Raw genomic sequence first — 904,327 nt, 5'->3', positions numbered from 1 at the left:
TGGAGAAGCATCAGGGAGATAGGGTGGTGACGGTAAAAGAAGCCATTTGCCCCTGTGGAAACAACAATAGCCTTGTGAGCCCCTGTGGAAACAACAATAGCCTTGTGATTCAAAGGACTCACGCTGGCTGCATGGCCTTGGGCAATTTATTTCTCCAAGCACCAGCTTCCTCTAGCATAAAGTAGGGAGAATGATACCACCCATCTCACAGCACACGTTGTGAAGAATGATGGGAATAACCTAAGTTATGTATGCTTAGTACCATGCCCAGCACTGAGCAAGCACTTATTAACAATATACGTTAGATGACATATACGATTGTCACAGTTACTGGCCGTTTTCACTCCCGCCTCTTTTGAGCTTCATTCCTGGTATAAAGTTTTCTTTTGTGTCTCTTATTGTGTGTTCTTTCTAAAGTAGACTCTAGCCTTATGAAAAGAACACATGACAAGAGCTGGCCTAAGCCAACTGGCACAAAAGACAGTAAATACAAGTGGTGTAGCCCACTGCCAACCCAGAGGGGTAGAAGCCTACTTAAGCCAATTATGCAAAGTCAGCTTACCTGGTTTTTTTTCCCCATTGGCGAGTCATTAAAATCCTGACTCAGAAAGTCTGGAATGATCCTTGTGTCTAAGTAACTACGTATTCGAGAATACAAAGAAGTGCTCCTTAATCGCAAAATCGGAGAGGCTTCATATTTATAAGGAAGTCTAGATTCTAGAAAGTTGATGGTAAAAGACAGTATCTGGCCACTCCTCACTAAGGAACTGGCGATAATCTTTTTTTTTTTTTTTAATGTTTATTTGTTTTTGAGAGAAAGAGAGAGAGAAAGACATAGCATGAGCAGGGGAGGGGCAGAGAGCTAGCGAGAGACACAGAATCAGAAGCAGGCTCCAGACTCCAAGCTGTCAGCACAGAGCCTGATGTGGGGCTTGAACCTATGAATTGTGAGATCATGACCTGAGCCAAAGTTGGACACCCAAGTGACTGAGCCACCCAGGCGCCCCAGGAACTGGTGATAATCTTTAAAAATGAAATTGAGCAAACAATTCTCATTATCTGTCTGACAACAGAGAAACTTTTTACTTTCTGTATAGGTATTTGCTAGAAGTATAGTACTACAGTTAAAAGGGCAGACTTGGGGGCGCCTGGGTGGCGCAGTCGGTTAAGCGTCCGACTTCAGCCAGGTCACGATCTCGCGGTCCGTGAGTTCGAGCCCCGCATCGGGCTCTGGGCCGATGGCTCGGAGCCTGGAGCCTGTTTCCGATTCTGTGTCTCCCTCTCTCTCTGCCCCTCCCCCGTTCATGCTCTGTCTCTCTCTGTCCCAAAAATAAATAAAAAAACGTTGAAAAAAAAAAAAAAATTAAAAAAAAAAAATAAAAAAAAAAAGGGCAGACTTGGAACATCATGCCGTGTGGGATCCCAAACCCAGTGACAGTATTTGTTAGATGTGTGGCTTGGGTATGTTATTAACATCTTTGTGCCTCAGTTTTGTTAACGGTAAGTGAAATTAATAATAGTACCTGTCTCAGAAGATGAATAAAAGCATTAAACAAACTTATTTCAGAAAAGGTAAAGTGATTAGTGCCTGGCACACAGGAGGTAAATCTTTAGCTATTTTTATTCATTAAATTGTTAATTTTTTTATTAATTTGTTATAACCCATTAAAAATGAATGGATTTCTCTTATTACTTTTTTATTTATATTCAGTTTAGAAGTTTCAGAAAATAAATTAAAAGGGAAAAAAAATCGTCTGCTATTCAGCCTCTCCGAAATAACCACTGTTAACATTTTGAAAAAGTTTTCTTCCAATTGGCTTTTTAAACAATTTCAGAACTGAGGCCAAAGTGTACATGCTATTTTGTAACCTGATTTGTTTCCACTTAACTGCCAATTATTGGGGGAAAGTGTCATATTTTTCACTTAACCATACTTCACAGAAACATTTCTTCTCATTAAATATTCTTCTACAACATTATTGTGCCTAATGCAAGATATTACATTGCCTCAGAGTATTTAGTTAACCATTTTGCTATTACTGGGTATTTAGAAGGTTTCTAAATCTTTACTATTTTTTTTAAAATGGTCAAACACCCTTAGAGATAAATGATTGTGTCGGTCCATGAACTTGTCCTAAAGGTAAATACTAGGAATGGAATTTCCAATATCCAAGAGGAATAAACGTTATTAAAGCTTTTGCTATATTCAATAGCTCTCTATCGTAATGCATTATTTCTTCCAAAGTGCTCTTTAAAATTCCTGGCTAGAAATATGTGCTGCTATAGTTCTTTGTCTCTCTAAGCAACAGGATCTTTTTTCAGTTCCATTGTAAGATCCACATTCTCTTCTGTGGGGCAATAAAAGGGCTCTTTTTTGAAGGCCATCTTGGTTTACGTTTTTAACAGGAAGGGGTTTTTAAAACTCTAATAAAAAAGAATCCTTTCCTGTTGCCTTTAAGCCGGAATTAAATTATGCAAAAATACCATAGCCACGATATTTATTGTGCAACCTCTGGCAAGCACAACCCTAGATGTTCTCTCTGCCACGTGAAGCTCAGGATTGTGTACTGTTCCCTGTTTACCGGGTCAATGCTTGGCTAGTCAGCTCCTCTTGACTATCTTTCCACCTTCCTTTTTCACTTTCTGAGCTAGGATGTTCCTATTTTGGAGGCCAAAAAGAAAAACCACTTTTAACGTGAAATGCCCACATGTCAACACATTTACAAACCTGTGCACATGCCCGTTTTCCTCTAGTGGTTTCTCTTTGGAATTGGAGTCAATCTCAACCCCTTCCACTGACGTGCACACTCCGCAGAAGATCTAGCCTGTGGCTCTTCCTCCAAAGGCCCTGCTGCTTCCTCTCCCTCATCTGCCAAACTCAAGTCACACCAAACCTTCTTCCGGTCCTTTAATACTCCAAATGCCATCTGACCCTAGAGCTGTGCATGAGCTGTCCCCTCTGCCTCAAATACTTTTTCTTTGCTCCTTCCGGTCATTCAGATCAGAGCTCAAATGACATCTCCCCACAGACCTTCTCTGGCCATTCAACCTCAAGATGCCTCTCACTCACTCTTTCTCACATCTCCTAACTTAAACTTCTGCAGCACGCTTGTCATTTTCTGATCTTAACTGATATCAAGGACTTTAACTGTTTTGATTCCTGCTCCATCCCTTGGAAGTAGTGCCTGGCATGTAGTAGCTACTCAACAAATATTTACTGGGAAGTTATGCTGAATGGATTATAAAACAATTTGCTTGTTACAGCCTTTTTGACACTTCCACAGAAGCTGAGTTCTGGAAGGAGGGAAACGTTGTAATGAGAGTAAGGTGAACCTCTGTAAGAGGAACATCTCCATTATACAAGTAGCCTTGGGAAACCAACTGCAGGCAGATCTGAAGACACTAGATCTACTATGTACAGACAGTAGACACTACTTTAGCAGCTTTAGAGGGCAAAGAAATTTCCTTCTTTTTTTAAAGGTTTTTAAAAATTTATTTATGATTTATTTTGAGAGAAAGAGAGAGAGAGAGCACACAGGGGAAGGGCGGAGAGAGAGGGAAATAGAGAATCCCCAGCAGGCTCTGCATTGTCAGTGTGGAGCCCAATGTGGGTCTTGATCCCATGAACCTCTGAGATCACAACATGAGCTGAAATCAAGAGTCAGACGCTTAACCGACTAAGTCACCCAGGTGCCCGAAATTTCTTTCTGATTGTCAAAAAGGAATGGAAGAAGAGAGCAAAAGGAGTTGGAGAAGAAGAAAGGAAGGAAAGGAAAAGGAGAGAAGGGAGAAGAGAAAGGGGAAGAGAAGGAAAGAAAGAGTGAATTCAAAGTGGATCTTTGAAATAAACATAGGGGTACATATATCTTTTTGAATTAATGTTTTTGTATTCTTTGGGTAAATACCCAGGAGTGGAATTAACTGGATCATATGGTAATACTATTTTTAATTTTTTGAGGAACCTCCATACTGTTTTCCACAGTGGTTGCACCAATTTGCATTCTCATGGGGTTCTTTTTTCTTCATACCCTTGCAACACTTAATGTTTTTTGTTGTTGCTGATTTAGCCATTCTGATAGGTGTAAGGTGATATATCATGGTGGTTTTGATTTGCATTTCCCTGACAATGACTGACGTTGCACATCTTTCCGTGTATCTGTTGGCCATTGGTAGGTCTTCTTTAGAAAACATCTATGGAATATTACTCACCCACAAAAAAGAATGCAATCTTGCCATTTGTGAAACATGGATGGACCCACAGGGTATAAGGCTAAGTGAAATTCATCAGTCAGATAAAGACAAATGCCATACGATTTCACTTATATGTGGAATTTAACAAACAAAACAAAGGGAAAAAATGAGACCCCCCCCAAAAAAAAACCACAACAACAGCAACAAAAAACCAGACTCTTAAATACAGAGAACAAACTGGTGGTTGCCAGAGGGGAGGTGGTAGGACGATGAGTTAAACAAAGAGGGTTAAGAGTACACTTATCATGATGAGCACTGAGTAACGTATGGAATTGTTGAGTCACTATACTGTGCACCTGAAACCAATATAACACTGTATGTTAATTATACTTAAAATAAAAAAAAAAGAAAAACATCAAAAACGAAGCAGTTCTTTGAAATGCGTGGTTGAGTTCTTAGAGACACGCAGGCCACATGTAATAGGCCCAGAGAAAACAGGAATGATGTACTAAAGGGCCAGGCAACCAAGAAGAGTTTCAAGGAGGAATCGGAAATGAGCTTGTAGAATTACTAATTTTTTTTCTTTTTTTTTTCTTTTTTCTTTTTTAATTTTTTTTTTTAACGTTTTATTTATTTTTGAGACAGGCAGAGACAGAGCATGAACAGGGGAGGGTCAGAGAGAGGGAGACACAGAATCTGAAACAGGCTCCAGGCTCTGAGCTGTAAGCACAGAGCCCGATGCGGGGCTCGAACCCACAGACCGTGAGATCATGACCTGAGCCGAAGTCGGATGCTTAACCGACTGAGCCACCCAGGCACCCCAGTAATTTTTTTTTCTAATAGAAAAAGAAGGCAAAGAAAATCATAGCAGACTGAGCAAAGGCAAGTAAAAATAAAAGTGCACGACTGGTTCTGAGAAATGGAGGTCATTTTGTGGAGCTGGTATGTGAGGTACAGAGAACAATTTGAGGGAACCCTGATTGCTAGTGTGTATGTATTAGACACTTTCATTCCCCAGGAGCACTTGCAAGGCCTGTCCAATTGTGACACATTAGCAAGAAGAGACACCGGTTATGTATTACTGGTTCTTACTGGTCGCCTCTCTCATTTTTCTTTTTCTTGACATCTTTACTGAGATAAAATGTACATACCATCCAATTTACCCTTTTAAGGGTACAAGTCGCTGAGTATATTCACTGAGTTCTGCAATCATCACCACTGTCTAATTCCAAAACATGTTCATCACCCCAGAAATAAACCCCAGAGTCATCAGAAGCCAATCCTCACCCCCATCCTCTACCTCTGGACACACATGAATCCCCTTCCGTCTCTATGGATTTGCCTATGCTGAGCATGTCATATAAAAGGAATCCTATGATATGCAGTCTTTTCTGACTGGCTTGGTTTACTTAGCATAATGTTTTCAAGGTTTATCCTCATTGTATCATACTTTATTCTTTTTTGTGGCTGAATAATATTACATTGTGTGGATATAATACATTTTCTATATTCATTCATCAGTTGATGGTCATCTGGATTATTTCTACTTTTTTTGGCTATTACAAGTAATGCTGTTATTAACATTTATATACAAGTATTTCTGTGAACACATATTTTCATTTGTCCTGGGCCCAGACCTAGAGCAGAATTGTTGGGTCTCATGGTTAACTCTATATTTCACATTTTGAAGAACTGCCTAACCATTTTCCAAAGTGGCCTCACTACTTTACATTCTCACAAGCAATACATGAAGTACCTACCAATTCCTCTACCTCTCTGCCAATATTTATCGCATCTTTCATTTTGATTTCAGTCTTCCTAGGGAACGTGAAGTGCTATCTCACTGTGGTGAGTATCTCATTATGCTTTTGACTTGCATTTCCCTAATGACTAATGATGTTGAATACCTTTTATTGTGCTTATTGGCTATTCTATTATGCCTAATGTATCCTCCACACAGGATCAAAATGATAATCTTTTATCTATACTACGTCTTAATATTCCTTTGCCTAAAACTCTACAAAGCTACCCCATTACCCTCTAACTAAAATTCAAGTACCCCCCACAATACACTTGGCCCTGCATTATGTTACCCCTTGCAATTGTTTTATGAATCTGCATGTTTCCTTTTGGGGAATGTGTCAGTCTTCCCCATTCAGAAGGGAAGAAATAATCTCTGCCTGTCCTCCATGAATCCCCTTGCCTAGAACAATGGCTAGCATATGGTATGACAAATGCTCACCAAATGCATTAGTAATTAGGAAATTTAAAAAAAAAATGACTCCCACAAAATATAGCTAGAAAATTCACAGTACTATGTGAATGAAAAGTGACACAAATGTGTGTCCTTCATTTACTTAGATGGAATAATAATGGTACGTTAACTTCTATCATAAAAAACTATGCACTAGCCCATCTAGAAGTAGAGAATGTAATAAAAGTAGGCATGCTTTTTGTAGTTAATCCAATTCAATCAGTCTTTAAACAGTGTCGTCTGCTGTTGTGATATTTTCAAACAGCATAACTCATATCCACGTGCTATCCATTTGTCACTCAGCAATATTAAAAAAAGAGTAAGTTAGTCAGGCAACAGGCCCGTTACCATTACGCAGATTTATAATGCAGGCTTTACTACACAGATTGGTACTTATATTTATTCTGATTCTGTTAACAGTGAATGTGTAACAGCCAAATGAAAGTGTCGGCAGCTCCATTGTGAGTCTGTGTCTTAACACTTTCCATGGGTATTGCGATTCTCCCAAAAGTCAGCCTTTGTTCAATAAGACATAAAAGTCATTTTGAACCATGCTACAAGGTTCAAATTTCTTTGGGAGTTTGCTATTGCCACACCCCGGGAAATTAGTTTAAGGTCATTGGAAGTTAATAGAGAGAGAAATTACTCATGCCATATGTTACATAAAATGAAAAGCCATCAGTTTGATGACTTGTGGTCTTTTATGTAGAAAGCAACTTTTTTCCTTAGCCTTTCTAAACATACGATTTTGAGGATTAAAAAGGAAACAAAAAAGTAGTTCCCAAGCCTCACCAACCTATTCCTTCTCAGAGCACACCTTTCTACCATTTGTCCTCAAGAACTCATCCTGTTCTTTACTTTTATCTCCCCCTCGAAAGATTCTGACCAGACCACTGCATCTCATCTTGAATCGTCCACTTCTTGCTACCTTCTCATCACCACAGGGGTCCAGGCCACTCTCACTTCTTTTCTGGCCTCCTCTGCCTCCTCCACTGGTGACTCCTCCAGTCAACCTCTCCCTACCAAGTCAGGCCATGCCACTCCCCAGCATCACTGAATGAATGTACTGACGAATGATCATCCCATAGGGGGAAAAGCAGCAATTCTGTAATAATCTTCTCACGTGCAGAAAGCATTTCTCCGTATCTTCAAATCAGCACACTGATGAGGATGGGTGGGAATTATGATCCTTATTTCCATTTCACAGATGAAGAAACAGAGACCCCATCTTTTGCACAAACTCAAGTTCCTGGATAGTAGAGACTTGATATTTTAATGTTCACCATAGCAGAATGTGCTCAGGATTATACAGCTAGACTGGAGGCAGACAGAGCCAAGACTCTAACTTGGAATCCCTGTTCTATGTTCTTTCCATGGCCCTGTGTTTGCTGTGCCTTCCTTGACCCAAACACACACACACACACACACACACACACACACACACACACATATCAACTCAAGTGAAATCTAGGGTGCCTAATGTGTTTCAAAACAAATCTAAAAGCTATTTATGTTTTTCTGTCTTCAGACCGAGAAAAGCTATTGCTGGAACATCTTTGATAGCAGAAATATACAAGTGGGAGATTATTTCATTTTCCAGATAGAACCAATCATGCTGTCCCCAGAACTGCCCATTAAGAAACTCCCAATGTCTGAACATGCATATGACTGAAATTATCAGGAAAGCCACTGAGATACGAAAGCCATGATCTCCTTTCTAAAGAGGTGCCTCAAATTAATGTTCAGCTGAGTGTATCTAGAAAATGGGAAAGATTAAAATGCTCCTTGACACATTTCTTCCTTTCAAGCCGGTTATTAAATGAGACAGAGCTCTTTACGGGGCCTATTTTTCCTGTAGTTCACAAAAGGAACTGACAACATGAGGAAAGGATTCTGATTATGCAGGGCAAAGGACACCAAAGCTGAGAAGAGAGGATAGGGAAATTTTAATAAAAAATAAGAGGAAGAGAACCACAGGGTATCTCCTACCAAAATACATGTCAGAAAAGAAGGCAGGCAGGGTGCACAGAGCCACAAAGACTATGTCACTGTGGCATCTTATTTTTTACGAATCATCTTCACCTCCTTTCTCATCCAGGGCAAGAATGATGCCCCTGTCTTCTGAGGAAGGTGGTGAGGTAAGTACACGGGAGAAAACATGTCCATGGTGGGGAGGAAGGGGGTGCTTAAGGAAGCTGTTCACCTGCCATATCATACATCTTCTATAACCCTGGTCCAAAAGTAACCTCAAGAACTAATGGTAACTAAAGGGACATCAAATAAAATTATCCCAGAGGCCCCTGGGTGGTTCAGTCTGTTGAGTGACCGACTCTAGGTTTCAGCTCAGGTCATGATCTCACAGTTCGTGAATTTGAGCCCCGCACTGGGCTCTGTGCTGACAGTGCAGAGCCTGCTTGGGATTCTCTCTCTCTCCCTCTCTCTCTGTTCCTCCCTCTCTCTCTCAAAATAAATAAAAACAAAATGACAAAAAATAAAATAATCCCAGACCAAGGATGCCAGGGCAAAACACAAAAGGGATGAATCAGAGCTTGAGTCAGAAGTACAGATGAAGTTCAAAACTCTTCCTCTAGACCACCCTCCTTGCTTTCCACTAGTGTGTAGTTACAATTTCTGCCTTGTTAGCACCACACCCCATCCATTCAGTTCCTCTTTTTTTCTTTTGGGTTCTAAGAATGGGAAGGTGTAAAAAGCAACTTTCAGTTGCCTACATAAATGACAGCAGTGAAGCCCTAACTGCCAGGACTGTGTCTCCACCCCATTTCTATCAGACATCACTGTCACACCATGCCCCTGTTTTCACCAGGTGGAAGGACATCGCTGTCTCGGTTTTTTATTTTTATTTTTTGTTATTTTTTTAACATTTACTTATTTTTGAGAGAGAGATAGAGACAGAACGTGAGAGGGGGAGGACAGAGAGAGAGGGAGACACAGAATGGTAAGGAGGCTTCAGGCTCCAAGCTGTAGGCACAGAGCCCGATGCAGAGCTCAAACTCACGAGCTGCGAGCGAGATCATGACCTGAACCAAAGACTGAGCTCAACTGATGCTCAACCAGGTGCCCCTTGGTTTTTTAGATATTCCATGCATTTTATTCCTTGGGACCTCCAAAAAATGTTTATTTCCTTCTCCTGGAATATTTTATTATTCTTATTCTCCCTCTTTGGGTACCTGCCTTGACCATGCTCCCTCCCCCACTCCCAACCAGACCTGATTAGTTCACTTTGTCTTACCCTTATGGTACTTATCACAGAAAAAAAAAATAATTAATGAAGTAACTCTAATTATTTATTGCTTGTCTCCCCTATTAGACAAGGCATTCCAAAAGAGCAGGAACAGGATCTAACTTTCCCTACTACTAAAACCCCACTGTTTTACTCATTGCTTGGCACATCGTAAGTGCTCAGTAAAAAATGTGTTGTTTTGGTGTCTGGGTGATTCAGTTGGTTAAGCATCTGGCTCTTGATTTCGGCTTAGGTGATGATCTCACAGTTCATGAGATCAAATCCAGCATTGGGCTCCGCGCTGACAGTGCAGAGCCTGCTTGGGATTCTCTCTCTCCCTCTTTCTCTGCTCTCCCCAACCACCATGTTCATGAGTGCGCGCTCTCTCTCTCAAAATAAATAAACATTTTTTCAAATGTGTTCTTTCTTTTGCTACCTGTCACCTTTCAAAATCCCCCCACGGCACTATCTTTCTCAAGTTGTAGCTGGAGTATACTGACTTGGAGATGAAACACAGGTGACCAGAGAGAGGCTGTAAGACACTAATGACCAAGAAGCAGTAGGATTACTTCTTCCAAAGTAATCTATTTTGCTGATATCTACCACCATCCCTCTTGTTGCATAGCCAAAAATCTAGGAATCACTCTTGATACCTGTCTCTTCCTCACCCTCACATCTAACCCATCACCTGGGACCTGTCATTTTTATCTCCTATCTATTGCTCTGCCAAACACTCTCCAAGTCCCCTGTAGCACACAAGTCCAACCCACCATTCTCTCCCAGCAACAGCTTTCTCCTGGCTGGTCTCACTGCTTCCCTGCTGCTCCTCTGCCTTCACTTAGCAGCCAAGGTGTCTCTTGTGAAATATCTACCAGGCTACAGCCCTGTCTTCAGTGACATTCATTGTTCTTAGGATAAAAAACAAATACCTTGATATGCCCTTGTAGAGATGGCCACTGTGCACCTGACCCTTTCAACTGAAGCCAGTTCCCCATGTGTTCAGCCAGCTCAAGATCACCTCACTGTGCTGTGGTCACACCAAGCCCATGGTGTCACATGACCTTGCACAAATGCTTCCTTAGGCCACAGTGCTCTCTCACCCCCTTTTTCTCCATTAATCCCTGCTCACTCTTCAGATTCCATCTCAACTGGTCTGCTGGGGACAGCATTCTCTGACCATATCCCCTTCTTGCATCTAGAGGCAGTGTCTTTCCTTTACATTGTTTAGGTATGTTTCTAATGATGCACTCATTCAGTAGGGCTGCTTGAATAGTGCCTGTCTTTTGTATAGACTCAAGTTCCTGGATAGCAGAGACTTGATATTTTAATGTTACCATTACATCCTCAACATATAACACAGTGCCTAGTAAATAGAAAGGACTAAGTAAACTTTTGTGGATGGATGGATGGATGGATAAATGAATAAACGGTGTGAGGTGCCATTTGTCTATTGTCTAAAGCCAAGCATTAGAAAATCCCCACAGAGGCCAAGCAAGTAGCATAAATGTGTGAATTAAGCTGGAGGTTAGTAAAAAGGAGTGGTAGAGAGTACATTGAAATCTAACATTTTCTTGAAACCCTACATTGGCAAAATAAAACATTTTTACACTTTTTGGCAGCTTTTAATGTAGGCCTTTTAGGAGACTGTCCAGGAAACTCCTCCCTCAAGTCCCATCTAATTAGCCCTCAAAGAGGAAAGAGGGCTTTGTTACTGACAGGTCATGACCACAGTCTCTCCACGCAAGACCTCTGCTTTCTATTTACAGGGAGCAAAGGGTATCCACACAAATTCAACTCGAGGGAAGAAGGCTATCCCACACCCTAGAAACCAGGGACTGGGGCGCCCACATCCACTTTTCCTGATTCATTTCATGAGTTTAAAAGACTAAAAGAGGTTTAAAACTTAAACATGTGGTATAACCCCAACAATTCATTTTAAAAAGAAAAAAGTTAAACTTTGTAACAATAGTATGAACACAAAAATATTTCCTAGGAGCAAAAGAATTGTGGCCTTGAAATTCTGCCTTTTATCTTCATGGGAAAAGCAAGTGCTTACAAACTGGAAAAAGCTAAATTTCCTTTTGGTGAATTCACAAGACCTTGGCTCTTGCTTTCTCACAACCTCAACTGTTGTACCAATCTATGCCTTGATCATGTGGAAATGTTCAACTGAAAAATCAAGGTCATTTCAACTTACCTTTCTTATTCTTTTCTGTGAAGAAGACCCAATATATTCCAGGTTTACATATGATTTTGCAAAATGTTTGCCATCACAAGCCTGTTTTCCTTTAACTGCAAACCACCTGATTCTGATTTTCTCTTGCCATAAATCTAAATTTTACTACATTTTATCTGAGATTCACAACATATGGGCTATGAACCAAGAAAAATACAATGGGAGGAAAGAAAAGATAAACTTTTGGGGCAAAAGACGCACGGAGGATGGAACAACTGTCAGATATGAGAAAATGGGGATGGAAGAGGTAGTTCCAACAAAACAAAAAAAAAAATGATCTCACAAGTAACCCTACACGATGAAAAACATTTTTCTTAATAAAGCTATAGAAACAGCTGCATTACCTTTAGTGTTGTCGCAACCCAGAAAGAAAGAAGAGAAAGAGGTATCTCGGCATTATTTCATATTTTATGTCCCGCCATCAAGGTTTTCTGTTCTCTGTATACTTTTTGGTCATAAAACAAAGGAACTATTTTCAGTGATCTTAAATCCTTCAACTCCTATAGTTTTGACTCAACACTGCATTTCCCTGAAATGAAACTCACTAGACAGTTTTTAACCAGTCTTGCAAAAAAATGTTAATGAAACCAGTGTCTACTCAAACTCAAGTGTAGCCCATCCAAGCATTCTAGAACAGGTGAGGACAGAGTGAATTGACTGAAGAAATACCTACAATTTTAAAGTTATGCTAAAATTCATGATTAAATGAAGAAGAGCAATTTATACTCTGATACAAAATATTTAAATAGGAAAAGTTCAACTCATTGTATACACACTATGCTTGCAGGATGCCAAAAATTTTGCTTGAAAGTCAGATCTTAGAACAGCTGTCTTCACATTAGCAACTTGCAATCTAATTTCTGTAGGGTCCTCATCCTATGAAACTTCTCTGATGTATATTATTACCTTATTTTTTTAAACCCCTGAATAGAATTTAAGGACTGCTTCTATCTGATGAAAGTATCCCATCTTTCGTGAGAAAAGTCACTGATAAAACTTGACTTTCATTCAAATCCAAGACTGCATTTCCAAAAATCTCTAGAACATGGCTTTAAGCAAACTTAGCAACACTTTCATTCAGATTAAAGCTTTTGTTGTTGTTGATGCTGTTGTCCTTGATTTTTATAAGGATTCATCCCTTTTGTGTTAAAAGCTCATTTTGGTCAGAAGTAACAGTAATTCTCTGAATATTGCTGTGGGATAGGAGAACAAAATATATTGTGAAACTCAAGGGCAGGAAATAGTTAAGGGAGGATGGGACCCAAGAACTAGATAGCCATTTGTTGGATCTCTTTACCTCTCTGCATGATGCTCTGTATTTCTGAACAGTCCACTTGGTCTGTCTCTGTAAAACAGCTTTCTCTGCCACTCTAGACATGGTGACAGAAACTGGCCATTTCCAAAACTTGGAAGACTTCAGGTCCCCAATTCAAGTGATTAGACTACCTTTCCAGGGTCAATTTTCTAACAGAATCCAACTACCAATCAGCTTTCAGCAGAGGGGCAATTTTTTATTGTAGAGCCACCTGGAAATACTCAGATAAATTATATATATGCATTGCCTGTGACCTGGAAATTCTACTCCAAGGGAAACTTCCCCCAGGTTCAAAATGGGACATGAATAACTGTGTTCTTTTACACTGTGTATGGTGGCTAGGCATTGGGTGTCCACTACGGGGACAGCAGACTAGGTAAAATTCAATGGATGCACATCACAGAGTACTGTGCAGCAGTTACAAAGGACTGCAAACAGGTGCATGCAGATCTTTGTTGAGTGCAGGCTTTGTCACACACCCGGTAAACCTCATATGGACACAGCAGAAGTCCCCAAGGGAAGGACTGCAGCAGGATGTTGGACATGCAGCTTCCCTTCATGACAGCATCTCGTGCAGAAATGTTCGTGGGCCAGAGTGCAGCCAGATGTATCATGGGCTATGCCCCAGGAGGGAGATCTCCTCCCACCTGTATCGGGCTTTGAGAGCTGCCTTGTGTGTAGGCAAAAGAAGGCCCAAACAGGCCGTGCACAGGTGTTGGCTTTTCAGGGAAGTTGCATGCCCATGCTGATAGCACCGGGAGAACTTTTGGGGAAAATGAGGGTGGCTGCAGCCCATCCCACTAGAACTAGGGACAAACAGAACAGAAGAGAATCTCTCATAGAACAATGATGATAATGTGTCAGCAACCGCTGAGTACAATTAACTGAAGCCTTCTACCGGAGGTCCAAAACCAACAGTAGAACTTTTTAAAGTAAGTAAGAAAGTAAGTAAGTAAATAGATAGATAGACAAATAATAAATAAATAAATAAATAAATAAATGAATGAATGAATGAATGAATAAAGATGTATACAGAGGCAGTTTTAGAAGGGTTGGATGGGGGTCTCGGGCTAAGAAGAAAGCCTTGAAGCTGTATATGAAGACCTGTCACTAATCATTTGTACAGACATTAAACACTGATTCTGAACCAGGAATGAAGGCTGTTCTACAGTGGAGCTGGAATGACCTTTCCGTAACAACCTGTCTTTGCCACTAGGATATTTTTCACTTACCAGTAGGCTGCTAGGAAATAAGATTAACTCTCCTTTTCTTTGAAGGTGGTAGTGATGGTGAGATCAAATATCCTCGTGACCTCAAAAATCACATAAATAACCACTCAGCAACATAATGCTTCATTGTTGTCAAGGAAAATCTTGTCCATGAGCAGTTAAGCATTTGTAGAAAACGAGGAACAAGAAAATATCTGGCAAATGTTTTTAATAAATCACTACAGCTTAGAAATGTGTCTGAAGGCACATGGCATGGATTGATTTTTAGATTTCTGATCTTAAACTCTTGAGCATGCTCAATAGCCGCAAGAACATACCTTTTTCAGTGTTCATCATTTTTTCAAATCAACTTGAAATGAGTCAAAGGTAGACTAATATCAAAGAGCATCTTTGATTAATGTGGGACAAGGCAAATTTCCCACATCAGAGGACAATTACACACTGGACTTTTAAGTATGAATTTTCAATTAAGTTTGTATTTCCAACTTTTGCCTTATAGCAACAGACCAGGGTTGCTATAGAGAAGGTTTTGGGGTAGGAGGAAATGCTGGCAGAGCCAGGCTGGGATTGGAGGAGCACTTGAAAACAGGACTGCTCTTTTCCCTGGAACTTTTTAGGCTCATAAAAAACACAGATGATTGGATCTGCAGGAGAGAGGGCCATGGCCACCAACAGGCAAACAGAAGGTCACTAGTTTAAAGATGTACACAATTTACGGTGACCCCTTGCTTGTGTCTCAGGCTTTACAATTTATAGTTTGGTTGTTATGTGACCCTCAGGAGTTTATTGAGAACCATTAATTCTCATTAAAAGACCTTTTTTGTTTTTTTTAGCTCCAAGTTTGTTACGGTTCATCTCTAGAATTCTTATAAAGGGCACTATGTTTATGAAACTTCCCAATACCCAAGAACTTGGCTGAACCAACGCAGCCCTAGGAAGCAGGTAACACCTGTTATTCTATCCCAAATCAGTCCAGTGCTGCTCTATTATTAAACCTTTCCCACCCCAACTAGACAGCCAGTCCCACACCCTGCATCTGTGGTCCCTGAATACTCTTAACTCTCCCTTCCCTCCCCTGACTTAGGTTTTTGCTAGGAGACTGCTGCTAATAGGATGAATTCGGTGTGAAAGAGTCAGTAGGTACTGGTTTCCTGATACCCTGATTCTCAAAGTTAGGGGTATGTGAAACAGTGGACACCATATGAAGCAGCATCTGCTCTGAGAGCTCAGGGCAGCGCCCCCTGCTGTGGAGGAGCTTGTCCACCCTACATGAGCCTTTCCTTCGTTTCTCTCCAATTTCTCGGTTCCCTTTACCCCAACCCAAGATTTTATCTCATGAGTCAATGCCAAGGTGAGTAACTGTGATCGATAAACTGTGTGGTAATCAGCAGACGTTTTGGTTCAGAAAAAAAATATCCAAGGACCTGAGCTTAAATTGCTATTGCAATTGTTCTCAAGCCTTGTTGCAGATCAGAAAATTGTGTGAAAGACGTTTTTGTTTGTGTTTTTTTTTTAACAGATACTGATGCCTAGTTCTACCCTACGGCAATTAAATTATATTTCCTTATAGATATTGAATGGCATAAATATTTTTTAAAGACTCTCCAGGTGATTCTAATATGCAGTCAAAGTTGATAGCCACTGGGTTGCTGTTTCCACATAAAATACCATATCTGTGCTCTAGGGCTTACAATGCTCTAACTCAAAGGAAAATTTACAGAGGAATTTCAGGTACTCCAGCTGAGTAGAAGAAATATTTTGGGTAAGTGTGGATATCACATTATATAATCACTCTCTTTTTCTGTCTAGGCCTATCTTAAATTCTCATCATATTTAACCAACAGGGAAATCAGACTGGCTGAAGACTCTGATGAGAAGTACTCTAGTACCTGCTGGCATGTATCTTATGAAAGTCTTCTCCAGTTATGTTCATGCATGGAGAAGCAAACTCTATGGTACTCTGCTGTTGAGCATTGAAATTAGAGGGGAAAAAAAAAAAAAAAGCAAAACCAGTACCCTTAATACACTCTACTTCCTCATGCTTGATTTAGTCTACTTAAGTTTAGTCCATGCTGGTATTTCTATATTAAATTGTTTTTCCTGCTGTCTTATATTTTAAAACCCTTTGAAAAGTCTGACATTAAATTGGCCACACAATGGTAAAATTGGGAAAAGCAGACTCCCTCCCACCCTCTTTTGTTAGCCTGATTGTTTTTGATTAAGTCAACTCCAAAATGAAAACCACAGGGGCCTTCTATCACAGACATCTATCATAAGCCATATTGAAGGCATTCTCAGAATCCTATTAGAAGCCCTACTCGTGTGGATACAGAGAAACCTGCTTGGAAATTCTGGTACCTCAGAAAAATTTCTAGGGAGTCAGGTTGTGGATACAGGTATAGGCCAGGATCATTAAGCGATATGGTTCAAGATAAAAGAACGTCTCCTGAAAAATAGCAATTTTTTCAGTTAGAGTATTTCCAAAATATCACCACAGAATCCAAGTGATTATTTAATTTTTTATGGGTTCACTCTTTCCTCAGTTGCTTTTGTTTATAATGGTATTTCTATCTTGATTTCAACGCCTCCATTCTAAAGATCATACGCCACACATAAAGCAAAGTTTTTCCCCAGAGGGGAGAGTGGTCAGGGGATCTTTATTTGACACAGAAACTGCCATATATTTTCATAATCACTGACAATAAAAATAATAAATGCAGCAATCACTCGTTCTGCTTAGCACAGATGCTTATCGGCAGTGCCTTGTTCAAAGATTCGGCTTATGAAGTCTAGCTCAATATTCTTTATAAAACAACCACTTATCAAGTCTCACTAAGGGCAAGACATGGTTCTCCGTTTTCTGTATTCTTGTCTAATCCTCACCACAGATATTATATCCTTCATTTTACAAATGAAGGAACTGAGTTTCCAGGGGTTAACTTGCTCAAGGCCACACAGATAGTATCCAGCAAACCCAGAGAGGGGAACCCCGTTTGCCCCATTCCAAAGCCTATTTGCTCTCAAGAACAACTCAGTATTCCCTGTGGGACAGAGATTACTAAACGGAATCTTAAAGCAAAACGAAATGCATGCATATCTTCTTTCCAGAATCCATCTTGGAAGACACTGGGGCAGAGGAGGCTGGGATGGGCAAGGATTAGATCATTCACGTCAGGCAGGGTTTCTCCACCTCTTACTATAGACATCTGGGGCCGGATAATTCTTTGTTGTTGGGAGCTGTCCTGTGCATTGTAGGGTGTCCAGCATCCCTGTCCTGTACACACTAGACACCAGGAGCACTCCCCTCCCAGTTGTGACAATCTACAATGACTCCACACATAGAAAATGTCTTCTGGAGCAAGGTCATCCATGGCTGAGAAGCAGTGACACAGACTAAATTGACAATGGGTGGGACGGAGCGGAGGGGAGGCTTTGGAATTGCAGCAGGACAGCAGCCCTGCTCCATCCCATCCATTAAAAAGAGTCTCCAAATGAGAAGTGGGATCCGAATAGATGGAACCAAATCAAAGGTGAGTGGATGCTACCTGGGAACAGAGGAAGAGACTCCTCTGAAGCATTTCTGTGGCCAGCAGATTGACCGGACTGGAGTCTGCACGGCTCCCCACGTCAGTGAATCATCGCTTTACAGACAGCCGCTGTTCACATTCTTCTAGGAGCTGTCCAGTCGATGTCCCCTTGCTATGTCTGGTTTATGTTGCACCCTGATAGATCAATGATCTGCTCTGTGCTGTGGTCTACATTCCTCAACTCTCAAAAGGAGAACAGAAAATAGAGACACTAATAGACTAAGCAGAGGGGAAGGCTTGAGGTCAATATATAAAATCTTGCTACTAGCCTGGTGTGCTTCACAGCACGGATTATTCCTGTTCTACAAAATATCCTTGAATCATATATTCCTAGGTCGTTTAACCCAGCATTATGCAAATCGCTGAGCCCCCCACCCAAGGAAACTAGGCAAAATAAGCCACAAAAGGCAGTTCTTTAAGTCTTGGGATATTACGACTTAAGTTAAAATTAAGACCCGGAGAAGCTCCGTGCAATAAATTTTAACCTGAGCACCAGGCCGTGTCAGCAAAACAGAGTAACCATGACGCGGATTTAATTTATTTGTTGGTCTTGGCATCCTGACCGTCTTTATCTCCCCAAGCATTGGGCCTGTTGGAACTGCAGACACTCTTCAACTCCAGTTCAACGTGATACCCAGGATGAATGCAAACCATTGCATTAACGGCTGATAACAAGTAAAGGAGGGGGGAGAGGAAGGCCCTAAGATTCCAAAGGCATTTTCTGTAGAGCTACTCTCTCACAAATCTGTCTATAATTCATTTTCTGTTTCAAAGAGGCTCAAGACATCAGGCTCTGCAGTATTACACACGACACCAGAAAGCTTTCCAGCTTGGTCTTTTCAGAGTCCTTCTGCCTCCTGCCATCTCTGGATGTCACAGGAGATGCGGTCGCTTCAATGTCATGCAACGGGAGCCTACCAGGCTGGCTACCAGCCACCGGAGCCTGGTAATGATATTCACACCACACAGACACTTCTCCCTTGGCACTCTGAGGTCCCAAACTGAATGAGCTGCCTCAAAAATTCTTCCTGTGTTGAACAGAGCCGAAAGAATGAGTTATGTCAAGCAGAAGAGCCTCCTTTGAGCTCAGGACCTCTCTGCCCTTGCCAGATGCCTCAAAGGATGAATCTGATTTTTCCTCCTTTCTGCTAATCTTCCTTCTGGTGTTCAGGCCATGTGCGTGTCTCACAAACATTTTTACAAGTAGGGAAGCAGGTAAAGAAACAAAGCAGCTCATTCTCCCACCCCACCCCTTGAAACACCTTCTGTGAAATAAGCCTCAGGGAACTAAGAAATCACTAGCTGAAACAGCTACATCTGAAGACTTGGGACTTTTCCCCATTCAGGATCATGCCATCTTTCAGTTATATCAATAACTGTGGGTTGGCAAGTTCTTACCCTTGTGCTTGGCACCGAGGCTGGTACGTTGGGAGTGTCTGAGGCACATATGAACCAGCTAAATCAAAGTTTGCTATGGGCAGAGTTTAGAGAATGGCAGTCAATGAAATACAGTCCAGAAACCAAAAGGGAATTCAAGTACATGAATCCTTTACCCAGTCACCCACAGAAATGCCAAAGAAGAGCCCCCTAACTGGTCTCCCTGCTTCCTCCCTTACTCTCCTGAAGTCTAATTTCCATAAAACAACCAGAATCATCAAATGAAAATTAGGCCCTGTTACCCTTCAGCTTAGAACCAAAGTTTTATCATGGTCTCTGTGATCTGACCCATGAACAGTCACCTCACACTTCTCATCTCTTCCCTTCACCCTCTCAGTGACTCCAGTCCAAACCTCTGGCTTTCTTTCTTTTCTCTAAATGCACAGAGCAAGGTCCTGCCCTTACCTGGTACAAATATCCACTGATCAGGGAAGTCTTTGCTCAATGGCCAATAAGGTCGTCATCTAGCCTCTCATCCAGATGTCTATCTGTCTCCCTTATCCTTACTTTGTGTCTTGTCACATTAAACATTAAATGTTCATCAGTTTGTTTGTCGTCTTCCCTGAAAGGTCGGCTCTATGAAAACAGAGACTTTGTCAGTTGGGTGGTCAAGGAAGGCTTCTCTGAAGAGGTGACATTTGACCCGAGATCTCAGTGACCCCCAAATGACAGAAGAGATCGAGCTGGCTGAAGAGAGTTCCTGTCAGGACATAAACAAAAGAATCTGAGATAAGACTGGGTGTGGCAATTCTGAGAAACAACAGGGGAAAAATCAATAACTTTATAATAACTTCTTAATGTTGTCCTCTTCTTTTTCTGGACACAAACACACCACTCTAATGATGTTCATTATATTTGATAAAATTAGATGAAGGTTTTGTGTCCGTAAACATTCACAAATTCTCTCTTAAGAGCACAAACATTCTCTACAGTAAGAAACGTGGGGCCAAAAGGTATTTTTTGAAAGACGTCGTGTCTGAGGAAAAGAAAGTCTCAACTGCTTAATCCATCCTTCTTCTAGCCCCCAAGGAAGATTTTTATCTGAACCTTTTAAATGCTTTCTCCTAGTCAAAGTCCGTCTCCTTTTAGAAAACAGGGATTAAGCACATGAAGTGAAGTGTCATCTTGACCAATACCAAAAAGCCTGCTTTACACAGCAAAGAGGCAAAGGTCTAATTTTAATCCTCTAGAAGAATCAAAAAGTCAGTCCAGGGGCCTTCCCTCAGAGAGGCTAAATGCTAATTCATGGTTACTCCAAGTCTCAGCGTTACTGGTTGTATTTACTTTCATTAGGGAGAGATAGGATTAAGGGTGTCAGGAATCCTTAAAAAGCATATGAGATACACATACCAAAGTTTGGTTTAGAGCAAGGAATTACCTGCCAGGTAATACCTTTGGGATAGATGGGAGAATTTAGACCATGTATTTGTAATTCAGTTATGCCAAAAGATGTGGGCTGGTCATGTTTTTAAGGCATTTTGTTTTTTTTTTTTTAATTTTTTTTTTCAACGTTTTTTTATTTATTTTTGGGACAGAGAGAGACAGAGCATGAACGGGGAAGGGGCAGAGAGAGAGGGAGACACACAGAATTGGAAACAGGCTCCAGGCTCCGAGCCATCAGCCCAGAGCCTGACGCGGGGCTCGAACTCACAGACCGCGAGATCGTGACCTGGCTGAAGTCGGACGCTTAACCGACTGCGCCACCCAGGCGCCCCGTTTTTAAGGCATTTTGACCTCTTGATGTGCCCCTGAATAAGGAACCAGAGGGGATACCAGTTCCGTCTGTCACCTAGCATCCAGGAAAGGATCTTATAAACTATTTCACACCAAGGTGATGGCAACTATCTGCTACTTCTCTCACACATGTTTACATTACAATTTCATTTTGCTAGAAAACTTACTAAGCATCTGCTATGAACCAGGCTTACTATTCACTGATTAAACTTGATTTATTTCAGTGATTCTTAATAGGATGAGGCTATTAGAATTAGGTTGGATGGGGTGGAGAGGGCATAAGTAGTCGGAAAAAGAATATGGGTAGTAACTATTATTTTCATGGTATAAACTGAGATTAAAGCTCAACCTACATCTTCTTACTTAGTGGCCTTGTGCCAGTTGACTGTAGACCCTGAGGTTCAGTAATTCTACCTCCCCTCTTTGTCCCTCATCCCTAGAGGTGCTCCAAGCTTCCTCCGGCTGCTGTCTGCCAACTCCTATGGTTTTCTTAGCCTCTCTTCCATCACCCATATAACTAATTCTCTGCCTTATAGTCCCTGAATTTTAAGTACATAAAGTTGTTGTTTTTTTTTTTTTCTGGTTGGTTCCTAATTGATTAGAAACCATATATGACATGCCCAAAGTCAAAGTTAAAAGAGGCAAGGCTGGGAATAAAACTCAAGTCTGTGCACCTCCAACAGCCACACTCTTTCCACTATTTCTTGCTATTTGGATAAACTCATTCCTTCATTGAATATTTATTGAACTCTCATGGTCTGCTGGGCACTATACTAGGAAGTAGATAAATAAGATTCTGAAAGCAAAGGCTTATGGTTGACAAAGACTCCAGAGGTGACCCTAGTTTGGACCCCGTGTTTACAGATGAAAGGCATTAAGAGGACTCCCTTTCCAAGGGCCAGCCTGGTTCATTGTTCTCCCTGTGTTTACGGCCACACACTCCAGAGGGAAACTCCAGTACTGAGGGGATGATTCACAGACTTCAATGTCTAAGAACAAATCACAAGAATGTCCTAACTTTAAATAATGGCAATGTTTGTTTACTGAAACATCAGGAGAGGCACTTGTGCTCCAAGACAGAGAGTGTCTGAACCCAACTCCCACCACCACAATTCACAGATATATCCTGCTCAAGCTCAGTAGTATGTTCTGGTGTTTGCTTGAGTCCCTACCCCAGCTCTCCCATGGAGACATACTGGCAGGAGTCTAGCCTCAGCACTGCAAGGTTGCCATAGTATTCATATTTCAACCACTCCCAGAGAAGGTAAGCCCCAAATGATATCATGAAATCCAGCCTGCGTTTCTTCCTCTTACTATATCCTACCAACAGAGGAATGGGGTGATCATAAAATCCATCTTGCATGCCCCATCTCTTCCAGTATCTTATCAGCACAAGACTGAAAGCATACGGTAGTGACCCAGAGGCAGTGGGGGAATTGCTGAGAAGCCAAGCATGCCCATTTCAATGTTCACGGGGTTTAGGCACATCTAGAAGGAATTTGGTAAGATACATACATTGGAGGGCTTTTGTGAAGCTGAGTGCCTCAGGCTTTGAGGTTTATGGGTGTTGGACATGAGCTCCTGAATAAACTCCATGCCCAATGCGGCCCAACAAAGAAGCTGAGGCAAAGAAAGATGACATAACTTGTCCAAAGTCACAATCCAAACTGTTACAAACAGAGTTGATTAAGACCAACCATTAATGTTTTCCATAGATAGAAAAGGATAGCTGCTTCATTTGGTTTTGCTAATAAAACATTTTAAGCCATTTCTTTACACACACACACACACAAATTTAGAAATCCTGGAGAAATATACTACAAATAATGGCATAAAAGAAGATTAGGTAAACCTGGAGAGCAAAAAGCAATTCTACAATTCAGAATATCTTTCTTCAAGAAAAATGGCAATTTCCACAAGAAAACAAGGCTGTAAATGTATCTAGGAGCCTCTGTATGTACAGGAACTACAATGGTCTATCACTGACCAAATACACTACCCTCCCTTCAGTGTGAGGATTGCTGAAGTCAATAAATATAGCAACAAACACAGACCCGTGTGTGTATAAATTTTCAGTATTAAATCGTATGCTTCTTTGGGATTTGCAGTACTGATTAAGAAAATAAATTAAAAACATTTTTCTACTCTAGAAATAAAAAACCTCTTTGGATTTAGTGACTTTACCACCTTCCTCTGTCAAACACACTTAGGTCTCAGCCAACTCTTGATCTCATCTGGAAATAATTCACAATAAGTTCTGGCTCAAACAAAAATGATGTTTTAAAATTTACATGTGATGATGTAAAAATGTGTCCACAAATTCTTTGATGCTCCTCTCTTCAAGAGTGGAATCTCATTCCACTCCCTTTAAACATGGTTCCCTTCTAAGGACGAGAAGGCAGTGGACCTGTGTGTGACTTCTGGAGCTTGATCCCTAAAATGCACCTGGCTCTCTCTCCTTTCAGAGAGGCATAGACTCCTGTCTCTTCTCCTTTTGGACACAGACCTCTAGCCACCATGCAAGAAATCTGGCTATCTTATAACTACCATACTGAAGACACCACAGAGAGGGAGAGAGAAGCAAGAAATGCCAGCTGTTTGAGTCTTTCCAGGCCAGGCACCAAATATATGCGTTGGGGCGCCTGGGTGGCGCAGTCGGTTAAGCGTCCGACTTCAGCCAGGTCACGATCTCGCGGTCCGTGAGTTCGAGCCCCGCGTCAGGCTCTGGGCTGATGGCTCGGAGCCTGGAGCCTGTTTCCGATTCTGTGTCTCCCTCTCTCTCTGCCCCTCCCCCGTTCATGCTCTGTCTCTCTCTGTCCCAAAAATAAATAAAAAACGTTGGAAAAAGATTAAAAAAAAAAAAAAAAAAAAAAAAAAAAAAATATATGAGTGATTATGTATTTAAGATGACCCCAGGTTAGCCACCATCTGATTATACCTGCTTGAATGACCCCAAGTGGGAAACATCTAGTTCAGCCCTATCAGCCCACAGTACTCTGAGAAATATAATATAAATGATTATTATTGCTCTAGGCTATCAAGTTGGGATGATTTGTTATACAGCAACAAATAACCATATATCCTAAAAAATAAATTGTTACCTTTGCCCTGAGTGGATATGTGGTACTTTATAGCTGCCTGGTATTTTTTTCCCTTTTAGGAACTCTTACCCTCCCCAATTCCATCTGATTTTTCTGGGGTTGTCTACCAGGTAACTAAGAGTTCTCTGCCTCAGGGACAGATATGTAGCTGGACCTGGCCAATCAGAGTAGCCCATCCTACAGATAGTAATTGGTCTGAGCCAGGGATTGTGTCACCCTTCAGAGCCAATCAGAAACCCTTGGGGGAATCACTGCATAATCTACAAAAAAGGGATGTTGCCCTTTTCTCTGGATTCCCTAACCGTGGGGTAACATTTTTGCAGACAGGAAGAAGAGAGTTGGCCTGGAAATAATGACAGGACAAGAGAACCAAGAGTGCAGAGACAGAAATGTGGAAAGCAGAGAGTTTGAGGAAATGAACAGAGAGAGCAACTGGGTCACGATGCCTGAAACTCTTGCATCTAGTCATAGTTAAGCCAAGATCCACCTCCTTGGACTTTTCACACACATGAATTAAAAAGCCTAATTGAGGGACAGGAGGGAAGATGGCGGCGTAGGAGGACGCTGGGCTCACCGCGCGTCCTGCCGATCACTTAGATTCCACCTACACCTGCCTAAAGAACCCAGAAAACCGCCAGAGGATTAGCAGAACGGAGTCTCCGGAGCCAAGCGTAGACGAGAGGCCCACGGAAGAGGGTAGGAAGGGCGGGGAGGCGGTGCGCGCTCCACGGACTGGCGGGAGGGAGCCGGGGCGGAGGGGCGGCTCGCCGGCCAAGCGGAGCCCCCGAGTCTGGCTGGCAAAAGCGGAGGGGCCAGACGGACTGTGTTCCGACAGCAAGCGCGACTTAGCGTCTGGGAGGTCATAAGTTAACAGCTCTGCTCAGAAAGCGGGAAGGCTGGAGGACAAAGGGAGGGAGAGCTGCTGAGCCCCCGGACGGCAGAGCTCACTTGGCGGGGAACAAAGGCACTCGCCAGCGCCATCTCCCCCGCCCATCCCCCAGCCAAAATCCCAAAGAGAACCAGTTCCTGCCAGGGAACTTGCTAGCTCCGCGCAAACACCCAACGCTGTGCTTCCGTGGAGCCAAACCTCCGGCAGCGGATCTGACTCCCTCCCGCTGCCACAGGGCCCCTCCTGAAGTGGATCACCTAAGGAGAAGCGAGCTAAGCCTGCCCCTCCTGACCCCGTGCATCTTGCCTACCCACCCCAGCTAATACGCCAGATCCCCAGCACCACAAGCCTGGCAGTGTGCAAGTAGCCCAGACGGGCCACGCCACCCCACAGTGAATCCCGCCCCTAGGAGAGGGGAAGAGAAGGCACACACCAGTCTGACTGTGGCCCCAGCGGTGGGCTGGGGGCAGACATCAGGTCGGACTGCGGCCCTGCCCACCAACTCCAGTTATACACCACAGCACGGGGGAAGTGCCCTGCGGGTCCTCACCACTCCAGGGACTATCCAAAATGACCAAACAGAAGAATTCCCCTCAGAAGAATCTCCAGGAAATAACAACAGCTAATGAACTGATCAAAAAGGGTTTAAATAATATAACAGAAAGTGAATTTAGAATAATAGTCATAAAATTAATCGCTGGGCTTGAAAACAGTATAAAGGACAGCAGAGAATCTCTCGCTACAGAGATCAAGGGACTAAGGAACAGTCACGAGGAGCTGAAAAGCTCTTTAAACGAAATGCAAAACAAAATGGAAACCACGACGGCTCGGATTGAAGACGCAGAGGAGAGAATAGGTGAACTAGAAGATAAAGTTATGGAAAAAGAGGAAGCTGAGAGAAAGAGAGATTAAAAAAATCCAGGAGTATGAGGGGAAAATTAGAGAACTAAGTGATTCACTAAAAAGAAATAATATACGCATAATTGGTATCCCAGAGGAGGAAGAGAGAGGGAAAGGTACTGAAGGGGTACTTGAAGAAATAATAGCTGAGAACTTCCCTGAACTGGGGAAGGAAAAAGGCATTGAAATCCAAGAGGCACAGAGAACTCCCTTCAGACGTAACTTGAATCGATCTTCTGCACAACATATCATAGTGAAACTGGCAAAATACAAGGATAAAGAGAAAATTCTGAAAGCAGCAAGGGATAAACGTGCCCTCACATATAAAGGGAGACCTATAAGACTCGTGACTGATCTCTCTTTTGAAACTTGGCAGGCCAGAAAGGATTGGCACGATATCTTCAGTGTGCTAAACAGAAAAAATATGCAGCCGAGAATCCTTTATCCAGCAAGTCTGTCATTTAGAATAGAAGGAGAGATAAAGGTCTTCCCAAACAAACAAAAACTGAAGGAATTTGTCACCACTGAACCAGCCCTACAAGAGATCCTAAGGGGGATCCTGTGAGACAAAGTACCAGAGACATCACTACAAGCATAAAATATACAGACATCACAATGACTCTAAACCCGCATCTTTCTATAATAACACTGAATGTAAATGGATTAAATGCGCCAACCAAAAGACATAGGGTATTAGAATGGATAAAAAAACAAGACCCATCTATTTGCTGTCTACAAGAGACTCATCTTAGATCTGAGGACACCTTTAGATTGAGAGTGAGGGGATGGAGAACTATTTATCATGCTACTGGAAGCCAAAAGAAAGCTGGAGTAGCCATACTTATATCAGACAAACTAGACTTTAAATTAAAGGCTCTAACAAGAGATGAAGAAGGGCATTATATAATAATTACAGGGTCTATCCATCAGGAAGAGCTAACAATTATAAATGTCTATGCGCCGAATACCGGAGCCCCCAAATATATAAAACAATTACTCATAAACATAAGCAACCTTATTGATAAGAATGTGGTCATTGCAGGGGACTTTAACACCCCACTTACAGAAATGGATAGATCATCTAGACACACAGTCAATAAAGAAACAAGGGCCCTGAATGATACATTGGATCAGATGGACTTGACAGATATATTTAGAACTCTGCATCCCAAAGCAACAGAATATACTTCCTTCTCGAGTGCACATGGAACGTTCTCCAAGATAGATCATATACTGGGTCACAAAACAGCCCTTCATAAGTTTACAAGAATTGAAATTATACCATGCATACTTTCAGACCACAATGCTATGAAGCTTGAAATCAACCACAGGAAAAAGTCTGGAAAACCTCCAAAAGCATGGAGGTTAAAGAACAACCTACTAATGAATGAGTGGGTCAACCAGGCAATTAGAGAAGAAATTAAAAAATATATGGAAACAAACGAAAATGAAAATACAACAATCCAAACGCTTTGGGACGCAGCGAAGGCAGTCCTGAGAGGAAAATACATTGCAATCCAGGCCTATCTCAAGAAACAAGAAAAATCCCAAATACAAAATCTAACAGCACACCTAAAAGAAATAGAAGCAGAACAGCAAAGGCAGCCTAAACCCAGCAGAAGAAGAGAAATAATAAAGATCAGAGCAGAAATAAACAATATAGAATCTAAAAAAACTGTAGAGCAGATCAACGAAACCAAGAGTTGGTTTTTTGAAAAAATAAACAAAATTGACAAACCTCTAGCCAGGCTTCTCAAAAAGAAAAGGGAGATGACCCACATAGATAAAATCATGAATGAAAATGGGATTATTACAACCAATCCCTCAGAGATACAAACAATTATCAGGGAATACTATGAAAAATTATATGCCAACAAATTGGACAACCTGGAAGAAATGGACAAATTCCTAAACACCCACACTCTTCCAAAACTCAATCAGGAGGAAATAGAAAGCTTGAACAGACCCATAACCAGCGAAGAAATTGAATCGGTTATCAAAAATCTCCCAACAAATAGGAGTCCAGGACCAGATGGCTTCCCAGGGGAGTTCTACCAGATGTTTAAAGCAGAGATAATACCTATCCTTCTCAAGCTATTCCAAGAAATAGAAAGGGAAGGAAAACTTCCAGACTCATTCTATGAAGCCAGTATTACTTTGATTCCTAAACCAGACAGAGGCCCAGTAAAAAAAGAGAACTACAGGCCAATATCCCTGATGAATATGGATGCAAAAATTCTCAATAAGATACTAGCAAATCGAATTCAACGGCATATAAAAAGAATTATTCACCATGATCAAGTGGGATTCATTCCTGGGATGCAGGGCTGGTTCAACATTCGCAAATCAATCAACGTGATACATCACATTAACAACAAAAAAAGAGAAGAACCATATGATCCTGTCAATCGATGCAGAAAAGGCCTTTGACAAAATCCAGCACCCTTTCTTAATAAAAACCCTTGAGAAAGTCGGGATAGAAGGAACATACTTAAAGATCATAAAAGTCATTTATGAAAAGCCCACAGCTAACATCATCCTCAATGGGGAAAAACTGAGAGCTTTTTCCCTGAGATCAGGAACACGACAGGGATGCCCACTCTCACCGCTGTTGTTTAACATAGTGCTGGAAGTTCTAGCATCAGCAATCAGACAACAAAAGGAAATCAAAGGCATCAAAATTGGCAAAGATGAAGTCAAGCTTTCGCTTTTTGCAGATGACATGATATTATACATGGAAAATCCGATAGACTCCACCAAAAGTCTGCTAGAACTGATACATGAATTCAGCAAAGTTGCAGGATACAAAATCAATGTACAGAAATCAGTTGCATTCTTATACACTAACAATGAAGCAACAGAAAGACAAATAAAGAAACTGATCCCATTCACAACTGCACCAAGAAGCATAAAATACCTAGGAATAAATCTAACCAAAGATGTAAAAGATCTGTATGCTGAAAACTACAGAAAGCTTATGAAGGTAATTGAAGAAGATTTAAAGAAATGGAAAGACATTCCCTGCTCATGGATTGGAAGAATAAATATTGTCAAAATGTCAATACTACCCAAAGCTATCTACACATTCAATGCAATCCCAATCAAAATTGCACCAGCATTCTTCTCGAAACTAGAACAAGCAATCCTAAAATTCATATGGAACCACAAAAGGCCCCGAATAGCCAAAGTAATTTTGAAAAAGAAGACCAAAGCAGGAGGCATCACAATCCCAGACTTTAGCCTCTACTACAAAGCTGTCATCATCAAGACAGCATGGTATTGGCACAAAAACAGACACATAGACCAATGGAATAGAATAGAAACCCCAGAACTAGACCCACAAATGTATGGCCAACTCATCTTTGACAAAGCAGGAAAGAACATCCAATGGAAAAAAGACAGTCTCTTTAACAAATGGTGCTGGGAGAACTGGACAGCAACATGCAGAAGGTTGAAACTAGACCACTTTCTCACACCATTCACAAAAATAAACTCAAAATGGATAAAGGACCTGAATGTGAGACAGGAAACCATCAAAACCTTAGAGGAGAAAGCAGGAAAAGACCTCTCTGACCTCAGCCGTAGCAATCTCTTACTCGACACATCCCCAAAGGCAAGGGAATTAAAAGCAAAAGTGAATTACTGGGACCTTATGAAGATAAAAAGCTTCTGCACAGCAAAGGAAACCACCAGCAAAACTAAAAGGCAACCAACGGAATGGGAAAGGATATTTGCAAATGACATATCGGACAAAGGGCTAGTATCCAAAATCTATAAAGAGCTCACCAAGCTCCACACCCGAAAAACAAATAACCCACTGAAGAAATGGGCAGAAAACATGAATAGACACTTCTCTAAAGAAGACATCCGGATGGTAACAGGCACATGAAAAGATGTTCAACGTCGCTCCTTATCAGGGAAATACAAATCAAAACCACACTCAGATATCACCTCACGCCAGTCAGAGTGGCCAAAATGAACAAATCAGGAGACGATAGATGCTGGAGAGGATGTGGAGAAACGGGAACCCTCTTGCACTGTTGGTGGGAATGCAAATTGGTGCAGCCGCTGTGGAAAGCAGTGTGGAGGTTCCTCAGAAAATTAAAAATAGACCTACCCTATGACCCAGCAATAGCACTGCTAGGAATTTATCCAAGGGATACAGGAGTACTGATGCACAGGGGCACTTGTACCCCAATGTTTATAGCAGCACTCTCAACAAGAGCCAAATTATGGAAAGAGCCTAAATGTCCATCCACTGATGAATGGATAAAGAAATTGTGGTTTATATACACAATGGAGTACTACGTGGCAATGAGAAAAAATGAAATATGGCCCTTTGTAGCAACGTGGATGGAACTGGAGAGTGTGATGCTAAGTGAAATAAGCCATACAGAGAAAGACAGATACCATATGGTTTCACTCTTATGTGGATCCTGAGAAACTTAACAGAAACCCATGGGGGAGGGGAAGAAAAAAAAAAAAAAAGAGAGGTTAGAGTGGGAGAGAGCCAAAGCATAAGAGACTGTTAAAAACTGAGAACAAACTGAGGGTTGATGGGGGGTGGGAGGGAGGGGAGGGTGGGTGATGGGTATTGAGGAGGGCACCTTTTGGGATGAGCACTGGGTGTTGTATGGAAACCAATTTGACAATAAATTTCATATAAAAAAAAAAGCCTAATTTATCCTTAAGCTAGCTTGAATTTGGTTTCTGACACTTGCAAAAAGAGTTCTGTTTAATTAAGTATGCTTTTAGAAAGAAGGGGTCAGGAAAGAGCTAAAGAGACAGATACAATTTTAGCAGAAACAAATTACAATCATAATTATTCATACAAATGCTACATGCTAATGTTGAAAAACAAAATACGCAATTCATTTTAATACACATTAACATATTTAATCCAACTGAAAACAAAGGAATAAAAGTACAAAACTGAGGAGTTAAGATACAGATTGGAACTTGACTTAATAATTATTCTACTTTAGGATGCAAATGTTACTTTAAGACCCCAAAATTAGTGGGTTAAAACATTTATTATCTCAGTTTCTATGAGCCAAGTACACAGGAGCAGCTCAGCTGGGTCTTCTGTCAGGATCTCTTAGGCTACAATCAAAGCATCAGTACTGAGGTCTCATTTGAAGGTTCAACTGGGGAAGGATCCACTTACAAATTCACCTATATAATTACTAGCGGGATTTATATTCTCATGACCTGTGGGCTGAGAGTCTCAGCTCCTCACTGGATATTGCCAAGAAGACACCCTCATTTCTTTGCCACATGAATTTTTCTCAGGGGCAACTCACAACATGGCAGCTGGCTACCATTAGGAGAAGCAAATGAGAAACACAGAGAGTAAGAGCAAGACAGAAATTAGTCTTTTAAAATCTAATCCCAGAAGTGACACCCCATCACTCTGCCCTATTCTACTCTAAAAAGCATGTCAGTAGGTTCAGCACAGTCTTGCACAAGGGCATGAATACCAGGAGGCAGGGAACATTGAGAGCCATTTTAGGAGCTGTCGAAGTATCCCTGCAGGGGTATTCTCACTTCATCTTCATAAGCCAAACGTAAAGCCACAAGTGTCTTAGGATAGAGTTCTTGGTACAGAAATCAATGGTGGCAGAGAAATCCTTTTAGGGAATTGAAGGGAGGGGTTTTCCCAAACCTAGACTGCTCGAGAATTTCTATATATTACAGGATTGTAGTCAACAGTAGTGTTAGAAAATGAAAACTAGATTTACCTCATTTACTTTTAACTTGTTGTTAAATGGTTGAAGAGTGGGAATGGTGGATGGTCCTTATGATGATACTAGACCTTCTCCAAGCTTACATATGCCAGAATCAAAATTTTCTTGGTCTAAAGGAAGACTGGCTTTGGATCAAGTCCTTCCGATCCAAGCCACAGAAGTCACTCTCACTGGCCCCACTGCTTGGGAACAAAGGTGCACTTTGGGTCTGTAGGAATGGTAGCTAGAGTTCAGAGTAGATGAATCTGATGGAATTGGAAGAACATCACAAGCTATCTGCTTATCAAAGGCACTTGAGATGCCCTTATTTCAAGAAAATGTTTGTTCCTCTTTCTTTCTAGCCACTAATTACTCCATAAATGAATCTGTAAAACCAAATTGACACCATTAGAACAGCTCTTTGTTAAGCTTTTTAAAAGGACTATCATGGGCGCCTGGGTGGCTCAGTCGGTTGAGGTCCGACTTCGGCTCAGGTCACGATCTTGCGGTCCGTGAGTTCGAGCCCCGCGTCGGGCTCTGGGCTGATGGCTCAGAGCCCGGAGCCTGCTTCCAATTCTGTGTCTCCCTCTCTCTCTGACCCTCCCCCGTTCATGCTCTGTCTCTCTCTGTCTCAAAAATGAATAAACTTAAAAAAAAAAATTAAAAAAAAAAAAGGACTATCATTACTTGTATTTGGCACAAGAAAAACAATGAAATAATTTGCATAAAAATCATTGAATGTAGAGGCTTAAAAGATTTTAGACTCCAGAGTGCTTTATTTTGGAAATAGTTGCGCTTTTTTTATTTTTTTAAGGTATATTTTTGAGAGAGACAGAGACAGAGCACAAGCAGGGAAGGGGCAGAGAGAGAGGGGGACACAGAAACTGAAGCAGGCTCCACATTCCAGCTGTCAGCACAGAGCCTGATGCGGGGCTCGAACCCATGAACAGCGAGATCATGACCTGAGTCAAAGTCTGATGCTTAACTGACTGAGCCACCCAGACGCCCCAATTGCACTTTTTTTAAAAAAGAATTACTATTTTTGTAATTTGTATTATGTATATTTGTATTATATTTGTATTATGTAAAAGGAATTATTATTCATTATTTAGTAACTTTCCCCTACATAGAGGGGTACATTCTAGATTTTGTACGCTTGCTACTTATTCTTGAATAAGTGTCTCCATTTTCCCACCTATGTAAAGGCAACGTTAGACTGCCCTTGAAGAACAACAGCATTAGCAGAGAGCCTGAAGATCGCTCTTGTGAGCATGTTTCCTGTGTGGGAAGGCCAAAGTTGAGGTAAAAGAGTAAAGCAGCAACAGGGAATTTTCTCAGCTTGATTCAAGTTGTGTACATGTCAAATTCATTCAAGAACACACAAAATCACCTGCCATCTACTTATTAAACCAAGATAAGTGATCTACAGAGAAACAGTGCAAGTCAGCAGAAAGCTTAACTACAAAAGTGCTGCCCACCACCAAAATACCAATATAATAACTGATACTGTATAGTTGGTTCTGACCTTTTAAACCCTAGTGATGTCCCTTCCCAAGCTGATAATGAACAATCTGAGCACAAAGACTAGGACATGAGTTTTCGGTGAGAAGTAGCCTGGATGTTCCTTTCTCCACCTACGACCTTTGACCCAAAGAATAGAAGCAAGGTCAGAAAGGACAACTGTCTCCACTCTGTAGTTTCACCCAGTGTTGTCCACAAAAGGCACCTCACATGGGTGGGAGGCTACACTGGTTAGAACAGTTCTTTGGTCTTATGGCTAGATGACTGATGCCATAGGCGTACATCTCCATGAATGCCAAGGTAGAAGCCATTTTGAAGTGGTCTGCTTGAGTCTATAATTCCATTAGATGCAATTGTGACAGGGGAAATGATACCCAAACACTTGGTTTATTGGTCTTTATTCTTGTATCATCCAACTTGAATGGAAGGGTCCTGTCCTTTCCATCTACCCAGGGTAACACCATACTTGCCTTTCTTTCTTCTAGCTCCCTACCTTGATAGGTGGTTCTTAGTTATGAACTACTGAGAACTTCCTATCTGGTCTTAAATTATTTTTAGCAATTTTATCTAAAGCCCAAGATTACACATTCTGGTTATCTCCAAATATTCATTCCATTCCTCTCCCGCTGGGAAGCAGACATACAGTTTAAAAAGATGTACCACATGCCCAGAATCCCCTTTCAGGTTAATTGTACTGAGATCTTTCACTTCCCACAGGACACAGGCTGGTAGTGAAAATACGGGTTCTGGTATCAGAGAGCCTGAGTTCTAAACCTAGTTCTGCTTGTTACTCTCTCTCTGGTCTTCATTTTCTTCATCTTAACACATTGGGGATAATCATGAATCCACTTTACTGACAGGTTGCGATTGTTAGATGAGATAATCTATGGAAAGTGCTTTTAACAGTTCCTATAGTAGGTGTTCAAAACATAGCATAACACTGGAATATAGTAGGGCTCAATACAAGGCAACAAGTACCATCATTATACTGGTGGTACTGAGATTGTGGGAAGTGAGTCTGCATTCAGAAACCAGAAAATCTCAGAAGGTAACAAGGCATGAGATTTCAAATGGAACTGTACAGGTTGGGTGGGAAAGAGCTTGGATGAGCCAACAGCTGGGCAATTGCCTTGTGTGCCCTGCAGCTAGAATGATGGAGGGACAAGGAAAACACCAGCTCTTAGGCCTTCGGAGTTATTTTTCTCCTAACCTCTGATGGGAGCCATAGCTAATGGTCTAATGAGGCCATAGCAAAGTCCTAGTCCTAAATTCAAAGAAACTTAAGAGTATCAGACACAACCCCTTAGTTTAACAGAATTAAAGTCCAGCAAGACAAAATAACTTGCCTACAGTCAGTTAACTGGCTTATGGTAGACAGAGTGATGCAATATGATGGCATAACAGCCAGGCCAGTATTTTTTACCCACCAGCCAGCAATCTAATCAGCTTTGATTACAATAATCTCATGAGAATGTTCAAGGTGTCACAACCTGCAAGTCAACTTGACATATCAACAAACCCCAGTCTAACTTTTTACTATTTAGAAGGCAAATGTGCACCACAAATTTATTCCTATCAGTAAGAAGGACAGAAAAAAATATATACTACAATTTCCAAATGATTGAACCATCAAATAGAATGTATACTTAGTTAGGATATCAGTCTACACATAAAACAGAGCAAACAACGGACCATAAACTGGGTACAGGCAGAATGGGGAAGGGTGGGATGTTAACAAAAATGATCCAAGCTAAAGCAGAAGAACTAAAAAGTCCTCTCAACACCTCAAATTTACCATTTTGACCCTCAAAACTGCCATAAGACTTGGGACACAAAGACCTGAATTTCAACTCTCTTCCACTCACTAGATGTGTTACTTAAACTCTCAGAGCTCCAGATTCTGCTTCTATAGACAGGAGATAATAGCATCTGACTCACAGGGTTGTTTTCATGAAGCATTAGAGAGAAACTGCTGATGATGTCAAGCATGGTACCTAGCCCATGGTGTTTGGCACTGCTTCTCCCAATCCAGGTATATCCAAAGATACTCATTTTTTGAAAAAAAAAAAAAAAAAAAAAAAAAAAAAACAGTAATTATCTATTATGTAGTATGTCTTTCCTAATTGGGATCTTGTTTCGTTTTAATGATTTTTCCAAATTGAATAGAGAAGAAGGAGCTGGTTTAGATTCCAGGGTCACCACAAAATAGCTAAGACTGTAGATATGACCCATTTTCAAGCTGCCACAGCATAATTGAGAATATTTTCTTCGTCTTAGAAAGAAGCCAAAGCTAGAAGCCTCCTATCCTCTGTTTTGTGAATCATACCAACCAAGGCAGCCACTTTTGACCACTACAAAGCCCTAGCCCATGCCTGGGAGCTTGCCCTTCTTTGACCTTCCTGGGATCCCTCCCCAGAAGGCTTGCTTAGCACACTGGCCAGCGTTACTGAAGGGCCTCTACTTAAACTTAAAGCTCCAACCAATATGATCATAAGAGCATTTGTGATTCTACTGATGCAAACTCTAATGCCATCTGTTGGCGATAGGTACAGCTGATATGCTTCTGGTCCAGCACATGGCTTTGCTGAATTCTATAATAATTTGAGATAGATTGTCAACAAAAATTGTCATTAATCACCTTATCAGAAAACTAAAGGAAGTTCATTAGCCTGAAAGAAAATATTCCCAGATGGTAACTGAAATCCATACACACACACACACACACACACGCACACACACACAAAATATGTACCAGCAAAGGTATGTGTAGTCATAAAAGACAGTATAAAGGATTATTTCATTTACTTTCTTCTGTTAACTAATTTAATAAGCAGCTGTATAAAAAAAAGGTGCATATACTTGTATAGTTAGGCCTATAACACATAGAAGTATAGAATATTTGACAATAACATCACAAAGGTGGTGGGTCAGAGCAAAGCTATACTGGAGTAAAGAAATCACACCAGATGGTAACTTGAATTCACAGAAATGAAAAGAACTGCAAAATGTAAATAGGAAGGTTAATATAACAAACTCTATAAATATATACTTGTCTCCTTTTTCCTCTCAAGTTTGCTTATAGATTTAAAATTATATAAAGCAATAATTATGACAATGTATTATTGAGTCTATAACATGTATAGATGTTATATATGTAACAATAATAACATAAACAGGGGAAAATGGAATAGAGCTACATAGGAATAATGTCCGTATCATATCAGAATTACATTTGTAACAAATCTAAAGTTGATTCTTATAAATTCGTATGTATTTGGTCAGCCCTAAAGCAATCACCAAGAAAATAACCCAAAAATATATAGTGAAAAGATCATTAAAGGAATTTACATGTTTCATTAGAAAATACTCACTTAAGGGTGTCTGGGTGGCTTGGTCGGTTGGGCGTCTGACTTCAGCTCAGGTCATGATCTCACAGTCCGTGAGTTCGAGCCCCGCGTCGGGCTCTGTGCTGACAGCTCAGAGCCTGGAGCCTGTTTCGGATTCTGTGTCTCCCTCTCTCTCTGCCCCTCCCCTGTTCATGCTCTGTCTCTCTCTGTCTCAAAAATAAATAAATGTTAAAAAAAAAAAAAGAAAAGAAAATACTCACTTAATGCATAAGGAAGAAACAAAGGAAGGATAGGGGAGCACATTAGACATGTATTATGTAGAAAACAGAAAATAAAATGGCACACATAAATCCCATTATATAGTAATAACATCAAATGTTATGGATTAAGTAATCCAATTAAAAGGTAGAGATCCAACTATAGTATACACACTTTAAATCCAAAGACACAACTATACAGAAAGTAAAAGGATGGGGAAAATATATGCCATGTAAATAGCAATAACAAAAAAGCTGAAGTAGTTACACTAATATTAGACAAAATATATTTTAAAACAAAAAAAAATGTTGCTAGAGATAAATATGGACACTTCATAGTGGTAAAGAGTCAGTCAGTCAGGAAGATACAACAGTTATAAACATCTATGCACCTAACAACAGAGCTCCAAAATACAGGAAGCAAAACTGACAGAATTGCAGAAGAAATAAACAATTTGACATTAACAGCTGGGACTGCAATACTTTACCTTCAATAATACATATAACTATGATATCAATAAGTTAAGAGAAGACTTGAACAAGGTAAACCAGGTAGACCTAAAAGACATATGTAAAATGCTCCAACAAACAACAGAGAAGACACATTATTCATAAGGAACTCACTTGAAAGAACAGACCATATGCTAGGCCACAAAACAACCCTCAATATATTCAAAATAACTGAAATAATACATAGTATGTTGTTTGACCACAACAGAATAAATTATAAATCAGTCAATAAAAGAAATTGTGGAAAGACAAAAGTATCACAAATTAAACAACCCACTCCTAAATAACTAATGGATCAAAGAAGAAATCACAAATGAAAGAAAACACTTTGTGTTGAGTGAAAATAAGACATGATACCAAAACTCATGGTATGCAGCTAAAGAGTGTTTAAAGAGAAATTTATAGCTATAAATGACTATATTTAAAAATAAGAAAGATCTGGGGTGCCTGGATGATTCAGTTGGTTGGCATCCAACTCTTGATTTCAACTCAGGTCATGATCCCAGGGTTGAGGGATCAAGCCCTGCATTGTGCTCTGTGCTGAGCATGACCACAGAGCCCACCTAGGATTCGCTTTCGCACTCTCTCTCTCTCTGCCCCTCTCTCCTGCTCGTGTGTGTGCACTCTCTCTCAGAAAGAAAGAAAGAAAGAAAGAAAGAAAGAAAGAAAGAAAGAGAAAAAGAAAAAGAAATTGATAACATAACCTTCTACCTTAAGACGTAAGACACTGAGAGAAGAAATAAAAGAGTAAACTAACACAAAGCAAGTAGACGTTAGGAAATAATAAAGATCAGAGCAGAAATTAATGAAATAAAGAATAGAAAACCAGTAAAGAAAATCAATGAAACCAAAAACAAGCCAATAATTTCTCCTTCCTGTATGTACACATAGCTCCTACTATCAGAGGTGGAAATCTATTTCTCTTCCCTTTATTTTTTTAAAAATTTTTAATGTTTATTTATTTTTGAGACAGACAGAGAGAGACAGAGCCTGAGCAGGGTGGGGAGCAGAGAGAGAGGGAGACACAGAATCTGAAACAGGCTCCAGGCTCTGAGCTGTCAGCACAGAGCCCAACGTGGGGCTCGAACTCACAAACCATGAGATCATGACTTGAGTGGAAGCCGGACGTTCAACCACCTGAGCCACCCAGGTGCCCCTATTTCTCTTCCCTTTAAACCTGGACTGTCATTGCAACATGCACTGACCAATCAAATATAGCATAAATGACAAGTAAAAGAAGCCACCATGCTACCTCAGTCCAGGCTAGCCTGTGTTGGGAGACGCCTCACGTAGAGGCCATGGAGTATGAAAAGACACGAGGTAAAGAATCAAGGCTTCCTAACTATCTGCCAGTGCTGAGACCTCAGACATGTGAAACGGGACTTCTGGAGCCTTACAGCCCAGTCATTAGTTGAATGAAACTTCATGAGCTATCCAAGCCAATACCATGTGGAGTGAAAGAACCACTTGTCCAACTAAGAAAAATCGTAACAAATAACACATGGATGTATTAATCCACTAAACAATACATAACTGAAAACAAGTTTTAGGTTTAAAGCTCATAAGTAGAAGAACTTCTGGTATAGTAAATGTTGGCTGAATCTCAATATCACGCTGCTATAGTATTGAAGACAGAAGATATCTGATCTTCGGTTCCAGTGATCTTCAGTCTCCTACAGATGAAACTGTTGAAAGTTAAGATTCTCTGGCTAAAGAAAAGATGGCAGTGAGGAGCTACGCAGAAGCCACGCATTTGCCCTCTCACTGCTAGAACCTTGGAACAACCAAACATTATGAACATCATTTGAAGACTCACGATTTGGGTTAATACGATCATTTTACAAATTATGCACAGAAGGATAAAGGGAGCTACTCAAGTCATATAAAAAGTTACTAGCTAACTTGTAATCAAAGTTAGTTCTTGTGAGTTTAATTAGGTACTTCATCCTAAACCCCAGGGTATTTCTGAAAACTATTTTACTTTGTGCTCACGTTGGGGCCATTTCTCATTGCCACAAGCCAGATAGAGTACACCAGTTAAGACACAGACTTTGGAGTTGCATTTCCTTATTGGCTATGTGACCTTAACCTCTCCTAACCTCTCTCAGCAGCAGAGACCAGAACTGAGTTCCTGATTAGCAGCATTCTCCAGGTGATCAGCAGTTACCTGGTGGCAGGCTGATTACACTGGACTGCTTCCATCAGGAAAGAGGCAGCATTTTGTTTTTACTGGAATAGACACTTAAACTGGATATAGATTTGCCTTCCTTGCACTCAATGCTTCTGCCAAAACTACCATCTGCGGACTTACAGAATACCTTAACCACATTCATGTTATTCCACACAAAAGTGCTTCTGATCAAGGAACTCACTTCATAGAAAATGAAGTGCAGCAATGGGCCTATGATTATGGAATTTACTGGTTTTAGCATGTTACCCAGTATTCTGGAGTGGCAAGCTTGTCAGACTGGTGGAATGATCTTTCAAAGACTCAATTATAATGCTAGCTAGGGAGCAAAGCCTTGCAGAGCTGAGACGAGGTTCTCTAGGAGGCTATATATGCTCTGAATTAGCATCTAATATATGGTGCTCTTTCTTCCATAGCCAAGATTGATGATTCCAGGAATCAAGGGATGATCTACTAGCAAATATCCTTAGTGATCCCTACAAAATTTGGGGCTTCCTAACCCTGAAACCTTATCCTCTGTGGAGCTAGAGGTCCTAGTTCCAGCGGGGAGGAATGCTTTCACCAGAAAACAAAACAATAATTCCATTAATTGGAAGTTAAGACTGCCACCCTACCACTTTGGGTTCCTCATGCCTCCAAATTAACAAGGAAAGAAGGGAGTTAGTATGGTGGCTGGGGCGACTGATCCTAATCACCAAGGGAAAACCAGACCACACTCCACATGGAGGTTAGGAAGAGTGTGTATGGAATATAGGAGATCCTTTAGGGTGTCCCATAGTACTCTCTTGCTTTGGGATTAAAGTCAATGGAAAACTATAACAAATAAAATTAGGCAGGACTACTAAAGCGCCGTCTCTTCAAGAACGAATGGTTGGGTCACCACACAATGTAAAGAACCACAACCAGCTCAAGGGCACCTGGGTGGCTCAGCTGAGTATCACACTCTTGATTTTGGCTCAAGTCATGATCCCAGGGTCATGGGATGGAGCCCCGCATTGGGCTCTGCACTGAGTATGGAGCCTGCTTAAGACTCTCTCTCTCTTTCTCCCTCTTCCCTTGTCCCCTTCTCTCTCTTTCAGAAATTAAAAAAGAAAAACAAGAACCACAAACAGCTGAGATGCCTGATGGGAACAAAATGAATACAAAATGGGTAGTGGTAGATGATAGTCATAAATATCAGTTATGACTATAAGACTAGTTAAATAAACAGAAACCATAATTGTCATTAGTACTTAATCATTTTGTAACGATTGTATGTGTATATATCAAACAAGTATCTTTTTCTTCCTTCTCTTATTCCCATATCATATACCCTAAGATGGTTTAACTTTACATCATAGTACTTAAGTATTATTAACTTTACATCATAATATTTAAGTTACATATCAAGGAGAAGAGTAAACATTACCCAAGGATTGGTGCTTTTTAAGATATAAGAAGGATATATGTATGTTAGATATGAGTATGTCTTTGTTATTGTCTTTATTTGGAAATTAACTATGGGTTAAGGAAATGTGTATAGGTACAAATTAACAAGGGATAGATTGTGATGGTTAATTTTATATGTCAACTTGGGTCAAATGCTAGCCCATATGTTGTTGTGAAGGTATTTTTTTTACATGTGATTATCATTTAAATCAGTAGACCGAGTAAAGCAGACTACTGTCCATTATGTGGGTAAGTCTCATCCAATCATTTGAAGGCTTTAAGAAAACAAGATTGGAGTTCTCAGAGGAACAAGAAATTCTGCCATCAGATTGCCTTCGGACTTGAACTTTCCCTGAGTCTCTAGCCTGTCAGCCTGCCCTGCAGATTTTGAACTTTCCAGCCTCCAAAATCTTGGAAGCCATTTCCTTAAAATAAATCCATCCATCTCTCTCTCTCCCTGACTCTTTCTCTCTCCCCCCTAACAGAAGATAACAGATAGATGGAAGATAGATATTCTTCTATTAGTTCTGTTTCTCTGAAGAAACCTGACTGAAAGAAATATTACATAAGCTATTATATTATATATTATATTATTTTTAGGTATCTTTCTAAGTCATCTCAAATTTCCTTTATACCATAATATTACTTCTTGTCCACGTAACTCTTTAAATCACATTATAGGTATCAATTTCTCTTTACTAAAATGTAAGACTTTGAGGACAAAAACTGGGGTATTCATCTTTATATTCCCATAGCAAACCTTAGATGATCAATAAATATTTTTGAATGAATAAATGAAAGAATAGAGGGGAAAATTCTGCCCTATAATAGATACAGAAGTCCACTTACTCTTAGCCATATCACATAGGTTCGATCAATTCTGTCAATGTAACTGATGCTTACATGTTGGTTATGCTAAAGGAAAAAAAGATTGAAAGCAGCTATTTCAGTGATGAATCACTTACCATAGGATCCATAACTGCCTTGACATTCTTTAGCTAACATCTATTAGCTAAAATTTCCCAAAAGATCTTAATCACAACACAAAAGAAATCTGTTCAGGTTTCCAAAGTCGGATACTACAGTATAAGCTGTCTTCCGGCTGAGGGTACTTAGGAACTATGAGGGCATGCTTTGAAGAACTGTGAGCAGCTCTCAAGACTTCATGACTTCTCAAAACCAAAGAGCCAGAGCCCGATAATCCTCAGTCCATCATCGCTCTTTAACGATGCCGTGGAATCAATACGGTGAGCATTTCACTTACCATAATGGGACTCCCTTTCTCAGTAGCTTACTGTCTTCCAATTTTATTTAGCATTTGCTAAATTGGTGAAAACCAGAAGACAACTATATCCAGAACAATGAGCATATACTTCCATGGGCTAATGAGAGTCATTTGCTAGAATTTCAATAGAGACAATCTTGTAATTACCGTTATAAAAATTCGTAATAATAATGATAAGTAATTTGCTAACCAGCAAGGGTGAAATCACTCAACACTCAAACTTGACACATATTCTCAGCCAGGATTATAGGCTCAACTTTTCAGCTGTTTGGGATTCCAAAACTTCTCGTGCCACTTTGAAGAAATTAGCTTGAGGATTGGGGAAATTTGATTCAAAATGAGTCACAAAATCCCAGACTCTCAGAAAGTCAGAGCTAAGAAAATGATCTACATTCAATCTCGATAGAAGAGGTTAATATGCAGAGACATAAAAATATGTTCAAGATAAACTGTCAAATTGAAAACAATAAGTTGCAGGACAATACATAAGTATCGATTTTTCATAAGCAACCGCCAAAAATGAAACGAAATATGTTTTCTGGAAAATATGTATTCTCCAAAATAAAAAGAAATAGAAGATACATATTCTGAGTATAAATCTAGAGGAAAGTACTTTACAATATTAACGGTGATTATTTCACTGCATTTATGTAGTGATTATAAAAACAGGACCTAGGGGCGCCTGGGTGGCGCAGTCGGTTAAGCGTCCGACTTCAGCCAGGTCACGATCTCGCGGTCCGTGAGTTCGAGCCCCGCGTCAGGCTCTGGGCCGATGGCTCGGAGCCTGGAGCCTGTTTCCGATTCTGTGTCTCCCTCTCTCTCTGCCCCTCCCCCGTTCATGCTCTGTCTCTCTCTGTCCCAAAAATAAATTAAAAATGTTGAAAAAAAAAAAATTAAAAAAAAAAAAAAACTTTAAAAAATAAAAATAAAAATAAAAATAAAAACAGGACCTATTATTCCCCCTTCCTGTGGGTATGCCGCCTGCAATGTGATTTTGCAACTCCTCCAACCAAAATGTGGATCAGTTTCTCCTTCCCCTGAATCTTGGCTGGCATTGTGACTTGCTCTGGCCAACAGAAGCAGCAGGAGGAAAGTTCTGACAGTGAAAAACCTAGGCCTCAGAAGGCTCCCACTTGCTCTTTTAGGCCCTGCTCAGCCACTACGAGAATAAGCCCCAGACCAGCCCGCTGTGTGATAAGAGAAACAGCCCAAACACACCACTGCCCTGCCTGACAGCCAGCCTCACCAGATTTACAGATGAGGCTATGTGAGTACACCAGCTGACCTTAGACACGTAAGCAACCTCCAGAGGGATCCCCTAAGTTCGGGTCACGTCGGCAGAACAAACTCAACATTTGAGTCATGACTAATAACAAACGCTATTTCAAGCCACTGGATTTGAATACAATTGGTTATACAGCAACACTTAATGGATAAACGTGGACACGACCTAATAAACCTCTCCTATATCATAAGAACTTTACAATGAGCATATACTGCTTTTTTTTCCACACATTCTTTTTTTAATCAAATGGCAAAATAAAGTTTTTGTTTTCTTTTAAGGAGCTGGCCCTTTAAAGAAAAGAAAGTTGAGGCCCTGAAGGAGAAACGCCCACCCAGTAAGTTAGGAACTCTGGCTGCAAATGACAGAAACCTAATTCAGAGCTTAAGCAAATCAGCCAACATCCTGATGCCCAGGCCCCTGAGGTCCTGAGTGGGGTACTTCTGGATTCAGGAATGTATGAGTCTAGGTGATCACACCCTATTTATCTGGGATATGTTTTTCTCTTCTTGCACATCTCTTCTCTTCTGGTTTGGCTTCATTCTCAGGCAGGTGATCCACAGAGTGAGAAGGCAGCCATCTGTAAGTTTAGTAGCCTCCCATGGAAAAGAGAATTCTTCTTCCTTAAAACTTATAGCAGGGTCTCAGGACTCACTCTGATTAGCCCAGTTTGGGTCACAGGACCATCTCTCATTCAAACACCGTTGTTCTTAATGGTCAGGTCTATTCATATTCCATCCCTCAGTTAGGGATGTGCATTAAATGGAGAAGGGTCAGTTACTCATGATAAATGGGTTTCTGCTACCCTCAGGGGAAAGTGGGAGGCACCTGTGTGGCTCAGTCGTTAAGCATCTGATGTCAGCTCAGGTCATGATCTCACAGCTCATGAGTTTGAGCCCCAAATCAGGTTGAGTTTGAGCTCCACTTTGGGTGAGCTCAAGCCCCAAACTTTGAGTAAGCCCTGCTTCTCTCTCTCTCCCTCTCGCCCACTCTCCCCTTATTCAATAGCACTCTCGCTCTCAAAAAAAAAAAAAAAGGAGAAAGTGGGAGTTTGGCAGAGAGAAAAAAAAAACAGACACAACACTCAGAGGCATACAGCTACTAAGTAGCCAAGTTGGCACTAATCTCCAAGTCTTTGGACTCCTAGCACAGCACTGGAAAATGCCATTCCTTATCCTGCCGTTATATGGTATAAGCATCTCTGCCCTCACACGCTTCCTCAAGCTGGCAAGCAGTCTAAAAAGACTACGAAATGTTCTGCTGCTGTGAAACAGCATGACAAAATTCGTGTTTTTACAAATTAAAGTGAAGTAACCACCTTGTCACCACCACTATCTGCCTATATACCTCTTATCAAGCATAGGCGTGAAAGCAACACAGACACCCTAAAGAGGGGTTAAATTCAATTACCATCTCACAACCTGTTTGGCAAAGCTTCCCAAGTAGAGTGGAAAAGATGCCTTATCACAGCAGACACAAGGGGAGGCCATGATTTGAACTGTGGGATAAACTGAGTTCCTGAAAATAAAAGCTCTGGAGGGGTTTTACGATGGTAACTGTCATGCCCTTCTCCTACGGTTTCAAAATATTTACGTATTGTCACATTTGCCACAACCTCTCACAGCAGAGCCCCCTGACTCACTTTAAAGTAAAAGAAAATTAAGACCCAGAGAGAGAAACCAACACGTTCAGGGTCACTGTTTAATTAGGTGTGTGTCAGCCGTGACCATCCAGGAGTGGAAAAGAATCTGACCTGCAAAGTGGGAGGTGGAGACATTTTTCTTCCACATTTTGACATCACATAGACAGTGTTGGTACATACTGGAAAATATTTGTTCTCACCATCCCCAAATAAAATGCCCTCCTCCTATGATACACTTGGCAATTAATCACGGACTGCCTTCTGGCATTTCTTCTTTGGTTATTTTGGACTAGGAATTAATCTTTATACTTTGCTTTATCTCCTGTTTGCCATGTCTCCCAATTAGATACAGTGCCTTAGGGGCAAGGACTCTCTATTAAGCCAGCAAAGATGAGTAGATGGCTCCCTGTGTGCATCTCCAATCAATTGCTGGTAACTAGTGGGGTGTTGGGATGTTTGATGCCAGGACTCTGTGGGAAAGAGGGCTGAGGTTGTTGGTAATGTTTCATATGGTGGGAGGGGGCGGGTGACTCCAAATCGACCAGACACTTGCTACCTTTGCAACCCCAGGGCCCAGCTTCCCTCTCATTTGACCCCAAAGCTGCATGTCTTTCACAAAACATTGATCTGTATTCTTTATGTAACATTCAAACCTTTGTACAGGAGTGGATACATGAATGTTAGGCAAGTACCCAAGGTAGAGACGGACAGTCTTTAAAAAATCTGCTTTCTGATCCGAAAGTTATGCGCTTTGTGTAGTGAGTTTGGAAAACAAAGGGGAAATTACAATAAATTTAATAAGATAAACAAAAATGACCATCATTATTTATTTTTCAATTTGGATTCCTCCCCATGATATTGCGATTTATAAGAAACACAGGAGCCCCCCTGACACGCAAGGACTACATTGTGAGACTCCCAGGGGATGCCTGAAACTGTAGATAGTACCAAACCCCATATATAATATGTTTTTTTCCTATACACACATACCTATGATAAAGTTTAACTTATAAATGAGGCACAGCAAGAGATTAACAATACGAACTAAAAATGGAACAATTATAACAATACACCGTAATAAAAAATGATGCGGTCCTTCTCAAAATATCTTATTGTACTGTACTCACCCTTCTTGCGACCACAGGAGAAGGTAAAATGCCCACACGACGAGACGGAGCGAAGTGAAATGACAGACGCAACGGGACGTATGTAAGTAACATTAGTTTCTGTTGACCTGCTGACGATTCGTCAGAAGGACGATCACGCTAGGCTTCTATTCACCTTCCGACGATTCGTCACAAAGAGTATGGTCTGCTTCCAAACCCTCTGTCGACCACAGGTAACTAAAACTATGGAAAGGGAAACCTCGGATAAGGGGGGCACTGCTTGGATATATTTGGTCCCTGTCCTATTTCTGGCACCTCTCCTAAAATCCTTGAAATCTCCTATGATAAGAGCCACGGAAGTGTCTTTTGTTATGTTAATGAGGTGACTTTTGCAAAGACCCTAGGTAACTCAAGGACCTGGGCTGGTTGCCCTGGGGAATCAACCCTGTGATCAGAGGGTTGGAACTTTCAGTCTCACCCCGTGATCTTCGTGATCTTCGGGAAGGAGAGAGGGTCTGGAGATTTGATCAATAACCAATGACCAATGAATGATTCAATTAATCATGCCCAAGTAATGAAACCTGCATGAAAAAAAAAAAAAAAAAAAGAATGAGGTTCAGAGAACTTCCAGGTTGGTAAACACTTGGAGGTAAGGGAGAGTGCTGTGCCTGGAAAGGGCGTGTAAGCTCCCGTTCTTTCCCCGTGCCTTGCCCTATGCATCTCTTCCATCTAGCTGTTCCGGAGTCACATCTTTGTATAAGAAACTGGTGATCTAGTAAATAACATGTTTCTTTGAGTTCTGTGAGCTGTTCTAGAGGATTAATCAAACCTGAGGAGGTCACGGGAACTTCCAATCTGCAGCAGCTCTGTCAGCAGCACAGGTGACAACCTAGGCTTGTGATTGGCATCTGAAGGGAGCAGGGAGGTCCTGAAGGACTTCAACTGTGGAATCTGATGCTCTCTCCAGGTAGACAGTATCAGAATTGAATTGAATTGAATTGTAGGATACCCAGCTGATGTCTATAGCATTGCTTGTTGTTGGTTTGAGAAAGCTCCCCACCTACCCCCACCACACACACACACACACACACACACACACACACACACAGACTGGAATTGGATTTAGGAACACAAAAGACTCCCAAATTTGGTTCGGGCTAGTTATATTTTGGGGTTGATTTCATCACTTAGCATTGAATCTTGAAATTTTTTTTCTTAAATGTTTATTATTTTTTAATTTTTTTAACGTTTTTATTTATTTTTGAGACAAAGAGAGACAGAGCATGAACAGGGGAGGGGCAGAGAGAGAGGGAGACACAGAATCTGAAACAGGCTCCAGGCTCTGAGCTGTCAGCACAGAGCCCGACACGGGGCTCGAACTCCCAGACCGTGAGATCATGACCTGAGCCAAAGTCGGATGCTTAACCGACTGAGCCACCCAGGTGCCCCCAAATGTTACTTTTTGAGAGAGAGCGTGAGTAGGTGAGGGGCAGTGAGAGGGGGCAGAGGATCTGAACAGGCTCTGTGCTGACAGCAGCTAGCCTGATGCGAGGTTCTCAAGAACGCTGAGATCATGACCTGGGCTAAAGCTGGATACTCTACTGACTGAGCCACCCAGGTGCCCCAAATCTTAAATATTTTAAATGTAATCATTCTAACAGAAAATTTCATTTACTACAAATATTCCTTCATGTCAATTTCCACATGTTGATCTCCAATTTATGTGAGGCTCTATTTATATTAAAGTATGTTGGTTTTGATTATTTACATAACTATTTATAACTTTCTTCAGAGCAGTGGGACATCTCCCTGCATTGTTACAATTAAATGAAACGTTTTTAGGGGGTCAGCTTCCAAATCGGAAAACATCCTGAATTCAAACCCAGCAAAGATAAGAGTCGGGCTTTCCTATAATGTTGGAAAAACACATGATCTTATAAGAAGAGGAGAATAATAATTAGGCTAATGTTTATCTATTCAAAGATAGTCTGGAAGCAAATTATACCTTTTTTAAACAGAATTATGAATGTGCACTAAAGCCATCTCTCTTTTTTCCCCCTTGTCTCTCAAGTCTTCATATCCTTTTTTAAAAAAATTTTAAGTGAATTATAGTTGACATATAATATTATGTTAGTTTCAGGTGAATGGCATACTGATTCAACATTTATATACACTATGAAATGCCCACAAGGATGAATTGTACTTACCATTTCTCACCATACAGTTATTGCAATATTATTGATTATATGCCCTGTGCTGTATTTTTCATCCCCACTGTCTTTGATATTTCACTTAGCATAATGCCCTTTAGTTTCATCCATGTTGTCAGGAATGGCAAGATTTCATTATTTTTATGGCTGAGTATATATATACATATATATACATATATATATATATGTATATATATTCCATTGTATATATATATATATATATATATATATATATATATACCACATCTTCTTTTTCCGTTCACCTATCGATAGGCACATAAGTGGTTTCCATAGCTTGGCTATTAGAAATAATATTGCAATAAATATAGGAGTGCATATAGCTTCTTAATGTTGTCCTTTTTTTTCCCCAGGTAAACACCCAGAAGTGGAATTACTGGATCCTCTGGTATTTCTATTTTTAGTTTTTTTTAGAAACTTCATACTGTTTTCCAGAGTGGCTACACCCATTCACACTCCCACTGACAGTGCACAGTGTTCCCTTTTTTCCACATCTTCTCTAACCCTTGTTGTTTCTTGTCATTTTGATATTAGCCATTCTTTAGAGTCTCCACATCCTTGAAGCCAGGGGGAAAAGAGTCATACTATCAGCAGAGAATTTCATTAATCTCATGGCAGGTAACACAGTCTTCACGTTTCATTTAGGGAATGTTACCCAGAAGCTGTCTCTGGGGATAAGATTAGGGAGAAAGAAGAGATGGCAAGAGCTGGAACATTCTAGCAATTATCCTAGGTATGTCACTTGCAGGCTTCTTTACTTTTTCTAGACTTAAAAATAAATTTTAAACCTAACTACTCTTTTTTAAGTTACTTAATTTCAATGTTTATTTATTTTTGAGACAGAGACAGACAGAGCATGAACAGGGGAGGGGCAGAGAGAGAGGGAGACACAGAATCCGAAGCAGGCTCCAGGCTCTGAGTGGTCAGCACAGAGCCGGACGCGGGGCTCAAACTCACGAACCGTGAGATCATGACCTGAGCCGAAGCCAGATGCTCAACCGACTGAGCCACCCAGGCGCCCCATAAGTTACTTAATTTTGATCTACAGTAGAAATTCCTGTATTTAAGTGTGCATAATAATTATCTGGGGGCTTGTTAAAAATTCATGTTCCCAGGCCTTACCCCAGACCTACTAAATCAGAATCTTGGGGTAGAGAAGAGGAAAACTGAAGAATCTGTAATATAAAAGTTCCCCTAGGTGATTCTAATGCAACTTACGGGAAACTACTGTCTCAAAACAAACCAGTGGAATTGAAAATCTCAGTCAATAACTTGCTATTCAGTTGACTCGATTTGATGTCATGCAGAGTGAATAACTTATCTTGATGAAATAGGCTTCCCCAACCCCAAGCCAAATAATATATAACATTAACATTGTGTTCATGTATGTCCTTGGCCAACAGTTTGCAATTCTTTCACTATCATACTATAGGGCTCTGATCATTGGTCCTCCGCACACATCCCAGAAATTTTTATAATGTCCTTAGCAGCCAATTGGCACATCTAGAAAACAAGAAATAACTAAGATTACCATTCTGTACATATAGCTCCAGCGAGGGCAAAGAAAATGGTCATTTTAGTTGCCCTAACTGGTTCTAAGGTGGGAAAATATACCATGTCTGGTTGACATTTTGAGATATTAAAAACAGGTCAAGGTCAAGGATCCTCATCTACTACTCTCTACTCAGAATCCCTAGCTGTTTTTGTTTTGTTTTTTGCTAGGGAAGAAACATATAAGGCATATCCTTACTTAAGAAAATTACCATGTGATGCAGAGAAACAAATTGATTCCAAATAATGAGTAGGGAAGAATATAAGATATCACATAATCAAGGGCTAGAACTTCAGCACCAGAAGAATTTGGTGAAGAGAAAAACTATGTGAGATTGGGTCTATATAATTACATTAGCCTTGCAGATGGCACCTTGCCTGCAATTGTGGTTTCCTATGATCTCTATTCTAAATGTCTCATTATAATACTATCTCTGGAGTGTGGATGTGTTTACCATTTTGGTCTGTGGATATATTTGGGGAATTTTTTGAAAGCCTGATTTCAACTATAAATCAATCAGTTAGAACTCTCAACATAAAATCCATTTAAAGAAGCAATTATAATTCACCCTCTCCTTCTGGCTATACTAAGATAATTTTTCACCCCAGAAATCCAATTCTGAAGTGTCCAAAAGACGTCATATTCAGAAGAGTTTGTCACAAATAATAGAAAGGAGACTTTGATCAGTTACAGCCATTTCACTATCATTCCGGAAGAAAATTTTTATTTTAATGTAATGGAAGTGTGAGCATTTAGGAAACAAACCCTACAAATAGTGCCATAGATACAAATACGTTTTAATAGTAAATATAACTTCAGAATATCTTTATTACACAAAAGGGGTTTTATGCCTATAATTCCACCCACCAGAGAAAAACATTGCCAACACCTTGGTGCATAATTTTGCAAATCTTGGGGGCCCTGGGTGGCTCAGTCGGTTGAGCGTCCGACTTCAGCTCAGGTCATGATCTCGCATTTGGTAAATTTAAGCCCCACGTCGTGCTCTGTGCTGATAGCTCAGAGCCTGGAGCCTGCTTCAGATCCTGTGTCTCCCTCTCTCTCTGCCCCTCCACCATTCAGGTTCTCTCTCTCTCTCTCTCTCTCTCTCTCTCTCTCTCTCTCTCTCTCTCTCCCTCAAACATTAAAAGAAAAAAAGGAAATATTTTCACCAGTACTGATTACAGTCTCAGGATACATTTCTTGTGTGGAATTTGGAGGCAATTGTGTGCTTGGGATACATACAATGGCAAGTGTTCCCTAACCCCAGACCAGACCAGACCCATTTGCCTAAATTTTGTGCATAAAAAGGGAGTAACTATAACACTAACCAATCTTCTCTAAATAATACAGATCGCCTGTCCTAACATACCTTACAGTGTTAACACATTACTCAGCTGAAAGAACTCTTTCCTATCACAAGTGAGGTCGGGAAGGTCAGTGAGGCATAAAGGGGGTGGGGGAATCCGCACGAGACACATTCCATTCATTCATTCCATAAGCATGTATTAATCATCTACTTTGTGCCAGGCACTGTGTATGGTACTGGGAATTCAAAGTTTACTGACCAATGTTTTGAACAGAGATAATCACAGATTCTCAGAGATAATCCTGGAACAAAGTGATATGTGCTATATATGAGAGTCATACGCAGGGTGCCCAGAAAACACAAAAGACAAGGTGACTGGCTCTACCTGAGAGATCAGAGTCACAGGTTATAGAAAAGTTCACTTGTTTTGATCCTAAGGGAATAAGAAGAGTTTTGAAGGGGAAGAACATTACAGTCAGAGGGAACAGATACACAAAGGCTCAGAGGCCTGTGTGAGAATGGCATTCTGGGAAATGGCAAAAAAATTATGGCTCTAGTAAAGGAACACGGATCTCAGCTATAGGATATGAGGATGGGAATGTGGCCTGGGCCAGAATTTAAAATTTCCTAAATGTTGTATTAGGGACACAGGGCCTCAAAAGACTTTGGAGAAATCTTTTTTTTTTTTTTTTCTGAGAAAAAAAGACTTGGAGAAAGAGAATTTTTATCTTTTTTTCAAATTTTTTAAGGTTTATTTATTTATGAAAGACAGAGTGCTAGTGGGGGAGGGGCAGAGAGATCAAGCGAGACACAGAATCTGAAGCGGGCTCCAGGCTCTGAGCTGTCAGCACAGAGCCAGATGTGACCTGAGCCAAAGTCGGATGCTGAACCCACTGAGCTACCCAGGTACCTGGAGAATTTTTATCTCTAAAGACATGATCTCCTTTAACCAAGCAACGAGTGGTTAAACATAAGGCTTTAGAGTCACGTTAAGCTGGAGATAGTATCTATTTCACGGGATTATTGAGATGACTAAATACGCTGACATTTGTTAAAAACCTCAGCACAATGCCTGAGCTATACCTTGCACTCAATAGATAGTAGATACTGTAATGATAAGCATGACACATTGTTATTAATCCTCCCGGCAACCATTTGAAGGATGCATGAGGGAAAAAGAAAGTTCAAAAGGACTAAGTGACTTGCCTAAATTCCAACAGGTAGTTAGTGGAGAAGCTTGAGCCCCCCATCAAATTTTGTGGCTGTAAATCCAGTGCTCCCTTTTTTTAACAGCACAGTGAATAGCCTCCCCAATGTCTGAACTGACCAGTACATTTCTCCCTGACATTTTGGTCCAGATGGAAGAAAAAACAAATCTCTCTCTCTCCAACCTCTCCGGGAAAGCCAAGTTCTAACCATTAGCCTGGTTTAAAGTAACATCAATAATAAGATGAACCCCAGCAGTAATAAAGCAGTGTTAACAATCACTACCTTTTATTGAGTGTTGACTAGGTTCCAGGTCCCATATTTTACACACATTATACCACGTAACAACCCCCCAAATTAAGTACTATTCTACAGAAGAACAAACTGTGGATCAGAGAGGTGAACTGACTTGCCCAAAGCTACAGAAACAGTAAGCGATACAGTCAAACATGAGCCCCACCATTCCTGAGTCAGTATTTTTATCCTCTGGCAATATTTTGTTCAAACAAGGCAGATGGTCCACCTCTTCAACAGAAAAGAAAATTCTACATGGTAACAGGAACTGCCAGCCAGCTTTGAAACAGGCTTTTTCCAGAGCTGATGCTTATGTATTGGTCTCAGGAATCAGTTCTTAGGCCACAGAGTGACCCTGGCATGCTAAAGAGCCATCTCCCTTTAGAAAAGCCACTGTGGGCAAAGGCTCTTCACTACTGTAACGGGCTGATAGCAACATCTGCAATGGAGTTTCACCGCCTGGCAGTGTGTCTGAGGCTGGTGATGAATGGAAGGCAAGAGTGACATTTACTAAATCAGGCTGTATGCTCCACGCAGAGGAGCGAAGAACTCCAGTAAGCAGGAGTGATTCACTGAACCTGCTTTGGCAATCTGTGAAGACTTTATTCCAGACTCACAGCAGGGAAAAACATACTTAAATCTTGCCCACAGAGCTCTCCCAGAATGAAATCTATCATATCACCGTAGGGGGAGAGAGAGAAATCCGCTCTGCAATTGTGTGCCGTATCCAGCGGCCGGTCACTGCTGTTGGTATTCAAAGTGCCCCTGCATGTGTGATGAGATGTTACCAACAATGCCTGTGTATGCAACACAGAACCGGCTACTGGGCGGGAAGGCTCCGCTGGGCAGTGAGCAACGTGGATGTAGTAGGAAACAGTCTCAGTGCCCAGAGGAGGAGAGAAGGGCTTGGTTTAGAGGCTCTCAACTGTAAGGACAAATAAAAGCAGGATTCTCACCACATCCTCCCCTGTGGTCTGCCGTTGTCTCCCTAAGCTGAGTGTGGGCTTGCTGTGAGTTCCAGGCTCCTATGCTGTGGAAGCAGGTCCACTTAACGCATAGTGGTACTTGTGGGTAGGGGGAGGCAGGAAAGCTTTAACAATCCCTTATCACCCCATCCCCTTCTTTGATCTTATTCCTACGTGATAATATGAGTTCTAGTCTCTGCTGAGCCCTCACGATGTACAGGTGCAGTCTAAGTTAAGTCTATTAACTAAATTTGTAAAACAACCCTATAAAGCGGGACTAATGTCATCTCTGTCCTACAGATGAGGTTTTTAGTGACTCACCTGGTGTCACCCAAGTCATAAGTGCCTTTGCCGGGGCTTATATAGAGCCTTGTAACCTAACCACTAGGCTTTATCACTCCAAGTGCCGACCATTGGTTCTGCTTTCAAAGGTCATTTCCAAATTACTGTTTGTCCAGAAGGAGTGATTCTGAACTGAAGCACTGAAATCAGTGCTTACTGATTTCCCAGTCCATTCCCTTTATAATATTTATCATGTTGTCAACATATCCTATTTCCTCTTTGTATACTTATTTTTTGAAGTTTATCTATTTTTGAGAGAGAGAGACAACACCAGCAGGAGAGAGGCAGAGAGAAAGGGAGAGAGAGAATCCCAAGAAGGCTCCTTGCTGTCAGCACAGAGCCCAAAGTGAGGTTCATTCTCACGAACTATGAGATCAAGACCTGAGCCGAAATCAAGAGTCAGATGCTCAAGTGACTAAGCCACCCAGGTGTCCTTTTGTGTACTTATTATCCTGTTTTCTCCAACCAGCTGTAAGCCCCAAGAAAGAAGGGGTCTTACGTGTCACATTTGTCAACCACTCACTCACCAGCCCTTAAAACCCTGCCTAACAGATGTGGGGATTTCACTGCCTATTTGTTGAGGGAATGGTGTACCATTAATACTGTTGATTTAGGTAGGTATGTATGTCACGAGCTTCTCAGAGGCAGGGTCTTGAGATCTCATTCATCTTTGTGCTTTATGGTCTATTTTAGGGCCTAGCCCGTAGTGAGCATACAATTAATGCTTGCTGCCATGTGGTATAGTTTTAAGGGCAGGCATTTGATTTTTCGAGCAGATAGACCCGAGAGCAATTACTTCCTAATTGTGTGACTTTGACAAAGTTACCTAAACCGTCTTCCACCACCATTGCAACATCTATAAAACGACAGGATTAGGGAGAGGGTTCAGTGATTAAAATACTGGCACCTAGCCACATCTGAACATTAGTTGTTGAGTTCTTTATCTTCTGTGTCCAGCGTAATGTCAGGCATCTAGCAGAGACTCAAAAATGGAGAATGAGGGGCGCCTGGGTGGCTCAGTCGGTTGGGCGTCCGACTTCGGCTCAGGTCATGATCTCGCAGTCCGTGAGTTCGAGCCCCGCGTCGGGCTCCGTGCTGACAGCTCAGAGCCTGGAGCGTGTTTCAGATTCTGTGTCTCCCTCTCTCTATGACCCTCCCCTGCTCATGCTCTGTCTCTCTCTGTCTCAAAAATAAATAAATGTTAAAAAAAAAATGGAGAATGACAGGAGGGAAAAATCAGTATTTCAGGAGATGGGGTTCTTGGGAGTTCCCAGTTCCTGTAGCCAAGAACACCCAATGCAGTGCTATGGTCAGCTTAGCCCACTGTAGTTGGCTGAATGGTGGTCTCTTCTCTCCCAAATTCACGTCCACCCAAATGTCCAGAATATGACCTATCTGGAAATAGGATCTTGGCAAATGTAATTAGTTAAAGTGTTCAATATAAAAACCTGGATTTAGCGTGGCCCTTCTTCCTTTTAAGAAGAGGCAAAAGGGGCACCTGGGTGGTGTAGCAGGTTAAGCATCCGACTTTGGCTCAGGTCATGATCTTACAGGTTCCGAGTCTGAGCTCCGCACCAGACCCTATGCTGACAGCGCAGAGCCTGGCGCCTCTTTCAGATTCTGTGTCTCCCTCTCTCTCTGTCCCTCCCCCACTCATCCTCTCCACACCACCCCCCCACCTCTCAAAAATAAATAAACTTAACAAAAAAAAAAAAAGGAGGAAAGAACTCAGAGCCACACAGAGAACTGAACGTTAGGGGAAGAAGAGGCAGAGACTGGACTTTTGCTGTCACAAGCTATGAAATACCAGGAGCCACCAGAAACTGGAAAAGACAAAGATTCCCCTTTAGAGGCTTCACAGGGAGTTTAACCACCTTGATTCCAGACTTCTGTCCCCCCAGAACCATGATAGAGTACATTTCTGTTGTTTGAACCTATCCAGTTTGTAGTGATTTGTTATGGCCGCCCCAGGAAATGAGTACAGTGGTGAATGTAGGTGCTATTTGAGGATATAGATTAACTTTAAATAATGGGTAAATAGAGAAATAAATAAGAACAAAGCAACAGCCAATGACCCATATTTGAAGCCATCTGGGTCCTCTTCTCCGGGAGCAAGCTTAATGACTGGAAGTCTTAGTTCATAGACAAGATGAATTAGAGAGCAAGGACCTTGTCAAATGGATTCATCGCAGGGTCTCCTTAAAGAACAAGATTCAATTTAGCAAAATGTGTTTCCCCACAAATTTTCATCTTACATTTAGTGAGGAAAATAAGATATAATTATAAAAAACCATTATCCTTGAATCAATCATAGCCCTTTTCTTCACCTGGTAAAATGAGATGGCCTGTTGATGTATCAGGCATCTCTCATGGCAACCTGTTTTTTTTTTTTTTAGGTAAGTAAATTATTTCAGTGAAGTATAACATACATGCACAAAAATGCCCCACATATATAAGTGTATGGCTTAATGAATTTTTGCAAGTTGTTCATGTTCATGTAATCAGGCAAGAAATAGAATGTAACCAGCATTCTAGAAGCTTCTGTCCTGCTCTCTCCCAGTCACTCCCCCTCCCCCATGAGAGGTAGCCACTATCTTGACCTCTGACACCTTAATCAGTCTGGGTAGCGTTTTGACTACATATAATAGAATCACGCAGTATTTACTCTATGGTTTTTGGATTTCTGTATAACTGTAATGCACTTTTTAAACCCATTTTATTGTTGATCAGATTGGGTTGATTCTAATTTTGTGGCTATTAAAAATAGCACTTCTATGAACATTCTTCTATCTGCCTTTCAGTGTACGTGTGAACACATTCTTTTGGGATATTTAACACATTTAGTGTAAAATTACTGAGTCATGAGACATACATACATGTTTTCAGCTTTCTGATGTGCAGTCACTTTCAGCCATTTTGGTGGATTTGTATCGCTTCTTGGCCTTTTGGCTAAGATCGAGTTCATTTTGGTGGATTTGTAGTGGTATTTCATTGTGGTTTTAATTTGCATTTCTATGGTCGTGAATGATGTTGGGCACCTTTCAAATACTTTCAAATACTGATTGTCCACTTGGCCATCCTCTTGTGAAGTGCCTTACATATCTGCCCATCTAACAAAAAAATTAGTTTGCCATCTCTAACACATTTGTAGGTTCAGGTTTTCCACGTAAGTATTTTATAAAGATCACACAATTAAAACATCTCAGCTGGCCAAATACTATAAACAAGAGGCTGACAACAGGAATCCCATTTTGCTGTGTGGTTAGACGACCTCTCTTCGTTGCTGGACACTTGAGAGCCTTGCAAAAACACAAGTCAGCTGAATGTTGAGGCTAGAGGTCCATTTGGGGCCACAAAACTGGAGACACTGCTACAAACATGTTATAGAATTCCCCCCAAGAACCACTGGAGAATATTTTAAATCCTTAATTTCCAAGTCAGCAGCTACATCTCTCTCCTTATAGGTAATCTGAAGGCAGCACAAATAATCTGAGGTCCTTAACACCAAGTTGATTAGGACCTCCAAGATGCTCGTCTTTTCCTCAGCTTGTGGGGAACTCATCCATCACTGATCATGTTATCTTGGTAGACAGAGGTGAGTTTTTCCCAATGGTAAGCCCCACAATGTTCGTCTATGTCCTTTCTTTTCCGAGTGAAAAGAATTGATTTTCTTTCTAATTTTCACTTTGCTTTTAGAGAAAATACTTTGAGTGTGATTGGTTGGCTCAGGTCTGGCATCTGTCCGTGCTGATGCTCTATTAATCACTGGGATGACCAATGTGAGCGCCTTTGTCTTTGTTGATGGTAAAATGATACAATTTTCCACAATTCAAGCTGTGCAAAAGTGCCTAAAATAGTAGTTTGAGTTCTCTTGAAGAAGGAAGAAACTTTTGTACTCAATAGAGAGATCACGGTTCCTATTGGCATTTCAGACTTGGAGCCCAAAGGCAGCTATGCAGGAAACCCTGGGGGAAAATCTGAAGAATTGAAAATGCAGTCCTTGGGCATTTTTCTTAGGTGCGTTTCCCAAATACCATTTTGAAATGTTACCTCTGAGACACCCCAGAGCAGACTCAGTCTCAGGAAAAAGTAGGTATAAATCAGAAAGGGCACATTCTCACCACTTCTCAAGTCATTTCCCCCAATGACAGAGATAAGTTTCTACCTGGGGTTTCTCCCCCAAATCTAGTGCTACAGGTCACAACCAAAACCGGTGACCATTGGCTTTGATGGTTCCGCTGGCAGAATATATCCTAGTGAAATAATAAAGGATATACACAAAATTTGCAGAGGGGAATGGTCATGTCAGCACTATTTAAAGTAGTAACATTGTCCATTACCTAAATACTAAACAGCAAAAGATTGGAGTTAGATTTTTTTCCTTAGCTTTGCTTATACGTGTTTCTCTTATTCCACAAAAATATGTGTTTCTTGTTTAATGAAGATGTATGTTTAAAACTCAGTGACAGTAAAAATTACATTAGATAAAGAAAAGAATTGCAGGAGAGCAATTGCACAGAGGTATTTCATAACCTTTGAAATAAAGTTAGGATCGGGCTGGGTGGGGCTGAGCTTCTAGTTTGAAGTGACTTTCTTTCGGAAAAAGAGAAGATGGCTGGTTTCTACAGAGGCTCTTGTTTGAGAGACAACAGTAACAATGGATCTGTCCTTGGGTCTAGTGATGGTTACCATTTAAGCGCTATTAGATGCCAGGCCATGTGCCAGACATGACAGTTACACGTATCACTCAATTTAGGCAAAGATGTAAAGCAGGCACATTCTGTGGTCAATGCTTCCATCTCTCCTACAACTCCATCCTTCCTATCTACATTATTTTCCCTACTCCGAGCCTTCTAAGTTGGGGGACTGGGGGGAGGTTGAATGCTGTGCTCCTGTCCATAAGAATTATTACTTGATCTCTGCTAGTCCACTGGAGCATTATGGGTCTTCTCTCCTGCCTCACAGTCATGTTATATGCAGCAAAGTCATTCTGACTTCCTTCCATCCTTCCTTCCCTCCTCTTCTATGTTTCTTTAAATGTATTTTTCATTTTTTTTTTAAATTTTTTGAGAGAGAGCACACATGCACACACGTGTGGGAGGGGCAAAGGGAGACGGAAGGAGAGAATCCCAAGCAGGCTCCACGCTCAGCACTGAGCCGGACACAGGGCTCGACCCCAGGGCTCGACCCCAAGGCTCGATCCCACGACTGTGAGATCATGAGCTGAGCCAAAATCAAGAGTCTGACGCTTCACTGACTGAGCCACCCAGGAACCCCAGGAACTGGAATCCTTATTATATTGTGGGCCAGCTCCAGAATCATACTCTTCACTTATCTCTTTATGATTAGCCTTGGCACACACAGAAGCTTTGATCTACACACACATGGATTCAAATCCCTGTGCTGCCAATTTCCAGCCGGATGGGACCTTGGGCAAGTCACTGAGTTCCCTATATCACGCTGCCCTTATTTACAAAAATGAGTTTCCTGATGGTAACTGTTTCGTAGGCTTATATGGGGGTTAAATGAGACAGTATAGTAAAAGTTCTTGCACAAAGCCTAGCACACAGACAATTTAGTTTGATTGGTTACAATCGAACTAAAATATTGGCCCATGAAATCAGGTTTCTGAAAGGAAAATTTATTAACTGTTAATTGCAGCATTTGGAAAGTGTCTGAAAATGAACCTCATAAATGAAGCCATTTGGTAAGTATATAAATACAGAGTTTCTGTTGAGGTCAATTCGTCCCCAGTCATCCCAGATTATCATTTTCTAAAGGCCTAATTGAGTGCCTTCTGTTCTGGGAAGTAAGCAATGCCTCTAGCAAATTTTTCACTGAACTTCCTCTCTCTCTGAGGTGTAATCTTCTGGTCCCCTTGATTCCTCCCAATAAGATTTAAAACAGGATATTATCACACCATACTAAAAAATTTGGCACAGTGTTTGACAGAAAGACCCCGTAGGATCATCCCTCCTATTGCTTCTCAATCTTTCACGTACACACAAATCACCTGGGGTTCTTGTTAAAAATGAAGCTTTTCATTCAGCAGATCTGGCTTGGGCCTGAGATGCCGCGTTTCTAAGAAACTGCCACATGTTATGCGGCTGGTCTAAGGATGAGACCTTGAGGAGCACAGAGATGGAGTTCTCTCATGTCCCTGTACAGCTGAGTCACCTTGGAGCTTTCAAAACACTGATACCTGGTTCTCACGCCCGGAGATTCTGTTTGCCCTAACATAGCATGCAGCCTGGGCAGTGGGTGCTTTTATTGTTAGTATCTATACATACAAGATTCTTAGGTGGAAGGCAGTACATTTATAATGAAGTATTCGCAGAAATGCACGGAATGTGCTATGATCTCCAGAAACCAGAGAGTAGATGTTTACGCGTATGACCCACATTGCTTTCTGCTAGGTACAATCCCCACTCCAGGGTGGGGATAATACCCCATCCTGGGTATTCAGTACGTACTGAGTACTTTGCTAGAAGGCACATATATTTCACTTGATTGTATGACAGCCTTCTGGGGTAGGTAGTATATCCGTTTCACATCTGACGCTCAAAAAATGAAGCAATTTCCCCACGCTGACGTTAATAGTGAGAGGCAAAGCTGACATTAAAAACCAAGCCTGCCTGGTGGCAAGTTTTGGGACACTGTGGTTTGTTGTTTTTTTTTTTAACACCTTTATTGAACTATAATTGACATATGATAAATATGAGTACTTAAAGGGTATGAGGTGGTGAGTTGTGAATTGTCTACATCTGTGAAATCATGGCCGCAATCAAGAAAAGATTTGATCCTTCTCCCCGACTTTACCATGCTTTTTGTCATCCCTCTCTCCCTGAGCCCACCCCACCCCCAGGCAACCACTGATCTTTCTGTCCCTACATACACCCTGATTCGCATTTTCTAGAGTTTTATATAAATGCAACCATAAACTGTGTGCCTTTTTTGGCTGTTTTCTTTTACTCAGCACATTGATGTTGAGATACATCCATGCTGTAGGGTATATCAATGGTTCATGCCTTTCTACTGCTGAATAATAACCCACTGTACAGCTATCCCACCATTTGTTAATCGGCTGACCTGTTGATGAACATATAGGTTATTTCTAGTTTGAGACGATTACAAATAACACGGCTATGAGCACTCAGATAGTATCTTTGTGTGAATATATGCTTTCAGTTCTCTGGCATAAATACCTGGGAGTGGAATGGCTGGGTCATACATTCATTGTCTTTAACTCTTTGAGAAACTACCAGATTGGTTTCCAGAGTGACTACACCATTTTTCACTCTTCCCGGCACCGCACGAGAGTTCTACTGGCTCCATATTCTCACCAACACTTGGTATGGGTTAGTCTTTTTCATTGTAACAACTCTGATGGACATGTGGTAATACTGTGCTGTGGTTTCAATTTGCATGCCTCCAGTAACCAATAATATTAAGCATTTTTTCATGTGCTTATTTCAAGCACAAGCTTTTACATTCAACAATACCGTTTCTCAAACAAATACCATAAGTGTCATTTTTAATGAAAAAATAAAGTCATGCCAATCCCCAAACTTTGCTTAAATAACTTTTAAAGTGATAATTATTGGGGCGCCTGGGTGGCTCAGTCGGTTGAGCATCCGACTTCGGCTCAGGTCACGATCTCGCCGTCCGTGAGTTCGAGCCCCGCATCGGGCTCTGGGCTGATGGCTCAGAGCCTGAAGCCTGCTTCCGATTCTGTGTCTCCCTCTCTCTCTGCCCCTCCCCCATTCATGCTCTGTCTCTCTCTGTCTCAAAAATAAATAAACGTTAAAAAAAAAATTTTAAGTGATAATTATTGTTATTACAATATTAACACGATACCAATAAAAAACCAGGCAAGCCTTTCTTTTACTGATAAATTTCATGACTATAAACAAGTAAATCCAAACAAAACTAAAAATTCATACTAATGCAAATCGTAATATGAGAGAGGCTTTTGCTGACCCTAAATCACCACTTGCAAATTTCCTCGCGTTGCTCCTACAGTACCCCATGATATTACGTAGCCTTTTCTTGGCAGGAATTTATAATCTGTGTGTAAAGTCTGCCTTCACTCTTTAGCCTGGGACAATCAAAGTAGTTCTTCTTGACTCCAACACAGTTATAAACACCAGTGCAAATGTGGGCACTGGCCCTGCATGGCAATACTTGTTTATAAGGGGAACCAGATGATGTAGAACATGCTTACGTTGTTTTGTTAGATTTTCAACGAAATGAAAAACACAATATCGAAATGCCCTCATGGCAAAGAAGTCATCCCGAAAGACGGGACTATGAATTCCAGGCTTTGGTACACACCCCAGGTAGAAAAGCCCCACACTGTGATATGGGGTCCTGGTGCCATCTTGACTTCACCACACTCCTTTGTACCCTGTGCCTAATAGTCCTTGCACTGTCCCATAGTGCTAACGACTCCTCCAACAACGTATATTTCATTAAGTCACTTGATTCCCCCGTGTGCCCGCTGAAACCCTGCGAGGAAGGCAGAGCATCACCCTGAATTGCCGGTGGGGAAAATGAAGCTGACCACCCTAGGTGAGTTTTCCCGCATTCACAAAGCAGAACCTGGTCAGGTCAAGGCTAAAGCCCGTTCTTCCAAATCCAAATTACATCTTTTTTCCTGTGTCACATGACTTCGCAGGCTTTATTACTAGGAAGAAACATTCTGGAGAACACACGAACCTGGGACTTTTTAAATAGCTCTTCTTATGCTCAAACAACCAAATGTTTTCCACCCATTTCCTCTCCACTAATCCAAAACAGACCCAGTGCCCTTTTCCCTATGATTCACATCTATTTTTCTTTAGATGTCTCTTTGTCCTCTTCAGTAGGAAACGCACAGTCTCAGGCACACAACTGGGTATGACACAATCCAGCTGCCACCCACCATGCGGCTACTGTCCATCATGAAAAACAGGGATGCTGTCCTCCCTCATTCCTACAAACAAGACACGGGTGTTTTCGTGATCGTGCCAGCTTTCAGTACCCTCAGGACATTCACAAATGTCATTAAGGATGCCACATTTCTTTTCCAGGTGCAACTTTTCAAATAAAGCTCTCAAAACCACTGCAACAAAACCGTGACATCTGCCGTTCGTCGAACTTTTGTTTCACGCCAGGCGTGATGCTAAAAGCTCACACGTGCCTCATCTCCACACCATGTCCCTGTGAGGCAGATCCTATCTTACTCCCCTTTTGGAGACAGTGAAGCGAATCTAAAGATTGCCAATGTTACACAGCTAATAACTAGCGGAGCCACGGATCAAACCCCAGTTTTTAAGTGCCAGTAACACATGCACTACATCACTAGGCCATCTCTGAGAAGTCATTTCCAATTTCCCCTCGCTATAGGGAATAGTTCCTTCAGCTGAATGTTCGTAGGCTTTCCACCGTCTCCCTTACCCCACTTACCCCTTCTGACCTTGTGCCGTCTTGATTTGTGAGTTGTGTCTCACTGTCCTTAGGAATCTCAGACATGGCTTAGCATACTGCGATGGCTACAATACACTGTCAGTGAATGGCTGCCCACTTGTCTGGGTAGCTGGCTGCATGGGTACGCGGGTGGATGGAGAGGATCCCATTGCTTTCATCTAACTAGCACCCTTATTTCTGGAAGTGACACCCGCCACCATCACCACCTATTTCACGTGTGGCCAATCATGTTGTCCCTGCTCACGAGAACAAAATTATTCCAGGATTCCTCTGCAATGGCAATGGACAGAGAAAGGGCAAGTGATCTGAGCACGTGCCTTCCCTGAAGTCATATATGGACACAGGTGGAGAGAAGTACCTCTTCCTTCTGGGACAGTTTAACTGGGTCAGTGTGATTCTGCGATGGCTAGAGCTCATTTTTTCCCTACCTTGAGGGGAGAGCCCACATGCAGGATGAGGGAAACATCATTTGAACCCCCGGATTCCGCCAGTCATGCCTGAAGCATGAATCACCACCAGGCTTACCCATTACATGAGCCACGTTTGGCTTGTACTGGCCACTTGCAATTTCAAATATCCTGAAAAATATAAGAAATCAAAAGCCTAGATAAGGACAGTTTTATTTATACAAATGGTAGCTCTGTATTATCATGAAATTGGTGAGGGTAGATGAGAAAGGCAGATGTGCTAGATGAGTTTTATGTAGTCCGTCATCATTCACAAGCCACGTATCACATAACACAACTTAGGTGCCATGGTGTTCACAGGGGTCTTCTCCTCCAGTCTCTTACTTACATTCATAGACATTAAAAAAGCTATTTATTTTCTCACCCATATGAAAAGCCCAGAAGTAAACCTGATTTCAGAGTAGACTCAAACATCACCATCAAGGACCTATTCCTTCCTCTAGCTTTAGTCTGATTCCTCCCTTGTTGGCTTTCCCCTCAGGCTTCCCGTGCTGAGCCCTTAGTGGTTCCTAGCTCTCTCTTCATGGACACAAACTGGCCACAGCAGTTTGAACACCACCTCCTCATAACGCACGAGCCAGACAAGGAAGAAGAGTCTCTTCTTGCAGCAACTACAAGGGAGCTTGGGAGAAGTCAAGTTGTCAGTGTCCTACAATTACATGATTAAAAAGGAGAAGTCTAGGAGTGCCTGTGTGGTTCACTCAGTTAAACATCTGACTTCGGCCCAGGTCATGATCTCATGGCTTGTGAGTTCAAGCCCTGCATCAGGCTCTGTGCTGACAGCTCAGAGCCTGCAGCCTGCTTTAGATTCTGTGGCTCCTTCACTCTCTACCTCTCCCCTGGTCACAGACTCACTCTCTCTCTCTCTCTCTCAAAAATAAAAACATTTTTAAAAATTTATAAAAAAAAAAAAAAAAAGATGGGAAATCTGTTTTCTCAAAGCAAAACTCATGTATTTTACCATTATGAGAGGGCCGGACACACACACACAAAGTGGAAAGAGCCAGGCCAACAGATAGACAAAGACAAAAAGAGAAGAGCCCAAGTATGCCCATACTGAACCATCGTTGAGTCTAGGAGTAGAAGGTATATGGATGTTTACTCCAAGATATAACTTTTCAATATTGCTATGGGTCTGTAATTTCCATGATAAAAAGCTGATGGGAAAAAAGAAGGTATGGAGGCCATTAGTGCTGTTCACCAAGTATTTTTAGCTTTCTGCCTTCAAGGCACATGATAAGTTTATACTTCCCAGTTTCTTTGAATTTAGATGTGGACAAGTGACTTGCTTTGGCCTACAAAATATGAGCTAGTGTCACTACTGGAAGAAGCTTTGTAGGCCTATATCTGATTCTCCATATTTTATTCCCACGGCTGCAGTGACCGAGGAAGCATGCATTTAGATAAAACCTCCCCAACCCGGGTCTCGGAGAGAATGTCTAAGAATAACCCCCAGACAAACCACCATAGACATGCATCTAAGAAAGAAATAAACCTTTCTTGTTAGGCATTATTAAGATACTGGGTTGTTTGCTATAGCGTCAATACCTAGATCATCCTGAGGGATATAAAACAGATGCTGTGCAAGAAAAAAAACTCCATCCTCTAAATAGCGGGGAGCTTTAACTATAAAGTTTTAACTCCTAGACCATTCTTAAATAGGAGCTGTCAAGCATACAGTCAGAGCAGACTAAAAATATTGATTTTGTTGTTGTTTACAATGATCAATTAAACACACCAAACACAATGTGCTCGCTCTTTTAAGGTATCTGGGCTATGAAATAATATTGGGAAAACAATTCCAATTGCCCGTATCTCCTTCTTTCCTACCCACCAACAACATGTCCTGGAATGGTGTCAAGACAGCAGGCAAGCATCCTTGCAAAAGGCTAGAATCTGTCCTATTAGCGGATTGTTTCTGACTCCGCAGGAGGGATGCAAGGAGCCAGCACATTGTAAGGCAGATCACTGCCCATTAATCTAACTGTGAAACAAAGGAAGGGGCAAATGTACCTGGCTCTCAGGAAGTGCCCAAGGAGAAGCTGTAATAGGCAAGTAGAATGAGAATGAATTCACCAGCAAATACCAACCAGAGAAGTAAATGACTTCTCTTCTCTACTTAGAGGAAATCTTTCTTAACTACTCAAAACCCTCTGCACCAACTCCACAAGCATTACCAGTTGTGCCAAGTTGCACTTGCTAAGTCAGTATTGGATTTTTTTTTTTTTTAAGGAACTCAAGTAACCTCTCCAGAGAGAAATCATTTAAAAGTGGAGAAGTCACCAGAGTCCAAACTATGTGGAAAAAAAGATTCTCAGAGAACAGAGAAAGAACAGGTAAATGTCTTGATGGATAGGTCTACGTTTTTTAGAAGGAAATTGATCATAGAATTTTGGGTTAATGATGGTTTCATGTTAGCTTTAGTATGGAAGTGCCACTCACCCACCTTGGAGAGCCCCTGCCTTGTTTTACCCCCCAGAAACTCCTTTGGCAGCTCTGTCTGAAGCCTTCACATTTGTCTAAATTGACTTAGCAGCCATATGATTTGGGGCAAGCTGTCAAAATCTCTGCGCCTCAGTTTCCCCCTCTATAATACGGAAATAAGACTATTGTAAAGATGCAATGAAATCACAAGGTAAAGTGCTTAGCAAGCCCTGGCACATAGTAAGAGCACAATAAATGGTTAGTTGCTATAATTATAATTTTTATGTCTTCCTTGGAAGGATCTTGTGTGTCCTTTCTGGGTGTTGGCAGCTTTTCCTTCCAACTCTTCAGGGGCTTACATCATTATTTTCTTTCCTCCTTAATTCAAGGAGATTGAACTATGTGCCAGGCACTGTCCTCATAGGTTGGTGACAATGATGAATGAGACAGATTTTCTTGTCCTCAATAGACAATACACAGAATGTAATGTGATCAGAATCTAATGTAATCAGAATCTAATGGCACCATGGAGGTGGGGCACTGAGTTGGCCTGAGTTCCCACAGTCCTACCCTGAGTAGGTGATATTTCAATGGTATCCTATCCCTAGGCCTACCTAGCTCCATACCCAACAGGACCTGCAAACTCTCCAGGTGCTAGGAAATAATCAAAACTCCCCACCCAGCTTTCAGGGCTGTGAAAACTGGCCTGAAAAAAAAAAAAGAGAGAGAGAGAGAAAGGTTCAGGAGAAACAGACCCTAGATTCTAAGAAGCATTGGGCTGGAGGCTTGACATAGGCATGGTTTTCTTGTTTGTATTGGAGATTTTCATACTAAAAACCATAAGGATAGAGCTTCTATTCCAATGACATTGGGAAAAGGATTCCAACGGCTATGTTTCCTTCTCTCTGCGATTCCTGCAATGGACATTTCTCATTGCATGCTTGGATCATAAAGCTTCATTTGACAGGCTTCCTGCATTTCGAATCTGAATTTATTGCTTCAGCAAAACCTGTATAATACCATGACCATTCATCGTGATTTGGCTAAGATAGTCCAGCTTTATGCCTGTTATTCTAGCATAATTATTAATAACATTACCTTTCACTTTCAAAGGTGTCCCAGCTTGAATGATAAGTTAGCAATTACAGAATCAACCTAATTTTAGTAAATCTCTCTAAAAAAATTTTTTTAGGGGTGTCTGGGTGGCTCAGTCAGTTAAGCGTCCCACTTCAGCTTGTCATGATCTCACAGTTCGTGGGTTCAAGCCCCGCATCTGGCTCTGTGCTGATAGCTTGGAGCCTGGAGGCTGCTTCAGATTCTGTGTCTCCTTCTCTCTCTGCCCCTCCCCTCCTTGTGCTTTCTCTCTCTCACTCTCATACTCTCAAAAAAAAAAATTAAACATTAAAAAAAAATAAGGATATTTTGATGCTGAAAATACCTTAAAATTATGAGAGAAGTGATATCATTCATATCACAGACTGAAAGAAACAGAGTAATAATACAAGTATTTACCATTTATTAAATAACAAATGTGCCAGTCATTATGCTAAAGACTCACCTCATTTTATTTCATGTGTAAACTTTATAGTTTCACTCTGACCAATTTCTATAGGTGTAGAAATGAAGCACAAGATGATGAAGAGACTTTCTGAGGAATCATCAAGGAGTAGATGGAAGTATCCTGTGGAGGGAAAACAAAATCATGATAACCAGAGGGAAGGAGGAAGTTACCAGAAGAATATGAGGCATGCAATTAGGGACAAAGCCCACACAATGAAGACCACTTGGTTCAAGGCCAATCATACCTCTTGGCTAGCACCTTGTAGAACCTGAAACACTAATGCATCTTGGGAGCTTGAATCACATTCAGCTGCCCAGATGCTTAAGGGAAGACCTGAAGTCCACTGACCCTGGAACACTGAGATACAAAACCTTTGCAATAATGAGGTTTTTTTCTCAACTATCTCCCCCCCCGCCCCGCCCACCCCCTACCTTTTCTTTGGCCTAGCACCATCTCTCTAGAGCTCTCTAGAACAATACCAAATTATAAATATTGTCATGACTTTTAAAATCCGAAGGCCATTAAGAATGGATTCAAGAGTGTCATGGCCTGCAAAGTCCCTGATAAGGCTCAGTCGCTGAAGATTAATCTCTCACCTCTTCTCAGATCTGTCTATTGGCTAACATGAAGCATGGTCCATGGATCTGAGCACTGGAAGATGGGTTTTGAACTTTCCTCTTGCATTATTCACATTCTTTCGGCCACTAGCAAGGGATTCTCATTTCCAACATCATGATTAATCTAATCCCTCCAAGTTTCCACAAGGAATCACATCTTCGTGAAGTTTAATTTAATGTAATTTGACGTAACACTGCCCCCTTGTGCCTCACTACATGAGGGGCCTTTTCGGGGAAAGGTTTATTTTTAATTAAAAATAAAATTTATTATTTCGGCACCTTATTGAACATTATGCTGGGGAGGGGAAGATGCATTTCTTGTTTATATCCCTTCATCATTTATCTCAGGCCTTTGTTACATTGGTTTCCATCATTGCTAACTGCTGGCCAAGGAAATCAGTTCTAAGGGGCAGACTTCAACATAAATCCACATGTGATTATTTTAAAGTAGCATATGGACGGAAATAGCAAACAATAATCCAGGCTGCCCAGGAATGAGGAGTTCAGGAGAAACTGAGTAAGAAATCAGGAAATGAAAAGAAAGTTATTAAATAGACTTGCCACAGCTGGCCTAGTGATTTCAATAGACTTGGTTAATGGGAAAAACAATCATAGAGAGCTCTTTAATTGCTTTTCTGCTGAGTTCCTTTCCACATCTCCATGTTTGCAGAGATTAATTAGGAGTTCCAATCACAACCTAAAACTAAACTCAATGAGACAGATCAGAGAATTAAAAAAAAAAAAATGGTGCCATGCTCTGGAGACTTCTGAGCAGTGTATCTCATAAAATTGATGGTCAGTGCTTCTGGTTTGCAAAAGATTACTTGCAAAGAATAAGTAAATGTAAGGGCAGAACGCTAATATCAAATAACGCACAAATCCTTACTCCTAGCTCAAAAATTGGGCCTGGGCATTTTTCTCTTGATTAGCCACTACTCAGCTCTCTGGGCGAGATATTGGTAGGAAAATGATCCAGAAAACTTTGGATGTTCTATAAATCACTGAAGCAAAGAGGATGCAGCCAAGCTGACCTCTGAGATAAGGTGACACACAAAGAGACCGCATAAACTAGCCTCTGGAAGTGTACTCGTCACCCTTCCGGGGACAGTTCTGAGAATTGTTCCATTTCCATTGGGTTTGTAAACTCCAGCATCACCTCCGTGATCATCTCAAGATAGACACATTGGCCTATGATAGATGTCTGGGGATTGAGTACATAGTAGGGGTGCGTAAAAAACCAGTCCATGTGCTTTTCTTCTCCACCCTTGACTTATCCCCTCCTAGGCCAGACTTTGCTTTCTGACGAGCTCTTTTTAACCCAGTCCAGGAGTTTCAGCTTTGCCTAAGGCTGTGGACATTCCCCATGTCTTGAACAACCAGAAGCCCCCTTTCCATTTATCTTTTATTCCTGGTTTTCGTTTTTTTTGTTTGCAGTATTTGTTTTTGTTTTAAGTGTGCCCCCTGCTGGTCTATTGTTTCACACAGAACCCCATCAGGGTTCCATGACAGACCAGCAAAAGTGCTCTAAGAGGTTGTGATTGTGATAGGTCTGTCTTGCCTAGTTAAGCAGGAGGGACAGGTTTCCCTGAAGAACTTTCACTCTCCATGAAGAAGGGGACCCTGATAGCAGTAGGCTAGGAGACTAGGGGGGAAGCAGAGGAGAATCATTTCCAATGGGAGACACGGGAAAGGTGAAAATCAATAAAGACATAAACACAGAGTTAAAATCAAATAAGCAGGAAGGAGACCATCACAAGATGAGACTGGGAAGGTCCATTTTGTGACATTTTTCAGGAGAGACTAAGAACTTTTCTCACCTCTCTACTATGAGGCTCCCCTTTCTTGATGCTTGGCATCCCCCTTCCCAAGCACACCAATTCTGGACCCAGCAATTCCCTCCACCCATCAAAACTAAATCTCAGCCGTGCAGCTGATCAAACGTGGTCACGCAGAGAAGTGACTGCAAAAGCTTGATGAATCACAGTAGTTCCTAAAATCTTGGTAGACTGCAGAGCCCATAAACCCCAAGATGGTCTGAGTTCAAATCCAACACTTCACTCTGTCAGTCTCCTCATCTGTAAAGCCTTTCTTCCCAGGCTTCTGGGAGAATTTAACAAGACAGTAGAAGTGCTCAGGGCAGCAAAGCAGGACATTCTTAGCTAGGATTTGCATTTCGATCATGGCACCAAGCTTTCAGCCAGAGGAATAAATCCTGGTGGCATTTTAGATAAGAGTGAGCTGGAAAGGCGTTTGTGCATTTTGTTCATCTTGGAGTCGTGTGCAGATCTCCAGCTGGGCCCAGCTGAAAGGCCAGGTTGACTATCTCATGAAGTAAACTGGAACATACTTCATACATCAAGTAGCCTGCCCTGGATAGAAATGACAGGATTTCTCTTGGAAGGGACACCGAATCTATGGGGCTTTTTGTCTTTTCTGAGTGGCCTATATTTACTGATCTGTTGTTAAAGAACATGAAAGGTTTCTGCAATTTCAAAAAGCATTTATTTTTTACTTAAAATTTCATCGAAGTCTTCTTCAATGAACTTTTTAGGGCTTGGATGTTTGCAACTTTTTCCTTAATTAAAAATTTGGGATGTTAAGATTATTTTACTTCCTTTATCAGATACCGTGCACGTTTTTCTCTGGCTGCAGTATTTATTACTGTTAAACGTAGGATAATAATCACATTTGTCAACACAATCATTACCTATTTTTTTTTCATTACCTATTTTGTATACGTCACCAATAGAGACTGTGTACATGTGTTGGGGTGGAGGAACTATTAGGAAAGGGGCCACAGACTGATAAGATCCCGAGTTTTAAATCCAGAAGGAGAGAAGAGTGACATCCACAGAAAACGGCTTCATAAGGAGGGGAAGAATAAGTAGCCCCCAAGAGACAGGGACCAGTGGCACTTAGCTATCAATGTGCATCAGCATCACTTGGAGAGTTTTTTAAAAATATGCAGATACCTCTGTTCCACCTCTCGAGATGCCGATTCCATGTACTGGGGGTAAATTCCTGCCTGTTTGTGATTGGTTTAAACAACGCACAGGTGATTCTGATGCGTAGCCAAGGTTGAGAACAGCTACTATGGGTCGACAGGAAGGGAGATTCAGAAGAGCACGAGTCCCTTTGCGCTTGGAGAGAACGAGAGAGTGGATTCATGGAAGAGATGACATTTTACACATATATGTGGTTGTAAGATGAATGCAGGCATAACGTATGTGATGTCATCCATAGAGCTGGCTCCAGATAAGCATGCATGTATTGGTCATCCTTAACTCAAGAACCAGAGAGACAAGGTAACCACCCGGTAGAAGATATGAGAGATACTCAAAGATAATACCAAACTCAAATGTGCAAGGAGGCCCTGGATATTCCACCAAGCAAGAGTAAAGCGCTGCCTGATGGAAAACAGAAAGGCTGAAAACTGCTGCAAGTTTAGAATTCCTACAATCCTGTCGTTCTAGAACTACAAAATGATAAAGGGGGGGGGGAGCACATCCAACATTATTGGAAATGTTACTTACAGCTGAGAAAAGAGGGCAGATGGATGATGGGAACGTGGCAGCACCAATGACTACAGCATGCATTGTCTTGAGTCTTCCCACGTCAAAGAGGGAGAGAGCTCCGATGGCTTCTTGAAGGTTTCTGCTTTACTGAGAAGGTGAGGCAACAGTCTAAACTCTGCCATTGAGCACCCTGTGTTTCTGTCTCGTTCCATGTGGCTTCCTTCACACTTCTGCTTTTATTGGAAGTACTGGAATGGCCATGAGCACCTCTGGAATTGTGTTCAAGTTGGAGACAGATTTAATTTGGGTTTATGTGGCTCATAGTCATTGCCATGTAGTGATGTGCAGGTCCTGAGCTGGAGGCCATATCTCAGCATGAATGTGCCCTGTAGTAACTGACACCACAAACATGTTAAAAAGAAAAAAAAAAAAAAACATTGAAACATATAGAGCCAGAGGCTCATATGCAAAACACTCTGTCTATTTGTATAGCTTACAATATGGAAGAAATAGAGGTTTTCCCAAATTTGACAACAATTTTTAAAACAATTTTTTCAATGTATGATCTTGCTATGTGTGAAGGTGAAAATAACCGTTATAAGCCACAAATAGTAAAAATCAAATTTTGATCAAATATGCTAGAGAAGAGATTGAATCTCTAATATCTTTCTATTCTCTCCTTAAAAACAATATGAGGGGTGCCTGAGTGGCTCAGTCAGGTATACGTCTGTCTCTTGATCTTGGCTGAAGTCATGACCTCACGGTTCATGAGGTCGAGCCCCACGTCAGGCTCTGCACTGACAGCGTGGAGCCTACTCGGTATTCTCTCTCTCCCCCCCGCCTCTCTCTGTCCCTCCCCTGTTTGCATGCTCTCTCCCTCTTTCTCCCTCTCTCTCAAAATAAATAAATAAATAAACTATGAAAAAAATATGATAAAATATCATATGAAAAGTTCTTCAACTATGGAGATATGTCAGGCAGTTAACTAATAAAAGTATAATGCTCTTTTTCTGGATTTTGTGTGATGTCTGTGGTATCTATCAGCTTTTTGAAATGTGTTACTTGTTGTGATTTTTTTTTTCATTCTAAGAAAAAAACCCCACTGTGTTCACATCACTATAATTTTTTGCCTCTCCTGAAATTCACAACAAAAGAAGCATTATGGGGAACATTCTAAATGTCGCATCTCATCTCTAATCTCAAGACGACAAGAAATTATATGTTTTTTATTCATTTAAATCAAATCGTCTAACTCCCAGGGCTTAGCTTTTCAAGAATTCAGGAAATTCTCAGTCATCATTGGTGTTTCTGCCCTCCCAGAAACACCTGGTTCCCAAGGTCTTACCCAACCCCAAGCAAGAGGGTGACGTGTCTATTTATCTGCTAGGGCGTCTATGGCACACTGCTCCAAGGAGACTCTATGGCTGCCCTGCTTTGCTGGGGACATAGCCATCTTGGACTAGTTTTAGACCCCTTCAGCTTATGGTCCTTTTCTGGGTTTGCTGTGTACACATCACTCTTCCCCAACCCAGGAATGGGGCATTGGATGGATCTGCCCCATCCCAGTCCCCAGTGAGCTTCACCACATTTAGGTACGTCCAAATTCCTAGGAATACTCCCTTATTCTCTATCCTTGACCTCAAACACTCTCCCTCGGCTCTACAAGCTAGGACCCTTAGTCCCATATCTTTTACAAGCTTAGGCTTTCAAAAAGGCAGGAAAAGCATTGTCTTCAGGCAACACTGGTTCTCAATCATGGAGGTAAAAACCTAGGCTGAAGGAAAAGTCAAAGGCCTGGCTACTTTCGGGAACAGAGAGAAAGGGAAAATATAGGGAGAATGTTGAGCAAAACAGAAATACTCGATTAGTATCTCCAATTGAAAGAACAAATCTGACCACACCACTCCCTAAACCGCACCTTTTCAGTGGCTTGCGATCACTTAGTAGATACAGCAACTAACCAGTAACGACAAGACCACTTACTTGTAGCACCTGCCCCCCCAATTCCACAGAGGTGCATTAATAATTGCAATGTTCATCAGACTGCTTAAGGGTCTTGTTAAAATGTGTGTTCTGATTCAGAAGGTCTAAAGTGAGGTCTGGGATTCTGCATTTCTAACAAGCTCCAGGTGACACTCCAGGACTTCAAGGACCACATTTTGAGTAGCAACAGACCACGGCTTTTTTTTTCCCGAGCGTCCAGCACATCACACAACACCCTTGTTTCATAGTGGATTGTAGAATGACCTGTCCTTAGAGTTACCTGGGGACTTTTCTTTAAAATGCTGGTTTCCTGGATCTCACCCCAGATTCACTCGTTAGAATCTCTGTGATGGGTTCCATTAAGTGCATTTTAACAAGCCCCTTGTTAGGCTTCATAGCATTTAGCAGCCATTGTTCTGACTTTGCCCATGATTAACTACTCAAAGTATTCCTAAGGTACCTTTCACTTTCCTGACCCCAGGACTCTGCATAAACTGGAGCCTCCAGGGTCCTTATCCAGTATCATTCTTCACCTGCAGTCTATCCCTTCTACGTGCATTATTCCTACTAAGCCTTCAGAAACCTTCTGGGTCGTCTGTCAATCTGGACTCAGTACACTTCTGTGCTGCTTTCAAGCATCCTGTGAATACTTGGATCCCAATATTATGACTAGTTGCATGTCTCCCTCACAGTCTGTGAGCTGCTTGAGGGCAGGGAGTTAACATTTATATACCATGGACATGAACCAGTACCAGGGATGGATAAACAAATGAATGGATAAGATGAAGAGAGAGAGAAAAACAGAGAATGAATTAAAGGCAGATCAGTCTTCACCAAGGTTTATGAGGCCTTCCCAATTGTTTCTGCCATTTCTCATTTCTCCTCGATCACCAGCTTCCACTTCCATAGTCTCTTTCGCTGTTTGTCAACTCAGATGAAAAAATTCAGCCCTTTTCCTGTTTCTACAAAAGTATCCTGAGGGCAAGGAAGAATTTGCTAGAAGACAAGGGATGAAGAGAGCAACCAGATCAGAACTCTTGTCAGATCACCAGTCCACCTCCTTAGTGCCCTCTACACTCATTGCCCAGAGAAACCAACTTAGTTCCTTCCAAGTTTGCAGAATACACCACACTGATGCGTGGATAATTGACATTTCCCTCTATTGCATCCTAACAGAACCCTGAGATTTTTAGGGATTCACCAATCCAAGCAACCACGTGCTTCAGAGGACCTCCCCTATCCCCAACTCTGAGGACAGGCTTGGCTTATCAAAGAAGTGATTGACAAACATAGGTAGGGGCAGGTGACCCAATCCAGGCCAAGAGACAAGTGAGAGAAGGTTTCCTGAGGGGCTCATAAGAAAAGTGTCCTCATTCATAGGAGATAGCCCAAAAAAGAGATTGTCTCTTTTCTTCCCTCAGCCATGATGGTTTGATATGACACCTAAAACTGTTACAGGCATCTTGCCACCAGAAGGAGGAGGAAAGTGACTTTGAGAATGGCCGCAGACAAATGGAAAGAACCAATGAGATAGAAATAACATAGTAAGTTCACCAAACCCATTTCCTTTTCCTCCCGATCATATAGCAAATCACACTGAATAGCCTCCCGCGAAGTTAGACAGTGCCAAAAGAATTGAGTCCTGATCCATAGACTATGATAGCTGTAGCTTCTAGACCTGGACTCTAAAATGTCCTGCTTGTTCCTCCATATTCCTTCTCTTTCTCCATCTGCAGGTTGGGTCATGCTAGGGTGCTTCTGAAGCCTTCAAGATGGTAGAGCTAGAGCATAGATGAAGCCAAGGTCCTTGGATGTGATAAAAGTATCTATTTTCATCGAGTACTTACACAAATGAGTAGTAGTATTGTACTGTGTTAAGCCATGGAGATCTCGGGACTAGTTTGTTAAAGCATGTTGTAGACTGACTGTATCGTTCCCCAATTCATGTGTTGAAATCGAATACACAAACTTATGGTATTTGATGGTGGGGCCTTGGTGAGGTGACTAGGTCATGAGGGTAGAGCCCTCATGAATGGGATTGGTGCCTTATAAGGACTAGAGAGCTAGCCCTCTCTCTTTCCACCACGTGAGAATCCAAGGAGTTCAGTAGTGTGTAACCCAGAAGAAGGTCCTCAACCGAACCTGACCATGTTGGCACCCTGATCTTGAATCTCCAGAATTGTAAATAAATGTCTGCGGTTTTCAAACCACCCGGTCCATGGTATTTTCTTACAACAGCGCACGTAGACTAATACATAGCGTGTGGCATTACTTACACTGATTAACAAAACTAAATTCCTTGAGTGCTGAATCAATTAACCCTGCAGTCCATCTACCTCTAGACTTTGTTTCCTGAGCAAACTTTTTAAAATCTTTAAGTCCATTTGGGGAAGGATCTTGTGTTACTTTCAGCCCAAGACATTGTAACAGAGAAATTCACATCTCTACAGCTCCTGCTTTTATATTTGTATAAACAAACCCATCCAGATGGTCACGGAACAAAGACCAGAACCTAATCTGTTAAAAATGTGTAGAAATATATAAGGATTTTTTTTTTTTAACCCCCCAGGGATGGTCTGCTTTTTAATCCTCACTTGTGATTTTCTGCCCCCTATTGTCCATCCCTACTTCTGTGCTTATTTTTTGCTTGATGAGTTCAGGGGATTCTTCTTCTAACCAGCATCCTCCTCCAGACAGCCAAGGACCTAAAGCAATGTGGAATTTAACACTAGGCATTCTGGAATACCTCTCCAGATAAATCTACTGATCAGAACTCCTTGAGCAGTCTCCCCAGACCTAACAAAAAACTAGATTTTTCTCCAGAGTCTTGTCTTGTGTGCTCTTGATTCAGGGGCCTCCCTTAGGAGGAAAGCCTTTGTGACATTACCCCCCATTCCTTTGTGACACACTTTCATCCGCCCCTAGACAAAGGGCCACAAGCGTGGCCTTTCTCCCACTGCGGGTGCCCCATCCTTCTCAACCTGATGGATCCAGTGTCCCAGGGATTGATGCATCAGTGGATTCACCCACAATCCAAGACCGACAAGACTACTTCAATTAGTCTTTCTATAGATACAGCAGATGTAGAGAGGAAATAAAATGTTCTAAAGTTATTTATTTATTTATTTATTTATTTATTTATTTATTTATTTATTATTTGTGGGGAGTGGGCAGAGAGAAAGGAAGAGAGGATCCCAAGCAGGGTCTGCACTGCCGGTGTGGAGCCTGATACAGAGCTCGAACTCGCAAACTGCGAGATCATGACCTGGGCCGAAATCATGAGTTAGATGTTTAACCGACTGAGCCACCCAGGTACCCCAGAAATAAAATATTCTCAACAAACAGGATTTACAACATTAGGGATACGGAGAGCACACGTCTACCTATTCTCCCTTCTCATGGTATTTTCCTTTAGAAACTGAAATAGTTTGGGGCGCCTGGGTGGCGCAGTCGGTTAAGCGTCCGACTTCAGCCAGGTCACCATCTCGCGGTCTGTGAGTTCGAGCCCCGCGTCAGGCTCTGGGCCGATGGCTCGGAGCCTGGAGCCTGTTTCCGATTCTGTGTCTCCCTCTCTCTCTGCCCCTCCCCTGTTCATGCTCTGTCTCTCTCTGTCCCAAAAATAAATAGAAAACGTTGAAAAAAAAAAAAATTAAAAAAAAAAAAGAAACTGAAATAGTTTTTCTGAGCTCCAAAGCATTTCCTGAAATGTTTCCTCCTTATTTCCTTCCCACATTAAAGCTCACCACTTCCTCTTTTATGAATCCTGTTATGGTATCTACTGTCCTTTGACATGTTTATCAATGCAGCAGCATACAGGGGTTACAAGCTTGGACCCTGGAGCCAAACTGCCTCAGCTTGATTTCCTGGTTCTGTCCCTCACTGGCTTTTTAACCTTGAACAACGTAAGCTCTCGGGGCCTCAGTCTCCTCCCCTGCAGAAGGGGATTATAAAAGTGACTTCATCAGGTGGTGTTGAAGATTAACTGAGGAAATTCACTTAAAAGAGCACCCCGAACAGTATAAGGGCTCAGTAAACATCGGTGTAGCTATTTGGATATCTCTTTCCGCCCTTTTATGATAATAAGCCCCTTGAGGTAAAGAACAAAATGTTACCCATCTTGTATTCCCAGTGTGGGCAGGGGGCCCGATGTAATGCCCTGTTTGTGTTGATCGAATGAATGGGAAATAAGTAACTGAATGCGTTTCTGGATATGTCTAGGGCTAATAAGCAATTATTCAGAGATTTCCCCACCGAAAATCATAGCTCTATAGCCAAGGAATTCCAGTCTTTGTGTCATCCATCATAACCCAAGATGAGCTTGCATTCGTTTTCTCTGCACCAGTGACTGAGCTTTCCAAAGCCTCCTCTGCTTCCATTTCCACCCTCAACTCCTGCACTCTGCATCCTTGCAAAGGGGTGAAAACATCCCACCTATCCAACCACAAGGAAACAGTTAAGGAAGTCAAACCATACTACGAGGCCATGAAAAAGACGGGTTAGATATCTTATCCTTCTATTGCAAGACATTAGTAATTAACTATTAAATGATAAAATCAAGTTATAAAACTGTATTACAGAGTGCCCGTTTTGGTAAAATATACATTTGATATACTACATGTCCAGACATGTGGTTTTCACCTGCACATCAGACCTTAAAAAATGATCCCTGCCCAAGCCCACTCCAGACCACTTGAATCAGAAACTCCAGGGGTGACGTACAACCATTGGTATGCGTTAAAAGCTCCCCAAGCGATTCTAATGATATAAATTGATATGTTATCAGTGGCTGTCTCTGCCTGGTTGGGATTGCTGGTGTTTTTATTTTCTTCCCTTTGCTTATCTTTTTTTCCCCTCCTATAAATGTGTATTGCTTCTGTGATAAGGGGGGAAAAACATACACAATCAAAGTGAAGTAGGGAGAAAGGTAGAGCAGAGGCGATTTTTAATATAGGCTAGGCCCTTACTGGAAGGGAGGGGGCTCTAACACTTGGCACGCTGTGCTGTTTAAATTGCGATTCCACAGGAACTCATACGAGGGGCCGGGGGTAAAAACACACCATTGTACTGCAGTTCAACACCAACCAGCAGAGAGATAATTAAATGATAAGCTAGCAGCTCTAAAACACTGGACTCATTTTTGAAGTTTATTAACCTTCTTGTTGGGTAAAGCTCAGCTTTAACTGTCAACTACCATCAAGACCTTGACCAAAAGAAAGAACGGAATGCACCGGAGTCCCCCGACAGTTCACAAGATTGTCTGACAAGGGAGTCGATGCCAAAGGCTACCATACGACAGGCAAATCCAATCCTTTCTGATGCCCAGAATTTGAAATTAATCTCTCAGTTTCTCTAGGTAATCGTAAATTCCAGTAGTTGCATAAGTAGTGGGATTGGCAGGGAGATCTGAGAAACATTTGCAGGGAGAGGCACCTGGGTGGCTCAGTCAGTTAAATGTCCAACTTCAGCTCAGGTCATGATCTTGTGGTCCATGAGTTCAAGCTCTGCGTGGGGCTCTGTGGCGACAGCTAGGAGCCTGGAGCCTGCTTCGATTCTCTCCCTCTCTCTCTGCCCCTCGCCCACTTGCTCTCTCTCTCTCTCTCTCTCAAAAATAAATAAACATTTTAAAATGTTTTTAAATATATGATAAAAAAATAAGTCGCCCCTCACCTTAAAATTCCACTATTATTGACAAGACCAGTTCATTCCAGTAGAAGAAAGCATTATCTTCTCTTGTCTTCTCTTCTTAAGCTTCGAACATTCCTGAAGGGGATTAACATTCTATTATCTATGATTCATTCATTTATTCAACAAAATTTTACCCATCTATTCAATAAATATTTTTAGCACCTATCATGTATCAGGGACAGTGTTCAGCAGTAGGGATAAGTTGGTGAGCAAAATCTGTCTTGCCCTTTTGGCTCGTGACCTAGTAAAAAAGACACAAGTTAATCCAAAAGTCACACAACTGGGGCGCCTGGGTGGCTCAGTCGGTTAAGCATCCAACTTCAGCTCAGGTCACGATCTCACGGTCCGTGAGTTCGAGCCCCGCATCAGGCTCTGGGCTGATGGCTTGGAACCTGGACCCTGCTTCCGATTCTGTGTCTCCCTCTCTCTCTGCCCCTCCCCCGTTCATGCTCTGTCTCTCTCTGTCCCAAAAATAAATAAACGTTAAAAAAAAAATTAAAAAAAAAAAAAGTCACACAACTATAAAATTCCAATCGTAATAAATATTGCAAAAAACATTTGATGTCACAACAGAATACAAGAGAGGAACTGAGCTTGTTTGGGGGCAGAGAAGATTGAAGTGTGAACAGAATATACATTTACAGTGTAAGAAAGGAAAGAGCACATACAAAATGTCTTAATTATGACGTGGTAAGTCTAATAAGAGTAATGTGAAAAAATACACAGGGAGCTCAAAGGAGGGTTTGCTCTTAGTATAAAGATCAGGTTACAGAAGAAGGACCACCTGATCCCAATTTTGAAAAATAACTAGGCAAGGAAGTGTGTCCATATTCCAGAGATTGATACAAGCAGAAAGTGGCAGTATTAGGGTTAGGGGAGGGCAAAGTCTTGTTAGGAAAGAGGTAACTGTCACCATGTGTCTACTCTCTGAGCAAAGATGACTGCATCTTTGGTTTCAGGGGCACATGATGACTAGATTGTGAAGGGCCAAAAATGCAGCCTTTTTTCCAAGCGATGTGGAACCATGAAAAGCCTGTAAACAGTAGAGCTCAATAGCTACTTCTTTGTCTGAAAGGTAACTGCCGTCCTCCATAGAACTGAGCTTCCAAAACGTTGAATGTATAAATGAATAAATAATCTAGTCCTACACCTAGAAGGGTGACTGCTGAAGACTTCTGAGAAAAGTACAAGACATAATCTAACGTTTATTGCTAATGTGGTCACCGCAGTTTTAAACGACACAACCTGGGGGCACCTGGGTGGCTCAGTCAGTTAAGCCTCCAACTTCAGCTCAGGTCACGATCTCACGGTCCGTGAGTTCGAGCCCCACGTCGGGCTCTGGGCTGACGGCTCGGAGCCTGGAGTCTGTTTCCGATTCTGTGTCTCCCTCTCTCTCTGCCCCTCCCCCGTTCATGTTCTGTCTCTCTCTGTCTCAAAAATAAATAAATGTTAAAAAAAAATTTTTTTTAATAAAATAAAATAAACGACACAACCTGGTTTACCCACTACCTTAAAGGGATGAATTGTCCAGACTGCCACGCGTGAGGAGCTCTGATGTAGGCCTGAAGTGAGGCGCTCAGAATCCCTCCCCCAAAGCCTTTACCAATGAAATGTGGACTTCTGTGAGAAGATGCTACCATCACTATGATCGTTTTTATACAGAGAGATGGTTTCCATCTATAAATATAGGAAGAGGCACATCAAAATAGGTTAATTCACATGACTATGAGTCAGAACTCTATATTGCAAATGACAGAAATCCAACCAGAACAAGCCTAAGCAAAAGGGAATTTATAGGACCATAAAACTGAGGAGGTTTTAACCAAAGGTTGAAACCAAAGGTCTTAACCAAAGGTTAAGAGCCTCGGGCACAGGTTTGATCCAGAGGTTCAAGCAACATCAAAAAAATCTGTATCGCCCTCCATTTCTTAGATCTTCCTGAATCTGCTTAGTTTCATTTTCAGATACGCCCTCTCTTTATGAGAAATCATCCATCACCAGTGGCCTTCACATTCACATCCTCTATGTTCAGAATTATCAGTAGTAGAAACAAGCCTTTTTCGTGGCTTTAGCAGAGGAGCCTTGAAGAAGAGTCTTGCAGAACTCTAGAGAGACAGGTTCATCTAACTGGCAGATGTGAGTCAGTGTCTATGACTGAGTAAATTGTTCCCTCATAGAAAAATAAAAAAATAAAAAAGTTCTGTTTCTAGAGGAACCAGGATGATGTGGTACCGAGCAAACAAAAACAACAAATGTGATAGATTTTGCAACGGGCTCACATTTTTCTGCTCCGACCCCCTTGTAGCATGCCCTATTGGATGCCAGAGGCTGGAAAGCTAAAAAAAAACCACCCATCCCAGACTCCCTTATAGCTCAGATGTGCACAGGGCAGCTTCTGCCAGCAGACATACTCATGCAAAATTTAGCAGCTTATGTTGTTTATTCTGGCAAGTGCATTCGTGGAGGCATTTTGGCGAGATAATTATAGATGGTCCCAGGCTTCACAGGTAGCAGGAAAAAGGGTTCCGGGCAAATAATTTGCTGGTACGGGTCACACCAAGGCAACTCGGTCTTGGAATCAACATCTGTGGTGTGGCTCTAATCATTGCAGAGGGTGTCGCTCCCTTGGTAAACCTCTTGTGCACTGTATGTTTGGAAATCTTCCATGAAAGCCCAGCCCACAGCCTGTCCCTTCAGTCCTTCCAAGGGTTTTGTAAGTCCTTACATCTCTGTATATTTAATCCCTTTCTATTTAAGTCGAGTGGGTTATCTTCTGTTATCTGCAGCTGGCCCCTGACCAATAAATACAGCAATCCACTATAATTTCTGAACAGTGTTCTACAAAAACTTTCTTCTGAATTCTTCACATAAAGGGTGGAATCATGGAATCTAGCTCAGTATAGTTATTCTAGACCTCTCACGAGCTCATTCCATTACTGATGGGCCCTGGCAGTTTGAGATATACATTTTTATTCTGACATCTTACAGCTCACTAATGCTCTCTTCGTCCATACCTAATTTGTTACTAAACTCATCTCTTTAGATGTGAATTTTAATTACTGCAGTTTTCAATTCCCATGTTTGTATGTGGTTCTTTTTAAAATCCGTGGAGTCATTTTCCCAGTTTCCTGACATGACTTTTCATTTTTCAGCATAGCTATTTTAAAATGTGTTTGATCTTTGCAACATCTGGGTAGGGCCTATCTCTACTGTCTGTTGTTCTGTCTGTAATTAGTCATGTGTAGTCTCCTTGTCTGCGTGATTCCCTGTGGATATAAATGTAATGGCCTATACGTTAAAATGGTGTCCACAGAAATAATTTGAGAACTCGAATCATGTTACCTTCTCCCAAAAAGAATCATTCATTTACTTTTGTCACAACCGGAAGCAGGAGGAATCTAGAACCAGCTCTATGTAACTTCAGGAACCACCCAGATAAGGCAAAGATGAACTGCAGACTCTAAGAAGCCAGGTTTACTCCCAGTTTACCTGGTCTAATTGAGGAGGGGCTCTTTATGTGCCCAGCCCAGTCCATAGTGTTTTAACGACTTCTCTGCTCTTGGAAGGTCCTGAACTCCAACTTTTGTCTTCCAGGCCCCACGAGGCTGTCAGTGTGCAAACATCCAGGTACTCCTTTCAGAACCAATGAGGGGAACCAGAATTAAAGCAGCCAAAAATACTGGTTTCACCTCTCTCGAGGGCTTCTATCTCCTCCATCTTGTCCCCCAAATTTTTCATAACCTTTTTAGCGCTCTTAAGCCTTAAAATAAATAAATAAATAAATATATATTTATATATATAATAAATTTATATATTATATATATTTATATATGTATATAAATTTACATATATATATACAAATTACATATTTATATATATACATATATATGTATGTATATATGTATATGTGTACATATATATACAAATATGCATACAATATATATGTATATGTATATATATACAAAAATTTGTATATATATACAAATTATATATATGTATATAAATTTATATATGTATATAAATTTATATATAAACGTATATAAATATATATATAAATTTATATATAAACGTATATATAAATATATATATATAAATTTATATATAAATAAATAAATATATATTTATTTATATATATTTATAATATATATATATAATTATATATATTTATATATTTATAAATATATATTATTTATAAATAAATAAATATATATTTATATATAAATATGTATAAATATATATATTTATGTAAATATAAATATATATTTATATATAAATATACATATTTATATATACATAAATATATATATTTTATATATAATAAATTTATATTATATATATATATTTATATATATAAATACATACATTTATATATATAAATATATATATTATATTTATATATATAATTATATTTTTATATATATATAATATTTATATATATTATGTTTATATATATAAACATGTATATAAATAAATAAATATATATATTTATATATATTTTATATATATATAAAATTTTGTCCAGGTTTCTGGCTGTCATCAGCAGATGGGTTGGTCCAAACTACAAAATCTGCCATAATCCAGGGGCATATTACTTTTCTGGCGTCTAGAGACAGCTTTTCAAACGCAATCGTACTCAGATTATACAGAGACTCAAAAGAAAATGAGAAACTCGTATAAAAGGTTCCAACTCTTCTACCCTAAAGTAGAAAATCAGCGCAAGTGCATTTAAGGAATAAACCAACCATTTTGAGGAAGTTAATGGCTAAGAACTTCTGTCTTTCCTCAGACAAACTCTCCTGTCAAGGAGCATTCTTTTTATGGTAAGACAGGCAGGTCTCACACATAAGGCAGCTGCTAGAAATGACTTCATTACGACAACTGCTCTGCTTTCTCCTCACTCCTAACAAGCTGAGAAGTTCTGGAATGGTTCTCCCAGGAAGCCTGGTGCGTTTTTTTTCCCTCCTGTCATATTTCATTTTTAGTCAGCAGGGCAGAAAATGCGTGTTTGGGGTGAAAACAATTTTCTCTCAATGAATAAAAAAAACAGTAAGGAGGGGGCTCGACTCAGACATGTTTTGCAAAGAAATTACATTTTAAAGACCTAAGAGATTTGATCATCTTTCATATTGCAAATGAATAAATATACCTATAAATAACAAACAAAAAACACTCCTCCAGAATATTTATGCTTACCCTTTTAATACTTACCCAAAATCTGATCTGGTCTCACATGGGTCTCCTCACATTCACGTTATTTGCTTTTGTCACAACACTGAGGGGGCAATAATCCAATCACAGAGCTTAAAGCCATTTGAGCAGTGAAAAATCATGAAATACCACCAAGAGAAGTCCCAGATTTTTCTGGTTTGGCGTTATGGGGGCGGGGGATGGGGGAGGGACATTTCATTCCATTCTACAAGAAATAGAGTCCCTTCAGGCTGTTCCTCTGGCAGACACATTCATCACTGCTGAGAAGTCAGACAGGGGCTCCCACGAAATACTAAGGGCTGTGGTGTTGATTGTATTTATTAAACAGCCAAGAATAAAATATTGGTTGCAATGTATGAGAAATCACACAAAATGATCTGTAGAAGGCAGTCACTTTGAACAGGTTAGGGGGGAAGGTGAGAGAGACTGGTCATCAGAGTTGCCAAGAAAAAAGGCAGTTATTATTTGTTGTTAATGAGAGACCTTGTGAATTGTTGACATGAAAGTAACATACAGAGCAATGGAACAGTCCAAGGATTAAGAAATCAAAAGCCACGTAAAGCCAAAGTTAGAGAACATAAATATCTAGGCCTTTGAAAGTCGTTTTTTCCATATGGGTGCATATAATAAAAAAAGATTTTTTTCCCCACAAAAGTGGAGTAAACGTGAGCTCAGTGCCCAGCTTTGTCACTAACTAGTTTGATGAGTTGGGACACATTTAAGTCTTTCTACACCTGAGTTTGCTCATGTCTAAAATGGGTTTGGGACGCTGGGGTGGCTCAGCTGGTTGAGCATCTGAATCTTGCTTTCAGCTCAGGTCATGATCCCAGGGTTGTGGAATTGAGCCCCACATTGGGCTCCACACTGGACGTGCAGCCTGCTTGAGAGTCCGTCTGTCTGTCTCTCTCCCGCTCCCCTTCACTTGATCTCTCTCTCTCTCTCTCTCTCTAAAATTTAAAGAAAAGACAAAACTGAAATTGCATATATAAGATAAAATGGGTTAATGATGGTTGCCATCCTCACAGGCCAGTTGCATATGAAAAGCTTTGAATAGTCTTTGGCATGGAGTAAGCGACCAATATTGTTATTGTTGACACGACCCCGTTATTATTCAGTTAGCTTGCCATGAAATCCAAAGGACAAATGACAAAATGAAGTGTTCCCCATCAAACTGATATCAGCCAAGGAGGAAGAAAGTACAGTGTTTTAAGGCTTTACAGCGAAACATTTTTAAGTCAAAACCCACGACTTCAGACCCAATAGTATTAAGGAAAATGCCTCACTAACATTTCCTTTTGAACTGCTGATTTCACAGAAGTGTTTTTAATCAAATGAAATGGTGGAAAGCAGACTACATAGACTGAATATGACTAACTTCGAGCAAAACAGAAGTCTGTGTGCCTGGTCACTTATGCAAAGGTGACTCTGCTCTCAGACTTTATTAAGAGAATAAACAACACGTTGCCTTGGCAGAGAGCTCTTTGCGCAAGCAACTGTGTATGTTCTCCATCCATTTCTCTGACATTTCCATCTTCATATTCTTGGCAAAGTCAACACCCACCTGCCTATTAATCTGTATTGTTCCCAAGAATCCTGGTGGCTTACTCTGCCAGATAAGATGTAATATTTGGGTCTGTTCACATGCACGTGGCATGATCTCTCCTTGGTTTGAGAAAAACTGGAAGGGTCATTATTACCTGTGTAACTAACAAAGCCAAGAGGTCTATGGGCACACAGTGGAATTCAGATGCTCAGATGACATCCATTAGGAATCAGTTTTTGTCATGTTCGAACTCTGCTTTCCAAGATAGTGGCTGGCTCTACTCACATTAGCAAGGTGACCACCAGATGCTGATCTACTTAGCAAGAGCAGCAGAAAGAGAGAAAGCTCCTTTTCCTAATATGTCCATCATATATCTTGGGGCTAACTCTTAATGGACTGACTTGGGTCAGTCCCAAGCCCATGACTGAATCAATCACTGAGCCAAGAGGGAAAAAAATATCTATCTATCTATATATATCTATCTATCTATAGATATAGATAGATAGATAGATATTTTATATATATTTATATTTATATTTTTATATATTTATATATAATATATAAATATATTTATATAATATATTTATAATATATATTAATATATATTATTAATTATATTAATATATATTAATATATTATATATTATATATAAAATAATTAATATATTAATATAAATGTATTAATATATATATTATTATTATGTCCATCATATATGTGCATCATATATCTTGGGGCTAACTCTTAATGGATTGACTTGGGTCCCAAGCCCATGACTGAATCAATCACTGAGCCAAGAGGGCTCTATCTATCTAGATAGATAGATAGATAGATATTTTATATATATTTATATTTATATTTTTATATATTTATATATAATATATAAATATATTTATATAATATATTTATAATATATATTAATATATATTATAATTATATTAATGATATATTAATATTAATATATTAATATATTATTATATATAATATAATATAATATATAATAATTAATATATTAATATAAATATATTAATATATTGTTATATAATATATAATATATATAATAATTAATATATTAATATAAATATATTAATATATATAATATATATATTATATATATATTTTATAGATAGATAGATAGATAGATAGATATTTAGCCAGACTTCATTCAGACTACCAATCTGACTGTGGGACAGCAACGCAAAAGAAAGAGATCTGTCCTGTTAGCAGGAGGAATGCTGTGCCTATAGAATAACAATCATTGCATGCAAGCACCAGGTTTGGACCCACTCTCTTCTCCCACTCCTCTGAACGCTCCCTGCCAGGGAAGCCTAGTGGATACCCTTTCTCATCTCCATCCTTCATAAAGGTAATCCTCACTCATCCTACAGGACTCTGCTCAATTATCATTTCCACTAAGAAGTCTTCCCTGACTATTCACTTCACCGTAACTCCAGGCTGGATTAGGCACCCCAGTGATCATATAATTCGCTTTGCTTCTATCACGATACATATATACATATGTGCCAGTCTCCACCCATTGACTTCTTGAACACAGAGACTATCTAACTCACGCTCATATCCCCTGAATTTAGCACAGTATCCCACATGTAGTGGGCTATGTTGAGTGAATAAATCAATGAAAGAAATTTCAACATAACATCAGATGCCAAATAATTATATACACACATACATGAACACAAAACACACAGATGGTTTTTCAAAATAACTAACAACCTATAAATTCACAAACCAATCAGAAAGGATGCTGGCAGTGGGGCTGGGGAAGTGTACTGGATGCACCCTCCAAGAGCCAGGTATTAGCACTTCAGCTACTGGATCATGGGGAGACTACGAGTCCCAGAGGGTGGCAAGAGGGGCCCTCGAGGGCATCAGCTATTTACCAAGTGCGATGGAAATATTTCAATATTACATCAGCTGATATGGTGGTGCATATTCGGTAATTACAAACTGTATATGTATTTATGTGTATCTATATGTACAACTCATATGCATGTGTTTGTATGAAATAAAAGATCTCCCTCAGTTTGTGTTTTATACTTTCTCATATCCTAAAACTTCCGGGGTATTAAAGCAGGTATCTGGATTTCTGAGAAATATACCTTCACCTGGAAAAACACTATAACTCTCTCTCCCATTATACTTTCCATCAAAGAAGCATCTGCTCTGATTTCAGCTCCCAAAGCAGCAGGCCCCAAAAGATCCCTCGGAGATGGCTCAGATATGATCCCAGTCTCATTGGCACCTGCTCTTCTCATAAGCAACCTAGTCATACTCATAGCCTTCCCTCCCAAACTCGCATTCATTTCCCAAGAGAGCTTAAAACTCTCCTCTGAAAAGATGGAGCAAACATTAGGAGTCTTAAGCGATCCAGAGGTGACCAGGTCTGGGAAAACCTTCAGGAAAGCTCATTTCGCATTCACAAAGGAGGCAGCAGTGGTCAGGTTCTGCCTGTGGGTGAATTTACAACATATAATTCTTTCAGAATGAGATATGCAAATTAAATCAATTAAATCCTGGCTGTGCTTGGCCATTCTAATGCGCACACTCATCGCCACATTAATTGAAACAGCGCTGAAGGAGGGAGTCTTAAATTCAGGGTAATAAGTTGTGTCTGAGATAATCAACAGGCACTGCATTCATATTAGGGCTGAGTAGGAAGAGCCGATTCTAAATCATTCAAGAATTCCACACTGCATGTGAGAGAGGCTAGTCACATGGTGCTGATAACCAAAAAGGAGCTCCATTTTCAATTCTATTGGCAAAAGCCACAACTTGCTCAGGTGAGGCGTTATTCTTCCCCCCTCTGGACACTGAGCAGTCATGAGGTGAAGAAGAGCAGTGACTGAGACCGTGGGTAAGCAAGAACTCAAGGTAATGAAATTTCAGAATGAAACCAGACCCGTAGCTAGAAGTGAAGGCAGAAAATGACTCTATACATGCACACTCCTCACGGCTCAAGACAGAAACCTGGGTGTTATTCTGGACTTCTCCCAATTTAACTATCCCTTTCCACGAGCCAACCCATCACTGGATTCTCTTGTTCCTGTCTTCTAATTATACCCTTAAACCATCAGCCTCTCTGGACCTCTGCTGTCACCACCACCCTAGAACAAGCCATGACCATTCCTCTCCTAGACTTTTTGTTTGTTCGTTTGTTTGTTTTGCCTCTCCTAGACTTTTGTAATTGCCCTCTCACTGGTTTGGCTGACTCCAATATCTTCTTGTAGAGGCCATAGAGACTTGTATAAATAGGAATCTGATTCCTTTACTCCTTTCTTTAAAACCATTCAATGACTTCCTGTTGTATTTTGAGTAAAATCCAAATTTTGCATCATGGTCCAGATGGCGAAGCATAACAGGCCCCTTCCTGCAACGCTCTAACTGTGTCTGGATGGCCAATCTCCCCGCTGCCCCTCCACAATCCTCCCCCACTCACTCATTATAGCCATGCTGGCCACCTTTCAGTTGCTCAGTTTGCCTGGAACACTGTTTCCTACTCCCCCAGTCTCATCCGCAACCTCTTTGTAGGGCTGGCTCCTTCTGGTCTTACTGGTCTCACCCTAAATATGACATCCTCCATGAGCTCTTCTCTGACCACCTTACCCAAAGAGCATTGTTGTCCCACTCCAAGCCCATTGCCATGCAATACCACCTCCCCCAAAAGAAAGTTTGACACCCTCTTCAAGGTTATCCACATTATCTCCTTTACCTTGTTTCAGGAAACTGGGAAAACAAAAACCCCAATTTTTACCCTGACTGTCTCAAGGCTGTAGATGCTGCTTCAGAGGCAGTGAGAGATTAAATACATGGAGATCTGCTCCTGCTGGGATCCATTTCCTCTATCAACAGGCACACTCCAAAAGGAATAGCATTTGGATGGCGGGGGACCCACTTGAGCTGATTTGCCTTCAATCCAGTCAACAAGGCAAGGCAATTTAGTCTCACATTTAGTACCACTTGCTTTGCTAAGTACATTCTAACAGTTTTAATGACCTAACCCAGGGAGCACTCTATCTACATATAAGTTGATTGGTTGAGAACTTTGATTTCCCCACTGGAGATTTCACTGTTAATTCATGATTTATTAAGCCATTAGTCAAAGATTTCAACACCCCAAACATGCTGTCACTAATACTTAAGCTACCCTCCTGTGTTTCACCCTTGCGTTCCACATCTTGGAATGGCTTCTGGGAGTTGCTGCCCCCAGATATCTGCCCCAAGGACCACCGGTATCCCCATCTCACCTCATGTTTGGGACACACTCGCCAGCTTTGAACTGTGAATTTTTCCCCCAGAGTCCTTGACATAATCGGCACTATAGCCTTAACCAACTTCTAGGCTTTATCTGATGTTACCCATCTTGGTCCAGTCAGAGCTTTTAATGTGCCCTGTGGCAGCTTCCCATTTTTCTCAACTAATTAGGAGACTTGATCAGACTCCTCCCCTGCAAACTCATTCATTTTTGCAAATACGCTTGAGGATGCAAAAGAGGTGTATGTATAATGGATGCCACCTCTCTGCCAAACATGATCCATCAAATTGTTCATTTCTATAGTTGCTTTTAAACATTTTAAAATTATTTTGAGAGAGAGAGAGAGCATGAGCAGGGGAGAGGAGCAGAGGGAGAGAGAGAGAGAATCCTAAGTAGGCTTCATGCTCAGAGCAGAGCCTGATATAGAGCTCGATCCCATGACCCTGGAGATCATGACCTGAGCTGAAATCAAGAGTCGGACATTCAATTGACAGGTGCCCTATAGTTTCTTTTAAGTGTGTGTGTGTGTGTGTGTGTGTGTGTGTGTGTGTTTAAATAGTTTTACATTTTTGATATTTGGGGTTAAAACAGTGAAGTCTAGGGGAAAAATTAAAATCGACTCATTATTACTACTGCCATATCCTATTAAAAAGGTATCTCTTCATACTAATACTAGTATAGGTAATAAGCATTATTCTAGAATTCAGCTTTCCTTCTTTCCTCTTTCTCTTTTGTCACTTACTCTCTGTAACAATCAGAATTCATAGTTCCAAGAAGCCAAAACCAACTCTCAGTGTCTAGAGGTAGAATGGAATTTCTTGGACAGAAATTGGAAACTCACAGAAATAACCAGAGATCCAAAGGACAAGGATTAGAAAATGTTAAGGAGCCATGAGACACTGGGAAGCTGGGTTTGGGAAGTGTTTTGGGCAGTTACTACTGCCACAAACCTCAAAAGATAGCCATGCTTACTGCTGCTGCTGCCACCTATGAATGCTAATGGAACCTTCTTGGCATCTTCTCTCAAGATTTAAAGTCCTTGGCGACAGAATATGATGGGCTGAGCTAGCTCATGTGCACAGGCAACATGGAACCAGGTAACATGAGACAGGAAAACTAGCCCCAGGAACGAATGTTATGGTACAGTGCAAGCTCCTCCCTTCAGGACCCAGGCCCTTATCCCCAAGCTTCTGGGGTTGTTGCCTGAAGATGCCCCACAGAAGAATCCCTCTTAAGTAATCATCTCCCACTGGGAGGAGCTACCTCACCCACGGCACATCCTCTACAGGGAGCATCCTCTATTCAATGCCTGGTGGATACAGGAACACAAAGGCCAGGCCCCTGTGCCTCATTTTGGGACATTCCTGAAGGGCCATCCCAGACCCAGAGCTCTGCATGGCGTTGGCTGACATTTGGTGTAAACTTATATCAGAGTTCAAGTTCATCGTCTCCTGGTCCTGTTTTCCTCACTCCCTTACAGGTGTTGTTCCCAAGAGTGCTCCTACAGACAAATGTCTGTCTCAGGGGTCTGTCTTCAACCTATGTTGAAGTTTTCCTCTCCTTAACAGGGGAGTCTGTCATAAATAAGACAGGGCTTGGATACTCGGTCACCAAAGCAAATGACATACGTTCACTAATCGTCCAAGTACTTTTCCCCATTAGATCAGATACTGCCATTAGCAAATAGTTTACAATCTATAGTTCTATTTTTTAAATGCCAGAGAATGCCTGTGAAGTCAGGTGAGTTTCCTTACCCTCACTCAGCCCTTCACTTGCCCTTTCTCCCTTGTACATCACACTCCTTCCTGTATCTATAGGTATATATTTCTGTATCTCTCTCTGTGTATATATCTCTAGAAATGCTAGAGATGGAGATACATAAAGAAGGATACAGGGAGGAAGGGACATGGAGAAGGAGGGAGGGAAGCAGGGAGGGAGGGAGAGATAGAAGAAGTGATCTTCTCTGTGTCCTCATGCTCTTCTCCCTCCCTGGAATTCCTTTCTGTCTCTACCAGCATCACTTCTACAAATTCTTATTTATAAAACCCGTCCCTCACATTTACAGGCACTTGTGTAGTTCAAAGTGCCTTGACTGATTGGATCTCACAAAATCACCACAAAGAGGGGCGCCTGGGTGGCTCACTCAGTCCATGAGGCATCTGACTCTTGATTTCAGCCCAGGTCATGATCTCACGGTTGTGATGTTGAGCCCCAACTCAGGCTCTAGGCTGAGCAGAGACCAGCTTGGGATTCTCTCCCTCCCTCTGTCTCTGCCCTTGCCCCTCTTGTGCCTGCATGTGCTCTCACTCTCAGTCTCCCTCTCAAAAAATAAAAAATCAATAAATAACATTTTTTAACTACCATAAAGAAAGCAGAACAGATACTGTTACTCCCACTTTACCAAAGGGGAGACTGTCTTAGAGATGAGAGATAACTCTTCCAGATTCATCCCTCCATCATGTCCTTTGAGAATCTTCCAACCCCCGTTGACCCTTCTCTGAGCTACTCAAGATTACAGTTTGCCCACCAAACATGATTCACAGCGTCAGGTATCCATCTCCTGGAATTCCTTGCATGGATGTGTTTTGTTCCTGGCATTTCCATTCTCCAACCCACCCTACCTTGCCCCAGGCTACAGATACGCTTCCAGAGGGTCAGGGCTCCATCTGGATTTCTACCAGCACCCAGGAAGTTAAAAGGCTAGACACATAGGGCTCAGTCCTTGTTTTGTCACTTCCTTGCTGGCTGACCTTGGACAAGTTGTCTAACTCTTATGAGCCCTAGATTCCCCATCTATAAAAGGACAAGTGCCTGCCTTATAAAATTACTGTGAGATTAAATGAAGCATTTGAAATAACTTCTATCATTAGTCACACAGTGGCCATTTAGTAAGGGATCATTTGTCCTTCATTTTCATGTGCACAGTGCTAGGCACACTAGTATCACTAGGCTCATTTTTTTAAGTTTATCTATTTTGAGAGAGAGAGAGAGAGAGAGAACACAAACTGGGGAGGGGCAGAGAGAGAGAGAGAGAGACTTCCACGCAGGCACCACACTGTCAATGCAGAGCCCGACATGAAGCTTGATCTCACAAACTGTGAGATCATGACCGGAGCCCAAATCAAGAGTCAGGCACTTAACCGAATGAGCCACCGAGGCACCACATACTTGGGACATTTTTGTGAATATTTATTAACATACTATTAACATAAATTAAGGACATAATCATAATAGGAAGACAAGGTATGTAAGGCAATGGCAATGGTCTTGAACAGAGTGAAAGATGTGTATAGTATTTACTGCATGCAAGCCTAAATATAGATTTCAGTCTGGTCATCTTTCATGAAGCACCAGTGAATCCCTGTGCCTTCTCACCAACCATGCGTCCGAAAAATGGCACGTTTGCATGTCTTTATTGTGCAGATTATCGCACCCCATTAACATATACTGCAGTGTGCATACTACCAAAACATAGTATTTTATAAACCAGAAGCGGGGAGCCCGGGTGGCTCAGCCGGTTGAGCATCCAACTTCAGCTCAGGTCATGATCTCAAGAGTACATGAGTTCGAGCCCACGTTGGGCTCTGGGCTGACGGCTCAGAGCCTGGACCCTGCTTTGGATTCTGTGTCTCCCTCTCTCTCTGCTCCTCCCCCACTCACGCTCTGTCTCTCTCTCTCTCAAAAATAAACAAACATTTAAAAAAATTAAAATAAAATAAAATAAAATAAAATAAAATAAAATAAAATAAAATAAATATAAACCAGGAGCAAGTCTCATCGTGAGGATGTGTTAACTTCAGCCCCAAGAAAAAGAGATTGTCCAAAGTCACACAGACAAAAAGTAGCCGACGACGAACTAAAATTCAGATTTTGTGAGTCCAGAACCAGTATCTTTTCCTCTACTCCACAAATGAATGGTGGCATTTCATAACCAGCTCACCTTTCTCTCAGATACATGGTGAAAGCTCTGTGCTGTGAACCAAAAAATATATACAATTAATGTTAATTTTATCTTAGCCAACATTCAAAGTCATTTGGTTGCCAGACATGGAAACCTATTCAGACTCCCTTGAATAAAAGGAGTTGGGGTTTTGGAGGTTTCATTGGTTGGTTGGTTTAAGAATCAAGAGTATCTTATGGAATTTCAAGGCTGCTGAGAAACGGAGAACTAGAAAAGCTAGCTCAAACCGAGGAAGCCATGTTCTCTGTTTGCTCTTCTCCAGTCTTTACCACCACATCGCCTCCTGGTCTCTCACTTCTGATTCTCTCCCTATGTCTGCACATTCTTCTCAAAGTCTGCTTTCTCCGCTTCTTCAAAACTGAAGACTGAAACATAACTACCTGAACTCCTTTATTGCCTCCCACTTCCGGTGCCACTAACTAGCTCACTATCATCCTTGTCCCAGTTCCAAACTCCCAAATCATCCTTGTCCCAATCCCAAATTCCCTTGTCCCAATTCCAATTCCAAAATATGTGATTGGCTGAGCCCAACCAATGGAAGGACTCACTTCACTCAGATGGATATCCTCATCCAATCTCCTCATGAAGGAGCATAATTATGTAACACAATCATGAATTGTAAGGTGTCATATTCTTTGTATGTAGAGAGGGACAATTTCCAAGAGAAGGAACAGCCCAAAAGTAGCTATGAGAAAACCCTTAGATATTAAAATGATAGCCTTATATTAATCATCTGGCTTTTCCCAAACATTTCAATCATGGGCATCTCCGTTTATGCATTATGACCATCACCCAAAGAGAGATGTGAACTCAAATAGTGTTGCACTCATGGGGCTGTACCACTCAAATCTCCTTTCAAGAGAAACACTGGCATCTCAAAGACATTTGCACACCTGTGTTCATCACAACATTATTCACAATAGCCAAGAGGTGGAATCTACCTAAATATCCATCAACAGATTAGGGTGCCTGGGGGGCTCTGTCAATTAAACATCCAACTTTGGCTCAGGTCATGATCTCACAGTTCATGGGTTCAAGCCCCGCATAGGGCTCTGTGCTGACAGCTTGGAGTCAGGAGCCTGCTTTGGATTCTATGTCCCCTTCTCCCTCTGCCCCTCCCCTGCTCATGAACGTGCTCTCTCTCTCTCTCTCTCAAAAATAAATAAACATTAAAATTTTTAAAAAATCTATCAACAGATGAATTAAAATTGTGGTATATATAGGGGCACCTGGGTGTCTCAGTTGGTTGAGCGACCAACTTCGGCTCGGGTCATGATCTCACGGTTTGTGAGTTTGAGCCCCGCATCGGGTTCTGTGCTGCCAGCTCAGAGCCTGGAGCCTGCTTCAGATTCTGTGTCTCCCCCTCTCTCTGCCCCTTCCTTGCTCATGCTCTGTCTCTGTCTCTCTCTCTCAATAATAAATAAACGTTAAAAAATATTTAATGTGGTATATATATATGTATGTATATATATATACATACATATATATATACATACATGAGTGGAATGATGCAATATTTTTCTTTTTATGACAGACTTGTTTTACATAGTGTATTGTCCTCAAGGTTCATCCATGTTGTAGCCTGTGTCAGAATTTCATAATTTTTCAGGCTGAATGATATTTCATTTTATGTATATATGTATGTATAGCCTGAAAAATTATGAAATTCTGACACAGGCTACAACATGGATGAACCTTGAGGACAATACACTATGTAAAACAAGTCTGTCATAAAAAGAAAAATATTGCATCATTCCACTCATATGACAATAGTCAAACACTTAGAAACAAAAAATGGAACGAATGGTGGTTGCCATGGGCTATGAGGAAGGGGGAAAAGGGAGTTGTTCGACGGATATTGAGTTTCTATTTCGCAAGATAAAACAGTTCTAGAGATCCACTGTGTAACGATGCACACAGAGTTAACATGACTGTGAACTTCAAAATGGTGAAGATAGTAAGGTCATGTTATGTGTTTTTGATCGCAATAGAGAGAACAGGGCACAGGGAGGGCAGCTAACTGTAAGTCTCCACCTGGGGGGGGGTGTCTTCAGACTCTGCTTCAGTTTTCAGCTGAGGCCACCCACTTCTCAGATACACCCCAGTCAACGACAGAGCATAGCAATAGCACAGGGCTCACCAACATTGGATGCCTCTATAGGTAATCCCGGTATTAAGCGCTCCCTTTTGGTTGGCCAGGACTCCTGTCCTACATTCTCACGCTCCTTCTCTTTCCTTCCTCCTCACCTTACATAGATGTCAGCCCTACTTCATGGTCTGAAGGCTTTCCCTGACTACTCTTCCCTCCTTTCTCTTATCTTTCATTGGTATTATATCCAATAAATCTCTTACGTGCCTACCTCTCCCTTACCATCTGCTTCCCAAGGAAGCTGCCTGTCACAGATGACTAACGAGACCCCCCGGCCAGCTCTTGTCCGTTTCCATGGCATCTTTCATGCCTCCATTACGCACTTAGCACACTGTCACGGTCGTTCACAAGTCCAGGATCCCACTATGAATATGCTCCTTGAAGGTTACAGGCATATGCTGAGTTATTTCAGTGTCCACAGCACCTATCAGGGTGCCTGGCACATAGGACATGCTCGGGAAATGCTTGAGGAAGCAAAGAAGAGGCATGAGGGGACAGTCCTGGAAGAAGGGGTAAAGGACAGGAACCTTTCCTGGGGTATCTCAGCACACGGCTGATGTTCAAGAACGCTCATGCACAGGCTGTATGTATACAGTAGTCTGCCCCTTTCCGTCATCCGCCCGGCAGTTAACAAATATATAGAGTGCCTACTGTGTGCTAGATAGAGAAGGTCTCCACATGACTTAGGCACGTGGTCTCTGTGCTGAGCATTGAAACACAGGGCCATGTGATTCTCCTGTTGTCACTTGGTATCCATGTTTTCCCCAGCTCTGCTTTGGTCAACCAAACATCTTGTGCACCCTGGATTCTGACAGATGTGAGGAAGGGCGGGGTCACCACTCAGGAAAATGGACACGGAGGTCACCGACCGTTCTCCCAGGTGATAACGGGAAACATTCTACTTAATGACCCATCAGCTATTTTCAGGTATAGCCTAAGCTCTCTCGTTGCCAATTATGCGGACCTTTCTGGAAACAAAGGTTTACCCTATGAATATATTACCTGTTTCAAAAATCATCTGTGTATAAATGAAACAGTGCGTTGGCGTGTGGGGAGGTTGGCAGGCGTGGCGACATGAGCCGTCCTTCTGTTTGAAGATTTTACTACTACATCTAAGTCATTTAAGGCTTTTAAAACAATCACCCCAACCATTCCAAAATCTTGGGACTTTCTTCAAGAACAAATAATACCAAACATAGCCCGATTTTAGCTCAATCTTTCAAATTTGTTTTGCTGACTCATCCTGGCTCCGGGTGAATTTCTGAGCTCCACAGTGGAGTGACCAGTAAGTGAAGGAGATTGCTTCAGTTCAGTGTCCCTTAGCAACCATCATTTCACTTGCCTGTTGCCATAACAACTATAGCATGAACATCAAGGTCATCAAGCCCACTGAGCCTCTCTCAGGAGGCTGCCTCTCTCACTCTCTCCAGGCTTGTCTTCTCTGCTTGTTCTCACAAGAGATGTTTTCTGGAAACTGGCATTTATTTGTCCCTTCCTCCCCTCCACAGTACTTTAGACAGCAATCTATGTAAATAAACAAGATACTTCATAATAAAGGAGATGTAAAGACCTTACCTCCTAGATTGATAGAGTCACTGTGATTTGGTATGTAAACGGTGCTGTATCTTCAAATGGTTCTTTGTTTGTTTGTTTGTCTGTTCTGTAACGGAGAGACAATATACCAGAGGGGGGAGAATTTTGAAATTCTCAGTCTTCATTTCCAGCGTAACATTTGTCATGATCTCTGTACTCATTTAGGTCCCCTCGCTTTGTAGTTCTAGGAAAAAAAAGTGGAGTGGGGGGCAGGGGGAGAAGACAGGAGAGGCTGAATTTGATGATTTCCAAGGTCCCGGTTGGTTCTCAGATTTGTGAGCTCACACGTCTGTGCATCACATTTTCCAGAAGCTTGCTTTCAAGTGGTAAACTGAAGCTAGTGGAGCAGAGGAAGGCTCATCCACCTCTCATAAAACAATCAGCTTTGCGGAGCAGAGGCACAAGGCCCCTCTCGCTATTAGCCTTGTGTTCATCCCTATGTGTGTGGGCTAGAGCGGACACTCCAGAAATGTTGAATCACCATGAATAATTATGCAGCAAGGAAACTTTCCCCTTTTTTGTGTTCTCTTAAGAATTATAAATAGTTGGGGCGCCTGGGTGGCTCAGTCGGTTGGGTGTCCGACTTCAGCTCAGGTCATGATCTTGCAGTTTGTGAGTTCAAGCCCCGTGTGGGGCTCTGTGTTGACACCTCGGAGCCTGGAGCCTGCTTCAGATTCTGTGTTTCTCTCTCTCTGCCCCTCCCCTGCTCGTTCTCTCTCTCTCTCTCTCTCTCTCTCTCAAAAATAAATAAACATTAAGAATTATAAATAGTTGACATTAAAAATGGCTCTTCGCCCTCAGTTCTCACCCCCAATTCAGAGGAATTAGCTGGGTATTAGCCCTGGGAGATAGTGTAATTTCATAGCTCTGTTAAGGCAGGCAAATAAATATCCTGGCAAAACTGATTTTACTTTCGGGGAAAGAAAGGTCTACTCAGGCTCCTACCAGAATCAGGGATCCTTGGCACATTCCAGATAAACCCCACTTGCCAAGCTTTCCAAGTCATTATTGTTAATTGCAGCCATTGTCTGAAATTATGCACTGCTCATCATGCGATGTTTCAATGCACATCACATAAATTTGATTTTAGTCCATAGGCATTGTGTTCACTTACTAAACTGAAGACCTCACCTTTTCTCCTTACTTGTTGTTGATGGTCGGAAGGAGTATTTCATTAGGTGAGGTTAGTTCCTACTGTACTGTGCCTTTTTCTATCTGCCGAAGTGTTCACGGTGTTGTGATTTGGTTTTTCTTTCCCTTTTTCCCAAAAAGGAGGATCAGCAGGGGCTGATGTTTGAAATGCTCATCTGCCCCTTCGCTGGTTCTGCCAACTCTTACCGACGTCAAGGTCTTACTGCTTGCTAATCACAGCCTCCCCCGCTACCGGCATGGACACCTTGAAAAGATGCCGGGGATAGTATGGCACCACGAAAGCCACTTACATAGTTGAAATTTTGTCTTTGGGGAAAAGGAAGGGCATTGCAAGAAAGAAAGGCTGCTTCCTTTTTGCCCTTGTTTTCATCAATTCTTTCTCTCAAGAGGAGGGAAAAAAATGACTCTTGGCACAGAAGGCAAGACACCTGGAAACTAGTCAATGGTTTCCCCCTGGAGGCATAGAGATCTGAGTAGCGTGTTCAGTAGAATTGGAAGAAGATGACAGACGCACCACAAATGATAAATTCCTTATAAAAATGCTAATTAGAAACCGGTGCCAGGCACATAGTGGGCACTTAATAAATATCTCCAGAATGAATACATGAATCCCACTGTCAGTAATGAGCATGTGCTGAGTGGAGGGAGAATAAAGTGGCAACACTGAAGGATTAAATCAACGTCTTCTACTCAGGGATGATCCACATAATTATATCGCACATTTATCATTTATGTGGCAGAACATCTCGGTGTTCTGCCACATACTCTCACCCTGAGCAGAAAACGTTCCTATCCCCATTTTATGGGCAAAGAAACTGAGATGGATATTAAACAACTTGGCGGAAATCATAGAGCTAAATGGTTGCAGAAGTGGGGAGTAAATTTAGTTCCCCCAACTCCAGGCCCCAAGGCTTCACCCGAGGCTGGAAGCTTTTCGACAAAGTGGATGAATTTGGAACTGGAACTCCCCACCTATAAAATACAGTTAAAGCCACAAAGAAAACTGTTTTTAAACGAAGGCATCAGTTAGGATTCTTACCTTGAGGCAACATACACCAACCGTGACTACCTTCAGCGAGAAGGGTTCATTGCAAAGATGTAAATGGCCCAGGATCAAGGGGTGGCTGGAAAGTGAGGTTTGGGAATGGCAAGGATTCTGAGAGCTAATGTGCTAGAAGCAGGAAGCACAGCAGCCCTCTTCAGAAATAGTCTGATGATGATCTCACGGTTCAGGGGTTCGAGCCCCGCGTCGGGCTCTGCGCTGACCGTGCAGAACCTGCTTGGGATTCTCTCTGTCTCCCTCTCTCTCAAAATAAATAAATAAACTTTAAAAAATTAAATAAAAAATATAATTAAAAAAAAAAAAAAAGAAATAGTCTGGTCAGAACACTGCAGGTCACACAACTCTTAATGCTGCCCCTGAGACCAACGGCCATGAAAATCCCTTCAAAAATGTTCTTTATGCTTATATCAGTACTTCAAGAATAAAGTCCCAGGAGGAGTGTCTGATTAGCTGAGCTCAAGATACACGTCCAACTCCCGGCTCTTGGAGAGAGCAGGTAGAGGAAGAATATTCTTTCCTTCCCCAAGCCCCCTCCCCAGTTTCTATAGCAGGACATTGGGGCATAGAAGCCCACAACCAACAGAGGAAGGATAATTCTCCAGAAGAAAAAAAAAAAAGCCAACGGTATTAGGAAGAGGAATAAATACTGCATCAAAATGGAAGTCAAGAAGTCAAGTGCTTATGATTCCAGGTTATGGATATTATCCGAGAGAATTTTACCAGGAAGTTAAATCCTGAACGTAGAAAGCTGGGCCACCTCCCATCATTAAGATAACATAGCAAAATCACAGCTAGCAACACACAGAGAATCCTGCCGTGTGAGACGTGCGGGCATCACGGAAGGAGCCAAATTAAGTCCTGCTTAACAAAGCAAGCTGCTACGATGTCTGGCGTTGGTGAAGCCCTGCTCTACGCTGTACTATCTTTCCTAAAGTCCTCCCAGTGAAGAACGCTCTCCTTCACCAATACAAATCACAGTTCATAACTATCTGACTTAGAGGTATGTTGACACCGTAGTGAAAAAATGTTACTTCTGCCTGTCCAGCACGCTTTCATCTTTTTTCCAGAGCAGCACCTGGGTTCCGGCAGGGGGCGCAACACCTCCTCCACTCTCAGGCCACAGGGTGCTAGTGAGGCTGCCCACACTCTCCCCTGACCCTGGGATGGGCATGACCAAAGCCCGAACCACTCAAACACTCCTCCCTCCTGGCAGCAGTGACTGGTTCAGGACACTGGCATGTTAACCAAGTTGGCCCCATAACATTCAAGTCTGGGACTTCTGATGGAAGAATCCAGAAAAAGTCACTTTTCTTCACGGAGATGACTCAGCTGTGAGGGTACCATCCACAGCTCGTGGCAGTGTGCTCCCCATAAGGTAAAAGATGGCCTATACAAGAAGAAAACAGAAGCAGAGCTGAGAGACGGAGAAAAACAGATCTTGATTCACACTGTTTGAGATCTGGACACAGTCAGTCCTGCATCCATTTCAGAAGCTACACCTGGGTTTTCAATTTTGTGAGTCACTAATTCCCTCTTGGTGCCTGAGTCCTTTGGAGTTGTATTTCCCTCCATGCTTGTCCTCCACAAATGCAAGAACAATAAGTCCATCCCTTCCTTCAGCAAACATTGTTTGAGTGCTGGGCGCTCTGAGCGACACATTGGTCAAGTAAACGCACAGATAAACATGCTTTGGAAAACTGATGAGTGCTAAGAAGGAAAATACAGAGTGCTTTGAGACTGTTAAGGCGGCTGATCTGCCTGCTTCCTGGACACCACGGGGATCAGAAATGTCAACAGGTGAAAGAGGATGCTGATGTCAGAGAGCTAAAGAGGGTCTCTTCAGGAAAGGCCAAGGGAAGTGAGAGGAAGATGAAGTGAGTAAGGGAAAGGAGTTTCTAACCAATTGTATGTGAGCATCCCTTTTTTTTTTTTTTATATTGTGGTAAGAACACTTAACGTGAGAGCTCTCAAAATGTTTTAAAGTTGATTTATTTTGAGAGAAAGTGCAAGTTGGGGAGGGGCAGAGAGTGAAGGAGGGAGAGAGAATCCCAAGCGGGCTCTGCACTTTCAATCGCTAAGCGGGACTCAAACCCGTGAACTGTGAGATCATGATCTAAGAAGCTGAAAGCAAGAGTTGGACCCTTTACCAACTGAGTCACCCAGGCACCCCCGTCCAGGATATCTTATTTCACCAGCTTTGGGCTACACCCTGAGGGAGGCCAAAGGAGAACCATAAGACACCCTCGTCCTTAAAATGCCCACACAATGTTTGTACAGAAGAAAGGATAAGAGTACCTCACTTTTCCCCAGGGCTTGGTTGTAGGCGCATGTTCAAGGACAGTGATTCTTAGCAGGGAGGAAGGAGATGTTGGATAGATGAAAAAGCATTCAACACCCCACAAACATAAGGCTTGTTCAAAAGTTTTTGGCTGGTACAGATACACAGAAGATGGTGAAAGTACTAAGGGAACATGTCATTTTAAAAGTTCTAGAAATTTGGGGCGCCTGGGTGGCTCAGTCCATTAAGCATCTGACTTCAGCTCAGGTCATGATCTCATGGTTCATGATTTCGAGCCTCGCATCGGGCTGCCTGCTGTCAGCACAGAGCCCTCTTCAGATCCTCTGTTCCCCCTGCCCCTCTCCCACATGAGCGCTCTCTCTCTCTCTCTCTCTCTCTCTCTCAAAAATGAATAGGGGCGCCTGGGTGGCGCCGTCGGTTAAGCGTCCGACTTCAGCCAGGTCACGATCTCGCGGTCCGTGAGTTCGAGCCCCGCGTCAGGCTCTGGGCTGATGGCTCGGAGCCTGGAGCCTGTTTCCGATTCTGTGTCTCCCTCTCTCTCTGCCCCTCCCCCGTTCATGCTCTGTCTCTCTCTGTCCCAAAAAAAAATTAAAAAAAAAAAAATGAATAAATATTTACAAAAATTAAAAGTTCTAGAAATTCTTCTTCTAAAGGAGAGTCTCAGGGCAGCTACAGGAGAGATGGAAGGCGGCAGTTGTTAGGTATGAGAGCTTGCAGGTTAGATGATCCAGTGTTCCAATCCCAGCACTGCCGTTCCCTAGCTGTAAGAAATGGGACACCGGCCATAGGACTCCACTTTTCTGTGTATCAGACACCTCCTTTAAACAAAAGAGATAATAGTACTACCTACTTCAGGGAATAGTTCTAATAACAAGATGGGACAATTACCAGAAAGAACTTGGTGGGAAATACTCAATAATTCTTAACTATGATCAGTACTATCATCGTTCTGGGCTTCAATGGATGGGGAAGGTGCGGAAAGACTTGACTCTTAAAGACTAACATTGTTCCAACAGCTAATAATAATAGTTAACGTATGTAGAGTATTGACTGCATGCCAGACATGATGCTGAGCTCTTCCCACATTAACACTCATTCACAGCAGAGTGGGGAAGGTACTACCGGGACCACTCTCTAACAGACAACAGCACTGCAGTAGAGACAAGTTAAGTTACAGGTCTAGGCTCAAACGGCTGAGAAGTCGCCAAGCAGTGTTTAACCCTCTACACGCGGACCTAAAGTCCCCACCTGTTACCACTACGTCATGGGGCTCAATGTGGGTTCTTGAGCCTATCCAATCCTCACAACCTCCTGCGGGGATTTTTCTCAAAGCCTTTATGTCAGAGCCCTCGCCCAAGTCTCCCATGCAGCGACCTGTAGGGGGCCTGGGAGCCAGTATCCTTAAAGCTCTCTGGGAGGGTTCTGAAGATCAAAGGAATCTAGAAACCATAGCTTTAGAGGACCATGACCCCCATGACCCTACCCTGGCAGAGGGAGCTGTGCCCCCTCCCCCACCAGGGTCTTCAGAATAGACCAAATGGTGCCTCGTCTTCACTGATTTCCGAGAATTGTTTTCCTGCAGTAATAACTCATTTGGGACCAGGTATAACTCAGCAACGGGGACTATTCCAGGTGCCAGTTCCCCGCATCAAAGCCAAGACCTTACTTTGCCCAGACTTAAGGGCGGCTCAAATATTAATTTCTGTTCCATTATAAATCACAGGTTGTAGTTCATGCCCACAGTCCTTTAAAATATTTTGAGCTTCCTAGACTGAACTCGGCGACCCAGCTCTCCCTCAATTTACCCCACTCCCTCCTAAAATGTTATGCTATCCCTGAATGACCATCCCTTCTCTTCTCCCCCACATCATGGTTGGGCACCAGCCTCCTAATCACTGCCAAGGAGATAGTGAACATTCCCCATGTGGTTCAGAGCCAAAATTTCCCACCGTGACTGTCTGTGCAGGCTCGGAGCAGAGGAATTAACTGCTTAAGTGGTCTTGTTATGTGCTCGGCACAGACTCACTCCAACACGTAAAAGCTCTATTTGATTTTCTGGGAACACTGAGAGTGAACTTTCCTCCCAGTGGGCCATCTAACCAAGACGGGAAGTTGTTCCCTATATCCTGTGAAAAACACCAGAGCTGGGGGCTGTATACATGTGGTTGTCAGCTCAGTCCAAACAAAGCTATCATTTCCACTGCGTGACCTCAGCAAGTCATGAAAGACGTGTGGTGCCCATACCCACAGATGAATAACTCAGGCAACTATACTCAACAGCGCCCACTGTCAATGCCAGCCCAGTAAATGTTTAATCCAGGCCAGGCATTTATATGCAGTGGAACCATTCATCTGCTTAACTCTTTTCCCCATGCTGGTATGATATCCCGGCAGTCATTGGTGCCACCTGCAGCAGCAATAAACCTTGTTTAGACAAGTGTTTGAAGCACATTGTTCACACAACAATGGAAAGAGAGACACTGAGCAAAAGCTCCAAGCTTTGACTGATGCGTGATACAGCCTAAAGTGACATATTATAAGATATTTAGTTGAAACAATGCACATAGCTGGAGCTCTTATGTAAATATAAATACGGCCCCTTCATAGCAATTTCCTCCTTCTCCACTGGTGGTTTTTCTGCAATATTGCTTTTACTCTGTCCTTCGTGGTAGCGTACTTTGGGGGACTTCTCCACTGCCGTTCATGTCTTTTCAGTACGGATTTTTTAACTCTATTAAAGACAGATTCCAAACTCTAAATCTAGAAGCACTGGCCTTTGAAATACAAGAACACCTTATTTTTTGCCCAGGTGAAGGCATGAGGGTAAGCAGGGCTATTTGGTGGCAGTTGACTTCATCTTTTCCAGGATACATACGGACAAGCGGAAAAGTGAGCTGCCTTCCAGCCCACCACACTCGCACCCCTTGCCCTAGAATAAATATTTAAAACAAATTCTCAGCATATTAAGTACGCCATCCCTGAATGAACAGGCAAATCATGTAAGTAAATGGAAAAGGGTGACTTTGGGGGAATGTCTAAGATTTTTCTATCCTGATTTCTGATTTCTCCCCATAAATGTGTTAAATATAACCGTGTGCTCTTATTCACATGTCCTGAAACTTAACACTTTTGGGCCACTGAGGAAATGTATTCTCTTTTAGTACGAGTTACTTCCAGATTTTTATAGTCTTTTCCTTGCTCCTATTTTTTGTTTGTTTGTTTATTTTTTGGGTTTGTTTTGTTGTTGTTGTTGTTGTTGTTGTTGTTGTTAATTGTATATTCAGGCAGGATTCACCGTGCAGAGTCTAATTCTCAGTACTGCGGCAGTGAAACACATTCCCTGACAAACGTGTTGAGCTTACCATTGTGAGAAAGATAAATCTAAAATTTCTTCATATAAATCTAAAATTAACAAAAAGCATTGCAACTCCACCCGCCCTCATCCTTCCAAAGGAGCAGCAAACCCTTCACAACAGTCACCAAAGCATCATTGGGGGACCATCATTTTCTAAGATGTGTGGCAACCTCCTCGTTTCTGATGTTTATCGGTTTGAGCTACCTAAAGCCAACAACAGCCCCTGTCTGGGAAGCAAGGTCGGCCATGGGATCTAAAAGCAGAAGAATAAGAGAGAAAGGAAAAGAAAGCTTAACGAACGTTTAGTTGAAACCTGCCCTACTTCCTTCCTCTTCTTTTCTCAACAGCCTTCCACTTGCCTTTGGAGACCCACGTGGCTCTGGGAAACTGAGTGCACCCCCTATCTAGCGGGGTTGCTTGTGACCTCGGCTGAGCCCCTCCACACATCCTCCTCGTCTATGATTGGTTCAGGAGTAAGTCGGTGTTTACAAAAGGATGACTATGAATGGGACAGAGACCCAAAATTAACAGTGACCTCGCTAAGATCCAAGTTTATTTCTCTACCACATAAAATTCAGACCGGTGTACTGAATCTGCTCTATGCAGGCATCAGGGGGGCCTGAGTTCCTCCCGTCTGGTTGCTCTTCCGTTTCTAGAGTTCTGCTCTTGTCTGCATGTTCCCAAGACTGTTTACAATGGGAGCACCCATGTTTCCTCCTCTTTACTTTAGACAAAATGCCAGACTCGCACACAGGGCTTTCACTTACGTTTCGTTGGCCACAACTCCGTCACAGGGCCACACTAGCAGCAACAGGAGGTGGAAAATACAGTGCTTTTCCAGGTATTTACGTGACGGGCTAAAATTCTATTACCAGGAAAGAACGGGAGGATGGATATTAGAGGTCAACCAGTAGCCTCTTCCTGGCATGTGACTAAACTATTCCAGACCCTCAGGTTTTGGGTTGGAACCCAGGAAAACCAGTATGTATACTCCCTCTGGATGCACGAATGACAGCAAATTTTGCAACTGTAAGGAAACTGATATTAGGACAAAGCTGACACACAGAAGAGACAAGGATCAAACAAATGCCAGAGAAGAGCATTCAGGTATCTAGTCACATCAGAAAATGCTGGATCAAACCATGTCTGAAGCTGTGTCTCCAGATTTTCACTTACGTAGCCAATAAATTCCCCACATTTTCTGAAAAACCTTGAATCGAGACGTTGTTATTTGCCATCAAAACACCCTAAAGTACAGAGTGAGAAGGGGACACAGAAAGAGAGGGGATAAAGACTGTAAGGTAAATAGTGGGAGATGCCAGATGGCCACGAACAAAACATCTGGACAGAAGTCACTTTCAAAGACATGATGAGCGAAACTTTTCAAACAGAGGCACTGAATATTTGCAAAAGCAGGTAATGACCCAAATGTTAGGAAAACTCGTCAGAACGAAGAACTGGGGACAGACAACAGAATAGCTAGTACTGAGAAGCCAAGAAGTACGTTTTGAATCATTCTCTTCCAAACTGCTCACGTGGATAGAACCCGACCTTTCTACCACACTCGACTCCCCTCCCTTGCAAGGAAAAGACTGTTGGGTGAGATCATGCCTTGAATATAAAAACCTTACTAGCTTCGTAGCTATTATAGGTCAAAGCCTTGGGTAGATGTCCCTGGCCTTGATTCTTCCATAAATTCTACCGTGGTGGTCAATGTGAGACCTCAAAAACTAACGGTAAACTTCCAAGGACCTACTTTCAGGCTCCTTTAACTTTCGGCCCTGCTGACAAGACCAAGCAATTATGACTTTTTGGCCTCTGTTTTCCCCTCAGGTCATCATCAACAAGTTATTAAGCAAAACTAAATGATGTAAATGAAAATGAAATAGGCTGTTGGTTAAGTGTCTGACTCTTGATTTCAGCTCAGGTCATGATTTCACGGTTCATGGATTGAGCCTCACGTCAGGCTCCGTGCTGACAGTGTGGAGCCTGCTTGGGATTCTCTCTCTCCCTCTCTCTGCCCCTCCCCTGCTCATTCTTTCTTTCTCTCTCCCTCTGTCTCTCTCAAAAATAAATAAATAAACGTAAAAAATAGGTATAGTTTTTAGAAAACTAAGTAAGGAGTTTGTTTTTCTAGAAGATAACTCCAGAAAACTAAGTAAGGAGTTTGTCTTTCTAGAAGATAACTCCAGAAAACTAAATAAGGAGTTTGTCTTTCTAGAAGATAACTCCATGTCGTGTAATAAGACGACATGTTTGAATAAAAAGGAAATGTAAGTGTTGCGAAAAAATAAACATGGAAGAGATTGTGTTCTTCACAGTCACAAGTAAATTGGAGGCAGAGTTGGCATTAGAATTCAGATCTACTTGCTGGAATAGACATTCCACCCCAGATTCCTTCCATTTTATTGATTTCCAGACTGAGAAGACATATATGCCAGGGGTAAGCCCTGACAGAAATATGCCTTACAATTAGTATTCCCCTCCCGCAAAAGGTCATTCAGATTCAAAAACAAAAGCTAGACATTCCAGTAAATATTTTCACAAATTATTTTGCATATGAGACACGTAAGGGATGAAGCAAGGCTATTGCGAGTAGAGATTGAGGAGCAGGACGCTCATTCATTCATTCCACCACAATGATGTCTCCTACTACGTGCCCTGAGCCGCTCTGGCTGCCGAGGGTATGGCATTAAATAAAACAGAGAAGAAACCCCTGTCCTCAAAGCCCTTAGGTGGGGCTTAGGGCTAAGAAGAAAACCACCACGGAAGGGGACCGGGGAGTTCTGTGATAGCAGAGGAAGAGAGTCAGGGAAAGACTCTCTGAGAAGGTGACTGTGTTGGTGGTCTATAGATCCACAGAAAATTGCCCCCAAACTTCGCACCTTAAAGCAACAAAGTTAGTTTCGGCGGCTCAGGCATTCGAGAGCAGCTTACTTTGGTGGTTCCGACTCAGGGTCTGTCAAGAGGCCGCAGTCAGTCTGTTGACTGGGGCTGCACGTCTCTGAGCCTCACCGGCACTGAGGGGCCTGCCTCCTCCCTTGTTCGCTGGGCTCGGCTCCTTGCTACACGGGATCCTCGACGTGCTTCTGAGAGCTTCTGCCAACACATCCACAGTTCAGGAAGGGAGAAGGGGGTTCCAGAAGCTCCGCTCCCCAAGATGCCTCGGCCGACTTGCATGCCACTCTCATGCCTCACGACATTGCCACTTGGCTTCCCCCAGAGCAAGGTCAGGAAGAGAGCGAGAACCCAGAATGAAAGCCAGGGCTCATACGTGAAGACTAACATAACACAAGTAAATTTCTTTAGCTCAGGGCCTGGCACGCCACAAATGGGCAATACATGTTAGCTGTTATTACCCTCATCATTATTATTAATGTGATTATCATTATCGTCCTCATTCTAGAGATAAAGAAACTGTCTGAGGCTTTAAGATTTAAATACCCACTGATGCTCATGCCCCTGAAACAGATGAGAATCGCATTTAAGCTTTCCAAATCCAGGAGTCTCTTTTCTTCACTGAGAGGCCTCATCGATACCCCGGAAGGGAGAACAAGAGTTTTGAAGATTAATCGGAAGCAGGAATGAGAAAATTAGAATTATGTGAGGAAAGAAAGGCAAAAAAAAAAAAAAAAAAAAAAAAAAAGACTCAAAACCTACCCCCCTGGCAATAACCAAATGGCACCATCAGGAGTGTTTTTAGCTGAAATAGAAAACCCAGTCCTCTGTGGCTTAAACAAGAAGGATGAAGGTAGATACTTGTTAGCTTTGATTAGGACAGTTACCTTTAGGTTTTTTTGTCTTTGTACTTGTTGCCTCATAGTTACAAGGTGACTGCTGTAGCTTCTGCCATCACATCCACAGTTCAGGAAGGGAGAAGGGGGTTCCACAAGCTCTGCTTCCCAAGATGCCTCGGCCGACTTTCATTTACACCTAATTGTCTAGAACTCTGTCAACAGCTACGTGATACAAGGGCGGGTGGTAAAGGCGTGGTGTAAACGAATCATGATTCACTCCCAGACATAGACACATTACTTCCCGCCCAGATAGAATGTGGGTGCCGTTTGTAGAAAGAACAAATGTCTTTGTCTTGCTTAGGTTCTGCCCAGCGGATTCCCCCACAGAGAAGTGCCCGTAAGGCACGCTCATTTGTTTCACACTTACCAGGTTAAATCCATCCCAAGTAAAACACTTCCAGGATAACTGAGAAGAGTTACCAGAGTTCGCCTGCAACTATGTCGGAGATATGGATAATGCAGACATATGCCTGGGCAAATGCCCACCTGAACATGGGACGCACTTAACCTTGTTTGTGTGGTCTCTCAGAGACAGAGGAGAGAAATCTGGCTTCATCTTGATAAAAGCTCTTAAGGGTACCAAGCAATAAAACCACCTCCCACACAACCAGAATATACTCTGCCCCACATACTTCAGACCTAACTTGCCTTCCTGCATGACCTCACTGCCACTCTTTCCTTCCCTGCTAATTCAGGATCACCGCTTACCACCCTCAGTAGGTGGCAACAAATGTTCTCACAATTCCCAACCACAGATACCACACGCATCAACATCGAGCGTAGAATGAATCACTTTTTTGATGACTTTATGAGTCTGACGTTTTTTGTAACTAAGTTCCATATTTTGTGGGGCCCCAGAGACCCTAGATGCATTCTGGGGGGGGGGGGGAATTCTCAAAAGCTAATGAAAGTGCAGACTTGACAAGAAGAGCCTTCTCAGGTGGTGAAATAAAAGCACAGTGCAGAAGACTTTTTAAATTAGTTCAGAGAAAGCAGATGATCTTTCAAAAAAAAAAAAAAATCTCCTTACGGTTGAAGTCATGAAGTGATGTGGCACGTTGGAAAGAACAGAGAGAATCAGAATTCCTGACTTCTAAGCCACGTTTGCCTAGCTATAAACCCTGAGGCTTGAAACAATGTATCTATGCTAAAGCTGAGATATTTTCTGCCAACAGGGTTCGTCTGGGTAGTGGACGCGTGTGGAGGGAGGTGTTTTCTAAGTAGCTACATTGTATCACGTGACAAGTTTGCAAAGATGCTACAATGTACACTTGACTCTCATGTCATTTGAGCCCAATCTACATAGCAAATACTGATACCACTATTTTACAGCTGGAGAATTTGGGGATTAGAAAAACTACAGGGACTTAGTGTTGATTATGTAGACAGAAAAGCATTCCGATTTGGGTCTGTATGGCTCTTTCCACCATGGGATTATTGTTTTCAGTTCAGAATCACACACACACACACACACACACGTGCAATTGCAGTGCCTTTATTTATATTCTCTAGCTTTCCACCTTTCAAAATATCTCACTGTCCTCCAGATCTGCCCAATGTAACTTTTTTACTTTTATTTTTTTAAGATTTTATTTTTTTAAGTAACCTCTACACCCAATGTGGGGCTCAAACTCACAATCCCGAGATCAAGAGTCGTATCCTCTCGTGGTGCCTGGGTGGCTCAGTTGGCTAAGCATTGGACTCTTCATTTTGGCTCAGGTCATGATCTTTATGATTCGTGGGATCAGTCCCTGCATCAGGCTCCATGCTAATAGCAAGAAGCCTGCTTGGGATTCTCTCTCTCCTTTCTCTCTGCCCCTGGCCCCACTCATACTCTCTCTCTCTCAAACATAAATAAACAGCAAAAGAAGAGTCACACGCCCTACTGACTGAGCCAGTCAGTATTTTAGAATATTGGGTAGTCTCAGTATTTTAGAACTTTTAAACGAAACTGAACAACTTACTCCAGTATCTCTGTCTCCCCCCACCCCACCCCCCAAATTCCTTATTTTAGAAACACACATGCTTACATGCACACATACAGACACAAATGCAGGCCATTTTGGATCTAATTGTTTGGGGCGATCTATCAGAAGATGAACGAACTAACTAAAAGAGAATACATTGGAAAAATGCTGAAGCTTACAAAACTTTTAGAAGCCAATAATCTTGGGACAGAGAAGTTTACTGATGTTTTGGATAGATGTGGAAAATCAAAGAAGTGGGAAATTTGATGAGAAAATGATTCTGCCTTTTAAAAGGGAGACGAAGGAGGGAAAAGAGCATCAGCTACGGAAGTAATTATACTAGGACACATTGAGTTCCAGGAAAAGTTCTTTGATAACCAGAAAACACCACTATAAAGTGAGAGATTTAATACTTCTAAGTCCATTTCAGATAGAATCTTTCCCATGCTGGAAATAATTGAAAAACAGAGTCATGCAATTGACCACTTTATGGCTTCTTTGATTTCTCCAGGCTGTTTGAAGAGCTGAATTCTGGAAAGGATTTGAAAACTGTGCATACCAACCCCGACCAGCTAATTGCCAATGAAGAAGAATGAATGACTCTGCAATTATATTAAAGGTGAAAGAGGTCCCAGGGAACAATTCAAACCAAAAAAATGGACTGACATAGGATAAAAGCTTGATCAGTGACAGCCATGACTATTAAGATGTTGAGCCTGAGTTCAAAGGGAGGACAAGAGAAACTTTATGTTTGACAATCTTTAGACAAGGTCATCACCCTCTACCAAGGGCATACCAACTTATTCAGACATGATATTCCATCTCATAGATCCTTTCTTCAACCACAAAAGTTTTGCAAATGTTACCAGATTTCTTGACCACAACACACACCTAGATTTGTCCTTAAGGTTTTGCATCCAAGTTATTAGTTTAGCCGTGGTTAAGTTACAGACACATTTATGACGAAGCAGCACAGATAAACTTAGTCTTCTGCAGTTGTAGGTGGTTAGTCACCTTATGGAACTCATTAATCCCCAAAGTTTATAGAGCTCGAAAATAGAGATAGATTGCAAGCAGGTTTTGATAATTCTTGGATGACAGATCATAATGGGTTATTAAAAAAAAAAAAAGAGGTCTAACAATTATCTACCGAACCTCTGTTAGGGTTCCCACATAAAACACAGAACATCCAATTGAATTTGAATTTTGGATAAAGAACGAACAATATTTTAATGTAAGAATGTCCCAGGCAGTATTTGAGACATAGAGTAAAAAAAAACAAAAAACAAAAACAGTGTTCACCTGAAATTTAAATGTAACTGGTTATCCTCATGCGTTTGGTTTTTGCTTATTTGCTTGTTTGTTGTTGCCAAATCTGGTAACCTTACTCTCCGCTGGTGTAGAGGCTCATCTCAAGTGGGGTTAGTTTCTTAATTGTTAAGTGCAAGGAAAAACAAGTCTACCCTAAATACTATTATGCAACATCTATTAAGTCACCCAAAGTCAGAAATACTGGATCTCATATCATGGCACCATCTCTCATTGATTCGAAAACACACCGTTTTCCCTCCGTGTTGAAAAGTTCTCTGAGTACAAGTCGTTAATGTTTCCCAAATGCTTCAACATCTCTTCCACATTCTGACGAATACTATTTTCCATGTACTCAAAGGCATCAGTTCCATTTTCTTTCTTCCTCAAACACCTCTCTCCCAGAGCTTACGCTCTGGGCCCCATTCGGGACCTCCCGCCATTCAGCTGACGTTCTTGGTCTCTTCTTTTCCAATTCTCCTATTCTGCTGTGCCTGCTTCTGAATTCCACGTTTGTTTTTGTTGTTGTTCTCTCAGTTGTTTACAAGAGCATGCCCTCCAGAATCTTCCTGGGGAAGGCTGCCCTAAACGTAAATACAGTAAAACCTTGGTTTGCGAGCATAATTTGTTCTGGAAACATGCTCGTAATCCAAAGCGCTTGTATATACCCAAGTGAATTTCCAGAACCATTGGCTCAGCTGTGATCATGTGACCTTCGGCATCACGTACTGCTCGTATTGCAAGACACTGCTCGTCTACCAAGTTAAAAATTACGGGAAACGTTTGTTCGTCTTGCAGAATGCGCACAGAGCAAGTTACTCGCAATCCAAGGTTTTACTGTATTTTGAGTCCTTGAACGTATGATAGTGTCGTCTGTCTCTTCTTTGAGGGAGTGAATAGAACTTTAGCTCAAAAATCATTTTCATGCAGAATTTTGTTATTCCATTGCTTCTAGTTTCCAGTGTTGCTAATGATGAGAAATCTGATGTCATCCTCACTCCTGTTGCCCTACACGGGACTTATTTTTTCCTCTTGAAGCTTTCCGCACTCACTCTTCAATCTTTGGGTTCTGAAACATGGCGATCATGTGCTTTTATATGGCTCGGATCTCATCCACCAGGCTGGGGACTTGCATTGGCTCCCCAGGGCTGCCATAATCAAATACTGCACGGTGGGTGGCTCAAAGCAACAGAAGTTGCCCCTCTTCCAGTTCCAGAGGTTAGAAGTTTGAAATTAAAGTGTCAACAAGCGTGGTTCTTTCTGGAGATTCTGAGGGAGAATCTGTTCCATGCCTCTCTGCTAGCTGCCAGTGACTTCTGTAAATCTTTGCTATTCCTTGGCTTATAACTGGATGGCTCCAATTTATGTCTCTGTGGCCACATGGTCTCCGTCTCGGTGTCTCTTCATGATCTTCTTGCAAAGAACACCAGTCATTGGATTTAGGACCCACTTTAAACCAGTATGACTACGTTTTAGCTGAACTACTTCCATCTTTAATGACTTTATTTCCAAGGAAGGTCACATCCTAGGGTTCCAGGTGAACATAAACTTGGAGGGTGTGCTAGTCAACGCAAACAGTGGTTCAGGGGTCCCTTTTACTCTGGAGCTCACCCCTCCTTCACTTGGAGATATTTTTCTTAATTAATGCCTTCCTTCCCTCTCTTTTCTCTAGTTTTGCTCTCTGAAATTTTTGTTATTTGTACCCTAGGCATCTTGCAATTATCCTCTAATTTCTCATCTTTTCTCCGCTGGCAATCTTCTCTTTTGTTACGCCCGCCTGTGAAATTTTAATTCCAGCTCTTGTTTCCATTTCATTTCAGCAGTGAATTTCCAAACATCCCTTCTCTTCCTGAGATGTTTCCCTTGTTTGATGGCCTCTTGTTCTCAGGCCATGGACGCAATATCTTCTAAAGTCTCTGAGGACACTAACTACTGGCTGTTGTCGCTGCTGCTACTGCTAAGGTTTTTAAACGTTCCTTGGTTGCTGCTTTGTCTCTTTTTCTTCCACGAAGATGAAAACGTCCCTTGGGCAAGTTGAAGGCTTCCTGCAAATGTTAGCGACCTTCTGCTGTCTTTACTTAAAAAAAAAAGCGAGATACTATGAAAGCAAACTGGAGTCATTGCTTGTATGGAGGGGGTTGGTGATGGGGGAGCTGCCCTACAGGGTGATGACCAACAAGCCACTTCTCACATCCAACCTCTGCACAAAATAAATGCCCAGGCTCTTGTCGGGGTGGGTAGCCAGGAGCACAGGGTGGAATAGGGAATCTGGCCCCTCGTAGCACCAGAGAATTTTTTTCAACCAATCTCTCCTTTTATTCACCTCCATTCCTCACCCCTGAACTTGGAAACAGTTTGTCGAATGAACACAAAGTAAAAAAAAACCCACAAAAACCAAAAACCAGCAGCTATTGTTTTTTAGGGTTCAGGGTGGATCCGGCACGTTAGCCAACCTAGCTTCTATTTCTACCATCTGAGGCGGCCACCGAGCAAATGTTACCCTCAACTACCGCTTTGGATTAATGATAAGAATGCCTCAAAACGTCCTACCTTACATGACGTGAAAAGGAAAAGACAGCATTTGCGTCTGTCAAAGCTGTGCCGGAGAACTCTAGAACAGGTAGGGGGAGAAGACGCGGTAATAATTGGAGTTGAGGAACCCCTACGTGGCCGGGGGTGGAATGCTGGTTGGGAAAAAATGCTGCCGCTAGAGCACAGATGAGCTCAGGGCAATGGAGACGGCCTGTGGGAAGGACCAAGGCAGCCGCGCTCAGGACTCCAGCGGTTAACGACACAGATCTGTGTTTGAGTCCCAGCTTCTATGTCTTCCCGCCAATTCTGACTCCATTGCTATCTCACATGGTTGCTCGGAATTTCTCCCTTGCTCGCGATTTCCTGGAGAATGTGCGGTCACATTAGATACAACCCCAGTGCCGCCACATCACAAAGCACCTTGGAAAGAAGATAATACATGAGCTCCGCTGTAGACGGTTTAGAAAAGAGTGACCAGGCAGCGGTGGGGAAGTGGTCCTCATGGCACTTTCAGAGAGTAACTAGATTGGACTTGGGCCACAGCTTTGGAGGGTTTCTTCACTGCTTGTTTTAAACCCTCTCTCAGGGCACCTCAGTGGCTAAGTTGTGCGTCTGACTTCGGCTCAGGTCATGATCTCATGGTTCATGACTTTGAGCCCTGCATCAGGCTCTCTGCTGTCAGCGTAGAGCCTGCTTCAGATCCCCTCTCTCCCTCTCTCTCTGCTCCTCCCCAACTGGTGTTCTCTCTCCCTCTCTCTCAAAAGTAAACATCTTGAAAAAAATAAAATAAACCCTCTCTCACAGCCACTGGCCTAGCTCTCTCTAGCTAGTTCTCTCTCCCCTCTTTCCATGGTGACTCCTGACAGCTCTCAGATTCATACTGTATCATGAGCAGAAGTTACTTCTCTTTGTTTCAATTTCCTACCTTAAAAACCTGTACAGGGACCACCATTTTATCGATAAATGGCCTATTCCCGTGTTTTGCTAAGCAAAAGGTTAACTGATCTACAAATGAATGTTACCACCCCTTAAAGAGAAAGATACTACTGCACATATTTGATTAGGAAAAAAATTGTATTTTTCTCCTATCTTTATATAGTTGTATAGCGTGGTTTGCGGATATATATGTGTGTGTGCACATACACATACTTCATATGTATATGCGTGTGTATAAGTATGTATATTACACACACAAACTTGCATGCACGCGCCTATAAAGAGAGTGAAAAATTTGGAATGACATTTACCAAAACTCTTAATGAAGGGTAATAGAAGTCATCTCTGAAAGGTGACATTACAAAGGGCTTTGTTTTTCCACATTTTTACAGAGATGTATTCCTCAAATGAGAAAATAAAAGCAAAAATATCTCCATTTAGAAAAAAAAGTAAATTGACCATGTGTCAGATGAGTAATAAACATAAAAAGTCTAAGTGGGATTACAGAGAATGTTTTTAAAAGAACAAAAAGACATTTGTAACAGAGAGGAAGTCGTAGTCCTAAAAAACTTATTAGACAGAGGAGAACGCATCTTCTGTAACATTCCGATAATAACAAAACAGAGTTCCTAAGTGCATTTCATGAACCATGGAAAAAGACAGCTAAAGGTTAATGAAAAGCCAAGGTGAAGAAAGTTCATTGGGAGACCTGCAAAATCCACGTGATCTAGAAGTGCATTCATACTAAGGAAGTGGGCGGCTCATACTTCCCTTCTTCATCTACTTCTCTGTGATCTCTCTGTTTTCTCTACAGGATTGATCCAGCTCAGATCACTGTCTTTATGGAAGCGTGTTATATAAGTTAAGTCGATTAGCCAATGTGGTCGATTTTATAGAGAAGCAATAATTCTGTATACAATCCCACCTCGGGTATAGACAAGAGTAAAAGTTCAAGTGTCACTGTCGGGCTGCCATATGCTCTCCTCATTTCCCCTTAGCACTCTCAAGTTGATGATACCATTAGGAGAAAAAAAATGAATCCCAAGAAGTTAGACGTAATCTCAACATTTTTAAAAAGAAAGAAAAAGAAGAGGGCCTAAGTCAAATAAAGGAGAGAAAAATTCCCGAATTTGTTAGGGTTTTTTTTTTCCTGATTATAAAAGGAAAAAGTAATTAAAGATGATTCTTTAAAAGGGTGATGAGGTGGGGTGCCTGGGTGGCTTACTCAGTTAAGCATCCGACTTTGACTCAGGTCATGATCTCCTAGTATGTGAGTTCAAGCCCCAGGTAGGGCTCTGTACTGACAGCTCAGAGTCTGGAGCCTGCTTCAGATTCTGTGTCTCCCTCTCTCTCTGCCCCTCCCCCGTTCATGCTCTGTCTCTCTCTGTCTCAAAAATAAATAAACGTTAAAAAAAATTTAAAAAAAAAAGATAAATTTGAAAATAAATGAAGGGTACAGGAAATTATTAAGTGTTATAGCAGATTGGAAAAAGAAACAAACTGAACTTGCGTAAGTGAGAATTGCTATAACAATTTGACACCTAATGTGTACAGAGGGCAGCGGATCACATAGAAAGAGAACGTGGACGGGAAGAGAGGGCAGAAGACACTCATCCTGAATGCAGCACACAGAACACACAATGTGAAAGAAAGAGAGGCTTAGGAAAGGCCTCATTCAGAATAGGTGTCCACAAACATTTGTTGGAAATCGTTAAAAGTGAAGACACTCTAGGAGCGCCTGGGTGGCTCAGTTGGTTGAACATCCTACTTTGGCTCAGGTCCCGATCTCATGGTTTGTGGGTTTGAGTCCCACGTCAGGCTCTGTGCTGACAGCTCAGAGCCTGGAGCCTGCTTCAGATTCTGTGTCTCCTTCACTCTCTGCCCCCGCCTCACTTGCTCTGTCTCTCTCTTTCTCAAAAATAAACATTAAAAAAAAAAAAACAAAAACTGAAGACACTCTCATTTTACTGGTCAGATTATTTTCTGGCTTTGAATGTGAGCTGGCTCTTCTAGCCTGAGACTGAAGAGGGTCCTGTAAAAGGAGTATCAATTTCAATGGCGGCAAGCGGAAAATTTGATCTGCTCAACAGACACTGACTGAGAACTAACTAATTGCAAAACACTGTTAAGCATCAATCTACAAATACATACGTCATCACAAAAAGGCTGCATATTTTTTCTTGTAAGAATACAGTGTTCTAAGGGTTTTGCCAGGCCAAGATGGACCTGAGTTGTAATCTGATTCTTCTACGGCTTGCTGGGCGATTTTGGACAACTTATGCACAGTCTCTCTGAGGCTCATTTTCTCTATTTGCAAAATGGAGACAACACGGTCAAAAAAGACAAGGTGCAGAAAGCAGGGTGCTCAGTAAATGTAACTCTGCTTTGCCCCGTTAGGTGAAATCCTTTTTGATGCACTGGTGTTGGAGAAACTTATACATAATATTTCATCTCAAGTTCATTGTGAACCCACCTAATCTCCAAAGCCAATGAAGTACTCACATCTACCTTTGGTCTTGACATGGTTGCCTGGCAGTTTGGAGACAATATAGCCAGTGTCCTGCCCAATAGCCATCCCTTCTTCTTCGTCACAGAGCTCAAACTGTATGTGTGGCAACAATAGGCTGAGCGAATGCTTCATCTCTCAGAATCTTGGAAGCCAGAGGTGTGCACGTGGCAGAAATCTGGCCAGTGAGGTATTAGCTGTGTTGCCACATGAAGGTCCTCACAGTCCCCTTGAACTTTTGCCCCTGTATCTCCTTCATTTCTGGAATGCAGATACCACGCCCGGATGTGCAACAGCCTCCCGGCGAGCATGGAAACAAAGCCACACAAAAAGGCAAAAAAGGAGCAAAGAGGGAGCCTGTGTCTTTGGTACTGGGCTGCCATGTTAACTTAGTACTCCCTATACCCAGACCACTTCTACCGTGAGACAAATACACCTGTCACTAATTTAAGCGTTAAAGATTTTTTCCTCACAAGCTGTATTAGTCAGGATTCTCCAGAGAAAAAGAACCAACACACAGGGAGAGAGAAAAAGAGAGGGATTTGTTATAATGAATTGCCTTGCGTGATTACAGAGGCTGAGAAGGTACAAGATCAGCAGGCAGTCAACTGGAAACTGAGAGGGCAAGCCCAATCCAACTCCAAATGCCCAAGAACCAGCAGAGTCAGTGGTGTAAACCTAAGTCCAAAATCTGGCAGTCTTACTCTGGAAAACAGGGTAGGGGATCCTCATAAAGTTAAAAAGAGAACTACCCTGTGATCCAGCAATTGCACTACTAGGTATTTACCCAATGGATACAAAAATACTGATTCGAAGGGACACGTGTGCCCTGATGTTTATAGCAGCATTATCAGCAATAGCCAAAATATGGAGACAGCCCAAATGTTCATTGATTGATGGACGGTTAAGAAGATGTGGTATACACACACGATGGAATAAATACTATTTAGTCATCAAAAAGAATGAAATCTTGCCATTTGCAACGACACGGATTAAGCCAGAGTGTATTCTACTAAGCGAAATAAGTCAAAGAAAGACAAATACCGTATGATTTCACTCATATGTGGAATTTCAGAAACAAAACAGATGAACGTATGGGGTGGGGAGAGAAGAAAACAAACCGTAAGAGCCTCTTAAAGACAGAGAACAAACTGAGGGTTGATGGAGGGAGGTGGGTAGAGGGTGGGCTAGAGGGTGATGGGTATTAAGGAGGATAGTTTTGCGATGCGCACTAGGTGTTACACATAAGTGACGAATCACTGAATTCTACTTCTGAAATTAATATTGCACTGTACGTTACCTAACTAGAATTTAAATAAAATTTTGAAAAGAAAAAAAAAAGCTGGCAGTCTTGAGACCCAAGATGAGCCAGTATTTCACATCAAGTCTGCAGCAGGAAAAGACCTGTCCCAGCTCAACCAGTCAGGTAGGAGGTCTTCCCCTTAATCACGGGAAGGTCAACCTTTTGTTCTATTCAGGTCTTCAATTGATTGGATGAGGATCACCCACATCAGGGAGAGCAATCTGCTTTGTTTAGTTCACTGATTCAAATAATCATCTTACGCCAAACACACTTAAAGACATACCCAGAATAATGTTTGACCAAATATCTGGGCACCCTATGGCCCAGTCCAGTTGAAACATAAAATTAACCATCACACAAGCAGTCAGAGACAATCCTCATACACTGTCTGGCCCACCTCACAGGCACCTATAAATAAAATTCAAGCCTTCAATTAAGATTAAGCTCTTTTGTGAGGTGTTCCTACATTTTATAATTTACATTTAGAATAGTGAAGAGGGGTGCCTGGGTGGCTCGGTCAGTTAAGCGTCTGACTCTTTGATTTCGGCTCAAGTCATGATCTCACAGTCGTGGGATCAACTCCCATGTCAGACTCCTAATTGAGCATGGAGCCTGCTTGGGATTCTCTCTCCCTCTCCATCTGCCCCTCCCCACTCATGCATCCTCTTTCTGTCTCAAAATAAATAAGTAAACTTTAGAAGAATTTTTTTAATGTTTATTTATTTTTGATAGAGAGAGAATGCGAGTAGGGAGGGGCAGAGAGAGAGGGAGGCCCAGAATCCGAAGTGGGTTCTAGGCTCTGAGCTGTCAGCACAGAGCCCGACGCGGGGCTTGAACCCATGAACTGTGAGACCATGACCTGAGCCGAAGTCAGACACCAAACCGACTGAACTACCCAGGCACCCCCAAAATAAACATTTTTTTTTTAAAAAAGAAGAAGAATGGTGAAGAAAATTGGCTCCTGTGCCTTGAAATGTTAACTAACTCTCAAAGGATAGCTATAGCAAGATTCTTGGAGTAAGTAAACACCGCAAGTCCCTTCCAAAGGAATCCTCCATAATTGCTCCCAAAAGAACTTTGAAATCTCCAGTGCTTAACCTGGAAAATGAGCCATGAGCCACGGATTCCAGCACTGGCCTCAAGAGAGAGAGCAGAGCTGTGTGCTTCATCGGCACTACAAAAGCTTTTATGATGTGAAATTACATTCTTTTTGATCATTTTCGCTGATAACTTTTGATTTTGTGTGTAATGAGCATGTAAAGCACAAACTTATTTGTATATTAGAAATGGTTTCACGTGCCCAAATGAAAGGTCCCAATTTACATCTGACACTTGCTCACTCGTTTATTTACTTGTTGGGTATATTTATTGTGCATTCTAAGTGTTAAGCTTTGGGGACGCACAGCAGGGCCTTTGGAAAGACATTTAAAGAGCCAGCTTGGTCTTCTAAGAGTTAGTAGTCCCATACTAACACTGATAAACATGTAAATAGTTCATGGCACAGGATAAAAGAATTAATCCGGGATACTCTTGGACAGGGAAGTATTTATGTCACAGACAAATAAGCTTAGCATTGAAGTTAACGTTTGCAAATAAGAGTAATTGGAAATGTAATGAAATGAGTTTCTTCTGCATAAACTACCAGTCCCAGTATAGCAAAGCGACCATAGGCAAGTTGCAGAGCCTCTGTGAGCCTTTCTCCTAGAGAAAAACAAAGATAATATCTAACAATGCAGATTCTTCAATGAATAAATAACAGCTTTTAAAACATATAACGCAGTGCCCAGCACGGAGTAAGTGGAAAATGCTGTTCACGGCTGCTTCCACAATTATGACAATTGCCTGAACAAGGTTAATCTCAAAAGAAAAATAAAGGGTCTGCATACAGCATGTATATTTGAATTTCACAGATATATCTTTCTCCTAACAGAGTCAGGGTCCCTAAATTGTCCCTAATGACTCACTTCTCACCAAGGCAAAATGTTGTATTTAAGCAAATAGTATGGTATAGGAAAAAAATTAAGCATTTCAATTGTTTTCCCAATCATTAAATTGGTTATATCTGTTTTGTGTTATCAACTGCTAGTCTGAAAGCCTGTCTTCACTTCACCTTCCCTTTTAAGATAAGCCACTCTAAATAAAATGTTACTAAGAAAATCATAAGGAAGAGAAAATACATTTACAGTATTTATCCCCAAAAAATCCTATAAGTGAACTTACAATTCATATCCTTGTTCAAGGGTCAGCTGTACTTGCATAGAATTCTTCAAATACAATTACATGCAACATCCCACTCCCTAATCTTTTCTGCACCAAAAGCTAATAGTGATCTGAAATGTGACTGTCACTCCCCTATTTAAAATTCTTCGAAAAAATAAAATTCTTCAGCATGACCAAAATGCCCTTACGATAAAGTTGTAATGCTCTAGAATAGAATAGAAGAAAATAAACAATCCTGGTCAATATAGTTGATGGTATTGTAATAGCCTTGTATGGTGACCGATGGTAGCCACACTTGTGGGAAGCATAGAAAAACATATAGACTTGTCCGGGCACTACATGACATTGTAGGTCAATTATACTTCAATTAAAAAAAAAATTAAAAATTCTGTATTGCTACCCATTATTTTCTAGGTCTTTCTTTTAATGGATTCATATTTCAGTTTAACATCTCGTTGCTTTCATTCATTTGTCCACCCCTTCAAAAATATGTGGTTTGAGCACCCACTAAGAGCCAAGCAGTAGTCTGAATTAAGCCTGTTTAGTAATATCACCAAGATACACATGGTTCCTAATCCCAGGTGCCTTGGTCAAGGCATCCTTCCGCCCATGGTCCGCAACGTCTTCTAGACCCCCTCATGTCGTGCACTTTCCTAGCCAATGTTAAAGTCTCATCCATAGCGTGAGTATCCACTAAACTCCCATCTTTATTTACAGATTACAGTTCCTCAAGATTTTTTTGATTTCCACTTCCATTCTCTAATCCACAGTCTTTCAAGTTAGTGAGTCCCAGGATGGACAGAAGGACGGATGCTTAATTTTGGTGGCTGGAAAACTGTTCGTTTCAAAGTTTCATTGAACGATAAGTCATTCCTCTGACACAAATGAGGTCCTAATGCAATGGGTTGATGACACATGAAAAGGAGGCTTTCCGGTAAATTCTTTAGGATTTTCATCAACTCAGCAGGTAGGAGAGCTTGAATATCTGCTCAAAGCATATGTTTATCAGGGACATATGCGCTAAGATGTGAGCTATCATTTTTCCAAGCAAGATTTTAAACTCCGAGTACTTTCATGTTACAGGACATTAAAGGCTCTGAACATTCACTGCATGAATTACAGCCGTTCGCTGCGTGGGGAACCAGTGGGTAAGTAATTCTCTGTACATCAAAGATGTTGCCACCAAGTTTTCCATCTCTCTCTCTCGACGTTAATGCCGGCCTTCACTGATCCCCCATGAAAGACTAGTCTAATGTCTTTTTAAATGACCTTTTGTGCCTTATGGAACATTCACAGACCAGGTATTCAGAAAAAAAAAAAAAAAAAAACCTTAGCAAATTTCTGGGAAGAGTTGAAAGCATGTTTTGTTTTAGACGTTCATCCTCTCGTTCACGGAGAGAGGAGACAAACACATTTGCAAAAGCTCAGCAAAACTTTTTCAGAAGTTGCACAGAACTCTTGGAAAGCTGAGAAGTATTGATTCCTTCCAGGCCAGCAGCAGCGTCCCAGACAACTGTTTAACAAATAGTGGCACAAGTCCTATATTGATGTCCTTTCTGAATCGTCTAATTTATACCCAGGAAGTAACTCACCCGGCGGGGACTTGCCTCTTTGTTTAATCATCCACCAGCCCCTTCACAGCCCAGTCGTGATGATGGAGCACAATGCTGGTGCCCCGGTGCGGGCCAACAGGTAGGGGGGGCCCCTGGGTGCTTGCGGGCTTGGGAATCGTCTGCCTCTCACTCTGCCTGTCTCATGCTCATCTGTCCGTGTCTGCAACAATCTGCCTGATCGACTCTGTCTCTGTGTCTCTCTATCGCTCACTCTTCCTTCCTCTTAATTTCTTTACCACTATCTGTGTCTCTGTCTCTGCCTCTTCCTGTTCACGTCTCTTGCTGTCTTTCTGTCGCTCTCTACGTGTATCTGTCTCTCTCTCTCTCTCTCTCTCTCCCTCTGTCTCTTTCTCTCTCATGCACGTGCATGCATACACAAACAGCCAGTGGCATTATTGTCTTCTCTTTATTATTGACCCCAATAGAGTACTATGTGTCTCCCAGACTATTACAATGAAAAACAAGCTTCTATGCAGAGAAATGTCATACGTTAGAAAACAAAATTCCAACACAAGCAACAGGCGGCTCCTCCTTATCCTCTGCATCCAGGGTTTGATTAATGAAGCCTCCTTCTTGTCACTTAATAATCCAAACTGTCCCTAGAGAACCCTTCAAATCCATCGGTGCATCTATCACTAGGTATAAACTGAACAAGTTGTATACTTCATGTTTGAATTTACTATTTGTTTCAAAAACACATAATTCAAACATATTTAATTAATGAACCTCCTGAAACTGTAGGTAGTTTTCTGCTGCTAAGCATTTTTCAGGAGAAAAGCCCTTTGCTTTCCCCAAGATTTCCACAGGAGTCTTCCTCATAGAAAGAAGGAAAAAAATTAATCATCCAAGTGGTTGTTCATCATTTTCAAAAAAAAAATTATACATTTTTTGTAAAGATTTTACTTTTGGGGAACTTTTTCATTTGGTACTGCTGTTATTTTTCAATCTTTTCTATAATACTTGAGAACTATTTATGACAGTCCAAATGAGCTTCATCTCCACAAATTTTTACCTTCCTGAATATTTCCAGAAGACTCTTTTCTTTTCTACCACAGCTCCTTAAACAGACACTCACAGGCGAGGTTAAAGACACGATGCATTTAGCAAGTAGTACATTCTATTCTCTACAATTAGTCCCACAGAGGAGTTGTATTGGAGAAAACGTTCAAAAGGTTATCTATTGTCTTGCTTCTCAATGCAGGATGAGTTTGTGTGTTTGGCTTCAACTCCCCAAACAATGAAAGTACAGAAAATGGTCAAGGTTAATTCAATGTAGATGCTTCCACTTTAAATGCAATTGTCATTTCATTTCTAAAACACTTCTAAGAAGAAACGACTGCTTGGGAAATGAGTGTCTGAGCAGAGAACTGAAGCCACACATGGGGTTCTTAGCAAGGATGCTGGCTCCAGGAAGCAATGGGAGGTTATAGAAGGAAACGTCCTTTAGTACGTTTTGCAATGCCAAAAGGGCAAATCTCTCACGCTGGCCTTCAAGGCCCCCTACAATGTGGCACAAACTTCAGACCCATCCTTACCTCCAAAATTCGTCAACAGCCAGTTTATCTCTCTCTTTCTCTCTTTAACCTATTATTTTAATAACAGTCCCTGTCTTTGCCACTGTGACAAAGAGACTACAAGGTGGCCATGATGATCCCAAGGTGCCTGGTGTTCACATCTTTGTATCATTCTCGCCCTTCGAGTGTGTGCTCCCAACCAAGAGAATATGGCAAAGAGATGAGATGTTACTCCCATGATTTGTTAAGTTATATAAGACTCCATATTGCTGGCAGATTCGTTCTGGAATACTTCTTTCTCTGTCTCTCTGTCTCTCTGTCTCTCTGTCTCTCTCTCTCTCTCTGGTGCTGTCTCCATTGTTGACTTAAAAGAAGCAAGCTACCATGAACCCTCGAGCCCCAATTCTGCCAACAACTTCATAAAAGTTGGAAGTGCGCTGTTCCCCAGTTGAGCCTCTGATGGGAACCCAACTCTGTTCAAACCTTGACTGCAGTCTTATGAGATCCTGAGCAGAGAACCCAGACAAGCTACGCCCAGATTCCTGACCGACAGAAACTATGAGACAATAAATGTGTGTTGTTGGAAGCTTCTAAGTTTGTTACACAGCAGAGAAAACTAGTGCAGGTAGTACTGTGCGCTCTCTCTGGAATGTTCTTTCCCATTCTTTAAGCCTTGTCCCTTTGTCAAGAATCAGATCCAAAATGGGGCACCTGGCCGGCTCAGTCGGTAGAGCGTGTGACACTCCATCTTGGGATTGTGAGTTCAAGCCCCACACTGGGCATGGAGCGCGGAGCCTACTTAAAAAAAAAAAAAAAAAAAAAAAAGAATCAGATCCAAAGCATCTTCTTCATCCCTTCCTTACCTAAAAGCTGACAATTTCTCCCAGGCCTGCTCAGCAGTTTGATTTTCAGTCTCTTCCTAGGGCCCCCTTCCCAGGTGGATGACTGGTCTCGTCTTGCACGGATTTCTCTGTATGTCTCCATGTAGATCGCCATGACTTCACACGAGCATCTACTGAACCTCCTCCCTCTGCCTCATAAATTCTTCATGGCTTTTGTGGTCTGGCTTCCTTGGTGCCTTCCACCACCACCACCAAATTCTCTTCCTCTTTCCCCAAGAAAGGTAATCTGTAGCATCTCTCTGAACTTCGGTGACACCCCAGTGTCAGATTTGTGGCTTGGTTTCTTCTCCGCTCTGAACCCAAGCTGATAGCCCCAGCTCACCAAACACTCTCTCACAAGCTTGGAAGAAAGCGTGCACGCTTGGTTATAGATTCTCCCTTCAGCAGGCACAGCTCGGTAATCAACTCAACAAGGCCCTCCCCTCTGGTACACTGAGCAAACAGCTCTCAGACCAGCCACTCATCAGGGACCTGGCCACCTTTTTAAACACTCGGTACTCAAATGCAGGGAAAGATGGGCCCACATTTGAGTCCACATCTGGGTCACAGATCTACTTCACTTTATTCCACCTGTACCCACAAAACATCAGGTGGGTATACAGTTGTCCTCCTGTGCCCACACAATATTATCCAGTACACATAAGGATGGATAGGAGTATAAACTGGAGAGCCTTTTTTCAGGGAAATTTGGGGAGTCCATCAAAATATAAGAGTTTATACCCTTTGACCAAGCATTTCCACTCTAATTAATGCCATAGAAAAATATCCTTGCAGATGCAAAAATATACATACAAGGCCATTCAATAGAGCATGGTGTTTAGAGCAAAAATTTGGAAAAATGATAAAGATGGACAAAATACTTTATGATTTTTCCATACATTCACACTATAGGGTTAAAAGGAGTGCTGGACATTATATATAAAACAAACATAAGGAGGGGCACGTGGGTGGCTCAGTCGGTTGAGCATCAACTTCAGCTCAGGTCATGATCTCGCAGTTCATGGGTTCAAGCCCCGCATCGGGCTCTGTGCTGTCAGCTCAGAGCCTGGAGCCTGCTTCGGATTCTGTGTCTCCCTCTCTCTCTGCCCTTCCCCTGCTCGCACTCTGTCTCTCTTGCTCTCTCTCAAAAATAAATTTACAAAAACATTAAAAAATTTTTTAAACAAACATAAGGAAATACTCATGGGAATGAAGAGGGCAGACCAGCCAGAAATCTACAAAGGAATGGCATGGTGGTAAATGTCCTGGGTTTACCTTTTACCTTATATATCCACAAACTGGAGCTGAAGAAGTCAACACCCAACTTATACATGAATGTTTATACCATTTCTGGTGGCCCCAGACTGGAAACAACCAAGATGTCCTTCAACGGGTAAAAAAGTTAAACTATGGTATATCCGCACGGAAGAATACTACTCAGCAATGAAAAGGAACTGTTCCTGCACACAGCTGAATGAATATCCAGAGACACCTGCCAAGTGAAATGAGCCATTCCAGAAAGGTTACATACTGCAATATCCCATTTATATAACACTCTTAAGGCCATAAAATTATAGAAATAGAGAGCAGATAAGTAGTTGCAGGCTTTAAGGAGGAGCATGGGGCGGGAGGGAAGTAGGTACGGCCATAAAAGGGCAACATGAGCGGTCCGTGTGGCAGTGGAAGCGTCTGTAGCTTGACTGCATCCATGTCAACGTTTTGACTTTTGTTACACTTCTGTGTTATAAGCTGTTACCATAGGATGACACTGGTGAAGGGCACCCAAGATCTCTGCATGTGAATTATGTTGCGTGTGAATCTGTAATATCTTGAAATGAAAAGTTTCTTTTTGTAAAAGAGAGAATACTGTCTCTAAGATCTCCAATATGTACGGTTCAAAAATATAAGATGGGAAACATCACCTGCGATATGACCCCATTCCTATCAACAACACGAGTTAACCTTTACAGAGATGCACTGGGCAGCAGGCACTGTTCCAAGCCCGTCACTGACATTTACTCACTCAATCCTCACTCTAAGTTTATGAGGTAGGCACTATTATTATCGGCATTCTGCAAAGAAGGAAGCTGAGCCTCAGAGAAGTTAGATAGTCCACCCAAGGTCATTTATCATAGAATAAAATCAAGATTGGACCCTAAGCCACCTGACTCCAGGGTTCATGCTTCTATACCACTTTTTAATTTTTTTTTATTAATTTTATTTATTTTTGAGACAGAGAGAGACTGAGCATGTCTGGGGGGGGGGTGCAGAGAGAGAGAGAGAGAGAGAGAGAGAGGGAGACACAGAATCCGAAGCAGGCTCCAGGCTCTGAGCTGTCAGCACAGAGCCCAATGCGGGGCTCAAAGCCACAAACCGCGAGATCATGACCTAAGCCGAAGTCGGATGCTCAACCGACTGAGCCTCCCAGGCGCCCCGATGCTTCTATACCACTTACTGCATGTTTCTAGCTATTGACCTGAAATGGATTTCTATATGTAAATAAACACGAAAGGATCTTAATAGATACACATGACCTGCGGTGACCTTGTAAGCAAGCTTTATGGGACAGGCTTGGGGGAGGGGGGCAGTGGTACTGGCTCTGATTTGTAGCCCTTGCCAATTTCCGTGGCACAAATATGCCCAATTGAAAGCTACTAATGTGATGTTCCTAAAGATAAGGTTTGTTAGGATCCAGCTTGAGCACATCACCATCACGCCCCTGTGTGTGATACAGCAAATCAAAACTGTGATGCCCTTGGGAAGGGGGAAATGAGGGTTAAAAAAAAACAAAACAGAGTGATTTTTACTTTGTATTAATTGTTGACATTGAGACTGTACACAGCGCTCGTGCATTTTAAGAATACAAAATAAAAACAATTGAAGGCCATATCCTGTTGCCTTAGAATTTAAAATCTTTTATGGCCAAAGCCCCTTCCAATAGATTCCGGTGCTCAGAGTACGTCAGGATGCCTTTACCCCCAGGAAACTCTGCCAGTCCCTTTTCAGGACAGAAAGTCCTGTCAGGAGTTTGGTTCTGGTCTGGTCCCAGCTCCAATGCCAGTCTCTCATCCCACCAACTCCTCTGCCTCGGACTGCTTGCCGTGAACGGTCACGCCACTGCCCCTTTGTCTACGCTGTTTTCTACTCTGAGAGTGCCTTTTGCATGTCATTTCCATACTGACGCTCCACAGTGGACATAAAACCTCCTACTAGACTGTAATCTCCTTGATGGGGAGGGTCGTTTCTTAGTCATCTTTTTCTTAGTGCTCAGAGTTCCACTACGTGAGAGTTTCACTTATCATCTACATTTTCCAGGTAAGGAAACCCGGGTTTAGAACTCATTGGAGATGTATAAGTTACCTATTGCCCCATTAAAAAAAAAAAAAAAAAACTACCTCAAAAGTTAGCAGCTTAAAACAATAATAGTTACTGTTCACAATGTCTATGGGTCAGAAATCTGGGCACCACTGGATCTCCGGCTCACTTCTTTCAAGGCTATAAAAAAGGACCACCAGGGCTGCAGTCTCATCTTAAGGCTTGACTGGGGAAGGGTCCACTTCCAAGCTCATACGTGTTGTTGGCAGAACAAGGTTCCTGCAGGCTGTGGAACAGAGGGCCTCCATTCTTCACTGACTGTTTCATCTATTACTTGCCACGTGTCACTCTCCATAGGGCAGTTCACAACATGGCAGCTTGCTGCCTCAGAGGGAGGAAGTAAGAATAGTCAGGGGGATAAAGCACAAGCAAGAGAGGAAGCTAATCTTTCAAAATCTAATGTTGGAAGTGCTATGCTATCACCTTTACCACATTTTATTCATTAAAGCGAGTTGCTAGGTCCAACCCTCTCTCAAGGGAGAGAACTGAAGGGCATTAACACAACACCATCATTGCCTTTGGTGGGGGGGGGGGGGAGGTATCCCATCCCTTCCCTTCTAGAAACTGCCTATACACAAGAGTACATAGCTGACAAGGCGCAGAACACAAATATGCATAACATTTCCAGTATTTCTACACTGATATATATATATATATATATATATATCAGTGTAGAAATATATATATATATATTTATATATATATATATATCATACTTTATCACTGATATATATATATATATCAGTGATATATATATACACACACACACACATATATATATATAGCATACTTTATCACTGATATATATATATCACTGATATATATACATATCACTGATATGTGAGATATATATATATATATATATATATATATATATATATATATATATAGCATACTTTATCGCCTATGTACATGGCTGGTATTCTCTGTCTTGCCTTATGCATCCTTTTAATAAATATGTATTAGAAGCCTATGATATGCCAGACATTGTCCTGGGTGGCTGAGGAACAGCAGAAAACACAAAACTGAAAAGCATAAATTATATTGGATGACAAGGTATGAGAATAAAGAGAGATGTCGAGGGAGGGAATGGTCAAAGGAGACCTGAGTACAGACATGAGGAAGTGAGGGAGTAATCCATGTGGGGATAGAGGGGAAGAGAGTTCCAAGCAGAGAGAACAGCAAGTGCAAAGGCCCTGAGGTGGGACTCTGCCTGGCATGCTCAAGGAACGGAAGGGAGGCCAGGTTGTTGTCATGGAAGTGAAGAAAAGGGAGAGAGGGTCAGAGAGGTTGACAAAGCCTTGCAGACCATGGTAAGAACTTTGGTGTGTCAGAAAGCCATCAGAGCATTAAAAGACTTCTTTTTAAGATCCAGTCATGTAGTAGGAGACCAAAGTACTTTTGAGCCACTTTCTGACCCTCACCACTGTCCTAACTTCGACAGATTTTATTTTCACCTGTCTCAAAGGAAGGATTTCTAAATCACCAGCACATGACACACTCACACGGCAGGGTTCACCATCGTGAACCTAGTCTCTTTGCATTGAAGCCTCTGCCCACTTTCTCTTCTTGGCTTCACTTGGGAGGTCAACAGAAGTTGCCGACAGAACAGAAAAGGGATATTTTTTCCCTCAATCTTTTCCTAAGCAAACGTCCTGATTTTTCTGTGAACCAACACCCCCAAGTTTGACTAAGAACACACAAACACTGGCCAAAATGAAGTCCAAAGCTCAGTCAAGATGAAAACAACGCCATCTGGGCACCTGTGTAAGCAAACGCTCCCACCCCAGGGAGTCCTTAGAGTTTAAGGAGGTTTTGTGTCACACGCGTCTTGCTAAAGCTGTGCTCTGGCTTTATCCTCTCCTTCAGATCTGAAGTGAGTAGTACATCCACAGCTCTGTTGCTCCGCACTGTAAGTATAAAGATGGGTTTCTCAGCTGCGGCACTGGCAACATTTTGGCCTCTACAATTCTTTGGGGCGGAGGTGAGCTGACCCGTGCCTGGATGTTTAATAGCATCCTGGTCCCTACTCATTGGCTGCCAGTAGCACCTTCCCAGTGTGACAGCCAAAAGTGTCTCCAGACATTGCCAAATGTCCCCGGGAGGGCAAAACTGCCTTGGTTGTGAACATTTTCCACAAACGCTCGGGTATGTGTCCTTGGGGAAGCTACTAACACTCTTTGGCCCTCAGTTGTTTATGTAGACAGTGGGAATGGTATCCTACACGCCTTAGGAGAGGAAGTCAGACAATAGGATTCCCTGCGCTATCTGCCCAAGGTCCATGCTTACGTGAATCTATGATGCTTAATGTAACCATTGCATTAGATTGAGAGCATCTCTATGGAACTCTGAGCTACTCGGGGGCCAGATGGCTCTTACACAACTCTTTGTACCTATTATGTCTAGCCCAGTGTATGACACGGAGTAGGTTCTCAATAAATATTGGCTTAACGATGATTACGTATTACCCAATTTGTTCTTCTCGCGTCTGACACAACTAGACCACTTGTACGCAGCACACGTTAAGTACTCCGTCAATGCTTAATGGTGTTATGTCATGAAGTGAGGTCACTTTAAAATTAGGTCCTTTGTGACTATATAGGAACTAACTCATTTCTCAGTTAGAACCCTTCGTGAGATGGATCATATATTTCCCCACCTTCCTAACCGAATCATACGAGTAATTGAACCCAGTGATGCTTTTATATTGAGTGCCAAGATGCTGAGTGTCAACACGTATGGTGGCTTCCAGGAGAGCTATGCTAAGAATGATTCTGAGGCCACATTCAAGCCCATGCTCAGCGTGTTCCATGGACCAAGCCTAAAGAAATGGTGTCTGACCACGTCGATTCAAACTCTTCTCGTAAGTCAAAATTACATTGTAAATATGACCCACGATCTCAGTAAACGATACTCCATCATTTCATTTGCTTGAGACAAATCCTTGGAATCATCCTGGACTCCTCATTTGTGTTCACAGGCCGCATCCAAATTGTCAGCAAATACAAATGACTCTACCAGCAACATACATCCACCTTCATGGCTTTCTCCTAGGGTGAGTCATCAGCACCTGTTTCCAATCTCTTGAAAGGATACTTACCCAACTGCTGTTCTGTGAATCTTCCAGAAACCCTCCCAACTCAGGACCTTTGAGTTTCTAGTTTCCCGAAGCTGGCATGGTCTTTTACCAGGTAACCTTGACTTTACTCCTCACCTTCTTCACCTTCTCAATGAGGCCTTTCTTTGTCTTCCCGTTTATAATTGCAACTCTCACATCTTCTTCTTCTCCTGATCCCTTTTCCCTGACTTGTACATATCACTCATCATCAATTGACTACATATATACAGTCAATTAACTATACATATACACATGTATTACAATTGACTATATATACATGTGTGTGTGTGTGTGTGTGTGTGTGTGTGTGTGTATACAAGAGAGAGTGTACAGGTAGAGGAGAGGGGCAGAGGCTTAAGCAGGTTCCACACTCGGCATGGAGCCCAGTGTGGGGCTCAGTCCCATGACCCTGGAATCATGAGCCAAAATCAAGAGTCAAGAGTTGGACACTCAACCGACTGAGACACCCAGGCATCCCACATCCTATATATTTTGCTATCTCCTCTCCAGAGGACAAACAGATCTGTCACGGCTGAGGGAAGTCTGCACTCCAACACTCGTAATGTCACCTTCAGGAACAACCTCAGTCTCTCTCCCACTTCTTGCTCAATTACAAACTGCTTTCAGATCCCTCTAAGGAACTGAACCTATCCCAGATTGACAATGAGCCTTGAGATCCCTCAAGGCTAAGATCAGAGGTTGAGTTTGAATGAACTACCAGTGCAACCTGACCTAATTTTAACCTTGCTAAAAAACTGTAGGGAAGAACTTAAGCAAACTTCTAAAAAAAGTACTCAGGATGTCTTTTAATTTACAATTAAAAGTTACGTATTTTGAAAACACGCCATGTTTATACGTCTTCTTTTTCTAGTCTGAAGAATAGCTTGGATATTTCACAGCCAAAATATTCCTATTGCTTTCTGAAGGCCAAATGTTTAACACGGTGACTTTTCGCTATTTAATGGTTGTTTCATGAACAATACAACTGTGTCCTAATCTCATTCATGATTAACTGGTTCTTCCCTTATCTATGCCTCAGTTCCATATCTTAGGAAGCTGGCCAGTGTATCTTTGAGGATTCTGAATAAGTCTTGCACACCTTTTGTGTTTGCCTCATAGAGAATCTGATTGTGAATTAGTGTGCAACTCTTGAATGAACGTATGAGTGAAGGAATGACCGCAGAGTAACTAGGTGAAGAGTGATCATAAGGGCCTGTTGAATGGCGGTCTTGACCTCTGTGTCTTCACTTCAAGGATGCGCTCAGATCTGGCAGCTGGAAACACAGTTCCCAATGGGACTTGCTAAGTGTGTAGGAGAACCTGGCTTGCCCCAGCTCAAGGATAATCGGGAGCAGGTAAAGGACGGATACTATGAGAACACTGGGCTGCAACACAGCTTTCAAACAACAGTAAGGACCCAGACAGATGCCATGTCCCTGAATGGACAAAAAAGAATACTAACATTAGAAAGTGTGGACTTTTGGACCTCACCCACTTCTTTCAGGCGAAAAGGATTTGCAATTAGTCCAATGTATCAGGCAACAAAGACAACCTGGGAATATTCTCTTTGAAGACACGTATTAGCACCCAGGTAACGTTGACTGAAATGGCTTTCAGTCACTCCTCTTGCGGTTTCTAGGTAGCGCAGTAGAAATGCAGTCTGAAATGCACTCTACGTCAGCAAGCCACCAGGCAAACGCAAACACCAAAGTGGCTAAGTATTGGAGACTCTGCAAAGGTCGAGTAGCAGCGGGGGAACCAGTAGGGTTTCTGAAGCCAGACTTCTTGTTCTGCCACTGCCTGGGGCAGACACGGCTGTGCACCCAGCCAAGGCCCTCAACATGTTCTGTGCCTCCATTTTCCCATAGACAAATGGGGATAAGAATAGCACCTATCCCATGGGGGGTTGCTGTCAGCACTGAACGAGCTGACCAACGTAAAGCGCTGGGAATAGTGCCAGGCGAGTTGCAGGCCATCAGAAGGTGATTGACGGTGTGATGCCAATGACAACTAAGGTGATGTGGGGGACAGGGTGCTCTTGTTATAGATTCTTACTGTAGGACACAGCTGGTCCTACGGATGGAGCGGGTTGTGTGCATACGTCCTATCACATACTACAGATCAGGGGGTTCCACTGTACTTCCACTCGGGCATCCACGTGGGAAATGATTCTATAGCACAGATGTTCTGGGCCATCACCATGAAAGTGGGAGGCAGCAGAATATAGTGCTTATGAGTCAGATTGGCATGAGCTCAAATCCCAGCTATATCCGTTATTACCCATGCGGTGTGGACAAATTAGTCAACTTCACACTGTTTCCTCTCCTACAAAACAGAAATAAAAGCAGTACCGTGGGGCAGTGAAATAAAATGCCCCGTGTCAGCATTTTAGTCTTTGGTGCAGAAAAAGTGTTCAGTAGAAGGTAGCCATCGTCGTGCGTCCTTCTGGCTAAGGCACTGACGGAAACATCAACCTGCTTCTGTGACTCTATCGTAGGACTTTGATTCAGAGAGTCGTCAACTTTTCTGAGCTGGAAGAGGCCTCCAGAATCATTTACCCACGCTCCTTTTCCTACAGATGAGAAAATCCGAGGCGGAGGGAGAGCAAGTCCCTTCCCAAGCTTACTTATCTGGGAGAGGCAGAACTGGGGCTAGAAAGTAGTTCTCCGTATTTCCTGGTCGAGGGCTCTACTGGCAACACCCGAACTGATCCCCCGCGTGAACACAGCCCTCCTCATCCTCAGACACTGTTTTCCTCACTGCATCTCACTGTAGCAGATGCTCTCATTGTCCCCACTCTCCACCACCATTTATTGCTTAGAGACGGCTTCATTTCTGATGGGACATCTGTTGAGGTATCTCATAAACTGTGCCGCAGGGATTCCCCAAGGACGGAGCCCCAACAGCCCCTACAGGTATTCTACTCACCAATGTACCTCATATCAACTTTCTTCTTTGCCCTGTCTCACTTCCCATCACCTTCCCAGTGTTTCCTGGGGTTACTTTGCCAATAAACTACTTGCACCCCATGGCTCCCCTGATGGTTGGCTTCTGGGGGAGCACAATCTAGAACACTCACAAATAGGATGACTGTTCTAAGAGGGGGAAAACGGAGAAATGAAATGATAGGGAAAAGGTAAAAAAAAAAAAAAAAACGCTTGGAGAGTATACGAACACAATCCAAGGATCACAAAGACTAGAATCAGACAGGGCAAACTGGCCACTGGGAGCTACACAGACTAGAGAACCTCAAGTTCAAGTGTGCCGGCATGTCTCTGGGTCAGCGCATCAGTCAATGTCAAAGCACCGTGCCCCTCACATGGACAGTCCCGCAGCACCTCAAAGCACCTCTCTCCATCAGCAAGTGCCTCCACATCTGGCAACTCAAAATATCCTGTCTGTTTTCCTTCTCTAAAGACTTCCCCTCCTCCCTCCGTGTATTCTTCAAATAGAAATCCCTAATCTCAGGAAACTCAATCCCCTACTTATCTTCTCAACACACGAGTGGTGAGGGTTTTTCAGACCGTTTCTTTTTTTTTGGTAATCTCTATAACCAACGTGGGGTTCAAACTTACAACCCAAGGGTCAAGAGTCAAATGAATGTTCTACCAACTGAGCCACCCAGGGGCCCCTAGACTGTTTCTTATTGGAAGTTTTAGGGCCAGGCGAGCTGGTTCAGCTCCAGGCTTCAGTGCCACTATAAAACAAGATAAGCTATTTCACCACTATGAACTTAGGTTTTCTCACCTGTGAAATGGGGTGTTGACATTTGCCTCAAAAAAAAAAGACAATGTCCATAAAACACGTTCTAGCATACAGATAATCCTCAACAAGCAGCAGCAATAACAAAGCTATCTCTGTGCTGTTGCTGTCGTTGCTACTGTGGTGATTATCGATGGTGGAGGGCGGTGGTGTTCTTGGTGCTGGTGGGAGTGATGTTTGTGTTGCTGCTGTTGTTGCTATGTAATGACTTCACTCATCCTCAAGTCATGCCCTCTCAAGACTCTTACCTGAGTAGTTGACAGAAACAAGACTTCCTCCCCTTTCATCATGAAAGACTCATTTAGGGTCTTGTGGTTTGTTTTTGTTTTTTGTGGGTTTTTTTTGAGCTACTGAGGGAGGAGGGAAATAGAGCCCTCTAAAAATAGAAACAGCATGCTAACAAACCTGCATGGAAGAATCCTTGGAAACAGAACCAAGAGCCATGGAAGACCCAAGAAAAAAGCTATCGCGACAAAGTTTAAAGCTTCCTGCAAAAATGCTGCATGGTCCTCTGCTTCTAAATTAAGTTTCGATGTAGCTTACTGAAGATCTTGAAGAAATGATGTCATTTCTCCTTAGTTGTCTTTGTAGTCAGGACAAGTCAAACTCACACAGGAAATTCAACAGGGAGACGAACAGCATGATACCTGTTTCAAAATATAACGACCATGGAGTTGGAATTCCTCTATTGTGCGATGAGAGAAGGAAGCATTATTTGTAACCCTACAAAAGCCTGTCTAATAGAATGAGCATGTAATAGCAAAACAAACTAACAAACAAATAACTTCTTTCTGGGAGTAGGCTAATGCTGTAACTAACAGACCTAAAACGTATAGTAGCACAATACGACAGAGGTTTAATTCTTGCTGGTTTAACAATTCTGGGTAGGTAAACGGAGTCACAGGAGGTCCTTCCCATTCAGTCATTTGGGGATCCAGGCTTGTAGAGGCTCTAACTTCAGTACACGTTTTCCAAGGATGCCTGGGAGTTGTCTCCAGTTGATCCAGCTGGCAGGGAGAAGAGTCCCAAAGGATGTGTGCCTCCCGAGGGAGGCTTATGGGCCAGTGCTGGAGTGATGGCATGGCTTCTACCTACAAGCCCATTGACTAGAACTTGATTTCATGGTCTTACAGACCTTGAAAAGAAGAAGAAGAAGATATGGACATAGGTGCCTAGTCAACAGTTTTTTTCTATAGAATTCCAGATTTTGATTCAAGAGCTGTGACTTTAATACCTAGCAAGTAGCTGTGAAAAAGTAACTCAACGCCTCTGAGTCAAAATGAGACACTTGAACTGTTTTTACAACACGGATGGAGAGTCCATGAAAGTGTCCTGAATGCATTTTTCAAACCACATGGTGAGATTTCACCATGGCTTCTCGGCCCTCCCCACCAAGTAAGATTTCAACATGGCTGCACAGGAGTGTGTCCTGGGTTGAGAATCACTGGATTTGGGCTCCCGGCACCGATGGCAGTGTGTGGCATCTTAGGCTGTGGAGGCGAAAATAATCTGGCAATAGCTGGTCCCTAAGGTTGCTTTCAGCTCGTCCGGCAATTAATACGCATGCAAACAAAAACAACGTGGCAGTTAATTTCTCCAAGACATCGGTTGCTGTAGAGGAGAGCAGAGGCTATAGTTTGTGCTTGTCCAGCTCCTTCTGTCTTCTGGTCATGGAACAGACCAGAATCTCTGGTCTGAAACCCACACTGAATACAAAGAGAACCGAGGTAGGGAGAGACATAGTTGAAATCCTGGATTCAAATGTTACCAAAGGCAGCAAATATCCAGATTACCCAGTATCGTGAGCTACTAAGTTTGTTTTTTGGGTTAACTCGTACTATCTTGAATTGGATTTCTGCATCAGCAACCAAGAATACCAATGAACACAAGTCCTTCGATTCTAAATAAACTAGGGCTTACAAAAGCATAGCTTGAACATAAAATAAATTTACTGGAAGTATCTTGGAGTAAAACACGGAAGCAAAGGAAGAACAAAACACCTGGAGAAGCTTAAAGACAGCATCACCAGGTGCTCATTCCCCTTCTTTCTGGGATCCCGTCAGAATGCTCGGGTCCAGCTGCCTTCCATCTGTAAGTACCATTATTTGAGTCTTCAAATGCCTGCAGAAAAATCTTCCGGGCCCTATTTGGGGAAGAAATCACCCCTGAACAAGCATTTCTCAACCTTGGCATTGTTGATATTCGGTATCGCTACTTCTTTGCTACAGGGGCCGGTCCTGTGAGTGGCAGCGTATTTAGGAGCATCCCAGACTCCACGCACTAAATGCCAGTAGCTCCTGCTCCAGACATAGCCCAACATCCCCTGTAGAGCAAAATCTCTCTGCCTGAGAATTACTGCCTTACAGTGACAAGCTAGGACCAGGAGCAGGTAACGAACGTGCCCTGGGAAATTCGGGGAGACCTGGGCAGCCATCCTAGTTTGTGTCTAAAAAGATTTCTCCCTTGAACTTCCAATTCTTACCCTCAGAGGCATCTGGCTGGCTCAGCGGGTAGAGCACGTAACTCTTGATCTCGGGTTTGTGACTTCAAGCCCCACGGTGGGCGCAGAGCTCACTTAAAAAACAACTTTCGAGTCTGCTTTTTCTCTTGATGAAGACTAAAACCATCTAACCATTCTCCCCAAGCCAGAGCGTAAGTCTCACCTCAGCCTCTTCCTCTCGCCTACCTGACTTCCATAATCCACAAACTCTACCCAGTGTCTCTCAAAATTCTCTTCTGCTTGCATGCTAATTTACACAGTCTTACATCTAGCCCACATCATTTCTGGACTTTGATAACCACCTGCTCGCTGGGCTCTCTGCCATTGCTCCCCTTTGCTGTCTTCCAGTCAACAGAATGATCTCCCAAAATTGGCCCTTGTCCTGACACTTCCGTACTCAAGACGCCGTGTGCTTCTGTGTCTTGAATTGGTCGGTCCAGCTTTCTAGATTGGTATATCATCTGCCATCCCTCACATTCTTTTCCTCCATTTTATTTCCCTTCCTCTCGTTTCCTTATCCCTTGCGTTTCAGACACCCCCAAAGAATTGATATTTAAAAAGATGTGCTACACTTTTGCCGTGCCTTTATAACTACTATTGTTCTTCCTGGGGACATACTTCACTTCTCCTCCAAATAAACTTCTCTTCCTCTAATGTCTCTGGGACGCTGTCCCTGATACTCTGGGAAATTACTGGTTCCCTTATCTGCATTCTCGTAATGCGTTGTGATCCTTCTACTTTAATACCTCCTCTGCAGAGTTGGACTGAACCTGCTTATCCTTTTATTTTCCCCACAAATTCATAGCTTCTCCAAGCGGTGGTGGCATCCGCTCAACACATAATGGAGTAGCACGTAGCACATGCACAGAAAAGTTTTGCTGAATGGATTTGCCCACTGAAAGTTGAGGCTGTCATTGAAAGGGCAGCATAAAACTGGCAACCATACAGCCTCCGGAATCAAAAGAGCCAGGTTCCAATATGGCCGTTCCACATGCCTGCTGTGTGATACCGGACAAGTCCCCCTGCCTGTCTCCGTCACTTTCCTCATTTTTGTACATGGGGACAGGCACACCAAGTTCTGCACAGGATTGTTATAAAGCCCATTAAATGAGAGTTTCAATCAGGTTACCTCTGTTAAGCGCTTACCCCGGTGACTTTGCAAGCCCTGGATAAATATTAGCTGCTAGGATTGTCACCATTGTCACCGTTATTATCCATTCATACTCTGCCATTCATTCATTCGGGCCCTCTGTTGAAAAGCCATTACTAACTGTAAGTTGGAAGAGAGCCAGAGAAAGCGACACAGATCTGAAGGGATGTGGCCTGGTGACACCACCCAATATAAGCCACGCGGGCAGTGCATTAATGAAGCTGAAAGTGAGCAGAATGTCAAACCATTCTGAGGGCACCCCTCTTACCGTGGTGGGGCAGGCCACGGAGATGGGAAATCTGGCTTTAATCCTTTACCCAGCCAACCTTGGGCAAACTGCTTCTAGGCCTCAGCGTCCTCACATATAAGCTCAAAATGATCGCACACACCTCTCAAGGCTATGGGGAAGTATAAATGAGACCTTTTATTGTCCTATTACTTTGAGTTTTAAAGCTCCACCCAAAGGTGGGAACCAGTGTTTTCTCAAAGTTGGTTGTAACTGCTCTTCATTGGGTTTCCAGCAGAACTGGCTGGGCTGAGGCAACTCAACCACACGCAGGAGCAGACGACTCAAAGAGTCAGGCTAGAAACTTGGTCTACCACTCAAAGGCCTTAGCACACACAAGGTCACAGGCTGATGGGATCCATGTGAGTGCACACACTGAAAAGGCACCTGAGATTCCTTAAAGAGTGATATTTCAGAGCTCAGGGAGGGGACACTTAGGACTGATGGTCACAAGGTAGGTATTAGAAGAAACCCAATAGAACCCCATCATGAACCGTCTCTATATGGAAACACAGGTACTGAGGTTTTCACAGAAAACAAATATTCCGTAGTTAAGATTTTAAGTAAAGGGGCGCCTGGGTGGCTCAGTCAGTTGAGTGTCCGACTTCAGCTCAGGTCATGATCGCACAGCTTGTGAATTCAAGCCCCGCATCTGGCTCTGTGCTGACAGCTCAGAGCCTGGAGCCCGCTTCGGATTCTGTGCCTCCCTCTCTCTCTCTGCCCCTCCCCCGCTCATGCTCTGTCTCTCTCTCTCTCTCTCAAAAATAAACATTAGAAAAAAAGGATTTTATGTAAAAATACAAATAGCCCCTACTCGGTGTCAGTCACTTCATTAGGCATTCTACATACTTTATTCTTAATGCTTCCCCAAACTCGAAAGTGGTAGGTGTTATAAATGCCATTCTGTGGGTGAAATCGAAGCCCAGAGAGGTTCAGTGATTTAGCCTGAGTCACATAGCTCGTACACTAAGTAGAATAAAATTTAACCCAAGGTCTTCCTCTGAAGCTTGAACACCTTCCACTCTATGACATCCTCCCTCGTGTTCAATATATACTACCTCCTTGAAACATTAATTGCCTTAGTCGCTTTCTCCTGGGCTTGGCTAATTTAAATTTTGCAGCCAATACAACAGCTGCTTGAATGTGATTCAAAGAGCTTCAGGCCTTCTCTCAAGTTGAAGACCTCACAGGGATTATGGAGGAGGAACAAATGAAGCCTGTCTCCTAAGAAAGAGGTAATTCAGACTAAGCGAGGCTAGAATCAGGCTAGTCTGCAGGCTACTTACCCAGCCAGAGCCATGGGAGGTCAAGGTTGACAGGAAATCCCCAAAGAGAGGCCGAAGTGCTCAGCTGCACACAAAGAGGGTTGCCAAGAAATTAATTCATTAAGGAATAGGCTTCAGGGCCACGAAAAGCACACAGCATTTGATAAGGGCAGAAAGGCAAGCCCACGGCCAAAAGCCTGGGATCCTCCTTGCAAAAAGGAAGTGGCATCCATGTCACTACCCCTGGTAGTGTCCAGCTGGGGGCTCGCTTTCACAAACAGCTGTCTCTGGTCGAGATCCGTTCCATGGTAACAACGGCTATTCACTCAGCATCACAAATGAGTAGACAGTGTGTGTGCCTCTGGGTGGGTGTGTGCGTACGTGCGCGTGTGCATGGACAGAGGGGTACAGGTGGAATCAAGGAAAACCCAGAGAAATGGGCAAAGGCCAAAGTGAAAATGTCCAGTGTTAAAATACAGAAATGCCAAGACTTTGAAAAATAAAATTTCAAGGGATTACAAGGTCCCGAAAAGTCCAGAAGGGAAAATAAATGACTTTTTTTTTTTTTAAGCTCATTGCTTTTGCAGAAACAAAGGACACCATTTCATGTTCATAAAAAAGAGCCAGGAATTCATGCTGTCTTTAAATTAGGATAATCATTTCAAGTCTTCCTCTGCTTTTACCAATTTGGTGCCTAAGGAGACTGGTAATTTTGTCTGGGAGGGAAATGCTGCAGGGAACTGGAGGTTAAGCAAACAATTAATCCAATATTGACAATGGGGTTTGCTGTCAGACTGACAGGTCGTGTGTAATCTAGATTCCGACTGCCTAGCATTTCCACCTAACTTGGGTCAGCCATTTTCACACTAGGAGGAGAAGTCAGAAAGGTACAAGCAACAAGCATTTGTCAAGGGGTCAGAGGACCTGGGTTTTTAACTCACTTAGAATTCCTACATATGGGGGGATTACAACAGGGCTTGGGAAGAGTATGGAAATTGGAAGGGGAAAGCTGAGAAAATTGTCTTAGAGCTCTGCATAAAAAGCACAAAGCTGTCCTTGGACGGTATGCATGTGTGCAGTGACTTAAAGGGACTGATGGACACATGGGCGCCTTTGCTCCTCACCAGCCACCCGTGACAGTGGACAGGTTGGCTAACTTCTCCAAACCTTGGAAATCTATCCACATTTATTGAAGAACTACTATGTGCCAGGCATTGTCCTAGACACTGAAGACCCAGTGGCGAAACAGACAATGCTTACATTCAAGTTGGGATGAGACACACGCACACACACACACACACACACACACACACACAAAACAACAGGTAGTGTTCAGCTAGATAAAGAGTGATGGGGGAAGGAGAAGGAAAACACCGTTTTGGAAGGAGTGCATCCAAAAAGTTTTCTTCGAGGAGGAAACAATTGAGTATTGAATAGGACAGGGTTTCTCTTCCTCGGCACCACTGACATTGGGGGTCAGGTAACCTCACGTCATGGGGCTGTCCTGTGCATGCAGGGTGTTTAGCAACGTCCATGACTTCTACCCGCTGGGTGCCAGTAGCCACCTCCTCCGCTGTGACAACCAAATATGTCTCTGGACATTTGCTAAATGTCATCTGTGGGGCAAAATTGCCCCCAGGTGAGAATACCAGAGCAGAGTAAGGAGAGAGCAATGAGGTTGTTCACGGGCAGAGTGTCTTCCAGGCCAAAGGAAAAGCAAGCTCAAAGGCACCAAAGATGTGGGCTGAGCCAGTGGTGTGGAAAGTAGAAAGTCCAGAGGGCTAGATGGCTGAAGGTTGAAGGTGAAGTGAGAGAAATGGTGAGGGGCTGCATCATGCAGGGTCTTAGAGATGGTGTTAATGGTTTGGAATGGGAGTAGCAAGAGAGACCATTGAAAGGATCTGCCTTGATTTAAATCTTGGAAAGATCACTCTGGCTTCTGTGGGGAGGACTGATCCTAGAGGGTAGAATGGAAGCAATGGAACCACACAGAGATGCTCAGGCAACAAGGAGTGATGCTGATGCTGGAGACCAGGATGATGGCAATAGGGATAGGAAGAAGTTGTCAGATATGGGTTATATTTCAATTGAAGAGCTCCAGAATTTGATGTGTTGGATGGGAGACATAAGGGGAACAGAAACCAAAGAAGTGCTTAGTTTGGGGTGTAAACACCCGAGTGTGGCTACTGCCATTATACTGGGCTGGGGAGGACTGGGCAGAACAGGTTCGGGGGAAGGAATCAATAGGGCCAACTTCGACATGTTGACTTTGACATGCTTCTCCAGCATTCAGGTTGGGGGGTTGCACAATCCTTGGCATATGGCAAGAGTTCGATCCATGGGGCAAAAAGAAGAGGGGAAAAGAAGATGCACTTGGGCAATCACAGCATAGAATTATTTACAAAGGCGTAGGAACCGCTCCTTTAGATAATGTATTTCCCTCACACATCTCCATTAGGACAAGTTGGGGAAGAAAATTTTATCCGTGTCATCTACCCACACCTTTTTGTTCCCGACATTTTCCTCCTAAAATGGGAGAGTTAAGAGGAGAGATTACTGGAGTATCTGGGATCCATCACTTGTGAGAAGCTGGGCAGATCTTCATAGCTCTCCCCGTATTTATTTATTAGACAGTAAATCAATGGCAGGGTTCACTGGAATCAATCTCTTGACAATATTTTTCTCTATCATTTCTTATACTCAAAATAAAAAAAAAATCTGCACTCCAGAGAGAAGGATCACAGATTCTGAGATGTTGACTACAGAGAAAAGTGGTTTTCAAGGAGTGTAAGGAAGACGCTTATGTTTAGAACAAGCTGGGCTCCCTGTTGTTGAGAAGAGAGCTTGCTCTTGGTCATTAATTAAATAACCCCCTGCTGTTTCCCTCCGTGAAGCATGTGTCCCCCTGCAAAGCACCTCCACCCAAGTGGGTGGCTGCTCTTTGGAGCATATACCGCTGCACCTTCAGGGTTTTGCCTCTTATTTGAAATTTTGTTCCCTGCCTTTGCAGTCTTAGTGCATACGGCCCAGTTCTTCCAGTTATGAGCACATGGAACCTTAGTATTAGATTCTCTGGAGCAGGGGCTGGCAAACTTTTTCCTTAAAGGGACTCATGGTATATATTTTGGACTTCGCGGGCCGTACAGTCTCTGTTGAAATTATACAACCCCACCACCGTGGAACAAAAGCAACCCCGGATAACATGTAAACAAATGAGTATGACTGCGTCTCCCGCCCCCCTCAAATTTTATTGACAGAGACTGGCCATGCGCGGGATTTGGCCTCATAGGCTTCAGTCTGTCAAGCTCTGCTCTGCAGAATTCATCTTTCTCAGATGCCACCAAGTCGTCTGCAGAGTGACATTTATGTATAGACTATAGCCCATATTAAGGCAATCGTTTAGAAGAGAGCCTCCAAATCTGTTGAAAATTTATAGTAACACATAGACAGAACTGTAATATCTTTTCATTTCAAGTTTTAGATCAGAGGCTTAAGCATTTGTAATTCCAAACAAGAAACATTTAGGAGCATATCTGCCGTATCTATTACTACGGTGAGACTGTAGAACAAATCTCCCCAAAACTTTGGTGGCATAGGGGCACCTGGAGGGCTCAGTCGGTTAAGTCTGACTCTTGGTTTCAGCTCAGGGCATGATCTCACGGTTCGTGGATTCGATACCTGCTTGGGATTGTCTCTTTCCCCTCTCTCCCTCTCTCTCTGTCTATCCCTCTCCTACTCACATGCTCTCTCTCTCTCAAAATAAATCAATAAGCTTGAAAAAAAACTTTACTAGCTTAAAATAACAACCATGCATCATTTCTCCAAAGGCTATGGATCACCTGGATGGTGCTGCTCATTGGGCCTGGTTTGCTGATCTAGCCGGGGCTACTTAGGTGTCTGCGGTCAGCTGGTAGATTGGCTGGGGCTGGCTGGTCTCCCATAGTCTTGATGAGGACGACATGGTTCTGCTCCATGCGGTGTCTCATCCTTCAGAACACCAGCCAGGGCGGGTTCTCTTGGCATGGCTGGCGTCCAAAAGTCAGAAAGACCAATTATGCAAGAAAACAAGCAATGCATGCAAAGCCTCTTGAACCTGAGGCTCTTAACTGTTGTGCCATCATGTCCACTGCATTCTTTTGGCTGAGGCAAGCTGCTGAGCTGGCCCAGAATCATACTGAAATGGAACTATAAGCTTTCAGACCAAAAGGGATGAATAGATGAATACAGTGAGCCTGTCTGCCACTGTGGCCACTCCAATACCGTGTTATTGCTGGCCCACTTTCTCAGGACTGGAACACCTCATGGTGTGAGGTAGGGGAAGAGTAGGAGAAACCTGTTGATTGATTCTGATTCTTTGAAAACCTGTGTTCCAGTATATCAGCTTTTCATTTTTTGTTTTTGCCTAAAGATATTTTTTTCCATTTTTTTTTAAGTTATCTGTAAACCCAACTGGGGACTCGAACTCACCACCCTGAGATCAAGACTCACATGCTCCACTGGCTGAACTGGCCAGGCCTCCCCGATATATCAAATTTTTGGAAGAGCCAAAGGATGGCATTGCTTCTTTCCTCTATTCAACCATGCTTATGAGAAGTAATTTCTAATTTCAAGGGTGATCGCCATAGGATACACTTTTTTCCCAAAGTTAAGATTTAACCAGAGACAAGAAGTCTTAAGAAATAAAATGGCATCAGGGCCCCTGGGTGGCTCAGTCGGTTCAGCGGCCAACTTCACCTCAGGTCATGATCTCGCGGCTCGTGAGTTCGAGCCCCGCGTCGGGCTCTGTGCTGACAGCTCGGAGCCTGGAGCCTGTTTCGGATTCTGTGTCTCACTCTGTGTCTGCCCCTAACCCACTCGCATTCTGTCTCTGTCTCTCTCAAAAGTAAATAAACACTAAAAAAGAAATTAAGAAAAGAAAGAAAATGGCATCAAAATACACCATTTGGAGAGCCAAATAAAAGAGGAAAAGAAATAAAAAAAACAAAAAAGCTGTCAGGAAACAGAAACACAAAGCATCGTATTCCTCATGGTCATCCAGACAGTCCCTCTATGGATATAGGATGACTTTTACTTGGCCACCTGAGCGATCTAGACAAGAATCTTCCACCTAGGAAGTACATCAAAGGTGTTTCACATTTGTTAGCAAGCTCCATGGAAACTGTTTTCATTCTAACTCCTTGGTTGCAAGTAACGGAAACCAACTTGGGCTAAGGCAATGCAAACAGCAGCCCAGCATCACAGGGTTGCAGGGCGTCTCTTAGAACCCAGGGACAGCTGAGCTTCAGAAGGGGACTAGAAAACAGCCAGGAACCAAGAGAGTTTTCTCTCTCTTTCATCTCTGCCTACTTTGTTACTCTCTTTCCCCAGACTAGCATTTTCTGTTACTTAGCTCTCGTGGTAGGAAATATGGAGTGGAAAATGGCTGTCCCATTATTGCTGTGTTTGTTATCTTAATTCAGACTGAACTAGAATGTGCAAGTCCTAAGCCCACATTCCTAAGAGAGTGGATTTTGTTGGTACAACATGAGTCAGAGGGTCACTGTGGTCCAGTCATCTGTGACCGGGGTTAGAGACTATATGGATCTCAGAGGCCTTAATTTGGTGGGTAAAGGGGGCACTTAAGAGGTTGCAGGGAGTTGCACAGGTGCACCCCAAAATACTAATGATGGAAATTCTTTCCAGGGGCACTTGGCTGACTCAGTCAGTAGAGCATCCAACTCTTGGTATCAGGGTCATGAGTTTGAGCCCCACGTTGGGCATAGAGATTGCTTAACAACAACCACAAAAAATTTTCCCAGCTTTCAATGAGTTTTTTTGTTATCTCTGAGACAGAGGACACAAATGAGCAAGGGGCAAAGAGAGAGAGGGAGGGAGGGAGGAAAGGAAGGAGAGAGAGAGGGCAAGAGAGAGAGACAGAAAGAGAGAAGCGGGACTCACCTCATATAGGGCTCAAGCTCGCCTGGTGAGGGATTCGAACTCAGGAACTGTGAGATCATGCCCTGAGCTGAAGTTAGAAGCTTAACTGACATGAGCCACCGAAGTGCCCTCAATGAGTTTCAGTATGAAAGAGAAAACAGGTTCATCTTGTGATATCTTAAAAAGGCATTCATGCAAACTCTCTTGATTCTGTGCAGTCCTTCAATTTTTATGTTCTCTTACTCATCAGGCACTAATGGCTGTTAGCGATCTAACACACGGAGGAAAGATTATACTAAGAGTTCCCTACCGTCTTAGTTGGGCAATCCCCAGCAGCAGACCCTGAGTCAAGGATTCCAAGACAAATAGCTTATTTGGGAGGTGATCTCAGGAAAAGCCAATACAGGAGTGAGAAGACGAAATGGAGACAGGAAAGAACCAGTGAATAGTGACTTAACGAGCAAATTACCACGATAAGCCATTGACGCTTAATCCTACTGGGAACTCAAGAAACAGCGTAGGTCATTCGCCAAAGCTTGTGAAGCATTGGTGGAAGGTCCTCAGGGCTGGGAACCTTTAACTTCCTGGCATTGCCACTCTGTTGCTCATAGTCAGAACTGGCTCCACGGGCCAAAGAAAATCACAGGCACCAAAGGTCAGGCTCTGGTCATTGGCAGTCCAGTGGCCATGCCCTGAAGCAGGTGCCTGCCATAACCAGCAAGGGAAGTGGGTGCGAGAAAGTCTTTGGCAATGAGTAGCCCCCGGATGCTTTCACAGCGAAGAGTGACATGAGCAGATCTGTGTTTTATAAGGTCATTTTGGAAATCACAGAAATGAGATGATCGAAGAAAGAGTATAGAGGTAAAGGGGTCAGGTTACAAAGTGAACACAATCCCGAAGGCAGAGGAGGATGAGGGCAGACCTAAGTCAGAAGCATCAGTATAGAAGAGAGAAAGAAAGGTCCGAGAAGCATTTCAGGATGGCAAAGCAGAGTCCAAAAAGCCGTGACCGGATGGGCGGCTGAATGAGAAAGAACCGGTCAAAGAAGGTTCTGGGGATGCAGCCAGAGAGGCAATTCAAAGAGAGATCACTTTCTCTTCCATACAACTGCCAGAAAGAATGCAAGAGCCCTGATTATGTTTGAATTTCAGATAAACAACGAATCATCTGGGGGATAAGTATGTCCCGTGTAATACTTGGAACCTGTTCCTACTAACACATTATTCATCGTTTATCTGAAATACACACGTAACAGAGCCTTCTGTATTTCTACTTGCTAAATTTGATGACCCTGCTCTTTGCACCTGCCTCGTTGAAGGTGTCCACGGGACAGAGGGTGCAGGTGGAGACATACATCTCATCTTGAGGGAAGACATGGCAGTAGAAGTGGACGCCTGAGAATCACCTAGAGAGGATGATTCACATCTCTACTTCTCACACTTGGCTGCATTTTGAAATCACCCAGAGGGCTTTAAAAAAAATTAAACAACCACTGATGATCAGAGATTCTGATCTAATTAGTCTATGGTGCAATCTGGGCTCTGGGATGTTTTAAAGCTCCCCAGGTGATTCCGATATGCAGCAAAGTTGAGGAACCACTGATCTAAGCCATGGAAATAGATGAAATCACCTCAGTAGAAAAGAATGTGGAAGATGGTGCCCTGGGGAGCCTTCAGTGTCTAACAGTTACACAGGGACAAGGAGACAACAAAGGGGGGTTGGAGAGCACAGTGGGGAGGGAAGAAGGAAACACCACCCAAGGCAAAGGTAGATAACAAAGGAGAGAGTGGTCAGCTGTGTTCAGGGCCCCAGAAAGGGCAGAGCTGAAAAGCAGGATAGGGACGCTAGACTTGTCTATTAGGACAGATGGCCTTTGTGGGCTCAGGGTCAATGTCAAAGCCAAATCGCAGAGGCTAACGAGTGTGTGAGAGGTCACCAAGGTGAATTCACCTAAAGACTTGGTATTTGTAGGCAAACCGTTATCTCTTGTCTCTTTAAAAAAATTTTTTTTAGAGAAAATATGTGAGAGTGGAGAGGAGGAGCAGAGGGACAGAGAGAGAATCTTTTTTTTTTTTAAGTTTTAATTATTTTGAGAGAGAGAGAGAGAGAGAGAGAGAGAGAGAGAATATGCAGGAAAGGGGCAGAAAGAGAGGGAGAGAAAGAAACCCAACCAGTCTCTGCTCTGTCAGCACAGATCCTGATGTGGAGCTTGAACTCATGAACTGTGAGATCGTGACCTGAGCTGAAATCAAGAGTCAGATGGTTAACCGACTGAGCCACCCAGGTGCTCTGAGAGAGAAAGAGAGAGAGAGAGAGAGAGAGAGACAGAGAGAGAGGGAATGAGAATCTTAAGCCGATCCCACTCTCAGCATGGGGCCTGATGCAGGGCTCGGTCCCATGACCCTGGGATCATGACATGAGTGAAAACCAAGAGTCCAACGCTCAACCGACTGAACCACCCACGCATCCCTCTTTTCTGTTTATCCAGAGAACAGAGACGATGCTGCCTTTCCTTCTAGTCTCCCAGGAGGACAAAAGCTGATGGAAAAAAAAAATGCAGGGAAATTTCTTTCAACTTGAGGTTCTAGAAAGAATACAATATTGACTTTGAAACAATTGGTCCTAGCATCATTGTTTCCCAGCTCTGTGTCCACAGTAGAGAGACCAGCCTCTGTGAGCCTCAGTTACGGTATCTGTAAATTGGGAATAATCACACCTGTATCTCAATAGGTGTTGTGACCATTAGCTGGGGAATGAAGGCTCCAGGAGAGTTCCTGACCCATTTTGGCTTCGGTATTTTTCCACACTACAAAGGTCATGCAAATACAAAATGAAGGTGACAAGGACAGTTGTTACAAGGGGAAAAGGAAGCCAACTCCGAAGGGGTTAAAAGACAGAGTCTACACAGAACAAGCAGATTACCTAACATAGGTTGTGGTTTACCTGGGTGATGTTTAGTAGCGTCTGGTAAGCACACTCTCCTCCTGGCCCAGGGCGGGGGCTGGTGTAGGGAGGAGACGGGAACACACAGAATGGATGACTATGAATGAGGAAACAAACCATCTCTAATTTACTTATTGGTGTTTCAGAGTAATACCTCCAAGGCTTCCATCACTACTTAGGAATTTTAATTTCCCTTGGGGATGTTTCTCTCCTCCTCTTAACCACGAAAAGAGAATCTGAAAATAGCCATCACAAATGAGCTTTGCCTCCTCCCACTGTGGACCACCACCGCTTGTTCCAACATTCTTCCTCCTAGTGCACTAACCGCCGGGGCGAGTGAGAAGGCAGGCAGGATCAAAGCCACCAGTAATGGCTAAAAAGTGCCTAATTTGCCTACTTGTAAAAGTTAGAACTCAAAGCAGTTTTTTTTTTTAAGGTCTAAAGCACCTTACGGAAGTTAACTAATTAGTTCTCATCATGCCTTTCGAAGCATGTATTATTATTTAACTCAAGGTGAAGCTTCGGTGGGGGGCTGAAATTTAAATCAGGGCCACTTGATAATGAGAAGTAATCCAACTGAATCTGCAACGAACCTCAGGTTGGCTGTCGATGTCCTAAACCATCCTCCAAGAATCCTGAGTGTTACACATAAGGAATTTAACAGTCTGCTTCAATAGTCATCTGCAAACAATCAAAGGAAATTGTTTACCAATATAGCCACCATTTCAAAGAAACACTCAAATCAGCAATTTTGGAGGAGTGTAGGCTTACCTAAGAATTATATCTTCTGCAAAACAAAGATGTCAATCCTCTGAAATTATTTCCCCAGCTGCAAGACCCCAGAGAATTTTACCATTTGGCTTACAGCAGCTTTTCCCAAGCTTGGCGCTATTGATGCTTTGGGCTAGATATTTTTTCAATGTGTTTTTTTTTTTTAAATGAATGAAATTTTCAAAAAAATGTTTATTTATTTTTGAGAGAGAGAGAGAGAGAGAGAGAGAGAGAGAGAGAGAGAGAGAGAGACATAGCGTGAACGGGGTAGGGATAGAGAGAGAGGGAGATACAGAATCGAAAGCAGGCTCCAGGCTCTGAGCTGTCAGCACAGAGCCCCCACACGGGGCTTGAACTCCCGAACTGCGAGATCATGACCTGAGCTGAGGTCGGCCGCCCAACCAAACGAGCCACCCAGGCGCCCCTAAATTAATTAACTTTTTAAAAGTAAACTCTACACCCAACATGGGGCTTGAATGCCCAACCCCAAGATCAAGAGTTAATTGCTCTACTGACTGAGCCAGCCAGGAAACCCTGGGGTAGGTGCTTCTTTGCTGTGGGCTCTGTCTTGTGCATTGTAGAATGTTCAGCAGCATCCCTGGCCTCCACCCACTAGATGCCAGCAGTACCCCACCCCTCCCCCTCCTCCAGTTGTGACAATCAAAATGTCTCCAGACATTGGTAAATGTGCCCTGGGGTGCGGGGGGTTCAGAATCGCCCCTGGGTGAGAACCAGTGGCTTAGAAAAGAGGTCAAAGTATTTCCATCCAGTGTGGCACACAACCAGAAGGCATTTGTAGGTTCACCCGGAAAAATAATTTGATCTAAATGGACAAAGAACTCCAGATTTTCCCCCAGTGTAAGGGGACTTGGGTGTACATGTGCACAGAGGGTTCCTACATGATGCACAAAATGGTTGTGTTTTGGTAACTGGATGCAAAGCCCCCTGGAGAACTCTGGGGGGTGACTGCAAACTGAGTTGGGGGTGTCTACCTGAGCCTGGAGCATTTTTGGTTCCCCAGGTTTCTCGCTGGCAAAGTCAAGTTTCAGGGAAGTCTTGCCGCCCACACAGGACATTTCTGGCCTTGCCTGCCTCCTCCAACTTTGCACCCTCAAATGCCAGATTCTCCCACTTTCTTAGCGGAGAAAGAAGAAGCTGAAAACTCTGTGGGTGAGTGAGAATGAGTAATTGGATATCAGCCGTGTAGAAACCAATCTCTCACTTCCCTACCCTTCCCCATCTCCATGCCCTCTCTCCTGCCTTCCCACACACCCCAGAGGCGAAGGAAATCTTGGTCTCTTTTAGACCAAGGGGACAAAATCATGCTGTAGTTATACGTAAAATATAAAGGAATTTATCCTATGGCAGGTAAAGAGATTAAATAAAGTGTAGTACATCCACATTAGACGTTATGGAATGAATTGTGTGCTCCACAGTTCATATGTTGAAGCCCTAACCCCATGGGACTGTTTTCGGAGTTAGGGCCATTAGGGAGGTAAGGTTGAGTGAGGTCATAAAAATGGAACTCTCGACCAGTAGGGCCGCTGTCCTCATAAGAAGAGGAAGAGACACCATGAGGACGCACATGCCAGGGGAAGACCACGTGAGGACACCGTGAGAAGGCAGTTGTCTGCAAGTCAGGAAGAGAGCTCTCCCCGGATGCCTATCCTGACACCTGGATCCTGGTCTTCCAGCCTCCACAACAATGGGAAAATAAATTGCTGGGGTTTAGGCCCAAGGTCTGTGGTATGCCTGTTATGGCGACCTGCGCAAACTAAGATACAATAGAATACTTTTCAGTAGTTAAAAAAAAGTCACAAGAATTCTCACTAATCTGGCGATAAGATCTATAAGATGTATTATGTATTAAGTGAGACAAAACAACGGTGTCAAACGATATGTACATTATCAGGCACTTGTGATTCTAGAACCCCACAGACAAAACCAATTTATATACATGTGCTTTCGGGCATTTGCACACATACGGTGATGCGTCAGGAAGAAGAAGCCCGTGACAGTGGCTAGCTCTGAGAGAAGACTAGGACTGGGGAGGGGTGTGGTCAGCAGGGACTTGCATCTTATACTGTTTGGATCTTTTAAACAAAACTAATGTAGTATGTATTACTTGTATCATGAAACAAATTAAAAACTTAAGAGCTTTTGTCTCATCTGCTTTTCTAGTCTTTTCAAAGTCTGAGTCATATTCTCAGTGATGCCCAGTTCCAGGCCCTTCTGAAAGGAGCATAAAATGGTACAGAGTATGGAATTCTTCCTGGATTACCTTCTATAAATGTCCCAGACCATTTCCGAACATCTGAATGAATATAACCTTCCATGATGTCATGGGGGAGGGGCACCAAGGAACACCATCTTCCTCAAAATCCAAATTAAAGTTCACTCACAGGAAGGACAACAAAGACATTTTCATTCCCGAGGTATGCACCTTTGGGATTTCTCATTCAATTCATTTCGATGGAATGCACAAAGAGAGAGGAAACAAATGCTTAATAAAAATGAAGACTGAAACAGAAACAATCCAGACAAAATACACCAAAGAAATAAAAATAAACCCCCATGAAAGAGATTGCTAAAATAAAACTGAAATTGGTTGAGGGGAAAAGACAGTAGAAGCCAGACTGGTGATTTCACAGGGTTCATGACACTGCTCAATAATTTTGTCCATCTATCTACAGGAAATGTGTCCCTGTGTTACAAGTTTCCAATAACACCTGCCCATTAACGGAAAGTGACTGACAGCAGAAGTATTCCCAGCCTAAGTATGCTTTCTAAAACCCAAATGCTGGCTCTTGAAGGAAGAATAAATAGAGTATCTGCTCCTTTGTGAAAATGAGACCAATATGCAATCTCTCCCTTTTTGTATCTGTGGTTATTCTAGTGGGTTTAAGGACTGTAGAAATGTGGAATGTGGGCCATTTTCACTGCTTTTTATTGCGGGGAATAATTTAGCAATGGGGGAGATGTCCCTTGGTCCCCTGTAAATTGTGCCTTTGGTCTCCCTTTTCTCTCTCCTTGGGAATAGGCAGGGGTCTTGGTCTCTAAGGCTCACAGACACCATCCAGGTCTTGCTTCTAGCTCTTCCCCCCTTGCTTTCCTAGATCGTTAGTCCAGTTGGGTCTCAGTCCTGCTTCTGGAATAAGCTACCGTCCCTTCACCAAGAGGCCTTTGCCCAGTCTGGGAGAGCCTTTCACTCCCTGGCCTCCTGTGCACCATTCAGACCAGTCCTCTTCTTTACACACACTCATGGGCACCACCTCCACCTCCACAGCTTTTACGACAATTTAACGTAATTATTTGACGTCTCTCCTGCGACGTCTAAACTTCAGGAAGTTAGGGGCTTTGTTACACTTGCTTGACGCTGTGTGCCCAGCACCTTGCCTGGAAAACAGTCCTCGGTACACATGTGTTAACAGACTGCTTTGAACTAAATTACATTTTCAGGAGATAATGGAAGGAGTCCATCAAGTCAACTGAGTTATAACCTCCAAGCATAAGGTGAGAATCTGCCTCATAACATTCCTTCTAGAAGAAGTGGTTAAAGGGAGGACTGTTTAATTGATGGGTTGGAGAGACAGATGACATTTTTACTGGCCTTGACACATTCCACAGCCAATGACAGAAGGATATTACCTAGTTCTAGATTTCAAGACTGTTTCAAATGTGTCGTTGAGTGTCCCTCTGGTTCCAAGTGAGGGCTAGTCATATCGATGGTGGGACCTGTACCACTGGCCTGGGTCACTGTTAGAGTCTCTTATGTTAATACCAGAGCTTCAAGGTAAGTTGCAATAATTCCTAATAGTATTTTCCCAAGAATGCTGTTCCCCTTAAATTTTAAGGTATGTATATTGTTTGGGTCATAGAAATGTCAGATTTCACTTATTTGGTAATGCCCCAATTACTTTTCAGTCCCAAAGTACTTGTGTGTGTGTGTGTGTGTGTGTGTGTGTGTGTGTGTGTGTGTTGTGTATTGGTGGGGGGGGCAGTGCATCATAAATACTTGGGAAGAATTTGTTAGAAAGCAATCGTTTATCCTCCTGAGGGCTGATCACTAGTTATCCAGTATTCTCTCTCTTTCTTGTTAGATTTTCACGTATCACATGTCCCATTTAATAAGAGCATGAAACTCATTCTGAGATGAATTTCAGTGAAAGGACCCTGCCTATATCTTAGTTTGCAGGATGATGCTCTGATCTCATTGAGAATGTAGAAGTATCTCAATTATCTTTATTAATGGACATGTTTAATGGTGATAGTAATATTAAATAGAATTCACAGTCAATACACATATGTCCATTGTCTAGATGTCTGGCTCATAACTGCCTGAAATTTGAAAAGCTTCTTAGTTTCCTTTGGGAAAATATTCTCTAGCCATCCTTCCTTCCAGCTGCTGTTATAAAAGGCAATTAAAAAAAAGGCAACCAGTGGACATTACGAAGAAGACAGAAGCAAAGCAGACCCATTCAATCCCACACAGTCTGTGGGTCAAAGCAGATAAGGAATGTAATGGGTGACTGTTGGGAACACCTGAGAACTTCAAATAGCCAGGCCATACCTCAGACTGGGGGTGGGCCCAGGCATCAGCAGGTTTAAAGCTCCCCGATGACTTCTCTGCGCAGTCAAGGCTGTCCAAGCTGGCTTGGTGGCTACACTGTGCGGGGTGACTCTCATCTGGTGAGACGGAGGTCTGCAGCCTGCAAGCATTTTGCAAAAGCAGCTGTTCCCAATGAAAGCATGTGGAGTCTCGATAATACGATAATACGAGCGTCACCGGAAATAAAAAAGAACTAGGAGTCACAATGTATTCCTTCAAAAGCATTTAAACGGAACCACTCAAGGGTACCAAGTTTTTCATATAAGGTTGTTCACTGTGGCCAATTTTTTTTTGTAATCCATAGAGACTAGGTAAACAGATGGCAGTCAACTTCAGAGCATGAAACTACCAAGGGAAAGCAGAATACTTCTATTTTCTGAGCACCTACTATGTGCACCTACTATAAATAGGGTCCTGTTCCAGGAAGTTGGAATTCATCAGAGTTCAGAACATATACCCTTGTCCTCATGAAGCTTACATTCAAGACAAGTCCAGCTATGTACCTTTGTGAGACCCGGTCAAACTGAAGATGTGGCTCTCCTTGTTCAAAAATTACTACAAATTTAAGATGGGGACAACGGAGCATTAAGCCAAACACGGAGTCTTCCTAAGTGCAGGGCCCTATAGGTGCCGTGATCACCCGTGATCACAAAGCCAGCCCAGACGCCAGAGGCAGGAAACGGGTGATAAACCAAAGAGACAGTAAGTAAGTACATAAATGATACAGGGTGTCAGAAGCGGAAGTGCTGTGGAGGAGAAAAGGGTAGAAGAGAAATTCAGTTGCCATTTTCAACAGGTGGTCAGCCATGAATATTTGGGGAAAGAGCTTTCCAGGCAGAGGCTTGTGAACCAGTTAGAGCAAAGGCCCTAAGAAGCTTGGGAGGTGCGCCTGGAGCATGGCTGGAAGGGAACTGGTGAGGAAGGGTCAGAGAGAAAGAAGCTGGAGCTCAGAGGCCTAATAGCCTGTTGTTAGGACTTTGACCTTTTACTTGACGTTTTCGAAGAATCACTCTGGCTGCTGTGTGGAAAAGAGGCTGCAGGTTGGCAAGGGTAAAGGGAGGGGGGAAAGTCAGAAGTCTATCGGAATAATCCAGGAGGAAAGGGAAAGAGGATGGATAGAGAAATAGAATAAATGAGGTATTTGAGATGTTGTATGTAAATATATATGTCTATACATATTCTACACGTTTAGACACACACATATAACATGGAGAACTGTCTACAATATAAAAGATAAAGGTACAGTGCCTAAAATTGTGTGTACCTTTTTTTTTTTGGCATGGTCCATTTTTGATAAAAATTTTTTATAAAAATAAAACCCCAAACGGCATATACCTACATACATTTATATATGAATAGAAAAAGATCATAAATGTCATGAAACAAGCTGTTAGTAACGGTTTCTTCTCTGAACTGGGATTGACAGATGGTAAGGAATGACGTCGTCTTTTATTTTATAGTCTCCTGACATGCTTGAATATTTAATAAAGTGTGAATTCATTTTGTAAATTAAAAAAGAAAACTACCGCTTTTCAAAGTAGGCTATTATAGGAATGGTTCCGTTTTCCACACACAAACACAGGGAATGTCTGACAAAGACTGGGTAATACTTGGTGGACTCCATAGCTTGAGAAAAATGTGGCTAATCTCAAAAAAAAAAGAAAAAAAGAAAGAAAGAAGGAAGGAAGGAAGGAAGGAAGGAAGGAAGGAAGGAAGGACAAAAGGAAAGAAGGAAGGAAGGAAGAAGGAAGGAAGGAAGGAAGGAAGGAAGGAAGGAAGGAAGGAAGGAAGGAAGGAAAAGAAAAAAATGAAAATAAGATTACAAGGTTTGAAACCAGGGTCCGAAGAAAAAAAAAATGGTGGTGAGGTGGGAATTTGTAAATTCAGAACACCGGGTAGAATAGTAATGATTGGCTTTGACAGGAGAAATCAGGTACAGGGTGTTCTGCAGGTATTTACAAAGGTATAGACGAGAGGAGGTAGAAGGATTTAGGCTGGAAAGAAAATGTATTCTTGTAATAGGATGATAAACATGGGCTTGGGGACTTTTCAGTTCTGAGAAATCCTGCTTTATCTAGAATGGTTTTTCAGGCTCGGAGTTCCTTCCTGGACTGTGCTAGAGCTTCCACCCTCCTCAGACCACTGTCCCTACTGCTCAAGGTCATCGTCCTGCAGCTCAAACCTGAGCTGGGTCACTCGCCTCCACCCTGCACACCCCCACCCCACCCCCAACAGTACACACAGCTCCCCACGGGCTCCGTTACTCTTCAACAGACCCTTGTTTCTCTTAAGTCTAAAATTCAGAACAAGGCCGCCTGGCCTTCATGGTGCAGCTCCTTCCATCTGGGACCACACTCCCTCCCTTGCCTCAGGCTGCCCTTCTCTCCTTCTTTCCCCAGTTACCTCCTTCTCTTCCTTCTGGAATTCTAGGCTTTCTCAATTTGTCTACATCCCCTATTAATGACTCTCATGTATCCTGGGCTTCTGCTTGATGTGTGGTTCATTTGGATGTGTTTGTTTGCTTTTCCTACCCGGCTATGAATTCCTGGGACCAGGAAGGAGGGATTTCCAGCCCTGCCATGCAATGGCACAGAGTTAACTCTTATTATGTGTTCCAAGAATGAAAAGAGTAATAAGCCTTGCCTATTACACAGGTAAGAATTAACAACCTTTCTGAGCTATTTTCTCTTCAAGGCTATGATCCATTGAGATCAGACTTTATTCCCTGAGATATAAATATACTTAAAAGGACAGTGCTTGTAGGTGTATAGAGTTCCAGGCTGTGCAGATCAAGTCCCTCAAGAGATGTGACAATGGAGACTTTCCAGTTAGGTAGAACAGTGATAGAGTAGACGGCAGCTGTCACATGTGACACTTGAGTATTTACTGTTCATAACACCTTGCTTCAATGTATGTGCTTTCAAAAGGATCTTGTGTTTTGGACCCAGCATTCCTCTAACACTCAGGCTAGAGAAGAAAAACCACCCTACTCCAGCTCCTAATGAAGAACACCACGCATCAATATATTGTTGAGTTGTACTCGTCAAAAAAATGTTCACAAAAGCCCTGTTCCTGAGAAAACACCCCAAATAATTGCATTGGAAAGGCCTGAGTTTTGTCACTTCCTTTCTTAGGAGCTTGTAATGATGCAGATTTCAAAAGCAGGAGAATCTTACCGTGCCGAACACCCACAATGCTGATGATGTTGCCTGATTATAAGACAAATCACCTTGAGGAACTTCCTTTAACGATTAATGCAGACCATAAAAGGTGGTCTTGGATTGGCCATCAGCAGGAAAAGTCCAGCTGTATTATCCAGCTCTAATTGAGTCCCAGCACATTCTTTTTAGTGTGACTATTTATGGCAGGCAAGGAACTTGTGGGATGTAAGGGCTTTACAAATAGCTTCAATGATCAGGTAAGCCAGGGCCCATTTATAGGTGCCATCTTTAACAAAAGAGATACGAGGGAAGTGAACAGTGTCCATAATTACCATGCTGGTGACAAAATAAAGCAAAATACAGCAAAAGAGATGGACTGTAGGAAGGCCTATTATTAAACACAATACCTTTCTGAATGCCCAGGAACCTAGGTTCTATACGAAAGCCCTAACTTCTAAGGCATACCAAAGGAACAATGTGTATGTGTGAAGGAAATTGGAAGGTCATTAGAAATGACACGATCAGTGAGGACACACGTCAAAGTTTTTCATCTGATAGGACTAGTTAGGCTCACGTCTAACTCCACTTTATATCTCTAGCTCTAAAAGGTATGCTTTGAGATTATTTTCATCTTAATCTTCATAGCACAGCGTTTCGGTTTTAGAATTTAGAACACTGGGAAGTGCAGTTATGCTTGTGAAGTAGCATGGGCCACACTCCTCGTCACCTTTGGAATTAAAACAGAAGGACTTCTTCCTCATTTTAATAAAGTGAGAATAGATTTCTTCATTGGAAAATAAACCAGGACAATGGAAAGAGAACAGCCACTACCAGGCCGAAATCCTCCTCCTCCAAAAAAGAAAAAAAAAAGTTTTTAAAAATGTTTGCTTTTGAAAGAGAAAGACAGAGTAAGAGTGTGAGCAGGGAAGGGGCAGAGAGAAACAGAGAGACAGAGAGACAGAGAGACAGAGAGACGGAGAGAGAATCCGAAGCAGGCTCCAAACTCTGAGCTGTCAGCACAGAGCCGGACATGGGGCTCAAATCCACGAGCAGTGAGATCATGACCTGAGCCGAAGTCAGACCCTTAACTGTCTGAGTCACCCAGTGGCTCCCCCGCAAAGTTTTTTTAGGATCATCTACTGAAGATCGTTCTGATTGCCAGAGGTGTGCTAAACACTTTGCATTTCATTCTTACCAACTCTGAGATATGCCTGTTTGAAGAGGAAAGTGAGGCTTAAGAAGGGGTTAAGGAACTTGTTCAAGATCACTGTTAGGAAGTGAGAAGCACATGGCTTGGCAGGTCTTGCCTTTTACCGGGGTTTCGAGATATACTGTGCTGTTCAAGCTTCAGGTGCATTCGAATTAGCTGGGGGTTTTGTTAAAGGCACAGCCCGACTCAGGAGGTCTAGGGTGGGCCTGAGATTCTGCATTTTTAATACACAGTCCAGTGATGATGAGGCAGGTGGTCCACGGACCACACTTTGAGTAGCAAGGCACTGGACTACTGCTGCAAAGGCATAATTCCTTCCCTTTCAAAAGAACGACATGCATTGGATCATTGCACTGAGTTGGAGCCAGACACCCTCATTTGATTACTTGACCGTGATACACTTGAGACAACGCAGAGACAAGAAATATTTCAATCCAGAAGCAATAGTGGTTATGGAATGCATACATTTCCATGTATTTTTACAGTAAAAATGCATTAAAAAATCTTTCACAAAAGAAACTTAAAAAATACAAGTAGGGTGTTGAGTTCTCCCCCACCCCCCCAACCAACATTCTTTCAGGCATCAACTGTGTAACGGGTGGGTGGGGGATTCTTCAATGGTTTGATTTAATCATACAAAATACTCATCCATCATCTCTCATCAAGACATTTACATGAAGTGGGGGATTAGGGAAAGTAGGCTCACAAGAATCCGTCTCCAATCTAAGGTTACAGTAGTTCAGAGAAAACTAGATCTTTCTGCTTAATGCATAGTCCCTGTACAGTACAGTATTCCCAAAGCAAATCTGATGTGTGGCAGTCAGAGGAAACTGTCACATCAAGTCTTCACGGACTGGTGAAGACTAAGCCCAGGTGGGTAGCACACAGATTTTAAAATGTCAAATATCACCTCTGACGACAAGAAAGACATTAAGTTGTTAATTTCACGACGTACTCCCCCAAATCCACTTTGATTTCATTTATTTAAAACTCTGGACCACAAGCGAGAGCATCGATCATTTAACATCACAGATTTTGCTAGAAACAGCGAGAAAATTCCTGGCAGTGGAGCCTTAGGAATAAAATCCCCATGTGGGCTCCTAGGAACCTGGTGAAAAAGAATGCCATTATTCAGTCGTGTTCTCCCTCGGCCTCCCTACCACAGCTCAATGCTTGCTTCGCGTGGAAAACTGATAATAAAGATTGCGGTCACAGACCCTTTTCCTCCTTTGCAGCTACAGAATGTACACGGTCTCTGTTCCAGGAAAGGAACTAGTTTTGTACATGTCCACACAGCTATAGGGACTCATTCTATGTTATGTATAAACCCATAAGTCAAATAAAGCTATGAACAATGTGATATTTATATATGCATAGTGTTTTATAAAAAGATTGGCCCACATACTGCTTTTCATCAATACAGAAAGAGCATTAAGTCCATAGCACACGGCAAGAAATGAGTGAAGAACAGAACAGAGAATGCATACAGAGCTTAATAATTCACAAGCAGGCTCCCCATGGAGGAAATGATGGTATCCAAACCGACTAAAGCTTTAGAGAATTACTTATATTGTCTCCCATTTTAAAACAGCTTTACATACCTGATTTAGATTACATTAAAATATATCCCAATGAATCAATTTGTTCCATATTCAGAAATATAAACACGTATCACATTCCTCACAGCTAAATTTTTTGTCATAAATTCTCTTTTATACAAGAAAAAAAGGCAACAGTTGTTTTTTTTTTTTTTTAAACAGGCTCTATTAATTACAATTTTTAACTCTGTACACACAAGGACTGACTGGTTTTCTCCATTTTTTTTTTTCCTTTTTCATTGTTTCCTTAAACAGTACCATGAGAACAACAGTGATTGACTTGCAAAGTTGTGTGTCTGTATGGGAAATGCGAAACAGTACTACAGAAATACACAATGCATCCTAAGCAGCGGTTTGCTGTAGTGGTCCAACAGGTACAAGCAAACGTTTTGGCTCAGCTAGGCAGTAATCCATTTCAACCACATCCTGGGGCTATGAGCCGACCCAACCGCACCTCCTGCGGGATTGCAAAAGAATGGGTCATTCTAAAAAGAAAAAATTGTTATGCTTTGTTCTGCTGTCCAAAGACTCAAAGGACAGGGTCATGAGGGCAGAGGTTTGCCAACTCGATCTAGAGCCACTGGGACTGTGTCTTGCTTTCCCTTTCAGTCATCCTGGAGACTTTCATTATGGTTTCAAAGGGAAATGGGCATTTCTAAGAAGAAGCACCCCGAACCCTCACTTCTTTAAATAACAACAGAGAGGTAACTTCCACCAGCGCTCATTCCCTTGCCCCCAGTTGGGCTTACGCTACACAAGGGGGGAACACACTTTCTGTATGGAGGATTCTCATGGTTCCCTCCCACTGGGCACATGGCTCCCCATTCGATCCACTATTTGGCCTCAAATCAGACAAGACAACACAGGTGTTCACTGTCGGTTCCTTCCGGTAGTTGAGCAAAGCTGTGGTGGTGCTGCCTTAATGAGATCTTATCGGATATTGGTGATACTAATGAACCTGATCATCTATCCGTGCTTGGGCTATGTCTGGGCAATGGCGGCCAACCTTCTCCTCTCTGTGCCTTTCTATGGCCAGGGAGAGTACAAACTGTTTTCTGAACCAACTATGACTCGAGAAGGCAACATTTCTTTGTGCTGTGTAGTTTAGCTATAAATATCCTTCATTTGCAGTAGTAGTCTCTTCATACAGTTTAATTTTAGGATCATTGACAATCCTAATCTGTCCCAAAGAGTCCTCAGCTTCTACAAATATAACTTTTGCCTTTTTGCTCTTTTTTTCAAGAAAAACTCCTAAACTACAGGATAGCACTACATCACTACCTAACAATCTACATCAAATTAATTAAACTTAATCAATTATTTCCCTTAGAGAAAATGATCAACAGTCCTATTTAACCAGGAGAGAAAAAGACTGCCCCCCATAAGGGAACGATTCTTGACAATTCTACAGGTCACGTAGAAACAAAATTTATATCCCTTCGGGGCAGCATTTGGCAAATAATTTCCAAAAAAAGTATGCATTTAAAAATACTTTCTTTAATATTATACATCAGGCACAACACTTTTCATATATATATATATATTTTTTTTTTTTTCTTTTTTCTTATAAGATTTCAAATGCATAAAATGTTTGTTGCTATTATAGGATCATCGGGGGTCGGACGCTTCCTCAAGGTAAGAAACTAAATTATTTCACGTTTGTGACCTTCCTCTTAGAACCTTTGACACGGTAAAGGTTGGAATGTGCCTCGGAGTCTCAGATACTGAGGTCGGTGCTACATTCTTTGTAAGGTCGCCTTCTCTGCTCGGGGGCGTGTCTGGAGCTTCTGCCCGCGTCCTGTTTCAGACTGGGCTCTTCCCTCTCTCGGTGGCCGACCCTGTCCTCCCTGCCCCTCTTCTCCAGGGAGCGCTCGCGCCTGCGCTCGGTGGACTTGGCCCTGCGCTCCGGCGAGCTCCCTCTCCTCCGCTCCGGGGACCGCGTGTGATCCAAGAGTCTTTCGAGGGAGCGCCTCCGACGGCTGGGCGAGCCGTCCCTCCTGCGGGTGGGCGAGCGCTCGCGCCTCCGCTCCGGAGACACGTCTCGTCTCTTCTCGTGCTTCTCCCTCCTCTCCAGAGTGGTGTCCGCGCTGCGGGTGCCTTCTCTGCGCTTCTCCGGGGACCTCCTCTTGGGGCCATTGGGCACCGGCCGCTCCGGGGGTGCCTCTCTGCGTCCCTCCGCTGCCCGGTCCTTGGGTCGGCAAGCCCCGCTGTCGGGTTTTCTAGAAGTTCCGTTCCATGTGTGATGCTCAGTGGGGTGTCTGATATACTCTCTGCTGCCTTTTGGGTCTCTCACGTGTGCCCGCTTTTCCCCATGCGGTGATGATTTGTGAAGATCGGGTGGGTAACTGGACTCCAATGACGGATGCGGTCGGCGGTCGGGGGGCGCGGCCCTCACTTCCGGAACACCTTGTGCCCCGGCGGCGGCGGGGCCGAGGCGGTCGCTGCTGGGGTCTGCCGGGAAAATACAGGACAGCCACAGTTTGGTACGGCAGGGCCTTCAGCCCCTGTCCCCACTCCCACGCCTGAGCTCTCATTAGTCACAACAAACAAATAGCTAGCTGTTAAAGCAGGCAGAGCCAAAGCCAACTGACTCTCGGTGAAGAATGACTGCAACCACGAGGGTTACGCACTTAGTTCTTGTGGCTTTCGGCCTCTGGCTACTGTTGGCTGTGCTCAGGGCAGAGATCGTTAAGGAGCTCACAGCCGTCAGTGGGGACTACAGTCTTGCAAGGCACAACCCAAAACAGGGTAATCCAAAAGTACCAGAACATCCCACCCTAACTATCTCTTGCTCTGCCTTCCCCACCCACTAACCCTTGCCCCCTGCCCACCCTTCTTGCCCCCCTCCCAGCCCCCACAATAGAAAACATTCTTTTCTATAAAGAATACTTATTTTATCTTGCTTAAAGATACTCTAGGTTATTGACCTGGAAGGGCATGAGGGAATTTTGGGGAGTCTATATTTTGATCAGGGTCATTAAATGGGTGTATAGAGAGGTTAAAAAAAAAAAAAAAAGCCTGTGCGGTACGCTCAAGCTCTATGCGTTGTACTGCATGCAAAGTATACTATTTTAAAACACTTCTCTTAAAAAAGAAAAAATCCAGGGTGTCGGGCAAAGGGGATTATAGAGGCAACGCAGCCGGATGTTGATGACTGGGACAGGTGATGGGTAATGTGAGGGTCCATTAAACATTCTACCTTTGTGAACTGTATTCAATACTTTTCTCTAATTTGGGGTTATGTTTAAGAAATTATTTTTAAAATGTGGGGTTTCCTGACAAATGAAAGGGAGTGGAATAGAGGTTGACATTAGAGGGGGTGCAGATGAAATCTTTTAGAGGTACTTTCCTTAGTATTAGACTACACAAGGCAGCCATAATTGCATCCGGGGGGCTGTGGAGTCACTGGACTGCTCCTTACAACATCAAGGCATCTATAGTTTAAAGCAGAACAGCCCATGGGGGCTCCTATTTATTATTAAACAATCTGAAATGACACAGCAGATGTTTTAGGTTGCATCCGGAAATTATGAAAGCTCTTTTCAAAGCAGGGATGCTCTGTTGCAACTAACACGGTAACACACATCGTAGGATTCCAGGCAAGACCCTGGCAACACCGGAAACAACGTGCTGCCGTGTGGAGGGCAAGCCAGGGTGATGCAGGAATTGCGGGGCCTCTTTTTAAGGATTTCGTGAGGCAACAAGGTCGACACGAAACAGTCTGTTTCATGAAAGATGTCCCAAAACCTACGGTGGGTTTTGGTAGTAACAGGAATATAGCCTACAGCAGGGTTTGTAAATTTTCTGTAAAGGCTTTGCTGGCTGCATAGTTTGCCGTAACTACTTAAGTGCAACTCCGGTGTAAAAGCAGCGGTAGCCAACACATAAAAGAAATGGGCGTGGCTAGGAGCCCATAAAACTTTACTTAGAAAAACAGGCTCTGGACAGGATTTGGACTCTGGGCCGTAGTTTCCCAGGAGCTAACTGAGTGAGTAGAAAATGTCATCCCTCTGTCTAACAAAGCCTTGCTGACCTAGGGGAGGGCCCTGTGATACGAGGCTTGTTCTTTCTGTTAGAATTAACACAAACAGGAGCTTATGGAAACATTTTAAGATTTGGGTATGGGTAGGTGCTCTATGCTCACTCTCATAAATCTAACCTTGGGCTTTCTTACACCTACTTTTAAGGTAAGGGAGAGCAAGACTTCAATAGGGGTCAGCGGTGTACTTACAATTCAAAGAACGCAGGGTGCTCAGAATGAATTGCCAAACATATCAAAATAGAGCTAAGCAGAAGCAATGAGGAAATTAGGCCACAGCACAGAAACACCTAGTATTGATTGAGCTACAAACCGTAGTTTGATTATGGCCCATAAGGTAGAAGCAAGCCTCCCCGAGCTTTTCATTTCTCATACATGCAGCGATATTAGGAGGTATCATCGCTGTAGAAGGGAGGGCCCAGCACCAAGAACAGTCAGACAGAAAGAGAAAGAGAGAAAGAGAAAAAGTTGAACATTTAGATTCCCTATAACACAGAGGAAAGAAAAAAAATCTGCATTTGTTAACATGGGGCAAAGAGAGTTTATTTGTCCAGTCAGACAGTCTAAGGCAACACTCAAATAAGGCTGCAGAGACCGCAATCGAACAGTGACATTTTTCAGACAGCCATATAAGGTGACTCAAGAACCCAGACAATGGATGCATCCTTTTTTCTTTTTTTTTCAAACAACTGGAACAATGACAAGCTGGCATAGAGGAGTGCATTAACAATAAACAACAGAAGACCAGAGGTCCCTCCCTCCCCCCACCCGAAGACCGCGGCAGTTAAATTAAGTACAAAAAACTCATTACAAAAATAGCCTCACAGAGAAGCAGGTTCCAATCAAGTCAGAAAAATATTGGAACTTAACATATTATAACCCATTTGTGACTCTAATCAATAGAATTAGAGAGATTTAGTCCAAATGACGCAGGAGACATTACAGCAGCACAACTCTGGCATGTTCAACCCTTCTTGGAAAAATGAGTATTTAAAGGATCTTTATTTTTAGCCCAAAGAACATTTGTTAGTGTTGGATTTTCATCCTCAGTGCAACAGACATAGGTTTTGAGAAGGTACACAGGTTATTGACGATGATTCTCAAATGAAATATCACATCCAACAGAAGCATAGGGAAGACAGAAAGGGAGACAATGTTACACAGTTTCAGTGGCATCGATACACCTATGGTCAGAGGTTTAGCACAGTGCACAGCTGTGACGTCTTCATGTTGTCAAAATACCTCCCCTGTGGTTGGCCTTGTCTAAAGGGGCCTCATCGGATTTCCTCCCTCCTCCCACCTTGGGCCCCTTGTAGTCTACACCTGTATGAGTGTCCAACACCTGGGAAGACTGTCCTTCAAAGGAGTTCTCCTTTTCTTTGAGCTGCCTCTGAATTAAGGATCTGATCAAGTCCAAAATGCAACTGGGAATTGTGCAGAATGACTTTCAGAAAACAGGGTGATAACAGATCAATCCCTAATAAAGGGGACCAACGTATATGGGGACCATTCAATCACAGTTTCTATAGAAACTTTTGTAGACCTTTGGTTGGGAAGAGAAGCCCTACATCTAGGGCATAGATTTTTTTTTTTTTTTATTTTAAACAAGACTCTCAAATAAATAGGACATAATTATTATAAAATACAGCATTTTGCCATCAGAACACTAAGCTAGGTAAAGATCATTGCTGTTTACTCAAATCATGTCTACACATATGACAAAGGAACTCTATGTATAACCTGGCTTTCCCCATAGGAAAGGTATAGTAACATGTTTCCCTCATGATGAGCACTGGGAATCTATTTCATCCTTTTTCATCTAAAAACATATGGCTAATATATCAACAGTTTCGTTTGTTTTAGAGTAGTGGGCTCAGGTGGTCTGATTGGGGGTAGGGACCAGCAAGGGGGGGGGGGATGCGGAAGTGTCGTATACAGAGCATAAAGGAGGTGAGCAAGGCCCCCAAATCATCTCAAAATTTCACACCTCTTCAGTAAAAACATCAAGAAACCAAAAAAGAAAACAAACAAAAAAAAAGAGAGAGACAGAGAGAGAGAGAATTGTGCCTCAACATATCACTCAGGAAACCTGCTTTCCTGCTTCTGAAAAGGAGTATAGTCATTTTTGTGCTAACAATTGGATCTGAGAAACAGTTTGGCACAGTTCAAACAAACATTCCTTCACTCTTGGTGGGACTAGACAGAATGTTCTCTCTGATTATCAGAAAGGGGCTATAAAGATCTTGTCTTGGGCCACGTCCCAGTCCACGTAAGCAAGCAAGAGGATGAAATGTGTAGAGATTTCAGAACAAGCGAGGCAAAAAATCACATGGTGCGAAAGGCTGGTAAGACACTGGTGAACAGGGGGAAACAAAAAGACTTTCCTGCTGTAGTTCTGGAGACAAATTCATGGAGTCATGCCAGGGAAGGAAGGGATGTTTTCATAGTTTGACCCACCATATTCTGGTACGGAGCCGTCTCCCCGCTTCAGAAACAGACGCACCCTGCGGCCACCATTCTTAATCAGTTCTATAGCCCGAGAATGCTTCATGTTTTTGGTGGTCTCGCCATTGATCTCTAAGATTTCGTCACCAATCTGCCAAAGAGAGGACAAAATGAGAAGATCGCAAAGGGCTTCACCGGCTGCTGAGGTGCTCTAGGATGTAAAGTTCTTCCATTTACTGATTTACTAAGTATTTATGGAGTCTAGTCCAGAAAATCTTCTGTTGCATAGTCCAGCAGTGAAAGAAACAAAAGCCTTTGCCCTCATGGAGATGAAATTCTAATGGGAGAAAGACAATTAACAAGAAAATTAGAGAAAAATGTGTAGGTTAGAAAGTGCAAGTGTTAAGAGAAAAAAATAAAACAGTATGGAAAATGTTAATTAACAATTTTTTTTAACTTTTATTTTTGAGAGAGAGAGAGAGAGAGAGAGAGAGCGAGCAAGGGAGGGAGGGCAGAGAGAGAGAGGGAGACACAGAATCTGAAGCAGGCTCCAGGCTCCGAGCTGTCAGCACAGAGCCCGACGCGGGGCTCGAACTCACAGTCTGTGAGATCATGACCTGAGCCGAAGTCAGACGCCCAACCAAGTGAGCCACACAGGCGCCCCTCCTTCCCTTTGAATGTGGGCTGGAATTAGTCACTTGCTCCTAACAAAAAGAATATGGCAAATGTGATGTGATATCAGTTCAAAGATAAGGTTACAAAATACTTTTGGCTTCTGCCTTATGTGCCCCCCTTTTTTTTGTCCTTTCACTTGTTCACTCTGACGCATGTGCTGAGCTACCCTACAGAGTCTGTGATAAGGACATGAAGGAGAGGTAGGGCCAACAGCCCAAGGGACACTGAATCCTGCCAGCTGAGCTGTGAGTGAGCTTAGAAGTAACTGCTGCCCGCGGAGAACTTTCTGATGAGAACACAACCATGCCTATACAATGATGCTGCATTTACGATGTGTCAGCTACTATTCTAGGCACCGGAGATAAAGGAGAGAACAAGACAGGCAAGATCCCTGCTCTCAAGGAGCTTATCTTCCAGAAGGCAGAAGAGGAAAAGCACTGGCTTTGGAGATTAAGGTCTTGAATTTGAGTCCTATCACTTGTTAGCTACCAGATCTTGTTCAAATCCTTTAACTTCCTGGAACTCAATTTCTTATCTGTAGAAGGGGATGTTAACAACACATTCCTACCAAGCTGTGAGGACGAAGCTGGCCACTACTGTAAATGTGTCTTGAGAACTATACAGCATTACACAAAATACCATGGTAAGATTTCACTCCATCAGAAACTTTTTTGACGTAGGCTAAGACATGGAAAAGCATAACCCATGTGTGTGAAACTTAAAAGGAAAATAGAGTTTATATATTTCTTTGTATATGTACAAATTGTACATGTATATGCATTAAAAAACAATACACAAGAAACTGGTAATATAGTCTGACTTTGGAAACTGTATTTTTACTATGCACTATTTTTCACTAATTTTTTAGACCCATATGCACGGTCTACTTTCTCAATTAAAAAAAAAAAAACCGCTCGGGGCGCCTGGGTGGCTCAGTCGGTTAAGCGTCCGACTTTGGCTCAGGTCATGATCTCGCAGTCTGTGGGTTCAAGCCCCGCGTCGGGCTCTGTGCTGACAGCTTGGAGCCTGGAGCCTGTTTCAGATGCTGTGTCTCCCTCTTTCTCTGACCCTCCACTGTTCATGCTCTCTCTCTCTCTCTGTCTCAAAAATAAATAAACACTAAAAAAAATTAAAAAAAAAAAACCGCTCAAAGGGGCACCTCAGTGGCTCAGTCGGTTAAGCGTCTGATTCTTGATTTCAGCTCAGGTCATGATATCACAGTTGGGGGGTTTGAGCCCCGTGTTGGGCTCCACGATGACAGAGCAGAGCCTGCTTGAGATTCTCATTCTGTCTCTCTCTCAAGAATAAATAAATATTAAAAAAATGTTCATTAAAATTCAATCTGTAGAAATTTAACAAGCAAGAGACTATGCCTCATATACAAATATCAAGTTCCCTACCTTTGGTCACTTTTTTCCCTCTTTCTGCTCTGGACCAGCTTCGTGCACTTTTTTCCTTTCCTGACCTGACCGTCTTGATTCCTCTTCATTCGTAGCAAACTGCTCCCTATGCATACGCTTCAATCTACGTGACCTATCCATTTTTTTTTAAGCCATCTAATCCCCCCCAGAAAAGTGACACATGCATACACAGTAACAGATACCAGATTCCTAAAAAGAAGAGAGTGATCTTTCGGCATGTGTAGATTTAAAATTTGCAACTCTGACTACTGCAGAGAGACTGTGAATGTTCCCGCTTGGAGATGTGGGGCCTTTCCTGAGGCAGAGTCGACCTGCTCCTGAGGCTAAAGTAAGACCCGGTGACTAGCAGGACACTGAATGGAGCTCACCACCCAGAACCTGCAAGACTAGAGGGACTTCCTGCTCTCTAAGCATCCTGGTAAATCCTAGGATTTGCTGTGAAATGACGCGCTTACCATATGAGATTAAGTAGAAGAATACGGACACAGGACTGATTTTTACTTCAGTAAGTTTGCATGTAATTCCAATTCTTCATTCATCCCTGAACAATCAGAAGGGCTCACCTAACTTTAGCAGTTACCATCAACTATGCTTTAGGGAGAAATACACCCTAGGCAGGAGTCATGCATTTTAGAGTGTTCTGAAAGCAGTATGAAACGTAGTTCTCAGGAACAAGAAGGTTCTAGCCACATCATGTCAAAAAGCCACTGGAGAGGACTTATTTTTCCAGACTCTTCCTACTTACCCTCATCTTTCCACACCTTTCTGCTGGACCATCCTCTGCTAAGCGCAGAACATAGAGGTCCATGTTATATTCTCGGCCCCCTCGAAGACTAAAGCCAAATCCCTTGGCTCCTCTCTCTAGTTCCACAGTGTAAAAATCTTGCTCCTATTTAAAAAATGAAATGCAGTCATTCAGAGGAGAACGCATACCCACACATATTTCTTCTTCACATCGCTTCCCAAATATGCTCCGAAATGGTGATCTGACACAAAGGCACCGTCTCTATCCCTCTTTTGGTGATTCTCAGCTGTTTATTAACATTCATTCATCTGACATATTCGCAGATGCAGAATCTGAAGACATTTCATGAGTGTGCCTGCCGACCGCACACCAACAGACGTGTGTTAAAATTTAATCAGTGAGGCCACACATCGTTATTTGTGGCGGGAAAACTCATTACGTGGTGCCATTCTGCACAGGCCTCCCTGCCACGTGCCTGGAAAACAGCAGCAGTGTCTATGACCAGGATGCCAAGAGCGACCGCCTCCCATCTGAGGAGTGGTTCCCACCCAGGATGAGGAGGAGCTCGAGTGGGTTAGTGAATCCATGAACGGATTACTCCCAAGTTTCCTTCACCTGCATATTAGTGCATTCTCTCCTACCACCCTGCCAGACAGGTAGCTAGCTCTCCGGGTCTCACCTGAAATTCCCACATCTGGGAAACACCTTAACAAAAAAAGACATCTCTTGGCATAAATACAGGCATGAATACCCCGAGTAGCGATTAGCACTTTTGCTCTTTCTCTGATGGCCAGTCCTTGAGATAAGTGCGGTTCTTTCTTTCTTTCTTTCTTTCTTTCTTTATTTTTCCCACCTAGAAGAGGATATCTAGGAATATTTTGCAAAGGTAGTAACAGAAAATGTCATTTCCTAGCCAGCTAAATGTGAGCTCATATTTGGTACATCCTCTCACAAAAGGTTATTTATTTTAATTGGGGGTACCTTATAAAAGATAGCTCGTAAAAAATAGCTTCAGAAAGTTGGAAGGAAATGTACTAAGCAAACAGAAAAAAAGAAGAATGGCCCTCACCTGTGTTGCCTGGGGTGCTTTGAACTCAAACTGAGATTCCGGCTTTGGTTTGGTGGTATTCCTGCCAAAGCGAGAGAGAGAAGCGTAAAAGCAAAGCAAACCATGAAATTGAAGGGAAGAAAACAAAGTCAAGCATGAGTATCATGAGACCAGGAGTTAGTTGTTTCCCCTTAAAACTAACAAAAGCAACCAAAGTTATGTCTGACCTGGTCTCCTGGGCCCCTTGCTGAGAAGGGGCGTGTGTGGTGGTGATGGTGGCAATCTTCTCTGCGTTGGTCAACAAAGTGGCATTTGAGGACTCTGCAGGGAGAGGGAGAGAGAGCGCAGCAGAATGAGGACCCCAGAGGAGAGATCATCAAAGCAGGAGGTATGCAGAAGTCCCACATCTGAGTGACACGCCTGGTTTCCCTATCACTGTTTGAAACCGTCCTGACTGGAATTTCTAAGCAAGAGTTCACAGAACCATTCTAAGATATTCTACGATGTGAGAGCCACGTACGCCCCCATTACCCTCCTCCCAACCGACATCCCCGCAAATGAACGGAGAAGTTTGCCCCTGAAAATGCTTCCCTAAAATTGTAACTGAGGGAAGTGTCTCTCCCTCCCTGACACTTAAAAATGGCAGCCCCTTCAAAACACGGCACCACACTGGCATTACTGCCCCAGGATTGGACGGACTAATAACAAATGTCTCTATTACTGTTTCCTGCAATTTATCAGCAATATTGAGCAGAGTCCGCTTGATTTCCTCATGTGAATATTACAATCAGAAGTGTGCTAACATCTTGATAACTACATACACACACACACATCTACCTTCCTCCCCAGTGCTTTTAATGAAGCACAACTGAAAATGTAGACTTGTACACAGATCTCGTCTAGAATCACTGATGAAAAATTAATTTTAAAACCTGCATTACTTAGAGGCAGAGTTTGTAAATAGAAGTTGTATAAATCATGAAGCCACCCTAATGGAATGAATATAATTATATTCTTAGGTAAATTGACTTTCTTCTCCGCTAACCACATTCATAAGCAACTTCATTAATCTCTAGAAGTCTGGAGATCCAGAATTTGAAAACACTCAAGAGCATGCCCTACAGACTGCACACCAACATGCATGTATTAAAATTTAATCCCTTATATAGTAATGGTTATATATATATTTTTTTACTAATTATTTCTCCATTACGATCAAAGCAGATAGCAAGCAGTTATGAGCAAGCTGCACTTTAGTACTTAATTTTAGGTTGACTATTTGGAACTTGGCATCAATCTTCTCATCAAGAAAATACTACATGTGGTGGTTAGGTTCTAAGATTAGGCTATGAATGCCTATTTAATTCATAGTGGGCAATATAGCCTACAAGTTTCTAGGAGTCCTACAGCTCCTAGTAGGCATCTTAATGCTTTCAGAATACATATACCTGCCCATAATGTGTAACAAAGTTTCTATGGGAAAATGTGTTAAGTATTCCCACCTGGGACACCTGGACGGTATCTCTCCACTGCAGTCCACTGCAGTGACAATACCTCCCAGAAATCCCAATGACGTGTGGTCTGTCCTCCATTTTAATTTCCTAAGGATATTACGCAGCTTGGGTCTGGCTTCCTATTATTTTATTTCATTGCACACAGTTGTTAAAGTCACGGGCTTGAGATCCAGTCCCCCTTTCCCCACTCATTAGCCATATGTCTTATTTTACTCCTCTGAAAGAAGGGGATGATGACATAATTCCCTTCCCTTTGATAAAAATATTTGAAAAGCTTAGTATAGTACCTGACATATAGTAAGCACTCAATACATTAACTGGACTTATGGCCCTAGCTACCACTCCTAGTTTTTATTTTATGACCGTGGGAACTTAAGTTAAACTCTAAAACGAGGAAGTTGAATTATGATTTTAAGTTTGTATTTCAGCCACAGAGCCTGTGGTTCTCACAGTTGAGGCACAAGATTACTAAGAAAATATAACAGATCAAGTAAATTGTAATGTAATCCAATTCATGTTTTAGGCCAAGTTTCCCATAGTCTGTTTTCACCACTGTTTCTACAGATTCTGAGGGGAAGGAACCTGGGGTCAATTAAGGGTCAGAAATAGTGGCTGAAACAGAGGGAAAAAGTTTTGTGTGTCTGTGCTTTGATTTTCCTCTGAGCAGCCTCAGGTTCTTTACTATGCCAATACGCCTGGCAACCCTGAGCTGGGGAGGTGGTGTTTCTCAGGCTTAATGGGAGGCAGCTTAGCAGAATGGTTAGGAGGTCAGATTCCAGACTCTGACTATCTGGCCGTGTGTACCCCCAGCTCGGCAATTTACTGGCTGGTACTCACGCCAAGTCACTTCAACTTCCTTTGCCTCAGTTTTCTCTTCTGTACACGCATTATATCAGAAATATCTCAGAAAATCCGTGCAAAGATTAAGGAGAAGACAGTGTTTGGGATAGGGCCTGGCACATGAAAACCATACAAAAGATGATCACCAGATTTTTTTATCGGGAACATGGATTTCTGGGATCGCAATATTAAAAGCATATTATTGGTACATTTTTATGACTGCAGTTAACGAGCACAACCAAGGTGATTAATCTATGTGATATGCCATCAAGTACACGCACCGTCAGAACAATGGACTAAGAGACTGCACTGCCTGTCAATACGATTCCCCAGAAGTTTCATCAACCCATGTATTGGTCCTTTAAAAAAATTCATATTGCTCACTGTAATTAATTTTATGGAGACTCTCTGGGAAATCACAAGATTGTTCGGGCCATGGGGAAATCATAATCAGGATACCAAAAAGAACGTTTCGTTGTAATTAAAGTGATTATAATTACTGAATTGTGCAGGAGTTTCCCTTTTGAGTCCTTGTGTGTTTGTGGTACCCAGGGTTTTTCTAGGCAGGTGGGATCCCATTCTGAAACAGTGTTCTCTCTCTCTCTTTTTTTCCTGCTGCCTTCATGATTTGGATTGAAGATTAACTTTAAGCATTAAAAAAATTAACACTTATATGCAAATGCTTTTTTGAGCTAGCTGAATTTCCTCCAACTGCTGTCTTTCTTAAATCTATGAACCGCCACCATTTCTTCATCATTTATGATGCGCCAAAGACTGTGCTAAGTCCATTTCCACTTGTACTACCCCATTTAATTCTTACAACTCAATGAAATAGGTTCAGTTATTACCCCACTTTACAGATGGAGACACTGAGGCTTAGGCAAGGTAGGTAACACGTCCAAAGTCCTCTGGAGAGTCTCACTTTCACGTGTAACAGAATTATGTGTTGGTGTCAGGGAAATCATATTTAATTGGCAAGTGCCTTCATTTTATTGCATAAGCACCACCAACTGTCACAAAACTATACAAAATACAAAATACCCTGCTTTGATTCTACATTTTATGAGCCATCTTCTGAGCACTAAAATAATTTTTAACATGCTCTGGATTTACAGGATGCATTTTGAGTATCAAGAGTTATACTCGGGGGACGTCTGGGTGGCTCAGTCGGTCAAGCGTCCGTCTTCAGCCCAGGTCATGACCTCACTGTTTGTGAGTTCAAACCCCACATCGGGTCCTCTTCTGTCAGCAAAGAGCTCACTTTGGATCCTCTTATCTCCCTCTTTCTCTGCCCCTTCGCCGTTCACATTCTGTCCCTCTCTCAAAAATAATAAACTAAAAAAAATAGTTATACTCGTTTTATTAAACTTTTAACTCTTCACCTAGAATTAAACCAAGACTTTGCGTTGAAGTTCTCTCTAGCTTTTTAAATTACAGAGTTGAGGCCCGTTATCCCAAATCTATAGTTCCATCCCAAAGCAATACGTGCGCCATATAATGAGGGCCTGATAAAAGAGCATATGCCAGCACAGTATTATGAAGGGATGTCAATGTATTTGACTTCTAAAACTCAAAGACAGATGGACAGATTGGCTATTTTTATGACAAATTCCGGCAAGTATCCTACATCCTTTATCAAGCAGTGTCTCCACCTACTTCAGCTCTCCCGGAGGAATGAAAATGGGTATTACTACACTTTCCATAGCAATCATGTCTCAAGCAAAGCATATCCTAGCTCTCAAGGCACTGTCACGGTGTTGTGCTCAATCAGGGCACTAACTTCTGACAGGATCTTCTATCTTGGGTTTCAGTATATCTCTATGACGAGTGATTACAATTCCAGCCTAGTCCCCATGTTAATACCTTTAGCCTCCGTTACAGAATCCACATTACAAAGTCAAACAGATCAACAAAGGATAGAATCGTTCCCTTAAAATATTTCATAAATATTTTAATGCACAAAAACAGATGTAATAAATACCGAAAGGAAGGATTCGAAAATTTGAATCCCGTAAATATTTGAAGTTCGGGGAGACCTAAAAAATGTGTATGGTCGAAACCTGTTCCTTTTGCCCTATTGTCTTGCTAGCTATCATATCCACAGAGCCCTCTATTAAGATATTTATACTATTCTATGCCTTTGCCAAGGAAATAGAAATGTCTGGGCTGCCACACTTTACCTCCAATATCAACAAACACTTTGAATCAGAGGGATCTGAAGTACAAACCTAAGTAAGACCTTAATATAAGTAATATATTTTTAAGCTTCTAAATATTCATTACCTTGAACTTGATTCAAACTGATGGCTCTGCGTTAGTCTGACTCAGCCAGGGTCTGCCCCGATTAACGTCTCATTCCCCCCAGATTTCACAGAGTATTTCTATAGAAGGCAAGTGGTAGGAAGCATGTGTGGTTTGACTTGTCAAATTTAAGTTCAGATTCAGTATGTTCAGCTATTCTCTGGGCCTTTCTGCGCTGTCCTTACATATTTACTATCGTTTCCCGTATTTCATAGGAGAAGAAATTCTGCCCCCACCGCACCTCCCACGCTGGTCCCAAAGATAGTAAAAGCAGAGATGGTGAGGACCCCCCAATCTAGGCCTGTCCAAGATCTGTGAAGGCAGGCCTTCTAGGAACATGATAAACTAAATAAAGGAGAGTCATGTTTCTGAGCTTTTGTTGAAGGGAGCCGGTGGGGGAAGGGAGAGGACAGAGAAACATGAGAAGCAGAGCGACGGAAAGTACAGACTGACATAAGTGAGTTGGAGAAAGTACTAGGTGAACGATGACAAGAGAAAACAATCAGGCAGCAGGAGGGAGGGAGAGAAGTGGATTCTGAGTGGGTTCCAAGCACTGTCTAAAAGATATCTTCCCATCTTCTTAAAGTGCCTCCTAGGGTTTCTGACAATAGCACTCTGGAGAAGACGGGTTTCTAAGAACTTCAGTCTCCTCCTGAGGACCACAGCACAAACTGTCTTTGGGCTATTTGATGAATTAAGCATTAGTGTGAAAGGTGTGAAGGAGAAGAGGTCCCTAACACACCAATCCCTTTCACCCTACAGTCTAGCACATCCAACACACCTTCCCAGACAGGAAGTGGATCTGCCATGTGTTTCTTTCCCATTATCAAGCCACAAAGGTCACTGTGTCTTCCGGGTGTTGGCAAACTTCTCCTGGATTTGCATCTCCTGGATGTTGGATTGCTCTGACATCTCTCCAGAAACCCAACTCCCCTGCTGCAATTTTAATTTGTAAGATGGCCATTTTTGGCTCCATTAAAAAGATGAACATCACAAATCTATCCTCTGTTAGACCTGATTTCCTTTACCTGGTCTCTGAAATTTACAAAGTAATGGACGAAGGGTTTTATTATCATGGCACTGAATTCCTGCAACATTTTGGGATGAAATCACACCCTGGGCAGCACAAATCAGTCCTCAAGTACACTGTATGAGTTTTAATATTTACTTTCTTCCTACCAAGAGAGTGTGGGATGTGTCTCTCTGAATTTTGTATTAAGTACTGAAGTTTAAAAAATGTCTTTTTATTGGCAATTGCTACTGGATAATTCATCTTGAACTATATTTTTTTGTGTTCAAGTTTTCCGAAACTATTCTCCACTGCATTAAGTCAACACCTAGTATGTGCACAGTAGGATAAAGTGCTTCTGCATATTTATATCTTTCCTGACTTCAAACTCTTTTTCTAGGCCCTTCCTTCAAGGAGTACTTTCCTTCCTTCCTTCCTTCCTTTTTTGGACATTATCATTCCCACACTAAGACCGACCAGTATAGACATAGCAAGTCAAGGCCTGTGTCCTGTTTTTTTAAATTAGTTTTCTGAAATCTCTGTAGGGCATGTACATCAATATATCTAAATTTATATACTACATTTGGCTCTCTCACTAAATTTTTCTGGCTTCCTTCATTCTTTCCATTAGAAACCTATGCTCTATCAACTTGTGATCACATTCCTAAACTGTAATTGCCTTCCAGAGTGGTGAACTGGCAGAATGGACTCCTGACCACACGGTAAATTACTAACCATGCATCTGAGGCCGGGTAAAGGAGATAAGCAATCAAGAAGCTATTTTTTCCTCCACATTTGAGTTGGGTATTTTTGGTTCAGAGGAAATTCTCTGCTCTTAGAACCAACAATTTTCAAATATTTATTGTTTGGTTTGGGATTTATTTTTTTCTCAAAGGCACAATTTACACCACTTGAATTTTAAACTAAAAAGGATCACCTTCTAACAATTACAAAATACTCCTTTGGGGGGCACGTGGCTGGCTCAGTTGGCAGAGCATGCAACTCTGAGTCCCACACTGGGTGCAGAGATTACTTAAAAATAAAATCTTAAAAAAGATTCATTTGGTGAATTACTTCCAATAAAATCTCTGATTTTCTTATTTTACAGATCAGTGACAGGGATTTTTATCACTCTATCTCCATAAACCACATTCTCCTCTTGAGAAACACTGACTTTAGAATATAGATTTTATTTTATAACACATGTATAGTAACAACACCACCACCACCAAAAGACATTGAAACACCGGAGACAAGTATCACTCTCCTCCCAAAAGCAAAGTCTGCTGAGAATGAAGTCAATATTCAGGACTAAATTCCCTGAAGAATCTATACATAGTGACATCAGTGTATCAACTTCATTTTTATTAAGAATAATGAATATTGATATTTCCTGCTATACAGCTTTATTTTGTAGGGGGCTGTCCTATATACTGTAGGATGTTTAGAAGCATTCCTGGTCTTTCCCCACTAAATGACCTTAGCACCCACTCCAGACAGTGTGCCCAATGTCCCCTGGGGGGCAGAATCACCAGTGGTGTAAAATAAACCAGATTTGAATTAATAACCAAACAAACTAACAAATAAGAACAGGCCTACTTTAATGCAGATATAACCTATCAAAAATAGAGGTTTTATTCCTTTTTCATCCACATGTAAAAATTAGAGACAAATCAAGTAGGCACAAACCCTAAGAATCTTTCACTTAGGAAAACACTTCTGGGACACCTGGATGGCTTAGTCGGTTAAGGGTCCAACTCTTGATTTTGGCTCAGATTATGATCTCACAGCCATGGGATCAACCCCTGTGTTGGGCTTGGTGCTGAGTGTGGATCGTGCTTGGGATTCTCTCCCTCCCTCTCTCTCTGCCCCTCCTCCCTTGAGCACTCGCATGCACATGCTTTCTCTCTCAAAATAAAATAAACATTAAAAAATATTAAAAAAAACCTTTTATATGTTCACTTATCCTGAGAGAAAAGAATAGTATTGGCTCTGAAGTGTCATTATGTAGGTTTTATGTCACTGTATCATAGTTAAATTTACATTTTTAAAAATTGTATTCACTTGTTAATTTAATTTTACATAGGCTTCATACCCAACGTGGGGCTTGAACTCACCACCCTGAGATCAAGAGTCACATGCTCTACCAACTGAGCCAGCCAGGCACCCCTCACACAGTTACATTTTAGTGATTTTTTAAAACTCTTTATTCATTTCCAGATAGAACATCAGGGGATCTTTACCACTGTATTCAAACTACTCTATCATTTTAAGGACAAGGGTACCAAAACCAAAATAAAATGGGGAAAGTTGAGATTTTCTGCAATGTTTATACTTGTAGCAAGGCAGGGCCCCAGCAAAAGAGGATTAAGTAAAGGGAGTGGGGGGGGGCGGGTAAGGTTTAGTAACAATGGCTCATGATGGGTATGTTCAGTTAGGGATGGATAAGGCTGCTTCGAAATCGACACTATTCAATTACGTGAATACTAAGGAGAGAAAGAAAGAGACAGAGAGAAAAGAAGAGGTACAGAAAGAACTAGAGAGAGAAAGAGAGACACAATAGGTATACTTTACCATCCCCGGGAATGATGCGGAGGGTAACTGTGTTTCCTGCTTCCTTGATTAGGTTGACAATGTCTGAATGGGACTTGTTGGTGATGGAACATCCATTCACTGCCAGGATCCGGTCTCCCACTTTCAGCTTGCCACATCGGTCAGCGGGACTCCCCTCAATAATCCGACCTATTTTGTGAGGCATAGCCACACATGCATTGCCTGCTTTGATATCGAGTTTTTATTTTTTTTTTAAGTTACGTGGGAATATAGTGAAGGGAGGAGAAAAAGGGTTGAAAAGGGAAAGAGAAGGTTAAGTGTTAATTAATTAAAGCATTAAGCAAATGTTATTAAAGGAGAGCTCTGTGCCGATGGTCAAAACATTGGCAGTACTCAGTGCATCTGTGGAAGGAGCTGCCGCCCCGGAGTGATGGCTCCTAGCTCCTTGCCCCATTCCAAATGAGGGGGAACCCCCAGCTTCCCTCCTCCTTCAATCGGTTACAAAATTTGTGATAGTTAGCAACTTCAAAGACTCTCAAGCGCCCCAAAATAACTCGCCATTGGCTTATTTTGGGTCTGCAAATGTGAGACCCAGAGCTGGGATGGATGCTTTACACACTGTGTGTTCGTGTCACTTCACTTTTGCCAGCTGTTAAGCTTCTGCCAATGTTTCGTTCTTTCTCCATTTAGAAAAACGAATCCCTAGGTGTCTGGGGAGGCCTAAGAGTCAGCTACCACCAGAAATTCCATCTGAAAACACCTAATGGACAAACACTTAGTCCTTCTGCCTTCTATCCGGAATGATGAAAGCTTTAGAAAAAAGGCATAATGACAAGAGATGAGCCAACAAAAACACCCAACCTTTTATGACCTTTGCTCAATCAGCCTGTCGCGTGCGCTTTCAGGGGAAGGGCCCGAAAGGCTCATTAGCGCTGAAATCCTCCACCTTCCTCACAAAAATCCCCTCAAAGGACAGTGAAAACCTGGTACCTGCTCAGGCTAAGGACAGTGATCCGAAGCTGGATTCAGATCCTTCCTCAACCCTTTCCTTTGCTCATTTCCTTTCTCATTATTACTTATTGCACATCTACAACATGAAAACCAGGAAAAGTGCATTTGAAGAGGAAGGTTTCTAGTGCACTGTGAGGCACCCCAGGTCATAACCACGTGCACTGCTAACTTCTAGCGAGGGGTGGGAAACTGACTTTGAGGCCTGGCACAGGGTCTCCAGCTAAATGCATAGTTCCCTATTTCGAGAATTCGTCTTTCTGAGGACTGTGAAGCAAGCTACACAGCTGCGTCACCTTTCGGAAAGGATAAAACGGGCACGGAAGACACTGAAATGGGCTAGGCTCTTCTGTCATAATTTGGACCTTGGGGATACCATGTGGGGGGAAATGCATCCCAATTTCTTTGAATTTCAGCATATCTGCCCGCGTCTGTATCACGGCACGTAAGGTCAAGGCCACAGAGCTTTTAATAGGGAAGCAAATGGTTTTTTGGAATCCAACAGGCAGGTATGGAGAACCTCCGTACTCAAATTCAAGGTCCTCATTGAGTTTAGTGCATCTCCACAAACAACTCACAGGAGAAAGGTATCAAACAACAGGTAGGAGGACAGCTCTGTAGTGTGGGAAACAGGAGTCTCATGCAAGGTATTAGGGAAAGTTGGACTTGTTTATTGTCAGAGCCAGAGGGAAACAATCAAAGACCAAATTGTGAGAAGACATTCAATATTCATAAAATAACACATAACCTCCCACCTGACACATCTATTTCAATGGAGAAAAGTGAAACCAAGAATTCTAAAATCCTGAGAAGATCAAGGGGTGCATGGGGAGGATCAAACAATGGGATTTCTTACCCCTCTCTGCCTTGTTTGAGTATTTTTAAATTACACAGAAAAGCCCCCCAGATTAATTTACAAACAAAGCCCCCAAAAACCTTGCCTTGGTGTCCGGTCATCCCTTCGTGACATGCTGCGATAACTTTATTAATGTAGCTCACAGAAGCACTGTTAGTAACGGGCGTTTGTTACTGCAGCCACACATGCATAGACCTGACTGACTCACGGACTCCTAATGAACAGACTTTAGGGAAATGGCTTTTGCAGGAAGCAACGTACAAAGGCTAAATGAAGATAAAGCGAGTGCTACTGGATCCGAAAGCTGAAGGGACAGAGCACCTGGCCTGATCTCGGCCAGCAGTGACCGGGGTCACTGGTCATCGGACTCTTGGGGACAATTCCTTTGCAGATAGAGCAGAGTCCATTTCAAAGCCCACACAGCCCTGCCCCATCTCTCATCCTATTCCTTATTAATGAACAAATGTGCCTGGGAGATAAACACATGACTCTTTATCTAATGAAGATGATGGATCATTTCTGGAGTACATTTTTATCATCCATTCTAATAGGAAATAGTTTCATAGGTTACTAGGTTCCTGGACTTATGTGGGTCCTGTCTTTGCTAGTACACCCATCAGTTAACCTTCTCAGAGGGTGACAAGTGCATTTCTCCATACTCTGCTGAAACCCCCAATATCCGGATGAGACAGGTAAATCGGCCCTGCTAGAATTCAAGGGCAGTGAAGACAAACGGCTCTGAACTCAGATCTTAACCAGATCCTTAACCAGACAGGTTAAAAAATATTTAACATTTAAAAATTTCAGATGGGGAAAGAGTAGAGAAAGGACACAGGTAAGGTGGAACGGGCACTGCGTGTAATTATGTTTACTCCTTACACCTGTATTGCTCCCTAGGCATTTCTGTACAACCATAAGCTTAGGCTAAAAACCCTTACGCCTGCTGAGGCTTCTGCTGTTAATGATCTCCTACTCAGGACCTCACAAAAGGCTTTCTTTGACAAAGACTGCCCACTCTACACTGTCGAGGTAGTTCTCCAAGTTTCAGGCAAATATCATCTATGCTTCAAGTTGTTTGTGCGCATGTGGACACGCATTCTGCATGCCGCTGAAAGGTTAAAAAACAAAACAAAACAAAAAAACCCCAAAAGTCCCACCTTCAGGAGGGGAAAAGCTACGAAACACTCTCCACCCCCAATTAAGACTTCAATTACCTGAAGCGAAAAGCATGAAGGCGCTTCTGTTAATGATACTTTGGCCATCTTTCACTTGCAACGCAACGCACTCGCCAGCATCCCGGGAAGGTCCGGGGGGGGGGGGGGGGGGCAGACGGGGACACTCACCGAAAGTCGTGCCGGCCTCGGGCCTGCTCACCGAGGACACGATGACGAAGCCGAAGCCCTCGTTCTCGCCGCGCCGGATCTCCACGTCGTAGGGCTGCACGGCCGCGCTCACCACGCCGCTGCCGCCGCCGCCGCCGCTGCCGATGCCGCTGGTGCTGCCGCTGCCTGAGCTCACCGTGTTCAGGGAGTTCTGGCTGCCCTGCGGGGTGCGCTTCTCCTCCGTCAGGGACGCCGGCTGGTTGCTGCTGTGGTGGGAGGAGGCCGGCGAGGGCACCTCGTTCTCGGCTTTGGGGGCTGCGCGACAGAGAGGCCCGGCTCAGCCTCGGGCTACTGCGCCCGCCCGCCGGCCTGCACGGCAGCACCGCGGCCCGGAAGGAGGCCGCGGCCCGGCAGGCTCCAGACGCCGGGCTGCTGCAGCGGTGTACACGGCTCTTGCACGGTATCCACCGCCACGTGAAAACACCCCAGGGGACGCCAGCTCGTGTCACTGACAGCACCTTGCCTATCAGTACCCACTCTCAGGCTCAACTTGGTTGCAAGAGGGGCCCACTCGGAGCTACTGCCGGGGGCACCAATCACAGGAACACGAACACCGGTGCAGGGGTGGCCTGTATCAGGGACGACCGCCACCTTCGCTTCGGAGACCTTGGTGCACGTTCACCTTGTCACTGCCCTCAAAAGTCACATTTCTGCTCCGCCTTCCAAGCAGCTTTGCTTTTTATTTTTCCATCAGGCAGGACCCTGTACCTTGGCCTTGCCATTAAGGTTGCCATATTGTGGGATTCTTGACAACACCTGTCAGAGGTATACTTAGTCTCTCTCCCTGGTTTCCAACTGTCATTGTCTACTCTGATCACACTCCTGGGTACATTAGCCTCCGTTAGGATTCCAGTTTTACTGCTTTATCGGGTGACAGGGTAAAGCACACCTAAATAAGTCACAGTAATAGGTAGGAGCCACTTAGGTTTGATGCTCCCAACAAAATGTGTGTTCGAGTTTTGGGTAAGGCATTTATTTTCGAAGCTTCTCCCTTCATAGATTTCTTTTTATTGTGGGAAAATATCCGTAACATAAAATTTATCATCTTAACCAGTTTTAAGTATAAAGCTCAGGGGCACGAAGCATTAAGTACAGTCACAATGTTGTGCAACCGTCACCACTATCCGGCTACAGAAACTTTTCATTTGCCACAATTAAAACTCTGTACCCATTAAACGCTAATTAGCCATTTTTCCCTCCACCAACCCCTGGCAATGACCATGCGACTTTCTGTCTCTATGAATTTGACTACCCTGTGAATTTGAATATAAGTGAATTCATACGATGTTTGTGACTGGCTTATTGTACTTAGTCTCATGTCTCTTAAGAGATTTAACATGGCTTTGACCCAAAGCTAAAAAGCCCAAATATTTAATATTTAAAAACAAATCTGAAACAAACAAAAATCACATTGCTTCTATTACTTTTATTTGGGTCAGTGAAGTCAGAAAGTTTTCATCACCATCTCCAAAGCCATTTTTAACTGACAGCCTCTGGCTGCATGGAATACCATTTTAAGAAATTCTCCGAGGCCGCAGATGAGCTCTTGGAGCATAATCCATGACTGATTAACACTGTTTTCCCTGGTTTCACTAAGGTAGGACTCTCACACTGGAATCTGATATCTTAATTCTATAATTAATGACATGCCATTTAAATGAGCTATACAAAAAATTTTTAACAAGGTGCCAGTTAATTTTATTTGGCAAGTATTTGTTTCATTCATATTAAAGCTATGAAGAAATGATAGGATTTCATGTCCTACTTCTTCAGGAATTCAAGTGATAGAAGGCCTAATCTGCTTTTTTCTGCATTCCGTCTTCACTATTTCAAGGGGGGGGCTGTAGACACAGCCAGGGGAACTACCACCAAGTGTGCTGTCAAGAGGCTGGTGAGTGAATGGAAGGAGACAGACCATGAACTGTCTCAAAATGGCAGATTCTGATACAGAGGTAAACCATGATTCACAAGAATGGTAAGGAAGGAATGCCAAAATCGGAAGGCAGTTGGAAGAAGGAGGGAATTACTGAGGGTTTCACAGAGAAGGTTTTATTTGAGCTGGGCCAGAAAGGGTTTGTATGTTTGGAGAACTCACATACAGTACCTGAAAGCCTGCAGGCAGGAGGAAGGGGTCAAAGATGGCCTAGCACTGGCCACCTCTACACCTTTCTGATGGAGAAAACAGATCTTGCCTGATTACATATGCAGGCAATAACAGAGTAAAGGATCATTCACTTTTTATGAGCTTATCTGGCAGCACAGAACTAATTTTTGTTCTTTTAATTTGAGGCTACAACTCTCCTGACTTTTAGAATGACCTCTTTTGTTGAGAATTAACATTAAATGAAGAAGGTGACTAACTTCTGGTCGGCAAGGGGGATGAGCAGAGGTAGTGTATATCTGACTAGTCTTCTTCTAGAAGCTTTTGCTGAACATGCACGAATGGCACATTAAAGTACTTTTGAGTGACAGAAGTTCTGCTGGGTTTGAGAGAAGCAGACCATCTGGAAATTCTGAGCTTAATCACATTTGCAAAGATTTGCTAAAATAGATGCTCGAGGAGGCAGACACAGGAAGGAAGCCTTTTCTGTGCATCAAGTGACAATGCGCTGTCTAAAGGGATGAATGAAAAACATACCTGTAAACACCACTTTGCGCCGCACAGTGAGATTGACGTGGCCTTGCTTGGCAGCTTGTTGCATAAGCTGGACCACAAGCTGGTGTGATTTTCCAATGACCGGTGTCCCATCCACACAGATTAATTCATCCCCAGACCTCAGGCGGCCGTCTGTATCAGCAGCACCCAGTGGTACGATGTGACCAATATAAATCTGTTGAATAAGTGGATGACGGGTGAAACCTTAACCTTTTGATTTACTATTATACTGATGGCCTTCACATTGTTGAGAACAATTCAATGTGTTCATTCATGGCTGCATCCTTGCCATAACCATTTATTGAGCACCCAGTGGGTACCAGGCCATTGTGAAGGTACTATAACAATTCTTAAACGGTGGAAAAGTAACTTACTTCCTTTTTTTAAAGTTTATTTATATACTTATTTTCAATAATCTCCATACCCAACATGGGGCTCCAACTCACAAGAGTCAAGAGTCGCATGCTCTTCTGACTCAGCCATCCAGGTGTCCCAAGAGTAACTATTTCTTGTTTGGTTCCTTCCATTTACCTGTGGTCTGGTGATGACTCACTCTTTGTCCTCTTTGCAGAAATAAATCACTTTACCCTGTCATTTGCAAAATCTTTTCTCCTTTTCTGTTTACCTAAGAACCCTCCTTCTAGAAACTCTGGAAATTATAATAGTAATACTACTTTTCTTTAAAGGTCCAGCACTATGCCTAGCAATAGGGAATGCTCAGTAAATACTGTTCAATGAAGAAATGAATCCAGCAAAGCCTGGTTTGATGTCCCATCGCTGTACTTTTTTAGCACCCACATGCAGAGAAGCCTTTATATTTGGGGTCTGGTTGTATTTACCATTCATTAAACCTTAGCTAAAATATTTGTGTTTCCTTGCCTTCTGTAGACAATAATGCTTGTGACTACCTTTACCTAGTACTTAAAGTTTACAAAGAATTTTGACAAAAGACTGATTAAGAATATGGACCCTGAAGTCAGACCCATTCCAGTCCCTCCACTTACTAATGCTATGATCTTGGGCAACTGAATTAACCCTTCTTTGTCTTTATTTGATAATTTGAAAAATGGGGATAAATTCATGAGTTTGATGGAGAAATGAGAGAATGTATATTAAAAGCCATTAGCACAGGCCCTGGCACATAGTAAGTGCTCAATAAGTGACAGCTATTATTATTATTATTAATTATTATCATGAAGAAGTTAACAATATTTATCTTTAGTTCTCTTTTCTCCTTTCAAAATAGTCCTGTGATAGGATACTAAATTTATTTTAAAGACGAGGGACCTGAGGATCAAGAAGGTTAAATGTCTCCTGACCTTTGTTCAGGGTTATTTTTATTAGTTTTTATTAGTTGATGCCTATTATTTTGCTTTTTGTTTTCACTTTCCTTCATGGGGAGCTCCAGATGCTGCTGCTGCCACTTGTTATCATCACAAATACAAACTTTTAAGTAGGGAACTAGTCTCTTTGAATCCAGTGGATGAGCCATACTGTCAGAGATAAGGCAGATCTGTGCTGCACGCAGCTGGGCTCAAATCTTGGTGAGCTGCCACAGCTGCCGGTTGGCTCTGGTATCTTAGAAGACAGCACTGGGGGGAAGAGGTAGACAAGAGACTCACAGGTTCTCCTGGTTCATTTCCACCCAGAATCCTAAATCCAAATCCAGTCTCTTTTCTCCAGAGAAAGATGTCCTGTTCCTGGTAATCTGGAACTGCAGAGAAGAAAGAAAGAAGAGGGAGGTTATTTCTATGATAAAAGGAATCCTGCTCTAAAGGTGAACATAGAGGACCAATCCTAATGGTGCTTGAGCAGATGACAGCTTTCCGACACAAGAGTAGGAAGCAAAATAATCCGGATGGATGAAATAATGGAGGACACTGGGCAGAAATCAGTAGGGGGACAGGTCACTGGGCCCTCCCTACGTTTTTTCAAAGGACTAATCACTGTTTGATAATTCCTAATCAAGCCCAAGCCATTATCCTGGACTAAGCCAGAAGTCAGTGTTGACCACTGCCCTTGGTATTGTTGTCAGAAAAATTAAGTAAATTAAAATCAGTATGTGTGGGACCACAAAGTGGGTGCCCGTGTCTGAGACGAGAGCTCATGCCAAGTCAGTGACCATTGAAACCGAAGCTCGCTCTGAGAATTTAGAAGTCCTAGTAAGTCATCTGATGTCATATCAAGTAGAGGATGAAAGAAAGCAGCTTGAGTCAAAGAGTTTTCACTTAAAAAAAAAATCACTTCTTTCTCCCTTTATCAAGATCTGCAATCCAATCATCTGATTTGTTAGGTCATTTTCGCCAAAAGTTACTCTTGAACGTCCTAATATGTCCAGTTTTGCAAAGTTTGCTATGATTTCAGTAGTACTACCCAAAAGTAGCTGGCCTTTGATATTCTCAACATGAATGATGACTACAAAAGTGTTCCGTATCAATTTTCATGTTTTCTCCACTAGAATGACTGCTTTACTCCAGAATTTGCCTATAATATTTTAAAATTATAAGTATTAACTTATTATCCAATAACTTGATATTTTACTCTTAAAACTCATTAATGGTCCAAGCTTTAAAATAAAAAATCTCATTTATTAAAAGAAAAATAACTTCTGTAAGACAATACCCACTGCATGTGAAAGTGTTCTATACACCACTGTGTTACTTAACGAACGTAATAAAAAATTATTTCTATTTAATTCTTTGTTAGTATTTTAATGTATACAAGTGTATTTTGTGATCTTTAAATGACATATCTTTTATTTAAAGAAAAAAAAATGGTTTGGTGGCAGTGAATCCTAAAGGAAACTTTCAAATACTGTTCTACATACTTTCTGGCTTGTTTAAGAAGTAGGGTTTTGGGTTGAAGGAGTGCATAGGCCTGAGGGTTTAATTCTCATCTTCAGTTTTGTACAGTGGGGAAGGGAGAATTCAAGTTGGCAAGAGATGTCCCTTTTTAGTGACTCACCCAATCGCTTCGAACGTACAGTCAATGAATACGCCGAGAGAGAAGAAACTAAATGGACAGGTAAGTACCAGTCAGAGAAGTTTGAATCCAATATTTTTGCCTGAGCTATCTTAATACGATGGGCTTTCGTTGGTGCTTTATGCCCAATGCTTTTTTATTGTAATTGTGGAGGCTAAGCTACAAGCCTCCATGGAATATGCAGTTAAGCTACATCATAGGACTCCCATAAACACAATTTGAGAATGATATTTTCTTGAGCACGCTAAGGTAACAGTATTTTCTTTCTGTTCGAGTAGCTGCCGAAAGGGTATTTGTTCTAATAGCCTCATTGAAACAACAAATTAAATCAGGTTGGGTCTCCGTCTTGGGTTCACTCAAGCAGGAGGATTATTTCCAAAATAGACCATGGGTGCTTTGCAGCCAGCACACGGTTGCTGGCAGAGTCTGCCTTAAGTCTGCTGAGCCCTTTGTCAACAAGGGAAGGATCTCTGCAGAGACTTCAGCCTACGCCCATTTTTCTCAGCATCACTGAACACAAGAACACTTGCCCCTCCTCCACTAGCACCAAATGTAGCAAGTTTCTGCCTTCATTGACTCATTTAGGTTTGTTACTATGGTATGGGTGGTTGTGGCCAAAAGACTTAGGCTTATCATACAGTTTAGTCCATAGGAAAAAAAGCATTTGTGTCTCTCTGAGAATCAGTGGTAAAATGGCAAATTTGTTGCAAGAGCTTCCTGTTGAAAAGGAAGATGCCCAAAGACACCAAAGACATTGAAGATGCCAGTGATGAGCTAGGAAAACACAGACACCAACACGATACATCAACACAGACATGTTACAGAGAAAGTCTTTTGGCACTTTGACTTTGGCATTTTGACCATTACACTCTCCATCAACCACACTCCACGTACCCAAATAGCTGACTTTGGTGATAAATCAGTCATGAACTGTGTTACAGAATTACAGAATTTCTCTTTTGTGTTCTTGCCTGCCACTTCTGCCCAGGGGCATTGAGGTTTCTAATCCCTGCCCCAAAATGGTTTGCTCTCCTCTTTATTTCAGGCAGATTTTAGAAGAATTAAGTTTTTAGGAGGCAGCAGGGAGGAATTATCTTTCTGATATTGATATCACCCCTCTCTCTCTCTCTCTTTTTTTTTTTTTTTTTTTTTTTGAGTAAGGCTGAATCAAAAAAGAACTAAGAAAACTTTGTCCGGTTTTTCTCCTTTTTAAGCCCTTGCACGGGGGACAATGTCAGCAGTTACCTCCTTTGGTGATGCCAGCGACAACTCAATAAAGCAGTCAAAAGACTTCCTTTGATAATTACAAAGAATGGAGTCACTAGGTTTGCAGAGAAACCTCCTGGTGTCTCCATTACTACAGACACACATTTCCAGACTTGGATAAAATGTGCCCATCACTTTTTATTTCATCTTGTCTTTGGTCTGTGCTTGGTCAACAAGAGTGCCATAACACTTCTATTCATGGCAGTTCTCTTTCTTCCCTCCCTTCTCTGAGTTTTCCCCCAGCCCCCGAGACCAATGGCAACATCAAACAGTATGAATAATAATGGAGAAATAAAAGTTTTCAGTGGATCCTTACTCTGACATTCTCCAAAACTCGTGGAACTGATTTCTCTTTCTCTTTCACCCTTGCTCAATCCCGATGCAGGCGAAGGTGACATAGCTGGAATATTAATTTCACAATTTTGCAAAGCTTAATGTATGTGCTTTCTCTTAGTTCATTTTAATTTAGTTGTGATTGATAAGGAACGTGCAGTTAAGCTTTCACAGTAAAGGTCATGGCTGCTATGGATTTTAAAAGACTAGAATTTGATTCTGTGGGTTTTTTCTTCTTTTTTTTCATGGTGCTTTTCTTGTCAAAAGCTGGTATTTACAGTCGTTCCATGGAGAATTTCACAGAAATAGCATTACCATCCCCGACTGTTCACATTTAATTATACCTTAAAGTACACATTCTCGTATGACTTTGTTTTAATCGTGTCATGAACTTCAGGTTTGTCTAAACCCTGATTTCCTTTTGAAAAAAAAAATTAATTTACTTTTGTTACTGCCACGCCACAGCATTTATTTTGAAAAGTATCAGATTCCCAATGGAATTCATTCTTGTAGTAATACCTGTTCAGATGAATTCTAGGCAGTTCAACCAGAGTAGCCTTTTATTTACAGTCAAAAATCATCAGATCTGGCCAAGATCGGAACAAAACACAAATAAGAGCTGTCATAACAGCTCTTAAAATCTGGAAGTACAACCAAGCTCCTTAAACTCACTACAGTAAAGGATCCCTGTGACCAATTCCAACCTGCGAGCATGTTTCTCCTGAATAGGACAGGTTTACAACATTGGTACAACAGCTCTGACTTTTTTCTTTCCAAACTATTTTATGAACAGAGACTTGCAAGCTTTAGACTTCCTTTCCTACACACGAGATACTAGCTTGTCTTCCTGAACATTCGCTAGTAACACTGTATCAGTATCATTTTTTAAAGCCATGTGAGCAATTGACATGTTACTAGAGAAAATACAAAGCAGGCCACGTGGCTTTTAAAGGACTTCCATTACTTGACTTTGTTTTTAATTAAACATTTAAGCCCTTCAAAGGGATTTATTAACACATCCGCAACTCAGATTGATTCTTTTTGACACTGGTGTTTTGACAGATGGCCCTATCAGGAATACACTACTTTGTACAGCATTTAGACCACGTGAAGGAATCTGATCAGAGACTGTAAATCTTCACCCTGTCCTTCAGAATAAAATGAAACAGAAGAAAAATTTATCTTCCAAATAAAAAGGATAACATGGGTCCAATGAAAGTGCTATTCCTGACTTCAAGTTCCCCGTTTTTCTTGGAGAATTTTGTTCATTTTAATATGTTTTGGGGGGAGGGGCAGGGAATCACATCTAACAAGGCTACATGCTGTATTTTTTTTTTTTTTCCCCTCTGAGAGACAAGATAAAAAACAATCTACGGTAATGGGAGAAATGGATCTGGGATAAAGCAAAACACTGATTAAAAGACAAGATTGATGTAGGTTCATTTGCAGGTACTGTGAAAAGAAGAAAATCTGTGACAGACACTGAATAATTACCATGGGGGGTGGGGAGTCTCATCATTACTCTCATTGAGAGGTGAGGAAGAAATCCATGTGAATCTTAACATCAATTAAGTTGTTACGATCACTCAATTATGGAGCCTCCAATCACCCAAAAAGAAATTGATTCTCATTTATACTGCTAGATCCTAGTCCTTAGATGTTATAGAAAGCAGAGACAAAACTGGCACCATTCCAAATATTTCGGTCTGACAGCCGCCTGAATAATTTCGATGCTTAAGTAAGCTAGCTGGCTGTGTGGTAAGAGTACATATTTTACTTTTTTTTTTTTTTCCTGGTAAAAACTTTCTGGGAAATTTGATGAGACACTAAATTCTTAAGAAATGTTGCTTCCCCCAAGGTGAACACGGAATTTGAGCTGGTGTCTCCTATTAAATGGGTACATTAGTCGTCTGTCAATCTGCCATGCCCCAGCAGCACTGCAGAACACGACTTCTTTCATCACCAAAAGATTCGTCCGTGAGAAATTCAGTCATAAATGTGTACTGTATGGAGAAAAGCAGGTGCGTGGTCAATAAAGCAATATCTCAACATCAGCCGAAGGTGGGCCATTGATTGGAGGAGCCACATGGTTAGAGGGAAGTGTGAAGAGAATGTGAAAGTATTCCTCTTTGGAAAACATTTGTTCGATGAAATCACTACAACGAGTGAGAAGACAGAGCGAGGACAGACCCCGGGTTCATACGTACCAACTAATGGTTACAAGGGATGTTCCAAATGGAACTTCATTTCCTCTGGCCTGGCCTCAGGGATACTCTAGGGGGTCTTTCTAGACCAGGGACTAAATAAATTCCTTCTCAGATTATCTGGCTTTTGTCAGCATGCGGAACCCTTGGCCAAAGCGGCTTATTTCGTATCCCACACTATTGTAGTAAGAACACAATGCTATTTCTCCCTTGACGAAGGAAAGACTAGAGTGACCCTGAAGGACTTCCAAAATTTGGTAATCGTCAAGACTCCAGACTTGCCTTGTGTCCCCTAACTGCTGAATTTCACCCAGGAGTGTGGCCAACTATCCTTCTCAGATGGGGATGCTGGCCTCCCCCGCCCTGTTTTGTTTGGGTCACAGAGGAATCACTCCAGCCAGCAGAGGAAAGGCTTCAGAGCCAAGTCTGAGTGGGTGGGCAAGAGGCTGGAGCCTTGGGGGCTTTGCCCGATAAGGAACCACAGCTGTGGCTATCAACAAAACTTGTCTGGGGCTGGAGGGGGTGGGGGGGGTGTCAGTCACAAAGAGGATGGACAGAATGAGTCTCTCCTCCCCTCCAATTTTAATCAGACCCTTCCCCAGACTACGCCTCCTCTCTCATTAAACATTCGCGCCCACCCCACAGCCCGATGGGAAAACGCTCCTGCTGACTCCTTCCGGGCTGCTGCATCCTGACCAGTCGTCCTCACGAGAAAATGTCACTAAGAGCAACTTCCAAAACAGGGGGTCAGTCTGTATCCTCTAAGATTAGGGCGCCTTAGGGGCTTTCACTGATAATGGCAGGATCAATGATTATTATGTTTCGTGAACAGTGTTTGGAATCATTTCATAATGAAAAGAAATAAAACACAAAGGCACTATTAAGGGCATTAAGAGCCAAAAAGTGACGATGGATGCCGTCACCAGTTCACATTTATCGAAAAGGTGAAGCCAAAGGAACACGCTTGACCACAGTATAAATAATTAAAGCACAAACCACTCACTGTGGGTTTTTTTTTCCCTTCCTTTTTTTAAGGGGAATGTTTAAAAAGGCTGGTAATGGTAAAAAAAAAAAAAAAATTACCAGTATTCTTAAAAAGTAGGAGACCGCTAAGAGAGCATTTAATTTCTTCTCATTACTCCTGCAATCCAAACCAATCGTATTTACGTTCTATGGTACATCAGAGCTGTTTCTTTTTTTTTTTTTTTTTTTTTAATTTTTTTTTCAACGTTTTTTATTTATTTTTGGGACAGAGAGAGACAAAGCATGAACGGGGGAGGGGCAGAGAGAGAGGGAGACACAGAATCGGAAACAGGCTCCAGGCTCCGAGCCATCAGCCCAGAGCCTGACGCGGGGCTCGAACTCACGGACCACGAGATCGTGACCTGGCTGAAGCCGGACGCTTAACCGACTGTGCCACCCAGGCGCCCCTCAGAGCTGTTTCTTAAGAGCAAGGCCACGGTCTCTACACGGGCAAGAGTTAAGGAGACAGCAGCTCTCACCTGCCACTTCTTCTAAGTGAAGTGAAAAATAAATCCATTTTTACCCAAGCCCTTTATTTGACCACCATCCATATCAAGCCCTCCCCAAACTGCACACATAATGGATCCTCCATGAACACCCAGCAGATTCTATCACTACTCCGAGAAGCTTTCGCCTCTCACCTTGATTTACCTCTACTCTGTGTACACACTGAAAATCTATTTTCAAGAAGCCTCAGGAGACGGTTGAAGCCTTGGGGAGGGGGCTCGGGAAGACAGGGGCCAGGGTGCTACTCACGTCGGTTTTCATACATGCTCCTGGACTGGGCCCAGATTTTAAAAGGATCTGGTTTTTTCTGCCCAGAGCTGTCGGTTTGATCTGGAGTTGGGGCCTCTGCAGGTGGGTACTCGGGGAGCACCTGTGTGCTGTGGCTTGGGGAGGCCGTGTGCAGGCTCCGGTGGCTGGAAACACTGTGCTGAGAACTATTCTGGCTGTCTTTTCTTTCCAGTGGTTGCTGAAAGCAAGCGAGTGAGAGAAGCAAGAAGAGAATTGTTATTGGCTCTCTGAGTGGGTGTTTCCATCAGCTTGTTTTTGTTCAGCACGTCTGCGCACACATATGTAAATACGTCAACAACATTTGGGTTTCCATCTTTCTCCAGCTAGTGCTGCATGCAGATAAATCCCCAGATGATTGGCAGACAGAGAGAGGGGCGGGCCAGATGGGAAGACATAATCACAAACCATATTGCTCTCTGGGCTGGAGCAGAAAACAAATCCAATTTCCATCATAGGTTCTCAGCTAAGACCCTGGGTGCATGTTTTACAAGATGTATCAGTTTAGCGTCCTCATTTTTGTGGCTGCTGTTTTAGAAGGTCCCAGGGCAAGCCGTGAAGTGGGGAGACCTCAGGATATTGTGGTAACTATCTAGGTGAGGGAGGATGATGGCTTGGACCAGGGTAATGTGGCAGAGATGGGGACGAGTAGGTTGTATGCAAGGTGTGAGAGAAGGGAATCAAGGACGGCTTCCGAGTTCAGAGTCTGATCCAACTGCAAGACTCAAGTAGCCTCTTAATGATATGGCGGCGATAAGGGGGAAGATTATTTGGGTCTGTGCAGTTAGAAGTAAGAGTTCGGTTCTGGGCTTGTAAATTTGAGCTATGAGACGTCCATCTGGACGTGTCCTATAAGCAACTGGATCCATGACTCTGAAATTCAGGGGAGAGATACGAGATGTATCACTTCAACATCAGCAATTTTTGGACAAAACCTGTGACACAAAATACCATGAGGGACTTAAATGTAAGGCTATAACAGCCAGAGTAAATACAATCAGGGCTAAAAATGTTCCTGGGGACTTCCCATTTTGCATCTTTCAATAATAAAATGCCCCACTTTTACCTTTTGCCATTAGTTCTTCAACACTGTAAGGGAGAGATCAGACCTTTTAAAAAATCATGCCTAGCATTATATGTGCACTGGTACTTATAAGCATATAAGTAGTTATCATATGAAGAGCTTCCATAATTCTTAGCTACTCAATTTTGTAGGAGTCACCTTTCACCTCTTCACCTCCTGACACTGCTGTTGCTTAAAAAACCAAGATCAGACTTTCTACATGGGTTGACCTCAGGAGGTCAGCCTTGTTACATCTGCAGCCTGTCCAAAGTCCAAGCAGCATTCAAAAGGAAAGAGTTTCATTAAATTTCAATAGAATAAGCAGGTTTCTGTGCTTTAAAACCTGCTCAGCAAAAGACCCTTCCCATTTTATGAAATGCTCTTTGTTTGGATGGTGATTGAATAGAGAGCAAAACCTAGTGGGAAGAAAAATACCTGGCAGGAAATGAAATCACTTCAGTTCTTATTTCCTTGAATAAAAGATGGTGGTAAGCCCCGGTGTTCAGTTTCCCCCATTCAAAATACAAATTCTGGAATCCTGCCTCTCACTTAATAGGTGCTATGTCCCTATACTTATCTGCTTAAAAGCACCGTAAAGGGGCAGAGGACAGGAAGGGGTATCTCTGTCCTCTCTTATGGGACCTGTATAGCTTGTGCTAGTTAATTGGTTTCCTAAGATCTTTTGACCCAGAGCATTTCAGTTCCCTAAAGTTCCATGTAGCATCACAATCTTCCCCTTGGTCTTACAATCAACCCTATCAAAACCTTCCTCCCTCTCTCCCCAGGTATCTGTCACCTTTCATTCCCCATCTTCATGGAAATGTTCAAGTTCCCTTTCATCTCAGTCTCAGGTCCCTTTACGCCCTCCCCTTTGAGTCTTCGCTTCGATATCGGTATCTGAAGGAAGTCCCAGAAAGGCAGAAACTTCGTCTACCCTTGACTATTACAGATTACAGGTCTCAATATGGATTTTGGCAAGGATTCAAAGGTGAGGAGATGGGCATGTATTTGATGAAGGCAAGACAGAGCACTTAAAATTATATCTGGTGTGCCTGCGGGAGAAATTTGAGGCTCACATTCTACACTATCAAAGAGGTCTTGGTAAATAAAACCCTGAGAGGCTCAGTTCACTCAGACTCCGGGGGACAACGTACATACTCTGGTGAAGGCAACAGGAAAGCACATTGAGATCTGGGCAGGGACAACTACCGCCGTCCCCCCATATCGACACCATTCCCTTGTGAGGATGAAGTGTTCAGCTCAGACCTACATGGATCCGCATTCCAGAGATGTGGAATAAAACCTGTTTTTCTGGCTTCTAACAGTCCTTCCCGACAGCACCTCCGGCTCCTGGGGCCAGCTATCTGATTTCTGCCCTCCAAGAACCTCAGTGGCTGCCTTCTTGCCTCCCTGGGGAGATGTGCTTGAAGACTTCAAGTCAGAAAATGTTAACGGCCAACACACCCTTTCACGTTTATTTATTTTTGAGAGAGACAGAGCCAGAGCGCAAGCGGGGGAGGGGCAGAGGGAGAAGGAGACAAGAATCAGGCAGGCTCCAGGCTCTGAGCTGTCAGCACAGAGCCTGATGCGGGACTTGAACCCGCAGACCACAAGATTGTGACCCGAGCCGAAGTTGGATGCTTAACCGACTGAGCCACCCAGATGCCCCATCTGCTTTTTATAAGGTATAGATAATGCTTGTTATAATCAAGACAAAATTTAAAGCTATTTTCATCTTGAAGTAAACCTTGGTAAGGAGAATTAATGCAGCTGTGACTTTTTATATTTTGGTAGTGTTTTATTTTTGTTCTCAGGAAAGGAGGAAAAGAGTATTTTAAATATAAAAGGAAGTAATTCCACAGATTAAGGACCTCTGGAGTTCACCCTAAGAACCGCATCCCCTCGTTCAAATGCCCACTGTCTCTGGGTTCCTCAAATAGTAGCAAATGCCAGAATGTGGGACTGGTCTATTGACACTAAATTCATTTCACAGTTAACGTCAGTCTCTGATCCCCGAATCTTCAGGATCCTTTGGGTCAAGACGACGCTTCACAAAGCCTCACTGGGACCTAAAGTGAGCTGCCCTGCAGGGTTACCTGAGGGAAAGGTCACAGTCTTCTTTCCCAGGGTTACTTTGTAGTCCCTGGAACCCCAATGTAACCTCTGCCACTCACCCCCTCCTTCTGAACTGGAGAAAAATTTCTGGCAACCTTGCCCCACTGACAGAATCTGCTAACGGGCTGGCCTTTTCTCCGGCAGAGAACGCACATGTGTTTTTACACACATGCCCACAAGTGCATGTGCACAGGTTGTGTCTGCCGTCTTGTGGCTTCCTGAGACCCTCAGATGGATGTAACAAATCTCTGACACGGAGGACCTGGAAATCTCAGGTTTGACTGAAGAACGGCTTTGCCATTACCACGGTGTGCAAACAAAGTCTACCAGAAATGGCTTGGGCCATTTTTCAAATTTTAACACCCTTTCTCACCTCCCAACAAATGTCTGACTCTGGTCCAATTTAATACAAAATAACAGAATGTGGAATGAGTTTGTAAAACTGTCTCTGGGGGCGCCTGGGTGGCTCAGTCGGTTGGGCATCCTACTTCGGCTCAGGTCATGATCTCGCGGTCCATGGGTTCGAGCCCCGCGTCGGGCTCTGTGCTGACAGCTCAGAGCCTGGAGTCTGTTTCGGATTCTGTGTCTCCCTCTCTCTCTGACCCTCCCCCGTTCATGCTCTGTCTCTCTCCGTCTCAAAAATAAATAAACGTTAAAAAAAATTTTTTTAATAATAAAATTATCTCTGAAACTGCATCTCTGCATCCCTTTTAAATGCCACCTAAACCCTGTCCCTAAATTTGGCAAACAAAAGTAAATAAAGCATCATCCTGAGAACACGCTCAAAAAAAACTATGTCACCACTTAAAGCTATCACTAGATGACATATTCTAACCCACACTAATGGGCTAATGCACAACATTCTGGAAGCTGTTTAGATTTTCCTCTGATAAGATTTAACCTCGCCTTATGTTTCTTTTCAAGTTCAATTATGCAAACCACTTGATTTGAAGATATATTCTGTATTCAATATCTTGGTAGTCTAAGTTTTTTGAAGCTATATGCTCTGGGTGTATGTGCTAGAGTTCAAAATATGCCTTCTTCCCTTCTGTGGGCATGCTAATTAGCTTTCGTGTTGCTTTTTATCTGATCAGAGCCCAGAACCGTCCAGGAGAAAAGTCATGTTTATGTATCTCTCAAATTAAAGTCAACTTGTACCTCTACAGCCACCTGGAATTACCTCTCAGCAAAGACCTGGGGCATGAGAACAAATTCACTTCTGAACTAGCTATAGCACAGGATCAGATTTGCATCTGGTGGGACTGTCTTTCTCCTCATTTTTCTAGGTGAGAAACTGGCCCCAAGAGATCTATCTGTAGCTCAAGAGACATTTCAAGTCTGTTCTTCAATGCATACCAGCACCACGTGACGACCTAGCACACAAATGCCAGAACGTCCAGACCAAGCCCTTGTACGTAGCTGCCCACAATGCATATTGACATGCATTACAGTTCACTCATCCAATAAGTACACACAGGACACTTGCTGTGAGCCAGATTCTCAGGCATAAATGTGTAAAGGGAGATAGTACCTAAACTCTTAGAATTGATGCTCGTATCTAGGGGTGTGTGTGTGTGTGTGTGTGTGTGTGTGTGTGTGTGTGTTGATGGACATTAATCACGTAAACCTAACAGTTTGATACCAACATACTGCAATGTCCTGTGGGTAGGTGGTAGGGAGAGACTTCTGGAAAAACAGCCCATTAATGGGAACAGTATGTGCTAAGTCTTCAAAGCAAAAACGAGCTTGGGCTGTCTGAAGAAGAGAGAGAACGTAGTGGGATACAGCAAGGGAGTGGGATGGCCTCAGATATGCTTGGAGACCAGATACTGCAAGGACTCTGAGGGGTGGTTTAAAGAGTTTGGGTTTCATTCTTAGTTCAGAGGAGAAGAAATCTAATCAGGAATTTAAAGCAGGGATGTGCCAGGACCCAAATGACTTATAGAGAGTTTGGTCTGGCTACTGAGGGGGTGACTAGGTTGGTGTGGACAGGAGTAAAAGCAGAGAGGAGAGGCTATCGTGTATTCTATGTGAGAGATCCAAGGTGGTTTACACCACAGAATAGCAGTAATGAAGGGGAGGGGGAAAAAGTGAAGTCAAAGACATTTTGGTGCCAGATTCAATAGGCGTTGCTGAATGGAGGGCAGGGAAGAGGAAAAGGAGGGGAGGACATCTTGGAACCACGGATATTCACCTCCCAGGTCTCCAGCTTGAGCAACTAGTTGGAAAGATGTACCACATACTGGGATGGGTATTTCCAAAGCCAGCTCTTGTCACTGCTCTGATTATTTGGGAAGGAAGATTTTTATCTTTAAATCTCCTATCAGTTGACTAGGAAGAAAGAAATGGGCTCAATTTTCAAAGCTCCACAAAAGTCCTTGGCCACACCCTACCCACACACACTTGTGTCATAAGGCCTTTTAAAATAAAATTGTACCAACCTCCCTAGAACAAATAATTTCCTAACTATTGACAGGCCAGGGCAATCGGGAAGATGCAATGGTTTTTATAAATGGAAATAGGAAAAAAAAATCAACTCATCAGTATTTCACAAAATGATTTCAAAACGAAGGTGCTTATAAAGTGAGCTGAAAATATTTGCTCAGAAGAGTAAATGAATACAGACAGCACTTAGGAGCTTAAATGATGAAAAGAATTCATGTGGCTTAAAGATGACAAATCGATCCATTTTAAAGCAAAATTATTTACAGTTCACTTATCTGCCAAGACTGAAGGCCACTGCAGTGATTTACATGGACAACAGGAAAAACTCCAAGTGCTGATGAGATATTAGGCCAATGTCGTTAAAGGTTGTGCAAAAATCAGAGACTCAAATACAAGCCAAAGCAGAGAGAGGATGGTCTTTCTCTTTGTCTCTTTCTTTTATCGTTTACGAGTCTAAGTCAAATAATCTCTTCCAAGAAGGCAGATGAGAGGAGTTAATGGAGAAGAAAAGGAAAGTATCGATCGGATATGAAAATGAATTTTGGTTCACACGGAATGTTTGAAAGATACAAAAGCAAAGTCTATCTTCTAGGCTCCGAGGGGTCGAGGGAGTGCGTCGCTGAGAGAAGGTGAGGGACAAGGAGACTTACATGAGCAACCCTAATCCTTCTTCCTTCTACTTCTCACTGCTTTGTGGCTCTGGGGAGTTAAGACAACCAGGAGAGTTTGAAAACCAGGCAGGATACATAAAACTGGGTGATTCTGGCTGGGGTCACTCACTGGGTATATTACCTGAGAGATCTCTCTCTCTCTCTCACATCTCTTAACAACTGGTCATCAGCAGTATCCCTAGGGTCTCTTCCAAGGGAAAGGAGCCGAGGACAATGGACCAGAAACCTGTCACTACTGCTTCCTTTCAGCTTGCTGCCTTTGCTGCAGTTTGTTGAACAGACTTCCTTGGTCTCTCTGACATTTTGTGTTCCCTGTATGGAAACTTGATGAGAAGTTTTTTAGTAACTAGGGAAGTTTTGTCTTCTTTATGAATATGGTATGCTTTCTTTGATCTGACAATAACAGCTACGTAAATAAGGCTTCCCGTATTGCTCAGGCTGCTGGGGAACTCAGAAAAATTCCACAGCTCAATCACAGCATCTCAGCCCTGGGTCCTTGCTGGGGCTTTGTAAGGACTATTTAACTTAGGAGGTTGCAATTAAGAGCTGATTTTCATTATGTGTGTACTTGGTTCTAGATTATCTTTCTGCCTTTTTTTTTAATTCTTTTTTTTAACATTTATTTATTTTTGAGACAGAGAGAGACAGAGCATGAACAGGGGAGGGTCAGAGAGAGGGAGACACAGAATCTGAAACAGGCTCCAGGCTCTGAGCTGTCAGCACAGAGCCCGACACGGGGCTCGAACTCACAGCCCTCACGGACCGCGAGATCATGACCTGAGTTGAAGTCGGCCGCTTAACCGACTGAGCCACCCAGGCGCCCCTCTTTCTGTTTTTTTTTTTTAACTTAGGAAGGTTTCTGCCTTTATGCCCCATGAGGAGGATTCATGCAGATCTGCCTGTTTATGTGACTATTGTTTCTCTCTCCCTAGTTGCCTGAGGGCAGGAGTGTTTTCTGGTTTAGATCCTGTTGTATGCTGGCACTGGGTCTGGCATACAGAAGAACCTCAATAAACACAGGCTGAGGTAACAAATGCATACAATTTTTGGTGATTTGTGACAATGAATCTTTGATACTAATTGCTAAATAAATGGATAGATGGACGGATAGTTGGGGGATGAGCGCATAACAGATAAACGCATGGACAGATGCATGGATGGGTTACACGGACAGATGGACAGATGAAGGAAGGGAGAAAGGGAAGTCACAGCTGGGAAACGAACTAGTGAGAAAACAAAAGTGAATACTGACTTAAAATTCAGGGATTGATGTGGTATTTAGAGTTTTAAATTAATTTTTTTAAGTTTACCTATTTATTTTTTTAGTAATCTGTACACCCAATGTGGGGCTCGAACTCACGATGCCGAGATCAAGAGTCATGAGCTCTACGTACCGACTGAGCCAGCGAGGCACCTCTAGAGTTTTAAATTCTTACAAAATCCTTGAGCATGATTCAGAACAAGAGTCTCAGTTAAGTAGGTTTCCAGTCAGGATGATTAAATTGGGTCTCAGAATCAGTTCTCCCGTGAGGTCTAAAACCTGACAGCAAATATGTCTTATTTTTTTCTCTGCCATGTGGCAAAAAAATTCCTGATGTTATGGTATTAACATCCAGGTATTAAATGAATAACAATTTATTAAGGCACTGCCATTGTTCCCAGTGTACAGAACCCATAAGCTTAACATTTAAACTAAATCTAGTAGGTGAAACTGCTTATTAAGAGTAAGCTAGAGACACTGCCCAGGAGGGAAAACAAGATCAAAAAGTCCTTTTGTTCTAATAAAAACCCAACTAATTAATTATTGAAAACATTAAAAAAAAAAAAAGGTATGAGGGCAAAAGGAAGCTGTCAGTCACATGAGCGAGCCAACAATGTCAGAAGACTCTAGAACAGAGAAAAAACATGGTCCCGGGTTAAGACCGTATATTCACAGAGCTACAGCATGTTATAACCTGGCACAATCCGCGTGCATTCATTACTTATCTTGCACAACTGACCCTGTCTGCTATTATGTGCCTGGCTTTCTGGAACCATGACATCCAGCTTCCCCATGGACTCCCTTCGACCCCACCAGAAAAATCCCATCATCATCTGTCTCTCTGGCAGGACATCATCAAAATTCTAACTGGGGAAGGGAAACAGCTCTCAACCCACCTGTACAGAGCTCCCACGGATCACAGATGTTAGCAATGCTCTACTGGCAATGGCAGACCTTGGCTGATTGTTCCCAAATTTTGTACAGCAGCTGCCAGAGTGTGCCAGCAATGCTGTGAAAACCATCATCCCTGTCCTGGCACAGAAATCAGGTAAGGACAAGCCCCAGGCCGGGGGCTTGTTCTTTTCTAACCCGGCAACACACCAGGCTCTTAGCTTGTGGTAATTAAGAGCCAGCAGACTGTGGGCAAAGCAGTTAAGAACGCTTTTTTTCCTAGGAATGCAGCCGGAGTAATTGGCTTGCTGCTTGCTAATGACACGGCTTCTACAAAAATAAACTGTCATAGGGAATTCTCTTAACTGACTTGGTGAAAACAGGCTCAATACCTGTTTGATATCCTTTGAGTTTGGCAGTGAATTCCAAAACACTTTGGGGAAGAAACGATGCAAATGAAATCCACAACATCCTTTTGCAAAGTAAGTTTAAATGGGATGCAAAACCAAAAAGAACACCTTACTCCTTGATGTCATGCTCCCTGGGCAGACCTGCTATATCTCCCCCCAGTATGCTCCTCGTGAAGACTCCATTCCATGTGGGGGGTGCAAATTAATTCCGTGCATCATGGAAAACGCTTGCGGGTGGGGGAGAAAAAAGGATGGCTAACTCAAGCTCATGAGACACATCTTTCGGATTTACTTCTATTTTTCTGAAGGCTGAATAGGTTTCTGACTATGACCTGGGGATCAGGACACACATGTGCCATGTGCATGCACGTGCACACACACACACATGCGCACGCGCGCTCCTGAGCATTGGCATCTCTGTGGTTCCGATGTGCACACCTACCAGCGCTTTTCAGCTTCAACATTAACACAGACTGACAAGGGAGGCAGCCCGAAGTCACATGTTGTAGACACCACAGCACCGTGCCACTGGAAGCACATCAATTATTGCAGGCTTTTCTCTTCGGACAACTTAGGAGTGGAGCTTAAGAATGCAAGAAGCTTCTTTGCTCATCTCCTTAATAAACTTCTGCCTCTCGCTGCCAGGCTTGGAGACAGGTGGAAAGAATTCCACTGCAGCCCCGTACGCTGCAAAGTTTTAAAGGCTCTCCTTTCCCGGATGGCAGAAAGCCGTAAATCTTCCCTCCCCCGAATACTCTAAGCCACATGGAAGTACCCCTCTTTACCCAAATGTTAATGAATCGGGAAGCTTCCTTCTCCTGGATCAATTTCATAGGCATCCTAGGTCCAGATTTTGAGTTTTTAAGTAGCATTTTAATTTGTTGTCAGTGCCCTGGGAACAGAAGCTGACACCACCAAGCACAACACCATAGCCTCTGAGCTATTAGCTAACATGTCAACTAGGTAATGCATCTTCAGGGAAACCAGATTAGAAAGGACAGCAAAACATTGATTTTTTTTTTTTTTTAAAGAATCCTATACCTGCAGCATAATGCTGCTAAAGCTAGCAAAACAACAAAGGACATTTCGACAGCAAGGAAATGTCTTATTCTCAATGCTGGGGCAGCGAACAGGGTTGCATGTGAGCGTGGATATATATATACAGGGCAAAGCAATTCTTCAAACCTGCAGGCTTTTTAATTTTGTAAATAATTCATCAGCCAATGCATAAGAAAGCTCAAGGAGAGAATCTGCCCATGTGAACGGATGGAAACACCAGTTAAGAGCAACCTTACCCAGAAAGCAGGTGGAGCTCTCCCCCACCCCCCTCCCAAAGGAAACAATAGCATTTGTATCAAGTGAAAACACCTACGAAAGTCATCCATTTGAATGCGAGTAGTGATGCATTTATAGAGAAGATTCCAAACATGCATTCTTTAACCTGGCTCCTGCAGCCTGCCCACAAATCACTAGACAGTTAAAGACAAACCCAAACACCTTCTATACCAAACAGACCCTCAGAACTTAATCAAATGAGCCGGAGCTACCGTCTCCCCCATCTACTCTAAAACACATTACGTGAAGTCAAACCAGACGGCGTCCCTTCCCACCACCAGCCCCCACCCCCCGGCAAACAAGAATCAAGTAACTGACAAGTCCTTACCGACTTTGGGCTCTTCTTGGGAACTGGCAACCCTGGAAAAAATGCAACAAGGAGGGAAGAGGGGAAAAAATCATTAGCATATAAATGTTACCTTTTCCTTAAAGAACAATCCCCAGGTGTTTCATGGCAACCTAGCCATCTGCAGAGTTATGTCAGATTTCTCCCCAGCATCGGAGTTACCAGGCTGTTCATATCGAATCAAAGCAGAGGGAGGAGGAGAGCGAGAGGCAGGAGATCTATCTGCATTAGCTATGCTGGCTTGTACTGCAGCAGCCTGGAGGCTGGGAAAAGAAATTCACAGACCTCAGCGGCCTGGGAAATTGAACACTTGGACAGAATCTCAAATGCTCTTCTGGATTAAGAGAGACTTAACTTACAATTAAGTCCAGGATATTTCCTTTCCCCACCATCCACTTGTCAATTGAAGCGGACCAATCAGGACAGAGGAAGGGGTATATATTTAGTTGCAGAGGAGTACATGGTTAAAATTAAATTTTTCTTTCTTTCTTTCTTTTTTTTTTGGGTCGTTTCTTTCCTTTTCTCCCTCCCTCCCCCGTCCCCCACCGCCTTTCAGGAGAGGAAATGCCTTCTTTATTTGGATGAGCTGAACACCAAAACAAAGAGGGATGTTCTTTTGCCAGCAGAGAACACAAATTTAACTTGCTGTAGGACCCCCTCCAGACCATGGGCACACCTCTCCATGCATGTCAGTCAACCAAGCACACCCCTATTTAGCTTGTTGGAAAGGACACTAGCTGGGGCCAGACCCTCAAGAGGAAAGCAGATTGTTGGGGGAGTGAATGAGAAAATTTCATGGAGCTGAGAGAAGATGATAATGGATAAAGAAAAAAGGCAGAAGAGAAAAAGGTATTCACTGATCCTAGCTGGCTCTTCCAGAACCCCGTCTTTCACGGAAGGGTGAGAGCTGGAAGAGGCTGGTGATTGCTGCACACTTCTAGAAAAGTCAGCAGCGATTAGGGGCAGACATATGGGAAACCTGCCAACAGGAGAGTGAAGCAAAGGAGGGCTAGAATGAAAAATAAAAGCATAGAACGGTGTTTCAAAGGTAATCATTTCTGCAAGCTGTCCTCTCATTTTTTATCTATTTTTTATTTTTGGTTTGAGCAAGGGTTAGAATGCAAAATGCAGACAGATTCCATCTGTACTGGGCACAAAAGATAAGACTTCTGATCTGATGATTTTGCACTGGAAACTTCAACCTTTTTTAGAAAATGATCCCCGTGTAGTGTGATGATTTCAATGCTTTGGGAAGTGACTTGTCAAACCATGAGCTGTGCTAAGTTCAGCACAAGTAACACGAGGCAACAGAAGTGGATGAGTAGGAGGAAGCCAGCAGAGGAGCACTGCTCATGTGCCCACTGCAAGTGAGGCATGGCTTCTCATGGATTACTTGTCCCCAAAGGCATTGGGGACACTTCTGGCAAGGCTCATCACGTCATCACCAAAACGAGGTCATCACGGCCCGGCCGAGTGGCTCTCAGACTTCCAAGTATATAAGGAGAACGTACAGACTTTTACAAATGCAGAACCCTGGGCCCCACCCCCAAGGGCCGGGGAATCTGCAGTGTAAACAAATCTTCCAGGAGATTCCGATGCAGGCGGTCTGAGGACCACATTTAAGGAGACTGGGAGATGGTGGAAAGAGGAGGACTCCTTCAGGTCCAGCGAGATCGCACAGGCAGACCTTCGTGAAGTTGGCTTTAGAGCTGTCCATGCTTCAGCGTCTCAGTTTACGAAATGGAGATAGTAAGGTTCACTTCACAGGATGATGATACTTAAATAGACAAAACATTTTAAAGCCTCACACCTGGCGTAGAGGAGGCCTCTCAAATGTCAACCCCTTCACCGGCCTTTGAGAATTTACACTGTTCAGGAAGGACGTGCTTATGGTTATCTTCCTCCCCCTAGGAAAGGTCATCTGCCTAACCTGTTAAAGTCTAAAAAATATTGCAGGGGAACTAATTTACCTGTGGATGAGAATAACTGTGCTGGGCAATCTGGTTGGGTCACTATTCTTTAAAAAATTACGAAGTTCTTTTATTTGTTCATTAATGTGATTCCCTTAAGGAATTTTATTCAGTTATATTAGTGTTGGTCATTGCACACACTTCAAAAGTATATAATATTGCATCTTTGCACTCAGATTTTTTTCCCTAATTCCGACTGACCTTCTTCGTTAACTGCAAGATGCAACATTTCACTGTAGTTAGCTTTCACCAGACTTGTCTTCACACAAGATCCCGGTGACTCTCTATAAAAATGTGTCAAGAATCTCCAACGAGGTAGGGGGAGTCAGGGAAAGTGGCTTTGATCCGTACTCTGCTAATTATTTATAAAACCGACCATCTTAAATTCCTGGTCTCTGAAGAGTTCGTGTATAAAATAAAGGGTACTTTTCCTTCCCTATCATACAGAAACACACGCTCAAAGTGCAGGTGTATACAAGGATGCTCACTGCAGCAGGGGTGGCATAAAAGAAACCTGGAAAGGACCGGAGGTTCTAAAGAAACTGTGGAACAGCGCACCTATAAGGCAGTCTGCAGAGGTTAAAAGCAGTGAGCTTTTTCTCTGAGTAGCATGGATGGGCTCCAAAACACGATGCTGAATGCAAGCAGCATGCTGCAGAACGGCGGGTACAGGAGGAGGCCGGTGTCAAATATACCCAAACAAAGGCACGGTGTCCGCATTCCACAACTGTCCACACAAGACTCATCACTGGGGTATTTCTGGCGGGCAAGGAGGGGCTGGGATCGGAGGGGCTAGGCGAGGCCAACCTAGCCTTCATCTAGAATTCTTCATCAAGAACCTTCATCAAGATTACCATATTCATAATTTTGCCGAGGCAATAAAATATTTCTTTAAACATGAACATTAATTAATTAATGGCCCTTCCATTAAGTGGACAAAACCAACCAGTCTGAAGCAAACTGGGGTAATAGTTATAGTCCTGTTTCCTCTGAGGAAGCCCTCCGTGCAACATCCCAAAATATCCCAGCTCAACTGACCCTACAAGTTGTATTTTACAACAAAGAAGAAAAACTATTAATTTAGAGAGGAATTTGTTCCTCTTTGCTACCTTGTTTTTCAAAAGCTACACCTTTTACAGGAGCCAAAGTTGGCCTTAAATTAGTATTCAGAAAGTCAAAAATCGAGAGACTCACTTGAGTGCTTTTTAAAAAAGAAACCATGGATTTGCTTTAAGTCCACATAGTCATTAAATCTTAAAATCTAATGAATATGAATGCGGGAACAAAGCTCCTGATTACAATTTATAATATATTTTAGCCAAAACTACTCAGATGGTTTGAAAACAGCTGGGAGACCTCATCAGAAAATACTCAAAAAAGGTCACCCTTTGGCAGAATTTTCCAAGACCTAGAAAGCACACGATGTGGTTCTTATCAAGTGAGAGCTGAGTGCAGGCCATCCCACACTGGATGGGCGACAGAAAGCAGCATGATCCCACGCTTCACAGCCCAACGGTGGTTTTCCCAGGACAAATCGCACTTTGTGTTCCCAGGGGCAATCGTGTCACCTACTACATGTGAGGAATGGGAAGAAACAGCACCTGTCTTAATGGGCTCACTTGCTCCCTTCAGGGAAGGGAAGGGAGATTTTGAGAAGAGGCAGAAGGAAGAGTCTACCAATGGCACCCTCTGCTCTTAGAGCCAGGAAGGTGGCAAATGCTATTTCAAAGGGGTCCCAGAAAACTTTTACAGGGAAGCGTACATTCAAAGTGTGAGTCTAAGTGTGATTTATACAAGTGAGAAAAGTGGGACCTGAATTTCCAAAGTTCCCTATGAAAAAGGAAATGTCCTTTTGGAGAAACCAAATGGCAAATCCTCTGTTAGTGACTGGAATCTGACCAAATAACATGAAGAGAACGCTTTCCTTTTAAATACCAAGACCATAAAGCCACGCTACTGAACACGTTCGCATACAACTAAATGGCAAATGTTATTCTTGGTGAAATTTTATAATGGTTGTATGCAAAAATTGATAGCAAAAAGTGAAAACATAACAGAATACATATGCATTTGGAAACAAAGACTAGAAGGTTACATGCCAAAACTGTGTGTTCTTTGGCTCACGGTTTTATTACCTATTTTAGGATCTTCTACAAGCAAAGCTTTACTTATTTATGAACACACACGTACACGCAGATGAATACCACAATAAACAAAAGCCTATACTGCCTTTTTAAGTAAGATGAATATACCAAATTTCAGAACATTTTACTGCACTCTTCAATCTCAAGAGCCATCATTCACCTCTAGAGCCTTCAAGAACTGCTTACTTTCCCCCAAATTAATATATACGTACACAGTTTCTTTAGGCACCCTGTTGAGATTAAGACTTGTGTTTATCCTGTGGACTAAATGGACATAGGGAAGATGTCGATAGCTCAGCTACTCTTCCACGGGAAGCCAAACATTAGTCATTCACTGCCCTTTCGGCACCGAGATGATCAAGCCTGAATTGTGGCAAAGAAATCAGACTTTCTTGGACCTAACTTCCTCCAGGCTAAAGGAAGTGACAATGTCAACCAACCTCACCGACTGAAAGAACAAAGAAAAAATCATGCAAAAGGCTTTGAAAGTGTGAATTGGAAAGTCACTGTCATAAGCAAAGGGGATCTACAAGTGATAAAAATGTACTATGCCATTAATTTACATTGTTTTTATTGTGATAGTCAATCCAGTGTGTACTTGGTCTCTAGATGTGAGCATTTTAATGGAAACATTTTGGTTTCCTCCTTTGCATTCTAGCACATACTAATGTGCTAGAACATGTCCTAGAACACAGGGGACTCTTTAAAGTTTTGCATCGCAAAATGGGTGACTGAAAACAGCACTGGTGTTGAATCAGGTAACGAATGCAATGTTCAAGGAGCAGGGGGACTGTTACATAAAGTGAAAAAGAGAGAGAGAAAGAGAGCGGGAGAGAGACTGATTGATTGATTGAGGCAATCAGGTGGTTAGTTCATGGAGACCACTGAAAGCCACGGAAAAGATGACTGTGAGAATTTGGTCTGGGTTACTCTTATATTCCAAAAACAGAATAGACTACTCCTGAGCACATTTTCATCTCAGACCCCACTATCTTTTTTATTCTAAAACACATCAATTGGGGTACCTGGGTGGCTTAGTTGGTTAAGCATCCAACTTCAGGTTACGGTCTCACAGTTTGTGAGTTTGAGCCCCGCGTTGGGCTTTGTGCTGACAACTCAGAACCTGGAGCCTGCTTCGGATTTTTAGTCTCCCTCTCTCTCTGCCCGTCACCTGCTTACTCTCTCTCTCTCTCTCTCTCTCAAAAATAAAGAAAACATTAAAAAAAATTAAAAGACATCAACATGTATTCCTAAATGCCAAACTTGAAAATTATAGCGGACTTTACCCCCAATAAACTCATCATTAAGAGTGTGCATTAAGGAAATAATCAGAGAGGCTCACAAAGATTTACATGTATCTAAAAGGATGTTCAACACAGTATTATTTAAAGAAGATAAAAATTGGAAATGACTCCTAAGAACAGGGGACTGAGCAAACACATTGTTTTATCAACAAGATTATGAATCCATTAAAAATGGGTCCAGTGAAGAACATTTAGTGATGTGGAAAAGTAGTAATGATACAAGATGTTAAAAGCAGGATAAAACTGTACACAGAATATAAACTCATTGTAAAAATAGGTATATGCACGTATCACACACACATCACACATCCAAAGACTACAAGAACATGTATTAAAATACTCTTTCTGAATTCTAGAATTAGTAAGTTATTCATATTGCTTTGAGTCTTTCCCAAGTTTTCCAGATTTTACACACAACGACAAGTATAAACAGAGAAGCGTTTTTCAGTGAGTTTGGACAATGATATGTGTTTATTCACTTTAGTGCACCGCTAGGTTAAAAATTACCTGGAGTTTCTTCTAGCTCTCTATTGGCTCAAGGACTACCATTTCTACTCAAGTGGCTGTGTTACAAATTACTGGGCCATGGCCTTGACTGAAAATAGGATAAAAAAGCTGTTAGAGCCTCTCTGAAGCAAAGCTGCATAGAAGCAAATAATTTTGCTTATCATTTCCAGTAGTCTCTGAAATCTTGACCTTGATAAGCCTATCTATTGGCTTGATAAGCCAATTCTACTGTAACCTTGATAACCTTGATAAGCCAATTCTACTGGGTTCTTTGAACCCCAGGTTAAGTCACCTTGTCCAAGCACATGTCTATGGTGTTAGATGCAACTCCTGGAGTGAGGATGACTTCTGCTAAGTTTGTGCCTCTAATAAGGACAGTGTATATAAAATACTTTATCTGCAAATAGAAAGGATAATGAGAAGAAAGGATCAAGCAGAAAGAGAAAAGTTTCAGTGCATGTTTCTTCTTCTTTCTCGGGAAGAGCTAAAGGGCACATGGAAAAATTTTTTCAGGAGAGAAACTGCATTAAAGGACTTTGCAGAGCACTAATATTTATCAGCAAAATTGCTGCTACATGAAAGAACAAAGAACCTGGTAGGGTAATGCTTTTACTGGGGGGGAAGGCAGTATGAGGACGGATCAAAACACTCAGAGTTGCATGAAGTACCAAGATGGAGGCGTGCAGGAAGGAAAGAGTGAGAAAATCTGTGATTTCCTCAGCGAGGCAGAATTGATCATTACTTCGCAGCAAATCGCAGACTTTAAATAACTAACGTTAATGGCTAGTAACCCATGTTTAGGGAGCCATCTGCAACATCTCGACCAACTAGTTTTTTTGTTTGGTTGGTTTGCTTAATACAAAACACATAAACCAGGGGCACCTGGGTGGCTCAGTCAGTTAAGCATCTGACTCTTGATTTCGGCTCAGGTCACGATCTCATGGTTTGTGATATCAAGCCACACTGGGCTCTGCGCTGACAGCGTGGAGCCTGCTTGGGATTCTCTCTCTCTCCTTCTCTCCTTCTGCCACCCACCCCCCTGCTTATGCTCTCTCTCAAAACAAATAGACATTAAAAAAAAAAAAGGTATAAACCAGGATTACATTTAAACTGCACTCACCCTACTGATAAAATGCTGAGGGAAGAAAACTGCAAAAGGTAGGTACACTCAGCTTAACTTTTTCCACTGGAGGCAGGAAAGAAATTCACTCCCTCATGTAACCAAACTGTGCTAAGGGCCTGCTTTGGCCAAGAGCTGGCATGAATTAAAGCAACGAATAAGATCTTTTACAAGGTCCTGTTTTCATAGGGCTCACATTACATGGGGGAAGGGAGGATATACATAACCTAGCAAATAATTTCAGAGGGATAGTTTTGGTGATGAAAAAGAAGCAGGATGATGGAAGAGGCTGTGTCTGGGATGCAAAGCCAGTTTATCCCAGGTGGTCGAGCACGCCTTTCCTGTAGAGCCAATACCTGAGCTTGGAAGGAACCGTCCATGTGACTGTTCACCCATGCAAGATTTACTGAGCTATGCCATATGCCTACCGAAGCATTACGGGAGAGACAGAGGTAAATCAGACATGGCTCTGACCTGGACGAGTTCATAGTCTGTCTTAAAAAAAAAAAAAAAAAAGACACATACACACACACACACACACACACACGCATAACAGACAAAATTGAGTGTGGTCAGTGCTAAGGGCCATGATGGAAAGAAGCACTATTGCTCTTGGGAGTACGAGAGAAGAAAGCTAATCTGATATGAAGAAGAAGGCAGAGGGGAGGAGCCGAACACTGAAGGAGGCTCGTATTTAATTGTGGGGTCAGGAGTTTGGAAGCAACATGCAATGACTGATGCCTGACTGAAAAATAACAAGCTTTTTAAAGGTTTGTGATTTTTAGTTTATTATTATTAGTTCTTAATGTTTATTTATTTTTGAGAGAGAGAGACAGAGCATGAGTGGCGAAGGGGCAGAGAGAGAGGGAGACAGAGAATCCAAGGGAGGCTCCAGGCTCTGAGCTCTCAGCACAGAGCCCAACGTGGGGCTTGAACTCACAAACCACGAGATCATGACCTTAGCTGAAGTCGGACGCTTAACCGACAGCCACTCAGGCGCCCCTAAAAGGTTTTTTTTGTTGGTTTGTTTAAAGCAAAATCAGCGTGCCAATATAAACTCAAGGCCGAGTTTGAACTAGAGTACATTTTCACTGAAGGACCTTACAAGTGCTATGTATCTCAAAATTGAATCCATAAAACAAAATTAAAAAAGGGTTGCAGTTTAGACACGTTTGCTTTTTCTCCCCCTTCCTCCAATCAAATCCTATGACCAACCCTGCGGTGTAATGTTTCAATGCAAATATGATACTGGCTGCCAAGAACGAGAGCGTCAGCCCCAGTGTCTCCAAAAAGAGGAAGACATTCTTTCCTTTGGGGACCTAATAATGGTCATTACAAAATATTACGGACATCGTAATTTAAAGAGATGACTGGGTCTCAGAGCTCTGGAATAAGGAGCTCCCAATGCGTGTCAGTTGGCATTTGGTAAGAAGAACATGGTTGCCCGGCTTTATAGTGACAGAGAAGTCGGCTTCAATTACACAGTACATACAGCCTAATAAATATGTCCCACAGAGAAATAAATGGCTTGCAAGTCTGGTGGCTGCTAATAGTTTACAGAGCCTTTCACCTCAAAGTCATAAGCCTTGAACTGGCGCAGGTGAGGAGAGGCCCAAAGTCATTAATACTTGGAGCCGCTCAAAAGGACTCTCACCATGCAATTCCTGAGAGATGAATGGTCCCTTCAGAATGGTCAATGGACTAACTAGTGCTACTGTGGTTGACCCCCCAAAACACGTGGAATACACCATAAAGGGTCAACAACTTGGCCTCTCGTTTGTCCATTTTTGTAAAAAAAGAAGTCTTCTAACTTCAGAGCTGAGAGTGAAATTAACTGAAAGAGCTGAGAGCTTGCCTTTTGACATACACTTATTCTTCTCAACTGCTGAGTTCAGTACTAACATCATCCCTATTTTACAGATGAGAAAACTGGGACATTGATGATTAAGTAACACGGCCATGGTCACACACTCAGGTGAGCAGCTGAAGGCAGACTTGGTCTAATGCCAAGACTGCTTTTGAACACTGAACTATACGGTCTCATTCGAAGGTGCTTAATCCATTCTGGATCACAGCTCACAACGAAGGGGTGTTTACCCATAAAAAAATGCATTCATAAAAATTTTTGCCTACAGCTTCATGGACATCATCCTGTTGGTCAACAGGTCAAGGTATCTTGAACCCATAATCATGATGTGGATTGAGGAAGAGTTCCCTTTGTAGAGATAGGATGGGAGTCTAGGCATAGCCAATCAGGTTCTCTGATATTTTACCCCAAGTCACAGTACCTAAATCATGGTACTAAAAATATACTAAAAATCACATACTAAAAATATAACAAGACTGGTCTCTGAGTTGCGGGCAATGAAGCAACTCCTTAGAGCTAACAGCTTGGCTGACACCCAAGTCCTATAAAGTACAGTTTCCAAAGTGGTTAGGAGCTCTTCCTAGCTTGCAAATGTATCCTGACACCACCTAATAACGTAATTTAAAAAAAAAAATAGGTGCAGGAAAAGGAGTGAGTTATGGCATATTCTTTCCAGAAGGGGAAAGAAAAACAACTGTCAACTGAAAAAGACCACTAATTGGTCATGATGTACCATGAGGCCCATCTTTCTTCTCCAGAGAATATTTCAATCAAGATCTACTCTTTAAGGGTGGAATTACACCACTTCCTCAAATGATTCCAAGAGAGCTCTCTAACTCTATGTTGGTTAGAAACATTTGTAATTCAGGTATTTAGGCATAGGGTCTTGTCTTAGTCTATAAATGCTTCTAACTCTGAGGAAGACTCCCTACCTGTCATGCTGAGAACTTGGCTTTCCTAACACCTGTTATTTCTTTGATATTTTTTTAAACTTTATTTTTTTGAGAGACAGTGTGTGAATGGGGAAGGGAAAGAGAGAGAGGGAGACCCAGAATCTGAAGCAGGCTCCAGGCTCTGAGTGGTGAGCACACAGCTCGAACTCACGAACCATGAGATCATGACCTGAGCCAAAATCAGACGCTTAACCGACTGAGCCACCCAGGTGCCCCCCGCTAACATCTGTATTTCAAGTGTGAACGGGCTTTTGTGGAAATTCTTAAGGGTTGGCCCTGTCCCCCAACCTCTTATTCCCCATGCTTGTCGAGGTCTCCCTGCAAGAGGAGACCCCTACTTGTAGCCTGGACGCTCCAAAGCAGTTCCCCTAACACTGAAAGTTTGACTTTTAGCTGCTTATAATGTGTAAGGGGGGGATGAAAGAAAGAATAGTTCAAAATAGCTCATTGAAAGAAAAAACCAATAAGGATTCCTTTTCTGGGTTGGAAAAACAGGATACTGTGTGGGCCCTTATTTTAAGGCCACTGGCCCTGAAAGGAAACCTATCACTGTAATTGGTGCTGAGAAGCTTCTGGGTTAAAAAAATACATGCCAGGATCCTTTTCTTCAGGGTTACTGACTTTTAGGGTGACTTCTATCCTGGTTGCTTTATTTTTAGCAATGTAAAGTTAGGCACAGGACCAAGAAAGAGATCCAGGAGAGCATCCTGCATTGTTTTAACCTTACAGGACACTAAACCCCTGAAATTTAAGGCCCTTTTTGAGGTTCTTTGTCTTTCCTACAACACAGGTCTCCAAAATATATCCTGAACCCATCCGTCAGTCCATCTCCACAACCACCAGCTTTTCTAGTCTAGATGACTGTAAGAACCTAAGAATCAGTCTCTGCTTTATTCTTCATTCCTTTTAATCCATTATCCACACAGAGGCCAGAAACATCTTTCTACAGCATAAATCAGATTATATGGTCTGCAGACTACATGTTTCTATGGCTTCCCAACACAGTTTCAACGAGGTACAAGCTCTTTTCCGTGTCCCACAAAGCCTTCTTTCGTCTGACCCTGCCTGCCTCGGCGATTTCATCTCCTACTATCCTTACTCCTACCCATGCTCCAGCCAGAATGGCACTCTCCACTTCCAGACTAATCCTTTTACTCTGCTGGGCCTTTGCACTGGCCGTTCCCTCCACCTGGAACATTATGCCCGTAGATCTACATGTGTGGCTTCTCATCACTTGGGGCTCTCCTCAAATGTTGCCACTTCTGAGAAGCCACCCAGGGATCCTGGCCATCAGCAGATCCGAAGGTGACCCTTCTTAGGACACTTTCTTCACGCAGTCCTGTTTCTTTTGTTTCCAGAGACCCTGTGATTCTCTAAGCTCATACTATTTGTTTACCTGTTTATTGTTTCCATTGTTGATTGTTATCATTTACTGGCTTATTCTCTCCCTTTCAGGGACCTGGTCTCTCTGATCCTAGGGCTAGTCTCCAGCCCTAAAGCAGTATCTGGCCCCCAGTTCAGCAACTGCCTTTTGAATGCATGTGTGAATGTGTAGCGCTTATGAAATGCATTTGTATCTTGAGGGCTGCAGGAAGGGCCAGGGAGACAGAGGGGAGGGGCAGCGTGGTCTTTTGATCATCATCATCGCTGCTGTGACTGCTTAACAGCTCTTGATCCTTGGGCTGTTTCTTGATTTATTCGTGCGCTGCCGACTCAGCTCAGCTCAGCTCCAGGCTGCCTCCCTCCGCGCGGAGAGCAAGGTTCTGTCTGCTGTGCCACCTTGTGTTCTAAATTCCCATCACAACGGATGGCTCGGGTCTCAGATTTAACGAATACTCACAAAGAAACCCCAAACCCCGCAGCTCTCGACTCCAGCAAATGGATGTGTTCTCAGGGACTCTTCCAGAGTCGAAGTAATTCTTAAGTGAAGGATACCCTTCACACCTTTCCTTAGAAAAGCAACTTTTATGCCGACACTGAGTTCAAAGATTCCCAATGACTTAGCCTTCGTCACAAAAGGCAAACAAACGCTGATGAAAAAGAATATTTCAGGTCTTTTCCAGCTTAAATGTATGAATCTCTTGAGCGGTTTTAACAGCCTTACTGGTGTGACAATCGCTTTTCAGTCACAAGGTACTGTTGCAAAATTGGAGGCAAATTTTCCCATTTGCTCTGTAAGGGTGTCTTTTCATTTGGTCATTTCAATTAACTTTATCATCGAGCTGCTTAATTGTGACTGAAGCCACCCGGCACCGTATCAAACTTTATTTCAATCTCTTAAATTTAGGAAACCATATTAGCTTTAGAAAACACAGGTCCTAGTTAACAACGGCAAGGTGATCCGACTTGGGAGTCCTACAGCACTACATTATTCAAAGCGTCTGGAAGTCAGACCTAAAGAGCCATTTACTGAAGGGTCAGGTTCTTCCAAAGAGCAGAGGACATGTGAGGAGCAGCCCCATTCAACTCCCATGGAGATATTAGATGTCTTTAAAATCCTCTTGCTGAAACAATATCTGAATTGGACTCCGTGATTATGTGAACTACGAAGAAGAAAAGCTGTTTGCTTGACTTTGTCATTTTCTAAGGACTTGCTGCCCCATATAGCTAGTGGATGCGGCGGAAACCGAGGCGTTCTTCAACTCTTAGATTTCAGTGAGTCAAAAGTCATTTCGCCAACTGCATTGGCTTCAAGACAGAAGCATACCCCACACACCCCCACCGCCCAACACACACACGGTCCCACTCAGGAGGAATCTCAGTTAGAAATAATTTTTATAGGTCAAGTACATTTAAGATGCAGGGAAAATTCAAGAATTGCAAGGCTATTTAATGAAATATTTTATCTGGGAACGAGATGTATCCCAGGGCACTTCCTTGAAGGAGTACTTTGCATTTATGGCAGGGAAGGGTAAGAGAAATTCATACTGGAAATGAAACACATGCTCACCCAGCAAGTATTTTCAGAGAGGAAGACGCTTAACAGATTTCTCACTGTGGAGGATCAAATACCAGGATTCTTTGCTTCCTCTCCTGTCTGATTTTGGCTGGTTCCTGCTGCTTTTTTCTCGGTAAACGAGGTTCTAATCAGGCTTAGAGTCAAGTCAGATGAACAACTTAATGCAAGCAAACACAATGGAAATGGAATTTTTAAAGCGGTCCTGGAGCTTCTGAGAGTGCTTTCTACATACAAGAAACCAGCCATGGATATCGTGGGGTGCCGTGTGCACAGCTCACCCAAGTTTTCTCTTGCTGTTGGAGTTAACATTCTCAGGACAAAAGAATTCATTAAAGAGTCTGACTGATAAAGGTCGTTTTGTGATAGGTAACCTATAGGAGAGTGGTGAACCTATCACTGGCCTTGAACCCAAAGTTAGCCTTTCCCTAAAGTAAGAGGCTGCAAAAGTCATGGTCAGAGAAGGGGAACGTTCCCACTGCCTTTACTCTGGTTTGGATTCTGGAACCACCCCCCCGCCCCCCGCCCCTGCACACACATTACTTCAGAGCCTCCTCCCTCCTTTCCTGTCTTCCCAAACTTCTGAAGGCCTCCTTCTCTGCATCAGTGATGCCTAGATTTGAGATTTCACGAACCACCGAATTTTCATAAAGCAGATTTGAGCAAATGACCACAATGTGCCCATTCCTCATTTTGCAAACTAAGATCGTTAACAAGGGGGACAAGGAACGATAAACTACCATTTAGCAGGTAGTTTCAGCAGGTAGTTTAGCAAGTGTATTTCAGCAGGAAGAAACCCAGGAAGGATATGATCTCTAAAGGGGAGATCTTGGAAAAACTTCGTTGACTATTACTGTTCTGTCCTGATTCCACTGTTTCTGTCTCGTCTCACCGTTTACTGAGAACCATGTCATCACAGATCGGAAGGAACATAGCCCCGGCTACTTTTTCCTTTGAGGCTCCTCTGTTTTGCCTTCCTTTACCTTTTCTCAGTCCCAGAAAATTAGGCCACAAATGCTGAGAAGCAGGACCACCTGAGCATATCTCCTCTCCCTCCTTTCTCCTAGGTCCTGTCTAATGTGAAGGACAAGCAAACCCTCCATCAGGACAGGGCCACACTGCAAATACCAGAAGCCCTCCTCTTCTTCCATCCTCACTACAGTACTGAGGAGGGTTCAGCTGCACCCATATTTTGGATGACAATGCAGAGGCCCAGGGACAGTGCCCATGGCCGGCCTGGGGTACACTGCTAGCTGGTGGCAGGGAGGAGGACAGAAGGCCACTGTGACAACTGGCCAAGCTGCTACTTCCTTTGCTGAGTAGAAGCAATGATGGAGAGGAAATGGGGAATTCTTGTGTTGAAATTCTTTCCATCTAAGTTCAACCACAAGTAATCCATAAACTGATTTCACCTGCACTTGGAAAAAAAAAAAAAATAGAGCAGAGCATTTCCAATAGCAAAAGCAAGATGGGTGCCCAAAACAGTACTTTCCCCCCAAAAAGTTGACGCTGCTCCTCAAGGGACACGGACCAATTCTGAAGACACTGTTGGAAGTTACCATGGGGGAGGAGGAAAAGGTGCTTCCGGCATCCGAGTGGGTACAGACTCAGGATGCTGCCAAGATGCCTATGATGTACAGGAAAGAATGATCCACTCCATGATGTCAACAGTGCACAGCTGGAGAAATTCTGTGATTGTAAAACTATTTCTTCCTTCTTCAACAGCCAAGTCTAAGTGGAAGTTGCTCAGCAGGGGGGAAACCTACAAAGAATCCCATTAATCAATGGGCAGTTCTGTGATTTTTTAATGCAATCATTCCCCACTTGGGTACATGGTGTCTATAGCAAAAGTAATCACAGAGAACATTTTTAAAATTAGAAACAACATTCATATCTATCTAAGGGAGCACTGACCTAATTCCAATTATCTCCAAATGATTAAAAAAAAAACCTGATTAGTGTTTATGCAATGATGCAAAAGCTTTTTAAAACATAGCTTTTTAGAGGAAGGCGGCATGCCAGAGCCCTTGAACATAACCAACTGCCAAAAAAAAAAAACCAAAAAAAAACCCACCTCCGGTTGCCGAATGAGGTGAGGTGGTAGCCGACACAAGGGACAGAGACGGATTCCCTCGATGAGGCAGTCTTACAACTGGTGGGTGATGGGGCTATTGTAACTGCTACTCTACGGCACAGTGCCAAAGGATCTTTCGAATACCGGTGCCTCAAGTGTTAAAATCGTAAAGACGGTATTTTAGAATTCTTCATGGCAAAGGTAATATAAGAAATGAGATTTGCAGAAAAAGAATTAACCGTGAGAAAATGGGGAGGTTGTGATGAACCACTTTTATTTTAAATGTGCACTTGCACGTCATTAATCTGTAATGAGACATTAGCACACTGCTGAAGTCCCCTGGACGAGCGAGAATGAGGAGCATGTACTGCATATGGCGAGAAACAAAAAACGTTGAGAACATTAGAGACACAATAAGAACAGGAGTATACGGGGCGCCTGGGTGGCTCAGTCGGCTAAGCGTCCGACTTCAGTCAGGTCATGATCTCCCAGTTCATGGGTTCAAGCCCCGCACTGGGTTCTGTGCTCAGAGCCCGGAGCCTGCTTCGGATTCTGGGTCTCCCTCTCTCTCTCTGCACCCGCCCCCCCAACCTTGCTCATGCTCTTTCTCAAAAATAAAAATTAAAAAAAAAAAAAAAAAGAACAGAAGTATGAAATAAACCCAGGTAACACCTTGGCACGAACAAAGGCATGTTCCAAGTTGCCAGTGGAAACACAATATTCCTAAGGACCCAATGCTACTTTCAAAGACATTACATTAAGATTCTACTGAGATGTCTGAACCAAACAGGATTATGTTCACAAACAGGGGACGTGATTAATATCGGAGCAGGAATACAAACGGGGGAAATACCAGGCAAAGGATATGTTGGGGTATGTTTTCAAAACTGCAGGTGGCAATGCAAAGACAGATTCAATAAAAACCATGTCAACTACTTAACTCCAGATGGTGGTAAAGAATGTGTGATTTAATTTGAGGGAAATGAAGGAAGGTGAAGAAAATATTACACAGAGTAAACTCTCTGCCTCAGATAACAGTTTTGGAAATGTTCAGAACTGAAAAATGCTTAGCGCAGAGGCTAGGAAGACAACTCTTGCAATAAAGAGAAACTCGATGCAGTAAGGTCGCAAAGCTATTATCAGAGAAGGGAGAAGCTATAATAACATCTCTCACAGCTGAGACTTTTCATATAGGAGAGACCGTCCCAAGGAGATGGTAACTCATAAGTTAATTTTCACATGGAACCAAAGTAAGATAGTAGGAGAATTAACGCCAAAGGTAAAAATGTCTGAAGATACCTTATTTCTTTTGTTGGAACAAAAAGTATAAATAAAAAGGAAAGAAAGGTAACCCGTTCCTAGAATTTCGAAATGGTGATGAAAAAGGAAATTCCTAGGAAATTTCCTAGGAAATGTGTCCACAGCAAGTCTGTGCGCCTCCAAGCGTGCCCTTCCACACGTTGTGTTTGGGTCTCAAACTCGGCTGCCTGTGGGGCAACGGGCAGGCTCGGGCAAGAGTGTGCCAGGCCAGATGGAAGGCGAGGGGAAACTGGGAGGACTCTGGCAAGCTGGAATTGGTGGTACCAACTAAATGCATTCAGAGTTTTAAAAATTTTAAGAGACTACTGAAAAATACATGAGTGGGTCAGGCTGAATACTGCCCGTGGACTCCCAGTCTGCAACTCCAAACGCTTTTCATACCTCCAAGCTCTAGTCTGATAGTTCTCATACAGAGCAAATTTGCCCCCAAGGGGTCATTTGTCAACATCTAGAGACATATGGTGTTGTCACAATTCGGGGGTGGGGTGGGGTGTGGAGGCAGGTATGTGATTGGCACCTTACTGGGTGGAGACCAGAGATGTCACACATCCTGCAAGGCCCAGGATGGACCCTGGCAACGAACAATTATCTGGCCCAAAATGTTAAAAATGCTGAGGTAGAGACAGTGCTCTAGACTCAGGTCATGCAAAAAGGCTCTGTTGTCACCCTTCCTCCTGCCTGGGTCACCTGTTACCCACATCTGTGACAGATTCAGACTACATATCACTGCTGGTAAAATTCAAGCGTGAGTCTTGTCTCCGTACTTATGTTGCGAGGTCCCTGTGTTCTCTCTCCTTATCTTAGAGCTGTACACAAAGGATGTGCTCAATTCTTGCTTAAGAGCAGGAATGATTCAGCTCGGAAGCAGCTTGTCACAATACGATTAGAACTATGAAATTCCATAGAAAAGAAAAGCAGCCGCACACAGCTCACACTCTGTGGCACACTCATGGATATGACAAATGGCTCATAAACGGATCTCTTCTGCCCTGACTCTGCCCCTACTGAACCGCAGATCCCAGAAAACTGCCTATGCTTCTGCTCACTTGGATGTCACATGGGTACTTCACGCTTAATATGACTGAGAAGGAGCCCTGGATTCCAGAGTTCAAGGCCTACCCACTCTTACTTCAGAAGCCAAATCCTAGCAAATGGCCCCTCCATCTATCCAAGTACCCAGGCCAAAACGCAGGGGACATTTTTTGGCTCCTCCCCTTTCCCCGCCTTCTTCAGGAGAGGTCGGGAGATGATAGCCTAGTGGACCAAATACTGTTTTCTTGGAACACACACAATCCATTTGCTTACATGTCATCTGCTACAAAAGGACAGAATAGAGTGGCAGGACCGTATGGGCCATGAAGCTACAATATTTACCATATGGCCCTTTACAGAAGAAGTCTGCGGAACTCTATGCCGCGGCTCCCCATCAAGTCCTGTTGGTGCTCCTGAATCCTCCTAAATCCTCTGCTCCCTCTGTCACCACTGGTGTCACACTCTGGTCCAAGCTGCCAATACCCTTATCAAACCAGTGCACTGGCCCTGAGAGGTCTCCCTCTCCCCACCCGTGCTTCTAGAATACTTGCTTTACACGTATGCAAAGGGACTGTCAAAAACCTTCTGTGAGATCTCGTCCCTTCCCTGCTTCATTGACACTGGTCCTCACACTGAAAATGAAATTTGAACTCCTCGTCCCGGTCTGCAGTCCAAAGGCCATCCCCATGCCCCTTGTTCACCTTCCATCAGCCACCCTGGCCTCCGTTCTACTTTTTTTAAAAATTTTTTTAACATTTATTCATTTTTGAGAGACAGAGACAAAGCACGAGCAGGGGAGAGGCAGAGACAGAGAGGGAGACACAGAATCCGAAGCAGGCTCCAGGCTCTGAGCTATCAGCACAGAGCCCAACATGGGGCTTGAACTCACGAACTGTGAGATCACGACCCAAGCCAAAGTCGGATGCCTAACCAACTGAGCCACCCAGGCACCCTGGCCTCCGTTCTACTTTTATATTTTTCTCATCTCTTGCTATGTCACCTCGAATATGAATGTGACCTAATGTTCTATAAAGAAGTCTCAACTAAAATCCTTGATAACTTTAAACCATGGCAATAAACCAAAATAGCAACTTAAAACTGCTTTAGTAATAAAGACCAGAAGGCTCCTTGCTAGCAAATGCGAATGTCCTCCTGTTTTGCACTGTGGAAGCGCTAGGAAGTTTGCTAATTTTAACATGAACAACGTTTAACAGCTAGGAAGATATGAGGCAGCATGCTGGATCTGACAAGAGGACTCGGCTTCCAAAACTATGAGAAAAAACTAAGCAAGTTAGGTAAGGGGGGACCATCAATTACTTTGAGTTACCGAATCAACTACGCAAAGGAGATGTCAACGCCCTCCCTTTTATTTATTTGTTTATAGATATTTTTAAGTTTACTTATTTATTTTGAGAGAGACAGAGACAGCTCAAGTGGGGAAGCGGCAGAGAGAGAGGGAAAGGGAGAACCCCAGCAGGCTCTGAACTATCAACGCTGAGGGGCTCCAACCCATGAACCCTGAGATCATGACCTGAGCCAAAACCAAGAGTTGGACACTTAGCTGACTGAGCCACCCAGGTGCCCCAACATCTTCCCTTTTTAAACAGTTCTGCAAACTCTTAAGTTGCTGATAGCTATGTGGCAGGTTATATATTTTTTTTAACATAGAGTAAGAGTGTCAGGTGAATTTTCCTGTGTTTTACAGTTTCTTCCCCTTTTTGGATTAAGGATACTTTGCATAATAAAATAATTTAAATTAAACTCCTTCGACAATGTCAGGCCAGTATTCAAAGAGGAGACACTTGTTGGCTAGGTGGAGGCTCTGTAATTCCTATTAAATCTTGATGAGGCTGTCTCATTGGGACAGAGCAGACAGCCCCAGGTGCTAATACTTGTTCTCTGAATCCCAATTCCTGATGATTCCTTAACATCCAGCTAACACATGCAAAGAGCTTAGACAGGTACCTACCCATGGGAAGGATTTAATAAATACGACCTGTTATTATCGGTACAAAAGATATCCATCCCCCATGAAGTTTCCTTCAATTCCATAGTTTTTCCTTCCATTCACAGGGTAACAATAAGACAAGGGGTAAAATAAAGCCTATCGAACATCCCCTTTGGAGGGCAAAATAATCAAAGCCTCTAGAGTGGCACCATTACACATTTTGTGAGGATAAAAATGGGAAGATAAAAATGTTCGGTAACTACACATGTGGCTGAGCTCTTGAAATGTGGCCACCTGGACTGAAGAACTGAATGTGACACTGTATTTACTTTTAATTAAACAGCCACATGTGGCTAGTAACTACAGAACTGGATGCTGAAGAATACGCCTAACTGGACCCCTATGATTCAGTGACATGGTTTTCCAGTATCTTGGCCTAGGGACATGCCCATCAATGCATTTCCTTGTGATCTAGAGCAACCTGTGACAGAGAGCTTTGTAGGCAAACAGACCTGGGTTGGGCCTCAGGCCCGGTCACCTTTTTGCTGTGTGGTTTTGAGCTGGTCAATTTCCCACTGCCTGTCGTCTTACCTGTAATAATACAGTGTTCAAGGCAACAAAAAGAAATAAAAGGCATCCAAATCAGTAATGAAGTAAAACTTTCACTATTTGCTGATAACATTATGCTATCTATACAAAATCCAAAAGACTCCATGTAAAAACAGCTAGAACTGACAAATGAATTCAGTAAAGTTACAGGATACAAAACCAATCAACAAAAATCTGTTGCATTTCTTTTTTTAAAAAATTTTTTTTTCCCAACGTTTTTAAATTTATTTTTGGGACAGAGAGAGACAGAGCATGAACGGGGGAGGGGCAGAGAGAGAGGGAGACACAGAATCGGAAACAGGCTCCAGGCTCCGAGCTGTGAGCACAGAGCCCGACGCGGGGCTCGAACTCACGGACCGCGAGATCGTGACCCGGCTGAAGTCGGCCGCTTAACCGACTGCGCCACCCAGGCGCCCCAAAAATCTGTTGCATTTCTATGCACTAATAATGAGGCGGCAGAAAGAGAAATTAATAATGTCATTTACAATAGCACCAAAAATAGTAAGATTCCCAGGAATAAACCTAACAAAGAGGCGAAAGACTCGAACTCTGAAAACTTATAAAACAATGACGAAAGAAATCAAAGATGACACAAAGACATGGAAAGATATTCCATGTTCATGGATTAGGAGAACAAATGGTGTGAAAATATCTATACTATCCAGAGCAATTTACACGTTTATTGTAATCCCTATCAAAATACCAACAGCATTTTTCACAAAACTAGAGCAATTCTAAAACTTGTATGGAACCACAGAAGACCCCAAATAGTCAAAGCAATACTGAAGAAGGTAAGTAAGGCTGGAGGCATCACAATTCTGGAATTCAAGCCAAACTGCAAAGTTACAGTGATTAAGACAGTATGGCACTGGCACAAAAACAGACATATAAATCAAAGGAACAGAATAGAAAACCTAGAAATGAACCTACCACCATGTGGTCAAGTAATCTTTGACAAAGCAGGAAGGAATATCCAGTGGGGAAAGGACAGTCTCTTCAACAAATTGTGTTGGGAAGACTGGACAGCATCATGCAAAAGAATGAAACTAGACCACTTTCTCACACCATACACAAAAATAAATTGAAAGTAGATGAAAGACCTAAGTGTGAGACCTGCAACCATAAAAAAATCCTATAAAAGAGCATAGGCAGTAACTTCTTTGACATCAGCCATAGCAAGTTTTTTTCTAGACATGTCTCCTGAGGCAACAGAATCAAAAACAAAAACTACTGGGACTACATCAAAATAAAAAGCTTCTGTACAGCAAAGGAAATAATCAAAAAAACTAAAAGGCAAGCTAGAGAATGGAAAAGATATCTGCAAATGACATATGTGATAAAGGGTTAGTATCCAAAATCCATAAAGAACTTATAAACTCGACACTCAAGAAACAAATAATCAAATTAAAAATGGGCAGAAGACATGAACAGGCATTTCACCAAAGAAGACGTACAGATGGCTAACATACACGTGAAAAGATCTTTACCATCATTCATCATCAAGGAAATGCAAATTAAAACTACAAAGAGATATCATCTCACACCTGTCAGAATGGCTAAAATCAACAACACAAAAAAAACCAACAAGTGTTGACAAAGATGTGGAAAAAAAGGAACCCTCTTACACCATTGGTAGGAAAGCAAACTGGCGCAGCCACCATCAAACACAGTATGGAGGTTCCTCAAAAAGGTAAAAATTGATCTACCTTTTAATACAACAATCACACTACTGAGTATTTACCCAAAGAATATAAAAACACTAATTCAAAGAAATATAGAGACCCATATGTTTATAGCAACACTATTTACAATAGGCAAGATATGGAAGTACCCAAGGGTCCACTGATTGATGAATGGATAAAGAAGTGATACAAACACACACACACACGCACACACACGAATATTATTCAGTCACAAAAAGAAATGAAATCTTGCCATTTGCAATGATGTGGATGGAACTAAAGAGTATAATGCTAAGTGAGACAATAGAGTCAGAGAAAGACAAATACCATATGATTTCACTCACAGGTATAATTTAAGATGAACAAAGGGAAAAAGAAAGAAAAGAAAGACAAATTAAGAGACAAACACTTAATTAGAGAGAACAAACTGATGTTTGATGGGGGCACAGGTGAAATGGGTGATGGGAATTATTATACATCTAAAACTAATATAACACTATATATTAACTGGAATTAAAATAAAAAACTTTAAAGATTCTTATAAAATTACGCGGTGCCTGTGTGGCTTAGTCATTAAGTGTCTGACCTCAGCTCAGGTCATGATCTTGTGGTTTGTGAGTTCGAGCCTCCCATCGGGATCTGTGCTGACAGCTTAGAGCCTGGAGCCTGCTTCGGATTCTGTGTCTCCTTTTCTCTCTGCCCCTCCCCTGCTTGTACTCTGTCTCTCTCTCTCTCTCAAAAATAAATAAACATTAAAAGTTTTTTTTAAAAAATTCTTATAAAATTAAAAAAATACAGTGCTCACCTCAGAGAGTTCTCTTGAGGATTAGTGTTTACAAAACCAAAGGGCCTGATGTTAATTCACACTTTTCACTTAACGTATATCACTTTCTGAACACCCACAATGTGCCAAGCATGATCTCAGCTGGCAGGGACGAAGTAGTGACCAAGTCCAAGTCCCTGCTCTCATGGAGGTCATAAGTAAGTGTGAGTTCCGTGAGGGAGAAGCACCGAGCACAAAAGTGGTGCTGGGGGTGTGCTGTAATTTTCCATGGGGAGGTCAGAGCAGGCTTCTTGGAGGAAAGAACCTCAGAGCAGAAGCCTGAAGGACGTGAGGGAGAGAGCCCTGTGGCTCCCTTGGAGAAGAAACAGTCAGACAGAGGGATGGGTAGGGGCTACAGCTTTGGCACAGGACCTTGGAGCTGAACCTGGATGATGAGAAGTCATTCGGACAAGAGGAGTGACGTGATTCAGTTGACTTTTACATTTCTCTAGTAGGAGCATAGGCCGTAGGAAGCCCTGGGATGGGCTGCAAGGCCACTGCAAGGCCAGGTGCCGTATGATGGATGGCAGAGGCCAGGGAAGAAGCAGGAGGTAGATGGAGCTGGGCATCCTGGGAGGGATGAGAATGACCGAATTTGCTGATGTGAACACACAGAACTCCAGCACTATTAGGATATCACTCTGCAACCAACCCAAATTCCTCTTTTGGAGGTCCTGCAGCTCAATGTGAGAGATTCTGGCAGTCAAACACTGAAGCGGTGCCATTTGCAATTCATACTCAGGCCCAGGACCAGAGGGCAAAGAGAAGAGAGACACCTGATCACCCGGGTTTAACTCTGGTGCACAGCTCACTGCGGTTCTAATTACGATGGTTGTGCATCGCTTCAGAAGGAAAAAAGAAACACACACACAATGTTGATGATGTGCTTAGATGATGAAATTAGATAATGCTTTTCCTATATGGATCAATGATTTAATGAACTAAATATCATCTGTAAATTTTGATGAAAATTAAGTGGCATCAATTTGCCCATGGACTTCAGACCTTACTCATTACTTTATACATAAGAGATTCCCCTCAATACTTATGGTATTGAAGTTACGCATCTATAAGCCAAGATGCTGCTTAGCCTAGTGGTTAAGAGCCCAGTCTTTAGGACCAAAACTTCCAGGTTTAAATCCTGGCTTTGCCATTAACCAGCTGTGTGATTCTTGGTAAATCCCTGTCCTGAGCCTCAGCATCTTCTCTTAAATGGAGCCAAGATTTTACTTAACTCATGGAGCTCTTTTAAATTATGCTATATAAAATGTTTAGAGCCAACTATGCCTGGCACACGTTGGAAGTATTTACTGTTTTATTACAAGTCATTTAAGCAAGGAGGAGTCTTATACATACTTTTCCAACCAAACCAGAAATTTCCCCTTTGCTTTACAGGAAGCAAATTTAGCTGTGGAGTTTCAACACCGAAAACAAAAGCAATTTTTTCATTTTTTTTCCTAGTGTAGGCGCTAACAATCTCTGCCTTCATTTCCCAGAGAACCCTAACTCAGAATCACAATGCAAAGTGATGGCAGTTCCAGGATAATCACAGCAATGGGGTGCACGAGGTTTTATTCACGGGTGTATCTATGAACTGCCTGTACCATGGTAACAGGTCGGGTACACGTAAGTGCTCAATCACTGAGAGCAGGAACATGATCAGTACCATAACCACCACCATTTCCATAGTCAATTTCTGGCTGTTAAGGTCTCTTTATCATGCTTCTAAAGGTATGAGGTGTGATTATGAGGCTGTAGGAGACGGACCTTCGGGAAGACCAAACAATCTGTTGCTTATAGACTTTAGAAGAAGAATATTATTCAGAAATGAAAGTATCTGTGGGGCACCTGGGTGGCTCAGTCGGTGAAGTGTCTGATTCTTGGTTTCGGCTCAGGTCATGATCTCAGGGTTTGTGAGTTCAGCCCCATGTCGGGCTCCATGCTAACAGTATGGAGCCTGCTTGGGATATTCTCTTTCTCTCTGTCTGACCCTCTCCTGCTCATGATCTCTCTCTCTCAAAATAAATAAACTTTATTAAAACAACAACAAAAAAAGAAATGAAAGTAACTGTTTAGTGTTATAACCCGATTTTCCTCCAAGTTAAATGTCAGAGAATTAAAACTGGGTCCAGGGGGCACCTGGGTGGCTCAGTCGGTTGAGCATCTGACTTCACCTCAGGTCTTGATATCATAGTTTCTGAGTTCAAGCCCCGCATCAAGCTCACTGCTTTCGGAACAGAGCTTCTGCTTCAGATCCTCTGTCCCATTCTCTCTGCCCCTCCCCCAAATAAATAAATATTAAAAAAAAAAAACAAACCTGGAAAGGTCCATGGTTGCAGTTCTGGTTGTACATGAGAATTGCCTGTGGAACTTCTACAAAAATACAAGATGCCTAGAGGTCATGCACTGTGATTAATATACTGTATGTCTGGGTAGGGCCTTTTTTTTTTTTTTTTTTTTTTTTAGTGTTTGTTTGCTTATTTATTTACGAGAGAGAGAGAGAGAGAGAGAGAGAGAGCGAGCAGGTGAGGGGCAGAGGGAGAGGAGGACAGAGGATCCAAAGTGAGTTCTGCGTGGACAACAGACAACCCGATGTGGGGCTCGAACTCATGAACCATGAGATCAGGACCTGAGCCAAAGTCAGATGCTTAAACCACTCAGCCACCCAGGTGCCCCCACACCCTGTTTTAAAAAAAAAAACAACAAAAAAACAGCACTACCCAGTTGCTTCTGATACTAGGTAATATCAGTAAAACACCACTGATTTACTGTGATTACTTGTGTGCCAGCAAGCAATGAGCACACATGGTATCTTATTTTATCTTTATCAAGCACATACACATGCAAAATAAGTCTCATTATTCCCATTTTCTCAGGTGATTTGTGTAAGGTCACAAAGCATATAGAGGTGGGAGCTAGGCTTTAAACCTGTATCATCTGGCTGTAGAATCTTGGGATCTTTCCTCTATGTATGTAACAAACAGCTTGTGAAAAGCAAGAATATAGGAATTACCAGTTAGGCATTCATGATTCAAAATCAGCCTCCTTTGGAAGACCAGCCTCCCCCAGGTAGAAGTAAATGCCCTGAGGCTATGAGCAGGAACCTCTCCGTAACTCTTGAAGATAATTTCAGAACCTGCTGCTAAAGCAACAACTGCCTAGCAAAAATTCCCAGACTCTGGCCAAAGCTGTTCTTGGTAAGAGAACAGCCTCTGATTAGCTTTTAGCTGAGCAAGGAGGTGTCTGTGCTGTGGCCGACATCCCTTTCTGTGACTGGAGGAACACTTCTGGGTTAGCTGAAATTCAGCTATGGAAGATCACCGAACCAGCCAGTTGGCCTAAAAAAGGTGACTCCCTCACAATGGGGTCTTTCCTTGACTTACTTGATTCTGACTGCTATGGGTCTTGGGGAACTTGATTGTGAAATACATTCCAGACGTTGCTAATTATACTGTCTATAATAATCATAATGGTTTCCCTGGTGAATTATATTCTCTCAAAAGCTTTAAATGCACGTTTGCAGCTGCTCACCAGCAAGCCCATGATCCCCCAAGAACAGAAAGCCAGAAGACAAACAAAGAGAATGACCAACTTAAAAAATGTGAACCTGGGGGCACCGGGTGGCTCAGTTGGTTAAGCGTCCAACTCTTGATTTTGGCTAAGGTCATGATCTCACACTTCTGGAGATGGATCCCCGTGTTAAGCTCTGCAGGGATAGTGTGGAGCCTGGTTGGGATTCTCTCCCTCCCTCTCGCTGCCCCTTCCCTGCACCCACCTCTCAAAAAAAATAAACAAACATTTTTTTTAAGTTGTGAATCTGGAGTTGTGAGCTGTGAATACCACACAGAGATTTAGCAAAAAGATGTCATGACCTGCGAGTACCATCACAGAAGATTAACAAAATCTGAGAACTCTAGAGCAGCAGCTAGGAGTGGTGGTAATTCCTTAAAACTTTAGTCGCGTCTCTCAGGCTGAGAGTCTGATCAAAAGTGGGGAATTGTTAAAAAATGACACAATAGGTCCCAAATTGAGTCACTTATGCTGAGCCCTGGATCACCAAACTGAGACTTAATATTTACTTACAGTTTCAGCCTCTCCCAGGAATAAAATCTTACACCATACCATTTGGAATCACCTGGTTAGCATTGGTGAGGTCACCGGCCTGGTAGAGGCTGGTCTTCCCCTAAGGGAAGGTGATCCTACCACAACCGATCTGCTTTGTGCTAGTTTAACACCGCATCCTACTCTTCTCTGCATGTAAAAGCCTTCTATCCTGTAGAGCTTCCCAGAGCTCCTTTCTTTTGCTCGATGGGGTGCTCTCAGGAATCACTGAGAAAAGCCAGTTACAATCTTTAAAATTTACGCAGCTGAATTTTGGCTTTTAACACATCAAGGACCTCATTTTGTGCATTAAGGTAGTAGGCCAAAAAGGGTCACTCGGAAGAGGACTGGTTCAAAACATCCATTTTGTTGAACTGAGCGCTGAGTCTCAGGGCAGGAGTGGTAACGTGGTCAGAGGTGTAGAGAAGTAAGAGGGCAGGTGGAGGCAGAGAGGGGCTCCTGACGCCCAGGTCAGCTGTCCTTTCGATACACACTTTCTCTCAAAAGCAAGACACACATTCTCCACTTTCATAAAGTATTGCCAAATTTCGTGAAACAGAGTATTCCGACTCAACCCAATATTACATCTTAAAGAATGTCCCACTTGCTAACCGGTGTGAATTAGCCAAATGTACAAAATACACAAAGGTGCACAGGTAGCCATGTTATATACAATACCCTTTTTTTAAAAAAGCAAAAAAAAAAAAAAATAATAAAATAAAATAAAGAAAAGAAACCAAAAACCAACTTTTACAAGACAAATGATCTCTTGTAAATTAAAAAACCCACTAAGGGCACCTAGGTGGCTCAGATGGTTAAGCCTCCAACTCTTGGTTTCAGTTCAGGTCATGATTTCATGGTTCATGAGTTCGAGCCCCACCGGTGAGCTCTGTGCTGACAGCATGGAGCCTGCTTGGGATTCTCTCTCTCTCTCCCCTTCTCTCCCATCCCCTGTGCACATGCACACACACACACACTCTCTCTCTCTCTAAATAAATAAATAAATAAACTTAAAAAAAAAAAAACAAAAACCCAGTACTTTTTTTCAAAGTAGGCTCCACTCCCAACATGGGGCTGGAACTCAGGACCCTGAGATCGAGTCAGATCCTCTACCAACTGAGCCAACCAGGTGCCCCAAAACCCACGATATTCTTAAAAAAAAAAAAAAAACAGCAATCTCCTTCTAGCATAAATTTTCCACACACCTAAAAAAAGTCTCTAGATTCACACTGGTGTCAGGCAACAGGCTATCTGAATGCAAATACTACATAAAGGTAAGGTAAGTAAAGAGCATTCTCCTGACTGCACAGCAGAGGGCAAAGGAGGAAGGTAAGTGCCTTAGGAAGATGGGGAGCCAGGCCTAGGAAGAAGGCTGTGCCCATGAAGAGTGTGACTGATGGACCAGGAGACAAGGACCTATTTACAGAGAAGATACTTGTAAACAAATCGGTAAGGGTCCCAGCTGCCAGGGGATGTGGATGAACACCCCCAGCAATTCCACGCCAGATCCAGGAAACTGTCCAGTCCCAGAAATTCACAAATGATATTCCAACCTCTGCTTGATTTCCAGCTTAGGGTGGAGGAGGGAAGACAAAAAAATACCAAAATCAAAAGGTACCCGATCTTGACAAGAAGAGACCTCAAAAATGAGCTCAGGAGATTAAGAATGAAAACAAATACAAATGTAGCTACTTCTGTCCCAAAGTAGAAAAGGCCAGTTGTTTAAAGCACAGAAAGCCTCATCCTCAAGATTTCAATTCCTAAGACTCACAAGAATCATGAGTTTATCAATCGGCTTTACCAGGAGTTTGGCAGAAATGAGACTCATTAGAAAGAATCCGTGAAGTGGCCATTAACTTTCTCATTTAACCTAGAAGCTGCCTTTGTGGCTTCACCAAACCTTCTCGTTGACACCCTCACCATACAGGAGTGATGACTAAAATGTTGGCCCCTGTTCAAATAACTAACGTATGGCAGAAACAAATATATTTATATGCTTTCTAGAAAGATTAATAGTAGCTAGTGCTAGCCTGCCAAATGCAGATGTACAAACTTTCTATCCAAAACATAAATCAAACACAAGGCATATGGTGTATTTTAAAGACTGCTGATGTGAGACTGATTTTAAATTACTCAGATTCCGGAATAAACTATGGAGATGTTCACTAATGTGGCAATATATTCTGGATCTTTCCACATTAATTTAAGTTTATATGATGTAATGGCATTAACAAAAAGAAGGTCTTAGAAATGAGGAAGAGAAAATGCAAGCATATGTGAAATCCAGGGGTAGGTTTCTATCATCAGTTGTTTGCTAGTTTGGGCATATTCATTACAGTATGGTTCCGGTGAATGTAGTTAAGTTAGAGGGTGTAATGAGGCACTATTTTTTGGTTTCCTTCAAGTGAATCTAATAAAAAAGAAAAACTGAACACACTGAAAAATGACATGAAGGAGCAAATAAATTAGGCAGCAGAGCAGGGTGGTTTGTGGCCATCAAATGAGCAGTGGCTAAGTCAAAAATGGCCCAGATGGACCAAGAACTATTTAAGTTTTCAAGCTGCTGGCCACAAAAATCAGCAATTATGGAAAAACCCATGTTATTCGGAGTTAAGCAGGGCAGAGTGTTGAAATGGAAACCCCAGATTTGAGGTGAACCCCTCAGTCATAGGAGAGCATGGCACCTGCCTACCTTTCAGGGACATGGTACAAGTGAGATGAGAGGCAGGGGCCAATATTAAAAGTGCTTTGTAAATTGTCAGCTTATCCACAAGTGGCAGGTATCATCATCAACACCATCACCACCACCACCAACAACAACCATCAACCATCACCACCATCACCACCAATATCAACACCACCACCATCATGATCATTCTTAATCTCAAGTCTTTCTCCTACATCTCGGTCACTGTTGAAAAAACTGATCTGTGCAGTCAAGTGATCAAGGTACAAGAAGAGACTTCAAAAGGATGTTGCTGAAGATAACTGGTTAAAAGTTCAATCTGCACAATGGCTATTGTAGCTGTTTAAGACGTGTTAGCTGAGCATTTCAGTTCACACAGACAATTGCTCTGAATTTTGGATTTCTTTCCAGTGACCCCAGTCATTCTGACCACAGAACGTACAACGTCATGAGATGAGAACACAGTCGCCGTGACACAAAGGAGTTCCTCTGCTTCAATGGAACCAAAAGGAAATAAATGTCTAGCTCTTGATCTCTTTTCAGACAATCAAAATATGCTGTACATGAAACAGATCATGTTGGCAAAGACTGAAGGAACAACCATTCTCAGGCCCACTGTGTGAAGTGATCAATCAACACTAGTCACATACGCATACCCAGGGACAATACATTTCATCCATGTAAAAAATACTTCTCAGTGCGAGTTCCTGAGAGTTCTGGTGGGGCAGGATTAAGGGGTGCAGGCAGGGGAGAGGAAATCTAGGTCTCAAGATTTAGAGTACCCCACTTCTCTGAGATCCTACCACTTCATGAAGATGTGGGTATGTTGAGGTATGTTTTTCATTATGATCCTGGAGCTATTGTTCCTGTCAAGTGTAAGTAATCACATACCCATTCACTCATTCAATATTTTTTTTCATTTATGAAAGCATACAACTGTCAACATGCAGACATGGGCCCTGCTTTATGGGTCTTATATTCTAGTGAAAAAGAGAGCAACAAAGAAAAATTAAATACATACACAAAACAATGACTTGTGTCATAATAATAATGATGTAATAAAGGCTAGGAAGAAATGGGATGCTGCAGTGAAGATTACAAGGAACTGAGAAGCTACTTTAAAAAAGTAACCTGAGAAACATTCGTCTAGGAGGAGACTTGAGTGAGACTGAGCTAGCCAAGTGAATAGCTGGGGCAAGAGCTTTCCAAGCAGTGGGAACAGGAAGTGCAAAGGCCCTGAGACAGCAAAGGCTTGTAGTACTAGAGCCTCTTCTGAAAAGAAGCCAGGTGGCTAGACTATAGTGACAAGGGGAGAGGAGTGTGAAATGAGGTTGGAACAGTGAGCGAGAGCCACGTTTTGCATGCAGGCTGTGCAGGCCAGGTTCAGGACACTTGAAGGATAGAGATTCTAAAATATTAATGTTTTTTTAAAAGCACAATGCAAGTTACATTTCAAAGTATCATTTTGGCTACACAGGTATAACATAATATATAAACACAACCTTTATTCTATAGAGGCTACCATTTGGAAAAAACAGAAGGCAATTTGAATACGCTTCCAAACGGGTAAATAAAAATGATCTTAAAGACTAGACATTTAAAAAGCCCCCAAAGCCACCTGGAGACTAGTAAGTGAAACAATGGATTCTGGGTTAAGAGAAAAAAAAAATCATAGAACAAAAGAAACCTACATACCTCCTCGTTGCACCAACAGTGTGACTTCACTTCCCTTTGGACATTCAATCAGCATATCCACAACTTGATTATGGGTCAGAGCCTGCACGTTCTTCTTATTAACTTCCACTATAAGATCCCCTTCTTTCAGGCCGCGGCACCTTGGACTGTCCACGATCTGTTTCACTCTTTGGCCACCGCCACCAGGACTGTCCGCAATAGTAAAACCAAAGCCCATTGGGCCTTTGACTATATGAACAGTTATGAGCTCTGGCTGAGTGGCTATGGAGGAAGCCAAAGAGACAGTGTCATTGGGGTAACCATGGGAACCGTTTGAAGCCACATCAGCAGGGCTGCTTGGCCTGGCATCCTTCATGCCATTGACTTTGCCTGTTTTACTGCTGTGACTAGCCGGTGAATCATAGGTCTCTTGCCCATTCACAATAATTGGTTCTTTATCCAAAATGGCTACCGAAGTCACTAAACTTGTATTGGGGTCATCTGGGTCAAAAGGCAACGGGTAACCTCGGCAGAGTTCAAGGTCCACGCTGGCACCAATGGGAATGGACTGGAAGATTTTCACAACTTGCGCATGTGTGTGTCCCAAAACACAGGTGTCATTCACGCTGACAATGACATCTCCTGCAAAAGGTAAGAGTTTGGGGGTTAAAAAGAAAGTAGCCAAAACAAGTTTTATCAACATTATACTATGAAATTCTACCAAAAAGGAAGCTGAACGGAAACTGGATTTGGGGGTGGTATCATAGGGCACAAAGGGAAATGCTTCTATTACTTATTGTAACTGCTAACAAGGCATTCTTTCAGCATCTCCTGTCTGCCCTGCTAATGAGAATATAATGATCATTGAAAGAACAGTGGGATTTCTTCTAAAAAAAATTCTCATTGCAGAAATCCGAGTTTAGACTTCTTCTATTCATACAGATCTAAATTTTTAGTAAATTACCACCTTACTGTATTTAACAGCACCCTAACAGTACCCCAAAGTTAAAATGGCTTCAAAGGTTTGCATCTATACCGGGGAATGCATTTATGTAGTGAGGAATCTTGCTTACTTACAGTGTTTTAAAAAAAACATTTACTGGGGCCACTTGGGTGGCTCAGTCAGTTAAGCATCTCTTGGTTTCAGTTCAGGTCATGATCTCATGGTCCATGGCATCAAGCCCCGTATCAGGCTCTGTGCTCACAGTGCCAGAGCTTGCTTGGGATTTCCTCTCCCTCTCTATGGCCCTCCCCAGCTCATGGGCTCTCTCTCTCTCTCTCTCTCTCTTTCTCTCAAAATAAACAAACAAACTTAAAAAAATACAAAAATAAAAAACATTTATAAAGTCACGAAATCATGATGTCGTTGGCCCCGGTTCAGGTGCCGGGTGGCAGTCACACCACACAGGGAATGCTAGGGCCCTGTGGTGCCTCTACCTGTTTCCATCTTGCCATCCAATGCTGCAGGACCATCCAGGACCAAGCTCTTGATCTGCAGAAACTCGTCAGGTTCATCACCTCCAACAACTGTGAAGCCAAAGCCACGACTGCTTTTCCGCAGCTTCGTGTGAATAAACTTGCCTTTCAACTCAGAAGGGTTTCGTGTAAAAAAGGGTTTGCCTGGATGAAAATAAGAAAAGTATAAGGAACGTCACTATGCATGAAAAGGTGAATTAAATAAGAAACGACACAACTTATGGATGGCTCTCCAAGCTCCTGTGCCTGAGGGGTCTTAGGAAATTCCTCTCTTGACTGCAGTAATAAGGTGGTGTTCCCAGGCCCCTCTGTTTAAGAAGGGGGATATGGTACCTACAGTATGTCAGCATGAAGTTCTCAAAGAAAATACAAGAGAAAAATGAGCATCATCTGAAACACTTCTTGGTTTCAGTTCATGTAGTTTCACAGCAATTGAGCTGCCATGAGGTCCTTCACAGAAGATAAAATGGGTCTGTGTTTTGTGTTCTCTGTGTTGTTACGGTTTCTAATTTGCAATACAACTTCCAACGTGTTGCCTCAGGCTTGGCTTCTACTTGTGAAACCAATTCAGCGAAAACTTTAGTTTCTAATCAAACAGAAAACACATTCTGAAAATATGTAGAGGATGCCAGGAAACATACGGTCCCAAAGAATAATGATAAAAATGTAATTTGCTACTTTCAAAATTAGAAGAGTCATAACTTCACCTTGAATTGAGTTTCAAATGTGTCATTTTTCCTGTATGTTTTTGTCTTTTAACAATTTGTAAAATAGCCTGGACATGCCCCCTAATAAAATTTATTGTTTAAAAAAGTTTAGGACGTGTGGCTTAGAAGATTTTCTTAAAATACAAAACATCTAAACGAAATGGTTACTAACAAAAGCCAAACTGCTCCAAATTCAGTTGTCCTGTTTAAAATCAATTAATAGGGGCACTTAGTTCAGCTCAGGTCACAGTCTCACATTTAGCGGGATCAAGCCCCATGCTGGGCTCTGCACTGACAGTGTGGAGCCTGCTTGGGATTCTCTCTCTCCCTCTCTCTCTGCCTCTCCCCCATGACCTCTCTCAAAATAAATACATAAATTTAAAAAAAACTGAAATAAAATAAATTAACAGCTATATAGCTAAAGAACTACCAAACATGCTCCCTATGGTTTTCTTGTTTTCTTGATAATATTCACAATAACAGTTTGTACACAAACCAAAAATTTTAAAGTCAGTATTGTTAGGAATTTCTCCACAATTGAGAAACTTCCCAGAATTTCTCTAGTTATCCCAAACAGTGGACAGCATTTCAGGTTTAGACTTTTTAAACTCTCCTGATTAGGGGCTCCTAATAGAGCTCAGTAGAGCGTGCGACTCTTGATGTCGGGGTTGTAAGTTCGTGCCCCACGTTAGGTGTAGAGATTACTTAAAAACAAAATCTTACAAACAAAAAAAACCCTCTCCTAATTATAATTCATATCCCCTTCTCTCCTGCTTGCCACAGCTTCCTCATCTTCTATCCACAGTGTTATCAAAACAAAAACAAAACACCCAGGAGAAGTCTCCATAGACCCCTACACCCAAGTGTGGCACCCAGAAAGGAAGTTATTTCTGGTTAGCTATAGCTAAAAGGCCTTTTTCAAAAAGTCTCTGGGCACACATACAATTTTTAATTGCATATTTCAAAAGTTCCCGGCTCTTAAAAAGGACTCTTTGAAATTACTAGAGTCATCGTCCTGCTCATGAAGCTCCCCCTTTGCAAGGCTGGTTGGAAGCTTCATCAACTACAGACTCGTCACGGCAGCTAACGAAAGGCAAGGCTGACGCATTCGCCATGCACAGTCGTCCGCCACGGCATCAGAAAGGTGGTTTCAAGTGCACTCGGGCTTGTGGGGAGACAGCTGCCACGGCAATTATCAGATGGAAAACCGAGGCCAGGGGTGTGTGCGAATAGCCTACATCCTTAAGGCAGAGGTAGCTAGGGAGTTGGGATGGCGTGAAGGGAAACACATTTCGGTTATGCAGAGACAGCAGTGGCCGTCACCACCTCAGTGAGGCTCTGTCTGGTCATCTTCTTAAAAACTGTAACACCTCCTCCACCATCGCCAATCCCCCTTTCCTGCTTGTTTTCTGTCCCTAGTATTTATCACCATCCAACAAAGTATGCGTCTTAGATATGTATAGGTTTGGTGATTTGTCTGATTCTCGCCCACCCCTTCACTTCATGTGCTCCAAAAGTTTGTGCTGAATAAACGAATCACTGAACAACAGCACAAAGAAATGAGATTCAACGTGTCTTTGAGAAGGTGGGAAGACGTGGTTGGGTGTTTAAGCTTCTCACCCTCATTATAGGCAAAGTTAGAAAATGTGAAAATGTGCCTGGCAATTTAACTGAATGAATTTTTTAAAAAGCCATTAGCATATTTTGAACTTGGAATGTTTTCAACTTAATGGAGACAGGAACAGAGCTTTGAAATTACACCGATGACTTCCTTTTTTTAGCGCTTAACTAGGGAAGATCACAGGGCTTCACATTCATGGACATTTGATTATGTTTTATGAATGGTTGGGTCATGAGCTAACGTAGCTTTGGAAAAGAAGCACTTTCTACCCACAAGCAGTGGGACTGGAGCTCTCTGCTGCAGCCCTGTGGTAAATGTAATTTTCCAAGAGATCCTAGTCTGCTGACTATACAGCTGCACGATCTTGTTATGTATGAGAATCACCTGGGTAGCTCTTTTTTTTAAAAGGTACTCATTTTAGAGTTGCCTGAGTGGCTCAGTTGGTTAAGCTCCCAACTCTTGATCTTGGCTCAGGTCGTGACCTCACAGTTATTGAGTTCAAGCCCCATGTTGGGCTTTTCTGCGCTGACAGCACGGAGCCTGCTTGGGATGCTGTCTCTCCCTCTCTCTGTCCTTTCCCTGCTTATGTTCTCTCTCTCTCTCTCTCTCTCTCAGAATAAATACATAAATTAAAAATAAATAAATAAATTAAAAATAAATAAATAAATAAAGGTACTCCTGTCTAGGGCTTATGCTAGACCTATTTAATCAGGATCTTTGGAGTCTTGTCCCCAAATTCTGCTCTTCAATAGCCCTAAGGAGTTTGCTTTTCTGACAGGTTGGCACAATTTTTTAGCATGTGTTTGAACACCCTAGGCCAGTGATGTCCAATAGCAATTTCTATGACAAGACAATGCTTTATATCTGCACTGTCCAATATGGCAGTCACTAATCACACATAGCTCTTGAGCCCTTGATATGCAGCTAGGGGAACTGAGGGACTAAATTTTTATTTTATTTACTTAAAAAAATTTTTTTAACGTTTATTCACTTCTGAGAGACAGAGAGAGACAGAGCATTAGCGGGGGACGGTCAGAGAGAAAGGGAGACACAGAATGTGAAGCAGGCTAAAGGCTCTGAGCTGTCAGCACAGAGCCTGACACGGGGCTCAAACCCACGAATCATGAGTTCATCACCTGAGCCGAAGTCATGCACCCAAATGACTGAGCCACCCAGCACCTCTTTATTGTTTTTTAATTGTAATCAATTTAAATGTCAACACGTAGCCATTGGCATCTGTATTGGTTGGCCACATTTAGACTACACAGTGGTGTCCCCGCACATACAAGACAAGAAACAAATGAACAAAAAAGGTTTTAGCCAGAAATTTATCTGTTCCTAATGACACTTAGGATTCAAATCGAGTGCTCTAGTACTTACTGGCTGTGTGGCGTGGGCCAAGTCACCAATGCTCTCTCTGCCTAAGTGTTACAGGTGCAAATGGAGGTAATGACAGTACCAACCTCCTTATTCATGATACTCATAAGGAAAAACCATAGCAGACAGAAGATATGTAGGGAGGTACCCGGTAAATAAAAACAGCCCACTAAAGGTGAGTTGTAATTTTGAAAGCGGTGGTGGTGGGGTGGGTACAGTGGAGGGATGGCTGCAGAAATCTCTCTCGAAGCCTCAACTGGAATTGGAGAATTTTCCTAAGAGCAACTCTCTTCACCGTTATCATCTGCTGGAATTAGAAGTGTACCCTTGATCAGAGGAAAGTTTCGTTGGGCAGTGAACTTAGCAAAGCAACACCAATACCAGTCTAACCAAGGTAGCTACACATTCTTCCTGAGAGTCCTAGCAGGATGCTAGAACAGGACACTTAACCAGCAGGCAGGGAAATAAGGCCACATGAGGTTGCAGAAGGAATTTTCTATTTAAAAAATACAGAGGAAGCCACAATCGCATTGATATTAATGTTATTATCTGCTATGTTCTATCTTTATTAAAACCATTAGGACCATAAAAATGTACACCCACGCCAGGAGAAATTATTTTACATAAACTGGTATTATTACAAATCTCATGATGCTATCAGCTTTCCAGGGAAGCAACTTCTTTCTCATGAAAATTATAATGGAGGAACGAAAATCAGAGAAAAGAGTTTTTCTACTTGTCTTTTTAAATCTAACGCAACGATACCTCTTTAAAAATGTACAGAGAACGAAGACAAACCTTAGTCTTTTTAATGGGTCTGTACCACAAACATTCCCCAACTCTATCAAATATAGTGCCTGTTCTATTTTTCTTATTTAAAGAAATTTAAAAAACAAAAACAAACAAAAAACCCAATTCTTCTCTATCATTTAAGAGCAATCAGGCCTGAAAGGAGTAAGATTCTGGAGATACCAATTTTTAAAAATGAACGTCTCTAGGGGCTCCTACTATCTGTGAGCATAAATAAGTGAGACCCAACGAAACATTGTAAAATATGTGTAAATGCCAAACTACAGCAAGAATAGGAGATTCACATTTAGTATATAATAATATCAAATGGTTTCACATTTACAAGAAAATCTTAGTCAAAAGCAAATATGTTGACAAGGATCTTGGAATATCCTCAAGCTGACTCTTCAAGTTATCTTACTAAATACCAATAATAAATTTCTGTAGTCTCGAAATCAGTGATTTACAACCCTGGGATTTCTCCCCAGGGGCATCTGGCAACGACTGGGGCATTTTTAGTTGTCACAAGAGGGTAGAGACCATGGACGCCCCTAAACTTGGTCCAATGCACAGGACAGGCCCCACGCACAACAAAGAATTATTTGGCCCTAAGCATCAAAGGTGCTGAGGCTGAGAAACCCTAATGGCAAGTGGTCATTATTTTCAGAGCACTGCAATTAGCTGAGCAAATTTACACACACACAAAGTTCTAGTTTTCTTGGCAAGTTTGATTAACAGTGTGTTTAGAATTTCTAACATCACCGTTTTCACCATCAAAGGAATGAATTGGCAATTGTGAGATTCTACTTTTTAAACTTCCTTTAAAAAATTAAGTTTTTGATCTCAATGCTTCATCATCATAAAGACGCTTTACCCTGAAGTGGAGCTTCTCTGGCTGGCTCCGGATTGCTCGGGGGGTGGTTTGGAGTAACAGGAGGCACAAGACATGGGTGATGTTCCGTCCATTCTGTGAGGAAAAGAAAGAGTACATTGTGTTTCCTTCAAATGGGAGTCACATTAACATTCTCTTAAAAGAAGATTCACCTTTTTAAGCATCCAACTATCCAAACTAATGAAACTAGACACAGAGAGCTTAGATGGAAAACAAACTGGTATTGGACCCCACTCTTTGTTAAGGATAAGATTCTCTCTCTGTGTGTGTGTGTGTGTGTGTGTGTGTGTCTGTGTGTGTCCCTCTCCCATCAGAGTTTTGAGGAAAGCTCATATCATATTGTGATATGAACAATAAAAACTTCAGTTCTCTGTGACCGGAGGGTCCAAAGTGAGACCAAGTAAAAAAAATATCAGGAAAGATATACAACTGACGCCACCAGCCCGATGAGGGAAAACCGTCTCTAACACACTTGAGACATGAGCTGAGCTGCTGAGGTCTGGTCGTCTTGGATGACAATAAAGGTGATTTCAGCAGTTTGCTGAAGTGCTATCCCCTCCCATCTCCCAAACCCGAACGGGACTCATCACCAACATGCCTGCGTCCTGACTGTAGTCCTCCTCACCTTGGAGGCCCAGAAACAATGCGCTGTGAGTGACCCTTGAGATTTACATAGTCACCTTCCAGCTAATATATTCAACCGTATACCCCAGCCTTCAAACAGCACTTTCTTGCACTACAAAGTTTCACCAGTTGAGAAAAATATTTAAAAACATTTTTTTTTAACTAGAAAAGAGATGAAGGTAGAAAGGAGAACTTTTTGATAGGTGCATACACACGAACACACAGACACACACACACACACACACACACACACACACACACACACACACTCTATCTAAAATACAGTGTAGTGGGGCCTCGATGGCTAGCTTGTAGAGCATGAGACTCTTGATCTCAGAATCACAAGTTCTAGGCCCATGTTGGATGTAGAGCTTACTTAAAAAAACAAAAACAGAAACAAAAGACAGTAAAATACAATCTATGGCAGTGTTTGGCCACCTGTGGCTTATAAGCCAAAGGGACCCTACTGTCCATTTTGATACAACTTTCAAGCCAAGGATGGTTTTTCCATCTTTACATGGTTGAAAAAATTAAAATGAGAAATACTTTGTAACACATGAAAATTACATCAAGTTCAAATATCCATCTTCATACATGACGTTTTATTGGAACTCAGTCACATCTATTCATTTACACATTGTGTACGGGTCTTTTCATACTTCAAGGGCTGAGATGAACAGTTGTGATAGAGACCGGATGAATGGCAAAGGCTAAAATGTCCTCTAGCTGGCCATTCACAGAAAAAGTCTGCCAACTTTCCCCCTATGGCCTATATTTACTATGTTCAATATTATAATAAAAGTGTCATATTTGATCTTCATATATTTGATATTTGCATATTACATTGAGAGGGTATTGAGCAGTCATTTCATTTTATTTTTTTAAGTTTATTTATTGCAAGAGAGCCAGAGAGGGCACAAGTGGGGGAGAAGCAGAGAGAAAGGGAGAATCCCAAGCATACTCCTCACTGCCAGCACAGAGCCCAACGTGGGGCTCAAACTCTCAAAAGTGTGAGGTCATGACCTGAGATGAAACCAAGAGTTGAACACTTAACCAACTGAGCCACCCAGGTGCCCTTGAGTATATCATTTTAAAAGGGTGCAATGAAAAACTAAAAAACCCTACTAATAACTAGATGGCTATTAATGAACAGATGTTATTAATAAAAAGTTGAATGAAGTAAATTCATAAAATTGAAAATTTTGCAGCCCTTAAAAATTACAGGGCAAATCTTTATTAACCAGCTTTGAAATATGTGCAAGAAATACATTTAAATGAGATCATCAGGTCCCAAAACTAATACATATACATATATATAACTTATATATATATATACATATAAGTTATACACACACACACACACACACACACACACACACACACCTATAAGTTACAATCCGATTTTTATTAAAATATGCATCTATGTACAGGGGCACCTGGGTGGCTCAGTCAGTTAAGCATCTGACTCTTGGTTTCAGCTCAGGTCATGATCTCATGGCTTCGTGGGTACAAGCCCTACATTGGGCTCTGTGCTGGCATCACAGAGCCTGCTTGGGATCTCTCTCTCTCTCTCTCTCTCTCTCTCTCTCTCTCCTCTCTAGCTGTCGTTCCCCGACTCGTGCTGTCTCAGGCTCTCTCAAAACAAATAAACTTAAAATTTCAGCACAGTGTCTATCATTGAGAATGAGATAGGAGCAAGCAGGGGAGAATTTAATATTCTCCATTCTTGAACTGTCCATATTTTTATAAAGATCATGAATTAACTTATAGTTTTGGAAAAGCATTAAAAATTACCAGCTTTTTCTGATTCTTACATGTCATGTTCCTAAAATTAGAAGGTAGCTTCATATAGAGTAACTCCTCCTAAGGGCTCAAAGCAGTATGAATTTAGACACCAGCTGGTATGTAAACATGCTGGGGCAACAGCAAGTTCTCCAGTATGATGACAGCTTCTTTCTAAATTAAAGTGGAGATCGGGGGGCCATGGGCTAGGGCCCCCACTCGAGCTGTCTGGGTTCCGGGTGGAAGAGAAGCACTGTCATCTCCCCCCCGCCCCCGCAGGACACCAAGTCCACAGAAGGACAGGAACATCAAGGCCAGTTCTGACCACACGGGGGTGTCAGCGCCCAGGCTTTGCCCCAAGCTCCTCTGCCCAACACATCAAGGGAAAGCCAACCTTCTGGCTGTGGCTGTGGCTGCGGCTGCGGCTGCGGCTGCTCCAGCTGCTTCTTCCGTTTGGCTTCTAGAACCGGGTTCTCATATTGTGTCTTCCTGTTGATGTGGCTGGAGCAGGAGGCAGACAATATTTGGTTAGAAAACAGTTCATCCCACAAGCAAAATGCCAGTCTGCCAAGTCCCTTGCTTAGCACTGAGCAAAGCAGGTGGTCTCAGATGCTGCCCAGCACATGTCAAAACGGGCAATGAGGAAGAGGAAAAAGAAACGAATGCTTTCCATATAGCGACTGCCTATAGAGGCTACCAGCTTTTCCCGCATTTTATTTTAAAATCTTCAATAAATGATAAGAGGCAGATCCTACTGATATTCACATTGAATGGAGAGGGAAAGTAAATTTCTGAGCACTTACTAACTCACCTAACAGAACGTGGCTAGTAAACAGTAAAGAGGCAAGGAAGCTCAGGTCTGTCTGCTTTCAAATCGCAGGATTTTAACCACTGACTCTTCCAAATGTCCAAGGAAGCACCTGACTCAGGAAGGTGCTTCAATTCAAGGAAAAGTGGATTGTGGAATTATTAAAAATGAGATTAAAGTACAGACAGGACGCAGTCTATATCATGCAATGCCAGAACTGCTTGTGGCTTCCTATGACAGTTCAGAGAAGCCTCAGCACTCAAAGTTAAAAGAAGGGCTCTCCCCAACATCTGCCAACTATTTTCATCAGTGGACACGGAGTCAGGATTAAAAGTATGAGCCTCAGGCAAAAAAACTCCAAATGCAGCTAACCTAAGCAAATGTGATGCGTTCAAAGTGACAAAGACCTAGATACGCCAGACGGTTCCAAAACTAATAAGGCCATGGAACAAAAATACATACATACATGTACATGCATGGGTTTTTTTTTGCCATGGCCTTAGTGTATATACACATATTTTACACAAACATACATACACACAAGCATACATACACTTAGTGTTTTGTTTTTGTTTTGTTTTGTTTTATCGAAAATCATACTTGATTAGAAGTTTGGGAATGGACCTATTATGTAATTACAGTATTCAGAACTCAAAATATTTCTTAAAGGCAGGCTGGTCAAACAGGGTGGATAGACTAACCACCTTTAGATGATCCGCAGGGCACACAAAGGAGCTTTATTTTGTGAGGGTCAGAGAAACAACAATGCCCTTCTAATGGCCCAAATCACCAAATCCTTTGTTACATAGAGTTGGCCATGTGAGGACTGGCCAATGACACTTGCTATATTGAACTCATACTTTTTTATGATAAGATGCGGAGCATTTTACAGTCTGACAATTTGTATCATATACTCTTATCACCAGGCCATTATACAGATGAATTTTCATTGCCAGGAGCATGAGAGACAGAAAGCTTGCCAGCTGTCTTTAGGGCACCAGGCGGGATTACGACGATGGAATATTTCTATGTCATTTGTTTCTCTCGAAGCCTCTTTTATCAGTGATTTCTCCACTTTCTCAGGAAATGATACATAGCACATGTGCTATAATGTTTCATCTCTTGGGTTTCTTTTCTTTCAGGATTATCCTAACAAGACGGAGTATGTGCCCAATGCCAGAACAAGATATATACCACACAGGACATGAGGAGGGTTTGAGAGTCTTAAAGATGGAAAATAGGAGCTATGTCTATGGTCCTCAGGCAGAGGAGAGGCAAAGAAGCATACAAGGTCTTACAGCTTGGGCCAGTTCTCAATTATCTTCTCAATTCTGGTGACATTTCATACATTACTAAGACATGTCTAACCCTTCTGGAAAGTCTGCATGAATAAATAAGTAATTACTGAAAAGTTCAGGCCTTAGCAGGGCAAAAAGTAGGCAAACATATTCTCCTCCAGAAGATAACCCCTACTCACCTGCTCCAGTGAGTCTTAGCTTTTCTCATTCATTCATTCATTCATTCACTCAACTAATACTTATCAAGAAGGGGGCATATGCCAGGCCTGTGTTGGGTCCCGGTAAAATACTGGTAAACAAAAGGAATTGATCCTGTCCTTTTAGCATTTACTGTCTTCAGATTCACTGAATATTTTCTCATTCATTAAAATATGCATACATATTTTCATTACAAATTATGTTGTTGTTGCTAACAGTTTGTACCTTATAATGATGGCCAACTCTGTTCAGCATAAACGTAATTATTATAGAGGAGTACAAACCAAAATATGGGTTAACAGCCACTTACTCTACATAGTAGATACCATAGACAGGGTCTTCAATCTTTTCCCAACCAGCAGGTAGTTCTGAAAAATAAAAGAAGATTTAGAGCAAGAAGACCATATTCTTGAAGAACCCAAGGATTCTTAACAACTAAGTGAGGGGGAAAAGAGAGAGACTCTTAAAAGTGCCTTAAATCCAGTTAAAACTGTGCATTCTAACAACAACAAAAAGCGAGCATTATATGTACTTATCAGTGTATTTTTCTACATGAGGAACAATTCTTTACTGATATTTTGCACAAGCTACTACAAGTTAATAAAATGTAGTCCCAGATGCTTTTGTTCTAAATCAACTATTAAATTAGATTTTAATGGAGATATGGTTAAAATTTGCCTTGAATGCCTAGTTTGTATCTTAAATATTTATAATTTTCCCATTTTATTTCCAGACTACCTTACCACACAAACAAAAATGGATGAAAATTAACGTTTCTTTTCATTTTCAAATTTTTTTTTTTTCAACGTTTTTTATTTATTTTTGGGACAGAGAGAGACAGAGCATGAACGGGGGAGGGGCAGAGAGAGAGGGAGACACAGAATCGGAAACAGGCTCCAGGCTCCGAGCCATCAGCCCAGAGCCTGACGCGGGGCTCGAACTCACAGACCGCGAGATCGTGACCTGGCTGAAGTCGGACGCTTAACCGACTGCGCCACCCAGGCGCCCCTCATTTTCAATATAATAGAGCTGCTTTTGCTCTCCCTGGAATAAAATAAAATTTGCATCTTATTTCCTCCTTGTTCCTAATTAAAATGCTACTGAGTAAGTAAAAATGCCCACGTGGAGTTGGGCTTTCTAATTGCCTGCATCCATCATTCAACTGCTGCGTTCAGACAGGCCTACCTTTCGCCTACGAAAGCAGAAACACAGGTCCTGCCCTCTGAGAACACACTACTTGAGGGAGAAGATTTTATTCCTTTATTGTGGTGCTGTAAAATGGCCCTGGCAGATTTACGTGCCTTTCCGAAAACTCAACTGTGCTCTACTGGACTTCTCTCCATAAGGTTTCATATCAAAAGCTGGAACTTTATTAGCTTCCTAGTAGTGAGTTCTGCCACAACAAGAATCTACTGTGAAAAAGCCCCATTGCACCAGATAATTAGACTTGGTGAAAGAAGTAACCAGGTTGTGTTTTGTGTCATTAAACAATTCTTTCAAGCAGAGCAGCAATTACTCAACTTCATTTCAAAGCCACTCTCACACACACACACAGTTAAGGCAAGCTTGGGTAACACCACGCTCCAACGTGAATCATTATTCCTGGAAGTCAGCTATGAAGACCAACTTGAATGGAATATTACAAATGCTTGGAACGTCACCTATTTGGAAACACTAAATTCTTTTTCTTTTTTTAATTCGAGGAATCACGTGGTCACCACTCTTCTCAAAGAAGGATTCTTTCATCCAGGCATAGGGCTGACATGTGCCATCAACAGTCCTGCACTGAAACAGAGTCACGCGCGTGCACCCGAACACACATGCTAATTACTCAAAGTTTATGTTTTGCTAAGATCTGGCTGCATATCAAGAGACATTAATTTCATGGGTTTTGCTCCACATGTTATCTATTTGCAAACAAAGAGACAGGTTTTCCCCCTTTTTCTTCTCAAAAAATTTTTTTAAACGCTTAGCAGGTTTTGAAGAAGTCGTTGAATTCCAGGAGACACAAGCTACTAAAATGCAAGACAGGTCCAATTTGCAGATGTTGATGCAACTTGGCATTTTTATACGCCCAGTCTTACGAACTGATGCAAATCAAATGCCTGGGAAATGGTTTCCCCTTACAAAGCTGGAAATTACCATTTAAATGAAAATGAACCAGGAAAATCTTTCCAAGGAGTTGAGAAATCGAAGATTAAAAAAAAATGCAGATTGGGGCACAGCCTCATGTTTGCTCTGGAATGGGGGCAGAGGAGGGGGTAAGTGTGAAATTTGATGTTTCACTGAACCAAATCCTTTTCGGAATTTGCACCCTTGAATATTCGGCCTGATTATCTTCAGATAAAATGGGAAATACTAAGAATTTAACTCGTTGGTACACTTATCAGGATGAGCACTGCGTAATGTATAGAATTACTGAATCACTATAATGTACATTGGAACTAATAGTATGCTGTATGTTAACTCATTCAGTTATTAATTTGTCAAACATGTGGAGAGTGTCCATTTCTGCTCGAGGGTGTGGTAGGCACCAGGGACACATATGTAATTATAAGTGCACAATTATGCAGATAATTCAAACACCATACTGTTCGTGCTCTGATAGAGGTCTAAAGAGGGTACAAAAAAAAAGCCACCTCTGACCTTTGTCCTGTTGTCTAGTCAACAACTTATACTCTAGAGGTGAGAAATGTGGCAGATCAAGTGATATTCCTGGACATTTGTAAATTTAAACACATCTCCTGGAACAGATTAGCAAATTCCAGAAACTTTCTAGTTTTCTAAGCTAAAAGCTCATTTTCAGTTGAAAAGATAGATTTCTCACTTCCAATGTGGTAATTAACTTAATAATAGGAATTAGTTTCCTAATGCTTAAAATAGAAATGGGTCATCGATTTAAAAAAGGAAGATGTTTGTCCTCAAATTTGTCTTTTGGTTCTAAAAAACTAAGAATGGCAGAAAATGCCAAAGCCCCCAAAATAATGACATTCCTTTTTTTTTTTTTACTAAACACTCTGATGTTGCCCGAAGAGTCAGCCCCTATGTCTCAAAACTGTTGAACATCAAACCAGAATATACAACCTGTCACAGGTACTTTAAGCAGCTAAGACCCTTTGGGCTTGCCCAGGTGGGGGGCTGAACCTTATCTCTACCCCTTCATAGATCTGGCACTGGGCTACTTACTTAATGTCTTAGAACCACATCTTTCACTGGGATTTACTTCAAGGTCAACTACAGATTAAACAAGGATGCCTAAAACACATTTCACACAGCACCTGGCATGTAGGCTCAACAAATGGCAATGTTCTAGGAAAGCAGAAAAGGAACAGAACAGATTTATACAGCCTGCTTGTTTCCTAGCCCTGCCTTGAAAAATCTCATACGGTATTAATTGTCACCACAGAAGCAAATAGGAAGCAGCCAAACATTCTAAGTTCTTTTCAAGAGATTCGTCAACACACAGATTGAAAAGTCGTGCTCAGAGTCACAGACAGATTTCAAAACTGTGACCTAGCCTGGGTGGGGAAGGAACCTCATTTCCTTGTCTCTACCTCTCCTAGTTGGTTTCAGCACATAAATACCCTAAAATTCCAAAAGGAGGTTCTGCAAGTACGTTTCTTTTTTTTTTTTTTTTTTTAATGTTTTTTTTTTTTTTTTTTTTTATTTTTGGGACAGAGAGAGACAGAGCATGAACGGGGGAGGGGCAGAGAGAGAGGGAGACACAGAATCGGAAACAGGCTCCAGGCTCCGAGCCATCAGCCCAGAGCCCGACGCGGGGCTCGAACCCACGGACCGCGAGATCGTGACCTGGCTGAAGTCGGACGCTTAACCGACTGCGCCACCCAGGCGCCCCTCTGCAAGTACGTTTCAATTCTGGGAAGTTGTCTGCAGAGGCTGTGATAAATTCTGCAGACCAGAAGTGCATAATGTAGCTACTGACCCAGCTCACCCAACAGAGATCAGAAATGACAAGTCTATAATCACATGATCTGTGTTCCACACCCAAGCCAACCGTCCCCTACCTCTCAGAGGCAGATCACAGAGAGGGTTTCCTTGCCTTGAACATGTGGAATCCCAATGTTCACTGAAAACCTGATAGATGCTACTATTTGAAATTAGGACTCTCTTGTTAAGAAAATGGGCAGTGAGCTTGTCAACAGAATATGGAATGAATGCAAGAGAAAAGTGTGTGTGTGTGTGTGTGTGTGTGTGTACGTACACCCACTAACACTACTCTTCACACAGTGGATATGTGCAGGCAAAAATCCAGAGTCCTATCTCCACCTAGAAAGACATATTTGGGTCATTTCTACAGTATATACATTCCTCCCCTGACCCGTACTAAAGGTAAAAAAAAAATGCCATAGGAGGATTAAAAAGTCCAACAGGTGAGAATTAGTTAATAAATAATGACACTAGTAAACCTAACAATATGTGCTGATCACAGAGACAGATATTAATACTTTATCATTAGGTTTCCTACAAACACCATGGGAGCTCCTCCTTCAGCCTCTCTTTACAGAAAAGGAAAGCAAAGCTAAGAGAAGGTGAGTAGAGTAGCTTGCCCAAGGCCACACAGCCAGTAAACAGGGGAGCTTGGATAAGAAGCCAGGCAGTCTGATCTGCCCCCACAGACCGTCCCACCATGTTACCAAACCATCTCCCCAAATAATGCCTATGACCATGAGAGATGATACTATGCAGGCATTAACACTTATGTTTTCAATCTTCAACAGCATAGGCAAGTTCCCACAATATTATAGTTACAAGGGAAAAAGTATAGAAACTTCTTTCCTAAAAGTGTCAATACTCGAACTTCCATGGAAGCAGAAAAGATCGTGCCCCCGTGCGCAATTCTGTTATCTCCACCTGGCACCCATGAACAGCAGGGGTCACTCACACATATCAATCACCAGCAAGAGTGATTTAAAGTGGCTCAGCAAATGATTAAGGCACTCATTCTGTGTCTCCCAAAACCTAGTTCGGTCTTCTTCAATTACTTTCATATTACCGATCAATTTTTTCTGATAAAGTAAGTTTTAAATTGTTCTATCACACAGGATGAGCCTCCAGCCCTTCCTACCACAGTCACAACAAGGACAACTTATTAAACGTCTTGAAAGATAAGTTCCATTCAGTAGTTATCGACCAATGCTGGCATGTCCATCAGTTACAACAGCAACGTTCCAAACAGGAAGAAAAACAGAGCTAAATTCCATTGGATTACAACTCCAGTCAACCACAATTGATTATTATATAACAAACACAAACAAAATCAAATGAAAACAATAATCTGCTGTTATTAAGTATTTACATTTTCAGTTCCAAAGGCAATCTCAAAAATCTCAGGCTGATGCAACAATCTAAGGAGAGTTCTGTTCATACTGATGTTAATCATCTATTTAAAAAATACACGATGGCCAATGTTCAATAAACCAAGGCTTTTATGTGCACTTTAGCTGAAACGTGTGCTTTCCACCCTATCCTTCAGTAGATGCATCAGACAGAAGGCAAACTAACTTTAATATCGTTCAAAGCTGAACATAAAACAGCATGGGATATAATTCAACATATTCCAACAGCAAAGATAAAAAAGTTTGGCATTATCTGCTAATGTAAATTATTTCTAGACTGCAAGAGCTAGACAAGTCAAGACTTGGTTTATACACTGATACACACACTCTAAGCTTATATGTCACATATAAGCTCAGCATCTGGTTTTCCAGCCATTCACTCCAGTAACAAAGCCAACAAGTGGCTGGTGACTTACTAACACAAGACTAAGACTATTATTAACTATTTGGTTAATGATGAGAATTACTGTATTGCTATTACTCCTACAAAGTCCCTTCATTAGTTGGTGGGTTTTTATTTTTGTTTTGCTTTGCTTTTTTTGCGTGACCCCTGTAGATAACCGCCCACAGCAAACAATGAAGGAAACGAGGCTGGTGCAGGGTTATAGGAGAGTTCAAGGGACACGGCAAGCATCTATCCCTTAGTCTTTTCCTAATCCTCAAGTTGCAAGACTTCCTAGGACCAATGTGCTGACTCTCGTTCCGGTCTCAATTCACTCAGACTTTCTCTTTGTAGACACAACTTATTACAACTCTGCGTGATGCCTGCGAGTCAGACTCGAGGGTTGTCAGATTGACCTTTCACGGGCAAGCTGGAATGAAAATCATAATTGAAGAAGGGCAGACTAAGGAAACGGAAGGATTAAGCAATTCACTGGAGACAAAACCATGCAGGGTAGGTCATGCAGCTGGGAGGGTTTACCTAGTTCACTGTCCAGCTCCTCGGTGTGGACCCCTTCTTCTCCAAAGGAGTAACAGGAATGAGACAGAAAAGAGAGAAAGAAAAATTCAGACACCAACACCAAGAAAGAAAACTTCCCTCCGAAAAACAGCAGCAAACATGTCACTTGGTTTTGTCCTTACCTGCATCGTGGCCTATTTCACTGGCTCAGCTAGTAAACCGGAGACTTCAGTGTAAATCACAAAATGGTAAGAGCTGATATTGGTAACATAATTATATGGCTCATTTCCTTGCATGTCGAAACAGGGTTTGATTGGTTGTAAAAGATGACAAATACCTTTGCGGTTTCAATGTTCTTAAGTGGGAAGTCACTTATTACACACCTCATTTCGGGCAAACAAAGCTGTTACCCCTTCCAATATTAGTCCTTCTAATCCTGCAGTAATGCTCTCATCACTGAGGCAATTATATTCACAGTTAAAGCACTACTGAGCTTAGAGGTAATAATGCTGCCTGAAAAGTGGAAGGTGGGGTCAATTTGAGAATGCAGGGAGTTAGAGATGAATTATGTCAGGATGCTGCACGTGACGAAAGCGGGCTTGAAGGCCGCCCTGAAACGAGGATGGGAAAGCACTGTTTACTTGGTATGAGATTGCGAAGTCAAACAGCCCAGAAATATTGCAGTGACAATGGTCACAGTAAGTCAGGAAGCAAAACCGGTCAGGATCTTCTCCATTCTTGACCCCCTCCTGCTATGAGTAAAACACTGCACTGTAACCAAGAAGAGAGCAGGGGACAGCACACAACAAACCATTTTACACAGAAAGTGTCTCCAGCTACAGAACAGGTGGCTGTCCCCTCCACTGTATGCTCCACCAACACAGGGAGGAAGACTTATTTTCACCACTGTGAAATGCTCAGTGCCCAGTACAGTGTTTTGGTACATGGTAGGTACTAAATACTTCTAAATGGATGGACGGATGGACGGACGGATGGATGCATGGGTGACTCAATTGCTGACTTTAGTTCCCAACATGGTACTATATACCTTGTGAACTCTTGATTTAAAAGTGATTCCGCTGTCAACAGTAAGTTTTGATGCTAGCATCCAATTCATTTCTCCAGTGAGTATTTACTGAGAGACCTACCATGGGCCAGTCATTGGGCAAAGTGACAAATCATACATTCTTTTGGAGGAGGAGACAAATCCCAACCTTCCATAAATAAAACTTCCATATCTAAAACCTGTGATAATGTGTCTAAAGTACCACACATCACAGAATGACCCAATCATATCTGGGGGCAAGGTCACAGACAGAGTCCCTGACCTGTAACCTGAAGGATATGCCCAATGGAACAAAAAGACTTAAAGTGAAGAATGACTGAAATTTAAGCTCTATGACAGCAGGGCATTTTGATGGTTGTGTCCATTGATACATCTGAAGTTCCTAGGACACAATGGACATATAGGAAGCATTCAGTATCTCTCTGTAAAATGTAAGAGTATTCTAAGAAAGTGCTAGTGGGCATGAAGGGCAGAGTGGACAGGAGCAAGGGGGAGAAAAGCCAGAGGCCAAAGCACTTAGAACTTAGAAACCAGCTGTGGGGAGGGCTGAATATTGCGCAGACAGAGAGCCACTGAACTGGGCTCGAGAGGGTGGTCACGGATAACACAATCACACTGACGTTTTAAAAGAGTGCTCTGGGTCTAGTGTAAGGAGAGTAGGCAAGAGTGTGGGTGACAGAGGCATGTGACCTGGACTAGGATGCCACAGGCAACAAAGAAAATCGTGCATGGATTCCAGAGATACCTGAGAGGCAAAGTAAATTCAGAGGGTAGATGGGTTGAAATCAAGGTCAAGTAGTAGGTCAAGTGGGACTCACAGGTATACATGAATTTTACCCTCAACCGAGATAGGGAACACTTACAGAGGACCAGATTTTGGGGGGCAGAGATCCTTAGTTGGGTTTTATTCAGACTGCATTTGAAATCTCTTTCAGACAAAAAGCATTATCAACCAAGCATTTTTAAATATTGGCCTGGAGCTCAAAGGCAAGGTAGAAGGCTTCTAATTGAACTAGATATACAGAAACAACAAATGGAGTTATATACTAAAGATCAAAGTCCCAAGCCAGTTTCTTACTTTTTTGGAGTCAGAAAACAGAGTATATGAAAAATTTTACAATAACTATGAAGCGATATTGTTATAGACCATGTGCATATGGCCTCCAGAGAACAGAAATTGAATACAGGAACAATACTGTGAGCAAAAACACTATTCTTCTTGGTGTCACGACATAAACAACAACACAAGGCAGATTTGTGTTAAGTGGCAACAGCAAATGAAGGTGTGGGGACTGATAAATGTCAGAGTGGTAACATCTGGTTATATATTCACACTGTATATACAGACATACATATAATTTCTACTGGAAAAAGCATATATGAATCCTAAGTTGAAAGGATAAATGGATAACCTAATGGTATTTGGTATGAATACATACTTGTTCCAAAGGTAATAACATTAACACCAATGACAAGAATTCTAAGAATTAAAAATAACAGTTGACCATTCAATAGCACAGGGGTTGCAGGTACTGACTCTCCACAGTGAAAAAGTCTGTATATAACTTGTGAATTCCCCAAAACTTAACTACAAATAGTCTACTGTTGACTGAAAACCTTACCAATAATATAGTCGATAAGCACTTATTTTGTATAAGTATTTTATACTGTATTCTTACAATAGTACTTAATCTTTTCTTAACGTTTTTGGTATTTCAAGGCTATACATCATCTGCAAGGTGTTCAAATTGTCCGAGATCTCTAAAAATTTTTCTAGTATATTGAAAAAATCTGCATAAAAGTGGACCACTGCAGTTCAATCCTGTGTTGTTCAAGGCTGAACTGCAATAGATTCGGTAACAAAATCATTCAGTAATTCTACTCAACAGTTTTACTCCATTAAGTTTCTCCTGGTAAAAGCTATTGGAGTCTTCTATCATCTATAAAATTATAATAACAGGCATTTTTATATGTTCCCAGTATAATTATAATGGAGACCGCACTGAAGAGCCTATGGTAAAAGAAGTCCAAAATGCCTTCAAAATCATCCAGCATCAAATAAAGATTAAATTTTGTTCTCCGAAATTTTATGGTTGAATGTATTTTATGTTCTGATGTTTGAATATTGGTCACTTTCGTATTACACATTAAACATAATACTTGGATAATCAGGACAGTCCGTTATCCCTTAAGCATGTAAAATAATGAGGCTGACTACACGTGTTCCATTCCTCCTTCAGCCACCAAAATCAGGGAAGCATCTCACTCAGGTCTCCTTAGTCAGAAGGATTTGGATTTCCACTTGGAGTCACTCCCATAAATATGAACACACAATTTTATGCTCATTTCATGGTATCTGCAATCCATGTAGAACAGAAAGATCTAGAAGTACAAGGTTTTTGGCAGTATTACAGTTCACTGGCTTACATTTGCAGGCAAACCTCAAGTTTATATAATTCTGCCCCATAGGACAAATTAATAAAGTTTCACTATCTTTTAGGAAAATATGTATTCCATAATTATACTACTAATTCAAATGCCAGAAATGAATAATGAGCAGCTAAACAAACCATTTCCCTTTTAATTCGTCCATGTCAAAAAGTAATTTTGGTACAACTTGGGACAGACTTCAGAGTACTGAAAAGGAAACATTTGTTCTAATTTTTTTCATTTTGGAAAAATAATTAGAAATCCCAAAGCCGTGAAATAAACGTTTTAAAATAGTAACTCTCTTAGCCAATTGATTCTTTTTCAAGATTAACAGGCAGAGTAGAGCTAAGGGTGACACCTCGGGCTCTTTCTTGGAAGAATCTACTTTTTAGATAATCAGGATATATTCTAAGTTACACAGAGATTCCCAAGAAGTCACGATCCGCTTTTCCTATGCCAAGTTATGCAATATGTAGAATTCAAGAAAATTTCTTGATTTTTTTTTCCTCTAAGACTTTCCTAATATAGGATTAGGACCCCATAGATGAGTAACCAGAGCACCTTTGGTTTCTATATTCCTAGAGATTTTCTAGAGTTTTCTCCAAGGTCCTGAAGCCAGAGGTTATATTTTCATTGAAATAGTTTGTGTTAAAGTTCTGTTTAAAATGGAGATACTAGTATACATCTGCCTTCATGTGTAAACAAACTGTTCTTTTAAAACAATTCTGATTGCCCTACAGTTTATTTACTAGAAATGAGATGACTTGTTAAAAACTCATTTGTTAAATCCTGGTTGACCTTGCTGTAACTCCTTAAAATTTGCACATGTGAACAGCCTCAAGCACACGTGAACCAAGACCTTGCTAGCCCCTTACCATCATCTTCACACTCTTCCAGAGGCTTCTGCTGCTTGTTCAGGCACCGAGGGTCTAACCAAGATGTTGTTTTCGTGTTATGGCTGAAATCCAGAAACAAAAACAAGAAATGCATTTGAAAAGAGAGAGAGAGAAAAAGCAAAAAGCTCAATGACAACAGAATTACATGTTCTTGAACGTTTTCCGACAACCAGAGCAAAGCTACTTCCCAACAACAAACTCATCCCAGAAGACAGCCTGAGTTTGGAATTACAAAAAGCTTGGGAAATGTCCATCGATGGCTGAATGGGTAAAGAAGATGTGGTATATACATACAATGCAGTATTACTCGGCAATCAAAAAGAATGAAATCTTGCCATTCACAACTGCCTGGATGGAATTAGAGGGTATTATGCTAAGCGAAATTACTCAGTGAGAGAAAGACAAATATCATAGGACTTCACTCGTATGAGGACTTTAAGATACCAAACAGATGAACATAGGAGACGAGAAGCAAAAATAATATAGAAACAGGGAGGGGGACAAAACATAAGAGGCTCTTAAATACAGAGAACAAACTGAGGGTTGCTGGAGGGACTCCGGGTGGGAGCGGGGATGGGCTAAATGGGTCAGGGGCATTAAGGAATCTACTCCTGAAATCATTGTTGCGCTATATGCTAACTAAAATGGATGTAAATTTAAAAAAAGAAAAGAAAAGGCTTGGGAAGAGCCTTCAGTAGGCTTTTTACTTATTTAAGGTATAATCATTCTGTTATGGAAAGCTTAAAATGTGATGTCAGTTTTATTTTTGAAAAATGGGTTCCAAATGATACCCCTTGTCTATGCTGTCTCCCCTTATCTAGACTGATTTTAGTCTTCACCTTTACAGAAGAGCAAACTCCAATTTGCTTTCAATTTGTCTGTGACTTAAACCTTGGATGCTGGAATTCACAAAGAAGGCTGCTATTTCACTCATTACATTACATAAGAACTCCCCCTGACAGCACGAAACTACCTCAATTCACACAATTGGCTCAAAGCTGCTAATACCTATCATTAATCGCAGCATCCTGAATTATGCTGCACACAATAGTGAAGACAACCCAAAATTGCCTATCATAAACAAAATCTGGGCCAAAAAACCCCCCACAAAAGCTTGGAGAAGCTAAATGTGTCTGCCTCCCGGAGGGCATCGTCTGACTCCAGGGGAAGTGTTTCAAGAGACACTGAGTGAGGCCTTGAACGTCTGAAGGTGTGCGGGACCAGTGCAAGAGATAGATATTGGCCTTCAACCACGTTAAAAGTGGCACGAGAATGTCTGGAGGAAGTGCCCTGAAGCAGCTCAAGACCCTGGGATGAGGTTCTGCGTGAGCTCCCAGGCCAGTCTATGCAAGCTAAATGGGAGAGGCAAAGAACTACAAGGCCGGTAGTTCAAACTGCAAATCAGAAATGAAAAAAAAGAAATTTTTTTTTTAAAATTTAGGTAGTAACCTAAATTGTTTTTGGAAGTCTGAAGTTTGGGTTGTAAATGCTGAAAAACACTGCCATAGGCATTTTAAATGATTCAAATCTTATTAACTGCTGCAAAAACTTAAGGCTTAAGTGAAAAACAGAATGCGCAAATGTATATACAAATCATCTCAACTGTATTATAAAGGAAAAAAAAAGAAAGTTAATATAATATAGTAACAACTACTGCCACTAATATGATTGATCTGCTTACAATGACCAGAATCTATTCTTTTTACCTATTTGTTACAATTTATTTCATCGTTATGATAACCTCATGAGGGAAGTATTGATGCATTTTACAGATGAGAAAACTGAGGACAGAAAAATGAGGACATTTGTTCAAAGATACTCTGTGGGTACCGAGAAACACTGGCAATCAAACCCAGGGAGTCCAACACTACAACTCATGGTCTGTACTGTTCCTAAACCAGTAATATAGAGATAATGGTCACTGCGGCGATGGAAGATTATGTATGATTTTTTAAAAGCAATTCTGTATTATGAGATAATTATAGATTAACCTGTAGTTATAAGAAAGAACAAAGAGGGATCCTGCATGCCCTTTACCCAGATTCCCCCAGTGGTAACATCTTATAAAACTATAGTACAAGGTCACTATGGAATACCGACTGATATCCACAAGTCAAGACACAAAACAATTCCAACATCACAAGGATCTCTCATGTTACTCTTTTCTTTTAAAAATGTTTATTTACTTATTTTGAGAGAGAGAGAGACAGAGAGAGAAAGAGACAGAGCATGAGCCGGGGAGGGGCAGAGAGAGAGGGAGACAGAGAATCCCAAGCAGGCTCTGAGCTGCCAGTGCTGAGCCCGACGTGAGGCTCAATCCCATGAACTGAACCATGAGATCATGACCTGAACTGAAATCACGAGTCAGATGCTTAATGGACTGAGCCACCCAGGCACCCCTCTCATGTTACTCTTTTATAGCCATATCTGGTTCCCTTCTAATCTCTGCCCCTAAAACCCTTTTTAAGTCCTTGGCAACTGCTAATCTCATGTTGTCATTGCAAAAATGCTCTAAAAATGGAATCAGACAGTATGTAATCTTTGAGGATTGCTATTTTTCATTCATTCTCATCAAGGTTGTTGTATATATCAATAATAACTTATTTTTAATGCTGAGTAGTATTCCATGCCATGAATGTACCGGAGTTTAATCACTGAAGGACATCTAGGTTATTTCCAGTTGTTGGTTATTTAGGAGAAATCTACTATAAACATACATGTCCAGGTTTTTCTGTAAATATAAGTGTTCACTTCTTTGGTCAAATGTGCAATTGCTGGGTCATATGGTAGTTGCATGTTTAGTTTTATAAGAAACTGCAGCCACTGTGGAAATCAGTGTGGAGGTTCCTCAGAAAGTTAAACAGCACCACTAAGCAACTGCACTACTAGATGCTGAGCCAAAGAATACAAAAATACTCATTCAAAGGAGCACATGTACCTCGATATTTATAGCAGCATTATCAAAAACAGCCATAGTATGGAAAGAGCCCAAAAGCCCATCGAATGATGAATGGATAAAGAAGTGGTGTGTGTGTGTGTGTGTGTGTGCATGGATATATATATGTATGTGTCTGTCTGTATATATATATATATATATATATATATATATATATATATATATATATAAAAAATGGAATATTACTCAGCCATCAAAGGGAATGAAATCTTGCCATATGCAACGCTGTGGATGGAACTAGAGGGTATTATGCTAAGCGAAATAAATCAGTTAGAGAAAGTCAAATACCATATGATTTCACTTCTATGTGGAATTTAAGAAACAAAACAGATAAGGGAAGGGGGGAACAAAAAGAGAGGGCGGCCATAAATGACTTCTAACTATAGAGAACAAACTGAGGGTTGCTGGAGGGGAGGTCGGCAGGTCATGTGCTAAATGGGTGATGAGCATTAAGGAGGGCACTTGTTGTGATGAGTACCAGGTGTTATACTAAGTGATGAATCATTAATTCTACTCCTAAAACCAGTATTACACTACGTGGGAACTAACTAGAATTTAAATACTTATAAAAATAAAATAAAAACTTATTGACGATTTTAAAAAAAGAAACCACCCAATGGCTTTCTAGAACACCATACAATTTTACATGGCCACCAGCAATGATCTAGTTTCTCTGCATCTGTGCCATCATTTACCGTTCTTACTATTTTTTATTTTAGCCATCCTAACAGGTATGTAATGATATCTTTCTGCGTTTAATTTGCATCTCCCTCATGGCTAATGATGGTGAACATTTTTTCACGTGCTTCTTTGCCATCTGTATACCCTTTCAGTGAAACGTCTGCAGCTCCTTTTCTCACTGATCTTTTTTTTTTTAATGTTACTATTGAGTTTGGAGAGATCTTTATATACTCTAGATAACAGTCCATTTTCAGATATGGGGTTTGCAAACGTTTTCTCCCACTCTGTAGTTTGCTTTTTTTTTTTTTTTTATTTTTTTTTTATTTTTTTTTATTTTTCCAACGTTTTTTATTTATTTCTGGGACAGAGAGAGACAGAGCATGAACAGGGGAGGGGCAGAGAGAGAGGGAGACACAGAGTCGGAAACAGGCTCCAGGCTCCGAGCCATCAGCCCAGAGCCTGACGCGGGGCTCGAACTCACGGACCGCGAGATCGTGACCTGGCTGAAGTCGGACGCTTAACCGACTGCGCCACCCAGGCGCCCCTGTAGTTTGCTTTTTAAAACATCCTCTTATTCGGGTCTTTTGTGAAGCAAATGTTTTTTTTTTTATTTTGATGATGCTGTATTTATCAGTAATTCCTTTTAGGGTTCAATGTTTTTGATGTCAAGTCTTAAAAACTCCTTGTCTGGACGTAGAGCTCAAAAAAATTTTTTTTTCCTGAAAACTTTTATTGCCTTGTGTTTTACACTTAAGTCTGTGATGAGCTACTGTGAATTAATTTCTTTGTATAAATTATGAGGCTGAGGTTGAGCCTAATTTATTTACCTCTGGCTAAACATTCGCTCCAATAGCACTTCTTTGAAAAGGCTATCTTCTTCCCTGCAGTGAATGGCTTTGGCATCTTTGTTGAAAATCACTTAGACATACTTGTGGGTCTGTTTCTGGGTTTCATTGATCCACGTGCCCATTTCGTCGCCAACACCACACAGCCTCCGTTACTGCGGCTATGTATTATGTCTTGATAATTGACAAACTGATTAAGTTTATTCTTCTCTTTTAAAACTATTCCAGCTATTTTGGCTCCTTTGCCTTTCTATATAAACTTTGTTTATTCATGTCTAGTGTTGTATTTTTATTTTTGAGAGGGGGGCAGGTGCAGAGAGAAAGGGGGACACAGAGGATCAGAAGGAGGCTCTGTGCTGACAGCAGAGAGCCCGATGTTGGGCTCCAACTCAGAACCGCGAGATCATGACCTGGGCCAAAGTCGGACACTTGTCCAACTGAGCCACCCAGGTGCCCCCCTATATAAATTTTAAAATAAACTTGTCTATACTAACAAAAGCCTTCAATGAGATTTTGACAGAATTTTTGCTAAACGTGCATATCCATTTTGGGAAAGCGGACATCTTTACTATATAATTGAGTGTTCCAATCTATGGAAGACATCTCTCCATTTAGACTTTCTTTGATTTCTTTCAACAACATTTTGTAGTCTGCAGTATATAACATCCTAGACATATCTTGTTAGATTTATGCTTAAGTGGAGTTTTTTGGGAAGACAATGTGAATTATATTTTTTCTTGAATTTTGATGTCCATGTGGTCATAAATACAATGATATTTGTATGCTTATCTTTTATCTTGTGATCTTGCTGAACTTACTGATTCTAGAACATTTTTTTACATTTCTTGTGATTTTGTACTTTCTTATACATTTCTTGGGTATGGTCATGTGATCTGCATAGAGGGACAGTTTTCTTCCTTCTTTTTCAAACTATAGGCCTTTTATTTCCTTTTCCTGACTTACTCTCCTGGCTAGAACTTACAAAACCAGGTTGATTAAGAGTGGTGAGACCTGGGGCGCCTGGGTGGCTCAGTCGGTTGAGCATTCGACTTCGGCTCAGGTCGTGATCTCACGGTTTGTGGGTTCGAGCCCCGTGTCAGGCTCTGCGCTGACAGCTCAGAGCCTGGAGCCTGCTTCAGATTGTGTGTCTCCCTCTCTCTCTGCCCCTGCCCCCCCCCCCCCACTCACACTCTGTCTCTCTCTCCTTCAAAAATAAGTAAACATTAAAAAAAAAAAAAAAAAAAAGAGTGGTGAGAGCTAATATCCTTGCTTGTTCCCAATCATGCAGGGGAAGTATTTTTTTTGTCTTTTACCACTAAGTGTCATGTTAGCTGTAGGTTTTCTGTAGATATTCTTTATCAAGCCAAGAAAATTCCCCTTGTTCTTGTTTTTCTGAGAACTTTTATCATGAATGAGTGCTGAATTTTGTCAAAGACTTTGCATTGATAAGTATGATGTCGGGTTTTTTCTTTAGTATCTTAATATGGTAGATTGTATTTATGAATTTTCCAAATATTGAACCAGTCTTATATCCTTGGGATAATTCCCACTTGATCATGGTATAAAATTCTTTCTCTGTTATGGAGTATTATTTGCTGATATTTTGGTACAGATTTTTATGTCTATAATCATGAGCTCTTGCTCTGTAGTTTTTTTTCTTAGACTCTCCTTGTTTGTTTTTGGTAACAACGTAACAATAGTCTCATAAACATAATTGGTAAGTGTTCCTCTACTTCTGTTTTCAGGAAGAGACTGTATAGAAATTTAATTCTTGGAGCGGTTCTCCAGTGAAACCATCTGGGCCTGGAGATTTCTTTTTCATGAGTTTTTAAATGACAAATTCATTTTCCTTAGTCATTATGGAGCTATTTAAATTATCTATTTCATACAGACGAGTTGTGGTAGTTCGTGCTTCTCATGAAATTGGTCCATTTTATCTAAGTTGTCAACTTTAGTGTGTAGGTTTGTTGGCAACATTCTCTGATTACCTTTTAATGTCTTCAGGGTCTGCGGTGATTCCCTGTTTGATTCCTAATGCTGGTAATTTGTGTCTTCTCTAATCTTTTTCTTTGTCACTTTCACTTGGCTATTGTTCACTGAACAGCAGACCTTCAACTTCAATTTGAATATAACAGATTTACTTATATTTTTATTTATTTTATAGCTTAATTGGCCACTTTGTGGTTGTTTTTTTTTTTTTGTCTTAGGTTGTTTTTTTTTTTTTAAGTGGGATATAAACCATGGTAAATCTTAACAGAGAATCTTAATAATAGAGCCAAAGTGTAGCATTTTAAAAACTGACTATTATTGTGGCACACAGATGGCTCATTTGGTTAAGTGTCTCACTCTTCATTTCGACTCAGGTCATGATCTCATGATTCATGACATCAAGCTCCGTGTCAGGCTCTGTGCTGATCACGTTAAATAAACATTAAAAAACAAATTTAGTGGGGCACCTGAGCAGCTCAGTTAGTTAAGCGTCTGATTTTGGCTCAGGTCAGGACCTCACGGTTTGTGAGTTCGAGACCCACGTCAGACTCTGTGCTGACAGCTCAGAGCCTGGAGACTACTTTGTATTCCGTGTCTCACTCTTTCTTTGCCCTTCCTCCATTCACAGTCTGTCTCTCTCTCTCTCAAAACTAAAAACACATTAAAAATTTTAAAACAAATTTTAAAAGGTTGACCATTATTGGAGAAAAAATGCTATTACCTGAGATTCTTAGAATAATTTCAATTGTTTGTATATTTTTCCATTTTTAGTAAACCACTTATTAAATGCTTAATTTTAAAAACATTTTTTTAAAAGTTGATTTATTATTGAGAGACAAAGAGAGACAGAGTATGAGCAGGGGAGGAGCAGAGAGAGTAGGAGACACAGAATCCAAGCAGGCTCCAGGCTCTGAGCTGTTAGCACAGAGCCCAACACGGGGCTTGAACCCACAAAGTGCAAGATCATGACCTGAGCCAAAGTTGGACGCTTAACTGACTGAGCCACCCAGGCTCCCCTTAAATGTTTAACTTTTAGTAATATCTTATATATACATATACATATATATATGTATATATATATGTATATGCATATGTATACACACATAGATATATGTAAGTTTTATAATTTTGAAAGATTTTTCACATCTGTATAGTGTAATCCACCCTTTATTCACAGAAGCTAAGCTGTAAGCTCTCCAGCGGATGACTGAAACTGTAGATTTATAGTACCAAATCCTAAATATACTATGTCTTCTCCTATACATACATACCTATGATGAGGTTTAATTTATTAAATTAGGCACAGTAAGAAATTAACAATAGCTAATAAAAAAAGAACAATTATAACAATATCTTATAAGAAAATTTACGTGAATGTGGCCTCTCTCTCTCAAAGTGCATTATTGTACTGTACTCACCCTTCTTCTTGTGGTGACGTGAGATGATAAAATGCCTATGTGATGAGATGAAATGAGGAGAGTGACATAAGCACTGTGACGTAGCATGAGGCCACTAGTGACCTTCTGACAATGTGTCAGGAGGATCATCTGTTTCCAGAACACAGTTGACCATGAGTGACTAAAACTGTGCCACGTGAGACTGCAGGGTAGGGACTGGGGGAGGGAGACTACCATATTCTCAAATTTCAATCCATGTAATTGCACCGTGTAAAAAAAAAAAAAAAATCAACTTAGAATGGATCATACACATAAATGGAAAATGTAAGCAATAAAACTTCTAAAACAAAGATGGCAGACAAGGACAGCTTTATAACTTTGATTTAGGCAAAAACTTCTCAGCCAGCACACTAAAAGCACAGCCCAGGAAAGAAAAACATTGATAAATCAGACTTCCTCAAAATTAAGAACTTGGGGCTCTTCAAAAGACACAGTCAAGACAATGAAAAGTCAGACTTGGAAAAAATGTTCACAAACCACAAAGATGTTAAAGGAATTGTATTCAGAATGTATGAAGAACTCTTAAAACGCAACTGAAAAAAAAAACCAAAACAACAACAAAAAACCCTAAAGCCCTTGAAACCCAACTAAAAAAAAGTAACCAAAGAATTTACTGAATGGCTCCATATGTTCTTTATATATTACGCCCTAATTTATATATACACCAGAATATGGTTGTTTCACTCTTGAGGGAAATTATTAACTTAAGCTTCTTCAAGATCCTCAGACTCAATGATTGGAAGGCTGTGCTGATTGCTTTTTGGCACAAAGCCTGTGAAACTATATGAAAAAATACCATCAGCGCAAAATCAGTCCTTTCAGATGTTAATTTACAACCGTAGCCACTAGGGGGCAAGAAGGAAGAGTGACGACATAAAGGGACAGCTTCAGAGAGGACGAAGGGTATACTTTACTCTATAAAATAGACTTCTCCATTTTCGGTGTACGCCATCTCCCAGTTCTCGGGTAGAGGACCTAAATTATCCTCTGCACAAAGAGGTAGGTATTGAGGGAACTTCTGAGAAGCGTCCGTGATGGGAGCAGCGACGATGCTACTATTCACAGGCGGTAACGCTGTTTCTTGGAGAGTGTGCTCTTCCTGGGCACCAGAATCGGCTGTCAAATTGCAGAGAGAGGAGGAGAGAGAGACAGAGAGAGAAAAATTCATCAATCATACCTCAAAGCAAGGTGTTCACTACTGTCTGCATCTATATTCTTAAAAGGCCTCGCTCTTTCCCAACTGCTGGCCATCAACTCTATTGTTTTATTTAGACGGAAGTTCTCTTAATAGAAAACATCAAAATGACAGACCACATTTATCGCACTTAAAAAGAAAGAAGAGAAAGACAGGCTCAAATAACACTGCTCAAAACCTTGGAAATGCCAAAGAAGAAACAAATTCAGAACTAAAACCCTAACGTCTCTTATACCAATAGGGGCATCAAAACACAGACTGAGCCACACTCTCACTCCTAGGTGTCATTTGGTTTCATGACTCAGAGGGCCTTGGACAGCAAGAAGAAAACACAGATAGGGTGGCATCATTCTCCATTTTTGTAACAATTATTTAGAACATTTTTGGTAGACAGTGGCAAAGATCAAAAACCGGCACATCAAGCTGGCAAGTATATAAAACTTTAGAGCATAGACACAGCTATCCCAGTGAGTCAGATTCTAGCTTCTTTTGGAAAAGTAAGTGAATGTTCTTGCAAAAAACAAGACAGTTACCCCCAGAACAGTATCATGTGGGTGGACTAATTTGACTTGGGTTTTAAAAGAAGACTCGAAGTACATGAATCTCCTTGCGTTCTTATTAACTGGAAACATCAAGAGATGATGTCATCAACGTATCTACAAATGGCGCTGCTGACATTCTGGCTGAATTTTTATGAGGATGTTAAACGTCAGTCTCCACAGGGCTTTAAAACATAAGAATCAGGAGTTGTGGTTATTTTCCACCTCCCACAGTAATTCTCCTGCAGACACTTAGGATTTCTGAAAGCAGACTGAGGAATAATGAAAGGCCGTTTTCCAATCTTTCTCTCATGACTCGCTCCCAATGATGCACAAGAGAATGAAGCTAATTCAGAAGTTGGATGGAGGGCACATGGAGCCTATTAAACAACCACTTCCACCAAAAATCTGCCACCACTGAGGAGGACGCCTGTGGTCTTTCCCTGCAATTCATCTCTACCCTCTTTCTCTAGAACCAGCTCTCAGACTTCCCTTTGGAAATCCAACCCATCAAAGTTCTTGTGGTCTAGGTGGGGACTGACTTAAACCCACACCTAGCTCATGTGGTATGCCCAAGTCACAGGGCTATCACTCTTGCCTTTCTTATTGGGTCAGGTGCCTGATCCAAAGCAAATGAATGTCAGGCATACAAGCATTTGCTGGAATTATCTTCTTGATGCTGAAATTTATTAAGCTGACAGATTCTCATGCTGTAGGTGCTCGTGGCCATCTTGACACAGGTTGGCAAGACCTGACTTAGAATTAAGTCTACAAAGCGGACAGCAGAAATGAAAGAGAAAGCTGCCTAATGTTTCTGCCTGAGCCACTGATTCCATGTACTCCTGGCCTCTTCAGTTGCTTGATCCTCTAAATTCTTGCTTAAGCCAATTTGAGTTGGTTTCACAATTTGTATCCATGAGTGCAGGTTAATAAAAGAACTAGCATTTTTAAGGAGAAAAAAGGAAATGAAGCCAACAGGGAAGAAACAATTTGAAATTACAAACTGACAGAAAATAAATTTGAAACTTGGCAAGATTTAAAAGAGTCGCCCTTAAGTCTCTAGGAGCCAACGTATATTCATTTTTGGTATTTTATGTTTTTATTTTCGAGAGAGAGAGAGAGACAGAATGCGAGCAGGGGAGGAGTAGAGAGAGAGGGAGACGGAATCCGAAGCAACTCCAGGCTCCGAGCTGTCAGCACAGAGCCCAAGGCGGGGCTCGAACTCACGGACCGCAAGATCATGACCTGAGCCGAAGTCGGACTCCCAACCGACTGAGCCACCCAGGCGCCCCTTTTCTGGTATTTTTAGAATGTGCACTTCCTCCATGGACGTGTACATAGCAATCACCCGGAAAGATGGTGAAAATGCAGATTCTGACTCCCTACTATAGAGAATCGACTTGGGGGATCGTTCCAAAACGTGCATTTTTAAACCACCCAGGGATGGAGATTCAGGTACAAGAATCATACTTGGAGGACAGAGATAAAGAGCTCTCAAAAGCCTCACTAGAAATTTCACCTTCTGGGAGGGGTTCTGTCTTGCTGCCGATGGGCCAGAGTCCAAACTCCTATGTCTGCAGTGCCAGCCGAGGCTGCAGCCTCTCTGATGGGGGAAAGGAATTCTGCGTGCCATGCCAGCGTCCTGAGGAAGAGTGGACTCAGTATTTCCAGATTTTTTTTTTAATGTTTATTTATTTTTGAGAGAGAGACAGGGACAGAGACAGAGCATGAGTGGTGGAGAGGCAGAGAGAGAGAGGGAGACATAGAATCTGAAGCAAGCTCCAGGCTCTGAGCTGTCAGCCCAGAGCCCGACGCGGGGCTCGAACTCAGGAGATCATGACCAGAGCAGAAGTCAGATGAGCTACCCAGGTGGCCCCTCCAGATCTGTTTTTTAAAGAGAAGGTGGGAATCTGTATTTTTATGCAAAACGTTCCCAATACTTCAATCACAATTCCTTTAAAAAAACATAGTGAAGCAATAAGGCACAAGCAAAGAAAAAAACAAAAAACAAACAAACAAACAAAAAACAACAAAACAAAACAAAAACAGAAAGAGAAGAGAACAAGTACTGATTACAAGCACTGACTTAGAAGCCAGACTGCCTAACTTTGAATCCTGGCCTCACCTTTTGCTAATTTGGGCAACACACTTAACCTCTGAAAGCCCTGGTTTCCTCATCTATAAAATGGGGATAATGGTACCAACCTCACTGGGTTGTGGGGAGGAATGCATGAATTTAGTAAAGCAGCCGGTGCAGTGTGTAGGATACAGCTAACAGTATTTGTTAGCTGCTATCATCCTCAGTTTCTTCATCAAAGTTATTATGATTAACCTTTGTCTTCAGGTCAGCTTGGGCCCTCAGGATGGATGTGACATCAGACCACAGTCCAGATCACAGAGTTTGCCCGTTTCTAGCTGTGTGACTTCAGAACAGACGGACTGCCTTTCTGAGCAACTGATTCCTCAACTGTAAGGTGAAAACAAAATGCACATGCCAGAAGAACTGAAGGACTGAGGACACGTAAAATGCCTGCCAAAGGGCCTGGCACTCAGCGTGGGCCTGACGGGTCCTCAGGGACTGGGACCAGCTACTAGAAACGCAAATGTCCAAAGTCAGTGATCATCTTTTAACATGGTATTTAAGGGCTAGAGAAGTCCTAGGACAATGGATGACATTCAATAATTTTATGTAAGAATTTTAATCAACCCATTTTAATAGAAGCTGGATGTAACAAAAAAAAGGGGGCAGTGGCAACAGGCTGGACATAAACATTAAAGGATTCGGTTAAACTCTCAATGTAATTTATGTAAAAAGCAAAGTCCTGCCAGCGTTCCAAAACCTTGACTATGGGAAGGGAATGTTAGCTCACTGGCAAAATATCTAAGCAACTATAATCTCCTAAAGAAAAATTAAAATTCCTATAGCAACTAGACCTTATTGTAAAGTATCCAAATATTTTTCATTTTGTATATTGTACACGTCTTCTTTAAACACATGCTTGATTGAGGTATGACTGACATACAAAAAGCCATCGGTATTTTTTATTAAAAATATTTCAGCTTCACCGAGGTACAGTGACAAAATTGTAAGATATTTAAAGTGCACATGATGATGACTTCATACTGTCAAAGGATTCCTCCCATCTAACTGATGAACAAAAACAAAGCTACAGATGTTTAATGTGAGCAACCTGACGTGTTTGGCTTTCTGTGTCTTCTTTCCAGTTCAACAGAACCTCAAACAATCTCATTCTTTCAAAGAAAATGCAAAGTCCAAAAATGAGAGGCTGGAAAAAAGTACAGACTTAAAAATTAATAGTCCTAATCATGGCTTTGACCTTGACATGTGCTCTGATTTCAGAACATCTTTCAATGGATTCACTGAACATTTAGGAGCATTGCTGTCACTCTCTTATGAAAGGTTGCCAATGGATCCCAACGGGATAGGTAGAAGGGACTGTTGGAACACAGACCGGATGGGCAACGAGGAAGCCCGGTTTTCCCACTGTCTAGAGTGAGGGAACATGCACTTTTCCTTGGTGATCTCATCTGCAAAATGGGGGAGGTAATACCTATGTTGCTTATCTCTAAAGATTTCCAGGTGGTTCATAGGATACATGTGAAAAGGACTTGTAAACCATAAATAACATCGATAACTTTTTCATTCGTAGTAAATAGGAAGCTTCCAAGCATTTAACATACAAATACACATACTTGGGGGCTTTCGAGGGTAACTTTGAGAATATAAACTCATGTCAAAAATACACTTCCAGAGCCTATATTGCATTGTGTACTTTGAGATTATGTGCATCCTTGACTGGGCACATAACTAATAAACCTGATTGAAAACACAAATAGCACACTGGATGAGCATGTAGGCTCTGGAGTCAGCTTGAAATGACAGCTCTGACACTCACTGGTTTTGTGAACTTGGACAAGCTATTAGACCTCTCTAGCATATGGGTAAAGAGCTTAGCAAAATGCCTGCCACATAGCAATGGAGAAACATTAGCTCTTAGAGTAATATTATCTCTTGACAGTCCAAAGCAATGCTTTATCATTGCCTACTAATGGAAAAGAAGCATCAGCAACCTCATGTTCAATAACAGGGGGGCTGTTGGGAGAAAAAAAAGGCTTCAAAACACAATTAAATATCTTGATGTCTCTTAGAGGAGGTTAATGGATAAACTAGCTACTTTTTAGTTGTGGTGGCTTGTTACATATTTTCCAAGCTGTACGAAACAAAGTAGTTATACAAATGTGCTTTTTAAAATTTTGTATTTGTATAAATGTGTGTGCTTGGCTCATAACTCTACCTTCACGAAGCACACATAGCATTCATTTTCAAGGGCTCCTTCAGGTCCATAGTTTGGGCACAGTTTGTAGAAGAACGCTTTGTGTTCAACAGTCAGTACTGTGGGGAGTATCTGGGGTGACTGTTCACTGCTCAGCTCCTGCCTCAGTCACAGATGGTGGCAGGGATTGTGGCCACCTCCCCAGGATGCTTCTGACCATGTATTTCCTGCCTTTGCCTGCAGACATTCCCAATATCACTTAGGCATGCTATTTAGATATCTTGTGCCTCTTTCCAAAGCCACAGAGCAGAAATCTGCTAAGATAATAACAACAGCATGCGAATTAAAAATATCCTGGTCAATATTTTTAATAGCTCCATAGTGTTTCCGTATTTGGATATGACACTCATTCCTTTATCACAACTCTCGCAACCCAGAGCCAAGACCTCATTATGTTACTGTCACTCTGTGCTCCAAGTGGCTGGTGGATTGCTACTTAAAGTGGTTCAGAGAGCAAAATGCTTTGACATAGCTAGTTTGATACACATATCACAGACACAGAGATACACACAGTGTCAATTATTTGAAAGAATTTATATGAGTTAGGGTATGACAGGCTGTCAGCTGTCATAGTTACAGCTCGGTAAGTGAGGAGGCATTTACTCAACACACTGAGGATACCCATCACATGTACATCTGAACATCACTTCTCTATGCATCCTACCAGCTTTCTGGGGGTTAGGACAGGAAGCTGCAGAAGACGTTCAAGTATCACTTGGCTTTTGTGCGTGTGCGCGCACGGAATGAATGATCAGACTGAATAGAGCAATGATGACCTGGGCCCAAAAGTTTATCTTTGATGCCAGGATTTCAAGCGAAGATTGAATGGAGTCAGAATTTCTGAGGCACGTTTTCTAAGAGACAAAGGTTCCTAGTAGTTAGACATAGGAAGTGCATTAAAACCAACTGTCAACAATTCCTACTTTGTTCTTGCTTTATACCAAGAAATTACTTAATAAATAGAGGAGAGACAAGGACACTCATGTCTCCTGGGGACCGTCTTCCACCTGGCAGGAGTGTTTCACTGCATATCACTCCCCAGGTCTTCTTTCTGTGCCTGGAAATATGTTTTGGGTTACGTCATGATGTGCTATCCTTATTTGTTGAAAGATCAAGACATTATAATGTTAGCTACTTTTAAAAAGAAATATTTTAACTTTTTTTCAAAACTGGCTTTCATATCAGCAAGGACTACTAAATATGAAACAGGTATTTCTACGTGAACGAAATGAACTGATTTAAATAAATGCTTATGTAATAAAAGATGGCAAATTTCTCCTAGCTGGAACAATAGTAGGTCAGCCCCTGGCCTAATCCATTCTAATTGGAAAATGAAAATTTTTGTGGACTCAAAATCTTAGAGCTAGGAGGGGGAACTTAGATATGATTTAACCTTAACCATTTTACAGATGAGGAAAGTTAGAAATTACGTTCATAGTAAGACAACTACTGAGAACCAAGAAACCAGGAAAACAAATTAGGTCTCTTCTTTATCTAATGCTTCTTGCAGAAGGATTGGGTTACTGGTGTGACAATAAAGCCATCAAAAATTGTTTTAATTGTCATCTTGAAGAATTTCAGGCTTCTGAGCTTAATGAGAAAACGTCATGGGAATGCAAGCAGGTGCAGCCACTCTAGTAGTATGGAGGTTCCTCAAAAAACTAAAAATAGAACTACCCTATGACCCAGCAATGGCACTACTAGGTATGTATCCAAGGGATACAGGTGTGCTGTTTCAAAGGGACACACGCACCCCCATGTTTACAGCAGCACTATCAACAATAGCCAAAGTATGGAAAGAGCCCAAATGTCCATCGATGGGTGAATGGATAAAGAAGATGTATGTATGTATGTGTGTATATATATATATATATATATATATATATATATATGTATATATATATATAATGGAGTATTACTCGGCAATCAAAAAGAATGAAATCTTGCCATTTGCACCTACATGGATGGAACTGGAGGGTACTACGCTAAGTGAAATTAGTCGGAGAAAGACAAAATTCATATGACTTCACTCATATGAGGACTTTAAAAGACAAGACAGATGAACATAAAGGAAGGGAAACAAAAATAATATAAAAACAGGGAGGGGGACAAAGCAGAAGAGACTCGCAAATATGGAGAACAAACAGAGGGTTACTGGAGGGGTTGTGGGAGGGGGATGGGCTAAATGGGTAAGGGGCACTGAGGAATCTATTCCTGGGAAATCATTGTTGCACTATATGCTAACTAATTTGGATATAAATTAAAAAAAATAAAAAATAAAACAAATTAATAAAAAAAAAAGAAAACGTCAAAGAGGCCTATATAGGCTGTAGAAAGCATTGAACAAACACATTTTCTTAAATATTCTATTAGATTTGCCAACACGAGAAGGAAAATAGGAAGCTTAACTAATATCCCCATTATTGGGAAGGAGTCTACTCAAGTAAGGACTGTAGTGTGATGATGTCAAGAAAGGTCACCAAGAGAGAGAAACACCTCATATGCTGCAGATAGATAACTGCTCCACAGCTATACTCTAAAATATCGAAGAAATTACTTTTTAAGTACAGAAAGAACAGAAGAAACAAGGTGTTCTTCAAAGTCACAATATTATAAACGGGAGAGACTCACGTCTTGTGCAGGTGCTCCATCCTGAGTTACTGTATAAAGTCAAACCTCCATAAAGTGAAAAACATTTGTGATCCATTCTTGGTCACTACACTAACACGAGAAATAAACACCATAGCCTCTGTGAATGGTGCCCCCAGGAAGTGGGTGCTACCCAACCAGTCTAGTCTTACCTAGAGGCCTTGTCCTTGAAGATCCCCTCATAAAATACAACCTATCTAAGCTTGGGGGTACGTAGCCTTGAATGTACATATAAATGTACAACGCAATGAGTAATATATGTTATATAATATAGAATGCATATGCAAGACAGAAATGAGTATTTATTATCTTTCCATGTTTCTCCATTTGGGGGCGGACAGAAAAATTGGCATAAGCTAACTGAATACATTATAGAGTTCCACTGGAATCTGTACTTGCAAAGTATGAGAGAAAAGGTTGCTATTAGCCTTCTATCAGCATCAATGAATATTAAACCGGTAAACAAATTATCTCATTTGTCTTTATAAGCAATCAGTCGTAATTATGGAATAGTGTCACGGCCAAGAAATAAATGAACAAAATACAAATATTCTTAAGACCTATCGTTTTGAAGAGAAGGAAATAATGCTGAATATTCTAGATTCCCTTCTACAGACATTTCATTCTAGCCCCTTTAAGATATTTGGGTGATGTTAACATGGTCTTGCAAAGAAGCATGAAAAACAGACCAAGGAAAAGTCACCTCTTCTCCACACCTTGCATGACCAGAGACAGAATTTTGTCAGCCCTTCTGAATTCTTCCTGAGAACAGACACCTTCTCATCACTGTCTACAAACGCCTCCCACCGCCTCTTCCCCCGAGTCCATCGAGGGGGAAGGTCATCTGGTCTTTACCTGTAAAGCTACTGTTCATTTCAGGAACGTCATCCTCCTCCTCATTCTCCGTGTGGACTATGCCAGCATTTTGCATATCATTGTAGGACTTGGTTCGCTTTGGGGTCGACTGCTTGGAGCCAGACTGAAGGCTTTGCAAGGCATCCGTCGTGATCACTTTCCCACTGACTGGCTGGCTAGGAGGTTTGGGTGTCCCATAATAGTTTCCTAGGTGATGGAGAGACACATTTGCATGTTTTAGAAAGAATACTTTGTTTTTTTCAAGACTTCACATCCAAATCTCTCAGCACATTAAAAAAAACATTTTTTTTTTTTTTAAATAGAAAGCCAGAACAAACTGTATTTCATTTCTGGAATAGGTTACGAAAGAAGTCGTTCCTCCCCAGCTAGACATGGTTGGTGATTTCAGAAGCCAGGAGGAAAGCTGCATTGTTTAGTTGCAAAGTAGCTACTACTAGGGCTAAAAACAAAGGTGGCTGTAGTGAATAGCAGAACTTCATCCTCAGTGCATTTGAAATTCAGTTGGTCACCTTTTTACATACATGCACCACCAGCATTATGCTGAATCCAATTTAGACCTAGCCTCACAGAAAATAAAAAATTCATTATTGCCAGCACCCTTACAGGCCTACAAAGTCAAGGTCACTTTCCCTTAATAAGGAGACTCCTTAAGAGGGAACCAGGGCATTATTTAAAAAGGAGGACAGTGAATACCACGTGGCACCTCTTTAACTGAATGGCAGACGTGACTCTCAGGGTCATGTGGGGTGGGAGTGAACCCTTGCCAAGTTCTAAGAGAAAACTGTGTCAATGAAGGCACGATGGCCACTCTTAGTAACTGTCCATTTCGTGTTTAGCCACTTTTCCCCAATGTTTGGCTCAGTGATTTTGAGCAGTTATCTGGATGGATTTTTACATTTTTTAATTTTAATACGTGTGTATATTTTTAAAGTGGACTAAAAAAAAAGTCTAGCTCCTAAGTTATAGTAGTAATATAAAGGTGACTTTTAAAATTAAGCGAAAAAGCAATACTTTTTAAAACTGACTTTAGGGGCGCCTGGGTGGCTCAGTCGGTTAAGCGGCCGACTTCAGCTCAGGTCATGATCTCTCGGTCTGTGAGTTCGAGCCCCGCGTCTGGCTCTGTGCTGACAGCTCAGAGCCTGGAGCCTGTTTCAGATTCTGTGTCTCCCTCTCTCTCTGACCCTCCACCGTTCATGCTCTGTCTCTCTCTGTCTCAAAAATAAATAAATGTTTAAAAAATAAATAAATAAATAAAACTGACTTTAATTTTAAAAAGGCAGCTAGCTATAGGGGTGCCTGGGTGGCTCAGCTGGTTAAGCATCTCACACTTAGTTTCAGCTCAGGTCATGATTTCACGGTTTGTGGGTTCAAGCCCCACATCAGGCTCTGCACTAACAATGTGGAGCCTGCTTTGGATTCTTTCTCTCTCCCTCTCTCAAAATACATAAACTCAAAAAAAAAAAAAAAAAAGATAGCTATATCTAATAAAAATTAATTAACCGAATAAATAATAGTAGTGGCAATGATTCCTTTTGAAAACTTAAATTAAAAATAAGTTATTTTAAAGAATATTTCAAACAAGTAATAGATATTATGTTCAGATGTAGACAAAATCACAAAGGTGATTCACGAACAGCCGAAGTTTGAAAGATGCAGCTTCTAATCAATAATACGCAGTGACTACATGATAAAAAAAAAAAAAAAAGGTTAGCATTAGAATGCCACTAATCCATTCACCGTCTCACGTCTTTTACAGGAAGGCCAGGAAGATAAATTATACTGAATCTTTCAATAAATCCTAGGCAATGTTTGTAATTCCATGCTTCATAAAGTAGAATTTATAAATAATAACAAACCCTGTATACACTGTTTCTTCCCAAGGACTCAGCCCACTGCCTAACTTCCATACATAATTACATAAAATACACATTTTACTACAAACGCACAAAAGCAAAAGGAGACAGTAACATGCTCTTCTGCACGAGACACACAGATGGTCAAGAAGTGGCTTCCATTGAGCCTTATTTTATAATTAAAATTCCTTGTTTATTAATATTATTTCTTTAAAATCCTTTTTGAACCACGACACTTACGAATGTACACACCCACTTTCTTTGACAGTGGTGTAAGACTGGGTGTCAGCGGGGAATTCTCAACACACAAGTTAAAAGGTGCAGGAGACTAGTGGGCATCTCTCTGGTATCCTTCCAGAGAGAAACCTAAAAAGCACATTCTGGAGGCTTGTACTCAACTGAATCATTATAGTTCTTTCACAGAAGATGATAGTATCAATTTCTTCAAAAAAACTTGTCAGGTGTCCAAGTTAAAGGTACAGAAACTGAATATAACCGCTAACACGTGGGCAAGGGTGAAGCACACGTATGAACCAAGGCCTCTTCTGCATTTCTACAGAGGTTACATCTAAGGACCTCCCACCCTTTTGCTGGAGTTGAAAGGAGACCACAGTGCTGACTTTTTCACAATCTGAAGACTATTAATGAGGCAGGTAAGTAAAACAGCTCACGATTTAAAAGATTATCTTCACAGGGAACAAAAAATAGAGACAAAGGTCTGCTGAATTTAACTCTAATTCCTTCTGATTACTATTACACTAAGCATCGTGTTCATGTTTGAGTTAGAAGTTAAAGACCAAAGTCTATATAAGACTCTTCCACTCAAAGATGTGACTAAGGGATGGGTCCCTTTATTCATAATTTTATAATTATAATTTTACAAACATGATCATTCATTTCCAGTGTCATGAAACCAAATCAACATTCAGGAAGCTGTTGTCATTAAAAAAAAAAAATCAATGAAGACTTAGACATCTTCAATTAATGACAAAAATAAATGTTGGGACAAGAAAAGTTCTACCTAAATTTGACAAATAGGTGTGGATTTTCCCAAGTTTTCAAGTGCAGAGTCTTTCTTAAATTAAGTGAATAGCAGATTTCAAAGCAACGATAAACTCCCCAAATAATCCATTTATTCACAGTTGTTTCCTGTTTCTGAAAATTAATACTGGACACAAAAAAAGTACCTATTATTATGCTGAACCACATGCAGTTACCGTCATAGAAGACAAAGTGTCTCGGGTCAGTCATCTCATTCAGGTTAATCTGAGGTATAGGCGTGAAAAGTATGCGGCCCACCAAAGTGGTAAAGAGACAGTTTTGCCTTCAAATCCTTGCTTCACCACTGACTCTGTGATCCTAGGCGTTTAGCCATTAAAAAACAAAAACAAAAACAAAAACAAAAAACCCTCATCGTCCCCTTCTGTAAAATTAGGGCTCTAAAAATACCTCGTTTGTATCTAGAGTATCTGAGTTGAGGATAAAATAAGATGGTCCATTAAAAGTCTTTAACCCACATGAAAGTCTGCTACTACACTGACACTCAATAAACACTACTTAAGTGTTGATAGTTTGTTTCTAATCATTAAAATGAGCTCATTCCTGGGGCGCCTGGGTGGCTCAGTTGGTTGGGCATCCGACTTTGGCTCAGGTCATGATCTCATGGTTTGTGGGTTTGAACCCCGTGTCGGGCTCTGTGCTGACAGTTCGGAGCCTGGAGCCTGCTTTGGATTCTGTCTCCTTCTCTCTCTGCCCACAACCCCCCCCCCCCCCCCCCCGCCGTGTGCTCTGTTTCTCTGTCTCTCAAAAATAAATAAATGTAAAAACAAAATTTTTTGTTAAAAAATGAGCTCATTCCACCATGTTGGAAGGGTTAATGAGACAGTGTATCTGGAGTGCTTGGGACATAACTGGGCACTATTCCTTTACTCAGGCAAAATGTGCCAGAGACCAAACAGCCTTGGCAAGTTTTTTACACTCAGTTTAATACTTCCTCTCTAAGACATAAATGACAGCTCCAGGCCTAGCGACCTCACAGGATGATCGTGAAGGTCAAATTATTTAACTTGCTGGAAGGTACCCTATAAACTATAAGGGGTCATAAATGGGAGATGGTGTAATTAGTCAGACCTCTCCAGCATTTATTTTCCTTGTTGACTACGAACTTTAGAAAAAAGCTTGTATTTAGTGGTTTTCTAATTACATAAGGTTCAACTTTCCTTCACAGATATGTTTTTTCCCATAGATTAAAAAAATAATTTGAATCAGTCACTAACATAAAAATGGAATCTTTCTTTTTCTTTTTTAAAGATTTTGTCATTTTTAAGAAATTCCTACACCAAATGTGGGGCTTGAATTTACAACCCTGAGATTAAGAGTCACACGCTTGACTGACTGAGCCAGCCAGGTGCTGCAAAAAATGGAATGTTTCTGATTCAAATCTGGATATACTGAGAAGTGCTGCTTGGCAAATATAAACTCTGGTTCCTTGGATTCCGTCTCTTCCAGGTAATGTCGATGACAAGTACATGACCAAAGCCAAGTCACCTGGAGTACACTTGTTGCATTAAGGATTTTTGGAGAGAAGTTGTTCTACCCTTGTGTGTCCCTGCTCTTGCTGGACAAATATCTTGGCCCCAGTCGAGGCTGATGCCATGCGAAGGTATAGTCGCACAAAGTAGCCTGGACTCAGGAGGGAAGGAAGAAAACCTAAAACTTCCAAACAGCCTTGGGGCACTTGGGTGGCTCAGTCGGTTAAGCATCTGACTCTGGGGTTTGCGATCTCACAGTTCATGGGTTCAAGGCCTGCATCAGGCTCTGCTGTGAAGCCTGCTTGGGATTCTCTCCCTCTCTCCCTCTCAAAAGAAATAAATAGAAATTAAAAAAAAACAAAAACAGCCTCAATAACTCAGATGGGTGTTAGTGATCCCTGGATGAATGTGGTTTCAGTCCCTGGACTTCTGGTGGGTGGGGTTATGCCGTAATCCACGTGCCTTTACCACAGAAGGACAGGCAAGGCAGGTGGGGCACTTGCCACTGGCTAGTCACCACCGGCTCCACTGCCTCCACCCACCCTCTTCATTCTCCAAATCTAGCTGCCTAGTCCCTGGGCACTTCCCCTACAACTCTCCCCTTCTGGCAAACTCCCTGCCTTATCAAGTTGCCATGCCGGTCATCGTCAGGCCCAACCTAGCCATGTTAGAAGCACCAACTTACAGAGAGTATGCACAAGAGACTCGCTGTGAGGGATACATGGATCACTTTAACGGTATTAAATAAAAATCATCTCAAGAATTATAAATGATTAAAAAATTAATTTGGGTTATTACTTGGCAGACTTCACAGTTTCCAGGAGACAGGAGCCTGACTCTCCTGCAGTCTCCACGTTAGCCAACACCAACATGTGCTTCCTGAGGTGGCCAGGCTCCCTCCCGAGTGGGAACGCATGTGTCTCCGCTGCTATTTTCGGAACTGGCTTTACAATAAACTTAACAGAGACGGTGACTGGGGAGGGAGGAGAGGGCAAGGGAAGACAGGAGAGGAAGCCACTGCTAGCCTTAATTAACAGACACACTCTTTGGCCATGACCACGTCAAAGAAAAATATTTTCTGACATGCATTTAAAAATTCATGGGAACTGCAAATCAATTTTTAGAGCTGGATAAAATATTTAAAGAGGACCGTAACCCTGAGTTTTAAGCCAGAATGAATCAAGTCTATACAGCCTCTCGCTTTGTACGAATTTAGTATTCATTCATTCATTTCCTGACTGGGAACCTGTTGCTTTGTTTGTTTGTTTTTGGCCAGGCACTGTGGTAGACACTAGAAATAAGATGTAAAAACGGAACCAAAACATGATCTTCACAAATGTTCTGTATGGTATACATCAGTTTCCTTAAACACCGTGCAAACAACAAAACTCTATTGCGTGGAGATTCTTTCTGATTGAATGGATCAGGGTGGGGCCCGAGATTCTAAATTTCTAACAAGTACTCAGGGGACACCGAACCTCCCTTTGCATAGAGAGCAGAGGTAACCAGATCAGAGAATAGCATTCCTCTTCAGTAGATGAGGAATGCAGAGGCCAAGAGTAGCAGAAATGCTTGCCTTAGAGTCACTGGCTGGTCCAGGGTAAATAGCATTTAAGTTCTTCGTCCCCCAGTTTAAAATTCCATATGGGGGTGGGGTGGGGGCAGGAAGACACTTGTTCGTCCTCTTCCTACAGGACACGCTTTTGAACATAAGCAGAACGGGATAGTAGTGACTACCAATGGCTGGGAATCTATAGTACACATTTTCACGGAGCAATATCACACCCATGGGGACAAAACGGGCTTAATTCTTTGGGGTACAGTGGGGTAAAAAGCCTTACTCTTTTATGTATAAAGCAGAGATGTACAAATAGCACATAAGGCCATAGACATTCAGTGTATCTGTTTTTGTCTGGCCTCAAGGTCATGCCATTACCACCCACTTGTCCTCAGAGACTGTATCTCTGACCCCACCAACTAGGTCAAAGCTACCCTTAAGTGTCCTCAGGGAACCATGTACCTGTCCTTCCCAATCGCCTTGGTTGTAATTATCAGATGTTTTAATTAATCAATACCTGTTTTTTTTTTTTTAATTTGTATTTATTTATGAGAGACAAAGAGTGAGCAAGGGAGGTGAAGAGAGAGAGGGGGACAGAGGATCTGAAGCAGGCTCTGCACTGTCAGCATGGAGCCCAATGCAGGGCTCGAACTCACGAACCCTGAGATCATGATCTGAGCAGAAATCAAGAGTTGGACGCCTAAGTGACTGTGGCACCATGGTGTCCCCGCTATAATCTTTTTTTATTATTATTTAAAACTATTTTTAACGTTTATTTGTTTTTGAGAGTGAGAGAGACAGAGCGTGAGTGGGACAGGAGGAATGAGAGAGAGGGAGACAGAGAATCGGAAGCAGGCTCCGGGCTCCGAGCTCCGAGCTGTCAGCACAGAGCCCGACGCGGGGCTCGAACCGATGAGCAGCGAGATCATGACCTGAGCTGAAGTCGGATGCCCCACTGACTGAGCCCCCCACCCCGGGTGCCCCTCACTCTGTGTCCTTACCTCTACACCACAAGTGCCACGAGACAGGTACCACATCTATTTTCATGCACCAACGCATCGCCAGGCCGAATGCAGTACCAGGCACATACGGTCATCAGGAATTCTTTGAGAATGAGTAAATCAACAAGTAAAGACAGCACACTCGAATTCCAGCCCGGGACGGGCCTCCATCCCTCTGTGGTGGATCTGGTTTTTAATAGCATGACTCACGGCAGTCTCTTCCTGGCCCATCAGATACACCTCAGTGACCTCAGATCCCCACCGCTGCACCTTCTACTTGCTTGCTCAGCACGGGATGGTATCATTCATAAAACGCCCATCACTTTCTTTTTACTCTTCCCTTTCCTACCCGCTCCACCCTACAAAACTAGGATTTGCACGCACTGAACGATAAGCCAATGTCTTATAATTAGATGTTTGTTCTTGCCACTGTCATTTGGCTTTGACTGTAAGACCAGAGAGGGCAATCTAATAGCTTTGTGACCCTGAGCAACGTAAGGGACCTCTCTCTTTCCAGCCTCAGTTCTCATGGTAGAAAGATAACAACAGTTCTAACAGGTTTTTTTGTGAAGATCAAATTAGGTAACGTGTACCAAGTACTCACCATTGTGCCTGGAACAATGTTAGCATGTAATGAACCCTAGCTGTCTTAAATTGCACCCAGTGTTGTGAGCTGATAGAAGCCCTAAAGTGTAGAAGAGGGTAGACTGTTACCAAAACGTATATTTAAAGAACACTAACCAAAATTTACCTTTATTGTGCACCTATCTTGTCACCACCCATACATTTACTTACTCTCATCTTTATTAATAATCCTATGGGAAAAAAAAATGCCATCAATATTCCCATTTTCAGTTGAAGATGAGATTCACACAGTGTGTAACTGATGAGTGGCATTTACACACGCATTTGTCTGTCCCCAGCGTCTATGCTCCCAACTCCGGGAATCTCTGGGGATCTCTAAGCAGGGAATTCAGCAAAACCACCCTGGCACGAGCCTCTTCATCTCCACATGCAGAGGAGCAGCCAATTGCAGCACAGATTCCCTTTGGTTACTTTCATTATCAACAGAGAACATTCCACGCTGGAGTCTGCCAACAGAGCTTATCCTAACAGACGGCTTCCAAGGCCTGCCAAAGAACAGGACTCCAGACGGTCTCGTTCTCCTCAATGACAAACAAGAACTCTCTTCACCCCTGCTTTATCTCTGTGTCCCCAAAAAGTAAACCCTTGGCAGCTGCTTTTTTGTAGACCTTCTAGGAAGCAAAACAATCACATGACTGAATGCTGACATCCCTCTTCCTAATTAACATGCAGAAATATGCAACCCACAACTCCAATTTGAAATGTCACTCTGGCACTGCACCTCCATGCTGAGGGAGAACCTTTGCAAGGCTCAAAGTGTATAATCAGCCTCTTCTACCCAGAGGCATTTGTAAAACAGGCATGTTTGGAACCACCCCACTGAATAGTTCATCCCTTGTAAACTCTCTCCTAGAGAAGTCCCAAGGCTCGCCGAGGCAGCAACCTGTCTTGCTGAGTGAAAATGTCAACAAGAAAAAATAACAAGCAAGAAAAGCCAGGCAAAGGGAGATGGTGCAGCTGATTTATTTCCAGCACCATGTCACATACATTATTACTTCGGTGCTACAATTAGGAAGATGAGCCAGAGAGGAGAGACACATTTATTCCTGTGTTCTTTGTCTTGATGTCGCATCTATCTCATGACAGAATAAGGAGTTGGCTCAAATTGCAAAGCAGAGATCAATTCATGAGCTCCACTAAGAACTTCTGTGCTTTGTGAGGGACAATGGTTAGGTTCCTTATAGAGGCAGGAGAGGCCTCCACTCTGTTGGTGTAAACGCTATCTCAGCATCAGAGCTGGTGGGACATGGAAAGTTTCATCATGCGGCCCCTAGCCCCATCACCAAACCTGGCCTTTTCCAAAGTTTCTTATCTCGGCAGACGTACCAGCATCTATCCAGTCATACAAGGCAGCAACCAGGGGTCATGCCAGGAGGACTATTGTCACCTGCACCTTCTGCCTCCTTCTTATGATAACTGATGCACTACCAAGGCCAGCTTTTTAATCACATAAAACTCAAGATTCAGTCAACTCATCATTACCACCACTACTGACACCAACATAGTCCAAACCTAACTCCAACTAGGGTTGCCAGATGAAATGCAAGACTGGATGTTCTATATTTTCATTGGTTAAGTCTAGCAACCTAACTCCAGCTCAACCCTTAGAACTTACTTCAATTATTACTTCTACGGGCGCAACTTTTCCCAACTCCATAGAGATCAAATCTCCCCAACCTATAGCCTTCTTTATTGACCCTAGAACACTCACAACCGTAGATTTCTTCCCTTGATTATATAAATAATGTGCCTTGTGCACTCTGAGACCTATGAGGACAATGATCATATCTGGTTTTGTTCAGCATTTTATTTTTAACGAGTAAACAACTGAATAAACAAGCAGTACAGTCTACAAAAGAGGGATCTATTTCCAGGGAGCAGACATAGGAAATACTGGCATCCCAGTCCTGCCTGTGACATGACTTGGGGGATAGGCTTTGTCCAGGCTTTGTCCCAATGCCCTGTAGTGTCTTAGACCGGTCTCTCTCTAGATCTCAGTTCTATCTTCTGAAGAAATGACTCTACTGCATTTCCAGCTTTAAAATCCTACAACCCTGCAACTCCAAGTCCCAAAGAAATACTGGACATCAAGGACTGTGCTGACAGTTACCAGGCCCTGAGGTCTTAGTGCTTCACTCTACTTGTCTGCCATTTCACACGTCACTGAATATATCCACAAAAGAAGATCACCACTGCTCTGTAGTAACATCCTCTTTGGGAGGATTCAAAATTATCCTTTTTTAAAGGGAGCTTAACTTTGAAACACGTGCTTAGCTCTCTGAAGTCAGCTGAATGAGGGGCGCCTGGGTGGCTCAGTAGGTGAGCATCTGACTTGGGCTCAAGTCATGATCTCACAGTTTGTGAATTCAAGCCCCACGTCGAGCTCTGGGCTGAGAGGTCAGAACCTGGAGCCTGCTTCGGATTCTGTATCTCCCTCTCTCTCTGCCCCTCCCCTGCTCAATCTTGGTCTCTCAAAAGTGAATAAATGTTAAAAGACAGATATAACAACAACAAAAAATAAATAAAATGAAATCAGCTGAATGAGAAGGGCAGGGTCTTCTGGAATAGGTCCTCGTCCTTTCCTGAAGAAGCTTTCGTTCTAGAGCTGTGCTACACAGCATGGCAGACACCAGATACACGTGACCACTTACTTGAAACTAAACTCAATTTAAAATTCAGTTTTTCAGTCACAATAACCACATGCAGTTAGTGGCGGCCATGTTGGACAGCTGAGAATACTGAACATTTCCATCACTGAAGGAATATTTGTTGGATTGCATTGGTTCTAAAGGAAGCAGGAGATGGTTCCTTGCCCCTCCTTCTCCAGGACCAACTTTCTGACATTCTCTCGGATCGTCCTACTTGCTCTCTCTGGATTCAGGCCTTGAAGCAGGGGCTAATTCCCAAACTGAAACAACGTCCCCGAGTCTCTCACTTGAACCCATGAGGTCCCCTGGCCAACTGCCACTTCCTCAAGGGGGTCTACTCTGATATGAAATTAGATGCAGTGCCCCTGCTGTATGTTTCTGGAGAAGCCTAGAGTTCCCTTCTCAGAACATGCACCACTTCTCTCGAAATTGTTTAATTTGCCTCTTAAGACTAAGGGGCAGAGTATGGACCCTGGAGCCAGGCCGCCTGGGTTTGGATCCCAGCTCTATTCCTGGCTGACCATGTGAACTTAGAAAAGATAACTGGCCTCTCTGGGTCTCATACTCCTCTTCTGGAAAATGGGTAATCGATGGTACCTGCCTCTTATGATTGGTGGGTAATGAAGTGAGTTGGTGCATATAACCCACTTACGAGTACTCAGCACACAGTACCTGCTGGACAAGTACTGGCAAAAATAAATCACTAAAAAGCATAAGCATCTTCAAAGGCACAAGTGCTGTGGTCTTCCATCCTGCATATCACACCTGATGCCATGGAACAACATCTGATGCAAAGCAAATGCTCAATAAATACTTGGTGAAGTGCACTGTGCATGCCTAGAAGGACTTGCTTCAAAATTGCGTGGCCAGAAACTTACTGTAGAGTTACGCTCAGAACAGTGTATTGAGATACTTATTCAGCAGAGCTCATGGCAACCATGCTTCCAAACCATAATGGGGAGTGGGGGTAACATCCTAAATGTCCACCTGCAGGGGACTGGTCAGCATACACTGGGATACTATGTAGCATTTTAAAAGAAGGAGGCAGAAGTCTATCCGGCAATGTAGAAAGATTCCCAAGAACTGTGGACGGGGAAGGGCAAGAAGAGAGAAATAAACAAGGGTACTACCTACAAGCTTTTTGTGTCTACCTTTTCTAAATCTCTACACTAAATTCTTTAACAGTGGATCTCCATGGGGAGGAAGAGAAGCAACTTGGACTGGAGTATGTTTATGTTCTTCACTATATGAAGTATTCCATCATGTACATGTATTACTTTTACTTAAAATGATCAAAGTGTGTTGCCCTGAAGAGTGTTTTATGGGGGCACCTGGCTGGGTCAGTTGTAGGAGCATGCAACTCTTTGTCTCAGGGTCCTGAGTCTGAGCCCCATGTTGGGTGTAGAGATCACTTAAAAAAACAAATAAGCTTTCTTTAAAAAGGAGTATTTTGTGTTGTTATACTAGACTTTTCTCTCTGGAACCAGGACACGCCAAGAGGAAAACAATCTGAGAAGACAAAAAGACGGTGAATACCTGGGAAGTAAATAAAGATGTTTTACTGGCAAATGCGCTGGTTTACTGACTAGCAGAAGGGGGAGGGAATCCACCAGGGTGGCAATTTCAGACCAGTCGTGTGTGTAAATATAAGAGCTAACGCTGATTGAGAGCTTACATGTGTCAGACACTGTGCTCAGCCCTTTCCAATTATTGTCTCATTTAATCCTACCTATGAGGAAGCACTATTATTATCCTCATTTTACCGAAGGGAAAATGGAGACACGGAGCATTAAGCAACTTGCCGGAGGGCACACAGCTCCACAGCAGAGGGGCTGAGATTCAATCTCAGGCGGGGCTGCAGCCCAGCCGGAGCGCTAGTTAGCGACCAACAGACAGCTGCCATCGGGCTGGTCCAAGGGAGGTAAAGACAGAGGAAGTTCTCCAAAGATCCGGCCAGCTCTATGCCTTTGACAGTATTTGGCATTTAATAAAAATTCCACTTTGCTTCTAGCTTATAAGAGTCAACATAATACACTTCAGTTGGTTCCAAAAAAGTATGAGCTGTCTCATATGGTAGGAAAATTATACAGCTAAAAGGTCAAAGGCGGACACACACCGAACAGTCAAAAGGCTGAAAAATGGAATGGATTAATGCTGGGCATAAGAAATTTCAACTCCAAAACAACAGAGCAACCGACACTCACAGAAAGATGGTTTTATATGAGATGATCAGACGCTCTCTGAAAAATGCTTCCCTATTGCTACCCAGCATGAAGTTAGGTTAAGGTATGGATGAGTTATTTCTACGATTTTTTAGTTATAGCCAGGCTATTCTTTTCTTAGGGTTTTCAGGAAAGAGAGTGTGAGATCTGAAAGTCAAACTGAGCTGGGTTTGGTTCCGGGCTCCAGTATTCTAACATCAGCTCTGAACCTTGAAAATGTTCCTAACTGCTACTTGGTCTTAGCATTCCCATCTAAATATTCGGTGATAACAGCTGCTCTGTCAAAGTGATAAAAATGAAATGAGAAAACCAACGGACTCCACCTGTATATCACCTGTAATATAAACAACTCAATAAAAAGAGGTTAGCTTCCTTGTTTCCCAGACAGGTGGTTGTCTATGCCACATGCTTTTCTTTTTCAACCCAACACATACTCTTTGGGATTGCATGATTCCCACCCTTAACCTTTCCAAAAATGCAAATGGGTATTTTCTAGATGAGGGGATTCAAGCTCCCCAGACGGGCATAATAACCGATTTCAAATAAGGACAATTCACTTTCTGCTAATGAAAGGGGATTCACACTTGTTCTGGTCTGGGCCACTGGAATTTTCAACTACATTCACATTTGCAAGACAACCTTGAAGAGGCTCCTGGTACATCCACTTAGTACCGCCCCCCTCTTCCCTCACCTCACTCCTAGGCCTTAGTGAATCACCCTTTCTCAGATTCCCTTCCAGTCTCCTAACCACCAATCATATCCCAACACTTCCAGGAAACTAAGACAATTGATAATTACCAATACTCAAGGGAAATATTTCTGAATTCACAATCAGGAATTGATTAACATCTAAACACAGCCTAATGTATATTCACAATTTGGAAATGGGCAGTAGGTACAGAGATAATGCTCTGCCCTTCCCCCCTCCAAAGAATATCAAACCATAATCAGCATATATAAGATCCGTGACCCGTACTTAATTGTTACCCACTGACTGGAACAGGGGTTATTATTACATCAAAGCTACAATATCCCTAATAAAATAACAGTCTTTGCACCCTTTGTTTTTAAGTCTACTCTTGAAAATGCCCCTGTGATCACCTAACAAATCCAAATTTTAAAATGACTAAGACCTACCATAATAATTTGACCAAGTTAATATAATCTGACCTAGTTAATAGTATCATATTATGCTCTTCAGTCTCAAATAGTTACACTCAAAAGAACAATCAAGCTACAATAATGTTTCCAGAAAACATACATTGAATTTTTTCCCCACATTTGGCTTTGACCTTGCTACGCCATTTGTGGGATCTCATCCTATAGACATATTTGCACTTGTGTGAAATGATTTATATCCATGTTATTTAATGCAGGTAGTGTTTTGAAACATTAAAAGTATTTATCCATAGGGAACTAGTTAAATAAATCTCATGGCCATGCTGATACAATGAGATTATACAGCCATTTAAAATATATAATGAATGTTGGGGCGCCTGGGTGGCTCAGTCAGTTAAGCCGCCGACTTCGGCTCAGGTCATGATCTCGCGGTCCGTGAGTTCGAGCCCCGCGTCGGGCTCTGTGCTGACAGCTCAGAGCCTGGAGCCTGTTTCAGATTCTGTGTCTCCCTCTCTCTGACCCTCCCCCATTCATGCTCTGTCTCTCTCTGTCTCAAAAATAAATAAACGTTAAAATTTTAAAAAAAAAAATTAAAAAAAAAAAAAATATATATATATATAATGAATGCTTTCTTACTGCATTGCAAAAACTGATCAGACATCCTATTAAATAAAAGACCAAGGTACCAAACAGCATGTATTGCACACTACCTTTTGTGTAAAATAGGGGAGACATAAAAACACATGCACAAAACACATTTGTTTATATACACACATGCACATGTATCCTTGTATTTACATAAAGAAGTTTCAGAAGGGTGATCAAAAACTAATGGCATTGCATGTAATATTGAGAAAGAAGAATGTAAAATTAGGCAAATAAAGATAGGTTTAGGAGAGAGATTACTTATTTAATACTTTTTGAAATATTTTGTTTCATGAACCATATACATGTATTATCTATTCAAAAAATGCATTAAAAATCAATTAGCGGTAAAACATGACATTCCATTTTCAAGTTTAAAACAGTACCTATAAGGTCACATTTTGTGACTGACCATGACTCTTTGCCCTCTTCTTTTTTAAAAAAAATGTTTTTAAAATATTTTTACTTATTTTTGAGAGACAGAGCGTGAGCAGGGGAGGGGCAGAGAGTGAGACACGGAATCCGAAGCAGGCTCCAGGCTCTGAGCTGTCAGCACAGAGCATGAAATGGGGCTTGAACCCACAAACTGTGAGATCACGACCTGAGCCAAAGTCAGATGCTTAACCGCCTGAGCCACCCAGGCGTCCTTCTAATACCATGCATACTCATACTGAAAAACAAGGCGTGTGCGTGCACGCACACAGATACACACATTTAAATTAATAAATTAATAAAGGAGAAAACTCTTGGAGAAGAAAAGTCCCCAAAACTATTTTTGAAGAGCTCCACAAAGCCTTATTCCATACACCTTATTTCATCAATCACATTAAGGTGAGCTGCAATCTCCTGTAGCTGATGAGACTCTTCTATTCACAAAACACTTATGCCTGAATGGCCCCGATCCTCCAAAGCGCCCAGGACAGAGGCATCCTCACCACTGTTGCGTAGACATGCTCACCTTCATAGGTGCCGACTTCCAGAAGGGTCCCGCTCTGCTCGAGGTCCAAGAACTCCTTCACAGTCAGAAAGTTATAGTCCACGCCAGGCACTTCTCCTTCTCTGGGAGACCGCGTTGTGCCTGCATAAATGCAAGGGACACCATCAGTCAACGCAAACAGGAAGCTCCCCATTTAGGTGTAATTAACATAACCTGTTCCGTAGGCTGGAGGACCCGCGAGGGTCCACCTATCTGCCCGGACCGGACCGGGACCTGGTCAAGGCACCTTCGTTCTAACAGCACAGCATCCCCACTTCCACCCTCTAGTGCTGGCGACCTTCAGGCGGGAGAAAGAGCAAACCAAGCACAGCTGGGTAGCCTGGGGTGAGTTTTATCATTTCTTAAAATGCACTGAATGAAAAAGGCAGACTGGATTTTACACGGACAATATTCACAACCAGCAGCTTTTAGGACTCCAGTAAATACTAAAAAGTTATCCACCTTAAGCTCAGAGCCTAAGGGGTTTATGTGTTTACCACAGGCCTCACAATTCTTGTGTTCCGAGGTACATCCAGCAAGTTCCAATGTAATAAGCCGTTTGAAGAAAATGACACCCACTGCATCAACATATCACTAGAGAAACGCAATTACCCAAGATCGGTGGATGGAGATCTCCCAGGGTTTAAAATGCTGCTGCTCTCTGTGTAATTAATATGTTTGACGAAAAGAGGCCACCCCTAAGTTCTGACTGGAAAGAAGGGACACTGAATTTACTAGGAAATCCTCCTCTTGAATTAATATGGTCATTCGCTCAGTGACTAATGAACATAACAATTCTTCTAATGAGTCATACGGAGCCTCTGGAGTATTTAAGTCACCCAGCTCAGGTGCTAGGCTCCAGACCTATCATTTTAGCCTAATCTCAACAAAAAGTATGGAAGGAATGAGGAAGGAATGTGGTTTACATACAAACCAAAGAAGAAAACCAACCAAGAAGCCATTACATAGTGTGTACTAGGAACTAATGTTAAATATTAGGAATGACCAAAAGAGAGCCAAACACATGATTTCTGCTCTTACATTCAAGTTAGGTGAAGCATCTACATAACTTATTTTGCAAGGCACCATTAGCTGTGATGCTTTAAGGTCAATGTTTCCTACATAATGAGCAGGGATTCTTCTTGATTCCTAGAAACTTAGTACGCAAGGATTTCCCCTAATCCTGGAAACTTTAAAACAATTAAATAACCAACTGTTTGTACCTTGTGGCTCTAATGTTCTATGATCACTTGCCTAGGTGAATGATCATGTCCATACACCTACGGTGGCTATCCAGAATCCTTTCAAGTCAAAAACGAAACAAAAAACAAAACAAAAAAACCCCCACACACCTCAACACTTGCTGCATATTTAACTCGGGGTAAGTACATTTTAAATGAGCCTGATTTTTCCAATATCTGAAATCTGAATGTTTTAAAGAGTTGCACAGTGTCCACCGTATGGTTGTATTGCACACGTTTGCTTATCAGGTCCCACATACTAAAGCTTTCTGGGAAAGAAGCCTTCTTGTGTCCAGAAGTCTACTCTTGATTTTTTTTTTTAATGTTTACTTATTTTTTGAAGGAGAGACACAGAGTGTGAGGGGGGGGGGGGCGGGCGGCAGAGAGAGAGGGAGATACAGAATATGAAGCAGACTCCAGGCTCTGATCTGTCAGCACACAGCCCGACGTGGGACTCGAACTGTAGACTTTGCGATCGTGACCTGAGCCAAAGTTGGACGCTTAACTGACTGAGCCATCCAGGTGCCCCCAGAAGTCTACTCTTGTACCATCTCCTAACTTCCCATTTCTGGCTCACCTGGCAAATGATACAAGTCCCTTTAGGTAGACTACAAGCTTTAAACTGCAATCTCCAATATCAGGCACAGAGCAGGTACTCCAGAACCATAAAGAATACCATATACTGTTGATGAGTAGGTGTCTGTGGTGGGAATGATAAGTTCAAGGCTTGCCACTCCTCCCAACAACCTGTGGTCCTGGGAATGTTCCTTAGCTTCTGTTATTACTTAGTTTCCTCATCTGTGAACTAGGGATAACAGTGGTACCTACGCTATAGGTTTGTTGTGTGCACTGAATGAAGTAAACCTTTCAGAAGGCTTAGCTCAATAATTGTCAGCACATATTATAGTTTATAGCATTGTCAGAATGAAATGAGTTGACAGAATGCTATAGTTCAAATATTTACAGAGGTCCCAATTAAAGCAAGCACCAGTTCAGGCACTGAGGAAACACTGGTGAATAAGACAAAGCCCCTGACCTAATGGAATTTACATTTTACTATGAAAGAAGAAAAAAATGCATATGTGAATATAGCATATCATTACAGGTGGAAACAATTCGTCCATAGGAAACATAGATGAACGTGTCTCAGAGCAATGTAAGGTAAAGGATTTTTTTTTTTTTTTTTTTTTTTTTTTTGATAAAGGATTTACAAGTATCTTGGAAGAGGAGTGCCTGGGTGGTTCAGATGGTTAAGCGGCTGACTTCGGCTCAGGTCATGATCTTGCGGTTCATGAGTTCAGGCCCGGCCTCAGGGCTCTGTGCTGACAGCTCAGAGCCTGGAGCCTGCTTCAGATTCTGTGTCTCCCTCTCTCTCTCCCCATCCCTCGCTCATGCTGTCTCTCTCTTTCTCTCTCTCTCCCCAAAAAGAGTAAACATTAAGAAAAAAATTTTTTAAAGTATCTTGGAAGAAGGAAGCAGGGTAGGGGGCGGGGAAGTTATTTTAGCTGGGGATTAGGAAAAAGCAGGCTAAGGAGCGGCCACCTAAAATGAGAGCCATGACAAAGTGATGGGAAAGTAGGGGAGTGGTGGGGAGGCCAAGAACTTTGATGCAGGAATAGGCTCCGTGTGTTGGGGGAAGGGCAGAGTAATTGTGACAGAATAATGGAAAGGAGGTTAGAAATAAAAGCAAGGGGACACCTTAGGGAAGCCACAGCAGACACTTCATATTTTATCCTAAGGAAGATGGGAAGCCACTGGAAGGTTTTCAGCAGGGTGGTGCTATGATTCATTTTAAGAAGATCATGAAGCTTGACTGAGAACAGGCTTTGGGCAGAGGAGTAGGAGGAGGTGGGCAAGAACAGAAGCAATGAAACCAGTGAGGGGGCTATTACAGGGTCCATGTGAGAGAAAATCAGGGCATGGACAAGAATCGCAGGGTGGGGAGTAGTGCAAAGCAATCAGATTTCTATCATCCGTGGTGAATATTACAAATAGCTGTGATACAGTCCACAGGATAGACAGATTAAACTCACCAAGCCACACTAGGTCTGTATTTCGAAGACAGAACTTGTTGATGGAGTGGAGGGAGTGTGTAAGAAAAAGAGAAGGATAAAGACTGACATCCCAATCTTTGACCTGGGCAAAATAGGCAAATGGCCTGGTGCCCTTTACAGAGATTAAGAAGACAGGGGAGGCAGTGGTTCCTAGGGGAAAAAAACATTAAGAGTTCACTCGTGGGCAGGTCAAGTTTGATATGCTGATTACACACGTAGATGCGGAGGGCTATGGACAGCTGACCAGGTAAGTCTGGAGATCAGAGTGGAGACAGGGACACAAAATCGGGAGTGATCAGCAAACCACTGGCATTTGAAGGTAAGAGACAGAGATCATCCAGGGAGAGTGTGTGGTGTGTGTAGAAAAAGAAGGCAAGAGGTTTGGGTTGAACACTAAAACCTTGTAATTTTTAGGAACTGAGAAAGACCCTCAAAGAAAACTAAGACGTAGCAGTCAGCAAGGCAGGAAGAAGCAAATGTTGTCTTGGAGCCAGGTGACAAAAGCTGTTTATCCGGCTGCTCAGAAGACACAGTCTCCACCATATTGGGAAACCCCAGTGTGGGGCAAGAACAGAAACTCTCTGAAACTTGCCATGAAGGGGTCTGTCCTAAATGTGTTCTGTATGGCAACTTTCTACTCAGGCACCGTACCATAAATCCATTAACCTAATCTATCCCCCAACCCCACCCCCACCCCCAAAAAAAGATGAGGATAAATAAAACCAAATGAAAGATCTGTTGGGTTTTTGCGGTCTTCCAAAACCAGACAACGATGGGTTTTCCCCTCTCCTTCAGTAGCCGCCTTCTCTTTGCCATTGACCAGTTTGCCAGATTTCATTTCAAAGCAACAGTCACCCCTGGGTCTTAATTTCCTGAAAGGATTCAAAATTACAGAAGAACTTCAAAAATGCTACATTTTAGAGGAATAATGAAACCAGTAGATACTCTTCTCCCGTGTAAATAAATATGTTTGGTGGCCTTTGAGCTGCAGGGGAAGGAGGTGGGGGGCGGGTTAGTCTCCACCCACGGAACCTTCAGGGTTTATTACCCAGACAAAACCTTTCTACTCGGCAGGCTAGCAGGAGGTTTACTCCCAGTTATCCTCCGAGTAACCCGCCCTGGGTCTGGGCCAACATGACCAGGCTCCATTCAGTGACGCTAGGGAGAAAAGGGCAGGGGAGGGGACCCCGCCTCCTCTTTTCTTCTAGCAGAATGACAGGCTGCCGGCTGGACACACGCCTGGCAGATGGCATTTCAAAGGGTTTTCAGGAGCCATCTGGGGTGGGTACAATTATTACAAACCACACTTCTAACAAAGCCAGAAGGGTTACTTCCTGGCAGATGAGAAGTAAAACAAATTCTATCATGTTCCTCAGGGACAGCGTATTAAAAAAAAATAATAATCACCAGGCTGACAAAGTGGGGTTTTCCACATCCTACAACACTGCCTTCTGCTTGTCTAGCCAGAAATCGGGCCAGTGTCTTACAGTTATTAGATTTAAGCAAATAAGCACAGTGTTCACCTCCTTGCCTGCAAAAAAACAAACAAACAGAAAACAGGAGTGAGAGAGAAGATCAAACCGTAGAGTAGGAAAGGATAGCATCCATTAACTGGATGCTTACTTAAGGTCACAGGCAATGTTAAGCACTCCGTCAATACTCCTGGATTTGTTACAAGAAAGGTAAAAGGAAAGACTGTTATTACACTCATTTTATTGATGAGGAAGCTGAGAGAGAAAGGAAAGTTAACTGCCCAAGGTCATGTAACAAGGAAGCCAGGAAGAGGTATGGTCTCTTAGGAAAACAAATCTCTTTAGATATTTGTGGCAGCAGGGTTTGTAGCAAAAACAAAACAAAAAGACCGAAGCAAAAGCAGTCCTCCAAAATGAAAACCCGAGTGCCCATAAATATGGGAATGATTGCATGGAATACGGTAGATTCACCCTCAGGAAAATGTTTTCACTATGTAAACAACAGTGAGATCTACGCACAGTCACCAGAAGGAAGGAATGTCTATGATGTTCAGCTGAGTGACACAAACAAGTTACAGAATACTATGTAAACTATCACTGCCTTTTAGTGAAGCCCTATGGATGCTGCATGTTTTTTGAGTTAAGAAATCATTAAGTGGGCAGAATAATCCTAAATCCTTAGCAGAGGTAACCTCAGGAATGTGGGTTCAGAAACGAACAGAGACAACATGATTATTCCTTTAAATACCTCTCATACTCTGAATTGTACGAATGGGTATGTAGCTGTTCCGGCGTTTCATAAATTGAATGATTATTTCAGGAATCTTGAACAACTTGATTCTTGGGTACCCTACTCAACTATCTCCCATAGTCACTTAGTCCTTGCAAAACTGTGCAACAGAATACAGGCTCCAAGTGAATCAAACAAACAGTTATGTTCCAAGGTTTCCCGTGGCACAGAAAGCCGGCATCCATGTCAACAACACTTACCTTTAGTTAATGAATAAAAATATACTACATATAAAGTTGAGAAGATGGTGCTGTTCATTTTCTGCCTAATTTTATTTTATTTTTTATTTAAAAAATTTTTAATTAAAAAAAATTTTTTTTTTCTCTTAAGGTTTATTTATTTTTGAGACAGAGAGAGACAGAGCATGAACTGGGGGGGGGGGGGGGGTCAGAGAGAGAGGGAAACACAGAATCTGAAACAGGCTCCAGGCTCTGAGCTGTCAGCACAGAGCCCGGCGCGGGGCTCGAACTCACGGACCGCGAGATCGTGACCTGAGCCGAAGTTGGACGCTCAACCGACCGAGCCACCCAGGTGCCCCTGCCTGATTTTATTTTTTAAACCTCAATCCATTAGTCACTTAAAGAGAGCCTTTTTTAAGTGTTAAAATGCTTACAAAATTTCACTGGGTAGTCAATGCCATCAAACTTTCCCACCACCTGATCATAACTGAACAACTGAATTTGAGCTACGCCCTGCTGAATGTCTCAGTATGAATTAGCAATGCCCCCAAAAGTCCACCTTTTAAAGCCTGAGTGGCTGCTTGCTTCTTACGCACATTTTATGGTTCATAAACTTTTGGTATACTTGGCTTGAGTGATCCTTCCTGAGGAAATCACAAAGTGACCTTCCTTATCAAACTCCACAAACCGTGGCTATAGAAAGGAAGATGGATCCAGCGCTCATTAGATCTCTCCTTTGAATCTGAACATTCTCGTGCAACATCCAATCGAGGAAGCAAACGAAATCTTAGGGATGGCACGCACCATGCTGTTTCCTCCTGCCTCATATTCCCAGCATCATCAGGGTTTCAGGCGAGCTGTCACTCAGTACCTGTCCAAAAGGTCTCAAGGCCAGAATGCTAATAGAAGAATCATTACCCTACTAAGACTAAATTGTTAGTAGTCAGTGATTTCACCTGCTGTTAAATTAATCTGGGTCCTGCTTCTCAAAATCCAACAATGAGACTTCAAAAAATTATAGTCCCTTCAACTACCTTCGATGTTAAGGCAAGATCATTTCGTACAATAAAGCAATTACTCGCATTGCTTGAAATTCGTTGGCTATCTAGGACAGGCTCATGCTGTTCATTTCTTTTCACTAATGGAGATGAAGCACAGTTGAATGTACTGTTCCTCCAAATTCATTCAGTCACCTACCACTCACACAATTTTTGCCATATTACAGGACAGGCAGTAAGATTTACTCAATATTTGCCCTTCAAATCAAACTACTTTTTGAAAAATGGAACTATACTCATGTAAAAAAGAAATGCTTAACTGTTACATACCTATTAGGGTTTTCTTTTTTTTAAGTTTATTTATTTATCTTTGAGAGAGAAAGAGCAGGGGAGGGGCAGAGAGAAAGGGAGAGGGAGGATCCCAAGAGAGCTCCATGCTGTCAGGCCAGAGCCCAACAGAGGGCTTGATCTCTCTCACAAGCTGTGAGATCATGACCCCAGCTGAAATCACGAGTCAGATGATAACCGACAGAGCCACCCAGGCGCCCCCTAAAATAGTTTTAAAAACCTTACAATACCAAAAGCTGGCAAAAGTATGAAGCAACTGAAACTCTCATACATCGTTGGGAAGGCTGCAAAATGGCACAACCAGTGGGAAAAGAGTTTTGTCATTTTGATAGGACACTAAACATAAATTCACCATGTGACCCAACAGTCACACTCCTAGGGATTTATCCTAGAGAAATGAAAACTTCTGTCCACACAAAAACTGATACGCAAAGGTTTACAGCGGCCTTATGCGGAATCACTCCAAACTAAATGAAAACAAACTTAATGCTCTTCAACTGGTGAAAGGACAGACTGTATTCAGTCCCTGCAGACTGTAGACAGGCAAAGCATGGATGAACCTCAAATACATTGTGCCAAGTGAAAGAAAAGCCAGACTCAAAAGGCTGCCTCCTGTGTGCTCCCATTTATTTGATTCTCTCTAAAAGGCAAGGCTGCAGGATGGATAAGGAGTCATCAGTGGCTGGCAAATGTGCAGATAGAGTTGACCACAAAGCAAGAGCACAGGGGGCGGGGGAGAGAACTGTTCTGTACCCCGACTGTACTTCCTCCGTGTTTCTCAGCACCTACAGAACTATATGTACATATATGTATACATATATATACCACGAAGGGTGATTTGACTACTTATAATTTATTTTATAAAAAGAACACATTTAGCATTACCTCAAGTGAAGAATGGGTTTCATTCTGCCATAAACAATAAGCGACTAAAAATAAATATAGCAAAAACAAAATAAAGCCATTCCATTTTACTAGAGCCTAATGCTCTGAGCCTGAGGTCTGCGTCCTCTTATTACAAGGGGGAGATTGACAAACATCAGAAAGCTGTTAGAGACCCATTTAGCACCAATTTGAGACTTTCTACTTCACAGAACTATGACGATTGTTCAAAAATTACAAAGAAAAGCGGCTGCTCAATGTTCGAGCAGCAGCAAGAAGCAGAGAACAAGTTTTAGGCACCAAATAGATGCCTAACTCATCTCCCATCATCTTACAATCATTGAGAACCACTGTAACCAGGCCTCCAACCCCTGAGGAAACACTGGGAGAGGTTAGAGGCTTGAGGGCCCAAGTCTGTGTCCACCACCTTACCCTCTAAAGAATTTAGATTGCTGAACTTTGCCGGCCTTCCTTTCCTCACATATAGGTAAGGATGGGAATGATAGAAATAAATAAAAAATGTAAATAATAAAAATTTTTACATGGAAGTAAAACAAATGGCTGTACTCAGGGCTCTGGGTGACCCTCGGATGACACAATGCCTGTGTGGACCTATCTCATCACAGCGTCTAGCTGCAGGAAGCATCCGAAACAAACCAAGGAGTTGATTTCCGCAGATGTTGATTTCCGTCCCAGGATGTGAATTTCAACAACAGGCTTGCAGATCTCATGGAGAAAAATCTCTGTGCTTATGATTTAGATACAATAAAATCATTTTGTGTCAATGCAAAATATCTTCAAATTCAAACCCACATCATTCTTTGGATGCCGACCCTCCGTTAATGCAGCCTGCTTTACTGCGTGTAGGAGCTTGTAGGCCTATTAGCTATTTCAGTCCTTGGTTTCAAATTAAAAATGGAGTGAACACAGGTTCTACAAACTAAGCAGTCTTTATGGTTTCACCCTGTACAGAAAGTTCCTGCCTCCCTGGCTCTGATTTATAAATGACCTTCTTCCTTTTCTCACCAGCCCAGAAATACAAATCTCATTGCATTTGCCATTGCAAACATTCTTCTATGAGGAGACGCCTTTTTCTTAGGGAGACAGGCCAATCACAAGAAGAATGTAATTTTTTTTTTTTTTGCTTTTTAAAAAATATTTATTTTTGAGAGAGGGACAGACAGACAGACAGACAGAATCTGAAGCAAGCTCCAGGCTGTGAGCTGTTGGCATGAGCCTGAAGCAGAGCTCAAACTCACGAACCGCAAGATCATGACCCGAGCCACAGTTGGACACTCAACCGACAGAGTCACCCAGGTGCCCCGCAAGAAGTATGTAAATCTCTTCATGCTCCAAACAGATTTAGAAACGACATAGCCACAAATGCAGACCAGAGCCATAAAGATTTGAAACACAAACAATTTTTCTCTGGTGCCTTAAAGGTGGCAACAGGCACCCAACTGTGGAGCCATCAGAATGTGTACTGTATGTTATCTTCCTGGATTTTTAAATAAAACCACTCTCTTTTACCAAAGCTTTTGTATCGCCAACACTGCTACTTAACATGAAGTATCCAACAGAAGTCCAACAGATCTTTTCTCATAAGAGAACATACATATGTTTAAAAGAAGTCCACCTGGTCTCATCCTTGCATCCTTCCAAATCTCTATCCTTTGGGAAAGGGGTAGAGGGAGCATGAAGCTAGGCCACATAGATACGACCACTGAAAGTCAAGAGAGACTCTTGATTAGGGAATAAAAAATAAAAACATTAACAGTTACTATTTATTGAGCACTTACTATGTGCCAGGGAATTGCTAGGTATGTGCTCCACAGATGCCAGAACCCGGATGCTCGTCAGGGAGCAGAGGGTGTTAGAACGGCCCCTCCAGCCAACACATGATGGCATCTCTATCATTCTCCTTACAACCATATCTAAAGTGTTGTGCGCTCTGTCAGGTGATGGGAGTAAGCAAGACCCCGAGAAAGCTTAAAGCCTGTGAGGAAAGAATAATAGGCGAGAGGACGGAGAAACCAGAGAAGGCTCCGGGTTCTCTGATCACAGGGACCTCACAGAAAAACCAGAGGTGAGAGAAAAGCGTGCTAAAGAGGAAGAAAACGTTGCAGTGTGACAAGAGGGGAGAGATGTACAAGGTAGTCATGGAGCCTTGGCAAGGGCTGCAAGTATTCTGTGGCTCTTATTTGGTGTGTGAGCGTGTGTGTGTATTGGATGGAGGGAGAGATGGGAAAACGTACAGGGAAGGAGGGGGTAAAGACTCAAGATACTGGTGGTCTCAGACGTGAGAGCTCAGTGGACTCGGAATGGTCATAGGAATGAATGGGTCTCAAACTGCCATTTAGTGTCAGTGAGCAACACCACACACACACACACACACACACACACACACACACACACACACTGTGCTATGTTTTCAGCGGAATTAAGTTGTTTTCAGAGAGCCTAGAATCTGATTGGGCCTGGGTCCAATCCAAATAGATGCCTCCTTATAAAAAACTAAAAGGGACTTGACTGATATCGTCCCTAGAGAACACCACAAAATGAGAACCAAAGAAGGGCAACCTACTCCTAGGAGGACAGGGATCAAAGTTTTTAAGCTGTTGACCTGTTATTTAATGTTCTACAAATCTCCACTCCCTCCTTCATTTCAAAGGAAGCCTTATTGAGGAAGGAAGGTCTCACGTGGTATGATGGTTGTTTCTCTGTGTCAACCTGACTAGGTTAGAAAATGCCTGGTTACTTCGTAAAACGTCATTTCTGGCTGTGTTTGTGGGAGTTATCTCCTGAAGAGCTTTGCAGGAAGACGACTACCCTGGCCAAGTGTAGGTGGGTATCAGCCAATCTACTGGGAGTCTGAATAGAACAAGAAGGCAGATGAAGGGCAAATTCACTCTCTGCTTGTGCCGAGACATCCTTCTTCTCCTGCCCTCAGACTATGCGGCAGTGGAGGTTCTCATTTTGGGGCCTTCAGAGTCAGACAAGGACTTATACTTTTGGCTACTCTGGTTCTCAGAACTTGGGACTCGGGCTCAATCACACCACAGATTTTCCTGGTTCTCAATATGCAAAGACCAGAGTGTAGGATTTTTTAAGTGTCTACAACTGCCTGCATGAGCCAATTTGTACCGTAAAGATCATTCTGCCCCTCCCACTCTCTCTCTACACATACTGTCTTCCTCCCCCCACCCCCTAACCCATTCTCCTTCTCTGGAGAACCTTACTACACGGGTCACCACAAATGGATCCTGTGGGAAGCACCACTTTAATTAGACATTCCCTCCGTCTAAACCTTCCAACCATCTTAACAAAGGTCACAAGTAACACCCTCATCTTTCAAATCCTGACCATGACAAAGAATACTCAGTAATCATGTCTCGAATGGAATACTGCCAAGCTGCTCAACAGCAAGTTTATCAAGACAAATGTTGTCAAGCCATCAACAACTCACATGATGGTTACCACAAGATCTTTTCGAGTTCCGTCTTGCATAGAGGAACAACACGTGATAGAGGCACAGGAATCTCATTAAAGAATCACACCTAAGACACTGGGAATAAATAAACGCTTGGCATTTGTCCCGCTGTGCTGATGATTTTAAAAGTGGCCTAGATACCAGAGATGGGGAGCATCTGATCTGGTTTTTGTGATCTTACTTCTAGCTCGACTCTCTACAACTGTGACTGGGGCTGAAGAGAAACAGGTTTTCAGTACCTCATCCGAGGGAGCCACCAAGAGGAAGACAGTTCAACAGGAACTGTTCCAATTGTCCATACATCCTTTTCCTGAAGGCCAGGTGTCCTTTGTTATTAGAAGTTTGAACATGTTCCCTTTCTTTTTTTTTTAAAATTTTTTTTTCAACGTTTTTTTATTTATTTTTGGGACAGAGAGAGACAGAGCATGAACGGGGGAGGGGCAGAGAGAGAGGGAGACACAGAATCGGAAACAGGCTCCAGGCTCCGAGCCATCAGCCCAGAGCCTGACGCGGGGCTCGAACTCACGGACTGCGAGATCGTGACCTGGCTGAAGTCGGACGCTTAACCGACTGTGCCACCCAGGCGCCCCGAACATGTTCCCTTTCAAGGAGATGCACACAATTCCAAGGAGGAATGTGGACCTTGCAGACTGCTGAGGGCATCCATCACATTATGAATCAGAGGGAGGATATATATATATTTGCCTACGGAAGCCTTTGGCAAGCGACTAGCTCCTGACAATGAATAAAGGCAGCGATTTTTTCAAAAGGAAGGAACTCGTATAAGAAGAATCAGGTTCTAGTTCCAGCTTGGGCACTAAAATTAATTATGTCACTGACCTTAGAAAATCCCTTTTTATGCAGTCAATGTCCTTACCTGTAAAACAGGAAGGGTAACCATTGCCAGACTATATATCACAGAATCCTTGTAACAAATCAATTCCTATGCAAGGATACAAAATCCTTAGCAAATTTAAGGCATGCTATGCTTTAGCAAATTATGCTCAGGGAGGGGTGCCTGGGTGGCTCACTCAGTTAAGTGTTTAAGCGTCTGACTTTGGCTCAGGTCATGATTTCACGGTTCATGTGTTCAAGCCCTGCGTCAGGCTCTCTGCCATCAGGGCAGAACCTGCTTTGGGTCCTCTGTCTCCCTCTCTGCCCTTCCCCCATCACATACGCACACACACTCTCTCTCTCTCAAAAATAAATAAACATTAGAAAAAAATTATGTTCAGGGCACCTGGGTGATTCAGTCAGTTAAACGTCCAACTCTTGATTTCGGCTCAGGTTCACGAATTCAGCATTCATGGGATCAAGCCCCGCCTTGGGCTTTATACTGACAGCACAGAGCCTATGTGGGATTCTCTCTCTCTCTCCCCTTCTCTCTGCCCTTGCCCCAGTTGTGCATGTACATGTCCTCCCTCTCTCAAAAATCACACAGCTGGCAGTGCTGCGGCAGAGGCAAGATTTGAACGCAGGACCTCACAGCCACATAACAGCAACAGCTCCTGGATGTAAAGAAACACTGGGGTGGAGGAACGGACTGGTGGGGAGGGAGCAGGTGACCCTCCACAGCTCTCTGCCTGAGGGTGAATAAATCATCACCTGTCCTCAATCTAGAAAGGTCAGGGGGCTGATGAAGTGGAGCAGCAGGGGAGAATGCTTCCCCCTCACGACTTTTTTGATCCCACACTCAAGCTCTTAAGAACTATGTCTTACTACTCTTAGCCAGATTAATGAGGTAAATTGGGCCGGAGGTGGGGCCCTTGGGCGGCTGAGTCGGTTAAACTTCTGCCTTCAGCTCAGGTCAGGATCCCATGGCCAGTGAGTTCGAGCCCCCGAGTCAGGCTCTGTGCTGACAGCTTAGAGCCTGGAGCCTGCTTCACATTCTGTGTCCTCCCCCTCTCTCTCTGCCCCTCCCCTGCTCACGCGCTGTCTCGTTCTGTCTCTCAAAAATAAATAAATGTGAAAAAAAATTGAAAAAAAAATTAGGCCACAAGCCAGTGAACAGGAAGGTCAGGTAGTAACTTGAAACTAAATATTAACCACTCTTCTTCTTTTACGTGAGGAAGGGAACGCTGGCACTCGAACCTCATGGAAACCCTGCATTCATTAAAAACAGTAAAGTGAGGGGCATCTGGGTGGCTCAGTTAAGTGCCTGACTTCGGCTCAGGTCACAATCTGGAGGTTCACGAGTGCAATCCCCGCGTCAGGCTCTGTGCTGGCAGCTCAGAGCCTGGAGCCTGCTTCAGATTCTGTGTCTCCCTCCCTCTCTCTGCCCCTCCCCCACTTGTCTTCTGTCTCTCTCAAAAGTAATAAACATAAAAAAAAAAAGCAAAGTGAAAATTCTCAAGCTCTCATTGATTCATTTCAAACATTCAGCAATCGGGAAATAAAGGGTAAGAATCTCTACCCTAGATGCACGCTTATCAAAAATCAACTTTTGAGGGGCGCCTGGGTGGCTCAGTCGGTTAAGCGTCCGACTCAGGCTCAGGTCATGATCTCGCGGTCTGTGGGTTCGAGCCCCGCATCGGGCTCTGTGCTGACAGCTCAGAGCCTGGAGCCTGTGTCAGATTCTGTGTCTCCGTCTTTCTCTGACCCTCCCCTGTTCATGCTCTCTGTCTCAAAAAAATAAATGTTAAAAAAAAAAAATCAACTTTTGAGGATTAACCTGAGGCATTTTTGTTCAAAATGGAATTCCAGAAGTCACTAAACCCATATCCTAGCACTAAAGGCTGTTTATGATAAAAGGGGACGATGTCAGATAGACCTTCTCCATTATGACAGGCAATACTTTTTACGTTCTCTGAATTAATGACAGCAATTGTCTGAGTAAGAAGAAATGAATGAATTCTAATGATCTCCACCAGATAATTTCAAAAGGAAATCTGAAAATGATTATTTTGGTGAAAAGCTACAATGAATTAAGACTATCAAGTTTCCAGAAATTAGGTGACTTTGTAAGTCTGATGCTGAATGTTTCGAATATGTGGAAGTTTCCTTTCTTTAGCTTAAAAAAGAAAAAAATCAAGAGTGACTGCTAATGGGCAGTGGTTTCTTTTGGAGGTAATGACAATATTCTAAAATCAGACAGTGACAATGGTTGCAGTTTTAGGAATACGATAAAAACGCTGAATTGTGCATTTTAAAGGGGTAGATTTTATGGAAACTGCACTGTGTATCAATAAAGCTGCTAATATTACCCGAAAGAGATGCAGAGATAAATAAAAAGTAGTCTCTGTCTTCAAGGATATTACAATTTAGTACAGGAGTTGTTATTTTTCCAGGAACAAGATGTGCAAGGTATAATTCATTCTGTAACAATGTAACAGCTGCTTCCATGAGGCCTCCCAATATATGAACAAAGAGAAGGATGAGATCAGAAAATTACCTTATATCACTTTCCTAAAAAACTGTGGGCCTCTAGACTCCCTGAATGACAAGAGAAAAACATTGTTATAAAATCTGAAATCAGACTCGGAGAGTTCTAATTCCAGCTCTAATATTTACAAACTGTGCAACTATAGCCAAGTTAAATGTTTTAGGCCTTGTTTTCCTCATCTCTAGAATGGGAGTAATAACAACACCTGCCCCATAAGGTTGTGCAAGAATTGTATAAGATGACACACATAGAATGCTTAGCCTGGTCATAATAGGAATTCAACAAACAATGGCCATCACGAGAGAAGCATCGCTACCGTCGATGCCATAACACACTCTAATTTTATTTTATTTTTAAAAAATTTTTTTTAACCTGGGGCGCCTGGGTGGCGCAGTCGGTTAAACGTCCGGCTTCAGCCAGGTCACGATCTCGCGGTCCGTGAGTTCGAGCCCCGCGTCAGGCTCTGGGCTGATGGCTCGGAGCCTGGAGCCTGTTTCCGATTCTGTGTCTCCCTCTCTCTCTGCCCCTCCCCCGTTCATGCTCTGTCTCTCTCTGTCCCAAAAATAAATAAAAAACGTTGAAAAAAAAAAAATTTAAAAAAAAAAAAAATTTTTTTAACCTTTATTGATTTTTAAGACAGAGAGAGAGAGCATGAACGGGGGAGGTTCAGAGAGAGATGGAGACACAGAATCCGAAACAGGCTCCAGGCTCTGAGCTGTCAGCACAGAGCCCGACGTGGGGCTCGAACTCACGGACTGTGAGATCATGACCTGAGCCGAAGTCGGACGCCCAACCGACTGAGCCACCCAGGCGCCCCAACACACTCTAATTTTAAAGGGAAACAGCTGTGAAAGAAAGAAAAGAAACTAGCTATTGATCATTTATGACACTGCTAACATGGAACTTACGTTTTCTGTACCTATGAGTAATGCCTAATTCAGTTCCCCCCAGACAGGCATTTACCCCCCTATCTTCACAAAACTTGCTGTCCTTAATCATCATCTTTCAAATCCTCTCCCATGAATGTACATAATACCTTCCAAACACAACTCACTGGATTATCTTGTGGTAAGAAATCACAAAATCAACACATTTGTAAATACCATCATGTAAGTTAATATTTGTCATTAAGTATCCACATCTATCTATAAGAAAATGCCTGTTTACTGGAAGACGATGAAATTGGAGGACCTCAAGCTCCCTAATTCCATGTTATCATGCTATTCTTTCTATGATTAACTCCTTCTAAAATTTTTTTTTTCAACGTTTATTTTATTTTTTGGGACAGAGAGAGACAGAGCATGAACGGGGGAGGGGCAGAGAGAGAGGGAGACACAGAATCGGAAGCAGGCTCCAGGCTCCGAGCCATCAGCCCAGAGCCTGACGCAGAGCCTGATGCAGGGCTTGAACTCACAAACTGTGAGACCATCATGACCTGAGCCGAAATCCACAGATGGATGCTTAACTGACGCTTAACTGACCAAGCAACCCAGGCGCCACATTTTTTTTCAGTTTAAAAAAAGAAAAATTTTTTTGAACATTTATTTATTATTGAGAGACAGAGAGAGACAGAGTATGGGCAGGGGAGGAGCTGAGAGACAGGGAGACACAGATTGTGAAGCAGGCTCCAGGCTCGGAGCTGTCAGCACAGAGCCTGACGCAGGGCTCGAACACACAAACTGTGAGATCATGACCTGAGCCGAAGTCAGACGCTCAACCGACTGAGCCACCTAGGTGCCCCTCTTTCTTGTTTTTAACATGTGCTCCCCCCACCCCCGGCCCTTTGTTTAATACAAACATTACCTTGTAAAGGCTTTATTGGCCTCCCCGCCCCACACCAGCTTGGGACCATCCATTACTTTATCTAACGCTTGCCAATTATCTCCATAAATATAAGTCACAGTCCAAAAAAATATGGATGATCTCAGACCCAGCTGATTAACTGTTATTGCCCTCATTTCAATTAGTTCACTTCTCAATGAGCAATTATATTCTCACATCATGGTGCACCTCTCTCACCACAAACCTGGCTCATTTTACATTACAGACTACACCTTCTAGAGAGGTGAGTCATATAAATTATTCTTCACTCTCTTAAACCAAATTTGGTAGCTTTTAGAGGTGAAATTAAAGACAATTATTAATACTTCTAAACATTGTTTGGAAAATGCAGACAGTGATGAATAGATGTCTGTGCTGATGTGATCTACTGAAAATCTTGTCCTTTAGCCATACTGACCTTTAAGACAATTATTTCATTAGAATACTTTGTGGTGTATCAGTGGTATCATTAGAAAATTAGTGGTCAGTTTTTAAAAAGTAAAATCAAATAGAAATCTTCGTTACTATAAGTTACTTGGAGTAATTATCACATAAAGCAATAAATTGTTCTATGCTTTCTAATAGAAATTGGCTCTTTTCAAACATCCTTACTTCAGAGATGTCCAGTGCCTGAGTGGGCTGCCTTCTGAGATGGCTGTAGCATTTGAAGCCTACAGGACTCTCCTTAACCCAGAATGCAAATCATGCCCTTGTCAGCTATACAACAGAACCCACTGTGAATCGATAAAATCAAATCAAGGATCAAATCAGTGACTTGAGAGACCAAAATTTTTAAACCAATTCGTTAAAAGTTAGTAACATCTTGGCTGTGACACAGGAAAGATGTCTTCTTAGAAAAACAAAACATGAAATTGTTTTACTCTTTGTGTTTTATTTTACACATATTAATTAACTGTCATATCACACAATGCTTACTGGTCCTCACCCTTGGGTTTCATCTAATTCGTCATCCCTGTCAACAGCGCCTGCTGATCAAGGGCAAAGAGAGGGTAGAGGCAATCTTTATTTCCTTGATCTGGCAGCAGGGTATGACTGCCATTAGCTTCCTGTCAGCAGGGGAGACCTGGTGATGTGATGGATGATCCCGGAGATCTTACAAGGAGTTTTCAGCAGACGCCTGCCTTTTACCCTATTTACCCAGAAGTTACTTTCTCATCTTGCGGGAGACTCACGTTTTTGCCCAGAGGGAACAACAAGTCTTTAATAAATCCAGAAGCTACCGCCACGGCCTTGGTTTCCCAAAACAAAACCAAAAAAATTTTTTAAAATGGTATTAATTGAGCCAGCTGGGAAATACAGAAAGCTGCTTCCACCCTCAACGTGTAATCCATGTTACATCTGAAAAGAGTAATGAAAAGATTAAAGCTGTTCATTTCAAAAGAGACTTGACAGAATTTTGGACAAGAAAAGTTTTGTTTTCTGTAGGTAAAACAGGAAATGACACCCTTCAGAGGAATGGGTACTGTTCTAAACCTTGCAGTGAATACCAACTAAGGGCCATTGATGGTGTTTACACCAAAATAAATGGAAATGGAAGACAGAAGATTCAAGAAAATAGGGCCTGATCAAATTCTGAGAAGTGGCTAACTTCAAAATGAACAACCGTCAAGGCCTTATTTCTCTCTTCAGATATAATTGAGTACCTGCTATAAAAACTTTAGAACCCAGAAAAGAGCACAAAGAAGACAAATATCCCCACCATCCAGATAGGAACACTATCAACAGTGAAGGACCCCAAGTCCCCAGTCACCACACCAGACCCAGGGATGCAGTCCTGGAATCTCGAGGGAAATTCATAGCCGTCACAGCTGTCCTTCACCACTTACAGGCTCCATTACAATCTCCACTCAACAGCCATGGGCCGGGACTTTACCAGGAAAAGGCACTGCTATTTTTCCACAACCATATTTGCGGACCTGACACTCACATGCTTCAGGTCATGCAAATCCTGAAAACAAGAGTGATGATACATCCCAAAGCTTATTGAAGAGAGTAGTACTGATGGATGCAAAATTCAAACATCTTTACACAGAGTCAAGGTATTGAAACTATAAAAATTCTAAAATTTATCAAAAGAGAAGGAAAAGAAGGAGAAGCAGCAGAACCAGTAATAGTATGTGTATTAATAATACAGGCCTAGGGGCACCCGGGTGGCTCAGTCAGTTGAGCATCCGACTTCAGCCAAGGTTATGATCTCGCGCTTCGTGAGTTCAAGCCCCACGTCAAGCTCTGCACTGACAGCTCAGAGCCTGCTTCAAATTCTGTGTCTCCCTCTCTCTCTGCTCCTCTCCCACTCACACTCTCTGTCTCAAAAATAAACACTAATAATAATGATAATAACAACAACAATAATAATACAGATCTACAACTATCACTACCACAACCAAATATTTATTCAGCACTTAATTATGTCAGGCACTGCCCAAATACTTTACATTCCTTGGCCCCTCAAATCTCATCATAATCATGAGCATAGTATTAATATTCCCAGTTCTCAAAAGAAGAAACAGGGTTGAAAAGGACATATTACTTGCCTAAGAGCATCACACAGTTAAAAATTGGGCGTTAACTCTCTTAATTCTAGGCTTAAACCCTAGGATTTCCTGACTCTGGAGCCTAATCTCTAAAGTTTGATGTCTTCACGTCTCACCACGCATCTCCTTGTTCTTAGAAAACTCCAGGCAAGATCCTGCCTCTGGGCCTTTGCATTTGTTACACATAACTCATCTCTAGGCGTACCACACTTTTGCCCTAGGTGGCCACTCTTTCACTCTTTCATGGCTGCTCCCAAACCTCCTTCAAGCATTTGCTCAAATGACACTGCTCTAAAGAGGCATCTGGGTGGCTCAGTTGGTTAAGTGCCCGGCTTCGGCTCAGGTCATGATCTCGGGGTACGTGGGTTCGAGCCGTGCGTCGGGCTCTGTGCTGACAGCTCCGAGCCTGGAGCCTGCTTCAGATTCTGTGACTCCTTCTCTCTCTGACCCTCCCCAACTCGCACTCTGTGTGTGTGTGTGTGTGTGTGTGTGTGTGCGCGCCTCTCTCTCAAAATAGTAAACATTTAAGAAATTTTTAAAAATGACACTGCCTTGAACTATATATCACCCCCAAATCCATATGGTGAAACCCTAATCCCCACTGATGGTATTTTCAGGTGGGAACTCTAGGAAGTAATAAGGTTTAATGACTGTGGAGCCTTCATGATATTACTGCCTTTATAAGACACCAGCAAGAACGCTCACACAGCCCCCTCTCAAATTCTCCCTCCCACCCTCTCTCCCTTAGGTTTTCCCTGTCTCTCACATCCCCCTGCCCCAAATTTCAACCCAAAGCTCACTCTGTGACCAAAGCCTTCCCTGGCTCTAAAGGAGATTCTCTCTTGGGGTGCCTGGGTGGCTCAGTCAGTTGAGCGTTTGACTTTGGCTTGGGTCATGATCTCATAGTTCAGGACTTCGAGTCCCCCATCAGGTTCTGTGCTGTCAGCATACAGACTGCTTCAGATCCTCTGACCCACCCCCCTCTCTGCCCCTCCCCAGCTTATGTGTGGGCTCTCTCTCAGGAACAAATAAACATTAAAAAAAATAAGGTAGATTCTAATTCTCCTTCATAGACCACTGCCTGTTTCCTTCATGGCACTTTCCACCATCTGCAATGACTTATATTATCTGTACACTGATTTGTTGTCTTTCTCTTTGACCACAGCATTAACGCCCTAAGGACTAGGGTTACATCTGTGCCACTATATCCTCAGTGCCTAGCACAGACTGGACATACAGTAGCAGTTATTTGTTGAAAGAAAGGTACAGTGGGGCTCAGGTAACACCACATGACAGGAAGTCCTTTGAATGTCTCTGAAAAAGGAAAGGGAGAGGAGCTGGGCATCAGTGATCGCAGTGAAATCCTGTACCCTGGAGCTCCTCAATGTGACTTGGGAGTCCCCAACAGTTGTCTGTTAAACCAGATTTAATCTCATAGCATTATGAAGTATTAAGTTATATTTATAAATTAAAATACTTCGTAAGCATGGATACAAAACTCATGAAAACTTAAACCTGGGTTGAAATCAGGTTCCTCTGTGTATTCAACAGATACTTACTAGACACCTACTAAGTGCCGAGTGGTGTTCAAGGTACTGGGATATGGCCAAAACACAAACCAGTCTCTGTCCCCTTGGAGTTTATACTCCAATGGGTGGAGATACACAATACATAAGCTGATAAATACGAAGTATGTCACTCAGTGTAAGGGCGAAAAAGTAAGAATGGCAGGAGATCCCGGCTGGTGGAGGTAAAGTCGGCATTTTTTATGATCAGGGAATATCTCGCTGAGAAGGGAAAATATGTGCAGAGGTCTAAAGGAAGGGAGGGCAGGGGCGATACAGAAAACCTGGAAGAGTATTCTAGACACCCAGCACAGAACACTAAATGCAAACGCCCTGAGGCAGGAATCCACTAGGTTCCTGAATTACAGTATGGAGCAGAGAGAGTCAAACATGAGATCGGAGACATGATGAAGACGTGGTAACACAGGCAGATGTAGGTCACCCTCAGGACTTCAGCTCTTACTCCGAATAAGACGGGATACCATGGGAGGGTTTTCACCAGAGGAGTGCCATGAGATTTTGCAGACTATGATTCTTTAAAAAATGTGTATTTATCTGAGACAGAGGGAGAGTGTGCATGCATGAGCGGGGACAGGGGCAGAGAGAGGGGGAGACAGAGAATCTCCAGCAGGTTCTGTGATATCAGCGCAGAGCCCGAGGTGAGGTGGGGCTTGATTCCACCTCATGAGATGATGACCTGAACTGATATCAAGGGTCGGATGCTTATCTGACAGCCACCCTGGGTGCCCCTTACAGACTTTGATTTTAAAGAGATCACTCTGTCTACTGAGTGAAGAATAAACTCCATGATGCACTGGAAGAGAAAGAGGAACAATGGTTAAGAGGCTATTATAGTAACTGAGGTAATAGATCGTCATGGGGTGAAAAAGCCACTAATCCCTCCCATTCAAACATGAAATCCAATTCTCCCCTTGAATGTGAATCTGCTTAGCCACTTGCTTGGCCAAGAGAATACAAAGGAAGTAATGCTGTACTTTGCCCAAGGCTACTCAGAAGAATTCTTGCAGGTTCTGATTTGGTTTCTTAGAATATAGGGTCTTAGAATACTACAGCCATGCTAGCAGAAAGCTGCAGAGTCCCATGTGAAGAGGGACTGGAGTCCCCAGCCAAAATCCCAGCTGTTCAACATCACATTCTAGCATTCCAAGACTCTGACTACCCCTGAGAACAGTAACAAGGAGGATTCTACCAAGTCTCTGTGACCAGACCAAACATTCCCACAGGAGGCAATTCCTGACAGGCAACTGTGCTTGAATACAGACTTAACCACATGGTTACAATGGTTTCTTGGTCTACTCTAAAGTGGAACAGACACAGGCCACCCCACTGAAGCCGAGCCTAGCTGCCGATTCATGAACAAAATACATGCCTTTTTTGTTTTTAAGTCACTATGTTTTGGAGTGGTCTGTGACATAGCACATCGATACCCAAAACAGAATCCATGGGGGCTTGGGCCAGCCATAATGGAATAGGTAAGTTCCTAAGCATTTATTTGGGAGACATTATAATAATATGGTTAAGAACCTGAGCTTGGGAATCAGAAAGACTTGTATTTGAACTCAGCTATGCCACTTGCCAGGGGCCCCTGGGCAAATCACTTGATTTTTTCTGAACCTCAATCCTCTAATCTATAAATGAGATTAATAACAGGGTCTAATTCCTTGAAATATTGTTAGGTTACACTGAGATAATATATGTAAAATAACTGGCTAGTACTTGCCACATAACAAGAACTCTTTAAAAAGAAAAAAGTAAGCTAGCAAAAGGATTGATTTTGTCACCTTTTTAAAAATGGCAGTATACCAGTGAACATTCTGAAAATGGAAACTTCTGTGGCATGACTCCCTGATTTCCATTATATTACGAGCACAGATGCAAAGAGAATTAGTCCCAGGAGAATAAACAACAACAGTTGAACACCCATCTTCTAAGAATGAACAGTGTTTATGAAGACGTCATAGGATTATCTGCCAAGTTGCCTTTCAGGGGCCCCTCGTGCCTGGTGAAGCATGGCAGTAACAGAAGGACCTTACTAAATAGGATAGGCTTTCGGCATAAGACCTTTCCCAAATTTTAAGACCATCACATCTCTTTGGGCAAAAATTTCAGCCAACTCAATGTATAACAAACCATTATGACGCCAATTTATGAGAATCTGTAAATTCGTTAAAGAAAGAGTATGATTTTAACATTCCATCAAAATCTTGCTGCTGATAATTAGTGCAAACTCTGGGATAAAACCTTAGACAGGATGTGTAAGGTCTACCACAGAGTGGAAGAGACTTTAAACATAGGGATCACTTTACCACTTTATTAATCTGGGCTTGATAACAGATCGCTATGTGAGATACTCACATCCCATTTCCATTTTATTATAGAGATTACACTGAATGGAGAGCTGATTTTAACGGTAAAAGTCTTTCTGTGGCATTGAGCCAGAAACAATAAAATTCTGACCTAACAACTATAGCACAACAGAGAAACCTACTGCCATATATCTCTATATTAAATAAGCAGCCTGCAAGATACATCACTGGATGGACACTGGAAAGGAATGTTGCTTAAAAAGTATCAATAGCCCACGCTTTAGGAGTAAGTACAACAGATGTTTAGAATTAGTTTAATAAATATTTAAATATGTATGCCGACATGCCATCAGTTTGTGAAATATAGGCTTCAGAAAATATTGACTTGAGGCCTGTATTACTTACTGAGTAAATACAAAGTACAATGAATATTCATGAACTCTGAAAATTCACTGTTTTAATGTAAATATGCATACCTGAGTCCCTGAGTGATTAGCTTCCTATTTGGTGGTTGCTGAATTATGATAAATGTTATACCCCTTACCATATGTTAATGAGTAATTTAAGGCACAAGAGCTTTTATGAAGAGTCAAGTTCTCATTTCAAACTGCAAAATGTGGAAATGCATTAGAAAGTCATTACAGCCAAACAGTCATAAACATCATTTTTATCAAGCAGCCACCATTTATCTGCAGAAGCATAAACCAAAGGGTTTTTTTTTCTTTAAATGGTAATGGCTATTAAGATTATATTGCTTATTTCAATCAGATTGAATGTCTCTGGGATGTGTTACTCTATCATTTCCATTGCTCTTTTTTTATAGCGACATAAACTTATGGCAACAATGGGTACAGACAGGTAGCAATAAAGAGGCATTCTATCACAAAGGAAGAGAAGGTCCAGAGCTTGATGCCCCTTTCACTGTCAAATGGTCTTTATCAAGAACAATGCCTTCTCCCCCAGCATGGTCTCCAAATGCTAATACAACAGCAAAAAAGAAATCTAAGCCAAATAAGCTTGGAAGTCACTAGGTTTAACCCAATTGAAAACAGTTCTTTACCGCAAGACTCCTTTAAAGTCTTCAATATGCTCATATTCATTGTGAGTTCCCCAAAAATGATAAACTATGCTGTGTTTACCAAACTCTTTCCTCATTGGGCATTTCACAGGACTAGTGTTCCTCGATGAACCATTTGAAAAACACTAACACAGACTGGTGAAGTTTGAGTACCACTTTCCTTAAGCCCACAGGCAGCTTACTCATGGTTTTAGGGGAACTCAGTATCAAGAAAAGATCCCTGTTCTTTTTTCCTCCTCCACATAAAACCAAGTTTAGGATGAAATCTCCAAGTGACTTATGAGATAGGGTACAGCTTCTGGACCCCGGAAACAAGAACAGCATCTAGTTACATCAATCACCTGTTTGAAGTCCTCCAGTGGCTTCCCAAAGTCTACAAGACAATATCCAATTTGTATAGAGCTCTTGGTGGTTTTTCCATGATCTACTCCTGCTTTTCTCCCTGGTCTTATCTGTCACCAATCAGGATCTCAGTTTTGGTATTCCTAGTTCCCCGAAACCTCCTCCCAATAAATGCTCTGAAGGCAGGGACCTCTTGGCTAATATAGAGGAATGTGGCACCTACCATGACTGTCTATACTTGGAGACCTTACACCTGTTATTCCTCTACCAGAAAACACACATGCCACCAATTCCTGCTAGACTCCCATATGTTCTCTTGGCTGTAGGCTCAGCTGAGACATCACTTCTGGGAAACCTTGCCTGATACACAGAGGCTGGGCTGGGTATCATTATTATGGGTTCTCAGAGCATCCACTCCTTCCCCGCAACACAGGACTTAGCAGTCTCCTGTGAAATGTCCTGTCGACTTACTTCCTCAACCAGCACATTTGTTCCCTGAGGACTAACTACAGGGTCTGGGCACACTTATCATGTCTAGTAAAGAATCTTTTATACCACAATCAGTCAATAAAGTATATGGAGTCACTGAGAATGTATGACAGTCCACAACTGTTACAAACAAATTGCTGATCAACAAATACACGTGCAACACTCTATTTCAAGAGTGAAAAGTTGTACTCCAGACGCTAGGGATGTTTAACGAGACAATGCTTTGGTTTACACCACTGTGGACAACCAAGAGAGTTTAAGGATAATCATGATAAACACCACTGAACAAGGGCAATTGTGGAGGGAAAAGAAAAGAACACAGGAAGACAAAGAGTGCTGCTGTTTCTCCATTTAGATGAACTTGGGGTCTGAGTGAGGAGTTGAGGAGCTGCTCTCCCACTGGCCTTTGCTCCACGTGTATCACAAAGTGAGCATCTTACCCCATGGAGTGTTAAGACACTGCACACATTTAAGAGGATTTCATGGGAAACCTTGATCTTAAGCAACTGTGTTTTGCTTTATGTGCTTGAAAATGGATACGTGTGAAACTTAGGACTCAAGCGCATGAGGATGCTAAGAAAGAATTCTCTCAGAGCTGGCAAGACCTGGAAATAGTGGCTAACGCTAAAATGCAAACACAAATGAGCCACAGGGGCTAAAATATTCCTTCCGTAATCATATGTCATTCATGATAACAAGCCTAAGTATTTCCAGGGTGAATGTCTAAGGAGACCCCACCACCGAAGAACTGATGATATATATTCTCTTACTTCCAATACCAACAGAAGTTCGAACTTAAAGATCCTGTAAAAAACAGCCCTCAAGTTACTACAGTGGCTGTTAAAAAGCAAATACTCGGGACATCAAGGTGGCTCAGTCAGTTTAGCATCCGACTTGATTTTGGCTCAGGTCATGATCTCATGGTTCGTGGGATTGAGCCCTGTCAATCCTGCCTGTCAATTGAGCCCTGTCAGGCTCTGCACTGGCAGGGTGGGGCCTGCTTGGGATTCTCTCTCTCCCCCCCCCCTCCACCCCACCCCTTCTCAGCTTACACACACTCTTGCTCTTCCTCTCTCACAAAATAAATAAATAAAATTTTTAAAAAGCAAATACTCAGTGGAACCCTGAGAAAGGAAGGAAACGAGAAAGGAAAGAAGGGAGAAGAAAGGAAAAAGGGAAGGGGGGAAAAAAAAGAAAAGGAAAAGAGACAGATTGAGAGAGAAAGAAGAAAGGAAAGTTGATTTCGGCCTTTGGGATAGTTCTGTTATTCCAGAGCAACCTGTGCAACTAAAATTGTAACCTATACTCTCGAATCGTAAAACTTGATATACAAATGGAAACCAATAACACTGGTGGATAGAAAATATCTGACAGATTCTATGTGGAAACACTGGAGTCTCTTACAGATTCCCTAAGAAGAAAACCAAGGTGCCATAGGTAAGGCAGATGGGCTCATTTTCTAATCGGCACTTCATAAAATTGTTCGGCAAATTCTAAGAGATGACAAACAGCAAGCTTCTTGGGCAAAGGGTGTGGCATTTCACAGGACTTAACGAACATTATCCTCTGGCTCCGTTATTTTGTTTCTGCTTATAGAAAAGTGATAGGCATGTAGCTGTATTTTGTCAAGTTTCCAGAGTAAAGGTGCTTCAGAGCATCGTTCATTCCACAGCTGGCCTGGCTAGAATGGAATGCTGTCAGGTCAAACAGGGTCATAGGAAAAGTGAGCAAATGCTGGGCGCTCCACAAATCCTGCTCTTCCGGCCTGGAGTCCCAGGAGGGTGAGAGCTAGAGAACAAAGTCAAAGTGGACAAGCCTTACTGTAGAACCTGGGTGAGCCCAACAGCAGCTCATGGGAAGTGGATGTTTGGGAAGTCAGGCCATGCAGAATTCCTTGCGGCCACCGTCATCCGAACCCTTGCAGCAACATGGGGCTCTCTCTGGAGGTCGGAGCTCATCCACAAGCTTTTGGCTGTGGTCTAGAAAAATGTAATAGGAAAAGTGGCAAAGCTCCCAGCCCAGCCCATCAATAATCTACAAACTGTGCCCTTCAGATCAAGCACTCAAGACCACAGGTCAGGGAGGTACAGCCTCACATATGTCTTCCAGAAACAATTACTTTAAAAAAGAGGCTCATTTGTGCCATTTGCGAGAAACGGTTCTCCTCTCCCCCCGGCCTCACGTCTCTCAGCCGTAATTTTAAACACCTACTTGGAGCTGTATCTCTAGAATCAAATTTAAACATTCCCAGCTCCCTACAAGGAATCCATGGTCCCTTTCCAGCTCATGACCGCCAATCAGCACGTTCCCCCGATGCGGCCATCCCTCTGCCCTGACGTCAAAGCTGCCTCATTTGTGAACACCTTCCCGGGAAAATTCCAACATGTGCAGAATGGAACATCTTCCTCAAATCGGCAGCTCCAATCACTGTCCTCACAAACTCTATCTACTCAGTAGGGCTTTCCCCTACTGTTTCCTTAGAGTATTTAGGACCAACAATAGTCCCTGCCGTACTAAAGTAATCTGCAGAGAAACAACGGGCTATGTTGTAAAAATTTGTAGAACCAAGCGAAATTTATGAGACTCAAAGATTTCATTTCTACTAAAGGATCAGCAGTAATCTGATAAACATAAAAATACTAAGTTTAGAATACTGAGTCTTTGAGTCCATTAAAATAGCTAGTAAGGAGATGAATAAAACATCTTAACTTGCAACTTTCGTGACTGTTTAAAATAAGCCTATGTATGGGATGCCTGAGTGGCTCAGCCTTAGGTTAAATGCATGACTCTCAGGTCATGATCTCGTGGCTTCATGAGTCTGAGCCCCACGTCCACCTCGGCACAATGACTGCGCAGATAATGCTTAGGATTCTCCCTCTCTCTCTGCCCCTCCCCGACTTGAACTCTCTCTCTAAAAGTAAAGAAATAAACTTAAAAAAAAACAAAATAAGCCTATGTGTTCCACTGTATTACCTTTTGAGATTAGCATCATGGAGGATTCCAATCACAGGTACAAAGAACCTCTGATGTATAAAAAATGTATGCAACAGCTAAAGGAGATCAAAACAATCACCTTGTCACTAAAAGGGCAGAATGTGCCTACTTCTTCACACCCTCAGGTTCAATGCTCAGAATCCAGTTCCTCATTATACAAATATTCCCTGGGCACCTACTATGTTCAAACACCACGCCCAGGGTAAAGGATGAAAACATAGTCCTATCCTCTGCATGCTCACTCCCCTGGGCACCTAGGAGGGGGGCGGGGGGGGGGCAGGAGAGGCCCATTTTTAAAAAACCTGTGTAGAATAAAGGCTTCCTAATCTTGGCAAAAACAACAAAGACTCTTTTATTGCACACAGTTTTCCAAAAAACTAAACTTCCCTTCTCTATTTTCTTCATAATTTATATTATCCTAATTAATTACACCTTCAAGTTAGTAATATCTACTGTGCTTTTCCACTCCAGTGACCGAATGGGAGATGTGACTGCTTCTTTTCTTTTTTTTTTTTTTCCCTTGCCCTTCCTGATGTTCAGTTCCCTGTGAAGGTGTTGTTGACATCATTGCCGTATTTTGCCAAAATAGCTGCTCAAATTAAAGGAACTTGGGAAGTTATTGCCTGTAAAACAAATGGGGCATCACTGAAATGGCTACTACTTGCTTATATATCATCTGAAACTCAACAAAGCCAGGGAGATGGGTCCCAGGAGAACACCCCGAGCAAAAGCTCCAGGTCTTCCTGGCAACGTACGTCATGCAGTAATTATGCTACCAAGCTGTCCAGAATTCTTTATCTGCATGCAAATGAGTTCGTCTGTGGTACAGCTGCTATGATGAGAGTAATAAAACAAGAATCTGATAATGGAACTATCCTCTTCATGGAAATGCAGTTCAATTACTCTAATAACACACTTCGTGTACCTGCAATCGCTCACCACCCGAAGAGCCTAATTGAGACCTAATCTGGGACCCTGCACCAACCCACCTCCACAGTGCTTTAAATAAATACGAGAGGAGCCGTGAGGGGACTACCTTGTATGGACCCAACACTTTCAGGGCTGAGAGAGGACCGCTCACTCAACTGACAATATGGGTAATTGGGTGATTAAATCTTCCCACAATGCTCTAAAGGTTAAAAAATTAAACGGCCATCAAAGCCACAGCTCTTGGCTCCTAGCTTTGCCATCGATCATGAACAGTAAGTCCTGGGACTTTCAAAGGCTACCAGCGGGCAGCAGTGCAAAAGGAAAAAAGAGTATGAAGCCCTTGATTCCAGGCCTAAAACACATGCCAGAAAGCCAAGAACGTACGCTTGAAACCATTTAGGATGGTCATTATATTTCAGGAAGACTAGTATTCGTGCACGTTCTCTTCTTCCTCTGGTGATTTTCTAGATTTCACAAAGAGCCATCCAAAATCACTGCTCTGACGCTGAAGCCACAGAGGAAAAGGAACCACTCCTTGGTCCCGCCATTAGCAACCTTTCAGGGAAGGCTAGTCCCGGCCAGCGGTCCCTCCCTGGCTTGCTGAGCTTGGGTTGTTGCCATAGAGACACTGAGCAGTGTAATGCAATGCGAGGTGTTTGCAATGTTGTTTTCAAAGTTAATTGTATTTCAAATCGATTCTAAGTATAAACGAAAATTTTATCAAAACTGGGGACGAGTGATCTTCACATAAGACAATTTTCGTAGGCTGCCTTCTTTGGTTGATGGAAAGGGTGCATGGACTTTAGGGGGACCAGAAGTTACTTCAAGATTGCTCGTTACCGCCTCCTTGCTCCGCTTCTACCATTTACAACAAGGAAAAACCAAAACACCTTAAGAACGTGCGTTTTTCAAAACGCAGACGCCTAATGTCACCTCACTTTTACTCCGTGTCAGTGGACACAGATTCATCTAGCTGCACAAAATTCATTCAACTCTTCAAAATGCTTAATTCAAAGCGGTGCAATTGGCATCGCACCCTGGGTGGCTTTTCCGTAGCTGAAGCCCTGCCTCGACCAGACGCAGGACAAACACTGTGGTGGGGCAAGGGCCTGGGGGTCCACACGAGTGGACAAGGAGAATGGGTACCTGTCCCCATGGAGAGGAAAATGCAAGGAACCTAGCTCTCAGAGACAGTGCACTTCTCTGAGGCACTGGATGGGTCACACAACCAATTTCTGAATCTGCAACATGGAGAAAACGCCCCTCATGACAAAGGGCTGTTGCCATTACTGAAATCTGGTAATGAGTTCAGCACTTCACCCAGGGTCTAGAAGACAGCAAATGCTCAGGAAATGTCAACTCACGGCTCCTTTCCCACTTTCCAAGGTATAAATGTACCACTGTGCCAATACGTTACTCTGAGCTACTCAAAACATTGTCATTCCTTAATGTCTAATTAGAATGCATCGTTTTCTTTTAAAAAATCCTGGAATTTCTGCTCCCGTTTTACTACTCTGTTTTTAAATGTTTATTTTTGAGAGGGAGAGTGAGCAGGGGAGGGGCAGAGAGAGAGGTTGAGAGAGAGAGGAAGACAGAGGATACGAAATACGAAACAGGCTCCGTGCTGAGAGCAGAGGGCCCAATGCAGGGCTTGAACTCACGAACCATAAGATCATGACCGAAGTTGGACTCTTAACAGACAGAGTCACCCAGGCGCCCCTGCTCCCATTTTAAAAGTAAAAGTTTTTAAATACGTGTATGTGTGTGTGCACATATTTCATAGAGCCATATTTTATAGTGGCAAAATAGAGATAACATAGAATTTTATAGAGCCATATTTTATAGTGGCAAAATAGAGATAACATAGAATTGACCATTTGAACCATTTTAAACTGTGCAATTCAGGGGTGTTTAGTATATTCACAATGTTACAACCATCACCCCCACCTAGTTTCAAAACATTTCCATCACCCTAAACAAACCCCGTATCCATTAAGCATTCGCTCCCTTTCCCCCTATCCCCCTAGCTATTGGCAACTGATGGGTCTGCCTTTTCTGGATATTTCATATAAAAAGAACCATACAAAATGCAGCCCTTCGTGTCTGGCTTCTTTCACTTAGCAGGGTGTTTTTAAGGTTCATTCATGTAGGTATCAGTACTTCATTCTTTCTCATATCAAACAATATTCCAATTATGAGGGTATACCATTTTGTCTATCCATTTGTCAGTTGATGGACACCTGGGCTGTTTCCACCTTGAGGCGGTTGTTAGTAGTATGCTGCCATAACATTCACGTACTAATTTTTTTGAGCATTGTTTTCAATTATTTTGAGTATATATCTATATCTATATCTATATCTATAGATATATATATACACACATATCTCTGAGAGTGGAACGGATTTTGAGTATTTGAACACAGGTACACATGTATACATTATAGATACATAAAACACATATACACATATAATATACATGTAATACACAGATATGTTCCATAGATAGCTACACTAAAGACACACAGCAGCTAATTTCTGTAGAAAGCCATTAGTATACCTGTTTGGTTGAGATCTTTCCTGTTCCTTTCTCCATCATTAGCCTATCTTAACCCCTCCTACCTTCACATTTGTAGTCTCTTAAACGACTTTACGTCCTCTCCATACCCCACCCACTTATTATTACCCATATATCCATGAGAGTGCCTAGCTCCTATTAGGTGTTGGTTAAGTGTTTGCTGAATAAATGAGTGAATGAAGCCATACCTTGCATGTAGCGAAGATACAGTGAGTACCTGAGGAAACGTCTGTTCCACAATCCTATCCAAGGTTAAAACAAAGAAGGGCATACTTCGCGCTCAGAGTGAACCTTAAATGTTCAGGGTGCTACCTATTCAGAGTGAATATATGCCACCAGTGTCGTTCACGGTGTTGAATTAGGCAAGAGGTAGGAATGAACATGATTTTTTGTTCTTCATCTCTTCGTCACTAAACTCTTCCACAATGATATAGTATAGTAGTTAAAAATCTAAGTGTGGAGGGGCGCCTCGGTGGCTCAGTCGGCTCAGCTTCCAACTCTTGATTTTGGCTTAAGTCATGATCTCACGGCTTGTGAAACTGAGCCCCACGTTGGGCTCTGGGCTGACAGCGGGAAGCTTGCTTGGGATTCTCTCTCTCTCTGCCCTTCCCCTGCTCACACTCACTCTCTCTCAAAATAAATAAACATTAAAAAAGTTTTTAAAAATGTACAGGTTTGGAGACAGACAGCCCAGTGTAGGAATCTCTGCCAGTGATGTCTCTATGAGCAGTTCTCACATGCTTCTATGTGTCTCTCTAAAAAACAAGGACAATAATCCCTATGGCTTCAAGTTGCTAAGAGAACTGGATGACATAATCCTTGTACAGTACTTATGGTGCCTGGCACTTTAAAGGAATTGTCATTTAAGACAGTGCAATCAAGGGTCTCTCTTACCATTAATTAAGTGGGTTCCAAATAGGAACGAAATATCTCTTCTTACACTAAACTCTCTGAGCATACCCAAGTTTCTGGGAAAACCAACCCCACGTGCTCCAATCCAGACCCACGGCTTTACATGTACATACTGATGAACCTCAAATTTATAGTTAGAATTGCAGTCTGAGCGACACACATGCCTACTGTCCAACTGCCTACGTGAAACCTCCAGTTAGATCTCTCAGAGACAGCTTGGAATTAATATTGCACCTGCTTAAGATATTATCAGTGGGAGAAGGGGATACAGGAGCTCTGTCTACGATGTTGGCAACTTTAGGTGAGCCTTAAACTATTTCGTAATTTGAAGTGACCAGTCATAGCTCTAAAGTCAACACGGCTCAAAATGAACTGCAGATTCACACTCCAGCCCTAATTCACGTAACCATCTGTGCCAATGAACCGCAACGTACCCAGACGCTCAGGTGCAGGTGAAGCACTCTTGCATCCCCCTCCAGGGGTAGAGAGCAGCACCAGGAGCATATGCCCTTGGGCCAGAGTGCCAACTTTAGATCATGGCTCCTCCAGTTTCCACTCTGCTGACCTTGGGCAAGTCACTTGACCTTCCCATATTTCAGCTTCCTTAACTGGCATAGGATTACGGTGAGGGTCAAACGGGTCAGTCAAGGCACTGTGCATCAAGCGGTGCACTGAACATTACAAGCCTCCAGTAAATCATGAGCTGTCATTATTTTCCCTTTGCCTTACACCCACACCTGACATGTATCCTAAACCTGACCTCCTCTTGCTCCCTCCACTGCCAACAACTCTAATATAACTCGCCACCATCAATTCCCATAAATCTGCACATCTTCCTATAACTTGTCTGTTCACACTCTTGCCTTTGACAGTTCATTTTCCATCGTAGTCGGAGTGAATTCTCTAAAACCTAAATCAAGTAATTTTCTCTTCTCCTCCAATGGTTTCCATTCAGAGCTGCAATGGTTTCTCATTGAGAGCAAAGTTTAAAAGACAAAATCCTCACAATGACCTAAAATGTCCTATATGATCTCATTCCTGCTTTCTTCTCTGACCTCATCTGACTCTAATCTCTCTCTATTAGCTGCCAGCCACAGTGGCTTTGAACATGTCAGAGCTTTTGCACTTGCTGTTTGTGGCAGGGACTGCTCTTGACCCCTAATATCAATTCTTCTTTAGTGATAGAACTCCCAATTTCCCAAGACTATGTGATGTCCTAACACAGAGACCACATTTCCAGCCCGCCTTGGGAGGGAGATGTAGCTAGGGGACTATGTTCTAGCTAACAGAATCTAAGCCGAAATATCACAGGCAAAATTCAGGAAAAGACCTGAAAATGAGAAAGCCTATCTCTCTTAAGCGGTTCCTTGGTCAGACTGGCAAAGCAAATATGGCGGCTCAGGCTTAGAGAGCCATTTTGAAGCACGAGGTTGGAAAAGCAACAAGAAAGAAGGAGCCAAAAGCTGTGGAGGGCAAAGCAAAAACACAGAAGCAATCTGGGTCCAGGTTGATCATCAAGCTGCATTATCAGCTCTAGGTTACTAATTTCTATATGGCTAATGTGAGAGGAAAACAGATAATACACTCCTACCTTGTTTAAGCTACTTTAATGAATTCTCTTCCCATTTTTGGCAGACTGATTTTCCCCACAGATGACACGACTGTCTCTTTCTCATCAGTCCAGTGCCCCCTCAAATGGCACCAGCCTAGGAAGTCTTCCCTCACCACCCTGATTCAACAGGACCCTTCTCTCTCTCCCAGTGCCTTCCACCACACTGTTCTTTGCTTTCTTTGTAGCGCCTGATAGCACAAGGATTTGTTTACTTCCTTAATGTCCATCTCCTTCCACCAATGGTAAGTTTTTGGCGGGGGAGGGGGGGTTCCCTCTTTACACCCCAGCATTTAGAAGAGCTCCTGGCCCCAAAAGGAATGAAGTATCTTTTCAATGACTGACTTATGAGTGTGTGAATGACTTGGTTTTGCATTTCTTCCAAATACTGTGATTTTCTTTCTCATCTCAAATTAGCTAATTCAGTTGCACATTTATCAAGCACCTACTGGCTGGAGACACTATGGGAGACATTGGAGAAACGAAAACGGGGGCGCCTGGGTGGCCCAGTCGGTTGAGCGTCCGACTTCAGCTCAGGTCATGATCTCACGGTCCATAGGTTCGAGCCCCACGTCAGGCTCTGTGCTGACAGCTCAGAAGCCTGGAGCCTGCTTCGGGTTCTGTGTCTCCCTCTCTCTCTGCCCCTCCCCCACTCATGTTCTATCTCTGTCTCTCAAAAATGAATAAGCATTAAAAAAAAAAAAATTTTAAATAAAAAAAAAAAAAAAAAAAAAAAGAAACGAAAACGAACGAGGCACTGTCACTGCCCCCAGGGGCTTCACATTGTGACAATAATTCCTTAGCATACCATTAAATATTCAAGAAATAAATAGGAAGTTGAGGGCAACTTCTGCTCTGTGTATATTTAGAAGCTTAGATTTTATCCATTATTTTCATTTTTTGGATACAGTTTTCAAACACACTGCAGTCATTACTTTAGTGTTTCGGCTGTCACAAAATATGCACATCTTGCAAAAGGGCTTCAAAACGTCACTAATAAACACCCGGTTATTGACAGTTCTGTCAATTGTACCATCCTCCCTTCAAAACCACTTTCTAGCATTCAGATACTTTGACGGAAGTCTGAAAACAGTAACAGGTAGGATTCTACCAAGTTCTCGTAGCAAGACCAAATATTCCCAGAGGAGGCCACTCCTGACAGATCTCTTCCATCAAAACATTTTCTGTGCCCTTGAATACGACTTTCCCACGTGGTTAAGACGGTTTCTGGGTCTAATTCTATTTAAGGTGGAAGCCTTGAAGATTAAAACTGCAAAGTGCTGTGAGTCCACCCCAAATATTACATTTATCCAATCCAAAACTCTGCACTGCTATCCAAGATCTCATGCAAAAGCGTGTTGCCATTTGTGGGAATTCCAGACTCGGAATGTTTTATAAAAAGCATGGTCACAAATAGGCCTGTTTGTCGATTATTATGTGGAATATAGTTTAAAAGCGCAATTTACTATCAGGTGACATTTTAGAGTTCACAGGCACTACTGTTAAGAGCATGGGATTTGGAAAGAGAAAAGTCCAGAGTACGAGACTGGCCCAGGCCACGTGACCTGGGCAGGTAAGCGACCATTCCGAGCCTAAGTTCCCTGAGAGCTGATGTGACATGTAAATGACATCAGGAAGGAGATCACGATGCCGGGCATAAATGCCAGTGAAAACAAGGACAATGATGGCAAGACTGAGCCGGGATTTGAACACACACCTTGGCTACCTCCCAAACACAATCTCATTTCACGATTTCTTGCTCAGTTTTCTCATTCTTGGTCACCAACTTGAGCATCTACGGGACGCTTCAGCTGTGATTTTTAAGGCATACAAGCTGCAGAGTCTCTGGGGGGTGAGCTTGTTCAACCCCATCACCCTGGCAGGTAATTGGTGCAGCAGAAAGAACAGAGACTGAATGGAGGGGAAGTGCCAACTCCCTATGTGGGGGACAAGGCACCATATGGCCCTGCAATTAGGGAGGAAGAAGACTGCCAAGGGCAAAAATAACCCTGGCAAAATCCAACGTGGCTGGTAGGAGATGTCAGCCCAGGTCAGTTCCTTCTCGGTGTTATTCTTGTTCCCCAAGAGGTTTTACTGTCATTCCTTACCAGGAATTTGAAAAGGATTTCAAAGATGAAAAGGAAGTCTGATGATCGTGGATATTTCTAAGGCCAGGTCATTAAAACAATTTTGCCCTTTCCTAAAAGCCTGATGCATGAACAACTGTTCAAAAGGAAGACCTGATTCCAGAGAAGATCATTGTTCACTTTGAGGAAGCTTAACAACTCCCTCTCCTCGCCTGTGAAGGAAGGCAGGTGAACTAGATGAGATGCAGTGTCTCTTGTGGCTCTGAAATAAGCTTCTGAGTGCAGTCTGTGTGCTGTAGGCAGCAACAGGGAGAGCAGGAAGGAAGCTATACGGAGTCATGCTACCACTACCTATCCTGAAGCTGATATCCAAAGGAAAAAGGCAGACAACACTGCAACACCAGAAGGATGTACTAACACCTCAACTGTATTTCTATCATACGCAGGTATGCTTCACACCAGGAAAACAATGAACATGGTAATCTCTTCAATCCAGAAGGCAAGCCAAATGTTGGGTTTCTTTCTCTTTCAATGGAGTGAAACAATCAATGACGTTCCAATACCATCATTCATTCAGCCGAATGCGATTTCATACACTTGCCTGCAAGGGATGATTCAAAGAAAAACGGCTGAGGCCTGTATTTGGCAAAGTGCAAATTAATATTTCTTAAAATAGAGATCAGTTAGGTAATCTCTATCTTCATTATGACACCTCGGTATTTTTTTCTTGACAGCTTGTAGTCAAAATCGCCCTTGATTGCTGCTTTTCTGGTTAAACAGCAGCTGAGGAAGCTGGCTTGGATTCAAGGACCATGTTGAATTTTTAAAAAATACATAAGGAGCACTGGAATCACACCCACGTGGTGAGATGCTCACACCAAGAGGGGCACGTGGAAACTGGAAACAAATGAAGACAGCCGATTCAGGCCCCAGCTCCTCCTAAGTCCAAGATCTCACACAACTGTGATGGATGAACGGACTGTATTCTTTCCAAGTTTTTCCATATATATTGTTGATCTGGTGGTGATACATCCTCCTTTCTTTGTTAGATATCATTATTTTTGTTCTCCTCTTATCTCCCCTACCAAGTTCGAAGTCCCGTGAAGCCAGGATTCATCTTTGTATAGTAACTGTGGGCACACTGTAGGTTTTTAGTTTCTAGTGCTTTCTCCATAAGATGTTCTCAGGAACCTTGTATACTACAGAAGTGGGAAAGAGTCTTATGCTATTAAAATATTTTTAAAGGGGCGCCTGGGTGGTGCAATCGTTAAGCATCTGACCCTTGATTTTGGTTCAGATCATGATCTCACAGGTCATGAGATCGAGCACCATGTTGGGATTCTCTCTTCCCTCTCTCTCTGCCCCTCCCCCATACTCGCTCTCTCTCAAAATAAATAAACTTAAAACAAACAAACTAACAAACAAATAAAAGCCCTGAAAATACTACTACAACTTATCCTTCCTAGGAGTATTTACAAAACTGCTGATGAGCCTACTGGCCAGCCCCCTTAACCACAGTTATGAATGTAAAATGAAAGTGTTACTCCTTTTAATAGCGTAGGGTGGAATTTTTTTTTTTTTTAATTTTTTTTTAACGTTTATTTATTTTTGAGACAGAGAGAGACAGAGCATGAACAGGGGAGGGGCAGAGAGAGAGGGAGACACAGAATCGGAAACAGGCTCCAGGCTCTGAGCCATCAGCCCAGAGCCTGACGCGGGGCTCGAACTCATGGACCGTGAGGTCGTGACCTGAGCTGAAGTCGGACGCTTAACCGACTGAGCCACCAAGGCGCCCCCGGGTGGAATTTATACTGGAAATATGCTGTTTTGGTTGGTCTAGTCTCCATTCCTCATTTTGTGGCAACATGTGTCAGCCTGTGACCCTGACCTAGCTCATTAGCATGGTCTGGTCACTCTCTAGCCAAAGTGTTCCGGGATGGTCATATGCCCTAGGTTCATCCAAACTGGACTCCATCTCAGGACTGTGGTTATTACCATTAAGGAAAAAAAAGACCAGGAGCGCCTGGGTGGCTCGGTTGGTTAAGCGTCTGACCTTGGCTCAGGTCACGATCTCACGGTTCATGAGTCTGGGACCCACATCAGGCTCTGTGCTGACAGCTCAGAGCCTGGAGCCTGCTTCAGACTCTCTGTCTCCTTCTCTCTCTGTGCCCCTCCCCCCCACTTGTACTCTGTCTCTCAAAAATAAACAAACATTAAAAAAATTTTTTTAAGAAAAGGAAGGAAAAAAAGATCACTTTTCATGGAGGTTGCTGACCTGCAATGATGGGGGTCTACAGCTGCTAGGAAGAATCCCATGCCCACCAGAGTTGAGCGAGCGGATAAAACCAACAGTGTAGAGGGCAGAGAAGAGATGCAGGGACAGATTCACAACAACCTTTGGGTACCTGGATCCAGCCATGCCGGGTGATCTTTGGACTTCTTCATGTGATAAACCAGTAAATTCTCTTTTCTGTTGGAGGCAGTTTCGAGTTCAGACTCTGACTATGGTAATGGAAAGAGCTCTAAGTCAAACACGGTGTTACTGCAAATCAGCACAAGTTTGCCACACTCAGACCCTTCACAGTATATGCCAACCTTTCTCTAACCTCATCTGCCATCATCTCCTATTCGTTCCATGATATCCGAGATGCACTCCACTATATACTGTCTACGAATAGACCATGTGCATTTATGTCACCGTGCCTTTGCTCATATTATGTGTGCCTAGGAGATCCTGCCTCCTTTCTCTGCCTGGCAAACTCCTATCGATACTGCAAGGCCCATTTCCTTGCAGTAGCCATTCCAAACACTCACAGGCAGAAACAACCTCACCCTTCACAGTGTTCCCCCTGCACTTCCCCCATGATTTACGGTATTTCATGGCACTTGCCACATTAGATTACTATTATTAGTTCATTTCTTTCCCCCTTGCTCCAAAGTCCTTACTCAAGAACTGTAACTTATCTGCCTTTCTAACTTTATCTGCCTCCTCCTCATAGCTTAACATTCAATTATGGGAAAGAGAAAGGAATAAAAGAGGTATAGAGAAGAGAGATGTTTTCTGAATCAAAGTTTCCAGGACCTGAATGTACCTTGTTAATAAAAGCAAAAATCAAGAGGACACTATCGGATTTAAGTATTTCCAAAATAACCTTCCAACATTTCACCTTGCATCGGAGCATCACTCTATTATTAAGTGAATGCAAAAGAAACAATCCCTGTTAAACTAACACTCAAATTAGGATTCCACGTGCTCCCCAAAACTCTTGAAAAGTAAACATTTCAAGAAAGAATGAAGTTACTTCTCTTTCAAATGCGATCACAACTCTTCTCTCCCTCTGCCATCTTCCCTTAACCTACAGGTTGGAACTATATATAGTTCCAAGGATGAAATCAGAAGTCAGAATTATGGAAATCAAAAAAGCGACAGCCTCAAGACCTCCACATTCTCAGTATAGCCAACAGACTGCCTCAGCTAAGAATACTGCTTTAACTAGGACAGACTCAATGTGAAATTCCTTGGCCAGACTCAAAGTACCCGCCACACTTTCAGTGTAGCGGTAAAACACCCCTATCTTTTTGTCTCTCTCCACTAAAAATATTTGTCTAGTGTGTTATGTTTTCTGAAAGAAACACACACATCCAGCAATCCTCTGAAGGCATACTCAGTACACACAAGTTAGGCTGGGTTTAACTGTGATACCACCATAGCTCTTAGAAATCCGGAAAATAAAGTATTAGAGCTATCAAAAGAAGCACGTAATTGAGCTGAAAAATTAACAACAGCCTCCTGGTAATTCCTTTCAATTGGTAAGATCCGCTAGATGCTGCATGATCATCTAAGGCCCGTAAAGCAAGATTCATGGCGGAACCAGATGGATGTGAAGGGCAGTAGTCAGACCCAGAGCAGCCACTTTCTCTCCATTTGCTCCTCGATATTTTTCTTTTACGAAACAAGACACACATACTAACTACCGTCAGGCAGAAAACTTTCTTCCCACAATATTGCCGGGGGGGCAGCTGAAATGGATACCCCCATTCTCTAGGGAACAAGAACACCACCAACAAAAAGACGCCTGTGTCCTTTTAACCTGTATCCACATTTGTGATCCTGGGCCAAAGCATATGTGCTCAATAGCGGGGATGTCAGGAAACATATGTTAAATAACTCACTACAGCACCACTCAGATCAAAAGCAGAGCAAACCTTTCCATGCTATTCCTAGACACAAAGGGAGCTGGCTTCCTTTGCACTTTGGCGACTGTGTGCAACTAGTTAGCATGTGAAGAGAGCACCCCCTCCCCACCCCATGCCTGCACCCACTTTCTGGAAACAAAAGCAGTCTGTCATCAATATAAATAGTTGACATACCAATGGTTTCTAATTAACCTTTCACCAGTAGTTTTGATCACAAGTGCCTTCACCTTCTTAACCTAAGGAACCTAAGGAAGGCCTAACTCTAGACTTCTTAGTCTTGGCCAGTGATGGGTGCCGAGGGGCTTTAGACAAAGTCTGGAGTTGGGGATCAGCTCTGCTACTGAGGATCTCTGTGAACTTAGTCCAGTAACTTAACCTCTCTCACCTCCCATACGCTTACTTCCACAGCAAAGGCGTAACAGCTCTCTCGCAGGAGCGGTGGGAATATTAGGGTAAGTAACACATGGAAAATGCCTGTCACCAAGACAGGCTCAAAGGAAGCATCTCAAACCACACATAGTGACAACAGGTAGTTAGATGTTCAGGAACATCGACGCTATGATGAATGTACTGGATCAACAATCACAACCAATAAACAGGAGAGAGACTTCTCCCTAATGTTATTTGCCTCCCTGAACCATTCTATCCAAAATAACCACAAACCCCTTTACTCTCTGTCTCCTCACCCTGCTTTAGCATTTCCCATCAAAGCAGGTATCATTCTCTGGCATCTTACTTATTTTTCCTCATACCCACAATCCATAACGTAAGGCTGGTACAGGTCACTGCTACATGCCCAGTGCCCATAAGAGTCCCTGGCAAAAGGGAGGCCCTCGAGAACTATTTGCAGGATGACAGGATGAAAATAAGTAAAAACAAAAACAAAAACAAAAACTAATGAGGGTTGTACACTTTTTATATTTGTTTTGGGGAGAGAGCTGTATTTGATTTAAAGCAGGTTTTAAACGGGCAAGTTGCTTTAAGTCTGAAACAGGATTATCATCTACTTAGGCAATGCATATTTACAGGACGGCACATTTTACAAATCTGCCTGTTAGGGGCTGAGGAAAAGGTCAAGACTCTGCCCATGCTGAGGAAGAGGCTTTAGAAGAATGGGGGGCATCAATGCACGGTAATTGCTGCTTCACTGGGGACTTCCCCTCTCCCTTCTCCCACATGGGGACAGCAAATGTGGCCACGCTGGTGAAATGTAACCAGCAGGCCACCATGAAAGGGAAGGAGGAAAGATGTGCAGGGCAAAGCAGCGTGGGGTGGACATCAGGGCTCCCTACAGGGCGGCATGCCCTGGTGCCCAACTGTTACCAAATCTCCGCATTAGTACCAACAGTGTTTTGGAGAAATAATTAGGCCAAACATATAAAGAACTTTTTTAAAGTATGTACTCTTCTAGGGAAAACTAAAGAAATAAGCAGAAGTCTGAACACACATTAAAACATGAATGAAGATGTTTATCAAAGCTCCCTAAAAAAGGAAAAACTGATCCTTTTACACAGGATGATTCACAAGCAACTTTCTACTCTCATATAACAAGGTATTATGTAACAGTAAAAATATGTATTTGCGGAAAATCAGATTTATATATCGACATGTTCATGATGATATGGTAAATGAAAAAAGCAGGATACAAAACTAGCTAAACAAAATGGCCCCAATTATCTTTTTTTTTTTTTTAATTTTTTTTTTTTCCAACGTTTTTTATTTATTTTTGGGACAGAGAGAGACAGAGCATGAACGGGGGAGGGGCAGAGAGAGAGGGAGACACAGAATCGGAAACAGGCTCCAGGCTCTGAGCCATCAGCCCAGAGCCCGACGCGGGGCTCGAACTCACGAACCGCGAGATCGTGACCTGGCTGAAGTCGGACGCTTAACCGACTGCGCCACCCAGGCGCCCCGGCCCCAATTATCTTTGACGTGGGTGTGTCTGTATAAGAGAGAGAATGTATGTAGGCACACGGAAAGAAGGCTACAGAAGTGGATGTACATATAGATATATAAAGAAAATATAGAATGCTCACAGTGACGATTTCTGGACTACTGAATTAATAACAGCATCCAGTCCAGAAGGAAGCCCCGCTTTCTTGAACCCTCCCTCAAATCACCTGAGGTCACCTGACATGTGGCCAACTCCTGTAACAGCTCCTTGCAATACCCTCTTACTGAGCCACTCCAGAGTTCCCCATGGCATACCTTCTCCCGTTTTATTCTTTTATTCTTCATACCTTTTTGTACTTTTCAGATTCTCTATAATGAGTAATATCTATTTAGAAATTTTTGTAATGTTTATTTATTTTGAGAGACAGAGAGAGAGAGAGAGAAGGAGTGATAGGGTATCAGCAGGGAAGGGACAGAGAGAGAGGGAGACACAGAATCCGAAGTAGGCTCCAGGCTCTGAGCACAGAGCCCAATGCGAGACTCAAACCCATGAACTGTGAGATAATGACCTGAGCAGAAGTCAGACACGTAACCAACTGAGCCACCCAGGCACCCCAAGTAATGTTTTTTTTTAAAGACAAAATGCTGCATATGCTTTAAAATATTACTCAAAGACTGCTGAAACATTCTTCTGTTTGTAAGCAACTAAATATAAAATGCTTCAGAAACCACCAGGAACATACTTGTAATTGAACGAGCTGGTGTATTAATCATCACAACGGGAGAAGGTACGCCATGGGGAACTCTGGAGTGGCTCAGTAAGAGGGTATTGCAAAGAGCTGTTACAGGAGTTGGGCATCTGTCAGGTGACTTAGGGTGATTTAAGGGAGGGTTCAAGACAGCAGGGCTTCCTTCTGGACTGGATGCTCTTAGGAAGTGGTTGTAGTTCTATGCTTGCATATCTTAATAATTTTTTTTAAAGATTTTTTTTAACACATTATTTTTGAGAGAGAGAGGGAGGCAGAGTGTGAGCAGGAGAGGGGCAGAGAGAGACACACACAGAGACAGAACCTGAACCAGGTTCCAGGCTCTGCGCTGTCAGCACAGAGCACAGCGCAAGGCTTGAACCCACAAACTGTGAGATCATGACCTAAGCCGAAGTCGGACGCTTAACCCACTGAGCCATCCAGGCATCCCTGCAGATCCTAATAATTCTTAATTCGAACGCAGGAGGTACAAGGCAATGCTACAACTATAATGGAAGGAATAAAGCGACACCAGTCAGTCATGTAAGGAGGGGAGGGTACTGGGTCATTTCTGTGGTCTGGACAATGTTCATGCTTTTGTCTGCACTGAGACATGATTACAAGTGGTCTTGTCCTGATCCATCACCAAGGCCAAACTGATAGCAGCAGGCAGGCTCCAGAATGTCAAGCAATATATATGGTGTCAGAAATACCAAGGAAAAAAAAGTGTGATTAGTGTTATCTCTGATAACAATCATAATGCAAACCTGATGAGGTTATTTTGGGAGTTATGTAGCACATGTAAGTGTGACTTCAAAGTTACAAACTGCCACACACATGTGAACATGTGGTGAACGTCTTCACTAGCTCTGTCTTCTATATCAATCTCTTCCAGGACCTAAGAGTTGGTGTGTCCTTTTGGAGGGCTGCAGCAGGAACTCGTGCATTAATTTCAATTCCCAAAGATGGTCAAGAATGATGGAAAATGAGACCCAGATCTTAGAAATGGACACACACTAAAAATTCTAGACACAAGTTTTAAATCCATAGTTCTTACAAACTCTATCACTCTTTAAAAATCCACTAAAAAAAAAAAAAAAGTGTAACACCTACCCCCAGAATATAGTTAACTTGCAAGAAACTTACAACTTAAAGGAAAACGTGGGCAAAGTTAAAGTGGCATAAAGTGGTTAACTAACTTTCAGCGGTTCAGCCAAAATAAACAAACACAAACAAACAAAAGACAAAGCAAATACCATGTACTATTAACATTTGGGGTATATATGATATTAAAAAGGTAACATGTTCAAAATGAAGCAACAGAGAATTCCTGGCAGCTTCTTCCTGTATTCTCATATACCGTCTTGCACTTTGGAGACCACCTCCCTAATGGACCTACCTACACAGGAGGTCAGAATTCTGGAAGGGCAGGTAAAGTGCTTCTCAGAGATTAGGAAGTACGCATCTCAAAGCAAAAACTGCTTACTTTGAGATATGCCCTTATTGCTACAAAGTTATACATTCTTGGATGACTCATACTCTAGCCATCCATTCATTTCAAAATACCTATGGAGTTCCTGAAAGGGACCATACTCTGTAGGAGGCGTGGGAGGTCCATGAAGCCTGCTCCAATGGACAAGAATAGGGTCTTCCTAAAGAGCAATCTCACAGGCAGGTCCATGCGCCACTTATCACCCACCAATTCCACCTCTTGACATCTCCTCCCCTCTGAAACAAATCTATGCTCATCACCCTACCAAAGCATTGCAGGCATTTTAATTTAACACGACAAATTCAACAGCCTGTAATAAAGGGTGATGGGGAGGCTAAATATCATAAAAATCCAATCCAATTTCAGGGGAATCAGGTTTTCTAAAACTTTTTGCTTTTATTTTATTTTATTATTTTTTTTTAATGTTTATTTATGTTTGAGACAGAGAGAGACAGAGCATGAACGGGGGAGGGTCAGAGAAAGAAGGAGACACAGAATCTGAAGCAGGCCCCAGGCTCTGAGCTGTCAGCACAGAGCCCGACGCGGGGCTCGAACTCACGGACCGTGAGATCATGACCTGAGCCGAAGTCGGACACTTAACTGACTGAGCCACCCAGGCGCCCCTAAACCTTTTTGCTTTTAATTAGTATATGCACATAATGGGTTATGGTACAAAAAAAAAATCAACCAACCAACCAACCAACCGCAAACCCCCTCCTACCCCCCACGCTACAATTCCTCTCCAAGATAGCTGCTGTCTTCTACACACATGCACATACACATACTCATTTAAAAACATGCATGGCAATGAATTATAGATACTGTTCAATACATTTGTCTTACTAAACAATATTCACTCGTTCGTGCAATTATTTGAGCAACTAATATGTAGCAAGGACTGTTCTAGGAAGTGCTAAAGAGATGATTAAAACAAAGCTCTGGGGCACCAGAGTGGCTAAGTTAAAGGTCCCACTCTTGATTCTGGCTTAGAGATCATGATCTCAGGGTTCGTGGGTTCGAGTCCCACGGTGGACTCTGCACTGAGATCACAGACCCTGCATGGAATTCTCTCTCCCTCTCTCTTTGCCCCTCCCTGGCTTGCGTTTTCTCTCTCTAAATAAATAAATAAATTTTTAAAAAGTTCTTGCCTTCTTGGAGTTGATATCTCCATGCATATCAGCATATAAACACCCTCTTATTATTTCAGGAACCGTACTTCCACCCTATTGTAAATATATGCTACAATTTCTTTAACTGGCCATTTAGGTAGTTTTCCAGTTAACACATTCTTTTTTTTACAAACATTGGTCTTACAGAATCCTTTTCATTTGTAAACCAGTATTTTGGCCCAACTCTAAACAGCTGTTTGAAACATGTTAATTCCACGTCAACACTGTATTTTGAAAAATGTTTCATCCGATGATTTCTTTCCACTTACCAACATCTATAAAACCACACTGGAGAAGATATTCATTTTGTACTTGTTTAACTAAGTTAAGACTCCAGCCGATTGTTCATAACAGTTTAGCAAAATATGCTACAGCTCTCGAGAGCCTATGAAGAAAGTAAATGTCACAGTCAATTCATTTTATTCCTGTTGCAACTGTTAGGGGTAGTGCTAATTCTTCCAGCTGGTTTTCAGACAGCTTTAAAATTAAATTTGAAGTTTCCCTAGCCCTTCAAAGTCAGAGTGATTGCTCTGCCAAGAGAAACAGAAATCTTACTGAACAAACAAGAATCCACTGAATTCTTATTTCAAATGTAGATGGTATGTGCTGTGTGTGTGTGTGTGTGTGTGTGTGTGCGCGTGCGCGCGTGGGGGGGAGTCACATAAGCACCCACATACACACATGAACATGACTGCAGGTGTATAAGCAAATTCTTGAAGCTAATATTCGTCGACCTATGATGCACTGCAGCCCAAGGAATTATGCTGAACCATACTAATACAGATAATACAAAATAAAAAGGACCTAATACAGGAGCCTATATCGAATTACAAAGAACTAACCTCCAGAGCAACACTTGGTGAACACTAATGTGTGCCAGACTGTGTGCTATTTTAAGTACATCTTCTCATTTGTTTGCAGAACCCAATTAACAGATGTGAAAACTGAGGCTTGTAGAGGTTCAAGTATTTTGTCAACTTCATGCAACCCCGCAGGGCTAAAGTTGAACAAGAATGCAGGCAGCCTCCGTTTTAACATCTGTGACTGGCTGTGACACTGTGCTCTCACAACTCCAAAATACATCTACTAAGAGCTGTTTACAAATTATGCACTAGGCATTTTATCTTCATTACTATGCAACATACCATATAGGATTTATACAGGCTAACTCACAGCTGTACATGCTGGATCCAAGATTCGACCTAAATCTGACTCCACAGTTAGTGGTGTTTTGTTTTGTTTTGTTTGTTTTAATCTACCGCATGGTGCTCCAGAATGATGTCATGGAGAAGTTTTACTGCCCACCTTCTGCCAAGAGGTGGTGTTAAGAGCGGCTCTAGAGGGAGACTGCTGAGAATCACACCCCAGCATAGCGTCGGGGTTGCTGTGGACACTGGACAAGTTCGTCTCCCCATGCTTCAGTTTATTTGTTAAATGGGGACTCTTGGTGGCTGTACCTACTGAAGAACACACTCTATGGGAGCCGCGAATAGGCAATCTGGTCATGCTTAGGCACCCTTACAGCTCACTGCTATCCTCATTCTATAATAGGGCTGTCTTCACCTAACATTCTATTCCTTTGACAAGTCCAACTCAGGGCAGAGCCTCAGGTTGAAACACACCACAAAGTGTAGAAAAAGCCAACTGTGGAGCTTCATTATCAGGAAAAAATTAAGGACAACGCTCAACGGAGGAGTAAGTGCAGTAACCGAGGAATTTCCAAACTCTTATTCAAGAGCTTCTCAGGCAAAGTCTCAAACAACCCCCCAACCCAGACTGCAACCCGCAGGGCCCAGTGATGTAGGTCCGCTGGGGCCTGTCGTAAGACACTGCTCATGGCAGAAAGGCATGACTGCCAAGAGTTGCATTTCCTGTGAGCGGGCAGGGAAGCCATGAAAACTAGAGCACCGGGTATTTGGGGGGCATCCCAGGTGAAATGGAGCCTTCCTGGCCTCCAAGCAACCTTTTGCTCAGAGATGAGGAACCCCAGTAGGGGAGGGGCGGCGAGGGCTGACAGACTGCGAGCCCAGGAGATGTGGGGTGCCCTACCATCCTGTTCTCTGGGTTGGGGACCTCCACAGGCCGGAGGGTGGTGGGAGAAAGACGGCTCTCCAATGGGCCTCTACACAAAAGGGCCTCCTCCTTTTCCGTCCTTCTCCACGTTCTCCAGCTGAGCCCAGTTTTACGCAAACAACACTGTTCAAGCAGCTCAAAGCCCAGGCTACGGCAGGGCTGGGGGTGGCGGGGGGGAGCCAACAGTTCATTAAGTGGCAGCAGGCCAGTGGAGTGGGGACGGCGGGAATGGAGGCAGCGAGGGGGAAGGGACCCTGGCTCCGAAGCCCCTGGAGGCTAAGCGCGGCATCCTCCCGCGGACCCCCGCCCTCCAGCGGCGCGAGCCAGGTGGAGCCCGGCCGCCGGGTCGGCCGCCACCTGCCCCCGCGCGCCGGCCGACACGGTCCCCGCGCGCCGGCCTCGCAGCCCAGCCGTGCGGGCCGAGATGCTGGCCCGGAAAACATGGCTGGCTGGAGCATCCGCGGGCGCGCGGCGCGGGAGCCCTTCCGGGGGGCCGCGGCCGGCGCCCGCAGGGAGAGGTCGGAGGTGGGGAACTTGAACGCTAGGGCCGGCGGCAAGTGCAGCGCGTTCCAGCCGCTCCCCGGCGCGGCTCCTCCCTCCCTCCCCTTCCCTCTCCTCCTTTTTCTCCGTCGTCCCCGCTTCCCCCTTCCCCACCGCCGCCCTGCCTCCTTCCTTCCTCCCTGACCCCCGCCCCTCCCCTGCTGCCGCTGTCACTTCCAAGCCCAAGGACGAAACCCGCCCGCCGGCCGGCCGGCGCGCGGTTACCTGCGGGCCCCGAGCGGCCCCGAGGTCCGCCTCGGTCACTGGCGGCGCCCAGGCGCGCGCTCGGCCGCCGCCCGCCTCATCCCCGCGCGCGTCTGAGCCGCCCGGCGGCAGCTGCTCCTTTTATGGGGCCGGCAGCGGAGGCGCTGCTCAGCGTCCCCAGCCCGCTCCCTGGGGCGGCGGCGGCGTCAGCGCGCGCTATTCACTCTCGGGGGCCGCGGCTGGGTCCGCCGGGGCTTAGGCGGGGTGGGGGGGTGGAGTGATAAACGCGGCTTTCAGGGCACCCAGCGGGGGGGGATGTGGGGGGGAGGGGTCACGTGGTCCAGGCCCAGGGTAGCCAGGGCAATAGGGACCCACCAGGAGTTGCTGCAACCTTGGCAAAGGATGGGGGGGACGCAGGTCCGACAGGGGCGTCGGATTTACATTAAAATCTATAGCAGGAGTAAAGCGGCACCTTCCATCATCATGCCCATCACCATCAGAATTCTATTACTCACCGTAAGTTATTAAATAGCGCCTGCCACTCTACTAAGTGATTATTAGGCGCCAAAATATGCTCTACAGGTGTACATCCTTTCAAAAGCGCTGTGCCGGTATTCAGTCCACCATCTCCACTTGCATTAATACAAATCCAATCACATCCGCACTCCTCTGGAAACCTATGTGGGCGCCAATCCATGGAATAAAAGCTAACCACCTTAGCTTAGCCTTCAAGGCGTCTTCAAAAATCTATCCTGACCCACCCTCCAGCCCCAAAGCCGATGCATGGCACCCTCACGCAACCCTAGAATGGGGTAACTCTGTGTCTTCCCTTTGAAAGATAAGAAAGACCCAGCTCAGACACGTTAAGCAACAGCGACAATCACTCAGCTAAGAAGTGCCTGGGGCAATGTCCCAAGTCAGTCCAAGGTCAAAGTCCTAGATCTTGGTCTCCCCATACTGCCTTTTGTAAACTTTTAAAGCCAAGAGGGCACGCTTTTTGAATTTTAGAAGTTATTTCACCTTTTATCTGGCAAGGATGAAACCTAAAAAAAATTGGGACTCCCTTGTCCAAAAAGAAAAAAAAAAAAATCCTGTAGCGCCTCCTTTGAACCTGTCACCTCAGGCCAGCACTTGCTTTTAGTTCATATAGAATTTTATTTCTAATTTCAGGTGGATCATGGCAATAATGAGTGAGTGGGGCATTCATGAAAAGTAATCAATTGTACTACATTGGGATTGGCCCCCAGCAGGCTCACATCACTGCCTGGGACAGCAAATCATCCTCCAGAGAAGAAGCCAAAAAGCAATTATATGATACACTTTACATAATATCAAAAGGATTTTTCTATATGAATCATAGAAGCAGGGGACAATAAAATCCACAACGTAGGTCTGAAGCAGACCTCAAGGGTGTGGAAATGCATTAACCAAATGAGCAAGTAACATCACATTTACATGAGTGTCTTTTTCCCCCCTCTTTTCAAAGCAGCCACGGGGCGGGGTGGGGAGTATTTGACATGAGGGCTTCCCCAAAGCTAAACTGGTACAATTTCCTTATGCGGAGCTCATCTGAGGACTAGATAAGCCTGATTCTGATAAGATGCTGAAAAGGAATGTCTAAATTAGTAACTCCAAAAAGGTGGGAGTGGCGGGGGTGGCTGAAATACTCCTGTTGAAGTGAAAGTGATTTTCAATTCTGAATAATTATATTAGGTCATTCAGTGTGTGGAATGGAATGTCTGTAGTACACAGTGTTCCTGCTGAGAGAGTTCTCAAAGGCTGAGTGTTAGAAGGCAGAAAGTCTGTCACGAAGAGCCATGAAGCACCCAGCTCTCCATGAAGAAGGCTGGAGTAGTGCTTGCACAGGTAATAGGGCTTGGAGTGTGTGTGTGTGTGTGTGTGTGTGTGTGTGTGTCCCTTTCCCAACATTACCATTTAACTATGCCAAGTTTTATAAGCTTCAAAGGGGATGGGAAAAGAAGAATTAAAAGCAAAGGGAAACAAACAAAAAAAAACCCCCACTTCATAGGACTCTAAAAAATGTGATTTACAGAAAGAAATATTTGAACCCACATCCAAAAGAAGCTTGCCTCTAACATGGGGGTGGAAAAGTGGCTTATCCTTTGAAGCAGCCAGCAAAATTCCTAACCATGCTCCGATTCTGAGCTACATACACAACTTCTCATTTCCTGTGCACCCGTGGTGGATTTTCTTAGAAGCCCTCTCAATGCTGCCAGTAAATGCCACTGGGAACAAGAAAATGAGGACATGGTTGGTGATGTCACCATTCTTTTGTCTATCTCCACTCGTATATATGAAAATGGGCTTCTTTCGGGCCAATCTAGCCTTTCTTGGGCCCTGATCCTCTGAATTGCTTACTTTGGGAAGGTCCTGTGAAAACCAAAGTTTGCATTTGCCTGTAGAGGTAGTTTGGCAAATCTTAACTAATTCTGTAGCCACTCTTAAACTTTCAACATATCTCAACCAGATGTACCTGTTAGGGATTGGTAAGGATTAGGAGATGAATTAAGAGATTTTGTGTAATATGCTGACCAATTCCTGTTCACACATGGCAAATGTGAAATTTCTTAGGGACAGGAAACCACATCTTTGTACAACTTGGGGTTTTTGCTTATCCACACGGTACAGTAATACATCTCAGGTAGGTTTAGCCCCCACCTCAGACATAAAACAGCAGTTCTTGTTCCTCTATTGGAAAAGAAAAGAAAAAAGAGGCACCTACATTATCTTTCACTCAATTGCATTATCACCATTACATCTCAAACAATAATACTAGCTGTTTTTTTTCCCATGCCCCTCAAAATGCATGGAAAAAATAAGGCTGATTTAATCTATCAGCTATGCCTCCTATAACAATATTAAGTCATACGTTTGGGGTTTGAGTTGCTAGAGGCTATTTCTACATCAAACTCAACTGGCCACCCAGAACTCATTTTCTCTGTGGTAGGTATGAGCCTTGTCCTACGTTGTATGTGGTCGGTGTTTTTTTTTTTTTTTTTTTTTAAGTGCAAACATCATGGCTCTAACATCAAACAGAATTAATTCATTTGGGCTTTGAAATCTTTTTCTTAAAATATAACATCCTTTTCTCTTTTATTCATTCAACACATACTTTTAGAGTGCTCCCTATGTGTTGTGTTCAGTATTCTGGGCCCTGGAGATGCAAAGGTAAACAGACAAAAGGCCCTGTGTTCATGTGATTATATACCCATACCTGACTAGGATCCTAACGTTCAGTATTACAAATGTGTTCAGAGCTGGTCCACAATTATTAACCCTAATAATGGGATACCAAATCAAGACATTCCAATGAATGAATAAGCCTAGAAAAGTTCTCCTTGGTTTTAGGATAGGCTATGTATTTTTTTCTATTGACTTTCTAATTGGTTTTTAATATAAGGCTACACAGTGACAGGGATGTTCACTGGATCTGGGACTTTGGAATTTACCCATCTTTGGTGCATATCCCTAGTCCTCGCTGTGACTTTGGGCAAGTTACTCAATCCCACTAATTTCGTGGTTAACTCATTTGTATTCTTTAATGGGGACAATAAGATAGGGGAAATAAATTAAATGAGATAATATAGGAAAATCATTTGGCCTAGATCAGTGTTTCTCAACTTTTTTTCATTGTTACTCCCACCAATGAGCTTTTTTTTTTTTTTTTAGATTTTTTTCTCCCTCAATCAACTCCCTCTTCCATTAAAATTTAAATACCACTGGTATGCTGTATGTCTGTTTATGTATAAAGTAGGGGTATCCCTGCAATACCTATAAAAAGTTAAGATCCACCCTCCACCAAGAAGCACTGTTTGCCCCTTTGGGATGATATCCCTTCCCATTGAACAAGCATGGTCTAGAGTCTGACATGTAGTTCTGGTTAAATATTAGCAAATAGAAAAGCTGAAGTAAGCAAATTAAAATAAATATAAGACCCTATGTCTCCAAACTAGAGAAGGACGTATAGTCCAGTAAAAGGACGCCATGGGGCACATCAAGTCTGATACCCAGGAAGCTGAAGACCAAGCATATGGAGGCTGGGGTTGGACCCAAAACAAGAAGACCATCTTGCTAATGGGAAAAAGGCAAGACCCAAAGCAGCAGGGCAGCTGACAAGGAATGATGACAACTCTTAGCAGTCAGCTATGGCTATTCATCACTTGCACATGCAAAGAACCAGGACCACACCCCAGTGCTTCAGGACTGACGTGTTTGCACACAGGTCTCCTTGCGTGAAAACTCTTCACTTCTGTTCCTCCAGGGGTCACCACTCCACCAAGCCCACCAAAAGTTGCTTTTCTTTCACGACGTCTTTAGGAGCCGTCAGTCATCAGACAAACCTAAAGTGAAGGACCTTCTACAAAAAACTGACCACAGTTCTTCAAAAGTGTCAAGTTCATAAAAGATAGGGAAACTTAGGAACCATCCCAAACTGGAGATGACATGACATGACATGGCAACTGAGTACAACATGGGATCCTACATTGGATCCTGCAACACAGAAAGGCATCAGTGGGGAAAAGGTGGTGAAATCCAAATAGCCCTGAGTTTACTTAGTAGTGTGCCAGTGTTCATATCTTGGTTGGATCATTGTACCATGGTTACATAAGATGGTATATCATTAGTGGAAACTGGATGGGCGATGTATGGAAACATTCCCCATCCTATTTTTTGCAACTCTTCTCCAAGTCTAAATTATTTCCAAACAAAAAGTTAAAAAAAATAAATAAGTGGTGATGTGCTCATTTATTTTTGCAACAAGTGTGTCCTGAGGGCCTGCCCCCTGGTTGGCTCTTCCAATGGCTTGGTTATTAGCAATGAACTAAACAAGATAAAAGCCCCCAGCATCACAGATAACATTATGCTCTAGGTATTTCTATCCTCCTCAGAATACCTATGGGCCTTATCTTGTCTACTATTGACGTGGCATTCATGTCTCCATGGTGGGAGTGCAAACTGTTCAGGGGCAGGGTATAGCTCCTATCCTTTGCCTTTCACCCAAGGGACTAGATACGGAATGAGAGGTCTTACGTCTTTGCCTGGCTTATAAACCATGCCTACAGGGCTGGCTACGCAGTAGATCTTTGACAGGTGAGAGTAGGTGCCATTTTAAAAAATATGGCAGCCCTCGCACAGAGCCTAGAACAAAGGAGGTGTTCAGTTAACATATTTATTGTCTGGAATACAAGAGTGATCAGCTGTTGGTCCCCTTAGACTCTCAACTGCTTTATGACATGTAGTGCTTAATTCTTTGACAAGTAAGAGTATATGTGTGTTTGTATGTGTGTTAAAGAGATTGTGTGGGAGTCTGTTAATGAATTAGTTTCTGAGGTAGTGGGAAGGAGGAATAGAGATCTGAACCAATACATCCTCACGCTTCAAAAACTAATTAAGCTGGGATTTAAAAGATTTCAACAACTTGCTCTAGAAGACAAGAATGATAATCAAAAGAGAAACCCCAAGAATTTCCTGTCATGTTTTGCCAGACTTTAGCTATTCACACGTAAATTAAAACAAAAAACAAACCCTGTCGTATGGTTCTAAAAATGCAGCATGCTTTTGGGAGTCTGAGTGGAAATGTATTTTTCTTGGCAAAGACCTCCCTGCTCGTCTCGGTACCTGAACCACCTGACACACTTCCTGACTACATGCAATGATATCTCTAAGTTCAAGGTCATTTCTGTCATGCATTCTATACACCTGGTCCTCTTCCAGGGATCACTCTATTAGTGAATGTCACCTCCTCCATCCCATTCTAGAAGCCAGAACCTCAGCAATCATCTTGAATAGCTCCTTCAATACATCTCTAAATTCTGACAAATCTCCCTCCTAAATATATTTCATGTCCATCCACTATGAACTATACTGCCAATGTTCTCATTCACCACGATCTTTAGCCTGGACAACTATAATAGCTTCTGAACTGGCTTCCCTACCTATAATCCATTCTGCTCACAGCAGGCGGAGAGATCTTCAAAGGAGGAAAAAAAAAAAAAAAGGAAATCTGATTATGTCTTTCACCAGCTTACGTCTCCAAAGAACAAAATCCTTACTTTGACCTAAAAGGACATGTACGATCTGGTCCCTGCCAACCTCTTCAGCACCATCTCTTAGCAAATGATTCCCAGCTCTTTCTACTCTATCCAAGCTGGCCATCATTCACGGTTTCAAAACATATCATGCTCTGATTACCCAGGAAAGGCTCACTACCAGATCACCTGCACTCCACCTACTTATTCATCCTGTATTTCAGCTTGAGCAGCACCTTCTCAGAAAAGCGTGCCAACAATTCCCAGACTCCGCAACCTGGGTAACCTCCGAGAGAACGCTTAATATCTATTTTCTGGTTTTGAGACTCTTAAGTATTTACCCGCAGTACACCCACACACTCTGTGTGCGGCCACCAGAATGTAGGAGACGTGATGGAATGTGTCACTTTCAAGGTTTGGTTATAAGACACTATCACTCCATCTTGGCTGTGTATATACTGTCTTCCTTTTCTACTCTTAGCTCTGGGGGAAGTCAGCTCTTATGTCGCAAACAGCCCAGAACTGAAGCCTCCTGCCCAGAGCCATGTAAGTGATCTTCAAAGAACATCCTTCAGCCCCAGTCTAGTTTTCAGATGACTGCAGCCCCACCCCATAGCTTGGCTGCATCCTCATGAGAATTCCTGAGCCACGACCACCCAGTCGTACCATTCCTGGCTTCCTGACCCTCTGAAAATATGTGAGATTACACAGCTTTGTTGTTTTAAATTGCTAAGTTTTGGGGGTGATTTTGAGGGTAATTTCTTACACAGTAGGTAATGAGACACTTGGCTAGATGCTGCTGTCATACCCTCTTACAGAGCCTTATTCCTCCCCTTCCTTGTGCATATTCCATTTGGTAATGATATATTTACTGAAGTAAATCGATTAATATCGGTCTTTTTCAGTATCGTCTCTCCATCTCACTACAGCATTTCTAGAACTTTACACCAGGCAAAAGCGGGCCATCAAAACATGAGGTAATTTTCTTGTCATCGTCCGACGTCTAGAAGGCTTTCCTTCAATAACATAATCGCCTTGCTAAGTTACCTTTTGGTAGGGAGTCACCACACACAATGTGAGCCCTAAAATTAGCCAGTAACTAATGTGAGCTCTCCATGTAGACAAGTCCCCCAGCCACAACCTCATCCACCATTAATGTCACTCTACAGCATACCTTCAATGGGGCACACCTGGTGCCAAACTGCTGTTCACCCAAGAGACTATTAGTAACAATAAAACAGCATCTGATCCAGATCTGGCCAGACCGCAGTGTCTCTTCTGTCACTGTCTTGCGGATCCATGGAAGTCCAGGGCACTAAAAGGCTTTCTCACCCTTGAAGGATAACTATCACCGTTCCCCATGTTGGGTACAATGTCTTCCTAAACACTAGACGTAGATGCTATCAAAGCCCCACCGGGGGACTAAGGGCCCCTGTGCCTAAAAGTTTTTATTTTTATTTGGTTGATTTTCATTCCACACAGATGACAACCATTTTGCTGGCCTCTCCTCTTTAACATTCAGACTACTGGTCACAAGTGGAATCATTCGGTAAGTAAAATACAGCCAGTCATAACGCAAAGATACAAGACAGACCGAATTAACACACACTGTTCACCCAAAGCTGGTGATAGATTGTATTTTCTCCTTCCACCATTCCCTCTCAGCCAGTTCCCCAAATTCAGGTCTTGTGGTTAGAGAAAGCCCACATTTCACTTCAAGAAACACAAAGGTTTAGCCAGTGCTTCCACAGGGTTGACCGCAAAGGCAACGGTTGTTCGGTCTTGCTTCAATATACATTTTCAACGGGGGTGCTTGCTTTAGACAAAATCAAATTTAGCATCCCATCCTGCTAATATTCAGATAGGCTTTCCAGTGGAGGAGCCTAGGAATATGCATTTTAACCAGTAATTCCTGAAGAGGACTGTGTTACCGGGTTTGCATGTGACCTAAAATCCCTTCCACTGTAATGAGCTACGATCTCCCAAATGCACACATTTGCTCTAATACAAGGGACAGAAAACTGACAACAGTGAAATTGTGGAAGCAAAGAACAGTGGGAACTTCAGTCCCAAGTCCTACTTACGCTCCTCAAAGAACTGAAAGGAACAGACGATACACATACCACACACCAGATAGCTCAAATGCTTTTCATAATAGATGAGGGTTAAAAGAAAATTCATATAACAATAAAAATAACAGTACTCTTTTTGGAATTTACTTTCCTTAGTGAACTCACAAATAAGGAACCAACTTTAATATCTCCTTGAGAATATCTCCTTCAGAAGGTGAGCATTTGAGGCAATTACCAGGAAGGGTTTTTTTTTTTTTAATGTTTATTTATTTTTGAAAGAGAGAGAGCATGAGTCGGGGAGGTGCAGAGAGAGAGACGGACAGAGGATCCAAAGTGGGCTCCACACCAACAGCAGAGAGCCCAATATGGGGCTCAAACTCACAGACCACGAGATCATGACCTGAGCTGAAGTGGGACATTTAACCAACTGAGCCACCCAGGAGCCCCTCCAGGATTATTTTTTACGCCACTTATCATTATAAAAAATTGTATTCCTTGGGGCGTCTGGATGGCTCAGTCAGTTGAGCGCCAAACTTTGGCTCAAGTCATGATCCGGCAGTCTGTGAGTTCAAGCCCCACCTCAGGCTCTGTGCTGACAGTTCAGAGACTGGAGCCTGCTTCGGATTCTGTGTCTCCCTCTCTCTCCACCCCTCCCCTGCTTGTGCTCTGTCTCTGTCTCTCTCAAAATAATAAATAAACATTTTTTTAAAAACCCTCTACTATTCCAAAGCAGAGGATTGCATATTCTTTTTTTCAAATGTTTATTTATTTTGGGAGAGAAGGGGAGAGAAGGGGAGGCGGAGCAGAGCAGAGAGGGAGGGAGACAGAGAGAATCCTAAGCAGGCTCTGCCCTGTCAGCTCTGAGCCCCACACGGGGCTCAATCTCAGGGACAGTAAGATCATGACCTGAGCCAAAATAGTGGGGACACATAACCAACTGAGCCCCCCAGGCGCCCCAGGAGTACATATTCTTTACACATTTCTTTGCCACTATTTCTTGTATCATCAAGGGTCATGATGAAGAAGTGTTTTTGATGCCAACTTCCAGCCTACTTTAAACAAACCTACCTGAAAATTCGAGGGACATTTCTATGTGACTGTCTGATTCTCTAGTACATTCACTTTTCAAAATACCAATTATCTACAGGAAAATATTCACCTACATGTCACTTCAATTTACTTTTAATTTTTTTCCCTTTTGTCTCTGTTGGAATATATTTATCTCTAATATTCCTAGGGTTCTTGCTTAGTATATGTCTGGTGCTGTGATTTAACTCAATATTTCTTTTAACCTGCCCCAAAACCCCACGAAAGAGAGATCTTGCTTTTCCCTTTTTATAGATCAGAAAATGGAGGCTCAGAGAGTTTACGACTCTTGTCTAAGTTCACAGGGCTCATGGGTGATGAACCAAGATTTAAATCAAATCTGAATGTTCCAGCAATCCAATTCCTGGGTATATACCCAAAGGAAATGAAATCATTATCTCAAAAAGATATCTGCACTCCTATGTTCCCTGCAGTTTTATTCACAATAGCCAGGATATGGAAACAACTCAAGTGCCCAAGATAGATGAGTTGACAAAGAAAATGTGGCACGTGTGTATACAGTTATATAGCAGGATTTCCTTCTTTTTATGGCTGAATAATATTCCCTAATAGGATCCTCCACTTTCCATATGTGACAACACAGATGACCCTGGAGAACATGATGCTACATGAAATAAGCCAGATACAGAAAGACAAATGTTGTGTGATCTCCTCCATATGACAGAATCTAAAAGAGTCACCCACATAGAACCAGAGAGCAGGACAGGGCTGAGTGATGGGAGATGTTGATCAAAGGGTACAAACTTCCGTAATAAAATGAATAAGTTCTGGGGAATCTAATGTACAGCATGGCAACTATAATTAACAATACTGTATTGTATACTTGAAATTTGCTTAAAGAGCAGCTGTTTTAGAATATTCTCCCCACACAACAAAAGTCACTGTGTGAGGTCATGAATGTATTAATTAAATTGATTGGGGCAGTCATTTCTCAATGTATATTCAAGCGTCACCTTGTATACCTTAAATCTATACGATTTTTATTTGTCAGTTACACCTCAGCGAAGCTGAAGAAAAAAGAAGACAAATATGACTTCAAAGCCCATTTTTCTTGGACAAAATACACATACATATATAACATTAAAAATAGGGCTTTGCGATGAAAACATAAAGAATTCCCTGTAACACATAACAATATTGATGGTTTTTGAAAGAGAGCATGTGTGCATATGGATGCAAGCATGGGAGGGGCAGAGGGAGAGACAGAGGGAGAGAATCGTAAGCAGGCTCCACGTCCAATGTGGACCCCGACATGGGGCTCGATCCAGCGGCTCTGAGATCATGACCTAAGCCAAAATCAAGAGTTGGACGCTTAACTGACTGAGCCACCCAGGCGCCCCTCGAGGTTGATTTTCAGTTATTTAAAAACGGTTGTTTATTTTTGAGATGGGGGAGGGGAGAGAGGGAGGGAGGGAGGGATTCCCACCACGTGCACAAGTGGGTGAGGGGCAGAAGGAGAGGGAGGGAAAGAATATCAAGTAGGCTCCAGGCTGTCATCAGCTCAGAGCCCAATGTGGGGCTTGATCCCATGACCCTGGGATCATGACGTGAGCCAAAATCAAGAGTTGGACACTCAAGTGACTGAGCCACCTAAGGTGATTTTCTATTACTTCAGAGAGAGTGACACATCACTGCCACTAAATCAGTCTCTCTTTAATTACAAGTTCGTTCACAAGGATGGTGCAATAAAAAATATACTCCTATCACTTATTCCATCCTTTAATAAGGAGAGACTACAACTGCTAGACCAAGTTCTAAAGACCATTTTGGATTCTAAAGGAGCCAGCAACCTGCAATTAATTTAATGGGATTAAAGGAAATGTGAACTGTGTCCTACGCCTACGTTGCCAGACCCAGAAAGACGGACCCCTGTAACAAACACTACCACGAAGATAAAGTCAAAGCCACCAAATGAAACCTATCTCGTACAAAGCCACATGATGAGGGACAGTTTCCTATTATGGTGCCCCCTAAAGACCTGGAGAGGCATGTAGCAAATCTCCAAGTGCTTGGGAAGTCTGGGATGAAGACCGCTTTGGTGATTAATCCAGATAGAAACTGTTTAAGTCACTGATTTAAATGTCAAAGTGTGTGAGGTGACCCAGTGAGAGAAATTTTTTCCATCAGGACAAATGAAGCCCACGCTTTGGTAATGCTCAAGTCAGTACATCCTTCCTGTAGTAATTCTTACTGACACAGCACATCACGGACGGCAGATACGTAGAGAAAAGATAAAAACAAGCTGTTGAGGGCACTTCAGTGTTAGACCTGTGCTTTCCCTATTTCTCTAATGGACTCTGGTATCTGAGGGTTTTATCAAGACTTTATACCTCCAGGTAGAAAAAGCTTTTATAAATCTTCAAATGCTATTAAGAAAACTTAGAAAGTATAACAATGATTTTTTTTTTTCTATCAACAACTCACCCCTATTTGGCAGAGCTTTGAGTTACAGAGATCATTTCATTAAAGTATTTTGAGAGCTTTCTTCCCCACCTCTGTATCTGTATTCAACTCTCTTATCTTCAACACCAGGGTACTCAGATTAGCTATGGCTGGGGCAAATGAAAAGGGACCCCAGCCAGGCCAAAGTGGAGGACACTAGCAAAGGTTTGAGACTTAAGGGAGAATCTATAAACTCAAAAATTTTAAAAGTTCGACTTTACATGTTTTTACAAAGAAAAAAAAAAAAAAACACCATGCAGAAAAATCCAGACTCAAAAAGCAACATTCAAGGGTGTGCTTAGCTTAGCTTGAGGCCAAAGGAATGTCGAGTGTTTAGGACCTGGTTCTGAAGGATTCATTAACTGCATAAAATCAGAGGCAAACTGTGGGAATATTCCCTCCTGGGCACTGTTGGTTGGAGAGGGTTGATGGATTTCATCCTACTAGAAAAGACATCTGACATTCCCCAACGAAATAAGAATGAAGTTCTGGTTTCCTCTAGAAAAGACTCAGAACCTTAGGATGTTCAAGCTGACAGGGCCTTTATATGTAATTTATGTCAAGAGTCTCATTTTATACATGAGGAAACTGAGACACACAGATGTGATGTTTACTACCTTCATTTAAAGAAGCTAACCTGAGGGGCACCTGGGTGGCTCAGTGGGTTGAGCATCCAACTCTTAATTTTGTCTCAGGTCATGATCTCATTGATCGTGAGATCGAGTCCCCTGTCAGGCTCTGTGCTGAGAGCACGGAACCTGCTTGGGATTCTCTCCGTCCCTCTCCCTCTGCCCCTCACCCACTCATGCACGCACATGCTGGCTCTCTCTCTCTCCTTCTTAATCTCTCTCTAAATAAACTTCAAACAAAAAGAAGCTAACATGAGTTTTTCACTTTCTAAATCAAGCCACTGCTTTATGAAATTTTATTAATACATTTAGACAGATTCCCTTGGCCAAACCACAGCTGAACAGACATATCCACCTCAGCTCTAACAAGCAATCACATGCACTTAACGTATTTCTGTTATTCAACATTATTAACATTCAATTTTTTTGCATTTATGTTATTAACATATTTCTTAGAAAATCAAATCGTAAAACATACCATGTTAATAAAATGTGGAAAACTGAGCACTTTAGAATGATAAAAAAATGATACTGCCAAAAAGTAAGGCCTTGATTTATATAGCTCTTGAAAGAACAGAAATCAGTGAACTTCCTTTTGTAATAGTTACTAGGTAACAAAGAGCCTGTGGAACATCTCATACATTAAAAAACCCTCTTTCCAACGCATCTGAAACCAGCATATGATGAGTTAATCAAGAGTTGCCCAAAAGAAGAAATCATGCAAAATTATTCATACATCCTTGAAATATCTTAACACACACAGTGTTCATTTTTTCATCTATCTTTTAAAGTTGATTGAGAAGCTTTTTTTAAAACCTATGTTTCCGGTTTAGGATCCTATAGGATCCTTCTTGCTATAAACTATACTTATAATTTAGAATCCATGATTTTCAATTCAGGTTCATTTGAAATGGAGTGATAATGTAAAGATACTTGCAAGGCAATTTGAATGCTTGAGATTTTTTTATGACTTCTCTTTAAATTTTATGGTCCTTACCTACACCTAATTTCACAGCACTTTTTAAGCAGCCAAACTTGATCAAGTCTTTCTAAAGGATTCAGGTAAGTTCTCAAGGTAATAGCAACGCTCTTTTTCCACACTTACATTTCATTGGGTTAAGTAATGTTTAATTAAATTATACTGTCATAGTGATAACAGAATAGGCAGAAGCAGGTTTGGAAACAAACAACAGACTGTTGGAACGTATGCGTCTCATAGTGGTAAGTGAAACAAGCAAATACACAGCAGGTTTCAAGGCGGCACCCACTGATTCTTGCCTCCAGGTAAGCTCCTGGGTAGTTCCCTCCCACATGGAAGAGAGCTGACGTGACAGCACAGCAATGATTTCTGAGGTTAGGTGAAAAAAGACACTCCAGCTTCCAACTTGTTCTCTCCTTGGTTTCTTAGTCATGGGAGGCCAGTGCCATGTCATGAGTTCACTCAAGCAACCCTATGGAAGGGTCCACGTGGCCTCGTGCCAACAACCAGCATGAGCGACCAACCAGGCATATGAGCGAGCCACCTGGGAAGTGGCTCGTCCAGCCCCAGGCAAGCCTTTAGAAGCCTATAGAAGCCTACAGCAACCTAGGCTGACAACTCTCCTGCAATCTCAAGAGAAACCCTGGCCCAGAACCACCTAACTAAGGCCACTCCCAGATTCCTGATCTGCAGAAACTGTATGAGGTAACACATGCTTATGAGTTTGGGAGAGGTTGTCCCACATTCAAATACAGCAGCCTACTAGCCAATGTGGGCAGTCAGCAGGCCGAGGGTACCCCTCAGAATGAACAAGTTGGTTAAGTGGAGGTTCCTTCATAGAGGTTATCTGGATTTCTGCACTACTGGAGGCTCCAAATATCCCTTTATATGTGAGGCTCCTGTCTCCATGCCTAATTCCCCAGTTAGGTACTAAACCAAAGACGAGTAACAAATTGAGAATGAGTTCATGGCACCGGCAAGCAACAGGGTTGGGTTGAAGATGAATAAGCTCCATATACAAATGGAAAGTGGGAAGAAAAAAGGACATGGGAAAAACCAAACATACGCTTGTACATGCGGCTTTCGTGAGGGCAAACCAGTGCCTAGAGCCAGACATCACACCTCAACCCCTGCTGTGGATTCCAGCCAAGAACCTCAGTCCCGGGGCGCCTGGGTGGCTCAGGTGGCTGGGCAGCCGATTTTTTATTTCAACTCAGGTCATGATTTCCTGGTTCACGAGACTGAGCCCCATGTCAGGCTCTGTGCTGACGGCATGCGTGGGTGCACACGTGTGCTCTCTCTCTCTCTCTCTCTCTCTCTCTCTCAAAATAAATGAATAAACTTAAAAAAAAAAAAAGAACCCCAGTTCCATCTGCTTTCCTGTTTTCTTGTACTGTATCCCACCTTCAAAGATCTACATCAAGGAGTGATCAGGCTTAGGAATTGTCAGGCTCAAAACAGTGGGTCTCAGAAGCCCACATCAAATCTGTTTCAGAACCGAACAAAACTGGGGGCAGAAGAGACATGGAAAAAATGATCCAGAAAGTACCTACCTTGCAAAATACTCAATCCAGTCCACCTTCAAATGTTAAAAAAAAAAATCAATTAGCAGAAACCAGTGACATTCTATTTAAATCCCATGGTCAAGACTTAGCTAAATAAATCCATTTTGTGAAATATAACAAGTAGGCTAATGTATTTTGTGAGCATGTTATTAAGGTGAAGCAGGCTTTTAAGACCTCAAAATTCATACAAGGGCAAGGCTGAGTTCTGTCTGGCAATAACAAAAACATAAGCCATGGTTCTTATGTGTCCTGAACATACTTGATTTCTTACCTAAATAAGCAATTTCTTACCATATACAGGCAATATCCTCCTATGTAAAATATCTTATTTTACAAATAAGTAAACAGGTCACAAAGATTACACAAAATCGCATAGCCAGTCTGCCTTGGGGGCATCCTTTTTTTCCTACTATACACTAAGAAGGGGCAGCTGATGCATGGATGCTTCTCTCTGCCTTTTTTCTCTTTGGCACTGGTCAAAGCAGGGGGTTTCAAGCTGTTCATTCTATGGGATGGTTAGGTTCCCTCAATCTGTCCACCAACTTCACTGGTTATGGGGAGGGTAGAGAGGCTGCAGGGAGAACGGAAGAGGAAAATCAGAGCTAACCTCCAGCTCTAAAGTAGGAGCTGGATTTTGGTAAAAACACAGATTATATACCCTTCAGTCCCTCACCCTCCAAGACCGAGATCACTAGGACAACAAAGAAGGTAATATCAGGAATGCAAAACTCAAACCCACCTCCTACAAGCTGTGTGATCTTGGGTAAGTCAAATAAGACCAACATCACCAGACTGTCACAAATATTAAGTGAGAAGGTCTAGAAGGTAGTTGCAAACAACAAGCACCCATTACCCAAAAGGTACTGATCACTAATACTTGGTGCTTACGTGCCTAAGTTTACAATCATTCCAACTTGGGTTTGAACACAGCCTCAGCCACTTACTAGCTGGGTGAAATCTTGGGTGTGCCACACTTTCCTAAGACTCAATGGTGCCAACTCACTGAGCTGTCACGAGGAGCTGTTATGGATTCAATGCAAATATTGCTAACTAAAGGTTGCTGAATGCTTACTTGTATCAGACCACTATGCCGAGCTTTGATATTCATATTATCATGGTGATAAGCCTTCCTAGTCCTTACCTTCTCACCTACTAAGGTAGGTACTAGTGCATGGCACTCGAGAAGTACTTAAATGCAGCTTCCAGGAACAGTACATATAAGCAAGCAGTCCTGCAAGCAGAGGCAGGGCTCCTGGGGAACAAGACCCTGGCCCCAATGGCCAAGTGGACGACCCAACCTCCTGCATTTACCCTCTGCCATTCCTTCCCTCCTATCAAAGCTACCCTCCTGACTAGGCTATTGAAAACCAACTGAAATGGAACTCAGGGCTGGCAAGTGACCTCGTGAAGCCTGGGCCAGCTTCCTTGCCTGTAGACAAGACTACAAAAATAGATAACAAATCTTTTCAGGGGACAAAAAAAAAAAAAAAGGCAGAACAAATCTATTTTAAAGACTCTTTCCTTCCTCTTACAATCACAATGTGCTTTATAAGTGCCCTGATTTTGGTATTTCCACCGCCATCGTCTGCCCCTGCATCTGGCTGCCTTCCATATCTAATTCTGATTTTTCTTATTCGCTGAATAGATCTAGCCAAGGCGAAGAGACAATTAGATGGCATAAGAATGAAATGAGACTTTTAAAAAAAGATTCCTTATGAATAACTCCCTGCAAAAATCTTGAAATAACTGTGGACGAGAAGTGTCATCCTATTTACAAAACTAACAACGTGAAGACTGCCCCCAACTCAAAAAAAAAAAGAGACAAATTGTGGGTCATGTAATGGCTATCCTGGAATCCCCTGGGAAATTCAAAAATAGGCACAGTCTCAGTCTCATGTTCAATAACAACCTAAAGATTTATCTATTTAGCATTTGGATGACTTAACAGTATTCTAACCTGAAGCCGGGGTCTTGCCAAAAATGTTCTTACATCACATCGCTAATGTTTTCTGGGCATTCAATGCCTATGAAAGTAAGTTTGCCGATCCCTCACTGCCACCCCCCTCATCCATGGCAGAAGCACATGTGTCTCCAAAGGTTCCAGACCATGTGGGACAACAACTTAAAGACAGAGATGAGCCAGCAGGCTACATATGCAGAATACTGGTTCCCCAGAAAACATAAAAACAACGGAGTCATGGCCAGCTCAACTGCCAAGATACTATGGAGACTGTATTCTTCCCAAACCTGGATGTTTATCCACAGGCACCCACAACAACCCACATGCACACGTACACATATGCATGTACATACACACACTTGTGTGCACAAGTAATTCAGTAAAGACTTAAGCACAGCTCCAGTAACAAACGAGTAAGAAATAAATGTGCATAATTTAAGATACTTTTTCCCTTTCTTCTCATTAACACATGCTGTGGCCTATAACAGATGCACGTTAACTCTAACAGAAAATAAATATTTTTATCAAAAGCCTATCATATTCTTTGCTGTTAATCCATAATATGCGGCCAAATCTAGCATGCAGTGTCAATTAGAAACTATTTCACAAAGCGTTAGGAATAGCTTAAAAAAGAAAATCATGTAGTGGCCATTTGCACTGATGGTTGTTAGGTCAAAGTGTCTAGGTTGATTTAACATCTCAGATCTTCACCTTGTTCAGCTTGACAACGTGGTTCAGTTTGGACACCACCATTCTCATTAAGAAACATTTATGGAACAGACTATATGCCCGTAAGTGGGGCATACAGAAGTTAAGTGAAAACCTATCACACAACAGATTCAGAGGGAGCCCTTAGCAATTATGTGGCTATTACAGTAACTGGGAGAGAGAAATGTCACGACATTTTAAGTACAATAAAAGGATAAAACGCAATTTTGGTGAATATAGGTATGCAAGTTACATATCTACAGATATCATCCATATACTCACAGAAAAAAAGACAGAAAGGACATCAACATCAGATCATTAACAGAGACTGAGTGGGGGGTCTCAAGGTGATTTCCGCTCCTCCCCATGTAGCATATCTGTATTTTTCCCCACAATTAACACAAATGATCTCTGGGGTAGTTACATTAACTGCAAATGGGAGCAAAGGCAAAAAGTACACACTTCATATCCTGAGAAACTGGGGAAAACGGTTTCCAAAGTTACTTAAGGCTTTAGCTAATTTGGCATGTTAACTTGGAGGTCAGTTTTCCCAAGTCAATCACTGGGTAGATCTTTGCTTGCGGAGCATATGCTTGTGCTCAAGAGTTTAGGCATTTGGCAAAAAGTAACCCAGGGTACGATACAGACAGTTCTCATTAGCAGCGCTTCGCCAAAAGCATGTGAAATGGACAGGGTTTCTGCGATGTCAAAAGAAGTCCCGGATGCTACAATTTTTGAGGCATCTAGGTATAAAACGTCCAGGAATAGTTACAAAAATCATGGTTTATCTTCAGATATATTCATTAAAACCTTGTAAAGATACCTATGTGGTTCTATGTCACCCTTCATTTGTAGATAATACCAAAGGTCTAAATTTAAGGCCATTTATTTTGCCCCACAACCACCCCAATGCTGTGGAAATGTGTCACAGATTGACCTGCCCCTCTCAACAAGAAAATCCCTCTACAGGACAGCTACTAAAATTTTTAAAAATTTTAAAAACTTTTAAAATGTCCTACTCCTAAAAGCATTAGGTGGAAAGCCCTGTAACTGTCCTGTACCATTTCCACAAATCTAACTGACTAATTAAAGAAGAAAAGAAGGACGAGAAGGAGGCAAGAAGTAAGCACTCTTCATACACTGCTGTAATATATCCCACTGGCATGGTATATTTACATTTAATTTAGAACAGGACTCTAGCAAATCTCTTTAGCAACTGAATGTTTCCTTCAAAGGCACGCCAGCCAGGATATAAATCCAGGTATCAACAGCCACGTCAACACCAACAGAGAGACGTTTAAAAGCGCCATCCTAAGGGAACCTATTTATCTGGGAAAGGGGACACTGGAGGGGCAATTAATGTGAAAGACTGTTGAAGGGTCACACATCCACCGGAAGGCTGACTGCAGAAATTCTTTACACACCGGAGACAAGAACAGACAGTGTATCTGTGGCTAGTGAAGCAGGAACTGTTCCCCCATCTGTAGCCCATCCCTTCCCTGATTTACATCCCAAGCTCTGTCGCAATAAAAATAATATAATTTTTGACTGGGAAAACATACATTTCCCCCCCTTTTTTTCCCCCTTTTTGGTTGTTCACAGGAGCTGAGGGAGGCCTTGTTACAGTCATTCAAGCAATCCATGTGATGCCCTGTTATGGTGTGCCAGGTAAACACTTTACTGTAATCAAATCAGGGCACAGAATGGAGCCTTCTTTGTGAACCACAGAGTCAGGGAGCCACTGCAGAGGAGCAGAGAGCTCTGACTTGATTACACCCGCGCTCCACTCAGGTTGGTTGGCTGGCCATTAGATTTCATTTCTACAGCAGCGTACTGGGTAAAAAGGAACGCACAACTCGGGTCTGAAACGTGTTCTTACATCCTACACCTGTTTGGTTCCCTCTCTGGACAAAGCTCTGTGCTATACGTTGGATCTCCGGAGAGGAGGATCGCTGCCAAGTTGGCTTTAAGAATTGAACCATAGGGGCGCCTGGGTGGCGCAGTCGGTTAAGCGTCCGACTTCAGCCAGGTCACGATCTCGCCGTCCGTGAGTTCGAGCCCCGCGTCAGGCTCTGGGCTGATGGCTCGGAGCCTGGAGCCTGTTTCCGATTCTGTGTCTCCCTCTCTCTCTCTGCCCCTCCCCCGTTCATGCTCTGTCTCTCTCTGTCCCAAAAATAAATAAAAAAATGTTGAAAAAAAAAAAAAAAATTAAAAAAAAAAAAAAAAAGAATTGAACCACATTAGTATGAAATACAAATGCAAGGTGTCTTGAGAAGTTTCTGATAATGCTCCGTAGATTTCACTCATGTGAAATGACAGAATTAGCCAAGCCTTTAAGTAGAAAGAGGCCTGGCCCATTAGTGTGATTTCCAGGGTTACTTCATCCTCTGCACTTGAAGGTTTCTATGACCTAGAGCAACGAATCAATAATAATGTCGGTGTGTAATTTTATTATCCAGATAGTGGATAATCCATATATTATCCATATAGTCCACTGACACAAAATGGCAGCCCGTGTGCTAAATCCAGCCAGCGGAGAAATTTTTTGTCCAGCTCACACACTGTTTTCAGTTCTTTTTAAAAAAATTAGTGGCCAAGCAACCCAAGTATCCATCAATGGATGAATGGATAAACAAAATGTTGAATATACATACAACGGAACATCACTTAGCCTTAAAAAGGAGGCAGATTGTGACACGTGCTATATGTTTGAACCCTGACAACATTACAAAAAGATGAATATTGCATGATTCTATGTACCTGAGGCACTTAAAGTACTCCAAGTCATAGGGATACAAAGGAGAATTAGTGGTTGCCGGTGGCTGGGGCGGCAACGGGGGAATGGGAAGAGAGGTGATTGTTTAATGGGGTGGAGAGCTTTGGTTTTGCAAGGTGAAAAGAGTTCTGGAGATTGGCTGTACAACCAGGTGGATGTACTTCACAATACTGTACAATTAGTGCCAACGTGATGTGATCCAACTGTACACTTAAAAATGACTGAGATGGTGGGGGGCAGCACCTGGGAGGCTTAGCCGGTTAAGTGCCTGACTCTTGATATATCGGCTCAGATTATGATCTCACAGTTCGTGAGTTTGAGCCCCACAGAGGGCTCTTGGCTCAAGACACAGAGCCTGCTTGGGATTCTGTCTCTCCTTCCTTCTCTCAGCCCTTCACCTGCTTGCATGAACTTACTTACTCTCTCTCTCTCTCTCTCTCTCTCTCTTTCTCTCTGTCCCTCTCAATCAATCAATCAATCAATCAATAAATGGCTTTAAGGGGCGCCTGGGTGGCGCAGTCGGTTAAGCGTCCGACTTCAGCCAGGTCACGATCTCGCGGTCCGTGAGTTCGAGCCCCGCGTCAGGCTCTGGGCCGATGGCTCGGAGCCTGGAGCCTGTTTCCGATTCTGTGTCTCCCTCTCTCTCTGCCCCTCCCCCGTTCATGCTCTGTCTCTCTCTGTCCCAAAAATAAATAAAAAACGTTGAAAAAAAAAATTAAAAAAATAAAAAATAAAAAAATAAATGGCTTTAAAAAATGATTAAGATGGCAAATTCTGTGTTCCATGGGTTTTAGGACAATTGAAAATAAGTAACTACCATGATGGAAAAATTGGGATAATTCACAAAAAACCAATCCAGAATTCCAGCTTATCATAAAAAATGGAGAAGAGCTGGTAACACGTGGCCTGCCCTGCTGCCTAGAGCATGGACGGCTAGAACAGAGCAGTGATAGTCCCGTTCTGGGCTCCAGCTCTCCCAAGGCTCTGCCATCCCTGTCGTCAATCTGGAAAGAACGTTTCGTTTATTTATGTCCTAAGTTCCCAATGGGGGTGGGTAGAGTATTCATGGTATGAATTATGACTTTTAGTCCCAGTCCTAGCCAGAGCACCTTATCAACAGCCAGGAGGGCTGGGTGTGCCCAGAGAAGGACACTGCGTCTTATCACAACCAGTATATTAGGGTTGCCTGATTTTTGAATACGCGAAGCCTAAAACTAGATGGATGGAAGTAAAGACAGCCACAATGTGCAATAGCTAAGCCCAGTATATTGGGACTCACTAGCGATGAAAAACCATCAGCTGTCACAGCTCAAAGACATTCGATCTCACTGCAGGGGTGAATGCAACCCTACACTCTCCCAACACTGGAACGGCCAATCTCTGAATAGACGTCCCGGACCTAGGGCTGTCCAGAGCCCTTATATCAGAGTGAACTCACAGAGAAGGCCTTGGTAGCCACAGGCAACATGAAGATACTTCTCCTTTTCCGTGGTGACTAATGGGCCATTGCAGACACGCACCTAGAGATAATGTCCCCGAGTCTGCTATCCAACGCCCCCCCCAACATGATGCTTTAGTTTAGGTAGATTCATTTTACGTTGTAGCAACTTTTATTGTGCTGAATAATTCTATAATAGTTGAGGTCACAAGAAAAGATGACTTCTGGGCAGTTTCCATATTATTTAAAGTCTAATCGTGGAGACTGAAGGTAAGGTGTCTTAGACGCTTTACATTTGACACAAGGGTGATGCCTAACTTCCACTCCAGCCAGGAAGCCTGTAGAAAATGTGTGGATATGATTTTCAATGTCACATAGTGAGGGCTGGATGCTACCAGAATTTAATGTGCAAAGGCAGAGATGTTAAATGATCTCTGATACTTGAGATGATGTCCCACAATGGACCCATCTGACTCAAATGGCCAATAAGGTCCTCAATTTAAAGAAAAAACACACTGACTTATGTGAGCTACCTGGCACCTGCAGGCCACTCAGCATGTGACCCAGGATACTGAACTTGTGCACTGATGTCCCGATACCAGAGCTGGAGCCCCAAGGCCTGGCTGCAAAGATTACCACCTTGTATTCACGTGCAAGCCACTTTTCTGAATCTCCGTTTCCACATCTGTAAAATGAGGCCAGTAACCCCTGCCCACTTTTAAAATTTCTGGAGATTCATATAAAACATGGATACCAATGAGTTTTGTTTTTTTTTTTTTAGCTATGAAGCAAAGGACACATTTAAAGCGTTACTTAAAAAAAACTGTGAAAATAACGCAAGTGAGATTTTGTATATGATGAGAATATTATTCAGCCTTTAAAAGTTAGGAAATGCTGACATATGCTGCAAAAAAAATGAAACTTGAAAGCATCTTGCTAAGGGAAATAAGCCAAATTCAAGGGACAAATATAGAATTCCCCTTACGTGAGGTACCTTGCATAGTCAAAATCACAGAGACAGAAAGAAAATATGTGGTTACCTGCACCCAAAGCGAAGGAAACAGGGAATTGCCATCTACTAAATGTAACAGTACCCGTTTGGGAAGATGAGAAGGTTATGGCAATAGTGGTTGCACAACAGTGTGAGTGCACTTCATGCAACTAAATTGTACACTTAAAAATGGCGAAAAAGATAAATTTTGTTACGTACATTTTACCAACATAAAAAACAACCTTCCTCCCTTATAAAAATGAATATGTGACTGTGGAAATCAGAAAACACAGATAAGCAGGGTCGCCTGGGTGGTTCAGTCAGCTTATAAAAATGAATATGTGACTGTGGAAATCAGAAAACACAGATAAGCAGGGTCGCCTGGGTGGTTCAGTCAGCTAAGCGTCCAACTTTCAGCTCAGGTCACGATCTCGTAGTTCACAAGTTCGAGCCCCGCGTCGGGCTCTGTGCTGACCGCTCAGAGCCTGGAGCCTGTTTCAGATTCTGTGTCTCCCTCTCTCTTTGGCCCTCCCCCACTCATGCTCTGTCACTCTCTCTCTCAAAAATAAATAAGCATTTTAAAAAATGTGAAAAAACACAAAATACAGATAAGTAAAAGAAAACATAAACCCTTCCATAATACAGAAATAACCGCACTCATTGTTGGTTTATATCTTCCCAGGATATTTTCTTTTAAGATTAAAAATGTTCAAGGAAACATTATCTGGCGAATGTTGACTCACGCTATTTTTAGAAAACACTCAGATGGGATAAGGCAAGGAAGAACTGGCAGCAGCAGAAGGAAGGTGAAAAGTAGTAATCGGTTTTAGTCTCCCTCAACACCTAGGGGAGCACTTTTCATTTCTGTAATTCTTAAGGAATACAAGTTTTAGCAGATCAGATTAAAAATATAATGATGAAAGAAAAAATACAAACTGGTTAGAAATTTTAAATTGCATTAAAAAGTAAAGAATACCAAACATCAAAAAAATATACTTTATCTGTAAGACCCATAAACGGATCAAACACCATAGAATGGTTACAAATAACATTATGTGAAGTCCGAGATGTACTTCAAAATAATCCCGTGGCAGGGGGTCGACTGGAATGGATGTACGGACGAGACATGATGGGCCAAGTGTTGATAGTGTTCAAACTGGCTGATGGAAGGGGCGCCTGGGTGGCTCAGTCGGTTAAGCGTCCGACTTCGGCTCAGGTCATGATCTCGAGGTTTGCGGGTTCGAGGCTCGCATCGGGCTCTGTGCTGACAGCTCGGAGCCTGGAGCCTGCTTCGGATTCTGTGTCTCCCTCTCTCTCTGCCCCTCCCCCACTTGTGCTCTGTTTCTCTCTATCAAACATAAATAACCGTAAAAATAAAAAAAAACTCAGCTGTTGGGTATATCAAAATTTATTACATCATTCTTTCTACTTCTGTAGGGGGAACAAACAGATCAACTTAAAAACAGAAAACAGCGGGGTGCCTGGCTGGCTCAGTCAGAAAACCATGCAACTCTTGATCTCAGGGTTGTGAGTCTGAGCCCCACGTTGGGTGTAGAGTTTACTTAAAAATAAAATCTTTGGGGAGAAAGTAAAAAACACTATAAGCAAAGAAAAGAGACTAAACACCTATTTTTCCCATTACCCAACTCCATTTCTAGCTGTCTAGTTGTTCTGGGTTTCTTTTAAGCTCTATGGTTCAAAAGAACTACTTAAAAAAGCAAGCAAACCCAACTGTCAACTACTGAATAACAAGTTCAATTTTGCCAATGATGTCTGTAGAAAAGTGGATTTAAGTGTCCTTAAAACACAGATGCATTTATTAATTTTGTTACCTCAAAGAGAACAGACAGAAAGGTCATCTCTTTTTCCAGAGAACTATAAACCAGTTTGCTTTTTATTGTTTTGCATTAAAATTTTAAACACGAAATAAGTTCTGACAAATGAAAAACCCAAATGCACCTGCCCACATCAGGGATTAATTGCTTGGAAAATTCCATTTTAAAAATCACCATGGTTGTAACTAAGGAGCATTTCTTCCCCTTTATTCAACTATATGCAAATTATTTAATATAATTTTCTACTAAGGCAATGTAAGTATACAATAGGAACTTTCCCTCAAATTTGTATTTTGGAAAATGTAGGAGAAAATAAGAGTTCTTTAAATGGTTTTGAATATCATGAGTGAATATAATAAAGACCTATCATTCCAAGAAAAGTATATAGTGCTACTTATAAAAGCATCCAGATGATCTTCACTTGAATCTCTAGCTAAAATTTCAAAAGACACAGGGCGCCAGGCTGGCTCAGTAGGTGGAACAAGTAGGTGACTCTTGATCTTGGGGTTGTAAGTTCAAGCCCCATGTCGGGTATAGAGATTACTTAAAAATAAAATCTTCAGGAGCACCTGAGTGGTTCAGTCGGTGAAGCATCTGACTTTAGCTCAGGTCATGATCTTATGGTTTGTGAGTTCAAGCCCTGCATTGGGCTCTGCACTGACAGCATGGAGCCTGCTTCGGATTCTGTCTCCCTCCTTCTCTGCCCCTTCCATTTTTCACAAGACTTCATTAAACAGACTTTCTACTTAATACGCTCATTAGATGTTAAACTACCTACTGGTTACTAGGATATACCATGGATTTGTCAAGAAAAAACCAAAACCAACCAAGTTCTTTACGTTATTCTTAGGGCTTTTTATTACAGATCATAGGTCAAAAAATATAGTAGGGGACCCTGGGTGGTTCAGTCAGTTAAGCGTCTGACGTTGACTCAGGTCATGATCTCACAGTTCCTGAGTTCGAGCCCCACATCAGGCTCTCTGCTGTCAAAAATAAATAAAAGTTAAAAAAAATTTTTTTTAAATAGCAAATGGCACCTGGATTTCAAAAAGTATTTAGTAGGATTTTCCCAAGATACCCTTGAAAAAAGAGGGCCCGTGGGTGACTGAACAATGATACCCAAAGGGTAATAACTGATGAATCGACTGTAAGAAATGTCATGTATCTCCATATTTGGCTCTGTTCCATTCAGGGATGTTTGTATTGCTTAAATGAAAACACAAATGGCGTGCTGATCAAAAACAGCTCTAAGACAGTGCTGATAATTTGATGCATAAAATGAAGATTTAGAATCATTTTGTTATTTGGACAGTTATGCCCAACCTCACAAGAAAAGATTAAAAAAATAAAAGACCTATTCTTTGGGTAGGTAAGAAGAAAAACACAAAAACAGCACATATGCACAAATGGGGGTAAAACATTTCAAAGAAAGAGACAGGAAGGAATGATCCTTTAACAGAGAATTAATGTGAAAAACATGGAACAAATTAATCTTATTTAGTTTTCATTACCAATAATGAGGCAGATCCAACTGGTTTATAACACCGAGCATTTATTAGATGCCAGGCACCATTCTCAACATTTTACAAGTAATAACTTGTCAGTGCAGTTCTACAAAGAGGGCACCATTATTATCTCATTTTGGTGGATACGAAACTTAAGGCTCAAAGTGGTTCAAGGATGGTCCACGTGACACTTTAAGTGAGCACAGCGAGATTTGCATCCCAGGTTAAGAGAACAGGTAATACTGTGCTCGCTTTGGCAGCACATATACTAAGAGAACAGGTAATACAAACATAACTCACGTGTTAGAGGGACCAAAAGAGAGCCAGTGTAGCTAGTGTGTTGGATGGCACAAAACAAAGAGTAGCTAGACAACCAGCTGGGGGTTTTTGCTGACCACTCTGGAGGAAGAATGGAACACTACGAGGACTTGAACACCCATCCTTCAAAGTGCCTAAGCAGAGTCAAGAGATCACCTGCCAAAGATCAAGACAAGACTTAGGCATTGAGTGTCAAGTAAATCAGACACTTCAAGTTTCTTTGGTCCTAGAAATAGTATCAGTAGAAGGAGTGGTAGCAGATTACCATTTATTGAAAATGTTCTATATGCTAGTTTCCGTATGTTATCCTTTATCCTTATAACAATATGTCCAGTAGGTCTAATCATGTCCATTTTAAACACAGACAAGTTAAAAGCCCATAGTAAGTCAGTAACAGGACCAAGATTCAAAGTCAGATTTGTCTAATAACAAAAACCTATACCCACTCCACTACTTTCCTTCCCAGTGGGGCAACCAGACCATAGGAACATTTGATTGGTTCAATAGGTTTTAGGAAGTCTCAAACTCTGGCCAAAAAAACAGATTGTTGATTGTTTCATTCCAACTTACACAGTTCCTAGAGGTATAGCCTACCCAAGAATTTCAGTGTAGGCTTACACATTTTTTACACAGTTAAAAAAAAAAAAAAAGCAAACATGTTGTACATATATGAAGGCAAAGTTAACTATTCTATTGCTATTTTCCAAGCCATGCCTAAAATAACCAATGTAAAGACTCCAGTGTTTATGTTCAATCATTTCATACAAAACTAGATAAATGTATGATATGCACATATATAAAGGGTGTATTTATTTTAATCAAAATACAATCATACTGTACCTATTATAGAATATCTCATATGAACATTGATATGAAAATCCTAAATAAAATGTTAATAAATCAAATCAAACAACAAAAAGTATAATAAATCATGACTAAGTGGGGTTTATCCTTACAATTCAAGATTTGTCTAACATCAGAAAATAAAAATAACTTGTCATAGTTAATAAGCTTAAAATCTATGCAATCAGCTCAACAGACACGGAGAAAGCATTTGAGAACCTCCAACATCGATTCCTTGGCTAACTGTGAATAAGAAGGAACTTCTTCAACCTGATAAAGGGAATCTCTGAGAAATCTACAACTAACATCATACTTAATGGTGAAGGAACATTCAAGACAAGAAAAGGTGCCCTCCTCATGTCCACTCAACATTTTAACTAGACACGCTGGCCACGCTGGTCACGGAGCCTGCTTGGATACACTCTCTCTCTCTTTCCCTCTGCCCCTCTACCCCACTTGTGCTCTCTGTCTAAAAATACAATAAAATAAAAATGACAATGATTATTTTAAAGAGATAAAAGATAATTGAGAATTTTGTTAGAGAACTGGGAAGTGTAACAATTCAAATAAAAGCTCTACAAAGTTTTCATATGTGATTTTAATAGCATATCATATTTTAGTTATACAGTGGGTAAGACACAGCTGAAAAAGGATATAGGATCATGATGCAAATTCAATAAGCCTTATAAACTCCATGCAGAATAACCAAGAAGAAAATCACCCTAAGAAAACTCACACCTTAGCCAGAGGAGGGGAACAAGAAACATTGCATTTAAAGGAATAACTCTTCAACTGGCAACTGAGTTCTCAATAGGAAAATAAATTGGAAGATAATAGAATAACATATTTAAAATGCAGAAAAATATCTGGCAACCCAAACATCTATACTCAGTGAAAATATCCTTCAAGAATAAAATGTATTCTCAGACAAAAACAGACATAATTCATCATCAGTAGAACAGCAGTATGGATATACTAAGGATTATTCTCCAAGTAGATGGAAAATTATTCTAGGTACACAGGTATACAGGTATTCTAGGTGTTCTAAAAGGTATACAGACTGGAAAAGAATAATGTAAAACTAGTTTCTTTCTCAGATGGCATGATTATTTATATCAGGAAATGACTGCAACAGTTTTTGTCAATTAGGCTTTACTGGAACAGTTACACCCGTTCACTTATGTGTTGCCTACGGCTGTTTTTCCCTACCATAGGGAAAAGTTGAGAAGTTGCCTAAGAACGATATGACTCAGAAGCCTAAAATATGTATTATCTGGCATTTTAAGAAATATCTTGTTGACTCCTGATCTATGTAGAAAGTCTAATAAACTCTACAATAAAACTATGAGAACTAACAGGCAAGTTTAGAGACATTGCAGAGTACAAGAATATGCAAAATCAACTATATTTCTATATACTGGCAATTTTTTTTTTTATTTTTTTTATTTTTTTAAATTTTTTTTTCAACGTTTTTTTATTTATTTTTGGGACAGAGAGAGACAGAGCATGAACGGGGGAGGGGCAGAGAGAGAGGGACACACAGAATCGGAAACAGGCTCCAGGCTCCGAGCCATCAGCCCAGAGCCTGACGCGGGGCTCGAACTCACAGACCGCGAGATCGTGACCTGGCTGAAGTCGGACGCTTAACCGACTGCGCCACCCAGGCGCCCCTATACTGGCAATTTATAACCAAAGTTAAATTTTACAATACTATTTAAAAAAATTTTTTTTAATGTTCATTGTTGAGAGAAAGAGAGCAAGGGAGAGGCAGACAGAGAAGGAGAAAGAGAATCCCAAGCAGGCCCTGCACTGTCAGCACAGAGCCCAACATGGGGCTCAAACCCATGAAGTATGAAATCATGACCTGAGCCAAAACCAAAAGTCGGACACTCAAAGGACTGAGCCACCAGGTGCCCCTAAAATACCATTTAATAGCACCAAAAAATAGGAAATACTCAGGGATGCATCTAACTAGAAGATGTGAATGACCTGTATAAAAACTATAAACATTTGCTGTGAGGAATTTAGAAAGATTCGTGGTCAATACTTGTTCACAGTCAATACTTTATGGATATCAATTGTTTCCAAATAATCTATATCTATGTATTCAATGCAGTCACACTTGCGATCTCACCAGACTTTTTTGTGGAAATGGACTAAGTCTCTCACCAAAAAAGCAACAATTACTAATGACCTATTAAACAATACTTTTTACGTATCCTAACACTCGTATCTGGAGATTGAACTCAGGGCACTAGGATAATCAACACGGCAACACCAAGATCATGATCTATCGAAATTCCATGTAGACATTACTAATCCATCGCTGTATTCTTCCTCTCTGAGTGTGGATAAAGGCATCCCAGTTCTAGCAGCCTGGCTAGTAGGAAAAGTCAACACTCTTCGCCATTTTGGAAGTCTACTGGATGCTGCTGATTGAGGCAGGTAGATACTTTTCTATCTTCCTCTTTTTGCCTGGCTTGCTCTGTGCCATTTTACTGCTTTGCCAAAATCATGGAAAATGTGTTTTGTCTTGTTGCCCACCCTCAGTCTTGCCCTTAAATATGCCCTGGGATGTAAGCTCTGCACATACTGGGATGTCGTCTCATCTGTGCGTCGCTGTAACCCTGCACCTAGAAATCTGCCAAGCACACAGTAAGTGTTCAATAAACAGCTATTAAATGAAAATGTAAACAGCCTTTCACAGAACATGGAGCACAAAAAGGAGTTCAATTCATGCACATAGTTAATATAAGAACTGAGCTTCTTTTTTTTACTTTAATGTTTATTTTTGAGAGAGACAGAGACAGAATGCGAGTGGGTTGGGGCAGAGAGACAGGGAGGCACAGAATCTGAAGCAGGCTCCAGGCTCCGAGTGGTCAGCGTGGAGCCTGACGCGGGGCTCGAACTCACAAGCTGTGAGATCCTGACCTGAGCCGAAGTCGGATGTTCAACGGACTGAGCCGCCCAGGTGCCCCAAGAACTTAGCTTCTCAAAGGCAGTCACCCTGAGTGCTCTTTGGTCTCCTGGAATCATATTTCACTTAGGGTTTCCAGAGTTAGAAATTAAAGGAAATATCAAAACCAGAGCCTAATTATGCATGAAGCAAATAAGGCACAATCCTGGGGTGCCAATTTTAAGGAAGTGCCAAAAAACCTCAGTAATCAAGAGAAATAGTATTTTCACATCATATTTTTATAAGTCAAAATTAATGCCCCCCCCAAAAAAAAATCCATGAAGAATAAAACACCAGTTTTAAATAAAAACAAGATCAGTTAATGGTGCCGTACTAAGCCATATTAAAGCTTGAGGCAAAAAATAAAAAAAAAAAAATAGTAACACCAATCCTATCTTTATTTAAAATAATTTTGATTTTTGGGGTGCCTGGGAGGTGTAGTTAGTTAAGCACCTGACTCTTGATTTCGCCTCAGGTCATGATCTCAAAGTTCCTGAGATCAAGCCCCATGCTGGGTTCTGCACTGACAGGGCAGAGCCTGCTTGGGATTCTCTCTCTCTCCCCCCGCCACCTTCTTTCTGCCCCTTCCTTCTCTCCCTCCGTCCCTCCCTCTCTCCCTCTCAAAATGAATTAAAAAAAATTTTTTTTTAAGTCTTCAGTGGGGCACCTGGGTGGCTCAGTCAGTAAAGCATCCAACTTCAGCTCAGGTCATGATCTCACGGTTTGCGGGTTCGAGCCCCACGTCGGGCTCTGCGCTGACGGCTCAGAGCCTGGAGCCTGCTTCGGATTCTGTGTCTCCCTCTCTCTCTGCCCCTTTCCCACTCATGCTCTGTCTCTCTCTCAAAAATAAAAATAAAAAACATTAAAAAAGTGGAAAAAAAAGTTCTTCAAAAACTAAATAAATCTTTAAAAAATAAATAAAATAATTTGGTATTTAGAAGATAGAATATTATTTCTCTTGATTACTGAATTTTTTAGCATCTCCTTAAAATCTGTGCCCCAAGTGGGTACCTCACTTGCTTCACCTAATCCCAGCCCTGCATGACACTTAAACCTGCCCTTGAACAATCTCGTGGACTGTCTACAAAATATAACATTGTCCCCTCAATAACTTTAACTCCGTCTGTTTGTCGGAACAGCTCCCTGTTTCTCCAGGTGAACCATGGATGAAGAAGTCATGGGAGCCACACGGCATAATGAGTCTTCAAGCAGCCGTCACTCAGCTCAGGGAGGTGCTGAGGCTGTGGGAGGGCTCCCGGGAACTGAGAAGGGTGCAACTACATGTCCCATGTCACCCTGACTTCAGGCACAGCCTCCAAGTACAATGGACCTAACTGCATCTCAGCTAACCTTAGCTCTCGTTCGTGTTCTTCTCTCCCTCTCCCTGGCTCTCTCTCTTACACACACATCTGACTGGTGCAATTTGAACGCATAAATGTGACTCTTACGGAAACACCTGCCCCATGGCTGTCCCCAGCATGCCTGCCTATTGCCTAACGGACTCTCCTCAGAAGCCTCTGCTCCCACAGATCAGTAGCAATTTCCTCTAGCCGCCAAGACAAAGGCGACTCTGGCAGCCAGGCTATGTATTCCTTTTGCTTTCCCTAAGTACCCATACCATGTTGCTTTCCACAAATTCACAGTTTTATCCTGAGATGAAATCGCACTGTTTCTGCCAGGAATCGCACGCAGAAACATGCTTCTGTTTTGTTTCTGGACATACTGTATTTGATAAAATTAGAAGGAAGTCACCATATCAACATTTTCACACAAGAAGAAAGGAGGGAAAAAAAAAAAAAAGAGGAAAGTAAAATTCAACCAGCTATGAGATCCAGTACAGATAAGAGACAAAAAGAAGTTTCTGGCAGGGTCCGAATCTTGAGGTGCAAAATACCCTCTCCTATTCTTCTTTGTTCCCACTTGTGGCGTCTAGCCAGTCACCAACTAATAGGAGAGCTGGATGCCAATTCCATTAAACACATTTAAGCCTAAAAGGAGAAAAAGTCATGGGGGGAAATGAAATCTCCCTGGGCCAACTCTCTCAGTGAGAACAGATATTCCCTGCAAGCTCTCTGAAATCAGCTCTATTTTTTGGGTCACCGATACGAAATAAGGATTTGGCACCTGGCCTCTCATGGCAGAAGGGAGGATGGGTAATTATGTGCAGGAAAATATCCATGAGGTGAAGGTACGTGAAATTAAAATCAGGCAGCATTTAACCCCACCGAAGTCTGCGTCAATTCTGGAGTCAGAGGGTTTTACGTTCTACCAGTACATCCCAGGTACTTTCCAGATGAGGTAAAAGAGGCCTGGCAAAACCAGGTGACTTGTCGTAGGTCATAGTGACAGCAGGTGTGACCCTTCACCAAAGCTTCTGCCAAGGAACCATGATGTTTTCTGCTGCCCTCTGCTAGGACAATTTAAGCCCAAGGCTGGCACATGTTTGGGCCTTATGCGATCCCTCCCCACGGTAGGATATACTACAAGAAATGGCACATTACACAAATGACTTCCGAAATACAGCAAGGAATCCACGGTCACAGGGGCCCACTCCTCGGAGCCTGTAACAGGGAGAAATGGGGATGGAGAGGGATTCATGAAAACCTCACTCAGGACTAGGGCCGAAAAGAGCCAATGAAACGAGACAAGTTCACTTGCATTCTTTCTTCATTAATTAACGTATCCTTTTTTCTAATTATAACTCGATAATGATCTCACAAGGCTATTAGCTCCTTGAAGCTGTAAAGCCTTTTTCTGTCTTGTTCACTAGTCTATTCCCAGTTCAGGTCCAAACCTAACACTAACACTGAATAAACGTTTCCCGAATAAATGAAACAAACAAACAAACAAAAAAAAAAAACAAAGAAGAAAAATATATTTGTTCATTTAGGAAATTCCCAAAACACGGTAAAATGATTTCAATGAAGCAGAACTCTCCCATCACTTCACAATACACAGATAGTGGCTGTTACATTTTGGGATATTCCGTTCAGAATATATTCCATACGTATACATACAAGTTTTCAATCTAATTTGAGATTTGGACTATATATGGAATTCCGTATCCTAGTTTTTTGCCAACTAACATCATATCTTGTTAATTTTAGCCTTCTTCCCTTCCGTTCTCTCTTCTCCAACTCAAGTGCATTGGCAGCTAAAGACAGCAGAAGTGAGTAAAATAATACACAGTGACCCAAGTCAAACACCAAAAGTGCTTCCTGGAATTTAACAATTTTGGTGGAATAAAAAGAGTCCTTCTAAACCAGTTCATTCTTACTCTTAATATAGGTCATTTGTTTAAATTAACAAATGAAGCAAACAGCAGCGCCATTATAGGAATAATGAACTTTGTGGTATTCTCTGCACAGAGAGGCTATTTATCCTTCTACTAAAGAATGCATAAAGAAATGAACTGAACAACAATAAGAAAGATGCGGCAGACAACAATCTTGGGTATCAGATTACTCAAGTACCTCTGAATCCTAAAGGCTGACAAGAGGTTCCTGAAAGAATCATAGATTTGTTTCCAACTGCTTTCAAGATGTGCACGCTGGTTTCTAAACATTCACCCTCCCCCATCGGTATCTCTGCTTGGATAGCTAGTAATCAGTGAGCCCCAGAATGTCCAAATTTGAACTGTAATCCCTTTGAAACTTGGAACCTGCCTCATCTTGGTAAATGAGGACTCCAGCTTTCCTTGTGGCTCAGAGCAAAATTCATGATGTCATCCTTTTCTCTTCTCTTTCTCTCATGCCTCCTATGAAACCTCAGCCTTCAGAAGAGACCCAGAATCTGACCATTTCCTGCATACCCTGGGCAAGCTTCCGTCACTGCTCACCTTGATAGCTGCATGAGTCTTCCTGCCAACTAGCCTTCTGCATCCAAGCTTACCTCCCTGTAGTCTAACATCCACAAAGCATCCAGAATTGTCCTTTGAAATGTTAAGTCAACAAAGGGGCAGTATGAGGGTGCTTGTGGGAATGACTGACTCTGTATCTTGACTGTGATCATGGTTAGGAGACTGTGTGCCTTTGTTAAAGCTCAGAGAACTGTCTGCCAATAAGGGAGGTTTTTAAGGGAGATTGTTACTATGTGTTTAAAAAGTTCAACGAAAAATACAAGTCAGACCACAGAAGTTCTCTGCCCTAAACACTGTATTATAAAACCCTGTATTATAAATCTGATTCCCTAATACCTCTTTGACTTAATCTTCTGATATCAGTGTTTCTTCCTCTTTATACACTTTAGTCCAGCCACACGGCCACCCCTCGCTGCTGCTGAAACAAGTTAGACATGCTCCGGCTTTTGTGACTTTGCACTGGCTGGTCCCTTAACCTGGAACGTATTCCCCTCAATCATCTCACCCCACATATTTGCAATATTTCTGGTATCTCTTACCTGGCTTTACTTGTCCTTCTCCTTTCTTAGTGCTTATCAATTTCAGACATACCGTATCACCAACTTGTATTTCACAGCCATTGTCTAACTCACCAAGGCCACCCCCAGATGGAATCTAAGCTCCCTGAGAACAGCAATCTTTCCTCTGTTCACCAATATATCCCCAACACTTAGAAAAAGGGCCTAGAACACAGAAGGTATTTAAAAAATATCTCTTGAGTGAATGACACACAATCGATGCCTACCATGTGTGAGGCTTTGCACTAGCCTCTAGGTAACAGGACCATGTAACGGGACAGTTACTCTGTTAAATAAATAGATTGGGCTACAAAATCCCAAGTTTCCCTGTGGCTCGCAAATTCCTTCCAGATCAATGTTTTAAACTACATCATACAGGTTCTAAGAGGATGTAAACACCCCAAAGGCAGGGATTTTAGACTGTTTTCTTGCTTGTATCCTTGGCCATGGAACGGTGCGTGGCTCATAATAAGCACTCAATATCTGGGGAATGAAGAAGCTGTCTGTGGACAAGAAATGCAGGTTTTGTTTATTCTGAGTTTCTGATTGCACCCAGCACATAGAAGGAACACGAGGCACAGTGTTCAGCCTGCTCTCCTAATGGTCGGGTCAAAAAGAAAAAAATCATAGTTGACAGCATTACACATAGGCCCCCCCTCAATATTCTTGGGAAGATTAGCAAAATGGGTGATTTTAAACATACCACAGAAGCACACAAGTCCAGGTGGCAGGCTTTTAGAATTCCTATTAGGTGCATCGCATCAGAGAGAGACTCACCAATGTTGACATACATGAGGGTTCTGGGCATGAAAATGAGGTCAAATAGGACTCCTGTGGAAAGCAAGCTTCTCCAGAAAAATTGCTGGGCTTTGCCTTGCTTTGTGACCTTGTTCCCCCATTTCTCCATCGTGAACTTCCCACCAAGGCCACCGCGATCCCAATTATCCAGGGGAGACACTTTAGCCATCACTTATCCCAGGCCCTTCTGATCTTCCCCCAACTCTCCCAGGCTTTGTTGCAGGAATGAGAATTTTCCAAACACGGATACACCCCTTTAGCAAGTGACCCCTGCCGTGAGATAAGACTTTAGCTTCTACAACCTTTGGCAGCACCAATAAAGACATAATGTGAACCACATATGTAATTTTAAATCACGTAGGTTGACGCTGGAAAAAGCAAACAGAAATGAGAAATTAATTTTGTAAGGTATTGACTCTAACTGAACGTATCAGATTACTGTAATTTCAACATGCAATCAATAAAGTTATTTAATAAGATACCTTACCTTCTTTTTTTGATACTAAGCCTTCAAAATATGGTGTCTATTTACATCAACAGCATATCTTCATTCAGACTGGCCACATTAGACATGCTCTCTAGTAGCCACTGGTGGCTGTAGCTACCATATACGGGACAGGGAAAATCTCAAACTTAAGCCCCGTTTCTTTCAGGATGCTATCACTGCTCTCAGACCAATACCACTTAAATATCTTGTAACTGATTTTAAAAGGCCTTCTAATCTATCATGGCATCACTTTCATTATTCTCAGTTTCCAAACATGATTCTTGCAAGGCAGTTCAATGAGGCAATGCCATAGTGCGAATGGGCTGTGAAGTATGATAGAGCTAGCCTGCCTCTGTTATATGGAAATAACACATGCATGACCTCTCACAAGAGCCCATTTTTGTTGAATTCTACTGACTTCCTTAAGTGTTACAGCACTGTTCCTTATTGATGATAGGGCAAGCGTGTGTGCTGACTGCAATGTTTTTTTGAAACAGCTATGCCGACAACAACTACAAAAAAATTACAAACTGAACAGAAACAGAAAGGAGGCTGGAACCAGGAGAAAGTTGAAGTGCATTTACCTTCTCATTATAAGTGCACCCCATAGACCAGCTCTTAGTGCTCTAATAGGTACAACCAAGATGATGCTTAAGAACAGGACTCTGTAAGGACTCAAAGGAATGTTCTAACGGAGTTTTTAATGAAGAGGAACTAAAAACACATTCAGGTGAGGTGGTAATTCACCAGGCGAGAGAGTTGCTTTGAAAATCCGTACCAAGAAGAACTTTGTCATTTTCTCCTTGAAGGTGAAATTATTGCTTCTACTAGCCTCTCCAAGGTGAAATGGATTATCACAATATGAAAGGTGGTTCACTGTGGAGAACTTTCCATAGCGACAGTGGTGCAAAGTTCGTAGCTAGATGGAACATGAAATAATTAACACATCACAGAGCAGCTAGACTCTGACATCCTGAACACCTATTTCCATTTCTCCTGGCCTCAAAAAGCTACTTTTGCAAAAGAAAGCAAACTGGTTTCAAGTTAACTTTCTCCCTTTCCGTGGAAAGTTGGTTTTAAGTATTGCTCAGCCTACAGAAAGAGAGGTTCTGACCCAGTTCTAACGGCTGACTCAGCAGAGACCAGCTATTATGGTTTGGAAGAGTGGTTTCAGGAAACCATACCTGAAATTGATGAGGTTCTGAAAGCACCCTGCCGAAGTCAGCGATTTCTTCAAATTGGGGTCAGGCCATAGGAACCCAAAGGCTCCATCTCTAGGCCCTCTTTCTTGCAGAAGGGAAGACCAGCCTGTAACATATCCACTATCCTAAAAACAGCCAAGAAATAATTGGCAGCAACCTCCAGAAGAATGGAGTTTGTTTGGCAGAGCTGGGAAGCCAATGATTTACTTTGCAATTACTAGCAGATATCACACTCGAGTGGAAGAGAAACCTAAAAATGAATCATGATTCACAGCCCTTTTGGCCTTTGAAAAAGAACACAGAAAGGCAGAAAGAAGAAGCCAAGCACACGGCATCCCAAATCCTTCTGCCCTCAGGGCTCCCTAAACATAAATTTGAAGTGTGTAGATAAAAAGGTATCAATAACTATGGCACGAAAATAAATGGAAAATATAACTAAGGTACAGCTCAACAAATACTCCTAGATTCAGGGCAGTGCATCACAAACTGTATCTGCAATATTCTTGGCAGGTCAACCATAAACAGCACGCATGCTTTCTTTCATGCATTTATTCATGCAACCAGTTCATTCAAGCCTTTCATGCACTGGATACGATGCTAGACACTCATGCTAAAATGGTAAATTAATGCGAGAAGGACATGCCTACATAAATTCACCTGAGTCAGTAGTGCTGACAATATTTGCAATAAGAGTGATCATTTAGTGAATGCCTACTATGTATTGGGTTCTATGCAAGGCACTCATTTTTCCGAGCAACCATCAACAATTAGGTGTTAAGACCATGTTACAGACGACGTTAAGCCAGTCTTAAGAGGTCAAATGACTTGCCAAGATCGTCCAGTCAGTCAATGACAAGAGCCAAGATGTCCCAGCCATAAGCTAGATGTTTAAAATAAGATGTTTATAAATAATGTTTGAAAATATCATCTTGGGATATTTTTTTAAAATCAGGCAATCCAATGGTGAGCACCAACGAGTGACAGTTTGTACATTTCATTAAGATTTGTGATTAACAAAGAAAATCTCCTGTTTGAAAAACAGAGGGAGGACAGTTCACCAAAGACCACCTACAGATGACAAAATAGCACACGAAAAAGTGTTCAACATTTTAATCATTTGGAAAATAAACTAAAATCACATGAAATATTACTGCACTATTAGAAAGTCTAGAGTCTAAAAAATTCTTTTTTACTTTGACAATACCAAATACCAGTGAAAATGCGGAGCGGCTGTAACTCTTACGCAATGTCAAGGGAGGACACAAAATGGTACAGCTTTTGGGAAAGAGTTTGATAGTTTCTTATAAAGTTAAACACAGTCTTCACATAACCCAGAGATCTCCCCTCTCAGGTATTTACTCAAGCAAAATGGAAATCTGTGTTTACCCAAAACCTCTCCAGTACATATCTAATTCTTTCCCTGGAGCTCTCTAAGCCTATTGTCTTCCTTTCCTTAGAAGCTGCTTTAGTAACTTTATTCATAATCCCCCCAAATTGGAAACAATTCAACTGCCCTACAACTAATGACTGAGTAAATATACTGTGGTACATTCATACCATGGAATACTATGCAGCAATACAAAGGAACAAACTAATGATACAAGCAACGACCTAGGTGAATCTGAAATCCATTTCATTTAGTGAAAGAAGCTAAATCCAAAGGATTCATACTGCATGATTCCATTTAGACGACATTTGGAAAAAAGTCAGAATTATTAGGAAGAGAAAAGAGATGTGATTGCCTGAGGGTTTTGAAAGGGGCTGAAAACAAAGTGGCTATAGGAAAGAATTTGGCAGCGGGGACAGAACCAGGCTCGAACAAAGTGGTGGGTTACATGATTGTATGTATTTGTTAAAATTCAGAGGGATGTATAGCAAAAAGGGTGAATTTTATGGTAAGTTCAAAATGTGAATAATATTCACCTCAAAAAAGTTGTGATTCTAACACGTGAAATGAAATACCTCTCACAGATACATTAAAATACTTAGAATTCATCTAGATTAAAGCCATCTCAATCTACAAGAAGTTTTCTTAATGACAACATGTGGGAACATACATATTTTCAAACTGGCAAGTAACAGACTTTTTTTTTTTTTTTTTTTTAACACCTTCTCTCGGGTTGGCAAGCAGAACATTTCACTCCAACACCTTCAGTCTGCATGCTGGAAAATGGTGCAGGGAAGCTACTGGGAGGGACGATACAGGTTTCTCCTCAGCCTGTAATAAGTCACAAAGTCCACTGTAGCTAATGTGTGTCTTTACAGAGGACAAACTTTCGAGAAGCTGTAATTTTCCAAAGGCTTGCTGGTTTCCCATTAAGGAAGACATACCGTAAGAATAACCTGGTCAATTGCCCTGGGTGTTTCCATCCTAATCTACTGCTGGGTAAGTGCTTTACTCTCAAAAAATCATGGTTGTAAGTCCTCAGACATCCTTTGTCATTCCTCAAGAAGATATCCTGGAGCCCCAAACCTCGTTGTACCTTGCTGCTTTTTTACTGTCAATGGAATGTTCATCAGGCTCTGATTTCACTTCTTTGCGTGCCATGTATAACACAAAGTAACCAAACAGAAGCACTCGATGGGTGAGCAATTTTACCAAGCGTCTAGCAAGCCAGAGAGAAGCTCACCTTGGCGGTGTAAGTCTGGATCCCAATTCTCCCGCACACAGTTGGTTTTACTCCTGGGGCTCATTCTCTTGTTTGCCTTAATGCTCCTTTTGTGAACAGCCCCCAGACTCTTCCTCATCTGCCTACCAAAGACTTGCTAAAAACCCCTATTACAAGCAATTCAAAGCATGAAATGAAAATTGATGCTTTCAACTCCTGTAACTATGAAAATGGAGAGCTGCCAAAGACTCTGTGTTCCTTCATTTTCCCTGTCAGTTTTCACGAATACAGATAGCAGTTATGAGAAAAAGAATGTGGACCGTGGCGAAGCATTCCTCCCTAAATCTGACCCCATTAAGGCAGAGCTTTTGCAGTAAAGGACAACTCTGGTAAGGTTACATTAATGATGAAAAGAAAAAAAACTTCAGAACCGAGGCTCAAAGTGAAGATGACAAGCAGCTCCCTGCATTTAAAAGTGCATTAGGATCAGGGGCGCCTGGGTGGCTCAGTCGGTTGAGCGTCCGACTTCAGCTCAGGTCATGGTCTCACCATTGGTGAGTTCGAGCCCCATGTCAGGCTCGGTGCTGACCACCTGGCACCTGCTTGGGATTCTGTGTCTCCATCTCACTCTGCCCCTCCCCCTGCCCTCTTTCAAAAATGAAGGTCTGTTAAAAAAATTTTTTTTAAGTGCACTAGAACAATGAATTACTATGCGCTTGAATGGGAATCACACCACATTTTTCAACCAGGACAACACAGATGAAAGCCTCTCCACTCTACTGGTGAGACGGGCAGTTCAAGTTCTATCTCCGTGCAGTTTAGACATCTGTAAAATAAGAGAATTGAGCAGGACTAAAATCCTAGAGTTGTCCTGCAATAGTATGCACCACTAATACAGTACTTTCTAATAAATGCACCACTTTCTAATGCAGGAATTTGAAAGGCACAGAGGGCAGCTCCTTGTCTGTCTCGCTCTATCAAAATGTAAGTTCCATGAGGGCCATCACTAGTACCTAACAGAGCGCCTGGCATATACAACGTGCTCAGTAAATGTCTGGGGAGTGATGGAGTGAATGACATTAGAGGCAGGATGAGTTTGCTTTGCTCTATCATGTGACTATCAGGTTCTGTAGCTAAGAAAACAGTATTTATACACCCAATTTGTGATTTCACTGTGGACTCGGCAGGCACACGAAAACGGCTGAGACACTGGACTTATCTGTGAACTTACGTTCTACATAAAGAAATAAATGTTGGGGCGCCTGGGTGGTTCAGTCGGTGGAGTGTCTGACTCTTGGTTTCAGCTCAGGCCACGATGTCACAGTTCGTGAGGGGGCACCCTGCTTGAGGCTCCATGCTGACAGTGTGGAGCCTACTTGGGAGTCTCTCTCTATCTCTCTCTCTCTCTCTCTCTCTCTCTCTCTCTCCCCCCCCCCCTCCGTCTCCCTGCCCCTCCCCTGCTTGGTCTTACTCTCTCAATGTAAATAAATAAACTAAAAAAAAAAAAGTTTAAAAAAATGTTTTTAAAACACAAATGTTTACTTGAGCAAAGAACCATGTGTGTAGTGAAGAGTTTCCACAGACACTATACAAGGAAGGGTTCAGAGCAGGGATAGGTCACGGTGCCCAGCTTGCAGTCTGCAGGGAGCGTTTCTTTGAAGTACGTGCACATGAAGCCAAACCTAGACTGGTCCAGAAAGATTAAAAATAGCAGAGATGGGCACCCATTTCCGGAACAGGATAGTAGATGGGGCAGAGGGTCAGGGGCTTCCGGGCTTGTACGGACTAACAAAGATAACTATGAAAACAGGTCCAAACTTGCCGCGTTGAACACACATTCAAGCCGCTCCAGGCTCATTTATCCTGCACTGTCCCGGATGTCTTCACTGACACGTCCCTTATGACCTTCCAGTCTACCCGGTCACTCTTCGTAGGACCCCACACGCCACCGTGGACTCCAGCCTCTCCTTCCCATCTCTTGTTCCATCACTCATGAAGTAATCTGTCCTGAATACCCCTTGTGGTCCCTCCCGTCCTCCTTTGCCTTAACTTAGTCTTTTCCTTTCACCATAGCTTCCCTCTTGGCCCCTCTGCATTAATTTCAACCCCGAAATCAAGGGTTAACAAACTTCTTCGGTAAAGGGACAGACAGTAAATAGTTTAGGCTTTGGAAGCCATACAGTCTCCGTCTCAGCTACCCAACACTGCCATTGTTGCAGAAAAGCAGCTGTGATCAATACGTAAACAAATGAGTGTGCTGCAATAACACTTTTTTAACAAAAACAGCCAGAGTGGCCTGGGGACCAGAGTGTAATGACCGCTGCCTTAGATTGCTACCTGAGTGCTTTTCAAAAAATACAAAATGTTATTATCCTGCCTAAACTCTTCCAAAACCCAGTGCCCTCAAGACAAGGTCCAGGCCACGTGGCAGGACAGGCAGGGGCCTCTGTGTCTCTCCCCCTCGCTGTCCCTTACAACTCTTCCCTGACCTAAATTCTAGACAAAGTCAGGCCCGTGTCTCTGTTCCCCACGCTTTATGTATTTTTTTAGTCCACGAGACATTGGGCTGTCACTGGCCATCTGTGTTTCCCATTGCTACCAACTACAATGGACCCTCTGTGAGAGTAGAGGCTGTGTTGTGCATCCCCTGGACCTAGCAAAGCATGATATAGAGTATATAGCTGGCCCATAGCAACTATTTGATTATTAGTAAAAAAGAGAAAAGAAATTCCAATTCGGTGCTCATCTTTGTATAACTTTAAAGAAACTGGAATCCACTCCTCTAAGTACCTCGGTTATGCCAATGATTTTAATGCAACACCTGCTATTAAAAGGTGTCCAAATGTCAGAAGGAATTGTTCTTTCTCAGGATGATATAATTCAAAATTTCCCCTTTTAAAGGAGATGTACTTTAAAAGTGCTACTTAGCTGTCTCCCCATTAGTCTTTAATCAGCTGCGTGAACAATGCCAATATGTTATATCCTCCTGCAGAGAGCTACGTCCTCAAGCAATTAGTCTGTCTTACCAAATATGACCTGCATCACCACTGTAGCCACAATGGCCAAAACTTCACACAACAGACAAAATTCCTTATGTCTTCCAGAAGGTGGACATACTTCCAGAGGACATACGAGCTTCAAGTGAAGGTAGGAAAAGTCTATCATCTATCCAAGTGGAAAAACTTTCAAAGACTATTTTCGGTTTTTGCAAGGATGAAAGGAAGGAGATACTCTTGTACACGTAGATGGGAATGTAAATTATGCGATTTTTTTCAGTAGGGTAATGCAAAGTATTTTTGAATCCTAAAATGCACATGCTTTTAAAACTCAGTGATGTCACCTTCAGAAGTTTAACTCATGGAAAGATTCACAACTGGACACCCAGTTGTGCAAAAGAATGACCCAATTCATGCTACAGCCACGTTCTCTGTGAACTTCACAATCTATGCCCACTGCCCTCCTGACAGCCCATTTCCGTGTCTGAGAGACAACTCCGACCAAATCAAGAATGAAACTCCAGATCTTAAACCATAGGAGGTCACAGCCCCAGCTTCCCTCGTCCAGCAAAAGGCAGCTCCGTCCTTCCACTTGTTCAGGTTTTAAAAAACCTTGGGAGTCATTCTCAACTCCTTTGTTTCTCACATCCCTCATCGAATCCATCAGGCAATTCTGCTGGGTAAACTTTCACAATATAACCAAGCACACCTGGTCCAGCCACCATCAATTTGCACCAAGATTTCTAATACCAGCCCCATAAACTGTGCTCTCTGCGTCTACCCCTCCATTTGTCCTTAACGCATTACCTAAAGTGAGACTTTTCAAATGTTGAGGCATGGTATCATCCCAATCAAAGCCCTGCAAAGACTCCCGTTTCGCTATGAATAAAATGGCTAAAATGGTCTAAAATGTTTGCTGCGATCTGTCTGCACCCCTTTAGGTTCTTACACTCTCCCTTACTCTCTTCCAGAGTTCTAGCCGTTGCTCTCTAGATTTCAGCCACTCTGGCATCCGTGCTATTCCCCAGACCAACCAGGTACCACTCCACTTCTGCCACAGGGCCTTTGCAAAGGTCCTTTGTAATAACGCCATTGGGTAATTGTGCTTTACTCAGATACGCACTCATTCAAGTTTCTGCTTAAATGCTACTTTCGCAGGGAGAGCTACTCAGATAAACCCATTTAACATTGCAACATACCCCCTATCTCCCCAGTCTTGACTGCATTTCTCTGCTTGGCTCCCCTCCACACTGTCCACCATCTTCTAATATACAAAATAATATGATTATTTAGTATACCTACCATTTACGGTCTCCCTGACTAGAACATAAACCCCATGAGGGATCTTTACCTGTTCGGGTCAATACTACCCCAAGCACCTGGAACAGTTCCTAGCATATAAAGTTTGCTAAATAAATATTTGCTCAATGAATAAATAGGTCCTGGGGTTTTGTGAGAACAAAACGAGCAAGCCTTAGCAAACAGCCACCTAATCAATAGGTTCTAGTTCTTATCACAAAAAAATGAAGTAGGTTTACACATACTGATGTGGAAAACTGCCAACTGTCTTATAGGCAAGAACTAAGCTGGACTACTTACTATATAAAGACAGCCGGACTGTGTGCGTGTATATATTAACGTAGAAAGGTGTGGAGGAAACCAAATCAAATCTATACAGAATACTTCCAAGGGGCTGAGGGGTGAGCAAGGGCTGGTGTGTAAACCTCCACTGTATCATCTGTGCAGGACTTTTATACAAGCCATCAAGCAAACTTCAATTTTGCCCACCACAGTAATTTTTATGAACAAATATCTCGCGGATGATAGGTTTCATTTAAAATTTTTTAAAGACTATTTATTTATCTTGAGAGAGAGCACGAGAAGGGGAGGGGCAGAGAGAGGAAGAGAGAGGGAGAATCCCAAGCAGGCTGCGCACTCTCAGCACAGAGTCCAACACAGGCCTCGATCTCAGAATCCGCGAGTTCGTGACCTGAGCCGAAATCGAGAGTTGGGCGCTTCACCGACTGAGCCACCCGGGCGCCCCTGAAAGGTTTCATTTTAACTCATCATTTCAACCTGATTCCTTAATTGCTGATCTTACTAGGACTCAATTAGCGTGGATGTGAATAGAATCTCCATGGAGGGTAAGGTGTGTTTGCACTGTTCGCTGAGTAGCCCTAATGCACAAAAAGTTCCTGGCACATAGTAGGCACTCAAAATATTTAAGCTACACTAACTGGATGTCACCTCCAGGTAAAAATATAAGTAGTGAATCAGATGGGTCAAAAAGCTACAAAAAGAAATAGCAAAGGCCTCCATAAATAGGAGTACTAAAGCTTTATTAAAAGGAGTACAACATTTTAGACGTGTTTACTTCCATTTAGGTCTCTACCTACAATCATTATGTATTTCTAAAGCAGCTCTCTTTGGCACTGCTCCACAATTAATTAGAAAATTATGGCACTTACTGTCTTATAGGCAAGTTGTTTCATATAACTGCTGTCAAATTTGTAGATTCCCACTGATCTAATCTTCATCGCAGCAAAAAATACATACCCAGCGCAACACTTCAGACCCACGACCCTCTGGAGGGGGAAAGGTAGTGGAGAGAGGAGATTCTTTAATCAGGAGAACGGCGTCAACTTTTAAGATCAATTAAACTGCGAGTAAAAATCTAAATGCTTGTTTATGTCCCTTAGAACTACAGGATACACTATCTGGTTTCTGAAAAGGAATATGGGTTACTAAATACAAGGGAAAACTGTGTTCCTTCTTCTCATTTTTAAAGTAATTTTCCAGGGAGTCGTACTTGCTCTATTTTGATAATGGCCACTTCACTGTAGTGAAATAGCTCGATTTTTTTTTTAAGAGTGATGGTCAAAGTTTATGAGGCATCCATGCATTTAAGTATGTACTGAACACATATTCTGTGCTAATAAGCACTGTCCTTGGAACCAGGATACAAAAAGAGAAACAGCAAAAACCCTCACAAACAAAAGAATGAAGCTTCACGACAAGCAGTTAAACGTGCTATGCTTTTTCGGCTGCCCTTTCAGGTCAGATAACCTCAAATGTCAAAACTTTAAAAATCTTTTCATCTAAGAATGTTTAGCCCAGTGATTCATTTTCAAGCCCAAGACCCCCGCTTTGCTCTAATGCTTAAGATCCTCTCAAACATCTTAGCAAAAGTTAGGTAATATTTTCCCCAATTCTGCTTCTTCACTTGCGTCCAACAACCTATTGAAACTTAAAGTGATAGAAAACTCATTGGAAGAAGGAATAAAAATCAGCAAAGACAGTTCAAGGACGGTATCAGGAGAAAACAAAACACAAAGGTATCTGGATAGCATTCAATCATCAACTCAGTAGACTCAGGGGAGTGAATGGATTCAGGGCCATTGTTTTGTTGTTGTTGTTGCTGTTTGTTTTGCTTTTTAAGTGAGATCTATGCCCAAAGTGAGATCAAGAGTCCAGGCTCCACAGACTGAACCAGCCAGGAGCCCCAGTTTTTGGTGCCACTGTCACCAACAGGGAAGTGTATATCAAATAGATTTACCAATGCAAAATGGCACATCACTGGATTCAAAGGCACCATTTGGACATAATTTTCCTGGCCGTGGGCATCCTATATTAATCATGGAGATGTGCCAGAGGCCAACAATGGCAGACACTTGTCAACAGCTGGTAAGCAAGGGAAAGCCAGCAAGATCTTTGTACTTACTGTCTGTAACACTTTAAAAGCCTAAAAGTCATCCAGAGCAGGCCTGCTCACAGACACGACCATCAGCAGAGTTACTGGATTAATGGTTGGCATTGCTGCCTTTTCTTCCCACTAGATTTCTCAAAATTGCTATGACAGTTTTTCTGGTGCCAGAGGGTGTCAGTATGACTGCAAGGGATGTGCTTACATTCAAATATTTGGGGTCTGATTATCAACATAAGACATCTAAAAAAAAAGAAAAGAAAAAACAAACATGCTCGGAAAATGGTGCTTACCAAACTCTCTGGATTATACCTGAGACTACAGTGGCAAAGAAAAAAAAATTTGGAGAGGGGAGCCTGGCTGGCTCGGTCGTAGGGTGTGTGACTCTTTGATCTTGGGGTGCTGAGTTCAAGCCCCATGTAGGTGGAGAGATTACTTAAAATTAAAAAATATATATATATATATATATTTGTACTGTTTTGAAGTTGGGGGGAGTCTTTTGATTTAGCTTTTACTAATACCATCATTTCTGTTTTTATTTTTAACTCTACAAATCTTTTTCCCTTTAGTTATAGGTATCTCCCACATCCTTTGTCCTACAGCAACTTTAATGAGTCAACATTAGCAAAACACATAAGTCTATTTATTTATTGGGATCATGAAATAAGCAATCTCAGTTGGCATCACACCGTCTGCTTTATCTGCACGGAGTTGGGTCAAACAGAAATTCTAATGCAAGTATCAATTAATGGCTATGGTTGGCTCCTTTGTGAATACGGAGATCTCATTCTCTCCTCTTTTTCCTCTCCTCTACCCACATCCATATGCCAAGAGTAAGTAGAAAACAGAGAAGAGAGAAGGAGTGTCTCATCAGAAGCCTCTAGTAGATGTGTCTTAATAATATCAGCTATAGTCATTGGTTTCACAGTGCCTTTAGCGCATGGGTATAGTTTCTGCTCTTACACGTAAGAACGTCAAAGACCTACAGCCGTCTCAAAACAGTCCTGGGTATCAGAAAAAATACAATGGTTCAAAGAGGTTCTGTCTGTTAACGACACTGTTGCCTGCAAGTTTTTTGAGAACCTACGTTAGACGGGTTGGTAGCTCCCACAGACACACCATGGACCACATCACATATTGCCTCTTCTGGCCAGTTAACTTAAGAGGCAGTGAGGCTCTGGTCTCCCCTGGGGCAGGTCCTATAATAAACACAACTGCCCATGCTTTTGCTCATCAAGGACCGGCAGGTAAGCCTCAAGTCTAAACGTAATAATAGACCCATCCGAGAGCCATAATTAAGTGGCAAGAACAACAGATGGATCCCACATCTATTTATTATAAGCACAGCAAAATCCAAACACCAAAATTGGAACATTTTTTTCAAATGCTGCCACAGAAGTACAAATTGAAATATGCAGCCTTAAAAAGAAACTACATAGGAATGCAAATGAGTAACCTTCAGTATTTAACTAGGTGGGGTGGGGTAGGGTGGGTGTTGGGGATTAGAGAGGGGTGTCCTCAGCAGGAATCCTTTCTTCCTGGCCCAGCCCCTTTTCCTAAAACCAAAAGAGGAAAGGCTCGGGGAGTCAAGAGCCAAGTCAGTCGGCTTCTGTTTGCTCAGTTGAGAAATGGAAGAATCAAGTCCCTGTTGATGCCATTAATCTGCTAAAGCTTTCAACGGCACTAAAATTCATTGGCAAGTGATGAGCAGCGTCTTGTTGACGAGATACAGTGCAAGTTAAATCACAAAAGAACCTAAGAGCATATCCAATCAATACTTGAGGGCTTCCAAAGTTACCATAAAACACCAATTTCAGAAGGAAATAGCCTTACAGATGACAAAAGACAAGCTCTTCTCAGCTAAGAAATGCATTTATTTCCCCAGAACCAGGAAGACAGTATGTTATTCTGTGGGTTACCAAGCACATATACATGGGTTTAGGTACACTGTATACAAACACACACTTCAATACTTGTAATACAAAGAAGTCATAATGACCTCATGCAAAAGCTTCCAGTTTTATCTGAGCCCCCAATGAACATGTCTGAACCTTTTGAAAGCACTGATTACTTGTTCAAGAGAAGTAGTAAAGCCAACAGAAAACAACAAAACCCAGCAAGGGTTATAGTAGTCTCCTGAATGATTCTCAACGGACAGAGCCCTGAGCGGGGTAAACTCCAGGAAAGAGAAAGGGGCACTACATACCTAAACCTCATAAATATGCTGCAAATACCCTGGGATAATTTGGCTTAGGCACAGGTCCACTCCCTTTGTGTGTGAGACAAAGTCTATGTGCCAACACCATGGACACACAGCTGCCCTGCATCCAGAAACCCAGGTCAGTCAGATTCAGGACTTGAGAAGGGAGGGACAGGCTTCCTGCCCCTTTAAAAATCCCCAGCCTTCCTGGCTTGGCCCATTCACTGACAAGAACCAGAGAGTGAGACTAGCCTTTCCGCTCCCAAGCACTCAGCACGCCTGACTCTAGATTCCGCCTTCTATTTTCTGGATGCCCACACACATGCATATCTTACCTAGATAAGACAGTGCTCTGATACACACATGTTAATTTCCAGGAAGCAAACTTAAAAAGCCTTCTGCAGGTACATTCTTTCTTTTAAAAATGGGGGAAAGGGGAGGGGGAGAATCGCAGCTCTTTCCTTCTTTATTTTCCCCGTGAGCTTGCCAAACCCTCCAAAGTGCAAAGGCATGTGCCCACCGCGCTGGGGAGAAGCAGCTCGCTGTCTCCCCCCGCCTTCCTCCGCCAGGGCGCCGGAACAATGCAGCAACATACATTTACCAACACCTGCTGGAGCCTATTAATATGCACGGGGACGTATTGATTTTTCCCCCTCCCTTCCCCTGCCCTGCACACTGAGCAGGCTTTCATCTCCTCCTTTACCATCCATCAGGAACTCATTTCGCCAGTCCCCTCCCCCCTCTCTCCCCCAGTCCCCATTCAGCCGAGCCCCTCGCTCCAAAAGCCCAGGCTGACGAGCACACTTTGGAATGCACTTCATTAAAATTTAGCTGCCCGATTCCAACCTGCAATGCGGAGGAGGCAATACAAAGCGCGCGCCACACTTCCTCCAGCATCCCCTTCAAAAGCCCCATTGTTCGCCAGGCATCTGCTCCAGAGCCCGGCCTCTCCCTACCCACTGACCCCTGATTTTTTTTTTTTTTTTTCTCTCCCCTCCTCCTCCCACCCTGCCCGGCCAAACGGGCCTGCCCGGTGAATTAAAACGCCGCCGCAGCCATCTGGCCCTCCCAAGCTGGCCGGGTTTCTCCCCGCCCCTCCTCCCTGGTCCACACACCACACACGGCATCTTCACCTCCATGGATGTTCCCACAACCCAAGCGCAAACCTCGGGCGGCGGGGCGCCTCTGCCGCCGCCTGCCTGTCCCCAGGCTTCCTTCAGCAGCCGGGCGTTCGAATCCAGCGGTGGGCAGAGGGCGGCGGGGGGCGGCGAGGGGGCAATCATGGACCACTTGTACTTGCCTGCAAACCCCCAGCCCAATCGCCAAGATTAATCCTTCCCTTTGTGAGCCAGAAAGAGGCTCCCGCCACGCTGGTCCTCGGCTCTGCAGCGGCTGGAAAGAGAGGCGGGGGTGGGGGGTGTGTGGGATCCAAACCCCTTCCTAGGCGAGCTGGGGGCGCCTCGGCCACCTGACCACAGAGCGATTTTGCGAGGGAAGAAGGAGCTGGCGGCAGGAGCAGCTGACGGTGCGAGCAGAGACGATGCCCAAGCTTGCGCCTTTTATATTACTGGCGACATTTCTAACACATGACAACAATTTCCATCTGTATTTAAGCCGGGAGTGTGAAAAAAGAGCATTACATCACAGAGCCCTGGTTCCTAGAGGCTGCCGGATAACTAGGCCAGGAGGATTAGGGCCGCACCTGCGGAGCGGGCGGGAGCAGAGGCGGGCACTGCCTGTCCTACCGGGCACGTCAGGTCCCCACAGCCCGCGAGGTCCTGGGGGGAGCCCCCGGCCAAGGAAAGGCGGGAAATAGGGCTGATCTGCGCGCGAGTAGCAGGAGGCTTCGTGGATGGGTGGGTGAAGGTGGGGCGGGGGAAGGTGGTGACTCTCTTGGTTAGGGCGGCAACCCTGCCTTCCCAGGAGCAAAGGGCAGAAGACTTCCATGTGCCTTCTGCGAGGAGGCGGACCCGTTTCTGCCCTTCTGCCTCCTCCCTAAGGGTGGAGGAGATTTCAAAGACAATAATTCTCATGTTTAAAATCATCCTTTTCCTTGGAAGGACAGGCTGAGAATATTAACTTGAAGAATCCACTTTCAAGAACAGACGCTTCAAGAATTAAGGGTAGAGTCTGGTACCCAATCAAGCTATTTCCTTGCGGCTCATCTCTGTGTCATTCAAACGCACTCTTCAAAGGACTCTGTAAGAGCCCCAAGGCATTATCTCAGCTGTTTCTGATAAACGCATCCCTCCTCCCTGCTCTCCCAACCTCCTTAGTGAGAAAACTTTTGAGAGACCTTTGGCTTTGGAGAGGTAAACTCTATTCTGGAACGGTCAGTTCTTGGCAACTGCTGAACCCACTCCTTGTCCTAAGGATTTCTGCGCACGGACTGTCGAAGGAATGAGTGGGACCACTGCCTGCCTTTCCCTAACCAACGTGTTACAGAATCCCATGTTACCATCCTCTAAGAATTCATTATTGCTATTTGGGCAGCAGGAGACAGAGGGGCTGCAGCATGCACGGAGGTGAAGAATGACAAGAAAACAGGAAAAGGGAGTTGGAGGAAGGAAGCAAGGGTCATTTCTCTTCCTGAGCAGGTATGGAGAAGGGTCATGCGGAACTTAGCTTGCAAATGGGCGGAGGACCAAATTTCAGGGGACGGCAAGGCAGTCTTAAGGAAAGAGGAGGAAACATGATAAAGCAGCAAAGTCATTCAAATAACAAGGCAAAATGGATCTTTCCCTCAAATCCTTATCAGCCAGATTTCACAGCAGATGAGAAAACAAAATTTGTTCCTTCACAAACACGACTCTGTCAACAGTCATTGTGTGCAAGGATGTCTGACTGTTCCTTGAACAATCCCGGCCGTAGAAGGACAGGATTTCCAGTGTTCCTTGTCCTTCTGGTCACTCACGATGGTCCAAAGACTCAACTGTGAAGTCAGACTCACGGAGTTTGAACACTATCTTCCCACTTCTCTCGTGTGTGACTATGGGTAAGTTACTTGTCGAGTCTGTGCCGGATTCTCCATGTGTAAAAAGACGGAACGAAACGACCTACTTGTTGTGAGGTTAATACACACCAAGTGCCCAGCACAGTTCACCATACATAAAAGGTGCCCACTAAAAGTCACCTATTACTACTACCGTTGTTATTATACTTGGTCTCCGTGTGAAGTGTCTCCATGAAATGAAAGCCCCCATCCTCTACTTCAGGGAGGACCTGCAAAATGGAACAGCACCCAGGGCTTTAATAAGCAGAATGCAGATTCAAGTACCCGGACATCACTTGACCGGGCAGGAAGGTGACTGAGATGCCTCGGAAGAAAAACGGATTTGTTGGCCTCATTCTTGTTTCACATCTACTTTTATGAAGGTAAAAAGGCCTGGAGAGCTAGCTGTGAAATATTAACTTACGTTTTTTGTTTGAGAGAAACAATAAACTTTAGAGAATAGTTTCTTTACCAACCATGAACATAACACATGTGAACATTCCATCATTTCCCCTCTCAGTCATCATCCAAAAAGAACAGGGGAAAAGAAAAGCAGATCCTACAGAAAACTTTCAAAAGCCTGTAGCCACAACCTAACGTGAAAGATGGAATTTGTATTTTATTAGTTTTCCACAGGAAAATGATTTTACAGCACAAATTAAACCACTCTTTTACAAGGAAGCTGCACCCAGACTGCACCAAAGGGAACAGAAATACAAAAGGCATTCTCTTTATGAAAGAAAGAACTTTTATTCAATAAGTATTCAAGGATGTAGCTTTCCAATCTTCAATAGGGGGAGAAAAATAGCCCTCATTTGGTTTGGAAATATCCCTTACAATAACAAATAATTTTCAATCAGAGCTCCAAAGAGCAGGTTTCTCTATGTATAAATGAGGTAAAAGAAGATTCCATGAAAATCTACTTGGTTTTTTTTTTTTTTTTATCTGACTACACACTTGATCTAAAAAAACGGAAGCCCTCTGAGCTTGTGTGGTCTCTAGCATAAGCCAGGAGAGATGTTTAACTGCATTTCTTCTGAATTCTCTTTTGTCACACACACAAAAATGAAAACCGGTAGTTCCTGGCTAGCCTTCCGTCATGGGTGCCTGACTTCTCAACTTTCAGGGCAAGCTACTCACAGTGTCTGGAGGGCAGTTTCGAGTGGCAGTGAGGTACAGACACTTCTTTACTAGCACTTTTTAACAAGCAACTGTGAGAAAAGGGCCAAGAATTCCCTTCGCTGAACAAATGATTAGGAATCAGATCAATCAGTCATGAAAATGTGACCATTGAGGAGGCCGTGGAAGGTAGTGGTTAGGAGAATGGGATCTGGGGCCAGACTAGCAGGGTTCAAACCCCACCTCTGGCTTTCTGGTGATGGGAGTCATTGGGTAATGGATTCTCCTTTGCATTACCTCCACTTTCTCACTGTAAAATGGGAATAGAGAGTTCCTGCCTTAGGGGATTGTGATGAAGGCTATGTGAATACATAGGAGGCAAGGCACAGAGGAAAGTGCTCAGTAAGTGCTGGATGTTGCTGTCACATCAACTACTTCTAACACTTAGGTGTGGATTTGCTCGAAAAGCCTGCTCTGCCTGTATCTTTGCACAAATATCTATTGAGCACATTCCAAGTATAGAGCACTGTTGGATGTAATAAAGAGGCATAACAATACATCTACAGGGTTGGAAAAGAAAGGATTTTATAGTTACTTTTTAATAGAAATGTCCTTTGGATAAAATTATATTGAACGGGCATAATAGGCCACACTCATCGAGTAAAATGCAATAAAAATTGGAAATTAACAGGAAAAAGAATGCAAAAATTAGCAATAATAATAATAAAATAAAAACCTGTGGGATGTATCCAAATTCCTACACAGAAGAAAATTACAGCCTTCGATACATTTATCAGGGAATAAGAGAGACAGAAAATAAGTGAATTATGCTTTCTACTCATGGAGCTGGAGGAAAAGAAATGAAGTAAGATCAAACCAAAAAAAAAAAAAAAAAAAAGGAAGAAAATTCAACAAACAGTGCTGGGACAATTATCCACATAAAAAACAAATTAGGTTGGACACCTATGTGATACCATGCACAAAAATTAACTCCAAATCAATCACAGACCAAAACTTAACATCTAAAACCATGACATTCTTCGAAGAAAACACAGAAGTGACCGTGGGCTACACAGTAACATGAAAGCACAAGCAACAGAAGAACAGATAAATATAAAGAGAAACCCTACAACTCACAATTAAAAACACAAATAACCTGATTAAAAATGGGCAAAAGATTTGAACAGACATGTCTCCAAAGACAGGTGGACAATAAGCATTTGAGAAGAACTATACCACCATTACTCATTCATGAGATCCCAATCGAAACCAAAAAAACATAAATATTCACTAGGACAGCTATCGTTAAAAAGCCAAGTATTGGTGTGGACTCAGAGATTCTACTGCTAGGTCCACAGCCAAGAGAACTGAAAAGATACGTCTGCATAAAACCTTGTATGTGGATATGCCCTCAGGCACTATTCATAATAGGCAAAAGGTAGAAACAACCCAAATGTCCATCAACTAACAAATGAACCAACAAATGCGGTGTAGTCACACAATGGAATACTATTTGGCAATAAAAAGGAAGGAAGCATTGATAGCTCCTACAATATAAACGTACCTTGAAAGCATGATGCTAAGTTAAAGAAGCCAGACACAAAATGCTACATACTGCAGTATTCTACTGACGTGAAATGACCAGGACGGGCAAATTTATAGACAGAAAGTAAACTACTGGCTGCCTAGAGCTATGGGAGTTGATGCAAAATGAGGCATGACTCTTCAAAAGCACAGAATTTTTTTTTGGAGTGAGGATGACATTCTAAAATTAGGTTGTGGACGGGGCGCCTGGGTGGCTTGGTCGGTTAAGTGTCCGACTTTGGCTCAGGTCATGATCTCATGGTCCGTGAGTTCGAGCCCCACGTCGGGCTCTGTGCTGACAGCTCGGAGCCTGGAGCCTGTTTCAGATTCTGTGTCTCCCTCTCTCTGACCCTCCCCCGTTCATGCTCTGTCTCTCTCTGTCTCAAAAATAAATAAACGTTAAAAAAACATTTTTTTTTAAATAATAAATAAAATAAAATTAAGTTGTGGTGACAGTGGTACAACCTTGTGAATATACTAAAAAACTGTGAACTGTTAAAAATGGGGTAATAGCATGTGAATTATATTTCCATAAAGTTGTTTTAAAAATGTAGAAGGAGGGAATAATGAAATTAAGGTAGAAATATAGATAGGTACCTGTAGGCAATAAAAAAAAAATCAAGAGAAAAGACTCCTTCAATGTAAGGACTAATAAAATTGAAAAGCCTTCGGCAAATAGGACCAGGTGGAGGAGAAATCACAGATAATCAACTTTAGAACAAAAAAATGAGGCATTACAAATATACAAGAGAATTATTTTCATGCATAAGAGAATAGCATGTACAGCTTTATACCAGTTGATTTAAAAATCTAGAAAGACTGGATCATTTTCTAGGGTCATAAATTAATGAAACGACCTGAAGAAGTAGTACAAATCCTGAAGAGAGCAATGATTATAACTAAAATGAATTGAAGTTAAAGGATCATCTCCTCCCTCCGTTTCCAAGTTCCTATAAAGAACAAAAAACATGTCCCAGGCCGGGATATTTTATGGACAGATTTTACTAAGTCTTCAAGAAGAGTATGGCACCCTCTATGTTATTAATCTAAACATATATTCTCCCTCTACTACATATTATCGATTTTCTATGGGCTCATACCTATTTATGAAGGAGTAGAAAAAGATCTCAGAGGAATATTTTTAAATGATGCTCTATGGTTACCTTCTTCCCTAGAAGAAGAGCATGAGGGTGGGATGGTCGAAGAGGACACTGAAATTCATTGTGATGCTTTTATTTTAAGAAAGGATTTATATGTGGGAATGCAAGCTGGTGCAGCCACTCTGGAAAACAGTATGGAGGTTGCTCAAAAAACTAAAAATAGAACTACCCTATGACCCAGCAATTGCACTACTAGGCATTTATCCACGGGACACAGGTGTGCTGTTTCGAGGGGACACATGCACCCCCATGTTTACTGCAGCACTGTCAACAATAGCCAAAGTATGGAAAGAGCCCAAATGGCCATCGATGGATGAATGGATAAAGAAGATGTGGTATACATATACAATGGAGTATTACTCGGCAATCAAAAAGAACGAAATCTTGCCATTTGCAACTACGTGGATGGAACTGGAGGGTATTATGCTAAGTGAAATTAGTCAGTCAGAGAAAGACAAAAATCGTATGACTTCACTCATATGAGGACTTTATGAGACAAAACAGATGAACATAAAGAAAGGGAAACAAAAATAATATAAAAGCAGGGAGGGGGGCAAAGCAGAAGAGACTCATAAATATGGAGAACAAACTGAGGGTTACTGGCAGGGTAGTGGGAGGGGGATGGGCTAAATGGGTAAGGGGCACTAAGGAATCTCCTCCTGAAATCACTGCTTCACTATCTGCTAACTAATTTGGATATAAATTTTAAAAAATAAAAAATAAAATTAAAAAAAAAAAGGATTTATATGTACTGCTTACCTTAAGAAAAACATTAATTTGACAGTTACCTGGAATGAAAAACATTGGGCTATGCACTGGAGACTTGTATTACGTTTTCTGTCTGGTTCACTGAAGCATGGAGGGTGGGTAAGGGGGAGACAGCACTACCAGCTCACAGCAGCTTATTCTAAGTCGTAGGCTAAACCCTTACGGAGCTCTAGTCTCCTGAATGCTGGACGTGCAAGCCTAAATGCAAAGTTAAAGCAGAAGTAACAAATAGAAATAGCTTTGTAGAAGCCTTACAATAGCAAAACTTCTTAGTTCTAAGATATTATTAATTATAAGGTATGTCTTTGAATTAACAGCTTTTCTAGAAAAAAGAAAACGACCATGTTAAATACGTGCATCTATGTTCAACAACATCCAAATGCAGGTAAATATTTAGATTCGTATTTGTACCTAAGGATCAAGAAATAAAGGTATTGTATGACCAAGGGAGACGGTGACAAAAATGAAAAACACTCTTGGGGCGCCTGGGTGGCTCAGTCGGTTAAGTGTCCAACTTCAGCTCGGGTCATGATCTTGCTGTCTGTGAGGTTGAGCCCCGAATAGGGGTCTGTGCTGACCATGCAGAGCCTGCTTGGGATTCTCCCTTCTCCCTCTGCCCCTCTCCTGTTCATGTACTCTCTCTCTCAAAATAAATAAACATTTAAAAAAAATCCAAAAAAAAAACCAGGGGCGCCTGGGTGGCTCAGTTGGTTAATAAGCATCAGACTTCAGCTCAGGTCATGATCTTGCAGTTCATTGGTCTGAGACCCGTGTCGGGACTGTGCTGACAGTTCAGAGCCTGGAGCCTGCTTCCGATTCTGTGTCTCCCTCCCTCTCTGCTTCTCCCATCTCTCAAAAATGAATAAATGTTTAAAAAAAAAAATGAAAACCACTCTTCAAATGATAATATTTTAAGGTGCATTGTTTAGACCCTGCAGCAATGTTCTCCCTGAAGAATGATGTTTAGTAACACTGATGCTAGTTTATAAAGATTATTTAAGAAATAAAAAATATATTTTGATTATTAAAGAAAATATTTTTGGTTAGGAAGGAAAACAAAAGTGCCTCAATATATCTGATGCTTTTTAAATTAACCAAGGGGCCTGAATATAAGATCAACACGTAACAGAAGAGTGAAATTGAAGTTCCTACTGTTGATTTTTTTCGCACCTTATGGAATATGATGACTTTGATGTGTCAAAGACAAATGGTAAATGACTTCTCTTTGTGTATGTGAATACCCATAGATAGGTATTTTCCTCATAATAACCTGTGACTTCCACCATGAAAACAAAAACAAAAAACCAAGAAACCAACCAGCCCGCGATGCTATTTTCCAGCTGGATTTTAATTTGAATTGCCATGACAATATGAGGAAGTCTCCCCTTTATGAAGAAACAACTCCACTCGCAGTTTTCTAGCTTTTGTAATCAGCTGGGGAGCCAAAAAGCAAATGGGGAATAAACAGAATTCTTCTGAGCATAAAATTTCAACAAGAAATGGAAATAGAGCACATATGGAACATTCTTACAGGGTCACTATGCTAGCATTACTTCTCTTCAAGGTGTGAAAGACCGACCATCTTCTTGGAGTGTACCCAAATGAGCTTTTTAACAGGTTTTCCAGGAAAATGAAAAAAAGAAGAAAAAAGGCAAGCTTCCACCAGTTAAGCCTGAAAATGGCTCATGCAATGCAAATACTCAATCTGAGATGGCTAATGAGAGAAGAATGGTCTGCAATGGTGCCATCAGAGATGAAAGTTCCAGGAACTTCAAACTTTTATTGCACAAGAGATGGCGTCAAAGTGGACTCTTCAAATTTGTATGACTCGATCTCTCTACAAATGACCTGTTTTACAAGACCACATCCCTCTCTTTAAAGCCGTGCAACCTACATTGACCCTACGGTATTATCTTTTTGTCTTTGACTTTCACTGGCTTGAGGACACAAATTAGGACTCCCAACAGGATATTTACCGTGTGTGTGTTAGAACCCTTCACTCCACTCATAGATACCAGCAAAATAAGCTGCCAAGTAAATCTGTCACGACGAATAAATAAAAGGAGGCATGAAATACAGATTGGATCCTTGCCAGGGAATGTGATGTGAAAGGCAATGGTGCTTCTTGGGGGCCACGTACTACCATAAGGAGTGCTTCTCTTCTTGCAGGTGTATAAAGACTCGGTGATGGATAGCCCCAAAACTGGCAATAAAAAAAACAACAACAAAAAAACCTTGCATACCGACTCTACCTTTTCTAGGGTGCCTGTCCCATCTTCAGAGCATGCTGAAGGGCTTTCAGCAGATCACAGTTCATGAGGAGGGAAGCCCAAAGAAGTCTACACTTACCAGTTGAATGTGCCCATCAGCGTGCCTGATGTTTGTAAATTACAAACTGTCCAACACAGCCTGGATGGTGGGTTATCCAGCAGACATACCCGAACTGTAATTGCTCTAATAAATACCAAGCATTTTGGTGGCAGAATTGCAGAGACCAAACTGCAACAAAGTCCATTTTTACCCACAACACAGCGATAAGCTTTAGCAAGTCCTACGGCCTGGCAGGGTGGTTACACCGAACAGAACCCTTTCTCCTCCTCTGCATCAGGCTATTCTGCTCACTACATAGCTGTCAAGGAAAGAGACACAGAGTGTGCATCTCTACTTATCAGACACACAGATGAGCACCTACTATGTGTGGGGCCTCCCTTGGCATTGCTTGTGTATTACGTCACGTACTCTCACCACGGTTCCATGGGGATGGTATCACTATTCCGATTTTATAAATCAAGAAACCCCAGGGAAGTGACTTATCCGAGATCATAAAGCCACAGAATGCAAGGGGTAGGAGTCAAGCCCTGTTCCGCCCATACTCCAAGCCTGTGTTTATATGACGGCCAAAACACTGTGCCTCTCAGTGCCCTGAAAGCTGAAGAAGGCTGCTTCTCCCAACAGTTCCCTTGAAACACAGGTTCTGGACAGTGCCATTATAGGTGCTTAGGGAAAGTTTTAGTAACTGCCTATGCTGCTGTGATTTATTCTCCATTCCAATTTCCGTGTATTTCAGAGATCTATCCAATCACGGTAATGTAACATGGCTTGGGATGTCCAGCTCATCCTCAACATTCAGGAATCTAGTGTCCAAGTGGACATTCTACCCGGGCTCTCCCAGAGCAGAGGATTCGTCGCCCCTCTCCGATTTCCCCCTTCCTACTACGGGTCACTCTACTCCCTGAAACTGCTCCTGCCTCTGTCCCTGAAGCAAGGTTGTCACTGGGGCTGGCGACGTGTCTCTGAACAGAAATGGTATATTTAGTGTCCTCGTCAGCACTGCCATCTGCCAACACTAGCACTACGACCACGATGCATTCCAGCATCCTCCATAGGTGAAGTGCTTACACAAGACCAAGACTGTGTTAGGCTTCACGACAACCTTTCAAGGGAGGTTCGAGATCTCTACTTTGCGAATGAGGAAAACAAGTCTCTGAGACGCTAAAGAACAAAAGAGGAAGAAGAAAGAAAACACATGTTCCCCACTGCCATGCAGGGCGGGTAGATTTCTTTCATTGGGTCCTATCTCTACACCGTATCTTATTCTCTCCTTGTCAGAAACTCCCTTCTGGTTCTCATTGGTCCTAGATGCAAAGACAAACTTCTTACGAGAAGAGGTATGACCTCTAGTGTTCCTCTGTAAGAGATCAGTCACTTTGGCCTGTTGTGTGTTATGCACAAGGCCACTGTCTTTCCTTTTGTACTACAAGTATAAAAAAGAGAGGAGGACAAAGGGAAAGAGAAGGAAGAAAAAATATTATATTATACCTTAGTAGGCTCTTCATGTGATAATGAGAACTGATCCCCAAACACACACACCCAGTTCGGATATTAGTCACTCATGCCTTCTTTATGCTTGGAAACATGCTTAGTGATTAACACACTCTTGCTCTTGTCATGCTCAGCACAACCTATAAAGCAGGCATTACTGGTTCCATCCTATACATGAAGCTCAGAAAGGTTAGGCGACCTGTGCAAGCACAGCTAATAAGCAGCAGAGTCAGAATTTAAAACCCAGCTCTTTCTACAAAGCAGCAAGAAAGAGACAAACAACCCAATTAAAAAGAAAAATGGGGAAAGACTTGAGTAGGAACTTCATAAAAGAGGATATCCAAACAGGCAACAAGCATTTGAAAAGGTGCTCAATAGCATTTTCTATCAAGAAAATGCAAATCAGAATCAGGAGATACTGATGCACAGCCACCACGATGACGAAACATCGGGGAGACTAACATTAGCAAACGTTGGCTTGGCGAGGACGAGGAACAATTGGAACTCTCGCACATGTGGTATGCAAACTGATACAAACACTTTGGAAACTATTTGGCAATATCTGTCTCAGCTCAACGTATGCCTCCAACTGCATCCAGCAATCCTACACCTAGGTGGGAACTGAGTACATATGTCCACTTGTATAAGAATGTTCCCAGCAGCAGCTGAAAACTGGAGACAATTCAAAACAGCAGAAGAATGGATACACAGATCACAGAACATTCCCACAATGCAAAGCTACAGAGCAATAAAAATAAATTAATTAATTAATTAATTAAAAAATGCTGCAACATGCAGACAATATGGATGAATTACGGAAGTAATGTTAGCAAAAAGAGTAAGAACGAAAGAATACATAGTGTATGATTCCATTGACATGATATTTAAAAACAGGTGAAATGAATCTAGGGCAATCAGTCAGAATCACAGTCACCTCTGGGAGGAAGGACAAGTATTCAACGGGAGCCCTCAGGAAGCAGCCTGGTAGGATGGTCAGTGTGCTCTATATATATTGTTTGGGGTAACAATTAATTGGATGCATGTATGTGTGTACATGTGCGTGCACATGTGTATTTCTGTAAATAAACATCAAGCCACGCACTTAAGGTTTATATAACATTATATGTATTTTATACCTTGTGTAAAAGTTTTTTTAATGTTTATTTTTGAGAGAGACAGAGCACGAGTGGGGGAGGGGCACAGAGAGGGAGGCACGGAATCTGAGGCAGGCTCTAGGCTCCCAGCTGTCAGCACAGAGACCCATGTAGGGCTTCAACCATGGACTGCAAGATCATCACCTGAGCCGAAGTGGGATGCTTAACCAAGAGCCATACAGGCGCCCCCCCCCCTTATTTTTAAATTTTTTTATAGAGAAGGTCTCTGTTAGAACCCAAATATGCCTGCCTCCAGTAACAGTCAAAACTGTGATGCTATGATACTGGGGTCTGGAAAGAGAGGAGGAAATGGATCTGTTTGTGGAGGAAGGAAAGAAAAGAGAGAAGGGAGGGCAATGGTTTTCACCTACTCAATGTTCCTTAAAGACGCCATATTTTTTAGTTGTATCTAACAGTTTGTTTCTCAATTTGTAAATGATCCACATTCACAGTGACCTTGGAAGGTAGGAAATCCCTCCACAGGGCTTCGAACTGCAGTGGGTTTCCATGGGGGTGCCTAAATCTGCCACGATGAAGGAGGCTCACTACCTATCCACAGGTGGCCCATGGGGGACTAGACTGGGCAGCTAACATGAAATTCAATTGAACCTACATTAGCCACAAACTTCTATCCACTGGGAGGAAAACATGTAGATTCCCAGAATCAGCTATATTCACCCAGGCAAACACCATAATGTAGGCTGAATTTCACTCCACCTGGTCGTTTTAGGTGATGTCTCATTTTTAGGTCATGTTATACATTTAAAGAATATTGTACCTAAAACTCAGACAATTTTTCTTCAAAATTCCACTGACGACAAAAATGTGGTTTGTTTTTTTTCCCAAATCACTAGTTAAGTGAAGTTGAGACTGTGAAAAACCATTTAGAGATGAAAACAAGAAATGTGCGTCCCTCAACACAATCGATGGTGCAAATTAAGAAGACAGAAATTGTAACTACAAACAATCCTGTAAGAACTATTTGCAAAGATCTTGTGAGATGGGAAATGAGAAAAATGTCAACTTCGTTTAAGTATAACAACTACACAATTTCTAGCATAACCAAATTTTATCTCACTATTCTTTTTCCTTTAATTTTTTTTAAATGTTTATTTATTTTAAAGAGAGAGACAGAGCACGAGCAGGGGAGGGACAGACAGAGAGGGAGACACACAATCCCAATCAGGCTCCAGGCTCTGAGCTGTCAGCACAGAGCCCGATGCGGGACTTGAACCCACGAACCACGAGATCATGACCCGAGCCGAAGCGGGACACTTAACCCACTGAGCCACCCAGGCACCACTTATCTCAGTTTTCAAAGCAAAACACTTAAGACAACAGCATGGCTCCACTTCTAGGAGACAGCTCATGAGAGTAGAGAAGACTCAAATAGAAATATAGCAACCTCAGAAGAAATGGTCCAAAGAATAACCAGTTTTCCTTAAAATGACTGAAGTAGAGGAGAAATACGAGAAAGCCGTGCCCTGATAAAACTGGGGTCCCAGTAGGAACTTAGATAGTCCTTGAATAACTGTCATGTACTCTGCTTAGATTTCTTCTATTAACAAGCAATGGAAGCTGTATCTGAAATAGCCAAGCCTTCATCCAAAGGAGTTATCCCACAGCATTTCATACCTGTTGAACTTGCCAAGGAAATGAAGAGGCCAAATCCTCTGACCTAAGTCTCCACAAAGGGCCTCAAATCTAGACTTTTGTTCTCTTCAAATAAAGTTATATCTGTGGTCATAAAGCTATACTAAAAAGGATAAGAGATATTTAGACTTGGGATCTATTATCAAATTATACTGCCTTTAGTGTAACTCGAGTTAATGTTTTATACATCTTGCAATTTCATACATCTTGAATAGTACAATTATACCACATACCTATGTGTATATTGAAAAGCATTAATTAAATGCACATATTAAAGCCATGTCCTGGGGTGCCTGGGTGGCTCAGCTGGTTAAGCATCCAACTTCAGTTCATGTCGTGATCTCACAGTTAGTGAGTTTGAGCATCAACTGTGAGATCTGGTCTGTGTTCATGGGGTTCTTAGCGGTAGGCAGCACCCTGATTTCATGGTTTCATGATTTCACTGGCTGAGTACTAGGTACTCAGCTACAGCTAGACCTAAAGCCTGAAAGGTAGATCAAATTTGCCTTTCATCTGGGAGGTGCATGTCTCAGCTGCAATGACAGCTCAGAATCTAGAGTCTGCTTTGGATTCTGTGTCTCCCTCTCTCTGCCCCTCCCCTGCTTGTGCTTTCTCGCTCTCTCTCTCCTCTCTCTCTCCCCCTCTCTCTCAAAAATAAGTATTTTTTAAAAGCCATGTCCTAACTCTTAAAAAAAAAATGATTTATTTATTTTTGAGAGAGGGAAAGCACGGGTGGAGGAGGCAGAGAGGAGAGAGAGAGAGAATCCAAAGCAGACTCTGCACTGTCAGAGCAGAGCCCAAAGTGGGCCTTGAACCCACCAACCACAAGAACATGACCTGAGTCAAAGTCAGATGCTCAACTGATGAGACACCCTGACGACCTGCTACATCCTAACTTTTGCTGCAGGACTGGTTTTTGTGGCTGTTGTTATCGTTGTTTTTAAATATTTTAGGAGACTCAAAAATAGAAGTCGTCTCTAAATCCTTAAGAGGCCCTAAGGAGCAAGTAATGTCCACAAGACCACATTATTTGGGGACTACGCCTGGGACATTAGAAAGGTCAATGTGTCCAGTACGTCTCTAATAAACCGATTCCTTTTTAAATGAGGAGTAAATCCAGTGGATGTTAAGTAGAGTCACTTGCCCACAGTCACATGGGTGGATGTTTCCCAAATGTCCCCGGGAAAGAAGATGCTCTGCTTTTTCTTCTGCCTCTTCTTTGGGAATTGTTTCACTTTCTCGTCACACTGATTCATTGGTCTCAAGACTGCACTTGCGTCCATCCTTGTAAGTCCTATCATTCTGAGCTTACCCTATCGAGAAATTTACCTTAGGTGGGGCACCTGGGTGGCTCAGTCCATACAGCACGCAACTCTTGATCTTGGGGTTGCGAGTTTGAGCCCCATGTTAGGCATAGAGATTACTTACAAATAAAACCTTAAATAAACAAGCGAGCAAACAATTAAATACGTAAAGTAGCCCGCGGGTATTATCCAAACTGGACTAAGGTACCACTTCGCCCTATCTGGCAAGCATGGCTGAGACATGCACCTCCCAGATGAAAGGCAAATTTGATCTACCTTTCAGGCTTTAGGTCTAGCTGTACTCCTAGTACTCAGCCAGTGAAATCATGAAACCATGAAATCAGGGTGCTGCCTACCGCTAAGAACCCCATGAACACAGACCAGAAACTGAACAGTGACCCCCTAGAGTTGCATACACCATGGCGCTTTGATGGGATCTAGAACTAGGAAGTAATAATCCTGCAAGGAATAACAGGGAAAGGAATGTGTTTACTCTGGATTCTTTCTCCTCCTTTTTAAAAAATGTTCTGTAGACCTATAAATAATAGGCAATATGAGCCACTGGTTAGGAGTGAAACTTCTGGAAAAACACAGACAGCTCTACCGCTTATTAGTTGTGACACCTGAGCACGTTATTTAATTTTGAGGAAAGAATAACACCTAGCACAAGGCAAGTACTCAATACGTATTCATAATACAAATTTTATTATGCTTTTATACTGATCTAGAATCCCATCAGCAGATACTTAGAATCCAATGAAAATAATTTTCCTAGCTAGTTTTCTAAATATATTCAGTATGTGTATATATACGTGTGCATCTACATGTACACACACATAGTCTGAGCAAAGAAAGCGTAGTGGTTACTAGTGGGAGCTCTAGTATCCATTTGGATAGCCTGGGTTCCAGTCTCTTCACAAATGGAAGGCAAGACACTTAACCTTACTAAGCCTCAGCTTTCTCATCTATACACGAGAATAATAGTAATACTTCCTTCCTAGGATTTCCACATGGATTAAATGAGGAACTATAATAAAAGCAAGTAGCATATACTTGGTATTTCACAAGAGTTAGATTTTTCTTTTTTTAAATTTTTTTTTTTTTAACGTTTATTTATTTTTGAGACAGAGAGAGACAGAGCATGAACAGGGGAGGAGCAGAGAGAGAGGGAGACACAGAATCGGAAGCAGGCTCCAGGCTCTGGGCCATCAGCCCAGAGCCCGACGCGGGGCTCGAACTCACGGACCGTGAGATCGTGACCTGAGCTGAAGTCGGACACTCAACCGACTGAGCCACCCAGGCGCCCCATAGATTTTTCTTTTAATATATGCACAATGTCTTCCAGGTTAGTCTCTCTACACTCTAATACACAAGATCTAACAATGTACTAACAAAATCTCAACTCTAGGGTAAAAATACTGACATTTATAAGGGGGAAAACCCAAACACATTAACACTCACATATAATAATCAGTACCCTTTTCCCAAAACTATATTGGTCACTTTTTTACTGTTGTTGTTGTTGTTGTTGTTGTTGTTGTTGTTGTTGTTGTTTTGGCATGGGTATAATAAAATACTTTATTTAGAAATTATCTCAAATGTAAAGAAAGTTGCAAGAGTGGTACAAACAACACTGTATACGCTTTATGAAGACTCAAGTATTATGAATATTTTAACCTACTGGCCTGTCATCTGTTCTTTATTTCCCCCTCTCCCCACACATAGTATATTTTTAACCATTTTCAATGTTTTGTAGCCATTCAAGATCAAGGGGCATTTGCCACGGCCTTTTACCCCTAAACACACCATAGTGTACTGCCTAAAAATAGGAATGTGTAAATGATTAATTTTAAACCAAGAGGAGAATATGTCATCGAGCAGGTAATAAGTCTAGTTCATTCATACTGTGGTTGAAATAATGTAAGTGACATTTCCTTGCTTAAGTTTAAGGTCATTGGGGTGCCTGGGTGGCTCCGTCAGTTAAGCATCCGACTTTTGATTTCGGCTCAGGTCATGATCTCAGGGCTCGTGGGATCGAGCCCTACGGCCGGGCTCTTCACTGACAGCCCAGAGCCTGCTTGGGATTCTCTATCTCTCTCAGTGCTCCTCCCCCACTTGTCCACCAACACCCCCCAAAACAAATAAATGAAAACATTTAATTTAAAAAAGTAAGTTTAAGGTCATTATCTGAGGTAGCTCATTTCATATGAACTTTAGGTAAGCCCATCAGAGCATCACCAGTTAAGTATCCTTACTTAGACCTTGGCATAAATGCACATAATCCATTACAGAAGCAAGAAAATATATTTGTAGATAGTTTTAGGGAACACATTTGATACAAGGAGGTTTCTTTAAAAATATGTTGTACTTCATTCTCTTGACTCAGGATTCTTGGGAAGCCAAAATTTGATAAAAACCTTCCCTTAAAATAATAGATGGTAAAGATAATGTGAAAACCTCCCTGTCCCTACATAAATTGCCGTGGAAATTGCTTTATAATTGCAACACATCTTGATGAAGAATCTCAGCCAGAATTATAAAGCAATTAAATAAATTAACATGTCTGCCAAATGGATATATGTTAGTATCTGACACCCAGCCAAGGACTAATCCATATGGTATTAAGAGAAGACTCATTTTCAAATTCAGTAGGTTAATTTAAAGCATGGCCTTCGAGGTGATGCGCCCAAAGAAATAAACCAAGAGCTTGGACTCTTGGGAGCAAAGGATTCTGGGTTCCATCATTATTAAATAGTGCATAACACACCTGAGTCACTTAGCTAAGTTCTCCCCCTCTCAAGTGCCATACTCATAATACAGAGATGATAATACCATACTTCTAAGGGCTTGCAAAGGGTTAAAAGAGACAACACTTGTAAATCATTGAGCACAGTGCCTGGTACATAAAGTAAGCCCTTGATTAATGATGGAGGTTATTATGAAGCAATGAGGCTGATCTAACATGTTTTGATAAGAAGATTATCAATTATATCAACTCTAATTAAACTTAAATCTAAACTCCTATGACTTTCCTTTTTTTAACACCCCTGAGCACCTCACAATAAAGAACACAAGCCAAACCATGTTTATATGAGGCTATTAACAGACACTTATAAATCAAGTCCGGCGTGAGGAGCTTTTAAGTTTGTAGTTTTTCTTTCCTTTTTTCCTCCAAAATGACTCCATCCATTCAGCAAATATACAATGGCAATTAGGGTTAACAACATCTAATAAGAAATACAAAGAACAAGCACACTGGGGAATTAGCTGATGCTGGGAATATACAGAGAATGTGCTGTTTCAAGCACGCCTATTATTGGTTAAACCATCCAATTATTAATCTTCACTATGTTTTTGCCTAGCATCCAGTGCTGGGTTGTTTCTCGACAAATGTTAGAAAAGCTTTTTTCTTTTTTATAGATTTTATTTTTAAGTTACCTCTACACCCACCGTGGGTCCCGAACCTAGAACCCCCCTGGATCAAGAGTTGCCTGCTCTCCCAACTGAGCCAGCCAGGTGCACCTGGAAAATCATTTTTTAAAACCTACCTTGTCCCCCTTCTAGGGGGATCACATAAATTATCAAACTCATTTAAAAAGATAATCATAAAAATAAGGCTCAGAGCCTGAGGGGAACCTGCAAAGAGACAAGGGAGAATACTGGACTGGACAAGTCATGTTAGAAATGAGAAGGAGAGGGGTATGGAAGAAAGAAGACTGTCTGAAGTAGGGGACCTCTGGAAGACCCATGAAGTGCCATACTCACCAAGCACTGGGTACTTAGGTACTTCTCATAAACATCAGGAAAGGTAGTGAGAAAATGGCACTCCAGAAAGCCTGGGTAACCTGGCCAGGTGAACGCAAGGAAGTCCCAGAGTCTGCCAAGGTCTCCGGTGCTCCAGAGCCCCACACACCTGAACGTGAAGGCCCCGAGAAGAGCGGCTATCCGATGCACCCATGTCCTTCTCATGAACCCCCTGATGGGGTAACTCTCTTCTCCCGTGGCAAGAAGGGATGGCCACACGAGTGGCTTCAGGGCTCCTGGAGGGGCACTCCAGAAAGAAGCAATGGGGTTGGGTTTTGCATGGTCACAAACATGCCGTATGGTATGCTCATGGCATTGATCAGGCGGGTGTGATCAGAGGAACGGAGAACCTCCCCACTTCCGTCACACACCTTCCACACCCCACCAGACCTTTGTGTCTATGAACATTTATTTATAGTTATCCGAGCCCAGACTCTAACTTCGAATTCCATCTAAACAAAAGTATTTTTTTCCGAATCCTGTTATTTTTTTAATTTGGCACAGTATTCCTTGCCTAGACTACAGCACTACTTTGTGAAACACAAATCCTATCTCAGCTGGCACTTGGTGGAACAGGGAACTGTATATGAGACGTGATACAGCAAGCAGAGGGGAAAATTCCCTTGATGCAATCTTGTGTTTAAGGTGTTTTCTGCGCATAAAACAGTGTGTTAAGCACTATAAAAAGTACAAAAACATATCAAAAGCAGAAGAATGCATCCCTACCCATGAATCTGCTTTGCTGCCAGACATCCCATCATATAACCTATTTCGAGCAGCACCACATTTATTTATTTATTTTTTTAAGTAGGCTTTACGCCCAGCATGGAGCCCTATGCAGGGCTCGAACTCACAAGCGTGATCAAGAGCTGAGCTGAGATCAAGACTCAGATGCTTAACTGACTAAGCCACCTAGGTACCCCTCTAGGAACACCACATTAAAGTCACCTGTTTAAGGATACATACTGTGGAGAATGGAGAACCGTAAGGCACAATATAAACCATTCACTTCTTCCTTCTAATTCTTGGCTTCTTTGAGGACAACCCAATAGTTAATCAATGTAGAACAAATAAGGTTGGTTTTTTTTAAGTTTTATTAAACGCAGTTGATTTTTTTTTTTGAAAGAGAGAGAGAGAAAGCATGAGCAGCGGAAGGCAGAGAGAGACTCTTAAGCAGGCTCCATGCCCAATGTGGGGCCCGACGTGGGGTTCCATCTCACCACCGTGAGTTCTTGACCTGAGCAGAAATCAAGAGTCAGATGCTCAACCGACTGAGCCACTCAGGAGCCCCAGTTTTTTAAAGTAAGCTCTATACCCAACGTGGGGCTTAAACGCATGACCCTGAGACCAAGAGTCATACACTTCACCAACTGAGCCAGCCAGGAGTCCTGAATAAATGAGTTTTGATGAAGAAGGAAGGAAAGGTCAGGTGTAGGCAGTGAGGGGGTGGTCCTTGAGTAGGGGAAGTCCCCAGACTGCAGACCAGCTGGGGACACATGGGAAAATATAGTACCAATGGGTAAACAGCAAGGGGAGGGAATAAGTGGAAAACTTCTGGAGAAGATGTGAGGGCAGACACTAGTCTTACTACAGGCAACAAATCTTTGCAAATGAATAGAAAAGAGGGAGGCCTTATCAGATCCATAACATTCTGTGTGTCCTCAGTGAGGCCAGGGTGAGAGACCACACACACCCAAGCATCTTGGCAGGGAACCTTGCACACAGCAGGAATCCACAAACTGGAGCGCTTCTGTGAGCGACACTAGCCCCTTTTCTGCAAGAGGCCAGGCTCCGTAAAGGCTGCAACAATCTTTTTCCATTTGAGACGGCACTTACTTTGGTTACAGGAGAAGGGCAATAACCACAGTGAGAAAGTTTCCAGGGACTCTTATCGGATCAGTCCTGGGGATGCTTCCAGAACTGTCTGGCTCATGAATTATGACTTGAAGCATTCCACTTGTATCAAACACAACCTGAAAACAGAGGTGAACAGTCCAAGAGAGAAGCCATTGTCCAACACCCAGATCTCTGTCCTTGCCCCTTCCTGATAAATTGGTCTAGTTTGTGTCATCAGCGTAAAGCACAGAATGGGCTGAGTCCAGGCAAGCAGTACTGGAGATGGCCGTGTTTAAGAGAAACTCAGAGGTTCAAACAATACCAAAGGTGATTTGCGTCCATGATGTCACAGCCCAATTCGAGGTAACAACGACACCGTCTGTTAGCAGATGCTAAGGGGCCTATTTGAATACGGCACCTCTGCAAAGAAAAACCAGGGCCGCCTATGTTTATCACGTGAAAGTTAAAGTGTCTTGTAGATCAAGCACTTTTAATCCCTTTGTAAACCCCTTTAAGTCACTGATCAATGCCTCTTACAGCAGATACAATGGTTTCAGTATCAGTGAGAGCTTGGATCAACAAAGTGTTGAGGTACAGAACAAAACGGACTTATCCTTTCCTCTTTGAGATGACCTTTGCTTGAAAAGAAAGATGAGTTCTTCAGCGTGGAGCTCAGAAAAGGGAGACAGAACGGGAGAGGTGGTGTTCAGCATTCCAGAGAACCCATCCGACTGGGTGAGTTGTATCTCGTTTTGACAGCAGTGGTATAGTAACTGACAAGCACTGTCAGGTAACACATTTATCTGCACAGGAAAGGCGGCCATTCCAAAGCACAAATCTCAGATGTTGTCACATCAGCGAGGACCAGAAGCCATAATGCAGAAGGCTATCGATGCAGGAGGCACACTGTTATCTAGACTGTAATTAGGGGGAGCAGAGGATGGGCACTCCAGTTCCAGGCACACAAGGGCCCTGACTTTTTCCTCTGGGTCTGGATAACTGGCCGAGTAATCATCGGAGTCCTTACCAGCCATCTAGGGGCTCCAGCCTCTGAGCTGCCTCTTACCTTCTGAAAGTGTGATGGCAAAGCTTTTCCGCTGTGTCTCCAAAACGTCTAGCAACCGAGACAAAAAAATAAGACGCGAGAAACAAAAAGCAAGTTCATCCATTTCTTCGTTGGTTCGTTCACTCAACAAATATCCATTCTCTGGTCCAGGCACTGAGTTAGGTGTGGGCTGGTCGCTGAGGAAGACACAGTCCCTGACTTCCGAACAGTCAGATTCTCATAGGACAGACAGACACTCAGCGGGCAATGCACGCAGGCACGGGAGCTGGAAGGGGCTGGGGGGGTGGGGGGGTGGTCAGAGAGGGTAGCTCTGGCAGCAGGGAAGAGGGCAAAAGGCCCAAACTGTGGAGGTCTTTGTGGCATGTAGGTTAAAGTTTAAAAGAAGATGGTGTGCTGGTCAGATGGAAAGGTACGGAAAGAGGAAAAAAGAGTAGGCACCCAGTTACAGGAAGGCAGCAGTTGTACCCGGGGAATGGATGAAGTCTGTATGACTGGGAGGGGGGACTGAGCACGTGAGAGAATTTGAAGGGCAGGGGACAAGAGTATCATTCAGGTGGTTCTAAGGAATGGAGAAGTAAGCAACCCAGATGATGTTTATAGGGATTTCAAATTCATTTCAAGGTGGTTTTTCACAGGTATACTAAAGAAGAGATTCAATGAAAAAGAAGATAGACCGAGGTATCCCAAGAGAATCGCGTAATGATTTCTTAGAAGCTGAATCACCATTAAAGAATTATTAAAATTCTATCGCACATATCAGCGAGTTACTTGAAAATCAGAGATAAGATACTTATTTTTAAGGTACTGTGCCTTGCATAGCTCCTACTCCCATAAGACCCCATGATTTTAAACAGCTAAATCTATAAAATTCAGCAATGAGGGGCACCTCGGTGGCTCAGTCTGTTGAGTGTTCCAACTCTAGCTCAGGTCAAGATCTTCCGCGGTTTTTGAGTTCGAGCCCTGCATCGGCCTTTCTGTCAGCACAGGGCCCACCTACTATCCTCTGTCCCCCTTGCTCTGTGCCCCTCCCCCACTCATGCTCTCCCTCTCAAAAATGAATACACATTTAAATAAAATAGGGCTACCTGGATGGCTCAGTCACTTAGGCATCTGACTCTTGGTTTCAGCTCAGGTCATGAGTTCAAGCCTCGCGTTGGGGTCTCTGCTGTAAGCACAGGGCCTGCTTCAGATCCTCTGTCCCTCTCTCTCTCGGCCTCTCCCTTATGCTGGCTCTCTCCCTCTCTCTCTTAAAAAATAAACATTAAAACAACTAATACAAAAATAAAATAAATAAGTAAAACAATAAAGTTCAGCAATGAGAAGCTTCCTCTCTGCTTCTTTCACTCTCCATGGTCCCTGTTATACTGCCTTAATCACACTTCTTTTTTTTTTTTTTTTTTTTTTTTTAACGTTTTATTTATTTTTGAGACAGGGAGAGACAGAGCATGAACAGGGGAGGGTCAGAGAGAGGGAGACACAGAATCCGAAACAGGCTCCGGGCTCTGAGCGGTCAGCACAGAGCCCGACGCGGGGCTCGAACTCACAGACCGCGAGATCGTGACCTGAGCCGAAGTTGGCCGCTTAACCGACTGAGCCACCCAGGCGCCCCGCCTTAATCACACTTCTATTAATGATGCCGGGCACAGAAATTAGACTGCTTTAACTCTGACTATGCTACCTGTGACCCGTGTGACCCTAAACAAGCTATTAACTTCTCTGAGCCTCTGTTTCCTCTAAAGGACCCATCTCTTAGGGACACCGGGGGCATTACCAAATGCTTGAACAATTGAATTTAGGCAGTGCTTGAAGGAAGTATTTCTCTTTCCATTTTACTAAAGAGTCAATGAGATGCAGAGAGGTTACATGACTTACACCAGGCCACACAGCTATACAAAAGCCCTCAGACTTCACACCAGGGCTTCTGACTCACTCTGTAATCTAGTCCTCTTTGCTGACATAATTCTGGTTGTTGTGAAGGTTTTTTGGTGGCAATTGTCAATGGTAAACATAATTAGACTTCAACTCGGATGACTTTTTTCATACTGTGGAAGTAATCAAAGTTTTTGAATAAAGACAAAATAAGAGGGGAGTGGAGTAAAATAAGGACTGTGGCAAAAAAAAATAGCATTGGAGGAACACTTGAAATGAGTGGACTGTATGGTGCGTGAATTATACCTCAATAAAGCTGTTAAAAATAAGAAACACTAAAACAGCACGGGATGGGGGCGCCTGGGTGGCTCAATCGGTTAAGCGGCCGACTTCGGCTCAGGTCATGATCTCACGGTCCGTGAGTTCGAGCCCCGCGTCGGGCTCTGTGCTGACTGCTCAGAGCCTGGAGCCTGTTTCGGATTCTGTGTCTCCCTCTCTCTCTGACCCTCCCCTGTTCATGCTCTGTCTCTCTCTGTCTCAAAAATAAATAAACGTTTAAAAAAAAAAAAAACAGCACGGGATGAGCAATGAGTTATGTGGCATTTAGAAGTGGTACGATTTTGAGGAAGTTATACTGGTTGCTCTGTTTCCTTACCTGTAAAATAGGGATGCTATTACCTGCACTGTCTTTGCCAAGGAATTAGGAGAAAATGGAATCTTAAGTGGTAAAACCCATCGTGGTGACATGATGACACTAAAAAGAACCTGAGAATGAAGGGGCTTTATTTATTGATTTCTAGTGACACGTGGACCTCCTAACGTGTGTAAGACGAGACGTCTACCCCAACTCACAAGCACCTGTTCATGAGGTCATCACTTCTCAAAATGGTGAAGTCACTAAAATAGCAGCAGCAGGAAGTTCTGGAAAATGCAGATTACGAGAGCTTGTCTCCTCATGGGACAGTTACAACATCATCAGGAGGTTGTGATCTCCAAAGGAAGGGCTTCCTACTCCGTTGGCACAACAGGTTTGGTAGAGAGTTCTGCTTTACCAGTCACATGGGGCAAGGAATCAAAATAAACAAAAATGTGGCTTGAGTTCTCCAAGCCTGTAACCGAATCCCTGGTGACCTGTGGTCTACTCATGTTCAAAGGTACACATGCTGTGCCAGACTCAGAAACAGACCTCTTCTGAACTTCCTTCCCATTTTATGAAGGAAATGTAAAATGAAACGCTATTTGTTTTCTCTTTCAGGAGAAAGACCATTTCTTCCTTCCCAGTTCCCGATTTGTGGGTTTCATAGAAATGAAACATTAGTACCAAGGGCTTTATGCGAGCAAAGACAAAACAGGATTTTTCACTGTTTTTAAAAGGCTAAGGTCATTTTTGCCCCAATTTCTATGTAGTGGTGAGCTTAAAATCAAGCCATTTAGCTCACAGTCAGGTCCTATAAATCAGGGGAAAAAATAAATGGGAAAGCAAGCCAAAACGTAACCATAGTAACACCACAGATGCGTCAAGAAATGGTGTGTTCATTTGCTTCATTCCCCATTTCTTAAATTGGAATCTAAGTAAGGGAAAAATTACACAGAGAACAATCATGATTCTGCAATTACTGAATTCTGCAAAACGGCATTCAACCTGCTGTCCTAGAATTTCAGAGGCAGCTATGACACAGCTACAGAAATAGCCCCGGGTGGGGAGAGTCGAAAAGACTCCAATTGGACACTTAGCAGTGACTTGATCTCTCCACGCCTCTGTTTCCTCATCTGTAAACTGAGAATTAAAAATCCCAACCTCCAGGGGCCCCTGGGTGGGTCAGTTGGTTAAGCACCAGACTTCGGCTCAGGTCATGATCTCGCGGTCCGTGAGTTTGAGCCCCGCGTCGGGCTCTGTGCTGACAGCTCGGGACCTGGAGCCTGCTTCAGATTCTGTGTCTCCCTCTCTCTGCCTCCCTCTCCCGCTCATGCTCTGTCTCTCTCTCAAAAATAAATAAACATTACAAAATTAAAAAAAAAAAATCCCAACCTCCAAGAGTTATTTGAGGGTTAATACTAGTTACCATATCAAAGTCAGGACTTTGGACTGGTGGACTCAAGAGACCAGAAGTTCTGATCACCTTTAGCCTTGTTTGTTTTTAATTTTTTTAATGTTTATTTATTTTTGAGAGAGAGACAGAGACAGAGATAGAGAGAGACAGAGTATGAGGAGGCAAGGGGCAGAGAGAGAGGGGAGACTCAGAATCTGCAGCAGACTCCAGGCTCTGAGCTGTGAGCACAAAGCCAGACGCGGGGCTTGAACTCACGAACCATGAGACCATGACCTGAACCAAAGTCGGGCACTCAACCAATGGAGCCACCCAGGTCCCCCCGACCCCTGCCTTTAGCCTTGTTTTTATTGGCTTACCTTAGTGCCTTGGTTTCTTGAGCCATAAAACAATTTATGATCCCTTTATAACCCATACAATTAACATTAGAAATTATTATTAATCCAAGTGTAAAAAATTGCTGGTAGGATACAAGATTATAGCATTCCATTCCAATGCTGAAAGACTAAAAGAACAGAGGCCCAGATACTCACATTAACACATTATCACAACAGTTTCTCTGACAAGGCAACTCTGCTACTCAGCAGAAAGAGACAACCTTGGGGCACTGACCCAAGTTCCTTGCACTCAACCTCTTTTCCCTGTGGAGCCTTGGTTTTATTAATAAGTAAAATGAGGAGCAGGGAGGGCTGTTCTAGAACCTGATCTTTAAAGGTCCCAGTGTAGACTTATAACCTATGTCCCTGCGGGTCTATGGTGCCTCACATTAGTTCTGTTTACCATTTTGCAGTGGTATCGGGAAACATTAGCACTCTAGCACGACTTGCAAACTGCTATTTTTTTTTTCTTAAAGAAAACCATTATAGCAAACAAATCACAGCAGTAAGCTGGGTACCCTCAATTTCAAATTATTCCTCATTTTTTTGCTGGTTAAAACATAATATTTCCTTTCTATTTTTTAGTGTTTATTTATTTTAGAGACAGAGAGACAGAGCACAAGCGGGGAAGGGACAGAGAGAACCGGAGACAGAAACTGAAGCAGGCTCCAGGCTCTGAGCTGCCAGCACAGAGCCTGACATGGGGCTCGAACTCACAAACCATGAGATCATGATCTGAGCCAAAGTTGGACGCTCAACTGACTGAGCCGCCTAAGTGCCCCTAAAAAATGGTATTTAAAAAAAAAAAAAAAAAAATTTCAAGCTTTGAAGGACTTGGCAATAACAGAAGGGAAAAACTCCAAGTACTAAAGCCAAAATCATTCTTTCTTCTCAATTTTAAATAAAATCATGCAATTCTAAGTGTCCCCAGGATTGCCACCTCATGATTAGCTATATAGGAATGCAGGTGGGTAGTGCACGGTAATACTTCACTACAACTCAGGTGCCCAAGCATCTGCCCCATGGACTGACTTCCTCCCTCCCTCTCTCCTTCTTCTCCTGCCTTTTCTTCCTTCCTTCCCTCAAAACAAAACCTCGCTTTCATAGTCCCTATGCTCTCTGTCTTGCTTTCTCAGATTTGGTCTAATCTAATGGGTTGGGGGGACTGGAGTTTTTAATTGGTGGAAGCCATTCCTTCAAATGCAATTATGCGTGAAATTGAGATCAATGAATCTGGTCATGTTGGGGAAGCAGAGAGAGGCATTCTCTCTGCTGAGGGGCCACGAGGGCTCCCTGATCTCCACAGAGATCAATCTGAAGGCCTCTGGCCTGGTCCACCACAGTAATAACAATGATGATTAGCATTCATGGAGGCTTACGCCATGCCAGGACTTTGCAAAACCCTTCATCCCAGGTACTCCTCATTACAGTCTTATGGAATTCGTATGACTCAGATGTCGTTTCCACTGATGTGAAAACAGGCCCCTACAAAGGATAACTAATTTACTTGACATATAAGCAAGAAAGCGGGAGGGCAAGAACCTGAAGGCCGAGGAATTCACCTTGTGCTGTGCTGTATGTCGCAGGGTCACTTAGGATGCCCTGGACTCAGGGAGTCACTAAGTGAGCAAGCCGCCCAGTGTTCCAGAACCAACTGGTGAACTCTTCTGTCTCCACTAGCTTTCCACACACACATACACCCAGCAGTCAGATGCCCCAAAAGGGCTACTTACAAGGCACAGCATGGCGGTAAAGGTTATCCCTTATGGTCTGCTGGAGCTCATGATCAGGAGAGCCTTTCTGGAAGCGCTGATTGAGAAAATGTCGCAGGTCCTTGTTCAGTTTTCCTCCTGTGAGAAATATATAAAATAGACAAAACACATCAACCATGGGGCTTCCCAGAGATGAAGCAGGTTGACAGCTGGGTGCAGAAATGCCACCGGAAGCCATTCTACCCAGCCACTCTCGGTCATTAGGAGGACCTACTTCAGGATTCCCTCTGCAGGAGAAAAGCAAGCAAGGATGTAATAAACATAAAACAGCATTGAAAGAGCATTAATTTGGGGGGATCATTTCACATAATACTAGAAGGCTCAAATAACAAAGAATTTAAACTAGGCTATTACATTTAAAATATGTGCCAGAGACCCTTGAAGACACTATTAAAGAGACGGCAAATGGCTGAGAACTTAAAGAGAACAATGGAGCAACAGCTGACAAATTATACAATGTTCTTTGACCACGGCTCCAACCGGTAGAAATTGACCCTATGAATATACTTGCAAAAGTCTGCACCATCTCCTGTATTGCTTATTGCAGTATTTTTATAATAGCAAAAAAAATGAAAATAAAAGCAGAAGATCTGAAAAAAACCACCAGGGATCAACTAAGTAAAGCATAGTTGATTCATATGGTAACTACTCCAAGAAAGTTATATCTGCTTAGTGTTAGCGTCAAAGGAAAATATGTGGAGTGGTGCATACTGTCTGACCCCTTTTGTGTAAAAAGGAACAAAGAAAAGGAGGCACTCTATATTGATGTGAGCCATCATCACAAAGTTTTTAACAACAGTTTCCTTCAGGTAGAAGGACATGAGCTTGGGAAGTAAGGGAGAAGATGTCTTCATTGTATAGACAGATATACAGATGTCACTCGTTAGTCTATAGACAGAGATACACAGACCTTATTATCCTGCATTGTTTGTACAAACACTAGACACAGAGTGCTTTTTCACTATTGTTGTGTAAGCAATAGCTACGTGAGTGAGCCTGTGTATTTCTTTGTAATTCTTTACATTAACAAAATAAAACAATAGCTAAATTACGGCTATAAAAATATGTCATAGAAACAAAAAAGGTAACCAAATGTTCTTTTTAAATTATAGGCACAAATTATACTCTACAGGACCAACAGAAGGCTTGTAGATCAAGTTAGCTAATATTTATGCTTAATGGAGAAAGACTGGTTCAGTGACAGCTAAAAATAACCAGGCTAAAATCGTCTTTCCATTTTTAGACAAGATAAAAATTAGGTAAGAACATTTCCAGCCTTAGAGAAACAAAATAGCAATGCAGTATCTATGTGAACTACAAAATTCATGTCTTCAGATGGTGACATCTGAAGAATCAAAATGTGTATCATGAGGATGACATAGATAGTTAAGATGATGTTATGTCCTACCTAGACAGGAAACGACTGATCTTTATTTTAGTATCATGGTCAACAGATTCCTTATTACAGATGATTGTTTTATAGACTGACAAAACCTAATTTGAACTATTTTATTTGAGATGTATTATACCTAAGGTTTCAAGTGGCCAAAATCAAAATAGATATATTCGAGTCAATCCTGGGTCATTTAATAAATATTCAATAACTCATCAAATACTTGCTGAATAAAAATGACACACATCCACCTATCCACTCCCCATCCCGCCCCCCCAAAATGGTCATAAGGTTTGAACAATTTACAGAGGAATATATATGACTAGCCATCTAACCACATGAAAAGATATTTAATATCATTATCAGAAAAAGGCAAATCAAAACCACAGTGAAATTCCACTACATACCTACGAGAATGGGAAATTTTATTTTTTTAATTTTTTAATTTTTTTTAATGTTTACTTTTGAGACAGACAGACAGAGATAGAGTAGGAGCAGGGGGGGCGCAGAGACAGAGGGAGACACAATATCTGAAGCAGCCTCCAGAATCTGAGCTGTCAGCACAGAGCCTGACATGGGGCTCGAACCAAGGAACCATGACCTGAGCCAAAGTCAGGTCTCAAGTGACTAAGCTACCCAGGCGCCCATAGAATGGCAAAAATTTAAAAGTCAGTATCAAGTGTTAGCAAGACTGGAGAACAAGAGGAACTTGTGGGCACTGTCGGTGGGCACAGAAAATGGTTCATTCTCTTGGGAAAAGAATCTTATAAAGCTAAACCTTCACTAACCGAGCGACCCAGCACTTTCACTCGCATTTATGCAAGAGAAATGAAAACAAGCACACTCCCCCACACATACGACTTCCGGATAAATCTCCACAACAACTTTCATCACTATGTAATAGTCCAAAACTGGAAACAACCAAAATATCCATCAACAGGGGAAAGGATAAGCAAGCTGCCCTCTATTCAAATAGGGTGCTACACAACAGTTAACGGGAAGAGACCACTAACACGTAGAGTACCATTCACACACCGAAAACACATAATGCTGAGCAAAGGCAGCTAGACACAAAAGGCAATATTGTATACGATTCCACTTACATATAAAGTCTTAGAATAATCTAAACTTTAGTGACAAAAAGCAGTTGAGTGGTTACCTGGGGCTGAGGGTAGGCAGAGGCTGACTGCAAAGGGGGACAAGGGAGTAAGATCTATGGAGTGTCCCAATGTCAGTTTCTTGGTTTTGCAATTATACTATACTTATGTAACCAGTTCTCCCTGGGGAGAACCTGGATGCAGGGTACAGGGGATCTCTGTAGTACTGTTTACAATTTCCTGAGAGTCTAGAATGACATTAAGACAAAAAGATTTTTAAAAATTTTTTTAAGTTTATTCATTTATTTTGAGAGATAGAGAGTGCGTGAGTTGGGGAGGGAAGACAGAGAGGGAGAGAGAATCCCAAGAAGCCTCAGCACTGTCAGCACAGAACCCAACATGGGGCTCGAACTCACAAACCATGAGATCATGACCTGAGCACAAATCAGGAGTCGGACACTTAACCGACAGAGCCACCCAGGTGCCCCAAGATGAAAAGTTTTTGAAGGGGGGAGCACAAGGAAGTGTTTGAAGTAGATGCCAGTACAGAAAATCTTGATCGTGGCAGTGCTAATATGGGTTTATATATTTATCGAAACTTATGGAACAGTGTGTGTGTGTGTGTGTGTGTATGCTGGATACAATTTATAGTATGTATGTGACACTATTACGAAATTGATTTCAAAAGTTTAAAAAATAAACATGATTACCCAATGACTATGTGATAGGCTATTCTAAATGCTTAATTCTCAATTTCACAGCAGAGAGATGAAGTGAAAGGAAAACACATTAAATCTTGATAGTTAAGACAGAAAGGCTTGGGTTTAAATCCCGGCTCCACTGTTTACTAGCTGGTGAACCCAAGCACACTGTTTCACCTCTGAACTTTATCTGTGAAACAGAGCTCTGATAAAACAGAAGCCCTGTCATGAAATTGGTATAAGGATTAAATGAGATGCCAACACTGCTTGGCAAAGAGAAGGTGCCATGATAATGTAGAGTGGACAATCACGGAGGCAAGGGAGGGGGAAGAGCTGAGACCTGTTCAAAGATGGGCTGTAACTCTTTTTCAAAATGCCCATAAGCATAAAGCCCATTCCATTACCTAGAAATAGCTAAGAACAAAATTCAGGCACAGGGAAATTCAGACTAAAGGATATTTCTAGAGTTTCTGGAAGGGAATAAAACTCTACTGGTGCTAAAATTGTCCGGCCATATGTAAATGGGTTAGTATTTAGTGCATACTTAATACATTGTTGGCACTGTGCTGGAGTTTAAATGAAACCAACTGGTAAATCACTGATATTTAGGAGTCACATCGGCCAACTCTATCTCTAGGTAGAAGGTAGTCTGGAGGATACCAATGTTTACCAGCCAAATCTGCGTTAAGAGTTTATATTTTATATTTATATTCTCCATAGGAGACCACAGTTGCAGGCGGTAGAAAGACACTGAGCCATGAGTAGAAAAGATATTATGGGATCCAAGTTACTGCTTGAGTCAAAAGCAAAGTCCTAAAGAAGATTCGGGATACAGTATCTGATTCTCCTATACAGAACCCAGGTACACACACCTTATGGATCATATGCAGGTTACCTATCAAGATAAAACATGGGCTTATAGATGGGAAGGCATTCATTCTTAAGCCACAGACACTCTTGGTCTACACTTGAGATTTACATTAAAACTAGCCAAGCTAGCTAAAGTTTGCGATCATCGAACTAAAACTCCGCTTTACTGCAGATGTGCAAAAGGGCAGGGTTAACTATGCTGCCGGTTAACATTTACTCTGTGTTCCGTGACATTTGTAAGCGAAAAGCCTCAACCTTCCCATTATATTAAGAATACTGTACTTTTTGGCATCTAATCTCAAATTAATTGCCAATTATTCAGGGGATATGTCTATAAATCTTCTCCTAATTGTCAAGGCAGTGAGCCAATGAAATAATAAATTGCTAGAGAGAGAGAGACAGAGAGAGTCAGAGCATCTTCACTTTCTTTGAAATTCAAGATTTGTTTTGCAAGTGGAAAAGAGAACAGAGGTCAGAAATACAGGCAACTTTTTCCAAGAAAAGGATTCAGAGCTGATTTTAAGACAACTGTATAATTTCAGTGACAAAAATGAAGCTTACTCTCTGTCCTGTATTTGCCATTACTTTACATTTCATATCAATGTATCTGAAATTGTGTATCTTTTAAATTTAAAACAATGTATCTCTGCTTTTTTTAAATTCACACTGGTTTAGAGAAATTTAACCATGTCAATTCATGTAACTTTTGCTAATTACTTTAAATGTTGTGTAATATTCCATTTAAAAAATATATAATGTATTTGTCCTTCATAAAAAATTAGGCTATTTCCAATGTTGTTGCCAATGCAACAATGCAATAATAAATGTCACTGTAATATTTTTCTTTTCAAATATGTGTATGTGCAGGAAAAAACAGTATATACAGGGTTCAGTACTATCAATAGTTCCAGGCATCACTAGGTGTCTTGGAACATCTCCCCCACAGATAAGGGGGTGACTACATTTCTGGTGACTTGTACATTCTATCATATATACATATATGTAGTGATATATATAAATTATATACATATATATGACACATACAATATATACATATATGTGTGTGTATATGTATATGATAGAATATATATCTCATATATATATATTTTGTCTTTTATGCTTCCTCTTCGGTAACTTGCCTGTTCATATTCCTTGTGCATTTTCCTAATAGGCTGTCTTGTTATTTTTGATAAGATGTTCTTTATATACTCTGCATATGATTCCTTTATCAGTTACTTAAGTCACAAATTTTGCTTGTTACTATTTAAAGATGAAATGATTCCTTAACATCATTGTGTAGTTCCTCCAAACTTTTCCTCTACATGCTACACAGTTTTCTGCCATCTCAACTAGAAGCATCATTTTCAAAGTGATGGATTATGAGGGGACTCTGCTTGGTCTGAACTCTATCTCCTAAAGTATAGATCCTAAGGGAGAACACTAGTCAATAGAAATAATCTTGACGGCCCAGAAACTAGGTTTCCAGAGATATTACTTTTGAGTCTTCTCGATTCATCCATTTCTAACCAAGGAGACAAAACATAACTCTCTCTGTGTCGTATAAGCTCCAGAACATAGAAGGTCAAAGAATAGTGTTTCCTTACAACTAGAATTTAGACTTTAATATATTTCAAATTTTCAATGCTAAGGAAAACGTGCATAAGGATACTAAACTAATCATACTTCCAAGTGATTTACCATTAGCACACAATTTCTTCACGGAATGATTGTAGTTGTAGGAAAGATGTATTTATTAAGGCAACACAAATGGTTTGGAGTGCAGGGAGCTATTACAGCAAAAAAAAGTCTGTGTCAGTTCAGCAGTTTACATTTGTAAAAGATAGGTTTTTTTTTTTAAGTGCAAAATTATAAATCGAAATACAAATTAGCTAGTTTTATCGTCGCTAAAACTTACAACCTGAAATACAATTAGTGAGTTCTGTCTTTAAAAGATTTTGCCATTTGTTTCTTTCTAACACATTTTTCCTGACATTTTTCTGACTGTAAAAGTCCCAAAAATAGTGGGGAGTTAGGATTTACTACTAATTGGATGGACCGACTGAACGGATGGCTGCACAACAGTGTGAAGGTACTCAACGCCACTGAACTGTACCCTTAAAATACTTAACATGATCTTCTGTGATACATATTTTACCACAATAAAAAGGTAACCTATATGAATTCCAAGATTTGAAAAATACACAAAAGTACAACAATGAAGGTTAAAGATCAACTGTAACCTCATGTGAATCACCATTAACGTGTTGGTACTGAATGCCCCGTGTACGCCTACCTACGCATACAGACAGATACCCTTACTGTACCCTCACACACATGGGGGATTCATTCACTCATTCAACCAGATATTTATTAAGTCCCGACAGCCAGGCAATCGGTGGGCCCTGGGGACACATCACGACAACACAGAACTCCCGAACAGGAACTAACACACAAGTTTTAGCAAACATGAACCGGGCTGGCCTCTGAGCAGAGGTCATTGTTAAGATGAGAAAGCAAATGAGACAAGAACCAAGTTAACTCTGCCAAGTGTGGGGAAAACAGCATTCTAGACAGAGAATGCCGCATGTGCAAATGAACGGAAATAGAAAGGAGGCTGGCGTGTTAGAGAAAAAGCGTGGAGCTCGGACAGGGGCAGCACACGCAGAGGTGGAACAGAGAAGCTGGGGCGGATCATGCTGTGCCTTGCAGGCCAAGATAAGGAGTTTGCATTTTATTCTGAGCTCCATAGGAATGCAGTGAAGGGAGGGCAGTCAGGGACATAAGGAAGGCCTTGTCTCCATGTTGAGATTCCTCTCGCAGCTGTGCAGTGGGTCAAGAGTAGAGGGAGGTGGGGGCGCCTGGGTGGCTCAGTCGGTTGAGCGCCCGACTTCGGCTCAGGTCATGATCTCATGGTTCATGAGTTCGAGCCCAGCGTTGGGCTCTGTGCAGACAGCTCAGAGCCCGGAGCCTGCTTCAGATTCTGTGTCTCCCTCTCTCTCTGCCCCTCCCCTGCTCATGCTCTCTCTCTGTCTCAAAAATAAATAAAACATTAAAAAAAATTTTTTTTTAAAAGAGTAGAGGGAGGTGACAGCGTGCAGCCAGTGTGGCTGAGCACACAAGACCGGAAGTGGCCTGGAATAAGGAAACGGATGAAAAGAAGAAGGGCAGGAGCGCAGAGAGAAGATGTAACTTAAAGCTAGAAGCAACAGGGTGTGCCCGCGTGATGGAGGAAGATGCCAAATGCAAGACAGGAGTCAAAAGTGATTCCCACGTCTGGGCTTAAGTGCTGATGCCCACAGGGGAGGAGAACACAGGAGTTCCATTAGATACCTATTAAATAGGGGATAGGGAGGATCACGCCCGGCATGAGGATTTACATCCACATGGTCTAACAAATAATTCATACGCATTTCCAATACTCTAGCAGTGCTCGAAAATTTAGTTTTAATAGCACATATATGTCATGTCTCATTCCATCACAACCTATTTAACTATTACCCATCAGTAAGCATATGAATGAGTTCTACTGTGATTATCCTCCTCGGATAAAACCTATCTGTATTTCTTTTTTTTTTTTTTTTTAGTTTATTTGTTTATTCTGAGAGAGAGAAATAGAGAGAAAAAGAAAGAGCAAGAAGAGGAGGGGCAGAGAGTGGGGTAGAGAGAATCCCAGGCAGGCTCCATGCTGTGAGTGCAGAGCCCCACTAGGAGCTTGATCCCATGAACCATGAAATCATGACCTGAGCCAACATCAAGAGTTGGATGCTTAAGTGACTGAGCCACACAGGCGCCTCAAACCTAACTGTATTTCTGATTATCTTCTCACAATCCTTGGAGTGGAAATAGTGGGACAAAAAGCATAAAATGATCCAAATTCTCTCCCAAAAGACTGTATCAGCTTCCCTTTATTCACCTTGATTCTAAATGCCTCCAAAGTAGCTATGTGGATGCATCATCATATTATCAGTTTCATGTTATCAGACATTTAGATGTCTTTCCTCTGAAAAAAATGATCCAGGTCATAGGGGTACCTGGATGGCTCAGTGGGTTAAGCCTCTAATTCTTGGTTTCAGCTCAGGTCATGATCTCATGGTTTTGGGGGTTCGAGCCCTGTGCGAGGCTCTGTGCTGACATCACGGAGCCTGCTTGGGATTCTTTCTTTTTCTCTCTCTCTCTGTCTTTCTCTCTCTATCTGCCCCTCCCCCACTCATGCTGTGACTCTCTCAACATAAACAAAAAATTATTTTTAAATGATCATAAACAATGTTGCAATGAAAACTCGAGTATGTATGTTTGCTAAAATCCTCTAGAAGTGGAATTACTAGAACAATGAGCACAATCGTTAAAGATTCTTCATACATACTGACAAACTGCTTTCCAGAAAGGTTTCCACTCAACTCTAGAAGAAGTACAATATCACTAATCTAATTACAGTGCCAAAATGAGGATTGTTTTTCCCTTTTTAAGTACGCTTTTTTTTTTTTTTTAAAGTAATCTCTATGCCCTCCATTGGGCTGGAACTCACGACCCTGAGATCAAGAGCTGTATGCCCGGCCCGGCATCCCTAAGTACGCGTTTTTAAAAGTTTTCCATCAATAATTCAAACAGATGCCAACACTATATTATACAAGCAACGCGGACGGTTAAAATACGTTTCTCTTCAATTTGAGAAACTGTTGGTTGCAACGAGAAAATTTTTGTGGAGAATGGCCTGTGGTGAAATAATGGATGAATTCCATTATCATATGTATTTAAGTAAAATGAAGAAACAAACAAAACCCTTTACTTTTAAACACACAGAGATTGAGAACACTCAGTATGCCAGTTCTGACAGATTTGCTTCCAAGCCTGCCTCCCCCAGATGGCATGTACACATTGACCAGCATTGGTCACAATCAGGGGTCAGCAAAATTTTTCTACAGAGTGCCAAGGGTCAGGCAGTACACATTCTCCGCCTTTGGGAGCCCATCCGGACCCCATCCAACTACTAAAGTTTGCCTTTATAGTACAAAAGCAGCCACAGATTATATGTAACCAAGGTTTTTTTTCCCAATAAAACTTTATTTACAAAAAAGGGCAGCAGATTTAGTCCGCTGACCAGAGCCTGCTAAGTTGTCACTGTAGATGCTGGCTCCAAATCTCCAGGTGAGCAATTCTCCTTTGAGCGTTCTTAGGGTACAGGGTATTCAGCGTCTCCAAGGCTAGTCTTAGCAGCATTACCCAGAAACCTGCTGAGTTGCAAATTACCAGGCGTCACCCAAAACTTACTGAATTAGAAACTCTGCCGGTCCAGTTCAGCAGTCTATGTTTTAACAGACTGTCCAGGTGGTTCTAAGACACGCTGATATTTGTGACCAATGATCACTATGCCAAAGCAAAGTCCTCCTAACAAAATGTGGGGAGCTAGGCTCAGAAAACAAACCCATTTCCTTATCTGTCACCAATGGTCCCCATCTCTCTGCACACCTCAAGAGGTGCCAGTCCTCCTGGGCTAATAATAACACCTTATAATAACAAGCACAGTGCAAATGACACCAGGCAGGTGGGGCATCATCAGACATGCAGAGATTGAATCCATTCCCCTGGTGGCACAAAGACAGTTGTTCTTTCAGTCATGTTTCTGTAGAACTTAAAAAAAAAAAAGTGGGGTGCCTGGGTGGCTCAGTCGGTTGGGCGACCAACTTCGGCTCAGGTCATGATCTCGCGGTCCGTGAGTTCGAGCCCCGCATCGGGCTCTGTGCTGACAGCTCAGAGCCTGGAGCCTGTTTCAGATTGTGTGTCTCCCTCTCTCTCTGACCTTCCCCCATTCATGCTCTGTCTCTCTCTGTCTCTAAAATGAATAAACGTTAAAAAAAAATTAAAAAAAAAAAAAGAAAAGAGAAAAAGAGACTGCAGGAAAGATTTATGTCTGCTGATGAAGCTCTAGAAACTACTATTTACATGTAACTCCCCACATGGACGAGCACAAAACATTTTGCTAGCACTTCAGGACATCCACATTATTATTATTTCCTGCCTGTCTCCTCTCTTCTTTTTCTCCTGGTGAATCTTTTCATACCAAATTTCATCCCACAGCGAGAAGAAACCTGAGTTAAGCATGGAAAGAAAGGCACGGTTTAAATTCCATCATCTCTATTTTTCCATTATTCCCAGCCTTTTGTGCTTCTTGTATTTATTTCAGTTGAACTGGTATAGTCAAATAACATCTGTTCAGAAAAAAAAAAAAATGAAAGATTTACAAAAGGGAAAGGCAAAAGACAATGTTGCTCTGTAGGCAAAGTAACCTATGTGATGTGAGTTTATGACCGGCAATAATCAACAACATGGCTGAAGTCAGAGGTCTCTACACTCAGGTCCTTGAGTGCAATCTGTAGACATGTGTGTGCCCTTCAAGAAGACACTAAATTCTTAAGAAGACACTGCACTGGGATCTAACGGAGCTCTGCTCGGTGACCTGCTGGACTGGAGTGATGCCAGTGAGCATTTACTGAGCACTTTTAACAGGCAGGCACAGTGCTGAGTCCTAACTTTGCAATCCTCACCTCACATCAGTGAGGTTGGTTCTATTTCCAGTCCCATTTTACAGAACAAAAAAACTGAGGTTAACGGGCTGCCCCATCACCCAGGTAATTAGGCAAAAAGGAAATATATGTAAATCTAGACAGATGAAATCAGAATGCAAGATGTTAACAGCTGATCAGTTAGAGTCAATCATGGCATATACCACGCTGTGGATTCAATATGTTCTGCGGTTTATGGGTTTGATATTTTCCAAAACAAGAAAGAGTAAAAGAAAAGAATGGTTTTTCTGAAGCAGTTACATTCACCATGCCACTAGAAAACATTTTATGTGAATCTCAACATAAAAACTGAAGACTGACTTCCCTCTAAACAGTCATAGTACAGTTGCCCCAATACCCTCTCGATGTTCAACACAGTCTACAAGAAAGTGACATGTCAACAGCGATGACTTCCAAAGAACATTCAGCCAAGGAGCCCAAGGGAAGTTCCTTCCCACGAACCAGCACCTGTCCCCTTGGCTTTCAGGACAGTGTTGATAAGGAAGGTATTTTAAATGCTTCTATGCAAATGCAAACGGAGATCCCATAGGCATCTCACAGTCCAGAACTTCCATAGTAATTAACACAGCTGTTCTCCGACCCCTGCGAGCCTTACCCCAGTTCAGTTTCAGCCAGGAATGGATAAAATGGGTCACAAACTATATTCTAATATAGTCTGGTATCATTCACACAGTAGGTTGGTGCCAGAGATCCAGGGGCTCTGACCTATATAGTGAGAAATCTCACTATACAGGGTTACAATTGAACATGCCACACCAGCTTCTGCTGGATCATAGAACAGAGGCCACGAGCAACATGCCATCATTTCATGGGCCTGAAAAAGCTGAGACCCTTGCCCACAAGCAAAGCATCTCCGTGAGTATTCTTTGCACAGTACCTCTCTTTAAAAGATTTTTCAAAGCTGGGGACCAAAGACAGAATCACAAGTATATGGTCCAAGCAGGTGAGAATGGAAAAGAAAACATCTCAGGTACCAGGAGGATTCTAGAGTAGATGTAGGCAAAATTTATCTGTAAGGTCCCATAGTACATACTTTATCCTTTACAGGATGAAAGGCCTAGGCTCCAACCACTCTGCTTTTTTTTTTTTTTTTTAAAGAAGAAAACCAACACTAGACAATAGGTAAATGAGTGCATAGCTGTGTTCTAAATAAAAACTTCATTACAAAAACAAGCAGCAGGCTAGATTGGGCCCATAAGCTGGAGCTGGCCACTCCCTGTTGTAGAGGGTTACGTCTCTCTCAGAAAACGTTTATGTTACACTTTCTGAAAACTGCCAGAGGTGTGGGGGTTCATGCATCGGGATGTGTGCAAGTAGCACCTGGTGTGTAAACCATTCCCTTAGAAAAGGAGTAGGAAGGTGAGGTGTGGGTCCACACTGATGGGCTTTGACAACAATATTCAACAGGTGAAAAATATCCATTCCCACATCCTCTATAAAGTAGAAAAATTTTACGTATTTAAAGACCTGGATAGCTTTCAGAGAAATTTATCAAATGACTCCTGAAATAAACTGTTAGTGGCATCAATCTCCAGTTTACACAAATATACAGAATAGAAAAATGCATACGTCATAAACACAGATTTCCCTTTGATGATTACAAATTTTGTGCTTTATCATAAATTACTTTTCTGAACATTATCTCATTCAGTCCTTGTAAAACCCAGTGAGAAAGGTGGTATCATTCCCACTTTAAACCACATGAAGAAAGACTCTCGGTGCAGGATTAGAACCACATGTTCTGGTTCCAAAGTCTTGGCTTTCCTGTCTCCACCGTTGGACTTCGAACAAGGTGTTCATCCACACCTAAAGAGTGAAACTTAGAACTACGGACTGACATTCTTCAAAACTGTCAAGCTCATGGAAAAACAAGGGAAGATTAAGAACCTGATACAGATTAGAGGAGTCTAAGACGTGGCAACTAAATGCAACGTATCCTGCATGGATTTAGGGACATGAAGGATGCTAGTGGGGGAAAAAAACCCTAGTGAAATCTGAGTTAAGACTGGGGTTAGTTAAGAGGGCCTCCTGGGTGGGACAGTCGGTTAAGCATCCAACTCGTGATCTCACCTCAGATCACGATCTCACAGTTTGTGAGTTCGAGCCCCGCACTAGGCTTTGCGCTCAAGGCACAGAGCCTGCTTGGGATTCTGTCTCTCCTTCTCTCTGCCTCTCCTCCATTTGTGCATGCTCTCTCTCTCTCCTCAAATAAACAAACTTAAAAAAAATGTTTTTTAAAAGACTGGAGTTAATAGTAATGTACTATCTTAACTTATTTTTGACAAATGAACAACCATTATACAAGATGTTAGTATTAGGGGAAATTCCATGAGATTCGGGAACTTCTGTACTGTCTGCACATTTTGCATCTAAAATATTTCAAAATAGAATTCATTTGTTAAAAATGGATACAGTGTACCTATTATGTGCATGTGGCTGTGTGCAGGGCTCTTGGCCATTTTATATGTTGCAAATCCACCAAGGTAAGAATTCTTACAGAGATTTCCCTCTCTGGGTTAACCACAGCTCCCACTTCCAGAATGTGGTATGTAGTGTAGCTGTTAAAAAAATATTTGGGGGCACCTGGGTGGCTCAGTCGGTTAACTGTCCAACTCTTGGTTTTGGCTCAGGCCATGATCTCAGTTATATGAGTTCGAGCCCTGTGTCAGGCTCTGTGCTGGCAGCACGGCCCCTGCTTGAGATTCTCTGTCTCCCTCTCTCTGCCTCTCTCCCACTCATGCTGTCTCTGTCTTCCTCAGGATAAAGAGATAAACTTTACAAAATTTATTTTAATATTAGAATTGAGTTCTAGTTCATGGGCTGGTCATCAGACATTTTCAGTCTCCATAATTCCATAAACGATTATCACTTTCACACTTGACTATTTTCATTCCATCTCACTGTAGTCTTTAGGCTGTTATTGAAAAGTGATTATAAATAATGGGGCTATAAAAAGCCATTCAATAATTAGGACACTAACTGGCCACATGCCCACCTCAACAATGGAAGGTGATTTATGTTAGGCAACCCCATCACATCTGCCAGCCTCTGACGGGGCTCTCGAGTTGCACATTAAAACTGCTCTGAACAGCCATTTTTTCTTGATTAGGAAAGAGACCAATAAGCCAGTTTTAGAGCTTTTTCAATTTTATTTGCAAGGAAAGAAAAACAATAAACCATTTTTTGCCTTGCTATTTCACATAACCGGAGAATAGGGGGGGAAAGCACAGGACATAAACTAGATCAGGTCCAAGTCTTGGCCACTGTCATAGAATGGGAAAGACCTAAATGAAATCTAAAGACAAAAGACCTAACCAACCACACCTCATCCACTCAACGCCTAAGACTTCAATATAGCACACAAGCTTAAAACTATTTAATATTCATCAAATGGTTCTCAACAGGACTACCACTGGCATCTTGGGCAAGACAATGTGTTGGTGATGGTATATACCTCCCCGGACATCAGCCTCCCTGTTCTCGGCAGCTCCCAGATGACCACCTGAAGGTCTCCCCAGTCACTGAACCACCAGGGTAGGACAGTCCTACCACAGGGAGATAGCTAAATGAGTATCGGTCAGGGAAAAGTTGTTGCTTAACTGATGAATCTTTTTTCACTGAGATCCAAGAGCATATTAGAAAAGAATATTGCAAAAGCGCCCCTGGTGGGGAGGGTTCCAAACTGCTAAGATTCTAAGCTCTACATGCACAGGCTTACAGGAACTTCCATGTCTTCTAGAATAGGGCTGCTGATCGAGAGGCGGCAGAGCTCAGTTCTGAAATCAAACGTTGGAGCTAATCATCACGCGGGGTCTGCAGAGGTCTTCTCTGACAAACGTCTCAGTAGGGGGTCCTCCATCAATGTCTCTCCCATTGCTTTATTGGGTCCATAGGCATTATCATTCTTTGAAATGATTTTTTTTTCCTTTTTCTTTCTTAGCTGTCGCCTCCCTCAGCATGAGTCTCCTATGAGAGCTGAGCCCGTCTCAGCGTAGAGTAGGGGCTGTGATACAACTAGCACCTTTGGGGACGCAGTGATGAACTCAATTATGAGACGAGGGGTCACCCAGGGGCTCAGCTGGTTAAGCATGTGACTCTTGATTTCGGCTCAGGTTGTGACCTCACAGCTCATGGGGCTGAACCCCGCGTCAGGCTCCATGGTGACAGTGCGGGGTCCACCCAGAATTCTCTTTCCCTCTCTCCCTGCCCCTCCCCTGCTCGCATGCTCACTCTCTCTCTCTCAAAAATAAATATGCATTAAAAACAGATGAAGGATAACATGAATGAAAATAACGTAAGCAGTAGCTAAACCAGAAGCAGGCAGGCAGATGCTGCTGCCATCCTGACTTTGCCGTTAGTGACCTCTTCGTTCTTGGGCAAATCCCTTAATCATCCAGGGTCTCAGTTTCCTCATCAAGAAAGTGGGGATGATGACAGTACCTACCCAAACAGGGCTGTCATGAGGAACACACAAGTAGATGCAACATAATGCTCAGTAAACGTTAGCCACCCTCTCCCTCAGCATCTGACTCGAAGGAAATGTATTTCCAAAACACCTTGCATGGAATTGTGTTTGTTCTCGAGGAGAGCAATTTTTTTTAGGATTCATAATTACGACTACATGCATACAACAAACAAGTGAAACAAGCCAGCCTTCCCATATTTGCTAGACTGCAAACTAATTAAAACCTGTGTGTTATCCCCAGATTGCCTGCACGCTCCCACTTCTGTACAGATCACACTGTATGGCCAGAGGTGTGTGGGGAAAGAGCGAGGAATTCGAGGTTGGTTTGAATGGCAGCCGTGCACAGTACCAGACGTCAGGGAATCCAGTGTTCATTTTTTTTTTTTTTTGCCATTTATTTATACGCTTTTCACCTATACAGCAGCACACTGTTTATTCATTACTTTAAGGTGGATTACTGTGATAACTAACGATGTTAATCATCATGTCAGATGTTAATGGCACATCTATTCATTTGTGAAGTTTCTGTTCAACTTGTTTGCCAATTTTTTTTTTAACTAGGTTTGTCTTCTTGACATTGACTTGTAAGACTTCTTGATACATCCTGGATACCAGTCTTTTGTCATGAAAACATGTTGCGAATATCTTCTCCTGGTCTGTGACATATCCATTCACTTTCTTGATGACGTCTTTTAATGAATGGAAGTTTTGATTGTTGATGGAGTCTAATATATCAATTTTTCTGCAGTTTCTCCTCTGTGTTATTCATTTGTTACAGATGAGTCAGAAAACTGCACAACGAAGTAGAAGAACCCTGGGCAAGGGTCAGGAGACCTGGATTTGAGACCTAAACCTGTGTGCTATTTGTGTTTGGCAAAGTCATTTGTGAGAGTTAATTTTACCTGTCAACTGGGTCTCGGGGTGCCCAAGTATTTGATCAAATAGTATTCTGCATGTTTCTGTGCAAACGCTTTTGGATGAGATTAACATTTAAATTGATACAGTGGATAAAGCAGACTGCTCTCCCCTGTGTGGGTGGCCCTCACCTAATCAGTAGAAGGCCTGAATAAAACAAAAAGGCTGATCCTTCCATAAGCAAATGGGAATTTCTCCTGCCTGAGCCTAGGAGGTAGAACATCAGCTCTTTCTTGCTTTGGACTCTAATGGAAACACTGACTTTTCCCGGGTCTGAAGCTGTCTAGCCTCTGGACTAGAGCCAAACACCATCAGCTCCCTTGGTTGTCAGTCCTTCAGACTGTGACTAGAACTGTACCATCAGCCCTCCTGGGTCTCTAGCTTGCCAACGGCAGGCCTTGGAACTTGCCAGCCACCATAACTGCATAAGCCGATTTCCTAGAATAAATTAATCCCTCTTTACACGCACACATACACACACCCTGTTGGCTCTGTTTCTCTGATGGACCCTGATTATACACCATCTACTTCTTCTAGCTCCAAAAGGGCACATAGCATTCTGACAGATGCTTTGTGACTGTTGCTAAAGTCTCTAACCAATTGCCCTAGTTCACATATCCATAAATGCAGAGGCTGGATTCCCCAAAACCAAAGATCTCTCCCATTCTAAAAATCTGATACTTATCTTAGCCTCACCTTCCTAATCAGGCAACATCTTCTCCCTTGGGGGTCTTCCTCCAAAATTGATTTGGCTGAGCCTCCCAGAAACAGGGACCTAACACCCTCCTGGCTAATCAAGTCAGCAGTAATTCTCACAGGCCCCTGCGACATACAAACCTATCCTGGCTTCTTTGTCTCCCATGTGTGGACGCACGGCTACGAGAGTTGAAACAGTTCAAAGGTGACTGCACAATAGGGGTTTTCGCAGCTGACTTCTATCAGTGTCACAGAGATGCTCACGCCACTTCTAAAATAAACATTTTAAAAACTCTAACAGAGATGCCAAATGTGCCAATAAACCCAATTACTGACTGCCACGACCAGGCAAGCCAATTCTTGAGCTCCACAGCAACCAAAACACGGCAGAGGATGTAACATTTGTTCGAGGAACAAAGTGAAACCTATCAAACACCTCGGGCTTTGGGAACCTGTGACACCCTCTTTTTCATGGCTTGATTTCAGACCAGTCCGTAGGAAAGGGAAATTTAGAAATTAAAGTGACTTTAGTTTTGCAATGCCTTTTAGAAAACTAACCTACACCCTAGAGAGATGCCAAGCCAAAACTGAGAATTCCTGCCTTTTAATGACCCTATATTAAAATGAGGTAATGGTGACCAGGCAGCTACAGGGAGAGCCTGAAGGAATTCAGTTCACTGGGCTTCCCTCACAAGGCTTTAACAGCAAAAACGAACAGCTGTGCTCTCCTTGGGTCACTGAATGTTCTTTAATATCAAGCAACCAGCCAGAATTCAGGATTACTCAGAATTTAAGTGGTAACTGGACATTTCCTCAAAAGGAAGGGCCTGAACCTTGGTGAATGTCAGAATCATCTGAAGGCACATCTAAAATCATCCTGGGGCCTCGGCCCGCACATCAGACGAGTTAAATAAGCGTCTATGGGAAGGGCTAGGCATTGCTGTTTGTTTTTTGTCTCCCTTAGTGATCCCAATGTGTAGCCAGGGTGCTAACCTAACCCACTTCTCTGATCCTGAATTCTCAGTGGACTCACTAATTGCAGAACATCTCTAGGCATCACCTTGTGTTTATAGAGCATCCTAGAGGATCTCCTAAGATGAAGTGCCTTGAGCTTCAAAGTAGAAATAGAAGACTGTGAACCAGCAGCAGGGTGGGATGGGCGGGAGGGAAGAACATCAAGGCGGAAAGGAGGTTAAAAAAAAAAAGCCCTAACACCCTCTTAAAGTCACAGCCCTGGGAATTTAAATTGGGTTTCTGCCTGCTCTGACTGGGCAAGCAAACTCAAATTAGCTGGGTAGAAGATTCATCTCAAAGGATCAGGGGACTCTGGGCGACCTGTACTTTGATGTCTCTCTCACTGCAGCTCAGCACATTTCTTGCTTTCACACCAATTCTTGAGAGAAGTCCTAAGTGACTTATGTTTAGTCTGAAGGACATACATCAAATAGAAATGGTGGGCTAGGGGCTAGAGGCATGAAGGTTTCCGCCTGGCTGTAAGGGAGGACAAAGAACAAGGTGAGAAAGGGCGGAGTCACAGCACAAATGCAGGGCTTTCCCACACAGAAATAAAAACACTGATGTTTTCACAGTGCCACAGGCTGACTCCTGAGGTGGAATAGAGCGCCACATTTAGAAAGAGCAATTGAAGATGAAAGAACAAACAGAAGGCTCCCCCAAATTAAACACGACGCGAATGTGACTGTTGTGAATCGAGTAATTCTGTTGATGGCTTCCACACTGACACTGAACCATGTGCTTGTTCCCTTAAAAGCTTCCTTCAAGCGCCAGCACCAAGGGTTGCTTTCAGCCACTCCCACATCCTGATCAAGGTCTTCCGTGCTCCCAGGAACAATTTGATTTCATTTAACAAGGTATTATTCCGCCACTGGTCAAAGATATAGGAGGTACTACGATCATGCCTTCTCTCCAAAAGACTCCTAGGGAATAAGTGAAAAAGCTTCAGAAATGTTCCACCACCAAACTAAAAATATTTAAGGTGGCAGAAAACCTTGCCTTCATTCAGATACCAGAATATTCCATAAAGTGTTTCTATAGAGGCTTAACTGAACATCTACCCCATCCATCCACCACCTTGACATGTAGGTTTTATTTATAAATACTGAAATCACACTGTTATCTTAAAAGTTCCAGCAAAATCAAATTACGAAAGTAAAGCAGTTACACTTTCCTTCCTTTTTCTTGGTAAAAGACGACTAGCTTAACATGTGCTTTTCTCCCCATAATTAGAAAGATTCTGGAAAGAGAAGAATGTAGTCAAACAGGCTTGAGCAAAAAGTGGCTTAAAAAGAAGTCATATATAAGAAGTCAATAATGAATAAAAGCTCCATTGCTCATTTGATAGGTATTACCTGCCTGGAAATTAAAACCCACTTTGTGCTATCTCTAGAGAAGACCTTCTGTTCCAAAATGAGGGTCTAATGTTTGAATTGTGCAAGCCAAATCAGCTTGAAAAAACAGAAGGCACAGCTAAGCTTTAGCAGAACAATCCCTGAGATAATATGCCAAGGAATACGTTTGACAAAACAGAAGCAGAAAAATATTTTCAAAATCCGTTCTTGGCTTAAATATAGCACTTGGCACCTCAAGCAAACACAGAGAACAACTGATTTGGTGGTGCCATGTGACATTCTGAACTACAGCAAGCCAGATGGTAGGGCAGGTTATTCATTTCTCAGCTCCTTACCCTCTTTGCCCATCCATTAGTTACTTCACAGTTCGGGGTCCCCTGGAAGGGCTGGAAAGAAAGGAACTGGGTAAAGGCATATAACCAGTTTTCTTAGTAATTACTCTCTCCTTTAAAACCATCCTGATGGCAAACATCTTATGCCAACTCAACAGCTCTCATTATTAAATGTTCTGGATCACAGAGCTAAGTTGGTGTCTCACCTGTTGTCTATAAAAAGTAAAGGGGTAACACTTTTTCTTCTGGAAAGTTGGGGCAGATGTATGTTTCCCTATTCCTCCCACTAAGTACAACAACAGACTTTGGATGTCATCTATTAAAAAAAAAAAAAAAAAGAAGAAGAAGAAGAAGTCTCTGAAATGTAAACACAGGAAGGCAGACCAGCTAGGAACCTCAGGACAGACCTCAGCAAGGTCATGAGTTCCATGGGTTTTCTTTATGCCTCACATATCCCAGGATCGTAGCTGAAGAAGCCAACAACCAGTAAGTGATAATAGGTACAAACAGAAAAAGTCTTGAAGAACCAGGAAAGAGGTAGACTAGCAAGACAGAAAACTTTTAGACAATAACTGCCAAACCCCAGCCAAACACAAAAGGAAAACAAAACAATGGAAAACAAAACAAAACAAAACAAAAAAAAACATGGTCTCACTAACACCCAGTCCAGAAATGACCAAGTTGAAAGCCTAGATGTCTACCTTCTCTAGTCTACAGTGGTATACCCCAATCTTCCCTCCCTATGTCAGGATGATACCAGATAACAATGAGTAGGGAAATGAATTTTCAATCCCACGGGGCTACAATAAACCCTTTCTCCTTCCTACTACTTCCCTCCTACATGTGTGGGGAGCCTATGGGAAGCCACAACTCCTGTCCCACACAGCAGGAATAAAAAGCCACTCCCCAAATGTCAATGGAAGAAGAGTGAAGACCCTCGACTTCTCCATAGCACTGGCAGTCACAAGGTGTCACCCCTACTTCCTCTGCCAAAGCAGTGTCAAACCAAACTATGTGAAAGCTAAAGTTTAAATACAATTCTGATTCTGATAACAAAATATCCCAAATGTCCAGATTTTAGCTGAAAATCACTCATCATGATGAGAACCCAAAAAAATCTCAGTAAGAATGAAAAAGATAATAAATAGACACCAGCACTGAGATGAAAGAGATTTCAGAATTATCTGACAAAGATTTAAAGGCACTCATTATCAAAATCATTCAAAAAGCAATCATAAACATACTTGAGACAAATGAAAAACCATAAAGTCTCAACAAAACAATAAAAGATATAAAGGTAGAACAACTAAAAATTTTAGAGGTATAAATTACCATCAATGAATAGGATCATGAAGAGTGGACAGAGGAAAGAATCAATCAACTTGAAGGTAAAACATTAAAAATTATGCAACCTGAGGAAGAGAGAAAATGACTAGAAAAAGAGAAACAGGGCCTTGGGGACTTGTGAGACTCGAACAAGAAATATAACATGTGTGTCACTGGAGTCCTAAAGGAAAGGAGAAAGAGGGCAGGGATAAAAACTTAAGAAATAATGAATGAAAACCTCCCCACCATAACAAAGCATAGATTCAAGAAGGTAAGCGAACCTAACACAGAATAAAGTCTGAAAAATCCACTCCAAAACACATCATTCATAATGAAATTTCTGAAAACTAAAAGAAAAGCAAAATATTAAAAAGAAGTTAATGAAATAACACTTTACCTACAGGATTAAAATAATTAGAACGATGTGGGTTTTTCATCAGAAACTATGGAGACCAGAAAGAGGTACAACATTTTTCAAGGGGTGAGGAAAAAAATAACTCAGAATTCTGTATCAGGTAAAATATGCTTCAGAAATGAAGTAGAGGAGCACCCGAGTGGCTCAGTCAGTTACGTGTCCAACTTTTGATTTCAGTTCATGTCATGATCTTACAGTTCGTGAGACTGAGCCCTGTGTTGAGCTGTGCATTGAAAGTGGAGAGCCTGTTTGGGATTCTCTCCCTCTCTCTCTGCACCACCCTCACTCACAAGTACGTGCATGCTCTCTAAATAAACAAACAAACAAACAAAGAACAAACTTTAAGAAAAAAAGAAACAAAGTAGATATCAAGACATTCTCAGATAGAGGAAAAGACTCACCCTAAAAAGATAGCTATAGAAGTTTCTAAACAGAAAAAAAGTTATAAATGGAGAAATTTTAGAATAAGAGTAAAGGAGAAAAGACAATGGAAAGTGCAAAACTATAGATAAATAAAACATTTTCCTAGTCCCCTCAAATTTTCTAACAAAATATATAACACTGATGTTGGTCTGAGTGTACACGGAGGAAACATTTAAGACAACAATATTTAAAAGAATGTAAACAGAGGTAAAGTGTCAACAATTCACTCACTTGAATGATAAAATGACAAGAACAGTGGACTGTGATGAGTTATTTTATATTTACTTATATATAATATAAAATAACCTAGTTAAAGGGGTCATACATACATACATATATATAAAGCAACCAAAGCCTATAAAAAGAGATACACTCAAAAACATTAGAGATAAACTATAATAAAATGCTAACAAATGTTCAAATGACTCTCAGGAAGGCAAGGAAAAGAAAACAAGTAAGAAACAGACCAAACAAAATTGTTTAAAGTCAGACTTAAGCTCTAAAATGTTAGCAATTATATTAAATGTAAATGGTCCACATACATCAATTAAAAGACAGAGATTAGCAGAGTAGATTAACAAACATAACCTGCCTTTTTCTGTCCATAAGGAACTCACTCCAAATATAGTAGTATAGGCATGTAAAAAGGATGTTAATGGATGGAAAAAAAGGGGTTTCATGCAAACATTAATCAAAAGAAAGCAGGGATGATATATTAATATCAGATAAAGTAGAATTCAGAGCAAAGTGAGTTAACACAGAGAGAAACATGTTGTGATAAAAGGGTCAAAACACCAAACAATCCTAAATGTATACGTACTAAACAAAAGTTGTAGGATACATAAAGCAAAAGTTGATAAAACAAGGGGCACCCGGGTGGCTTAGTCAATTAAGCATCTTGATTTCGGCTCAGGTCATGATCTCACACTTTGTGAGTTCGAGCCCCGCATCAGGCTCTGTGCTGACAGTACAAAGCCTGCTTGGGATTCTCTGTCTCCCTGTCTCTCCTTCCTCTCTCTCCCTCTCTCTCTCAAAATAAATAAAGAAACTTTTGAAAAAAATTGATAGAACCAAAAGGACAAAGAACCAAAGCACAATTATAGTCAGAGACTTCAACATTTCTCTCTCAACAATTGATAGAATTAGACAGCAAAATGCGGAAAAATGTACCTTCAGAAATGTCCACAGAACATATAACATGATAGGCCATACTGTGGATGATAAAACAGACATCAACGCATAAAAAAAATTTTTTTTTAATATTTATTATTTATTTTGAGAGACAGGGTGTGAGTAGAGGAGGGCGCAGAGAGAGAAGGAGACACAGAATCCAAAGCAGTCTCATTTTAAATAACTGAAATCATACAGAGTGTATTCTCTAACCACAATGGAATCAAACTTGAAATCAATAAAAGAAAGATTGAGGAAAATCTCTAAACACTGGAAACTACTAACACATTTCTTAACAAAAAACAAATAACCCACCCATGGGTCAAAGAGAATATCTCAAGGGAAATAAAATACATTAAACAATATAAATAAAAATCCAATATATCAAAATTTGTGGGACACAGCTAAAGCAGTGCTGAAATGAAAATTCATAGCATGAAAGGATTATATTAGAAAAAAGCTTCAAATCAAAATCTGTTATTACCTCAAGAATCTACAAAAAGAAAAGCAAAAATAAGTCCAAGAGAAGGAAAAGATAAAGAACAGAAATCAATGAAATTAAAAACAGAAAAAAAAAAAAACCAATGAAATAAAAAGGCACTTCTTTGAAAAGATCAAGCAACCGGCACATCTCTAGCAAGATTCATCCCCACTACATACAAAAAATGGCACAAACTGCCAGTAATAAGAAATAAACAGAGGATACTTTTAATGACCTTTCATACATCTAGAGGATACGAGAATATTATGAACAACTTTACAGAAGTATAAATGGCAACTTAGATTACATGGACAAATATCTTGAAAAACGAAAACTACCACAATTCACCCAATATGAAATACATAATTTGGATAATCCTAGAACCATTAAGGAAATTGAATTTTCAAATTAAAAACCCCCAATGGAAATCTCCTAGCCCACATTATTCTGCTGGAGAATCCTATCAAATGTTCAAAGAATTAATATAAATTCTACAGTCTGTTCCAGAAAATAGAAAAGAAACATTTCCTAATTTATTTTATGAAGCTAGTATTATCCTGGTACAAAAACACAACAAAGGCAATGTACTGACAAAGAAAGACCAATGTCTCTCATGAACAAAACAAAATACTGGTTCAGAGGGTCTCATTTGAAGAGCACCCAAAGCAGCTCAATCCCACTCTGGAGGTAAGGCTACTTGGGTAGCCAGGATAGTCAGTCTCCCTTTATGACCAAATCTATGGGTCCTCACTTGCTCTAGGACACAGATCTGGAAGTGAGTGCCCAGTGTCCAAGTGAGTACTCAGGGCCCTGGTTGTCATGGTGATTAGATGTGTTGCCTGGACTCTGCAGCCTATATACTTACTTGCACATTAAGCCTATTTTTTTAGCCACAAAGAATAAGCAATCCCAGATGATGAAATCAATTGACTGCTCATCAGTAATTCAACTTTTTTTAAAAATATAATTTATTGTCAAATTGGCTATCATAGTGTACAATGTACTCTTGGTTTTGGGGGTAGATTCCTGTGATTCATCGCTTACATACAACACCCAGTGCTCATCCCAACAAGTGCCCTCTTCAATGCCCATCACCCATTTCCCCCTCTACCCCACACCCCATCAACTCTGTTTGTTCTCTGTATTTAAGAGTGTCTTATGGTTTGCCTCCCTTCCTCTCAATTTGTATCTGGGTTTTTTTCCCCTTCCTTTCCTCCATGGTCTTCTACTAAGTTTCTCAAGTTCCACATATGGGTGAAAACATATGATATCTGTCTTTCTCTGACTTGCATAATACCCTCCAGTTCCATCTACATTGCTGCAAATGGCAGGATTTCATTCTTTCTCATTGCCAAGTAGTATTCCATTGTATCTATAAACCACATCTTCTTTTATCCATTCATCAGTTGATGGACATTTAGGCTCTTTCCATAATTTGGCTATTGTTGAAAAAGCTGCTATAAACATTGGGGTACATGTGTCCCTATAAATCAGCACTCCTGTATTCCTTGGGTAAATTCCTAGCAGTGCTATTGCTGGGTCATAGGGTAGATTTATTTTTAATTTTTTGAGGAACCTCCACACTGTTTTCCAGAGCGGCTGCACCAGTTTGCATTCCCACCAACAGTGCAAGAAGGTCCCTGTTTCTCCACATCCTCGCCAGCATCTGTCGTTTCCTGAGTTGTTAATTTTAGCCACTCTGACCAGTGTGAGGTGGTATCTCAGTGTGATTTTGATTTGTATTTCCCTGATGAGGAGTGATGTTGAGCATCGTCTCATGTGTCTGTTGGCCACCTGGATGTCTTCTTTGGAAAACTATCTATTCATGTCTTCTTCCCATTTCTTCACTGGATTATTTGTTTTTTGGGTGTTGAGTTTGGAGTGATTCAACTTTTAAATTATTTGCTTCTTTTTCTCTCTGTAGGCAGACATCCCAGGCATGCCACCCTTGTAAATGGCACCAAGAAAACACTACCAGATTTTCAAGAATCCAAGAGACAATCTTTTTCACATATGTGAAAGCAACAAAATGATTCACTCAATCCCCAAGTTAATTTTTCAGAAGATTTGTACTAAAAGCCAATGCCCACCCCCCCCCCAAAACGATGGCATTTTAGATGTGTTTCCAGTTTATCTTTAGAGAATTTATTACTCCAGTTCGAACGTGTTCTGGGAATATTTATATATAAACATCTAAAAACCCATCTTCTTTAACTACTACAGCAGTAGTGAGGGAAAACAAACACTTTAATTAAAGAGATAATGCTAAGTTGGCTGAACAATATCTAATTCCAAACTTCAACAATTATTTATATACATGCCATCCAAAGTGAAAACTAAGTGAGTCTTATTGGTTCAATATTAGTCAACTCATGCTATGAAGTCATCATAGAAATATTCTAAACTTCTAATTATCAAAGGCTAGATAAATATTTAAACTCTTCTGAGAAAAACTGTTACCTCTAAATATGAGTCACTTGCCACTATTTAAAGATTTCAAAAAGAAAGTGGGATCCATGGTCATTCAAAGGGAGTACTACAGGAGAGAGGTAATACCATAACACTGGGAAAAAGTAAAATTTTACTTTAATTCAGGGCTCTCAACCTTACTTAATCAAGATTGACGTATGGAGCCAGATACCTTATCTGTTGGGGGGAGGGGGCTTTGCTGTGCACTGTAGGTTGTTTAGCTGAATCCCTAATCTCTATCCACTAGAAGCCAGATGTCAATACTCCTTTCATATGAGTTGTGAAAACTAAAAACATCTCCAGACATTGTCACCCATCATCTGGGGAATAAAGTGTCCTCAGCTGAGAAACCCTTTGGCTTTAACTTAACCAATCAGGAGCCGAGTTGAGTCCTGACAGTGGCTGAACTCTCCTTTCGGCTCTGTGGCTTACCAGCCCAAGACAATGACTGTCACCATTCTGCTCCTTGTGACTCCATTTTAGGAATCATCGCCGCATTAGTATATTCCAAACAAGGCCATGCATGAAGAGCCCTCAGCTTTAGAGGGAGTGAAATAATAGTGGCAACTGGTCACTAGCGTTTTAGAGACTGAAGGCATAACTGTGAAGCCTGAAGCCAATGACCAGAATTACCAGGAAGCAGAACTAAGCATAACTATGCCCACAAATGAGGCAAGCAGACTGTAGCCTGGGCCTGAGTTACCATAAAAAATATGAGCCCCTATTGATCTAAATTGCTGGAGTTGAGGAAATGGGTGTACAATTCTACCGGGGGAGCTAACTGATCCAGGAAACATCCAAAAGTCGCCAGGGTTTTCAATGTACCTCCGTGGGGGTCAACAACCCTAGATGTCATTATTTTATTTTATTCATTTCTTTTCCCAATGGAAATCTGCATTAAAGTCACAAGTTGGAGACGAACACAGAGCACCTTCTTGTACCTCAAAGTCATCTTTGACCCTCTCCGTCTTCCACACTCCCCCCCCCCCCCGCCATCACACCAATCAATTCCACCTCCTGCATGTGTCTCTGAAACAGGCCTGCTTTTCCCCACCACACCTCTCCTTGCTGGACTATTGCAAAAGCCTTCTAGCCAGCCACCTAGCTTCTAGTTTGGCCTCTTCCATGGGACATGAAGCAATCATTCAAAACCACAAGTCTAATTGCCCTTCTCTAGCTTGTATTCCTTCATAGGTTTCCTAATGTGTTCAAATGAAATCCAAACACTTTCAAGTCTCAGTGTTATCTGGACCATGATCTAACATTAGGTGAGGGAAAAGGGAGGGACGCATAAAAAGACGTCGTGTGCAATGGAAACATACCTGATACAGGATTTAGTACTAAAACAGTTTAAGGGGCCCAAACCATTGATACTCCAAATTGTATCTAAAAATCCCTCTAAACGGCCAGGACTTTGCAAGTCCAAAGGTCAAGTATCAACCTCTCTAGTTTCTCTTTGAATTTCTATGTGCCTTTCCACTCTTTCAAACAGTGAGAGGGAGCTAGGCCAAGGCTAGTTTAAATCTGGCAGGAGTAGGGGTGCCTGGGTGGCTCAATTTGTTAAGCTTCCAACTTGGGCTCAGGTCACGATCTCATGGCTCCTCAGTTCTGACAGTTCAGAGCCTGGAGCTTGCTTCAGATTCTGTGTCTCCCTTTCTTTCTGCCCTCCCCTACTCATGCTCTCTCAAAACTAAATAAACATTAAAAAGAATTTTAAAAATAGAAAATAAAAATTAAATTTGGCAGGAGTAGAGACTGGGGAAGTTACTTTATTTACAGCGTGACTCCAGTATGTAAAACATAACTCCAGCTAGGTTCAAAATATACATACACATATGCATTATATTTCCATGGGGGTGGCAGGGGTGGGGAGGGGTTGCTACCCATAATTATAGGCAAGGCAGATGAACTAGAAAGAAATACAGCCACATGTTAACAGGAATATGTCTGCATGGCGAGATTAGAAATGATTACTTTGGTTCTCAATACTTTCCTGTGGTTTCTGCTACCAATAATGGAAGAAGAAAGATAAATAAAAACTCTAAAAAGGTACTTCCTTAAAAAATTATATATATCTCTCCCTAGATATAGAACAGATGGCAAAGGTAGTATTAAATTGTTTTAGAATGGAAAGATTTATTTATCACTTGCCCTTATTCCTCTAAAGCTACAGATCTTTGTGCACAGATAACGGAGCACAGAATAGAAACTGTTGTCATTTGGTCCTTTCACAAGTTATCGCCCCAAAACAATCATCTCTAAGGTTTGTAACACAAAACTGAGGGCACAGAAATTTCCAGTAAAATCCCTAAATGGTTGCAGTAGAATGTTAGCATATGTAGTAAAGGCATAGAGAGCTCTGTTGAGTGTTGACCCATCTTGAATGTAAACAAAGGGAAAAGAACAATTCTGAAGCATGGCCAGCATATAATATTCAGTGAAAAGATTTCCCTGCCACTTTCAAATCAAAGGTGCCATGAATATTAAAAGCTTCAAATTCACAGCTTCATTCAACACACGCTATTGAATTCATTTTGGTGTACTAGTAAAACATGAGTCGTGACTATTTCATGCACTGAAGAATGTCTTTTTCATTACAGGCACGGTGGGATACCAAATTGTCAAATTTCATCTACTCTTACCTCTACTTACCCAAAAGCCACAGTACGAATCTTGGTCAGGGCATGAGATAAACATCTATGTGGGGAACGTGGACCACTCTGTCTCCTGCCTTTTGCATTTCTATTCCCAAATTGCTGAGCGTTGGACCTCAAGTATAAGGATAAAAGCTACACTGACTTCAATGCACGGTAAAAGCAAGTCCAGATGCAGTCATCACAGTGGCCTTTGTAAGCACCCCCCCATTACCCACAATGCATTTCCACCAGTGTGAAGGTAAATTGGTGGGGGGGAGGGGGCAGGCAGTCTCAGTCAATGCCCTGGCACTCTAGCAGGGTGACTGGGAGGAGAGAGGGGAAGACAGTATCTCACCACCTGCAGTCCCAGACAGCACCAGAAGACACTTCACTGAGAACCCAGAAAGGCTTAAAAAACACAAAAACCAACGCACTGGTTAAAAGGACACAAAATCTACATTCAGCCACGTGAAGTGTGATACAGATTATTCCATACACTATCAACTGTGACTTCTCAAACAGAACCGGGTCAAATCCAGAAAAACAGGTAAGGAAACAGAGCTTTTCTGTTCCTCCTTCCACTGAGGGCACAATGGAATTCACACACATTTATTAATTCAAAGAGTTTTTCCACTTTGCTCACTCGGACATGTGGAGGAGAAGTCTGACTTGTCGTCATCCATCACACGATGACCATAATGTATTATGGGACTGTGCTAAGCGTTGGCACACATTATTTACTTCAATCCTCACCACTCCTTGAAACGAGAACTATCATTATCTCTGGCCTAGCAATGAGAAAACAATGCAAGACAAGTTGAAAAATTTGTCCGAGTTCACACAGCTTAGTGGGAGGCAGATATGGGACTGGAACACAGGCAGCTGAATTCCAGGGTCTGGCTCTTCGGCATTCTCTGAGAAAAGCCCTCTCATTTAACGGAGAAATAATCTTCCTACTTTGTATTTTTGTTTTTGATTTTGTTTCTGAGTTTCTTCTCAAAGCTTGGTTCTACCTTGAGTTCAACCCAGAACGCTCTTGTGTCAAAGACATGAAAGCTGTCTAGGCCTAACGGTGTGGGTCTCCTCTCAAACCATTCCAGATTGTTCTATACATTACGTTGTGCTCACCACAGTAAGTGTAGTCCCTTGTTTTCTTTCCAGATTTCAGTTCTGTAATAAAAACACAATCCTCTCATGTCATCAAGAACGCATCAGGGAAAGAGAAATGAAGTTTCAGGAGCACTAAATTAAAAAAAAAAAAGTCAATATCAGCAAGGAAACTCCAGGCCATACATTGACAACATTTCTTAATCAAAAATTAGGAAACTGCATCCATCTCAAAGCCCACTGGCCTTGATGCATTTATGGTCCTTTACACCTGCATGTGATACTGAAAGGACAAGGGTCTGTCCTGTCTGTGTCTTCCAATTGGCCTCCCAGAGGCTTCATATGGGAATTTAGGTGAAATCCTGGTGTCAGTATGAAAAGTGTATCTCAGATCCAACGGAGTCAATTCTATATGCCAAGCCATCATTACATACAGAACAACACACATCTTTTCAGCATGCAGCTAAAATAGAGATTTTCCAGAGAAACCAAAGTTCAGCCAGGCTGTTGAACAGGGTAGATTTCACTGCACTGTTATTCCCCAATTGCTAGGGATTCCACTTAGTGTTCCCTTTAACAAAGTTGTTGATTTGGGGAATAAATGCAACTCACCCTTTACATAATTAGTTGCATGCAGCTTTCCACATTGCCGGCTGTGGATACACACAACTGAGGGCATTTTCCCTCACTGTTCTTAATCCGAAGGCATCGTTTCTACGTGTTCTCTCTGGGAGGCAGTATCCACACAGGCTCTAGCGTGTGAATCCAGCTGCATACTTACGGTACACCTTGGCCAAGATACTTAGCCTGTCTCTGCCTTGGTTTCCTTCTCTTAAAATTGGTGATACCAACAGTATTTATCTCCTAGGGATGCTGTGGGGTTTGAAGGCAGGGATGCTTATCAAGTTTGTAGCTCAATACTCAGCCGGTATTCCATAAATACAACCTATTGGTATCATTATCCTTGGCTCCACGGTCATCATACTTCTTATTGTGCCTCGTGTTTGGTACTTCCAGACGCATACTGTGTCTGGAGTAGTAAACATAATACATATTCTTTCACTTATTCCCATCTTCTGTTAGATAGTCCCTCTTCATTTTCTCCCCCTGGAAGAAGAAGTTGGTACTAGAAGGTTCCAGTGTCTTTTGACCTTTGGTGGTGACCTTAACTCTATTAGCCTCTTTTAGATTTCATAACATTTTATATGCATAAGATTTGAGACTGGAAATTGCTTAAAAGATGTACATTGTTCTGTATTTGATGATGGTTTGGCCTCAGGCTGAATTTTTAAAAGATTTTTACCTGCTCTCTCCTCTAATACCGCCTATATGCACCAAGATTCCACGTTGCTAGAAACCAAATCAAAGCCCTAAATAAATGAATTCTGTGGGGGCAACTCTTCTCAAATATTAATGTGCCTCTCAGTCGCCTAAGGATTGGGTGAAAATGCTGATTCTAGTTCCCTAAGACTGGCTAAAATTCTGCATTTCTAACAAGCTCCCAAGTGATGCCAATGGTAGTGGTCCATGGACTACACTTTAAGTAGAAACGTTACAGGACACAAGTCCTCTAACAGTGTCTCTCTCTGTTCTTTAAAAATCCAACTTGGATTTATTTTTAATCAGCTCACAAGCTACTTTGTGCCTGCCTACTTCAGAGGAAAAGTTTCTGTCCAAAGCCAAAACCAAATAAAATACCTACAAAGCATAAAAATGTGCTGGGTCTGAATCTGAGGGTTTTCTTGCCCCGTGCTTTGATAGAACTCCATCAGGATGAAGATAAAATAAATACTAGGAATCAACCAGAACTTACGATCACACCTTCTTTAAGGATTAATGATAGCTGCTCCCTTTCTATGTGTTTCATGCCAGCCTTTTGTATTCACCTAATCCCAATAACCACAGGTAGGTCCTATTTTTATCCCTATTTTGTGGAACAGAAAAAGGAGGCTCAGCCAGATTCAATAACTTGCCCAACGTTACCCAGATAAGAATTACAGAGTCCGCCGGACTCCCAAGGCCATGCTTATGACCACAATGCTATGATGTACAATTAATTATCCCAGAGCCTTCCATTCAGCTTCTGGAGAAAAATGGCACCGAACCACTCCCTGTGTCATAGAGACGCCAGCCCCAAGTTCCACATTCCTCATCCCCAAACCTACAAATGAGTAGATGGTGAAGGAAGCCGGTTCCCAGAGTCTGGCTGCTCTCTCTCCGCATGCGGGATGCCGCCTGAGGTGAAAAGCCTGCCACAACAGTACTGAAAAGACACAAATTATAAGCTGGCCACGCAGAAATCGCTCAGCTCTCCAACGTAACTGGTACTTACAAAATGATTCCTCTATGCCATGTTGTGGGGTAAACACACGGATGACAAGGCATAGTTTCAACCTCCAAGGGGAATCAGTATTTTTGGTGACGTAAGACGTCATTGATTTTATTCATTCATTCCACAAATAGTCACTAAGTGACCGCCCCATGATACCCACTCTGTAGAATACTAATGCCATGAAGGGGAAGATGTGGGATAAGGGCTTTGCTCACTCCGAGTTCACAGTCAAGCAGTGGGAACAGACATTAAATGTACAATTATACAAATATTCAAAACTGTGATGGGTATAACACAAGTCAAGTACAAGATACTTGGGGAGACTTGGCTTAGTCTAGGTGCACAGGAGAGTCCCTAGAAAACTTAGACAAGGTTAGGATAAATACTCAAACACCCATATTTACTAACCTTTTGGGGAGGGGTTGGCTATACAAAGTGACTGTCCCCTGACAGTTCGGATCTCAACACATTCACTGGGAACAAAGACCATTATTGTCTTTTGGAAAAGTTTCTAGATCTCATTAGGGGAAAATGGGCCAGATTTCTACTCTTATCCTATGACTACTTCAAGTCATGCTTAAACTCACAGAAAGCTGGAGTGTCAGAAAGTTTTCTGACATCTGTCTTCTAATGATCCTTTTCACTTTCAGATTAAACAAATTTTGCTATAATGAAACAAGATGAACAGGGAACATCATCTCCGTGGGAGGCCACAATGTCTCGTCTTCCATAATAAGCTATTACCACACGGTGGAATCATCCATACGATGCCAAAGGACCAATTATTACTAGAATTTAATTCTGGGAATAAGATTGGGAGGGAGAAAAGCACCAAGTTCAAACAAAAATACACTCATCAAACTGGCACCTCGTAGGCACTTCAAACAGAACACTAAACTACACCCCAGGATTCCAGCATGAATACTCATTTTCTGAAGTAAATTAGGCACCCTTCAGGACACAGAATCATCTTTCCTGACAGTATTTTAGAGCTCTAGAAAGTAAAAAAAAAACAAAAACCAAAAAACAAAAAACAAATTGAAAAGCCCAAATGCATGCCCTCATGCACATTTGCTCACAGGATGGTTTGCAACCAGATTGATTGTGGGTATATATCTCCCCCCAGGGGGTAAATCCCGCCTTCCCCAACCCCAGTCTGGAATCTAGAATGAGTGGGAAAGCAAAGCAAATGTCAAACAACACCTCCATTATCATATGTAAATTACAGAATAAGTGATTTCCTGTCAACGAAATGAATTCTGTATGTTGTTGTAAAAGTGGCATCTTATTAAACACACAAGTCATTTTCATTTTCAAGCAAGGACAAATTCCATGGAAAACAGCCATTTAAAATGACATCATGGTTTTTTTCCAGGAAAAAGCTTGAAAATCAACGTCCTAAAGTATGTGGCACAACACAAACCACAACAAGACATCAAAAACCAATAGGCCCTGTTCCGTGAGGTTTACAACTGGGCCCAGGACAAGGCATTTGAGGTGAAGGGCACCTGGGCTGAAGGGCTCAGTCGGATGGGCGTCTGACTCTTGGTTTCAGCTCAGGTCATGATCTTGCAGATTCGTGAGTTCGAGCCCCGCAACAGGTCTGTGCAGGCAGTGCAGAGCCTGCTTGGGATTCTCTCTCCCTTGCTCTCTGCCCCTCCCCCACTTGCGGTGTCTCTGTCTCTCTCAAAATAAATAAACCTTAACAAAATCTTTTTCAAAAAAAAAAAAAAACCAGAAGGCATTTGAGTTGGAATCCCTCCCCTGCTCGCTCTCATCTGGGAGATTTTAGGCAAGCTGATTCTCATCCGTGGGCCTCAGTTTCCTCATCTGAAAATGGGGAATCACAGGTTCACTGTGACACGAAGTGTATGAAGTTTATAGGCTGGCACTTGGCACCAGTAATTGTTAACCTGTTATCACTATTCCAACAATCATCTTGGTATTTCTTTATCGCTGTCACCAAGAAAGCAGGCCGCTGACAAGCTGAAAAAACAGAAACCACCAAGAACTCTACAATCAAAGTCAGGATACAATCTCAATCAGAACAAACCAAAAGGTGAATTAAATGAGAGAGAGAGAAAAAAAAAAAATCAATCCACTCCCTCTCTACCAATCCATGAAGAAGCCAAATTGTATACATCTGACATGAAAATGGGCAGCCCGGCCTGGTTTTGCATGAAAAAGTATTCATCTAAATTAAGGATCAACAAACACTTTCTGTAAAAGGCCGGACTGTAATTATTTCAGGCTTTGCAGACCATACGGACTCTGTAGCAACTACTCAATTCAGGGGTTCAGCATGAAAGCAGTCACGGGCAATGTGAAGATGAACAGGCGTGGATGTATTCCAGTAAAACTTTACTTAAACAGGTAGTGTACCAATTCCTGATCTAAGCAGGAGTTTGAGAAGTCAGTATGGTAAGTTGTTTTTTTTTTTTTTTTAAGTAAACTCCATGCCCAACGTGAGGCTCAAACTCACAACCCCAAAATCAAGAGTCACATGCTCTACCAACTGAGCCAGCCAGGCGCCCCGATGGTAGGTATGTTTTATTTGCTGTTTTTTCCTAGCAGTTGCTTCTGTCCACTTCCTGAAATTCCCTGTCAGCTGAGGGCAGAGGATGTACAGCAGAGCAGTGACGTGGGGTGCAGGGCAGAGTTCCTGAAGAACCTGTTCCAAGGGGCACCTACCTGTGCCAAGCACGTATCTAAGATGTTGTGTTTCTTTAAAAAAGAACCAAAGGGGACAGAATGAGATGGAGACAGAGGTACGAATATGAATTTAAGTTAGCACCACGTCAACATCTGTGAAATCCAGAAGTGAGAGTCTTAGCACCCGTTATCTGTGCTTCTCAAAATACTGGACGTGAAGGACGAGGGTCTTCAATTTCCACAGTGCTACACACGGACACTTTCATAGAGACAACAGAAAGACCGCAGCATCGGGCATTTGCTACCAAAATGTCTCAACTCTTACTCCCACTTTCTCTACTGGCCTCCTTCCAGACTCCTAACAGTTTGGAGACTGGCACCAGTCCTTAGACCCTACTTTGAACACTGTGTGTATGATTTTCTGGCAATTTCTTTCTCCTATGTCTGAAATATAGCAAAACCGAAATTTTTGAAACACAATCAGAAGGGAAGAGATAAAGACGAAGTCTGAAGATGTTGAGAACACGAAGCCCATGTGCTGACATGCCAAGCAAAAGGCTGGACACGTGTGGAGATTCTTTCGCTCAGGTCCACTCTACTGTGGGCCGAGCAGGTAGCCATTCCTCTGCCAGGGCTCAGGTGAATAAGCCAGGGTGCTGGTCCTTAGGGAGCTTTCAGTTCAGTGCAGGGTTTTTCACTCTGGCACGGCTGCCATTTTGATCTGGACAGTTCTTTGTCACAGGCGGTCGTCCTGTTCTATGCTGGGTAGTACATTCAGCAGCATTCCTGGCTTCTGTCCACTTGACCCAAGAGCCTCCCCAGTTGTGCAAACCAAAACAGCCCTCCTGACATTGCCAGATGCCCCTTGAGGAGCAAAATCCCTTCCACTGTGAACCACTGGCCCAAAGTGATGCATGAGAATTACAGTGAACAAGAACTATAATATGCCAAGGGCTGCAGAAAGGGCTTTACACCAAAAGTGTTAAACCCTCATAGAAAAATAATGTCCCTGACAAAACATAAATTCCAACTAAGTGATACTGATGATTGATAGGAAAATGGTAAACCGCAATCATCCTTCTCCATGACATTGCAACGGTTCCCATCAGAACTGTCCCATCAGAACTGACCAAATCGTGTCCTATGGGATGTCAGTTCACAATAGCTCTGCCAAGGAATTATTACATTTTGCAAGGCATGGAAGAGAAAAGAGAGATCCAGAAAAATTAAGCCATTTGGATAAAGTAGCCCTAGTAGACACTTGTCCTCAGGATCCATGTCTCCAAGCCTCATATCATTACCACTACCAAGAACATAAAAGGTAACATTTACTGAGTACAGAAATTATTATTCTAAGATGGTTATGTCATTTAACGCCTATTACAATCCTATGAGGTAATACCTAATATTGCCACATTTTACAGATACAAAAAATTGAGACAAAGAGATAGTAAATAACTTGTCCAAGGTCATGCTATTCTTAACGGGAAGAGGGATTTCAATTTGACCACACCACAGTGGTTCCCCAATCTAGTTTTCACATGTGAAAATACAGCCGATCCCAATTATTCATGGAGTAAGCATCTGTGAACTCACCCCCCCCAAAATGTACTCGTAACCCCCAAATCAACACTGGTCACACTTCTGCTGTCATTTGCAGACATGCATAGATTGATGAGATATTGTGGGCACCCAACATGCATGTTACCAACTGGGATCAAATACGGTGATATCAGCTCTGCTCTTGCTTCACTCTCGAGGTATATAGGCAATGTCCTTTTCACGATCTATTTAATGACATGTTTTCACATTTTTATGTTTGGGGGTGATTTTTCTATTTTATTTTTTTAAATTTATTTGATTTAGAGAAAGAGAGAGCACACACAAGCAAGGGAGGGGGCAGAGAGAGAGACAGAGAGAGACAGAGAGAGAGGGAGACAGAGAATCTTAAGCAGGCTCCAAGCTCAGTGCAGAGCCCAACACGGGGCTTGACCCCACAACCCGGGCATCCTGACCTGACCCAAAATCAAGAGTCTGACACTCAACTGACTGAGTTACTCAGGCGCCCCAAGTGATGTCTCTATTTTAAACGGCTATCAAGTGCTAACGTGTTATCATTCTTCAGTGCAAGAAGGCTGTGTTTCAGGGTGCCTGGGTGGCTCAGTCAACTGACGGTCCACCTCTTGATCCAGCTCAGGTCATGATCTCAGGAAATGTGGGATCAAACCCCGTATCAGGTTCGGGCAGAGCCTGCTTGGGATTCTCTCTGCTTCTTCCCCCACTTGTGCACTCAATCTCTCTCTCTCTCTCTCTCAAATAAATAAAACAAATAACAAAAAAAAAAAAGGAAGAAAGAAAGAAAAAGGAAGGAAGGAAGGAAGGAAGGAAGGAAGGAAGGAAGGAAGGAAGGAAGGAAGGAAGGAAGAAAAAGAAGGTTGTGTTTCCCTTTCACAGAAAACACATGAAAGAGAAGCTTCATTCAGGCATGCTATTGGCTGGGCATCTGGGTGGCTCAGTCAATTGAGTGACCAACTCATGATTTTGGTTCAGATCATGATCTCACAGTTCGTGAGGCTGAGCCCTTCATCAGGCCTGGTGTTGACTATATAGAGCCTGTGTGGGATTCTCTCTCCTTTCTCTCTGCCTCTTTCCCTGCTCTCTCTCTCAAAAATAACTAACTAAACATTTAAACAAAAATGTAAAAAAAAAAAAAAAAGTGCTATTGGCCAACACATCCATGTAAATAAACCAACAGGAAGGTACATCCAGAAACAGGAAAGGGAAATTCATCCAGCTGTACATGTGGCCATTCCATAAAGTGCTAAAAGTCACACCTCAAATTTGATTGGTATGGCATGGAGAGGGGCCCACGGTCACACAGGGCACAATTGATTTGGCTTATATTTTTGCTTACAGACAACAATTTTCCTAAGCCACTAGGAAGAAAATTTCTCAAGCACCTTTCATATGGTGATTCAAAAAGTAACCTCAGGGGCGCAGGGGTGGCTCAATCGGTTAAGCGTCCAGCTCTTGATCTCAGCTCAGGTCTTGATCTCAGGGTGGTGAGTTCAAGCCCCCATTGGGCTCCACTCTGGGCATAGAGCCTACTTAAAAAAAAAAAAAAAAAAAAAAAGTAACCTTACCAAATCCTAGCCAGAAGTCTACCTGCTGAGGCACAAGCCATTCTATACTAACTATAGTGACAGTGACTCGTGTGGTCAATACAGAGCAGAAGTTTGTCACCGACACTCTGTCACTGTCGGCCAATTTTAATTTCCCACCTCCTTAAAACTTGCCATCAGTGTATGTGTGTTAACCACAGACTACTCCATCAGTAACCGGAGCGATGTTTTAACATTAAGTAACTGGAACAATTTTTAGCATTGAAAGATAATCAGAGAGATTCACATGACTACGAATGGTGAGTTGGAAATGGACTCTCTTAAGAGAACACCTGACTCCAGCTTGGATCTTAGGGTCATCCCCAAATGTCCAACAATGTGTATCTCCAACAGAGAAGTCCCCAGGGGCTGCTCTGCTGAATACGAGTCACATAAAATGCTTAAAAAAAAAGATTTCTATGGCAGGTGAGTCTGGATAATGCTGGATAAAGCCCTGTAGACACTCAATCACCTAGTACTGTAATAAAAGCTCTGAGAAGCCCTGAAGGGAAGAAAGGAATGAAACACGTCTAAAATACATTTCAGGGAAAGTTCCCTGACTGAGTTGGCGGTGGGTTTCTTTCAAACACCTCTAAGTGCCGGGGAACAACGTTAAGAAATGGTGTTTGAATATCGTGAGGGCAGAGGCCACAGAGAAAGATATAACCATTCACCACTAATGGCCCCTTCAGTGCGCTGACGGATCCTCTGGTTTCTTCAGTGTGAGGGTGCTTCACCGACCAATCACCACACAGCTCTGGCTCCCTCAGAAATTCCAGAACTGCACCTTGTGCTGCATGTCTATAATGAAGGGCCACCACTAGGAGGAGATGTGCTCTGGCTTCACCAAGTGTTTGTGCCTGACAGTATCCATCCCCAACTGGACAAGAGCTTTTGACAAACACCTACGGTGATCCCTCGGAGAGAGACACGCATGAGAAAAGAATGTTCTCACACAATAAAAAATAGTTGTGTCCTGTTTGCTCACAGTGAATGAAATGGCTTCCTCCTCCCTGCTAGAAGAAGGGAGCAGGGGCGCCTGAACAGCTTCGTCGGTTAAGCGTCCGACTTCGGCTCAGGTCATGATCTCACGGATCGTGGGTTCGAGCCCCATGTCGAGCTCTGTGCTGACCGCTCAGAGCCTGGAGCCTGCTTCGGATTCTGTGTCTCCGTCTCTCTCTGCCCCTCCCCCACTTGCACTCTGTCTGTCTCTCAAAAATGAATAAATGTCAAAAAAAATATTTAAAGAAGAATGGGGAGAAAAGTCTTCAAATTGTGACATTCTCCTTTTCAAAAGGCCTTTATCTCAATTATTTGATGATATTGGCGGGGGGGGGGTGCCTCCAGGAAGAAGGGAGCACGGGGCTAGGCTTTGAGTGCCAATTCAAAAGTGGACAAGTGAGACCGGGGTACATGTGTATATATGATGGGTGGGCTAAAAGGAGGTGCAGGCCTTGATGGAGTTTGAACAGAATGAACAAACGCAAGACGGACAAGAGTGTGATCCATCAGAATTCCATGGTGGCTGATTCCTTTGAGAAAAGCAGCCAGAAGATAAAACTCAATTATACTTTCTGAGGCCAACGGAAACATTCTCGAGTGAGGAATGTGACATGTGCTTGGTGCCTGCTGGGGAAGGAAGGGCTGCGTGTGTGGGAGAAAAGAGAGAGCCAGGTGGAAGGAGAGTCTTTTCAGATCTAAGTTCGGACTCTTGTGGAAAATTTACATTGATGACAGCGGTTTTTAAAGTTTTCTTTAATTATTTGGAGGGAGAGGGAGAGAGAGAGAGAGAGAGAGAGATGCACGCACACGATGGGCAGAGACACGGGGTGGACAGAAGATCCGAAGTGGGCTCTGTGCTAACAGCAGAGACCCCAATGTGGGGCTTGGACTCACAAGGTGCAAAATCGTGACCCGAGCCGAAGTTGGACGCTCAACCCACTGGAGCCACCAGGCGCCCCAATAACAGAGCGTTTAAGCCAATAATAGTATAATGTTTAAGTGCAGAACGTGAACTCTGAACCCAGGGTGCCTGGATCCCCATTGCAATTCTGCCATTCACTCAGCTGTGTGACCTGGGGCTCGTTGCTTAAATCCTCTGTGCCTCAGTTTACACGTGTGCAAAATGGGGATGTCAGTAGTACCTCTACGTCAAAAAGGCTGACATGAAGTTTAAATGAGCACTTAAAGCACTCATTACATCACCTGGCACACCAAGTGCTATGAAACAGCTGTGTGCCAGAGCTGGCTCCTAATGGCTCCTGAGAGCCGAATCCTTCCCAATTCCATAGTCATTGCTATCTGCCAATGCTCACCAAAGCCTGAGTCAGTTGTTAAATGTTTACCAACGTGCGCGCGTGCACACACACACACACACACACACATATAGGTATATACATGTGCATACATGGGCACACATACAAACAAATGTGTTTGTCATCATTATTATCATTACTACGACTTCTTAAAATGTGATTCAAGCAGAGACTGAATCTTTTAAGTCAACTCTACGCCCAACGTGGGGCTCAAACTCACAACTCCGAGATCAAGAGCTGCCTGCCCGCCTAACTGAGCCAGCGGGGCTCTGCAAAAGAGACTGAATCTTTTGAATTCCCAGCTTTGAAACAGATTATGCAAAAATTTTGAGGTTGCTCCAAATTGTAACCAACAGCAAATGTTCAGGGAGACACAGCGACAACGGGCCACAGATGCCATCATCAGGGGCTATGGAAAAAGCATAGCAAAGGGCTTTGCCCCCTCAGGGATGTACAACCTGGCTAGGATTTTTTGCAACAATGTTAGCAGACGTAAGCCTCAAACTCACTCCCTCTCGCCTGCCCCATTACCCCTTTTTCACCTCCCACAGGATTAAAGGAAGAGCAAGCAGGAGTCTGCCGCCAAGCAGCTGGCGAGCCCTGCTTTCCTTGGAATCCGCGTCAACACCACCGGAGCTTGTCTGATTTTACACCCCGCCCCCAGGAGTCTCCATCATCTCCAAAGCTCATGAGGACAAATACAGCCACTGCCCTGGAACTGTGACACTCCTCATCTCTCTTACTGGATACATACAAAAAACCCCAGCCTTACCCACATTTGCATTTTTCAATTTAATAAAAATCAACAAGCCCCGAGAACGTGTCCAAGTGCTTTTTGTAACTTTCGACCTTTGGAAGCTATTCATCCACTGTCTTTAGCCATGCCTTCTGAGGTGTAAAAGTCATCAACTGTAATGAGAATTAATTGTAACACCTGCTGTTTACTGAAAATTGACCATCGGCCATGCATTCTTCTAAGTACTTTCCGTTACGCCTCACAACCCTGTGACCTATCCTGTTGACATCCCCATTTTCCAGATGAGAAGACTGAGCTTTGAGAGGTTATGCAACTTGCCTAAGTCAGAGAGCTGGGGAGAACTAAAAATTGATCTGGAGTTGGAGAGATTCCAGAGCTGTAAATCCGCTGCTTCTCCCGCTGTTGGCTGGGTAAATCCTTGCTATGGAATGCTGTGCATTACAGATGTTGACCGGCATCTCTGGTCTCTACCGACTAGATATCAGGAGCAATTCCCATTTGTAACAATTAAACGTCTTCAGCAGGAAGCAAACTCAGTCCGAACAAAATCAACTGTGACAGAGAGCCACTTCTGTAAAAATTAAGAGAAACAGAGCCCAGGAATTCCTAAATCTGGCTACATATGGGAAATGCCTAGGGGGATACATTTAAAAATGACATTAAAAATGCAGATGCCAGGCCCTACCACTGATTCAGGAAATCACAATTTTGAGGGCCCAGCAGGATAGTCAGGAAAAACTATTAGGAGAGACATCTGACATTAATGAGTCACATCATCTTGGGAAGTTACCTGCCTGTTCTGTGCTTCAAATCCCGTATCTATAAATTGAATGCATAAACCTAGACTGAAGTTAAGACCTTTCCACAGCTAACAACCCGTTCTGTGAAAACACCTGATACCCTTTGCTTTGCTCCTTGAGAAGTTTCCACCACTCCACAGTGTACACAGTGGGTCAAATCCCTAAAAGGAAAAGCGTATACAACTCTAATCTTTATATAACTATGAGACAATCTGGCCAAGAACCGTTTCTTGGGACAGAAATACAATCTCTTCATTGGAGACACAAAACCAGTGCAGAATCATTGCTAGAAAAAGGCTGAGGGAGTAAAAATGTAATCCAAAATTTGAAATGCATCTCCCCATTATGCAACATGTTTGCTGCATCCATGAGGGAAAAAAAAACAAACGAAAAAAACAACCAAACCAGGATCACCACAATGTGTATTCCCTAGAAATCTGACTTGAAGTGACATTAAAATGTGGTTACGCTTTTAGATTCATGAACTGTGCTCATGTTATTTATGTAATGAAATGCAAAAGAGGGGTACCTGGCTGGCTCAGTCAGGAGAGCATGCAACTCTTGATCTTGGGGTCATGAGTTTGAGCCCCATGTTGGGTATAGAGATTACTTAAATAAAAATAAAACTTAAAAAGAAAAGAAAATGCAAAAGAAAAGAGTGGGAATTATTTACACCCTAGATGTGCAGACTTAAGTCTGAAAATCTAAGATCCTGCTCCCAATTGGACAAAATTCATTCCATGACAAGTAAGTACTCCGCATCTTTGCAATACCTATATATGCTAGTGTTAAGCCCAAAATGAGAAAATTGCTGATGGCCCAAACCAGTAGCTTAAAAGAAGACATTTTCCTTTCCTTCTACCAATTTGTGAATAATCTGCAGGTTACGTCAGTTCGGGTCACTTCTATTTTATATGCCTGTTTGTAAAAATGAAATGAAAATGGTTACATTTGAAAGTGTCTGGAGTTGTTAAAGCAAAAATGAGAATAGCTCTTCAAGAAGGAAAGAAGGGAAAAAAATCCCTGCAAGAATGAAGAGAAAGGTATTGGAGAGGGTAGAAAGGAAGGGGGAAACTTCCTGGATTAGAAGACCATGATATAGCCTTCTGCCCAGAAATTGCACGTTATCAATTAAGACACGATCAGATAAAGCTAAATCAATTTACTAGAAACTGATCATATGTGTACTACTAGTACATTCTATCAAGGGCAGGGCTACTCAGTATTAAAGTGTTAAATTATTCCAACTTTCTGGGTGAGTGTAGAATTATAGAAGAAGGGAATCTGTTGATCTTAAGTGAGATGCCACTAGGCCATGATCAAGAATGAAAAATTCCTTTCTTCTATCCCAGCTTCTCATGTGGTATGTTAGATATGTTCTGAGAAGGGGAGTGTTCCCAGGGCACCTGCCTGGCTCAGTTGATTAAGTGGCTGACTTTTGCTCAGATCATGATCTTGAGCTGCGCGAGTTCAAGCCCTGTGTTGGGCTCTGTGCTGACAGCTCAGAGCCCGGAGCTTGCTTTGGATTCTGTGTTTCCCTCTCTCTCTCTCTGTCTCTCCCCCGCTCACACTCTCTGTGTCTCTCTCTTTCAAAAATAAATAAACATCAAAAAAAAAAAAAAAAAAAAAAAGAATACTCGTTCCCAAGTCCAACAGGACATCACCTAAATGACTTCTACCGCCATCTGTCGGTGATAGGCGGGATTGCACTTTTACTCAGGCTTGTAGGCTGCTTAGTTCACATTGGCTCAAAGTCCCTTATTTCAAGTTGCACACGTTGCAGAGCATCTTTATACTATCCTGAATGGTGTACTACAGAAATTCTTAAATATTTCTACTAATATTTTTACCCCTTATGTGAGCAATGAATTAATTCCCTGAAATGATCTGGAGGTAAAGCCTAAAAAATCATTGCCTCAAATTTCCTGATGTCTCATATTTTATCTTGAAATTTCATATGAGTTTTGTGCCATACACTGGAATAATCCATGTCTGTTTCTATGTGAAGATATTTAAGAATATTTACAGTTCGAGTGGCTAGGTTTGACCACCAAATATTGAGGTTAAATTGACGACTCATTAGGGGGTTACCATATGTATTAGCCTCTGGTTTCAGGTAATCCTGGATACTTAAAACCTCTGGAAATACTCTTGCCCCAGTTTGAGAAGAGTAAGCATGAACTCCACCCCTGCTCTGTCACAGTCTGCTGTGCGCCTACAGTGAGGCTCGTGTTCCTTATGTGTAATGGAAGGACCGTGGACAGGATCCCTCTAAGGATACTTCCAGCTCTTGTACCCTCTGCAACAATGGCCATCAGACGTGCAGACACAAGGTTTACTTCTCTCTCTTTACTAGTGAGTCCTAGGTGCACACTGTTATAAAATGAGCGGCAGAAAAATGTAATAATTCTATTCTTTTATAGAATATAAAATTATTAAATACTGTAAATATGAATTCCCTATTTCATATACATTCCCAAAAGCTTTTATATTCAAGTTGGCAAAATAACCCCCCCCCATTCTTCTCATTAGCAAAATGGAAAAAAACCTTACACGTGGGGTCACCTCATATTTAAGCACACACTGTAACTCAGTAAGGATAGACTTAGAGCTCAAGGGTGGGGACGAAGTTGACGCTGACGACTCAAGCAATGACCACGGTAAAGAGGCCTCAAAGAAAGAGTGTGTGTGTGTGTGTGTGTGTGTGTGCACAAATATATATAAATAAAAGATGTTAAGTAGCTCAGATTTCCACACTTGGTGACCCGTGAATTTTTCAGACTCTGACAACCCCAACAAGATAATGTACCAGCACAGAGAAGACAATCACAGCTTGATTGGCACGAGGGCTTCAGTTAAGATTCTTGCAAACGCTGAAGGATGCAAGTCTTCAAATGTATTTTCTTTTTTTTTTAATAATTTTTTAAGTTTATTTATTTATTATTGGGAGAGAGAGAGAGAGAGAGCATAATCTGGGGAGAGTCAGAGAGCGAGAGCGAGAGCAAGATACAGAATCCGAAGCAGGATCCAGGCTCCAAGCTGTCAGCGCGGAGCCTGATACGGGGCTCAAACCCACCAACCTTGAGGTCATGACCAGAGCCGAAGTCAGAGGCTTAACCGACTGAGCCACCCAGGCACCCCCAGCTTCCCCAGTTTCTATAGCAGCTATTTCCAGACAAGCTTCAACACAGCCTTTCCTCTAGAGTTAACACACACACACACACACACACACACTCACACACAATTCCAGTGTGCATTTCACTTGTTCAGTACTCCTCCCCTCCCACTCCAGCCCTGTTCCAGGAGTTCTCCAGTTTGAAGGCTGCCCACCACACACCTTGCTGTATAATTCAGAATCTGGTACACTTCCCAGTCAGATCAGTAGTCTAAATTTGTACCGCAGCAAAAGCTTCAAGCGATTAATCAGTTGCAAATCAAATATTAAAAATGAGGATTAATCTCATCACTGCAGCCTGACAGATGCATTTAGTGTTAATAAATAAATTTCAAACTTCCTGCAGACCCTGTAAAATGCATTCCCAATTTGCTTTTTGCTCCTGGTTCCTAATAAGGAGGAGGAGGAGAGCTCGATTGATATTCTAAGGCTGCACTACCCAAGTATTCAAGCTGCAGGCTCTGCTGTAACTTATAAAAGAATCAAAATTAGAGGGAGTGAAACATTCTGACCCGATGCTCTCTGATCTCTCTAACGAATCTTCAACCACACCGTCAGCTTCAATCACATCGTGTGGGCACTGAGATTCATGAGGCCAAATAAAAATAAAATTACGATATTCAGGGACATGTGCGATGGAAGGGTAAATGAAACATGCCATATGTTTGGAGTTTGTGGTATAATTTAAAACAGCAACACATGGGCCTTAAAACCGGAACCCCCGTGGCCTCCAAACTTCAAGGATAATGGAAGATGCTTGGTTAGAATAAATCAATTCAGAAAACTGCCGTCATCGGTTTCAAAGTAACTTCTGCCAAAGCATGAATGGCAGTTTAAAAACAGGGGCCAGAAAGATACTACTTGAAAGTTTATTAATAGCACATTATAGCACACATATTAGTTACATACTGTATGTCTGAACCTAATAATAGGATATTGTACATCAATTATACTTCAATGTTTAAAAGTTACAAATAACGGAATACATAAAAATATTCAGAGATACACTCAAGTGAATGAACACACATAAAATTGCAGCACAGTGAATTCAATGCTATATTACAAACAAAACAAACGAAAATCAAGCCCATCACGGATCAAGTAATACTTGGGGCGCCTGGGTGGCTCAGTCGGTTAAGTGGCCGACTTCGGCTCAGGTCACGATCTCGTGGTCCGTGAGTTCGAGCCCCACGTCGTGCTCTGTGCTGATGGCTCAGAGCCTGGAGCCTGCTTCTGTTTCCGTGTCTCCCTCTCGCTGCCCCTCCCCCATTCGCGCTCTGTCTCTCTCTGCCTTTCAAAAATGAATAAATGTTAAAAAAAAATAAAAAAAAAAAGTAGTACTTATTCCAAAAAGTGAAGAAAAGTGCACTAAAAAGATCCACCGAGGTCTGAAAAACACACACTCCTGACACACTTTCAGTACATCACGAGGACATTTATGGCATTATATTTAATACTGAATTTTGGAAACAACACCAATATACATCTACATGAGAGCAGTTACAAAACGAGGACATATCTAAACAGTGAAATTCTATAGGACTGTTAGAAAAAACGACACTTGGGGCACCTGGGTGGCTCAGTCAGTTAAGCATCCAACTTCGGCTCAGCTCACGATGTCACAGGCTGTGAGTTGGAACCCCACATCAGGCTCTGTGCTGACAGCTCAGAGCCTGGAGCCTGCTTCAGATTCTGTGTCTCCCTCTCTCTGACCCTCCCTGCTCGTGCTCTCTCTCAAAAATAAAAAAAAATAAAAAAACATTAAAAAAAATTTTTTTAAAGAAAAAACAAGACTTACACACTCACAATAATGAGAAGAAAATGGACCCTAAAGGACAGGATGGAAACTAGAGTCACATTTTTATAAAATCCATGACATGTACATGTATATGTGTCTATATTTAAAGTAAGAAGCATGAAAAGACATACAATGAACAATTACTAGTTGCTAGCTCTGGGAAAGAAAGTGAGGCAAAGGCTTCCTCTTTTTACTCTATAAATTTCTGAAATACCAGATATTTTTAATGAATGTATTTCTTTTATAATTAAATATAAATGTGGAGAATAAGGGAAAAAAACCTTGAATTAAAAACAGAATGAGAACCAGCCCATAGAGGTCACCTCAGGAAGGTTAAATCCACCAATTCCATCAAAAACCATGCTTTTTTTTTTTTTAAGTTTATTTACCTAGACAGAGAGAGAGAGAGAGAGAGAAAGTGCGTGTGTGTGCACACCTAAGTACAAAAGGGGAGGGGCAGAGAGAGAGGGAGAGAGAATCGCAAGGAGGCTCTATGTTGTTAGAGCAGAGCCCAACTCAGGTCATGATCTCACGAACTGTGAAATCAAGTTCTTAACGGACGGAGCCACCCAGGTGCCCTAATGCTCCTTTCCATGAAGGCTTTGGGGAACAAAATGGCAGAGTTCCTGGATAATCCAGTCCATTGCAATACAACTTCATCAGTGAACATGCCTTTCTTCTACTCCCTTCTCCTCATTGTCAGCTCAGGGCTCAATCCTTCTCTACTTTCCTCAGGAGCGATAGAAAACAGATGGTCACATCATCCTTTGAATTTGTCAATGAACCACACAAAACAGCATTTTTCTGGAGGGACGATATTGTGTTTGACAATACAAAACGACATATCCCAGTCTGCTCTTCACATGCAAACTTACCAGACTTCATTACTAATGAGCTATTCAAAGGGGTTCTACCAGATGTACTTAATTTAATAAAAACAAGTATTAGTTCAGTGTCTCCCATGCACTTGGTATTTTATTATGAGCTGTGGAGGGCCCCTTAGAAATATAAAATTTCATGGAGGGGAGGGAGAATATGGTAACAAGGAGATAAACATTTCAGGGTACTTCAAAAGAAACTAGAGAAGTGCACTCACTTACTATTATTATTATTATTTATTATTGAACCATGAACAAGATCTTTAGAGCTGAGACTTAGATAAACAAGGTGAGGAGAGAGAAACTTCATGACTTTTAAAAAAATTAACTATTTTGTTTTGCCTTCATTTTTAAAACTATTTTGATATTTCCTATCAGCCAACAAGGTGCAAGGAGCTTTGGAAAGGAGAGCCCGGAAGGTGGGGCCAGGGCAAACAGCAAGGCGGACATAGGAAGACTAAGAAGAAGCTTCTAGAGTCACTGAGGCATCTTGTGGGGATAGCTGGGTTGGGGCAGTGGTCCAGAGGTATCAAGGAAGACCCGGTATGATGACAGACTAGCAAGTTTTGGGCCTCAACAACAAAAGGGGATGTTTCCGCAATGGGCAAGAACAGGGAAGGAAAATGTTAGATTGGAGAAGGATGCTTAAGGTCATGAAGAAAAAACCATGTCAGGACACGGTCACAGGAAGGCAGCTTAAAAAGTCAAACTTGGGGGTGCCTGGCTGGCTCTGAGCCAGTAGAGCATGTGACTCTCGACCTTGGAGTCACGAGTTCAAGCCCCATGTTAGGCGTAGAGCTTACTTGAAAAAAAAAACAAACAACAGTCAAATGGGAACCAGATTTATCACTGAGGAGAGGGTATCACCATTTTGTGTTGTCCCTTCCCTTCCTACACCTCACGGCTTTCTGCAGTTAGTGTCAAAGCGTGGGGACCACCTCTCCACTTCCTCTTCCTCTTTCAGATCTCCTATGCTTTGTACCCACATCAAAAGGTACAACCCTTCAAATGCCAAGTGACCCAACTCTGCCTAATCCAAATCTGCAAAGGCATGAACCAAATAAAACATGAGGGAACAAGTCATATTAGGACAAAAAGTCAATACTCTATTATGCGTTTCACTCCTATTAAGAAACCTTAGCTACTCACACAGTATTTTAAGTACCCACTTTGTGGACCAAGAAATTAAATCACACTCTTCCTTGGTAACAAAATAAAAGTGAGTGCTACAAGAGATTAGGTAATATAATGGGATTAAGGAAAACATACAGAAGTCCTTCGGTCCTAAGTAGAGAGAACAGATAATCGACACATCCTCGTGTCCACTCTATAAGGACTCTGGGAAGCCCAGTCACATCTGGTTCTGCTGTCGCTCACCCAGGTCTTGCCTTGCTAATGGAGGATGCTTAGTACCATCTTGCTTTTTCCTTCTTTTGCTCATCAGTGCTGTTTTGTTTGCCAGATTTTCATTGTGGTACCAGTGAACTAGAAGACTATCAACTGGGGTAATATCTCTTTTCTACCCTGAAAGTCAACAGGCTTCTGAAAATCCACACTTATTCTGTGATTTCTGAGAATCGCTTCACCTTGTCTTTTACTTCTAAGATAGTAACTTTCGATCCTCACTGAGAGCCAAATGAATAATTAAGAGCCATCCAATCTCCCAATGGGAATGATGGCCTATTTGGTGATAGAACTCTTTTTTATCGCCACGTTTCACTTGCTCAGGTTTTCCTCCTTGATCACGTTGTTTAATTTCTCATCAGCTAAGCCTATCTGTGGACGGAAAAAGAGATTTTTCCCTACAGTGTGGCATTTCTACAGTGAAGGTTTTCCATTTACCTGCCAACATCCTTTAGCTCAAAAACATGAATATGGTAGACTCAGATGTCTCAAATATTCTGCATTTGCCTTGTGCAGTTTGACACATATGAGCCAGGTCTTGAAATCTAACGTGTGGCGGAGACTTCATCTGAGGACCATCCCTGTACAGGCATCCATGGGGGTAAGAACTGCAGATGATGTCTCCCTGGAGATAAATCTTTGATAAATCTTACAGTTTCCTTAGGAGCATTCCACAGCCTAACAAAAGGCTGCCCTGGACCAATTTTTTAAAACTCATCAAAAAGAAGAGAGAAAAAATCAAAAGCATAGGACCAGAGGGAGCTTCCTTCAGATGGCTCTGCATGGTACCTACGTGTACAGGTGACTCACGGCCCACAGCTGGGTCATGTCTCTATTTCTGGCCAGTAGTTCTCAAACCCCATTGACTACTCACAAGGGTGGGAAGAATGTCACAGTAAACTTGGTCATCAAGTGCTGAGGTTTGCAAATTCTTTTCAATTTTTCCTATAAAGTAGAATGAATTGGGGGCATTTTTATTAAAAAGGTATGCTCAGCTCTGCATTTTGAGAGGTCTTCTTAAGTGAGAAATGCGTGACTTTATAACTAAATTGTCCAATGTTCCAGAGTCCTTAGTTATGCTGGAATCCATAGTAACAAACACTTCCTAATGAAAATTTTAATTCATTTTCATTCAATTTGATTTTCTTCTAAAATGAAATTTTTTGAGATACACAAATTGCTGGTGTCATTACTTACGTGCTTAAAAAGTACTATTAAAATTTTAACCCACCTTCCCTGTACCTTCCAGAAAGAAGAGTACTGTAATGGTTGGACAGGGTGAACAGCATGTGGTCTCCAACCCAGGTGGTGTTTCATTCTCCTTGTCTGAGTCCATGGGGCTGTGGAATCTTTCCTATCTCCCTAGTTGCCACAAGGTTCTTGGGCAATAGCAGCTTTAAGGCTGTTATAGGACAAGGGCAGGCACAGACGACTGAGATATTCTGGCCTTCTTTCTTCTCCTGATAAAGTGGGATGAAAGGCCGACAAAGTCTACTTCCCATCCTGATCTGAAAGCTTTTTCCCCTCTAAATATGGGTAAGAGAGGTGGAACGGAATCCTACAGAAAAAGGTCTTACATCTTAACTTTTTTCTTTGTATGCTTTCTATTCCCTCATGAAATGAGGTAGAATAGTTCTGCAAGTATCTCTCCTAGATTCCCATGTCCTACCCCAAAATCCCCTTGGTGACACAGACCAGTGGACAGCAGCCCCGAGTAGCACTCCCTCAACCATTAACGCAAAGCCTTGTGCTGTCACTCTTTCCTTCTTTTGGATGGTCTCTGAGTGTGCTGAGACTACAGTTGCCATATAATTTAGCATCCAAATACGTAAACTCTTAAGGGTCCAAGAGGGTATTTTAATAATTTTACTGAGACAACCAAGGATATATACTAGAACTGTCCCAGGCAAACCAGGAAATTATGGTATGAGTTTTCTCATAATAGGAAGACTGGATATTCAAGTTTGAACTTTGGGAAGGATAATGGATTAGTTTTGGCCCACATTGGTTTTTTAAGCAATTGTGGCTCGCCCAAAGGGCTCAAGAAAGGTGTTCTCCATACGTGTGTAGGTCCAGATGTGCTTAATCAAAATCTGTAGTGCAGCTTGGGGACAAAGCATCTCTGTTCCTGTACTTTGATTCATCATTCTGCCTAAGTGTCTCAGGAACTTCGAGAACAGAATTTAGGTACTCCTTAGCTAAAACAACATGAGAGGCACTTAAAAGCACCCATTCCATTATTTATGATACTGAAAATAATTCTAAATCACTGTCTCTGAATTTATTCCTTCTCTGTTGCAAAAGCTTTGGGCATACTTAAGCCCACAATCTAGAAACATCTGTCCCAAACAAGCTATTCCCTCAGAGGCCCCGAAAAGTAACAAAGGACCTATATGACTCTGAAAAATAAAAACATTGTTTTATCCTGCCATTATTCCTGAATGTGAGTTACAGAGTTTTCACCGTACATGAACAACCCAAACATTTTTAAGAAAAAGACTCTTCATATGTTTATATACCCAACTGCAACAGACATTACAGTTTATACTATCATTCTGCTGTCACATTGTTTGGAAACATTTTCCAAAGAAGCTAACTCCAAAAAACTTTCTGTTTAAACAAACACTGGCAGACCCTGTGCACTTATATTAATGCTCAAGTTCACTGAGATTCCAACGTAAAGCATCTTGCTCTTGAACTGAACACTGGTAGATGGCCACTGAGTAATTCCTATCCTTTCTCCCCATTCACAATCCAATAGATAAACCTGAACAAACAGAAAAGAATTTAAAAATTAGATACCCATGTGAGTACATGACATAAAAGCAGAACATATCCGTGGCAAGATTAAGTCTGGCAGGTTTAGGTGGGCATAAATACAATCATTCATATCCACAATTTTAATTTTTAGGGAACTGAGAGGGAATAAAAAAAGAAATATCAAATCCCTTGGGCAAGGGAAAATGTTTCCTCAGTAAATGTTAAAAAGAAAATCAGAGGCCCCATTAAAATGGCGTCACCTAGGCTGAGTCCACACATCGGGGCTTGATGCTTAATCTAATTGCACTCTCAACCTCCCCTCAGAATGTAGTCTCAACAGTTCAGTCAGCAATTTTCAGATCAGCACCGATGAATCTGCCCCATGGGCCCTCTCCATCCCCCAAGGAAGATGAACTCATCTATACGATAAGGCCTCCTGCTCCTTCCCCTAAGGGAAAGCCACCTTGCCTGGACCAATCGTTTTCTTTTGCTAATAACTCTCTTGCCCCACCCTCTTTCCTATAAAAATCTTCCACTTTGTACAACTACTCAGAGCTCTCCCTTACTTGCTAGCTGGGATGTTGCCCAATTCATGAATCATTCAACAAAGCCAATCAGATCTTCAAATTTACTCAAATTGTGTTTTTTAAGAGTAAAACCGGGGGCGCCTGGGTGGTTCAGTGGGTTAGGCATCAGACTCCGGTGCAGGTTATGATCTCACGGTTCGTGGGTTCGAGCCCTGTGTCAGGCTCTGGATTGACAGCTGGGAGCCTGGAGCCTGCTTCAGATTTTGTATCTCCCTCTCTCTCCAGCCCTCCCCTGCTCACATGCGCTCTCTCTCTCTCTCTCTCTCTCTCTCTCTGTGTCAAAAAATAAACATTAAAAAATATTTTTTAAGAGTAAAACAAAGTATTTTCAGGGGGAACACTTGGAAAATGAGTCCAGGATTGAAAATGAATATCAGGGACAGCCATGCAAAACTAGAAAAGACCCAACCACAGCAAGCAGTCTGGCCCTAGACTGGCAAAAACACCGCGGACAAAGAAGAATAAAATGGGAGGGATTACTCTACCCAGTATTAAGGTTTACTACATAGTTACAATAATCAAGACAGAGGGACAGACACATAAATCAATGGGACAAAATATAGAAGGCAGAAACAGACCTCACGAATATGCCTGATTTTTGACAAAGGTGCAAAAAGTACTCCATGCAGGAAGGACAGTCTTTTCGTCAAATGGTGCTAGAACAAGTGGACATTCATAGGCAAAAAAAACCAAACCAAAACAAAACAAAACAAGAATATCGACCTAAACATCATACCTCTTACAAACATCTATCCGCAACAGATCATGAACTTAAACATAAAATGTAAAACTATAAAACTTTTGGGGGGAACAAAGAAACAGGAAAAATCTTTAGGATCTAGGGCTAGCGGATCAGCGTCACCATGTCTGACACCCAAGGCATGAATACACAGAAGGAAAGCTTGATTATCTGAACCTTATCCAAAAAATTTCTACTCCATGAAAGCGCATGTAGAGAAAATGTCAAAGACAAGCTACAGACTGGAAGCACATAGTTGCAAATCACATTATGTGACCCAGGACTACTACCTAGAACATAAGAACTCTTGAACCTCAAGATGACAAAAAATCCAATTAGGAAATGGGTAGACACCTGACTAGCGAGGATGTGCAGACAGCAAGCACATGAAAAGAAGCTCGACATTATTATTATGTAGGCACGTATTATTTTGTATCAACATTCTTGCATTCAGAACAAGCAAATTTAAACTACAGTGAGATCACTTCACACCTATCAGAACAGATAAAATGAAAATAGTGACAACACCATATGCTGGTGAGGATGTGATAAAACTGGATTACACTCACACATTTCTGGTGAGAATGTAAAATGGTACAGTCACTCTAAAAAACAGTTTGTCAATTTCTTATGAAACTAAACATTTGACCAGCAATTACACTTGTGTAAATTGATCCCAGGGAAAAAAAAAGGGGGGGGGGGAATTTTTACTCACAAAAGGGAAAAAAAAAAACCCAAAACACCCAAAACCTGTTCCGGAATGTTCACAGCAGCTTTTTTTTTTTTTTTTAAGTTTGTTTATTTATTTATTTTAAGAGAGGAGGGGAAGGGGCAGACAGAGAGGGAGACAGAGAATCCCAAGCAGGCTCTGTTTTATCAGAATGGAGACTGACACAGGGCTCAGACCCATGAACCATGAGATCATGACCTGAGCCAAAGCCAAGAGCCAGAAGTTCAAACCACTGAGCCACCCAGGCGCCCCAACAGCAGCTTTATCTGTAATAGCCAAAAACTGAATTCAGCCAAGATGCCCTTCAACCGGTGAGTGGTTAAGCAAACTGGGGTGCGCATGTGTGTGATGACATCCACTACTCAGCAATGACAAAGGGGCACCCCAATGATACTGTCGACAACGTGGATAAATCTCCAGAGTCAATCCCAACAGGTGCACATGTATTATTACCCCATCAACATAACTTTCTGAAATGACAAAACTTTAGAAGTTGAGAACAGACTGCCAGGGAGGCAGGAAGGAGGTGAGTGTGGCCGTAAAAGGGCAGCCACAGTGATACTTTGTGATGTGAAACTGCTCAGTACCTGTACCGCGGAGGCAGACACGCAAACTTACGGAGGTGACGAAACTGCACAGAACAAATGCATACACCCACACAAACGAGTACCAGTAAAAGTGGAGTTGTCTGAATGAGACTGGTAAACAGCATCAAGGTCAACATCCTGGGTGCAATACTATATGATAGTTTTGCAAAATGTTACCAAGGGAGGAAACTAGGAAAAGTGTAGAAAAGATCTTGCTGTACTGTTTTGTGAAACCGAGTGTGAATATACATTAACTAGAAATTTTCTATTAATAAAAAATATGTGCTTTTTTATTAAAAAAAATAAACTGATGCTTAATGAAGCATCATTAAGATGTATATACTTTATAATAGTAAGTGAAAACACTACCACAAAGCTAGAGGAACTATTCTGGTTTTGTTAAAAATTTAAACATGAGCTTATTTCTACACTAAAAAAAAAGTTTAGAAGGAAATACTTGTTGGGGCATCTGGGTGGCTCAATCAGTTGAGGGTTGGACGCTTGATTTCGGCTCAGGTCATGATCTCACGGTCATGAGATTGAGACCTGCATCAGGCTCGGCACAGAGCCTGCTTGGGATTTCTCTCTCTCTCTCTCTCTCTCTCTCTCTCTCTCTCTCTCTTCCCCTTTCCTGCTTGTATTCTCTCTCTCTCTCTCTCTCTCTCTCTCTCTCTCTCAAAATAAATAGATGAACTTAAAAAAAAAAAAAAAGGAAAGAAATACTTGTTAGTGGCTGTCATTTCCAAGTGTTGGTTTTATGCATCCTGTTGTGCACTTTTTTTTTTTTTTTTTTCAACGTTTTTTATTTATTTTTGGGACAGAGAGAGACAGAGCATGAACGGGGGAGGGGCAGAGAGAGAGGGAGACACAGAATCGGAAACAGGCTCCAGGCTCCGGGCCATCAGCCCAGAGCCTGACGCGGGGCTCGAACTCACGGACCGCGAGATCGTGACCTGGCTGAAGTCGGACGCTTAACCGACTGCGCCACCCAGGCGCCCCTGTTGTGCACTTTTTAATTTTTTCTCAAAATTTTAATGTATTTTCCAAACAGTATATAACAAACATAGTTTTTATGCTCCAGTAGTATTAAAAAATACTTGATGTTCAACGGGGGGAAAAAAATCATCCAGATCATGTATATTTCTTACCAAGCACAATATCAGAAGAACACAGCTTCTCTGAGGGTTAAAATATTTTCCGTTAAGCTATTTTAGGTGGTAATGTTGAATTTAGAAATGGTAATCCCTTGAAACGGAAATACGTCCTGTGATACAATTAATGAAACACATTGTACATATTCGTATTTTCACTCAGCTAATCCCATCTTTTCTGTTTTAGAAATAAGACTTTCAGTAGAACTCTAAGATGTGACTGCAGACCGATTATGGAGTCCTGAATAACAGTGCCCGTACGCCTGGGTGGCTCAGTCGGTTAAGCATCTGACTGTTGGTTTCGGCTCAGATCATGATCTCACCGGTTGGGTTCGTGAGCCTGAGCTCTGTATCCGGCTCTGTGCTGTGACTGCAGATTGGGATTCTTTCTGCCCTGCCCGCCCCCCCCCCCCGCCCCCCCTTTCCCCGCATGTTCTCTCTGTCTCAAAATAAATAAACTTTAAATCACATTCTCTAAAAGAGATAAATAAAAATAACAGCTCTCAACTTTCTGTTGTCAGGAGAATGCCAACTGGCTGACACTGGAAATCCAGGACCACTGGGGGAGGTAACGACAGCTGGTAAAACAATTCAGCCTGTGGTTATAGCGTTAAAAAGAAACAAGGGACCCAGCGGAGTGTCGTGTGCAAAGCCTCGCGTCAGCCATCCAAGACTTCATACCCAACCTATCCACAGTTTCAACCTCTCCCAGGAATGTGGCCTTGAATTAGTCAACCTGGACTTACCTAGCCAGCACAGTGAGGTAATCCTTGATAGGACCCCATCTTTCCCCCAGAGGTAGGTTACCTAAGCCTGAAACAATCCACTCTTTGCTAATAAACTTTTTCCACCCCTTCTCTGCCTTTAAAAACCTTCCCTTTCCTGGGACTCGTGGGAGCTCCTTTCTATGGTACATGGGATGCTGCCTGATTCATGAATCACAGAATAAAGCCAACTTGATCTTTAAATTTATTCAGTTGGATTTTTGTGGGTTTTTTTTAACACTAGGAAGTTAGACTCATGTATTTTTTCCCCCCAAAATTATCTCCATTTGCTTCAGATTCTTCCCAGGCCTGCATTTAACACCCTCTCGCAACACAGTGCAAAACAAATCTGTCAGCTGCAAATATGGCCATAGCAACTTTTTCCCCAATTACTAGGGCAACAAAGTGAACAGCAGAGAAAACACCTCCAAAAAGACTGTACCGCAATGCTGTCATGTGCTGTGCGATCACTGAGACTCTCTTATTTCCTTCGAGCACTGGCTTGTGGGACAGCTTGCCTAAATAAACCACGGACGGGCCGTATCACACCTACGAACCTCCCCGTGACCTACTCCCATGGGTTGGTCTCAGGTTCAGAAGTTTCCAACAGATGATACCTCCTCCTGTGGGGCACCCTGGATATCTGTGGCGGTGTTTTCTGAACACAGAGAGAGTGGAAGCTACCACAGCAACTGAAAGGCAAAACTAGGGTTTGGTGGGCAGGGTGTCTCCAAGCTTTGTGTTACGGCAAACTGCCCCAGCAGTTGGCAAGTGGATTGCCAAGAATCCAAGCCTCGAACCTTGCTTCAGTTCGCATAAATGCAAAGCATGCTTTCTTGTGACGCGTTTATAGTTTTAACACACGCTGCACACAAAATTGCGCAGAATGAAGAGAAATTGCTGCTTTGTTTTGTTGGGAACTTTACTAAGGACTGTTTGCCATTTCAGGAAACAGCATCACCAACAGCGATGATGCTTCCCGTTTTCAACAGCCCCTTCAATGCATCGGTAGCAGTGGGTTTTATGGCAGAAGCCCTCAGGGGGATTCTGAGTGGAAGGGCAAGCAGCTGCTATTTCGGTAGGTCCACTAGAGCCTTGCGATTCAAAGTGCGGTCTGAGACCAGTGGTCCTGGCCTCACGTGGGCGTTGGCTAGAAATGCAGAATCTCAGGTCTCTGACCAGAGCTGCTGGATCAGAATCTGCATTTTAACAAGACTCATAAGAGAAGCACTGTTCTCGTGACCTTGAGCCAAAGCACATATTTCAATAAGCCTCATTTGCTATACATGCTTTCCTTTGATTTTTATTTTCTATAGTTAGGTCACTATAGGATTTAAAGAATTGGCTATATTCAAGGATGTATTATCCATTTAACTTCATTTTAAGATAACAAAGGGAACACTAAAAATATTTATTGTAAAACAGGGAGTCACTGAGTTGAGAAGTATTGAGGAAGAGATCAGTTACACACTGCCAGCTGTTTGTAGTCGGGTTTTTCTACATTAACCCTAACCCTAGAAAAATAGTTGAAATGCAGCTCACTACAAAAGAAACCAATGTGAATTTTCCTCGACTGATTTGTGTGCCCCCAACTGTCCTTGTTGAGGCCATGTGATATCATGTCACTAAAATGTAGCATCGAGTGCAATCTGCCACTCACAAATGTAAACATTTGGAAACACATAATGGCTCTGAGACTCAGACACCAGTGTCTTTAAGGGAAACACCTACTCTATAAACTCTTCCCTGGAACAGTCTTATCACGTGAAAAAGGAGTCCACACCTCGGGCTCTCAGAGGAAAATATGTCTACAGGATACTGTCCAAGGGACCTGGGTTCCACGTTCCCAACTGCCCAACTGTCTCACCAGCAACTCCAATGAACATTTTATTTTCAATTCACACTAAGTTATCTTCTCCTAAACCGAATTTTCCCTTTTGCTCTGTTACCTCGGGGAATGACCACTTGTTTACTCCATCAGCACCTAGTTACGTAACGAACTGAATCAGCTGCAGCTTCACTAACTAGAAGCTCAATTAACTGAAATCGTTTTCATTCTACTTACAGGAAAAGAGGTTTTCACAAGCCACCAAGCTAAAGGCAGGCAAACGGGATACCCATTATTTTTACATGCCGGGCATACATTTCTGCTTCTTGGAGTCACAGCACTTCCGTTTTCTCCTGCGGATGCATACCACCTTCTCTGGCTCAGTTCGTGTGGTTTCCATTGAGTTGACCCTAACTCTTGGCATAGGAAAAGCACACTGTCTAGCTTTGCCTACCACAGGACTAAGAGGGGGTGGGATGAAGGGAGTCATAGGATTCAAGCCAAAGAGATTTAAATGTGGAACTTTGGTGGAAGAATGGCAAAGACCAGTTCAATTTCCACTGCTCATGCCGACCAGACCTACTGGAGTCCATATGCTCACGCAGGGAAAGATCTTCCTTGAAAATCAAATGACTGGGGAGGAAAGAGAATCCAGCTGACAAGAGTGGGGCTGAATCCTGATGACACGTTCTTAGTAAATCCGTCTCCAGACACTTTCACACTCTTTTTTGCCAAAGGCCGTTGGTTTTCTGACATTTGCAACATAAAATGCAGATGTTTTGTTTTCTTTTAATTGCTGAGTTTAAACAGATAGACAGACAGACTTCCAGCCAGATCTATAAAACTCTAATCACTATAATGGTCTATGTTAAAAACGGATCTTTGTAAGGACTGTAAAATCCCAAGATCTAATACTGTGATCTTCTGTATGGTAAGAGATGAAATTCTGAGAACCATACCCCCTTACCAAACCAGCAACATGTGTTAACTAACTTTAGACTGTCTGGAGAGACCACTCTCAGAGAGTATTTCTCAAGCCAGAGAGTATTTCTCAAGGTAGGGTCCCCTCCCTATTAAAAAAAAAACAAAAACAAAAAACAAAACACTCAAGGCAACCTAGTTATACCCATCTCTACAACATCCCTCACGACCTTTCCGAACAGAATAAAATTCAGTTTGCAGCTAATTACTCCAGAGTCGAAATTTAAATCTTCCGCACTTGTGATTGAATCACATGACTGTAACGCTTCTTGAGCTGAATCCAGTAGCCAGATATAGGCGGAGAAAAAAATTTTTTTAATGTGAGCTGGCATTCCTAGATTAGATACACCAACTGAGAAGCAGCAAACAACAGAGCTCAAAGGGTAAGCTCAGTGTCAGCAGGTTCGATACGATTGCATGGTTTTTAAATGTTTCAACAGTCAACAAAGCATGATAGCATTCATTATACTTATATGCATATTAATTCATTTAATAGATATTTATTGATGGCCTACCCTGAGCTACATGCTATGTGAGGTGATGGGGACAGAGTGGTGAGCAAAATCGGACTCACCCTTTCTCTCAGGTCCCTGGCTGAATTGTGCCCCCCACCCCTACCCCTGCAAATTCCTATGTTGGAGTCCTAAACCCCAGTATGTCAGAATGTGACTGTATTTGGAGATAGGGTCTTTAAAGAAGTAATTAAATTAAAATGGGGTCATAATACTGAGCTCTATTCCAATATGCCTGGTATCCTTGTAAGAAGAGAAAATTAGAACACAGACATTCACAGAGACAAGACCATATGGAGACAGAGACAGAAGACAGCCAGGAATGAAGCCTCAGAAGGAACCAACCCTGCTCATACCTTGATCTTGGACTTCTAGCCTCCAGAATTGTATAAGAAGATAAATTTCTGTTGGTTAAGCCACCTCATCTGTGATACTTTGTTAGGACAGCCCTAACAAACTAATACATTTAGAAAGTTTAAACTCTATTTGAAGATCCAGACCTTGATCAACTAACTATACAAATAAACCCAGACCTGTAGCTCTGACTTGGTGCAGTGTGACCTAACAAAAGGGGCTATAACGGAGGAGAGTGACCTGGTAGAGAAGACCTAAAAGGTCTTCCTTCCCTGGGAAAGTGACACCTGAACTGAGATGGGAAGGAGAGGAGTTCACCAAGCGAGAAGGGATGGGACATACATTTTAGGCAGAAGAACTGCCTAAGAACAGGATGTGCAAAGGCCCTGTGGAGAATATGGGGGACCAAAGGGACCAGTGTGTCTGGGGAGCAGAAATCAAGGAGGTGCAGGAGACATGTGGCTGACAGACAGTAAGAGGCCAAGTTACACTGTTCAAGATAAGGAAGGAGTTATTATTACAATCATATTCCAAGGCTCTGAGATCTGGATGGAAAAAATTACATTCTGATTTTCACTAACCTTTAATGAAAACTCAACATTTCCATCTATCATGAATCTTAGCAACAAATCTTGACAGTATTATAGCAGTACCTGCAACTTTCTTACCAATAGAAATTAGAAGTATTTTCCTATCATGTTGGGGTTTTTGCAGACACCTTGAAATTTATCTATGTTCATTATTGCTTTGAAATCATAAAGTTATAATGCCTTCTTAATGCATTTAAAGAAATTCATATATCACTTCTATGATCCATGTAGCACATACATTAAAAACATTTTGCTAACTGTATTTAAACAAGTGTTTTCTTTGTTGTGTTACTTTATGCAGTTAAAAATAGTATTCTGAGAAGGTTTTACCAGACTGTCAGAAAAGGTCCAGGCACAAAAGTTTAGGATCTCTTAAGATGCCTGGTATGTTTGTTTGTTTGTTTGTTTGTTTGTTTTAAAGTTTATTTAGTTTGAGAGAGAGAAACAGAAAGTGTGTGCACACCCACACACAAGTGGGGAGGGGCAGAAAGAGTGGGAGAGAGAGAATCCCAAGCAGCCTCTACATTGTCAGCATGGAGCCCAATGCAGGGCTCAATCCCACAAACTGTGAGATCATGACCTGAGCCAAAATCAGGAATCCAACACTCAACTGAATGAGCCACCCAGGTATCCCAATCCAGTTTTGTTTTCATTTGAAGAAGAATTACTAGCATGTCATTTGGGTAAGTTTTTAATGCCTCTAAGCCTTGGTTCTCTCATCACTGAAATGAGGATTGATGATATTCTCTATCCGATATAGGGGATCAAATGAGTTAACACGCACAAAATGCTTAGAATGGTGCTGGGACTTAGTCACACTTAATAAATGGTAGATACCATTTTATTACTGATGAGAATGCATTGTGGTGTTTTAAGCAGAGGAGCAACATGGTGGTCAAGTTTATACTGTAAAGATCATTCTGGCTCTAAAACAGAGAATGTCTGCAAGGGGTCAGAGTGGTGACCAAAAGAGGGGACTGCCATGGCAGTGCCACATATGAGGAATATTTCCTAATCTAATGTGAAACTTTTTAGTAGAGGAAACCACATTTTAAATCAGATCCTAAGTAGAAGCTAGGTAAACCGGATAGAAGCAGAGCCACTCTGAATGAAGCGAGGTGTAGAGGCCCCAAGTACCAGCAGCTCAGCGTTTCTCTTTCCCCTCTGGTCCATTTGGACACACTTACAAGAAACTCCTGCATCTACGGAGACCCTAATTTGAAAACTGTTCAGTTATCTTCTCATAGGACAATTCAGTGATTCTGTGCTGCCCAAACCATTAAATAACACCAGGTTCTTACACACTGTAGGATCATGCATTTCTCAGTTTGCTTGCATGTTAAGTTTCAGTGCATGTATTCTAAAGTCTGTGTTCGGTGCTCTGTGCATGCCAACCACTGTTCTAGGCACCAGGAACACGGCTGCACTTACAGCATTAAGTGAAAAGTTGAGGGTATGGACAGGAGACAGAAAATAAACAACATAAAATAATAGAAATGTACTTAGAGATGATCATGATATAGATGATTAATATCTATTCAGTGATGATCATGATATAGATTAACATCTATATGGCCAGAACCTTGTAACTGATGACAAGCATATCTCACATCTTGGCATCACGGCCTAAGGTTGAGAACATTCTTTTTGGTTGTTGTTGTTAACATTTATTCATTTTTGAGAGTGAGAGAGACAGAGCATGAGCAGGCAAGGGGCAGAGAGAGAGGGAGACACAGAATCCAAAGCAGGCTCCAGGCTCTGAGCTGTCAGCACAGGGCCCGACATGGGGCTTGAACTCACGAACCACGAGATCATGACCTGAGCTGAAGTCGGACGCCCAACCGACTGAGCCATCCAGGCGCCCCAGGTTGATAACATTCTAAACCAGCTCCCGGAGTTTCTTGCACCTAAAGATCTTCATTTTTATCATAACCTTCACTGCTTTTTATTTCATCCAAGTACATCGCTATTTGCCTATCCCATCTTTATTTTCAATGCCCTCTGTCAGTAGGCATGCCTGTTGTCTCTATTTTCTCTCTTCTCCTAATGTTTTTTTGTGTGCTTGTTATTCTTTGAATAACATTCCCCTTGCTCTTCAACTTCCTAATGAAGCAACCAGCTCAGGACTTCTGGTTAAGGAGTCATGGCAAATAGCTCCATCTTCAATCCAGCTGTTTGGAAAAGCATCAGATGGGTCAGCATCCTCATATCCTGATCCCTGACCTATAGGATGAAATTTTTATTTAAATACTAGGTACAAGGGGATCAAGTAAAAAAGACAGTAAGCTCTACAAAGGTAAAGGCTGTATCTGCTTTGTTCACCATTTGGAGCCCAGACTTCAAACGGGCATTTGGTTAAAGGGAGAGAGGGAAGGAAGGTGGGAAGGAGGGAGAGATAAAGGGTGCTTGGATAGGTGGACAGATTAAGGGAAATTGGGTAGATGGAAAGAAGGATGGGTAGAGTGATAGACGATGGATGCAAGGAAAGGAAAGGAAAGGAAAGGAAAGGAAAGGAAAGGAAAGGAAAGGAAAGAGGGAAGAAGGAAGGAAGGAAAGGTTGATAGATGGGTGGTTAGATGGACTGGTGGGACAGATGGAAGTATGGAAAGAATGGAGACTGGGGTGAGGGGAGGAACACTATGAAGAAAACTAGATACTGAGGGAAAAGTAGAACACACAGAAAATGAAGTATATTATTTGAGAGAAAACAATAAAAGTCTACGGTGGTCTTGACTTCATCAACATAGTTTATATAATCCACATAACCTTATGAGATGAGTATCATCATCATGTTCATTATGGAGATAATAGGGGCTGAGACTCTAAAACGTTGAGACTTGCCTAAGATCAGGCAAGCTTTAAACACAGAGCTGAGATACAGACCTTTGACCACTGGGTTCCAAGGCACCTGGAACATGAGTAACAGCATACAAAAATTGGCCGTGTTTTCAAGAAAGCCAAGTAACATTCTGAAGACAAAGAAAATTCGAAGAAGGGTGGGGGGATGCCCATAATCATAATTTCTGAATGATTTACTGAGTTATTTGAAATGCTGACTCCCCTACCATCAAAGGGGAATCAACGTGAGTCCTTCTGGAGAGCCCAAAGAAGACGTAATCCAAAAAGACCAACCGATATCATGCTTTGACAGGATGTCCATACTCTAAGCATTTAGAGGAGGGGAAAATGGGTTAAACGTTTGACAGAATTTTTTTATCAGTAGAAAAACAATAGAGACATAAATTCATCCCGTGAAATGGAGCCAGATAACAAAGCAAACAGAAAACAAGAGGCATTAAGAATCTGATCTCCTACACTCTGAAAGATATTCAAACTATGTTTTTATTTATTTTTTAATTAAACAGTAGCAGCCGCAGTCATTTCCTTGATATAAACACTTCAAGTGTGTCCAGCACTGCCCTAAGTGGCATGTTCTTGAGCAGGCCACCTTTCCATGTCATGGTTTCTCAACAGGCAGGAAAAGAGGAAAGCAGTATCTACCTCACCAGCTATCCTGAGAATTAACTGAAAGGATGTGCAGCCAGCGCTTCAGAAAATGCCTGGCAGGTAGTAAGTGCCTCAAGTGTGAACTGTTCTCATCACCACTACCCTGGCTTCATCCTCCAAGCAAAAGATCGGTTCGATCAACTCCACTTTACAGACACGTAAGCCAAAGCTCGCTGAGCCATCCTCAGGGATTGCAGAGCGAAAAGGACTCACTGTCAAGTCCCTTGGTCAACACAGATGCTGACAACATTGACAGGTGCCTCTGGCTGAGCCTTCTATTCTTGCCCACCCACACTGGGAAACTCTGCCATTGCAAACACAGCCGCCCAGACTTGTCACCCTAACTCCAGCTCTTGCGACTACCCTCAGCTGCACAAGTCCCCTCTAATGGGCAATAAAAGAAATGGAGGCAAAGGCAGAGATCTATTATTTACAACCAAAGACTTCCATGACAAAATACTGCAATTACTACTCACCACTGTGGCCGGATGGCTCTCTCAAACAGATAAAATAATTGTTTTCCTTTATGTTTTATTTTTCCTACTGAGCGATTTTTTTTCTTTGGGTGTATTTTAGCAACTACCGTATCAGGGTTCCAAATGAGAAATTTCTCTTGTATGTAACTTTGCCTGCTCTCAAAGAGTAAGTTAGATGGGCATTTATTACAAAACTTATTCAGTAAGTTAGATGGGCATTACAAAAACAAATAATTTTGGAGGGAAGGAGGAAAGTTCCCAAACTAATAAGGTTATTAACATATAAAATGCCATGTGAAATCCATTCTCATGTATTCCTCTAGGTAATCCCCTTCAACAAAGGTAACTGGTGAAATGAAAAGGGATGGATAGGCAATAGTTGGCTTAGACAAAGGAAGACAAGGTAGAGTGAGTGCAGGAGAAGAGAAGTATTTAGGATGGGAGAGTGTTAAGAGAAAGCCCAGAACGAATTCTGGCATCACGCCCATCAAGCAATGCAGAGACTTGCCAACCTTGTCACAGGGAGAGCACTGCAGAGCTCACAGTTTACACGGGCTGCAAAGACACAGGTGACAAGACAGGAAATGTGTCCTCAACACACTCCCTGCAGTCCGTCTTCCCACAGAGACCCTGTACCTGCTGTTCCTCTGCTTGGAATGCTCTGCCCCTGTTAGTGAGAAGGCCAACCCCTCATTTTTCAGGTCTCAATCACATCATTTTTCTTCACAGTCCATATGATCCGAAACTATCAAGTTCACTTACTTGTGGACCTTTTACTCTTTGCCTCACACTGCACAATGTATACTGCGGATGAGTGAATGAATCGGGAGCAAATGCCCAGACCTCTTACAAGGACAGATAAGACACTGGAAGCCAGATGACATATGAACTGTTGGGATGGACAGAAAGAGATTGCATTTCATGTACAGCATCCAAGAGCTCAGTTCTGGCTGCACGCTATGTTGGGAAGTCATCCCAGTCAATATTCAGACCACTGGGAAAGGGCTCTGCAATCGATTTGTGATGTCTGCCACGAGTGTGGCAACAGATAGATATGCGTGTTTTACTCACCCTTGACTCATCGTCTATTACCTAGGATGCTTTCACTGTTTCCACTCTATTCAGACAGCCAGAACGTTTCTATTTCTAAAGGCAAGCCGAGTCCCATCACTGTACTTCTCAAAACCCTATAGTGACACCCCTTCTCACTCAGAATAAAATGGCCTTTCATCATCCACCTCCTCTTTTACCGAATGGGTTCCAACTGCGCTGGTCTCCTTGCTGTTCGTCAAATACAGCAAGGACTCTCCAGCCTCCCTGGGATGGAAGTATTTTCCTCCAACAGAAGTACCCCCCTCATCCTCCAATATCCTTGTGCACAGATCCCTTACTTCCTGCAGGTTCAACTTTCACTTTATCCAGCCTTGCTCCCTTGCTCACCCTATGTAAAATAGCCCTCCCTATCACTGTCTGTAATTTCTTCCAACTTTATTCTTCTTAATAACATTTTTTTAATGTTTATTTATTTAAAGAGAAAACATGAGCAGTGTAGGGGCAGAGAGAGAATCTCAAGCAAGCTCCACACTGTCAGCGCAGGGATGGACTCAGGGCTTGATCTCCTAAAGCATGAGATCATGACTTGAGCTGAAATCAAGAGTCAGACACTTAACTGACTGAGCCACCCAGGTGCCCCTTCATAACATTTTCTACTTGTCATGTACAATGGGCCCTTGAACACCATGAGAATTAGAAGCACTGACCTACCTATGCAGTCAAAAATCCATGTATTAACCTGGACTCCCCCAAAACTTTACTAACTGCCTACTGTTGACCAGGAGCCTTACCAATAACACAGTCGATTAACACATATATGGAGTATGTAGTATATATTGTATTCTTACCATAAAGCAAGCTAGAGAAAAGAAAATGTTATTAAAGATTCATAAGGAAGAGAAAATACATTCACAATACTGTACTATACTTAGTGAAAAATATCCAGGTATAAGTGGACCCACGCAGCTCAAACATGTGTTGTTCGAGGACCAGCTTTATTTATTTATTGTCCATTCCCTCCCTCCACGCCTTACCATGTCCCATCTTATACCTAAACCCTGTCAAGGAACATGGATATCTTGTCCCCTCAAGGTCCTTCTAGCTGAGCTAAGAATCAAATTGACATGAGACAGATTAAAAGGAGAAAATCAGATTTAACAGCGTACCTAGGAGAATCCGCACAGACACGGAAGTTCTAAAAACAGTAAAGCAAAATGAGTTATACATGTCATTCTGAACTAAGGACAGGGGTGCTGGGGTCTGGAACTTCAAAGGGAATGAATGCAATTTACAGACGAAAACGGGTAAACGCTTCATAAACACGTGTCGATTGGGCCATTCAGAAACGGGACAAAGGAAGGACTTTGATTAATCAGGCCTTGCTAGGTTCCTCCCTGTCCCCCATACCTAGTTTATATCATAATATCATTATCTACGATGATAGGTCTTTTCCTGAAGCAGGTTCTCTATCCAAAATGTTTTTCGGTATTTGATGGAGGAAGTAAAAAGATTTTCCTGGATCTGCTGGGCTAAGGACTTTTTAGCTCAAAATCATCTTCAGGCTAAAGTAGTCCATCTTGGGGTGGCCTGTTTTGGGTCCCTACAATCCCATAAGGGAAGGAATTTCATCCTTTGTATTTATGGAGCATCCGCTTAGAGCAATGCTCACTATGTAAGGAGTTTCCAATAAAGAAAGTGTTGAATGAATGACTCAATGAATTTCCAGGAGTAATTTAAATGAGGCTTATTTTCATCTCCAGAAAAACTTAACCACCCATTAAAACATGTCTATATGTGACTCCTATCCCGCTACCCTCCTGCCAGGTAACATAAACCCAATTCCCCAATTTGAAACAACTGTGGTAAAAAGCCAATTAGAAATACACAACTGAATTCTCAGCAAAAAAGCAATATATCTCACCATGAAACACACGTAATAAAGAAACAAGACAGAAGAAAAGCTTTCCTGCATAGCCCTTCATAAATTTTCCCTAAAGCAGTGGTTCTCATAGTGAAGTCCACGGACTCAGCATCAAAACCCCAAAGGCACTTGCTGGAAATGCAAATCCTTGGGCCCTACTCTAGAACCTCCCCAATCAAAAACTTTGAAGGTGGGGACCCACACATCTGTGCTTTTATGAGCCCTCCAAAGGACTGATGTTCATTTGATTTTGAGAACTACTCTCCTGAATGAAGACATGCAGTTTTATTTTTTCATTATTTTAAGTTTATTTATTTATTTTGAGAGAGAGACAGAGAGACAGAGAGAGAGAGAATATCCCAAGCAGGCTTCATGCTGGCAACGCTAAGCCCAATGCAGGGCTCGATCTCATCAACTGTCAGATCATGACCTGAGCCAATACCAAGAGTCGGATGCTCAACCAACTGAACCACCCAGGCTCCCTGAAGACATACAATTTTAGAAAATTATTTTGACCAGGCACAATTTTACTCTTTTGGCTTAGAAATGAAAAACACAGTTCTTTGTGGTTAGTGAGAAAGCCCTTAAATAATAAACAGCAAATCTTACCCTATCATCGTAATAAATTGTCATTTTGGCTAGCAGTGGTACACTAATGAATCTAACATTTTAAATGTATTTTTTTTTAAATCAAGCTTTGTATTTCAGGGCTATGCTGGACTACTTACAAATAAAACTGAACAACCACATCTAATTTCATCCTAATGTAATTGTTTCAGGAACATTTCTGATAATCAGCAGGAATCCGCAAATTAAAAAATGACAGTAAAATGTCCTCGAAGAAAGCCTCAAAGGACAGAAAATGTGAATGCATAATAGCTCTGCATCCAGAAATTTCACAAAATGTCTTTACCTGAAGCTGTTTCTTTAATTGCTTCTAATGAAGTCAATGCATGTGTTAATTAACTATTAAGTGCAAACGTGAGAACTTTTAAGATGCATCACAGCTCTTCAGAGCCACCACAGCGCTCAATCATTCCCCAAGTCTAGAGAAGACAGAGGGCTGGGGTCCCCAAATCACTAAGGCAACAAACAGCTCCTTCTTAATGCACCCAGGCACTCATTACCCAGTTTTGGAGACAAAAACTATGTTCACAATACTCCATCTCTAGGATGGTTGATATAAACAAGGTAGCAATATTAATTGCTAGTCTTGGGCTAAGTGTTACAGACACATTGTTTTAGGCTCACCAAAAGCCCTAGGAAGTTTACATCCATCCCTAGTTACAAGAAACTGAGGTCCCGACACACAAAGTAACTTACCTAAAATTGGTAAGAATCTTACAGTTGGTAAGAATAAAGCCTGAACTGAATCCACGTAGCTCTCAAATGCAAGACTTAGTTTTTTTTCCCTATCGCACACATAAGGCTCCCTTGAGCCTCTAAGACCTCAAATAAAGGCACTTTTACTATAAGACTGGGAAAGATATGCCTAGGAAGGGCTTGAACACAAACTTCCTTTACCAAGAAATGGTCTCTGGTGGACCCAGATTTTTCCCGTTTTCCTTCACCGATGTTCTGAATCACAGCTGTAACTTTCTAACAAAAATATCTATGAATCACAGACAGTCCCTATGAGCAAAAGAATTCCAAAAGCGGGGGGGGGGGGGGGGGGATATTCAGAAATGCCTGCACTGGTAGCCATGATAAAATTTTAATTTGAATATTTTCTAAGACCAGATTTCAGCTTATCAAGCACTATGCAAATCATATGCAGAGTCCCCACATTGCCTGCATATGTTCCCAAGGCCTGTCATTTTTCTCCCCCTCTCCCTGGGATGTGGCCCTTGGGAAATCCAAGTAGAAACAACGGAGCTGTGATTGCCCTCTTGGCTCAGTGCTGTGGATGGAACATTTACTGTAGTGGGGATGACACATTTGAAGGAAGTTTCTGGTCAGTATTCGGTACATATGTTCAACAAGCGAGCCCCCTGGTCTCTTACGATGGCAGCATTAAATCCGGACATCAAGAAGAATTTGTATACAAATATTTTTTAAGTGTCAGTTTAAAAGCCTTCAGCCCAGTTCAAGGCAGACCCTTGCCACCTTGCTTCTTTGAAAACACACGCACACACACACACACACACACACACACACACACAAACAAGACAAACCCCCTCTTGGATGCACTCATTAGACCAGAAAGGGACTTCACAGTTGAACTCAGCGCCTTTTAAATGAGGACTATAATGGAATCCAAGGAAAGCGTAATGCCACTGTACTGTCTGGGTCATTGCTGTAATTTGTCACAGAGCAATTTGCACCCCTACCCAGGAGACATCTCACCCATGATACTCCTCATACTTCTTAGAATTACCAAGGCCTCTCCTCGTATCCTGTAATTGGGGTTGGTCCTCCAACATCTATCCCTTTTGCATTCTTCCAGATTTAGCTTCAAAGTCGCCTCCTCGGAGAAGCCTTCCCTAGCTAAAGATCACCCAATTATTTGCTTGCAGAGTACTTCAACCATGTATCATTATTTTATTTATCTTCTCTATCCATCTCTTCCAGAATCTCAACTCCTTAAAAGCAGGGACCTTGTCTGTGACGTCACTGAGGATATCTCTGAAGCCTTGGTCTTTAATGCATGCACACCAAATCAATGAATAAATAAGGACCTCTGTTTTTCTATTTCCATTCCTAAAAGCTTGGGCTCCACATATGGTGGAGAAACTTTCTTCCTTAGAGCCCTGAACTGCAGGGCTTGGCCATTTTTGACAATGATGGAAGGCATATGCCTTCCTAAAATACTTCCAGGCAGAATCTGGAGCAGAGACCCTGGGAGGAGAGCCCTAGGAGAGGCAACCTACCCTCCAAGTTCAGGAGCTCCACACCACTCTTGCCAGCCTGCCTCATCCAAGCCTCAGGACAGGATGTGCTTCTCCCTACAGTTTGGGGCAGAGGGAGGCTAGTGTTCAATCTTTGCTGCGGTACATGCTCTATGACTAAGAAACCAGAAAATGAGCAAATCTGACAGCTGCACCAGTGGTAAGTGAGCTTAATTCGAGCAAGACCAGGAGGGCATTCACTGAACCCAGGAGTGGGTATAAGTGAGGACCCATGACTGGTAAGTCGATTATCCAAATGCCAACAAGACTGCCCTGGACAACATTTCTCACTCATTAGAATAAAGACCCAATAAAAACTTGTCTAAGAAAATTTAAATACACTCCAGATGCCCTTTCTTATTTCATTAGATGCAATGCCCTTAGGCGATTCTATCCAAACCCAAGGCTTCAATTAATATCTCCATATTGATGAGTTTTCCAGGCTGGACTTCTTTCCTGGGCTCCCTTCCACCATACAGCCAAATGCCCCTTGAACACTGCTACTTGGATATCTTGCAGGCCTCTCAAACTCAAAACGAGCAAAACTTGCCCAAGGTCATACTGATAGAAAGTGACAAGTTGATTTCAGGTTTCGACGACACCAAAGAATATACACAGTCTTTCTCTCTCAGTGACGGGGATGCCTGTAGGAGGGTGGAAGGGAGGGTGTGACTATACTCATTCGCTTGGGTAAATGGACCTCAGGAAAATGAGTTCTAGAGCAGACATGGTAGTCAAGACTGTCAATAAAATGCTACCCAACCTCCCATTGACCTGGGAGTTATTAATTCACTGTTAGCTGGGAACTTCTTATAGCTGGGGACTTCTTAGACAATGAGAAGCTTAAAGGTGTTTCAGAATATTCAATTAACTAGAATTCAGTGATATTTGGGGGAAGGTGGTACATTTTGAACAGCCCTCTATTACTCGCTTTGCTTTGTAAGAGTCTCCATTGATGAAGGATCACAGAAGGTGAGGAGGGGTAGAAGGAGGAAGGGGGTCACCAATCCACTGCTTTCTTCGAATCATCCTCATGGGCAAATACCACTTCTCAAGCAACACTGCACAAGTGCTGCTGGCTGTGGGTTCTGCCTCATTTCCTTTATGTTCTAGTTCACTAACACAAATAGGCTTAGTTAGCCCCAACCCTAAAAAGAGCTCTGTTGTCCTTAGGAGACACAGTTTGCTTGCAAGCTTTAACTTTTTCCCATTTCTTAATTACAGTTGTTAGCAAACAAGTGCCAGCCCCGGGTGTCAACTCAGCCCCCCTTAGCCAGGGACGTCCATCCATCACTCTCAGTGGGAGGCTCCAACCAGACGGACCGTCCTAGACTACCTCATTTCCACACGCTTCCTCAGGATGTTTTGGACCTCACCACTTGTCAAGTTTCTCCTGCCCTTGATCTTCTCTGGTTCTAATTATCTTTGTCCAGATAGATTACTTTGAATTGGATATTTTTTCCTTATTGAACTTGGCACCAAGAATGTGCACATTTGACAAAAGAGTCAATGGGGTTTATGTGGTTTTTCAATTTAGGAATGCCATTATAGGTCATTTTCTTGTTTTCAGCAGTCATTTTAATCCGTTCTTGGAAATTCCTGTGCATTGCAATGCATTACTATGTAGAGGTCCATTTTTTTAATGTTTATTTATTTTTGAGAGAGAGAGACAGAGCATGAGTGGAGGAGGGGCAGAGAGAGAGAGGGAAACACAGAATCCGAAGCAGGCTCCAGACTCTGAGCTGTCAGCACAGAGCCCGACACGGGGCTTAAACCCACGAACCGTGAGATCACGTCCTGATGCTTAACCAACTGAGCTACCCAGGTGCCCCTGTTAAGGTCCATTTTTTAATGGTGCAAGTGGCATGAGTGTTAACACTTTGTAGAAATGAGGCAATATGATGAGCTAAGTATTTCTCCTTCATGTGAGTCGTGCACTAGATCCCATGTCATTCCCCTTCTCCACACGCGCAACGTGGGCTCTCTCTCCTATTTACCTGCCTTTCCCAATCCTCCCTCTTTTCCTTCTAGACTCAAAACATGGCCTTCTAATGCTGCACAAACTCTGTAGTGGCTTTCCCAAGTCCCCAGTCAATTAAAAATGGCTCTGTCTGGCTGAACTTTTGGAGACCTTTGCTGAGGTTAAGGATCAGTCACAATCTATCTCCTATTACTTGCACACAAATACTGGGTAGGACACTGGTGCAGAGAATTTCAGGGGATTTTATAAAAACTCTCATTCTGATGGTGTTAAGTCAAGCTACGTCCTTATCAAGGCCTATATGCAGTAACAGAAGATGGTTTCTAGGCTTACATTAGGATAAGCCATTATTTTAAGTAATTTGGTTGGGTTTTGTTTTGTTTTGTTTTGTTTTGTTTTGTTTTTACAGTCTGTTAACTGAACTTTTTTTTTTCCCCCTGTGAAGTTTCACATGGTGGCCAGCATTCGGTGGCATGCCAAGGCCAGCTAGGAGGTGCCTCTGGAATTTATCCACATTCTAACTGAAGAGAGAGGGGTCTTGGTAAACTCCTAAAAGGAGCAATGCTAATGACACCTAATCCCTTAAAGAGCAATTATGTGGATACGCGGAATCGGACTAAAATGATGAACTTCATGTTATGTGATTTTTAGCTCAGTTTAAAAAAAAAAAAACACAACTGTACAATGTACAAAGTCAGTCCAAACAAGGTCTGGTGATGACGCTTCTTCATTCACGTGGGGATCAGCATAGGCCTGTCACAATCTTCACAGAACCTTCAACTCATGGCTTTGAATAATGCTCCCAAACTAAATCATAATAGATCTGAAGCATCCTCACACTCCCTGGGTGATTACATCTTTTTTAAACAAAAGAATGACATTTAAAATGTTTATTTATTTACTTACTTACTTATCTATCTATCTATCTATCTATCTATCTATCTATCTATTTAGAGCATGCAAGACCAGTAGAGAGAGACTGGGAGAATCTCAAGCGGGCTCTATGCAGAATCCTGGGATCCTGCGACCCTGGGATCATGACCTGAGCCACCCAGATGCCCCTAGATGATTAAATCTTAACTCGTCCCATTCTAAATATCACTTGGATGTGGAAAGCGGATTTCAAAATCAAATGACTGCCAAGCTTTGAGCTCACTAATGTAGAATGAACCTTCAGTTTCTTGTTCAGACAGGGCTAACATACAGATTTGGGACGATGTGTCCTCTCAATACAAGATGTAATGGGAAGTTAGCACTGATGTTCTTACTGATGAACAAAGGAAAATTCTTTTGGTGGAGAAATTATTTCCTTATTGCAGTGTATTTCTATGGATGAACTGTTGTTTTAGCATAAAACCTTATCCTGAATCCTTGAGTTCACAAATTCTTCTCTAAAAATACAAAATCCTGGGTACCTGGGTGGCTTAGTCAGTTGAGCATCCAACTCCTGATTTTGGCTCAGGTCATGATCTCACGGTTCTGGGTTTGAGCCCCACATTGGGCTCCACGCTGATAGTGAGGGCCTGCTTGTGATTGTCTCTCTCTCTCTCTCTCTCTCTCTCTCTCTCTCTCTCTCTTTCTGAATCTTCCCTACTCACACGCACACACACACTCTCTCTGCCTCCTTCCCTCTCAAAATCAATAAACATTTTAAAAAGAAAGAAAAAAAACACACACAAAATAAAAATACAAATTCTAAATGTGTTTGTAACAACATACCTTTCAGTATTTTCTATTTAATCATTAAAGAAGTCCGAAGTAAGTTCTCCAATCAATTTTTTTCCAATAGCTATACTGAAAATATGAGCACTTTTGCTACGTTCTGTGGAGCAAACCATTAGTAGATGGTACACAGGCAAGCTTGCATTCCACCTTGCTTTGCAGATAGGATTTAAAACAATATAACAATATAATCTTTATCAAATTGATGGCTCTGTCTGAAAGAACCAAAATTCATGTTATTGTTTTTAATGCTATGAAACAGCCAGCCATGGCACCTGTTGACACGAATGAGCAAAATACGAGCAGCGTTTTTTAAAACTTCACCGGACTATATAGCAACGATTCCAGACGGAACAAGGAGCCAGAGCAAAGCCTCTGTCGTCCATGTGATTATCCAGGCTCCATTCACTGATTAAAAACTTGGGTACTGAGTACCTCCTAGGTGCCATGCCTAGTGCTACAAATGGAGAAACTGTCAAGTATGAGACAAGGTCCCCTTTGCCATGAGCTGGGAAAGAGACATTCCAGTAGCATCTGCCAATGGAAGCTCGGGGTTTTAGGAAGAAACCTGGTATAGCCTTGCATGGAGTGAAAGATGAGGAGGATCCCGGCAGGGGAGGAGAAGGGAGAGATTCTGGAAGGGAGAAATGGAAAGGCGAAGATCCCAAGACAAAGTAGGTCAGACAGCACCATTGCCTTTCTGTTGATTACAGTATAACGGCTGAGTGGGTGGAGAGTGGCATTGGATGGAAATGAAAAAGCAGGAAGGGGCCAAGTATCATGGGGATAGCGACCAGGACAATGAGTTTCTGCATTTTCTTTTCATTTAAAAAGGAAGACACTGAAGGCTCTCATCCAGGATGCTCCATTTGCTCTAAATCCAATCCTATAACTCCTTCTTCATGAGGCATAAACAAAAAATTTCCATACCAAAACCACCTGTGGATTTCATCCATCATTTCAAGTGAACCACTGTCTCAGCATGGCAGCAGGCTAAACTAAAGACTTGGCAAAGGATTTGAGAGGGTGACAGCTCATTGATCAAACATGAAATGTGTTTGCTGTAGTTTCTATAGATGGTGTAGGGATGTCTATCCCCAAAGTATGACCAAACCTGAGACATAGGAAACTTTTCTTCACTGCTGACTGGCAAGGCTCCTAAGGCATAACTTTCAAACTGAACCTTCCATTTCACACTTCCAAACTAAATATTTCATTACTCGTATGCTTCGGGGTTGATGCTGTGCCACAGGGAAGCACTCTGTAAATAATCAAAATATGCAATCGAGATGGCAAAGGCATCCCTGGAGAACAGAGACTTATTAAAGCCACAAAGATAAAAGATATTTCACTAGCCATCGATTTCAGATTTCCCTCTCAACTTTCCTTCTCAGTAAAGTATCTAAAGCTACATCAGTAGCTGAACTAGAGATCAAGTCAATAAAATATTGACAATTAGAAGGCCTGTAAAAACCCAAAGTGTGGCCATGCCAATCCAACCTGAGGCTTGGGACTGTGTGAAAAATACATAGAAACCAACAGGTACAAAGATTTAAGCATCATTTCACAAAGCATCAATAGACACATATAAACAACTATTTCATCATCAAAGAGTATGGAACTAGACATGTTTTACATATGGCCTATTTACCAAAATGTCAACCCTATAAACGTAATCCACTTTCTATACATTGGAAAATAGTCTTTAGAACCAGTCTGGCAAAACCAATATTGCTCCCATGACTAAACTTTCTCCAACCTGAGGTTCAAGATTGTTCTAACCATCGACAGACGAGACCCATCCTGGCTTTACTTCCCTTAAAAAAAAAAATCAATCCCATGTAAATATGGAAATTAAAAACAAAACAGATGAAGATAGTGAGAGTCAGAAGAGGAGGGTCACACCTGGCCACTTGCAGGTCAAAGTGAGGAATCTGGGCAGAGCCCTACCATTCCTGTGGAAAGAGATAATGTGTTCAGGGGAATAGCCATGAATGCTCACTGACAGAGGAAAGAATCCTCTCAGACATGGAGTGAAAGGAAACTGGCTAAGAAATGCCAGTTTCTCATTAATCCAGAAAGACTTTATCTTCTTAAAAATAAATTTGTATAAAAGTATTCAATCAATTATTTCCTCTCATTAGGACTTAAGTAAACAGTGAGGATGGCAAGAGCGTTATTGGTAGAGTGGAGAAAAGGGGGGAAAAAAAGAAGGAAGATAAACTGAAAGAAGAGGAAGGGAGGGAAAAAGAGGAGAAGGATGGGAGTAGGGAAGAAGGAAGAGAAAAAACAAGAGAAAAGAGAGAAAGAGAAGAGAAAACAAAGAAGAGAAAAGCCATTCCTTCTGGCAGCTTCCAAAGAGACCCTGCCATTCATCTCAATTAACCTTCTGGTATTTTCTCTTCTTCCCCACCAAACGCCAAAAGTATCTGAAGAATATGAGGGGTAAGGAAGGAGGCTAGTAAATCCCGCACAACAGGGGATAATGATTTCGAACCTGCTCACCCTGTCAAAGCTCCACAAGATCTGTGGCCTTAGAGAGGAAAATCTTTACTTTCATCAGAGTTAACAAATTGTTTTAATTTAACTAGACCCCAGCAGATGAAAGACAGATGCACACACCTCAGCTTTGGCACAGAAATTAAGTTTAAAACCAGTCTTTTAAATAAAGATGAATATATATATATATATATATACACACACACACACACACACACGCACATATATTATACATAAAACATCTCTGTCCTTCTTGTGTGAAAGAAATGTGTTCTGCATTCACATCACTATCTCTCAGTTTTTTCCAAGTATGAAAAGCGATGAGAGAAAGAATATGCAGCCTGACACATTTCTTAAACCAATCTCTGAGGCAGAGGCAGTTAGTGACATGCCAAAAATGAAAACCTTCTATCTCTTTGTTTCCAGTCCAGTGCTTAGCACACTGGATTAGAGTCCTCACAAGTTTTAAGAAAACCCATCCTTGAAGCTATGTCTTTTGCCAAGTCTCTGTCTTTAAAAGGGAGTGGATTCATCCACCTCTATTCCTACTTCTGAGGGTTCTTTCCATCTTGAAGAGCTCCTGAAAAAAAACAGACTGGAGGACAAAATATTTAACCCTATTTTAGAAACGCCACGGATGAGTTTTGGGAAAATGAAGATACAGAATTACCAAGGAAAAACCGCACTCTCACCACACTTCTTTGCCAATATCAGCTGTTAGCAAGACCGGATGCATAGAATACCTTCCTTTCGGTAACCTGATGCCCAACTTGCCACTTCAATCAGGATGTAAGAGCGGTGCTCATTTTAGGTGTTGCATGCAACAGGTTAAGAATTCACCAGATGGTTTTTGACAAGCAATATGAAAAGAATATGAATAGCTTTACTTACAGCATTAGCTTCCCTATGAATTGAAACACTAATTGTAACTGGTATAAATCAAGACACGCTTGATACACTCTTCTCTAGAAGCTATGAGGAATAACTGTGTCCCAAACCAGTGACCTCATGATCAAAGCTATTCCAAAACGCCTGCTTGATGAGAAAATAGTAAACTGTTCCACAGAAAAGCCTAGGTGTTGCCTTTTGCAAGTTCTCCTTTGCAAATCACGATGTCATTAAAGGAAGTATGGTAACGGGTCATTCCCCAAGCCTTCCTAAGCCCTGGTTTTAGAATACTACAGGCAGGAGACATGGAAGGCATAACTGAAAAGATAAGGGCTTAAAGCAGGTAAGTATAGAAGATCCTTTACTTTGAGCATCATTTCCCCCTTACATTACCGAAGCACCTGGTAGTTTCCCAACCGTCTGAACACTACTGCCCTCTTCTGAAGCCCCCTCACCCTATGAGGCAGACAGTGCAGATAGATACAATGGCTCTCGTTTCACGTAAGAAGCATCCGGTTTTTAGAGAACCTAGCTTACCCAAGGTCACATAGTGAATCAAGTATAGAAGCAAAACTCGAACCAATGTCTTCTAATTTCCAATCATGCAGTTCTTTCAACCACACACTTCCTGACTAATGGCTCCATCATGATTATGTTCTTCCTGGATGTCCACAGACACAGACCTTCCTGGAGCCCTATCTCCCCACCATCTCTCTAATTGTTGATTATTCTCTTTGCTCACTCTCCTTACTCTACCCCCTATACATGGTGTGATGGTTAGTTTTATGCATCAACTTGACAGATGCTCAGATAGCTGGGAAAACATTATTTCTGGGTGTGTCAACAAGGGTGTTTCCACAAAAAAAATTAGTATTTAATTCAGCAGACTGAGTAAAAGAAGATGTGCCCTCACCAATGTGAGTTGGCATCATCTAGTCTGTTGAGGCCCTAAATGGAAGAAAAAAGGCAGAGGAAGGACAAATTCCTTTTCTCTCTTCCAAAACTGGGATGTCCATCTTCTCTTGTGTTCAGGCCTCCTCTACACTCCTGGTTCTTGAGCCTTAGGAGTCCAGGACTTACACCTATGAGTCCCCTATTCTGAGCCCTCTGGACTCGAACTGCATTATACCACCAGCTTCCAGGCTTTCCAACTTGCAGAAAACAGATCACGGGAGTTCTCAGCTTTCATAGCCACGTGAGACAATTCCTGTAACAAATGTCCATTTTCATGACCTCCATGCAGATGACGTTCAAATGAATGACTCCAACCTATATCCCGAACTCCAGCACCACATCCATTCAATGAATATTCACCAAATGCCAACTACGTTCTTGCCACAGTATTAGGTTTAGGGATGATACTAGAAATCAGAGAAGACGAGAACCTGCCCTCATGGAACTTGCAGTCATGCAGGGGAGAAACCATTACTATAAGTTCTGTCAGGTCATACTCACGGGACAGAACAGATTCTCTATGAGTGTGTGGCCAGGATCAATCTAATCATGCCTTCCAGAGGAAATGAGGCGAGAAGCTAAGCTTCTGTGAATTTACTTTACTTTGAAGGTTTGACTTTGAGACCATGTAAACATTTTATTTAAACGTAAAACAAAATTGAATTAAAAGGCAACCCCTAAAACTAGAGACTATCCCAAGTAAATTAAAACTTGGTAACGAGTTTATATCTATAGCAAGATTATTTCTACAGACAAAAAGATCACGTTAAATATTCCTATCCTTCGTATGAGCTTGTGTTCCTCCAAAATTTTTATGTTGAAGTCCTAACCCCCAGAACCTCAGAATGTGACTGTATTGGGAGAAAGGACCTTTGAAGAGGTAACTAAGGTAAGGGCACCTGGGTGGCTCATTTGGTTAAGCATCCGAATCTTGATTTTGGCTCAGGTCATTATCTCACAGTGGATAACTGTGGATTCTCTCTCTGTGTCCCCTCTCAAAAATAAATAAGGGGCACCTGGGGAGCTCAGTCAGTTAAGCATCTGACTTCGGCTCAAGTCATGACCTCACAGTTCATGGATTCAAGCCCCACGTCAGGCTCTGTGCTGACAGCTTGGAGACTGGCACCTGCTTCAGATTCTGTGTCTCCCTCTCTCTCTGTCCCTCCCCTGCTCATGCTCTGTCTCTCTCTCAAAAATAAATAAACATTTAAAAAAATTTTAATAAAATAATGATGATAACACATTTTTTTTTAAAAAAGGAAGTAACTAAAGTAAAATGGGATCGTATGGGTGGCCCATAATCCAACATGACCTATGTCCTTATAAAAAGAAAGGATTAGGATACAGAAATGTATGCACAGAGAACAGCCCAGGTGAGGACACGGTGACAAAGCAGTCATCTACAAGCCAAGGAGAGGTCTCAAAAGAAACCAAATCTGCCAATACCTTGATCTTGGGATGACTAGCCTCCAAAACTGTGAGAAAATAAATCTGTGTTGGTTAAGCCACCCAGTCTGTTGTATTTTGTTATGGCAGCCAGAGCAAACTAACACAATCCCCATATTTAGACTCTCAGATCATGTCTCCCTCATGGCCCTTGTCATACTGCATTTTACATTTAACACTGTGATTGTAGACTGAAATCTACCGCCTGGGCCATAAGCTCCCTGAGGACAGAAAGAGGGGAGAACTGGCAGTTGTGGTGGTTTGAAATCACAACCTAAAAATTCAACTGCACTCCTTCCTCTGAAAGGTAGGGTCCAAGTCCCCTCCCCTTTAGTATGGGCTTTTGGACAACACGACCACCAGAATACAGCAGAAGCTATGCTGTGCAGGTGTTCAGGTTGAGAGCTTAAGAGACTCCTGGTTCCTGTTTCCTGGATACCCATTCTTGGACCCTAGACACCACGCTATGAGGAAACCAGGCCACGTGAAGAGGCATGAGCATGTGTTCTTTTTTTTTTTTTTTTTTTTTTTTTTTTTTTTTTTTAAATTTTTTTTTCAACGTTTTTTATTTATTTTTGGGACAGAGAGAGACATAGCATGAACAGGGGAGGGGCAGAGAGAGAGGGAGACACAGAATCGGAAACAGGCTCCAGGCTCTGAGCCATCAGCCCAGAGCCCGACGCGGGGCTCGAACCCACGGACCGCGAGATCGTGACCTGGCTGAAGTCGGACGCTTAACCGACTGCGCCACCCAGGCGCCCCGAGGCATGAGCATGTGTTCTGACTGACAGTCCCAGCTGAGGGTCCAGCTCACTACCAGCATCGAGAGCCAGCCCTGTGAGTTAGGGATCCAGCAGGACAGATTCAGTGACAGCTACGATCGGAACTGCAACGACATGAGAGGCCACTAGCCTGAGGAGACCCTGAATAGGATAATAATAAAATTATCATTTTAAAACACGAAATTTTGGGATGGCTTGTTATGTGGCCATAGATAACGCGAACATCACTCTACAGATATGTGCCCAATGAAATTCTTTCTGGGATATTTCCAAAATGCTGTCCAGAGTGCTTTAGGATGTCTCTGGGACCCTTTGCAGGTAAGCATCATTCTACCTATATTCTCGTACTGGTAAACTTTCCACCTAAACCTGCATTCAGCCAAATCAGAGGCAAATAACCCTACTGACTCTTGACCCCTAATCTGGGCAGATTGCTCAAAAATGCAAGAATGACAGAAGCTTCACAGACAAAAACAGCTGGTCAGGACCCATTCCTTCTGCTCATGAGCAAGTTTCTGTCCACTGTCACTGGCTACAGACCCTATTGTATGTGGTCACAAGGATTTGGATAATGTTGTGATGCAACATCACCCTGTCTTCTGCTTCCTCTCCCTGTCACCTCAACCCTATCAAAGATGCAACCATCACCATGGAAACCAGCCTGGGAAGAAATTCCAACATTCGTGGTCAAACTCTCTGTATATGTTGTCACCCACGGGGAGCTCTGGAGGGAGAGGCTTGTATTTAAGTAAGCATGTTTATTTCTGATTCTGAGAGACACCCATTGCTTTCTCCCATTGTTCTCTCCCTATTGGGCTGCAAGAAGAAAGAAAGAAAGAAAGAAAGAAAGAAAGAAAGAAAGAAAGAAAGAGAGAGAGAGAGAGAGAGAGAGAGAGAGAGAGAGAGAGAGAGAGAGGGAGGGAGGGAGGGAGGGAGGAAGGAAGGAAAGAAAGAAAGAAAGAAAGAAAGAAAGAAAGAAAGAAAGAAAGAAAGAAAGAAAGAAAGAAAGAAAGAAAGAAAATTAAGTTTTCATTTCTAACTGACTTCCAAAATAATACTGAGGACCTACCTTGTGGGAACTACTGAAACAAGCCAGAGAGAATCCTAAGTCCCAAGGATTTTTGAGCATTGGGCCAATTCCACCACTGATGAAGAAGAATGGTAACTAATCATAGTTAAATACAAGGCTTCGGAGCCATACAGACCTGGCTTCAAGCCCTGATCCCATACTCAGCAGCTGAGCAACTCCATTCACTCATTTATATATTCACTCAACAAATATTTTGTGTACCAATTTGGTCATGGATCCTTTGCTAAATACTGAGAAACCTTTAAGGGCAACACACACAGACCCAGCATATTTACCTCATGCCTACCATATACCACTAGGCACTAATCTAGCTGCTGGGAAAACAGAGGTGAACCCAATCAAGTCCTTGCCTTTAAGGAGCTTTCATTCTAGTGGCGGAGATAGAGAGAAAAAAAAATGTAATAGAATGACATATTGCTTTAAGAGCCAGGATAGAGACACATAGGAGTTAAAACAGAAAAAAAAGTCTCAATAAAAGAGAGAGAGAGAGAGAGAGAGAGAGAGAGAGAGAGAGAGAGAGAGAGAGGCAAACCAAGAAGCAGACTCTTAATAATAGGGAACTGATGGTTACCAGAGGGGAGGCGGGTGGGGTGATGGGTTAAATAGGTGATTGTGATTAAGGGATGCACTTGTTGTGATGAGCACCATGTGATGTATGGAAGTGTTAAAACACTATACTGTACACCTGAAACTAATATTACGCTGTATGTTAACCAACTGGAATTTAAATAAAAACTTTTTTAAGAAGAGCAAGAAAAAAAAAAAATAGAGTCTTACTTTAGGGTAGTGGTCCGAGCAAGCAATGTTGTTTAAATTCTTTAAGTCTTAGGTTCCCTATCTGCAAACAGGTGTATTACCACACTGGCTATTTGCCAGTTCACCCATGTAAAGCATGGGTATCATGCTTGGCACGCACGGATGTTCAGTGGCTGGCAGCTAGCGTTATTATTAATATCGTTTATGAAAGTATACTGGGTGATTCTTGGGAGTCGCAATCCACCATGGGCCCTGAGCCCTGCTTGTCCCTATAAAGAATGCTAAGCCCTGACTGCTCTTTCCCCCAAACATCACTCGGGGTGGTGTCTGGAGTAAGCAATCTTGAGGGACAAGATTATGTCTGCCTCCAGGGCAAAGAGAAGGTTTGCCATAAAACAGATGGATTTCCCAAGCTCACAGTTCCCTGACTTCGATGGAAACCCCATATACAAAGTATCCATGTAGCCCCCTTGAAACTGACCCATTGGGATTTGGGGGGCTTAGAGAACTGACACAAACATAATGCTTATGCTGTTTGCTGTGCTGTGAGTGATAAAGTCCTTTATCCCCCACCCAAGAGTCACAAGGTTTTTGCCAGCATGCACAAAATGGTAATAAGCAAACGTCTTAGCTTGTAAGAAGGGTAATATCCCAAATCCTGACAGTATCCCTCAAGAATCACCAGTGACCTTTAACTTAGTTTAATATTCATAAGTCAATTCTTCAGTCACTTAATCCTTGACATTAGTTTCTGTCAAGGACAGTTCTTAGGTACCATCGTTAAACACACACACATACACAACACACAACACAACACAACACCGATCTAAACCATCCCAAGTTCCTGTATACCACTACCAATGAGCCTGGCAGTTTCTTGTGTTCCTCATCACTGGAGAACTGTTATAGGTATTTGTTCTCCCAGAAAGTCAGCAAGAGTTGGGGCAACAAACAAAGCTTTAGAATCAGCACACGGGATGGTGACAAAATGGAAGATGAAAAATAGAAACAGAGAAAGAGCCAAACAATTATAAAAGCAAAGAAGGCGGGCAATTTGCAAGTATTGCATACTCTACAGATACGTTCTCAAAATGTAGACCTATAGGAAGAAAAATGATCTCCTGTAAGTCTTAATCAGCAACGCTGTGCAAAACGGCATTTTGTCAAGGGCTTATCACTTTTATCAGATGGTAAAAATCGTGTATAACAATCTTCTGTATCCCAAGAAAAAGTAAAAAATGCATAGGTAGCAGTTAAAATTTCTGCAGGGTCATAAAGGTTTTCTTGATCCCCTTATAGCATTTTCTTCCTTCTCTCCAGGCCAAATTTTTTGAGAGCCAAGATAAGTTGAATTTGTTAAGTCTTGTTATATATGGCAAAAGCTCAGGATTTGAAATGCATTTTTAATTAAGCACACTGCTGGGGGTTTGGAAATTCCAACTGAACCAGCATTTGTCTATTTCCTATTAACTGCAAAAAAGCAACATGGCCTTCCTTCCTCATTACCGCTTACTCCTAGGAGTCACGTGCACATTCCAGGGAATGAAACAGCAGGTACAAAGACAGGCATACACATACAAACCACAGTTTAAGGCACACATCTTGTTTGTTTAAAGCGAGAAATCACTTGGGGAAAGGAGGCAGATTTATCACTTTACCCAGGCACTAGCCATGCTGTGGAATTATTTCACGTCAAAGATAATTGCATCAATGAAATATTTATGTGCGCTCGTTATAGGAAAACACACTGTTTTGTAACCAAGATATTACGCTGCTTAAGTAAAAAAGCTGGAAGAGTTTAGGCTGGAGAATTCATTGTGGTCTGGATTTCTCCATTTAGTAATCTAAAACCAGGACTGTTCCCATATCAGCCGAGATGTCCTTCAGGGAGCCAGAGGTGCCGGAAGCGGTTTGTTAGGATGTTCACAAGTTCTGGGTTACAAGTTAAAGGTATGTGAGACTCAGGTCTCTCTCTTCTCTAAGGCCTTTGAAAACAGAACACAATGAAAAATGGAGTCCAAGAGAGAATTTTCTAAACGAAACCACTCAAGGCTCCTCTGGGTTGTTTGGAATTAAAAGCATCCCCTGGTCCTCATCTTTGGGGCTGATATCAGACACCAATTTCCCAGGAGTGACGCACTACATCAGGGGCAGGACCAGCCTGCCAACATGGCAAAGTCTCTTAGGACACAGAAGCCATCACAGGCACCACCAGATCTGCTACGGGCCAGTGGATTGTAATCCCAAAGAGATTTGTGTAATCTCCCATTTAGAAAATCCGCAGACTCCAGAATACACACGGCTAAGAACATAATATATTGTATCTATAGAAACTGCTCTGAGAGGGGAAATAAAAAATAACACATTGTTCGCTGCCTAGGATTGATTTATCAGTCACTTACCTAGATGTGCAATGCACGCACACACACACACACACACACACACACACACACACACAAGGGAAGGGAGAGCACAGCAATTAGGCCAACACAGACAGACTATCTCATTTCACAGAGTGGTAGGAACAGTAGGGAGCTGCAATGGCTTCCTTGCTACCTGACTCCCAAATCCCCAGCTCTTTAAAGTCACTTAATTGCTTATCTTTGCAGGAAATGTTTACTTGTCTTCTGCACTCTCTTTCCCAGAGCCCTGCTTAACAATTCATGTGGTAGAGTTTCTAGTAACTCTTCTTCATGGGACCCAAGACAAACGCAAAGGATAAACCCGCATGCAGTGAGTCCACACGGATGGCCCGCCGTGTATCGGGCTTTGTGTTAAGGGATAGGAGTTTAAAGAAAAACATGATTCTATTAACCACAGCATGATTCAGAAAGAGGTTGTGGCATACTGGATCTCAAACATTTTACTCACAATTCTTGGTTGCAATAACTGAAAGTCAAGTCACACTAGTTCAAACAAAACAGAAATTGATCAGCACATGAGGCAGGGAGACTAACGGTCCCCCCAAAGATGTCCGTGTCCTACTCTCCAAACTTGTGAATATGTCACCTCAGATGGCAAAAGGGACTTTACAGATGTGGTTAAGTGAAGGAACTTGAGATGGAGAGGCTATTCTGGATTATCTTGAAGGGCCAATCAAATCCTGTGATTTTTTTTTTTTTTTTGAGTATACACCGATACTCCAAGCACACACAATATTATATTCGTTTCAGGTATACAACAGTGATTGAACTTCTCTGTATGCTATGCTGTGCTCAATACAAGCGTAGCTATCATCTATCACGATACAACACTATTACGGTATCACTGACCATATTTCCTATGCTGTGCTCTTTATTCTGATGACTTATTCATTCCCTAAATTGAAGCCTGTATTTCCCTCTCCCCTTTACCCATGTTGTCCATCCCCACACTTCCCTCCCCTCTGGCAACCCACTTTGTGCTCTGTAATTAAATATCTGATTCTTTTTAAGTTCTTTTCTTCTCGCTCTTTTTTTTTTTAATTTTAATTTTTACTATTTTTTAAATGTTTATTTTTGAGAAACAGAGAAAATGCACATGCACAGGAGAGGGACAGAGGGGGGACAGAGGATCCGAGGCTCAAGTGACTGAGCCACCAACGCGCCCCCCCTTTTAAAAAATTTTTTAAATGTTTATTAATTTTGAGAGACAGAAGGCAAGCACGTGCACAAGTGGGGTAGGGGTAGAGAGTGAGGGAGACAGAGAGTCTCAAGGAGGCTCCATGCTGTCATCACAGAGCCCAATGTGGGGCTCAGTCTCATCAACTGTGAGATCAGGACCTGAGTGGTAATCAAGAGTTGGAGGCTTAGCCAAGTGAGCCACCAAGGCACCCCGCCCCTACAGATCTCATTCTGCTGTTTGTTTATTCATTTGTTGTTTTTTTTTAAGATTCCACATTCAAGAAATCATATGGTATTTGTCAGTCTAATTTCACTTAGCCTTATACCCTCTAAGCCCACTCATGTTGTCACAAATGGCAAAATCGTGTTCTTTTTATGGCTAAGTCACATACCATTACGCACACACACACATTCCCTACATCTTCTTTATCCATTCATCTATTGATGGACACTTGGGTTCCTTCCATATCTTGGCGACTGTAAATCATGTTGCAGTTATATGTATATACCTTTTTGAACTAATGTTCTCATTTTCTTTGGGTAAATACCCTGCAGTGGAATTACTGGGTCATGTGGTATTACTATCTTTAATTTTTTTTTTTTTTTTTTTTTTTTTTTGGGACAGAGAGAGACAGAGCATGAACGGGGGAGGGGCAGAGAGAGAGGGAGACACAGAATCTGAAACAGGCTCCAGGCTCTGAGCTGTCAGCCCAGAGCCTGACGCGGGGCTCGAACTCACGGACCGCGAGATTGTGACCTGGCTGAAGTCGGACGCTTAACCGACTGCGCCACCCAGGCGCCCCGACTATCTTTAATTTTTTAAGAAACTTTCACACTGTTTCCACAGTGGCTGCACCAATTTACCTTCCCACCAACAGTGCTCAAGGGTTCCTTTTTCTCCAAAACTTGTTATTTCTTGTCTTTTTTTATTTTAACTATTCTGAGAGGTGTGAGGTGGTATCTCATTGAGGTTTTGATTTATATTTCCCTGATGATTAGTGAGGCTGAGCATTTTTTTCATGTGTCTCTGCGCTATGTGTATGTCTTCTTTGAGAAAATGTCTATTTGGATGCTCTGCCCTTTTTTAAATCAAATTGTTTGGTTTGGGGGATGTTGAACTATATAAGTTAAAATATTTTGGATATTAACTCCTTAGTGGATGTATCATTTGCAAATATCTTCTCCCATTCAGTAGGTTGCCTTTTTGTCTTCTTGATGGTTTCCTTTCCTGTGCAAAAGTTTTTTTTTTTTTTTTTATGTAGTCCAATAGTTTAATTCTGCTTTTATTTCCCTTGACCTAGGAGACATAACTAGAAAAATGTTTCTACAACTAATGTCAGAGAAATTATAGCCTATGTTCTCTTCTAGGCTTTTTATGGTTTCGAAGTTTCATTTCAGCCCTTAATCCATTTTGAATTTATTTTTATGTATGGTGTTGAAAAGTGGTCCACTTTCATTCTTTTACTTGTAGTTGTCCAGGTTTCCCAACACCAGTTGTTAAAGACATAATCTTTACCCCATTGCATTTTTTGCCTCCTTTGTCGTAGATTGATCAGCCAAAGAAGCAGGGATTTATTTCTGGGCTCTCTATTCTGTTCCATTCATCTATGTGTCTATTTTTGTGTCAATACCGTACTGTTTTTATTATTATAGTTCTGTAGTATACCTTGAAGTCTAGAATTGTGGCACCTCTAGCTTTGTTCTTTTTCAAGATAGCCTTGGCTCTGTAGGGTCTTTTGTGGTTCCATACAAATTTTAGAACTGCAAAAATGCTGTTGGTATATTGATAGGGGTTGTACTGAATCTTAAGATTGCTTTGGGTACTATGGACATTTTAACCATGTTAATTCTCCCAATCCATGAGCATGCAGTATCTTTCCATTTGTTTGTGGCATCTTCAACTTCTTTCATCAATGTTTTATAGTTTTCAGAGTACATGTCTTTCACTTCCTTAATTAAGTTTATTCCCAGGTATTTTATTCTTTTTGGTGCAGTTGTAAGTGGGTGTTGTTTTCTTAATTTTTCCATCTGTTGATTCATTATTAGTATAAAAATGCTATCAATTTCTGAGTATTTATTTTGTATCCTGCAACTTTACTGAATTCATTTATTATTTCTAATGGTTGTATGATGGAGTCTTCCTGATTTTCTATGTCATCTGCAAATAGCGACAGTTTAATTTCTACCTTACCAATATGGATGTCTCTTACTTCCTTTTCTTGTCTGATTACTCTGGCTACGAATTCCAGTACTACGTTGAATAAAAGTTGGAGCATGGACATCCTCATCTTGTTTGTGATCTTGAGGGAAAGCTCTCAATTCTTCACCACTGAGGCTGAGGTTAGGCTGGCACTTTTTCACATCAAAGGGAAGATGCCTTTAGTAGGTGGAGGCATGTTCCCTCTAAACCTACTTTGTTGAGAGTTCTTCTCATGAATCACGTTGAATTTTGCCAAATGCTTGTTCTGCACCTATTGAGATAATCATATGAATTTTATCCTTCATTTTATTGACGTGATGCATCACAGTGATTGATTGGCAACCACTGAACCATCCTTGCATCTGGGGAATAAATCCCACTTGACCATGGTGAATGGTCCTTTTGATGTACTGTTGCTTGAGGTACTCACATGAATCCTTAAAAAAGGAAATCTTTTCCTTTCATGAAGATATGACAACAGAAGCAGAGTCATACGGATAGCAGCGGAAAAAAACCAATAGAGCACAAATAAATAAAAAGTCAAAGAGCTGACTTCAGATCCAGTGAGACCTAGTTGCTAACCACTAGTTCTCAGCTGGAAAAAGTGTTTTCCCTCAGAGGACATTGGTAATGCCTGGAAACCTGTCTGGTTATCCCAACTGGGGGGATGGGGATGTGCATCCACTAAGTAGGGGCTGCTAAACATTGTACGACACATAAGATAGTCCCCTACAACAAAGAATTATTCAGCCTAGGGGTGCCTAGGTGGCTTATTCGATGAAGCAGCCGACTCTTGATTTCAGCTCAGGTCATTATCTCATGGTTCATGAGTTTGAGCCCCGCTTACAGTGCAGAGCCTGCTTCACATCTTCTAGCTCCTTCTCTCTGCCCCTCCTCCACTCATGCTCGTTCTATCAAAAAAAATTTTTTTTAATTTTTAAAAAATTAGTGTTCAGCCCAAAATGTTAATAGTGCTCTGACCTGAACACCTTTTTTCTTTATATCTTGGCTTGGCTTGGCTTGATTCTCAGGTAAGATTTCCCCACATAGTGGCAACACGGCTACAACAGCTTGAAGCCTACAACTTTCAACCTCAGAAATCCCTTAATTAAGAACGGCCCAGCTAGGGTCACTCCCTGATTCCTATACTAATTAGAGAATTACCAGCAGCCTGTGGCTGGATCCATAAGCAAGTTTCCTAATATGATGAAAAAAGGATTGTTTTGTGAGAAGCTGATGCAATTCTTTTCACTATACATGTTTTCAGAGCCCACCTTTAATCGGTCATATCAACAGGCAGAAAGACGAAAAGAAAAATGACCTCAGTGCTCCAATCCAAGCCCTGAAACACTGAGTCTTTGCTTTATCTTTTCAAATCTACTTCCCCTAACACCCTTTCTCTGCAAAGCAGAGGCGGTTCACTTTAGTTAAGCACTAGTAATGTGCCGTGCCTTCAAATTTCTTCACATTTTCAAAACTGTGATATAAACAAAGTGGCCTATGATCAAGGATGATGTAAGTTTCTAAGCACATACTGAAGTTGAATTACTACAGGCTTCACATACGAACATGATGGATGATTCTAAGAATTAAAATAACACTAAGAAGGACAACATAAAAAATGAGATGAATAAAATCCTCTTTTTTTCAGATCAATCTCCCAGAACCCATATATTTGTCATGTTTGTGTTCAAGTTTCCCAAGTCAGGTATTACCAGGCATCGTTTACAGATCTGCACTCTTCTTAAAAAGTGGGACACAGTATTTTTCCTTCCTTTGTTTGTTTCTCCTCCTTTCCTTCTTTCTTCTAAAAACCAGTGAGAGATAGTGTAATTCCTTCTCCTTGCCCTTTCTCTGCTCTTCACCCCACCTTACACACTGCCGTTCAGAATATCCACCAAGTAGCACAAGACCCTACAAAGGAAAGGCCATGGAGCATATGCACTAAATTGCTAGATACTAAAAATGATTTTTCAAAAATCATTTGAAAAATAACTTTTAAACCAGAATATTATACATTCATAAGAAAAACACCAGAAGACACACATAAATACAAAGAAATCCAAATAAAGATAATCAGTAAAAACAAAGATTGTGTTTATATGTTAAACATAGAAGTATATACATTAAATAGATTAGTTCTGTGCATCCATACATGTATGCATAAACATATATAAAATATATTCAATACATACATATACATATATATGGACTAATTCTATTTTCATAAAACAGATGATACACTACACATTTCATGAACACATTGAATTTTTTAAAGTTTATTTATTTTGAGAGACAGAGAGAGAGAGAGAGGGAGGAAGGGAGGGAGAGAGAGAGAGAGGGAGAATCCCAAGCTCAGTGCAGAGCCCGAAACAGGGCTCAAACTCACAAACCACAAGATCATGACCTGAACTGAAATCAAGAGCCTGGACACTTAACCAACTGAGCTACCCACATGTCCCACACATTAAATATTTTTAATAAACAATAGAATATTATGTGCTGTTTGTAACTTGCTTCTCACAACTTACACTATACATCATGAACACTGTTCTGCACCTATTAATATTCTTCTGTGACATCACTGTTAGTATACAATATTTTATTAAAGATGCACCATAACCTACCTACTCAATCCCTTATTCTTAAATATTTAGGTTTTTGCTAATTTCATAACTGCAGTATCAAATATTATTTTTTTATTTTTTTAAGCTTTTATTTTTAAGCAACCTCTTTACCCAGTGTGGGGCTTGAACTCAAGACCCTGAGATTAAAAATCTCATGTTCCACAGACTGAGCCAGCAAGGGGCCCCTATAGTGTCAAATTTTAAAATGCTACTATTCAGATGGACAAAACTAAATGACAGCTTCCTAACTTTCTATCGTTTACTTAGCCTACCTTAAGAGTTCTCCTCCCCACCTGTGGCTGAGTAGTATTAATGTGCTGGTAACAGTATTGCAATTTTTTCAATCTAAATATAGTATTTGGAGAGGGCATCTGGGTGGCTCAGTTAACCGTCTGTCTCTTGATTTCGGCTCAGGTCAATCTCATGGTTCCTGAGATGGAGCCCTGTGTCGGGATCCACGCTGATAGCATGGAGCCTGCTCGGGATTCTCTCTCCCGCGCTCTGTGCCCCTCCCCTGCTTGCACGTACATGTGCACTCCCTCTCAAAATAAATAAACATGGGAAATTTATTTCCTTTAATGTTTATTTATTTTTGAAAGAGGGGCAAAGCATGAGCAGGGGAGGGGCAGAGAGAGAGGGAGACACAGAATCCGAAGCAGGCTCCAGGCTCTGTCTGAGCTGTCAGCACAGAGCCCGACGTGGGGCTCGAACCCACAAAGTGTGAGATCATGACCTGAGCTGAAGTCCGAGGCTTAACCGACTGAGCCCCCCAGGCACCCCGGGAAAAACAACGTTTTTTAATAAATAAATGTAGTCCTTGGGTAAAGCCAGCAGAAAGTGAACTCCATGAAGGCAGGGATTTTCGTCCGTTTTACTTAGTGCTGTATCCCCAGGATGTAGAGAAGTACCTGGAACATGTAAGTGCCCAATCAATACGTCTTCGATGAAGGAATCCATCTCCCTCAAGAGGATGTAAGCTCCGCCCCTCCCTTTTCCTCCCATCCCTGCTACTCCCCGAGATGACAGACAGATGTGCGGGAGGCTTACGCCACCATGTGGCCCTGGGGAGTGAGGTCCTGCCCAGGTCACAGGCCCCTTGCTGCAAAGTACCCTATCCACCAGGTTACTCAGCGTTCCAGGGGCCCTGGACACTGACGCCGGCCCTGGGTGACTGTGCTCTGCTCTCTAGGCTCAGACTGAGCTCTGCATCCCCTCTTCTCAAGTCCTTCCTGCCTGAACTCTTTCAAATCCTGACGTACAATCTGGGCCTCGGTCCTATCCTCCAACCAACCCCTCTCTTGGCCTATTTGGCCCGAAGCTCCCTGGATGTACCTCACGCGACGGCACCCCCAAAGCATGTTGGCTGGTTCTCTCCTCATGACCTTATTCATCCTCCCCAGGAACACGTCACAGCTTCTCTTTCACACTTCTACGTGAGTAGGAGCCCAGGAAGCTCAGAATTGATAAAATCTCTGGGCCCTTCTCTCTGCCTGAGCCCAGAGTAGTGCTTTTCTTATTATGACACTGCCAACCTGCCTTGCAAGGGGCAGCCCTTTATTGCAGCCTTGCCAGGGCTCCTTGGATTGTGGCGCAAAAAAACCCTGCTGCTTTGAGCTAAGATGGCCACCAGCACCCGAAATACACAAGCATTGGAATCCCGACTCGGAGAAAGGATAACACACAAAGACACAATGACCGCCCTCCCCCCATCTTCCTTCTTCTTTCCCACACTCCACTAGGCCTGAAGGGCTGGGCTCATCTCCCTCCACCTCCTCTGTGGCAGGGATTGACCTTCCCGATAATTTATCATCCAAACCAGAATGCATGTGAGAGTGAATCATTAGGCCAGGACAATAGACACAGACTCGACATGTCCCAGGCAAGCTGATAAGTGTGGTCACCCTAGTTACATTAAACCCAACACTCAAGCCCAACGGACCTAGTTCTTGATATGCTAATGGAGGCTTAAGGGATTTAGAAAATCTTATTTGGTAGACAAAAAGTTGAACACTGATTTTTTTTCCTGCCTTCCTGCTTCAAGAATCCTAATCTTCCGAGGCAAAGGGTTGCCCCTGGGTGACGACGGGAAAGGTGGACACAGAGGCACAAATATAAAAGAGAAAAGCATATTAATGAACCCAAAATGATTCACCGTCTTATTTATGCTCTTCTAAACAATGTAGCAAGGAACATCCATGGACACTCGCTCAGTGAATGCCTTAAGTTTTTTGGGTTGTTTTTTGTTGTTGCATTTAAAGGAAGTGGGCTTACAAAAGACTTGAAAATTACTCAAGAGGCTTGAGGTAAAATGAAGCCCATCCTGGAAGAACCCTAAGCAACTTGTAATTTCCTACTGGCCACAGGGTTTCTCAAATCTGGGCTTTTGCTCATGCTGTTTTCTTTTTCCTCAAATGTCCTCCTATCAACTCAGTCAGCCTTTAAAGCTCTTGCCTTCCCCTGTGAAGCCTTTGTTGATGGCCCTCCCCTGGGCACTCTCAGTCAGGTGCTCCCTCCATAGGACTCTCCCGTGTGAATGCATAACGCAAGTCCTTTCCACGGATTGAGAACTAAGTCAACCAGTGTGTGCAATGATCTTGAGAAGTTAAGTAGAGTACCCAGTTTTGCAGATTGTGAAATTGAATTTAGTCAGCTGTGGCACATGTATTCTAACCCCAGTGTACTCATTGGTGTCCACCCTACCTGGTCTTTTCTGTTGTCCTCGTCTGTTTGTTATTTTTAAGGGTTAAATGACCTATTGAATATGACGGCTCTTGCAAACAATTGTGGAGCTGGATGAACTCAACAAACTACTTTGGACCCATCTTCCTTCTGCCTGGCTGCTGAACTCTTTGATAATAAAGACTAGATTTTATCTAAATTGCAAAAGGTTAGCATGACATGAAAAGTCTCAAGAAATTCTCACTAAATGTTGGCAGAAGTTTCACATGAGCAAACACATCAGCCCTCCATATGGTCACATTTCTGGAAAGGAACAGGAACATCACCACGTGAGTTTCCAAGCCACTTCTGTTTCTGGATTTGGATACCGGTTGTGGGGTGGAGGGAGGGGGTGGGTTGACACGTGAATGGTATCCTTGACTTTATAGAGGTAGGAAGCAGGTATCCGCTGTCTTAAAGGAAGCTTGTAAAGGAGAGTTGGAAACCCAAAGATCGCTAAGCAGCCATAATGATAGAACATCCCTGATGACACGATGTTGTCTGGAATGTGGTCACTGGCCAGAAGACAACGTGAGGTTGGACCAAGGGAGAAACCACTTAAGAGTCTACACTCATGACCACTCCTCAGCAAAACCCAGATGAACTGAGAGGAGGGACAATTCAGGACACAGTCTGGTTAGTAGTGAACTGCCTCGCAGCACCACAGATACAACAAAAAGTGAAACTGTGTGGGCGTGGGTGGGTATGTGTGAGAAAAGAAGCTACATCACCAAAAGCTTTGATACTGGACCTCTCGCGCACAATGGCCAGCATCTGATGCGCCCCCACCCCAAGGTGACTTCAAAAGAAAGCTCAGAATATCCAGAGGGCAGAAACAACAGGGGCCATATGCTGGCACATCCGGCCGTCCTCAAAGTTCCAGGACCCCTTTACACTCTTCAAAATTAATCTCCCAAGCCATTTTCTCTGCTCACAGTGTTTGTCATGAAGGGGATGGGATTCTGCAAGTGCTACATTTGTAACGTACCTGTAACTTCAGTCATCAGAGGTAATAAATCCTGGGATCTGTATCTCTTCAACACACAGCCACTCTTTAAGCTGTGCTTTCTCATTAATGTTGGGGAGCTACCAGTAACAACAGAATGACAAAATTAGTAATTCTGACATGTGAAATGCACATCATAATCACAGTTTTGGTGAAGAACTTACACTAACGTGAGAGTAATGAAATCTTAATCACAGAGGAGGGCCTCATTAGAGCCTCGTCGATTTCCTCTTCATTGTGAGGCACCGTGAATTTCAGCGAACTTTGTGTGGAAAATTAGCATGTTTTCAGATTAGAAAATGTGAGAATTTGCTAGATGTATCTGTGAACATATACACTGTAAAAACCCCATCGTTTGCAGGCACACCATCATTTCAAACACAGCACTTTGATACTCCAAGTGAAGCAATGACAATTAAGAAGCCCGCACGGACAGGTTTGATTAGCCTGAATGCTGTGTATCTTTGAAAAGACAATATGTGTATGAGAGCTTTCTTCCGCCCCAATCAGGCTTTATAAAAGCACATGTGTTTGTACATAAACTCGCACTGTCCTGTCAAAACTGTGATGTAGTGGAGGACAGGGAGGCTGAGAGAAGTGGTTACCATGGCAACAAAAGATCGCCACCCCACTGGAGACGTCTGAGTGATTCCATCTCCTCTCAGGTTCTTGCCAGAATGACTTGCTCAAGTTACCCATCAGCCATCCAGAGCAGAGTCCTTCAGGCACAGGATTCCAGTTGTTCTGAATCATCCGAAGATGGCCATAACTGCCAAGTCTTTGTGTAACAGCTTTTGCTACATACCTGGCTCAGAAGATCAGTCAGGATGGTCCACTAGAATGTAAGCTACCAGAGAAGAGGGGCTTTTTCCCTGTTTTGTTCTTTGCCGAATCTCTATTATCTAGGATAATGCCTGGCACACACTGGATGCTCAATAAACATCTGTTAAATAAGTGAATGGTTGCTATAAAACACATAGTACTTATGAAACACAGCTCAAATCTCCATACTTTATTTTTTTTAAGGACTCACTTTATTTTATTTTACTTAATTTATTTTTTGAGGTAAGCTCTATGCCCAGTGTGGGGCTTGAACTCAAGACCTCAAGACCAACAATCACATGCTCTACCCACTAAGCCAGCCAGGTGCCCCTCCATACTTTGAGGTCACGATGCTGAGGACCTGTGTCAGAAAAACTCAACACCTTCAATCTGCTTTGAGTAACTCCAAATAAGATCCCTATGCAACGGAGTTTGATTCTTTACCCCTTCTGGTTATCATTAGGTCATTCAACTGAGTCCGGACAGTGCAATGGTTAAGAGGGTGGACTCTGAAAACAAATGCCTGGGTTTGCATCCTGACTCGACCACGGCGTGAATTTAAAGGAACCACTTAACCTCTGTGTGCTCCCGTGTCGCCATCTGAAAAGTTGAGTAAAAGCACCCACCTCAAACATTAGCTGCTGTAATTGAGGGCATCCTATAGATAAAAGGGTGAACAGAACCAAGTTCTTATTACTGCACCGCCCACATGACATTATGTATCTTGTTACACGTCCAAGTTTTCCCAACAGAAAAGCTGGTATACGTCTTCCTACAGTTAGGAAGTGGATTCAGAAACCCTACCAAGTCTTTGCGGCTCACACCATAATAAATAGACTTACACTTTCATCAGCTTTTCGGAAACTAAGGCTGGAAAGCAACCACGCGGCTAGATTTTGATCCTCTCTGGCACACCCCAGAGAAGAAGAAACACGAAAGACTTCAGCGAGACCAACCTACAGGGGCTTAAAGCCAGGAATTCGTGAATCTCCTCTTTCATGCTCTGCCCAGATCCCAGAATGAGGAGCAGCATGCTCCATTCCAGCCAACTGAAAAAATGGAAGCAGTACAGCCTCAGCCAATGATCACAGACAAAAAGATCTGGAAGTGTGGGTCCCAAGGCTCTCCAAGCTGGATGCTCTGATGTTAGAAAAGTCTGTGCCCCACGGGGGGGAAAAAAACAAAAAAACAAAAAACCCTCAACCTTTCAGAAAACTTGACTCCAGGTAATTTACTTAGCAATAAAAATAAAGGAAAGAAAAGGAAAAGAGAAACTATGATTCAAAGGGTTAATAGTCTCATTGCTTTTCAAATGCTTTCTGAAGCCATTTTAGCAGGGGAAAAGTGATTTACAGGAACAAATTCTTGGCAAAGAAAGTATAGTAGAGGAACATAAAGTTATGCAAAAACTTGTTGAGATTAAATGAATTACTGCTGCATATGAATCAGTCTCTTTTAAAGAAGCTACACAGTGTAACACAGAGGCTCGTGGCTGATTAGATTTGCACTTCCATCATATTTAAACTGTGCCACCTGGAGAATAAAATAATTCAATGCTTTTTATATAAAACACCCTGGCTTAATATTTCACAATGAGAAACCTTGCTTTTGAACTAAATTACACCAAAATGGGAGTCTAGGAGCATAGAAGAGTGAGTGTCTGCGGTGCTTAACCACTCAATCTGGAAAAAACGCTGAGTCTCTGACACTGGTTAACTGTTGCAATGTAAATCTTCCTATAGTTGGGAAGTGGATTAAGAAACTCTACCCATCTTCGATTTCATACCACAAAGCAGGCAGATACTGCCATGTTTTCTTGCCAGAGCACCAAGTTTCTGCCACATTCAAAAAGCCCAGAAATCTCTGAATAATCTCTTTTCTGTTCTCAGATGCTATCTTGAAAATAGAGAGAAGTCTTCTATATACAATGATCTGAAAGGACGCCATAATTCTCTACACCCTCATCCATAAATGGGCCATAAAGCACAGCTTCTCAACCAGGGTTCCTAGCTAGACTGATGCCCTTGGCTCTCAGGGCCTTGGCAACTGTTACCCAGGACGGTCTCACCCTATGGACATCCTGCGAGGGCTCTAAATTCCCTCCAAAGGACCATGCAAATATCAGCAGGGTCTGCTTCGGTCATGACTTGGAAGAGGTGGGAGACACGTGGAGAGGACAGAGCTCTACACAGTGTTAAGAGGAGTTGGTAAGAAAGCACAACACATGGGGGCGGAGGACAGTGTGTGGCCTGTAAGTATAGTCAATAACAAGAGAAATAAGAGATTTCTCCACAGAAGAACCTTAAAAATGATTTCATATGCTAGTGGAATATGACAATGCTATATTTCAACTTATTTGATAGCACACTCATTTTAATGGAGTTTCATCAGGATTGAGAATGTGCACAACAGGGGCACCTGGGTGGCTCAGTCGGTTAAGCATCTGACTTTGGCTCAGGTCATGATCTCACAGTTCATGGAATCGGGCCCCACGTCAGGCTGTGTGCTGACAGTTCAGACCCTGGATCCGGCTTCTAATTCTATGCCTCCCTCTCTCACTGCCCCTCCCTCATTGCACTCTGTCTGCCTATCGCTCTCTCTCTCTCTCAAAAATAAATAAATATTTTTTAATAAAAAAAAAATAGGTGCTTCAGGATAAAAAGGACTGAATGTCATCTAGGAAAAGAGAATAATAATATATTTGGATGACCTAAATTAATTCTGTCATTTGTCCTTTTTTTAAAAAATTTAAAAAAAAAATTTTTTAGCTGACTGAGCCACCCACGTGCCCCTGAACTTTTTTATTTAAAAAGAAAGAGTGCACGCAAGTGGGGGCAAGGGGCAGAGGGAGGGAGAAAGGGGGAGGAGGGGAAAGAGAGAGAGAGAGAGAGAAAGAGAGAGAGAGAGAACAAACCCCAAGCAGGCTCCACACTCTGTTGTACTCAGCACAGAGTGCAATGCAGGGCTGGATCCCACACCCATGAGATCACAAACTGAGCCAAAACCAAGAGTCAGACACTCAACCAACTGAGCTACCCAGGCGTCCCCTACCATTTGACTTCTAAAATTTTCCAGCTGTATTTCTACACTGTTTGTGTATTGCCTTTTGTTTCATTTTATTCAAGGAGTATTTATGGGTGCCTACCACGTGCTCCAGGCTCTGAGGAATCTAGTTCCCCTCATAGAGACAGACAAGACAGATGAACAAGGGAGACAACATCAAACTTCCATCTTCTTAAAGGGAGACAGATAAAAGCAATATCGATAGAAAAAATAAATTCAGAAATGAAATTCTGTTACGTTGTTACGTGTAGTATGTCAACCTGGGTAATGTGACAGAGAAAGAATGGGCATAGCTACTCTCAGGAGGTGTCAAAGGAGCCGAGTCAGGGACAATGAGAAGAAGTCCGCCAAGCAAAGACCTGGGAAAAGAGATTTCCGTAGCAGGCAAATGGCAGGTGCAGATGCTTCGAGACAGCGCTGAGTTGGGGTGGGGCGGGGGGGGGGGGGCATGCACACGACAAAGAACAACAGCAGCTACGGTGCCATTTGAGGGGGAAACGGTGGAGAGAGAGGAGTCTGCAGACCCAGGAGGGAACAGATCCTGGGGACCACTGAGCCCCTGGTAAGGAATACAGGTGTTCGTCCAAAGGAAGCTACTAGGCAGCTTTTAGCAGGAAAATGCCATGGCGTGGTTTCTGCTGTTAAAAAGGGGTGCTGCTGGGTGGACAACATTGAAGACTAAAGAAAAGACCAAAGAGATGGAGTGGAGTAACTCACACCGAAACTTGGTAGTTACCTCCTCAAACCTCAGGGCCCAAAATTCGAAATGCTGAAGGAATGAGTCAAACCTGACCTGACGTTCACCCAGCGAAGCAAGGAACAGATGTTCTGTTGCACAGATACATGCTTACCTTTCAAACAGAACCCTCCAAGGAATTACAGTCATCCCAAAGAACTGATGCAAAGAAAAAACTCATTTGCTTCAATATTATTTTGTTGAAGGAACCACTATTCTGAATGACCTTCTTTGGATCTCACTCACAGAGGAGCTATCGCTAACCCTGCTCTATTTAAACACAGCAACAGGACAGCAAGGCCCAAATTCCTTGAGCAAACCTGTGTTCGCCCTCCCTGGAATTCGTCTCTGAGGCTTCCATCACCAGCGAAAGGGAACTCTACCTCCTGACCTTTTCGACTGCTCTGGGAATCCAGCCATAACCACACCGTCTCCTGGGAGAATCTCGGAAGCGGCAGACGGGACTAGATTTTAAAACGAGCAGTTAGCAACAAAAGACAGCAACACTAAAATCACCATGTAATGCAATCCTGCGAGCTGTGATCTCCGGTTATACAGTAGTACAGTATGACTTAATTAAATAAGAAATGCTGGATTATTTTCTTTCTGTTGCCAAACACGTTGAGGCCTTGTGTTCAATTAAAAATTAAAACTTGGCCACATATACCAAGAGTCTAATTACATTTCTCAACATCTGTCTTTCATTCAAGGCCAAAAGGCAATAATATTTACAGAAGAGCAGAGTGAGACAAAATACACTGCTGCCTTTTCAACTGGATGAATTGATGAACATCTCCATTACATCATTAGCCTTTTACGTGGTATATCAGCTAGGAATGCTTTTGGATGCAAGTAAGAGAATCCTGGAGTAACCGTGGTTTAATTACTGGTTTATTTTGCTCAAAGAAGTCTGGAGGGAGGTGGTCCCTGGGGCTCATACAGCCATTCGACAATGCTGTCAAAGACACAGCTCTCCCATTCTCAGCTCCACCATTCTCAACAGGTTTTCAAAACTGTCACCCCACTGGCCGCAGCAACTTCTTACTCAACACGTCTCCAGAGGCAAGGGAAACCATAGCAAAAATGAACAACTGGGACCTCATCAAAATGAAAAGCTTCTGCACAGCAAAAGAAACAATCAGCAAAACTAAAAGGCAACCGATGGAATGGGAGAAAATATTTGCAACTGACATGTCAGATAAAGGGTTAGTATGCAAAATCTATAAAGAACTTATCAAACTCAACACCCAAATAACAAATCATCCAGTGAAGAAATGGGCAAAAACATGAACAGACACTTTTCCAAAGAAGACATCCAGATGGCCAACTGACACATGAAAAGATGCTTCACATCACTCACCATCAGGGAAATACAAATCAAAACCACAATGAGGTACCACCTCACATCTGTCAGAATGGCTAACATTAACATCTCAGGCAACAATAGATGTTGGCGAGGATGCAGAGAAAGAGGACAGACCTCTTTTGCACTGCTGGTGGGAATGCAAACTGGGGTAGCCACTCTGGAAAACAGTATGGAGGTTCCTCAAAACATTAAAAATAGAACTACCCTATGACCCAGCAATTGCACTACTAGGTATTTATCCATGGGATACAGGTGTGCTGTTTCGAAGGGGCACATGCATGCCGATGTTTATAGCAGCACCATAAACAATAGCCAAAGTATGGAAAGAGCCTAAATGTCCATTGATGGATGAATGGATAAAGAACATGTGGTATATACATACAATGGAGTATTACTCGGCGATCAAAAAGAATGAAACCTTGCCATTTGCAACCACGTGGATAGAACTAGAGGGTATTACACTAAGCGAAATTAGTCAGTCAGAAAAAGACACGTATCATATGACTTCACTCATATGAGAAATTTAAGATACAAAGCAGATGAACATAAGGGAAGGGAAGCAAAAATAATATAAAGACGGGGAGGGGGAAAAATGTAAGAGACTCTTAAACATGGAGAACAAAGAGGATTACTAGAGGGCTTGTAGGAGGGGCGATGAGCTAAATGGGTAACAGGCATTAAGGAATCTGCTCCTGAAATCACTGTTGCACTACATGCTAACTAACTTGAGTGTAAATTAAAAAAATAAAATTAAAATTAAAAAAAAAAAACTATCACCCCATTGTTATAAGATGCCTGCTGTATTTCCAGGCAACAAAAGCAGGAAGCAAGGAGACACAAAAGGATTTACCTTCATGGGTGTCCTGTCATTTTTATTCAGAAAGGGAATCTCTCCCACTTTCAATAATGCTTCATTGGCTGGAGTTGGATTACATGCACAACTCTAGACTCTAGAGTTGGATTACATGCACAACTCTAGACTGCTGAAGCAGAAAGGGCTGATGGGACCGGCTGAGACCAAGCACGATTCATAAAGCATGACTCTGGACAGGTCTGCTTTGCCCAAGGTCAAGTAACTGTATGGAGTAAATGCAAAATCAGGGTTCTGTTCATAAGAACAAGGGAAAACAGCTACTGGAAGGCAAGGATAGTTGCGTATCACACCAATGTTTTGCGGAATAGAAGTATCTATGAATAAACAAGCAAAGAAAAAGAAAAGTAATAGCATATCTTCTGTTTCCTCTAAAGTCTGAATATTGTGGGAAGCTGAAGTGTTGTCAGAGCTATAGGAAAGAGTGGTGATTATCTAACTATCCTCCTTGGATTGCTTGGTATTTTTTTTTTTTAGTTTATTTATAATTTTGAAAGAGAGACAAGAGAGAAGGAATCCCAAGCAGGCTCCACGCTGCCAGTGCAGAGTCCAATGCCAGGCTTGATCTCATAAACCATGAGATCATGACCTGAGCTGAAATCAGGAGTCAGCCGCCCGATCGACTGAGCCCCCCAGGTGCCCCTGGTCTTTGTTTCTTTTTTCAACGTTTTTTTTTTAATTTATTTTTGGGACAGAGAGAGACAGAGCATGAACGGGGGAGGGGCAGAGAGAGAGGGAGACACAGAATCGGAAACAGGCTCCAGGCTCCGAGCCATCAGCCCAGAGCCTGTCGCGGGGCTCGAACTCACGGACCGCGAGATAGTGACCTGGCTGAAGTCGGACGCTTAACCGACTGCGCCACCCAGGCGCCCCCCCTGGTCTTTGTTTCTAACAAGAAAGGTGGTCATCTCCATATCAAGCTTTACCATATCCACCAAAAGGAAGCAGGATAAATTAAGTCACCTCTGGAAATATTTTACAGCTCCAAAATTCAGGGATTAGATAACTCAAAAAGTAACCAGAGTGAAACAGGGTATTTCATCCAGTTTCCCTGGAAGGTGATTTACATGTTCATTTTAAATGTATAACACATACCCCAATGATATAATGAGTGGTATATAAAGAAAAGGTAAAACTTACAAATATTCTCAGGAAAGAAACTTGTCCTCAGAGTGTCACTTCTTCAAAGAAAATAGGAGGATATCTGTTTGCCGAGTCAGACACACATACAAGTGATTTCCATGTTATAGCTAAAAACACCATCACAGAGCCAACCTTAACATTTGGCTGCAGTCTAGCATATATTTCTTTATATAGCAGCATATAAAGAAATTTACATTATCACACATAAATTAGCAATTTTTAGTGCTTTAAATAGTAAATGGAACTTTGTAAAGCTTAGCCAATAAGCAAACTGTGCATATTTATACCCAGGAACCAAGGACTGACACTAAGATGAACGCTAAATGTTGACAATGGCAAAATTATTACGTAAGGTGTAATCTCCACTCTTGCTAAGTGTACAAACACATTGCAGAATGAGTGTCTGGATTTTAGAAAGTGCCACATGTAATATCGTCGGCAGGGATTATTTGGGTTTCCAATATAATATTAAGATGATAATAACATGTCACAATTCAACAATTCTATTGCAAGTCTTGTGAAAAATCTTTCCCCCTTAAATTACATGGCTTCCTGGCAGGAAATAACCATGCAAATCAATTAAACAAATCAGTTCTCAGCCAAAAGAAGAGGTCCCAAAGCTATGAGAAACAACAGAATCTAGAGAGGAGAAGCCCCTTCCTCTCTTTTCAGGATTTCTATGTTAGGATTACAGACCCGTGGGTTTGGTAGCCAACAAAACATACATGCAAGCCCTATCTGGCTACTATGCTTTAAAAGACACAAAAATTGCAAATACTTTGTACACACACACTTTTTACTTGATGGATTCCTACGGGGACTAATAAACAATGCTCAGCTGAGAATACAACTTTCATCTCTAAAGAACTCCCTATACTCAAAGGATATGCCATGAGAGAAATCAGGGAGAAGAAAAGGTTAAAAATTTTTTCCAAACCAGTATCCCTGTCCCAGACACTTAACATCAAGCTTCTCTCTATTGCCCTCTAAAGGATCTCAATATTAACAGCAGGAAAAGAAAAATTCCGGCTACTAAACTTCCATATCATCGCACACTTCCTCACTTATTTCTGATGACTTAGATAACAAGGATATGAAATTGATTTAAAATGAAAATTTTCAGGGCACCTGGGTGGTTCATATGGCTAAGCCTCCAACTCTTGATTTCGGCTCTGGTCATGATCCCAGGGTGGTGGGATGGGCTGCACCAAGAGGGCCCCACCCCCTCCACACTCAGCAAGGAGCCAACTTAAGATTCTCTCTTTCTCCCTCTTCCCCTTTCCCCTGCTCATGCACCCTCTTTCTCTAAAAAATTAAAAAAATAGTAATAAAATAAAATAAGGATTTCTGGCATGGAACATTCAGAACTCTTTAAACACTTAGGTTTCGGGTTGCCTGGGTGGCTCAGCCGGTTGAGCGTCTGACTTCGGCTCAGGTCATGATCTCGTGGCTCGTGAGTTCGAGCCCCACATCGGGTTCTGTGCTGACAGCTCAGAGCCTGGAGTCTGCTTTGGATTCTGTGTCCCTCTCTCACTGTGCCCCTCCCTCACTCATGCTCTGTCTCTCTCTCTCAAGAATAAATAAAACATTTTTTTAAAAATGAAAAAAAAAAGACTTAGGTTTCTACATGGCCTTTCCTATTGTCAGGAAACCATGCAAAAATCTTGCCACAAACTACACATCGCAATTAAGCATACTTAACCCATTACCTATCCCCCCAGCTCTGGTCTACTTTCTAGAGTTTATATGTCCATTGACTGAAGGTGTTAAAAGATATGCTCTCTAAAAAGTGTCTTCAAGTTTAAAAAAAAAACACGACAACTCAATGATTTTCAAATTCACTGATTAGAAACTCAAATGAGAAGAAACAAGGTAGGTATAAAGCTTTAGTGGAGTGTGGCAAACTGGAGATCTCACGCCCATTAAAGGAGTGAGGATCTACTAAGTTCTTGGTGATTATATAGGACCAAGGTTGCAAACAAAATTAAATGATTTCTTTTTAAAAAAGGAAAAGCCCTAAAATAATTTTATGTAAAATCTCCCTATTTCAGATGTTTAAGTTACTTCAAAACACTTTACTGGGAAAAGGCAATCACGACAATAGATTTGGATTTAACCCAACACAGCAGACATCTCTGCTATGAGATCATCCGTCAATGGCAACTGCAAACCAAGGGTGGGGGAAAAAACAGAGAAGGAAAATTCATCCATCTCTCCTACAATGAGATTCATCCTATCAAAAAACCATCTGGTTAATAGGGACAGATGCAGCAGATGTGGTAATTTGAAGTCTGCTTAGATCTTTAGCCAGTCCCTTCCTTGGTTGTTTCATCTTAATTTTGAAACAAAGTGGCTTTATATGGCATATTAAAGTATAAACAAATCACTCCAAAAGTCTGGGCCATTTCTTCCCCTGCTGGCTCAGTCCGAACACTCAGGAGACCATCAGACGGACACTCCCAAGGAGGAAATGGAGACAATGCAACAGCCTTCACGATTGCAGGAAACCATGTCGCTACTGCTGTTACGCATCCTCTCCCAGGAAAGAGCCACACAGGTCTAGTTAAACACAGAAGTTCCAGCCTTAATTTCTAATGCTACTTTTCCCCATCGTGGGTCTAACTTAAATTCTTTAACATCTCTTCCTATTGGCATCATGGCCTTTCTTCCTTATATCCATTTACCTTTTTCAAAAATAAGAACATGTTCTCAGTCCATTTTCTTCATAGCTGACAGACCAAAGGATGTAGAATAGATTCAGTAAATGAGGATGAGCTGGCAAGACGCCAACTCGTTTTCATTCGTAGGTTAAATACATTGTCTTATCTATATAACCTTTGCTATCATTAGTCAAATCTCTATTTCAGCAGCATTAAAAACTCCTTAGTGACTATTCCCAACTCAAATATATGACCTTTGGAAATTCTTGAAGGAAGCAAAGTTCCTAAGATTTAATAAAGGGACCCAATCCCTTTGAATATCTTTATGCATTTATTAGAGACTCCCAGGGGCTAAACTGAGTATCATATCTGGATTTACAGCTCTGGAAAAGAGAGAGACCGAGAGAGCAAGAGAGTGATAGAGAACAAATCCTGAAATCATCCTACTTATTGTTGCAATTCACATGAGAGATCATCTCTATGTATCAAAGAATGTAAGTGCCTGTGCATATAATTTACTTGAAAATCTGCCCAAATCTTTATTGATTATTTAATAATAAATTATTCTGGAAGGAGAAAGAAAGTTAAATTTAAAGACCCATGGATGTCATTTAACCTCCAAAGATTTCCTCAGATCCCTCTGGCATTGTGTTATATTCCTACCATTTAATATTTTTCCCCTGAAAATGAATGAATGACAGCCATGCAGACTGCTGTGTTTAAAATTTTCTATTGATTGCTGTCTGCAAGTGTTCTAATAATAGCCAAACAGAAGGAGAATTTATGTATTGTTTTGGTCCCTTGTTTTAAAAGTGGATAAAACCCATTAAAGAAATTTTTTTTAAGGACAGGAGGTCCATAGGAAATATAAATATTGGAAGTGGTGCCTAAGGTTATGTAAGACCATGGGAAGCAGCACAAAGGCCCAGAAGAAGTACAAGGTCAGTGGGGTTCCATGAACTTGCTATAATGTGTGCACATTATGAATGAGAGTCATCAGTAATGTTGCCAAAAGGTCAAGGGCAATCTGAAGACTCAAATGATGTTCAGACAGCACACAATGTGGTTTCCACAGCTCTTGTTAAGGATCATTCCAACCCAGGGAAACGCCCTGGGCTGGTATAAAAACACAACCCCTAAGCCCCAGAGGAGCAAATCAATGGTGATTATTATCAACAGCCTCCTAACCCACCCACCCCCGCAAAAAGCAACAGGTGATGACCACAGAAGCTCCACAATTAAAGATCTTGCTAATTCTCACTTCAACAAAAGAAACTAGACATTTTAACACAAATAGTTCCACAATGATAATTGCCAACATCCATTCAATGTTTAGAATGTGTGAGGCATTGTGTCAAGCACTTTACAGGGATGATGCCCTCAGGATGTCTTTGCGGAGGCTGCTGCTCTTAACCCCATAGTCAGATTTCACAAAGCCCATAGACATAAGATGGACCAAGCAAGGTCAAACCACCGTGAATACCCCAGCTACAAGCAAACCCCACCTTTTTACCTCCAACGTCATTACTCTTACCTAAGATTCTCCATCAATTAAAACTCCGAGATAATGAATTCTCAAGAATCACACGGACATATTTTAAAGTGAATTCAGAGAGGAAACAATTGGTCATCCACCCTTCATTGTCTGTTACTATCTTTCGACTCTCCTATGGTTTTACACGGGTCTTACCACAAGAGGACTTCATTTCTATCCTTCAATCTCAAACTCTTAAGAAAAAAATCCCGGAAACGGCAGTAGCCTCATCTATCTGGGATTTGCTGGGTGATTTTTAACCCAAAGAGCTCCAGGTGACAAGAACAGAGGTCCAATTTAATAGAATACTGTCAATTTCAAAGACAACTTGACTCGCCACACAGTATAAACACCTGTGTTCCCACTTCACCAGAACTGATTGTTAAATACTCTTTACTTCAGGTCTTTTAAAATGGATGGATGGATGGATGGATGGATGGATGGATGGATGGATGGACGGACGGACAGACAGATCATCCCAATATTAATCATAAAAGCAACTTCTTCAGGTAAAGGACAAGTGAGTCCTTGGAACTATTTCATTTAGTCACCAAACATGACTTGAATTATATTGCAGCAACATGCTAGCCACTGGGGAGCCAACAGGCTATAGGCCAAGTGTATAACACTGCTTTGACTGCATTAATTGCCCCAGTAGAGGTAAGCAGAGTGTTGTGGGAGCAGAGCCAGGGGGAGCTACAGCCCCGTCCTAAAGACACCAGAGGACACCTTCTTTCATAGGTGGCCAACGTCTACAGAGCCAGGTAAGTCACATCAAGGAACTGTGAGACTTAATGCCCGGGCTAAGGGCTTCAGCCACTCCTCACTCACAACCAACTTCAGCTACATGCTGCCAGCCCTTCCAACACTTCCGAAAGGCAGGAAGGGAAGATCCTAGATGAGAAGGTAGCTGGAGTCACATCACAAAGGCTCAGATAAGTCATAAAAATTAGAACCAATGAGAGGTTTCAAACAAGGAAGTGAGGTCATCAGATTCCACTGCATCAATATCACTCTAGCTCCCTTGGCAAAGAGGTTAAAAGAGGGTGAAGGTAGAAATCTGAACTGTCACTTAACCAGTAACTGAAAAAACATACCTCCACACATGTACCCTTAGCCCATGAAACCAGCCTCACTGGGCCTCCTGAATTTAGATTCTGCATTCCCTCACAATTTTCTAACTTAAAAAGAAAAACTCGATGTAAGCAATAATGTCTTCAAAAGCTCTCCAGTTTTCTTTCTTCTTTGTGCCAGCGTACAATAACCTTCTCACTATAATACTCAAGTGTTCGAATCAAACATTTACCCTGGAACTAGCACTCACCCTATCGACATCCTCCAGAAGACGTGAAATGGTTTTGTGTGTTCATTTATCCAAAACCTGATAGGAGTTTACACTCCGCACACACAAGGATTCCCACCAGCAAATGCACACAACCACACACACACACACACACAACACCAGCAACCCAGATTCCTATTTCTGCCAGGAAGCAACATGGATCAGATTCCAGGAAGGGTGCCTCTTAGGCTTTTATGACGACGGACTGATAATGACTCTAATGACTGATAATGACACTAATAATATTTTCTGAGTGCCAGACATTGTGCAAAGTATATTAGATGCATTATCCTAATACTCACTTTGGTCCTTGCACGAATCCTAGCAAAGTAAGTACGATTACGATCCCCATTGTACAGGTACAGAGAGCGGTGCTTGGAGGGGTTAATGTGCTTGCCAAAGGTCACACACCCAGTAAATTAAAATGCTGAGATACGAACCTGGAGAGACGGACTCCAACCCCTGTCTTTCTAAACACCACACCCACTGCATCAAGTGCAAGAACAACAAAGGCTGTCCTTCAAAGGTGTCTCTCATTATGTATCACTAACAAAACAGTAACAACAGCAGGCGTTACTTATGGAGCACTTAGGATCCATCAGTTATCACACCAAATATTTTACATCATCACAAGTAATTTTAAGAGAGTATTCTCAGAACCCCTGTGCCCATGTTTCAAGACAATGCATTTTTTCCCTGTTACAAAAATCCAATACACTCCAGAATATGCTTCTCAGTCAATAAATCTTTTTTTTTCTCCTATACAGCAAGTAGGGGCTTTGGAACCTGTCCCATCAAGGTGTGGTTTACAGCTGCACTAGAATTTGTCAAGCCAATATTGGCAAGTTCTATGATCTCTGAGCCTCTCTGTCGTCATCCATGAAATACAGATTCCCAGAACTCTTCAGAAGATTGTGTAAGATGCTGTGTGTGAGTGAATGTGTGCGTGCATTGCCCAGGACCTGGCCTTACAGGTCCACAACAGCTAACCATTATCTTATTCAAGACAAGCCTACAACCAAACTGTACCAGGTGTTCTCACCCTTTTAGTGAATCCATTCTGTACAAAATGTCCTAAGACCCATCACCTGATGTCCTATGGATTCTGCTGAGCTGATAAACTTATCTGTCTCCGCATCTACCAAAACCTATAGCATTTGCCCTCCAATGAAAATACAGAAAACAGGCTTGAGTAGCTGCTGTTAATTGGTGAAACCTGCTGATTGACAATATGTCTGGAAGATGTTTGCAAATACACTGTGAAACATCTGCCCACATAAGAGACTCAAAATAGATAGGAAAATTAGCTTTTACAGAAAGGGGGTAGGGGCTCCTGGATGGCTCAGTCAGTTGGGCGGCCAACTTCAGCTCAGGTCATGATCTCAAGGCTTGTGAGTTCAAGCCCCACATTGGGCTCCGTGCGGACAGCTCAGAGCCTGGAGCCTGCTTGGGATCTTGTGTCTCCCTCTCTCTCTGCCCTTCCCCTGCCCATGCTCTGTTTCTTTCTGTCTCTCAAAAGTGAATAAACGTTAAAGAAAGGGGGTAAATGGGAGGTATGATAAAAGAGGCCCTATTTTATCCATCACTGAAAAAAAAAATCTATATCCTTTCTTTTTTTTTTTTTTAATTTTTTTTTTTTTTCAACATTTTAAATTTTATTTTTGGGACAGAGAGAGACAGAGCATGAACGGGGGAGGGGCAGAGAGAGAGGGAGACACAGAATCGGAAACAGGCTCCAGGCTCCGAGCCATCAGGCCAGAGCCTGACGCGGGGCTCGAACTCACGGACCGCGAGATCGTGACCTGGCTGAAGTCGGACGCTTAACCGACTGCGCCACCCAGGCGCCCCAAAAATCTATATCCTTTCTATATACAAAGGTTATCTGTACATATTCTTGGCTGCTCCATATATACAGGCATACAAGCATGATTTACACCATCCCATTACTAAGGCTCCAATTTTCTTCAGATCATGTGTTAAAACAAAAAAAATATGTCTTTGTTCCTGTGGTGAAAATATTCATATCCTAGCACAAAGTTCTATCTTTGCAAAATCCATTCATTTACTCAACTGCAAATCAAATTTCTACTATGTGCATGGTATACAAGGAGGAGCCTGTCCAGAAGAATTCCTAGAGTTTGTCCATCCAGGTCTTCATTTTCTATCAACCCCCTTCTAAGTCAAGCAAGAAAAATGTTTCTGAAGCAGTCCTAGTCTCTGCCAGTATTCATAAAGTCTAAAAAACATTTCCACTAGTCTCATTTGTTACAATAAGGTTTTCTGAATCTAGGATGCATTTAGTATATGTACATTTTTTTATGTTTTGTTCTCAAATCTTGAGTAGGATACATTTTAATATAAGAAAAGAAAGCCTGGGAGAATTAAATTCACACATAAGAAAGATACATATTCACCAAGACACCATTATTGTGAGTGGTTTTTGTCCTACTACTTCTTAAAAAATAAGACCTTACGTTCCTTCATTAGAATTCTGTTAAGGGGATGCACTTGGGTTTGGTTGATTTTTTTTCTTTACCAACTCTTTCAAATTGTTCATTATCCAGTTGATCCTTGAACAACACAGGTTCGAACTGAGCAGGTCCACTTATACACAAATTTTTTTCTAGAGTATAATACTAGACATGTATTTCTCTTTCTTAGGATCTTCTAATAACATTTTCTTTTCTCTAACTTACTTTAAGAATATAGTATATAATACACGTAACATACAAAAAAGTGTTAATCAACCATTTATGCTATCTGTAACCTTTATGTTATCTGGTCAACAGCAGTAGGTAAGTTCGGGGGAATCAGAAGTTAGACTCAGATTTTTGACTGGAGGTGGAGGGGAGGGTCTGACCTCTAGTACACACATTGTGCAAGGGTCAACTGGATTGCAAATCAGTTTTTTTTTTTTTAATTTTTTTTTTTTCAACGTTTTTTTTTTTATTTATTTTTGGGACAGAGAGACACAGAGCATGAACGGGGGAGGGGCAGAGAGAGAGGGAGACACAGAATCGGAAACAGGCTCCAGGCTCCGAGCCATCAGCCCAGAGCCCGACGCGGGGCTCGAACTCACGGACCGCGAGATCGTGACCTGGCTGAAGTCGGACGCTTAACCGACTGCGCCACCCAGGCGCCCCTGCAAATCAGTTTTTAGGAGAGGTCAAAAACATCTTGAGAATCCAGTGACACAGAGATGACCGAAGACGGACTAAGAAAAGGCTTAATGGTATTTCGTGCATGGCCGGGTTACATTCGGATTGTTTTCAGGAATCAAAACTGAATGCGCTATATCAGAGAATGTTGGGACTCAAGGAATGGTATGGAACCACAGATCATAAAGCCCAGTGTTTCCCAAAACACACCTTCCAGAACTACCTTGCGCAGGTCAGGTGATATGATTCCATTGCCCAAGCCCCATGACTGGCTTCCCCTCCCCCAGAGGGCCCAGAAGAGTGACTGGTACATAGTGGGTGCTCAACAACTACCTGCTGCATGAATGAGATGGAGAGGTCAGTGTAGACAGGAGCAGGCTGAGAAAGATCATGACCATGAAGGTTCTTGGTCTTTAATGAATGTACCTGATTAGAAAGCAATCTTAATGTAGCTGATGGTACTGATGCAAAGGTTCCAATGGTATGGGAAAAGAACGTAAGAAAGAAGGTTGATTAAAAACTCTAAGACACAGGGGCACCTGGGTGGCTCACTTGGTTAAGCATCCGACTCCTGATTTCGGCTCAGGTCATGATCTCACAGTTTGTGGGTTCAAGCTCCACACTGGGCTCTGCGCTGGCAGTGCAGAGCCTGCTTGGGATCCCCTCTCTCCCTCTCTCTCTGCCCCTCCCCTGTTCTTGCGTGTGTTCTCCCTCTCAAAAGTCAACTTTAAAAAAATTTTTAAAGAACTGTAAGATGTAGAATTTATTATACTGTATCATCTTAACTTCATAATCAGAAATACTATCAAGAACTATGCTAAAACATTTTTTTTTAAGTAAGGGAAATGTGCCCACATGTTAAGGGTGAAATCTCCAGGGGTGCCCAGCTGGCTTAGTTGGAAGAGCATGGGGTTCTTAACCTCGTGAGTTTGAGCACCATGCTGGATGTAGAGATTATTAAGAAAGAAAGAAAGAAAGAAAGAAAGAAAGAAAGAAAGAAAGAAAGAAAGAAAGAAAGAAAGAAAGAAAGAAAGAAAGAAAGAAAGAAAAATTTAGAAAACAAAATGAAATCTCTGAAGAGTAGGATTATGGCTGATTTCTATATTTTTTTAATTGTGGAGATATGTGTATATATATAGATACACACACACATATATACACATACATACATACATACACCATTTTAGACATGTTTATGTGTGTAATTGGGAGGTACTTAAGTTGTACAACCATCATCAATACCTATTTCCAAAACTCTTTCAATTACATCTCAAACTGAGCGGGGGAGGGGGGACTTTATCATCACGTCAAACAGAGATTCTGTAATTATTCAGCAAGAGTTCCACATTCACTCCCTCCTCCAAACCCTGGTGACCTCTACACTACCTCCTGCATCTATAAATGTGTACGTTTTAGAGATTTCATATAAACGGAATGTCATATTGGTCCCTTTGTATCTGGCTTATTTCAAATAGCATCATATTTTCAAGGTTCATTAACAACTGATTTTTAAAATATATTTCTGTATATCTGCTTTTTTTTACAGTGGAAATGTTCTATATAGGAAATCAGTAGCAGTTTTAAATAACGAGAGAGGGGTGCATTTGTTGGCTCAGTCGGTTAAGCATCCAGCTCTTGATTTCAGCTCAGGTCATGAGCTCAAGGGTCATGAGATTGAGCCCACTTGGGAATATCTCTATCTCTCTCTCTCTCTCTCTCTCTCTCTCTCAACCCCCTCCCGTACTTGCTTGCACGCTTGTTCTCTCTCTCAAAATAAATTTTTAAAAAACTTAAAAAAATAAAAATAAGTCGATAATGAAGGAGATAAACTGAAGCAGTCCCACTTGGGAAGGCTTCCCGTTTCTAACAGGGTCGACAAAGGTGCAGAGGGCAGAAGGTACACGGCGCAGTCTTCACAGGGACGGTGCTAATGATCGCCGGTCAGTAAGTCTGACTGCCCCCGTGCAATCGGCCTAACGGAGAATACGTATAAAACCCAGAGTATCTTGCACAAGATACTCTTGGCACGAGATACATCTTACCACAAGATCCGCTCCACTGACAAAGGCACAGAGCATATTACTTACAATTGAAGCCCTAATACTGCAGGCAAGCATATTTTGCGTGATTTGTCAGGTTACAAATGAACACAAGAAGACAGCATCTGTCAAGTTCCTTAGGAAACCAGGCAGAACCAAATGTAATTCCTTACCTGAAAAACATAAACATGTAACACATATTAAAATTCAACTGGCATAATTTTATATCTTTCTTAGTACTTTAAGCCACATGTTTAATCAATTATTCATTCTTCTCATGGCAGACTGACAACAGCAAGTGGATAGTGAATTCTTGATTCAATGCACATTTTTTCCCTGATTCAAGGCTGTTTTGATGTAAACATTCCCATCGCAGACGTATTTTTGGTATTGCTCTGAATGCAAATATATGAAATCGCCGTATCAAACGTAACCCAGAGTTGACAGCGATTATCAGCAGCGCAATTAGGCATTTCCAGGACACAATGATCACATCGTCGAATGGACCCTCAACTCCCACTTGCAACCCCATCCAGCCCCCGCATCCGTGTATTTGTTAGCTGAATATGCATCCATTCAGTCAGCACAACATCTACTGAACGCAAACTATGTCTGTTTGATGGGACACATAGAAAAGCGCGATTCCGGGCATCAAAACCCGTACAGCCTGCTGTAGAAATAAACTACGTCCAAGGCTCTTCTCTCCTTACTAGTCAATTCCTGGAAAATAATTCCATCAGTTGCTACCTCTGCTTAGTCAATCGTTGATTCAGGAAGTGTGTTCAGAACACTTGTGCAAGAATATGCGATACAACAGAGAACAGACCCCACTCCCACCCTCCGGGAGGGTGAAAGAATGAGCAGGTGTTGGAAATGTTGCCTACGTATATGGAAATGATTTTCAAAGTGTGGCCAGGGAACTCCCCTGAGGTTCCTGAGCCCCATTCAGAGAATCCACAGGCTCAAACCGTTTCCCAAAAACACCAGAGCCTACGTGCCTTTCCATCTGCATTTTCTTCCCAGTGTACAGGGGTATTTTCCAGAGACTATGTGACCAGTGGCACCACAACAGACCGAGGGCAGAAACAATTATGAAACTCCAGCTGTCGACGAGACGGGCAAAAATGTGAAGGAATGCCATTGGTAGAAAAATTTCTCAGTTTTAATTTCTAGAAAGGTTAATATCCGAGAAACAAAAGCCCTTCTGTGTCCTCAAATCTAAGTGTCATGGAGTAAACTTAGAACTTTAAATAATACGTTGATGGTAGTTTATCAGTTGTACCTACTAACACAAGATCGCTGTGGGAGGAGGGGAAGCCTGTGTGCTCTCTGTGCATTTTTCCTCTAAACTTAAAAACTTCTCTAAAAACTAAAGTGCACTAGAAAAAGTATTAAAAAAAAAAAAAAGAGGCCTGGGGTCAAAAAGGTTGAGAACTACTGACTTAGAGAAAAGCATAACAGAAGCTAGTGAGGGAGGTGGGCAGAGAAACCGGTGAACACAGTGCAGGTAAGCAAGGTGAGACAGGTGACGGTAACTGAACAAAGGTGGAGCTCTAAAGAAACCTGTCACCAAGATAAGGCTCGCAGCATTGCTGCCAGAAGCAGAACTCTCTTCTCTCCTATAATGACAGCCAGAGGGACACAGAAGCCATAAAAGTCTCAGAGACGAGCAAGCTACAACTAAGGACTGCATGCACCTTAGCAGCCGAATTTAGACATGAAGGGCTTTTCAGGTTTGCTCTCAACAAGATGAAGATTTTGCTGTGGTTCTCACATATACCAGGTAACTAGAAGTTACCTCGAAAAAGTGTCCTCGAAGAATCACTGAGAGGAGTGGCACTGAGTCAGTCCACGTCCACTAAAGCCACTTTCTCCTGCGGCAAAGGAAGGGAACTACAGTTACGGGTGCAGAGACATTTGATTCTCAAGTTCAAGTCTTCTGGAGATGATTAATGAAAGGGTATGAGCCTTTGGAACTTCTGGTTCTCTTCTGGGTTAAGGTTTGTTCGTTTCTTTTTTAAGTTAGTTAGTTTGTTTATTGAGAGAGAGAAAGAGAGAGAGAGAGAGAGAGAGAGAGAGAGAGAGAGAGAGAGAGAGAGAAAGCGAGCAGGCCAGGGAGGGTCAGAGAGAGGGAGAGAGAGAAGATCCCAAGCAGGCTTCACACTGTCAGCGAGGAGGTGGCTCAAAACCACAAACTGCAAGATCATGACCTGAGCTGAAATCAAGTCAGAGGCTTAACCGATGGAGCCACCCAGGTGCCCCTAGGTTAAGGCTTTTAAAAACTAAGCAGTAACTGCCACCGAGTGCAGGATGCAAGGGAAATGCAATTATGTATCATTTCAGACACAGGATGATACTTATTTATAGCTGCTGCTTCCTACTGGTTCACAGCACAGGCGGAGCTAGGTTCAGCGGTCCATTTATTCTTACAGTTGATATTTTATTAAACAGCTCCTGCATCCCAGACCTGACATCAAGGGCTTGGCGATCAAGTGGGAGGAACCAATGCAAAAAAAGGCCACAATAATAGAGTTTTATATATGTTATGAGAGAGATGAAGAAGGACATGAGGAAAACGTCTTTGGCAGGGGGGGTGGGGGGGTGGGGGAGGATGTTGTCAAAACTGAGGCCTGGCTGACAAATATTGTTTGGGCAAATTAGGATTAGAGGACAGAATGCACAACATTGTAGAGACGGGGGACCACAGGTGCCAAAGAGCAGAAGAAACACAGGAACCCAAAGCAGCCCTGGGAAGGGGACGAAACCGGAGGCAGGAGAGTGGTCAGGAGTGACGATGGCAGTCCAGACAGCATCCCCGACCAGGCCAGCAGCAGAGTGAGAGGAGACAGGTTCACAGATACTTTGGAACTGCACCTTTGGGGCTCTGGGGATAAGTGGATACATGGAATGGAAGAGAAGAACTCAGCATGAACAACCCGTGTTGCGCGTGGAAGAACTGAAGGGCTTCTAAGACCTCGTCACCTAAGAGGGGAAAGTGCTCAGTGCAGCCAGCAAACCCTCGTGGTGGTGATTAAATAAAAGAGCATTCCGTGCCTGTAAGTGTCTGATAAATACAACTCATGATAGCTGAACTTGATTCTGTTCTACCTAAAACATGACCAAAATCAGCTGTCTAACTGTGCTGTCGGCCAATCACCTATTACGTGAGTGAGGGTGACAGGAACCAGGAAGAGCTATTTACTGAACCAAACGCTGGCCCAAGGAGAGGCCTGAAGTTCTTTTCCGCCATCTTTGATTTTGAAATACAAGTTTTGCTTACACAAAACTTTGTCCTCAGGCAAAGTTCAGGTGATACAGACAGAGCATACTCTTTCTATCTGGTCCATAACCTTGGGGCAGGGAGAGCTTTTAAAGTCAAGGCAGTGATGCAGTGGGAGACGGGGTGAGGGAGACTGTAGCAAAAAATGAGGAAAATCCAGCCTCCTGGAGGCCAAGGCTCCAGTAGGGCAGGAAGAATAAGAAGGGGTCCAGTGGTTGCTGACAGAGTGGGACATATGACACAGATTCCAATCATAAGTCTGAAGCTTGTAGACAAACACCAAATGATGAGGCAAGCTGCAAAATGATGACTCAGGACAGGAAATCAACATCCTGTAATTCTGCAATGCCAGTGGAGGCAGGAACAGAAATCTGAAGAACCTACAAAGAGTTCAGAAGGGAGGTACACATGTAACAAAGAGGCTGGGAAAACAGGCTTTACTTTTCTTTCTTTTTTTGTGTGATGTAGATTTTACTTTTAAGTAATCTCTAAAGCCAGCCTGGTTGGGCTCAAACTCACAACCTCAAGATCAAGAGTTGCATGCTCCACCAGCCCGGCACCCTGGAAAATAGGCTTTTCAAAAAATGGATTTGTGGCTACTGAGGTGAGAAAGAGATCTTTACTATTGCTTCTCAGGTAGAGATGCATCTATCTCCCTCCCGCACAAAATCAGACATTAACAATCAATTGACAATCAATCGGGCGTCTGGGTGGCTCAGGCGGTTAAGTGTCTGACTTCGGCCCAGGTCACGATCTCATGGTTCATGAGTTGGAGCCCCGTGTCTTGCTCTGTGCTGACAGCTCAGAGCCTGGAGCCTGCTTTGGATTCTGTGTCTCCTCTCTATCTCTGTCCCTCCTCTCCTCATGCCATGTCTCTCTGCCTCTCAAAAATAATTAAACATTAAAAAAAATTAAAAATCAATTAACAAACTAGATGAATGACACAATGAGTCAGAGAGTTTATAAAAGACCTCACAGCATGGGTCCTCTAAATTGTGATTTATTTAACAATTGCTGGTTTATACACATCCTAGAAACCTGTGCGACGCAGTCAGTGACTTTCAGAATCCGAATTAGTTCAAAATTTGCTATGCAGGTCAGAATTTCTCCAAATATGGTCAGTGGACAACCTCTGACTCTCTCACTTGAGGTGTTTGTGAGAAGTGCAAATATTAAGGCCCAAATTCAGATCCAGCCCATTAGAATCTTTGGGTCACAGGAATGTGGATTTTTCACAAGCCTCCCCAAGGTATTTTACATATAACGAAATTTTTAAGCCAAGGAGAGGGGTGCAGGGAAGCAAGGAGACCTAGAAAGAAGGACTCTTACACACTCAACTCTTCTCAGTCAATACGAGAAGTAAAATGCAGGACAACTTGGAATTTTTGTAAGCTACAGAGCACTGAAATGAGTTTCCAAGGATCCTATAAAAATCTCTGAAACCTCCCTTACATAAGATGCAGTGGGCTTGTTATTTAATCTCCACGAGCCTCAGTTTCTGCATTCTTAAAACAGGCACAGAGAAAGTGCCTCAAGAGTATAAGGTTTAATTATTTTATTACAACAGCCGATTCCAATGGTGTAAAATAGTCCTGCATTCACAAGAGGGGAAGCGCATCCATTACCTTTCTGCCCTTAATTTTGCCCAAACTGGCTCAGAGACTGGAGTCAAAGCCAGGATCCCTCCAGTGGCGGCACCACAAGAGGAAACAAACTGTCCTGCCCCCTGCTGGGCAATGACTATTCACACAGGGAGACCAGAGAGGTTTGTAGCATCAGGGCGGGCTGGAGCATGTGCACTGTGTGGCAGGGTCAGGCTCCAAAGAGCAAACATTGTCTCTCTTTGTCTAGTTTGCTATCTCTTTTCAATCTAAGATTATGATGTCGCACTGACCTCCAGAGAAAAGGGCAGTGTTCTGCACAGCTCTGATAAGCTCCCTCCCAAAAACTCATTCTAGAGCCTAGCAGTGCTTCTCACAAAGACAAGTCCATGATCGTGTCATTGAATAGTGGCCGTATGGAAGAGACATAGATGACAGTTTCCAAATGTCACTGAAGATGGTCTTCGCAAGTATCACCGAGTCAAATGTGGACGGTGTGTGTGCGAGGAAGTGTGCGTGAATTTATATGTGCAGGCGCATATCAGTTTCCTCCCAAACTGAAATACACTCAAATTCTGTTAAGCTCAGGCAACCCTTTTATAGTTTACAAGAAGACATATAATACTTAGACTCAAAAGACTCGATCACTTACCAGTTTTTTTTTTAATTTCCTTCTTCAGTCTTTGACAAATACTTTACAAATTCTTTTATACAATAATTTTTTTAAATGATTTATCTTTAAAGACACTTAAAGGTAATTTTTTTAAGTTTATTTTCAGAGAGAGCACATGCAAGTCGGGGGAGGGACAGAGAGGAGAGAGAGCATTCCAAGCAGGCTCCATGCGGCCAACACAGAACCCCACGTGGAGCTCGATCCCAAGAATCACGAGATCACAACCCTAGCTGAAAGCCAGTCGGACACTTAACCGACTGAGCCACCCAGGCACCCCAAAGATAATCTTTAAGACCTGGATTCAAAACTCAGGTTTTGCCATTTACTTTCATAAGTTGTTAGGCAAGTGGCTTAGCCTCTTCAATTAAATTTTCTCCTCTAAGATGGAAGCTGCCTACTTAGGTTTCTTGTGAAGAATAAATGAAATAATGTAGAGAAAAATGCTTTACAAATGGCAATCACATAAATATAACTTGAAGTCAAACTTAATCAAATAATCAATCCAAAACAGTTGCTCTCCACAAAATGTTAGAAATGATCTTGCAAGTTACAAATACAACGCTAGAGGAAGATTCTTAAGCACAGAGAAGCACACTCCTGTAGGGATGATATCCCGCAGGCATCGATTTTGGGTTGGGAACAAGGCCTGGATGTATTCCTGTGTGTTGACAAAGCCGCTCTCCTTCAGCCAACTTCAGGTAGGCTCCTTGAGCCCACTTTTGGACTAGGCCTCCATCTTGGGTCCTGTCTTATCTTTGGTGGGTCTAGCGCCCTTTTGGCAAAGAATTCCTAACTCATCCCACCACCCTTGATATCTGATCACCTTGACCTGCCTTCAACCAGAATCCTATTAAGTTGGTTCAGCAAGAATCCCCCTACGCTTGATGTTCCCTATTAGTAATTTTCCATCCACTGACCCTGCTCACTCTGCTCATTGGCTATCTAAATCTCCACTTGCCCTTCCCATATTAGAGATGAGCCCCACTGGAATAAACTCTTATTCCAATACTCCTGAATAAAGTCTTCCTCAAGCTTTTAACAAGTATCAGCATATTTTTTGTTTCTTTAACAGTGTATAAAAAGGGAAATAAGGAGAGAAAGCATCAGCTTATGCCACAGGGCAGTGATAAGACGCAAGAACAGCAGGAAAAGCCACTATATCTTGAACAGAAGTGAGTGCCCAACACCTACAGGGGAGCATCTTCAAGCACGCGCGCACACACACACACACACACGCACACACACCACTCACTCAGTGGAGTCATGAGGTCTAAAGTGTCCACGCTCATTGGCCAAGATACACCGCCGTCATCAGCCAGGGGAGAAACCAAGGGAAAACACTAACATGAAGCATTCTTACGGGATTATGTCACTAAGTCCTCATCTAAGAACTCGGTGTTATGTTAAACAAGGAAGCCAGAGGTAGCTGTAAAGCCTTAACCTAGGTAAGCTACCTAAAACCTATGTCTGGGGGCGCCTGGGTGGCTCAGTTGGTTAAGCGTCTGACTTCAGCTCAGGTCATGATCTCACAGTCTGTGGGTTCGAGCCCCGTGCCGGGCTCTGTGCTGGCAGCTCAGAGCCTGGATCCTGCTTCGGATTCTGTGTCTCCCTCTCTCTCTGCCTCTCCCCTGCTCATGCTCTGTCTCTCTCTGTCTCAAAAATAAATAAAAGCATTTTTAAAAATTTTTTTAAATAAATAAATAAAACCTATGTCTGCAATGCCTCAAAGTTCAGAAATTGAAACTAAAGGACAACTGACCACAAAGACCACACCAGCCTTTCCTAAGTAAGACAAGTGCTTACGTTACAGCCAATCGAACAATTTCCTTGTCTTCCTCCTGCTGCTTGTTTATAAAAGTCTCTCCATAACTCCTGTTGGTAGAGTGCTCCTAAGCACTTCCAGATTGGCTATGCCCGAATCAAACTGACTTTTGCTCAGATAAACTCTTAAAATTTTTAACATTTGGTCCAATTTATCTTCTAACAGAGGTATCATCATTATCCCCCTTTTATTTGTGAAATAATTAATAATTAGGAAAGTAATTTGTACCAAGTTCTAGAGTTCGAAAGTTGGCAGAGCCTGGAATTGAACCCAGGCAGGTTGATTTCCAAGCCCATTCTTGTCAGTACTACACAAAAATGACCTCCTGGGAGTAATATCCAGGAGAAAGGGAGAAAAGGAAATCTGCAATTCCAGGAAAAGCAGGGGGGCCCAGCACCAGAGAACGACCCCAGCTCAACAGAAAGAGTATGAGAACTGACCACATGAATGCAGGCAATGTTTTAAAAATATTCTCATGTTTTTATTTGTGTGTGTGTGTGTGTGTGTGTGTGTGTGTGTGTGTGAGAGAGAGAGAGAGAGAGAGAGAGAGAGAGAAAGAGAGAGAGAGAGAGAGAGCGAGCAGGGGAGAGGCAGAGAGACAGGGAGACACAGAATCTAAAGCAGGTTCCAGACTCTGAGCCATGAGTACAGGGCTTGAAGCAGGGCTCAAACTCACAGACTGTGAGATCACGACCTGAGCCAAAGTCGGCCGCTTAACCAACGGAGCCACCCAGGTGCCCAGCGTCAATTTTTGAATAGACACTGAATGTCTAATAGAATGAATTAGTTTGCACTTCACCTTAGTTATAATCACAAATCCTTCTCATTGTTCTTTGAATATTTTCCCAGAAGAATCTTTTTCTCCTCCCCACCCCACTGACTGTTCAGTCTATCACGTAATGTCTACTGCTATAATAAGAGCAACTTTTTACCAATTATTCTAAGGCCTCAAAGCAAAATTCACATTTCCAACATATCACTGAGAGACAGACTCCTGATCACCGCCACAAAGCCTAAGCCAAGCAAATATGCCAGGATCTAATGTAAAAACAATGACACATGAAAAATTAATTCTTATCCCCATTCAAGTGACGGTTGCAGGAGGGGAAAAAAATAAAGAGCTAATTAGCGACCAAATGAAAAAAATTAAGTATTTGAAACATCTCTCAAAGACTTATTAATATTCAGGGTAGACAAAAACATATTCACCCCATTTTATGTTCACTCACTAGTTCTCGTCCTCAGGGTTTTACCCTCATCATCATTTTTCAAGAGAAAGTTATTTCACAGGCTCCCAAAGCAAGCACTTTGTTAGCTGTACTTCATGATGTACTTGTTGATAATGTTGAGTCTACCTTTCTATCAGGGCCATTGTGAAAGGCAGTGCGTTAAGGAAAACAGTTTTGTGTAAACCAGTTTCTCCCCCTCAAAGGCAGCGTTGATTCCAGGCAGGTGAAAAATCCAAAGTGTTGAAGAAGCCCCACTGGGCTTCAAATTCTTTTTTCTCAGTATTTGAAACCAAATTTGCCTAGTTACAGATAAACACCTGGCAAATTACAAGTCAACCAATTTGGATGGTATCTTGGAAGCTCAACCTGACTGCTGTTTTGCATGCTTAGAAGAGAGTACTTTCCATGTAAAGAGAGGGGGGAAAGAGACCGCTTCAACACCTATCACGCCCCCCAAGACACAATGCATTCACGTTATCTCAATTTTTTCACCCACTTCCCCTCCCCTCACCCCACACCGGCCAACCACCAATTTGTACTCTGCTTGTAGGAGTTCGGCGTTTGTGAGATTCCACAGAGAAGTATGATCATTTCTGTCTTTCTCTGTCTGACGTATTTCACATAGCATAATGCCCTCAAACTCCACCCATGCTGTCACAGATGGCAGGATTTCCTTGTTTTTATGGCTGAATAGTATTTCAGGGTATATACACACCACATTTTGTTACCCATTCATCATAAGTGTCCATGAACACTTAGGTTGCCTCCATGTCTTGGCTTTGGAAATAATGATGCAATGAACATGGGGGTGCAGATATCTTTTTGAGACAGTGGTTTCTTTCTCTCTGGATAAATACCGAGAAGTGAGATTGGTGGATAATACAGTAGTTTTTAGTTGGTGTGTGTGTGTGTGTGTGTGTGTGTGTGTGTGTGTGTTTAAAGAATCCCCACACTATTTTCCACAGTGGCTTCACCAATCTACACATTAACTCAACGAATGTTATAACAATTCACCCAAGGAGGTCATTATCCCATTTCCACAATTAAAGACAAAAAGCTTTGAAAAGTAATTTGGCTGGGTTCACGGTCATTTCTGCCCAGGTCCAGCCCCATTCTTTTCCCTGTATCTGTGATCTCTGATACTGGCCTATTTGCACAAGCATGTGGCAGTTTATTCTAAATAAAAATCACCATTTTGTGTAGTCATAGAGACAGAGAAAGAGTATGGGTGGTATGAGAATGAATTCCTTCCAGATAGTCTGTGCTGGGATCCAGCACGAGGTGGTAGGTATTTACATACAGGCATATAAAATGAATGTCTTCTAAGAAAATGTAAACGAGGCCAAAGGATACAAGTATATATATTTATGGCCTACAGGAATGTTAATGTAATGCTTTACTATTTTCTCATGTGAATAATGAAATTAACTTCCCACAATCAAGTAACTCTAAAAAAAATTAAGGCAACAGCTATTCTGTATAGTTACCATAATTATTAAAATAAAATCTCATTAATCTTCTGCCAACTTATTGCAGATAGCACGAATTCAAGAAAACTGTTACCCCAGAGGCAACTTCATGCATTATTATGCTATTATACAAGTAATGAATAATCTGAACCTGGATAATTCAAAATCTGTCATTTGTGATCTCTTAATTTTTTTTTAATTTTAGAGAGCAAGTGCAGAAATGGGGAAGAAAGGCAGAGGGGGAGAGAGGAAATCCCAAGCAGGCTCCACATTCAGCACAGACACCAATGCAGAGCTCAATCCCATGACCCTGAGATCATGACCTGAGCCGAAATCAAGAGTCGGACGCTCACTGGACTGAGCACCTTGATCTCTTACATTTTAAATTCGTATAGTGTTAACCCTATCACTTTTCCACTTGTGAATAAGCTCTCCCCTTAAATCTTTAAAATACTTTCAACTTTCACAATAAAAGATGCCTAAGATATTCTAAATCTGGGAACATCTACACAATATTCATGCGGGGAAAACATGAACATGGGAGGGGGAGGTGGGGCTCAAGGACTTCTTCCTCTGTCTGTTCCAGCTGAGTTTCCTCTCCACCCCCACTTGCTGAAAAGGAAAATGACAATCTGTAGTTTTCCACTGTCGGATCCTGGAGGGAAAACAGTTAGAATGGAGGCTGCATTCCACTGGGGGAACATGACCCGTTGGGAAGAAATCACACACAGGTTTGTGCAGCACAGCTTAGGAACTGAAAGCAAGGTACGTGATGGTGTGAATGACAGCAAAGTCCTCAAGTGTTGAGGAGTAGGTAGAAGCCAGAAAGTTCAGTAAGAGCATCATGGAGGTAGCAATTTTGGATTACCAGTAATATCTCATAAAAACATAAGTAGAGGTCAAAATTCCTGCTATGGGGGACTCCTAGCTGGCTCAGGAGATAGGGCATACAGCTCTTGATCTCAGGGTTGTAGGTCTGAGCCCCATGTTGGGTGTAGAGATTCCTTAAAAATAAAACCTTTAGGGGCGCCTGGGTGGCTCAGTCGGTTAAGCGGCTGACTTCGGCTCAGGTCATGATCTCACGGTCAGTGAGTTCAAGCCCCGAGTCGGGCTCTGTGCTGACAGCTCAGAGCCTGGAGCCTGTTTCAGGTTCTGTGTCTCCCTCTCTCTGACCCTCCCCCGTTCATACTCTGTCTCTCTCTGTCTCAAAAATAAATAAACGTTAAAAAAAAAAAATTTTTTTTAAAAAAAAAAATAAAATCTTTAAGGGGCACCTGGCTTGCTCGGTTGGTTGAGTGTCCTTCTCTTGGTTTTGGTTCAGGTCAATGATCATACGGTTGGTGAGTTCGAGCCCAGCATCGGGCTCTGCATGGACAGTGTGAAGGCTGCTTGGGATTCTCTCTCTCTCCCTCTCTCTCTGCCCCTCCCCTGCTCATTCTCCGTCTCTCTTTCATATTCTCAAAATTAAATGAAGAAACAATAAACAAACAAATAAATAAATAAAAGCTTTAAAAAACACAACACTTGTTGGGACTATGCTTCTTTAAATACAATACTACCAGAGGACTGGACAGCAGGAGCATGGCCTTATGAACATTTCATGTCTGTCCCAGCCTCCGGCACCTGCTGTCAAGCCTTTCATAAATATCTGTATTGATCTTGAGATATGTCCTTTGCCCACTGTACATACTCTGAGGTGAATTATGGTGGCATAGTCTCTCTCTGTAAACTACACTTATGAAAAATTATGGTCATATTCCCAAATGACACAGTCTGAGGTCACTGGGAGATATTCTCGTCTTCACGACAGAGTACTCAGAGAACAGAGGTATAATGAAAGCTATGCAGAGTCTCCATTCTCGTCCTCACTAAAAATAATGTACACAAACACACCATCATACAAATAGGATACATAACTCTACTACCAACCCTTGATGAAAAACAGAATTTCTTTTATCATAAGGAACTTACATCTGAATCTGTACACAGAAGGCCAAATTTAAAGGCATTTCAGTTCAGGGACCTCCGTGTGGCTCAGTTGGTTGAGTGTCTGACTCCTGATTTCGGCTCAGGTCATGATCTCATGGTTGGGAAATGGAGCCCTGCCTTGGGCTCCATGCTATTAGCACAGAACCTGCTTGGGATTCTCTCTCTCTCTCCCTCTCTGCCCCCCCCCCCCACTCGTGCTCATGGGCGCTCTCTCTCTCTCAAAAGAAAATTTAAAAGATATACTTCAGACTCTCATAATGTATCATAGCTTTGATACACCTCGTTGAATGCAAAGTTTTATATAATCATTTAAAACCCCTTTTCAAATTATGTAGATTTCCACGTATTTTTTAACAGTAACTTGGAGAAAAAACGTATTTGATGATCTATGTCTCTTTTAATCTCCACCGAATCTGGGCTCACAACAAGCACTTAAATCAGAACCATTCTGAAGGACCAAAGCTGGGGGTGAGGGAAAGAGGAGATTAAAGAAAAGAGATTTTATGAAACATAAAAAGAGAGAGAGAGAGAGAGACTCCACTCTGGCTATATAATCATTGGAATTTTTTTAATGTAGTGTAAATTAAATTTCTATAAATAGAACCATACCCTCCTAGTGACTTAAACCATCTTATCATTATGCAGGGACAACTAACTACTTCCGTATTTGGTTTCTCTGCCACCCGATCCATAAAAAGGAACTCTAGAATGAATTATTTCCGAAATCATTGAGTAGGGGCGGGGGGAATACTCATTTCTACTTCCTCTGGTTTAGAAACTATGATTTTCATCTTTGAAACAGAAAGCAAAACCCACTTGAATTTTAACTAAATGAATCACCTAATTTCTTTTGAAAAACAGCGGTAGACATTATGTTCCAGGGAGATACTTCAGAGCATTTCTTCTCTTGCCAGAAACTCTCAGGAGAAGCTGGCCTGAGAGGCCTGTTTCGCGATGTCTCGGCACCTTACAAACCCAGAGCTGGGAGGCACCTAAAATCCTAGAGCCTGATCAAGTGGGTTCTGACCAAAAGAAAGGGACACTTAATGACCTTAAGAGTATATTACGCTCTAGGAGATCAATCTCCCCATTCTGGGTGAGTCTCTTACAAAGAGCTAGAAAGGACCACCAGAATGGAAGCTGAACCACTCACATTTCTTGTTAAGAAAACAATGTGGAGCACGAAGGGGAGGGAACAGAAAAAGACTTACAAAGTTCAGAGAAGGGGGAGAAAGAAAGCGTTTTTATCCTTTCCAGAGATGCTTCCTGCTATTGGTTTTCTTCAAAACTTTCCAACTAGGAGACAGCCAGTCCGTCATACTTTCACTTTTTTTCTGACCATGTAAAGCTCATTCCCAAGAAAGGCACTCTTGAAATGGCTACACACACACACACACACACACACACACACACACACACCCCTTCTGTCTACAGTGAGCCAGATTTTGCAAACTGCCCACATGGGCCCATGATCACATTTTATCCACCCTGCAGTCTATTTATTTTTAAATGAATTAGTCGCTAACATATAATCCCAGAACAATGCTTCTCAACTGGTTGGTATGGCTCCCCAGGGGACATTTGGCCATGCCTGGAGACATTTTTTGCTGTCACAACTTGGGGGATGCTGCTGGCATCTAATGGGTAGTGGCCAAGGATATTGCTAAACATCCTACAATGCACGAACCTACTGTGACAAGAAGTCCCTGACCTAAAATGTCCACAGTGTCAAGGCTGAGAAACTCTCTACTGGAGAAATCAATGACCGCATTTGTGATGCCTTAACGCGCTGAGAGCCACGTTTCTCAAAAGGGTATACTTTCTGAATCAAAATTCATCAATGACTCTAACATACCCCAACAAGAAGTCTGAAAAAGTAGGCAAAGTTTTACTTATTTCCCGCATTTAAAGACTAAAACACTCAGTGAACACATATGCATGTGAATGTTAGCAGCATTCACATTTTAAATCTAACATGCACAAGTTTCCTTACACATTCCCCCGTCCCTTACCCACAGAAATGTTAGCATAGCCCCACAAAGGAGAAGTGCTGTGCCCACTGTGAAGAAAAGGAAACTGAGCATGATGGAAGCGAAGACATTAATTTGTCTGGATTTTTCCAGGGCACATGCATGAGAGCAGAGTTCAATCGCATCTGTGACCGTGGCATTTTTTCTCCTACTACAATGATACCTCCTTCCAGGATAGTTGTGTAAATATGGAACTGAGCTGCTAAGTTGGTAACCATCCTTGTCAATGCCAAACATTCACAGATGTTACTTAACCAGTTTCCTTACCTAAAAACTGGGGATATGTTGTGAGGAATAAATGAGATAAGGCTCCTTAGGTCCACACTTAGCACCAAAGGAGCCCCCAGGAACAAGCAGGTGCTGTGGGTGTTCTTGTTAGTGAAACCCCAGGCCAGTGTGTATAATTACAGTGAGATGATATTTGCACAGGCAACCAAAACGTTGGGAGAGGACAGCGAACACAAGAAATATTTATTACAAAACGCTATCCAAGCAAGCAGGGGAATGCAAGGAGGGGAAACACACTGCTTTCAAGTTACAGTGGGCACAAGGTCAAACAAAAGTCTTTGGCATTCATCGGTATCTCCTTTTCTGCCTTTAAAGACACAAAGTCATGGGGCAAAGTTATGGCTAATGTATGTGTGCAGATCTCTGTTCTAGTACAATTGAGTTCAAAACTCCTCATTTAAAGGGAAAGTAAGTAGGTGACAGAGGCTCAAAATGGAGCTCGTTTTTGTGAGTGATGTGGCACTGAAATCAAAACTCAGGTCCCAGGGGCACCTGAGCACCTGGGTGGCTCAGTTGGTTGAGCATCTGACTTTGGCTCAGGTCATGATCTCACAGTTCGTGAGTGTGATCCCCACATCAGGCTCAATGCTTTCAATGCAGAGCCCTCTTTGGATCCTCTGTCCCCCTTTCTCTCCGGTTCTCTCCCGCTCACTCTCTCTCTCAAAAATAAAACATTAAAAAAATAAAAAATAGGGGCGCCTGGGTGGCGCAGTCGGTTAAGCGTCCGACTTCAGCCAGGTCACGATATCACGGTCTGTGAGTTCGAGCCCCGCGTCAGGCTCTGGGCTGATGGCTCAGAGCCTGGAGCCTGTTTCCGATTCTGTGTCTCCCTCTCTCTCTGTCCCTCCCCCGTTCATGCTCTGTCTCTCTCTGTCCCAAAAAATAAAATAAACGTTGAAAAAAAAATTTAAAAAAAAAAAAATAAAATAAAAATAAAAAAAATAAAAAATAAAAAATAATACAATAAAAAAGGTCCTAGAAACAGACAGCATGGATTCAAATCTTGCCTCTTCCAATGAGTAGCTCTGGCCAGGAGAACATTACTTAACATTGCTAACCTTCCACGTCCTTGGCAAAACTGAAGATCACAAGAGTACTTCCCTTCATAGAACTGTTTTGGAATTCAAGTGATATAATGCATGTCAAACTCTTAACAGAGGATCCAGCATACTACACATGTAGGATAAATGTTAATCAGCACGGTTATTGTTCCTGTTGTTATCAGTATCGGCAGCAGCATCCCTGATGCCCAGCTCTACACCTCGCTCACAGAAGTCTCACAATAAACGTCTGATTAATAACTGCTAACATTTAATAACTGTTTACTCTTTGCCAGACAATGTTCTATCAGGTAGTTACTATTATCATCCGCTTTAAAGAAGGAAAAAATTGGGACACCAGAGAGGTTAAGAAACTTGCCCAAGGTCACACAGCTAGCAAGGAACAGAGCTGCGATCTGAGCCCAGAAAGTGAGCCTCAGAGCTTACATCCTCAGCTACCAAACAAAACGAGTTTCTAATAGTGGAAGAGTAAAAGCAAGTGAGGTTGAGAGATTGCTTGTAATCAGGGATCCCAGGTGCTGAAAGAGACAGATATTTAAGAACGAAAGGGCAGAGTGTTTCCATAAAACGTGTGCGACTCGAAACCTTCAACTCATATGGATTCTCACTGGGCAAGTCCAAATTCCAGAGGAAAAAGATGCTATGTTTGGGGAGGGGAGACAGCTTTCAGACATCATAACTTCACAGCCATACAATTTCACCAACTGATCACAAACTAAATTCGGAGAAATAATTATCTGATGCAAAACCTTAACAGGAGACTCCTAGACAGCTAGAGGAGGCAAATGGAGTCACATTAAGAACAATGTCAGACATTTTTACAAAGAATAAATCGCATTTGCAATAGACCCAGGAGTCATCTTGTCATGAGGACTCTACAGAAGTACAGCAAAATATCCAATCCCAACCTTGTTAAGCCATTTCCTAGAGTGATTACATGAGGTTTCATTTCTAGCCACTCAAAACGCTTTTATGTTGGTCTCTTTTCTAGTGGCAAAGGCAGAGAGGTTAAGAGGAGAGAAGCCATTTTGTTTTAAACAAGCCACAGAGCGAATACACAAGGCCACAAAAGAAGTCTTTCTTCTCTCAGCCAGCCTGCTCCTCATTAAGCAGGCAAGAACGAGCCCGGAATGCACAATTTCGTGGTAATCACGGAAAACAGATGCCCACGATGGCTGCAGGTAAAACTGATTGTTTTCGCCTCTCAGAACCACTTGGTGGGAATGTGATCTGTCTCAACTCAACTTGTTCCTCCAAGGGCTGCTGGTCCTCCAAGGGTTTGTGAAAAGAAGTCCGGGGTGGGGGAACTGTACTACAAGAAACAAAAAATGGTCGTGATGTGATAAAGAGCTGCATTTTCCATCTTGTTTCTAAAGGGGTCTAGACAGACACAAAATGAAGGCTGTTTAACCCTTCAGGGTCCACACCAAAATGGAGCAGACTGGGATACGAGTCCAGGAGGTTTCGGGAGGTCACCAGGGCAGCGGTGGGAAACGTCCCCGTTTTCTTTACATAAACTGTCCTTTATCCACTGCTCCTAACACCCCAGAATGTTTGCACGTCAACAGGTAAAAACCACTTCAACTACCCAGGTCCTTTCAGGCAGGCAGTCCGTGAACAATCACAGTTCCCCTCTATCCCTCTCCAACAAGACCCACGACTGCGTCCTGAGAGGGGTTGTCCACTGGCAGCTCCCTGACCTTCTATTTCTCTCTTCTCCAAATCAGAAATGCTGTACAGGGGGTGCAGACCTCTGAAGAAGGAAAAGAGACACATACAGCAGAGCTGACTCGGGGGCACCTAGTCTTTCCCCCAAAACTAGCCCCTCTTAGGAATCTCATCACGGCACAGGAGATGGAAGAGAGCAAGGTACAGAGAGAGGGAGGAGGAAAAAAACACAGGAAGCAAAAATGCACAGCTCTCAGAAGGACGCCATTATTTTACTTTGCAATAGTCCTAAGAAAAGGGTGAATCACTCGTTGCACCTTTATTCCATCAGTGGAGACCATGAGCAGGGCTCTGGGGAAGCAAGGATGTTATCCGTCACTCTTGCCTCAATTTAGAAAAAGAAATACAGCAGCATTCTCTGTAGGGTATTAATGTATGTATCACTCTACCATCTCCAAAATGTGGTCTAAATGGAGGCATAAATGTACATACAAAGAGATTCACTGCAGCACAATTTGGAAGGGAAAAATGGGAACACCATCGATCTCCCAAAGTAGGCGTGGTGCAATAAATGATGCAAGAGCCACACAATGGAATATATGCAGTCATTAGGAAGGAAAATGCGGAGCTAAGTGAGGTGACAGTGACAGTATCTGTACAGTGCTCACTACCCATCAGGCACTTGTTATATATTATTAGCTCATTTGATCCTCACAAACTCAGAAAACTGCGGGGGCAGAGAAACAAAGTTACCTGCCCAAACACAGAGCGACTAAGTGCAAAAGCTGGCTGGGAGTCCCATCCAGGCCTGTCTGGCTTCCAGTCCATGCTCCTAAGCATTAGTCTATATTAATGGTAACAAAACAGCACAGTCTCCAGTGTTAAGGTTAAGGTTAAGCCCCTGACTTCGGCTCAGGTCACGATCTCACGGTTTGTGAGTTCAAGCCCCCCTGTCGGCTCACTGCTGTCAGCACAGAGCCTGCTTCAGACCATCTCCCTCCCTCTCTTTGCCCTCCCCCACTCATGCTCCTTCTCTTTCTCAAAAATAGTAAACAGACATTTAAAAACCAATCGAATAAAATAAAATACATATTTTTTAAGGAAAAAAAAACCCTCCTGGTTATTAACAGTGGTTATAGTTGGGTACTGAGATCTTTCTCTTCCTTTTTATAATGAACATGAACTAGCAGAATTTCCAGTTCCCGCCCCTTAAAAAGGATGTAGATGTCACAGTAGTACTGAATTTTCAAAAGATTCTCAGGTAAACATTTAATGCAAGTCAGTATGACATTCCTTATTATTATGATTCATTCTCCTTCTGCTCCTCCCCATCTCCCCTGCTCCCTCCCTCACTCATCACAAAGGAAAGGAAAATTTGAATGTCTAAGCTTTGACATTACAATGGTTGCTGATGTTCTATTTTACTACATTTGCTGTTTCCAAAACAACAAACCTCTTAAAAGAAGAAGGGAAATGTCAGTTTTACTTAATGTGGTTTTTCACCTTTTATTCTAAATCAAAATTCAATTTGCCCTAAAGTTTTGAAGAAAGCCTGACAACTGAGGTGTTTTGGAAAGATCACCTAACTCGAGGAAAAATTCATCAAAGCCCATCATTTTGCAGACAGCAGACATCTACCATAAATCAGCTTCCTTTAAGGAAAGAAGGAAGGAAGGAAGGAAGGAAGGAAGGGAGGGAGGGAGGGAGGGAGGGAGGGAGGGAGGGAGGGAGGAAGGAAGGAAGGAAGGAAGGAAGGAAGGAAGGAAGGAAGGAAGGAAGAAAGAAAGAAAGAAAGAAAGAAAGAAAGAAAGAAAGAAAGAAAGAAAGAAAGAAAGAAATGCATCCTCTTTAGGATATGGTAAGAAAAATGTGTCATTTAACATGACTTTTGAAAGGACTTTTGGAAACTAATTTGTTTCTGGTATAAGCATACGTGTGCACACACAGATTCAGTATATGCCTAGGCCTGCTGATTTCTTCCTGACAGTTAAAAACAGCACCTCTTGCTTTGTCCATTTTCACATCTTTTTTTTTTTTTTTAATTTTTTTTTCAACGTTTTTTATTTATTTTTGAGACAGAGAGAGACAGAGCATGAACGGGGGAGGGGCAGAGAGAGAGGGAGACACAGAATCGGAAACAGGCTCCAGGCTCCGAGCCATCAGCCCAGAGCCTGACACGGGGCTCGAACTCACGGACCGCGAGATCGTGACCTGGCTGAAGTCGGACGCTTAACCGACTGCGCCACCCAGGTGCCCCGATTTTCACATCTTTTTTATGTGGCTCACAAAGTGACACAGCAACTGACTCTGTACCATTTCCTTAGAGTTTCACCACGGAGCCAAGAATATACAGAGAAATGAACACTTATTTTTCAAAGGCATTATAGGGACTAAATTAAGTCAACCAAACAGTGGGGATGGTTTTCATAAAAGGGTTACGACCCTAAGCACGAAATGCCCACGTTCCATCATAGCGGTCAACAGACAGCCCTCAACTTGGTGTCCTTAGTCCTACATATTTAGCAACTAACAAGAGAATTATCTCTGTTACCTTCAAAAAGTATTATATATGAGATCAACACCAGTAGAGTGAATATCTTTGGCAAATACAACGGATCCCATTTATAGTTCTGGTGTTAGAGAATGGACTGATACCAAGGGGAAACGCTACCCAACCGGTAACAGGAATGCATATTAGGGGGCTTGATTTTTTTTGACACAGTGCTAGTATCTCAACAATTGCTGCTGGTGGTAAAAGTATAAATCTAAAATATCTGAGTACTCATTAAGCACGAGTCTCATTAATGCTTTTAACAAACTTAGAGACTGTGTATTACTAACTCTATTTTATATAACAAGGAAAATATTGAGGTCACTTAGGTAATCTACCCGAAGTTGGAAGAGTCAGAATTCAAGGCCAAGGCAGCCTAACATCAAGTCCATCAGGTTATTGTCCCTTTCCTCCATCTTGGAGTTGCCTTGAAAAGCTGTCTGGAAAAGTTTTGAGGTGGTCTTTAGAAATACTCAACTGGAGGCTGGAGAGCCTTGTGAAGAGAATCTAATTACTACCTGGGGAATGCCAGTGATTCGTTCCCTGTGAAATCAATTCATGTTTTCCATCTGCAAGTCAATGGATAATCTTCTACATGGGTGGACTTATTCAGATTTTCTGTCCCTCTCAATCTCGTTTCTAAGCAAAGCAATGATTCTTCTTATACAACATTCACGTTTCTGCAGAACGTGCCTAAATGGTTAGTATGTACATGACCCGGGTCATATAACCAAAATATGTGTGGCCCTTAAGTAAACAGTTTAATGTGACCATCTCAACCCTCAGTCCCATCTGTGGCTTTATTCTTGCTACTTATTAAGTTGAGATGAATAGGGAGGGCTGAACTATGCCTAACATTTTCCTGCTTGTTTAATTAACAGCTATGGATATTTGCATTTGCCCTCCTAACATATTTAGTACTAATTAAACCTCACAGATTTAGCACAGCTTTTTCTACAAGGCAGAGCACAAGTTAACAAATTAATCTTCGGAAAACTTCCTTCGGGTAATAGGGGGGTACCTGCTCCAACGCATAAGCAGAGACTTGAATAAGCTTTGGTTGCATTCAACGTAGTAGATTATCTACAAGAAGGGAAGAGGAGTCCTCTCTGCTGGGCAATAGCTGAAATATATCCAACCCACCACAATCCATCTTGGGTGCCCCATGTTAAGAAGCACACAAACTGAATTGTGTCCAGAGGAGATGTGGATGAAAGAGATTTGAAATCATGTTGAAAGGGAGTCTATGATTGCCTCAAGCAGCACACACACACACACACACACACACGCTAAAACAATATTCCTTAAATTAGCTCAAAATATGAGTTTTTAAAAATTTTTTTAATGTTCACTTATTTTTGACAGAGAGAGAGAGAGAGAGAGAGAGAGAGAGAGAGAGAGAGACAGTGTGAGCAGGGAAGGGGCAAAGAGAGAGGGAGACACAGAATCTGAAGTAGGCTCCAGGCTCTCAGAGCTGTCAGACAGAGCCTGCTGCGGGGCCTGAACTCTTGAACCACAAGATCATGAGCTGAGCCAAAGTCAGATGCTTAGCCGACTGAAACACCCGGGTGCCCCTAACTCAAAATATGAGTTTAAAGTGATACACCAAAAGGAAAAGACATGGCAGGAGTAGGTCTTAAGAGTCAAATAGTTGGAACTGATATGTTACAAGTATTTTCCTCTTTGAGTTAAAAAAAATATTCACATTCTAATGAATATGTTTAGGGAACAGGTGCTAATGTTTTTTTACGTGGCCTAGACAGCTATGATCTAATCCCAGTTACACCAAGGTTGGCAACTACCCATCACCAGCCAGACCTTCGTGATAGAAGAAAAGAACATACTAGAGATCTCTCGGTAAAATGGAAAATATGGGGAATGTGGCCTGCTGATGTAAAAGAATCCATCACAGCCACTATACTGATGGAGAGACAGAAAGCACACCAGCCTGAGGGAAAAGATGCCTAGGTTCTAGTCCTAACCCAGTTAGGAACAGACCACCAACTTGGGTAAGTCATATCTTCCTCTTTGAGTTTTGGTCCTCTCTCTTCTCATCCATGACTGTTTGCCCTAGATTATCTAGCAAGGTGGGCAGAATCATGGTATGCAAATTCAAACATTTTTTTACAATGCCTGGGTGGTTCCGTGGGTTAAGCATCTGACTCTTGGTTTCGACTCGGGTCATGATCTCACAGTTGGTAAGACTGAGCCCTGAGTCAGGCTCCACGTTGACAGTTGACAGGGCCTGCTTGGGATTCTCTCCTCTCCTCTCTCTCTGCCCCTCGACCACATGGGTCCACACATGCTTTATCTCTCCCTCTCAAAATAAATAAATAAACTTAAAATTTTAAACACAAATATTTTGTTTAGCTAGCATGAACACCAGATCCCCACAGCTGCAACCCCTCCATTGTATCAAATAATCACCTATTCACACACTTAACATTCCTGCCTGACCCTCGTGTGATCCCAAAGTTGTAGAATATTTCTTCTAGATCCAAAAATAATCATGCTTTCTCTGAGTCACCTACCATTTTGGGTTTTTTTTAATACTTTTCTCAAACCACTTTCAAAACTCTCATTATCCTGACCTGGAGAATATTTTTATAGCATTACAAAGCCATCCACTTCCTCCAAGGAGGAGGACACCCCTAAATGAAACTTTGACGACAGATTTAGGCAATTGTCCTCTTCCCGCTGGAAACCCTTTAAACAAACTGCAGAAAAAAATTACTCAAGGACACCGGTTCCACGGTACCACACTCAAGAACTGGTTAAACAAAGGTCACTTAACTCAATAATCAAGTTTTCCAATCTTTTTTTTTCTTTAATAAAGCATACACACACACACACACACACACACACACACACACACAGCTATTGAAAAAAACTACTGAAATCAAACAGCATAAAGTTAGAATACTTTCGGAAAAACTAATCACTCCTGCAGGGCTCACATAATAAAGCCAGCTGTGGGGTAGAATGACTTTACTCATATCTATTCACTAAATGACAAAGATGAAATGCAGCAAAGGAGGCCCATTTTTTCCAGTTTAAGGTAGAGCACACAGGAGTGTGGGTTTGAACCTTCCTAGAGTTTAATTTTTAACATCTCTGCTTTAGATAACTCTACAGTGGCATTACTTGAAAGAAATCATTATCTTTTGGAAAACGTGAGAAACATGTTTTAAAAAGATAAAAATTGTACCATACAGAGAATAATACTGTCCCCTTTCAACTTTGGGGACAAGGCGAATTTTCCATCACCATCTTACTGTAGCCTATTGGGAGTACGAAAAGGAAGATCTATCCAAATTCAGTGCTAAGAACTCCTTGAAACTTAAAACTAGCACACAACCTCTTGGTGACTTAAATCGATACATTTCAAGGTTTAGAGCCAACAACTCCTTAACAAGAAGCAGTGCCTTGAAAATAAATTTGCAAATCATGAACTCAAAATTGGCTTTATCGGTTAAGAAGAGAAATAGGAAAAACACTCTTTAAAAGTTGTCAATCTGGGTCACCTAGCTGGCTGAGCAGGTAAAACATGTGACCCTTGATCTGCTTGTGATTTCGAGCCCCACAGTGGGTGTAGGGTTTCCTTTAAAATAACAGCTTTTTAGAGGTGCCTGGGTGGCTCGGTCATCTGACTTCGGCTCAGGTCATGATCTTGCCACACCCAAGTTCAAGCCCCGCACTGGGCTCTGTGCTGACAGGTCAGAGCCTGGAGCCTGCTTTGGATTCTGTGTCTCCCTCTCTCTCTGCCCCTCCCCTATTCACACTTTCTCTCTCAAAAACAAATAAACGTTTAAATAAATAAATAAAATCTTTATTTAAAAAAAAAAAAAGTTGTCAATCTCTTTTTCTGATGACAAAAGGTCAAATGAGTACTTACGTGTACCTAATCCTAAATATGTGTGTATATAGATGACTTTGTTTTCTTGCAGTCTGCTTACAAAAATGGGCTCACAAAAAAATTAAAAAAAAAAAAAAAAAAGAAAAAAACAGGTCACAATCTCGCGGTCCGTGAGTTCGAGCCCCGCGTCAGGCTCTGGGCTGATGGCTCGGAGCCTGGAGCCTGTTTCCGATTCTGTGTCTCCCTCTCTCTCTGCCCCTCCCCCGTTCATGCTCTGTCTCTCTCTGTCCCAAAAATAAATAAAAAACGTTGAAAAAAAAAATGAAAAAAAAAAAAAAAAAAAAAAACCAAAAATGGGCTCACGCTGGAGATGTCCTTGATCTTGCTGCTGAAAGTGCATCAGCATCACTGGGAGTTTATTAAAAATACACAATCTCGGGGCGCCTGGGTGGCTCAGTTGGTTAGGTATCTGACTTTCGCTCAGGTCATGATCTCACAGTTCAGGAGTTCAAGCCCCATGTCGGGCTCTGTGTTGACAGTTCAGAGCCTGGAGCCTGCTTCAGATTCTGTGTCTCTCTCTCTCTCTGATCCTCCCCCGCTCGCTCATTCATTCATTCATTAATTCATTCTCTCTCTCAAAAAGAAATAAACATTAAAAACTTAAAAAATATATATACAATCTCAGCCACCACCAACCCCTCCCCCCCCGCCCCCCCCTCCCAAACCCTAGAGGAACAAGCAGCATTTTAAAAAGGACATTGTGAGAGGATTTATATGCAATTGAAAGACAAAGAAGCCCTATGCTATAAAATGGTTACACTATTCTCTATTCTTCTTTGATCAGAAGATACAGATCCAGAAGCTGGTAACTCACATCTCTGGACACACAAAAAAAAACAAAAAAAACAAAAAAACAAAAAAACAAAAAAACAAAAAAACCCACCACCTAAGTGCCTGGTTTTAAGTGTAGTTAAAGTTGGGGTACCTGGCTGGCACAGTCGGTTAAGCCTCAGCTCAGGTCATGATCTCATGGTTTTGTGAGTTCAAGCCCCACATCAGGCTCTACACTGACAGCATGGAACCTGCTTGGGGTTCTCTTGGGGCTCTCCCTCTCCTCCTCTCTCCCTGCTCCTCCCCCGTTCGTGATCTCTCAGTCTCTCTCAAAATAAATAAACTTCAAAAAATAAATAAAAATAAATGTGTCAAGTTTCTGTATAGCATTGTCTTAAAAAATAGCACGCTACGCTTTTTTCGGAGTATAGCCACAGATGACAACCTGTCTTGTTTCTCTCTAAATTGTGGTGAGAACAAAAGCACAGTTAAAAACTGAGTGCCATGGGGAGCCTGGGTGGCGCAGTCGGTTAAGCGTCCGACTTCAGCCAGGTCACGATCTCGCGGTCCGTGAGTTCGAGCCCCGCGTCAGGCTCTGGGCTGACGGCTCAGAGCCTGGAGCCTGTTTCCGATTCTGTGTCTCCCTCTCTCTCTGCCCCTCCCCCGTTCATGCTCTGTCTCTCTCTGTCCCAAAAATAAATAAAAAACGTTGAAAAAAAACTGAGTGCCAAACCACGGTAAGCACTTACTCCATTTCATCATCCATCTCATTTAACCTTGGTGCGATAAATTCCATATCCCTGTTTGACCTGTGAGCAAACAGAAGCAGAGGGAGGTGAAAAGCCCCCTTCCAGAAGAGTAAGGGATGCTGAGGAAAAGCCTTGCATGTTGCATTCCTTGTCCAAGAAAGCAGCCCGAACATCTCCAATGAGATGGCCTCTTCCCGTCACAAACTCTAATGAAAGTCACTGTATCCAACAGGGACCTTGGGCGAAGATGTTCACGTCCAAAATTTGCCCTCACAGTCTCAATGTGCAGATTTATGCACCACCTAGGAGACTGCTACCTTGGGCCCTTGACACTATTTGTAGCTTTTGTGTATCCTATTATTGAGGATGCAGGAAGGTGGATGGAAGCCAAAGAAACTGCATCACTGGGCAAACTGCTCCCTCTCCTTTCCATGGGTTTGTTCTAACGTCCTGCCTGCAGAAACACAAGCCCGCGGACAAGACCTCGGAAGCCAGTCAACTCTTCCGGGGGTACCATACCCACTGCCAGTTCTCAAGAAGAGTACCTCCAAGAAATGAGAATCAGTTTCCCAATCCTTATATGGAATGTGCTCAAACACCGGCAGAGCAGGTAAAATGCTAACATGCATCTCTGTCCTTTCCATCACCATGGGACACCACTCGGTAAACTGAATCTCCCATCCATCTGGCCAGGTACAAAAAAGAAACCGCTGAGAGAGAGCCTCCTGGTCAGCCCTTGCTCTGATCATGTCCAGTAGCCCTGGACAGGTCAGCCCACGTGCCTCAGTTCACTCAGGTAAGAGATACAGACTCCTCAACTGCTTGTCAAAGTGCAATACACTTCTCGCGGAGGGTTCGGGAAAGGGGTATGAGAGAGGCTTGTAATAGGTAACGGGCATCAGAAGAACATCGCTGGTTTGTACAGAGGTTTGTTTTCATTTTTTAATGAACTGTTCACTTCTTAAGAAAGTTAATTTAAAGGCTATTTTTAAGGAGTGCCGGGGCGGCTCAGTCGGTTAAGCATCCGACTTCGGCGCATGACCTCACCATTCCTGAGTTCAAGCTCCTCGCTGGGCTCTGTGCTGACAGCTCGGAGCCTGGAGCCTGCTTCGGATTCTGAGTCTCCCTCTCTCTCTGCACCTCGCCCGCTCGCACCCTGTCTCTCACTCTCTCTCTCAAAAATAAATATTAAAAAAAATTTTTTTAATGACTATTATTAACCACATATCAGTTCACGATAGGTGAATATGGGAAAAGAAATGCTAAAGGTGCTTTTCAAACTTTTCAGGTGGCAGAGCCCATAGAGATGACCATGTATTCAAAGAACAGGAAGAAATATTGAGAAATTCTATTGCATCATAAACACAAGGAAAATTTTATTTAGTGTACTATTTAGTGTAACATCACAACGATCAGATTCCATATCTGCAATTAGAAAAAAAACTGGGTATCAAAAGAAGACAGAACCAGCCTTCTTCAAATGTGTTAATAATGTTTGCAATGAGCTTATAACGTTTCATTTGCTGCTAACATTCAAGAGGAAGTAAGTGAGAGTAAACCCCAAAATATGAAGGCACTTTGATAAAAGGGAAAGCTGAACGGATCAAATTTTTATTCAGTAAGACCGTCACTATTTTACTCTACTTCAGCCTAAGTCACGGGTCTCCAGGGCTGCTGGGGGCATGCAAGAGAACCAGGAACCAGATGGCATCTGAAATCCATTTTATGATTCCGTATCAAATAAGATCTTAATTTACGGTTGTGAACATTTTAAAAGAATCGAACTCACTAGGCCTGACTCCTTCCCTGCAGGGGTCAATTTCTTTCCTCATCAAAATAGGTTTTATGATTCTATCCTCGAAGGTCTACCCATTCGCATTGACAGACTGTGGGGAAAGCTCATTCCCTCTTAGTTTCTTCCGCCCAGACTCCACGGGACTCTGGTAGGGCTGTCCATCTCGGGATGTTGCTATTGCTGCCACGGAACTGAACACGGGACCCAGGGTGACTAGTCGACCGCAATCTGAGCATGACACCTAACTAAGCCAACTGAGGTCTACTCAGTAAGAGAGAAAGGTGCTGGCAGGGAGGGATACCTCCTTCCTTGTGATCATCAGGTGTGAGAATGAAGTAAGCCAGGAGCTGTCACAGGAGAACACGTTCCTGGGGTAGAAACAAACACACAAGCACACAGAAGCAGAGAAAAGAACCCTGAGGAGTCCTGAACCACACCTCACAAACAAGGCAGCTGGCAAACCTCAGAGTAACTAGGGGTGGCATTTGGAAATCAGTCTGTTTGGGACAAGACAGGTTTTCTAGGGCCTGATTTTACGACCCACTTCCTGTTTAATGGACAGGATGGTGAGGATTCCCTGCCTTCAAATATAACCGAAAGGATGTACAGAAAGCAGTAAACAACATGAGAATTTAGGAAGAAGAAGGTGGGACGGTGGGAAGTACAAGATGATGAGGCCTGCAGAACTGGGTTAAGATCCAAAGTGCCTCATACCAGCCACTGCCTCCTAACTTTAAAAAAAAAAAAATGGTATTGGATCCTTTAGGACCTCTTATGTTAAAAGGGCGAAGTCTACCTGCCTGGCAGGGCGGTTGTAAGAAATAAATGAAATCATATGTATAAAGTGTTCAGAAAAGCATCTGGCACAGAGTAGTTCCCCATAAATGTTAGCTATTATTACTTTACCCCCGTAAAATGTAAAGTTAAGGGAAAAATATGAACTCCCAAGCTCTCACCGACCCTGAATCACTGTGACCAAGGAACAATATATTAAAACAATAACCAAAACCTCCAAAAGATTAATCACCTCAAGGGGTGGAGGGAGGAACACTGGCAGATAAACTCAGAATATCCTGGCACCAGGTTCAGCAACATCATTCTGATTGTGTAAAGTCAACCACTGGCTTGGAAAGTTCCACGAGCTACGGTGCTGGTACAAAATCCTTGGAATTCTAACTTACAAACACCTTTGAATTGGCTCTATGATCTAGAGGTTCACTGCTTTGTGAAGACTATGGTGAATTCAGAAGGAAAATATAACCATATTCTAATTTGCCATACTCAGGTCTCAGATTGCCTTCACGAGGCTGCTTGTGCCTTAATTACACTTAAGCCATTAGTTTTAACGACAGTTTTATAATTAAATACAAAGATTAGGATTTTTATATTCCTTTCAATAGGAATTACTTGTGGTTGCTGAACAAGTTATAAATTAGAATAGTTTCTTCCAAAGAACAGAGAGGAGGAAGAATTCACAAGAAGAGAGAAAATTCCAAAGGATAAATAGCTTCTATGCAGAAATTACACACTACAGAATCCGATAATGTACCCAGCCCAATAACTAAGTGGCAAATGGACGTTTGTGTTCACAGCCTCAGATTCTCTAGCTAATACACAAAAGTAAAAAATCTGTATATAATAACATTTTTTTCTAATGTTAGGTGAAACTTTTCATTGTTACGAGTTTCTATTTACAACACAGAATTCCAGCCTAACTAAAATTCTGGTTTTGAAAAAACAGGAGTTCTGAACAGGGTGAAATGGTGGTAATCATCTTTGACATTGCTTTCAAAGGCACAGAACTTATTTATCTCAGTATCAATGTTGCATGTATTACCACCCTATCACTTTTTTCACCCATGAATTTATTGAGAACGTGTTTACAATGAGCCCAGTTTTTGTCCCTCAATGCTTCTGGGATAACTGGTTTCTGAAGTGTGAATCTGTCCTACATTTAAAATTTTCACGGGGCAGAGTTCCTTCTTATCTGGAATACCCAGGTTTTTTTTTTTTTTTTTTAATGTTTATTTATTTATTTATTTTAACGTTTATTTATTTTTGAGACAGAGAGAGACAGAGCATGAACAGGGGAGGGTCACAGAGAGACGGAGACACAGAATCTGAAACAGGCTCCGGGCTCTGAGCTGTCAGCCCAGAGCCCGACACGGGGCTCGAACTCACGGCCCGCGAGATCATGACCTGAGCCGAAGTCGGACGCTCAACCGACTGAGCCACCCAGGCGCCCCTGGAATACCCAGGTTTTGATGGAACATGATTCCTAACTGGCACTCACCTAACTTCCTCACAACCCTCCTGGCACATGTTCCTACAGACTCAGAGTCCAATGAGCTGTTCTTCAGACTCTATGGATGTACACCCATTCCTTACCTCGACATGCCATCCTCAAACACTACATGAAACAGCACGTGCAAGGTATCTTCCTCCTTCGGTCATGAACAGCTACACGGAACATAAGCAACACCGGGGATGTTATGTAAGAGACGGTCAAGAAATTCAACCCAAGGGCCAACTGGGTCCCAACAAGGGTCCCAATACATGCCACTCAATGTGGGCAGCAGGGAGCCAATACCGAGAAGTCAGTCTTTGGAACCAGATAGACCAGGGTTTGATTTCCGTCTGTGACACTGATTCGCTACATGAAACAATTACTTAGCCTTTCCAAGCTTCTGTTTCCCCATCGATAAAGTTCAGATAATAATATCACCAATATCACAAGATAGTGGTAAAAACATAATGAAACAGTTCTATGAAGTTAAGAGCGCCTAGCATATAGTAAGAGCCAACTAGTAGCTATAATGTTATTACCATTACCATTCTTACTATCATCCAAAAGAGCCACATTAATATAACACATAGATTTATTCACCTTAAATGCATTTTTTTTCCATTTTCTGAAATCCTGTGATATAATGAAATTTCTCCTTGTCCCCCCCACCCATCCTACAAAAATACTGCTGTCCACTTTGGTGAACAGTGATGAACATTACCATAGATAACTTCTTATTTAAAAAAAAGAAAAAGAAAAAAACACTGTAAGCAAATGGCTACACACGGAAAACATCCACAAGAATCTACACTAGAGTTTTAACTGTGGTTATAAGGAGTGGTGAGACTATGGATCTTTTAACAGCATGTTCTAATTGTTGTTTAGTGAACGTATGTTACCTCGGAAAAAAAGAAATTAAACAAACTTTGTTGCCGGAAAAGAAAACCTAAATCACCAATTTACAGCGTGTCCAAAATCCAGGGTTACACGAATGCTTTTTGGCTTGCTCACCCTTACAACCAACCACATTTTGCAATTTTTACCAGTTCCTTGAAATACAAGCACTCAGTGGCCTGTCTTCTCCACAGGTGGTACAGAAAGAACCAAAGAAATCAATACAGCATTCCTTACTATCTGCTGCAGGAAACTCTACTGGCAGTAGACAGCTGAGGTTTTCACGGCTTCTGAATGTTTGACCTTCCATTAATTAAATCCTACTCTCGATTTTTTTTTTTAAAGCCACACAAACATCAATGTCAACAAAAGTGATAAAGCAGAAAAAGGGAAGATGTATTTCCAAACTTTTTTTTCAAGGTCCCTGAGTCCCAGAAAACACAATTTTTAAAAAGGTAATACTTAGGGGCACCTGGGTGGCTCACGTGGTTAAGTGTCCGACTTTGGCTCAGGTCATGATCTCACGGTTCATGGGTTCGAGCCCCGCATCGAGCTCTGCGCTGACAGTTCAGAGCCTGGAGCCTGCTTGGGATTCTGTGTCTCCCTCTCTCTCTGACCCTCGCCCACTCACACCCTGTCTCTCTCTCTCAAAAATAAACACTTAAAAAAAGTTTTTTTTAATTGTAATACTATTTAAACACACACACATACAAGATCTCTTTGTCAAACCTACTAAATTATAAACCGGACGTCAGTTTTGTAAAGACTTAACTTTAAATTATAATAGAACACATCTGGGGTGATTTTTGACTCTCCACAAATATTTGGTTTTGTTGGCAGCTGCAGGCAATCTCTGGGCAGACACACCACTGTAATAATTAATGCCAGCTTGCAAGCATCATAATGAAAAAAAATTTTCATGACAGCAACAACAACAACAAAAATAACTACCCCTCCCCCAAAATGTAACCAGGGATTTAATGTAAAACATGAATCCACCGGGCCTTCGCCTAGACCAGCTGAACGACATGTGTGTGATTCATGAACAAAGAATCATTCAAACTCCTCCTTTAGACCTCTTCTGCGTTTCAGCTACTTTTATGCCCATTAGGGGCTGTTTCATTCATACCCTGCTTATATCCATGCCTACCAGTGCTCCTGACTTCCACCACTGGTTCTAACGAGACCTTTACCTTCTCCTAGCTTTTAATTTCCCGAAGGTGCCCAAAGGACATACTGAGCCTAGCATAGTGCCTGGAACACAGCAGATGTTCAGCAAAAGGCTACGTCTGGGTAGACAGGGTGGATGGCAATGAGTGTGAATGGAGCCAGAGCACAGAAGCGAAAAAGCAAATGTCAGAAACTAAGACTTCTCAGATGCTAAAATTACTTCATTTATAACAGCAAATATTCTCCTTTTTTTCCTTTTTTTTTCCCCAGCGTCACTGAGATACAATTGACACCCAGCACTGTGTAAGATTGAGGTTTATCATGTAACGGTCTGCCTTACATAGATCAGAAAACGATGGCTGCAATAGGCTTAGTTAGCACCCATCATCTCATATACACACAACCAAGAGAAAAAGAAAAAAACTTCTTTTCCTTGTGATGATAACTCTCAGGATTTACTCTCTTAACTTTCATATACATGCTACATCAATGTTAACTACAGTCATCATGTAGTACGTTCCATCCCTAGTAGTTTGTATGCTGTGACCACCATCATCAACCCCCTTCCCTCCACCCACCAACTCTGGTAACCACAAATCTGATCTCTTTTTCTACAAGTGGCTTTTCTTTTTTTTTAAGATTACATATATAAGTAAGATCATTTAGTATTTCTCTTTTCTGACTTATTTCACTTAGCATAATATACTCTCGGTCCATCCATGTTGTTGCAAATGGCAAGAATGCTTTCTTTTTAAGAGCTGAGTAATATTCAGCCTGTGTGTGTGTGTGTGTGTGTGTGTGTGTGTGTATCACATCTTTATCCATTCATTCATTGATGGACACTTGAGTTGTTTCCATTATTATAAACAATGCTGCCATGAACACGGGGTTGCAGATACATTTTCGAGTTAGTATTTTCATTTCCTTTGACTATACTCCCAGAATATACTAGATCATATGGTAGTTGTATTTTCAAGTTTCTGAGGATCTCTATATTATTTTAGAAGCTAGCAAACAGATAGCTCTATAACCTTAGGAAAATTCCTTCCCCTCGACGGTTCATTTCCTCATCTGTAAATTGCAGAAAGTTATAGCACGTGCCTTAGGGCAGGGGGTGTCCTGAGGGTTAAATTGTTACTGCTTGTATTTAGCAGAGTAAATGAAACAGAATAAACGCTACAAGTCAAAGTAAGAGAGTAAGTAAAAGCAAATAAGCATTATTACTATTTTATTAAAACAAAGGGATCGCACTTAACAAATACCAAGTGTACTTAAAAATATGTTAGTCTTGGGGAGCCTGGGTGGCTGAGTCGGTTAAGCATCCGACTTCGGCTCAGGTCATGATCTCATGGTTTGTGAGTTTGAGCCTGCGTTGGGCTCTGTGCTGAGAGCTCAGGGCCTGGAGCCTGCTTCAGATTCTGTGTCTCCCCTCCTCTCTGCCCTTCCCTTGCTCATGCTCTCTCTGTCTCTCAAAAATAAATAAACATTTAAAAAAATTTTTAAAATACATGTTAGTCTTGGGGTGCCTGAGTGGCTCAGTCAGTTAAGCGTCCAACTCTTAATTTCAGCTCAGGTCATGATCTCCCAGTTTGTGGGTTTGAGCCCCGCATCAGGCTCTGTGCTGACAGCTCAGAGCCTGGAGACTGCTTCAGATTCTGTGTCTCCCTCTCTCTCTCTGCCCCTCTTCCACTCACGATCTCTCTCTCTCTCTCTCTCTCTCTCAAAAATGAAAACTTTTTAAAAAAGAAAAATTAATTTAAGAAGAAAAGCTTTTGAAAAGTGTGAAAGGGAATAAAAGAAAGGCAACATTTGTTGAATATTCAGTATATTTCGCACCTCATTTAGAGCCCTTTACATATACATTCTAATTTTGGCCCCACTATATACCAAGGTTAATACCGTCACTTTACCTGCACAGGTGAGGAAACACAGCAGTTAAACTCCCTGCCGAAACCACACAAGTTACAGAGCCAGAATTCAAACCCTCATCTGCCAGACCTTGTGCTTATCTCTCTAAACTGTGCTGAACAGATAAAGAGAAAAACGAATAAAGCCAGTCAAAATTTATCTTAATTTTAGCAATTTTTATTTTTTTAATTAAAAAAAAACGTTTTATTTTATTTTATTGAGAGAAAGAGAGAGACAGACAGAACATGAGCAAGGCAGGGGCAGAGAGGGAGACACAGAATCCGAAGCAGGCTCCAGGCTCTGAGCTGTCAGCACAGAGCCCGACGCAGGGCTCAAAATCATGAACTGTGAGATAATGACCTGAGCTGAAGTCGGACACCCGACCAACTGAGCCACCCAGGCGCCCCCCATTTTTAGCAATGTTTAAAAAGACAACTCTCAGCTCAGCTCAGGCAGCTTTAAGAAAAGTCCCCCCAAGATTCCAGTATATCCAAAAGGTTCTCTGTTGGTGGTATTTATGCCCCTAGGGAATAGCATCAACGTCCAGAGACATCAATGGTTGTCACAACTAGGGAGCTGCTACTGTGTCTAAGGGTAGAGGCCAGGGATGCAGTTAAATATCCTACAAAGCCAAGAAGACCCCTCCACAAAAACAGATTAGCCAGTCCAAAACATCTAAAGTGCCAAGGTTTAAAAAATAAAACAAAAAAAAAAAACCCTGTATTTACCCATGAAATGAAAATCTTCCCAAGTTTCCTTGGGAACTTTACTGTACTCAGTCACATCCTAGAATTCCACAGGAATAACCACTTAGCGTGCTCATTTTTTCTCCACTGTGACATGTATGCCTCCATGTGCCTCACTGCCTCTATGACCCCTCCATCACAGCCTGGCCTTAGCCAATACCCATGTCAGTGGCCCTCTTCTCCATGGAGGTGTGAACACATGGACCGATGCCAGTTTCCAGCTGACAAAGAAGCTCCCCTCAGCTTCTGGAAGGGGTCGGCCCAAGGTAAGTAGGGTCCAGACGGGGCTCTTGGAGATGTCATACAGCATCACCACACTCAACATCTTCCCTGATATAACTAACACATCTTCAACCCAGCAATGTGCTCTCTTTTGCCTGTGTTTTCTGACACAAGGAACGAGGAAACCATTTAAAATTAAACTCTGGAAAGGTGAAGCTGACTGTGCTTTCTAAGAACAGGGACTGGACAGTCACTTGATATGTTTATCCCCTAATATGATACCCTCTGCCCCTTCTCAAAAGTATTCAACTTAAATGTATGTATCTACTTGGATGAATGGTTCTCCTATGGGAAGTGAAGCCTTTTCTTAAAGTCCTAGTGTAGCAAATTTTACTCCCACCATGGAGGAAAAGGTCCTGATTCCTTAAGATCTCCAAAAAAGAGCTATCTCCTTTTGAAATGACAAGTATGTTGTTAAGCCAAGGCAGTAGCAACTGTAACCTTTTTCTTACTAGCTAGATCTGTTACTGATTACCTGTGAAGGAGTCTTGGACTGTCAAGCAAATGACAGCAGTTAAGGAGAGAAAAAAAATGACAAGGGTGACACATTTCACAAATCTGAAAAGGGGGAGATGCTGTTTGAGACCAAGCTGCCATCATAATGTGTCAGGAGAAGAGGGAGAAGGAAAGACAGGCGGTTTGCTCAATGATATCATCACCAAATATGCAAAAGCAGGAGGGCAATAATATTTCCCCTCCAAACATAATGATGTATCTATTTTAAATCAATACTTATATCAGGGGTGTCTGTGTGGCTCAGTCAGTTAAGCATCCAACTCTTGATTTCAGCTTAGGTCATGATCTCACAGTTTGTGAGTTTGAGCCCCGTGTCAGGTTCTGTGCACTGAGAGTGTGGACCCTGCTTGGCATTCTTTCTCTCCCTGTCTCTGCCCTTCCCCTGCTTGTGCTCTCAAAAACAAATGAATAAAACTTTTAAAAAAATAAATAAATCTGTACTTAAGTCTCAAATTACAAACTTGACCTAAAGACTTGCAAAAGTGAAGATTTAAAGTAAACATCCCATAACCACAATACTAAGGAGATTGAAAGGGTGAACAACCAGATCTGAACCTACCGAAGAGTCTTGGAGGGCTAATTTGTGCATTTATTCACGGAAACTTTTAATACTCATACTCAAGAGGACACATGGTCAGAAATTGTTAACAGCTGAATTACAGTTTCCTCTTTGAGGGAAGAATCCGGTTTTTGTGTTTTCTTTTTAAGATTCTAACATTTAAAGTAGGTTGTTAAGTTGATCAATTGGATGAATAAACCTACTGCATATTTTAAGAACATGTGTGGGTTTATTTGTAAGAACCTTAAAAAAATTCAGGAAGGATGGAAACCAAACTATTAACGGGGGTTCACAGAAGGGGGCTGATGAGAGAGGAAAAGAATCTAGCCCACCTGGGGCAGAAGGAGGACTTAGCACTCACTGCTTGTACTTTTTAAAAGCTGTGACCATGGATAATTTGTAGTTTTCTTAGTATTTTTCAGTTTTTAGGTTTCAGTGCTTCCATATTTTATTGTCTTAAAGTTTAGAAGGAAAGGGGTACCTGGGCGGGGGGACTCAGTTGGTTAAGCATCTGACTCTTGATTTCGGCTGGGGTGCCAGGCACTGGGATAAGGACTTCATTTAATCATCTGGGCATTTAAGGGTTTCATGTTCCCGACTGCCTTATCTACCCTGATCAGGGAATAGACTAGTGTGTGGGTTGTTTTTTTTTAACTGAATAGTTTGTTTCACAGAAGTAAGTTCATTAAGAGAATTATTATAGGGGCGCCTGGGTGGCGCAGTCGGTTAAGCGTCCGACATCAGCCAGGTCACGATCTCGCGGTCCGTGAGTTCGAGCCCCGCGTCAGGCTCTGGGCTGATGGCTCGGAGCCTGGAGCCTGTTTCCGATTCTGTGTCTCCCTCTCTCTGCACCTCCCCTGTTCATGCTCTGTCTCTCTCTGTCCCAAAAATAAATAAAAAACGTTGAAAAAAAAAATTTAAAAAAGAGAATTATTATATAAATTATATAGCAATGGCAGCTTTTCAAAGACCAAGGATATAATGAAACTGACTTGACATTAAACTTGTATTATAGATAATGCAGTTGCATCTCATGACTGAGAGGCTGTTACAGAATCCTAACAGCTCTGGGGGGCCAATGTTGGCAATATTCGTAATGAGATCAACTAAAACCAAAGGGACTTGCTAATGCCGCTAACTCAATTCTGATTAATCCCTTTCACCCTGCCCCTCTCTCCAAGGCTACAAAAACACAGTTTAGCTGGCTCTCCTAAAGACACAGGGTCAGGGGGAGGCGAACCATCTGGCTGAAGAGCCCCCTCAATGCAAACATAAGACTGTTCTGTAAAAAGCGACACATGCAAAAAAAGCATTCTCCTAGGCAGACTGGTAGGTTTCACTGTCCCAGAGAGTTTGGGATGGGATGTAGCTCTCATCAGGTCATCACATGTTCCAAGTCTAGAACCCACGGCTATCCAAGGGAGATACCCTACAGTCATAGTCGGCAGAAATTCTACTTAGGAAATATAGTAGGCAAAACAATGGCCCTGAAAGATGTCTACATCCTAGTCCCCAGAACTCTATGAAAACGTTACATGGCAAGGGAGAATGAAGGTTGCTAATTACAGACACATTAAAATAGTGAGGTTGGGGCACCTGGGTGGCTCAGTCGGTTGAGCTTCCGACTTCAGCTCAGGTCATGATCTCACAGTCTGTGAGTTCAAGCCCCACGTCAGGCTCTGTGCTGACAGCTCAGAGCCTGGAGCCTGCTTCAAATTCTGTGTCTCCCTCACTCTCTGCCCCTCCCCTGCTCATGCTCTGTCTCTCTCTGTCTCAAAAATAAATAAAAACATTAAAAAAAAATTTTTTAAATAATGAAGTTATCCTGAGCTATCCATGTGGGCCAAATCTATACCACAAGGGACCTTAAAACTTCAAGAGGGATGGGGCGCCTGGGTGGCGCAGTCGGTTAAGCGTCCGACTTCAGCCAGGTCATGATCTCGCGGTCTGTGAGTTCGAGCCCCGCGTCAGGCTCTGGGCTGATGGCTCGGAGCCTGGAGCCTGTTTCCGATTCTGTGTCTCCCTCTCTCTCTGCCCCTCCCCCGTTCATGCTCTGTCTCTCTCTGTCCCAAAAATAAATAAAAAAACGTTGGAAAAAAAAAATTTTATTAAAAAAACTTCAAGAGGGAAACACACAAGAAGAAGCAGAGGGAGGTGTGACTATGGAAGAAAGGCACACAAAGATGCAGGGCCGCTGGTTCTAAAGATAGACGGAAGGAGCCTCTAGAAGCTGGAAGCATCAAGGAAGCGAGTTTTCCTACAAAGCCTCCAGAAAAGAACACAGCACAGCCAACAACTTGATGTTAGTCCAGTGAGATCCAGCAGACTTCTAACCCACAGAAGTGTAATAAACAAGAAATTTGTATGTGTTAAGACAGTTCATGGGAATTTTCTACAGCAGTTAAAAAGAAGACGGATCCAGGGAGGAACTACTGAGTATTTTGTAAACCTCTTGGAACAAGGAAGAATAGAAACTAATTAAAAAATAATTATATGGACTTTTTTAAATCACTACTTAGATGAAAGGTTCATTTTCACTGATACATGACAGGTAAACTGGACTACATCAAAATTTAAGACTTTTGTGCTATACAGGATACTATAAAGAAAATGAAAAGACAAACCACAGAAAGGGGGAGATATTTGCAAATCATGTATCTGATGAGGATCTATTAATTGGAATACATACTGAAAAAAAACAAAAACCTCTTACAGTTCAACAATAGAAAGTCCGCCCAATTAAAATCAGGTGAAGAATTTTAATAGGTATTTCTTCAGCATCCAACTCTTGATTTCAGCTCAGGTCCTGACCTCATGGTTTGTGGGATGGAACACTGCGTCAAGGTCTGCACGAAGGACACGGAGCCTGCTTTGGATTGCTCCCTCTCCCTCGCTCTCTCTCGTGCTTGTGCATATATGCGCACGCGCACGCACACACACACACACACTCTCTCTCTCTCTCTCTCTCTCTCTCTCTCTCTCTCTCCCTCTCTCACAATAAATAAATAAACTTTTAAAAATTAAAAAAACAAAGATATTTCTTCAAAGAAGATAGACAAGAGGTCAATAAGCACATAAGAAGATGTTCAACATCATTACCCTTTAGGGAAATGTGAATCAAAACCACCTCACACCCACTAGAATAGCTTAAATAAAATAGCACAATAACACATTTGGGTAGGGATGTGGAGAAATGGGAACCTTCATGAAAAATTGTCTGACAATGCTTCAAAAAGCTAATCAAAAAATTACCATAACATTGCCAAAAATTACCAAAAACTACCAGCAATTCCACTCCTAAATATTTACACAAGGGAAATAAAAACATGTGCAAACAGAAAGTTATACACAAATGTTCATAGCAGCCTTATTCCTAACAGTGAGAAAGTATTAATAACTCAAACGTCCATCAACAGATGAATGGATAAATAAAATGTAGCATATCCATTCAATGGGACATTATTTAGAAATGGAGAGAGGGGCGCCTGGGTGGCTTGGTCGGTTAAGCGTTCGACTTCGGCGCAGGTCATGATCTCACGGCTTGTGAGTTCGAGCCCCATGTTGGGCTCTGTGCTGACAGCTCAGAGCCTGGAGCATCTTCAGATTCTGTGTTTCTCTCTGTGTCTCTCTGCCCCTCCCCTACTGACACTCTGTCTCTCAAAAATAAATAAACATTAAAAAAAAATTTTTTTTTAATTACCAGCTTCACTTAAGAATGTCTTTAGGGGTGCCTGGGTGGCGCAGTCGGTTAAGCGTCCGACTTCAGCCAGGTCACGATCTCGCGGTCCGTGAGTTCGAGCCCCGCGTCGGGCTCTGGGCTGATGGCTCGGAGCCTGGAGCCTGTTTCCGATTCTGTGTCTCCCTCTCTCTCTGCCCCTCCCCTGTTCATGCTCTGTTTCTCTCTCTGTCCCAAAAATAAATAAAAAACGTTGAAAAAAAATTTAAAAAAAAGAAATGGAGAGAAATGAAGTATGGATAATGTTAAAAACATGATGAACCTGAAATCAAGAAAAGTGACAGTAGCCAGTCACAAAAGACCCCATGTTTTAAGATTCCATTTATACGAAATGTCCCAAATAGGCAAATTGTTACAGACAGAAGGTAGATGAGTGGTTTCCTAGGACGTGGGGTCACAGGGAAGGAGGGAGCAGGGAATGACTACTGTTGAGTATAGATACCTTTTGGAAGGGACAGAAAGTTTCTAAAATTAAACCGTGGTTCACGGATTGTACAACACTGTGAATCTATCAAAAACAGTGTATTCTACATGGTACATGGAGGAATGGTATGGCATTTAACTGTATTTCCATAAAGCTGCTTCAAATGTGATTGAACTTTTACATTCCAGATGTATTCATGGATGAGTACACAGTTTTTATATAAGGCAGCATATAGTGGAGAAATAATTGTGAAACAACCATGGTTAACCGCAAGAGGGCGCCATGTTCATAGCAACAGAATCAGAAGACTATTATCTGGGTAGTATTTCATCAGTCTGATTTCATGCCTCTCTTTTTCTGGGGAAGGGGGCGGGGTGTTAGGTTTTGTCTACTACATTTAAGCCAACAATGTGACCAAAATTGATGACAGGTTGCGAAAATCATGACAAACACGGATAAAAAGTAAATGTTTACCCTTCAGTAATAGAGGAGCCGTGGATGACACTGCATTGCACTCACCCTTTCCCTTCTTGTCACACAATGGATTCTACACAGTTATTTATTTAGCATAAAATTCATCTAGATAAGAGAAATCATTACAAGAAACAAAACGTGTTATAAATACTTAGTCTCTAGTTCTTTGCTCTCCAGGTCCAGCCCCTGGAACACAGCCTAGTATAAATGGCACTCAATAAATATTTATTAAATGAATCAGAACATGAAAAAAATGAGTGAAATCCACATTCCTTAAATTTCAGGGAAAAAATGTTTATCTAGTCTGCTTTGGAAACAGGATCAAAATATTTCCCCTGATCCATACCACAAATGAATAAAACATTACAGTCATGTCACTGAATAAATATCTCCCCAACAAGTTCATAGAGACATTCTGTGGTGTTAAGTATCATTCCTTTGGCCAAGCGATCCTTTAATACTGATGGACACACCCCTCTCAATGCATTATCTTTGGTCTTCCTATTTAAAGATCTTCAATCAAGGCACCTCTGAATAAACCACAGGCACAGAACATTTCATTAGAAGAAACCACATTCCTCTCCAACCAGGTCACATGTCAACTGATCTGACATCGGAATAGTGTCTGTAACTGTAATAACACTAGCTGTATTTCCTCCCCAGAAGCCACATCCACTTGCAAACATTCTATTGCACTCTTAGTCACAAGAAGAATTATGCATCATTTGTAGACAGATTTTGCATTTGGGATTAAGAAATGAGTCAAGGATGAGCCACTGCACACACGGGCCATAATCATCTTTAAGGCACCTTGAGCTGATCAGGCACCGGAGCATTTTCATAGCAACACACTCTACAAGAAACCAGATCACCAAGTGATACGCTCAACTTGAAAAGTCCTCCTCTGCCATTTTTTTAGCGAACAGCCTACTGTCAAAACAAAGATGTTATGCTTAGCCAGTTCTAGGCGGCCCAGAAACTTTAAATAGAATGCCAAAACACGCTGTACTTGAGCGACAAGGGAACTAACTCTCACACATCATTCATTTATATACCTAAAAAGTATTCCACGTAACTAACTAGGGACTGTATTAGGTGCATGGAGATACGACAGCAAACAGGGCACATTCCCTGCCTTCCAGGAGCTCGCGTCCTGGTAGACCAGATGGACAGATTCAAATGGGCACCAGCAATAAAGATTGTCAGAATTAAGTACATGGTGCTATGAGAACACAGAGGCTGAACGCCTAATTTAACCTTGGGTGGTAAGCAGTAGCTATAAATGGATATGATAATATAGCTGCAACTTATGAGTAGGAGCTAGCCAACGAAGTAGGTGAAAAACAGTACCCTAGGCAGAAGGAAATGCCTGTGCCAAAAGTCTGGAAGAAGGAGAGCTGAGCAAGTTGAAGTAATCAGAGAGTTCACTATGGCTGAAACACAGTATGGCACAGAGACTGACAGGAGTTAAGGAGGTATAAGGGCAGGCCAATCATGAAAAATGTTCATTTAGGCTAACTCGTTAGCAAACCATCCCTGCAATGGCCTGCAAGTCTGGAAGCTGCTTCTTTCCTCCCCGCTACACCTTCTAGACTCTCTGAAACTTCCTAGAGGTCAAACCAGAAACCGTAAAAAGTAATTAACACACATCATCACTCAACTGTGCCTAAGTAAGTTCAAGGAAACGAATGGGAGACATTCTCCAGAAGTTCATATGAACAGGACTCACAACTCACATGTATGGTAAAAGCACATCGAAGTTTTACAAAGAGTTTTCAGAGGCTAGGTGTTTGCACCCCAATCTTAAACAATATTATAAACAAATAACATTACTGAGGTTTAAAAAGAAGAATGGACTAGCCAGGGCTATGAACTCCGTAACAAGCCTTGGACTCCAACCCTGGACTCTCTTATTGGTTGTTTATTTGCTACGGGAACAGCTCCTTCTCCCTGGAAACAAACTGCCAGAATGTACATAAGTTATGACCGCTCTTCCCTATGCATCCCAGATGATTCATTTCTAAGCTATTTTAGGGAGTTGCTACCTGAATTCACTCCTTGTAGGCCCTATGGCCAGCTACATGCAGAGGACTATGGGCCACTAAGACAGAGTTCCAAGTCTGGCTTGCATTCAAGACCCTCTGTTGTAATGAAATCAATTCTACAGGAGCTTTTGCTAAATGAGTTCTACTTTGCATTTTTCTTCGTATTGCTCCTCTCACCAAACTGAAGCATCTCCGAAAGTAAATCAATATTTAGAGAAATGGGGCATCCTCCAAGGGAAATAACATTAGTCTCAGATGTCTTCTACAATGATGGGGGGGGCGGTGCTCAGTGAGAGTAAAAGGAACATTTTTAAAGGTTATTTTATTCCCCAAGAACAAAACTGACCAAAAATTTAAAAAAATTAACACAATAAAACAAGGACCAAATCACTTTCTGTCGGTGGGCAAGGAAGAAAAGCAGAATGGCGGGCGGGCCAGGGAAGCTGTGCCAGTCCCATGGCATAATCTTCCCTCTGCCGCATTCTGGAAGGATGCTTCATCCTCCTCAATCCTGAGCTCCTGCAGACTAACCAAAGCCCTGGGAAGTCAGACTGCAGTCAAGCAAGTGGCACCAGATGCTACAAATACCCTCCTATAATCCATAGTCACAAGTCATAGGACGTTTTACTTATGAGCTGAAAGACCTCTCAGTTCCACAAAATACTCAATATTTAATCCTTCAACCGGTCCTGACAGGCTGAATTAAGTGATTCCCGCTTTACCTCTGAGACATTTGAAAATCGGCAAAGACAGGTTGACTTTTTAAAATCAACTAGCCAGGGAGCACCTGAATGGCTCAGTCGGTTAAGGGTCTGACTTCAGCTCAGGTCACGTTCTCACAGTTCATGGGTTCAAGCCCCACGTCAGGCTCTGGGCTGACAGCTCAAAGCCTGGAGCCTGCTTCGGATTCTGAGTGTCCTTCTCTCTTGGCCCCTCGCCAGCTTGCCCTCTACCTGTCTCTCTCTCTCTCTCTCTCAAAAATAAATAAGCAAAAAAAAACATTTTTTAAATAAAATCAACTAGCCAGTCTGAAGAAAATTCAGATATCAAACCCAAGTCTCTGAGTCCTACCTTATGGAGTCACTTCTGTCATTGTTCATAGCAGGTACCTCCACACTTCAATCTCTCAGGCCACTATAGAAAACCCATTTCATATAAGATTCCAGAAAGTACCTTCTGGGCCCATTAAACATTAAATGATTAAATAGAAATACCTCAGGAGGTTGGTTTTGCCAAGGTTCTACTCTCTCAGGGTCCCACTACTGTATAGATCCAAAATTGGTGAGGACTCAGTAAGACTTATGAAGTACTTTCCAAAGGGGGGTGAAAAAAAATCCCAAATCTTGCTTTGAAAAAGTCCTTGAATAATATACAGCCTCAATAATGTTATCAAATTTTCCTGTCTTTATTCTGTTTTCCACAAAAAGGCAGCATCTCGCACACAAAGGAAAATCTTTTTTTATATATATATTTATTTTTGAGACAGGGAGAGACAGAGCATGAACGGGGGAGGGTCAGAGAGAGAGGGAGACACAGAATCTGAAACAGGCTCCAGGCTCTGAGCTGTCAGCACACAGCCCGACGCGGGGCTCGAACTCACGGACCACGAGATCATGACCTGAGCTGAAGTCGGACGCTTAACCGACTGAGCCACCCAGGCGCCCCCAAAGGAAAATCTTTAAGTCCTCAAGATGATGTTCTTTCCCAGACCACACTGAGCAAGAAACATTATTATTATAAGCATAATCATACGCAGTCATTATTAATAAAATAAACATACTGCATACCTTTCATTTCAGAACTTGTAGCATCAAGATAAACAACAAGATTACTCTTTTTAAAAAGCAAATAAGTATTTAGGAAGCAAACTAGTTCTAACTTTCCTAAGAGCCAAAGCAAATTTATACTTACCCCAATGTCACCAAACACTTTTTTTAAACGTTTTATTTGTTTTGAGAGAGAGAGAGAGAGAGAGAGAGAGAGAGAGAGAGAGCACAAGTGAGGGAGCAGCAGAGAGAATGGGGGACAGAGGATCTGAAGCAAGCTCTGCACTGAAGCAGTGAGCCTGATGGGGGACTTGAACTCACAAACTGTGAGATCATGACCCGAGCAGAAGTCAGCTGCTCACCCAACTGAGCTACCCAGGTGCCCCTACAAACCCAACACTTAGAAATCAAGACCCCAAGGCACCTTGGGTGGCTCAGTTGGTTAAGCATCTGACTCTCGATTTTGGCTCAGATAATGATCTCACGGTCATGCGATCAAACTCTCCATTAGGCTCCACATTGAGTATGCAGCCTACTTGGGATTCTCTCTCGCTCCCTTTTTCTCTCTCTGCCCCAATCCCCCCCCCCCCACCACCACCAAAATAAATCTTCAGGACTTAAAAATCAAGATGCCTTATCATGATGAGCACTGAATAATGTACAGAATTGTTGAATCACTATACTGTACAACTGAAGCTAATAGGACTGTGTATGTTAATAGGACACTGCATGTTATAATGCAATTAAATTAAAAACTTAAAAAAAAATAAAAATCGAGATGCAATATTCAAAAATAAGAACAACTACAAGGCTACTAGACCACAATAAGGAAAAAGAAAAACAGAACAGGTCTTGTTTGACCTTTTGATCTTATTGCCTTCTTAATTACAACAGTTCAAATAACTGGGGAGGAATCAAGGACAAGGACAAGGAAGCCGATTGAGGCCTCCTTGCAAAATATTTGCCCAGCACTGCTCTTCCTAAATCACTCTTTTATTAACCCAGGCTCAGAAAGTTTCTAATCCAACCCCTTTGAAGTCTAATAATGGTCCTTCTTTTGACTAAAAGCCAAAATGGGTAGCCATTCTAATGGTTAAGCATAGGAACATCAGACAAAACCATAGCCTATTTTTCCCAGAACACACAGAGTTGGATCCCGGTAGACTCATCTTATTAAATGGACTGCAGGATAAAAAATGTTGAGCCTAAGCTAATACAGGAGGAAAATGGTAGCCTGGACTGAAAGAATCAAGATACTTCAACCTAAAAACCTCGGCCTCCTTGGGGAACACTGAAGAGTCTTTCAATTGTATGGTGGTTAAGAGGTGTAGGAAAACAACGTTCGAATCCACATGCTAACATACAATCCTCTTGCAAAGGCATGCCTCAAGTGTTGGCCATTCATTCCTCTACTGTCAACTTCTCCTCACACCAAGCCCCTGAAGACTGACCCCGTCTCCATGTGAGAAACACAGGCTCTCCCCGACCAAAGCTGAATGACCTAAGCTGGACCCTCAGATGCTCCCCCACTATTAACAATTGAGACACAAATTCTAGGTATTTGGTTATGGCCCTGCTGCTGAAATGTCCCATAAAGCCAGCCTGCAATGGCCACTCTTCCATGTATGTCATAATAGAGAAGGCTGGTTTGCAAGAGTTAGAAAAATAAAGTAGATGCAAAAAGAAAACCCTGGCTATGCCTCATCAGTTTGATTATTCATTATACACAGAAGCTGAAGTGATTATTTGCTGGTAATTTTTGAACTTCAGGGGAAAAAAATGTAAACCCTCCGTCTCTGACATACACACCAAGCCTAATTAGTGCAGACAATACAAGCCATTACCCAGCTTCAATGGCCTCTCAAGTTTTCAAAAGAGTGGAAATAGATAAAGACTGTAGCACAGACGACACTAAGAAAAAATCCCCCAGAAAAGCCTTAACGGGGACGAGGTGCCTTGAGAGAATCTAGGATTAACAGCATTATTCTAGAAAAGCTTTTTAATTACTCTGATATATGCCTGGCAATTGCTGCTTCTGATTCAACAGATTTAAAATAAAGACAAAGAAAACAGAACCCCAGTTTCGGTAAATATTAATATTTTCACTGATATTTTTAACATTTTAAACAGTGAAACATCTGGTTTCACATTTTAACCAAAAGAGAGACAGGGAAAAATAACAAGTGTCTCCTGGAACTTATTCAGTATGTTGGGAAATTGTGCAGCGCATCCTTGGATGGGAAGAACCCATAATAGTTTGTGGACACTATACGTACCTCCTCAGCTACAGCTCTCGAAAGGGATAAAACATGACTGAATTTGGGAAACCCATCTTCAATTCCTTGCCTCATAAACAGGGCCACGGAAGCTTTGAACAATGACCTCTCCTGCCCTTCTACCTCACAGGAAACATAAGTCATGAGAACCCACAGGGCCCACATCATTCTGAAACATACATCAAAGATGCTACTCTGAAGTTCCGAAGAAAGACTTCAGCGATAGGACTCCTATCAAGATGGGCGTATAGCCCTGCAGTTCTTGTCTCTCTATCAAGGCTTCAGGAGAATGCCTCGGGTTTCTATAAACTCTACAGATAGATGCTGATTGCACTCAAAATGAATATTCCCAGGATCTAACCTCATTGCGAACTGAGGTTTCCTTTAATTAAAACAATTTCCAATAATGCTAGAGCCACATTAAAAGGGCGGTTCATAAGTCAGTGGACTATAGTTTTCAATGGATATTAACACCCATACTTACATTTGGTTTAAAAGTATATTCTTTTGGCCAGTGTTTCAAGAATCTTTGAAAATGCAATAGCGTATTACACATTTTCCCCCAGGTTAAGAATAGTATCCAATGCTTTACGTTTAAACGTTCTTCACTTGAAAAGCTGTCTGGTAGTTAAAAAAAAAAAGTAACCATATTATCTGGACACACAATTAACATACTGTTCAAAGATAATTTTATAATCACCTTTCCCAATTTTTTGACATTCTGAACAAAGATTCGTGATTGTTAATTCCAGGTCTAACCCTTACTTAACTGAGTGATCTTAGATGTGTTACTTGATCTTTCAATGCTTCCGTTTCCTCATCTGTAAATAGAGATGCTAATAATATCTGTCCCAAATAGGGTTGTAGGGAAAAACAGATGACTTCATACATGTAGAGCATGGAGAATCATGCCCAGCACACTGTAAGCCCTTAGTAAGTGCCAATCACCATCATCCCTTTTTTCATCATTCATTTTCACTCTTCACATTGAAAGGTACCGTAGCGGTTCAGTGTCAGAGTAGGTCAAAATTGGGGGGTAAAGTGTTATGTGTCAAATGTAATCAACCCTTCACTACCACTCTTTTATTAAAAACTGAAGAGCATTCTTTGGTAATTTTGTATTTCTTATCCCTAGAAGGAGATAGAGGGAAATCTTACAAAAGACCGTACCTGGGTGTCAACGAGTCCAAATCAAACTTATCACAGTCTTCTCCTTATCATTCAGCGGGCAGAATGATACGATTCAATGAGACAAACCAGAACAGTCTCAAAACATGTAAAATGCATCCAGTGTGATAGGTACTCCCATAATGGGAAGTGTTTTTTAATTACAGAGAAAAAAGGCCATACAGGAAACCGGGAAAATTATCATCACTGGGAAGGAGCAATAATAAAAACCTTAAAATAAAAAAATAGTAAAAGGGCTCCTGGGTGGCCCTGTCAGTTAAATATCCGATTCTGGGATTTCAGCTCAGGTCATGATCTCAGAGTTCATGGGTTCAAGCTCTGCATCAGACTCTACACTGGTAAGCATGAACCCTGCTTGGGACATTCTCTCGCTCTCACTCTCGCTCTCGCTCTCGCACTCGCACTCACTCTCTGCTCTCTCCCCCTATTTGTGCTATCTCCCTCCCTCCCTCTCCCTTCCCCCCCAAAAGTAAATAAAGATTAATAAATAAATAAACACAATTTTTTAAAAAAATAAAAATATATCCACTTCTATGGTTTCCAAGTATTTGATGTTCTTAGATTCTACCAGGAACTCCTTGGCATTTTATTCTTGTATTTACTCCCTTTGTGTTAGAACAGATCTATTTGTTACAAAGTTCTTTGTCTTTTCCAGGATGCAAGAGGGTTGGATAAATTAGGCAATCCCAGGCACATTTCTCTAGAAGTTCTTACTTAGTTCTTCTCATTAGTTACCCTACGTTTATTTACAAACTGCCAAGTAACACTGGTTTATACTTTAGATGTTTATGAAAATGAGAGATAAAGAACAACTCTGAGGAAAATCTCTTCTAGGCTGACACTATGGGTCTGGAGTTTCCAGTAGAATATTCTGTTTTGAAATGGCAACAAACAACCACAGAAAGTCAAGGGTAATTTTTGATTTCAAAAACAGTGGCATTTAGAATCCAGTTATACAAAACACTGATGCAGTCAAAGGCAATGGCTGGAATATTTCCAGGTCTAGTAAGTGGACATTCAAAGGACTGGTTAAAAACACGAACAACAAATATCTCAAGCTTTAAACTGATAAAAGTGGCTAGGTCTTGAGATCAGATACAAAGTCATAACGTTCTAGAACAATGCCAGGATGGGGCACCTGGTGACTCAGTCCATTAAGGTCCAACTCGTGATTTCGGCTCAGGTCATGATCTCACGTTTATTGAAATCAAGCCCCACATCAGTCTCTATGCTGACAACACAGAGGCAGCTTGGGATTCTCTCTCTCTCTGTCTCTCTGTCTCAAAAGTAAATAAATAAATTTAAAAAAAAAAAAGAAAAGAAAAATGCCAGCATGCTTAAATCTTAGAATCCATCAAGATGACTACCAAATTTGGGGGAAACAATCTTTTCACTTAGATCACTGAGGTGATGTAGTATCTTAGGCAAACTTGGCTGGAGAAAGCTTCACATTATCAAAGTCTGAGGAAGATCTCTACACATCTGGGCATCCGTCTTCCTAGTAGCCCACCTCACTTTCAAACAACTCTCCCACTCACCACTCATCCTTGCTTCAGTCTAATGACTCCCAACTTTTCCAAATACACATATAGGTTGTAATTTATTTTTTTAACCATTTATTTATTTTTGAAAGACAGAGCGTGAGCATGGAAGGGTCAGGGAGGGAGGGAGACAAAGAATCCCAAGCAGGTTCCAGGCTCTGAGCTGTCAACACAGAGCCCAATGTGGGGCTCAAACTCACGAACCATGAGATCATGACGTGAGCCTAAGTCAGATGCTTAACCAACTGAGCCTCCCAGGCACCCCATACACAGATAAGTTTCAAAGTGTACTGGAACCTAATATGATAGTTGTTATATTAAAAAAAAATAAGAAAGGAAATACATACAAACCAAAACTGTCAAGAAATTCACTAAAAGAGTTCCTATTTTATTAACTCCCAAAGCATCTCTTCTCCTTCTCTCTCTTCCTCCCTCTCACAGGAGGTCTGAACAAAATGGTTACTCATGATATGGAATTTCTAAATACTGTTTGGTTGATGGAGGGAGGAGAGAGAAGGAGATGGAGGCAATTTTTCCTTTGTCTTTGGGGCTTTAACTTTTGACCTTATGAATGCATTCATGAATTACTCATATAACTAAAAATAATGGCAAAAGAGTGAAGCATGTGTGTAAGAGATGTCTAGAAAAATCTAAAAGTGTGTTGCAATTACTTCAAGACCCCCTAAGAATACAAGGTACTACCCAACCCCACACTGCACACTGGGATGAGGAACCAGTGGCTCTATCCAACTGTTGAGAACAATGAGAATTAATAAAATGATGTCAAAGCGCAGGCAAAGACCATCTTTCTCTCGTCCATCCCTATAACCTCCATCAGGCACACAATACCTGGCTTTTAACCAACACTCAAATGAGTAATTTTTCAAAGGCTGACTGAAAGGCCATTTTTTCTTCTGTGGTGACTCCAACACGGTCTCCAAGACTCCTTTTAAAAGGATCACCGTGGGCGCGCGCGCGCGCGTGTGTGTGTGTGTGTGTGTGTGTGTGTGTGTGTGTTTCACTGACCTCTAACTTACCCATAGTGAAGAACACAAACTTCAACTCTACACCAGGATGTTGTCTGCTGATGGTACACCCATGTAACCATCAGGCAGATGAAGGTAGAGACGTTTCCAGTACCCCAAAAGACTCCTTCGCTGGGGCTTCCTTTTACCCTTTCAACAACATCTTCACCTAGTTTTGGTTTTGTTTCTTTGTTTTTCTACCATGTGCAAAATGAAAGAGATTCTGAGTAAGACACTGGCAAGGAAGCTTATACTGTTTAATTGCAGAAACCAAAAATCTTTAATAAAGAGATATAGACTAAAAATAGTACCAAGAACCTAGCACTATTCTATAAGGAGATGAAAATTTAACACTGGGCTAAAATTACGCAGGTGACATTTATTGTAAAGGGTATTGTAGATATGAAAATGTATTACATTTTCTAAATGAAATTTTCTCAATGAAATTACAGTTTCTAAATGAAATATCTTTATTCTCAATAGTCACTGTTTAAATAATTATTATTTACATGTTTACTTACTACAAATAAAAGATTCACTCAAGAAATAGTCACATGTGACACACTGTGCCCCTCACAAGTCTCATAACTGTTCCCTGTGAGAAACTTTGTTCCATCCATAATTTGAGAATGTCAGGAGGCAACATAATTTGTTAAAAAAATTTTATAAAGGACAAAATGCCTCAGACCATCTCTTACACAGGAAAAGTGAGAGCTTCCAAAAAAACTTTTTTTAACTAAGCCCCACAGAGGCTACTTACACCTTAAAGGTAGTAATAATGATAAATTAACAAGAATCTAGCACAAACTATTTGGGGCATCTCTAAAATCCACTCTGTATCTCTCCCTGTGACAAGTCCAAGAACCGTCACGTCCCATTCATAACAGTCAAGAACTTTGAAAAAAAACATTTGTCTTATCAATGTAGAAGCCCAGAGAAGTATCACACCATTAGCTTCTCAACACAGCCTGGCACGGACTCTGCCCGGCACAGCACACAAGTTAGAAAATCAGAAAGTTCCAAAGAATCCATCATTTTGCACAACAGAGAATTTTTCAGATGGCTTAGTAAAAGGGACACATTAATGCCAGAACATCAAAACCGAGGAAAGATTTCCAGAAGACATCAGTGACTGGTGTGGACAATTTATTTCTATCAGGGTTTCTCAACCTTGACACCATTAATACTTGGAACCAGCTACCTCTTTGTTTGGGAGTGGCTGCCCCGAGCATTGCAGGATATGGAATGGCATCCCTGATCTCTGCCCACGACATGCCAGTACCATGCCCCCTATGCAGTCACAACCAAAGGAATAACTAACTCCAGATGTTGCCAAAGCCTCTTGGGAGGTAAAATAACCTCTGGGTGAGAACCACTGATTTATAACAAGGACACCCAAGAGAAGCGCCTCGGTTAACCATCCGACTTTTGTTCCCAGCTCAGGTCATGATCTCACCATTCATGAGTTAGAGGTCTGCATTGGGCTCTGCACTGATAGTGCGGAGCTTGCTTGGAGTTCTCTCTCCCTCTCTTTCTGCCCCTATACCACTCGCGTGCTCTCTCAAAATAAATAAACTTTAAAAGAAATGACACTGATGACGACGATGATGATGATAGTGGTGGTGGTAATAATGACAGCAATAATAATAATAATAATAATAATAATAATAAGACAAAACAACCTCCACCTAGTCAGCATTCTACATCACCTGTTGCACTGAGAACTTTATATATGTTTCATCCTATAAAGCAACCGAGAGATAAGTACCATATAATTTTCCACAATTAACAGAAAACAACAGAAATGAGGTTCAGAAAAGTAAACTGTCCTCTTAAAGGTCACACAGTTAGGAAGAGGATGAACCAAGGACTAACGAAGCCTAACTTTTAAATTTATAATTTTATTGGGGCGCCCGGGTGGCTCAGTGGGTTAAGCGTCCGACTTCAGCTCAGGTCATGATCTCACGGTCCGTGAGTTCGAGCCCCGCGTCGGGGTCTGTGCTGAGGCTCAGAGCCTGAGCTCAGAGCCTGGAGCCTGCTTCAGATTCTGTGTCTCCCTCTCTCTCTGACCCTCCCCCGTTCATGCTCTGTCTCAAAAATAAATAAACATTAAAAAAATTTAAATTTATAATTTTATCACTAGCATACTCTCTATTGCCAGCTCAATGAGAGTGCTCTTTGAACAAAGCACCAGGTTACTCCCAACAGGTAAATATGGAACATGGTACCCAAAGGATCTAACAGACCATATCTAGTGTCAGGGCAAGCAGGCCAGCAATGGACAGGGAACTCTCAGGTGACTTCTTTTAAAAACATATCCATCACCTATGAGCTCAACATTCCTCGGAGCAACCTTTCAAGACAGGTATCAATATTCCCATGCTACAGGTAAGAAAACTGAGTAGCAAGAGATTGAGTAAATTATCCCAACTCACCTAGCTGGCTTCCCGGATGGAGCGAAGATTTAAAATAAGATCGGTCTCACAGCTGAACCTCAAGGGCTTGGAACGCAGTGATTTTATGCGTTGAGCAACAATAATAAAGAACGAACATGCCAACACACTATTAGCAGTAACTGACAAGGGGGAAAAGTCTCTTGGGTCCCATTGCATAGGGAGGCTTTCATAAGACCAACTGAACCCTAGCCTCAGGCTCCAATCGCCTCACAGGCTGGGAACTCTTCCGGTTTTCTGTCACTCTGGACCTACCTAGAGGATCTTGGCTCTTGGCTTTTTAGATCACATTTTAAGTAGATCCAGATTTTTTTCTTTCTTTTTTTTTCTTTTTTTTCTTTTTTTTTTTTTTTTTTTTTTTGGTTAAGTGAATTCTCCCTTCACAAAAATATTAAGTTCACAGCTGAAGCTCAGCTGGGAATGTGAGGTATACGAACAACGTGTCTCATGGAAAATCCAAAGGGGAAAGGAAAGAAACAAAAGGAGATTTATGGTGGGAAAATGAGAGCAATACCCAGAGTGGGAATAATCTTAAAGTACAGATATTTAATCTGAGAGAAATATTTGGATACTGGGAATTCCAAAGGAGAACTGAGCCCATGATTATGGTCTAGAAGGACCCATGGGCTATTATTAGGAAGTGCATTTACATTGAAATACAATGCTACATACACACATACGCACACCAGAGCGGTGTAAAAATACTATTTGTGGTCTTCCAAAGCACTCTCATCACAGACAGCAATGATCGGCTCTAATAGCTGGGATAATTGACCACGCTGGGACCCTGAGCTTGTTTCCGGACACTTCAGCAGCTCCAATGCGGAAGATAAATTTAAATTTAAGGCCATTAGGACACAGTAACAAGTGTCATGGTTTCCAAGGGGAGGTTAAGTAAGTAGGTGAGAGAATTTTGTACAAACGTTTACCAGGATCACAGAAATACAGTTGTCCAACGGCATACATTTTGTGTTCCCTTGCAATATGAAAATAATAGAGCTCATGCCACTGAGACAACTGAGGGCAATAAAGGCGGCAGAGAGAAACATCGGTGGACATTGAGGAGACATCACTAAACTAAAGAACGATTTAAGCCCAGGGGTCTTTCAGGAACACTGTGCGCTGGGCTGTTCACCTTGGTTCTACCCAGTCCCATTGCCCTGCAGAAACCCTGAAAGAGTTCCCAATCCAGAAGCCCTTTTACTTACGATGGAAAATCCAACTCAAGCTAAGGAGGGGACACTCTCCTTTTCTTACCTAGTCGTACACCCAAGCCCTGGGGCCTGGAAGCCAAATAGGCCAGAAGAGGTGAAGAGGGGGCACCTGGGTGGCTCAGTCAGGTAAGCATCCGACTTTGGCTCGGGTCATGATCTCATGGCTCGTGAGTTCAAGCCCCACATCAGGCTCCACGCTGTCGGCACGAAGCCCACTTCAGATCCTCTGTCTCCCTCTCTCCGCCCCTCCCCCGCTCTCACGAGCATGCGCTCACACCCGCTCTATCAAAACGAAACATTTTAAAAAATTATATAAAAAAAATAAAACAATAGAAAAGGAGGAGAGGATTGGTTGCCCCGAGGAAAAATGGTACCCAGTGACCACAGAAATGGAGAACGGACGTGACGCAGGCAAGAACAGATACACCATGCATTCAGGTCGGTCTTGTCCATGTTTAACGGTGAACACCGCCCAGCTCCTCCTTCTTCCGTCGGGCTTCACAACCCACCCAGGGTCCTTTCTTCTGTACAGCCCTACTGCACACCCACTTTTTGAAGTTCCCCTGCAGCCAACACACATCCCTCTCTATTTTCTCCTTTTCCTTCATTTCAGGATCTCCTCTTTTCCAAAGCATCTCATGATCTCATCCAGGGCTGAAACATGAGCCAGGATACAAATTCATTCATCAAAAGGTGCTACCAGCATTATCCTTGCCAGTGATGTCACATGTTAGGTACAATCATTATAACCTGAAGGCATGCGTGCCGCTAGTAAAGCTTCAGACTTTGTGGCACTTTGGGGGAGACCAAGAGGACCTTTCCTCCTCACGCCTTGAAATCGTCCTAGGGAGAGACAGAATGCCTCTGAGGACTCCCTCTTCTATCTAATCTCTAGCCCATACACCTAAAAGGCCAATTGGTGTGCCAGTGACGCCTCTGCTTGGAAAAGTAATACTTCCAAAAGGTTATTTCAAGACAGACTGTTAAATGAAACATGAGTAAGTCCATTAGAGTGTTCATTAGGAACACAAGTCAGAAACTGCTCCAGACAAGAAACTAGCAACGACAACAACAAATGGAAAATGAACTCCAACTCGGCTCCCCAGAGAGAATCGAATGAAGTGACGGGTATTTTCCTTCTCTAATTTCCGAGGACCCAGCAAAGGTTGCATCTCTGTCAGTGATATTAAAGAGCTGGTCTTGGGGGAAGACGAAGGCAGCCCTGTGCTGGAGTTCTGGCATTCCTCCATCAGCCAAAGAGGGGACACCCCAATCTCCACATACGGAAAGGAGTAGATCTCTCCACTTCGACAAACTACAGGCGATACAAGTTCAAACCCTGCTACTCTGCTACTTACACGACACGTAAACATACACCCACAAGTTCAATAACATACAAATATGTGTTTGGTCAAACTGCAGAAGAACTCACAAAGAAAGCTGCCACTGCAAAGGTATATTGGCCTTCTGAGTAATTTCACTAAACATTTGTTCACGTTATTTGCTTATGGCATACGGATTTACTTTTTTTTTTTTTAATGTTTATTTATTTTTGAGACAGAGTGAGACAGAGCATGAACAGGGGAGGGGCAGAGAGAGAGGGAGACACAGAATCGGAAGCAGGCTCCAGGCTCTGAGCCATCAGCCCAGAGCCCGACGCGGGGCTCGAACTCACGGACTGCAAGATCGTGACCTGAGCTGAAGTCGGACACTTAACTGACTGAGCCACCCAGGTGCCCCCATACGGATTTACTTTTAATGTTTGCCATGACATGTGTCTTCCAGTTTCAGTGGTATCCCCTGTGCAGTGACTTCCTCAACCCGCACCTCTAAATGTGGTGACCAGACACCCCATGTGCCCAGATGCTTTAGATGAAAACCTCTGGAATCCAGAATTGCCGCTGACACACCTCAGCCAAACTGGGATGGTCAGAAATTTCCCCTGTGTGGCTTCCTCCCTCCAGAAAAATACAGATGCTGCCTCTGCTGTGACCCCACAGACCCCTGGACCTCTCATTCCCAGATGCATCCGCTTGTTGCCACAACTGTTTTATATTCCAAAATAGAGTATTGATGCACTCGGGAAAAAATAAAAATTCACCATCTACAGGGCCGTCATGACACAGCCTCACTTGCACCACAATCTGCCTCGCTCATCGTAACCCGGCAACGCGACACTGCCTTCCCCTCTACCTGGAAAGGTCTTTACCCGGTTCTTGCCATTCTTCTCGTCTCAGCTTCAAGGGTTACCTTGTCAGAGAAGATTTTTTTCATGGCCTGGAAAGAGAGCTATGGAAAATAGCCCTATTCCCTCCAAAGTTCCAATGACTGTCAACTCCAACAACCCATTTATGTCCTTTGTGGCACCTATATGCTTTTTAATCGTGTCTGCTTTGTTATCTGTGTACGAATTTGGTCTCTCACTCTTCTTCCATGAAACTGTATGTTTCAGGATGGAACCAGGCAATACCCTCATCACCTTGCAAATACCTGGCAGAGAGTAAGCAATTGTTTGGGTAATTAATCTACTGGGGTTTGTTTTCCTTTTTGGTTTTTTAGTTAATTTATTTATTTTGAGAGAGAGACAGCATGCATGCGTGCACAGGAAAGGAGCAGAGAGGGAGGGAGAGAGAGAGAGAGAAGGAGGGTGGGAGAGAGAGAGAGAGAGAGAGAGAGAGAGAGAGAGAGAGAGAGAGAATCCAAAGCAGGTTCCACTCTATCAGTGCAGAGCCCAACAAAGGGCTCGATCCCATGCACCATGAGATCATGACCTGAGCTGACATCAGCAGTCAGACTCTCAACCGAGCCACCCAGATGCCCCTAATCTATTGATTTTAAACAAAAGACTGATGAATAATTTAATGAAGAGCTACATATAGTCTCAGTCAGCTGTAGCTGTCATAACAAAATACCATAGACTGGGTGACTTAATCAACAGGAATTTCTCAGGGTTCTAAAGGTTGGGAAGTTCAAAATCAAGGTATCAACTAATTCATTTCCTAGTGAGAGCTCTCTTTCTAGCTTTCAGATGGCCATCTTTTCACTGGGTCCTTACATGATAAAGAGAGACAGAAAGCTTTGGTCTCTCTTTCTCTTCTTATGAACACACTAATCCCACTAAAGGGACTCCATACTCATGATCTCATCTAAACCAAATTACATCCCAAAGGCCCCACCTCCAAATACCATCACATCAGGGATTAGGGCTCCAACACATGAATTAGGAGGGGGCAGAAACACGCAGTCCATAACACATACAGACAAAGGAAAGAAAGCTTTTCTTCTCAATGGAGAACTGATTTTTAGCTACTGGAAACTAACTGTAGAAAATATGTATGCATATGGGAAGGCAAAACACTACCACACATTTTTTCATTACTTATCTCCATGTAATTTCACAAAATAATCATAACTCATAATATTTGTTGAGCATTTATTGTTATGGGAACATTTTTCTTGGTCTTATTCAGCCGCTACTGACATGACCAAATGATTAAATCTACATTTGCTAACATTTTCTGGTTAGAGTCTAGGAGATTAATGTCTAAATCCTCGGTTGCTTTTTTCTTATTACATGGGACATCTTTTGGATTGTCTGCCAAGCCCAGAAGCCAACCCTCTTCTTGGGAAGCTTCCTGCCAGATCTCCATGGGGGAGCCCTAGGCAGCCATGATTAGGCTGGGAGTCTAAGCTCCACTCATTGGCCAAGAGCAGTCATGTGACCCAAGCTTGGCAAAGCAGAATGTCTTTCCAGGGAATGTGGAATTGTGACTGAGAGTCAGCTAGCCAGTCTCCGTGGGTGGCTGTACAAGGAGCAAGGGGTTATTCATGTTTTCTTCCATGAAAGAAAGCTGCTCTGCAAAGAAAGAGAATGCTGCAAAAACAAGAAAGCAGAAACACGAGGGAAAAATAAAGTGCTGATAGCTTTCCAGGTCCATTCCCAAGTACCAGCTCATTCTGGAGCCTGAGAGCAAGAGATCCCTGTATCCTCAAGACTCCCTCTTTTTCTTCTTCTGCTTCAGTCAGCTTCACTGCTAGCTAGTTCATATATTGTCAAATAATGTTTTAATTTCCTGAGAACATCAAAGTCTTTTGTGTACTTACATACACACGTGTGTGTGCAGGCACATACTCAGCTATAAAGACCAAACTATTTCTCCCACAGAAACTCTGGGAGAGGGGAGGTCATCTCATGATCTCTGAATTAATCCAGCCTGAAACTGATCTGTGTATCTCTATGACTCAAAGCCAAGCTATCTCAAGAGCTTTCAGGAAACATATTTTTCTAGACAAATGATAATTTTTTTTAAGCGGAGGGGAAAATAATAATGTGCCCCAAGCTGGTCATTCTTATCGCATTTCTGACTCAACATAAGTGCAATGAAAAAGTTGGCACAAAGTGGGTGTTCCGGAAATGATCACTGCTGCTAAGTTGCTATTCATATCACCTGCTCCTAACCCAGTAGTCTCAGTGGGGCTGGCAAGGTGGGGGCACACAGTGCTGTGACTCTAAAAACACCTTCTCTGAGCAAAGATTGATTAAAACTACAGGATAACTGTACGAATTGGCAAAGAAACTCGGCACTCTGTGTTCCAAAGGAATTCTAGATGACATAAAATTAATGAATAAAATGACTGGCTAAAAAATGAACAAATCAGGAGACTATAGATGCTGGAGAGGATGTGGAGAAACGGGAACCCTCTTGCACTGTTGGTGGGAATGCAAATTGGTGCAGCCGCTCTGGAAAACAGTGTGGAGGTTCCTCAGAAAATTAAAAATAGACCTACCCTATGACCCAGCAATAGCACTGCTAGGAATTTACCCAAGGGATACAGGAGTACTGATGCATAGGGGCACTTGTACCCCAATGTTTATAGCAGCACTCTCAACAATAGCCAAATTATGGAAAGAGCTTCAATGTCCATCAACTGATGAATGGATAAAGAAATTGTGGTTTATATACACAATGGAGTACTACGTGGCAATGAGAAAGAATGAACTATGGCCTTTTGTAGCAACGTGGATGGAACTGGAGAGTGTGATGCTAAGTGAAATAAGCCATACAGAGAAAGACAGATACCATATGGTTTCACTCTTATGTGGATCTTGAGAAACGTAACAGAAACCCATGGGGGAGGGGAAGGAAAAAAAAAAAAAAAAGAGGTTAGAGTGGGAGAGAGCCAAAGCATAAGAGACTCTTAAAAACTGAGAACAAACTGAGAGGGTTGATGGGGGGTGGGAGGGAGGGCAGGGTGGGTGATGGGTATTGAGGAGGGCACCTTTTGGGATGAGCACTGGGTGTTGTATGGAAACCAATTTGACAATAAATTTCATATATTAAAAAAAAAATGACTGGCTAATACTGATTTACATTTCTTAAAAGAAAACTATGTAAATTCATACCTATTACAGAGAAGCAATACAAAAAATACATAGTCACATTGGCATTCGAAACAATGAAAGCATCTTCACTCTTTGGCAAAAATCCAGAAGGAGCAAGACGTCAGCACGTCATTTGTGCACGTGTCGGGATCACTTTCCAAGCTGCCTCCTCTGTATCTTACTAAGTCTCACACCCCCATTCCTTCCAGCTCCTTCATGGCTCTAGCATGGGCTGGGTGGAAACTTCTAACAGCTGATGGTCCTTTTATTGGTCACTAGCCACCTGCTCCAAGAAATCTTAGAGCAAAGCATGACTATCCTCAAACAAAAGCAGAAGGAAGGCAATGTGGGGGAACAAAGGGAAACAGTAAAGTGGTAAGATTGTGCGATCACCTTCACTAACAATCAAACAAACCAAACGGTAACAATGAGATCCTATTTGAGGTCTATCGGGTGGGCAGTTATTCAGGAAAAATAAATACTACATAGTGATGGTAGAGATGTAGAAAAAGAACCAACCCATACTTAACTGGTAAGAGGGTACCTTGTTCCAGCCATTCTGGAGGGAGTCTTGGCAATTCTTTCACATACACATCGTCTCTGACCCAGCAAACCCACTACTAGAATTTACCCTACAGAAAAAATCAGGAAGATGCAGAGTGCATAGGGCACACAGGTGTTCGGAACAATGAAGACCAAAAACTGGTCTTACAATAGAGAAAAAAATGTCATCAATCCAAAGGTCCCATGCTAGTGGAGTGGTTCCCTGAAATTCAGCACATATATTTAAGTCCAGGGTTCTTCAAACTTCATTCTGAAAAGCTACAGGAGTGGCCAACATGTCTAAAGTTCCCCTGCAGAAGTAACCAGGGAATTTCAGTGGGTGGGTTTCTTCCCAGTTCATCCCAAACATTACCTGCATTACTATCCTCCTAAAACTATGTGTCATAAAATGATTCTACTGCTTAAGAAATTAAAAAAAAAATGGTTGGATAATAAGGACTATTATGCAACTGTTATAAATCAGGTTATATAAAAAGAGATACAAACTAAAAAGGATAATTAGCTCCCAAGTATCTAGTACGTTCCAGTGAAGGTTGGGTCTTTAATACCCACTAATTAAAGGCACAGATTGTCCTGCCATACACCAGGGCTCTCGTCCCTAACAAATTCTTAATAACGGTGTAACCTTTTAATTACATCTGCATGAGGCAGTAATGATAAAATCTCATTCTTCAGATGGTGATGAAATTTAACGGAGGATGCATGCAAAAGTGTTTTGCCTCCTTGTCCAGTACACAATACTCCATAATGGAAGCCCTTTTGATATACATCTGCCTAAGCCGAGAAGTTCACATTCAGCCAGTATTTGATACTTCTCATTCACGCAGTACTTGAAACCATCATCACAACAAACCTCCTAGAAGGCACCCATAAGACCAAGTCTTTTAGATGATCAAAAATTACTGCTCTCACGCAAAGGACTCCAGTCTTTGAAAGGTACACCTTTGAAATGTACATTTTTGTGGGTTGTTTTGTTTTTGGGTTTTTTTTGTTGCTTTTTTTTTGTTTTTTTGTTTTTGGCAGCTGAGGAAGTAAGTACTTCATTTCTTAAGCAACTGCGAAACCTTGCAAACAACCCCAACAGGACACTCACCTCTCCCACAACCACACGGCTACTCAGAGAACACTCAGAGCATCACAGAGTGTTACCAAAAGCTTTTATAGAGAAGGGGATGGCTGTCGTGTTTTTATGTCTTTGAGAAATGGTGCTAATTCCGATCTCATTTCTGCAGTGATTTGATTTGATCATTTTAAAACACAGACATAAAATGGCTCATTTATATAACCAGTTGCTAAGAGCCTTGGCATTTTAATAGGTGGCTTATGAAAACATACCTTTCGAAAGAAAATACTAGTGTCTACAGAGAGGAAAAGGATGGATGAGGCTCATAAAGTTTAACTGCATTTTAGTTTTGATTTGGGAAAACTGCAAGATCATCCACTTGGGAAACTCAACCTATAGATCCACTGACATACTGCGAAGTCCTACCAAATACAGTCCCCAGCCACCTGCTGCCGGGAGAGCCCATCGTCTCAAGGGTTCCAGGAGCCAGTCAGCAAACAGCAAACTTGGTATCTGCCCCTCACTCACAACCTCCCCTTCCAGTCTCCCGGTGGTCTCCGTGACTCAAGGAACTGGACGGAGTCTCCCTCCTCAAAGTCTGATAAGACTGGGCTCGGTGGTCTCAGAATGAGGTGGTCTGGACACCATGGCTAACCACTGGCTGCTGATTGCTCTAAAAAAGGGAGTTACCACCAGCTCTGTCCTTTTCTCAAGACACAACACCTGCTAAACCACTCAAATTCAATCCTGCTTAAGCCATTTGTGTGTATTTCCCCAAATTTTGCCAAAAAATGATATGCTTTTTTAAAAGCCTCATATTATTTGTGTTTTGCATATCAGATGTTGACATACTTTATATCAGAATTTAATTTAATTTAAGAAATGCTTTGCCGTAAATTATAATTAGCTAACTGCACGTGTGAATGCCTCCATGGTTTGAAATGATTTATTAAGTTCTGAATGGCACATGCAAAAAGGAAACATCATCTGTGGTTCCACATTTACCTTTTCTTTAATGTTTATTTTTGAGAGAGAGAGAGACAGAGCACAAGCAAGGGAGGAGCAGAGAGAGAGGAAGACACAGAATCCGAAGCATGTTCCAGGCTCCAAACTGTCAGCACAGGACCCGACGCGGGGCTCCAATTCATGAACTGTGATCACGACCTGAGCCAAAGTCGGACACCTAACCAGCTGAGCCACCCAGGCACCCCTACATTTACCTTTCCCATGCCATAGTAGTAAAGCCCGGGCATAGTACCAATCAAAAAGAAAACAAAAGCTTTGTCGGCGAAATTAACTGTCTGCAGATACAAAGCAAAACACTTACTGATAGACTTCTCACTAACCCAATACTATATTTGAACTTCTCCTACTTTCCAAAATGAAGCCAGGTTAACAACTGAGTAGCTAATAGAAAAGAGAGAGAACAAGTGATCAACGACACTGAAAATGTGTCATATGTGCTCAGTTGTGAGGACACAACTCTTCTGGACCATTCCTATTCTACTCTGGATGATCTAAGTAACAACTATTGCTCTGGCCTTAGTAAATACCATTTTTATGACAGTAATGAAAAGGAACAGTCTGCCCGTGTTTTTAAGCTAATGACATAGCAAATGTAATAGGACAAGACACAATGGTCTAATAAAAAAGAAAAGCAAATCCTGAAAGAAATTTGGACTATGATAATGGCCTCAAATAATCATTTTCAATGCAACACACCATGTTATCTCCTAATTGTTCCTTTCTAGTTATATAGTAAAAGCCAAAAGATGTAACACATTAACTGCAAAGAATAACTAAGTGAAATTAGGAGACTCCGTCTGTCTCTCTCTCTCTTTTCTTTTTTAAATAGAATTTAAAAGACTTACAGTCTTTTATTTTTTTTAACACAAGATTCTATATTATTCAAACACTGCCTTCGTCTTGAAAATGTTGGTTAATTAATCCTCCATGGGTTATCTTACACTTTTTTCTATGAAAGCACTCACTGCGCCTTTTTAAAATTTTTTTAATGTTTGTTTATTTTTGAGAGAGGGAGAGACAGAGTATGGGGAAGGGGCAGAGAGACAAGAAGGAGACACAGAATCCGAAGCAGGCTCCAGACTCTGAGCTGTCAGCACAGAGCCCAACACAGGGCTCCAACTCACGAACTGTGAGATCGAGACCTGAGCCAAAGTCAGATACTTAACCGGCTAAGTCACCCAGGCACCCCTCATTGCACTATTCTGCATTTAGTTTGTACATCTATCTCCATGCTTTTGTTTTTTTAATGTTTATTTACTTTTTAGAGAGCGAAGAGGGGAGGAGCAGAGAGACAGGGGAACAGAGGATCCAAAGCAGGCTCTGTGCTGACAGCAGGCAACCCAATATGGGGCTCCAACCTGGGAACAGCGAAATCATGACCCCAGCGAGCTGAAGTCGGATGCTTAACCTACTGAGCCACCCAGGCGCCCCTATCTCCACATTTCATTCAACAAGTATTGACTGAGATTCTATTGCTGGGCACCATACCAGACAGCGGAGATCTGACAACAAACATGGTTAAGTTTAGTGGTCTGATGGAACAATATACAGACTCAGAGCTGAAAAAGTGCCGGTAAGTTCTATAAAGGGTAGTCAGTACAGGGTGCTGTCAGAACATAGAGAAGGAGGATCCAGTCCAGATGTGGGAATGAGGGAAGGCTTTCCAGAAGATAGGACTCAAAGAGTGAATCCGTGTTGGCCAACAGAAGCAGCAGCAAAGGAGGGGTAAGGAAAGTTAAGTGCATTGTTGCTCCAAGAAATGACATGTGCAACAGCTCAGTGGTAGGCAGAGCACTGCATGAAGGAGAAGCCCATCTTTAGTAAACTCACAGGGAAGGGAACGCGTTCAAGATGAGGTCAGAGAATGAGCTGGAGGTAACCACCGAAGGGCTTGGTACCTCTTGTTAAGCAGTTTCAACTTTGATCCTGACAGCATTGCAGACCCAGGTCTCACTGTTATAGAACAAGTGTTCTGGCAGCTGTGAAGAGAGGAGATTGGAGTTTGAAGGAAGCCCCTAGCAGATGGCTTCCCAGAATGCGGTGTAGGGACTCAATGTAAGATCAATAACGCTGACTCAACTTAATTCACACTGAAAAACATGCCCACAGCTGTTGAGATTTCTCCGCATCTTCTTGCTGTTTACAGCCAATCTGTGATCACTTCCTGTCCCAGTTACATCAGTGGTGTTACCCTCCACGTCGAGGAGCCCATGTATGGAAGGAAAGTAATGGGATACAGATCTCTTCTGTTTAAGTGAAGGAGAGTAACTTGCACTCTAATTTAGAAACACCTTCATCAGGGAGCCTTACCCTTTGGGGGTCAAGAGTCTGTACAGTCATGACTCCCTCAAATCACAGAATCTTGAATGTAACTTCTGAAGCTCACTCACAGGCCCCCAAATACCTCTAGATCAGACGGACTCCTTGGGTTCCAAGAAACAGGAAATCTAAGTCACACGAACTCAAGTTGCCCACCCTCCAGGACTCTATTATCTTACAGACCTAACATGCTTAACATGTTACCGAATAACGGTACAGCTTGAATCAAGAGGTACGGTCTGAATCATTAAGACCGTCTCTCTTTCATCTCTGCGAGCTTCATTCTTAGGATCCATGCGATAGTAACATGAGCAGCCAACAGCTATAGGCCAACGACACGGCCAGTTCAAGGGTGAAGGAAAGGCGATGGTATTTTTTCCTACTGCACCAACACTTACAGTATTAGCTCTAATGATTTCTGAGTAGATCACATGCCCATCTTTGAATCAACCGCCATAGCCAAGGAGACGTGATTCTCTTTTTGGTCAATCTTATGCCACATGCCTACTCCAGGAACTGGGGGTCAAAGTGGCAGAGGAAAGGGTGGTGGTGGGGCGGCTGTGATAGTGGTGTTGACTCGAAGAAAATCTAAAAGGTTTCTGCTGAAAGATAGGGAAGTAGGTGCTGGTTACAAACTCTTGATCTACTGAATTTAAGTAGACTAATCTTTTGCATTAGAATCAAAGAATCACTGTATTTCAGAACTCAAGCAAACAAACACAGTGATCTAAACCAATAATTCTCAACGTGTGGACGCGGAGCCCTGGGGGATCCTGAGACCTTCTCTGGATGTGCCAGAACTGGGTCATTCTCCTGCACTGTTCAGGTACTGAGGGTCCCTGTACTTTAGCGACAGTGTAGATGTTTACATGACTGGTGCCCTGCCCAAGGCTGTGAGCTCCACGCAGGCAACACCCACACTGGTACCACTCCCCACAGTAAGCCCCACATCTGGCATACTTCCTGGAAGTCAACAAGTGTTTCTTGAATGAGAAACTGAATAAATAACAACACAACTAGAACACCTGAATACTTTCTTGGATCTTTACCCACAAATGCTCTTTCTTATCGAGAGAACCACTAAAAAAATTCTCAATCGCACATTCTCAGCGAAGATGTTATATAGTAAGAGGCGTGATTCTTATCCACATGGAGCACAAACAGATATTATAACAATGAATAAAAATTATTCACAACCTACAGTAAATGCCAAACCAAAACAAGCAACATAACCACACTACAATCTGTCATGATTTACTTGGGAAAAGGCTTTCTCAGGGCCCCTGTGAGTTAACATATTCAGATTGGGGCACAGTTTAAAACAAATACCCAAGAACCATCAGAGGACAAAGTTAGATGCTACATAACAGTGAGGAAACTCAGCCCCTATTAAGGCATGTTGCAAGGGGAAAATGGCTTATGTAAACTAATAAACGCTGAGAAAATATTCTTTTGCAGAATTACTTTTTTGTATTTAAAAGCAACCGTCTCCACCTGACCAAATCACAATCTTCATTCACGTAAAGAAGAAAGACACCAACTGTCCATAGGCGCCTACCAACTGAACAGAAATACAGAAAGCAGAGGAACATGTAAAACTATAAATTGACACCACAAGAATGGGATCAGCGAATCCACACTGGGAAACCATAGAACAATTCAGGTTTTTTTCAAAAATAAATTGCAGAGGGACACCTGGGTGGCTCAGTCGGTTGAGCGTCCGACTTCGGCTCAGGTCATGATCTCACAGTTAGTGGGTTCGAGCCCTGCATCAGGCTCTGTGCTGACTGCTTGCTCAGAGCCTGGAGTCTGCTTCAGATTCTGTGTCTCCTCTCTCTGCTCCTCCCCCGCTCACGCTTTGTCTCACTCTGTTTCTCAAAAATAAATAACTGTAAAAAAAATTTTTTTTAATAAAAACAAAATAAATAAATTGCAGAGAGGGGCTCCTGGGTGGCTCAGTCAGTTAAGCATCCGACTTCGGCTCAGGTCATGATCTCACAATTCACAGGTATGAGCCCCGTGTGGGGCTCTGTGCTGACAGCTCAGAGCCCGGAGCCTGCTTTGGATTCCGTGTCTCCCCCTTTCTCTGTTCTTCCCCCGCTCGCACTCTCTCTCTCTCTGTCCCTCAAAAATAAATAAATGTTAAAAAAATGTCCTGCAACAAAAATAAATACATGAATTAATTAATTGCAGAGAGAGACAGAGAGATAAAGAGCATGGGAGAAGAAACAGTGGGGGGATGGGTAGGGAGTGAAGCTAGAGAAGAAACTTAACAGATAAAAAGAAATATACCAGATGGGACATCTGGCTGGCTCAGTTGGTAGAATAAGGGACTCTTGATCTTGGCATCATGAGTTCAAGCCCCATTTTGGGCATGGAGACTATTTAAAGCAAAAATGAATCAACCACTCAAAATATCTCAATACATGAACCTTAATTTGATCCTTATTCAAAGAGAAAAAACTATTTTATGGCATTTGATCATTAGTAACGTGAACACTGAGTGGATATTTGATGACTAAGGTGTTAGAATTAATTGTTTTAACTTAAAATTTTCAAATGACTTTTTTTAAAAAATGTTTATTTTTGACAGAGAGAGAGACAGGGCATGAGCAGGGGAGGGGAAGAGAGAAAAGGAGACACAGAATCGGAAGCAGGCTCCAGGCTCTGAGCTGTCAGCACAGAGCCCGACACGGGGCTCAAACTCACGGACCGCAAGATCATGACCTGAGCCAAAGTTGGACGCTCAACCGACTGAGCCACCCAGGCACCCCTAAATGACTTTTTAAAAATCCCTCTCACAGCACATACTGAAATACATGCGAAGTGATACAACATCTATGAACTGCTTCAAAATAAAATAGGAAGGAGGAAAGGACCGAGGGTGGATGGCGGCACGCTGGGGTGCCTTCTATCATGCTGTCTGCTCCTTCTGTATTCTATCTCATTCTCTGGAGACAAGAGGGAAAACAGATTTCACAAAAGCAAGGGGCTTCGCCACCTTGTCTCCTATGCCCAGTCCCTGGCGCAGTTGCTGAAAAACAAGCAGCTCAATCAGTAAAGGAAAAGTGCATTGGAGAAGGAAAAAAATAAGAAGGGCTCCATAAATATTTGTTGAAGGAAGGAGAGGACATTCCCACTAGTCCACACTGTCCATTTAGTTCCTATTTCTCATTTCACAAGCCCAAAGGTAGTGGCCGCATGTGGAGTGCCATCTAAAGCTAACTAGAACCTTCCTCCTTCCCCAGGCTGCTTCTGCAGACACACACATCACATACGTGGCTGTGGTCAGCAGTGGCTTCTAATTCTCCTCCTCACTGTCACTACTGTTACACGTCGAGGTGACATCTCCTGCAGGACTGACAGCTCAGTATGCACATAAGTGCCATTTTTATGGGAATGCAGTGAAAGTGATGGGGGAGAGAAAAAAAAAAAAAAAACCTTACCCAAAGTAACCTATTTATTTTTAAAACAGCGAATACTTACTGAGCCTGTACTATGTGCCAGAACTGATCTAAGTACTGAGAGCTTCACACACTCACATTTTTTTTTAACGTTTATTTATTTTTGAGAGAAAGAGCATCCGAGTGGGGAAGATGCAGAGGATCCGAAGTGGGCTCTGTGCTGACAGCAGAGGGCCCAACGTGGGGCTCGAACTCACGAGCCGCGAGATCATGACCTGAGCCGAAGTCAGACACTTAACTGACAGAGCCCCCAGGCGCCCCCTGCACTGATATTTTTAAGAACGGACACATGCCTAGCACTCCCCTTCTCCAATTGCACCACATGAGAGAGACAGCGGGGCATAGTGAGCTCTAGAAGTTAAGAAACCGGGTGTGAATCCTGGGGTTTTACCGCTTACCAGATAGTGGGATATTTCAACTCTCTTCACCTCAGTGCCATCACAGATAAACTGGAGAACACTGAAAAACCTACTTCCCAGAGTTGCTGTCAGAATCAAACAAAGTGCTTACCACAATGCCCAGGAAAAAACCGTCATTCAAATTACTAATTATGGCACCAATGTTTTTCTCTAGGAAAATTATAAGTTCTAATTTGTTTTAATTGAAAGAGGATTAGAGGATATTTGGGTCACCGGGTCACGATGTCTACCCACTACCCTTGCAAATGTAGAAGCTGACGTAATTTGGGGAATATACCTGTCCTGCCTTTCCCAAGTCCTTGTGGGATCTTGGAGGAGACAAGTAACTACCTACCAGAGCTGCAGATGTGCAAACAGTGGTACTTGTTTGCCCATCACATCTGGAAACCTTTCCAACTCCTTGGTGGCCAAGAACTCTTGACAAGTTCCAAAGCAGTCTGGCTTATCTGTGCCCCTGCTGCACAAGGGAAATGAGTCCCGCTGGCTGGATGGAAGAAAACAAGGGGCCCCGCAGGTCTAGAGACCCTAGGTAAGTTCTCGAACTTCACACCGTTAAAAAAACATACGACGGGTGATGGAGACCTTAAGAAAGCTGCACGTAAAAGCCAAATGGGTTGCTGAAAGGGTTTTGCGTAAGGCTCATCATCTCCAAAAATAAATCAGTCCTTTGCTCTGAGCTGACCCATCCTCTTTCCACCATTAATGGATTCGTGAACAAAGAAACGGACACAGGACACAAGAGCGCTCCATTTCCTCCTGAAAGTGGCCACCTAAATACCTTTCACATCTAATGCAGCATTTAGGGCTTGCGTTGTTATTCAGGAAGGCAGTAATGCTAGAAGCCATGGTTTTTCTCTTGCCTATCAATAATTTAAACTCTTAGTAAGTTATGGGCAAGATCTGCTTGCTGAAAACTGCCATGTTTCTCTCCTTCTAGATATCTTTTGCTCCTAGACACCAACAAATCTGTGGGAATATTCACAAATATTTTAGGCTTAAATGGATACTAAGTATTTACAGATGCCCCGAGCGAGCAGCAAGATCGGCACTCCCTGTGCCCAAGCCACCACACATACACACACAAACAGCCGAAGACAAAGAGGAGACCGTACTGTCTTCAAAAAGCACTAAGATGCATGAACCACTTTTAAAGAGCATACTGGTTTAAGATCTTTTTTCTTTTTTAAAACAGTTTGGCAGTTTCTTTTTTTTTTAATTTTTTTTAATGTTTTTATTTATTTTTGAGACGGAGCATGAGCAGGGGAGGAGCAGAGAGAGGGGGAGACACAGAATCTGAAGTGCTCCAGTCTCTGAGCTGTCAGCACAGAGCCCGACACGGGGCTTGAACCCACGGAGTGTGAGATCATGACCTGAGCTGAAGTTGGACGCTCAACCGACTGAGCCACCCAGGTGCCCCTGGTTTAAGATCTTTTAAAAGATAATCTTTGAAATCTCTAAGCCTAAGGTTAGCTTTGGGAAAACTAAGAGAAGCAATGAATAGAAAAGAGCTTACAGCTTGTCAATTAAACATTTTGGCCAATGGCATGTTCTTTTTTTTTTTCTTTAAAGTTTTCTTAACATTTATTTATTTTTTAAGAGACTGAGAGACACAGAGCATGAGCAGGGGATGGGGCAGAGAGAGACACAGAATCTGAAGCAGGCTCCAGGCTCCGAGCTGTCAGCACAGAGCCCAACGCGGGGCTCGAACCCACGAACCGTGAGATCATGACTTGAACTGAAGTGGGACAACTGAGCCACCGGGGCGTCCCAGCACGTACGTTCTTTTTTTTTTTTTTTTTTTTTTTAATTTTTTTTTTTCAACGTTTTTTATTTATTTTTGGGACAGAGAGAGACAGAGCATGAACGGGGAGGGGCAAAGAGAGAGCGAGGCACAGAATCGGAAACAGGCTCCAGGCTCCGAGCCATCAGCCCAGAGCCTGACGCGGGGCTCGAACTCACGGACTGCGAGATCGTGACCTGGCTGAAGTCGGACGCTTAACCGACTACGCCACCCAGGCGCCCCCGTACGTTCTTTTTTTATCCCCAAACTAAGGGAGGCTCTTACCATGTTTAGAATCTGTTTAGCATTTAAATAAACAACAAAAAAGGTAGCTTTAAAGTCAATTGTTCAAAACTTTAACCTTAGCAGAGAAGGGCTAGAGCTGGCTAGTAGTGGCTCACAAGGGCATCTCTTCCCAAATCCTTGCTCAGTGACCTCAGTTTGGTAGCTGGGGTTCGCCATGGTGGGTATAATGACACCACAGGAATCAGGAAGCGCTACAAATCTGGCTATTTTTTCCCCAGAGTCAGCTGTTAAAATGACACTTATCAGCACACTGCTGAAGCTAAATGTCCATCCAAAAGGGAATGGTTAAATGAATTACTGCACAATTGTACGATGGCCGTCCTAAACACCGTGGAAGGTACAGAACTATATGGTTATTAAAGAGGAAGGATTTCCACGGTACCTTAAGTTAAAACTGTATACAATTTAAATGCTATGTACATATATACAAACACATGTATTTTTATATGTATCATGCCACTTCCAAAAGATATAGATATAGATATATATATATATATATATATATATATATATATATTAACATTTACACACACACGTAAAGGAAAAATTCTGGAAATACATACATCAAACATTATCAGTGGATGGTAAGATTGTGAGTAAGTTCTAGCTTCTTAATCTCACTTTTCTGAATTTTCCAACATTTTTAGAATAAACAACTATGATTTCATAATGGACAGAGGATCGCAATAAAACTTAAAAAGAAATTAATAAAAAGAAATAATATTATATACTAATGTAAGCATATGCATTTCAAAGCTAGCATTATGAGCTACTTTAAAGTGACAAGGATTAGGGTAAGAAGTAAAATGGAGTATTATTTTTAACACAGACTGCAATGAATTAGATACTACAGTTCTGTGTAAATTCTCAGAAGTTGTTTTGCCTAAATGAGCCTTGGTCTGCTTCTGGGCTAATTAAGTATAGCCATCCATCCAGTTTGATAAAACTTTGAAAAATAAATTAATATATAATTGAGAAGACTGTATTTCTTAGTGACCTTTCAGATCATGACACACACTGGTATGCATCACTCAACACTTGGTACATTTTGTGCCTAATGCAGAAGACCAGATCAACCTGACATTTAATCGCATGGATTTTTTTTTTTTTAATTCTCTAATTATACTAAGGGCATTGTATTGAGACATCAACACTTTTGCCATGAGGAAGCTCTAACAATGTCACATCCTCCACAATTCGTGTGCAGTAGGTTTTGAAGATAGAACACGGGACCAACTTCCCATTTCAAATTGTGAGGTCTTTCCCCATGCCTTTCCAACATGTTGTCAACAATAACATCAGTGAGAGCAACAACAAAGTCTTTAAAAGGGAGTAAGAGGAAATGAATCCATTGTATCAGCACTGCCCTAGGCAACATTCTTTAATTTCTCTGTACATTACCTGACTTGCTCTAATGTTACATGAATCTGTGCCACCACTCTGCGCCTTACATCATAACAAGGCTTCTCTTCCTTCTCAAGGAGATTCGCCATCTCCCGTGGGGGTTCCCCTGCACTATTCTTGGGGACTACCTGATTAAAAGGCTTTAAAAGAAGGTTTTGCTTAATCAAGTTCTTCAGATTTGCCTTGTTTTTCAGGACTATGATAGTTCTGAAGAGTACAGGACAGGTATTTTGTAAAAAGACCCTCACTTTAGGTTTGTCTGATGTTTTTCTCATGATTTTATTAAGATTTTTACTAAGTTTTTCAAAATACCGAAGGGTGAGACGCCCTTCTGATCACATCATATTAGGAGTATGTGATGTCAACTTAATACTGGTGATGGTGACCTTGAATCAGTTAGTTAAGGTCATATATGCCAGAGTTATCCACTATGAAGTTGCTGTTTTCCATTCCCCATCTTTGGAAGGGAGTCACCAACTCCACGTTGTTCTTCAGAGGAAGCAAATTAAGCTCCCCCTTGCAAACGTGAAAGTATCAATATATAGTATTTGGAATTCAGGAAGAAGATTGGACTCTTCTTCCCCATTTTCTTATCTATTCCATCATTTATTATTATCACTGTGAACTCACAGATACTCATTGTCTTCTGTGAGCCTTAATCCAAAACTATTACTTATTTGGTTGCTATTTCTATTTTCAGTCTACACTGAAATATGGCAAATTAAGATTTAGGATTTTCTCAGGCATTCAAAGTGCAACGGGGCGCCTGGGTGGCTCAGGCGGTTGGGCGTCCGACTTTAGCTCAGGTCATGATCTCACAATCCGTGAGTTCGAGCCCCACGTCGGGCTCTGTGCTGACAGCTCAGAGCCTGGAGCCTGCTTCTGATTCTGTGTCTCCCTCTCTCTCTGCTCCTCCCCTGCTCATGCTCTCTCTCTGTCTCAAAAATAGATAAAAACATTTAAAAAGGGGGGGGGGGGATGTGCCAGCCACTATGTTAAATTGAAATAGTTCATTTATGTTAAATTTATATTTGCCCAGCTTCGATGGTTGCCCCATGGCTGTGGGACTCTAAAATTTGCTATCCAGATGTATGCATTTCCAGGGTCACCACACTGCATAGCCCTAGGGGCTGGTAATCACAAAACAGTATTTTTGAAAAACGAAGGATTTCTTTCATCCAGTCCCAAGAAACCTGGTGCTGATTATAAACCTCACTATTCACCACTAACTATGGGGTAGCTCTTGTTTTTTTTACCGTTCCTGTATTCCATTCCTCTCCCTGATACAAGGGCAAGACAGCAGTATTCATGACCAAGAGCCTAAGAGATTTATTGGTTAGTGCTGGGTGCTTAGGTGGCTCAGATAGTTGAGCAACGGACTTTAGCTCAGGTCATGATCTCAGGGTTCATGGGTTCAAGCTCCCCATTAGTTCACTGCTGTCAGGGCAGAGTCAACTATGGATCCTCTGTCCTCCTCTCTCTGCCCCTTCTCCAATTGTGTGCACATCTACACGTGTGCTCTCTCTCAAAATACGTAAACATTAGAAAGCTGGTGCTAAATTGGGAGATAAGACAGAAAGTGGGGAAGACAATGGAAGAAGACAACCACTTCCATTTACTGATCACTTGACCACATGTCAGGCACAGTGCAAAGCATATTCATTTCTTAAGTCTCTCAAAGATCCAAAGTCCCTCTAGGAGACAGTATTAGCCATGGCGCTTACTCAACAAAATGAGATAATGCGCAAGTCACACATAGCTAGTCTAGCTAGCTACAGACTCAAATCACCCTGTTCCAAAGCCCTTTCTCTTATGCACGAGACTCTTCGGCTTCCAAGCAGCTCCAGATCTCAACCTTAAAATGCCTTTGACCTAGGATGGCTGAGTCCAGAGGGTTCCACACAGGCTTGTCAGTTGCAGCTTCACCTTCAAGCCCTATTCCTGGGCACTCCCCGTGCCACATGCTACATATCTAATTCCCAAGCTATGTGCTCTTGGCATGCAGGAGGTTATGTAAGATTGCTGACATAATTCTTAAAGGGAGGGTAAGTTTTCTGCTGTCTCATTTCAGTACCCAGAAGTACAGTTATATGCTTACACTGATGCCAATGTATAAGTTATTTTATCACCAAATCCTTCTGATTGCCTGCAGTACCATTAAAAAAAGAGAGTCGCGGGGCGCCTGGGTGGCTCAGTCGGTTAAGCGTCCGACTTCAGCTCAGGTCACGATCTCACACTCCGTGAGTTCGAGCCCCGTGTCGGGCTCTGGGCAGATGGCTCAGAGCCTGGAGCCTGTGTTTCCCTCTCTCTCTGCCCCTCCCCCATTCATGCTCTGTCTCTCTCTGTCTCAAAAATAAATAAACGTTAAAAAAAAAAAAAAAAGAGTCGCATACAAAAATAAACAGCATCTCTTCATCTACCATGACAATGGTGATCCAAAAAATGCCCTGAGCATTTCCTTCCAGATAAACCAATAACACCACCCACTTATACAAAATGCACATTCAACTGGAGTTGGCTTCGTAATATGTCAATTTACATAGCTTCATTGTGCAGTGACAAGAGCCCATCTGCTTTCTTGGCGCCAAAGAAGAGATGGGTTGCAAGTCAGCGTTAGGGAGACCCGAGCCTGTAAGGTTTCTATGTGCACGTTAATCTGGCAAGTTCTTCACCACCCCTACCTTTCACTGTTAACTCAGGACATTTTAACAGATTTCTTCAACAGAAATCTGTTTATTCATCAAGTTCCGTCACAAACGGGGGGAACAGCAAGCAACCAGCATCACCGTCTAACTCTGGAGCCCAACCTCCGCAAGAACGGAAAGACCCATCTCACAACAGAATTTTTCACCATTAAATCTTAACAGAAACGCTTCTCTGCAGCTCAGCCCAGCTTACGCATTGTAGTTGTTCTTTGGGATAGTACACTCTCAAATCCTTGGCTAAATCTCTTTACATGGCTCTCCTTGAAAGAGTAAGTATAAAATGGGGTCCTAGAAGAAACAAGGTAAGTACCACCTATGTGGCTGTCTGGTTAATGATTAATGCTGGGCTCTCCAAACTCCAAGCGCAGGAATCAGCATATTAACGTGATTTTCAACTTTAAAATCAAACAGTGGATGGGCACCTGGGTGGCTCAGTCAGTTAAGCCTCCCACTTCCACTCAGGTCATGATCTCACAGTTTGTGAGTTCAAGCCCCACGTCAGGCTCTGTGCTGACAGCTCAGAGCCTGAAGTCTGCTTCGGATTCTGTGTCTCCCTCTCTCTCTGCTCCTGCCCTGCTCATGCTCTGTCTCTCTCGGTCTCAAAAATAAATAAAACATCAAAAAAATTTTAAATAAAATAAACATTAAAAATTTTTTTAACTAAAGAAACAAACAAACAAACAAAGATGGAAAATGATGGCCACTAGCTAAGGAATGTGTGGCTTCTACAAGCTGAGAACAGCTCTCAGTTGACAGCCAGTGAGGAAAAGGGTATCCCACTGTTAGAATCACAACAAACTGAATTTTGCCAGCAACCCAAATGAGCAAGGAAACAGATCTTCCCCTTGAGGTTCCAGAAAGGAACAAAGCCCTGCCAGTGCCTTGATTTTCACCCCATAAGACCTGTGCCAGACTTGTGACCTTCATAAACAAAATACATTTGTGTTGTTTTAATGCATTTTTTTAATGTTTATTTATTTTTGAGACAGAGAGAGACAGAGCATGAGCAGGGGAGGAGCAGAGAGAGGGGGAGACACAGAATCTGAAGTGCTCCAGGCTCTGAGCTGTCAGCACAGAGCCCGACACGGGGCTCAAACTCACGGACCGTGAGATCATGACCTGAGCCGAAGTCGAACGCTTAACCGACTGAGCCACCCAGGCGCCCACATTTGTGTTGTTTTAAGACACTAAGTTTGTGATAATTTGTTATGGCAGCAAGGAAAACTACTATTTAGGCTCAGGCAAAATGCACCCCATTTCTGAACGTCTTCTTAGGCTCTCAGTCTTTAAAATCAAAAGGAACCAGTTACACAGTATATATTGTTTACAAATGTTGTTGCAGGACCACATTTGCAAAACCGAAGACAGCTGGTGTATTGGGCAAAGTCTCCAAGACATTATTACCAAAGGTATTAAATCATTCCAGTCTATTCTAAAAGGCAAAGATAATTAATTTTGATCGGTGATTCCCAGTTTTTTTCAAGTATAAGGAGCTTTTAAAATGGCAAAAAAAAAAAAAAAAATTACAATGACCCCTACATGAACACTTGTGCTTTCAGTAAGTGTGGAATGATAAAATATATAATCCCCAAATCTACTCTAGATTCACCAATGCTTGTAAATGAATTGGCATCTTATTAATCACAAAAGCATCTACATACAGGTGAAAACCTGTATTCCAGACAAAAATGAGACAATTATATATGCAAATAAAGCCTGATACATATATGGATTCAAACATCCTTCTGGATCCTGATCACCAGCACTGGCCAAACCCATAATGTGAAAACCAGTGTCATAATATGGAAACCGTTAAGGTCTTGGCACATACCAGGTCAGAGAGTACTTCTGTTTGGGACATCAGTTTTTCTACGTTCTATCTTAAGGATGAGTGTGAACATATTTTTAATATCTTAAAGATTTTTAATCCTCCTAATATTTTAGGGATTTTTTTAATAACCACAGTCCACCAAAGGTTACTTATGTACTGCTAAAACCACACTTAGAAAAAATATTGTAAAAGAATGACTATCAAAAAAAGAGGTGCTTCCCCAAAAGAACCCAGGGTAGCTACAGTTACCATGGGTTTTTTTTTCTTTTTTAAAAATTTTTTATTACATTTCTTTATTTTTTGAGAGGCAGAGAAAGACAGAGCGCGAGTGGGGGAAGTGCAGAGAGAGTGGGAGACACAGAATCCCAAGTAGGCTCTAGGCTTTCACTCTGAGTTTTTAGCACAGATCCCGATGCGGGGCTCAAACTCATGAACCGTGAGATCATGACCTGAGCCGAAGTCGGACACTCAACTGACTGAGCCACCCAGGCGCCCCTACCATGGTTTAGATTATCACCAACCCATGATATGTCAACCATGAGTTCCGTGGAAGTTTACAAGGAAAATACAAAATAAGTTTTAAAAAATAAACGAATTCGGGGCACCTGCATGGCTCAGTTGGTTAAGTGTCCAACTCTTGATTTCAACTCTGGGCATGATCTCATGGTTCATGGGATCAAGCCCCATGTGGGGCACCATGCTGACAGCACAGAGTGTACTTGGGATTCTCTCTCCCCCTCTCTCTCTGCCCCTCCACCGCTCATGCTCACTCACTCTCTCTCTCAAAATAAATGAATCAACATTTTAAAAAAATAGTAAGTAAATGCATTGAATAATTCTTCTACCTGTTAAACCATGGAAAACCAATACTTAGACAATATGCTGCCCATCACATTTTCTCTCAGTAGATGTGACTTCCCCCAGACTCCCAGACTAGGCTGTATATCAGACTCCTTACCAGTTCAGGCTCCTGAAAGCACTGACAAATGATTCAAGGATGACCTACACTGGCAATCAATTTCCAATATGGTTTACGGTTAACAGTATTACACTATGCAACCCATTGAAAATAATCATATGCCCATGTGACTAAACACTGGAACACTTACCAAAAGCTTATCGAGGTTGCAATAATCTTACTTCAATATTAGGGGTAAGTAAAATAAAGACATGACAATATCTCCATCGTTTATCATGAATCCTACTTGTTGACATCTGATGATGACAAACAAAAGGCTTATATGATTAAACTGAAGCAAATAAGCATGTAAAACTGGAAAGAGGGGTGTCATTTGATGGTTTTAGAAAGGTTATGCAGTATCTTTATTTTTTTTTTTTTAATTTTTTTTTTCAACTTTTTTTTTATTTATTTATTTTTGGGACAGAGAGACAGAGCATGAACGGGGGAGGGGCAGAGAGAGAGAGAGAGACACAGAATCGGAAACAGGCTCCAGGCTCCGAGCCATCAGCCCAGAGCCTGACGCGGGGCTCGAACTCACGGACCGCGAGATCGTGACCTGGCTGAAGTCGGACGCTTAACCGACTGCGCCACCCAGGCGCCCCTGCAGTATCTTTAAAAACTAAACACTAGCCTGGCATTTAGACTTAGCCAGTAATCAGCTATGTGCCTTTAGGTAAGTAACTGGACCACTGCAAGCTGAAGTGATTCCCCCACTCATTTGTGAAATGAAGGCACTGGTCTGCATTTAACTCTACAAATTCTAAATTCATAAATGCTGTGTGGACTAACATCGTCCCTAACCATGACCTTTGGTTCCTTACTCGTAACACTGAGCTAGAAGTCAACCCACTGCTTTGAACCAGGCTCCTGATTTAATGAACAACCTCAAGTGTGGTCCCCAGCAACCCTCAGCTTTTCTTTTCCTGACAGCTTCCTATTCTAAATTTGAGGAAAAATAAAATCACTTGGGGAGAGATTTCTACATAATGCAAGTAGCATTACTGTTTACAAAAACTAAAATAGGCACAAACTAAAACTCAAAACTAGTGAGTTGATTTCCTTTAGAGCTTTATAGTGTGTGGAGGAAAGAAATATCAAGATAAAGCATCTCATTGTAACCAAGTACACTGTTGAACTTGACATTCTTCTTCCAAAGTACACAAAATAGAACACTTAATCCATGAAATAGATTTGAAGAATGGCTTCTGACCTTTGACAGTTGGCATGGAACCACAATAAAGAATGCCAAGTTTCTGAACAGAAAAAAAAAAGCAAAGAACTAAATGACTCCTGGTCTTCAGACCCAGGCAGGAAAGCCAAAACAAAACAAAACAAAACATAATTCCACAACGATTTTTGGCAAGCGAGAATTTGAAAAGCACCTACTGGCGAAAACCTACTCACATGAATGGGAGTATCAGAAAATATGCCACACTGAAGTATAAAGAAAGAGAGAGAGAGAGAGAGAGAGAGAGAGAGAGAGAGAGAGAGAGAGAGAAGAAAGAAAGAAAGAAAGAAAGAAAGAAAGAAAGAAAGAAAGAAAGAAAGAAAGAAAGAAAGAAAGAAAGAAAGAAAGAAAAGAAAGAGAGAAAGAAAGAAAGAGGGAAGGAGGGAGAGAGGGACGAAGGAAGGAAGGAAGGAAGGAAGGAAGGAAGGAAGGAAGGAAGGAAGGAAGGAAGGAACGCAGGAAGGAAGGAAGGAAGGAAGGAAGGAAGGAAGGAAGGAAGGAAGGAAGGAAGGTATTCAAAGTCTTGACTGCTGATATGAAATTGAAAAAGGTAAATTTGAAACTTGCCCCCACATATGTGAGACACAAGGTTACAGTGACTAGAAACAGCCAGAATTCTAATGTGGGTATTTTATCCACTCCTAAACTTACTGCATGGTGAGTAATAATTGTGGAGGCCTCGCTTTTAATATGGTGTCAATACTCCCTTGTGAGACTTCATTCTGTCATTTATCAATAGGTCTTTAACCTTTGGCTGTCATCACTCCCAAGGGCCTTTTGGTCTCTGATGTTCCCAACCATCCTTCTTTGCGAGAGCACCTCTTTCTTGTCTGTCCAGACAAGATGCCAGAATTGATGTCTCCCAAGCCAGCGCCTGCCAAAGCAGCTGATTCGATAGCATCCTTGTGCCTTATAATTTGGTTAAGTCCCTTAAAAATTAGGCCAGTGTGGGGCACCTGGGGCTCAGTCAGTTAAACGTCTGACTCTTGATTTTGGCTCAGGTCATGATCTCATGGTTCCAGAGTTCGAGCCCCATGTCGGGCACTGTGCTGATGGTGCAGAGGCCACTTGGGATCCTTTGTCCCCACCCGCCCACCCCACCCCCGCCCCTTCTACGCTGTCTCTCAAAAATAAATTAATTACAATTTAAAAATAAATAAAAATAAAAATTAGGCCAAGGGAGGAGCTCAGAAAGAATCTTCAAAACAATAGTGAAAGACTTTCAGTGTGCTGTTAGCACATACAATAAAACTAGACACACTGAAAGTTAAGACTCATGAACTGGGAAATCACCAAAATAAAAAGCTTACAGGTGATTCTTCATAACTGAACTGCTGGCAACTCTCTGAGTGGTGTTCCACGCTCAACACCTTTGCAGGTACCCTCTGCCAGATTCCTCCGCTGTTATCAGGTGAAGAGCCGCCCATTCTTCGTGACTCCCGGGTGATGCTCCTTTCTCTCTGCCACAAAAGCACCCAGCCCACAACTTTTGTTCCAGCAATTATTATGTGTTTTGTAGTTGTCCCTTTTTCCGGCCATCTCTCTCAGAAGACCTGCTCATTTCTCTACCTCCTGAGTCTCATCCCACCCCAGGTGCACAACAGATGCTTACTATTCACTTCCGTGACTATCACTATCAATCAAGCAAGGCATCTGCCTTACATGTAGCCATCAGGGTCTGTCTATCCACTTTGGTGAAAATGGCACCCCACTATGGACACTGTTGAGTATGTAAGTCTGATTCTTTCTATGCCCTGTGGAGGAGGCTTAAACCCTCCTCACTGCTTTTACCCAGTATATGACTGAGTCAAGGAAACAGCTTACATATGCATTATTATCGCTGTTAATGTTAAAATCCTCTCAACAATGCTACAGCAGTGTCATTATCATGTCCATTCTTATGGAGGAGGTAATTAGGGCCTGGGTGGGTCTAATTAGGGCCCTGGGTGGGTTGGGGTTCTAACATCTCCCAACAAGAAAATCAGCACCAGAGCAAGGACTGGATCCCAGGTCTACCCAACTGCCAACACTCCTGCTTTCCGACCTGTCCAAGTTACCCAAGTGTATGCACATCTCCAACGGAAAACAGAAAGACCAAACAATTTGAGGAAGGCTGTTCACCTAATGCGCCCATGTATGTTCAAACGTCTACTTAAGAGCACAGCCACTACTGGTGACCATTTACCTGTTTGCAAGGTTTCCTAGGCTATATAAAGAATATTCATTCTTGAATTCTGGACTTAAGTGTGATTTTTTTACTTCATTAGCTCAATGATCTTTAGGGACCTACAAGCCTTTCTCCACAGCTTAAGTCGGGTATCTGAAAGGCCCTGAGCACATCCAACCTATTTCAATCCAAGCTCCCACAAGCGCTCCCCCACTTGAGTGAACAAATACATGAAACCAAAGGTTAGCTAAACAGAGAAAGGCTAGTTCTCTCTGTGTCACTGCCATGCAAGAAAGAGCCTGTTTACTAACTTGCACAAGCTCCCTGGTGGCTGTGTGCAGCAATGAGAATATCCTTGTATAACTAGTACATGTGGCTAATTAGGTGACATGACAAATTCTTTTTATTATTATTATTTAATTATTTGGGGGGTTTGGGGAAGAGAGAGAGAGAGAGGAAAGGGGGGGGAGGGGGAGGGGGAGCCGGAGGCGGAGGATCCTAAGCAGCTTCTGTGCTATTAGCACAGAGGCCAACACGGGGCTCTATCCCACCAACCATGAGATCAAGACCTTAGTCAAAATCAAGAGCCGGACACTTAAGCAACTGAGCCACCCAGGCTCCCCTCCCCAAAACAAATTCTTAGTTAGCACCTAATATCCTAAGGGTTGGGGGTACCATGGTGAACTCAATATATATCATTCCTGCTTTCCTGGAACTAATATTCTTGTGTGTAACACTGACTGATGATTCAACAAACAAAAGCAACTTTAGATAGTAAGTGCTTAGAAGAGAATAATCGTGTGAAGACAGGAAGATGGAAACAAAAGGGGACTATGTGGAGGTTACTTTAGATAGGTAATTACAGAAGTTGTTGCGATGCTGTTGAATTTAGAGGTCAGAAGGAATAAACCAGGAAAAAATCTGATGGAAGACCATTTGAGACAGGAACCACAAATAGTCTGAATGGACTTAATACATTTAAGCAACAATCTAGGAAGACCAAGCGAATGGAGTAATCTTTCTCTTAACGACCTCTGTTTTGATTCCACCGTGGCTGAAGAACACACTCTGTATGAATCAAATCTTTCAATTCAGTGAGGCTTGTTTTATGGGTCAGGATATGGGCATCTGTGGTATATGATCTATGGGCACTTGAAAAGAAGGGGCATTCTACTTTTGTTGGGTAGAATATTCTATAAATGTCAACTAGATCATGATGGTTGATGGTCTTGCTGAATTCTTTCCTATCTTTGCTGCTCTGCTCTCTAGTTGTTCTCTCACCTGTTGACACAGGGGTGTTGAACTTCAACTTCAGGTCTGTCTATTCCTCCTATCCTCACTACCAGTTTGTTCCATACAGTATGCAGCTCTGCTGTGTGGTTCATAGACATCTAGAACTGTCGATTTGGTGGAATGACCCTTTCATCATTATAAAATGTGTCACACACACACACACACACACACACACACACACACACACACACACACCAGTTATTTATTTGTTCTTAAGTCTACTGGATCAGATATTAATATAGCCACTTTTGCTTTCTTTTGGTTAATCTTTCCATGATATACCTTGGTCCACCCTTTCACATTGAACCTGCCTACAACATGTGATTTAAAGTGAGTTTCTTGAAGGCAGCAAATAGTTGGGTCACGTTTTCAGTCCACTATGCCAGACTTTAAACTGGTGAACTTAGACCGTCGGCATTTAATGAAATTATTGATATGTTACCGTTCAAGTCTAGCATTTTATTTTTGTGTCTTCTGTTTGTTCTATTTCCTACTCTACCTTTTCTTTTTCTTGTCTTCCTGTGGTTTACTTGAACACTATTTAAAAATTCCATTTTAATTTGTCTCTATTACTTTGGGGTATATGTCTTTGGTACATTTATTTTATTTTTTTCCAGGGACTCATGTGCTAAATACTATATAAAGACATCAAGGAAACAAGAGGCTACAGTTGTATCATAAAAATATTTAAAATTTCATTGGTTCTGATGTGTCTGGCAGGAAAAGAAAACAGTGTCAGAAGGGACTCTGAATAGCAATGACAAATGTACCGGCAAGTTATCATTACATCAAGCAACTGGAGAAAAGACTCACTTTCAGCCCAAAGTCAATGCATTATCTAATTCCATGAATCTGCACTTCCTGAATTTCTGATTCTTACCACTTTAACAAAAAGAACTCATAAGGATGATAAAGGCCATTCATGGTAAGCCAGTATTTGAAAATAGATGACTGTGTATAAGAAATCAGTAACTCTGTCTGGTGTATTTACTGTCACTACCAAACAATATTTGCGTTAATATTACATTTTTTGTAGTGAAATCTAAGAAACCTGAACTATTTAAATGTAAATAAGAACGTTCTTATTTTACACTACGTATTTATAGGCCATAATCTGGCAGATTTAATGACTTTTAATTTTAGCACCCACTGCACCATATATAGACTCTCCTGCCCTATGCTTGAAATCAGAATGCAGCCCTTCTATTCAACCACACTGTTTCTCCATTACAGATGACATGAGGCTTCTTGTTTTCCTGCTCTTATTAGAAGACTGGATTTTCATCTAGATGAGAGTACAACTGAAGGCCACGTCACTGCAAACAATCTGGGTGCTGCCCGGACAATCTGAGGACCCAGTATCAGAACACTCTAATTTGCTAGCTTTTTCCATGTTACCCACATTCCCTCAGACACATATGGCTGTGGTTTACTAGCTCAACATTGCCTTAAGCAAGTGGCACCAACCAGAAAAAAGGTGAGCCATACCTGGTCCCAAGTAAGAGGCAAAAGGCACCATATATGACATCACAAAGTCAAGGAACGACAATCTCTTCATTGGATATTCTGAAAACTCTGCTCCATTAATAAATGAGAGATTAAATCAGGGCAGTAAACAGCTCCATCCACTGATAAACTGAATGGTAACCAAGTCATCTAATTCTATAGGCACAGGGTAATAATGTTCCTGTAGATTTTCTAGTTTCGTAAAAGATCTCTTAAACGCAGAGGTTGACGACCACTGGCTTAGCGTCAGGGATAGAAGAAAAGGACAAAGATAAGGAAGTTCAAGTTGAAGATGGAATCAGGCAGGTTTCCTTGTGAAGCACTAAGATATTTTAGGTCCACGTTGGTAAGTGGGATACGAGAGCCAACTCCGGCTAGAAATAATCCCAGGCAAAAGGTAGTTTCCAAGGCAGATGTGTGCCTCCCTAGCCCGGCCGCCTCCATCCTGAGCCCTGTCTGTAGTCTCTGCAGCAGCTGGCTGAACAGCCCCTCGGGTCAACACCAGCTGTAGCTACCATGCGTGCTAAGGGAAGATAGGGCACAATAATGAAACAGAAAGGGAGGTAAAATACAACAACCTCCCAGAGGTAGGACAGGGCTCCTGGATGTCTCCCAGCCACATTCTCCAATGCCCGCACACCTGCAAAGTCAGACCACCATTGTATCTATCTCTCCAGCTCACCGCAAGAGAATACCACAACTAGGGTATGCCTCCGTCCTTTGCTTATATAAAATATGCAGCCGCGGCAACCAGCTGTTCATCCAGGCTCCAGCCAAGCTCCTGCTGCTTGGTAACAGTGAGCATTTTACCTCTGATATAAAAACCACACAGGGATGTAAAGCACAAAGGAACTCTGATTTGTCGTTTTCTTTCCCTTATGCCATACCTTCTTGTTCTTTAGATTCACAGGAATGGTTTTTGTCAACATTCTCCTCTTTGTTGATCTTCTATGCTTACCTATTATGTCCAGGCTGACAGTATAATCTGTTTCTGTAAAAAAAAAAAAAAAACAACACCCCCCCCCCCAAATCTCACGCTTTCTTAGGGTTTCCCAAACTCAGACCACTGACCTTTCCGGGCTGGATAATTCTTTATTGTGGTGGCTGTGTTGTGCACTATAGTATGTTTAGCCTCTGTGGTATTCCCCTCCACTACCGTCAGTTGTAGCGATCAAAATACAGACTTTGTAAGTTTCTCCAGACTTTACAAAATACACGCTCCCCCCAAATGGGGGGCGGGGGTAGGGGAAGTGGTTCACATTTGGGGAGCAAATGGCCCATATTACAACTGGCCTGAAATGAGCCAACTCAAAGCGCCTGAGGGACATAAGAGGTTCATCTCAAAAACAGGCTCATTATCAAGTTTGAGAATATAGACACACAAAAAAGCCAGTCCCAGTAATGAAATATTTCAATAGCTAAACAGTGTGAGCATTTTTATCATTCCACCTTTCCATTTCCTGTTCCAAACCTCCCCCCATAGTAGGGTTTCACCTCAATCAAATTTTTATTACCATTTCTCTAACATCAAAACAGATGTCACAGCACTGAGTTACAGAGCTATTTTCTTTAGAGCAGGAAGCAGTTGATTTCTCCCTCCTGGGTGTCTTAAGAGATAGCAAATAAACAATACCACCTTTTTGTAACACCACAGTTTATACTCCAGTAAGGGAGGAAATATAAAAGGTTATTTAACCAAATAAACAAATTCACACCTGTTCTCTCTCTCTCTCTCTCTCTCTCTCTCTCTCTCTGTTTCTCTAGAATTTTATGAAGGTGTAGTTTTAACATAATATTGTTTCCTGCTGAAAGAAATATTTGAACTACAGAAAACTGCCTCTCTCTAATTCCTTCCCTCCTTCCTTTCTTCTAGCGAGCGTGAGAGCCCACAGGGATCCGGGAGGCAAAATCATGGTGACCGACTGTTCCTGATTTACTTTCTTATGTGCCTAACTCTTCTCTGCTTACTCTTCTATTATGAAATATATTCACAGTGAGAGGTGCCAGCTTTTTTGTGAAGCTGTCCTGTCTCCTCACCATAAGTGAAAATCGAAACAGGTCTTCTCTATCAAGAAAACCCTATCCACCCCTCTTTACACTTCTGTGGTAAGTAGCCTTACCCTCTAGTGATGGCCCTCAGTGATCATCACCTCCTCCTGGGGCTCCTGTCCTTGAATAATCCTCTCCCTAGGAATGTGGGACAAATGTAGTAAGTCATTTCTAACTAAAAGAAATGGGAAGAAGTGACATTATTTCCAAGATCAGGTTATAAAATGACTATGTCTTCTGTCATAGGTTCTCTCTCTCACCTTCTCCACAATCTTTTGCTCAGGGAGAAGCGAGGTGCCATATTGTGCAGCCACTGTGCAGAAAGGTCTCTGTGGTGAGGGACCAAGGCTTGCCAACCATGAGAGGGATCTTGGAAGAGGACCACCCCCCCATCCCAGTCAAGCCTCAGATGACACTGCTGCCCCAGCTGACACTCTGACTACAACCTCATCAGAAAACTTGAGCCCAAGTTCCCAAAGTAAGCCATGCTCAGACTACTGACCCAGAGGAATGGAAATACGAAATGTTTACTGCTGTAAGCTGAAAAAGTTAGGGATAATTTGTTACACAGCAGTAGATAGCTAATATACCTTCCTAGCTGGAGACATCTATAGCCATGATAAGAGTTAGTAAATGGTCATTTAACTAACTCATGTCCAAAGAGCCTCTGATTCCAGAGGACCTCTCTACTCCAGCTCCCCTCATTAGGCTCCTGGTGAGAGGAAATAAGTCATCACCATGACTTCAGCTGTGTGGAAAGTTTTTTCATGTTGAAGCAACCAAACTGCAGCGGAAGTAAGAGACAGTGAAGTTTGGATTTGGGGTCAGTTTTCAACAGTCATCTCAGAAAAGCTCTGATAAAAGAGATTTTCAGGGTAAAAAATGTTTGGGGAACACAAGCTATACCCTTTTCTTGGAGAACCCTAAGGTTTCTTAGCCTACTAAAAGCTCTGAGAAATCCGACAACAAAACTCTGCATAAAATCAATTTCTTATGAAGATCCTACTGAAGTAACATTCTGAATGGCATTCTTTGTAGGACAGGGGTCCAGAGAGCAGTTCTCAAAGTGTAGCTTGAAAAGGAAGTGAAAATCCAAGTGACACCAGTCTTGGGTCTTATTTTATAGTGTATTTCCCAATGCAAAACAGATCTTATTCTAAAAGCATGAAAATGAGGGGCACCTGGGTGGCTCAGTTGGTTGAGCTTCAGACTCTTGATTTCAGCTCAGCTCATGATGTCATGGTTCCGTGAGATCAAGCCCTGCCTCAGGCTTGGGGCCCTCTCTCTCCCTGTCTCTCTCTCTCTGTACCTACCCCACTGGTGCACACATTCACACTCACTCTCTCTCTCAAAATAACTAAATAAACTTAAAAAAAAATAAAATAAAAGCACAAAAATCAAATTTCTAATAAAGTGATACTGATAATCATTTACCAGTCTTCCTCTAAAGGACAGGCCAGGGCACCAAGAGCCCATGACCATTTCAGATTTAAAGGTTAGGGAGACCTCAGCATTCTCTATGCGGTCATGTATAAATCTGCTCAACCTCTTTTTTTTTTTCTTCCTGCCAAGCAGAACTGGGGAGAATATACAGTGTAGTATTCAAGATGATGAGTCCCAGAGTAACTCTGAACTTGATTTTCGGTTCATTACTTACAACACATGTCAATTAACCTTGCTAAGTTTCAGCATCTTTATCTGTAACACAGGGCTAAAAATACCTAGCTCATTGGATGACAGGAGAGAATTTAGGTTTAGTTTTGGCACAATTTCTGGCACAGAGTAGGCACTCAATAAATGCCACCTACTGCTACTGTGATCATCGTGCAATCCATCAGATCTTAAAATAACCACGGTGAGCTTCTAACAGACTGCCAACACCTCAACACGTTTCAACCACATCAGTCGAAACTGCACAGATTTCACGGCCTTGTTATGCCTTTGCGCTGCCAGGCTAAAGAACCGTCCACTCTCAAGGGACGGCTCTTAGCTCTTCACCCACACCTGTTCCAACCACATCTGTCTCAACCGTCTCGGGTTCCAAACTGCAGATGGTGTCATCACCACCACCTCAATTTCAGAAGTGTCGCCATCTCTTGCCAAAGGTAAGCGCTGCTGTTTTGTTTCCAATACGATTCAAGACGCCCCTCAAGATTCTACCACTGGCCCAATCAATGGTTTAAGAGACACATTAACCTGCAAAACCCATCAGCTCCTTGGGTCCTTACCTAGTCCAAAGATGAAAAGTAGGGGCTCCTGGGTGGCTCCGTCGGTTAAACATCCGACTTCAGCTCAGGTCACGATCTCGCGGTCCGTGAGTTTGAGCCCTGCGTCGGGCTCTGGGCTGATGGCTCAGAGCCTGGAGCCTGCTTCCGATTCTGTGTCTCCCTCTCTCTCTGCCCCTCCCCCATTCATGCTCTGTCTCTCTCTGTCTCAAAAATAAATAAAACGTTAAAAAAAAATTAAAAAAAAAAAAAAAGATGAAAAGTAGACAGACAGCCAGGCTCATAAAAAGGCTTCAATCTTCTTTTCATAAAATTTGGGAAGGAGAGCTACAGGCCCGTAGTAACACGGCCACATGCAGCACTTTGATATGGTCGGTTCAGAACCCAAAGGAACTGACTTGGTGCCCGGGCAGGGACACAGAGCAAGGGACTGGGTGACCAGGCAGCCACAAATGCAGCATCCGCCAGCCCAATCCTAACTCGCACAGAAGACAGCGGTTATGCAAAAGTGCTAATTTTTCAAGATGCTCCCTAGAATCTCTAAAGTTGACTACAGACTGCTTGAAAACTAGTGTCATTCCAGGATACAAGCCCTGATGTCATGTAGTCTCACGGGAATAATAGCTGAAAAGGGAAATGTCACCCCAGACTCTCTCTTACCTTGCAACTCCAGAGCAACGTTGAGGCACGGGATGCACCTGGGCCTTTGAGTGACCTTAACAAGGTGCTTAACCTCTCCAGGCAACATTTCCTCGTTTGCAAAATGGGATGTGGTCTGGATCTTCTAGGTTGTTAAGAGTTAAATGATGCTTTGCCCATTTAAGGGCACAGCAGGGCAGTGAACCTGCGGTGGGTCCTTCAGCTCCCTCGGAGGCCTTCTGTTAATCCTAAGCAGCAAGTGGGGGTGCCCGGGTGGCTCAGTTAAGCGTCTGACTTCGGCTCAGATCATGATCTCACAGTTCGAGTGGGTTCGAGTCCCACATTGGGCTCTGTGCTGACAGCTCAGGGCCTGGACCCTGCTTTGGATTCTGTGACTCCCTCTCTCTCTACTCCTCCCCCGCTCATGCTCTGTCTCTCTCTCTCTCTCTCTCTCTCTCTCTCTCAAAAATAAATAAATACGAAAAAAAATGTTTTTTAAATAATAAAGAAAAAAATCCTAAGCAGCAACTGGCTCATGGTCACCAGTGGACACTCATGGACACTCATGGTCACCAGTGTGTTTTGAGCATTTAGTCTGTAAGAAATGTGTTGCGTGTTTCTAGCCTCAAAACAACACCAACGTGGGTTCTGTTATTATCCCCACGACAGATGGGATAACTGTAGGCCTGAGAGACTAAGCAAGACAGCCAGGAAATGCTGGTGCTGGGATTCAAATCCAGGCCGTCTGACGGCGGGGCCTCAGGCTCTAGCCATTATACCACACTGCCTCCCTGAGGAAGCATTTAATACATATTTGTGAAAGGATGGATGGGTTGACAAACACAATTATTTGCCTTTTCCACCCTCTGGGACTTTTTTTTTCCTTCCGAATCAAAAGGAAAAACACTGATGTGTTTTCCCCGCAGATTCCAAGAGTGGCATCTTGCTAAAAAAGCAAGCTCATGCGTTTATACTGATTTTAAGACAATTATTTCCTGAACCACATTTTTGCTACCCTGAGGGTAGGTACTTACACACTTCCACATAATGACATCACCGTGCAAGGAGCAACAGCTCTTCGCTACAGGCACTTTTTTTCTTTGTAAATACAAAAATCCGATAGGCCGAAAACGTGTAGCCTGACAAATCACAAATCACAGTCTTCTACATGAGGATTTGAAGCTCAAGAATTTCAATGTACTTAATAACATTAAATCTGAGGCAGATGGCTGAATGCCTTAGGAAATCCCAAACTGTTAGGGGTATCCGGATGGAAATTCCGTAGCTGGGTTTGTATTGCTTTTCTCTAGATCAGAAAATGGCTGGCACCACCTGGTGGTTCTTTTTTCCTCATAACTCCCCATGAACCATAAAACTAAGATCTGGATGATATTCTTACTGTCCAAGCCATCCACGTACGAAAGCAGACCATCCTGGGGCACCTGGGTGGCTCAGTCAGATAAGGGTTCAGCTTCAGCGCAGGTCATGATCTCACAGTTTTCTGAGTTCAAGCCCCACAGCCTGCTTCTTCGGATTCTGTGTGTATGTGTGTGTCTCTCTCTGATCCTCCCCTGTTTGTGCTCTTTCTCTCTCAAAAATAAATAAATAAACATTTTTTTTTAAAGCAAACAAGCTTTAATTTATATCTTATTCATATAATTCTCATTAAATGCTGAACAAATTTAGTTTTTCTCCATATGGAGATATTCTCATCTCTAGAGCTTTCTCTTAAATATAGAACTTATAACAAAACATATGAGTTCCAAATCCCCAAGACTCACTCCCAGCCCACATGAGCACCCCTGACCTTACACAGCATAGGGAACTACCCATACCATTCACTCATTCGTGTGTAATTGTTAATAAGCTAATTGTGCCTTTGATGACGTAACTCCAATACATCCTGGGCTCTTCACCATTTTACAGGTGAGGACACTGAGGCTCAGACTAAATTAGGAACTTGTCCCAGAGCTAGCAAGTAACAGAGGTGAGATTTCTTTTCTTTTCTTTTCTTTTCTTTTCTTTCTTTCTTTTTTTAATTTTTGAGAGAGCGCAGGTCGGGGAGAGGCAGAGACAGAGAGGGACAGAGGATCTGAAACGGGTTCTGTGCTGACAGCAGCGAGCCCGATGAGGGGCTCAAACTCTGCTCTGGAATCGAACCATGAGATCGTTGGACACTCAACTGACTGAGCCACCCAGGCACCCCAGAGGTGGGATTTCGTGTAAAATACAGTTTTACCTGTTCTCATAGTCCTCACTGCTCTGCTCTCATTTGTTTTGTCGTGACAAGATGATGCTGATTAGTCCTAACATATCTGCATGAAAATGGAAAAGTTCCACTTTGAAACCTTATTAACTAATGGCAGTTATGCTGAAACTTCCTGTTGCTGGAAATCGAAGTCAAGAGGCAGTTGTACTAGACACAGAACAAAAGCTCAAACAATTGCTAATTCGTTTCAAAGTTCAGTTGACCTTGGGTAGCTCTGAAACACTAAACTCCTTTTTCCAAAAGAAACTTTTACAGAGATAACCAGAGGCTAAGAACTACCCCAAAGATGGGAAGGGCATTTGTCAAACTTAAAGCCAGGATCAAGAAGAAACAAGTCAGAAGAAAGCCACTTGTCCAACCTTGTGTCTCTAGGCTCCCAGAAGCATGTATCATGATGGTGCAAACAACAATCCTGAATGAAATTTCAGGTAGAGAAAATCAAATGGGAACCATTTGGGAGAGTTAAAAAGGTGAGCAAAATGAAGCCAAGTGACCTGGAATATTCCATGCCCCAGGTTGGCTCCGGAAAATTTTAATAAGATGCCCGGAATGGTATCCTGTGGACTGGGAATCCACACCAATGCTGAAGTACATTCACTCCTAGCCCCACGGACTCAGCTCTTGATTATTCAACACCGACAAACGGTTGACAATCTTTAATTAGAATGAATTCAAAGTAACTTGAGGCACAGTTTGGACACAGAACCTCACTGGATTTTGGGTAGACTTACCCAACTTATATTGCATCCACTTTGCTTCGTGTGTATGTGTTTTCCTTCTAGAGGGAGAGTTTTCATTGAGGGGAAGAAAATAACCTTATAATTCATTAAGAGATGAAAACCTGTAGTGAGGAGAGAAGGAGCAGTGTAGTGAGCAACACTGTGAGCTTAGTAGTTAAAAGCCTGGACGCTCGACACAGGTCGTCCTGAGTCTGAGCCCAGCCACCTGCAGGGGGAACGCTCCTGGTCAAGGTACTTAAACTCTCTGAGCTTCTCACACTTCTCTTCAAATGTAACAGACTTCCTGCTTTGGTAGCCCTCAGAGCGAGCACTTCACCAAATATTTCTAGCCCTCTGTAACCGGGAACATGGGAAAGTCACACCTCTCCCGGCCTCTTCCTTCTGGAATGGATGGGAGCATACGATTAGCTCTGGCCCATGAGCTGTGCGAGACGTGAGGTGTATCATGCCCAGTCCAAACACTTTACTACAGGACCAAGACCATCGAGAACCTTCTTGTCCCTTTTGGACAGCAACCAGTGATGCTGGGAGTGTGGCCTCTTTGCGGATCTGAATGACTGTGATGGGCAGGCCACTTCCCCACACACTGATGCATTTGAGGCGCAAGAATCCTGAGCCAAAAACAAACCTCTTTTCTTTTTTAACAATACTGGTATTTGGGAATTGATTATGTCTCTTACTTCAGACAATAAGGACTAACTGGCTACTTCATAAACAGGTTGCAAGAAGTAAATGAAATACTGCTGTTAAGATGCCCTAAGTATAGGGCACCTGCATGGCTCAGTTAAGCCTCTGACTGTGGCTCAGGTCATGATTTCATGAGTTTGAGCCCCACATCAGGCTCTGTGCTGTCAGCACAGAGCCCGCGTCAAAAATCCTCTGTCTACCTCTCTCTCTGTCCCTCCCCTGTTCTCTCTCACTCTCTCTCAAAAATAAACATTAAAAAAAAAAAAAGATGCCCCTAAGTATTCAGTGAATGATTTTTTTTGAAACAAGAAACAAGCATTTCTCCCAGACAGGTACAAAATGATGAAATGGTACTCCAGGGTACTCTGGAGATAGATTATTTTCTTCACATCTAATAAGGAAGGAACTTAACTGAACTAAAATATAAATCAATAAAAAATCTTTTCCTTTCTTCCTAGCTTCCACTGAAGATTTGAGGTTGGTGCTTAGGAACCTCAAGAAATTCAACGCCAAAGAAACCAGCTCTCCCTTTCCAGATTCAGCTTCACACTAGAAAATTTCTCTGCAATGCAGATACATAGGTTACTTTATAGTAAGGTACAAAGCGTGAATATAAAGCAATTTATCAATTATGCACTACTATGGTTCAGAGTCACATAGTTTTCTTTTACATAACTGATACCAGAAATGAAATAAAATATCACCAGCCAAATCCATTTCGATACCCTGTTTCTTTATAAAAAATAATGCTAATTTAAAGAGAACTACTTGGAGGGCGTCTGTGTGGCTCAGTCGGTTAAGCGTCCAACTTCAGCTCAGGTCATGCTCTCATGATTTGTGGATTCAAGCCCCGAGTCAGGCTCTGTGCGGACAGCTCAGAGCCTGGAGCCTGCTTCTGATTCTGTGTCTCCCTCTCTCTCTGCCCCTCCCCCGCTCACACTCTGTCTCTCTCCCTCTCTCTCTAAAATAAACATTAAAAAAATTTTTTAAGAGAACTACTCAGGAAATGTTCTAAGAATTGAACCAGTGTGTTTGTGTTGTGGTCTACATTTTGGTAAATTCCCAGTATATAATATAGGATGACTAACCAGTCCCATCTTGCCTGACATTTTCCCAGTTTTAGCACCTAAAGTCCTGCACACCCAGGAAAGCACTCAGTCCCAGGTCACCTAGGGCAGTCTAAGACTGCCGTAGTTCTAAGAATGCTCCATAGCCCCAGGAGCACTCTCGATCCAGGACAAACCAGGGTGGTTGGTCACCCTACTGCAAAGACATCCTTCAAGTGTCAAATAAGCAAGACACCTCTTCCTGGAGTGTTAAAATACGGGTAGGGACTTTACATCATCGAAAAGAGTCTGATATTAAAACAAAGATAGGTAATACAGTACTATATAAACTGTGGATGAACATTCAGGAAAATATTCAAGCAATTCAAGTATTGTTGAGCTTTTTGTTCTCCTTTTACAGAAGTACACAGGTGCAAAGGATTGATAAGCAAGTGGGGAAGAAAAGCCACTGACCTAAAAACACCTAGGGGGCAAAGTTCACTTCCCACTCTACCCCCCCCTAAATTGCTACAAGCTTAGACTAGTCATTGAACTCCTCTGGGCCTCACTCACATTTTCTTTATTTTATAACAGTCCCTACCAGGGGCACCTGCGTGGCTCGGTCGGTTAAGCTTGTGACTCTTGGTTTCAGCTCAGGTCATAATCTCACGGTTTTGTGAGTTCAAGCCCCACACTGGGCTCTGCCCTGGCAGCACAGAGCCTGCTTGGGATTCTCTCTGTCTTTCTCTCTCTGCCTCTCCCCCACTAATCCTGTCTCTGTCTCTTTCAAAATAAATACATAAACAAAAAAAAATTTTTTTTTAATTTTAAACACTCCCCACTAAAAGGCAGGGACTTTGCTTTGTTCACTACCATGCACACTGTACCCAGAACCACGCCTGGCACAGAGACATGCTCACTCCACACTGTTTTACTAAAGGAATAAATCTCTAAGCATGTGATCACCAGAGAAACTGTCAAAGATCACACAAGTGAAAGTGTTGGCAAATTAATAAGGGCAAAGCTCTTTTTAAAATATTTTATTTTTTTTTAACGTTTATTTATTTTTGAGACAGAGAGAGACAGAGCATGAACGGGGGAGGGGCAGAGAGAGAGGGAGACAAAATCGGAAGCAGGCTCCAGGCTCTGAGCCATCAGCCCAGAGCCCGACGCAGGGCTCGAACTCACGGACCGCGAGATCGTGACCTGAGCTGAAGTCGGACGCTTAACCGACTGAGCCACCCAGGCGCCCCTAAAATATTTTTTTAAGATTTTAGTTTCAAGTGATCTCTACACCCAACATGGGGACAGAAATCACAGCCCCGAGATCAAGAGTAGCACCCCCCATTGTCGAGCCAGCCAGCCACCCCTACAAAGCTCTTCATGCTTTATTTTCTCCCATTCAGTGAGTTATGAATACTATGCTATTGCCTTATTTGGATTTTGATGGGTAGTGATGATGGGTGTACACTTGTAAACTTAAATTGGGGAAAATCTTTTAGGCTGAATTTTAAAAATCAGTGTGTATGTGTATGTTTGGACATACATACACACATGGTCATGTATGAGTGGGAATATGTTCTAAAAGATATTACGTGGACAGAAATCAAATATTTGTACTTACTAATGCGAAACAAAGTTCAATCAAAAAAGTGTGAATAGGGGCGCCTGGGTGGCTCAGTCGGTTAAGCGTCCGACTTCAGCTCACGTCACGATCTCACAGTCCGTGAGTTCGAGCCCCGCGTTGAGCTCTGACGGCTCAGAGCCTGGAGCCTGCTTCCGATTCTGTGTCTCCCTCTCTCTCTGCCCCTCCCCCACTCATGCTCTGTCTCTCTCCGTCTCAAAAATAAATAAACGTTAAAAAAAAAAGCTTGAAAATATGAGCATCATGAAGGGAAAAGACTGTACAGTTTTGATGTACAAGAGGAGCAGGGGAAGAGAGTGAGAGGAAGGTGGAAGAAAGTCAAAAGCTGAGATTGTACGAGGAAGGTCTTGAAGCGGGGATAATAAAGCACACACTGGGCTGGGGTGGGGGTCAACAGCAGTTGGGCTCAAGACGAACCGGCCATTCTTCCACCTGGCGGCGCTATGACTGTTCTAAACGCCAAGTGTTCCTGAATGAACACGACCCGTATCTGCCTCCTTTGAGCCTTACCCGAAGGAAGAAATCCTGGCCAAGCTTATTCTGGTGGCTTCCGCAAGATGATAAAGCATCTAGTAATGGGAACAGCATGCTGTCTAAGAGGAGCTCCCTGCCATGGCCAGCAGCAAATTTGCACCTACCCAGAAAGGGAAGAGGACAATAGCAAAGAAACCCATTTTACTTTTTACCTCTGCCTCAACTTTGCGTTTAGGATGATGGATCAAAAGGTAAAATTATCAGGGCACCTGGGTGGCTCAGTCGATTAGGCGTCTAACTTCAGCTCCAGTCACCATCTCATGATTTGTGAGTTTGAGGCCCATGTCGGACTCTGTGCTGACTGCTCAGAGCCTGGAGCCTGCTTCTGATTCTGTGTCACCCTCTCTCTCTGCCCCTCCCCCGCTCATGCTCTGTCTCTGTCTCTCTCAAAAATAAACATTAAAAAAAAATCAAGGGGCGCCTGGGTGGCTCAGTCGGTTAAGCGTCCGACTTCAGCCCAGGTCACGATCTCATGGTCCATGAGTTCGAGCCCCGCGTAGGGCTCTGGGCTGATGGCTCAGAGCCTGGAGCCTGCTTCCGATTCTGTGTCTCCCTCTCTCTCTGACCCTCCCCCGTTCATGCTCTGTCTCTGTCTCAAAAAGTAAAATAAATGTTAAAAAAAATTTTTTTTTTAAAAAAATCAAAATGTACGGGGTGCCTGGGTGACTCAGTCGGTTGAGCATCCGACTTCAGCTCAGGTCATGATCTCACCGTCTGTGAGTTCAAGCCCCACATCGGGCTCTGTGCTGACAGCTCAGAGCCTGGAGCCTGCTTCCGATTCTGTGTCTCCCTCTCTCTCTGCCCCTCCCCTGCTCATGCTCTGTCTCTCTCTGTCTCAAAAATAAATAAAAACATTAAAAATAATTTTTTAATTAAAAATGTAAAATTCTACCAAATAAGTAAAATAAAAAACAAAATATACTAGACAAGCATGTATACACACATATCCATTACCATAAAAAATGTTAGAAGATATGTCTGACACCCATATTTTAAGTAACTGGCAAAGTATTAGAAAGTATTTGTGGTCACTACTCTGACACCCACAGTACCCTTTGTGGGTTCATAATTCAAAATTTAAAAAGAAGTCTTGCGCGACTTATGACAATCACTAGATAGTCCAACTCAACACAGATGTAGCAAAAAGATCAGTGGAAACTGTAAATACTGCCTTGCTTATGTGACATGAATAGTTCTACAGGCGCATGTTTAATGCATTGGTAAGTGAGTTCCCAGCAGGGTCAAGATCTTCCCTCGCTCTTCAGTGCATACTCTGTGCTGATAAAATTTTTAACACAAGTTCCATCCCTCAAATGCCGCTGTATCAAAAGTCAGAAACACACACCACACTCTTCTCCACTGTTCGGAAGTTCTGATAGATCAAACACTTACTCATTTCTCTGCTCTACCCATCAACATAATATCACAGACACCTACGGTGAACTTCTGGATCAATAATGAACCTTAAGATGTTTCCAAAAAGGGCAACTAGATGACAAGGAAACAAAAGCAGTCTCTATCCACACAAGACCATGTTTTATTCACTCATTTTAAAAAGCTTTACCTGATACATTTTGTAGCTAACACGAAAAGTGGCTAACTTTCTGGGAGAAAATCGTCTTCTGGACCAAGAACCCTCAGAAACAGACAACAACATAGGTTGGTCGTGTGAAAATTCTAACCTTTTATCAAAAATAGTTTTGGGGGATGCCTGGGTGGCTGGATCGGTTGGGTGTCTATGACTCAGGTCATGATTTCACGGTTTGTGGGTTTGAGCCCCACATCGGGCTCTCTGTTATCAGCGCAGAGCCCGCTTCAGATCCTCCGTCCCCCTCTCTCTCTCTGCCACTCTCAAAAATAAATAAACTTAAAAAAACTTTTTTAATAATAATTTTTAAAGCAGACAGAAAGAAACATAAAGAAATGCAACATACCGTCCCTTTTTCACTTTAGGGTTTGGCCATCCCAGTAACTTGAACAGTACTTTGTATATACAAAACATCCGATCCTTGCATGAATGAATGAATAAATGAATGAATGAATGGTTCAGTGAATGAGTGAATAATGTGCATCCATCTGTCTTCTCTCAAAACGTCAGGAATTCCAATGGCAAAAGTTTCACGATCGCCATGCCCGTATATTTTATATGAAGAGCCCACCAGATAAAGAAAAGTGGTTTCTAAGGTCTGAGTTAGAAGAAACATCCTTTCTGCAAAATGGGTAACTTTCAAATATAGTCACAAAAACACCCAGAGCTGGTCTTACAAAAACCACTCCAGGAAGCCTCGTTTAGAAGGAAGGGCACACAAAACGTCCTACCAGTAGAGCTCAGCCATGTGGGTTTTACAAAGGAGACACACACTGGCTGTAGTGCCTGCCAGCTACGTGGGCTGCTAGGTCCCCAGGCTCATCTGGTCCCACCATTAACCCACAGTTACCACACACGTCCCATGGTGACAAGCCGTGACAGATTAAGTCACACCACTGAAAAAGGAAATACCTACTAAGGGTCCCCACATGAGGGAGAAGTATGGCACCTTGGAGATGTGAACAGCATCCTCTGATCAGGGGCTGGAGATACAAATGTCTGCTGGGACCAGGAAAGTAACCTAAATAAACACACCTGCTGGGCATTATACTAGGGGGGACAGCACTCACTGCAGCTGGAGAGGGTATGCCAGACCTCAAGGATAAAAATTTACAGTTAGGTTCTGGGCTAATAAAGGCGGCACCCTAATTTCACTGCGGGGCAACGTGTCCAGGTGAAAGCCACATGTCTTAGCCTCCCTCACAGTGTGGGGTAGCCAGTGAGGTACCCGTAGAGCTCGTGCAGGTAACTTCCAGAAAAGCTTCTTACAAGAGGAAAGACAGCTGTCATTTGATCTTAACCCCTTCTATCCTTCTCACTTCTTCCGGCCTCGAACTTGGTCTAGGAGACTTACTCAAGGGGAGGACAAGAGCCTGACCTAGGGATGGCAGAACAGAGAACAAAAATTGTGACGCTGCAATGGGCTTTAGATGTGCTGGACTATCTTCTCCCAGACTGGTCATTTCCTGGGAGAAAACCAATGTTGCTTAGGTTACTATCTTATAGTCTCTGCATTGTCATCCCAATGCAGTATCTAAATGATACAGAGCCCTAAGTGTTTCTAAGATCAATCAGAATGTTGACATAAATGAAAGCAATGAGGGCACAGTCAGAGGGAAGACTTAGGGGCACCTGGGTGGCCCAGTCAGTGAAGCGTCCGACTTTGGCTCAGGTCATGATCTCATGGCTCCTGAGTTTGAGTCCCGCGTCAGGCTCTGTGCTGACAGCTCAGAGACTGGAGCCTGCTCCGGATTCTGTGTCTCCTTCTCTCTCTGCCCCTCCCCCGCTCACGCTCTGCCTCTCTCTCTCAAAAATAAACAAACATTAAAAACAAATAAATAAAATTTTAAAAAAAGAAATGGGAGACCTAGCGGCTTTGGAATCATAGGTACAGATGTGACTGCTGGCTATGCCATGTTCTAGGGAACTGGCTCACCTTGGGCAAGGTTCTTAACAGTCCTCGGCTGTGCCACAGAGGCTCTAGGCTCTAGAGCTCTAGGTAAACACAACTCCCTGGAGGAACACAAGGATCACACTCAACTGTTTACCTGAAGCACTCAGCACCCTAGCCAGCAGACAGGATGTGCTCGGGAAAAGGAGTATTAGGAGGAGGAACTCATTTGAGTCCCAAGATGGAAAACAGCTTTGTAAAATGTTTGGTTTGAGACCTGCAGGTACAAGATCAACAGCACTAAAGACGTGGAAGGAAACTTAATTAAATAAGTGACGCCAGAAGGGGGCAGATGGCACACGGTAACTTTTAAAAACCAAGTCTGGATAGTCATTACCCCCGGTGTAGGTGAGGAAAAGGGCACGCTAAACCTAGCAGATGGGCAGTGACACCCCTTCCTCCATTTACTCAAGTACACCCAGTCACTCATTCTTGCCCTTGTTCATGCAAGCCACAGTCCCTGGGAGCTTCTCACGGGTGAGGCACCCCTGGTTCACCAGTGAAGACCTGACAGTGAGCACATGCACGCGTGCACATACCCCTTTGTTCTTCCACAGCTTCCTGTCTGGAGCGCTGTCCAACAATTCTCTGTGATAAGGAAAATATTTTACATCTGCACTGTCCTAGAATGCAGCCACAGTTACAGAGCACTGGAAACATGGCTCTAGCAACAGAAGGCTATTGTTATTGGGGTTTTTTTTTTAATTCTATTTCGTTTTCATTAGTTTATATTTCACATTAAGTAGCCGTATGTGGCTAACGGCTACCACAGAGGATAGTGCAGGTGCAGGCATGTCTGAGATGCAGCCCTCACGGTGGGAAGAAGAACAAGTAAGGAAAATGTTAGACTCCAGAGGGGCGGACTGCAGGACTTAGCTCAACAGCACCCCCGCACGCTCATAATGCTGTGTGCCAATTAAACAGCTCACGTGTTCACCTTTTCCGTTCCTACCCTCTCCCCACCCGACTCTGTGACATGCCTTCTCAGGTGTCAGAAGTTAAAAACGAATGGCAGATGGCGATGAACGCTTGACGTCCTTCATTCAGGTGTCCATCAGAGCACTGAGTCAATGAACTGAGTTACCCAAACCAATTTCGTCCAAACTGCGTGCTTCCTTCCCACACATCCCTGCACAGAGAATTACACGGTCACCTTCACATCAGGTGACACAATGTGGCAGCACTGAAGAAAACAAGGAATCTAAGAGAACACACCAGGCTTTGCTCCTCTCCATTCTGACCTATTTCAGAGGAGTACGGATGCCATGTCCTAAGCCTTCATGTCAATAGTACTTTTTTAAGAGGTCATATTGTCCCCAGTATGTGACACCTGGGGCACAGAAGTTGGGAGCCCATAGTCTCCCTCCCCCTCCCTTCCGCAAAGCTGGAATGGCTCACATTGTAGTCAGCGGCAGGAAGGAACAGTACCTTCTTTTTCCATGGGAGTTTTGGGGCCATCTCAAGCCCACAAGACATCCATCTAATGGAGGGGAACTCAAATCACCCCTGAGGCCACACTTCCTGTTCTCTCAACTGAGTGACACATTAGAAAGTGTCAACCAGCCACCAGAAAGTCAGCAATCACATGTAAACCAGTATAACCCAAATGCCCTGTTCTCTAGGCAGGAATCAACCAGACCAAACAGAGGCAATGGGGCTTAGCGGGGCTCATGGCCACTGCACGCACACAAATACACCTGGCAGAAAGGCAGCCTTATTTCTCAATGGGAGCTGGCCTTTGTTCACAGGGTCAGTTTGTAAAGTCATGGTCAGCAGCATTCGGAATAGAAAACAGAGCTAGTCTTTCTGAGCAGTTTCCTGCAAGGAGGAAACACTAACACTCACAAAATCTAAGGCTGTTTTAGATTTGGGGCACCTGGCTGGCTCAGTCGGTAAAGCATGCAACTCTTACCTCCAGGTCGTGAGTTCAAGCCCCCCTTGGACACAGAGCTCACATTGAAAAAAAACATTTTTTTAAGGCTGTTTTAGATTTTATGAACCATCAAAACACAAAAAACAAAGCCACATACTCTATGGTTTGGGATATGTCCTATTTGTCACATTGTAACAACTTAAAAATGAATGAAATTGTGTAATTATCACCGTATGTTTGTTGGCAAATCAATACCCTTTCCGGCTATGTCCAATTTACACCTGTTAATCCTTGCATTGCTCTGCACACAGCAGATATCACCATCCCCAGCCCATACCAGAGAAAAACAAGAACCGAGGGCCATGGCCAGGCCTGCAGTTCAGAGCCCAGTGGCTCTTCCCCACCAGGGATATTTGCTACATCACAATAAGGGAGTTGGTCAGCAAGACTGTGGTTTTTGGCTCTATAGTCAGTTTATCTCCCAGAAAAGAATCTGAAGCGGAACAGGATTGAACACCCCCAAATAAGCCTCTGGTGTAGGATTACCCTGACCTGATTATTTTCAAGAAACAAAGAAGTTCTGAAAACCGAGCAGAAGCAACCCTTTTGTAAGAGACGTTTACATTTATAAGAAAATCTATTTGTAGACGTGTCTCCCTCTCTGGCCAGGAAGGGGGGAAGGACTAAATCACCAAAGACTTCTCAATAAAGAAGGTGTGGACTTCAATCTGCATAACACCCTTACCCTTGTTTACTGAGCTCTTCCTGGTACCTCCCACAACTGGCTTCCGCTTCCCCCAACCTCATGCTTTTGTCTCCAGGTGAAGAAGGTATTCAAGGTGGTAGCTTGCATTTTGGGGGGTTAGTGTTCCTGGGTATCTCCCTTGTAAACAAAACACATACGTGTTATTGTTTGTTTTCTCGTGTTAGTCTGCCTTTTATTATAGGAGATGTCGGCCAGGAACCTCGAAGGGTAAAGGGAAAGTTATTTTTCCTCCCCTACAAACCTAAACAGGTATAAATCTGAGATGCTCCCGTTCGTGAAATCCTGAACATTGCTCTACACTAGGAAGCTAGTTAGGTGGTGCTGTAGTCTGCCACCCACAGAGATGGGGTGGATTCAGAGCCTCCAGCTTCAACCTATGTTCTATTCTTTTCAGGGGGGACACAGAAAACATCCCTTAGGCATTTAAAAGGAAAAAAGAAGGGAAGGCGGGAGGGAACAAATTGGCCTCACTCCGCATTTCAGTGATTAATAACGATTCACATGGGGTGCCTGGCTCCCTCAAGTCCACAGAGTGCAGGACTCTTGATCTCAGGGTCGTGAGTGTCAGCCCCACACTGGGTGTAAAAAAAAAAAAAATTTAAAAATTCATGAAACCCTAGTGTTTTCAATAGTACTGATTCTAAAATGGTCATAACAAGCACGATATTTTAATAATGGCTTAGGCATAAATGTGATCCTCACCACAGAACAGAAATTCATGACCGACAGAAGCTTCGAGACAACTTCAGAAAGAACTCACTGCTCCGTGTTGCTCCATTATACGAAGTGATGTTGTAATTTACAGAGCTCAACAGCATGATTAGGAAAAAGTGCCATGCCTCACAAGTGCGACACAAGCCAGCTGTTACAGAGACAATACATCGGTGGGTCTCTGAGGCATTCAACTAATTTTTAAACCTGTACATTTGTGAGAATGCTTGGCTGGGTAATGCTATTAAAAATTGTGAAAAGACGAGAACCAGGATTTACAAAGTTCTAATAAGAGAAAACTAAACCATTGCTTCTTCCCAGCAGGAACTGAAAATTCCTTTACCTTCAATTCAATTGTACTCATTATTTCTTCTTGGGATGTAATTGTACCAATCTCTGTCCTCTGGGAAGAGGAAAGGGGGAGGAGAACAGCACCGTGACCCTGAACCTCTGCTTTTTAAAACCACCAAGGGCCTGCTCTTCTTATCTCTGCAAGAAACTCCGCATCTGTGATAACGTGGCATGAGACAACACTGCAATTTTCAAGAATTATTTTATGCAAATAGATCGCCTCCGTCTGCATATAAATTAAGAGTAATAAATCCTATTTTCTCATTGACTTATATTACGATTTCAGAGTTCATTCATCTTCACTTCTGACTGAGCTGACACCAAATTTCTCTGCATCCCCCATGAATACAACTGGAGCCTTCCAAACTTACAGAGCAAGAAATTCTTATCATGGGCAAGAAGGGATCAATTACAGGCTGGATGCTGGCTATGTGCCAAGTGTTGTGCTCTGTGCTTTAAATACGGCACTTCAGGGGCGCCTGGGTGGCGCAGTCGGTTAAGCGTCCGACTTCAGCCAGGTCACGATCTCGCGGTCCGTGAGTTCGAGCCCCGCGTCAGGCTCTGGGCTGATGGCTCGGAGCCTGGAGCCTGTTTCCGATTCTGTGTCTCCCTCTCTCTCTGCCCCTCCCCCGTTCATGCTCTGTCTCTCTCTGTCCAAAAATAAATAAAAAACGTTGAAAAAAAAAATTTAAAAAAAATAAATAAATAAAATAAATAAATAAATACGGCACTTCAGTTAGTCCTTATGATAAGGGAGTGTGGGGCAAGGTGAGGGCAAAACACTGACTGGCACTGCCCCCGTCCCCCCTGGTATATGTGTGATATTCCTCGGACACTCCTAGCTACCCAAGAACAAAGGAAGGGGGTTTAAGTGCTTGCCGAGGTAATGTGGGAAACTACGGCAAATGAAAAACTGAATTCCTTTACTGCCTACAGACCATTGACAAGTCCCTGACACCAGCAGAGTGACCTCCCTCTAGGAGCTCAGCTGCCTGGATGACACTTTGCTAGGGGCCAAAGAGAACCTTAACATTATCCCAACCTTGAGGATCCTGTAAGTCTACTTTCTTTATCTCAACTGCCTCAAGATATATGCTGGCAATCATACTCCAAGCTTATTACCCCCCATATATATATCTGAAAGGTCTCATGACTGAGGTTTTATCGAATGATAATAAATGGTATTCCCCTAGCAACAGCTAGCCCCTCAAGGCCCTGGAAACCTTGCTTCCAAAATTCCATAGAGACTTACTCTATCCCTGACCTCCTCCCAACCTGAGGGTATATAATAATGAGTTATCAGTCAAGACTCCAGTGCAGCTCTTCCTGTCCATGGGTCCTGTCGCCATGCTTTAATACAATCACCTTTTTGCACCAAAGACCTCTTCCAGAATTTTTTTTTTCTTAGCCGTCGGCTCTGGACCGCCCCACCATCACCCCAAAACCTCATCACTTATACCAGAATCCAAAACCTCATCACTTATACCAGAATCCTAGACCAGATACGGATGGAGCCACCTTTACAGATGGAGACCAACAGGGGATTGGTGGGGGGACCAAGCAGAGCAGGGCAGTGTGAGTGCTGGTGTATCTGGCTTTGCAGTCCACAAGCTTCTTCTCCCTCCACACTAACTCAAACGAGGGGGAGGCCACCGGGATCTCCGGATCCATTTTCAACAAGAGCTGTGAGTATTCTCCATGGTAATGGCAACCTCAGCCAGGTGCCGTGGGGAAGGTCCCTCTAGGATCGAGTCACCAGCGTGCCCTCCCCAAAGGCAGCTAGCGTACCGCTGAAGGGAAATCCTCCGGGGCGAAAAGCAGGATGGGCTGACGGTGAAGATTGTTCCCTCTTCTTCCATTTCCATCAGCCTCTGAGAAGAGAGACCATCCATTCTAGGTTTACACTGGGTTTGACAGGACAAATACATTCTAAGGGCCATTCCAAACAATCATTATTTTTCCTTCATTTCTCATTTCTTATAAAGTAACACAACAATTTCAAGTAAGTGGGACACAGGTTGTCCTTTTAATGAAGGTCCTTTATTTTAGCGGCATTTCGGAGGATGGGAGAGGGTCACAGTATGTATGCCCTGTGACCATGGGGCGAGGGTCACCCTCACTTTAAGAGTGACAGAAAGCACACCCTCCTCACTGCAGTTTTTCAGCTACAGAGGAAGACAGGACCGGGCTTTGCTTTCTCGCTGCTGCTTCTTGTTTGCAAAGATTTCTTCAACGAGCCATATTCCTTATCAAAGATCACAAAGTAAAAACATGGAGACTGAACACATCCCTTGTAAATATATCACTTGCCAACACAATGTTTTTAGTATTTTTTTTTATTTTTTTAATGTTTATTCATTTTCGAGAGAAGAGGGAGACAGAGCATGAGCAAGGGAGGGGCATACAGAAAGAGGGAGACACAGAATCCGAAGCAGTCTCCAGGCTCTGAGCTGTCAGCATAGATCCCAACACAGGGCTTGAACTCACAAACCGTGCGATCATGACCTGAGCTGAAGTTGGATGCTTAACCAACTAAGCCACCCAGGCGCCCCTCTGACCATACCCACCTGAAATGTACATCTAACTTTCCTTTAACGACCAATATAGAACAACCAATAAAAACCCTTATAAAGCATTTTTCACGATGTTAACATGCATATGCAGTCCATGTGCTAAAAGACGGTCAGGCACCGGGAGATGGTCGATCTGGAGCAAAGGGTAAAGTCTGTTGCACAAACATCACATATTTCCACAAAGAGTATGCCTCGCAAGAGGCATAGGCATAGGGGTTAAGAGCTCACGTGCTGGGTGTGAATCCTGGTTCTTCCTGTCCTCGGCAAGTTACATCTGGGCTCAGGTTTTCCTCCTATAAAACGGGGCAACAGGGGCGCCTGGGTGGCGCAGTCGGTTAAGCGTCCGACTTCAGCCAGGTCACGATCTCGCGGTCCGTGAGTTCGAGCCCCGCGTCAGGCTCTGGGCTGATGGCTCGGAGCCTGGAGCCTGTTTCCGATTCTGTATCTCCCTCTCTCTCTGCCCCTCCCCCGTTCATGCTCTGTCTCTCTCTGTCCCAAAAATAAATAAAAAACGTTGAAAAAAAAAAAAACATTAAAAAAAAAAAAAAACGGGGCAACAGCGGCACCTATCTGCTAGGGCTGATGCTTATGAACGTAACAGGTTCTGCCACAGAGGGAGTACCCAGTGATAGCCTGAATTGCTAATTCCTTCAATTGAAGCCCTATTGCTTTCCTGTCTCTGAACTTCCCCATCTCTAGATCATTCTTTTTTTTTTTCCTAGATCATTCTTAATAGCATCACCACCACAGCAAACTTGTCACAAATAGCAACATGGCAGGGTCAGCTATTCAGTTCTTCTGCATCCCATGTACCACACCTAGACCCCATTCCCCAGGTCCCTGTGCAGCTTGGTGGGGTCAGGAAACCAAATTGTAGCCAAAGGATATGTGCACAGAGTGACATGAGGCTATTTCTAGACTTGACATAGAAAAAACTTCATGATATTCCCAAGTTCTTTGCTCCTCCACCAGCTTGTTACAGATGTGCCAAGGGATACGGCAGCCCCACGGTGAAGATCGCAGAGCAAAAAAATTGGAGGGGCCTGGGACCCTGAATCACCACTTGAAGGAGCGTCGCCTGGCAATCAGAAACATCCCTTCTAGATATTATGTAAAGAAATTAATTGCTGTTATGTGGAGTCACAGACATTCTGGAACTGATCTGTTACGGCAGCTAGCATTACCCTGACATAATCAAATCTGGTAAGATTACTCTCTCCCCGTTACCTACAGAACGAAAACGGACTTTACCAGCATGGCAGGAAGGTCTCCCCAGTCCAACCCCAAACTACTGTCCCAAGCCCACTTCCCACGAAGAAGCCACTAATGTGCCTAGTACTTAAGTACCAGACATCACCAGATGGCCTCCATCCTTGAAATCCTTACTTTTAGAGGCCCTTCTATCAGAAGAGCCCAAATCCTTAATATGTGACAAAATTTTGATTAGCCTTCAAGGATCACTTCATTCACCACTCCTCTGAGAAACTCATGTGTGCCTGGTCACCATGTCCTCTGGCTCCCAGAATAAATAGAACAGACTAGATTCACTCCTTTAGTATAGGAGTACTACTTATTATGTAGTAAATTGCCTCTGTATTTTCACACCTTGTGTGTGCTTCTGGAAGGTAGAGGCTAAGAACTCTTCAACTTCACGTTCTCAAGCCTTAACACACTAGCTGGCATAAGGAAGGACTGGGTAAATGTTATATGAGTAAATACGTAAATGCAAAAAAGAACAGGGGCATATTCCAGGCACCATTACGTAATATCTATTTGGCCTCAGTAGCCCAAAAGTGAGGCTACTTCCTCAGTGCAGTTCCTTGGCAGGTCAGTGACATCTGTCTAGAGCCCAGTCTAAAGTCTGTAGATTTAGACACTGAATTCCAGGGAGCCAGATGAGAATGTTGGTAAATTGAGGCAAATCTACTCCACTGCTAGACCGAGAGCTCAAAGCCTCTAATCCAACCATCAAAATGGATGAAATGGATAAAAAATCAGCAATAACCTAAATGCCCCCATTTGCCTCAATAAAACTAGAAATAAATTAAATAACCCTCAAAATAATTTGTTACGTAATAACATATCCATAAGCGGAATTTTACTCAACTATAAAAACTGATAGAGACCCACTTTTCCCATCCCAATTCATCCTCTACATCTTGGTCCTCAGAATACCACTGTGGTGACAGTTCCTTGGGCATCGAGACCCCTCTGCCATACACCTACCAAATAACTTTCCTTCCGCATTCCTTCACATGCCCACGTATGATTATTTGATTATAGTCTGTCTCTCCCACAAATATTAAGTGAATGACAGTGGTAAAAATGTCTGTTTTTCAATTTTTAAATAGGATAGCAAATGAATGGATGAAAGAATAAATGAATGAACATTCAACAAATACTGACAGGAAAAAATAATGTACTTGTGGATGAAAAAAATTGATTACGTGTTGCTTGTTCGGCATAATCCTATTTTGTGAGGGAAAAATGCTATACCCAACTGCCAGCATGCACACACACACACACACACACACGAACCTCTGGAAGGTTCTTCGCCAAAATGTCAATGGTGGATTTTTCTAGCAAAGATAAAAACATCTGCGTGAGGTAATGCTGACCCCATTCAGAAGAATCCAGGCTCTTCCTCCTCCTTGGTCCAGTTCAAGGTAGTATCCCCTTGAGTGAGGGTTGAAATGGACAACTTCCATGAGCAGGTGGAGGAGAGGCCCACCTTTCTGCCTTGCTCTCCAATTAGGAAACCAGCAGCTGTTATGGGAAAGTGTAGACTGGCCATTCCAGCCATCCGTCAATGCAGTGAGATGGCAGAGCCCAGGATGGGAGCCGAGTGGCCAGACCAGCCTCATCTGGCAGTGGGCAGCGAGCTGCATATCAGAATGGAGAAAAACAGGTCTTTTATTCTAGTTTCCCAGCCTGAGCCGGTTCACCATGGAGAGGAGGAGGAGACGAAGAATGAATGGAGCAAAAGTGCTCTGTGTCCTTACCCTTCCTCTTTCCTCCAGGCTGTTTGGGGGGGAACCAGGTGGCTTTCCATGGCGATTTACTGGAAACAGTGGACTAATGTGAAAGTCCCATCTACCCGCTCTGTCACTGTTCAAATTCAAACTACAGGCTCCAAATGGAGATTTTGCCAAAGCTACAAAAATTAGAACAATCGAGATTTTTATTTGCAAGGCTGGCATGGACAAAGGAATATATGCACACGTTCATCATTATCACAATGATATATATAAACCCTTCCCTTCGATACTCTAGGTAAGTACACCTATTATTCTGCCATATACACATGTACACAAACACATACTGCATATTTTATATACAGTAAAGTTTATAAAAAATCAAAAATAGGAGAAATTAAGCCAGCATAGGCTTATATTCTTTGCTGTTTGATGGAACCACTTTCTCCTAGAAATCTATCAAATAAATCATTTAGGATGTGTGTCTATATGAAAATCTGGAAATATCCTAAACTATCACTAAAAAATGCTATACCAAAAAGGGGAGTACTTTGTGAACTTTTAAGACCACAAATGCAGCTGCTCATGTAGAAAGATGTTAGTGATACAATATTAAGAGAAAAACAAGTCTTGAAACACTATATATATTATTTGATTCATCTTTTAAAACACATACACTTTATATATATGTGTGTGTGTGTGTGTATGTGTGTGTGTGTGTATATATATATATATATATGAGAATGAATATATTAAAATATAGAATAGAGAAATATATGAACATCAAATGAAGGTATAATACAAACGGAAAATAGTAATCATGGCTGGGAGGGTTACTGATGTGGCTGTCTTGTATTTTTTTCTTTTATTTTCTATTGTTTTCTTTAAAAATGAGATGAACAATTTTTTTAATTTTAAAAAAGGTTGGAACCAATAAAGAAAACTCTAAAGGAAAAAGGAAGAGACATTGAGAAGAGCCAGCTGAGAAACTAGGTCCCATCAGAATAACCTGCATAAGCTGGGGTGCCTCGGTGGCTCAGTAGGTTAAGCATTCAACTTCAGCTCAGGCCATGATCTCACGGTCCATGGGATCAAGCCCCTTGTCAGGCTCTGGGCTGACAGCTCAGAGCCTGGAACCTGCTTTGGAATCTGTGTCTCCCTCTCTGCCCCTGCCCCACTCACACTCTGCCTCTCTCCCTCTCTCCCCATTGCTTTCTTTCTCCCTCTCTCTTTCTCTCTCTCTCAAAAACAAATAAACATTAAAAAGGGAGGGGGGGTGCCTGGGTGTCTCAGTCAGTTAAGCAGCTGACTTTGACTCAGGTCATGAACTCATGGTTCGTGGGTTCGAGCCCCATGTTGGGCTCTGTACTGACAGCTTAGAGCCTGGAGCCTGCTTCAGATTCTGTGTATGTCTCTCTCTCTCTCTGTCCCTCCCCTGCTCATGCTCTGTTTCACTGTCTCTCAAAAATAAATGAATATTAAAAAAAGAAAAAAAAACATTAAAAAAAAAGGAAGAATCTGTAAGCTGGGTTAGGGACCCAAAGAACTTGAACAGACACTGGGTATCATTTATATGGATACAGAGTCAAGACAATGTTTGCACCCCGGGTATCACCCGCCCACTAAACCTTCCCACAGTGCTCCTCCCCATCTCTCCCTTCCCTCCAGGTATCCAAACTTTACTGCTAAGGTTGGCTGTTTTCTAAGGCTGGGGTGCTGCCATGTTCATCAAAGAAACTAAAAAATCACTTAACTCAGGGCTGCTCACCAAGCAGAGAAGAGGCCAGGTAGTTAGCACAAGAGACAAGAGGGGGAGACTGTGGAGCAGTTCATGGTGGGGACTAGGGTCAATCACTAGGATGAGCAGCCACTCAACTACTCCTGACTGTCACCAGGCAGGACGCAAGACCAGCTGTGTCCACCCATCTTCAGATGTTTTTAAGGAGAAACTGAAAACTCAGAGGTAGGTCTGGGAAATCTCCTGATATTTTCAGTAACCATTACTAAATGGGTTCACCTTTGAGTGAGGTGCTGCTGCTGCTTCTTTTTTTTTTTTTTTTTTTTTTTTTCTTCTAGGTAGGTTCCACGTGGAGCTTGAACTCAGGACCCTGAGATCAAAAGTCACATGCTCTACCACCAGATGCCCATTAGGTGAGTTACTAAACCCTGTGGCTTAGTTTCCCTATCTATACATTGGCGATAACAACAATATCTGCTTCACAGGGCTGTTGTGATATTTAAATGATTTAATCCATACAAAGTACTTTGAAAGTTACCTAGCCCAAGGTGAGCCCTGAGTGTTTATCATCGTCCAACCACCACCTCCCACAGGCCACTCTGAACAACCATGCCTGATGGTTCAGCGCTCTGAGGACAGGGCCAGGGCCTCCGCTAGCTGTGTTCTCCTGACCACAGGCATGACAGCAGGCACCCTAGCGGGCACCCTGCAGGCAGCAGTGTTTTCTAGATGCATGAATCAATCATGGAATAATTCCCAAGCAGTTAGGATACATGAAGCACCTCTTGCATCACCAGCTCAGACAAACCTTATCTCCAAGAGCATGACTGGGCTGCCTCGTAAGCAGCCTCCTGGTAAGGCTGCCCCTCACACTGGCCTCTAGAACCTCTACCTTTTACTTGTACTTTTAGAATTCCACTCTGGTTGGAGACTAGGGATATGGGAGGTGTAGGGATGATGGAAACAGATGGCAGTCCCAGGGGGGACTCCTTGTAACTGCTGATCTATCAGGAGTCTAGAAGCCACTCCCGCCTGCCCTGTTATTTGTTTACGCGTCTCCCTGCTGAGAAAAATCTTTTGGTCCATATGCTGTTCTGGAAAGTTGGCGCCATGTCAGAAGGAAGAAGTGAGAAATGTCGGTGGCTGTCTACCATGGGCATCTCGCCTGCCCCAGGCTTGGGAGCCTTTGTGAGACCAAATGTTACCTCAGCCATCTTGCCTGTGAGTCCTGCCTTGAGGGAAAACCTCAAATCACTCTGCAGACAAGGACAAAGAGTAACAATTGTTATTGTAACAACGTGTGGCCCACCCCACACTCCACACTGTCAACAATCCTTACCAACCTGACAAGAACCCTTTCAGCTAGGTATTAATATTCCCACTCTACAGAGGAAGTAAGCAAATCTCAAAGAAGTGAAGGAACACGCCAAACATCTAATGGTAGAACTCAGATTCAAAAGGGAATTTGACCTGAAAGACAAGGTCCTTAATCATTTGGTCATTTCACTTCCCAGAGAGATTCTCAGGGCTGGGGGAAACATCTCAGTATTTCCATGTGTCAGTCCCAAGGCCTCCCACCAACCATGCACTTATCATCTATCTCTGGGACAGCGCTTACAGACATCCAATCTTTCCTCTTCTGAATGCCATTGGAAATCTGTTGGCACTATTCCCTTGAGCAGTCATTCATTTGTAGTTTTGACTACAAGTCATTCATCTTGTAATCAAAAACTACAAGCCTGGGTGGCTCAATCATTCGAGAGTCCAACTTCAGCTCAAGTTGTAATCTCACAGTTCTTGAGTTCGAGCCCTGCATCGGGCTCACTGCCCCTCACCCGCTCACACTCTCTCTCAAAAATAAATAAAACATTAAAAAAAAAAAAAAAAAGCAAAAAGCAAAAACTACAAGCCATCAGGGAGCCTGGGTGACAAGATGAACCATTCCAGCATCACCCAGCTTGACAAAGCCTTGTTAAATGAGTTCTTAAACCCTTTTAGCTAGATTATAGGACAGAATGGTCTTCTTTAATATTTTGCATGTTTTATCGAATCCTTGAGCCCTGTCTGTGAGCCCACCCTGAGTACTCCGTTTAATATTATCATCTGCTAAACCTCAGACATTTTCAATGCCCTACTCTTTTTCCAGAACCCTTATCAACCAATATACTTCATAATTTACTAATTGATGGCTTATCATGTGCCTTACCCTACCTGCTTATCCGTGCTAGACTACACCACTCAAAGGCAAGACTCTGTCTGTTTTTTTAACCAGTATATTCCCAGCGCCTGCAAGACAGCCTGGCACAGGAGGCACTCAATAAATACTTGCAACCGTGCTAGACTCAAACGACGCTTCTTGCTGCTGGGTTCCTAAAATTCTAGGGCTCTCGTGCTGCCTACTGGAAAGCAAGGACAAGAGACACATGTAGAGCATGTGGCATAAGGCCTGGCACAGGGTGTACATTCACTACCTCCTCCCTATTCTTTACCCAGAACATGAAATCTGTGTTGTATTCTGTATCTGGCTTCCCAGATTGAGCCGCTGATGACTTACCCTTACCACGGACCAAGCAACGTCTGAGGTTGGAAAAGGCATTCTTCATTAAATGCAATTCCTCTTTTAGAAAGAGCTGTCTATTCTACCAAGGACGCTGAGCATTTATTTCATCTGTAGACAGAAGCTTATAATGTTGACAAATATCTGTAATGATCAGTAAACAAATATGGGAAGGGGAGGGACTGGATATATACATTTTTTTAATTCCCAAGACCCAAGGTCAATTCAATACTAGAATAGCAGGCATGGGCCTCCAGTGATCCTTCAGGTTCAATGTAAGTGAATGAGGAGAACTGTCCAAGTGATAGAGAAAAGCTCTGCAGCAATGAAGTGCAGGCATATTCCTTTCATGGGGCTTTGCAGATACTGCGCTTTTCCAGAATGAAAGTTTGCAGCAACCTGCATGGAGCAAGCCTATCAGCGCCATTTTGCCAACAATCACTTGCTCATTCATGTCCCTTGTGTCGTATTCTGGTAATCCTTGTAATATTTCAAGCTGTTTCATTATTATTATATTTGTTATGGTGATCAGCTATCAGTGATATCACTGACTGAAAACTCAGATGGTTAGCATTTCTTACCAATAAAGTATATTTTTCATTAAGGTATATGTATGGCTTCTTAGACATAATGCTATTGCACACTTAATAAACTATAATACAGTATCCACCTAAGTTTTATATGCACTGGGAACCAAAAAACATTCATTTGACTTCCTCTATTGTGATACTCACTTCACTGCAGTGATCTGAAACCGGACACAGGATATATCTAATATATGCCTGTATTCACATTCTGATCTCCCCACAAGACCTTGATTTCCCAGAGGATAAGGGCAGTGTCTCAGGGAACCTTTAAATCCCCTGGCCCCAGCACGATGATGGGCCAAAACAACACTCATTGAGATGGGGGCAGGGGATAGAAACAGGGAGGGAACCAGAAAGGGAGAAAGTAAGGATGTCTAGGAAGGACAGGTGGGAAAGAGGGTGGAAAGGAGGCAGGAAGGAAGAGAAGAAGAAAGGAAGGGAGAAGAGAACAGGATTGTGCACATAGGAAGATGACCGTTTTAGTAAAAAAAACAATTTTTTTAAAGAAATGAAAACAAACATGATCTTCATGCTTTTTTTATGCCTGCCCATAGGTGTCAAGAGATAATCAACCTGGTAACACTGGGGTGGGACTCACAAGGTTTAAGACTGGAGAGGAGAATGCCAAAAGTTTTTCTTCATGCACTTCTGCCATGCCTGACTTGCTCTGCTATGGGGACTGAGTGACACGGCAGAGCTGTCCCCCTGAGACCACAGCACTGAGAGAAAAGAACATGGCAACTGCAGAGGAGAAAAGGGACAGAGTAATTAGGGGATCCTGGGTACTTCCCAGGAGGCAAGTACTAGATCTCAGGGGGAGAGCAGTCAGCAGCCAGACCAGAACAGCCCAAAACATGGCAGATGGAGTGAGATGCAGAAAAAGGAACAAGGAAGGCGCTTTCACCTTGGACCAAACTCAGGGATCAGACATCAGAAAGAGCAGCACAAAGGACTGCAGGCAGAAGTCGGGAATCTGGGCTCCTCAGCACCATCTCGATGTAAAGTTTTCTAGTGAATGCTGGAAAAGAAACTCAAAGCCTTGCCCAGGAGATGAGGCTAAATATGGAAAGCAATTTGCCACCTTTCCTTTCTCCTTCGCCCCATATAGTCAGGGACCCTTCTTGGACTATTCTAGAAAATCCTGGAAGAATCACTCTTGCCTTTTGTGATCCCGCCAATATCCACAGTAGTTCCCACATATTCATGTCTATAAGCAAGGACGCTGTTTATGTCAGGTCGGCCTCCCAGAGTCTCTGCAATCAGAATTCTTAACTCTACCAACTTACAAGCTGGGGACCTGGGGGAAGTGACTGGTCTTCTCAGACCTCCAGCTTCCTAACTGGGAAAATTGCGAAAGTAATAGTACAGAGCTCACATGGTTACTGAAGACAATAAATTAGCTAATTCCAGTAGCACAGTGATTAGCACACAGGAAGCTCTTGGTAACTTTTATGCCATGCTTCATATACTATTCACAATCACCCTGTGCTACAAGTGCTTATTATTAGTTCCATTTTACAGATGAGAAAAATGTGCCTCAGGGTGAAGTAAGATTCCCAAAGCTAAACAGCTAGTAAATGGCAGTCAGAGTTTGAATCCAGATTGAAAACTCACATTCCCAACTCATAATTATACTCTCTCCTGCTCATCCACTTCCTTCACCAACATGCCTTAACATATTCTACCCACCCATCTATTCTTTTATGCCTCTATCAATTCCTCTTCCTCTCTCCTGTTTCTGACCTACACACACATCCATTTTTTTTTATTGAACACATACTCTGAGCCAAAGAGCTCAGAGAAACATGTAAAAAGATGATGATCAAGGGCGCCTGGGTGGCGCAGTCGGTTAAGCGTCCGACTTCAGCCAGGTCACGATCTCGCGGTCCGTGAGTTCGAGCCCCGCATCAGGCTCTGGGCTGACGGCTCGGAGCCTGGAGCCTGCTTCCGATTCTGTGTCTCCCTCTCTCTCTGCCCCTCCCCCGTTCATGCTCTGTCCCTCTCTGTCCCAAAAATAAATAAAAAACGTTGGAAAAAAAAAATTAAAAAAAAAAAAAAAAAAGATGATGATCAAAAATCAGATCCCATTTCGCTGTTTTCTAAAGCCAAATGCATGCCTACCATCCAACCCAGTTCTTTCACACCTATGTAAATACACACAAGAAATGAGTGTTTCTGTCTACCAAAACACCCCAACAAGAATAAATAGAGAATTTCCGTTAAAAATAACCCCAACTACAAATGACCCAGATGCTCCTGAATAGAAGAATGAATAAATTGATTATTGTATATTCATATAATGCAATATTACACAAGCAATAATAAATGACTGAGACAACAGCAAAATAGATATATCTCACAAATAACTATGTTGACCAAGTTAAACCAGGCAGAGAAGTGTACATACTAGAGCTTTTATTTGAAATTCAAGAGCAGGCAAAAAATGTATGGTTAAAGAAGCCAGCACAACAGTGACTTCTTCAGAAAGACAGTACTGAGTAGGAGGAGGCACAAGGGAACTTGTAAGAGTGCTTCTAGATCTTGATCTGGGTGATGGCTACTCAAGAGTATTTAGGTTTAAAGGTCACAAAGGTCACAAAGCTGTATTTAATATTAGTGCGCTTCAGGCATTTTATGTATTCTAAGATTCAATTGAAAAAAAGAACAAAAGGTAATAAAAATATCTAAATTCATTTCACTGCACAGGTCTCCAGGGTTTCGGGCAGTAGCCAAGATGGCGGGCTTTGGTGCTATCCAAGGAAAAGTGCTGACTTGCCTCTGAGCTGAGACCTGAAACAACCCTGTTTGCAGAAATGGGACTAGTGTAGATCAGGGCACATCCAGTGGGGTCACAGCCAAGTGCATCTGCCGCTGCTCTCTGCATCTCTTGGCCCCAAAGCAAGCTTTCAGGACTGCAGAGAGGTCTGCAGCAAAAGCTAAAGCACAGCTCATCCACAGCTGGCCTGTTTGTGCTTATTCTACATCATGCACTTTTCGTAGCCCTCAAATTTAATTCCTACTTCCTATTTCCTGGCACAGTCAATGGGTTTTATTAGGTACATTATGATCCTCTGGTTCTGTGTGTTCCCCTTATCTGACCTGGAATGCATTCTTTCAAGATGTTGGTTCCCCTTGGGGTGCCTGGGTGGCTCAGTCGGTTAAGCAGCCGACTTCGGCCCAGGTCACGATCTCGCGGTCCATGAGTTCGAGCCCCGCATCGGGCTCTGTGCTGACAGCTCAGAGCCTGGAGCCTGTTTCAGATTCTGTGTCTCCCTCTCTCTGACCCTCCCCCATTCATGCTTTGTCTCTCTCTGTCTCAAAAATAAATAAACGTTAAAAAAAAAATTTAAAAACAAAACAAAACAAAAAGATGTTGGTTCCCCTTGGCCACAAAAGTTTCAGACAAAGGGGGTTGTTGGAGCCCATTCATTTTTTTATCAGGCACAGTATTACATAAGTCACGCACATTCTGTAGGAGATAAGGAAAGCGTGACAGTCCGCTGCTGGGACAAATTCATATCTACATGAAATTGGAACCTTTCCAGACACTATATATGAAAGTTCACTCAAAACATATCATAGATGTAAATGTAAGACTTAAAACTGTAAGTCTTAGGGTGCCTGGCTGGCTCAGTCAGAAGAGCATATGCCTCTTTGTTGAGCATGAAACCTGCTTGGGTTTATTTCTCTCCCTCTCTGCCCCTCCACTGCTCTAAGATAAAAAAAATCAACTTAAAAAAAAATAAAAGAAGAGAAGAGGCACCTGGGTGGCTCACTCAGGTAAGTGTCAGACTCTTGATTTCGGCTTAGGTCATAAAATGATCATGAGACCATCACGACAGTTAAAATATGCCCCACAGAATTGGAGAAGGTAATTGCAAATAAAAAAAATCAAGAAGGGGCTTGTGTCCATAACACATAAAGAACTGACTCAACAGCAGAAATAACACAATTTAAAAATGACGGGGGGGGGGGGGCGCCTGGATAGCTCAGTCGGTTAAGCATCCAACCCTTGGTTTTGGCTCAGGGTCACAATCTCGCAGTTTCAGGAGTATGAGCCACACGTCAGGCAGCATGAAGCCTGCTTGGGATTCTCTCCCCCACCCCAACCCCACCCCGCCCGCTCTCTCTGCTTCCCCCCCAACCACACTTTCTTTGTCTCTCTCAAAATAAATAAACTTTAAAATAAAACAAAAAATAAATAAACATGGGGAAAGGATCTGCATAGATATTTCTCCAAAGATACACAAATGGCCAATAAGCACAGGAGAAGATGCTTAAGATCATTAACCTGCAGGGAAATACCAACCAAAACCATGGTGAGATACGAATTCATACACTTGACATTGGTGGATTTTACACAGTTGAAATAATAATACGTGTCGGTGGTGATGTGAAGAAATTGGATCGTTCATACATTGCTGGTGAGAATGTAAAATAGTGCAGCTGCTTTGGAAACTGGTCTGACAATTCCTCCAAAAGTTAAAAAAAGTTTCCATATAAGTCAGCAAGTCCACTCCAAGGTATATTCTCCCCACCAAAAAAACGAAAACATATGTCCCCACAAAAACTTGTACGTAAGTATTCATCACTACCGCACTCATAATGGTCCTAAAGTGTAAACAACCCAATGTCCACCACCTGATGAATGTATAAAGCAAATGTGTATCTCTACTATGGAATATTAGTTAGCCATCAAAAGGAATGGAGTATTCATACATACTGTAACACGGATGAATCTCCTAACATTATGCCAAGTAAAAGAAGCTATTCACAAAGAAGCTCATACTGTAGGTCCCAATGATATGAAATCTCTGGAACAAGCAAATCTACACAGACAGAAAGTTGATCTGTAGTTGCCTAGGACTGGTGGTTAGGGAAGTAATCATCAACAGGTAAAGGCTTTCTTTGTGAGGTGATGAAAATGTTAAGTTAGATTTTGCTGATGGTTATACAGTTCTGTGAATACATTAGAACTAATGAAATATAAATTTTAAGTGGGTAAAGGGTATATTTATTTGAATTATATCTCCATAAAGCTGTTGTGTGTGTGTATATGTGTGTGTGTGTGTGTGTGTGTGCGCGCGCACATGTATTTTAAAGAAAGAAGTTGGGAAAGGGGAGAAGAAATGACTATGATGTTAAATAATAAAAAACAAAACAAAAAAACCTATGGGCTCCTGAGGCTGTATCACCAAAAGACTATGATTTCAGTTAACTGTGCAAGGACCCAGAGCTGGCTCTCCCTCTCCTTCCTCTGTTCTTTTTTTTCTTGTCTTTTTTTTTTAATTTGTTTTGACAGAGAGAGAGTAGAGAAGGGGCAGAGAGAGGGAGAAAGAGAATGGCAAGCAGGCTCCCCACCGGCAGCATGGAGCCCAACACGGGGCTAGAACTCATGAACCATGAGATCATGGCCCAAGCCAAAATCAAGAATCTGACCTTGACGGACTGAGCCACCCAGGCATCCTTATCCCAATCTGTTCAGACTGGCCCTGTGACCTTGGGAAAGGCACATCTCCTCTGTGTCTCACTGTGAAATGAAGGATTATGTCTCACTTCTCCACGTCTATTTCCTGATTCTTAAAAATGCATTACAGATTCGTGATCATAATATAACATGACGAGGAAGAGGAAAAAAGATAAAGAGTAACAGTAATAAAATTCACTGAAATCTTCCTTCATGCCACTGTCTTACAGTATTAGCCTATTCAATTCTCCCACTAACCCCTTGAGATACATAACACTATGCCCACTCCACAGATGAAGTGTGTTAGGAAAGGGATAAAACATTTTCCCTTGCAAGGATATTATGAAGGGAAATTCCAGAATGTCAACTGTGGAATGGACACAGAAAGAACCCGGTCCAGCTTAGAGCAGGATGGAAAACAACCTGAGAGAGGACTGTGTTTAAAAAAGGAATTGATGGGGGCTCCTGGGTGGCTCAGTAGGTTGAGCATCTGACTTCAGCTCAGGTCATGATCTCGTAGTTTGTGAGTTCAAGCCCCACGTCAGGCTCTGTGCTGACAGCTCGGTGCCTGGAACCTGCTTTGGATTCTGTGTCTCCCTCTCTCTCTCTCTCTCTGCCCCCCTGCTTGTGCTTTCTCTCAAAAATAAATACATAAACTTTAATTTAAAAAAAAAGGAACAGATGGATTCTTTGATTGGTTTGGGTCTGGTGGGAGTATTTTTCAGTTCTGCTGAAAGTTTGGGGACACTTTGGAGTTGGGCACACAAAAAATTAAGCAGTGGAAAAAGGAAAGCCTAATATCATTAATGTCATAAAAAGCAATACAATTATAGTATACTATGTGGCTCAGCTGTGAATGTTTATCCAAAAATGCTGATATGCAGATCTTAAGAGGGCAGAGGAATGAAAATGAGTTTTAGGTGGAATAAGAATATTAAAGCCTCACCTTCCTTACTAGGGAAAATAATAGGTAATGATAGTTAATGTCCACATTTCAAACTGCAAGAAATAGAAACACAAACATGATTTCTAACTCTGGGGAGAAGTGTGAGAAGAAACAGCTTATAGGGTTAAATAGAGTCCCCCTCTAAGGGATCCTATCAAAAGGTGGGAAGGGTGATGCTGGGAACTCATATGTTTTTTTTATAAATCAAAGTACTTTTTGAGCTTCTTAAAATGATCTACATGTATTACTTTGACTCTTTAATAAAAATAAAGTTAAACCCAAACAAAATATCTTATCCAAGATTGAGCTAGGAATCAAACATTGGTCAAAGTCCAAACTCCAAGCCATGATCGACACACTTTGTGATCTCACCTATGGGACATTTGCCCCTACGGAATCTATATAAAATGCTCTTGGAGAGGTCTTTGAAAACACCTTTATATATATATTAAGTCATCTTTGACACAGTCACTGATATGAATTAATTTATTCCACAAAAGAAATGGAACCCTTCACAGTTCAACAGCTCCTACCAACACTTAACTGAGATGAGTAACACTAGAAATTAAATCAGAGACACCAACACTGGCAGCGTCCCTCGAAGTATGAGCAGCTCTCAACAGCCTGCAGATATTTTAATGTGTTTTTCTCAACGTCTACCTATGGGGACAGGCTCCCCAGAGACCAACCCAGCTTGCATCTAGCTGCAGAGAGCATGCCTCATCCTTGGAGAAAGTGCCTTAGCTCCCAGGCATGGAATCAGTAAGGTCGAGAAATACTTTCCCACCAAAAGAGTCACCTGGATTTCTCAGTTAACTAATGTTCAGAAGCTTTATTGTCATCAAAAACAACCTGATAACTTCTACGAATATCACAGCCCCTAACAAAGTAAGTCCATGGAACATCACAAAACTGCTCTGGCTCTGGATGAAATCTTTACCTAACAGAACCTTCAGGCTTCATGTCAATAGTGTGGATGCAAGAATGTAGGTCCATTCTTCAGTTGCTCAAATAAAGAAAACAATAAATTATCATTCTTTCTGGTTCTTAAATAAGGGTTTATTATACCCCAAGATTAAAAGGAAGGAATAAAAGTAAAGGACAAATCAGACCAGAGACAAAATGGATAGGTTTCCTCCCATGATTGTACATTACTTTTGTGACATTTTAAATATTGCACTTTGCTTCAAGGCTGTCATCCTGTTTCCAAATAGCTCAGAGCCATGCCCCTCATCACAGCCCGAAGACTGCCTGCATTGATTTAATGACCATCTCTGACCAGAACCTGCCTCCAAAGTATCTATATAACAGGTGGGCAGTGGAGGGAGAAGCAAGGGGTAGGAACTGTTTTTCCTACTGGTTAGGTCCCTCCTCCAACGTTCATCATTCACCCTATCTGGGTAGCTTTCACCTGCCCCCCACTGGAGGTTGGCATGATCAAGGTCTATACAGATCTCGCTTTAGAATGACTTCCAGGCCATCAAACCACCTTAATAAAACTAAAAAACAAAAAACAAAAAAAACAACAAAAAAACAAAAAACAAAACAAAACAAAAAAACCACCTCCTCAGTAAACAAAAGTATCCCCACCAGGCAGACCCACAGCCTAACTGGGGGTGAGTCAGCTCACCAATGCACTGGAGATTTGGCTGAAACCTTGCTGAAAATTTCTCAACTTGCTGATGTTAAGCCAGAAATCAAGAAGGAAGCAGAGAAAGAATAGAAGCAATTTAAGTTCACTGGGAGTCCCAGACTCGACAGCTACACTCCCAAAAAGCAATCATTCTGCATTTGCTTTAAGGACTAGGGACTAGCAGAACCACCTCCAAATGCAGCGGACAGAATTTTGAGAGAGGAATCAAGATGCTGTGCAAACAGAAGTCACAACCACCTCTGTGAGGGAAGAAGCAGGTCTCCTTAGTGAGTAAAACCCAGCTTGTGATCATGTTGTCGGAGTGTGAATAAATATTACAAGACACTAAGGGACATCGTACTCAAAGCTTCACATGTTCTAATAACCGTGGGCAACTAGACTGCCTATTGTCCCCATCCCAGTTCCTCTCCATGCCAGCTGTGTGTCTACAGGCAAAGTGCTTAACCTCTCTGTGCTCAGAGTCATCTGTGAATTGGAAATAATCATTGGGAATGTACGCTGGTGCAGCCACTCTGAAAAACAGTATGGAGATTCCTCAAAAAACTAAAAACAGAACTACCCTATGACCCAGCAATTGAACTACTAGGCGTTTATCCACAGGATACAGGTGTGCTGTTTCGAAGGGACACATGCACCCCCATGTTTATAGCAGCACTTTCAACAATAGCCAAAGTATGGAAAGAGCCCAGATGTCCATCGATGGATGAATGGATAAAGAAGATGTGGTGTATATATATACAGTGGAGTATTACTTGGCAATCAAAAAGAATGAAATCTTGCCATTTGCAACTACGTGGATGGAACTGGAGGGTGTTACGCTAAGTGAAATTAGTCAGTCAGAGAAAGACAAAACTCATATGACTTCACTCATATGAGGACGTTAACAGACAAAACAGATGAACATAAGGGAAGGGAAACAAAAATAATATAAAAACAGGGAGGGTGACAAAGCAGAAGGGACTCATAAATATGGAGAACAAACAGAGGGTTACTGGAGGGGGTGTGGGTGGGGGGATGGGCTAAATGGGTAAGGGGCACTAAGGAATCTACTCCTGAAATCATTGTTGCACTATATGCTAACTAATTTGGATGTCAAGTTAAAAAAATAAAACTAAAAAAAGGAAATAATCATGACTCCTACAACTCAAAGGGGAGTTAAAATCTTGGAAGAAGATAATTTACATAAAATGCCTAGCACCGGCACATACAAAAGTCAACATCATTTTATGGTTGTTATTATTACTATTATTCCCATTTTACAGATGATGAAACCAGCCTTTGAAGACATCACAAATCTGTGTGAAGTTACATAGCTAACAAGTAACAGAACTGGGTCTGATGGACTCCAGACCTCTTATTACCGTCTCTCCTCTCCCTTCAACTTTCCCCCTGATCATTCCTAAGGATCTCTCCAATGTGAGATCAGCCACTGGCCTGTCTGGGCAATAAAAAAATCTTGTAAAAAAAAAAAAAATTAAAATTCCCTTAAAAACCCAGATTGTAGTAATTATTGTAGTAGAAATGGTTGTTTTTATTGCTACTGTTATCACCCTAGTAGTAAGTAGTCAGTGCCCTATGGTGTGCCATTGTGGGCTAAGGTGTATACATTCAACTTCACCCCTCCCCTCTTAGGAGAGCCTCCCCTTGGCACAATTCAGTGAAAACATCAGAGACTGGGAAGTGGTAACACAGAAAGAGAGCTATGTGTTGGCAAGGCAATCATGAAAAAGAAATATTGTTGAATGGTCCCAAAACAAGGGTCTTTAAAACAGATGGGGTGGAAGGACCAGCACATCAAATGCCCGTGTCATAAAAGCAAGTATCACACACCCCACTTTTGAGAAGCTGATGAATGGTTGACAACCACAGATCACAGAGAGACGGTCCTTTGCTAACCCATCACAGCCATAAAGGTAGGGAAGAAACGGCCGTGATTTTTCTCTAATGGAGTGCAAAGCCACTGCACTGAGGGTAAAATTCAAAGGAAGAGTTGGAACCTCCCAAACTTAAAAGAAAAAAAAAAAAAGTTTAAGACAGTACTCGTGTCCAGGGACACATCTTAACAAAGCCACATCACTTTCATCTTCTACATTTTTATATAAGAGGTAAAATGACTCTGGGTCTGATTTTAGCTCTTCTTCTGTATCCTAATCCCTAAAAGAGCTGAGACTGAGTCTTGTTCACGGCTATACACTCGGTATGTACAACAATGCCTGGCACATAATAGGTAGATAATAAATATTTGCTGAATGCATAAATCATTTATCTAAATCTCTTAACGGGCAAACATTAAGGACTCAGTAAATAAATGGTGCCTGATTATCATTATTCCTATTTTTCCTCTACATAAAGATCAATCTATTTCTTTGGATTCCCACAATTTGCAAACCTTAAATGCAAAGTTCACAGTCAGTTAAGTACTTCATGAATAAACAAAAAAAGTACCTGCCACTATATCACAAACAGATGCCTGCCATCATAAATGAGGACTTAAATCACACTAAAATCAGACACGCACACAAACCCTGCAATTTACTGTTGTATATATTGAACATTTCCTTCCTAGAGCAGACAAAGGAAGCCACATAGTAGAAAAGGTAAATAACCAGTGACCTTTTTTTTTTTTTTTAACAACCTAAAAGCTCATCACTGTTATTCCTCTTTTCCACCTGAAGAGCAAACTCCTTGAGGGCCAAAACTGGAGAAGAGATAAACCCAAGACTGCTACTTCTAGTTGGCCAGAAAAACAGATGAATGCTAAGGGGGAGATTTTAATGTTAAAGTGTATTACTTCTTTTGAGGGGATGGCTAAAATATTTTAACAAAAAGGAAATGTTTCTCCCATACCAATTTTTCTGTTATTTACTCACCCCTGCTCCTATCTTCACTAAAAGAAATTCATAGGATTTTATAACTCTAAGCAATATCAGAATCACCGAATGACCAAACTTCTCATTTTACCAGTGGAGAAAAAGCAGAGGTGTGGCTATTTCATGAGAAAACAAAATTACACCCAGGACATCGACTGTTCTCAGAACATAATATAATTAACACAGCCTGACTTTAGATCTGCAAAGGCCACTAATACCCTTTGCAAATCCAATTTGCATTTTTGCCTCAATTTCTGCCTTACCCTTTTTTCATATCCCAGCTTTCACTTTCCCCGTAACTTGACATCTCTCTTAGGAATTCATGTACAAGAAGGTCTTTCAACAGGTGCAGATCAAGAGGCCCAGGGTTCTCAAATCCACATGTAGGAAGTGGTAAAGACCAAAGCTTTTACAAATGTGGTTGCTTGCCATCAGTATTCCCCCAAATCAAGTGGGCCCAACCCAACCTGACAAAGTCCCGGCCTCTGTGACTGGAGTGATCCAACCAGAGCTCAAATGATCCACCACGTACTCTGTGACAGGAGCACACCGTTCACTGATTTCTTCTTTTAAAGTAGGCTTCACACCCAACGTGGGACTTGAACTCATGGCCCTGAGATCAAGAATCGCATCCTCTACCAACTGAGACAGCCAGGAGAGGAGCCCCTTCCCTATTAAACTAAAGCCAGAAAGACCCTACACCGTGCCCCCAGTCAACAGGCTACAGAGAAGACAATGACATCTCCTGTGGTTCCCAGAGAGAAAGGTAAGGACACAAAAGCACACTGCTCATGTGAGCGAGTGATCAAGGTCAAAGTGACATCTACAGAATTTGAGAATTTGAGAATTTTAGGGAGGAAAGAGTCACTCAAGGTCACGTGCAACACTTTTCTGTGACATATCAACTAAAGTCCAGAGCAGTGAGCAAGGTCCCACAGATGCGCAGGAGCAAACTCAGATCACCCAGTTTGCAATCCTGTAATGTTCCTACCACCCTGACTGGAGAGATGGCATATGAGTGTTCCAAGGCTACCTGAACACAACTGTAATTTGCCTTGTCTTGGCACATTCCCTGCCACACTAAACCAGTTTGTCTTTCAAGGCCAAATTAAATGTCACCTCCTCAGTGAGGTCTACCTCATCTTCCTCCTGCCCAGATGAGATCAATCACTCCTTATTCTATGTCAAGGACTCAGCCATTTCCTTGACCTGAAAATACCCTCAGGTCACTCAATCCTGTAATAAATTTTATCATTCACCACTTTTCTCTTCCTCTGAACTGGAAGCTCCCTGAGGGCTAGGTTCATCTTCCTACTCTCTCATTCTCTCCCTTTCACTCAAAGCCTCCCACACCAAGCACACTGGCGTGTGGTCATTAAAATATTAATTTACCCAACAAAGATTTAGTAAGCTCCTACTTCAGGAACTTGCCCCCAGGCACTCTTCACTCTTAAAAGGGAAAAGTCATATTAAAGAATTAATTATTCAAATGCCAATGGGTGGTATAGAATCATCAGGTGAAAAACGTATGGTATTTATGTAGGTAGGAAGCAAGAAGTAAGGGAAACCCCCCTCCTAAGAGGTTCTCCATGTGGACATGAACTTTTTGGGAACATTTCAAATGTTGTGTACCTGCACTAGAATGTATTCAATCCAAAGATTTTGATGACCGAGACTCCACCAACAAGAAAAGTACGTCTGAGGCAGCCCAGTCAACAGCAAAGATTAAAAGTCAACCTTTGACCTTTTGGTGACCAAAACAGGGAGGGAGACACTGGAGTGAGATTTTGGAGGAAATTTCTAAAGAACATGATCGAAGTCAAATGACCAAGGATCAGAGTAGTGACTACGCATTCCCCAAGGAAGAGTCTGACACTGAGATCGCAACTATGGCTATGACTCAGGCAGGAAGGTTCAGGCAGATGTGAGCCAGGAAAGGTACAGCAGCAGCAAAGAACAGCAGGTTCCTCTCAAACCTTAAGTCAAGATTACAAATACCAAGCACACCCAAGTATCTAGTAGTTGTGGAAGAAACCAATTTTTCGTTTCCTTCAACCTTCTTTTTTTCACCACTACCCTCCACATACAACAGTCTGATACTGCCTGGCAGATGTGTCCATTCCTCCCAAATACCATTCCCAACAGTCCCCCAGGAAGCAACACACATAAATTTGAAATCGCTTTCTTGTCTTTAAGGACAAGATGATCTCAGCGTGGAAACTGCACAGAAGGATTTGGGGAGGTTGGGTTTTAATTCCAGTTTTGTTGTTAATTTACCAGGTGGCCTTTGGCAAGCCGATAAACAACCTTCTGTCTTCACTTCTCTATCTATAAAACGATTATCCAGAATGTTCCTGTTTTTTTTAAAGACACTGGAATATTATGAGATCTGCCAGGATGTACCACTGATGCTGCTTGAAAATAATTCAGTAATAATAGTCAATTTAAAAAATTATTTAAAAGTACTTAAAAGTTGTTTGTGCTGTTAATGGAGAAGAAATTATTCCACGAGATCATGTCTTTTTTTTTTCCTAAGTAGTTGGAAAACTCTGCGAAAGCATTTACATTAATTGGAAAAATAACACATGCATGCAACAAGCCAACCAAAAACTGAAAACTCAAAAAAAGACACACTACTAGCCCAACGATCACGACCTCATGCTTCAGAACTTCAGAGTCCAGGAGTAACAAGAGAAGCGGAGAGCTCTGTCTTGGAAATGGCAGGTCGCACTGGGGATCTGTTCTCTACTACCTTACCCGCTAACCAGTTTGACTTTGGGCCTTAACCTTTGAAGACACATCTTCCCCATGGAGAAAATGGAGCCTAACAGTGCCACAGCTGACAGTGGTTGCAGACAATTTCATGATACGGTAACAAAATTTACCACAGTACATGGTACATCCCAGATGGTCAACAAGTGGTAACTGACATAACCTTAGAGATGAAAGCAAGCTGGCTACCTTGAGAACCTATGACTACCGATTGAACACCGACCATATGCATAGATCTCATTACGCCATCCAGGAACAGGAGTCAAGACGAAGACTAAGATTCAAAACCCTCACTGAATTCTTTCAATAGCCACATGAGTACCAGTTATTATTTCTAATTTCATAGATGAAAAAATTACTGAGAGGGTCAGTTACCTGAAGGAACATCTGGTCAACTCAGGTAGTCAAGGTCCAGAGCCTGTGCTCTTAACCACTATGGTATGATGCCCCTCTGTAGAAAAAGGGAGTCGCTCTGTATTCTTGAGCGTGGGAATACTATAATCAAAGCAACTCCTTGGGGAAACTATTCGGATCCTATTAACAAAACTACTTGAAAGGGGAGACTAAAATCAGACAAACCAGGTAAACCCAATAGAGAAATCCAGAGGAAAGGGAAGGTAACAGCAAAGAAAATAAACATGAGTAGTATCAACTTTTCCTTAGACTCAACAGATTCAGACACATAATATAAAACATCTGGGGAAATCCAAGACCAGCTATTTTCTGGGAAAGCTGGGTCCTCTGACCAACCTGTAATCTAGAGTGTTCTATTATCAGGCTTCCTCCAAGAACTAAGGAGAAGTGGGGAAAGGAGACAAGGAATAAAGCTGTTCCTCTTGGTCAATGGCTGTGAAAGGCCATTTTACAGTATGAACATGAGGTTGTCTCTAATGTGTACTGAAAAATTCAGAAGCACCTAAATTCTAATCCAGGTGGTCTGGTTGTAACCCCAGGAAGTTAGGACCAGCATATAAGTAGCCCATTTCACATGTGTCGTAAACTCATTAAATGACTGTATTTAGCCTTAAGTCTATGTATGCAAGAGAACACTTTCTCAAACTTACGGCAGAGGACCTCACCTCCTGGTGTCTGAATTTATCTGAGTACTTTTTCTAGTAAGTGACCTAGGTGACAGAGGAAACTCAAAATTCTTGCCCTCACCTAAGTAGATAGTGGTCAAAAAGTCATGAGGACCTATGGAAACCAAGCAAAACAAAGTACCATAGGTTAGCAGCACCCAGCCAAGCACTGTCAAGAGAAGATCCTGTTTCACTCATGGATCATACAACTAACTCACCAACTCATCTTCTGTTTGAGAAAATCCTGACTGCCTACACTGGCTTGCCAACAAAAAATGAACACATTAAAATGCTACAACAGGCACTCTATGCTGATGGTTGAGGGTTTGTTTTTTTTTTTGATAAATCCATAGATGATCATTCTAATTTGTGTGTCATTCTCTGTGAGGTGAATTAATGTGAGTTTGATCCTAGTCCTTGGAGAAAATACCCTTGGGCACAAGCTTCTCTTGAACCACCACGAACATTTCAGATAGGCTTTTTGTTAGCAACAGAAACCAACTCCAGCTAACTTAAAACAGAAAAAGATGTTTATTATGTGCCCACAAATAAAAGAAAAAGCTGAAGAAACAGCCTTAGAAAGGATGGGAACCAAAATAACCCTAAAGATCAATGCACGACGGACACCTAGGTGGCTCGAATGAGCATCAGACTTCAGCTCAGGTCATGATTTTGTGGTTCATGAGCTCGAGTCCCTCAGTGGGCTGGTTGCTATCAGCACAGAGCCTGCTTCAGATCATCTGTCTCCCTCTCTCTGTCCCTCCCCTGTTCACACTCTCTCTCAAAAATAAATAAAAACAAAACAGAAACAAAAACAAAAAGATCAAGGTACCAGGAGCTAGTCGTTTTTTCTTACGTGTTGGTGAATAGTTTTGACAATACTCAGTTCAGAATTCAACTTCAAGAAGAGTGTGTCTGATTGGCTTAAATTTCATGTTCTTTTGCTAGACACAGAACCCTGGTTGACCATCCCATTAAGACTGAATGATACTGAGGCACCTTGCTGGCTCAGTCAGTGGAGCATCCAACTCCTGCTCAGAACATGATTTCACGGTTTATAAGTTCGAGCGTCACATAGGGCCCCCTGCTGTCAGCACAGAACCCGTTTGGGTCCTCTGTCTGCCTCTCTCTCTGTCTCTCCCCTACTAGTGCAGCCTGTCTCTCTCCCTCTCCCTCCCTCTCCCTCCCTCTCTCTCTCTCTCTCAAAAATAAATAAAACATTTTTTACAGGTGATGTTATAAAAAAGTCTAAAAATTTTTAAAAACATTGAAAGATATTAAACTGTGTACGTTCATTATATATTTTGGGTATTAACTCCTTCGTGGATGTAAGCTTTACAAATATCTTCTCCCCCTCAGTAGGGTTGCCTTTTTGATTTGTTGATGATTTCCTTCACCACACAAAAACTTTCCAGTTTGATGTAGTCCCATTTGTTTAGCTCATTGCAATATTATTTATAATAGCCAAGATATGGAAGCAGCCGAAGTCCAACAATAGATGAATGGATAAAGAAGATATGGAATATATATGCAATGGAGTATTACTCAGCCATAAAAAGGAATGACATCTTGCCATTTGTGACAATGTGGATGGACCCAGATGGTGTTATGTTTTGTGAAATATGTCAGAGAACGACAAATGCCATATGATTTCACTTACATGTGGAATCTAAAAATGAACAAACAAAACTCATAAATACAGAGAACAGAGGGGAGGGGTTTGGGTTGAGCAAAAATGGTAGACGATGGAGAGATACAGACTTACAGCTTTAAAATAAATAAGTTATTGGGGCACCTGGGTGGCTCAGTCGGTTGAGCATCCGACTTCGGCTCAGGTCATGATCTCGCAGTTTGTGAGTTCAGGCCCCACGTTGGGCTCTGTGCTGACAGCTCAGAGCCTGGAGCCTGCTTTGGATTCTGTGTCTCCTTCTCTCTCTGCCCCTCCCCCACCTGTGCTCTCTCTCTCTCTGCCTATCAAAAATAAATAAATGTAAAAAAGTTTTTTTGAAAAAATAAAATAAGTTATAGAGATATAATGTACAGCACAGGAAATATAGCCAAAAATATTGTAATAATTTTGTGTGGTGACAGATGGTAACTAGACTTTTATGGGGATCATTTTGAAATGTAGAAATATATTAAATCACTATGATATATACCTGAAACTAATAGAGTATTGCAAAACAATTATATGTCAATTTAAAAAGAAAGACTGAGGGGCGCCTGGGTGGCTCAGTCAGTTGAGCATCCGACTTCGGCTCAGGTCATGATCTCACGGTCCGTGAGTTCCAGCCCCGCATCGGGCTCTGCACTGACAGCTCAGAGCCTGGAGCCTGTTTCAGATTCTGTGTCTCCCTCTCTCTGACCCTCCCCCGTTCATGCTGTTTCTCCCTGTCTCAAAAATAAATAAAACGTTAAAAAAAATTTAAAAAAAAAAAAAAAAGACTGAGAGATTTTCCCCAATTGGGAAAAAAAAAAACTGGGGATGGAGTAAAGAAGGGAGGGAATAAAAGTGAGAGAAAAAACAAGAAAAGAAAAATGTGCACTGAGCCACTCCAGGCAGATAAGATACAAGTGCATCTCACAAGCAATCTGCTTGTCCACAACAGCAAACTACAGAACTGTTTCTCTTCCCAATTTGACATCCCAGTTGCTGGAAGCTGAGCTACCCAGCCTGAGTGGCAAAGCCTGGGCTGTGGACGGATTGGTGACCGTAAGGCGGCCACCCGACAGTGAAGCTTCTTGGCCTCCCGCTTTTAGGTAATTTGGCCTTAAAAGTACCTGGGGTATTGTCTGTTGGGGAATTGCCCTGAGCAGGCCCCCTAGGAAAGGAACGATTAGGGAAGGAAATAAGGTTCTGCAAGAAATTGTGCGGCCTTACGTTTAGCCCTTGCCATTCCCCAAGGAGACTCGTCTACTTGAAGGAAGGACAGCCTCATGCATTTGCCAGCAAAGTCGGCCAACGAAGGAGAGACATAGGGATCCGAAAGCCCCACTCCGGTAACTAAGGAGTGTATCTGTGGACACAGGTCACTCTGACCCCTAGGCCCACCTGGCCCCCCGGAGGCATTCCAGATGATGATTGAACCTAGTCGGTTAAAGTACAGAATGGTTCATTGGTTCCTAGGTGCATTGTCTCTCTGAGAATGTATAAGGCGTGGGTTTCTGAGGCCCTCTTGGCCCCCTTCCTGGCACCTCGGACCCAGGAGAACACTTTTGTTCTTCAAAACCACGAATGGTTCAGGGAAACAACTAAGAGGTCGTGTCCCTGTAACTGTTCCACTTGAGGTGTTGAGAGATAAATGACCTCTCGTGAAAACAACAAAGCAAATACTTTATAAATTATAGATAAACATAGATACATAATAAAAACAATAAAAGAAATTCATCAATAAGCAAAGGGCAGGAGGGAATGTTATGAGAAAACAATCATGTTATTCCTTATTGAGTGATGGTACAAAGGAACAATTTTAGAAGTGGGCAATGTTGGAAGAACACAGATGACGTATGTTACAAGGAAATCACTAGCAAATATAATGCCACGCTTGCTACAACAAATCGGCCAGTTCAACACACTGCTGTTGCCTGTGTCCATTTTTATTTTTGTTTTGTTTTATTTTCACTTTTTCGCCGACGCCGTTCCATCCTTCGGGGACCCCTGGACCTGCTGGAGCTGGCCTCCGGCACCCAGGCATCTAGTGGCTCGAGCTCCACTAAAAAGGTTGAAGTCCAGGTCTAGAAGTGGACCCTCATGAGAAGAGCATGGTTAAAACGCAGCTATTAAAAATGAGCTGATTAGACGGCTGGCTGGCTCATTCTGAAGAGCCAAGGACTCCTGATCTCAGGGTCGTGAGTTCGAGCCCCCCATGGGGTGTAGAGATTACTTAAACAAATAAAACTGTTTTTTTTTTTTTTAATGAGCCCAAAAGTCCACAAAAGCCGTTAAAAAAAAAACAAAAAAAGATTTCAAGTATTTCCTGACATCATCTCTATTGTACTTGGATTTTGTGTTGCCTAAACAAGTAGTAGATGGTGTTTCCAAAAACCTACTCCTACAGAAGATGCACTAGCAACCTCCCGCCTAAAAGAGGTAAAATCCAGGAATTGTGAAACAGGGCCTTCAAGAATGCAGAGTATCTCTTTCACCAGTGGGTTGGGTCATAGCAAGGAAGAACTTAACACCTGCCAGACAAGTAATTCTTGGCAACAATTATAACAAAGACTTAAATTCGGAATTCCACGGAAGCTGGCAATTTGCTCTAAGATTCTATTGCTGAAAGACCACCCCATTTAAGCAGAGTGTGCCAATTACTGAACTACTAGTATTCACACTTTCCAAGAGATCTTCTTCGAGAGTTGTTGCTTTGACCACTAGCACCGGAATATCCAGTTGTGAGACAAATGATACATTCCAGGACTCTTCTAACCCTCTCCCTGTCTCGCACCCTCAGACAGAAGCGGAAAGGACGCCCACAACAATAACAAAGGTTTATGTTGCGTTGTGTGTATACATGAATTGCCCACGGGCATCTGGTAAAAATGTGACTCCCCAAATAAACCAGTGGGGCCAGTACATTTCCCGTTCAGCAGGAAGAAATAAGCTTTTCAGTCTTAATTCCCCAGTCTGCAGAAAGAAAGAAGAAAAGAATTCTTTCAGAATTGTTTCCTAATCTGGAAAAGAGTGAGAGAAAAGAGAGAGAAAGGGGGAGAGAGAGAGAGGGGGGGAGAGGGAGAGATTCTAGTAGAAAAGATACGGAAAAGAACAAGAATGAAAAGAGGAGGATAAGCAAAGAAAAGACACCAACCAAATATTACATTAAAGCCATCTAGGGGAGCCTGGGTGGCTCAGTGGATTAACCATCCGACTTTGGCTCAGGTCATGATCTCACGGTCCGTGGGTTGAAGCCCCGCATCAGCCTCTGTGCTGACAGCTCAGAGCCTGGAGCCTGCTTCAGATTCTGTGTCTCCTTCTCTCTGCCCCTCCCCTGCTCATGCTCTCTCTTTCTCTCTCAAAAATAAATAAACTTTAAAAAAAGTTTAAAGGGATCTAAAGGTGATGGTCAACTAACACCCTGAAGTCACAATATGAGAGAAAGGAATACACGCCCAAGTAAAGCCTACCATCCACCTCTCCCCACCGCCGGGCCATCTGCTGCCTATCCCTAGATATAACAGGGAGCCAATGAAAGAACACAGACTATGAGGTATGTAAGTGCAAACTCATCACCAATATGAACAAGTAAGTTGTACCACTTGGAGTGGAAGAATAAAGAGAGAATCTGTCTATACTACCACGTAGTAACACACAAAATGGGTGAACAGTAAAAAGTACTTCCTTCAAATACGAAAGGACATAGCTCCAAAGTTTGGGATAAAAATTTTTTTACTATAGATCTTGTTTATTTTAGAGAGAGACCAAGCGAGCACTCCCGCGGGGGAAAGTGGGAGACGGAGATAAAGAATCTTAAGCAGGCTCCATGCACAGTGTGGAGCCCAACACGGGGCTCAATCCTATGACCCTGGGATCATGACCTGAGCCAAAATCAAAGAGTCGGACACTCGGACTGAGCCACCCAGGCGCCCCAAGGGATAAAATCTAAAAACAGAAAAACTGAAGACCATTTGAATCAATCTCCTGACTGATGAAATACTGAACTATCAAGCAAGTAATCTTGCTATTCAACTAACAAATACTTAAGTAAAAGATAAAACTCCATTGGGGGGCAGAATATAAGGAAATTTGTATTAACATGCAGTGTAACAAAAACCTTAAAAAAGTATGAATCCCTTTGCCAAGCAATTCTGCATGCAACAGTACTGTCTCAGGAAAGAGTCAAAGAGGTAATGTTATATACACACAAAGATACTTACTATAGTATTCTTTGTAAAAGCAGAAGTTCAGACACAACCTAAATATTCAACAACAGATCTTATTAACTTATGTATTTCACAGGTATTGGAAACATCATTCTATAACAAATATAGATCATGTGGGAAGCAAATTCAGGCTATGAAATAGTTTAAATCTATGGGACAAACGTTCACACAACTACAGGTGGTAAATGTAGATGTGTGCATGATTTTAAATGAATACATATGTGCACTCATATATAATACTATTTAAAAATCAAATGTATGGTAATATAGTTTGTTTAGATTTTCTAACTATAAATTAATGCAAAAATAATAAGGATAATGTTGTATACTTACATAAAGGTTAGAACTGTAATGGGCCCACCTTTCATTAGACTGAGAAATGAACTATTATACTCCAAATATCCCTATATTATGAAGTTCCATTACCTAAGAAAATCTTGCTTCACCCCTATTCTGCAGCTAATATTCATATGCAAAGATCCCATTATTAGCGAAATCACATGTCACATTTTTTGTGGGTTTTTTTTTTTGCCAAACTACATAAATCAATAAAAACAAGGAAAATATTTAAATAGAAAACTATTCCAACTTGAATTTGGTACATCAATGGGATTTTCACTTCATCTCAAACAAGCGTTTATGTCTCAAGCTTCCTTTTAAGCAAAATGATAGTCATACTCTTCAGCAAAGCCTCAAGTGCCTTCTAAAATACATTCTCCCCTAGCTCCAAATTCTCAACTGAGCATCTGGTGGCCCTGATTAAAGCACTGCATCTGGTTATGGCCATATGAACAAGGTCTGGCGAATGAGATGCGAGCAGAAGTGAAGTGTGTAATTTCCAAGACGTGTGTGTGAAGAGACCTGCCCTTCCCTCGTCCCTTCCCCACTAACAGGAATGCCAAGAAAAATAGCATAATGGCCAAGCAATAAATAGGGTGGAACCCAAGTTCCCATTCCCACAGAACCACATTAGCCCTGGACTATTCTAGGGCCGGATCATTATATAAGACAGAAATGAACTTGTATGATAGTGATGCCACTGTGATTTGGTGGCATCCAATTATATTTTGGACGATACACAGAAAACTTGAACACAGTGGAACCAGTCAGCTATTTAATGTTTCCAACCTGATCTTCTGCATCCCTTCCTCCAAAAACATTTCAGAATGGAAAATATGCCACTTGTCACTTCTTAATCATTTGAGAAAACAGAGTAACGAGTTAATGTCAAAGGCTTCTGTGTAAACACATAAAATACTAGGCGTAGTTACGACAAAATATTGATTAAGTACAGTCTAAGTTGGATGCAAGATTTTCAGACAAGAATAAAATAAGCATATCTGCCATCTAGATTAACAACAACAACAACAAAAAAAAACCTCCAAAGATCGTATGCATATTTTATTTATGTATAAAAAATGAAAAAAAAAAAACATGTCCAATTGGTTATCTCTGGAGAATCAGAATTTTAGGTTAAGGACAAAGGAAGATAACAGATAAAATGCAGTTTTCTTCTTTATATACCTATGATTTATTAAGAGGTTTTGCAAAAAAAAAAAAAAACCATGTATTACTTTAATAACATAAAAAATTATAAAAATAAAGCATATATTAGAACTCTGTAGGTTACATCAGAAAAAAAAAAAAGGCAGAGGCAGGGCCAGGGGGAGGCAATGAAATCACCATCTACAAATAAAACCGCAGCCTTCTGAATTCAATGAAATAAATGCATAAACTTTTAACTTCTACATATAAAAAACTACAGCACACCATGAAACTTAAATCTATTTCTTTAACTTCCTTGCCTTTAAAGGATCACACAATTTCTCCGAGAAAGAGTAAACAGAAAAAAAAAGAAAATTTAAGAAAAATTTAAAAGATAGAAAAATAAACATTCTATGTCTGGTTAAGATATTTAAAAACTCCTAACCACAGGCTACCCACTGGCATCGAAGACACAACATTTTCCAACTGGATGTTAAGTGAGTTCATTCTTGAGCTTCAATCTAATGTCTGAAGGCTATCGAGACCTCCAAAGGACGTGGTGGTGGGTAGCCTGTTATGAAACTCAGGCAATGATACCTTATTCACTGCCAAGTACCTACTCCTACCTAAGAAAAGCAGAGCTACACTACACTGAATACAAGATAATGCACATCGCACATTAACATCACATACACTGAACATTAGCATGTATTATTAGAGCCTGTATAATACAGTACCAACAACTGACTATACCATTCAGGCCACCAGTAGTTCAATATAACATGTTGTATCTTTTGAAGAACATGCCATCAGACTAGCACTTGTTAAGATCAGCAACACCCAATTTTTATAAAAGGTGCCCAGTTAATTAGAGAAGTCACATTCTCATTACTGTGAAAACAAGTCCCACTACCCAGGCTCAAGGTAAAAGGACAGCCACCTGACTGTATGTGAAAGAGTCAACTTTCAGTTTTCTTAGGAAAAAGTGCTCCTAATCTTTAAGGGACTTACAGTCTAAGGAGCTATATTAAGCATCTAGAAGCCATCTCCACAATTTTACAAAAGCCCCAGGTATTCAAATAGAGGGGGAAGAAAGGAAAAACAGTGTTCTTCATCTCCAGAGCTCGAACCAAGGGAAGTGTTGAGCAAACAGCGGGAACTAAGCAAATGTCTAAGGCAGGCAATGAAAGTATTCAACAGACCCACCATCACCCTTAAGGTCCAAAAGAACCCCTACATGGCTAAGTTGAGAAGAAAAAAAAATGGGATGTATACTGTAAGTTACCACGAACAGAAGTTAAGAAAATAAAGTTTTTCAAGTAGCAATGGGAAAACAAACTGTCTAAAATCAACAAAATCAGTTTTAGAACCCACAAACCAGAAAACTGATTCACAACAGTCTTCAACCCATACACACACATGCAGATAATAAAGTTTAAAATGCTAAAATAATATTCTTGATGATTTAAAAACCTCAAAAATTAAATACTAGTTATCAAGAACTAAAAGCCTTTAATCACCCCATTCTAAAAGAAACATGAAAGCATCAAGATTGTCCAAAGTGCTTGAGATATGCTAATCCAATGCTTCCATAAACTGTGGGTCACCAAATCTGATAGAAAAGAGTTATTTCAAGGGGTGTGACATTCTATTTGCACACCAAGAATTATTCGTATACTAAATAAATAGTGTAATTAAAATGTAAGTATTATATATAGATATACACATTTACATACACAGACTCATATGTAACATAGAAAAGGCATTACTAGATTCATAGTAGTTTTCCAAAACTAACAGATCAGGAAAATACAGGTAGTATTAGCTAATACTGAGTGTCTAAAGTTTTTTTGAAATATAGACTCTAAAAGACTGGGAACCACCACCCTTATCAACTGACCTAGATAATACAAGGCCTGATAGAAGGAGGCAGCGATTAAATTAGCACTAGGTCAGAGTAAGATGGCAGAATTAACTAAGCAATGACAACAATCATTATTTAATACCTATCAGAAAACGTGTGAAAGGAGAAGAGAAAGACCCATCCATTCAAAAAGGCAAAAACTCTCTTCGTTGCTAGTGTTTTTAGAGGTCCAGTTGGGGCTGGGGGTTTGGATCAGCACAGACCCTCCACTTCTGGCCTTGGCAATATACTCAATACTTTCAGTCCAGGGTCATAATTCTCTGTCTCCTTGGCTATTCAGCTACCCAATGAGCTGTCGTGATAACTACTTTTGCACACCACCAGTGACTTTCAACAAATTCTAAACTTATGCCAAACAACTTTCGAACACACGTGATACAGAGGGTTGCACCACGGGCCAAGAAAAACCACCGACGGACTCTCCATTTTGTTAATGCTTGCCCCGGAATTGACGGAATAGGCAAACGCTATCTCCCACACAACAAAGGTATGTAGTACACAAAAGTCACTCCACAGCAAATACTGGAATACCATTTGTCTGAATTTCATCTTGCATATGAAGGTAGTATTAAAATGAACTCATAGTCCCTTCGGGCGCCTGGGTGGCTCAGTCGGTCAAGCATCCAACTTCGGCTCGGGTCACAATCTCGCAGTTCATGAGTTCGAGCCCCACAGAGGACACTCTGCTCACAGCGCAGAGCCTGGAGCCGGCTTCGGATTCTCTGTCTCCCCTTCTCTCTGCTCCTCCCCAGCCTGCGCTCTGTCTCTCTCTCTCAGAAATAAAGACACATTAAAAAAAAATTTTTTTTTTTAATTATACTGAATTTACAATCCTTGCGTGCATACCAAAACAAAGTCAGAAACGCCTAAACGGAACACTGAATGCCCAAAAAAGTCAGGCTGGAACTGCAACACTGTTATGAATAATCTAACAAAGGGGTGAGCCAAGTATCAGTAACAAAATTACCAGTGAGTTAGGATTTAAAATATGAAACTGAGAAATCTATCTTTAGGGACGAAAGAGGAACAAGCTATCCATGCTAGCATCCATGTAAAATAAGGGGACAACTACAATTGCTGGAAATAAAAATAAAGATTTGTGCCACAGAGTCGTCCACACACATTTTTGAAAACCTGTATTTTCAACAATGGAGGGCAGTTTGAGTAACATACGAAATAATCCAGAGAATAAAGTCCTACATCACTATGAAAAACTATATTGTAGGAGATTATATATTGACAAGAAAGGAGGTGATGAATTACAAAATAAAAAAGCAAGCTGGGTAACAGTACCTGAGGAATAAACCCATTTTTGCTTAAAAGTAAGTAACAGTATGTTTATGGGTACTCGTTACATATAGTTTAAAACACACTGAAAAGAAACAGACTGCCACACCAGCGTTTCTCAAGGTCAACTCCAGGGAGTACTAGGTTCCCTGGCACTTTAATAAAGGCTAAAGTGGACAAAAGAGACAGGACTTCAAGTTCCCCGGTCAGATGCTAGCTAATGCGTATTTAGGCTATCTAGAACACATGCAGCTTTTTTCCGAAACTGTTTACCAACGGAATTCTTCTGAGGAACATCTTGATAGGATAATAATAAAGAGTATGCTTTCTTAAATGCTGAAACAATGTGTTCACACTGATCCTTACCGGGTAGTAACATATGAGATAACTATAGTTTTGTCAATCAGCTTGGATCACTTTTATAATAAGAAAAATAAGACATATTATTTTTTACTGACTACAAAAACTTCTGAATCATCCTACAAAACAGACTGATTAATGTCTAACTTGCAATAAAACTTTATGAGAAGAAAGAACAAAAATGTGTGAAGAGTTAATAAACTCACATTGGCATGAAAGAATCTTTTATTACCCACTTTTCCTAGTGAAACACTGTCAATAAAACAATACCATTCTGAATAATTCAAACCATCCCATTTGCATTTCTTAACTCAGTGGAACAGTATGAGAAATACCTCCCTGAATGTCAAACAACAAGCTGAGAAAAAGAAGAACCAGAAAAATGGTAACCTCAAGATGAAATACCCATGTGATGAATAGATTCCGAAATATGTAAGTGAAGGAAAAGAAGGCAAAGTCAGAGGTGGAGACTAGCTTTTAGTTAACATTCCTTAAATCCATCCATCTATGATGTGTCATATGGGATTAAGTATGAGGGAAGCCATGTCTACTCTGATAGGGCTCATGGGCTTAGGCCAGGGGGGTGGGAGAAGAGGAAGCAGAGACACTTTAATAAAGATATGTGTAGTGCATAATGAAGCACAAAACAGGCCCCTAACCTGGGGGGAGGGGATGCAGGAGGATGTGGAACAAGGTGCCGGGTAAGGCTTCCTAGAGGAGGTACCAGCTGACCTGACGCCACAGGCACGAGCAGGATGTATGTCCACGAGGGGTATGTACGAGGATGTTCATAGGTGTATATGGATGTTCACTGCAGTGTTCCTTACACAGTTTTCTAGTCTTCAACAGGCTATAATCCCAATACCCATCTCGTGCTGTTCATGGAAAAACAAAAAAATAAAAGTTGGCAATGTTGGCAATGTTAGGTCAGTCCCCAGCTCCCAATGACATTTAAAACTCACTATATGCCCTCTGATACACACAAACATGGACACACACACACACACACACACACACACTCACTCCCACACCAGAAGTACAGCCTGTGCCTCTCGACTTCAACAAAATGACATCTGAATAAGACCCAACACAGATCCAAGGACCAATATTTGAGAACCAACTTCCCAGAAGACCAAAGCACTTGCTGCAACATTCCAACCTTAACACTGTTTCCAACCCAAACCCTAGTTGACTGAGCCAGCCAGGCACCCCGGCATTTAAATTTTTTAAACAGTGATTTGTTCTTTAAAAAGTAAGGCAAACAATTTTCATGACAAAAAATAATTTATTGAGTTCCTGCTCTAAGTCTGGCAATATGACAGGCCCTAGCATCCACCATCAGCCAAGCATTGAACTAGGCCTTAGGGAAGTACAATCAATAGCATCATTAAAACAAATTTTAAAACGATATAAAGATGAAATAAAATAAACATAAGACAAGCCAAGACCACTAGAGCATTGAAAACCAGTAAATTAAAATGTTAAGTAAAGAGACAGGAAGTACTCATTGCTTCCTACAGACATATACGTGTATATACAATATATTTAACATCAGAGTTACTTTTTCCCAGTATGTAGGAGAAGACGTGACGCACAACGAACAACATAACCAATGATGACAAAGGCAATCAAATTTCAAAGTATTCAGCAACCATGTGCACAGTCCTAAGAGGCTGAGACTTTGATATAAACCCATGTTGTTCCAGTTTCAGTTTGTGACCAGTAACCAGTAACCAGTTATAACAAGATTATGACAGACAACAAGATACACACACACACACACTATTCTAAACAGACTCTTTATATAGAAAACTCATTATAGTTACTCATTATATAAAAAACACTGTCTTTAATTAGAGTCACTAACATAGTTATTCTCAATCTAATTATCATGTAACATATAACAGGAAGATTTGCAGCCACAGCCAGATGGGCAGCCAGTGGGTAAACTCCCTCCGGATTCAGTGACCCTAACTACAAAGCTATTTTTCTTTAATTATCTTACAGGAAAAAAAGTCTCGATCCATGGTGCTCTCAAACCTCAAAAGGCTTGGGTAGTTGAGAAGAAACTCATTAACTTGGTTATTACAGCCCATACTCCAGAAAAGCAAAGAAAAAGCATACCTTTTTAATGAAAAATAACAAGAATAAAATAATAGCAGTAAGAGATTTTAGTTCACTGGTTTATCAACATTTGTACACATTCTCTAGTTTCTTTCTCAAGAGGTGGTCAAGGACTACAGACATCATTTACAGAACATAACTTAAAAGAACATACCTAAAACATTACAATAAATATAATGACTATACCAGCTAACTTTTTTTATAAGTCTTAACTAATGGGGTTTACATGTCTCTTTTCTTGTTGTCTCCTAGGAAGAATAATCATAAGACATACCTGGGGTACTTAATAATCACAGGATCCCCTGGGGCAACTGGGTGGCTCAGTTTGTTGAGCGTCCAAGTCTTCATTTTGGCTCGGATCATGACCCCAGGGTCACGGGATCGGGCCCTGCATCGGGGTCAGCACTGAGCGTGGAGCCTGCTTAAAACTCTCTGTCTCTCAACAAAGTAGGAAAGAGTATCCAACGGAAAAAAGACAGTCTCTTTAGCATATGGTGCTGGGAGAACTGGATGGCAACATGCATAAGAATGAAACTGGACCTTTCTTATACCATAGACAAAAATAAACTCAAAATGGATGAAAGACCTAAATGTTACACAGGAAACCATCAAAATCCTACAGGAGAACACAAGCAGCTACCTCTTTGACCTCGAATGCAGCAACTTCTTACTCAACACGTCTCCGAAGGCAAGGGAATTAAAAGCAAAAATGAACTATTGGGACCTCATCAAGATAAAAAGCTTCTGCGCTGCAAAGGAAGCAATCAACAAAACTAAAAGGAAACTGATGGAATGGGACATGATATGTGCAAATGACATATCAGATAAACGGTTAGGCATCAAAAATCTATAAAGAGCTTACCAAACTCAACACCCGAAAAACAAATAATCCAGTGAAGAAATGGGCAAAAGACAGGAATAGACACTTCTCCAAAGAAGACATCCAGATGGCCAACAGATACATGAAAACATGCTCAACATCGCTTATCAGGGAAATACAAATCAAAGCCACAATGAGATAACACCACACACCTGTCAGAATGGCTAACATTAACTACTCAGGCAACAACAGATGTTGATGAGGATGAAGAGAAAGAGGATCTCTTTTGCACTGCTGGTGGGAAAGCACACTGGTGCAGCAGCCACCCTGGAAAATAGTATGGAGGTTCCTCAAAAAATTAAAAATAGAATTACCCTGCAACCCACCCAGCAATTATACTACAAGGAATTTATCCCAAAGGATACAGAATACCGATTCAAAGGGGCACATGCACCCTAATGTTTATACAGCACTATCAACAATAGCCAAATTATGGAAAGAGCCCAAATGTCCATCAACGGATGAATGGATAAAGAAGATGGGGTATATATACACAATGGCATACTACTTGGCAATGAAAAAGAATGAAATCCTGACATTTACAATGACATGAATGCAACTGGAGGGCACTATGCTAAGTGAAATAAATCAGAAAAAGACAAATATCATACATATGATTTCACTCATTATGTGGAATTTGAGAAACTTCACAAATGACCACCATAAGGCAAGGGAAGGAAAAAATAAGATACAGAGAGAGAGAAGCAAGCCGTAAGACTCTTAAATACAAAGAACAAACTGAGGGTTGATAAGGGTGAGGGATTCAGGCTGGGAGGGGGGTGGTGAGTAGGAAAAATGGGTGAAGGGCGTTGAGGAGGACACTTGTTGGGATGAGCACTGGCTGTTGTATTTAAGTGATGAATGACGGGAATCTACTCCTAAAGACAAGAGCACCCTGTATACACTGCATGTTAGTGAATTTGACAAAAAAAAAAAAATTCTCTCTCTCCCTTTTGCCCCCACCTCCACTCCCCCCCCCCCCCTAAAAGAAAATCACAGAATCCCTGGAAATTCTGATTCTGTCACTCTGGAATGGGGCCCAGTATTTTAATAAATACATTAGGGTGACTCTTTTGATCAGGCAAGTTTGGGAAATAGTGGGTTATCCCAGGAAATCCTAAGGACCGAGGAAGAAGGAACCACCCACTGACAAGTAAAGAAACCAAGGCTTAGAGAGGTCACAAAGCTACTTAAGGGTCAGAGGCAGAAACAAACACCACTGTGTGAGCTCAGACCAGTCCCTTGCAGCCTGGAAGTAAAACTGCCTTAGCCAAGTTCCTCCTTCCTCCTTCTGCAAAGAGAAGGATACTAACAAAACCCATTTCAGGGACAGGAAGGAGTTAGTAACACACCATTCGTTTCTTAATGTCAGCCTTAGAGTACCCTAAGTAGAAGACACTGGTAAACACCTATAGTGCAGCTCCTGGTACATAATATGAATAAAGTAAGACTTCCTTCCTACCTCCCATTCTTCAACCCTTCTCCCATCGAGGTCTTATATTGGAGCATTTGTGCCTCCTTCTATCAAATGAAGCCAAAGTTTCCTGGACATATACAATATTAGTAAAATATATAAAATAAATGTCTGACAGTTAGTAGATAACAGGTTTACTTAAATTTTTTCTTTTCTTTTATTCATTTCATGAAAATTACATTCACACTTTGATATCCAAAAATCCTACCAGTTTCTTGCCTAAAGAAATACACTTCAGGGGCGCCTGGGTGGCGCAGTCGGTTAAGCGTCCGACTTCAGCCAGGTCACGATCTCGCGGTCCGTGAGTTCGAGCCCCGCGTCAGGCTCTGGGCTGATGGCTCGGAGCCTGGAGCCTGTTTCCGATTCTGCGTCTCCCTCTCTCTCTGCCCCTCCCCCGTTCATGCTCTGTCTCTCTCTGTCCCAAAAATAAATAAAAAATGTTGAAAAAAAAAATTTAAAAAAAAAAAAAAGAAATACACTTCAAAATTTATTTCATTTATTCATTTAAAAAGCCTAATATAACTAACATAAATCTCTCCGTACAGTCTTAATTTCCAACTATAGAGGTTAACAGAAAACGATGATAACTAACATTTACTGAGTATCTCACAAGTATTAAATCACTATTTCTCATAAGAAGTCTAGAGGGAGGTGAGTTTGGTCCCATTTGGAGTTAAGGAAATGGGAGGAGAATGGGAATAACACTGCAATTTCTGCCACAATCCCTAATACAGATGAATAAAAGATTTCTAACAGTGAAAAACTGGAAATTTACAGAGGTGATGAGAACTGCCCAAGGTCAATTAATAAACAATGATACAAAGATGTTAAACAGGCCCAGGTGGCTCCAAATCATGTATGATTTCCATGACACCATACCAGTAAAGCATGCCATTGACACTGTGCTGTACTTTGGTGAAAATTGAGACCCATTTTTTTATGTTTGTTTGTCTATTATTTTTTATTTTTTTATTTTTTTTAATTTTTTTTTTTTAACATTTATTTATTTTTGAGACAGAAAGAGACAGAGCATGAACGGGGGAGGGGCAGAGAGAGAGGGAGACACAGAATCGGAAGCAGGCTCCAGGCTCTGGGCCATCAGCCCAGAGCCTGACGCGGGGCTCGAACTCACGGACTGCAAGATCGTGACCCGAGCCGAAGTCGGACGCTCAACCGACTGAGCCACCAAGGCGCCCCTGTTTATTATTTTTTAGTAATCTCTACACCCAACATGAAATTCAAGCTTAGGACACTGAGACCAAGATCGCATGTTCTTCCAACTGAGCCAGCCACGTGACCCCGTGTATTTTTTTTTAAGAAATAGAGGGGCGCCTGGGTGGTTCAGTCAGTTAAGTGTCTGAGCTTAAGACACTGAGACCAAGATTGCATGTTCTTCCAACAGAGCCAGCCAAGTGACCCCATGTATTTTTTTTTTTTAAGAAATAAAGAGGGGTGCCTAGGTGGTTCAGTCAGTTAAGCGTCTGACTCTTGATTTTGGCTCAGGTCATGATGTCTCATGATCTCAAGGTTCATGAGATTGAGCCCCAAGTGGGGCTCTGTGCTGATAGCTGGGAGCCTGCTTGGGATTCTCTCTCTGCCTTTCCCCACCCTATCTCTCTCAAAAATAAATAAATTAACATTTTAAAAAAGAAAGAAAAGTAAGTCATCCCATGAAAATTAGGGCAAAAAAGTATGTAAATAGAATTATCAGATTTTGAAAAGGTAACAATCTTGACTGGAAATCATATTATAAAGTATTTTCAGCCTTACCAACGATGTTGAATGCCAGCATTTGCTCTCTGTTTTTAAACTGAGGATTAATGTAAGAGGGGAAAGAAAAAAACAAAAACAAGAGTATTCTGCAAAAACATTCCTTGAAAAGAATAGGAACCACCTAGGATCAGTGGTACAAACCAATCTAATGAGGCCAAAATAAGACATACCCAAGCAACACAAAGAACCCAGTGAGCCACAAACTCCATCTGATGTCAAGTCTAAAATGAGAGTTCTGTCATCACCATCAGTGGCCTTGAATGTGCCAATCCCAGCTATGAGTGTCTCATCTGGCATGAGACATTTCACAACACATCTTTATTTGCAGGCTGAGGCTGCTTGCATCATCCAGATTTACTGACATATGAAAACCTGCAATGCGAATGTTTACTGTTGTCATGGAACCTTCACATGAGGTCAAAATAACACACACCCATCATTGTGACATTTCCAAATAGGAATGAACAGTAACACACATCAGAAATGGTGATACTTAATAATGTTATTATTTGGAACAAATCAAGACAGCTCTTTTTCAGATACATGTATCATCATGGGAGGCTTAGCAGTATCTTACAAAACCTGGCAATAAATCCATAAGTCCTTCATTTCACGAGGAGGTGGAGTAAAATACCAGGCATAAGCGTGACCAGTATAAGTGGGCATTGCCAGCACCTGCTCCAGATGGGTTCCTAGCTGGTACAATAGACAGAATGCCTTATTTTAAAGTTCAGCACCTTTCTGTCAATCCCTTTTTTCTTCACCCAATGCTGTGACCGAGACATTAAAGAACACAACATGTTGGAGTGCCTGGCTGGCTCGGTCGGTAGAGCATGCAACTCTTGATCTCGGAGTCATGAGTTTGACCGAGCCCCAAACCCCAAGCCCCAGGTTAGGGGTAGAGTTTACTTTTAAAGGGGTGAGTTTACTTTTCAAAGGGGAAGGCAGGGGGCTGACTCAATCAGGGCAGCATGGGACTCTTGATCTCTGGGTCATGAGTTCAAGCCCCATGTTGGGCGAAGAGCTTACTTTAAAAACAAAACAAAACAAACAAAAAAGAAAAAAACCATGTGATATACACAAAGCATTTTGCTGGTCTAGGTTTGTGTAAATGGCATCTTGAGGGTTCAGAATCAAGCTGCCACCTCAGAGTCAGGGGCCAGAATTCTAAAAATTAGTATCATTCATTCCAGAAGGCAAGGCACAGCAGTCACTTCTTCTGTCTACACACAGTAATCAAATGTTCTTTCCAAAACCCTACAAGGAATCTTGATGTGATTAATGACCATCTATCCTGCAGCTTTTTATATCAAAAGGAATAACGAGCTAAATTAATTACGGTTTGCAGCGCCAACAAGTGCATGGTTAATGGCTAAAATCAAAGTCATCTAGATGGTGAAGCCTCACCCAAAATTAAGCCAAATTACCCTCCATATTAATATTGAGAACCAATGCCTATCTATGCCATCAATACATTTACTTCTAAACATTTTTATCCTTGGTAAGGATTTCTCAATAATCAAACTGTAATTGGCATTGAGCCCAAAAAAATATACAACCATAGCAATTAATATCTCCCTGGACACCAATTAATTATTCAGCATTGCCTAGCTGCCTTAGAAGCCCAGAGATGCCTGGTTGGTCTGCAAGGGAAACACTTATTTAGCACTCCTCCTGTGTGGAGAGGCACTATGACTCATTACCACTGCACACTTACAACACTCAGAAGGGATACTCAAAGAGGATCAGATCAGTTACACCCAGGAGCCCAGCTGAGGAAGACTCAGACAGATGACATATCTACCAGCTGTGTTATTTTTTTGTCCCTAAAGGCAATGGCCAAAGGCCCAAATCAGGCGCAACAGAAGTGGGTAGGAAAGAAAACGGAGTCACGGTCAAAACTGAAACCACCAGAATGTTAAATAATAATCATAATAATAACAGCAGCAGCTGTAGTCACAACAGTAAAAGCACAACCATGCCCAGAGCTGATGGGAAGTTCTCAACAGAGGAAAATTTGGTTAAATGTGACTTAAAACAAGAAAAACCTTGGATTCAGCAATTTCAAATCTGGGAAGCACTTCTAGGAAAATCATTAATCATGTGGGCAAAGAGTTAGCTATAAGGATGTTCATCACAGAGTTGTTGTTTGAAACGTGAAAAACTGGGAACACCCAAGATAACCACAAATAAGGAAATAGTTACATAAATAATGTCCTATAACGAAATACTAAGCAAACCTTTAAAATGACAGTATAAAATCAAGTGGGGTTTTTGTTTTCAAGACAAGGCAACATGCATGATTTATTAGGAAGTGAAAATTCTAGGAGCGAAGTGTATACACTTCAATATAAATTTTAACTTTACGCACACATATATATCTAGAATAACATATCCCAAAAGAATAAGACTGGTTACATTTGATTGGTGGGATTGCAGGCAATTTGAGAGGGTCTGTTCATTCTAAGATTTCTGTGATAAACATGTATTCTTCTTGCATTAGAAAATTAATGAAGAGCACTGAAGTATTTCCCCAACATTCTACCACACTGTAAAGGCATGCTGTTTTCAGAAAAGACAAATATTTGCTCCTTAAATTAATTTTTAGCCTAAATCCAAATAGTTAACTCAAGATGTCACCATAAATAGTTCTTTCTCTCTGTAGAATACTTAAGAATAAATGCTTGAGGTAAGATGGATGCCTTTTTCAGAAACAGAAAGTATACTGACTGTGTGAAATCCACACCAAGGGGATCCAGCTCCACAAAAATAGCCATGAGAGATAGGAAGCCCATAATTAGGGAGTCCCATTTTTCTCTCTCTAATTCCTACTGGTAACATGTACCTTTATGGTCAGTCATCTGAAGAAATCAGGCTTACCATGAAATGAAAACAGATCACAGACGGGCGCCTGGGTGGCTCAGTCGGTTGAGCATCCGACTTCAGCTCAGGTCATGATCTCACGGTTTGTGGGTTCGAGCCCCGCATCGGGCTTTATGCTGACGGCTCGGAGCTTGGAGCCTACTTCTGATTCTATGTCTCCCTCTCTCTCTGCCCCATCCCCACTCATGCTCTGTCTCTCTCTGTCTTAAAGATAAATAAAACATTAAAAAAAAAAATCTTAAAAAAAAAAAAAAAAAAGAAAACAGATCACAGCAACACAGACGAATGTCAACCTCAGGAAAAAACAAGATCCTTTCAGGAGCGCCAATGGATAGTGGAAATAGCACCCACGTCCAAAACTACAATCCCTTTTGACAGGACTGGGTTAAAAACCCCTTACAGACAACAATACTAGAGGAATAACATGAAGAGGGCTGGAAACAGAAGGAACAATTACAAGCTGTCCTCATTTTTTGTGCTGGAAAATTAATTTATAGCAAAGACCTTGGCATCAATGTTAATTCAGCATACATACACCAAAGACCCCATAGAGATTTTTAATACGATTTCTAATAGACTTCAGCTAACATGCTTACATTTTGAATTAGACTTGAAAAGGGGGATTAAAGTTAAAAATGGATTAGGAATGCAAATTAAAACAAACCCTCCCAGATGCATTAATTTTTCCAGATACCATAGAAGTCTTCGTCAAGTCCAAAATGAAAGTATAAAAATGGCCTTATATCCATGGAAATCCACATCATGTTTTCCAAAGCAAAAAGCCAAGGAATGTTTATCACATATCTTGGGAGTTGATCACTTGTACACCTAGATCAAAAAGAATAATTAAAGTTCCAAGAAGAATTTCAGATCAGCTTCCATGCACATTATCATGTGCCCCATGATTACAATCACCTGGTCCAAAAGTATACTAGGCTTTCCATCTTACAGGGAAATTTTGCTCTGCACGCCTTTGGGACAAGTGATGGGCAGTTTATACCCAGTCATTATGCCTTGGATATTACTGCAAAGACGCTTGCCATTTCTTACTCTAATCTTTCCTATGTCAGGTTTCTTTGAACTCATTAACTCTTTAAATCACACCCAACAGACATGAAAGGCATAAATCAAACATCACTAACCGACTTTCAAACTAACTTCTCACTTAACTATAATGAACACAATGGGTGAGTGTGAGACCAAAAAAAGGGGGGGGGGGTTATAATTGGGAAGAGGTAATTAAAGTGTGGATGAAAATGGGGCATGTATTAGTTGTCTCCTATTGGACTGGAAATAGGACTTAGCATACGGTAGGCACTCAAATATTCACTACAAGTATACTGGACACAAATGCTTTGCCATATTTGGCTGTCCAACACCATGCATATAAATATTCACCACATTTTGACTCAGTTCTGGTTCTGATGGAGCCGTAGTTGTGATGCGGGCAGGGCTGGGGGGGGGGGACAATTAATAAGAAGTTCAATAAACAAGCATAAAATCCAACTGTGGAGAACACCACTGGGTTGCCTGGCAAATACCGCAACCCCTCTGCTTATCTAGACATTGTCTCACTCCCATCAATTGATTAAAAAAGACACACCTCCAGCCACCATATCTGCATGGGACTCCATTGCAGTGGCCACAGTTTACTGGTCCAGAACCTTAGGAACCAATCACAGTCCTTCTCCCTGCAATTTACAACAAGGACTAAGAGATTCCAGCCTCTGCCTGGCTGAGCCTGGGAGAGGAAGAAATGTATGCTGACCGTTGTAGATAGCCAGTCTCTGCTCGGGAAGGTAGATCAGTCTAATTGAAGAGAAGAACAGAAAACTGAAGCAAGAGCACATTAAGGGGTAAAGGAGACACCTACAGAGAAACCTGATGAAGTTCCAAGTCATGAGTCCCAGGGTGTTTCTGAGGCTTGACAAAATACCTTACCTTGGGTACCTCTCAGGTACCCTTATACCCTTAGATAGACACCTTTTCTTTCTTTCTTCCTTTTTTTTTTTTTTTTTGGTTCATGAGCATTGTACTACTTGCAACTCAAGAGTCGTACACGAAAGACTCTCTAACAAAAACAATCAGCAAGACAAGAAAGAAAAAGTTGAGGCCACAGACAGAGTAGCGCAAGTGAGCCAGGGCGGCCCTCGCACAGATGAAGAACCCACAGCACAGGGCCAGATCGGAGATGTGGGAACGGAAAGTGCATGAATTACACTTCTGTTCAGCCTCTGTGGAATGGGGAGAGAAACACAGTGACTAAATTAGCTAGAGATATCAGCGTTGTTTCCACAGTGTTTTAGTATCTGTGCATACCACATTCTTTTCCTTTCTTGTACAGGCTTGTTTGAAACTCTGGCAAAATGCTGCACAGGGGAAGCAACTGAAAGTTGGCTGAGATCAACTTCTGGGATTTCAATTAAAAACATTCTCTCGCTGCTTGTCACCGCTGTGGAAAATAAAGAGCTGCAAAGGCAAGAGGTTTTTTCCTATTGAAAAATATTTCTGTTAAGCTTCAGAATGGTGCAAATCGTTTATCGACATACACAAATAACTTCTGTTCGAGCTATACCAGGGCTCTGGTCCAATCCCTAGTTTCTGGGAAAACAGCAAATTTTGTATAGACTAATTCTACTGTTCTCATTTCCTAAGCGACCTCCACGAATTTGCATTTATATCTCCAAGAATGCCTAAAAATTCCCACCAATGCCTGCTATCCCACAGAGTTCCAATAATTATCACTTCTACTAATACATGTTCATTCTGCTTCAGAAGATACCCACCAGGTCTCAAAATTCATGATTATTAAAAAACACCACTTTCACCGTACAAAAAGAACTGGCAAGACTATTCTCCCCAAAAGGACAACACACGTCTTCATTTTGCCCCATGATACTAAAACACTAAAGAATACGACAATAAAATCTCTTTGTGAGAGTTCTCCGATATGAATTAATGATGACTTTTAATATCACACGACAGACAGTACGTATCTGGATTCACTTCTGCTTATTGAACAATTTTACAGGTTGGTACATTAGTACTGTACAAACAGAAGGCAGGCACACAAGCAAAGTTGAAGCAGAAAGAACTCTCCCCCATCTCTGAGCCCTGTCTTCGTAGAGACTCTGGAACACCACTGCTACCTCCAGTCTCCAGCAAGGAGAGAAGCCCTAGGCTGCCACCCGTCTAAATAGAAGCCCAGCTTCAAAGAGTGGATAAAAGGAAGAGAGTCAAGATGGCTCCTTTACAATGAAATTCCAAGCAACACAAGGAGAGAGCAGCCCACAGAGGCTTCAGAGAGCAGGGAGAGCTCTGGCCCCCTATATAAGTGCAAGTTAACTTCCAAGTGGAGGCATTCACTCTTGCAGGAAGCCCCCACGTTCCTGCTGAAGTCACAAGCAGAAAGGCTGAGTTTTAGCTGTGAAGAAACACAGCTCGGGCTCTCTTACCTGTACCAGCCTGCGGCTCCCTCCCCCTTATTCCAATTTGGGAGAGATAGCCAGGGTTCCTCCAGCAACTCTGCAAATGGGGCGGGGCTGCCCGAGTTTCTGCTGGCACCTGAGAGCAGGAAACTGCGCATGCTCCCCACCAGAGAGAAGCGCTGGGCTACAGAGTAAGACCAGACCAGCAGCAATGACCTTCCAACATTGCTATTAACCTCAGGAAGCAGGAGAGAAAATTAAAATTGCCCCAAGGAGCTTCAACAACAGAATCAGAAATTAAAGATCAAAGGAAGAGAACAAAAGGGCCGTTGGTTGTTACTAAATGGCTGGAACAAGGCCACAGGGCCAAGTGGGTTTAAAAAAAAAAAAAGGCAATTAAGTTTATCCACATTTAGCAAGGGGTCCTTAGCTTGAAGTCTTAAGATGGTGCAGAGGCAGTGAACGAGAGCTCAGCGATGGGACGTGGGTTTGCACATCAACTATGCCATTTCCTAGTTGGGTGTGACCATGGGCAAGTCATTTCTCCTCTCTAGGGAGCAGTTTCCTCATCTACGTACCAGGGATCAGAGTAGTGCCCCTACTATAGGGCGGAGTAAGCACTAACTTCCTAGAACACAGCAAGCACGTATGAAATGTCATCATCAAGACAGTCTACACAAGCAAATCTACACCCTTTCCCCAGAGGTCAGTTTCCTTAAGAGAGAGGAAAGAAGGTCTTTCCTGCAAAGTTTTTGTTTTTATTGCTTGCCAGTTGGTTTGCTTTAATCAAAGTTGCTAAGTGCTTTTTATAGATGGCCCAATTTTCAATTTGCCTAAAATCAAGCAAAGGAAAACCATTTTCAATTCCTTGAAACCATGTAAATTTCCTGAACTAGAAAGGAGCACTGAACACGTAGTCTTTGGGGAAGTCATTACAACTTTCTGATTCAAGTCTTACCTTTCCAACTAATCCCAGACAGTACAGCAACACCGCCACACTGATGGCTGACAGTGCTGCAAAATATGCAGCCGGCACAAAAGAGAGCTGACACGGGCCAGAGTGGCCGGCACTGACCGACTCTGCTTTATTTTCTATTTTGCCTGCTTGACCCAAAATCAGATTCTTGGGACTAGAAGGGGGGATAAGGCCATCCAATCTCAAGTCCCTTCTCACCTGCCACATCTCCCAAGGGTTATGCAGCCTCTGAAATGTCAACGTGGGTGATGGGGAGCTCACTGCCTGCTTAAAACCCCACAACGGCTGGCCTCCGTACCAAACCCAAACCCCTTAGCATGGCCTTCTGGGCCCTGTGGCCTGGCCCCAGATGGGTCTCCCAAACCACTTCCTACCACTCTCCAGGGGGCCCACTCCCATCCGACCCTCCAAGTCCTCTCCACTTCTAGGAGTTCATTTCCACCATTCCTCAAGCCCAGAATGTCCTTTCTCTGTGATTCCCATCTCTAGCACCTTCTCAGTCTCCCAGGCTTAGACCACCTGCCCATTCAGTTCACAGCCTGTTTTACAGGCAGTCAGCCCACCCTTACTAGACCAGAAGCTCAGTGAGGACAGGGCCATGTGCTGGACCCCACGTAGAGAAAACACCTGGCTGAAAAAGCACCTGCCTTCCTAGAGAAAGCAGTAAGGTGGTGACCACCTCCCCTACTGACAGCATTTTGAGACCAAACTTGAGCAGATAAAAGGAGACTCAACGGCCTCATCTTGGATGCTTCTCAACTTCCTTGGAAATCAAGTATTCACAAACATCTCAACAAAATGTCAGGTACTCCACACGGGGGATTCCCAACCTTAACCACTCATTACTATAAGCATAGGCACTCTAAAAAATACTTTTAAAAGAGAAAAGAAAACACTGATGCCTGGGTCATATACCCACAATTCTGACGTAACAGCCGTGCGGTAGGATCCCTGACATGGGCATCTCTTTTAAAAACTCCTCCAGGTCAGGGGTGCCTGGGTGGCTCAGTCGGTTAAGCATCCAACTTCGGCTCAGGTCATGATCTCACGGTCTGTGAGTTCGAGCCCTGCCTCAGGCTCTGTGCTGACAGCTCAGAGCCTGGAGCCTGCTCCGAATTCTGTGTCTCCCTCTCTCTCTGCCCCTGCCCTGCTCACACACTCTCTGTCTCTCAAAAATAAATAAATGTTAAAAAAAAAAAAAAAAAAAAAAACTAATCCAGGTCAGTTTCTTGTGCAACCAGGGTTGAAAACCACTTCGTTGGAGCACTGCTCCTCAGACTCTTCGCCGGGAAGCACCAGTTGTTTCCAAAAGTTTGATACTTCCAAAAGTATCAAAATACAATAAAAATAAATTACCAGAAAAATATAAAGAGAAAATGCATACGAGACCCGCGCCTCAAATTTCGTTTCGTTATTAAACTCAACAGATGCACAACTACTCTGTGAAATTATTATTCACTTTCTAAACGCTGACTCTCAATTTCTGTATTTATACCGACATGCACTGGTAACAAAAACAGTTTGCACCCCAGCGTGGGTCTGCAGAGGACGTTTAGGGTAGCGATGCCCGGAGGGTACACACAAAGGACAAAATGTAGTCTAAGAACTTAGTTGAGGATTGCACAGCACTGAAATTATACTACACAGCAGTAAACAATTACATATCCAAACAAGGGAGAGCCATAAAGGTCAGGGCAAAGCTCCCATCAGAGAGATTTCTGGGCTGCTTCCGGGCACAAGGAAAGGAGTCCCCTCGGTGTTGACAGAATGCTGCAATAGTGGACTTTCTGGGATGTATTACACACAATTAAAACATCCCCCTTTTAAAACTATAACCTTGCTTTTGGCCACTTGTTTGGTTTTTTTTAATTTTCTATGTGTGTTTTACATACTACCTGATCATGTAAAGATATGTCGTTCTTCTCTTTGAAGACATACCGTCATGATGGGGGTACATGTTGAAAATGACAGCATCTAACAATAAACAGAATATATTACTAGGAGGAAGACTCAACTAGGAAGGGGAGAATCCTTCCTACAAGTAATTCAAGGAGGGGCGAGACCCAGGTGGGTCAGAAGAGCTAACGAACACTTCAGATGGAAAGAGGCCGAAGGGTGGAACTTAAGGGGCTTGAGGGTCAGACAGGGAGACTGGGGCAAGGAGGGATTTCAGCACGAAGATGGCCAGGTGTAGCATAAGGTCCATTCCCGTCCTCCTCGGGGTCAATGCTTCCACAAAATTCTCAAGAGAAATACCAAAGACAAAGAACAAGCTTCAATAGGTTCTAAGCCACAGTCCACAGTCTTTCTAGTAAGTTTTTAAAAAGAACTTGATAGGAGCGCCTGGGTGGCTCAGTTGGTAGAGTGACTCTTGATTTCGGTGCAGGTCATGATCCCAGCATTGTGGGATCGAGCCCCGCATCCGGCTCCACTCGGAGTGTGGCACCTGCTTGACAGTCTCTCTCCCTCCCTCCCTCCCTCCCTCTCTCTCTCTCTCTCTCTCTCTCTCCACCACACACCCTCTCTCCAAAATATATACTTTTAAAAAGTTACCAACAACTTGATAATGCACTTCTGTACCTGAAGCATGGTGAAAAAAGATGACGTTTCCTTACTGCCTCTAGCACTGATGCACAAACTCAGAATAATCTTGCCTCGTTTACTTTAACAACCACACACACACACACACACACACACACACACACACACTAAAAGCAGCTTCTCTTGGTGAAAAGTTAAGGATTTTTTAAAAAGAAATCCCTCAATTACAAAAATAAAAATAGTGCTCCTCTACTGCCTAATGAGAGTCCTTAATTAGATTTTTCAAGTTGCTAAGAATGTAACTTCTTAGCTCCCTCTAGTTGCAAATATGACACGATATGTAATATTATTAACAATAAACACTGTAGATAGGTTATTCTCATTGATCCTCCAGATAAGGCTAGTGGGTGGGTATCACCATTTTGTGACAGACTGAGGCCTAATGAGGTGACATGTCTTGTCCAAAGTCCTACAGGTTGTCAGTGACAAAACCAAGGCCCAAACTCACATCTCTGGTGCCAAGCCCTTTGCAGCTCACCACTTGCAAAGTGCTTTCACTCCTGCTACCTTTCTAGATTCTGTAAGAGCTCAGCCAGACAAGCTTTGGCTAGCAAAATCTACGCAAATTTGAAAGCAAAGAGGACACATGAAAAGCACAAGCATCTATTATTTTAAAATCTAGAATACTCTGCTCTTTGGAAGGGGCCAGTCAAAAGTTTTGACATTTTTCAGGTTGGAGGCTTCAGCGTACCTGGTATTTCACATTGCCCAGCCCTGGAGCCTCATTGAGAATCACCATTAATCCTTCTGGGTATTAATTAATTAATTAATTAATCCTTCTGGGTCACTTTAATGTCTTTTGAGCCTCTTTAAAGCTATTCCTTATCCACCCCAATTACCTTCCTCAAACCTCCATGGCCTTTTCAAACTTGTTCCTGCCTCAGGGCCTTGACACTTGCCATTTTTTCCGTAGGGAATACTCGTTCTCCAACATCCTTACGCCCGCTTGACCCTGTATTTGGGTCTCAACTCAAAGACCACCTCCTCCAAGAGGACTGTCACATATTATTACCCCATCTCTCTCTATGGCCTCCTGGTTTCCCATTCTTGCTAGCACTCTTCACTACCTGAGATCCTGATTCACTGGAGATGCAAACTCTACATGAGCACAGCTCAAAAAAGAGAAAAACAAAGTTAACACAGCAAAAATAAACCAGTTGCCACACATATCATAAACAAACACACCCTGAGAGAAAATGCCGTGTCAATACATTCAAAATAACAAGACTAAATATTGACTGTTTTGCTAGTTCACGTATAGCACACAGTAACACTCAAACATGATATACACAGAAAATGTCCAGCAAACTAGAAAACATCAACCTCTTCTTCCTGCTATTTAACACTCCTCCCTCCGCCAATACTGTCCACAATGATCCTTCATGTTTCTACGATGAACAATTTTTTTAACTGTGGCTACAAATTATCACCTGTACTCCTCCCTCTCGGAATCAGTTAGTTTATAAAAATGACCTAAGGAAAAACTGATAGCTAAGCTGTCCAACAGAAAATATATTAGGACTCCCTGGCCAACTTCCCCCTCTGGAAAGCTGGGATCAGTCTTTGCAACAGATCGGTCTGGGCCACTCTCCAGGGGCCTTGCCACGGCAGGATCCTCTTGGTCATTAACCATAAAAACAATCCCAAGTCCTTCATTTCCCTCTGCAACCCAGTGCGGCTGGAACTCGGAAGTCGGCTCATTCCCAGCATGTTATGCTGATGCGGAACACTTTTTTAATAAAAGTGGTAAGTTTGTGAGCTAAAAATATAGAGGATGACTTCCAGCTATGATAAAATAGCCCATTTTCTGGGCCTTTTATAATGCCAACCACAAGCACAACTGGGAATCAAGTTAAAGTGTTACTATTTCCAAGGAGAGTGTATCAATTCTTATTATGGGTGCCTCTCCCCCTGAGCATACTTAAAAAATGGTATTCACATGTGTAAAATCTCTCTTCCTGCACCAACCCCATCAATGAAGGGCTGGTGTCAGAATTATTTCCAACAGCCCACCTCTTGTCAGGGTAGCTGCTGTCAGCTTTATTTCAGAGATTTGGGGATCCCAAGCAAGATAAGCAAACCCAGAGGGTCTCTACATAATGCTGGCTCTTAACCATGTCTGTGTTTGGATACAATGGCACTGAGTAACTCAGTATAAAACGATACTGTTGGGGCGCCTGGGTGGCTCAGTCGGTTAAGCGTCCGACTTCGGCTCAGGTCATGATCTCACCGCTCTTGAGTTCAAGCCCCGTGTCAGGCTCTGTGCTGACAGGTCAGAGCCTGGAGCCTGTTTCAAATTCTGTGTCTCCATCTGTCTCTGCCCCTCCCCACTCACACTCTGTCTCTCTCATAAACAAACAAACAAATAAATAAATATTTAGAATATCTTGCCGTAAAAACAAGAAATAAATAACCCTCAACCTCCATCAAAGTCCTACAACTGCTTCACAGTACCCTTAGGACATAATCTCAAGCTATTCTCCCCAATTTAACTTCCCAACATCCTCCTGACACATAGGTCTTGATCTAGCCAAATCTCTGCTTATCATCTATCCAACACTATGGATGTGCTGGTAAGTTTATGGTCTAAAAATATAGAGGATGGATTTCTACATCCAGGTTCCTCATACATGGTGGACTTCTGCCACCCAGCGTCTATTTCCCCTGCTCCTGGAAGAAGCAATCCAATTGCGTTGAAGAAAAGTATTCATTCTCCACTGGCTATGATTTACTGGTACCACCAGTCAAGGCACTCTGTGTGGGCATTTTATTCAAACTGGGTCATTTGTTTGTTGAGGGTTTTTGTTTTTGTTTCTTAAGTAATCTCTACACCCAACGTAGAGATTGAACTCACAACCCTGAGATCAAGAGCTGCCTGCTCTACCAACTAAACCAGCCAGGCACCCCAAAACTGGGCCATCTGGACATCTGAATCAAGATTCAGTGATTCAAGAAGATTCAAGAAGAACAAGACTGAAAATGGGTGATTCCTCCTCCATGGGGCACCCCACATAGATGGTTCATCAGTACCCTCCATCCAACAGTCCTCGGGCTGTCCATGGTCCTCCTCCCTGACCCCGTTTTTCAGGTGTCCCTCGGATTCTATAAGCTACTCCGCATCTCTATCCATCGTTTTTCATAAATGTACTTTCTACTTAAGGTGGATTCAGGGTAGATTTTCTGCTTGTACCCTGGCAGCAAAACCACTCAGTGATTATTTTCAAGCCCCTCAAAACCATCCCTCCCAACACTACGATGCTGTCTTCTCAATATTTTCTAAGTCCTGTCATATACTCTGATTTTTCAGGTACTATGCTTCTCTAAATAAAATACAAAAGCATAATGTTATAGCCCCACTGCTTGTGATTTTCCAGCATCAGATGTGCCACCTGAAAGGTGATACAGTTTGTTATCTACCATTACTAAGTGCTCACTATGTGTATGGCGCCGTGCTAAGTGGCTTCCCGTCCATCATTGCATTTAGTCCCCACAAAATACAGCAGTTCCCCTTACCTGTGGCTTCACTTCCCACAGTTTCGGTTGCCTGTAGTCAACCAAGGTCCAAAAGTAGATGATTCTCCTCCCCCTGATGAATCGTGACAAGTTCAATAGGAGTTTCCTACTACATCACAATGCCTACACCATTAATCTCACTTCATCAAATCATTTTATCTTCTCACATTGTCACATGAAGGGTAAGTACAGTACAGATAAGTTGAAAGAGTGGGGGGGGGGGGGGGGTGGGCACCTGGGTGGCTCAGTCGACTTCGGTTCAGTTCATGATCTCGCAGTTAGTGGGTTGGATCCCCACGTCAGGCTCTGTGCTCACAGCTCAGAGCCTGGAGCCTGCTTCACATTCTGTGTCTGCCTCTCTCTCTCTGCCCCTCCCCCTGCTTGTGCTCTGTATCTCTCTCTCTCTCTCAAAAATAAACATAAAAAAAAAAGAGAGAGAGAGACCACATCATACAACTTTTATTACAGTATATAATCATAATTGCTCTATTCTATTATTACTTATTGTTGTTAATCTCTTATGGGGCCTAATTTATAAATTAAACTTTATCGTAGTTACATATGTATAGTAAAAACATAGGGCTTGGTACCATCCATGGTTCCAGACATCCACCTGGGGTCCTGGAATGCATTCCCTGCCTATAAGGGGGAATACTGGATGGTGTTATCCCGTTTCACAGATAAACACACTAAGATTAAAAGAGATTAACTTGCCAAGAGGTGTACATATGCACCTATTAAATCACCAAACTTGGATTTAAATCCAAGTGCACCCACAAAAACCTAAATTCCCAACCACTGATGAAGATAATACTTGGGGGGTGGGGTGCCACAGAGTGGTTACAGATGGGTATGAAAATAATTACATCTTGGAAACTTTCGTTAACTGGCTACTGAACACCCAACCTGTACCTTCTCGTGGGTTTGTGCATCAAATTCTGCCCTTTTAAACACCCATGAACCCAGTCTTGAAAACTATTTAGAGTTGAATGGAACAATCCATTACTTCAGTGACACAGAATAAACACAACCTCGTCCTCTGAAAAAAGATTTCTGCTGCCTAAATCATAGGCAACAAGTCCTCAAACTCTAGGGTTGTTTTAAGCTATTAAAGGACTTACTCCTTAATAAAACAGGGAAGTACATTTTTTTTTGTATTTAGCTCACAAGATCATTAGGAGAGCCAGAAAAAAGCATTTGTGTGGGAAAGGGTTACCACCGTGACAGGAGAGTAACAAATATGCCCAGAAGAGGCAGAGCGGGCCCATCTGGGTCTAAAGTTAGACACATCTGTCCAACCAGGTATTAATTTTAGCATCAGCTACAAGTCACCAAATAGAAAGAAACATGGTGCCTGTAATCTTTAAGCAACCCACCAGGCATCATGAAGAATGACTATTTTCAAGCAACCCACCAGACATGAAGAATGATGTCAACTTTCACTTCTTCTGCTCATTTTAAACACTACCAAGCCATGAAATTCAATTCTCCATTAACCATTGTTTCATATCTGACAAACTTGCATTTCACAAAATACAGCCCTTTCCGCGGAACTGGGATCACCTGCCCCCCAACACAAATCATCAAAAACAAGTTTCCACACTTTGATGCAATTTCTACAGCCTAGCAAATTCAGAGTGGGTCCGGTAGATAGCTAAAGGGTTTTGGAGGATCCACAGGCGGTGTACAGAAATGGCAGGTTTGAGAGGGGGCTCTGAAGTCAACTAAGTTTGGGAAACGCTGTGTGAGGCGACACAAAATATATTCCTTGAATACGGTACTGCTCAGAACATTTAACAGGTTGTGTGTTTCAGAGCTCTACACATGGGTATTAGAACACAAAGCATTTCCCAAGCTTATTTGTAAAGAGTACCCTGTAGGCAAGTGTTCCATGGGAAACACACTGAAAATGTGGACGAAGCCATAAAGAGACAGAAACACAGGTCCTAGGAATTCCTTCAGAACATCGTGTACTTTGAGAAAGCAATGCACACCAATAGTTGCACGTGGGAATTACACTGTGGACCCAATGCCTCAGGTTCTCTGCATTCTAGACAAGGAGTCCTAAGACTCTTGAACATTCTTGATAATCCAGAGGATACTCACCAGGGAACAGAATGTTATTTGTCTAAAGCTGGAGGATCAAGTATGGAAGGAGGAAGGAGGGCAGGGAAGAAGCGAAGAACAGGGAAAGAATCACTGGTGTCTCCATTTTCTTTTTTTTAATTTTTTTTTAACGTTTATTTATTTTTGAGACAGAGAGAGACAGAGCATGAACGGGGGAGGGTCAGAGAGAGAGGGAGACACAGAATCTGAAATAGGCTCCAGGCTCTGAGCTATCAGCACAGAGCCCGACGCGGGGCTCGAACTCACGGACCGCGAGATCGCGAGATCGTGACCTGCGCCGAAGTCGGACGCTTAACCAACTGAGCCACCCAGGCGCCCCTGGCGTCTCCATTTTCAATTAATGCTGAGGAACAACTAACTTGCTTTCATTTTTTTTTTCTTCAATAGATTTCACCTTATGATATGAAACCACCTCAGGGTATATTCTTAAACGCAAACAAACATCAGTCTTCAAAAGATGCACCCTATGACTCTATCCACAGGTCAGCAGACAGAATTCTACCAACAAAGGCCCTTTTGTGAAAAACGTTAAAAGCGAACTGGTAATCAAGTCAACTCATTGTTTTATATTGAGCAATGGAAATACCAACAATGTTTACTTCAGGGCAAAAATCGATTTATTAATGCTAACTAATCTGAACCCCCAAAAGAACATAACCTAACTGGAATACTTCCTGGTTTAATGGTTTCTGGAAGCACAAATTCAAACGCCACCACGGGCCGTGCAGATAACTTGAACGAGTGAAGCATGCAGGGCCTAAGAAACTAGGGAATTGTGGGGACTAGGGGGAAATCTGAGAGTACGACCAAACCTCCAGGCATTCGTGATCAGTTCAATTACGACAAGGTGCTGACTTCCCCTCTCCCCTCCCCCCAGCAAAACAAAAGAAAACAAAACAAAACAAAACAAAACAAAACAAAACAAAACAAAACAAAAAAAAACAGGTGCAGTCCAAATTCAGCTCCCAGGCTGCTAGTTTGAGACCTCTGGGAAAGCTACCATCCGTAAGAAGATCTGAACCTAGTCCTCTACAAATACCTGATGAGCACATTAAATTTATAAATCACCAAGTTGAGAATAATGTCAACCCAGATGCATCAAATAAATGTGTTTACAGTGGATGAATATTCGCAGGTGTATGTACAAATGTAATACGCTTCCAACACAGTACAACTGAGGTGAACATCTTCCAGTGAGTAACCTGTTGCGTAAAGTTGGGAAAAATATGCCACCTCTCTGGGCCTCAGTTTCCCTCATCTATAAAAGGAAGATGGGAATACCAGCCCCTTTGAGTAGTAGTAAAGCTTCTACAGAAATACATTCATAACACTCTTAGCATAGAGTAGATGCTCGATTAAATGGTAGTTAACTGTTATTACAGTGCATATTTTGGTTACGATCGTAAGCGGTATTTCGAACGATTTCACAAAGTGAATTTTTGTAACAGTCAATAGGTAAATGATGCTGATCAAGCCTTGGAAGACACTCCTAATTGTATAACCAATCTCAGCCACTTTCCAGAAGCCAGAAAAAGATCGTGGTGCCATCTCATGATGACACACAGGCACACAAAATTTTACAAATACTGATATCATTCAAATTTGAATGACAGATTGTACACATTTAGCATTAATTCTGTTAAATATTTTTAAACACTCAAAAGAGCAAATCCAAACACCCAGGATGCTGACAGCTGCCTGCCAAACACCTTGCACACGGTCGTTTGCTATCCATAATTCATACCCATTAATGTTACTATTTTCACCTTCTCTTCCAGCAGATGATCTTCATACTTGCCCTTTTTTAGGCACTGAATGCTCTCCCCCACAAAAAAACTTAAAATTCCAACTTGTTGGTTCACTTTTTTTTTTTTTTTGTAATCCCTGAAGAAATTGGACCGGGAAGGGGGAAAATGATGAAGTAATAACATGCAGGTGCTTCCTACCTAATTAAAAGAGAAGTTTACAGCTGCACTGGTAGTGAATCATCCCTGTGGGTTATCCACGTGTATCCTTCAAGTGGCACGTAACTCCATCAAGAGCCATATTCCATATGCTTTCCTGAAAACTGCCTGCTTTTAGCTTGGTAAAATGATGACTGTCAGGTAACTAATGGTATTTTCTGTTTCCTGGCTTTTCCTCCCTATGGACATCCCAGTCCATTTGTGTTTCCTTAATTCTAAAAATAATTAAGCAACCTTGAAGCAAGAGGCTCAAAGCTTAGTAAATCAAGCTTGAGTTTATACTGAATCAAAGCATACTGTCACTAGAAAAAAAAAAAGCTACAGACAAAACTGTGTCCAATGTTACCATTTGTGTCCTCTGTGTACATATATCTATTTCACAGACACACACACAGATACACACACACACACACACACACACCCCTGTCAGCCTCTAGGAAAGGACACAGATGGAGGTAAAGGGAAGGCAGCCCTTCATTGTCCACCCTTTTTATCTTTGGAAAATTATGCACCTGATGAGTACACTAATGGTCCTAAAAATTTATCTCTGGCTTTTTAAATTTATCTGGACTGCAAGGTGTTTTCTTATATTTCAAATTACTGATGTCCCAAGTGTTTAAGTTAATCTGTTTTTATTTCTTTTTTTTTTTTTAATTTTTTTTTTCAACATTTTTAATTTATTTTTGGGACAGAGAGAGACAGAGCATGAACGGGGGAGGGGCAGAGAGAGAGGGAGACACAGAATCGGAAACAGGCTCCAGGCTCCGAGCCATCGGCCCAGAGCCTGACGCGGGGCTCGAACTCACGGACCGCGAGATCGTGACCTGGCTGAAGTCGGATGCTTAACCGACTGCGCCACCCAGGCGCCCCAATCTGTTTTTATTTCTTAAGCTTACCCAGGGATATTTCATTTTTTTTAATGTTTATTTATTCTTGACAGAGAGAGCTGGGCTGGGCTGTCAGCACAGAGCCTGATGCGGGGCTCAGGACCTGAGTCGAAGTCTGACGCTTAACCGACTGAGCCACCCAAGTGCCCCATGTTTTGTTTTTTAATATATAAACTGAAAAAAAAAAATCTACAACAGACCATTAAGTCTAAGGACGAGTTACCCAGGGCTAGAGGTTCTGCTTTTTTCTCTAAACTTCTGTAATACTACTGCTTTTCAAATTAAAAAATAAAATAAAAAGCTACAAAGACAAACAACACGGAGATAGTACCGCTTATTAGTAAGAATGGTCAAAATCCAGAACACTGACAACACCAAAAGCCCGCAAGGATGGGGAACAAAGGGAGCTCTCACTCCTTCTGGCAGGAAAGGAAAACATACAACCACCTTGGAAGACAGTTGACAAGTTCCGTACAGAATTAAACATAGTCTTACCATACAATCACACTCCCTGGTATTTCCCAAAAGAGTTGAAAAACTTAACAGCCACACAGAAACCTGCACACAGATGTTTAGAGTGCTTTATTCACAACTGCAAAAACTGAGAAGTGACCAAGATGTCCTTCAGTAGGAAAATGGATTAACTGGGGCACATTCAGACAAGGGAGTATTATTCAGCAACAAAAAGGAATGAGCTATCAGGCCATGAAAAACCATGGAGGAACCTTAAATGCACAGGACTAAATAAAAGAAGCCAATCTGAAAAGACTACACACTATACCATTCCAACTTTGAAACATTCTGGAAAAGGAGAAACTATGAAGAAAGTAAAAAGATCTGTGGTTGCCAGGGGCTGGGGAGTGGGAGGGATGAATAGGAAGAACAAGGAATGTTTAGGTTAGTGAAAATACTCTGCATGATACTGTAATGATGGATTCGTGTCACACATGCATCCAAACCCATAGAATGTACAATACCAAGAGTGACCCCTAACATAAACCATAGACTCTGGGTGATAATGACGTGTCAATGTAGGCTCATCAATTGTAACCAGGGCCCCACCCTGGTGGGGGATATTAATAAGTGAGGAGGCTGTGTATGCACTGGGGCCAAGGGCTATGGAAGAAAACTCTATACTTTACTCACTGTTTTGCTGTGAACCTAAAACTGGGTTAAAAAAAAAATCTACTTCAAAAAAAAAAGCTACACAGAAAAATGTCAGAATGAGACCAAATTATTTTTATGGTGACAAAGAGAATGGCTACATACAGAGGCAGGGTCAGAATCATTTCAAATAAATGCCCACCCTTAAGGGCACTTATTAAGGGTTTTTATTAAATGACCATAAGGGCACTTATAATTTTTAAAGGAACTTAAATAATTGTATCTAGTTAGCTTTCTGTGCTTTTATTTCGGCACATTACTTCTTTTTTAATGTTTATTAATTTTGAGAGGCAGAGACCAAGCATGAGTAGGGAGGCCAGAGGGAGAAGGAGAGAGAGAGAAGGAGAGAATCCCAAGCTGAGAGCATTGAGCCCAACGCAAGGCTCGATCCCATGAACTGTGAGATCGTGACCTGAGCAGAAATCAAGAGTCAGAGGCTTAATGGACCGAGTCACCCAGGCGCCCCATGTGCACTCTTTATCTTTGTTTACCTTGATTAAAAATTTGGAATGGAGTAGCACCTGGCTGGCTCAGTTGGTGGAGCACATGACTTGTGACCTTGGAGTTGTGAGTTCAAACCCCAGGCTGGGGGCACAGATTAGTTAAAAATAAAATCTTTTAAAAAAAATCTGGGGTTGAAAATGTTCACCTGCACCCTGCACTCTTTTCAGGATCTATAGAAAAATCTAGCTCCACAACATTCTTCAAATGATCTCTTTTAGTAGCAAATGAGTTGTTTTCATCCTATGGCTTAGGGGCTAAACACATCAGCTTAAAATTAATGTTAGCTTAGGGGTGCCTGTGTGGCTCGACTAATTAAGTGTCTGACTCTTTGTTGCAGCTCGGGTCACCATCTCATGGTTTCGTGGGTTCGAGCCCTGCATCGGGCTCTGTGCTGACAGCATGGAGCCTGCTTGGGATTCTTTCTGGCTCCCTCTCTCTCTGCCCCTCCCCTGTTCATGCTGTCTCTGTCTCTCTCAAAAATAAATAAATAAACTTAAAAAAAAATTAATGTTAGCTTAAAATCAGAATGTTTAAAATATTATTCTTCTTTTCAAATTGTCCCACTGACAAACAAATGCAAGATAAGGAGAATACTTAGAAAAAGTGTCTAAGAGTTAAACCGTATCCCAGAGAGAACTATTTTTATTAAAGGAGGGTAATGCTCTTCATTTTCTTTAAAAAATAAATAAATAAATAAATAAATAAATAAATAAATAAATAAATAAATAAAACAACCAAAACAGAATGAAAACTAGCTACAGGTATAAAATTTGAGTCCCTTGTTATTCTGGCAGACAACAGTAGGGTGCCTACTGGGGCACACACTACACCCGAAATCAGGGAATATGGTAAACAGTGATTTAAGGAGACTATCAGCTTTCATGACCACTGCTCAACAGAATGTTGTCAACTCTTCCTTTGGAGAAGAGTGAATTAACGTCACTGAATCTGAGATTTTCTTTTCCACTCAGGAGACAAAATGCTGACTCCTCAATCTGAAATTATGTATGAAAGAAAAACTTGGGGCGCCTGGGTGGCTCAGTGGGTTGAGCGTCCGACTTCGGCTCAGGTCATGATCTCACGGCTCGTGAGTTTGAGCCCCGCGTCGGGCTCTGTGCTGACAGCTCGGAGCCTGGAGTCTTCATATTCTGGGTCTCCCTCTCTCTCTCTCTCTGCCCTCTCCCGCTCATGTTGTCTCTCTCTGTCTCTCAAAAATAAATAAAATAAACATTAAAAAAAATTTTTTTAAAGAAAAGAAAAACTTGATTTTCCATTTCTTAACCCTCAGAATGCTTACACAAGAGAAGGCATCCAGAAGGGAACCTGGATATATTCTCATTCATACTCTCTCTTCCCTCGCATCTCAGTCTCCTTCTTTTAGACTCAGTTCCCCAACCCTCTGTGTCATTATGCCAAATTAGAAAATGGCCTTCATCTTCCATCTGAGGCTTCCTTAACAATGACCACCAAGTACTACTCCTTTTCCTCACACACACACACTCTTAGCCTCTCCCTGATATCCAGCTACTACTTCGTATATCAAAACTCTACTTTTTATGCAAATATCCCAGACCCTCCATCACCTTGCCATTGAACTTTTTTCAATCATAGCCTATTGGTCATCAACTTAAAAATCCTGGAGACTCAACAATGAACGAGATCTAAGGTCCAACCTCTCATCCAACATGAGTCAACTCACAGCTTCTGCTTAGAACAGCCAACCCTGGGCTTAGAGAGAACACAGATGTCAATGGATGGAACACCTTTCTAGGTGGCCACAGCTAATTTTAAGGACTGGCACAAGTCACCAGTTACTCCCATAGTTCTGCTCACATCTCTCAGAGCCACAGAGAACAAAGGGAACTTCATTTCCACACATGAGCCCTCCACCCATTTAAAGTGTTGGTCTCCACATCCATCCTGCTGTTTTATTCCAACTAAATCCCCCAGACTGTACCTTCTTCTCTTAGACCTCTGCAACTGTCATTAAAGAGACAATGGTATTCAAGAAAAGTGGCTTTTAAATTACCTTCCTTTTGGTTTTAAATAGTGTGGAACAAAACATATTGGATCTTCAATCAAATTCTGTCACATAGAAACACTGTATGAATTTCTAATCCTAAACCATGTCTTTTTAAGGCTACAACACATGGTTAAGATAGGGCAAAACCTGATCTCTCCTCTTCTACAATCAATCACCTCAAGGTAGTCCGTATTTATAAACTTCATTCTTCCCTGGGACTTAAAAAGTATTTTTTTTTAAACAAGTACAGTATAATTAAATTTAGCCCATTTTGTCCCTTCTCCAAGAGATTCTTAACATTAATTCAGTTCTACATTTCCAAAGAAAATGAAAATTAACTAAATTGAATTATCCCTCATGATTATTTATACATGGGTTTTAATTTATATTACACCATTTACATTTGCTAAGTGCAAAATGGGACTAGGCTGCAATTTTATACTTATAACCTACTCCACTGCCAAACTAAGTTCAGCTCAAATTATAATTGCATAGAAAATGCAAACATATGATTTTGACTTTTATTACCATTTCATCCCACTACAGAAATTTAACATGGTTTTGCCAAGTTGGAAGAACCCTACCACATAGTATTTGTTCAAGCCAATGTACAACCAAAGAAATAATAATAATCTGATTTGAAAAGAATTTTTTGAATTCATTCTGTTTTAGCATTCTCTTACATGTTTCTTGAGAACTTTACCACTATATTGGAGTAATCACCAGCTAGTACAAAAGCTCTTACCTCTCCTATAATCCATTCCTTCTCAAGGAGTGACCACCCTACCCAAAGAAGAATCAATCAAAATGATTGCTCATTGGCTGATTACTAGTAAAAATTGAAGAAGTACAGGGGCGCCTGGGTGGCTCAGGGGGTTAAGCATCCGACTTTGGCTCAGGTCATGATCTCGCGGTTCACAAACGTGAGCCCCGCGTTGGGCTCTCTGCTGACAGCTCAGAGCCTGGAGCCTGCTTCAGATTCTGTGTCTCCCACTCTCTCTCTGCCCCTCCCCAGGCCACACTTTGTCCTTCTCTCTCAAAAATAAAATAAACATTTTTTAAAAATTTTTTGAAAATCAAAGAAATACCAAAAAAAATAAAGCACCAAAGAAAATCTGAATTGATTTGGAATATCAGTAAAAAGAAATTTAGAAAATACCCTTAGGTCCAGGTTAGGTATGAAGGAAAGAAATTATTATAATAATGAGGGTATTAAATGCTTTTACCATGTGCAGGCTCTGTTTTATGTGGTTTATCTGTACCAACTCATTTAATCCTGAAAACCTCCTCCTTACAGAGAATGAGACTCTACGAGATGACATGACATGAACAAGGTCACACAAAAAACAGTGGAGCATAGACCTAACTCACAGACCGGCAGCCGAAAAGAGTTGAACTCTGGTGTGTCCCCATTCCCCCAAAATTCACATCTACCTGAGCCTCAGGTGACCTTATTTAGAGATACAATATTTGCAAGTACTATTATTCATTGTTTTAATTTTTAGATTTATTTTTGAGAGAGAGACAGAGCATGAGCGAGGGAGGGCAGAGAGGGAGGGAGACACAGAATCCGAAGCAGGCTGCAGGCTCTGAGCTGGCAGCCCAGAGTCCGGCGTGGGACTCGAACTCTCGGACCGTGAGATCCTGACCTGAGCCGAAGTCGACACTTAACTGACTGAGCCACCAAGAAGTCAGGGGAAACTCAGATATACAGAGTTAAGACAACCCTATGAAGAGGGAGGCAGAAAGCGGATGGTATGGGTACAAACCAAGGAACGCCAAGGAATGCCAGCAACCACAAGTGAGGAAGAGGGTTCCTCCCCAGAGCCTGCAAAGGAAGCAGGGCTCCGCAGACAGATCTGAGACTTCTAGCTTCTGGCATTCTGAGACAATACACGCCTCTTGTTTTAAGCCTCCCACTTTGTGGTACTTTGTTATGGTAGCCCTTGGAAACCAATACAGCTGGGAAGAGAATGTGACGATTCAATGTAGCATCGCATCCCAAAGAAATTCTGTGAACAGAGAGACAGTAATGGGAACCAGCATGTCAGAAGACCATGAGGTTAGTATCAAATAACAACTGCTGGTGAATTCCTCGCCCCTCCCAACAGTCATTGGAAGCCTCAGCTTGCAGCTATGTCTCTGGTGAGCTCTGCACATAACGGGAAAACATAACATTTTTTCTTGATAGCACGAACATCTGGTTATCTGAACATAAGAGATTCACAACAGAAGAGATCTGCAAAATATCGCCTCCCTAAGGGCTGAGAATTGCTTATACAAAACTTGATTATTCCACACGAACCTCTATGTTTGATTCTAAGATCCCAGGGTGATGTACCCTAGGCAAAAGATTTCTAACTCTTCCATGTAAGATCTAAGCTTGCTTTTCCTTCCATTTGTAGTCATCCACATACCCATGCACGCCAATCGTCAAGTCTGCATTCAATAAACATCACGACCAACAAACATGATAAAGAGCCTACTAGGTAACTTGGCATTTTGTTCATTCTTAGAAATACTGTAGTAAATATGGCAAATGGAGGCCCATCCCTTAGGGAGTTTATCCTTTAGCAAGAATGGGAAACATTCCATAAGTCATCTTAAGTGTGATGACAACTACCAAGAAGACATGAAGGATGTTACAGGGAATAGGAGATGAGGCTGGTCAGTCATGTGCAGCTGTACAGGTTGTGCACTACCCAAGGGTACCTGGCCAAGGAATATGCAGGAGCTAAAAATACAGCCTTCTCCATTCGTATAGCCTAACCAGAAGACTGTTGTTATCTTATTAGCACAAAAAGGCCATCTGAACTAGCATTGCCCCTAAGCTATAAAGGACAAGGGCCAGATCTTGGAGGCAGTATTAGTGAATTTGTATTTTATATTAAGGGTAATGGGAAATAATTGTAGAATTTTTCAAGTAGTAGAATCAGCTGTCTAGGGAAGCAGAGGCAGTAATTTACCCAACATGATTTCATCACTTGTGTAATACGGAAATAATTCAAAGAAATGTATAAATAATTGAAGCTAAGACCATCTGTAAAAATGCCATTTTGGCTCCTTCCCAACTGATGTGCATTTAAGACCTTGATGAAAAATGCGGCTCTTTTCATGCTTTTCACTTGAGGAGGATTTCACTGGTTTATTAATCAGATGCTCTTTCACTGGACTAAAGCAGGATCCCAGGCCCTATTCGAGGCCGTCTTCCCATTCCGCACACCAAGTTCCTGCCTTCAAGAGAAGCTAATACAATGCTCACGTGAAGAAGGATCTGTCTACAGAAAGGGGCTCTGTTCTCCCCATCCAGGACACTGTGGAGTTGGAAAATTAAGCCTGTCACTTTAAGATATACGTGTCCCGCTTCAAGAATTTCTGGTATCAAATCAAGCAAGAATATCACGGGGAGGCAAATCTATACAACACGGGGATTCTCTCCGAGAAGCCATCGTTTCCCGAACAGAAACCAGAGCGAGGCCATCCTACATCCAAATGACCCACAAGGGTCCGTTTGCTCAGAGCACAGAACAGGCTTCCTCCAACCCGACCCACGCAAGGCGCAGCTCAAAACCGGTCTCCGGTCAGATGAGTTTATGAAACTCCACAAACTACACTCCAAGCTTCGATTTCCTTCCATATCAAATGAGAATGAACAGAAGAGAATGGGGGCCAACGCGAGGATTTATAAGTTAGTACATGTAAAGCCCGCAGAACCATGCCAGGCACAGAGTAAGAGCTACATCAAAGTTTCCTGTTAGTATTATTTTCATTCTTAGAGCATCATAATAGATTTCCGTACATAAGACCCACTAAGACAGGCAGGTAGATAAATCTGCTGAGCTCTATGTATTAGATCTTTCCCAAATTTGTCTGGCCACTGGCTTTATCTTCCCATAAAGCATTTTCTATCACTAGGAGAACCCAAGTCCTACAGGGTTCGCCAGGGGACATCGTGCTCTGAGCCGTGTGTCTCTGCCTTGTTTACTTTCACCGCTTATCCAGTAATCCAGAAGGAGACTTTATTTACACTTTAACCATGAGATGGCAGAAGAAGGAAAGGCAGAGCTATGTGGAAGCTACCTCTAAATTTCTGGTTCCTCAACTACTGAATTGTCCCTGATACTTCCTTTGGAATTTAATTCCAAAGTTAATAAAAGGCCTCGGTCCAGGTGGTGTTTTCGTGTGTTGTTTATACATAAGAAATTGGCCAAAAGGTCAAGTGAGATGACAATAAAGGGCACCTTGCCCGGACTCGGGGCCAAAAAGCCCACCTTGACCAGACAAGGACAATTATAAACAGCACAGGCAGTGAAAACAGAATGTCTCAATGCAGAGCTGGGAGAAAAACAGCAGGATCTTTGTTCATAAAATTACCACAGTACGGCTTAGTCCTTTTTCTGGTGACATAACCCAGAACATTAAGAAACACTCCTTTCCCAACTAGAGCATGTTGGTGAGGCTGATTGGAATGAAGAAACTCGGCATCTTAAAAAAACACGAACTCACACCCGTAGCGTCATAACTATCCTTCATGCATTAACTCATTAATCTTTACTGTTACCCTTTGAGGGCAATGTTTGTTTTTGTTTTTGTTCTTTTTCAAGTAATCTCTACACCCAACACGGGGCTCAAACTCACAACCTGGAGATTCAGAGTCGCATGCTCAGAGTCTGAGCCAGCCAGGCGCCCCGAGGTAAATACTCTCATACCTGTTTTTTCGATGAGAACACCGAGGCACCATGCATGGAGTACCTTACCCAGGATCACATACAGAGGGATTCAAATCAAGAGTGTGGCTCCAGAGGCCACGCTCTTAATTCACCAACATGACTATGATGAGGTATTTATATGTTTTAAAATTATTTTATGACCTGGGTTCTTAAAAGGATTTAGGTCTACTTCTGATGCTGCAAAATTATTTAGATAAATATTAGCCAAACTTCAGACACTAAAGAGCTACTTAATGTGTCATACTTGAAAACCACCCGCTGTTTATTTCATAGTTCTTTAAAAGAACATATCTTTGAAAAAAAAATTTTTAATGTTTATTTATTTTTGAGAGAGAGAGAATGAGCAGGGGAGGGGCAGAGAGAGAGGTAGACACAGAATCCCAAGCAGGCTCCAGACTCTGAGCTGCCAGCACAGAGCCTGATGCGGGGCTCAAACTCATGAACTTTGAGATCAAGACCGGAGCCAAAGTCAGATGCTTCACTGACTGAGCCACCCAGGCGCCCCTAAATGAACACATTTTTTAACATGAATAGATTTACTGTGAAAGTCAATTTTGTTTCATTATTTTAAGAGGAAAAGCAGTATCATCTACTCTCAGTAAAACGGAGCCCTAAAGATAAATATAATGTCGGGGCACCTGGGTAGCTCAGTCAGTGAGGAGTCTGACTGCGGCTCAGGTGATGATCTTGCAGTTCTTGAGTTCGAGCCCCACATCAAGACTCCATGCTGATAGTCCGGAGACTGGAGCCTGCTTCAGATTGTCTCTCTCTCTCTTAAAAATAAATAAAGATTTTTTTAAAAAGGTAAATATAATGTCAATAAAAGAATGTTACCAATTTCCAGCTAAACAATGTCATGTGCAGAGGGTCCAAGACTTAAGTTCTCTCTTTCTCTTTTCTAAAAAGATAGATCAGCATCTGCTAAAAGACAGTAAAGACTCACTGGCACCAAAGTGAGCCTACCTCTCAACATAATCACACCCGCTGAGAGGGAACTGCAAGGGGGAGTGACCATCTTACCTGGATGTTCAAGGCCAGTTCCTGCTGATCCCTTCTTGCATCATGGGTGTTCCCAATCTTTGGGAAACACTGCTTCAAAAAGCATTACGAATGAGAGGTGTCACAAATACAGATTTATCTGCCAATAAATCAGGTTGCCCCTGTTAAGTTTTCTACATAATGAAAAACCACAGAGATAAAGGTTAAATACTGCTTCTAGATTCAATCAATCAATGGTAAAAATGATATGCAGAGGGAAACCTGGCTTGGCTGGCAGGTGTTCCTCTGGAAAGTGACTTGTGGTTTAGGCATGACCACAAGATCAGCCCTAGCCAAGAATGTGACATGGGTCCAAGAAGAGGGAAGGGCCCTAGGCTCCAATGCTGACTTATGAGGGACCAAATCAAGAGAAGAAAGGGAGCCCTGTCTACACCATGAGCCTGCAAGACCACACCTGGTGCTCAGGAAACACGACTACGTAACACAGCACGTCCTTTCCACAGTAGGCAATGGTGGGAAGTCTGAAAATTAAGCCATTTGAGGAACACCCTCAAATTATTACCCTATCTGAAACTGTAACCAAGTCCCTCCAGTACACATAACACCCTCTCTTCTGTTCTACCTTTTATTCATAGCCTTTTCACCTCCTAACATGCAACACTCATTGCTTTTACATGAATTCATCGTCTATCTCTATAAGAATGAAGACATTTTGCTTTTTTTTTTTTTTAATTTAGAAGGATGTTCCTTTTTTAATTTTATTTATTTATTTTGAGGAAGGAAGAGAGAGTATGCGAGTAAGCAGAGGAGGCACGGGGGTGAGAGAATCCCAAGCAGGCTCCGGATGTGTGGCCCGAACCCACGAACCGGCGAGATCACGACCGGAGCCGAAATCAAGAGTCGGACACTCAACCAACTGGGCCACCCAGGCGCCCCGATGTTTGACTACTTTGATCACTGATGCAGCCCAGCTGCATAGAACAGTGCCTAACACGTGACAGATGCTAAGTAAGCTGAACGAATTACTGAATTCTTTCAAAAGAACGGTGGGTGCTCACAGCCAGAAAGGAAAAAGCTTAGATGACGTGCAACACACTTTTTAACCATTCGAATAATTATTTGTATCTTACAAGTGACGGCAAGTGCAGACTCTGGAAAGAAAGACACAGGTTTGAATCTCAGACCGCCACTTCTAAGCAGCTACGCTCTGAGCACGTGGACGGCCTCAGTGTTCAAAGAGATGCCTAAAGAGACTGAGAACCCAGTCATTTCAGAAAAGACACTATATTAAAAGGGGCGAGTAACAACACTTATTTCCCAGGATTACTGTAGTGCTGAAGTAAGATAATGTGTATAAAAGAGCTGTTAAAACTCCTGATGTCAATGAACCATTATCCATCCTCATTTATGGTAATTATATTATCAGTCTTGACACTGTACTGCGTATGGAACTCAGAGATGGCAGGAGCCACCGGTAGGAAGGAACGCCAAAGAGCCACCTGTGTGCGACGTCTCCCAAATCTGTGGTCAGTGCGTTACACCGGTCACTTATCACTGGCCTTGGCGGGAGTATTTACACACGGGAAACTGGCAAGCTACAAATTAAGGTTCCCTGCCCAGAGCACATTAACCATTAACCAGCGTAACTCGGATGACACTTGAGAACAAAATTAGGGGCCACAGCACGACAAGGCCAAACTTACAGGTGAGACAGCTCTTCGCAATGGAACCAAAACATGTTTAAAGAGAAACCGAGCAACATTATCGGTCCGGAGCCCATGACATGTAATCAATGCACTTTTTTTCCTCACTGGACTCAACTACTGTGGGAGCAGGAATCTGAACTACCCGCATCTCCCATCTCCCAAACAGCCATGGTAGCAAGCATGCTTCGTATGTGACTGTACTGAATTGTTCTCCTCCACCTCAAGACTCTTAAACTCTGTAACACATGCCAAACTACATTAGGCCTAATTTCCTAATTCTCATCTCAAGAGAATATGGGTCAATGCCTTATTTCAAATAGGAAAGGTGTAGTTTCTCCTTCTAAAATCTACCTTTCAGGGGCGCCTGGGTGGCTCGATCGGTTAAGCATCTGACTTCGGCTCAGGTCATGATCTCACAGTCCGTGAGTTCGAGCCCCGCGTCGGGCTCTGTGCTGACAGCTCAGAGCCTGGAGCCTGTTTCGGATTCTGTTTCTCCCTCTCTCTCTCCCCTCCCCTGTTCATGCTCTGTCTCTCTCTGTCTCAAAAATAAATAAACATTAAAAAAAAATTTTTTTTTTAATCTACCTTTCAGATAAAAATGCAACAATGGGAGCTATAACATAAGGGAAACCATGCTTTGCAGTGTGTTTGTATCATTCCAGCCTCCAGGCAAAACAATGAAATTATTTTGTTCTTCAAAGGGATCCTCAAGATGACTGAAACAGCTCTAATTAATGATGTAATTAGCATGAGTTTTTGGAGATACCAAGATAACGGGTGGGTGGGACACGGGTTATCATTGATGCCTTTCAAGGTATTCAAGGAAAAAAAGGCTCTGACAGTGAATCTGTTTGTAGGGCATCATCCTCCAGACTATCCATATTTTGTTCATCCTTTCTCCTCAATCTAACCAACAATTCGTTTCATACAGAATCCTCTCCCAAACTGACAAAAACCCAGCTATCACACAGACAAACATGGACGGAATCATAATATTTATATCAAGAATTCAAGGTAATCCACAGAGGGTACTGCATAATTCCACTAGTAACTGAGGCCCTTCCATGCTGCAAAAGCCATGAAGGTGAAAAACTAAAACAAATCCCCACAAACAACGTAGCACAAACCACAAACCACAAACCACAAACCAGGGGGCCCTCAGGGCAAACCACCTCAGGATAAGAATGCAGGGTGAGAAGTTGAACACACCAAAAGGCTGCAGAAGGGGAAGACAGCTAGGTCAGAAATCCTGGGTTCTCGACTGTTCTTGACATACTAATTAATAGCTCGTAACTTTGGGCAGGCAATGAGACAAGTTGTAGTTTCTTTCATTCAACAAAAGGGAAATACACTTCCCTTGTGTATTTCACACCTATCCTAGAAGAGTAAATCACTTAAAATATGACAATGTAAGTTCTCTAAAACAAACGCTGAATAACAAAAGCGTATACAGTACTTGTATCTAAAACAAACATCAGGCTCTTCCAACTGCATTTTGGTCATCACTGTTAGTCACTGTGAAGTCATGCGGACTCCAATTATTTATCAGAGACCGCTTGTGTTCTCGTGTTCTCTTCAACTTCTTTTCAAGTTATATTACAGGGTCAAAGCCAGGTTCTGCATTTTTCCCCAGGGCATACAAAAATCTGCCATTAAGTGTGGATTTGAACCGAGTTCTGCCTATGACACAGTGAAAATCCCTACCTACATTTTTTTTTTATTTTATTTTAATGTTTATTTATTTTTGAGAGAGAGAGAGAGACAAGAGCCTGAGCAGGGGAGGGGCAGAGAGAGGGAAACACAGAATCCAAAACAGGCTCCAGGCTCCGAGCTGCTCGAACTCAAGAGCTGTGAGATCATGATCTGAGCCAAAGTCAGATGCTTAACTAACTGAGCCACCCAGGTGCCCCCCAATTTTTTTTTCATTTGAGAGTGAGAGAGGGTGCACGCACATGCTTTCACACACATACACACTTTGGCATTTGCATGCATCCACATGTGAGCAAGCAGGAGGGACAGAGAAAGAGGGAGAGAGAGAATGTCTCTCTCTCAAATGGAGAGAATCTCTTCATGTACAGCACAGGGCCCGACTGCGGGCTCAGTCCAAGGATGGAGAGATCAGGACCCAAGCTGAAGTCAAGAGCACCACGTTCAACCAACTGAACCACGCAGGCATCCCCCCTACTTACATCTTTTTACAATTGACTTTTTATTGCACTTTAACTTAAGTATCTATGTATACTCATAGAAAAGCCTTATGACAGTAATTAAACTATATTTTAAAACAGCCCATTCTCGGGGCATCTGTGTGGCTCAATAGGTTAAGCTTCCAACTCTTGATTTCAGCTCAGGTCATGATCTCACAGTTTGTGAGTTTGGGCCTGGCAATGGCTGTGTGCTGACAGCTTGGCATCTGCTTGGGATGTTCTCTCCCTCTCTCCCTCCCTCCCCCACTTGTGGTGCTCTTTCTCTCTCTCAAAATAAATGAACTTTTAAAAAAAAGAAAAAGAAAATACCCCATTCTCATTGGAAGACCATCACATGTAAAAATACTTCATTAACACTTGAAGTGGCCAAATATTCCAGAAAATAAACCAGAGATAAATCAAGAGATTGAGAAGCCAAGCATTTTGGAATAAAAAGAAACCTCATTAAATTTATCTTTTTGTTGACACAAACGCTTATAAACTTCTCAAAAGATTTCACTAAACTTTTTGTAGCAAAGAATGCCTCAAACTTGCACTTTTGGTACATCATTTTTTTTTTTTTTTGCTCATATTCTCTGCCTTTTTTCTTAAAACAATGCAAAAGTCTTGTTGGATACCTGTGGATTATGCTCTATTCAAATTACTTCATTATATTGTTCAAGGAGGAAGTATTTCAGACATCCTGACCCTAAGTATGTGTCAAATAAGGACGTCAGAATTGCCACTTGTATTCAGCCCAAATCCCAATACAGTGCTGGAGTTTACACTGACCAGAAGAAGGACATTTATTTACTCCCTCAGTCTTTCAAATGCATATTTACAGGTGATGACTTGGAATAGCCATGAACAATGACTGTCTTTATAGATGCCATAAAAATACTGTCCGGGCCAAGGGCAGGCTGCCCCAAGATGGGCCCCTTTGGCATGGAGATTATTTTGAGTTAAAAAGCAATCAAAACCCAGCAGATTCAGGAAAAGCTCTTTACCTCCTCCTCCAACTGCCTAAGAAGAATTTAGATAGAGAATCTTCTCCAGGAAGAGAGCTATCACCATAGATAACTACAGTTTACTATGAACCAGGTATGGTAGACGGGGAGACCTGTCTGATCAAAGTTCTCTAGGTCCCATTGTTCCTGAGTGACTCAGCAAACATTTATTTACCAAACATTTACTTGTTTTCATCTTCCGGTGAATTGCTTGCATTCCTTCCCTTTCACGTCCCAGACCACTACCCCTTTCTCCTTATGTCAGAATGGCATTTATACCTCACTGTGCCTTTGGAAACCTTTGGAGTTTTCAAGTCTGTACAGGTTCCCCATACACACACACACACACACACACACACACACACACACACTATTAAACTTTATTTTCTCCTGTTCAACTGTCTCATGTCAATTTGATTCTTAGTCCAGCTACAAGGACCTCAGGGGGACAAAATATTCTTGCCCTCTGACAGTACATTACCAATATAGCGAGTCATTTTGACTTCCAGGATATGTAATAAGGTACTGTTTTACTCTAAAATACTAAAGCTCTTATAAAAAAAATAAATAAAAATAAAATGAAATAAAATACTAAAGCTCTTGATAGTAAAACTGATAACCCAGGATCTGAGCGGGAATAAGGGAGAGCAGGAAAATTATATTCATGGTTTTATCATCAAATGATGCTTTGAGAATTTGCTGTTTCATAAAGTTTCAATAATACATTATGTTTTCTAAAACTGGTTCTCTTCTGTGGTAACAGAAGTCTTTTAACTATTTGGAATGTGCTCCTGGTAGCCCTATAGTCCCCCTGACCGCCACCCAATGGCAATGGCTGATTGGCTCAGGAATGGACATCTGAGTGAAGCTCTACCAATCAAATTCTCTCTTTGGGAGAAACTACAACACAGAGCCTCTGTGTGACTAAAACTGTGCGTGATCTATTAGGGAGCTGCAAGGCTTCCAAATTCTACCTTGTCAGGTGAAAATCAGAGAAAGATTATCTGGAGATAAAGACACTCAGAGCAAAGAAGAGATCAAGTGCCAGTCCTCACAACCTTCTATTCCATTTGGAGACCCTTCCTGAGGTCCTATTCCCTCCCTATCCCGAGGTTCCAGGAGACATTCCTTTTTCTATAGAATAAATTCTCCTTCCTGCTATGCTACCTGTTACTTGCAACCAAGTAACCCGATCCAAAATTAATTTTACATAAGCACTGGATTATATTATTCTATGCCAGACATCATTTCCTTAACATTTCTTTTTAAGTTTATTATTTTTGAGAGAGAGAGAGAGAGAGCAGGAAAGGAGCAGAGAAGAGAGGGAAAGAGAGAGAATCCCAAACAGGCCCCGCACTGTCAGCTTGGAGCCCTGCGCGGGGCTCCAACTCTCCAACCATGGGATCATGACCCGAGCTGGAAATCAAGAGTCGGAGGCTTAACCGAGTCACCCCAGCACCCCTTAACATTTCTAGCTTTTCAAAATTTTAACCTTATGAGATATGAATGACACAAAAGATGATACAATTCCATCTGCCTCTAAGTAGCACCTCACCAAAAAGTCCACTAAAAACTGGACATTCAGAAAAGGTTATCGTCACACGTCTTTCAATACTAGTTATATTGTGTAAATATGTATGGCCAGGAGGGTGTCTTCCCGGGCTAAACTCAGTCAATGTAGTTGCAGACAAAGGTCATGTTCATTCCTTGGAGTCCAAAGAGAATGCAAAATGGCTTATAGATTTCTAAGACGCTTCCTCCTGTGGTTGTTGGCAAGAGACCTACGTTCCCCACCATATGGGAGGCTGCTCGCATATCCCAGTATGGCAGCTGGCTTACCCCAAAGCAAGTAATCAGGAAAAAAAAAAAAAAAAAAAAAAAAGCAATGCAGAAGCTCCAATGTCTTTTAAGACCTACCTCTGGTAGTGACTCACTGTCACCTGGACAAAATGTACTGGCTCAAATGTCTGTCCTACTTGCTGTGAGAGGGCACTATTACAAGGGTTTGAATACAAGGAGGTGATAATGGTTGAAGTAGGAAGGGTGTCCTGGAGGCGGGCTACAGTAACAGGCTAGATCAGAATATACCCTCATTGAAGCTCTTAAATTAACAGCAAATATTGCGCCTGGAATAAAAGAAGAAAGAAGGAAGACATCTTGGATGAGCCAATGTTTAGTAGTTATTTATGCTGGTGAAGAAAATCAATGGGGTATAAAACATGCTCCTATTCCTCCCAAGAGCTGAGTCTAGCCAAGAAGCTAAGACATGCACATGGAATAATTAGAAAGCAATTAGGGTGACAATCTGATTCTAAATGCAATTCAGGTTCAGAAAAAGAAGAAGTAATATGGTGGATGAGTTAGGAGAATGTCTTTCTCCACTCTTTACAAGCAAAGGCTTAGCTTAAGTTAGCATCTTAACCAACTATTTTATATACTACAGGTAGGACTTCTTCCAAACATTCACTTGATGTTAAATGATTTACTGGGTCTTCTGTCTCAGTAAGCCTAAGAAAAAGGTTTGCAACCTAATTGTACAACCAAGTGTCTCTTTCTGGGGGCTACTGTCTTATTAATGTTGCACTGTTGGACTGATAGGAAAGATTTTTTTAAAAAGGAAGTCAGGCGGCATTCCAGAGGAGAACACCAAAATCATCTTGTGAGCAAACACCAAAAAGGAGACTCACCAAATCGATCTGCGTTCTGCAAGTATTTATTGAACCTCGGCTGTTAAAGGGTAGTTACTGTGCTGGGTACTAGACACACAGTGAGAACAAGACAGTTACCAGTCCTGCTGCCTACAGTTTTTCAGTGTATCAGAAAGGGGCGGGGGGGGGGGGGTGGGGGGGGGGGAATAATTCCAATAGAGGAATGATGAATGCTCCCATGACAAGGAAAGCAAAGAGAACTATTAGATCACAGAGGAGAAATGGTATTTCCTGAAATCTGGAATATGGGCAAAGAAGGACACCCGGATTAAAAGACACTGGAGACGGGGCGCCTGGGTAGCTCAGTCCGTTGAGCCTCCGATTCTTGATTTTGGCTCAAGTCATGATTCCAGGATCATAGGATTGAGCCCCACGTCAGGCTCCACACTGCAAGGGGAACCTGCTCTCACTCCCTCTGCCCCTCCCCCACATGCACGCAGGGTGTCTCAGAATAAATGTTAAAAATAAATAAACAAACATACTTAAAAGGCAAAGATGGAAACAGAGAGAAGAGCTCAGAAGTGACTAGCAAGAAACAGATTCGAACTGGCACATGCACCCCAATGTTTATTGCAGCACCATCAACAACAGCCAAAGTATGAAAAGAGCCCAAATGTCCATCAAATGATGAATGGATAAAGAAGATTGTGTGTGTGTATGTGTGTGTGTGCACGCGTGTATAAAATGGAATATTTTACTCAGCAAGCAAAAAGAATGAAATCTTGCCACTTGCAAATGGATGGAACTAGAGTGTATTATGCTCAGTGAAATAAGCCAGAGAAAGACAAATATCCTATCATCTCACTCATATGTGGAATTTAAGAAACATAACAGATGAATATGGGGGAAGGGAAGAAAAATAAAATAAGATGAAAACAAAGATGAACGCAAACCATGAAAGACACTTAAATACAGAGAAAAACAGGACTGGTAGGAGGGAAGTGGGTGGGAGGATGGGTTAAATGGCTGATGGGCATTAAGGAGGGCACTTGTAATGAGCACTAGATGTTGTACGTAAGTGATGAATCACTAAATTCTATTCCTGAAATCATTATTACACTTTATGTTAACTAATTTTAATTTTTTTTTAATTTAAATGTTTGTTTATTTGGGGGGAGAGGGGGCAGAGAGAGAGGGAGACAGAGGATCTACACTGCCAGAGGAGAGCCCAATGTGGGGCTCGAACTCATAAACCATGAGATCATGACCTGAGCCAAAGTTGGAAGCTTAACTGCCTGAACCACCCAGACGCCCCACTAACTTGGATTCAAATTAAAAAAAAAAAAAAAAAAGCTCACTAAAAAGAGAAAGACACTTTTAAAAACTGCTATTAAAAAAACAACAACAACAAAAAAAAGGAGTAGCAAGAAAACAGACAAAAAGACTCACCACACCAATGCACTGATTTGTCAATGCAGCAAAGAACTTCTATTTTCCTTGCAAGCCAAAAATAAAGAAAATCCAGCAAAACTTGAGTCACATTACTTTTTTTTTTTTTTTTTAAAAGGGTCTCTACCTAATTTTCTCTAGAGAGTGTCTTTCATCCTAATGATGAGCAAGTTTATACAGCTTTCCAAAACTCAAAGCCTATACCAGCGTGGCTTTAGGAGCAAGAGAATCTCATCAGGAAAGTAAACTAGCAAAGGAGAGGAAGACCCGTATTCTGGAATCTAAATTCCAATAGCCAGTTATTACTGTTCGAGATATCCAAGAGCTACCAAAAGAATGGCAAGCCAGACAAATACCCTGAAAATGCTTCCAACCAATTTGCAGACCCCAGCCTGCCCCTCCTTGTCACATCTCCCTCGTCCTTTTCCCTCAAAGTTCCAAGACTCGCTGCCTTTATCTGTTTTCAATGGCAGGGCACAGTGTTCAGCTAAGGAAATCCCCTCCTTCCCCAGCTGGCTCACCAGGAAATTGTTTGGAAGTCAGCTTTTTCCTGGAGGTAGCCACTGCCCACAGGGAGAGACAGAGAGAGTCTCTGCAGCTGAGAGCACTCCCCTGGCCGCCCAATTCACGCCAATTCACGTGGAATTCATGTGGTCTGACCACATGGCCACAGGCAGCCTTTGTAGCGACGGGCACCTGCATACACTGTGCGCTGGCGATGTGGCTTGCTTTGGACAAACACAAGCCACAGCTCGCTCTCCCTCACCTGCTAAACAGTATTTTTAGGCCACACTTTTTGATTTATTATTTACTTCTAAACATAACTTCTGAAGAATGGGAGGACTACTGCAAAGGGTGGTATTTTATTCAAAGAAGGGGGAAGAGGGGCACCTGGGTGACTCAGTCAGTTAAGCGTTCAACTGCAGCCCGGGTCATGATCTCACGTTTCATGAGTTCAAGTCCCACCTGGAGCTCAGCGCTGACAGTACAGAGGCTATTTGGGATTCTCTCTCTCTCTCTCTCTCTCTCTCCTTCTCTCTCTGCCCTTCCTCTGCTCAACAGTTCTCCCTCTCTCTCCCTCTTAAAATAAACAAACTAATAAAAAAAAAAAAAAGGAAGGAAGAAGAGGCAGATAATTAAACTATATCAAAATTAAATAATATTTTTACCTAAAGGACATTTTTCTGATTACTTTAGCCCCAAGAGTTATATATGGGTACAGTCAGGCTATCAGGCAATTCAGTGAAACACAAAATATTGCAATTCTTCTATGTTTTATTTAATTTTATTTAACATATTCAATGTTTTGGTTGTTTCATTTTGTTTTTTATAAAAAGAGCAGTTGTCAGAAGCTAAGGAATATGGACAAAATAATATTCTTCTAAGAATGAAATATTTAACCTCACACACTGACCTTAAGAAGTATATCCAATAATAATAAAAAGAAGTATATTGTATACTAAATGTCAGTATCATCATCCTTCCTCTCAAGTTCAAATGCATACAAGGAAAACCAACTTCAAGCTATGGAGAATTTTTTCAATTATGCAAGTTACAAATAAAACTGGAGTTACCATGAGAAATAAAGAACTTGATCAGTGGAAATGAACCATTTATTTCAATTTAGCTTAGTTAACCTAACAGTGACTCAGAGGGGAAATTCTGAAACATGCTTCTTTAACAAAGGCTCTGTTCTCAATGACTCAGGTACTAACTACACAGAGGCTGGGAAGAGACAGGATGATCAGGCTCCGAATATCCCCTTTGGTCTTTTGATGACACTGTTCAAATGACAATCTCTCTGCTTGTCACATTCAGTGAGACTTTTTCCTTTTCTGAATTCAGACAGGACAATTCAGAGCCCAGAAAGAAAGAAATGCACATCACAAGCATGTATCCCTTTAAGTGCAGATAGCTACTAATGAACGTAGGTGCCCATCCTAATGATCTAGGGCCTGAAGATGTATTTGTTCCTTGATGTTAACAGTGACATAGATTTATTTATGGTTTTCCTGAGACTCGTTAAACATTTCCTGAAATGAGACCACGTCACTGAAATCATTTTACCATGGTAGGAAGGGAGGGCGGGCACGGGCAGGGGGGCAGGGGGTCAGGGGGCGGAACCAGTCTTCAAAGGCAAGAACAAGGTTTTGCCTGTTGTCTTCGTAGCAGAGGGCAGAGCATGTTTTTCACTGAGGATGCAATCATGTAGGTAAACAGCAAGAACTCTCTTCTGATGTTATATCCTGTCCTGTTCGACTCATTAATTTAAGAGACCCTAAGCCACTAGAGTAAACATTAGCATTAGTAACTCTTTTGTGATTGCCCTTCAAATCATTTCATGATGGCTACGTAGCTAAAGAGGAAAACATAAACCAGTCTGCTAATACTTTAAACTAACACAGATCCCACATCCAGGGGCATACTCAGATCATCAATGACATACACTCTTTTGAACCTGTAGACCACAGCAGGACAAGAAGAGTCTTTTTCTTTATTTCCTCTTTTTTAATGGCGTTTTGTAAGTCAAGTCCTGCAGATTTCCGTATGTCTATTATTATGGGCAGGAGGAACAATCTAATAGCAAAATGTACGTTCTTTATGATTAAAAAACACACAAACTGCATTTACTGCCAAGATCCTTATTTCATACTCTTTCATGTTTATACTGTTGGGGGAAAGGTATCAATAACCAGACAGATCACCAATGCTAATTCTGGACAAACTACAAATTGCTGAATGTAGACAGCTACAAACAACCTTGAATTAACCCACAGACAGACTGGTAACAAAAAAGTATCCCAAGAAAACATTGTCAAATGGTCATAAAGATGGTTCACTTTCTAACTTCATAGAAAATATTTCAATGATGAATGTTAAATTATGACCCCATCTGAATTATTCAGTAGGGGAGACACGAGCTACATAAAATACCATCTCCTACATCCCCATCGCTCAAACCAGTGTCCGATCTTCCCTGAAATGTGTCCTCTGCACCTAACCCCCTACAAGAAATAAAAAGGGTGATTGATTCGGGGAGTAACAAGACTTAAGCAGTCATGATATCAAGCGGTTTGGGGATGATGAGGATTTGTAAACAAAACTGGCATGCCTCATATTCCTTGAACATTAGTAAGCACTTTGTGGCCACTTGATAAATGGTCGTCCATAGTATTCGTAAGTTTCTGGATCATTTTACAGTCTCTGGAGAGAAAGGAAGAGTAAGATGAGAAAGAAGTGACTAAAAGGAAAAGATCAAAGGAGAATCTTCAAGTATCAGGGTGGACGAGGCACCAAGTGTCTGCTGTGTATCCCAGCCCTGTGTCCCTGAGCAACAAACCTTCCACATCACTGGCAAACTGATGCCAGGACGCAGGAGAGGCGGCCAGCAGCGACAGGATGTCTTAAAACACCAGAGTACATTCGAGAAGGTCTCCAAACTTCTCTTTATCCCAAGCAAACAGAGCTCACAGAGAAAGCAACCCTAGGGGTGCCTGGGTGGCTCAGTTGGTTGAGCGGCCGACTTTGGCTCAGGTCATGATCTCATGGTCCGTGAGTTCGAGCCCCGCGTCGGGCTCTGTGCTGACAGCTCAGAGCCTGGAGCCTGTTTCAGATTCTGTGTCTCCCTCTCTCTGACCCTCCCCCGTTCATGCTCTGTCTCTCTCTGTCTCAAAAATAAATAAACGTTAAAAAAAAAAAAAAAAGAAAGCAACCCTAGGAACAGCCACTCAAAGAATTTACTATTTATGCCATGCTTCAACAAGCAATTAAAGAAGTCCACAATTACAGTGCTTCTGAGATTGTTTCCACATCTTCAAATCAGTGACATTTTGCATTTTACTGGGTGTCATGAATAAACACAACAATACACGCAAACCACGTATCACGCTGCCCGACCCAGACACAACCTGAGACACAGTAACCATGATTTAGCCCCCCCCCCCATCCCCCGCCCCGGCCACTTACTCCAAATTTAATGATCAGAAAAAACTGAAGTACCACAATTTTTCTGGCAACCAACACCATCTTCTGCCTCTTCTGTCCACCACAAAACACGAAACATTTGCAGCTGGTCACAAGAAGAGATCCAAGAGAAATAATTTTAACGGAATCAAGGCACAAAGAATTGGGGTGCTTACTGCCCTTAGCTCAACCAAGATGGCTCACCAACAGAGAACTGCACCCGATCACGCCCATGCAGAGTTTTTCGACCTTGGCATGGTTTACATTTGTGGCACGGTAATTCTTGGCAGGGGGCAAGTGTGCTGTATATTGTAGGATGTTTAAGCAGCATCCCTGGCCCCTCTCCTCTAGAGGGTGAACGGCACCCTCCCAGTTGTGACAACCAAAAATGTGCCCAGACATTGCCAGATGTCCCCTGGGGACAACACTGACCCCAGTGAGAACCACTGCTCATGCTAATACCACCGAAATGAGAACCATAGCTCTTAAGTCAAACCCTTGGCTGTGGCTTCTCTCAGAAGTGAATAAAATAAACCTCTTCAGAAGTAAAAAGTGCTTCCCAATGGCTTGGAGGAATTAAAAGGAGACCATTAACTTTCCTAGAAAATGCCACTTTACAGGGGAGCGGAAAGAAATTTTTCCTTCTGCCCCTCTTGGTTCTTGGCTGGGGCTCTGTAACAAAAGATAAACAAGAGAAACACAGTCAAACTTACTTATTACAAGTTTTACATGACCCAGAAGTCTTCATAAGGAAATAAGACCCAAGAAGCAGTTAAGCCTGAGCATTTCTTAAGCTAGGTTTGAGGAAGAGAGGAAAGTTGTGGGCAAACATGACAGGATATGAGCTAAGGGTGGTAAACAGGGGGAAACTTGGCAAAACCTGTTCAGGTGAATTCCTCCTAATGTCCCTCAGTCTTAGAAGATAAGGGTCCTCCTTTCTTCCAGGTATAAGAGGGCCGTAACTCACATGAAGGTCTTATCAACTGGGTTGGGGGAAGGTCACAAAGTCCCGCCTACACCTGCCATTTTTCAAACTCCTTAAAGGTGTGATATTTTGGGGTAATGTGTCCTGAACGCCATCGCCTTCCTCACCTGTGGCTGGGAGCATGACCACTCAGCATGTCTCAATGTACACAGCCCAGTTCATAACAGGTGTTACTTCTAGGGGCACCTGGGTGGCTCCATCGGTTAAACGTCCGACTTCAACTCAGGTCATGATCTCACAGTTCATGAGTTTGAGCCCCGTGTCAGGCTCTGTGCTGACAGCTTGGAGCCTGGAGCCTGCTTCAGATTCTGTGTCTCCCTCTCTCTCTGCCCCTCCCCCACTCACATATTTTCTCTCTCTCTCTCTCTCTCTCTCTTTCTCTCTCTCAAAAGTATATCAACATTAAAACATTCTTCCCTTGTAAAAGATTAGTATCACATAGCTTGAGGAATCACAGCTAATTTTTATATTTCTCAAAAGAACGGGGGAAAAAGGTCCCAGGGAGAAACATTACCTAGCCCTCGTGCCATACTCAAGGGAAGTAGCTAGGAATCAGTGGTCATCACCAGTAAGTCGTTTTGCAATTTCTTAGTAATACTTAATGAAATGTGACCTGGAATGATTTTTCCCTTAAAAAGGAATGTACTAGGTAAGCAAGCAGCACAGCAGAGATTGAAAGTACTATATAAATGCTAATAGCTTCCAAAAGTCTTTTTATTTTTTGACTTAGTCACCCATTTATTCAGTCACCCATTAAATATCTATTGACCATCTACTTCATGCCAGACACTGCACTAAGAGTCCAGAAATATTTGGGGGGGGGGGGGAGATGGCATTTTCTCCTGTTTTATTAAAATATCATTGACAGGGATGCCTGGGTGGCTCAGTCAGTTAAGCATCCAACTTTGACTCAGGTCATGATCTCACAGTCTGTGAGTTTGAGCCCCACATCCAGCTCTATGCTAACAGCTCAGAGCCTGGAGCCTGCTTCAGATTCTGTGTCTCCCTCTCTCTCTACCCCTCCCCCCCTCATGCTCTGTCTCTCTCTCTCAAAAAAAAAAAATAATAAACATTAGAAAAAAATTTTAAAATATCATTGACATAAAATTGTATTAGTTTAAGATGTACAACATAATGATTTCATGTATGTACACATCGTGAAATGATCACTACAATAAGTTAACATCCAATGCCATAGTTACAAATTTTTAAATAAAGTATTACAAATAAAAAGCAATTTTTTTAATGTGTATTTATTTATTTTTGAGGGAGAGAGATAGAAAGTGAGCAGGACAGGGGCAGAGAGAGAGCGGGAGACAGAGAATCCCAAGAAGGCTCCATGCTGTCCGTGCAGAGCACAATACAGGCCTTGAGCTCACAAACCACGAGATCATGACCTGAGCTGAAGCTTAAGGGACTGAGCCACCCAGGCACCCCTGGAGAAGCCTACTTTAAAATGCAGATTCTCAGGGTGCCTGGGTGGCTCAGACGGTTGAGCGTCCAACTTCGGCTCAGGTCATGATCTCACGGTCCGTGAGTTTGAGCCCCGCATCAGGCTCTGTGCTGACAGCTCAGAGCCTGGAGACTGTTTCGGATTCTGTGTCTCCCCTGCTCTCTGCCCCTCCCCAACTTGTGCTCTGACTCTCTCTGCCTCTCAAAAAATAAAATAAATGTAAAAAAAAAATTTTTTTTAAGGCAGATTCTCCTGCCTGTCTCCTAGACATTTTGATTCTGAAGGCTTAGGGGGTGCCTGAGAGCTTGCATTTGTAATGACCGAACACCCAAGAGAGGTCTGTGGGTCTATGGACCGCGCGTTCATTCAATGAAAATTTACTGGCTACCTACTACATGCCAAGTCCTGTTCTAGGTGCTGAATCAGAGCAGTAAAGAAAGCCACACTTGAGAAACAACGATTGGAGTGGTAGTAATTTTTTGGTAATTCTTTAAATTTAAAATACTATTTCTCAAATGGATTTGAAAAAACAGTTCAACAGCCAAAACCTCCCCATCTAATTTATTTTTTACATGAGACAGCTCTGGCCTGTGGGTCAGCCTACAGCATGGACAGTGGAAGGGAGTGGTATTAGGCAGCCACACAAGGCTAACAGCCACCTGGGGAGGGCTCTGCAAATGAGGCCCCAGCATTTCCTGCCATTCCTGTAGGCCCTTCCCAGGGGGTTAAGGGTGACGACTGGGAAGCAGAAATGGTGCTAGGAGGGAACCAAAGAATATGTCACCTCATTTCATAAGCAACACAAATTCAGGAACTTTCATAACTTGCAAGTCCTTCTCTGCCTCCTTCTGGATTTTGACGTCTGACCTCTGAACTCTGTGTCAGGTAGAATGCGCTCTCTGCCTTTTCTGCATTTTATCATTTATTTCCTCATTTCAAATATTTAAACTTCAGTACACCCTGTTTTGGTCTTTTTCCCACCACCCCCCCTTCCACCCCACACTGGGTACAAATTTCAGCAAGTTTCTCCAGGTTACAGGAAGGCAGAGCCAAGGGTGGAATGAAATTCAGCATGGGTGGGGACAGCCACCAATGGGGGCAAGCCAATCCTATTTGTCTTGGCAAGGCATTCAGTAAGCTGTTGGTTATGTCATTTGCCCACAAGTGGGCAGGCCTTGCTGTTCTACGGTCATCCATTTCCCAAAAATGCTATCCTGACCACACACACACACACACACACACACACACACACACAGCAGGGCACTGCACACCCCAGCCAGCTCTGGCTGCAGAATAAGTAGGGCCATGTACAAAGCAATGAAAAACAGAAAAGATACAATCCATATAGGAAAAAAAAAACATGTAAGAACTTTAAATATTAAAACATTTGTTTACCTACAGACTAAGAAAGTACAATAAAAAGTGGATAGCCAGGGAATTTTATCTAGCAAATGAGTTTATACGACACACTTGTGAAGTTAAATCTAAAAGGACAAAACCATGAGAGCTAAGCAGTACCCAAAATTCCACTGCTGAAGTGTTTCATCTCAGGTATTCTATATGAATTAATTTCAATTTACAGCTAAATGTCAAGGAAAATAGGTTTGTTTTCTATATTGTGTTACTGTTTGGTGCCCTAAGGGCTTTTGGCCCTCAGTAACTTATAAATAAATAACATTTTATCCCGATTGTTATGTAAAATAATTCCCCCAGTTTATGCTTCCTGCATTCCCTAAAGAAACCTGCATCCTAATGTTGCAAGAGAATTAGATCTAGGAGCCCTAGCAAACAGTTCCTGAAAGGAGACCATCAAAATGCTAAGATAACAGGCCTATGTCCTTTTATATTTCTCATTTCCTTTGTACTAACTCTGGGATTCAAATCTGTAAAACCCCAAACAGAACACACCAAGGCATAAATATCCCCTACAATAATTAAGAATTCAGAAAAATCATCAGCCTAAGAAGGGGACTGGGGAGATCAACAACAGCATTTCTCTTAATTCTGGCAAAAAATAACTTGTGAGGATTAAAACCCCATGTTTCTATCTTAAAATGAAATGACTACACTAAGATAGTTATCATGAAATCACGATGCTCAAATTACACTAATTATAAATTGCACATTTCTGATTAACTGCTGAAGCTTTCAAGTGAAAGCTTTAATCAGCAATACCCTTTTAAAAATACTTCCCAATGTGTGCCCTTAACAATGTTGAACTTGATCTGAGCCCTGTGCTCTAGGGAAAGAACCCTGTTCAAGACATGCCCCCTCCTTTTTGTGACCCTTTTGGGCTCAGAGAAAGGACTCCATGCAAAGGACCACTCTGTCCTGGAATATTCTAGAATAAGACTCACTCACCTCCCATTTTCCTCAATGAATCCCTTGTTTTATTAAAACCCGGTTTTCTCTCTCTACTTTAAGACTTTGCTCATTATGCAAGTTCTTCTTATTTCAAGTCTGAATAAAATGCCAGATGCATTGGCTCTTTCATTTTAACACAGTCCAACCTGCTCAAGTGGAGTTCACAGAAACATTGAGATGAGATTCAAAGTTATCTGGTCAGCCTCCCTAAACTCCAGTTTGTGTTAGACCCAACAGCCTGAAAATTCTTGCCAGGTTTAGTAGGGCAAACTCAAAAACACCAAAATCCACATTTAAATTTTAGAAAACTTTCCTGTAAACGATAAGGGCACAATTCAAAGCGGCTAAGTTTATTCAGTGTGTTTGTATTTACATGGATTTGTAATGTATTCAGTGTATTTGTAAAGCAAATCACTGTGTCACCTCGAAGACATCAATCTTCAACCCACACATTTAAAGAGCCATAGATGGCAAGAACTAACATTAAGGCAATGGTTTAAATTACTTAAAACGTAAACGGCTTGAAATTGTGCTTTAACCCTTTGCTATCTGTTTTGACTTTAGCATCAGAGACTCTCTTAGTAGTCACTGAGAAAACGTATCCTACACAGGATGACGATAACACTACAGCTACAGGGTCCATGATCCCGTGACTCCAAGCAAAATGACTGCACTGAACCATTCAGATTCCTCCAACTGCCCACGAACAACCTAAGAAGAGGACAAGGGCTGAATGGAGCACAGAAAGGATATGCAAGGAAGCAACTGTCACTCCTTCCAGGGGGTTCTCACCAGACCCATCATTCGGTACTCTTCACAGCCTTCATCACTTCCTGTGGACACTTCCACTGCAGCCATAATGACAATGTGGCTGTAAATGTTTATGCACTACAATTTATTCACTACACTCATTAAAAGGCAAGCGTGCACGGGTCATATCAGATACATTCTCCATGGCTGCATACTAAACCCAAGCAGACTTGGTGCCCGTTGTGTTGCTTGCTGTATTTTAGCAGAGTGCTTGACCCATAGGAAGCACCCACTAAGCGTTTGCTGAATGAATCAATAAATGCCAACTGCTATTTCTGTTGTTGTGGCTATGACTTGGCAGGAAAGTGCTACATGTCTGTTAGGTATAGACTTTTAAAAAACAAAACAGAATCCACTGACAAATGTACTTTCTGTCCCAATCACCCTTGAGATCTGTCCAAGTTTATGGCTTCATTTTACCAAGACTATAACTCCTCAAGAGCAGGAAATGTGCCTTTTACGCTCCTGCAGAAGGATGAGTACAGTGTAATATTCAACATCAGGCTCCAGGGGTCAGGTTTCTAAGACCCAAAACAGTTTAACCTTCTATCCCAAGTGTCAAACACATGAGTCCCTCATTTGCAGAATTCACTTACTAACAGTATCTTACGGCCCTTCCATATCTACCTAAGCCCCAAAGTATTTCAGCATTGCTCTAGAAAACAGGAAACTGAATTGGGCCTGGTCACTGCATTGGTTCACGATTTTTGTCAGAACTTATCAATTTCTAGCAAAAGAAATGAAAAGGCCACATCCAGTATCAAAAACTAGACACATGGGCACCTGGGTGGCTCAGGCAGGTTGAGCATCCAACTCTTGGTTTCGGCTCAGGTCATGATCTCACGGTTCATGGGTTCGAGCCCCACTTCTCTCTCTCTCTTTCTCTCTCTCTTCCCCCCCCCTCCCCTTCTCATGCTGTCTCACTCAAAATAAATAAATAAATAAATTTAGACACACAAGTTAGGATATGAAAGTACAGTGAGACCGCCCAAGTAGATAGCTCAGTGTGGGCTGAAACGACCTAGTTTAACTGCAGAGATCCACTCCTGGAAGGGAAAAGACTTTTCTAACAACTGTAGCCAGCAGCGGAAAACATCCAGCCTCGCTGAACTCGGTGGTAAGGGCTACACAAGGGTACGCACCTTCTCCGAGGTCCCCAAAGACTAAAATAGGGTTGCACCTGGCCTAGCAGGGGACGAAAGCCTGAGAAGACACCAGGTGGATCCAGGAAGTCAGGGCTAGGATAAAAGATTAAATCAATCGAGACTTGCAAGACACACGGAAGTGGGGAAAAAAATACAAACAGCTATGAAAATTCAGATGTAAATTAAATTCCATTGTTATGCCAAAGAATTGCTCGAGGGGGGAAAAATTAGAATCTTTCCTCTCCAAGAATTTGTAAATCCCTCCTCAATGGGCTGGAATGGAAATTACCACATTCCACCCCGAGGGACTTGCAGGTCACCATTTAAATGGAAATGCCTCCTTGAAGTCACACACAGCCCCAGCCAGAGCTCAGTGTTCTGGGTTGTCACTACCTCAGTGATGGTCTACACGGGGACAAGCAGAGGGCTGAGGGGGACCCCAAGGAAAGAAGGTCTCAACCAGGATCTTATTCACTCAATACAGTAACAGAAGAGCATGTGCTACCTTCAAGAAACTTCCCCCAGTGCCCTGCCCCACGCGTCTCATTCCAAAGGTTCTGTGTCCACACGGACTGGAGCTGGGCTGTGGGACAAGGTGGTGGCAGTGTGACTGACAACGGAATTTGACATTTTGTCTCTCCGTCACTGACTTAGAAGTAAATGGCATTGTAGTTCGTGCAAAGAGTATCACTGCATTTGGGCCTGCATCTACTTTGCAATAAATTCTGTTAAATGTATATACAGACCAAGTGTTTCCAATGAGACTGTAGCATCCAAAGCGAGAAGCTACTCTAAGGGCAAAATACACACCTAATTTCAAAGACGTGGTATGAAGAAAAAACTGTAAAATATCTCCTTAGTAACTCGATATTGACTACCTGTTAAAATGATAATATTTTGAATCAATTTCATTAAATACATTAAAATGAGTTCAGTTAGTTGTAACTGAATTAACAAATTAATTTTTATTTATTAAAATAGTAAGATGGTATTTTTAAAAAATTTTTAATGTTTATTTTTGAAAGAGAGAGACAGTAAGATTAGGGTAGGGCAGAGAGAGACGGAGACATAGAATCCAAAGCAAGCTCCAAGCTCCAAGCTATCAGCAGAGAGCCTGACATGGGGTTCAAACCCACAAATCTTTCTTAAAATCATGACCTGAGCCAAAGTCAGATGTCCAACCAACGGAGCCACCCAGGTGCCCCTAAGATGGTGTTATTGATACGCATTAAGCCTGTCCCATTTTATTCCTTTCATAGTTAAAAATTTTTAATCACGTGTGGTTCATATTACATTTATACTCAACAGCTCTGGAGATTCAAATCAGTTTATACATTCAGCTATATATATATATATATATATATAAATATTTTTTTAAGTTTTTATTAATTTGAGAGACAGAGACAGTGCAAGGGGAGAGGGGCCGAGAAAGAGGAAGAGAGAGAGATAATGAATCCCAAGCAGACTCAGCACTGCCAGCACAGAGCCCGACATGGGGCTCGAACTCACAAACTGTGAGATGATGACCCGAGCAGAAATCAAGAAGCAGATGCTTAACCCACTGAGACACCAGGGGCCCCTACACATTCAGCTCTAAAACTCCTTCTTCGTCTTTTTTGTGCCTGGCCTCCTCTGGCCGACAGATGCAATCTATAAGCCCTTCTCAGAATGATGGAATGTTGCTTACAAACAAGTAAAATAAAATGTGTAAAGGGTATGGCGAAAACCAATTATACTGAAATATATGTAACACAATAATTTAAAAACACGTTTATAATCATGATTGTTTTTCTTAGTTAAGGCACTGAATACCAAATAAAGAGTGGTGAGTCTAAAAACTACCGTAATTTCTCAGTAACGATACACATAAATAAAACCGTAATGACAAAACACATCTGGGATTCCTACTGATGACAAAGTCATGGGTGTTGTGACGCTGCCGTGTGTTGTTACCCACGTTCATAACTGAAGGAAATGCTCACTTCTGTTAGCAGCGAGGGGAAAAATGTAGACGTCATTTTTAGTTCACCCAAAGGTACACACCCCGTGATCTCTATCCAGAGACTCCAGGTTAAGAACACTGTTTTAACACCTCGTAAATTCCAGAGTCTGTTTGCCAAAGATGACCCCCATCCTTAGGATGTCGGTTCACCTTGGCTCATTCCTGTTAATTTGAAGCTCATGACTCACAATTCCTGTTTTGACGACAACCAAACCAATATTATAAGGAAGCGCCTGCACTGGTTTTTTCCTGATACTTTTGCTCTCCAAAGGGAACAGGAAAAGCATTAAAGGAATATATAAAGGGGGTGGGGGTGGGGCGGGAATCTTAACTATGCACCAAGAAAATCAATTCTTTAGGTTTAATGATTAATTTCTGTGTGTCACAATGTTCAGCAACCAGAAGAACCACATAAATGTCAGGGGCACTTCAGACAAATGTACTTCCCATCTCCCAGCCTGTTTTCATTTAGAGACACTTCTAAAACACTGTGTCCTAGGCACTGTTTGAAAGACTACAAATATTAACTCCTTAGTCCGTAAGACAAGCCTGTGAGTTGAGTGCTATTAGTATTATAACCTTTCTATAGGCAAGAAAACTGAGCCTCGGGGAGAGGTTAAGTAACTCGCCCAAGGTCACACAGCTGGGTTTCCAACAGAGACTGCCTATACTGTTTTCAAGGACAAAGCAATGGAACCTCAAGACTCTAGTCATTACAAGTGAGCGAAGATTATCGCCTTACCACCTGCACTCCCTGCTTCTAAATCGCTCCCTGAAACACTAATGCCAGAGGATGTAAGGAAGACCATTTTGTATCTTCTGGCCTATTCACAAGCAGTTTTCAAAATTAAACCCAACAGTGTTTTTTGTGAGATAAAATAAAGGTCTTCAGTATCTTGGGGAAGCAAATGCTACCAGGCTGGGCATTTTTTTCTACTCTTATCTAAAGTTATGTTCCGGGAGGATCTAGGCCTAGCGATAAGCCAAGTTTCGACTTCACCACACCGGCTGAAGAGTGATTCCGCCCATACTGGAGCCCTCACCGCAACAGAAGGCCACAGAAACCTAGGCTCCTCAGGGTCCAGTCACTGTTGCCAGAGCTGAGTAAACTCCCTGCCTGTGTCAGGAGCTGGGCAGCGAAACCAGCCCTACAGGTGTATCCAGGGAGGCGGGTTTACACTGCTGCATTCTTTCCTTCCCTGAACAAACGAAGGATTGTCTCCACGCTGTGCTAGGCTCACAGGGCCAGATAAGCCTCCCTCACACAATCATCTCCACACAGAAACGTGTCAGCTAGCTGCCGCTCTGGAACACCGAGAATAAAATGGCTCTGAAAGCCAACCAGTTAAAGAAAGAGGCAGCTAACATTACAGTAACGTTTTATCTGGAAAAACAATGCTTGTTTGGTGAAACTTTGCTACAGTAAGAATCGCTAGGGCAGATACCATCGATAAATATTTGTGGCTACAGAAACCTACTGCTACCTTATGAAAAGGTCTCTTGGACTAATTCGGAAAGCTTCATCTTGGCTGTGTGAACCACCATCCCCTTTTTGAAATGATAGAGTCCCAGTGGTCGCTATAATATGAAATAAAATGACTTCATTTCCTCCAGAGAAATATTTTTACCTCAGCCCCCACACTCTGGCGCTCAAATACACAGGACTCCAATATCAGGGGGCAAAAAGTCAGGCCTAATAGGCCTGGATCGTTCTCAGATTAACAACCTTGGGGGAATAATCCTATAAGAAAATATTTTCAAGATCTGGGGTAGTAACATTTTTGGGCCAGCTGAAATTTGTTAGAGTTTGCACTTTTGTTTCTAAAAACTTCTGAAGTCATTTGTTTCCCACAGTTTTTCTCAGAAGCTACTTTGTGGGAAAGAAAGCCAGTTCCTAGGCAGGAAGCCAGCTCAAACCGGGTTGCTCTGAAAGAAAGCCAGCCCCCGCCAAGGCTGGGCTGAAGGGCCAGCTCTTGACGAGGTGGTTAACTTTTTACCTAAGTGGAGCCATGGGTATGGACAGGGGGAAATGTTTATGACACGACCTATCCTGCGACAAAGCAGGACACACGCAGAGAGTGGGTTGCAGGAACCCAGTTATGTTGCTTCAAATCACATAGGGCAAGTTATATACCAAACTGGGAAATGGTTATTAGTTATCCACAGAGAGAAGAAGGAGGGGCAGGATAACTCTTTGGAGGAACAGTGGGAAAATGGCAATGCTGTGACTTAAGGACACACATTCTGGAACTCAAGAGTCTCCCATCCAAACCCCAGCTCTGCCACTTACTACCGGGGTCATCTACATTAGCGAAGTTACTCAGACACTCTCTGCCTCAGTTTCCTCATCTGTAAATTAGAGCGCACGGCCCACAGGCTGCTGCTGTAAGGACTAAAGATGGGCATGTGCCAAGCGTAATTAAAAGGTAAGCGTAATTCTCACGTTTTATTTCATGACATTTGTCACTATTGACGTAACTCTCTCGTAGTCGATGGTAGGATTCCTGTCTCCATGGTGAGATGAAAGAATGGAGTCCTGGAGAAATTAAGAAACTTGCCCCAAACTGTACAACTAAAAAGAAATCATGGAGGCAGCTGGCTGGCTCAGTTGGCGGAGTGTGTGACTCTTGATCTCAGGGTCATGAGTTCGAGCCCCATGCTGGACAGAGAGATTACTTTAAAAAATAATAATAATATATGTTTTTTAATGTTTGTTTATTTTTGAGAGACAGAGAGCAGAGAGAGAAGGGAACAGAGGATCCCAAAGCAGGCTCTGTGCTGACAGCAGGGAGCCCAATGTGGGACTTGAACCCACAAACCGTGAGATCATGACCTGAGCCAAAGTGAGATGCTTAACCGATTAGCCACCCTGGTGGCCCAAAATAAAAATATTTTAAAATAAGTAGATAAAAAGGAAAAAAAATAAGAAGAAACCACGTTGAGGGATGCACACCTGACTGTGAACTCAGAGCTCAGCCACATTAACCTGCCCTCTCTGGTCTGTCTCTTCTTTCCTTATGGTCTCTTTCAAAAGAAAAGAGGCAGGGAAAATAAAGAAAACATGTATGCGCTTCTTTAAATGAATGGATGTAACCTTGACTAATGACCAATAAAATTTAAGTCAAACTCCAGGAAGCCGCGAGCTGAGGGCCTCTTCCTCTCCTAAGCTCCTGGCCTGGCTTATCCCCCAGTTCTAGAGTCATCTGGCCAGGCCAGAGCACATGAGGCAGAGCCAGCCATGCTCAGAGCGAAGATGCCACTGAAGCCACCTGAAATGAAGCTCCACAGTCTTTAGGGGTCTGTCCCAAGGCTCAGGAGAGGCGGCATGAGAAACATGGGTGCCCAAGGGGAGGAAATGCAAACAGCCCCCGTCACTCTCCTCCATTTCTTCCTCCTTGAAACACCTCCCAATTTCCCTCAAAAGAAACACTGGTGTGGTTCTTCATTTTCTGCACATCGCTTTTTCATTTTGGGGACTGCTACGGTGCTCCTTCAAATATCAGAATGACAACCGCTGGTCTTTTAAAATGCCACCCTCAGTCACCCTGCGTGGCAGAAAAGGAAACATCTCTGGCTGCCTTCACAGTGTTTACCATTGCTAGAGTGTTTTGTTTGTTTTCGGTGGAGGATGCAGGGAGCTGACAAAGGAAAACCAAAACTCCTCTGTGTCAAAACACAAGCTGAGGATGATTTCCTTCTCCACTGCCCTCATGTCAACTGCTCACAAATCCAGAGCATCCCTGGGCTGGCAGAGTGTTTATGGTCCTGCTGACCCATCCTTCAAAACAACACCCAGAGCCACCTGACCATCAAACCAACAAGGTAGTTCCAGAAAGGATATACTGGGTTTTGACGTCTAGCGCTCCAAGTGAAATAACTTTGTTTCCCCTAAAAAAAGATAAACTAAAATAAATATAGGTGTGTTCCAAAGCAATGTAGCCAGCCACTTCTTCCTATGACTCACAGCGACCTCATAAACTTCTTTCTTTATGGTAACGATGGGCCGGGAACTATGTGCTTTTTGGTGAACTGACTCACGTACTGTTTATAGCAGTACTGTGAGGAATTTAAACTCATTCCCATTTTGCAGATGAGGGGACTGAGACTCACAGAGGTTGAATAACTGTGTAAGTTCACATAGTTTGCCACTGGCTTTGGGACCTTGGTCTGTCAGGATCTGGAGGCCGAGATCTAAGAGGACAGCCCCACATTCCGTTGAGGCTTCACGCAGTCACCCAATAGCCCTTCATTAACACGGTTTAAGCTAAACTCATGTGGCGTTTCAAAAAAACACCCAGACACCATAATGATCAACTTAAAACCTTTAAAGTAGGCATATTGCAAACGGCTGAAATTAAAAGATTGCCAATATCAAGCGCTGCTGAGAACGTTAAGCAACAGAAATTTATATACTAGAGCAAGCACCTTGGAATGCTACTTGGCATTATCTAGTGGAACCACATAAATACATACTCTATGACCCAAACCTGCATTTCCACTCTGGCTACACCCCAAAGAAATCCAAGGACATTCCATGTGTACCAAAAGACATGTATGGCCGTAATGAGAGTAATACTATTAATAATAATCACAAACTAAAATCAACACAACTGTCATCAAAAGAGGAACACACAAGGGGGCACCTGGGTGGCTCAGTCGCTTAAGCATCTCACTCTTGATTTTGGCTCAGGTGATGATCTCACAGTTCGTAAGCTCAAGCCCCATGGTGGGCTCTGTGCTGACAGTGCTGAGCCTGCTTAAGATTCTCCCTCTCTCTCTCTCTCTCTCTCTCTCTCTCTGCCCCTCCTGCACATGAGCTCTCTTTTCACTCTCTGAAAATAAACTTAAAAAAGAAAAGTAGAACACATGGGTACATGTTCTTCATGCTGTAATGCTATACAAAAAATGCAAATGAATGAACTACCACTATATGCACAACGAATGAAGCTCAAGCATAACTTGGAGGAGAAGAGGCCAGATGCAAAGAATAAATGCTGAACAAACCCATTTATACAAAGTCCCCAAACAAGCAAAACTCATCAGTGGGGACAGAGGTCAGGATACTGAAGTTCCCTTTGGGGAGGAGAGAGTGAGCCTAAAAGGGGGCACCTCGGTTGCCAACATGTTCTAGATCCAAACTGGGCTGTTGTTACTGAAACGGGTTGACTTTTTGATATCTCATTTATTGTACACTTCTAATGTACTTAATTCTTTCAGATTAGCTCCCTCTCCCTTCCCTCCAAAACACAAAAAAATTCATAAAACCCTGAAATCTAAACCAGGTTTTTAGGACATGCACAAAAACAAACAAATAAACAAACAGGTACAATAGAAGACATTCTAAACAGAACTCAATATTCTTACCCATGCAGGAACAACACCGCAGGGAAATCACCTCAGCAATATTTTAAACTATGTTTATATTCAATGAAGAAGTGCTCATTGTGGCATCACAGAGATACATGTGCACTCCATTTCAAGAAGAGGCATAGATGTACACTGCTTAGGGTTTGACAGTAGAACACTCTTGTGGCAATAATGAGGTCATTCAGTATTTTGGCACAAACTACTCTGAGCAGGGCAAAAACTGAGTATTCTCTGCAGCGGCTACTAAGGGACACAAGGGCTACCCTCATCTAAAACGTCTTCCTCAGTGTGGGTAGACTGACTTCTGACAATCCTGCAGAAGACAACAGGGCTCTACATAATATGACGCTTATATGTGACATAAAAAGCCAAGGCCCCCGACCCTACCGAGCAAAAATACCCATTTTTCTCTCTTGGCCAGCATACAAAGAATGCTGGTGCTTCTCACATCTGCCAAAGCACAGATAAGTTTCAAACTCTCCAGAAGCCTCTGAGGGTACAGGAGCTACTGAGACACACAACCAGATCCTTCTTTTGGGTTAATTCTTAAAAAATATTTCAGACTCACGTCCAGCGCACAACTTCTAAGCTTCCCCTGACATCTACTGCCCCTGTGTTGGGTCCCTGCATCTTCTGCCCTTAGAATGCTATTTCTTGGGACACTTGGGTGGCTCAGCCAGTTAGGTGTCCAACTCATGGTTTCAGGCCAGGCCATGATCTCACAGCTTGTAGGTTTGAGCCATGCATCGAGCTCTGTGATGACAGCGCAGAGCTGCTTAAAATTCTCTCTCTCTCCCACTCCCTCTGCCCTTCCCCTGCACACATTTCTCTCCCTCTCTCTCTCTCAAAAATACATTATAAATCAACTTAAAAAATATACAAAGCTATTTCTTTTCCGCTAACAGTTTACTCAAACTGTCATTATACCCTTTATCTGCACAATTATTTCATCACCACAAAGAATATCATTTTTCTGCCCGTCTTCAATTCCCCAGGGCAAACTACAACATCTGTGCATAGTAGATGCTTAATAAAGTCTTAATAGACCAATGTATAAATACCAATAACAACATAGGGAAATATCTTTGTATTCTTCTCAAACCATCAACCTCAACCTGGTACGTTTTAGGAGTGATCTAAATTCACCCCTGATGAGTTTTTAGACAGGCAAGCTAGTTTTTCTTTTAGCCCGGACTGCCCATGTGGAAAAGCTCCCAGAGAGGCTTGCCTAGGTACAGACAAAGTGATGTCTACACAATTCTGCTTCAGCCTTCTGCTGGGAAAACCTCCAGCTTTTTCACTGAACTTCATCTAACCAAGCCATAGTTCGCATTTCCCAGATTCCTCATGAAGGTTCTGATATCTTTGGAGAGGAGAGCTGGGGGGTAGGGTGGGCAGACATCTGTCTTTCCAGTGGTTTCTAACAAACCGGTAAGTACAAACAATTCTACGAAGATGAGGATGTCGTTGGTCCCTGTGGTCACCAAGCACAAAGGAGGTCTGCCCTATGGCATGACTCCAAAGGAACGAAAAAGTACCTAACCATGATTTGATTACAATATTTTACCCTGAAATCACAGAGGAGAAAATCACCCAGGTCTGAAGCCAGAATTATGGGTCTCCATGGTCCACACAAATATACACAAGATTGCCCTTGAGGAGAAAGGTGCAGAGATGGGTTTTTGGTAGCTTTGCCCATTTCCATTCTCCCACTTCTCAATACAATTTCGCCACCTTGGTTTCCATTTCATTTTCCATCCTTCCTCCTATGTGGCTGCAAGGAAAAATATTCTGAGAAGTTTAAGTCTGCCAGTTACATGCATTCCTTCCTTGTCTATGAATAACCCACCGCTTTTACTGACTTTCCCTACCTTGTCTCTAAGCTATAAGCTCTGGGCAGGCAGGGATTCATCGGTGTTTTCCATGCTAAAGGAAGCACAGAGCATAGGCCAGTCTGACATTGCACACACACAAGTAATGATAGGCTAAATGGATGAATAGGTGAATCAGGTTCCTCTTACGCTTTGAAATAAATGAAACCCCAGAATAACCTTTTGAAACTCCATGACACCATGCTTTGAGACAAGGAGGGGCGGGGATATCTCTGTTTCTCTCTGGTACATTCCTGCATCGGGCTATTTCCACTTGCTGAGATGAATCAGAAGTAGGACAAACAAACAGGAAACTGGTCTCTGTACAGTCAAAAAAAAATATTCCACACAAACCTATAGAAATAAAAGTCATCTTGAGCTTGGTACTGCTTACCCAGCGCATATCTACCCTTTCCTCTTTGAATTCATTCAGGTATTCATCCCACCCCATCCATTCTACTATTGTTAATTTTACCTCAAGTTCCTTAAGCAACAGTGAACATGCATAAGTGAACTGTCAGCACTGAGTGGATGACTTGGATCTTGAAGATTCCTTCTGTCAATTAACAAAATATATATATGTAAGACAAAAAAAGCCCTGTGAAAATAATTTGTGCATCCTACACGTCTGGCTAACACGGCAGAAATACCTCCGTATACAAGCGATCCTAGCTATCTTGGGAAATAGTATCAAGATGGAACCAACCCTTTTGTAGATACCAACGAGATAAGGAAGGACTCGTGTACAGACAGTGTCTGAAAAGGCACTCTGGAGAACCGGTATCCTCATTTCCAATACAGCGAGGAACGAAACCAATAGTACAGAACTATATCCATTCGTGTCATTTTACGTTGTTTCAAAAAACACGCTTTCCTATAAAGACAGACTCCATTCCTCCTGCTCCAGACCTTCCTGTCAGGCTTCCCTTAATAAAGTTTCTGCCTGATAAACACCATGAATGTTCTATTGTGCTGAGAAGAAAGAAGCTTACATCAAATTACTGGGTTGGAGCTAAAAGCTTGGGAACCACCTGAGCCATCAGCTGAATTATTTGGAAAAGATTATTTTTCCAACTGGGACGGTTTCCATGATTTGCCTTGGCATGATACTCATCAAGAGGTTGTTTTTCTTCTACTAACTTTCTCCTATCAGTAGTTTCAGGATAAGAAGTAAGCATTTTTAGCTTGTTTGTTCTCAGGGACAGTGAACTCTTATCAGTCAAGTATCTTCAAGTTCTTCCAGGAGATTTACACACACACACACACACACACACACGCACACGCACACACACACACACACACACACACCCCAAATATACTTTCCAGCTCAGTCGTTGAGGAAGATGAGCTCTGTTACATCAAAATGTCGATTAAAAAGTCATACCACAATGAGCAGAGAAATCGGGTTTCATCTCATGAGCAGGCTTAAAAAACAGTTTTAAAAGACTATTATGGTTATTTTTTTAAAATACTATGTATAAAACAATGAAGTAGTTTGTTCTGAGAGTTAAATAATGACAATCCAATGTATGCCCAATGAATGGGCATTTCCTAACTTTTCCAAATTATTATCTTGTGAGAAGAGCCTGCACCAAGCCTTCTTGCATGTACGACTTTATTTAAATCTCACAACCATCCTAAAAGAGAGAGGGGAAATAGTCCATAAAGGCAGAGAGCTCTGCCTGCTTTTTTCATCTGTTTATCTCAAGATCGGGCACAGCACCAAGCATACGGTAAGTATTTAGGAAAATCTCTTGACAAAGGTCAACATTTTTTTATATATTAGACAAACGTAGCCCATAAAACTTAAGCACCTGGTCCGAGACCACAGGCTGGTAAAGTGGCTAAGCCAGGCTTCCGATAAAAGGCAGTGAGATTCCTGAATGTTGACACATAAGCACTCCTTGAGTCTGGTCCTTCTTTTTTTTTTTTTTTAAATTTTTTTTTTTTTAACGTTTATTTATTTTTGAGACAGAGAGAAACAGAGCATGAACGGGGGAGGTTCAGAGAGAGAGGGAGACACAGAATCGGAAACAGGCTCCAGGCTCTGAGCAGTCAGCACAGAGCCCGACGCGGGGCTCGAACTCACTGACCGCGAGGTCATGACCTGAGCTGAAGTCGGACGCTTAACCGACTGAGCCACCCAGGCTCCCCGAGTCTGGTCCTTCTAAGAGAAGGACCTTATCACATCACATCTCTGCAAGGCAGCCATGACATACCATCCTGCAGACTGAGAAACAAACACTATCTTCACCCATTAAGCCAATAACCACCCTGCCCGTGTGGGTGGGCTTTCACTACAGGGTGATCTCTGCCCTCAGTCATTACCTTAGGGTCACAACTCCACAGGGAAACCTCAAAACCATCAGGACTTGGGAGAAGACACACCACTGACTTGCTGATACCTCAGCCCCTGTTGAGGGAAGTCACTTCCATACTGTTATCAGAATCAGATGTTAGAAGCAGGAACAAAGGAAAGGAAAAGGGAAGAGAGGAGAGGCTCATCTTGACATGCCCAAAGGGCCTCATATCCCTGCGTCAGGGAGTGAATCAAAGAGAACTCTTCAGAGGAGCAGGAACCACTGGCTCCTTTCTTACCAAGAGATACAAGGAAAGGACTTGCTTTTTAGACTTCTACACATCTCTCCGTCTCCCCCACCCCACTCAATCATTTGCTCCCATCCATTCTCAGGGCTCCATGAATTGCCATCTACTTACCAGTGTGTATGTAACTGGCTCTCCTTCCAAGGTAAGGATCTTGCCCTTACCTTCCCTCCTTTCCAAACTTGAAGCTATGTAGTACTAACTCAGCTCAGAGTTTTTTGAGCAAATACACACCTGTATCTCCCTAAACAGAACCCCTTAGAATCATGCAGATCCTCAGGCTTATCCTGGAGGCACTCCCTAAGAATGCCCCTTTTTGACGTTCCTGACTTCTGAAGGCACCCCCACAAAGTCTAAAAGATATACAGTACCATTTCTTGAATATGCAGCCACATTTAAAAAAAAAAAAAAAAAGCAAAGACTTTCAATGAGAAGTTGGTAACATGTGCATTTGACTCACCTCTTCGGGGTACTGATGATACATACCAAGGACAGTTTCATGAAAGCAAACATGTTTGGCCAAAGCCCCGAGGTATAATTAGCCTTGCTCTAAAACCTTGCAAAGAGGCCAGAACCTACCGCATCCATTTTTCTTAGCCGAGAAACAGATGCAGGGTGTAAATGACTTTTCAAGCCTCTTCAACACAGAAGCAACTACCTGAAAACGTTCCCTCTGCCCAGACCATCCACTGTCAGTAGAAACTTGACAGACAGCCCAGAGGATCCTTTAGTGTTTTAAAAAAGGCTCGATTATTTCCATCGCATGTGACTTTTGCCACATCTGAGAACCATTCGTTCTACAATTCCATTTTAGCTTAAAAAAAAAAAAAAAAAGGCAGGGGTGCCTGATTGGCTCAGTCAGTTAAGCGTCTGACTTCTGCTGAGGTCATGATCTCGTGGTCTGAGTTCGAGCCCCAAGTCGGTCTCTGTGCTGACACCTCAGAGCCTGGAACCTGCTTCGGATTCTGTCTCCCTCTCTCTCTCTCTCTCTCTCTCTCTCTGCCCCTCCCCCACTCATATGCTGTTGCTCTCTTTCAAAAATAAACATTAAAAAAAATTAAAAAGCAGTTTTTCTGTATGTAATCAAACGTCTTCTCAATGGAAACTTTATATCACCTCTGTAAATAGACGTATAGAATCAGCTGACAGAAGAATAAGGTAACTCCAAAAGCAAATACAATAAAGCAAAATGATGTCATTAAAAACTACAGCCTCTCAATTGGAAAGGCAAATTAGCAAATGTGCAGGGCAGTTAAAGACACATAGGCACCCCGGAATTCATGCAAAAGGGGAAAGGACTGAATCCGAGTTGAGGCAGGAGCTCCAGGGAGAAAAGAAAAGCTGAGGGATTTATTTCAACCTCTTATTTGATTTCTGAGGAATGTGTATAACATAGCTCACCGAGGACTATTTCTCAGAGACACAGATGCTATCACGGCCACAACTTCCAAGCGAAAGTGACCAACTGGGACAAGGCTTCTCCTCAAAACACCCAGGCCTGTGAGAAAGTCGGTAGTCATGTTGATTTCCACAAACGATTCTGGACAGCAGACTAGGACAAATTTCTAGCATCGGAGATGTTTAAGAGTTGACATATGACGGCAATGCCAGAAAACCCCAAGGTGATTCCCGTGCACTGAGGTCAGCCAGAACTCCAGACAGCAAGAGGACCCGGAATTGGCAACGCCTATGTCAAGGAAAGTATTTTAACAAGATATAAAAAAAAAAAAAAAATAGAGTGTTCTTTCTTCTGCAAGACTGACCTTCAACAGCTCAAGGTCACACCAAAGGGATAAAAGGCTGGGTGCTGACACCTGTTTCCCAGAGTTCCGATGAAGGTTTTCTGCCAACCACAGAAATCTCTACCACCTGACACAACCCTGGAATTTCTCTGTCTTGTGGTTAAAAGAGAAAGGGCAAGGCAGGAGGTTATGACCACCGAGCTAGGAGAGACCTGTGATGAAGTCCCACTGTTGGCACACACGTGGCCTCAGTTTACTCTTCAGCAAATGGGGATAATCTGCTTAGGTTGTTTTGAGTATTAAATGAGGCAATATACATCAACTGGCACATACCAGACACACAGTTGCTTCTCCCTAAAATCCATGCAATCTGTTACTTTTAAAAGGATTTTTAAAGATCCGTGACATTGAAACGGATTTGGCACTTTATGGCAGGTACTAAGGGCTTAATATGCTGTAGCCTCTGTCCTAAATGCTGTACATGTACGGATTCAATTAATCTCAACAAAACTTCGTGAACTCAGCCCTACTATATTATTTCCATCTCATGGTGGAGTACACTGAGGCACAGAGAGGTTTAGTAGCTTGCCCAAGGTCTGTCTCAGGGTTAGTAAAAAGCAAGGCCAGGATTGCAACCCAAGCAGTCGGCCCTGTAGCTCCCACTCCTAAAAAAGCCATTCTGCGATGACTCTCAAGTACTAGAAAGGAATCACTAAAAGAGCCCCAAATGATGAAGAGAGGGGCAGCTACACAAGAAATCAAGTAGAGTAAAATGTTTATGGCAGAACCTATCAGCGGGCATACGGGTGTTCACGGTAAAATTCTTTCAACTGTGCTGTGGGTTTAAGATTATTATAAAGTGTTGGGAAGACAGAGCAAGGAAGGGCCCAGAAGATCATTTCCTGCTCAAAAATAGAAGAGCACGAGACAGGGTTTGCCAGCAATGTCATGGCGAAAGCTTTTTGTTTAAGCATCCCAGTTAAACTCCACAGAACACTGAATCAAGTTACAGGTTACCCCAATCGGGGTCAAAGGCTGGGAAAGTTACAGGAGCACATGGGATGGAAACCTGGGTCCCCTGCCAGTTTAGCTAGAGAAACCATCTCCCGATTGAAAGCGTTAATGGAAATGCCAGACTGAAGCAGTCATCTGGAAACCATCACTTGACATGCAAACAGATACCACTTCTTCTGAAATGGCAAGAATGCAGGGGTCCAACCTTGCCTATCTTTAAGCGCTGGCAAGCACCCAAGACAAGTGAACAGATATTGAGGACCAGCTCTTAAAAGCCTCCCAGGGAATGAAGGGAGGAAAAAGGATGAGGAAGGGGAATTCACAAGGATGAGGCTGGGCCACCACCTAAAGGGGGACCAAACCCATACCCGGGAGGAAATTCTCAGTGCTCACACAGGGGAAAGGTTTGTGTCTTTCAAGAATGCTACCACAATATGTATTCTACATACTTCCCTCAATGTAAACCCTTCATCTGAAGGGGTCCCAACTGCTAGTCTGGGTCTGGGGGCAGGAAGGGAAGTTGGAGAGAGAACTGGGAAGGAAATAAAGGGATGAAATTTTAGGGACGTCCATACGCAGCTGGTCAAAGTAGAAAATGGCACATCTTTTCAGAAGGGCAATTTGGCAATATAGAACAAAAACGTAAAAGGTGTCTACCTTCTGAACCAGAAAACTATCGGGATTTTATTTTATAAATACAATTATAGGCACATAAAGATCAAGGTACAAGGATATCTGACTCACTGCAGCATGATTTGTAAAAACAAAAGGCTGGAAAAAACCTTAATGTTCATCAGCAGGGGACCAGTTAAATAAATTATGTATGGAACACTGACAAGAAGGCAAGCTCCAAGTCGCTGAGAATCATGAAGCCAATCTCAGCACTAATATAAAAAGAACTCCAAAATAGGGTTGCAGCTATTAGTTGTAAATCATAAGGAGCAGAAACTGACACACACATATCATCAAAAAATACATGCAGTAAGTGTGTATATGTACATAAATATACAATATACAAATATACAATATAACACATGTACACATTCTGTTCTGTGTATTTTCTTGTACATATTTTTTTTAAAGGAGGGAGGACAATGGAAGAGAAAAGGAATATGCTTATAGACTATAAACAATTTCTAGAATAAGAAGCCATGCAACCATGGTTGCAGCTGGGAGAACGGGAGAAGTCACGGCATCAGAGGCTTTTCACTCTATCCCCTTTCTACTGTTTGATTTTTTTTTTTACTCATCTCTATTCCTTTTTCACTTCAAATAAAAATAAATAAATATGGATATCCTTGTTTGAAGAAAAACGTTTTCTTTCTTTTTTTTATGAGATGTCTAGAAAGAATTTCAAGAGCTTTCTTCTTTTTTTTTAATGTTTATTTAGTTTTGAGAGAGAGAGAATCCCATGTAATTCATACAGTTTCCAACTGATTAAAATTCACTCTTCTTTAAGAGTGACAGCACATAAATTTAGGGCTATCTGCCCATACCGGTGATGTAGTACAGAGAGCCCTCACATGCTGCCTCTGCATGCTGTGGTAAGATTTTGAAAAGGCATTTTACTGAAGCCCTTTGGTTTCCACTAAAACCACGTAGGACTAAGATCATCACCAGCCAAGAGGCCACCAGTAAAATATGATGAGGCCCCAATGCTCGTGTGTTTGATTCACAGGGAATGTAACGGTTTATTTGGATTTCAGTCCTAACATCTCAGTGAGCTTGCTGCCAGGACATGACTCACATGTGTCAGACATGTCATAGGACTGCCTTGAATGTAATACCCACTTGACACAGCACATAACTAAAAGAAGGAATTGCTAAATACCTTGTTGTACTAGGAATATTTAGCAAAAGGCTAATCCCAATTCAAAATATTTCAAGCGAAAGAGTAAAGTTTTCCAATACTGAAGTCCTTCTTAAAACCCACGGGAAGCAAAGAGGCAGGTCTCCGGGACAAGGGAACTGGAGACTGGAAGCCCACCAGGAATCTCTCCATCTCTGTACCTTATTTTCTCTCACTGTCCACTGGCTTCTTCTGAATACTGGAGGCCACAGCTCTCCATTCCCAGCCCTTATCAGGAGCAGGAAGAATCTCAAGCTTCAAATAATTAGCATTTGGGACCATACGGGTCTTTATTTGGGGTCAGAAGGACGATGCTGTGCAATGCAGAGTGTTTAGTAGCACACGTGGCCTCTACCCAGTCGACGAGATGCCAGTAACACCTCCCTGCAAGCTGTGACAATCAGAACTACCTCCAGGCACTGCCAAATGCCTCCTGGAGGGTCAAATTGTCAATGACCTAGAAAAACTCAGTCACTTGTTCGATTTACCCTCCCTAGGTGTTGAGAAATAGCTCTCATTGGCTGGCTTGTTCAAACCTGGTCAAATTAACTATGGCAAGCTTGCACTCGCAAGGTGACCCCTTCATAGTCTTGCGGTTTAAGAGGATTTTCCAGAAAGGGTTTTCACTGAATCACGGCTACATGGCTTTCCCTATACTAAGTCAGCACTAATACAATAGCCACCAGCCACACGTCACTATTCATCACCTGAAATACAGCCACTGCAATTGAGGAACTGCATTTTTAATTTTTATTTCACTTTAATTAAGTTCTGTTTCAATAGCCACATGTAACCATTGGCTACAAATAGGACAGCACAATTCTAAGTACTGAGTGACTTCAGGGTCCTTTACAACAGCTGCTGGCACACAGTAGCTGCTTAACAAGTATTTGTTAAATTAATGAATAAATAAATGGACAAGGTTAGACCCAGGAGCAGGGATGGAAAAGATTATTCAACAAAGTCAGATTGTCCCAGCCAAGAGGGAAGGTGAAAATTCAGCAATGAACAATCAGGACATAGAAATAACCCAAGTATCCATCAATGGATGAACAGATAAATGAAATGTAGTATATACATATAACGGAATATATATATAAACCTTAAAATGAAAGCAATTGACCCATGCTACAACAAGGATGAATCCTGAAGACATGCTAAGTGAAATTAGCCAGTTACAAGAGGATATAACTATTGTACAATTCTACTCAAAGAGGTACCTAGGATAGTCAAGTTCATAGACACACAGATTACAATGGCAGTTACGGGGGGGGGGGGGGGGGGCTCGGGGAGGGGGAAGAGGGAGTTAGTGTTTAGTGAGTACAGAGTTTCAGTTTAGAAAGCTGAAAAAGTTCTGGGGATGGACAATGGTGATGGTTGCACCACCATGAGCATGTAGTTAGTGCCAAAGAAGGAGCTGTACATCTAGAAATGGTAGAAATGGCATTTTTTACATTATGTAGATGGATGGGATGGGATGGGATGGGATGGGATGAGGAGGGATGGGAAGGGGAGGGATGGGAAGGGGAGGGATGGGAAGGGAAGGGATGGGAAGGGGAGGGGAGGGATGGGAAGGGGAGGGGAGGGATGAGGAGGGATGGGAAGGGGAGGGATGGGAAGGGGAGGGGAGGGATGGGAAGGGGAGGGATGGGAAGGGAAGGGAAGACAAGGAGAGAGAAGAGAGAAGAGAAGGAAAGAAAACAGAGGGAGGAAGGAAGAGGGAAGGAAGGGAAGAACCAGGAAACCTTCATACAGTATGGTAGACCAAACCATTGCTCCTGATCCATGTTGTCTCTGTTTTAAAATTATATGCCCATGCTCTTTGTCATGGAACTCTGCAGTTTTTTCCAATATAGACAGAGTACACTTGCCTGCACCATTAATGTCAGTTTCTGCCATGCAATCTGCTTTGGCCAATAGAATGTTACCAGGCATAACACGACACAAGCAGAGACTTCTGCAGTGTGGCTTGGCCTCTTACGCTCTGGTGATTCACCATGAGAAGAGTATGTCAGAGGAGCCGCTACTCAGAGAAGAAAGAGGAAATAGAACAAACTCAACCTCAACCCCACTCTAACCTCATACTCTGGAGTCAAGACCAAACAACCCACAGCTGACATAAAGCCACCCAATAAACTTGTGACTGAGGGAAGGACATCCTTGCAGGCCGTGAGTTTTTGGGGGCAATTTGTTACACAGCATATTGATAACAAGAGCTACCAGACACAATGAGTTCCAATGGCCATGGCTTTGCCACCAAGAGAATCATCAAAATATAATGAATACCTGCCACAAAAGTGCTTCAAGATCAGTTGCATTCTAGAATTACAGATATCAGTTCTGTTAAATATAACACCCTCAACTATGAACTGTTATGAATCATTATTTAGAAGGCCCACTAGGCCTCAGAGCCTTGAAGAAGGTGGAGTCCAATGTAGAATTGTGCTTCATTCCTTAAAGGCCTGTCTATGGCTTATGTTTTTAAATGATGTAGAACCTGAGGAATACAGATCTTAGCACTTCTCCTAACTCATCATCATTTCAGGAGACCATCTCATTTCAAAAGGATCCAACTTGAAATGTTCCCTGAAGCACGTGGGGCCTCAGTCGGCATTCTCCTTCTAAAATTTCTTTCGGTAGTCCCGGGCAGTCATTCTGAGCTAGCAGCCAACAAAGTCACTATCTGACACCCTTTTTACCCAGGGAGAAAATAAAACGTGTATCCAAGTTAAGCACATGTTTTTATGCAATTCAAAGAAACCAAACCATGAACAATCAGACCACTCGCCGAAGCCCTGTCATCATCCACAAAGATTCATGAACGACAGTCTCAGGCATACAGTCTCTTCCATAAGACACAAATGCCTTCGTGCATCCTCCTGGAAGGAAACCATCCCAGCTTCTTGCCGGATATGTTTCCTTGGGCTTTGAGCAGCTGTATGCCCTACTCTAGCTTCCTTTCATCCCTATACCAAATGACCAAATGACCAAATGACCAAGGACAAGGAATGGTTTCTTAGCCAGCTATGCTCCCAGCTCAATCAAGTTTTCTCTAGGCACATTCAATTATCGTGCTACACCCAGCAAGAAGGAGAAGGAAATCCAAGGGCAAATGGGAAAAGACTCTACCCAGGAGATGAGCGGGATAAGAGCCAGGAAAAGGCTGATTCTAGAGGAAGAAAGGGAAGGTATTTGAGACTTTCTAAGGCTCATGTGCTCTACCCATGCAGTTAAATCACTCCCTAATTCTGCCACATCACACGGCAAAGCAGTTCCTGTCCCTCATTTGGGAAACTGACAGGGACATAAGGTAGCAGATACAAAGAGCATACACACCAGCAGCAGAGAAAGAAGTATTAAGAGCGATCAGTAAAAGATTTATGACACAATGCCATTGGTTTAAATTCAAATTGTTAACTACTGCAAGAAGAAGCAGGGAATATAAATACCTTAGAAAGATAGTCACCAAAAGCTGAAATCTTGCTGGCAATTTTAAACATTTTCTGACGCACTAACATTCCACTAGCCTATGTATAGGTCACATGCACTTGATATACACATTTGTTGCTTCTTCTATTTCACTTGTAAATGAATTAGTAAAGTAGGTATTCCTTTTAACTCAGTTTCTATTATGTAACTTCCCGGGCAGTCAGCACCATGTGACCTTCACTTGGCTAGAACCATTTTGTTCCCTAAATTTTATTTGAAGTTTCTGTTCAGCCTGAAATCTCTTGTTGTCCTGTTAAAATCATTATGACCTCCTCTGAAAGGTTAGGATTGGTTGAGACAGGCTGCAGCTGATGACAGTGATAATGAAGAGGAAGGAAAAACAAAAGGAAGAAAAGTGACCCTACACTCAACTACTGACAATCAGCATTTATTAAGTATGTGAATACAGCTTCCTGAAGAAAGAAGGTAAGAGGGCTTTTCCTCTACCTGGAGAAACCTTAGCCCACTCCTCTCTGCTCCTCCTCCTAAGAGTGATGGCAATTTAATGAGATAAAGTCAACCCAGTATTTCAGCACCTTTATACAGGCAGTGCCAGAAAGTTCTTTTGGGTTGCGCAGGATGTGATAAGATACCCCATTTAAAGTTCTGGCTCAAAGTAAATAAGAAAGCACATAAATATAGATGGATACACAGACAGTTCTGACTGTTGCAGTCCCCATATTTTGATGCAAATTTGGCCAATGACACAGAGCAAACATTACAACTGGGTGTATCCTGGAAAAACTATCAACTCCTGAAACATGTAGCAAGGTATTTTCTATCAGCACACAAACATAGATATATTTATGTATGGCAGAGAAGGATCTTAAGATAAGGCTTTGAAACTCACCTGCAACTCTTATTGACTTTTGGATTTTGTGCTAATTAACTGTTCTAAACCTTAGTTTCATCACCAATAAAGTAGGGATAATAATTATAATTCCTTGTGAAGATTAACAGAAGAAATACATAAATTGCTTATTACAGAAGCTGCATAGAGAAGGTACTCTATCAATATTAATATTTACTATTATGTATTGATTTGGCTCAAATCAGTTTTTCTTTCTCAGATTGCTTAGAGACAAAAAATACATCTTGCATTAAGCTCACCTAAAAATCCATTTTCATAGTGTATACCACATGTGATTTCAATTATTATGCATTGTTCTCTGCTCTGAATTAGCCATAAAGAACACTAAAAAAGGAGAGATACAGAAAAATAAAAACTTTATATGTTTATTTACTTTTAAAATTCAAATTTAATCCTAGGAAAGTGGCAAGGCAGCATTCAACTACAGTTTTGCTAGAGAAAAGTAGGTATTTTGCTCCTTGAAAACATGGATTAAAGGGGTGCCTGGCTGGCTCGGTTGGTTAAGCATCCCACTTCAGGTCAGGCCATGATCTCACGGTTTGTGAGTTCAAGCCTCGAGTGGGGCTCTGTGCTGACAGCTCAGAGCCTGGAGCCTGCTTCGGATTCTGTGTCTCTCTCCCTCTCTCTCTCTCTCTCTCTCTCTCTCTCTCTCTCTGTCCCTCCCCCACTCACACTCTGTCTCTCTCACCTTCAAAAATAAAAACATGGCATTTACTTTAGCATCCTCATAACCAGCACAGTGCTTAGGACAGAGTAGGTCCTCAAACATTTGTTGAAAGCATTTAGAGTAAGATGGATGGATGGATGGATGGATGGATGGATGGATGGATGGATGGAGTGGGTAGATAGGCCCTTGGGTGGGTGGACACATGGATGGATGGATGAATGGTACATAAGCTACCCAATTTAATGTTATCAATTTGTATTAGTTACCTACTATTATATAACTAATTGCCCCAAACTTGTTGACTTCAAACAACACTTATTATCTCACGGTTAGTGACCCACTAACTGTGGGTTAGTTAGCTAGATGACTGCAGTCAAGCGCAGCATGACTAGGTCTGTGGGATATTCTTCCAAGCCCACACACATGGCTACTGGTAGGAGACTTCAGTTTCTTACCACATGGGCCTCTCCATAGGTCTACTCACAAGTGGATTTCCCCAGAATGAGGGATCCACGAGAGAGGGAAAGATAAAGAATGCCCAGGATAGAAGGCAAACTTTTATAACATCATCTTGGAAGTGACATACCATCACCTCTACTATGCTATTGGCCACAAAGATGAACCCTGACAGTGTGGAAGAAGACAACTGTATAGATGCCGGGAATCACTGGGAATCATTCATTCATGGAGACTGTAAACTTTGAAATCACCAAATCTTCCCAGGCCTAAAGCCATGCTCAGACAGTGACAAATTAACACAGCATCATAGGCAGTGATTTTTGCATAGTTGCAAAACCTTCTACAAATCATTTGTGTTATGTTGCTAAGGTAAAAATGGATGTATCTATAAACAAGAAAAGGTAACTATGAGAAATGTCAAAGTTGATTTTCTTCTTGATCCAAAAATGATTGAAATGCTCCTGCTGCCTAACTTTCAACTCACGGCACTCATGATTTTCATTCTAAAAATTCAGTACTTGACTCAGCAAACACATCAGTGCCCAAAAGGCAAATTTCCAAAATCACATCTCCGTCTGTAGCAGAGGCTGGTGGTAAACGAAAAAGGAGTGCAGACCACAAAATGGCTTTTTGTCTCCAGCCCTCGTATAAACACGTTACATTTCACACACAGCATCAAATAGAATCAAACACTTCCCTAGCATGCCTTGTTACCCAAGTCTGAATTGGAAGATGGTTTTTTACATCACCAAAAGCTTTGCATTGATTTCTCTGTGTTTCTGCATCTGTCATCAAATGTCACTCAGACCTGAATTAAAACTAAGTCATAACTGACAGATGTTGACGCTCCTTAGTCTGAGCATTTCCGTGACTCAATCTAGCCCCTGGATACCCTTAGTTGGTACCCTTGTTTTAAATGTTTCCGGTGGATAGTGGCAGTGGCCAGCATATACTAATACAAAGAACTTCAAATCATATTTTTTTTTTTAATTTTTTTTTTCAACGTTTTTTATTTATTTTTGGGACAGAGAGAGACAGAGCATGAACGGGGAAGGGGCAGAGAGAGAGGGAGACACAGAATCGGAAACAGGCTCCAGGCTCCGAGCCATCAACCCAGAGCCTGACGCGGGGCTCGAACTCACGGACCGCGAGATCGTGACCTGGCTGAAGTCGGACGCTCAACCGACTGCGCCACCCAGGCGCCCCCAAATCATATTTTTAAGCTGGAACTAAGGAGAAACAAATGCCAGTGATGGAGAGGGTCTCTATCCTGAGGAGCAGTCTGTATTGATGGCTGCTTCCGATCCTGGTGCCTCCAACATTGCCCTTGGCAAGCACTTTATCATAGCTCTACTCCCATTGCTATGAAGCCAGAAGCATCTGGTAAACTCAACAGTGTCTCTCTGTGTGGGCTGTCACCCCTAGCTGCCCCTCCCTGGCCAGCCCATATGGGACACTAGGTGATATTCTAAGAGCTGTCCAGTCATAAGATACTCACAATTAAATCATCGCCAACACCTTCAAATGATGCAATTTATTGTACAAGACTTTTTAAAGAGTCGGGGCGGGGAGGAGGGGTGTTAAAATGCAGGTCGTGCAAAATTTATATAGAAGACCTTTCTCATCAGTGAGTTTATTGCTGGTAAAAAAAAAAAAAAACTTTTTTTTGATCGCATTCTAGAGTTAATTATTCTTGCATTTGACTTTGCTACTTTTTTGAACCGAACTCAATTACATACAAAAATGGATCAAAACATACTTAGCTTAGAGGATACGTAAACCATGAAGATGCATTACAAGTTGTGCAGCGAGATCCTAAATTAGTAGAAGCTTTATTCCCTGCCCTAATTCAAATCACGCACTTTGCACTTGCTTTGTTCGAAAGAAACCAAGGCAGGAGGCATCCTCAAACACCACCTTCATTCTCAGTGGTATCTCTCACAGGTATTTTGAAACAGAAATCCTTTGACTATTTCAAGGTAACAAGAAAGGAAAACCACTCCAGGAGGCAACCTTTCAAATTCTCTAATTCCAGGAAACCAATATGTCAATTAAAGCACTTAAACATGGGCCTCATAGTGATGTTCAATCCCTATTTATCAGTGATGGTGGCATTATAGGGTTTCCTTCCATTTAATTTGTGCATCTCAGCTGGGGAAGAGATAGACCAGAGGTTCTTCACAGAGTCTAACCCTGTGGCCCCCCAAATGCCACCCCCACAAATGGCATACTTAGAAGGCTGTCAATATTAGTTCTAGGGTCACAGTCACCCTCAATGTGCGGGCACTCCACGTGACTTCATCCTGAGGGCACACTCAGGTAGAGGGGTTCCAGAGTAGCTTTTTCAAAAACCAGACCATGTCACTGTTCAGTTGAAGTCCCACTATCCTTACTATAAAATCCAAGTTCACCTCCAAGGTCTACAAAACCCTACTCAATCTGGCTGCTGCCTTGTGTTCAAGCCATTGGCCCTGAGTGTGCCACTGGAGCCACCATGGTCTCCTAGCTCTTCCTCAAACTCACTAGAGGTCTTTTCCCCTCAGGGGCTTTGTTGGCTCCCTCTGCCCCCAGAGATCATCATGAGGTAGACTCCTAGGAATCCAGGTCCCATCTCAAAGATCACATTCCCCAGGAGGCCTTCCTGACCAGCCTATCTGATATTGCATCCCATTATCCCCTGTTGCACATCTGGTTATTTTTGTCTGCATTCATTAACATGCCTATCACCAGACATACGGGTGCACATAAGAGTATAAGGTCTACAGTAATAGTTCACAAAAGCTAGGGTTTATAGTGTATATTAGACTTACTAGGGGCCAAGTATACATCTAAGTATCTTGCTTCTCACAATAACCCAACTTGACAGGTAACAGTTATCCTCAGCGTGCAAATGAATGAAGCACAAAGAGGTTCAGTTATCCACCCAAGACACAGAACTACTCAATGGTAAAACTAGGATTCAAACATCTAAGTGTGTGGCTCAAGAATCCATGCTCTTAATCATCACATCCTGCTGCCTTCCCATCAGATCAGGGACCCTCTGTGTTCCAGCCAGTGTTCAATCTCCCAGAGCCTAGAATGCTTAAAAGAGAGGGCTGCAACAGGAGGGAAGCTCACTCATCCACAACCCCAGGTCGCCTGCCTTCTCTACTCACCCCCAAATCCTTCCAACTTAGGGATCCCACCCTCCACCCCACCAGTGTACTCAACTTCTTCAAGTGTAATGTGAAATCCAACACCACAGGTGACTCACTCTACATTCCTTCATTCACACGGCAATGGTTTTAAGGATCCAGAAAACATCTCCTTCTTCATTCACAGAACCCAAATATCCACTTGACTCACTCAATCCCCACCCCACCCCCACCTTTTTTAATTCCAGAAAAAGAACTCAAGTTAGAGAGAACATCCAGTTTTTTGCCACAGCAACACCCAGAGATCTCAAGATCTGTGGAACAGTAAAAATTGAACAGTAAGCCTAATCCAATTTTCTAAACTAATCTTTCCAACAAGGCAAACCTCAGCCTACAAGCCCTTCCTGCTACTCCAGCTTCTATTCAGGCCACAGTATTTCTATCTCTAAGAGATCACATTCCTAGGTCTGGGAAGTATGTTGCTTAATCAAAACACCATCCAACAAAAACCTTTCCAGCGGTCAGATTCACTTTCCTTCAGGAGCAATTGGCTGAAAGCTCCCTGGGACATGTGGTTTCAGCTATTTTTACTCTTCAGGGTAGCGCTATTTTTCCTCAAAGCAAAGTAGCCCAGCAACCCAAAGGAAACCTGATTAACTTCTGTGAGGATGTGCTGGTACAAGTCATGGCTTTCTTCACCTCAGGGAACTGTAATGGCACACCTCTGTTTCACTACAGCCTTAAAACACTCAAGTGAGGGCTCTTCTGGAATATTCTTTCTCTTTCCCTATTCCTCGTTTTGTTGTGTTTTCAGAGAGCAAGTCAACATTAGGAATTGGGAACCATAACCTCACCTGTCTAAATAGCTACATTGATAAATTTGATATTGGGTCCAAAGGAGTTCTTAATAAGTGAATACCTTACGTGTTACTAGTACACTTACTCCACAGCCTGGAGCTGCATAGCTCAGACGGTTCTAGCACCAGGCCATAAGACCAAGGATGCACAATTAGTCTCCTTACAGACTGTGAGCTCAGCAATATTCCAGCATTCAGCTGCACCCTTGGCCCCAGAGAGTCATTCTGAAAGTATGTGTTGGTGACTCAAGAGGAACCGGTCAGCACAAACTGATGGCCGTTCCTGAAAAAGCCACCAAGCCCGTGGCCCTGGGTGACCTGAGTGACAGCCAGGACTAGGAACAGCGTGATAGGACTGAACTGGGGCCGTATACATGCGGGGTTGGCTCCTGAGCTGATGAAAAAGTGGGTATTTTGAAAAAATATTGAGGTCATTGGTGCCCCTTAAATTTTGCACCCAAGGCAAGTGTCTAGTCCCTGCCCTGAAATCCCTTCTCTGGGGAATAATTGCTTACATCTTAAGCTTCCTGTGCCAATTGACTTACTCATCTCTGCTGTGTCATTCAATTTAATCCTCATAACAACCTTATGAGAGAAGTAGTGCTCTGGTCTCCATTTTACTCAGGATACTAAAGCACAAGACACCTTGCCAAACTTGCCCAAGGTGCACACCAGTAAGAGCAGACAGACCAAGGACTTCACCCCCCAAAGCGGATAAAATTAGCATAGATTGTAAATGTACTTATAGAACCTATTTCTTCAGTTGAGCCTAAGGATCTCTGTAAGTATTAACTCTTCCACTAAGATAACACAATCACTTGTTTTTAAATTTTAGGTAGCCACGGTGGAATCTGTAGCTGTACTGGTACTCCTTGACAGGTCAGCTTAAAAGCCCTTCCTGGGTGGCACCGCCTACCTTCACGTAAAAGAAAGGGCAGCCAACGAATACAACATAATTCTCCAAGCACCCACCCAAAAACAGCTTAAAAGAAGAAATAGCTTTTTGGACTCTCATAGTTAAACATAAGTAACGTAACGCTTATCCTTAAAAGCGTATTTTAACAAGCTTCTAAGGTTCCAAATGAAGTTTCAAATGTGATTAATGAGCCCCAGGAGAAAACAATCTCAGTTCCCCAATCTGAGCCAGAACCAAACTTGTTGCAATCCCGGTAAAGCACACATACAGCCTAGAAAAAGAAATCAAGTGCAGTAAAGGTGAAAGGACCAGGGATGTGTGCACTTGCACCTGGGGAACATCAAAGCAAGTGCCAATTTTAGGAATGGCTGGCCTGTTCCAATCCTTTTACCTTAATTACATACTTCTGCTAAGTATGGCCCTGATTCAGATGCAAGTGACAACTTCAGGTGCACGCCCCCCAACTCATCTATGGATAAAAATAGTGTAAGTTGTAAATGTATTTATAGAATCTATTTCTTCAGCTGAACCTAAGGATCTCTGCAAATATTAACTCTTCTAGTAAGATAAGGCAATCATTTGTTTTTAAGTTAATTAAATATGAGTAGAATCTGGAACACATCAATAGAAAAAAAAAAACAATGTCCTGTAAGATGAATAGTATACAGGTTTCATTTCATGTGCTAATTCCAATACATTAAGAATAACTTTGGGGTGCCTGGGTGGCTCAGTTGGTTAAGCATCCGACTTCGGCTCAGGTCATAATTTCGCAGTTCGTGGGTTTGAGCCCTGCATCAGGTTCTGTGCTGACAGCTCAGAGCCTGGAGCCTGCTTTGGATTCCGTGTCTCCCTCTCTTCTGCTCTTCTCCCTCTTATGTTCTCTCTCTTTCTCTCTCTCTCTCTCTCTCTCTCTCTCAGAAATAAATAAAAATAATTTTAAAAATTTTTTTAAAAAAGAGTAACTTTGCAAATAGGGGCGCCTGGGTGGCTCAGTCAGTTAAGCATCTGACTATTGATTTTGGCTCAGGTCATCATCTCACAGTTCATGGGATCAAGCCCCACAGTGGGCTCCATGCTAGGCATGGAACCTACTTGGGATTCATATTCTCTCTCTCTCTCTCTCTCTCTCTCTCTCTCCCTGTCAAAATAAATAAATAAACTTTTTAAAAAGGCATTCAACGGGGTGCCTGTGTGGGTTAGTCAGTTAAGCATCTGACTTCAGCTCAGGTTATGATCTCACAGTTTGGGGGTTAGAGCACCACATCGAGCTCTGTGCTGAAAGCTCAAAGCCTGTAGCCTGCTTCCGATTCTGTGTCTCCCTCTTTCTGACCCTCCCCGACTCATGCTGTCTCTCAAAAATAAATATACATTAAAAAAAAATTTTAAGGCATTCAATGAGTATTTGATAAATAAAAGGATGATAACATTAATAAGAAAACAATAATGACAATGTATGGAGCACACCCTGGGTGCCAGGTGCTACTCAAAGCACTTTTATGTATTATCTTATTTAACCTTCCCACCAACTTACAAATGGTACCTATGGCACTTACCTTCTGGGGCTAGAGAACCATCACGACTCCCCTTTTACCAACCCAGAAAACCAAGACAGATAGAGGTTACATGATCTGGCAAAGTTACCTATGTAGGAAATGCTCCCAACTAAGGTTTCATCCACTCTAGGAGTGGGAGCGAGGATATGCGTACAGGCATAAGTGAAGAAGAAGATAGTCCAGGGGAAGAGAAGAAGGAGGGACAGAGAAAGGATTCATTTAAAACACTGGTCGCCAAACGCTTCAATTTGATTTAACACACATTTAATCTAAAAAGAAAAGATATTTACAGAAAAACATTCAAATCTGGAATCACGCTGTCTCAATCTTGTGGTCCGTTCAAATTCTTTTAATCCCAATGATGTGAGCCGATTTTAAAAGACAGAAAATTCAGAACAGCAACGCTCACCAGTGGTTTTGAAGGCATTTCACAGAGACCTCAGAGAGCCGCACTTGCCCTCAACATTATTTGGAGACCAGGACTCTGTGTAATTTTCACAACTTCAAAGGGGAGTACAAGTAAACATCATTCATAAATCAGTAACTACTGAAGCAGAAAGCAAGATGGGGGAAATAAGTCCACATAATAAAGAAAAGAGGAGCAAATATTTATGCCAGAAAGCAAATGAGGTTTTCTTTAGGATTTAACCCGGATTTATTTGCTTTTTCTAAGAGACATGCATGAAAATAATAACCAAGTTCCTTGCTGTTAAAATTTTTTTTTAGTTCTTCTGAGATCAAACTTGAATTCTCTCAGGCCTATCATGAGGACTTCTGAGAGCTTTCAGTCCTGGGGCCTCTGAGGCACAGAGGACTGCAGATGAAGATTTCCAACATTGGCTCTTACTGAGCTTGGATATACAGTAACTATGATCTAATGATTGGATTGAAATTACTGTGCAATCATTACAACTTTACACATGAGCCCCATTACCAGACCACACATCCTCCAGGACACTGATAATATTTTTTTGGAAACCATAATTATATAACAATGGTGGTCACTCTATACAGCATATTACATACACATTAAAGGCACTAATTGATTAGGCATAAATATTTAAAATATATACCATCATTTTTATAGCCATGTTTTGGCATTTCTTCCCTTTATGAATGGACCATGGGAGCTGCCCAAGTGTCTCTTAGCTTCTGCGCGGGACTAGGCATGGAGCATCTCATTGGTGGGAAGCAGAAAGGTTAACGCAACAGGGAAGTTCTCTTTGAAGACCCACTATGCGTATAAAGAGCTAGTAAAAGACAAGGAGCCAGAAGCTCACCCACGCTTAGCCCTCGACAAAAGTAGATGGTGAGAATTTGACCCCAGGCCTATCCAAAGCTGAAGTGGTCATGGAAACCCTCTCCCTAAGTCAAGGCCTTTGCCCAAATCCTCTAGAGAAAGGGCCAAATGTCCAGGGGACGGGGCCAAGAGATGCAGGCACTTGTCTTCAGATTAAATCCACCTCAAGCCAAAACTGTATTACAGGAAAAATATCCTTGTATTGGCATATTTTAATTTCATAATTAAGGTCGCCACTCATCCAAGGACAGGCAGGGCCACACTGCAGTGGTGTTTGAAGACCTGGGGCTCTGAAGACAGACAGCGGCCCCCACTTATGGGTCCAGGGGCAAGGGTTAAGTTATTTGTAAAACACATATAGACCCTCTTTGGAGTAACATACTACATACCATACCTCATGTAATATTTGCAAGTATGTAAAGAGGCTTTCATGATACCGATTTGACAGAGGATCAAAACAAAGCTCAAAGAGGCTAAGTAGTTTGTCAAAGGTCAGTCAGAAAATTAGAGACGCCAGTATTAGAAGAGGAAGTTAGAGTAAGTCTAAGATCATCCTCTGAATGGCCCTAATTTTACCAACCCCCAAAAGGTAAACTGTGGGCTTTAAGGTTCACCCACCTGCTGGAGCAACGATGTCCACTAACACTCTCAGGGATGACGGAAATGTTCCATGGCCAAGCTATCCAATATGGTAGCCAGCAGCCACACGTGGCTACTGAGCTCTTTTTCTTTTTTTAACATTTTTTTATTACTGAGCCACAGAGAAAGAGAAAGAGCATGAGCATGGGAGGAGCAGAGAGAGGGGGAGACAGAGAACCAGAAGCAGGCTCCAGGCTCTGAGCAAGCTGTCAGCACAGAGCCCGAAGCAGGGCTCAAACTCACAAACCGCGAGATCATAACCTGAGCCAAAGTCGCATGCTTAACTGACTGAGCCACCCAGGTGCCCCCTGAGCTCTTCAAATGTGGCTACTGTGACTATGGAAGTTAATTTGCATTTTTATTTTATTCTAATTCATTTCATTGTAATTAGTTACATTTAAATAGCATAAGCACGGGGCAGGGTAAGCTCTAGAGACCATGGATGGTCCATAGCAGGTCTGGCACTAATAAATGAGCACTCAGTGGCACCTAGGTCAGAGCTTTTTCCACATGATCAAACATGAGGAGTCCTGTGGACTAACTAGTTTTCTGACCCACAACCCATCATTAAACCAGTCTGAACCTCAGCTACAAATTAGCAACTCTGTGCTAATTCACAAAGTTTTCCACATGTTACCCTACTAATCTTCATTTACCCATGTCTTCCATTATTATAATCCAGGAAAATGTGGCTCAGAGAGGCTAAGTCATTTCCCCATGTGACACAGCTAATAAGTGGAGCCAGGATTCTCAACCCTCACCTTCTGACTCCGTTCTTTAAAGCTGGACCTTCACTTGCCAGCACCATTTACTTGTGTCAAAGAAAGAAAATTCCTTTCCCATTTACCTCACAGTGTTAGAAGGATAAAATGAGATCATGGATCTGAAAAATGCACTGAAGATATAAGACAGGTGTAACTTATTATCTGCATTGTTTCATGGTTGAAAACCAAAAACCTCTCAACTTTTCAGCTTATTAGTGGGGACTTAGGACATTCCGGTCAAACAAGAAACCTAAGTCAGTAATGGAAACATTCAGGAAACTCTCCAAATCACTCAAATCTACACTTGTCCTCAAATTCAAGGTATTTACTTACATCTAGGAGATCCCTTTTTTCAGCCCAGAGTTCCCAGAAGCCAGAATGGCCAGCTATTTTTGAGTTGAAGTTTCTATCAGGCCTAATTGTGTTCTTGCCAATGTAGCTGATGACTGCAGTAACAGAGAAATCCAGAGAGCACCCCTAAATCCAGTGGGAGATGGGGAGGGTGGAAGTCTCTCTTCAGCCACCTAACTCCATCTGAACCACCATCTACCACAAAGCAAGATTTCTACCAATAATGTGGAAATGTACAACTTCCAAGGACTCCACCCATAAATGGGGGCAAATCCAGAGCAAACCCACTCTGGACAAAACAAAACAAACACACTGAGACACAGCGAAAAGGAGTCTAACCTCTAGACACAATAATCGAACCAGCTTGTGTTTTGTGATTTAGCTTTAATTAGCAACAATTGTTCAGTTCAAGCATTAAGATGAGCCCAGCTGTCCCATTCTGAGAATTATGAGCAGTCCAAGACTGAAAATATGGAATAGATTCTATAATTGTAATTACCAAGAAGTCATTTTTTAATCGCCTCCAGTAATGTGAAAATACATTTTCCTCAAATTCTTCCTACCCTACTATTCATCTCCCCCTACAACTTACTAATTGATAATAGTTATATGAATGCTACTCTTAAGAAAGTTGATAGGGGATTTGAAAAACACATTTTCTAGTGGGATTCTCACATAACTCTGGGATATATGCATGGCAGGGATTAGTCTCTCCACTTGACAGCTGACTTAACTGAGTCTCAGAAAAACGTCATCAATTGCTTACAATCTCCAACTGAACAGGCAACAGAATAGAACCTAGAACCTGAACTCACCTTCATTCCAAAGCTGTATCACAAAACCATAAATTTAGAGTGTTCGTTATGCTGGGACCTGGCTGGCTCAGCCGGTTGTGTCCGACTTCGGCTCAGGTCATGATCTCACAGTTCACAAGATCGAGGCTCATGTCAGGCTCTAGGCTGACAGCATGGAGCCTGCTTGGGATTCTCTCTCCCCATCTCTCTCTCTCTCTGCCCCTCCTCCACTCGCCTGCTCTCTTTCTCTCAAAATAAATAAACAAACATTTAAAAATAAATAAAATGTTCCTTACGCTGACACTATTCAGAGCATCGTAATTATTTCTGTATAACCGATAAGTCCCAAAAATGGCATTTTTAAGAGGATTAATGCAGAAATAATGTAAAGCATTGGTTAAAACAAGCAGAAACTAAAGATAGCAAAATTTTTTTACTATATTCTAGGCTCCGTGTTTTCCAGTTTGGACTACACATTAGACACACCTGAAAAACTTTTCAGAAAAACTCTCTGTACCTGTACTTCCATCCCTAAACATTTTGGCTTAATTGGTGAATCTTGGAACACTGCTTTTTTAAAATGATCTTCCTACATGAATCTAATGTAATGCTTCAGCTAAGAACCACTACTATAGGTCAAAGGTATTAATAATACACAGGCAAGGAATGGTATGTGAAATGACACTATGATGACATGCACAATGTTTTTAAGTTAACAGTTGTATGTTCATTTTTAAAAATTTATTTAATGTTTATTTTTGAGGGGATAGGAGGGGCAGAGAAAGAGGGAGACACAGAATCTGAAGCAGGTTCCAGGCTCCGAGCTGTCTGCACACAGCCCGACACGGGGCTTGAACCCATGCACCATGAGATCATGACCTGAGCCAAAGTCAGATGCTCAACCAACAAAGCCACCCAGGCACCCCCCAGTTGCATGTTGATTTAAATGAGTATTTGGAAAAACTTAGCCGTCATATAAACTTGATGGTTTTACATATTTTTATTAAAGCATTTGATTGAAAAAAAGCATATAAATAAAACACAGTACAGGTGGTAGACATATAGGAAGATATTATAAAGGTAGTTCTAGAATGACCAAAGTCTAAGTGTCTGATGATGAAAGCTGCGGGGGGGGGGGGGGGGTGGTTCTTGACAGGGGAGTGGGGGAGGAAGGGGTAGACACAGGAGGAAGAACTGGCAGGTGATCTGAGGCAGGAAGAAGACAAGCGTTAACAGGAGTCAACCATGACAAAGTTTAAGAGAATCAAGTCAAGTTCTCTATCTTGCTCCAAGCACCATAAACACCTGACAGGTGTTGAGTAAACATTCCACCATGGTCAGAAACGGAAAAAGGTCAAGACAAGGAAGTTATGAATGGAAGACTAACATTTAAATCAAGAGCTCCAACTTCTTCCCTTAGAAAGTTCTACAAGTTCCTCAAGGAGGGTAGCACTTACCATGGCTGCCTGCCAAGCAATAGCCCCGCGGTAAGGGAAACGATCCTTAAGCCAGGGCTTCGAAAACCATAGGAACGTAGCTGTCAGGCCATTCTCCAGCACAAGCTTCAAATTTTATTCTTCAAATTCAGTTCCTGCTATGGCCAGTCTGCTTCCTAACCAATTAACATGAACTCAGTATAAACCTGAAGCCCAAGTGTGGTAAACTGCACTACTTGCTCTAAAAAGAGAATTCCAACCATGAAAACCTATTTATCTTGGGGCGCCTGGGTGGCTCAGTCGGTTGAGCGCCCAACTTCGGCTCAGGTCATGATCTCACTGGCTGTGAGTTCGAGCCCCACTTCAGGCTCTGTGTTGATGGCTCGGTGCCTGGAGCCTGCTTCAGATTCCGTGTCTCCCTCTCTCTATGCCCCTTCCCCACTCATGCTCTGTCTCTGTCTCTCAAAAGTGAATAAACGTTGGGGCACCTGGGTGGCTCAGTCAGTTAAGCATCCGACTTCAGCTCTGGACACGATCTCACGGTCCGTGAGTTTGAGCCCCGCGTCGGGCTCTGGGCTGATGGCTCGGAGCCTGGATCCTGCTTCCCATTCTGTGTCTCCCTCTCTGTCTGCCCCTCCCCCGTTCATGCTCTGTCTCTCTCTGTCTCAAAAATAAATAAACACTAAAAAAAAATGAATAAACGTTAAAAAAAACCATATTTATCTTCAGTCATATTTGCCAAGGTGAGAAAGAAGAATTTAGATGGTATAAAGAAACAGAAATAAATAATAGTGAGTCACATTTTGAGAAAATCATTTCCTTTCTTATTCTCTTTCAACCCTTCAGATTCTGGATCTCAGTACCGAACTATTGGGGGGGTTTTTCCCTAACAGCAGTTCATTGCACTGTTAATGAAGAGACAACAGAACTCAGGTTCAGAAGCTTATATTTACTATTGATGGCAAACAGTTCAGGTTTCCATTTATTGTGATATGAAGTTTGCTCTTAAAATACACTTAATTTTCTAAAAATGAAATCATTACTGGAGGATAGGTCAGTAGTACAGTAATAACACATGTGTATGGCAAAAAGCATGAAGACAGTTTTCAAGTGACGCATGTCTGAGGCCCTTCTGCCTTAGATGCTGTGTGTCAGGGTTCTTCTTCAATGGTACTATAAGAAGTGTTTATAGCGTCCATGTATTTACCAAATGTAGGTGTCAGAAATACAGAACTAGACAGCACTTTTTCTTGTCCCCAGGAAAATAAAGAGGTAACTTGGATGAGCTAATCCTAGCCGATGGCCTCCTGGCCTGCTTGTGATGCAGTGAAATTCAAAAGTTTACCAACCATGACTGCATTTAAGACCTCGTCCTGAGGGACCCAACATGAGTCTTGGAGTAGACTCTTTCTTGCTCAGATTCTTCCCTAAATGGTAGTTTGGTATCAGTTTGAAAAACAGATCCCAATGCCACGAGAAAGCACAGTGCAGGATGAAGGCATTACAAGGCTTTAGATGCCAGAGAATGTGGAGTTTGATCATGGGCAAGTTAATTAACCTCACAAAACCTCCGATGCCTCAAAAAGTTCTAAGAGGAGTAAATGGAGTAATGTGCAGAAGGCGCCTTGTATTCTAACTGATGGTAAATAGGCACTTCATAATGTCAGCTCTCATTCCCTCTCTTGAAGAGCACAGCCAGTGACACAGATAAGGACACAGTACCTCACCAATATCGTGACAAAGACATTCATTCCATTAATAACTTAGGACAAGCATTTGCTCTCCTTCCCTGGGTCCTGAGTACTATCCTTCATCCTCTGTAATCAAGTAACATGGGCTGAGTCCAGTTTGTACTGAAGAAAACCTGAGCAGAAACAGTGAACACCTTTGTGAGTGATCCAAGTTCATCGTACAACAGTTGTGTCTTCCTGTCCAAAAAAGGTCCTTTCCCTAACAGGCTCCTGGCTTTGCCTTCCCTTTAAGACCGGGACCATCTAACCAAAACTTTCCAATTACCCCCCCAAATACAGGATTAATGAGCCCAGACACCACCTGGGGATCCTGTTAAAAATGCAGATTCTCATCTAATAGGTCTGGGAAAGGAACTGAGACTCTGTACTTAATAAGCTCTCAGGAGATGCCGAAGCTGCTGTTTGGTCCATGGACCAAATTTCAAGTGGCAAAACCCTAAACAACTCCAACACCTTCCAGACCCAGCGAGGAGAACGAGGGAAGGAAGGGCATAGACTGTATCCGGGTTTCACAAATTCCATTCTCTCTCCAAGAGTCTGGCCATCATTTCAGCTTTAGTTCCCGATGTTCTAGGCAGGGAATGAAATGTCTAACAGAACGCCTCATTTAAGAGGGAACCACGGCGGCAGGCCTTACAGATTTGGTTATAATGACACATGACTAATTCGCTTACTTCGCCTGATTTTACCGGCAACTCCTCTGATGTCAGTTTCCCCACTGACACTTCAAACTGTCAGTTCTGCCATTAACCTGCAAGGTGCGGCCCTTCCTGGGCAGAACAAGAACCCACGTAGCTGGAGGCTAGTGACTAGCTGTAGGAATCTACAGGCAGTGAGGGGAACGTGCAAGCCCTTACTGAACACCTAAAGACCAAGAGTACCTTACATCCAAATAGACTTCACACTTCATCATTCAACAAATGTTTGCGAGGCAGTATCTGCCAAGCACTGTTCTAGATTCCATGGACTGAACCCAAAAACTTGTGCACCAAGGCAGCCTTTACACTCTTGAGAGACATCATTTCTTTTTCATCGAATGGAATGAAATTTGATGGCAACAAGACTGTGACTTAAGCAGTTGAAATATTATCTCATCAGATCCTGTGCGACATCATCTTAGATAATTGTCACACTCCATGAGGTAAACATATGTAGTTAAGAGATCTCTCTCTCTCTCTCTCTCTCTCTCACACACACACACACACACACACACACACACACACACACACCTCCTCTGGTAGTTAAGTAAACTTCTCCTAAGTAACACAACTAGTAAATGCCAATACTTTGGAAAATCCTACCTGATTGCAAGATCCACGCTCTTTTTAAATTTTATTTACTTATTTATTTTTGAGAGACAGAGCACAGGTTGGGAGGGGCTGAGAGAAAGGGGACACAGAATCCGAAGCAGGCTCCAGGCTCTGAGCTGTCAGCACAGAGCCTGACACAGGGCTCAAATCCATCAACAGTGAAATCATGACTGTTAGCTGAAGTCAGACACTCAACCGACCGAGCCACCCAGGCACTCCACAAAATCCACGCTCTTAATCTTTAGCCTGTGTTCCTTCCTCATAAGAGAAAAGCAACTCCCTGCCTGCCCTCAAGTTTATCATTTCTTAAAAAAGAGAAAACAACCCAGAGCTGGGAGGCAGTTAAACAAACATAAAAGGGTCAATGGTAAGCGTAAGTAAACGCTCCCAACACAAAACGCTCTACAACTCAGCATGCAGTGAAGCTCACTGCCCATTCCAAATTTTTCACTTGGAAAAATGTACGAAGTGTCTTTCTTCCAACCCATAGACTAAGCTCCTTGACACTGACCATCCCAGTGATGGACTCACAGTTGGCGCTAAGTATCTCCCGAATGCATTTGTTTCAATTACCTCTTTCATTCCAAGCTTCCCAAAGCTTAGTGGCTTAGGAGAAACAAAAGGGGCACCTGGGTGGCTCAGTGGGCTAAGCATCCAACTTCAGCTCAGGCCATGATCTCAGGGTTCCCAAGTTCAAGCTCCGCACTGGGGTCTGCGCTATCAGCTTAGGATCCTCTGTCTCCCTCTCTCTGCCTTTCTCTCCCTCTCTTTCTCTCTCAAAAATAAACATTAAAATGTTTAAAAAAGAAACAACAACCGTTTCATTACTTCTCACCAGTCTGTCAACTCAGAATTGAGACAGCAAACAGCAGGATCACGGTTCCCTGTGTTATTTGCTGAGGCTGCAGTAACCAAAATGCCTCCTACGCTCACCTGTCTGGGGTCCCAGCTTACATGGCGGAAACCCCTGAGGCTGGGTCGACATGCTTACAAAGGGTTAAGTACTCCGGTGGTAAATGTGAGGGCCCAAGAGTCCCTAGACGAGAAGCTCCTTCACCAACGTATAAGCGTCTTGGGGGCAAGAAGATCATCTCGTTCCTCAGTAACTCCCCCACCCCCACCCAAGCTCACACACTGCAGTCCCCAGACAAACACGGAAGGAACCGTGACCCTCTGATGAGTCACTTAGCTTGGATGTCTCTCTGGTGCAGACAGACAACAAGAAACACATTTCCATAAAGGCAATGAGATAAGCAGCGACATAAATAACAAATGCAATACCGTCTCGGGATGGATTTGCTACCGGACAGGCGGTGCCTGTCCAGAGGGGTTCAGCCACAGCCAATAATTACGCCAAGTCGTTAGGAAGTAAGTGGCTCGTGTTGTCCCAACACAGGGGAGCCCAGAAATAATAAAAGACAGATTTGGCCCCGCTGCAAGCTCAAGTTAATTAGAAATTGAAAATGTTTTTTAAACAGTCCCGCCAATAGAAGCAAGAGGACACATGCTTTCTTTGCACCCGTTTTCCCTGTAGAGATTCACAGCTCCCTTAAAGGTTTATTCCAGGTAGGGGTCAGATCCAAAACGAGTCACTGGGCTCCAAACAATGAATTCAAATCCTACTCCAGCTATAGTCAGGGGAGGAAGGGAAATGAAGGAACCAGCAAGCACATTCCTAAAACGGCCAATTTAACAACCTCCCATAATCTCTTCCAGCTGAGAGCGCACGGCTCTGCTGACCTTTATTCCCACTTGTAATTATTCAGGTGCGGTTGTTTCCATAGTACTCAATGTCTATCTAAATGCACGCTCTCAGAATCCTGGGAAGAGGTTCTTTCCGACAAAAGTTTGTGCATTGGTTCCAAAGGCTCTCTTTCCGCTTTCTTAAAAAATAAAAAACAAAAATAAAACAGCCCAAATAAAGAATCTGGGTCCCAGAGCATGCAAGTATGGATGGGAATCTAGGACCCACCACTCATCAGCTAGGTAATTTGGGAAACTATTGCACTCTCTGAGCCTCAGTTTCTTCACCTATAATATAGGAACAATAATACCAGCCATCTGGCGTTTTTGTATTTTTTAAGAATTAAAAAGAAAAATGATATCATGTCAGCCAAGCACTTTGCCCTGGACGTCACACCTCATCAGCTCTCAATAATTGATGGCTACTATTATAGCTTGTCTTTTTATACCGTACCTAACCCTAAATTAACAGTGAGACACTTGATTTTTTTTAAGTCCCATAATTCCACCCCATTCAAGTCTAACTGAATTTAAAATATACACCAAAAACTAAAAAAGAGATACAGACACAGCTGCCAAATGGCAAGTAAAAAGCCGTAATTTTCCATCATTGGAATATATTTAGTGATAACTATAAATGAAAAACTAAGAAAAAAAAAATCCCAAATTCACATCACCCTCCCAGTCTGACAGTCTGAAAACCAAAAACGAAGTTCAACTTCCTGTAGCTTTGCTCCTTCCCACTCCCGCCTGTCATCAGAGTTGGGTGGAAAGTCCAACATTTCCTGTTCTGAGCCGGGAACTCTCTGCCAGGTAAAGAGACACTCCGGCTCATGCTGGACAGCTGGGACAGTCATAGCGCTGGGAACTCAGACAGCTTCCTACCATTCCTTCTCCGTTTTTCCGATGATATCAGCGCCCTGAACTGGGAGAGGGCCCCAGCCAGACAGGGTAAGAGGTTCAACCACCAAATGATCAGCACGCGTGCGTCTCAGGCAACTCCTGTTTTGCTACGCATAGGATCAAATGACATCTTCTCCAAAACACACCTTGTTTAGGTGTTCTGCTCCCAATTTCTCGCACCTGAAAAGGAACTACCCCGCTGAGTCCATTTGGTTAGTGGAAGCGGAAATTTAATTGCGATAGATACGGTCCTTTAGATTTTCTTCTGCAGGTTATATTGCCACCAGCACTTTCCACTCCTTAGAATAGTTTCTGATCTAAGGAGTACTTAGAAGCGTGTATTTGTAAGCACCTCTGCGTTGATGGACACGGTCTGCCAGCAGACTTCCTCACTTACACTCGCCAGCATATGTGAAACTTCATTCAAGATCCAAACCACTAAAACCTCCACCAAGTTATCCACAGACCAAAGTTCAGATGTGCCAAGATTTGCAAAACTATAGCAATGTCATACTAGCAAGAAAAGAGTATCAGCCCTAAAGAACTCAGTAAAAATGACCAAATATAATACATATGCCACATTTCAAAGAGTCATGTTCTACCACATCACCCTGCCCCCTATCTGAAATTAGCGTATCCAGCTCTCTGTGTTTACAATCTTTCCCTCTACCGCACTCCCAAAACAAGAATGTAAGACCCATGAGAGCCAGGGCTTCATCAATCTTGTTCACTATAGTAAACTCTAGTCTCACAAGGCATAGCAAAGAGTAGTGTGGTGGATTCGATTATTTTTTGGCAAATATTATCTCCCTTCTTCTCCTTCAACCTACGTGGGAGGAAGGTGCATCATTAACGTGCTTTGGGTATGTGCTGAAATGAGAGCGTCGCGTCAGTTCCAAAACCAGGCTCGTCTATGCCTGTTCCTGCTTGCCCCCCTAGGAACTTTGATTTTTGCCATAAAGGAACCTGCCCCCAGATCACCACTGCCCCTTTCAGCCTGGGCCCCAGCATGAGACATATAGAACAGAGCTCCCCCGCCAATCTACAGACCTGAGAGTGTGAGAATAAATACTTCACGTTGAAAGCCGAAGTCTTAGGTGATTTGTTATGCAGCATTCTTGGGCAAAGAGATGACTGATACAGCAAGGCTATCGATATATTTTTGTTAAATCATCAAATGAAAAAGTTTCACTATACTTGGTGCTTCCAAAAATCCATGAATTGTGACAATTCTGCAAGACATCAGGTTTGAAGCCTGGTTTTTCCTTCGAACTATACTCCTTTATGGAATAAAAGAGTACATTTTCAGATACTGGGGCTTAAGAGACCAGGACTGATGTGTTAGGCCATCCTTATTTAAGTAGAGTCAAAAGATAATGAAGTTTCCATTTGTAGATTGTACTCTGAAACCACCGATGGGGTTTTTTTTACCCTCTCCTGTCCAGAGATGGTGGTGAGAGCTTCAAGCTCATAAGACACCAATTTTTATAGGGCAGTATTCCTTTCATCTAGCGCAAAAAGCCTTGAAGCTCATAAAATCGAGACTATGCACTTTTAAGGCATATAGCTTCATCGGATTACTACTGATGTATTTCCACTACTTTCAACGTTTAATGTAAGTAGTTTTACAATTCACTTAAATATTGTATTTACAATTACTTCATTTCTTAACAGAGAAAAGAATCACATCTAGATGAGGGTAAAACCATGTTACATTTTGTAAGTACCTTTTCATTCTGACCCTTTACCACTCAAGGCAATGGCTATAAAAAATCCCTTTTTAATGAAATTACAATTTTAAAGGGGTAGAGAATAGAAAGACAAGAGATAGGACCAATAAAATCTGAAACCAATATGTTTCCCATCTATGGTATTGATATGCTTAATCTGTATGTGCCAAGCATATGAAATGACAAAATTTCATATGTGCAGATGGTTATAATCTATCAATGCCTTCCCCCCCCTCCAAGTGAGAAAAAAATATGGGCGAAGTACCTAACAGAGTATCCAGGCCTTATGGTGAATATATGGTGAAATATTCAGTGAAAAAAACAAGTCTATTTTTAACATATTTTAATGACCTAAAATTCAGATAAATTCAAAGCACATCCCAAGCCCCTTTGGGAAGTCCACCATTGTTTCTAGGTCAGAAAGCTCAAATCACTTTTTGATACATGGTAGTTAATAGTTGGTTTACTCCCTTCTGTATGATCAACTTTCTAATTTGCTTATTTAAGCGATGATAGGATATACCAGTGGTCCACAATCCTTTTGCTGTCAAAACCTACATGCATCATGTTTCACAAATACAGCCCAATTATAAGAAGTCTTTGCTCCCCTACTGCACATATGAACTAATGAGTAACTTATCTGCCCCCAAAATAGCCAGTATAACCAACAGAGTTGAGATAATTCCATCTAAAAGCAAAGAAACTTTGACATTTTAGTTACCCTGGGTAACCATATCTTTAGAAAATGTACTCTTGTCCAGTAGGTTTTGTTCTCTTATAATAATCAAAAAAACTTGAGATTCTCTCCTCAAAGGTCTTTTAAGGACTTCAAAGGGACTTAAGATACCAGGTTGGGATCCAATGTTGAGTTTTAATCCTTATTTCCCCTTCTCTTTCTTCCAATCCCAATGAAATTTCCTTATTGAAGCAAAAGTAGGTTTAGAGAAAAAACAGTAAGACTGAGGCAAAAATACTCCCAGTACACATATTGTGATGCTTCTAACCTAGTTATTCACCAAGAGTCAATAATGGCACAGGATGGGCCTTGTGGGGATGTAACCTAAGACCATCTAAAAGCACGAGACAAGGGGCATCGAGGCGGGGGTGGGGGTGGGATGGGAGGGGGTGCTCAGTCACCTGAGCATCAGACTTCGACTCAGGTTATGATCTCATGCCTCATGGGTTTGAGCCCCGTGTTGGGCTCTGCACGGAGAGCTAGGAGCCTGCTTCGGATTCTCTGTCTCCCTCTCTCTCTGCCCTTCCCTGGCTTGTGCTCCCTCTCAAAAAAAAATAAATAAACATAAAAAGAAAACTGTTTTAAAGCACCAGACAAGATGAAAGGTGTTCCAAACTAGAGTATTTCAATAATGATGCAGGTGGGCTGAGAACATGTCTTAACCCTCATGCCTCCTCTGGAGAAGCAGGACTTCACCAAGGAACTGAGCCCAAAGCAGGCCCTTAATGAAGGTTTACTCCCTGTCAGCAGCAGGGCAATGTCCTGCATCATAGGCTACATCTTCTACAGCAGGTTTTTATAAAAAGACAGCAACTATTGGGGCGCCTGGGTGGCTCAGTCAGTTAAGCAGCTGACTCTTGATTTCAGCTCAGGTCATGATCTCACGGTTGATGAGTTCGAGCCCTGCGTTGGGCTCTGTGCTGATAGCATGAAGCCTGCTTGCAGTTCTCTCTCTCCTTCTATCTCTCTGCCCTCTTCTCCTCTCTCTCAAAATAAATAAATAAACTAATTAAAAAACATTTTTAAGACAGCAACTATTTATCCTCTCAGCTTACCAACCTTAAGAAGAATCCAATGTACGCTAAGCCCTATCTAAAATACTTCACACCCATTATTTAATTCAACCATCCCAAAGATCCAGTGAGCAAGAAAGAAATTGAGTGCCCAAGAGTTGCAGTCAGCACATAGTGAAACATTATAAAGATGCCTTGTCCTGACGCCACAGATGGTAGAAGGAAGAAGACAGGATCATTTTCTTCAAGGTCCTATCATACAGAGGACACAGAAAAGTTTTGAGACAATAAATGAATGTTGTAAGGCCTGAAAATCAAGTCCAGCACGTCCAGAGGAGGTCCCTAGGCTGGCATTGGAGGTAGAGGTTCCCAAGGCTCAGTATTTGAGCTCAGTCTTGAAGGACAATTAAGGGGTTGGTTTGATTGGGATGTGGGGCAAGGGTGGATAAAGACCTTCCAGGAAGAAAGAAATCACCTCAATGGGGCTTTCAAAAAGCAAATTTTGAAATAAACTTTGAATATTCAAAAAAGATACATAACATCTAAATATTGTTGTGATTGTTACATGCCAGACATTGTCGTAAGTGCTTGACAGGTACAATCTGTTTTAATCCCCACAATGGAAGGACATAGGTCCTCTAATTTTTCTTACTTTACAGAGGGGGAAATGGAGTCTCAGAATAACATGGCAAGTCAGCAATTAGACCTCATTTTTTATAGAATATAGAAACTTACATAATCAGGACTCTTAAAGATTGCTCCTACCTGCCCCTCAGAATTTACTTCCCATCCAGTTCATAAAAATGCATCTGCCTAATCAAAAACAGTCTGGAGAAAAATGGAAAATTCTGGACATCTGTACCAATTTTAATAAAATAATTGCTTGCCCACAGGCCAAACTGTGGAAGCCCTTAGAGAAAGCTGGACATTGAAAGCTTTCATGTACAAAAGGCTGCCTGTCTGATGACTGTCAAGGTCTGAATCCTCCCCTGGCCTCTGAACTCATTCCCAAAAGAAAGCTCAGGTTTGATCAACCGTCTCCTGCCTCAAGTCTTACAGGCCCCACTGTGTCAGAGCCTCCGAAGCCACTGCTGCTCTGCTTTGTAGAGCGTGTCTCCTAAACAAAAACAAATGGCTGGCACAGAAGTCTCTTGCCAGGGAAGGGACTCACATTAGTTCTCCTCAGACAAACCATGAACTTCAATACGTAGCTGAGAAATAAAGCATTCTTAATTAGCATTTTTGGAGACGGGCAAATCTGCAGAAGAGAACAAATATGTCTGGATGAGGAAGTAAGAACTCACGAAGTTCTATGTCTCTAATAAAGAATTCCCTAAGCTACCCATTTTCAACACTTGACATTTTGTTTCCTCTTAATGTGAGCTTACAGGAGACAACACTATATCTCCAATTTTTTTTTTTTTTTTGTAAGGACACAGGTTGTAGGCAAGAATAAGAGCCTGTGCTGAAGACATTCTGGAGGAAGGAAGATGTGTGTCTTCTCCTAAGTAGGTCAGTGCTACTGACAACTCACCTGTCCCATGTGGACTACTTTTCAAAAGTAGTGTTTCTCATTCACCACACTTCAAAGTCAGCCTCTCATATTTTCAGGTACAGCAGGCATGGGAAGGCACACTTGCCAAGGAAGGTAAATTACATCTAATGACTGACACTAACAGGAGAATTAGTACAGGGCTGGAATTAACAGGAAACACACACAGACGGTACTTACTGGATCTATATTCGTGTATCAGGCAAAACGTCCCCTTGAGCTCCTTTGAGCTCTCCACCATAAACACATGGCAGAAGACTGGGTAACTCTGACATGTGCAAAACCGTAAAGACGAACAAGACAGTCGGTGGCAAACTGTAAAGCCCTTTTCCCCTTGAACAGCAGCATCACACAAGGGCCAGAAGGACTAATCTGAACTCTTCCCGTCCTCCCTTTCTCTCTTTTCTCACTAGCCATTCACACTGTGCATAAAGACAAGGACAGAAGCGGCAAGGGCAATCAGCCCCAGTGTAATGGAAAGTGTAGACTTGCCTGTCCATTCCTAAGGATGAAAGGGGAGAGACAGGAAAGAAAACTACTACATTAGAAAAGGGGGGAAATCAACAGTCATATTTGTTACTCTTGCTTACAGACAGACACAATTTTCTATACGTGTTTATTCATTCAGGTACTAGGAAAGGAAGGTATTCATTTCCATACATCTCCTGTGAATGTAAAGAGGCTTCATTGGCCCAAAGCCCAGCTAAGGCCACTCCCACCTGAAAGAGAATCTTAGCTCTAAGGCATCTTAGCTATGCGACCTCCGGTAAGTCACTTATCTGGATGCATGGGTTTCCTTCTGTCACAGAAAAGTAACAGATGAGGTGAGCACTTAGGTCCCTCGTAGCCCCAAGACTATTTACCAGAAAATGGTCTTCTACCAAATATTTGTCAAATCTGAGTTAGAAAAATTGTTTTCATTGGCACCTGGTGGGCTCAGTCAGTTGAGCATCTGACTCTTGGTTTCAGCTCAGGTCATGATCTCACGGTTTTGTGAGTTCGAGCCCCACATCGGGCTCTGTGCTGACAGTACAGAGCCTGCTTGGGATTCTCTAGCTCCCTCTCTCTCTGCTCCTTCCCCACTTGCACTGTCTCTCTCTCTCTCTCTTTCTCTCAAAAATAAAAAAAAAAAATTTTTTTAAAGAAAGAAAACCTGTTTTCATAGGAAGATACAAAGGAAGATAGTAACTCAAATCCAGGAACACAACACGTCCTATGGGATGTCAGGAAACCAAATGCTTTCAAGTTACAAGTTAGGGAGAAGACACGACTGTTTTTAAGGCTAACCTGGCAACTGCCTGGAGCAAATTCTCACTTTTTTGTTTGTTTCTAATAATAGAACCGTATCAAGAGAAGGTGAGTGCATCACATTCCTCTACCTCAACCTTCTGTGAAATCTGACCGGGCTTTTTAATTGGGAGGCAAGCTAAAACAATTTATAAGGCAATGCTTTATGCTCCCAAAAAAATAAATGTAGGGGAGGAAAAAAATCCCGCCCACAGACCATTTGAAGGGAATGCCTTTTTCCAGGCTCCTCTCTCTGGTTACTAATGCTCCTGAACTTTGAAGTATAAAACAACCATTTTATTATGCCCACAGATTCTGAGGTGCAGGAATTCGGATGTGACACAGTAGGACTGGCTGGGCTCTGCAATGTCTGGGGCCTCAGCTGGAGGTGACCGGCTGGCTGGGGCTGGATATCTGGAGGCATCTTCACTCACACGTCTGGAGGCTGGCCCTGGCTTTTAGCAGGAACACCTACACAAGGCCTCTCCTGTAGTCTCTCTGCATAGGCTAGTTTGGGGTTCCTCACAGTATGCTGGCTGGGTTCCAAGAGCAAGCATCCCAAGAGAGCAAGGCAGAGGCACATTTTTATGGTTTTGCCTCAAAAGTCACACAGTGTGGCTTCTGGCATGCTCTGTTGGTTGAGAGAGTCACAAGGGTCTACCCAGGTTCAAGAGGAGGGGATACAGACACATCTTCCCCACCCTGTGGAGAAGACAGTCAGGGTCATATAAAATGAGTATATGGGGTGGGAGAGAGATTTGCAGCCATCTGTGGACAGTACAATCTGCCAGGCTGACAGAAAAAATCCCACAAACAAGGTAAGTGCAAAAAGCTGGGCCTCAGGCATCTTTGACCATTTGCAGCTTTACTTTTTTTTTTTAATGTTTATTTATTTATTTATTTTGAGAGACAGAGAGAGAGAGAGAGAGAGAGAGAGCAAGCAGGGGAGGGGCAGAAAGAGACAGAATCCCAAGCAGGCTCCACGCTGTTAGCACAGAACCCCACGCAGGGCTCAAACCTACGAACCGTGAGCTCATGACCTGAGCTGAAATCAAGAGTCAGACGCTCAACCAACTGAGCCACCCAAGCACCCCGACCATTGGAGATTTTAAAGCAAACACTTTGATAGTCAAAGGAGCACAGCCAAGAGCTAGAGGAATGGGATTTTAGCCACAGAAGCCCCCCAAGCTGCCTTTAAAGCCAGGGCTACAAACACTTGTCCGGATAACAATTAGAAGGTTCCTCAAAGCATATTATATACCTTTGCTGTCTCATTACAGCTTGGTCCCTTCTGTACCCCATTGGCATTTGATTTAAATGTTCAAAAGTATTTAAACATCTGCTGAATCATAATTCCAAAGTTCAGATGACATTGAGATGAAATCCATGAAACTATGAATTCACCATGTTAAACAGGTTTTTTTTATTTTTAATGGAATGCAAAGAGCAGCTGTTTATAAAGCAGCCACATATGCAAAGCCGTGGGATGGGTTTAATTCAGAGCCGATGTGACCTATGGATCTTTGGACATGTTGCAAGGGAGACCTCAGCCTTCCCTAATGAAGCATCTCAGAGCAGTCCTGTTCCCTGGGACAGCACGGGAGGGGGGCAGAGGAGATGACTGGCAGTGAATATCACATACCTTCACTTTCAGTATCTTTTACTTCCCATTCTTAAATCTGCAAACCATACTCCCGCCTCTTCTTCTGTTTTCAGGACGTAAGAGGCCCACCTTCTGGGTTTTTAGTTCTATCACTCGCTGGGACCGCCGCTGCTATCAGGTATTAAGCTAATAACATTCTTATTCTGTAACAGTCCGGCCTCAGCTGTTCAGTAATCACTACTCACAGCCTCTCTTCTCTCCTCACCTGCTAAGGAAATCTTTGGCATTTCTCCACTCAATGCTAAGCCCATTGTGCTAACCCCTCAAGTGCTAAGCCCATCCCTAAATCTTCTACCCCATCCCCTTGTGTCTTACTAGGCATAGTGAGACAACCTGTGTCCATGAGCGGAAGGAAGGACAGCAGAGGAGACAAGAAAATATTAACTAAAAGATAAACAAGAGGGCAAGAGGAAGGTTAGTGTGATGTCAGGAAGAGATCTGGTAAAGAACAAGAAACATGCGATGACGACATCTTCGAGGCGTCTCCCAGGTACCTAGAACTAGATTCCAGATAAAAAAAAGGCAAGAATGTAAGTGTGGCAGAAGAGAATCCCCTGACTTCCTCTAAATGTTCCTCAAGAGACAAAAGATGGGAATCAATTCTACTGTTGGCTCCTGGACTCCTTTTCCTCGAATGAGCTCCAAGACTCCATCACTTAGGATACCTGGATTTCCTTGGGTTCCATGCAGCTGAGAAAAATGAGGCTCAGAGAGGTCAGTAACTGGTAAAGCAACAAGTCAATTCTGCCTGTCACTAAAGCTTGTGACTGACCACTACATCACGCTGCCAGGTACACAGAAATCTGTAGATGCATTTAGTCCCTTATCATCAATTGCTCGTGAGGACTGACCAGTGCCTGAGAAATCACAAGGTGACAGAGCACGTCACCAACACAGTCCAACTCTGAGGGGGAGGAGGAAAGCAGGAGCAATTCAAGTGTAGAAATGTGTAGGGGTAAGAACAACAGTGCAAATCCTGAGGAGAAATTCTGGGTTTTTTTTAAAGTTTAGTTATTAATTTTGACAGAGAGAGAGAGAGAGAGAGGGAATCCCCGTGCGCACAGGGGAGGAGGAGAGAGAGAATCCCAAGCAGGTTCCACGCTGTCAGTCCAGAACCCTGAGATCATGACCTGAGTTGAAATGAAGAGTAGGACACTTAACTGAGTCACCAGGCACGCCCTGAGGAGAAATTCGTAACTGCACCCAAAGAAGCTGCTGTCAGGAAGGTCTGCTGGTGCTGTGTTTCAAAGAGACCATTTCGGGACCATTTAGCAAGGGTGCTGGGATGCTGATATGGATGAGCTCCATACAAAAGAGAAAGTAAACTGCAGAAGGAAAGACTGGAAGGAAAAGAGTGAAGGACCAAATGGGACAAGCCACGGTGTGGCGGGAAGTGCTGTGTCTGCTGCCCTTTCCTCAAGAGCAGAGAATAAAAGATACAAAATGGCGGTGGGAGGCCGGTCAAGGCAGCCATACTTGTTCTCTGGCCCCTGAGACCTGAGACTCTGACTATTCAGAGTGCGATCCCAGCATCAGCACCATCCAGGAGCTTGTTCAGGACGCCCGGCCAGGCCTTCCCAAAGCAGAATCTGCATCCCCAGCCAGCTCACGGGTCCCTTCAAGCCATGGATTGGATTTGTGTGCTGGTCTTTTCACTGCCTGGTGAACCCAGACGACTCTGCCTCGTCTTCGTCTCTTCCTTCAGTTTGTCTCCAAAATGTGAGCACCCACTATGTGCAGGCACCGTCCCAGCAAGCACTAGGGATACAGGGGGGAACAGCGATCCTGCTGGCCCTCATGGGGCTTACACTTGAGCACTGAGGGGACAGACAAGATCCATATCAGCACAAATACACATGAAAGTATCACCATGTGATGACTGAGGCAAAAGGGAAACTTCTGGTCTTAAGAGAGCATAAAACAAGGGAGTCAGACAAAGTGATGACAGAATTGAGTCTGCAGGATGAGGAGACATCCTATTAGCAGACAAGGTATGAAGGGAAAGGAATAGTATCCAGGCAGAGAGGAAAGGTATATACAAAGGCCCTGTGGCAACAAAGAGCCTCACACATTCAAGGACATAGGGAATGGCATGTGCAAAACGGGACTGGCAAGGGAGGCAGTGGTCAGGCTATGCAGGCTCTTGCAGTCCCATGAAGGATTTGATTCTAAGAACAGAGGGAAGCCCCTTGACAGGTTTTAAGCCAGTCATATAAGGTTAGGGGAAAAAATGGGGAGAGGGGATGGGAAGAGAAGTGGATAGATCCAGGGATTTTACTAAGGAAGCAAGAATCAGACCCCAGACAACCATGTTTATACAATGCAACTTCCCTCACTTGTGACCCTAGACTACATCTTGCCTCTCACCAAACCACAAGACAAACTGAGCCCCTCTTTTACCAAAGAAATAGGCAATAAGTACCACAAAAATAAAGCAAAAGAACATAGGCACACAGCTAGAGAATAAGCATGGATGACTACCCAAGGATATTGACAGCGTTGAGCCATACTTAAGAGTCTTAGAAGTTGTGGGGGGAGGGTGCCTAAGTAGCTCAGTTGGTTGAGCATCCAACTTCGGCTCAGGTCGTGATCTCACAGTTCATGAATTCAAGCCCCACATCGGGCTCACTGCTGGAAGCAAGGAGTCTGCTTCAGGTCCTCCCTCCGTCCCTTCCCTGCTTATACGCTATCTCTCAAAAATAAATAAAATATTTTTTTACAAAAGACTGTTAGGGGCGCCTGGGTGGCTCAGTTGATCAAGCGTCTGACTTCAGCTCAGGTCACGATCTCACAGTTTGTGGGTTCAAGCCCCGCGTCGGGGTCTGTGCTGACAGCTTGGAGCTCGGAGCCTCCTTTGGATTCTGTGTCTCCTTCTCTCTCTGGCCCTCCCCCTCTCACGCTCTCCCTCTGCCTCTCAAAAAGTAAACAAACGTTTAAAACATTTTATTAACATTGAGGAGGGCACCTGTTGGGATGAGCACTGGGTGTCGTATGGAAACCAATGTGACAATAAATTTCATATTAAAAAAAAAATGTTCTTTAAAAAAAAAAAAAGGCTGTTAGAAGTTAGGAATATCTGAATTCAGACCTGGTTCTACCAGTACCTAGACAAGGTAACCCCTCTGAGTCTTCTACTCAAAGAGCATAATGATGCCTACATCACAAGGATACTGATTAGATTAAACAAAGCAAAGTCTGCAAAGCCCCAAGTGTAGCACTGAATGCATAGGTGTTCAATGAAAGATATATTCTTTGTATACACCACTGTGGTTCTCCACCTGCCCTTATGTGCACATTAACTCTTAAAGCTAAAGGAAGGGTTTCTTTGATTTAAAAAAATAATAGTAATAATAATAATAATCATTGACATGTAGCAATTGCTTAAGATACAATACTAAGTCCTCATTTCACATTTAGTATTTCTTTAGGTCATCACAATAACTCCATGGAGTGGGTGCTGCTACCAACCCCATTTTACAATGAAGTGCAGAGAGGATACACAGCTTATCAGGCATTAAGGGTGAGTCCAGGTTCGAGGCAGGCCTCACAACTCCTCAGGGCTCCCAACTGGGAATAACCCCACGTGCAATTCGCAAAGGGCTCTGCCACTCACTGTGAAGCTGCTTTGAAGCATGGGTCTCCTAGCATGGTACTTACGGATGCTCAGCAAAGCCCGTAGCACTCACATTCTTGCCAAGTAAAAGTGTGCGTGAAGGAAGCCGTCCCCTAAAAGAATCTGGCCCTCGGAGTCAGGTGAATGGTAAGAAAGGCTGAAACAGGTGTACTTCCTAGGAGTTACACCTTTCTGGTAAAGAGAGGCTTCCATCGGGCTTGGCTGGACTCCAATGTCCTTAGTAGAACAACTACCTGAAAATCCCTAAGGACCAAACTTTGCCATAAAATGTAACTTCCTCTTCGGAATTTCCTGTTTGGGATATTTGGAGGAAATGCATAATCCCTGCTTTATTTCAACCGTGAAGTGAGCTGCCTTTATTTTCCAATTTTTGCACACCACAGTCACTACCAGCTTGGTATTTACAAAGCACCTTTGCCCTCAGGATTTCCAGGCAGTGATAAAAGCACAGAGGAAATATTTTATGGCTGGTCCTATTCTAGTGCTGCAGGGGGTGTGCAGAATGCCAGCCAGCTGTAAGCAAAGGTCCAGGGCTTGAAAGCTTTCTCAGGGGAAGCCAAGTGTTACCTGTGGTATTTAAATGGTAAGGGGCCTGTTGAGTCAAATGCTTCCCTGGGGAATTGGAGAGACACCAATTTGCTCAAATTCACCCCTGACTGGGAACATAATAGAGGGCTAGAGTTCAGGCTTCTGTTCTGGCTGATGATTCATTTAGGACAAATGATTCTACCTTTCCTTTCAACCCCCTGTGACAAAAGGTATGCTGGAGAAAGCCAATTCAGCAGACTTCAAGGGTGTCCCCACATTGCAGCCGACGTAAAGCCACATGGAAAATGAAAGGGACTGCCAAAGGTATTCTTCTCTGTGGCAACTAACACTAACTGTCATATAGGTTTGGGAACTCGTCAAACCTGAGTTCAAATCCAAACACATCCACTTTCCAGATGTGTGCCGTTGGTCCCAACTGAGACATCATGACCCGAGCCGAAGTTGAAGGCTCAATGACTGAGCCACCCAGGCACCCCTCTCCCCTGCAGTTCTTGTCTTGACTACAGAGAGCCACCTTCCCCAAAGTCACATCCCCTTTCCAGAAGAGCTGCTCCCAAAGGCTACTTGACATGGGGATGGTAGGTAGAGAGAAGAGCCTAAACCTCTTCCTCTGATTCAGGACAATGCTATGGATTGTCTCCACCAAGAGTTTCCTGTGGGTCAGCTGGGGTGTTCAATGAGAACGACTCACAACCTAACTTCTCTTCCGGCCCATCCCGACAGAGAGGTGGACCCCAAGGCCATTCCCTAACACAAGTCCTATGTGGTAATTTCCATCCAACTAGAAGGACAGACAGCGAGCTATGACCAGTTCACAATACTATGCTATTTGATTTGTCATCTTGACAAGGTTAAGTGAAATGCGTATCTGAAAAAAGACTTTTCTAAAGGTAACGTTTCGAAAAGGCTGATATGATAACCAACAGGCAAGCAACGTTTCCTTTTGCCTTCATCCTAACTCCTCCTGTATCACACGAACTGGTCTACATCAGATTTGGTTCCCCATCAGGATGCTTGAGTGGCTCAGTCGGTTGAGTGTCCAACTTTGGCTCCGGTCATGATCTCGCCGTCTGTGAGTTTGAGCCCCCGCGTCAGGCTCTGTGACGACAGCTCAGAGCCTGGAGCCTGTTTCAGATTCTGTGTCTCCCTCTCTCTCTGCCCCTTCCCCATTAATGCTCTGTCTCTCTCTGTCAAAAATAAATAAACATTAAAAAAATTTTTTTGGAAAAAAAAAAAAAGTTCCCCATGGCCAGCCTTGCCTGGAAACACAAAGCAGAGATCCTGAGGTCCAGCGATAGGCAGATAATTACAAAAAGCAGAGGTGTAAATGGATAAGAGATAACAGTCATGGTGGGACCTTGTTAACTCACTTTAAGGGGATTTCCCAAGAAATCCATTAACCCCATTAACTGGCTGAGCAATGGACTTGTACAGTCTTTAAGGAGAAATGCATGGCATAAAAGCCAAATGTCCCCGAATAATTTCACGGAACGCTCTAAGTAGCATTTTGTAAAAACCTCTTACTCTAACTCGGAATGGAGTCATACAGAATCCGTGAATAAGCACCTTCATGGTCTGAGGACATCCCCGATTGAGAGGCAAAGAGGAACAGAGGATGCATGAGAGTAATAAACTAAGAAAGGTCTTCTAGTTCAACATTTTCCAAGTTTTCACCATTTTGACTAGAGGTATTGTTAACTAGTATGATTTTCTACTACTTCTTCCCGGTTCCCCAAGTAATAAACAAAAATGGCAGGCAAAGAAAGTGTCACCTGGAAGGGTATACAATCTGCCACAGGTAAGAACCTCTACCTTTGCTTGCTACTTCTTAACTTTTGATCGGTTGGGAATCTATCGATGTTCTTCAACTCGGGTGTAGTGCACTCATTCTCAACCTGGATCTATTCTGCCCCCAAGGGATTTTAGCAATGTCTAAAAGACATTCTTTGGTTATTACAATAGGGGGTCGGGGGCTTACTATCATGTAATGAGGAGAGAGGCCAAGGACGAGGCTAAACATCTTAACAACGCCCACCACAGCACCCAATGGCAAAGAATTATCCAGCGCAAGATGTCAACAGTGCCAGGGTTAAGAATCTCCCATGGAGGGGCGCCTGGGTGGCGCAGTCGGTTAAGCGTCCGACTTCAGCCAGGTCACGATCTCGCGGTCCGTGAGTTCGAGCCCCGCGTCGGGCTCTGGGCTGATGGCTCGGAGCCTGGAGCCTGTTTCCGATTCTGTGTCTCCCTCTCTCTCTGTCCCTCCCCCGTTCATGCTCTGTCTCTCTCTGTCCCAAAAATAAATAAATAAACGTTGAAAAAAAAAATTTAAAAAAAAAAAAAAAAAAAAAGAATCTCCCATGGAGCGGCGTGTGCAGGAACATTGCAAAACAAAGGTTGGAATCCCACTTTGAATCCCGAGTACCTTGGTCAGGTACGTAACTTACTACCTTTTCTCAGCGTTGGTTTCCAGCTGTCTAAAATGGGCTGATAATAAATATTCTTTAAGAGCTTAGGTAATGAGTAAATGAGATGACAGTTTTGAAATGACCTAGCACAGTGCCTGGCACATCAAAGGTAACTGTGATGTCTGGTAAATGTGAATCATGGCTATTTTTCAACTGTAGTTATTTCCCACCCACCCCCATTTCCTTTAGGATTTTACTGGGAAGGAAAGAAAAGAGGAGTCCGGCCAACTCGAAAGCCCACCCTAGGTCAATAGTTTACATGTAGTTCCTTTAATAATTGTGACTTCTATTGTGTCTAAATTTATGTTTGAGGAACCTGGGGGTGGGGAAGGCCACACTTTTTACATTTTTTTTTAAAGGTGTGTTGTTTTTCCAAAGGAGAATTTCAATTCATGGCCTAGGAGCCAAATGAAAGAAGGAAACGCGAAAATCCCCCCTAGGTCTTTGAAACACTTGGTAGTGGCATATGGTAAAAAGCACTGTTCTCAGACAATGAATATCTTCACTGAGTTAACTGAAGACCTATGTAAGTAAACCAAAGCAAATGCTCAGGTATCTGACAAAAAGAAAAACAGATAACGTCTTCCTTAGTTAAGGACCACGTTTGGTGGCTCAGCTGTAAACCACCAGCTAATGTATTAGGGCCATAATCCTGCATTTACCTTGTAAAAATAATACCAGCCTGCTGTAAACTATGCCAAGTCACCTGTGTAACAGCCGGCTTCTCATTGCTCTTCCAAATCCTCAGAGGAAGGGTAGGGTAACCCTATAATTCATGGCGCACGCCAGGATACTGAAGATTGAAAGGCGGCACCACTGAATAATTACACAAGGACAACAGGTGCAAACCAGGTATTTGTCAAGCACGCTGGGACGTATGACCACCACTCAGGTACCTAGCCAGGGGCAACAGTTCCATGTTGTGCCAGACATTTTTTTTTATTTATTTATTTATTTATTTATTTATTTATTTATTTTAACATTTATTTATTTTTGAGACAGAGAGAGAGCATGAACAGGGGAGGGTCAGAGAAAGAGGAAGACACAGAATCTGAAACAGGCTACAGGCTCTGAGCTGTCAGCACGGAGCCCGATGCGGGGCTCGAACCCAGGAACCGCGAGATCATGACCTGAGCCGAAGTCAGACGCTTAACCGACTGAGCCACCCAGGTGCCCATAGACATTTTTATTTTTAAGGCTCACACCAACACACCCACCTAGGTGGGCTGTAAACAAGTTATACAAATGGGGTGACCCTACAGATGTTGTCCTATCTCTTGCATTTTTTATTTAATAGATTATGATATGTTTACATGTCAAGGCACAGACAGCCACTTCATTTTTTTCTTTTCTTTTTTTTTTTAAGTTTATTCATTTAAGCAATCTCTACACCAAGCGTGGGGTTCAAACTCCCGACCCGGAGATCAAAAGCCACATGCTCTACTGACTGAGCCAGATGGGCGCCCCCATTTTTTCCAGTCAACTACAGAATACACCACTTTAGGGTGGTGCCATAATTTCTCAATCACCCACAACACTTAAAAGTGAATGTCAGATTTTTGTCATTATGAGCAGCGTCAAAGAAGGCATATAACTTCTATGGGTTTGAGTATTTCCAGAGAATGGGCTTCTAGTGGTGGGAATGCTAGGTCAAATGTTGCCTTTTTTTTTTTTTTTTAATTTATTTATTTACTTTTGAGAGAGAGAGAGAGAAAGAGAGAGAGAGAGAACTCGAGCATGAGTGGGAGAGGGGCAGTCAGAGAGGGAGATAGAGAGAATACCAGCAAGCTCTGCATTATCAGGCACTGTCAGGACGGAGCCCGATGTGGGGATCGAACTCAAGAACCGTGAGATCATGACCTGAGCCAGAATCAAGAGTCGGACACTTCACTGACTGAGCCACCCACGCGCCCCCAAATGTTGCCATATTTGATGGGTTTTTCCCAAACACTCTCCGCAAAGGCTTAATCGAGTCACATCAAGACCAACAGTTAATGAGCACTTTTGAATTCCTGCCAAGTCTGATAAAGGGAGGATGCTAGCTCATTCCATTCCTGCCTTCCATGTTCTCCTAACTCCAGACAGTCTGGGCCGTGGGCGTACTTGGAATTTTCCTGCTTTAGGCCTTTGCTCCTGCTGTTCCCTCCACTTACAATAACATTCCACGCCATCGCTATAAATATCCTACTAATGACAAATACAACCTCCTCCACAGGCCTGTCCCAAGCCTGACTGTCTACAAACTGTCTTCACATCATCTCTTTCTCCTGGGGATGCCCACAACACTGTTTATTCCCCTTGCTGCACACCCACCCCGTAATCTGAATCAGAGTCCACAGTCACCCCTAAATCATAAGGACAAATCATGAGGACTCAGACACAAGTGGTTACAGGCATGCACAGACACAAAGTCACACAGAAAAAACTGCCCCAATTTCCAGGCCTCAGTTTCCTTAACTGTAAAACAGAGATTTAAAAATAGTACCTACCCCAGGGGGGCCTGAGGGGGCTCAGTCAGTTAAGCGACTGACTTCAGCTGAGGTCATGACCTTGCAATTGGTGAACTCAAGCCCCACATCAGGCAGTCTGCTATCAGCATAGAGCCCACTTTGGATCCTCTGTTCCCCCCCACCCCGCATCTTTCTGCTCCTCCCCTCTCTGAAAAACAAATATACATTAAAAACATAGAAATAAAATAGTACCTCCCCCACGTACCTCCATTTTTATAATATTTTTTATAATATTAGGCCAGAGGGGATAGGAGATTCAGACCAACAGCCCTTAACCCGCTCCAGAATCTGTGCCCTTTGGCTGTACCCCACACTGATCAAATATCATGTTAACTAGAGAAGTAGTTACAGACTCCCAAGATCTCCCAGTCTCATGTACAAATTCTTTCATAGAATATAAATGCCTTGATAGCTGTGGGCCTGGATTTTCAAAGGGGAAAAACTGCCACTTAGTACAATCACTACCAGGGTATCCCTATCCTTGACTCATCCAGCCCCGCCCCCCCAGACATCTCCTCCAATAAAATTAAACCTTTACTTTAAAAATTAAAAGCGCACTGAGGCACCTGTGTGATTCAGTCAGTTAAGCATCTGACTCTTGATTTCAGCTCAGGTCATGATCTCATGGTTCGTGAGCTAAAACCCCACGTCGGTCTCTGTGCTGACAGTGTGGAGCCTGCTTGGGATTCTCTCTGTCCCTCTCTCTGCCCCTCCTCCTTTTTCTCTCTCTCTCTCAAAATAAAAAAAAAAAAAAAAATTAAAAAAAATAATAAAATGCGTAGAGAGGGCAGAAACAGATAAAAGAGTCTAACTGAGGAGGAATGCCACGTCTCCAAGGCAAGGCCCAGTGAAGGCTTCTTCTAGTCCCGTGGATCCTGGACCTGACCCACACGGAAACCTTCAGATCCAAGGACATATTCATACAGTCCTACTGCAGTGTGCTGCCCCAAATAGGAAACATGACCAGGCAACGTGGCAGTTTGGGAAATAATTCACAAGTGGGCCTTGTACCCAAGCACCGGGTCAGGAACTGCGTACCTCACAGGGGATTACCGCGAGTCCCCGGCCCGCAGGGCCACTGCTGGTACCCAAGGAGCAGAAAGACCACGTCTTTGCGACAGCCTGCGTGGGCTTGGTGGACAGACAACTACTAAATGTTCACTGAATTCTAGGAGTTTGCCTTCATGTGTATAAATACAGCACACTACTCTTTCTACTCAGATGAAGATAGTGAGGCACAAGCATTATAAAGTAGCAGAGTCCTGGATCGCCTGAAAGAAGAAATAAAGTGAGACAGCCAGGAAGTACCAGGTTTTCCCGCAGAGCCACACTGATTTGTTGCATCATTCGCTGGGGTTCCCCTCACTGGCCCGGTCAGGCGACCACAGTCTTTCTTGATTTGGAAAAATGTAAATGGAAAGACATTAATGTATGTGTACTAACTGATAAATGGGGAGAGCTGTGCTCAATCAAAATCAGCTCAGGATGGAGCATCAAAGACCTAGACGTAAAGCACTGGCTCAGGGGCGCCTGGGTGGCTCAGTTGGTTGAGCGTCCGCTTCGGCTCAGGTCATGATCTCACGGTTCGTGAGTTCGAGCCCTGCATCCGGCCGGCTCTGTGCTGACAGCACAGAGCCTAGAACCCATTTCGAATTCTGTGTCTCCCTCTCTCTCTCTACCCCTTCCCTGCTAATGCTCTTTCTCTCTCTCTCTCTCAAACAAATAAACATTAAAAAAAAATTTTTTTATAAAGCACTGACTCAGCTGACCTTAAACCCTGCAAAGCTTCCCTCTCCTCATTAATAAATGCACCTCCCAGAGTTGATAAGAGCATCCATCATTCCTGGCACTGCCACTAACAGCAGTGGCAGAGAACATCTCAACTTCTCTGAACCTCAGTTTCTTCTTCTGTAAAATGGGAATGATTATAATTCCCTACCTACGTTTCCTAGAGTTGGTTGAGGAGTAAATGACTTAACATACAGCACTTACAGCAAAGCACACAATAAGGGCTTTTATGGACTGAGATAAAAGTATACCAAAAAAATTTTTTTTAAGTTTTATTTTATTTATTATGAGAGAGTGTGTGTGTGCGCGAGTGGGTGAGGGCAGAGAGGGGGAGAGAGGGTGAGGGCAGAGAGAGAGGGGGAAGGGGAGGGGGAGAGGGAGAGGGAGAGAGAGAGAGAATGAGAAAATGAATGAATGAATGAATGAATGAATGAATGAATCCCAGGCAGGCTCTGTGCTGTTAAGCACATACCCCAACACAGGGCTCGACCCCACAAACCACAAGATCATGACCTGAGCCAAAAACAAGAGTCCTACACTTAACCGACGGGGCCACCCAGCTGCCCCCACCAAAATTTCTATAAGCAATTAAGTGTCTAGGGGCTCTACTTTGATACCATTCACAGCTGGAATAATCAACAGAAAAGAAAACTTAACCAAACGAGACAGTTACCCCGGCATGAAGTTTATTGGAAAATGCCCATATGCATTTGCTCTCCTTCTATCTTTATACCAATCATTCCACAATTCTAAAGATCCAGGAATCATTTCATTGCTCGGTAATAGTTTGTAGCTTCCTACAGGGTGGTGACTAACTTCTACTTCCAGCAAGAAATTTAAGGGAAATGACATGAAGACATAAAGATAGTATAGAATGTGTTTCCATCAAAGCTGCTCTACATAATTTGGTCCAACAAATTCAGCTCCATAACATCTAACAGGAGGTGGCAGTGCCAAGAAAGAAGATTAAAACCCAGAGTGTTAAACAGAAGTGTTTTGAGTCAATTACGCAGTCAATTCGGCGCCTCCACGAACCTAAAATCAAAAGTTATCAGATTCAAAAGAGGAAAACTGACAAACTTAATGTAATAATAACTACCGTTTATTCAACGCTGCCTTTGCTCCATGCTTATGCTGGGAGCTTCACCGCGACGTTGCCCACGATCTTTGCAACAACCACACGAGATGTGTGTGCTTACAATCACTAAGTCACAGAGGTGAAATCGTGTACCCAAGGTCACCTGGCAAGTAAGCAGAGAGACTGGATTTGAACCGGCCCTTCTGAAACACAAAGCCTGTGAGCCTGTAGCGTATGGCCTCCAACCCAGAAAGGCGGAAGGCTGGCCAGAGCAGAGCTTGATGGGGGGATTGAAGCCCTCAAGACCAGATGACCAACACGCATACCCTTTGCAAACTGCTCTAAGTGCCACAGAGGTGAGGAGGAGACACTATGGCAACGATCCCCCTGGGCAATCTAGTCCCCATCTTCAGAGCTGGAGGAGACACTGGGCAGGTGGCAGTCTTGAAAGCCCTGGGAAGTGTCAAGCTAAGCTATGAGAAAAAAAGAATGCAGAGGGAGGAGGGCAAAGACACCAAGAAAACCTCACTGCACCTGCTTCTGAGGGCAGTAGGAAGACAAAAGCCCAATAGAAAAGGGTGGAAACCACCTCGAAGCGTTCGCGGACAGAAGAAAGGATCAACGTGGCCTAGCCACACAGTGGGATATTACACAGCTTTTAAGAGGAAGGAGGTTCTGGCACACACACTACAACATGGACGAAGCTTGAGGGCTCAGTGTTGAGCGAACTAAGCCTGCCACAAAAGGACAAATACTAAATGGTTCCACCCACACGGGGCCGGATTTATCAAGACAGAAAGCAGAATGGCGGCTGCCAGGGGCTGGGAGAGAGTGGCGTGGGCAGGTACTATTCAATGGGAACAAAGCTCCAGTTGGAGAGGGCGAAGAAGTTCTGGACACGAATGGTGACTGCGCAACATGGTGAGTATCTGACGCCACTGAACACACACTTAAAGGCTAAAATGTTAACTTTTATGTTATGTATTTTACCGCAATTCTTCAAAAGGTGACTAGAACCTTGCCAGGTCCCCGGTGCGAGTCGTATCACCCCGAACCATGTGTGAGGAGCACGTTGTGTTCGTCAGTGCTGGAAGGTACAGACGCTTAGGTCTGGAGGACACAGAAGGGCAAACAGAGGAACTCTGAGCTGCAATAGGCCAGGCCTGCCGCAAGCCCCCTCCCCCAGGGCACAAAGACTGGGGCCTGCCAGAGTGCCAGGAAGAGCACCCAGCTTCCAGCCTTCCCCAGACCATGCTCCAGAAGGTTCCATACTGCAAATTCACACAATGGTGCATGCAGTCTGAAGGGGATCCCATCACAAGCTACAAGACACAACCCCAGCACCCTAGTGAAGGTCTGGAACATTTCCAAGCTGGAGGAAGCCCATCGCTGTCGCTTCATCAGCCGGGTGACCCGGCACCAGCAACAGCTTCTCAAGCATCGGTGTCCTCACCCAAAAAATGGTTAGATGGTACACACACTTCAGAGCTCTGGCTGAGGATTAAAGATCAGGCACAGGTGGCCTTCAGAGCAAAGAGTGGCAAGCACTATTCTGCTGTTGTTGGCATCGTGGGTTTTAGTCTTCTTTCCCTGGTTTCCACTCCCATACTCGAAGCCCCACAGGCAGAGCACATGAACAGGTGAGGAGGTGAGGGCTCAAGCATCAGTGATGGGCTTAGGGATCGCAGACCTCAGCCACTCAGCACACAGCATGAGGCATTCCTCTGGGCCTCTCTGTGCTCCGCTATAAATAAGCAGGCACGCCACCCCCTTTTGCCACAGTCACCCCTCTGCGAACGACACAAGTCGTCCTGAGGTCAGAGCCAGCACAACAAAGAGAGCAGCCCTGAAGGGATCAAGGCTGTCCCCTAACAGCTCTCCAGGCCTTGCTGGGATGGTGTTTCCCCAGGAGAGACACATTTTCTAATTTGAACAGAGTCACCAGACGGGGTAGGGGCAACTCTGAAGCAAATGAGGGAAACATGACCCACGTGCCCTGGGAAAAGGGTCTGATGCTGATCAAACCCTTCCTGAAGCACCTTCCTTCCTCTGCAACTGTTAGTTACACGCATCGGCTAATCCCCTTTGTTGTTAAAGCCCCTTGAGTTACTTTTTATTACTTGTACCCAAATGCAATAAGGTGATAAAACGGTTTCTGTCACCCCAAGGTAACCCAAAGTCTCCCTCTCTGGATAAAATACTCAGCCTGAAATGATTGATTCCACCATCTAACACGTAAGGTGCTGGAGACAGAGCAGTCCACGGAAAAAGCATCATCCCAGCTCAAGGAACATAGCTGTTCCACATAAAGTACTTTGGGAGAATCAGCACGTCTCCATACACTGAGGTTCTTTAAGAGAAATGTGATCAGTAAACACATGGACAAAAATGGTCAAAAAGCACTTAAAAAACTACTTATCCCAAACTTCCACATTTAACAACCATCCACCCAAAGTGACACTCCAGCCTCTTCCTCTAGGAGCAGCTGGTTGTGACACCAAAGAACAATGAGTGTCCTCAGCATTTGTAATGGCACTGTCTCCCGTGCTGTTCAGTCTGGTAGACACTAGCCACATGAGGCTGCTGAGAGGTAGATTTAAATTAATTATAGCATGCGTAGGGGCGCCTGGCTGGCTCAGTCGGTTAAGCGTCCGACTTCGGTTCCGGCCATGATCTCACGGTTCATGGGTTCGAGCCCTGCCTCAGGCTCAGGCTCTGGGGTGACAGCTTGGAGCCTAGAGCCTGCTTTGGACTTTGTGTCTCCCTTTCTCTCTGCTCCTCCCCTACTCATTCTCTCATTCTCTCTCTCTCTCCCCCCCCCAAAAAAATAAACATTAAAAAACTTTTTTAATAAAATTTAAAAATGAAACAGCAAGTACAGTGCTGCGGAAGAGGTCTCTCTAAATTATCAGGCTAATGCGGGATTCCCAAAGCAAGAAAACGACCTTTCCCCAATACATACACACACACCCAGGGTTTGCCCCTAGAAGAACTTTGAGCTCAAATAACTCCATTAGGCCTTGTATTCTTGACTCCCTTCCCCAACCAAAGCGCATTCGAATGCAGAATGGGGTCTGTGACCGTCATTTATTAGGTAACTGGAATTGAAAAGCCTGGCGTTTTATAAAGAGCCAGGAGCCTCAGACTTTGGACTTCCCACAACCAGCCAGAACTTTCTTAAACACTGTGGACTCACAGGGCCCACCCCCCAGAACTCTGACTGCATAGGTCTGGACTGAGGCCTAGTAATCCCCACATTGAATAAGCACCCTGGGTGATTCAAAATCAGTTGGCAGTTCTGTGGACCATTCTTCAGAGTTGGGGCATCCAAACTCCACTAGGCAGGAAGACATGACTCCGAACCACTCAGGAAGTCAACCCCAGATGCTCAAAGCCTGAAAACTCTCCCAGGTAATTCTGATGCATCTTCTATTCACCCAAACCCAATTTGTGGGCCGCTGTTTCCAAAGCTGATCATTTTCTCCAAGCAGCTCTGCCCGCAAGCTGTTAGCAGCCATGAGGTGAATATAAGTGCCTGGTAACAGGTGCACAGGGCTATAAACTCCACCCCCACCCCCCACAGGCTTTTCTGGATCCCTCTGTTCCTCAGGAATTCAGGCAACAGGGTGACTCACCAGATTTTATTAAACCCCCACGATAGTCTCCTTCCACCAAAAAAGACTCCAATAGTAAAAAACAACTATCATTCCCATTAATGCCTTCTTCCCACAATCATCTTCCTTAGAGATAATTATTTCACAAAGAATAGCTTGAGCTTATGTTATTTTTTTTTAAGTAACCTCTACCCGCAACGTGGGGCTCGAACTCAACGACCCAAGACAGAGTTGCATGCTCTACTGAATGAGCCGGCCAGGCGCCCCTTGAGCTTACATTTTTTGGTAAAATGTATCAGAAACTCATTCACATTGCTTAAGAAAGCTAGGCTTTTCTTCCTTAGGGCAGTATTCTCCCACACTTCAGAGAGACAGAAATAGGCAACACCTGTATGAATATTTCCTTTGCTGGGCATCCGATCTCTCTGACTATTCTCTTATAAATAACGATATAAACATAGATAACACATCGATGTTGAGATAACACTCTGTACTTTTCATATACACTGTGGAGGTGCCTAACTATGTCTGTGCACTATGGTCTCATTTAGCATGGCTAGAGACTCTTCTTCCCTTTATCAAAGACCAAAGCTCAGGAATTGTATCAAGGATCACCTGGCCTAAAACACCATGGAATATAAGCTTTTCCAGCTACATCTTAATCTTGAGCTTTTAAAAAAATTTTTTTAATGTTTATTTATTATTTTGAAAGAGAGAGAGAGAAAGAGCACAAGCAGGGGAGAGGCACACAGAGAGGGAGACACAGAATCCGAAGCAGGCTCCAGGCTCAGAGCTGTCAGCACAGAGGCCGACACAGGGCTCGAACTCACGAGCTGTGAGATCATGACCTGAGCTGAAGCACACACTTAACCAGCTGAGCGACCCAGGCGGCCCTAATTTGAGCATTTTAAAGTAGAAAGGAATCCAAATTTCATGCCAACTTGGGGGAATTCTGGGTGCCCCAAAAGCTGTTATCATAACCAAGGAATTGGATCAGGGCATATAGCAGCCTCAAGACGAAAACTCTCTTTACTTCTTTTTTTTTTTTTTTAAGTTTATTTATTTAGTTTGGAGGCGGGGAGGGGCAGAGAGAGGGAGAGAGAGAATCCCAAGCAGGCTCTGTTCTATCAGCACAGCCCAACTCAAGACTTGAGCCATGCAATCATGACCTGAGCCAAAATCAAGAGTCATACAGACACGTGGGGGGCCTGGTTGGCTCGGTCGGTTAAGTGTCTGCCTTCAGCTCAGGTCGTGATCCCATGGTTCATGGGTTTCAGCCCGGAAATGGGCTGTGTGCTGACAGCTCAGAGCCTGGAGCCTGCTTCCGATTCTGTGTCTCCCTCTCTCTGCCCTCCCCCACTCAACTCTGTCTCAAAAATAAACATTTTTTAAAAATTAAAAAAAAAAAAAAAAAAAAAGAGACACTCAACTGGCTAAGCCACCCAGCCCTTCTCCTTAGTTCTGTCTCACCTCTCAAGCCCTGGATTACACAGACAATCTCCTACCTAAGATTTGAATTCCTACACAGTCTATTAGAATGTTCTTATTCTGAATCGGGTATGAAGAGAGGGAAGGGGATGAGGGAAGGAGAGAAAAGAAACAATACTCCAAGTCGAAACCTAGCAAAATGTGAATTCCATGTTGGGCTTTTGCTGCCCACTTCAGTTTTCGTTTCATAGAGGTCTTTTCTTCCTTGGCTCCTTGACAGAAAAACCGCATTGACTAAACTTGCAATCTGAATTACCTAAGTCCCTTTCCCCATCCTCACACAGCAAGCCTGATGTGACACGAATTATGCAATGCAGGACAATCCACTGCGCCGGCAGAAAAGCAACTGAAAGGCTGCCTTCATTTTCAAAACCCAAAATTCTACCATATAGCCCTGGCCCTGCAGAACAGATGCCCGCTGGTCTTAGAGCCTAATCATGTTCTGAAAGCATCTACCCTTGGGGTAAAGGTCAGGCTCCTGATTTCTCTGCAGAATGTCCAAGAGAGGTGTGTCATTGGGGACGATCCTGCTATCTTTAAAACCTATGCGGTACACATAAAATTCATTTATTTCTTTTAATTTGTAAGGCCACACATATCACAGTAAAATCCCCTCAGAGCAGAGAGCGTATCCCATTCCCAGTATACATCCATATAAATGTCATCGTCAAGATGCCATTTTGCACCCCGTTAAAGGCGTGGTAGACCAGGACTCTAAGACAAAATATGCCACCAATTATGATCAGCTGTCAAAATATACTCTCTCCCCAGCTCGTCACAACTAAAATGGGGGAGCTGTCCCCAGCTGGGCCTCCAATAAACATAAGCAGACTAGAGTGACAAACTGGACCACTTCTGGAACTTAGTACTCACTTCAACACACATTTATTGACCCTCACTGTGATTTGGTCACTATCTGGGGCCCTGAAAATACAGACAGGAACAAGAAATGAAATGATGGCTCTTCAAGTGAAAGAGACACAAATACATAACCAAGGGGCTGCAAACTTGTCACCGGGACCAAATATGGCTCCCAGATGTGTTTTGTTTGCTTCATCCATGCTTTTGGACCAACGTTTTTAAATTGTCAAAGTTCTTTTTTTAACAATTCAAGCTTTTAGATTCTCTTGAAAATGAAAAATCTGGCAACGCTGGGCCAACAATGCCACATTGTCAGCAACAGGCTGAAGCTAAGTAGTAACTGCTCCCTCGGAACCAAGCGTGTCCTTCCAGTTTACCCCAGGTCCCCACCAGTCCCTAATGCCCTTTGAAATACCTACTCAGCATTTGCATCTGTGATGACTAGTATTAAACAGAAAAAAAATCTAGAACTAGGCAGTATGTGTCATAACTGAGGTAAGTGAGGAAATACAGGACTCTCACATACAGGCACCAAGGATAGAAGTTGATATGCTGTCTGAAGAGCAACAATGGTGGGTATTAAGTCATAAGAAGATAGGGGCACCAGGTGGGTGCAGTAAGTGTACCACTTCCACTCAGGTCAAGATCTCACAGTCTGTGGGTTCAAGCCCCACGTCGGGCTCCGTGCTGACAGCCCAGAGCCTGGAATCTGCATTGGATTCCTGTGTCTCCCTCTGTCTCTGCCCCTCCCCTGTGTATGCTCGCTCTCTCTCTCTCTCTCTCTCTCTCTCAAAAATAAACATTTAAAAAAGAGTTTAAAAGTAATAAGATAAAATTCATGTGAGCCAAGAGTTCTAAACATCTGTACCAAGAAAAAATCTGAAGTCCACATTTTTTACATTTTTTTAATGTAAATATAACGATATTCACCAATGTGCTGTGTAAAATACAAAGAGAAAACTACCTAAATTTCAATGTTCATCCTCCAAGCATGGTTTAATATAGCACAGCCTGAAATGGTTCTACAGCCACTGAAATGACAAAATACATATACGTGTAGTATATAGAAAAAACATCTATGATATTTAGGCACCAAAAAAAAAATTCATAAAACAGCATGTGTTGTATTATCCAATTTTCATAAGAAAAAGAACCTCTCAAAAAAATACCAGAAAAAAGTGTGTGTGTGTGTGTGTGTGTGTGTAAAAATAGAGTATTAACACATATTTCTGAGTGTAATTACAGACAATGTAGATATATTTTCCTTTCATATTCACATCTTTCTGTATTGTACACACTGTTTAAGTGAGGAAAAAAATAAATTTCACAGAGAAAAGAAACATAAGCTGTGGAAGCACACACCAACTATGAACAGTGATTGACAGTCATACTAGGTCACAAAAATATTTGAGTATTTATAAGATCAGAAACCAAAACTTGGATGCCTATGCTTGGGTTGAGAAAAAATCCACACGCTCTAACACCAAGGAAAGTTCTTTTTTAACAACCTGATCCGGAGTTTTGAATTCTTAACCAAGCCACACAGACTTAAACAGGCTGATAGTTGGAGGAGGAAAGGAGCCTGCGCTCCCTATCAGATGTAAATTCTAACGCTCAGCCAAGAATCCAGGTGGTAAAATCCTGACTCTATTTAAATCAAGCCAAAGAGATGCCTTCCGTGGCCACATTACATAAGCCACAGGCTCCATCACTGCACACATCTGGTCAGAATCAAGGCCCTCTAAGACCTTCAACACAATTAATTCAATATTTTCTCTACAGTTCAAAATGCTACAACAACTGGCAGGGAACCATCTTAAATCATCATGGAAAAGTCAGACATATGGCTAAGTATATTTAATATGCCTTAAAAATAAGCCACGGATTTTCTAGCCAACAAGATCTCAGGCAAGAATCTTTATTTATTTAAAAGTTATGCCCACTCGTTACCCTCAAAAGAATGCAACTGAACAGATATTTCACCCACCTACAGAGGGCAGAGATTACAAACAGACAGAAAACAGGGATGCTGCCTTCAGGAATTCAAGAAACACACAATCCAGCATGGCAGACCGACAGGCAAATCTGCAATTACAAGACACTATGGTCTTGAAATCAACATGTATGTGGAGGGAGAAAAAGAGAGCTCAGAGGAGGAAGGAATCAGCAGTGTTGGTGAGGGAGAACAGGCAGGCAAGTAAGTAGAAGAACTTGACCATATGGAGCGGCACACTCGGTGTCCCGGCCCACAAACACTTTGGGAATCCATTTTCATTTCTGGGACTATCCTCGGTGGGGTCAACGGACGCGCTGTAACGCCCTCAGGTGGTAAGGGCACAACCCGAAAGAGGTGCATCCACAATGACCCCCACAGTAGAAGGACACAGGGGCTCCTGGCTACAAAGTCAACACATTCCTAGTGTGTAAACCCAGGATGAGAATTTTGGAAACGGGTAGATCTGAGCTTGAATCTTATCTGTGTCAGGGGCTGCGGGGGGGGGGGGGGGGGGGGGGCGCGGCGAGGATAAGTTACTTGACCTCTCCAGCTCATTTCCTCGAGGCTAAAATGAGAATGGCAATGGCATCATCCCCCTCAGCAAAACCCTGACCTGGGTCTCAGCAACCTATCAGAAGGTCAATAAATTAATAGTTATGATTAGTTTACTGCTCACAATTCAGATTCCCAGTCTCAACCCTGAAGTCATACATTAGAGCAGCGTTTCTCAACTTCAGCCTTATGGCCATTTGGGGCTGGGTAATTCTCTCTTGGGGAGAGTGGGAGGAGGGCTGAATTGCACACTGTGGGATGTTCAGCAGGCTCCCTGGCCTCTCCTCCCTAACTGCCAGCAGCAATCCCACATCTCGAGTTATAACAACCAAGTATGTTTCCAGGCATTGCCAAATGTCCCCTGAGAAGCAAAACCACCCCCAGTTTTAAACCACTGCTTTAGAGGAACTCACTGAAGGGTGTCCATTTCTCAACTGAAAAGCATCATGGTTGCTATTTTGTAGATAATTCTGGTAAACACTGCCTGTATGCCAAGCAGAGGACTAAGTGTTCTGCGTACGTCTACCCATTTAATCCTCAAAAACAGCCGATAAGGCAGCTATTATTCTCATTTTCGACTGGGAGTACTGAGGTTCTGGGAGGTTAACATGCCCATGGTTGCTCAGCTGGGAAGTGGCAGAAGCTGGATTTGAACCCAACCAGTCTGACTCTAAACCCTTATAACCCCAAGTCCCACTGCTGCCCTCACATTCCTGATTTGAGAACCCAGATACAGTGCCAGGAAGATCAGAGGACCTCAGTGTCAAGTTCTCAAAGACCATTCTCCCTGGGACCCCCAGGAAATAGAGAAAGGACTTCTTCCTCTATACCTATACACAACCAGGGACCTAATGACAGTAATTAAATCAGCTTGTCACTGGCGAGGTCCAGGGTTTCCTTCTTACTTGTCTGAACTAATCCAACCACAGCCCTTTCCAAAAAGTGGCATCTGAATCATGCAGAAAAAATAAGGGTTTTTTTTTCTAGACTTTAAAAAGCTCTCCAGGAAACTATACCACAACTATCTCTCAAGAGATTCTTTCTTCTCTCTGGACTGTTTTCAAAGGAGGAATATTCAAACAGTAACAGAAGCCAACATTTACAGAGCACACACTATGTGCCAGGGCCTATGCCATGTGGATTCCTTAAACCTCCTCATTTTATTCTTCCATCAACTCTAGGAAGTAGGTATCATTATGGTCCCCATTTTCAGATGGGAAAATCCTGGCGCAAAGAGATGAAACACCTTGCCCTGATTCACCTAGCTAGTAAATTTAATAATCTGGCTTCTAATCCAGGCCAGCTTAAATCCAAAATCTGCACAGCTACAATACGTCAATAAATTGATATGCCTGGGTTTTATTACAAGCAGCATTGGTGTCCTGTTACCACTGTATCTAGCAATAATTCTGAAATGTGGCTTATAACCAGGGCATAATCGCCTTTTAGTTGTACCCTCATGCCACCGTCCATAAAGAGGGCTTCAAGTCTTGTCTCATGATAGGCTGAAAGATTGGCCTTATTGTGGAAAACATAACTGTGCCCCATTAAAGAGCACACAAAGGCCTCCGATGGCAATAATGGTAGGGCTGACAACTTAGCATAGAGAAAATAATTCTCCCATGTACTTCTTTCTCTTGACAATGGAGGTGGTAACACATAGCTAACCGTGCCGGGAAGAACCTCTCACAGTCCATTGGAGAATGAGAGAGTTTGCAAAGTTCCCAGACATACTCAATATGGTGCTGCCAGAAACCCTTGACATGAAGACCAACTGAAAATGGTCATCAATGCCATCTTCAAGAATGTTCCTGGTGGCACCTGGGTGGCTTAGTTAAGTATCCAACTCTTGATTTCAACCCAGGTCATGATCTCACAGCTCAGGAGATAGAGCCTCTCATTGGGCACTGTGCTGACAGCATGGAGCCTGCTTGGGATTCTCTCTCTGCCTCTCTCTCTGCCCGTCCCCTGCTTGTGCACATGTACTCTCTCTCTCAAAAAATAAGTAGATAGATGATAGATAGGTAGATACATAGATAGACAGATAGATAAAAATTTTTAAAAAAGAATCCTGGATCAATCATCTAAGCTCTACTTGGCCACATCCGCAGCCTGCAAATACCTTGATCAAGGTTGATGTGACCCATCACGAATTACCCACATGGTCAGAGACTATCAAATATGGGAATTTTCAGAGGCAACCGAGCTCAGGAGAGATTGATTCTAGTTCTCAATTTGCCAGTGGATGCTCAACAAATACTTGAGCACCTACTATGTACCAGGCACTATTTTCGGTACTAGGAATATAGCAGTGAACAAATCGAGAACATCCCTGCCCTCTGAGAACTTCTATTCTAGGAGAGACAAAATCAAGATTTTACTTATCTTGAAATGATCTATGTAAAATGGAGTAGAATAAAGCAGAAAAAGGTTATGGGGAGTGACAAGTAGGTGGAGTTAAGGCTTTCAATAATGTGGGCAAAGGAGGTGTCACTGAGAAGGTGATATGTGGTAAAAACTTGAAATTCATGAGGGAGCAAGCCTTCTAGATGTCGAGGTGGGGACTAGGAGGCCATGGATGGGGAGAGACAAGAAATGTCATAGGCCAGATCACGGGGGACCTTGTGAGTCACTGTGAGGACGTCGGTTTTCACTCTGAGATAAGGATGACAGAAATGATTATAAGTAATGGATTACTCCGTTCTTCAATTACTTAGCCATAAAAAGAGAAGATGATTATTTAATCATAAAATGTTCAAATTCCATCTCCTAATGTTGCTACATGCCTTCAGAAAGGTTAGCATCCAGAACACGATGGACTCAACACAGGACACTTGATGATAAAGCAGACATCAATATGATAGGTGTGTCCTTGATATCACGGGGGTTTGTTTGTGGAAACACCAAAACAAATTCACAAGAAATACGATATCAATGCAGACATCCATAGGGGTGCAGTATAGCAAAGCTCCAGTGTTTACGAGGGATTTTTCAAGGTTATTGATCTCACACAGAAGCTGCATAAAGATAGGCGAAAATGCCATAACCCACTTTTTTAGGATGTGAATGTCAGCCCTTAACCAATTTGACAGCCTTTATTCTCAGTGTATACAAAAATCAGTATATCCTGTTACACATATATACAAACTCAAGGAAGGGACCACTAACATCAGAGACCGGTGTTTTGCATTAAATAACCATCGTTTATAAAGCAACATCCTTCATGTAAACCCTTGTGGTAAGGAGATGTCAGAATGTTTTCTCTTATAAACCACTTAATTCCCCTTGGTGGATATCATCAATTCTGCCATCTGAAACCAGCTGGGTAATGAATGCCAACAAATGCAGTGAGCCAACTGTATGCCATTGCCTCATAAGGTCAAGTTAATCTATTTTTAAATAAAATAGCCATTGGCAAAGGATGGCCACTGGAAACAATGGACAAGTTGGGTCGCCTGTCCTTGCATTATTTTTTCATAAAAGCTGTGGAATGTTCCACAGTGTAACCTAAAAATATCCTTCAGAGAGTGGTCTTTTAGCAGGGAGAATAAAAAGATTGATTTTGAAAGTTTAAGTTAAAAAAAAAAAGACATATAAACACAAAGCACAATTTAAGAGCAAGAGAGGACAAAAATCAGACTGTTTTCTGCAGCAATGATCTGATTTGCTGTTGGCTGGAAAAATTGTACACAGGGACAATGCAACAGGAAAACAGAGGTAAGGTGTCATTCTTATGGATGCTGACACACAGCAGATCCCACATCAACAGAAAACTGAAAAGCCCCCCATCATCCTGTCTGCTCAGTATCTGAAATTTCACTTCTGAAACTCCAGTGAAAGTCAATAGGCAGGAACACTTCAAGGTAATTCATTAAACTTGTGGGTCAATACAAATTATGAGACACAGGGAATCAGCTGATTGGAAGATCTGGTAATGGGGGAAAAAAAACGTATCAGGGTCTTAAATCAGAAGAAATAAAAGATGAATAGAGAATAAAAGGGGAAAGATGTAGACGGCCTAGTCTACATACAACACCACCTAGTCTTGCCATACAAATAACAAGCAACAAAGGAAAATCCATTCATGCGTCCAACAAATTTTAGTGAGCACCTAGGATTTGCCCAGGTACTATCTTAGGCCCTGAGAAACAGCAGGGTGAACAAGTGAGGCAACCGTGTTTTACATTCTAGGGGGAGGCGAGGCAGACAATCAAGAAGACACAAGGGGAGCCTGGCTGGCTCAGCTGGTAATATCTGTGACTCTTGATCTCGGGATCAGGAGCTCAACCAACCGCCTGCTGGGCACAGAGATCACTTTAACATAAATAAAAATGTTAACAAAAGAAGAAACAGAAGATAATGCGAACCTGTGACAAGGCCATGAAGTCACAAAACAGGATGAGGGGATGGCATGAGACTCCAGAGCCATCTTATACAGGGTCAGTGATGTGCTAGGACCAGCTCACACCGGCCCTGGAGAACCAATTACATGCATCTCTTCCGAACTCAGGCCACAGATCTGGGGCTTGTCTCCACGGCAGCCGGTTATTAAACATTTAGCAGCACACGACCTGACACAAAGGAAAAGAATCAATCTTGTGACCATCTGGGGGGAAGAGAAAGCACACCCAGGGACCCTGGAGCAGAATTCACGGGACACCAAGACAGGCGGGCCACTGTCTCAAAATGAGAATCATTTCGTTACAGAGCTGTTGTAGTATATCCCAATTGGTCAAAATAAACACACAACATCAAAACAAAACACAAAAAGGCACAAAGAACTATTTTCAATCGCATGTGGTCATAATTCCCTCATGACAGTGAGGGAAAGGGGCCGGTGGCGGTGGTGTGGTTTTTAAGTTGTGTCTTATTTATTGTCTCCATTCTGTCTAAATTGTGGACAGTTTCGGCTTCTGGGTAATTTGCAAAGCCACAAACTTCACCTACGAAAATATGTAAGCATGACCTATAACGTGACCAGTTTGGGAAACTACAATCACACCATTTTCAACTTTTGGAGTCTGGGTTATTCATGGGATTGCAGCATTTTATGAGTGCAAAGGACATCCATGGCGCACCCGTTTATTTTGGGCACAAAAGAAATGAAGAGGGGCACCTGGGTGGCTCCGTCCGTTAAGCATCTGACTCTTGGTTTCAGCCCAGGTCATGATCTCATGGTTTGTGAGTTCGAGCCCCACATCGGGCTCTGCACTCACAGGGCTCCACAATGACAGTGCAGAGCCTGCTTGGGATTCTTTCTCTCTCCCTCTCTTTCTCCTCTCTCTCTCTCTCTCTCTCTCTCTCTCTCTCTCTCAAAATAGACTTACAAAAAAAAAAAAAAAAAAAAAGGAAAAGAAAAAATGAAGACACTTACACCCAAAGAGGGTGATTTGCCAGAGAGGGTAACACAAGCTGGCAGAGCCTGTTCTGGGAGCCCAGGACACCTGTGTCCTGCACCATATGCTCAGGGTTAGTGTACCTTAGGGCAGTGAGTCTCAAAAGTGAGCTTCAGAATCACCTGAGGGCTTGTTAACAACTGCCCCATTGGCCCCGCCTCCTGAGGTTCAGAATCAGTAGGAAATTAGCACATCTAACCAGTTCCCAGGTGATGCCACGGCCACTGGTCTGGAGGCCCTACTGGCCCACCGATGGAGCAGTTAGAAGCATAGGCTTTTGGAATCCAACACGGTTGAGTTCCAGCTCTACTTCGGCTACTTGTATGACCCTCGGAAAGGCTACCCAAACTCTGGACCTCAGTTTCTGACATCTGATTCCAGTTGTGAGGAATAAAAGACAAAATGTCCACAGAGTACTAGCTTAGCCAAGGACCGGGCACATTCTAAAGCAAGCGCTTAGCTTGTATCCGATGGCAAAGTATCCTTAATTACCTTATTTTCTTTTTCCACATACACTAGAATTCAAAAGACAGGGACGATTAAAGACTGGCAAAAATGTGGAGCGACTGGAATATTTCTGGCATCTCAATTCATAATAGCCAAAAGGGATCAATAGCCCAAATGTTTACTGACAAGCAAAAATATTTTAAAAACTGGTATGTATAGGAACTCCTGGGTGGCTCAGTGAGTTAAGTGTCCGACTCTTCATTTCAGCTCAGGTCATGATTTCACACTTTGTGGGTTCAAGCCCCGTGTCAGGCTCCCACACTGAAAGTGCAGAGCCTGCTTGAGATTATATATATATATATATATACACACACACACATACACACACATATATATGTATATGTATATATATACATATGTGTGTGTATGTGTGTATATATATGTGTATATACATATATATATGTATGAAAAAAAACCTGGTATATACACATACCTACAATGGAATACTACTCAACAATAAAAAAGAACAATGAGGGGCACTGGACTGGCTCAGTCAGTAGAACATTTAACTCTTGATCTAGGGTTGTGAGTTCGAGCCCCACATTAGGTGGAGAGATTACTTAAAATCTTTAAAAAGAGGAAGGAGGAGGAGGAGGAGGAGGAGGAAAAGAAGAATGATACACACAATATGAAATCTCCAAAATATTTTGTTCAGCAAAAAAAAAAAAAAGCCCAACACCAAAGAGTGTGTAGAGCTTTATTTCATTGATAGGAACTTCAATAATAATAAAAAAAAAACTTATCCATGGTAAAAGAAATAGGACAGCCTTTGCTTCTGGAGGAAGTGTGGAGGAAGCGTGGAGGAAGTGTGGACGAAGTGTGGGGAATGGACTGGAAAGGGGCAGGAGGGAAATTTGTGAGGTAATGGGAATATTCTAGATCTTGATTTGAGTGAACATAAAATAAACATATACATTTGTCAAAACTCACCAAACTACATAGTGAAGATCTGTGCATTTCACCACAAATGAACATAATATATACTTATAAAGCATAACAAGTATATACATGCTATATTATAGATACAAAATAACACATTGTATATAACATAGACAGGTATCCATACATTTTTTTAAGCACCTTGTAACAAAAGACTGTCTCCTCCATCTAAAATGAACCAAGTCCAAACTGGTAGACCCATGGAGCTTGGTTCCTTCACAATTCAGTCCTGCTTCATATAATACCATTTGCTACAGACTATTTTAGTCTGTGCATCTTTCCAGGGAGCTGCCATGAAATAGAAACAGAATTTTCTCCCACAGGAAGACCGTGACATTTCCATACAGATGGCACCCAAAGTGCCCTGTGTCCCTGGGAGTGGCTAGCTCAGGGTGCGGAAAAAAGTAACATTTTCCTTTACCACGTACCAAGGATGAGCCTACCTAATATGATTCAAACACAGTAATGAAGACATAGTAAGAGCAATTCTGTCGCAGAATTTAAATCATATTCTCGCCATGAAGGGGAACAGAAGATTAGTGAAATGCTCTCCAGTGCCATGTTTCTGTAATGAAGATGTTGAAAGAACCGTACCCATGTAATTATTACATAAAATAGCTTTCACACTGCAATGGATTCCATCCACATCTTAATGCTATCTTGAGTAGAACAAGTAGATTTACACACACACACACACACACACACACACACACACACACATACACACACACACACACACACACACACCTGCTATGAACAGTACTGTGCAGCACATAGAATGGTTCTAGATGAAGGCAAATAACATTTGGTGACAGTACAGTTTCCTTTCAATCCAGAGGTGTCTGATTTCAAACACACTTGATTATCTGACCAATCCTTCCTTAGTTCCATGGTGAGACAGCCTGGCATTATGTCTCTTGATCTTTGATGACTGGTGGACAGAGGGTCAGCCACATGCATTATCTTGCACATTAAACACAAGCCCCCACATAGGACCCACTAGGCAGAAAATAGATGGGTAGGTACCCCTGCCTTTCCTCCAACCCTTTCTCCAAAATGCTGACACCTGTAGCTGCTCCCACCAACTGCTTTGACACAGTGTTTTCTCTATAGTTCTATGAAGTCCTAACAATCCAGGTACAGGCGTTAAGTTCATAATCCAGGTTCCTAGCGCTAAAAGCTAGACTGAGAAATAACTGGTCAAAGTGAATTCAACATAATATATCTTCTTTATTGGGCACTTACTATGTGCCAGGCACTGCTCTGCACACTTTCCACTTATCATCTTATGTAATACCCAAACAAATGCCAGTTTACAGATGAGGACACACTCTCAGGGGAAGGAGGTGTTAGACCTCAAGCAAAGCCTGGGGAGATGCACAATGAATAAGGCACAGTCTCTCTCCAGTAAGCTTGCCACCTCGTATGGAAATGAGGAGGGGCCTAACTCATAGATCAGAGTAAGTAAAAAACTACAAGGTACACATTTAGGGGAGTCCAAAGGAAGAAGGGTTTGTTCAGCTTGGCAGGATGCTGGAGGGCTTCTTGGAGGAGGTGTCCAAGTGGAAGATGAGGACATAAATGGAGGGAGCTTTCTATAAATGTCAGTCCATCGCTCCCCAAACTACCAAAAGGCCTGACAATTCCTTCTGTCCCCCTCCTCTGTTTCATCTGGAACGGGCCTGCTTCCAAGGATCTGCTCAGCTCAGCCCATCCCAGCCTTCCTTTCCTTTAACACATTCCTCCAGCTGCCACGTGCCCTTCCAGGCCCGCAGCACATATGGGAACTTTTCACCACGCTCAACTTTGCCACCTCCTCTGGTGCTTTCATGCGGGAGAACCTATGTCATGGCACTCGGTGGTGCAAGGGATGCTTTAAGGGAATCAAGTCCTTCTCTGTTGGACTGATGCAAGGATAACCCCTTGCCAGCACTAAACTCAGGCAGGAGGGATTCCCCACCACCAGCAACCATCAAAAAAGCTGGCTTCTGAGAGAGGCATCTGCCTTCATTCCCTCCCCAGAAAACAAGCCCCCCAGTCCAGGAGGGTCATATCCACCCCCCCCCCCCGCCCCGGCCCACCTCTTTCTCCTAGAGCTTAAGGCTTGCATTGACTGAAACCCTCACTTCTGGTATCTGTGTGACCTTGGGCAAATAACTTATGCAATATCAGTCCCAGTTTCCTTATCTGTAACATGGGGTTTATAAAAACAACTCGATCACAGAATTGTCAGTCAGAGCAAAATAGCCCAAGGAAAGCATTCAACACAGAGCCTGGCACCTAGTAAGCTAACAGTGAATAGTAGCCACCATTATCATCATCAACAATGATGATGGTGGTGGCGGAGAAGGCAGCATAAACTTGGGCTAGATTCGCGCAGACAGAAATACTCCTTCTTTCCCTCCCCCCCACCCCCACCCCCCACGCCTGGGGCTGGGCCACACGGTGGAGACACATGCGTCATCCAGCTCTGGGGTGAATGCAGGATCTTCAGGAGGCGGGCATAGGAACCGCAGGGCGGTCACGCCCCAGCCCACCTGGAGGGATGCCCTGGGGAAGATTTCCCGACGGAGGAGGTCAGTAACCACAGACCCCTCTTCTCGTTCATACCCATTCTCCGGGTCTGGCAACAGATAAGTAGCAAAAGAACGCAGCGGCAGCGCCTGCTGCATCACTCCTCCGAGAAGCCTGGAGACCGTCCACTTTGCCCCTGACTCGGTTTCCCAAGCCTCCTCGCGCAGACAAGCCGCGCTGTACTCGGTGGCTGAGATAACAGGTTGGCAAGCCGGGCCTGGGAAAAGTCCCTCCGCTGCCCGGAGGAAACCCAGCCCCCTCTTTCCAACGCAGGTGGGCAAACAATCCACAACCTCTCAACAACTTTGCTCATTTCACCACGACAGGGCGCACGACCCCAACTTCCCCTCTAAGCTGCGCTCGGAGGAGGAACGCGGGAAATCGAGATGCGGCGGGGGGCTCTCCGCAGGCCGCTCCCGGTTTTGCGGGCGCCTCCGGGAGGCGCGTCCCGTCTTACCTTGTCTGACGGCTTTGAAGGTGACGGCCTCCTTGCAGCTGTCGATGACTCCCAGCACGTCATAGCGGGGCAAGCCGGACACCCGGATCCCCTGCACCTCCAGAAGCAGCTCCCCCTCGCCCAGCCAAGGGCCCTCGCCGCCGCCGGGAAGCCCCGCCGCCTCGGCCGCGGCCACCGCTCCGACATACGGAAACTCCCCGTTCTCCGCGCCCCCCAGCACCGTCACCCCCAGCTCGCCCTGGGGTCCCCGTCTCACGGTGCATTCGTGAACCTTGCTAGTCCAGTGGTTCTTCTTCTGGATCACTCTCGACATGATGGGCTGTTACACCCCTCCTCCCCCCACAAAAAAATAATAAATGAGAGACAGGTGCCCCCCACAGCACAAGCCCCCAGGCCCCCCCGCTGGTTCATGGGAGGGACATCTCCCCCCAAATAACGCAACGGGAGGGAGAAACTTGGCAGCCTCGCTCCCCTGCACACACTCGCTCACTCAAGCCATCATAAAACAAACTTTCTGGTCTTCCCCGCGAGCCCTGCACAGGCGCCCGCGAGCTTTGTTTGCATTCCGGTGCTTCTCGGTCCACGTTCCGGCGCCCGACCGTTCTCTCCGGGACCAGAGTCCACTCTGCGCCGCTCGGGTTATTTTTTTTCCTTCCCTCCTTCCTTTCTTGCCTCTTAGAAACGCGGTGTCTTCTCTTTTCCTCCCGCCTGGCTCGCCTTCCCTCGCTGGCGGGCTGTTCCTGAGGGTGAGGAAAGCCCTTCCAGACAGTTGCTGGGAGCCCTGGAGACGCGGTAGCCGAGCGGGGGTTGGGGGGGACAGGAGGGAAGTGCCTGCGGCCCCTTTAAGCAGATACAAAGGCTCGGCTTGTTTTGTTACAGTTCATTCTATTCCGCGCCGCCGAGCGCAGCGGCCGGCGAGAGGAGACGCGCGCGCATGCGCCCCGCGGCCGCCTGCCGGCCGGCCCGCCCCACCTCTCCTTCCCGAAGGGAGAGATTCCAGTGTGCTTCCCGTTGGGTCCTAAAACCGATCTTGCAGACGGCAACCCACCGCCCTCCACGCACCCTTCTTAATTCTCCTTTCCTTGCCTTGCCCTAGAGTCAGCCAATCACTTGGGGCTAGGGGGACGCGCACGTGTTTTACTCCGACTGTTTGCAACTTTTCAAGTACGGGCAACCTGGCTTTGGCATTTTAAACCCATTTCAAACAGGTGGGGGTTGGGGAGGCTCACACACTCACCCTCGCGCTCACACTCACGCACACACGCACGCACTCACGCCTGCCTAAGCCTCCTCGCCGCTCTCGGCCAGTGGCTGGCCACGCTGTCGGTCACCCCGCCGAGCTCGTCCACCCCCGCCCCTACCCCCCCCCACACACACACACACCGCCCCGAGGCAGTTCAGTACCCCAGAGCCCGACGAGACCCGGAGTCGCGCGTCTGCTCCCTGCCTGCCTGCGCCCGCCGGTTCGGGTCCAGGAGCTGGGATTGACAGTGTCTCTGCGGCCCTGGGTCCCCTGGCCGCCCACCTGGGATCCCTGTGAACTTTAGGATCCCCTTAAACTTTGGAGCCAACTTTTTAAGCCACGGGGAAAACTATAGGCAAGGGAATGGAGCCAACTGGCTGGAGGGGCTTCAGGTCTTCAACCTAAAAGGGGTCTAGCTTTTTAACTGCCTATTCAGCAAAGACTTCTGGAGCCAGTCATCTGTTCCAGGCTCAGGTTCCTGGCTGAGCCGAGAATCCTTCGGACCCGCCCTGGGGCCAGGAGATTAGGATCACCCCCGGATCTGCGATCTGCACCCGCGCCCAGACGCCTGCGGGGGCGGGGGCTGCACAGCAGTCTCTCGGAATTCACAACCCGGGGATCGGTGCCGCCCTGGGGTGGGGACAGAGCGAGTGCCTTGCCTCCGCTAGGTTTCGGAATGATCTCGGAGGCTGCAGACAGAATACCCTGCACCGGGAACGCTGCCCTCCCCAAATACCACCCACCCCCCACGGAGAGTCTCCCAAGCCATCTCTTTTCCTCGCTGATTTATGACATACATGTTCGTCTTTGGTCACAGAAGAGATACCAAGTGTTAAACAAGGGAGAGGAATAGATGGGACTCAGAAAGGCTGGGATGCCGCAGTGGTTGGGGTTGAGAACCAGCCTATGGTCTTTAGATTCCCACCCATCCAATCTCTGTGTGACTTTGAGCAAGCTCCCTGACCCCTCAGAGCCTTCCTTGCTCCCCTGTCACGTAAGTATAACAATAACTTACAAGGTTCTTGGGAGTATTCCATGAGAGAACACTTGTTAAGTGCCTAGCTTGTAAACTGAATACTTGTAAAGAGGCTTATAATAAAAACTTATATTAGTAGTAGTTGTATTTGGAAAAACAATTAGGAAATCATTTGGGGTCTCCAGTTAGATGTTGATGATAATTCCTTCTCTTTCCTCTAAAGCTTAAGATATATGGGCACACATTTAAATATTTTTGAAGTAGTTTGTAGGGTGCTATTCTAAGCTAATAAAAATAAGAGAAGAATGTTGATGCTTCTTTCCTGAGACATCCAGAACTGAAAATCCCATTGCCTAGCATTTGTGAAAGAGGGAAGCAGCCAATTTTTCTTGGCTCTTCTTGGTGAGGGAAACTTCATCTCCAGCCCCTTTTCAAAGAAGCAATCCGTTTGTCTTAAACTTAACGGGATCAAAATGAGTGGAAGCTTCAAAACTTTATTCCCAAGCCCAAACACAGATCCATCCAATCAGAATCTCAGAGGATGAGCTGTGTCCTCTGAACTTGTAAGGTTAAGTGGTGTTGGTATACAACACTGAGGGCCACAGGTCCAGCACCTTGATTTCCTGAGCATTTTTTATAGCACAGAACCTTTTGGAGAACAAACCTAAGGTCCACATCTTCCTCTAGAGTGTAAGCTCCAGGAGGACAGGGAACTTCAGCAGTTTGGTTTACTGATCTGTCCCAGAACAATGCCTTGTAGTTCCCACTGCCTTCAGTTCCCAGAACAATGCCCTGTACCTAATTAATGCTCAAGTATTTGTTGAATGAATCTCCCCACAAAAATGCACATTTTTGCATACCACCAGAAAGTGGAGTCACAGATGCCCCTACAAATCACTAGTAAGCCAGACCTTGTGTGTTTCCCCGGTTCCCCTCTCCATCTTCTAGTAGTCTGCTTGCTTGCCAAGAATTTCCCCACCTGCCTAGTTCCCTGCCACCCCATGCAACTCTCACTGGCATCTGGAGCAGTCTATAGGAAGGGTGAGACCAAGTGTCCTCCTGCAGGTCCTGTCCCTGCAGTGGTACCATCTTCCCTCTCCAGGATTCCAGGTGTCCCTGCAGTTGAGAAGGAAAAGGACTGGAAATTTGGCATAATTCAGATTTCAGATGTGGAATACCCCCAGGAAAAGAAGGGATACCTGAGGCTACAGAGGGCAGAATGGAGAGAGGTAAGAGAGAGACACATTATAAATCCAGCAGCATAAAAGAAATAATTGGAACCTCCAAAGCAGCTAAAACCACCAGTTTCCAGGTACTAAGTTTCTGATGTTCCCAAGCTTTATGTGCCTCCTCTGACCCTATCTACTCTGTTACAACCAGTCCAGTTCCTGTGTCCCTGTGCGGAAGTAAATTCGGGGCAGAAATCATATCTATCCTATCCAAACTTTTGAGTCCTTGGCACCTAAATCCATGCCTTGCTTGGATTGTGTACCATACCTACTTGCTGAATGAGTACATGAATGCATGGATAAAGTGTGACATTAAACTGGGGTACCTGCCTGGCTCAGTCAGTAGAGCATGTGACTCTTGATCTCAGGGTTGTGAGGTCAAGCCCCACACTGGTGTAGAGATTACTAAAAAAAAAAAAAAAAAAAAAAAAATTGAGACATTAAACTGTATGTGATTTCTAAAACAAAACCCATTTAGATTTGGTGACTAGAATTAAGGTACTTATAGATCATTTTCTTGAAAGAACTCAAAGTTATCTCATCTTGAGGTAGATTTTTTTTGGATAGATGTAAAGTGAAAGCCTAGTGTTTTGGCTTCTTTCGTTTATGCTATGGACTTTGACTTTGGCAATACATTCCAATGGACAAAATAAGACCACAAAATATCTAACTTTGAGACTTACTAAATGTGCCAGGATCATTATGTGCATTACTTTATTTAATCATCATAACAATGGTGTGAGGCAGGTATGACTTCGATTTTAGGAGAGTGAGCTCGATTTCACAATTGAGGAACATGACCTTGATTTTACATGAATGACCTTGATTTTCAAGTGAGGAACGTGAAGCAAGTAAAGAAACTTGCTCCCAAGCATGGCAGTGACAAAGCTGGGGTATGAACCCAGAGGCGTGACCCAAAGCCCATGCTCAGAACCACGGCGCTGTGAGAATGTAGGATGTGGTCATCTGCCATTTAGCCTATTCGGATAATAGCATTTTGGGGGTTCCTCAATCTGTCACAAAGTGTGTGCATGCTACTAATTAAGTCACCCTGCTCTCTCTTCCCTTTAATCTGATGGAATATGGTGTTCCACTTTGGAATCCAATCTCCTGTCCCCCCCATCCATTGACTCAATGTGAATACCGTACTGGAATGTACAGAGGAGTAATTTGCAAGCATTTCTAAGTTGTTTGGAGATCTGTGGGCTGTGGTACAGGTGATGTGCCAAACACACTTTTACTGTTATTGCATAAGCGTTTCAACAATGAACTGTGAATAAACACGATAGATTCGGATGAGAAGTAAACTGTAACACAATAAACTCTACCCAAATTAAGGTCTTATTGTCATATAACCAATTCCACTACAGGGAAGAGAACAAAAAAATCCCACAAATATAAAATGTGCATTTCTTTTCTCTCTCCCAAATACATTTCTTCCCAAAGTTTCCTGGTTGTGATTACAGAAATGTATCACTGCAGTCTAAAGTGGCATTTCACTTCATTTTTCTGAAAACGTGAGGAGAGAAAATGAGTTGGTCAGCTGTGCGGCAGAGGAAGACATATAAATTGATTGTCTTTTAATTCCTGGAGAATGCCTTCAAAGCGCATAAATTATAGGTATCAGGATAAATACTCTGTATTTAATAAGGTAACTGACTCCATACAGGTGATTTGGAGCAGAAGACCAGCAGAGGAGATTGAAGCCTTTAGTTGAGAAAGAAGGAAAATGTCCATGAGGCCCATTCTTCTAGTCATCCGTGGGAGGCACTTTTATGATTTACTTGATAACTTGTTCTTTCTTAAACAGGGAGGCAGATGGGTGGTTTTCTCTAACCACAGTATCCCTCCCTTCAGTACTTCTAGATAGGCAAGTATAAATAAAAAGTTAATTCTTAGGGTGTCTTTCAAAACATCACAAGTGAGCTATTCTTTTAATACCCAGAAGAGTAACTCCAGGAAAAGGGTTTAATCCTGGATAATGTTGTGGTTCACTTCCATGTGAAAAATAAATACTGATAACTGCAGGATTTGAAACTTGATTTTGGGTTTGAGGAACCAAGAGAAACCCAAGAATTTATCATGGGAATCTCTCCTAACATTTGGCGAATGGTTCAGCTATATAAAACACTAAATATCATCCTGGATAATTCCACTGGAAATACACCTGATGATATTGTTAATTTCCTTGAGAACAGGATATTTGCATTCTTTGATAACATTTTATCTCTTTTCCATTTCCCATCAACTCTGAAAATACATTCATTTGAATATGGTAGATGCTTAAACAATACAGGATTTTATTATTGAAGTTGTTCATGCTCTGTATTACTTCTTTGTTTTATTTTTTTAATGTTTATTTATTTATTTTAATTTTTTTTTTTTAACGTTTATTTATTTTTGAGACAGAGAGAGACAGAGCATGAACGGGGGAGGGTCAGAGAGAGGGAGACACAGAATCTGAAACAGGCTCCAGGCTCTGAGCTGTCAGCACAGAGCCCGACGCGGGGCTTGAACTCACGGACTGCGAGATCATGACCTGAGCCGAAGTCGGCCGCGTAACCGACTGAGCCCCCCAGGCGCCCCAATGTTTATTTATTTTTGAGAGAGAGAGAGAGAGAGAGAGAGAGACAGAGCGTGCAGAGAGAGAAGGAGACACAGAATCTAAAGCAGGCTCCAGGCTCTGAGCTGTCAGCACAGAGACCGTCTCAGGACTCAAACTCACAAACCAAAAGATCATGACCTGAGCAGAAGCTGGACGCTTAACCGACTGAGCCACCCAGGTGCCCCCCCTTCTTTCTTTTAGATCATTAACAATTTACTGCACTGAAACAGAACTGAATGAGAGAAGAGGAAAATACACTTTGAAGCCAAGGGTGGGATGCCCAAATTTTTAAAAATACCCTAGTAATACTCATTTTGGCAGAATAATTTTAAAAAATAGATAATAAAAAGGCAGCATTAAAATATTTAAAATTCTATTACCAAGAGATAACTTTTTACATTTGAGTGTATGTTCTCCTGGACTTTGGCCAATACAAACACACACACGAACACACACATACAGAGTCTACCCTCTTAAGTTCTTTCTGTGTCCATTTGGGAGTTATAGTTAATTTATGGAAGAAAATAATACTTTTAGTGCTTTTTCACTTGTTAACATTCTATCAATTTCCTATTTGTAAACATAAACCTATATTTATTTATTACTTTCAGTAGCTCAACAATATTTTATTTCTTTTAAAAAAAAATTTTTTTTAAGTGTTTATTTATTTTTGAGACAGAGAGAGACACAGCATGAGCAGGAGAGGGGCAGAGAGAGAGGCAGACACAGAATCGGAAGCAGGCTCCAGGCTCCGAGCCATCAGCCCAGAGCCTGATGAGGGGCTCGAACTCCCGGACCGCGAGATCATGACCTGAGCCGAAGTCGGACGCCTAACCGACTGAGCCACCCAGGCGCCCCAACAATATTTTATTTCTTCAACAATGTTGAATCTTTCAATGTTCCAAGAGGTATCTAACCAATGCCCTGTTAATGATCCTTCAAGATTCTGAATGGGGCTAAACTAATCATTTGTATTAGGATGTTTTGGTTGCCAGTGACAGAAACCCAGCTGAACTAGCTTAAGCAAAACAGTAAATGGGGGCACCTGGGTCCCTCAGTTGGTTGAGTGTCTGACTCTTGATTTCACCTCAGGTCCTGACCTTGGGTTTTGTGAGATCAAGCCCTGCATCGGGCTCTGTGCTGACAGCAAGGAGTCTGCTTGGGATTCTCTCTCTCTCTCACTCTCTCTCTCTCTCTCTCTCTCTCTCTCTCTCTCTCACTCTCTCTCTCTCTCTCTCTCCTCCTCCTCCCCTGTTCATGTTCTCTCTCTCTCTCAAAATAAATTTTAAAACTTAAAAAAAAAAGGAAATGGATTAGCCCATATAACTGGAAAGGCAGAGGTGAAGAGAATTTTCAGCACAGCTAGATGAAGAGGCTCAAAGCAAGGCTCTTGGATTTCTCCTTCTCTGTCTCTTGGCTTTGCTTCCCCCTGTTGCCCTCGTCCTCTCCTACGACACACAGATTGGCCTTCTCCAGACAGCCAGGAAGCAGCTTACACCATCCAGGCTTAGCAATCCCAGAAGAAAGGAGATTTTTACTAACACATGGAAAAAGCAACCCAAGAAATTTCAGTCTTTATGAAAGCTTTCAGTTTCAATTGTTCAGAGTAGAGGTAGAGTCTGCCTACCTTTCAGCGGCTTTGACAATAAACACAAGTGAGTCACAAACACCATTAGCTACCTGATGAAGACTGACAAAGTGCGTGTGAACTTGGGACTAAAGAAACCTCATGAAGGTGGATTCCTCTGCAGGCTCTTATCACGATCCCCTTTTCTACGGTGACCTCAGAGTTCCAAGAATTCAAATAGTTGTAGGAATTTGATTCCAACCAAAGCTGCAATGGTTGGCACACATTTGGGTAGTTTGAAGATATCCTGAAGCTGGCAACAGTGCAGGGTTGAACCCTTTACAAAGGAAGTCAGTCAGATGTTAGACTTGTTTAATACAGATGGGTTGTTAAACTACCTAACATCAATTTCAAATGTTCTGAAATGAGTTTTTCTGGGGCAAAGCTGAAAAAGAGAATTAAATACTCCAAGATGGCCATGACAGTCGGTAGATTGTTTCCATTCGTTCATTCATTCAACAAATGTTGATTAAATCCTTATTTCATCAATCCTTCTAGGCACTGATGGTACAGAACTAAGTGACACACTGTTGTTGTTGTTGTTTTTCCTGGATGAACCTTGCCACCTAACTGGATAGTGGAACAAGAAAACAGACCAGAGGCACCCTCTGGCTCAGTAGGTAGATCGCGTACCTCTTGACCTCAGGGGTTGTGAGTTTAAGCCCCATGTCGGGCATAGATTTTACTTAAAAAAAAAAGAAAAAAGGAAGGAAGGAAGGAAGGAAGGAAGGAAGGAAGGAAGGAAGGAAGGAAGGAAGGAAGGAAAAAATTAAAAAAAAAAAAAAAACCACACAGACCAGTTCAATAGTGTTTGGTAAATTGAGTGACAGGGAGTCCAGGGTGGTCCCGAAGGACATGTTAGAAGAGGGGATTGTAATTTGTAAACCTGGCTTCAGAAATTAAAGGTGCCGTTGTTAGGAGAACTTGCCTCCTCCCCTTTAATTTATTTTAATGGTATTTTAAGAACTGAGAGACAAAGTCCAGTTTTATGATCACATTATTGTACTTGAAGACGTGTTTTATGGAGCCATTCATAGAGTTCTCAGATGGTTTCAGTTGCCCACAATGCGAATATATAGTTCCATAAAGCACAACTCTGTCTTGCCACAAAGCTGATCCAGCAAATGCTAGGTGGGGTTTTAGAAGATGACTCAGGATAATGAAGCAATCTGGAATCTGAACAACCTTGCTCCTTGAACTGTGCCATCTTTGGAAAATTGTTCCCCAGAAAATCTTGTAGCCAGATGAATGAGGACCCAAAAAATGTATTATTCGCTTTCCAAATTTAGCACATTCCTAGAATTTTAAACTCATTTTTATGGACTGTTGCCCAGGTGAGGGGAGCCTTAGCCAAACCCAGAGTGGTTATAAGCAACACTCCCCCCCCCGCCCCCTCCAAAGGGAGTCAGTGCCCAAATTTGGAGTCTGTGTATCCAGAACATTCTTGGCTCTAACTGGCTGAGAAATTCAGCATGCCTGAGTTTGGTACCCCAAGGATTTTACATGCAGCAGGGAACTGCTGAATTAAGCTAAGTGTTGGAAGACACTGCAGTTTTAATTATTAAGTTAGCCCTCTGCTTTAGTGAATGCACAAGCTGGCATATGCTTGGGAATGTTTCTCCTTCCAAACTCACAGCATCTGCATTTTTCAGATGTTTGACCTTGATCTTGTGACCTTTCCTCCAGAATCCTGAGAGTTCTGGGAACACTCACAGCTGAGTGATGGGAGCAGAAACTAGACAGATAGAAATTCTTTTTTTTTTCCTTTTTTTTTCTTTTCACTTACATCCTCCATTATCCTGTTCCACAGTAGACCCAACTTCCCCTTCCGTTATTAATTTTATTTTAACACATCATCTTGATCTGACTTTATTTTTTAATTGACACCACTGAAGCCCAAAACTATTAAAGCTATATGATCCACTTGCTAAGGCAAGTTGGCATTTATTTCCTAAAGCTGCTTTCCAGATAGCTGAGAACTTTCTCTAGGCTAGTGTTTCCAAACTTTTTTCAATGCTGTTCAGAATAATAAATGCATTTTGTTTCACTACCCAACACATGTACACATATATATGAGACAAAGTCTCATGAAAACATATTTATCCTTTCTGCATAGAATGCACTATGTCAGGGAATATGGCCCACAGCCAAATCTACTCCTTAACCTTTGCCTGTGTAACCAATGAGCTAAAAAAGGTTTTATATTTTTAAATGATTGAGGGGCGCCCGGGTGGTTCAGTTGGTTAAGCGTCTGACTCTTGGTTTCAGCTCAGGTCACGATCTCACATTTCATGGGATCAAGCCCCATGTTGGGCTCGTCAGCCCAGAGCCTGGTTTGGGATTCTTTCTCTCTCCCTCTCTCTGTCCCTCCCCCCACTGGCACTGTCTCTCTCAAAATAAATAAACATTTAAAATAATGATTGAAAAACACATCAAAAGGAGAGTAACATTTATATTGAGACATATTTACAAAACGTTGTGTATGCCTCTAAATGTTTGCATTTATTATCTCATTAAATCTTTACACTATTTGTCTTTCTCTTAATCAAATTCATGACCATAACAGAAGTGGTTAACATAATAGAAATTGGGTAACCATTCTTGAGTGTGCTGGGCATTTTGGTAAATACTTTAGATGATGCATTTATTTAATCCTCTCTACTCGATGAGGCAGGAAGCATTAGTATTCCCACTTTACAGATGAAAAGACAGAGGCTTAACAAGGTTAGGTAACTTGCACAGGAACACACACCTAGGAAGTGTCGGTTGGGATTTGATCTTAGGCTTCTCTGCTTCCAGATCTGTGATTTTTACTGCCATTGGTGTTTGCAGCTTCTTGACCACAACTGGACACATAGCATGGGCCAGTGCATATTTGCAAAATGAATGAATACATGCATGAATGAAGGAAGGATACAGAGTACAATGATGGTCTCTTATGATTTTGACCAACTATGGGAACACAGACAAATTAGGTGATTGCTCTGTGCTTTCAAAAGCAAGCAAAGTAAATGTCTCATTTATTGAGTGCCCAAAACTGCATGTAAGTGCCTTCACTACTTTTTCTCATTTGACCCTCATAAGGACACAATGAGGCAGATGCTTTCCTTATTTTACAGAAGAAGAGACTGAGGTTCAGAGAGGTTAAGTACCTTGCCTAGGATGACACAACTGATATACATACCTGGTGTGAATAACATCATATATTTTTAAGTGTATTTATTTACTCAGAGAGAGAGAGGACACGAACACAGTAGGGGCAGAGAGAGAAGGAGAGGGAGAATCCCAATCACGCTCCACACTGTCAGCCCAGAGCCTATCGCAGGGCTCCATCTCACGAGCCGTGAGATCATGACCGAAGCCAAAATCGAGAGTCAGATGCTTAACCAAGTGAGTCACCCAGGCACCCCACTAACATCATATATTTAATCACTATGCCATGTACCTCCATTTATTAACTTCTTTTTTTTTAAAAAATCTATTTATTGGAGTACCTGGGTCACTCAGTCAGTTAAACCTCCAACTCTTGATTTTAGCTCAGGTCATGATGTCCAGTTATAAGATCGAGCTCCACTTCAAGCTGTACCCTGGGCATGAAGCCTGCTTGGGATTCTCTCTCTCCCTCTCTGCCCCTGCTTTGCTCCTGCACATACACTCTCTCTCTCTTTCAAAATAAATAAACAAACATTTTTAAAAAACCCATATTTCTCTATGAAGAAGTTTGAAACCTAAGGTAGAAGACGTAGATGAAGTCTAGAAGTGTCTTGCAGTATATTTGGTATGAAGACTATTATTAACATGTTGTTGTCTAACCTTTGCCAATTTTCCGCAAATCTAAAACTATTCTAAATATTTTAATGTTTATTTATTTTTGAGAGAGACAGAGCATGAGCAGGGGAGGTGCCGAAAGAGAGGGAGACACAGAATCTGAAGCAGGCTCCAAGCTGTCAGCACAGAGCCCAACGCAGGGCTTGAACTCATGAACCGTGAGATCATGACCTGAGCTGATGTCAGATGCTCAGCCTACTGAGCCACCCAAGCACCCCTAAAACTAGTCTAAACTTAACAGTTTATTTAAAAAGACACCGGGGCGCCTGGGTGGCGCAGTCGGTTAAGCGTCCGACTTCAGCCAGGTCACGATCTCGCGGTCTGTGAGTTCGAGCCCCGCGTCAGGCTCTGGGCTGATGGCTCGGAGCCTGGAGCCTGTTTCCGATTCTGTGTCTCCCTCTCTCTCTGCCCCTCCCCCGTTCATGCTCTGTCTCTCTCTGTCCCAAAAATAAATTAAAAACGTTGAAAAAAAAAAATTTAAAAAGACACTGAAGCACATGAGCAATGTTTAATTGGCCACTAGGCAAATGCAAACCAAAACCACAATAAGGAGCTACTCTACACCCACTAGGATGGGTATGATTTTTTTTGTAACGGAAAATAACAAAAGGTGAAGATGCGCAGAAATTGAAGTACTTACGCGTTGCTGGTCGGACTATAAATGGTGTAGACACTGTGCAAAACAGGTTAACGGTCCCTCCATAAGTTAAACACAGAATGATATATGACCCAACAATCCCACTCCTGGGTTTGTGTACATAACCCAAAAGAACTGAAAATGAGTATAAACAAAAACTTGTACGTGAATATTCATAGCAACACGCACAATAGCCAAAGGTCAAAACAACCCAAATGTCCATCTACTGAGGGATGCAGAACATAATATGGATATCCATACAATGGAATATTATTCAGCTATAAAAAGAAACAAACTACTGGTCCATGCCACGCCATGGAAGAAACTTGAAAACATGGTGTCAGATGAGAGAAGCCGAAGACAAAAGACCACATATTGTATGATTCCGTGTACATGAAGTGTCCAGAAGAGGCAAACCCATAGACAGAGGATATGAATTAGTGGTTATCAGGAGGCGAGGAGGTGAGGGGAGCGGGAGGAGAAGGGCTGTGTAGTGGTTATGGGATTTCCTTTGGGGGTGCTGAAAATGGTCTAGAGCTAAATAGTGGGGATAGTTGTACAACACTGTGAATGTACTAAATGCCACTGAATTATATACTTTAGAAATATTAAAATGGTGGGGGCGCCTGGGTGGCTCAGTTGGTTGAACACCCAACTTCAGCTTGGGTCGTGGTGTCACAGTTCCTGGGTTCAAGCTTCATGTTCGGCTCTGTGCTGACGGCTTAGGGCCCGCTTCAGATTCTGTGTCTCCCTCTCTCTCGGCCCCTCCCCCACTCACTGTTACTTATGGTGAAATGATTTTTATAGGAGTTGTCATTTAGCCTTAAATTGATGTTGATGATTAACATATACTTCCTTCACTTTTTCCTTTGTATTGGAACTGAGGGTTGCCAAAGTACCTAGTGATCATTATATTAAACGCAAAATGATTTGGTGTGGGGAGATAACAATCATATTTTTATATCCATATGCGGCTTTCTACATTCTAGGATAAATGTCCTGTGAACAGGTCTTTAAAGTAGTTTCCAAAGGAGAATTAGCAATCCTCTATAACTATTATGTGGGATTATGTTGAAATTAGGCTAAATTGCTATTACTAAAATTTCTAGGATGGTCCCAACCTATTATTAAGTAAGAATAACCATGTAATCTCGGAGTTGATAGAAAAGACTTTATTAAGAAAAAAGATGTCTGCTTCTCCTTTCCTTCCCTTTTAAGGATAACTAAGCTGTCACTATGAATATCAAGACTGCTATTTCTTCTTATATTTGCATATGGTGTCCTCCCAGGTAATTTATGGAGCAAATCCTGACAAAGCTCCTGAAGTAAGCATATAACTCCTCTACTGTCATTAGTAACAGAAAGGCCAAAACATTTAACGAGGCAGAGGGAATTCATCTCTCAGACGGTTCAAACACAAGACTCTCTGCCTTTATACCATACCTAATTCTTCCACCCACACAACTCAGCCTTCCTAAGTAAGACAGTGACACTTCCAGGGGTGCCTGGGTGGCTCAGTCGGTTAAAGCGTCCGACTTTGGCTCAGGTCATGATCTTGCGGTTCGTGAGTTCAAGCCCCGCGTCGGGCTCTGTGCTGACAGCTCAGAGCCTGGAGCCTGTTTCAGATTCTGTGTCTCCCTCTCTCTCTGACCCTCCCCCGTTCATGTTCTGTCTCTCTCTGTCTCAAAAATAAATAAACGTTAAAAAAAAAAAATTTAAGAAAAAAAAAAGACAGTGACACTTCCAGAGCCCTGCCCTCTAGCCTCTGCTCCTTTTCCTCTCTGGCTCTCCAGGGAGTTGAGGAATGCTGGGAAATAGCCGCGGGGCTTGGCTTTCGGTTGGTCAACCCTGGTGTTCATCTCTCTACGGGACATTTTCGATTTCCATTCTTGGCGCGAAACTACAGCACAACAAAACTTGCCAGCTGACTCAACACTGGTCCAAGGTTGGTAGAGGAGGAGGGAGTCAGATGGATATCTGAGGAGGGAAGGATTGAACAAATTTCCCAGCCCCGTTCATACACTCTAGTCTTATCAACAACAGCAAGCAAGTTTGACTGCCCTATTGGATTAAAACAATCAAAATGGCTGAAAACCCCTTATTATTTGACTCCTCCAGCTAGGTTAAATGCCCTGTATTTGTTTTAGTGGCGCGTATACTTCTTCATTCAGGCATTAACTCATTCCAAAATATTTACAGAGTGCCTACTAGGTACCAACAGCTTGCTAATCACTGGGTACTGATTCAGCCTTACATTTCAATAAATATATTTAATGAGCACTTAATACATGTCAGGGATTTGTGCTACTGAGGAAAAAGTAGGCAAGGAAGTAGACAAAGGCTCCATTCTTATGGAGCTTACATTTTAGCGGGGCGATACAAAAATGAGAATATAGAGTCTTTGAATAGCCTAGGTGCTAGGTACTGGGGGCAAAGGCAGTCGTCAGGCTCAGATCTGGGATGGCTGTTAGGTACAATGAGGTCAGGGAGACCTCTTGGCTAAGTTCATATTTGAGCAGAAACCTGACGGAAGTGAGAGAGCAGACTAAGTGGCTGTCCTGGAGACAGCGTTCCAGGCAGAGGGGACAGCAGGGAAAAAGGCCACAAGGTGGGAGTGTGCTTGGTGTGACTGGGAAATACAAAGGCAAAAACAGTACAGAGTGTTTTTACCCTCATGGAATATAGCGTTCCATGGTTATGGAGACAGCAATCAACTACCTCCCAGATGGATGTCTAAATCCGAAGGGCCTATATGCCAAGAGGGAAACACAGATGGGGCTGGAAGATCCTATAAAGACACCTGATCAAATCTGAGGGAAGGATTCTTGTGGGGACTGTCCTTTAAACTGAAATCCACATGGGGCGCCTGGGTGGCTCAGTTGGTTGAGCCTCCAACTTCGGCTCAGGTCACGATCTCGCGGTCCGTGAGTTCCAGCCCTGCGTCAGGCTCTGTGTTGACAGCTCGGAGCCTGGAGCCTGCTTTGGATTCTGTGTCTCCCTCTCTCTCTGCTTCTCCCTTATTCGCGCTCTGTCTCTGTCTCTCTCAAAAATGAAAAAACATTAAAAAAATTAAAAAAAAAAACTGAAATCCACACAAGAAGGAGAGGGTAGCTTGGTGAAGAGGAATAAGACTATGGGGCATTAGGGGGATATTTCCCGTACAGGGAGCAGAGTGTGTTCAAAGGGGTGGAAGGGAACAGGGCTTATTCTGAGAAACAAAAAAAAAATCCAGGCATCTGCCTTGCAGAGAATGAAGAGGAAAGAATCCCTGATAAGCTGGAAGATCTGAGCAGGGGACAAATCAACCAGGGTCTCTACAGTCTGTAATCACTCAACTGTTGAAGTAAATACACTTACTGTCTGCCTTCTCTGTGGAGCAAGTTCCAGGGGGCTAGGACCCTGTCTTGTTCACTCTCGCGTCCCCAGCTCCCCTGGGGCCCTAGGTTGCGGCCGCAGCAGGGGCACAGTTTGTCCTTACCGACTGGCTGGCCGGCTGCCCGGCTGGCCGACATCTCCAGCCATCTAACAACCATCTGAAAGCCTCAATAGTGAAACTGCTGCTTATGTTTTGTGCACAGTTGGCTCAGCCAGATTCGGGGTTTAGAAAAAAACCAAACAGACTCGGCAGCATTCAAAGCTGTGATTTCTGTTTCAAAATCATGGATAAAAGCTGACCAGGACAGTGGAGAACTCCTCCCCCTGAGAAGTGGAATCCAAGTGCCGCTTTTCTGCCTTAGCCAAACTGAGATGGGCAGGGCTCTCAGCTCGACCTGGCCATCCTGCCCTTCTGGGGACGTATGCTTACTTGCACAGCATTACAGAGTAGAGCCGTCAGATATGAAGACAGTCTTATTTTTTTATTTCGGGAAGGCGCGTGGTATTACTTAAGACCCCCGGAGCCCACCCAGCAGACTGACTGCCAGGGCGTCTTCACTGGGGGGGTGGGGGGTGGGGGTGGGAGGGGGAGGGAGGCGGGGAGAATAAAAACTCTGGGACAAAGTGCAGAGATTTAGCCAGTCTTCATGGTGTAAGCCTGCAGATTAACCTTTCGGAGACCCTTCCTCATACTTGCGTCCTCAGCCTCCACTTCCCTTTCTCCCCCTTCCCAGCAGCCCTCATGTTCCATATGGGGAGAGCTGTGGTTCAGGGGAAGTGAACGCCACCCTCCCCAGTGCGGGGGGATAGCCCCACTCGGTTCACCTGGCCGCAGTCGCAGGTGGAGGGCTGCGCACGTGACCGCAGGCCTTGCACATGGAATGCTGGGAAAGACGCTCCCTTCCTTCTAGGCTGTGCGCTGGTGTTGCAGATACAGAGGCCGGAACAGCGATGGCCATTTTGGCCACCAAAAGGTCACAGCACCCTGGGGCCAGCGCCAATGCAGAGGAGGCCGGAGTTGAGGAAAGAGCAGTGGAGCCCCCCCCAAACACTGTGGCTCTCAGAATCAAATCTTACCTGAATGCTACCCTGTTTCTGGACTCTTCCATTAAGTAAGTCCGTACGTGCCATTTCTTGTTTCAACTGAGACTTCTATAACCGGTGGCGGCACCGCCGTAGATAATAAGGGTGATGAAAATCCAGAAACAATTTTCTGTCCTCTAAATGTACAGCTGCATGTCGCAAATCAGAAGGTGGTGGAACTTCTACAAGACCCATATTCTCTTAATTTTTTTAAGTGAAATCTTCCAAAAGTTAATGCCTTAAATATGTGTAATTCTGAATAAGTAAAAATGCACGTGTCTTCTTAAAAATGCCAACAGTATGAAGGGTATACAGGAAAGGGTCTCCATCCCCTCTTCTCAGCTCCCCTCCCCAAAGGCAACATTTTATTTTATTTTATTTTATTTTATTTTATTTTATTAACTGTATTTTGAGACAGAGAGAGCATGGGGGGGGGGGGGGGGGTCGGTGCGGGAAGCCGGAGGTTGGGGGGAAATCCCAAGCAAGCTCCACATTGTGTTAGCAGAGAGCCCAAGGCAGAATTCGATCCCTTGCACCTTGGGATCGGGACCTGAGCCGAAATCAAGAGTCTGACCCTCGGCGGTGTGTCTGACTTCGGCTCAAGTCATGATCTTGCAGTTTGCGAGTTTCAGCCCTGCGTGGGGCTCTCTACTGTCAGCACAGAACTCGCTATGAGTCCTCTGTCCTCCTCTCTCTCTGCCCCTCCCCACCAAATAAATAAACATTAAAAAAAAAAAAAAAAAGTCCGACCCCCATTGACTGAACCACCCAGGCGCCCCAAGGCAGCATTTTAACTACACACTTTAACTTATTGTGTATACTTCCTTAGATATTCTGTACATAGACCTCCCTTTTTGTGTACAAAATGCTGTTGCGTGCTGTCAGCCTCTTGCTCAGAAATATATCTCAGAGTTTGTTCCATATCAGGAAAATATTTCAGCTGCTTCTTAAATATGGCAACATGGCTAGGATTTTTTTTTTTTTTTTCATTTCATTGCTACCTGCAAACAGGGGGAGTAATTAGGTTTGTTTAGTCAGTGTCCTAAAGCGACAGCAACAAACCTTCACAGTCTTCTGAGGAAAACCATTTACAATTATTAAACAGCTCCCAACTATTCCATTTTTTTTGGTTCTCTAATTTATTTAACCAAGCTCCTACAGAGCGTTATTTAGGCTGTGACCTTTAGCTGTCTTACACAAAGCTGCAACAAATTTTGCTATGTATGCTCCTTTGTTTGAAAGCTGTGTAAAATGTTCTCAACGACAGGCTATATAAATCTAGGCTGTTGAACCAAAAGTTTTAAATTTGGGACCCTGAGCAAAAGAATTCAAAATCTGGTTGTTGTGGGCTTTTTTCCCCTCTTTCTTTCTTTTATTTTTGGCATTTAACCCTTCTCACCCCCCCCCCCCCCCCCCCCATAGATGAGCTCCTCTTTCTCATTCATTGGCTCATCCGTTCGTTTATTCAACAAATACTTATTAAGCACTCGCTATTTGCCCGGGAATATTTTGGGTCCTCACCTCAAAGCCCTAACATAACATGTTCATTTGAGAAGAAGGTGGAAGGAGCAATGAATATACAATCCTCTGTGGTTATTGAGACATAATAATATCTAAGGGATTTGGGTCGTTAACAGCTTCACACTTACTTCAGTACAAACCAACTCATTCTTGGACCTGCATCAGAAGGCGTCATTTCTGTGCTAGATTATTCAGTATTTCTAAGAAAAAAGGCAAGGAAGCAGCAGTGCCTTTCTAAACAGAGCCTTCCACGTGATCCCTCCCTGCAAAAAAACAGCTCCAGGCCATTCATTAAGCTTGAATGCCCTTGAGGCTTCTCTGTAGCTCTAGCTCTCAGGCCAAGGCTGATTGGATCAGGGGAAAGCACAGGACCTAAGGGCAGCCACTTTATAGGTTGGCTGGTGGCCCTTGAGTCGGCCCGGCTCTAGAGCTTTGTCCAATAGGAATGGTGGTAACAACATTGCACCAATCAGATTCTCTCTTTGAGTTGAGCTATGGAGAAAACAGAATAAATGTTTAGCTAAGGAAGCAAAACCCCGAAGAGTAGTGGCCGATCAGGTAACTGTTGAGGTCCGGTAGTCAAGGTTTTTAAACCCAAACTAACCAGAGCGGGTGTCTGCCTTAATTCTAGGGCAGTAGTTCTCACACTTGAGCAGGTGAGCCTTGAGTCCGGACTATTCCATTAAGTAAGCCCGTGTGTTCTGTTTATAGTTTCAATGGAAACTTGTGGCTGGTAGCCAAATCATCCAGTGTGGTAAGGTTGATGGAAATCCAGAAACAATTTTCTGTCCTCACCTGGAGGGCCTGTTAAAACACAGATGATAGTTCCACCGCCGAAATTTCTCATTCAGTGGATCTAGGGGTTGATGCCGAGAATTTACATTTCCACCAAATTCCTGATTGGTGCTATGCTGGTGATCCAAGGACCACACTCTGAGAACCACTGCTCCATAGAAAAACTTGCATCCGTTTAAGTCTCTGTAAAGTATATGGGTCCTGTTCTTACCGCTAGGCCAGAGCATTCCATGGTCTGGATTTCTGTTATATCATTGTCCCACAGAGCTGAAATTCCTGATTGCCTTATTTTTTTGGCAGGTCCTTAAAACATCTCCACATTATCTGAGCTAATATGAGTGAATCCTTACCACGATATGAGCCGAACACCTAGAATATAGTAACAGTTATCATTTATTGAGTCCTAACTCTGTACACATAGAAATCATTCCATACATGATAACTAAATGTTCTCTCAGGAATCGCAATGAGTCCTATGAATATTTTGTCTCCAAATTCATTATTGTACTGTTATTTATTTTGTACTTTTCTTTTTAAAAATGTTTAATTTCCTCTTGATTCTTACCATCAAGTACATAAGAAGCAATTTTGTCTCACCATTTGCAATTTTCTCTACACGTGCAATGTTCCATTCTATCATATCCTCAGAAAATATTAAAACTCGGAGAAAATAAGAAGCAATGATAACAAAATGACACTGAATTCTTCAAAATGAATTCAAAATGAGACCTAGATACACTGTTTCTGACAATAAGTACGTTATTAAAATGTCTTACCTATGAAGAAATCTGAGATCACATTTATTACAAACAGTAGGAGGAAGATTTATCAGAAGTTAGTTGATATCAGGCCTCATCCTTATGATCCCAGGTATAATCATTTACTTTCTGTGTATGTTTTTTGTCAAACTTGAAAGGGGAATATTTAGGGGCACTGGGATGGCTCAGTTGGTTAGGCATCTGACTCTTGGTTTTGGCTCAGGTCATGATCTCACAGCTTTGTGGGTTCGAGCCCCACATTGGGCTCTGTGCTGAGAGTATGGAGCCTGCTGGGGATTCTCTCTCTCCCTCTCTCTCTGCCCCTCCTCCACTTATGCTGTCTCTGTCTCTCTCAAATAAATGAAGTCAAAAAAATTTTTTTAAATGAAAGGAAATACTTATTTTATGATTATTTCTTGTATTTTTCCCTCCCCTGGACTTGGAACTTCATGAGATCAGCAAGAAGGTCCATTTGTCTGTCAGGTTTTTTTCTCAGTGCCTCAAACACATGACAGGTATACAATAAATATTGGTAGATGTTATGGACTCAGTGTTTGTGTTCTCTCAAAATCCTAACTCCCAATGTCATGGAATTCAGAGGTGAAAACTTTGGGAGGTAATTAGGTCATGGGGTAGAGCCCCCATTAGTGGAATCAGTGTCCTTATAAGAGGCCAGATTTCTCCCATGCCTACTTTTTATCATGTGAAGATACCGTGAGAAGAGAGCAGTCTACAACCTAGAAGGGGGCACTCACCAGAACCCAACCATGCTGGCACTCTGATCTTGGACGCCCAGCTTCCAAGACTCTGAGAAATAAATTTCTGTTGTTTATAAGCCACCCGGTTATGGTACTTTGTTTCAGCAGCCCAAGCAAGACTAAGACTGGAATTGAATTCATCCAGCCATATATCTATTATGAAAATGTACTAAGGCAGGAATAGCAAAGTAGTAAAATAATGACATGAAAATAATTAAACTAAATTAATAAATTGAAAATTAGAGGCTCCTGGGTGGCTCAGCCGGTTAAGCGTCCAACTTTAGCTCAGGTCATGATCTCACAGTTTGTGAGTTCAAGCTCTGTGTCAGGCTCTGTGCTGACAGCTCAGAGCCTGGAGCCTGCTTTGGATTCTGTGTCCCCCTGTCTGCCCCCTCCCCCACCCCCACCCCTCAAAATAAATATTAAAAAAATTTTTTTAAGAAAATTAAAAAGATCATTTAGTAATGATTGGATTTAGTAATCCAATGAAAACGAAGGAGAAGCAACATGGCGAGAAATTTCTTTATTCATTCTGTTGATAGGAATACTACCTGTGGTCAAGGGCAAATTATTTGGTTTAATCAGTTGAAGTAAGGCAGCCACCTTCACAGACTTCTGGGGAAACAATACATTTAAAATGATTGTGTTCTACATCCTATAAAAGAAATCTAAGAGAGCCCATAATAAAAATGACAGTCTGATACACCAAAATGGCTCCTTTCATCTAAAGACCTTGAGATATTTTGCAAATGATAATTATCTCTTACATCATCCCCTCTGAGGTAAGAATTATTTTCTCCATTTATAACTGAGCCTACATAAAATTATTTCTCCCAGACGCCCAAGTCATGACGGCTCTTTGAATCCTTTACCTCCTGAGATATGTGTAAGTTAGCCCATAAATCACATTGTTAAAGAAAACTTTAAATCAGGGCAAAGCTAATGTTTGCACTATCAAGAGACTAAGCTCATTAGGGATTTTAGATTTCAAGTAAAAATTCCCAGTGCTGAGTGGAAATGGGAATGGACTGGCAGAATTTCAAGGCAAAAATCGTTTTAGTTCTTCATATTTTAATGACATTTTCAATATTTGGATGGCCTAAGAGATGAATGGACTTCAAAACACATTCTGAAATTGTGGGTGACCTGGAGCCAACATAAAGAATATCTGACCAAGTATACATTCTCAAAGGAATGATAATAAAATCCTAGACTGGGAGAATGTGCCATTTTCTTGCCCAAGTCCAGAGAAATTCACCATGGCGGATCAAACTTTTAATATCTGGTCACAACAGGACATCATTCTTAATGATACCCAGCTGCCGAGAGTATGTGCTTGGAATTTTCATCCTTACCTTTGTGCTGTGACAGACACTACGATTTAGATTTGTAAAATTTTAAATTTTATTTGCAAAGAAATACAACTGTCAAGAAGTCTTAAGGATATACAAAAAAACTTCACACATCCCTTCCCTAGATTCACCAATTGTTCATGTTTTGACCATTTATTTGGTCATTTTCATTTCTATAATTTTCTCCCTCACCATTTGCAAGTAAGTTGCATTCATCATGTTCTCTTACCCTTAAATTCTTCAGTATGTGTTTTCTAAGAACAAGGACATTCTCTTACATAACCCACTACAGCTATGTACTTCATGTAATTAAATATTGATCAATACTTTTATTTAATCCACTGTCTATATTCCAATTTTTGTTGACTGGTCCAATATACGAATCTTTATTGCATTTTTTTTTTCCTCCAGTGCAGTATTCAGACCAGAACTGCATATTACATTTTGTTATTATGTCTCGTTTAATTTTGATCAGTTCTTTGGCCTTTCTTATCTTTCGTGACAATGACATTTTTGAAGAACACAGGTCCATTTTTTATTAATGTTTATTTATCTTTCAGAAATAGAGTGTGAACTGGGGAGGGGCAGAGAGAGAGGGAGACACAGAATCTGAAGCAGGCTCCACGCTCTGAGCTGTCAGCACAGAGCCAGATTCAGGGCTCGAACCCAGAAACAGCGAGATCATGACCTGAGCCGAAGTCGGATGCTTAACCGACTGAGCCACCAAGGTGCCCCAACACAGGTCCATTTTAAAATATATTACATAGAAAAAAAATTTTGAGCAATGTAGCTTTTGCAGTTCTTACTACTATTTTCTTTGTTCATTCTTTGTTCATTTCTTTGTTCATATAAGATACTGAAAACTCATTAACTTAAATTCTGCTAAATTGAAATTTGTGACGTTTTTGAAATGTTCTCTGTCATCTCAATGCACTAAGCAAATTTTTAAAAACTAGATAGTTGTAAGGGTGCCCATTTACCTTACTTAAGGAAATCAATAGTACCTTGCTTAGGCACTATTTATATACAAGGGATGGGTTCATTGCAAATAGCTGCATACTATTTATTTAGTTATTTAGTTAAATGTAGGGGATTGTGTTTCTGTTTACTTGTTGTTATCCCCGCACAACCACGTTTCAGCTGCAGACAAGATGAGTGATGCTCATGGAGAAGGAATTAGCCCCCAGTCACACAGCTATTAAGTGGCACAGCAGGGATTTGAATCTGTCTCTAAGTTTCACCTTGACTAGGCTACCGTGTGCCAGACCGGTTTGCATGGTATGTGTCCTTACAGTGCTGAATTTCTGGTAGGCAAAATAAACGTAGTCAGACCCAAGCAAATCAACTTCTCTAAAAAAAATCTTTAAGGATTAAAAAAATGCTATTTCAAGGAAATCAGCAATGCAGTATTTGTGGGGAAAGTAGAACTTTGGACTTCTTTTCACTTGCCTTTTAAGGTTGTTTTTATTTTGAAATACTAGATGGGGTGTGGGATGGAGCCTTCATAATCTTTCCTATCCTCGAAGCCTCTTAAAATTCTAAATCCAGCCCTGAGTCCTTTAAAGGTAAGAAAACATCATTTCATTTAAGAGTATTCTTTTTATTATTTTAAACTTTTTAAAAGTTTGTTTATTTATTTTGAGAGAGAAAGCACAATTGGGGAAGGGCAGAAAGAGAGTGAGCGAGAGAGAATCCCCAGCAGGATCTGTACTGTCAGGGCAGAGCCAGATGTGGGGCTCAAACCCACGAACAGTGAGATCCTGACCTGTGCCGAAGTCAGACACTCAACTGACTAATTAACCTAGGCACCCCACTTTTTATTGTTTTAGAGAAAACTTCCCTCACGCTGAGTTAATGAACTTTTCCTGCAAAATACAGTTGTGAGAGAATTTGCTTTAGAATCACCCAACTCAGAGCACATACTGAATGTATGTACATTCCTAAGATAAAAGGAATTGCCTAATAGAAAATACACACGTTTCTGTTATGAGAAAGTTACAATGGCGATTGTAGGGTAGCATCCCTTTCTGATGTCATTGTTTTTCTTTCGTCAGCTAAGGATTAAATTCTTTCTTCATATCCTGATAAAGTGCCCATCTGAACACTTAATAGCCCACTCTACTTACAGTTGATTTTCATTAAATACTTTTTTTTGTATTTATTTATTTATTTTTTGTTGTTTTGTTTATTTATTTTTGACACAGAGAGAGACAGAGCATGAACAGGGGAGGGGCAGAGAGAGAGGGAAACACAGAATCTGAAACAGGCTCCAGGCTCTGAGCTGTCAGCACAGAGCCCGACACGGGGCTCGAACTCACGGGCCGTGAGATCATGACCTGAACCGAAGTCGGATGCTTAACCGACCAAGCCACCCAGGCACCCCTCATTAAATACTTTTTATGTTTTGTTTTATATTGGGGTCCATAGAGGGATGATAATTTTGGGAAGGGTCTGTTAAGAGTATGAAAGGAATTGTATTAACTTGCTTAAAGGAAGAATCATGAAATTGTCCAGCCACTCATGTTTTATTTATTTTTTTAATCTTTAAAAAATGATTATTTATTTTTGAGAGAGAGAGAGAAACAGAGCATGAGTGGGGGAGTGTCAGAAAGAGAGGGAGACACAGAATCCGAAGCAAGCTCCAGGCTCTGGGCTGTCACCACAGAGCCCCATGCGGGGCTTGAACTCACGGCCTGGAATATCATGACCTGAGCTGAAGTCGGACGCTTAAGTGACTGAGCCACCCAGGCACCAAGCCACTCGTATTTTAAATATTCCTTTCACATGTGTGATTTAAGTGTTCATAAGTACAATTGGTTTCATTTAAGTTACATGCATTTTCACCCAATTGTCCTGGACTCAAAACTTATGGGAAAGGAAAGAAAAGAAGACGTCAAACTCCTTTTGCGCTTTATATAAACGGTTGAGTGTGGTGTAACAAACGTGCGTGTTTGCAATAACTGGCATGAAGTTGTGCTAAGTGGCTGCCTGGTGGATGGGGCAAGTGGTATGAGTAAGTACAGCTAATAAGTACTTCACTGTTGCTATTTGTGGGCACAGAGGGAAGCAATTCACTTTCACTTAATCCTCACCTGAAACCTCCCAGGCAGTGACTATTATCAGGTTTTTAAAAAAATATTTTATTTACTCTTTTTGAGTAAAGTCTTTGCCCAGTACGGGGCGTAAATGTACGACCCTGAGATCAGGAGTCACATGCTCTACTGAGCGAGCCAGCCAGGCATCCCTACTACGATCGGTTTTATAGATGAAGACAGTGAGCCTCAGAAAGGCTGAGAATGATTGAAAGCTCCACAGCTAATGATCCCCTTCAATGTGACTCTAGAGGCCGCACTTGGCTGTGGACAGATCTCACTGGCAGTTGTCAGCAGGGGGAAGTGGAAGGGCATAGAATGGATTCAGCAAACTAGAGAAGGAATGGTCCAGGTAAGAGGTAATGGTAGTTGCTGCTAGACTTTTTTTTTTTAGTGTTTTGGAATGTTTATTTATTTTTGAGAGAGATTGAGAGCATGAGTGGGGAAGGGGCAGAGAGAGGGGGGATACAGAACATCTGAAGCGGGCTCCGTGCTGGCAACAGGGAGTCCGATGCAGGACTCAAACTCACGAACTATGAGATCATGACCTGAGCTGAAGTCGGATGCTTAATGGAACTAGAATTTTTAAGTTTCTTTTTTCTTTTTCTTAATCCATTTTTCCCACCCTCCACCCCTTCCCTCTCACAACCACCATTTTGTTCTTTGTATTTATGAGCCTGGTGTGTGTGTGTGTGTGTGTGTGTGTGTGTGTGTGTGTGTGTGTGTGTGTTTTAGACTCCATATATAAAAGAGATAATATGGTATTTGTCTTTCTCTGCCAGACTTATTTCACTTCCCATAATGCCCTCGAGGTCCATGCATGTCATTGCAAATGTCAAGGCTTCATTCTTCTTTATGGATGCATAATATTCCATTATATAAATATACCATGTCTTCTCCATTCATCCTACAATGGACACTTAGGATGTTTCTATATCTTGGCACTGCAACAAGATAGGAATGTTTTATATCGTAATTCTGCAATGAGCAGGGGGATGCATATTTTTTTTAGTGTTTTTGATTTCTTCAGATTAATACCCAGAAGTGAAATTGCTGGATCATATGGTATTTCTATTTTTAATTTTGAGGGGACCCTCCATACTGGTTTCCAGAGTGGCTGCAAAAGTTTTTTGCATTCCCACCAAGAGTGAGCAGGGGTTGCCTTTTCTCCACATCCTCACCAACACTTGTTATTTCTTGCCTCTTTGATACTAGCCATTATTTTTAATTTTTTTAATGTTTATTTATTTTTGAGAGAGACACAGAGTGTGAGCAGCGGAGGGCCAGAGAGAGAGAGGGCGACACAGAATCCGAAACAGGCTCCAGGTTACCAGCTGTCAGCATAGAGCCTGATGCAGGGCTCGAACTCAAGGATCACAAGACCATGTTTTGTTCTTTTTTCAAGATTGCTTCGGCTATTTGGGGTCTGTGGTGGCTCCATAGGAATTTTAGGATTATTTGTTCTATTTCTTTGACAAATGCCATTGGATTTTTGATAGGGATTACAATGAATCTGGAGATTGCTTTGGGCAGTACGGAGATTTTAGCAATATTCTTTCAACCTATGAGCACAGAATATATTTTTATTAATTTGTGTCTTCTTAAATTTCTTTCATGAATGTCTTATAGTTTTCAATATATAGATTTTTACCTCCTTTGTTAAATGTATTCCTATTCCTATTCATGATGCAATTTTAAATGGGATTGTTTTCTTAACTTCTCTTTCTGATAGTTCATTATTAGGGTATAGAAACACAACTGATTTTGCATATTGGTTTTGTATCCTGCAACTTTACTGAATTCATTTATTAGTTCTAACAGGTTTTTTTTTTTTTAATGGAATCTTTACAGTTTTCTATACATAGTGATGTCATCTGCAAATAGTGATGGTTTTACTTTTTTCTTTCCAATTTGGATGCTTTTTGTTTCTTTTTCTTGCCCAATTGCTCTGGCTAAGACTCCCAACACTAAATTGAATAAAAGTGAGAGTAGGCATTGTTGTCTTTTTCTGGACCTTAGAGGAAAAGCTTTCATTTTGTTCACCATTGAGTTTGATGTTAGATGTGGGTTTGTCATTCATATGAGGCCTTTATTATGTTGAATTATGTTCCTTCTGTATGCACTTTGTGGAAGGTTTTTATCATAAGTGGATGTTAGGGACTAGAATTTTGAGGGTGAAAATAGAAGAAAGTGGATGGAGATGGTCAGGTCTTAGTGGATTTGTTAGGTACATGCAGGAGAGGGTAGTATTGAAAATAAACCCTGAATTTTTCCCTGGCATGGTGTGAACTATATATTTGGCCTTTTCCCCTGTTTCTGGCTCAGAGCTTCTAAAACTTTCAGTATTTCCTAAGTGATGAGAACAAACAAAGGTGTCTTGTTATATTTAAGAGATGATTTTTGGACCCACCTAAGGATGAGGTCTAGTTGCTAGGGGAGCCAACCATGTGACTAGAGAGTTGGAACTTTCAGTCCCATCCCCTGACCTCTAGGGATGCAAGAGGCTGAATCCATTGCCAATGGCCAGTGATTTTAGTCGATCATGACTATCATGACACCCCAAAAGGATGGTGTTCAGAAAGCTTCTGGATTAGTGAACACATGGGAGGTGCTGAGAAAGTGGTGTGCCTAGAGAAGGCCTGGAAACTCCCCATGCTTTCCCCAGGCCTTGCCCTGTGCATATCTTCCATCTGGCTGTTCCTGAGTTATATCCTGTTAAAATAAGCCTGTATTCTCGTAAGTAAAATGTTTCTCTGGGTTCTGTGGCCATCTCTAGCAAATTAATCTAATTCAAGGAAGAGATCATGGGAATCTCTGACTTAGGCCAGTTGGTCCATAGTACAGGTAACAACCTGGACTTTGGCATCCTGAACTGGTGGGCATCATTAGAACCTCCATTCTGGCCAGTAAGAAGCACAGGTTTGTGGCTGGCATCTGAAGTGGAGGAGAGGTGGGCAGTCCTGGGGGACTGAACCCTTAACTTGTAGAACCGATGCTATCTCCTGATAGATACTGTCAGAATTGAGTTGCAGTTTTTAAAAAAATTTGTTTAATGTTTATTTTTGGAGAGAGAGAGACAGAGCATGAGCAGGGAAGGGGAGAGAGAGGCGGAGACACAGAATCTGAAGCAGGCTCCAGGCTCTGAGCTGTCCGCACGGAGCCTGACACAGGGCTCAAACCCACGAAAGGCAAGATCATGAGCTGAGTGGAAGCCGGAAGCTCAACTGACTGGGCCACCCAGGTGCCCCAGAATTGGATTGAATTTTAAGGCACCCAGCTGGTGTCCAGGAAATGCTTGGTAGTATGGGGGACCCTCCTCTCTAAACACACACCCATACACTGGAATTGGTCCAGGAACTCAAAAATACATGGCGATTATAGGTGGTCTAGGAGCAACTCTGGAGGAAAAGATCCATCAAACCCTAGTCATCTGACTCCTTGTCAGAGGAAAGCCAGTCAGAATTAGTGGAAGGTCAGAATGATGAAATATTTTAAAGGAAACAGATTCAGTGTTTTCAGGAAGTAGAACCAGGCTTTAGAATTTTTCCCTTGTCCACCGCCAGCACTTGTTTAATAAATAAATAGAAATAGTTTGTGATTCACAAATTGGTTGGGCTGCAAATGGTGCTGCTCAAGTGTTTGAAGGTGATTAAAAGCAGTTTGTTTTTCTAAGTAGTTTAAATATTCCCTCTGGAAATCTTGTTAAACTCTTCATTTGCTTTCCAAACTCTTTCTGTTTAAAAAGAGGAAAACACAAACTTCTGTTGAGCCTCTGTCCCAATTAATGATGCTTTACTCAATTAGGAAATATTGACCTGCTGCATTAGCCTGTGTCTTCCTCTGTGGTCAATAGAGGCACTTTACGCCAAGCGCTTAAGCCTTAGCTGGCTGGTGTTAGAGATTACTTTAATGACTGCTTCAGTTAGTATTTTGCATTCTGCCAAACTGACCGATAAGGGCTGGGGTGGGGATAAGGTGCAGGGTCTCCTAGCATGCCTTGCCTGGGAACCAAATGCCAGATCATGGAACTAGGTAGTGGTGGAACGCTTTTTCTCTATTCTCTGTTCAATACCTACCCATGCCAGGCTTCCACGTACACCGTCTTCTTTAGTCCTCACAACTACCAGACATGGAATATTTTATTCTGTCCATTTCACAAATGACAGAACCAAAACTTTACATCCAACAGCCTGCGGCCATATATCCATATATCCATATCCTGGGATATCCATATGTCCCAGGAGTATCTACCCAAACAACTCATTCTTTTCCCCACCTGCTCCTTTTATTGGTATCGATAGGGGGCACCTGGGTGGCTCAGTCGGTTGAGCAACCGACTTCCGCTCAGGTCAGGATCTCAGGGCCAGGGCTTTGGAGCCCTGCCTGGGGTGCTGTGCTGACAGCTCACAGCTGGAGCCTGCTTCAGATTCCTGTCTACCTCTTTCTCTGCCCCTCCCTGACTCATGCTGTCTCTCTCCCTCTCAAAAATAAATAAACATTAAAAAAAATTGTAATTGGTATCAATGCTATCCATCTATGATTAGAAATCTAGACTCATCTTGGGGTGCCTGGGTGGCTCAGTCGGTTAAGCATCCAACTTCAGCTCAAGGTCATGATCTCATGGTTTCTGGGCTTGAGCCCCGTGTTGGGTTCTGTGCTGATGGCTCAGAGCCTGGAACCTGCTTGGGATTCTGTATCTCCCTCTCTCTCTGCCCGTCCCCTGCTCATGCTCTGTCTCTGTCTCTCAAAAATAAATAAACTTAAAACAATTTTTTTTTGCTATTTTTATTTATTTATTTATTTATTTATTTATTTATTGTTAACATTTATTTTTGAGAGAGAGAGACAGACAGACAGAGAATACAAAGCAGGCTCCTGGCTGAGTTGTCAACACAGAGCCAGATGCAGGGCTCAAACTCATGAACTGTGAGATCATGACCTGAGCCAAAGTTGGAGCACTTAACCAACTAGCCACCCAGGCGCCCCTAAAAAAAATTTTTTTAAAAGAAATTTGGACTCATCTTGATTACTCCTTCTCTCTCCCTTTTTTAAAATTTTACCTTGTATATCCTGTCACTTACCAAATCCTAATGGTTTCACATCTACATATTTCTGTATTCGTTTTTTTAATAAGATTTTTTAATTATTTTTAAGTAGTCTCTATACCCCAAGAGGGGCTCAGACTTACAACCCCTCAATCAAGAGTCACGTGCTCTACTGGCTGAGCCAGCCAGGCACCTCTGTATTGGTTTCTTACCTGCTGTAGCAGATAACAACAAATAAAAAAATTAGTGGCTTAAAACAACACAAAAGTATTCTCTTATAATTCTGGAGATCAGAAATCTGAAATGAGGCGTCTAGGTCTGAAATCAAGGTGCCAGGGTGCTGGCTCATTTGGTGGAGCATGTGACTCTTGATCTCGGGGTTGAGTTCAAGTTTCACGTTGAGTGTAGAGATTACTTAAAAATAAAATCTTTTAAACAAAATTAAAAAAAAAAAAATCAAGTTGCCAGTGGTTGCTTCGGGAGGTTCTAGGATGGAATCCATTCCCTGTCTTGTCTAGTTTCAGGAAGACCCTGCATTACTTGGCTTATGGCTGCTTCCTCCAAGGCCATTACCTTTTCTCCTCCTACATCCATAGTCATGTTGTCTTCCTCCCTGTTCTGAAGTTAAATCTCCTTCCCCTTCCCTAGTGAAGGTATACTGTGATTACATTCAGGACACACCAAGATAAACCAAGTTCATCTCCCACCCCCCCCACCCCCCCTCCCACCCCGTCAACATCCTTAATCACACCTGCAGAGTCCTTTCGACCACCTTGGGTAACACTCAAAGGTTCAGGGATTAGAGCATGCAAATTTTAGGAGGCTTTCAGTCCATCACACCCTCCTACCTCATCTGTGTCCTCATCTCTTACCACCGAGCTGATCTTTTCACCTTTAGTTTAACCCATCCCCCTTCCCTGCCACCCAGGACTTAGTGCACTGGTTCTCAAAAGCGGGTAATCTGAGTCTCAGGAAAGTTGTTAAACATAGAGATGCCTGGGCTTTGTCCTTGGAGATTCTGATTCAGATAGATTCAGGACAACTAGTGGATCTGTATTTTATAAATGCACTACTGTAGTGACTTAAATAAGTCAATGAGCAAAGATGGATATTTTGATGACAGCTCCAAATTTTCTAAGCTGGGGGAACTCAGGGTAGGAGTTGGTTTGGGGCAGTGAGGCCCTGAGGCAATTCCCTGAGCATGTGTTTGCACAATAAACTGGTGCTTTTCATTGACTCCCAATCACAACATCAATGAAAATAGCAAAATTCCTGACTGTCCAGGATCTGGCCCACGTCACTGGGCAAGATACTAGAGAGATGAAAGAATAGGCCCTGAATTCATGTTCTAGTTGGTTAGAAAAGGCACAGGCAACCTCTTGAGACTGTGACAAAGAATTCAATACAAATTCACTTGTCCCCTGAAGTCTTAAGAACTTAAGGAGAGCAAGTGACTTGTTTAAGGTCATGCTAATAAATGGCAGTTCATACTGGAATCTATGTGTGTCTGAGACTAAATCCAAGTAGTTGGAATTGTGATGAGGCTTTCTAAAGTAAATGTCAAGACAAGGTATCGCAAGGACATTTTATTAAATCTCAGGCTGAGAAAAGCCTGCTATTATTATTTTTTATTATAAAATTTAATAATTTTTATTAAATTTACTAAGTTGTATAATTAGCACCAAAATGCAATCTAGAACATTCTCGTCACCCCACTAAGATCTCCCATTCCCATTTACCGTTAATTTCCATTTCTGCCCTCAGCCATGGACAACCACTAGTCTAACTTCTGTCTTTATAGGTTTGCTTTTTTCTGGAAATTTCACATCAATGGAATCACACAATATATGATCTTTTGTGTTGGCTTTTTTTTAGCATAATGTTTCTTTAGCTTTATCCACGGTGCAGCATTCATCAGTACTTCTTGCCTTTTTACAGCTGAATAATATTCCACTATAGGTCTATACTACATTGCGTTTATCCACTTACCAGTTGATAAATCTTTGGCTGTTTTCTGCTTTTTTGCTCTTATGAATAACGTTGGTATGAACATTCATGTACAAGGTTTTGTGTAGACATATGTTTTCATTTGCCTTGGTCACATGCCTGGAAATGTAATTGCTCCGTTGTATGGTAAGTTTATTTAATTTTGCTTATGCTTAATTTTCAAGAAACTATGGCCTGACGTTTAAGCTAAGATCAGATGGCTAAAAAAAGAAAGAGCCAACGGAGAGGGAAGGGACAGTGTTATAGGCAGTGGGAAAAGCACTAATTTCTTTGTTCCATGTGTGGTACTTATAAGGTAGCAATTATTGTTTTTTGTATCTTAAACCCAAGGGGGAAACTGTCAGTTTCTTGAAGGTAATAAATGTGCCTGCATAATAGCAAAGTTGCCTTTCCTCAGTTTGTTTTTTTTTTTTAAGATTTTAGACATTTATTTTAAGTACAATCTGGTACAGTCTGCCCGCCCCCCGCACCGATGTGGGGCTCGAACTCGCAACCCCAAGATCAAGAGTCACATGCTCTATCAACCAAGACAGCCAGGAGCCCTAATCCTTTCTTAGTTTGAATTGAACTATAAGAAAACTCTCTCCCTCCCTCTCTCCCTCCCTCTCTCCCTCCCTCTCTCTCTTTCTCTCTCACTTTCTCCCTCTGTCTCTGTCTCTGTCTCTGTCTCTCTCTCTCTGTCTCTCTCTCTTACACACACATGCACCAAACAAAGAAAACACCCTAACTAAAAACAAAACAAAGCAAGCAAAAACGCAAAGAGCCAAACTCTGGCTCTGATAATCTGGTAATATGAGAAGGGCATATGCCAAAACAATGTATTTTTGCTATTCCTTACATTCTGTCCTTTTCGATGTTTCAGCTAGTTAATCTCTTCACATGCACAGCACTAATATTTGCAAAGCCTGAAAGTCACGGCTCTGTTTGCACTGCTTCCCAGAAGACAAATGGTGTTCAGCAAAATGCGGGAAAATAATCATACCCGAGCCATATTTCTCCAATATTCTTTCTTCCTTTTTTGTCAGATTTAGTCAAAGTTGTTTTTGAGTGAGTGTGTGTTTTCCCGGGCTGTGTGCTTTTCGGTGCAAGACAGAGCCAGTATTCATGACTCCAGCAGTTCGGCCAGTCAGAACACAGGACACATCGGTTAATCCAAGGTGACCTGCTGGTTTCAACTTTGTTTGCAAAGGCAGCTGCAGTAGAACCAGGGAGGCAATTATGACATTACAAAAAAGTTGGAGAGATGATTTCTAAAAGGCCCAAAGAGAGTTTTTACTTCTTAGGCTTATGACCAGAAGTTCATGGCACATTAAGTTTTCCACTTGAAAGCTAAGAAAATCCCTTGCCACAGCTTCTAACTTCTAAAAGCGATCAGAGGGAGAAAATGTCAGGATTTCTCCTGATGAAAGTATTCTCCAAGTGTGATAGAACACCAGCTTTCTCTCTGTACCTTAAGTCTGAGTAGGAGGTGGGGCACCTGGATGGCTCAGTCGGTTGAACTTCAGCTCAGGTCATGATCTCACATTTCGTGAGTTCAAGCCCCACGTCAGGCTCTGTGCTAACAGCTCGGAGCCTGGAGCCTGCAGCCTGCTTTGGGTTCTGTGTCTCCCTCTCTCTCTGACCCTCTCCTGCTCTTGCTCTGTCTCATTCTCTTTCTCAAAAATAAACATTAAAAAAAAATTTTTTTAAAGAGAGATTGAATAGGAAATAGGGATTGGTGGTATATCTGGACAGAGGTCATAAGTGGCCATTTTTCCCCTTGTCTACTCAACATTCTTGCCCCTAACTTTTGGAAATGACCCCTATATTTTCCTTTGTGAAATAATGTCATTCTCAGGTTCATGTAGTTTGGTTGATCTGACACCATCTATCTCTCTTTTCCAGGGGGGTAGGCACATGATCCAAACTTGCCCAGTGGAGCAGTGCTTACCCCTGGTCACAGTGATTGGCTCAGGAATGGGCATGTGACCCAAGCAGGGATAATGAGAAGCCTGGTACTTTTGCTGAAACGATCAGGAAAGAGGTGCCCTCTTTCCTCTGGGTTGTTAGGCTAGGAGAATTTGGGTCTACAGGTGCTGCTGAAATAATCTCTTCTCTGGCTGCAAAGAGGGTTCCTGTCTATAACAGAAGAGAATGAAGTCCAACAGAGAGGAAAGTTGAACCCAGAAATGGAGGAAGACAAGTTATCATAGCATTGTCTCAGCACCCAGAGCTGGCTACCCTGAAACCTATATGGACCTCAGCTGAATCCACTCACTTGAACCATTAGTTTCTTTTGTGTGTCTCTGGGTGGAAGGAGGATTTTGCTGCATGTGATCAAAAGAATTGTTCTGATTGATTTAGGGGCCACCCAAGGCTGTGTTTTTAGTACTGGAGGAAAACGGATTTTTCTCCCTTTAACCCAACTCTGAATCAACATAGAAATTTGAAAATTGTCTCAGCACATGAAGATGGTTTGGGCATATATTGCTTTATCCTTATACAAGGTGCCATCCATGAAAATCTCAGCAAGTTAAGACTGGAAGAAACCTGGCATGTTTGTGACCTAAAGGAGGTGAAGTGACCATCCCAGGGCCATATGTTGTAGTACAGTTGGAGTGCCATGGTGTCTGAGTCTTCCAGTCTCTTTTGTTACCTTTTAGTGAAATGAATTTCAAAATATAAGATTTTACACATAAGTGGATGTAATAATATCAGTTTACTGGGTAAGGGTCAGCTATTTAAAAAAAATTTTTTTTAATGTTTATTCAGTTTTGAGAGAGAGAGAGAGAGAGCACTAGAAGGAGAGGGGCAGGGAGAGAGGGAGACACAGAATCTGAAGCAGGCTCCAGGCTCTGAGCTGTCAGCGCAGAGCCCGACGTGGGACTCGAACTCACGAACAGTGAGATCATGACCTGAGCTGAAGTCGTCGCCTGACTGAGCCACCCAGGCTCCCCCTTAGATTTCTTTTATGAGCCCATTTACATGTCAAAGTGTGTGTGTGTGTGTGTGTGTGTGTGTGTGTGTGTGTGTATTTTTTCATAACGGGAGAGGGTCACCTGGCATCCCTTCTGGATGGCATAGATTCTAATGACGGTTCTGAGCCTGAGTTACAAATACATTTTCCCTGTTTGTCTTCCACATCACTGAGCTACCAGTAACAAGAGCATGCTTTCGGAATTCTTTGGGGGATGAAAGTGCTGCATAAAATCAAGTCTGGTCTGTTTATGGATGTAATTCCCTGTGCCCAGAGATCAGGACGAGCACTGCAGTCGGAATTACACTGCATCTGATTCTCATTAACTGCCCGTGATTTCCCCCCTGAATCTGGCCGCCCTGCCCTCTCTGAATGACTGCGCACATGGCTGGCTTCTGCAGATTGCTCGGCCCCGGTCATCTGCAATCGAGTCTGCTGCTCTGTTACAACCCACACTGCAATTTGAGTGGACCCATATCAGGAGTCTCATAGACATAAAAATTCAGTCTAATGATTAAAGAAACTCCCTGAGCTGAATGCTGCTGACTTTACAGAATTTATGACCAAAGACTGTGGAGAAGGGGTAGATTTGATTCCTTAGGCTTAAAGAAAGAAAACTGGGCAATAAATGTTTATTACCAAAACTTGGCCAGCAAGTGAAGCCCATGTCAATCCCTTTTTAGCACTAGAAGAGTGCAGTGCCCATCTCCTTCACCTAATAAATACTGATGTAGTGCCTCCTGTGTGCCAGGCATGTATGTCCTGTACGCTTAACAGTTGTTAACTCATGAAACTTTGTTACAACTGTGGATCAGGGCAAGCTAAGTTATGCTGCAGTAATAAACAGCTCTCAGATCTCAGCATTTACAACTGCATCTGTTTATTTCTCCCTCACACTTAGGTCTTCCTTGGGTGGGTGTGTGTCTGTCCGGAGGGCTCTGCTCCCCGTAGTCCACTCTCAGGAGCCGTGACCACACCTCGAAAATAGCAGGCCACTGCGGCAGGGGAACAGAGGTCAGCAAACTAGGCACAACTCATCCGTTTTTGTTTTGTAATTTGTAAAATGTCCCCAGTCATCTCAATTTTATTATTAGGCACCAGTTCTTAAAGACTTCTACTTGGAAGCAGTACATTCCTTCTCACTTTGCAGTGGCTACATCAAGGGTAGGCCTCACCTAGCTTGAGGACAAAAAAGTGTTATCATGTTATCCTTTGACGTTTCTGGAAGGAAGAGAAGCAGACTTAGTTCTTGAACAACAACAACAAAATGGTTACTGCAGGCCACCGGGCTGGCTCAGTCGGTGAGGCATGCGATTCTTGATCTCAGGACTGTGAGTTCAAGCCCCATGTTGGTCATAGAGCCTACTTAAAAAGTAAATAAATAGGGGCACCGGGGTGGCTCAGTCACTTAAGCATTCAACTCTTGACTTCAGTTCAACTCATGATCTCACAGTTCATGAGTTCAAGTCCCACATCGGGCTCTCTGCTGTCAGCGTGGAGTCAGCCTTGGATCTTCTGTCTCCCTGTCTTTCTGCCCCACCCCTGCTCGCTCGCTCTCTCTCTCTCTCTCTCTCTCTCTCTCCCCCCCCACCCCTGCCTCTCAAAAATAAATAAGCATTTAAAAAAAGTCAATAAGTAAAAATTGAAAAATAAATAAATACTTGTTTAAAATGACAGTTGCAACTGTCCTCTGAAGAATGTGCATTTACAATTCCTATTTTATGGGTGAGAAAACCAAAACACAGAGAGGTTACATAAATTGCCCTATGTCACAAAACTAGTCAATGGAGTAGGGATGCCATGTTTAGCAAAGAACAATACAGGATGCTCAGTTAAATTTGAATTTCAGACATACACATAGTTTTTAGAATAAATATATCAGATATGCAGATTTGGAACATATTTTTGCTCAAAATGTATTTGTGATACATCTGAAATTTAAATGTAACTAGGTGTCCTGTGTTTTATCTGGCCACCCTAAAATGGAGCAGTCAGGATTTGAACCCAACTCCTCTGGCTCCAGAGAGGAGTATTCTATTCATGCCAATCTCCTGCTTCTGTGACTTTCTGCTGTTACTCTGCCAGTGTTCATTTTTTTCCCCTTAGCCATATGAATAAGGCTGACAATAAATTCGAAGACTTCTCTAACAAAGAAATAACAGCATTCTAGAAATGTTATTTCTCTTGTAGTTTTGTCTAGAGTCCTAGGAACGGAGGGGGTGGGGGTGGTGAATAAAGGTGGGCAGAGACAGAAGAGGGAGGTGCAGGAGAATAAGAGGGAATGAGAATCTGCTGCAAAAATGAATCTGAGGCACCTGGCTGGGTCAGTCACTTAAACATCTGGCTTCAGCTCAGGTCATGATCTTGCAGTTCATGGGTTCGAGCCCCACATCGGGCTCTGAGTGGACAGCTCAGAGCCTGGAGCCCCCTTTGGATTCTGTCTCCCTCTCTGTCTCTCCCCCATTTGCTCTCTCTCTTTCTCTCTCTCTCTCTAAAAAGAAATAAAGATCAAGAAAAGAAAAATCTGTCCACTTTCAGACATATCTAGTGATCTGCCCCCTGATGTTCTTAGCTAATGGAAGGGGAAATGTGGGCAGATAATCAAAATAACGGCCAATCCCCAAAAGTTTCCTGGGTGACTTTGAAATGTGGCATATTGCCTTTTTAATTATGAAGCACTTAGGCTGATAATGAAATTAGTTTGCATTTTCCAACCACAGTAATTAAGGATACAGGCTTGAGGAGTTGGATTCCCACCAGTGGTAGCGGGCTTATGGTGGTGCGTGTGGGTGGGTGTGGATTTGAGAAGGGAGTATAAGCCAGCCTAAAACTCCAAACTTTTCAGACACTTCCCACAAGATGGATAGTTGGTATGCAAATCATTAAGCGTGGATTATAGCAATAGCCAACACGTGATTGGCTTTTAATAAATGCTTACTAATTGCCTGGCATATAATTAAAATTATATGTCTGTTGAATCAGTAAACGATTGAGTCCCTATAAAATAAACGCCTTTGCTTGCCTTATTTTATTTTTTTTAAATTTTTTTTTCAACGTTTTTTATTTATTTTTGGGACAGAGAGAGACAGAGCATGAACAGGGGAGGTGCAGAGAGAGGGAGACACAGAATCGGAAACAGGCTCCAGGCTCCGAGCCATCAGCCCAGAGCCTGACGCGGGGCTCGAACTCATGGACCGCGAGATCGTGACCTGGCTGAAGTCGGACGCTTAACCGACTGCGCCACCCAGGCGCCCCTGCTTGCCTTATTTTAGAAATGAGGAACTGAAAGTTTAGAGGAGCTCAATGACCATCGATTAAAGTCAGGCCACTTTGTGAAGAGCTTTTGGGCTAGGCGAGAGCTTTGACTTTACAGATAGTTTTGCAAAGCTCCACATTACTACTCCCTTTGATATCATCTGGTCTTCTAAGGCCTTGTGGCAAGCAGCTGAACTTGGTGACTCATCACTCCTATTAGGAGTAATGACAAACAAACAATTAGGAAGTGTTGATGAGTTTGCCTTAGCCCTTGGATTTAAAAAAAAAAAAAAAAAAAAAAAAAAAAAAGCCAAGTGCAGAAGATTAGCATTTCCTGGCTGGTAAATGGTCTGAGTTTCCCTCTCTTAATCCCCTGCAAAAGGAAACAAAATCTTTCCCTAGGCAAGGTTTTAAACCAAGGATTTCTTGTGGTTTGATGATCTCACCAACTGAACTACCTTTCTTTAAATCTTGTCTCGGGAAGACACAACCTGAGTGTTCCTTGTTCTAAGAAAAGCTGCTGGTATGCAAGAACATCATAGTGCTTTGTTTAAATCTTGCTACCTTGCTTGCTGCTCAAAGAAGCTACCTGCTCAGGGAGGCCTATCCCGCTAATCTCAGTTCTGAGCAATGGACAGACCCCTCCGTATCCTCTGATTCTGTGCCTTGGTGTAGGAGCCAGAGAAAAGGAAAGTAAAATTCAAGTCTGAGGAATTGGTTCTTGATCGGGAAACTACTCGATATCGATGTGTATCCTGGGCTATTTACCACAATTGGGCTGGGCAATAGGGGAATATCAATAAACTGGAACACATGTACCTTAAAGACTTCACTAGAGGGAGCGTCTGGGTGACTCGGTTGGGCATCCAGCTTCGGCTCAGGTCATGACCTTGCGATCATGGCTTTACGCCCCGCATCAGGCTCTGTGCTAACAACTTAGAGCCTGGAGCCTGCTTCAGATTCTGTGTCTGCCTCTCTCTCTCTGCCCTTCTCCTGCTTGCACTCTCTGTCTCAAAAATAAATAAAAACATTAAAAATTAAAAAAAAAACCACTTCACTAGTGTAAACAGGAAATAACACTCAACATTAATTTCTATGGAGAATACTGACTTGAATTTTATCATTACTGTGTTCCAGGCCCTGTCCTATGTTCTTTATCATGACTGTATTTTAGCCTCAAAACAGTCTGATGGAATATTCTAACGCTGCTGGTGGGTATTCAGCTTGGTAAAGCCACTTTGGAAAGCTCTCTGGCAGTATCTCCCAAGCTGCACACGTGTAAACCCTATGACCCAACGATTGTGCTTCTCAGTGTGTACCCAACACAAGTGTGTACGTGTGCTTCCCTAGAATGTTCACAGTGGCCCTGTTAATAATAGTCCCGAGGTAGGAACTGCCCAAATGCCCATCAACTTCTCAATGAGTAAATTAATTGTGCTGTATTCACACCTGACACCGTGCAAACGAACCATCTGCAACTACATGCAGAAGAAGGAGTGTATTTTACAAACAAAGTTGAGCCAAAGAAGGCAGACACAAGAGACATACTGTGTGATTCTATTTTTATAAAGTTCAAAATTAGGGAAAACTCCTCTGATGGACGTCAGACAGTGGTTTCCTGCAGAGGAGGGTATGGTGGGCAGAATCCTAAGGTAGCCACATCATTTCTGCCAGTGGTGTCTCTCCCTCGTATGATTGCTGCCCCCTGAATGCAAGTGGAGCCTGTGACTGGATGGAATATTACTCCTGTAATTAGGAGCTCTGATCACTTAGATTGTGCTGGATGTGCCTGACCTAATCAGATGAGCTCTTGAAAGAGCATTTAGAGGTCAAGAGACAGAAGTGAGAGAGCCCAAGCTATGGCTGGGCTAGAAGGACGCAGTAGTGTGAACTGCCCATGGAGGCCATGTGGCCAGAACTATGGGGAGCCTATAGGAGCTGAGAGTGGGGTCTGGCCGACAAGTAGCAAAAACTGGGGACCTCAGTTACACGGCCATAAGGAACTGAATGAGCTTAAGCCTCGGATGAGACCTGAGTCTTAGCTGACACCTTGATGGCCACCTTGTGAGATCTGAGCAGAGAATCTAGCCGAGCTATGCTCAGACTCCTGACCTATGGAAGCCGAGACAATAAATCTGTATTGTTTTAATCCACTAAGTTTGTTTGAGGCATACAGATGGTAGGTGATGAGGGAAACAAAGGCAAGAGAAATGTAATGTAAATTAAATATCCTTACAGCTTGCAGCCCACTGCTAGACGCCTGAAACATACAGAGCGTGACCTTGTTCAAGGAACTCATGGCTGCCTTACTTCCTTCATTTTTTATTTTATTAAAGACTTAAAGTAACTTTACCTTAACAGCAGCTAGCCCCTCAAGGTCCTGCAAGCCTTGCTTTCAAATTCCTTAGAGACTATGCTATCCCTAACCCCCCACTAACTTACAAGTATGTAATCAGTCACTCCTTACGACCCCAGTGCATCTCTCTCTGCCCACAGGTCCTGTCCCTGTGCTTTAATAAAATCACCCTTTGCACCAAAGATGTCTCAAGAATTCTTTCTTAGCCTTTTGCTCAAGAACCCCATCAGTAGGGACTACAAGGAAACTACTGAGACACCTGATCTAGGTGATGCTATATTTATGTCTTTATATCTATATCTATATATTATCTATCTATCTATCTATCTATCTATCTATCTATCTATCTATAGAGAGAGAGGAAGCAGGAGGGGAGGACAGAGAGGGACACAGAGAATCCCAAGCAGGCACCATGCTGTCAGCGCAGAGCCTGATGCAAGGCTCAATCCCATGAACCATGAGATCATGACCAGAGCCCAAGAGTCAGACACCTAACCAACTGAGCCACCCAAACATCCTGGCGATGCTATATTTTTAATTTGTAAAGATTCACTGTCCTTTACACTTAGGATATATGCACTTTTTCTCTTTTAAAAAAAAAATTTTTTTTAATGTTTATTTATTTTTGAGAAGAGAGAGACAGAGCATTAGTGGGGGAAGAGAGAGAAAGAGGGAGACACAGAATCTGAAACAGGCTCCAGGCTCTGAGCTGTCAGCACAGAGCCCGACGCAGGGCTCAAACTCACAGACCATGAGATCGTGACCTGAGCTGAAGTCGGATGCTTAACCGACTGAGCAACCCAGGTGCCCCTGCGCTTTTTCTCTTGTATAGGATGCTTGATACAAAATTATCAACTCAGTATTATGAAGTATTCACAAGATTATAATACAGTCTTATGAAGTAAGTTGTATATTATGATTTCTACTTTACAGGTGAGGAAATGGAAGCCCAGAGACACACATATCCAGGCCCACCTGATTACTCTGTGCTACGATGTCTACACTGCAGCCTGTCCTTCTCGTTGACGAGCAGGCAATGAAAATATCCCCTTGCTGGCACTGCCACAAAAGGGGGGTGGGGAGAGGAGAAGTAATTCTTTAGAATCAGTCACACCTTTGAGATGTGTCATGTTGATTATTCAGAGAAGCTTGATGATAATTCCAGTCACTGATCTCTGACAAGTGTGTGCTTTTAAGGCCATCTCACTGCCAGTCCTTCTTCCAGGGATGAGCAAAAGTCGGAACTATTGGAGATTCTGACTCTTGACCTCTTCTGTCAACGGTGGAGAATGAAAGACATAAGGACGAGAGATAAGGGTTCGTTCAAGGTGTGCTTGTTCAGAAAAAGGCATCTTTTTTTAATAGTATTTTATTTGATATTTTATTTTATTTTCTAAGTAGGCTCCATGCCCAATGTGGGGCTTGAACTCATGACCCTGAGATCAAGAATCATATGCTCTATTGACTTAGCTAACCAGGCACCCCAAAAAGGCATCCCTTAGAGCAGTGGTTTCTTGAAACAAAACCCCCAACAACAACAGTCTTTTAAAGATTACCGATAGAATACACAATCATTGTAAGAGAATGAAACAACTTTCGAAATTAAAAACCTGTAAATTAAACACTCTCTTCCTAAAAATAACCACTGTTAACTTTCGGCCATGTCTTTCCTTTGCTTTTTGTTTTTTGTTGCTGCTGTTAAATGATTTAAGGATCTGTCTGAACTAAAAAAGTAAGTGGAAAGTTACCCCAAAACAGAATTGGCTACCCTATTATTATGCAGAAAGATGGCACACGGGTATCTGAAACCACGCTGTCCAATACAGTTAGTCACAAGCCATATTGAAATGTGCTATGTAAAATATACAGAGGATTTCAAAGAGGAAAAAAAGAGAATGTAAATATCACAGCGGTATTATATTGATTATATGTTTGTTTTTTTGTTGTTTTTTTTTTTCAACTTTTTTTTAAATTTATTTTTGGGACAGAGAGAGACAGAGCATGAACGGGGGAGGGGCAGAGAGAGAGAGGGAGACACAGAATCGGAAACAGGCTCCAGGCTCCGAGCCATCAGCCCAGAGCCCGACGCGGGGCTTGAACTCACGGACCGCGAGATCGTGACCTGGCTGAAGTCGGACGCTTAACCGACTGCGCCACCCAGGCGCCCCTATATTGATTATATGTTAAAATTAGAATCTTTTGGATATATTGGGTTAAGTAAAATGTATTTTTACTAGAATAATTTTTCCCTTATTTTGTTTGAGTACAGTAAAGCTCTAGAATAAAATTTTATCTTTGGTTCATATTCTATTCCTTTGGATAGGCTAATCTAGCACATTATAGCTTCTCACAAATTTACCTATAAAGGAAAAGACTGCAGATTTAATCTCATGGCATCATTATTTGTTTCTTTTTATTTTTTTTAAGTTTATTTATTTGTAAGTAATCTCTATACCCAACTTGGAGCCCAAACTCATGACCCCGAGATCAAGAGTCACATGCCAGCCAAGGTGCCCCCATTTGTTTCCTAATAATCTTTTTTTTTCTGATTATAAAGGCACCATAATACAGTTTTTAAGAGAATCAGATATACAGAATATGCATATATACAGAATAATATAGTTTTTAAGAGAGATATACAGAAAAGAATTAGTCTGAATCATCATTTTTGTTAACATTGTATCTTATACCCTTACAAACCATATTTAGTCTGTTCTGTAAACATTTTTTCACTTACTCTATGATGGACTTCTTTACATAATAATATATAGGTAGATATTTCGCTCTATGAATGTACCACAAGATTAATGTTCAATACAATACATTTTTCATGGGGAAAAATTTAGCATCATCTACTAGAAGTCTAATAGTACTTTTATTATTAATTCATAGCAGTTTTAGGGTGTTAACTATTTTTATTTAAATTTTTTAAAAGTTTATTATTTTGACAGAGAGAGAGAAAGAATAAGTGAGCAGGGGAGGGGCAGAGAGAGAGAGAGAGAAAGAGTCCCAAGCAGGCTCCGCACAGTCAGTGTAGAGCCCAATACAGGGCTCAGTTTCACAAACCACAAGATCATGACCTGAGCTGAGATCAAGAGTCAGACATTTAGCCCACTGAGCCACCCAGGTGTCCCTGTTTGAATCTCTTTAAAGGATCCCATTCTGAAGAAGAGTGTGGGCGAGTGGCAGTATGGGCTGTACCACCATTAACAGGTCGTGGGGTGTGTGTGGGGGGAGGGGGGAATCACATAAGCTGTGGGTGGACCAAGGAAATAGGACACTGTCACAAGTCCCTAGTTTTGGGGCAGGAAAGGAGGAAGGGAGTCTCTTTTCTTTTAAAATTTTTTTTTCAACATTTTTTATTTATTTTTGGGACAGAGAGAGACAGAGCATGAACGGGGGAGGGGCAGAGAGAGAGGGAGACACAGAATCGGAAACAGGCTCCAGGCTCCGAGCCATCAGCCCAGAGCCTGACGCGGGGCTCGAACTCATGGACCGCGAGATCGTGACCTGGCTGAAGTCGGACGCTTAACCGACTGCGCCACCCAGGCGCCCCGAGGAAGGGAGTCTCTAAAGAACATGAAACAGCCCCATAAGAGAAGGAGCCAGTGTTTGGGATTTTATGTCACCAGTTCTATAAGACCATATTGTTCCCTTCCCTAAGTTCTTCTCTCTGTCCCTGACCCAGCCCTATGGGGTTCAGAAGTAGCCCAAAGGAGTGACAATTGGAGGCAGCACAGAGAAACAAGAAATCATCCTGCTGTCCCACCTGGAGTGAGGTCTGAGCTGCTGGTGAGAAAAGTTTGAACTGGATGAGAAACTGAAGTTTTGATATTAAAACTACATTGGACATTTAATACCTAAAAATGAGATTGTTCATACCTGAAGATTCCTAAACAAGCCATGGAATGTGCCCTAGGTAATGCCTTGAAGTAGGGGAGAAAGAAAAAAAAAGATGGAGAAAACGGGAAGATAGCAGTGGGAGAAATGGATTTGCTTCCTTCTGTATCTTACCAAATCCAATTTATTTCCTTAGATGGTTTTCCCCCTAAATCTTCACTCCTGTATGAACTGTGTCTCAGTTTTTAACAACCCGAGATAACCTGATTGACACAAGGGTCATATGTGACTTGTTAGTAGGGGCTCCGGTGAAGATTCTCCACCGGAACCAGATGGTTCTCTTTTGACTCAACAGAGGACTGATCCACGGATCAGCAGCATTAATGCCACCTGGGAGCAGTTAGAAATGCAGAAGTGCAGGCTCCATCTCAGACACAGGTAATAGGAATCTGTCTGTAACAAGATCCCCAGGTGATTCATATGCACATTTACAGTTTGAGAAGCATTGATTAGAGAGCTCAGTATGTTTTGGATTATCTGCTAGACAGGGAATTGCTCATTTTGATCTCGGGGTTGTGGGATAATGAGTTAGAAGGAGCTTAGAATTATGAGACCGGACCACAGCTCCTTTACCCTGGGCAAATCATTTCTAGCACTCTCCTTCTGCTTTCTCATAGTTGTTTGATCAGATGTATTGTAAGGTCCCATCTGGCTCTAACAGTCTGTAATTCCGAGAATTTTCAGTTGAAGCCAAAGAAAAAAAATAAAACCCCGTTGAAATGTAATAAACGTTGTAATACGTTGATTAAAGAGCCACTGCTGCCTTTCCATGTTGTTGTGTGACAGTGATGGAGGGTATCGTCCATGCATCTGAGCTTGTCACACAGTCCTTTGTGCTAGCCCACACGAAAAGTAATCTCCTGTTTAATAACAATTATCCCTTCTTCACTGAAGAGGAAGCATATTTGATGGGAAAAGAAGATTCTTGCTAAAACAAAATGATATTTAGAGTGGCAGGCTGCCAAGAGCTTCTGAATCATTTGTATTGGAATGATTAGTAAATTCTTGATTTGAAAAAAACAGCTAATTAGGATCATTTTGGTGTGTACGGGTTTCTTTTGAAGAAAAGAAGAACGACTCTGGTGAGAAACAGAACAGAACCACATATGCACACACACACACACACAAAACAAGCTCGTACTTGACTTTCTGAGTGCAAGTCACGTGGGTGTAGATAGAGGTCAGTCCTGGGGTTCAGGACTTAGGAATGTGTTTGAGGTCCATAGTCCCTTCACTGTGGGACCACGGCAATCTCCTTCCCCTTCTGTGATTCAGTCCTGTTATCTGAAAAGTGACTGGATGGAACTATTCTATCCCACACGTTCATTGCTGCTCCTTAATAGAAGTTGCCTAGAACTTTGGGCTGAAAAGTACAGCAAGACCTCAAGCAAGCTCAGTGGGAAAGAGTTGGTCAATTGGTAATGTCTGCTATGGGTGAGGGATCAGGCAGAGGCCGAGTAAGTTCCCTTTGTCTGCAAATTCCTTAGCTAGTGGCTCTCTGAGGATATTGACAATTTTAAATATTTCCTCCTGAAAACATTTCTAAAAAGATCTTATTATAAGAAAACCAAAGAGAAATCGAATGATTACTAGGTTTGCCATTGCTGTTTTGGAGTCTTTTAAGAGCTCGAAGTGTATGTGTGTGTTTTTGGTCTTGACAACAACATGCGGGTCAACCTCTGAGGAAAAGAAAAGTAGGGCTGGATTTAAAAGACATTCAGTGTGAGATATGTGATAGGTTGGAAGTGATTTATGAAATGAGTCCTCTGTTTTGTTAGAATATGGATTGTTGTTTCATACAGGGTCCTTTATATGAAACAGATGCCCAATCTATAAATCAGGCACCCTGGAGTAGGGAGATGGCATTTTTGTATAAATTATTGTGGATCCAGGAAGTAAAAAGTGTGGATGAACAAATTTTTATTGGTTTCTTGGCATACAAGTCATTTTATCAGTCATCTGTCTGGGGTGATCAACCCCCACCCCCATTCTGCCTAGGGAGTTGGTGAAGGAAAGGGTTCAAAGTTCTGGGGAGAAACGTGTTCTTTGACCTAACAGGTTTGACATGTTGGGGTAGCTAACTGCCTCTTTCCCAGCCTGTTGAGCGAAATTTGGTGTTGTATTTGGCTTTCAGTTTCAAATGTAAATCCCCCAAAGGAAGCTGGATCAAAGTATTCCATGGAGTTCAGAGAAGAAATACATTTATAGTTCTCTTCCCCGCCTCCCCCCCCCCTTTTTTAGGTCACTGAGCTCTTATTTCAGTGGTCTTTCTGTTTCCTATTCTTACAATGAAAATTTCATTGTTTTCCTGTCATCCCTTGGTTCTTGGATAGTTTTTGGTAGAGTCAGCTAATGATCATTCTTTCCATACTTGAAAGCAACAAGCTCATTCATTTATTGATGGGCTCAGTTAAAAATCATGCATTTAACTCCCTGTCTGAGGTATGATACACAGCCACGTAGGTTACAGTGCTGCCTAAGACGTGTCCTGTCCTCAAGGTTCACAACCCAGCATGGGGCCATAAATATATTCAAGATGACAGAGAATCCAAGTATGGGTTCTAACCGATTTTGGAAGTGCTTATTCGTTTTAAAAGATGTTAATTATTTTCTTTATTCTGAGTGTATTATTTGAATTGGTCATTGGTTCACATGGCTCAAAAATGAAAATAAAATTTAAAAAAGTCTTGTTCTAATTCCTAACCCCACCTACCCACTCTCACACCTTAACCCTTCTATGTGTAATTTATTGTTAATTTCTTATATCACCCACTGCTGTTTACTTTCAGGCAAATATAAGCAACAATGAATATAATCTTATTTCCCCCGTTCTTACAGAGAAATTGGGATACTATACAGATGATTTTGCATTCTACCTTTTTCACTTAAGAGATTCCCTGAGGTTTTTCCACAGCGCATGGAGAACGCCATTCTCTTTTGCACAGCTGTGTAATATTGTGTGGAAGTGCCATGGTTTATTTATCCGTTCCTCTCAAGACGGACACTTGGGTATTTCCAGCCTCTTGCTCATGCATGCGCACAGCGCTGCAATCAATAATGGAGTTTATCTGTCACTTTACTTCACGCTGGCTTACGTGTAGCTGTAAAAATAATTCTCAGGAGTGAAATTGCTGAGTAAAAAAGTAAATGCATTTATAATTTTGATAGGGATTGCCAACGAGCTCCCCAAAGGGTTGTACCATTTTGTGCTCTTGCCAGCAACGTAGGAGAGTGCCCAATTCCACTATTTATTACAGAGCATGTTGTAAAATTTTTGAATTGGACCTTTGCCAACTTGATAGGTGAAAAATGATATCCTTGTGCAGTTTTGACTTGCATTTTTCTTACTACAAGTGAGGTCAAACTTCTTTTCATATGGGTAAGAGCCATTTATCTTTATTTTTCTGTGACCTATCTGTTAATGTTTCTTGTTCACATTTCTATTGCACTGTTGATATTTTTCCCCACAATTTCTGGGTGGAAACTTTATTTCTCTTCATGAACATATATTCTAACGATCTGAGCTAAGTCTTCGTTATAAACACACTTATCTAATCCTTACAGCAAGCCTGGGAGTTGGGTGTTGCCACCTCATTTTCAAAATGAGGAAACTGAGGTTCAGAATTGCTAAGTAACTGACTGCAGGCCATACAGCCAGTAAGAAGCAAAATGATGTTGAGATCCAAGTTTGTCTTACTGCTCAAGTCTTTCCTCTTCATTACACAGTATTACTATTTTTCTTAGGCAGAGACCAGTCAGTCAATTTAAACGGACTTTCATTTCCCAGGAACACAACATGACAGAGGAGGGTTTTGCTGAGATCATCCTGGGTGGGATGTGAAAGCCCAGCTGGGATTAGATACATGCCCTGTATCAATCCCCCCCAGTGAATAATCCGCAGGGAGATTGATTGTACGCCACCCTCCCCGCCTTCCCACAAAGCCTTGCCATGATGCGTCTGAAGCCAAGAGGAACCAGGAAAAAGTGGCTGAAATTACCCAGGAAAAGGATTGCACTGAGTTAGACATCAAAGAGTATGTGTGGCCACTGTGACCCACGAACGCAAAACAAACCTTACCAGGAATGGCTTTCCGTTAGGAATCCAGAAAAAAAAAAAAATTTAATGTTTATTTATTTATTTTTGAGAGAGAGAGGGAGAGAAAGTGAGCACGAGTGGTAGAGGGCCAGAGAGAGAGAGGCTTCAGGGAATCTTGGGTTATAGGCTGTGTCTGAAGCCCCTTGCCTAGTTCTTTCTCAAACAGCTGGGCCAGCGCCGGGAGCTCAGGACTTCTCGAGGACAATTTCCCTTCCCACCTGCCCCCTCTGTTTAAAGTTGCTGGGACTGTGGACGAACAATAGAGCTGGCCCCAAGAGAAAAAAAAAAAAAAAAAAGATAAAACTGTGGTTCATTTATGGCGTTTGACAAATCTGCAAGTTCACGGAAAGCGCATTACCAAATGATTAAAACCCTGGGCTCTCCCCTCGGAGAATATGTGTGTGAGGACATCACGTTACTCGTTGAATAATGTAATCACTGCAGTTTCCTGCCAGTTCAAGAATATAGCCAAGATGCTCTTTTTCACTCTATTTACCAATTGCATTCTAAAAACCATCTTCCTCACGGCAAGTTTCCCCATTTTCGTTCACTTTATTTTATTGTGACTTGATAGAACATGAATCCAGTGAATTTAAACTTAATTAAAGCTACAGTCATGTTTTTAAGCCAAGTAGCAGGCACGCACGAGGGGAGGGCGGGCACTAACATGGCTCAGGAGGTGCCTCCTGGTACCAAGACTGCTCATTCGTGCACAGCAGGGGGTCCAAGTGGCTTTGTTTGTGCTAAGCATTTTTTTTTTTTCTTCTGTTTTAAATTTGAGTATACTTGGCACACAATGTTATGTTCGTTTCAGGTGTAAAACGTAGCGATTCAACAAGTTTGTACATTATGTGGTTTTGCTGAGTATTTGATTCAAGTTTTCATTAGGATACACAGGTCTAGCATTTCCCTTGAATGTGTATGGTCACAAGTAGAAAAAAAATCCTGGAAATGGATTTTTTGTGTGTTCTTACTGATGTTTTCAAGCCAGGTAATCACTGGCTTTACTGTCATAGGAGAGCTGGTACCATGTAACTAGGAGATCTGTGAGTGGTAGCTACACCATAGAGCAGAGTTTGGCCAACTTTTCCATAGAGAACCAGATAGTAAATACTTAAGGCATTTTTTTTAAGGTTTTAGAATTTTATTTTATTTAAAAACATTTTGTTTTTAGCATTTATTTATTGTTGAGAGACAGAGCGCAAGTGGGGGAGGGGCAGAGAGGGAAGGAGACACAGAATCCGAAGCAGGCTCCAGGCTCTGAGCTGTCAGCACAGAGCCCAACCTGGTGCCCGAACCCATGAACCGTGAGATCATGACCTGAGCCGAAGTCGGACACTTAACCGACTGAGCCACCCAGGTGCCCCTAGGATTTTATTTTAGAGAGAGAGACAGCATGAGGAGGTGAGAGGGGCAGACGGAGAAAGAGGGAATCTCAAGCAGGCTCTGTGCTCAGGGTGGACACCTATGCAGGGCTTGATCCCACAACCCTAGGATCATGACCTGAACTGAAATCAAGAGTCAAACGCTCAAGTGACTAAGCCACCCAAGGTGCCCAAATACTTAAGGCTACTCACCTTTGCCATTGAAGTGCAGAAGCAGCCATAGTAACACATAAATGAAAGGAGTGGCTGTGTGCCAATAAAACTCTATTAAAAAAGAAAAGCAGACAGTGGGCAGGACTTGGCCCTAGAGCCATACCTAAGTTTGCCATAGAGCAAAGCATTAGTGCTTTCTTCCCTAACTAGGGGATCCCACTCTGGGCAGTGCTTTCAGGTTATAAAAATGTGTACATATGATTGCCTCCAGCCCCCAAAATAGAAATAGACACTACCAAGAGGACCATGGAGGTGGATCTTCTACCAATTCTTTATTTTCATCATTCTTCTTGTTCTTGTCTCTATTTATTCATAAACCATTTATTTAACAGGGCGTCCTGTCATATGTGCCTCTGTCTTTTCTGTTTCCTTTCCCTACTTTCCCACTGACCTTAAAGACAGTTTGAGGAAGGGGTTGGGGATTTGGGCTAGTGGCTTGCTCATAGCTGGGTTTAAATCTTGGCTATCATGTTTTTGAGCAGGTACTTGACTACTCGGTTTGTTTGTTTGTCTTTTGAATGAAAGTTGAAGTAGATAATCCATAAAGTTACTGTAATGTTTATAAATGAGTATAAAGGAAGCTTCACAAATTAGAACACAATAAGTACTTTTAAAAAATATTTATAGGGGCGCCTGGGTGGCTCAGTCAGTCAAGTATCCCATTTTGGCTCAAGTCATGATCTCGCGGTTCGTGGGTTTGAGTCCTGTGACGGGCTCTGTGCTGACAGCTCAGAGCCTGGAGCATCCTTCGGATTCTATGTGTCTCTCTCTGCCCCTCCCCAGTCGCACTCTGTCTGTCTGTCTGTCTCTCTCTCTCAAAAACAAACATTTTAAAAAATTAAATAAAAAATATATAAAATACACACATTTTTACAGGTTCGTCGTCTCTGCCATTTTGTCTGTAGTCTCTCTTTGTTCTCTCTTTCATGAATCAAATCCTGAATTCCTCCAGACTTCCATGTTAATAAGGCTGAAAGCAGAAATGTTGTCAGAAGAGAGTAAGTAATGGTGTTGGTTACTATGAAAATTGGCTAGGGGCGCCTGGGTGGCTCAGTCGGCTAAGCGTCCGACTTCAGCTCAGGTCACGATCTCACAGTCCGCGAGTTCGAGCCCCGCGTCGGGCTCTGGGCTGATGGCTCAGAGCCTGGAGCCTGCTTCCGATTCTGTGTCTCCCTCTCTCTCTGCCCCTCCCCCGTTCATGCTCTGTCTCTTTCTGTCTCAAAAAAAAAAAAAAAAAAAAAAAAAACGTTAAAAAAGAATTGGCTATCAGCAACACAAAAACACAAAATAACAGTGGCTTATGCGGGACCAGCTGGTGGCGAGTGGCCCCTAGGATCCAGGCCCCTTCCAGCTTGTGCCCCTGGCTTCTGTGCTATTATCCAATGTGGCTACTCTGGCCCTGTCAGGAGTTCAGCAGTCAGAAAGGTCAGGGCAGAAAGGGCAAGGAGCAGGAGGCTTTGCAAAATCAATCGCGGCTTCCTCAGGTCCTCCGGATCACATAAACCTCCTTTCCTTTCTCCATTAACTCTAAACATCTTGTGTCTTTGTGTCATGGTTGTTTATTGTCTGTTTCCTCCCAGTAGAATATAAACCTCAGGAGTTTGGGGACTTAGTTTTATTTGCCACTGTTTCCCCCACACCTGATACAATGGCTGGCACGTTGTAGATGTACATCGAGTATCTTCAGAATGAATTCCAGAGTAAAATGGTTTCATTTGGACCCGCCGAAAGGATTAATCTTTGTATCCCTCAGAGTGCTTTGTGCGTAGCAGGTCCTCCGCAGAAATACCTGGAGTGAACACTTGAACATTAAATAGAATATCAGTCAGCTTGGATTCGTGCCAGACAATAATAAGCATTCACTATGGTTGCATGCTGAAAAATATGCAAAATGTTTTTCAGGCTTTACCTCATTTACCTCCTTAAAACCCAAGGTATTAGGCGGTGGTATGATGGTGGTAGTCGTCTCATTTTAATGATAAGGAAACCAGATTTCAAGGAAGTTAAATAAGTTGCCCAAGGTCATGTCACTGAAAATGACAGAGCCAGGACCTGACGCTGGTGTACCAGATTTGAAGGTTTGTAGCCTTAAGCACCAGATCCTATTGGTCACAGAGGAGTGAGCTAACTCCGTGTATATTTTGAGATGATCTCAGCCTTCCGGGACTAATTGGAATAAGACAAGTCTGAGGTGCCGTAGACCCATCTCTAATACGTGTGGCAGAGAGATACAAAAAAAGCACTTCACAAAGGAATTAATTAGTCATTGTCCGTTGACTTGACCATGAGTCTGTCTGAACTTGTTCTATTATTTTATTATGATTAGTGAAAGGCATTCAACTTAAATTCAAGGGAAAGTTAATGAAGTGAAGTCCAAAAGTTAGCAAAAGGAGAAAAACGAATCAACGGATAAAAAGCGCAACTCGAAGGATCTCTTCCAAACCTCTGAAGTCACATTTCTTCATGAACAGTTAAGAGGCCAAACTTTTCTTTAATTAGGCTTTTTTTTTTTTAATTTGATAGAATACAGCTAAAAATCGTGACCACCTACAGGCTTTAACAACTATAACTACAAAATGACTTAGAATTCATTTTTTTAAAACTACAAGTCCAAATCGTCCTATTTGAGGCGGTCCTAGGCTCAGTAGTAGACACACATGGCTTTGAAATGCTGGCATTGCAGTTTCTACCTGGTTTTCCAGTTTGGGCTGGTTGTGAGGAAGGCTGTGTTGGTCCTTCTCTTGCATGTACATGCACACATCTCTCTTGGAATTCCCAGGAGTAAAACTCTGAGGTCACGGGAGAAGTTTTGCCTATCAGAGTCTCCAAGTGTTTGTACCAATTTAGACTCCTACCAGTCATGTATGAGACTGCCAGTCGTTCCACAGCCCGACAGCATTTGATCCTGTCTGTCTTTTAAGCTGCCTTGCAAGTAACGAAAGGAAAAAAGGAAAACCTGGCATGACACAAGTTCTTCTTCTTGAGTCTCAGGAGCTACTTCCAAAGGAAGGGAAAGGCAAAGGAAAAGGAAAAAAAAAAAAAGAAAACAAAAGAATAGGAAGAATAAAGAAAGGAAGAAGGAAAGAAGGAAAAGAAAGAAAGAAGGAAAAAAGCAGTTCCATTTTCCAACATACCTAACAACTTATTCATAGCGGTGATGAATGATTCAGTTGGATAGAAAAATCTAAAAAAGCAATTACTAGTCTAGATTCAGTGTAGCTGACAGTTGCCTACTCAAAAGCCATGTTCCGGGGCGCCTGGGTGGCTCAGTCAGTTAAGTGTCCAACTCTTTTTTTTCATGTTTACTTTGAGAGAGAGAGAAAGAGCGCATGTGTGTGCACATGAGCAGGGGAGGGGCAGAGAGAGGGAGAAAGAGAATCCCAAGCAGGCTCTGTGCTGTCAGCTGGGGCTCCATCCCATGATGCTGTAATCATGACCTGAGGGGAAATCAAGAGTTGGACACTTAACCCACTGAGCCACCCAGGTGCCCCAAGAGTTCAGCTCTTGATTTCAGCTCAGGACATGATCTCAAGGGCTCATGAGATCAAGCACCACGTGGGGCTCTGCACTAACTGCACGGAGTTGGGATTCTCTCTCCCTCCCTCTCTCTCTCTCTCTGCCCACCCCTCCCCACCCCGCTCACATGCTCTCTCTTGCTTTCTCTCCCTAAATAAATAAATGAACATGTTCTCTCTTCCTCCACACCAACAGGGCTTCAGTTTTGCTCAGCACCCATCCTTCAGGGAAGGTGAACCTATTTCCAGCTCAAGAGGGAATTCTGATTGATCAGTCTAAGCTAATCACGGTTTCTCTATTCCTCTCATCGAGTAATTAGCTAAAGACTGGACATGTGAGCCAGGTCTAGCCAATGAGACATTGGCAAAAGGACAGCTCTTAGGGAAGGTTTTCTTACTGTCAAGGAGATTCCAGAAGAAATGGTCCCTTTTTGCTTTTGGATGTGGTATATCTGGATGGATATGGAACTGTACCAGCTAGCTCCCTGACTGCCAGGCTGAAGATGAAGCATCCACACGAAAGAATTACAGAAAATGGAGATGGAGCCTGTATTCTGGAACCTGCTCTAAGTTTATGTAAAGCCATATATTCATTTATTGTTGGGCGCCTGGGTGGCTCAGTCGGTTGAGCGTCCAACCTCAGCTCAGGTCGTGATCTCACGGTCCATGGGTTCGAGGCCCGCATCAGGCTCTGTGCTGACAGCTCAGGGCCTGGAGCCTGCTTCAGATTCTGTGTGTGTGTCTCTCTCTCTGCCCCTCCCCCCACTTTCTCTCAAAAATAAATAAACATTAAAAAATTAAAAAAAAAATCTTTTCTTAAAAAAAAATAAAAAGCTCACATCTTGGGGAGCCTGGGGGGCTCAGTTGGTTGAGAGTCTGATGCTTCATCTTGGGTCAGGTCATGATCTCACAGTCGTGAGATCAAGCCCCACATCAGACTGTGCATTGGGCATGGAGCCTGCTTAAGATTCTCTCTGTCTCTATCTGCCTCTCTCTCTCTCTCTCTCTCTCTCTCTAACATAAAATAAAAATAAAAAGCTTACATCTTTCAGGGACTCCTTTCTCATGTTAAGAAATACAAATCTTTTTTCATCATTTCAAGTGACTACCTAGTATTGTATCACAAATATACACCAGGATTTGCAAAGCCACATTACTAACCATCGGGTATTTGGGGGTTTTGTAATATCACATTAACACAAACAATCCTGCCGTAAACAGCACTTTATGGTAAGCCTGACTAACCATTTAGTAATGTCCTCAAGGTAAATTCCTAGAAGTACAATTGCTGATCAAAGGGAGATGTCTGGATTTTTTCCCTTCTCATAACATGTTCACAATCCTTCTAATCTTTACTTCCAGACACATTGTCCTTAGGTTTAGGTATTTTGCCGGAGGACTTTGGGTTGATCCTGCCTCAGCAGGGCAAGACCTTAGCCATTTGCCTTGTAGTGCTCTGTCTTTCATGTTAAAGGGCTTGAACAGAAAAGGCCATGGCAAAGCCAGGCACAGGCTATTACATCCCTAAGGGTTAATTTACTCATTTTTCCTAGGGGAAGTGAGTGGAAGCCTGAGAGCTTCTTAAGCCTTTTTGTCTTTCTCTATACCCTGATAATTTGAGCATGCTTTTTATCTTTGTCATATCTTTATTTGAGAATAAAGGAAACCAGCGCTCGCTGCTCCAAAGATCGACGCCTGCGTTTGGATGTCATCTGTCAATCATCTTAGAACATAAAAGATGGTCACCCTGCAAGGGGAAAACCTGGCTCCAAGTTTTGGCTGTGATGCCCGGCCATGGAAGCATTTAATTTCAGATGTAAATGCCTTCCTAAGTCTGAGGAGCACCTTCACAGTTCAGCCAGGACGTTGAGTATAATTCAAGGCAAGAGGGCTCACCAGAACATACCTGGCAAACTAAATGCAGATCATACCTGTTTATTATTGGTCTCAGCTTAAGTTCTTTAGAAAGTAAAGCTTGAGGCAAAGATGGGAGCACCTAATGCATTTTAACTTTATGTAGAAGTTTATTCCTCTCTCCCTTGAAAACTCAGTGATAGATGGTTCTATACTGACATGGTAGGTCATTGATTTGTAGCCTCCAAAATTACCCCAATCATTGCTACTTCCCACCCAGTGTGGGGGGAGGGAGGAAGGATGATGGGAAACAGAGAGAGGAAGAGGGGAGGAAGGGAAGTGTGTACTCAGTTGTTTTAAGGGCAAGTATGGTGTTTCGGGTATATACCACTTCCGCTCACATTCCATTGGGAAAAACAGATGGCCACACCCAGCTCCAAGGGTTTGGTCTTTAGCTGTACACCCATGTGTAAGGCACTGAAACTCTGATTTGGGAGGTTCAAACCCAGGGAGGTGATGGTGAGGGAAAAGGAAGCCAGGCAAAGAAAGATGGGAAATCACGTGATGCTTTATCTTCTGTGCCGGTCAGAAAGAGACATGTGGACTGCACACCAGGCTTGTTTGCTTTGTACGCGGTACTTTTCTGCTAGGATTGCAAGGAAGAAGTGTCCCTAGAAGTAGCCCATGGAAGAGGGAAAGGAAGGGAAATTTATCTTTCCCGCTCCCTCCCAGCTCCTGTTCCCATTGGTGAAAGCTTACCCTGCCAGGGCCAAGGGTGGCATAATTCTCTTCTCTTTATGTTATATAATCCAACCCCTTGGCAACTGCACAAGAAGCAGATCCCCTGCCCCAGAAGTAGAAGGCCGACCCCATGGGAGTGAGGCGCTGACCAGAGAGGAAGTCTCAGTCGGGAGAATCTGACAGCGTTTACAAGATCTGTGTCCCAACACATTACTTACTGGGATTTTGAGTGGAAGGTAATAGGGGCTTTGTTGAAAATTTAGCTCTAACTGAACTCTCTTGAAGTTCTGAGCCTGTTGGTCAGTACCTTACAAAATGAGCTCATTGGTCAGAGACTGGTAGGGAGAAGGGAGTTTCTCTTCATCTCTGACCACGAATTCTAATATAACGATGTTTTTCACAGGCATCTCAGAAACCTGATGGAGGATTTCCTCTCGCTGCTTCCCCCCACCCCAGGGATATTGATTAGAACACCGTGAGAGTTTTTTCCTCCTTTTCCTCTCCTTTCCTTCCTTCCTCCCCTCGCTCCTCCCTTCCCTCCTCCTTCCTTCTTTCCTTCCTTTCTTTTTTCCTTCCCCCTTCCTTCCTCCCTTCCCCCCTTCTGGCCTTCCTTCCTTCCTTCCTTCCTTCTTTCCTTCCAGAAGGGAGATTTATTATGATTATCTTTGTTTTGTTAAGAAGTTTAAATTCCATCTTGGCTTTTCTCCTGGAAAAAAAAAAAAAAACAGTAAAATTCAAATGGCATGAAACATGAACGATTAGCCAGCCAAATTAGTATATACTTTAGGTTGTCTTTGAGCTTGACATGTTTGTTTACTGTGAATCTGTGAATTTAGAAATACAACCTAATCGAAACATAATTGAAAGAACCCCTTCTCCAGTAAGAAACAGGCTCGGTGGATTTGGAAACACCTAACTCTGTTTTTAGAGGATCTTTAAAACCAGGAGTCTGATCCTATTGGCACAAATGCTCTTTAACAGACATAGTGCTTACGTTCACTTCCTCTAGAATCAGAAGATTTATAATTAAGTATCTTGGTGACCTCGGACATACTTAGAATTCTTAGACTCTTAGTTTCATTTTCTGTACAATGGGGATCATCTAGTATCCTAACAGTGTCTATTTGTATACTACTATCTACCTCACAGGGATATCATCATAACCAAATGAGATAAAACCTGTCAAGCTCCTGGCACATAATGTGCTCTCAATAAGTGGCAGAAGCTGTCACTGGCATCATCATCATCATCATCATCATTGTATTGTATGATGATGCTCCATTTGTTGACAAATTGTCCTATATTGATGACATATAAGGGATTTTTAAATTTTTTTTTATTTAAAAAAATTTTTTAACGTTTATTTATTTTTGAGACAGAGAGAGACAGAGCATGAATGGGGGAGGGGCAGACAGAGAGGGAGACACAGAATCGGAAGCAGGCTCCAGGCTCTGAGCCATCAGCCCAGAGCCCGACGACGCGGGGCTCAAACTCACGGACTGCGAGATCGTGACCTGAGTTGAAGTCGGACGCTTAACCGACTGAGCCACCCAGGCGCCCCAACATATAAGGGTTTTTAGTGACCCTCCATTTCAGTAAAGGGTTAATGACAGTTGTCATAAGGCATGAAGCCAAGTAAGGGTGGTGCTTGAGTGTCTCTCCTTCAATTGTTGGTTTGTTACAGATCATAGAGCCATCGTGTTAAACTTCCTTTTAAAGTCGTTTTAAGTCTCACATTAAAGGGCAAGTGTATCTACCTCATTTATCTCCCATTGTCTTCTTAGGAAGGCTTACAAATAGTGCTTGGGATAGTTGAAAACCCTGTGGAGAGTCCCCATCTCACCTGCACATGGAAAGGTTTTCCTTGTCGATGGAAGCTCTTTAAAATTTTTTTTTAATTTTTAAAAATAATCTCTACCCCCATCGTGGGGCTTGAGCTCATGACCCCGAGGTCAAGAGTCACATGCTCCACCCACTAAGCCAGCCAGGTGGCCCTTGATGGAAGGTTTCTGATGCTCTGGTTCTAAAGGATCACATGTATCATTCAAATTCCATCCTTTGTCTTACTGAAAAAAACAAATAAAACAAAAAACTCCTACCTCACGTTAACAGAGTTTGTTAGGGTAGTAATCCTGTGGACTTTCTAATTGCTAGCAAGCGTCGTTAATCAATTTGTTTACACTTGGCTTCCTGTGATTTGGCACTTATAAAGTCTATTCATTGGTTTCTAATAGAAACCAAGAGCTTATCCCAAAAATCCGGCAGCTGTGGAGCTAAGAACATTAGGGTTCTCCCTTCATATTTTAGAGCATGTATCAGCACAGTGGCTCTGCAACCCCTCCACTCCAGGATAGATGTATTACCGATGGAGTGTATGTCCCATAAAGCAAACTGTCATATTTTCTTGACTCAGCAATTCTTAGCTGCAAAGAAAATACTTCATCTGGTCAATGCCAACCTCCAAATGAGAAGGAAGAAAAGAAAGAGCATTAGGAAGATTCATCCATAAACTCTCTCTTATCATCTCTTCAACAAGCCTTTGGATCTGGCCTTTCTAGCTCTCAACCCTCAAAGCAAACAAAAGTGAAACCAGAGTGAGTCCTTGAAAAGGATCCTGGGGAAGATGAGGTCAGAGAAGGAGGCAGCTACGCACAAATGAACATGCTTTTGCTTCTCTTGGCTCATGCAGTTCCTTCCCCCCGTTCCAGTCCATCCACGCTGATCTTATGGTTCCTCCAATATGCAAGTTCTTCCGAGATTCTAGAAGGTCAGAGCAGAAAGAAGTGTTAAGATAGAGTCAAGTGGGGTTTTTGGGGTTTTTTTTGCTTTTTTGTCTTGGCTTTCTGGAGTCCTGGGGTTTTCTTGGAGGCCCCCTTGGAATTTCACGGTGGTAGAGGACAATAGCGAGGAAAGCGAGGCTGAATTGACAGGAATCAAGACCCTCCTCCTCTAAATTAGTCAGATCATCTCCATCTTGTGCTTTCCATATTGTTTCAGAAGCTAGTTATCTGTTGCTCCGTAGTCATCCCATTTCTTCCTTCCTGCATCCTGATTTTGTGTGCAGTGGCAACGGGCCCCACTCCAAGCTGTGGCCTATGATCAAAGTCATTCACGACAACCCTGTCCCTCAATTTCCCAGTCTTGTTGGCAGTTGTGGCTTGGCATATGACCCATTGTTGTCCCATGACACATGAGAAGTCGCTGACGCTCAAAGTTTTGTGAAACTTTGATTCCCTTATTAAAAACACGCTTACGTGGCTGGTACTGACCTTCCCTTTCTTCCTCCCTTCGATGCCGGTGTCATGTCAGTAACCTTGCGACCATGAGCATGATGGGAATGTCTGAAATCACAGAAACATTGGATCAGACCTCGAGGAGCCACTGAACCAAATCTAGCAACCATCTAGCTCCAGAATTCTTGCCACATATGGAAAGGAAACTACTATTACTTAAACTATTTCAATTGGGTTTTTGTCACTTCCATCCCAAAAAAAAGCATTCTTAGCAGATACATACATATTATGCTTCTAGATAAGATTTTGTTTAGATCGAGGATTTTGAGGCTAAGAAGAATTTGTGAGGGGCACCTGAGTGGCTCAGTCAGTTAAGTGTCCGACTCTTGATATTGGCTCAGGTCATCATCTCACAGTTTGTGAGGTTGAGCCCTGTTTGGGGCTCTGGACCAAGGGTGTGGATCCTGCTCGGGATGCTGTCCGTCTCTCTCTCTCTCTGCCCCTCCCTCACTTGTGTGCACACAGGTACACACATGGACTCTCTCTCAAAATCAATAAATAAGCATAAAAAAACAAAAATAAATAAATAAAAATAAAAAGAATTTGTGATATCATGATCTTGTCCCATCATCTCATTTTCAAGAAAATAAAAAGGTTTTAAAAAATACTTATTTATTTTGAGAGAGAGGGAGAGCATGCGTATGTGCAAATGGGGGGAGGGGCAGAGAGAGCGGGAGAGACAGAATCCCAAGCAGGCTCCATGCTGTCAGCACAGAGTCTGACGTGGGGCTTGATCTGCCGAACCCTGAGATCATGACCTGACCTGAAATCCAGGGATACGTCGCTGACGGAGACACCCAGGTGCCCGAAAATAGAAGCAGTTGTAATTGTCTATTGCTGTATAAATAACTACCTCAAAACACAGTGGCTTAAAACAACAGCCTTTTGTTATCTCTTCCAATTCTGTGAGTGGCCTGGGCTCAGACGGGCAGGACTTCTGTCCCCTGTGGTCTCCCCTGGTGCTGCAGGGATCTGCAGGCTCAACAGGTTCTCTTGCCTAATGCCTGGCAGGAACAGCTGGAAGGCTGGGCTGGGCTGGCATACTTGGCCTTTCTCTCTCTCTCTCTGTCCCTCTCTCTCTCTCTCTCTCTCTCTCTGTCCCTCTCTCCATCTCTGTCTCTCCCCACCGCCCTGTCTCTCTGATTGTCTGTCTGTCTCTCTGTAATTTCAGAACCTCTCCTTGTCCATATGTCCTTTCCACGTAGCCTCTCTATTTGGTCTCCTTAGCCAGGTAGTTGACTTCTTGTCTTACACGGCACCTCAGAGCTGTCCAACGCACCCAAGCAGAAGCCCTCAGGCTCTCCTCAGGCAGAGAGTCACGTTGGTGACATTCCACGGGTTAGAGTGAGTCACAGCGCCGTTGAGATTCAAGAGTGGAGGACTGCATGAGGGTGTGAATACCAGGAGGTGTGCCTCATGGGTGGCAAACTTCGCAGATTAGCTGCTTCAGAAACCCACACCCGGACTGTGAAAGCTGGTTGTCTAAGTTGCTAGAGCCGTAACTGTTTAATTCAGATCATTGCAGCGAAGAGAGATCCACATGGGATGGGGTTGAGGGGTGGAGATAGGGAAAGAAGGTACTTACCCCTGGCCCAGGATTTTTCACTCTCAGCACCCTTGACATTTGGGGCCAGATGATTCTTTGTCGTGGGGGCTGTTCTTTGTATTATAGGATGTTTAGCAGCGTCCCTGGCCTCTACCCACTAAACACTGCTTGCACCCCCCACCCCGAGTTGTGACAATCAAGAATGTGTCCAGACATTGCCAAATGTCCCTGGAGACAAAAGAGCCCTAGCTGAGAACAATGGCCCTAACCTTCTTTAGAGGTTCTGTTACTTCCCAGAAATCCAGCTGGGCTGGACAGCCTGCTCTCACATGTGGGCCAGCAGAGCACATTTGCATTCTTAAATTCTTCCAGTGGGAAATATCTCTACGTAGTAGAAAAAGATAGGATAATCAATTTCACACTCTGGGCCACTTATTCTACGTAGAGTCTTTACTTTGGATAAAGGCTTTTTAATTTCTGCTCTAAGTTCACCAAAGAGTGCTTTAAAGATTGTGCCCCCAAGTGAAGTCTGAACTGGTACCCTCCTTCACTGCCATTGCACAGTACTAAGCAATTCCCTTGCTGTTTTTTTTTCTTTTGCTTTTTCCAAGAGTTGTCCATAAAGAGGTAGATTTTAAAGCCATGGGACAAGGTGAGATCAGCTGGAGAAATAGGTAAATGAAAAAAGAAGAAAAGACGGTCGTCTAGGCCAGTCCCTTCACCATTTAGAGGAAGACAGAAAAGGAAGAAATGTTACTCACGCGCACACACACACACACACACACACACACACACACACACACACATATACAAATGTACAACTGGGGCCGGGGCGCCTGGCTGGCTCAGTCAATAAAGGCATGTAACTCTTGATCTCGAGTTCAAGTCCCATACTGGGCATAAAGATTACTTAAAAAAATAAATAAATGCAATTAAAACCACACACACACAAATATACAACTAGGGACCACCCTTATAGCTCAAACCCTTAGAAATTATTCAAATTTGGCAATCCTAAACTATTTACCCTGCCCTGCCCTGCCCTGCTTTCCCTGCAGAAAGCACTGTAAAAGCTCTGGCCTAGATTTTCCCCCATCTTCCTGTCTCCTTCCCCTGACCAAAACCTGGTGTTCCTCATATGGCCCTGTGTGGCCTGTCACACTTCCTGCTTCTAGGATCTCTGAGCATACTAAACCTTGTTTTTCTGAGCTTTTCCTGTGTCTCTTCTGGCGGCCACCCCTGACTGCCCATCACATAAAAGAACACAGATCATGGATACATTCTGATGGTACAGCCAACAGGATTTCCTGGTGGATAGGGTATGGAAAGTGAGACAAAGAGAGAAGGCGAGGATGAATCTAGGGTTTTTGGCGAGAGCGATTGAACAGAGGGAGTTGACACTTGGTGGGCTACAGGAGACTGCCTATGGAACAAGCCATGCAGGCGTGGAAGGACACGAGTGAAGTGTAGCCATGTTAATGTCAACATTTCCCCTAGATGTCCCCAAATTGAGTAAGTGGTTGAATAAGTAGACAAAAGTCTGGGCTGGAGAGAGGATTTGGGAGTGATCGGTGTATGGACGATGTTTAAGGACATGGAACTGAAGTAATTGCCGGGGGAGGGAAGGGTGCCTGGCTGACTCAGTCAGTAGAACATGCAACTCTTGATCTCAGGGTAATGAGTTCAAGTCCCATGTTGGGTGTATGGCTTACTTAAATAATAATAATAATAATTACCAGGGCAGAGAGCATTTAGCGGAGAGCAGAGGACCAAGGACTGAGCCCTGGAACCACCAAACTTGAAAGCAAAAAGCTGGTCTAATGGTTTTTTAAGATTAATTTGCATTGCCAGTTCTGTGATCCTCAGGGGGTAATAAGTTTCCCAGTCTTTCCCCAAACCTGCAAATTCAGTGGATTTCCTTTTAATTATTCATCATTTGAATCAAATTGTTACTGTTCCACTTCCCGTTTGCATAACAAACTTCACTGAAACACCATGCCATAAAATACCAACTCTTTATGATATCTCCTGATTTGTGGGTACAGAGAGTGGGCTGGGCTGTGTGATTCTTCAGACCCATTTGGAATAACTGGAAGTTTAGCAGTGGTATTCAGCTGCTGGATGTACTAATACAGTTGCCTCTTGAGCAACATGGGGGTTAGGAGTTAGTCAAAAATCCATGTATAAATTTTTGTCTCCCCTGAAACTTACCCATTAACTGCTTGCTGTTGACCAGAATCCTTACTGATACAGAAACCGTCGATTAACACATATTTTGTTTTTTACATGTATTATATACACTGTATTGTTACGATAAAGTAAGGCAGAGAAAAGAACATGTTAAGGAAATCGTAAGGAAAACACACTTATATTACTGCAGTGTATTTATTGAAAATAACCCATGTGTAGGTGGACCCGTGTAATGCAAACCTGGGTTGTTCTAGGGTTAACTGTATATTCAGTGAGGAGAGATGTGAACTGAATCTTGCAGCCAAGGGTCTAAGAGCAGGTGGGAGAAGTTACACTGTGTTGCACAGGAGGAGAGGGTTGGGTATTCCTGGGGAGCAGCCTTCAGCCTTCTCAGCCCCCCAGGCTATTGCAGAAGTTGAGGGGAAGAGACCAGGAGTTTGGTAAATTGCAGAGTAAATAAGAAGCGACAACTTTACTAGTGTACAGAGAAAACAGAATCCCATCAGAGCGTGAGCTTTCCTCTAGCTCATGGCTCTCATTTCATCTAAGACTTGAGCCTTGACCTCATGAGTGACGGATCTTTGTGCTGGAAGCTGCTGTTCTACACACGTCTCCGGGAATGCTTTCCAGACTTCTCCAGGCACAAATGCTCGTGTCGTCGGCTGTGTTCTTGCCGTGGTTTGCACCCGCGGGAGGTCCTCACCATCTGAGGAAAACTGGCACTGGATAAAGGCCGGGAACAAGGAGCAACCTCGGTGCATAGGGTGGATGTGTGTTTGGAGCAAGAAATGACCTTGGCAGAAAATGAAAACATTATAAAATCATACAAAGAAATCATTTCTTATTCAAGAGAATGTTACTATTGCAACTACACACAAGAGGCAAGGAATGAACCAAGTGTTTATTGTTTGGTTTGGCATAAAGCTTAATAAATAAATAAAACTTTATGATAAACAGCATGAGAAGGAATCGTCTTTTACTCAGGCATCACTTCTTTGGCCTAATGAAAAAAGATCCAGGGTGCTTGGGTGGCTTAGTCAGTTGGGAATCCAACTCTTGTTTTTGGCTCAGGTCATGAGCTCATGGTTCATGGGGTTGAGCCCTGCATTGGGCTCTGTGCTGAATGTGGAGCCTGCTTGAGATTCTCTCTCTCTCTCTCTCTCTCTCTCTCTCTCTCTCTCTCTCTCTCCCTCTCTCTCCCTCTTCTCTGCCCCTCCTCCACTCATGCTCACGCTCTCTCTCTCTCTCTCTGTCAAAATAAATAAATAAACTTTTTAAAAAAGATCTGGTTTTTTCATTTATATATACATACCTGTTGTGTGTATAATGTTCTGAAGCTTCAGCATGTAAAATATTCTTTCAGTATTTAAAACTCTTTTAAGTTTATTTATTTTGAGAGAGAGAGAGAGAGAACACACGCACACAAGTGGGGAAGGGACAGAATGAGAGAGAGAGAGAGAGAGAGAGAGAACCCCAAGCAGGATGTACGGAGCCCTGTGCAGGGCTTGAACTCACGAACTATGAGATCATGACCTGAGGTGAAGCCAGACACTTAACCGACTGAGCCAACCAGGTGCCCTAGTATTTAAAACTTTTTTTAATGTTTATTTATTTATTTTGAGAGAGACAGCATGAGTAGGGGAAAGAGCAGAGAGAGAGGGTGAGAGAGAATCCCAAACTGACAGCATGGAGCCCAAAGCAGGGCTCAATCCCCAACCCTGGGATCAAGACCTCTGCTGAAATCAAGAGTCAGACACTCAACTGACTGAGCTATCCAGGCGCCCCAGTATTTGAAATTTTTGATCTATAATATCCTTACAGAAAAGTGCACAACTCAGAAGCGTGCTGTTCAATAAATCGTCATTTTCATAAATTGCTCACACCCAGGTGCTCAGCACCTAGCCCCAGAAACAGAACATTGTCGACACCTGGATGTTCTTTTCTTGCCCAGACCCAGTTATTATCCATCCCTTCCCCAAGTCGTAACTCTCCTGACTTCTAACAGCATAGATGGGTTTTGCTTATTCTTGAACTTCCTATAAAGAGAATTATATTTTGATTGTGGCTTCTTTTTCTCCATGATGTGTCAGTGAGATTTATATATGTTGTTGCTTGTGCTGGCTTATTCATTTTCATTGCTGTGTACTCCATGGTATGTGCCTGCCAAAATGTATCCATTCTACTATTGATGGGTATTTGGGAAGTTTCCAGTTTGAGGCTCTTAGGGATAGGGTTACTATGCACGTTCTATTCTTTTTTTTTTTTTTTTTAAGTAGGCTTCATGGTCAGTGTGGAGCCCAACACAGGGCTTGAACTCACAACCCTGAGATCGAGACCTGAGCTGAGATCAAGAGTCGGACCCTACCCACCTGAGCCACCCAGACACTCCTTTATTCTTTTTTTTAAACTATTAACATTGTGTGTTTGTTTTTTTTTAATGTTCATCTTTGAGAGAGAGAGAGAGGCAGACAGAGAGAGAGGGAGACAGAGGATCCAAAGTGGGCTCTGTGCTGACAGCAATGAGCCCGATGTGGGGCTCGAACTCACAAACCGTGAGATCATGACCTAAGCTGAAGTCAGATACTCAACGGACTGGGTCAACCAGGTGCCTCTTAACTATGAACATTCTAGCACATGAGTGTTGGTGCACACGTGTATTCCTTTCTGTTAAGTCATGAGTTGTTCTCACCTGTGAATCTGTTAACTTGGTCATACCTGTTCAACATTGTTGTTTCCAGAACATTTTGCACTTTGTTGGAGTTATACGTGTGGGATTTAAGTGACATTTGATATACTTTATGAAAAGAGTACACAATGATTCAGCATTAAACTGAAAAGTCATTATATCCACACTTTTTGTGGATGCAGAAACAGAGTAGCAGGGTGCAAATGATATTACTGAAACAGATATTCGTCGAGGGAGGAACACATCAATTCTTCTAAATGTTTGTGGAAGGAACCTCAGAAGACGAGGCATCCTCAAGGAAATGAAGCTGCCAATTATTCTTGACTTCACACTGTTTCTCAGATATGCACAAAAGTACTTCTGATCACAACATCAAGCCATGCAGCTGAAGGAGGGAGAAATGGCCAAATGCCTTGAAACAGACGAAAGAGATTTCAGAAAAGCGAGACACTGATATGTCTTATTCATGTGTCATGCAGGACTGTCATTAAGGCCTAGTGTCCTACTTCAATTGCATTTTTTTAAATTTTTCCTTGGAGGGAGATAAATAACAACGGATTACTAACACTAGAGTCTTCCATTTGATGAAATATGGTAATTAGAATGATAATATTACAGCTGTAATTTATTGGTCCAAGCATTGCACTCAGCAATTTGCAAACATTCTTTCATTTAATTTGGTCTTCAAGGCAGCTCTACCCGGGAGGTAATATTTTTAGCCCTGGAGAAATGAGGCACCTTGTGCAAAGCTACATTAGCAGTAAGCAGGGGGAGCTGGGACTCAGACCCAGGTGTGGGTAACTTCCTGAGTGCTGAGTCCGCCCAGTGCTGGGCGCTGTGAGGTTTTCCAGCTCTCTACTAGGATAAATTCATTCGAGGTGAACAGGGACAAGAAGATAATTTTGGCACTGTGTCTAGGCAGTGTTCTTCGCTCCAGCTTTAACAAAAGCTACTGTTCCGATGCAAGCTCTCATCATCTATTACCTGCATCCGTTGGAAGAATTTCCTAAGTCTTCCTGCTTCAACATTATCCCCCTACAATCTGTTCTCAACACAGCAGCTGGAGCGAGCATTCAAAACGTAAGTCAGAGCGCGTCACTCCACCGCAAACCCTCCCCTCCGTTGGCGGCACATCTCCCTTGGGGTGAGAGATGAAATCTCCAGCATCCCACGGGCTTTGTGCTCCGTGACCTCATGTCACTCTGTGACTTCCTGCCTTCCCACTCCCCTCCCCCTCTCTCCCGCCCTCAGCTACAGCAGTGCTGGCCTCCTGACACGCCCCTCTCAGTTCGTGTCCCCCTCCCCCCCCAGGAATAGACTTGGAGAAGAGGATTTTGAATGTCAATCATTTGTCTGGAAAGTGAAGGAAATACCCCTGGGTCATTGGGAAGGGAAACAGGAAGGGGGAGGCTCCTAATAAGGGTGTGTTACCACGCCAGCTACCACTCTGGGCCCCTGATATCAATTCTGGGAGCCAAACTCGGGGAGCCAGTGGACAACGTGCACCTCGGCCTTCGCCCTCCAGAGGGGCCTGGGGCCTGGGGTGTTTATACACCAGCAACTCCTGTCTCCACTCAGCGTTAATCTTAACACTACCAGCCAGCTGTATGCGTGGGCAGAGCAGGCTTCAGTGCCCAGAGAAAACCCTCTGGCAAAAAAGATGTGGATGCTGGTAATTGACATCTGACGTCAGGCTGGCACTGAGATGGTAAAGCCCGAGGCGCACGTCCGTGTCCACTCCAGGCCCGTGCATTTGCCGGTTCCCCTGCCTGGGACTCGACTCCCTCTGATATTCGCGTGTGACTCCTTTAGGTCTATGCTCAGATGACGCCTCACGGAGGCCTTTTCTGATCACCTTCTTTATTATTATTATTATTATTTTTTTAAGTTTTTAAAAAGATGTTTATTGCACAGGGGAGGGGGGCAGAGAGAGAGAGGGAGACAGAGAACCCGAATGAGGTGCTACACTGACTGCAGACAGTCCATGCGGGGCTTGAACTCACAAACCATGAAATGGTGAGCTGAGTCGAAGTCGGATACTTAACTGACTGAGCCACCCAGGAGCCCCTCTGATCACCTTCTTTAAATTGCTCCCCAACTTCTAACATGGATACCTATCTTGTTTATTGCCTTTCTTCCCTGACCAAATAGAAGCACCAGGAGGGCAGAGATTTGGTGCTGTTTGTTGCTTTATCCCCAATTCCCAGCATGATGTCTAGCACATAGTAGGAGCTCAAGAAATACTGAGTGAATACATGAAGGGTCATTTTATTTTATTTTATTTTATTTTATTTGCTTTTTAAAATTTATTTATTTTTAAATCTACATCCAAGTTAGTTAGCATATAGTGCAACAATGATTTCAGGAGTAGATTCCTTAATGCTCCTTACCCATTTAGCCCATCCCCCCCCCCCCCACAATTCCTCCAGCAACCCTCTGTTTATTCTCCATATTTAAGAGTCTCTTATGTTTTGTCCCTCTCCCAGTTTTTATATTATTTTTGCTTCATGAAGGGTCATTTAAAAAAAAAGTCTCTATCTTATGTGTCTGTTTGTCAATTGACTTAACAATCCTCAGGTTTGAAAAATACGATTAATTGGCATCTACAAAGGCAAAGATAGTCGTGTTAGGACCTGATGCGAATGGCTTTAAATGGCCCACCTTCTCTTTCTTTCATAAAGCTTGAATGTCTGCCATGTGCCAGGCACTGTTCAAAGTATACTGGGAGCACTATTGTATATCACTAGGAATGACTTTTGGCAGGAAGTGACCGAAACATCAAACGCGATGGCTTACACCAAGTAAGGGTTTTATTTTTCTCACATAATTAGAAGTCTAGACATAGGCAGTGCATTGCTCATACGGTGGCTCCAAGAGGCCATCAGGGACCCTGTCTGCTTCTACCTTTGTGGTCCCAAGCTTGCTGCTCCCTCTCAAGCAGTGTCTGCATTCCAGGCAGGAAGGGGGGAATGACAAAAGGAAAAATGTGTGTTCCACCAGGACTCCTCAGCCGATGACCATGCTTTGCTGAAAAGCTCCACTCAGCAATTCCTGTCTCTATGTCCCCACGGTGTCTTGGCTGCCTAGCAGCAAGGGAGCTAAGAAATGTAACGGTTTTTGTTTATTTGTTTTCTTGGGTGTGCCTCTTGCTTCCGTAAAACAAAATTAGGAAGAAGGGCACAATGAAATGCATCCCTTGAGTAAGCAACGTGGGATACCTGCTGCCCTGAGACTCAAAAGGACTGTGCTCTGGGAGTGTCACTGTTGTCCGTGCAAATAGAAAGCAAATGCACACCCACTCACTATGCGCACATCCCCACTTGCAAAAAATGACAAATAGCCAAGAGTGCTGTGCAAAATAGCAAAAGAAGGGGAGGAGTTAGGGGCACCTGGGTGGTTCAGTCGGTTAAGCTCCCACTTTGGCTCATGTCACCATCTCACGGTTTCATGGGTTTGAGCCCTACGTGGGGCTCTGTGCTGACAACTCGGAGCCCGGAGCCTGCTTTGGATTCTGTGTCTCCCTCTCTCTCTGCTCCTTCCCCACTCATGCTCGGTCTCTGTCTCTCAAAAAAAAAAAAAAAAAAAGTTAAAAAAAAAGAAGAGGACGAGTTAGTGATGCAGATTCTGTATTATACCTAGAAGTCAGGGAAGCAACTCTCCTGAGAAGCTAAGCTCTGAATGACAAAACAGAAGCGATCTTGCCAAGATCAATTGCAATTTTACTGATCCTTTGTTGGTTATAATTTAATCCAGGACAAGAAAGCAGGATCGTCATGTCTGCCCAGTTCTATAACATCCAATTTTCAAGATGTGGGATAAATCTTATTTTTCCTAAACATTCTCTCCAAGCTGTGATGAGGCCTTTTCTTCTTCTGAGACTTCTGGGTTTTGTGGGGTTTTTTTGGTTTTTTTGTTGTTGTTGTTTTTTTCCCCTTCTGTCCTCTCCTCTCCCTCACGCATGGCAAAAGTTGCCATGGTTCCTTGGCTTTAAGGGTAAATGGTCATGCGATGGAGCGGTGGGAGGGAGTTTGGGTTTTTTTTTTTAAGCCTGGCAAAGCCGAATGGCAGAAAAAAAATTTTTCAGCAAAATAAGCCAGATGTGGGCAATTTATGAGAGGGGAAATAATTCTAGAGAAATTCTCTCCAACCCATAAGCCAGTCTGGTGAATGTTGGTGTTATTAAAGAAGATGCATTTTTTAAATGTGTTTTTTAAATTTATTTATTTATTTATTTATTTATTTATTTATTTATTTATTTAGAGAAAGAGAGAGAGAGAGAAAACACTAGCAGGGGAGGGGCAGAGAGAGAGAGGGAGACACAGATTCTGAAGCAGGCTCCAGGCTCTGAGCACAGAGCCTGACGAGGGGCTTGAACTCACCAGTCGGCTGCTTAACCAACTGAGCCACCCAGGCACCCCAAAGAAGATGCATTTTGAGAGTTCCATGCTTTGTCTTTAACAAGCCAACTGTGGTGTTGGGCCAAACTCTGTACATTACATTCTACTTCACACACAGCCTTAGAAGTGTTCCTGTGTGCTCCCATGTTGTAAGTCGGTTATTAAGTACAAATGTGATTTTTTACATCTAGGAGGTTTGCTTGTCTCAGTAAGGGATTCAGATGTCATTGGATTTGTTTTTTCTTGAGACTCTGCTGGTACATGGTCTCTTGCTGCCAGTTTTTTTCCCCCCAGTACCTTTATGCTAAAATTATCTACTTTATCTACTATGTGCTACAGAGGAAAGACATTGATACAAGTTGACAACTACAGGCTCCAAAAAACCCTGGCTAGACTCATACAGCAGCTGTATTCAAGTCCACTTTCAAGAAAATCAAGGGAGGAGGTTGGGAGAATGTCAGTGAACATTGTGGATACAACCTGGATATAACGTACTATCTTACGTTCCATTTACAAGTAACTTTTCATGTTCCAGGTAGAAATGGTTAAAACATCTTCTGGCACATGTCATTTTTAGGTTGTGTTGTTTTATGGTTTTCCTCCTTTTGTTTTAAAGATAGAGTACTCAGGGGCGCCTGGGTGGCTCAGTCAGTTAAGCGTCTGACTTCGGTCATGATCTCGCGGTCTGTGAGTTCGAGCCCCTCATTGGGCTCTGCGCTGACAGCTCAGCTGGAGCCTGTTTCAGATTCTGTGTCTTCCTCTCTCTTTGACCCTCCCCCGTGCATGGTCTGTCTCTCTCTGTCTCAAAAATAAATAAATGTTAAAAAAAATTTAAAAAAAAAAAAAAAAAGAGAGTACCCTAAGGATGCCTGGGTGGCTTAGTCAGATGCTGTACCACTGAGCTATACCCCCATAAGCAACTGACTTTGGGCCAGGTCATGATCTTACAGTTCTTGAGTTGGAGCCCGACACTGACTATCTTCATTACACATACATTTTTTGGTAATGATCTTCTCTATGTAGGGAGTCCCTGCTGCCTACACTGTTGCCCTTGCAACTGCTGTTAAAAAAAAGAAAAAAAAAACTATGTTCTTAATTTTTGAATTCTATCACTTGTTTCCGTAATAATTCCACTTATGGAATAAGCATCTAAGATGAAAGATTTTGATAACCAAAATTGTATTAAAATGTTACTCGAAGAGTTTAAATTAACTGGTACATCAATATAAAGGACTCATTTGCAATGATCAGCAGCCATGTTGTTAAATTTTTTTTTAATGTTTATTTATTTTTGAGAGAGACAGAGCATGAGCGGGGCAAAGGCAGAGAGAGAGGGCCACAGAATCTGAAGCAGGCTCCGGGTTCTGAGCTGTCCCCAGAGCCCGAAGCTGGGTTCGGAATCACGAACCCTGAGGCCATGACCTGAGCCCAAGTCAGACACTTAACAGACAGAGCCATCCAGGTGTCAGCAGCCATATTCTTAAAACAGTTAATAAGAAATTGTCATCGGGGTGCCTGGGTAGCTCAGTCAGTTAAGCATCAGACTTTGGCTCAGGTCACGATCTCGCAGTTTCTTGAGTCCAAGCCCCGCATTGGGCTCTGTGCGTTGACAATGCAGGTAGAGCCTACTTGGGATTCTCTCTCTCTCTCTGCCCTTCCCCCACTCGCACTCTGTGTCTCTCAAAAATAAATAAATAATTAAAAAAAAAAAAGAAATGACATTAATATGTTGACTAAAAATAAGAAAGATACAGAAACATGTAATTCCTGGATGATTCCAACTTTGTTAAATTGCATTAAAAAAAACTGTAAAGCACTGTATCTAAAAGTTAACTGCTATATGGTGGGCATTTGAATAATTTTTACTTTCTCATTTTGCATTTTACCATATACTTTGAATAATTTTTAGAATGAACCTGTCAAATCAATCTTAAAAGGAATACAAAATTATTTTTCAGTTAGAAGGCAAGGCACAAGGGAGAAAGAACATCAGCTTAGGAACAGAATCGATGTGGGTTCCAATCCAACTGACCGTTTATTACATATGCAGCCTAAACCTCTCTAAGGTCCAGTGCCTTTCATCTGTAAGTGAAAGAGACAGAGAGGGATGAGTGGTTCTCCAAAGACATGCCACTTTCAAAATATAGCTGAAGCGCTGTTAGGGGCGCCTGGCTGTCTCAGTAAAGCATGCAACTCTTGATCTCAGGGTTGTGGGTTCAAGCCCCATGTTGGGTGTAGAGATTACTTAAAAATAAAATCTTTTTTTTTTTTAAAGAAATGATGGTAATTGGAATCACCATAGACAATGGGGGAATCTGTGAGAAAGCAGATCATGAAATGAGAGGCGTAGAGATGGTCAAAGTGAAGCCTTGCTGACATACGTGTTCCCCACACAGCCATCAACACAGGTTCATCAGCCCTGTTTCCAGAAGCTTCTAGAGCCTCAGTACCCTCTTTCTCTAAGTTGGGAGTGAAAATGCGTGCCAAAGATGGATCAGGAGAAGATGCCAGTAAAATATTACACACTGCAGGTACTCACATAAAATAGTTACACTCTCGTGTTGGCCTCTGTCCCTCAGAATTGGAAGGAAAGAAGGAATCTGGACATTAAATGGACTGTCTGTGCTGAGATTGCAGCTTTAGACATTTAGAAGTCTATTTCAGCAGACTTCCCTCCAGCTGGAAAACAAAACAGGGATAGCTGGCTTGACTTTGTCTCTTTATCTCTTTCCATTTAAACACAGATATCCTGTTGTGATAACCTTTGACACTTTATTACATGGCTATGGTAAATAACAACTGCCCCGTTTTGTAATGTCATTCTGGTTAACCAGTGCCATTAATTACTGAACATAAAAGTTGAAGTTTTTGTGAATAGAAGGAAATGTCTTTGGGATTCCTTTGCTTTGTTCACTAAATTTATTTGAGGGTTTGGGTGGTTTAAATAGCGAAGAAACAAACACTCAGTTGTTGAGCTGTCGCTGAGAACTGCCCCTCTACTGACAATAAGAACCAACTAATTTGGGGGCAGCAGGGAAATGTCAAAAGACTTACGACCTTCTCTGTTCCGTCTTTGTCGTGAATGAGATGATTACTGGGATGCTGGTGATAATTTGTTTTATTTTTTTTATTTTTGTTTACTTATTTTTTAAAGTTTATTTACCTATTTTGAGAGAGAGTGAGAGGGGGAGGGGCAGAAAGAAAGGCAGAGAGAAAATTCCAAGCAGGCTCTGCTCTATCTTTGTGGAGCCCGATGCAGGGCTCGAGCTCACAAACCGTGAAATCATGACCTGAGCCAAAATCAAGAGTCAGATGCTTAACCGACTGAGTCACCCAGGAGCCCCTAAAAGATTTCTTTTTGGGGGCACCTGTGTGGCTCAGTGGATTAAATGGCTGACTCTTGATTTCAGCTCAGGTCATGAACTCACAGTCATGAGATCAAGCCCCACATCAGGCTCTGTGCTAAGCGTGCAGCCTGCTTAAAATTCTCTCTCTCTCTTCTCTGCCCCTCCCCTGCTCGCACACTCTCTCTCTCAAAAAAAAAATTTCTTCTTCACGTTGCAGTTGTTACTGATGTTGCAAAGTAATGATTTGTTATCCAAAAAACAAAAACAAAAACAAAAAAACATATTCCCATAATCTTGAGATTCATGGTTGCAAAATTAGATTTGTATCATCTTTGACCTCGGTCTTGTCTTCTAACTGCTAGGTTTCCCTGTTCTACTTTGGCTGGAGTATTCTTCTTGTTTTGAATCACGTAATCATATTTCTGAAAGCCCTGATTGGTGTCATGTAAGGTATTCATTAAATTGCATACATAGGTCCTCCTTCCCTTTGAGTCCTGGTGCAGACCTTCTGATTACGTGCAGAGGACCTCAGTGAGGTGCTGGTGTGTCTTTAACATATCTCTCATACTGGCTGCTCTGCTTTTTATAACAAAGAGAGAGCTTCGGAGCCTTCCCAGCAAAGTCAGCAAATAAGTTTTGTTTTTACTGTGCTTATTTAATGCTTACCTTTTATTTATGGATAATAATTCCAACTTGCATTTACATTAGTTGTATAAAGCTTCTTTTAAGATAAATTTCAGTTGGGATTCCTGGCTGGCTTAGTTGGAAGAGTATGCAACTCTTGATCTCGGGGTCATGAGTTCGAGCCCCATGTTGGGTATAGAGATTACAAAAAAAAAAATAATAATAAACTTAAAAGAAAGATAAATTTCAGTTCAAGATATGTTGATATAAAGAAAAGATTAAATAACTCACATAATAGTTATGAGCTAGCAGATGGCAAAAATTATGACTCTTGTTGATGACTCAAATTTGGGAAGGAGGAGAATCTTTGGAAGTGAAAATCCAGGGCAATTCCAGTCAGCTATGTAATAGTTAAGTGGTCCGGGGTCACTTACCTATGGGAACTTACCTGTCAAACTCAAGAGAATACTGTCTGTCTCAGGGTCATATGAACAATACAAGTCATTGGACACACAATAAGGACATAAGATGGTATAAGTGACTATAAGCTTCCTGAGGTCATGGAATAATAGTTAGCCAAATAGCTCTCTTCTCTTACAGCTTCTCACATAGTCCTTCGCACATAGGATTCAATAAGAACTCACTTTCTTCTTTCCTTCTGGGGTGCTACTTAGTGTGGTCACATGAACATTTCCCATGGGATTATAAAGAAGAGAGTATTCTACACAAGCACAGAAAGTATACATAAGCATTTACAACCTTTTATTTTTCACTGTGACTATAAAGCTGTATATATTCAATTATATACTGCATACAGCATATTACATTTGAAATATAGAAACATATGATAAAGCATAAAACATGGCGGTCGGTAGGTCAGGTGACTCTTGGTCTTGGGGGGGTGAGTTCAAGACCCATGTTGGGTGTACAGTTTACTTAAAAAAAAATGGCAAGAAACAAAATCATCCCTCACATCCCACATCCCCAGGCACACACATCGCGCCTCAAATTCAACCATTGTTAATTTTAACAGCTTCTATTTTTTCCTATGATTAAAAAAAAAAAAATGCTCTGGGGCACCTGGCTGGCTAAGTCACTAGAGCATGCAATCCCATTTGCAGGGATACAATTTACTTAAAAAAAAAAAAAAAACGGGGCGCCTGGGTGGCTCAGTCCGTCAAGCGTCCAACTTCGGCTCAGGTCATGATCTCGCGGTTTGTGAATTCGAGCCCTGCGTTAGGCTCTGTGCTGACAGCTGAGAGCCTGAAGCCTGCTTAGGGTTCTGTGTCTCCCTCTCTTTGTACCTCCCCCACTTGTGTTCTGTGTCTCTCTGTGTCTCAAAAATAAATAAATGTAAAAAAAAAAAATGTTAAAAAACAAAACAAAACAGAAAACTCGGGGGTGGCCCCTTGGTGGCTTAGTCTGTTAAGCTTCTGAATCTTGGTTTCGGCTCAGGTCATGATCTCATGGTTCCTGAGAATGAGTCCCACGTCCGGCTCTGCACTGACGGCAAAGAGCCTGGTTGGGATTCTCTCTCTGTCTCTCTCCTTTTCTCTCTGCTCCTTCCCACTCACTCACTCCCACTCTCAAAATAAATAAACTTCAGAAAAAATAAAGTCTGGAAAAATAAGCTTTATATACCCCAGATACGACTACATGTGCAGTTGTGTAACTTGGTGTTTTCACTTACCATTAGTTCTTAAGCATTCAAAATTCTTTTATTCAGCATGGTTTTTAACGTTTGACCCACTTTGGGGCATGCCTCATCCCTCATGGAATCTGCCAACAAGAATGTCAACCTGTAAACTCTTCAGTAAAGTGTTTCCAAATGACCAATTTGGGTAGGAGGAGCAGGGCTGTTCAGGGGCAGATAGGAAAAGAGAAGCAGATGAAGGGAGGTGGGTAGGGAAAGAGGCAATGGGGACAGTCACCTTCACGCACCGGATTGGGAGGTCCTGAACACGGAGGATGGTTCTCTTGGTAGATCCTGGAACCCACCCATTAATCTCGAACTCCCTCTGCTGGCTTTGCTGAAAACACATCCACGGCGTGATTAACGTGGACAGTGGCTACAGAGGAGCCGAGCCCATTGACATCACCTGGGACGGACAGAAAAGAGACGCAGCACCCTTTCTGCAATTTTTATAAGATCAAAGTTTACATCAACATTGCCAGATTGCTTGGCTGGTCATGCTTACTCAGTTGAAACAAATCAGCCTTCCCCGCCCCTGTCGCGTTGTTTTTCTTGCTCCAGGAGAATGAAATTCTAAAGGTCTCAGCTGTTCTTTTCAAGATCCTTCTTACTCTCCTTCCAGGTCTCTGGTGATCTCCTTGGTTGTTTCCCTGAACTGTATCTTGCGGTGGCTTTCTCTCCTTGCTCACAGTCTGTGCCTTGCTGGTGCCGTTCATGAATGAAAGCGTAATGGTAAAACCCTGCCTTTGCCTTGCAGAGCAGTGCTCTGTTAGCGCCTGTGATTATGCAGCCTCTTACTTCTTCATTTGTGCTTAATTCAAAGCTGTAAAAAGCTTTTCAAAATAGGTGTATGCTCTGCTTGACGGTTGTGATAAAACAATGCCTCCAATAAAGAGAAAGCAAGACACATTGGCAATTTCCTCTCCCATAATTTATAGTGATTTAGCTCCCCCCCCCCCCCATCAGGAGGTAAGAATTTCTTTGGGAACAGTTTTCTTTTAATAGCACCATCTGAGGCAGCAAACATTTCTCGTGCAGTCATTAGAGCTCCTAGCCTACAAAACAGTGACTGAAGATTGAATTAGGATTTAGAGAGAGGCTGCCTGCCTCTCTCTAAATCATATAAATAAACAATCATATAAATAAACAACCATCATATAAATAAACAATGAGGGCCCCCGCCTTTTTATTACGGAACTTAAATAAGCAGTACAGACCGTCAGCTGCAGCACGGCACACGCATAACCTCTTTAAAAGAGCACGTTGCAGGGTCAGAGGCATTAATGTACTCGCAGTGCCGTTCATTTACTCTACTTGAGATACTTCTTTTACACTAAGCATCAGAGCCGTGGGTCAGGCAGATTATTGCAGGTGGTAATTCAGATGAACGAGAAGATAAGAAAATTGCTGAATGATGAGAGGACAAATGATAAATTGGCTTAAGGATTTATGGCCCCACGTGTAACCTAGTGAATGTTATTTGCCACCGATCCTTCTCACTGAGGTCCAAGTGACAAGCCATGCATAAATAAATAAACAAACTCAGATTCATTTAGGTACACACAAAAAGTAGTTTATCCTCTTATTAGTTCATGTGATTGGTAAGTTCAGAGCTTCAGGTATAGCTGGTTCAAGATGCTCATGTAGAACTGTCAGGTCCTCTCTCTTCCGTGTCGGTTTCATATACAGCATGCTTGCCCTGCTGGTGTTCACCGATGCTCTCTGTCTTCAGATGAGTACTTTCAGGTCCATTGGAAAAGTACTCTTTGTCCTAATCATTCTGGCAAGAGATCAGGGATTACATCTCTGTGACCAGTTTTGAGGGTGTATGTTTTCTGAACTAATTGTTTTGTCCACAGGGATGGAATGTGTTGATTGAGTCATGGGCTCATCCTGTGAGCCATGAGTGTGTATTGGGGTTGGGGGGAGGTGGGGGGGGGCTTGTGGATAACACCACCAAAGCAACTAGATCAGGAGAGGAGATGAGCAGCCCCCCCAAAGGGAAATGTACATGCCCATAGTAGAAGATGGTGGGATGGATGCCAAGTAGGCAAAAATGAGGTGTCTAATCCTTCAACCAATACCATTTAGGAAAGAGTATTCACTAGAATCTTCAAAGGAACTCATAATTAGCACACAAAAGACCCTACAGTAAGCACTGAGAGTGTCTTTATGTCTATTAATTCTCCTGAGGTTCTAGTTCCAATTACATATTAGCAGGCTGAACTAACAAGTGTTACTCGTAACTAAAAACAAACTAACTGGCATCTTTTTTAGGCTGCCACTCAATGTTTGTCAACTTTTATGTTGCCCGTTTTCTCAAACGACAGAATAAAGTCTTACTGTACCGCGTCCCTCAGACTGTTGAACTGAACGGAATGTACTGCAGCCCTTCTAAGAACCATGGTGCTGAAAGGGTCAAGTGTATATAAAAGGCATGGTTGAACTAACAGGTTCCAGACCGCTAAGCCCCTGCCGCTACTTTAGAAATACTTCTTGCTTTTAACTTGTATTTGGAACCATTTACTTGTGGTTACTCTGGTGGTGCCACAATCTCTCTGGAATTTCTTACTAGATAACAGACTACAGTACTAAAAGGAACTATTGTTCTACTTCAATATGAAAGCAGGACACACACACACACACACACACAAATGAGTACATGTAAAACCACTCAAATCTGATGGAGTTAGATGGATTATTTTCTTTTTTTTTTTTTTTCTTTTTTTTTTTTTCAACGTTTATTTATTTTTGGGACAGAGAGAGACAGAGCATGAACGGGGGAGGGACAGAGAGAGAGGGAGACACAGAATCGGAAACAGGCTCCAGGCTCCGAGCCATCAGCCCAGAGCCTGACGCGGGGCTCGAACTCACGGACCGTGAGATCGTGACCTGGCTGAAGTCGGACGCTTAACCGACTGCGCCACCCAGCCGCCCCTAGATGGATTATTTTCAATGTCAGTTTCCTGGTTGTGATGCTATCCTCTAGCTTTGCAAGATGGTACCATTGGGGGAAACTGGGGAGAAAGGAACACGGGATCTCTCTGTATACTTTTTTATACAGCACATGCATCTACAACTATCTCAAAAATATTTTTTTTAATAAAAATAGCATGAGACCAACCAACGAAAACAATACCCAAAGAAGTAGTCATAGGGTTAGCATTATGATGATAATAATGTCCTGTGTCACCTTGTCGGAAGCAAATGTTTCAAATGTTTTTCCAAATAATGGTGTAAATGTGTTCTTATCTTCATACAGACTCAAAGCTTTGAACTGAAATTGTTGAAGCCCCAGACTAGGTTAAGAATACTCTGGGCTTAGTCATGGAAAGAGTTCTGAAACAAGTTTTGTAGTTTTGTAACTTTCTTTTTCAGTCTTCTTTTTTTAAATTGAGGTAAAATTTATACAACATAAAATTAATCATTTTTAAACACATAATGAGCCATTTTATTTTATTTTTCAAAGTTTTATTTATTTACGTAATCTCTACATCCAACATGGGACTCGAACTCATAACCCCAAGATCAAGAGTCACTTGTTCCCCCGACTGAGCCAGCTAGGTGCTCCATAATTAACCATTTTAGAGTGAATGATTCCGCAGCATTTAATATATTCCCACTGTTGTGCAACCACCATCGCTATCCAGTTCCAAGCAGCAGTAGCACCCCAAAATAAAATTCCATATACATTAAGCAACCTTTTCTTCCTCTTTTGCCCCTCCCAGCCTGTGGCAGCCACCAGTTTGATTCCTATCTTTAGGAATTTTGCCTGTGCTGGTTATTTCATAAAAGCAGAATTATATAACATGTCACCTTTTGTGTCTGACTTATTTAATGTAATATTTTAACTAAGGCAAATGTTCATCTGTGTTGTAGCCTGTATCACTAATTCATTCCTTTTCATGGCTGAATAATATTCCATTGTATGGACATACCACATTTTGTTTGTCCCCTCATCAGTTGATGGACATTCATGTTGTTTCCACCTTCAGGTTATGGTAAATAGTGCCACTATGAGACTTGTGTACAAGTGTTTGTTTGAGCACCTGTTTTCAATTCTCTTGGTTATATACCTGGGAATAAAATAGCTGGGTCATATGATAATCGCATGGTTAACTTTTTAACACATATTTATTGGGCACCTGTGATATTCCCTACAGTGCCGGTAACACAATATGGAAGCAAAAAGAGAAGATCCCTGTTCTCCTAGGGCATATACTCTATTAGCAAAGAAACAGTGGGAAAAAAAAAAAAGCATTTTGTACCTAAGATGCAAAATGAAAATGCAAGTCTCCGGGGTAAGATAAAAACCATTAAAAATTTCATGATGGCAACAGGAGAGCATTAAACCCCGTGAAGCATGCTTCCAAGTGTGGAGCTGTGAGAGACTACACGTGTTACTCACCCTGAAACCAACCTTAACAATAAGCATGTAAATATGGTAACTTGCCAAGCACCCACAAATACACAAACTGGGGCAACATGCCAGAGAGCAACTGGAAATGCATGACGTACTTCGGACAGGCGGTTGAGAAGGTCATGTTCAAACTCAGACCTGGATGATACAAGAGAAACAGCGATATCAAGATCTATGGGGAGGGTATCCAAGTAGCGTGGACAGTTTGAGCAAAGCCTCTGAGACGTGAATGCACTTGGTGTGGTTGAGAAACCGAAACAGTGAAACCAGCCTAGTGTGGCAGGAGCCTAGTTATCCATTCTAACGTTCTAACAGAAGGCACCAAGTTTTTACACCGCTAATCAGTATGAATTCTGGTGTGTTCTTTGGAATGAAGCGGGTAAAACTGTCTCGGTAACTTCAGGCTCTGGACCCATGGTTCTCGACGAGCAGGACATGGCATGCTGGGGTTCCCCAGGTACTTCTCAGGTGGGCCCCAGATATGCCTAACGTGTACAATTTATTCTGCTTCGATGGAGAACATACCCGTGGGAACAGTGTAGTAGAAATAGGAATATGAAGAGTATCTGTAGCAATGCTGAGCTGCAGGATGGCCGGATGTGGTGTGTGTGGAGGGCAGTTCGATGCTAACAAATGATAAGAAGCATACCATCATGTCAACACAGTGCCAAAGGCTGTCTTCTGGGATCTGCGGAGAATGTGGGTTTCTGAGAGCAAAGTCCCGGAAGTAAAGGGGGCTGACGTGAGGCCAGGAGGATAGAAGGATTTTTATGCACACTCTCATGGATACCACCAGAGAGTGTTCAACTGGAGTGGACTCTGCACTGTCCTCACTGCTAACTGTTCCAGCATCTTTTCATCACTTTAAGAAAGTCTTCAAGAGCTCTAATATTCTGCAAGTTCTGGCAACCGGAAAAACTGTGGACGACCCTGCTCCAGCCAGCGTTCACAAAGACTGTGGAGATTCGAGAGTCAGACGTCTGGCTGACCTAGCAGTTCTGTTTGCAACCGGGAAAGGCCAACGCCAAGAAGGAGGGTTTACAACATGCCGACACTTGTCTGGAGCCATGAGGTGAGTGACAGGGATGATGCAGTCCGGAAGGAATCCCTTAGGAATTACTATAAAGTCAACGATTTAGAAAACTGAATTAATGAGCATGGAGACAACTGTCTCTTAGCAAGGGAGAAAAATCTGTATTTTCCGTGTCTTCCCTAAGCAGTATTAGAAACTATGAGAGATGGGCAATCAATTTCGTCTTAAAGAAGAAGGTGAAGATACCAGATCATGGAAATGGTTGAGTGTGAATTTGAATGCTCCAGAAGGTTTGTATGAGTAAATGTTTCCCACAAATGTGGTCATATTCCTTTTAAAGGACATTATCTTAGTCATTTGGGGCGGCTGTAATGAACTGCCACAGATGGGGCAGCTTAAATGGTGAATATTTATTTCTCACAGTTCTGGAGTTGTCGAGTGTGAGATCAGGGTACCAGCATGGTTGGTTCTGGTGCGGACCCTTTTCCAGGCTGCAGAGAGCCAGCTTCTCATTGTACCCTCACATGGCAAAGAGACAGCAAGAGAGATCTCAGGGGTCCCTTTTATAAGGGCGTGAATCCCATTCCCCAGGGCTCCACCCTCTTGAACTAATTACCTCTCAAAGCCCCCCACCTAATACCATCATGTTGAGGGTTAGGATTTCAACATATGCATCTTGGGGGTCGCAAACATCCATTCCACTGCAGCCCGTGTCGGGTTCTGATGTGGCCTTCCTCTTCATTGCATTTGAGGAACTACCAGTTGGTGAGGACATTTGTGAGTGGTATCAGCCATGCCTGGGGGCCAGCTATAGGACAGATTTTGGCAGGGTACAGAGGCCCAAATCCTTCCTGTTTAATAGGCATTGCCGAATCAGCATTCCATTCAGATCGTGCAGTATGTAACTTTTTTGTTTTTAAAATTACTCATCGTCATGGGGTGCCTGGGTGGCTCAGTTGGTTAAGTGTTCAACTCTTGATTTTGGCTCGTGATCTCACTGTTTGTGGGTTCGAGCCCCACACCGGGCTCTGTGCTGACAGCATGGAGCCTGCTTTGAATTCTCTTTCTCCCACTCTCTCTCTGCCTTTCTCCCACTCTCTCTCTCTGCCCTTCCCCTGCTCTCTCTCTCTTAAAATGAAATAAAATGAAATAAAAATAAAATAAAATAAATACTCATCGTTACTGAAAAATTTTTTTATTATTTCAAAGTGAAATACCTAGGGAGAATGTTATACTCTATTTAAAGCTAAATATAACAACTACAGATGGAAATAGAAATTAGAAAATGTCCCATTTCCTTTCAATTCTTCCTTTTTTTTCTCTACTGTGATAGCATGAGAAATTCACAGAAAGCTAGTCAAGTCAAAAAATATTCCCCACATTGAATTTTCCCGGCCTGAGTAAAATTTGAAAGTTCAGGCACTTCTTTATGAGAGAGAACTCTCAAAATACAGTTGTTTTGAAAAAAGTGAAATTATAATCATCACCATAAAATTCTACAGCCATTAAGTTAATTTTTAAATGATTGAAGTTGAATCTGAAAACATTACCTTCCTAATTACCTGTTTTAACAGGAAAGGAAGCTATTTTACACTCTTTTTTTTGCTTTTGAGATTTTTTTCATTTAAACATCTAACCATCCCTGCACTTCTGTTAAAAAAAAATCTGTATTTAGGGGCGCCTGGATGGCGCAGTCGGTTAAGCGTCCGACTTCAGCCAGGTCACGATCTCGCGGTCCGTGAGTTCGAGCCCCGCGTCAGGCTCTGGGCTGATGGCTCGGAGCCTGGAGCCTGTTTCCGACTCTGTGTCTCCCTCTCTCTCTGCCCCTCCCCCGTTCATGCTCTGTCTCTCTCTGTCCCAGAAATAAATAAAAAACGTTGAAAAAAAAAAATTTAAAAAAAAAAAAAAAAAAAAAAAAAAAAAAATCTGTATTTAACATGCAAAGAATAAAATATGAAAGGGTATATCCCAAAATGTAAGTAATTGTCACATCTAGGGGTAAGATTAGGTATAAATTTTCTTTTCTTTTTTATATTTTCATATTCTGCAATGACATATATTTGTATAATAATATGGGAGGGGTGAGAGAGGACAAATGAAGGCAAACTATGAGAGTCTTGGCTGTAAACAGATGGCATGCCCAAGAGTTGAATCAAGTTGAGTCACTTTGTGGAGAGGAGTTGGGCAGGGTTACTGAACCAACAGGGCCTGGGAAGCACCCACACACTAGCACAGTGGGAAGCTGTTAGCAGTCTTACAAAAGGCCAAAGGGATGTGAACATGATTCCGGAGCCTGGAGAGAGCTTGAGACTCACAGGACTTTGGCAAGGCAGACTGTAGGGGAGACAGTTACTTTAATCTTGCTTTCTTCCCCCACTCAGTCTGAGCCCAGTGGAGCCCAGGTGAGGCACTCCTAAGAGAAGGGTCTCAAGACTCAGAGCAGCTCTCAGAGCAGAGGATAATGGGTGTGCTGCAGCAAAGGGGGGAAGTGGCTGTAGCTCCTGGAGGTTTCCATCATGGTGGAAAAAAAGTTATTTTTCTTTTTAGCCATTATATTCTTCTCCTTGGCTCTTCATGGAATGGAAATAAATTTTGTGTGTCTCTGTCAGAGGCCACGATGGAGCCATGAATCAAGGGCACCTGTTTCCCTTGCTGTGTGGTGGACATGTGACCCCGGGCAGGCCATTAGGCATGCTTCCTGTCCCTGGACGTGGGGATAAGTGGGCCCATGGTTGGGGCTGCTCAGATTCCTTTTCCAAAGACTGGTGTGAACACGGGGAGACAGAAGATCTTTCTCCTTCTCAAATCAAAAACTCCAGGGGTGCCTGGGTGGCTCAGTCAGTTAAGTGTCCAACTTCAGCTCAGGTCATGATATCATGGTTCGTGAGTTCAAGCCCCGCGTCAGGCTCTGTGCTGACAGCTTGGAGCCTAGAGCCTGCTTTGGATTCTCTGTCTTCCTCTCTGTCTGTCCCTCCCTCACTCATTCTCTGTCTTTCTCTCTTTCTTGAAAATAAATAAATATTACACACACACACACACACAAAAGTACCTGAACCCCTGCAGCACCTGAAACTAGGAACCCCCCGGACAGCTCAGTTTTATGTTTAGCTTTTCTTTTCAGCTTATTTTACTTTGAGGTGTATTTCCCACACTTGTAACTCAAACATAGCCTGAAAAATAGTCTCCAATGACGAAGATGAGGGGGGGATAACAGCTCCTGTTCATTGTGTTCTTGCCTATATTTTCATTTATTCCTATAATGACTCTTTGAGGAAAATATTATCATTGCCATTTTCTGCTTAAACAGAGGTACAGGGAGGTTGAGTAACTTGCTAACAACACTCAGGGACTAAATTGTCATTCAAATCCTAGTTGGTTTAACCGCAAAACCCATGTTTTGTTCGTTTGTTTAAGATTTATTTTTTTAAGTAATTTCTCTACCCAACACAGGGCTCGAACTCACAAACCTGAGATCACGAGTCTCATGCTGTACGGATTGAGCCAGCCAGGCATCCTGCAAAACCCATGTTCTTAATGAAACAACTATGTAATTTATCAGCTGTGTCAGGGCATTTTTATAGTGACACTAGAATAATCAACAGAAAACGAGGACTGTCCCAGGCAAACCGGGGCACCTACTTCCTTACCTTTCTACCATGACTCTTCTGATCCCTGCTAGACCGCTGAGGAAACTGACATGTAGACTGGTTAAGTAATTTACCCAAGGTCACATACTAGCACGTGTTAGAGCTCTGGGGTGGGGAGGAGAAGGATTAGGGAAGGTGACAATCAGCCACAACTGTGACTAGGCTGTGACCCCTCTCCCCCACCATGAGGCTTTCCAAGGTCCATAGCCACCTCATTCACACATCAGTACAAAGGCACAGGAGACCAAAGTTCAGCCTTTGACCAAGGCCTGTCTCCAAGTCTCTAAAGCAGAGGAACTTGAAGTACGAAGGTGAATTTGTTAAAAAAAAGTAGGTACTGAGTTGCTTGAACACCAAAGGTATGAACTTTAAAAAATATGTGATATGGCACCTAGAAGAGTAACAATTAACAGGATAAATTTGAGACTGTCTCAGAAACTTTGAGATAGTAGTAAATAAGGACATCTCCTTTCCTCCATCACTCACAACACCACCTGGATTGTTCAGTAGTTATTTAATATTTAATAGACCCTTTGTTTTATTTATTTATTTATTTATTTATTTATCTATTTATCTATTTATTTATTTATTTAAAAAGTTCATTTCTTTATTTATTTTAAGTAATCTCTACACCCAACATGGGGTTCGAACTCAAGACCCCAAGGTCAAGAGTCTCATAGTCTTCTGGCTGAGCCAGCCTGGCGTCCCCAGACCCTTTGTTTTAAATTGCGATAGCTGGTGGCGGGAACCATCAGCTCACACTGTCTCCCTTTTGGAATCCCTTTTGGGTGTGTGTGTATGTGTGTGTGTGTGTGTGTGTGAGAGAGAGAGAGACGTGTGTGCACGTGCATGCGTGTGGACCAGGTGGGGGAAACCTGGCACGTGTTTTGCACTGTACTTATAGGGTCACCTCTCTCACAAATCCCTTGGAAGCTGTTTTTATTATCCCATTTTACCTGAGCTGGGCCATTCATCCAACAGGTATTTATTACTCCCTTCTCTGGGCCAGGGTATCCGGTAGAGTGCTGAGTGTGGAGTCCTGATGACAGCGTGGTCACTGCCATTGTGGCACGCAAAGCCAAGAAGATGTGGAAACTGGTTTAATCCAAGTCAGCCGACCCATTGCTCCATTCTGCCTGTCAGCCCCACTTAATAAGTGTGGTTTGAACATGCTACACTGTGGTGGCCTACTCTGCTGGGCTATGAGGAAGGAGAAAAAAGATGAGCAAAAGGTGTTGGGAGAAGATTGTAGATCATTCTCAACCAATGAGCTGTGCCATGCTGGAAAGTGCTATATTGAAGAAGTGTCAGTGACCATCTGCAGAGCAAGGAAACCACCAACAGAGTCAAAAAGTATTCTATGGAATGGGAAAAAGTATTGCAAACCGTATATCCATTGAGAGTTTAATCTCTAAAATACATAGGGAACTCCTACAACTCAATGGCAAAAAAAACAACAACAACTAATAACCTGATTAAATGCATAAAGGTCTTGAAAAGACCTTTCTCCAAAGAGGACAAAGGGCCGAGAACTGTATGAAAAATGCTCAGCCTTACTATTTATTAGCAACATGCTAATCAAGACCGCAGTATCTTACTGCCTCACGCTTGTCAAGATGGCTGGTATCAGAAAAGACAACAAGGGGAAGTGAAGATGTGGAAACATTGGAACCTTTGTGCATTGTTAATGGAAAATGGTGTGGAGGTTCCTCAAAAGATTAAAAATAAAGCTGCCCTGTGATCCAGCAGTCCCGCTTCGGGGTACGTATCCAAAAGGATTGCAGTCAGGATGTGGAAGAGATATTAGTGTTCCCATGTTCATTGCGGGATTATTCACTATAGCCAAGTTGTGACAACAATCTGAATGTCCGCTGACAGATGAACGAATAAAGAAAATGTGGTAGATGTACACAATGGAATACTAAACAACCTTACACAAGAACTAAATCCAGCAACATGCAACAATGTGGATGGAGCTTGAGGACATTACTGTAGTGAAATAAGCCAGTCACAGGAAGACAAACACTACACGATTCTGCTTATATGAGGTATCTAAAATAGTCAGATTCAAATCAAATAAAGAGTGGAATAGCGGTTGCCAGGAGCTAGAGGGAGAGGGAAAAGGGGAGGTACTAATCAAGGGCATAAAGTGTCAGTTAAAGAAGATGAATAAGCTCTAGAGATCTGTATAATATCGTCAACATACAGTCAACGATAACAAATTGTACACTAAAAAAATTTATTCACTAAGATAAAACACAATTTAAAATAAAGTAAAATGCATTAGTGGCTTTCTGGTCCTTGAGGATTGAGGGGGAAAACTCCCCAACATGGGTTTTAAACCGTTATATGGCCTGGCCATTGGCCACCTCTCCATGCTCACTATAAACCTCTCTGTTCCCAGCAGCTCTCTTTCCTGGGATTTCTATCCTCTGGCAGCTCATTGAGTTCACCCTGCTTCTTCCCACATGGACTGGCTTATGCATTGTCCTTTGCTTTTGCTTTGGGTATTCGCTTTTCCCGTCCCTCCTTCTCAACTCACTCTTCAGATGTCTTTAGGGCATCCTTGCCACATCCCATGATCAGATCAAATCTCCCCCATGTACCTCTCCAGGGTAGTACTTACATAACTGGCACCTTATCATCTTTTGTATGATTAGGTAATATCTGTGTTCTCAAATAGATGAGTTGCTTAAGGGCAGAGACTGCCTCCTCTCTCTTCTTTGCTCACTTTTTAATATTTTTGTTAAATTTCTAGACATGGTGCTAAATAAATATTTGTTGATTGGATAAAAGGATGAATGAATCAATGAAGTTGAGGCGTTGGGTAGTATAAAACAGGGCATCTAACCTACTCTGAGAAGCCCAGCAACCTTGCTTGTTTTTTGCTTTTCATTGTCTCTCTATCACCTTGCCCATTGCTTTGGAGATCAGTTATCTAAGCCAGTGATTTATTTATTTATTTATTTATCTTTATTCTATTCTATTCTATTTTATTTTATTTTATTTTATTTTATTTTATTTTATTTTATTTTATTTTATTTTGAGAGAGAGATATTGAGAGCATGAATGGCTGGGGGAGGATCAAAGAGAAGGAGAGAGTTCCAAGCAGGCTCCACCCTTAGCATAGAGCCTGATATGGGGCTCGATCCCACAAACCGTGAGATCATGACCTGAGCTGAAAACAAGAGTCGGACACTTAACCGACTAAGCCATCCAAGCACCCTGCTTAAGAATCTTTTTCTTGGATTGTCTCTTTTTTTTTCCTTTGCTCATTTGTTTGGTTTCTTAAATTCCACACATGAGTGAAATCCTGTGGTATTTGTCTTTCTCTGACTGATTTGTTTTACTTAGCATAATATACTCTAACTCCATCATGTCGTTTCACATGGCAAGATTTCATTCTTTTTCGTGGCTGAATAATATTCCAGTGTGTGTGTGTGTGTGTGTGTGTGTGTGTGTACTACATCTTTTTTCTTAAGTTTATTTATTTTGAGAGAGACAGAGACAGTGAAAGTGGGGAAGGGCAGAGAGAGAGAGAGAGAAAGAGAGAGAGAGAGGGAATCCCAAGCAGGTCCCGTGCTGCCAGTGCAGAGCTCCATGCAGGGCTTGAATTCACGAACTGTGAGATCATGACCTGAGCCGAAACCAGGAGTCGGATGCTTAACTGACTGAGCCAACCAGGCGACCCTATACCACATCTTCTTTATCCATTCTTCATTTGTTGGACACTCAGGCAGCTTCCATATCTTTGCTATTGTAAATAATGCTGCAATAAACATAGGAGTGCATGTATCCCCTTGAATTAGTGTTTTTGTATCCCTTGGGTAAACACCCGGTAGTCTACCTGAAATATTGATTCATCCGGTTTGGAGTGGGGCCTAGTCATCTTAACAATTATTTTGATAAAGTTGATTTGAATGCAGGTGTTTCACAGACCATGCTTTGAGAAACACAGTTACAGAATGCACACTTAATGTCGTGCTCTCAGCCGGGAGCCCGGGCTGAGTGTAGAAACAGCCTCATGAAAGGTGATGTCTACGACCTGTGAGTAATGTGAGGTAAGAAGGGAGGAAAATGAGACCCTCACGGTGGGGTGGGGGGGACAGTTTAGTTGAGTCCTTGAATGTAATTGTGATGAGCCTTGTTGGAGTTTCAGTGCGTATCGTCATCTCCCTGTGGTGCCTAAACACGCAGCCGGGCTTCCAGACCCTGAGAGGTTTGGGGAAGGGACTGCCTCATAAACTTGAGCCTAGGGGGCCCCCCGGGGCTCTATCGGGTCTGGAACTGCAAGCAGACCCGCTAAGATCCCCACTGTAGCAGCTTCAGCAGAGAGAGTTGACTTCTCTCCTTGCCTCTTTTCTTTGCTGCTTGCATTGTTTTGGCAGAGTTTATCCTAAAAATAGTACCACTGAGCCCCGCCCGGAGGCCTTGTGCCCTGAGTTTCTGCAGGGCTATACAGCGTGTTTGGCTCTTGCACACTTGCCGTCTCACAGAAGAGGCAACATTTTGTAGGAGGGCAAAAAGGAAAAACACAGAGTTTTGGGGACAGAAGACAGCAGTTAATAATCTGCCTCTGCCTCTGACTAGTCTCACTGACTTTAAGTCACTTAACCCTTTTGGGGCTCAGTTGTAGAGACTTGCCTGTAAGACAGGCATCTTCTAAGACGAATCTCATGGAAGCAGCCTGAGGGTCCAATCAGATAGAATATGTGTCACTTTTTGCTAAAGGACAATATGAGGGTTCTTCCTTCTGAGTGGACCGTGGTCCCCTTAATATCAACGATGACTTAGGTGTCTGCATAACCCAGCGCCATTCCTGATATATACCAGGCAGGGTCTGATGCCAAGTTGAACTCACTGTTCCTCTCCTTGTCTTAATTCTATTAATTGCTATCTCCTTGCCAGAATCCCACAAGGGCAGGGGCGGTGTCTACTTTCTGCACACCTGTTTGCCTCTGTCTTCTAGCCCAGTACCTGGCTCAATAAATACTTGTCGAGTAAGTGAGTAAATGAATAAATGGAAAATGAATTTATGTCAACGGAGGGTTTGAGGATGCCTCCTATATGCTAGGACTTTGCAGTCGGGAATGGTTTGTGTGCAAGAAATAGAAACCCAGCCAAACTAATTGTGAACTGAAAGAAATAACCAAGGCTGTAACTGAGGAAGTACAGCCAGGTCTCCAGGGACTAGGTGAGCACTGAAAAGTCAGCACATTTGGATCAGCCAGTCCACCTGCCCGGACTCTGTCTCTTTCGCTCTCTACTGCCATCCTCTCTCATCTCCTCACTTCCTCTCTGCGGGTAGTTTTATCCTCTTTGCTGCATACCGGCTCCTTCTGCTTTGATCAGACTTGAGACCAGAACACTCCAGCCTCTCATTGTAAGCACCAACTCTTATTAAAAAGAGTCTCTGAATGCCAAACCCAAATTTCCAAGAAAGAAATGATGAGTGTCTTAGTTAGGGACGGAGTCTACTCCAGTTGCGGTCAGCTACGATATCATGAGGTGGTGTCAGAGAGAGAGACCTTCCAGCTCGTCCCGCATTGTGCAGGGGCCTCAGAAGCAGGTGCTGATGGGGGGGGATGGACAGGTTCCCCCAGAGGGGAGAATGGAGACTGAGAGATTATCACCGGTAGAGGCCTGTCGAGTACAGAGGCACTGTGCCGAGTGCTGGGGTGAACACCGTTTACTTATTCCAGAACTATTCACTGGATGCCTATTTTTTTGTGCCAGGCACTGTTCCAGGTGCTGAGGATACAGCAGTGACAAGAAGGACAAGAACCATGCCCTCCTGGAAGCCTCGTTCTACATACAAAAATTCTACGTCCCAGCAAACAAGAACATGAGCAAGAGAACTTCAGATGGTGGTAAGTGCGCAGAGACATTGGCAATTCGATACACGGTGATGGGTCAAATGGCGGGAAAGTTATTTTCAATTGCCATTTAGAGTGTCCTATTCTGTCATACTGGCCAAAAATACCAAAAATAGTGCCCAGATCTAGTTGTTCTGTTTATAAAGGAGGAAGTGAAATAGAGTTCAGGATGTTCTTTGCAGTTCTCTCTCTGCTTGTCATGTTGTGGGGGACGAATGGGAACACAGCATCTAGCTTGGGCTGGATTAGGGACAGCCAGGCCCTGGAGTCACCCTCTCTAACCCTCTTTTGGAACTTACTAATGCAGCCCTGAGGGGCTCAGGACATGCCACATTCCAAGAGCCACCTGCCTCTGCTTGATTTGGGGGCTTGCCCAAAACAGGCTTCAGGGGGAGTACAGGGAATGTAGTGGGAGAGCAAGGTCACCTCATTACCTCAATGTCAAGCCTCTTGGACTTTCCCCAATAGTCTTCCACAGAAAGGATACCGCAAAAGGTAGGGCTGTTCTCTAGCCAGTTTTAGAAATAACAACAAGCTGAGGCTTATTGAACACTTAGCATATGCTAGACATGTTCTAAAAGCTCTATGGGTGTTCATTTACTGAATTTCTACAGTGATCCTGTGAGGTAGGTACTGCTAGGATCCCTATATTCCAGGTGAGGACATCAAGGCCAGAAAGTTTATAGAGCTTGCTTCAAGTCACGTGGTAGAACTGGACTTCAAATCGTGGCATTCTGGCTTCCCAAATTCATGGTTTTTATGAACAATGCGTGGTCCTAGCCAACTCAGATCCTTGTCTCTGGCTTCTCTCAAAGTAAGTATTAAATCAACTAAGTGACGATGTCATGCTCACTATTTTCATCAAATTTTCTAAATAAGAGCCACATGCATATCCAAGATCGTCCAAAGCTCCTATTCAAATGTAGAATAGGAGAGCGAAAAATCTGGGATTTTAGGTCAGACGTAGAATGATTTGTGTAGGCGTATTTTCTTTTGTTTTGTTTTTGCAACCTTTCCATCAAACCATTATCGTTTGGTACCCAGTGAGGGGGTAAGTACTGTTTTATGCTTATCTTCATTTAGAGACAAGATTGGTCCCACAGATGGCTTCACAAATGTGGAGAGCAGGAAAGTATTAAGATACTCGGATGAAAAGAAGCTCCACAGAATTGTTTCAGGCATCAGCAAGCAGGTGGGGGAAGTATGTGGGGGCAGGCCAGCTTTTTGAAGCTTTTAACTGCAGTCCTCAGTAAGGATAGTGGAATGCATCAGCTCAGCCCAGGTCCGATTTTGCTAGAAGGAACTGGGGAGCTGGTGACTCTTTTTTCCGATTCCTCAGCTTTAAAAAATCTTTTCAAATTGAGATGTCACTCACATACTATAAAATGAACGTTTCAGAGCATAGAATATTCACAACGTTTTACCAACCATCACCACTCTCTAATTCCAGAACATTCTCTTCACTCCAAAAAGATACCCATACCTAATTAGTCACCCCCTATTCCCCCTTCCCTTAATCCCTGGTGACTACCAATCTACTTTCTGGCCTATGAATTTACCTATTCTGGACATTTCAAGTGAATGGAATCAGACAATACGTGTCTTTGTGCTTCTCTCACTGAACACAGTATGTTTATGGTTCATCCATGTTGTAGCATGTTTCTGTATGTACTTCATTGCTTTTTATAGGTTAATAAAATTCTGTCGTATAGCTATACCCTATTTTATGTATCCATTCATCATTTGATGGGCATTTGGGTTGCTTTTATTACTTGAGTATTATGAATAATGTTGCTATCAACATGACTGTACTAGCTTTTGTGTGGATTTTTAATTATTTTTATTATTATTTTAATTTAGTTATTTAATTCTCTCACGTACATACCTAGGATGGAATTGCTGGGTCATGTGGTAACTCTGTGTTTAATATTTTGAGGAAATGCCAAATTCTTTCCCAAAGTGGCTGTACCATTTTACATTTACAGTAGTGTGTGAGGGTTCCAGTTTCCCCACAACCTCACCAACACTTGTGGCCATCCCTCTTTTTGGTTATAGTCTGGAGATTCTTGTAGATATTTGGTTCATAAGTGGTTCTATTAGGTGACTTTGTTTTCTTGTTTTTTGTTTTTTTTAATTTATTTTTATTTATTTATTTATTTATTTATTTATTTATTTATTTATTGAGAGAGGGAAAGAGACAGTGGGGAAGGGGAGAGGGAGAGAGAGTCTTAAGCAGGCTCAACATCCAGCCTGGAGCCCAAAACAAGGCTCGATCTCACGACCAGGAGATCATGACCTGGGCCAAAATCAAGAGTCAGGGGCTTAATCAGCTGAGCCACCCAGGCAGCCCTAGGTGGCTTTGGTTTTACTGGCTGAAGGAAAGTGAGGATTTATTTATGTATTTGTGTGTGGAGAGGCAGGGGAAAATGGGGAGACATGGACAATAGAGAGTTTTGTCACCCAACCTTGTCTAGTGAATTTATCTTGAGACTCAGGGAAGAGAGGAGACAACTCAGAGCCCAAGAAGTTCCTGAAAGAGCTTCTAAGACTCTGTACACCAGCAGGATACTTTGGGACCCAGGGACCAGGTTAATGAGTGTAGGGACTTTTCCCCATTGATGCTGGAATGTGGGACAGCACAGGGGCGGGGGTGCTGAGGGACACGAGCCCATTATTGGCACAGTGGTCGATGTTCACTAAGGGCACTGGGAAGGAAGCAGGGTCTGAAAGCCATCCTCACACAGCTGATGGCAGTGGCTTCCATGAGGAGGCCAGGGTACAAAAACTACCGTGACATGGTGAGTCAAGTCCTGCCTTAGAAGGTCAGAGTCAACATGACCTGGGAGTGAAACTGAGCCACAGGCTGGCAAACTTGGGTACCATGTACCTACTGCCCTGCCTCAGAGGCCCTATGCAAACCCACACCTTTTTTACTTTTTTGCCTTCTAGGGAATTCTAGGCCTGACAGGTATCAGTAGCTTTGACCCTAACAAAGAAAAGGAAGACAGAAACATCCATGACCTTTTAAATCCTCATTTTTCTGCCCAGCCTGGTGTTTCTCATTACCATTTTACAGACTGGAAGGAAATAGATTTTGTGCCATGTAAATTATTTTGAGTTTATGGTCTCTGGCTGGAAAGCCAGGGTTGATTCCTCAGAGGATGTTTTATGCCAGCCCATTAGCGTGAGCTTCTTATTGACGAACCAATAAAGCATGACCTGCCCGAGCCTGGTAATGGAATCTCCCAACTCATAATTAATATTCAGGTAAAGTGCCACCACATTAATCCGCTTCCCCTCCCATGGTAATTGGTGTTTAATTTCTATTTTATTAACCAGGATTGGTAAATCTTGGAAAGTTCTGGTTCCAGGCATTTACTGTAAGAGGCTTCTATGTTCTTCACAGATACTTCCTGGTACACACAGAAGCCTGTAATGCATTAACTTGTGGTGTACATTAAACTTTAAGAAGCCCTTCTACGATCTCACTTGGGCCCCATGCCAACTCTGGACGGTAGAGTGAGGTAGAGATCACAAAGCCCCATTTTAATGCATGAGGAAACTGAGGTTCGAGAATGGTCCTAAATGGCAAAAAAAGAATCTTGATTCTCTCAGCTCTATACAAGTCCTGTGCTACATTTATAAAGTTTTAATAATGAAACTTATAAGCTGGTTTTATTGACTTGATTTATCAAATCAGTTCTGTCTTCCATTTCTCTGGGTATAATACTTCAGAAGCTAATGCTTGGAGCTAAAACGCTGTCAGGATGACTGATGTATTCAGTTAAAATAAAATAAAGTTCTGCCCCAGCAAAACAATTTTAAAAATCAGATACAAATGTTTAAGGAGATGCGTTTATTTCCCAAAACACTTGGCCTCTCCTCCCCTCCAATGCCGTACAATGGATTCTCCTACATGCACAATAATCTGTGACAAACTTGAATTGGCATATTGGGTTAATAAACTATTATGAAAATCAATGGTAATTAAAGGGAACACTTAGCTGACAAAGTTGAGAAAACTGAATGTATTTGTGAGCTCTTAATTTTCTTTTCCCCTTTAACTGTTCCCTCTGGCTGTCATGGCTTTCAGTAGTTTGCTATCCAAATACCAAAAAAACTGAGCTGGCCTGGGTATTACTGGGTAATTTCAATTACTAAAAGCACGAATTGATATTCCACTGGAAAAAAAATTTTTTTTAATTTATTTTTGAGATAGACAGAGTGCAAGCAGGGGAGGGGCAAAGAGAGCGGCAGAATCTGAAGCAGGATCCTGGCTCTGAGCTGTCAGCACAGAGTCTGACGCGGGGCTCAAATGCACGCGCCGTGAGATCATGACCTGAGCTGAAATCGGATGCTGAGCCGACTGAGCCATCCAGGCACCCCTGGTATTCCACTTTTTAAAAGAACTTCTCTAATCTCGGACTTACGTCTTTAAACTCTGTCAGTGTGCACTATGATTGATGGTTACATGGAAAATGGTGACGAGCTGCTTTCCTATGGAATTAGTATAAATGGATTGAGCTTGTAGGAGGTACCAACTTTAGTTACTTGACAGTTTCCTAATTGTGGATTCCTAATTACTCAAAGAATCTTTCTTATCTCTTCTATCTTCCCATCCTGACACCTGTGGGGAGTGTGATACAGAAATGGTGAGACACAGAACCAAGATACGTAATGGAAAACCCGCCAGAAAATTTCCTTTCACTACTAACAGTTCTAGGACTATGACATCATAGGTCCAGTGAGGTGTAGATACTTTGATTAGAAGTTAGGGAATTTAGGTAAACCACCAAGAAAAACGCAGCTCTAAATCCGTGCCTGGTCTTCAGTGAGCATTTTCATTTGCCTAAATCATCTGGAAAACTGACAGGATATTTTTTCATTCATTTCCATCCACCTATGGAAAACATACTCCATGTCTCCTATATGCATCTGGGCAATCAGGTCGGTCTTGACGATGCAGAGACACGTGATCCCTGACCTCAAGACCTTCAGTCATCTATCTACTCCTCAAGACATTTCATCAACCAACAGAAACCCAGCCACCTTAAAAGGACGACGGAACATAGAGGCTGTAGCAGCTGAGCTCTACCCACCTGCGAGTGAGGCAAGTAGGAGGAAGCTAATTGCAGTGAGTGGCAAGGAGGACATGGTGATTAGAGGAGCTTAACAAGAGCCGTCATCCTAATTCCCTGGTGGTGGAGAAGGACACGAGCATCAGTGAGATCAAAGACGCTTGCCAGAAGTTTCTAACTGGGATGACAACATGGCCTCATGTTCATCCACCAGTACCTCCCAGAGATGGTGTGGTAACGTGCTGGACACCTGCCAGTGCATCATTCCAGCTGTTCTGGGCATCCTGTCCGAGGGGCACCCCCATGACACTGCCGAGGACTCCATGCTCTGCAGGGCCAGGGGCATGTTCACGGCCAAAGACCTGTGTGAGGGCCCTGCCCACAGCCACGCAGCCTCTCCTCAGGCTTACCATCAGCCCTTCTCTAAGTTTTGAGCCTCTGGTTTCCACTTCCCTGCCCCTTCCCCCTCCATCGAGAGGCTAGGTGCGGTGCCACCAGGTTGCTGGGGCCCTGCCATTCAAGTCAAGGCTGGTTAGGGAACAGGAAGCCTGAGTGTCTTGTCTCCAGTACCTCTTTCCTGTGCTGTTACACAAGGTCATTGTTGATGTTGAATTAAAGTAAAGTTCTTGTTTCTCTCCCCTCGCACACAAAAAAGGGGGGGAGCTAGAATGTAAAAAGGAGATAAGTCCATATGATAAGTGTTTTTTTCAAATGTCGATTTATTTTTTGACAGAGGGACAGAGTACGAGCGTGGGAGGGGCAGGGAGAGAGAGAGACACAAAATCTGCAGTGGGCTCCAGGCTCTGAGCTGTCAGCACAGAGCCTGATGCGGGGCTCGAACTCACAAACTGTGAGATCATGACCTGAGCCAAAGTTAGACACACTTAACCGACTGAGCCACCCAGGCGCCCCTTGAATTATCCATTTCAAAGCCCTGTCTCCAAACACATTCTGAGGTACTGGGGGTTAGGGCTTCTACGTACGGATCTGAAAGGGGACACAATTTAGCCCACAACACAAGGGAAGTGAATTTCAAACTGGGACTTGAAGAAAAAGTAGGATTTAGTCAAGTCAGGAGCTGGGGAAGAGGGAGAATTTTCTGTGCCAAAGGTGCTCATGCCTCAGGTCTTGGAAGCCAGAGGAAGTCGTGTATGCAGCACACGGCAGGCACTGTGGGATGGCCACAGCCTAGACGGAACATGCAAAGCACCATGATCGGAGGCTGAGGATGAGGAGGGCTGGATTGTCGCGGTCCCTGCCATCCAAGTTATGGCTGGGACAAGGGGGCTCTTGGAAGAACTTTAAGCAAGAGATTGAGGATCGGATGTGCATTAACCCAATACCTAAAGGCCCCTGATGGGCGCATGAACACATAGCACGAGCCCTCTGTAAGCCGGCAGTAGACTGTTCACCCCTCACAGAGAGACGGGAGTTGTGGAGGTCATGAGGATAACCATCCTTGAGGATCCTAGTGCAGTTAAGGAAGCTCTTTCTTGTAGATGACCTTTTGTGATCCTGCCAACTCCAAGCTGGGCAAACGAGGGCTCAGAGAGGCGAAGGGCGCTGCCTGAGGAAGGTCACAAAGCTTAGCACGGGGCGAGTCTGGATCGGAGCGCCAGCCTTTCACGTCTTTGCTGCAGCCCTTTTGAGGAAATCAGCGTCCTTTCTGAGTGATGAACGGCATTCTCTAGCCTCTCTTCCAAGCAAAGCCCTGCAGCACATAGTTCTTTGTGGTCTACTCGACATCCTTGTTAAAATGTTCACTCTTCTAAGGAGGGAAAAAAGCTGTCATTTGAGAGGCATTTACTGCCATAATTACAGCCACCGTTTGGTGAAGTTGAGCGAGAAAACCCCAGTGACTTAAAAGGCAAACCACCATATGCCACAATCTGTCAGGGGCCAGCATTTGACAGAAAACAGTTTGATGGAAACTTTTCTGTTGTATTTTCAAAAGAGACAGGCACAGTACAGAGAACCACCCTGATACATTCATACAGTTTTCTCAGTATTGGGTTGTGGGTTTCCAACCTTTATGTGCTATCTTCTCATCCCACCCTATCCTTTATCAAACTCTTTGCCCCAAAGGGCTACAGCCTCCCTGAGCTCTCTGGGTACCACTAGCAAGATCGCATTTCTTTCTTTTCTTCATTGTCATCTGGCTCTCTGTGGTCCCCAGGAATGTTTTGCCTAAGACACAGTCAAAGAAACTTTTCTCATTATGCTCCGATAACTTCTCCATACCAAAAAGGACCAGAAGAGGAGGGTGGTCATGTTTATCCCTGCCAGCTTCAGACCCAGCTGAGATTTCTAGAGTGGCCACCTCCCTCCTCTTCCTTTGTCCTTGGGATCCCATGTAGCCTTCTCAGGGTCTCACCGTCCTCAAGGCCTCTCTGCCTTGACTACAGTTTGACTGGACCCCATGATGAACCTGAAGTTTTGCATAATAAGTAATCTGCACTAGAAATTAATATCCTAAGAATCAGGATATAAGAATTAGACTAGTGGTTCTCAACCCAGAAGTGATTTTTGTCCCTCAGGGAACATTTGAAAATATTTGGGAACATTTTTGTTTATCGCAACATGGAGGAAGGTGTGTAAGCAACATCTAGTGGGTGAAGGCAAGGGATGCTGCTGAACATCCTCCTACAACGCACAGGACAGGCCCCCTAAGACAAGAAGTTATCTGGCCCCAAATGTCAATAGTGCTAGAGTAGAGAAACTATGACCTAGACAACCACCAATACTTAAGGCTTTATTCTATGGCAGATCTGAGAGTAGAAATAGGGATTCTGTGAGAATCATAGATTTTTGACCCCTCAAAACTCAGTCTAGAGGGGCACCTGGGTGGCTCAGTCAGTTAAGCAGCTGACTTCAGCTCAGGTCATGATCTCACGGCTCATGGGTTCAAGCCCCGCGTTGGGCCTCTGTGCTGACAGCTCACAGCCTGGAGTCTGCTTCGGATTCTGTGTCTCCCTCTCTCTCTGCTTCTCCCTGCTCATTCTCTCTCTCTCTCTCTCTCTCTCTCTCTCTCTCTCTCTCAAAAATTAACATTAAAAAAAACCCTCAGTCTAGAGGGGGTATATATAATTTAGAATGTTCTCAGTTACAAGTGACAAAATTCCCAAAGAAGGCCTTAAAGATAGTTGCACGTTTCTCATGTAACAAAACTCTGGGAGTAGACTGTTTTGGGATTAGTCAAGTGAACAGTTCAACAATGTCAGGTGTCTGGGTCAGCTTCTCCAGAATGCTTTTGGCTTACCCCTCATGGTGGCAAAATGGCTGTCACACAGCCATTCTCACCAGATAGCCCTCAAGGCAGGATGGATAAAAGGTGTAAGGGATCTCCTCTCATGTATCCATTCTTATGAGGGAGCAAAATTCTTTCCAGAAGCCCCCCAATGCCCAGTAGCTTTTTTCTTGTATCCTTCATGTCAAAATTGGGACACCTGCCTGATTTAAACTCTGCAGAGAAAGTTGGGAATGGGGTTACCATGGGTAACTTAGACCAGGACTTAGCATACATTTTTGGTAAAGCACCATATAGCAAGTATTTTAGGCTTTGTGTACAATATGATCTATGTTGTACATTCTTCTTTTAATTTTTATAACCTTTAAAAATGTTAAAACTATTCTGAGCTCAGGGTTGCACAAAACAGGCCATGGACCACAGTTTGCTGATGCCTGGAAAAAGTGTCTTCCAATACCTGCACAAAATCAGGATTCTATTAGCAAGGAGAATGGGGATAATGGCTGTTGGTAGGCAAATAACTGTATCTGCCACAGCATAGTGCGAATAAAATGTAATTTCCTTAAATGTTTATTTTTTGAGAGAGAGAGAGAATGAGAGCAGGGGAGGGGAAGAGAAAGAGGGAGACACAGAATCTGAAGCAGGCTCCAGGATCTGAGCTGTCAGTACAGAGCCAGATGCGGGGCTTGAACCCACGAATCATGAGATCGTGACCTGAGCCAAAGTGGGATGCTTAATTGACTGAGCCACCCAGGCGCCCCTAAAATGTAATTAGAATACAGTGGTTCAAGTGCTGTGAGAATGCACACAAGAGGCTGTGGGAGCCAGCCTCAAAGATGGCCCTCAATGGTCCATGCCTCCTGGTATTCACACTCTTGTGTCAGCTTAGTTTGCTGGGCTGATGCAAGTGATGGTGTATGACTTTAGAGGCTAAGTCATAAAAGACATTGTCATTTCTACCTTAGTCTCTTGGAGTGACCATTCCGGTGGAAGTCAGCTGCTACATTTTAAGATACTCGACTGTTGAGAGGCCCACATAGTGAGCTGAGGCTTTCCACCCACCACCAGCACCAGCTCGCCTGCCATGTGATGAACCACCTTGCCAACGGTCCTGGCCCCAAACAATCCTCCAGTTGACTGAAGCTTGGGCTGATACCTTTACTGCAACCGCATGAGAGAGGCTGAGCCAGAACTTCTCAGCTCATTTCCTTCTGAATTGCCAACTCACAGGAACTGTTAACCAGTACATATTGGTTTTATGTCCCTTAGTTTGGGGCTGATTTATTATGCAGATGCGGACAACAAATACACAGGCATCTAAGAGGGGTGGCCATGCCTTGGCCTTAAGACTCTTAGAATGGAATTTTCAAATATCAGTGACACAGTAAGGTGTGTGAGGGAGGGCAGAGGAGGGAAGGATGCACCAGACGAGGATTTAGGAAACCTGGGACCTCTGGTTCATTTGGGAACTTGGGGCAAATTGATTCACTTCTTTGGACAGCATAAGCAGATCCTGGGGAGGAAAGGGTAAATGCCAGACATATGAGAGAACGATCAAAAGTTTTTGATGCAAGGCTCACTTCTGTTTTCTCTGAGGTAGTAAATAACATATCTTTTCCCCCATCCATCTTGAAAATAAAAATACAGGAAAACCCACTGCAGCAGGAGAGAGTGGGCAGGATTGCAAGTGTCCGACATCACGAAAAGAGACTCTGCGGGGAGTAGTGGTTCAGAACCAAGGACAGTAGCCTACATACCTCTACTGCTTCCCCCACAGAACACTTAGGGCTTGCTATGCATTTTATGGCATCCATTCTTTGATATATAAAATTAGAAGAGTTGAATCATATGCTATTTAAAACTCAGCTCTAATCTGTAAATTCATGATTCCAGGTTATGTGCACTGCTTTCAAATCCCTGTCAAATCCTCTGCTCAGTTGCTGCCAATGCAGAAGGTCAGTCTTGTCTCTCAGATGGACATAGCATTAAAGGTGATATATTGAACTCACATCAATTTACCGAGGAAATGAGGACAAGCAAAGGGTGTTAATTTATTTCTCTTTATTCAGCTCACATTTACTGCTATTTGCTATCATTTGCCAAGCCCTGCAGGGGATAAAGGAGGGAAGTCACAGATTCTTTCTTCAAGAAGTCTGCAGTCTAGAGGGGAAATGACAAGGACTCAAATAACTCTCCTTTCTGCATTTCTCCTTCCTCCGTTATATATACACTGTGCTCATCTCCTTAAATAAGACTGACTCTCAGAGAACGATCTTATAACATTTTTGCTTTCATGTGGGTTTAACTCACTGTGTTACTGTGCACTTTAAACCTCATCTATCTCATGGAATGGAAGATTTAATCTTCTCGTAAAGAAATTTGAGGCCATCATTGGCAGACTTTTTTAATTTGGTCAAATCCACGGTTAAAATTCCTTAATCTGCAAAATGGAGCTAGCAATATTGACACTGACTATTTGCATCTTTTGTCAGCTTAGCACTCCTCTTCATTCCACTGCTGAGATAGGAGCCCCAACCCTGATTCCATGTGGCTGTGGCTGGGCTTTCAATCAAAACCACTGGCTGGCCACTGGAGTAGCCTTAGCTCCATTCTTCATAGAGATTGGTTCAAGGGATGGATACATGGCCTAAGCAGGGCCACTAAAAATCTCTACACATGGTCTGATTTCTGCTTCATCTGGAATTGCAACCTACAAGGATGATGTAAGCTTTAGCTGTTTGTATGAAGCCATCTACAATAAGAGAAGATGCTGCTGACATGTTGGAAAAATGAAGCCAAGATACAGAGAGGGAAGGGGCAAGAGAGAATGAAAGAGACTAATGAGAGAGGTAGAGAGAGGTTGTTTGGTCTCTGGACCTAGACAGGCCTGAACGTAGCACATTTTACGTAAGCCAACGCATTCTTTTTCATGATTACGTGTATTTAAGATATGTGTCTTTCATTTATAGCCTACAAGAATCCTAACATGCTAATTATCAGCGTTATTATGAGGATCAAGTAAAATGTTTGAAAGGCCTTTGTCAAACACAAAATATAAAAACTGCAGTAACGTTCTCTGGAGCTAACCCTTTAATCTCGCCATATGTTTCCAAATGCATAATAGATACTATTCCATTCAGTTCCGTCCTGCAGCCTTGATGCAGTGATGATGGGGCAGATCTTCAATTCTTCTTCCTTTGATATCAAGCTAATGTGTTTCATTTATTAAATTTCTCCATGAACTAAATAATAACCTGAAAAGATCTCTGTGTTCTTTCAATACAGGTTAAAAATGCAGAGCTACTCAAAGTTAAGTGCAACCAGCTTTTGGCATTACTTTATAACAAGAACCTTCAGGGACTCACTGCTCCCTTGATGTTTTGCTTAAATTGCAGTGAAATGGCTGCTGCTCTGGGTGATAGAATTCTCCACCATTCGCTGCCCTTGATTTCGTCTGTGCTAAGAGGAATCCATCACAGTGACATTCCTGAAATTCTGAGGCAGGGCAAATACTTCGGCAGATGTTTTCTCCAGTTAAGTTCCTATTTCTCTCTCTCTCTCTCTCTCTTTCCTGTGGGGGGCACAATCTCTTTAGAAAAACCTTAACCTTGGGACACCTGGGTGGTTTAGCCAGTTAACCATCCGACCTCGGCTCAGGTCATGATCTTATGGTTCATGAGTTCAAACCCCATGTCAGATTCTGTGCTGACAGCTCAGAGCCTGGAGCCTGCTTCAGATTCTGTGTGTGTGTGTCTCTCTCTCTGCCCCTCCCCTGCTCATGCTCTGCCTCTCAAAAATAAATAAACATTAAAAAAAATTAAAAAGAAGAAAAGAAAAACCTTCACCTTTCTAAAGTACTTGTAGGAAGTCCTTTTCGAGCTTTGACTTATAGTCAGAACTGTAATTACTTTTTTTTTTTTCAACGTTTTTCATTTATTTTTGGGACAGAGAGAGACAGAGCATGAACGGGGGAGGGGCGGAGAGAGAGGGAGACACAGAATCAGAAACAGGCTCCAGGCTCCGAGCCATCAGCCCAGAGCCAGACGCGGGGCTCGAACTCACGGACCGCGAGATCGTGACCTGGCTGAAGTCGGACGCTTAACCGACTGCGCCACCCAGGCGCCCCTGTAATTACTTTTATTTTTGCTCCCAAACTGGAATGATCTCTGCTGGACACATGGGACTTGGCCTTTTCTCCCAAAGTAGGTAGGTACATATTTGGAAATCATTTAGACATGTTGAATATTTGAGGGTTGAAGTAAAAGTAGGCATTGAAGTGGGGTCTCAGAGGTTGACGGGTCTGAGCTTCCCCCCAAATAGGGGTGGTTTTGAGCCCACCAGAAGCCATCTAGCTCAGCAATTCCTAAAACTTGATCTGTAGCCCATAGGTCTTCCTGATATGGTATTTAATAATTGAAAAAAAGAAGTGCTGGTTTTCTAGATTTTCATGATTACACACAGAGTTTCTTCCTAAAAACCCCCTAGTTACTAAGTAATTATTGATGCTTATTCACATTTGACACCCAGAATCTAGACTTAGTGCACTGTCACAGTTACTGAGGCCTCAAATTCAGTGTTAACTGACTATGTGCCAGCTACCCCCATCCTGTCTCTATTCCTCCTTATTCCAGTAAGACCAACTTCATGACCTACTTTGGGCCTTTGCACTTTTATTTCCTCTGCCTTGGAATGCAGCTTCTTAATTTTCCACACAGTTGGCTCTGTGTGGGCACTCAGGTATCAGCCCCAATGACT

The 904,327-nt window shown here is 42.4% G+C and overlaps 1 protein-coding gene, 2 long non-coding RNA genes and 1 other non-coding gene across 19 annotated transcripts; all 4 read right to left on the bottom strand.

Annotated features, from left to right (window-relative positions):
* Window positions 1–61,816: 61,816 nt before the first annotated feature.
* LOC131508466 (uncharacterized) lies at window positions 61,817–72,770 on the bottom strand. The gene is made up of 3 exons (XR_009260027.1): window positions 72,370–72,770; window positions 68,217–68,339; window positions 61,817–64,345 (listed from the first exon to the last, which is right to left on the bottom strand). It is a non-coding gene; the product is annotated as an uncharacterized LOC131508466 (long non-coding RNA).
* An 88,931-nt stretch (window positions 72,771–161,701) lies between these two features.
* Window positions 161,702–800,627, bottom strand: MAGI1 (membrane associated guanylate kinase, WW and PDZ domain containing 1). 16 transcript variants are annotated; one of them, XM_058726265.1, is made up of 25 exons: window positions 800,294–800,627; window positions 417,523–417,639; window positions 292,197–292,316; window positions 276,996–277,202; window positions 268,317–268,518; window positions 259,454–259,536; window positions 255,104–255,142; window positions 249,135–249,192; window positions 246,915–247,021; window positions 244,097–244,189; window positions 238,690–238,872; window positions 237,274–237,894; window positions 206,465–206,496; window positions 195,910–196,126; window positions 191,910–191,993; window positions 188,968–189,059; window positions 187,328–187,520; window positions 184,651–184,944; window positions 181,465–181,668; window positions 173,454–173,547; window positions 173,248–173,308; window positions 172,179–172,322; window positions 169,350–169,488; window positions 167,206–167,294; window positions 165,123–165,304 (listed from the first exon to the last, which is right to left on the bottom strand). In XM_058726265.1, the coding sequence occupies exons 1-25, from the start codon at window positions 800,604–800,606 to the stop codon at window positions 165,245–165,247; spliced, it is 3,846 nt and encodes a 1,281-aa protein (XP_058582248.1). In that variant the 5' UTR covers window positions 800,607–800,627; the 3' UTR covers window positions 165,123–165,244. The 16 variants fall into 16 exon arrangements, with proteins under 16 accessions (XP_058582238.1, XP_058582240.1, XP_058582241.1 ...); XM_058726267.1 differs by having other exon boundaries at window positions 181,465–181,665; XM_058726266.1 differs by having other exon boundaries at window positions 255,104–255,139.
* On the bottom strand, window positions 180,983–181,055 carry TRNAK-CUU (transfer RNA lysine (anticodon CUU)). Its single transcript has one exon. It is a non-coding gene; the product is annotated as a tRNA-Lys (tRNA).
* Window positions 662,294–681,332, bottom strand: LOC131509940 (uncharacterized). Its single transcript, XR_009260799.1, has 2 exons — window positions 675,174–681,332; window positions 662,294–662,443 (listed from the first exon to the last, which is right to left on the bottom strand). It is a non-coding gene; the product is annotated as an uncharacterized LOC131509940 (long non-coding RNA).
* Window positions 800,628–904,327: the final 103,700 nt, after the last annotated feature.

This window comes from Neofelis nebulosa, chromosome 4, assembly GCF_028018385.1.
Source record: "Neofelis nebulosa isolate mNeoNeb1 chromosome 4, mNeoNeb1.pri, whole genome shotgun sequence".
Taxonomy (NCBI): domain Eukaryota; kingdom Metazoa; phylum Chordata; class Mammalia; order Carnivora; family Felidae; genus Neofelis; species Neofelis nebulosa.
The sequence above is the reverse complement of the archived record's forward strand: the minus strand, read 5'-3'. Positions and strand labels throughout refer to the sequence as shown.

Bases quoted from the DNA above. Each gene is read 5' to 3' on its own strand.
- MAGI1 (XM_058726255.1), bottom strand. From the start codon at position 800,606: ATGTCGAGAGTGATCCAGAAGAAGAACCACTGGACTAGCAAGGTTCAC. The intron at 417,640-800,293 runs GTAAGACGGGAC...TATTTCTCACAG, and splicing joins CTTCAAAGCCGTCAGACAAG to GAGGAAAACTGAACAAGGAC. The intron at 268,519-276,995 runs GTAAAGACCAGA...GCAATTTGACAG, and splicing joins AATGAACAGTAGCTTTACAG to CCGATTCTGGTGCCCAGGAA.